A 1,153,433-nucleotide genomic window follows, 5' to 3' on the forward strand; every position below is an offset into this window, starting at 1 on the left:
CATGGGGATAAGGGTAAAACCAAAGATCCCACTTCAAATCTTAAACACTCTTCAGAGGGTGGGGATAAAACAAATTCTTCCTCTTCTTCCCAACCTGCACACATTAAAAAGCCTTGGTGCTTTGTGTGTAAAAATAGAGGCCATAGGCCAGGGGATAAGTCCTGTCCAGGTAAACCCCCTGAGCCTACCACCACTAATACATCAAGCTCTAGTGCCCCTAGCAGTAGTGGTACTAGTGGTGGGACTGCTGGCAACAGTCAAGCAAAGGGTGTAGTTGGGTTCACTTATGGGTCCATAGTGGAAACTGATGTCATCAGTCCCAAGACAGTTTCTGTCACACCTAGTGGCATTGGCCTTGCCACACTGGCTGCTTGTCCCCTTACAATGGATAAGTACAGGCAGACAGTTTCAATAAATGGTGTTGAGGCCTTGGCCTACAGGGACACAGGTGCCAGTTTCACTTTGGTGACTGAAAACCTAGTGCACCCTGATCAACACATCATTGGACAACAGTATAAGATTATTGATGTCCATAACTCCACTAAGTTTCTTCCCTTAGCTATAATTCAGTTTAGTTGGGGTGGAGTTACTGGCCCTAAGCAGGTGGTGGTATCACCTAGCTTACCTGTAGACTGTCTCTTAGGTAATGACCTAGAGGCCTCAGGTTGGGCTGATGTAGAGTTTTATGCCCATGCAGCCATGCTGGGCATCCCTGAGGAATTGTTCCCTCTCATTTCAAGTGAAATGAAAAAGCAAAGGAGAGAAGGCCTGAAAACTCAGGATCCCTCTCCATCAACAGGTAAAAAGGGTATCACAGTATCCCCTAACCACCCTACCATTCAGGATACTATTCCTGTGGTGGGAGAAACCTCTCCTGGGGTGGCACCTGTTCCAAGGGAATCATCAGTTAGCAAAACTGTACTCCCTGAGGTGGAAGTACCTCTCTGTGGGATAACTAACATTGGTGAGAAAAAGAACACCATTTTAGTTAACATGGAGCATCCCTCCAACCCTCCCAGAGAAACTTTAGTGCAGAAACTCTGCACTGCCTCACAACACTTAGGACAGCATCCCTGCCCTAGTGTGGAGCTGATAGGACAGCATCCCTGCCCTGCTCCAACCCAAGAGAAACAGCATCCCTGTTCTCTCTTCCAGCCATATGGACAAAGTTTTTGCCCAGCTATGGCTTTTCTGAGACAGCATCCCTGTCTGGCATTTCCATCACTACAAATAGGTTCAGTGGACAATTCCCACTGCTCTAAACTAAAACTTACTGATAGAAACTCTGAAAATACATCTTCACATTGTTGCTTAGCTAAAAAACTTCAAACAGGGTGGTTTACATCCCCACAGGGAAGTAACCATATAGTGGATGATAAAGGGAGTAACCAGTCTATTGCAGAGCTACTCTCTACTTATCACCACTTAGACAATAAAGTCTCAACTGGCCAAGGTTAGCCTTATTGTCCTTCGTTTGGGGGGGGTTGTGTGAGAAGGTAGCCTCTTTCTAGCCTTGTTACCCCCACTTCTGGCCTGTTTGTGAGTGTATGTCAGGGTGTTTGTCACTGTTTTCACTGTCTCACTGGGATCCTGATAGCCAGGCCTCAGTGCTCATAGTGAAAACACTATGTTTTCAGTATGTTTGTTATGTGTCACTGGGATCCTGCTGGTCAGGACCCCAGTGCTCATAGGTTTGTGGCCTATATGTATGTGTCACTGGGACCCTGTCACACAGGGCCCCAGTGCTCATAGGTGTGCATGTATATGTTCCCTGTGTGGTGCCTAACTGTCTCACTGAGGCTCTGCTAACCAGAACCTCAGTGGTTATGCTCTCTCATTTCTTTCCAAATTGTCACTGACAGGCTAGTGACCATTTTTACCAATTTACATTGGCTTACTGGAACACCCTTATAATCCCCTAGTATATGGTACTGAGGTACCCAGGGTATTGGGGTTCCAGGAGATCCCTATGGGCTGCAGCATTTCTTTTGCCACCCATAGGGAGCTCTGACAATTCTTACACAGGCCTGCCACTGCAGCCTGAGTGAAATAACGTCCACGTTATTTCACAGCCATTTTACACTGCACTTAAGTAACTTATAAGTCACCTATATGTCTAACCTTTACCTGGTAAAGGTTAGGTGCAAAGTTACTTAGTGTGAGGGCACCCTGACACTAGCCAAGGTGCCCCCACATTGTTCAGAGCCAATTCACTGAACTTTGTGAGTGCGGGGACACCATTACACGCGTGCACTACATATAGGTCACTACCTATATGTAGCTTCACCATGGTAACTCCGAATATGGCCATGTAACATGTCTATGATCATGGAATTGCCCCCTCTATGCCATCCTGGCATAGTTGGCACAATCCCATGATCCCAGTGGTCTGTAGCACAGACCCTGGTACTGCCAAACTGCCCTTCCTGGGGTTTCACTGCAGCTGCTGCTGCTGCCAACCCCTCAGACAGGCATCTGCCCTCCTGGGGTCCAGCCAGGCCTGGCCCAGGATGGCAGAACAAAGAACTTCCTCTGAGAGAGGGTGTGACACCCTCTCCCTTTGGAAAATGGTGTGAAGGCAGGGGAGGAGTAGCCTCCCCAGCCTCTGGAAATGCTTTGTTGGGCACAGAGGTGCCCAATTCTGCATAAGCCAGTCTACACCGGTTCAGGGACCCCTTAGCCCCTGCTCTGGCGCGAAACTGGACAAAGGAAAGGGGAGTGACCACTCCCCTGACCTGCACCTCCCCTGGGAGGTGTCCAGAGCTCCTCCAGTGTGCTCCAGACCTCTGCCATCTTGGAAACAGAGGTGCTGCTGGCACACTGGACTGCTCTGAGTGGCCAGTGCCACCAGGTGACGTCAGAGACTCCTGCTGATAGGCTCCTTCAGGTGTTAGTAGCCTATCCTCTCTCCTAAGTAGCCAAACCCTCTTTTCTGGCTATTTAGGGTCTCTGTCTCTGGGGAAACTTTAGATAACGAATGCATGAGCTCAGCCGAGTTCCTCTGCATCTCCCTCTTCCCCTTCTGATAAGGAATCGACCGCTGACCGCGCTGGAAGCCTGCAAACCTGCAACATAGTAGCAAAGACGACTACTGCAACTCTGTAACGCTGATCCTGCCGCCTTCTCGACTGTTTTCCTGCTTGTGCATGCTGTGGGGGTAGTCTGCCTCCTCTCTGCACCAGAAGCTCCGAAGAAATCTCCCGTGGGTCGACGGAATCTTCCCCCTGCAACCGCAGGCACCAAAAAGCTGCATCTCCGGTCCCTTGGGTCTCCTCTCAGCACGACGAGCGAGGTCCCTCGAATCCAGCGACACCGTCCAAGTGACCCCCACAGTCCAGTGACTCTTCAGCCCAAGTTTGGTGGAGGTAAGTCCTTGCCTCACCTCGCTGGGCTGCATTGCTGGGAACCGCGACTTTGCAAGCTTCTCCGGCCCCTGTGCACTTCCGGCGGAAATCCTTCGTGCACAGCCAAGCCTGGGTCCACGGCACTCTAACCTGCATTGCACGACTTTCTAAGTTGGTCTCCGGCGACGTGGGACTCCTTTGTGCAACTTCGGCGAGCACCGTTTCACGCATCCTCGTAGTGCCTGTTTCGGGCACTTCTCCGGGTGCTACCTGCTTCAGTGAGGGCTCCTTGTCTTGCTCGACGTCCCCTCTCTCTGCAGGTCCAATTTGCGACCTCCTGGTCCCTCCTGGGCCCCAGCAGCGTCCAAAAACGCCAAACGCACGATTTGCGTGTAGCAAGGCTTGTTGGCGTCCATCCGGCGGGAAAACACTTCTGCACGACTCTCCAAGGCGTGGGGGATCCATCCTCCAAAGGGGAAGTCTCTAGCCCTTGTCGTTCCTGCAGTATTCACAGTTCTTCAGCCTAGTAAGAGCTTCTTTGCACCAACCGCTGGCATTTCTTGGGCATCTGCCCATCTCCGAGCTGCTTGTGACTTTTGGACTTGGTCCCCTTGTTCCACAGGTACCCTCAGTCAGGAATCCATCGTTGTTGCATTGCTGATTTGTGTTTTCCTTGCATTTTCCCTCTAACACGACTATTTTGTCCTTAGGGGAACTTTGGTGCACTTTGCACTCACTTTTCAGGGTCTTGGGGAGGGTTATTTTTCTAACTCTCACTATTTTCTAATAGTCCCAGCGACCCTCTACAAGGTCACATAGGTTTGGGGTCCATTCGTGGTTCACATTCCACTTTTGGAGTATATGGTTTGTGTTGCCCCTATCCCTATGTTTCCCCATTGCATCCTATTGTAATTATACATTGTTTGCACTGTTTTCTAAGACTATACTGCATATTTTTGCTATTGTGTATATATATCTTGTGTATATTTCCTATCCTCTCACTGAGGGTACACTCTAAGATACTTTGGCATATTGTCATAAAAATAAAGTACCTTTATTTTTAGTATAACTGTGTATTGTGTTTTCTTGTGATATTGTGCATATGACACTAAGTGGTACTGTAGTAGCTTCACACGTCTCCTAGTTCAGCCTGAGCTGCTTTGCTAAGCTACCATTATCTATCAGCCTAAGCTGCTAGACACCCTATACACTAATAAGGGATAACTGGGCCTGGTGCAAGGTGCAAGTACCCCTTGGTACTCACTACAAGCCAGTCCAGCCTCCTACATTGGTTGTGCAGTGGTGGGATAAGTGCTTTGAGACTACTTACCACTCTTGTCATTGTACTTTTCATAAGAGAAAAATATACAAAACAAGGTCAGTGTATATACACATAGCCAAAAAGTTTTGCATTTCCTCTTTTCACTCTTTTCTAAGTGCTGAAAAGTACTTCTAAACTTTCAAAAAGTTCTTAAAAGTTTAAAAAGTTTTTTTCTGTCTTTCCAAAAAGTTCTGAAAACTTTTTTCTCTTTATCTATCACTTTAACTCTCAAAAAAATGTCTGGCACAGGCCAAAAAGTTGAACTGTCCAAACTTGCATATGATCACCTTAGCTGGAAAGGAGCAAGGAGTCTCTGCATAGAGAGAGGTTTGAGTGTAGGGAAGAATCCTTCTTTAGAACTGTTAATTAATATGCTTAGAGTACAGGATAAGGCCATAAGTGCCCAATCTGTAGAAAAAGTAGCTAATGGTTCTCAATCTGATCCAGGGACTCCCCCAGGAAAAGGTTCAGGAAAGAAACTTCTCAGCCTGCCCATTACTAGACAGTCTAGCATAGTTGGTACAGAGGTTGAATCACATCATACTGATGATGTGCTCTCACATTATGCTGGTAGCCAAGCTGTTAGGGTGCCCTCTGTAAGGGACAGGTCTCCTTCTGTTCATTCCCATCATACCTCTGTATCTAGAAATGTCCCTCCCACCCACCCTGATGACAGATTGTTAGAAAGGGAGCTCAATAGATTGAGAGTGGAGCAAACCAGACTGAAGCTCAAGAAGCAACAGCTGGATTTGGATAGACAGTCTTTAGAAATAGAGAGGGAAAGACAGAAGATGGGTTTAGATACCCATGGTGGCAGCAGCAGTATTCCCCATAGTCATCCTGCAAAAGAGCATGATTCCAGGAATCTGCATAAGATAGTTCCCCCTTACAAGGAGGGGGATGACATTAACAAGTGGTTTGCTGCACTTGAGAGGGCCTGTGCTGTACAGGATGTCCCTCAAAGGCAGTGGGCTGCTATCCTATGGCTATCATTTAGTGGAAAAGGTAGGGATAGGCTCCTTACTGTGAAAGAAAATGATGCCAATAATTTTACAGTTCTTAAGAATGCACTCCTGGATGGTTATGGCTTAACCACTGAACAGTACAGGATAAAGTTCAGAGAGACCAAAAAGGAGTCTTCTCAAGACTGGGTTGATTTCATTGACCATTCAGTGAAGGCCTTGGAGGGGTGGTTACATGGCAGTAAAGTTACTGATTATGAAAGCCTGTATAACACAATCCTGAGAGAGCATATACTTAATAATTGTGTGTCTGATTTGTTGCACCAGTACCTGGTAGACTCTGATCTGACCTCTCCCCAAGAATTGGGAAAGAAGGCAGACAAATGGGTCAGAACAAGGGTGAACAGAAAAGTTCATACAGGGGGTGACAAAGATGGCAATAAGAAGAAAGATGGTGAAAAATCTCAAGATAAGCATGGGGATAAGGGTAAAACCAAAGATCCCACTTCAAATCTTAAACACTCTTCAGAGGGTGGGGATAAAACAAATTCTTCCTCTTCTTCCCAACCTGCACACATTAAAAAGCCTTGGTGCTTTGTGTGTAAAAATAGAGGCCATAGGCCAGGGGATAAGTCCTGTCCAGGTAAACCCCCTGAGCCTACCACCACTAATACATCAAGCTCTAGTGCCCCTAGCAGTAGTGGTACTAGTGGTGGGACTGCTGGCAACAGTCAAGCAAAGGGTGTAGTTGGGTTCACTTATGGGTCCATAGTGGAAACTGATGTCATCAGTCCCAAGACAGTTTCTGTCACACCTAGTGGCATTGGCCTTGCCACACTGGCTGCTTGTCCCCTTACAATGGATAAGTACAGGCAGACAGTTTCAATAAATGGTGTTGAGGCCTTGGCCTACAGGGACACAGGTGCCAGTTTCACTTTGGTGACTGAAAACCTAGTGCACCCTGATCAACACATCATTGGACAACAGTATAAGATTATTGATGTCCATAACTCCACTAAGTTTCTTCCCTTAGCTATAATTCAGTTTAGTTGGGGTGGAGTTACTGGCCCTAAGCAGGTGGTGGTATCACCTAGCTTACCTGTAGACTGTCTCTTAGGTAATGACCTAGAGGCCTCAGGTTGGGCTGATGTAGAGTTTTATGCCCATGCAGCCATGCTGGGCATCCCTGAGGAATTGTTCCCTCTCATTTCAAGTGAAATGAAAAAGCAAAGGAGAGAAGGCCTGAAAACTCAGGATCCCTCTCCATCAACAGGTAAAAAGGGTATCACAGTATCCCCTAACCACCCTACCATTCAGGATACTATTCCTGTGGTGGGAGAAACCTCTCCTGGGGTGGCACCTGTTCCAAGGGAATCATCAGTTAGCAAAACTGTACTCCCTGAGGTGGAAGTACATCTCTGTGGGATAACTAACATTGGTGAGAAAAAGAACACCATTTTAGTTAACATGGAGCATCCCTCCAACCCTCCCAGAGAAACTTTAGTGCAGAAACTCTGCACTGCCTCACAACACTTAGGACAGCATCCCTGCCCTAGTGTGGAGCTGATAGGACAGCATCCCTGCCCTGCTCCAACCCAAGAGAAACAGCATCCCTGTTCTCTCTTCCAGCCATATGGACAAAGTTTTTGCCCAGCTATGGCTTTTCTGAGACAGCATCCCTGTCTGGCATTTCCATCACTACAAATAGGTTCAGTGGACAATTCCCACTGCTCTAAACTAAAACTTACTGATAGAAACTCTGAAAATACATCTTCACATTGTTGCTTAGCTAAAAAACTTCAAACAGGGTGGTTTACATCCCCACAGGGAAGTAACCATATAGTGGATGATAAAGGGAGTAACCAGTCTATTGCAGAGCTACTCTCTACTTATCACCACTTAGACAATAAAGTCTCAACTGGCCAAGGTTAGCCTTATTGTCCTTCGTTTGGGGGGGGTTGTGTGAGAAGGTAGCCTCTTTCTAGCCTTGTTACCCCCACTTCTGGCCTGTTTGTGAGTGTATGTCAGGGTGTTTGTCACTGTTTTCACTGTCTCACTGGGATCCTGATAGCCAGGCCTCAGTGCTCATAGTGAAAACACTATGTTTTCAGTATGTTTGTTATGTGTCACTGGGATCCTGCTGGTCAGGACCCCAGTGCTCATAGGTTTGTGGCCTATATGTATGTGTCACTGGGACCCTGTCACACAGGGCCCCAGTGCTCATAGGTGTGCATGTATATGTTCCCTGTGTGGTGCCTAACTGTCTCACTGAGGCTCTGCTAACCAGAACCTCAGTGGTTATGCTCTCTCATTTCTTTCCAAATTGTCACTGACAGGCTAGTGACCATTTTTACCAATTTACATTGGCTTACTGGAACACCCTTATAATCCCCTAGTATATGGTACTGAGGTACCCAGGGTATTGGGGTTCCAGGAGATCCCTATGGGCTGCAGCATTTCTTTTGCCACCCATAGGGAGCTCTGACAATTCTTACACAGGCCTGCCACTGCAGCCTGAGTGAAATAACGTCCACGTTATTTCACAGCCATTTTACACTGCACTTAAGTAACTTATAAGTCACCTATATGTCTAACCTTTACCTGGTAAAGGTTAGGTGCAAAGTTACTTAGTGTGAGGGCACCCTGACACTAGCCAAGGTGCCCCCACATTGTTCAGAGCCAATTCACTGAACTTTGTGAGTGCGGGGACACCATTACACGCGTGCACTACATATAGGTCACTACCTATATGTAGCTTCACCATGGTAACTCCGAATATGGCCATGTAACATGTCTATGATCATGGAATTGCCCCCTCTATGCCATCCTGGCATAGTTGGCACAATCCCATGATCCCAGTGGTCTGTAGCACAGACCCTGGTACTGCCAAACTGCCCTTCCTGGGGTTTCACTGCAGCTGCTGCTGCTGCCAACCCCTCAGACAGGCATCTGCCCTCCTGGGGTCCAGCCAGGCCTGGCCCAGGATGGCAGAACAAAGAACTTCCTCTGAGAGAGGGTGTGACACCCTCTCCCTTTGGAAAATGGTGTGAAGGCAGGGGAGGAGTAGCCTCCCCAGCCTCTGGAAATGCTTTGTTGGGCACAGAGGTGCCCAATTCTGCATAAGCCAGTCTACACCGGTTCAGGGACCCCTTAGCCCCTGCTCTGGCGCGAAACTGGACAAAGGAAAGGGGAGTGACCACTCCCCTGACCTGCACCTCCCCTGGGAGGTGTCCAGAGCTCCTCCAGTGTGCTCCAGACCTCTGCCATCTTGGAAACAGAGGTGCTGCTGGCACACTGGACTGCTCTGAGTGGCCAGTGCCACCAGGTGACGTCAGAGACTCCTGCTGATAGGCTCCTTCAGGTGTTAGTAGCCTATCCTCTCTCCTAAGTAGCCAAACCCTCTTTTCTGGCTATTTAGGGTCTCTGTCTCTGGGGAAACTTTAGATAACGAATGCATGAGCTCAGCCGAGTTCCTCTGCATCTCCCTCTTCCCCTTCTGATAAGGAATCGACCGCTGACCGCGCTGGAAGCCTGCAAACCTGCAACATAGTAGCAAAGACGACTACTGCAACTCTGTAACGCTGATCCTGCCGCCTTCTCGACTGTTTTCCTGCTTGTGCATGCTGTGGGGGTAGTCTGCCTCCTCTCTGCACCAGAAGCTCCGAAGAAATCTCCCGTGGGTCGACGGAATCTTCCCCCTGCAACCGCAGGCACCAAAAAGCTGCATCTCCGGTCCCTTGGGTCTCCTCTCAGCACGACGAGCGAGGTCCCTCGAATCCAGCGACACCGTCCAAGTGACCCCCACAGTCCAGTGACTCTTCAGCCCAAGTTTGGTGGAGGTAAGTCCTTGCCTCACCTCGCTGGGCTGCATTGCTGGGAACCGCGACTTTGCAAGCTTCTCCGGCCCCTGTGCACTTCCGGCGGAAATCCTTCGTGCACAGCCAAGCCTGGGTCCACGGCACTCTAACCTGCATTGCACGACTTTCTAAGTTGGTCTCCGGCGACGTGGGACTCCTTTGTGCAACTTCGGCGAGCACCGTTTCACGCATCCTCGTAGTGCCTGTTTCGGGCACTTCTCCGGGTGCTACCTGCTTCAGTGAGGGCTCCTTGTCTTGCTCGACGTCCCCTCTCTCTGCAGGTCCAATTTGCGACCTCCTGGTCCCTCCTGGGCCCCAGCAGCGTCCAAAAACGCCAAACGCACGATTTGCATGTAGCAAGGCTTGTTGGCGTCCATCCGGCGGGAAAACACTTCTGCACGACTCTCCAAGGCGTGGGGGATCCATCCTCCAAAGGGGAAGTCTCTAGCCCTTGTCGTTCCTGCAGTATTCACAGTTCTTCAGCCTAGTAAGAGCTTCTTTGCACCAACCGCTGGCATTTCTTGGGCATCTGCCCATCTCCGAGCTGCTTGTGACTTTTGGACTTGGTCCCCTTGTTCCACAGGTACCCTCAGTCAGGAATCCATCGTTGTTGCATTGCTGATTTGTGTTTTCCTTGCATTTTCCCTCTAACACGACTATTTTGTCCTTAGGGGAACTTTGGTGCACTTTGCACTCACTTTTCAGGGTCTTGGGGAGGGTTATTTTTCTAACTCTCACTATTTTCTAATAGTCCCAGCGACCCTCTACAAGGTCACATAGGTTTGGGGTCCATTCGTGGTTCACATTCCACTTTTGGAGTATATGGTTTGTGTTGCCCCTATCCCTATGTTTCCCCATTGCATCCTATTGTAATTATACATTGTTTGCACTGTTTTCTAAGACTATACTGCATATTTTTGCTATTGTGTATATATATCTTGTGTATATTTCCTATCCTCTCACTGAGGGTACACTCTAAGATACTTTGGCATATTGTCATAAAAATAAAGTACCTTTATTTTTAGTATAACTGTGTATTGTGTTTTCTTGTGATATTGTGCATATGACACTAAGTGGTACTGTAGTAGCTTCACACGTCTCCTAGTTCAGCCTGAGCTGCTTTGCTAAGCTACCATTATCTATCAGCCTAAGCTGCTAGACACCCTATACACTAATAAGGGATAACTGGGCCTGGTGCAAGGTGCAAGTACCCCTTGGTACTCACTACAAGCCAGTCCAGCCTCCTACATTGGTTGTGCAGTGGTGGGATAAGTGCTTTGAGACTACTTACCACTCTTGTCATTGTACTTTTCATAAGAGAAAAATATACAAAACAAGGTCAGTGTATATACACATAGCCAAAAAGTTTTGCATTTCCTCTTTTCACTCTTTTCTAAGTGCTGAAAAGTACTTCTAAACTTTCAAAAAGTTCTTAAAAGTTTAAAAAGTTTTTTTCTGTCTTTCCAAAAAGTTCTGAAAACTTTTTTCTCTTTATCTATCACTTTAACTCTCAAAAAAATGTCTGGCACAGGCCAAAAAGTTGAACTGTCCAAACTTGCATATGATCACCTTAGCTGGAAAGGAGCAAGGAGTCTCTGCATAGAGAGAGGTTTGAGTGTAGGGAAGAATCCTTCTTTAGAACTGTTAATTAATATGCTTAGAGTACAGGATAAGGCCATAAGTGCCCAATCTGTAGAAAAAGTAGCTAATGGTTCTCAATCTGATCCAGGGACTCCCCCAGGAAAAGGTTCAGGAAAGAAACTTCTCAGCCTGCCCATTACTAGACAGTCTAGCATAGTTGGTACAGAGGTTGAATCACATCATACTGATGATGTGCTCTCACATTATGCTGGTAGCCAAGCTGTTAGGGTGCCCTCTGTAAGGGACAGGTCTCCTTCTGTTCATTCCCATCATACCTCTGTATCTAGAAATGTCCCTCCCACCCACCCTGATGACAGATTGTTAGAAAGGGAGCTCAATAGATTGAGAGTGGAGCAAACCAGACTGAAGCTCAAGAAGCAACAGCTGGATTTGGATAGACAGTCTTTAGAAATAGAGAGGGAAAGACAGAAGATGGGTTTAGATACCCATGGTGGCAGCAGCAGTATTCCCCATAGTCATCCTGCAAAAGAGCATGATTCCAGGAATCTGCATAAGATAGTTCCCCCTTACAAGGAGGGGGATGACATTAACAAGTGGTTTGCTGCACTTGAGAGGGCCTGTGCTGTACAGGATGTCCCTCAAAGGCAGTGGGCTGCTATCCTATGGCTATCATTTAGTGGAAAAGGTAGGGATAGGCTCCTTACTGTGAAAGAAAATGATGCCAATAATTTTACAGTTCTTAAGAATGCACTCCTGGATGGTTATGGCTTAACCACTGAACAGTACAGGATAAAGTTCAGAGAGACCAAAAAGGAGTCTTCTCAAGACTGGGTTGATTTCATTGACCATTCAGTGAAGGCCTTGGAGGGGTGGTTACATGGCAGTAAAGTTACTGATTATGAAAGCCTGTATAACACAATCCTGAGAGAGCATATACTTAATAATTGTGTGTCTGATTTGTTGCACCAGTACCTGGTAGACTCTGATCTGACCTCTCCCCAAGAATTGGGAAAGAAGGCAGACAAATGGGTCAGAACAAGGGTGAACAGAAAAGTTCATACAGGGGGTGACAAAGATGGCAATAAGAAGAAAGATGGTGAAAAATCTCAAGATAAGCATGGGGATAAGGGTAAAACCAAAGATCCCACTTCAAATCTTAAACACTCTTCAGAGGGTGGGGATAAAACAAATTCTTCCTCTTCTTCCCAACCTGCACACATTAAAAAGCCTTGGTGCTTTGTGTGTAAAAATAGAGGCCATAGGCCAGGGGATAAGTCCTGTCCAGGTAAACCCCCTGAGCCTACCACCACTAATACATCAAGCTCTAGTGCCCCTAGCAGTAGTGGTACTAGTGGTGGGACTGCTGGCAACAGTCAAGCAAAGGGTGTAGTTGGGTTCACTTATGGGTCCATAGTGGAAACTGATGTCATCAGTCCCAATACAGTTTCTGTCACACCTAGTGGCATTGGCCTTGCCACACTGGCTGCTTGTCCCCTTACAATGGATAAGTACAGGCAGACAGTTTCAATAAATGGTGTTGAGGCCTTGGCCTACAGGGACACAGGTGCCAGTTTCACTTTGGTGACTGAAAACCTAGTGCACCCTGATCAACACATCATTGGACAACAGTATAAGATTATTGATGTCCATAACTCCACTAAGTTTCTTCCCTTAGCTATAATTCAGTTTAGTTGGGGTGGAGTTACTGGCCCTAAGCAGGTGGTGGTATCACCTAGCTTACCTGTAGACTGTCTCTTAGGTAATGACCTAGAGGCCTCAGGTTGGGCTGATGTAGAGTTTTATGCCCATGCAGCCATGCTGGGCATCCCTGAGGAATTGTTCCCTCTCATTTCAAGTGAAATGAAAAAGCAAAGGAGAGAAGGCCTGAAAACTCAGGATCCCTCTCCATCAACAGGTAAAAAGGGTATCACAGTATCCCCTAACCACCCTACCATTCAGGATACTATTCCTGTGGTGGGAGAAACCTCTCCTGGGGTGGCACCTGTTCCAAGGGAATCATCAGTTAGCAAAACTGTACTCCCTGAGGTGGAAGTACCTCTCTGTGGGATAACTAACATTGGTGAGAAAAAGAACACCATTTTAGTTAACATGGAGCATCCCTCCAACCCTCCCAGAGAAACTTTAGTGCAGAAACTCTGCACTGCCTCACAACACTTAGGACAGCATCCCTGCCCTAGTGTGGAGCTGATAGGACAGCATCCCTGCCCTGCTCCAACCCAAGAGAAACAGCATCCCTGTTCTCTCTTCCAGCCATATGGACAAAGTTTTTGCCCAGCTATGGCTTTTCTGAGACAGCATCCCTGTCTGGCATTTCCATCACTACAAATAGGTTCAGTGGACAATTCCCACTGCTCTAAACTAAAACTTACTGATAGAAACTCTGAAAATACATCTTCACATTGTTGCTTAGCTAAAAAACTTCAAACAGGGTGGTTTACATCCCCACAGGGAAGTAACCATATAGTGGATGATAAAGGGAGTAACCAGTCTATTGCAGAGCTACTCTCTACTTATCACCACTTAGACAATAAAGTCTCAACTGGCCAAGGTTAGCCTTATTGTCCTTCGTTTGGGGGGGGTTGTGTGAGAAGGTAGCCTCTTTCTAGCCTTGTTACCCCCACTTCTGGCCTGTTTGTGAGTGTATGTCAGGGTGTTTGTCACTGTTTTCACTGTCTCACTGGGATCCTGATAGCCAGGCCTCAGTGCTCATAGTGAAAACACTATGTTTTCAGTATGTTTGTTATGTGTCACTGGGATCCTGCTGGTCAGGACCCCAGTGCTCATAGGTTTGTGGCCTATATGTATGTGTCACTGGGACCCTGTCACACAGGGCCCCAGTGCTCATAGGTGTGCATGTATATGTTCCCTGTGTGGTGCCTAACTGTCTCACTGAGGCTCTGCTAACCAGAACCTCAGTGGTTATGCTCTCTCATTTCTTTCCAAATTGTCACTGACAGGCTAGTGACCATTTTTACCAATTTACATTGGCTTACTGGAACACCCTTATAATCCCCTAGTATATGGTACTGAGGTACCCAGGGTATTGGGGTTCCAGGAGATCCCTATGGGCTGCAGCATTTCTTTTGCCACCCATAGGGAGCTCTGACAATTCTTACACAGGCCTGCCACTGCAGCCTGAGTGAAATAACGTCCACGTTATTTCACAGCCATTTTACACTGCACTTAAGTAACTTATAAGTCACCTATATGTCTAACCTTTACCTGGTAAAGGTTAGGTGCAAAGTTACTTAGTGTGAGGGCACCCTGACACTAGCCAAGGTGCCCCCACATTGTTCAGAGCCAATTCACTGAACTTTGTGAGTGCGGGGACACCATTACACGCGTGCACTACATATAGGTCACTACCTATATGTAGCTTCACCATGGTAACTCCGAATATGGCCATGTAACATGTCTATGATCATGGAATTGCCCCCTCTATGCCATCCTGGCATAGTTGGCACAATCCCATGATCCCAGTGGTCTGTAGCACAGACCCTGGTACTGCCAAACTGCCCTTCCTGGGGTTTCACTGCAGCTGCTGCTGCTGCCAACCCCTCAGACAGGCATCTGCCCTCCTGGGGTCCAGCCAGGCCTGGCCCAGGATGGCAGAACAAAGAACTTCCTCTGAGAGAGGGTGTGACACCCTCTCCCTTTGGAAAATGGTGTGAAGGCAGGGGAGGAGTAGCCTCCCCAGCCTCTGGAAATGCTTTGTTGGGCACAGAGGTGCCCAATTCTGCATAAGCCAGTCTACACCGGTTCAGGGACCCCTTAGCCCCTGCTCTGGCGCGAAACTGGACAAAGGAAAGGGGAGTGACCACTCCCCTGACCTGCACCTCCCCTGGGAGGTGTCCAGAGCTCCTCCAGTGTGCTCCAGACCTCTGCCATCTTGGAAACAGAGGTGCTGCTGGCACACTGGACTGCTCTGAGTGGCCAGTGCCACCAGGTGACGTCAGAGACTCCTGCTGATAGGCTCCTTCAGGTGTTAGTAGCCTATCCTCTCTCCTAAGTAGCCAAACCCTCTTTTCTGGCTATTTAGGGTCTCTGTCTCTGGGGAAACTTTAGATAACGAATGCATGAGCTCAGCCGAGTTCCTCTGCATCTCCCTCTTCCCCTTCTGATAAGGAATCGACCGCTGACCGCGCTGGAAGCCTGCAAACCTGCAACATAGTAGCAAAGACGACTACTGCAACTCTGTAACGCTGATCCTGCCGCCTTCTCGACTGTTTTCCTGCTTGTGCATGCTGTGGGGGTAGTCTGCCTCCTCTCTGCACCAGAAGCTCCGAAGAAATCTCCCGTGGGTCGACGGAATCTTCCCCCTGCAACCGCAGGCACCAAAAAGCTGCATCTCCGGTCCCTTGGGTCTCCTCTCAGCACGACGAGCGAGGTCCCTCGAATCCAGCGACACCGTCCAAGTGACCCCCACAGTCCAGTGACTCTTCAGCCCAAGTTTGGTGGAGGTAAGTCCTTGCCTCACCTCGCTGGGCTGCATTGCTGGGAACCGCGACTTTGCAAGCTTCTCCGGCCCCTGTGCACTTCCGGCGGAAATCCTTCGTGCACAGCCAAGCCTGGGTCCACGGCACTCTAACCTGCATTGCACGACTTTCTAAGTTGGTCTCCGGCGACGTGGGACTCCTTTGTGCAACTTCGGCGAGCACCGTTTCACGCATCCTCGTAGTGCCTGTTTCGGGCACTTCTCCGGGTGCTACCTGCTTCAGTGAGGGCTCCTTGTCTTGCTCGACGTCCCCTCTCTCTGCAGGTCCAATTTGCGACCTCCTGGTCCCTCCTGGGCCCCAGCAGCGTCCAAAAACGCCAAACGCACGATTTGCGTGTAGCAAGGCTTGTTGGCGTCCATCCGGCGGGAAAACACTTCTGCACGACTCTCCAAGGCGTGGGGGATCCATCCTCCAAAGGGGAAGTCTCTAGCCCTTGTCGTTCCTGCAGTATTCACAGTTCTTCAGCCTAGTAAGAGCTTCTTTGCACCAACCGCTGGCATTTCTTGGGCATCTGCCCATCTCCGAGCTGCTTGTGACTTTTGGACTTGGTCCCCTTGTTCCACAGGTACCCTCAGTCAGGAATCCATCGTTGTTGCATTGCTGATTTGTGTTTTCCTTGCATTTTCCCTCTAACACGACTATTTTGTCCTTAGGGGAACTTTGGTGCACTTTGCACTCACTTTTCAGGGTCTTGGGGAGGGTTATTTTTCTAACTCTCACTATTTTCTAATAGTCCCAGCGACCCTCTACAAGGTCACATAGGTTTGGGGTCCATTCGTGGTTCACATTCCACTTTTGGAGTATATGGTTTGTGTTGCCCCTATCCCTATGTTTCCCCATTGCATCCTATTGTAATTATACATTGTTTGCACTGTTTTCTAAGACTATACAGCATATTTTTGCTATTGTGTATATATATCTTGTGTATATTTCCTATCCTCTCACTGAGGGTACACTCTAAGATACTTTGGCATATTGTCATAAAAATAAAGTACCTTTATTTTTAGTATAACTGTGTATTGTGTTTTCTTGTGATATTGTGCATATGACACTAAGTGGTACTGTAGTAGCTTCACACGTCTCCTAGTTCAGCCTGAGCTGCTTTGCTAAGCTACCATTATCTATCAGCCTAAGCTGCTAGACACCCTATACACTAATAAGGGATAACTGGGCCTGGTGCAAGGTGCAAGTACCCCTTGGTACTCACTACAAGCCAGTCCAGCCTCCTACACCAAAGAACTGCATCACTGGTACCTTGGGTCTCCTCTCAGCACAACGAGCGAGGTCCCTTGAATCCAGCAACTCTGTCCAAGTGACTCCCACAGTCCAGTGACTCTTCAGTCCAAGTTTGGTGGAGGTAAGTCCTTGCCTCCCCACACCAGACTGCATTGCTGGGAACCGCGACTTTTGCAGCTACTCCGGCCTCCGTGCACTTCCGGCGGAAATCCTTTGTGCACAGTCCAGCCTGGGTCCACGGCACTCTAACCTGCATTGCACGACCTCCTAAGTTGTCCTCCGGCGACGTGGGACTCCTTTGTGCGACTTCGGGTGAGCACCGTTTCACACATCCTTGTAGTGCCTGTTTCTGGCACTTCTGCAGGTGCTGCCTGCTGCTGAGAGGGCTCCTTGTCTTGCTCGACGCCTCCTCTGTCCCCAGACACAATTGGCGACATCCTGGTCCTTCCTGGGCCACAGCAGCATCCAAAAACCCTTACCGCATGATTTGCAGCTAGCAAGGCTTGTTGGCAGTCTTTCGGCGGGCAAACACTTCTGCAAGACTCTCCACGGCGTGAGGGATCCGTCCTCCAAAGGGGAAGTCTCTAGCCCTTGTCGTTCTTGCAGAAACCTACGCTTCTACTGTCCAGTAGCAGCATCTTTGCACCCACAGCTGGCATTTCCTGGGCATTTGCCCATCTCCGACTTGCTTGTGACTTTTGGACTTGGTCCCCTTGTTCCACAGGTACCCTCGACTGGAAATCCATTGTTGTTGCATTGCTGGTTTGTGTCTTTCCTGCAGAATTCCCCTATCACGACTTCTATGTCCTTTGGGGAACTTTAGTGCACTTTGCACTCACTTTTCAGGGTCTTGGGGTGGGCTATTTTTCTAACCCTTACTATTTTCTAATAGTCCCAGCGACCCTCTACAAGGTCACATAGGTTTGGGGTCCATTCGTGATTCACATTCCACTTTTGGAGTATACGGTTTGTGTTGCCCCTACCCCTATGTGTCTCCATTGCATCCTATTGTAACTATACATTGTTTGCACTGTTTTCTAATACTATTACAGCATATTTTGGTATTGTGTACATATATCTAGTGTATATTTGCTATCCTCATACTGAGGGTACTCACTGAGATACTTTTGGCATATTGTCATAAAAATAAAGTACCTTTATTTTTAGTATATCTGTGTATTGTGTTTTCTTATGATATTGTGCATATGACACTAAGTGGTACTGTAGGAGCTTCACTCGTCTCCTAGTTCAGCCTAAGCTGCTCTGCTAAGCTACCATTATCTATCAGCCTATGCTGCTAGACACCCTATACACTAATAAGGGATAACTGGGCCTGGTGCAAGGTGCAAGTTCCCCTAGGTACTCACTACAAGCCAGTCCAGCCTCCTACAAGTACATCAAAAGTGTCAATAAAAATGATGCTATTGCCTACCCTGCGCCATGGTGCGGCGTATCTTAGATACGGCGCACACATGGTGGGGGGGTGCTAAGGGGTGCAAAGAAAGTCTTTCCTTAAATATCCCCTTTACTTTTTTCTTTGCTTTACACACCGTCACGGAATGGTTCTCTATCCCACAGCTTTTACATATCTGAACAATGGAGGGACATTTTCCTTCGTCTGGAAATGAAAATTCACATCTAAAACACACCTTCTTTTTATGTGTAGACATCACTTTGTGTCTTTTAGTCTTTTGCTTCAGATTACTTTACACACGCATGACTAACTTGCTCTGGCCACATCCAGCCCCCATGTCAGCAGCTTGTCCCTCGGCATGTTCCTCAGCTCTGGCAGCCATCAACACTCTCTCCAGACTAAGGGCCAGATTTACAAGGCCTTAGCACCACTGGATCTTCACTTTTAGTGATGCTCCCTTGGCGCTTTGCAGTGAACCACATTTACAAGGTGGTGGTAAGCCACTTTTAGTGGTTTAACGCAAGCCGTGTAAATATGAGCCCCTCTGATGCAGTTTTCTGTGTCAGAGGGGCGTGCAATGTATGTTGCTGTGGCTGTTCCACTGCAACATCCATTGCTTTTGACGCTACCACAGATTTATTAGAAGGTGTAAATCTGTGTCAGCGCCAAAAACGAACGCCATGCCATGGGTGGCGTTAGCATGGCCCGACGAGGAGGAATACTTTTATTTCTCCTTGTTTTTTGCTTTTTACATGCGTGTTGCATTCTGCAGAACACATAGTAAGAAAAAGGGCAAAGAATGGTTGTTTATGAGCAGGAAGGTGTCCCTTTCTGCACATAAACAACCATTAAAAATGATAATTTAGTCCTTCTATGTGTGCTGCCTTCTGCATCACACATAGAAGCGCTAAATTTAGAATGTTTATGTGGAGGAAGGGACAGATGATTTTGAGTTCAAATTGTCATACTTTACACTTGGTAAATTATTTGCAATGGGCACACCAATTTGGCAGAGCTGGACAAAATGCAAATCTCAATACACTCTTGCAGGAGATATTTTCTCCCTTTACATGTGAATAAAATGTCTATATATTTAAGTTGTAAGTTGTGTTTTACGCTATATGTAGCTACTTAGTAGTTGGTAGTCAGCTTTAAATATGCAGACACGTTTTTGCATGGTTTTTCAATCTGAAATAAATGCTTGTCATAGATGTTTTTCTTTCATGTTGCAAATTACTACATTTGCTTGAAAATGCATGTTCTTCACATAAAGTGGAGAAGCGTGTATTTAGAGAAACTGGATAAACTCTGCTTCTACTTTATTAGCAAAATAATGCAAACATTTCAAAACTACAGATTCACAACATATAGATGAATAGGTTTGTGAAAATAAGTGGAAACAATGGACTTTACTTAGCTACACTTCTTCTACATGTTCGGTTCTCTTATTCAGTGTTTGAACTTTTTCTAATGTTTGCTGCGCATAGGTGATTTTCTTCACAAGTCTTTATCTCTGAAGGACTATGGCCAACCATCTTGATTCAAAGCCATATATGTGTATAAATACTTTTAAGGGATTTTGGTCTGCTCACTTTATCCATTTGTCTGTTCAAGTGTTGTTAACATTTTACCTCCTGCAACCACAGCATAGAGCATGCAGCAGTGATTCAGCCCACATCAGCCATTGGCTGTCTGGAACAGGGAGTGACTACATTTTGCCCTCATCACAGGAAAAAGAAGCGCCCTCAGCGACATGTCTACTGGGCCTGAGCTGTTAAGAAATGCCATTATTTTAGCATCTTTTAAACATTTTTGTTATTGTTTTTGCATAATACGTAATTTTGCAATTAATTAATTTAATAGATAACACACTTAACAGGTCACACCTATTGACTTTACCAATGCCTTCTCAAAGGACCAACGTTTTTCAGATTTTCTTGATAATATTGGGTTCCAGATCTGAACTGCTGAACTGCTGTCTTCGTGTTACTACTAGTGGTATTGCACGAGGACTGTTCATGTAAATGTATTTATGTATATCTTTTATCCGTTTTTGCACACAAATGTGCAGTTGCAAACACTTCTGGCGATTTTTCCACCTAGGTATGTGATGTGGCTAGCATGCTGAATAAAACAATCTTTAACAAATAAAATAGAAGATATTTCAGGGGCCTGGGATAGGAAACGCATCAATTTTTGGATTTTTCTTCTAATTACATATTGTTCAATAATTGTAACCATATTGTATGCCTGAATGGACCACCTTGTATTGGAAAAACAAACAGGGAAAAAATTATCATCTGTTTTGCAATGCTGCCATCTTGTGGTACTTTGATTAAATGATCGGATTCTTTCTGAACATGCCTTCTTATAAGACCGCACTTTGGGCCATATTTATACTCCGTTTGCGCCGAAATTGCGTCGTTTTTTTTGACGCAATTTCGACGCAAAACTAACGCCAACTAACGCCATATTTATACTATGGCGTTAGAGGCGAATAGCGCCAAAGTTCCCGGAATGTGCGTCATTTTTTAGCGTGAACCCCTTCCTTGCGTTAATGATATGCAAGGGAGGCGTTCCCGTCTAAAAAATGACTCCCAGGACTTTACGTGGTATTTATACTCCCGGGCAAAAGAGACGCCCGGGAGTTGGCGTGGCTAAAAACGGCGCATTTGCGCCACTTTTTAACGCCTGCTCAGGGCAGGCGTTAAGGGGCCTGTGGGCTCAAAATGAGCCCACAGGTGCCCTCCCATGCCCCCAGGGACCCCCCCTGCCACCCTTGCCCACCCCAGGAGGACCCCCAAGGATGGAGGGACCCACCCCAGGGACATTCAGGTAAGTTCAGGTAAGTTTTATTTTTTATTTTTTATATTTTATTTTGGTGGCATAGGGGGGCCTTATTTGTGCCCCCCTACATGCCACTATGCCCAATGACCATGCCCAGGGGACAGAAGTCCCCTGGGCATGGCCATTGGGCAATGGGGCATGACTCCTATCTTTCCAATGATAGGAGTCATGTTGATGGGGGATGGGCGTCGTTAAAAAATGGCGCAAGTCGGGTTAAGACGATTTTTTCGACGTAACCTGACTTGCCCCATTTTAAGACGCCCATGCGCCATTTTCCCCCTACGCCGGCGCTGTCTGGTCTACGTGGTTTCTTCCCACGCAAACCAGGCAGCGCCGGTCTGATTGCGCCGTCTAACGCCATTCCATAAATACGGCGCCCGCATGGCGCTTCAGAATGGCGTTAGACGGCGCAAAACTTTTTGACGCTAAACTGCGTTATAAATATGGGCCTTTAAATCAAGCTGCTATTTAATGGAAACATAGGGCCTGATTTATCCTTTTTTTAGCGCCACATTTGCGTCGTTTTTTTTACGCAAAAGCGGCGCAAACGTACAAAATTCTATTATATTTTGTGTTTGCACCGCTTTTGCGTCAAAAATAAATAATGTTTCACAAAGCAAATAGATTCAGCTAGGTAACGTTGAAACAAATTTGTGTTGTGCTGTGGACGCTTTGGAATGGATAGTGTAAAGTCATATAGGGGCATATTTATACTCCGTTTGTGCCGGAATAGCGTCGTTTTTTTTTACGCAATTTCGACGCAAAACTAACTCCATATTTATACTTTGGCGTTAGACGCGTCTAGCGCCAAAGTCCATGGAGTTAGCGTAATTTTTTAGCGTGGACACCTACTTTGCGTTAATTATATGCAAGGTAGGCGTTCCCGTGTAAAAAATCGACTCCAAGGCATGTGCGTCGGATTTATACTCCCGGGCAAAAATCACGCCCGGGAGTGGGCGGGTCAAAAAAAATGACGTACGCCCGCTTTTGCGCCGTTTTTTAGCGCCTGCAAAAGGCAGGCGTTAAGGGACCTATGGGCTCTGAAGGAGCCCAGAGGTGCCCTCCCATGCCCCCAGGGACACCCCCTGTCACCCTTGCCCACCCCAGGAGGACACCCAAGGCTGGAGGGACCCATCCCAGGGACATTAAGGTAAGTTCAGGTAAGTTTTTTTTTTTTTTTTTGTGGCATAGGGGGGCCTGATTTGTGCCCCCCTACATGCCACTATGCCCAATGACCATGCCCAGGGGACAGAAGTCCCCTGGGCATGGCCATTGGGCAAGGGGGCATGACTCCTGTCTTTGCTAAGACAGGAGTCATTTCTATGGGGGTTGGGAGTGAAAAAAAATGGCGCAAATCGGGTTGAGGCGCAAAAATTGCCTCAACCTGACTTGCCCCATTTCTTGACGCCCAAGCCCCATATCCCCCTACGCCGGCGCTGCCTGGTGTATGTGTTTTTTTTTAACGCACACCAGACGGCGCCGGCGGCTAACGCCGGCTAACGTCATTCAATAAATACGGCGCCCACATGGCGCTTCAGAATGGCGTTAGCCGGCAGTAATTTTTTTGACGCAAAACTGCGTTGGCGCAGTTTTGCGTCAAAAAGTATAAATATGGGCCATAATTTGGCTAGTTTGATGTTTCCTTTATGGTACCTAGGTCTTTTAGGGGAACGGGCCTCCACTGTGATGTCCCAATATTGCACAACACTGGAGAACCTTCTTCTGCTCGTGTATCAATTCCAAGAGTAAATCCCTTGGATGATCTGAGCCTAGAAGAGAAACTGAGCTTGCAGAGGGGGCTTCAGAAAGGTAAGGCGAAAGAAGAAGTGAAAGCCAGTGGGTCTGAGAGGGAGAAGTTAAGACTAGCTCACCTAGAACACAAGGAGAGGAGGCAGAAGAGACAGGCAGAATGGGCCTGGGAGGAGAAACAGAAAGTAAAGAAAAAAGAGCTGGAAAGGTAAAGGATAGTCCTTGAAAGAGGTGCAGGTCTTAAATGAGATGTCTAAGACAGCTGTCTTTATGAGGTACATGCCACTGGAAAGGACAACAGCCATTGGGAGAATGCCTGTGGCAGACCAGATGATCTATGAGAGAATGAAGGAGCTCTGTTTAGGCAGTTCGGACTGAAGCCGGCTCAGTACCATCAGAGTTTCAGAGAATGCAAGAAATAAATAGTGTTCTGTTTGAGACTTGCATTTTAGGTGTATTGTACAATTTGAATAAGTGGTTAAAGGGGATGTAGTCCAAGGACTTTCAGTCTCTTAACAAGCTGATGGTGACAGGAGTCCTAGGCGGAATGAGTCAGCAAAGGAATGGTTGGGAAGCACTATAATGTCAGGGAGAATGGCCTACTTTATAGTTGAAAATCCTGAGCCAGGACCTAGAAGATGCTAGTGGTTCTATCAGTGCACAAGAACTTCCTGTTGTAACTGACCAATGAAGTGCCTTTAGCGGGAAGCATAAGGGTAATAATGACCCAGGATAGGTTGGACCCTCTGTTCTACTGGTCAGGGATGTGCAGAGACATGGCGAGCTTCTGTACAACCTGTCTCACTTGCCAGATGATTAGAAAGACAGGATGGAGGACAAAGGCACTGTTAATGCCTTCACTAGTTGTAATTGATGTTGAGTAGTTAGGGTTCGACATAAATGATCCATGTGACCCCCCCCGTAGTGAGATTAAAAGTATGTCTTTGTTGTTGTGCATCATGCCAGGTACCTGGAAACTGTCCCTCTGAGGAGGATGACTGCACAGGTTGAAGCAAGAGCTCTCCTGGGAATCTTATCTAAGGTTGGATTTCCATGGACGGTAATTTCTGACAAGTGAACCAACTTTATCTTCTCTTACATGAGAGAGATGTGGGAGCAAGCCAGTGTGACATACCATGTCTTCATAGCATACCACCCACAAACCAGTGGTTTAGTGGACCAGTTTAACAAGACACTGAAGAGCATGTTGGTAACTCTGGCAGAGAACCCCAAGAGGAAGTAGGACCTTCTCCTGCCATGTGTCTTGTTTGCCTACCAAGAGGTTCTGCAGAAGGGGGCAAAGTTCAGTCCCTCCCTTTGAGCTTCTGTATGGACATCCAGTGCAAGGTCCACTCACTTTAGTGGGAGAAGGGTGGAAAGGAACCTCATAGTCTTCACAAAAGGATTCAGTAGACTATTTAATTGACATCAGAAAGATGATGACACAATACATGAGACAAGCAAAGGAAAGCCGCCAGGTCAGCCAAGTGCTGATAAAGGAATGGTATAATCAGAAAGCTATGCCTACTGGGTATCAGGAAGGTCACAAGGTGTTGGTGCTATGACCTATTTGTCCTAGGGCTTTGAATGGCAAATATTGTGGACCATACCACGTAGTTCAGAAGATTTCTGAGGTAAACTACTTGAGAAACATAGGTGCCACAAGGGAACCATAGAGCTGTTCCATGTAAACAGGCTGAAAACTTATCTCTGAAGACATTACCCAATGAATGTCATAGCTATGGCGGAGGAAGTTGAGTAAGACAGTGGGTCTCTTCCTGACTTGCTGCATAGCCACATGAATTATAGAACTGTGGAAGGGGTTCAGCTAGCCACTGAGTTAACTCCTGAGGAGGAAAAGGAATAATGTTGGGATGTTGGGGTGGTTTGCCAAACTTCTGATGCTGATTCCATGTTTAACAGCTGCCTGTGTGCATAACATTGACACAGGAGACAGTCTGCAGGATGTACAGAATGTCTGAACAGGTTCAAGGATGCAATAGGTTGAACATTGCCAAAATATTGGACTTGTGTGGGGTCACTGAGAGATCTTGTAGACCATGGTCTAGTCCTGTGGTTCTAGTACTAAAGCAATGGTCTTCAGAACTGCAGTTCTGTGTGGACTACTGAACCCTTAAAGAGATAATCAAAACCAATGCTCATCTAATTCTAAGAGCGATGAGCTTCTGGATTGGTTAGGTGCTGCAAAGTACATGAGCGTCTGTGATCTTACCAGAGGATATTGGTGGATTGCTTAGGCACCAAATATCAAGGAAAGACTGCATTGTCCATACCACAGGGCCTCTATCAGTTCAAGGTGATGCTCTTAGTGTTGAAAAATGCTGCTGCCACTTTTCAGCGTATGGTGAACCATGTTCTTGCAGGGCTGGGAGAGTTGTATGTGGCCTACCTGGATAACATTACAGTGTCCTGAAATTCATGACAGGACCTCCTGAGGCACTTAGGACAGGTATTGGCTAAAATACAGGAGGCAAAACTGATCATCAATGAGGCCAAGTGCTAGGTGGGGCAGTCCTCTGTAGTCTACATTGGGCTTGAGGTGGGGAACAGGAAGATTCACCAGTTGTATTCAAAGATTCAGTCTGTGATGGAGTGGGAGGTGCCCACTACCCAGAGCAAAGTGAGGGTCCTTTTAGGACTCACCAGGTATTACAGGAGCTTTGTGGAGAACTATAGGAGTATAATTGCCCCATTGACTGCTTTGACCTTCAAGAAGCAGTTCAGGAAAGATATATGAACAGAAACTATTTGAGAAACTGAAGAAGGCACTATGCACTGCAACAGTACTGCTAGCACCTGACTAAAGTCAGCCTTTCATTGTACAGATGAATGCTTCTGACAAACGTTATAGCAATGTTAAATCAACTGAAAGACAAAGGTAGAGAATAGTAGCCTTTATTAGTAGTAGATTACTACCTTGAGAAGAGAACTGGGTGGCTAGAGAAAAAGAGAGCTTTGTCATAGTATGGGCCTTGTGTAAGCTCTGTCCTTACTCGTTTGGCACTAGGGGTCTGATTTACAAGGAAGTGGCACAGCTCTGCACCAAAATTGGCATTGCCACGCTGAGTCACTTCCGGAACACAGGGATGTGATGTATTTAGAATAATACGTACCCCCCTGTGTTTTCCCTAGCTCTGGTGATAAATTTAGCTGCCTTGTGCCAACGCTGACATCCTTGCACCATAGTTCAAGGGTCCCTGCATTGCAGGGAATGATTGTTTATGTGCAGGAAGGCGTCCCTTACTGCATATAAACAAGCAATACTGGCAATTTGCTAGTTCTGTTTGCTGCATTCTGCAGCACACTTTGAACTAGCAAATCGTCATTATTTAATGATAGTTTATGTGCAGGAAGAGGCAACTTCCCACACATAAACAATCATTCATAGCATTTTGTTCTTTCTATGTGTGTTGCAGAATGTAGCACACATAGAAAAAGCAAAAACAAGGAGAAATAAAAGTAGGTCACCTCCTTCGAGCCATGCTAACGCCACCCCTAGGATGGCAAGGTTTACGATTCCTTGTAAATCTGGGACAGCGTCAAAATACAATGGGTGTTGCAGTGGAATGCCCAAAGCAACACCCATTGCACGACCTTTCCACACTATGTAATGCGTGTTAAGGGGCCGTATTTACAAGGCAGTGTTAAGCCACTAAAAGTAGCTTAAAGCCGCCTTGTAAATATGTCACAAGGCATTGCGCCGCCGGAGCGTCGCTAAAAGTTACACTCCAGTGGCAAAAGGTCCTCGTAAATGAGGCCCTAAGTTTGTGGCACAACAGTTCATAAACCACTGAAATGGTCAATGGCTATGAAGGGAGAGAATTCCAAGTTGTTGAGAGAGTCTATATCTTTGCAACTGTTAGACTTTGTAGTGCAGCACAAAGCCAGATTGAGCCACAGGAATGCTGATGGACTTTCCCACCAGTTTAATGGATCTGACCACCCAGCCTATCCATGTTAGGAGTTATTTCGAGGGGTTCTGATCTGGGAGGGGCGTCTATTGAGAGAGAAAAGTCCTCAGCATGGTAATGGATGTGCATTCCTGCACAGAGTACCCCAACTGTACTAATGTCTGGATCCCTCATGCAGATTTTTGTTGTCATAGGTAAACATGGATCACCATGATATAGGCCTGTCTCATGGATTGCAGTCTTGTTGCACAGGGAGGGGCTACTCAAAGCACTACCCTCATAGCAGTGGAAGATTGCTTCCTTCACAAGGAGTTAAGTAGCAGGTCTGTTGTGGTGGCAGCATACCATGTAGTTATCAGTAGGAGGGAACAGCTCTTCTTTACCTGTGTCACTGCAGTGAGCCCTACTGAATCACTTATTTAAAGTTCTGCTGCTGTGTGCTTAACTCACCCTTGGACTACATCAGTTTGGTATGTAGTGCTGTGGAGAGGATATGTGATTTACATATGGTGGGTGTATGTGTGTCTGTGAATGGTACAATACAGGGATAATGTAGTACTATGCAGTGTGTGCATATTATGTGCATTGGCTCTGTGTATTTGTGCCTCTGAGTGGTATAATACACAAAGAAAGTAGTGCTGTGCACTACTTGTATGTTAGGTACGTTATGAACATGTGATGGGTGTATCTGTGCCTGTGAGTACAGACTGCAGAGATAATGCAGTACTGTACATTGCATGTATGTTATAAGCATAGGCTTGGTGTATATGTGCCTGTGAGTGGTACAGTACATAACAAATGTAATGCTGTGCAGTGGTGTATGCTGTATGCATGCACTTAGAGCCAAATTTACAAGACTTTGGCTCAGGGCAGCGCAAAAAGTAATCTTGCTGCATTATCCTGCATCAAAAGAAAAGGGCAGGAATGCACTGGATCTATGCGATATGGCACATTCCTGTTCCTTCCAACTGCACTGATGCCGTTTTGGCTGCCTAGCACCAATGCAGGCACTTTTGCACCATTGTGCAAGTGTGTCTGTGTTGTAGGCGGGATTGTTTTGTGTGGTAGGGGGCACCTTCCTCCACAGAAACAATCCTGGGAGGATTTTTGCTCTTTGTATGTGTGCTGTGGAATGCAGCACACATAGAAAGAGGAACAAATGAGGAGAAATAAATATATTTCTCCTTGTTGTGCCTCCCCTGGGAGGTATAAGGTTTTGGTACTTCTCCAAGTTTACATGCATCAAAATCCATGGGTGTTGTGTGGGAAATCCCTCTCCAACGCCCATGGAACACTTCACTGGTGCAGAGTAAGGCAACTCAGTGATTTGCGCTGTCTTGCCTTACTCCATATCTATGATGCCATTCAAAGCTTTGGAAAGTGGCTTTCTGTGGCCTCATAGAAATGGTTAAAAGGTTTGCACCGCTATTGCATCACTAAAAGTGACACAACGGCGAAGCAAGCCTCTCATGAATATGCCTCTGGTGTATGTGTGCCTGTGAATGGTACAATACATGGAAGACTCTGTGTTCCATTTTGGGAGATCCAGGGCTGCATGATGAAACATGAGGAGAGGAGGTAGAGGAATCCCCCAGCCAGATTTGTTTACTGATGCATTCCTGTAAGTTGAATGGGACACACTGGAGAAAGGAGAGCCGATCTCCCCAATACACTTCAGAGTGTAATCTTAGATTCAGAGAGAGGTCACAAGGAAGGTGCCCAGGCACCACAATCTGCAGCCACAGTGACTAGAGGTTCTTGGTGGCTCCTCCAGGTTGGGGAAAACAATACATCATCCACCCTAATATGGCGCGCAATGTAATGTCCTTTCATTCACTGTCTTCTCCGTCAGTTCATCAGAGGGAGTATTCCATAGACAGAGCTAAATACTTAAGGTCCCCAATTTCCAAATTAGATGGGCAAATGGAGGATTTGGTGGGCAGGGCATTCGTTTGTGTTTGCGAGCGAGTATCTTGTCCTCTAACCTCTAAATTTGACCTTAGGACTTTAGGTACTTTTCTTTTTCAGAATTTGCCCCATCTTAGGTATTATAATATCTTTTAATTTGCTTTTCCAGATGCAATCAACTTCAGTTGTTTTCATGCACTCTTTTTTCCTGCTTGCAGGGACCCTTTATTCTTCTTGTTTTCCCTTTTACATCTTTCACTGGGCAAGTGAACCCTAAACAGTGTGACATTGTCCTTTTATCTCCTTTTTGTCTATTTTTTGGTGACTCATGTTGATTTCAATGAGTAGTTAATGTTTCAGTCAGTATCGTTGTTGTTTTGTGTCAGATGTCAGGTCCTTGTTTTCTTGTGAGAATGCCTTGAATTGTTCTGCAAAAAGAACAGATGATGGCTGGAATGCTAAACAATGTCAAACTTTCACCACCACCACAGATCTGGGCCTAAATCCAATATTTTTGCTTGCCACACTATTCCAGTTTGCACCCAGCAATAGGCAAATCAGTATTGACCCTGCTACCCATTGGAACAGTCAAGCCCAAATTGACATGCCAGACCATCCATTGACTGAAAAAAAGCATCCTTGGACTAGTTCCAGCATATCATCCATCATCAGCCAGGCTACCTTGAATCCGGTGGCATATCAAGCACGGGACCCATGCCTGGACATTCCCTTCCACTTAGGGCAACAAATGCAAAAAAGTACAGATTATGGATGGAATGCTAAACAATGTCAAACATTCACTCCCGGTCAGAGATGTGGACCTAAATCAATTTGTTTTGCTTGCCACTTGATTCCAGCTTGGATCCAGTCATATGCAAAGCAGTATTGACCCAGCTCACCATGGGAACAGCCCAGCCTGAACTGCCAGACCAGATCCTCCCTGACCTCAAAAGAAGAATCCCAGGACTGTTTTCCAGGGAATCACCTCTCATCAGCCAGACAAGCTTGGATATGGTGGCATAGTGAGCATGGGGACCCACATATGGGCATACCCTTCCCACAAAGGGCAACAAATACAAAAGAATATATAATGGGTAGAATACTGGATAATGTAAAAAATTCACCCCAGTCACAGATCTGGGCCTATATCCATAGTTTTTTTGCTTGCCACACCGTTTCAGTTTGGACCCAGCCATATTCAAATCAGTATTGACCCAGCTCAGCATGGAAACAGTTCAACAGAAACTGCCAGATCAGGCCCTTCCTGAACCCAAAACAAATATCCTTGGACCGGTTTTGGGGTATCACCCCTAACTAGCCAGACTAGCTTGAAACGGGTGGCATAGCGAGCACGGGACCCACCTCTGGGACATACCCTTCCACTTAAGGTGACAAATACAAAAGGAAAAGATGATGGCCGGAATGCTGAACAATACCAAACATTCACTCCCAGTCACAGATCTGGGCCTAAATCTATTGTTTTTTGCTCACCACAGTCTTCCAGTTTGGACCCAACCATATATAAATCAGTAGGGACCCTGCACTCCATGGGAACAGTCCAGCCCGAACTGCCAGGACAGGTCCTCCCTGAAACAAAAACAAATATCCTGGCACACGTTTCGGGGTACCACCCCTCATCAGCCAGGCTAGCTTGAATCCAGTGGCACAGTGAGTACAGGACATTAATTCTAATAGTTTCCTTCTGGTAATCCCACCTTCTTTCTGGATTCAGTCTCAATGCACCTCTCTGTCAAAGTCTGTGTAATTATTTGGAGGCAGGTTTTGCCTGTCAGTTTCACTGTAAGCAGGACATGGTACTTCAGTTGTGTGTATTTGGCGTGGCCTTCTAAGTGGAGAGGGTGTCGGACTAGTGTAGAGGTGACTGCATCGAGGTTGTAGTGCTTGCAGTCTTGGCAGCCCTCCTTCCTGGGTTTCTTCCTTAAGAACAGTCACAATCCACAACTGAAACAAGCAAGGTGCCCACTCTGGGCTGCAACAGCAGTGACACCTTCATTCAGATGTAGTTTTTTCCATGGTGTTTGTGATATTTTCGTGCAGGCTCGAACTGCAATGGTGGTCAGCCTCCTCAAACGCCTGGGTGCTTCGTGGCACTACATATCTTCTTTCAGAACTCTCTCTAACACTCCTCTTTATCCAGATGGCAATACGGTCACCTGTGCCTGGGACATGTCCGGAAATTCAAGCCTTAACCATGGTACAGTGGTACGAGTCTCTCCCATACTCCAGCTGTGGCATTCAGTAATCTAGCCAGGCTCCTTCACACCTTCCCACTTTCACAGCAGTATCTTCCTTGTGCACTGTTACCTGCATGCATCTCTCCTAAACAGATGGCCAGTCCTGTCCTTCAAACAATATTTAGACATCTGCTCCTGGAAGACTTTGCAAATTTCTCTGGGTTGCTGGTCCCTAATTTGGCAAGGGGAGTTGATGGACTTTACCCCAACTATAGCCATCTAAGCAGTCATCTAGTCTCCGCTGGTATAGCACCTCGGGGCTTCCAGTTAGGAAGTCTTGGCACAATGCCTGGAAGTTTCTGTCCCATTTTTATACCCTAGATTGAGAGAGAATTTGTGTATTATCAAAGTTCAGTTCTGTGACCAGTTCTGGACAGTTCTGAATTTTTGTGATTTCCACACAGACTTGTCCAGCCATGGTCTTTGTCCATAGTTCGAACAGGAAAGTGGGTGGAGATGCATGTTTACTGCCAGAAGAAACTTAAAACTAGGATGTAAAAATATGGGAACTGTCCAACTCAGCTGCTTGTTAACCTGTGGGCGTAGTCTTTCCAGACATGAAAGGGACAGGAATGGGCAGGGAGAAACTCCCTGACTTAAAATGGATGTAAATGGTACGCTTGGTAGCTAGGGCATGGATACTGAAGAGAGTCTCCCAGAGCTGCTGCATGTATTATGCCACCCTAAGGTACCCACACACAAACAGCATGCAGACCGCCATTGCAGGCTGCGTGAAATGGTGCAAACCATTCTGAAACCATGACATGGTTAGGCCTGGGCTGAGTTCATGGAGTCCAACTCCATGGAATACCCCGGACTTGAACAAAAACTCCATGGAATTCTGAGGAGGCGGAGTTCCGTGACCAGTGGAGTCCTGAATGCGCCAGATCTGAGAAGGGCTAAGCACGGTTGGGCCTGGTTAGCCAGGCCTGACCCTGCTTAGCACTTAAAGATCAGGCACATTCAGGAGGGCTGTTGGCAGTGAAAGCTGCAGTTTCAGGCCTCTTGTGCAGTGGCCTGTCCTGTGTTCAGTGGCCACGAGGCAAGCCGGTGCACAAGAGGCCTGAAACTGCAGTTTTCTTTCACTACCTACGGCCCCGGCCTCAGTGAAAGCTGCCAGGACTGTTGTGCACGGGCCTGCTCCATGTGCACTGCACACAGAACAGGCAGGTGCACGAGAGGCCTGAAACTGTTTCTTTCGCTACCTACAGCCCTGGCCTGAATTCAGGCCAGGGCCGTAGGCAGCGAAAGCTGCCGTTTCAGTCCATGTTTGTGCACCAGGTGTTGAGGAGCAGTGGTTATTTGCACATCTCTGAATTCCGGGGTGACCATACTAGTATGTGAATTACAGGGCATTTCTCAAATAGATGTCTTTTTTACACACTCTCTTATATTTGGAAGGAAATAATTTAGAGAAAGACAAGGGGCAATAACACTTGTTTTGCTAATCTATGTTCTCCCAAGTCTCCCGATAAAAATGATACCTCACTTGTGTGGGTAGGCCTAGCGCCCGCGTCAGGAAACGCCCCAAAACGCAACGTGGACACATCGCATTTGTTTAAAGAAAACAGAGGTGTTTTCTGCAAAGTGCCTACCTGTAGATTTTGGCCTCTAGCTCAGCCGGCACCTAGGGAAACCTACCAAACCTGTGCATTTTTGAAAACTAGAGACCTAGGGGAATCCAAGATGGGGTGACTTGCAGGGCTCTGACCGGGTTCTGTTACCCAGAATCCTTTGCAAAACTCAAAATTTGGCTAAAAAAACAAGTTTTCCTCACATTTTGGTGACACATAGTTCTGGAATCTGAGAGGAGCCACAAATTTCCTTCCACCCAGCGTTCCCCCAAGTCCCCCGATAAAAATGATACCTCACTTGTGTGGGTAGGCCTAGCGCCCGTGACAGGAAACGCCCCAAAACGCAACGTGGACACATCACATTTTTTGAAAGAAAACAGAGGTTTTTTTTGCAAAGTGCCTACCTGTAGATTTTGGCCTCTAGCTCAGCCGGCACCTAGGGAAACCTACCAAACCTGTGCATTTTTGAAAACTAGAGACCTAGGGGAATCCAAGATGGGGTGACTTGTGGGGGTCTGACCAGGTTCTGTTACCCAGAATCCTTTGCAAACCTCAAAATGTGGCTAAAAAAACACATTTTCCTCACATTTCGGTGACAGAAAGTTCTGGAATCTGAGCGGAGCCACAAATGTCCTTCCACCCAGCGTTCCCCCAAGTCTCCCGATAAAAATGATACCTCACTTGTGTGGGTAGGCCTTGCGCCCGTGACAGGAAACGTCCCAAAACACAACGTGGACACATCACATTTTTTAAAAGAAAACAGAGGTGTTTTTTGCAAAGTGCCTACCTGTAGATTTTGGCCTCTAGCTCAGCCGGCACCTGGGGAAACCTAGCAAACCAGTGCATTTTTGAAAAGTAGAAACCCAGGGGAATCCCACATGGGGTGACTTGTGGGGCTCTGACCAAGTTCTGTTACCCAGAATCCTTTGCAAACCTCAAAATTTGGCTAAAAAAACACGTTTTCCTCACATTTCGGTGACAGAAAGTTCTGGAATCTGAGAGGAGCCACAAATTTCCTTCCACCCAGCGTTCCCCCAAGTCTCCCGATAAAAATGATACCTCACTTGTGTGGGTAGGCCTAGCGCCCGCGACAGGAAATGGCCCAAAACACAACGTGGACACATCCAATTTTTTCATAGAAAACAGTGCCTACCTGTAGATTTTGGCCTCTAGCTCAGCCGGCCCCAGGGGGGGGCAGAAATGGCCTAAAATAAATTTGTCCCCCCCGGGAGCGACCCTTGCCTATGGGGTCGCTCCCCCTGCGTGACATTGGTGCCAAAAAAAGAATCCCCGGTGCCTAGTGATTTCTGCCCCCTTGAGGCAGAAATGGTCTAAATACAATTTGCCCCCCAGGGGAGCAACCCTTGCCTAATGGGTCGCTCCCCATCTCTAAAAAAACAAACAAAACAAAAAAAACACAAAAAAACAATTTGCCCTGGCGCCTAGAGGTTTCTGCCCTCCCTGGGGGCAGATCGGCCTAATACCAATAGGCCGATCTGCCCCCAGGGGGAGCAGAAATGGCCTAAAATAAATTTGCCCCCCTGGGGAGCGACCCTTGCCTACAAGGTCGCTCCCCTTGCGTGACGGCGCAAAAAAAAGATCTCTGGTGCCTAGTGGTTTCTGCCCCCCTTGGGGGCAGATTGACCTACAATCAGCCAATCTGCCCCCAAGGGGGGCAGAAATGGTCTAAATACAATTTGCCCCCCAGGGGAGCAACCCTTGCCTAATGGGTCGCTCCCCATCTCTAAAAAACTAACAAACAAAAAAAAAACATAAAAAAACAATTTGCCCTGGCGCCTAGAGGTTTCTGCCCTCCCTGGGGGCAGATCGGCCTAATACCAATAGGCCGATCTGCCCCCAGCGGGGGCAGAAATGGCCTAAAATACATTTGCCCCCCCACGGCCCCCGGGGAGCGACCCTTGCCTACAAGGTCGCTCCCCTTGCGTGACGGCGCAAAAAAAAGATCCCTGGTGCCTAGTGGTTTCTGCCCCCCTTAGGGGCAGATTGACCTACAATCGGCTAATCTGCCCCCAAGGGGGGCAGAAATGGTATAAATACAATTTGCCCTCCAGGGGAGCGACCCTTGCCTAATGGGTCGCTCCCCATCTCTAAAAAAACAAACAAAACAAAAAAAACACAAAAAAACAATTTGCCCTGGCGCCTAGAGGTTTCTGCCCTCCCTGGGGGCAGATCGGCCTAATACCAATAGGCCGATCTGCCCCCAGGGGGAGCAGAAATGGCCTAAAATAAATTTGCCCCCCTGGGGAGCGACCCTTGCCTACAAGGTCGCTCCCCTTGCGTGACGGCGCAAAAAAAAGATCTCTGGTGCCTAGTGGTTTCTGCCCCCCTTGGGGGCAGATTGACCTACAATCAGCCAATCTGCCCCCAAGGGGGGCAGAAATGGTCTAAATACAATTTGCCCCCCAGGGGAGCAACCCTTGCCTAATGGGTCGCTCCCCATCTCTAAAAAACTAACAAACAAAAAAAAAACATAAAAAAACAATTTGCCCTGGCGCCTAGAGGTTTCTGCCCTCCCTGGGGGCAGATCGGCCTAATACCAATAGGCCGATCTGCCCCCAGCGGGGGCAGAAATGGCCTAAAATACATTTGCCCCCCCACGGCCCCCGGGGAGCGACCCTTGCCTACAAGGTCGCTCCCCTTGCGTGACGGCGCAAAAAAAAGATCCCTGGTGCCTAGTGGTTTCTGCCCCCCTTAGGGGCAGATTGACCTACAATCGGCTAATCTGCCCCCAAGGGGGGCAGAAATGGTATAAATACAATTTGCCCTCCAGGGGAGCGACCCTTGCCTAATGGGTCGCTCCCCATCTCTAAAAAAACAAACAAACAAAAAAATAACCACAAAAAAACAATTTGCCCTGGCGCCTAGAGGTTTCTGCCCCCCCTGGGGGCAGATCGGCCTAATACCAATAGGCCGATCTGCCCCCAGGGGGGGCAGAAATGGCCTAAAATAAATTTGCCCCCCCCACCCCCACCCGGGGAGCAACCCTTGCCTACAAGGTCACGCCCCTTGCGTGACGGCACAAAAAAAAGATCCCTGGTACCTAGTGGTTTCTGCCCCCCTTGGGGGCAGATTGACCTACAATTGGCCAATCTGCCCCCAAGGGGGGCATAAATGGTCTAAATACAATTTGCCCCCCAGGGGAGCGACCCTTGCCTAAGGGGTCGCTCCCCATCTCTAAAAAAAAAAAAAAAAAAAAATCCCACAAAAAAACAATTTTCCCTGGCGCCTAGAGGTTTTCGGCCTAATTCCAATAGGCCGATCTGCCTCCGGGGGGGCAGAAATGGCCTAAAATAAATGTCCCCCCCCCCCCGGGAGCGACCCTTGCCTACAAGGTCGTGCCCCTTGCGTGACAGCGCAAAAAAAAGATCCCTGGTGCCTAGTGGTTTCTGCCCCCCTTGGGGGCAGATTGACCTACAATCGGCCAATCTGCCCCCAAGGTGGGCAGAAATGGTCTAAATAAAATTTGCCCCCCAGTGGAGTGACGCCTTGCCTAATTGGTCACTCCCCATCTCTAAAAAAACAAACAAACAAAAAAAAAAAACACAAAAAAACTATTTGCCCTGGCGCCTAGAGGTTTCTGCCCACCCTGGGGGCAGATCGGCCTAATACCAATAGGCGATCTGCCCCCGGGGGGGCAGAAATGGCCTAAAATAAATTTGCCCCCCCACCCCTCCGGGGAGCGACCCTTGCCTACAAGGTCGCTCCCCTTGCGTGACGGCAAAAAAAAGATCCCTGGTGCCTAGTGGTTTCTGACCCCCTTGGGGGCAGATTGACCTAAAATCGGCCGATCTGCCCTCAAAGCGGGCAGAAATGACCTAAATACAATTTGCCCCTCCAGGGGAGCGACCCTTGCCTAAGGGGACGCTCCCCATCTGTAAAACACAATAACAACAAAAATCCCTGGTGCCTAGTGGTTTCTGCCACCCGTGGAGGCAGATCGGCATAATAAAAATAGTCTGATCAAATGGCCTAAAATAAATTTGCCCCTCAGGGGAACGACCCTTGCCTAAGGGGTCGCTCCCCTTACGTGAAAAACACACAAACAAACAAAAACTCCCGGGTGTCTAGTGGTTTCTGCCCCCTTTGGGGGCAGATTGGCCTCATAAAAATAGGCCAATCTGCCCCCAAGGGGGGCAGAAATGGCCTAAATATAATTTGACCCCTAGGGGAGCGACCCTTGCCTAAGGGGTCGCTCCCCACCTCAAAAAAAAAAAAAAAAAAAAAAAAAATCATCCCTGGTGCCTAGAGGTTTCTGCCCAAGGGGTCGCTCCCTTTTGTCTGTTTCATAAATGAAAAAAGACATCCCTGGTGTCTAGTGGGCGTTTTGACAGCCGGATTGCTTTACAATCCGGCTGCCAAAACGCAGAGAGAGACTTCAAAGGCAAGGAAATACATTTCCTTCCCTTTGTAGCCTCTCTGCCTCCTCCCCGCGATCGGAAGAGAAATGCTTTGCATTTCTCTTCTGATCATCGCGCTGGAAGCTGAGCTTCCAGTGCGAAGGAGGAGGCATTGTGATTGTCAGCGCGCGCACGCGCGCTGACATCACAGGGGGGGTTGAGGGGGGTCGGGTGGAAGGGGAAGGGCTTCCCCTTCAATCCCTGACTTGGGGGGGTGGGGGGAACCCCACAGAGGGAGCAGTAGCGCTCCCTCTGGGCTGGGTGCCCAGGACGTAATGGTTACGTCCTGGGCACAGCAGCACTGTGCCGCAGGACGTAACCATTACGTCCTCGGCACAGAAGGGGTTAAATCACGGTTTAATCACTCCACAAGACTATTTCCCTCGAGATGAAATGGAGACGAATACTGGAGTTGGACCACCAATGAGGCCATGGCATCCCTGAATGCCCTTGATGCGAAAGCAGGGCCCTGGTCTGAATGGAAAGCCGCAACCGCATATGTACCGATAAAGACTCGCAAATCTTTAATAACAGTCTGAGCATCAGCCGAGCATTGTGGCCACACCCATAAAACTCTGGAGCATGAATCAACAGCGACTAAAATATACTTGTATGCACTGTCCGGTGTTAGGGGACCACAGTGGTCCAAGTGCACACATTGTAATTGTTTGTTTGAAATCAGGAGGGGTGTCTGCAGGGGGCATTTTGCAGTGGAAACTTTAATTTGTTGACAGATGTCACAACAAAGGACATACTGCTCGGTCTCTTTATAGAGACCTGGCCACCAATAATGGGCCTTGAAGATCGAAATTGTAGCCGCCACACCAGCATGGGGAGATGCCACCCCCTCATGCGCTGCTTTAATCAATTGTGATCTTATCTCTCTATTGGGAATGTCTTGAACCCCTACGCCTGGTATCTTAACCTCAGCGTTCAGCATACCTCCCATTCGGTAGTGATGCTTGTTAGGAAATCCTTTAGCATAGGGCGTACCATCAGCCGTAGCTGTCACGGCCGCCCCTATGTCTGCGTCCAGTTTGGAACTCAAGCGAGTCACTGCAGCTACAGCAGCCACTGCTGACTTTGCTGCTTCATCAACCAATGTATTTCCAGCAACGTGTATCCCAATGCGCGGTGTCCAAGTGTATGTACAACATGGACATTTGGTAGCGTCTCTTTCAGATCTGCTACTTTACCCCACTGAAGCCTGTGTTTAATGGTGTTGCCTTTAGAATCTCTGAACCCATTCTGGCGTCAATAATGTAGGTATTCATTAAAGGACTGGACACAATAATATGAATCACAAACAATCAGCGTAGGCTGTGCAGGATCCGTGTGTTCTAGTGCCATCATCAGGGCCTTTAGCTCTGCCAACTGTGCTGTGGACAAAATGTATTGCCCTCCATATAGCCACTTACGACTGCGCAAGCAGCAGAATTATGGTGTTTTGTGCCAATCACGGGTTGTGCTGAGCCATCGGTGTACATGAGTCTATGATATTGTTCAATAGGCAATGTATTTGCTGGAACTGGGTACTCTATTTCGTACTGTAAAAAGTCTTGAGTTTGTAATTTTGGGTCAAAAATGTAGTCTACATCAGTGGCTGTCAAAGATGTAGCCCATTGTATCCAACGTGGATGTAATGCTTTTTCATTTGGAACGCTGGCTTTCATAACAGCCACTAGGGCTGGGATCTGAGAAACGACAATAATGCGTTTACCTTGGGCAAGAGGTCTTTCTTTAATGACCGCCATCTGTTCAGCAGTGAGAATTTTCTCTGTGGGAGCAAAGTGTTGTTCTGCCGCTGAATATAAGTGTGATTTGTATGCAATTGGGACTGTCTCACCTTCATTAAATTACACATAGGTGAAACCGATGGCACCAGCTATTGCTCTGATGACCAAATGTGTTTTGTTGTCCCTCGTATGTAAGTGTTGTGCTGCAAGCAGGTCTGTTTGAAAAGCTCAAAGAATTTCTGTGTGTTCAATTGTCCAGAATTTACTTGAAAAATCAGGACGTATCAGATCATATAAAGGTTTTATGCGTGTAGCATAATCTGGAATGTAAGTTCTGCCAAAATTTAGGAAACCCAATAGAGATTGAAGTTTTTTTAATCGTATTTGGTGGTTGTAACTGTGCACATTTTTCTAAGAATTGCGGCACTAGGCTCTTTCCTTCACGTGACAGCTCATATCCCAAAAACAGGACGCTAAGGAAGGCAAAATGTGTTTTTTTTAAATTGAATTTGCAGCCAAATTCAGCAGATCCTACCACAATGCGGGCTACCCATCTTAGATGTTGTAGTAGTTCATCATCCGTAAGATAGATGTCATCTACATAGAACAATGCTTCAGGGTCAATCTCATGCAAAATTGCAGTCACACGAGCTGCGAACAGTCCTGGACTGTTCTTATACCCCATGAGGCAAACAACAGATTTTTTTCTGGGAGCCTAGTGCGCTGAAACTTGTTAAGTCTCTACTGTCAGGAGCTATATTCTGGCAGAAAAAAACCCCCATTGGAAATGTCCACTGTTGTTTTGTATTTTTTATGCACTATATTGTCCATTAGTGCAGTGCTATGTGAGTTCTGTATAGCATAAGTGCGTGTATGACTGTTTCAGTGTCTGTAGTCTAAGACTATTCTTTATGAATGGTCTGGTTTAGCTACTGGGAATAATGGATTATTCATTGGGGAGACACAGGGTTCAATTACACCCTGGTACTCTAATTGTGTGAGTATTTCTCTCACAGGTGCTTTTGCTTCAGGTTTTATTGGATACTGCGGTTGAGGTTGAAGTTCATTTTTGATTGGACTTACATGGTAGGGGGATTCTCTATCCCATCCTATGTGATTTCTGTATAATGCAGGAGCCTGTGCCAAAGCCCAATCAATGGCATAGGATTCAGCGAGTTCCGCTGGAACAAGGGGAGAGAAGGAAGGCTTAATCACATCTTCCCCATATGGGCAGGTACAGACAAAATCAGATGGCCAATCCTGTTCGGCCAACAAAACATCATATATGTTTACTACGCGATCCCAAAAGATTGCGTCTATTATGCGCTCAATGTCTCCTTCTAACTGTAGCTTTACTCTATACACCGTATCAGGCGTGGAGACACGCATATCCGCAGTTTCTACTTGAATAAAGTCATCAGTTGCTTTCACCTCCAGATGCTTAAGAAGATTCCAGTGAACTATTGTGACCTCTGCCACGCTGTCTAGCAATGCTAGAGCCCACTTCTTATTCTTCAAGAGGACCTTCTTCCTGAGTGGCATGTCGAACTTTGACTGCTGCCACTTTTTTCTTTTTGAATTGTGGTTTTGTTGGGTGGGTTTCTCTTCCTTTTTAACAGAAACCTCTGAAGAGCATTGTGATTCATGTCTCAGTTTCATGTACTCTGTCCTTCGGTCTGATTGCCTACCTCTCTCATTTCATTTTTCCGATGAGTCCTGAAAGGAACGAGATTGGCGTGTATCAGTATATTGATATCTATCAGGCATTTTCATATTATCTCTATTTCCGAGATTATATCTGTTCTGTGGGGTCTCCATACACGGAGATTCTCCCCTCTCTTTTTTAGAAGTTTGTTGTTTTTTATCCCAGCGTTTCTTATTACCCTCAGGAGCCTGCTTGGGAAAATCTTTAGTTGATTTGCCCTGAAATTGTGGTTTAGATGGTCTGGCCCCTAAACTGTCTTGACCTATGCTAGAATAAGTCTCTGCGATTATTTTAGGCAAATACTGCCTCCAGCGCATTAATTTTTTGTGCTAACTAAAACGGAGTTTCCTCCCGTTTGGCGGGTACTTTACCCATGATCGAATGTACAGTTGCAGGATTAATACCTGGCGTAGCCGCATGTGGATGTGCTGGAGCAGCATGTTCTGGGTTTGTATTTAATGTTTGTACCAATCGTCTATATATCGCTGTTAATTCTGTATATAAGCAACGAACCTCAGCTACCACTAAATTTGCAATTGCAGGATGTGGTGTATAGGTGGCCAATAAAGGCCAGGTAGGACCATCATTACTTAGAGGACCTAACCTTACTGGTAAAATTGTGTTGGGTAGGGCACCATCAAGCAAATTGTTATGTTCTTGTTAGGATAAAGGTATTTCTAAGTATGCGTATGCTCTGTATTGTCAAGGCGCATTTGCAAGTTTATAATGATGAAATGTATTTGTGTTCCCATCAATTTCTGGAAAAGTGACCCAAGAATAAAAAACATTCTGTTCTATAAGCTGCATGGGCATCCACCACAAATGTGACTGGACACCCCTGGAGCATTAAGCCATTTGCCAATAGATGTATAGATGTGTAGTTAGAGGTTGTCTCATGTTAACTGCTATCTGTACCTGCTGTGGATTCGCCATTATTGACCAACTGTAAGTTCAGAGAAGGCACACCAAATAGAGTTTTCCCTTTTAAAGTTCAAGCTTGACCAACCTCCAGCTTCAGACAGGATAGCCTATGTAGCTGGGGGTGGAAATCCTCGTTACCACGGACATCTCCGTATACGGTATTGAGGCATCATAATATATATTGAGACAGAGATACTCTGGAGGACCTGAAAATTAAAGCCTGACCAAATGTTGGCAGCTCCATGTCGTGTAGGCTCTTATTATTCTAATGAGACTACTGGATTTTGAGCGGCAGAATCACCCGCGATGTGGGAGACTTAGGCCCTCATTCTGACCTTGGCGGGCGGCGGAGGCCGCCCGCCAAAGTCCCGCCGTCAGGTTACCGTTCCGCAGTCGAAAGACCGCGGCGGTAATTCTGACTTTCCCGCTGGGCTGGCGGGCGGTCGCCTTCAGACCGCCAGCCAGCCCAGCGGGAAAGAGGCTTCCACGATGAAGCCGGCTCGGAATCGAGCCGGCGGAGTGGAAGCTGTGCGACGGGTGCAGTTGCACCCGTCGCGTATTTCACTGTCTGCGCAGCAGACAGTGAAATACATGTAGGGGCCCTCTTACGGGGGCCCCTGCAATGCCCATGCCAGTGGCATGGGCACTGCAGGGGCCCCCAGGGGCCCCGCGACCCCCCCCTACCGCCATCCGGATCTCGGCGGTCCGACCGCCGGGATCTGGATGGCGGTAGGGGGGGTCGGAATCCCCGCGGCGGTGCAGCAAGCTGCGCCGCCGCGGAGGATTCAATGGGGCCGCGGTACACTGGCGGGACCCCGCCAGTGGGGCCGGTCCGACCGCGGCTTTACCGCCGCGGTCGGAATCCCCATTGGAGCACCGCCGGCCTGTCGGCGGTGCTCCCGCGGTCCTCCGCCCTGGCGGTCAAAGACCGCCAGGGTCAGAATGACCACCTTAGTCTAACCCACTGCTGGTGACACCTGTCGCTCCAATCCGGGTTTTGCTCCTGCTAACTAGCAGCGCCTCATCTCTACCCAAGGATAGGGATGACTGGGCAGCCAAGAGCATTACATATTTGGCTACTCAGGGAAGTCGTGGTCACTCAGGTCTCATCCGGTTCTCTCATTTACAATTCAGTCTCATATATAAATGACAAACAGAAGCAGTATATGTTTCAATAATGAGTTTAATAAAAATGACTGCATATTAGATAGCAAGGCGTGAGCTGCAATAACCAGGACGACGCAACATGACAGTATTAAAATTGTGACAAGAAAAGTGAAGCATAAAAACAACGCTATCATATTGTCACTATTGTCAATGGACTGATCCCCACCCAGGCTAGGATAGAGCACAGCATGTTAAGCTCTAAGTATGCCCTTCATGTTCCCCTGGGAAGACATCAACCCCCATACCTTAGCAAAGGCCTGCAGTCTGCGTTAGCATCTGTAGTGAAGCATTCGGCAATCGGCATACAGTTGTGGTTCCCTGGCTGGAATCTCCCTGAGTAAGGGACAAGGAAGTGTTTTTATAATAACACAGCTGATATTCTGAGAAAGTGACCCTATGTAAAGATGTGTATTGTCTACGAATGTTGGAGACTAAACTTCTACCACGCTCACCGGCAATGTACCGTGCTGCTGCCTGGGAAAAAGCACAGAGTGATCAAGAATGTCTTGTTTGAGAACAGAGTGCTGGCCTAGGCAAAAACAGTTAGATAGATGGAAATAAAACAAGACCGTAAAAATGGTTATTGTAACAATAATAAAATGAAAAGGAATAAAATATATCTAGGTTAAAGTGCACAGCGGCCTATTGTGTTAAAACAACGTGCATGGAGCTATAACTAAAATGGCTACACAACAGGATGTCTTTCAAGTTAGATTTACTAATCAGCGGTAGTCAATCCCAGTTCATGCACCTCCTAAAACATGGATATTTACTTTGTTAATAAGAAGACACTATGGGCCTCATTTACAAGGATTTTACGTCACCTTAGTGTCATTTTTTTTGCGCCAAGGTCAAGCAACACAGTCCCCTACCCCATGCCATATTTACAAACTGATGCAATGTTACCATTGTGCCAGTTTGTAAAGCCTTCTGCCACATTATACCTGTGCCAGGTATAATGTATGCAAGGTATGCGTTCCCCCGTTAAAAGCCCCGCAGAAATGGTGCAGTGAAATATACAAGATTTCACTGCACCATACTGTGCCAGCATAGTATCATTTTTGGAATGCCTGCTCAGGGCAGGGGTTAAAGGTGATACTGTGCTGTTGTCTATGGGCCCCCCTTAACATTGCTGGACTAGCATCAAAATGTTGATGCTAGTTCAGAAATGGTAAGGCTTAGAGCTACAACAGCATCAGAATTTCTGATGCTGTTGTGGACACTTTGTGCCATGGAGCACTTTATTTTAAATAGAGAACTCCCATGGCGTCATTAAGGGTGGCACAGGGTGGCACAAGAAAACTGGTGCATCAATCACGTTGTGCCAGTTTCTTGTAAATGAGCCTCTGGGGCCTAATTTAGAACTCTGCAGATGGGTTACTCTGTTTTTAAGTGACGGATATACCGTCCTCAGAAATCTAAATCCCATTCTATATTATGAGATTTTGATTTCAGCGGACAGAATATCCATCACCGTTGTGACAGATTAACCCATCTGTCCAGTTCTAAATCAGCTCTAAATGGTCTGTATTGTATTCCATTTGGGGAGGTGTGGTACCCTGTTACATGACGAGCAATGAGACATTCACAGGGGCATCTAAAAAATTCCTAATTTTCCTGAAGATTGTGCCCCTATGCCAGTATGGAATTTCTCAGTAATGAAGGTGCCACCAGTAGATCTCCACTGTGAAATTTACTAGCATAATAAAGGACCCAAGACCTCACCCTGTAGTACCAAACTGCTCCTTGTGTGGCACCATTTGGTAGTTTGGGTAGATTTATACCACTTAACATGTTATAGCCATGTAGGGTATACCCAGGTTTTTAATTGAGACTTTCTGGGTGGATAACTGAAGAAGAGGCACGTGAGGCTCAATTTCCTTAAGACTTTTGCTTAAACCTGTAGTGTTAATAAAGGCATTTGCAATTCTAAATTCCACATCCCAACTCACAGAATCAGCATAAGTGGCATTTTACAATCTTAAAGCATATTGCCAACTAAATGACTGACTAGCTGACTTAGGACACTCGAATAGTGTATAAGTAACCGCTGCAAATCTAACTGCTGGATACACAGCAAATGGAGTGCCTTAAGCAGGCATTTGGAACTGGACAGATTATGGAACACCTGAGTGGACAGACCATTTCGAATTAGGAAAACCTAGACTGGAAGGCATAATTTTCACTAAAAGCTGAGTTTATATAGGGACATGGCAATCATATTACTGGTAGAGCTGATTAAGCCCTTAACTGCTGAGGCATTTCTTCCCATTTCTTGATGTCTAGGGTACTTTTGGCTTATGTGGCTCATAACTTTTTCCACATAAACTGTCCACACCAAAAATGCATCCTTTTTTTCAGTATCCTGTGGATTGTAAAGGTATGCAGAGTTTGAGGATTCCTGTGGCGGGAACTGAGAAAATAGTCAAAATAAAGCTAAATTGTTTTTTTTAGGTGGATGGGAAAATGTGCTGTACAATTTTTTTTATTTTTTCCTAAAAATAGCATAACAGAAAGGTTTACTGTGCTGGGGTCACTGCCTTTCCAGCTTCCAGGAACAAGCAGAATTGTATTAAAAAAAAAAAAAAAAACATCTTCACAGGTTTTGCATTTTTCTAAGAGGTAGTCCATTTTTCTAATTTTTGTGCTTTCAACCTACTTGCAGTTTGTAGGGGAAACAAGTTTGAAACCCATGAGTGAGCCCAGAAAGCCATATCTTTCTGAAAAGTAGACACATTCTGAAGTCAGCAAGGGGTCATTTGTGTGGAAACATGAACATTTTTCCAAATAAACTAATCACTGAAATAAAAAAAATGAAAATAAAAAGAAAGAAATAGCAATTGGTAACAACGTATTCATCTGTACTTTTTATCACAATGGCCAATTTACAAATGCACTATATTATTGTGCCTGTCTGACAATTCAGATCGCAAACATATATCAGATTTCTGTGCTTCCTAAAATATGCTATTCCCAGAGCCAACAATTGAGCTGCAGCTTATAATGATTTTTCATCATGTGCCAACTATGCATCCATTCTTATGATATAATCTAAAATTTTTAAATGTGTATTAAGGAAACCTGCATGTGAGCACAAGATACTGAACTTATAGAAGTGGTAATTTGTACACCTCGTAATTTAGGGTCACTCACACTATCATGTGATTCAGAAAGCATTTTGCAAAATGTGTTCTTTCTTGCAAAATGGCATATATTTGAAAACCACAATGCAGATAAATCCAATTGGTAATAATGAGTGTTCTAGCGTTCTGTATCTTCCCACTCAAATCTGACTATTTTTTGCATTTGGACCTGGCTGCACAGGGAAACCTACTGAACCCAGATATTTATCAAGTTTTCTTACCACCCCCAATGATTTTTTTAAAATTAAAATCCTGAGATGTCTAGTGGGTTTTCATTATTCTCCTTGTGGGCCAGGTTGGGGATAAACCCCCCAACCTGATTCCCTGCATGACGAAATTGCTGTATTGCCCATCTTGTTTGGAGGTATGGCCCTATACCAATATGGGCCACCCACAGTCCTTCAAGATAGTTTTGCATGTATATAGTGGCTTCCTACCTCCCCAGGGGCACATTTGGGGTATGCACCCCATATCCACCCACATAATGATAGTCCCGGAGATGGGTGGCGAGGCAAAGGCCCATACCCCGGGACCTGCTCCCCACCCCAAAAATATCTCTGGAGTCTTGTGTAGTGGAGGACAATGCTGAAACCAGGGATCCACTAGGGAGGGATAGAGTTATATGATTAATGGTGCCCACTGGTTTCACTTTCTATCTCTGATGTCAGCACACCATCTGGATATGGGGACTAAGTTAGTCCCTCTGTGAAAGGTACCTTAAATTCCGGTTGCAGAGCATTATTCTCTGCAGTGGCGGTCCCAAGAAGAGATGCGAGGTCTGCCTCGGATATGCATTGCACAGCAGTGGTTCTGATGAGCTGTGAGGGCTACGATGTGGGCTTGCATCGAGAATGTATCACACAGAAGCAATTCTGATGATCTGCAAGGGCTGTGATGCAGGCTTGCATCAAGACTGTGTCACTCTACGTCAGTTCTGAGGGGTGTTTTGAAGAGTTGTGTTGGGTTTCTGGTATGCTGCATTAGATTTGACAAGACCGTAGCTGGGCTGGCAGAGCACCTTTAGCCCGCTTCCAAGGATCAAGGACTGGAGGGACACACTTGGGAGGAAGCTTAGGACTCAAGGTCGAGGTGCAGGTTCAAGATGGTTGGACTCTTTTCTGTCCCTAAGGCTCTGATCAGGGGGCCAACCCACTAGCTCTTGGAGTCAGTCTGGTGGTCCTGGGTTCAAGGTGCAGGTCTAGCCCTTCTCACTCAAGCAGCAGGGTAGAAGAGTAACAGGGCAGCAGTGTAGTCCTTCGTGTAGTCTTTCTTGCAGCAGAGAAGCGCATCTTTTCTTTACTTCTGAGTCTTCCCAAGGTCTAGAAGTGTACTGAAGAGTTAGGCTGATGGTCCACTAGTTATGCCCAGTGCCCAATTTGAAGTGGGAGAAGCTTCTAAAGTCCTTCCCCTCCAGATTTATCTGAAATTTCCTGCCTCCCTGCCCTGGCTCTAGCCTGTCTGAGGGCACAAATAACGTGTGAAACCCTTTGCAAATGTGCTGAGGCAGAGTCTTTGTGATGTGCAAGTGTGGTAGTTGACAGCTCTGCCCCCTGTAAAGTCATAGATGCCCCATCCTGCCAACACCTTTGTCTCACTGTCTGGGACAAATATACAAAGACCAACTGCCAGCTACACCTAGTCATGTGACCCCAGATAGAAGCTGCAGGCACCAAATTGCTGGAAAAAGAAAAAATGGCAACTTTCTAAAAGAGATATTTTCAAACTTGTGATTTAAAATCTGACTTTACCATTAAAGAGGGTTTTAACTAACAATTCTTCATCCACCAAACTTGAAATTTGTATCTGCCCCCAATTAAAAGTTATCATTTATTAACTGCAATCAGGTAACCAATGTGATCTTATGGGAGAGTCAGGCCTTGCAGTAGTGAAAAACACATTTAATAATTTTTTATTACCAGGACATATAACAGCAAAAAGTATGTGTCCCACTTTTTAAATACTATGCACTCGGCCCCCTGAGTTGTTTAAGGCCTACCCTAGGGGTGCCTTATATGTATTAAAAATGAAGGTTTGGGCAGGGCAAAAGGTTTATTTTTCCAGGTCGAAATGGCAGCCGGCTGCAAATGCAGGCTTGAGACATGTTTAGAGTGCTACTTAAGTGGGTGGCACAATCAATGCTGCAGGCCTACTAGTAGCATTTAATTTATATGTCCTGTGTACATGTAGTACCACTTTGCTGGGTACTTCCAAGTAACTTATATAGGCCAATTGGGTATACAGCAGTTTTACCATGCTTAAAGGAGATATCACAAGTACCTTAGCACTGGTCAGCAGTGGTAAACTGCACAGAGTCCTTAGGCGAACAACAAGATCTGAAAAAATAGGAGGATGAAGGCAAAATGTTTGGACGAAGACCACCCTATGGATGACAGGTCTAACAATTATGTTCCCAAAATAGAGGAGCTAAGAGGGGAAATAGGGGTGCCCTCTATTCAATCAGTTCAACACAAACAAAGAGCCCCTATTTCCAGCACCCCGTATAAATTGTTACTAGACCCAAACCTACTGTTAACTAAGGAAAAATAATGGACCAATAGGCATATGGTTCAATTGGGATGCCAACTTATCAGTTAGGTTCTAAAATACTCAGATTCCCTCAGGACCCCTAAATTCATTCCCATGCTTGGCCCCCTGAGACTCTTGCTTATCATCATTAGTCCCTAAAATACCCAGTTATCCTCAGGACTCTTAAGCTCATTTTCATTCTTGCCCCCGAGAATCTTGCTTACCATCACTAGTCCCTAAAATTGCCAGGTACCTTCAAGTCCCTTAAGCTCATTTCCACTTTTGAGTCCCCGGATACTTTTAGTCAATGTCAGATCCCTGAGTCTTTTTAATCCTTCTAGTACTTTACTCCCCCTGATAGCCCTATTCACCCTTAGGCCTTAAGGGTTTGCTTACTCTGACCTGGAAGATCCTTCTCCCCCTAAGTTTTTGGGATCATGTTTACCATGTACTCCCCTGAGATTTCTGCTTACCCTAAGCTCCACAGGTATTCTATTCATTCTACAGCCCTGAGGCTCCCACTCACCACCAGAAGTTGAAAGTTCCTTCTCAACTCAAGTACCAAGGGCTGGGTGGCAAACTGTATTTTAAAATTGGTCAAATCAGAAGATCAGATTGGTGCCCACCGTGCACCAAACTATTGTTTTAAAGATAATTTGCTCACAATTATCAACTAAAACTGACTCTGTTTGACAGGCATCTAAGGAGGGTGTGATCTTAATATCAAATAATGTTTGATTGGTACAGATCACTGTAAACTCCATCCAGTGCTTAATTTGTAAAGAAAAACGTGCCGGTGCCCACAGCTCTCTTTGGAAACATGTGGCAGCTGCAAGTAAATATGTGAGCACAGAATACTACGGCAGCGTAAACCTGAAGCCATCTTGAGCCTCTTTAATCCATTTACAGCCACTCCATGCCCCTTCAGCTCACTCTTGCATCTTTCTGCTTTCTCCCTTTTGAATTTTTTTCATATTTCTCATCTTTCCAAAATGGGTCTTTTGCTCACAGTATTCGCTTGAGTCAGAAAAATAAGTGCCAGCCCTCATAAATTTGTGCCGGTGCCCCACACCAGAAACCACTGGCTCAAATTAAGCTCTGAGATTACCACAAGAGGTTATGCCAGAAGCTGGGACAACTGGAGGAGCCTTTTTTTTTTCTTTGTAAGAACAATTACAAGATACATTGGAGCAAATCTATAAAAAGGTGGCGCATCAGTCCTGATGCATCACTTTTCTTGTTTGCCCATACAGCCACCTAATGAAACCATGGTTGCACCATATTTACAATATGGCACACCATTGCTCTCGTTTGGCCAATAGCATAAAAATGTTGACGCTATTGTGGCACTCTGCAGGATTAGCACCAAAAATGATGGCACTAATCCTGCAAAGTAGAGGGAGGCCCATTGAAAACAATGGGAGCATCATTTGAACGCCCACCTTAGGCAGGCATTAAAAATTATGTTAAAAATGACGCAGTGAAAGTCTGTAAATTTCACTGCGCCATTTTTACGGGCCTCCTAACAATGAAATGCCCTCCTTACATACGTTATGCCTGGTGCAGGCATAATGTGCCGCAAGGGGTTACAAATTGGCGCAATGCGTGCTTTGCACCACTTTGTAAACATGGCGCGATGAAAAAGCCATTATAACGCCACATTCACACAAAAAATGCAAGATGGTGCAAGGGGCTTGTAACTATGCCCAATTTACTTTAAAATGTACCTTTTGAAACATTACGAAAGGGGGAGGCATTAGTACACATCCCTGACATGTAACTCACCTTTTGCCATCCCTAAAGGCTCATTCAGAGGAATTTACCTGTTGTTCATTGTATAGCCTTGCATCGCAGTAATTTAGTTTTCCAAAATAAGGAAGCAAATATATACCTTCATACAACATCAATAATCATATTTACAAAATAATAATACAGTTATATATCTGTATTGTTGAAGAAACACAGGAAATGAACATGCCAATGGAAAACAATATGCTGAAATATCAAAGTTAGCAAACGTTGGCATAAGCTCACTTTTAATTGCTGCCTTATATGTCTACTGCACATTTTGTGCTTAATTTCGGCTCAGAATCAGGACACTTCACATACCTAGGTCGCCTTTTGCACTTACACTGGGCTTTTTAGATGATTATAGTATTTTTCTTACAGTAATTAGAGACAGCCTCCCATGCTCACAGACTGATAAAGGATCTGCTGTTTTTGTTTGCTTACTCTTGGCACCATTTTAAGTTTAAGAAAGATGTTAGGCCCATATTTATACTCGGTTTGCTCAGATTTAGCATCATTTTTTTCTTACGCTAATTCACCGCAAACCTAACTCCATATTTATTCTTTGGCGCTAGATACGCCTTATGCCAAAATTATGGAGTTAACATTGTTTTCTGGATGTGAAAACCTACCTTGCGTCAATGAGATGCAAGGTAGGAGTTCCCGTCCAGAAAAGGACGATATGGCCTTAGCTCCATATTTATCCCCCGGTGCTACAATCCAACATGAGGGCCTTAAATAATGGTGCTAAGCTTTCTCAGTTCCATTATTTAACGCCTGGGTATGGGCAGGCGTTAGGGAAACTATTGGCATATTTTCATGGTTAGAGACCATGGAAAGAGCCCACAGGAGCCCTTTCCTGGCCCTAGGGATACCCCACCCACACCAGAAGGACACCACAAGATGTGGTACCCATCCCAGGTAAGTCCCGGTAAGTATTTTTTTTTTTCACACCCGGGGTCCCATTTGTCCCCTGGCCATGGCCATTGGAAAGGTGGGCATGGCTCCTGTCTTTTTTAAGACAGGAGCCATGTCCATGGGGGTTGTGCACCAGAAAATGGCGCTACACTGCTTGGAGGCATTTGCTTGTCTCTAAACAGTGTAGTCGAATAATTCGGCGCACAAGCTCCAGTGTCCCCTACGCCTCTCCCGCCCTGTTTGCGTCCTTTCCAAGGATGCTAACAGGGCATTCGTTTGTAAATAAAAAAAGTAAAATGGTGTCAGTTTCCTCACCTGACCACTTATGCTCATCTTGACTACGATAAATGATATGTGAAAGGCAAAGAATATCAGAAATTAGCAAAGATTGTAGCCCTCTGCACTGATGCTGAATCTGGTTATAGTAAAACATTTAGGGGCTGTTTTATTAGCCCCTAGCGCCATCCTAACGACACATTAGTGTAATTTTTTTATGCTGTGGCGTTAGACGGCAAAAAACTTTTTGCCATATAATTTCAAAGTGGTGCAATGCATGCATTGTGCCCCCTTTTAAATCCTTCGAGCTACATTATTCCTGTGCCAGGCATAATGTATGCAAAGGGGGCATTCCCCCGTTAAGGGGGGGTAAAAAAATGGCGCAAGGAAATCTAGGAAATTTCCTTGCACCATTTTTTCTGCATTTTTAACGCCTGCTCAGAGTAGGCGTTAAAAGGGAGCATGCCATTGAATACAATGGAGCCTACGTACTCTGCAGGAGTAGCGCCAACAGTTTGCAAGAGTACATCAATAGATAAAAAAATAATGATGCTATTGGCCCCTACCCTGTGCCATGGTGCACTGTATTTTAAGTAGCGCGCCCACAAGGTGGCAGTAATGGGAGGTGCTAGGGGGCCCAAGGAAAGTGGCGCTGCACTGTGTGCATCACCACTTTTCCTAAAACAGCCCCTTGGAGAGGGGCAACTGAATAAGCTTTCACGTGTTCTAGTACAGAATTAGGTACCTGTCTTTTTAGAAATCAATATAATTAGTACTTAGGATAGTCCACGTAAAGGTTGCATTTATTTCCCTTAGTGCTTCAGTATCTACGTTTTCTACACTGGTGAGCGTAGGTTTTTAAGTTATTCTGTGCCTCTTGGTCAATGTGAAATTGTAGTCCTACTTCTATTTTTGCAAAATGTCTCGGTTTTGGGTTTTAAAAATCTGGTCACCCTATGGTAGTGTCAAGAACCGCACGTTGAGTGAATGTTTGCTATGAGCAATGAGAGAGGCAGAATACTGTAGAAGGAGTGGGTGGGAGGGGGAAGAAAGATGTGGTGCTATGAGAAGAGCTGCTGACTTCAGAGCTGGGGAATCTTGTCTGAGTCTTGGCATTGGCTCAACATCCTGTGATCTCGGCAAATCACTTAGGGTTGATGTACAACTGAGCTTGGCTAGTCAAAAACAGGCCTTATGGCATGTACGAAACCCAATCGATAACACCGAATTAAAATGCGACTGGTTTGCGAGTCACATAAAACTGTGATTCCAAATAGCAACTTGGTATTAGCGAATCGCTAATCCCGTATTGCTAAATGCATGTATGAGTCAGTCACAAATTGTGAAAAGGCGCAATTTTCCCCGTTTACACAGGCAATTTACCACCAATCACAAACAAGTGGTAAATTGGTACAAACTATAAAAACTGGCCCAGCATGCATTGGGCCTTTCCAAAATGACTGCCCTGTACCCGATGACTAGGAGGAGGCGCATGCTGGCCATGCAGCAAAGGAGGCGCAGACAAGAAAATATTTTTGTACCAGGCTTACACTCTTCAGTAAGACAGAGAAGGATATACACGACCAGTACAGGCTACGTAGCACAGTCATCCTGGATATTATTGAGCTGTTAAATCCACATTTAGCAAGTACTAGTCTGTGCAACAATGCTATCCCTTCCCATGTGCAGGTGTTGTACTCATTACACTTATTAGCCAGTGGAAGTTACCAGGATGTGATAGGTCTGTCAGGAGGGGTGTCTCAGAGTGCACTTTCTCGTTTATTTAGGAGATTCTGAGATGCCATGTTCAGTTATATAAACAGCTACCGATATGTGCCCAGGAATGTGCTGGAAATACAAAGGACCAAAATGGATTTCTACACCCCATGTCCTAGGGTGTATTGATGGGACACATGTACCCATATGTCCACAGTCCCATATTAAATATCTATTTAGGAACAGGAAAAATACACATTCCCTTAACATACAGGTTGTGTGCAAAGCCCAAAACATAATCACCAATATCGTGGCCAAATTTCCTGGAAGCACCCATGATTTGTACATGTTTAGGCACAGCCACATTTGCGGATGACTTGAAACTGGGGAGTTTGATGATTGATACATATTAGGTATTTAAAACACATGTCCAGACATAAATGTAGTTGCACAAGACACACAATAAGTTTGTTGCTTTACACATTTTTACTGCTTTGCCTTATGACCATGGATCCTCACACCCTACCTCTTGGCCACCAACCAGACTGAGAGTAGATACAACACAGCACATCGTCGCACGAGAACTGTTATAGAGCGCACATTTGGGCTGCTGAAATCCAGGTTCCGCTTCCTGCACAAAAGTGGAGTGCCCTTCAATATGTGCCAGACATTGCCTGTACTATGGTAGCAAACTGTGCCATCCTACACAACATTACCTGCCGCAGAAGCTCACAAATTGGATGGGAAACCTGCACCTCCAGAGGAGTGTAAAGCAGCAGAGGGGAGGTGGCATAGGGACTATATTGCCACACATTACTTTAAAAGGTCAGTCACAGTCAACATGATGAATTGAAAATGCTTGCACAATAGTTTGAATGATGCATGTGAACCAAATTTATTGTCAGGTGTCAGTAAATGTATTGAAATTAACAATTTAGCACCTCAACGTATGCAATATCCAATAAAATTTTGGTTGGTTACATCACCAACCTGACATTAAACAAATACTTTACCCTCCAGGATCAATAACCCTCAATTTTTCTTTTGTGTGCGTCCGCTATGAGTAGCTACATTATGTGGAGGTGCAGGAGTACAGGCAGAACTGCGTCGCAGCACTCGGACTTCAGTGGCAGAGAGGCAGATGACACCTGGTGTGACCTCACTATCAAGTAGGCGTTCAACACCCCCACCATAAAGTTGCACTCTCTGTGTGGCCTCCACAGCAGTGGTAATGTAGCCAAGAGCCCTTGCCACATCCCCACTGAACTGTTCCATTTTGGCCTGTAGTTTCACAGTGCGCCTGGATAAGACAGAGGTCACATGTGCTAGACACCCAATGCAGCCAATTAAGGCAGCCATGCACACGTTACTGCTCCTCCCTCTGCGCCTCCTGTTGCTACTGTCCTCTGCCAACTGCGTGCATAATCTCTCAATTAGATGAGTTAGCCTGACCATTTTAGTGGCCATTGTATTGAATGCAATGGGCATAGCATGCTGCATGTTATGCAATTTCCGGCTCACCCCTTTTAATTATTTGTGCTGCAGATGATGAATCTAAAGCATGGGTGCCTCAAGATCACTAAAATTGCTATCTGTCTTGCTCTAAGCTGGGAGCCAGAAGGCACATGTACATGAGGTATTTCACGATGCCTACGGGCATGGTTTTGGGGGGTGTCAACTCGTGACAGAATGGTGTTGGGTGGCTGGATGGGCTCCACTCCATCACATGACAGTGGGTGTGGTGAGAAGGTGGAACCGCTGGAGTAGGCATGAGGTGTCAATAGTTCACTATCCCAAATACTGCTCCTTCCTCAGCCATTGGGACCTGTTTGTGTACTGCACCAGTTAGAGACTCTATTTCGTCATCACATGCATCTATTAGAGCAAAAGACACACTATCAATTTTGTTGTTTGTGGGTGCCATTTGAGTTGCACTCATTATTTTTTATAAATATATGACACTGAGTGCACCTTGATATTTTTTCACTACAAGTCCCATGATGGATCATGAGGCCTACTGTTGCTGTGGAATGGTGGCATGTTAATTTGCCTGTCTCAGTTCTAGGTTCATAAGCATCTCCCATACAGTGACATAGGGGAACACTTACCTTGAGATGATGCAGCTGCTGATGTGTCAGGGCTGCAAAATCTCACAACTGCATCTCGTTCCAGGGATGTTTCCACCATTTCCTCCAATGCCGTTGAGGGGGTGCAGTTGATGGACCACTTCCTGTTGACTGGGACTCACTAAGTTGGCCACACGTTCTTTGGTGTGAGACCGGAGGTCGTACCACCTCTTACCTATTTTGTGGACCGATCATTGTGCAACACCAACAGCATTGATTTTCACCTGCATGTCCTTCCAGATTTTGCATTTCTGGGTTCCAGGCCCAGTCAGGGATGCACGTCTGGACTGCTACTCAAGGTAGTTGCAGCACTGCTCTGTCAGTATCTCTATTCTTTCTCCGAGAACTTCAGTTTGCGCTTTCTTGTGGGTGTCTCCTTCTGTGGCTGGACATTCCTTCACAATAGTCCACTGCTCCTGGCACTCCTTGGATCACTGGTGTTGTGCAGCACTTCTATCCTCCACACTTTGGCTACTGTCCTGGCTTCTCATGGACAGCACTTCCTGTGGTGTGTGTCCTTGCAATGACCCAGTAAGCACTTTCTGAGGTTTTGCTCAAAGCAGTCACAGTTTGTGACCACTGGTGCAATTTGTGACTCTCAGTTGCAATTTTTGATTAAATAGGCAATAGCAAGTTGCGGTTTGCTATTTACCACTGTGATCCATTAGCAAATCACTATTTTTGGCAATCTTACTATAATGCACCCCATTTTGCGATTCTCTAGCTGTAAACCACTAATTTTCACAATTAGAGAATCGCAAAACTGTTCTTTCATACATCTGGCCCTATATCTGCCCTGCCTTAAAAAATAAAACAAATGTGATTTTGTATAATGTAACTGTTGCTCATGTTAAGCACTGACAGCTTTGGGCCATGTTGACTATGCTCTATACAGAAAATGCCAAAAGAAGAAGAAATAGTACCTCAATCACAGCGCGAGCAGCGGATGGACACCAATTAATATGAATTATTTTGTATGTGGTCTATGCGCCACACAAACACCTCACATATTCTGGCTAACTAGAAGGCATCAAAGAAGAGCGATAAAGCAGCCAGCGAAAGGTAAGAAATGGGAAGCCCAAAAGACATTTTTTAGAGTTTTTTGAGACAGTCGCCATAATGGCAGCACAACCGTGCTGCCTGCAGGCGAGACCTAAAAGTGAATGCATTTCAAACTAATCAATGGGAAATACACTCTTTTACAAGATGAAACGTTAGTTGGTTAGCACAATCACCATGGCCAGACTGGGAAACCAGAAGCAGTCCTGGCAAAAATGCTCAAACCAGCCCAGCTCTCTTTGTTCCCTCATGCTGTTGCTCTCTTTCATCCATCCATTCTCTCTCTCTCCTTCTCTCTTTCCTTTTACCTTTCTGTTCACTTGCTCTCTACTTTTTTCCTCCCTCTCCCTGGATCTCTATTGAAGCCTCCCATGAAACTGGAATGAAAATGAGGGAGCTGAAAAAAGTGACAGGGGCAGACTTGGGCTGTCAAAATAGGCCTCCAAGGGCCCCAGTCCATGGGGGAAAATCCCAGCAGAATAAAAGGCTAGTCCAACCTTGGCAATCATTGCAGATGTGTGTGACTAGAGAACCACAGAACTGAAGCCTGGTTGGTGCATTGGAGAATAGTGACTTGTGCATGTTTAGTGCTACGAAGTTTCAGCCTGTGACTGAAAGTACCGTGAATATGTAAGTCAATAGTTTATAGTTTATTGGTGTATTACACATAGTATAAGACATAATGTAAAATTATTTATTGTTTAGGATAAAACAATTGCTCTTGAAGTATATATTTTAACAATACTTAATCAGAGTGTTCTAATTGCAAATATTATTATAAGTGGCTATTAAAATGATACATTGCAGAACTCAGCTGATAACCCCCTTGTATTATCTCTAAAAAAAAAACGAAGCTTTATCGCCATGAATCTTCAAGTGATTCCAACAATGAAAGCCAGTACAAACTTCCAAGCAGCCTCTGGATTTGGTGATTATCAATTGTACACATGAGCATTTCTTTCGAGTAGTAAGCACTCTGGTGAGAAGACCTGTTTCTTTAACTCTCTGTCCCTCTCTCAGCTTCACCGCACAGGAAACATAATACCCTCTTCAGCAAAAGGCACCTCAAGATCTTTGCTAACTATCCAGATGTTGTTTTCTAAAGTACGAATATGTTGTTGTAAAATTTTAAAACCATGGGCACGTTGACCCCCATGGATCCCATCCACTTAGACTTCTGGTTACATGCAAATGACCTTTCAGATTAGTCGAGGAGGTGACAGGGAAAATTCTGTATTCAGATGCACAGCCCTTAGATATTTAAGTAATGATCCTGGAGAAAGAGAAAAGGAGTGAGATCCAAGGATACCATAAAAAAATGGCCACGAGAAGGGGGCACTATGTGGGAGCTAATTTTTTTATTTACAAATGGAAAGAGACAGCTTTCTCAGAGAGCTGCCCAGAGAAAGGGGTTAGATGTGGCGGCTTGCTTTTTTATTCAAGGGCCATTACTACCATTACTGTGCCTCTGGAACCAAGCTATATCCTACTGATGAGCCCTGATAAGGACACAACCGGCCCTGGGTTGCTTGTGTTCCAGTTCAGGGAGTTCCTGGCCTGGCATTTTCAGCTGGACTATTCCTACCAGAGCAGGGTCAAGACTGATTTGCTTATGCCTGGGTCTACACTGAAATGGCATGATGGACAAAGGAACAATGGGTTGGAATGCTACCTGGAGTGATTGCCAGTGGTTAGACAAATTGTAAGTATTCCCCCCATCAACTTTTGTGTGTATGATGTGCTGCCTTAAGTAGCAAGGGTATGCTCAGGCGTGGGTCCTGTGCATACTGCTCCACTGGAACCAAACTAAACCTGACTGATGAGCCATATAAAGGGCAAAACTGGTCTTGGGTTGCTTCTGCTCTGCTTCAGGGTGGACCTGGCCTGGCAGTTTGGGCAGATATATTGATAAGCAGCAGGGACAAGACTTATTTGCATATGACTGGGATGAAACTGAGATTGCCTGACGGGGAAAGGAATGATGGGTTGAAATGCTACCTGGGGCAATTACCAGTGATTAAGCAAATTGCAAGACTTTCTTCCATTATCTTTTGTGTGTTTGATGTTTTGCTCTAAGTGATAATTGTATGCCCAGATGTGGGTAGTATTCTAACTGTGCTGCTGAAACCAAGCTACACCCGACAGATGAGTTTGAATAAGGGCAAAAACAGGTCATGGGTTGCTTGTAGAGAAATTGTATTTCCAGTATTAGTCATGGTAGTGAGGTGAAGGGTTTTCTCCAGAAAGAAAAACAAAACAAAAGAAAAAAGGTAAATATTCAAATGTACATTCCCACCTGATTTACTGATGTAAATTATTCAAGCAGTACAACAGTAAATCCTACTATAAACATGTGTCTGGTGTCGTTTACACATAGGGATGTTTATCAATCCTAAAAGACAGAAATCTACTTCTAACACAGGAGAAAAACTGCAGGGGTAATTTCTGACTGTTTAAAGAGTGGTTTTGTGAATGTATCCCTGATGTGCTCGTTCTGAGTAATTCAGTAAGATAGAAATTGGGTGGGAAACAATACATTAGGGCAAGGGAGTAGCCAGAAAACTGAAATGACCCCCACTTGAAATATATTTGTATGCTCATCAAGTATGCAAAGTGAGCAAACCAGACCTTCTATATGTTTGCTTTCACCCTCTATCCAAACATCTATCAATCCACCCTTTCACCATTCCATTTTTTAACCATGGAATTCCACCCCCCTTCCACATGTTTTCCTTATTTCCAATACATTTTAAATGGGCAAATGTTGCAGGGTGTTACCCAGAAAAATGTCTCTAGTGACACATATGTAGAATCTCTTGTTTCAAATGTGGAATCTCGATTTGTAAACAAACTACCATTCGTGCAATAACGGCATTCCACAAAGCTAAGAATGAACACATGAAAAGGTAAAGCATTTGTCAAGGGTCAAATAACTGGTCGAAAATGTTTCCCTCAGACCTACTGAAACAGAGGCTCCTCGCTACCAAGGGGCTAATCACAAGTGGTGCAATAATTATTGATAAAATACACTGCATCTGGAAGTATCAGTACTGCGTGGTATCACTATGATCTCACCATTATTGTAGCAATATAAGATAATGAGCGGTGATGGGAATAACTTGCAGGCACGGCCTTACTGTGCCTGTTTATATGTCCTCCCCCACTACCAAGCCCTTTTCTGCCAGTGAGTTCCACCGGTTTTTGGAAGGTGGAACTGGGCCTAGGTATCACTGCATCTGGGGGGAAATTAGAATACGCAGTGAAGCAAGCAAAGTTGCTGCTGTGTTGAGTCACCTGGAGAGAGTAGAACTGCACCACATCTTCAAGAATGTTGCTGTCCTGCTCCCTCCATCTGCTGTAGCACTTTTGGCAGGTTAGTACCAACACAGCCACCATTGCACTATAGTTCAATGTTGCCTGCATTATGGTCAGGATACATTTTGTACAGGTAGGGGTACCCCCCTGCCCAAAACCATCCTTTCGAAGCTCTTTGCACGCATGCAGAGCAGAAATAATGAGAAATAATTTAGGCATCTCTAAAACAAAGGAAAGAGTAAAGACTACATACTGGTGGCCAGCTGAAGATGTGGTGGTAGAGAGGGAAGTGAGGGATTGTCAGGTGTGTGTGCAATCTGAAAAAGTGTTAAAGTATAGGATGCAACCCATGATCGTAAGGGAAGAAGCTTCAGGACCTTGGGTTGACATAGCGTTGGACATATTGGGTTCTCTCAGACTAAGGTCTGTTGATCGCTATGTAATGTTATGTATTGATATGCACTCAAGATGGCCAGAAGTCAAAGTGGTAAATTCAATTGAATCAAAAGATGTAATTAACTTTTTGAGGAGCTTTTTGAGAGGGAGAGTTTTCCTTCTTCGATACTCATGGACAATGGAGTGCAATTTACCTCTGAATCTGTAGAATCATTCTTAACGGAAAGAGATATTATACATAAACAGACATCATTGTATCATCCAGAATCTAGTGGGGTTTTGGAACGCTTCATTAAAGTAATAAAAGAAAGTTTGCAACCAGCACAGGTTCAAGGTGTGGAGTGGGAAAGTGAGATGTGGAAAAAGATACGTGAGTATCGAATGACGCCACACTCTACTATGGGAGTGACTGTCTTTCAACTATTCAAATGTAGGTTACCTTGTAGTGAGATTGGGCCAAGATGGTTGCAGGAGAGAAGGAAAGGATTTGACAATCAGATTGATAATATTGAAGGTTGGAGGTAAAGAGAAAAATAAATTAAGACAAAAGAAAGGTACAGTATGTTATACGGAAAGCTGTGAAAGAAACCGTTGTGAGAGTGGGAGACTGGATAAAAATAAGGTCTCCAAGGAAAGAAAAGAAACCTTCTAAATTCAGGGGACCATTAGAAGTCATAAAGGTATTCAGAAATGCAGTGAAAACGATTGATCACAAAATAAGTCACGTTAACAGAGTGGCAAAATGTAAGTCTGTTGAGCTAAATACAATCACTCTTTCTGAATTAAGACCAAGGAGTATTATACATTTTAAACCAAAGAGAAGTATTAAAAAAAAACACTTCGTTTGAGGGACTATGTGTAAGTTTACTCATGTCACCTTTATAAATGTGTATGGTAAGATTACCTGTCTTCTGGAGTAACTCATGTACTAATTTTTAAAAGCATGTTTGTAGAATTATAGTCATCCAATGTTTTGTGGACATTCATAATTATTTGTAAATTTAGGTTAAGATATGAAAGTTAGTATGAGTGAGGTGGTGTGGTAACTAAGCAGCATCTTATGTGTTGTGGGTAGTGTCCATAGGAATGTGTATCTTAGTAACAATGAATTCTAAGAATGATGAGGTCTAGAATGTATGGCCAGTGGAGAACGGTCAGTCGGTAGAAGGAGAGAACTGCTGGCGGGTATAGGGCTTTGATGTATGGGCTCAATTAATAAACGAAGTTCCTGATTCAATTCAACGAACTCTTGGCGTGGTGAGCTTTCACTACTTTCTACTCTATAGCCGCACTTTTCACTGGCCTTGGTAGTTTTAGGTGTGATGAAACCAATGGATTCCTAATCACGCCATAAAAGGCTATTGTACCCCACGAATCCCTTTGAAAGTGAACATCTGTGATTAAAGGGTCCTTTCTAATAATCACAGCAGCATGCATCTCTTGGCCGATGTTGTGGAACAATGCACCCTTGAACTATGCATTAGCCAGCATCGTGCACCTGGCTCTTCATTTATTAAAGTGTGTTTTCCAGAAATGCCAAAGCCCTCAGGCCTTTGTACCCACGCACACAATGTTCTTAGTTGAAGCTGCTGAAGCAAAGCGCGTGGCACCTAAAAAAGGTGAAAGTATTTCTACTCAAGTGATTTTAATTCATTCCATTTTTAAATACCACAATAAATTTAATTTGTCACAATAAATTAAATAACCATATTCAGTTTTACAAAATAGAATTACTTAGTGTGAAACCAGTATGTACAATAAAATATACAGTATATACACATAAAGATTTTTGTTAACTTTTCAGCTTAAAAGCAGGAATTATTGGACTTGTGTTAACAACATGGTAGACATGCTACAAATGACAGTATGATATATACAATAAAACAATAGTGCAAACTCACTACAGAAACTTTGGAACAATGACATTCTTATACAAGGTAAATAAAATTCTGTTCATATAGCAGGGACAGAACATTACTCTTACTCGTGGATTCAAGGCAGGTCAATATTGAAATATGCAGTGTCCTTTTGGGGTAGTCCACTGGTTTAAAAAGTGATGTTGAATCAGAATAGACACATAGGTAGGTGTGTGTGTGTGTTGGTGCACGAGTGTGGGTGCTTGCACCATTACACTCGTGTGCATCTGCACCATTTTCTGTTGCTAATGCTTACATGCTCAGCTATTTGGAGGGACAGCCAAGGGAGGCATTTATACATCACATCATAACCAAATATGTGGCACCAGAGAGCAGTATGAGAGGTGCGGCAAATTACACTGTGGAGGATTGTGTGGTTGGAATGGTGTTGTATTTTTTGCTGTGAATCTTTGTAAAACTTAGAAGTCGGTTTGTGTTTTTTCATTGTTTGCCTCTCACAATAGGCCACATGTATCAAATGCTTTTGCATTCGCAAACGGCGCAAATCAGTAAATTCCACCGTTTGCGAATGCAAAAGTGCCTTTCCAAATGTATGAAAGGCATTGGCCGTCCCATTTTAGGGAATTGCTATTTTTAGCGATTCCATAAAATTGCGACTCCAAATTCGGTATTGCAATTAGCAATTACCTAAATAGGAAACCGCAAATAGTGATTATGTATTTGGAATTCCCTAAGCACATGTAACAAACATTTCCTAAATGTAAAATGGGCATTTAGGAAATGCTATTACCACCAACCCCACTTTGGTGGTAACCATGTACAGTTTTTAAAAAATCATTAAAAAATCATTTTTCAAGTACCATGTAGTGGACACATGCCCCTACGGCATGTGTGCACTTTACGTGTGCACAAATTATTTTCAGGGTGCATCAAATTGCGCCTTAGGCCCTCAGCACTCTTGCATTTCCCAATTAGGTAATTGAAAACCATTCGCACCTATGGGCCTACACACCCATAAGAACGAATGGGGCTGAGATCCCAAACAGCGATTTCCTAAAAGTGATTGCAATTATGTAGGAATCACTATTAGGGATATGCTATTTTGTTACATACCATTTTGCATTCCCTAAATAGCCATTTCTTAAAATTCGCTATTTAGGGAATGCAAAATGTGATTTTGATACCTCTGGCCCAATATGCTTTTTATATTCTTTGTACACCACAATTTTAACCATAGCGCTTCCAAAGTCTATGTGCTAGGCCCTCAATGATGAAAGACAGGACAGTTCACTTTTGGCATCTGTGACCGCCCCATTTTCAGAGACCAGTTACCAGAACTGAGCAGTAGGAGCTGGGTACAGTGAGCACAGCGTGGTGGAGTGACTGCTATGAAAGGAGGGCATCCTTTATTCCTTCACCCATGCCATTAGAGCGGTGGGTGCATAGGGATGGCATAGGAAAGGATAAATATACCTGGGATTTGCATGGCACTCATGTGTCACATGATCCATACCAGTACATGATACTCTCCCATTACCCTGCATTCAGCACCCAAGGCACGTCCAGGATAGAGTCACTGACAGACAGCCACGCCCCTACTTAGATTCTAGTAGCACAGGGCTCGTGCTGACAGTCCAAGAGATGATCGAAGGAGTCTGCAGAGAGATTTCAGGCTGCTGCTCTACTGTATTGCATTGGGGCTTGCATGGTGCAAAGTGCTGCAAAGCATTGTGCCAATCCATTTACGATTATTAAAGCTTATAGGCGCATTTCTAAATGCCTCAGACACAACGTGAGTGGCGTGCAGCAAATACAGTCCTAAATAATTAGAGGTTAAGTGGATAAATGTCTTTTTTTAGCGGTTTGACACAATGTAAATCATAACATGATGTCTCTAAGGAAATGCTTACCAATGATGCCTTTAAGTGTATTGCACCTTGTAAGTAGCCAGGAACGAATGCAAAAAATAACTTTTGTCCTAGTGTAGCTGTGAGACATGTGCCACAAATAAGCTAATTGAGAATGTTCCCATTGCTAAGTCATGTTAGGTTATTTTTTCATTTGAAAATCATTGGGACCAGATTGTATTCAGGGGTGTGCATGGTGCAGTTGTGTTTTTTATCTCATGAGGTATGGGATTTCTCATTAAAAGCCATAGGAATCATGAGTCACAGAGGTGAGACTTGAAATAATTAATGGACCTACTGAACCACTATGAGGAGATTATGAAAGTCACTGATGTTACTTGAGTTGTGGTTAGGATGTCTTCATGGAATGTACTCAATGGGCATTTGCATAGGATGACAGTTGTAATACTAGGTCTGTTATCGGACTCCAAAACATTGCTTCTCTCACTGACTAAACCTCCCAATCAGCAAAACCGAATGCACGTTGGTTTCACCCTCATAGGCCAACCCTCTCACACAGATAACAAATCTAAAACATCAGAGACTATTTCAAGGATTATGCTACAGAATTTTGACACCAGTGGCGGTTTCTTAATTAGGGCTCAGGGGCTCCACCCACCATCACCTGCTTTGCAAACTCTGTTTTAATTTTAAAGAGCAACTTTGGCAGAGAGGACAAATCAATTATCTAAAGAAGAATGCAAGGCTGCCTTACATCAGCATTTAGCAAAGTTCCGGCTCACGCCCTTCATGAGGCCTTAGCATCTGACAGAAATGACGTAATGGCGTTGGGCTTATCATTGTTGGAGCCCTTCTTCTTCACTTTAGCGGGTGCTCTATTTAAGTGCAGCAGAGGCGCGGCTGATTGATGCAGCCCTGGGCGCTGTGGCTTCTACCTCTGCCCTCATCAGGAGGAGGCAGGCAGTGGGTGTGACTTTTCTACAGAAAGCGAAAGCAGGCGTGTAGCCGAGTACAGCCAGGGACTCCTTTCGCAAGTCCTGTTTAGAGACAGAATCGCTCAAACAACTTATTAGCAGTGAGTTGAACAGAGCAGAGTGGGAGTAAAATGTGGACTGACCTGACTCATCTGCAGCTGGCAGCCAGCAGCCCCAAGACTAGAATGTCAGATATAGAAAATAAAATGTTGCGCTCACCGCTAAAGGTTTGCCACTGTTGTTGCTTCAGTTACATTAATCTCAAGGCACTGCCTATGCAAGGTGTAGTGCAGTGGTTCCCAACCTGTGGTCCGGGGACTCCTGGGGGTCCGCGAAGCCTCCTCAGAGGGTCCGCGATTGCTTAGAAAATTAAATAAAATGAAAAGATTAGATCTCCAGCTTCAGTAATGACTCAGTAGGGGTCTCCGGATTCTAATAATGATTTGGTGGGGGGCAATGTGTTCCAGTAATGATAAAGTGGGGGTCCACAGATGTCAAAAGGTTCGGAGCCACTGGTGTAGTGGATTGTTGCCTATTATGTTGTATCTTGTGCTCTCCGTTCTGCTGGTTCCCTTTCCATAATTTCAAATTAATGGCATTTGTGTATTGATTCTTTTTTAAATTGTGCTGGTGTACACTCTATCGGCAAAACTGATCTTACTGGTGGACGTTTTACTTGTTCGTAGTCAAAGACCAGGAATGCTTGCTCCCCCAAGTTCACCTACATGAAAGAGAGTCCAGAGAAGTTATTCAATTATTTCTGTTTCTTGAATTCATTTCGTATTAGGGCTCCTACTGCAACAACACTAATGGCATTGTGGTAAGGGCGGGAGAGAACATGAATGTTTTAGGTTCTTGTTTAAAACCTATTATTTTTAATAAATACCTCTAACAGCAATAATATAATCGGGTGTACTCGAGTAAAACACTTTTGCATGCTAAGAAATCCACGTTTTCGAATTTTGAAGGGCCTCTAATGTTTACCTGGTGCTTGTTGCATGCTTTACATTCCAAACATATTGATGGCCTGACTCGAGCCTGGCCATTTAGAGCCAAGCCAGACAACTGGCTGTTCTCTCCCCACTCCCCATTAATTTGCTGTTATGCCACCTCCAAAAAGGTAAGAACTGGAGGGAAATTCTGCTGATAAATGCACCTTTTCTTCGGTTACAAAAAAATCTCTGGAATGAACCACTTATCTCTCCATTCACTTCCCCAAAACACAGGTTATGGACTTGCTTGCATTGTGCAAACTGGGGCGTCCGTTTACGCCCCACCACTTTCAAAGTTCACCAGCCACCACTGCATACTGTGATCTACTAATATCATGGACAAAATAGAGAGGACAAAATATTTAAAGTAAAGTGCATATAGAGGAAGTGTCCGTTTGCTATTCTTAACTCCACATGTATACACCTTGAAGATATATATATATCATTAAGGTAGATATATATTGAGTTAAGTATAGAAAATCTATTCTTACCTACTTTCCGATATTGTGTCCATGATATTTGGTGCCATCAAGATTCCTATTTCGATATTCTGGGGCCACACAATTTAAGGTGTATCCACTCTCACACCATGAATTCAGACTGTGGAGAAGAGGCTGTCGGCATTTTCCTTTTACCAGTGTAGTGAAGGACACAGGCTGTTATAATCTGGTCACTCAGCACGATGCGCAATCAGTTTATGATTCCACAGGCGTCCGAAAATTACCTCTTTCCATCAATGCCAACTGAAATTCAGAAGTGTACCAACCTCAGGAAGGTGTTGACACCATCAGAATAAAAATTTCAAACTTTTCCTGACAGGATCTAAAAAGGTATATTGACCAAATGAAGCAGTTGATTAAGAGGCTGAGCAAACAGCAAAGGTTGGGATATTATGGTTGGATCTGTGAATATATTACAGGGGGAAAAAGTGAATGCTGTTCAAGCAGGCATTAGAATGAGACCATGCTTGTAAGTAAAGAGTAATCTGGAAGGAATTTGTAGCCATGAAATGTAGGGATCACTAGAATGCTATGACCATGTGGCGTAGTTTCCCCCCACATACTTTCGAAGTCTACTTTCTTACTAATCCATTTCCGGGTTCTAAGCCATAGCCCGACCTGCATCACAATCGATTAAAGTATTGCATTACTTGTGATCCTGACTGCTGTGTAAAACTAACTCTGTAACTGGAGAGATTTTGGAATGTGGCAGTAATCCTACTCAATATGTTTCTCCAAACCACTCCATTTACTGGGTTTATATAATTTGGAGGATTCTATTTAAATCTGGCCAAACTGCAAATTATCATCCTGGTTGACATTGGGACTGTTCTACCTATAGGATCATCCCGGCCCAACAGGGCCACAATCAACTTGTTAAGCATTTCTTCCTCTAACTGGAAGAAGAAACCTTACTTGGAACATGATCTAAGAGCTGAATCCAAACTCTGTCACCTACCTAAAGATAAATGAACCAAACCAATTCTCACCATTTCCCTAAATGCTATAAGACCTCCTTTATATTATTTCTAGATGCACCTTCCTTTTACAGTTATGTATTTCTGGGCTACACAACTACAGTTCCTCACTCCTTTGTCCCTCTAAGGAGTGCTGTATTGGGGGGACAGAATATGTTAGAGAGAATTCATCTGACATAAATATTGTGTCCTATATATTATTTGAGATAAATATAATTCAATGTAGTTAATAATAGAAAATCTACATATGTGGTGCAATATTTGTGTAACCAATATTTAGGAGAATATATCAGATGACATTTTGAACGTTATATTCTGACATCCGGCATGTGCAACACTTGGGCCCGTATTTATACTCCGTTTGCGCCGAATTAGCGTCGTTTTTTTCGACGCAAATTCGGCGCAAAACTAACGCCATATTTATACTTTGGCGTTAGACGCGTCTAGCGCCAAAGTATGGGCAAATAGCGTCATTTTTTTGCGTGAACGCCTTCCTTGCGTTAATGAGATGCAAGGAAGGTGTTCCCGTCTAAAAAAATGACGGCGACGCAAATGCGTCGTATTTATACTCCCGGGCAAAAGTCACGCCCGGGAGGTGGCGGGTCAAAAAACCCTGCATTTGCGCCACTATTTAACGCCTGGGTCAGGGTAGGCGTTAAGGGGCCTGTGGGCTCAAAATGAGCCCACAGGTGCCCTCCCCTGCCCCCAGGGACCCCCCTGCCACCCCTGCCCACCCCAGGAGGACACCCAAGGATGGAGGGACCCACCCCAGGGACATTCAGGTAAGTTCAGGTAAGTATAATTTTTTATATTTTTTAATTTTTTTTGGGTGGCATAGGGGGGCCTTATTTGTGCCCCCCTACATGCCACTATGCCCAATGACCATGCCCAGGGGACATAAGTCCCCTGGGCATGGCCATTGGGCAAGTGGGCATGACTCCTGTCTTTACTAAGACAGGAGTCATTTAAATGGCGTCTGGGCGTCGAAAATAATGGCGCAAATCGGGTTGAGGCGATTTTTTTGCCTCAACCTGACTTGCCCCATTTTAAGACGCCCTAACGCCATTTTCCCCCTACGCCGGCGCTGCCTGGTCTACGTGTTTTTTTTCCACGCACACCAGGCAGCGCCGGTCTGCTAGCGCCGGCTAACGCCATTCCATAAATACGGCGCCCGCATGGCGCTTCAGAATGGCGTTAGACGGCGCTAAATTTTTTGACGCTAAACTGCGTTAGCGCAGTTTAGCGTCAAAAAGTATAAATATGGGCCTTGATGTTCGCCATTGTAGATTTATATAAAAAGTGATTTTACACGGGTCTTCCTTCCTCCACAAAGGGAAATTTAGAGGTTACCAAAGGTACTCTGTGATTTTTAATAATGCCCAGTGTGAGCAGAATAAATATTTTTTAATTAATGAATACATTTTAAGTATTCCATTCCTCAAGCAAACTTAGCCTTCGACCCTGCAGATGATATATAAGGGTAAAGTGGCCCTGCAAGCTAAGCCCTGAGTTACTATTTGAATGATAATGTTTCTTAATGACAGCTTGACAGGTTTAGATAGATAGAAATGAATTCATTTAAAAGTCGAGTCCAACAGTGCCTAGGCAAAGAATGTTATGCGATATTAATGCTATTAGGTCTTTAGTTTTCGTTTGTGCACATGAGGTGTCTTTATGATTTGTTTTTATAAGTAGCACGCCAGAAAAGCAGTAGTCTTTCTTCTGTGCTAGAGCCGCTGTGTTCTTGTGATTTGGCTGTATGTAAACAAACCAAAGTGGCCTCTACTTTGTGTGAACAAGGCAGTTGTATCTGCTGATATGCGTTAGGGTCTGCTGACAATAGAAGCAATTTTAAGTACTCCAGCTGTGTCAGTACCTGTTTTTACTAGGAATTCAGGAATGGTGAAGATCGATAGATAGATAGATAGATAGATAGATAGATAGATAGATAGATAGATAGATAGATAGATAGATGTGAAACACGACTCAGTAGCTCTCCCAGTGTATTCTGGTCAATGTGGTCCATCTACGCAAAATTGCAGATCTTTCAATGAAGCAAAGCTGTATACCTTTTAGTTCATTCCAGCATTCAGTTTTCTTAGGATGATGACTATTAGTTTCTTCCAATATTTAATTTTCCTAGCCACAGACACACATGCTTCACTCTTCACGAGATGTACATATATATCCTACCCAGATGCATCTAGAACCTGGACGTCTGCTTTTAGAAGGTAGAGGTTACCTATTATTTCAGTGAGAGGCAAAGTGAAGTGAAGATCTATATGAGATCTACAGGGAACGAGGAAGGTGCAAATTATAAATTCATTTAACTGCCCATCACATTAAAACAAATTGAGAAGACACAGCATATATTGTTGAAACTGCTCCACAATAGATTCCAATGCCACTTTGATAGGAGCTAAATGCAGTTCACAAAATGGCTGATAGTTTAATCAAGATAATAGCTCAGACTGAAATATTTTTGAGAGGGGAATTAGGTGGAATGAAAAGATAAAGAGAAATGGAAAGCATAATTTTCTTTTTTTTAAAGGCGTGGGGGAGCTAATGTGGGGTGCCACGCGATAGAGTGAAGTCACAGATTTGACCACTCTTTCGACCCTTTTCAACTCTCTTCATGTAGAATTCAACTGATAGGAACTAGAGGCACCTCCAAATGGTTACAACCTGAGTATGTCTGTGCCCTGGGTGCCTGCTCCTGCAAGTATGAGTTACCTCCATGCCACAAGGCAGACTGTAAATGTGATACCTGCTCACCTACTCTTTGAACACTAGCTAAATTGTTTTCCATTCTTGGTGTGTATAGCTTAAAACAATAATATAAGCCGGGTCACTATGTTTGAGTAAATATTTCTTTAAAATCAGTTATGTTTACAAAACTGTTCTCACCTAATATTTGGTCACATACTATTTACAACAATGCATGAACAAAAACTATTTTGATAGTGGTGTCCATGAAAAGTGCATATTTATACTCAAGCAGACATTGCTGGGTGTCTCAAGGTGCAACACACAGTGTTGTAAAAGGTGGCGCTCATGGCCAGTTAAATGTCCTCCCTGTGATCTGGTAAAATTTTTGATTGAAGGGATGAAAAAACTTGCGCAATTTGGTAACAACCGAAGGATCCACCTCTGGGTGTGTGCGTCCCTTGCTACCCGCCAGGCACTTGTTGAAGACAATGTTGAACCGCAAGCAATAAAAACCCCTTGTGGCGTTGAAGTACAAATTGTACTGACTGATCCTGGGTGGCAGGTTGAGGAAGCGCTCCACCAGCTGCAGTTCTGGCAACGGTTCTGTGATGAGGCGATCGCCATCCACTATGTGGAATTGCTCAATTGGAAAGTACTTTAACCATCTTTCCAGATGTTTGGTGTAAATGCTGGTCCTCACAGCCTTGTACTTAGTGTTTACCTCACAGGTATTTGAGTCCATGGCCAGTTTCTCAAATTTGTAGTAGGTTTTGTTCTTCCGCTCTTTACCCTCCAGCACCTGGGTATAGTCTGAGACTGCTCTTGTAGTGGGCTCCCTGACAATGATCAGTAACTTGATGGATGAATTCATTTTATAAATCCTTTCTGGTACCACCTCTGTTATAAAATATGCTGGACTTTTCTCAATTGTGATTTGGTGAGGGTATGAAAAGGGCATTTTCTTCCTGTACCAGTCAACACCCTTGGCATAGTTCTCATCATTGTCGAAAAAGTGAATCTCTTGTGACGCTTTCACCACTGCTGGATGCAAATTTAGCATCTCAAGGAGCGCTCGGGTGCCTCCTTTCCGAACCCCAATAATGATTGCATTGGGGATTTGCTGGACTAAGTTGTGAAGTTGGATTTGCTCCTTCGTGGCATTGCCCTTACGGAATTCGTGCAGTAGGCCACGTTTGAACTGCAGCGCTCGAAGAGGGATTTCATCCTGACCATGGGGGCCATATCGACCATCAATTGGGCAAATGGGTTGCAGTCTGCAATAGACAAAAATAGGTTTTAATAAGAATTATAGATCATCATAAATAAAGTATAGACAAGTCTTTCTCACATTTATCCTCAACTTCACACTTCTAGGACCCTATTGTATAATAAGAGCTTGGATAGAGATCTGGTGCCAAGCCATCAGATTAGAAGATTAGTTTTCAAGAAAAACTACTGAATGGAGCATTCCTGGGGAAACCTTTGCTAGAAAATGTTCTTCCGTGAGAAAGTTCCTTAACTTCAGTGTGTGTTGTTAAGTACCCTGTGTGTAGTCTATGGTTTGTGCATAATGGATGAACTATTAACTGGTAGCCAAGTATGAGCCACAGTGCCTATAGGGGAATCACAAATGGAACCTTCAAATAGGTGGGGGCAGCAGGCAGCTTTCTAACAAAGGAAACAGTTGTGTTTGTGAGCCATGGTGACTTAGAAACCGATATTGTCCTGACGGGGCACTCAGTTCACTTTCAAATATTATTTTGGCCTCAATACAGAGCTAAACATTGGTGGGTGACACCATCAGTCTCTTAGTTTGAAGTGAAAACTCTGAATCCATCTCAAATTCATAAAGTTTGCGTTTGCATTGTGTAGACAAAATGAATAAGGGTTCCAAAATGAGTTATTTGGTGCAGTTTGCGTAATTGTTGTGAGACTACATCAGCAAAAATAGACCATTTAATTAGAAAAGGCAAAGGAGAATCTATGTTGTCACATCTTATACGGAAGGCTATTTGTATTCAAATGCCACATATAAATGGAAACTTATAATAAATTATTTTGACAAATAGTTCAAAAGATGGTGGTGTGACCACTAAGTCACAAACAAAAATAATAAAAGGTAAAAAAAAGATAAAATCATATGTTTAAAAATAACCCCTGTAATCAATAGTGTAGCAGTTATACATAGGTACATTTTTACACTTCAGTATATATGGCCTGTTAAAAGTAGGAGAATCAATGTTTCAAACACTAATGTATGATTTCCGATTGGGTAATCATCAGGACGAGAATTTGTAGGCACTTCAAAACAGCACCATTAGTGCTGAATTTGTAAAAGAATATGGGGCATATTTACAAGCTCTGTGCACTTTTTTTGATGCTCTGGTGGCAGAGTGCAGACCATATCAACGAGGCCATGCAAAGCCACTTTGCGTGGTTTTTCATGGCCTGTTAATATGGAGTAAGTCTGTGCAAGTTGCTGCGTTGCCTTACTCTGCATCAGGAGGGAGTTCAATGGGAATGTTGGTTGGTGTTACTATGCAACACCCATGGGTTTTGATGCATTCACAGATTTACAAGGCTATGTAAACCTGGGAATGCGTCATAATGGTAGACCTGCCCAGAGGAGTGGTGACAAGGAGAAATATCTTTATTTCTCCTCATTTTTCCCTCTTTTTATGTTTGCTACATTTTGCGGCACACATAGAAAGAGAAAAAAATCCTGCTTGCAACGCAGACACCCTTTCCCAGCGGTGCTAAGCAGCCAAAAAGGCGCCAGCGCAGGGGGAGAGGACACAAATGTACCATATTTTGTAAATACAGTGCATTTCTACCCTTTCCCTGTGCTGCAGGGCAGGTCCACTTTCTTGTAAATATGCCCACTACCAGACACTCTCAGAACGTTTACTTCAGTCTTGTAGGTTTCCTGCTTTCTCCTTTTAGCATGGTTATTCAGCCTTTCAATCCCTCCATGTGTGTTTTCTCTCTCTTGTGGTAGGTCAAAATCTGATGGAAGATGATAAGTGCCCGCCCCAAAAATAAGACCAGTGCACCCCTACAGGCAACCACCAGCTTGAATAAAGCACTAGTCACCGGTCTACAATAAACTTAATTAAAAGCCAGAACCATGGGAAAGTTACAAGATGGAGGCATCACTGAAACACCTCATCACACTTATGGCAGTTTCCAAAAGAGTGCGCTTAAAATGATCCCATTGGGCTAAGTTACCAGTGAAATTTTCACCAGCAGGGCCAGCCAGAGGTGAAAAATCCTATTTGTGGCCAAGTAATCTGCTGCGCGCTAGTCTATACAATTATGAAACATCTCGGAGGGCGAATGTTCAGTCTACAAAGCACTTCGTCGAATCTGTCGATCACAATTTTGAATCTAGATTCTAGAAGAAGATGCAGCAGTTGCTTAAAGTGCTAATGGGGGAAGTAGGGGTAGAAAAGTGGGGCCAGGAGATCTGAAAGATATGGTGGGGAGTCAAGATTGAGGAATTATTAAGGCACTGTCGACGAACTCCACTGGATTAAAGCTAGTCTGGATGATGAAGGGTGATACCCTGAAACCGGTCCCAGGATGCTTTTTTCCAGTCCAGGGAGGACCTGTCCTTGGCAGTTCCGGCTGGACTGTTCCCATGGGGAACAGGGTCAAGACTGATTTGCATATGGCTGGATCCAAACTGGGGTGGCATGGTGAGCAAAAGAACTATGGATTAAATCCAGATCTGTGACTGGGGGTGAGTGTTTGAATTGTTCAGCACTCCGTCCATCATCCTTTTGTGTTGCTGAAGTTGCCCTAAGTGGGAAGGGTATACTCAGATATGGGTCCCTTGCTCACTGTGTCACTGGATTCATGTTAGCTTGGTTGTTGAATGTGATACCCTGAAAACGGGTCCAGGATGCTTGTTTATGGTCCTGAGAGGACCAGTCCTGGCAGTTCAGGTTGGACTGTTCCCATGTGGAACAGGGTCAAGACTGATTTGCATATGGCTGGGTCCAAACTGGGGTGGCATGGTGAGCAAAAGAATGATAGATTAAACCCAGATCTGTGACTAGGGGTGAGTGTTTACATTGCTCAGCACTCCGTCTATCATCCTTTTGTGTTGCTAAAGTTGCCCTAAGTGGGAAGGGTATACCCAGGCGTGGGTCCCCTGCTCAATGTGCCACTGGATTCAAGGTAGCCTGGTTGATTAAGGGTGATACCTTTAAACTGGTTCCAGGATGCTTGTTTCCAGTCCAGGGAAGACCTGTCCTGGCAGTTCGGGCTGGACTGTTCCCATTGGGAACAGCATCAAGACTAATTTGCATATGGCTGGTTCCTAACTGGGGTGGCATGGTGAGCAAAGGAACGATGGATTAAACCCAGATCTGTGTGTGGGGGTGATGTTTGCATTGTTCAGCATTCTGTCCATCATCCTTTTGTGTTGCTTAAGTTGCCGTAAGTGGGAAGGGTATACCCAGAGGTGGGTACTATGCTCACTGTGCCAGTGGATTTAAGCTAGCCTGGCTGATGAAGGGTGATACCCTGAAACTGGTCCTAGAATGCTTGTTTTTGGTCCAGGGAGGACCTGTCCTGGCAGTTCGGGTTGGACTGTTCCCATTGGGAACAGTGTCAAGACTGATTTGCATATGGCTGGGTCTAAACTGGGGTGGCATGGTGAGCAAAAGAACAAAGGATTAAACTCAGATCTGTTACTGGGGGTGAGTGTTTGCATTTGTCAGCCCTCCGTCCATCATCCTTTTATGTTGCTAAAGTTGCCCTAAGTGGGAAGGGTATACCCAATGTGGGTCCCTTGCTCACTGTGCTACTGGATTCAAGCTAGCCTGGCTGATAAAGGGTGATACCCTGAACCTGGTTCCAGGATGCTTGTTTCCAGTCCAGGAAGGACCTGTCCTGGTAGTTCGGGCTGGACTGTTTCTATGAGTCAAGACTTATTTGTATATGGCTGGTTCCAAACTGGGGTGGCATGGTGAGCAAAAGAATGATGGATTAAACCCAGATCTGTGGGTGGGAGTGAGTGTTTGCATTGTTCAGCATTCCGTCCATGATCCTCTTGTGTTGCTTAAGTTGACTTAAGTGTGAAGGGTATACCAAGACGTGGGTCCCTTGCTCACTAGGCCACTGGATTTAAGCCAGCCTGGCTGATGAAGGGTATTAATGGTCCCAGGATGCTTGTTTCTGGTCCAGGGAGGAGCTGTCCTGGCAGTTTGGGCTGGACTGTTCCCATGGGGAACAGGGTCAAGACTGATTTGCATATAACTGGGTCCAAACTGGGGTGGCATGGTGAGCAAAAGAATGATGGATTAAACCCAGATTTGTGATTGGGGGTGAGTGTTTTCATTGTTCAGCACTCTGTCCATCATCCTTTTGCATTGCTAAAGTTGCCCTAAAGTGGGAAGGGTATACCCAGATGTGGGTCCCTTGCTCACTGTGTCACTGGATTCATAGTAGCTTGGTTGATGAAGGGTAATACCCTGAAACCAGTTTCAGGATGCTTTTTTTCTGGTCCATTGAGGACCTGTCCTGGCAGTTTCGGCTGGACGGTTCCCATGGGGAACAGGGTCAAGACTGATTTTCATTTGGCTGGGTCCAAACTGGGGTGGCATGGTGAGCAAGAGAACAACAGATTAAACCCAGATCTGTGACTGGGGTGAGTGTTTGCATTGTTGAGCATTCTGTCTATCATCCTTTTGTGTTGCTAAAGTTGCCATGAGTGGGAAAGGTATACCCAGGCGTGGGTCCCTTGCCCACTGGTCCAGTGGATTCAAGCTAGCCTGGCAGATGAAGGGTGATACCCTGAAACCGGTCCCAGGATGCTTGTTTTCTGTCCAGGGAGGACCTGTCCTGGCAGTTCGGGCTGGACTGTTCCCATTGGGAACAGGGTCAAGACTGATTTGCATATGGCTGGGTCTAAACTGGGGTGGCATGGTGAGCAAAAGAACGATGGATTAAACCCAATGTGTGACTGGGGGTGAGTGTTTGCATTTGTCAGCACTCCATCCATCATCCTTTTGTGTTGCTAAAGTTGCCCTAAGTGGGAAGGGTATACCAAGACGTGGGTCCCTTGCTCACTGTGCTATTGGATTTAAGCTAGCCTGGCTGATGAAGGGTGATACCCTGACCCCGGTCCCAGGATGCTTGTTTCCGGTCCATAGAGGACCTGTTCTGGCAGTTTGGGCTGGACTGTTCCCCTGGGTAACAGGGTCAAGACTGATTTGCATATGGATGGGTCCAAGCTGGGGTGGCATGGTGAGCAAAAGAATGATGGATTAAACCCAGATCTGTAATTGGGGTGAGTGTTTGCATTGCTCAGCACTCTGTCCATCATCCTTTTCTGTTGCTAAAGTTGCCCTAAAGTGGGAAGGGTATACCCAAATGTGGGTCCCTTGCTCACTATGTCATTGGATTCATGGTAGCCTGGCTGATGAAGGGTGATACTCTGAACCTGGTCCCAGGATGCTTGTTTCTGGTAAGAGAGGACCTGTCCTGGCAGTTCGGGCTGGACTGTTCCCATGGGGAACTGGGTCAAGACTCATTTGGATATGGCTGGTTCTAAACTGGGGTGGCATAGTGAGCAAAATAACGATGGATTAAACCCAGATCTGTGGGTGGGGGTGAGTGTTTGCATTGTTTAGCATTCTGTCCATCCTTTTGTGTTGCTTAAGTTGCCCTAAGTGGGAAGCGTAAACCCAGACGTAGGTCCCTTGCTCACTGGGCCACTGGATTCAAGCTAGCCTGACTGATGAAAGGTGATACTCTGAAACCGGTCCAGGATGCTTGTTTCCGGTCCTGGGAAGACCTGTCCTGGCAGTTCGGGCTGGACTGTTCCCAAGGGGAACAGGGTCAAGACTGATTTTTATATGGCTGGGTCTAAACTGGGGTGGGATGGTGAGCAAGAGAACGATGGATTAAACCCAGATCTGTGACTGGGGGGTGAGTGTTTGCATTGTTCAGCACTCCATCTATCATCCTGTTGTGTTGCTAAAGTTGCCCTAAGTGGGAAGGGTATACCCAGACGTGGGTCCCTTGCTCACTGTGCTACTGGATTCAAGCTAGCTTGTCTGATGAAGACTGATATCCTGAATCTTGTTCCAGGATGCTTGTTTCCAGTCCAGGGAGGACCTGTCCTGGTAGTTCGGGCTGGACTGTTTCCACGGGGAACAGGGTCAAGGCTCATTTGCATATGGCTGGTTCCTAACTTGGGTGGCATGGTGAGCAAAAGAATGATGGATGAAACCCAGATCTATTACTGGGGGTGAGTGTTTGCATTGTTCAGTACTCTGTCCATCATCCTTTTGTGTTACTAAAGTTGCCCTAAGTGGGAAGGGTATACCCAGACGTGGGTCCCTTGCTCACTGTGCCACTGTACTCAAGTTAGCTTGTCTGATGAAGGGTCATATTCTGAAACCGGTTCCTGGATGCTTTTTTCCAGTCCAGGGAGGACCTGTTCTGGCAGTTTGTGCTGGACACAGAGTCAAGACTGATTTGCATATGGCTGGGTCCAAACTGGGGTGGCATGGTGAGCAAAAGAACGATGGATTGAACCCAGATCTGTGACTGGGGGTGAGTGTTTGCATTGTTCAGCACTCCGTCTACTGTTGACTCTTTTTGTGTTACTGTTGACGTACTCATAACACATTGAACTATGTACGTTCAAGAGCAGTGGGATGTTAACATGTTTATCTTTTTGACAAATAAGGAACACGGCACAGATGAGTAGCGCTCCCTAACCCTCACAGCTCACCCAAACTGCTTGTCTCAAAAAGTTCAGAATTGCTCCATTTACTAATGTGGGCCATATTTTTTTTAGTACCCAAACTGCGAATTTCCTGCCTCTTTTTTATTTGGGTGCCCTCTCATGATTTCCAAAGGCCATATCAAGCCCAATAAAGGAATTGGAACTCAAAAGAATCTGCCCATGTTAGGTGCTTTGAAATAGACCCATTAGACGCCACTCGACAGAAACAGGGCCAACTCCCATACTAATAAGATATGCACCTTTCTTTGTAAGTGCTCCTAGGCATGAAAGTAGTAAGCGTCTTCGTATTAAAACTGATTAAATGCATGCAATATTATTTTTGACCACACGATGGCAGGACAGCAACATGTATTTGCTTCGTATGTACAATAAATGTGAATTTGTGCATAACGTTTCATTTCTAATGAGTAAATCGACTGAAATATGTACTTAGATTATTGTAAAAGAATTCATTATATCTGCTATCTTGTTTTAAGTTTGAAAGGAAAAGATAGCAGCTTACATCTTATGGCACAGTGAGACATTCTCTTCCTTTACCAGACAATGTCTAATTCAGAAAAGCATCGGTATACGCTACATTTTTTAAACCAGGTAATTATTTCTAATTCAGAATAGCATTAGTGTAAATTAATTTTTTTTAACCGAGTAATTCTTTTTGTTGCAACCTGGTATTTATATCGTGCATACAACGTTACACTGACTTCATTATTAGCACCTTGTTTTCTCAAATATTTCGGTTTTCTAGCATAAGAAAGAAAACAAGATCGGAGATGACAACGTTGTATTTGATAGTCCATGCCGCACCACGTTTTCCCCGATAATATTCGGCAGGTTCCACCTGCCGAAGTTTACCTGGGAAATTGTTTGCATGCGATAACTAACACAAACCTCGCAATTCCGATTCTTGTGCACAGGGCTCGAGAAAGAACAGGCGCCTTGTAATAAGGGCAAGAGATTTCTATAGTTGAGGCACAAGAAAGTGTTGTGGGGCGACCTCTAGGGCATCACCAAGGTTGCCATGAATTGGCACATGATGTGCTGCGGAGTTAAGCGCCTCTTTAGCCAGTACTGAAGGAAAGGGGAAAGATATGGTGATGAAGGATGAGAGAGGGTGGGAAAGAGCTCAAACACATTTTCCGTATGTTTAGAGCAGAAGAAGGAGCAGGGCACGAACTTTCATTGAGTGCAAAGTATCAAATTCATGTGAAATAGAAAAAAGAAAATTACAATAATGAAGTCGGAAGTGGAAGGATACACCTCATCCAGTCATAAGCAAATAGTAAGAATTGGTCAGATAATGGAACAAGCACAAGATAACAAGGAAAGAACACGATTCACTCAAGAACACGGAACTGAGATAGATAAAACAGCCCTCAAATCATGCGTTGACCCAAAGCCCACTCTATATAGTATTGTCAGGGGCGGCTCCTCCGCTATGGCAGCAGGAGCTGAAAATCCTTTAAAAATAAAACGATAATAAACTATGTTTATTATTGTTTTATTTTTATTTTTAAAGGGGCGGGGCCATGGCTGTGACAAGCAGTGAGGAGAGTGCACAGAGCACTCCCCTTAGTGCGCATGTATGTTTGGCCGGCCAAACACACATCAGCACAAGACCTCTCTCCAAACCGGCACTGTTGCTGAGTTACCGACCCAGGCAGCAGTGAGGTTCAGGTAAGTTTTTTTTTTTTTTTTTTAGTTTTATTCCTCCCTCCCCTGCCCCACCACTTTTCCTGGTCGCCAGCCGCAACTGTATTGTATGTGACAGGTGGTAGAACACAAAACTGGGATACCTATGAGAAATCTCCTGTCTAAAGTGAGCACATGGTAGATTTTAGAAAATCAAATCACATGAAAGACCGTTCAGAAGAGTTGGTTTGTTTGCTTATTTGTCTTGTAGAGTGCTCAGTGATGCTAATACTGCTTCAGAGAGCATGTTGCAGATTACCAGTCACTTAAGGACCCACCGTGTCTTAGAGTGTGACAGATGTCAGAGATTAAAGACAGTACAAAACACATTTATAAGACTTTGAAAAGTTGCAGAAAGCTTATTCTTCTCTAAAGCAAAGCTTGTAAGGTGCACAACTGCATCTGTTGGACTGCAAAGGACACTCCTTATTAGCCTTTCGAGCGAAACATAGACTTTATAAGTTTACCTCTTTACTCAAGGGATTGAGTTTACTCATTCTAGATCTCAATTGATTTGGCCATGACTGTGTAGAGCACGATTAACCAGGCAAATCAATTTGAACTGCATTCTCTCTCTCACATTAAGAAAGAGTGAACATTTCAACAAATTGCTGATATGAATGCAGCTTTTCAGAATAAAACAAGCGTGACAGAATTTTTGGGTTCAGTCAGGGAATTTGAGTGTGTTATTCAGAGCACCTGCATGGATGGTGTTACGAAAAGCTAGGCATGAGATGATCAATTTTTGCCACTGTAAGCTAAGAAGCGGACAATGATCAGAACTACAGCTCACCAACATCAATGTCAAAATCATCTTATCCCGAGTGCCAGTCATTGCTGACTCAATGTGATGCATCTGTCTGAAGCCTAATTGTTAATTATGAAGCTAATCATGGATTTTATTTTGTAACTTTTTGTTACAGTTTTTATTATTTTTTCACTTAAAAAATAACCATGCATTGATTGATTACAAAGTATATATGAATGATTGTCATTGCAATTCGCAGAATATGTGCTCTACTCTTGTCCGGCTCATGCTGTCCACCTCCATTCCATTCCAGTTTTTATCCCTACCCCTTCATATTGCCATAAATACACCCACTCACATCACATATGCAGAGTTAACACCCAATTCTATTCCTTGCATGAATATCCCTGTAGTAATCCACTGGGCATCACATCTGGCACTAAGGGCCATATTTATGCTGGCCTTGAACCATTCCAACGCCAGATTAGCATCATTTTTTTAATGCTAATATGGCATTGGAGGAAGAAAAATGCCACGCCATATTTCCAAAGTGGCGAAATGCTTGCATTGCGCCACTTTGTAACCACATGCATAATTTATTTTGTAGAAAATGCACCCAGGGCCTGTAAGTTTATTTACACCCATGGGCTACAGCACCTATTGGGTCATTCTCAGGGCTGGCCTGTAAAACACGGCTTCAGGCCTATCATGTATAGAATGACTGATGCAGACTAAAATCCTACTATTAAAGTCAAAATAACTCTTTTTGACAGGCCAGAAACCCTGGTTTTAAATATTATGTCACCCCTTATTACACATAGTCACCCACAAGGTAGGATGACTAATATATAAAAGTAGAACATGTTTAAAATTAAATTTGACATGTGGCACCAGTGACTAGATATCAACAGCTATTTTCACTGGCAGGGTTGTAGCTGGATCCTAGAAAATGTCAAAGTACAGATTCTAAACTTTAATCAGTAGCTTTTGACAGGAAATGGCTAAAATGGTCATTCAGTCTATATTCCCTATTTATTAACATTTCAACTGATTGGTGAAGTTAGATATTTAATAAAAGTAACTTTTGAAGTTTACCAGTTTCTTGCCTGAATTTACTGCAGGCTATTTTGCATTAGCCTGCCAACAGCTGCCCAGACAGTACTTGTGAAAACTGTTGTAAAATAATGGTTTAGGCTTGGTCAGAGGATGGACTGGGTTTGGGACGTGATCTCTATCAGTTCAGGAAGGACAGTTCAGGTGGGCCCATAAATTTCATTAACTTGAATGGGGCCGAGATGAAGGCTGTCCATTCACAGACATTCACAGTTTAGTGTGAGGAAGACCTGAAGAAAGGAAAACCTTTATCTCCAAGGCCCACACTGGTATGGCTCTGAAACCAGTGGGAGGAAAGCTACTCCCAGAACCAGTTTTGAGTGGACTCAAGGGAGAGGACAGCTCATTTCCCTAAACACACTCCTAACTGATACACATGCTCCCTTAGATGGCAGGAGGTCTCTGCCATCTTGGATTTCCATTAGAAAGGTGCAATGTGGGATAGTTTGCAGTTAGGCAAATGAGATGTGCTGCAGAAGTTGGGAGGGTTGCCTCTGGGAACATTTTCCCCATTGGATAGGGAGTGTTTTGGAGTCACCTCTACCCACTGGCTGGTGTTTGAGGTGCTGAGGTGGAGCACCCTAGTTTGGACTTTGTTAGGTGTGGTGAAATATGTGTTTTTGACCACTGACTTTGTGTTGTACCACTTTGCAACTGGATTTGTTGTTACTACATTTTGTATTCAGTTTAGCTGCCTATTGACTTTATCGTAATGTTAGACACTGCCATGTTAAATGCATCTGTGATTTTCCAAATTGTAAACTGTGATTATTTTCATGCTCTTTCTCACTGAAGAGCTAGGACATATTATCACTGAACAACCAGTACATAATTTGGAGGAGGTAGGCAATCAGCACGATAAGAATTTACCAGACTGGTGTTTATAGTGCAAGCAGGGAACGGCTTGGGAGAGACAATTTGAGAAACTGGCCAGTTACAACCTGTTTCTTTCAACTCTGACCTACATTAGCCAGCATTTTTGAATATTTCTTTTTTATGGGAAGGGTTTTTCCAGAAAGCCCTTCTTTGGTTCTTTAAGATATAAAAAGATGGCCCTGCTCAGTAGCGGTGAATTCCGAGACCTCGGTCAAGATTAGACGTCAGATGCCTGACACCTGTCCCATGAGTGTGGAGATCTCTTTCTCGCAGTTGAACAGGGGTCATCTTCTTGCTGGCATGAGAAAGATGAAGAGCTTGGCAGGCCCTACGGTGATTCATTTATACTTCATTACTTGCTTTGCACAATATTATCATAACTATATATATTTGCTGTGTACATTACAGTTGATAATCATTTTAATATATTTTCCTTTCACTGCTGTGACTATTTTTAAACATGAGCTTTTAACATGCTAACCTCCTTTATTAGGAACCTTGCGGTGAAATAATAATTAATGTCTTCTTTGAACTGGGAAGTGCATTCCAGAGATTTTTCTCAGCTCAGTAATTAGTAAAAGCAAAACATTAGGGTATAACTAATTGACAGGGACAGTGAAAAACAACAACTGCCCCCCTTGCCATCGGAGATAACTACTATGGCGAAGGCGTTGTCATGTTTTTTATTTTTTTTAAAACCCCGCTTTTTAAAATTAAATGCGAAAAGCATTGTCAGGAACCACCATGATGGCTGCTCCTGCCAATGCTTTAGAAATGACCGCCAGCTAAATCTGGCGGGCCATATCTCTGCCAGGGGGATGGAGTAATTTACTCCATTACCTGGGAGGAGAAACAGGCATTTCGCCAAAATATAAATCAGGTCCTAGGTCAGATGGTAAAATCTATGACTGGGATATACCTGATTGGTGAATCTGAACGCTGCTACCTCGCACTCAAGCTTCCTTAAACTACCATTCCTTAAACTTCCTTAAACTACGCACAGTGCTTTTTGGTGCTATTTTCAATTAAAACATTATAAATTCATATCTCTGGCTGGTTATTATATTGTTGCCATTTTGGTGTAATTCTGTTTATTAAAATGTATTTAATTTGGTTTGGGATTTTTATTGTTTGATGTTTTCAATTTATTACTGTTTGGGTAATGTATAAATACTTTACACATTGCCTGTCTGCTCTGTACCATAGCTGCCAAGTGGGAATGAGCGGAGGTTAATTTATTGACTTTGGGATTCACTCTGACAAGCTTGTGCTGTTACTCCTGGAGGTGGGTGGCTGCCTAACCTAATAATAATCTACTTTCTTACAGCAAGGTTGTCTAGTGCTGAGATGCACAGGCCTTTAATGAACAGGTGAAGGGTTTTTACATCAAGCCTTTGTTCAATAGGGAGTCGATGATGTGATTTTAGACCTGGGGTGTTATGATCTATGTTGTTCAAATTGAGGATCAGAGGCTCAACCTAACATGGTGGCTGAAGGGTCAGATGACTTGCTCCGGATCAAACCTCTTAACTTGCACTGGGTTGAAAAATTGACAATCCCCCATATCCTCCTTGGTTTTTGTTGAACAAACTCTTTTTAATAAGGAGGCACTGTGATGTATTTCACAGAACCCCGAGTTTCATAACAAGGAATATTATGTAAACCAGGTAATTACACAGTGTCTTCATTTATATGTATTTGTAAATATTGTTTCACTTAACCACTGCATTGTAGACATTACGTTTTTGCCTGCATGTGAATTGCCAATATATATATCTTCCAATATAAACAATTGACAGAAAAAAACACAGGAGTTGTTGATTTATATTCTCTGTGGTCTTTAGTGTTACCCGAACATTTGTTGTATGGAGAAATGTTTTTTCTATTGATTATTGGACTTCTCTAAATTACAAAGAGGTCTCCTACTTTGAATGAGTTCCAATGGACTGCTGTGTGTATATGACATGTTTACCCTAATCCCGATGGGTGTATAGGGTTGTCCTTGTGTTGGTTTATATGGATCAGAGGGGAAGCATTGATTCCCGCGCTTAGTGGAGTGGCCTACGTTTGGGCAGTAGGTCCATGAGGACTCCATTGCAATAATCAATGGGGCATGGGCCTCACAGATAATAACGCTAGAAGATTTCTCTTTTGAAATAGAGATAGCCTGAGTAGAAAAGGAACATTTATGGTCAAATAAAACTCAGAGATATTTTAGGAATTTGAAGGGGTTGGGGAGGGATGATGGCAGGGTCCAGAAAGTAGATAGGATATGGAGGTTTTCAGGGCAGAGGTGGAGAACCTCTGTTTGAGTATTGTTAGGGCATAACTAATACTCTGTTATGGATTTGTCTCCTTCTGGTAGAGGATCAAGCACAATGAACGAAGTCCCTAATTTGTCCAGGACCTCAAGCAGCACTTCAAGTAGGTGACCTTGTGCTAAGTTCAATGCACTTTTCATAACCCAGACAAAAATTGATGTGACAGAGACCTAGGGAATGATCTGGAAGCTTTGTGTCCAGTATTTCAAGCAGAGTTGATAATAAAGAAAACACTTTTCCAGAGATTTTGATGAAGGAAGGCTGAACACATCTATAAAAGGAAGGGAACAAATGGCTGATGAACGTATCACTCAGGCAGGATATTTTTACACTGCAAATACAAGTAGTCGGTTATCCGTAACATTCACTAATCCTGGAGCTGGATATGATCAGGTGTCTAAGAATGATGGAAATATCAAGTTAAGAGGGTTCAATATCCATCACCCACAGTTGAACTTCTACTCTCTGAAAAGGAGGCCACCATTAAAAGGTGAATGGTAAGCAGCTTTCACAGCAAAACAACGAGGTCGTCATTGAATCACTTTATCAAGATACTGTAAGCAGGGAAAAGGTTGTGAGCACTCTCCTGTTGGTAATGCTTCATACACTTAATTTTACCTCATTAGAATGGAGATACCCACACCCTAGTCACTAATCACCAAAGATCATCATTGAACATTTGACTCCGAGTCTGATGTCACAACGGTCTTTTGTAGGTAATAATTCATAGGTATGAAATTGTGAATTTTTAAGATGAATAGAGAGAAAATTAAATTTAATATTGCGCAAATCCAGCATCAGCACAAATTAATGTCCTTGGCTTCCAATTCCATTGTATCTGTAACAGGTGGGGGTCCGCCTACCAAAATATAACAGTATGATGACCATAAACACTACTTAACAAGGTTAGGACCCGATTGTTGTGATATGTGTTTCACCAGCATCATTGACTTAAATGGTTATTTCCTTGATGGCATTGTGTCCTTCACTGAGAATTTCAGCGAGTGGTCACAATCACAGGTTTTCAAATAACATATTAATGGGGCCTTACTACAATGAGCTGAACTATAAGATATCTGTGTCACTTTTAGTGCTTTTACTGCATGTGGCACACACTGTACCTAATCCTGAGAGCAGAAACAAACCATCTGTTCTTCTGGAAAGACATGAAATTTGATCTTTTCCTGATCATCCTCATCTAATCTCACAAAATCGTTTAAAGAATATGGGACCCACCACTTTTTCTCTAACTCTAATTCCTCCCTTCTAATCAGGATTCCAAGACTTTGCTCATCAGTAGCACTCTGACATATCTGAAAGGCGGCATATTATAAGACTACTAAGTAAATAAATGAATAAATAAATAACTGCACATGAGTACTTTTGATTTTCTAATTAATTTTATCACTAAGGCCCATATTTATACTTTTTGACGCAAATCAGCGCTAGTGCAGATTTGCTTTAAAAAGTTTACCGCTGACTAACGCCATTCCAACGCGCTAGCCGGGCACCTTATTTATGGAATTATGTTAGCCTGCGCTGCAGCCTGGTTAGCGTCAAAATAAATGACTCTAACCGGGCAGCGGAGGCGAAGGGAAGACTGGGGGCTGTGCGCCAAAGAATGGTGCAAGTCAAGTTAGAGTCAAAAATATTGGCTCTAACCTTACTTGCGCAATTTTTTGATGCTCAACCCCCATGGAAATGACTCCTGTTTTAGCAAAGACAGGAGTCCTGCCCCCCTGCCAAATAGCCATGCCCAGGGGACGTCTTGGGCACAATGGCATGTAGGGGGGCCCAAGTTAGGCCCCCCATACCACTTAAAAAATAAATTATACTTACCTGCACTCACCATGGATGGGTCCCCCCATCCATGGGTGTCCTCCAGGGGTGGGCGAGGGTGGCAGGGGGTGTCCCTGAGTGCAGGGCAGGGCAGGGCATTTGTGGACTGTTTCCATGGTCTCCCACCATGGAAATGATCCCACAGGGCCCTTAACGCCTACCCTGACCCAGGTGTTAAAAAACGGCGCAAATCTGTCTGGGTGCCATGTTTTAAGGCCCGCCTCCTCCTGTGCGTCATTTTGACGCCGGAGGATAAATAAGGCGCACATGCCTTAGAGTCATTTTTTGCACGGGAACGCCTACCTTGCATGTCATTAGCGCAAGGTAGGTTTTCACGTACAAACAATGACTCAAGCTCCATAACTTTGGCGCTGGATGGGTCTGGCGCCAAAGTATAAATATGGAGTAAAGTTTGCACTGAATTTGCGTTAAAACAAATGACGCAAATCCGGCGCAAACAGAGTATAAATATGAGCCTAAGTTTGTCCATGCTTTACAGTCGGCTACAAAGGGCTATTTATATCCTGAAGGACGTGGGTTTTAACACTAAGAGGGCTGACCCAGCCTTTCACGCTGCTTAGCATATCTTAGTTTCTGTAAAATGACTTTGACTGAACCCCGCACACAGATACAGTAGTGTTCTATGTACAACACCACATATTTAAGATGTTTCTGCTGCAACACAAACGTTCTCTGCAATGTAGTTGCTGCTCCTGGGAGTTAGGTTTCTACTACATCAAATACCTATAGTAAATAGAAAGTCTACAATATTAAACTTTTGAGGAATGGAGCCGACTATCATTTTGGTGTTATCTTTTGGGGCACAAAAGAGGTGGAGTAAATAATGAAACATGTCAAATGTCTGCCCATTTCTGCTGTGGGGGCTGCATGAAATAATACTTCAACTGCGAAACAATAAGCTACACAGGCAACAAAATGAGTAGATGTCAATTGAGCATTCTTTCGTTATGTATCAGCTTATTAATCCACGGTGCTCAATGTGTCAAAAAGTAGAAATAGTACTAGTACCCAATGTTTTTCTTAGGCACTCATCATCCCCAGCGTTGCTGAATGGCTAAATGTGGCATTGCTGAATACTAAGGCCCATATTTATACTTTTTGACGCAAACCAGCACCAGCGCTGGTTTGTGTCAAAAAATGTACCGCCGTCTAACACCATTCCTACGCGCCAGGCAGGCGCTTTATTTAAGGACTGATGTTAGCCGGCTTAGGGGAAAATGGGGGTTGTGTGTCAAAAAATGATGCAAGTCAGGTTTGAGTCAAAAATCATGGCTCAAACCGGACTTGCACTATTTTTTGACGCTCAACCCCCACTGAAATGACTCCTGTCTTAGCAAAGACAGGAGTCATGCCCCCTTGCCCAATGGCCATGCCCAGGGAACTTCTGTCACCTGGGCATGGCCATTTGGCACAGTGGCATGTAGGGGGACCCAAATTAGGCCCCCCTGCCACTTTAAAAAAATAGAAAAATCATTCGTACCTTAACTCACCTGTACTTACCTGGGATGGGTCCCCCCATCCATGGGTGTCCTCTAGGGGTGGGCGAGGGTGGCAGGGGGTGTCGCTGGGGGCAGGGAAGGGCACCTCCGGACTGCTTCCATGGTCATAGACCATGGAAGTGAGCCCACAGGTCCCTTAACGTCTGCCCTCACCCAGGCGTTAAAAAACGTCGCACATCAGGCTGTGCGCCATTTTTTAAGGCCCGCCCCCTCATGTGCGTCAAAATGACGTGGCAGTATAAATAAGGTGCACAGGCCTTAAAGTAATTTTTGGGACAGGAACGGCCTACCTTGCATGTCATTAACGCAAGGCGGTTTCCTGCATCCAAAAAATTATGCACATGGAGGATTCGCGGGGTCGGGAATGATAGTTTAAATAAGGGGCAAGGTTTGTGCCGAATGTGCGTCAACATTTTTGACGCACATTCGGCGCAAACAGAGTATAAATATGCCCCTAAGACCGCCTAGTTCTGATTCCATCTCTAGTCTCTCCCACCACCCCACACTTCCTATCTCTTCACCTCAACCTCGCAGAGTCTTATTCATTCCTACTTTTTCCCTTTGTAGCTGTTTCCTTATCTTTCTCTTCATCCTTTCTTCTTTTTCTGCCGTCCTCCCTCTTACTCCGGGTCAAAGTCTGCTGATAAACACAGAATCACAGTCCCCAAAAATGAGTGCCCCGCCCAACTCATGCAACCCCGGTCCTGCATTAAGCACTGCCAAACCAACATCTTAAAGATTTCATTGGAAAAGCCTTGTCTCGGGCAGTATAGAGTTTTTGTAGGGTTTATTTAAATCACAGCGAGGTCACCTACGTCCCCAGAGAAAGGCTCCCTGACAGCAGCTGCATTTCAGGAGGCTACAGATGGTTATCCCGGTGTGCTCCTGAACTACCGCTCGAAAGCTCCTCTGTAATTCCCCTTGAAAGCCGATCCCGGATCAGGAGGGCACTAGCAACCCTCAGTCTCTTACCTTCAAACGGAGAAAGTCTCCGTTAATTAAAATGGTTAAAGATTCCCAGGCCTCGCAGCCATGTTTCAAGTGCAATCGGAATTCAGCGCTTGATAGGCTCTTCCTGTCGGCTCGTACATAACATTAAATACCGTTGTGGCACATTCATTGCCCGCTCGTAACTTTAGGGAAGGGGAAACATAAATACGTCAGATCCTGTTTTGGTGAGACCAAAGGCCAGTGTACCAATGCCCATGAACAAAAAGGTCTACTGGAATGTCATGATTTTATGCTATATTGTCTTATTCCTTTCCCCCTTAAAATGTGCTGAGAATTGCATATGGAATATTAATATACCGGAAGAGAAAAAAAATACATCGAGACAGATAGTAAAACCAAAGCAAAGATAAGAGGATAATAATAATAATAATAATATTTTTGAGGAGAGCCAGTACTAAAGCCGGTGAGAAAATTGGCTTAATTTGTCATTATTTAATTATATTTTATGTATCACTTTTTAAAGTGCTATCACATTCAATAGTTGTTTCTGATAGACGCATGAGTAGTGGGCAGACGGGGAAAAAGAATAATAAACAGAAAACTTAAGAGACTTAACCCGTGTTGGTCAGAGTTGGCTATCCCCTGCGCAAACTGTTTGCGTAGGGTTCAGAATTCTATGTTGTCTGTTTATGTACCACACCCAGTAATTAGCGGGTGAATTAATTGCCTCACATTTTATTAATTTAAACACCAAATTCCAGATTATTCCCCAAAAACTAACAATAGGTGCTATTTTTGTACCCAACAAATTCTCGCTTTTGATTTTATTAATGTGATAAATAGCATCTACCCCTCTGACTAACTGAAAATCAGGGCCTTAAGCCTTGTTGCCCAGTGCAGGTCTAAATTTCAAACCCAGTGCAATCACTTGTTTGCACATGGATCCAAATTATGAGTTGTACGATAATGAATCCTTGCGGCTGTCCCCTTATATTCCGGCAGGTAAAAGCTGCCATCATTTTTTCAGGACAAAAGCTCAATAAAAAGGCAAAACCTGCAGAATATACAGTGTATTAAAAAACGATTCTGCAAGTTATGCCTCATTTGCAAGTTAAAAATTAAGAATAGGTGTTATTTACTTGGTAAATACCTCACCCTGGGAAAATGCTATTTACCAGGTGTTTTAAATACCTCACCTAATTTAGCCCAAATTGTAATGTGGGTTTTAGGGTTTGTTTAGAATGTGGTTGTGGTCTGCCAGGCCAACAGGTTTCCAGACGCCATGTCCTCCCCCATCTCGGTGAAAAACGTCCTGCCTGCTTAATCTCGCTGTCTTTATGGAGTTGTAGCTCCGGTCAAGCAGGTGCGCCAGGTCAAGTAGGTACGCCTCCCCTAGGAGTTTGATGCCTTGATGCGGTACAATTTTTGCTTTTCATGAATTGATTCCCAAAGTGGGAATTTATTCTTGAAAAAAATAAATAATAATGACCCCCAACATGCAGTGACTTTTCTTTATGTGCCCGTGGGCCTTTGAGTGATTTCTCTGCCTGGGGTGATTGATTGAGATGATGTGATCATTTACCAGTTGATCTGGAAGAGTAGCTTATTTTAGTTATTTGGTTGAGTAATGTGTGGCTGGAGCATGTCATATTTTGCAAAGAGTATAATTGATTTGTAGCAGTGCTCGTGAGCATAATGATCGGCTGATGGGCAGTGGGGACTTCTTCCAGTACCTCTTCAGAGCCCCGTTCCTTAATAAAACGTTCTTTGGAGAAACATTTATGGTTTCACAGTTTGGCTTCCAAGAGAGGATCTGCCACATTGAGAGAATCATTTATGACTTTAAATGTATTCCAAAATATCTCCTGTGGCATCGGTACACAGTAAGGGAGTATCAGGAAAGCCATGAAAGGGTCCATCAGGTAATCTTAGTCATGAGGCTCGGGTATTATGTCCCTTGGGAACTTGAGTTCTATTACATTTTAATTTATTAGATATGGAGAAATGGACAAGAGCACAAACAGGGCATGACAAGGGCTGGTAGGCCTTAATGTCAAGGCATATAGCTTGAGAAAACAATAAATCAAGGGTGCCATCTGCATAATGAATAGAAATGTTGATTATTTAAGAAAACTCTAACTCGCCTGTGTCTTTGATAATGCCTCATGTTTTTGGTTGCCATGATTTCATATGCTAATAATTCCCATGATGGAGAGGCACTCTCATGGGGACATTACAAATAACCCAAACACAACAGAAAGGATGTAATAATATATTTCAAAGGATGGCATGCCATTACTCAGGTAATGGAGAAGCTGTGCCTGTAACATATTTCACAAGCATGTTATTGGAGGACCTATTATATGGTCTCTTCAGTTTTTTCAGATGATCCCTAGCTACCAATGGGCATCCCAATGTTAGTAGTGAGACACATACGGGCCAGGGAGCTCTAGACAGGGCAGCTGTCAAATAGCCAAGTTTTTAGTAGTTTCCAGAATGAAAGTTCCAAATTAGCTGTCCTCAAAGTGGGAATTCCAGAGACTGGCCGTATTGCACCTTAAGGACCATCCTCCACTTCTAGCTCTTTTAATTGAGGGAACCACGGCCCAACGAGTGTTGGTGGATTTCACCGTCCTAGTTGGGGTATAGAGGAAGATTAGGGGTCAAGAGATCAGGGGGCCTTTTTCGAGCAATAACCTTTGAGCCAATGTGAAGGGCTTTAAATTTGATCCTCTGGACAACTGTAAGCCAGTGGAGAGAGATCAGGGCTTGCCAGGTTAACTTGTGCCTAGGCATATTATGCAGAATCCGAGCTGCGGAATTCAGCACAAACTACAGTTTCCTTAATATGGATTTTGATGCTCTGAAGTACAGTGAATTTCCATAGTTCGGGTGGGAAAGAATGAGTGCCTGGACCACTATTCTTTTTGAGGCTGGTGGGAGCAGGAGCAGAATTTTTTGAGGCATCCTGTGGATGCCATGGCAAGGTGCTGCTAGCTTTATTGTCTGGATATCCATGCTCAGGGATCTATCCAACCATACTATTGTTTGCCATCTTGGGGGCAGGAGGCACAATGGCCATCCAAGGCTCATATGGAGATTTGAAAAATTACCCAGGATCATAAGCTCTGTCATTTCCCCATTTAGTTTGAAGGAGAAGCTGTTCATTCATTTGGCTACTTCCTCTAGGCAGGGGCCTATGTCTGTGGAATGGGGGTCTTGAGCGTGAGAGAGAAGACAAATTGTGTATCGTCCATAAATGAGATTATGGAGCCCCCAAATGTAAGGGTAATATCTGCCAGTGGACGCATGTACATAGTATTGGACTGAATGATGAGCCCTGAGGTATTTCTGAAATCAGTTGGAAAGTGTTTGATGTGTAGCATCCCTCAAAGACCTGAGAGGTCCTATCCCTAAGGAAAGAGTAAAGCCAGGAAAGGGCTTGTCTCAAAACTTCTGCATTGTGGGTTCTATTGGTAAGCATATTGGTGGGGACAGTGTCAAATGCTTTGCTTAGATCAAGGACAATAATGGTGGCTGAGCCTCCTTGATTGACTAATGGATCAATAAAACCCATCCTGACAACAGTGCTTGAGTACAATAGTATAACCTCGTTGGATATATCAATGAGGAATAGACCCATCAAATCAATTAGCCATAATTTAATGACTGAACATGCATCTCAAGGTAGTTCATTGGTGGCTCCCTCTTAAGGTCTGGCTTAGATGAGAAACAGGAGGTGGATCCAGGGGATGGAATGCAGAGGAAGGGGTCAACAGAGCAGGGTATCTTGTGGAAGAAGATATTTGATGAGCATGGAACAGTATGCACTCCCTTCTTATGAGAGTGGTGTTATTGGGGTTCACTGATGAGCGGTGGCATGGAGTATGGTGGAGCCGGGTGCTGTGGGCTGTGTTAGTTGTATGGTATAGCAGGAGAGTTTCTTTGGTGTTAGGGATAAAGGTCTGTCAGTTGAGGTGGCAACACATCCAGTTGTTACTTTTAAAAGAGATTGAACTTTGTCTCAAAGGTTGATAATTGGACCTGGTAGCTTGTCACATCACCTTTCCATTGTTTTAGCAATAAATGGTAAGGACGTATTGTCAACTGCACAGTCTATTCCTCTCCTGGCCACACGGGAAGGCTCTACACAAAATCGATCCAAAAGAGTCAAATCAGGAGCATTGAAAATTAGGTATTTTTAGTAAGGCCAGGTCTGGAATTCGAGTATGGGTATATGGCATGTGTCTCTTCATTATATCTCAGTGATACAGCAGGCTTTTAGTGTTTTACAACTTACGTCTCTTGATTACATTTCGGCATTATGACATGCTTTTGGTGTTTTACAACTTATGCTTATTGATTACAGCTCAGCTTTATAGCATGCTTTTGGTCTTCTATGACTTATGTCTCTTGATTACACATTAGAGCTAGAGCTTATTTTTGTGTGCTACGACTTACCTTTCTTGAGTACATCTCAGAGATATAGAATGCTCTTAGTATACATTATTGCAAAACAGTCACAGCTCACTTTGGTGAGATGGACCTTGGAACCATTGGTGGAACCATGTTGGTACCCAAAGAAAGCAGACAGGTTGCTGGGTGAAGACCTGAAGCAAGGATTGGCCAGCTGTATTCTTTTAATAAAGAGCTCATAGTTGCCAATTTAATGATATACAAAATTCTGAGTGACTCCCCAGGCAGCCTCGAAGACTATGCAGCACAGGCATTGTGTGTGACCACCATGAATAAGAGCTTACACCGCTGAGCTATTTTCTCAGGTATGAGCAGATATCTCAGAATATATTTCCAGGTGGACATATAAACTGGCGTACACAATCATATACTCATAAGGATATTATGACTCACATGTACACACTAGATTTTGCAAGCATATCATAGTTACTCGACTTACCTATCCAAACTCCCAACTCTGGCAACTAGATAAAGGAGACTTCCAACAGCCAGGCTGCCTAGCACAAAGAGCTTCTGTCTCAGCAACGCCTGCTGTTTGAATAGCATGGCCCTCCATCAATCTTCAGGACTTCTTCATTCTGCTGGGACCAGAGCACAAAAGCACACATCAGCATGCTGCAATATACATACCGACGACTGCTGCAAATGGTGTTAATTCAGTACCAGCTCTTGCTTCTGGTATCATCTTTATGATTTTAAAAACACGCATGCACACTCCATTTCCGGTTAAACATCAAGGCCCAGATTTACACAATCTTTGCGTCGGGTTTGCATTACTTTTTAAAGCAGGAGCAACACTCATTCTACTGGTGGGATTTACAATCCAACACAAATCAGAGTTTCTCCCTTTGACACAACAAAGCACATCAATTTTACTTTGTGTACCGCTTTGCATGAAATCTGTGTAAACCTGGCTTAAATTGGGGGCTTTTCAGAGCATAGGCAACATAGGTGGTTGCCCAACTGCTGAGGTGAGGTATAAGAAGCGTACCTCTTCCATGACGGCAAAATAATTTGAGTCAGCCCTTGTTTAAAAGATGGTGAGACTGCACTTGAAGCATTTTTTGAAACAGCATGTTGCGTCTAACTGGTGGTTGACTCTTAACATCTTCAGCCATATTAACAAGGGCCTGACAAGTTTCCAAAGTGACCCTGAGCAGGATTAGGAAGATCCCCAATATGTATGTTGTATAAACTATACTAAAAGGCAGGAGTCTGAGTCCTTAAAAGTCAAGGACTTGAGTTAGATACCTACGAAAAATCATAGGTTTTCCAAGACCCACAAAAAATAAGGTGGTGCTTGTATGATTTTCACACTAATTTTTCACAATTGATCAAACCTTTTTGGAACTAAAGGTAGGTGCATAAATTGAGGGGAGGGGTGAAAATGAATAGGGAAGCTTTGTGAATACCTAGTAAGTAATTAACTATGTAGGTGTTTATCATCTTTGAAAGGTCAACCCTCACCCTCTCCTGGAAATATGTACGCTCCCGCCCCTCACCTTTCAATGCAAGGAAAACCTACCTTATTTGCGGATTTGTATAGTTGTATCTTCTGTTTTGTATAGGAGGCAGACTCTAATTCTGTCCGTCGAGTCCACATATGTAGGTTTAGGTGCTTAATAAGTACTAGTGATTATAGACTCTGAAATCTACTGGCATGAATGTACTTTAGGCCTTATACATTTCGAATGAGCAGAGATCGGATATTTACACCCAGAGATGGAACTTTTTCTTTATATAAATTCTGAATCGAGCACTATGGAACAAATAGAAGCTATCTGTGCAGCTCCATGTAACAACAATACTGTGTTTGGTGGGCCCCAATATAGTAATATGTACCTACTATGGAAAAGGTTCTTTAAATTACCTCAGAAGAGCAGAAAATATTTTTTTAAACTTGTTATTGGTTGAACATAAACACCTGGCTATTTTCGTGAGTCTCAACTATACTTATATTCACTGCTACACGTTATTGACATTACATACCTATCTGGCTTCATGGAGGTTATCCCCAGATTATACACACTCATTGCAGTACCAATTGCCTTAACCGACTTAGCTTCTACCCAGCAGGGTTTAATATGCTGCCTTACCTGGCTAATTTTCACAAATTTCTAGCTCCCCCGTTTCCTCTTGCTAACCCCTCTCTTCACCCTATTTCTTCTTTCTGCATTGTGCCTTCCATCTATCCCTTCTCTGCTTACCTTCCTTGGCACTAACCATCTTTTAAAGATCTGTTTCTCTCCCGAAATCTTCAATTCATTGACTTGGCCCTGTTTACTTTGAAACTAGTGAAAAGAAAGCACGCATCTCTGTCAAAGCAAGTGCTAGGCAGGAGGGAGGTTCGGGGGAGGGGGCAGAGGGAGAGAGGGGGAGAAAGAGAGAGGATGGAGAGGGAGATCGAGTGTGTGTGCATATGTGAGAGAGAGAGAGTGAGACAAGGATACTGTGTGTGTGTGTGTGTGCGCCTGTGTGTGTGAGAGAGAGGGAGAGAGAGAGAGTGAGAGGGAGACAGTGTGTGTGTAAGAGAGAGAGAGAGAACCCCAACACTAGCATCAGGACTATGAGATGATGGGGACGTTGGGAGAGACAGTCAGAGCAGGAAATCGAGAGTATGGAGGAGGAATAAGTAGGGAGAGGGAAAAAGGAAAAGGAGCCAAAGAAAACAGGAAGAAGTTAGAGGGCGAGGAGGAAAGGTCGGAAGGCAAAGAGACGGTGAGACAGGCGAAGGAGGGGGATTGGGTGGTGGGGGAGGAAATTAGTGCCCGAGACCAGAAATACTGAATATTTGGCATGTTTGGAAGGTGAAGCTGCTATGAGAAAATCGAACCTTACAGGGAAAGTTTATTCAGTTGCCAAAAAAAGCTGTCAACTTTTCTTTTTATTAAAACATTCTAATTAAAGGAGTGCCAGACTTGGCAACACTTTGCTGATCGAAGGTTTCATTCCTCTCACACTGCATATTTTACAAACATGAGCATAATATTAGATAGGAGATCAAGAACTGGAGATAAAATAAAACGTGAAGTTGACAATGGTGATCGGAAAGAGGGAAAAAAAGTCCTTTGTGACAATCACCATCATCGAATAGTGTAAAAGGCCATTCATTAGGACAGGATTGCAATTTATAACAGAAACACTTGAATAACTTTGAACCTTCCAACTTTCAGTATCCTCTCCGTACTGCCCTTTTTAAAATGCCCCACCTTTCAGTTTCCACTTAGTTCCCCCACTTTTGCCTCCATTCACCCAGCCTCCACCTTCATTCACATATTATCCACACTCTCCTTTCATACCCTACCTCATTTAGGGATCCCCCACACTCTCATCCTTCACCTGCTTCTTCTTGCCCTCCCTGGAAGGGTGACCAGGCCCGCATCTGAGTCTCCACCCTCCCCCAGCTACTGCCCACTCACTTCAACCTGCCCTAAACTGGCGACCTGAACCCAAACCTTCCCCAACCGTAACCCTTGTCCAATTGCTCAACTTATGCAGGGTGGGAGGGTGGCCAAACTTCCTACAGAGCAATCGGTTTTCACATGGAAGAGGCTGACCCCTCCCCTACCTAGCTATATATACCCACCCCTAAATCCCTCCCCTACTTCCCTCCCCTCTAATCCCTGTTCTGTGACATTTACACTGCCACAAAGGATCCCGTGGAGAGACTAGACTGTGTCTCCGCTCTCCACGGGGCTCTTCATTGTAGCCATATTTCCTCAATGCAGACCCATCAAGAGGTGTGGAAAAGCATGTCTACAGCCTGAGCAGCACCTGAGTCACAGGCAGCTTTTTCACGCAAGTACAATCACACATACACAAACACCTACATACCAACACATGAGCACACACAAACCACAGTTATGGAGAAACCAATGAGAACATACAGACACATAAAACGCATTTTGCTCACTTCTTCTTGGATAACCCCTAGTATTCTGGTGTAGACTTGGGGCCAGATTTAAGAAAAGTGGAGCTACATTACATGTAGTGCCACTTTTCTTGCGGCCCCTTGGTACCGCTATCTCCACCATGTGAGCACCTTATTTAAAATACGGCGCACTGTGGCGCAGGGTAGGGGGTAATGGCATCAACATTTCTGACACTATTGATGTACTGTTCAGGGAAAGCCCCAAAACATTGGCGCTGCTCCTGCAGGGTACATAGGGGCCCATTGAAAACAATGGTTTGTCCCTTTTTAACGCCTGCTCTGAGCAGGTGTAAAAAATGCTGAAAGAAATTACGCAAAAAAATCTTTTTGATTTGTTTGTGCATTTTTTTCCCCCACCCTCTCCCCACCCAACAGGGGATTGCCCCCCTTGCATACATTATGCCTCCCGCAGGCATAATATGGCTCAAGGGTTTACAAAGTGGTGCAACGCATGCATTGCACCACTTTATAAATGTGGCACGGCGATTTTGGCCTCGGTCGGCCATATTTGCGTAAAAGAAAAATAACACTAATGTGGCAAAAGGAGGCGCTAGGGGCTCTTAAATCTGACACTTTAAGATGCTAATTCACGTATTATTACATCAGGAATGCTATTTTATATATACTTACAGACCTGCATTGATCCCCAAAAAGTGTAATGCTCTTTATGGCTCTTTGTAAGTAATTTCAAACAACCAAGATTCAATGAAGCAACTGCCTAGTTTACTCTGTCATCTAACTCCTAGTCTGTGTACTTTGGGTCTTCTCAAATTAACGAATCTTATTAAATTGTGATTAAATGCATAATGTCTGTTGTTTTGCTCGCAGTGATGGTTATATCATCCTCTCCTCTATCCTGTCCCTTAAAATCGTGCATGCAACCAAATTAATATTTCAGTTGTCAGTAGCTACTGTGACCTGGATAGAAATGCAACAAGACAAGGTGGAAACTGATGCTATTTATAGACTTTGCAAGGCAGTTGCTTTTACTTGAGAAAGGGCACTGATGCAGATTTTAGCACACCAGGGAATGTATCAGGAAGATCAGCGCTGGCTCAGCACAGAGCAGCGCATCTGTTTTTCAGGGCTGGCGTTAGCCAAGACCTTTATTTAAAGGGCCTTCAGCCAGCTGGTCTTTTGTAGTGTTATTCACATTTCACTTCTACACTTTACAGCATACAGCATGGGGCAGTTGGTCAGCCTACATTAGCCACTGGAATACCTCACTTTGAGTTACTGCATTTTTCTCTGTCACAAGGAGCACATTCACACATGATGAAACTCCCTTCAGTGCCAGTGTTTTTGTCTCTACTTTATTATTACTTTAGTGTTGTCCTTGTGTTTGCAGCCCGATGTGATAGAAGGACCCTTTTTACCAAACCTTCCATGTTGTTTTTTGATGAAACACATACACATTCCAGCTCTGTCTACATCTGACTCCAGTTAATGCTGCTGTAAATTCTATTTGGAGGGGCGTTTTTATATCTGGCTTTCCACTATTTCACAGTATCCGAAATTGTGTCCATTTGAAACTTTTCTTTATAAAGTTGTCCTCTTTTTAATATGCACACAATGAAGGACATTCATAACTGCATTCCTGTATGTCATGCTGGTATGAATCTTAATTGAGGACTGTAGGAAAGTACCATCTTGCCTGGCATGTTACCCCCATATTTCACTGTTTATATGTTGTTTTAGTGTATGTGTCACTGGGACCCTGCCAGCCAGGGCCCCATTGCTCATAAGTGTGCCCTGTATGTGTTCCCTGTGTGATGACTAACTGTCTCACTGAGGCTCTGCTAACCAGAACCTCAGTGGTTATGCTCTCTCTGCTTTCCAAATTGTCACTAACAGGCTAGTGACCAATTTCACCAATTCACATTGGCATACTGGAACACCCTTATAATTCCCTAGTATATGGTACTGAGGTACCCAGGTTATTGGGGTTCCAGGAGATCCCTATGGGCTGCAGCATTTCTTTTGCCACCAATAGGGAGCTCTGACAATTCTTACACAGGCCTGCCACTGCAGCCTGAGTGAAATAACGTCCATGTTATTTCAGAGCCATTTACCACTGCACTTAAGTAACTTATAAGTCACCTATATGTCTAACCTTTACCTGGTAAAGGTTGGGTGCTGAGTTACTTAGTGTGTGGGCACCCTGGCACTAGCCAAGGTGCCCCCACATCGTTCAGGGCAAATTCCCCGGACTTTGTGAGTGCGGGGACACCATTACACGCGTGCACTATACATAGGTCACTACCTATGTATAGCGTCACAATGGTAACTCCGAACATGGCCATGTAACATGTCTAAGATCATGGAATTGTCTCCCCAATGCCATCCTGGCATTGGGGAGACAATTCCATGATCCCCGAGTCTCTAGCACAGACCCGGGTACTGCCAAACTGCCTTTCCCGGGGTTTCACTGCAGCTGCTGCTACTGCCAACCCCTCAGACAGGTTTCTGCCCTCCTGGGGTCCAGCCAGGCTTGGCCCAGGAATGCAGAACAAAGGACTTCCTCAGAGAGAGGGTGTTACACCCTCTCCCGTTGGAAAAATGTGTCAGGGCTGGGGAGGAGTAGCCTCCCCCAGCCTCTGGAAATGCTTTGATGGGCACAGATGGTGCCCATCTCTGCATAAGCCAGTCTACACTGGTTCAGGGATCCCCCAGCCCTGATCTGGCGCAAAACTGGACAAAGGAAAGGGGAGTGACCACTCCCCTGACCTGCACCTCCCAGGGGAGGTGCCCAGAGCTCCTCCAGTGTGCTCCAGACCTCTGCCATCTTGGAAACAGAGGTGCTGCTGGCACACTGGACTGCTCTGAGTGGCCAGTGCCAGCAGGTGACGTCAGAGACTCCTTCTGATAGGCTCTTACCTGTGTTGCTAGCCTATCCTCCTTCCTAGGTAGCCAAACCTCCTTTTCTGGCTATTTAGGGTCTCTGCTTTGGGGAATTCTTTAGATAACGAATGCAAGAGCTCATCAGAGTTCCTCTGCATCTCTCTCTTCACCTTCTGCCAAAGGATCGACCGCTGACTGCTCAGGACGCCTGCAAAACCGCAACAAAGTAGCAAAGACGACTACTGCAACCTTGTATCGCTGATCCTGCCGCTTTCTCGCCTGTTTCCTGGTGGTGCATGCTCTGGGGGTAGCCTGCCTCCTTCTTGCACCAGGAGCTCTGAAGAAATCTCCCGTGGGTCGACGGAATCTTCCCCCTGCAACCGCAGGCAACAAAAGACTGCATCACCGGTCCTCTGGGCCCCCTCTCAGCACAACGAGCGTGGTCCCTGGAACTCAGCAACTCTGTCCAAGTGACTCCCACAGTCCAGTGACTCTTCAGTCCAAGTTTGGTGGAGGTAAGTCCTTGCCTCCCCACGCTAGACTGCATTGCTGGGTACCGCGTGATTTGCAGCTGCTCCGGCTCCTGTGCACTCTTCCAGGATTTCCTTCATGCACAGCCAAGCCTGGTTCCCCGACACTCTAACCTGCAGTGCACAACCTCCTGAGTTGTCCTCCGGCGTCGTGGGACTCCCTTTTGTGTCTTCGGGTGAGCTCCAGTTCACTCCTCTTCTAAGTGCCTGTTCTGGTACTTCTGCGGATGCTGCCTGCTTCTGTGAACGCTCCCTGACTTGCTGGGTGCCCCCTCTGTCCCCTCATCCAAGTGGCGACATCCTGGTCCCTCCTGGGCCACAGCAGCATCCAAAAACCCTAACCGTGACCCTTGCAGCTAGCAAGGCTTGTTTGTGGTCTTTCTGCGTGGGAACACCTCTGCAAGCTTCTTCACGACGTGGGACATCCATCCTCCAAAGGGTAAGTTCCTAGTCCTCTTCGTTCTTGCAGAATCCATAGCTTCTACCATCCGGTGGCAGCTTCTTTGCACCCTCAGCTGGCATTATCTGGGCATCTGCCCAATCTCGACTTTGTCGCAACTCTTAGACTTGGTCCCCTTGTTCCACAGGTACTCTCGTCCGGAAATCCAGTTTGGTTGCATTGCTGGTGTTGGTCTTCCTTGCAGAATTCCCCTCTCACGACTTCTGTGTTCTCTGGGGAATATAGGTGCCCTTTACAGCTACTTTTCAGGGTCTTGGGGTAGGCTATTTTTCTAACCCTCACTGTTTTCTTACAGCCCCAGCGACCCTCTACAAGCTCACATAGGTTTGGGGTCCATTCGTGGTTCGCATTCCACTTTTGGAGTATATGGTTTGTGTTGCCCCTATACCTATGTGCTCCTATTGCAATTCACTGTAACTCTACATTGCTTGCATTACTTCCTTTTGCTATTACTGCATATTTTTGGTATTGTGTACGTATATCTTGTGTATATTTGGCATCCTCATACTGAGGGTACTCACTGAGATACTTTTGGCATATTGTCATAAAAATAAAGTACCTTTATTTTTAGTATATCTGTGTATTGTGTTTTCTTATGATATTGTGCATATGACACCAGCGGTATAGTAGGAGCTTTGCATGTCTCCTAGTTCAGCCTAAGCTGCTCTGCTACAGCTACCTCCTATCAGCCTAAGCTGCTAGAAACACCTCTTCTAAACTAATAAGGCATAACTGGACCTGGTACAGAGTGTAAGTACTCCTTGGTACCCACTACAAGCCAGGCCAGCCTCCTACAAGGACTACAGTTATACTGTAAAGCAATCTATTATGTATATCCTGCTAGTATGGCTTTCTAATATGCTTTTACCTTTTTTGTATGTCATGCTTATGTAGACATTTAACAGCTGAAGCTGATCCATCCACCCATCCATCCATCCAGTATTATCTGGCTAACTATGCAGCCCTCTCTATCCAGCTATACAACCCTATCTGTCTCCGCAACTCCCACTATCCACCTCTCTTGAAAAAACAAATTCTGTCTATTTATAATAAATATTTATAAAAACATCAAAAAAGGCATTGGCAAAGGCAAGAGGCTGGCAAACAGATCGGCATTTTAGGTTGTTGTTAGCCAAAACCTTTTGATTTTAATAATATTAAGTATATATCATAGTTAGTTGCATGGGTTCACAGCCAAACTTCATTCATTAGTCTGGTTTTGTGTAATTCATACTTTTCTTCCACCCACTCCAGCACACATCATGGGGCAACGCATCAGCACACTTCAGCCATTGGCGTGCTTCACCTTAAGTTACAGCATGCTGGCCTCTCACAAAGAGAACATCCACATGAAAAGTAGTTTCCTTCAGTACCATGGACTACTATGGTCATGCTGGCTTTTGTGAGACAAAAAAGCATTATTACCTTTCGCCAATTTGTTTTTAGATTGAGGAGTGCTCTGCAGCTTATCCAGCAATAAAGGCTTACAAAAACCATGAAAGAACAAAATAAGAATTGCAAAAATCTGACAGGCTGGAGGTCACTACCAAACCTACATGATTTTACATTGCTTGTTTCTGTTTGGGATGGCTAAAGCTCATATTTAGAACTCAGAAGTGCTCTAAGTTAATTCATGAACTATAGACGGAACAAGTCAGAAAAAGGCAGTCCTTGCTCACTGTTTTCAATTTGTGCAGTCTGCACTTCAAGCATTAACTGGTGGAAATTCTGGGTTACGTGTATGAATTCTAGACACTTCAAACGCAGACATGATACAGCCCCAAGTGTTGGATTGCATGCAAAAATAGCAACTGGACTCACAAACCAAGGCAAATAATACATTTTGAACGGGACGATGTCAGTCTATGTGATCAGGAAATGTTGGTGCAAACCTAGTCCTTTTCTTTGATATCGATTGTGGCTAACCTTCACAAATACACAGGAGCAACTAGTGTATTTTGTTTATTAGTGTACAGTTAGTTGGTGTATGTCACATACTTGTTTCAAGTGTTGGGTCTACCTTTTTAAGTATACAAATTGCCAAGAATCTATGGCCATAGAGAGATGGAAGGCTTTGGTTGACAACACTGTGTTTAAAGTGACTTTGCTATTAGTGATTTTCAGTAAAACTCAGCATGAATGTATGTGTGTATACACGTGTTTTATGTGGCGTACATCTAACTAAAAAGCAATGGAACATTGTACAAGAGGAGATTAATCAGGGGAGTGTGACTGGAAGGATGGCAGGTGCCAAGATCCCTCAGACAACTATATTTATGTTTCTTATATACGACAAATGAAAACAGTTGTCAAAGAAACACAGTATTACAGAACATTTTCTGCAAGCCCCTGACCCTACTCCCTTGATATCCAGAAAAATAAATTATCAAACCACTATTTGTGTTGTGCCAAGATTAGTGTGATGGTCCCTAATAAGTGACCCGGTGAAAACAAATCAGCAAATCAGCAGTGGAGGGACGGGAGATGCAAGCAATGTGGGATGGGGCAGGAAGATTAGAGGGGGCAAGCAACAACGTGGCAGGGTGCCCATAGGTTAAACAAAATAAGAAATAAAAATAGGCTGGCTGCATCACTGAGGTTTTTTTGTTACGGCGAGTGGGGATGGGCCAACATGGATAGTGGGAGGAGGGCGGGAGATGGCAGCATCAGGTGGGACAGCAGGAGGAGGTTTGGGGAGGGCTATGAACACAGCCAGAGGTCGCACCAAAACGACAGACAGCAGGAGGCTGGCGGGAGGGGCAAGCAACACCAGGGACAGCATGAGGTATGGGAGAAACATCACAACATGGGAGAGAGTTCAGAGGGATGAAAGAAGCAACGCAATGTGAGAGGGAGTGGAAGGGATGGGTCAAGCAACACAACTACAGCAAAAAATAGCAAGCAATGATGGTAAGAAAAACAACTTAAAGAAAAAAAAAAACTACCTCTGAAAAGTGCCAGTTGTGAAAGGGCACACAATAGAACAAGGAAGTAGTACTTAGGACAAGCTCCAGGAGAGGGTAAAACACACGAAGAGGAATCCAGATGTGGAACTGATCCAGGAATCTGGTATGGAGTTTAGTGGCTCAAGAAAGAACATGTACCCCAGGCTTAAAGAAACTGGGCTAAGGAACAGGCACTTATTAAGACTTGGAGCAAAGAACAGGTCAAAAATAACTTTAGCTGCTTTACGATACAGCGATTCCAGAAATGTGGAAACATAAACTGGTGGCAATGACAGATTTAGGGGAAGCAGATTCACTAGAAGGAAAAAAGGACACATTTTAGACTGGTGACTATGGTGACCTTGAATATTTGAAGTGGAGTGTATGGTTAGTGGAGGGAACCCACCTTCTAGAAAAATGTTGTTTAGGGCTTTTTGACAGAACGCTTTGCCAATCAGCAAACATCTGAGCTGTTGCTATGTTGCCTCATGTATAACTCTGACCAACAGAGAGGAAACGGCCACCCTCATGCACAGGTTGTGAACATCAACTCGGAGCTTCCATGAGTGATATTGTGCCAAGGAATCATAGCAGTGTGCATCAGGAGGAACCGGAGTTTGCCTCCCATGTACAGCAAGGGCCAGATGTAGGAATGTCCCAAATTGCGTCTTGCAATTTGCGAGTCCCTGCGACTCGCAAATTGCAAGTCGCAATTTGGGATGCAGAAAGGTGTCTCAGACACCTTCTGCGAGTCGCTATGGGGTCGCAAAGACCCACCTCATTAATATTAATGAGGTGGGTCGCAATTTGCGACCCCATAGCGACTCAGGGCACTCACGGGGATGGAGGCCTGCTGGGAACCCTGGACCCCTTCCCGTTTGCGAGTGGGTTACCATCCACTTCAAGTGGATGGTAACTGCGAGTCCATTTGCGACCGCTTTCGCGGTCGCAAATGGAATTGCATACCATTGCGACTCGCAAATAGGAAGGGAACACCCCTTCCTATTTGCGACTCGGAAATGCATTTTGCGAGTCGGTTCCGACTCGCAAAATGCATTTCTACATAGCAAAGACGCATTTGCGACTCGCAAACGGCGATTTTCGCCGTTTGCGAGTCGCAAAGTCTTTGCTACATCTGGCCCCAAATTCCTAAATCAAGATTCCCTGCAGGCATATCTGGTAAGTCACCTCTCTTGGCTGACCCACCCTACGGTAATAATAACAGATGGATATCAGCATCGCATTAAGTCTGCTCATGGTTAGATTAGCACTAGTGTACTAGCTGTCACTAGCTTATCATTAAATGAATTGTGTGAGACTAGTACTTTGATTGATTTCAGGAAGTCAGTGAAGACCCTTCTCTTCTGATTCCCCCTATCCTGCCTTCTCACCTAGCTCTTATTTGTCTGGGTGGGTTTTAGCACTATAGAAGAAACATTATAATGATAAGTAGTGGGCTTGATGGTTTTACCAACTTAAAAATTTCATAACGGGTTGCTTTCTTGAATGTCTGGTGGATTGTGTTCTAAAATATTGTGATACAATGGATTTGGGTACATCTGAGGTTTTCTCAGTTACATCAGAGGTATGGAGAAAGTGCTCCTTTGCAACCCCCCAAAGGTTATCTATTTGAACAATCCAAATGTGTGATACTCTAATGAATATATGAGGTTGAAGATAAGCTAGTTTGATCATCAAGGCTGCAACCACAAGTTCTTGTTCTAGCTATGGAAACTTCACATCCTGTATAATCTTAACATATATAAGAGATGCAGATGGAATCACAGGTTCAATGTCTTTAAATGTTGATTCTTCTTGTCCCACACTGCTGGGTACCCATATACATGATCCACAACCTAGCCATTTAAGACTACTTCTTAGCATTTTGCTGAGTCTTTCCCCTTCTCTGTCTATAATCATTGCTTGTTAGAAATGGTGTCTCTAGCTGGCAGTCAGTTTACATCCTGCCCAACTAGGGACCCTCACTCTAGTCAGGGCAATGGAGATACCCAGCTCAGATAACCTCTGAGCACCCCTTTGGTAGCTCAGCAGAAGCAGTCAGGCTTATCTCAGAGGCAATGTGTAAAGTATTTGTACAAACACACACAGTAACACAGTGAAAACACCACAAAAAACTCCACACCAGCTTAGACAAATAGCCAGTATTTATCTAAATCAAACAAGACCAAAATTACAAAAATCCAAAATACACAAGCAAAGATATGAATTTTGAAAGTAAAAAAGAGTCCTAATCCATAGAAATCAATGGATGCGTTATTTTAGCACAAATTACCTGGTATGCGTCAAAAATAAAGCCACACAGGCGAGCGTGCATTGGAAAAGCAAGTGATGCATCGATTCCTTACTCTTCCCTGAGGCAGTATGTCGGTTCCTTCTCTGCCGGGTAAGTGATGCTTCTCTGCCTTTCCTCGCAAGGATGGAATGTGTTGATTTCTGGAGAAGAAGCCTCAGGTGTACTTAGTGATGTTAAAGATTTTGATGCCCAGGTTCAATGTGTGGAAAATTAAGATGTGCTGTGCAAAGGGTCCGTGATGAGAACAGGCGCTGCTTAGATTCTCCAGCCATGAGGCAGGTGCTGCATCAAGTTTTCAGCCGTGGGACAGGCTCTGCGTTGATTTTTCTGACGCACACACAGGGGTGCAGAGATGTTTCCTCGCATGTTACTAGCTTCCACTTCTAAGGGCCCAGGGACTGGATTTAGCACCACTTAACAAATCAGGACTCTCAGCAGACTACCAGGCACTGGCAGTTGAAATCTTTGATCTCTCTGAGACTTCAGAACAGGGGCAAGCTCAGTCCAAGCCCTTGGAGAACCTTCACAAGCAGGTTTTCAGAAAGCAAAGTCCAGTTCTTTCCCTCTTCAGGCAGAAGCAGCAGCAGCAGGCGAGCAAAGCAACAGAGTGGCAGGTCCTCCTCAAGCATCAAGCTCTTCTGCTTGGCAGAGGTTCCTCTTGATCTAGAAGTAATCTGAAGTTGTGGGGTCAGCAGTCAAACGTTATATTCATTTCTGCCTCTGGAGTAGGCAAACTTCAAAGGAAAGTTTTTGTACTGAACAAGACCCTGCCTCTTCCTTGCCCTGCCCCAGACACACTCTAGGGGGTTGGAGTCTGCATTGTGTGAGGGCAGGCACAGCCCTTTCAAGTGCAGGTGCAAGCTTCTCCCTCCTACTCCATCCTTATCAGTATATGCAGGACACACCTCAGCTCCCTTTGTATCACTGTCTGGAGTGAATTCACAAACAGCCCAACTGTCAGTCTGACACAGATGTGTATTTAGTAGTCAAGCAGAGGCACCGAATGGCTAAGAAAGAAAATACCCACTTTCTAAAAGTGTCATTTTAAAACAGACAGTCTAAAAACCCACTTTACCAAAAGATGTATTTTTAAATTGTGAGTTCAGAAACCCCAAACTCCATAACTTTATCTGCTCCCAATAGGAATTGGGAATCCCCAACCTATGAAAGAGATAGGTCTTGTAATAGTGAAAACCTAATTATTACATGTTCTACTTTTTAAATACACTGCACCCTGCACATAGGGCTACTTTGACCCTACCTTAAGGGTGACTTACATGTAGTAAAATGGAAGACTGGCAGCGCAAAACTGCACACACAGACACTGCAGTGGCAGGTCTGAGACATGTGTACAGTGCTACTCATGTGGGTGGTACAATCTGATTTACAGGCCCTGGGCACCTGTAGTGCATTTTACTAGGGACTTACCAGTAAAACAGATATGTCAATCATGGATAACCAATCACCAATACAATTTAGACAGAGAGGACTTCAGCACTGGTTAGGAGTGGTAAAGTACCCAGAGTCCTAAAGCCAACAGAAACAGACCAAAAAAGATAGGACGAAGGAGGCAAAAAGTTTGGGGATGACCCTGAAAAAAAGGTCCAGGTCCAGGATTGTCCCAATTTCTCAAAATCTCTACCAGATCAAGGGCCTCTTAACTACTTTAATGCTAGCCTTTACATACATGATTTGCTACTTGTTTGTATCTGAGGTGTCTGAGTACATCAAAGAAAGACAAATCTGTTAGCTTTCAGGATTTAAAAATCCAAATGTGCGACCTTTCCTGTTGAGCATGCTTAGCCCAAAAGAATAATTTGCAATGGTTTTCCAAAGCATACAGGCCCAGACAAGATGCAAAAGGGTGTAAACAGCATCCTCTATCTAATTTTCTACACAAAATATGTTTTACACTAAAAAGTTGACTTGAGTGACAGGTAACTTTACATTTAGTATTACCAAGACCATGGTAATGATTGCAAAGAAGCATAATGGGCGAGAACTGCATAAACCATCCACACTCTTCATGCAAAGCCAGATATATTAAAAGAGCATGATCTGGCTTTGCATAAAACAATTGCCTCGGGCAAAACTAGTAGCAAAACAAGGGGCAAATGAAATATCATGTGATAGTATCACTACTTAATTTGAGCCGGTGGTTGGGTGACATGCACCTATTTTTGGGGAGCGGTGCTTATTTTTCTTCACAAGTCATTTATAAAGAGCAGTAAATGGAAAAATAAACAAAATAGAAAGACACAGGAAGCAAAAGACAGAAAAAGAGTCACAAAGGGAAAAAACAGAAACCCGCAGTAGTAAGATAATGGGGAAGAGAGTATCTTGTAGTGGATTTAGGAAGCATGAAGTGGATTTAAAATTATGCCGAGTTGGTACTCAACACACCAATGTTTAAATGCACTGGCTGTGGTCTTTTGAGCAGACCTTTGGGAACTAACACTCATTCATTTACAAATTAAGCACTAGGTATTTCCAAGCATAAGGTGCAATTTCTGCAATACTACACATTTAGAGCGGCTTTCTCTTGGGCTGCAGGAGTGTGTACTTTACACACAAATGTCACATAAGACTCTGCTCTCTTTCCTTCGTGCTATTGATAAACACTTAGGCTCAGATTTACAAGAATCTGGCGCATCGGTACTGATGGGCCAGATTTCTTGCCCCTCTCGCCCCACCGCCACCTAACAACACCATGGGTGCACCGTATGTACAATACGGAGCACCATGGTGCACAATAGGCGAATAGCGTCAACATTTGTGAATTTATTGTGGCGCTTCCCTCCACTAGCATTCAAAATTTAGACGCTAGTGGAGCAAAGTGCAAGGAGGCCCATTGATTTCAATCGGTATGTCCTTTTAACACCTGCTTTGAGCAGGCATTAAAAATGATGCCAAAAATGGCGCAATGAAATCTTGTAGATTTAATTGTGCCATTTTTGCGGGCCTCCTAACAACGGAACACCCTCCTTGCATAGGCACAGGCATAATGTGGTGCAAGGGGGTGCAAAGTGGCGCAACGCATATATTACGCCACTTTGTAAATATGGGGTAAAAAAACTACACTAATGTGGTGCAAGGAGGCGCTAGGGCCTTCTAAATCTGGGCCTTAGTGTCACGCATAACTGTAAATATGACACTATAGATTTTTACTGTTTGCACAACACATTTTCCTGCGCTGCCCAAATCTTTGTAAATTGAGGGAAAGTTTCTTGCTAGGTCCTGCAGTTCAAATGGGCATTCTTTTGTAGCAAGCCCTGCTTTAACTATCTACCAATCAAAACGTGATAGTGAGGCATGATTTGTTGATTTCTAAATCAGGTACCATGAAAGGATTTGTTCACGGTGAATACAAATCTCTTTCGCAGAGCTGCAGACATGCATATCCTGTTTCTCATCCTGCTGTTTTATGAGAACGCATCACAATTATTTTCACTTTGGGGGCAAGTACTCATTAGAGTGCTCAACTGAATACTTACTGACCTCTTAATTTTCTGTCATTTATGCTTCTCACAAATCATGGGGACTGATTAGGAGCAGCTCTTGTCAGACACAGACAAACTCTGACACATGGGTGTTTGGAATTTATCAAATGTGATGATTATCACACATTTTCAGTTTTAAGGGAAAGACACCTAGATTTTGGTGCCAAAATCCGCATGTGCCTGCAAATACCACACTTTTCTCCCTTGTTAGCTCCATAGATTCGGCCGTTGGCCACTGGCTGACGCCCACACACCCTCCCTAGTGTGGGTCACAACCAGTGGCCGACACCAGGGAGGGGTTTGAAAAATCCTCTGTTGCATTGCACCAGTTGATTTTTTTTAACTTAAAATACCCTCGGTAGACATGGAAGACCTTCCGTGTTTCCCTCCCAGTAGCCCCTCTGTGATGTCAGCATACCGAGATGGGCGCTGACATCACAATTTGTTTTCCCCACTGGAGCAGGAAGAAGCAGGTAAGGCCGCTTTCTTCTGTGGTGGGAAAAATGGGCGTGAAAGGGCCTCCCCACCATTCGGGAAGGCCTCGTTTGAAAGGGGAGATTCTTCCCTTTCAAACGAGGCCTTCCTGAAATGGTCTCCAGCTGTGGATCGCAGCTGCGCTGCAATACACAGCCGGGAAAGCCCACTAGACACTAGGGATTATACTTGGGGGGGGGTCGTCCCCCTCTGAATATGGGCTGTGCCCCCCCAAAGGGCATATTTGTTGTAAAAAAAAATTGTTTGTTTACTCTTGGGTTAATTTAAAAACATTTTTTTTAAATGAAATTGACAGGGGGTCACCCGTGAGCATGGCTGACCCCCTTTCGGGTCACTTGTTTTTTTAAATAGTTGTATGGTTTCCCTGGGGCCACTATCGCCCCCCCCCCCCCCCCAGGGAAACCGTAGAGCTACAAAAAAAAAAAAATATATATATATATATATATACATATATAGAGAGAGATATCTACATATATATATAGATATATGTTATGTTATGTTATGTTATAATGGTTTATATAGCGCCTAACTGCCCAACGGCCTCGTAGCGCTTATACTGCCATGGCGGTGACATACTGTTTATGTTTATACAAGAGATTTAAATTTTAAATAGTCAAGTCTTCAGTTCCTTCCTAAACGACAACTCTTGAGGGTTTGCTCTCATCTTGAGAGGGAGATTATTCCAAAGCAAAGCGCCTTGGTATGCTAGCGATCTTCCTCCCCATCTGGCTTTCCTCGTTGTTGGAATTATGGCCAGATTAGCTGAGGAGGATCTAAGTGGCCTGGCTGGAATGTAAACCTGTGCCAGTGTTTTCAGCATTTCAGGTCCCTTATCAAATATGGATCTATGAAAGTGGCACAGGGTCTTGAACTGAATCCTTTCCGCTACCGGAGCCAGTGTAGGGAGACAATTCCTGGCCGTATCGAATGTTGTTTAGGAATATTTAGTAGCATACGAGCCGCTGCATTTTGTACCCTTTGTAGTCTTTGAATTACATATTTCGGAGAGCCTATAAACAAAGCATTGCCATAGTCAATCCAAGAGCCTATCAGTGCCTGGACAACCATTCTTCTGGCTGAGAATGGTAAAATAGTTAAAACCTTCCTCAGGGTCCTTAGCAGAGCAAAAGCAGTTCCTGCTATTCTATTTGCATGTTGGGCCATTGAGAGAAGAGGGTCCAGCCATACCCCTAAGCTTTTAATGAGATATTTAGGGGGTGGGAGGGTAGGCACCCCTCTCAGTAGGCTGGAGTTGAATGGGGGCAATTTATTTCCAAAAAACATGACTTCCGTTTTGTCATCGTTAAGCTTCAATTTACTTTCAGACATCCAGGTTGCAACTGCTTTCATGCAAGGACCTAGTGCTGAGCCCATATCTGGGCGGGCATTTGAAAAGGAGACTAACAGTTGTGTATCATCTGCATATGATACCAGATTCAGTCCGAAAGGCTCGACTATACCTGCTAGTGGCCGCATATAGATGTTGAAAAGTAATGGACTTAGAGCCGAACCCTGAGGAACACCACAGCTACTGAAGGTGCTCCTAGAGATATACTCTCTCTCAAGTACCTGAAATGACCTTCCATATAAAAATGAGCAAATCCAGTCTAACGCAGTACCGGCAATTCCACATCCTCGCAATCTGTCTATGAGGATTTTTAGGTCAACTGTATCGAAGGCCGCACTTAGGTCAAGGAGGATAATCGCGGTTTCCATACCTTTATCCATCCTCTTCCTTGCTTCTTCTGTGATGGCAATCAGTGCGGTTTCTGTGCCATGTTTAGGTCTAAAACCCATCTGAGTAGGGTGTAAAAGTTTATTTTCTTCCAGAAGCGTGGATAACTGAGAGTGTACGTGTTTCTCCGCAAGTTTGGCAATTAGAGGCAATAATGAGATTGGTCTATAGTTGCTCAGAATCTTAGGATCTAGATTAGTTTTCTTCAAGAGCAGCTTGACAATGGCCTGTTTCCAGTGGTCAGGTACAGTGCCGTCACTTAATGAGGTGTTAATAAGTTTCGTTATTATCGGTCCTAATGCTGAAATTCCCAAGGATAAGATCTGGGGGGGGCAGGGTCTAATGGGGAGCCCGATTTCGTTGAGCTCAGTAAGTTGATAACTCTATTCAGACTGATAGGTGTAAAGTTTGTAAGAAGAGTTACCTCCCCGACCTCTTGGTTCATCTTCTCCTGCTCTTTACTAGGGGGGTTAGGGAAGGCTAGATAAATATTCTGAATTTTATTTAGAAAGAAACTAGCCAGATCTTCTACATGTTGTTGTGGGGAGTCCCTAATTTCTGCTTCCTCCCTTGGATGAATGAGATCTTTTAGGGCATTAAAGATCTCCTTGGGTGAATTAGCTGCTGCTTCGATTTTTCCTGTACATATCTGTATATACATATCTATATGTGTATATATGTATATTTGTAATTATATATATATCTCTCTCTCTATATATATATATATCTATATATATCTATATAAATATATATATAGATATATATAGATATATATATATATATAGAGAGAGAGAGAGATCACTTTTGTCAATGAGTGTGGTTCCCTGGGGGCTGTGATCGTCCACCAGGGAAACCACACCCACATATAAAAGTGATCTCGCCACCAGTTGTCTTGCAGCTTGCGTCTTTCAAGCAATGCACATACTCCAACAGACACATTTCAACTGTAGGCAGTAATAAAAAAGTCAAGCTAACTCTTGTGATTCTGTTTTTGCAAGAAAAGGATACGACTTTTGTCTAGTGGCAGTTTTGATGCCATAAAGTAGCACAGAAGGTTCGTATGCCTACTGCAAATATCACATCTGTATTTTATGTGAATAGCTAAGTGAATTATTAAAGCCAGCCCTTATCAGCGCTATAATACAAATGAAATGTATATGCAAGGGGGGTTATGGAGAGGTGAAGGGCACTTTTGATGGGTGGTAGTTAGCGGCTCTGAGGAGGAGCTCATGGGAGTGGGAGCACCAATAATGATTGTCGGACTGGGCACCAGAGGCGCTAAAGACTGTGATAATTGGTATGTGACAAGGTGAAGTAAGAGTGTGACTTTTTTGATTTTTGAGTGTTTTGAGAGAACGTGCTGAGTGAGGGAAGAAGCGAAGGTAACACCTTTACTGTTGCATGCATCACACACAAACCCACCAGACATTTTGTGATTCTCTATGTAGGCTAGTGTTTTAGAGGGACAGTTTAGCCAGTAGCAGAGATGGCGTCTCATTGGATGACTGCTGCTCAAGCCCTAACTCGGGTTAAAGAGGACAGCTCTGACGTAGGATCAGAGACTGAGACACCAGATACTGAGACAGCATCTGAGGGATAAGACAATGGCGCAGACTCTGGTAGTGATTTTTCAGTCTGTGGAGCCCCATCCGACAGCTCCTTTTCCAGTGATTCTGAGGGAGGTGATGAGGACAGTCCTGCTGTCGCTTCGAAAGCACAGTCTGTGCAGCTGGACATTAGATGGTTAGCCCAACCCGGAGAGCAGGTGCATGTGGCGGCAAGCAGAGAGAAAGTGCTCTCTTGGGAGCTCCCCAATTTAGTTCAGTCCTAAATTCCACTGCCCAAATCGTATTGTGGAGACAACAAAATTAGCTATCATAAAACAATTTGGCTTTGTAAGGCAGGCACCTGCGTTTTTGGTCCTGGGCTCGGTGGCCATGTAGGAAAACCTACCAAACTCAGACATTTCTGGAAACTAGACACCCGGGGGAGTCCACGGAGGTGTGGCTTGTGTGGATTCCCCAAAGTTTTCTTACCCAGAATACCCTGCAAAGGTGAAATGTTTAATAAAAACTCTATTTTTTCTTGCATTTCTGTCACATAAACTATAGGAATATTCTGGGATCCACAAAATTTCTACCACCCACATGTCCTGATAAAAACGCTACCCTACTTGAGTGCCTGTACCTAGTGCCTGCGTCAGAAAGGGATCAGCACAAGGTCAACAGTTGCCCTCATGAAGGGAATGACATTGACCGTTGTGTGATCCATTACTGACGCAGGCACTAGGCCTACTCACATAAAGTGAGGTACCATTTTTATCAGGAGACTTGAGGGAATGCTGGGTGGAAAATTGTTTGTGGCGCCCCTCAGATTCCAGAACTTTCCATTACCAAAATGTGCAGCAAACGTGTTTCTTTAGCCAAATTGTGAGGCTTGCAAAGGATTCTGAGTGACAGAACACCAATGAGAGCACCACAAGTCACCCCATTCTGGATTCCCCTACATGTCTGCTTTCCATAAATGTATAGGTTTGGTAGGTTTTCCTTTGTGCCGGCTCAGTTACAGCCCAAAATCCACAGCTAGGCACTTCACAAACAACTGGTCAGTTTTCTTAGGGAAAATGTGATGAGTCCATGTTGTGTTTGGGGGCATTTCCTGTTGCGGGCACTAGGCCTACCCACACAAGTGAGGTACCATTTTTATCAGAAGACTTGGGGGAATGCTGGGTGGGAGGACGTTTGTTTGGTCCCCTCAGATTCCAGAATGTTGCAGCACTGAAATGTGAGAGAAATGTCTTTTTATAGCTCAATTTTGAGGTTTGCAAGGGATTCTGGGTGACAGAAACCAGTGAGAGCCCCACAAGTCACCCCATTATGGATTCCCGTTGGTGTCTACCTTCCATAAATGTTATGGTTAGGTAGGTTTCCCTAGGTGCCGGCTGAGCTAGAGACCAAAATCATCAGATAGGTACTTTGAAAAAAATGTGTCTGTTTCCATTAGAAAAATGTGATGTGTCCACATTGTGTTTTGGGGGCATTTTCTACTGTGGGAAGTAGGCCTACCCACATAAGTGAGGTACCATTTTTATCGCGTGACTTGGAGGAATGCTGGGTGGAAGGAAGTTTGTGGCTCCCCGCAGATTCCAGAACTTTGTAGCACCGAAATGTGAGGACAGAGTGTTTTTTAGTCCAATTGTGAGGTTTGCAAAGGATTCTGGGTGACAGAACCCAGCGAGAGCCTCACAAGTCACCCCATACTGGATTCCCCTAGGTGTCTACTTTCCATAAATGTATAGGTTTGGTAGGTTTCACTTTGTGCCTGCTGAGCTACAGCCCAAAATCCACAGCTAGACACTTTGCACAAAACACATATTTTTCAAAGGAAAAATATGATGCGTTCATGTAGCATTTTGTATCATTTCCTGTCCTAGGCCTATCCACACAAGTGAGGTACCATTTTTATCAGGAGACTTGGGGGAACCCAGAATAGAAGAACAAGTGTTATTGGCAATTATTTTTCTCTACATTTTTGCCTTCCAATTGTAAGGCAGTGTGTAAGAAAGAAGCCATTTCGAGAAATTCCCTGTAATTCACATGGTAGTATGGGGACCCCCAAATTCAGAGATGTGCAAATAACCACTGTTTCTAAACTCCTTATCTTGTGCCCATTTTGGAAATACAAAGGTTTACTTGATACCTATTTTTCACTCTTTATATTTTACCAAATGAATTGCTGTAAACCCGGTATTGAATGAAAATCTATTGCATGGTATAGCTCATTTATTGGCTCTGGGTACAGTATATTGCTTTGAAAACTCTTACATAGCTGGAAAAAGTTACAGAAGAAAACGTGGACAGAAATGGCTGTTTTTTCAACTCATTTTCAATATTTTTTTTATTTCAGCTGTTATTTTCTGAAGGAAAACCTTGAAGCATCTACACAAATGACCCCTTGCTGAATTCAAACTTTTGTCTACTTTTCAGAAATTTTTAGCTGTCTGGGATCCACCACTGGTTTCACACCCATTTCTGTCACTAACAGGAAGAAGACTGAAAGCAAAAGCAAACAAAATAGTAAAAATGGGGTATGTCCGAGTAAAATGCGAAAACTGTGTTTAAAAATTTGGTTTTCTGATTCAAGTCTGCCTGTCCCTGAAAGATGGGAAGATGGGAAGATGTTGATGTTAGCACCACAAAGACTTTGTTGATGCCATTTGCAGGGACAAAACCAAATGCTTTCTTCTGCAGCAATTTTGTTCCCATTTAGCCCACATTTTAGCTGTATTTTGGCTAATTTCTTGGTCTCCTCCAGGGAAACCCACAAACTCTGGGTATCTTTACAATCCCACGAATGTTGGGAAAAAAAAAGACGCAAATTTGGTGCGGATAGCTTATGTGCACAAAACATTATTGGGGCCTAAGCGTGAACTAGCCCAAATAGCCAAAAAAAGGGTTCAGCACAGAGGGGTGGAAAGGCCCAGCAGCTAATGGGTTAAACAACAGGTTTGACTTGGCTGTGTTTAACCAAGGGTGCGATCTTTATCACCTTGAATAACCAGATGAGATAAAGTTTAAACCACTTGTAACTATGATCAATGTCCAGACCTGTTTGCATGGGCTTCTCTATTGATCGGACCACTTGTAATCAGGCTCGTTGTAGCACAGAAAAATATTTTAATGCACTGCCTAAACAGTACTAGTGTTGAAATATTATCATGGGCTGCGAAGTGTATGTTGAAGCCAGAAGCGTCCACGATGAATGACATGTTTGTTGCCTCAGCTTTTAAGAATGTCACACCACTATTGTGTTTTTGTAGGAATTTTTTCGAGATGTGCACCTGCCTTGTTTTTAGAGCTCCATGCTTCCTGCACTTTACAAACACTTAGGCATTCATTTATGAGCCCTGAACACCACCGGAGAGTCACTTTTTGTGACTCTCTGATGGCACTGTGAACTGTGCCTTATTTACAAGGTGGCGGTAAGCCACTTTTCATGGCTTAACGCCACCTGGTAAATACGGGCCATTCACATGCAGCACTTTGCGTGGAAGGGCCGTGTAATGGGTGTTACTGTGGACGTTCCACACCAATATCCATTGCATTATGGCGCTGCCCCAGATTTACGAGGTTTCGTAAACCTGAGGCAGCACCAAAATCTAATGCCACCACGGGGGTGGCATTAACATTGTGCAACAAGGAGAAATGCTTTAATTTCTCCTAATTTTTTGCTCTTTCTATGTGTGCTGCAGAAACAGCAAATTGCCATTGAAGATTGTTTTTCTGCAGGAAGGAGTCCCTTCCTGCACCAAAACTATCTCCCTGCATCGCAGCCACTCGGCAGCAAACTTAGCGCTGGCGCAGGGGGAAACACAAGGGTGCGCCGTATTCTTGTTAATGCAGAGCATCCCTGCGTTTTGAAAATAATGGAGCATGGTGCTACCAAATTTGGTGCAGCGACTCGCTCCATAATTTTCTTGTAAATGAGGCCCATAGAGTCTTATTTAGAGTTTGGCAAAGGGGTTACTCTGTCACAATGGTGACAGATATCCCATCCGCCAAAATATAAATCCCAGTATATCCTGTGGGATTTATATTTCAGCGGACAGGATATCCGTCACCGTTGTGATGGAGTAGCTCCTCTGCCAAACTCTAAATAAGGCCCTTAATAGTTAATTTGTAATAGAATCAGTGCTGGTTCCCTAAGCTCTGCTCAGATCCCCACAGCTAGTGCTTTTAAAAGTCAGTGCATTGAATAACAAGGCTGTGTAGTCTTGAATCAATCTAATCGGACTTTCATAGCGACTATCAGACACTCCCTGCCTCTTTATATCACTCATGCATTTTTTGGTGGTTTTTCCGTATTTCTATTTGTTCTTCATCCCCCTTTCTGTGTTTTATGACTCTTGCTCTCAATTAATGTCAAAATAAATTCTGATCCCCAAAAATGAGTGCCCGGGGCACAACAGCTCAAATTAAGCACTGAAAACACCCACAGAAATTGTGTACCTTCCTTTCAAAGATTATCTGTGCCACCTATTTGGTGTGTAACAGGATAATAAGACTGCAACATTGCACTTGCATGTACTGGTGCGATAGTGCTAATACTAAGGGACTATTGTTCATGAGCACAAATGGAGTGGACATCCCAGAAAAATGGGGCATGGGCAAAGTGTCAGGGTGAAGTGTATGGACTACTTAAGCTCCTGCTCACTCGCCTTTAGAATTATTTGAGTTGGCAGAGTTAGGGACCACAATCCTAGTCAGGTTAAGTCACAACACAATCTAAATTATCCTGTGCTCCCTTCTGATGGCCACAAGTCAGGCACTGCGTCAGTTTCTGGAGGCGTGTGTCAATTTTCTGATGCACAGGGATTTTCTTCTCTTTGGTGAAGTCTATGTGGCCTTGAGACTTCAGAACAGGAGGCAAGCTCAATCCAAGCCCTTGGAGAGCACTTGTGGGGAAGGCAGAGTCCTTCCAGCAGAGTCAGGGATCAGCAGATAGCAGGGCAACAAGACGGGCAGTAGTCCTTTTCAGCAAAGCAGCCCATATGAGTCATTTGGACAGCCAGGCAGTCCTTCCGACAGAGTCAGATGTTGATCCAGAAGTGTCTGATTTTGGAGGGTCACAGACCCAATATATATACCCAAACATGCCTTTGAAGTGGGGAAAACTTTAAAGAGTGGTTTTGGAGTGCACAAGTTCCCCTTTCAACCCAGTTCTGTCTGCCAGGATTCTTGTTTGAGGTTATCAGTTCTTTGTGTGAGGGCCAGCCGCTGGCCATTGAAGTGTAAGAGAGAGCCCCTCACCCTTCCTGGGAGACCCATTCAGCATGCAGATGAATGCTGATGTCATTGAGTAACCTGTGTTGATGGCCGTCTGAGTGGAATGCACAATGGAAGATGTCAATCAGCAGAGCCAAGACATGGATTGGGCACAAGCCGTAAGGCACAGATGTCAGTAAGTGCAGGGAAATGCCCACTTTCTAAAAGTGTACTTTCTAAAATAGTAATATTAAATCCAACTTCATCAGTAGGATTTTCTATTATCATTCTGGCCATACTAAACATGACAGGGCTACTCCTTTCAGATGAAAATCTACCACTTAAAGGTATATAAGGGCAGTTTTAATGCTGACCTATAAGAGGAGCAGACCTCACAGTAATGGAAAACAAATTTGTGAGTTTTCCACTACTAGGACGTGTAAAACACATACGTACATGTCCTGCCTTTTACTTACAAAACACCCTGCCCTATGGGTCACCTAGGGCCTACCTTAGGGGTGACATATAGGTAGAAAAAAAGGAGTTTAAGGCTTGGCAAGTAGTTTTAAATGCCAAGTCGAAGTGGCCATGAAACTGCACACAGGCCTTGCAATGGCACACCATGGTTAAGGGACTACTTATGTGGGTGGCACAATAAGTGCTGCAGGTCCACTAGTAGCATTTATTTTTACAGGCCCTGAGCACATCTAGTGAACTTTACTAGGCACGCACAGGTAAATTGAATATACCAATTGGGTAGGAGCCAATTTTATCATGTTTAGGGGAGAGAGCACATGCACTTTAGCACTGGTCAGCAGTGGTAAAGTGTGGGGAGTCCTAAAATCAGCAAAAATAGGGTCAGAAAAATGGAGGGAGGCAGGCATAAAGTTGAGGGATGACCAGTCTAAAACTGTCAGGTATAATACCCACCAACTAGCCTCCATGTTATTCCCACAATGGCAAATTCTAATGCAATGTTTAAACTTTTGATGAACCTGTAGAGACTGTGCTGCTGTGAGGTATGAGTGTGATGTGTATCAGAGATGCATGACTGCAGGAATTTGCTGTCCATAAGGGTTAGCAAGTGGTGCTGAGAGCATGGTCACTGTATCTTGAGTGAGTGGCCAAGACCATTAGGAGCTGTTTGGGTGAGCCCCTGCAGGGGTGTATTTTAGTGAAAGTGCTGAAGGAAGGTCAATGTGTTTTTTCAGTTATTGATCTGTTGAGCGTATGACAATGCACATGGCTGGTTGTCAAACCTATGCAATAGGCTCCTATGAGGGCGCAGTAGAGAAAAACATAATGCCACCCAGGGTGCATGACTGGGTGTGGGCTTCCCCGGAGAACAGCCAGGATCATTGTAGACTATAGTGCCGGACAGACTGGTTGAAGCTACAGCAAGCAATTTAAAAGTGTCTATTCTAGCCCTGAACCAATTCTGCAGCATGAGATGAAGGATTAAAATGGAAAGAGGTGGAGGAGTCAGCGAGATGCCATTACTTAAGGACTACTGCAGTGCACTTAGTGGGTGGCTGATAGTGGTTCACTAAAGTGGCACAACAAAAAGAGATGGGGGCCACCTGTAGAATATGAAGAGAGGGCCCTGAGTCAACCATATCTCACAGATATTCACTGATTCTTGGGTTGAATAGGGGTCTCCTGGTGGGTTGGGGACCTCCTGAAGGGGGTGTGTGGAACCGCTGTGCACAGGGATTTGCTTTACACCCTGGTTTCCACTGCAGCCATAGCTAACGATCCCCATAGGGAAGAGGTTGATTTGATGGACTCTTTCCTGTGACCAACATGAGGGTTCTGCCACACCGTCTACTACTTCTGATAGCTCTCAAGCAGGGAGTTTACATCTTCCTTTAAATTCAGTGGGCCTATAGGAGACATGCAAGGGTTTTATCCCCCATATCATTTGTACATTGACACTGGTGTAGTTGGCATTCATGTTTGCAACCCATGGAGGGTGAAGTAAAATCTCCAGTTAAAGCATGCTACTGGTCTTTTTAACCCGATATCATTTACTTGAATTGCCTCAAAGACATGGACTATGCTTGAAAGTAACTTGCAACCTAAAAACTGTTCTCTATAATGTAACAAAACTAAAGTGCTTATGTAGTTGTAGTTTATTTAAACACCCAAAGGTCTAGTCCACACTGTGTTAAAATGCAAAATAAATGAAAAGTGGCGTATGCTTCTCGAGAGAGTCCTTTGTACATAAGTTTGACCTGTTTATTTTTATTCCTGGTATTGTTTACTGCCGTTAATTTCCCATGAACCAGCGATACTGCCTGAGCTGGGCCCAGACGGAAACAAGATATGTGTTTAGTTGGGGAGATAAAGATTCAAGCATAATGTGGAGCTAAATGCGTGAAAAGAGTTGCCGCTTGATGAACTTCATGTTTTCTGGCCCGGTAGACCTGGTGGATGCCTCATAATAAATCTATTAAATCAATTAAGGAGACGTTTGTAGTTTTACCACAGAGAGGTCTGGATCACTAGTTGCAGGAGGTGGTGTATGCCCTTGTGTCTCAGAAATATATCATTTTCCCAATTACTCAACACATTCAGTGAATGTGCATCATCTCTTGTGCCGATCTTTGTCAGGGATTTCACCATTAGATACTTGATAAGAAGGTAGATGGGGATGTAAGGAAACAAAGGGCTACAAGCCTATTGTTAGATTTTGTTGCCAAAGTGGTGAGTCATGAGGTTAACCAGTGAACCAGGGTCGAGAATAAGGTAACCAAAGACTAATATATTGCTGTAGTTGCAGCTTTTAATCCGAACAGGAACTCTCTATGTCTTGTCGACCATGGTTGTAGATAGAGGCAGGCCTTTTGGAAAGTTTCACGTTCGAGCTTTCACTTTAGGGCTTTCAACCTTCCCAGCTAGGTAAATTTGGGAGATGGTTGTGCCTGGGCTTGGTCACAAAGGCGTGCTGACGCTAGGTTAATCTGTATGGACTGATGTTCTATATCAATGTGTCTTAACTTGTGGCCTGAGGACGCCTGGGTGATCTACTCAGGGGTTGTCAGAACCTCTGAGTAGTTCACAAAGACACCCAAGGGTCCTACAAAAATTACAAAACTGAATATTATTAAAATTAATAAATTAATATTTTGAAAGCATATACAAAATTAAAAATGCGAAAGCTTTTTCTATATTTCATTGTGAATCAAATGATATATACCAATATTTTTGTATCTGTTTGGTGTATACTAGTTTATATATTTTTGTGTATTGTTTTCAAGCTGAAGTCATAGAATTAACTTAGAGAGACTCAAGGGGGTCCCCGAATTCCAGTAGTGAGTCCGCAGACATCAGAACAAAAAAGCACCGCTGTTCTCGATAGCAACACGTAAAGCTATGCAGATCATACTGTCCCTTTAAAAACATTGTGTAAAACTGGAAATGAGTTGCAAGTTCCTATGCACACAATTAATGCTGCATAATTCTTATTGGCTTGGACCCTCGGCCTAAATAAGAATAGTAGTTTAGGGATTCATTTCAGGGTCATTAGTGGTCCACATTTTATGATGTATATAAAAAAAACTCATTAATTATCTTCAGAAAGTACAGGCTGTGGCAGTAAAATTACAAGAGCCACACCTAGGCCTGGCTCAAGGTTTTCCTTAGTCCCTGAGCTTTTAAATACATGCCTCCTTATGCAAAATATATTTGCATTATAAAAAAGATGTTTGACCTGTTCATCCATGGCACGTTAATGTCAAATCCTCGAGCTGCCTGGCCAAGTAAATATCTTTCTCCAAGAGCTGCTTGTATGGAGCTGCTTAAAGTTTTGGGCCTGTGCCCACAAACGATTCTGAAAAGTCAGTCAGATTTTTAGGTGTGTCTTTTAGCGGTAGCTTGCTGAAACAAACATTACCCATACCTTGCTGCTTGCAATCGTTGTGCTGTAACCAATCTGGCTACTGGTCTTTAAAATTGGGCGTAAAACTAGTTTATGTTGGTTTTAATAGCTGTTTATTTGTACTTGCTCTCCATCACTTGTTGCAAACATTATGCACTCTCGAGTTTTCAATTAAGACTGCTTCAAAACCTGCAAACGTGTATGTCAACGAGATCAGAAATAACATGGTTTCATTTTAAAATGTTATGGTGCAAATTATGTGTGACGGCATTTCACCTACTCCTATATACTTTGCTAAATGACGCCACTGACAGAAAGTCAAGCATTTGGTAGCACAGAAAAAGAGCACCCAGCACGTCATTAAGTACAGAAATCATTCTATGCATTTCGACGTTAATACTGCAGAGCATTGAGGTATTGTCAAACGGAGCTGAGCCAAGGGATGGCCTGAGCTTTAAGTGGCTGATAAATAATTTACAGAAATGAAACGCACGAAAAGGAATACATTAAGACATAGACAGGGAAACGTATAGCTATTTTCAACAGCAGTTAATCACTGCTAAATAAATAGTAAGTTGGTTAGAGTTTTCTGCCAGATAAACCACACAGGTTGAGTTTAAATCATCTATCATTGGTGTTATTTACAAGGAAATGAATCGTTTAATCATTAATCATTTTCTTCAAACTGATGTCCCAGAAAGACATCAAAGCTTCTCTGTTACAATAGGAATTGTTAGTTCTGTTTTGCCATGTTGAGTGAGTCAAAGAACAAGGAAATTCAAAGGCTCCATCCATATAAAAATTAAAGAGCAACCGAGGCAAAGCCACATTGTTTACATAAAAGCAAACACGGCAATATTATGAATAGAGCACATTTTAAAATAGAGGCTGCCTTTTGTTCAGAAATGTTCAAATATAAAATTATAATCGTATGGCAACCTCTAATGTTTGAGGCATTTCAACATCGAAAAAACAACTGCATGCACTTAGCTCCTTTTAAAATGTACAGTTCCTTCAGTAGCAACAAAAATGCACAATAATTCAATTTAAAGCACAGAAAAATGCTTCGGGAAAATATGAGTTCATTGTATAAACAGTAAATATTAAATTTCTTTCACTGCTAACAAAAGTCTTTCTGGGATAGACGCCTGTTTTGTTTTCTTCTAATAGAACTAATTGTCATCTTCACTCTTTTGACAGGCATATCTGAAATATTCAATTTTTTGCACTGATTGAGAATTCTATGAGTTATTAACAAGTTCTCTCTTCTCACGTGCCAGATGCTGTCAGCACAGTCTACATCCTGGTAATCCCTTGCAAACAAGGTGGTACATAACTCTAGCAGATTTCAACGAATTGACGTGTCCAATTTATGGTCACTATGTAGGGGGTATCCTAGGCTTGTATGTCTTCTGCAGGAAGAGCTAACACCTATATAAATCTTCTGACAAAGCCTCTCAGCACATCACCTTGCTGCTGCTATGGCCTTCTCCATTTGTTCCTAACAGACATGACTTATTTAATCAACAAGTTAGTGGACCTATCCACGAAAACGTGGGAATAATAAGAGTGGAGATCACTGCTGTTGCATGCATCTACTATTGCTACCTTTTGCTATTTACCAACATTCCCTGGATGACACACAAAAAGCTGCCCAAGGTGCAGGATTTTAGAGATAGTCCTGGTAAAGAAAGGTGTCTTTACCTGCAGCATTGTATTGCAACTGTGCAAAATCCTCCATAGGGCGAATAGGAGTCTGCACAGGGGGGATAGGATCCCCTGTGCAAAAGTACAGCTTTTTTCCCACTTGGGAAAATTATTTTTCAATTTCGGGATACCCTACCGCCTACAACAACATCAACTAAGATGGTGATCCATTTCCGTGGGAGAAGAGTTATACCAGCCCTGTGCTGGGCATATCAAAATAGAAATGGGAGGAATCTAAGTTTGGAAAGTTCAACAAGCACCCATGTTTTTTGCTCTTCTCAAACATCCTAGGCAGACCATATATTGGAACGATTTCTTCCAGTTCCTCACATGGGATTTGTTGGAAATTGTCCTTTTTGCAGGGTCATCTCCAAGATTTTTGCCTTCATTCTCCTATTTTTTCTGACTTGTTTTTGTTAGCTTTAGGACTTCAGGCATTTTACCACTGCTAACCAGTACTAAAGTGCATATGCTCTCAGTCTAAAATGTATTGGCAATTGGTTTTTCCACGTTTGGCATATTTGATTTACTAGTAAGTCCTGAGTAAAGTGCACTATGTGTGCTCAGGGCCTATAAATTAAATGCTACTAGTGGGTCTGCAGCACTGGTTGTGCCACCCAAATGAGTAGCCCTGTAAACATGTCTCAGACCTGCCACTGCAGTGTCGGTGCATGAGGTTTTAAAATGCCATTTCGACCTGGCAAGTGCTCCCACTTGCCATGCCCAAACCTTCCCTTTTACTATGTGTAAGGCACCCCTAAGGTAGGCCCAAGGCAGCCACATGGGCAGGGTACGGTGTATTTAAAAAAGACATGTACTGGTGTTTTTTACATGTTCTGACAGTGAAATACTGCTACATTCAGTTTTCACTATTGCAAGGCCTATCTCTCCCATAGGACAACATGGGAAATGCCTTGAAATATCCTTTAAGTGTAATTTCCCATTTGTAGCAGATAGAGATATGGCGTTTGGGGTCTTTAAACTCACAATTTAAAAATACCTCTCTTGGTGAAGTTGGTTTTTGAATTGTGAGCTTGAAAATGCCAGTTTTAGAAAGTGGGAATTTTCTTGCTTTACCGTTCTGTGCCTCTGCCTGTCAGCTGAATATATGTCTGGGTCAGGATGACAGTTGGGCTGTTTGTGTATTCGCTTTAGACAGTCACACAAAGGGAGCTGAGGTGCGCCCTGCATAGCTTGATGGCCAATCACCATGCTGATTGGTCTTCCTGAGCTGGAGTGGTGGGAGGAGCTGAAACTTGTACCTGAATAGAACTGTGCCTGTTCTCATACAAAGCAGTCGGCAACCCTCTGGAGTGTGTCTGGGTCCAGGGCAGGGAAAGGCAGGATCTGGTGCACAACAAAGACTTCTCTTTGAAGTTTGGCTACTTCAAAGACAGAAATGGGAATAAGTACTGGACCTCTGACCCCACATAGTTAGAATCCTTCTGGACTGAGGGCATTCTGCCAGGAAGAAGAGCTGGATGCTGTGGGAGGGATGCCACTCTGCCTGTTGCTCTGCTGTGCATGCCTGCTGCTTTTGTACTGGGAGTGAAAGGACTGGACTTTGCTTTCTACACCCTGCTTTCCAAGGTTCTCCAAGGGCTTGGACTGAGCTTGCCTTCTTTTAAGAAGGCTAATACATCAAATACTTCATCTGCCAGCACCTGGGCTCTCTTACTGAGAGTCATAACTTGCCAAGTGGTGCCAAATCCAGTTCCTGGGCCCTTAGGAGGGAGGTCTGGTGCAGCCAAGAAAAAACTCAAGAGCGACCCTCGAAACCAGCGCCGCAGTACGACTCTGCCGCTGCCTGTACTAGAGCCATGGTCCCCTTTAAGTGGAATGAACGCAACTGATGCAGCAGGCTCAATGCCACCTCAGTGCTCCGAACTCCCACCACAGCATGAGTCCAGAGCTGTATGTCAGTGACGTCCGTGGCACCCGGCTCCAACTCTGCACAGCACCTGTGGCCCTGTGGTGTGATCGCAACACCATGAAGTTGGCACCTCGTGTCTTGACCTGCTGGATTCATCGAGCCTGCCTTGTTGTAAGGAACCAACGTCTTGCCACCAATGCTGCATCACCTCCCCTGCAACTGTAAGGAACTCACAATTCACCTCCCCTTTCTAGCAGTAAGGATCCGATGCCTCACCTATCCGGTAGCAGTAAGAAACCGCTGCAGCACTGTCTCCAGCGACATCTCACCTCCCTGACTCCATGCAATGGCTTTGTTTCCTGATCGTTTCCCAAGGTACTGTACTCGGGCCCGGGCAGCTCCATGACCAGCCTGCACTCCCTCGCGAGTGGCGTCAGACGGTTGGAAATTACTCAGTCAAGACGTCGTGAGACCCCATTTCTAACAGGATTTATAAGTGCGCACATCTCCTTCTTCTTGGCGGATAGTTCCACCATTGAAATGGGTTTACTCTTGCCACAAATAACTCTGTGAGTTCCTGGAAGGTGTAAAAATATAAATTTGAACATAAATATATGTTGATGACCAAATTTACCTTATTGAAATAATGTTGGGGTTCACAAGCAGTAGCTAAAATTCAGAAAACACTTATTTTACAAAGTGGGGAAGCTAGTTATTTTTCTCAATAATACTTGGATGCCGTAAGAGTTTACTGATGCTAGATTCAAGAGTAGTGTGGATGAATGTAGGGCATACTAGATAAACTACTGCAATCCTGTCACACTTCAGTTTTTTTAAGCCACAGACCCCATTATTCTGGACACTGCTTCTTAAACCCTTCAAGGGGGTTATACATCCTGAACTGAAGTTAATGATATGAGACACGTGTTGACCAATATGACAGCAGAGCTTAAACTAAAACAATCCTATTACTTTGAGAGTTTTGAACTTGAAAATGGGTGATATTTTAATTAACATGGTCCAGTACTAGTGGCCACATTGCTGAAATATGTCATTCTGATACATTTTACTTTTTTGGTGCCCTTTCCACAGGAATCAGAGTGATAGTTACAATGAAGATGGGCTTTTAATGTACTTTCAGGTACCAAGAAGGCAGTGTGCGTCTTTCTTCAGACACAAGGGCATATGTCACCTCTTGATCAGCATTGAAATTTGGAGACACCAGTTCTTTCCATGGTATTGGATTCCAAAAAACCTCATTAGGAAGACACATTATTCTATGGTGGGAGGACACCATATTTCTAGATCTGGAATTTTCTATTACTAACCCTGGGTTTCCGGCACGTTAGTCCATTTGCTTCAGTTTGAGCTAACAAAGGCTACAACACCCAGATTGCATTACTCTGACACACAGGAACCCAGGACATAAACTTGTGTCCTGCTGACGTGGATTGATGTGGGAACTGTAAACTCCATTGAGACCTATGGAACCTCGAAATTATCGTTTTCTCATTTGCCATATGTTTCACGTACCAAACAGGAAATCTAGCTCCAGAACCATACAGAGAAATCCATATGGTTTGAATAGCAAGAAAAAGGGTGATCTATAACTTCACATCTGAATGGGGGACAACCTAGAATTAATTTACATGATTTTATTGCCTTATCACTATATTTCTGATAACAGTTAGAATACAATTTTCTGTAGTTAGGCAGATGAGTTATTACAGAAGTGTACATTTGCCAAGGATCATTCAACATTTGCTTAACTCAGGCATATACTATATGGGGCAAATCATGGAAATGTTGGAAGAAGGTGCTTGAATCAGCTCTAACTATGGGTAATGCTATGGTGCATTCAATTTCATTGTTGTTATGTCTGTGGAATTGCGTGCAGAGAAATGCCATCTTCAAATTCGTTTTTGTCCTGCCCCAAAAGAGACAATCCAGCCCGAACCACTAAGCCATATCCTCTCTGAATAGAAACACAAATGTAGGCATGACAGTATTTTTGGGTCTTGACTGTGAGGTGCATCTTGAGTACTTATGAAGTAGAGTACCATGGGCCAACATCTTGGTATGGCGCATAGGGTTATTCCCCTAGTCAGTATCATTTTTATGGGGGAGAAAGGCAGAGTAGGCACAAAAAGGCAGCAGGATACTTGCCAATAGTAGGGGTTCAACACTCAATTACAAGAGGGTTTCAATAAGTGTGAGTTGAAGAAGGTTGAGCAAATGTGTAAACTGAATAAATAGGCTGTGTAAGCATAGTGACTATTATTTTCAGACAAAAATTTATTGTGAATTATAACCTTTAAGAAATTAACAAAATAAATCTCTCCAGTTATTTATGCTCTGCTATTAACATTTAGTTGAATGTTTGTGCTGTAGCAATAAGTGCATGAATTTATGTTTAGTGCTACAGTTTGTCTAAAAGAACATGTACAGCGGGCCACATTCATTTTCACTGGCACAGTGATACGAAAAATTGACTAGACAACGTAATAGTCAGATCTAAAAATTAAAAACATGAAATCGAAAAATTGCTATTATTGGTATAATCTCTACTCTGACACAACCAAAATATGAGCTTGTTTGGATTGTAGATGAGCCTTAAGTGTCTCGCATACGTGTCCGCCTCCATAACCTGCTCGTTTTACAGTATTTTTAGATGTAGTCTTAATACTCTTTAATAAGATTTTGGTGCATCGTGCACATTAATTCGCTAGTCCTTATCCCGTTAAATGAACCTGTGGATTTAATCGATGCCCAAATAAAACCACCTTCCTTCTACCTGCCATTGGCCATATCACATCAAGTCCCCTGCCACTGTACAAACCTGAGTGACGTTTTTCGGGGGGTTGCATTTTTAAAACATCTTTACCTAAAATTCGGGATTTCTCGAAGTAAATATATGAATTTAAGACTGCCCAATTCGGAAACCCATAGAGGCAATCTTGCTCACTGTTTCCGACTTGTGATGTCTGCGCTTCATGCATTAACTCAGAGAAATTATTAGTTATATGCATGAACTCTAATGCATAAAAACTGGTGCTGAGTTCTGCACTGAGGCAGCACGATTCCTCATGATACGCCCAAGACCTTTCAACTCCCTGATTAATCAGTGTTAAATTTTCCAGTATGATACAGAAGTGTAATACATTTAGGGGGGCATTATGAACACGGCGGTAAATACCTCAGTGTTCAGGCTGGCGGTCTTTTCATAGACCGCCAGCCACCTTCAGACCCCACCGGCCGCATTACGAACATTCTTCTGGGCCGGGACATTGCTGACTGCTCCATATGGAGCCGTCGTCAATGCCTCAGTGCGCCGGGTGCAGCAGCACCCGCCGCACAGATCACTGCCCGTAAATTGGGCAGTGACCTGCGCAACGGGGCACTGCACGTGGGCCCGCAGCACCCCTTCTGCCAGCCTTTTCTTGGTGGGGGAACCCGCCAGGGAAAGGCTGGGGGAAACAGGGTACATTATCCACCATCGTCAGGCTGCCTGTCAGCGGTAGCCTGGCGGTGGCGGAGGGCTGGCAGAATAAACGGTGTTTATGATATGGCGGTTCAGGCTGCCATGCCGGTGGCGGTCTTTTCTACCGCCGCAAGCATGTTGGTCTGAACTGCCGGGGTTCATAATGAGCCCCTTGGTTTTGAGAGATTTTGTGCAGATTTGTCAATGGTGGTATCGTTTTTAGCAAACTATAATTACGTTTTTTTAAGGAGCAACCCATCCATCAAAAACTACAGATTTAATGAGATAGAGAGAGCAACCGGGAGAGAGAAAAGAAGTGAAACCGACAGAGGAAGAGAATAATATGTCCATTGCAAATGATTAGTAAACCACAGGAAGTGGAACTGTTGTTTTGGAGTAGATGTGTCAAAATGTAATTTCGTACTTTTAGTGAGTGGAGAAACAAGACTGCCTTTACCTACTACATGCTAAGAGTTTCAGTGAGGGAAACTGGATAATACAAGACGCCTAGAAGATGCACTGTGACGGCCCCTCCCCCACAAATCTTTGATTATTTCTAATCTAGTACAATAATTAGAGTTATAGGTATCTTCCTCAGCTGCCTACTATTTTACTATGCTTACTGAGTTCTAAACTGAGCTGCACAATCCATAGATAATCCATATTAATCACTTGTAGTGCACATAACCTTTTACTTAATTAACATAATGAACAAAGATAAATATCCTGTTTTGATATGGATTATACTCTGAAGTTCAGAGCAGTTTAGAATTTCAATGACACTGATCATTAATTAAAAGTACATACTAAAGACAGTTTGTGTTTGAAAACCATACTAAAATCTTATCAGTCGATTGTCAGATTGAACAATGTTCTCCGAAAAAATGTCAGTTCGCCCATTGAATTTAAAATTAACGGATGATAAAATGAATAAAAAGAGGATGAAAATACAGAAAAACTGAAATGAGAACAAAAAGAGGGGTGATAAATGATGTCGCCCACTTGGGTCAAGCATAATTACTTCTTTGTTCATTCTTCATAATGACAGTCCTGCGGGTAGGTTGTGAAGGCGTCGGGCCAGCGTTGTAAATACTTAGACAATGTACTTTAAACTGTAGAATGTTATCTATCCTTATCAGACATTAGCTTTGACCTTTTCATGAATACTGCCTTTTCAGAAGCACTTTCAGCTGCTGTTTGTTGCTCCCCCTGGATTGTCTAAATCAAAGAGGAGTGAAGACACCGCAGGCATCTTTTTAGACTCTGTTTCACAAACGTTATACTGATAGGGAAAATGTCATCGGATACAATGCTGCCATATCATTGAGTGTCACCAAATGGACATTTTTGTTTTTTAAAGGGTGCTTCTTGCTCCCAAGCTCAACATCCTAGCCCTTCCTTACCACCTAGAAGATACTGTTTTTATTTGGGGGGCAAAATGGTTACATCTGGCTGTTGCATTTAGTATCCTGTCGACCATTCCACTTATAGTACTCTTTGGTCCTGCTTTCTCATGGCAAAGGTGACGGCCATATTGTCTATTTCTTAGAAGAATGATGTAATAATATCTTTGCCTTTTGATTCACTTTTATAGTTAACACTGAGTAGTCTGTGTAGTCTCCCAGAGCTATTACATATACTTTGCCATTTTATAGGACAATTTTAACACTGTGCTTTTCTATTTGTAGGAAATTACATCAGCTCATCTGTGGTGTTTTTGAGCCTCTTACTTTTGCTAAGCAAGACCCCGATACTGTATCTCTGTATAAAATTGCATTTTTCTTCACTTCTGGTGCCGTGGCTGATGCTGAATCATGGATTAGAATGCGACTTTGAGTGATCACCATTGGCTGAGATTGATTCAGGTATTCCATCTATCGCCTTGTTGTTTGGTGACCCTGATCCTGAAGGCATGTCTTTACAGGAAGTCATGGTATTAAGCTGACATTGGAAAATCCCAGTGTAGTGAATCACATTTAGTTTGATTGGGACTCAGGAGATTAACTTAGCCCTTTGGCTTGCAGCCTGTGCCCCCATCACCTACTGACTTTTAACCTACTTAGCGTGCTCTGTTTTAGTCCATTTATTTTATTATTTATTTTAAGAGGGCTGTCATTGTTTATAGTTAAAAATATGTTGTGATTTGCATTATCAGTGCCACTCTGTGAAGGCACGACTATCAGCGTCATAATCAAGTGATGTATGTAGGTATTCACATCATAGTCCCTTTCTCACTTACATGTGACAGCAGCATAATGCACAATTGTTGGGGATTGTTTACATAATTGCCATCACAATTCTGCCTCCTTATCAATTGTTTGGGAACATACCTGGATCAGGGGTCCTACATGATCTACATTTCACACAGACAAGGCCATCAGAGGAATTTCTTCCATATGCCAACTACACTGCACGTCACCTTGCTGCAGAACTCAGCCTTAGACCCATATTTATACTTTTTTAGCGCCGCATTTGCGCCATTTTTTGACGCACACACAGCGCAAACTTGCAAAATAAAGTTGTATTTTGTAAGTTTGCGCCGTTTTTGTGTCAAAAAGCGGCGCAAATGCGGCGCTAAAAAAGTATAAATATGGGTCTTAGTGTCACCACACAGTGTGCCCTACAGACTTCATTCCAAGGTAACGAGGGTTGAGGGGCGCTTCTCATGGACATGGTGCTGGCAGATTAGGTTTATCATACCTAGCTCTCGTTAGGTTAGCGATTAGGGGCCAGATGAAGAAAGAAATGGTTTTGCGACTCACAATTTGCGAGTCGCAAAACCATATGCAGAATGGTGTCCCGGAACACCCCTTCCTATTTGCGAGTCGCATTCCCATTTTGCGAGTCGGTACCGACTCGCAAAATGGGAATGTGCATCGCGATGCCCATTTTGCATGGCGCAAATTGCGAATTTTGCAGTTTGCGCCATGCAAAACGGTTCCTACATTTGGCCCTAGGTTCTCTATGATAGAGATTTTACATTTCATGTTTATTGCAAGATGGTGGGGGTCTTTGTATTTGCAACTCTCATCCTCACAATTATGCTTCTTTTATTGTTTGTTATCCTAATCATCACAGCTCATGCAATTTACTGTAGATTGCAGTCTTTTCAATAAACATATTGAAAACTCTCTTGCATCTCTCTTATTGCCTGTGTGTGACTGAGACTTGTTGCTAACATGAGAAAATAGTAACTTCCGCTCCACTACGACTCCCCTGAGATGTCACAATCTAGAGTCCATGCGTATGACTGCCAGAAATCACCTTTGGGTTTTTGGGGAGGTACTGCTTGTGAGCCGGGAGGACTGGGCCAACAGTTATGACTTGTAGGAATGTCTTAGTTGCCTACAAAAAAAGTGCTGTCATCCCTAAACCAGCAGTCTCGCCTAAGAGCGAGAAGCCAACTACAACGCCAGCATGCGTAGAGCCAGGTAGTGTTTTGTGAAGTATGATTTTTCATAAATTAGCTCTAAGCTCATAACATTTTAAAGGCGCCAGCATTTTATGTAGTTATTTTAGTATATTGATAATTTTGCCTCAATATGCAAACCCAAAGACAGGTTTAGAATATATTTTTCCACTACAATATGGGAGTTTAGAACTTTACTAGATTTCTCAGGCAAAGATGAATTATTGAGATAATTCTCCTAAACTGAAGCACATATTTTATGTTAATAGCACTGTTCTGAGTTCTGCTACCTACAGAGTTCAAAGACAGCATAGAACAATTATCTGGAAATGGAGAAAGAGCTTCTAGAACTTTAATTTGCCTGCCAGTTACTTTCTGCGGTGGAAGCCATTCTGCCCATACTGGCTGTACAACTGAGTAGGAGTCCTACATGTCGGTTTGAAAGGGTGACATAAAATGAAATTTGTTCTCTTGGTCGAGACCATAAGGGATTACTTCCATGACTGTTTCTGTGAGGATCCCTACCTGCATATAGCGGAGCATTGATAAAGTTGTTCCTACATCTTGGTGGTGTCCTCTCTCTGAAGGACTGGTCTAGACTTTGAAAAATTCATATTTTCAATTACCCCCATGGATATGGAAGACTAAGGCGGTCATTCTGACCTTGGCGGGCGGCGGAGGCCGCCCGCCAAAGTCCCGCCGTCAGGTTACCGTTCCGCGGTCGAAAGACCGCGGCGGTAATTCTGACTTTCCCGCTGGGCTGGCGGGCGGTCGCCTTCAGACCGCCCGCCAGCCCAGCGGGAAAGAGGCTTCCACGATGAAGCCGGCTCGGAATCGAGCCGGCGGAGTGGAAGCTGTGCGACGGGTGCAGTTGCACCCGTCGCGTATTTCACTGTCTGCGAGGCAGACAGTGAAATACATGTAGGGGCCCTCTTACGGGGGCCCCTGCAATGCCCATGCCAGTGGCATGGGCACTGCAGGGGCCCCCAGGGGCCCCGCGACCCCCCCTACCGCCATCCGGATCCCGGCGGTCGGACCGCCGGGATCTGGATGGCGGTAGGGGGGGTCGGAATCCCCGCGGCGGTGCAGCAAGCTGCGCCGCCGTGGAGGATTCAATGGGGCGGCGGTACACTGGCGGGAGCCCGCCAGTGGTGCCGGTCCGACCTCGGCTTTACCGCCGCGGTCGGAATCCCCATTGGAGCACCGCCGGCCTGTCGGCGGTGCTCCCGCGGTCCTCCGCCCTGGCGGTCTTTGACCGCCAGGGTCAGAATGACCGCCTAAGTCACTTGTGAACGATCTTGATTGACTAGATAGAGAACTAGCTTTTGAAAGGTGTTTGCTTGTAGACACCCTGGGGACCAAGAGAGAGCTGCTTCCCTGACAAGGATTCCCATATTTATGTGCTATAATCTTTACTGAACAGGAAACAGTTGAGTGGAAAACACTGGTCAGCAATGGGTCATTGTTGACTGTTTCTTCCTGGTCTGGGAACTGATTTCTTGAGATCCCTGATTGCTTGAGTACTGCATATGTTTGAGGAGTTTGTGGCCAGTAAAATAATTTCCTAGTGCGCTTGGAGAACACTTTTATACCTGGTGTAAGTGGAAGTACCATGCCAACAACTTTTTATCAAAATGACCGGCCATTTCAGACCTGTCTGAAAAATGTACTGAAGTGCTTTTTAAGATTAAACTGTTAATACCCTTTTAGAAATTTTGAACCACTAACCATTTTTTAACTGTGGCATGGCTCATCATTACAGCAGTTAATCCTCCTTTGAGCTGCAGCCACAGAAAGGTGTTTGGCCCACTAACAGTTTTAGAAAAACACAAAGATATTTACCAAATTCTCCACAAAGTCACTGCAACACCACGAAGCCTTTCCATAGTGCCACTTGTGAGATCTGCATTCTAGAGCACCTGCAGTTCCAAAAACATGTCAAAGCTCCTATGTGAAAGTGCTGACTAAATGGAACACGCATCTTCAATCTGGTCATGCAAACACACAGGCTGTCCTTGAGTAACACATTGTCCTACTAGGATCTTATTGAATCTAATGTCCACATCTAATTGAGGACTTCCTCACCAACACTAGAGACCATGTTAGATGTCCCCTCCAGCCTGGTTCTTTTAGATATTTTAGACTATTTTTTCTGTATTTGGAGGTAGAAATTTTTACTTGGAAATAAACCAGCTTATTTTCAACCATTTGCACTTGTGAGGCTGCCACAAGTAATGCCTACATTCTCATAAATGCATTGGAGGACACTATGACAATTTTCTCGCAGATATTATTATAATGGGTTCTTACGATTTAATTTTCTTTTGTTTTTCTTTTATCCTTAGTGCCATTTGTCTTGTTAAAAGTACTCTTTTACTTAAAAGTGGTGTCGACTTTGTAAGTTATAAGTTTCTGAATGACTTATTGTTAGATGGAATTTAAACACAGGCAAAATCTAGGTACACTTTTATGTGATCTGAGGTTGTACTCATTTACGCTTTTATACACCTGTGATTCCTCTATTCTAGCAGGCTGCCGAGGACTGTGATGGATTCAAAGGGTTGCTGATCTGTAAATCTGAGCTACAGGTGAGGGTCTATAATGGGGGAAGGGACATTTAACAACCAATGTCGCCTGAGGAAGAACAGCTATAATGCTATTAGAACATTCAGCCCACTTAGGATAGACATAACAGGGAGAAACTGAAAGACAGAGATTAGAATGATGGGACAGAAAGCCTATGTGAGCCTTCATTGGCCTTGAGCCACTTAAATGTCTTCAATGGAGAGCTCAAAATTCCAGTCTTCCAAAGATCTAATTAGATTTATTGCTTTTTATTGGCATAAATATTTTCTAAGTCCTTCTTCTCACCTTTCTGCACTTGCTAAGTGCCTCGTTGCACTTTTTGTATCTTGCCATCCAATCTGTTGAAAGCTGTGAAAGATGTGAAATTAAAATGTTGTCTTTTACTTAGCATTGTTGTTGAATTTGCATTGTATTCACATTATGGTGAATCATTCAATTCTTATTAAAAATGTCTGACAGGGAAACATTGTTCTTCTCTCTGGAATTAGTTCCAAAAGGGGGATTCCCTTTAGTGCTCTAGTATAGCCCTGAGATCCACAAGACCTCTCCTAGCCTCTACAATAAGCTTGTAGAATAAAACATAAAATACCTTCTGTGCAGCTGCTTATGCTCATTAAACCATTATCCAAGAAAAGGGACTTCGATCACTCTCCGTATCCAGCATAATTTATGCCATGGTCAATGGAGAATGGACCTGGGGCCCTCATGCTCCTGCGTTAGGAGTCAGCATTGGACACCAGAAACCATTAGATCAATGGTTCACTTAGTAGGCAACACATGAAGCTAGAGATCGTTACTCCCCTCCCAGTTAATATCCCCAGGGAGAGGTTGTGACGTTACGGCTAGAGTTGCCAACTTTGGAACTGAGAAATGAGGTTCAAGTCTAGACGTTAACTCAACATCCTGTGATTCTGGCAAAATCACTTAATCTCCCCTACCCAAAATAAAAAATAAAAAAAATATCACCTTGTGTAGGGAAAGTGGTGCTAAAGTAAAGAACTCCAGTACCTTCGAGTCCAATTTGCACTATATGAAATAGCAAAATATAAAAAGTGAAGTTCAAGCCCTGCTCTACCAGGATTTCTTTCATTCTTCATGACTTTTTAGCGTCCAGTTTTGCTAACAGGCTGCGCTCTTATAGAGCTAAATTATCACAATTGATATGGAAACGTAGCCATGTAGCACAAATGTTTAAAATTACCAAGATAGACATGTGTTGCCTGGCCAAAGGCTGCAAGCTTTCTTTAATGCTGTTGCTTGTTTTCTGCTTGCACTTGCATCCATCCACTCACCATGTGCTGTAAATGCATGCTGGATTCCGGGCTGCACTGACAGCAATCTCACTAAAGTGCATCAGGCACCGGCAGGTACAGTGTGCCTCACTACACAACAAAGTACTCTTGCATGAACAGGTGAGGAAGTGGAGAGTTTATGCATGTGCTGGGGAGAGGACAGCTGTGACAAAGTGGCTGTTTGAAACTGCTGCTCAGTTTTTCAATGAAACTGCAACACCCTGACTTTGGGAGCATGCAAGGAGCCACCGACAGGTGGGCGCAATGTCCGACTTTAGCCACCTGTGGAGGTAGTGCCAGTGGCTACCATGTGACCCTTCTCAGAAGGCACCATCTAGTGCATACTAGATGTGCACCACTTACTAGGTAACACACAATGGAATGTGCTTCCAGAGAACCTCTCCATCCATCTGACCACTTCAGGAAAATGATGTGGGACCTGGAGCAAAAGGCATATGCATGGGACTATACACCCGTGCAAATGAGGGGATACTCTCTGTACATAATATAGGAACAAAATGTGTCCATCTGCAATAATGACTACAAATGGGGCTATACAAACATCTACAGACTCGTTTGTGCTCTAGGGGACAAAAATCAAATACAAAGGCCCAATATGCTCCTAGGGAACATGCAAAATTCAGCCGCTGGTATTCATTTTCAGCATACTCTTCAGTCATATGAATGTAGGTGCCACCAGCAAACTAAATTCGCCAACACAAGCGACCTCTCATTTAGCACGTTTTGTTAGAATGAAGAAACAACCAAGGCAGAGTGGACAAAAAACAGTGCACGGTACTCCCAACAAATCTGTTTCAGAGAGGACTGGGTGCTGTGTTGTTGGATTGGTCCAGCATATTCTGGTAGCTTCTGAATGCTTTGCTATCAATTCAGAGACAGACAACTTCCCTACTCATTGGATTATCTTCAGCAATCCCTTTTCTCAATCCAGTTTGGATTTGAAAATGTATATTAAAGGTCCATCATCTGAACTTTAGGTCAAGCGAGGTGAACAGATGCCATCCTTAATGTAATATGCAGCTTAAATATTTCCAAACCAAATGAATGATCTTGTTCAGCAGGCATGAGATAACAGGAAATAACTAGGAAATGCATTCTAATCAGGGCCACTGGAATAATGCGGCGGGGAGGGCCAAATTATGCAGCAGGGTTAAGTAAATTATGCAGCATGAAAAGGCAAAGTATGCAGCACATTTTGTGATGCTATTACCTCATTGTTTTGTTGTTTTGAAACGTAACACTTTCTGGGGATTAGTTTCATTTCATTAGTACCAGTTTAACATCTAAATATAGCAATCAGCTTCAGAAAGGTGACCAGTATTCCTTTGGAAAGGGACTTCCACTGTGCACATTTTGCTGAATTTTTAGTAACTTTTCAACCGCTTGAGCTAGAAACAATTTTTTGTTCAAATCTGCAGACTATGTGGCAGTTAAAGAATTGGGTGGCAAATAGGACAAATCTGCAATTATGCGAAAATCACCGCAAAATCACACAGTTCCATTGCCCCTGATTATAATATTCTTGAGAATGTGGGGTTCTGTCAGAAACCCTTTCCAATGGTGACGGAGAAAGCAGTGGATCCTTGCCAATAAAAAGAATTAAGGTCTTTTACTCCTGATGTCCTGATGCCCGGCTTACTACTGGTCCTAAGAAGCTGTGCCAAGTACCCCTTTAGCACTTGACTCTCAGAAGGAGCATTGGTCTAGTAGTCCAAGGCTTCTCAGGGGGTGGTAGATATAGTGGGGTGAACACAGGCTCACAGCTCAAAATACGTTAAATAGCAGCAATAAATGATTGTCCAGTTAAATACTTGATTTTATAAAAGTTTTTATATATGAACATAAAGTAAAATACTGCATAAACAATGCACACAGTCTCCTAAGGTCAGGGCTTTAGTGTTCAATAGGCTGATCCCTGACTCCCACTTCCCTCTCCATAACGGCAGTGGTTATTCCCCATTCACTATAGGTGACATTCAGTTTGAGCCCCACTTGTAGTTTGAGTGTCAGGAGCCCCACACTGACTCTTCTAAAAGTCAAAAGTGTTTCAGTGCCGAAGCTCTATGCAGCAGAACATGTTTTCTCAGAGCCTTCCGTTTCTGTGATCAGTCTTACCCCCTCCTTCAGCAGTGAGCTATTGCCTTTCTTGGGAGTGTTTCATTCTCAGGTGGCACAAAGGGATGCTGCAGCTCTTGAGGGTGAGCAGCTCTCGAGGCACTGCAGGGGCAGCTGCTGGGTGTCCACAGTACTTTCTCTGTTGAGATGTAAAGTTCCCCTGATCTTTGACACAGGTGGGGTGATGATCGCTCAGGTTCTGATCCCCAGTCGGGCCTTGGGCATGCATAGGTCACCAGGACATCCTCTCCTCTAGAAGGTGGCTAAACCAGGCAACGTTTCTTGTTCTTCACAGAGGCCCTCTCTGGGAGATGGGGTCAACAACCTTGCTCTGCACACAGGTGACAGACTGATCGAAACAGCAGTAAATTCCTCCTCACAGTGGCCACCTCTGGCATACTGGGTAGCCAGATTCACTCTGCAAATAGGCTAAGGCTTGATTGACACAGGAGTAATGTAAATGGTGGGCCCCTCTGGCATACTAGTCGCCGATGAGAATCTGAACACAAGTGACAGCCCAGTTGGTTCAATACCCAAATCCTCACACCTTGCTAAGAGGATCCACTTGCCAGGATCCCCCATTGAATCCTATTCCCTACAAGTGCTCTCCTCTTCCTCACAGGCACACTGGTCTGGCCAAGCAAGAAGACACTGGTGCTCCAGGCTCCAGGAGCAGATGATTTTGGATTTCACTTGGTGATATCCCCTCACCCAGATGGGAAAGTGGCAGGTCCTAGCCCCCAGTCCTGGTCACAGTGAGACGTTTTGCAGATATTATCCTCATTTCACAGCTCGACTGGCTGCTTGACAGTTGACATTTTTGGGGGCGTCGAGCTTCTTTTCTTAGTGTACACTTCCAGACACCAAATGTGATTTTGGGTCTGAGTCTTTGAAGGTTGTGATGGGGGTTGGCTTGCTTTTGAAGTGTCCACTGCTCTGTCTTGCCCTTCCTCTAGAAAGCAGTCTGCCACAGCAGGAGCAGCTCCAATTCTAATAGCCCGACAACACAGGCCATGGGAGTAACTAGAGGTTCCCACCTGGATATCAGCAACAGTGATATGTGCTTCGAAAGGTTACTCCAGGGTCCCATCCCAACTATTTATGATTCAATTATCAGCCCCATCTTCTTCCTGAGTAGTGCACTAGCCCTTTTTCAGTGACCTCTCCCTGGATCAAAGAGCACCCTATAAGTGTGCTGAAGAGTTCTTCCAGTGTGCGTCCCACTGAGCTCACAGGAATGTAGCAATCCACAAATTTGCCTGGAGGTACTCCTCTAACTCTTCATGCGCCTCCAGTCAGCCCTTGGTTTCCTAAAATGGAACTCACAGTCTTCTATATATTGTACTATTCACAGACCCACATACACACAGCACATACACACAACCACAAATGTGCTGCACATCTTTACATACTAACTTGATGTAAGATTTAGGCCATGGGGTGAGTTAAACACACAGCAGTGGGACTTTATATGATTGAGACGGTAAGTCTCACTACAGTGACACACGTAAAAAGGCCTACTCACCTCTACTGATCACTGCTGCCACCACTGCACTTGTGCTACTTAACTTCTATCAAAGGCAGTAGCTTTTCCTCACTATGAGGGCAGTAATTGGGCAACCATCCTGGTCCATCAAGACCACAATCCATGAGGCAGACCTATGGCATGGCACACACATGTGATACATGTTCACCCATGACAACAAAAATCAGCAACAGGAATGCGGTTACCATGGCACCTGGGGCATGTTGGCCATGAGTGAATGTCACACACCATGCGAGGGACCATTCTGTTCAACATGTCCAGATCCCCAAAATGAGTTGGACAATTAATCTTCTAGGTTTTCAGCTAAGTTCATAGTATATCTGTGACCTTATGCGACAATGGATGTGTCCCATGAGTAGTTTGGTAGTCTTTTTGTGAATTTCAGATTTCTTACATATGAAAGTATTTTAGCATGTGTAAATGAAACTAGTGTAGATTCACGTGTGTAGAGACTTTGCAAAAGTGCATTTGCACTTTAAAATTCCTTTCATTTTTTGTCCGAGGAAATAATTTTGCCTATGAGCAAACTCGTTCCTATTCAGCCTCACCAATATTGTGAAGTTTCCCTCTTCATTGCCTCTCTCGAGATGAATTAATCTTGCCCTTAAAATAAATAAATCTCTACTGATGTGCAACCTGTGCATATTGCTTAAGAAGATCCTGTAAATACCCACGAACATTTTATGAGTACATCACTTTCTGAGTGTAAATTAGACTTTTTTGAGAGTGCAAATCCTAAATTTACACGGGTAAAGCACGCTATTTCTAAAACTAAGGTAGAGTTAAATTTGTGAATGACATTGAGAATTTGGCCCAAAATGTTTATCAGATATGAAACTGTCATGGCTGAGTTTTCGGAAAATATTTTAAGGAGAAGTTTTCATGGGAACCCTTTTAGTTTCACCATTCAAGTCTCTTGCTTTTCATCAATCAATGTTATGTCCTCTCACTTAAGTAGTGCCTGTACCGCCGTTCCATAGCTTCCAAGCTCTGTGGTGACAGCAGAAAAAAGGATGTAAAAAGACCGGAATGATAGCACCAGAGAGAGGGAGTTTGTGCTAGACCTCCAGTTTTCTTAGGTGCAAGAACTGAGATCTTTGCAACATGCTAACTGCCAGAAATAAGTGTTTAGGATTAGCAGTTTTACACTTGGAACAGAAGAGTGTAAACTAAAGCAATAATTCCATATATTGAACATTAGATAGTAAAGTTTAACATTCACCCAACTAATAAATACTTTTGAGAATGGGTTGAATATGCCAAAGTGCATAAAGTGAAAACATTATTTCATCATCTATAACAGTGATGTCCATTGTAGGTCTAGGAAGGTAGGATCGGTGCCAAATTTTCAACATACTATGTGAAATCAATTTCCGTCCAATGATTCTAAATTAAAATAATTTAAAAAGTCCACGGGTGCCATAGAAATATTGCATAGGCTCGACCATCATTGACCAAATTGCACACGTCTGATCCAGAAGCTTACCCAGAGACAGAGCATTCATTAACACCCTACAATTAACAAAAAAATGGCGGGGGCCTTGGTCAAATTCTGCATTAGTGGAATGTTTGCTCTGCAAGTCTGTACCCTTGTGGGACCTGTCTCTGACATGAGGTGAAAGTCGAGCTGAAGATAAAATATTAGTGCTATTACTTCCTCCTTGTTGAAAATATTGTGTTGTATCACCTCCATGTGATGCTTTCAGGAGTAGGACCCACTGCCAGCCTCCCTACGTCTGCCGTGACTGCTTGACTGGAGGTAAAAACATATAAGAACAGGAGCATAGAAAGAAGACAGAAACTGAAAATAAAGGTAAGAAATAGGAGGGTTGCTAGACAAATGATCAAAATGGAGTGTGATGGGTAGGGAAACAGCCCAACAGGAGCAGGCTGTACTCTGGAGCACCTCATCCTGCAAAATATCCCCTCACGTGCATTGCATCACATGATATGGAATGTTTCGCACAAAATGCGTATTTATGTCCAGTTTGAATGCATGGTGTTGAACGCCATTACATGTAATAATGTGCAATTTTGAGCAATTTGTGGACATCTTGTACAAAGGAAATTGTGTAAGTTTTGTTTGGGTTTAGTTTGCTGTGAAGACAAATGTGCTTCCCCTGAAGGTAGCTCTTCTTCTCTGTAAACTGCATGTTTGCAACTGAAAGAACACGCTGTGAAAAATCCTGCTGCTGTACTAGATGGTGAAATGGAATGGTGCTGCACACTGATACACTTTTTTCACCAATTTGCTATATTACCATAATTCCGAGTTTAAATTTCCAAGCCTTGTCAACTGGAACGTGCTTTGTGCGATTCAGAAGTGCTTACCTATTCCACTGAGATCCTGTGGCACAACATGTTTTTATTGGTTGGATTTTTGTGTATAGACTACCAACAGATTAAATTTAGGGCACAGGGCCCGCCCCATTGTCAGGCAGCAATGAAATCCCATCTTTCACCAGGCTTGTGAATTGATCTTCATATCTTTTTCTAATGAGATCCATTGTTAAACTCAAAGGTTATTGAGAAGATTAGAATCCAACAACCTGCCGGTGGAATACACGTAGGTTGATCTTGACTAAATGCTATCAATTCCAAGTACCATCATCAAGAATTAGGGCATGATTTCGAACTCTACGGGTGGGTTACTCTGTCACAACGGTGACGGATATCCCGTCCGCCAAAATCGAAATGCCACTATGGGGAATTCCACTATGGCATTTAGAATTTGGCAGATGGGATTTCCTCACCGTTCCATCACCCTTGTGACAGAGAAACCTCTCCACAGCAGTTCTAAATCAGGCCCTTGGACAGCTGTTTGCCTCAGCACCCAATTGTCCATATATTCCATCAGGCATTTCCCCAGTGGGGCGTAGCCTTTGGAGGCCGTGTTTTTCAAGGCAGAGGGCCGCTGCTGGCACCTGTGCTATTTTCTCCAGCTCCTTCAGGTTAATTGCAGCTGGCACAGTGGTTGCTTTACGAGAGATTTAGGAAAAAGAGGAAAAGCAAAAGCAAAGGAAGAGAAGGACGAAAGGGGGATGCTTTGAATATTTTTGCAGGGTTGCTTTTGGTTCCCAGTCCAGCCCTGGTTTCCACTGAATATTCTCATTGTTCACAAATGCTAAAACCATGTTGTTCTGAAGAAATGTCTAAGAGTGTGTATTTTCTCCAAAGGAAACCTCATTACCTTCTTTTAGGTGAACTTACTCACCTTCACCGGCTCTGCCATCCTCGTCTTCCAGGCGGTAACACCCCGGGGATTCGGCAGTGTTCGACAATGGAGTGCGGAGCGCCCGGGCGACCAATTAATGCGCTCTTGGAGGGTTAATGCCTCATGTCTCATTAACCCTCTGTGCGCGCAGGTGCTAATCTTACCTTTGTTGCTTTAATCTCAAGTGAATCAGCTGTTTCAGTTCTGTAGAGCTTGAGTTAATTACTGGGTCTTTCTAATAATACTGAAAGCTCACTTTGTGCAAGGTCTAAGCGCACAATCACGTTTTGCACCGTTTCACGTGTAGGATTTCTTAACACCACGGACTTCATAGAGAGATTTGTAAGAGCACCGCATACATCACAATTTCCGAATGATCGTTTGTGGCAGCAGACATAAAATCATGACAAACCCTTCTTAAAGATGATGTAGCTATATCTGCCTTTTCCTCTGCCGCCTCTCTCACTCTCTCTTTCTTTCTGATAACATGCATCTAATCATGACAATACATTCTAAATGCGTATATCTGACAGTAATGCACCATGTCAGAATGATGCTGAATTTGTCATTAGATGAAGAAATATCTGAACCACGATAAATTAACTGCATTACATGAAAAATATTTTTTTAGTTTTTTAAATTCCAACCTCCGTGAAATACGGTTTCACAATAAAAGAGGCATCTGTCTCACTTTAGTAATATATTAAGTAATAGTGCAGACAGGAGAGGACCCTTATTGCATCTGTCCTCTGGAGCAACATTACAGTGCACTGCTGTTATACTCTTGTGGTACAGATATATTGCTGCTATCTTCTTGTGATACAGGTATATTGCTTCTATCCTCTGGTGCTACAGGTATGTTGCTGCTGTTATACTCCGTTGCTAGAGGTATATTACTACTGTCCCCTGGTGCTACAGGTATGTTGCTGCTGTTATACTCTGTTGCTAGAGGTATATTACTACTGTCCCCTGGTGCTACAGGTATGTTGCTGCTGTTATACTCTGTTGCTAGAGGTATATTACTACTGTCCCCTGGTGCTACAGGTATGTTGCTGCTGTTATACTCTGTTGCTAGAGGTATATTACTACTGTCCCCTGGTGCTACAGGTATGTTGCTTCTATCCTCTGGTGCTACAGATATATTGCTGCTGTTATACTCTAGTGCTACAGGTATATTGCTTCCATTCTCTGGTGCTACAGGTATATTGCTGCTGTTATACTCTAGTGCTACAGGTATATTGCTGCTGACCTCTGGTGCTACAGGTTTGTTGCTGCCGTTATACTCTAGTGCTACAGGTATATTGCTGCTGTCGCCTGGCGCTACAGGTATGTTGCTGCTGTTATACTCCATTGCTAGAGGTATATTACTACTGTCCCCTGGTGCTACAGGTATATTGCTTCCATTCTCTGGTGCTACAGGTATATTGCTGCTGTAATACTCTAGTGCTACAGGTATATTGCTGCTGACCTCTGGTGCTACAGGTATGTTGCTGCCGTTATACTCTAGTGCTACAGGTATATTGCTTCTATCCTCTGGTGCTACAGGTATGTTGCTGCCGTTATACTCTAGTGCTACAGGTATATTGCTGCTGCCCTCTGGCACTACAGGTATGTTGCTGCTGTTATACTCCGTTGCTAGAGGTATATTACTACTGTCCCCTGGTGCTACAGGTATGTTGCTTCTATCCTCTGGTGCTACAGGTATATTGCTGCTGTTATACTCTAGTGCTACAGGTATATTGCTGCTGACCTCTGGTGCTACAGGTATGTTGCTGCCGTTATACTCTAGTGCTACAGGTATATTGCTGCTGTCCTCTGGCGCTACAGGTATATTGCTGCTGTCCCCTGGCGCTACAGGTATATTGCGGCTGTCCCCTGGTGCTACAGGTATATTGCTGCTGTCCTCTGGGGCTACAGGTATATTGCTGCTTTCCTCTGGTGCTTCAGGTATATTTCTGCAGACTGAATGGGTTTCTTAATGCCGCCAACATGTAGGAATACACCGGCTTAGCTGCAGAGTAGAAATCATCAATAAAGTCATGACTTGTTTCCTTTATGATGCACTAAGTGATGCCCTTAATTATGTAATTTGAATTTTATGTACTTAAATATCATATGCATTATGATCATCAAAGAAATTTCAGTAGTTAAGGCAGCCTTCACTACAAATACCAGACCACTAGAAAGTATCAATTAATAACACTACCTCTTTGAGGTTAGCAAGAACCATGATTGTTTTTCAATGGTTGCTTGTGGCACCTTAAGGAAAGTATTCTCCTAAAACAAATGGTAACTGTCTCTGTCTACCAGTGGCATGCTACATCACTGGGGTCCTCCAACCCATGACCAGAGGAGCCTCTTTTGCGAGGCTTGTCCATCCTACATTTGTTTTTTTTTTTGCAGACATGAAAACTTAAGTAATAGGTGTATTATGTGGAAGAGTGCTGGGACTTTTAACAGTTCTATTCATTGAGGCTATGGAAATTGGGATCTTAATTAAAAATGTGTCAGTGTTGGTACCCAAACATTTGGCATTTAATTATTACCTTGCTGTTCGAAGATTAAAATCATAGCCCAATAGATATTTCGTAATAAACCACTATGGTGTTGTCTACATGTTTCTGCCTTCTCTAATGCCCCCCCTGGTGATCAGGCAGTTATCAAGAAAAGTTCCTGTCAAGCCAATAAGTGTTATTTTTTCACTGGCTTGGGAAAAGAATAAGGAAAGGTGTGACTGTTGTACGATATGGAGAGTAGTAGCCCACCTTCCTTGGTTGCTTAACCAATCTCATCAAAGCTCTTAGCCACCAGATGAGGCTGGGACATCAGCATTTCCCCCGTACTGAAGACGGCTCATTGCAAATCCCGATCCAAAGGCAAACAATGGGTACGCGTGCAGAGATGCTTTCAGAAAACGAGTCATGATGCACTGTTTCTTCTTAAAGATGATATGACACGACCTCTAAAAGCTCAGATGTGAATGAGTTGATCTGTACAGGCCAGATCCATCCTCATTAGCGCATGCAGTGTCCCATCATGGGCATATGTGGAGAGAAAGAATGGATAATGTGGTTTCAACCTTCACTCTGTTTGCAGGCTGAACTCTCCCCAGCTTACCTTAATTCCATGCGTTTGCCCATGTCCTGAGACAGACCCAGTGTCATTTTAAAGATTTCTGGGGCACGGGATATTCTTATTATGGGGACCTTTTCAGACAATTTTCAATTTTATTACCTCTGCTAATCTATGTCTACAAAATGCCAAACATTAATGAATTAATTGTTAAATTTTCAGAAAGGGGTCCCAGAAAAACAGCCAAAATGTGTCTTGGCTAAGGGCCCAAAATCCTTCAGGTGCCACTTTGTAGAGAGAGATTGAGTCTGCGATATAGCTAGGCAGAGAGAAGAGGTAGAAATAGATAAATAGAAGTTATATGGGGAGACAAACCACTTTCCTATGGGCAATTGTCTACTTTTCCCATTTCTTTAAATGGCCATTTTTTGGCTTATTGGATGTAAAATCCTAGTGGGCATCTCCAATTAGAGTACACATGGGCTCAAAATGCAAAGTGCAGTGATCAGTAAAAAGATCCTAATTTCAAACTACATGCACATATTCACGTTCACTGAAACCAAACTGTATTCATTGCTGTCAAGGCCCAAGTTTCTCATTGTATTTAAAAACATTATTCCACATTATTTAATCTTGTTAATAGGTCAGTTTGGTTCGATGCAGGGGTTCTCCCCTATGAATTTAAAGCCAGAGAACTATTGCAGGTAGGTATTTAGTAGGGGTGGGCGCAACTGGTGGAGTTTCACTCTGCAGAATCCTGAAAAGTTACATAAAGACGCCTCAACATTCTGCTGAGTTGCACAAGCGGGCAGACATTGGCACGTCGCAGTGCCTGCACTGACGTTTAGCACCAGAAGCTATCTCCACACTGAGAAATTAGCATGAACAGCACCACACGGTGTGCCAAAGAGCGCTGCCACTCAAGTTGGTATTGCTTCTGCTCCAGTACATTTTCTACTCAATCATCAGCTTTCCAAACGTGAATGGTCGCAACCGCCCAGGACTGCTTGTGTTGGGAAAATCGCACCGGGTGTGCTCCTAGGGCCCAAAAATCATTCTAGGGGACTCAGTTTTTCAGTTGCAATCACCAGCTTACCGTTGGCAAGCAGTGCATGAGAAAAAACTCCACCATGTGGCTGTTAGCAGAATTTGGCTGGATCTCTGTGTTACATGCATAACACAGAGTGGCCAAGACTCCGCGAGCTCCGCCGGTGGAGTGGCGTTTATCACTCAGGCTTTAAATTCTGGAACAACCATTATTAATGTTGAGGACAACAAAGGACTGTCAGTTCAATGCACGTCAGCATTCACCCCAAGCCCTTTATCTTTTGACCTTGCAATATTCAAAGTCCTCCTGAAAATAAAACTTCAAAACATCCAACATGAAACACCATTGTGACCATTTACAGAGACGTTTTTTATACCTCGTGCAAAACAATCAGATTCCTGCTTCCTCCAAAACGCTATTATCATATAGTACTTGACAGCCCACGGAGCTTCGTGGAAATCACCTGACTTATTTGTTCAGGATGGAAGCATTTCCCCTCTGTGAAATGACAAACGTCTCATAGCATGTTAACCAAAAGGTGTAGAATTTTAAAAAAATAAAGAAACTCCTCCTTTCAAAAGAGACGTCTAAATTGGTACCAATAGCTAGCCCCTTTGTTGAAAAGGTAGCTTTCCATATTCTCCTGAATGCATGGTAAACATTGCTCTAATGTTTAAATGTGTATCTATTTGCATATCTTCTACAGGTCTGTTTCTTGTAAGATACTTTTCTGAGGCACACAAATTTAATATCTTAATTATGCAGACATCCAAGATCACTGAATTTCGACAGTTATGATAAAACACAAATCCTAAATACTGTTGATGACCTCACAGATGAAATACTGATGACATCATCAATGTCACCATAGAAAGCATCAGACTTGAAATTACCCTGAATCCACTGGGTTCGACCTTTCACCATATCCAGCAACCTCTTGGAGCAGGGACTGGACTCTCACAGGCCATGGATTAGCTGCACGAGCTTTCTGAGCCTACATCCCACTTTAGCAGTGACCTGTGAGCTCTGGGCTGTTGCTACCCTGAGCACTGCCAGCCCTATCGTTTCTACTAACCATGTAGTGCAAAACGTTTTAGAATATAGCGAGTAGCAGCTGAGAATGGCTCAGTCTTCTGGCTGACATCAGTTTTTGTGCTGGGAGAAGGACGTCAAATACAGATGTACGGGTCCAGACAAGAAGGCATGACAATGTAACTTGCTGCACCTTAAGGTCAGGAGATGTCGGGGAAATCTAACAATAACAGGGAAACCTTTAGTGCTACAGCATTTGAGGATTTTACAGCATGGAGCATGAGATCCTGTTTGACCCACAAAGTTTGTTCTACCAGCACGTCTGAAAGTGAAGCAAGACTGCACAGAATTTTCACAATTTAGTGGGGGTTTAGAAACTATGTGAACCAACATTCAGCCCATCAATGTTCCTGTTTTGGAGTAGGGCCACCTGAAGCAATCTTCTACTGTTTTTATCTAAGCTGGCGTTGCCGCACAACAGTGTTATCAAATTTCTCTGAGTGAATCTCTATTGAAAAGTGTACTAGAAGTGTTCCCGTAATGTTGTTTTTGTGCAACCACATAAGGTGTTGCTCCTGTACGGACACTGCTGAGAGGGACATTGCAGGGGGTTTACGAGCCCTAGTTCAAGGAAGGGAAATGGGCTCCTAGTGTCCTTTGCTGAAAGACAGTCATTTCTGAAGCAGCCCACCCTTTTTTCATGGTGCTTCGGCTGCGTGATGGATAGCTATGCCCCTTGAGTGATTTGCCCTTCAATGTCAAAGTTGGATCGCTTCACAAAAGCATCTATGAGTACGGGAAGAAATGATACTGGAGTACTCATTTATCTATCCTTAAATGCCCTTGTGAGTCAACCATGAAAGTTCCAACACCCTATTAGTAAAACTGGAAAGAAACAACAGTACTTTTTATTTGTACGAATTGTACATGAATATTGCCTGAATATTCCCATTTTATTCCCATTTTAAACGTTTTGGTACTATTCACAAAGCTATGTACGAAAACTACAGGAGCATTGCTGTACAACTCCAAACTGCATCTGTGAATATACCTCAGTGTATGTAGTTCTTTCTGGGCCAGTCTCCGAATACAGCAGCTGGTGTGCCACAGGATCTAGGCCAAGGAGTATCATTACTTCTATTAATGCCCTTGTTGCATCTCATCAACTTAAGCTACTTGATCATCAAAACCATCATCTTTAGCTGAACAACTTAATTTTCAACACATGCTGGGTCGTGCCCCACTAATCTCCAAATATTGGCATATGATCCACACAACATTCAATAAAGTAATGGAACTTCCAGACATAAATACTTGGGAAGCTTGCACCCTTGGCATATTGAAGCATGGGGAGCACATGGTGGTTTGTCAGCCTCTCTCTCCTCACCAAAGTGAACCCTCACATTACATTGAAGATCAAGTCAAGCACCTGCATCTGAAGCCTGGTAAAGAGTGCTCTGGCATAGGGAGAGAGCTGAGGTGGAGGCCCTGTGCTTTGCTGCACAAGCACCCCATTTCCCCTGCATGGGGCACCCTATTCGACCACTTTCTCCTATTACCACATAACCTGTGACCCCCAGCTTGCTGCCTCTCCATCAGTAGACCCCATTATCATTACTGATGTCCCTGTATTTCTCCTTGCCCCTCAACTCACTCCTGATAACGTTAGATTCACCGACCACACACCCCCCCATCGCGCCTGGGGACCAGTCCTGAATTAATTCAGCCTTAGACACAACCATTTCTGTTTACCAGTCACAAACTTTACACTCTGCTAAAACCTCTCCTTAATGCAACCCTGGTCCTACCCCGCCCCTTCCTTCCCTCTCTGTTTTCTCTCTCTTCCTCGGTTTATGAACACGGCCCTATTACTTTTTTTTTAGGCACATCATCCGAACTGCTGTCCTTGACATGTCTCCAGCTATTCACCCGTTCCTTAGGTGCCCTCATGTCCTACATTATCTTGCTGTCGCTTTCCGATTTTGATGCAATATTTGTACATTGCTTGAGCTGTCCATACTTCTGTTAGTTTTCAGTGTAAATCTCTAACAAAATCACTTGGTTAAAGAAGAAAAATCACAATTTTTAAACTTTGCTAAAACCACCTTTAGTGTTGCTATCATGTGTGGTTGTTCTTGCTTTTAAGTCCCAGTGTTCAAAGTGTGAAAAATACTATGTTACTTCACGTATTCATAGACCTGGTGTTGCTTACAATTCAGCTCCAGTCGTGTTGGATTGTGAGGTGGTGTAGAATATTAGTAAGGTGTTATTTTGTGACTTTTTCCCTTTTTCTATTTTGTACTTTAGTTTTGCAAAGATTGGCCATGAATGTTGTGGCTGTCGTACATTTTAAACAGGGCTCGGGGGTATGTAGCAAAGTTAATAAGAGACAATTTGTCCTAAATTCAGGTGACTGGCATTGACATACCTCTCTCAATCTTTTAAAATCCACAGTTTGTTGTACCTTTACTTTCACTCCCTTTAGAATTAAAGGTCAGAGGTTAAGTTATGCAATAATCGTGTGAGCAGTGGACAGCTACTCCCTTTGCTGAGGTGACTGTCATCGACAGATACACTAAAGAGGTGTAAGAACTAGTTCAACAGCAAAAGTTGTTAGCAAAAGGCAAGAGTCACTTAGCATGGCACATTCAGAGTCGTTACATAGATGCTGGTTCTCTTGAGACTATACTGTGCAAATCTCCTCCAGACGAGTCTGCTCAGCAATCAGCTGAGACACAGGGGCAAACGTTCTGAATTTGATACACCAACTAAATGTGTCTACACAGGCGAGCATGTACTTCCATCTCCTCTGCAGCATCCACAAATGCCTCCATCAGTGACTCCCATGCTACCAAGAGAGGAAGCTCCCCAGGTGCTGCTAAGTCCATTAGCAAAGAAGAATATAATTTTGCTGCTACAAATGCCAAAATATAAAAATATCCCAGCCTTGAAATGTCTTGCTCAGTGTGGCCATATCTTTGCAGTGGGAGCTCAGTGCTCGGAAACATCTAAGTACTTTTGGTACGGGTATGTGTACACCACTTTAAAGCTCTCCTTTGGGGCATTGTCCAGAAGTGTTCTTTACTGAGCACAAGCGTCTGGTAAAAGAACATTAAGGTCTGTAATGATTCCTGGTTCCTTGTAGGCTGCAGACAGTCGTGTCATGATGTGTGCGGAGTACAGACATAAGGATAGCCACAGCTTTTTTGTTTCTAGTGTGGACCCATGATTGAAATATTATTGTCATAGGACAGTTACTTGCACTGTGGCTTGGGTACATATACTTTGTATTGTATTGTAATCGTATTTATATAGCGCTTACTACCCCTGACGAGACGTCAAAGCGCTTTTCGATGAGTAGCACGCTACTCCGGAACCCAACAAGAATTAGGGATGGATTAGTATCGTTAAATAATGAGAACAGTTTTAGTATTATTATGAGTTAATTTGAGCCGCGGATATGAGAGTTTGTTAGTTAGATTGACTGGAGTAATGGAGGGGTGGAGGAGGAAAGAAATCCAGAAGTGTTAATTGGGAGTATATCCTTCATTTACTCAACCCAAAGGCTTGGGATGAGTAAAGGGGGGCGGAGGGGGAAGAGTATGTGGAAGGGTTAGGGAGAGCATAGTAGCAGGGTGAGATGAATGCAGGAGAATTTAGTAGGGTTGTGTGGGAGGTCACAGAGGTAGAGTGAGGTTTGGTGAGTTAGATGTGGAGGTGGAGGGAAGAGCTTAGGCATAGGTATTTAGGAGATGAAAGTGGTAGAAGGGATTTGGGATGAATCAGAGTGAGAATGGAGGATAGTTTGATAGAGACATGACATAAGAGTGATGAGTAGATAAGTGTGATAAGATGAGAGCAGGAATTCATAGATATCTAGTATAACAACCCAAAACCAGGAGCCATGCAATGATCCACGAACATGCCAAGCACCGAAACAACATATACACATCCATACGTATATATATATATATATATATATATATATATATATATATATATATATATATGTATATATATATATATATATATATCTACACACACACACACACATGAATACACACACATATGCACATACAATACATAATTAGAATCATGGGTAAAAAATACTTAGTCAGACAGGTTTAAAGAGTGTGTGTGTATTTTATTGTTATGACATAGTAGAAATACATATTTTCCAAAGAAACCATAAATAAATAGAAATATACATATAATCTGAAAAAAAAATATTTATCCACATAGGCATATGCAGTTCATAGTTGTTTGAAAAAGGTGGTTATGAAGGAAAGAGCCAACTCTTGAGTAGTTTTCTGAAGACAAGAAAGTTATCTGTGGCTCTTCTAGTTGGGGGTAATGAATTCCATAGTTTGGCTGCTTGGACGGAGAAGGATGTACCACCTATAGTCTTTTTCTTGTATGGTGGTGTTCTAAGGCGGGGTGCCAGTCTTGAGCGGAGGGTTCTTTGTTGGATGTATTTGGTAATTTTCTTTCTGATAAAAAGCGGTCCTGTTCCATGTATAGCTTTGTGGGTGATACAAAGCAGCTTGAAAGTGCATCTTCTGGCAACGGGTAACCAGTGTAGTGCTCTCAAGGCAGGGGAGATGTGGGCTTGCGGCTTTATATGTAGTAGTAGCCTGGCTGCGGAATTGTGGATACGTTGTAGTTTTTTCATAACAGATAGAGATGATCCATGGTAGAGGCTATTGGCATAATCCAGTTTGGATAGTATAAGCGAGATAGTAGCTTGCACCTTGTGTGGAAATCCGAGGTTGGGGAAGATGCGTCGTAAAGTCTTTAAGGTGATTAAGCTTGTGCGTGCTAATTTGTCTACTTGGGCATTCATAGTTAACTTGGAATCCATGGTGATTCCTAGGTTTTTAACTTCGGTGGATAATTGAGGAGGTGGTCGGAGATCATCAGGCCAGACGCACAGAGGGTCATAATTTTTCCAGTCACCACATATGAGTATTTCTGTTTTGGAGGTATTTAGTTTGAGATGGCTCCAGGTCATCCACTGATCAACGGCTCTGAGGCAACTGAAGATTTGTGAGTTTTCAATGTTTTTGGGGTCTTCGAATTTAAGTAGCATTTGTGTGTCATCTGCATAGTTGTAGCATGTGAGATGGAAATCATTGATCAGTTCTGGTAAAGATATCATGTAGGTGTTGAAAAGCAAAGGTGAGATGATTGACCCTTGGGGGACCCCTGCTTTTGTGAGGTAGGGTTCGGACGAGAAGGGGGGCGAGTGGATGATATTTGCTCTTTTTTGAAGATAGGAAGTAATCCAGTCGAGAGCAATCCCTTGTATGCCGGCTTCATGGAGTCTTTGAGTTAGGGTGTCATGGCCTTCCCTCCACAAACTTAAGGAGCCAGAGCAGGTGGGGGGGGGCGGGTCTCAGGTGCAGCAGAGACTCAGTGAGCCAATCAGCTAAGTCCAGTCCCTGTGGGCAGGGGGAAAGGCAACTGCTGCTCTATTCAGAAGCTCCTTGGATACAGACAGGCTGAATCCACACTTCCAAGCTAGCAGAGCCTACTTTCCAGGTAAGGGGGAGATTGTTTAAGAGACAAACACTGCAATAGTGCTGGGCGCACACTCTAAAATCGGACTTTTTTAAAGGCAAAAATACAGGGGGGCAGACAGTTTTTAAGCACAATTTAAATCACACAAACAGATTAAAACAGTCTCCTAAAACCACACTCTGCAAGATGTATGTAGCCTTTTTACTAAGAATAGGGAGAAAAAAAGGGGGGGTAGAGGGGGGAGAGGTGGGTGCCACAAACTAGCAAGCGAATTCACACAGTCACCGCAAAAATGATTTTTTTTAAAAACACCACTTTAAAAGAGGCCAGGCTGCCTGAAACACAGAGAGTCCACAGTAAAACAAACACTTTTTGAACAAATAATACTATTTACCCAGAAAAATCTTTGGGCTCCTTACCTAGGTCTTTTTGCAATCCTTGAACACTGGGCTGTATCAGGACACAGGGGAGATACACAGAGGAACACAAAATACAACACTCTCTATTCTCTGTCAGGGGCGGCTCCTCCATGAGGGTGGGGGAGCGTCACCCCCCCCGCGCCAGCAGCGACAGCTGCAAAACTTTTACCAAACAACAATAATAAACTGTGTTTATTATTGTTGTTTGGTAAAAGGGGCGGGGTCATGGGGGTGACGAGTGTGAGGGGGGAGTGCTCAGCACCCCCCCTCAAAGAGCATGTGTGTTTGGCCGGCCGTCTCGTCTCAGTTGCTGGGCTGGAGAGAGCCTGCACAGGCTCCCAGTCTGCCCGGGAGCGCCCTGGCTGGGTGCTCCCAGCCAGTCCTGAAGCTGCTTTGAGCAGCTTCGGGATTGGCCGCAGAGAGCAGGATGGGAGCCTGTGCCTGCAGTCGATGAGGGACAGAGGAGCTGTGCATGGCAGAGGAGGTAAATGTTTTTTAAAATGTTATTTTAATCCCCTCACCCGCCCCCTCCGCGCACGCTGCCCTGCCCTTTCACCTTGCAGCAAGCAGCTCCTGCTCTCTGTTAGGGAACATTTTTAACATCTAAAATGCCATTCTGTGGTCCAAATATTGACAAATAGTCTCTGTGATATTTCTGGTTGTAGAAACTTAACATTGTGTTAATAGTGCTTTTAAACCAAGCGTGGAACGTCATTCTAAAAATGAAACAGGCCAAGTAAAAACTTCTTCAGAAATGAATAGCACACTGCACATGAATTCTAGTATGAACTCTAATTAAGTGTACAAATAAAGTGTGGATATTTTATGGACATAGATTCACCAAAATGCCAGTGGAATCAGAAGTGGCATCACCACGCCTGATGACTCCAGTGACATCACATGTTTGACCTCTTGTTCCAAAATCAGACCCTTAACAGACTTATTTTTGCAGCTGAGTGGTTACGGAAAGGGAATGGAATGGCACAAAAACTACAGAAAACAAACAGTGTTCTTAGAATCTTGCTTGCTGTGGCCTGGATTATGAGTGGGCCTGTGTTTTCTGAACCCTGTGCAAACCCTTCTCTGGGCAGGCATCGGAATTCCAAATTGGGAAGTATGGTACGGTATTTACTGGAACCATGCGGATGTTGGTGAGTGAACCAACAAAAGCCACGTTATAAATTCAAAATAGGTGCCATTTATCACACTCTAAAGACACTCGATAGATAACGTACTCCGGGGTGTGGTTATTTATGATTTGCAATAAAAAAGCACCTATATTGGGAATCAGGGACTATGGGCCTGATTACAACTTTGGAGGAGGTGTTAATCCGTCCCAAATGTGACGGATATACCACCAGCCGTATTACGAGTTCCATAGGTTATAATGGACTCGTAATATGGCTGGTGGTATATCCGTCACTTTACTGTCACTTTTGGGACGGATTAACACCTCCTCCAAAGTTGTAATCAGGCCCTATATGTTCCTAGATATGTTTTCTTGAAACCCTGAGACCATAGGTAGCAAGGACAATACTAAAGTGTACCTTCAACCTAAAAACGACGGCCAAGACCACTAAACATGAGTTCCTGAAAGCCATGTTCAAGTCTAAAAGATCAGCACCTTACACTTACCCAGAAAATGAGCTATTTATTGGTAGATAACATGAGCATTTCAGATGCTTTTAGACAACTGAAGCATTTTCTGCTCCAAAAGCGTAATGCCTGTCTCCATCTAAATCAATCCTTAAACGACTTCAGATCTGCTGTTTTAGACTCATTTGACATCAGTGATCACGCTGTGCTTTTCAATATGCTCCTCATTTCGAAACAAAGCTACAGTTCCCTTCCTTTCCTTAGAATCTGACTTTCATTTGTTATCCTTCATGAAAAGGCCTCATCGGAGCCGCGCGCGCTCTTCCCCTCTCAGACATTTTCAATTAGGCAGAAGCTCGTGCTCTCATTAATATTAATGGTGACTAAGTACATTTGTCCTCTGTGAGAACGAGATGGAACAGCCCTAACTATTACACACTTTAGTATGGTATTTTTTAAACCTATATACCACTCCTTCATAAACGTGAAGAGTAACAACATTTAGCTTGAAATTCTACACCCTTTTAGGCTACTTACATATTTAAAGTTGCAACTGTAGCCTAACACCCTTTTAAAATATGTGAAACATTAAGGCCCGTATTTATACTTTTTTTGCACCGCATTTGCGTCATTGTTTGATGCAAAAGCGGCGCAAACTTACAAAATACAATTGAATTTTGTAAGTTTGTGCCGCTTTGCGTCAAAAAATTACGCAAATGCGGCGCTAAAAAAAGTATAATATGGGCCTCAGATTCTTACATCTTCAAATTAACCAATAATCTCACAGAAAATTGCTTTAAAGCTCCTGCCACCGTCTCACAATGCGGGACAGCCGCTAAATTGTGAAATTAAATTATTTTACATTTACTGTTGATTCTCGGCTACCATTTTGGTTGTTTTGCAATGGAGCAGATTGTAGGCTATGAGGCATGCAAGACTAAGCTGGCAGAAGTATAGACGGCCACAGAAGTTCTGGACAGCTGCAGTGACTTGTTTTGACAGACTAAGTGAAGAGCAAAGTATGCCAATGGAGAGCCTTCTTTTTTTTCATTCCTCGGTGGAGTTGCTGGGTTGGATATTGTACACAGGTACGACCGCTTTAAGCCACAATCCCCGTCTCCTCTTCCTTCGTCTTTTCACCCCATAGCTCCCACGCTGGGGAGATGCCGACATCCGTAGGTTGCCCAAGCTGCCCCAGAGAAAAGAAGGAAGGCCTGATGCCCCGACATGTGTAGTCTTGTGGAAATGGCCTGATTTCACTCACTGACAGGCACGGTACCGCCGCCGTGCAATATTTCCCAAGGGGCGGCCTTGTGCTAGAAAAAGAATCAATGCTGACTCTTGACACATTTTCATTTATATTGGCGTATGGCTTTCCCTGCGCGCCCAGATCGATAGTCAGCTTTTAACAGTGTTCAACTAGTTTTGTTCTTTGTAAAGTAAGAACCGTTTGTTTGCTTTGTTTATCTTGGTTTTTCCGGTGGACTGCAGACTCTCCCCACATGAGGGCAGAGCACGTCTTTAAGAGGAAGTTGGCTGTCTGCTTGGCTCCCCTTATCCTGTCTGCAGCGCGCGGGATCTCCAATCATTTTCTTCATCCCTATTTAAAGTCGATTGACTTTGCACCCAGGGAAAGTGTTTGCAGCAGCCAACTCAATGTTCTTCAGGGCAAGAAGTCAATAGGAAGAATAAAGATGTAGTCTCAAGTCTGGCGGCAAGGCATCAGAGGATGGCAAGGTGCCAGTCACTCATGGGAAGCTTTATCACACTTGCCTTGAGCTCCAGCTGAATGTTTCACACTTGTCCGCTAGGATGGGCAATGGGTGATTAAACTACGGTTACTACATGATAACATGAAATTTTAACAACATTCCATTCCTATGGCTGTGGGACTGAGAGGCATGCCTCTCTTCGTTGCTCTCTTTTTATTGGTTGCTATTACTTATTTAATTCCCAGTGGAATGCCAACATTTTGACACAGGAAGCAACAATGAGTACAAACATTAACAATTTCAAGTTCACAAAGGACAGCAGGCAGGGTTATCCAATATCGAGTGCAACACCTCCTGACTTGCTCCAAATTGCAACTATGAAACTCCACACTGGCACACCCACAGCAGGACCTTAGACAAAACATCCCACATCCAACCAACACAGTATCCGTATGCCTTGTATTGAACTATCATGTTGATCTCAACAGCACTTGCCAACAATACACAACAGACACCACCAATCAGACAGCCACTAAAACCAGGCCTAAATGATCTCTAAACACCAGGCCAAGGAAATGTTACATGCCTAAGAGATGCCTAAATTACTGCTAAATTCGCACCAGCAGGCTCCTTAGACCCCAAAGTCACCCATCACATCTCATTCAACATGGCACCCACACCAAACCAGAGACAAGAACACAGTACCAGAACATTTCATGACTGGATGACTCAGCTCCAGTTTGTGCTAGAAACCCTAAAGGAGCTGTGCACCAAACTTCAAAAACCATTGACACAAACCACTGTGACAATAGTTCCTGCAATGCCTTAAGAAATTATAATTTCTAAATTTGGTAGGTGAAGTAGTCTGAGCCTGGTGGACTTTAAGCCCTAAGCCAGGCCAACTGAGGTTACTCCTTATACCATAATATAAATCAGGTCCTATGTCTCTATCTTGCGAAGCCTTTGTTTTTCCGCTGTCTCTTTGCCTCCCAATGTCTTCATGAGATAAAGGGTTAGATTTATAGAAAGTGGCGCTGCACTCAGTGCAGCGCCACTTTCCCTGCACCCCTTAGCACTCCCCTACTGACACCATGTATGCGCTGTATCTAAAATACAACGCACCATGATGCAGGGTATGAGGCAATAGTGTAATTTTGCATGACGCTATTGATATACTCTGCAGGAGAAGAGCCAAAATATTAGTGCTACTCTGCAGAGTACATAGGGGCCCATTATAAATAATGGAAGCCCCCTTTTAAAGCCTGCCCTAAGCAGGTGTTAAAAGTGCCGTACAAAATGATGCAAGGAAATCTCTTAGATTTATTTGCGCCATTTATTCGGCACCCCTTTGCATACATTATGCCTGGCACAGGCATAATGTAGCACAAAGGGTTACAAAGTGGCACAATGCATACATTGTGCCACTTTGTAAAGATGGCACTAGGATTTTGGTCTCACAGGTTGGGCCACATTAGAGTAAGATAAAATGATGGTAATGTGGCATGAGGTGGCGCTAAGGGCTTATAAATATACCCAAAGTGTCAGCCTGGGTTATTGTGTCTTCCTGTTTTATTCTCTCACTGACAGAATGTTACAAGGCTCTGGTTGGTAGTTTAGGCAGTAGGTGCATGATAATTCATGCTGAACATGCTGGTTGAGTTGTCCTGAGTCATTAACCTTGCATCGTAATGAGGTGCTATTGTGACATAAGGATGTTCTAAGATATGATCTTGCACAATCCTGAGAAACTGTAATTGTGCAGAAGTGAAATGAAAATACCCATAGTGCATTTTGAAGGTTTGTGAATTCAGCTTGTGTCATTGATAACATTCCAAGATTTTTGAAACTGAAGAAAAAAATGATCTGCTGAGCTTTCAATCCTGGGTGTAATCCCAAAACAGCCATGCAATAAAAGAGATCCGAGGCTTCATAGCCAACATTTTCTTGAAGCCGTGATCTGTTTATGTATGTTTTGAGGATACTTTGGGGGTTATTCTAACTTTGGAGGAGTGTTAATCCGTCCCAAAAGTGACGGTAAAGTGACGGATATACCACCAGCCGTATTACGAGTTCCATAGGATATAATGGACTCGTAATACGGCTGGTGGTAAATCCGTCACTTTTCCGTCACTTTTGGGACGGATTAACACCTCCTCCAAAGTTAGAATAAACCCCTTTGTCTATCAATAATCACTGGTAGAAATAATGTGCTTTGGATCTTTTGGCCTGAATCCCATCCCTCTTTATTTAGTACACCCTGCCCTATCCTTTCTTATGTTTGTCTTGTTGACGGCAGAAAACATTGGTGTTGTGCTCCTGGGGAAGGTAGGGGTTATTAAAGGGGAGAAGGTGGTAGGAGGTGTTAAGGATTGCCATACTCCCTGGATAACTGGGGTAGGTGTCCCAGAATAGGAGGTATGTATCTTGGTATGCTTCTGTTATCATGTTGACTATAACACCCAATCCAATTTTATTTGGCTATGGAAGTTCATCACACTAAACTTTGCATATCCTCAGGGGCTTGTCCCTCTGAGCTGCCACATCCTGCAGTATCTGGGAAGGAGGTTTCTGTTTCCATAGATAATTTGATTACTGGTTGTCAAACGTTTCAGAGCATTGATACAAACACATTGATCTTTGTTTCAAAGTCCTGAGCATCAGGCAGGTGTGGGTGACTCATCCCCCCATGAGGATTGGGACCTCAGGGTGATTACAAAGAAAACAGAGAATAGTCACATAAAATGACAGTGCATACCCTCTCTACGCTTTTTTAATCGAATTTAACAATTTAATGTGTTGTTACTAACATATAATGTTTGCCCTTTTAATGAATGGGCTTGTTATAGTGGAGCGTGATTCTTTTTACTTGGCAAGGGTGGGTGAGGTTGACAAAACTGAATTGTTTGTTAAACTCTCTTACAAGACAGTGCCTATTTATATGTAATTACAATTTATAAAAAAGAAAGCCTTACAATTGAACACAATGCACAATGCTAGTTTGGAAGTAAACTTACACAGTTCAGTCCCAGGTCTAGAGGGCGGTGGGATGGGTCTGGCTCAATTATAGAATCCTAAGTTTGTTCTTTTCTTAATACTTCATGTGGGTTTGTGGGTCCCTTTCTGCCTGCTAATGACTAGGGTCCTGATTTACTTCTGGGTGGGAGGGTTACTCCGCCACAAACATAATGGATATCCCATCCACCGTTTTATGAACCCATTATATTCTGTGGGGATCGTAATATGGCAGAAGGGATACCTGTCACATTTGTGAAGGAGTATTCCCCCTCCCTCCCAGATCTGAATCAGGCCCTAAATAATGATTTGAACTGTTTACAGTGTCAGAGTGGATGGGTGTCATGCCAGGGATGTTAACCGATCCTATCACTTTGTTGCCAGTTTGCAAATGATCAATACAGTATCTTGCAACACTTCCATTGTGAATAAAGATAATGGGTGCACAATCCCCTCACAAGGTAGTTACTAGTCAAAGAAGGAAACAATCTGAAAAGTATGTTTTAACTTTACCAAATGCAGTAAAAGGTAGGATTGTTTTTATTTTATTCCTACTGTGAGGCCATTCTTACGTTGTGGTGCTATATAGGGCGAGGAGGTCCCTCAAGGTTATTGTGGACACAGTTTGCTGATGTGGACTTCTAGGTGACAGCCAACTGCTTTCTGAGACTTGGTATGCTTCTACTTAACTAATTACAATAACACTCCTAATCACTGATTTAGGTGAGACATTCAGGAATGTAGACAGTGATCTTAATGACCTAGGCATCCAGGAGCTATGTGAAAAATATAAATTAAACAAAAAGTAAAACAAAAGAAAGGTTGCATCCTGACACAGAGTTAAACAAAGAACAATATGAGAATCACTCTACTTAATTCAAGTGAGATTAATGTGTATATAGATGGGTATTACTACCAGTATGGAGCCTTCTACACATATATATGTGTAACGGGTAGGACATCGTTTTGTAACACAGCAGGGAGATATTTTTATTTTTTCTTTCTGAAATAAAATAGTTATGCTTTAGGTAATAAAAGCACTTTTTAATACAGTGCTACAAAACATCATAGGCTGCAGCAAGTGCTATGTAGAAAAAACAAATTATATATTTGAAGAAAAAACAACGTTTGCAATTGAAGTTAAACACATAAATATGAATAAGTTTAAGAAGTGCTGAATCACAGAGGTTAAAGTGCTTTAACACATACTACTAGCAAAAAAATCAACTTTTAAAGTATTAAATTCGTGATCAATATTCACCAAACTTCAACATTGTAACTTAATATGCATCCTAGGAAGCTATTCGAAATTTGGTGAAGTTTGGCCAAATGTTTAGTCAAAAAGAATGTTTAATTCCCCGTGAAAAGTGTAAAACATCCTTAGCCACAGTGGTGTTATTACACTGTCACAACACTCTATTACAAATATGTATGTGTGTTTGATCAATAGAACGATGTTCAACGTTACAAATCTTTTCATCAATTTTTTTAACCTTCCAAGCTTCACCAAGTATTAAGCTGCAAACTTTTATTTAAAAAAAATCAGCAAACAATGGTCCACTGGCAGACTACATCTTAATGGTTCTGACGATTTTCCCTGCCCTCATGGTAAAAGACCCTATGCGAGATTTCATGATCATTGAAGGGCAAATATTTGGCTTGTTGGAAGGCGATTACTGTGTTCCCTGCTGTCATTCAGATCTAGCAGTCATGAGTGACAGAAAATAAATCAATTCCCTGCCTCAGATGTCCGGCTGAACTTCCAAATGCAACAGGAATGGGGCAATGCAAAACTATGCAGGAAAATTGTACAGTCGTCACACGCCTAGTTCTATAAAGCCAATGTGGGTTCTCATGACAAGATATTTAACCTTGAGAAAGGATGGTTTGGAAATGTTATCAGCAATCCACAACATAGTATCTACGAGGCATTTCTTTTATATGTAACACATATCAGGAACGTCTCGCTGAGTGTTTAAGGGGCAGGGCAGTGCGCGACGGGGGAGAAAAATTAATTTGAATCGCCGCCATCTCCACCACCAACACCACTGAGCCGCTCCTCTTGCCTTCACTGCAGCTGCAGGCACAGGCTACCAGCTTGCTCTGTGGCCAATCTGAACACTGTGCGCATGTGTGCTTGGCCAGCCAAACATACATGCACACTGAGTGGGAGTACTGTGCACTTCCCCTTCGTGCTTGTCACCCCCATGACCCGTCCCTTTTACTATAAAACAATAGAAAACATAGTTTATTATCGTTTCATAGTAAACCTTTTGCAGCTGATGCTGCGGGCGGGGGTGGGGTTACTCTCCTCTGCCTTAGCGGAGGAGCCACGCCTGATACATATTTTGAAACAGTGTGATGGTACTGAAACCAATTCTGCATAGTAATGCTGCATGTTGCAGTATACAATTCTACTGTCTGGCTTCTTCAAGTCACAATTCATGCAGTTTAGACAGGCTCTGTGGCCAAAATGCCAGTGCCTGTAGTATTTCTGGACAGGGTTAGGCTTAGTGAGTACTAGGCACAGGGCATGACCTGTCCCATGACTTAATGCCCAGTACCCTGCTCCCAGTACCTATTGCGTATGCCCTGCAGCTGCATCCAGTGGACACTAGACATGATTTACACATATGCACTGTGCTCAAGGCCCCTAGTTTAGTACACATTAGCTGGAGGCAAAATCACAAAATAAAATGATGGACGGAGTGTTGAAACTTTTCAAACACTCTCCCCCAGTCACAGATCTGGGTTTAATCCATCGTTATTTTGCTTGCCACGTCACCCCAGTTTGGACTCCGCTATATGCAAAACATTCTTGACCCTGCTCCCAATGGGAGCAGTCCAGCCCAAACTGCCAAGCCAGGTCCTCCAAGGACAGGATTCAAGCATCCTGGGACCTGATTCAGGATATCACCCTTCATCAGCCAGGCTAGCTTGAATCCAGTGGCGTAGCAAGTAAGGGACCCACATCTGGGCATACCCAGCCACTTAGGGCACAAAAGGCAAAATCACAAAATAAAATGATGGACAGAGTGTTAAAACTTTTCAAACACTCACCCCCAGTCACAGATCTGGGTTTAATCCATCGTTATTTTGCTTGCCAGGTCACCCCAGTCTGGACCCAGCTATGTACAAATCAGTCTTGACCCTGCTCCCAATGGGAGCAGTCCAGCCCGAACTGCCAAGCCAGGCCCTCCCTGGACAGGATTCAAGCATCCTGGGACCGGTTTCAGGGTATCACCCTTCACCAGCCAGGCTAGCTTGAATCCAGTTGTGTAGCAAGCAAGGGACCCACGTCTGGGCATACCCTAGCCACTTAGGGGCGCACAACGCAAAATCACAAAATAAAATTAGCTGGAGGTCAGAGGGCATGGGCACTAGTCCTACCTCTCAGATAAGACCTTTGACTATGTATCCTTTACTTCCTACTCATTTCGAAGTTGTCAGTATCTAAAACAGCACACCTCTGAAATCCTTTCCTGGTTTTTGTTTGCTCCCTGATGCTTCTTTATAGCTGATCATGCTTATTCGTGCCCCTCCCAGGCCCAGAATCCTGTAACTTGACCAGGCACAGGTACTGTCTCTAAATTAGCTGCTTTGTGTGGAGGCGATATATCACTTCTGTTACACAGCACTGTTTCTCCCCCCTTCTATAGCTAATTTGGGAGCGATACAAGCCTGCACTACTGCTGCTTGTGCTTAAATTATAGAACCAAAAATATCATAGCCAAATTACTAACAGCAAAATATAGTGAACGTAAGTATAAATAGGTTCATACATCTTTATTATTCTTAGGTCCACATATATGCACCATGGCAGCATATATGTTTATGGTACGAAGATCTAGAGTTAAGAATAGTAAATCTATCATTACAAATTGATACTTAACTTCTCAAAAGTTGATATTCCCGCAAATATATTTTTGTTGCACATACATTTCTTCTTAATATTCTGCACATTATAGCCATGTGGATGCATGCCCTAATGCCTGCACTGATTTTTATGTATGAAGTAAGTCTGCCGTTTTACTTGTTCTGGACTGATGAGTATATGAAGGAACAAGGTACTGCTAACTGTGCTGTACTTTAGTCTGTCTGTGAGGAAAGTTTGATTAGCTGCCACAATTGTATCAAGGTTGACTGTGCTAACATGTCTGTAAACAGTGGAAAGCAGGCAGCACAATGAAAACAAGCATTGGAAATGTAAATAAGCCGGGGAATTAAACAAATATTGTATGGCAATGTGAATATTTACAAGTAGATAGCATGGGAATGGAAATGTATTTGTGTGGAAGCAAAGAACTGTAGAATAATATTAGTTCAGACATTGGATGGCCGTTGCACTGTCAAGCCAGAACTAAGCATCCATGTAAGTCTGTGCTGGTGCCAGAGAAAACCACTATAAATCTAGTTATCTAAGACACTTTATTGCATTACAATGTCATGTGGTTGTACCTGAAACTTCAAGCTCAGGCAGCTGGATAAATAAACCAATTTATCACAGATGTGTGGAGGGCATGCACTTTTGTGGAAGCATTCAACTTTTGTCCAATCAAAACATGTACTCCTGGCTCCCAACATGTGGGTGGACCAAAACCCCTCTCCTAATAATAGCGGCACTTTCAAGCCAGACCATAACCAGCTTTGAGGGTCTGCATGGTGATTGGGAGAACAAGCGAGACTGTGTTGGAGAAAGAAGTTTAAAGAATGAGGGGAGTAAATAACTGTTTTCATGCCTTTGCTTTCAAAGCCAATAAACCATAGAAGTTCTTTTTTCTGCAGAATTGCAACCCTCTAACCCAGATTTTGAGTCAGGTATCTGCTCTCTTCACCACTATGGTGGCATGTGACTTATTAATGATGGAAACCTTTTGCCTCCTGATTTACTCCGTGGAACTGTAACTTAAGTGTTAGAGCATGGTGAAGTGAATGCAGGGTTAGAATGTTAAGTTTGTGGTTACAAGCAGAGGAATAAAGACATGAAATGCACAGCTCTGTGGGTGGCGTAGTCATTGATGGGTACCCAGGCTAGGGAAGACCATACAACTGGTGATCAGATTTGGGATATGTAATCTGAAGACCAACAGTGCTATCCAAGAGAGTTTGCTGTGGTCCAAGCAAACTGCTTGTGCGTGCCACATGTGCCTCCATCGAAGTCTAGAATTGATGTTCGATGTATGTGGAGTCAAAGCGCCACTCCAGCTGTTGTGTAGTATTTGAAAATACAAAAAGCTTCACTGAAAAGTCTACACATTGTTGGCCATATACCTGCTGGCAAGGCCATAAAAAGAGTCAGCGCGCTACTATGCAACATAAAGCTATCCTTCATACGGAGTGATAAGGCTGAAGGTGGATAAAACCAGGTTTTTAAAGTGAAGCAAATACCAACAGCAAATTTCAAGATAACTCTGCGACCAGGTTCAACGCGAGGCAGAGACAAACCAGGTGTCAAAAAGCACAATAGGACACGTTTTTGTCTGAAAACAAAGCAATTCAGCTAAAAGAAATGATCATTTGCTTACCAGAACCGATTAAAGAAAGTCATCATTCCACAGTCCTGGATAAAGTGGCCCAAGGAGAAGTGCCCAGGGTTGTGCTTACAGAGCCATCCACTTCAAAAGCAGCACACCATCAAAGCTGCTGAGTGAGGCTCAGAACAACTCCACAGACTGGAGGGTCAAGAGCAGCAGTGGGAATAGTGAAAGTCAGTTCTTCCAATGGAGACAGAGAATGCTGTCACATTTCCCACAGTTATCAAAGATAACCCAGAGACCAACACGTCTCAAGGCCTCAGAGATGGTTTGCATAAACAAGTTCACAAAGACTACCGAGCAGTGTTGGAGAGAACGCTATGTTCTACATAAGTAAGTTCCACAAACGGTGATAATGTTGCTCCCTTCTTGATATCTCCACCACTATTCGATACCATAAAAAAGCAGAATATTGATGATAGATGGACTGCTTGAATAGAGACATATGATGATTTCATTGATGCACTAAAAGTAACAGATAACAAGAAGATTATCAAATACCTTAAGAATCTTGCTGATGAGAGTGTGAAAGAAGTCATAAAATGGTGCGAGCTGATGAAGTTACATACTATAAAATCAAAGAAGCCTTGAATCTCAAGTTCAATCCAAAGCCAAATGTACATTACCAAAGGTACATTTTCAGTCAAAAGTGACACAGAGTTGGTGAAACCATAGACAAGTTTGTTGAGAGACCGGATACACTCATTAAACACTGTAAGTTAAATTAATTTATTGATGAGGAAGTAATAAGTTTTGGAGTTATTGATGGATACCTCTTACATTCATTCAGATGACGAATGCTGAGAGAAACTCTTAGTCTGGAATGAGTTCTCATGGCTGCCAGAGCTGAAGAGCATGCTGATCAACAAGCTTCTAACATGAGGCCAGAGGTGCCCAAGGTGAGTCAGTCATGAACATGAAAAGTAAGCAGAATAACAAGGCTGATGACACAAAGTGATGTCTCCATGAAAAAAGAAGTTGTGTTTCAACTATGGATTTTCATTTACACACAAAGGTAAATGCCCAAACATTGGACAGATGTGCAGTCTCTGTGAAAAGGAGAACCATTTTGTAATGGTTTGCAAGGTGAAGGAAAAAGTAAGTGCGTCATTGTGAGAAGACAAAATGTCTACCCGAATGTTCCAGAAGTGACGTTCAATGCATGCCCACAAGGCCAAGCAACAACACCAGTTGAGACAAATTAACACCAAATTAAATTGATCATCATCGAAATCATTGTTAAAAAGTTATTCAGTATCAATATAAAGTGAAAGTGAAGATGGTTGTGAAATGTCGATGTTTACCTCAGAAAAATATGTGCATGTTAGACTGGCCCCAAGTGAAGAAAAGTATCAGTCAAGGGAAAGTCGACATGAAAAAGCACCAAAGTCATTCAAACAAAGTACGAAGATTACACCGAAAGTAAGCAGTTGTTTAATTCCTTTCATTATCGACAGTAGTGTGTCAATAAACATTATGCCTGAGGAGAAATATAATGAACTATCTTCATTGCCATGACTGACACCATAGAAAACTAAAATATATACATGGGCTGCATCGATGCCATTAAATAGTCACGGTTCATTCGTAGCAATGATGAAACACAAGAAGTCAAAAGTGCAAGCACCGGTTCATGTGCTTCAAGGTATGGCGTCAAGTGCCTGTTTACTCAGTTTCAGCACAGCTGCTGATATGGGACTGATATCTGTGAACTACGACATTAATGCTCATCAAGAAAAGGTAAGTCAATTCCCTTGGTTGTTTCAAGGACTAGAAAAATTTAAGACTATGAAAGTTAATTTGTAAATTAGTGAGAAAGTCTGACCTGTTGCCCAAAGACACAGAGGAATTGCATTTCATTTACAAGAAGCTGTTAAAAACGAACTTGAATCATTGCTTAAACATGATATCACTGAGCGTTCTACTGGTTAAATTCTTTGGGTTTCTCCAATAGTGCTAGTGCTCAAAAAGGGCCATGAAGGAGCTGTGCGGATCTGTGTGGATATATGTCAAGCGAACAAGTCAATTGAAAGAGAACGACATCCAGGTCCCCACATTACTGACATGATAACACAATTGAATGGTGTGAAGGTCTTTTCTCACCCTGATCTAAATAAAGGATATCATCAGTTGGAATTTGATGAAAGTTGGAGGTATATTACAACCTTTTCAACACATATTGGTCTATTTCACTATAAAAGACTATGTTTCGGTACGTCATCAGCTGCAGAGCTTTTTCAAGAGGTCATTTGACGTGCCATACAGCTTGTCATGAATGCTTTCAAATATAGTGATGACATTAATTTTTGGAGCTACACAGAAGGAGCATGATACAGTTCTCAAGCAAGAGTGGTGTTTACTTGTTGATGCAGGTTCAACTTTGAATGCTGAGAAATATGAATTCTCTAAGTCAAAGCTAAAATTCTTTGGCCATATCTTTTCTGATGGGGGTATGAGAGTGAAAGTCCAACTAAAGTGCAAGTGCTGTCAACTGCCAGTCCCCACAAGATGTTTCCATGCTGCATTAATTCCTAGGCATGCCCTGTTACTGTTCCTGATACATACAAAATTTTGCCACTGTGTGTGCTCCTCTGAGGGACTTGACGAAAATAATGTTTCATTTCATTGGTCAAATGAAAGTGAGCAAAGCTTTAGGAGAATCAAACAGACTATTGAGAATGCTACTGAAATTGCCTATTTTAATTCAAATCTTCATACAGAAGTTGTTGTTAATGCTAACTTAGTGAGGCTAGGTGCAATCATTGCACAGAATAGTGGGAACCCAAGTGCTTGAAGACATACTGTGGCATATGCAAGCAAAGGTTTGTCCCAAACTGAATATGCTTATTCACAACCTGAGAAAGAAAGTTTAGCAGTGGAGTGGGCTTCTGAACATTTCCACGTGTTCTTATATGTGAAGCCTTTTATGCTTGTGATAGATCATCAAGCATTGTAGACAATCTTTGATAATCCAAAGGCCAAGATGCCTACTCACATTAAATGTTGGGGTCTACGATTAGAGGAATACAACTACACAATCATGCACCACCCAAGGAAAGCTCAAAACCTTGACAAGTACTTCTCCAGAGTACCTATACAGTGTCATGGTACCCCACCAAGGCGGCAGACGCCTACATCAATTTCATTGTGAAATCAAACACACCAGCAACTATTTCATTGGAGCAAATTATTACTGCCACAAGCCAAGATAGTGATTTGGTAAAACTGAAAGACATTATTGCACATCAGTCTTGGAACAAGCAAACTTGACCTATTTCCAGTGACAGTGAATACCAGAAGTCGAAAAATGTCAAAGATCAACTGTCTATGGCTCAAGAAGGCAATAATGTGAGGGTTTCAAGAATTGTTATTCCAGAGTGTATGCGACAACTGATAATTGAAGTGGCCTATGAAAGATATCGTAGAATTCTTGCCACAAAATGAGCTTTCCGAGATGGAGTCTGCTTCCCTCATATAAATGAAAGAGTTGAAAGAAAGTTGAAGGCGAGTCATCTATGAAACTGCCAGTCATCAAAAACCACTCAACCCACCTTAAGCATGTTGGAATTGCCAAAGCATGTATGGGAAAGAATTGCTGTTGCCTTTTTTGGTCCCTTTGACAATGGATATCACCAGAGGGTGATTATAGATGAATACTTCTATTTTCCATTGGTTGAAGATCTTTCATCTATCACTGAAGAGAGAGTCATTGAGAGAATAGACTGCATCTTTGTGACATTGGGTGTTCCTGTGATCTTAAATTCTGACAATGGCCCACCTTTCAATAGTCGGGTACTCAGAGACTTCTCAGTCATCTTAATGTGAAGCATCAGAAGAGCACACCTCTTTGACCACAGGCCAATGGCCTTTTCGAATGTTTCATGATTACATTGAAGAAAGCTGTTCAGCATGCTGTATGGAAAAAGTTCAACCTTAAAACTATCTTGAACTCTTCCTCGTGAGCTTACCGTTTTACCCTCACTCTACCACAGGTGTAAGCCCTGCAACTCTGATGTTCGGGAGAGCAATGACGACCCAGTTGCCTCATTGGACCAACAAAAGATCAAGTACTGTGAGTGTGTGAATGGCTCTATGGATGAGTAAGTGGTTGTGTGAGTACTTATATGGGTCTGTAAATGGGTATGTGAGTGGTTGTGAGGGTGTGGGAGTAGGTGGATGAGAAGCTGAGTGGGGTGTGAGTGGGTGTGTGAGTGCTTCTGTGGATGATGTCATCAGTGGTGTTAGCTCAGGTAGCTATTACTGCTGAATTTCACTGGTTTTGTATGAGTGAAATGTGAGTCTAACTATAATGTCCCTGTAACCTTTGTTTTTGTCAGTGAATTTCTAAGGTTTTATTATTCTATTTCCTAACTATAAAGTCCCAGTAACCTTTGTTTTTTCAGTGAATTTCTAAGGCTTTTTAATGTTATTTCCTAACTTTAACATCCCTGTAACCTTTGGCTTTTTAAAGAATTTCTAAGTTTTTTATTTATTTTATTTCCTAACGGTAACCACTAACCTTTAACAGTGAATGCATAAGTGTCTCAGTAGGTCTGTGAGTGGGTGTGAGAGTGTCTGAGTGGGTCTTTCAGTGGGTGCTTGTGTTTCTGGGAAGGTCTGTGAGTGGGTGCACAAGTGTCTAAGTGGGCCTGTGAGTCAGTGAGTGAGTTTCTGAGTAGGTCTGTGAGTGTGTGTGCCTGAGTGGGTCTGTGGGAGGGTGCATGAATGTCTCAGTGAGTCTGCGAGTGGGTGCATGAGTGTCAAAGTAGGACTCTGAGTGGGTGCGTGAGTCTCTGAGTGGGTCGATGAGTGGGCATGTGAGTCACTGAGTGGGTCAGAGAGTGAGTGTGTAAGTCATTGAGTGGGTCTGTGAGTAGGTGCATGAGTCTCTGAGTGGGACTGTGAATGGGTGTCTGAGGCTCTGAATGGGTCTGTGAGTGAGTATGTGAGTGTCTAAGTGGGTCTATCAGTGGGTGCGTAAGCGTCTGAGTAGGTCTGTGAGTGGGTATATGAGTCTCTGAGTGCATCTGTGCGTAAGTGCATGAGTTTCTGAGTGGGTCTGTGAGTGCATGAGTGTCTGGGTGGGTTGTGAGTGGGTGCATGATCCTGAGTCATTCTGTAAGTGGGTGCATGAATGTCTGAGAGGGTCTGCGAGTGGGTGCATGACTGCCTGAGTTGGTCTGTGAGTGGGTGTGTGAGTGTCTGAGTGGGTATGTGAGTGAGTACATGAGTCTGAGTGGTTCTGTGAAGGGTGATGAGTGTCTGAGTGAGTGTCAGTGCATCTGTGACTGGGTGTGTGAGTGTCCGTGTTGGTGTGTCAGTAGACGTGTGAGTGACTCGGCCACAAAGGAACCTCACCTGCCCTTTTATCCAACAAGAGTCCACAGTTTTGCACAAAATATCTACCCAACTGGAGTTCTTTCTGCTTCCTTGGGTAAATGTCCAGTACGTATACTACACTGCAGCTGTATAATGGAGCACAAGGAAATGTCACCAGTGACCTTGTGTGCATTTTTGCAACATGACTGCTCAAGGTGCATCTTTGTTTGGTGGAGATGCCCTCCTATTCGTCGGCATCAAGACTTCCTCACCAAAATTGGCAGGTAATGAGCTGGGGAAGCCGCTTGTTAAGATCTCCATCATCCTGGCAAAAGGCAGGAAGACGTTTAGATACTACTAAGGTAGGCAGGGCAAAACAGGGAAGCATCCAAGTGATTTCCTCATTTGGATATTCTTAGCAATTTAAAGGGAGAACCGTGGACTCTGCTCTCACCAGGACAGGACAACAAAGAACCAACTGGTTACAGTCATATACAGATTGTGCTCCAATACATCATCGAAGCAGCCACCTATACAAAGGATTTCAGGTTGTTTTTCAATGTGGAATTGTCAAGAAAACAGTCTTGCTTTGCCTTCACCAAGTCCAGAAGTCAGGATCATTTCTCCTTTACAGAAGTGGAGCTTTGGGTGCCTTTTATGTTTATATTTGTAAGTGTTTCGTGTTGAGAACGAATTTCTGTGACATGAGTAACATGGTCAGAATGGCCCCGGGGACTGCATCCCCTGGGGCTTGACACACTTTATGGAGGAGGAGGGCCACACGCTGCCCCTCCCTGGCAAGATCTCAGCCCCGGGGACCCCAACCCCTGGTGCCCAGCTTCCTCGTTGAAGTGTTGGCAGCCAATCAGAGCTCTACAGATTGCTGCACAAGCTCATTAATATTTGCAAAGGCTTCGCAACCACAGATATACAAATGTGGATTTACTTTAATATCTTGCAAACTACTGAATGGATTTACACCAAATAATAAAAAGCACAATCTGTGGAACAAAATCTAGCTTCCTGCTAAAATTGGTGCAATTCTTCCCAGCAGTTCGGACTGTAGTCGTGTTCAAAACTCCTATGGGAATTAACACGGGTAATGCACTTTTTTTTACCCCCTCTTTTTTCTCAGCCCCCACTCAACAGATCACCTTGAAACTTTCCATGCACAACAAGAATCACCGTCACACTTTAAAAAAAAAAAAAATCTCTGAGGCCTACAATAGTATTCTCAATAAGATTTGTTTTCTAGTTTTGGGAGATAAAAGTGTATGCCAACATCACCAAACTGATGTTTGTAGCAGAAAGTTTAATGCATTTTTCAAAAGCCAAAGACAAATGTTATGATCTTGCAGCCACAGTGCGATGATCTATTTATGCCCACTGTTAGGGGCTAAATCATGCTTATGGATAATGCTAAAACCAAGGGACTATCAACTGATGGAATTTATTCCACTTCGGTAGGCTTTTGGTGGAGGAAATTTCTGTCGTTGATTCACCTCAGTATTTAGCATTTCTTTAAAAAAATTATGATTTACATTATCTCCCTACTCTAAATTGGGCCCAAAAGCTCTCAGCCTGTAGTACCGGAAAAATATGCAAATACTCACCATTATTATCGAAGAAAGCAACTTAATCTTCTCTAAAATTATTCTGTGATTAAAAAACGAAATTTGTGTTTTGCTGGCCCACATAATTTACACAGCATGTGTAATTTCACATTTAAGTACACACCAGGAAGCACAGGCGAGGTCCGAAATCTACAGAAGACTGCTAAGTCATAAAGGTACACAAAAAAGTCCTCGTTTGCTAGGGTTTTTCTGTCTTGCACGGGGAGGGCAGGCACAAGGTTTTAAATACTTCCCAGGAGTACAAATCTGGCCAGAATTTGTGGAATAGGCAGTAATGCCAAGTCGAATCCCCAGAACCATTTTCTTCTGGAAATTTGCCCTTTGGAGAATATGATGGAAAACAACTAAGGGTTATTTATCTGACAATTTTGGGGTTTGGTGATTAATTGGAGGTGGTGATCCATGTGGAAATGAGTAGGAAGGTGTAGGTGAGGAGGGAAGAATATAAGGTCGCAGAGCTAAGGTAGGTGTAGCTGATGTTCCTATTGGAGATCCGGGATGGATGGGTCTCTACCACAATGGCGAAGGTGGTATTATGTGCTATTGTATGCAGCTGGGTGTAAATATAGTCAGTCTCTATTAAGAGGCTCTTGTTGTTGAAGTCTCGATGTTCCTCGGCAAATTGTCAGTGCTGAAGGAATTTAGGATTTCTTAGCAGACAACCAAGTGCACGCACTAAAGGTCAGCAAATCGCACGTAGTGTTGTTCCGCTTTTTTCCGACTCCCGGGGGAGTCTGCACGATAATAACACGGTTGACCATCAGGATTAAAGCTCGTTCCTGCCGCATGCTGAGGCTGTATCCTTTGTATATATATTCCTTCATGCTTGCATAAAACTGCTCATAATGCCATGAAAAGTGCATCGATTAGAGCCAGGCAACCATGTGCTCGGTCACACTTTATTAAGCACAAAGGAATTGCTTCTGCACGTGAATAAGCTCAAGATCCTGCTGCGCGGTAAAGAGCGAATTACCTGGCGGGGATCAAATGAACGCACCTCACAGACGAAAGGGATTTGCAAAGTAGGTTGCAAGCATTCTCTTCTGTGAGCTCGCCTGTTGTTTACGGCTTAGCAAAAGTTGTATTGATTAGTTTAAATTATGCCGGGTTTCTTTCGATCTCAGGCTCTTTTACTCAGTTCTGTGTAGCAATCCGCATTCTCTTGACCTTGGGTTTTTAGATTTGTAGAATACAAAGTCGGTGTAAAGATGCTCTTCAGAGAGAAGCATGAGAGAGCGAGCTCACTTTGCATTCTTAGTGTGTGGCACTCTTCAGAAAAACCACATAAAGGCCCCAAAAGGAATGTGTACTTGGGTCTGGTTTAAAAGGCAGCTTGGTGACATTATATGGTTATTTCTCATATGAGGACAAAAGATGTACATGCTGAAATGTAGAAGCAATAATGAGCCTTTTCCTCTTAAGAACAATAACAAAAATGTGCACGTAAAAAGGGGAAACATATCTGTGTATTTGTGAGGGTCTCTGTGAACCAAATCACATCTAGGCACTGTACCGATCTTGTAAACGACCCAAACGGTGTGACTTTCTTGATTCGGAAATAGGTGGTGCTTTAATGCCTCATTAAACCATGTGATCCACAAAGTTGTCTAAAGTTTAGCACATAACCTAAGATGGAAACCTTAAAACAGACACACTGAGAAGCCGGGACCCATACTTTTGGAATTTTAGGAGCAGAGTAGAAGCAGACTTGAAAAAGTAAATCATTTAAACCATACTTTAGGAATAAAATATAAATACTGATTTGAGTTCATAAGTGAGAGGTAGGTGTAGATGAATGTCAAAGCCTCCCAGTATTATTGATAAATCACAGTCTGCTACTCTTCAATCAGGCCTGGAACAGCCCAAGGGGAGTAAACATAATGGAAGAATAATGACAAAGCTGCGTGTAATGTATCTCTGCCGGGATTACATCCTATCCGTCCATATCTGTCATCTTTATCTAAGTATGGAAACTCTTACCGGGCTAAAAGAGCTTGCAGGATTGGTGCACTGCTTAATCTGAGCTAGTGGTTGTCAGTGGGGGCCACCAACATTGACTTTAGGGGACCTGCACTTATTTTACTGCATATGAGATTTGCCAAAAGCAATAGAGGCATAAACATCAAAGCCGAAACATGGAGGAAGAGAAAGATGGAAGTGATAAAGCAGGAACTGCAAGAGTGAGATAAAGGGGCAGGGAGAGCCCGTGAGGCCTAAGGTGGATTCAGAGGCGAGGTGGCTTCAGCACTACAGACCCCTGACATTTGGCGCATCGACATTTAATTGGTCCAGCTGCAAACTTCTGAGCAGAGCTTCAGGCACAGGCACTCATTCTTTTATCAATCAAACACTGGGTTGATATTTGGTGTGGTTGGGACATGCTGAACACTGAGCTCTGAGTAACATCATAGGCACCTAGAGCTACGCTCTCGTCTATTTGATGTCACTCAGAGCTCCTTGGTAAACAACATCCCCGTAATTCACTGTTACTTATGCATTATTCTATATTTTGACGCTGATGTGTGCTACTGAGCATGACTGAAGTACCTCACTGTGTGCTGTTTGCGAACAAACATCACCATTCTCTAATAGCTACAGTGCTACAATAGTTCACCCTTCTTGGGGGCATAGCCAGTTTGTCAAATGCCAAAGTAATGAGTGTCTGTGCCCACCACCGATAATTATCTGCACACATGAAGCACTATTTTGACTTTCTTAAAATATTTTATGTGGGATTACATAGTTTGCAACGTTATCTGCAGTTTTGCAGCAATGCAGGAGCAAATCTGCGAAATAATTTCCACTGACAGGTTGATATAAATCCATCAAATGTATTAACTGGCAAGAGTTAAAAAAAAAAAACTTTTTGCTGTTGCTGGTGACAGACACTGGTCCAGCCTATGTCATCTAGTGCCAAGGGTTTAAAGTGCATTCATGTCTTATAGTATAATGTCGTGTAAGGGCAGCATTCCCAGAGGTCATGGCATTTCAGCATAAGTCAGAAGGATGGGTCAAGTTTTTCAGGCAGAGTGGAACTTCAACCAGCAAATAGGAATATTAAATTCGTCTTTAATCTAAGCAATTAAAGCTTTGTTTTTTCTGTTTATTTAGCTTTGTTTCAGGATTGTAGCAGATTGTGAAATTCGCAAAATGTTACAGTTTCGCTTCACATTCGTCTGTGTGAAATTTTTCTTTGTACTTACTATTTCAGAGTTAATTTGTAAATATTGAAAAACTGCCAAGTCCTGTGTGGTCTAGGCTCCTTCCATCACGGTCCTATGCCGAAAGCAAAACATGTCTTCAGTCAAAGAATAATGCACACTAAGTTGAAAAAAATGCAAAATATTTTTTCTCAAAGGTCATGACTTCTACACTTGTGTCCTAAAGTGAAAAAAACTCTTTGCAAATTATACGAAGTCGCAAACCTCACATACGTTTCAAAAAAATCCATTTTGCAACTTTACATACCCGTAGCAGAAATGATAAATAATTTTCAAAATCCATGGTATAGGTAAAACTATGGCTGCATCTCTAGAACAGGCAACTTGCAAAAACGTAATTAGAAATTCTGCTGTTATAAAATGATAGCACATGTATGCACTTATATACATGTACATAGGGATATTCATTAGATGTATATAACACCAGCCCCCTGCAGATCCTCAGTTGTCCTCCAGAAGTGAGCTCACAATATGTATTACCACTTTATTTAGAACGTTGGGTGCTGCCCATCAAATCTGACAGAGCGCCTCCCCAACTGGGGGGGGGCACGGCGCTTAGGACCCGGGGCTGTACGCTGGTTCTACGTTGCTGGCCTGGTTCTCCTACCCTCTTGCGAGGTGAGGGGGCGGAAGGGCAAGAATTAGGGGGAGTTCGCGCGCGACACTTCCGGCCGCCTACGCCGCTGCATCCATTGGGGGGTATTTAAGTGCCCCCCAGATCAGACCTCAGCCTTTTTAGTGGATGCGGCGTGGATGCGGCGTTCAGCGTTATCCCGGGTGTGTCCGGGTCCTTTCCCAGGGACGCCTGTTGTTCCGTACCGATGTTCCCACCTCGCCGCTCTGATACAGCCTATTGTGGCTGTTAGTTCCGAGGCGCCGGGCTGCAATTCGGTCCTTTGCAGGGTGAGTGTGGCTCGTTCTGCCCCGGCGAGCATCGAATGATTGGATGCCTGGCGGTGTACATTGTGTGATCCTTGCTAAGTTGTTAAATCCCAACGCTCTGTCTCGGTATAGTAGTGGGCAGATCCTGAAAGTGCATGGAGGCAGGAGGAGGATCGGGATGTGGCACTTTGTTGTGCACTGGAATCGGTGCACCCTCTGCGCTCCGATGATGTCTGGCGTGCATCCTTTTGTTGTGTTGTGTGCGTCCAAGTGCAAATGTGCGCACTGGCATAGGTACGTCCAAATACTCGTCATTGAAGGCCTCGGGAGTCTAGAGCTTGAGGTAGGCACCGGCACGGTTGCCGCTCACTTTTTCTGTGAGGACGGATTGTGTTTTTTCACGTGAATAGTAAACAAGCGTCTTGGCTCTGCCTGCATCAGGGGGCAGCGTTCCCAGCTTGAACATGGATACATGTGGTGTCGATGGTCTGGGGGCAAGGCAGAGACATAGTTTTTGTCCCCTTTCATTGCATGCTAGTTCGGCGTGGCCCCTGGCTTCGGTGTTCCTTCGGGGTTGCTGTGGACACTGCGCGGCAGTTGTGGTGGGGCTGGCTCCGGCGTTTGATTGTTTGATTTGTGCAAACAGCTCAGGGGCCTCTGTTGCACACTTCACGTTTCATGAAATTGGGGGGTTGATGACACCCATATTCCTGATGTCCCTGGGCAGGGGTGCTGAGGACGTGTTGTTTGAAGTTGGCATTGGAACCCTGAGCTACATTACAACCTTATTCAGGGTGTTTAATGGGCAAACATGGGCCGTCTTTCGGCTGAAATTTTTTGCACTCGGCGACAGCATTCATTCTCCCATTTACAACTTGGTTCCTCAGTGTCGCCGAGGTGTTCGGCCAACAAGGCGGTGTGGGGCGTTGAGTGAATGGCGCTTCTCGTCGAGAGTATTTCCCATAGCAATAGTTCTCGGTTGTAAACACTTCAGAAAGATGAAAGGACGAGCCAACCCTGCTAAGACTCGAGCTTGTGACATGCAGTTCACAGGCAGCGTTCATTGGGTAACTGCTTAGCATGCTGGGCTGTTTACAGCCGTGTCATGCCAGATCATTTCTATTGTGTTTTTAGGGGGTTCGTGGGAGGCTGCGCTCGAGGGCATCTTTTGGCCTCAGATTAATTTAGTAAGAGTGTTCTTAGTGCGTGTTGGAAATGTTTCAATTTTTTTTCGAAAAGTCAGCTCCCAGCAGTCCCTTCATTTTGGGGATGAGAACTCAGTGAAGGGAGTGCGTTGGCTCTTGCATAAGTGATATTTCCAGGGATTATGGCATTATTCATCTAACAAAAACAAAGCCTTTCTCAGAAACTTCGGGGCCAATGCTCATCTAAAATCGAGACCCGCTACAGTAATGCACAGCACGAAGCTGAGCCCGGCTCAGCCCGGCTCCAGTTAAGTGGCTGCTGTGAAAACCACCACTTGTCCCTTCAGGGTCTCCGAGGAATAATCCCCTAGTGTTCTGCACACCTGGCTCCCATTACCGGCTAGTATCTCCCAGCCCTGCTGGACAATCATGTGTGCCTGGGCAAGGGTGAGACCCTGCAGTGTGGCTCCCATTAGTCTGCTTCTGCCAGGGTTGTGGGGTTAAATGGGGTAGATGTTGGGAATTTGTGCTTGGGGAAGGGCGCAGCGAGACCAGGCTGTAACCTTGCTTCCTGAAGAGCAAGAAGTCCTGCTACTCAACCCTGCTCAATAAATGCTTAGGGACATTGTAGCCAATGGTCCGAAATTATTGCCCACAACTAAAACAAGTTGTCTCGATAATTAGGCGCCCTGGAATGACGTCTGTTTGCACTATGCAGAATTCCATCCATGTGTACGAGAAAGGGAACTATGACTCGTGTAATGTTTAAAGGTTCATGCGGAAGCCTTGGTTCATTCATGTCACCAAAAGCCAAGGCGCCTCCTATACTCTCTGCAGACAGGGATCAATTTTGGTGCAATTCAATATTCTTGTGTGTCCTGACATTCGATGATCTTGGGTATTGCTGCCTTTTAAGAATCTGCCGTTTGTTAACCTCGACTCCCGCTGTGAAGTGGGATTTCAGTTTGTACTGCGGCACATGATCCCCAGTTTGTGAGGTTTCAGTTTTCTGCCATGCCCAGTTTGTGTTTGGTCTGATGACCCCAGTTTGTGTGTGATGTGCAAATTCCGGTCTCTGGTGTAGAGCCTGGGTCTCTGCCGTGGTGTGATGCCCCCAGATTGTGCTGTGGTGGGGCCACGCATTCCCGGCTTGGGGCGTGCTGTTTCCCACGTGACTCGAACACTGCATAATTCTTTAGCAAGAAATCATGTACATAGCGACAATTTTCTTTTACATAATTAGATAGTTTGGTGGCTAAGGTGGACAAAATAATGTCCCTGATCAGGGTTTGAGGCTACACAGGACAGTGCAAACAAATACATTAATTTATCTTGTAATGTGAAGGTTTGTGTGGCTATGCGGCAGAAGAGACGGAAGGGGAGACACAGGATCCATATGAAGGATTGGATGGCTCAACTAGTGATGTTAAGTGGTCCTAGGCGTTAACATGTTTGTGCGTTCTAGTTGTGGAGCACTTGCTGCCCTAGGGTGTACATTCACGCGTGGCACCAAATGGGTCTTGGGTGCTATCCGGTTCGTGGGATTGGTGTATTTGGACTTTCGAACCATCTTAGTTGAGGACGTCTGAGGGCATGCTTGGGGTGGTTTTATGTGCGCTCTGGGCTATGCTGGCACTCTCTGGGTGTGCATTCTTTTCATACTTGTGGGTTTTTTACTCATATTCTTTCCTGGGTTAGTCTGGCTATGGGTGAGTATTCATGCTGAGCTTCGAGTGAGCACTCTGGAGAGGAGTCCGAGGCTATGTGAATTCCTCGCTATGCTCGTCAGTGTATTATAAAAGTATTCAGGCTCCATCCACATGAGATATGGGCTACTGAAAGGTCTCTGCTCACCGCACAAGCCTGGCCTGGTAGTGTTAAGTATGGTCAACCTCACACTGTGCCTTCTGTCGGCGCTGTATCAAGTACAGTTGAAAGGAAATGTACAAGATGGCAGCCGTCCGTGCAGGATTTTTAGGATGCTGGGATCCTAACGCAAGGGGGGCGCCCCTAGTGACAGTCATATTTACACAAGATGGCCGGTGCATGTAATTGTTGTTCAGTTGTGGATGGGAAACCACGCATTACTTCTGCCACAACAATGGCGGTAACCGCGTATGTTGATGAATGGGGCTGCGATGCCCATGAAACTGGGTGGTCAAAGGCAGACGCGGCTTTCAGTTTATATTTTTGGGGCTATCGTTCAAAAATGCTTATCATTTACATTGTCTTGTACATTTCTGAAACTTGTCTTATGGAGTTCCTCGCTGAGTTTGTACAAGGATCCCCTTGATGAACGTGGGTGACGGACACCACGCCAGGCAGTAATATTTGGGGCTTGGCAATAGCCATTGGGTGGACTCCTGCAGTACCAATGGTTTGAGTACAAATTCTGGCCTATGTGCAGCCCTGCTGAACGGGTTTAGTCCATTTTGTATTTTTAGACAGCTTGGGAATCATATACTGTTAAAATACATCGAACATTCACAATTGAACTAAGGACCACAAAACTAGGTCACTGTAGAAGTGAGGCCGCCTTTTAATTGACATCATTAATAAGAATCGCTACCCCAAGTCATCTTCTCCATCAGTACTCTTCAGTTCAACAATTTTAATCGGTTTTGAAGGTCTCTAAGAATGTAATTGGCAGCATGGGGAGTGGTGGATAGTCCTACCTGCTGGGAAATGCGACACCTCATGAGGACTAATGCATTTGTGCCAGTAGACATAAGTTCGTCAGCTTTGTAGGTTCGCCTACACACAGGGGAGTTACTTATGGGTGGGGCAAGGAAGCTTAGTTGCTCGAGAGCCACACAGTAGAGTTCCTGGCTCAGAATAATTGTTAACACGTATTAAGATCCCTCCACGCCCTGAGCACGTCTCGCAGGAGATGCTGCCACAAGTTCTGTTGGGCAGAGACCCCTGTGGTACACAAATGTGCTGGGAGCTCCTTTTTTTTCCGTGGCCCGCGGGTAGAGCCTTGAAAAACCTGCATCTACGAGTGCGTTGGGTGCAGTGTCGGCACTGTTAGATCCGATAGGTACATGCCTAGCGCAGATTATAATTAGGAGCTACAGGCACACTATGACCGCATGTTCCAGTAACCCCAAGTCGGGTATACTTGAAGCCCCCTGCCTGGGGATGGTCTACACATCCCCTCTGAGCCAGTCACGACCCAAGAGAGGGTGGGGGGTCAGCCAGTAAACTTAGAGCTGCACCAGGTCCTCCCTTGTACCCCGGGAGATAATTGGATATTGTCCGTGGAGGTTCGCCTATTTTCTGGTGCCCCAGCAGTGTTTGCCTTCACATGGGTCAAGAGTGCTGGGTACGGTATCGGTTCTTTTCAGGCAAGGCGGCGGCCTTAAGAGCAGTTGGAGCAGCCCTGCTGGTTATCTGTCAAGTAATTTTGTAGAGAGGCAGCCACTGTAGCAGCGCACGCTGGTATGTACTCTGGGGAAATGTATACAAGTGGCCGGTGGTCCTCTGTCTGCTGTTGACGTTATATTTGGCCTGTGCTGCAATGACAAAGTTATTTTCGCTTTGCTTATGCTTCTTTTCTGTGCAATCTACTCATGCTTGTTTCCTTTGTTTCAATAGAAGGACATCGTATATGGTATGGGTGCTCGGGCACTCCATTGTTCGGCAGACGGCTTCCAGGTTGCCACCGCTCCGCAAGCCTCAGCTGGCATCATTTCACAGAATACCCAATAGTGTGGGATCAGTGGTCTGAGTCCCTCAAGCAGCAGCGACTGGTCCAGTGGGTGAAGGGGTGCATGGGACTTCTGTCCCCAGATCTCATTGCCGTACAGTGTGGAGACCTGGACCTGGGGAGGCAAGTATACCACTGTAGTGCCCCGGTCCAGGGAGCGCAGGGAATACCCCACTCAAGCTGCTTGAAGCTGCAGGCAGGTGCTAAGAAGAGAGTGAGGGGGACTTCTGTTCCCAGACCTCATGGCCGTACGGAGGGGAGACCTGGACCTGGGAGAGGCAAATATACCACAATAGGGTCCCGGTCCAGGGCACGCGGGGAGTACCCCACACAGACTGTTTGAAGGTCAGGTGCTAAGGAGAGGGTGCATTCCTCTGATAAGGTTGATTGGGGTCTGTTTCCCTCAGTTCGTTTGGGGGTGGGGAGGGCGAAGGACCCTGACCCCCTGGTCGCCCTCGTGGCGTGAGAGGAGATAATAAGTTCATCCTAAGCAACAGAGGGGTACCCAAGGCAGGGTACCCTGGATAACACCAAAGGTAGGATCCTGCAGTCCTGAATCAACCGGCGGATGTACACACCAGCTTGGGGATTAGGGTGCCTAGATCGCTGGGGTGGGCAAGGGGCTCCCGCTCCTGGCCACCCCGTTGCACCCCCATGGCAGATTGGTGTTGGGGGGAGGGGCGGAACCCAGAGCACAAGGATAAGGGACGGTGAGGTGTTGAGAACCGCCCCCCCCAAGGATACAGGTGAAGTACGGTTCACCTGTGTGGTCCAACGGTGTTCGGGGCGCGGGTGGATCCTTGGTTGTGATGTTCTCATGATTGATTTATAATAGGATTGAATGTTGACTACACAATATGTTTTATGATTTTAATTATTTTATGACAGGATTGAATTTTGACTACACGATATGTTTTATGATATATGATTTTAATATTTGACATTTGCAAATAAAATTATCCCAATGCCAAAAACAATCAGTCTTTGTCGGTTTACATTTGGCGGGTGTTCGGGCGGGGGCCTACTGGTGGCATCAGGGTTCTAATCTACTTGGAGAGCATTCCTTGTCTGCGAGCTCTCTGCCGACGTAATTACCTATTGATTTTGTTAATTTTGTTGCTTCACTAGGTGAAAGACGGCTCCTATCCGGAGGAACAGTATGGCTTTTTTTATTTTTCAAAAGTCAGTCTCTTCGTTGCGCTGTACTGTCCCCTCCCCTTCCTTCTCAACAAATGGATGCTTTATTTTTTTTGCCTATGTATTTGTATTTACTTTCCCCTTTAATGAAAGCAGGTGAGGAGCCAGCACAGCATCACAATGAGACTGACTTTTGAAGAAAGTTTGCTAGAGCTGCACTGCTTTGGCAATGAACATAAGTCATTTCTCCCCCTGCAAGCAGTGAGCTGAACTTCCCTCTGGGAGAGAGTGGAACCAGGGTACTAAAAGCTATATTGCCCACATCTACAGGGCAACAAGGGCTGTTACATTAACTTCTTCTCATTATGGGCTACCGCCTGTGGCTACAGTCAATAATTTCTTGGATGGTAGTTTACAGCCGGTATTGCCCGCAGCTGCAGGCAATAACGCTTACTTAGAACACTTGAGTGTTGAGAATCCACTGAAAACGATAGGAGCAGCAGAAGGGCAATAGTTGACAGCATAGACCTTCTGATTCAACATTCCATTGTTTTTCTTTCTGCTTCTGTCTGGTTTATTTAGAACATTGGTCCACAACCTGTGGTTCAGGGACCCGTGGGGGTCTGCAAAGCATCCTCTGGGGGTCTGTGATTGCTTAGAAATTTGAATAATATTAACAGATTAGGTCCCCAGTTTTTAGTAATGAATCATTGGGGTGTCCACAGATTCCAATAATAATTTAATGGGGGTCCCTGGGTTCCAGTAATGATAAAGTGGAGGTCCTCAGAAATCAAAAGATTGGGAACTACAGAGTTAGAACATTCTAGTCTCAGCAGATAGCATTGTAGCCCTTCTGCTGTGGGCATTTGTTTAGTGCAAACCTAGTGGCAAGGCAGCAGAGTGGACTCTGCACAGGGTCAAAAGCAAACATACAGAAAAAAGAGTCATTGAAAAAGTAGCTGCATGCAGAGAGTGGAAGTGGAGTGTGTTAGCATGTTGATGTAGTATTCCTTAAAGAGGTGTGTCTTCGGCTTTTCCATAAATTTGATTGGACTACTTCTGATGGATACAGGATGTTGTACTAGATCCTAAGTGCACCGATAGAGCAAGCTTCCTTCTTTTTTTCCTTTTTGTTAATCTTCTCCAGCCTGTTAGTGTTGTGACTGTGAATGTGGCCCAGTACCTTCACCAATGCTGAAATGTGGGGTTCTGCTTCAATCATGCAGACCTACTTATCAACTAACAACAGAATTTCTTTAAGAAGTCAGAAGGATGTCTCATTGTATTAGTGCGACCTAAGAGACCTAAAACTGACTGCCAACTCTAACTTTGTTGCCCAAGTGGAGCGCAAGAGGAGGCAATAAAAGGGACGCATGATATTGATACTTCTCACTAGTTCTGAATTTTATACTGGTTGGATTTTTTTGGTGTTGCTCCGTGTGTTGGGCTTGGTTCCCAATTGCAAGATGATGGTTGTAGTGTTCTTCTCTTTGCAGGTCATCAACGTCTATTTTGATTAAAGTTGATGTTTTAATGCTCTGCTTTCTAAGGCATCCCTTTGCAGGCAGACAAACACAGTCTTCATTTCAGGTTCCATGTTTACTTCACGTTGCACTTTCCAGCGGCAACGCGAGAGTGCCATGACTCCTAACACATGCAAGGAAAATGGACTCTACCCTATGGTTGGGTCGTAATAGCCAAATAATTGGGATGAGTGGGCCCCTCACATCCACGGACCCTGGTGCTGTGGCACCTGCTGTACTAATGTTTTACGTACCCCTGATTCATCCAGAATGTGTTCACTGGAGTGCAGACATATCACTCTAGAAACTCTAACAAAAGCATCAAACAATTACACATACATTAGGCTTCACAAAGGCAACGTGCACATTGTCTGTTAGCCATTTGGAGCCAGGGAATGCACTTTGATCAACACAACAGGGGCGTAGCTACCATTGGTGCAGCAGGCGCAGTGGCATCGGGGCCCAGGGCCCTGAGGGACCCATTGAACACTGATAACGGCTGTACTCTACTACTCCAGCAGCAATCAATGTGAACATTTTACTTGACTGCATCAGGGACCTTGGCATCCTTGCTACACTACTGCAACCTACAAAAGCTATGTGGCTTCGGCGTTAATCCACTGTGTCTGAAGCAGGATGGCCTGAGAACGAACATCAAGCATATTTGATTAGCTGGATGATTTACTGTTCTCTGTGTGCGAGGTTAGTGGGCACCCGGACTGGATGTTTCCAAGACTATCAAAACTTTGCCCACGTTAAAATTTATATTTTAATTATCATGTATGTCAGAGGTCCCCGCTGTGGAACATTAATGTGCTGGCTTGATTTAACAGCAGTGCCAATTTTTTGACAAAAGATTACAACGTACATAAAAGCCGTCAGCGGCTTTGATGCCTAGCAGTTCGAGGGGTCATTCACTAAGGCACATTTCTCGTTGAAAGCGTCTGGTAATGGCAGCTTGGGCGCGTGGCTTATACCATCAACATGTCGGGAGGAGATTTCAATTTTCTCCACTTTCTTATCGCCGCTTCCAAGCCTCGCCCGTGCCGCGGCTGCTCGCGGACCATTTTCCCTTTCCCCCTCGGCTCCCGTAGCATCACATCTGTTTGAAGCCCTAATGGGGCTTGCAAATTACAGGGGGTGCTACGAAAGGCCTGGTCATCTTCGCTCAAAAGCTGTCATGTGTTAGTAAGCAAGCTGACAAGTCACACACAAGGAGACAAGAGTAATCGTCTGCTAATAACGTGACAGGCCATCTCGAGTTTCAATGGCGCATTCATTCTGCACACGCATGCTTTTTACAGGCCCGGGACACGCGCGCGGTGTTTTGCTGTTGACTGCAGGATAAAATGCCTGCTTTGCAGTGCGATTTCTAAGGGGAGCCATATCTGCCGTGCCAGGAAAATGAATAGCTGCACCTGATACCGTAACCATTTTTGAGTAGGCAAGCATTTTTTCTACTCAAATATGGTCATGCGATCGCTAATTAAACTAATGATAACAACCAGCTGGCTAAAATAAAAAAATAAAAAACACAAACTTGGTCCCAATCTATTTTCGCTTACTTGCTTTAAAATATTACCTGAATTCACGTACAGCTTTCTTTCGGGTTTGGTATTATATATGCTGAGTACGCCAGTGGAATATTTCCCTCTCCAAACTATTCAACTAATTTACAGTGCATTTTCAGACGTTTATGTTTTTTGGTCACTCTTCCAAGACTGAGACCGTAAACATTCAAAGTAATGCACAAATACAGGAGCATGGACAGAAATGGAAATGCTGGTGGAGTTTCCAATTCACCAGTTAAAAATGGTTTCAATATGTAATTTATTGTATATAGGCTGAACTGATGGGGCGACAATTCCAGTTGCCTTTTTCTTTGTATTAAAGTGTGTTTATTGAATTCGGTTCATCTTTCTTTCTAACCAGTATAATTTCTATTGCTGTTTAAACTAGATATTTGTGGTGCAAGGTCCAAAAACCACATCACACTAGATCCTGCAGAACCCATTCTCAAGATGCCAATTTTAAATTTTCTCAAGGCAAAAAATTGCATCGCTGTTCTCTGTTTTCTAAACTCTGCTTATGAGGTTGTGCAACAGTTTTTTGAAAGACAAGAATTCTTCTTTGGAAAGATGTAATCCTTGCATAGACATTGTTTTGTTTGTGTAAGGGAGAGGGTGTAGCCAGAGCTTAACATGAGCAGGTGGTTTCCAGTGCATTCCACAAGCACTCATTTTTGGAGTATCATTCATTACCACAGCTACATCGGGGAAGTTGTTCCTTCACTTACAGGTATAAAGAAATGACACCCAATGATCAGCCCCGGCCCGTCCTCTGGGGCTGAGCGGCCACGCCCCCTCACCTTTTGCCACTCAAGAGTGTCTGTCAGGCTAAGCAAAGGTCAGCCTGACAGACACTCTTCATTTTCAGGTTAGGCAGCCAGGGTTAGACATGCCCTATTTGTGCAGGCTCCTGTCTGCCTCAGCTGAACTTTGGTGGGCTGAGGAGGTCACAGCTCCTGTGGACGTGACCTCCACAGCTCAGCAAAAGCCCTCAAGGCCCTCCCCTCAGTGACAAGGGGAAGTGTCACCCATTGACTCCGGCCTGAGCACTTCAGTTTTACATCGTGAAGTGCCCAGGGTGAGAGTCAATCAGTGACACTGTGAAAGATGAATTAATTACTAATGATTTGCATTTATTATGGGTTAAGAATTTGCATAGAATTAGGCTAACATAGAAAATAATGTACTACTTGGACAATGTGTCCACTTAAGTGAAATGAAATACGTAATGTTACTAGTGAATGCATATTATTATTAATTAATGTGAACATGTAGAGAAACATTTACTAGTGGATCATATTAATGAATTAATGTTATGCACTTGCCTTAATGTCATGAGTCATTGACTAATTTGGAGGTTGAGCCTAGTGGACAAAACCTCATGTCAAAATGCATTGTTTTAATAAATGTTCAAAGACATTTTGTAAGCTTAGAGAATTAATGCTTTCTCTGTTCACACTATGCTGACCAAACAATGTATAAATGTCTTTAACTTTCACATGAGAACTGCTTGTGGAACCATGCTGTACTAGAAACCGTAACATGGTAAACTTGATACGTGAGACATACATTTTGCCAGGAGTGGACAATGGATGCACTGACTGGAGTATGGATTGCAACAAAAGAGTTACCTGATGAGTCTGACGATGGGAACAGGAGAAGAGGAGTCTATCATTGACGTGTGAAAGACAGTTTAGTTTTATCTTAGATTTGGGTATTAATTTTCATTGGGCCTACTGTAAACATACTATTTCCTGACCAATGACGGTGTGGGAAGATTCTTTTTGGAATTTTAACTTAGCTTGACTGCACAGAGGAGAGAGGGCTCATTCTTATTCTAATTTTCTCCAAAGTGGTTCTGTTCGAGAAGCTGAACAGTTTCCTGGTGTCTTTTATTTCTAACTTTAGCTTTATTAATTAGTTTGCTAATGGTGGATGCTGATCCCTTAGTAATTGCTTCCTAAATGGTTCAGATAGCTTAGAGCCCACCGTAGCTGAGTCATTCCCTTTCACTGTCCCTTTGCTGAAGCTGACCAGAGACGGATGTCCAACTGATGAAGAGAATCGCCGTTTGCCGATCCATTGAGGAGGATTATAACAAAATGCTATTGTCTTTGCTGTAGATTTTTGTTCTTTAGTTTCAAGGTACCAACCACGATTTTGATAGAGCCCTAGTTAGATGTTTTCCAAATTAACTTTTGACTAAATAACTTTGGCATGAAGCTCAAACATGCTATGCTATGCTAATTGCAGGGTTAGTTAGTAAATCCAATTTTGACAAGTGCTATTAACCAAGGATTGATTTTATTCATCTGTTGAATACAGATGTATGCTATTCCTATTGCTCAGTTATTGTTGCTATTGATTTGTACTGCAACTTTTGAATGCTTAGTTGCACATGTATTAGTTACATCGAGGTTCTTTCGAAGATTTGGTCAGCCGGTGTTATTCATATATGTGTTCCATTTGGTATTTAGACTAATATACGTGATGCTAGTGTTGTTAATATAGGGGGATAAACTTTCTAACATTTACTAAAAGTTGTGGTTTTTCATGGCCACATGGGCCATGGTGAGTGAAGCTTACTGACTCAAGATTTCGGATGAATTGATTGTTGTATACGTTGTTGTCACTTGATTTGATTAGGAGCAACATTGGAAAGGGTTGGTGAGATTTCTCTAAGCGTGGTCAAAAGGTCCATCGACCTCTAACGCGTCCCTTATGAATAAATTACAAAAGACCAAATAAGGTCAGACATGCTCACAACACCTCGTCACAGAGTGGGGTGGGGTCAGTATTCTCACTGACTCCATCCCACTCAGTGATGAGGTTGGGGTTGCTGCTTTCCTTCATTGACTGAACTAAGGTCAGCCAATAAGGGAAGTTAGCACTCCCAAACACTTGGGAACTCCGAGGATGAGCTTCAGGTAAGTGTGTGTTTTTTTCTACATCACATATGACAGCACCTTCAAAAACTTGATATCAGGATGCTCAATATATATAAAAAAAACTCTTGTTTTGATTTAATATACTATAATACATAGGGGCTTTTACTAATTATAACATAGCTGCAGTTTAAACAAGGAAAAAATGAATCATTTTTCCTTCTGCTAAGTGATCCACAGAAAGGAGATATGAATGAGAGCATGTTTATTTGTTCCATGCTACAGGTAATTTCAGGTAAATAAAATCTCTGAATGTTTTGACACACCTTGACCCACATCCTTTTGCTAACTTGATTTAAATTAAACTGATTTCAATATCTTTTATGGAAAAATAACTAACTGCTTTTTAGAGAGCTTAACTTCACAGTACAAGTTCTGCTTTTCTGCTTCTTATCTAAAATGAACATGAAAGAGGAAGATATCAACGATTTAAACAGTGCTTAGGAAGAGTGATGGTATGAGCTCACATTTTAAGGAATAAAATGCCCCTTTGGAATTACAAGACCTCATAAAGGAATTCAGCCTTCGTCTTTGTTCCTTTATGTGGTCATGGAACCTGTTTGTGTCTTGCAATATACTTACAGTGTACATCAGGTGCACTTTATCCCTTATAATAATGTTGCTCGATCTATGACAGTACTCTAGGCCACATAGAGGGTACACATAATAAGTGACATGACTTTTAGGTCACTAATGGCCTGGTTGCCAGAATGTTTAAATAAATTGTTAAATAAATACACTCTTATTTTTTTGAAGAGAGTTCATCATATTTTTACATGATGTTTGTTGCCTTATTTACATACCAAGGCCCTGATTTATACTTTTTGACGCAAAACTGCAGTAACGCAGTTTTGCGTTAAAAAGTACACTACCGGGTCGCGGCATCTCAAGACGCCAGCCGGGCATCATATTTATGGAATGATGATAGCCAGCAGTAAGGCCCGGCTAGCATCACAAAAAAGGATGCTAGCCAGGTGGGAGAGGGGTAGGAGGAACAGGATGTTGTGCGTCAAAGGATGATGCTAGTCTGGTAAGAGGCATAAAAATTTCTCTAACCAGACTACCATCATACTTTGATGCACAAACCCCATGGACATGACTCCTGCCTCAGTAAAGACAGGAGTCATGCCCACCATTCCAATGGCCATGACCAGGGGACATATGTCGGGGGCAGTTAGGCACCCCTATGGCACTTCACATAAATATTTGAAATACTCACCTGTCTGACCTGGGATGGGGTCCCCCCATCCTTTGGCATCCCTCTCGTGTGCGTGGAGGTGTCCTTGGGGCTAGGGAAGGGCACCTGTGGTCTCTGACCATGGAAATAGGCCCACAACTCCCCTAATGCCTGCCCTGATCCATGCCTTAACTAAAGGCCCCTTTCCCCAGTGCTTGATTTTATCACAGGGGTTAACTATGGCGCTAAGGCCATTTCGTAATTTTTTGCACGTGAGCACCTACCTTGCATCTCATTGATGCAAGATAGTTTCCCGCTAGCAAAAAATTACTTTAACTCCATAACTTTGGCGCTAGATGGGTGTAGCACCAAAGTAGAAAAATATGGAGTTAGGTTTGTGCCGAATTTGCATTAAAAAATGATGCAAATTCGGTGCAAACACAGTATAAATCTGGGCCCAAATGTTTTCATGGCTCGACTTTGCTGGTGTGCAGGCTCTTATAGCCACATCAGATCCTTGGCTCAGCTTTGTCTCAGCTGTCCCTGTTAATTTGTTGGCACTGCAACCTCTACTGAAAACATTGACCCTTTTTATGAATATATCATCTAGTGTTACACAATATGGGCATCATTCTGTCCTGCCTGGACTTAGAGTATGTTCTAACTGCCAAGATACCATCAGAATCAAACAAAAAGACCACAAACTGCGTCTGACTTTGGCACACCTCGACTTTTAAATGTTCTCCAGCTACTGTTTAAATGGTACTTCCCAGCAAGGGCACATTACTCCACCCTCCACAGTACTGAGAACATCAAGATGGATGGAAGGATAATTTCTGTACTCGGCTCAACGGTCAATAACTCCTTTCACCCTACGTTGCAGATTCATCAATGTCCTACTTTTAGGCAGAATCTAAACATCACCACCTGCATCAACAACAGATTTTAATTGCAGAAGCAATTGACTGTCTGATCACCACTCTTACATACTGCAACTTTCTCCAAATTTTCATTCAGACCCCACTTGCTCCACATGCCCACAATCATGAATTCGAGCACTCTCAGAAACAATCAGTTATTGTTCGTATGCAGCACACTAAGCCACAAGCATTGCCAAGACCAATAGGTTTGGTACTCACTCTTCAGCGCTGAGAAAAGTAATACAAATGCCTGCAGTGGAAAACAATTGAAAAGATTGCTTTGTGTATTTAATGCAAGGATGAGACAACAAATTAAACGAGTGAGGATAGAGAGTATTTTCGCTCAAATAATATAGGGCCAGATGTAGGAAAGTCCCAAATTGCGACTTGCAATTTGCGAGTCCCTGCGACTCGCAAATTGCAAGTCGCAATTTGAGATGCAGAAAGGTGTCTCAGACACCTTCTGCAAGTCGCTATGGGGTCGCAAAGACCCACCTCATTAATATTAATGAGGTGGGTCGCAATTTGCGACCCCATAGCGACTCAGGGCACTCACGGGGATGGAGGCCTGCTGGGAACAGCAGACCTCCATGTCCGTGACTGCTTTTAAATAAAGCAGTTTTTTTTTTTCAAAGTGCAACCCGTTTTCCTTAAAGGAAAACGAGCTGCACTTTGAAAAATAAACCGAAACCTTTTGTTTCGGTATGTTTCAGGGCAGGTAGTGGTCCATTGGACCACTGCCTGCTCTGAAAAATTATTTTTAGGTCCAGTCACAAAGGGGAAGGGGTCCCATGGGGACCCCTTCCCGTTTGCGACTGGGTTACCATCCACTTCAAGTGGATGGTAACTGCGAGTCCATTTGCGACGGAATTGCATACCATTGGGACTCGCAAATGGGAAGGGAACACCCCTTCCTATTTGCGACTCGGAAATGCATTTTGCGAGTCGGTGCCGACTCGCAAAATGCATTTCTACATAGCAAAGACGCATTTGCGACTCGCAAACGGCGATTTTCGCCGTTTGCAAGCCGCAAAGTCTTTGCTACATCTGGCCCATAGTCTCTCAAGCATCCCAGGGGAGGTAGATGGATACACTTATAACAGTTGATAGAAAAAGATATATTGTGACTAATATACTGCTGAGGGCTCGTCCAAGATGTTATTGACAATGTCTCAAACCAATGGCTGAAGGTTCCTGGGACAAAGAAGCCAATGGCTGAAATACCTGAGTCAAATCCCTCCAGCGTGTGCATGGAATACATTACTTCACCATGAGTAGTGCACAGCGAACCTAAAAAGCATTGCATACAAATATACATTCATCACATAACCTCATGTTTAAAGGTCTTCAACCAACGCTAACCATAAAACATACATGATGAACACACTTGGTTACAAACACTGGAACACAGAAATAACACAACATAACATGTATTCCCGAAGAACACAGTCTCCTTGGATAACTTGGCATTTATAATAGATGTTTATTGTTGCGCAGCTCTATGATACAAAGACGGGTATCTTTATATATTTTCATGATTGTTGTTTTTATCAAATCATACACATACATGCAGCTGTGACTTCTTTGCTGACAAATGAAAACCGATTTAGTGGTGAAAGACTCTCGTTCCAGGCAATTATTCGCAGAAACCATCCTCATATCTGATGAATGTTTTCATAGGACCGAACAGACTTGCTTTAGTTTTTAGCTGTTAAGACCAGCATCTTTCTCAGCAGAGGCAGACTTCAGCAAGGCGCACAAAAACACACAGTTAATTGAAATAATAACATGAAAATACTTTGATTATCTTCTCTGCAGTTTTGAAACGCCTACTGGCCCTTACCTGCATTACAGATATTCATTTCCTTTGACTGAGAGACAGATATCATATAAAGAACCATAACAAGTGCCTGGTTTTATCTTCTAAGCACGTCGCTTAGCCTCATAAGCGACGGCGTAGATTGACTGTTTCCCTGCTTCGAAACAAATTGGCCTTATCATGAATATGTGTGCTCGCGCATTGTACAGCTATGCACCTGTAATTATGCGACTGCACTGTCTAAAGGACATACATTTAACTCAGACTTTCCCTAGCTTAGGGCATAGCTTCAGGCGGTTTAGATCAGAAACCATGAGTAGTTGTTGCCTTTCTCTGTTTACCTCAGAGTAACTCATTGCTTAATGTGAAAGTTTGGGAATATTGCTGTGAAGATGTGGTCTACAACTGTGCTGCATGTCTTGTGTCCTTTTAGTACATGTCTTGTCTCCTTTTAGTGCATGTCTTGTCTCCTTTTTAGTACATTCCAGTTTCTGCAGAATTCCAGCCCAGATATCCGATACATCTATGTATACATTCTGTACCACCGCTGACTCAATGCATGCAGACACCTTGGTCTGCACTTGACTGATCTGCTCAGCTGGAAGTGACCTCTGCAATACCTTTGAATGTGCAGTTGCCTTGACTATCCTGAGGTGGAACTGATGTTCCAGGATTGAGAATGCACAGGGTGTGGATTGGAGTGGAAGGTCTTTTGGCACTCTGCTAGATTCACTTCTCATGGTTCTACAGCTCACTCCTTTGCCGTATTCCGGGGTGTGCCATCAGCCATGGTCACTATACAAGAACAGATACCTGTCTACTTGGGGAATATGTTGGTGTTAGTACATGTATACAGAAGCTGTCTCATAGTATGAATTTGCACACATTTGTAACTTCTAGCTGTCTTCTTCCAATTGTACAAACTATTTTTTATTGATGATGTGCAACATACTTTGGTTACTATGTGGGAAGGTCTCCTTCCTGTAGATAAAGAAATAAACTCATGCATTTCTCTTCAATTTAGCTAATGGCCTACTCTGTAGTACTTCTACAATGTTAATAGTGCTTCCCTTGCTCAGAATATCTGATTCTCACTCTTGTATGTTCTCCAAATGTTCACCTGCCCTTGCCTTTCTAAGGTCTGTTGTTTCACTGTGCACCTTACATCACCAGCCAGCCCTGAGACCAATGCAAGGTTAAGAAGAATTGTTAAGCTCTCAGTAGAAATCATTTGAGGCAAGTACTCTCTCTAATTTCCTCTACTGAATCACTGCCTGGTCCATCGTCCTAATCTTGAAGGAACCTCTGATCCCTGGGCATAAAATGATGAGAACACAGCAGTCAGGGGTGCACACTCTGGAGGGTAAGGCTTATACCCTCATTATGAGGTGGCAGTTAAATTTGATCTCTGTGCAAACATGGGTTTGTACAAGGATCTGAATTGAGTTATTTAATTCAACACAGCACCTTACAGTTTTATTTGGTAAACTCTGGCTGATCAAACCTTCTAAAATCTATTGGGGGAAAATGCCAAGAAAGGAGGTAAATCATGCAGAGATTCATGTGATTAGTTGAGCACTCACATGTTTTGCCTCAATCCCAGGGACAAGAGTAAGAATATGAAATATTTACTGCATGGGTAATAACCACACACGGGGAATAAGAGCTTATTGGCTGCATCCCGAATCTAGCACATTTTGGAACGGGGTCTTAGAAGGAAAAGCAAATAAGAGGCAGGGACACAGAGTAACAGGTTTAATCTTACAGCCAAGGGCTAGAGTGAAGTCCTTGTTTGGATCTGCTCTTCTCTGTTACTGCCTGTTTTACGCCTACACTTCCTCGTCATTGATTTTCAAGATCCTGCAAGATCACGCAGAGATGACTGAGGGCGCAACACTCAGAATCATGTCACACAATTACACAATGATCACTGGGTGTAAATTGTGCCTAACATACTTGACAGAAGGGATTAGTTCTGCTACAATCAATACAGAAGTGTTGTGGTGCTGGGGAATTTCATTTCCCGCTTACCGTGTTTATGTTTCAGGAGAGAAATGGGTTTTTGAGTAGTCATTTCTTTTGTCTTAAGAGGATGTGGTTTATACAAGTTCAGGGCTCTCTCTCAGCAGTGCAAGCCATAAATGTATAAATACAGCGTTGGTGAAGCATGCTTTTCTGGTGATTCTTGGATTGCTGCCTTGAGATAGGACAGACGTCTGCAGAGCATGGACATATGAACAAGAGACACCATCGTGTTTCAGTGGCTGAAAGCTGAACATCTACCCACCTTAATATATGGTATCAAGTCAGAGCCATTGCAAGGGAACCATCGGCTGTAGTGCAAACAAAGAAACCAGTCAGCAGCACCCTGAATGGCTAGTAAGAGAGCCATTTTAGAGAAGCAGTGAGCACATCACACTCTTGGGTCGCAGTGTGTCTGCACGTGATCCACTATTGCTACCTACCCCCTGTATGGAAAGATGCTATTCTTCTCATAGTTCCTATTGAACCTAAAGATATTACATCAGGCTTTCTTGTCAGAATATAATTTGATACAAATATAGTTTCCTAAATATCACTAACAAATATTCACTCCATGGAGGCTGATAATAGAAAATATACGCCCAATGAGAAGACATTTAGGTAAATAATATTTAGGAAAACTATTTTAAGGTCATATGAAATTTATGTTGACGATATTCTGTCATGCTGTTGTCTGTTTGCCCCCTGTCATCGCCTGTGGTTACTCCCTTTCTTGTAACAAGCCTCAGACATACATTCTAACACACATACCTGTCTTGTGATGTTTGTGCAAAAAACACAATATTCTGACAGAGCAAAGAACATTTGAAACCACTCTCAGAACTGCGAGAAAAATGGAGTGAATATCGAATCACTCATCTATAGATGAAAAACACCATACTAACCTTCCCAGGTCAAAGTCACCTTACTTTCCAACTAATTCATGCACACCATTTTGAATCATAACACCGTACAAAATATACTCTACTAACCAACAAAATCAAACACCATTATAGCACTGTCAAATAATGGCTCCTCCAGATCCGCACAAAACTGTGCCAAGATAGAGAACGCCCAATGGTGCCATAACTGTGTTCGATGGCACTATACAAATGTGAATAACCTTGTATAAACAATACAACACTACATAACAAGGTTACACAATAAAAGGCTCAAGGTTGATTGAAGAGGAACCATCCTAGGCAGGGGACAGACGTCTTTAGTGCAGCAGGTGCAGTGGAACCAGGGGCTCAGAGTTGTCAAGGGCCCACTGCACCACAGTTATGGCTTCCTTTCATAGTGCACCCAGATGCCAGGGCGGGCCATTATTCTTGCTTGCAGCAGTGGCAATGTCATCCTTGCTACTCCACTACTACAATTACTGAGTATTGCCCTTGAGAGGGTACAGAGATAGTAAAGTACAGTACAGAATTAAAGAGGAGTGTACCATTCACAGTCTGGGAGAGGGAGGGAAGTTAAGTACACGGAGTCCATGTCCGTACCACCACTGCTGCTGGCTTGAGGAGCTGCTGCAAAAAGAGACATGCTCTTCTCTTTTAATCAGTCAAGAGCACTATATGTTGTGTCTTTATTGTGCCCATCTGTGCTCCACTTGTGAAGCATGAATGTAATCACGAGAAAGACATAACAATCAGATGCATGTGCACCACACACCGGCTGCTGTGCTCAGTAGTAGGGCATCCTTTCAAATGCTGCGTGCACTTGAAAAAACTGACAAGGTCAAGTGCATATATCACCAAATAAAATAGATGGGTGGGGTGTAAGCCCTTTTTCTTTCCACAGTAAACATGCACCAAGGAATGGGGCTAGGAAAAGTGGAATAAGGCAGTAAACAAGAAGGGACAGATTTAATAAGGGTTTGCACCAGGCAAAAGTCATGCAAAGTGACTCACATTCTCATAGCGGTATTTACTTTGCGGTGCAGAAGGTATTTTGTGTTGGAAAGGAGCCCTTTTCTCAGCTCAAACAGAGGTTTGCACTTCATTGAGCCACTTTGATTCAAAGGGGCGTTTCTTGGGTGTAACTTGGGAGGATCCGCTCCAGCACACACCGCTTTTTGATGCAAAGCTGGATCTACTAAAGTTGTCAAACCAGGCTCTTCATCAAAAAATAATGCTTCCTCAAAACATGCGCTAACAATGAGAAGTTCTTACATATCTTCAAACATTCCACATATTGTATTTGTTCTGCACGGCACATAACACATACAAGGTGTGCCATACCTTAGAATTTGTCCAAGCATAGGATTTTTTACTGAAGGAGTCCAAATGCTTTGCTAGATAGCACACATACCCTTCTGCATCATGATGCAAAGGTTGTGCAAAAGTTGAGCATGGCGCTAGGCAGCCTGTTTGCACACGGGGAAGAAGGCAGCAGCAGGACATTTAAAAAAAAATAATTTTGGCTTTCCGCTGCTTTCTTACTCAGCGCCACCCAGCAACTTTAGATGCTACTATCAATTTCACTAAAATAAATAAATCTGCCCAGACGTTTGTGGGCCTCACGGGTGGAGCAGTCAACACTGCAACAGGAGCGGTGGCACATAAGTGTTAGAGGCCCGCTTCATCCAAACTACAGCTATATTTTACTATCCAGGCTGTGGGCACGGGGTCCATTTCCTTGCTTGCACTACCACAATGGCACTTTTACTACAATACTGTGTGGGCTGGCACCAATGTCTTTACCGAACATCCGGTCACGGTTCAGGACGAGTCAAGCAAAAACCTGCACACAATACCATTCAAAAAAGCTTTATGTTCCGTTCTATTTTTTTTTATAAATTAATTGTCAAGATATTCTTTGAAAAAGACTTTGAGATGGTTGTCTGAGGACCGACTATCCAAAGGTGTTCCACACTTACGTTTTCTTACTCAAAAAGGAGTGAGGTGGAACGGAAGCAGAGAGGCTTTGTTTAAGTGTATGTCTCATCCTCGTGCCTCTCATTTAAGATTGCAGGTGATGGAGTGAGGCACGTCCTCAGCTGAAGGACACGCGTTGTAATGTCTCTGTGACCTGACCTCAGTGCTATTTACAGCACTTTGTCATTCAGTGCAGGAAAGGTTAGGTGGGCTGTGCTGATATATGAGCCTCGGTTCATGCAGCCAGTCACCACAATTAACCTGATTTTAGGATTTTCATCAGGGTTCGACTTGGACAGAAAATAGGCCCGGGCACCAAAATAAAACTGGCATACATAAGTGAATTACAGAGCTTAAAAGTGACCTAAATTTGCAGATTAGGGAAGTTTTGAACTAATAAAGACCTGCCTTTGCGTTTTTCAAGTTATTGCAGACTGCATGCATTTGTGCTTGCTGCAGGCAATGACTGTTTAAATGTCGGGGCAATCATCAGTAAAAAATAAAAAACAGCCCAACAGACTATGAAATAGGCCCCAAAACAGCCAAAAATAACAGCCACACACCTGACAGACCAGGCGACTGGGCATTGTCTGATTGCTCTATAGGCCAGTCCGCCCAAGGAGGAGCCTGAAAACAGGACTCCGATCTTGTAATTCTAGAAGCTCTGGCTTCTTCTGTGTGTCATTAACTATATTTTAACATCTACTCACTTCCCTGCACATACAATTGGTCTACATAATGTGGACAGTTCTGGTAAAATACAGATTTGAAGTGTCAGCAATACCTACATTTACCAATATAACTAACTAATAATTTGTAAGGTGCAATTACACGCGTCAAGCTCCCTGGTGTAAATGTAGTTCAGATCTGTTGTTGGGGGCAAGTGTCAACAGCAGTGATCAATTTGTTTAAAAAAGGAATGATCTGATTGATAGTTATTCCTTGCTGTTCGACACAATCCTTCATTTTCATGAAAATTCTTCAGAAACACTGGCGCAATTAACCATCATTCAGCACCACCTGCAAATCAGACATTTGTTTACTACAACTTGATCAGCGTCAAAGTATTAAATATGTCAATTTCAGTTCAAACACAGTTAACTCAGATAACAAGAACTATTAAACTATTAAATCTAGGCCTGGGCGGAATTGATGGAGTTCCCCTTTGTGGAATTCCACAGAGGTGATAAAAAAACTCTGTGGAATTCCACGAAAGCGGAGTTCTGTGCACTGCGGAGTGGCTCCCTTTCCTGAATGCACCCTATCTCAGAAGCGCCAAACAGGGCCGAGTCTGGTTAGTGCTTCCGAGATCGGGTGCATTCAGGGGAGGGCCATAGGCAGTGAAAGCTGACATTTCAGGCCTCTTGTGCACCAGCCTGTCAGACTCACCTGGGTCCTCATTGCCAGCGGCCTGGTGCTTTGCCTCCCTCTGTCCCCTGCTCCTGGGCCTGGCGTGGGCTGCTGGCAGAGGGAGGCCTGAGGGATCAGTCCAGAGCTGGTTCCAGCAGCAGCTCCATGCTGCTGTACCAACGTCGGGCCAAGAGTGCGCATTGCATCCCATAACTGGGCTGCTGTGCACACATGGCGAGCTCCGCTCCGCTTGAAACCTGAGCCAGCCGCAAGTTTCCAGGCATACCATTGGAAATGTCATTGTATGTGTCCAATGGAGTCCTATTTTCCCCACGCAGAATCCTGCAAAGGGAGATGTTTTTCAATCCGTCAAACAGTCTTTCTTGTGAAGCAAGCTGTTCCTCTATACCCCAGGCAAAGTTGAGCATGATCAGTTCATCTTCCCTTCCTGGAAGGGGAGTTACTTCAGACCTTGGTTGGAGTAAATCACCAATCGTTTCCAGGGTGGGAAGAGACGAGATTAGACCATGGGAATGCATAAAAACATACCTGTTTTTGAATATGCTTAAAAATCCAAGGTAAACCATGCTTTGGAAAACCCACTTCTCATCCCTTTAGTGGAAATTACGACTGCAGATATGTTTGCACTTGTGGTTGACAAATCCACAGTATAAAATTAATTTATGCCTGCCAGGAATCAATTGGTGAATTCCTAGTAGGAGTAACTGGAAACAGTTTCCAATGTAAACGTACATTTATAGCTGTAAAAACATTTGTGAATAAGGCCCATTGCACGATTTTGGTCATTTCAGATTTTGAACAGATCATGTAACGCCTTATCAAAAGGCTCAATGTACTTCATGAAAATGTATGTTTCTACTAAACATTCCCTATCTGTGCATAGATTTTCACATGGAATTATTCATACAAATTCACACTGTGACTTTCACCTACCTGACATAGCAATTCATTTGTCATTCCACCACTCTGCGCAGAAAGATTCAGATAAACGTGACACATCAGTATCACTGATATCAAAAATGTGGCTTATGATTGGTATCTCCCTGTGTACTGTACTTCTTAGGCATTCTTGTAGGCAATTGATTCTCGCTCAAGGAGTTAAATACATCAGGGCATTCAGATATTTACAGAAGATCAGAAAAAGCACACTGAAATTGACAAATTTATTTAAAATTGTATGAGAGCATTCTATTTGTGTCAGTGGTCTATGGGAACTAAGATTCAAGAAATATACTTTTATTAATTATAACCTGCTCTTTGGTGATTGTTAGAGGTACCTGTGTACAAATCCCAAGCATTACAGTTGGGAATTTTGTTATTATGGGAAGTCTAACCAGAGCATGATTTTATTGATTGAATAGCCCTTGCCAGTCCTCTCAGAATTTTAGCCTGGCCCCATATGTAGTAGAAATTGACTAATGTAGATCCAGGTGGATGGGATTCATGCCAGTTTTTCATCTGCAGTCACTTTATGCACATTGTTTTTGTGAATATCCCTACAATCTGACATGGATGTGGATCTTCTGGACTAGTTTTGTACACCCTTGACTGAAGGAACCATCATCTGCCTTGAAATGTGTGCTATGGGAAGGAACTCAGGTCTCTCAGTAGCTCTGAATGATCCTCTAACCAAACCACATTCTGACTCTATCCTTTTTCCATATTTTGCCAAAACCTTGTGGGCTCTCTCATAGTGATTCTGGTTATACTAACACCTCAGGAAAACTCAGATATCATGCTTCAGTTCCATGCAATACTTTCACAGTCCAGGTGCTTTTTAAGGACTCCGGCAGTGCCTTGGTCTCTCTTTCGATATGCACACAAATTTGGTACCTATGGAGGAATCCAATATTAGCCCAAAGTTATATCAAGCGTCTGAAGCCCGGATGTGCCCTCTTGGCTGGAAAGAAAACTGGTGCATTGGAAACAGGTGCACATTCATGTAGGGCGGCATGTGTGCCATGATAGTGACCAAATTAAACATTTAATTTGTTTAAGTTGTTAGGTGTGGTTAGGTGTGGCAACCATGTCTAAGTACATGCACTCAAAGTCCCACAACTGGCGGTTTATTAAAACTTTACTTCAAAGCAATGACTAGACTAATTAAAAGTTGATAACTTGAGTCAGCCTCTCAAACAGTTGGCTAATTTTACTTTGAATACTCTAACATTATCTGGTGATTTGCACGTGGAACCACGTGCACAATTACCAAGACCACAATGACTGTTTTTCATTCTGTGCTGAATCCTTGTGACAATTATTATATATATTAATTTACCCTGGCTCTGTGCTGTTTACTTTTTAAAAGTTTGTATTTGCCTTCATTATAGCTAAAACTTTTTGTATCATTGCTAAATAATGGCTTGTTTTTTAATAAGGGCGGGCATACCTCGCTTAACTCCATGTGGTTGAATCAGGTGGAATTACCTAACAATTCCATGAGATTATGCTTGAATTACACAAGAATAGTAATTCTGCGTTTAGCACTATTTCTTAGTGCTAAAATACCTCCTCACATCCAAAATGGACATGAGGATGTATTTTCGCTAAGAAACACAGATAACTAAATGCAGAAGAACACGAATAGGGAAAGCGAGCTCCCAAAGTGCTCTTAATTATGTGAGCAAAAGTAATTGCATAATCGATAATTCCGCGTCAAAGAGCAACACGGAATTAATTAAATTATTCCGAATAATCCGACGCAATTAAAATCCTTTTTAGGCCTAATTTCCACGACTAAGGGGAATCGTTTTGTACAGGCGACGCCATGAGGTGGAAGAGCATATTCGAATTCCGGCACATAACCTTCAGGGGCAGAAATTGATTCCAAGTGGCTTGCTTTGAATGTTGATCCTCATGTCTTAGGGGAGGTACATATGCACACCCCAAAGAGCTCCATTTTTCAGTATGACAGCCCCATTTATCAGCATAGCCATATGTCCCTGAAAGCCTGATTGCAGGCCGCTGTCCCGCCGCCTCTCTGGACAGTGTCACAAGGGTCGTGTTGCCCATGCGTTGCATCGCTGCATCCACACAACGATGAGCAAGGGTGTGACTTGGCCCTGTCCTGACCTTTCAGAGACACATTTCTTTTCGAAAATGTGAGCAAAATAGCTTTCCATTCACGACCATCTCAGGAGACAAGTTGTGAGCTTTACGTTTGTGCTCTCGTTATCAAACCTCCCTGTGACAAATGCCATTCCCGTCCCCCGACCGAAGCACCCTAATCTGGACATCACTGACCTTCCCGTTAACGTTTGTTGTTCTCTGGTGTTGCTATGAGCCCTCGCTCACCAATTATCTGTGTTGTCCACCATTTTGCGCCTCTTCCCAATGCATTCACTATATTCACAATGATTCGAGTTCTTAAATTCCACCCGATTATCTCTGCCCACAGGTGTTATGAACAGCGGTAGATTGCTCCACTGGACAATGCCCACCAACCGTCAATGCCCTGGATACAACTGATTACATCAAAATGTTTGTATTTTTTGTATTTTTGTAAGGCAGAGAGGAGCTGTTTTTGAGCCTTGTAGTCCCAAAATAAAAACAAAATCAGTCGAATAATAAAACGACATTTATTAATGATTTTGAGAAAGGAAACGCAAAGCCATCGCATTTTCTGTAACTATGCCTTTCCCAGGTGCTATTTGCTAAAGGTGCATGTAGAAAGGCGATCAGATAGCCAAAATGAGCTAAGGCAATTCAGCAGGTCAGCCTGGCCTATTTATCTATGCACTGGAAAAAAAACACGTAGGTAGTTTCTGTTTCGCAATTGGTATATACTTTGTCACCAAAGAAGCATTGGCAAAGACCGTAGGTTTGACATTGTATGACATACACATTGAACATGCACATGCTGCATAAATGTCATAACTATTGTACGTAGCATGGGGAAATCTGATGCAACCCTTTTTACGTCTTGCCTAAGAAAGCGAATGCTTTGTCTCTTGAGACACTTTTTATTACCTCACAGGAGGCCTATTCACCACCCATTGTTAACCATTGAAGGGATTCATTGCCACTATCATTTGCTTGCTTCTTTTTCACTAACTTCTATAGGTATCCCTCCTCCTTCATGTGTTTGTACCTCCTCTGGAGCAAGGACTCATTACTGTGAACTTCCTCTGCTCACTTTTTCAGGCTCGATTTCTTTCTTTTTATTTTAGCACTCTACAATACTGCATGTGTTTTCAGCTATCTATCCCATGTGCCTTACCCTTCTGTCTCACATCTGTTCTGACCACCCTCAATTGATCAACAGCTTGACCCCATCCCTCCCGCCCACTCTCCATTGTCCGTGTGCTTGACCCCACCCCTTCTGTCCATTTTCTGTGTCCCTCCCGTCCACCCTCCGTTGTCCATGTACTTGGCCCAGTCACTCCAGACCACCCTCAGTTGCCCGTCTGCTTGCCCCCTTCCATCCATCCTCTATTGTTCATCTGCTTGTCCCAGGCCCTCCTGACCACTCTCCATTTTCCATCTGTTTGCCCCAACCCCTCCTCCTGCCCTTTGTTGCCTGTCTGCTTTCACCAACCCCTCATGTCTGTCTTGCTCCAGCCTCTCGTGCCCACACTCCATTGTCCATGCACTTCCCAACCCCTCTCACCTGTCTTCTCCCACCACCTGCATTCTTCTCTCCATCCTTCCCTTCCTCCACTCCTCATTTTCTCTGTGTTGCTGCAGGAGCACGTGACTACTAAAAAAAGCATTATTTGTAACAGTGAAAATGCCCTTTATTTAAAAAAAACCCAGAACAAACAAAGCATTAGTGCTAACTGCACTACAGTGCTTTATTTTTTTACTAAAACACATTTTAGCCCTACTGCTGTACAGCATTGCTAAAAACATTGCCAGAGCCAATAGCTCTCATATGGGAGACCTATTAACTTTGCAAACACTTGTTTCTAGTGCATACATTATTCATATGATTTTGTCTGTGTTCTGTCCTCAGTGCTAGCGGGTTGCTTGCTGACTTTCCATTATGACATTTTTCCACATGCACTTTACTGCAGGTGGAAAACACATTCAAACAGCAAAAAAAGAAAAATTGTGAGGCTAAGCTACTGCTGCAGGCTGATCCAAGGTTGTCCAAGATGATATTGCCAAACTCAGGCCTCTGGCTGAAGGTATAAGAGCAAAAAAATCTAATGGTGACCTACTGTTGACCCAAAGCCTCATTAAGTTGCATAATACAACATGTTTGCTTTGACTTGGTCACCTAGTGTTGCTGGTGGCATGGCCACAAACCACAAATGATGGCTGAGATGTTTTCAGAGAAGGTGAACCCTGCAGCTGCAGCTTCCCAGATTATGAGTCTGAAGTAGGAGGCTGTGGTGTGATGTGTTGTGGTCCAGTTTTACTTGACTTGGCTGTGACATGCGACTCCTCCTTAGTGGGGTCCATATCCATATTCAGGATTGATTATGCATACATATGTTTACATACAAATAAATATTTTGTTTGAGAAATGATGTAGCTCTGTTAAAAAATGACCATCTATCTATGCATGTATGCAACATTAACTGGACACCTATAACCACAGAGCAACACATTGGAAAGAGGCAGGATCTGACTTCCTCCTCATAATGTGAGTTGTTGGGGGGGCAGTGAAAAAGTGCAAGAATTAAGCACCTTGTGCCTCATTGTTCAGTGGCACTTCAACTCTCCATGAACTATTATTCCTAACCTGATCATCAACATGGACACTCTGCTGTGCATCATCATGAGAAGTGCAGCTGCGGTGTCCACTTGACAGAAGCTCAGTCCAACTTGACAAAGACCACATCATAGAATTCAATTAATCGTAGCAGCAAATTGACTGTTTACATGATGTTAGTGCCTATCAAAAGTACCGTAAAACCTTGTTTCATGTGCAAATGTCGATTCTTTCTACACTTTTACATTCTCAGATTGCATGATATTTAAAAAAGCCTCCTCTCTCTGAATTCCTAAAGCCCTGTATGAAAAACTGACTTTGACTTAAAGGGTTGATTGTTCTCTCTTTCAAATAATCCTATCCTACCTTACTTTTGAGCCACTGTATGCCTCCTGTCTCTGAGTGTAGCTTTCTCTAGGTTGCTTGTTTTTCTGCCTTACTTTTTGTTGTATTTCTGCTAATTGCCCAGATCTCATTTCATAGATCATTATCTTACCGTCTTCTAAACCACATTTCTGCTTCTTAATAATACTTAGTCCCTTCTACCTTATACATTGATCTCACTATTTGGAAGAATTCACATAGGCCTCACTAGTGATCACATCTAGCATCTACTAATTTAACCAACCACAAATAATCTGAAGAAGATGCATACAATGCTTCCATTGTGAGCACAATGCTAATCTAAATAACAAACAATAAGTCGATAACTACACGATTAACCACCAACCTTAAGTTCTGAAGCACGGTTCTATTTGACATAAAGTGCTTCAACGCTTTATCCTGAGGTACTAAGCAATTTATAAATGCAATTATAGTACAGTGATGGAAGCAGCATGCAGATCTAACCTAAAAAGAAATACTCTTTTGCTCGCAAGTTAGGCAAAACTGAGATTTTTGATATTCAAGGCCACACAATCTAGAAACACTGTGATTCAGAGGGCAAGGCATATTATCTAGGGGACAGCAATTTTGCGGGGTTCTTATCGCTTTCCCATCCCATTTATAGTTTGTAATTGCAGAAAAATGTAGGCTAAGGAAAGAGAAACACTGTATTTGATGCCACCTAGTAGGATTGCAACCTTAACTGTATCAAGAGGAACAAACATTGGCAAAGCCAATAGGTCTCCCCTATGCAAGAGCTGTTGGCTTTGCCAATGTGTTTTAGCCATGTTGTTTACCAGCGTGGCTGATGATCATCATGGCTAAAAGTTAGTGGCATAGAGGAGAATGGCATGGAGTGTCGTAGAGGGGAATGACAAACAGTGGAGTAGAGTGTTGTAGAGTGGAGTGGCAGAGTGTTTTGTATTGGAGTGGAAAAGGGAATTTGCATAGAGTGGCATACACTGGAGTGGCATAGTGGAGAGTGGACTAGTGTAAAGTACATTGGCATTGAGTGCTGCAGAGTATAGTAGTATAGAGTGCAGAGGCATTGAGTGCAGCGGTGCACAATGCAGTGTCGTAGAATGCAGTGGCGGATATTAATGTGAAGCATAGTAGAGTGCAGTGGTGCACAGTGGAGTGGTGTAGCGTGCATTGGCGCTGAGTGGAGTGGCACAGAGTAGAGTGGCATAGAGTGCAGTGGCATGGAACACAGTGGTATAGAGTACATTGGTGTATAGTATAGTGGCATACAGTGGTGCAGAGCGGGGGGGTATAGAGTTGAGTGATGCAGAGGGCAGGGGCGCATAGTTGAGTGTCACAGAGTGCAGTGGCATAGAGTGCAGAGTAGAGTCAAGTGGCATAGAGTGCAGATGCTTAGAGTGGTGCAGAGTAGATTAGCAAAGAGTGGTGCAGAGTAGAGTAAAGTGGTATAGACTGCAGAGGCATAAAGTGGAGTAGTGCAGAGTAGAGTGGCTTAGAGTTCAGTGGTGGAGAGGGCAGTGTTGCCGAGTGGAGTGTCAGAGTGCAGTGGTATAGAGTAGAGTGCCGTAGAGAGCAGTGGCATAGAGTACAGTGATGCAGAGTAGAGTGCAGTAGCATAGAGTGCAGTGGTGCAGAGTAGACTAGAGTGGTGTACAGTGGATTGGCATAGAGTGCAGGAGCATAGAGTTGAGTGTTACAGAGTAAAGTTGAGTGTATTGGCATGGAGTGCAGTAGCATACAGGGCAGTGTTGCAAAGAGGCATAGAGTACAGTAATGTAGAGTGGCCTTGTGCAGAGTAGATTGGTGTGACCTAGACTGGAGTGGGGTAGAGTCCAGTGGTGAACAGTACAGTGGTGTAGAGTAGAGTGGCAAAGAGTGCATTGGCATAGAGTAGAGTGGTACAGGGTAGAGTAGAGAGGCATAGCATAAAATGATGTAGAGTACTGAGGTGTAGAATGGAATGACTAAGACTGCAGTGGTGTGGAGTTGTGTAAAGTAGAGTAGTGCAGAGTTGATTGCAGTGGTGTGGGGTGGTGCAGAGTAGAGTGGAGTAGAGTACTCATGATGTGATGAGGGGGCCTGAGTCACTTATAGTTCACAATTATTACTTGTTTTTTTGGGTGAATGGTACCCCCTAAAGGTTTGGAGACCCACTGAAGGGCTGGGGTCACCTGAACAGCACAGGGCATAAGTGGTTTGCAAACTGGCCTGCTTGAGCGTCCAATGTGCTCTGTGATCAGGCCTCATGCCAGTTATGCTGCTCCATCAATGGCCAGTTGTCTGGTGCAGAGACCAGTATTCATCCCATCAGAACAAAAGGCTTTTGCCCAAAGCAATCAGAGATGCTTGCCGGGTTGGTACTAGTTCTCAGAAGCCACAGCAGCCCAGCATTATTTCAGAAATTGGTTCCTGCAATGAAATGCATAGATCTATTTTCAATGATGCACCATCTGACGATTGTGGGTGATGTGCTCCACCACGCATAGGATCAAGGTGCTAATCCTTTGTGCAGACCGTGGCAGGCCACAGCGAAGATGCCCTGACGTTCCTACCTAAAATACATACACAAATGTGGCTGCTTGGTGTCTGGCTGGTAGCATGAAGGTGCCATCTGGAATAGTAACTGGCACCTGGTGTCACACAGCTGTGAGGGGCAAGGATGCCAAGCTGTAATTATCATATTATTATCCTTCTTGTTAACATTAGAGTCAATGTAATTGAAATGCTTGTGTCAGGCAAAGAAACAGTTACAATCTTCTGTTTCTGAAGACAAAAGAACTATTGTTTAAAACCACAGCTTCCTGGCCTGCTCATCTCATAGAGCACTGAGGTCTGACACCACAATTTCTCCACAGCCTCTTCAGGGAAGTTCAGACTAAACTAGTTGTTTTTTTCACCGCTCTCTTTGTGTGAGTTCTGCTTAATTTTGTTTGAATATTCTGGTTAGTGTTATGTTTTTTTCTTGGTGTGACCCATTTCACACAAATCTGAGTGGAAAAATATCCACTTTTGGTCTGCTATCACAAAAGAAGTACTTCATCCCATACAATAACATGTGATGCACTGTTAAAAATATTACATTGCATAAGATGTTAACACATGAGGTGCAGCGCATAATTAATGGCATTGCACATTACCGTTCACTGCTCCATGGTACTCAGATTCCAAAACTGATTGGGAACAGACAATGGTAGTAAACGCTATATAAATATAAATGCACATATAATAAGATCAGCACCTATATAACTGATAGAACACTGTGCCATGCTCGACTCCATTGTGTGCCTTAAACTGTGTGTAAGGGGGTAGACACCAGGTCTGTACCCCAAAGAGCAGTTGCAAACTTGCACGTGCACCTGGGGTAGCAGTTTAATGAAAGATGAGCCAGCTGTTATAACCATCATTCCACTTTTTGCCGTGCAGGTGACAACCAGTTTGCACTTCAAAGGTGGGGGGAGATAGCCCATCAGGCAGGTGAAGTGAGTACAGTGGGGGATGTCCAAAGGGTCCACGAGGACTGGTTTTTCCCCTCAGGGGATGCACTGACTGTGCACTACCTCACTAAGTCAATGCACCAACCCAAAGCTTCTTTGTCTTGCCTGCAGCACAGTATTTCCTCTTTTGCAAGGTGTTATGCCTCATTCATGTGAGGAACAGCCCACTGAAATTTTGCTGGGTTATGTAGTATATCGTGATATGATTTAGAGATTACGGAAGGAGCCCTGTAAGCGATTGCAGCCCCTTAAATAGTACCAAAGTGTCCCATGGGCACAGAAAGCCAGAATACAAGTCTGTTACTCCCTCGAGGAATTTAGCATAATACAGTCCCTGATGTGTTACATATATACATCATGAGAAGTAGATAGTGCAAGCACTGCCTTGTAGTGTGTCTTGCCCCAAGTTTTTCACCACCCCCTCTACATAACCTAGGTGTGGAAAGTGGACAAACAGACATAGTCATTGCTCTCCAGCCACTACTGTATGCAGTGGAGGCTGGTGGATGGTAAACGTGGTGGGGCAGAACATAACAACCCATGTAAAACATGCAAACAAGCACACTGAGCGAATAGGAACTAAAGGAAGAGGTGAGGTGAGGTGGGGTTTGCAGAATGAGTAATGGTACATTTCACAGCATACGTTTTGAGAAGACTTAATATGAAATTAAGCATAAGGTGTTCAAATGGTGCATTTTACAGCCAAAACATTCCATAGCCATAATTCCCAGGCTGGGTTTTTCCAAAATGTCCTACAAGCCCCAAGCCAAGCCCAGACCTACCCAAACAATATAATCAAAAAAGGGGCATCATGTAATCCCAACAACAAGGGTAGTGAAATCCAAGCATAAACAGTTGTTCTAGAAGCAGAAAAAGTAAGTAAAGAATAACATGGATATGAGTTACATAACAAAAAAACTTTAAACAAAAATTATTTTGCCAAAAAGACATATATGTGATTACTTCTGTATTCATGAGAACAAACATAATTTTATTCATATGTATTCATAATTGGTCAACCCTCCTGTAAAGAGAATATGGCCAGACTGATCTGTCAGAACAAACCAAGTGCACATGCCAGGCTGGATGCTGTAAGAGATCTGTCAATTCGACATGCGCACTTCACTTTCGCAAAAGCCTGCCAATCAAAAGGATAGGGTATGCCCTGCCCAAACAGCATAAGTAGTACAATGTTTAAGGCATGTAACAGCTCAAATAGGTCAGTGGGGCAATGCTCTTATGCCCCTTAGATGCACCTGCCCCTGGAGGTGTGCCAAGGGACCAGGACCATCATAAACGGGATCAGTTGAGACTGTTTTTCCACAGAAATTGTCTACCATACTAAATGTATTTATATATTACAAAAAAAAACATATATAAACGAATAGGCAGGTAAGTTCATTCACAACTAGGTGCAGCCATATGCAAGACCAGGACAATATTTTTAATTTGAAGGAGGGGCTCAGGCACCAGAAAGGGTCCCACACGACGACCCCAAAGGTTTTTGGCAGGAACACAAGGGAACCATGGGCTGCATTTCATGAGAGAGGTAACTCCCTCCAAAATGATCTCTGACTGCAGCCCACGTTTTGTGTGGTCTACCTTAAGTACTCACGTTCTGAATATTTTTATATGCCAATAATCAGGTGGTAATCATTGTAAGTTGCAAAAGATTGTGCTGTACTGGGACTGCTGTGGAAGAATGGAAGCGGCAGTAGGCAAAATAGTCAGAACTCATAAGTTTACATTATGACTTTCATCACTTACAAGTTGTGGGTTTGTGACAAACTGCAGAATTTCAACCATAGTGCAGTGATTAATTTGTTTTAGTAAGGACAAGAAGCAAGTATAACATGTAGCATTTCTATAAATGCTCGCCCCTAACAGCAAACAAGTTATCCTATTACAAAAGAGCAAAATTAAGTCAAAACAACCATAAGGCAGTACACATTTGCTCAACTTTGTAACATTAATAATAAAAATAAAAATAATATTATTATAATAATAATAAAATTAAAAAAATAGTTACATATAATATATAGGATAAATAGCATGAGATAAATAAAAATAATAGCAATGATTAAATCATAATAACAATAATAATAATAATAAGAATAAGAATAAGAATAATAATAATATAGAATGCCAGGAAAACAACATTTTTGTTATTTCCAATTTTATTAGTTTTCTTATTATTAGCTGAAGAAGCAGTAGCATTGGTGGTGTTATTATCATTGTGATATAGCACCATATATATTTCTATTCTGCGTCGTGCCTTGATGAACAAAGTGTAACTCGTGAGTTATTTTAGTCAAAGATGTTATATAATGTAACAAGGTGGTTCTAACAGATTATTAAGTGCATGCAAAATAGGCTAAAACTGGCAGCAGAAAGTAGAGGAGCACACAAGCTGCTTCACTGGCAAATATTTGCACACAATGGGTGGCATTGTGATTTCTGGGCAAGGTGCTTTGTCCCTTTGCTTCCAAGGCCGAAGCAGGCCTTCGCAAAGTTTGGGCTGAAACACTGATATGAGAACCTGATCATCAAGCTTGTTGATTTGAACCTAGTTCTTTCCCGAGTTCTTTTAACTACCCTTTTGGGTCCATTACTTAAGAAACTACAGGCCTGAATGTTCAAATTTCTTACTGTAGAATGGTGACAAGCAACATGAGGTGGGTTACGTTACCTGTTTGCTTTGACTTGCAAGACACCACTATCAGTACCACAATAAACTACGCATTCAACAAAATCTTATCTTAAATGTTTTCTGCATAAAAGAATGCATTATTACATGTTCCCTGTTTGTTATCTATGAATGCTAGTCTGTGGAAGGTGCTTGAGGAAAAGCACATGAAACAACATCCCCCCCTTATCAACAGAGTGGTTTGACTAAGGCAGTAGCAGTGACCAGAACCCCCAAATTCAGTGCTTGCTCCACCTGCGTGTAGAGGGGTGAGGCATTCAAATATTGCATCTATCATGCTTTTTGCAAGCCCTGTTGTGGATGTGTCTGTGATGGGAATACGTTTACAGAGAATGAAATGAACAAAGAATTGTTAAAAGATGAAGCTATTGTACATATAAAAAAATACGTGATCGAAGGTTGGCCTAAAGAAAGTTTGTTATCAACAAACCTACAAGCTTATACTAAAATGGCAGATGAATTGTCTGTAGAGGACAATAGTATGCTGATGAGAAATGACAAATTAATTCCACCTAGAGGCTTAAGAGGCAAAATATTTACTGTTTGGCATCAAGAACATCTAGGGCAAACTATTAGTAAGAGGAAGGTAAGAGAGTGTAACTGGTGGCCAGGTATGGACCATGAAATAGTAACGTGTGTGAGAAGATGTGTAATTTGTACTAATTGTGATAAAGTGATGAAAACTCAACCCACACCATTGTCACCAAGCATTTTACCCGTGGGACTTTGGACTACAATAGCTATTGACTTTGTTGGTCCATTCATCACTTTAGCAAGAGGATCTAGATGTGCCTTATTGGTGGTGGACTACTATAGCAAATGGTGGGAGGTAGAGTTTATGGATGAACCTAGCACAAATGCAGTTATTAAGTGTTTGAAGAAGTTATTTTTGAGAGAAGGAAGCTCTAAAGAAATTGTATCAGACAATAGGGTACACTTTACCTCTAAAGAAATTAAAGAATTTATGGAAGGATATGCTATTCAACACAAGCAGGTGGCTTTATATCACGCACAAGGAAATGGCTTGGTTGAAAAAAAAATCGCAAATTAGTTGGGTGAATACTATGGGCAATTCAAAACAAAATAGAAGTGAATGAAGCAGTGGAAAGCATGCTGTGGTCACATCGCTCATCTCCAAATGCTGTTTCTGGTGTGAGTTTGTTTGAAGTGATGAATGGTCGCATTCCTGCATCTAAGCTGTGTCCAGCATGGCTGAGATAAGCTCAAGCAAAACCTGATAAAATCAAGTCCTTAGATGAGTTCAGAGGACCTCGTTTTCAAGAGTTTCAAAATAAGATAAAGAATGACTACGATGCAAAACATAGAGTATTTGGAGAGAGAGCTGAAATAAAAAATAGGTGTTTAGGTACTGTAAAAGATCCCGCTCATGAGGCAAAAGGCATGTCCAAGTTTAGAAATCCCGAGAAGGTTGATGCAATTTCAAGAATGCAGTTTGATGGAATAAATGCAGAATAGTGAAAGTAGGGGGAGATTATGAAAATAATACTGGAGGAAAATCTCTAATTCTGATGAAGGGGTAAAGAAGATTGAAAATAATAGTAAACAAGAACAATAAAATGAAAGAGGTTTAAATGTGAACAACAAGGAACTAATGAGACACACAAGCAAAAGGATTGTTAGGAAACCTGCTAGATATCGAGATGTTTAGTTTTTTCATTTATTGGGAAAGTTTACATATTTTGAAATGTATTCATAATTCATTGTTTCCTTGATTTTATGAAATTTGATCATAATAAGTTAGTTTTGGTCAATTAAAAAAAATGGTTATGATAATTTTTGTATCTTTTTATATAGAGACGGGAGATGCTGTGGTGATTTCAGTAATTCTATATTCCACATGCCACTGTGTTGGAAGAGTCAGCACAGTGGAATGTGGCGTGCTGGAAGAGACCTTGGGCTTCTAGGGCAGACAGTTGCAGAGCAGAGTGGTCAATGACTGTGGCCAATAAACACTTCTCTTCATATCGCATTTCATGTATATTTGTCTTTATTTGGTTTCACCACAGGTTGTTTAGTAAATACCTTTGCAATGGCTGTTATTTTCATTCAAATGTCATGAGATGTCACATCCTGTTGTCTCACACCTCCTTTTCTTGTACATTTTCTGAAAATAAAGTAAACCACTGCTTACTTAATCTGGCTCTGAAGAGGCCATCAAAGAGAAAGCAAGAATATTTCAGAGCTGGTTCTCATCATACTGACTGCCTACCAAATGTGTTTTCCAGTCTTCAACTCCTCTGTTCAAAGTTGTGGCATTTTCCATTAAAACGTAAATGATGTCTGAGGTCTGAATGTTCAAATTCAGTCACAGATGATGCTGATTTTCAACTCTCGATCCCTTCCTGGAAGAGACTTGGAAGCCCGAGGATGGATGTCTGTTGAAATTATGGAGCAAGCGCTGGGACCACTATTGCTATCAGCATATCCTTCAAACCACAATGGGTGTGCCTTTTCAGAGTGGCCTCGCAGAAACTGCCAATTTGCTCCTGGAGTAGGCCTGCTTGGGGGGCCAGTGATTGCGGGGAATTAAATAGTATATCGTAATTGCCCAGGAACATCAAAATGTATGAAGTAGATTCTGTAACCAGGCACAGAAAAATAGGGACAGTTATTTGCCAGGGGTCTTCACATTTTGCAGTTCTGTGTGACCTCTAAGACTAAGCACCAGGCCCCACATAATAGAATGCGGCATACTCCCTGCCTTTAAACTTGACTCCCTGTCCTTCTTGGACACACAAAAGTCCCTGCAAACATCAGTTTTGCTACTATACATTTGTACAATTTATGCAGAGGCCATTAGTGTCTTGACCACAAGTAATAAATTACCAACCAGTAGAGAGATTACATTTCAAGGAATGTGTGCTCTACTTTTTATATCCATTGTTATTATGAAATCTACACATTCCTTACAGGAATGTAATTTTTTATTTCTAACCTTGTTACTATTATGGAAAGAGGCCATTCCATCACATAGCTGCATCCTGTCCTCCTCTCATTTTTGATAACCCTTACCACTCAACTGTTCCAGCATAAATTGCCATGGTACCTTTGTGGAAGGGACTCAATGTGTCAAGAAGTTCCTAGCTAACTAGCATTGGGGCTCTATTAATGCTGCTAGCCAGCTTTCGCTCTAGTGAAGGCAAGTGAAGAGAGGCGGTTACAGAGTGGTACAAATTAGCCCTAGAAGCAGGTGCTAATTGTATACAACTAAATGAAAGCAGCAGTGTGACTTACAACAAAGTGAATCACCTCAACATTTGTTAAGGGCCCCTAAAATTTCACCAAGGTTTGTTGCCTCACAGATACTGCGAAGTACTGCACTGATTAGGGGCCTCCAAAGAGACGTGTAAAAGCATACATTATTCCCAGGGGTGCCTGACATTTGTGTAATGTCCTTTGAGGAAATTGCGCAGAATTCCTGAAAAATTACAAAAAGTGACACTAAACACAGATCCAGTATTGGTGATATTGTTAACAATAAATGCAACCTTGCTTTCAATTTTGGACGAGAGGGCACATTTTGCTCTAAAACAAGTGGAGTAAAATTGTGCGTGATTTGAACAACACCCACTTATGTTCTGTTAGTTCATGTTGTTCCCGTACTGCAGCGAAAGGATTTCTACCTGGACAGAAGCTCAGTTACGTGACGTTTCATGGTGGCTTAATATGAGTAATTTCTCATAAAAAGCATACGGTAAAATGCTGGAAATTAAGCAAGATTATGCTGGCCTCACGAAATTTCACTCTGGCGCATTTTTACCCCAGAAAGAAAGAGTACCTCTGTATAGTAAGTATTACACGTCTTATGACACATATGGAAAGCACTGTATAAATCAAAATATACAGTACAGTACATACAATATGTGCAACGGACACCCCTAAATAATACACAAAATGGCTGCTCCGGGACGGTGGACTCACGCGGGCTCATGTTTTGAAATGTGATATGTAAAGCCAAACGAGTTAGCAGGGAGCAAATGGCATCAGATGGCGATAAGCAGTGCTCGCTGGGGGCATGACGACAGGGTGCAAGTGAGGCAGACGGGCTCCTATGGTATTGTGCCAAGCAGAGCAACACGATTTAATCAGCCAACTTGGCTGCAGGGCGTCTTTCATCATCGTCGTAATTACAGTGTCCTGATCCCTATAATCTTCAGAACACAGATGTAAAACCCAGCAACAGGTGTCAACACATTGGGGATGACTAGCGTAATTATAGTTTTTCTTCTCTTCCAGGTTAACAGTGTGGTTATCGCAGATCGTTTCAATGAGCGTGAAGCCAGACATGCAGAAAATAACAATCCTGACAGCGTCAGCTGCACACGGAGTTCGAAACATTTATATGGATCGAATATTTAAAACCTCAAATGTTCTGGCCATCAATAGTGGGTAGGCTACTTTGAATCAAGGTGGCGCTCCCAATGTGATAGCTGTGGGTGTGAGGTTAGCAGGAGGCAGCAGACCTCGAAATTCAAAATGGATCTACATATGCAACCTGTTTTTTGGCGTTAATCAGAAAAGGCCCAGCCTAAAAGAAATCAACATTTTTGGTCCTTATGATAAGAAGCAGAGCTTCAATTTCCATACATTAAAAATATGTGATTCTAATTGTAATGTTAGGTTTAGTTTTATAATTTTTATAGCACAAGGTTAACACTGGTGGAGTGGTATAATACAGATGACTGCATTACAAAGACTGCGCCAATTCGTAGGGATTTACACCAGCACTGGCTTTTGCTTCGAAAAACAAGTTGCATGCCCACATCCTTAAACATCCACTATCAGGTTGTTTTGAATGCACTACGTTTCGTGTTTAGCCCTTGGCAGAGCATAGTTACATTGAAACCGTTGTTTAGAGAAATGGGATTGAGGGGCTGGGGGTTTGCGGAAGTGGATTTAGAAAATCAGTTTTCCTGAATGTTATAAAACAGATGATATCCTTCTCGAGGGGGAGGGATCATTCTGGAGAAACACGAAAAAGAGAAGAAAGCTCATTTTGAGCTTCCTCCTTTTTTGGGCCCTTTTTGGGTTATTTGATTATGTGTTGTGTTGTTAAGGAGAGTTGTTCATTTAGGTAGTCAGGTATGTGGGAGCTTGCAGTTTTGAAGGTCATTTGCACCGACTGGTGGAGCCAGGGTTTGAGGGTGATGCAGTCATATTTTTGGTCACCAGTATTCTGGTGTTAGGATGAAGGCTGCGTTCAGTGGGATGTGTGTGGAATCCGCGAAGGCAATGAGTAATAATATGGGAGATGATGAGGGTTCACACAGTTGTTCAAAAACGTATTTTTACTGTGGCTTATGAAAATACAATTTATTTGAGATAATGACAAAACATTTTTTTTAAAGTTTGCATCAATGTTGGACTTCTTCAGAGGCATACTGTGCTATATATGCTATACATTTCATACAGGTGTTTGATTGCAGTCTGGTCAAGATAAATATGAATGTGGTTGTATCAAGTCGGAAAAGTTAAAAAATAGCTGGTGAAACAATCCACACAAACAAGGCTTTGTGGTTGTGGGGGAACCAGCAAAAGCCCCTGTTGGTGGGAGAGCTCTAACTAAAATGTCTTTTGTGGGAGAGCTACTTTTTGCATAAAATTTCACCCACTGTCAATGTTGTGTGGACTCATGAGTTTGCACGCCCCCAAGAATGATCTGCTTCAAGAAATTCATTTTTTTAGATCTCACTACTTTTATCTGAGTGCTATGAGAAATAATCTAAGTTGTTGAGCCTTCCAAGCTAAAAACAACTAAACTCCAACCATTATAAGGAACAAATGTACTTGGAACAAGCCAAATGTGTATTGAGTGTGCTCTTTTAGAGAGATGTATGCCTTCATTCTGCCCAATCAAACTGAGATTAGTACTGAACTCAACTAAAATTGCGAAAATGCAAAACAAAAAAAACTGTGAAAAGCTAAACCTAGTTTTCTCTCTCGTGGTGCATATGTACGATTCTTACTAAATACCATGTGCGATTTGCATTTAACCAAATATTACTCTACAATGTATTGATGTGTAACTTAAGACAGTAGTGCCATAACTACAGGTAAAGTGCTTATACCTATTAATGTATGTATGAGATGTCCTGACCGAAAACCCAACCGCAAAGCAAAGGGCTGCTGTGCAAAAGAGGCTGAAAGTAAGGTTGTGTGAAATTGCATTTTTTAGGTCATATTGCAAACATTATGTGAAATCATGCAACATTAGGCATATTGCTTGAAGTGTGGTTTGCGGATGTCTTGCACAAAATTTTCATGAAGAGCAAACCTTGCTTAAAAAGGTCATGTGATATACCAAAAGGAAACTGTTTTAAGCTAAAAATGTGAAAATGTCTCTTGGTGAGACATTATTATCCCAAACTAGGGCCCAGATTTATACGTTTGCTGAAAAAATGCACAAAGGCAGTTTTGCGACAAGAAGTATAGCGCTGGCTCGCGCCATTCCATAGCACCAGCCGGGCACCATATTAAAGGAATGGAGCAAGCAAGCACTAAACTTGGGCTAGCTTCTTAAAAAAAGATGTGTAGGTGACGGTAGGGAAGCAGGGGGTTGTGCGTCAAAAGAAAATGCCTCTAACCAGACTAGCGCCATTTCCTGGCACACAACCACCAAAAACATAACTCCTGTTTTTAGAAAGATAGGAGTCATGCCCACTACCCCAATGGCCAGCACAGGGGACAAGTATCCACTGGGCATGGCCATTGCACCCTGTGCCATGCAGGGGCCCCAAGTTAGGGCCCTCAATGGCACTTAAAAAAAAAAAAAACTTACCAATGCTTACCCTACGTACCTGGGATGGGGTCCCCCAACCTCTGGTGTCCCTCTGGTGTGGGTGGGGGTGTTCCTGAGTCTTGGGGAGAGCACCTGTGGACCCATTCTATGTTGTTTAACCATGGAAATGGGTCCACAGGTCCCCTAATGCCTGGTCTGACCCAGGTGTTAAATAATGGTGCAAAGCAACCTTTTCACCATTATTTAGCCCCTCCTCCTACCCGTGCCCCTTTTTAACCCAGGGGGATAAATATGGGGCTATGGGGATAGCACCATTTTTTAGATGGGAACGCCTACCTTGCATCTCATTGAGGCAAGGTAAGAACACACATCCAAAAAATGGTGCAAACTCCTACATTTTGATGTTAGACATGTCTAACGTTAAAATATAAATAAGGAGTTAGGTTTGCGCTGAATTTGCGTAAAAAAATGATGCAAAAATGACACAGAGTATAAATATGCCCCTAGATTCCTACAAACTAAAATTGCTTTGAAGTATGAAGTATGAATTGCATGAGCTTCGCATAGCAAATGTTTGCAAATTTCGCACCTTTTACAAGTGTAATTAAATTTTTGTGTGGCCCAGTCATGAAATAAGTGGACTCAGGATGGGAACGTCAAGCTAGGATTCAGGAGGAAGTGGGAGACCAGAGAAGTTGTAAGAGTGTGGTAAGATGTATGAAGAGAAGTCACTTTGTTTACTTGCAGAAGAAGAGAACGATGGATGCTTCTGAGATCTAGACTCAGAGATGGTGTCTACATGTTAAAAAACACTTTTCATCATGTTTTAGATATTGATTATAATATACAATTGAGTGGCAGTAGTACTTTGATCTTTTTTTCAAAGATTAGATTTCAAGCGGTTAACGTAAACATTGGCAATAAAGAAAAATGCCCTCACTGATGTTCATACACTATGCTTAAAAAATCTAGGTAGTAGTCTATGTCAGTGGTTCCCAACCTTTTGACTTCTGTGGACCCCCACTTTATTATTGCCGGATCCCAGGGACACTCACTGAATCATTTTTGGAAACTGGGGAGACTCTACTAAGTCAGTATGGAAAGCTGGGGACCTAATCCATTAGTATTACTTAATTTTCTAAGCAGTTGCGGACCCCCTGAAAAGACTTCGCGGACCTCCAGGGGTCCCTGGACCACAGGTTGGGAACCACTGGTTTATGTAAAGGATAAAAGTATAGGAGGAAGCAATCAGAAACATTTCAACACTGTGAAGGCTCATCCTCACTCAGGTAGACATTTGCGAAACTATTTTAATTGAAGAACTAAATATTACCTGGCGTCGCTGCAGAGGAATAAGAGCAGATAAATTAGAAATACATTTCCTCTGTATCACAGATGCATATACATTCTAGACTTGGGTACCAGATGTCAAATAGGTGGTCGGCATTTTTCACATTTACATTTTTCTTCCATGCCACTGTACTGAGTAGCGCCAATGCATGCAATGTCTGTAAATCTCCACCAAGATACCATTATTTTGTCTACATAATGTAAGCCTTGGTCTTGCAGTAGTTACTTTCTAGCACAACCTTTCTGCTACAAGCCTAATATAGTCACTGCAAAGGCAATCCGCAATGTCCATGACATGCATGTCTGCTTGTCTATTCTCGGCAACGCAAGAGAGCTACTCTTCCAGGTATTTTTTGATGCACCAAAAAAAATGATAATTCAATCTCTGGAGTAATCAAGACTCATGCATTGGATGTCGAGATATGATTTACTCACGTATCAGATGATCCACGAGGTTCTGCTCAACTTTTCATGCTCTAACGTGTCTGTAGAATTGTCTAATCATGGATTATGTCTAAATAGAAGCTTGATAAATGCCTCTGTAGGTGGGAAATCAAAGGCAGGGCAGATGCAATTGGTTCTCAGACGGGAATGATGCATTGGGAGGACTGTGAAGGTTACGAGCGGCTGGTGAATGTACATGTGACACAGTGGTGTGATGGGGAAATGAGAATACTAAGCCAGGTCTCACTATTTGATGTCCCTCAGAAGCTCATTAATCCACTGTCAGTGTGAGAAACTATCGGCTAAGGCTGGCTGTTCAGCTGTTTTATATTAAAATAATAGAGTGCTCAATTGTCAGTAAAATTAAATCCAGGTCGGAGAGTTGCATGCAGAAGGCCATTATATGCACTGCTGCTCATGATCCTATGATAATAGACAGCAAGAGAGGTCGATGCAGGGCTTTGCTTTTTGATGGGGTTAGGAATGAAAACAATGAAAAGTTGTCATTTTGGCTTAGGAGTGGTCCATGTGGATGAGCTGTCGCAGACTTAAATTGAATTCTGACAAGGTGGGCGCATTTCTTTGGACAAATGTGCAACCACAAGAAGCAGTGCAGAGTGCTGAAGGCTGTACGCCAGACTATAGTTAGCAAAATTATTATCTCACTGAAATATTGTGTTATAAATATTGTTCTTCAAAATATCATCCTATTGGGTGAAGTTTTTTCCTCATAATAATGCCATTGGGGCAATAGGTTGAAAAGACTATTATTAACACCATTATGGCAATAGATTTGATAAAGATAATTGGGCCGCAATGGTTCTGTCAGACAGTATTTTGATTGTGATTTTCTGGTACCATATCAAATTGACTGTTACTTTATATATAGACACTTTCCATTAGGCTATGTGTTTAAAGACTTAGGGGCATATTTACATGCCCCTAGCAGCTTGTTGTGACGCTCCTGTGGCACTGTGCAACGCACCATATTTAGAAGGTGGCGTTATGCCACTTTTTGTGGCTTAATGCCGCCTTATAAATATGGGCCCCTCTGGTGCAGTTTTCTGTGACAAAGGGGCGTTCAATTGGTGTTGCTGTGGGAGTTCCACCACAAAACCCATTGCTTTTGGCTCTGCACCAGATAAATCTGTGGCAGCACCAAAAATGTATGTCACCCCAGGGGTTGCATTAGCATGGCGCAATGAGGAGAAATACTTTTATTTCTCCTCATTTTTGCTTTTTCTTTGTGTGCTGCATTCTGCCATGAATGATTGTTTATGTGCAGGAAGGTGTTCCTTCCTGCACAAAAACTATCATTCAATAATGACGATTTGCTACTTTTATGTGTGTTGCATTATGCAGCACTCATCGAAGTACAAATTGCCATTGTAGATTGTTTATGTGCAGGAAGGGACAAGGAGTTGAAGGTCGTGGTCGATGAAATCCTCAGGAGAGAGACACAACTCTTAGCAGCACAGGTACAGCAAAGCTCCTTATCCAGGAAAATAGAGTTATGGCAGAGAAAAGTCAACAGGGTCAACTCTGTGGGCACCCATCCACGTACAAGGGAGGACATCAGGAAGAGGTGGACCAACCTATGGTGGAAGGAGTGTTCCATGGCGTCCAGGCACCAGCTGGTGGTACAGAAGACTGGAGGTGGGCCCCCAACTCCTCCCCCAGAGTTCATATCGTGGGAGGAGAAGGTCTTGGACATCCTACATCCATAGGGCCTTACTGGAATACCTGGAGGACTGGACTCTGGTGAGTAACTAACACTCCCCTGGCACTAATTTGTCCTGTCCAGCATGCTTCCCCATCACCCAAACACTCCCCAATTTACTCCTTCTCCCACCACACCTTCCACCCAGTCATCTAATGCCACTCTCCTGCATGCCACACCACTACCCAATGCTCACACACTCCCTTCCAAGTGCACGGATAGCACTGCCAAGTAAAATCACTACGACTCCCACGATGCACAAGCTCATCCACATCAAAACCTGCAATGTGCACATCACATCACACCTCTTGCATGTATGACTATTGCACTAGCTACAACAACGGGATGCTTCGACTGAGGACCACCACATGGCAATGACAGCAATGCAATAGCACCGCACAATTCCAAACGTGCCCAACCGCAGACACAGCACTGTCACCAATACTAAGTGCAACTAATCCAGGCCTAATACCCTGAAATGGACTAATCCTGGCCTTGAAAGTAAGTAGGTATACTCCATGCGCAACAGTTACAGACAGGGCAAACAACCTAGCATACACACATACCCCCTTCCCATTTGGACACCATGCTACAATGTACAGCCATTCCCACTCACATGTATCAAGCCAAAATGCCCATCAGCTAACAGGGCAAATCTGTCATGTGAATCATTACACAGAAACAGAACCCACCCACCGAGCTAAAGTGACCAAGCCTGAGTCACAACAACCCAAAGGAGCATGGCACACATGTCAGAATCCACTATCCACATAGTGTTAGCTGTGCTGCACCTTTCAAGCCACTGTATGCATCAGACTAACAAACAACCAAACACACCTCAAACATTTAACTCTCTCTTGCTCTATTCACAGGTACCCCTGCCACAGCCACCACAGAGAGGTTACCAGAGATGCCAACCCTCCTCAGGATGAAGATCCCAGTGAGGACAACACCACTGAATGTCTGGAGAGTGAAGAGCTACCTGGCCCATCTGGGACCCCTGGTCAGTCTACCACTCCCTGCCTCATGCCGCCCCCATCAAACCCCCCTAACCTGTGGCAACATCATCTCAGCCAACCCTTTGTCCCCAAACCTGTTCTCCAAGAACTGTTTAATCAATTGTGTGCCCCACAGTACAGGGACCTGAGTCCACCCCTCACACCCAAGACAATGAAGGTCGAGGTGAAACTGGGAGTGGGCACACTGTGCCAGGGGCACAGGCACATGGAGACAGGGGATGTGGGAGGGAACCTGTGGGGCAGAGGACGGGGCAGCCAAGGAAGGCCTCTGACCAGGAAGTTATCTCCCAAGTCCTGGGAGCATATCAACTATCCCAGGCAGGATAGGCCAGATCATACCCATGTTGGGGGAAAACCAGAGGCTGCAGAGGGAATACCACCAGGAGGATAAGCAGCAGTGACAGGCCCACAATGCCACCATAGCCTCCAATGCAGGGGTGCTCAGGGACCTCACCAGTATGATGAGTGCTTCCTCTAACCACTAGCAGGCCCCTTCCACTAGCCACATCACATCTGAGCCTTTGACCTATACGGCAGCTAGCGGAATTGAGGCCCTGCCAGGGGAACCACAGGCCTCAGGCACCCCGCCCTCTGTAGCTGAAGAACACCCCACAAACATGGACGTCCACCCAGACATCCTGCTGGAGCAGATGCCAAGACCAAACCCACTGACACAAAGTGACCGTCTCCTGATTACTCTCCCTTGTGTGCCACTGAAACACCCTGTTGACTGTTCAATTCCATTACTACATTTTCCTATGGATCATGGACACTGGACCTGTGCTACCTACAGCTGTGCCACCTACTCTGAGGATTTTATCTACCATGACTCCACTCATCACCTGTTTGCCACTCAATTCATAATAAACACTATAGATCACAGCTACTCCATATGTGTGTTTATTTGTACAGATACAATTGTATGTTTACCTAGTTTTCAATGTGGTATGGGCCACAATCTAACCGGCAGAAGGGAGGCACCCTCTGCAGCAGAGACAGTAGAACAGATATGTGCCAGGGGGATGTAAGGGAGTCACACACCAGAGAAAATCCACTTATCCCACCTGCAAAAAGACCACGACAGAGTCTACCATCAGGATAGTAGGCATGGTGCTACACAAACCACAGATATGTAGTCCATAGTTGACGTGCCCAGTGTAGTAGGCAGCTAAACAGGGCACAACAGATAACACTTCTACATCAACAGTCGCTGGACCTACATCATAAAACAGTGTAGATGGCACCTCTCATGTGCAAAATACCACTCACTGACAGTAATCTAAGGATACTGAAAATGAATGGCTCAAGCAATAGGTAGAAGTGGCATAGATGAGCAATGCACAGTAAGTCGCTGGAGTGACATGAGTACAGGAGAATGCAGGACACATAACACAATACAGGCCTGTTCATAGGAGATGTGAATCTTTCAACCTGCATAGAGTAGACATTTTTAGAGATGAGACATTTCAACTCAGCACCTTACATGCAGTCAGTCACTGCCTACAACACACACATAGGGATAGGAACACAATACAACACCACTGATATTCCAAGTCAGGAGGACCACTGATGCCAAAGTATGTTGAAATACTAGACATGCAAATGCACAGACAACATACCTGTATGTTACTGAAAGTACTGATTGATGAACTCAGCCCTTTAGTCAGTTGCACCTTCCTCATCTGCCTTCTCATCCATTTCCATGTCTGGATCACCAGCCACTGGTCCAGCTGCCTCCTCCCCATCTGCTAGTAAGGGTATCTGACATCTCAGGGCTAGATTGTGGAGCATGCAGCAGGAAACTATGATCTGGCTTACCTTTGGGGGGTTGTAGAGGAGGGCACCTCCAGAGACGCGCAGACACCTGAATCTGGCCTTCAGGAGGCCAAATGTCCTTTCTATTATATGACTTGTCCTGCCGTGGGCCTCATTGAAACAGAGTTCCCCTTCAGTAGCAGGGTACCTCACTGGAGTTGACAGCTAGGGAAGGTAAGGATAGCCAGAGTCACCTGTGTGCACAGAGATATGACCTAGATTGGCATCATGGGGATGAGTCTAGTAGTGCAGTCCTACTTAGGTATTGCTGTAGGTGTGAGGGTTGGTAGACAGTTCTGGGTAGTAGTGATGTGTAATGACATGATGTAGCTAATGTATGTTTGCAAATTAGATTGCCTAGCCATGATATGTATTGTGACAGATGTACATGTTTAGTTGTGTCAATGGGAGGTGTATGTTAAACATTTTGCCCCCATCTCTCTCTCTCCATCCCTCTTGCTTTCTCTCATTTTGTGCATCAGCATTGCCTGGTGAAGGAGCAGGGGCACATGCAGGTGGGGAAGCAGCAGCTCACGGGACCCAGGAAGGTGGCACCACCGACATCAAGGGACCCAGTGGGATGGAGCGCGAGGGGAGTTCCACAGGGGAGACCGGATCCAACACCTCATCTTTGGAATCCTCCTCCAGTGGACACTCCCTGGCAGTGGTGGACCCATCCGGGACCACCCCAGCACCATCACTGTCCTCCATACCCTTTACTAGCACCACCCTCCCTGTAGCACCCCACCCAGTTGCCTGTGCCCGCTCACCAAGGAGGGTGGCATCTCCTTCGCCGCAGGCACCTCTGCCCCTGCCCCAGTCAGTCCTGCTGCCCACAGTGAGGAGACTATTGAGCTCCTGAGGTCCATCTCTGTGGGCCAGTCCACCATTTTAAATGCCATCCAGGGACTGGTAGCTCAAGTCCAACACAGCAATGCGTTCCAACAGAGTTGGGGCACAGTGAGGTGCCTAATGTGTCTTTGCCATTGGACTGGCCTATGGCCTTTTTTTGTACATAGTTATAATTTATTTATTTATTTTCATGTTTAATGCATCTGGGCAAACAAGATGTTGGCATCCCTCGAACACTACTTGTCCTACCTTTCTTTCTTCATGTCAGATTTGTGTTTGTGGTCCTTGGTTTGTGTGTGTGACATGTGTGTGTGTGTTGGTTGTATGTGTTGTTGTGCATGTGCTGCGTATGTGTGAGGCCCTGCCATCAGTCCCGCTGTGATAGGTGTGTACTGTGTGTGGGATATGATTGTGCAGTTACATACATATGGGTAGCTATATTGTGGTGGTGTTGTGTGCTATTGTGTAGTTGATGTGTGTGCATCCATGTGTGTGGTGATGGCTATATCATATGCATTGTGTGGGCGTGGTGTGACATTAGGTACATTGTATGGGTGTGTGATGGTGCTGCTTGGTTGTGAATTGTCGTTCCGTGTTGTTGTCAGTATGCGCTGTCATGTGTATGTGATCAGCGCAACGGCTTACCAACACGTTTGTGTAGTTGTGATGCCGTTGTGTGACTCAGTGGTGTTGTGTTTATGTGTGTTAGCTAGTGGTGGTGATGTGTGTGTTTGGGGTGGTGTTTGGTAGGCACATCTGTGTTGGCCGTTGTGTGTGTATTTTTGTTGTGCGTGTGTTTATGTAGCTGTGTGTGTGTGTTGGTATGGGTGTGTGATTGCGTGTGTGTGGCCGTCGCTGGCCATCCTGTCTATATGTGTTGTGTGTGCTTGTGCTCTAATGGCTTTCCTTCCAGTGTGTGCTAGGTGGGTGCACTTACGGTTGTTGTCTTCATCTTTGCTGGTTCTGGAGTCGTAGTGTGAGCAGGAGCAGTGGGAGGACTTCGAGTTCTGGTTCCATGGTGGATCCGAACGTGTCTGTGTTCCTAAAGGAGAGTGTCTCTTTTTATTTGTTTCCGCCAACGTTTTGGTGGCTGTGCGAATGCGGCGGAAACCCTGACGGCGTGCAGCCTCGTAATGTGTCGAGTGGAAACATGGTCCCTGCTGGTCTAAAGGTGCCTACCACTGTCAGCGGAGGCCTGACTGCACTGGCGATACTGATGGTTGCTTGGCTATGTTCTTTTGGGAACACCGCCATGGTCATAATTTGGCGGTCTTCACTTCCGTGCCGTCAGCGGTGTGACCACCACCTATAACATGGTGGTCCGGGTACCGCCAAACTCGTAATGAGAGCCTGAGACTGTTGCAAGGGTCTGGCCATATCTTCTAGCAGGAGAGTGCACTGCTTTGCTTTCTGCCTGGGAAAGTAAATCCCGCTAACACTAATCTGGAGCTCCAGCAGGACTCACTCTGCCTAATATTAAAGCCCGCATCTGATGTTTTACCACCCTCCCTGAGTGTAAATTCTAATAAATGAGGGACACAAAGTTTAACGTGGGAATCTTATATGTAGAATTACTATCTTTGCACCTTTGTTTGATGATTTCATATAATAAATGCTGTGTGAGACAAAAAACTTTTACTTACCATTTTCCTACAAGGATTGTTGCAGACCACGACCATGGACTTGCCCAAGGAGAGCCTTAGGTGGTCACTGCTGTTTTTCTGATTCAATCCTATCTCAACTCTTCATATTTGAAGTACAGACATTTCAATCCTATGTATCACTCAGGGAACTTATAGGCACTTACGATACTAACAGTTGCTATGGCACTGGCTGGTACACCTGTGTGCCATCTCTGCACGCATGAAGTGGGGGTATACTGGGTTTTTAGGCCTTGCATATACTTACTTATAGGGCTTTGAGCTAACTCTGTTTATTCACTGGTCTTTATTGGTCCACTGGCTAACTTCACTGTGAGTAATAGCATTCTACCTGCTCACAAAAGACACATCATATACAAAGTTGTTACCTTATGATTTTTTTGAGACCAAAAAATATTTTTATGCTTTTAGTCAATTCTTTTTCTTAGGTTGATGAGGGCCCAGCTTCTTTCCAAACGATAAAGTTTTGCTTAAAGCACTACCAAGCAAAATAAGCATTGGCAAAATCAAAAGGTCAGTGGCCAGCACCAGACCTGTTGACTCTCCCAAATTGAATTATCAGAGTATGCAATGGAGACAAGACAGTGCTGATAAAGATTAATCTTGTGGGGCTTCACGGAGTGCCCATTTCAATTCTCTTTGTTGAAACTGATTCTACTAAAATATGATGCACTACTTTTGGAACATTGTATGTCTTTTTTTCATTGCACATTAATTTCTAGGCCAACAAGAGGGGGCTGTGTTCTACTGTCATTATTTAATCTGCCGGAAAGACAATGTAACGAAATAAGGCGCTAGTATATTTTAGTCTTGCTACGTTACCGTTTGAAAGTAACTAACATTGCTTTAGTGTAACGTTTTTCAAGCTGTATGTATTTCAGTGCCACAAAGTGTCAATATATAGTGGTATTTAGTGCTGGGTTGTCCAGAGGCCATGTTATGTCTGGGAGCTTTGAACCTCCATGAATCAGTCCACTCACATTTCATAATACTTACTAACACTTGCTCTACACATCACGTTACACATACAGATTTATGAGCGACTTCTTTGTATTCTCGCAGGACAATAATTCTGAAATAAGCTCTCCATCAATGAAATCATGTATCATCATGTATGTAATCTGCCCTTGAAAGAACCTGTGTGAAACAGTCATACAAGGAAGCAAATGACACATACATTTTTTATATCCATGTCATGTTAGTCTTATGCGTGTCCATCTTTATGATCTCTTATATTGAAGATATATGTAGTATTACACCTCTATCAGCGACAAAAATGGTTGGTAAGGAATGTGTCCTGGTCATTAACGACTCTTACAGGTCCTTATTTTGATGTCTATAGATAACAGCATCAGTCAATATTTCTTCAGAAGGACTAACAAGACAACAGTAGCCTCAGCTGGAAGAAAGTAATGTCATTTTTTATAATCAAATGGGTAAGAGGAACTAATATGTGAGACTCCTGAGGCAGCAGTGCTCAGTACTGTCGCAGTTTTAACAGTGATAGATGGCATCCATGCCTCGCGTCTGTGTACCACTGCTTCATTCGAGGACGTAATACACAACCAAAATTAACCTCTTCTTTTAACAGTGAAATATGGCATTAATTTGATGTTTAGTGGTTAGCCATTTAATAAAAAATGGTGTTTAGATGGTAATTGCATGTTTCTCAAAAACTTAAATATCATGTTTCTCTGGTCTTGATTGTATGTCTGTGCACAAATTGTTTTGCTTCAAAAGTGTTATAGCCAGAATTTTACCTATAATCTAGAAACTACAGCTATTTATATAGCCATACTTTTATCTACAGTGATAGATAGATAGATAGATAGATAGATAGATAGATAGATAGATAGATAGATAGATAGATAGATAGATAGATAGATAGATAGATAGATAGATTCACTGAAAAACCCAGTTCAAACGCAAAAAAAACTATTGAAATTTGTCGATTATGGTTTTCAACGCACACAGTACTTAACATTACTAGTACCTCCCACCATGTTGCTTTCTGAATAGCTCTTTTCTTTGTGAATGTACTGTTGGCAAATGTGTGCTTTGAAAATAGCAGTTGGCACGAGCTGCAATACTTTTGTATATTTTTTAAATCCAATATTCTGGTACTACACTATTGGAAAACGGCTGGGCAAGGGAATCCACCGACTGGGATTAGGAAACCTGCTGGATTTAATGCTATTCTAAGATAGCACTGAGCAGAGGGCAGGTGCATAGAAGGTTTCTGACACTTTCTCCTCTGAGAGTAGTGGGATATGATAACTACACTTTGATGTATGGAAGTTTGGTGCTAGCCATTAAACTAGCAAGGTGGCCGAGTTAACTGAGAGTTTAAATTTGTTGGAGACACTACAAACTAGCATACATGATATAAGAATAATTCATAAAATGTATGTATTCAGTTTTTATTATTATTTTATTCTTTTATTTTCATCCTATTTTCATCTAAAATACAACTATATATTTTGTGAGATAAGTATACAATTGGTAATTTAATATAGTCAGCTAGTTTTTAGTTTATCCTGCCAACACATATTTCTCAGCTCTAGGCTCCTTTTCAAGGCACAAATTAAGCAAAATAATACAATCTATAGCTGTAGTCATCAATAGATTATATACAGTGCTTCTGTCAAACAGACATGAACTCAGTAGTGTACTTCCCATTCAATCTCCTAAGAATCATATCCAGGGTGAAGGGCCCAACTAATTTGCCCTCTTTTTAGGACCAAAAACCAAAATCTATAGGTGGATTCAATGGACATCTTTTATATCTCAAACAAACCCACAATATGGTGCCTTACAAAGTGAGGCTAAATTGGCAGACAAACTGAAAGATTTACCACTTGCCACGCAATCAAAACTGGCTTAAACTGAGCGTCTGTCACTGGCATATGTGGTGCTTGTGCAGTCGCACGTTTGCATTCTCAGTAAGGTGTACTAAGCTTTTCACCTTACAGAGGTATGTAAATTGTACACTATAAATTTGGTGATGGTAACATTTGTTATTTACAGAGCCCAGAAATGCCAAAATTGCAGCATGAACAGTGCCACTGGAATTAGGCGATTGTCCGGCCGCAGTAATTTTCGCACATATATAGATTTGTCTCATTTGCAGCCTAATCCATCATCTGCTGCATATTCTGCCGATTTTAACCACAATATTTGTTTCTATCTCAAATGGTTCAAAAGTTGCTACAAATTCAACAGTAAATGTTGCCGCACAGTGAAAGACACTTTGCAATGGTCGACTTGTCATCTTTTTGTTGCATATTGATATATTTGGGTGTTAAACTTTTACTAATGAGGTGCAACCAATGCCCAGACAGTGTTCGTTTTTTGTAATACACAACATTTAAACACTTGTAAGTTAACTGTACGAATATTTTAGAATATATCTCCAGTTAGCAAAGTCCAAATCTATAATTGTTTTGTAATTCTGGAGCATGATGGAGAAAAATATTTTATTACAATAAAGACACTTTACTTAGTGATGTGCAAATGATAAATATTCACGTAAACACCACACATTACCTATTGTTTGTGCAGTATATAGTTTTATCAGTGAAAATGCATATCTGTGCAAATTTAGTGACCTTTTTAATGCAATATATGCTGTCTGTAAATGGCAGTGCACTACCAAAACATGTTTTAGTAATACATTTATGGCAGTGTGGTGGGCAAAAGGCACTATTAGCTACATACCACACCCTTACTACTCTCTTGCTGTATTGGCGCTGCTCATTTGCTACACTTGTTCACTGTATGGCACCTGGATTTTTCAAAATCCCTATGACTTAAGTAATGTAACGATGATGGCAGCACCCCCACTCTGAAAATTATTTCTGCACCACTGAAATAGGTTTGTATAATAAAAAACATTTAAATACATGTGGATATACATACAAGTAGTCTTTCACATTAGCAAGGTTTTTGTGTTAAGTTGACAGCACTCTTCGTACAATAGGGAAATCCTAAATCCACAAAAGTTCACTCAACTATAGGATGCCTGCTGTCATGTGATAATACTGACCGGAAAAGGTACAGGACTAGACAGCTATGAAGTTACAGTTAGAGCATTTCATGTTATCAGAACAAGTTTAAAAAGACAACCCAATGGCATCTGAAGTAACTGAAGACATTATGACATAGAGACTTACAAGACCACGGAAACAATCTGCAATTTATCAAATCCTAACTTCACAAATAGGGCTTTAACCAACCAGTCAGATCTTCTTTCTTTCCCTTTGTGAGCTGAGGTCAATCAAAAATATTTTTGCCAGAATATTGACTACAAAATTATGTGTAAAAGTATGTGACTGTGGTTACATGTGTGAATATTGATTTACTATACTCAACATATATGTACGTTGAGAGACACACACACTGAGGGTCATTACGATTTCAGCGGATGGAAAAGCCTGCCCGCGGAAATCCCGATGGGGCTGCCTCCCCGTTGGGCCCATCAGTGGGTGCAAAACACAGTTTTTGCTTGCTGGCTCAGCAGGAAACAGCCTACAGCATTGTCTCCGGCCCGTAAAGGTTCTGGCGGCAATGCTGAAATGCACACGGGACACCCGCACCCTCTCAGTGTTCACTGTCTGCTTTGCGCAGTGCTGGCCGGGGGGGGGGGGTGCTTTGCACTGCCCATGCCAGGTGCTACCAACATGAAATCGCTAGCAAAGAACAAAGGCGTAATCCCCAGGGCAGCGCTGTCATTAGACCACCAGGTTCATAATGAGGCCCACTGTGTATGTGTATATATCCAGTGAAAAAAACAAAACCAAGCACAGAACCATAGAAATACAACAGTTATAGTTATGGTTATCTCAATAAACTATAAATCATTGCCCTAAGGTAACTATAACTCATGCCCCTGCCAGGCACAGTTATTGCATCAATAATCTAACTGCCATTGTTACATTGATATTATGAAACATGTTCTAAAAAATGTCATGAGTGCTGTAATATCTAGGGTAATTAGCAGTTCATGGCGAGGGCGTGAGTAATAGTTATCTTAGGGCACGAGTTTTAGTTACTTGAAATAACAATGAATATAACTGCTGAATTTCTATGGTTTTGTGCGTATAAATTCAGAACCTAACTATAATATCCATGTAAACTTTGTTTTTTAAGTGAATTTCTATGTTTTTTTAATTCTATTTCATAACTATGACGTCCCTGTAACCTTTCTTTGTTTCAGTGAATGTCTATATTTTTTAACCTTACGTAATAGTAATTACTTTACACTGATCCAACACTTCCTGGTTGAAGTGTTGGCAGCCAATCAGATATCTGCACAAGTTCGGGAGAATGTGCGAATTATTTGCAGATAATACACTGACCTAGATATACAAATTTGGATTTTCTTTAAAATCTCGAAATCTACTTAACGGATTTACACCAAATAACAAAAAGCGTGTTTTCTGGACCAAAAGCTACATCTCTGCCAAATTTTGTGTAATTTGGGCTGTAATCGTGTTCAAAATCCCGAAGGGAATTACATTGAAAAAATGAATTGTTTTTACTCACCCTTTTTCTCGGTCCCTGCTTGATGGATCAACCCAAAACTTTCAATGTACAACAAGACCTTAGAGGAAATTGTTTGGACAATATCATGAAGATTCGTCAAAGGGTGCCAAAGATAAAGGCAAGTTAAAAAACGCTTTTCCTATGTAAACTTGGCCCTAACTATAACTACCTACTGACGACCACCAGTAGGTTTTATATATCTATATCTATATTTATTTCTATCTATCTATATATATATATATGTATATATATATATATATATATATATATATATATATATATATTAACTAAAAAAACAAAGGTTACAGGGACATTGTAGTTAGGAAATAGAATTTAAAAAAACATAGAAATTAACTAAAAAAAACCAAAGGGGACAGGAACGTTATATTTGGGTTCCCATTTTAAACATATAGAATCATAGAAATTCACCAATTATAGTTAGAGTTATCTCAAGTAACTACAACTCATGTCTTAAGGTAACTATAATTTGCGCCGCTGTCTCTGTGAGAGCATTATTTCCTCTGTCTCCCTGCCTGCATCTCCGTGGGCAGGCAGATAGAGGAAACCTCTGCTCCAAAGAAGGGAGAGCTGTTTGCTGTGGCTTGGTGGCAGATGTCAAAGCATGAAAATAGCCCTGGGGAGGTGGTGCTTCCTGGGACCTGGAGGTCCGAAACGGACCCCCTTTCTATTTTTGACAGTTTTCTCCAGGGAGGTGGTAGTCCCCGGGGCTGCGGGGGGGCGCATGTCCACTGCATTGAATTTGACAAAGCCCTGGGGAGGAGGTGGTCCCCTGGGTTGTGGGGAGCCGTGTGGCCTCCCGCATAGATATACATTAAAGGCCCGGAGAGGTAGCAGCCCCCGAGGCTGTGGGGGGGACATGGGCACCCCTCCACCTTAGAAATTCAGGAAAACGCCAGGGAACTGGTGGTCCCTGGGTGGGGCAGGTGCCTCCCCACACATTAAAATTGACAATGCCCCTAGGACTTGGCCCACCCGAGATCCCAAGGATTATGAAGCACAGGAATGAATGGGGAAAACATGTTTTGTGACCCTCCCTTTTTCTCTGCCCCTGCTTGATGGATCACCCTGAAACGTTCCAGACAGCAGCTGACGTGACTGCCACATATTTTGGAAAAATTATGTGAGGATTCGTCAAAGGGTGCCAAACATATAGGCAAGTAAAAAACGCTTTTTTCCTCTAAAACCTAGATCCTAACTATAACTACCTAGTGGTGACCGCCACTAGTCTATATATATATATATATATATATATATATATATATATATATATATATATATATGATCCTCTTTCCTGAGAATGCCTACTTTGCTGACTGATAAATTTTATGGGTCTCCTTGGGCGAGTTGCTGATCTCTCTTACATGATCATTGAGAACTATTACTGTTCATTGTACACTGCTGTGAATCATTGCCACCGATCTTAGATTCCACCATGTGTTGTTAAACGTTTGCTTTTTTAATATGGAACTATTTATGTAGAGTACTTCCATTAACACTACATATATCACACCGAACAGTGACACAATCATTATGTCAGATGACATGGAACTGCGTGCATTGGTAAGCCATGAGGATTATGTAAACATACAAAGATTCCTTTGTTGTACTCATTATTGTGTGAACCACAGAGATTACCATTACCACCTTTTGGATTACAATGAGGGGGGTGGAAATTGAAAAAAACCTGTTGGTTCCTAAGACAATCTGGTTCAAATCATTCCCCTAATTCTCCTAATAAAAATGGTACCTCACTTGTGCTGGTAGGCCTAGTGCCTATGACAGGAAATGGCAGTAAACACAATTTGGACACAGCACAGTTTTCCACTAAAAACCGACCCTTTTTTTGCAATGTACCTAGCTGTGGATTTTGGGCTCTAGTACAGCCTGCACATAGCTCAAAATCCCCTGCAAACCTCAAAATGTGTCTAAAAACACATTTTCCTCACATTTCTGTGATTGGAAGTTCTAGAAACTGAAGAGGAACTGTAAATTTCCTTCCACCAGAAATTCTACTAAGTCTCCCAATAAAAATGGTACCTCACTTGTGTGGGTAGACTTAGTGCCCACGACAGGAAATGGCCCAAAACATAACATGTATGCAGCTCGTTTTTCCACCGAAAACTGACCCCCTTTTTCTGATGTGGGTAACTCTAGATTTTAAACCCCAGCTCAGCCGGCACCTAGGGAAATCTAGCCAACCTGACCACTTTTTGAAAACTAGACACCTAGGGGTTTCCAGAGTGGGCTGACTTGCATGGATCTCCCCATGTTTTTTTTTTACCAAGAATCCCTGCAAACCTCAAACTGTGACATAAAAAACAAATTTTCCTCAAAGTTCTGTGATGGAAATTTCTGGAAACTGTGGGGAGCCACAAACTTCCTTCAACCAGCATTAACCCAAGTCTTCTGATAAAAAGGGTACCTCACTTGTGTGGGTAGACCTAGTAACAGGAAACAGCTCAAACACAACATGTATGCAGTGCATCTTTCCATCAAAAACTGACCCTCTTTTTCCAATGTTGGTAGCTCCAGATTTTGGGCACTAGCTGAGCCAAAACCTAGGGAAACCCAGCCAACCTATACATGTTTGATAACTAGATGCCTAGAAGAATCAAGGATGGTGTGACTTGCCTGGATTCCATTAGGTTTCCTTAAACACAATGCCCTGCAAACCCCAAACTTTTCCTGAAATCACCCATTTTCCTTACATTTCTGTGACTGAAACTCCCAGAATCTGCAGGAATCCACAATATTCCTACCATCCAGCATTGCTCCATCTATGTAAAAAAAAACGCTGCCTCACTTGTATGACTGGGCCTAGTGCTTCGACAGGAAATTATCAAACCAAGGACAATGGGAACGCATGCATGGAGACTCCTACTGACCTTGATTGCATCTGTCCTGCCGGTGGCACTAAGCCAAGCCACACAAGTGGGGCAGAGTTTTTATCGTCACAGGTGGGGCAATACTGTGTAGTAGGAATTTTATGGATTCCTGCAGATACCGGATGTTTCCATCACAGAAATGTAGGGAAAGTGTGTGACTTCAGGCAAAGTTGGAGTTTTGCAGGGCATTGTTGTAGGAAAGTAGCCTCTTTCTAGCATGGTTACCCCCATTTTTGGCCTGTTTGTGAGTGTGTGTCAGTGTGTATCTGCTGTGTCACTGAGATCCTGCTAGCCAGGACCCCAGTGCTCATAGTTTGTGGCCTAATGTGTATGCCTGTGTAGTGCCTAACTGTGTCACTGAGGCTCTGCTAATCAGAACCTCAGTGCTTATACTCTCTCTGCTTTTACATTTGTCACTGTAGGCCAGTGACTACATTTACCAATTTCAATTGGCATACTGGACCCCCCTTATAAGTCCCTAGTATATGGTACCTAGGTACCCAGGGCATTGGGGTTCCAGGAGATCCATATGGGCTGCAGCATTTCTTTTGTCACCCACAGGGAGCTCGGGCAAACCCTTACACAGGACTGACATTGCAGCCTACATGAAATAGTGCACACACTATTTCACAGCCATTTTCACTGCACTTAAGTAACTTATAAGTCACCTATATGTCTAACCTTCACTTGCAGAAGGTTAGGTGCAAAGTTACTAAGGCCCATATTTATACTCTGTTTGCGAATTTTGACACACATTCGGTGCAAACACTGCCCCATATTTAAACTTTGACGCCCGACCCCGCGGACGTCAAAATTCCACCATGTGCGCCATTTTTTGGAAGCAGGAAACTGCCTGATATGCAAGGTAGGCGTTCCCTTCCAAAAAATTACTTTAAGGCCTGTGCGCCTTATTTATCCCCCAGCGCCATTTTGACGCACAGGAGGGGGTGGGCCTTAAAAAACGGCTCACAGCCTGATGGGCGCTGTTTTTTAATGCCTGGGTCAGGGCAGGCGTTAAGGGACCTGTGGGCTCGGAAGGAGTCCAGAGGTGCCCCCACCTTCCCCCAGGGACACCCCCTCCCACCCTCGCCCACCCCTGGAGGACACCCATGGATGGGGGGACCCATCCCAGGGAAGTAAATGTAAGTTCCGGTACGTATTTTTTCAGTTTTTTTTAAGTGGCATAGAGGAGCCTGATTTGGGCCCCCCTACATACCACTATGCCCACATGGCCATTGGGCAAGGGGGCATGACTCCTGTCTTTGCTAAGACAGGAGTCATGTCAATGGGGGTTGTGCGTAAAAAAAAATGGCGCAAGTCCGGTTTGAGGCCTTGTTTTAGCCTCAGACCTGACTTGCACCATTTTTTGACGCACAACCCCCATTTTCCCATACGCCGGCGTTGCCTGGTGTGAGTCATTTTTTTTTACTCAGACCAGTCAGCAGCGCCGGCTAACGTCATTCCATAAATAAGGCACCCGCATGGCACGTTGGAATGGCGTTAGCCGGCGGTGACATTTTTGACGCACAACTGAGTTGGCTCAGTTGTGCGTTAAAAAGTATAAATATGCCCCTAAGTGTGAGGGCACCCTTGCACTAGCAAAGGTGCCCCCACATAGTTCAGGGCCATTTCCCCAGACTGTGAGTGCGGGGACACCATTACACGCATGCACTACATATAGGTGAATACCTATATGTAGCTTCACAATGGTAACTCCCAATATGGCCATGTAACATGCCTAAGATCATGGAATTGTCCCCCCATTCCAAATCTGGTATTGGGGATCCAATTCCATGCATCCTGGGGGCTCCACCATGGACCCCCAGTACTGCCAAACCAGCTCTCTGAGGCTTGCACTGCAGCTAAAGCTGCTGCCACCTCACAGACAGGGTTCTGCCCTCTTTGGGTCTGGGCAGCCCAGTCCCAGGAAGGCAGAACAAAGCATTTCATCTGAGAGCAGGGTGCTACACCCTCTCGCTTTGGAAATAGGTTTTACAGGCTGGAGAGAGGTAGCCTTCCCCAGCTTCTGGAAATGCTTTGAAGGGCACAGATGGTGCCCTCCTTGCATAAACCAGTCTACACCAGTTCAGGGACCCCTTGTCCTCTGCTCTGGCAGGAAACTGGACAAAGGAAAGGGGTGTGACCACTCCCCTGTCCATCACCACCCCAGGGGTGGTGCCCAGAGCTCCTCCAGTGTGTCCCAGACTTCAGCCATCTTGTTTTGCAAGGTGTGGGGCCACTCTGGAGGGCTCTGAGTGGCCAGTACCAGCAGGTGACGCCAGAGACCCCTTCTGATAGGTCCATACCTGATAAGGTAGCCAATCCCCCTCTCAGGGCCATTTAGGGTCTCTCCTGTGGGTTATCTTCAGATTCTGCTTGCAAGTTTCCTTCAGGAATCCTCTGCAACAACTTCAGACTATTCTGACCTCAGATCAACCGTAGCCTGTTCCAAGAAACGCTGTAACTGCAGCAAAGTGTCTACAAGAGACAGTTTTCTACAGCAACCTCAGCTCCAAGTCAGCAACAGTTTCCACGGTGTGCACACTCTGGGGGGATCCCTGTCTTCATCCTGCACCAGAACGACCGAGTCACTCCCCTGCTCCAAGCAGGCACCTTCCAAGATGACAACCGGTACCCTGGGACTCCTCTCACAGCGACAAGCATGTTCCTAAGGACACAGAGGGTAGACATCATCGACATAGACTGTCCTGAGGTCCTGCTGATGCAATTTGGAGGAGGTAAGACCTTGCCTTCCTTGAGAGCGATGGTACCCCTGTGTACTTCGTCTTCTTGGCCTCCTGAGGCCTCTGTGCACTCTTTGCAAAATTCCTTCCTGCACAGCCTGGCCCAGGTCCCCAGCACTCCATTGTGTGATGCTCAAGTCGCTGAGTTGTTCTCCGCCGGCGTGGGACCTTCTTTTGTTGTGCTGCATCGACCGCGTTTTGCATCTCCTTTGAACCCAGGTCCTGCGGCTCCTGGGAGTGCTGGATGGCATCCTGAGGGCACTCTAAAGTGCTGAGAGCCCCCTCTCCCTCCTCACAGGGAGTTGAGGCCCCCAGGACCCTCCTGGGTCCATCCAGCGCCATTTTGATGCAAAATGCACTTTTGTTGTAGCCAAGGCTTGTTGGCACCTTCCAACATGAAATCTCATCTGCAACAATTTTCACGCCATGGGACAGCGTTTGCATCATGCAGGAACCCGCTGGCATCTTCCTGGGGTGCATTTCTGCAGTCTTCGACTAACAGGGGACTCTTCTTTTGCACCCTCTTCTGGGTTGGCAGGGGCTCCTGTTCCAGGAACTTATTTCGACTTCTGGACTTGGTCCCCTTCCTTTGCAGGTCATCAGGTCCAATGATCCAGTCGTTGTTCTTTGCAGACATAGTTGGCTGCTGCAAAATCCCCAAAACGAGATGTAGTGTGTCCTAAGGAAACTTGCAGTACTTTACTCCTGCTTTTCTGGGCTCTGTGGTGGGGTAATTTACTTACCTTTAATGTATTCTTACTCTTCCAGCGATTCTGCACGCACTACACTTGTCAAGGGGGGAATTTGTGATTCATATTCCACTTTCTTAGTATATGGTTTGTGTTGCCCCTAGACCTATTTTCTCCCATTGCATTCTATAGGATTTCCTACTGTTTGCATTGTTCTATGACTATTTACTTTTCTAATTTTGGTGTCTAGTGTATATATTGTGTATAATACTTACCTCCAGAAGGAGTATTGTCTCTAAGATATTTTTGGTACTGTGTCACCCAAATAAATACCTTTATTTTTGGTAACACTGAGTATTGTCTTTACTTGTGTATAAGTACTGTGTAACTATAAGTGGTTTTGCATGAGCTTTGCATATCTCCTAGTTCAGCCTAAGATGCTCTGCTATAGCTACCTCTATCAGCTAGTGGATAACTGGACCTGGTATAAGGTGTAAGTACCCAAGGTACCCACTACAAGCCAGACCAGCCTACAATTGTGAGTAAGAAAATGGTATGGGGTACTTTTGAACCACACCACTCTGGACTTCCCCAGATGTCTACTTTTCAGAAGTTGCTCGGTTTGGTAGGCTTTTCCAGGTAGCAGCCTGCCCGAGCCCAAAAAGTGCAGCTGTTCACCATTGCAAGTGGGACGATACTGGGAGTTAGGCAAGTTTTGCTGGCCAATATGTGAAATCAACACCCAAAAGAGTCAAATATCCTTCTCCTTGCCATTGGGATGAGATGCTTTAGTCAGCGGGGAGGGGAGGACAGAAAAAATCTGCCCTTTTGGGAAATGGGGGCAGCTAATGGTCACTGGTGCATAGTAGGCTTTCTGCCCCCGTGCAGTCCGGGGGTTATTGCCCCCATCTGTCCCCCAAGGGGGGCAGAAAGACTGTGCTCATGTTTTTTAGGGTGGGGCATTGCCATGGCGATACTGGAAGCCCCCACCCCTACACTGATAGAAAAATAATAATCCCTGGTGCCTAGTGGGCTTTCTGCCCCTCACCCCTCTCCCCGGGAACGGGGGGTGGAGATCGAGGACTATTGCCACCATCTTCCCCCAAGGGGAGCAGAAAGACTGTGCCCAATTTTGGGGGGTGGGGACTGGCCCTGTCAAAGTGCTGGTGCCCAAAGGTTTTCTCAGAACTCACGGCTGCCACTGCTGAATGTAGGGTTGCTGAATACCAAGGGTACATAGTCTTATTTTATCTCATGCCCTTTCATACAAAACCAGAAACTCTGTACCCCTTTATCTCATGTAGTTTCTTTTTCATGACTACTTTCTCCCTTTCTCACTTTTTCATCTTTCTCTTTCTCCTCCTCCCCCCCCACCTTATTTACCTTTCTCTCTGTTGCTCTGTGTTACAGTCTTCTGAATTAAAAATGAGTCCCAGCACCTAGAAACGAGTGCCGTGGGCCCCACCTGCAACATTTTGCTCAAATTAAACACTACATACTGTGTAGCCATGGGCATGTCGGCTTGTGTCGCAGACCAATGGTCATACACATGTAACTATGATTGTGGAGTCAAGTCAGCTGGCAAGAACATAGTCAAAGCCCAACTTTAGAGGCTGTTATCAAAACAGAGGTCACTGACAGAGAAACATTTCACTCCACATTCAATTTATACAAAATGCACCTGCAAACCTGCACACTGTGAGTCTGATTCACAAAGGTAAACTTACACTTTTGTGTAAGTTTACATTTGTTTGGAATTCACAAAACTGTATTTTAATCATAAATTTACAAGTGCGAAGACTCCGGGGCAGAGAACTCCACACATGAAAAGACAGGTATGTCATATCTTTTTATGTGCGGAGTTCTCCACCTGACTTTGGAGTCTCGACATTTGTATTCTTATGATTTAAATGCAGTTTAGTAAATTCCAAACAAACTTAAACTTACATAAAAGTGTAAGTTTACCTTTGTGAATCAGGCCTAGTGCGCACAGAAATGCATCAACAAACAGAATGCCTTCACCTGATTTATGCCCAGGCCACTGGAATTATACAATTGTACGGTGATTTTTGTATAGTTATAGATTTGCCACATTAACCACATAATCCATCATCAGCCACATAATGTGTAGATTTAAAAAAAATATATAGTTTCTAACGCAAACAGTTAAAAGTTAATACAAATGCAGTGTTGCTGCACAGTGGAAGGTGCTTTGTAAAGGTTGACTGATCACCTTTCTGAAGCTTAGTGCTATGTTTGGGTGTTAAACTGGTACTAATGAGGTACAGCCAAAGCCCAGACAGTGTTACCAAGTTTAATAATGATGAAATAATTAAGCCATACTATTACAAATTGCGTCACATTATGCCGCATAATTTGCCTTTTCTTGCTGCATAATTTACCCAGACTTTCCGCATATTTTTGGCCCTCTCTTGCGACTTAATTCCAGTGGCCCTGCTAATCCTAACTATTGATTCCCGTCACTCTTGCGCCATGACGTATTGTGAGCAAACATAAGCAGCTGACTGACAACCATATTAGAACACAGCGAGCATCTTCTACTGTGTAAGCAATTTTTTTTAATTCAAGGGTAAATGTCAAAACAATGCTGTAAAACCAATTAAGAAGAGAGAAAACAAGATTAGAGGTGCTGCTTGAATTATTTATTGTTGTTTACCGTTGCCAGCTCTTTAAATAAGTACTTAATAGACCTTACTGTAACTCTCTCAGCAATGCTGCTACTTATTTAATGCAGTGTTCAACATTGGGCAGGCATTATTAAGTGGTAGAAATGAAATGGTGATTTAGCAATAGAACTCTGATTACTTAAGCACCTCATCTTGAGTTTGAATGTAACAGAAGATCCTCCCTTTTTAAAGGTGAAGTGTCTGAAAGGCTGAATCCGTTCCACAATAACATCCCTGCGGTGGAGAAATTTCTGCTGGTGGGTTATAGGCTGTATTTCGAGTTTCCTTCCCAAATCAGAGAGTTTTCCAGTTTCCTCCAACTCTAATTGAGGCCGTTTGCTCTTTCTATGTAAACGCTAAACATTGGCTGGGACACAATTGTTTGATGGAGTACGAAAAGTGTATATTCTCTGAATATAGAATTTTAAGTATTTTAGCAAAAATATTATCTACCAAAATATATATATATACATATATATACAGTATATATATCTGTTTATATTTACTATACGTAACCCCTTTTATTTGTAGTTTGTTGATATATGTATTCTCAAAGTACATAGACTATATTCATATTTAACTTCACAATATTTTAGTAGTCAATATTCAGGCTACAATATTTGTATAGCATGATATCTTTGTGGTAATCTGACATACAGGACTGATTTAGAGAATGGCAGATGGAAAACTCTGTCACAAACATGACGAATATCCCATTCGCCGAATTACAAGTGCCGTATATCCTATGGCCCTTGCAATACAGGAAACAGGATATCAGTCACGTTTATTTCAGAGTACCTGGCCCAACAAACTCTAATTCAGGCCCAGAGTTACAACCAAATTGTCAAGTGAGATACACATTTGAATTAAATCATACGTTTTAATAAAAATGAAAAAAAACTAAAACGTGGTGCGGCCCCAATACTCAAAATACAGACCAACATGTGTGCAGTATATAACTCCTTTCTTTGACCACCTGTCTTGCACGCATGCATCATTAATAATGGCCGATTGGTAATCGTGTTTGCCCAAATCATTACAGTAAGACATGCATTGGCATGGGGACTTGATTCATGCCAGATTTTTAGGATTTTTCAGAATATCCATATAGGATATTATAGTCAGCAGATATCCTGAAAACCAATCATTGCGGACAAGCAGTAAACATCCCTGAGATGTACCTTTTTCTAATGAACCAATCATGCCTTCTCATAAGCTTGTCACCATTATCAATAGATACCTTCTAAGTTGAGTGTAAGGTTTCCCTCAAGGCAACAATTGGGGTATACTGTCATAAATGTGTAAATATTCAAAATTACAGTAGACAAAACAATATATCACCCCTAACACGAAGGCCTAAAGAGGATTACCACAGTGCCAATCTTTTACCCTTCATGGTTTGTCAGAGGAGGGTAACCAAGCCCCTTTGCTACAGTGGTAATCTGTGACAATCAATGTGACTCGACTTCCGGTGTTAACAATGTATCGCAACAAACCATCCTCAAATGACTATTGGCTTTGCAATATGCATTTCACTTCGACATGTCAGACATACCTTCTTTGTCATAACTCTTCATAATAAACTGATCAGACCTCAGGCATTCAACATATCTTGTCCTAATGAATTAATCAGGCCTGTAGTCTTTTTTTATCCACTTCCCACCATAACCATCTCATGCATACTGTACTGCATTTAAGCATTCCTATTCGACAACCATAAGCCATTTCATCACAAACTCACAAATATGTACATAATTTAGGAGGAGAAAACACTATACAAATGCAACCCTTTCAAAGAGAAGTTAGCAATCGATATCAAAGTGCAGTTCTTTTACTTCCAGGATTTGACTGAAGGGGTAAGAACCACCAATACACTAGTCCGCTGTGCCAAACTGTGAAATTCCATATAATAAAATACCTCTGAGCAGGCGTTAAAAGTGCAGAAAAAAATGATGTAAAGAAATCTCTTAGATTTCTTTGTGCCATTTTTTGCCCCCACCTTTGCATACATTATCCATGGGGCATGCATGATGTAGCGCAAAGGACTGCATGCATTGCACCACTTTGTAAATCTGGTGCAGCATTTCTGGCCATCTAATATCACATTAGTGTAAAACACGACACTAATGTGTCATTAGATGGCGCAAGGGGCTCTTAAATCTGCCCCTGAGTCTCCTGTTGGCAAAGGTAGGAGCCTGTCAAAGCACGAAACAAAATCCTACTCAGTGTAAGTCATAACACAACCTAAATTATCCTGTGCTCACTTTCTGGTAGCTTGTCACAGAGGAGGCTGGCTTAATTTAGAAGGCAATGTGTAAAGTATTTGTGCAACAACTCATACAGTAACACAGTGAAAACACCACAAAAGGACTGCACATAAACTTAGAAAAATAGATTATGATTTTAACAATAAATGAATGTGTAGAAGTCAAGATATTAATTTTCAAAGAATAAATGGAAAATAGCACTTAGAAGCAAATAGCCCTCTTAGGGGTTACTTCAGGTCATGATGGACTGAGGCAAAGTTTAAATTTGGGCCGCTGCGATGGATCGCATGCTGGCTACAGGACCCACGCAGGCCCCAGGGAACAAAGTACCTTTCCTGGTTGCGGCAAGTAGATGCGTGGCGAGATGCTGTGATTGAGTCCTCGCTGGGATGTCAATACGTTGATCTGTCCCACACAGTGATGGCGATGCCTCAGCTCCAAAGGCAAGCACTGGAGCCAAAATTAGATGTGTTGGGCTTTCCCATGCAGTTGAGGTATGAGTCGATCTCCATAGACTGCTGTGGTGGCAAAACGCGGTTTCAATCCGCCGGGCTCTCAAGGCAAGATGGCAGTTCCAAGAGACATGTGCCAATTTTACTCATGCAATAGGGTTGATGCACTGGTTCTGCTACACACAGATAGGAGATATGTTGATTTCCATGTTGCAAGTCTCTGAGCCCAATTCCAGGGAACAGAGCACAGGAACTGAGATAGAGACCTTAATGTTCCAGAGTCTCAAGCAACAGGGGGCAAACCAGCAAGCCCTTGGAGACCACTTGCTGTGCAAGGCAGAGTCCACATCTCCCTGAGCAGGGCCAGAGAGCAGCAGGCAGCAGGGCAGTACAGCAGAAAAGCAGTCCTTCCAGGTCTGCAGTCCAGCAGAGTAACTGTCCTTGTTGCAGCACAGCATTTCTTCTGACAGAGTCCAGTTGTTGGTCCAGAAGTGTCTTTTACCCAGTTGCACCTTTGAAGTGAGGGAGACTTCAAAGAGTGGCTTTTAATTAAATAAAAATTCCTTTCAACCCAGTCCTGTCTGCCAGGCTGCCTTTTGTTCCGTGTGTGTGGGTGGGTGAGTAATCAGCCCTTTGTGTGGGGTCAAGCCACTACCTATTGAAGTGTAAGTGTTAGCCCCTTCTTCCCTTTCTGCCCAGGAAGGGCCATCAGAATGCAGATGTATGTAGATGGGTACTCAGCCACACCTAGCCTTCCTTTGTTTGTGGATGTCTGGGGGGAATGCACAAAGTGTAGATGTAACCTGTCTCAGACATGTATTGGAGGTAGGCAGAAAGGCACACAGAGCAGAGAAATGCCCACTTTCTAAAAGTGGCATTTCTAAAATAGTGAGGTTAAATCCAACATCACCGTTTAGGAGGATTTATCATAACATTCCAAAGATTTCTTACATGATGCAGCTACTCCTTTCTCATCCGGAATTACAGCTTAAAAGTGTATGAAGGAATTCCCAAAGCTAGACTGTGAGAGAAGCGGGCCTCACAGTAATGAAAAAGAAACTGGGGAATTTTTCACCATCAGGACATGCAAAACTTAAAAGTATGTGTACTACTATTTAGTTGCACAGCACCCGCCCTGTGGGACTACCTTAGGGGTGGCTTATGTGTAATAAAAGGGAAGTCAAGGCTTAGCAAACGGTTTTAAATGCCAAGTGAAAGTGGCAGTAAAACCGCACACACATGCTCTGCGATGGCAGGCCTTAGACATGGTTAAGGGGGTGATACGTATGTGGGTAGCACAACCATTGGTGCAGGCTCACTTGTATCATTTAATTTACAGGCCCTTGGCACACTTTACTAGGGATGTATAAGTAAATTTAACATGCTAATTGGGTATGATCCTATATTACCATGTTTAAGGGAGAGAGCACAACCCGTGGTCAGCAGTGGTAGAGTGTGCAGAGTCCTAAAACCAATAAAACAAGGTCAGAAAAATGGAGTGAGGCAGGCAAAAACTTGGGGGAAGACCACCTTAAGGCTGTCAGGTCTAATAGTACTGAACTTCATCTGTTGAAATGAGGCTTCTGTTCGTTGTCTCTTTACCACAAAAATGATGAATGTTAATAAAAACCTAGGAGTAGAGGCAAACATGATAAAAGAGTAGTATCCTTCAATCGTGTACATGGACAACAATACAGTTACTTCTAAACCTGATCTATAGAAATAAACAAAATAATCCTATGATAAATAAACACTGGTCCATAATCATTCTTTTCCCCATGCCATGCCCCTCTAAATACCTTTCTCCATTTCTCTCACTTACGGGCTGAAGAAGCATTTTGTTGCAGTACTCAGGAACTTGCAATATAAAACACAAACAAATATATTCTCCTTTGGATCTCTCTAGAGCAAGATGCGAAAACAGTTTGTCGAGGTTCTATGTAATATTAGTTGAGAGCAATTTGTTTTAGAGTTTTCTAATGCATTCTTACATTAAATAGTAGCATGTTCCAACGCTGTAAGTTGTAGCTTATGTTAACAAATGTTATTCAACTTTATTTCATTGATGAACTAATAACTGACTAAGAGTCAATGATCTCTGGCACAAGCTGTGCAGCTGCATCTCTTTGCAAGACCAGTATTTAAAAGAAGTAATGTTTTTGTATATAATTCTGAAGTTTGGATCCCATGCTAAAGTGAAACATGGCTTTCAAACCCTCTGCTCGAGAATGAATTGACACTAAGTCCATACAGCAGGACTGAGTTGGTTATGATGACAAGCCAGTGATCAAGAATGTAGGCCTGATATGTGTATTATGGTTTGTTATCATACTTTATTAATGTCTGTAGAGAGGTATTTTATTATATGGAATTTCAGAGTTTGGCACAGTGGACTAGTGTGTTGGTGGTTCTTACACCTTCAGTCAAATCCTGGGAGTAAAAGAACTGCACTTTGATATCCATTGCTAACTTCTCTTAGAAGGGGTTGCATTTGTATATTGTTTTCTCCTCTTAAATTATGTACATATTTGTGAGTATGTGATGTTATGGCTTATAGTTGTCTTATATGAATGCTTAAATGCAGTACAGTATGCATGAGCTGGTTATGGTGGGAAGTGGATAATAAAGACTACAGGCCTGATTAATTCATTAGGACAAGATATGTTGAATGCCTTAGGTCTGATCAGTTTACTATAAAAAGTTATGACAAAGGAGGTATGTCTGACATGTCAAAGGTGAAATGCATATTGCAAAGCCAATAGTCATTTAAGGATGGTTTGTTATGACACAGGGTTAACACCTGAAGTCGAGTCACATTGATTGTCACAGATTACCACTGTAGCAAAGGGGCTTGGTTACCCTCCTCTGACAAACCATGAAGGGGCGAAGATTGGCACTGTGGTAATCCTCTTTAGGCCTTCATGTAAGGAGTGATATATTGTTTTGCCAACTGTAATTTTGAATATTTACACATTTATGACAGTATACCCCAATTGTTGCCTTGAGGGAAACCTCACACTCAGTTCAGAAGATATCTATTGCTAGTGGTGACAAGCTTATGAGAAGGCATGATTGGTTAATTAGAAAAAGTTTCATTAGATACCATAGGTTGAATCTGATTTTTTCTTTTTAAGTTCTAAAAAAGCAGAAGGTGTCACTTATTTATTGTGAAAAGCAAATGTTCTAGCCAATGGGCAGTTAAAGGTGGGTTCTGATTACACTGTGGCAGGTACTGTGTTACATAGAATCTCTGAGTTTACTGTAGTTAATCAATTTTATTTTTGCTCACCTTATCTTGCAAATCCTGGGGGTAGTAACTTTGCACTTCAATAATCCTTAATACTGGGTCTCATGTGAGGTTGTATAATGTTTGGCAACTATAAATCTCTACACTTTTGTAATTTTATACCTACAGTCACAGTCATAAGCTAATGATAAAGTCTAAGCTCTTGATTCTTTCATTGTGAAAAGCTATGTCAGATGCATTATAAAGTTACGTACAAAGTAATCGGCCCAGCGTATTCATTTGGAAAATATATATTAAAGTCAATAGGCCTTTAAGGTGTGTTGTTTTTGCACTGTGGTAAAGCCTATAGACAGTTTGTTAAAATGAATCTAACTCACAAATTACTGTAGTAGGAACGTTTTTTGTTGTTGGTTGCACTCCTGACAAATTCTAGGTATAATACATTTGCACTGCTAGAATCCTTATTTGTCTCCCTTAAAGGATGGGTTGTATATTGTTTTCTAAACTGTATTTGTGTCCATATTTATAATCTTATGCTATATTCCTGATGGGTGCTTTGTGGGAAAGCATGTGCTGAATATAGCATGTCTGGGTTGCTTATGAGAGCAAGCCATTTTTAAAGTAGACCTGATTGGTTCATTGGAAAAGGCAATTTGAAATGCCATACATTTGATCTGTTTATTATGAAAAGTTGCAACAAAAGCAGACCTTTAATGGTGATTTATTATTACCCTTTGTTGAGGTCTGTTGACAAATATTTTGTTTCACGGATCTTACAAATTATATTAGTAGTCAAGGGGGTTGGTGTTGCTTACACTCTCACAATTTCCACTGGCATAATCCTTGCCAGACCGTCACAGGAGAGCCTGACATGGTTAATTGTCCGACAGGCACTGTAAGAAAAACGTCATAACAATAAATGTATACGCATATTTCAGTGGTCTCTTCGAGTGTCATTCAAATTCTTTTTGTGCCCATGACAGCATATGGAACATCCATGCTGGATGCTGACAAGCGCAGAAGCAGAATTGGTCAGCCCCCTACTGCCCTGTGAGTGATTCCTTTTTTCCTGATCACTTGAGAACATCCCCCTGCAAAGGAGTGTGCTTCGGTGCCAGGGATGTTGGACCATTAATTTTGTTTTCCATTTCTCCTTTTATAAGTCCTATTTCATTTTTCCTTCTAATTTTTCTTTGTTTTTGAAAGAGCTTTCAGCAGCTATGCTACCAAACTACTCACTTGCTGCTTCAGGACTAATGGCGTGTGGCCTTTAGTTCTAAACTTGGCAGTCATCTTGGTATGGATTTTCCACACCATTGCTTTACTCTTTCAAGATGGCTATGATGTTTAAAAGCATTATTTTTACCTGCTTTGATCTATAAAACAATGAAAGACTATGCACATTTCCATTCCAAGATGTTTGCCTAGTGTGATGTTTACTGACAGTCCAGTCTCCTCAGATTGCTATTGTGCACAGTGTATTATTGTTGTCCGGCTTCACGGTGACCAATGTATTACTTCTAAACGTAGTACCCATGTTGGAAATTTAAAAAAACAATATACTATGTACAATACCACTTCCAGATGTCCACTCGCTTTTACGTTTATTTTTAATTTTTTATTGCAACCATATTCCCGCATGTTTAGGGAGTGGTATGCTTTCTTGTTTCTACTTTTATTCTTTAATATATCTTTCATATACTTTTTTGGTTTTCTGTGTATGTATTGTGCATGATTATGTGAGTGAGTACAAGAATGCATCAGTGGATGGCTCAATGGATACACCAGAGCAGTAAGACAGTCAGAATGCATGGGTAATGACTTCTTGAGTGCCTAAACTCACCGGGGATCGAAGAGGCAGTTTTAGGTATAGGCTAGACCTATTGGCATTTACAATGGCTGCTTTATTTTTTTATTTTTTTTATTTGCGGGGTAGGATTAGCAGTATGACCGCTAAATAGGGAAAGGCAACTGTTCCCATTAAAATGATAATTAATGTTAAACTACAGCTCATAGTTTAACATTAATTAGAATTTTAAGAAAACATAGCCTGCATTTAACATGCTGGAAGGGAACATTCCACTTCATAACGAAGGATGTGTTTTTCCTGCTCCTAAGTATAGAACAAGAGGAAGCTAAGACCTTTATTCTCACTGGAGCTGCCCTACTTACTTAATTTATGCTCAGGAAAACACAGCAGCCCCCGCCTTCAGAAAAGATCAGCCACAATGTATATTACTTTCATTTTTGCCTGCACATTCCTAAGCGCGGACTCTGAACCACTCTCCGAACAGCAAAACAGCATTAACATTTGAAAGCAGGGATCTACTAAAAACACATACTGAGATAAATAACCCCTGGCAATAGCATTAGGGAACGCAACACAAAATTACTTGTTATTAAAAACTGAGCACACTTTTCCCATGGAAATATATAGCTCTCCTGTAATATGTTTGCCATTCAGTCTAATGTTTCAACATTATGGTTCAATCTTCTAAAAAGCTGACACGGAAAATAACGGCCTAAGAAACCAATTCATCATAGTGTGCAAACGGAACCGCTGGAATAAATTGTAATAACCTTTCAAAAACTAGCAGCTTTTTAAAGTATTAATTTCTACTCCGTATAATTGGAAAGGACACCTGGGCGGCCAGGCTATATTTTTTATGGGATTGGCCTGTCACAAGCGGGGATTGTCTTTGGAGTAAGGAGCAATCGTTTAGGCCTGACTGACAGTGAATCTTGCAAATGGCTCTTCTCAGACTGTCTTTGCCATAAATTACCGAAGTGAACTCCCGCTCAAGGTCGGCCATAAAACGGGCAGGTATCAAGCGGCCTTCGCCCAAGTCCGAGGTAGGCCTAAAGCTCCAAGTAAGGGGACACTAGTCGCGCTGGCTGCTATAAAATCACCCTAATGGTCTGGCAACATAAATTATCCCGGGAAGGTAATCCACACTTGTGCTGACGGCCTCCAAGGATGCTAGCCCGACCTGTCTCAGTGTGTGTTTGAGGTGTTTGATGTGCAGAGCAGGGAAAGTTATGTAGGCTTTATGAACAGCAGGCCAGTAATTCTTATATTCTAATTTGAGAATTAATTGATATTGGATTCTGCCTTTTATGGGCTTTGGAAATTAGGTTGATGTAGCATATTAAATTAAAAATCTATTTTGCCCCAGGCACTCAAACAGTTTTTTGCTGTACTTCCGAGTAGGAAGCTGGAGAAGCGATTCTTACTATCTTGGCATTGGGAGCATTGAGATCCTAGCAAGACATAACGCAAAGGGTAACAATTCCAACCGCATCCCTGTCCACAGTGGTCATGAGTTGAATTCTTCACTCATTGACTCTAAGGCCCTGGTTACAAGTGCAGCGGCGGCGGCTCCTCCACTATGGCCAAGGAGCATCGCCCTCCTGCCAGCAGCAGCAGCAAACCTTTAAAAATAAAACGATAATAAACAATCTTTATTGTTGTTTTATTTTTAAAGGGGCGGGGCCATGGGAGATGACACGGATGGAGGGGGAGTGCTGTGGACTCCCCTCAGTGCGCACCTGTGTTTAGCCAGCCGTCTCAGAACGGCCAGAAACACATGCGCACTGAGCTCTCTGCAACCGGGCACTGTGTTGCTGGGTTTGGAGAGAGCAGGCACAGGCTCCCAGTCTGCCTGGGAGCGCCAAGTCACAGCGCTCCAGCCAATCCTAATACTGCTCTCAGCAGCATTAGGATTGGCCGCAGGGCAGGTTGGGAGCCTGTGCCCGCAGTGCGGCCTGAAGACCTGCGTTGCGGACTCAGGAGTCAGGTACGTTTTTATTTTGTTTTGTAATTTAATGTTTGCATTTTGTTGACCCCCCCCCCCCGCCTCTTCACTGCACAGTGAGCTGTGACTGAAGTGCAGGGCTAAATTCTGATTGTTGTGAAAATGTGTTTGCACAGTTGCACAGGGATCAGAATTACGAGTTGTATGATTATTATCACTCCCTTTGAGTTTTCCCCTAATACATTTCAGCAGATCAAATCTGCCGAAATTGGGCTGGGGAAATAGGCTGGTAAAAAAGACAAAACATGCGTAGTTCTGTGTATTAAGTACCAAATCCACATGTTATGCCTCATTTGAAAGAGTCACCTTGTAATGGGTGATAATTATCACACCTCTGAAATTCCAATCCTGGTGGTGTTGGATTTTAAAGGTGCGATAATGATTCCCTTTGGTTCCACAGTTAGCTCAAAGCAGAGGCCAAGTGTCAGGCAGTGTACTAGGACAAACTGTTGTTTAATTAAACCGAAGATTGGTGTTTACCTTTCAGCAGCTTGATTTTCCATTTGGAAGTTTGTAATGTGAACCAAGTGGCAATCTTGGTGAGGTGCAGAAAGTGTGAAAGGAAAGGCTGCAGACTATAAGATTTTCTGTCACACAATAAAATGAAAATATTTTTCATGAATTAAAATACGTATCAGAATATATCAGAGAGTAAAAATGAGGTACATTGTTTTTTGTAAGTCTGAAATATGATCGAAATGAAGACTAAAGTCTTTATTTCCATGGTATAGTCATAACAAACCAAGGCATTTTGCTTGTATGATATGCGCCCCAGTTGTTCCAGCACCACTGAACTCTGGGAACAGGGCTGACCCCCACTCAGCATGGACAGACAAGTTGGGAGTCAGGACTTGGAATTCTAAACCTACAGAACTTTCACTTTTGGTACCACTTGTGCTGGCCCATGAAACAGCTATCTGTATATCACAAAAATGTGTATGAACTGGCAAAGTAACTAATTAGTCCTCAATTGGTGGTATCAGACAGAGGTAATATTTATTTGCTTTTAAAGTTTCAGTAGGTTGCGAGGTATGAATACCTGAGCCCTTTAATGCAAGAAAGGTAAATGGGCCATGGTTGTATAGAAAAGAACACGATGTGAGTTATTTGACTCAATGTTACGTTTAAGTCTTTCCAACTCAATGCATTTTGAAAGTTGGCTAGTCTGAATTTTCTATCTCTGATGTTTCACCTCATCTCCTCTGAAGGTTTGTGCCTTCTGGTCTTGCTTTTAAAAAGCGAGCTGGGCAACTCTAGAGAAGTTGTGGTTAGGTTTCCGGTGTAGATATCCAAGTCTCATTCTGGTGGGAGCTCTGAATTGTAATTTGTGGCCCACCTACATCTCTATCAGCCTCCTACTGACAATATTTCTGTAAAATCCTCAGACTCCATGCGGTTGCAAGTCCTTGCCGCATCTGCTGATATAATTTGCAAATACATTAATATTTAAATCATGCATTTCATAGAACGTGGATGTTGTCTAGGTGTCTTCTCCATCTACATTATTTGTAACTTTTGATCTGGGTAACTGCTCATTTCTAGGCATGTCTATTTACAATAGGTTTTAACCAGTGCCTAATTTGTAAATAAAAAGGTGCAGGTGCCCAAAGCCCTCCTCTTAAAAACGCGGCTGCTGCAATTAATTGTGGGAACACAGAATACTGAGGTGGCGTAATCCTGAAGCCATCTCGTGCCTCTTCAATCCATATAAAGCCACTGCCTGCCCCTTCAGCTCACTCTAGCAGCATCTACTTTCTCCCTGTGTGACGCTTTTTCGTTTTTCCCTTCTCCCGTCTTTCCCATGTGTGTCTTTTGCTCGCAGCAAATGCTTGAGGAAGAAGGATAAGCGCCGGCCCTCAAATGTAAGTGCCGGTGCTCAGCACCGGAAACAACAAGCACAAATTAAGCACTGGTTTTAACGCCCTCAGTATTTAACTTCCTAAGTTACTTTCTCCTCGCTTTTTCTGTTTTCTGCGCCCTACACGACCCTTCATTTCTGTCTCCATCGTTCTATCCTCTTCTGGCCCAATTCAACTGTGAAGCCCTGGAGCCTCTTTCCTTTTAATCTTGCCAGCATTTTTCAGGTCCCCTTTCATAATAATTAATCACTCCTACTACCTATTTAACACCTTAATCACCTTATTCCTCCTATTTCTTCCCCTTCATTTATTTAATATTTTTCTATCACTCTACCCTTTCTCTCCCTTATGGTCTCCCCTATTTGCTTTGTTCTCCTATCCTCTTTTTATGTTTGGTTCTTTCCCACTCTCATTCACTCACCATTTCTGTCTCTCTCTGTGACTCTCTCACACAACCCCTTTTATTCTCTCTCTCTCTCATTTTCTGCCTCTCTCACGTTCTCGCTTCCAGTCTTTCCCTTTACTCTCCTTCTCATTCTCTTTTAGTCCTTCAGTTTCTCTTTTCTTCCTCCCCCCTCCCCTCTGCTCCTCATTCTCTGACTTCTCGATTTCTTTCCCCAAACATTTCGCATTCTCTTCTATCTTTTGCTTGTTTTTTTACCACTGCCTTCAGTTTCGTATCTATTTTGCTTGATCTTCCCTGCCCTCCTTAATCCTTACATGAAGAAACAATTGTTCAGTGAGAACAGCTTGTGGATTGTATGCTCTCTCTCTCTCTCTCTCTCTCTCTCATTGGTGAAAGTAGATAAAGCACTAAACAATCAAATAAAAAAATGTGGTCGAAGATCGACTTTACTTCCCACCTTATTCTCACCCTCTTAGACTCTTTCGCTCAGACTCCTCACTTAGCCTCACTTGACAGTTGTGTTTGAGATGCAGCCATAGTAAAGCAGAGATGAAAGCTGCATGTGACTGTGAGGTAAACAACAGGCCGCCTTTTCATCACAGGAATAGCATTTTCTAAAGTAATTTTCAGATACTTTGCAAAGGATATTTTTCCTAACTTAACTAAGTCAAGGGTTTTGCCACTGGAATTCAGTAAGGTTGCATTACTATCTATTGATCTATCGATCTATTTATCTATCTATCTATCTATCTATCTATCTATTTATCTATCTATCTATCTCTCTATCTATCTATCTCTTTTTCTCTCACTCTCACTCTGTCGCTCTCTCTCGCCCGCTGGGTTACTCTCTTACACCAGCGAAATTTACGAAATGTGCAAGTTACAATTAAAATTCCTCAGTATATGATTTTAATTTTCAACAGCAAGGGAATGGTTTGGATAGAAAACGCCAAGCATGAGCGAAACAGTGTCCAACCAATATCTTTCGTGATTTTTTTTACCCAAGTTATATCCTTGTATTTTGTGATAGCAGCAATCCACATTTTGTTAACTATAGCAGAAAATTCCTGCATTTCTTCAAACGAAATTGCACAATTTCACACCCCTGGCCACACCTACAGTGCTTGTGCAAGCTTAAAACCAGACGTGTATTCTGAACATGAGTGGCACTCACTGTTAAAACATGAAGTGAAACAGATGCTATGCTTTTGATACTCAAAAGCTGCAGAATATTTCTGTCTTGGAATCTCCATCTTGTAGTATATGCTACCCCTGCCCTAGTGTTTTTGCGTTCCTGACCTTTTACATATGTCTCGAAGTCCTACTGTAAATGACTTTCTTTTCCAATGTTTACTCCTCCTCATCTTAGTCAGGGCTTAATTTGTAAAACAATAAGTGATTGAGCCCACAATTTTGTTCAAAAATCCATGGCTGGCCGATTGAATGTTGGAGTGCTGTCGGGACTCCACTTCATGCCTATTTCATTCACGACCGGACACTCCCTGCCCCTTTGTCTCACTCTTTCTGGTTCTTTTCATCCGTTCTTTCTTACTTTATCATTGTTTCACATCTTTCACTTCCTCCTTCTTTTTCTGTTGCGTCTTTTTGCACTTTTTTGCACTGGATCAGAGTCTGATGAAATTAAATAAGTCTTGTTCCCCAAAAAACAGTGATGGTGGGCCCCACCTTCAACCACCGCTTCAAGCTGAGTGTGGGTGGTCCACCTTCAACGCACATTGCTGTGTTGTGTTGCAGAGACAGCAATTTAATTCTAAAATAACTCATTGAATTATGTTTTCAGCTGAAATCTGCCGGTGTCTTTGTTTACACAAGTTGAAAGCATGTTAAAAAATCCTGAGGCAAAGCAAAAGTGCTATGGACCCTAATACATGCAGTTAAAATGGAGCCTCTTGGTCTCTGAGTGGTAAAAACAGCCATGAGTTGGGTGGAGTAGAACCCTCTGACTACTCAGAACACTCCACCTGCTGCACTATTATAACCGAGACCCCAGCACTAAGGGGCAGATTTAAGAGCTCCTTGAGCCACATTAGTGTCATTTTTTTAACGCTAATGTGCCGTTCGAGGGCCAAAAACACTGCACAAAATTTATAAAGTGGTGCAATGCATGCATTACGCCACTTTGTAACCCTTTGCACTACATTATGCATGTGCCAGGCATAATGTAAGCAACAGGGGCGTTCCCCCTTAAGGGGAGCCATAAAAATGGTGCAAAGGAATCTAAAAGATTTCTTTACGTCGTTTATTTTGGCACTTTTAACACCTGCTCAGAGCAGGCATTAAAAGGAGGCATGGAATTGTTTTCAATGAGCCTCAATCGGCTTTGCAGGATTAGTGTTAGATTTTTTTACCCTAGCCCTGTAAAGCTCCAAACTAGCATTCAAAATGTTTATGCCAGTTCCCCATGGTGCACTGTATCACACATGGTGGCGTTAAGGGGGTGCTATGGGGTGCAAGAAAAGTGGCGCTGTACTGGGTGCAGCAGCACTTTTCTTAAATCAGGGCCTTAGTACCCTACAGTTAAGAGTCAGCAACATAATCTTGAAAGCAGTTTGCAATAATAAACACTGCGTTGTAAGTTCAATATTAGTAAAACGTTATTGTTTTCAGTACCACACGAGAGAATCTGTTGCCAGCATTGCCTTAAATTATTGGAGGATGCACAAAAAGTGCTTTTTTCCACGGCAATCCTTCCTGATCGACGCCGCATAAACAGTAGTCAACAATAAGGAAGCATGCAGGCCTTTCATTCTGGAAGTTTCTGGGGCGATGTGTCCGGCCTCTCTGCCAAGGAGGTCTCTGAGGCACTGCTTATTGACGGCAACACTTTTCAAGAATCCTAGCACGTACCCCTCGCAAAACATATGGCAGGCTAAAAAGAAATGCTGGTGGGCATTCTTTTTATTTCCAAATAAATCTCCCAGGTTCTCTGTGCCTCAGAGTAATAGCTGCTAATAATTTTACAGGTTTCGAAAAAAATCCAATTAGGTGAACTTCAGCAAAGCCATGGCAACTACCGCCATGCACAGGCTGGCGTGACAGAGTTGTCATTCTAGTGGCCACCGAAGCATATGTCTAATGACTGATTGAACTCACAGCCCAGCACTACCGCCCATCAACATTCACAAGGTACAAACTTGATCACAACCTTGCCGACAATTGACTTTCATATAGTGGCAGTTCTTTTTTTTCTAATTTTGTGGAGAAAGAAAATAATTGCAGGTCCTTTTACTTGAATATTATTTGGAACACTGTCACGCGCCCCATATCTGGTATTCAGTAATCCGTATGATATAGCCTCATTCTGCCATACTGCTGCTTTAATGGATATGTGACCTCTTTTTTAATAGAATTTCTATTTTTTAATGCAGGCAGCCCAGTAGTGGCTCGCCTTTGAGCCGTATATTTTAATAATAGGGCTCTCCCTAAAGGAGATGGGAGGGGTTACCTTCTCAGAGACCCTAGTATTCTTGATTGCTGGGATCTTAGACCTGGCATCCCGTTGGAAAGAACTGTGAGCTGAGGATAGTGCACTATGAAACAAATGAGTTTAATAAAATATTGTTTATTTGGGAAATGTGTTCCATGAAAGAGCCAACGCTTGCAATAAATTAATTTTAAAAACACATAATTTCACCGTCACACATTGTTACCAGATATATTTTACCTAATCTACTATAATTGTAATTCTTTCATAAAATACTGACTTATTTTTTTATTAAATTTCAAACCGTAATGTGCAGCATATACCGTTGCATGGATGGGGTAAAACACCGGCCTTAAATTGGAAATCTAAAAAAAAAAAAAAGGTTATGTACTACAATACCCCTCTAAACCAAAACAAGATAGAAACAAAACCCGATGTCTTAAGTAGTCACCTGCGGATGCTCACATTGACTTATATCAAAAGACGGAAAGATTTGCAATTTCAACTGTGTTTGTAGCTCAGTAAATTCCTAAATTGACTGGACACTCTGGAATGGCCATACATATCAATGCAACATCAAATGACTTAGTGGTTGAGAGAGTTAGGTTTCGTTGTATGCAAAATTTACTTTTCCAGAACCCCTTGACCAAAGTTTAACTATCATAGTTTCCATCCAAAAACTATTCTTTAACCAAATCAGATATCATTGAAGTCTATTGTAAACTTGAGATAACAGACAGTCACTGCATTATACCGTTCCCATAGCTCACCTTTTTCTCTTGTGTAGATCTCCTCCACCATTCTTTAAGAACACAGGGCCCCATGAGGTATGCTGAGACTACAAATGTTTACTTTAGTGGTCAGCTGCTATGTTGACACTTTCCATTGGCTTTCTTCAAATGGGGTATTGCTATGGCTGGCAAGAAATCATTAATCCTCTAGAAAATCTCTGAATAATACTCGAGGAGCACTTTTATAACCAGCTAGATCGAGGGACTACTTCCAAACAATCAGAGAACCATAGGTAGCTTCAAATAGGTTCATCTGTCACTTCCAGAAGAGATCTTCTGAAGTTAGCGCTCTCCAAAAACCTATAGACAAGCAGTAGGAAATTAGGTGCTATATCTTTCTGTGTTAGCGGGAAGAAACCCAGTCAAAACTTATAAAAAAGCTTTTATGGTAGCATTGCAATGCACTTAACATAAAAATGATTTACATGATCCATCATTCTTAAACGTCAATCTAATTCCTCTGAAATTCTCCCATCACATCAGTAAATGGAAATAGACTTGCTAAGCTTTCATATGTATAAAGCCTTGGTGGCCAGAGTACCTCACCAGTGCTGTACAGATTTGACCAACTCTGCCCTGCACTCAATGAAACTATTCCTCCCTGGGATGACTAATTCTCTGTTCAAGCTAGAAGCAAGTCTCATCACACTGCACAGGGAAGCCCACCAGATGGAAATTTCATGCTACCCCCTAGCAGGTTTTCCTTGCCAAATGCTTGTCACTCATATATATTCACAAGACAGCTCGAGAATGTTGAATTGAATTTTAATCAGTGTGAGTGTCCACCCTTTGATTAATCAGAAAGGTCTGATTCTGAGGGTAATTCTTATTTGTCACAATTTCGCCAAGGGGATTGACAGAAACTTCTACCTATCTACAGAGAATTGTGGTCTGAAGGTGCATGGCATATAATGACTTGTGGCAAGGTAGAAAAAGGTGGTACAAGAGAAGTGTACTGACTTGAATTCAAACTTGTATGCAAAATACTGGAAGACCCCCAAACCAATAGACCCCCAGTGAAGAGGCGCAAAAGCCATTTTCAGTACTCCAACCTCATATTATAAAAGCACTTTACAAACATCGTTGCTACACACAATTAGCTGGTTGTATAATGGAATCCAAATATCACCAGTCAACCTGTATAGCCAGAGGAGGAGAGTTTACAACCAAGGCATTATCACAAAAGTTTGAAATATAACATCATTTACCACTATGTCAACAATGTTGGCAACCAGTTCAATACCCTGTTCTTCAACCTCTCATCAATGATAGAGAATAACTCCATTTTGAAAGAACATATAGTGAATGCTGAATTCCCATGAATTTCTCCTCCCTCTCTGCCTTACGTGCAGAAGCAAAGTACTATGAGGTGGCCCTATATGATTCAGGATTAAAAATGTATACAATCAAACCTTTTTCCTGAGAATCATTCTCAGGAGAAGTGTTTGCTTGTTTTTCCCAAATCAAAAAAATATTCCTAAGATTTAGAATCCACGCTGCTTAATGTCCTTATATCAAGCAAATCGGAGTGCATAGATTAATTGTTTCCTTTTTAAGTAGGATGTATCCTTGATCCCCTCTTTCTCTTTCCTGTATACCCACTCATTGCCTGACTTGTGGTGATGTTATCACAACTTTCTTCTTCTCTTTTGTCTCCTCTCACTTTACCCTTTTCCCTCCATCCAAACCCCTTCCTTAGCCCTTCTCAATTCAAGAGGAATTTGCTTTACTTTTATGCTTACCTATACCTCAGGCCATGTATGGGTTTCCCTTCATCTCTGCCTATACCATAATATTTATACTGCTCATTATATCCTTTTACATCTAGGTCTATCTATACCCAAGAGCCTTCAACCAATTTGCATCCTAATGGTAATACTTATACTTATATAGCTCTGGCAGTATGTAAAGTGTCTAAATATAGTCTTAGCCCTTTACCTTTACCTTTGGCTTAGTAACCATACGCATGACTGTAATCTAGTATAATGTGGTTTATGCCTTGGTACTTCTACCTCCACATTCCTTTTCACATCTCTACTACACCTGTCCCCTTTTCTTCTTATCCATTTTCTTGTGCCACTTTATTTTCCCCTTTCCTTTGCTGGACTTGTTGAATATTTCAAAGGACAGGGTTTCTTTATTTTGGAAATTGATGAAGTGGAATTTCAGCAGGTGATAATCATAATTCAACAGTTATTTTCTCTCGAAATGAGGCAAGTGGCTGTAAGGTAACTACAAGGGATCTACAGCACACCAACAGTTAAACAAAACTTTAAATGCAGTTACATTTTTTCTGGCAGTTTTGCTTTTTAATAAATTAAACAATGTGTAATTGCCAAGCAGGAGAGATGTCTCAACCTATACTTCAGATACCAATACAAGATGTCCCCTGATTTAGTATTTATTACAGAGATTTAAATTTCCCTTCAGGATTTGGATTTTACAGATGATTTATTTATGTATGGTATGTAATGGTCATGGGTTTAATTTACTAAATCTATTGGTGTAAAGTTGACAAAAACTTCGACCTGGGCAATTGTACAGCTATTCACTGTGATGAAACTAAAGCAAAAATATGAGAGGCAAATAGAAACCCAGACTGAAGTCTAAGAAGATGTCCTTTCTTGCAATGATGAAGAGCTCACCCCTAAGTGTTCATTTCCTATCCCTATTTTCTGCGGTTTTAAGTGGCTGGATGAAGCACCTAAGAGGTGAACAACATATATGTTAGAAATTGGGTTTCTTGTTGTCAGAGGTATGCACCCTGTCCAAGCAGGAACCACAATCCTAGCCAGGGTAAGTCATATACACACACTTAAATTAGCCTGTGCTCACTCTTGCATAGCTTGGCACAGAGCAGGCAGGGTTTAGTTGGAGGCAATATGCAAAGTATTTGCACAACACTTATAACAGTGAAAACACCACACAAAAATACTCCACACCAGGTTAGAAAAATAGAGATTAAGTTGATGAAAAAAAACTCAACCAAAATGGCAAAAATCCAAAAAGCAGAAGTTGAGACATGATTTAAAAAAAAACTATCTGCAAATTTAGTGCTTAGAAGCTTAAAGGGCCAACTGGGGCAATCTGGTAGCACTAGACTGGGTCAAATTTGAAAAGTCGAGCCGACCGCAATGGAGCGCTGGTCGGATTCAGGGACCTATCTTGTCCTACTGAAAAAGTACCTTTTGGATGGAAGGTGCATTGATGTCATAACCTGTTGCAAAGAGCACAGGAGGTGATGTGCAGGTGATGCATTGGTTTCAATCCACACAGTCGGGAATGCATTGTCAGAGAACTCTTGGAAATGAAGGTGATGCATCATTGTTAAGCCCCACACCCAGCAATGTGAAGGTGATGCATCAGTACTAAAGGTCAATTAGGCAATTCCGAGACGCGCAGCCAATGCTGTAATGTTCTCATCCTCAGTGGCAGCAGCGATGCATCGGTTTGAGGAGCCATGCAGCAGCTCCGATCGGCTCATTGGCGGCTAAGCATGGGTTTTTCTAGAAACAGATGCAAAAGCCACTTCCAAGGACCCAATACTGGATTTGCACCACTTGGCAGGGCAGGACTCACAGCTGGCAGAGCCCAGAGGCTGTAGCAGGGGTGAGGGAGAGTGAATATTTTGATGTCCCCGAGACTTCAGAACAGGAGACAAGCCAGCAAGCCCTTGAAGTCACATTGGTTCTGGGGATGTAGAGATGAAGTTCCAGTCCTTCTGCCTCCCAGGAAAGGAGGGTTCTAGGCAGCAGGGGAGGAACATCAGAAAAGGAGTCCAGCAAAGCACAGCAGAATCCAACAGAGTGACAGTCCTTTCAGCTTTACAGCAGTCCTTCTTCCTGGTGAATGTCCTCAGGTCAGGAAGTGTACTGATTTGGTGGGGTCAGAAGTCCAGCTCTTATACCGTTTGGTCCATTGAAGTGGGGGATACTTCAAAGAGAGGCATTTGAAGTGCACAAAGACTCTGCCTTTCCTGCTCTGGGTTCAGACACACTAAAGGGGGTTATGCAGCCCATTGAGTTGTAAGTGTCAGCTCCTCCTTCCCATCCTGCCCAGGATGTGCTATCAACAAGCAGAAGTCCACTCAGTCGCACCTGAGCTCCCTTTGTCTGTGGCTGCCTGGGTGGAATGTACCAGAGTCCAGTTGTCACCCACCCAGAAGTGTATTCAGAGACAGGCAGATGGCAATAGATGATTTAGGGTAATTAAATGTCATCTTGCTAAGAGTGGCATTTTCAAACTTACAATTTAAAATCTGACTTTGCCATAAATTGGGGGTCTAATCTCTTCCCAGTTGGAAATTACACTTATAAAATGTATGATAGGTAATCCCAATGTTTACCTAAGGCAGAGATAGGCCTTGAAGTAGTGAGAAATAAATTGAAGACTTTTTCACTACCTGGATAGGTAAAGCTTAAAACTACATGTCTAATTGTTTTAAAACACTGCACCCTGCCCTTGGGCTGTTTAGAGCCTCTTTTAGGGGTGACGAATGTGTTAAAAAGGAAGGTTTGGGACTGGCAAAAGGGTTAATATGCCAGGTCAACATGGCAGTTTAAAACAGCACATAGAGGCTCTGAAATAGTATGCCTGAATCATATTTAATGGGCTACTGAAGTGGGTGGCACAAACAGCGCTGTAGGCCCACCAGTAGCATGTAATTTGTAGGCTCTGGGCACAGGTAGTGCACTTTGCTAGGGACTTGTAAGTAAATTAAATAGGCCATTTGTGGATTAAGTTGAGGTTTTCGTTAATCACATTTTATTGAACTTTTAAGGTAACCACAGTACATCATTTAGTTCACTCATTAGCATTCCAAGGGAGTCCCCCATAAACAGCATCTTGTACTTGTGAGTTTTCACAGAACATTACACTTACTGATGTCCCAACACCCCCCCCACCCCTCCTGCAATTGAGTTGTGCCCTACATCACAGTTTGTTCAATATTAGGACAGTTGCTCCAAGAAAGTTGTTTCTTCTATCCCAAGTGGTCGGTGAAGGGCCTATCTTCATCCTGTGTCTCCTAGGTAGTGGGAAAGCACTAATTCTTACATGTGCTCAGTCACTCACAATTCCAGCTTGTGGGTGTGGGGGGCAGGGGAGCCTCCTGCAGTGGCAGACAGCACCTCAGGACGGGGTCAGGATAATTCAATCAGTGTACTAATATCTCCCAGGCTCAGGCTGCGTCTAGCTGTCTATGCCCCTCATAGCATCCCTCAATAGCATTTTGCCTTCATACCTGGCCCATCTCTCCAGCTCCTTTCTCCAGATAGTTGCTTGAGCGCCTCCTGGAGACCTCCAGTTTCTAGTGATATCCCTCTTTGCTAGTACAAATGTGTGGTCTTGGATTTTTCTTGTAACCTTAGTTTTGGTTGTATGGGGGAAGTGGATTAAACTGATGTTATCATGTTTAGAGGAAGAGCACATGCACTTTAGCATTGGTCAGCAGTGGTGAAGTGCCCAGAGCCCTAAAATCAACGAAAATAAAATTAGCAAAAAATGGAGGGAAAAGGCAAAATGTCTGGGGATGACCCTGCAGAAAGGGCCAGGTCCAACACTATACATTAAAAAAAAAAATGCAACGCATAAACAAAAATTGATCAATCAGACATGGCTCTGGAGCAAGCACAGATAGTATCAGAATTATGATTTAGAACAGTTGGGTAGAAGAAAAATTGTGTTTGATGTGCCATGAAAATGCTGTGACATTTTCGCAATGATTATCTTTGCTCCTTTGATTGCCTCTTTACTGTGTCACATATCTTCAGTGTCTGCTTTGTTGTTCATTTTTTCTATTGTGCTATTCTCTTGTACCTCAGAAACTAGTCTATCTTCAACTCCGCTTACTTGAGTATGCTCCCCTTTTTTTTCTCTCACAGGTTTTTCTTCAAACCAGGAGAGAAGACTTAGAGGAAATTTAAGAAATGTTTTCCCCTTTTCCTCCAATACAGTCTTCACCCTACCACAGTGGATTTAATGATTACAAGCTGAATAACATACTTTCATTTACATCTCTAAACACTCAGGGCTGTTGACCAGTATCCAAACAATTCCTACTCAGATGGAGACTCCTGGGAAGTGACAGCAAGTGAGATATTGCGGATTGCAACAAACAAGATAATGGTGCATAGAGTTTAGAGACAGAAGATGAGTATCGCACAGCCTTTTTACCGACCTTCAGTGTATTAGATTCTACCCTTGGTAAGAATGAGATGAATATCATTGATGCAGCTGCTATTGCATCAATTGCCAGTCTGGTTCTTTGTATTTTGATAGTGTTACAATCCTCGGTCGAAGAAGATGCTGGAATTCAATCTTTTTATGGTTTTGTGTGGTTGTGTTCTATCACTTTGCATATCATGAGTATCAATAAAACATCATGATACAAAATAAATCTGTTAATGATTTTCCACTTCTTTGTTTCAGAGCAGGCTTCAAAGACACCTTTGTGATTCACTAATTATTCGTAAACATTTTTCTGGTTGCTCGATTACTTTTCGGCATTATACCACTTCTTCAAGACACTGGAAAAAACTGTGAGTTAAAATAGTCTATGCACAGCTGTGTTTTTACTGTCAGAAATACTCTTGGGCAATATCACTAATATCATCTTTTTCAAGCCACTTCTGATATGACATCAAATTGTCCACAGCTATCACACAAGGCTTTGGTTTACTTCCAAGGCATGGGGGATGTAAATCTTAAAAATCTACAAACTGGCTCCCATCCCCAGATTGCCACTTAGTCCCTGGTCACTTTTTGAAAATGACATGTCACTTGATTATATTTACTCAACAGAATTAATATTTGCTGCAGCATTAAGACTTGGGCAAAATCGTAAAGATTTTTTTGGCCTGGAGCAAAATATAATTTTGGGGCCCCGGGCAAGATATATTTTGGTGGCTTCTCTATGGAGCAAATTTGAATTGTATTCTCCTGCTAATTCAAGCCTACCTAATGCCCAACAATACTGACCTATATATTAAGCTTAAAGAGGGTCACAATAAGCAAATGAAATATGTCTTGCCTGGAACCCCAAAACTCCATAAGATGACCCTGGGCTGGAGGCTGATGTAGGTAGAGAGGGAGAAAAGTTGAAGGGAGAAATAGTATGGACAGACGTTCACTTTGCCAGGGGGTCTCTCGGAAGGTGGGGGCCATGGGCAGGGGTCCACTTTGCCCATGCCTTAAATAGTCTCTGTACATGGGTTTGCATGGTGTTTGGATGATGATATCGATTGTTCTTTACTGTACAGACTGTATCCAAGATAAGGAATAAAACACTTGATGCACTATTGAAACACATTTCCACACTGGGTTAATCCAAGTCCTATTTGTAATTCCATTTTCCATATAACACCTTTATTGCAGAACTAACAATTATAGGAAAATCAAATAGATCTGGTCTGGCCTTTGTTGACAACCTTTGAGCTTTTTTGTTAAGGTTTTATAAAGCTATATTGTTGGAGGAGCTGCTGAGCACTCATCAATAGTTTAAAAAAATGCTAAAAGCAAAAATATGTTTTTGATCTCAAAAGCACACATTTCCGAAATGGTTCCTGGCTCTGAAGGGGGGATATTTTGTGTGTGAGCGTGTTTGCTTTGAAATAGCAAAATACATCACTCACAGTGAACTCATCCAAAGGCTGAAGTGGGCTGACCCATTGCTGCAAGCTGGAGTGTGCAGAGGAAAAATGGCACTGGCACAACAACAGACCAATTGAAGAAATAAAATATTAGCAAAATCGAACAACCTTGGCAAACACCAGACATAGAAAGGATTACCAGCCACCTACGTTGTAGATGGGTGTTTGTATTTTGAGCACACTTAAATTGCCAATCAAAATTAAAATGTAAGAAACGGCTATAAGATCAAGTTGAACTCTGCATTCAATGTATGCAATCATGCCAGGTGGAAGTGTCTACTTCAAAGCATCCATCTTCAACTTGCAAAAAATAGTATATTGTGTCAATGTATGAAGCAATTTTACTTTGCAACCCCAGTATGCACATGGGGCTATATGAGTCATTACAAAAATCATGCTTTAAAATATATAGAATAATCATTTCAAATTCAACTTCAAAGTTGTACATGAACCAGTTAAAGCAATAGGCATCCTACAATCCCCATTGCAGACAAACAACAATTTGCCTGTTCAGTTTCTGTCTGTGCTTTACAGCCATTCAATTCACAGTGAGAATTTCAAATGTTAGCAAAGAATTTTGATGAAGCAGTTGATGCAAGAAAACATCTCTCCGAGGCACAATTCAAAGAAATTGCTATGTTGCCCATCTGTTACTTCCTGCCTGCACATGCTGGGCTTAAATGTTCTTCCATTTTACAAATTCTAGTGGAAGCGCATGTGCCCTCCTTGACAAACTCTAATCTTAAGGAAGTGTGAGAAGGTAGGCTACAGAGGGGCAATGTAGGGATGGGCCTCTTGCTTCCTGATCCTGCCTGTTACCACTTTCATTTTGCGTTGCCAATATTCACATAGGTATTTATCTAAAGGGAGTCTAATATTTTAGGAAGTTTCACAAGTGGCTTCCAATTTTTCAAAGAGCCAGCCTGGAGTCAGTAGTAGCGAACATAGATTGCGCATAAGGCCAATTATTTCCAGCCTTTGACATCAAAATCCTCATTTTGCTAGGCACAAATGGCATGGCGGGGTTTCAATTGCTTTCAATTTTAAGTCCCGCAGAGGAAGTGATAATACTAATGGAACAATATGGTCGACATTGAAAATCTTTTCGGTGATACGTGTAGCACAATTTCTAGACCGCGCTCAACAGTGACACGCGCCTGGCACTGAATGGCCCCTCTCCATAGAAATCCCTGTGTCAGGACTTTGGATATTTTTTGGATTTTGAAGCAAGAAATCAGACAATCATCCTCTTGAATAATTCTGAGGAGTCCAACAGACGTCTTCACAAAAACCTTTTTGAAATGATTCACTCCGCAGAGCTTGCAGAGAAGAGCCCATGGGAAGTCAGACTGCGAAGAGCCTGGATACAGCCGCATACATTAGATGTCGACTGCCAATTGGTAATAAAGTCATTCAAAGTAAGTATGCCTTCCATAAAATTGCCTCTGAAGAATGCCAGATAATCTAGCATGCCAAAACAGTGCCCTGAAAGCAGACCAGTCAAGTGATCTCTCTCCACTGGTTCCTGCTGATAAATGAAAAACGCGTCTGCGGTAATTTTCCAAATACATTAAAATGCTCATCATTATCCGTTCTTCAAGCAATTAGCGTGCTTAGCTGAAGGGGTTGTTGTAGCATTCATTATCACACGTAGCCTCTCTCCAAGCAGGAGCACTGTTAATTTGTCTGGAGGCTTAAGTGCAGAAGTGTCAAACACAGGAAGTATTTAGCTTCAGGTAAATATTTGATGGGCCAAATCCAAACAGTATTGGTGCTTGAACAAAACAAAACACTGTTCACTATCCTTCTCCCTTACTGTCTCCCCTCCAAACTCTCATTCTCACTCACTCCATCTCTCACACGCTTTCTCCCCATCTCCCCTTTCACTCAATATCACTCTCTATCGCTCCTTCTCTTTTTTCTTTCTTTGTATCTGTATTTCTCTTGCTTCTTTCGCTCACTCTTGTTTCTTTCTCTGTCAACTCTTCTTTACTATCTCTCTCTCTCTTAGTCTGTCTCGTTCTCTCTACTTTTCTCTCTCACTATGTCTTATTTTCTCCCTTTCTATTGCTTATGTCTCTTTCTTTCTTTTCTACTGTCTCTGCTTCACATTTCTTGTCTCTGTCACTCTTTGATTCTTCGCCAATCTCCTTTTCTCCCTATTCATCTCTTTTTGCCCCTTTCCCTTTAATGCATTCGTCTTCTTTCACTTTTTCTTTATCTCTCTCTTTTTTGCCTTTCTTCGTCCCGTCTCCCTTTGTTTCTTTCTCTACCTCCTTCTTTCTCGCCTGCTCCTTCCTCCTTCTATCAATGTCTGCAGCTCTGAATGTTCACTCTTTTGCTATCTCTCTTCCCCTTCATTCTGTTCTCCCTCTCTCCTTTTCTTTCTCTCTCTTGAGAATATTTAGGGCCTCATTATGAGTTTGACAGCGAGAATTACTCTGTCCCAATGGTGACGGATATCCTGACTGCAGTTTTACAAGTTCCATAGGATATAATGGAACTTGTAATACGTCAGGCGGGATATCCGTCACATTTGGGACGGAGTAATCCCTTCCTCCAAGTTTGCAATGAGGCCATTAGTTCTACTTTGACCGTTATGGTTCCAATCAGAAGCCCAGATAAGCAGAAGTACAAGGTTTATGGAAATGCAGTGCATTCTCCATACAGTGAGACACTGAAAGCACTCACACTCATTATCAGGTGAGTGGGCAATTTTGAAACATTATTTTTATGGAAGATTACAAACTTTGCAGCTTCACAAAGATTGTTAACTTTGCTTGCCTTTGTCAATGGTTCAAATGTCTTTCAAAATTATTTTTGCTTGTGATTTCACCCCAGCTGTTATAATTTAGCGCACCTATTACTACAACCTTCTAAACAATATATCAGGACTGATGCTGTGCCAAAAGAAGAAAAGTCAAATAGGCCTTTCCTTTACAAGAACTTTTGTTTTTTTCTTAGATCTAGTAATTTAAAATGCGCACTGAACTTGATGTGTTTACTATGATAAGTTAAAGTATGAGTACACATTTCCCATTTGCTGTATGGAGAATGCCTGAAGTAAGTGTTGCATGTTCATTTTTAAGACAACTTGAGTGTATTTGAAGCAAGTCTATATCATTGACTTACAGTCACTGAGGCATTTGGGCAAAACTATAGCTGCCTTTAAGAGCCAACCTTGGAAAGAAGATGGGCCATTAATAATATCCATTGAATGAAAAAACACATCATAATTCATTTTTTTCTTTCTGTTCAAAGCATGACTGAACAAAATCAATTTATTTGGCAGACACATTTTGTTTGTGTAGATTGCCGATGAGGTTAGACAAGTAGCAAATTAGCAGTTAAGGCATCCAAGGTATGTTTCTGCCTGACAATTTTATGGGATTTATTTTGCTTTTCATTATAGGATTCATTATGTTTGTTCTATTTGACCTAGCTATCATCAATGTCGACACCATATTTCAAAAGGTGCCTCACTGCCAAAGTCATAAAGTCGTATATTTAAAAAAAGAGTTAACATAACCATGCATGGAAGAACAGTAGTTAATGCAACGACTAGAAATATATTTTTATGTGTTATATAATAAATACTTATATAAAGTTATGTGCTAACTGAGACTTAGGACTTTAATTCAATCTTGAGGCAGGTCTTATTTATTAGTTTCAAGCGAAAAATAATTACTAACATTGATTTATTGAGAAAGCTTCAAAACTACAATTTCCTCATTGGCTTTTGTATGCAATTTTAAAGAGGCTAAAAAAACAAAACTTAAAAATATTTCACAAATGATTTTCATATCTTTGACTATGTTTTTTACAGATATGTAGAAATCACTATCCACGAGGGAAACTTGACAAGATGGGTTTAGTTAATCACAAAAAGTGGTGTGCATTGTAGCGTACTTGAGGTATTTTCCTGTTTTCTCTTGAAGTTGGATTTGTTTACACAGAACTCATTTTCCTCAACCACATGAGTAACCAGGCCATGTGACCATGTGAAGTAGGTCTTCATCACAATCTGAAACAAAGATTTAATACAGTCTATGGATATGTAGATCATACTCTCAACAATAAATACAAAGGTCAAAAGCAAAAACTAGATTACTGTGTAGGTGTTTGTAGTAACGAAGTAAAGATATTCCAGGTTGTGAGGATCCACATGTCCGACTCCTCCTTGAGTTTAGCCCAGTCCTAGGTGGAAACTACAATTCTTTGTTGGAAGCTGCAAGAAATTTGTAAATGAGGGCATAACTACCATCTTATTGAGACAAGCTGTTAAGCCAGGATTTTTTGATAGATTGAGGCTACCCAGACAAGACAGAGTTATAGCGTGTCGCTAAAAGCCTAAACATGAGCCATGCCATTGGAAGCATTGTAATGTAAATAGAACAAGAATATATTTTGTTAATAGGTCGAAGTTTTTCTGTTTCCTTCATTCAGCGACAATTATTAACCCTATCAGTGCATGTCGGCTAATGGCTGACACAGGCACACCCTCCCTGGTGCAGGCCAAGACCATTGGCCAACACCAGAGAGGGATTTTTTCCTAATTTAAATACCCTAAGGAGACATGGAAGAGCTTCTGTGTCTCCCCCCACAACTCCACCGCCCATCTGCGACGTCAGGGCGCAGCAAGACGGGCTGACACCACAGTTTGTTTTCCCCACCTGAGCAGGAAGCAGCAGGTAAGGCCGCTTTCTACTCTAGTGGGGAAAGAGCCTCCTCACCTTTCAGGAAGGCCTTTACCCCTTTGAATCAAGGCCTTCCTAAAAAAGTTTGTCCATAGATTGCGACCACGCTGCGACCCACGGCCAGGAAACCTCACTAGATGCCAGGGATTTTATCTGGAGGCTTTGGGCCATTTCAAAATGGTCTGACCCACCCCTGGGGCATTTTTTTTTTTTTTTTTTTACTGGGATCGCTCCTCCCAGGACTCAAAAAAATGAAATTGACAGAGGGTCACCCGTGAGCAGACCACAATCACCCCCCCACCTACCCCCGGGAAACCACATAGCTATGGAAATAAAATATATATATATGTGTATATATATATGTTCATATATAAATGTACATTTATATATGGAGAGAGAGAGAGAGACTCTATAGAGGGAGATAAATCTCTCTCTCATATATATTTGTGCATTTATTTTATATACATATGTGTGATTATTATATATATATATATATATATATATATATATATATATATATACATATATATACACACACACACACATATAGCAAGATCACTTTTCTCAATGCATTTGTGGTTTTCCTGGGGGCTGGGATCGGCTCCCAGGGAAACCACACACACACATATAAAAGTGATCTCCTTCCATATACACAAGGAGAGAGAGACACTCTCTCCCTATATATATATATATATATATATATATAGATATATATATAGGTTTTAAGACACATTTTGAGGTTTGCCAAGGATTCTGGGTGATAGAACCTGGTGAGAGTCCCACAAGTCACCCTGGACTCCCCTAGGTGTCTAGTTTTAAAAAATGTATAGGGTTGCTACGTTTCCATCGGTGCCGGCTAAGTGAGAAGCCAAAATTCACAGTGAAGCGATTTGCCAAAATTGAGTCCGTTTTCAGTGGAAAAATGTAATGTGTCCATGTTGCGTTTTGGGGCATTACCTGTCATGGGCATTAGGCCTACCCACATAAGTGAGGTACCATTTTTATTAGAAGACGTGGAGGAACACAGAATAGAAGAACAAGTGTTATTGCCAATTGTCTTTCTCTACATTTGTGCCTTCCAAATGTAAGACAATGAGTAAGAATGAAGTAATTTTGAGACATGCCCTGTAATTCACATGCTAGAATGGGTTCCACTGAATTTAGGGATGTGCAAATAGCCACTGCTTCTAAACTCCATATCTTGTGTCCATTTTGGAAATACATAGTTTCCTTGATACCTGTTTTTCACTCTTTATATTTTACCAAACTAATTGCTGTTTATCTGGTATACAATGAAAACCCATTGTATTGCAGCTCATTTATTGGCTCTGGGCACCTTGAGTTCTTGATGAACCTACAAGCCCTATAATGCCCCACAACCCCAAGGGTCCAGCAGACATAACAGTATACTGCTTTCAAAAATCTGCCATAGTTAGAAAAAGTTACAGAAGAAAACTTAAACAGAAATTACAGTTTTTTTTCACTAAAGTTCAATATTATTTGAATTTCAACTGTTACTTTGTATAGAAAAACCTTGAAGGATCTACGGAAATAATCCCTTGCTAAATTCATAATTCTGTATAGCCTTCAGAAATGTTTAGCTGTCCAGGATCCACAATTGGTTTCACACCCATTTCTGCCACTACCTGGAAGGAGGCTGAAAGCACAAAAAATAGTAAAAATGGGGTATGTCCTGATAAAATGCCAAAACCGTGTTGAAAATTTGGTTTTCTGATTCAAATCTGCCTGTTCCTAAAAGCTGGGAAGATTGGGATTTTAGCACCACAACTCCTTCCTATTTGCAGGGAAAAATGCTTTTTCCTGCAACACTTATTTCCAATTTTTCCCCCAAAAAACACATTTTAGCTGTATATTGGCTAATATCTTGGTCTCCTCCAAGGGAGCCCAAAATCTCCGGGTACCTTTAGAATCCCCAGGATGTTAGAAAAAAAGGATGCAAACTTGGCTTGGATAGTTTATGTGGACAAAACGTTATGGAGGACTAAACGCAAACTATCCAATAGCGCCAAAAAGGGGCTCAGCACTAGGGAAGAAAAGGCCCAGCAGCTAAGGGGTTAACATAAAATTATAAACAAAAAGTAGAAATATTCTATAAACAAGGTGCTTATTCACAATTATGTGTAAGAGTACATAAAAGAGTACTCCTGTAGTACTTTTTACATACTATAACAAGCCTTTGTGAATTGTCCTGGGAACATCCAAAATGGTAAAATCGGTGTCACTGTCAGGTACCAATAGAAGGCACTGTGCCATCTTTGCAATTTTATTAAAAGAGAGTTGACAGATTCAGGGCCAATTCACAAAGGCATGCACAAGTACATGAAACAGTACAACTGTAGTACAACTTCCCATTTTCATAAATGGTTTGGTGAATAAGTCCAAAATAGATTAACTAAAAAGAAATTAAAAAATCTACTCCTGCTGGTTGATAGCCTCCTGTCAACTTTGAGTTACTCATATTCAAAATTAACAAATGCTTTCCAGGTTAATCCTGGAAGCGAGGCAAGTCACACTTTTCTATGCATATTACTCACAATCATTTGCTTGCAAATTCCACAACTGTCTGCATATATATACAAGCATATATCTTTATAGGCAACTGCACTTCATACTTTTTTATTTTTTTCAACAAATGGTAAATATTTTTCCAGTTGCAGACAAAATATTGTAATTACTCATTCATCAAGGAACAGACTAATACAATATTTAGGAAAATTGTATTTTTCATACTGTTTTAACATGGTGAGTACTAGATTTTCAAATAGATATTACCAAGACAATTTTCTGTGATAAATTAGTTAATTTCAATTTCCAGTTCATTTCACTTCAACCTAGAAACAACACCTTGGAGCATGGACAGAATTTCTAATCTGGTTAATATCATACTTGTATGGAGCTTAATTGCCAGACATAATTTATAGCAAAATAGAGCAGTTCTTAATATCCACAAAATAACACATCACATTTACCTCTTGAGACAACAGAACATACTGTTTTAAAGAAAACTTCAAAAACCTATTTTCACAGATCTGATAAGCTGACTCTGGGCCGCATTTAAGGTTTGGCAGAAAGTTACTCCTTCACAAATGTGACAGATATTCCCTCCTCTTTATTGTAAGTGCCAAAGCACTTCATCACTTTTTTGAGGAAGTAACTTGTTCACCAAACTCTAAATCAGGCTCTTAGTCACTTTGTTTATTCTTGAAATAATTTAAATAATGTACTTCTCTGACCCATAAACATTAAGGAGTAGTGAGTGGACTAAATGTACCATTGCACAGGACTACAGTCCCTAAAAATACAGTGTTAATTTTGCTTCTATTAAGTATAAAAAGTTAATAAAATGCTTTGGACACCACTTGCCTCTTACAAGGGAGTTCCTGAAATGAAGTACCACTTGCACGATGACTTTCTCTGAGATAAATCTCTTTGGTCCACAAATATGAATGCAATATTGTCATTTCTACCCATTCTTCAAGAGGTAAGGAAAGGAACACACTTTGATCAATAGCAAATATTAACAAGCTCTTGCTCTTCTTTAGCTTTAGAAACTGGTGTAGCCACTTGATCTAGTGCTTAATTCATTGCAATGAGATGCACACTTCACTGTTAAGAACTGTTCTTATATTGCAAAGTTAAGCTTTCCTATGTGTTGCCTGTGTCGCAGAGGATGGCATGTAAGATGCTGTGAAAAACTGGATTTACCAATGGTCTTAAGAACTCGAAATGTATATACACTTTCATGTCTCCTTCTTCACATTCACCCTGACTTTAACACATGTCATAAGATCATGTGGTTATGGTTACACTATGAAAAGGACAGAACTAACCTCACTAATGGGCTACTGTGATTCCACTCACACGCCCCAAAATAAACATTTGGACTTCTCATAAGATTTAAACTCAAGTGAACTTGACAAGTTTGGGCAGCCCTGGATATTAATGCTCTATTTTGTGATAGTTTTGGGTAAATCTAGGGGAGCATGAACTCTAATCTTCCAGATTTGGGGGTGATTTGAGATTCACTGGACTTTCCTACCTTTTTGTGGTTTGATTTCAAGTAGCATGGTTTGCATGCTTATATTCCCACCTTAGCATACGAAAAACAGATTGTTTAGATGCACTCTTAAGAAGGAACATATAAGGGTGGTCTACACATATATTTTGATCTTAATGTTTTATAATTAAAAAAAACATGGTGGCATGAGGAACCCACAAATCTCTCAGCTCTTCCCTAGAGATGCTAAAAAATAAACATTCAACCAAGGATTAGTTTTCGCCACATCTTGAGCACTTGAGCTGCATTAACCTAAAAACTAAATTACATTTTTCATTTGCATAATTAACACGCATATCTTCCTCTGTTGCAGTTCTGACACACCTTTGTTTAGGTATAATTTTGAGAAAGCAGTTTTGCCTAAAACCTAAAATTCTAATAAAAGTGCGTTATATGTTTTTCTCCTTTTCTTATTTGTTAGGTGTTGGCAGACAGTGTTTTTCAATATCTGTTCAAGGAAGCTTGGATACTAATTAGATTCATTTGTAAGAAGCATGTTTACTGTTTCGCAAATCAGACCTTGAAAATAATGGTATCATTAAACCAAGGTTGGAACTGTTTTGAAAACTGAGAGTATTTGCATGGATGTTTGATGGTGGTACTCAATTAGACATTACCTCAATTAGACAGGGCTCGTAAGCAATGTGAAAACACAGCAATTTCAGTCTCAATCTAATATTGACTCACACATATTATTAATGTAAAGGCATGTGTGGCCAGTCTACCAGGATCCTGCTTCATATAAAAATGTGGCAAGATTATTCGAGCAGCAGTCACATAATCCAGACGCCTTCGGTGTAATCCACAGCACCAGAAGATGTTGTAGAAGGTGTATACCTGTATTTACATGTTAAAAAGTATTTTCCACTTGTATTATTCGTTCAATGCTAATTGGCCCTTTCTTTTTGACATCTGCTCCATTTATTTGTATTGTGCTTTATATATTCCTTAGAATGATGGACTGATGGGTGGATGACAAAGTTGATTAGTTTCCCTTTTTTCTTTGTTTCTGGATCAATCTGTAATTGTAAGGGTTGGTACTTGTAACTGTTTACTAACACAAATATTATGACTATGGCCTGAGTTACAGTCCGGGGAATGGGTAACTTCATCACAAACGTGACAGGTAGCCCATTTGCCCTATCACCAGTGCCATTAGATATAATGTACTTGTAATACGGCGAACGGAATATCTGTCACGTTTGTTATGGAGTAACCTGTCCATTGAACTCTTTATCATACCCTAAATTTTCTGTATTCAATTTCATAAAATAGGTGTGTGTATATAATTGATATTCATAGATAAACTGAGTAGTGAGTTAAAAGTGGCACACCAACCTGATGCTGTTTTACAGTTTCACTGTATTCCTTGCCTTTCCCTGAAAATATTACCAGTCCCTAAAGATGAGGAAATATTTGACAATTTGTGGAACAAAAATAAAAAATATGTTTATAAAAAAAATCATTGTTCATATTATAATTGTAGTACCCTGTGACATATGTGAGTCATAGAATCATAATATGTTATTAAAGAGGCATTCTATCTCATATGAAGTACTGCATGTCTTTTAGAGCGGATAAATGTTCAGTTAGGCCCTGATCATGAGTTCATCACTAACTCACTCCATATTGTGCAATTAGGAGCAGATAAAATCAACCATGGGCCTAGGTAAATTGCTTGATTATGTCTATTTTCTGGGTCCCACAGAAACTATTTTACTGTGTCTAAGTTCACCAGCTGTGATGTTGCCTCGTGTGATTTTTCTGACTGGTAAACCACACAAAAACTGAGCATGTGCGGAAACCACACCAACAGGAAATGGCACACGAAAATGAGAAGTATATAATTCCCCACTCCCATCTCATTGCTAGTGCCGTGGAGGGTGTTTTGTTTGATGATTATTAGCATCGCTTAGTTCCTGATGGCCTTCTTCCAAACTTCAACCATTTAGGAGCCATTTTGGGAAGTTTAAAATCATTCTAATCCATAATTTAAAAAGCCATCAATTCATTTTTCTAATTCCATTATCGAGCGTGACTCCTGGGTGAACCAGAAAGTACAATTCAGTGAGGAAGCTCTACCAGTGCTTGTAGAGGAGGTGATGAAAGAGGGGGTTACTCCTCATAGGGCTTTTGGTACCCAAGACAATAGCAAAACTCGATAAAAATTGTGGCAACAAATCACAGATAAAATGCATGCTGCATCTGCACACCCCGGGCTGTGGATGAGTGCAAAAAATACTTTTAGGTATTGCGCTGAGGACCGGCTACCCAAACACAGGAGTGAGAGCCTGGTGGTGGTCCTGCTGCTGCACTGAAATTAACTGCATCAGAGGAAGAGGTGTGCAGAATCTTAAATATTTAAGAGATGAGGGGTTTGAAGGAAGAGCCTAGGCTGGAGTTGTAGGGGAACCAGGTGAGTGGCAAACAACATATTATTATAGAAGTATATACATGACGCAAAAAACAAAGACCTACATATCCTGCTGAACTGTAATGATTACCATATGCATTCTTTTTACATATGTTTAGAATATATGTTATTAATACATAAGTAGAAACGTGGTCAAAGAAGTGTAAGGGTGAAATTATGTTTTTGAACTTTTTGAGCATGGATTTAATTTAGTGTGACATAACTAATTTCTAAAGTACAAATGTTTAATAAGTATGATTGATGTGTTCCTTAAAGTACACTCAACCTAAATGAATGCCTCAGTGCAAAAAACCTGTAATAACTGCTTGTGGGAAGGGGCTTTTGGTAACATCACAACCTGCCCTACACCAAACATCAATTGCAGTCTTGAGAGAGTGTCTAACGCTATCCCTGTACAGTGTAATCTCTGCTCTGAACTCATGCTCCTCCCCTACTTCGCCTCCAAACCCCACTGAACTGAACATATAAATACTCACAATATTGTAAAGTAGCATGCATGGCAAGTTTATTTTTCATCGGGTCATATAAATGATGCACAGTAAATAACTCTTTATTGCTAGTTCAGTGGTGTCATTTCAACTGCCAGAGAGCAATCACATAATAATGTTATATAAAATGTGATAAAGGAATCAAGAATCATAGAATCAGAACAGCTAGTATCCCTACAATAAAACTATGGACAATGGTGATCATGTTGTAAGTGTAAATATATGTATTATTATTTAAAGATTGCTTCATAGCAAAATTAAATAATGTGCCAAGTCTACAAGTTATACTCCACCACCCCCTCTTCAAAGCGACCTAAAACAAAATTTTGTAGCAGCAAATGTCATTATTTCAATAATAACACAAACATTGCCAATTCAGCAGCTCACCACAACTGAATCTGTACACTGGGTCACTATGCATTCAATAAGCACAAGCATAATTGCATAAGTCCAATTTGCCTCAGTAATAGTGACCACTGCAAAAACTCCATCTTATACCTGTACAATAGTCACAGTATCCATTATCCAGCCACTGTTGTTGGCACCCTTTCCCCAAAGTGTTGCAGATGTGACAATGGCTGTGGGGGAAGAAGAAATCAAATATGACCCTATTTGAGAAATAGGTGAAGGGGCTGACATAGAGTGGAGCCCATCTGCTGAAGAAGAACAACCTGTTTTTGCAGAAATTGCACCATCTGTGGACACAACTTCAGCTGTACATACTTTGGCCCAAATATTGCATAGAATTCTCATAACGGAGGGAACACATTCTGCTTCATAGCAAAGTTCATGGGAATCAACAGATGCCATCACTGCAGTAAGACACAGAAATTAAACTCCGTGTGGCAACATGTCAAGTTTCAGACTGCAGCAACAACAAAATGCGATGTGACATGATGTCTGCTCATTGACAAACATTAGTGGACCTTGCTAAACAAAGGACTAATCGATGTGCCATCTGCAACATGACACATGCAGTTAGACATTTCGCAAGCATGCTGGCTGAAGGTCATGTCGCCATGCCTCATTCATTAAATGCACATCATCGAGCCCTTCAGGTGGGAGTACTGAGGCAGTTACCAAGTAGGCAAAACTGTCCACTCACACAAGCACAAGCTGACATCCTTCACATTATCCAGTTGTGCTCTATCAGGCCTTGAAGAAGGTCTGCCCAGATGACGAATATACAAGGGCACAATACTATTCTTGTAACAAAAGATTGCACTATAAGTGCCATTACTAAGAGGCAATTAATAATATTTTTAAGTCTGGCATTGTGTTGCATATATATATATATATATTTTTTTTTTTAGGTATTAATATTTTAATTGTTATACTTGACAAGTGTGGTAAGATCTTCAATTTATTTTAACTATTTTTATTTAATTTTTATCATTTTATTTACTTTATGTAACATTTGTGATAGAGCAAAAACATTTTAGAAAATGTTTTTTTCTAATAACTACATATTTGTAATGTGCTGTTTTTAGTTTGATTCACATGAAAATATTTTTCTCTAAATTATTAGTTTTAAAATGATAAAAATCATATATTTTATTTGCAATTTTTTTTTTCTGACTATGGGCCTGATTTAGAGCTTGGCGGACGGGTTCCTCTGTCACAAACATGACGGATATCCTGTTCACCATATTACAATGTCCGTAGGATATAATGGAATTGAAATACGACGGATGGGATATCCGTCAAGTTTGTGATGGAGTAACCCCATCCGCCAAACTCTAAATCAGGTCCTATGTCCCTAATCATGCACATATACATATATCTCAAAGAAATCACAAATGTATTAATACTTTTTCAATAAAACCTTTAATTGATTGTGTTTAATTTTTTTTTTAAATATTTAATATGTTAAATTGCAAGACAATAGCAGCTTTTCTTTTTTTATAATCTGATTGCATCTATGATTTAAGTTTACCATCTGCTCGGGCTAGGTGGTAAATGTAGGTGCTAATTCTTATGCAACAAAAGTGTGCTCGGAACTTGTAACTTTTTTTCTGCATACGGTTATACAATTTAAATCACATTTTTTTCTGCAAGCAGTTTATTCTCCAGTACTTTTCCAGCACTGCAAAATTGAATGCAAATAATCGCACATGGAAGACTTGTAACCAAATGGAGTGAAATTAATGCGTATAACAATACAACATAATTGTGCTCTACCTGACTTGTAATCAGGGCCTTAAAGTTTCTTCTGCTCTAGTGTATAGTGAAAACAACATTTATTAATCAGAAGGCATGTTTCCAACATGTGCCTTCCTGACAATCTCAGCATTCATATTGGTCTGTATCAAATCCAGCTACTCAAAGGAACATTGAAATGCTTCATCACAGGTTAGAATACAGATCTAGAGTATCCCAGATCAAAACAACCATCAACAGAAGTTAATACAGCAGTAAATGAAACACGTCACTGTCCGCAGATGTGAGTGTCTCAGCCATTTGGCACTGTGCATAGCACTCATTCATAATTAAATTGATGAGTCAGATTGGAAAAGGTCAGAAGCGATGGGAGGCCTTTAGCATATGGCAGAGGTTCAGCAGCTGTGAGAAATATGTTGGTGCTTTGAGTCCAGTGCCAAGTGTTCAGTTGTCCATATTAGTAAATGCAATCATCACTGCTGAGTGGCTCTTCAGCTGGCATGTTTCAATCATTTCCTTGAATGTGTTCATATATCTAGACCTTCGTGATTTGTTAAACTTCAATAAAATTACCATTTTATCACAATAATTAGGTTTTGCTTATGTTGCTTTACCTATCTGCTCGACACATTGATTCCAAAAAATAACACATCCTATGCACTACACATGGCCAACTGTTGGTACTGCAACACCCTTTCATAGAAAATAATGGAGGAAGGGACTTACAATAGAACACAATGGGAAATAATATCATATTAAATTAAAACACAGTTAAAACGATAAATATGTATATATTAATGTAAAGAAAAATATACAAATAGTACATATTTAATATTTATTTATAAAACATTTAATAATCTGTCTTTACTTAAAAAGGAATGTAACAATTGCAATTACTGGAAATGTTGCACCCCTGATTTAGCCTCTCTCTACAGAACAAAGTTAAGAGCCTGTAAAAGAGCTTAAACAAGGCAAAACCTGGTTTTCATTGTACATCTACTAAATCTGTCCCTATCCACTGGCTTTGTGTCAAAGGAATAGAAAGCAGAGTTCATTAATCCCTCACAGAAAAAGTAGAACCTCAATAGTTGCATAGATGAAACTTCCCTATAAATCTATCTGCACTTGGGAAAATTCTAGAACAACTAGTGGGGGAGAATTTGCTCACCTATCTGGAAGGGGTAACATTATTTAATCAAGTACAAATATACTACCAACTGAACTATAGAACCAGCTTTGATTTATGTGGTTTGCGAACTCTGGAACATTGCAGACTATAGCAATTAAGCAAGCCTGACCCTTCTGTATCCACCTGCAGTTTTTGATATAGTGACTGCTTCATCTTGGTCCCGCAATTGCGGCAGTTTGAATAATATGTTTCATTTGTGAACTGGTTTATCTGCTTCCTGTTCAATTGCTTCAAAAATGTGGTATTGCATCCTTTCTGGTCCAATTTCTTGCCAAATAAATTTGACATACTGCAGGACTCCTTCTGTTTCCTCTGTTGTTCAACATCTACATTACAGGGTTACTTCAGCTCTTCAAGCAACACGGCTTCTGAGCAATGATATACACCCACCAATCAATCTCTACTAATAGCCAAATTAGATAAAATGGCCCATGACTGCCTTCAGAATCTAGGTGGATGCTTAATTGGTTTCCAGTCTGGATGAAACAGAACTTCCTAAAACTCACTGGAAACAAATAAGAACTAATTGTTAATGGGTAATAATTCAGGCTGCTGGCAAGATTCTCACTTGGGCCACTGTCCAGTTCAGTGAGATGGTTGACCTGGTTTGGCAAAGCCAATAAGTTTCCCCTTTGAAAAGTCTATTGTTCTTGTCAATGTTTATTTATATGGTGGAAAATAGTTGACCTCCTGCGCTACATGGCTTAATGCAAAAAAAATCACTATGACGTGGCCAGCTTTGACCCCCATTGCGTTTTTTTAATTAACTTTAAGCCATGTTGCACAGCAGCTCAACTCCTGTGCATCATGTAAAAAAACAAGGTCAATCGTTTGAAAAATGTGACATCGGTCTACTGCAGTTCTAATGTCAGGGAACGTGTTATGTAGTAGATCTCTGGGTTATTACACAGCTACAAATATCTGTGTTAAAGATCATATGTTTGCGCTGTATCAAAGCTGACTCAGCTTTTCATTTTTCTAAAGTCGCTAAAACCAATAGGAGTACTGATGTATTTTGGGTGAATGAAACTGCCCGAATGAAAAGAAAAAAATAGAGGTGCATAACCTACTCATGCCAGATAATTCACTACAATACGTGATCCATGACCTAATGATTACTTGTACTTAACAATTTGATCATTAAATTTCCAAAGCATGCATTGTGCTCATAAATGATCACCCACATCCTTTAATTATACAAGATGTATTAAGGCTTTTGTAGCCTGGAATTACCAGCCATATGACCATTTCCATTTTTGCTGTTACCAGTAATTGCATTTCTAGCCTACTATTCTAACCAGTTCATTGCTGTTGCTTCACTGAGCACTAGGAGAGCATGCCCAACACAACCACTGCACTTTTTCAATGCCACATTAACCAACCATCTAATTAAATTGCACAAAAAACAGAGCTATGTTAATTTGCCATACATGAGAATGATGTGGGATAGCTGACTGCCAGCTGGGTATCCCATTCGACAAGAAGAGAAACGAAAGTGAAGTACATCATCCAAGTTCTCACTCACCTGAAAATACAGGTCTTGTCGCTCGTCCACATATATGAAGAGCCAAGGGAGGAGACTGGAAGACATCTCTCAAGCACAGTGTCAGTCTGGTTCCCTATAAACAAATGCCAGGGAGTGCAGTTCTCCAAGCTTTAAAGGCACTGCTGAGCTCACATGTTTCCACTCAGACCGCTTTCTCCTTCAGTTCTAACCCTTCAAGCAAGCTGACCGAACATGTTAAAATCACCAATGAACCTTGTCTTCACCCGAGTGTTGTTGCCAAGGCCATGTGATGGCTAGGCATGTCACAGCAGCCAGAGACTGAAACTGGCTGACCAGGAGAGCATTGCTTGACTGGTCTCCCCACTTATGAGTCCTGAGCTGCATTCTAGGCATACCTGAGTGTCACTTGTCACATGCCCCAATTGGTTTCCCTTACAGGAGCCCTGCACACTTCACTGCTTTTACATGATACGGCAGGGGCAAGTAGGCGTGAGAGCCGCAAGTCATGTTGACACATGATCAGTTGCATACATGACAACACTGCAAGCATGCGCTGTGCAGGCAAAACCCAAAAATCACTTGGGTTTGATTTGATTACTTTTGATTCTTAAATGAGCATGCCACTGAATTTTCCTCTGGCTGCTTTCATATCTTATGCTCACCTAGAAAACTCTCACTCTTCCTTCCTGTGCTCACTTTACCAGGTAACCATGGTGTGTTTTCTGCCATGGATTTACTGTTGCCATAGGTTGTGTTTAGGCATACTAGTTAAAGCATTGAAGGGATAGCAACACATTCAAATTTTTTCTGTCATTGTGACTACTAGGCTGCTTACATTTGATCATGCATCGGAGGTGTTAGAAATAGGGTCTCTAATTGGCAGTGGTTGGTACCTTACCCAAGTAGGGACTCTTGAGTATTCAGGGTAAGGGGGATACGCAGCTCAGATAACCCCTGCTCACCCCCTTGGTAGATTGTCACAGGCAGTCAGGCTTATCTCAGAGGCAATACATAAAGTATTTGTACACAAACACACAGTAACACAGTGAAATCACCAGAAAAGTATTTAACACGAGTTTAGTAAACTAGACAATATTTATCTGAATATAACAAGACCAAAATGAAAAAAAATCAACACATATAAGTCAAGATACAAATTTTTAAAGATTAAGGGGTCGATTATGACTTTGGTGGACTGAAAAGTCTATCAGCCGAAGTCGCAACGGGTAGGTCGCCGCTAGTGCAGCCGCCTTCCCATTGGCTCCATTATGAGTTTTCAGCTGGGACAGCTGGCGGAAACAGAATTTCTGCCCACTGGCCCAGCGGGAAACGGCCTACAGCATTGTCGCCGGCTCATAATAGAGCCAACGACAATGCTGTAATGCTGTAATGCTTAGAGTGCACCAGCACGATCGCAAAGTATACTGTCTGCAAGTCAGAAAGTGAACTTTGCGATGGAGCTGGCCAGGGGGACCTCTGCACTGCCCATAGCAAGCCCTTGGGGCCCCCTGCAACCCATCTCCGCCAGCCATTTCATGGCGGTGCTACCGCCATGAAACCGCTGGCAGAGAGGGGATTCGTAATCCCCAGGGCAGCGCTGCTTGCAGCTCTGCCCTGGTGGATTAGGGCCTCCAGCACCACCAGTCTATCCTGTGGTGGTAAAGTGGCGGTGCTGGCAGTCCGACCGTGGCGCTACCGCCGCAGTTGTAATGTGGCAGTAGGACCGCCACCATCACCCTGGCGGCCTTAATACCACCAGGGTCGTAATGAGGGCCTAAATCTCAATGTAGTGCATAGAAACACAAAAGTTCCAATTGTGGTTATCACTGTGCAGTGCCAGTGTTATTCTCAACAGTCTGACACAACTTGCGAGGGAGGGCGGCGGTTCACAGAGTCACCCAGACCCCCAGGTACCGTACCATTGAAAACAATGAAACAAAGACGTTGCATGGTGTCAGGGAGGTGAGGTGTTGCTGGAGCTGGCGTGACGTCAGTTTCTTACTGCTGCCGAGGAGGTGAGGCATTGGTTCTTTAATGTGAAGCAGGGGAGGTGAGGCATCGATTCTTTAAGGTTGCAGGGGAGCGGAGAGGCATTGGTAAGTGAGGCATCGGTTCCTTAGGACCCAACAGGGTCTATGAATCCAGCGGTCATGATGCGGCAATGCAATGTCATGGTGTTATGCCATGGGGCCATAGGCGCCGTGGTGGAGTCTGGTGTCACGGATGTCAGTGACACTGCACTCTGGACTCATGATGTCGCTGGACATCAGAGGCACTGCGGCGGTGGCGGGCCTGCTACGTCGAGCTGGTCTGTTGCAATTCAGTGGGGACCACAGCTTCGGGTTGCAGGCAACGGTGCAGAGTCATGCAGTAGCGCCAGTTCTGGAGTCATCCCAAGTCTAAGTGCCTGATCCTTCTTGATTTCAAGCCAGCTTTCATTTCCAGGAACTGGATTGGGTACCACTTGGCAAGTCAGGGTTCTCAGCAAGAGTGCCCAGGTGCTGGCAGGTGGAGTATTTGCTGTTCCTGAGACTTCTTAACAGGAGGCAAGCTCAGTCCAACTCCATGGAGAAACTTCACAAGCAGGATGCACAGCAAAGTCCAGTCTATGTCCTCTCCAAAGCAGAAGCAGCAACTGCAGGCAAACCCAGCAAAGAACACCAGCAAAGGGGCAGTATTCCTCCTCACAGCTCTTCAGCTCTTCTCCTTGGCAGAGGTTCCTCTTGATCCAGAAGTGTTCTAAAAGTCTTGGGTCCACTGCTTATACTCATTTCTTCCTTTGAAGTTGGCAAACTTCAAAAGAAAGTCTCTGTTGTTCACAAGATCCTGCCTTGCTCAGGCCTCTTTGAAAAGCATACCAACACAGTGTGGAGGAGGGACTCACACATTGGTTTACATCTAATCAACCCTGCCTCTCTTTCTCTGATGCTATGTGGACGCAACCCGGGGCCACAGGTCTTAACACCCATTCAGAAGCAAATTCTCTGGCATTGCAAAATGCTGCAACCACCACCCTGACAACACAATACTTTCTCATGCCTCCAGGACAAGTAAACTCTTGCCCAGCCAACTTTTCCAGCTCTTAATAATCTTATCCCATTCATGGCCCTTCTTTGCTGATATACCCACCCTTATATTTCTGCTCTTGTACAACCTGCTCACAGTAGTTATAACTAATTTAAATATGAACCAGAGCTCTCAATTTTTGAAGGTCCACGTGTGTGTAGCTAATCCAGTCCAGGCTTTTGCTTTCCTGTCTGAGATTTATAGTTCTGATTTTATTATGGAATAAACAAATGCCTGGGGAGGATGAGCTAGTTTGGAAACCTCAGCCCTCAGGGTTCACAGGAGACTATGCTCATGAGGTGAATTTTAAATATTGAACTGGTTTCAACGGAGACACAACTGATAAGAAATATAGCCTATGGTTCATGTCAATCATAGGCGAGCAGAGCCTCTATTCTAAGCTGGAGTTGCTTATTGTATGGGCACGGGGGACCCTTGATGCGAGGTCTTGGGAGATGTTGTAAATGACACAGCATAATAAAATCAATAATGAACATTTATATGTCGCACATTATAAACTGAGCTGGGCCTTGTACGAATAAGAGATGTTACACCTTCCACTCTCAAAAGTGCTTTATGTAGTAAACTTGGTTTTAATATGTGTTGAATTTTCAGGTAAAAAACACAAGAGCAAATAGAACTAATCCAAACATCGAATTAAAATAATTTGTGGGGTACTGTGATACTCTGGGTGTCTCCGTGTGGACTGTTTGACTGTTGGTTTCCTTGTTGATGTTGACCATCAGCTGTAGAGACTATTGACATTTTTAACACTTTCTTGAAATTCTCTATTTGCTCTGAATGAGTACACACTCAAGAGGCTCCTTTCAATAACTTGGTACAATCAGGATTGTGTGCGAGCAAGATCTAATTTAAACGAGGCTGTAAAAAACTCTACCCAAGAGGTTATTAAAGAGGCCCGACGAAGGTATGTCAATGCCCTGAAACAAGCAAAAAAAGACTGGGACAATGAGATATGGCAGAAGCTGCTTGAAGCAGTTAAACATCAAGATGATAGTTCCTTTTGGCAGCTGTTGACCTCCAGCTCGAAAAGGGGTAATGATGACATTGGCATGTATATTCAGCCCGAAAGATGGGTGTCCTATTTTTCAGGAATTTATGCTCTGCCTGCACCGCAAGCTCTGGAGGTCCCTGGATATGATGAGTGTTGGGCTGTTACCAAGACTTCAACTGAGAGCATTGTTTTTACCTTAGCCGAAACAACAGCTGCAATTAATTCGCTGAGGCCAGCTAAAGCCCCTGGTCCAGATAAGATTCCAAGGGACCTGTTTAAATCAGAACCAAAGATATGGGCATGGTACATTATCTTATTGTCTAATGCAATAGCAGCTGGTAGCCCTATTCCAGATTCTTGGCGTGGTGCAGAAATAATTCAGATTCATAAAAAGGGTGATGGAGGTTCACCTGCAAATTATCGACCAATCAGCCTTATCGATATCCTTCAGAAGACGTTTGCTAAGCAAGTCTTAGATAGGCTTACTGATTGGATTCAGGATAATCAAATTCTATCCCCCTTACAGGCCGGCTTTGGCCTAAAACTAACACCATGGACCAAGTCTTCAGGCTGTCATTACTATTTTGGAAGTATGTCACCCTATCTAAGCAAAAACTCTATGTTGCTTTTATAGATCTAAGATCTGCTTTCGACTTTGTCCCAAGAGAGAAACTATGGGGAGTACTAAACAAAATCGGTATCCCAGGAAATTTAGTGCACTTAATTCAAAGGTTACATGAAAAAACATTTGCACAAGTTAGATGGGGCAATCTGGGGGAACTCACCGACAAAATAGATATTAGGAGAGGAGTGCACCAGGGCTGTGTTCTTGCCCCAACTCTATTCACATTGTTTATTAACGAGGCGGTGCAAGTTGTTACCAACTGCCAAAATGATGCTCCATCCTTGAATAACCACAAAATTCCAATTTTGCTATTTGCTGACGATTCCCTCTTGATCTCCAGAACTCCTATGGGTCTCCAGGTACTTGTGGATAAGTTTAGTTCGTTTTGTGGTGACTATGGACTTGAACTTAATCATAGCAAAACTAAACTTATGACCTTGGGCTGTGGCACCACTAAGAGATATTCAATTTTCTATAATGGAACCCCCCTAGGCATGGTAAGCTCCATAGATTATTTGGGGGTGAGAATTAGCAACAATCTGCATTGGGGGGCCCAAATCGATAAAAGTTTAGCTCTTTTGGCCCAGAGATCTGGGGCTATTCTACGCTTCCACAAGTCTACCTCTGAGAGGGTGATCACTCCAACCATTAAAATCTACCGAGCTAAGGCACAGAGTGCTGCAGTCTATGGGGCAGAAATCTGGGGGTCCTCGAACACTGGCAAGTTGGCAGTGAGGGAAAACGACTTTGTAAGGTCAACTTTGGCTTGTCCTCGCAATACCCCACTGCTGCCAATGTTCTGGGACCTCGGCTTGTCATGCATCTCAGATGTAATTGCCCTACGACCATTGCTTTTCTGGGTCCATGTATGGACTACCCCTGAGCTATCTACATATAAGGAGTCTACAAAATGATTTGTTCACATTGGTGTGTAGCCTTAAGACTGAAGTTAGCGAGTTGAGAGCATTATTGCTTGAGATCACCACCCTTCTTAAAAGCAAATATCCTTCCCCTATTAGCGAGCCTAACTCAAACCTTTTGCCTACTAAGCATCCACCTGCAAAAGGCGTTTTTTCAAACGGGCCTCTTCTGCCACTAGCTTGTGCTGCAGGTCCCATAGACGATCAGTGTCCTGCAAAACAGCTTACGTCCTCTTTTGGAAGAACTACCCCGCTCCTTCCTAATGTTCCCTTCAAATGGGATACTACCAAAGCTTTATACCACAATCATAAATTAATTAGCAACAACTACATATACATGTGCAATGTTCCACCTTTGCCCCCAAACGTGAGAGAAGACAAAGCCTCACTAACAAACAAGGTCTTGCACTGGGTGAGACATACCAGGGGTTGTGGCTCAATCATCCATGATGACATTGTTTCTGTCAAGCGATCTAATGGTTCCCCTGGTCTCTCTGGTCCTAGTGACTTTATAACACTTAGTCTTAAAAGCCCACATTTGGCAGTAGGCCTCATGGAAATGGAAGCACGGTCTATACGCAGGAAGTCCTCAGCAATTACTCTTTCAGCTAGCTGTCCTATTGCTAGCTATATGCGTGCGAATCCTTCCACTAGATCAGCCAATTTGGCCCCGAACCATTTTACAACTACTCAAGACATAAGACCAACAGGCCATCAGGTCCAGAGAGATCCACTCCATGATTTGGCCCCTAAGTTCTGTTTTGGCCCTGCTTCAAGGGCCCAACTAACCCACGATCCTGGGGCTACCTCGGATATTGACTGACTATGTTTCACCAATCTTTGCACAGCCACAGCAGCCATGAACTTTCCATCTAATTCACCCTGCCCAGCCTCTCTTCTTTTATCGGACTCACAACCTGGAAATATTAATAACACCACAAGTTTATTCAAGGCGAATCCCGTTGCCAGTTACGTCCAAGTTGATACTACCACAAACTCAAATATTTCTTGTGTCCAGCACACAGCAAAACTTTTATCCTGGAATGTGGCTGGCATTAACAGCAAACTTGTTGACACTGAGTGGGGGGCACTTGTTGGAAATTTTAACGTCTGCATGTTCCAGGAAACATGGGCAACGCATTGTACATACAAACAAGGGTATAGTTCCTTTTTCAAGCCTGCTAAGCCATCTTTAGCTGGCAGCGCGGCAGGGGGTTTAATCACATGGGTAAAATCTATAGAGGGGAGTGGTACAAAGGAGATATATGTGGATTCTCATGATATTTTGGCCGTTGCTATCTACCCAGCCTCAGGCACTCCTGTCCTTTGTCTAAATATTTATAGCAGACCGGGACCCTCAAATCACCGATCTCCCATTGTCGAGCTACTGAATATCTTAATCCCAGACCTTCGCCTCAAATATCATATCATAATAGCTGGTGACTTTAACGTTCTACTTGAACTTAATGCAGATCACATAGAGGTCATGCAGTCTGAAGATAGTGTATGGAATATCCCTCCTCCTGTGACTTTTCATTCTACCCAGCAAAATTCATATAAACCAAGCGTTAGGGCCTCACAGATAGTGGACCTCATGATATCCCATGGCCTTCGTTTGGGTAATGGCCGCTTTCCAGCGGACATTCCGGCCAGACCAACCTTCTTCAGGGGCTCATATAGTAACAAATTGGATTATATCCTCTTTGACTTAAGACTATGGCATCATATTCTAGACTTAGAGGTGGGTCTTCCCCATACTAGTGATCATGCTCCCATCCAGATCACATACAAGAGTTCTCTCCTAGTAGGGGTCGCACTTCCCCCTGTCTCCTCTACTGTTATGGAGCTGTCCAGTAATAAGCGTACAGTAAGGTGGGACTCCTTTGTGCAATCAAATAAGCTTCAAGGAAAATTGCGTGCCCTAACCTCTTCTCACCAGTTATTTGATACCAACTTTATTCTGGCTCCATTAGAAATATTGCCTCTTCATTTGGACCTCTTTTCTACTCTGAAAGAGCTGTTTACTAAACGTCCAAGGCCACTGACTACTTCCTGTATTCGACCACATACTAAATGGTTCAACAAGAGGTGTAGGGAGGCCAAAAATACTTTGGCCATCGCGCTAAAGACCAAAGACAGATCAGGCATCATCACTGCTAGACGTCATTATGCTTCCACTTGCAACAAAAGTAAATTCGAGTACGAAGAGGGGCTATGGAGCAATTTACTTGAGGCAGCTACCGTCCATGATTCAAAACGGTTCTGGCTCCTAGTTTCCTGTGGTGATCAGAACCGCGCATCTCACCTGGAGTCTTATATTTCTCCTGACATCTGGCTCTCCTACTTCAAGGAATTGTATGGACCATTGTCGGCAAGTCATATTTCTGACATAATTTCGGAGGAGCCAACAACTCTTGACGAGCCTATGGCTTTCTTGCCCCCTTTTACACTGAACGAAACTGTGTCGGCCATTGCAGCCCAGAAAGCAGCAAAAGCCCCTGGGATGGACGGGATCCCCTCTGATATGTTTAAAGTGGACCAGAACACCTGGGGCCCATATATTAACAGACTTTCTAATGCCATCTTGACTAGCAGAATTTATCCTGACTCATGGAAAGAGGCGATTATAGTGCCCATCCATAAGAAAGGAGAGAGGAACAACCCGGGTAATTATAGACCCATCAGCCTCCTCGACAACCTTCAAAAAAATTTCTGTTATCAGTTGTTGAGCAGGCTGAACAAGTGGCTAGTTGAAAATCAAATCTTAAATCATCTACAAGCGGGCTTCAGAGAAAAAACTAGCACATTAGACCAGATATTTCGTTTTACTTCTATTAAATGGAAAGTTGTCGATGTTGACTTAGGCCACCTATATGTAGCATTTGTAGATCTAAAATCGGCCTTTGATCTAGTACCCCGCCACAAACTGTGGGAAGTTCTGTCTAAAATAGGAGTCCCGTGCTCTATTTTAAATATTATCAGGGATCTTTACACTGGCAACTATGGTAGAATTAGATGGGGCCCACAAGGTGAATTAACAGAAAAATTCCTTACTGCCCGAGGTGTAAGACAAGGTTGTGTTCTTGCCCCTACCTTATTCCTTCTCTTCATAAACGCATGCATCCCTTATCTCATGGAGTGCTCTAACGACTCGCCTAAAATAGGAGGGCAGAAGATCCCCTGCCTTCTTTTTGCCGATGACACCCTGCTGGTTTCTTTCAACCCTGCTTTCAAGATTCATTGACTATTGCAATGATTATGGGCTCGAAATCAACCGATTAAAAACCAAGTGCATGGTGTTTGGCGATAGGAAAGGCAGAATGAGACGACCTATCTATTTAGAGGGTGCCGCGCTGGAAAGAGTCAGCGATTTTGATTATTTAGGCCTGAAACTAGAAGACTCGCACAAGTGGCAGCGCCACATCCAGAAGGCAACTTTACGATTGCAACAGCGAGCGAGTGGCATTGCAAGATTTGCAGCTAGATCTCCTAGCTTTGCCATGACGCCCGCAGTAGAAATTTATAAACTACAAGCAAGAGGGGGAGCAATCTATGGAGCTGAACTGTGGGGCCACTGTTGCCTGGATGATTTGATAAAAGTGGAGAACTCTTTCTTAAGGTCATTGCTAAGAGTTCCTTCCAGTACCCCAATGCTCCCAATACGCATGGACCTAAATCTCCCTTCTATCAGCCAGATCGTTGCACTCAAGCCCCTGTTGTACTGGATTCGCCTATGGTCATCAGATTCTCTTGTCCATTATAGATGTGCGCTAGCTAACTTGATGGCCAACAACACTAGCTCCAAAATCAAGTGGTGTGCATATGTAGAAAGGACCCTCTCGCTTCTTGGTTTGGGGTCCTATTGGAAGGAACCATTATCTATCCCTAAGAACGCAACCCAGACTCTAAAGGATGCTTTCTGGCTCCACGTTCAACTTTCCCAACTGTCCGCTGTCTCGTCATCATCCATGACGGGAAACTTTTTATATTTTAAATGCCATTATGAATTTGCACAATATATGGATATAGTATCTTCCCCGTTTGCTCGTTCATTATACATTAGATTCAGGGTGGGCTCTCTTCCTTTGCGTTCCCTCACTTATAAATGGTCTAATTTTAGTTGTTCTTCTAAGATGTGTCCGATGGGCTGTGCCAGAGAAGAATCAGTAACTCATATTCTCTTCCAATGCCCCGCATACTCCAAACAAAGAGCCCGTTGGATTATTCCTCTGTGCAGAAGTAAGGGTTTTAAAAACTGCTTGCTAGCTTTGAGAATTTTTAAATCTGATTCATCGGTTTTAGTGGTTTGTTGTTTGTCAAAATATTTAGACTCAATCTGGCGTATCAGACTGAACACGCTTAAAAAAGCAGAGGGAAATTTAACAATGAATGTGGTAAACAACAATTGATGGATTTATCATTGCATGCACATATCACTTTTATTGGTTCAGATGCATTCCCTACCTGCTGTTTTTATTTTTCTTAGATATTTTTTAAATTGAAATGTCCTTTTTATCTGATATGGTTTGCCAGGCTTGTATCTTATTCTTTTACCTATAATGCGTTTTTACATAACTATAAGGTGCGATTTTCCATGAGGGAACTGCTTATGTGTAAATATTTCTCTTTTCTTTTTTTTTCTCCTTTTCAATCTTTTATGACTTAAATTGTTTATTATGTAGCTTGCCGTTCCTTTTTTGTGTGATGCGCTTTTATGGTATTTATATTTACCGAAATAAAGCTAATAATAATGATATAAGGAGTCTATTCAAGACATTCTAGATAGACCAAATGTTCTTACCATTCCTTGGTTTAATCACATCTCAAAATGGTTTTACAGATTGGGTCTTAGTGAGTTTTGGAGCCATCCGGAAAGTATAAGGAAGGATCAGAAGAACCATTTGAAAACTGTTTATTGGATATATGTCAGGGAAAACTACCTGATGTGCTCAACACACGGCAGATTGACCTCACAATTCTTTGATTTCAAATGGTATCCGTATTTGGAACCATTTATGGATACAATTCTTGACTTATTAAGTAAGAGTTTATACATTCAGTTCAGATATGGTTGCCTGCCTCTTAAATCTTATGGTAGTATACGGAGTCTGACTACAAGATCTGATCCCTGTCCTAGTTGTAATCACACTTTAGAATCTATTGTACATTTTATGTTTATATGCCCTGCATATATGATTGCGCGACGGAAGTGGTTACGACCTGTGTGTAGAAATATGGGGATAAGACACTGTATGGCTGCCATGAGGATCATGATGAGGGATACTTCCCTCTCTCTATCTTGTGCGGTTAGTAAGTATATTGTAGCTGCTTGGCATATACGTATCAGTTCCCTGGGGAAAAATGATGATGAGGAACAAATTTTAAAAGGAAAAAAAAAGGGAAAGTGTTTTAGCTGCTAAATTTTAACTATGCACCTAAGACTGAAATAAAACCCTATGTTTAATTTGAATGATAGATATTAGGGGGCCAGGTGCATTTTTGATGGAATGTAATTTTATGTGTTTTAAGGCTGAACATATGCTATTCTATTTTATTCTTATCCCTTTTTTTTTTAACTAAACTTCTTTTTCTTTTTTTATTCAATTGTTGGTTGTTTGCTTTTATGGTTGAAAGTAACCGAATAAAGCTATGTGTGTGTCCTCCCGAGGAAGAACAATTATGTAAGTAGCACTACCAGTTTAAAACACAAATGAGTAAGGAAATGTCTGATTAAGATTAAAAGAATAATGTGTAGCATGGCCACTCCTCTTTTTTCCCCCTTTCTGTTATTTGTATCGCACTGTTATATTGAAAAAACGATAAATAAAGCATTATAAATTTGAAAGAATAGGAGGAAATGTGTCAGATGTGAATGTAGAGTAATAAAGTAAGAGTTAAAAAAGAATAACTAAGAGAAATAGAAGGAGCGATGGACAAACTCATTACAAACTCATACTATTGTCATAACAAACACAGGGTGACTGAGCCCCACCAGGACCCAAACTTTTCTGGTGCACATGCAGTGCTTAATTTGAGCCACTGGTTTCCGGTGCTGGGCACTGGCACTTATTTGCCAACACCGGCTTTTATGAGAGCTGTCACATGATGGAGCTGAATCTGTAATTTAAAGAGGAGCAAAACAACAGTTGTTTATTACTTCAATATACATGAAAAACAACCAATACCAACTGCCCAAGCCATTCTTATAGGTTGGGGGCCTCAAACGCTCTGAATAATCACACTTTTAGCAGTGTGATAATTGGTAGTTGTGTAGGTTCTGTCACTGGCAATGCTGGCAAAGGCAATAGGTGGTGCAAGCTGCAGTGGCCTCTTGACAAGGGCCATGGCACTAATTTTTAATAAAAAATAAGCACTGTGCACATGTTTCACTGCAGTAGGCTTATTATGAAAATGAACTGTTGTACAGGTTAGTAAACATCATTTCCCTCTGCACTGCCTCCTTTAACATTGCTCCCTGTTTCTGTTTTTATATCATTTATATGACGACTACCTTCAAACATGTTTATTATCGCCCATTAGGCTTATAAATATCTGACTGCCTCCCTGCCACAGAGCACTGGATGTCTCTCGCTGCCATTTGATGCTAACCTGAGACTCAAATAATCTATTCTCCAACATAAGCAGTCAGAGCTCCCTTTCAACATTCATTTCTTCACTCTTGTCAACCTCCCATGCAGCCATGAACTTAGGGCCTGAATCACAAACTGTACTTTGTGTTACATTTTGTAGCACTGCAGTAGTATGACAAAACGTACTATGAAGTGCTATTCACAAACTGCACTTTTGTAGTAACTTACACTTTGTAGTAACTTACACTTTTGTAGTAGCTGGCTTTCTGTAGAAAGTCACTATTTCCATTATTTTCGATGGGAGACTGTTGCAGTACCAGTTGTAGGCAATGTGTAATAATGGACGTACTGCAAAAGTGTAAAATACTACAAAAAGGCAATTTGTGAATTCCAAAAAGTAGTAAACATACTTCAAAGTAGAAACTTACATGTTACCTTTGTGAATCTGGCCCCTAGGTTTCCTATTAGCTCAAGCTCAACTGTCAGGTTCCTGCTGCTAACCACTGGAAAACAGAAAGACCTGCCAGCACATTCCATCCCAAACTGCTAAATGGATAATGAAATAATTAGTCATGAACAAACTGGAATAATATCAAAGCTTGATGATGAAACTTCCTCACTGCAACTATGTTCTTTTTGACAAAATTATTAATTTGGTCACACATACTTAACAATTTGGTCAGACACTTACACACCTCATTCTGTTAACTTCAGGTTGGATGGCTAGCCACCAAATACTATATTAAATTATTTTATTTAAAGCTGTCCAGGCTTGACTTCATTCATCTCACGATAGGTCTGACACTAAATCTCAAATTAGCCTGTACCCCCTGTCAATCCTTTTTTCCTTTTTTTCATTTGTCCTAACTTACGGTATAAATAACAGTAATAGAACAAACAATGAAACCCAGCTTTTAAGAAGCGTGGCACCTAAAGAGTAAATACATCATAAAATGAACAATGACACCATCAATTGCACTCAAGTATTGTATGAGACATATTAGGAAATAGAAAAAAACAAGCGTTGACGATTCGGAAATAGAAAAAGACAATCTTCACCTTTTAAGAGTGCTGAAAAATTAGGGTGTTTCTTCAGTTGTGGATCATTCAAGCTCTTCCATACTCTCCACTTGAAAGCCCTTTCACATCAATTTAGATATAGATAGTTTTAAGCTATAGCTCACAGAAATCCACTTTCACCAATCTACAGATTTTATTATGCAGAAAGTAGATATGTAACATATGTACTTAATAAGTAGTAATCATGTGTAACTGTATTTATTTTCAGAGTCTCTGTCGCTCTGTTTAAAACATAACATATAAAACCCTCTACCTCTATACATCCATGCAAACTGTAAATGTTTATTGCATCACATGGTTCTATGTACAGCACATCTCTTTAAATGGCTACACATTTAAATTAATGTGAATACAATCAGGGCCTCTTTTTTGTAGACTCTTCTCCATAATGGCAGAATGGTTACTTCTATGATTATGTTGATGTGTGGAATATCCCTCCGCATACCCCCTCAAACAGCATGTAACATCACATATTTCTAATCCCATCATGCCTCTGTAACTGCCAGGGGAGTTCTTCCCCACAACTCAATGCACCACCTGTGGACACTACCATACTATAGCTAGAATGCTTTTCATACAAGATGTGGTTTGAATTTAATAATGCCATATTTCAATTCTACCCAGTGGTTATATATCCAAATTCAAAGATGTAAGCATGATGTGTTTCTGTACTATCGCCATTCTAAAAAAAAAAGAAAGCTTAATAAAGATGGTTTATAATAAAAAAATGTTAATGTGCTGAAGCAGGTAGGTATTCTGTAAAGGAATCTGTATGTGCCATTGGGTCAGTAAAACCACCAAGGTTGAAGAGTACCACCAGTTCTCTTAGCACTGGCAAATGGCATCATCCCTGGTCCTTTTGTGCATTTTCTATCAGCTAGTCCTATTTTGGTGGTATTATGCTGTCATAGCAAGTTTTGTGATTTGAAGGGGCTGGAGGAGCTGTAGATTAACAGTCAGGCTACTTGCATGGGGAATACTCAAATCAGTGCTCTTGCTCTCCATAGATAGGCACTTCCATATTGTCAATTGGGTCTAGACCTACTGTCTGCCTTTGTCTATGCAGAAAATTTGCAACTTAAAGTACAACCATGCAGAAAAACTATTATTAAAGTGAAGCCGTCACTCGTGCTGTGGTCTACCTAGAAAAAAACAGAACTTCTCACTGTTGGTTTGCCAAGTCCATTGATCTCCTAAAACTATTTCATTTTCAAGGATAGCCAAAGATGAGTCAGTTCTCGTCACAAAGAACCACTGCCAGATAGTGGTGTTGTACCATGCAGCTCCAAACATTTAGTCAAGGTGAGCAGTCTTATTACGTATAAGCATATTCAAATAGTTATGGAGACTTAACATACCTATACAATCTACTTTGATTGTAGGGGTTTTAAAATTTCAGTTCAAATCAACTATATCCTAAAATTAGCGAAATTTTGAGATGAAAAGGGATTATTAAGGAGGGAGAAGGATCAGTTCAGTTCTAGCTAGATGTCTCTGGTATTAGTGTCCTGATCTATTATGAGAGAGAGATAGTACCCAGCATACTTCTGTTTGAAAACCTATACATCCTCAATGAGTATGGGTGCTTCTAGTTTTCCCTGTGTTTCCTTGTTGTTACTTCCTGTAAATAGTCTAGACTTCTAGACTCAGACTGCTCGTGGCAGAATAGATGGCCACTTACATGTTACCGGGTGGCATGATTAAAGGACTCAGCTTCTACCGATGCACAAGGACAAAATACAAAATACCAGTCTGAGACCCAAACAGCTCTCGCCGCTATGCTCTGCCCCCACGTCAGTTCTAGAGATGCCATGCTCAGCATCCACAGTCAGGCTTCCCAGTGCTACCCCCATCAACTTTTCTCAGTTTGCAAGATTTCACCCCGCTGTCTGGTAATAATAATAATAACAACAACAATAATAATAATATTTATACAGCACAGCTGATAACTCAAAAGGTTTCCTGACACTAATTACAGCCAAGAACATTGCAATTCAAGTTTTCAAAGTATTCCTGAATGCCTTAACCTCATTAATGGAATGAAGAGAAAGAGTTATACGGTGTTGCAAAGACAGACAGCTTGCATAGAAAAAGTTCTCATACTCTTTTGAACATGGAGACAATAAGTGGGCGAGTTTCAGCTGACTTGGGTCAATATTGTTCAGTCTTCTGTTGGAGGAGGTGAGACCCTACTTTATAGCTGGCCTTTTACAATGCAAAATACAACCCTCTTAGACAGGGATAGCCAGTGTAACGAGGCCACGGCATCAGATGAAGACGGGTAGTGAGGACAAGGCAATGATAGTCTGGCAGCAAGCACTTGAATCCAAAGCCCACAAATGGCAAGTTGCAGTATTAAAGCCAGCACACGATAGATGACTGCTCCACGAGGGCACCTGTGTGAAATGATGAAGAGTCTGCTAGTATTTTCCTTCCCTTTTGCTCTTCCCAGCGATCAAAACTTTACTGTTGTGAATAACAGCTAGGGGTAACCCACAGGATGTTTGGATAAATAACTTTTTGTTGTCATTGATTCCACATATTCTATGGAGAAAACTGTCCAATCCCCCTAAAGGTTAGCAGTAAAGGCTGGGCGCTATAGTGGGTGAAACGCTAAATGAACTAGATGAACTATTTGAGTCAGAATACATCACTAATATCATTCAATCCTTTTCTGCAATTAAAGAATGATGGTGCTCTGCACTACGTTAAGATGTGAATTGATAAGATTGTTTTTTTTACAAATAACCTACAGGCTAAACAAAGCCCAAGGTTCAGAGCCCTTGTCCTTTTTCTTTTGACAAAGTCAATTCACTCCAAGACTCTGACCCTCACTTAGTGGACTAGCTAGCTAGGGCCAGCTTCAGTGTTGGTGGCCCCCAGTCTGACAATCTTTTCATACAAACAACATCTTTTCTGTAGTGTCTTGTATGTTTTAATAGAGAACCTTTCTGCTCCAAATGGACACCGTATTGGTGTGGCGTAATCGCTAGAATATAATATAATGAAAGCTTGGTTTAGAATGAGGGAATTTACAGGTGCACGCAGAGGAATAAAGAAGTGTGATTTACAGCTCTGTGTGTCATGGTCATTGGTGGGTGTAGTAAAGACAAACTCCAAATTTAGAGATTAGGTCCTTTAATGGAGAGCACCTCATCCACACATGTAGCATTCAGGTTCAGTATCAATTGACCAGGAACATCTCAGTAGGTTACATCAATCATGGAATCTCCTTACATTCTAAATTCCTTATTCTCATAGTTATAAATCAACATTCATCCCACAGTGCAGAAACAAGCAGTGAACAATTCAAGCAACCTAAATGATAATTACAGAATACCACACAGAGTGCCCAGGCTGGGAAGGACACTATATTTTCCTACAAAGCAAATGAGTCAGATCTATGAGCTCAGCTTACTGTGAGGCACACACACACTCTAACATGAGCCTACCGACCCATCCAAAGCCTGCCCCTGAGCTGAGCTGAACCCTGCTCCATACTGCATGCTACATTTTCTCTGGTCAGAGGGTGCTAAAATGTTGGTTTGATTGGTTCTTCACTCTGTGCTTAGGGCAGGAGGGAGAGAAAAAGCAATGCATGCACAACCTGAAAACAGAATATTTGTACCTGACAATCATAGTTCTTTGCACAGACATTCACTTCTCTATCCTACCACATTTGAATATAAACATTCATACGCTTTTGGGTATATTACTACACAATTAAAGGAATACCTTTCATCTTGTATCTCAGAAATTTTTCTTGGCCTAATGGTTATAGGTGCAGTGAAGAAACAGTTTCACTGGCCCTCTCTCAGTCTCACAGCTGAAACATTTTAAAAAAGGATTGCTTCTCTACAAGCATCTGTTCTCCTAACTGGGGGCAAGAGCTAATATGCCAAATCTTCTTCCCTATGCCCAATCTTGCATCCCCTTATATAGTAATTATATTAAGTCCTTTAGTTCAATAATGTCAATAATGACCAGGTGGTATTGAAACCCATTGAGACATAATTTTTTAGCAGTTTATTTATATAGAGCCAACTCGACCCGAAGGTGTTCGAGCGATTTACATTAGTACTATTTACATTCCACAAGGTAGCATTCATTTTTTACGCCACAGGAGACTAAATGATTTATTTGGAATCACAGGATGTTGAACTGATGTCGTGACTTGAACCTGGTTTGTTATTTCCAAAGTCATCAGCTCTGGTTGTAACGCCAAATCCTCCTCCGCCTTGCCCCTTCATTCAAGAGTGGCTCCAAGAGGAGTATCTCTTAACAAATTGCAAGTTATTGCAGGTCTGTTCATGGCACGTAGGTTGAATCTTACCACTAAACTCAACAGCATGAACTCAACATAACAAAGCAAGAAACCGCCACATACAAAGAGCACAGAAACACATACATCCAGCACGTAGACGGAAAAGGTTTGAATTGGAAAAATGAAGCAAATTAGAGAATACAATGCCAAATGAAGTATGACACCATGTGAAGCACACATTTATTTTCTATAGAAGAAATTGTATAAATCTTAAGTATCAAAGCCCCTAACTTGGAAATATAAAACTTGTTTAAAAAACAATTGTAGTATACCAATAATATAAGGTACCAGTAGTTAGCACCGCAAACAAAATAGATAACACTAATATTCTAAAAAAAAAAAAAAATCAAAACAAAGAAGGTAAAAGAGAGAGAAAAGTCAGGTGGGGCACGAAAGGAAAAGAATACGGGAGAGCGCAATAAGACACAACTGAGTATTGAGCACCACAGAGACTGTTGGTAATAAGATAAGAAAGATCTCCATAAAAAAGCGAGAAAATAAATAATGTGGCTATCATTGTGAGTGATCAGAGTACAAGGCTTAATTTGTGAAAAAATAGGTGCCAGGGCCATTGTAAGGAGGCCACCGCAGTGTATACTTCCCATTGCCCTTGCCAGGGTTGCCAATTACAGTATCAACAAACCTACTGTGCATCACATCTCTTCAAGTGTGATAATTCAGACTATTCCAAGAATCCAGAGCAGTAAGAATGGCTTGGGAGGCAGATATTAGTCATTTTAATCTATTTTGATTTAACAAACAACTGCTGTTGTGCTCATCTCTAAGTTATACAAACAGCGCCACCTCGTGGCAGTCTATCATAAGAGCCGGCGTTGACAATTAACTGCTGTTGATGAGCACTGGAAATCACCAGTTCAAATTAGGCACTGCCAGATAACCAGCACATACTGGATGCAATAAGCAAATGAACCCCTGTTAAATTTCGGCAGGCTAAACCTGTTGGATTTCAAAGAGAATAAAAAGCTGTGAATACACTGGGACACACTATTTTGTCATGAAAACACAAAAATCTGCAGTTATCCCCCATTTCAAAGGCAAAACTTGTATTAGGCGATAATTGTCACACCTAAAAAATTTCCACATTTTTTGTGCTGGATTTCATTTGATGCAATAATCGTTTAATCTAAAACCAGGATACTCGTTATCAGGGCATAAGGCTATTTTCTGTACTGAGGTGGAGCATTTAACCAGGTGTAGACTGCTTAACAAGAAAGCATTAACCCAGATTATCTAAGAATGCTAAATATTAACGTGCGTCCATTAGGTTAGGCTGGAAACCACACGCCACCTGTGCATCGTCTGATAGGTACTTCTTAAATTACATATTACATTGCAGTCGATGTTTAGTATTAGAACATGTTTCACATTGGCCAATAACCAGGAAACTTGATAACTAAATGCAGCCATTTTGCATATTTGCTTCTAAATTGCTACTTAAGTACAGAAAAGTCCCTGCCGGGCTTCTGGCAGGCTGCTGCTTTTATAGTTCATGAGCTCAATTCGAACCAAATTCATGCTGTTTCTTTGCTACTTAGCCTTTGCTGTCTAAGATCACTGCTACGTATTGTACCTTGGAGCACTTACAGTCCCTAGTGCCTGCGAAACACATCTTAAACCTCTCTTGTTTAACGTTTTCATACTGGGATGTGCACATACAAAAGACAGCAGAATAATCGAAGCACCACCCAAAAGGATTTCACCTCCTTCTCACCTGCTTCCCTGAAAACAAAACTTGGAATTACTTACAGCCAAGTTTAATACTTTATAATCAGGTTTAGCCAACACTCGTTGTTGCATAGTAGCACTTTCATAGATAAATGCCTTTAATACAGGTTACCAGCATAATAGTTAAAGGTTAGGAAGGTATGTTTAGAAATGAAAGACAGAGGAAAGACGACCAGTAAGATTCCCACTAGAGCAAGGTCACAAACTCTAGAACACATTAACATTATCTAGAACCATTTCAGTGCAGTACAGGAAATGAAACTAGTAGAAAAGGTTGTCCACACCACATGCACAGCATATATTCTGTGTGACGTACCGAAGGCCCTATTAAAGAATTCTTGGGGTTCAATCTGGATATACCAAGGGCCCAAAAGTCACTTAGTATCTATCCCTAGAATAATAATATCTAAACCTCGCATTAGCACACATTTACTAGTCAATGGTAATCGAATGAATTGACAGGTCAGGCAACTCATTTTGCTGTTCATTATCTAAACTTTGTGCATCACCTCCTGAACCAACTCCTGTTGCCGTTGCCACCAGCTTAGTGGTACTCGGGTTTTCAACCTCAATTTGACAATTGGCTTAGTTGGTTTGGCTGTGATTGAACCTCAACTTGCTCGCCTTTCCAGAAAGTCACCTATTGAGAATCTGTACAAAAGGCTATCAATCTAACACCAGTCAGTTAATTATGTTTACGGAGGTCTCTGCTATTGTGTCATTTTGTAACATATGAAGCATTCTGTTGCTCCTTCCATTGCACTCTTACCTTCAGATTGTGAGTAGAATCCTTCCTCTTAAAACGTTGCAGAGTTATGTTCAAAATGCTTTGAATGCTCTCCAGTTTTCCACAGGTGAACTCTACCTTATCCTAGTGCACATTCCTACTAAACGTACTACCACTTACAACAATTATATCTGTCACTCATAAATATTTTAAAACATTGGCGTCAAACCTTCCTCTCTGCCTGTTCATGGCTATTTCACAACCTCTGTGTGTTTGCACATGTACACGCGTGTGTGTCTGTGTGTGTTTGTGTGTAGATCAGCGGTTGTTTCTGTGGCAATGAACGAATGTAAATGTATTTCCTTCCTGCAAAGCTGTAAAAAATCATGAGTTTCGGAATGCTGAACACTGTAGACGTTTTCTGTATTGCGACTGCCACGAAATTTGCAATCGAGGAGTAGCCCCTCAATTGCTCCCTAATATAATGCTCCTTGGTTGGATAGAGGGATTCATTTGGAGAGATTAATATAAAGCATGCTGTGGCTGACTCAGACACATGTAAATCGATTTACTACATGTTTCCTGTGATTTGCATAAGTTTAAACTTTGCAGGGGATGACAAAATTCTCAAGAAATATGCATGGACATCCATGCAAATTCTATGTTTGTGAGGATACTCTGTCTTTGGGGTTTGCAACCACTGCTAAGCAGGACCAGCAATTCATGTGAAAAAGGCGCTCCAGACATGTGTATTTAGATGGGTGTGTGTTTCATATTCAGAGGCTACATGGCCTACCAGTTCTGGTTAGATATTTCCTATTGGAATAGGATAAAGACAGATTTACAAAAGAATACTTCTTGCAAGGAATATTCAATGGGCAAACAAGATGGACTGAAATGCAGCCCACAGTGATTACCAGTGACTGATTTTAATTATGTCATTACTCCCTTTTTATTTTCCTTAGTGTGACACACTAAGTGTGACAGGTTTGAACTGACGTGTCCCAAACCCCTGAGCTATAGTGCTCAAGCTGCACCTCACTGATGGAATCCAAATTAGCTGAAACGTGTCTTGAGTTTCTTGTTTTCCCATTCAGAGGGGATCTGGCCAGGCAGTTTGCATTGAACTGTTCCTGATTTGCATAAGGTAGGTTCCTGTCTGAAGTGGCACAGTAAACAAAAACAGTGGTCTGGATATTGGCCCAGAGTAAATACAAGTGGCTGAAATTCAATCTTTCCATCCACCACCTGTTTATTTTCCTCAGTGCAACATGCTAAATGTGCTGAATATGTCCAAATGTAGCTCTTGTGCTCACTCTTCTATAGGAACCAAGCTGCAAATCACTGATGAGGCCCAAATAGGCTGAAACCTGTGTGCGGGTGTGTGTTTTACCATTTTGAAGGTTCCTGGCCAGGAAGTCTGATCTTATTGAAGAAAGACTGAACTTGATTTGTATACGGGTTGATTTTATTCACAGTGGCATAATGTGCAAAAAAATAAAAAATACAATGGACTGAAAAGCAAACCTGAGTACTTAACAGTGGCTAGTTTTCTGCACTAGAAATGTGCATTGGCACTCTAAACATTTTGGGTACGATTCATAAACTGTACTTTGTAGTACATTTTTAGTACTTCAAACATAATATAAATTGCAAATTACAAACTATGTGTGAAGTTTTTCGACTCTTCACAGCCCGTACTTACATGTGCAAAGTATTCTGCCTCAACTTCAGAGTCTCTGCACATGTAAGTATTTGTTTCAGTAGTAAATGTGAGAGGGACTGGAGGTTACGGATGGGAAAAGGAAGATTTACTGCTAAAGGGGGTGGTATTAGGGAGTTATAGGAGGGGTTTATGAAGGGCCAGGAAGGGGTTTAGGAAGGGGCATCACCCACCCGCACAAGAGTGATCCAATTGCATTATTCTTGGATTGGGGTGGAGGCATATCATTTACACTTTTGGAGTAAGCTTACACTCAGAAGAGTGAATACAGAATGTAGTAAACTTACTACAAAGTGTAAACATACTGAAAAGTGTAACTTACCTTTGTAAATCAGTCCCATAATATTTGGTTCCCCATGGGATGGGTGCACTTGGGCAATTTTAAACACCATTTCAACACTTTAAAAAATCTTTTTGGGTATAGCTTTCTGTGCTTTAATGGGGTAGAAGCAACAAAAGTAAAGGTATACAACACAACATTATTACCAGTTTTAGTTCTTCTTTAGTTGATTTCTGATTTGCCACATCTTGGCCCCTTCCCTGACAAAACCCGTCTCCTGGCCCTTATGTCAAAATGTAGGCCCTGATTTATACTTTTTGACGCAAACCTGCGCAAGCGCAGGTTTGCGTCAAAAAGTATACCCGGCGAGCGCCATTCCTGGATACCAGATGGGCGTCATATTTAAGCTATGACACTAGCCGGCAGTAAGGGGCAGTTAGTGTTAAAATTATTGATCTTAACCGGGTGGTGGAGGCGTAGAGGAAACTGGAGGTTGTGCGTGAAAGAATGGCACTAGTCAGGTTAAAATAAAAAAATGACTCTAACCTGATTAGCGTCATTATTTCCACGCACAACCCCCATGGGCATGACTCCTGTCTAAGTAAAGACGGAAGTCATGCCCCCTAGCCCAATGACCATGGCCATGCCCAGGGGACTTACTTTCAAGACAGCAGTTTTTTTTAAATGCTGCCCATTTTCCTTAAAAGGAAAACGGGATGCATTTAAAAAAGAAAGATGAAAAGTGGGACCACTGCCTGCTTTGAAAAAATATTTTTGCATGCATTCACAAAAGGGAAGGGGTCCGGTCGGGATCTCTTCTCGTTTGCGAATCGCTTACCACCAATTTGAAATTGGTGGTAATCTGCGAAAGTTTTGTGACCTTATTTTGGTCGTAAAACAATTGTACATACCTTTCAGATTCGGTATTAGGAAAGGATGCCCTGAACACAGAATTAGGATGCGGAAAGCCATGTATGCACCCCTATGGCACTTTGCAAAAAAAATTAAAATACTTACTTGGACTTACCTGTGATGGGTGCCCCCATCGTTAGGTGTCCTCCAGGTGTGGGTGCGGGTGCGGGTGCGGGTGGGTGGGGGTGTCCCTGGGGGGCAGGGAAGGGCACCTGTGGACTGTTTCCATGGTCTCTGACCATAGAAAGAGGCCCACAGGTTCCCTAACGCCTGCCCTGACACAGGCGTTAAATAAAGGTGCTAAGCTATTTAAGGTCCTCCTCCTGTGCGTGATTTTGCACGGGAGGATAAATAAGGCGCTAAGGCCTTTGAGTCATTTTTTGCCCCGGAACGCCTACCTTGCATCTCAATGACGCAAGGTAGTTTTTGGCATGGAGTTACGTTTGCGCTGGATTTGCGTAAATAAAAGACACAAATCTGGCGCAAACAGAGTATAAATATGCCCCTTAGTGTTCAGAATTGTCTTAACACATAGTATATATATATATATATATATATATATATATATATATGTCCCTACCCTCAGCATCCCCCTTTATGACCAGGACCCCGAACTCACAGTTGGTATTCTTCTGTGATCCTTGAATTGAATTCCATTCAGTCGAGAACAATGGTGGAATAATCAGAGACTCCACTAGATAACCAGAGAAGCACAGGGCTCCTTTTTCTACATCATCGCAGGTTACTCCCCTCATCCCCACATTTAAAATGTGTTTTTGAATAGATAATCAACGACTGACAGCCTTTTATATGAGATTGAATCCAGATGACCCAACAAGGTGACCAATTGACATAGGAAGGGAAAATGCCTTTTTATGTCACAATTCATTTTCCATTGAGTGTGGAAAAGCACACGGTGATGTCTGATATATTTTGAGAGAACAATGTGGAATACATAGAAAAACAAATTATGATGGGAAAAAACATATCCTGACATGAAATATATCCAAATAAAGAACAACACGAGGCTAAATGGTTCTAAAAATACGACAAACCATTAGCAAAAAATGTATTTCAGACACTCTTTTTTGCGGAAATGCTTGATTGACAAAATTCCGCGGCACTGCGAATGAACAGTCTGACATGCTGCATCTAATGAGTGTTTACAAAAATAATCAATGTGACCCTCAGCCTGTTCAGAACAGGCTTACTAATACTACCATCTGCTGTCTGCTTCTCTTTGAAACATAAAACATTGGCCCAGCTCAGTAAAAATGGAACTGCCGCACATTTCTGGGAATTAGGGTCTGGAAAGCATTCTGTAAGCCATTAGGCTGCAACGTGAATCAATCAAACAGAAAGAAGCAGTGAGGAAATATTTTTCTCTTGTTTGTGTAAATAATTTAATTCGATTAAGGCGGCATTTGGGGATTTTCTTTGAGTTAGTGGATGTTGACAGTGAAAGTATTTTATGCCACTTCCCTTACATCCCTACTGCTCCCCTGAGGAAAGAATTGCCCTCATATTGATGCTGACCTTTACAGTCAGGCTTCATTTACAAACCGTGAAATCTTTTAAACTGTATAAGGTGTTTCAGTATTGTCTTAGAAATAGGGTCTAATGACGTCTACAAGACATTTTTTACACAGTGCATCAGTCATGGCCTTCATTTTGGAATATACAAGCCAAAGGTGGGGTGGACTTGAGGAATGACTGTTTTAAACTCTCATCTTAGGTGCAGTTGGGTTACTCGGGTTGTGGAACACCATCCTATACTTCTAGCCACTTCAGCTTGTTCTTGCTTCCTTTGTGAGTGTTTTCTTCCTTTCTCTTCCTTCTTCTTTCTCCCTTTTCTGCCTTTCTATTGTTCGGTTAAAGGCTGTTGATGAAAAATAAGTCCAGGTCCCCAAAAATAAATGGGATTGCCGGCCTCCGGTAACCAGTTACACAAATTAAACATTGTCTGAGAGGCAACATGGGTAGGAGAGAACTATTAGCCAACGCATGTCATATGGGATAGAGGATGCCACTAAAGTTGTGCTTCTCCTTCCATCATTGAACATATTCTGCATTATTTTTGAGGGCCTTTGTCCATGATCCCATGAGTAACAGAAGTGACCCTCCTATCACTACTTGATTGCATTTGTTTGAGTCTCAACATCATTGCCCACAACCCTACCTGATGTCATCAACACTCCTAAATTTAAAAGGAGACTGCTCAGAGGACAATAGCACGACTCATTTTCATTCATTTAGATCCTAACCATTGACAATTTTTGCTTTCCCTTTTGAACAGCAGCTCCAGTCTGGGTCGCCCACGACAAGGCATCTGAGAGAAGATCTGCAAATTATATAAAGATCTGTGTGTTCCTAAAATATCAAACTGACACTTGGGGCCAGATATACGACCTTTTGTTTTGCAACTCGCAATTTGCTATCATTTTGGGAATCGCAAAATGAGAGTCACACAACAAAATGTACAACAGTATTAGGCACACTGTTTGTGATTCCCAATGGGATCGCAAATGACATACCTCATCAATATTCATGAGGTAGGTCGCAATTTGTGACCCCATTGAGAATGGCCAGCACTCACAGGGATGGTGGCCTGCTGGGGACCGCAGACCACCATGTCTGTGACTGCTTTTCAAGAAAGCATTTATTTTTAAAATGCTACCCATTTTCCTTAAATGGAAAACGGGATGCATTTCAAAAAGAAAAATGAAAAGTTTTCTTTTCATTTTTTCACACCAGGCAGCAGTCCACGGGACCACTGCCTGCTCTGAAAAATATTTTTGCATGCATTCTCAAAAGGGAAGGGGTCCTGTGGGTACCCCTTCTCGTTTGCGAATGGCTTACCACCAACTTCAAATTGGTGGTAATCTGCAAATGTTTTGTGACCGTATTTTGGTCGCCAAACATTTGTACATACCTTTTGGATGTGGTATTAGGAAGGGACGCCCTGAACATGCCCCTTCCTAATACCGAATCGCAATACCCAAATTGAGATTCGGTTACAAGTTACTGAATCGCAATTTCGGTTTTGTACATCCCAAAAAGCATTTTTCTAGTCGCGAACGGGCAGATTCTGCAAATCAGCCCATTTGCGACTAGGACAATGCTCTGTACATGAGTCCCTTAGTGTTTAGGGGAGGTGAGGTCTGGAGGCAGTAAGTAGAAGCATGTGGTACACCCAGTGCCCAGGTAACATGCCCTACCAGGAAAATGCATAATTTGAATCCTCTTTCCAAGAATGAGTAAAATATTTTGATGAAAAATATAGAAAATGTAACAAGTTAATATCACAAAAATGTTATTTCACAACCAGGAACCACATTATTTTGCCCTATTTCCTGCTTTAGGGGGTACATTTTTTATGAACACTGTCTGTCATTTTGCTTTTATTTGTGAACACAAGAACAGGCAAATATAATTCCTTGGACAAACATGATTCCTAGAAAATCTTTACATGCAAGTAAAAAAGGTAAGCCAGGATAGCTTTAAAATATGGTGGCATCCACAAAGTGAGTAACAGAGTAATACCAGTGACTGCTCTTTCTCCCCCAAGATTTTGTCTCTAAGCCAGACATGCCCATGCAGTTAATACCATCTGAAATCCAGCTGAATAAACAAAATTCTCTCATCTTGTCTTCTTTCGTTCCTAACACTAGTGAGGTAACAAAACATGAGTTTCCACCAATTTTATTTAACCACGAAATATGCCATTCGGAACAAAATGTATTCTTGATCCACCTATACATTAATTAGAAATACGCAACGAGAAAGGGAAATCTTTTATACAGCTAAAGTAGGATCATGCAGCAAAGATGATGGGCCAGATGTACGAAATCACAGCTTTGTGATTTCCTAACAGCGATTTGTTGTGATTCGCTATTGGGAATTTGCAAACTGCAATGTACTACAGTGTGTTTAACACTTAACACTGTTTGCGATTCCCAAATGGGTAGCAAGGAAAATATCTCATCAATATTCATGAGACAGGTCACAGTTTGTGAACCATTGGGAATGACCTGCACTCACATGGAGGGTGGCCTGCTGGAGTCAGCAGACCACCATGCCTGTGCTTGTTTTTTTTTTAAATAAACCATCTCCTTAAAGGAAAATAGGCTGCATTACAAAAACAAAAATGAAAAGGACCACTGTCTGCTCTTTAAAATTGTTGACATCCACTTTCAAAAAGGGGACCGGGTCCCTTGTGGACCCTTTCTCGATTCACAAATGGGTTACCACCTCCTCTACGGATATGAATGTTTTGCCACTGCATTCCATTCGCAAAACATTCATACATATAAGAGCTATTCAGTATTAGGAAGGGACACCCTAATCACGCCCTTCATTATACTGAATGGCAAAAGCAAAATGTGATTCAATAACAAGTTACCAAGTCACATTTTGCCTTTGGTACATGGCAAAAAACAAAAAATGCTTGGTACATCTGGCCCGATGAGCCTCATTTTACTAACCATTTTAAAGGACTGCACGACAGCATGAAATTGCATTGCGTCAAGCAAGTGAACAAGCAGCCTTTAGTAAATAAGGGCCAACGATTGTTCGTTCGTGACAGGTGAGGACAGTCACACTGGGAAAGACTTTCTATTCAGGTGCAGTCTGTGGTGTCCTCTCAAAATCCTCCAATTGAACCGGACATTTGGTCTCGGTATAATCCATCTACTGCAGTGTTCTAGTTTAATTATGGCATGGAAAAGTTTAGTTTCCAGCAGAAACATTTGGAGCTGTCGAGTTCAATAGACTGGCGCATTAGTTCAGAGCAGACAGAGGTAACCATTTGTCCTTTGTGAAAGCAGATTTTTAGGTTTCCTCCACGATTACATCACATGGTTGTCAGACAAAAAAAATCCCAAGATAATCAGCACAACCTCGGTGCAGGTAATTGTCTACTTATGCACTCAAGGTAATGAGGAGCAAGTCTTTCTATTTAAAACTATTAAGAACATGTCTCTGTGACTCGAAAATCAGAAAAACGGCTCATTAGTCATAACCATATCAACTTGCAGATCAACACTTCTTAGGACGACAGAATAATGAGAAACACGGATTAATCCAATAAAGAAAATCATTAGATGGAGCAAAACGGAAGGAAGTCACTATTCATTGCCACAAGGGGATAACAGCAGCAGATACAATTAGGCAGTGATGAAGGAGGCATAATGTTTGCCGAGGATAGAGGCCTAGGAGGTAGGTGATACCCATGGAGTGACTGAAGCTTTTACATTTCATGGGACTAAACTTTTCATTATTTAAAATGACGTGGGTCATTTTATTGCACAAAAGGCAGTGACATAAAATTCAATATTACACAGACACAGGAAATCTGGAAAACATGCACAGGTTCAGTTAAAATCTTGAGAATATTTTCTGGGTCAGTGTGAGATTCGGATTTCAGCATCAATGCGGCAGTTCCAATCTGCTCTGCACAGCATTATTATTGTCCATTGTTTAATAGACATTAGATCATCGGAATGCTAAGTGCTCTATTGAAGACTTTGGAGTGACCCTATTCTGATAATGGGTAGTCTTATGACTTCTGCTCCAACATTCCAGTGTTTGTCTTCCTGCTTCTCTCTTTCTAATGTAAAACATTCTACTGTCAGTGAGTGGAATGTTCTAATAGCCGTATTTCCTTCTGCCTCAGGCTATACTGGTTATTAGATGCCTTCTTTCTCATTATAGGGGGTCAACAGTGACTCAGGCCTGTAACTCGGGTTGAGGGCTTTTATCAACTGGTATAGCCCTCAGCAGTGGATTATAAAGAATGTTGAATACTCCACAGAAGGTAATGGAGTGGCTCTGGGGAAAAAATGGCAGGGATATGCCTTCTGCTCCCAACATTTCAGTGTTTTCACTTTTTTATTTAGAGCATTCCTTCTTCATGGGTGTTGCCGGTTGCTGCCCTCGCCCTTGTCATGGACCCTCCCACAGCCCTCTAAAAACTGGTAAAGCACTGGACAGCATGTATTTTTCATGTCTTTTATTCTACAGACAACCAAACAGAACAGACAGTTTTTCATTTACTGTTTTTAATAAATATTCCCCTTAAGCCTTGTGCTTTATGATATCACCAAAACCCCTTTATGGTACTATAAAACCATATTGTCATTTACTTGTTATGCTTTGTCTTGCTATATAAATACACAATTGCTCCTCTACAGTTAAAGCTTTTGTTAAAAATGGGGTTTCTGGTTGGCTTGTGTTTGTACCTTAGTCAGGCAGAACTCACCACTCTAGTCAGGGTGAGTAAGTTACACACTAAAGATAACGTGCTCCCCACCAGTAGCTTGGCACAGAGCACCCAGGCTTATTTCTAGAGGAAATGTGTAAAGCGTTTATGCAAAACACTCACACCAGTGACACAATAAAGACACCATCAAAGGAGACTGCATGCCGAGATATATAAAAATCTCTATAGGTATATTGCATATGTATATCACAAGGCCAAAAGTGTCATAGAAAAAAACACTGGGCATCTGTTGCCACGACTGGTGAGGGAGGACTAAAACCACATACATCACAGCACCAGAATGACATGAATCATAAACACTGTGCACATCATGAAATCATTGACATAATACTGGATATCTGGCAAACCAGTATCACCTATATCATTTGATCAGGACATGAAATACAGCAGTTAGGTCAGAGGAAAACATGTGAATTAACATACATCTCAATACAATCCAGGGTGCCATGCCCCTGCACTTCTATTAAAAAGTAGGCTCTAAATGTATGGCCAAGCAGTACCCGCTGGCCTGTTCCAGGGAGTATAGTAGGGCTCTTAGGGGCAATTCCTTAGATATTACTCAGTAACCTGATCAATGCCAAAAAAGGCATGCCTCATAAATGCTTAACAGTTACTGCACATTAAGCTATTCCCCAAGTTTCAGGGATTAGTCATTGGTACAGTGCTCCTGCGCATCTTCTAGGTAAGATACAGTCAACTTTGAGCTAGTTCCTCAATGAAGAGAGGCTACCTCCTGGTGACCTATGGGGCCTCTGTTGGAGGCCCACACCATGGGCCAAGGAGCCAGTATCTTAGAGTATGGCCCAAAAACGCAGTGGGGACACACACACAGCAATTCCTCTCATGCAAGACTTTTGAGAATAAAGAAGAGGCTGCCACCTGCAAGTGCATGATGCAGCATCGTGCTCCAATATGGCTTCCCTCCTATTGTCGGGTCAACGAGAGGGTAGCGCAGGGCCTCTACCAATCTCCCCAGAAGCCTGGTTCCCCCTTGGCAATCCTGGGGGCAACAGCCAGGCTGCTGCAGGTACGCTGGTGGGCTCCTGGGGGCTGGGGTCTGTTCAGCAAGGCTATGGAGTGTCTGTGGCAGAGCCAAGCAGCCCTGACTTTGGCGGCATCCTTTCATTACTGGGCCACCCTCCAGCTTCATGCTGGCAGCGACTCTTGGTCCTTGGAGAGCGCGGCCTTGGGAGGAGAAAAACCTGCTGTTGAAGTGTCAGCAGGCCTCAAGAGGGGGGCCTGCATCAATGAAGCTTCGAGGTCCCTCAGCATGATGGTGCAGAGAAAAACACACATCGCTCTCCTCTTGACATAAGCACTCCATGTTAAGCGTTCAAGCCCTGCCTGAACAAACTAAAGCACTCACCAAGTGCTAAGAACGAGGGGGAGTGAGGAAAGACACGGTCACCATGTGCTTCTTGTGGGAAAAGGCCAAGGAGTGGGAAAACAGCACTCTCTCTTCAGTGGGCTCCTTGAGAGGCACAAAGGGGCCACAAAAGGGGGCAGGCAAGCTAACACAACGGGACCAAGAGGATGGTTCCTCCTGGCAGTCCACAGCAGTGTCCAATTAGACCAGAATCAGGAGCAGTTGGCAGCAGGGCAACAAACAAACAAGCCCGCCATTGAGTCCATTAGGCCCCCCAGTACTTCAGGCAGCCAGGCAACAACAGAAGAGCAGTCTAGATGAGACCCTCAGTACAGCTCAGCAGTCCTTCTGGCAGAGTCCCAGTTCCCAAAAGTGCTCTCTAATCATGGGGTCAAAGCCCCTGTATCTACTCTCTGGTGACCTGCTTTTAGAAGGTGGAAGACGTTTCCAGCAAGGTCTGACCAGTTCCGGAGTGTCCCTCCTCCCCTACTCTGGCTCCAGACATCAGTAGGGGCTAAACAAGCCCTTTGTGTGAGGGCAGGACACAGCCTATACAAGTGTAAACTGTGAATGCCCTCTGCCTCTCCCAGCCCAGGAAGACTATCAGTATGTAGATGAATGCAGATGAAACCCACTCACATCTAACCCTCCCTGGTTGATGGTTGTGTGGAGAGTGTACACAAAGTGGAGAAGTCACTCTGCCCAAGATGTGGATTGGAGTCAGGCTACAAAGCACTACAGTTATAAGCACAGAGAAATGCCCACTTTCTAAAAGTGGTATTTCTAAAATTGTAATGTAAGATCCACCTACGCCAGTAAGCAGGATTCCTCACTACCATTCCAAACACACCACGGCCACACTACTCCTCACAGATCATAAATTACCACCTACACATATATAAGGGAATTCCCAGGGTGAACTTATGAGAGGAGCAGCACTCACAGTAGTGAAAAACGAAATAGACTGTCACTACTAGGACATGTAATACATGAATAAATATATGTTCTACCTTTTATACACAGCACCCTGCCCATAGGGCTATCTAGGACCTACCTTAGGGGTGACTTAGGTGTAGTAAAAGGGAGTTTAGGCTTTGGCAAGTAGTTTGACTTGCCAAGTCAATGTGTCAGTAAACCGCGTGTGCAGGCGTTGCAGTGGCAGGCCTGAGACAAAATTGAAAGGATGCTTCTGTTGGCGGCGCAATCAGCGCAACAGGCCCATTAGTAGCATTTAATTTGCAGGCCCTGGATATATGATATACCACTTTACAATTGACTTACAGGTAAATTAAATAGGCCAAACAGGTGTAACACAATTATACCAAGTTTTAGGGGAGAAAGTACATGAACTTTAGCACTGATTAGCAGTGGTAAATGCCCTGAGTCCTAAAGGCAACAAAAAGAAAGTCAGAAAAATAAAAGGAGAAAGGCAAAACATTTGGGTATAACCTTTCGGAAAAGGGCCATTTCCAACAGCTCCTGTGTGGTTTCCAAGTAACCTGATCTTTGAGATTGTTAATTACTTTGCCCCACCTAAACCAATTTGCACCAATGTAAGGTTAGTACATTCCAAAGATTTGCACTAAATTTGATGCAGAATGGTTATGGTGTGGCAAAGTTGTGTAAGGGTGAGCCTTAAAGTGTGCTTTTGCCTGGGAATTCACAAGGGGGTTACCTTCTGAGGTTACCGCAGCTGAATAAAAGCACACTAATTCCCAGGTATGTATGTGGTGACTGGCTTCATATAGTTCCTTTTGATAGTTTGGTGATTCTCTGTCTCAGATTTTTGCAAAAAATAAGTTTAAATATCTGTTCAAAGTAAGTGCAATATACTATGCATATTTCCAACAGATATTTGTAATAATACAATTAAAAAAACAAAGATCTACTTCCAGATTGCCTAATATGCTTCACTGCTGCCAAAGAATGACTTCCGTGGATCAGTCATTATGGGTTTACAATTATTCCCAGTACGTCGTTCTTTGTAACTTGCATACGTTTAAGCTCGTAAGGGAACAGCATTACGATATTACAATATCATATGAGATGTGATGAACACTGCATAACAGGATGGAAATTAAAGTTACATAGCTGCCTCAAATGTCAAACTCAACTGATCTTAGCTCTTGACAGTTCGGGTTTCTGGCTAGTAATATTCTGCAAAAAGTTATAAATCAATGTAGGCAGGATGTACCCTCACATGAAAAAGCAAGAACTGTGTAAACCTACTTTAAAAACACTTTTTAGTTGGGAGTGTTAAGCTAAGAGTAGAGTGACGCATGCTAAGGAACATCAATCAAACCTTTCTCTGTAAATTTGCCATGTACGTGAAAATGAATAAACACATGTACACGTCCCTATGTTGTATGGTCTTGTGTCTTGGAAACACACAACTTGCCTGACTAACAGCACAGCCCATCCTATTGCTCCTCAGTAAACAACAAAAAATTATATCACTCAAACTAGCCTTAGTTTATAAGTCCAAATTGGACGCTGAATTTGGTAAATTGTGTCTACCAAACAGACTTAATGTGACACTGCAGCTCTATCTGTGTCACACTAATATCACTAACTTCCATTTCAATGCACCCATTTATGCATACAATTTGTCGTTAAGTGTTCTGAAAGTGCAGGGAAACTGTTTCGGTGCTGTATGTACAAACACACAAACTCACATATACACTGCACTCACATGCACACCCCCAAAGATGGTCCCAAAGGAGCCACACATCTGTCTTAAAGCAGTACATGCTCACACCATCCTATCCAACAGTTGCTGGAAGTGAATGTCATCCTTAATCTAAAGTTGGCTTAATGTGAGCCCAACAGGGCTATGGAATATAAATTAACACCTGGAAAAACTTATTCAACATGCCTTTCTGAGCACCTTATAGTCTGTTAAGGGCTGTGAAATGTTACCTTAATTTAGGGCCTTTATTCAGCTTGTGAAAATGGTTTATGTCATTCTGTGTTTTGCAACGTAATATAGAGCAAGTGGCATATTGGGAGTATACTACTCTATGTGAGTAGTAGGAGTGTAAAGCTCAGGTGTTGATGGACGATAGAGGATTGCGTGATTTTCCAATTTGCACACAAAGAGTGATGCACAGTTTCAAAGCTGCACCATAAGAACGAAGAGACCCGCATTATCCAGATCTTACTTGTGTGAATGCAGTAGCACCATGAATCTGCCTGTGGTTGACTTGGAAGGTGATGAGAGTGCATTTAATTTGCTGATGTAAGAAAAAAGACTCATTAAGACAGAATTGCCCAGGAATAATGCAAAATACTTTAGCAATGAGCATCAAAAAAGGAGACAATATAGGCGTAACATAATTTGTGATATGTTTTCTCTCACCTATGCGCTTGATATCAACTTGGCCATGGAATTCTGAGTGCCTTGTAGTCAGTTCAGGGCTGGTACATGAGTCCAGCGATGAAAAGATCAAGTGGTTAACTAAGAGAGTATCGTCTGTGAATACGCACTGAATTTGGAATGATGCATGGCTCAATACTGCTAAAGGAACCCAAGTATCTAACTAAAGAGACTACAGAAAAACGAGGGCCGATAACATAAGATTAGTCGTCAAGGTCTCAGCTGCCTCCCAAAACAATTGTCTCGATTTTCTTCCCTTTAGTCAGTTTCCGTCCATGCACTCAATGGCTAGTCAGGTTCCATCCATGCGCTCAATTGCTGCTCGACACATACAGAAGACAATGGTTCAGAAAGCATGAGGACTTTTTAGATTAATCTCTTATGTATTAAACTCAAATCCAGTTGTAGTAATATTGACTGTCAAGAGGCCCACTTAAATGTTGAAGAGTACTGGTCCTCCACATTTGACTTTTCCCATGTGGAATGAAAAAGGACCCATAGTCCTAGAAGGAGAATGGTACACGAGGGAGAGGTTGGACCACTGCAAACCTCTTGCACCCAGGTAACACTTGCTGGGTGGAGGTACAAGGTGACATAAAAACTAAGAGTTAGTTCACCAACACTACTGACATCAGCTGCTTAGTGTTCGTTGCTGGCCATAAAAATTATAAGCCTCAATTTCATTTTGCTGGCCAGACAGTGTCTTGAAATGGATCCAAAAATTGCTCATATTCAGCAAAAGTTACTCTTTGCAGAATGGCATCCATTTCAAGCTCTGACATACATCCTTTGCTACAATCTACACCAGGAACCAAATTCATTCCCTGATGCCAGCTGTATAGAAAATAATGATGCACCCAGCTGAGTAGTGAGGAGAAGTATTCAAAACGACAGGCGAGGCCTTATAATCCTCCACCATTAATATATAATTGACTGTTCAAGGATTAAGACGTTTTATGTTTTAGTTGATTTGATTTGTTGTAAGCGAAACCACTACACACGTCGAGCATCTTAAGTGAGCAGAAACAGAAAAGGGCCTAAAATAGCTTTGTTGAACGTAGTGAAATGAACTGTCCCTACCACTAGACACTCTGTGAACAGGTTCTGGAAGTTCAGGGTGTGATTGTTCAAACTACAGTTTGCTGACTTCAAACTGAGCTGACCTCTGAAACCCTTAACGTTACCAGAATTCTTACTCCCGCATTATTCGCTGTTTTAGCACCTGGGACAACCAATGTGCCAGTTTCGTATTAGCAACTAACCCCGTTCGTCCAACGTGTAATAGAGGAACCTCTCAGTTGATGTTCTGAGCCCATCTTCTCTCTCATCCTGCTGAATGCCCCGTGAAGAAATTGGGTCTGTGCAAGCCACATGAAACCCAATAAAGATGTCCTTGGATGTTTTCATCATGTCTCCTTTCAACTTGTTCTAAGGAAAGAAAAGGCTTCTCTCGTGACTACTTGTTACAGTTCGGTAAATATTCGCCCTTAAGACAGATAGAAGAGCTGTGATTACAGGCGTAAAACGTGAAAACTCGCAAATGATGAGTATTTCGTAAGAAAAACATAACTTACCGCTCAAATTGATTTTGCAGGCATTTGTAGTCGCAGTGGCTCAAATGAGATCCAGATATAGCATAGAACACTCCTGCTCTCGAAGGGAGCTATTAAAAGCCAATAGATATGAAGAGATTGCTCGATCGGCTTCCATCTTGCTCAGGTCCTCCTGGGATGTTGGCAAGGATACAGTGCACGCGCCGCTCTCTCATACTCCACCGAGATGGCACGTGCTGTCTCGCAGGTCCCCAGGAACTCTCGAAAGCTGCCGCAGAAACAGGTTGTTCTGTTGCGTGCCGCACGGGGCCCAATCCCTCTTCCAAATGCCGCTCCTGCCTCTTATTGAGATTCAGAGCAGGATCCTCAAAAGCGTGCTAAATTAGTACAACCATATGCTGCTGGGATGCAGAGGGGGGCTGTACGCCTGAGTTCTTCACAGTCAGCTATTGCTGTGGGCCATTAAGAGCTTACACCGCGGCATTTATAAATCTAGAGCGGAATCTTGTATCACCGCATAATACAAAGGCGACATTGAGTTTGTGCAGTAAAGAACACACACACACTAAAACTAATACGCCCTCTGTGTTCATGCTTCTGCTGCCTCTGTGAGTTTTCAAGGGATTTTATTTCTCATTGTTCATCGGTATCGGCTCGGGCCTTGTGGCCATAGAACTTGTGTTTAAAGGCCATTTCCTTTCTGCAGCTGGTGAGATCCATCACTCATTTATGATAACTACGAATGATTTTCGAATTATCAGACTTTGATCTGGAGCAAGAGAGAGAAAGGCAGGAAAGGGAAGATAAAGATGGAAGGTAATTGCAAGGGAAACAAGCACGTGGAAATGCCAAAATGCCAAAACGTCTGGCTTTTATGACCCAAGGCATGTAAACATAGGCATTTAAATGCCGTTTACATGCATTGTATGCACAAATGTTGTTCATTACATTAAACCCTGCTATTAGGGTTTAGCAAGGCTGGGATAATGTATCATAAAGGACTCATAGAACTGAATGTGACAAACAGTGAAATAATTATCCCTTTCAGATAGGAATAATCACCCAAGCATTCCGATGGAAACACTTCCATGCGGAATGGTACATGAACTAGCCAGTTGCATGAGATGAAAGAATAATACTAGTGAAACCAAATCCCGCTCTATTTATTTAAAGGATTGGTAAAAACACATCTTGTTGATAGCTGCGCTGCCAAGGTACACCTAAAAATAATGGGTTCAAGAGTGAGATATAGAAGTTTTGGAGGAAAAAAGCCTGCAATGGATTTAAAATGATGCAGCCTTTTGTGTTTAGAAACCCCATCATTTGGTAGCCTAGAGACATGCTACTAAAAAACATGTTGGGTTCCTGCACTATTATTTTTACAAACCTGCAGAATGCAACACCGGTGTTATACTCACTGCAAGTCCGTCATATTAACAGCAGCAAGGCCACTGAATTAAAAAAAACTGTACAGTGACACTGTGTGACCATGCACAAACCATAGTGTGTACATTTTAGTCAGAGAATATTCTTTTGGCATTAATTTTAATGAATTTCGTGTACTGTATAGAATCAGTACACATTGTTTAGATAAATACATGAATAGGAGGATGCACTGTGCAACTGTGGATGTGCGATTGGAGAAATGATGCACCATACAAATTGTGCAGAGTTTAAAAGCTAAGCCCTGCTAATGTGGCATCTGCTGCATTCAGTGATGGCACTATTTGAAAATAAGTTCTACCTTTACCAAAACTATTTTTATCCAGACCCTTGGTGCAACATCCTGTGTATATGAAAATGACACTGTGTGACTGCCACAAATCACAAGTTTTAATCACTGTAAGATAACCTTTGAAGGTAAAAAACATTTGAGCTACTTAAAAGTTTGAGACCTGAACCTAAACAAATATCCAGTTTTCTTAAGAACAGGACAACAATAAAAATATGATATAAAAAAACAAACAAATGTTTTGTATTTGCCTCACCATCCTCTGGACAACATATCTTTGCAGAGTTCTTTAGCAAAACTATTATGTGTAACTCACTGAGAGAAGCTATTTTTACTCCCATAATTAAAAGGCACAAAATTTCCATACATTCATTTATGAGCAAGATCTTGGAATGTTGAGTCATAATGTGATTACAGGACTACAGCTAACACCAAAACCTTCTTGTTACACCCGTCAGCCTTAGGGTGGTCTTCCCCCAAACTTTTTGATTTGTCTGGTTGCCTCATATTGTTGTATCTTGTTTTGGCCTTAGGACTCTGAGCACTTTACCACTACTAACCAGTGCTAAAATGCATGTGCTACTCCTATAAACATGGTAACATTGGTGAATCCACAATTGCCATGTTTAATTTACTTATAAACCCCATGTAAAGTGGTATACCATATACCCAGGGCCTGTAAATTAAATGCTACTATTGAGTCTGCAGCACTGATTGTGCCACCCACACTAGTAGCCCTTTAAACATGTCCAGGCCTGCCACTGCAGAGCCTGTGTGTGCAGTTTTACTGCCACTTCGACTATAACCCCCTTCCCAAGCCTTAAACTCCCCTTTTATAAGACCTAAGGTAGGCTATTGGTAGTCAATAAGACAGGGTGCTATGTAGGTAAAAGGCAGGACATGTACTTTTAAGTTTTAATTGTCCTCTTAGTGAAAAACTTCCAAAGTCATTTTTCACTACTGTGAGGCCTACTCCTCTCATAGGCCAGCATTGGGAATTCCTTAATATACTTTTAAGCTATAAGCCCTGGTCAAAAAGGAGTAGCTACTTTATTTTTCATATCATTGGAATGGTAAATCCTCTGCATTTGTAAAGTCGGATTTAACATTACTATTTTAGAAATGCCACTGTTAGAAAGTTGGCATTTCTCTGCATTTACTGCTCTGTGTGCCTTGCACCCTGTTTCTAATACATGTTTGGGGCAGGTGACAGCTAAACTTTGTGAATTCCCTATAGACAGCCACAAACACAGGACGATTTGGTGCGTCTGAACACTCATCTGCATTCATCTGCATTCTGAGGGACCTCCCTGGTCAGGAAGGGCTGAAGGGAGCTGACACCTACACGTGAATATGGAAATGCCTGTCCCTTCACAAATGGAACCTCTTGGTTGTTTGGAGCAGTGCTAGGGAGAAAGGATCTCTATGCAATTCAAAGACCCTTCTTTGAAGTCACTCCCCATTCAAAGGCACATTTGGGTATAAGTACTGGGGCTCTAACCCTACCAAATCAGTGTACTACTGGATCTGGGAACACCTCTGTCTGGAGTAAGGAATGCTGTGCTACAAGGAGTCCCATGCTGCTGGAATGCCTTCCAAGAAGGACTGCTCTCTGCCTTGGTGAGTTACCTTGCTACCGATTGATCTCTGCCCAGCTGAGGAAGGACTGGACCCTCTCATCTGACCCAAACATAACTCCAAGAGCATGCTGGCTTGCCCCTTGTTCTCCTGCAGTCTCCGGGGCATCAAAGACTGCCTGAAACTCTGCTTTGTGCTGCTGGACTCAGCCATCTGTGAATCTTACTCATGCCTGAGGTGCCCCCTCCAGTCCTAGGTCTCAGAAGTGGGTTCTGCAGCTGTTCTGCTACAAAACCGATGCATTGTCACCTTTGCGCCAATCAGAACTGACAAATCCCCCTTCGACGCCAATGCAGAGGTTGTTTGATAACAGCGGATCAAGCCTGTGTGGCCTAAGGACAATGCTTTTGCGTGGCTCAATGACAACATTTTGCCTTTATTTTAATGGAGCTCGATGTGGGACCCGCCGGCGAGGTTTGGCACTGACTCATCAACCCGACTATGTGGATCAGAACCGATGCATCGCCTTAACGTTGCTTGTTGACGCTTTGCTTCCTCCAAGGTACTTTTTCAGTGGTCTCTGAGTGAGTCCTGTAGCTGACCTACTCTCCATCATGGTCTTCAGATTTGCACTGGCACCTCACGACCTTAAGTAACTTTTTGACCACTAGTGACTTCTAAGCACTATTTTTAGTTTATTCATTAAAAATTCATATCTCAACTTCTACTGATTTGATTTTTGTCCTTTAGGTCTCATCTTACCCAAATAAGTATTCTCTATTTTTCTAAACCTGTGTGGATTTTTTTGTGGTGTTTTCATTATGTTACTGTGTGTGTTGCACAAATACATCACACATTTCCACTTTATATAGACTGACTGCTCTGTGCCAAGCTACCAGAGGGTGAGCATAGGTTATCTCTAAGTGTTTATCTAGCTTGCCCTAACTAGAAGTGGTGATTCTTGCTTGTGCAGGGTGCATGTACTGACACCCAGAAACCCCAGTTCTAACACTTCTCCACAGTGGTCAATTGGGCTTTAGACCCACAAAAAGGAACATTTTAATTCCGCCCAAATTACTTCAGGGAGAATCAGCTCTCTATTGTTGATGATGACTGTCCTAAGTTCTGTTCTTATTGGACCTTTCAATAGTCTACTGTGCATAAAAAGATTGTGCTCAACATGTGTATGGGTAGGCATTAAAACTTCTGTTTGGTCTGTGTTCATTCTTTCTCTTGAAAACACAGTGAGTAGGCAAAGTTTAATTTGCCGCTATTTTCAGAAAGAATGCCACTCAGATTTCCCACAGACGTATTTAACCTGTTAGCCATACATTCAATATTTATATGCTCCTTCTTCCTTGTACCTTTAAAGAATATTATATATAAATCCCCATGCATAAGAAGACATCAAAACCTATGTCCAGTTGAAGGATGTATCTGAGAATTTAGATACCAAGACACTACCAATACCTACCTTAGTGTCAAAAGAAATACTAGCGTATAAAGAATTTCAAGTCAAAGATACACGGGGTAATGAGCTCTGATTTTAAGTGAAAGCCCTATAAACAGGAAAAACCCAGAAAATTCAGTGGCCACAAGAGCACCCCTAAAACTAAACATGCTTAGTAAGAACTCCCTTCCAGGATTTCGGACCAGTACGAAGACCTCATCAATCCACTAATACTCGGGAAAAATCATGAGATTGCTCTGAAAGCAACTGCAAAACCTCAGTAACATTCCTAAGCATGAAACCAGGCTTATGCTGAATCCTAAATGACTGTATAACTACAGCTCTAAGATCACATAACTGACCTATGCTATCATGGAAAATCAAATTCTAGATTTCGTGCTTCGTACAAAAGGAATCCTGGGTTAATGGGCAAGTGATGGTGTGGTGGAACTACTGCTTCTGTCTCAACCTCTCTTTCTCCATAGTCCAAATTCAAATGGCCATACACAGTGCCAAACTATACACGCATGGAAGGCTCATGACCCTCGCCCAGGATACGAAATGATCTATTGCTCATTAAGAGAGTTTCTGACAAGTACATTGCTAAGCAACCACTCAGCCTATGATCATGCAGCGGTAACAATCTAAACTAAAGAGGCACCTCAAGTGACATATCTATCCTGCCAGATACACCCAGCAGACTAACAGGAAGATATAGTAATACTATATTTGATCCACATCAACCAAGCTACCCCACTCATAGTCAGGACATGGACATAGGTCAAATGTTTCATTTTATTTCTCAGAGTGGACTGAAGGGGATGTCAAGCCACTTGTAGTACATAACAAAACATATACGTAAATTTAGAAGAATTCAAAAGGTGCACAGGGCTATTTAGGCATGCTCAACTTTTTGTGTAATTGAACATAACTGGTGGTCATATTAGGAAGAAACAGGTACATTTATTAAATGTGCAACCTCAACATTAAAACCTGCATAGCAATGAAGCAATACAAACTTAATATTCTGGTCTGATATTGTCTAAGACAACGTCTTAGCCATCTTTGGACAATCTACGTTTTGTCATAGTTAATTCTGATTTCACCTTGAGTGCTATCTCAACTGTTAAGTAATGAAAGAGTTGGCATGGCAACCATGTACCACACAGCAGCTAAGGGGTGGTGTCTCTGGGAAGCCATACACAGAGAGGAGCAGATCAGAAATACTCGGATGTAGAAAGATGCAGAGGTTAACGTGCAGACAACAGTTAAGTATAAAAAGAGAAACAGCTATAGAATTTACAAGTTCGCAAAGGGGTTAACTGAGACTGGACAGGGCCCTATAAAGGATTGCACTCATGTGTCTTGTAATAGAAGAGACAATAAAAGGAAAAACAAGAGGATAGCATGCAAGAATAAGTTCACTATTCTCTTCTTGAAATGTAATGGGCTGGTAAACTTGTATTACTCAGCAAAGCTCCCAAAATAAGAACCTGGCACCCTGGGGCCTTGACAGGTAATGAAAGACAAAGAAAGTGTGTCAAAGTGTCTGAATCACTACTAAAATTGCCAATTCTCCTTCAATTAAATCACATAGGGCTTCATTTTTGAGGGGGGTCATTTTCATGGTATTTTTGCTCCGCAAGGTTACTTGTACTGGGGCTACCAATACCTCCAAGGGGACAAGGTTATTAGGGATTTCAATTTAGATCCCAAGGGTCCCTTTAGGAATGAAGAAATACAGAGGGAATCTGTAATTCATGGTATAAGTCCCCTTGAAATTTCTCAGTTCACCTCGGAGTTTCACCCTGACATATCAGCTGCATTTAGTCAATGCTCCTAGCTTTTAGAAGCCGAAATCTCCAACTGAAACAAAAGATATCCATGGTTTCCCCACAAATCTCTTAATTTGATTTTAGTTAACTAAATGATTTACTCTTTTGGAAAATCTTTATGTCCCATTGAAAAGAATAGCATGTTCTTAACATATTGTGTTGTCTTAACTGAAGATTTCTTCCAGTACTGAAGAGCAGAAAACATGTGATAACTTGTGTAGGATAGGTATTGAACAATGTGACAAAGGTACTTCTCATTTAATAACAGATCAACAAGTATCGTTAAGCTTGTACCCTGCTGAAAAGTGTAGGTGATTAGCTTTTGAGAGTGAAAATGAATGATGGAGGAAGATTTGTGCTGAAGATCAACATTGTTTACGCAAAAGTTTGATTTCTTCAAACATTATTAACCCTTGAAGTCATAATAATGATCATGTTTAAAAAAATATCAGGAAGATCCCTTTCACTATCCAGAAGGGATTCACTCTATTTCTAATGGCTAAGGAGGATTCTATTTTCCGTCTATATGAATTCACAACTAATCTAATTTTTATTTTGTGAATATCACAGTAGACAAAATGGAATTAAAAAGGAAAATATTGGGGCATTACTTAAGGCTTGATGACATTGATCAATCATGCAAATTAAGGAAGCTATTTGTCAGTTATTGTTCAGTGTTAAAATAGATAGGTTCATAGGTCTACTGATAATGTGCCTGATTTAGATATTGGTGAAGGGTTAATCCATAACAATGGTGATGGATATCCCGTACACGGAAATCTAAATCCCATAGGACATAATGGGATTTACATTTTGGCAGATGGGATATCCATCACTGTTGTGACAGAGTAACCAATCCACCAATATCTAAATCAGGTCCAAAGATCTAGGCTGTACTCTGAGACACAGACACTCAAGTACAACTTTGGTGCCTCAATATCACACACATGTTCCATGGCCTGGCAGAATATCGATCTGTGCATGTTCAAAAACAGCAAAAATATTTTACCAAATGAAAACTTGCAAACTGGCTTATAAGAAAGAAGGATTTAATCTAAGACCTGAAGAATATATTAAAGTTTGCTTCTATGAGTTTTAGTCAAATATGAACTTAATGATGTCTAATTCATCTAGCTCATCCCACTTTTGTTGGTTGTTGCTGCTAATGATTGTGCAATTTATGTGCACTTGGACTTTTCGATTAACAATAACTTTGTAATGCAAATATACTAAAAAAGAACTGTCACCCTCAATGTAACTGTATCAGGTAATTTGACAGATTCTTTCACGACTTAATCTCATTTTGTATTGAAAAACAGTCCCAAATTATGAAAAAACACGTACTTGGCTTGTCTTTGTGGTAAGGTCCACTGTCAGCACCAAGCTACAAACCAATTTATAATATGTGGCAAACACGTGATTTCTTTAATTATAATGTAAGAGATAAGGACGCACTTGCCTCTTTAAGTTGTAATGGCAAGCATATAGTTTTTTATGGCACAGTTTTTTGTTATCACAGTCAAAGGATTGAACGTTTCTAAAATATATTCTTTTTTTTAGGAATTTGCCCCTCATTCTGAATACTGTGGTACTATCATCATGATAGTACCTCATATCGTTATCCCACAGAGCAGTTATCGCTGGCTCTGTCCTCATCTTGAAGGGAAGTCTTATCCTTTACTGGAGATGAGATCAGTACTGTCCAGGTGGCTGTGGAATTGAGGAGTTCACCCCCCGGCTTTGCAAGAACCGATGAACAGAATGAAGTATTGGTGTTGATTTTGCACCTGTATAGGTATTTTGATTTTGGACGAATTCACCCATTGTTTTGAGGCTCTCGGTGTTCTCTCCGTTTTTCATGCCAATACTTTTTAATTCCTGACGTTAAACTTTAAAATGTTTCATAAAGTGAACTTCCTGTCATTGAGTTACCCTAATTTCAATTCTGCTGGTTACGATTTGGTGAACCCAACCTTTTTGATACCCCAAATTAGGCTTAAGTACAACATTCTTCTTGTATCCACCTCTAAACGTGTCTTCTTTCCTGTCCCGGCAATCTTATACCCAACATGCTCCAAATAGAAGCAAAAACAATGCAAGTAAAGGGCATTGTGAAAAGTAAAACACATTAACAGAAACATTCATAGTTTTAATATTCTAATCAGAGAAAAACCAAATTGGAAGGAGCTCAAAGGGTCTGATTAGAGAATAGAAATCATCTAGGTGTTGTGGTGATTTAACAAAAACAGACAGTATAGTAGTTATCCATTATGGTGTATAATATGCTATTACGTGTGATGATTTTTTAAAATCTCTTCAATCATATATACATATATTTTTTAATAAAATGTACACTCTTCTGCTTTTCATGGTGCTTTTCAGAATACCTTTTGCCAAACAGACTTCACTATGCGTCTCTGGGTAAGCAAATAGTTATACCTCTCATATTTAGAAATCTTTACCCACTCCCTTACAGCTCTTTTCCGCATTAAGGGGCTTCTCCTGAGTCCTGTAGAAAATCTGAAATATGGAGCATAGCGCCCTATTTAATCTTGTAAATTCTCTCGGATTGGAATGGGGGGAGGTGCAGAAAAGGAAGAAATGCTAAATACATATGGTTTTACTGTTCAATAAAACTGAAATAAAATATTACCCTGATTCTGACTTTCAACACTGACCTGGTGACAAAATTGCATTTTTCTAAAAGTTCTTCCCCGCATCTGTTTTACCGACTGCAATTGCTATGGGAATCAGAATAAGGGGCTAATACATTCCACTCAGTGGCATCTTTGATTTTTTCTATACAACAAACAAGTGGTGAATTTTCTCACCTTTCCTTAAACGGCTTTGCTCCTGCCCTCTTTCGTTGTGTTGTTTCCCATTTTACATTTTGGGAGGTGCCTTGGTCAAAAAGCAGGTCTGTGTTGCTATGGATGAACCCAGTAGAGTTTTGGTATGTTTCGGCTGCGGTTAATCCCTGACTCCCCCTACTGCATGGAGCGAATAGTGTGGTAGCGCCCATGGTTTCACATGCCTTATATGTAAAAAACCTGGCTGAAGGCAGAGGAAAAACATTCATTTAATAAAAGCACAGCTACAGGATCACTGATGACTCTTGTGTTTTCTGTGTCGCAGTGGGCCGTCTAGCCCAGCTATACAACATGCATACAAAATGAGCATTTGTGTACAGATTTACGAATGACATAATGTACTTATAGTTCACAAACTAAATAGCAAGCGTTAAAAAATCTTGATGGGTCCCTACATAACAGGGACTATTTGCATTTGTGGCAACAGATTTGAAAAAAGAGAAAATGTGTATCATTTGAGCATTGAGACAACCCTGCACAATCCATTTGCATCATCTATGGGTACACAGTTCTAATAATGTAACTGAGCTCTGTTGGGGCCTCTCAACAACATTACTGCCTTGTCATTTGTTTTTCAAAAGGTTTGATCCAAATAGAGAACAAACTCAGAGTCCCACTGAGGTGCTTTGACATTAGGCTTAATAAAGCATGAAGAGCTCATTAATAAGTAATGTTATGCTGGACTGATGGAGGGAGCTGAATACATCTCACAGGCCCGGGAGTTTATCTGATCACGCATGCAGCCAAGTTGCTTGGTACAGTGATTGTTGTAGTCCCATTGCAGTCCCCCTCGTTCCCTGCACAGAGCACAACAACATGCCTCAAAGAGCGTTGAGGTACATGGCGCGCACGCAGTCTCTGTTACTTGCTATGCAGACAGTCATTTTTAATTTGCACTATAAACTTGCATTCAAGGCCCTAACGAACCCAGCAGGGATGCTCATGGGCAGCCCTTCACCTAGGCTGAAAAGACTTCACTGCAGATGAGTTCTCATCAAACCTCCATCCACCACCCGTGATCTCTCATTCAAATGATTTGATGCAACTCCAGCCCTGAGTGAGAGGTCTGGTATTTGTACTGCCTTCCTGGTATGTAGTGTAGTCGCCCAAATCCATATCTGTCTACCTGAGCAACAGAAGTAGTTATCTCCCTGGACATCTTGCACTAATATTTAATGAACCCGAGAAAACACATCCCAGCTGTGTGCCTCCAGTCATAATGATAAATATTACATGATGTGGTGCTCTACTTAGATTATCTTGACGCTGCTACTGCTTGGCCTCTCCATTTTGGCAACAGCAATATAGAAATTTATTCAGGGCTCAAGTATGTCAAACATCAATGGAAAAACGTGTTATCCATTTTGTTATAGTCGCCAGAAACACTACAGAAAACAGTTCCTGGCAAAAACTGGTTAACCCCGGTTTGCAGAAGTTCCCCTCGCCACCTGGATCAGTAATTATTCATAGTATTACTATGTTTCTATAGCTAGACTTTCCGCTTCTTTGACAGGCCGTTCCATTATTCCTGGTTCAGCACTTTGCTTCTGTTGTCTCTCAAGTCACAAGCACAATTTATCCCATAAAAGTCGTCAAAAGGGCATTTCCTCATTTGGTAACATTTTTGCATCACGTATGAATTCTCTACCCATTCCCTCGCTTTCCTCAGTTATCGCTTAGAAGCTATGTTAGATGTGTGTGTTAAGAATGTATTGACATTAATCACAGTTTCTCGGCTTGCAAATTAGTAAGTGAAATTGCTGCAATGTGTGCTGAATATGACAACGAAATAAAAAAAGGTTCATTGCATCCCCACATGAAATCCCTTTATTTGTTGCTTGTCAAGGGCATAAAACACTTAAAACACTGTATATAGGGCCAGATGTATCAAAGGATTTTACCCATTCTGTGTCTATGGGAAAATTCGTTGGTACATATGGCCCATAGTGTATAAGGTCTACTTGGCCTTAGTTCTCCATCCTTTAACTAAATGTTTTCATACTCTTTGACATACATGGATCTGCATGACGATAATCTCAGTTGAAGTTTTGACAAGCACATAATATATTATGTATCTTTTGATAGTTGCATGAAGACGTAACCCTTGTCACCACCTTACACCACTTCCTACTTTGGCACCTGTTAATCCTGACACATAAAGTAAAACATGTCATATAAGTATGTTAGATCCCAACATCTAGAACGTCGTCATCGTGGATAAAGTGAGGGAAAGTGGCCATACCCGCCTTTTAGTGTTAATGTGTCAGTAGCGAAAGTCAGAGTTGAATCTGAGAATATGGTTAAAGGAAGCCAACTAGAAACACCAAAGTGAGCTCAAACGGGCTAACTGTTTGCAGAATAAAGAGACCAACTATCACGTGATTGGTGGCCCAAATACTGAACACTCTATATTTATGTTTATTGCTAACGAAATTTGTATAAGACACAAACTGCTCTGTAATGGTGTTAGAAAGCTTTACACTATTCATTGTTTCAAATGTTATTACAATGTACACTCCTAATTAAAATGGGATGATTAAAAATAGCATTTTAAAATCAAAGTGTTTCGAATCTTATAGTACGCTCATCATGGATTACCCATGGCAGCCTAGCCAAAAGCCGCTTTGAAAAGGGCAGGGCAGAATATGGCAATACAAAACTATGAGAGAACAAGAGCGAGAATGGGGAGATGAGGATCCTGAAATGTTTCACCCATAAACATATGATGAAGGGACTGTGACATAATCGGTGGAACTGAGGCTCTGGGTTTATTGGCCATCATTTGATGGTGAAAATAGGACTCATGAGAAACACAAGGGACTTCTTATTAGGTAAACAATTGCGGCTCCAAATAATGAGCTCATACAAGATTTGGAAGGTGTCTGAAAAGCTACCAGAATTAGAGATGCTTTGAGAGATAATTCTTCACTGTGTCTAGATGCAGTAAGTGCTAGCAAATGTTTGACTCTATGGTAAGGTAGTGGCTGCATGCCTTTCCTGCTCTACTTAGCTAGAAAATCACTCCACTCATAAGTACTGGGTATAATTATCTACACAGCCATTGAGAGAATAACGTAACACAATCTCTACAGATCTGTACTAGGTAAAGCTTCTTGTAGAAGATTTTGAAGATGGGCAGGTGCTCTTCAAAGACATATACTCAGTGGAAGAGAGTGTAGGTAGGACTAAGGTATATTTTACAGGTGGGCTTCTAACCTGGCCCGCCATTGTGCATGCACCGTTTCCTGCACAGTTTTAGTCTTCCTCCCAACCATTCCTCTTACTCATTATTGCACTGGGACACTCCTAGGAGGAGCTATGAGCTATACAAATATTTTCATTCATTCATTCATTATAGGTGTGTGATGTGTGCAAGTGATGGGAATAATTGATAGGTTGTATATATATTTTGCACCTTCAGTTGACTGAAAACCTCTTTTAAAAATATTTTTCATATGGCTTGAAATGAAGGTAGGCCTTCAGGACTTTCCTTTCCATCATACCCGAAGGTTGCTGGGCTGCTCACATAATTGTATTTATATTTGCAGGGCGGGATGCAATACGACTCGACCAGGGGTAGCTCTAATTAAACTATAGTGTCACTGTAAAAGGTTTGTGAATATTCCACTGCCCGTATACATGTTAGGCATATTGCACAAAATGTTTTTTTTATTTTTTATATCTTATGCACCCAACTGGTTTTCTTCAGAAAATTGGTGGTGATCATGTCCTGGCACTTCACAGTTTTGTATATGTTACAAACATCTTCAGCTGTTCTTAAACCAACAGGTGTATGAATGTGAGGAGAGCATGACCTTGCGTTCCAGATCATGTCCAGGGACACTGCAATTATGGAGGTGAGCAGCAGCAATGTTTTCCACATAATTATGGATCCCCTTTACTTCACTTACCACATAACCGGCCATACGCTGCAAAAGATGCAGGCAGCAACACAAAACAAACTTGTTTCTGTCAAACAGATTAAAACTTATTTTAAAAAGTACCAAATGTTGAACTGTGGAGTGGGAGACCATTTGCAAAGCTTAACTGGCCAATTTTTATTTGCCGATTTCTCCGTTGAAGTGTTAACTGGTACAAATGAGGTCAAACGTGTGCCTAGATAGTATTGTATACTAAATTGAGAAAAAAACGAAATAAAATGCAATAGAATGTGTAGTATCGTAATGCATGTTTGCCTGTTCCTGTCACATAATTTAGTCAATATTGTTGCAAATTTGGTCCTCCATTGCTGCATTATTTTTCCAGTAGCCTGTGTATTTTTTGTATTTTTATGCATCAGTCCCTTATACATACCCCCCTCCGCCACTCAACGGAAAAACATTGCTTGTGTCATAAAACTGTACAAACAAATCCCCGGTGCATATGTCATGTGGAAAAGAAGATCGGTGGCATCCACATTGGCCTCAATGCTCAAGACAACACATTTCATAAAAAATATGGATTATCACACCTGAACCACAGTGCACTGTTAATTTATCTTCCCAGAGGATGTGCTATTTTTGTTGTTTATAGCACTTCTCTTCTAATTCCTTGCCACTTTGTCTCTTAAAATAGAACCAGGATACAGTTGCCCCTGATGTCAGCACTTTCACTGAGGTAAGCATTTAAATATTAGACGTTATACAGTGAAGGCAACGTATGTATAACCTTGATTTGTTTTCATCTTTCATCAGTTGTGATAATTCAATGTGTTCAGTTGTGACTCAGACTTTAATTCTAATGAGGGTGATACAGTGTCCAGCATTTTCACTGGATAATAAAAATGGCACCTGGCTCTTTCTGACTTTATACACAATGTTAAATAAAGCTCAGTTTTTCTATGAATCAGTTATATTTGTCAGAAAACATAAAAATATGAGGGGGTCATAATACTGTGATCAAAATTTCAAGCTGTACAACTATTCAATCCAAGCTATCGATAACCACTACATCATCTTGTTAGGTGAATGTAGAGATAAAATATTAAGTATATAGTTCCATATTTATACTTCCTTTCATAATATAGCAATTGTCGATATTGTGGACTAGATATTGCTGTCAATAGTATTGTAATTGACATAGTGACATACAACCCACACCCAAAGCACAATACTCCCTCTCATTTCAGTCCATAAAGAAAACAGCCTTGTGCCCCAGTGTCAATGACAGATCATGAATCCACGTTTAGTTAGTGCAGTGATATCTTTACACAGCTTTACCATTGAGATCCCATTCCACCTTTTCTATAGATCCTCTCAGAGGGAATAACACTGGAGTAACTACAATTACCTTTCTAATGGAATAGGAATAGGCCAGCAAAGCAATTCAGTGATGGCACAACAGTGTTAGCTTTAGTTCACTTTCCTAAAATCCACAGCTATTTCTAGAAGCCCCAGAAGAAGAGACCTGTTCAATTTAATGTAACAACATTTTTAGATTGAAAGTGAAAGAACATCTGAAGAAGTAAATGAACCAAGTGCAGCGAAATGCTCCTGCCTGGGTAATAAATGCGTTTGCAATATGATCAAATTCACCACTGCCTAACTTCTTGTTAATTCCAGAGCCGTTCCGCGTATTGATTTCAATACCTTCCTGACACTGCAACTGATAGGGAAGGAATATGATTGATTGAAGCAAAGTAGACTTTAAACAACTTGGCAAATCACTCAGATTTATTTCGGAAGGTATTCTTTTGCATCTAAGCTCACCAAAAAGCTACCCAGACATCATGGACTGCTTGGAGAGATCCACTATTCCCACAAAACGCTGTCTAAAGCTCTCAGAGTCTCGTTTTATGATTTAAGATTCATACCTTTCAGAGTAACTGGCCAGGAAACAGCTAATTATGAGATGGAAATCTTCCACTGGACTCGAGCTGGGAAAATGGAGTCAGGAGTTGACTAAGTCGGTGGATGGCAAGACGGAAGAGTTACATAGGGAGGAGGTAAGAGGGATGTGGAAAGTCCGCATATTGCCCTCATGGGATGCAATACTAATGTCTTGCTTGAGGCGGGACACTCAGGGTACACTATGGGATGTGGAGATGCACTAACCTGTGTCTACACTGGATACTGCACTTCCTACACAACCCTCAAACCCCATCACTACCCACGTGGATTGATAGTTGGAGGATTACTGACAGATTGCCTGTGGGATGTATGCCTCAGCACCAGCGCTCACAACGGCAAAGAGCTCTTTGCCATCATCAAAGAATTCAGGAACCCTGGGACAGACAGTCCATCCATCCTCTTTCCCAAGACCTATGCGATGACCTCGCCATCTTTTTCCACCCAAAAATACAAGGCATTTACGAAGGCTTCAAGAACCAAAACCCAGCCGCACTGCCCACAAATACCATCACAGAGTCAGCACCACACCAGATCCTGGACCCCCATCACCAAAGAGGACACCCAAAGACTCATAAACTCCATCCACTTGGGAGCACCCTCGAATCCGTGCCATCATCACATCTTGAACCTGGCCAGCACCACCATAGCACCTGAGCTCTGCCAAACTATCATCCGATCTTTCAGGACTGCCACCTTCCCTTCAGACTGGAAGCATCCGAGATCAATCCTCTACTCAAGAAACCCACCACCGACCCAAGGGAGCTGAAAAACTATAGACCCATTGCTCTGCTCCTTTTCCCAGCCAAAGTAACAGAAAAGGCTCTCCACCAGCAACTCACAGAATTCCTCGAGACACACCAAATCCTAGACCCATCCCAATCTGGACTCAGGAGCAATCACAACACCAAAACAGCACTTCTAGCAGCCACCAACGACATAGGCACCTTACTAGACCACAGAGGCATGGCCAAACTCATCCTCCTTGACCTCTCCGCCGCATTCAACACCATCTCCCACTCCACCCTCTGCGCCAGACTCCACGACGCCGATATCCGCGAAAAAGCACTGGAATGGATCAGGTCTTTCTTCACTCGAAGACCACAGAGTGTCAGACTCCTGCCATTCACTTCAGAACTCAAAGATACATGCTGCGGAGTGCCCCAAGGATCATCACTCAGCTTGATGTTTTTCAACATCTACATGAACCCGCAAGCCAAGATCATTAAACAACATGGGCTAAACATTGTCTCCTATGGCGATGATGCCCAACTGATCCTCTCCCTGTCTGATGACCCTGTAAAGGCCAAGAGAAATTTCCACAATGGGATGAGAGCAGTTACCGCCTGGATGGAAGCCAGCTGCCTCAACTCAACTCAGACAAGATGGAGATCCTCGTAATCGGCTCCAGCCCTTCTGCTTGTAACATCTCCTCGTGGCCTACTGCACTGGGAAATGCCCCCGCTCCCATGGACCATGCATACAATCTAGGCATCATCCTGGACTCCTCTCTATCCATGACCCACCAAGTCAACGCCGTCTCGTCGTCATGTTTCCACTCCCTCCGACTCCTTTGAAAGATCTTAAAGTGGATCCCCTCCGACACAAGGAAGACAGTCACCCACGCACTCATCACTAGCAAACTGGACTACAGCAATGCACTCTATGCCGCCATCACCAAGAAACTGCAATCAAGATTACAAAGAATCCAGACAGCAGCCAGAATTATCCTGGACATCCCCTGACACAGCCACATCTCCTCCCACCTCAGAGACCTACACTGGCTCCCAGTCAACAAGCGCGTCACATACAAACTCACGATCCACACCCACAACATAGGACCGGCATACTTCAAACACTGCCTCACCTTCTACATACCCAACAGACAACTCCACTCTTCCCAGCTCGCCCTTGCAGCCATTTCCAAGATCTGAAAAAGCACGGGAGGAAGATTCTTCTCCTACCTCGCAGCCCGGACGTGGAACATGCTACCACTCAAACTCAGGAATACCGCATCACTGAAGCAGTTTAGGAACGACCTTAAGACCTGGCTTTTCAGTTGAGCAGCATGCCTGCAAACAGCGCCTTGAAACCCTACGCGTGATTAGCCACACTTAAGAAATTACTGATTGATTGATTGAATTCAGATACTGGTGCAGCTTCTTCACTGAGGGGAGATGTCAGCATTGAGCTGCCAGACTGCGGTAGCACCAACGTCCTCACCCTTAGAGCACGGCAGAAGTGTCTAGTCTAGTAATAAGTTATATAGCCTGACTCACCATTTCTTCAGTAATGACTGTGATAGAACTTGTTTATTGATTACTTTTTATTCTGCTAGCTCCCATCTGCCTAGTTTTTGTTGTTCTTAATATTTTTCTGTTCATTCAATTATTTTACCTGTTCTGAAAAGCACAATAAAAAGATTTTTTTTAAACCTGTGATTGATAACTTGCCCGGACAACCAGCCATTAAAACTAGTAGCTTTGCCAGTGCTTTCATTTTCTAACTGAACGTGATGCCCTTGAACCTCACCCCAGAATCAAGACACATGCAGATGTTCTGCATTAGGATATTGCTAGTGGGATTCTCACAGGGCTTAATTTGGTAAAAAATATATAAATTCAAGAGCACAGAGTTGTTCTCAGGAGCCCACCACCAGCGCTACTGAATTCCAGATTGGCTGACTATGAATACTCCCTAGTCTTCATTTCACCTGCCCCTTTCACTCACCGCCTGACACTCCGTCTGTCTGTTTCACGCCTAGAGGTTTCGTTAATCCGTGTTCACTCCCTTTGTAGCCATTTCCCCCTCTTTTCTCTTCCTCCCCCTTTCTACTTTTTCTGCCTTTCTCTTGCTTGCTCTGTGTCAAACTGTGGGAATGAAAAATAATTCCTGGTCCCTAAAAATGAGGGCCAGTGCTCAACATTTTCAACCACCAACACCATTGAAGCACTCGCAGGTCACTACTATTTGCCATATTGACTCAGAACTAAGGGTCTGAACATGGTGCCACTTTAAACATTACTTAATAAACCAGAGATATTCATCTTTTAAAGCGGTTCAGAACTCACAGTAATGATACAAAGTTACAACTACACGCTAATGTGACTGTTAATCTGCCACACAGCCTATTGCCCAGCCCAAATTCTGAAAGCCTCCTCAAAGTCGTCACTTTTTAAAGTGAAATGGCAACATTCAAAGGGGCTTATCAAGCGCTGGAATTGGTGCAATCTTTGCTAGCAGCGTGACATTTGATGGCCAATCAAATAACCTGATATTGGTTGGGAGAGCAAATTTGCGACCGCCTTCATCACCTCTGCATTGTCAGACAAATATTACATACATATTTTTCTGTGTGCATCTGGTCCAACAGAGCCCACTTCCTTTGTTGGGAGCAGTTGTGTGAATGGGTGATTTGGTCTTGACAAGCTGTCAGAAATCCAGGCCAGCTCACCATTTGTCATGCTTCATGACTTTGACATCACAGAACATTTCCTATGCATCTCATTTCAGCAAACTGACACTAAGCAGCTTCACCTCCTGCCGGCATTGAGCGGCACAGCGGGTAAGAGACGCGTGACCTGCGGTACCTGGAGCTGAAGTTGGCTAGCTAGACCACATGCAAGTTACAAGCCTGCAAAATGACAGTGGGGAGCCTGCTGAGAGGGAGATAGGAAAATTATTATAATCTGCATTCTCAAATTGAATAAGCGTTTTGCTCAGTTGAAACCCCTTGACTGCAAATAGCCTGAAATCACCTCCTGCAGTTTTAAATACCTGTGCCCTTCTCTGGGTTAAATGCAATTTCCCCCCTTTATCTCAAACAATGGGAAAAAATCAAAGGGACATCAAATTACCGAGACAGCCGATCCAGTTTCTGCGTTTCTCTTCTCAAATTGGTCTGCTGAAGTTGAAAGCAGCTGTGTCTTCAGGCTTTGATTGATTGGACGGATGGCAGACTTCATTTTTGTTTTGTTTTGCAAGGCATGATACGGGCGCGAAAATGCTTGATTGAAAACATCTATTGTGGGGTGTACCCTTCAGTAAGAGGAGAACTGAGTCCTCTCTCTTCTTCTTTCACTGCACATCATGTGGTGTCCTGCCTAGGGTCAATTTTCTCTTCCTGTGGGTGCCCAATGGCTAATGCCAGTGGCTGACATTTTCTTCAAGCCTGCATTTCTCTGACCCACAGTGGACGAGCCAGGATCAGGTTCACTTTAGTAGTTTTTAAAATGCTTTTCTGAGCTACACAGGATTGCAAATGTGGAGTTGTGGCCGAGGTGACCTACGAACTGACCTTAAAATGACACACACCTTCTCAGTACTTATTTTTTAAAGGGAAGTAGAGCCCATATGCTTTCTTTCTTTTGTTTTACAAGACACTTCTTTCCACAAACTGGCTCTTTAGTATCAATGCTAATAGGTGTTACCATGACACACTTCAGCCCTCATTATCATTGGACTAATATTATCGGGCACTAATACCACATACGCTACTAGCGATACCAGCAGGATTAGTATAACTGGGTTCGGATATTAACGAACACTGTACTCCCCATGTTACTTCTCATTGCAAACGCCTCCAGGGTCTCAAGCTTGTGCCGTTCTCATTACATTCAGTTTTTTGCATTATATCCACAACAAACTGACCTTAACACAACAAGCTTTATTTGGTCCATTGACCATCAAAGCAGCACAGTACAATAAATAATCACAATAAAATATAATCATCAGTAATCTAATATAAAAACGTTAATACATATAAATAAAATCAAGTTGCACATAAAAGTTTCATCTAGATCAACTTCATAAATCCTTGTTTTTTAAGAGACAGTGACGTATGTGCCATGCTGCCACTAGGAACTTACTGACTGCAAGAATAAGGTTGTTTGAACTATGACTTTTTAGGATCCTTAGTGCAGAAATATGATTATTTAATCCCATATCTCGGCAGATCTGACGGATCCATTTTGACCGTGGGATAAAATAGACAGGGCAAAAAACCATAAAATGTTCAACAGTTTCTGACGCGCCTCCACAAACAGGACATATATCAGAAAAAGTGGACGGCCCCCAACTGCTAGTTAAGGACAACAATGACAAGGTTCCAAACCGAAATCTTGCATACAAGCCCTTACCCTGCAAATCGTGTATGATATCTAAGTAAGGTTCATACTGCGGGAGCCATTTAAAATCAATGTAGAGATTTGTCAAGCGGCCATATGATTTGCAGATTGTATAGTTGTCCTTTACACAGGACCAGTAAATTGATTTTAAAACATTTTTATGGCGTCTCTCTAAATTGTGGGGGGTTTCACAATAATCGCCCAGTCCCAACAAGCGAAGCCAATGGGACACATGTCTAATCCATGGAATTGTGGCAACATTCTGGCTTTTTAGTAAATCGAGTAGTGAGAACTTACATATGTCCAATTCAGGGGTAGTCCATATCCTTATCCAATATAAGAGAGGTCTTAAGACAACTAGGTCAGCTACTCGATTTAACCCCAGGACGAAATAAAGGGTAATCAAAGGTGTACTGCGGGGGCATGCAATTAGAGCCCTCGCAAAATTATTTTCGCCCACTGATATCTTACTGCAGTTGCAAAATCCCCATATTTCCGCCCCATACAGAGCTGCACCCTGTGCTTTAGCTGTATAAATTTTAATCGCAGGAGATACTGCTTTTGTTGTAGAACTTCGATAAAAACGCAATATGGATGCAGCTCTATGTTGTAGCAACCCCGCATTCTTCAAAATCTGTTTTTCCCAGGATAGTTTACTGGTTAGCCTAATACCCAAATAATCTATAGAGCTAACCTTATTGAAAGGAAGTCTGTCAATGTTTTTGGTACATCTTTTACTGGGACCAGTGCAAAGCACCATCAATTTGGTTTTGCTGATGTTTACCTCCAACCTGTGTTCCTTACAAAATTAATTAAATCTATCAACAAGAGTTTGCAACCCCCTTGGTGTCTTTGAAATGAGAAGTGAATCGTCTGCAAAAAGGAGAATGGGGATGTTTTGTGCATTCAAAGAAGTGGCATCATTCTGGCATGTAAATAAATCCTTCACTACCTTGTTAATAAAGAGGGTAAATAGTAAAGGGGCCAACACGCAACCTTGGCGAACTCCCCTTTTAATGGGGATTTTTTCGGTCAACTCGCCTTGCTTGCCCCATCTCACTTATGCATAAGTGTTTTCATGGAGTCGCTTTAGCAAAAGTAGTATGTCGGCTGGAACCCTCAGTCTACCTAACACTTCCCACAGTTTAGCTCTAGGGACCAGGTCAAAGACAGATCGTAAATCTATGAATGCTACATATAGGGACTGTTTAGAAAGAACTACATGTTTCCAATACAGAACAGCCAGCCTAAAGACCTGATCCACCGTGCTTGTTTTCAGATGAAAACCAGCCTGGAGTGGGGAAAGAATCTGGTGATCTTCAACCCAGCTAGTTAGCCTCTGTAAAAGTTGTTTAGCAAAAATCTTTTGTAAATTGTCAATGAGGCTAACCGGTTGGTGGGAAGATTTACATTGCCTTTTTTGTAAATTGGTATAATTTCAGCCCCCTTCCATGTATCAGGAATTTGCCCCCCTGCAGCTATGCTATTTGAGATTGCATTTATATACCAGGACCATATATTTGGTTCTAATTTATAAAGCTCTCCTGGAAGCTTGTCCGGCCCAGGTGCTTTGCCGGGTTTTAAGGAATTAATAGCATCAAGAGTTTCTTCCATGTAGAAGAAAATACGATCATCAGTGGCTTAGCCACCTCCCCCAGATAGAGGTGAACTATAATGTAGATTTGGCCTTGCTATTTGGGAATAATCTTCATCATATGCCAACAGATCTGCTGGCAGAGCATAGAGACTGGAAAAATGCTCCACCCAGCTTTCCGGTTGTATATAGTTATCAAGAGAATTCCTGCCACCATTTTGTCTTTTGGTCAAAAGTTCCCAAAAGTACTTATTATTATTTGATCTTGAGGCATATAATAGTTCCTGCCACAAATGGTCCTCCCACAGCCTTTTTGCTTGTGTATGGTGTCTTTGTATATACGTCTAGCTTGTTGGACCTCCCCTTGGGGGCCTGAGATAACCGCTGCTTTTAACCCAGACTTTGCCCTTGAGCAGCTCTCATCGAACCATCCCTTACGGACTACTTTCCTTCCACTAGGCCTCGGCATACCCTTTATGCAGAGAAAAAAACTCTGCAATTGTTTGGCCAAACTGTCATGTATGTTGAGAATTGGAATGTTATCAGCAGCCTGATCCTCTAACGCCGCCAAATTGTCTAAAAAGATTTGGTAGATCCCTCTTAACAAATGGGGGTTGGACATCACTTTGGGCCAGGCAACCTTTGTAAAATTGCTATTCCAGCATGGTAATGGGACCACTGTATGTAGATTATTTAGTGTCCTCCTAAACATCTCCCCGGACAAAGTGAGAAGCAATGGAAAATGATCACTCTAGCATCTCACTTCCACTCTCATGTCCCTCAAATGAGGCCACAACCTAACATCCACAAGAAAATAATCAATGGTATTTGTAGACATACCCTGTTTAAAAGTCAATGCGGTATTTAGATCAGAAGATGTTCTGCCGTTACAAGCCCTAAGACCATGTTTTAAACATAATGTGGCTAGTTGTGAGGCCACTCAGGAACGTGTGGAGAACCGAGTGCTGGTTAACTGTGGTATCCCCATAGCTCATCTTCTTCATCCGTTAAACCACTGAGCAAGGAGGAGGGTTCAAAGGTGCAATTCATGTCGCCGGCAATAATTAAAAGAGTGGAAGGTTGGAGACTATCCAAAAAATCGGACAATGAAACCAGAGTCTGGGACTCAGAGCCTCGTGAGACAGATCGAATATAAACATTAACAATAACAATTGTAAAATCCTGTTTAAACTTGATTCGTACTCCCATAAGATCAGCGGAATCGATGTCCAATAACAAAAAGTCACATTGCAATTTCATATTTAGAAGTAACAACAACCTGCCTTTGGCACGACCCCGTCCCTTCTCTGGTGGTAGGGCAGGAACACAAAATGAAAGGAATCCATCTATATTATTGATATCCTCTGCCCAAGTTTCCTGAAACAGACAGATGTCCATGTCTTTAATTTCTTAAGGACAGTGTACTTTTAACTGGGTCAATTTCTGAAGTCGGACTGCCTAAATCCCTCATGTCCATATCAATGCCACAAGTGCCCGACAACGACACCCTACCACTCTCCTTAATATATAGAACCTCAGGGCTAGACTCCATACAGGCTGTCAGATCGGTGGCCAGTCACACAGAGTCAGGCAGCAGACAGGGATTAATAGTTACCATAGATGCAGCATCTCCCCGGGGACAATTTGAACCACCAAGGCCTATGTCTTGACAACGGCCAAATGGGTTCAGTGTAAGCCTTATCCCCCCCTGCTCGATACTTTGTTCGAACGGGTACGGGTGTCAAAATCCATAAATTGGGTCACCAGGGTCTTGTCTACAAGATGAATAGAAATTGTGTCAAAATTGGTATCTGGAATGCAGCTTCTAGCTACTGCTAATATGTCCGAACGAATGACAGAAAGACAATGTCGTCGGGGGTGTAACCAGTGTATTGCCTTATTGGTTAAAGAATCATGACTCTCGACTAATCCTGGTGGCAATTTTGGAACATCAGCCAGGTAGATTATATTATCTCCACCTCTCATGCCCGGGTCCTGCACCTTGTTAGCTATTCCACCAATATCATTACAGAAGGGGTTTTTACTTTTATGGGGAGGTTCGGATGTCCTAATTAGAAGTGGTGAAAGTCTGCCCTCCTGGCCAGCTATTTCCGGGGGATTATCTCCCCTGGCCCTTCCTCTATCAACATCAGGGTGGATAGAATTACTTGTCCTAATCCCTTGGTGATCTCTACATCTGAATGTTCTATCGGGCACTCGTCTATGTCTCCAATTGTCTTTGGTGTAGGTGGAGTAATAACCCTCTCTACCTGTTGGAGGCGATTTCCCACAATCAGAGGAGGCCATAGCCCCCCTTGCCACAGACCCCATGGATGGACTGACCGAGTGAGGGCTTTACTTTCCCTTGCCTCCCCACTAGCCCCTTGGAATTTACATCCACATTGGTACAATAGTTTTTCCTTCATTTATCTTGTTAACGCTAAAACCAGATCCCTGACTTCATCCACTCTCTGTAGGACTGAAGCCAGGCTAATACTGCTGTCTGGTGGCTTGTGACCTTTCAAATCACATAGGGGGGTACATAGACTGGCAACCGGGATAGCTGGTCCAGGCGAAGATTGAAGCCTACCCATAGACATAGGCTGATCCCCTTTTCCTAACAGTGGCTCAAAACGATTATTACATAATAATGATGGAGCCACCTTGATCACTCGGCTCAGTGGAAGAAAAGATGGCATAGCTGCCTCAGAAGGAGGCCCCTTCCGGGGTGCTGGGGGACAAGGTACACTGCAGGATGGGGACAGCGTGGATGCTGCAACAAGGTGCCTATGAGTATGCAACCCCTCAATTCCATCAGTCTCTAATAGAATGTCAGAAGATGGTCTATTTCCCTTTTTATTAAATATTTCCGGAATTTTTCTGTCCCTGAAAGAATCGTTCTCGGGGAGCCTTCGGCCCCGTTGGAAGAGAGCTTAATATAGATTCGACCTCCTCAAAGAGGAGGTCGATTGCGTCAAATGAATTGGGCCCACTCAAAGAGACTGAATTCACAGATTTACGTGGCTGTTTTTTAGCTTTCTTGGTTCCCTTGGCTGGAGCTGGTATGCCTGCGGCCTTTCTTTTCCCCATGTTACACAAGCAGTCACAAAATGTCACAGGGCGACAAGATACAATTTGTACAATTTTCCTTACTTGCGTGTTATATTCTGCTACAACCAGGATGATCAGCCCTGCCCGGCCTCTTCTGGGCAATGACAATGAAGCGCAGGTCCTAAAAAGGTTATATGGGGCATGGGGGATGTAGTCCCTCCCAGGGCTGGCGTTCGCTGGATGCTGAGCGTCACCTGAGATCAAATCCTCTTTCTGGAGGCATTAATCCAAGTTGCAAAAATCCACAAGGTTCATCCAGCCCGACCCCTCCCAGGTGGTGACAAGTATATCAATCAGCAACTCCTTCTCGGGGGTATCACATAGCTCATCCTTGAAAAGGTGAAATCCAGGACCCGCTGGGTATTACGACAAAGGACTCAGAGGGGTTGCCCAGCCCGGCCTCTAACGGTCTTTGACGGGCGTGGACGGGCCCGCCTTTGGCCCGGGCTTTGCCCGGGCACGGCCCACGTGCGTCCCACACAGCGGGGCGGCGTGGCGCGTTATCAGTGCCCGCGTCCATAGTCCAGCCCCCTCAGGAACAGCAAATGGCTCCTGGGACAGCGAGTCCCACCAGGAGATAGGGGCAGCAGGGGGTAGAAGCAACCAGCAGCGGGGCGGCGCGTTATCAGTGCCCGTGTCCATAGTCCAGCCCCCTCAGGAACAGCAAATGGCTCCTGGGACAGCGAGTCCCACCAGGAGATAGGGGTGGCAGGGGGTAGAAGCAACCAGCAGCGGGGCGGCACGGGGCGTTATCAGCGTCCGCGTCCGTAGTCCAGCCCCCTCAGGAACAGCAAATGTCTCCTGGGACAGCGAGTCTCACCGGGAGATAGGGGCGGCAGGGAGTAGAAGCAACCAGCAGCGGGGCAGCGCGTTATCAGCGCCCGGTCCGTAGTCCAGCCCCCTCAGGAACAGCAAATGGCTCCTGGGACAGCGAGTTCCACCAGGAGATAGGGGCAGCAGGGGGTAGAAGCCAACTGACCTTAATAGCTTTAGAACTTAGACAAATCAGTCTCTTCATCAGTCTATTTTACAATTTCCCAGAATTCAAACCTGTATCCTGCAGAATACACAGAGTGCACTAAGCAGATACATTAACCCAGTGATCTATGTCGCTATTGTAATAAGATGACACTTGCTCAATACACATCACTAAAATGCTTGTATTCACAACAGCCTCTCACTCCTGTGGGAGCGAGACAGTTGACAGGAAAATAAGCCCCGTCATCCAATCAGATCACTCTCTTATTTGAAGTTGTGTGCCTGTGGCTCCCGCAAGACTCCTGCAAAACCAACCAGCCTGTTATATATATATATGTGCGATTCTAGTGACATTTACACACCATCTAGCTGAATGCTGAGTGGTATACAAATGTCACACAAACCCCAGGATGGCAAAGTAGGCGTAGGCCCATATTACACAACTTACACATCAACTTACACATTATGTATTTTTATTTCACATTTTTGATTAACTGATATTAGTAAAACACCCATTGACATATTTTGATCCTATCTCATTAGTGGTAAGGTCATTCATCAGGAAAAAAGTAGCAACAGTCAAGCACTAACAACAGTCACGTCAAAGCTGTTTTACATATTGGGGAAAAAGTAGTAACAATACTGCTTTTGGTAGTGAATGCACATAGGAGACAAAGACAAGAATGTGACCAGTCTGATATCTGAGGGTACATTTCAGAAGTAAAATAGTTCCACCTATGTTTCAATGGAAGCACTTCCTAGAAGGTGGGATGACATGCCAAACAACCAACAACATGACGTGAGAGTGGACAAAATCCACTTTGGATTGGAGTTGCATTACCAACTCAGAGTTTAAAATGACCAACCCAGGTTCTTCTTTGCTTTAATAAGTCCTAAAACTTCCAGATGTAATTTTCTTACTATGTTGAGCAGAAGGTACTATAAAATGCCCTGCAACTCTCCTTCCCCTTTTTAACACTTGTACCATTGTTCAGCCTTCGAGAAATCTTTTCTGGTGCAGATATTGTTGCTAAAAATGTGGAAATAAAGCACTCAATAACAATTTAGTATTTTGTGGTATACATTTTAAGCCATTACATTTGGGTAATAACAAAAGTCGATTATAAATTGTGCCTTTCTAGGGGCCAGATGGAGCTCCTGTCCCACCAGCCTTAGTCTGGCCCGTGCCCCTTCTTCAAAACTGTTAACTATTGCTTTGTGTCAGGAGCAACACAGGGAGAAAGATAGACACTGAACCCTACAATACACATTAATATGGCCAACTACCTTTCACTGCACAGCAACAATTCTTGGAGACATTACATTAGCCTACAAGTAGATATATGTGTGTATGTGTAACTATACCTATGTAAATGTACACATACATATATGTAAAGTCATTTATACAAGCATTCTAAGAATATATATATTTATATATATATATATAAGTATATAGATATATATAGATATACAATATATATTTACACCCCACAAATTTCATCTGTTCCCCCCTAAAAAATCACTTCTAGAGACACCACTCTCCATTACGGTAATAACTTCACTATTTTTACTCCCTAGATGTAATCTCTAGCAGTGCACTAAATAATCAAGGACATACATTCTATCTTATAGTTAAAGGACTGTGGACGGGCACATAGTGCATTTTTTATATAAAGATTCAGAAGAGTGTGTTTTAAGAAGCATGTGAGGGAAGTTGCTGATGTTCTAGCGTTGGGCATTGTAGCGCCAGTGCTGAATGGAGACACGTTATTACTGTCAAGGAGTGATATACTTTTCTAAACATAGATGATCAGTGATATAACACCTAAACTACATTAAGCACACTAAATGGAGGTTTGGTATATGTACTGGATTTACCTATATATTGAAAATCATTTCCTGTCACTCTATGAATGGATAGTAGTACACTGTTGTTTTACTTTGCTTGACATTGAAGACAAGGTCACTCTTCTGGTTCATGAGTTCATCAGCACTTCTTAAAGTGTGAAAGTGTTAGCACATGGTGGGCACAGTCACTCATTCTTTGGATGCAGTGGGACTTAGGGCCATATGTACAAAGCATTTTTGCCATAGCAAATGGCCCAGTTTCCAAAATCGAGCCATTTGTGAAAGCAAAAATGCTTTTCGTGATGCATGAACACCCAAACTGCACATCACCAGAATCGCAGTTTGGGTGTGTGAGTCCTTTCCAAATAAAGGGGGTCATTCTGACCCCCGCCGGCGGCGGTAGCCGCCCGTCTGGCGGGAACCGCCAGAAGACCGTACCGCGGTCAAAAGACCGCGGCGGTCATTATGACTTTCCCGCTGGGCGGGCGGGCGACCGCCAAAAGGCCGCCCGCCCGCCCAGCGGGAAAGCCCCAGCAACGAGGAAGCCGGCTCCGAATGGAGCCGGCGGAGTTGCTGGTGTGCGACGGGTGCAGTGGCACCCATCGCGATTTTCAGTGTCTGCTAGGCAGACACTGAAAATCAATGTGGGGCCCTGTTAGGGGGCCCCTGCAGTGCCCATGCCATTGGCATGGGCACTGCAGGGGCCCCCAGGGGCCCCACGACACCCGTTCCCGCCAGCCTGGTTCTGGCGGTGAAAACCGCCAGAACCAGGCTGGCAGGAAGGGGGTCGGAATCCCCATGGCGGCACTGCTTGCAGCGCCGCCGTGGAGGATTCACAGGGGCAGGGGAAAACCGTCGGGAAACCGCCGGTTTCCCTTTTCTGACCGCGGCTTTACCGCTGCGGTCAGAATTGCCCTTGATGCACCGCCAGCCTGTTGGCGGTGCATCCTCCAACCCCGGCCCTGGCGGTCCATGACCGCCACGGTCGGAATGACCCCCAAAATGTCCATGTTTCAAGGCTTTGAGACTGGAATGCGGTCACAAACCCTTTATTTTTTACCACCAACTCAAAGTTGGTGGTAATGCATTTGCAGATTTAAAGGGGTGCCCTTGGGATCCCTTACCCTTTGTGAATGTTGGAAAAACGTTTTTTGAGAGAAGAGAGTAATTCCACAGACCACTGCCTGCTCTTAAAAATTAAACTTTAAAGTGTCATTGTTTTCTTTTTAAATACACCCTGTTTTCCTTTAGGGAAAATGGGCTGCATTTTTAAAAAATAGATTGCTTTATTTGAAAGCAATCACAGACATGGTGGTCTGCTGACCCCAGCAGGCCACCATCCCTGTGATGGCAGCGATTCCTAATGAGTCACAAAGTGAAACATACCTTATTAATATTCATGAGGTAGGGTCGATTTGTGGCCCACTTTGAATCCACATTTGAAACAACATGTTTCATACACAAGAAATAACGATTTTCAACTAGCAATTTGGATAAAAATGCTATTTGGAATTCACTATTCCTTCTTGTTGTACATCTGGTCCTAAGTATTCATCATCAGCATTGGAGCCAGAGCAAGAGAGCAATAGAAAGCGAAAACAAAATATGAAGTGGAAGACAGAGAGCCTTAAGAAATGGAAAAACCATGGATAAGATGAACCTGCAAGAGTGAGATAAAGAGACAGGAAGAATATATGGTGGTAGTAAAAAGAAGCATGCAGAGGAACAAAGGTTAGGCAGCCTTTGTATTTGACAACCTCAGCATTCAGCAGCACCATCATTGGACTACTTTAAATCTTAGGCCCCCTGGCACTTATTTATTTATTTTGCAACTTAAGCTTTATTCATCTTTGAATCTCACATATCCTGCCACCATGTACAACCTTCCCATTACACCGGGTTGCATCCATGGACGGAAAGGCCTCGTATTCCACCAGACTTTTTTCCCAAAGGGCTGGAAACCTTGAAGCCAGTTTTAAAAAGTCAGAGCTGCTCCTGGTACCTCTGTCACTTTCCTCAGCTCTCCCCACCCCCAGGAATAATTGCAGCAGGTACTGGAAGGCTTTTAAAGGGAGGGGAATGCAGAAACAAAGCAATCAGAGAGGGTGAGGAGAAAAGTAGAGCGAGAGAATGGATAGAAGGAAAAGGAGCACAAAGAGACAAAGGGAGTGGGGTTGGTGTGCTCATATTTGCAAGGGCTGCTTTGGGTTCCCCAGCCCTGGTTGCATCTCAGTTTTTATACCTTCAAATCACACGCTATGATTGTCACATTGTTTAATTAAACATCTATCCAGCAGAAAATTACAAAACAAAGCACTGCACAAGAATGCTCAAAACGGATACATCATTTGCAGCTGTAGTGTGCTCTTCAGAAGCCCACGCCAACTAGTGCTACATCTGTCACTCTAGCAAGGATGGAGTAAAACCCATGCATCAGTGGGCTGTGCAACCCGCTGGGAGTCCTTTCAAACGTTTCCAATGTGTGGTCTCTATTGGATTTGTGGAAGAAACAAAGAATCACTATATGCTAGAGAATACGGTGGGTAAATATGTTATAGGTTTTATGACGTGAAAAAAACGTAAACTGTGTCCTGCCGCTAAAAGATTAAAGACAACTCTTCCCGGTGCAGAATTAGAATAGACAAACCAATAAAGACTCGAAAAAAATCAATCAGACCAATCAATTAATCAAAACACAAAGCATAGAAGTAACCTTATCCTCCTTCCCTAAGAACTTCTAGAACAGTGAAGAATATTGAGAAAAAGATTTGTGGTTTAACGATGCCAAAGGTCATGGATCTATTTGACACAGATCTATAGGTTAATGTTTCCGTCCTTTCTTTAGTCATCTGATTGACACGCATCACTGCACTGCCTCTAAAATGATGGGGTGGACTTTGATGATGACTCGGAAAGTGCTTCTAGTGCCTCAAACGTGTTAAAGGAGGGGGCTAAGGGAGCATTACCCAGGTATGTGCTTGGCCTTAAGCATAGATATCCACCATTTTTCCACGAAGGCTAGGGCTATGTTACAGGTTCAGTATTACCTCTATCTTTGTCAAGGAATCCCATTTTTATATACTCTATTTTTATTTATACCATGCGGGTACTCTAAAAATGACCCCCACACACAGAAAGCACATAAATGCGAAATTTAAAAAAAAATTGAGTGACGTATTGTAATGTGCTTTTCTTCTAGGGTTCAATAACTATACATTATTAAGCGTATAATACATACATTATTCCATGCACATTATGAATCATAGAGTACTTCTAGGAAAACCTGAGACAACATGTAAAAGTGTTCCTGTTTAGAAATGTGCCTAGTTTTTAAATGTAATCTGATGCCACCTTTGATGCCTTTAAAGCTAACACTCAGCAGTATGATGTCTCTGCCAGAGGCATGCTGTGGAATTATGATTAATACTAATGATAGTTTCCGAAGACAAGTCGATAACATCCTGCTGCGCGAGACTTCAACAATCTCTCAGGCCTTCTGCGCGCGCGCGTGCCTCTGCACCAAGTCTCAGTGAGATAACTCGCACCTGAAGAGGCATTCATTTAGCAGGCCCTAACTCCCGCCTCCAGAACATTGCACTGATTATTAATGAGCTCACCGAAGTAAGGAAGGGAATCCACTCCGGCTCGCAGGGAGATACGGCATCTCGTCTGGAGAAACGACCCACTAGTAGTTGAACCTGGGAATAGGAAAGGGAACTTAGATCATTAGTGTTTCTGGAGTAAGTTTTAAAACAACATGCATATTTTCAGTCTGACTGTTCTTCTATGGAGACTGTCAGTAACAATTGGCACACCCTTCAAACATCAATAAAGCACTTTGATTGGACCCTAATGGTAGAAAGGTGGTTAGCAACACTGTACAAAAACTCTAAAAAACAATTGAATATAATAAAGAAAAATCAAAGTATGCAGCTGCTGATACCATAACCAAATCTTATATGTCATAACATAACCAAAATGGCACCCGATTGAGGCAAAACAATGCAGACATAATAAAAATAGTATAGGTTCCTTGTCCCATCCACAACTATGGTCTTTAAACAAACATGAAGTGTACTTATATGGAGCAGATAAATAAGGCCCTCGAAAATGGAAAATTCTAATTACTGTACATAAATATTGAGTTTCAAATTTTGTGCTACCAAATATCATAGTCACTAGGAATATATTTCACAAAATATTGTGAAGTGAAGCGTATGTTGTTTAGACTAGGTTCACTACACTTTGCTCTAAATGTATTTACTTACTATGTGCAATATTCAAATCATAATTTTCATATGCTTTCACCTGGAAGTTTGGGAAACAGATAAGCTCCCATAAATTCTCATAGTGTAGAGTAACACACTGGGCATGGGCTCAGTCTATTATGACTGGCCCACTGGCCGTGCCAACCTTTCCGAGAAGATTTTTCATAGAAGGATTGATGAGGCCTATATATTTGGTGGGCATCTCTGGAGGCACATCCTTTTTTCATAAATCTCGATGTGGTCTTACCAAATGCCTTGGTGGGGTGATGGCTGGTGGGGGGTGGGCAGGGGGCGTACCAGTAGGTAAAGGTGACATTTTTAAAAAAATCTGCAGGCTGTTCCAGATCACAGTAGGGCAATATGAGATTTTATAAAGCAAATCCTGTAGAGGGGACTTGGGAAATACTGCGCAGTGTGTTTTAATCCTGTTGAGGACATAGGTGGGTCATTCCTTCACAGAGGTGAACAGCAATTTACTTTCTTTAAAAAAACATGTCTTTACTTACCACCTCCATCACTGCACACTTCCACGTCCTACCACAGGTTCATCGTAGACTGATTATTACAGATGTTGTAGATAGAATATGTTTACTACGGGTATAGTGAGCAGACAATGACCCGCCCAGAAGCAAGATGTGCACAGCATTGGCCTTGAAAGCACTCCCAAATTGAAATGATTACATTTTTATTATAAAACTGTAATAACTTGTTAGCATTTGTCCTGTCTGCAAGGCTTTAATAAACAAGCATTGGCAAAGCCAATAGGTTTCGCCTCTGCGAAATCTTTTGGTTTTGGGAATGTTTTTAGACATATTGCATGGCATCATGGCTTAATGTTTAAAAAAAGCGCTATAACATGGTCAAAACTGTGCACGTCATAGCACTTTTTTTTTTTAAGTTTAAGCTATTTGGTACAACAGCTAGAGCCACTGTGCAACATGTTACATAAAAATAGCAGAGACGAGACCTATTGGCTCTGTCAATGCTTACTGTCTGGTGTTATCTCCTTACTGAGCCTCTAATGCTGCGGGGATCCTTGCTAATTCTAGGCCCGTGTTGGCAAAAAGCTCTTACAGCTGTTCGGAGAGCGCCTACGGTGTGTGTGATAATCTTGTACTGCTGCAACTTGTGACGTGTGTAGTGCCGGGACCGAGAGATTTTATTATGATTGTTATCTGTGGGGGAGGTATTGCGCTATGACAAGAAAATAAATAATCAAAACAGAGCAGATGCGTCTGCCGCCACTCCAGGCATCACACTGTAAGCCCGATAATGTAGAGTACACAGATCCATCATACAGTGCTGGGCATTGGAGAGCAGTGACACAACACCGTGCTCACTGAAAAAAGATGATATTGTGTTACAGACTACAACCAGCAGATACTCAGATGCGCAGTTGCATACTGCAAACAGTGCAGCATTTAAAGAAGTTTACTGCACGTTCATTGATTGGTATATTCAGAGCAGGAGTTACATCCATGCACTGAGACAAAATCTCACTGCACAGCACAGACTAAGTCTAAGTCATGTTATATTAAGCCCCGGCTGCCTGTATTCTGCCCCACTACGTTGTTATTATAATATGGACAGTTGAAACACTACATCACGTATTATTTCATCATACACTGCCACGTCATGTATCACCAGGTGCAAGCACTGCACATACACCGCAATGCACATCATTACATTCAACATCCTATGTGCATCGTTCCAGGACGCAAACCACCCATTCTATTTTATAATGCAGTGAAGAGACGTTCAGTCACAGACTGCTATCTACGCACTACATGCATCATTCTGTCACTCACTATCAGTCATTATGCACGCACAGCAAGTCACACTGTAGGTAAACTTACGTATGTTACCATAGTTTTATTATGCATTGCAACAAAAAGTCACAAGACATGCAATAAAATCACTGTATATATTCTATAACGCTGCAATCACACTACAGCCACTGCACAGAGGGTGTTCTATCGCACTACAGCCACTGCAGAGAGTTTGTAATACCACACTGCTACATGTTATTACACAGTATATACACTCCAGGCATCCAGGCCAATATTTTCTATAACCCTAAAAGAATAGAGTGCACCTTCTCCCTCCAGGCAATGCACGCATCATTTCCTTATAAGACGAATACCTTCAAGCGCAGTACAGGCACTGCACAGACAATCCACCGTGTGGACTGTATTATACTGCAAACACTGCAAGCATTATTCTATCCTACCTGGCTAGGCGTTGCATCGCTCACTGAAAGCACTGCAGATGCACTAACTTTGTGTACGTTTTACAGATAGTAAACAGCATACACCGAGTGACACATTGCGACCACTGAAAGAATTCTGTTATGTTTCTGACACTCCCTTGAGCGTTCCATCTTTATTATGCACAGTACAAGCACTGCACGTGCACTGCCATCCAGCCTATTATCCCCTTCGCTACTAGGCCTTTCCCCCCTCAGGTGCCAAGCCTTTTTTTGGCTGCTTGGGGCAGTTCGCGCTTCTTACCAGCTTTCAGGAACAGGCAGACTTGAATAAGAAAACCCAATATTTCACCACAATTTTGGCCTTTTACTGGGACATATCACATTTTTACTATTTTTTGTGCTTAGAGCCTCCTTCCAGTTATTGACAGAAGTAGGTGTGAAACCAGTGCTGGATCCCAGAAAGCTAAACATTTCTGAAAAGTAGACACAAAATTCTGAATTCAGCAAAGGGGTAACTTGTGTAGATCCTACAAGGCTTTTCTACAGAAAAAAAACCAGCTGAAATAAAAAAATGTTGAAATTGAGGTGAAAAAAACAGCCATTATTCTCCACGTTTTACTCTGTAACTTTTTCCTGCGATGTCAGATTTTTGAAAGCAATATACTGTTACGTCTGCTGGACTCTTCTGGTTGCGGGGATATATAGGGATTGTAGGTTCATAAAGAACCCTTGGTATCCAGAGCCAATAAATGAGCTGCACCTTGCAATGGGTTTTCATTCTATACCCGGTACCCTGCAATTCATTTGCTGAAATATAAAGAGTGAAAAATAGGTATCAAGAAAACCTTTGTATTTCTAAAATGGGCACAAGACAAGGTGTTGAGAAGCAGTGGTTATTTGCACATCTCTGAATTCCTGGGTACCCATACTAGCGTGTGAATTACAGGGCGGCATGTCTCAAATAAACGTCTTTTTTACACACTGCCTTGCATTTGGGAGGAAAAAATTTAGAGAGAGACAAGGGGCAATAAAACTTGTTTTGCTATTCTGTGTTCCCCCAGGTCTCCCAATAAAAATGGTACCTCACTTGCGTGGGTGGGCCTAATGCTCGCGACAGGAAACGCAACATGGACACATCACATTTTTACAATGAAATCTGACGTGTTTTTTGCAAAGTGCCTAGCTGTAGCTTTAGGCCTCTAGCTGAGCCGGCACCTAGGGAAACCTACCAAAACCTGTGCATTTTTGAAAACTAGACACCGAGGGGAGTCCAAGATAGGGTGACTTGTGGGGCTCTCACCAGGTTCTGTTACCCAGAATCCTTTGCAAATCTTAAAATTTGGCCAAAAAAACACCTTTTCCTCACATTTGGGTGACAGAAAGTTCTGGAATCTGAGAGGAGCCTCAAATTTCCTTCCACCCAAGGTTCCCCCAAGTCTCCCGATAAAAATGGTACCTCACTTGTGTTGGTAGGCCTAGCGCCCATGACAGGAAATGCCCCACAACACAACGTGGACACATCACATTTTCCCAAAGAAAACAGAGCTGTTTTTTGCAAAGTGCCTAGCTGTGGATTTTGGCCTCTAGCTCAGCCGGCACTGAGGGAAAACAAACAAACCTGCGCATTTTTGAAAACTACACACCTAGGGGAATTCAAGATGGGGTGACTTGTGGGGCTCTCACCAGGTTCTGTTACCCAGAATCCTTAGCAAACCTTCAAATTTGGCATAAAAATACTTTTTCCTCACATTTCGGTGACAGAAAATTTTGGAATCTGAGGGAATCCACAAATTTCCTTAAACCAAGCGTTCCCCCAAGTCTCCAGATAAAAATGGTACCACCTAGTGCTCATGACAGGAAATGCCCTAAAACACTATCTGGACACACCAAAAACAAAACTACCTGTTTTGGGGGGGTAGGGGCACCTGCGTGTTTGGTCCTGGGCTCAGCAGGCATCTAGGGTAACCCACCAAAGCCAGAAATTTCTGAAAACTAGACACCTGAGGGAGTCCAGAGAGGTCTGACTTGCGTGGATCCCTGAATGTTTTCTTACCCAGAATCCTCAGCAATCCTCAAATTTAGCTAAAAAATCAAATTTTTACTACATTTCTGTGTGGGATCAATGCACTGGGACAACTTTCCTACCACCCAATGTTCCTCTCAGTCTCCTGGTAAAATTGATACCTCACTTGTGTAGGTGGGCCAAGTGCCTGTGATATGAAAGAGCCAAAAACATGTCGAAATTGAGGGGGAACCAAAGCGGGTCCAAAAGGGCAGTTTGAAAAAAAAAAACATTTTTAGGCTGACAAGTGCAGCAGAATTTTTATCAGCATAGATGAGATAATGTTGAGTGGTAGGAATTTTGTGGATTCCTGCAGATTATGGAAGGTTTCATCACAAAAATGTGGGAAAATGTGTGATTTCCAGCAACGTTGGAGGTTTGCAGGGCATTGTGGGTAAGAAAATGGTGCGGGGTGCATGTGAAGCACACCACCCTGGAATCAACCAGATGTTTAGTTTTCATATGTCTTGTGGATTTTTCTACGTGGCAGCGTCCCAAAGTCCCAAAATTGCAGCCCTCACCATTCCAAGTGGGACGATTTTGAGAGTTACCAAGCTCTCATGGCCCAAATGTAAAACCAAAACCAAAATAATCAAATGTCCTCTTGCTTGCCATGGGATAAGATGTTTCAGTGTACGGGGGAGAGCTTTTTTAAAAAATTCCCTGGCATCTAGTAGACTTTCTGCCCCCCGGAGTGTGGATTGGGGGGGTAATTGCCCAAGCTGCCTACTGGTAGGTAGAACAACTTTGGCCCCATTTATTTGGGGTGGGGGTGTGGCCATACCCCCATCCTCTTATTTTGAAAAACAAATCTTCCCTGGTCTCTGGTGGGCTTTCTGCCCTCTTTAGGGGCAGATGGGCCTTCCAAAAATAGGCCGATCTGCCCCCAAGGGGGGCAGATATGACCAACAGTAAAGTACCCCCATGGGAAACGAACCTTGCCCAAGGGGTCGCTCCCCACAAATATAAAAAAAAAAAAATATATCCCTGGTTTTTAGGGGTTTTCGGGCAGAAATGTCCTTAAAATAATTTGGCCCCTTGGGGAGCAGCCCTAGCCCAAGGGGCCGCTCCCCTTATGCGTATGTATAATAAAAAAAATATCCCTGGTGTCTAGTGGTTTCTGCCCCCAGGGCTTCCAAAAAGAAGATAAAGAAAGAAGGTAAAAACTTTGACCAGAACAAATCTGTATTCTTTACTTTTTTAGGGCTTTTTGCCTTAACAATTAAAACATTCATATCGCTGGGTCTCCTTATCCTATTTTTATTGGTGTGATTTTTTTTTGCTTATTACATTTTTATATTTTTAAATTCATTCGAGAGTTATATTATATGGTTTTTAGATTTTTAAATCAATGGCACTGTTTAAAGTTAATAACCATTTCTCTGGGAAATTGTCTTCTATTTTTGCCACAGATAGTACGGCCCATGTTTATGGGTTTTGTCACACAGGGCAGTGCAGCAAGTCACCTTGCTACACTGCCCTGCATCACAGGAAAAGGGAAGGAATGTGGCGTATCTATCCAACGCAGCACATTTCTGTCCTGTCCCCCTGGCTGGCACCTTTTTGGCAGCCTATAGCCAACGCAGGCACCCCTCCAACATGGTGCAAGAGTGTCTATGTTGCATGCAGGATTGTTTTTGTGCAGGACTGAACACCTTCCTGCCAAAAATAATAATGAGAGTATTTTTTCTCTTTCTATGTGTGCTGCAGAATACAACACACATAGAAAAAGGCAAAACAGAGGACAAATAAATATATTTCTCCTTGTTACACCTCTCCTGGTAAGGTGTATCTTTTTGGCGCATTCCCAGGTTTGGTAAATCTGGAAATGTGTCAAAAACCACGGGAGTTGCATGGGAACACCCAGGCAACACATGTGGAACACCTCCCTTGTGCAGAGTAAGGCAATGCAGAAATGTGGGCTGCCTTGCCTTACTCCCTATTTTTGAAGCCATTCAAAGCCTTGCAAAGTGGCTTTGCGTGGCTATAAAAATATGACTTAGTGGTTTTCACCATGCATGTACCACGTTGTATGGTGCATGCATTGTGCAAACCGCTCATTAATACGCCCCCACATGTTCAGAAGAGTATCATTGAGACTTGTGTTGAGAGCTGAGCAGGCTGTGTTTATAAAGTTTGTAAAGGTTCCCACATTCTAAATTAATAACCCACGTTCTAACACTGATATACTGCTGCAATTAAATGATAAGTTCAAGCAGAAAGCTGCCCATCAACTCAGACATGATAAATATGCGTCAGCGTCCTATGCTAATCTTCAGAACTGCTTCAGGGCATGTTGAATTGCACCAAGACCTTAAAGCATACAAATCCTTGTCTGTAGCATTAAAGGGACAGTTTTACACTGTATACATGAAGCCTGGACCTATCTTCCTATAGCGCATGAATTATCTCATCAGCATGGATGAAGGCTTTTTTGGGAGTAAGGGTGAAATGCAGAAAGGGGTGAAACTTTGTATACTGTACCACAAGCTTTTAGTAGAGGTCCCTCTTTAGCCAAACACACTTATTTCAATATTCTTTCATTGAGGTAAAGTACCACAAGCTGTTACTAGAAGCTCCTCTTGAATCAGACACAAGCCCGCGAAGAGTCTTTTACAAATGTGTAGTAATGCAAGCTATTACTAGACATCTTTTATGAGTCAGACACACATCATTCATGCACCAGGTTGCAGTAGCGTAGACCACTACTGGAGGTCCCAGATGCATCATCAATTAAAACAAACAGCAGTACCCCCTCAATCTCAGGATAGCAGAAAATTATGACAATGGCGAATCCCACTGAATATATCCTTTCAAATGTATGCTTTTTGAGTGGTATGAAGCTGTTTGTCATTACTGAAACTATATATATATATATATATATATATATGTATATATATATATATATATATATATGTATATAAAATAGAAAAAGCAGGTGAACCAAAAATGTATAGCTGTTAACAGTCATTGACATTTATGAAGTTCATTTATTTTGTGAAGAAACAGATCATTATCTAACTGAGGTATGGAACAGTTCAAAAAGTAAATTGGTGGCTGTCTCTTTCTTCGAAGAGACCATGCCATGGCTAAAAAACAGACTCAGTTGTTAGCATAAACAACTTTACAGAAATTATTGAAAAAACGTGTGAAGAATCTTTCACAGTGAGTGTGTGTCTCAAACAAGACTGTCTGTCACAAGATGTTCCTCTGAATCAGGCACAAATCCTTCAAGATTCTTGCACAAAAATGGAGTACTGTAGGCTATTACTGGTTATATATTTTGAGTCACACACAAGCCCTTAAAGAGTATTTCACAAAGGGACGTACTGCAAGACATTATTAGATGCTCATTGAGGATTCGGACACAAGTCCTTGAAGAGTTTTTATAAAAGCGCAGCGGTTACTCGATCTTAAGTAAGATACAATATCCTTGCTGTATAAGGCTGAGGTACCTTAAGCAATTACTAGAGGTATTATTTAAGTTCCCATTTAAAATTAACAACAGTGCCCCTGACTCTCATGATACCAAAGATTCAAGAGCAGAGCAGACTTCATTGAACATCTCATTTTGTTGAAAGTGGAACAACGAAAAATACTCTGAGGTGCTTCAGGCAAGATTACAGCACAGACAGTGAGATCCTTCAGCTTCTGCATTTCATATGCACCTTTGGTAGTTTCATGATCATGGGTTCCTTTCTATGGGCTCAATATATATGGTAATCGTGAGTTATGATGGTGATAGTTAATATCACAGTTTTAAGTGCCTCTTTAGTATGTTCTGAAATAAGAAAAAAATAAAGACCTCCTTATATCCTAATATTTATAGGTACTCGGAAGGTATTTTTATTCTATACATTGAGCAGTTCCTATATAGAGATAAGTACAGCAAAAAAATATAGTGTTCATCATGGACTGGTAAGTGTGTTACGAAGCTTTCTTAGAAGAAACTGCACAGTGCATAAGAAAGACGCTACTGTTGAGACTGTAAACCGAATGGGATGATTGGCCTCTTGGATGGTTGTTTGATTTATGGAAGACTGAAACGTTTGTTGCTGATATTGCAACACTTTGGGGGAGACTTAAATGGCAAGAAAAGCTTTTATAATTATTGTATCCAAGTGTTAATAGCATGCGGTGAGAGAGGTTTACTCTTCTGAAGCCCACTGCCGTCATGAACCGGACCCCTAATGAGAAACCTTTGACTGTGAGGAGGTCAAGAAGCGCAGGTCTTTACAGCCTTGCTCTGCCAGGTGTAAGGTTGACACCTTCCAGTAGCCACGATGCCACAACACATTTTGACATATGAAAGCACATAGGCAGATAGTGTCTTGCAGAAGGAACATCCAATGGTGAAAAACGTCTGAAGGCAAAAATCTCCTAATTGACAGCATGGCTCCATGTAACAAAAGAAACCCAAGGACAGGGGACTGGAATCCAAGGAACAAGAGACTGAAGAATATACAGGAAATGCTAGGAACTATTATGACTGAAGAATCATCAGGAAACCCTAAACTGATCAACTGGCTTTTATACACTAAAGACAGGAAATACCTCACAGGACGAGAGTTTCGTCATATTGGACTGGGAATCATCTCATGATCAGGCGGCCATCTTGGAAACAGAAGGGCGCATTCCAGAAATCCTCATTAGAGGATTCTGGGAAAGAGAAAGTAAAGCAGTATGGAGGCGTCTTTCACCAAGGCACCCCGGGGATAAGAACGAGAGTAAGGTAATTCATAGTGGTGGATTGGCTGCTATGAGGTAAGTCTAACAGCCATGTGTGGCGGCCCCCCAGCAACAACCTGGTCCAAAAACACTCCCATGATGCGGGGCGTCCCACTCACCCAAGATCAACTTAGGAGCTGCCATCCGACTGGGCGTTGGCGCACTGACTACTTGTATATTTTCAGAAGAAGCTCCGCCAGACAGCTGGGCTGTGTGCCGTGAAGTCTGATCTAAAAGTGGGGTTATGTTTGTTTAACATGAAGATCTTTCCTGATACATGCCTATTATGGGCATTAATAAATATTTTCAGATTTGAACCTTAGATACACACTACATCATATCTCAGTCAAAGATAGAATAATACATTCTTTCTTTCGCAGATCATATGAAGTAGTTCCTTCCATTTTAACCATAAAAATACTGTTTGACCTTTGCAGCACTAAATATTGATTAGCTATCATGAAGTAAAACAATTTCTAGATATATTATGCCAAACACTAAAGCCCACATGAGTTTGGCAGTCTATACCGTAGACCGCAGAACTCACGCCCGCCATATGACCATCAGTGTTGGCGGTCTGAAGACCATCATATTATGAATGCTGGCTGCTCTCTGCCACAATTTGGGCGGAAAGCCGCCAGCAGCCGTACTGGCAGTCGGTGGTCTAATGGAGGTTGGCCCTCTGCCACGTCAACACAACACCGCCCGCTGTATAACAACACTGTAAATGGCGTGGCGGTGTTGTGTTGACTGGCGGCAGAGTAAGCGCCATGGACCACGTTCCCTCCCAGACGACCACTGGGACCACCAGGTAAGGTGATCGTCCAACGGTGGGGGGTAGGTGTTGAGGGTTGTGTGCGTGAATGGGGTTGTGTGTGAATGGAGGGGGTTTGGGGTGTTGTGCATGTTTGTGTGGGTGTGTGTGCAAGTGTTTGTGTGCTTGTGTGAATACGTGTATGCGTGGGGGTGGGGGAGTATGAATGCATGTATGCAGGGTGTGGGTTGAGTATGAGTGTGTGAATGTGGGGGTGGAAGGAGTAGGAATGCGTGTATGCGGGGGTGAGGGAGTATGAGTGTGTGTATGCAGGGGGTGGGGGAGTATGAGTGCATGTATGCGGGTGGTGGGGGAGTATGAATGCATGTATGCGCGTGTGGGGGGAGTATGAATGTGTGTATGCAGGGAGTGGGGGGGTCATGGCCGTGTGGGTATGAATGAGTGAGTGTGAATGTGTGTATGTATGGAGGTATAGTGTGTGCATGTGTGGATCGGGGGTGGGGGGAATCAGTACGGAGACAGGGGGAGGGGGGCTTCACTGCTTGGGGGGGTAGAGGCCTATAATGGGGTCGGGGGTTGGGGAGTCCTGTTGTGGTAACAGGAATTTGAATTCCTGTTGCCAGTATCCTTTCCGCCAGGGATTTAATGACGGGGCTGCCGCCACAGAATCCCTGGCGGAAAGGATACTCGTAACACCATGGGTGGTTTTAGGTGGTCCGTCGGGTCGAAGGTGGTCAACCTTCTGCCAGGCGGTCCCAGAGCCCTGGCGGTACAGGCGGTGAACTGGCTGTGATGCAGCCACTTCACTGCCACTATCATAATTTGGCAGTCCTGCCCTGCCAGCCGGACACAAAACACATTATATTACGCTTTCAGGATGCCAGGTGCTTCTCGCTGCAGGGACCACCTCCTGGGGCCCTGTTGCTGGTAGGGAAATTTACTTCCCACTCTTGGTGACTCTTGCAACCCTCAATGTAGCAGGACACGAAAACATGCTAATTAGTACTTTCAGAATTCCAGGTGCTTCTTGTTGCAGGGACCGCCTCCCGGGCCCTGTTGCTGGTAGGAAAATGTAGTTCCCACTCTTGGTGACTCTTACAACCCCCGCACAGTGGGACATGAAACTTGCTATATGGCTTCCACACCTTCTACAGTCCTGTATCCTTTGCTGTCTACCCTGGAGGCAGGGTGTATAAAGCGACAAGTAATGTGTTCTCTTCTACTCTTCATTGTCTGGAGGAACATTGAAATCTTCATTTCGCTGCTATTTTTCTCTTGTGCTCCCAGGGTTTATTAGTAGGATGGAGGGCAAGCCTATGAAGATCAGCCTCCAAAAGGTGCCACATGCAATTGCAGAGGCTAACAGTTCCCAGTGTTGCCTAGAGCGAGGACCAAGCAATAGAACGAATGATATAAACAGCACAGGAAAGGTAGTTCCCATTCTTCTGCTAGATTGCCCTTTCTCTGTGCAGGCTCAATTGGTAGTCAAAACCCAGCTGCCTCTAATTCTTTCCTCACAGGTCTTTGCTTAAGCATATGGCTCCTGTCCTTCCTAACTCTTGTGACCTAATCATCTGGCTTCTGTCTGTCCCAGCTCCTGTGACCTAAGCATATGGCTCCTGTCCTTCCTAGTTCTAGTGACCTAAACATCACACCAGCATACCCAGGAGACTGAGGGCACTGTGAATGCGGTTTTTGCAGGACTACAACACTGTTTCTCCAGCTCATGCTATAAAGCAGTAACTGATGTGAATCACATGGGTGAAGTCTTACCATCCTTCATGGTTCACAAAACGATATGTGACAGGCGTTTAGTGAACCAAAGAATGCACCAGAACGAAGATTTTCCAAATTAAAGGCGTTGATAAAGAGTTTACCAACACAAAGTGGACAGCCTGCTTCCTAGCATGTTCGCATGGATCGTGGGGGCTTTCAAATGATTTTATCTTTTGCCCTTTTTAAAAACTGGCTGACTTATTTATGAAAATGCAACACTATACCGATTCCTTTGTGAGCCTTGGTCTACACAAAGTACACTGAGCCGTAGTCAATGTAAGAACTACAGGCCCTGCTCTCATCGACTGAGGAGAGACATAACTGTTCTTCTCTAATCAGTATTATTAAGAAGTGGATTCAATATGTGCCTGCAATTGTCCTCGGAGCCCCGAATACAATCTCCCTCTCCTCCATTCAGCATGGCGCCGAATTTGACCAGGCACAGCTAATGTGTTCCATTAGACAATGCTCTCAAACACAATTTCCTCTCAGATTTATATAGATGCACCGGCTTTTTCTCACAATATATCTAAGGCAAACATTTCCACCACCTGTAAAGATAGGAGACTTGGAATCTATACTCTGTTTAAGGAAATTGATGATAGCATGAGCTGAACTAGAGTAAACCTCATATTTAGTCTTGTATCCATTTTTCAACTAAATACATTACAACTCCTGACCACAAAGTTCATCTTCCGATGTAGATTTTCACATCTGACTTGTAAAGTTATCTATTTAAATGCACGGCTATTGCATGTTGCAATATTTCCACCTTTTTTTAAATAAAAGGCTGAGGCCAAGCACTGGCCCATCTAAACAAATGTACTAACACCAGTCAGCGGTCAGCTGCAGCGGACCTATTTGAAACAAACGCTGCCCTCCTAGGCTGCCGATTTCTGAAGCTGCCAATGGGGCTGTCCAGTCTGAGGCTGTTGACACTTGAATAAGTCCGCGTTTACAGGCCTTAGGTGAGTAATGAAGAAGGCAGAATGTCGCCGATGGTTTTCTGGCATCTGAATCACTTGTGGGCCTATGGGTCCTTTACTCATTCATCTTGCCTACAGACTGTTCTCCTTTACCTTACAATGGACTAATCGATTTTGGTGCATCTGCTGGCATTATGTTCGACTCAACCACTTTGGGTATAAGTGAAAAGTTCTAAGTAGCAGACTCGAAAGGCCTCATCAGCTCTAAATGTGTATCTTGTTCTATGGATGGAACATCCTTGCTGCTTAATGTCTGTATGTCCTATTCCCCTAGAGTTTCCCAAAAACTATTGCAAAAGACAGGAATTTGTGAGGGTTAAAGTTATTATTGAATATCTCATTTTCACTGAGTATATCAACACCCTATGAACTGCTTCGTAGAGGCACTTTAATCTGTATCCGTCAGACAATGTCAGTCAGTTTCTTCTTGTTATGTTAAAATATAACTTTTTAAAATTACAGCATGAAAGCTTCATCGATGGAAGGTGTAGACGAGATGGACAGATGTCAAGAAATGGGAGATGAAGAGGGAGAGACACAGAAAAAAATGACAAAAACAGGAGGTCTGGGAGAGAGTTCACTCCAACCATTTCCCTAAGCCAGAAAAAACATCTGGACACCACGAGAAGTACTGGTACTCTCATCGCCCAAAAAAGGCAAGGAAATTGGTGTGTTCGTAAATTGTACTGGTAATAAAATTACAGGTGTATGGTTTCTTCTAAAAATGAGCTTGAATGGACGTCACTCATGAAACTGACACATCTCAAGTCCCCATGGACATCTTCCAGGGGTAAAACGTCTGTGAACAATGGGATGGATTATAGAATAGTGTATTTAATAATGGTGACAGATGACAAAGGTGATCTCACTTCATTACTAAAGGCCAAGGATGACACTCACTCAAACAGACTCCTATTTGTGCCCCAGCATCAATCTCAGAGCAACACATTGCCAGGTGACTCTAGCTTGTTGCCCTTTGGTGCGCCTAACCAATCTGCATTAAATGATCAGATAAATCAAAATATCAGAACCATGCCACCATGAGCATTGTATCACAAACATAACATACTTTAGATGTTCATTGGTATTCTAGGATTAAATGAAAAATGGTTGTTCCAAGATACATATGATAGAGACATACTCCCAAACTGCGAAAGATCTGGAAGTGTCCAATCAAATCCCTCGAAAGAGCCCAATCTTTGTGGCTACAATGATTAAATACTTGCCCAAGTGGACAATCAGAAAGCCCAGGTCACACTTATTGCAGAAGTTCCAAACGAGAGGGTACTGTGAATGACTCACTCACTGGACACATCTATACCATACCACTTAGGACATGCAATAAGTGGTGAAAGGAAATGTTTGAATCAATGTGTACCACCCTTGATGACTCTGGCACTTTTTATGGCACCACTTTAACTCGCCAGTGCCATTACAGAGGGATCAGCTAATCAATGACATGAACGTCATTCTTGCCCCGCAGCAAATAGGAACGTTCATCTCAGATTTTTTATGGGTGAGCCCAAAGTGCTCCGTCCATTCTGTTATCTCTCTTTGGGCTTGAAACCACGCCCATGCCACGTCAGTCACTTACATTGGTTTGTGGGCTTGCCTTTTAAAATCTGCTTGCTTTCATTTGTGAAAGGCATGCATATGTCATGCCTGTTCCGGTGTTTAGCCCACCTACACAGCACCGGTAAAGTACCAAAAACATACAAGGCTCGATGTTTTCTGCCTGGAGTCCGGACTACTTTATCTGTTTATTTTCCACACAGCGCGATCGTGCTGCATTTTACATAGCGCGATCGCGCTGCGTTTTTTTTTGCTTTACAACGCTAATAGCTCTAACTCGAACAAATGCGAGACCCGTTGCATTGAAAATGCTTGTTTTTAATGTTCTTTATTTGTTTTAAGGCCTGCAGAAATCACAATCATGAATAATAATGCATCAAATTATATATATGAAGATATGTAGAATAATAATTGAAGCATAAATATTAGAGAAACTTTAAGTAATGTTTGTATACTCATACACAGAGTAAAAGATTATTTCTGAATAGAACAAAAACAAATTCAGACGTGTTTCAGCCTTATTGGTCTTCATTGGTGAAGTGCAGCTTTTGTCCTAAAGTTTATTGTTAACAGTGATTTTTAGGTCACATACAGATCTCTGCAACTACTGTAAGAACCAACACGTTTGGATTTTATACATGAGATCTACGGATTACATGCAGTGCTATTTCTACGTCTCTACTGGGTTTGTCTATAGGGCTCCGGAAATACTGAAGAGGGGCTGAGAGTCTGGTATTTTAAAATGAGGGCTAGTAAAGTTATTTTGTGCACAGCTAAAGGCCAATAGACATTGTCCAAGTGTCTGCTGAGGTAATTTTCAAGGATGGGTGTGGGCACTAAGAGCTCAGGGGTAAGAGTATGTTGGGAGAAAGGGTAAGTGGGGATATATAAGGGTCTGTCAGGACTGGTTAACGCAATTTGAGGGATGATTTAGGTTCTGAGACTTAAGTGACATGGCTTTTATGCTACTGAGTCCTATCCAAGAGTAACTTATAGTGATCTGAGGGCAGCTTAAGGACAAAGAAGATTGCTAGAGGGGAAAGTAAAAGACTGAAGTTGGGTATTCTTTGTCTGAACATCTACCTAAGTGAGGACTGCTGGAGTCTTTTACGGATGGTGAGGATCCAGGATAATCTGTGAGGTCTGGATGAAGTAATGGGAGGTCTGGCTGAGGTAACGTGAGTGTCAGCTAAGAGTTCATGAGAGCCAGCAGATAATCTATCTCATGATCTATGGCATATAAATTCGTCCCCAGCAATATCCTTGCAGATGACATGAGCAGCTGGAAGAAAGTTGTCCCATATTTCTGTGATCAGACTATGGGCAAGGGCCTGATTACATGGACCTGAGATTTCATAATGTTTATCCCTCTTAACGGTGCTATCTTGTTTTTGGAACTTCTGCTGGAAAGAGTACTAATGCTCACCAATATTTTCGAAAAAACTGACCAGTTGATTCTTTTGGATGTGTAATATCACTTCTAAATGTAGAAACACACTTTGTTAAATAAACCAGTTTTTACTGAAATTCATTCATATTGTTAATATATTTATTGTACATTGCGTCCTGCGACATTGATAATAATATGGCACTTTCAATTACATTGAATACAAAAGGGTATATAGGAGATGAGTTCATACAATCTAGCAAATAAAAGTAGCATTACATATGACAGCTGAATATTAAACAGTCATTGGATAATTGTTGCTGCAAAATTATTTAGAAGAAATTGTGAAGCTACATTTATTAGTAACCGTTTGAAAGTGTGAATTTTTAGGATCCTTCTAAAAGTGAGATGGGTAGGTTGTTTCTTTCTATACTGGGGTAGAAAGAACCAAGTGATGATTGCGGCTCCAGAGAATTATTGTTTTTTGGGATGAGAAGAGTTGAATTGACTTACATCAGGGAGCTTCCATTCCCTTGAGCTCTTTGCTAGCTTGAGATGATAAGTAAATTGGTCAGGTATGTACGTGTGTTCTGGTGAATGGTTTTGCAGGTGAGATGGAATAATTTGACTTTGATTCTTTTAAGCATTTTGACAATTGTGTGCCATAAATATGAAAAGTATGTATAGCAAACATAAGCTGAACATGTATGTGTGTTCTCACTCTCTCTCTTGCTCTCTCTCCCTCTTGTTTCTTTCATTGGGGAAATATTAATATTATAAGAACTCTCCACCACTGCCACCATTGATAATACTTATCACAAAAGCATTTTGCCAAGGTATGTTAATTTATGTTCCATTATGTAGATTTGTACAGGTCACTATCACCTGGGAGTGTATTGTGACGCCGAGCAGTTGAGAACCTAGGCAGCCAAGGGGGTAGTAGGACTACTAAAAAATCCAGGTCTTCGGCTTCTTGCAGAATTCAATAAGTGAGTAAGAGGTTCTTATGTGTAGTGTCAGGTCATTCCACACTTTAGGAGTGATGTAGGAGAAATCTCGACCTCCGGATCTGGTTTTTCATATGTGTCGAATGTGTTCAAGTAGGAGTCCGGATGAGTAGAGGTGTCTGAAAGGTTTGTGAAAGCAGATGCAATTGTTGAGTTATGCTGGGCCAGTGTTATGTAGTACTTTGAAAGAATGGGTGAGGAGTTTGAATTTTGCTTGTTTGTGTAAGGGGAGCTAGTGAGGCTCTTTCAGGTGTGGTGTGATGTGAGTGTGGCGTGGGAGGTTGAGAGCAACTCTGGCTACCAAGTTCTGAATGGTCTGCAGCATCCTAGTGGAGTGAATGCTGATTTCAGCGTAGCGGATGTTCCCGTAGTCCAGCTTGTTTATGACAGGGTGTGCGCAACGTTTTTCTGGGTGCTAATTGGGAGCCATGTGAAATTTTTCCTCAACATAATCAGGGTATGGAAGTATGAGCCAATGATGGTCCTGCCGCATTTGAGTTGATGATGATCCCGAGGGTCTTGGTTCTAGCTCTGTTGGCAACGATTTGGAGTCCCACAGTGAAGAGCTCTTCCCAAATCCCATGATTTTGATCTTGTCGGTGTTCAGCTTTAGACACTTGGTGGTCATCCAATAGGTGATTTAAGTCCTGCAGGCATTGATCTTGATCAGGTTTCTGGGCATCTTCTCTGTGAGGGAGAGAATGAGTTGTGTGTCGTCAGTGTAGGGAATGATGTTGATGTTGGGAGAGGGGATAAAAGGGATCATGTATGTATTGAAGAGTGTCAGGCTCAGGGAGAATCCCTGTGGGACTCTGTAGAGAAGGTTACCAGTGTCTGAGGTATAGGAAGCCAGGCTGACTGACTTGGTCCTGCCAGACAGAAAGAAGCAAATTTATTGCAGTGCATCTCCTTGAATTCCAAGGTCATGTAGGTGTTGGATGAGGATGGGGTGGGAGACAGCGTCAATCACTGTGGAGAGGTCAAGGAGGATGAATGTTGTCATGTCTCCACTGTCTACAGCCATGCCGATGTCAGTGTTGTGATTGGGTCTGAAACCAGACTGAGTGGTGTCGAGGAGATGGTGGTCATTGAGGTAATCAGTGAGGTAATCAGTGAGGCATCTCAAAAAATGATTTGTTTCTAAGACCTTGGCCGGAAAATGTAACAGGTAGATCAGACTGTAGTTGAAGTACTTTGAAGGGTCCGTGGAGTGTTTCTTCAGCAGTGGGAGGACACAGTAGTGTGGTTTTCCAAACATCTGGAAAGGTTGCAAAAGAGGTGGAGGATGGATGTGAGCATGACGTTGATGAGTCTCCATACTCTGTAGTAGGCATGGTGGGGCAGGGGTTTAATGGGGCTGGATGGACTTCATGGTAGCAGCGTTTATTTCTGTGGTGATGATGGCCAAGTGGTTAGCATTGGTTCTTAGGATACAATCAGGTGTCATTTTGCTGGGTCTCTAAGTTCTGGTTGTCGGTTGAAGTTGCTGTAAATGGCATTGACTTTGTGGCTGAAGAATTGAGAGAGATTGTTTCAGAGGTCCTGTGAGGGGGTAATCAAGTTGGGGGCAGCCGCTGGTGAGGTGAATGCACCAAAATAAGTGGTCTTTGCTAAGCATTAGATCATTGATATGGTGAATGCTTCATTGAGGACAAAGGATTGACACATGTCGTTAATGGCTGATATAGACCTTTTGATCCAGCATTCCAGTGCTTGTCTTTGTGTTCCTATGTTTTGTTTTGCATATTTGACATTCAGTAGGTGGAATGTGGAATAACATTTTATTCCTTCTACTTTTGAATACAGCTCGTTCAAGGGCTTCTACCTTTTTATAGGTCTTCTCCAGCAGTCGGCCTATTTTCGGATAGCAGGCCTTTACCAAATAATTTTTTGAAAAAAGTAAGTGGGGTAGAAAGAAGTGTCACCCCTTATCCCCTATTATTATATGATCGGAGCATATGCTCTGGAATATAAAGGGCTTGATTTAGATGCTGGAGGATGGGTTACTCTATCACAACAGTGACGTATATGCCATCCGCCGAAATCTAAATCCCATTACATCCAATGGTATTTAGATTTCAGAGGACGGGATATCCGTCAATGTTGTTCTGGAGTAATCATTCTGCCAACATCTAAATCAGGCCCATAGTCATTTAAAGATTATGAAAACTGCAGTCACAATAATTATTGTATGCAGAGCTGTATGTTACAAATCAGCAAAGTTGCAAAAGAAACTGTATCTATGCTACTTTTGATTAAGTGCAATAAAGATATGTCTCCTGGATGAAGTAAGTGAGATTTTAGAACACTGTCAATGCACGAAAAACAATGTATACACTTAGGAATAAAAGTACTTTTAGAAAATCATACAGACTAAACTTAACACAGATAATGGCATAAACTTTTCAATTTGGCTTTCAATAGGTACAGCCTTTACTTTGAATACTTTTGAAAAGTAAGAATGTCTAAACTAACATCCTTTTCAGTGCAAGCGGAGAAATCAAGCTCCAATAAATCCAACTATTGTGCAACTCTACATTGATAGGTCTGGCTTGAACGCCTAGACCTAATTTGATCAATAAAAAATTAGCTTTACGAAGCAGTACTGCAAAAAGGACTTAATCTCCACCGACATGCTGATCTTCCTCCAACAGGTTTTCATTGATCAGAAGATGAGTGCTTAAACTGAAAAAGAGTAGTTGCTTTTTACTTTTTGCCTTGTGAGAAAGTGTATGTGCAAGATAATATACCGGGATGGTTATGGTGACAAGACAATGATCAAGAGTGAACTTGATATTATGAAGTGTTAAGACAAAGACAGCTGCCTTACTTTGTTATGAAAAACACAAGTTAAAGGCATTGAGCCTTCATGGATGAATTTTCATTATAATATGTTTTGTTAAGGCCTGTTTACAGGTATTTCACTACAGGATATCCCACGGATTATGCTATTGGGCAAGGGTTTATAGGGTTGGTTACTCTTCACTGACAAAACTTGGGGTTTCAGATTTGTACAGTGATAATCATGATTTTTTAATAATGGTGTACATATTTGTAAAATTATGACTGCATGTCTGATAGTTGCTGCACAGGTCATCTTATGCTCAATTCATTAGGCCCAAGTTGATTATAATAAAAACCGATTGTTAAAGGCTTTCGGTCTGAGATACCCCAGCCCAGGTCTGCCTATAATGAAAAGTTATGACAAAGACAGTAGGCCTCACTTATATATTGTGAAAATTATATATAACGCCAGTAGGCTGTTTTGGTGAAATATTATTACACTATGTTACAGCTGCTAGGCAGGTGTTTTATTTCCTGGTATCTCACAGATTACCATACTAGAGAAGGAATTTTCTGTTGGTTTTCTCCTCGGATATAACGTAGGTGTTGAATATTTGCTTTGTGATAATTCTTGTTAGGCCCTCTTAGGATTTGCTCTATATTGTTTTGCCAAGTGTCATTTTATACATATTTGTAATAATGTGATTGTATGCCTTATGACTACTTCTTGAGGAAATGTATGCTTGATATCACAGGCTCCAGTTGATTATGGTGACAAGGCAACAATAAAGGCTTTAGGCTACATGTATTTGGAACAGATTAAAACTGTGAGTTTTTAGAATCCTTCTAAAAGTGAGGTGAGTAGTTTTTTTTATTTATTTTTTATATCGGGGTAGAGAGAACCAAGCGTATTCAGAGAATTATTGTTTTTAGTCCTGAGAAGTGTTGAATTGACTTACTTTAGGGAGCTTCTATTTCATTGAGCACTTTGCCAGCTTGAGATGATGAGTAAATTGGTCAGGTATGTAGGTGTGTTCCGGTGAATGGTTTTGCGGGTGAGGTAAAATAATTTGAATTAGATTTTGTAAGCATTTTGGCAATTGTTTTGACATAAATATGAGCATAAGCATGTATAGCAAACATATGCTTCATATGTATGTGCTTTCTTTCTTTCTCTCTCGCTCTCTCTCCCTTTTGTTTCTTTCTTCAGGGAAATATTAATATTTTGAGAATCCTCTACCATTGCCACTATTGATAACACTTGTCACGAAAGCTTTTTGTCAGGGTATGCTAAGTTGTGTTCCGTTATGTTGATTTGTATAGGTTACTATCACCCGAGAGTGTATCTTGATGCTGAGTAGATGTGGGCCTCGTCAAGCCAAGAGAGTAGAGGGACTACTGAACAATCCAGGTCTTCAGCTTTTTTTGGAATTCTATAAGTGAGTAGGAGGTTGCTATGCATAGTGTCAGGTCATTCCGCACTTTAGGAGTATTGTAGGAGAAAGCTTGACCACCAGATCTGGATTTTTGTATGCGTGGAATGTGTGCAAGTAGGAATACAGGTGGTTGGAGGTGTCTGAAATGTTTGCAAAAGCAGATGCAATAGCTGAGTTATGCTGGGCTGGTGTTATGTAGTGCCTTGAAAGTATGGGTGAGGAGTTTGAATTGTGGTTATGTCAGATGTTGTATGGCTTATATGTTTCTTATAAAAAATGTAATAAAGAAAGCTGCCTGGCTGCTTTACTGTGATAAGGATACATTAAAGCTGACATCCTTGAATGATGGATTTTATTGAGATACTGGCTGTAAACAGGCATTTTGTTACATTGAATCTCACAGATTTCCATTCTAGGCAACAAGTTTGGTGTTGGTTGCGCTTCTGACACACCCAAGGAGGTGAAAGATTTGCACTGTGACAATCCTTTGTAGGCCCTCTTAGAAGGTGCTGCATGTCGGTTTGCCAAATGTAATTATGTAAATATATGAATTACTAAGACTGTTTGCCTGGTGTCTGACATGGAGGAAGATTTATGCTAAGTACACTAGGCTTGAGTTGGTTATGGTGATAGGCCAATGTTAAAGCCTATGGGTTGACTTGTTCACTAGACAAGGTTATATATGATGATATAGATCTGAACTGCTTATTAGGAAAAGTTACAACATAGGCAGGAGACCTGACGTATTTAGTGTGACAAGCATATGTTACAGCTAATAAGGCCTTTATGGGTGGACTGCTATAATGCTATGCTGAAGCCAGTAGATGATTATTTCAATGCATACAAACTTTCAGGCTAGACCTCCAATGATCTGCTGCTTTTGACTAGGTTTACACTATGGAAATACCACATACATACACTTCTTTTGAGGCAGATGTAAACTTGATAAGACAAAATGTGATTACTCACAGTGAAAGAGAGCTAATGAGTGAAATGTGTTGACCCATTTCCCTATTAAGCACGCTGTGGTGGGCAGAGGCAAAATGTGAATTAGAGTTTAACCAACAAAAGGGTTTAAACAAAGCCTCTCAATTTTTGTGTATATGTTTTTTTTTTATTTACTTACATCTTTTTGTTGTCTGTGGCTGGCAAGACTATTAATGCTATTGCTTGCGTGTCATACTTAAAAATAACTAATTCCCCTGCCAAATGACTTCATTTAATCGCCTCCCCTGAATCTGGTAGGCCACGAGGAGAGTAGGAGACCAACTCCGGGGTGTCTCCACTCATTGAGAGAAGTATGGTAGATGCGATTAGAACTCATGCCTTCATCTCTCTGTTTCCAATGGCTCGCATAGCAGCATTGCTTTCTTCTTCAACAGTCTATGGTGGAAACACATATTGATCAATAGCATGGTGGGGGATAAAAAGGCGATGCAGGCATAAACAACCCAAAAGCAGAGCCTTGAGAAGTACAGGCTATCCTTTATTCCTAGTGGCAAGAGCGCTTATAAATAGCGGTTCATCCACAGCTCACAAACAGTTTACACATGATCAATAAGGGATTCATTTTCTCGCGCGTTGCTCCCTTGAAATATGAACGGCTGCGCGTTTGATGGCGCCCTTTTTCATCAGCCCCGTCTATACCTTTTTTAATAATTCAACGGGTAAACGGCCTGAGAGTGAGCATTATTTTAAAAGCGAAATTTATGGCAATGCGCACCAGGGGATAGAAGGCAAGATGTTAAGAGGGCGAGATAGGCAGACGAGAAACACGTGAACAAGACAGCCTTGGCCTGTATCTGAACACGAGGGGGCTGTGTCCTCCAAAGATATCGCTCATACACGGCAGCGTCTTCGGGATCATTCTGTCAGGCGAGTGGTGACACCCAATCTCGACTTCAAGGTGAAAAGCGGCCGTTGCTGCTCGTCCTGCGTTAACATTTGCAATGTGACTGACGTCAGTTCACTTCTCATGTTGTCACTCTTTGTCGAAAGCTTATCATAATCTTTTGTGTCCAACATTGGCTAAACTGTTCTCCCTGACTACTTCTGCTGAACAGACAAGTTGTATGTTATTTTCGGAGTCACACTACCTCTCAAATCACATTAAGCATCACACAGCACAGGCATAGTGAGATATCAGTGTCGAAGACGAGGCCTCATTTGGACGGCGGCGGCTCAAATGCCCCCGGCAGGCATGATAACTCCACGGTGATTTATCGTAGTGAGAAAAGTCTAAGATTGAAAATCAACGATATTACATCAAATGCAGTTTCTAAGCAATTGCCACACTGTCACTTATTTATTCATCAGAAAAAGGACAGGAAGGCGTGGTACCCTTCCAGCTGTGAAGAATACATTAATTCTGAGGCGGGCTCAGGGCACTTCGAACTCAGATTGCGTCACTCCCAGGAAACGTCCTGATTTGCATCATCGCATCTATAATGGACACTTCTAGACACTCTGCAAACTCTCAATGTCCAAAATTGGCTCTCAGCACCACTCAGCGTGGTTTTCGAAGTCAACAGAATTAAATCAGTGAAATGTAGGGTCAAATATTAACCTCGCTGAGTATCTTCCAGATAAAAATTCTGGAGTAGATGAGAGGTGGTGCCTTCGCCGGAGCCTGCAGCCTTCTAGGTTACAAGAACAATTCTTCTTCTTACCTATCGCATGTCTAAAGGCCCTCTTGTTCCATATATGCAGCCACCATGCCCACCCTTCAGGAAGCAACCCGGATCTAATTCAGTCACAAACCTGAAAGAAGAAAACTGGTAAACCCTGACCTCTCCTCTTGATGGGGGCATATTGGGGCAAGCGGGCCACTTGTCATAAATATTGTGACTATCCAATGCATCTGATGTAGCACGGTTAATGTTGGGTTACCTAGGGATGCTAAATGACTCCCTATGCTGCTGCTGTTTACAGCACATTTGGACAGCATTACAGTTTATTTAATTGGAGAATGGGGATGGCTGATGGAGAGGTGGAGGGCATGAGGGTGGTGGAGGACTGGTACAAAGACACGGGGGTGAGAGAAAGGATATGATGGTAGGACGGATCAGAAGACATTCCAGACATGCAAGGAGACATGGGTTGATAAGGGTACAAGGGCAGCTGATGGGTGGAGACATCGAGAGGCAAACAGGAGGCAGGAAATTGTTTGAAGAAGACCATTGCATGGTATCTTAGCAATAAGAAGAGAGCATGGATGATAATTTGAGGACATGTTGGTTGATAAATATTCACACTGTGTCCCAATGCTGTCCACCTAAGTGAGAGACATTCTGAGCTTTAGCACAAGTCACAGGAAAGTCATGCAGGAAACTCAGGGCTAACGGGTGAACTGTCAGCTTTGGTGGACACATGAGGATTGTAATGGAGAGGAATTGTGGCCAGAGGAGAAGCCTTAATGGGGTTGATGGTAAGAGGCAGGGTTTATCAGGAGTGGTGCTTAAAGGGAAACTTGGGTGACACAGGGGGAGGTGAGAATGTAAGCACAAGGGAGGCTGATAAGCAATTGTAGTTTGTCATTGCAAAGGGGCATAGAGCAAGAGGGTGACATGACAGTTGATGGAACAGACAAGTGACCATGGAGGAGACACACTCAAGGGAAACATAGAGAACATGTTGGGTGTTTTTCAGAGTAATCAGACAACATCTGCCTAGAAGCCTACTCCTACATTCATTTTAAGGAACATGATTTTCACAATTCTAAAATTACATTAGGAACAAAAAATAAGATGTGGAACATTAACAGTATAAACATGGCACATAACAAAATACTTATGTGAAACACAGTGGGTTGGAAATCAATGCCTAGCTTTTGAGAGGGGAGGATTGCAGGTGGGTGGTGATCATCTATAATGGGGGCCAAATAAAGGGGTTAAAGGTTGATAAAGGAAATGGTGCCCTGCATTCAGTTGTACTGTGACCTACCTGCATGGCTTTATGAGACTACATTATGGGGGTCATTTTGACCCTTGCGGTACGGGACCGCCAGGGCTAAAAAGACGGAAACACCGCCAACAGGCTGGCGGTGCTTCCAGGCGTATTACGACTGCGGCGGAAGCGCCGCGGTCGCACCCATGGGGCCAGCGGTATTCCGCCACTTTTGCCCCGGCGGTGTTAATCCGCCTGGGCAGCGCCCCGACCAGTTTGCACCGCCAGGAAAAGGCTGGCGGAACGGGGAGTCATGGGGCCCCTGGAGGCCCCGGCACTGCCCATGCCACTGGCTTGGGCAGTGCAGGGGCCCCCTGACAGGGCCCATGCAGCTTTTCACTGTCTGCTATGCAGACAGTGAAAAGCGCGACGGGTGCAACTGCACCCTTCGCACGGCCGCAACACCGCTGGCTCCATCTGGAGCCGGCTCCTATGTTGCGGCCGTGATCCCGCTAGGCCGGCGGGCGGAAACCAGGTTTCCGCCCGCCGGCCCAGCGGGGATCTCCAAATGGCCGCGGCGGGGGTGCTGCCGCATTGGCGGCCGCATGGCGGTCAGATCTTGGTGGGCGGCATCAGCCGCCCGCCAAGGTCATAATGACCCCCTATGTGTTTCAGGAACTTTTGTTGTCATGTTACAGTCGAATTGAACAGTATGTCCGCACGTGAGCTTGATATTATCTAATGCAATCGATTTGAGCAGCATAGTGAATATGGAAGATCACTCATTGAAACCTTGTGTAGGACATTGTTCAGGTAGTGGATAATTATTTTGGAACTGCTTCTGTGGGCTCTGATCTTGGAAGTATATGTGGGAACAAATATTTCAAAGTGTTCATTTTTTATTTTACACTTCGGAAGTGGTAATTTTTTAATTTTGCACTTGTTGCATAATCTATAATTCCACTTCTATGATATCAATTGCAGTAATGTCATTAGGCTCAAGAGAAGTGATTTTTTTTGCGGGCCAGAGGCTATGCCCGGTCAGTCCCTGTAAAATCATTACAATAAATTGTTCCCTTTCATCCAGTAATTCTACCCCTATACGATCCATTGCCAGCCAATTTTATGAACTATTTTGTAAGCTTTGATGATGATAAAACTTTAGGTAAACACTGTCACATTCAATGCTTTGCTATAGTCCTTTTTTCCATAAAATATTGGTTCTCCATTCTTTCTCTTATAAAAATGTGGATTAAAGCGTTTTCAAACCCTTGGCAAATACAGATAATAATTTCATAAAGAATTTGCATGGAGCCTAAATAATATGGTAGCTTTAAGTACGATCGAATTTTCTTCAGAAAAATCTAAGCTAAATATAAACTGGTATGTATATAACTGGCTGAAAAAGTACAAAAGAGTACAAAAGATATGTACATGAGATGTGTACAGAGAGAGAAAATGGCTGAATGGCACGTGTAGTAATCCATATCGCTTGCCATAAATATTAATTCAAAACACATATAATTGAAAATTGATCCATATGTAGTTGCAACCCATGCTCGCACCCCCGATTCCTAGACTCACTTTCTACCGAATCTGAGATCAAACATTATTCTTATGAATGTTAATGCACAGCTTTGAAAAAGTTAACAATTTTACATCATATAACATGGAGGCTGCAAGCAGGGGCGGCTCCTCCACAATGGCTAAGAACCAGCAGCAGAAAAATAAAACAATGCTTGAATATCATTTTATTTTTCTGCTGCTGACTCAGCCAGCATGTGAAGGGAGGGGCAGGGTTGAGCCATGGGAGGGGAGAGGGGGATGAGGAGAGAGTGCACTAAGTGTGCATCTGTGTTTGGATGGCCTAAGATGGCCGTCTAAGCACACATGCACACTTAGGTTTCTCCAGCCCGGCTGTAGAGACTGCACATACCCCAGGATTGTGTCTGAGTGGTAGTCCTAGCTGCTCTGACCAATCCTGATGCTGCTTTCATGCTAGCTTGTGCAGGAAATCAATGGCAGGATTGCTAGGGAGCCTGTTCTGGTGTCACCAGAACAGGAACGGAGGACGAGCAAGGTTGGAGGAGAGGACGGCGGCAATGACGAATGGTAGTCAATTTTTAAATAAATGTATTTCACCCCGTGTCCTCTGTCCCCCCGTCCATTCCCTTGATATCTGCAGCAGCTGCTGGCTGCAGGGAGCAATGTTACAGAATGGTGGATTCCATGAACAACTGTGGCAAGTAATCAGTGAATCACGAGGTCAAGTTGTCGATCGAGTAGCTGGTGACAAGTAAGACACAAGGTCTGAATGGGCTGCCAGCAAGATCTATAAAGCCTAAGGGTTATCCTTGTACCACACCTCACTAGACTATTTAGCTGCAAAGGAGGTGGGCATTCTCCCATCAACCACAAGAGAGGCCTTAATGGTGTCCATCAAAAAAAACACACAAGGATCTTTATGATGTGGCATTGTACTGGCCCCTATCCACGCTAAACCTAGGTTATAAAATACTAAGCAAGGTATTCACTAGTTATCTTTTACCCATGATGCCCTTGGTAGTACACCCAGATCAATATGGGTTGTTCCAGGGGCAAAATATGTAAAAATAACATAAAATGCCTTTTTCTGTAACCTGGAGAAAACCCCTGAGGAATGTAAGAGGATAGCAACAGACCTGCGTATAGACCTGGAGAAAGTGTTTGATACACTGAGTGGGTGGTTTCTGCAGGCAGTTCTGCATAAATTCAAAATGGGAGAAAGCTGGTCCAAATGGGCAGCTGATATTTAAGACCTACAAAGTTCACTGGGGCATGAGGCAAGATGACCATTATCCCCGATGCTCTTTGCGCTTGCAGTGGCACCTTACGAAAGGAGCTGGGGAATGTATCCTGAATCAGCATTAATTGAGGAAAAACTAGTGCATACCAGATAGTCCCCCAGGGAAGGATAGGCCATGTAATACTAACAGAAAACAACACTGGCTGGTGCAAACACACTTTAATGTACCTTGAAGTTAGGATATTTAATGCCGACAATGACCTCAGTGAGGGCAATCATGAAGGGGTGCTGCAATCTCTAAGTGGCAGTGTGGAGTTTTGGAGGACACTGCCCCTGTTGGTAAAGAGCCATTTTGCGCTTACAAAAATGATCATGTTGCCATGCTATTGTATTATTTTATCAATCTGCCAGTATGAGTTGGGCTAGACTGGATTCCTTGATGGATATCTGCAGGACTTCATGTGGGGAGCAGGAAGGCACAGGGTGGGTCTGGAAGTTCTGAAGGTGTCAATACAGAGTGGAGGATTGGGTGCCCCAGATTTTGAAGCCTGCTTTTTATCCTCCAAGTTAAAATGGATAGCATGATGGGTAGGGGGTCAGAACTTGTGTGACTTGGCTGCCATGCGAAGAGGCTCACAGGCAAAGGACCTGATCCTGTTGCTACTTGCACACAAGCGGAGAGGGGAAGGCTTGTCGTGGTTGGGGAACATTGCAATGAAATGTTGGGCTAAGTGTACATATAAAACCAGGAACACAGATTTAATGGTGACATATCCCAAAACCCTGCACGTCGCTCTGAGGGGGTGGGAAGAATTGGACAGTCTTATTATAGGGGACTTCTAAAGGGATGAAAAATGTCTCACCCTCACGTAGAGTCAGCTCCCCACCATGCACTTTCTCCTCTATGGGAAACGGAAGGGTATAGTCTGGGAAGCAAGGGGTATCGGTTCTGCAGAACCCACCATACATGAGGGCTTGCAATTCCTTTTCACAATGGGTGGGGGCAGCAGACTGATATCATGGTTTTATAAAACTCCAACACAAATTGTTTAAAGTGACACTGCACCCCCTCAGAACTAGGTGGGAAACACACATCCACAGAGAGATTAATGATAAGCAGGTGGAGGAGACTTTGGAAAGTATACAGAAAGTATCTTGCAATGCGTGACTCAAATATATACAAATCAAATACCTCCCTGCAACACACTTGACTCCTAAAAGACTCACATGAATGTCTTGCAACACTGTGTAAAGCTGCCCAAGATGCAACTAAGCTGAAGCTGACTTCATGCATATGGTCTGGGATGGTGTATCAATAGTTGAGTTCTGGAGTGAGATATTGAACTACCTTCGCATTGTGCTGGGAAAAGAGTAACGCTATACCCCTGAGTTTGCTTATTAGGACTTATGCATGCTACAACTACTGGGTGGGTGGGTCCTATATTCCTGACACTTGCACTCTACTGACCAATTCGTGTACATCCATGCACTGGAAGGCTAGTCAAGCACCACTAATCACATGCTAGAAGAGGGAAGTTTCTCAATAGGCTCAAAGTGAACACTGCATAGGTAAAACGTAAAGACAGTAGAGGAGTCAGAAAATACCTGATTGCAGACACGTGGGAGGAAGTTTCAGCTGGATTTGAGCATCCTGATCAGATAGCATTGTGGAACTGAGCCCTGACAGATTGGATAGTCAGAATGTTACCCCCACAACATTTAACATTCAACCTGTAAACCTGCGAAAAACAGACATGATTATGCATGTTCAGACCAATGACTGTTGAGTTATGTTTTATTGTATGTTGAACAGTTGAGTTAGATAGCCCAATCAAACTGATAGATCTCTAACATCTGCTGAACTGGAAACACACAGTATGAGAACAATTTTGTATACTCTGTATTTTTGAGTCAGCAGATATCGACAGTGAGATTTGAATAGATGATCATTTCTCCTTTATCAGTTGTACAAAAGTAAAAGAAAGACAATAACAAGGTCTAAGAGAAAAAAATTCACATCATAAATAGATGGATTCATAAATGCACTCTGCTTCCAAAAATATTCTATGGCAAAGAAAGGCTGACTTTCAGCATAGAGATAAGAAGGCAGTAAAATCCTGCAGTATAAACTTTCCCCCAGTGGGATGGAGATGATCTTCAGAGGAGTCTTATTACGACCTAGAGACAGGCTTAATTATATGTGAGCCTGGGAACAATACCATGACTTAGTCCTCCGTGTCTCTCAGTGCATCCACCAGGGTCTCCCATGCTTGCGCCCTCTCAATTGAGCTCCTCCCCTTCTTAGCCTCTTGAATTCTAACATTCGACTCATAGCTCACCCACTTACTAAATTCATTCCTCCAAGTGGTATGCGGGGGCCCTTCTGACTCTTCCCATTCCAGGCTATTTCCCTCTTTCCAAGGACAAAAGCCAAATCCTGAAATCCATTAGTGATCTTATTATTAGTTGTATAGGGGAACCAGCTCATAAAACAGTAATCCGCCGAGCACTGGATCTCTCACTCAATGATGTTCGATACTACCTCCGTGATCACACCCCAGAAGCCAGATAACACTGGGCAAACCCAGAACATATGGAAAATTTCAACACCTTCTTCGCAGCAGCGAGGGCATTGAGCAGTAGTTGATTGATACATCCTACTCACTTTCCCTGGCATAAGATATGCTCTGTGCAATACATAGAAGTTGATTAATTTAAATCTGACATTCCTAGTGGCCTTTGCCATATTGCACAGGATGTTATCCCAGTGTTTGTCCCCAATTGGCTTGCTAGGTCTGCCTCCCACTGACCCTTCAGTCCAATCAGGCGTCTCATAGGTTCTCCTCGCAGCGTCCTATAGAGGTAGGCCACCACATTGAACGTCCCCGACACCACTAGTAAATATTGACAACTAGTTAAGTGATGAGGTTCCACCCACCCTGCCTGCAATGTCTCCTAACGGCTGCCGTAATTGCATTGTGCAGAAGAAAGTGACCTTGAGGCAGTTTGTATAAGATGCTAAATTCCTGGAATGGGAGGAGCAGTCCTATTTCATAGAGTGCTCCCACCGTGGTAGCCCCTGCATACCACCACGTTGCTAACCTGCTCCAAGATCCACCGTGGGGGAGCTCCTCCAGAAACCCTAGCGGGATGTCTGAGAAATACAGAGCCCTTGTATGCGTCTTCCGGAGGTGTCGTATTCAACAGCGTTGAAGGAACTGTAATTCAGGGGTGTCTGTTATTCGGGAGCCTTAGCACACCTCTAGACAGCCGCTTGAGCCAGGGAACCAAGAGAAGGACCTGCCCAGTGTCAACTTCCCAGCTATCCATTGTGTGAGCCATTGCAGCTGGGACGCTAAGTAGTAAGCTTCAAACTCGGGAACTGCTTGGCCACCTTCCGTTGTCAGTCTCCGAAGCGTAGTCAGGGCCACCAGTCTCCGGCCTGAGCCCCAGATGAAACTTGTGGCTATTTTGCCAATATCCCTAAAATACACCTTAGGGACCCAGAGGGGAAGTGTCATAAAAAATAATATAAAAATCCAGGGTGTGCCATTGTTCTTAAAAGGCTCACTCTGCCCGCTACGGAAATCAGCAAGGTGGCTCAAAATGAGGTGCTCGCTCTAAAAGCTCCAATGGCCCTACCCAAATTCCCATTTAGCAGGTCTGTTTGATGATAGATATGGACCCCCAAATATGGAAGAGAGTTGGGCTGCCAGACCAGCGGCCCCAGCTCGCCTGTGGGTACCCCACTAGCCTGCACAGTGAATAAACAAGATTTGCTCCAATTGACCTAGAGTCCGGACAGGGATCCGAAGCATTCCAGCAACACTCAAGCACCGGTCAGATTAGCCCGGGTATCACAAAGAAAGAGGAGCAGATCACCTGCGTAAAGTGCAATGCACTGCCCCTTGCCATCTGCGTCTAGGCCCTGGTATGCCCCCCACATTCAGGCCTGGGACGCCAAAGACTCCATGGCTATTGCAAACAGTAGGGATGAGAGGGGGCAGCCCTGCCTTGTGCCCCTCTCCACCTTATAGACTGCAGATATCTGCCTCCCCGTGTGGACTCTAGCTGTCGGTTCTGTGTAGTGTAGGCGTGTCCAGGCTATGAATTCCCCGCCCGGCCCCATGTGCACCATAGCACCATACAGGAATAGCCGTTCTAAGCTATCGAAGGCCTTCTCTATATCCACCGCTAAAATTTCGTCTGGTTCTTTATCAGAGGTAGTTGCACTCAATATTGCACATAGACGCCGGATATTATTGGCTGTGCTTCTCCCCGGCTTGCTTTTTGCAGGGTTCTTTGCAGTGCTTAATTTGTAAATAAAGAGGTGCCGGTGCTCTAAGCCCTTCTCTTAAACACAAGACTGCTGTAATTAAATCTGCCAGCACTGAATACTGAGGCAGCGTGATCCTGAAGCCATTTCGGGCCTCTTCAATCCATTTACGGCCAGCCCCGTCCCTTCAGCTCATCCTGCAACTTTCTACTTTCTCCCTTTATGACAATTTTTAGTTTTCCCTTCTTCTGTCTTTCTTATATGTGCCTTTTTTACTTGCAGCAAATGCTTGAGGTATAAGAATAAGCCCCGGCCCTCACAGATAAGTGCCGGTGCTCAGCACCGGAAACAACAAGCACAAATTAAGCCCTGGTTCTTTGCCAGGTTTTAGTAAGGGTACAATCAGAGCATCCTGGGGTAGATTTGATAGCAGGCCAATGGCTTTATCCGTACTAAACATTGCTGCCAGTTTGAGGGCTAGGACTTCTGCGTATGTAGCATAAAACTCTATAGGGATTCCGTCAGTTTCCAGCGTCTTATTTTGGGACATAGTTTTAATTGCTGCCCTAATTTCTTGGACTGAAATTTCGGCCCCTAATGCGTCTGCTTGTTCTGGCGACAAGCATAGTAATTATAGAGGATCCGGAAAGGCTTCTATAGTTAACATAGGGAGGTCTGTCCTCGTCTTGTAAAGCTGAGCATAGTACTCATAAAATTCAGTATTTATATCTTTCTGGCAGTACCTACTTGCCCCATCCTCTGCCTCAATCTCCATGATAACAGATCCTCGCTTTGCAGGATTCACCTGCCACGCTAATAGTGGGCGTGTGCGGTCCCTTTCAGTGTGGGCACGAATCATACAGTTTTGGTAATCGAAGCAACACAACCTCTCAATTTTAACTTCTACTGCTTCTTTATCATTCACGAGCTCCTGTTGCATTTTTGGAAGGCTAGGATGCTGCTTCTATTTCTCACAGTGTAGGTCTTCAGCCACTAGAACCTCTTGCTACAAGGTCCCCCTAATTCTCACCACTTCCGAGATGCATCTCTTTCTTATCACAGTTTTAAATGCATCCTGTTCTGACAACAGACTCTCAGCCATTCCCGTACTGTCTGCAAAATATGGGGTGATGGATAAGCTAATGATGTCTCAGAAAACCGGATCCTCCAGATTTCTCCAGCCTAAATCATGAAGTCGGTATGCTAGGGCGCTCGTTCCTTCCCTTAAGATACAGCAACAGGGGATTATTATCAGATATGATGTGGGGGAGTTATTCAGTCATATGCGCTTGTGCATGGATGTCTGGGGTGCATAGGAAGGTATCTAATCTCACATGGAGATCAAACAGGGATGAATAGTAAGAATAATCATGGTCGTGGGGGTGCTGGAGCACCCCCACGAGAAGAGGCGGGCCACTCACTCGGTCTGCATGCCAGGCAGGGGCGGATGCGATTGGTCCAACATTAAATTCACTACACAGTTATAACCTCCCCCAATATAACTAAGCCTGTCAAGTGGGATGCTAGTACTCGGATAATTCTGTGAAAAAGCACATTTGATCAACATTAAGGCCATAAATACTACCCAGTACTATGTCTTGGCATCTAAGTGGCCCATCATAACCACATATCTACCTGCCGGGTCTATCATACGGCCCATATGCTGAAAGGGGACTACCGCCTGCACCCAGACCAGTGCCCCTCATGCATACGTGGAGTATGTGGTGTAAAAAATGTTGCCTCGCCATCTACGTTGTAATGCTAGCCCTTCTTTAGCAGTGAGATGAGTTTCCTGCAGGAGGGAAACCTGTGCCCTGCTCCGCTGGAGATAGGCATGAATCTTATAGCGCTTAGTCATGGTGTGCATCCCCCTAATGTTCCAAGTAATTATCGTATATGTTGTAGTAGCTGCCAAGGACCATCTTGTCTCTAATAACTTCTGCACTAGCTAATACTACCCCATCCCCTGCAGGGTCCCTGCATGTCTAATTAAGCAAGATTGCAGGTAAGTAATCGAGGACACCCAGCTCCCCATAACTCAATAACGGATAACAAACATCCTAATAACTCCCCCTCGGGGGGACAAGTAGGTCTTCTCCCTCATCTAAAAAATAATGCTTCTACAAAAATCTTGTGGGAGCACCCACCAGCAAGCTAAGGAGGGTGGTGGTGGACAGCAAGTCATGCCCAACCCAGCTCCCCCCCACCCGCTGGCACTATTGCAACATTATATATAGCCCGTTCAGCAATGGTATCTATAGTTAAGACCATTCAGTCATGCAAAGCATTTAGGACATCAACTGAAAGGTGAAAAGAAGAAATCACTAGCTGCACTCTTCAACTGAGCAGGAAGGAATCGCGTAGTACCCCCACAGTTGAGCAAATAATGGGAACTCCTGCTTGAATTAGTTTAACATCATACCACTCAGATTGCTTTCTCTCTTGTCCTCAAAATAATTTGTTTGCCGTCCCTGGTGTAACTTTAGGCAATTCTTCATCCGAGTGGGCAGTGGTAATGTCATCACTGGACAAGGCGGCATCACTTGTGGCATTCTCGGTTATCTTAATAGCTTCTTCCCCCCTCCTCTTACTCATCGCTGCTGCTGTCTCTACTGCCCTCTGTTGGCCTCTCAGTGCTTCTGTCTCAGACTGTGTGCCCTCTCTAGAGCCATTCATGTCTCTCTTTTTCCTTTTCTTTTGGTGTCTCACTTCCCAATGGGGTTCTTGACTGGGCCCAGCGTGCGCATGCATATCCAGCCAGTCCCATACCTCTTGAAAAAAGTGCATTCCTTCAGAAGTTGAGACTTGTAATCAGGCAAGAAACAGCATTGCACATTTCATGTTCAACTGCCATAGCCTCCCTTTTGCTTTTGCAAACAATGCTCTCTGCTTCTGTGTTGCTTTAATAAAGTCAGGGAAAATCATCACCATGTGGTTGTCCACCACAATGTCAGCCTTTGCTCGTGCTCTCGTCAATATATGGTCACGGTTTCGGAAGTGCCCTGTTCTCATTGTCTTCTGCACAAAGAATTAGGGCATGCACTTTATTCTCCATCACAGCCATCCTGGCCTGCATGGAAGTTACATCTGGGTGGAGCTCTGTCAATATTCTTTCTGTTGTAGTGACTGTTTCTGACAACCACCTATGGTCATCCTTAAGTAAACTGAGGCCCGCGCCAAGTGCATCTATCTTGGTTTCCAGTGCTTCCCTAATGGTTGTGATTGCTTGCAGAATAGTCGTCAGCGTGGGGCCCTGCGGGAGTTCTCCTGCCAGGATCACCATCCCTTCTGTACCCAGTTCCCCACTGTCAGTGGCTCCAGTTGTACAATCTTTTTTCCTTGATATTTTACCCATATTGGGAAGTGTGTCTTTCCCAGGTAAGGTTAGCTTTCTAGAGGCCTGCTAGAGGCCTGACTGAGCGCTACTTTCCGGGCACCCTCTCGGCAGCTCTGATCCTCTCCTATATCCTGCTTGCTGTCTACCAGCCGCTGAGGGGCCCTTTACTCTTCTCCTCTTGTCGTCCGGATTGAAGAGTCTCGAGCTGGTTTCACGTAGCTCCTCAGGGCCCCGCTCAGGATACCTTTGTTATATCCAGGGCAGGGTGCTTCTCGTTTGCCGTCTAGCCAGCAGTACATTTTGTTAACACGCCAGAAGCAGATCTCCCTACTGGTTGCAGCGGTTATTCAGTTTCAATTGCAACTATAAGAACCCACTGCCAGGCTTCTCAGCCTCCGATGCAACAATATCATACTAATGCCCAGGCACAGTGTGCTTAGCCAGCCTTTCTTCAGACACGCAGCTGAGGAGTCAGCTTCCCAGAGCCTCCTCCCTCACTTCTGGTAGCGTCCTTCAACCACTGTGTACTCGGCTACTTCTATCACTCAGCTCTTCAACAGTCACTGCCACATGGGATCCACCACTGCATCGCTCAACACTTGGTATTGTTCACAAAGATTGGTTTGACACTCTTAGGTAGTCATTTGCTGCTCAGTGAAACGCATTCGCCCATGGGTCCCTCCATCTCACCACTCGTACAAGTTGTGCACCTGTCGCAGGTCTGCACTGGTCCATGGCTCGCCTGCACCGCTCTAATGTTCAGCACTCCATCTGTGCACAGCCCCCTAAAGTCCTGAAAACATGTGCTCCACTGTACAAGTACTTCAGTCCCAATATAGCCCTGGTTCTGAGGAGTGAAGGTCCAGGCATTCCCACGTCTCTGGAGTCCTCGAGATCAGCCCCATGCCTGCAGAAGCGAACTTAGGCGCCTGCTCCACTCGGCCCTCATGGGCTGGTCACTCAGGCACCACTTTTCTGGAGCCACTCAGCACCAGGTGGTCGATACTTGCGCACCTCATCTAGGCTGCAGCGGCCACTGCTGCAAAATCTCAGCAGGCCACTGCAAGGGACCCCCTGCCTCTCCCTGCAGTAGCAAAGATGCGGACCCTCACTCTCACCTCTGCACTTTGGCTGCAATGGGTCTCCCAGGTATCTCTGCTGTGCCGCCAGGCCCCTAGCATGTCGCAGTTACTTCTCCCCGGATCTCGGTGGCCCTGCTGCCACCTATGCGGGCCAGGTAGGCACTCTCTGCGATGCTGTCAGGAATGCCCTTGGCAGGTGTCTCAGAGATCTCGGGTCGCCTCAGGTGGCCCTTGGCTTTGCTGTCGTTCCTCTCTTCTTCCTCAGGCAATCTCACATACCTGCAGTCTGGGCGTCGCCATCTTGCCGTGGCCCTCGGCTCCCTCTCTTCAGGCCGCGGAGGTTTCACTGCCGCCCCAGCAAGCCGGGCCGGCAATCCCCCCAGCACAGTTAGGGATGCTCAGAATGGGCAGCACAGGGGCTTGTCACCTCCCCAGGCTCTGAACTATGTTGTCTGGCCTCTCTTCACTCTCCGGGCTTCTCACTCACCCATAAACTGGGTACCGCCATCTTGATGCGGCCCTCGTCTCTGCCACTAGGTTGTTGAACAAGAGCAAAAGGGCTGGATTGTTTTTGCTTGTGCTGCCTTTGGGGTGTCTCGTCAGGGCCCACATAGGTCAGTGTGGGACCCCACTATATCTGGGGCTAGTGGGACTTACGTAGAGGCAGGATGGCCAGGGATGGGGGATGGGGAATCCCAGGGCAGGAGCCGGAAGAAACACGTCTCACCCCATCGGCTGCTAGCCATGCCCCCCCAAAAATTTATATTTTTTTTAAACAAATCAGAAAATAACTGAAGTTGAAAACCACAGCCCAATTAAAAATTAGAATAAAAGACAGACCTACCAAGTGCTTCCCACCACAATTAAACAATGATGCTGAATTGTCCCATCACTCTTAAGTCAATGATTCTACCAAGGTGTCTTTGAAATTGAAACTATTGATGACAGCTTTATACATAATTAGTTTGGATAATTTTAGGATGTTTGTTGCTAAACCCTGTTACCTTTTATGTAAATATTAAGAGTCATAAGCTTTGCCTTGATAAATTAACCTTAAACATACCTTAGCAATTTCAAGGGTTTATTTTTGGTTTTGCTTAGTAACCATAACTTCACTTGAACTTTGTTTTTAAGGAGGCTACTTATAAGTGTTTTTTTAAATACTTTAATATCTTAAGAAGAGAGGATTTGAGGTGTACTATGTGTTATGGCTGGGTAACCCTATCATGAGGTACACTCACAAATACCATCTTGGGTCCAGTCAGATATGTTTATTCAACCTTTAGCTCAACCCTGGATAGCTGAGGCTGTGAGCAGTAAGGCTTAGCAAAGGAACAATTTGTAAAGCATTTAACAACACCAAGCAACGGAATAAGAAAGTCACAAGACATGAAAGAAACAAAACACCAGGTTATAAAACTAGATACAATGTTTATGTATCTGTAGAGACCTTGATCATCAAAATCCACTGGAGGGTTCCAGAGACATAGATTTTTAAAGGAATAAATAACTTTAGCATCAACTTCAAACAAGCATTGGTCAACAAAAACTTTGGAAACTTTTCAAAAGTTTGGAAAAATTAGTTCAGCAACTACAGACCGAGTTGAGCAACCAAATCCAGCAGGACAAAGGTTCAGGTGGCCAGAGAGGATACTTTGCACAGATACCTGGCCACTAGAGCATTTTTAGAGCAAGATCCAAAATGTATAGGATGACTGCCATAGATGACAATGGAGTGGTCCTGATGCTGAGGGATTCAGGCTCAAAGATGCTCAAGTATGCTCCTGTTTCTGGGCGATCCATAGGGGTGAAGTCTGGTCGAGTCTTTGATCCACAAGGGAGTGGGTGTTACTCTGGCCACAGAATTATGGGTTTTTCGGGGTTTCAAGGGCTGCCAATGTAGACCTTGCCCTTTTGCATCACAGCGGTCATGGTGCAAATCTTTGGTGGAGGCTGGTGTCCCTCTGGGGGGGGGGGGGCGGGGGGGAATCCAGTCACAACCAACACTCACGAGTCCAGCAGACACAGGTGCACCTATTGACTGTCTCTGAATAATCCTTGGGGCTGCCCGGCTTTTGGTAACGGCAAGACTTCTACAGTGGCTACCAGAGAGGCGGCTTGGGCTCCTGCAGCTTTAATTTCCCCAGTGCTGTTCTGGGGACCAGCCATTTGACCCCTGGAATCTCTGCTCAGTCTGGGGCCAAGGGCCAGCTTTCCCCAGAGGTAGGCATTCAGGACAGGGTCCAAACTCCACTAGCCCAAAGAGCAGCAAGTGCAGTTGATCCGGCATTACAGCCTCTCTTTGTGCACTTCCAACAGGTGCAGAGTGGTCTTCTTCTCGTTCTCCTTCCAGATCCAGAAGAGTACTAAGGGTCAATGTGCCAGATGTGCCATATTTATCTCTGGAAAGTGCCCTGAGAAAACCATGCGGTCACTAGCCAATGGGCTACTGGGTCTCCTCCTACTTAGTGATGAAGTTCCTGTAATGTGTGGCAATTGCCTATCCCATAATGTCACATTCTTGTCCCCTTCAAGATGGCACGTCCCTTCCTTGGTTGTGAGGAGAAAGGCAGTCCACCTTAGAGGTGTGGCTACCTGGGGTCAACACACTAACAGTAAAACCATACTGTCTACAAGGACAAAAGGTATCCTGCTCAGGGTTGTTGGGCTATGTAGCCCTTCAAAAGAGCACGCCCCCAGACTAATCCCCTGAGTGGCAATGCTGGTGGAAGAGGTGACACCTCACTGCTTCAGCATTGCCTCTGGCCTTGAGCCTGGGAGTCATTCTCATGGCTCCCCAGGTAGTGAGAAAGCTGTCTGAGTCTGTGTGCCTCTGTGAGGCCGCAGTACGAGCAGAGCACAGAGTGGTCACTTTTCTAAAAGTGGCTAACCATTTTATAGTGAAATTAATTTCAACCTTAGCATCAGATCACATTTAAAGTTGTGAATAATTTGATACCTCACATGACCCAGTTGGGTAGTCCCAGTAAAATGTTAGCTGGGTAGGGATGCCACCTAACCACCCTGTGTTAGCCAATGGGGCTATCAACTTTATCCACAGCAAAACGGCAATTTGGAAGTGTTGCAACATATTAAAATACATATGTCTCACTTAATTTAACAATATATAGTTCCCTGAAGTAGGGCTCTCTGGACCTGCCTTAGGGGAGTCTTATAAATACTGTAAAGGGGCAGAATGGCTTTACTATTAGTTTAAATGGCCAAGTCAGACTCACAGTGATAACACTGTACTTCCAGTCTGCAGTGGCAGGCTGGGAGCCAGTTTCAGTTTTGTCACACGAAAGGTGGTACAAACAGGGCTGCAGCCCTAAATGGACCATATACTAGGGACTGATATGTAAGTCAGGCCTTGCCAATTGGGTGTTTCCAATTTGACATATACTTTGCATGGGGTCAGAACACTGGCACTGAGGTCTGGTTAGCAGGTCTCAGTGTACTCTCTGAGTCAAACAAGCATTTACAACACAATGGGCTTGCGTTTGCTCGAGTTAGTGCTTTTAGTGTTGTAAATTCCTAACTGGACTTTTCTTGCCACACAAACTGAAAATAAAAAGTAAAACAGTTGACATAAGTGAGCCGATTCAAAGCACCACCGTTGCCATAATCGTGAGCGCAAAGAGAGACACAAAATGAAAAAGAAGTTTGCTTGCAGTCAAAGTTATCGGCAAAAGTGCAATTATCCATGTAACAGCGTTGATGGCCAAAGCGGTAACAAAACTGCCCTAATGAGGGACAAACGTAAAGCATTTACCAACGAAAACAAAGGATTTTTGAAAGGCAAGCCCATGAACGAGTGATAATGACGGTGTGCGGTGGGCATGGTTAAAAGCCCAAATTCATACCAACACGTCAGAAAAGCAGCTCTTGCACGCTACCATGCTCAATTTAAAAACCAGCAGCATCAGATCAAAAGTATGGGGATGAACATTCAAAAAGAGGCATTTCAGTGCAAACAGACTTACTGTCAACAAATATTTCAGTATTTTTTTATGCCATTTCACAAACTCTTTCCATTACCTAACCCCTGCTGCACACTCTTCAAGTATGTCAGGCAGCTGTCTTGCCTTTCACTGTGTTGCAGGGATTGGTTGCAGGGCATGCCCTGCACACATGCGCCACACCAAGCTTCCCACTCTGTGCTCAGCCTTTATCCATGCACAATGGGGTCAGCTGCAGGGCCTGACATGTTTTGAGATTTTGAGGTTGTGCCAAAAACGTGACCGGAAGCGTTAAAAAAATGCAGCGCTACTACCTGCTGAAATTAAGTACTCCTGATTACACCGGGAGGAATTCACGCAGCCAGATACCGGAAACAAGGCAAAATTTGTGATCAGGTCATAATCTCATATCAGACACAAATACAGTCTAGTCCCGATAGCCAGGCATCGCTTATGCCCAATGTATTTATTCCAGGACTCTAGTCCGTTACAGTGCTTAAATTATAAATGAAAACGTGCCCGTGCCAAAGCCCTTCACTTAAGCACGCGGCCGCTGCAACTAAATACGGGAACACGGAATACTGAGGCAGCGTAATCCTGAAGCCATCTCGGGCCACTTCATTCCATTTAAAGCCACTCCCCGCCCCTTCAGCTCAGTCCTGCAGCTTTCTGCTATCTCTCTTTCTGACGCTTTTTCGTACTTCCCTTCCTCCGTCTTTCCTGTAAGTGCCTTTTGCTCGCAGCACATGCTCGAGGCAGAAAAATAAGCGCCGGGCCTCAAAAATAAGTGCCGGTGCTCAGCACCGGAAACAACAAGCACAAATTAAGCACTGGTCCGTTAGAGTGAAAATTCGGGATTAAAAGGCGATGTGGCAGGATTTAGGATAACCAGACCTACGTGTGTCGTGCTAAGAACGCAAACAAGGATATATATGCCATATTTTTTACTTGACACAGCTACAGTACAATAGATATTCAGACGTTTGAAGATTTTATGTCTCTTATTTATTTTTTGAGGGATTAAGGGTTGTTCTGAAGAACTGTGTGCCAGAACTGTAAGGTTACTATCTTCTTCAACCAACCATTTAAAAAGGAAGAAATAGGTCAAAGAGAATAACAACACAACTCCCAAATGATGAAATATGTGTACGTTGGAGAGAGGCCAACATATTCAACATCCGTGTTAAAATAGTAAACACCGAGTATCCTTAAGCCTATGCAGAGCAGCAGCAGTCAGCACCCCCAGAGGAAAGGAGCAGTGTGCTGTTTTCCTTTCATTGTCTCCAGTGACATCTTTTCCCGAGGCTTCCTTCATGCTTCAAATTTAACTAGACTCTATTTTAGTTCGCTTCTGACAACAGCAGCATTCATAATTGCAAGGATTTACAACTCACTTGACTGTTTTAAACTGCATTTATAAGATGGTAATGCTTTTAAGCATTGAACTACTGTGAAAACAAGTATAAGGCCCCGATTAATTGGGCCAGAGAAGTAGGTGGAGTGTACTGCACTGGTAAATACCGACACCGCGGTGTGCAGTATTTAAAGTAATACCCCCTATTCTCGCTTCCCCCGGAAAAGAACGAATTAAATGCAGAGTTTGTGATTTGTGTGTAGTACAACTTTTCACTAGTAACATTTAGTGGGTAGACTGTATCAGAGGAAAATGGCAGTGGGTGCGGTGTTTACTGAAGTACTAGGAATTACAGTCCCTGGGGAAAAGGAGTTTGAGCAGCAATCAGAATTTACCAGCCCACCTGCAATCAGGGCCTAAATGTTAACTAACACAACAGAAACCAAAATGTTGTGGATAACAGGCAATACAAGTATTGTCAAGATTTGAAACTCCCACCCACAGAATATGCACATTTCTGTCCAGTGACAGCATCAACCCACACAGCTACCTTCCAACCTGTTGTACATACCGATCCCGTACATGACTGTAAATTTGTTTCCAAGTTCGAAAAATGGTTTAATCGTTGTAAGGCTGCCTGCTGACAACACTACATACACTTTTTAAATTTAAAAAACTTCATCCATTAAGGGCTCATAATATCGTTGGACAAGTTCTCATATTAGCATCATCACGAAACTTTCACTGTAAATGTAATTGCATGTTTTCAGCGCCCCATACAAATAGAACTGTGAGGGGGAGTGGCCATGGTGTTTTAATGAAACGATCAATTATTGCTCTTGGGACTGAACTTAGACACGTCTTTACAAGATGAGTGGAGTGTTATTTGCATACTTTTGTGTGGCTATACCACTCTGCACGATTGCAAATGTCACAGTTTTACCAGGGTTTCAAAATCTCATCTGGTATTACGCGTTGAGATTCTACACTTGTAGTAGTATAGTTTTTCTGGTCATATATGCCATCTGACAGATGCAGGTGGAAAACGTGACCAGAAGTGCATGGAAATATGCAAATATGCGATCCAAGACCCAGTGATCCCTGGTACCTCACGTTATTACCCATTCCAAGCTTCAGCCTCGTAACCCACCTCAAAATGGGGTGCTACTACCGCCAAGTAACCAATAAAGGGTATACTTTATCCACCTCCTTTTGAAGAGCAACTTGTTATGAGACAATTGGATAGGGAAAGACGATGAATTGTAAACTTGTATCCAATCTAGTGTACATTTTATCAATTTCTTTGAATACTACAGTTATTGGTGACCAAATATCAGAAAGCCATTTTGACTACATTTATGTATCATACATAAGTTTAAGTAATTTCTTTATTTTTCTCCTTCTAAGATGTGCTTTCAATTCTTAACCCTTTCCTGATCTAACTCCGTTTATTCTCCTTATGTTATTTTTCTTGAATATGTGACTATCAATCTTCTAATAACCCAGAACTCTTGTTTGCAACTTCTTTGCTCCCCTGCCAAAGAAGTGCATATTTATCTTTACCTCACTCTTATGCGATTGCTCCTGCTTCCAGCTCAATTAAAGTTTTCTTTTCTCTGTTTTCCATTCAAATTCACTCATTCTCTCGCTCCACATTATTTATTCTCCTTGGTTTCTTCTTTACGCTCCCTCTCAATCCATCATTCTGGCACTAAGGGCCTGATTTAGATCCTGGTGGAGGGGAATATGTGACGCCCGTCCACCTTATTATGATCCCATGATATCCTATGGAGATCGTAATAAAGCGGACAGGATATCCGTCATGTTTGTGACGAAGTATTCCCTTACCAAGATCTAAATCAGGCCCTTTTTATTTCTTACAGTTATTCCTCGACCACCTTATGATTCTCCCTTCTCTAGTCAAGCTTGCCCAATTGTTTTGTATGCTGCTCTTGGAGTATTCTCACTTTGTACCAGTTTATTTAGTTAGTTATTATTTTGTACAGCGATTTGAATAGATGTAAATAAGTAACTAAATAGGTTTAAACATTGGGACTGAAACAAAAATATTGAGGAACAAGCAGCATGGTTATTTGCAATAAAGAAAGGTCTGTCACGGGCCTCCTCAACATTAACCAGAACATTAAATTGTTTGAAGAAGGACTGCTGAAAAAGCAGTTTGTGACCAGAGCAGAATTCATTTCACACTTTAATGTAATTAAGAAATACCTAAGGTTACTGCACAAAACGCACACAAATTAAAACCTACCTATATCAAACACATCATATGAGGGCATCCAAAACTGTGCTTTAAATGTTAAATTAAAATATATCAGTGTCATGCAAATTCCTGAACCAATAGAAACATAGAAAAGTGAGTAAGAGTTTTCACATAATTGGTTGATCATCTTCCATAAAAGAAAAACAAATACGAAAGCATGCATCATGCAATAATTAGCAAGCACATAGAACGCTCCAGTTCCTCCGAGTTACTTTAAAATTAGCCATGAGTGAAAAGTAAATTACATTGGCAAGATGTGCAAAATTCCCACATTCTGCTAAATGTTTGAAATTTCACAGTCTGCAGTTTTGTAACTTGTAACTTTAATTATCCGAGTGCACACCTCCTGTAAAAACATTTAACAAGCTATCAGGGGGGTGGGGACTGGTTCGCTGAGGGACATATTTGGCTCAAACCAATCTCCTGCTTGTATCTCAGGAAGACAAACAGAAAACCAGGAGAGAGTGGGGGATGCCCCGTAGGAAAGCAAGAACTTATAGCAGGACAAGAGGTTTAGGACGAAGGAGAACAGGAATACTTGTGGGAGGACCAGACAGAAGGACCAGAACCAGAGTGGCAAGAAGGGTTAGGACAAGGAGGAATAGGAGTGCCAGAAAGACCATGGCACACAGAAACATGAAGAGCAGAGCTTGGAAGGTCGTAGACAAGAAGGCCAGACAAATGGGACCAATTCCAGTGGGAGAGGATCAAAATACTAGCCAAGAATGACCAAGAAAAGGATGTCTCCATGGAAGATAAAGGCCAGGAACATCAGGGACATGGAGACCAGGAGAAATAGGACCTAGAAGAAAAGAAGGACTCAAAGGATGACAAAGGATCAGGAGGACACACACTGTGAGGTCTGGGGGACCAGGAACAGGTGAACAAATCCAGGGTTGACTTGGACGACCAGACCCAGAAGACGGCGAGGACTAGAAGATCAGGACCTAGAGCATCAGAATCAATAGGGCCAAAAGGAAAAGCACCAGTAGGATCAAGTAGAGCAAAAATAAGAAAATCAGGAGCAAAAGGACATGGGGATTGAGGACCAGAAATAGTACCATGGCCCAGAGGAAGACAAGGTAGAGAACGACAAAGAGAACCAGAAGGAGTATGACAAGGAGGACACAGAAGAGGACAAAGACCAAAAGAAAGATAAGAACCAAAAGCAACACCAAGAGGAGAAGCAGTAAATGGAGGACCATGAGTGGAAGGAGGTGGAGGAGGACAGGGCAGAGAAAGAAGAGAAGTCCCGAAGGAGGAGATCAGGATGGGGGAGTCTAGAAGGGTGACCAATCATTGACAAAAACGCAATTGTCAAAATGTGGTCAAACACAATTGCTCAGAGAACCTGCTTTTTGTACCAAATTGGCTGGCCGCCCCTCAACCAATAAGAATTGGCCTCTGTATTCTTGCCATCGTTACTGGCTTCTAGGCACCAGTCTGAATAGCTCAGACAGCAAGGACCAATGTGCCAATTTGCAGAAGAGCAGTCAGCTTTAAGACAAGTAGTTCTCTGGTAGGACTTGTTTTTTTTACTCACCTCAGAGGGATACAGAAAAGGACAGATTCTGATATATGTTCTGTTGGCTCGACTGTTTTACCCTTGACTATTTACACCTTTAGACCATGATGTCAGAAATTAAATAATTTAGGAACATACATGAATGCATGTAAAGGGAGAGGTTGAGCAAAAGGAAAAATCAAGATGCTTTGTAGATAACCAAGTTCTGATTTCTTTAGTACTGGCTGTCAACCATGGAGATAACCTTGGCAAATCTAGAGGGGAGGTCATGAGAACAAGTAACTCTGTACAAAAGCAGATACATTGTCATTATGGCTGGCTGCCTTAGAAACAGCATGGAGCAGAATGCCCTTTATCTTTGACTCTCAAAGCAGAGAGACATTATTTTTCCTCAAGCTCTATAAGTGTAATTTATGTAACATCTGTGTTGCATATTTATGATAAACTTACAAGCAGGAAACATTAAAGCACCTGACAACGTGCATTTTGTTATGCATGAGAATATGAATTACATTTTGTATATACTCCATGTTTTCTCTCAATCTGCAGAAAATGAATGTCAGTGAAATGAAAACAATTGTAAAAATTGTAGGAGATAACAAACGGCCATTATTTAAAGTTTGATTTTCTAAGCTAAATTCAAGGATAAAAAAACATAACTAACATAAATGTGGCAAAATACAAAAATAATCTCTCTAATTATATTTGTAGAGAGAGTTTGACCCCTTGTAGGGCACCAATTGCCAGACAGCTGGTCTCTTAATTTCTTTATCCTGGTGTTCAAGATATTATTTATGGGAAGAAACAGTGTCTCCTTGCCATATTTCCAGTGAGTGGCCTCCTTTTTAGGTCTTCTCTACGGTCAACTCTTAGCTGCCTGTTGTCAAAAGACCTATTGTGAACTACATCAAAACTTGCAGTGGGATTTTGTCCAGCTTATTGCTTATCACTGGTTGGCTTAGTTGTCCCTCTCATTTGCTTGCTTCTTATTTGATGGCTTTCCTTCTTCTTGTGTTTGTCTCTCCCCTGAAGCCTAGCTTCCTTACCATCCCTTCCACTGGTGGACTTGTATTCTTCCACTGCTCACATTCAATGTTTTCTCTTGATTTGAACACTCCTGGATGTACATGTGTTTTCTTGCTCTCTCTGCTGTACGATGTTGCCCCCAATGATACCTAATTGGGGTAGCATGGTGAGCAAAAGAACGATGGATTAAACCCAGTTCTGTGACTGGGGGTGAGTGTTTGCATTGTTCAGCACTCTGTCCATCATTCTCTTGTGTTGCTAAAGTTGCCCTAAGTGGGAAGGGTATGCCCAGACGTGGGTCTCTTGCTCACTGTGCCACTGGATTCAAGCTAGCCTGGCTGATGAAGGGTGAAACCCTGAAACCGGGCCCACAATGCTTGTTTCCCGTCCAGGGAGGTCCTGGCTTGGCAGTTCGGGCTGGACTGTTCCCATGAGGAACAGGGTCAAGACTGATTTGCATACGGCTGGGTCCAAATTGGGGTGGCATGATGAGCAAAAGAACGATGGATTAAACCAAGATCTGTGACTGAGGGTGAGTGTTTGCATTGTTCAGCACTCCGTCCATTAGGGAAAGGTATGCCCAGACGTGGGTCCCTTGCTCACTGTGCCACTAGGTTCAAGCTACCCTGGCTGATGAAGGGTGAAACCCTGAAGTCGGTCCCAGGATGCTTGTTTCCGGTACAGGGAGGACCTGGCTTGGCAGTTCGGGCTGGACTATTCCCATGAGGAACAGGGTCAAGACTGATTTGCATTCGGCTTGGTCCAAACTGGGGTGGCATGGTAATCAAAAGAACGATGGATTAAACCAAGATCTGTGACTGAGGGTGAGTGTTTGCATTGTTCAGCACTCTGTCCATCATCCTCTTGTGTTGCTAAAGTTGCCCCCAAAGATACCTACACATTCCTCCTGCATTCAACATTAGGCTCTCTCCTCCCCTACGTCAGCAAGTCCATTGCTTCCCGTAACGTGGATTTTTTGTTTCTATTTTTTTTGTATTTTCAACTCTCCCCTTGAAACTGCTCTCTTGTTCCTTCTCCCAGTCTTCTCCCCCCACTCCCCCATTTTCTTCTCCAGCACCGACTACCAATAACTGTTCCTCCAATGGGACCCAACTTTCCCTCATGATCTTTTTTTTAAAAATGCTTTAAAAAAAAAATTGAAGTCCCTGCTGTTGTCATTTTCTGTCAGGCTATTCAATAAAAAAAAAAAAAAAAAAACTTTTCTGTTTTTTAAAATTATTATTAGCAGGACAAGAGGTTTAGGACCAAGGAGAACAGGAGTACCTGTGGGAGGACCAGACATAAGGACCAGAACCAGAGTGGCAAGAAGGGTTAGGGCAAGGAGGAATAGGACTGCCAGAAAGACCATGGCACACAGAAACATGAAGAGCAGAGCTTGGAAGGTCGCAGACAAGAAGGCCAGACAAATGGGACCAATCCCAGTGGGACAGGATCAAAATACTAGCCAAGAATGACCAAGAAAAGGATGTCTCCATGGAAGATAAAGGCCAGGAACATCAGGGACATGGAGACCAGGATAAATACACTGTAGAAGAAAAGAAGGACTCAAAGGATCACAAAGGATCAGGAGGACACACAATGTGAGGTCTGAGGGTTCAGGAACAGGTGAACAAATCCAGGGTTGACTTGGAAGACCAGACCCAGAAGACGGCGAGAACTAGAAGATCAGGACCTAGAGCATCAGAATCAGTAGGGCCAGAAGGAAAAGCACCAGTAGGATCAGGTAGAGCAAAACTAAGAAAATCAGGAGCAAAAGGACCTGGGGATTGAGGACCAGAAATAGTACCATGGCCCAGAGGAAGACAAGGTAGAGAACAACCAAGAGAACCAGAAGGAGTATGACAAGGAGGACACAGAAGAGTACAAAGACCAAAAGAAAGATAAGAACCAAAAGCAACACCAAGAGGAGAAGCAGTAAATAGGGGACCATGAGTGGAAGGAAGTGGAGGAGGACAGGGCAGAGAAAGAAGAGAAGTCCCGAAGGAGGAGATCAGGATGGGGGAGTCTAGAAGGGTGACCAATCATTGACAAAAACGTAATGGTCAAAATGTGGTCAAACACAATTGCTCCTGCATGCAACATTAGGCTCTCTCCTCCACTACGTCAGCAAGTCCATTGCTTCCCGTAACATGGATTTTTTGTTTCTATTTTTTTTGTATTTTCAACTCTCCCCTTGAAGCTGCTCTCTTGTTCCTTCTCCCAGTCTTCTCCCCCCACTCCCTCATTTTCTTCTCCAGCACCGACTACCATTAACTGTTCCTCCAATGGGACCCAACTTTCCCTCATGATCTTTTTTTTTTAAATGCTTTAAAAAAAAAAATTGAAGTCCCTGCTGTTGTCATTTTCTGTCAGGCTATTCAATTAAAAAAAAAAAAAAAACGTTTCTGTTTTTTAAAATTATTATTAGCAGGACAAGAGGTTTAGGACCAAGGAGAACAGGAGTACCTGTGGGAGGACCAGACATAAGGACCAGAACCAGAGTGGCAAGAAGGGTTAGGGCAAGGAGGAATAGGACTGCCAGAAAGACCATGGCACACAGAAACATGAAGAGCAGAGCTTGGAAGGTCGCAGACAAGAAGGCCAGACAAATGGGACCAATCCCAGTGGGACAGGATCAAAATACTAGCCAAGAATGACCAAGAAAAGGATGTCTCCATGGAAGATAAAGGCCAGGAACATCAGGGACATGGAGACCAGGATAAATAGGACCTAGAAGAAAAGAAGGACTCAAAGGATCACAAAGGATCAGGAGGACACACAATGTGAGGTCTGAGGGACCAGGAACAGGTGAACAAATCCAGGGTTGACTTGGAAGACCAGACCCAGAAGACGGCGAGAACTAGAAGATCAGGACCTAGAGCATCAGAATCAGTAGGGCCAGAAGGAAAAGCACCAGTAGGATCAGGTAGAGCAAAACTAAGAAAATCAGGAGCAAAAGGACCTGGGGATTGAGGACCAGAAATAGTACCATGGCCCAGAGGAAGACAAGATAGAGAACAACCAAGAGAACCAGAAGGAGTATGACAAGGAGGACACAGAAGAGGACAAAGATCAAAAGAAAAGAAATTAAGAAATGACTGCTGCGTCATGCTGTAGGCACACACATCTGTAGTGAAATATGCCTCTGCATACTGCATAATGCTGAGCCACCACAGCGTCATGATGCATGCATGAATACACGCCATCACCCTTCTTTCTAGGGTCGAGCGTGCGCAAGCGCTCTGGCCCATGTTGTAATCTCTCTGTCGGCTTCTAACCATACCCATGTCACGCCTGTCACTTTCATTAGTTTGTGGGCTTGCCTGTTAAAAATCGATTGATTCCATTTGTGAAAGGCATGCATACGTCATGCCTTTTCCGGTGTTTAGCCCTCCTCAAGTGTACTGGTAAACTACTGAAAACATACGAGGCTCCGTGTTTTCCGCTGGTTTCTGGACTACTTTATCTTTTAATTTCCTGCACGGCGCGATCTCGCTGGGCAGAAGTCGAGCGCTTTGCATGACATTGACCCTGTTACATGGATAATTGCACTTTTGCTGGTTACATGGATAAATACACTTTTGCCGATAAGCTTCACTGCAAGCAACCTTTTGTTTCCTTTTGTGTCTCCTTCACGCACATGGTGACTATCGGCTCACATATGTGAAACTGTTTTACTTTTCATTATTAGTTTATGTGGCAAGGAAATTCCCGTTAGGAGTTTACAACGCTAATAGACGAGCAAACACGAGACCCATTGCATTCCAAAGGTTTATTTTGAGACAGTTTCTGCATGACCTGTAGGAGGTGTGAGCTTGTTTTTGTCCCCCAGATTCCTGTGCATATTTTATGTGGACGGATCAGCTAAGCTTTTCCATTGTTTCTAGAGAAGAGGGACGTTTCCTCTTCGCTGACTGAAGCATAGAGCACTGTAACATCACTGCTGGCTCTTACTACAAGTCCATTCTGACATTAGAATGCAGCTGTAATATGAAAATAATATGCAAGGATTTAAGAAAGTTTCGGAAACTGTGCCTCCTTTAGTTACAGCAGAAATATGAGCGTCAGCTTGTTTGGGGGCCACTTGACCACCCAATTTACCTTTCCTCCTAGATTCACATTAAATCGTAAGAAAATCCAGTGAATAGTCGACAGGTAGAGCAGTTAATAAAATACATTTAGGAGGACTTTGAACAGGACTACTCCAAATTGAAAGCATGCCTTGCTAAACACCAAAATCTTAAATCTGAATGCAAGAGATCTCTGCCTTCCACTTTAATGATTAACAGATATTTCCAGAGTAGAATTAAGTTTATATTACACTGAATTAGCACCCCTAAAATACAACCCAAAGTAAATATTTTGAATTTAGCTGGAATGATTATCTTCTCGTCCATACAGGCAAAATGCCATTAAAAAGGGGGAAAAATAGACCTTTAATTAAGCATTCATAGGAGAAATACTACACGTATTAAAATGCAGCAAGAAGACTGACCTCATATGGATGGAACCTGGTGGCTCAAGGGGCCTGCAGAGACAGATCTCCTTCTTTTTTTAAAACCCCAGCTTTCAGTCGCTCATGGGCATGCTTCTAGTAACGGACTCATCTCACTTCCGGGCTTAAGTAAACCTTGAGGAGGTAACTCTAGAAAAAAGTCAAAATGAAAATATATTACTTATGTTACTTACTTTGTTGTACAAACCACTTTCTGGAGAAGAGAACATATTTTACAATAACGAAGGTGACAGAAAATGAATAAAAACTTATTTTGACTAACATGATTTTTCAGTCTGTTTGATGAAAAGAGATCTTTTTTGACGTTACAAGTTTATTTGAATAATTTTGACAATTTTTCAAAGCATAGTGCAGAGTTATCTTGCACTTTAATCATTTCTACATATTTCATTGCACTGGTTCTGTACATGACACTAGATTATTGCGATTGTAAATGTAAAGGCCATTTATGTAGCGGTTACTACTCCTGATGAGGCATTGATATGGCGAGTCACACGCTATCCAGAGCCCAAGGTTAGAGTTAAATAGTAGTTAGAAAATATGTGCTTGTTTTTAAGGGTCAAGCACACCAGTTCCGTCCCTCTTTGGGCTTTTAACCACGCCCATGTCATGCCTGTCACTTTCATTGGTTTGTGTCCTTGCCTTTTAAAATTCGCTTGATTTCATTAGTGAAAGGAATGTATATGTCATGCCTTTTCCGGTGTTCAGCCCTCCTCGAGCGCACCGGCCAACTACTGAAAACACATGAGGCTCCATGTTTTCAGCCTGATTTCTGCACTACTTTATCTTTTTATTTGCCACACAGGTTTTTTGTTTTTCAATTTCAGCGCAATCCTGCTAGTTTCTTTCTTTCAATTTATGTGGCAAGAGAAGTCCGGTTAGGAGTTTACAGCACTAATAGCTCTAGCTCGAGCAAATGCGAGACCCGTGGCATTAGAAATTTTTGTTTTTTATGTGATTAGCTGTAGTAAGCTTCTTAAGTTTGTGCACTCAAGTTCTCATGTGCTTAGTAGTGCTTTCAATAGAGATGGAATATTGAAAATTGATTAGAAAAAAAAGTTTTGAGTCATTATTGGTTATAGAGGACATGTGTGCTTGTTAGTTGGGTGAATTGGATATAAAGGAGGGCGAAGTTTGAAAAGGATGTTTGGAAGTTCATAATAGTCAAAAAGGCTAGGGAGGAGTAAGAGAGGTCCAAAACTGTGATTCCCTGAAAACATTGTTTTTAAATGTCCACATTTATGATTCTATCCTTACATGTGTCTTAACACCCATTGATGTGCTATGCACGTATTTATGAGACCATTGCATAATGTATGTGTTTGCCATATTGCATGTGCTGTTTTGTAAAATGTCTGTATTCATCACAGACATTTAAAACCCACATAAAGGGGGACCACATTGTATATTCATACTTGTTCAGAATGTGGATCGATCTCTCACAGTCTAGAAGGTCATCAGTTGGACAAGGGAATGTTGAGTTTGGCTGCGTATAGACGGGAAGTGGAAGGAAAAATATGAATTTGTTGGGACCAACAAGAAGAACATGGACAAAATAGCTACAAAAATCTATCTTATCCTGTGCAATGTTCAGAAAGGAAGCTATGTTTTTGACTATTCATGTTTGACTGAGAGCTTGTGCACATCTAAGTATTAGGATAATGAGACTGCAATGTGACATTCCTGTTGTATCACTCATTTTACATTAATTTTACACTACCAGAAATAATATGCACCAATATGTAGCCTATGAATTAAAAATAAAAACACCCCACAAGAAGACCAGAAAGGACAACTATTGTTACACATCTGGGCTCTCTCTCACTACTGCAAATATTAGGCTTGAACCACAACTGACACCACACACAAGCTGCCTAGAAAAATGTGGCTGAGCTGAAAGACCCACGAAAGAGATGGAGGCAACAGACTAAGGGGAGGTGTACTGTAAGAAGTGGTAAAACCTGTGTCATACACTACAAGCACATATTGGTGCTACTGTTGATGCTGATCCAGGCCCCTGCTGATGTCTAAAGACTCAGAATGAGATGTCCAAAGACAGATTGTTTTTAGTAATCTGACTGGAACATTGTCGAATTAAGATATCACCTCTTTTTTTACTAGCATTTTTTATGGTTATTTTAAGAGTTTAATGTTTCCTACTGTTATGCTGACATCGAGGAACTATGTGGAGACAGATGAATAACACTGTGAGGATATGCGTAAATCATAGAGACTCCCAACTCAAGTAACTTTCATTGTCGGAAATCTGTGGTGACTAAAAGTGGAATTCTTGGAAGTCCATAGCATTTGAGGGGGATGGGTGGGAAAGAGGATTTTGTGACCAAAAGTGGAACTCTTGGAAGGCCACAGCATTTGAGGGGGACGGGTGGGAAAGAAGATCTTATGATAGAGACTTAAATCTAAGGCTTTATTTAGAGTTTGGCAGGTGGGATACTCAGTTAAAACATGATGACCTTCCCACCTGCTGTATTATAAGTTCCAAAGGTTACAATACATTTACAATTGGTGTCTGAGACATTTGCCACATGTGTGAGCTAGTAAAACTTACTCCAAACTCTACATACAGACCTAAGTGTCTTAAGAGGTGTCTTAAGAAGATAATGGAGTAAATCTTGGTGGATAAATAATTAAGAATATACTTTAAGAATCAATCAGATCAACTACCTGAAAGAGATTCCACTTCTTCAAACAGAGGAAGTATGCCTTCATGAAACTAAACTTGTTACAATAGTACTGCTCACATGGGTGTATACATATACATCCATGGTGTTAAACAATGTTTAGACTGTGGAACCAGTATTGTGGCTTTAGTTATAACTATTGGGAAGTTCTTCAGTGGGCTAATCACAAGATGAACAGAAAGGCCTTTGTCAAGTGTTGAAGTGATTGAGTGCTGTAACTGAACCTAGTGCCACGCTCACTTTAAACCCATTCTTAACAGCTAAAGTTAAATAATGTGAATTGAAGAAATTGTGCAACTGGATTATTTCAAGAAGAAATTAGCCATTTTCACAGTGTCCTATTTTGTCATAATCATAGCCTTCTCCTGGTGCCTGAATTTAATTAATTTCTCAGATATTATCTAAATGGTAGGAGAGATGTAAGAATGTTTCCATGCTTGGCACCACCAAGCACAGGAATGCAGAGTTACAGACTGACATTTCTTTCCTACCCTTAGACAGAACACTGTCTCTGTATGAAGTTTGTGCAGGGGATTCATTTATCAAAAGGATAGCCCCACCCAGCAAGTTTACCACATAAAAAGTTTTGATGTACACAGTAAACACGGTGCAGAGAATTAGACATGTGAAGTTTGGAAAGACTCATGACCTGGACCAAGTCAAAAGCACTATAAAATTGATAACTCCTCTTATTGAAGATGGTCTGCTCAACTGGAAGTAATCCATTCAGATATACCTAGGGCCTGGTTTCGACCATGACGGATGGGATACTCTTTCACAAACATGACAGATATCCTGCCCACCGATTTACAAGTTCCATAGGATATAATGGAACCTATATTATGGCATATGGGATATCTGTCATCTTTGTGATGGAGCATCCCATCCGCCAAGGTCATAAGTAGGGCCCTAGTCTTTTAAGCATGCTAAAAGTGTAGCATCAAACATTTCTCCATTTGCATCCAAAATAGTGACTAAGGTACATTTGCTATACCAAGTAAGCAGAATCTCAAGAGTTCATAAACCGTCAATACAGATGCAGGAATCTTGCAAGGTGCCGAAGTTGACAGTATGTGTGTAGGAGTGGGATAATTTTCTGGGAAGGAGAGAGATCTAGACCTTAACATACTGTTGGGAGTAAAGATGATCTCCTGCATCAGAGCCCAAGGAGATGGTGATCATATTTTCCAAAGGAGAACCAATCCCATCCTGTCAGTCTACAAAGAAAATCATACTGCACACAAGCCATGTGACTCAAACCTTCCTTGCACAATTAATACCACAAACATTTAAAGGTAACACTGTAAATCTCCGAGTCACAGTGTAGTACTGAATTCACACTGGCCTGAATGTTCTCATCAAAAAACTACCTTGTGAAGATCAAAAACCCAGTACCTCCAGTACAAGGAAGCAAAATATTATGTCTCATCCAAGATAGATGAACTATATTAATTGCAAAGATTTACAGTGCAGCAAAACAAAAGATGAAGGTACAGCAACCAGGAATACAACACTACCAAGATGGAGGGCGAAGTTGAAACAGGTATTTTGTGCAAATATAATATGAAAATCGTGAAGAATATATTGATTATATATTGAACTGCAATGCCAGACTAGCATTGTGCATTCCACCCCTACAGAAGCCATAACTTATTGTTGGCATACAAGCCTCTCAATGATTTAATGAGCCTGTCAAATCTACTAAGAATTGATTCTATTATAGGACAATAAGAGGGCAGCATACATCCAACATGACTGAATGGATAGTAGAGGTTGCCTACTTGTTCATCAGCCCTTATAGCTGTAGGCTATCAAAGGACAAAGGGAGTACTTTTAAATATTCATCTAACCAGCCATGACATTGTGATTATCCTTTTCTTTGGAAACAGTCATGGATTTAACTGCTGGGTTAACGTGACTACATGTCTTTTAATGAAATACCCTAAATCTTCATTCCTGAAGCAAAACGAGGTTCATGTTTAGAGGAATTTTCATTGGTAGGAAGAAACAAATGATTAAATTTACCCTTTACACTGCAGGAGATGTTAGAGAGAAAGACAGTATGTCTGCTAAAACATGAAAATATGTTTATTAAAATCTTCCTTTTAGAATGACCACTTGAAGGATATTTCAAAAAGTTTGAAATATTTGTTTGCCAACTAGACTGTCTACCGTTTGTAAGAAACTTATGCCATTAAAATATACATTTTTGTTGGTTGATAATTATAAAAGACAATGCTAGGCTACTTTGTGGATATCTGATGTGTTATATGAACAAACAAAACAATGCCATTTTCATGCCTTGTCCTCTTTATAAATGAAAGTCTAGTATCTGGATACAAGAATCTGCAAATAAAAATGTTTGGTATTAAGGCCCTCATTTGGACCTCAGTGGTCTTTTTCCAAGACCGCCGAAGTACCGCTGGGCCGAAGAGTGCCAGTGTAGGCGGTCTTCTACCCAGTGTATTATGACTGCTGTCAGCCCTCTGCCCTTTTTCGGACGGAAAGCCACCAGCAGCCATTCTGGCGGTCGGCGGTGAAGTGGAGGCTGCTCCACCTCTACCGCCACGTCATCAGAACACTGCCCACTGAATCACAACCCAAGATTCAGCGTGGCGGTGTTCTAGTGACAGGGTGCTGGCGGCGGAGCAGCCCCCATGGATCCCGTTCCCTCCCGGAGGATCGCCGGACAAGGTAAGGTGATCGTCTGTTAGGGGAGGGAGGTGAGTGGGTGTTGTGTGTTGTGTGCGTGCATGGGGGTGTGCGTGTGAGTGTGTAGAGGGTGTCTGTGAGTACGTGTATGCATGCATAGAGGGGGTGTGTTGTGTGTACGGGAAATGTGTGCGTATATGTCTATGTGCATGTGTGCGTGTATGTGTGCGTGTGTGTATTAGTTGTGTGAGTGTTCATGTAGGAGGGTGGGGGTGTGTGTGCCAATGTTTTTGTGGGAGGGTGGGGCAGGGGTGGGGAGGGGGTCCTGACACCTTAGGGGGGTGCTAGGGGGGTGCTAGGGGGGTCGTGGGTTTGGGGGGAGGACTCTGGGGAGGGCGAATTCCCTGGCACTATCAGGGACGGTACAAAACCCCACAAAATCCATGGCGGTATGCGGAGTCCTGATACGGCCGGCGGTCTAGTGACGGCTGCTGGGCTGGACCGAAGTCTCCAGCCCAGCGGTCGTTACCACCCTGGCGTCGGAGTGCAGAATTGGCGGTTGGGCATGGCGGAAACCGCTATGCTTGTAATGGCGATTTTTTTTTTCTGTCGGCCTGTTGGCGGTATTACCGCCACTTCTACACTGACCGCCAGGGTTGTAATGAGGGCCTAAGTGTGCTGTACTACTTGCTTTTAAAGATGAACATTTAAATTATTTATGAGCAGTGTCAAAAGTATTATTTTCTTTCATACACGCAAACCCTTTGTGACTTTTAAAAATTATTCATTTAACCTCGCAGGTAAGAATAAACTGTATATTTATATTTGGCCATTACCATTTCAAAACCTTTCTTTTAACTCACTAAAAGAAGCATTTTCCATTTTTTATTAATTCATTTCAGAAATTATTCCTGACTAGAAAAATTACAAACTGATTTGTCAAGCTACTCTGTTGGTAATTGTATTTGTCAGATTTCCTCAAACATATTTCTGTTAACTTTCAAATGATACATTTCTTCTAATGATTTTCACTGCAAAAATTGTTTTATGTTAGTTTATAATAATTTTTAAATGACTACCTTATTTCCCTGAGATGTTAACTTCATCATTGTTGATCTAGTTATATCCATTTGATCGTGCCCAAGGCATCTTTGTTCTCCTACATGAAATTATTTGAGAAGATTTTGTTACCATTGATTGCATAGAACAAGTTATTTCCCAAAGATGTATTGAAATAATGTTTCATTATCTAAAACATCTTCACCGAATTCCAAACATTTCTAGAGAAACTATATGATCATCTTGCCAGGAAGACAGACATATTGAAATTATGCCCCACAATCCAGAGTGTTTGCCTTTCATTTCTGAGATATAAAACACATCTTGGTGCAAAAATATACTTCTCATATGTATGTTCCCTACAACTATATGTCTCATGGACACCAAGTATCTTAAGGAGTATAATCTATGCCTACATTGTGTTAATATGAAGTTTTATGTCACATGATGTATTTGAATGGCAAGGTGCATATACAATGTGTGTGTGTGTGTGTAAAACCTTCTTTGAAAATGTTTTTTGCCACAAAATGTCACAATATTGTCAAAGAATATAAAACTGTCTTGGATGTTTCAGAGTCAATTGGCTGTGCACATGAACAACTCTATCATGCCTTGATGTAAAAAATCCCCATTACTGCTGTTTGCCTGGTGGATGTAAGCTCCCATTAGGAATGTTTACTGTAAAAGGCTGACATCCAGACAATGTGCACCGAAAAAGTACATTTCAAATGACACATGTTCATCATGACTAGTTGTACATTCAAAAATATATCCTAGCATGCTCTCTTCTTTCTTGTGTTGCCTTCTGCATGGTGTTCTTCTTGCCATTCACCTTTTTTCATTTTGCAAGCTCTAGTATTACAGTACCATTTCTCATCATTCAAAAATCTTTAACCACAGCACAACCTTCCACTTTCCAAGACTATCCTTAGACCGTCATTGCAAGTAAGGCACTCTTGTGAGGCCTTCATTGGGCCACATTGGTTCTCTTTTTTAGCTCAATTTCTATTTTATATTTTATACATTTTAGCTGCCATCGCATTTTGGCAATGACTTTTTACACACTTTATACTTGCACAATATTATTCTGAGAAGGCATTGTACATGCTGCTTGTTTTGAGTTATACTTTCTCAACATATAGTCTGTACACTCTGTTCAAGGCTAGGAATACAATATGAGATATCCTAGTGCTTGTGTTGCCCTTTTAGAGACAACTTCTAACATTTAGACATATCATTGCATCACAGCTGTGGTCTCTAACCATACACCGACCCAGAAGAATCAAAGGAGTATTCCAGCCATTTCTGTCCTGGACGATTGTTATGTTTGCTATGCAGCTCTTCTGATCTTTCATCTGGCAGAGAAGAATTGCTGACTCTATTCTAAACTAGCACCCTGGTACAGCTTTCCTGGTATGGGGATCTCAGGCTATCCCATTAGATCAGGTTCAGGCAGAGGATATGCCCCGCTATGCTCTCTTATTGTAGATACTGCTAGGTAGGAAAATAGATCTAAAATTGCCATGGCTAGACTGTGTATTTTTTCACCCTGTTAGTAATGCTGGATACATTGCTTTGTTTCATCTGCCTAATTATTGCAGCTCATCCTCTCTATGCAAGAATAGGATTATTTCAATAATTGTTTGAAAACGGTATTTTTCATATTGTTTACCCTTGACATGCGTGAGTAAACAATTAAAGGGGTAAGACCTGTTTCCACAACTTCCTTGGGAGAGAGAGTTCCATGATCGAGGATAGTGTAATCATCTGTTACCCTGGGAAGGTTGAGGGTTCAGGTGAGGGCTTGTGAGCTTGCTAGGAATTGGGTCGCTATTTACTAATGGTGTAGATGGACGTAGTCTCCGGGTCCTGAAGTTCTACCTCCTTAACATGCCGTCCTACCTTTTAGTGTGAACCACATAACATGGTGCCACCTAGGTCTACCGTTCAGGTACCTATTTATTAGGTCTCCAGAGTAGTTATCTTATGTGCCCAAGGTCCCTTATGCACCTTAAAAAGGAGATGTCCATGGTGTTAGGAATTGTATCCTCCACAGAAATATATGAAGCAGCTATATTTGCCTGTAAATTGTTCAAGATTGAACATTTCAAAGGATTCCCCCAATAGTATGCCCCATCTCTGATTGAAAAAATATTGAATGTAACAAATATTCCTGCTTATTGCAAACCTGCTGTTACAGCATATTTAAAAATGCATGGTCCACCTAATGGGGGTGGAGATGTTGCCTTAATTTGTGAGGCTCACGATGATAGGTTAAAGTATTTACCACACATGGTAAATACCATTATCCCATGGTGAGGTATTTATCATATGTGGCAAATACATCATATTCCAAATTTTTTACTTGCAAACAAAATTTAGGATGCAGATTCAGCATTTAGCATACCAAATTACATTTCTTTTACATTTTCTAGTGGCTTTTTCGATCCATAAATGTTGGTAGGTTTGATATGTTACTTGTAATGATAGCCTATGATTTATTTCGTAGATCGGCTGCAGCATTCCCATCCTTTATGAATTAGTTAGAGATTTAACCTCCACATATTCATCCTCATCTAAGCAGCAAGATTGGTTACATTCTCATTGCCCCACCCCCAAAATAAAACAGATATGAGAAAAGAAGAAAGAGTAAGAACATTTGTTTGGAAAACTTTAATCTGTCCACCTTGTGAATGGAACACACATTATATAATACCAAAATAAGTAGACTGCACAGATCAAAAACAAATGGAAGATGGTGAGTGTGTATTTGCCCTGCACACTAAATTGGGGCAAATGAGGTCTACTCAACAACATAACGATGTAGTGCCAGTGGTGCAACCTAGAAACGAGAGCTGCCTAGCTTGGATTAAAAATAAAATTGTTAAATATAAATCATAAAGTATGTATTATTTACCTTCTGATTTTAGAATTTTACTTTAGCACAGATGTAGCTTTAATCTGTTGCAGAGCACTTTACAGAGAACAATTTTATTGTAGAACGACAGAATGGTGTGTAGTGTCAAGTTAAGAGTGATTACAGAAAGCAAAGTGATGGAAGGGAGAGAGCACAACACTAACTGTTATGGTAGAAAGCTAAATGAATTAATTTCAAACACTGGTGTTTACTCAGAATTGTAACCAGTCTAGTGTTTTTGCCCACTGTGACACTCTAGACAACATCCACAAATAAGTAAGTCACAGACCTGCCAACTTCACCAAAAACCTCATACTGTGAGGAGGGGGCGGAGCCTTGGCAGGGTCGGGCCTCGTATAAAGAGGCATCTAAGAGGCACTTTTGCCCCCACCCCGGCCCCATACCCCCTTCACAAAACAAAAACATAACGCTTGGTGAGGCTGCTGCTGATGTCCTGGGTTGTTTTCACACCCATTAATGGACATAGGCAGTTAAAAGTCTCTGAAAACGATCTGAAAACCACTGTTTACAGTGTTTTTCAGCTTGTTTTTATTCCCATCATGTGATATTGGCTTCTCGCCGGGAGACCGTTTGAGGGGAGCTAATATTGTGTGTAACATGGTGGCACCATGTGAGTTGGCAGGTCTGAAGACGGACTTGATCCTTTTCCAATGGGAAGAGTCCAGTACGAACTGCAGACAGGTTCAAAAACAATGTACATCGGTATCTACCTACTTGTGCCACATCAGTGACGTGCAGCTTGAGCTTAAAGGCACAGTGGACACACTACCCACATCTGGCCATTCTTCATCTCGAGTGACATAGGAGTAAAAAAACAATTGACGTGCACACAGCCCAGAGACATTGCAAGCGGCTAAGATGTTTGTTTTAATGGGAAGGGGTGAGACTAACTGCATCAGTAAACTATACAGTTGATTTTTAAATTACACAATCATTTACGTGATTTGACACATATACATACAGTGCTTTAAGTGGGCCGCTTCTGTCCGGCACTGAGTACTGGCACTTTTTTATTTGGAGAGGGATAGTACCTGCACTTCTCAAGAAAAACATAATACTTTTAATTGGAGAGTACCGGCACTTCTCAGAAACAAGCAGCCACTGTGGTACAGAGTACCTGCACTTTTATATTTCCATTTCAAGCACTGTATACATACATGTCATTCAGCTACTTTGAGTAGAAGAAATTTACACGGGAGCAGAACGTAGTCGGTCAAGTTTCAAAGCCACGATTACAACATAGGGGCCAATACTCTGTATTCAGAAGCTTGCCTCCTGGACCTCCTCACAGCAAAGCACGCAAGTCTTAACAAACGTGCTGTCGTGAATTAAATAAAACCACCATGACAACTGTAGACATGTTTTTCATTTTGTTGATTTTGGAAGCATTTTGGAAAGGGTGACACGCAGCAAAGTAAAAAAAAAAAAAAAAATACATAGCACTATGTTTCAGTACAGCTACGTGCAGCGATTTAAGCTTTTAAGCCATGGCAAACTCTTTCCTCAGCTCATCAGATGTGTCCAAAATGCCAGAACTGCCTCTTAACGCATTTACTGTTTATGAAGGGTATTGATTACTCAGGTAATTGACGCGGAAGCTACTCAGAGTTCACAAACAGCAACAACCGAATTGCTTTTAATGGGCCTTGTACTTATTGTCTAAGGGACAAAGCAACATGGAGGCGGTTGAAGAAAGTGGCTTTGACATCTCCGGCCGAACAATCAATGCAGTGACTCATCAGAAGAAAAAGTGCTTTAAGTAGCAGCTCAACATTTCGTTTGCTGTCTTCATTCAGTGTACTTGAAAGTAGATGCCTTTGTGCTTCAGCATTTCTTAGGCATCACACGGGTCGCATTTCTCCTTTTTTTGGGGAGTCAATTTACCAGTGGTCCATTGTGTCAACTGATGAACTAATGTTTTGTTCATCGTAGATTCTGGTGGTTTGTTGTAGAAAAATATATGAAAAAAAATGTTTTTCACCAAAATAATATATCCCAATTTACTTCAAATGTTATGTTCGCTTGCTCTGCTATATTACTATTCACCTTTCCACGTAGACCTCAAAAGATCACCGTTTTGATATTGCAATGTCATTATAATGACTGTTAAGCAGTCAGTTGTTGACGCTGCAATATTTTTTCAGTGATTAACCTGTACTAAAAGAACATTTTCTGCTGACTGAATAGTGCATTTTTTTTCACTAATCAGTGGGCGTAAAAGTGAATGCAAAATTGAGTATAGGCAGTGCTTTAAATGGGCCGGTACTGTCCGGTACTGAGTACCGGCACTTTTTTCTTTTGAGAGGGAGAGTACCGGCACATCTCAAGAAAAACTTAATTCTTTCAATTGGAGAGGACCGGCACTTCTTAGAAACAAGCAGGTACTCTGATATAGAGTACCGGCACTTTAATTTTTCCATTTCAAGCACTGAGTATAGGCGAGCGTTGAAGTGGAACTTTCTTTTCCAGGTATTTGTGTCTGTCCGCTCTGCTGTTTCTTGCCCTAAACTCCTTGACCTTGACCGTAACCCAAAGAACAGATTTCAATGCAATCCAGCCCGTTTCTCTGTCTCCGGGTCAATATCTCCGTGTCACAATGTCTGTATATCCAGTGCTTGAAATTGAAAAATAGTGGTGCAGGTTCTCTGTACCTGAGTACCTGCTTATTTCTGAGAAGTGTCGGTACTCTCGAATTAAAAGTATTGCGTTTTTCTTGAGAAGTGCAGGTACTCTCCCTCTCAAAATAAAAAAGTGCCGGTACTTCGTACCGGACAGTACCGGCCCATTTAAAGCACTATTCCTTGTTCTATCATTTATTTCTTCCAGTGCCAGCATCTATTCCGCACAGCCCTAGCATTCTCTTTTCCCGGCCACATAAGTGCTTCCATGCCCAGCAACTATGTTTCTGTCCACATTCTGTCAGTTTGTTCTGTTTGTTCCAGAATCTGTCTCGGTAGCCAGCATGAAGTTCTTCCAGTCCTTATACACGTGCTCCTCTGTGTGGGCCTCCCTCCCCCTCCCCCCCCCCCCCCCCACTGTCTCTCTCTCCACCCCACCCCACTCTTGTGCCTGCTGCTTCAGCCCACCAGGGAAATGCCTATGGAATAAAAGGCGAGTCTAGCCCTGCCCCACCCTGTGCCCTGTCTCACCCTGCTGCCCAGAAGAGTCTACCTCGGTACTGTAGCTGCCAGTAAGAGGTGCCAACCCTTCCAAGTGTTGTGAGTGCACACTCCCGCTACTGGGCCCTTATGGGTTAGCAAGCTATAGACGACCCTAGGCATGCCTTCTAACTGACCAGCCTGACTTCCTCCACTGCCGAGGCTGGCAGAAGCCAGATGGCTGCCATGAAACTGTTCTCCTTCCAGGTCTTTTCTTAAAGTTAGAAATGTGTAAGCCTGGATAATATGGCACTGAAGAGATAGTCACGCCATAAATGAACCCTTCCCGGAGTGCCAATGGTGTGAACACTGCAACCCACGTGTTGGAGCCCCCTGGAGGAGAGACTAGGTAGCCACAGTACTGGAAGTGTAAAGTGAAGTACTGTAATTAGCAGCGCTTGTGTGGGCATAGGGAACTAAAAGTTGCAGTGGCCTCCTAATGAGGGCCCTGGCATTTATGTTTTTTTTTTTTTTTTTTACAAATTAAGCACTGATGTAAATCAATATACAAGCCATCAACATTGCATAAAGTCTGCGCTTTTTTCAATAGCTCTTTTGCCTCTGTCGCTTGCTTGCAGATTGGAAGCTCCGAACGTGCAGAAGGGAGTGTGAGTTGGGAGCTGGGGCCTGGTATGATGGCAAAAATGTCTACAGCAACCTTACTGCTTTCCAGAATCCATTATACACCGTACACTGTACTTCTCTTCACTTTTTCTCAGCCATTCTAAGAGGGCAAACATTTGCTTAATGATTTCATCCTTATTTATTTCACAAAGTGAATCTTTTATAAACGTCCTGAGGTGTTCTGTGCTAGAAATATTTCACTTTATATAAATAGTGTAAGGTTTGCACATCTTGTGGGCACCAAGAATAGCAACGAAATTGTTCTGCATACCTCTGTCAGTTTTTCTCTTACTTTTTTCTGTCCTCTAGCCCTATCTTTCTCTCTCCTTTTCCCTATCAATCTCTCTCCATAGCTTTTTCTCTTTCCCACTATCTTTTAATCTCCCTCACTTGGTTCTTTAGTTTATTTTACATCGTAAAATGGTGTTATGTTTGTGTTTGTAAAACATCATGTAAGCAGATGAACTGTGTGGCAAAGTGGTTCAAACAGGCTTCAAGAGTGTGATAAATTACATTTCTGTACACATTCTGTTTCTTTATTGGAGAATGTAAAAACACTGTTTACCGTGGAAAAAGAGAGAACTCTTATCCCTTAAACTGCACGTCCTGTATAAATAATAAAGAGGGCTCTTGTGCTTTAATAATGCAAGCATGTTATTCTAAATGGAGACAACTTGTTCTCCTCTCATACATAGACACGAATTTTACACACAAAGCCCTACACACAGATCAGAAGAACATGCATCCATACTGCTTGTCATGTGGAACCTGATATGCTTTTTCATGCATACACATTCCCTCAATGTGATAATCCCCTTTGATTTTCTAATTACTCCTAATTCTACAACCTCCTGTCTCTTTTCCCTCGTGTATATACACACACAATTCACAAAGAAAACTTCCTGTCCCTTTTCCCCTCTTCTCACTCTTCTCACTCTTCTTACATTACAGAAGTCCCTGTTATGTGCATGCATGCAAGCAGGGCCGGCTTTAATGCTGGTGGCGCCTGGTGCAGCAATCTTTTTTGGCTCCCCCCCCAATAATCACCTCCTCAGATTCCCTCACTACCACCCAGCAAAAGTGCCCCTCATCTCTCCATAGCCCCTCTCTCACATACATTTCATTTGTATTAAAGCGCTAGGAATGGCTGGCTTTACTAATCCACTCAGCTATCCAGATAAAAAATAGTTATGTTCTTTACAATAGGCATTTAACCCTCAGCGCTGCTTTATGGTATCAAAACTGCCACTAGACAAAACACTGATCTCTCTCTTTACCAAGAACATTAATCACAAGAGTTATCTTGACATTTTAATTGCTTCCTGAAGGCTAAAGCACAAGGAACTTTTCAGCAGGTGTTTTTAAATTGCAAGTTTCCTAAGTTATTGTTAAACACAGCGCCCCCCAGAGGTCAGTGTCCCCTCAGCCAGGTCAGCACTCAGTGCAGCCGCAACAGTGGCACCGCCCTAAAGCCAGCTCTGAATGCAAGGTTTCTTCTGCTGAAAATGCCCAGTAAGAAACTCCTGAAATATGGTTGGTGGAAATGGGGTGTGTCAGTGCTGGAGGCGTCCTGAACGGAAGTATTTTAACCCTATCAATCCTGGTTTACCTACATGCAAAAATTGTTTGATCCAGGTACTGGGATTAGAAAAACCTCACCCAGAGAGCCCATAAAATAGGGGTCTGGGTTGGGTGTGGCACCAAAAAAGGGGGTGGAGTCACATGAGCGGCGGGGACATGAAAAGCAGACTGACAGTCAATTTATACATTTATTTTTAAAACTGTGCCACAAAGAAAACGTCAACAAGGAGAAGGGTGTAAACCTTATCTGGCTTAATTGGCTGAAAAGGTTGCTTTTTAAAATATAGTAAAGCACCTGTTGCAGAGAATTTTGTGTGCCCTGTAAATCTCAGGGAATAACAATAACGGTAAGATAATTCTGGTGGTTAATAACACTTGCTGAAGAAATCTATGTTTTTTCGAGTCACAGTTTTGACTCATTAAGTAGCATAGAAGGTTAATGTGCCTCCTGCAAAGCACATAGTGCAACATGACAGCTTTTTATATTTTGCAGAAAGAAAAGTGGAGTACGGCATTTCACACAGAGACCTTTTTTATTACTTGCAGTTCATAAATTGCAGTCCATCTAATGCAGCACAGTGCACTACAAACTGGCATCAAGGACCTGTATGCAAACTGCAAGGCATGAGTTTAGACCAGAGGTCTTCAAACTTTTTAATGCTGGGACCTGCTCTCAAAACATTTTAGGTATAAGGACCCCCCTCCTGACAAAAAGTTCTAGAAACTGGTACTCCTCATCATCGACAATCATAAACATCCCCAATTCCCACTGCAAATCATTTTTACGTTGAGGAAATAATATGAAACAGTGTTTAGCAAACCAGAGGTCAGTGAGTGTGGGGGGCATGGTCAAGGGTGTGGCTAAAAACAAAGGTCCTCATTTATGAGGAATTGGCTGGGGCAGTGCTGCAAGTCTTCTTGCTACACTGCCCTATCCAAATATAAAAGGAAGCAGGCGCCTTTGGCAGAAACGATTCTTTAGCTATCTGCCCAGCTTAATATCACAGCACAGGAGACTCAATCAATAAAAGTTCAGCTGAAGCATTTTACGATCGGCTGGAGAAAGGCTGGACCCCCTTTCCTGGACTCCACAGCCCCTCTGGGGGTCACGACCCACAGATTAAAGACCTCTGGTTTAGACCCTTATTGTTTTTCTCAATCTGATGTTATTATAAAGCTGCTGCAACGTGTTTACTTTAGTAACAGTGAAGTACTGCTTGTACAGACAACCACAAGCACTGCCTTATGTTTTAAATTCTGAGTCTGAATTTCTCCAGGCCATGAACATATAATCCCACCAGAAAAGACGATGCGTGACTTGGCACCTTGAGACAGTGTTTGAATAGTACACCTTGGAATCCTTATTGCCTTATACAGTATCCTGTACGTTGATTTACACAAATATGATTTGTTGTCTATGTATAATGTGTGGGTGAGACGTAAAGCGTTTAGAGATCCTTCATTGAGATAAGTAGTGCTATAAAATAATGATATAAACATTAGTAAGTGCTATTTAATTTTGTTATTTGTGTAAGTACTTGTACAGACTGACACATCTGCCATTCCTACAGTGCATGCATATCTCACATGTAGGGATTGAATAAAGTCAAAAGCTTGCCTCCAAATCATAGGTTCTCCTAGGTACTCATGAAGTGATAACAAGCTGTGTGCCTTTGTTTCCTTTCACTGCATTAGTATCTAGGTGTTAGGCTCCAGTTAGCTTCCAAGCCAGGACCATGCTCAAACAAAAAAAGGGCTAATGGCCCTTTAAATTTGGCATTTGGGATGAGACCAGCTGGAACCTAAAAAAAGAAAAACACCCTCACGGCCGCCACATTGCTGCTCCAATTAGAAAACAGCGATGTGCGGCCACTGCTGAGTTGGCAAATTACACTGGGGCAAATCAAGCATACCTCACTGAGGTCAGAAGGATCTCGTTCCGAATCAGTAATAGCTGCTAGATCCAGCTGCTTTCTCTTTCATTCCAGCACTAGTTTGATCCAAGCCAATTGCCTTATTAAACTGTGCATCATGTGATGATAAAGGACAAAGAGGCAGAATAAAATAAGAAAACTGCCCAGGATCACACAATTTGGTCAAACTAGAAAGTTGGAATTGATCCCAAGTTTCCTGGTTTTAAGTCATGCAATTCAACCATTTATATTGATGTTTCTAAGCATAAATATTCATGCTCCTACCCCCATCACACTGACAAAGATGTCAGCAGTGAACAGAGAGAAAAGTGATGTTGTCACGTGCACCTCACATGCAGCCTATATTGTTATCATAGATGGAGCAACATTATAGTTGAGTCAAATATCTATGAGGGGTTTTAGTAGAGTGCACATCTTGAACTGAAATATTTCAAGGTGTTCTTCAATGTGATTATAAACAATAAGAAGGCAAGGTAAACCAAGGCAGTTCCCTAGGATCACACAATTTGGAGAAGCAGGGAAGCTGAGATTGATTTCAGGTTTCCTGGTTTCACGTTGCGAAAATCAGTCATAAGATTAGTTTCTCTGTTTCTCTGCCATTTAACACCAAAGGGGGACATCTCAAGCCCTCTTGCTAGTGCCTGCTCTGTTGGGGAGGCCAGAGTTATTTGGCAAAACCTGAAATTCAATGAAATATTTGGGAGTTTCCGTTAAAAATGTCCCTAAGAACTGTATTTGTTTTTGGTCAATTTGTTGAAAGTGTTGCTAATTGGTAATAGCCCCCACCACTTTCAAACTCCACCAGCTCCCACTGGTGTCAATGTAGAGTTAGTGAGGGCATCTGTCCCTGCCAGTGGAGGTCGAAACAGTTCAAGTGCCAATGGGTGCAGTTATGGTGCAAATGTCATATTTTATATTAACTGCTGCCACACCAAAACTCCCTCTATAAGTTATCAATAAACAATACATCACTCCAGGGCTTACGATAACGCTCCTCACTCAACTAGACACAGGCCAGGCCTCTCTCTAGATTCCCACACTAACACTTCTTACTCAGTTAATTGCTACCGCTAGCAGATAAATGGTGATCCATGCCTCATCCCTGTCAGTAAAATATCAATCTCTTAAAGTCACCTAGCTATGCCACTAGAATACTAATCCCGGATTCTGCTGACTATACTGTGCAGTGTTATGCAAATCACTTAAGTATTTTGTTCTAAAGATCTGATTTCAACTAATATTAGAAGAACTTAAAACTAGCCTTGGTTCAACAGTACCAACACCATCTATACCTAGAAGCATGCTGGGGATTGTTTGTTGATTTGCCTTCCATGCCCAGGTGCAGGCAAGGAGAAAGATTGTGTGTGGCCTCTTAGCTTCTTGTTAAAGATTTCCTCTTTTTAGCTTGTCACTTTTGATTGGTAGAAGGCTGTAGGTTCCCATTCCTTCCTGAGGGCAACACTGCTGTGCCCACCAGATGTTTTCAGTTGGGGCCATTGAGCGCCAACCCTCATGTAACTGATGCCCCTGTTCCATTAAGAAATTAGCTTGTGATCAGACTATGCTGTATTTCAAAGAAGTCTTGAAAATAAACAAATTAGGATACAAATTAGGATTCACATGCTCAGCCTTCCACCGGATAAGGAATACACTTTGGTGGGACCCTAGTCATGATGCCACTATAGTTCATTGAGAGTTGCTCAACAATACCAAATTCAATTAAATTTGTCCTCCTTTTCCAGTTCTGGCATTTTTATTACAGAGCAAGGGGCTGATTATAGAACCTCCAAAATCATAGAACTTCTGCATTGTAAATATGAAGACATCATTGGTTGTAATCTCCATGTAGCACGTGCCGCTATGCGCAGCTGTGGCACAATTGGCACCTATTATCTTTCCATGAAAAAGATCAGACCACAAACTTTGCATCATCAAAAATTGTGCAGATGTTATTTACATATTAAAAAACAACAGAAGATGGGCAGAATGCAGAACAAATCAAACATTCACCCCCAGTCACAGATCTGGGTTTAATCCAACAGTTTTTTTGCTTGCCATGCCATTCCAGCTCAGAACCAGCCATATGCTAATCAGTCTTGACACTGTTCCCCATGGGAACAGTCCAGCCCGAACTGCCAGGCCAGGTCCTCCCTGGACCAGAAACAAGCATCCTGGGACCGGTTTCAGGGTATCACCCTTCATCAGCCAGGCTAGCTTGAATCTGGTGGCATAGCAAGCACGGGACCCACGTCTGGGCATACCCTTCCCACTTGGGGTGACAAATGCAAAAACAACAGAAGATGGACGGAATGCAGAACAAATCAAACATTTACCCCCAGTCACAGATCTGGGTTTAATCCATCAGATTTTTTGCTTGCCATGCCATTCCAGCTCAGACCCAGCCATATGCAAATCAGCCTTGACCCTGTTCCCCATGGGAACAGTCCAGCTTGAACTGCCAGGCCAGGTCCTCCCTTGACCAGAAACAAGCATCCTGGGACCAGTTTCAGGGTATCACCCTTCATCAGCCAGGCTAGCTTGAATCTGGCGGTATAGCAAGCACGTGACCCACGTCTGGGCATACCCCTCCCACTTGGGGTGACAAATGCAAAAACAACAGAAGATGGACGGAATGCAGAACAAATCAAACATTCAACTCCAGTCACAGATCTGGGTTTAATCATCAGTTTTGTTGCCATGCCGTGCCATTCCAGCTCAGACCCAGCCATATGCAAATCAGTCTTGACCCTGTTCCTCATGGGAACAGTCCAGCCTGACCTGCCAGTCCAGGTCCTCCCTGGACCAGAAACAAGCATCCTGGGACCGGTTTCATTGTATCACCCTTCATCAGCCATCAAGTTTGATTGGTTCCGCATTCCGTCCGTCATTTGTGTGAACTATTTTGCTGTTAATTCATTTGAACAGATCGATTATTATGCGTATCAGATGCTAATAATGTGACCATCTCTTTCACATTAGGGCTGGAAAAACAACTTAATTTTGGGCTAATGTTTCACTTCTCAGGACAATGTACTTCCACAAAAAAAAATTGTCTCCCACAGCGAAACCTTAGAACCCAACCTCCCCACACAGACCACCTTAAGTTTTCCTCAGGTGTGTGGATTAAACCATTGATTCTGGACAAATCACTTGTGGCCTCATTACAAGGCTGGTGGTCCAAGGGCCACCAGCATCGCAGTGACTGTCAGACCCCTGCAACTGTGGTAGTCTGACCACCACATTACAACCCTGGCAGTCGGACCCACTAGGGGACCGCCATCCTCACCAGGAACATGATTCTGACGGGGTGACAGCAGTTAGAGTTGCACTCAACCAAGAAGCCTGGCTGATTACAACTCAGCTTTCTGCCAGCCTTTCTATGGCGGGGTTCCCACCATGAAAAGGCTGGCAGAAAGGCTGTACCATTGGAGTGCACACTGTCTGCACAGCAGACAGAGCACATTCTGATGGTGCTGGTGTGCTACGATATTGGCCTTGCTCCCTTAAAGGAACCAAGGTGAATATTGTAGCACTGTTCCCGCCGGTCAGCCCGGCAGGAACGCATAATACAATGTTCTCACCAGTCAGCCCAGTGGGAACATTGTAAAATGCCCCAGGGGGGGAAGGAACAACACGAGTTCGGCCGCCAAACTCATGCGGAAGCCGTTAATCTTCCTGTGCCTACAAATAAATGAATGCGTGTCCTTGTGTAATGTAAATAGTGCTCATGTAAAGTGCTCCCATACGTTCAGGTTGAGTTTGCGCTATATAAAACTGCACAAAAAGGCTGAAAAGGGAGAAATAAATAGGAAGAGCAATTTAGGAAAACAGTGAAAAAGAAGAAATAAGTACTGGAAAGGAGCCTTTAAGAGTTAGATAAAAAAATAGGATTTGTAGTGGGATGGAAAGAAAGAGGCATGAGGTGGAATCAGAACCAGGATGGGGCACCTTCAGCTGTCATCAGGACTGAAATTTGGCAACACCCTCGGTGGACACCTAAGACAAACTTTGGGCCTCTTCACTTTTTTTTTATAAAATAAGCCAGTGCTTTAAATGGAAATATGCAAGTACCAGTACGTACTATCCAGAGCACCTGTTTGATACTGAAAAGTACAAGTACTTCCCATTAAATGTACTGTAGCAATACTGAGACATGAAAGTACTCTCCCCGTCAAATCAGAGTAGTGCTGAGATGAGGTACTGGAGAGCCAGTGCCTAATTTGTAAATAACAAGGTGCCGGTGCTCAAAGCTCAACTCTTAAACAAGCGGCTGCTGCAATTAAATGTGGGAACACGGAATACTGAGGCAGCGTAATCCTGAAGCCATCTCGGGCCTCTTCAATCCAGTTAAAGCCACTCCTTGCCCCTTCAGCTCACTTTTGCAGCTTTCGGCTTTTTCCCATTGTGACGCTTTTTTGTTTTTCTCTTCCTCCGTCTTTCCCAAATGTGTCTTTTGCTCGCAGCAAATGCTTGGCGCAGAAGACTAAGCACCGGCCTTCAAAAATAAGTGCTGGTGCTCAGCACCGGAAACAACAAGTACAAATTAAGCACTGTGGAGAGCACCTGAATATTTAATGCACCGAATAAAGCGCTGCAATGTATCTCCTTAAACAGCTTTGGCTTTGGCTGAACAACTCTTTTGAAAGCACGTCTACATCTTAATGATGCTCTTTAATCAACCTGACGCTGAACCCAGCTTACCTAGCCTCGCAGCACGTGCAACGCCCACGTTCCCAATCCCTAGCCCTTACAGAAGCGGTAGAACGACAGAAGACTAAAACGACACGAGAAATCTCTGAAAGTTAGCAATAATGCTCCCTCTTTCTCTCTCTCTCTTTCACCACAAGCATGGGTGTCATACTGCAGCGCTGTCCTTGAGCAGAAAGCTCAGCTTGCCAGCCTGCCAGCAAATGGAGCATACAAAATCAATGCCCTCTCCGCGCTTGTTCCTTCCTCTCTGTCTCCCTCGCTTCCTTTTCTGGAAGGGTCACATTGACTTCATCGCCCACTGCCACATTTCTTTGATGTCATTTTAAGAGTTTATATACATATAAACTAATTCACATTTAAACATGAAAACAAAAGCAACGAGGCTATTAGGAGGACACTCTGTGCCGTAGGCGGCCGTCTAGCTCCTTAATATCAGCGCCCTAGCTAGCGCCCATTAGTTAAGCCGCTCATGTGTGCAGCGCTCTGAACAGTAATTAGTCTTAATGTCAGGCTCCGTGTGAGCCGGTGCAACAGCCGCCTAGCAGTCCTTGGACATAGGCGGGTCATTAATGTCCTTAGCAGAAAGCCTCTCTCCCCAGGGAGCACTAATGCAATGTTTAGCTAGATTCCTAATGCAGCACAACTCCATTATAACTGGGCAGGCAGACTCAAAGGCACCTGTAAATAACACCAAAGCAGATCAATACCTTCTTAAAATGTTTGCATGTATTTTTTGTGTTTTTAGTTTGCTTTATTGAAGTATTTTTTCTTTATTGAACATTCATAAACAATACAGTAATCTCTTTCACACAAACGTTGGGCAAGTTAATAGCATTGTGCAGGAATTAGTAGCATTCAATAATTGCCACCAAGGAATGAATATAACACGAATGAAGACTGCTCATAGTGGGCCCGATGCATCAAGGTGGGGTCATGAAGCAGGTGTTTTTTGCGAAATTGTTGCTTTGTGAATAGGCCTTCTTGCGCTGTGAAAGATGTACTAATCAGTTGGGATGGGGAAAATCGTTTTAGCAGTTCTCTGGAATCAGATGAAAAATTGCGGGCAAGTCTGTTATTTCCGCAACTGCCTAGATTGAAAAAACTAAGAAATACAGGTAAAACGCCTTGCGCTGCTGAGTGAGGAATGCACAGAACGAGGAAAATGCTCTGAGCAGCATCAGGACTGGCCTGCAGGGCAGGCTGTGAGCCTATGCCTGCACCAAGAAGACGGAAGGGCAGAGCGGAGTGGCGAGACAGCAAGGAGGTAAGTGGTCTTTTTCTTATTTAATTAAATTTTTATTCCCCCCCCCCAACCGGGCGCCACCCCGCCCCTTTGAACCCAGCGAACCGGCACTGCACAAAAGGAAAAAGAAGTTTGCTTGCAGTCAAACGTATCAACAATTATGCAGTTATCTATGTAGCAGGGTTGATGGGCAAGGTGGTAACAAAACTGCCCCAAGGAGGGACAAACGTAAAGCATTTACCAATGATAACAAAGGATTTTTGAAACCCAAGCCCATGAACGGGCGATAGTGATGGACGTGCGGTGGGTGGGGTTGAAAGCCCACAGATAGATTACAACAGGCCTCCACGCTCGACCTAAAAGGGCAAAATTCCTGCTTTTTGCCTAGGCTGCAAAGGAATTTTGCCAACCTCTACTAACTAGCTGCATAGCAAATGCCCATTGATAGGGAGTCACAAAAACCCCTGGCTCATTAACATTTATGAGGCACGAGGTCTTTTGCTGATCCTTGCAAACTGTTGGAAATACAAGGTTGACGGTCTGTAAGGCACAACAGCACTCCATGCATACATTCATAATCGTTGGATGTCAACATCAGTATTAAAGTACCTCCCTGGCCCTGTAAAGGTACAGAGTCTGCTTTCAGAGATAAAGTTGGTATTCAGAGAAAAACATTCAGGAAAGCATGCAGTGTTCCCCTGGGCCACTGTTGTCCCCTGATTTTAAACACATGCCTTAACTATGTGATATCTTTGGCTTGACGAACAGAAGCCATTTCTTTTAGAGAGCTGGTATTCTCATCCCTCACATTCAAAAGTGATTCAGAAGGAGGGTGGGCTGCCCTTTCAAGCCTCTTCTCCTAACCAAATACAATTATTCATTAAGGGATTTTTTTGAGTTGCAAAGTAATTTCTTTCTTTCTCACAATTTGCCCTTTGTGTTTGCTCTTTGTCCTTGAGAACGTAGCTTTTATGGTAACAAATCCTGTGATTCTTTTTAATTGTGGGCTTTGGGATGGACCCAGTAGCTCTTTAAAAATTAGCAAACTTCCCTATCACCTATATTTATAAGGAATAGCATTTCTATTACAAAGTGGTAGACAAAGGAGAAAATAGTAGGCATAATTATAACACACCCCTGATTTAGAGGGTGTGAATTCTGAATATATCTGAATTCTGAATATCAAAACCCAAAACATCAATATTTATGTGCCTTCATGATATATACATATTAAAGGGATGAGGAGTTACGAATAGTAAATCTACACCTCCCTATGTGTGCTTACCTCATCAATATTTTGGGTTATGATATTTTGGTCACAATATTATGATCACTCGATATTCCTGATTCGAAATTACAGACTACAACAAATTTAAGTGAAAACATGCTGTTTTTTTTTTTTTTTAATCTGTATGGCTGGTTTAATACAGCGGTACCTCTTAGCCCTGTCAGCCTTAGGGTGATCTTCCCCCAAACATTTTGCCTTTCTCCTCCATTTTTTGCTGATCTCGTTTTTGTTGGCCGTAGGACTCTGTGTACTTTAACAAGTGCTAACGTGCTTGTGCTCTTTCCTTTAAACATGATGAAATTGGCTTACATCTAATTGGTACATTTAATTTACTTATAAGTCCCTAATAAAGTGGTCCTGCATGTCCCCAGTGCCTGTATTAAATCTCACTAGTGGGCCTACAGCACTAATTGCACCCCACTTAAGTAGCCTTTTAAACATGTCTCAGGCCTGCAATTGCAGCCTGTGTGTGCGACTTCAACTACCTTGTCAACCTAGCAAAATAAACTTTCCTTTAAAATACCCATGTAGACCCTCCATAGCCCAAAGGGCAGGGTGCAGTGTATTTAAAAAGTTGGACATGTACTTTTTACTTTTAAATATCCTAGTAGTGAAGAATTCTTAGATTTGTTTTTCACTACTGCTGGGCCTACCTCTCCAAAAGGATAATATTGAGTTACCTTATTACATTTAATAAGTGATAATTTTTAGTTGTGAGCAGATATGAATATCATGTTTGGTGCCTGACAAATTGCATTTAATTTTTTTTCTTTAATGGTAAAGACATATTTTAAGTTACAATTTTGAAAATGCCAGTTTCAGAAAGTTGTCATTTTCCTGCCCTAACTATATGGAGCTTGCAGCCTGTTCCTGGGTCAGGTGACTGAATGTAGTGGGCTGCTGGGCTTTGTTTATTCCTCCTAAGCTGCCTCAAAATAGAGGTTTTAGGTGCGCCTGGATGAGCCTGCAACTGGCTGGATGTGGGGCTGAGCTGGGCAAATCCCCAGTTGCAAAAGAATATGATGTGCTCTCCCTTCATACAAAGGACTTGTCACAACCACATTGTTCATGCAGCCAGCTTGGAGCCACGTCATTCCAGGCAGGAAACCTCAAGGACTTCAAAGGGAATCCTCTAGAAACTTCTCCTACTTTATAGTGGACACAAGGTATAAGTAATGGACCATCAGACCCAACTCTTCAGTACACTCCTGGACTTGCGGATACTACAGAAAAAGGAGTGCTGTGTTGCTTTGCTGCAAGAAGAACTGCCCCTCTGCTGCCGTTACTGTGCTGTCCAGTTGCCTGCTGTATTGATAGCTAAGAAGGAAGACTGGACCTGCACCTTTGTCTCAGGCTGAAGTGACCTAAAGGGTCAGCTGACTGACCTCCTGTTCTGAGCTACAGAGACATAACAAACCCCCAAGGTCCCCCTGCATCTGCCCAGCTAACCTGCTGCCTGGGCTTGCAACTAGACATGCAACTGGTCCTGCATGAGCCCTGCTGGCCTGTGGTGGAGTGAGTTCCTGATTTCTGGGAAGTGCCCCTTAGAAACTAGACCCTTGGTGTGGCATCAGTGAAGCTCTCTCTTTGTAAAAAACTGAAATCCTGAAGTAAGTTCTGAGACCTTTGCATGCAACAATGGGCATGTTAGTGCAAAGTTTTTTCCTCCTGCAGCACCCACCAATGCAAAGCTCCAGTGAACCTGACTCTTCACTCCACGATGACCTCCAGCATCACTCAGCAATACAAGGTCTGCAATTCACGCTACAGCATCGACAGCACATGGTGACTCCCACCTCGAAGCTCCAGCAGCGACCGTATGTGATGCACAACAGGATCTTCATGCTACAGGGATGACGGTTCGTGGCATTCTGCTTGCTCTTTGCAATACAGCCACTACCATCCACAACACTCTCCCACCTCCTTGCAGCTCTCTCCACCACAAATGGAACTCTTCATGCTGGACCTTTGAAGGTAAATCTTTCAGTTGGACTAACCTGGTCTCTATATCCAGCCCAGGCTTCATAATGGCTGGTCTGTACTTGTGCCTTTCACTCGGTCTTGCACAACCAGATAACAGCGAGTGGCCCCTTGTGCTTTTAGGCGCTTTACTTGCCTGGATTCTTTAACACTGTATATCTCTGGTTCTACTAATTTAATTTTTGACTCAAATAATTTACTCCGTTTTACTCTGCTTTTCTAAATTGGTGTAGGATTTTTCATGTGTTGTGTTATCACGTTATTACTGTTTGAAGTGCTGCATAAATACTTTATATATTGCCATTGGCATTGAATCATGAAAATGCCAGAGGTAGCTGAAGTGACTTGTGTACTTTGATTCTCTGTAACATCACAGGAAGTGACATCACTTTATCCTATTGATAGCTCAGGAAGTAACATCAAGTGACCTTTGACTCTGATGATGTGATAGAAGAAGTGACATGATGCTGAATTGCAACACAGGGCATTGCAGAAGGTGACATTGTAGATCAAATACTATGCTAAATTAAAACACTTTGAAATTTGATTGAAGCACCTGCAAACATCCCAAAAAAACACAGTCGACTATAATTAGCCCAAATCATATCAACATGTTACCAAATAAAGCTAGGATAAGAAGATACAAGTGCACACAGAGCTCAAAATTTAAATCTAAAGATGTTGATAAATACTGTTCTAATTTGTAAAATATTAATGCCAGCAAAATGTGCATTGTTATTCTGCAGGGAAGCACCACAGAAGTAGAATCAGAGACTGCTTGCCACCGCTGCTGCTGTATATAATGCACAGGTTGTGTACTACGAAAAACAGAGTTAGATGCAGAATGTGCATTCTCGTCTTGTGTCTCAGTGCTAGTATTAAGGAATGCAAACATCTTTATTTAATGCTCATTCAGACTCTTTCTGACAGGTATACTTGAAATATTAAAATAGGAAGGACCTATGTACAGAAGTTAATGAATATGAATTTCTTGAAATGAAAAAATGTAGCTGTGGTCTTTCTATCTGCATATCCTCACACTGACACTCCTGTAGTAGTGGAACCACATGCAGCTTTGACTTGCACCTCCTGACCTCCATCTCCCACCTACTGCTATTCCAGTTTTGGTACCTATAGGCAGCTCTTCCATGTGCCTCCTAGCCTGAAGCAACAACCACTTATCTTTTGGTACTGGGACACACAGCAGCATTCCATAACAATACAGGCAACAAAATGCAGCGTTGCTGTTAGATGTTCAGCCTCATGTGAAGCAGCCAGCACGATACTTACAGAACTGGCGCCTGAAATCGAATCTGCAGCTCTCAACTATAATACTTCTGTACTGGGGCATGTTGTCATACACCTCAGTCATGCCTTACAAACCCACACACACTGTTTTTGTTTACAGGGACCCACATGCATACATGCATCTGAGCTGTGCCATATTTGTCCAACTGTGCTGTACCAGAAATGGGACACACATGTAGGTCTCCCTGCACCTCATTACTTATACATAACATTCATCATCACATTTTAGACCTAAAAGCAGCTCTACTATTCTTCTGAGTCTTGCTATGCAGCAATCAACACTGTTCCAGTTGTAGGACCAAAGGAATATGTCTAGTCTTCAACTACATACCTGCAATTTTCCAGTTTATCTATGTCATATGTTTCCATGTTTTCAGTGCGTGTGTGTGTGACTTGACAATGTATTGTATGTAGAATACAGCAGTGATGTCCAGGTAATCAGATAACTATATTATTGCTGCCACGTCTACAATGTAATGGTCTAGAAATAGCCTTAGAACACATCTGAGTCTCCCGAAGTGCTTATATAATATTGCTTACCAATTTTGTTTTTTCTAGAATGATTGTACTGGAAACATTTGTAATCAGGGTTGGACTGGCAAATACAGCACTCAGGAAGTGCTGGTCTGATGGTTCAGAGTGTGGGCCAGTTTTGGACTGTTTGTGGGTCTGTTTTAAGGTCTGCTTAGCCAGTTTTTACTACTGATTTCTTGATATCAAAAAACAAACATTGCCTGCAGCAAGCTCAGATCCATGCAGTCTTCCATACCTAGCCAACACCTATGCAGCGTGTCTTTACAAGTTCAGAACTTCCCCAACTTGCAAACATAGGCCACTTTTTTTAGTTAATTCCCCAATGGAGTCACTTTTATTTTGGTGTTCGGACCTATTTTCTATCTGACCCTGTTTGTGATGCTGGAAAAGTCTTGTGGTGGCTGTCTCTTAGTTTATTAAAGTTGTCTGTTTTGTCCAATACCAATGTGAAAGTACAAGTCCCAGAATTCAATTTTTCATATGCTTAAAAATGCAGGCAGGCAGGCTGAAAGTGCCATACCCATAAGCTGCAGGTTATTGGATGGTATGCCAAAGTTTTCCAAATCAGCATGACCAAAAAACAGAAAACATTGCATGCCTGAATGCCTATGTTTCTACTAGAGGTTTTTCTCCCGAGTTACCCATGACAACATTTAAAAATGCTACAAAATGAAAGTGTACAAGGGTCTGACGTCAACTGCAAACAATACAACAAAGAGAGAGCACTTACTACAACCCTGTGCACTTTGTGGCAAGAATGAATGACTTGACCTGTAAGACTTCATAATCAATATCATTTTTCATGTCTCCCACCCACTGGCAGATACATGGTCACTGTCATGCCTGTTAATAGTGAGTAAACTTATTTTATTATGACATTCAGGCAACTAAGATACCTGTTCAAAACAATGATATGTATATTTTGTAACAATTTCAAACATTACCTAAAGTATACAATCACTTTTCTAGCAAATTATATCAATTGAGCCAAAGTCTTCGGACAAAAGCTGGTACTAGCTACTATGAAAAATGATTCTGGCAATTAGTGCAGCAACCATAAGTCATGACAAGGTGAAAAAGCTGTTGTTTGTCATATCTGTCAAATGACCTCATTATGTGACACTGTCAGCCAGTATGATCTTTTCAACTAATATATTGTTCCTTTCTGGTTGATGTAGTTTTTCTTATCATCATTGCTAGTATGTTGGGTTGGTTAACATGACTCAGCTGACTGAAGGTATCACACAATGACAGCTGTCTGTACTTTACAGAATTAGGTTACTTAGTACAAGAGTGAGCTTAGAGTAGGGCACTGTTGAAGGTGGCGTCATTAAGGAATAAACTACTGTTAACAATCAACCATGCAAATAAAAGTGCACTAGTGAACTTTTGTAATCATTTGTAGTAATTTGTGCATAGGCAAACCACTTGTGTTTCTAACACATGAAGTTGTGGAGAGTACTACAGTCCTAGACCTAGAGTGAGATGGCAGGCAATGAAGAGTGGTGGATTCTTATCAGTGCCTCACACTAAACTCAGCTATCGTGAGCCCAGAGAGCATTTGTTGCCAGAGACACACCTTCCTCTCAATGCCTTAGTTCATCCTCTGTCCAGATTATTCATTGACCATCACCATTAATGCATGAGGCTAAAATCTTTGCAAAAAAAACGCTATCATGTATTACTTAGCCCATTGTCATGTCACTGGCCTTGAATTAATTAATTTTCTCTGATACTAAAACTTGCATGTACATGATTCTCTGCATTTAGAGGCTGTCAGCTGTCAGCCACCCTCTTCCAGACCAGCCCATTGCAGAATAACACGAGCCAGTTTGAAAGCTAGACTTTCATGTCATACAACCGGACTTGCCTGACACCCTGTAAAAGTGTGACTAGCAGAGGTCTCGTAAGTCGGGGTGGATAGATTCTGCACTTTGAGATGCACTACAGCTCTGTGATATGAGTCATAGGCACCACTCTTTCGGACTGAGAGAGGGGAGAGGGAATGAAAATGTCTGACAGGCAGAAGTATAACTATCTATGTTGCAGCAGGTGCAGTGGCAAAAGTTTCAAGAGGCCTAAGGGGCCTCATAAACCTGATTACTGCTGTAGGTTACCAATCAACCACCAGTTAGAAGGCCCATTTTACTTGACTGCACGAAATTCCTTTGCACAATTGCTACACCACTGATAAACTATTGTGTTTCAAAAAATGTAATGCTAGAGCAGTGGTAAACTAAACATGCACTGATCTAAACATAACCAAAGAAAATGAAAGCACCACTGACTGTTGCCAGTGCTTAATTTGTAAAATAATAAGTGTTGGTGGCTAAAGTATTCCACAGTAGCATGCAGCCAGTGCTGCAAAATATTTGGCTTATGGAATACCAAGGCTGTGTAGACTTGATTTCACCCCGTGCCTATTTGATCCACCATCAGACACTCCCTGCCACTTTATAAAACTCTTGAAGATCTATTTTCCATTCTTTCTCCCCGTCGCATTGCTTCCACATCTTTCTCTTCTTTCTTTTCCCCTTTTCTGCCCTTCTCTCTATTATTCTAGGCCCAAGCCTGATGATGAAAAGTAAGTTTTGAGTGCCAGTGGGCCCTGCCTGGAACCACTGGCTCAATTAAGGACTGAGTGTGGCTGTTTACAAGAATTGTGGCATTTCAGAATGTTTGCACAAGGACATCAATGGTCCATTCCAAACACCTGAAAACTGAACTCCTTGCTCTGTGCAGACAAATCTGTTAATAGAGTTACACGCCAGTAGTAAAAGCCCCCAGGAAAAGCATGCTCATGCTGGGGCAGTCCGTGGCCCGGGAGGCCCAAGAAGTGTGTTGCTAGGTGACACCACCACTTTTCAGTCTAAATTATGATAGTTGCAACTGTTACAATCTCAAGTGAGCTGCTGCCATGAGAAACTGTTTTCTAAACGTCATGAGAAACTGTTTTCTGCACTAGGGAACATTTTACTCAGTAAAATGTCCCTGTTCCTTTGTTCCTGGTGCTGCCTGTACCCTCCAAGGTCAGGGATCGCAAGGGCATTGCTAGGGGTCACAGGGGACCTGCTGGGGTCACAGTTCTGACCTCTGTCGATCCTCAAATGACCCATGTACATTGCCTCTAAGTGAAGCCTGACTGTTATTGTGCCAAGCAACCTGAGGGTTAAGCAAAGATTAATTTGGGGTTTGCTTGCCGATCCTTTAGAATCATCTAATGCTCAATGTGAAAAGCTAGCTCATCTGTTCATCGGTGAGATAGAGGATATTTAAGCAAAAATTGAACCCAAGACTGTGTCTTCGAGCACCTCGGATCCTGCCATTACTGTTCCTACTCGGCTCTCTTCCTTTTTCCTGAAGTCACTGCCTGAGCTATATTCACTATGCCATCAGGTAACATCTGGTTTGCCTGTGGATCCTCTTAAGCCAGAGTTACTACATAAATTAGAAGGCTCCCTTCTGCCACTCAACCTTCAACTTATTAACCTTTCTCTGACATCAGCATCTGTGCCAAGTTCCTGGAAACATGCCAAAGTAATTCCCCTTTTGAAGAAACTATATATATCCATAGATGCCTCTAATCTGGAAAATTACTGTTGTATCTTGTTGTTGCCTTTATTGGCCAAAGTGACTGAAAAATATGTAAACTCTTTTTTAATTGAGTACTTAGAAGTAAATCAGTCTTTAGATAGTTCGCAAAGTGGCTTTAGGCCTGGACACAGTACAGAGTCTGCTTTCCTCGTTGTTACTGAACATCTTCAAGGCTCTTTAGGTGTGGGTAGACCTGCGGCCTTGGTCCTGCTCGATCTAAGTACCGAATTCACACAGTGTCAATACAATTTTACTGCAGCGTTTAAGGGAAATTGGCATTGGTGACTCTGCTCTGGCTTGGTTTGCTTCGTATCTTTCTGAATGTTCTTTTCAGGGTACTGTTCCTCCCTGTAGGGAGGAACAGTAACCAGGGGTCTCCTTTAAGCCCAAGGGGCCTGCTTTAAGCTCAACCTTATTTAAGATCTACATCCAACCCCTGGTGCAAGTGGTAAAAGCTGTGGGCCTTATGCTGATGTCCTATGCAGACAACACCAAGTTGGTGCTTTCTTTTTCGGACAACTCCAATGCGGACTTGGCTCTCTTTTGGAGGGGCCTACTTGCGGTAGCTGAGTAGATGGACACCAACCGTTTACGTCTGAATGCTAGTAAAACCCAAATCATGGGACTTGGTACAAACCCCTCCCTTTGGGATAGGAGCTGGTGGCCTTCCTTTTTGGGGGTCTCCCCCCTACCTAAGTCTAAAAACCTTGGTGTTTGGATGGACTGAAATCTCACATTTGAAAAATAAGCAAAATCAGTCTCAGGTACATGCTTTGGCCTTTTGCGTACTCTCAAGCTTATACTTGTTTTTTTTGCTCCTGATATTGGCCGAATATTTCTACAGACAGTCATTCTTTCCTGCTTGGATTATTGTAACATCCTCTACTTGGGAGCCAGTAAACCTGTGGTTTGCAGACTTCAGCAAGTCCAAAATGCTGCTGCCAGGGTATTGTTCTCCTTCCCTACACTCTGCTCTGCCTCTGAGTTACTGCATAAACAGCACTGGCTCCCAGTGGAGAAGGATATTCAGCTTAAGCCCTGTACACTGCTCATAAAATCCTGCTTTCACAGAGGGCAGCCATTTTGGCGAGTATGCTGCCCTTCTATCATCCTTTGTGGCCATTGGGCTCAGCCTGTCTTAGGCAGGCGTTGTTCCCTGAATTAAGAGAGCTTGTGTATAAAATTCTCTTCCTCTTGCGATGAGGAATCTACAAAATCATCTCTCTTTTCAGAAAGCCTTAAATACCTAGCTTTTCTCGTCCTAATTCTTTTGCTTTTGGCCTTCCTTTTCAGTTAAATTTTGAAGAATGTGTGTCGATGACTATCGCTGGGAAGCCCTCTGGCTGAGCAGCTACACGCTCTACAAGTCTGGTAACATAACAAAACTGTGTTTCACCCTGACAGAGAATGTGATTGCTGCTTGAGTACTGCTTCACCCCCTCAAACAGTAACCCAGTTTTCAATACTACCTAATTAAGAGAGGAGCAACCTAATCACATTTTCATGCCAACAAGGCCGAACAGGAGCCAAATATTCAGGATACAATTTGATTTGATGCGCTACGCTGCCTGTAACATGATGAAATATGCAGTTTATCAGCAAGCTTTCCGAAGCATTGCTCATCCGGTTCGTATTTAAAATCTCCAGTATTCATTTGTTGAAAATGCAGGCTTTGACAGACTCTTCTAGGACAATAGTAGGCTGATTATTTACTCATAGCATTGTGGAAGTAATATTAAAGGAACGAATCCATATGGAATTACGAGTTTGCCACAGCAAATAAACCCTGCCGCATGACATCTCCAAAGGGGCTGCCCGATTTAACACGTAATCAGGAGGCCCATAGAAAGGTTTTATTTTTAATTGGCATAAGTGAAGCTGGATGCCCCACTTCTGCCTGCAGCCAAGAGAGAGTCGTTTTTATAAGTACCACTCAGGCTGGCACAGGCACAATAGACCAGAAGGGGGCCAGAAGGAGAGTTAATCTAGCAAAACGATTAACTCGTCAACATTCAAATTTGCAATGTGTATTCCTAATGTGAAACATTCTTCTTCGATATTAGGCTAGCATTACAAAGGTGCACTAAAAGAGAGAGGGTGCTAAAGAGGGAATCTAAGTCTCTCCCTATCCAATGAAATCCTAAGCACCTCAATGTTTTAAGCTTTGTTACTGTATGATCAGTGAAATGACAGCGTTAATAACAAAACATGCTTTTCAAAAATATATAGCATTGTTTCTTGCACGGGGCGACTCCTCCACTAGGGCGGAGGAGCGTTGCCCTCCCCCGCCAGCAGCAGGAGCTGCAAAACATATATGGTAAAAACATAATAAACTCTGTTTATTTTTTTAGTATAAAAGTGGGTGGGGCCACAGGTGTGACAGAGCTGGAGTGGAAATGCACAGCATTCCACCACAGTGCACATGTGTGTTTGGCCAGCCGTCTTGGGCCGGCCAAACATACATGGGCACTAGGGTCTCTCCAACCCAGCACTGCATTGACGGGTTGGAGAGAGTAGGCAGAGGCTCCCAGTCTGCCTGGGAGCACCCTGGCTGGATGCTCCCAGCCAATCTTAATGCTGCTTTGAGCAGCACCAGGATTGACCGCAGGGCAGGCTGTGAGCATGTGCCTGTAATGACAGAGCAGAGCAGAGCAGATGGAGCAGCACAGAAAAAAGTTAAGAAAAGGTAATTTTTTTTTTTTTTTTGGGGCCCCCCTCCTTACCGTCCCCCCACGGGCCGCCTCGCCTGGCACTTTCATGCAATAACAGCTAATAATGCCCCCTCCCCCTATTATGGACATGAGCCACAGGCAATGGCATGCATTAACAAGGTTCTGTAATTTACAGATTTTATTGACCTGTAGATAAGGGCAATAAGGCTATTAGTAGCCCGTCCCAACCAAACTAGGGTGTGCAGCAGGAGCTTGCTTTCACCTGAAAGATAAAGTAAATAAATAACTATATTTTCCCACAGCGCTCCTTCAATCTCTGTCTCTGGAGCAGCTTATTCAGACACAGCTTTCAAGACTCCTTTCTGTGCTTTGATGAAGGAAGTGTGTGCCAGACTGCCACAGAGAAGTAGAAAACAAATATTTAGTTTAACTCTAAGTTTTTTGGCTGATTGGCCTGCCTCAACACCAAAAAATAAGGGAGGAGCTTGCACAGCTGTGTATGAAACACCTGCTTCAGAAAGTAGTATTTATGGAGCTTTGCTTGACAATGGTGTCATTTCATTTTACACTATATTTTAGGAAAATGTCAACTCCTTCTTCTGCTCGCCCAATTTTGTTCACAGCTTGCCTTAAGTGGGGTGGTGTGGATTGTGGGTGGTGACAGGGGAACGTCATGAAGTGCAATGAAGGACAGGCAACTGGCAACATAGAATTCCCCCTTCCTGGACCTGTAACGATAGCTGTAACCCGCAAAGGCAGCATTCTTACTGGCTGCCCAGCTCACCACGTTCAATCCAGGTTGCTTACTACAATTTACTCTCTATGAAATATCACATTGGTGCATAAAGAACACATTTATTGTTCTAATATAAAATTATTTCCATGTATCAGACTCCAATGCCTTACTACTCTTAAGCCTGATTTAGATCTTGGCGGTGTAATACCACCAAGTCCCAGTGGCGGTGGGCCCAAGAAGACAGTTAAGTCGGCGGTGTTCTACCTACTGTATTTAGATGTAACAGTCCAGCAGGTGGTGTACTGGCAGCAGTTCTCTGACAGAGGGAGACTGCAGCGGAACTCAATGGACTTCATACAATGGAAGTGGCTTAGAAAGGGAGGTAAGTGACACACACACACTGCCCTGAGCCATAGGTGCTCCCGGCCCTACACAACACAACACATACACGCAATTACCCATTGCAAGTCTGACATACCACAACCCATACATGCCGAAAACACACATTGACACACATCATGACACAACATACACTCACCAATGACACTGCACCCAAACACCACACAACCACAACAAACAACACAACAACACACTCAGCTACACAAACACACTCACACAGACCCATATCTCACCCAGCCATTCACATCACATGCACACATACATGTACTGACTCACACACACACTACTTGCAGCATAACTTGACAGGTACAGGGCCCCTGGCAATGTGCACACATGGACACAGTTGAAAATGTACAGTCATTGTGGTGGCTGTGAAAATGGGCACCATAATGACAGTTGTGTATGTGTACTATATGTGTTGTGTACCATTGTTCCTCCACTTGTGTCTGACCCAGTGGTGCCCCCGAAATATGCATGTCACGGTGATTTAAAAAATTACTGTGACATGTATATGTCTCCAGTTGTCCCCACCACCCATGCAGTGCCCACCAACATACCCTGGCAATGCGGCGTCCCTGCCTTGTAGTCCATTGGCAGTGGGGGTTGTGTGTTCTCCGTGAGTCGGTGGTAGCAATCATGGCAGGTGTTGTCCACCCATGTCTAGTCAAAGAAGGGGGGAGTGATAAAATGGTGAGCTTCTGCCCCCTTTCTCCCCAATCCTAGGTATTTAGCAATTAAAAACAAGAATACTGTGGGATGATTCAATTATTTTTCAAAGCTCAAAAGTGAATCAGAGTGCATGTCTCCAACAGAAGCTAACAGTGACTCGGTGATTGGGAATGGCACTAGAACCCAAAATATTTCTCATTATTTTGCCACAATGAAAATGAGGTGAGTAGCTACATTTTAAATGAACAGAAAGTAAAAACATAAATGCAACAAAAGGAAATTTCTATAATCTAGCCTGATTATTCCTGAATACTCCTGCATCATCAATTTCTTTAACAACAAAAAACAATTTATTCTGGACTCAGCAGCATTCCAGGTTTAATACCTGACTATTCTGAGGGATTTATAGCATAGGTGTTTGGCTTTGTATATGTAATATAAGCCGCTTTTCTATATTTATACCACATACTAAGTGTTCAGACTAAAAAGGGTCAAAGAAAAAGTCCACATTTCATGGTTTTAATCTCACTGCTCAGAACATTTATGGTTCATAATAATGTATAGGTTAGAGCACTCCCAATTATGCATAATGCAGTTATTACTATATTGAGTGGTTCTGCGGTAACCTATAAACCACAAGGTCGGAGGTTAAGTGGTTTGTATTAGTCATGGAAATAAAAAGATGTCAGAATAACCGTTATAATTCACCCTTTACAATTTACACTATATCTTGGACCTCTACGGTCCATTAAATCACAACTTCTGTCGCCCTGCTGAATCTTTCTTACCTCTTCCACGACTCCTGGTAAAAAACAAAATCTAACGCCTGTGCCTGAAAACATATTAACAATCAAAACAGCACGCTACTCCAAACTAACCTTTACACGTTTTTTCCTGTATAGTCACGTAATATAAGCATTCAACACGATCAATAAACGTTAGTGTACACTGCGCTACTCTTTTTTTTACAAGATATATTTATTGAATTTCCATGGATCACAGAAAGTATACATTTATTACCTTTTTCATCAATACATTCCAGCATAATGCTAAGTCTGTTTTGCGGAACGGTAACAGAATGTACCAAGTTTGTAAACAAACAAACAACGGTGGGTGGGGTGGACCTTTACCTCCACCCTTGTCTATCGACTTCATTCACTTCAAATAAAGTGTTCCCCTGTTGTAAATATACCAGGGGTTTATTATCCCATTGGCACCCCAAACCAACATTAGGTTTCCTTTTAACCACTGCCACCTTGTGCATGTTACCCTTCCTAAAACAACAATGAATAGGGTTTGCAGACCACATTATCTCATAAGTCACGCCAAGACTCTTTACGAATGGTTTGCACCCAGAATCGAGCCAAGACCACAATATTGATGTGAAATATTTTACTGTGGAATGTACCCTGAACGCCGATTGCTTCCAGGAAATAGCGCAATATGGGTCTCATTTAGGGTTGGTGGTATCGGAACATATGCTAAAAAACATCAGATGCTCCGTGTTCCCAGCTCTGTGCTCCTCTGCCTTGTTTAGAGATATCTAAACTGCTTTCTATGCTCTACCATCAGAAGCAGCCTCCTTCCATCTCATTCACTGCCAAGAATGTGTTTGGCATGGCCGCTGTATTTAGCAGGCAGGAAAACGTATTGTTTTCTGTCTGTATGTAACTATAAAATCAATATAGAGAAAAGTGGGAGCCTTGCATATAAATCAGCACAGGTACTCACCAACTCGCTGACCAACTCGATCAACAACTACACTCCAAAGCAGGTGTTGCTCACAGGAGGGAAGGGGCGGGGGTTGTGCCGTTGGGCGGCGCATTGCAGGGAGGGTGAAGGAGACGAAAAAATAAAAAAATAAAAATAAAAATAAAAGTGAAACTTATATTTTTTTCCCCACTGCGCCGCTTCATCTGCTTTGCTCTCCTCCATTGCTGCAGGCACAGGCTCCCAGCCTTCCCGGCAGCCAATCCTGATGCTGCTAAAGGCAGCATCAGGATTGGCTGGGAGCACCAGCCAGGGCACTTCCAGGCAGACTGGGAGCCTCTGCCTGGTCTCTCCAACTTGGCAACACTGCCGGTTTGGAGAGACCCTACGGCACATGTGTGTTAGGCCTGCCTGAGACAGCTGGCCAAACATACATGCGCATTGAGGGGTAGTGCTTTGCACTCTCCCTCTGTTCCCGTCACACCCTTGGCCACGCCCACTTTTACAGTAAAAACTTATTAAGCAGAGTTTATTATGTTTTTACTATAAAAGTTTTGCAGCTCCTGCTGCGGGGGGAGGGGGGGGCTTGGTGGGTGGTGACCCTCCTTCACCCTAGCGGAGGAGCCGCTCCTGCTCCAAAGCACAGTGTACCTTTAAAGAGCAGAATGGCAACCTGTGAATGGTCCATTTAAGAGTTCAGTTTCTGACTTTGAGCTGGGTTCATATGGTATTTAAGGGAAACCAAACATTATTTTTATTACGTGAAACATCTGTCGTGCCATTGATGAAGGAATATATCTGCTTTGAAAAAATATCTTCTTTTTTATCCATTAAGGACAGAGCTCCATTGGCCAGTGCCTTCATTAACTTAAGGCTCGGCTACTCTAACACTTTGACAGCTTGCCTCCCTGAGCATGGTAGACACAGTCCTGAGTTTTCAAGTGACAACCTAAAGCATTCTGGAAATTGGAGCCTGGGTTTGCATTTATTGGCCTAAACCTGAGGGTTGGAGATGACTCAAAATAATCCTGTTATCTAACTATTACTTCACAATTTCCTCTTGCACTTGAATGCTGAAGTTCTACTGTAGCCCATCAAGGGCGCAGTTAAGTAGCTGGTATTCCAGCTTAAGTGGAGGTGCAGTTGTGGCAGAATACATTGTTTTATGGCCCTTCTAAACTTTCATCTCTGGTTCACAAGTCAACTCAAGTCAGAAACAGAAACAAGTAAATGCTTGATTATTAAACCACAATAACACAACTAGGAGGCAGGAACCAAAAGATGGAAAAGAGCCCAAAAAGGTCATAGAAAGAAAGAAAAAAATATTACTATAGCAAAGAAAATATAAATTAAAGTTAAACGGAGTGAGAGTGCAAAAGAAACAAAGTAGAATGCAAATAATGAAGGTAGGAAAGAAAAAGAAACATGATAGAAAGAAGGTAGAAAAACATGGGAAATTAGCAAAAACGTGGTAAAGGAAGAATGAAGAAAAAGAATAAAGGATGGGAAAAAGAAAATAAGTAGGAAAACATAATAAAAAGATTAATGGAAGGAGAGAAAGAAAGAAGGTCAGAAAATATAGGGGGTCAAATATAGGGGGTCACGGTCTAACGATCGCCAAAGTGACCGTGACATTATGACCGTGGAGGAGCCGCCATGGTCAAACCACTGACACCACCAGGCTGCCTCCAGCCTGCAGCCTGGTGGTCCCGGCCATTGTAATCCACCAGGATTACGAGTCCCTATTTGCCAGCCTGTCCATGGCGGTAAACACCGTCATGGAAAGGCTAACGGTATGGGGACCTCGGCATGCCCGTGGCATGGACAGTGCAGAGGCCCCCATGCACAGCCCCATCGAACATTCCACTGCCCAAATTATGGGCAGTGGATTGCGTGACGGGTGCTGCTGCACCTGCTGCACCATCACATTGTCACCGGCTGCAATGTTATGCCACTGTTCCCCGCTGGGCCAGCAGGCAGAAACTCTGTTACCACCCGCCGGTCCAGCGGGGAAGCCATAATAGGGCCGGCGAGGTTCAGGCCGCACAGGCTGCCTGCCAATGTCATAATGAGGGCCATAATGTCATAACAGCAAAAAAAAATGTGAGATAAAAAGAAGAGCAATGGAAGGAACGAAGAGAAAGAAAAAATTAACAAATGAAAGCATACAAAAAGAAAATATGGAAGTGAAGGAAGGACAGGAGCATAATAGGAATAAAGAAATAAGAAGACTAGAAAGCCAGAAAAATGGACAGAAGTAAACGAATGGACAGAATTGAAAAAAGAAAGAATGAAAGACACAAAAATAAAAGAAAGATGATGGAAAGAAAGAAAGAAACATAAAAAGAAAGTAAGGAGATGGAAAGGAGTAAAAACTGAATGAGTTAAATGTCAATTTTGGTAAATGTGTAGTCAGTGGCAAAAGTCCTTTAAAATCATGCTGTAATATCTATCATGTTGCACAATGTTCTGTGAATTTTCTACAGGGGTGCAATTCCCATGGCACCTCATAGGAATGGTTTGGATTGCTCACTTTTCTCAGACATTGAGCGCTAAATATTGTTCCAAGTGAAGGGGGTATTTTACTTTTCTGGTTACTCCCTTGTAGCCCATCACAGTTGGCTGTAATGGCCACTGAAGGTCTGCTAGAGCATTATAAGCTTGAGCCAAAGGGGGTGGGACTTTAACGTCTTCTTGAGACTGATATAATGTGCTATAAAGATATTAGAAGATTCTGCCACATGAGGGCAAAATGCCCTAACTAAAAACAAAGGTCTTCCAGGAGACAGGGTGTTGAAACCTGAAGTCTTAGCTTCAAAGCTCTTGCTGTAAATGTTCAATAATTACAGCTGCACACAGGACCAAGGCTGGTAACTACTGTGAACATACACAGCAACATCTGTGAAAAGAGGCTGAAGTCAGATCCTGGTTCTCCAGGGACCCGGTCTCACTCCTTTCCCTCCTTCAACGGAGCCAGGGAGATCCAGGAGATGAGCAGTGTTCCCTCCTCAGTCCTTCTAAGGTTCCAGTGACACTGTGAGCTATGGAAAGTGGGGTGGGAAGGCCTCCTTGGTGTCTTATTTAACAACCTTTTGCCTCTTTTCTGCCCCTGCTCAATCCACATATCCTGTAAAGGCAGGTAAAGAGAAAGTCTGAGTATTAGCACATTGTAATTTTTAAAGCATTAGTGTTACAACATGAGGTGTAGTTATAACACAAAGCCTTCTATTCAAACATTTCAGTGAGAGCACATCCAAATGAATAAAATAGTGCTTTTTACAACCGTCTTGTAGCTCCATCTCAACATTCTATAGAACTCAGCACTTGCAAAGGAGGAAGGAAATGAAAATGTACGAACATGTGGTAAAACATACATAGCAATAATCAAAATACCTACAATGATTATTCCAAAAAGAACAGATGATGGATGGAATGCTGCACAATGCAAACATTCACCCCTAGTCACAGAGATCTGGGTTGAATCCATCATTTTTTGCCCATCACGGTACCCCAGACATATGCAAATCACTCTTGACCCTGCTCCCCATTGGAACAGTCCAGGCTGAACTGCTAGGCCAAGTCCTCCCTGGACCAGACACAAGCATCCTGGGACCAGTTATCACCCCTCATCAGCCAGGTTAGCTCAAATCCAGTGGCACAGTAAACACAGGACCCACGTCTGTGCATACCTCTCACACTTTGGGCGACAAAAGCAAAAAAAAAACAAATGATGGACGGAATGCTGAACAATGCAAACATTCACCCTCAGTCACAGAGATCAGGGTTGAATCAATTGTTTTTTTCTCACCACACCACCCCAGTTTGGACCCAGCCATACACAGATCAGTCTGGACCCTGCTCCCCATGGGAACAGTCCAGCCCGAACTGCCAGGCCTGGTCCTCCCTGGACAACATTCCCTCCATCATCTGCAGAAACATATACCCCACCGAAGGATCTTCTGCAAGCAACCACTGACCACAAATACGTACAACCCTATGATGGATAATGAGTGAACAAACAATAATCACAGAAAAATAGACTATCTTTCAGTAATCTCTGAGCAAACACTACCTTCAGGCACACATGACCTACCCATAGAGGGCCCACAGACACTATTCATGGACACACTAGCCATCCGTGGTGGATCACGTCTGCAAACGTTAACTTCAGTCACATACCCCTCATGAAGGATCATCTGTGGAAAAACAAGGCCAGGCACATAAATCCCCATGAAGGGTAGACCCACACGCCTACATGGAGCATCATCTGCCAGCAAACACTAAGACAGACACAATCAAAAGTGCAGAGAGGCCATGATATTGGCGGATTGCGCGATAGAAAAACCGCCTAACAGCATGTGTCAATGCTGGAATTTTTGTCAGCTTCTTTTTCACACCCCTTCCATCGGTTATTACTATTTAGTTTGAGTTAGTAATTAAAGACCACACTAGACAAAGTCCCGTATGCGTTTACGTTGCTAAAGCTCTAACCAGACACAGCTCATCAGCATTTTCCACAAATGAGAAATTTATAACATTTAAATTCATAATCTTCTCTTCTTTGGCTTTTAAATTCAATTAAAAATTACAAATAGGCTGCATAATTTTTCAAACACTGTCTAAACAGGCGTGTCACCAGCGCAATAAATCAGTCTAGGTTTCTCAATTCAGGCTCGAATTTGGCAGCAGTAATTCATTAGACTGTCGAGAGATGTTCAGAATAGAGAACATCTAATTGTCTTAGCATTTTGTGAGTGACAAAGGAGTAATACAAATAGAAACTCGTCCATTTTCTGTAGTCCTTTGTTTTTTGTATATAATATCAATCGGGATGCAGCACGAAGCTTGTGCTTTGTAAAGAAACCATACGTTCGATACCACAATAATAACAATAATGTTAGCAGTAATGCTCATTGCATTAACATATTATCTGTCACCTAGTCACATGAAACCTTAGAGGGGAAAGTGCTTTGTGTGTGTGCGTCTTTGTGTTTGTTAATGAAAGCGGTCTAAAATGAGGCTCATGCATTAATCTGGGTCACGTGATCTCAGGTCTGAAGGAAACCATCCCAGCTTTCAACACACGTAAAAACAGAAACAGGATGTGTGGAAGTTTGGAAATCTTTAGAATTTTCTCTTTTAGGTGTCCCTTGGTGGTATTGGCATTGACCTGCCCGCCTAAGACAGGAAACGGGAGCCAATGAATGTTTGCTTCATATCCATTAGGATGACTGATCAATTGCTATTGGCCAACCATTTTTGTATGCACCATTAGTTGTTACTCCTGTTCCTTATGTTCGTTTTTTTATTGCATGGCGATAATTATTTGATGATAAGCACGTACTGCCATCAAAACAGTTCCCTGCAATGTTCATGGCCCCATACCTGCTCTTTGGCAATTGTAAGCCCCCTTTTATGGCTATGAGGAGGAATTTTGGGGGATTCGATCAATGGATGGCAAAGTGATTATTGTATAACTTTGGTCATTGGCCCTATTCGCCTGAAAAGAGTTCAGCTAGGATCAAAGTTCCTTCAAAACGGTGTGAACTCTCAATATCGACTCCAGAATATCGATGGGGCACAATATCTAGGATACAATATAAAAAATAAAATAGACAAGTAAATCTATGTTTCCTATATGTAACTCCACACATATCTGCAACGACGTACATATATCATCAATGTACATTAAGGTGGCGTTAAGAATAGTAAATCTATACTTCTGTCTATGTACTCAGCTTCCAATATTTTGCCCCTCGATATTCTGTCTTCGATATACTTGTAACTTGGTATCCTGGGATTCGATATTCAGTAGAACAACCCTTAAAAAGAAGTCTAGAATGTAAGTGAGACTGCTGATGATCGCTGGGTATGTCAGAACAGTATTAGGCTCCAGAGAGGCCAGACGTTCCATTCAAAGGCCAGTGCCTTGAAAAGGTCAGCTAGGTCAGGACAGAGTCATTCATATTAGATAGCACCAGATATTTGACTGATTTCTTACAGTGAGTATTCTTGTTTTGGTGTTCAATTGGGAACAGATGTAATGGTGCAAGAAAGCACACCTCAAATCTACTGTGGACAAAAAGTTTGTAGACATAGTCCTACCAGAACCTTTGGGCCTAATTAAAGCCGTTAGGCCTATTGTTAAGCCACTTCAACATATTCCACTGGGTGGATTCATACCACAATCATTTATTATGTCTCTTTGATTGCATCACTGTTTTATCAATGCCTCTTATTGTGGCTCACATAACTTGTTAAGCCAGCTGATGCATTTATTTTGCTGTGTGCACATCTTTCAGCTGCTTTAAAGGTACACTGATAAAAGGCGAGAAAAGTAATAGATAACACATTTGGAGCACAGACTGAATGTGTGAAGGGATATGGTTAAGCCCCCCTTTATTATGTATTTAGTACAATTCTTGTTCGAATTAGTGAGACTTAATCTTGATCTTATTCTAGAAAGTAGCTGCTGCATGAGAAAGCACTCTGAGGCTATCACTGATATTTTCCCTAACTCTGCACAAACTTGTATATACTCAGAATTACATTCCCAACTTGCTTTTTTCCTTTTCCCTTAAGTTAAGTACTCCAAGAAAGTGCAAATGTTTTCCGGCTGTCTCCCTTGTGTACTTGTCTCCACAGGCCGCAATTCTTATTTCTCTTTGTCACCTTTATGCTTCTCCCCCACCACTGCCATGTTGTACTCGCCTATGCATACATCTTCCCCTGGAGATGCTTTCTTGCCCGTCTTCTTCCTTCACTCATTCCCTCTATGTTGCTTCCATTCATCCCACCCCAGGATTAATCCCTTTGTGATGCTTACTCCACCAATGCGCTCTGTGTTGTTTCTCCAGGCACACTTACAAAATACTTTTGCATTATTTTGTTTTTATTTACTTATAAAACTCTGTAATTAAAAATATTTTGATCCATATTGTTGACACATAAAATACACACAAAAATAATGAATGGAAGATATGGATCTCTGGCATTTTGTGCCACTGGAACAAAGCAATACCTGGCTTAAGAGCCCTAACTAGGGTGAAATCGGTAACAAAGTTGCTTGTGTTCAGTTCACAAAGGGCCTGGTGTGGAGGTTCAGGCTGGGCTGTTCCCATGAACAGCAGGGTCAAGACTGAGTTGCATACAGCTGGGTCAAAACTGAGGTGGCATGGTGGGCAAAAAACAATAGATTGGCATGCTGCCCGAGTGATCGCCAGTGGCTGGGATTAAATCAAGCATTTCATCCATCACCTTGTTGTTTTTGCATTTCCTTCATTTTGCTGGCGTTGTGCGTGCCTATGAAATTTCGTGGCCACAGTGTTGTAGTACTTTTATTTGTTTGTTTTCTTTAACCCTGTTGCACAGCATCAGGGACTAGGGATGTTGTACAACGTGACTAAAACCAATGGCAAAGACAGTAGGTTCCAAAGTTAGGGCCTAGCGCTTTGCCAATGCTTGTTTTGAAGCTGCAGCACATCTACTCTTGTTATCCCTGCTGGTGGCACTGTATGATGTATGATGCACTGCATGATGGTGTCTCAACACTTTCCTCTCTGTCTCAACACTAAGCTTAAGATCCACTCTCCTAGGCTTGCACTGGCTTCCATGAAGAGCTAAGGTCTTCTCTATACTTCTCAGAATTGACATTTTTATTTATTTCAAGGATCTAGCAAACACCATTTAGGTGAATATACATTGTTTTTTAAGGTTTGCTCCAGGGTTATGTCTTTATATCTGATTGGTTAGAAATTGGTATATGACATATACACTCTTCTTTCACTTTTTCTTCATCTAATTGGAAGTTTTTTTTTTGTCTTGTGTTACCCAGTACCATTGGATTTTACAAAAATTATATGCACGTTATACTTATGCACAGGTGATTTCTGCCAGCCCTCTTCATCCTGTGGTCTGTAACTGTGCCATCAACACTGGCCATTTGCCCATCACAACAGCATACAGGATGAGGTAAGGGCCGCACTCTTTAGCCATAGTTTAACTTTACTGTAAGTGACAGCATTCTGCTTTTTCCAAAGTAGCTCATCTACACACTAACTTCTTCCCTTCAGTGCAAGGGATTACAATGCCAATTAATGATTTTTAAACCAAAGAATCTTTATGTTTTATTTTTTTTCAGATTGACGAGGCCCCAGCAGATTCCCCTCCAATAACGTTCTGATAAAATCAAGACATTTGAAAACAGGCAGTGACAAAGCTGAATGGCTGGCAGGCAACAACAGGCGTTTTGGCTTTGCCAATGCTTATTTGCTTAGTTTTGAAGGCAGAAAAGTGATTGTGATAGGAAGATTTGGAACTGGTAATGCCAGAACAATTTATTTGTAGTTATATTTGTAAAGTGTATCAATAAAAAAAATGCTCAACATAATAATTCTCACACATTAGAAAACGAGAATGCTTCTTGCTTAGAACTATTTTCTGCCAAATGATGCCTAGTTACACTAAGCACTATTGGGAAAAGATGAACATGATTCTGAGTGGTAGTAAATGCCTGTTACAGTGATAGACAAATTCCTTTTTGCAAGCCACACTTGGTAGACTTTCAACATTCTTTCCAATTTAGCTAGAAAGTGTTAATTCTTTCTACATCGATGTCCTGTGCTGTGAACTCTGCTAAGTTACAAAAGGTATGCCAGGACATTAAAGGCTATCGGTTTTGAGAAATGTAATGAACAATAAGGAGTGCGTCAACAAGCAGATTACTGTGAAACTAGTTTAGTGTCCCGCCGTTGTATATCATTATACCGAGGTCATCATAATCACCCACTAGAAATACGATTACCTCTATATTGTCAAGATAAGTATATAGGCAACTACAGATTAGCTATTCTTAACTGGACATTTATTTACATTGTTTATACACTGCTGGTCAATATTCTGGATGCAATATTTTTGTGATACATGTCAAGGGATTTATTGAACCCTGACATATCACACTTCCCCCCAATAACTAGTTAAACCCCACTGCACCTATAACAGTATGTGGACAGCATTTTCAGCCTGATCGGTGAAAGTGAATATTCCCTTGAACAATGTTACAGCACGTATAACCAACTCACTCAAAATAAGGATTTTAGAGGTAAAAGTATGATGGTGTTTTTGAACAAGAAACATGGAGGGTGATACCAACCCGATGAAAACAAAAGCGAAGTTGAGGGTGAAACCAAAACACTGCAAAGAAAATAGAATAGTCCTGTGTGAGCACGACCACATGTTCTTGACCCATCACTCATGTAAGCCTCAGTGCTTTGCAATGAACATCATTAACTGCTAATTATGTTAATTAACCAACCCAATACAGAGAGATTACAAACGTAGCCATCTTCTTTAATGGTCAGAGGAATCAATGCTTGTAGGAAGCAGCTTCAGTGTTAGAATGTCAATTTCCCCTTGACACAAATATCATTCTCCCTCGGCTTTCGGCGCGTGACTCCCAGGAAAGCGCCAGGACTGCTGGTGACCCAATGCCCAGGGAAAACAGACTAACAGGCGAGCGCATTAACAACGAGGAAAGACGAACAGAATGTGCTTACTCACTCTGAAAAAAGTAAGTGGAATTTCATCTTTTAAGCACCTTTGCTGATGCAGAGGTGTTTATTCTAAGGCTGGAAAATAAAAACCTCAAAGTTTATCCAGAGAATTGGGAGAGGCTGCGAAAACATTGCCAGGATATGATATATTCAGAGAGAAGCTCAGATGCTTAAAATAAAGGAAAGTGCAGGGAAGTGGAATAAACGCAGCTATTTCACTCGTCCCTGCGAGGCTCGTCTCTCACTAATGTGACCGGTTCCTATTTGTGGCATCACACTCTGGCATGTGGGACTGACAGCTCTTAGCCATATGGAAAACTGTATGAATTTGAGCTTGATGCAGGAGTCTTTGCTTTAAAGTCTGCGAGATGAACAGAATAAAACAACCCAGAAAACCATAAAACAGGCCCGCAAACAGCTGAAAAACAGGCCCACACACTGACCTGTCAGACCAGTCCACCGGGCACTGCCTGATTGCCATATAGGCCAGTACCTGACCCCATGTCACCACTATTGAGAGCCCCTGCAGCAGATTCACAATGAAGGCTTAATTTGAGCCAGTGGTTGCAGGTGGTAGGGTGACCACCCGTCCCTAATTTTCAGGGACTGCCCAGAATTATGCCCTGTCATCCATTGTCCATAATGAAAGGCTTAACAGACGGCATTTGTCCATAATTTTAGCCTTTCACCTAATGGACAAAATATAATTAGGACATATTAGTTTCCCCAGCTGGATTGAAAGGCAGGGAGTCTCCTGTGCTCTGAGAGAGGGCAGAGCAGACAGATAAGAAAAGGCCTTCTTGCCAGGGTGTCTCCTTTCTTAAAGAAATGCAAATGTGCATACCTTGTAAATTTGCAAATGCAAAGGGGCTTGGAAACCTGCATTGACTTTAATCAAAGGAGTCATTTGAAGCTCTCTTATGACAAAGATAGTTTTTTTTAGAGAGGTATTGTAAGGGTATTTCAAGATGAGCTGTGCAGTGTGTGGTTTTAATGGACTGCTATAAAAAATGTTGGTGTTAGGTATAAACTGTATATTATTCAAATCTGTATTTTAGAAGGACTTTTTTTTTAACCGAAATGTATTTGCACATTTTGTAGCAGCCTATATTATGATGTGTGTAATATATGTTCAAAATAAGGACTTACACATTCATAGTTCTTTCAGGGACCTCAGTACCTCATAGTGCTAACAAACATTGGCAAAGCCAAAAGGTCTCCTCTCCACTAGAGTTATTGGCTTTGTTAATGTGTTTTAACCATGGTTTACACCAGAGTGGCTGCTGTTCAGCATGGCTAAAAGTTAGTGGCATAGTGATGTAGAGTGGAGTATAGTGGCATAGAAGCAGTGGCGTAGAGCACAGTGGTGCAGAGTAGAGTGCAGTGGGATTCAGTGCAGTTGTTTAGAGTGCATTGGCGTAGAGTGCAGTGGTTTAGAGTGTAGTAGCATGGAGTGGCGTGGGGCAGAATAGAGCGGCATAGAGTCCATTGGAGCAGAGTGGCATACAGTAGAGTGGCAGGGAGTGCAGTAGTGTAGAGTGGTGCAGTGGCATAGAGTGCAGAATTGACTTGGGTGGCATAAAGTACAGTGGCATAGAGTGGTGCAGAGTGGAGTAGTGTAGAGTGGTGCAGTGCAGAGTAGAGTGTAGTGCTGTAGAGGGCAGTGGCGTAGAGTGAAGTGGCAAAAAGGGCAGTAGTACAGTGTAGAGTGATATAGGGTACAGGGTCGGAGAGTGGAATGTTCCAGAGTAGAGTGTCAGTGCAGTGGTATAGAGTGGCACAGAGAACAGTGGCATAGTGTAGAGTGGTGCAGCGTAGAGGGCAGTAGCGTAGAGTGCAGTTTATAGTGCACTGGCATAGAGTGCAGTGGCATAGAGTAGCATGGGGCAGAGTAGAATGGTATGGAGTGCAGTGGAGTAGAGCAGCATACGGTAGAGTAGCAGAGGGTGCAGTAGTGCAGAGTGGTGCATTGGCATAGAGTGCAGAGTAGATTTGCGTGTCATAGAGTGCAGTAGCGCAGATTGGTGCAGAGTGGAGTAGTGTAGAGTGGGGCAGAGCAGAGTAGAGTATAGGGCTGTAGAGTGCAGTGGCATAGAGTGCAGTGGCATAGAATGCAGTGGAACAGAGTGGAGTGGTGTAGAGTACAGTGCGGACAGTGAAATATTGCAGAGTAGAGTGTCAGTGCAGTGGTGTAGATTGCCTTAGAGTGGCACAGATAGCAGTGGCATAGAGTACAGTGGTGCAGAGTAAAGGGCAGTGACATACAGTGCAGCTGTTTAGAGTGCATTGGCATAGAGTGCAGTGGTATAAGTGGCATGGGGCAGAGTAGAGTGGCATAGAGTGCAGTGGAGTAGAGTGGCATACAATAGAGGGACAGAGAGTGCAGTAGTGTAGAGTGGTGCAGTAGCATAGAGTGCAGAGTAGACTCGAGTGGCATAGAGTGTAGTGATGTAGAGTGGTGCAGAGTGGAGTAGTGTAGCATGATGCAGAGCAGAGTGCTGTAAAGTTCAGTGACGTAGAGTGGAGTTATCATAGTAGAGTGGTATAGTGTGCAGTGGAATACAGTATATTGGTGAAGAATGCACAGGTACAGAGTAGAGTTGTGTAGACTATAGTGGCGGTCAGTGCAGTGTTGCAGAGTAGAGTGTCAAAATGCAGTGGGGTATAGTGCAGTTGATTAGAGTGCATTGGCGTAGAGTGCATTGAAGTAGAGTGCAGTGGTTTAGAGTGCAGTGGGGCAGAGTGGAATAGAGTGAAGTGGCATAGAGTAGATTCAGAGTAGAATGCAGTGGCATAGTATGGAGAGATGTAGGGTAGAGTGCAGTGGCACAGAGTGCAGTGGCGTAAAGTAGATTGTTTCACAGTAGAGTGAAGTGACGTAGAGTGTAAAGGTGCAGGGTAGAATGGAGTTGCATAGAGCAAAGTGGTGTAGAGTGCCATGGCATAGAGTAGAGTGATGTACAGTGTATTGATGTAGAGTGCAGGGGTATAGAGTTGAGTGTTACTGGGTAAAGTGCACTAGCATAGAGTGTATTAGCATAGAGTTCAGTGGCGTACAGTGCAGTGATGCAGAGTGGCATAGAGTGGAGTTGTGCGGACTAGATTGGTGTTGCCTAGACTGGAGTGGTATTGCATGCAGAGGTGCAGAGTGCAGTGGTGTAGTGAGGCGTAAAGTGCATTGGCATAGAGTAGAGTGGTACAGAGTAGAGTTGAGTGGCATGTGTGAAGTAGCTTAGAGTGCAGTGGCATAGAGTAGAGTGGTTCAGAGTGGAGACGAGTGAAGTGTCCCACAGTGCGGTGGCATGGAGTGGTGTAAAGTGGGGTGATGCAGAGTAAGGTGCAGTGGTGTGGAGTGGCGCAGAGCAGAGTGGAGTGGAGTATGCATAGTGTGGTAACACACTGCCATTAAAGTCAACACGTTTTTGATTGAAATGACCATTACATTGCTCAGACATACAGTTTTTCAAATAAAACTATACCGTGCAGAGACGATAATATTTGGAAATTGCATCACCTAATGCAATGATTTATTTTAATCGTATAAAGGTATTTGTTTCCAGCACAGTTCAGAATTAATAAAAATGTCCTTCATTTGTATTCCTAATTCTGATATATTCTGAAGTTTATTTAAATGTTGTCATGTAATAGAAAAAACTCTTTCCTTACCCCAGTATTCAGAAAGATTGTTGCATAAATCATCTCACTTTGAAGTCAGAGAAAGAAGAGTAAACACTAAGGGCCATATGTACGAACACATTTTCCCATTGACACAGAATGGGAAAAACCCTTTGCTACATCTGGCCCTAAGTTCCCACCAAAGACAGACGCTGACATTTGACCTTGTTCTTTGAATGCACAGCAAATGTGATGAGATAAGAGCAAGATTTACAGGAATGTTTAGAAAAAGGGAGAACTCAGAAGGATACTGTAAATAAGGTTTGGGCAAGGCAAGGGATGAACTCAAGCTGCATTGCCTAAAACAAATAAAACCAATACACTGAAAGCAAAGAAATGTGAGTGACAAACCACAAAGCCAATTGCAAGCGAAGGGTGGAATGCATTCCCAAAGAAGCTCTATGAATGTACTTAAAGTGACAGCCATGGGACACTTTGTCCAGTATTTTAGTCCATCCTGTATCTTGCAGAGGTTTGGCCACGTCAATCACCCAGGTAGTATGACGAGAAGACCTGTAGTGGTCTCAATGTTGCAGGAAAGGCCTGTACACCCATTTTATCAATTTGTCACCAGTCCCTATGGTGTACAGCTTCTGACACACCTCATGTAGGGTTAGTGCTAGGTGGCAGACATAAAATAGGGCGTTTAATGATTGAAGGTGGTAAGTAAGGAGTTGACCGGGGTGAAGATGGTAGTCTGCCACAAGGGTTTGGAAATTTAGTACCTCGCCGCCCAGAAACAAATCCCCCAACTTTAAGACACCTGCAGCATGCAACTGATGGAGTTGCTCTGAGCACAGCCGTCCTGTGCGAGTGGGAAGGCTTAGCAAAGGTAGTTCAGGAGCACAGGGTTTCTTCCTGTCAGTGAGTTTACAGGTTCTAGCAAGGGAAGAGAAAGCTGTGCATCATTAGCCCGGATGGTGATCCATAGAATGGTCAGAAGGTAAAAATTAGCAGTGCAGTAAGCCCTCTTTAAAATTCTTTACGGATAAACACCATTTCATATGGGGGGGGGGCGGGCAGAAAGCCATTGAGCCACACATTGGATCTGTGCAGATGAATAATAGCATTCTATGTCCAGAAGACCTAATCCTCCCGCAGACACGGGTAGCTTTAGAGTGGAAAGAGCTACTCGACAGCACCCCAGCAACCAAATCAGATGTGTGGCATGTCCGAAGAAGGAAAGAAGGATGAGCAGGGGAAGGTTTTCAAAATAATGCTATCATTGGGGGTAGCACATCAGCTTCACTAGTGCCACATGGCCCACTAAAGAAAGCAGAAGAGAAGACCAAAAAGTAAACTTGGCTCGGAGGGACTGTGACGCTCTGCCAAGATTTCCATCCTGCAAATCAGCGGGAGAATGGCAAATATTAATCACTAGGTATGGAAAGGCAACTGGCTCCCAGTTCAATCTGAGGTCTAATTGTATATAAAGGGCAAAACAGTGGCATATGTTAAACACTAATTACATTTTAAAATGTTTACATTTGGTTTGTGCAATTTACATCCCAAATATTTTGAAGATTCTATGTGTACTTGACACTTAGAGATAACCCAGATCACTAGTTCAGCTTTTGCTAAATTTCAAAACCATTTTAAGAAATGGACAAAGTGGGCAATTGCCTTGCACAACCTTTCAAGGGGTCTGGCCCCTGCTCACCCTTTACAAGCACGAACAGCGGACCATTGCTCCGGAAGAGATTGCAAAGGTGGGTGGGCACTGCTCGTTCAACCACATGACAGTGTCTCTTCTGTTTCTCTCCTGGCTGCAGAGGGAACTCCCCAGGTACGCAATACCATCCGATAGACTTGTTTGACACATCTTGTCTGATTTTAGGAATTGTCCCACCTTGTTCTTCTCTTCTCTATTTATCCAGTTCTTAGCAACAACCCTTTGAAGCAGTTGCTGCGGATCTCCCATTTGATCTCGATTTCATCCTCCTATTTTATTATCTTTGATTGGTAGTCCAGGTTCCCAGCTCTAAGATAAATGTAGGGTCCCGGACATACACTCTATTGCTGTGAGACTACAGACAAGTTGTGGATACCTCACATCCTGACATTAGGTGTGAGACTGTCACCCACACCATCTGCCCTGACTAATTAATTTTGTTTCAGGTTGAAAGTAAATGGGCGGGTGGGGTGAGCCAGATATTTTTGTTCAATTTGTTGAAACTAGCATAAGGTTAATTACCTTAATGTTTCCCAAACTGTTTGCCAGGGGTTTTAAAATGTTCAGAAACATAATCAAAATGTCGTTGTTACTTTCTCTTTAAGATTGATTGGGTAGATTTGGGTAGGGGTGATGGCCTTCACACAGTGCTGAAGGGCATTGATTTACTACTGAAGGACATAATGTGACACCTGAATGTAGCATACCAGGAGGCAATCACAAAAAGACCACAGTGAATAAATAGTGCTATGTTAAAAAAGAGAAAATAAATGCACTGGTAACATAGTGAGGAGTGGCCTCTCTTGGGTGTTGTCCTGAATTTTTACCCTTTGTCCTGAAGTTTTGTCCTGAATTTTGACCTTTTGTCCTGAATTCTTTACAGTCCTGTCCAGAATTTGCCACAATGCCAGGTGGTCACCCTAGCAGGTGGAGGGCAGCACTGCTAATATTTGGGGACCACAACTTATTTGCCATTAGACTTTGATCAGGAACAAAAGAGAAAAGAGACAAAGGAAGAAGAGAAAAACAATGGATGAAGGCAGTGATAAAAAAGAACTTTCAAGAGCTAGGTAAAGAGACACGAACAGCAGGAAAGTGAAAGAAAGAGGCATTTGGTTTGCAGTTGCTTTATGCAGCACTTCATACCTCTGACAAGGCCACAAAGCACTTTTGATGTTTGGGTTGCCTGCTACTCCAAACATTTTGGACCACCAGGCAGAATCAAGTCTATGCCAGTAGCTGTATGTCAGAACATGCTACCATGAAATGTTTCTGAAATAAATATTGTGACCTGTTGTTGTGCCTCATATCATCTAGAGGTAACTACAATGTGGTAGTATGCTCATAGACAACACTTAGGACACAATATTTAGGTTAGGCAATATTTGTGTATATGATATTCTGGACCCACACCTTTGTGACCTTGGCGTTTGGCAGCACTGGCAGCTGGCTTCTAAGAAAAACTTTGTCCCTCTGTACTTGATTTTACAAAATATGCACTAGGCAGAATATGAGAATGTAGAATCCCAAGACATATCCATTGTTTTTGACTCTGTACACAATATGAGAGAATGATCCTCAAATGTTGAAAACACTCACTCCACAAAAAATGTGATCCTTGTTGAAATGCATGTGACGCTGAAAGAGCAATCACAATGTCAGACACGTGTGTGTGGGCACTTTTGAAAATCTTTGTGTACATGCTGTAAAAGCTGTCCTAAGTTTTTAGCACAGTCTGTGCTAATGGTGCTTCCACTGCAAATGCCTCTTTAATATTGTAGTTTGCTAGCGTTTTCTTTTTATAAGAACTTCTGCTGCAGAGCTGTAATTTGACATGGTTCGCCCGAGTCCATCAGAGTCCATCAGATGTCTGCATCCTCCCACAAATTGATTTTCATTCCTTTAATCAATCATTAACCACAAAGTTGCTTCTCTAGAACAGGGTAGGTTTGTTCATTCATCTCAGAGCACAATTAAGCCACATTATTTTTCCTCTGGGTCCAGTTCCGCACAGGGCTAATGCATCCACTCCAGGAATCTGCGTGTTTACCTCATGGCCACAGGTTTAAATCCTGGGGGATTCATTCAGCCTTTCACTCCTCTGAGCTCAACAAAATCAGCACAATTCAGTTGGTTAATAATTAGTTATTTAGAAATAAGGTGCAATAAGGATTGAAGGTGCATTTTACAAATACAGGTTTTCAAATTTTGCATCTTTCACAAAGGTTGCAACGTTTAAATTTAGTTAAACAATCCCACAAAAGTAAATTTTCTAGGTGGAAAAATCTGATAAAAACTTAACTTTTAGTGCTTTAAGTGTAAGACTCACCTTCCAAAATATTTTTCATTCTGAATTGTTCTAGAACTACGTTCAAGATGTGCAAAGAAAGTATATTTAACAAACTTTGCAGGTGAATTTTAAAATTTCATTCACCCCCACAGACAACACGATAAGGGATCACTTTGCTCTAAAGACCACTTTGTCCTAAATGCCCTTAAATTACATCAACTAAATTGAGCTCAATATCATTTGCACTATTCAAAAGGCCATCGTAGAGTTGAAGTCCAACACTAACCAGTTACAAAGCAAAGATCGTGCTATCCACTTAGGTTTAGCAACCGAAGGTGACTTGGAAGGCTAACACTATGCAATAAGGACCAGCCACTCAGGGCTATTCTTAACAACGAAAAAGAACACGGAGGCATTACTTTTTATACAGGTTGTAAAACTAATCCCTCACCAAAGGCACCAAGGCCAATGGCAATAACCCCTGCTAACCAATTTGGCTAAGCTGAGAAACGATCCACCCCACTAGATCAGGCCTCATAGGTCAAAGTCTGCTGACCTGTGAAACCCATCCACCAGCCACATTAGCAGCCTGTCGTGATGATACTATCCATTCACAACAGAACCAGGCTTGTTTCCCATCCAGACACAACCTCAGCTCTTTCAGAATCAAGGTGCAAAAGCAGCTAACTCAATCCAAAGAATAATGCTTTGTGAAGTGGCTGAAAAGTAGCATTTTAAACATGACAAATACCTAAACATAAATGCATTATGAATAAACAGTGAAAAAAAGAGAAGAAAGGCGGAAAAGGAATGCTTCTAATGAATTGTGGCACGAATCAGGAAAGCTGTACCAAAATTCCCCAAAATTGTAAATGTTAATTAGAAGGTCTCATTCTATAACTAACAGTAAGAAAGATCTGCATTAAACCCTTAAGACTTTATTGACCCCAGTAGACATCAACATCCACTAATGCGCCAATGACACCCAGCTACTCCTAAGAATCCACAATATCACTCAGGTGAAGACCTGCCTCACAGTCACCCATGCATGTTCATCCATAAGCTACCTAAAACTAAACTCAACCGGTATTGAATTCATCCTTATCACCTATAACAGTAAAGCAACCAGATCCAAAGATGGTTCAACAAACTGAACCTGTAGGACTTCATTCCACAACTTACTAAGAGCTCCAAGTCATTTCCCTTCCCTGTAATCAACAACCACATCCTCAAATCACACATCACATAGATAAAAAATAAAAATAAAATGGATTTAATTATCAGTACCCCAAAACGTGAACTGCTTCTTCCCAGTAGATATTGTCAGAATGGCAATACAAGCGTTAGACCTCTGCCATGTTGACAAAGTCAGGGCACTATTTGCTGGTGTGACGGAGACCCAACTGGCAACCCTGAAAAGCACTTGTAACATCAAATGCCTCCGTAAGTTTGACCGTCTAATTCCTATGCCCCCTAGATATACATTGGTTCACTCCGCAAGCATCATCCCCTTCATATCCTTCTGCATCTTCTAAAGCGAGATCACTAAAGAGAAGAAAGAAGACATCATGAAGGCTTCACACCAACAACATCAACGTACTAAAGTTCACAAGATGTAGAAAACAGAAAGCCGACCTCCTACCACAACCCCCGGATATGAAACTGTATCCCATGCAAATGTGCTAGGATTCCTCCTTCCTGCTCATCACGAAAACACTGAAGACATTATCATTATTTTTACAGCAACACATCACAGATGTGTAACTATGACACACTTGCTCTTTATACCCTAAAATCAAGTGCAGTCCTGACCTCATTGAGCACCCTTTTTCCCCTTTCTCGGGTTCGCCCAACTCATTGTAATTTTACAAATGCAGTGCACTCAGTAGCCTTGAAGCTGGCTTTGCACTTCATAGGTCCACATACACATTTGTTCAGGTATCTCTTAGTGGTTAAGGAGTAAAAAATAAGAAAATACATATTTGCTGAAAGGGAAAATAAATTGTTGCTCAGGTAAGTTTCGCATCTGGACCCAAAAATGTACTATGCACATAAGTGTGAGCAAAGGTAGAGTAAAAAGGTAGACGTTTGAGATAGATAATTTTCTCCTCTGAAATAATTGTTCCAAGTGTGTAAACTAGCACAGATTGTCTCTTTCACATGCCCTCGAGTGTAATTCCCATGGCAGAGACAACACAACTGAATTGCTGCAAAAACTGGGGAGCCCAAGATTTAGACTGATCATAGGGAGGTCCTAAAGGTGCGACAACAGGTTAGTACCTGATTTCATGGCCATTTCAGGTACCAAGGATGAAAATCAGAAGGCTGTGACACAATTCTAGCTTGATGCTTAGGAAAAAATGACAAAATATATTGGCAGAAATTATCTTTCATCCATTTTGGCTCTCATAGTACCTTACAAATTGTAGAAGATTCAGCTCCTTAAGAGCCATTTGAGGTTGGTGAGGCATCTCTGTGATACTTATTGGATTAGAGATGCTTGGAACACCATTTTCTGATACAGCACAGAACCACAACAGCCCACTCTTGAACCATTGCAAAGTGAACGTGTGAGCACTTTTTTTCATCATTCCTTCTATCAATTCCAAGTAACATTATGAACCCCTGGTCATGAGAAACTTTATCAAGGATAGGAAATTGTGTATGAACTCAGATTGACTAAACCTTAGCCTAAGTGTGACATATCTTACTAGTAATGGTGCGCTTATGCTCTATCCGTTTCACACAATGCAGCTCAGCAACTTTGCTTGCTGTCCTGTGTTGCGCAAAACATTGGTAAATATTATGAAGTTGTAGGTGACGCATTACCATGCTAGCCAAATAACAAAAAACATATTTTTAAAGTTGACTTCTACATTCCAAGAAATACGGTTCACTAGATCAGACATATAAGTATGCCCAACTACAATTTTGCTATTCTTGTGAAGATGCAATTCCCTTTACCATTTAGCAGTGGCGGCTCTTCCACTAACCCCCCTGAACCCCACACCGGCGGCATCTGCTGCAAACCTTTAAAAATAAACTGATAATAAGCGATTTTTATTATTGTTTTATTTTTAAAGGGGCGGGCCATGGGGGATGACGAGCACATAAGGGAAGTGGTGTGCATTCTCCTCACTGCGCATGTGTGTTTGGTCGCCCCTCTCAGGACGGCTAAACACACATGTGCACTTGGTTGGAGGCAGCAGGCCCAGGCTCCCAGTCTCCCTGGGAGCGCAAAGCCAGGGTGCTCAGGCCAATCCTAACACTGCTCTCATGCTACCAGCAGCATGAGAGCAGTGTTAGGATTGGCTGTAGGGCAGGTTGGGAGCCTGTGCCTGGGAGCCTGCAGTCCAGCCGGAGACTTGAAGAGCGACGATGCGGCGGTGTTGCGGTAAGTTTTTTCTTATTATTTATTTTGTTTTGTTCACCCTCACCCAGCGACTGCTGTTTAGATTCTGAGAAAAGGCGCTTCTATTCTTGTTTCCATACAAGATAGTCAGCAACTTTGTTAGAATACTGTTGCCACAGATCAGTGTGCATAATTGCTTTATATATCTATACAATGCACAAATATAAATAAATGATACATTTAAAAAATAAAATTATTAATACAATTGCTTTAGCTAAAAACATTCTTTCAAGTATGTAATCACATTTCTGCAGATTTTGTATCCTATTGTAGGGTGTGTTTCTCGTAACCCATCCAGTCAGATTCTAACAGAGAGGTCTGAGACAATCTAAACACATTTGCCCACAAACTTGCCTTCCATTAATCCCTTCTGTAATGCACTGGAGTTCAGAATTTAATTCATAGCTAATAATATATTTATGGTGAAAGCAGTTCCAAACCTGTGACATAGTGCCAGAAACCACCGCAATTCAAAGTCTGAGCCGCCATGATGGACGTAATGTATCCTGGGTTTTTATAAATGAGGATTTCAATGCTGTCATCGCATGAGGCTTCTTTTAATTTTTGGCCCGTGGCAGAAATCTTGCCAGGCTTTTGGAAAGAGCACCTCTGTGTACTCTCGTATCCCAGAGAGTAATTAAGAGCAGCCATTTTTCTCTTCTGCCTTTTGGGTATCGTGCTACGTGCTTGTGTTCCCATGTTCATAGAGAAGATGAAAACAGAACTGCAGGAAGCGACCATTTTAGGACATAGAAGCAAACTGTAAGTTAGATTCTGCTTTTCCCTATCATTAAACGGCTCCACGAAGTGAGATTTTTCATACTGTCCAAAGTATTCTTTGCATTAGTCAGTGGCCAGGGCCATGTGCCGATCAGTATCCATAGACAATGTTACTAAATTAAAAGAACAGAGAATGCAAATTTGTGCATCTTTCAGCAGCAACACAAACAAAACAAAAACAAAATCTAAGTTCAGATACAGCCACAGCTCCTCTGCAATGGCGGAGGAGCATCACGCCACTGGTTCAGAGCCAGCAGTTGAAAAGTAAAACAATATTTAATTGTTGTTTTATTTTTCAGCTGCTGGCCGAGTCAACGTGCGCAGGGAGGAGGAGGGCTGGGCCATGGAAGGGGGAGGAGGAATGCAGTGGAGTGCACTTAAGTGTGCATGTCAGTTCGGCCTGAGTCTTAGCCCAGCCAAACAGACATGCGCACTTAGGTTTCTCCAACCAGCTGTATGCCACAGCCAGGTTGGAGAAACAGCACAGACTCCCTGTGCCTGAGCGAGAGTTAAACCAGCCCACTCAGGCCAACCCCTGAGCTGCTCTCATGCTTGGTAATTGCATGAGAGCAGCACAGGGATTGCACAGGGAGTCTCTGAAGCTGTCCAATGGACTGCAGGAACCAGGAAGTAGAGGAGTGCAAGGATGCTGGCAGCACCAGGTAGGTGTTTTATATTTTTTTAGTTATTAAACCGCCCTCACCCTACCAGAATCCCCTCCCCCCATGTGCTCTCCCCATCATCCCCTCCACCCACCCCCCTACTTTTAAATTGCTTTGGCTGCCACTGTTCACATAAAAATTCTAAAACATATCATAATGTAGACTCCTAGTGGCCACTACCACCTCGAGCTCTTTTACTAAATAATGGATCAAAACCATCTGAGTATTCTCACATCCACGTTTATCCTATAGTAACACGCTCTTCCTTTATGGGGGCATTTTACTGAAGTCAAGAGGGTTAAACAAAGAAACGTCCATTAGTAGGGTTCAATGCCCATCCCCTAGTCACTTAGTCATTATTGGCTTCCAATCCAAATTAAACTATAATCTGCAATTTTCTTTAGTCTTAAAGCCTAGCGAGTATTCATAGAAATTTGCATGGCCATCCTCCTGCATCACTGCTTTCTTAATCTCTTCCCTCCCCTAACTCCGACAAACAGGTCCATCATGCACAACAGTCAATGGAGTTGCAATTCGTAATAGGACACGGATTATGATTCATGTTAGATATTTCCGTGATACGCCAACCAAGTTTTCCTTCAATAGCTAGAAGCAGGTCTGAAACAAATCACAATCTGAAGCACTTGCATCTCTAACATAAATTATTTCTCAAAAATATTCAGTAATCATGGACATAATTCATTCTGTTTGGGACTCGATGTTGTTGAGCAGATTTCTGAGCAATTCCTTAGCCACTGCAACACAAATTCACAAAGAAAAATGATGTGGCTGTGTGCAGGAGTAAATACACAACTGTAAAGATCAGTCACACATTCACTACAGCCTGCAGGTGGTTCTAAGGAGGCTGCATTCTATAATTAAAGTACTAGCAAGTGATATCTAAGGCATTTCCCTGTGAGAATGATTTCATTCCAGTAATTCCAAACAGATATGCATTGTATTCTCTTATAATTTAATTTGTATAGCCCTTTTTACCCTGATCATGTGCTGCAGCACATTAGGAGGAGAATGCGGGTGGCAGAGTGTTGTATTTGTTGTGATCCTAGGTGGGAACAATGCTGTGCGTGAGTGACCAGAGTAATGCTCTGACTTGTCCTTTATTACTGCACCTAACCGTGTAATGGTAGGAAAAGGAGAACGAGAGAGGACACAGTTACCTTGCTCTCAATGTGAGGGACAGACTATCTGGTTCCATAACAACAGTGTCTAGAGTTAACTGTTTTTCCAATAGCAAGAGTTCCAATGCGAGTGATTACGAACCTCCGGTGCATTTGGTACTTATGTAGGACGGAAAGGGGACCCCCCAACCATCTTCATGTCATTTATGAAACAGGAGGTAGCACCTTTCTTCTGGTTCCGATGTTCCTTGGTGAATGAAGTCTTATGTTCTTTACAGTGTATACTACTGGAAATGTTCTTAGGGGTTCAAGCAGAAACCTCTCATTTCAGTGGCGTAACGAAACTTGAGAGGCCCTCCCGCATAGTACATGGAGGGCCCCCCTCTAGACTCACTCTAGTGCTTTCAGTTCAGGGTATTCTGCTGAGGGGTGCCCCTAGAGCTCGGGCACCCTGTGCTGCAGGGGCCTTTGTTACTCCCCTGTCTCATTTGAAGGTCGAACAGAAGAATTCACCATATTAAGAAAACCATGAGCTTGTTTTCATCTTCAAGAGATTCCTACCTCCTGGCAAACTTTTAGTGATATGAGCGACAAACTGTGAAGACTGCTGCGCCAAACAAACCCGAAAAGCTTCTTCTCACACTCCATTACCTCTTCATCTGCTCTTAATCACCACAGCTCTTTTATCATCAGGGCATTTGCTTCTTTGAATAAGGCAATTACAACGCCTCCTAAATAATTATGTATCTATGCAAATTATGCCATTAAGTTGCTCCCACAGTGCTCTTCTGTCGAGGGCTAAGCAATTATCCAGTCTTCTGCAAATTTGTTCCATCTTACACACACAATATGTGTAAGAGATGCAAAGCATCCAGTCCTTATGATCATTCTCCCTTTTATGGATTGCCCTTGGGGATATAATGCTACTAAACGCATACATTACGAATTATATGCATTCAGATTTGTTTTTCTTAAGTTAGTGTAGGATTGGACAAACTCAAAGTTGTCCTTCAGCATTCTCATCAAGCTGCCCCAAAGGCAGGAGAATAGTGCTTACTTTGTTCTGATGATTACAGTTGGTTGAAACTAGTACTGATTTTGGTGATCAGAGCTTATTTTTCAACTGGTGTCTTGATCCAAGAGCAACATGGAGAAAAACAGAAGAGGGGGAAAGAAGGATGAAGGAAAAGATAAATCAATAACAAAGAGTGAAAGAAGGGATGCAAAGTACCCGCTCACTTGAAATACAAGACGTGTCAGGTGATGGAAGAAAGAACTGAGGGGTAGATTCAAGATTGGCTGCTATGCCATTTGGCAAGCCTAGCAAGTGCATGGGACGGGCTCCTATGCAAATTGTTTGGCCCTTGTACTTACATTTTTTAAATAATTAAACACTTCTGTCTCATAGCCCCAATTCATACAGCTCACATGTCCACTCACGACTGGCCAATTCTACATATCATGCTTACACGTGAGCCTTTAACTGAATATGCAAGAGTATGGATTGAACATGGGGTTTTAATTTTCATTTGTTCACTTGAACATCTGTGCCTCAGCTCCTCATTTAAGAAGGCTAAACCATCAGGAAATATACTTATGTGTCTACATATGTCAAGTGGAAATATCATTATTTATTTATTAATGTATTTATTTATAGTTTTGTATACACAGACTCCTCCCAAGGGCACTGGAGCACTTTACATGCGCACAAGTTACTTTACACAAGATTAGACTCATTATGGTCTGGCTTAACAGCGCAGCTGAGGCCAGACAACTATGTGAGAATCTGCAGGAGAGATCTTTAACTCCACCCACATGTCTGGAGCCAGAAGTACATGTTTTGATGGGGCAGAAGTTGTGTGTTTCTACAAGAAATGCTTACCTTCCACACAGCTGAAATGATTTTGAGATTGAAGTTTCAGGGGCACACACATTATAATGCTATTAAAGTGCCTTTGATAACCAGATAATCTGCGTTGTTTTTCTCTGGCAGCACAGATTGGAGGAGGATGGTCATTAACCTGCATGGAGATTTAGGTTCAGCTTGACAGAGAAACTGTTTTAGCCTACACCAATATTATTCTATAGTTCTTTGCTTTGGCTGTAACACCACATCCTCTTCCCATGCACCCTATTATTTGAAAGCCTTAAACAAAATGTAGTGAGACTGTGTTCACACTGAGCATTAGTCCAGCATCAAACTGACTTTAAAAATATCCACAGGCGAGAACTGACCACTGTAGCTTTTCTTGTTCATGTGTTCGTTTTTTGGGTTGAGATAGACACAAAGGAACGCTGAAGCGAATTAATGGACTTCAGCCCTCTGTAAATTAGGGATCCGGCACAGCAGGGATGCAACATATTTTCCTGTCACATCCTTTGGAAAAGAATGTGTGGACATCCTGGGGCATGGCCATCAGTGGTGCCGCGGACCACTGAATCCCTTTTAGTGCTACATTGTGTTACTCAACCAGCTTAATCAGGCCCTTTTCTCTGCATGGACTTGGGATTTTCTACACCACTGCAGACCTCTGGAACAGTGGCGCAATCTAACTTGAGGGGGGCCCCTGCAAAATACATGAAGGGGGACCCCCCCAGTGCTTCAGTCCCAGCCAGCAGCTCTCAGGCCAAGCAATGCCTACCCAATGCACTGTGCTGGATGGGGCCCCGTGGAGCCCAGGCCCCCTGCAACGCAGGGGCTTTGGGGGACTATTGTTACACCACTGGTCTGGATCTATAAATGTGTACATGGCTGTCTGTCGATGCACATGCACAAATGCGTTGAGTGAATATTTCTGTGATGTGCGATTTTGCAAAGCAAAATTGTTATGTGTAGCAATCATGTGAGGGCATGCAACTGACTTGTGTGTCTGCCACAAAATATAAGGGATCTCCTTTTGGTTAAAATGCTAAAATGTGAATCCCCATTTTAGTTTCCTATTATGCAGGCTTTAGATTTACTAAAAACCCATACATCATTGTGGAAGCTTGAAATGAAACAGATGTTGCACTTTATCAGTACATAGTTCACTTGATGGAATTAGTCTGTCAGAAATGTGATTCTTTATCGTTTTACAATAACATTTTGGGCACCTGTTTCATGGCACAGCAACTGAAATTAGCTTTTCCAATTTTGACTGAACAGATTCACATAAAACGTTAACAAAAACATAACATGAAAAAAACATTTCTATACAAATTATGCCCTTTAGGAGTGGGCTCTTTATTCACTTTACTATGTTGCCATTCAAAGAATCCTCTCCACCTTGTATGGCTAGAAATATTTAATTTCCCATTAATTACACTCCTGATCCTTCCTAGCCGAGCCTGGGAGCAGTGTTAGTGAGCCATGGGCCAGAAGTAGTAAAAATCTGGATTGCGACTCGCAAATTGCGAGTCAGACCGACTCGCAATTTGTGAGTCTCAACCCAGAATGTAGGATGGTGACCCAGACACCATCTGCGACTCGCAAAGGGGTCGCAAAGGCCCACCTCATTAATGTTAATGAGGTGGGTCGCAATTTGCGACCCCCTAGCGAGTGGCGGCACTCACAAGGATGGTGGCCTGCTGGAGACAGCAGACCACCATGTCTGTGACTACTTTTAAACAAAGCAGTTTTTTTTTTGTAATGCAGCCCATTTTCCTTAAAGGAAAACGAGATGCATTACAAAACAAAAAAATGAAACGTTTCCGCTTCATTTTTTCAAAGCAGGCAGTGGTTCATAGGACCACTGCCTGCTCCGATTTTTTTTTTTTCATGCCATTCACAAAGGGGATGGGTCCCATGCCGACCCCTTCCCTTTTGCGAATGGGTTGCCACCAGTGTGACACTGGTGGTAACTGCGATTGCTTTGTGACCGCGTTCGCGGACACAAAACAATACAGCATTGCGCTGCGACTTGCAATTAGGAAGGGGAACACCCCTTCCTAACTGTGACTCGCAGTCCCGTTTTGAGAGTCGGTAACCAGGTTACTGACTCGCAAAACAGGGATTGGGCGTCGCAATGTACTTTTGGCACATCGCAAACAGTAAAATTCGGTGTTTGCAATGTGCAAAAAGTTTGGAACATCTGGCCCCATATGTTTTCTCTTATTACCCTCTCTTAGCAGTAAACGGAGGTATACATAAGTCTAGTTCATAGCGCTAGGGACTAGTGAAGTGGCAGTCGGCGCTAGATATGCACGTGCACACCGGCAAACTCTAAAGCACTGTGTCAAGGTCATTGAATTAGCTGTCAGATTGTTGAAGGACACGGACCTTACTGCAATGTTTGCACCATATCGACGATTCTTTGCATGCAGTAGTAGTTATGATTGTTTCTAAAAAGATGGGGGTAGCATTTTGTTTGAGAAATTAGCAACCAGTTCCATTCTGAGAATTTAGGTTCTCTTTAGATTTGGCATAGGCTAAGTGAAAAGTGTTGCCTAATGGAAATGCAAACTACAAAAGCCACGGGATCACCATTGTGCTATATATACAGTATGTTTATGATATTTGTTTTTTGTGTGCAGTGATCTTGGTGCCATTCAGATGCTTTTGGAAACCCTTTTGGATAACACAGGGGAAGAAAGGGGAAATTTAAATCAGGAAGAGGGGAGAGAGGCAGGTACTGGAAGTATTTGTCAGGAAGGATGCACTCTTTAAAATCATATTTTACAAAGTCAGCCTCAGGGTAGATGGATAAGATAAAAGAATTTCACAATGTTCGACCTTCAACATACAAGGACCACCGAAAGACCAACTTTGTGACTCTTCAGGCCAAAGGAAACTTTTTTTGTTGAGTTTCCAGCTGTCAGGATGCACATTTGGGACAGGCAGATGTATGTTCCACAGACATTTTAAAAGTAGGAATCCTGAGAGTTGTTAGTAACTTGTATTCCAGGTGCTAGATCAGCAGTTGAAACGCAACCAATTGTTGCCATGCCAGTGTGTCAGAGACATTCCTCCTTATACTTATACCTCAGGTGCCTGGTCCAAACCTGATTAGCCATCCTTTTGGTGCATTGAGCAACTAGCACCCTCATATATACTACATGCCACACCACAATGGCAATAGTATCAGCCTCATTTCTGAGATTGTCCAGAACAAGATAACACCTTGTGAATCCAGTGTTTCACAACTATACATTTTATTCAGTAGGGCAGCCTCTGCACAGGACTTCAACAACAAGACTTGGGCTGGAATAATTGGGCCATCGGCTTATGCCTGGTGGTACTCAGATATCCATCAGGTAACAAACTTGTCACAATCTTATTAACTGACGTTCTGGAGCTCCGAGTAGACTTTCACTAACTCAATCTTTATCAAGGACTGGGCAGCTCTTACAAATAATAGATAATTCCAGATCTTGTGGTGACCTTTGGTACACTTAATCATGCAGTGTTCTTGCCCATCATGTCAGCATCGATGGGTATTGGTAGTAGTCTCTCTAGATGGGTATTCTTTTTCTTTTTCGATGCTCTGAACTTCTTCAAATATGGTAAAAGTTCCAATGCTGTCACTATGTCTTAAAGAATTAATAAGAGTTCCAGACTGGTGCTTACGCTCGCCAATATCTGTTCGGAGTCACTGGTGGATATGGACAGACATCTCCATTAATAATTTTATGGTTAACACCTACATCTATATTTGATATTGTACCTTGAAAACATCCAGCACCACAGAGCCTATCTGGCTACTATCATGGACTGGGTGTAATCTCGCTCTCTAAAACTTACAGCCTCTAAAACTGAGTTTCTTCTCATTAATCCCTCAGTTAATGCCTTACTGTGCTATCTAGCTCCCACCACTCCACACTCTTTGGAATACCCTCGGCTCTTTCTTCGGCAGATCTCTGGGCTTGACTCTTGGTTCCACCCTGATTATCCTGTCTCATCTGAAATATAGTCTTGGTGAGAACAACACATGGATTTCTAGTGCTCCAGGCAAAGCAGCATTTTGCCTTTGCCCTTACGAATGAACCGTTTCTTTACAGTTATCGCAGCTCAATACTGCCTTACTTCACTCTGGCTCTAAGTCTTGGCTTGCTCCTTAAAATTGTCTGAAAATGATCAAGCCACTTCATTTTGCCTTAAATTATACATCACTGTTCACACCTTTATTTTTTGTAGTGTGTGCAGCTGTAACGTCTTTCTTGCTGGTCCACCAACTTCTGTCTTTTTGCAAAGCAGTATTACATCCATGTCCTCCCCTCTCATCCTCTGGTCAGGGAAATCTTATCTCATCAAATTTGTTATTTTATTTATGTACTGGTTACGCCACCACTATAGAATAGTCATCGAATCTAGCTACATCAACTAACAAGGCTTGTGTCGTTATGTGACTTTTTAGTTAGCGATTGTGTGGGGTTTTAGTGCAATCAGAGAAAGAACCATTTGCACCAAGATCTAACTAAATACTAACATGATGACATTTCACTATTGCTTTCCCTAGAATGTAGACCTCCGCAACACCTGAGACCAGTCATTCTCCTTGCTACTCTTTCCCAATCAGCTTCTGTTACCTTTCTTTAGGCAGGCTTACCTTTTGTATTACGTACCTCAGTTATTTGATTCTGGCAACCTCTTTTATTCAGTAAGATATTTCTATTTGGTATGGCAATTTTTCTCAATTTCCTGTAATATATTTTATTTGCATTGTGTTTGCTCTTTATGAAGCTCACCAAATACCTTCTAGTATAAGTGCCTAGTTGTGTAATAAAAAAATAAAAAAATAGATGCATATGAAATGGGTGCAGCAGGAGGTCAGCAGTGAAATGAGTGTTATCCTCGTTTTCTGGATCCTCTTTCTTCCCTAGTTCACTTTACTGGCAACATGCTCCCTGAGGCACGTCTATGCAGATTGTGGCCACAGAATTGATGATGGTACTCTCTGGACACCCTGGATTTCATTATAGCAATTCTCCACATGCAGCATCAGGTTGAGCATCAGGATGCATGATAATGAGAATCAGCCCTCTCTGTACCCCCGAACCAATCATTTTGGCTGATCTGGGTGTGAAACGATTGTGCAGTAGTACCATTCTATCTCATTAGACTGATATCAGGCTTTCAGTAATTAGATGCCCCATATTGTGAGACGGGAACTCATTACTATCCACTGTGGTGCAACTGGCTTCCAGGGGACAAAGAAGATTTCACCTCTAGTTCTTCGTTTGAGTTGATGGGGAATAAAATTCAAAGTTTTTTTTTTAGAGTTTGGCAGGTGCAAGCCAATGGCAAACATTGGCAAATGTTCCGTCCACCCAGTTTAGAGCAAATCTCCAAATAACGACCAAGGTCACTAAACAGCTTATATCATGTGAAAATAGTTTGTCATCTCACTTCCTGACGTGTGGATGAGAACTGAAACTAAAATCTGCTACCACTATTGTTTATTAAACTTACACTTTTTAGTAGCTTCAACAGAGACATGTAAAGTATGAAGAACTGAAGGATACAGAATCCTCCTGATTGTTCTTAATTTAAGTAAAATGAAAGGGAGGTGAGGTGGTGCTCGAGTAGATGTGGGGCACACAAACTCTCTCATTTGTGTCAATTCACTTATTAATTCACCATCATAACCATTATACCATGATCTTTACAGAGACACCAAAAGCACAAGAACAAAAGGAGTGGCGTTAATTGTATAAACCTCTCTGGCCACACACAGGGCCCAATTTAGAATTTGGAGGAGAAGATACTCCATTGCAAAGGCAATAGAATAGCTTCACCAAATTGAAGGACCAATCGCCTCATTTAAAGGTGAGAAAATCTTCAGTATGTAGGAGGCAGAGACTACTCTGCCTCAGCCACCTACTTCACCTCAAACAGCCCAAAAGTAGGGGTGGTCAGGTGTTTTGCCATGGGCCCACTCCCCCAATTTAGAGTGGGTGGACAAATGGCAAGTTTTTGCTTTCACTCACGCAATCGAAAGTGTGGTGGCATGTGAAAGTAAGAACGTTTAAATGGCACTCACCTCTTGGGATCAAACACAACTGCTGAGGGTGTCATTGCTTTTTTAAGTTTCAAAAACAAAATCCGTCTTTGAGTTTTGGCTTTGAAAATAAAAGAAGAAATTGAAGTCTGCTGTGCAATCATGTTGATAAAGTAGCATGGCATACGTTATTCCCTCAGGTCAATGAGTACTTTACTCCGCCACCCTGATGTAGTAAATCCTGTTTGTCAATCGCAAAAGCAGCCTCCCCCTACTTTATATACAAGGAAGATAAACCGGGACCAGTGATTCTCAATTCCAGATTCATTTTCAACTTGCAAGTAATATGCTTGGACCAGATTGCATCACACACCTCCCCTCTATCTCTGGATTGATGCAAACATATTCACATGTGGATCTCATCTGACACCCTAGTGAACCCCAGCAGTTGTAACCAACATGTTACAATAATTGTAACAGTCAATTATTGTAGTGCACTGGTTTGATTGCACTCACACAAGAATAGTTATCTAACAACTCTGGGGTGACAAATAAAGACAACCCATCTCCTATCTTGGAATATAATATACTGTATATGCACACACACACATGCACGCACACATGCGCACACAGACAGACATACACACAGACAATGTCACACTACTCAGTACATAGTGCCCCCAGGTCTGCAACTTATGGCATCTTTGGAATAAAAAACGTCAATATTAGGGAATACTTCCACATATTGTTCTAATATCGTTTTCACGTGCTGGAGTATAGCTTTCCCTTCATCACAGGACAAGAAGTCCTGTGCTTCTCTTATGTTTAGAAGGAAGATTTCTTTAGGGCAGCCATATTTCCCCCTCTTTTGTGGATCTTAATGACATGGTCAATTTTCAGGCCAGTTAGATTCCTGATCATCTTACACATTGTGTATCTTAATTTCGAGAATATATTTCAACTTTCCATACCTTTTATCTTACAGAAGTGCCATGTTGGTTTACTTAGCAATGTACAAGTTGCTATCACAGTTTGTCTTATATATTTGGGGAGAGATTAGCTAATATTTTACACAAAACAGCAAGGGGGTGCTGCGTTAAGTTGCTTGAAAGAGAGGGAACAGAAATGTGCCATATATACTAATCTATGGCTCTATTCTACTCTCTTCTGGTGCTGGAGCACTATGCTCTGCCTAGCACCAATGCAGGAACCCTTGGCCATGCTGCAAGATTGCCTGGGTTACAGGCAGGATTGTTTCTGTTCAGGAAGGGATGCCTTCCTGCACAAACAATTGTAAGAGGCAACATCCTCTTTTTATGCAGAATATAGACTGCATCACACGCATAAACAGGAAGTAATGAGGAGAAACAAAGATATTTCTCTTGGTTACGCCCCTTCATGGGTCCACGCACCATTTTGGCAAATCCCAGGTTTACTATTTTAGCACAAAGCCACTTGTGTGGCTTGTAAATCCCATTTAGGGACTTGCTTTGCCTTGCGATGACTTGGGTCACAGCTGGCCAACACAAGTCCTAATGAAATGTGCCCCTTGAATCTATCTGAATTTGTTTGAATTTTATTGAAATATACTTGGCTTATGGGAGTCTCCCTTAGTCTTGGAATGATGACAATCTTGATATAAAGCAGTTTTTTGAATTTATATTAGATGATGTGCAGTGCTTCATTTACCCTTATTGACTTTCCATTTAGCAGCAGGCCTCCACAGCAGAAGAACTTAAAAAGTCATAATTCTGAATCAACACAGTCATAGCCAGAACAACACATTCACAAACAATTTCATGAGTACACCTGGGAAGCTGCTAGTACCCAACTTCCCAGGAATACTCACACGCCTGAATGTTTATTAGATACAACGTTTTATATTGTCCCTTGTGGAAAACGTTTTTTACCCATGAAAAAAACCCTTGTTTTTACCTCCCCATCGATTTTTGGAATGTATTCCTTCTTCATAAGGATGAAAACTGATTTACTCCTGCCCTTGACTGGTACAGATCTTCAACTGCTTTCAGGGTAGGAAACTACCTAAAAATGTTTTGTAAGTTCTTGCAAAAATTTGAGTTTGCAAGTTCTCACTTTATTTCATTGCCACCATCACCTTGGATCACTCACAATCCACCTCCGTGATAAGATTTAGTCATTCTTAAAGTGATAACATGCACGAATAATTTTAAATACTAGTAGTTCAAGTTAATGTTTTTCTCCGTTATTAATCTGAATTAGCACTTTATAATGAAGGTGACACTTTGTAGCTCCAAGGGCTTTGTGAACAAGGCACTTACATACTGCTCACTATCTTGCGTAAATGTATTGCTTTTTTCCCCAGTGTGCTTAGTACGCCACATTTTGTGGCCCATGGTATAGGGAGCTATTTCTGTTTTCCATTCATACTCACCGAAGAACTCAGAATTCAGTTCAATTGCTTTTTATCACATTTATTTATCCATGACAGAAAAAAAAACAGATTCTTCATTTCGACTAACTGGGATTTGAATATGTCTATTGGTTTATTTAATTGAAAGTTTTAAAATGCTCTAAATGTACTCTGGGTTACGACAGGTGCAGAGGAGCGAAAAGCTGTTGCATTGTGATCGCAGCCTTGGGAATCCGGATAGCCATCTAAAAGGTGAGTCTGGATATTTAAGTTTTCAGAAAGATTCTGAAGTAAGGGTGATTAGGGTCCAGTCTCAGGAGGTGCAAAGTGGATTTAACAATCTTGAGCTTTAAACTCCAGTGATCTGCTTTCAAGCTTCATGTACCTGAGAAAATTTCTAATATCAACTGCCCCGAGTAGTAGGTTTGATAGCTGTTTTTGCACTTCTGAGAAAAGCTTATTTTTAATTTGTAACAGTGAAAAAAAAATTATGCTATGGTATTGACAGTACATGTGGCCTATTATTATTTACTGCATCAAAAACAAAGTGAAGGATAGAATGCTTGAATTAATCTCAGCCATTGGCAGCTGCTCAGGGCTGCATCCAAAGGCATTGTTTTTTCACCTGCTATGCCACCTCAGTTTGAACCCAGCCATATGCAAATCAGTTTTGAACCAGCTCCCATGGGAACAGTCCAGCTTGAACTGCCAGTCCAGGTCCTCCCTGAACCGGCACAAAAGCAACCCAGGGCTTGTTTTGTCCTCATTAGGGCACTTCAGCCAGGTATAGCTTGGTTGCAGTGGCACAATGACCACAGGAACGGCATCTGGGCATGCACATCACACTTAGGGCATCAAAAACAAGGTGATGGATGGAATGTATGAACTAATCTCAGCCCCTGGAAATCAATCAAGGCCAAATACACAGTCATTTTCTTGTCCACCAGCCATATGCAGATCAGTCATGACCTTAGTCTACTGAAACGGTTTCAGCCTTAACTGCCAGATCCAGGTCCTCTGTGAACCACAACACAAGCAACTCAGGACCGATTTCATCATTAGTTGGGCTCTTCAGCCTGTGACCGCTTGGCTCCAGTGGCACATTGAGCACAGGGCCCATGTCTGGGCATACCTGTCACACTTAGGGCATCAAAAACAAGGAGACTGATGGAATGCTCAAATATATCTCAGACACCGGCAATTGCTCATGGCCCCATCTCAATTCATCATTTTTTTGCCCACCATGCAACGTAATTTTGGGCCCAGCCTTATGCACTTCAGTCTTGACACTGCTCAAATGGAAACTATCTAACCCAAAGTACCAGGCCACATCAGCCCCTAAACCATCACACAAGCAACCCAGGACCAATGTCGCTCTTATGAGGGCTCTTCAGCCAGGTATAGCTGGTATAACTGTCACATTTAGCATATCAAATACATGGTTGATAGCCTGCTTGAATTAATCTCAGCCATTGACAATCGCCAGGGCTGCATCCCAATCCATTTTCTTTTGCACACCATGCCACCTCAGTTCGAACCCAGCCATATGCAAATCAGTCTTGACTTTTGTACAATGGGAACAGTCCAGCCGAAATCTCTGAGCATTATTTTTAGCATCTACATTAATAAACATACATTCGCCTATTTATTACTACAGTGCAAGGTTGAAATTCCATGGTATGAGCACTGTAAATTGAACCTGATGCGAGCCAACGTTTTTTACTGGCATTCGCATTGCATGTTACATAGTCTCAAGGATACTTCACTTTAGAACATACGGAAACCTTTCTTCCAAATACAACATGTGAAAAACAGTATACCATAAATCACATATGCAGATGTGAAGGGTGCAATATGTAATATGCTATTATCTCCAATGCTTAGGGACAGGAAGGACATTTTGAATTTTTTTAATTTTTTTAGTACATACCGTTATGCACATCTGCAGGTATATGCTATATATTTATATAAAGTGATTTTATTCACTGCATTTAGTTAATCATCTCTAGCTCTCATGTGTTCTCTTGGCATTGCATAAACTACAAACATTAATTAAAAAATAGCACTAACACTATCTATGGGCCTCATTAAGAGTTTGATGGTCCGTGGACTGCAATGGTGGTGTTCCGCCCACTGCAAATTTGACAGTTGGACAGATGTATTACGAGTTTGATGGTCAGACCGCCAGAAGACTGTCAACGGACTTCCAACACCGCCATAGTCTGTGGGGTGTGGACCTCTGAATTCCTGACCACGGCGGCCACTGTTGGAGATCCCAGCATTGGGACCACCATGGCCATTACAACCTAAAGGAACGTTAAGCTTTCAATAACAATCCTACTGCCATGAAAAGCTTGGTGATCAGGCAGGTAAGGGCCCAAAACTGGGGACCTTAGGAGGTACTGCCGCATGGATGGTGAGGTGGGGACCCATGTGGACCCCTCAAGAAATTTGGGGCTCAGGGGCGCACTGTGTCCCATCCACTACCTGGTGCATGGGCACAGCCGGTCCATTGTTCCGTCAGGGCAGGTAGTATGGCTAGCAGTAGCTCCAGTATACTACCCCTACCTGCCCCCTCTGGCCCCGCCAGCCCTGTGGGGAACTTGTAATATAGCAGGCAGAAGACCGTTGGCATGGCTCAGCTCAAAAGACCACCACCATGGCGGTCTGGTTGTCCGACCACAAAACTCCTAATGTTGCTCTTTGTCTTGAAATACAAAAAAAATATTAACAATGAAATAACTTTAATTAACATGAATACGGTGAGAGAGCTTTTTCATATATCAACTACAAATTATACACCCTGATTTAACTTGTAAAAATACATTTAGATTGTCAAAAAGCAAGGAAGATTGCTTTCTACTTCAGTGTTGGTATTGTGCAAAACATCAAATTAATTTCTTAATGGGCCAGTTTATAATTTCAGAAAGCACTGCTCAGTTAATGGGATATTATGCCATGCATTTTGCCAAAGGCCTGTGTACCTTAGAATCTTGTCACCCAGGGAAAATATTACAGTCACTTTCAGTCATAGAGACCAACCTTAGGGATCTAAAATGCTTCTGTAGTCAGTAACTAACAAAAATATATGTCGTTTTTTCCAAACTCAGGGCCTGATTTAGAGTTTGGCAGAGGGGAATACTCTGTCACAAACGTGACCGATATCTCGTCCACCGTATTACGATCCCATAATAGGCTATGGAGATCATAATACAGTGGACTGGATAGCCTTCATGTTTGCGATGGAGTAAGCCATCTGCCAAACTCTAAATCAGGCCTTAAGATTTTGATTGATGGTATCAGTAACTCCACCTGAAAGTTTCAGCTGTATAAACTCCTACTCATATTTTCTTCTGTAAGCAAGAAACAACAACTCAGTGTGATAAGACACTGGTTTCTGATTCACAAATATTTTGCTTTAAGACAGTGTGACTTACTCTTGGAGCACTCTTTGCTTACTTTTGAATTCTAAGGGCTCATTTTGCAAAGATTGGTGTTTGAGTTTTCTTGACTTACTCTTGTACTAGTCATTACTCATTCATTTCAGGAAGAAGCAATGAGTGTTTGTGGCTATTTTTTGTCTTTCTCCTGCAATCCATTAGTACTTTAAAAGTAAGCCACAAGAACATCTTTATGAATTGTGCCCAAATATTTTGCATTGCCTTACTCTTATAGTACTCTTGGCTTACACTTGAATTCCAGGTATACGTCGAAAGTAATTTTGACTTATTCCTTAAATTCAGACTGAAGAAAGGACTATTAAAAAACAACAGGGTTTATTTATAATTTGGTAGATTTAGGACATTGATGTATACACTATAAATAGGGCAGACATGACAGTCACCAACATTTGGTGGATGTTCTGCATCCACAAAACTCTAATGAGCCACCTAAATCACTTGGAGGCGCATTAATACTATACTATGGCACTGGAATGGCATTAGAATGGCACTAGGGGGCTCTTAAATATGCCCCTTGATATGAGATATAAGCCCAAAAACACAATAACCTAATTTCTGTGTTATCAAAAAATTGGAATATAGGTTAAAATGGGACGTTAATTGCAAATACAAAAATATTTTCAAAAAATAAAGTGTCCAAGGTTTATTTGAAATTGTGGATGACCTGTTGATACCATATAAAAATATGTTTAGTCATATATTTAATATTACATACATAGCGTTCCAAGCCCATTAACCATTTGCATATTTCATTTCTAATTTAACATCACTTTAAACCACGCTGAAATTATTGAACCAGGCGATAACACAAGGGCAAGACTAATAATGCAAGACTAACAAAAATTAAATTCATACATATGCATTCTGCAATAAAATAATTTACTATCATGTGGTCTGTTAATGTATTCCTTATATTATCTAGTTCTCACCTTGAACAGTGCTTGTGTAGGTTATTATACTGTATGTCAGACCATTTAGCTTGGCAGATTCAGTGACTTAATTGAAGCCTTTTTTTCTACCACTTCCCTGCTGAGATCATCAAAGATCATAATATTGTTGTGGGCTTTGCCCAGTAAGACCCACTTAAGGTGTATACCTATTTTACATTATTGACTATTTTTAAGGAAAATTTTCATTTTAGCTACTAAATACTTTCAATATATTCTTTTCTTTTGGAATTGCTGAAAAAGAGGGGCAGGAACATACACTACTTAGAAATCAGGTATTTCCTGACATATTTAATGCACTTAAAATTGCTTTCTGCATAAAGTATTTAGTAATATTCGCTATGGCTTCGAGTGCGACATACTGGCCCTCTAATTTAGTATTTTTCAATAGAACATTCTAGAGCAGACTGTTTGCCTGCCTTGTTGTATAATTAATAACTAACAACAGTAAATTCTGTTTCTTTTTCTACTTTCATTGCCTTTGACTTACTACTTGACTTTGTATAAGTTATATTAGTCTTCCTTTGAGATTAGGCCAAGCTTCCTTATAATTGTCTCCATAGAATTTGCTTTTCTCTTTTCTTCTTGTATGCTGGCTACATTCAGCACAGTGCCTTTAGGATGGCAACAGCAATAATTTATAATGCTAAAGCTGCACTTATTGTTAAAATTTCCTAAGACTATAAAACTGCAATTCCCACACAAACCTCTATTAACTTTGTCAGCACTTCTCATGCTTTAAGGGAAAATCAGTCCCACAAAGCCACCAAGCTTGCCCATCGGCCCAACTTCAAAAAGTTTGATAAATTAAATCTGTTGGACCTGGTCCTCTCTCCTGAGTCACCCCCAAACATTTTTCCTTTACCTTCATTTTTTTTGCTGAATTTGTTTTTGTTGGCCTCAGGACTTTGGGCACCTTACCACTGCTAAGCAGTGCTAATGTGCATGTGCTTACTCCTTAAAACATGATACCATTGGCTGAGCTCCATTTGAAATATTGAATTTACTTATAAGTCCCTTGTAAAGTGGTACTGTTTGGTCTGTAAATTAAATATTACTAGTGAGTCTGTAGCACTGATTGTGCCACCACTTAAGTAGCCCTTTTAAATATGTCTCAGACCTGCCATTGCAACCTGCATGTATGCAGTTTTGAACTGCCATTTTGGTGTGGCAAAAAAACTTTTTGCAAGACTCAAACCTTCTTTTTAATAGATGTTAGAAATGGGGTCTTTGGTTGACAGTCATGTCACCCCCTGGTCAAGCAAGGACCCTCACTCTAGTCAGGGAAAAAGAAAATAACCCTCAGCTAACCCCTGCTTACCCCCTTGGTAGCTTGGCAAAGCAGTAGGCCTAACTTCAGAGTTCTAGGTGTAAAGTATTTGTACCAAAACACACACAGTAGCTTAATGAAAACTCTACAAAATGACACAACAAAGGTTTAGAAAAATAGGAAATATTTATCTAAATGAAACAAGACCAAAATGACAAAAATCCACAATACACAAGTCAAGTTATTAATACAAATGCAAAAAGAGTCTTTAAGTAGTTTCAAACACACACTAACTCTGTCAGCGTGAAAAAGTACCTTGGGTGTGTCAAAAATGACCCCGCACGGGCGAGTGCGTGCCAAAAAGGTCTTGTGATGCGTTGATTCCACTCACGAGCGGGACCTTGAGTTGTTTCTCCTTTCGCCAGTCGGGCACGTCGTTTCTTCTGTCTGCAGGAGAGTGATGCGTCAATACGGTCAGCACTCTAGAGTCCAGGCAGGCCTTGCATTTTTTTACAACGCCCAGCAGTACTTGAGTGGGTAATCCAGCCGCACGATGATCCGAAAACCCCGCAGCGCGGGTTGTGATCTCCCAGCCTCCCTCAGCGATGCTGCACATTGTTTCTCCTGCTCCGTGCGTCGATTCTTCAGTCGCGTTTCCTGCGAGTGTCGTTTCTCATCTGCGTAGCTGGCGGCGCGTCGTTTCTTCAGCCGCAGATCAGAGTTGTCTCGATCTTTTCCCCGCATGGCACTCTGTGTCTGGATTTTCTTGTCGTTAGGCTGCCAGCGTCTCCTTTCAGGATCCCAGGAACTGGATGGGCACCACAGGGCAGAGTAGGAGTCTCTCCAGAGACTCCCAGTGCTGGCAGAGAGAAGTCTTTGCTGTCCCTGAGACTTCAAACAACAGGAGGCAAGCTCTAAATCAAGCCCTTGGAGATTTCTTCTCAAGATGGAAGGCACACAAAGTCCAGTCTTTGCCCTCTTACTCTGGCAGAAGCAGCAACTACAGGATAGCTCCACAAAGCACAGTCACAGGCAGGGCAGCTCTTCTTCCTCAGCTCTTCTCCAGGCAGATTCCTTTTGTTTCCAGAAGTGTTTTCTAAAGTCTGTGGTTTTGGGTGCCCTTCTTATACCCAATTTCTCCTTTGAAGTAGGCCTACTTCAAAGTAAAGTCTCTTTTGAATGTGAAACCCTGGCTTGCCGAGGCCAGGCCCCAGACACTCACCAGGGAGTTGGATACTGCATTGTGTGAGGGCAGGCACTGCCCTTTCAGGTGTGAGTGACCACTCCTCCCCACCCTTCTAGCACAGATGGCTCATCAGAAAATGCAGACTACACCCCAGCTCCCTTTGTGTCATTGTCTAGTGTGAGGTGCCACCAGCCCAACTGTCAAACTGACCCAGACAGGGAATCCACAAACAGGCAGAGTCACAGAAATGGTATAAGCAAGAAAATGCTCACTTTCTAAAAGTGGCATTTTCAAACACACAATCTCAAAATCAACTTTACTGAAAGATATATTTTTAAATTGTGAGCTCAGAGATCCCTAACTCCACATGTCCATCCGCTCCCAAAGGGAATCTACACTTTAATCAGATTTAAAGGTAGCCCCAATGTTAACCTATGAGAGGGACAGGTCTTGCAACAGTGAAAAACGAATTTAGCAATATTTCACTGTCAGGACATATAAACCACATTACTATATGTCCTACCTTAACTATACATTGCACCCTGCCCTTGGGGCTACCTAGGGCCTACCTTAGGGGTGTCTTACATGTACGAAAAGGGAAGGTTTAGGCCTGGCAAGTGGGTACACTTGCCAAGTCGAATTTACAGTTAAAACTGCACACACAGACACTGCAATGGCAGGTCTGAGACATGGTTACAGAGCTATTTATGTAGGTGGCACAACCAGTGCTGCAGACCCACTAGTAGCATTTGATTTACAGGCCCTGGCACCTCTAGTGCACTCTACTAGGGACCTACTAGTAAACCAAATATGCCAATCATGAATAAGCCAATTACATCCATATTTTGTAAAGGAGCACTTGCACTTTAGCACTGGTTAGCAGTGGTAAAGTGCCCAGAGTAACAAAAACTGCAAAATCAGAGTCCAGCACAAATCAACATTCTGGGGAACAGAGGCAAAAAGTTAAGGGAGACCACGCCAAGGATGAAAAGTCTAGCAATACATATATGTCACCCCTAGGGTAGGCCCTGGACAGCCGAGAGGACAGGGTGCAATGAATTTTAAAAGTTGGATAATACGTTTAAGGTCTGCAATTCCTGATAGTGAAAACTCTTATATGCATTTTTCATTATTGCAAGGCCTATCTCTGCCAAAGGATAGCATTGGAGTTACCCTATAACTTTTATCAAGCTGTAACTTCCAAATTGGAACAGGTAAACAGTTCACGTTTGGTGTCTTTGGAACTGTAATAAAAAATCATCTTTCATGGTGAAGCTGGATTTTTTTTTCAAAATGCTACTTTTATAAAGTGTGTAATTTCCTCTTAGCATTTAGCATCTGCAGCCTGTATCTGGGTCACATGACTGCGTGTAGATGGCAGTTGGGCATTATGTATTCCTTCTAAACAACCACACACAATAGAGAGCATAGGTGTGCTTGGATGAGCCATGTTTGGCAGGATGGGCAGGAGGGCAGAACTGCCCACAGCCCTACTTATACCTGAAAAGGTTGCGTCCTGTCTTCACACAAAGGATGGCATATCCCTTGTTGTTAGCCTGGAGGCAGGGATGGGGAGGTAGGAAACCTGGACACTTCAAAGGGAAACCTCTAATAGCTTTTCCCACTTCAAAGGAGGCACCAGGTATAACTGTTGGAGCTCAGACACCAACTCTTCAGTACACTCCTGGACCTGTGGACACTACAGAAGAAGAACTGCTGTGCTGGTTTGCTCCCAGAAGGACTGCCCCTCTGCTGCTCTGCGATTCTGTTGCTCTGCTGCCTGTTACCCTTCTTGCTGAGAAGGAAGATCAGACCTGCACCCTTCATTCCAGGCTGAAATGACTCAAGGGTCAGCCAGCTTGCCTCCTGTTCTGAGCTACAACAACATAACAAGCTCAAAAAGTTACCTGTAACTGCCCAGCTGACCTGCTGCACTGACCTGCACCTGGACCAACTGGAACTGCCTGAGTCCTGATGGCTCTGCTAAAGTGAATTCCTGACCCCCCAGGTTGTGCCTCTCAGGTCCTAACCCCTTGGTATGACTCAGTTGAGCTCCACTGAAGTATTTGGGCTCTTCGCAACCGCAAACTGGCCCATCGGTGCCAAAACCTTGCCGCTCACACCCATCAACAATGCAAAGTTCCGGCGAACCAACACTTTGCGTGACACCATCAACCACTGGGGTGACTACCAATGCAAAGCTCCAGCCCTGATTGTCTGTGACCCCAGCAGGATCTTTGCGCTACAGCAGTGGCTGTCCTTGACGCCTGACCTGCTTTTCACGCTACTTTGACGGACACCAGCAGTGCTTTCCTTGCTCCTTGTGGCCCCTTCAACTGCTAACAGTTCTCTTGGCACTGGATTGAGAAGGTAACAATTTCAGCTGGATTAACCTGGTCTCTGTATCTGACCCAAGTTCCATTGCAGTTTTCTGGAATTTATGACTTTTTCCCGATCGTTCACTATCAGATAGCCGCGAGAGGCACGTTGGGCTTTTTGGCGCTATTTTCACTTGAATCTGTAAAAATTAATAACTCTGGTTCTACTGGTTGGATTATTGTCATTTTGGTGTCAAATTATTTAATAAGTTCTACTCCATTTCTTTAAATTGACATGGGATTTTATGTGTGCAGTTCAATTTCATATTACCAGAGCCAATTGTGAAAATCTGCTGAAATAGTATAAATTATGATTTCCTAAGTCATCTTACTATTGACTCAACTGCGATAGTTGTATTACATTGTATGTTTGAAGTAATGGAACCAAAGTCCCAAACAATATTATTTTATGTTTATCAGATCAAAAGATCAAGGTTAGAAATAAATTGTATGACCCACATGTTACCTTAAAGCTCATAGCATTATTGCATGAAGCAGCAGACAGCTAAATGCGGTTGTAGCTTGTGCCTAATTAAATATTGCTTTCATTGCTTTGGACAACGTGTAATTTAATTTAAAACCTACTCATTGTGACTAAATTGAATAAATTCTATCAGGCAATCAGTAGCTATGGAAAACAGGCTGTGTTTCTCGTGGGGTTTAGCGTTCCTGCATGCAATTATTCATACATCTTCACACAATTGTGGAATGCAGCCTATTGTCATAGAAAGCGATAAAGGCACCAATGCCGAAGCAAGGGCCTACATTCAAGCACGAAAAACGTCCCCATTCATCGTTTTCATGTATCCCCTCATGCTGCCTGGCTCTGGTACCTCTGCACCTGCTACATCATTGACAGCTACACTCTTTTGTGAGACTCGAGAATAGTCATACACTCAAGTGCACACACATCACATTTTCACACACACCGGGTTTGTACCTCAAAGCCTGATTTATAAAGAGTTTGCTGTGAATAGGTGTGGCTTACTCTTGCAGTACTCCTGACCTACTCCTGAATTCCAGGACTAAGCCAGTATTGAGCCCTGCATCAGTAAACAGCGTATCTCACCCATCCAGACTAGCAGTGTGGCAGACTGGTTAGTAAATAGGAGTTGCTTCAAATACACGCTTCAGTCAACTAGGACTGCAATCTGAAAAACCATGAACTGAGGGGCAGTACTCTAAAGTGCAATTAAAAATAATAATGTGTTTTTTTAGGCTTGTGCAATCAATCAATTTTCCCACCTTACCTGCACCTTTAGTAATAATGACAGGTAGAAGATACAAGCCTTATACCAACGAAACAATTTGGAAACCATTAGATTCAGCTTGAGTCTGGCAAATTTAGATCTATTTTTAATCCTCCATAACACTATGCCTAGCTCTTGCATCCACTGCTGGAGGTGGTGGGGCGTCTGCTAATGCCTCATTACTTATCTATTAAATTCCTAGATGAGCATTTACACTGTATAAGCTGGGTTTGTCTAGCAAAGGCCATCTGTAACTTACCCACCTTCTTACCATCTTCTATGGTTGAACTAGGGATTCCATATTACTTGGCTTCCATTTACTCATACAGTAAATGAGCTCTGGGAGTTTCACATCATAGAATTGCTTTTAAAATCGAGTGAAATAGTTATGTATACCATTAGTAGATACTAAGTAATTTCCACATACTTTGAAATGAATGAATCAGTAGTGACACATATATTTAAGAGGCAATCAGTCTTAAAATTGTTACAGTACTTCGGATTTTGATTGATATCTCATTGATAAAGTAAAATAATCCTAGATGTGAATGCTGTCAGGGATAGGGTGCAATTAACTTTATGAAGAGATATCAAGTCATCAAGAGTTCACATTGGGGTGTCAGTGTATTAAATATATTTTGTTAAGGGGTACCTTAAGTGTTGTGGGGGGGTGATGCTGCTGTGTTTGTGGAGCAAGGGATAAAAGATGCAGAAATCTAGTGACTAAAAGGTTGTAGATGCTTTCTCTGAGGATTTGGAGAAAAGGTCAGGATAAACACATTAAGTGATATTCTGTAGAGAAACAGGCTATTAATTGGTTCAATGCATTCACAAGAGAGAAGACAAGTGTGTGTTGCTGTTTTGGGAGACTTTGGAAATGCCTGAATCCAATAGATATTGAAGATAAAAGAGGCATATCGTTGCTTCTCTGGTTGCTAGAATGTAGTGCATTGTAGTGCACTCACAATGGGTGTTTTGGATCTGGTTCTTAGTAATGAATAGTGAGAGCCAACCTAAAATTGAATGAGTTCCATATGTTACTGTTTAATACAAGGGAAGTGGCCCATACAAGTGTAGGGTCCTTGGAATCTAAGAAAAACAAATTTACAAAGATTCTGCCTGAAAATGTAAAAAAGAGACAGTAGATGTCATATATTTGGGTAAAGGGGCACATTGCTAGCGTATCATATATCAAACGACCTGTGTAAAGAAAAATCATAGAAGGAAAACGTCTTCATTGTTCTCAATAGATGTGGTAAAAGTAACCAAGAGCAAAAATATTGCTGTTGAAGACCTGAAGGGTAGAGAGTCAGAAGTGAGAGGAGAGAAGTGGATATATATACATATATATATAAATATATATATATATATCAACAACATTCATGAAATACTTCACGAACAACCGCACTCCGGGATCTCTTGTTTCACAAATTTCATTTATTCAGGCTCAGTTAACTTCGTCTACAGCTCAACAATCACCTGCCCTACGCGTTTCGGTCTGAGAGACCTTGATCACAGGCCATATATATATATATTGCCAACAATTCTCCTATTACATACAGAGAGTTCCCGGACACCACATGAAAGTCCAAAAGTGCTTTATTCACCAATGCTTCCTCCCAGAACAACGCGTTTCAGCCATAGCCTTGATCATGTAACGTATATATATATATATATATATTTATATATATATATATATATATATATATATATAGAGAGAGAGAGAGAGAGAGAGAGAGAGAGAGAGAGAGAGAGATAGAGAGAGATGGGTGGAAACAGAGAAATAGAGCAAGGAGAGGAATAGAGCAGGACTGGCTTGAGCATTTCAGCCTCCAATGCTCTTTACTCCCTTGTTCTTGACGTTGGTAAGGAGGCAGAGGCCTTACTGTCAATCCTAGGTACAAGAATTTCACCAACTTGACTCTATTCCTTCAATGGATGCCACCTTCCCACGTGCCTCATGTAAATATTAGACTGAGTGAAACACTTTAGTACTGTTTTGTCTTACCTGCAGTAAAAGTATTCTGTTGCAAGTTAAAGTAATGACAAGTGTGAAAAGTTCACACACTTGTGATGTATTTGAAAAAATCGATTTTGCAGGTTTACCGTAATTTGCATTCTGCGTTCTTAGTCACTATGTTTGCTCTCCCTTTTTCATGATTATTACCCCTTATTTTTAGGTTCAATTTGTGACTATTATTTAATTGCAAAATCAAGAAAAGCAGTCATTTGTGAAGGAGAAACCAAATGTAGTGCAGGTTATCGGAATCTAGAGCACTTGAGAGAAAAACAGGGGTTTTGTAAAACTGCTCATTATTTAGCAAAGGAATATGTGAAATTAGGCATTCACAGTGATGTATCTCTCAGCAACACATTTCCTGTGCGAGCCAATGTGCCCCTGGTATCTTGCTCCCACAGGAACTATGGTTCGGGTAAAAACGTCTGTTTGCTCCTAAACCAGGATTCCAATGTGCGTGATAATTACTGCACTTGAAGGCTTTCATGGACGATTTGGATTGGTGGCATAACGTAACTTGGTGGGCCCACTGCAGAATGTGAAGAGGAGTCCCAGAGTCTCCCAGATCTCACAGATATTCATTGGCCTTGGGTGGAATGGGGCCCCTCTGAAGGGTTTGGGGGCCCCTGAAGGGTTAAAGTCACCTTGCGCCACAGAGGCTGCAGGGGCCTGTGTTAGGCCCCTGATTTGTATCAGGTAACACCTGCCTGAAAATGCATCATCAAGTTTTGTAATTTACCACAGGAAAAACGTGTAGTATTACTAAGTTATCCCTCATTCTAAGGTGTGTAACTTAGAAAGATCCTGTCCAACTACACCCAGTAAAAACCACCTCTTGCAGTGGTGCTATTTTTGTGGCTCCCGCATTACTGCGGTAATAAAAGTGTTTTTTTATCAAGGCTGGGATTGGAAAATGTTAAAAGATGGACAATTCCATAATTCTGCACCACGAACTGTACCTCAAAATTATACAATATAGCCTGAAGTGTGAAGTACCAACCCCTAATACTGGGCTGACAAGGAATAGCTAAACACACCTTTAAATACAATGGCTGCTGTTAAGGCACCAGCACCCTATTTCCCTACACTGTGGAAAAGACCTGACTGTAATAAAGTGATTAGCATCCCACAGACTCAGTGGGAAAGTTCAGTAGGACTGGTGACAGTAAAATCGTATATTACAATAAATGCCACCAACGCATTATTATTTAAAACAAATAACAGACCATTAAATCAAAATGCACAAATTGCAAAAGCTGATTATGCAATTAGAGGAAAGAAGCAGCATAGAAAACCTCAAATGCACTTATGAAAACCTCACAATGCCTATTCGGCCAATAGCAGGACACGTCTGTGACAAGCTAAAGTCACCAGGGCATTCAGATTAAAAACTATCAAAGGGTCGCAGATGGTACCCAGAAGGATGGTTGCAACTGCGGCAGATGTCAAGTGCAAGCCGACCATGGGAGCTCACAGCGCACTGAAAAAAACTACAGTGAGAGCAATTCGTTGCAGTGCTAGAGCTACTCTATCAAGCACAATACAAACAAGTAAAAAATACATGTATCAGATTCATACAGTGTAATGGTAAATTATTCAGATTACAAAGTAGGCAATGAAGCCTGGTAACAACCAGCAATGGTTAAATACACTTTGTGTGTTTTTATCACTATGTAGTAGTCGTGATCTTGTTCTATTTTTACTTCTCTGATGTTTTCCGGGGCAGCACAGACAATATGAGTCCCCGAGGAATCCGGGCGTATAGATAAATTTCCATTGATTAACAACACACTCAACTTCACATAAATGTGTCATTAGTGCGTACCTCATTGAGTAACCATCTGCCACCCTAAAGTGGCCAACTGATCTGGCTCTTATTGTGGCGTAAAAACAGCCAAATAGTCTGAGAGTGAGTTTTTCTCTTGAAAGGCTGAAGAGTGTATTGGACAAAATACCAGCTCATCAAAGAAAAGTCTGCCAGAGGTCAGAAAACTAGCACCCTGTTTATTGTGCTACGTTACGTCTGCATTGCAACAGTCAATGGACTAAAGGAGAGCATCTAATATGTTATCACAACATTGGAATTTTGAGAACTCCATTGAGACAATGGAGCAGTTCCCGGAAGATTATGGCTGGTACAAGCCTTCTGCTCCAACATTCCAATGTTTGGCTTTCTGTTTCTCCTTTCTAGCCTTAATGGGTGAAATATTCTAAAAGCCTTGTAGCCCTTCTGCCTCAGGCTATACCGGTTATTAAAGGCCCTCTATTTTGTTATACAGCTCGAATTCAGGGCTTTTAACAACCAGCATAGCCCTCAGCAGCGGCCTATAATGCTGCATTATTGTTTTTAGGTGTTGCCAGCAAATACGTACTTGGGGACATATGAGGGTCCCCTTGTGTAGGTGGCTCAACTTAAAGAAAAAATATGCACTTTCAGGAAGCCTAGTGAAAAATGAGGCATGAAGGGACCCAAGTATTCTATTTTCAAAGGAAAGTGCTTGTCATACTAAACCACATTAATTAGTAATAGATTTCGTATCACAGATGCTCAGTACTAGCACATATGTGTACTAGTTGTGCTGTTCAAGACCTTCAATGTGAAACAATAACATAATAGACACAACTCTCTGTGACAGCCACTACATGACACCTCAAATACATAACCATACATTTTGAAAGAGAGTGAAGACAGACTTTGTGAGTGACGGGGAAAATGAAAAAGAAAGCCCTTTCTGAGCAGGGAAGCACTCGAGGGCCCCTTGTGAATCAATGCAGATATTAGATCTGCAGCATTCAAGGGTTAGGAGCCCAGATCCAAAAGAATGCAGGACACCTTCCTGATCATAGAAAGAACTTCTAATCAGCTAAACCACAAAGATCCTGCTGACAATTCACAAAAGGTCTCTATAATAATCAGCTGGTTTACCTACCTGGATCTGAGAAAGCTGGCCATTCCTTCAATTACATACGTATACTGCACTAGTGTTGCATTTTTTGCTAGGTGACTTTAGCCAAGCGTGTGTCTACCTACTTTTGTGGTCAGTAAGATGGAAACAGGAATGTAAGTTGCTCATGGATCAGGCAGATCTGTACTCTTTCTCTGACTAGGAGCCAATGGATGGCTTTTAATACTGGAGTCATACAGTCTGATGAGTTTCCTTTAGTAATGGAGTATGCTGTTGCTTTCAATACGGGACAGTTAAAATGTCAATCAGGACCACGTGAAGCAGCACACAGCTCAAGGACATCACCATAATCCAGTCTGAAGTGGCCTGGAGCCGGTTACTCCGTTCAGCACTATTTTAGTGATGCCAGGCTAGACGTACTAAAACTTACCGCTAGGACAACTTTGCCAGACTTCAGCTACTACAGCTATTTTCAAACACAATATAGAGTATTTCTCTTCTTCGGCAAGCATATGGAAAATAGAATACAATTATGTAGGAGATGGTCACAAAAATGATTAAATCTAAGATGGCACAGGAGTAGTAAGACTACAATTTGCATATTCTTCACAAAGTGCCTGCATCTAGCTGGGCAAACAAGTTGGCATACTTCTTGTAACAAGATTGTCTGCAGTGTGAAAATTCCACAGTTGCCACAGTAGGATTAAAGTACAAATTGTTAGTATGATTAAAGGTGAATGTGAAATATTTCCAAATAAAAAATGCCTCCTCCTAAAAAACTTGAGCAATAGGAAAGCACTTACAAAACTTACGCTTATTTTAGCATGTGTTGCAATACCCTTAGGAAATATTTTGGAAATACCCATAAGGGTACAACTTTGTGGACATTCACCACACTGACAATGTCATTACTCATAACAGTCAATGGATCTACCAAGGGAACGCTCCCCCAACAACAGTTACGTCTGTGAAAAGCACATCCATCTGCCAAACATTCTGCAGTGGCGCCATCTGGGAGCATATTCCATTTCTGAAGGTCATGATCTGTGATTTGACTTACGTATAAAAAAATAATAATAAGACTCCTTGAGTAACCACCAGTGGATTCACCCCAAAGGGATGCTGAGTCCATTATTTTATTTCACAGAGAGAAGAGAGGCACTTAAAAGTTTACTTTGTAAAATAATTAAATGTTCACATAAGCATCTACAAAACCTATATGTTTGCCTAGCACTGTGCTATGTCTTCTTTTGCAGACTGATGTAAATGTTGGTATTTGTGATTGCCGAACCAGTGTGGTAAACAGAGTAGATTATAAAAAAAAAAAAAAAAAGGAAAAAAACCCTGAAAATAATAATGAGCAGTCACACCAGACATCAGGGTGGACTTCGCTCACCATGCCTGAAGGATGGGGCTGTACGATCTGATGTAAGGCACCAGATTTCAGCTCACACTCCTCAATAGTGGCTAGCAAAGAACCCCCAAGTAGGGGGCGAGCCCCAGGGGGCCCCCTCAACACAGTTCACTGTGCATGGGTGGTAGGCCCCTGACTGGGTCCTGGGGCAGGGGGCCACCCTTAAGTTTCGTTACGCCACTGCTCCTCAACTCTGCAGATGATCAGAGGCACAAGGTGCAAAGGAGATCAAGTGCGTTCTCGATGCACCTGGCTAAAGGTCACTCGCGACGCAATTGAGGCTGTTTTACCATGTCCCCAGAGGTCCTCATGGAGCGGCTGGCTCTAATCCAAGGCTGCCAGGGATGTTTCATCTATTTCTTGAGTATAGCTGCTCCCGAATACCCGAAATACAAGAAATACCCTCTTCCTGGGTATACTGAAATACAAGAAAACTAAATAAAATAACTCATGCGAGTCATGGGATACAGAAACAACAAGAGTTATATGTGACAAAATGATGACTCGAAGTGTCAGACCCCTTAGGGTCGTGTGTATAATCACTCTAAAACACTTTTTTTTTTTTAATTGCGGCCTGCAAACATTCACTGATCTTCTAAGAAAATATGGGTAACCCACGCATATTCTGGTCTCTCAAAGACAGGATTTGGTTTCAAAGCATTTTATGTTAGCCCCTCGGGGGAGAGCAGACCCCAGCAAGGCAACTGGCATTTCCAGACCTCAAAGTTTCATGAAAATAGTTGTATGGAGATAGTAATCAACAGAGGTGAAAAAAAATAGTAATACTCTTTTAGAATTCCAGTGGGTGAGTGAAATCCTGTGCTATCTCCTGCTTCCTTCCAAAGATTTGGGATGAAACTATCTGAATATTTCTCTTCCTATCAAGACGTTTTCTTCCATACAAGTCAGGCTTGGCTCAGCTGACTGCAGAGAAAGCCTCTAACGTTTTAATCATTCCTCCTGCAGAGGTTTAGTTCTCAGCAGGTTCATGCCTCACCCTTCTCATATCTAATACTTGACTGCTGATTGCATTGGATTATATTTCTAGTGCCTTCGTAAGGCGTGTATAAATCCACATCGTCATATTTTTGTGTTGTTTCAGTTTTATTTCGAACTGCTTCAACCATTAAGGTATTAGTGAAATGGGGGCTGGTCAGTTGCAAGCAACATAAATAGTGAAACAGAGAAGGTGGGAGCAGGGGCAGATTTAGAAGAGGACAGAGGGGGGGAAAGGAGGGCTAGGGAAAATGGTGTGGGTGAACGAGTATGAAAAAGGGGAGAGAAAGGGTTTGAAGCCCTACATATATATGATAACAATAATTAGTGATACAACAAGCCACAGACAGGTAAACATCGATAGAAAGAGCACCTTACCTGACACCTAGCCACATCCTTTATCTATAAAATGAACATAAATGCCTGTTTCATCCACCGATATGTTTGCGCAGTGGTGTGCTGAGCTAAGCAACTATGAGGGAGAGAAATCACATTTTAAGATCACTCTTGCCCTTTTTCCTATTATCATGTTTCAAGCGCCAATCGGCCCAACTTAAGCTATGTGCTGCAGCAAATTGTATAAATGATGCCGAGAACCTACAATGCGACTTTCTTCACTTAATATTTTCCTAATGATGCCATGAATAGCTCGGAATCCCTTTTTTAACCTAATCAAATGCTAATTATTCAGAGGTTGCCACAGGAGCACTGTGTTGGACTATTCGTCTTCTGAGGCTTGTTCGCCGGTATGCAGAAGACATTGTACTCTGGGCAGCCCGCACTTAGAAAATGAAGACCCTGCTGTGTTAGGTATATTGTTCTAACAGACGCTTGTGCATGTTAACAGGCATCTGAAAATATACCCGCACTAAAGCCCCGCTCATGCAGATGACCATTGGAATTTACTTTAGTACATCAATAGGAAATATACAGGAGTGTTTTGGCGGGCCTGGAATAGATTGTGTGGAAAAGGGCATATTGACCCATCCTTTAGCAATGTCCACATCCCAGAATGTTGTCATAGGCATTGGCTCACTCACTACTTAAATTAGTTATTGCTGCATGTCATCTCTGGACATTGTCCCCCTACAAGAATATAAAAAAGTTTAGTGCTTGTAATTTCATGTCGTGGGCTCTAGTCACACAGAACCCCAATAGGTGGCCAGACCATCAAGTGAATGAGGGTGCACATCAAACCACAATGAAACTATGAATCAAATTTCTAACACAGGGCTCACCATAGTGGACAACTCCACCACTGATATGGTCTTGAGGGAGTAGTTGTCCGCCATAATTAGAAATCTTTATATTCCTATTGGAGATCTCTGTGCCTTCAAACAGCCGCTGCATGTGGGATCCAATGAATTTGCTGCTTTCAAGGAATTGCAGCCATCACATGGATGGTGATCTGTTGGGGTCAGCAGACCACCATGTCTGTGATTGTTTTTTAATAAAGCAGACGTTTTTAGGGTCAAGCGCACAAGCGCTCCGCCCCTGTTGTAATCTCTCTTTGAGCTTTTAACCACACCCATGTCATTCTTGTCACTTTCATTGTTTTTTTGGCTTGCCTTTTAAAATCCACTTTATTTCATTAGTGAAAGGCATGCATACATCATGCCTTTTCTGGTGTTTAGCCCTTCTCGAGCGCACCGGTCAATTACTGAAAACATACGAGGCTCCATGTTTTCAGCCTGGTTTCGGCACTCCTTTATCTTTTCTAGTTTCCACGCAGTGCGATCGCACTCATTATTTTTCTTTCAATTTATGTGGAAAGAAAAGTCCAGTTAGGAGTTTACAATGCTAATAGTTCTAACTCGAGCAAATGCGAGACCCATTGCATTGCAATTGCTTTTTTTAAATGCAGACAGTTTCCTTATGAAAAACAGGACTGCATTTAAAAATAAAAGATGCTTCTTTTTTCCCTTTGTTTGTAGTCCTGCTGACTACAGCCTCCTCTTAAACAATCATTTATTTCATTCACAAATGGGCAGGGATCACTAGGGGACCCCTTTCCCATTTGTGAAAGGGTTACCGCTGCCTGTCTGTAGTTGGCAAATGAACATTTAGTGGTAGAAATTCAGTTGCAAAATTTTAACATACACCATATCGATTGGTATGTGTAAGGGATGCACTAAACACCTCTCTACCAAATATGGAATTGGATTTGGGCCACAGACAGAAATTGTGATTCGGTAAGAAGTTACTGAATCACAATTTGGTCTTTGTACATTTGCTTTTTTGCAGTGTCAGCGATTCTTTAAATTTGGCCATTTGCGACATCAAAAATCCTCTGTACTTCTGACTCAACGTATCTGCAGTAAGCCTTGTGAACTCAGTCTCTTCAACGGACACTATGTAGTAGGTGGGCTAAAGACTCATCATATCACAATAATATATATTGTGAGAAATTGCTGGAAGCGATGCCTTTCATGAACATAGGCCAGAGTGGCCTATGGAACCCTCTTACTCAGATGGAGCCCTCTTAGTGTCAGTAATTTGATAAAAGCTTTGAATGCAATTAAGTGAAGTGAAGCAGGGGTGATTTTCGTAGGGGATCTGTTTTAAAATGAAAAGCCCCTCACCTTCCAGAGCTGGATCAGTGCACTAGTAGCCTAACAATGCATACGTTCCCTCCCGCCATATTTTTTTCCGGGTAAAACTGAATTCTCTAAGAACAGAAAAGTGCCATGTGCCCTTGGGCACTCAGCATCATTTATATTTGTGAATTATGGAATCTGGGTCTGTTGAATATATTTGATATTGGTGTAAAACAAATTCTACTTACCTCAACCTGTAATAGCTTACCAAGGACTTTAACTTGTTCTCATAGAAATGTAATATTGCTCATAGGTTCACGTCTATGGCACCTATGATGTAAAATGAATAAAAATAATGCTAAATAAATCTGCTGGGCCTACTGAATTTAGTGGTGAGCGACATAGTTTGAGGAGACCCAGATCGCTTCGTAAATAGGTTCCTTTTCAAATCATTGTATATAAATGGATATAATTCGGATATACTGATGATCTGACATGGATGTAGTTCACCGGTGCCTGTGTTGGACCACTTTTTCTGGTCGGGCTGTACATAAGTGATTAGTTAAACTCTCTCTGTTGCATGATCTTCTCTATGAGGACTAGAAGTGGAATGTGATTAAATGACAGCAGCCACTTGTCCCTGCACTTTGTGCTATAACCCATAATGGAAACTCACATACTCCTCCCATTTACATGAGTAATTCTCCAACCATTTCAACGCTAGGAATACTGAGAAAATGTTAGTGAACAACCACAAATATGTATGTTTATGGGTGCTCCCATAATTATAGAACCACATTTGTTGTTACATTTATAAAGCTGATATCTGCACATATAATTTGAATTACTTGTGCAAATAGATTTGTATATGGGCCCCAAGGTCTGATTTCTATTTGTGCTTATGGGTAAAAAAAAAAACAAATCCTACCTTTACCTTAGTCCAGGAGCAGGGCACGCTCTGAAGTAGATCTGGATTCTGCGAAAGCTGGCCACTCAATATGGAATTTCTTTCAAGTAAAGTTGGCCTAGGGCAAACTCCGACTACCCTATAAAGCAACCAGGCAATGCCTGATTGGTTAGTCTCCCAGGTCAATGAGTGGACCGGTTTTTGGCTGTTGATGGGCTTGTTTTATGGTTGACTGGGCAGAATTTTATTGTTAATTTCCCTAATATTAAAATAAATGTTGCCCACATCAAGCATTAACCCATGCGGTCTTGCATACCGTGCAAAAGACTCATACAGGGTGTCTGTACAAGTCATTACAAGTTCAAAAGTGCCTCAGTTTGTAACATGGGCCACATTTTCTGCTTTCTAAATCACTAAAGGGGGACACTTTTCTGTCCCAGTCTGGCCGTTGATGTTTCATCTCTTTCTTGAGAATAGCTGTTAGTAGTAGGAACACTGTCAACTGCCCGCACCTGCAAACCAGAGATCCAAGAAAACTAAATACAATAACTCATGTGAGGCATGGGATACAGAAATACCAAGAGTTATATGTGACAAAATGATGTCTCAAAGTGTCAGACACTCTTAGATCGTGTGTGTAATAAACCCTTAACCACTTTTGTTTAATTGTGGTCTGCAAACATTCACTGATTCTAAGAAAATATGGGTAATTTATGCATAATCTGTTCTCTCAATGGCAGGATATGGTTTCAAAGCATTTTACTTTAGCCCCTCAGGGGAGAGCAGACCCCAGCAAGGGGATTTTTGTCACAAATAACTCTTGGTATTTTTGTATCCCATGCCTCAAATGAGTTTTTAATTTAGTTTTCTTGTATTTTCCAGTTTTATACAGTTGAAACATTTGCCAGGAGGCACCTGACCCCTGAACAACATGTAGTAAAAACAGTTGTTTTACAAAGCAATAAAACAAAGTAAAGAGACCAGATAATTCCTAATTTTCACAAAGCTGGCAGAATGACCATATGTCTAAGAGTGTTTTATCAACATAGAGTTTGCATTTGTAAAGTTTACAATTAGGTGTGCAAAAAAGTGCTCCTCGCGGAGCTTTAATTATTTTCTTCCCCCATAGAATGACACAGAGGTCAAAGAGTGAGTGTGCAATAAAGACAGAGGGAAAAAGAAACAGGAGGGTTACATGTTACCTTGCTTTAGCAACTCTTTATAAGAAATGTGCCGGCACAATTAGAGATCATCCAGATTGACAGGACAAATCATATAAGGGAAGTAGAGAAAATTGTATCTGACTATGGGCTACATACCGGAACTAAGTATGGCGAAACAGGCCGATGCACACTTTGATGCAGCTTTCTGGTGCATTCATTTCTTTTCCATAAAACACAGCTTGGAATCATCCACAGAGCGCTACAGCAGAAGATTTTCTCCTCATCAAGGAATCCTCTAGTGCATGAACTAGACTTGAGCATGGTGTGAAATCCAACTCAGCGCATAAGATGAGAAGGTAGTCACAGTTTTTTTCTGTAGTATCGCCTTTATTGGGCTTTATCATACCACAATTAGAAGTCCAATAATCTGTGTGACAGTAGGAGATTGTTACTGAAACGATTCAAGGAATTCATTAGTACATTATTTTAATATATATACGTCACGTCTTTTTACTCAGTGCTCTGTGAGAGATGGGAGGATCCGATATGGAAAAAAGCACATTGCAACCCATTGATTGTATAGAATCGTTCAAGGAATCATTTGGTTATGTATAGATGAGACTGTAAGGGACTCAGAGCACTCAAAGAAATCAATGCCACTGAACGAGAGCACATCAAGGGAGGTTCCCTCCGTGCTATGAGAAACAAAACACAAATTAAAGCATATATTTGTGAGCAGCTATAAGTATACCAATTCGCATTTCACTCTTAACTGATGCTAAACCTCACACCACATCTGCCAGCAAGCTAGCAGGCTTTTGTATTGTGAAATAAACCTCTTGACTGAAAGCACTAAGGCTGTCTAAACCTTGACTAAACCTGCTCAACATAAACAGGACCTCTTCTACTTCCCCATTCAGGCAAAACTATAAGCAAATACTCTATTGATCTCCAACCTAGATTATTGACGTACAATACTTCATAACTTGCATGTTATTCAACATTACACAATCCACTCTAACATCTTGTGAATGCCACAAAACCTCCTCCTCTGCATTGACCAAAGGGTCCGCAGACAAATTCCTATTTTTTGTGTTGACCTCTGTTTGAGGCTTGTCCCTCTCTTTTCTTGCTGAGGCGATCGCTTTCAACACCCCTCCGCTCCAAACACCTTCCCCAAAATGACCATCTATAAGCCTCATGTGCGGCATGATGGTTTTCTAGGGGAAAAAACCCACTCTCACTAAAAGACTAACAGAAGTCTCCAGAACACACTCACACTCTCCACTCTTGCCAATGGTAGGTTCTCTAGTCAATTCCACCAACATCTACCACTACAATGTTTTCACAGGTAAACATATGACAAGTTGAGCAAAAGTTTAATGAATATTTAACAAGACAAATCTTTCTACAAATAAATAAATTGTGTCTTAACGCCACTGGCATGCTCTGCTATCTGACTATTTCGAACTATATAACATCCTACCCCAACCGAAGTTCATCTTTGCCTAGTAATCTTCCTTGAAAGGGTTCTCATGATTTTTTATGGGCGACCCTCTAAATCTTGACTATAAGGTGGCTCGATTAATTGTACAATCAGTCTTAAATCTAACAATCTGGCTTGCTCTATGAGTAGAATGTTTTATGACTACTCGGTTGAATGTATTTTACTCATATTTGCACTTCAGTAGTGAATATGTAATCGTTCTGTGGACCATTTGGCCATTTTATATTAATCCCATTTATCTCCTCGGTGGGAATCACTGGGATTGCATATTGTCATTTCTAAATAATTAACCCTTATTGTGGCACTGTTATTAGAAACTATTGAATGACAGGATCCAAAATGTGTATTGTTAGAAATGGGGTCTTTGCGTGGCAGTCAGGTTGCACCCTGTCCAAGCAAGATCCCTTACTCTAGTCAGGGCAAAGGAGAAGCACACACGGTTAACCCCTGCTCACCCACTTGGTAGCTTGGCATGAGCAGAACGGCTTAACCCACTGGCAGAGTGTAAATCATTTGTCCCAATACACACATAATACAGTGAAAAAACTACAAAATGACTCAACACTAGTTTAGAAAAATAGCCAATATTTATCTGAGCGAAACAAGACCAAAACAACAATCCGATATACACAAGCAAAGTTATGATTTTTTAAAAGATTAAACTTCAATGTAGCAATTAGAAACACAAATGTTTCGAACTGGTAATATCATGGCATCGTGACGGAGTCATTCCCACAATCCAATTCTAATGGCACCAGTCACAGAGTCACACGGACCCCCAGGTACAGTACCTTGTGAAATTGAGGAAACAAGCCGATGCACTGAGTCGGGGATCGCGGCGTTGCTTGATCTGATGTGGCGTCGGTTCTGGTATTGCAGAGTGAAGGAGCGTAGGCATTACGAATAGGCATTGGGTCCTTGCTGCGGAGCAGTGGGCGTGAGGCATCGTCGGTGAGATTCGTTGGACCTGCACACTTCCGACAGAGTCAAAATCCAGTGGGCACAGCATGGTGCAGTGAAGTCGGATGTCACGGACGTCGGTGACACGGCACTTTGAGACTCATGGAGTCACAGACTTCGGGGGGGCTGCTGCGGCATTGGGCCACCGGGGTCGTCAGACTCCAACAAGGACCACGGCTTGAGTTGCAGGCGGAATTGCGGAATCCAGCAGCGGCGTCAGTCCCGGGTTGTTTGAAGTTGATGCACTTGTTTCTTCTAATTTTTCCACCAGCTTCTCCTTTCAAGAGCCTAGGCACCACTTGGCCGGGCAGGAGCCTCAGCAGAGAGTCCAAGTGCTGGCAGAGGAAGTCTTTGATGGCCCTGAGACTTCAGAACAGGGGGCAAGCTCAGTCCAAGCCCTTGGAGATACCTCTCAAGCAAGAATGTACAACAAAGTCCAGTCTTTGTCCTCTTTCTCAGGCAGAAGCAGTAACTGCAGGCTATCCCAACAAAGCGCAATCACAGACAAGGGCAGCACTTCTCCTTCAGCTCTTCTCCTGGCAGGTGTTCTTCTTGAATCCTTGAAGTGATCTCAAAATCGGGGGTTTTGGGTGCACTACTTATACCCCTTTCTTCATTTGAAGTAGTCAAACTTCAAAGGAAAGTCTCTGTTGTTCACAAGATCCTGCTTTGCCCAGGCCTGGCTCCAGACTCACACCAGGGGGCTGGAGACTGCATTATGTGAGGGCAGGCACAGCCCATTCAAGTGTAAGTGACCACTCCTCTCTCCACTCAAACCCAGATGGCCGATCAGGATATGCAGGCTACCTCCTAGCTCCCTTTCTGTTACAGTCTAGAGTAGATGCACAAACAGCCCAACTGTCAGTCTGACCAAGATAGGGAATGCACAAGTAGGCATAGTCATAGAATGGTTTAAGCAAGAAAATGCCCACTTTCTAAAAGTGGGATTTTCAAACTGACAATTTAAAAACCAACTTTACCAAAAGTTGTATTTTTAAATTGTGAGTTCAGAGACACCAAACTGCACTTAAAAGTTATTTAAAGGCATTCCCCATGTTAACCTATGAGAGAGATAGGCCTTGCACCAGTGAAAACCTAATTTAGCAGTATTTCACTGGTAGAACATGAAAAACACATCTGTACGTGTCCTAACTTTAATATACACTGCACCCTGCCCATTGGGCTACCCAGGGCCTAACTTAGGGCTGCCTCACATGTATAAAAAGGGAAGGTTTGGGCCTAGCAAGTGGGTTAAAACTGCACCCACAGACACTGCAGTGGCAGGTCTGAGCCATGTTTACAGAGCTACTCATGTGGGTGGCAGTGCTGCAGGCCCACTAGTAGCATTTGATTTACAGGCCCTGGGCACCTCTAGTGCACTTTACTAGGGACTTACTAGTAAATCAAATATGCTAGTCTGGGATAAACCAATCACCAATACAATTTACACAGAGAGCATATGCACTTTAGCACTGGTTAGCAGTGGTAAAGTGCCCAGAGCCCTAAAGCCAACAAAAAATGGTCAGAGGAAATAGGAGGAAGGAGGGAAAACGTTTGGGGATGACCCTGCAAAAAGGGCCAGGTCCAACATGTATCAACACGTCACAATAACATGCAAGCAAATGAATGAACAACTTCAACAAACTTCAGAACTATAAAAACATCTTCTCTTCCTAAACAACTCTTAATAATGTAGAAACGTCTTATGAAATGAGTGGATGTTTAGAGCAACATTCTAAGTATATCATGAAGTAGTTATTTTTTTTAAAAGGCATGCTTTTTATTGTAACTGATGTAATTTTTCAACCAAGTCAACAAGACTAACTAAAAAAAAATCACAAAACAGGAATGAAATGTGAGGTTGAAATGAAAGGTCATATTGGACTTTTCACTTATTCCTATTGGTACAAACATGGAGGTTCTTATTGACACCTAAATTGCTTTCTACTCATCTAGGTTTTGCACAAAGCAGTAGCACGTCACCTCAGCAGAGCTTGCCTTTGACATCTCTTCTGTCTTATCTGCTATTACTGCATTTCTGCAGTTTTGATTTGAAAGAAGCAGGTTACTGTGACATTTCTTCCTCAACATAGATTTATTTATTGCTGTGCTGTAGGGGAATATTATAACTCCTAATACTAGCGGGTGTGCATCTACAATAAACATGCATCATAAAATCAACATCCTTCTAAATTTGAGATTTAGCATTTTCAAGGCTGGTAGCTTCACGCTGGGATATATTTTTGATGCTACTGGAGTTGTTTTTACTCAAAATCCCCAAGCACCAAAGGGAGGAAACCTTAAGTGTTGAGGCAAATGGTCCACGTCTTATTGTTTCAAGGCAGAATTTAAAATATGCATGTCATTTTATTGACTCATGTTTTTAACAAGTTGACGGTAGATTTTATTTATTTGCTTGCATCACAATAGTGCTTATTTCACACAAACAGTGGATTGTCTGAAAGTATCAATGACACCATTTTGTGCACAGGTCTCTTAGTTTCACCTTTCATTTAGACAACTATCTAACAGAACAGAGGAGTGGCTAAAATGTAACATGACTTTTTCATAATTTCTCTTTTTAGGCGTGCTGCCCCTCATTTGGACTGTCTTCACTTTAGACCTAGGCTGTATACCAGTTTGTTTAGTGCAGCGAGGAAAAATAATCAGCTCATTTAATCAGCTACCTTGCCGCAACTCTTGAAACCAAGTCTATGTTCTAAATATTATTGCTACAGCAGCTTCTATTGATTTCCATTGCGCTCTCGCCTACCGCTGCATTTACATGCAGCAGTCTGTCATAGATAGGGTATCATTCTTGACATGGCACTGTCAGTTTACCACAGTTTCTTGTGAAATATGTTGCCATTTGCTTTAAAGGCTCTATAATGTAAAAATGATGCTGCAATTTGATGAGTCAATAAGAAGAAAGGCACAATGCATCAAAGTGGTGATCTAATTACATTGACTGCAACCAAAAACTAAGTCACTGTCCATGGACTAGCGCAGCTTTATTGGCAATTTGTTTGGAAAGTTTAAAAATGACAACAGATAAGAACTTATGGTTTTACTTGAACAGAGAATAGTGTGTAATGTTTACTCCTAGAATACTGGAAAATATTTCCCTTTGAACAAATAGTGTGTGAAATAGACACAAATGCAAATGCTTTTGGTTTTAACCTTCACACACAATTGTGAAAGGCTTCATTGTCAAGTGCCCAAGTGCCAATGTCTGAGATCCAGATAGACACACTTTTAAATTGACAAACATTAGATTCAGTATACTATTTTCAATTAGAGATAATATTATTATTATTTGTATTATTATTATTATTATATATATTTTGTTTTTACTAGTTTTTAATATTACAATTATGATTGACTATTATGGTTCCCAATGTTGTGCTGCAAGCTTATCGGATGTAATAGTTAATGTTGCATGTAAAGCACTTTAATACTAACCGGTGGAGTGGTGCTATGGAAAATTAAAATTAAGCATGTTTTTTTTAGTAATAGAAAACTTGTATCAGTTCGTGCAACTGTTTTCTATGATACATTTGAACACTGCTAGACACAAGCATCCCTTAAGAAGTTGGTCTAAGAGTGTGAAGACTCTTAGCTTATAAGGCTAGTTTGCTTAGAGGGAAAATATCCATTTTTATTGGTCTTAGCATGCTCCTTACATTCCAAATAAAGGTTTCAGAGCACAAAATGACTGCTAAGAATTCAGGAAAGAATTCACATTTTGCCTTTTGAGATTATTTTGATGATGTAACAAATGATAACCTTTTTCTCTTTGTAGCTGAACCCATTTGCTGCACCCCCTAGTACCACCATGACAATATATGTCTGGGCAAAAAGTTTCATAAAATAAACAAAATGAATATTTATTCAAGAAACAACAAATACATTTGTTGTTTGTAAGGCAAACAAAACTGAGAAGGAAATAGGTGTCTTATATCTTTGGGAGTTTTCATTACGGAAATGCAGTTTGAATTATTGTATTATTTTGTTATTATTCCCAGTGTTTATTTAATCTTTAATAACATATGTTACATCATATTGTGAAATTATTGTGCTTGTTGTTAATGCATTTAATTATGTAGTGCAAGGGTTAATTACCCTATTGGAGGCTCGGTGATCGTAATATTTTTGCAGTATATTGCATGTTCTCACTATATTTTCCATTACGAGATAAAACAATTGTTTGACACGTTTGCATACAGTTAGGCTGCCTTAATCAAATAACAGAAAAATCATACATATTGCTCCTATAACACCTTGCATCAATACCTTCCATGTTGTTGTTTTCTGCTATGCAGTAGGCAAAGAAAACAGAGATGTTCTAGACTCGAAAATGACCTAATGTGTACCTTGACTTCTAATTCATAACCATCGCTTGGCGTCACCTCTTTTGGGTCAACTTACAAGCACCCAAAGTTCACATTAAATGCGGAAATAATGATTGTGAAGAATACATTCTCCTAATTTTTCTCTTTATTTTGTTTATTATCTTTAGACTGAGTTAGGAAAACTCAAACTCTTTTTTGTACATCTGCATTGTAAGTCTTCTACTTAAAACCTCTTCTGTGTCAATCAGAAGCTTGTTCTAAGCTTTGCTGCGTTACATCATTCATGTTGATATCCTGTCAGAGCAGAGGGACCTACCCACAATAATACATTTACATGTGTAAGTTTACTCGTGTAAATCTACTACTGTACCTAGTACAAACTTTACATTTTCTTTTTATTCACCAATTGAAAACTGTAAAGCCATTCCTAGGTGTAGACCTATATGTCTCCGCCTTAAATGAGGGCTTAATAATCTAAGCAAGTGATGTAAATACATATTAACCTGTTTTTCATAGTTATGCAGCTGGTGATTCTATTCTTGAAGTGGTCCAGCCAACAAGTGTCACTGTATGGTAGTCAGTCGGCCTAGGGCTTTCTAAAGGTTAGTGGTGTCTCAGTTAGGTACTGTCAGAGTGCTGTGTGATGTTAGTAGGTACCAGTGCTTAATTTGTAAATAAAAAGGTGCCGGTGCCCAAAACCCTCCTCTTAAACACGTGGCTGCTGCAATTAAGTGTGTGAACACGGAATACTGAGAGAGCGTAATCCTGAAGCCATCTCGGGCCTCCTCAAGCCATATAAAGCCACTCGCTGCTCCTTCAACTCGCTCTTGCAGCTTTCTACTTCCTCTGTGGTGCTTTTTCGTTTTTGTCTTCCACCGTCTTCCCCATATGTGTCTTTTGCTCGCAACAAATGCTTGAGGCAGAAGAATAAGCCCCGGCCCTCAAAAATAAGTGCCGGTGCTCAGCACCGGAAACAACAAGCACAAATTAAGCACTGGTAGGTACCAACCACCATACTGCAAACATGTGCTGGTGCAATCACTTTAATAATCCCTAATTGCGCAACTATAAAATCCGGTGAATATTTATGTAAATAATGGTTGAATTATTGTGCTTTGTACTAAAGACAACACTGATGTTATTTTGTAAATATTATTTACAATAACTGGCGTCAGTACTCAGCTTTTTTAGTTGCATATTCTTTGCTGTTTTTTCTGCAATAATTACATCCCACTTATGTATTTTGTTTAGTACTCAATGCGCTCCCACTCCTATGGTGAGTGTGAATCAAAATATGGACAATCCCTTTTTATAAGGGGTAATGGTATTACTACTGAAGAGAGTCTAGGGATGGAGATTAGAGCTGACTGCGAAGATCCCTGGGCTTTTGGAATATTTTGTCAGCTCTCATTTTTGTCCTTTGAAAGGAGGTATGATAGGAACCCAAAAGCTTTGGGAGATACCTCAACAGGTTGATGTAATCAAAGATTGTACCTTCTGGGGGTTTTGCTGGCCACCATCATTATGTTCAGACACTATGTTCAGAGACAGACCTTGCAGCATGGAGTGCACTAGAAGTATCTAGACAGCAGCATGATTCATGCTGGTGCCTGAGGCGGTCCTTGAATGCTACCATAAGGGTCCATGCAAGTTACCATGCTACTCACCTTTGTAGTGCTTCCTCCAGAGTTGTGTAACATCATGTACAGACATGTGGTGGTTGGATCTCCCACCACCTCATGTCTATCTATTGCACTCTTTTGTGTGCATTTGTACTAACAATGAAAGTTAGCGAGAGAGCCACTGCCTTTTTCATGAGGTTGCTGGACCAGGTCTGCACACAGCACATCTGTTTACAAAATTCACACATATATATTACTCAGTTCTCTAGAATGTCTCCTATTCAATACATATGCAAATATTCTTAAAATTTTAGCCTACCAGATTGAAAGAGATCACCTATGCACTTTACCAGGATTTATCAAAATTGCATGCAGAAAATATTCAGGTTTAACTGGATTTTTTCTATGTATTATTAGAAGAATATTTAATCTCTCCCATGATTATTGTGATCTGAACTCATTATCTAAAGATCCCATCATGGATGTCAATTCTCTAAAATTCCGGCTGTAGCAAAAGTGACCCATTAACCTTAATGATGTCCATGGATTTTACATCAAATTACCTTTGCCCCTGAATCTTCCCAGGAAGTGAGGTAGCATGATATTAATCTTCATAACATAAAAAAAATATTGCGGAAGTTCCACAACAATTGCATGAATAATATAACAATACAACACAAAAATGTCTATTTTGGCTACCATCTATAAAAAGGTGTGGAGATGACATGTCAAGGAAACAGTCACCTGAACTGTAGTAAGCAAGTGTGGGTAAGTCTTACATCTTGTAGGGGAGATGGTAGGGTGGGGTGTTGTCCCCTTTGAGAAAACTTAGAAAACAAATGAGCTTTTAAGCACACAATGTTCACATACATTTGCTAACATCCATGGCTTTGAAGACACTCATTAAATATTCAAGTCCTTTAATGGAATGCTAAGTTAATGAAACCTGGAAGTCCCCAGGAGTTGACCCAATTATGTTTTTAAAATGTCTTATGGGTGCCCACAATTGCCTCCATTGCTAGGGCCAGCATTTTGCTCCTTTTCCCCGGAGAATAAATTAAATATGCCAATGTCAGAATTTTGCTCACATTGCTGTCTGTGTACTATGGGTGACTTTTAACTCAAATGTTACACCTACTATGTAGACAACCGCATTTTGTTATGGATGGCCCATGACATATCCCATGGTTGTCCTCCCATATGCCAAGAATTTCCTCCGATGTGCCAGTGCAATTTGCTGCAGGTGCACCTATGCCAATAATTTCCACCAGTATGCCAGCAGTGGCATTTTCCCACAGATGCTGCATGCCAAATTGTCACTTACAATGTGCAAACACTAGTGTGTGTCCCATATGCAAGTATTACCTCCATTGTACCACTGCCAGCATTTTGCAAATGGTGCTTCTATATGCCAAGAAGGATGCCAGGTCAAACAGCAGACTTGCAACCTTAACAAAGTAACAACACATTCTCACTCATGCTCACATATATTCGTTTACTCACGGTCATTCTCATTCACCCATACACAGTCTTTCTCATTCATTAGTACCCACTTATTGTCATTTATTTTTGCTAAGGGGATGATTACGAGTTTGGCGGTTGAACCGCCTGAACTCCAATATGGTGGAGGGGATGCGGCCATCAAGCCGGAGGCCTCACCACTTTTGTATTATGATGTTTCCGCCAGGCTGACCGGCGAAAATAGCACGTCTGGATTGGCCTCGGCTGTGTTATAGCAGACAGTGCGCATCACAAGGGTGCTGATAGGGGGGATCCCTGCACTGCCCATGACATGGCTGTGGCTCCAACTTTGCCTTTCCACCAGCTTTTTCATGGCGGGAACCCCACCATGAATAGGCTGGCGGAAAGGAAAGCCGTGATCCGCACGGCGGTGCCAAACTCAGCACCGCTGTGGCTGACCACGGCTTTCACCACCACCAAACCTTTTGGAATCCTGATCCTGGCAGTGCTGGAGGTCGGACCACCAGGATCGTAATCTGGTAGTTGGACCACCAGAATTGTGGCTATCTTAGGACTCGTAATCAGGCCCTAAGTCTCTTTACTAACTGTTAACCTGACTCACTCATTCACACTCACTCATTCTTACTCTGACTCACTTATGCTTACTTACTCACTGTCAGTCACTCACACACACAATCTCACATACAAATATACATGCTCACACATTCTCACGCTCTCTCATACAAAATTATTCTCATCCACACACACACACAACATACATTTAAAAGCATTTCATTTTTCTTACCTGATATGGCAGTGATGGTTCATTCCAGATCCTGTTGCTCCATTTTTGTAACATTAATAGTGAACAATAAACTGGTATTCATTATATTGTTAATGTGAGAAAAATGGGCAGAAAACGAGTTTGGAGTCTGATATGCTAATGGGTTCAATGAAAGTACCACACATATCATGCCTTTACAATGTGTTCATTACGACGCATATGCCTTTATATATATATAGATATTCACTTAAAAAACCAAAGCTTACGGGAACGTTATAGTTTCACATTTTAAACGTACATAATCCTAAAAATTCACCTGTTATAGTTAGAGTTCTCTCAAATAACTATAACTCGCGCCCCGCCATGCACAGTTTTTTTTTGTGAAGAATTTTATTGCAAATATTACATTGATGTCAACAAAGATGTCATGACTGCTGTAATTTGTGGGGTAATTAGCAGTGCATGGCAAGGGCATGAGTTATAGTTACCCTAAGGCACGAGTTATATATATATATATATATATATATATATATATATATAATATCAGGAATCCTGCCCTAATTCACAATCTTTTCTTTCAGGCAGGTTTCGGGGTGATCCATCAAGCGGGGGCCAGGAAAAAACGGGGCTCAAAAAACATTGCCTTTCCAATGTGAATTCCCATTTAGACATGACTACAGGACGAACCACTGGACAGAATTACACCAAATTCGGCAGAAAGCTCGCTGTCGGTAAGCAGATTATGCTTTCGCTTATTTGGTGTGAATCGGTTCAGTAATTTTTTGTCTATTAAAGGGAAAATAAATTTGCAGATCTCTGCCCATGAATAATTCGCGAATTTTTCGCAAATACACGTGCAAAAAGAAGCCTTGCAATTGGCTGACTACAACTTGACTTCAGAGATGAGGCTGCCATTTTATTTCACAGGACACGGTCTCCCGGATGAAAATCCAAATTGAAAGTGCCATTAAGGTTCAGGTCGAAGGTACCCTTACCCAAGGGGTGTGATATAGGTGTGCTTAGGTGCAAATTATGGGTTTAAAATAATTTTGTGTCACCATGTGTGAACTTTTTATGAATTATCCGCGAATATGGAAAAATCTAGAACAAAAACGGCAGTCCTTCATACACTAATTCATTCACTCATACATGCACTCAGAGACTCATCTGTCCACTCACATACCCACTCAGACCCTCATGCACCCTCTTACACCCACTCACATTCACACACCCACTTTCAGACCCACTCAAACACTCACTCACCCACTCACAGATCCACTGACAGAGACAGCCCTGTGGCCAACCTGAGCTGTCCACGGCCAAAGGACGTGCATGACGTGGGGTTAGGTAGTTAAAAGGGCTTGGCTGCAAGGCCTGGCTACAGACCAGCCCTTGCAGCCAACCCCCGCCGCAAGGGTCGGAATAACGTATAGTAATTAAAATTGCTTTACATTAAAAAATCATTGAAATTCACTGGCAAGAGCGCAAGTTATATTTACCTTAGGGCAAAAGTTATAGTTACTTAAAAGAACTGCTGAATTTATATGGTTTTGTACGAGTAAATTCAGAACCTAAGTATAACATCCCTGTAACCTTTGTTTTTTTCAGTGAGTATATATATATATATATATATGCATTGTAATGGACATGTTGTAAAGGCATGCCTGGTAATGGTATGTGGGATTCTGTTATACAACCCATTAGGGCCCAGGGTTTGCATTTAATCCTATCTATTGCCCCAGGAAAGTGGTGGTCCCAGGGGCTGTTCGGGGTCAAGCGGCCCCGAATTTCTTTGTATGTTTGCCCCGTGGAGGAGGCAGGCTCTGAAAGGCAATTTTAAAGCTACAATTCCGTCTGGCTCTTAAGAGCTCACCATAAGGGATGCTCTCTATGAGATTAAGGGAATGACTACTTCCAGCATGTAACAAATTACTGCCTGCAGTTCTCTTTCTGTAAAGTCTACTCTCTAGTTTCATGGAGAATTGTAGCTCTGAAATTGTCTTTTCTGCATTTGATGATTTGATATTACTTTAGATTTATTGTATATACTTTAAAGATAATTTGTCACTACAAGAAAGGTTCAGTAATTAGCCCACTTGGGCTTTATTAAATTAAAATGGCAAATGCTTGATGTTTTTCTATTATGCTTGACATGTATCTCTTTATCAATAACTCGTATCACGATATGACGGACAGCGGGGTGTTTCATTAAGCTAGTATCTTTTGGAAACAATAATATGTAATCATGTATAGACCTCTGAAATTTGATATTATGAAAATCAGCACAAGTGACTAGCATAAGCAATGGATTACACAGATGATCATTGATAACTGCAACCCAGTTTCTTGGTGTTAAAATGGCCGATCGAATTACACGGGGGCTCTTAAGCTTTTCGTCATTAGTCTGCAGTTTATGTTTAACACTGTAAGTACAAAGGGTGATTTAATTATTGGTCGGTGTCCCGATCCGTGACCAAGGAGACTGAGGCCCTCACTACGGCTTCGGCGAAGCTACTGCAGCCAACAAACCGCCTGCTGACTGCCATATTTGGAGTCGTGCGAGGACTTCCGCCCATTTATGGGCAGAATCCGACTCCGACAGCCTGGCCGTTGGAGTAGAAGAGGCAGGTACATCGCAAGGACCGCCACACCAGCAGGATTCCCCCGCCGTATTATGAGCCATAAAACGCTTGGCGTAGTCTTGCTGGCATGGTGGTGCTGGCGATGCAAAATCACCAGGACCCATCCCCTCCCGGACAACCAGCTCACTGGAAAAGGTAAGTTGATCGTCCGAAGGGGGGAATATGGAGTGTTGGGTGCATGTGTGTGGTGTATGCATGTATGTGTGTGTGGATGGGCGTGTCTGGGTGAGTGTTTGTGAGCGAGTAAGTGGGGGTGTCCGTGTCAAGTCTGTGAGTGAGTGGGGGTGCATTTATGCAAGTCTGCGAGTGAGTGGGGGGTGCATGTGTGAAAGTCTAAGAGTGAGTGGGGGTGCATATGTGCAAGTGCGCAAGTAGGCAAATATGTGTATGCGGAGGTGGGAGTGTGTTAATGTATGCGTGGACGGGGTGGGGGTGTGAATGACTGTGGATTGGGGTGCATGTGTGAGCGATTGTTTGGGGATGGGAGTTGGGGTGAGTGAGTGTTTGTGGATAGGGAGTTGGGGGTGTTTGTGTGTGAGACACCTTTCTGTTCTTGACATTGAGTTTGCTGATTCTGAAATTTCCCAACATGGCTCCACACTCTGTTAGCCTATTGAGTCACCTCTTCTCTTCCTTTCTGCATTTTGTTCATTTTATTAAAGTGAACTAACTATGGCCCTTGTTATGACATTGGCAGTAAATCCCGCTTACCGCTGCGGTGACGACCGCCAACATACTGACGCGGAGGTGAACATCCGTTCGCCAAATTATGACACACACCACCAATCCAACAGGATACTGCCACATACACAAATCCACCAACCCAAAGGTCAGTGCTAAAGTGGCGGTACCAACACCCATACCGTTACGCCAACAAAACAACGCCTACCACATTATGATCCATGAATCACCACTGCGGACATTCAATGGCAGAAAGCCGTTGGCGGTACCCACCGGCGCGCTCAGAATGGACACTCATATACTAAACTACACAACATTGGCCTATACCAAAAAAACACACCTGACACTCACACCACACCCACCCTGCCACAGCACTATAAAACATACACCCACATTACCCACAACCCTTTACGAATATAAATTATTGCCACCAGACTGACACCAAGAGCACTGCAACAACTAGAAACACACACCACATACACCCATACATCCCTCACTCCCATAACTTCACTTTATACCACACACTGCACCTACACATCTGACTAACCCCAATGCCAAGCCCTGCATGCTATACCAATGCATGGACAGCACTCCCAGCCCTGCATGGACACCCATCACAAAAGCACGCACACCATGGAGAACTCACAATCACACAATACATCACCATACCGAAACAAAGGTGGCAGGGCAACAGCAACAATAGAGGGGAAGCTAGGGGTGTACAATATGTCACAGATATGAAGCATAATACATCACTTACATCCCCACAGGTGCCCCAGCCAATGTCAGCGGAGAGGAGGTGCCACGACAAACCAGTCCCCCAACAGAAGATGCCCCCAGTGATGACAGTAACTCTGAACTTCTGGATCTGTATGAACTATCTGGCCCATTAGGGACCACTGGTCAGTCGGTGACCCCAGCCCATTCCCAGTCAACCACAGAGGATGCTCCATCAGTATCCAACACCACAGCACCCACCCAGCATCCCCACACCTCTGTCCTCAGGATACGTCAATTAGCAGTGTGCCCACCTGTACAGGGACCCCAGTCCACACCTCACACTCAAGACAATCAGGGACCTGGGGTCAGTGGGCACACCGTTCAAGGGACAGAGGCACAGGGGAACAGGGACACTGGGAGAACCGCTGTGCACCAGGGAGAGGACAGGCCCAGGTAACCGACTCTCCACGAGGCACTCACCAAGATCCTCGGGCCCACCAACAATCCCAGGACACAATGGGCCAGATCCTTAACAGCATGCAGGAGAACCAGTGGCTGCAGGACGAACACCATCAGGAGATCAGGGAGAACTTGCAGGCTCTCAACACTGCCATGATCTCTCCTGATTGTTCTCCTTGTGTCGCACCCCGTCACCTTGTCCACTTGGAACTGCCTTTGCTCCCCTTCCTATGGCCACTTGGACACTGGACCTGTGCTACAAACAGACTGGAACAATATCCTGGACTTTCCTCTACCATCACCCCATTCCATTGCAATTATTTGCACTGCAATAAACACCCTTGAATACAACTTGAGTGACACCGTTTTATGTGTTGAAAATGTGCATTTATGGAAACAGTCACATCTAGTGCAAATGATCTGAACACCGTGATAGCATACAACTAATGACCAGTAGCTGTCTGCAGTAAACACATCAGGACACTGTTGTCATATCACCAACATCTGTTAAATGACAAGCCATAGGTGACAGTAAGTTGAGATGCAAAGGAAGTGAATGCCTTCATGATACAGCCACACAGAAAACATAAATAGTTAGAGTAATGGCCAGTTCCACTGTCTCACCTGTGTGTCATTGGAAGTATTGTCGTATAACTGATGTTCTGTTGTCCTCATCCTCATCCTCTGGCTCCTCGTCCTCACTGTCCTCAGGGTCCACTGCTGCCACAGGGTCATCTCCAGTCCCCCATCTCCTGTCGTCTGATGGCCAGGTTGTGCAACATGCAGCATGTCACAACTATCTGCAGACCTTCTCCGGTGAGTAGAACAGGGATCCTCCTGTCAGATGCAGGCATCTGAACCTGGCCTTCAGGAGGCCGAAGGTCCTCTTTATTATTCTCCTGGTTCGCCCATGTGCATAATTATAAGGGTTCTCAGCCCCTGTCCTGGCATTCCTCACAGGGGTCAGGAGCCACGATTGGTTAGGGTAGCTAGAGTCACCTGCAAGTGTTGAGGGACAATATTTAGCCTTACACAATGCTATGGGGATAACACTTGAAGGCATACACTGACATACAGAGGATGGGGACTCTGGCTCACCTATTAGCCACACCCTGTGCCTCTGTAGTTGGACCATCACATTTGGGATACTGCTATTCCTTAGAACGAAAGCGTCATGCACCCATCCAGGATACTTGGCAGTAACGTGGGAGTTGTACCTTTCCGCCAGGCACACCATTTGCACATTGAGTAAGTTGAAACTCTTCTGATTCCTGAACACCTGTTCATTTTGGCAGGGGGGGGCATACGCAATATGTGTACCGTCAATCGCCTCAAAAATATTGGGACTATGTCCCATTGCATACAATCCTGCTTTCACAATGGCCAAATCTTCCACTTGGGGGAAAGAAATGTAGCTGCACATGTGTTTCACCAAGGCAGATGATACCCTTGCCAGCACGATTGAGAACATTGGCTGTGACATTCCCGCTGCCAAGCCCACTAACACTTGGAAAGAACCAGTTGCTAGGAAATGGAGAACTGATAGAACCTGCACAAGGGGGGGGATCACAGTGGGATGACGGATAGCTGATATCAGGTCAGGCTCCAATTGGGCACACAGCCCTGTGATTGTGGCCCTGTCCAGTCTATAGGTGAGTATAATGTGCCTGCCTTCCAGTGTAGCCAAGTCCACAAGGGGTCGTAAATGGGGGTTTGTCTCCTCCTCCTATTTATCCGCAGTGGTAGGTATAAAAGGAACACAAGAGTGAGTAAGCTGTCACAATTTCAACAATGGATCCACCACCTCAGTGTGCATACAGCATCAAAGTGATGGGACAGTGGGAATGGCAATGTATGTGCAATTTTCATAAATGACGCAGTTATGGAAGATCTGTATGTAGTCCACCACCATGAAATGGCGACCGCCTGTCCTGTATCTAGGGACAGGTGGAAGTGAGGTAACTCCGCTGATGTTGGGCGTCGTGGCGGAAGGCGGTCTTGCACCACCGTGCAATTCCTCATTGGCTAATATGGGGCTCTATGGAGTACAGTGGCCAATGGGGATCAGCGTTGGCGGTGTACAGCGCCGTGGATGTGACAGCTATTTTCTGTCTATAATCTTACTTGATTCCTGGCTTTCCACAGGACAACACCTACACTGCGTGTGCTGCTGTGACCTCTGTCTGAAACCTACCATGGCCCGTGTGACCTGGGAAAGGGCCCCTGCCTTAACTTTGATGGAGTTGGAGCTCTTGGTGGATGGAGTCCTGCTCCATTATGGGCAGCTGTATGGGCCTCCAGACCACCAGGTGACACCTTGGGCACAATGCATGTGGATGGGCTGCATGGAGATGTGTGTGCAGGCATCGTGTCATATGTGGGGTGATATGCCTATATGGTGTGTGCCGGGCGATGTGTATGGCAATGAAGTTGGAAACGGGATTTGGGAGCCATATGTGTGACCGGCTGGATTGTATGTGTAATGCTGTGCTCCTGTCTGTATTACCTCTGCAGGTCCACACCCATCAAAGAAGGGATTGTGGCGTGCCATCTCCAAGGACGTGTGGACCCTGGGGGTCTACAGCAGGCAGAGCACCCACTGCAGGAAACAGTGGGAGGTCCTGAGATGCTGGGCGTGGAAGACCACGGAGGCCCAGCTGGGGATGGCCTCCCAATGAGGAAGGAGTGCCCGTCAGAACCTGACCACCCTGACGGCCTGCATACTGGTGGTGGCCTACCCAGAGCTGGATGGGCGCTTGAGGGCATCACAACAACCACAAGGGGGTGAGTACAGTGGGCATTACTACAATCATTGGTAGGTGGCATGGGATCCGGGTGGTGGTTGTGAGTTAGTGCGTGCCCCTTAATTGCAGGACAATCATTGATGCGTGATCCTGCTCAAGGTTAGAGGGTTTATGGCATAAGCAGGTAACCTAGCTCATTTGCATTCCATGTCAGTCAGGGCTTTGTGGGTCCATCAGGGGTGCAGCTGGAGGTGTTTGGCCCTCATCCTGCTGTGGCGTCTAGCCAATTTAATGCCAGTGCAATGCATAGTGCTCGATCCTGATCCCTGTGTGTGACGGTGCTGTGTATGCCATCTGTGGCATTCGTGCTGTAATTGACCCAGTGCTCCCTTTCTCTCCCTCCCCCATCTCCTTCTGTCATCTTGTCCATGTGTGCACTAGCATCATCTGGTGGAGGAGCAGGGGCACTGGCGACAGAGGGAGCTGCATCCCACAGGACCCAGGTGACAGAGTCCACCGACGCCGAGGGAACCAGTGGGACAGAGGGCGATGGGAGCACCACAGCGGAGACAGAAGGTGACAACACTGACTCAGATACCTCCTCCGATGGAAGCTCCCTGGTGGTGGCGGACACCTCTGTGACCACCCCAGCTGTAGGTACAGCCGCCACCCCCTGGACCAGCACAACCCTCCCAGTAGCCCATGCCCACTCACCCAGGAGGGTTGGTATCTCCTTCAATCCAGGCACCTCAGGCCCTGCCCAAGTGAGCCCTGCTGCTCTGAGTGAGGAGGCTATTGACCTCCTGAGATCCATCTCAGGGCAGTCAACCATTGTGAATGCCATCCAGGGGTTGGCATCCCAGATGCAGTAATCCAATGCATTCCAGGAGGGCATCCACGGTGGACTGGCGGCCCAACAGAGATCGATTCAGGCTCTGGCCTCCTCTCTGATGGCAGCCATTGTCGCTGTTCCTACTGTCCCCCCTCCAACTACCACTTCCCAGTCCCAATCTACTCAACCCTAACCCGTCCCATGCACACATACAGAAGAGCATGCAGACAAGGCATCACACAAGAGTGGCAGAGTCAAACACAGGCACCACACTTCAGTCCACAAGCACTCACACAAACAACAGACAGTTGCACACACATCCCCCCCACTGTCTCCACTGTCTCGCCCTCCTCCTCCACCTTCCTCACAGTTACATCCACACTCATGAATTCACCGCTTCAACATCCACCACCAGCATCACCACAGCAAGCAGCACACTCACCTCACTAGTAGACACCTCCACAACATCCATCCATGCGTCTCCTATGTCCTCTTCCACCCTGTCTGTTCCCCCTTCCTAAAGGACACAAACACAGGCACTCACACACCCAACAGCCATCCACTTCACATCAGCACACTGCCCATGCACCTGCACCCAAGTCCAGCAGATGTACTCCAACAACCACTCCCTCAACCTCCACTCCCATCCCTCCTCCCTCATCCCACCCCACCGTCCCTAAGAAGCTTCTCCTTGCCCAACTTGACCTCTTCCCTCCCCCTCCCCCAGTCCTGCCCGTAAGAGCAGGGTCCCAATGACCCAGCCCAGCACCTCGGCCAAACAGTCAACAGGGACAGTGCAGGATCCTCCTAGTCATGGAGGCAAGGCAGTGAAGGATCCCACTCCACCAGACAGGAAAGGGAAAGATCCCACTCCAGCAGCCAGAAAAGGGAAGGATCCTACTCCACCAGCCACGAAAGGGAAAGATCCCACTCCACCAGACAGGAAAGGGAAGGATCCCACTCAACCAGCCAGGAAAGGGATGGGTCCCACTCCACCAGCCAGGAAAGGGAAGGATACCACTCCACCAGCCAGGAAAAGGAAGGATCCCACTCCACCACCAATGTCAGAAAAGGTTTCCACTCAAGCACCAATGACAGAAGAGGTTCCCACTCAACCACCAATGACAGAAGAAGTTCCCAATCAACCACCAATGACAGAAGAGGTTCCCACTCAACCAACAATGACAGAAGAAGTTCCCACCCAACCACCAATGACAGAAGAGGTTCCCACTCAATCCCCACTGACAGAAGAGGTTCCCACTCCAACACCAATGTCAGAAAAGGTTCCCACTCAACCACCAATGACAGAAAAGGTTCCTACCCAACCACCAATGACAGAAGAGGTTCCCACTCAACCACCAATGACAGAAGAGGTTCCCACTCAACCACCAATGTCAGAAAAGGTTCCCACTCAATCACCAATGACAGGCAAGAAGCCCTCACCTCCAGCTGGGACACATCAGCCCTCACCTCCAATAGAGGCTGCCCAGGAGACACCTCCCCCAGCAGAGGCAGTGCAGCCCTCACCTCCAGCATAGGCTGCCCAGGAGACACCTCCCCCAGCACAGACAATGCAGCCCTCACCTTCAGCAGAGGGCATGTATGCCACCCTCCAGGGACTGTTGTACAAGGAGCCCCCTCCAGGAGCTGTGGGCAAGTTCCCGAATTTAGCTGATGTGCCCCCACCCCTCTTCCCCCTGAGGTGCCTGTCCACTTCCGAGATGTTGGCCCTTCACAGTGTTGTGCGGAGTTAGTCAGGATCAAGTTGAGGCTTGGACTGTGCCCTGTGGCATTGTGGGCCTTATGTACTTTGGACTGGGCATTGGCCCTTTCTGGACAACTGTTCATGTATCTTTGTTCTAAAATTGGATCATATGGTGGGTGTTGCCTTGTTATTATAATTTCAGTACTGCCAACCTGTAGTCATTGTATTATTATGCTGTGTGTTGTGTGCCATTGGTTTACGTCTGTAGCTGGTTGCGTAAATGGTGTGTGTGTATCTGGTGTGTGTTGTGCATGTGTGTGTGTGTGTCACTATCCTTTTCCTCCCTCCCTCTCTTGTGTGCTAGGTGGCTGTACTTACCGTGGTCATCTTCGTCGGCATTGGTGTTCCAGGTGGAGCATGGCGTAGAAGAGCATCGGGAAGACTTGCAGCTCCAGTTCCATGACGGCGTTGGTCTTCTCTGTGTCTCTGTTGGTGAGTCTTTGGTCTTCTGTGATGTGTTTCCGCCAGGCTTTTGATGGCATTGGTACTGCCCGGAAATTATGGCGGTTTGCAATGTCATAATATGGTGGGCGTACCTTGTCTTGCGTCTGGCTGTTGATGGCTACCGCCGTGGTGCGCAGTGTTAACGCCCTGGCGGATGGTGTGGTACATTGGCTGTCTATGGGACATGGTCATAGTCATAATTTAGCGGTAATTACCACCAGCCTTTTGGCGGTATTACCGCCACTTTAACAGTCACTGCCAATGTCATAAAAAAAAACAAAAGTAGTTTCTTCCTCCAACCACCACATAACAGAAACATCAGGTCTGATACTAGTGGTTATTAGCCACCTTACGGCTAACAAATTTGTAAAATATTCTTGCGCTCTCTTTCCTATTAAAAAAAATCAGTAAAATGAGTTAAAATAGTTAACATTCTTTGGGTCAAATTTAAGTGCCTAGGAGCTCAATTAGAAAAATCTGAGAAAATCTTTTAAGAAAGTGCTTAGAAAATTGACTTTGCACATAATTATTGGCATTTGATTTCAGTTTAAATTCAAGGTGTAGCTGCAATATTCTAAACCCACCATGATAAAACATTTAAATAAGAAATTGCAAGATGTGACTTTGCATTTGTGTTGGAATGGGCTGGTCAATATTTAAAGTCCTGGCCTCAATACAGAGTTTGAACCTTGCAAAAAACATGGAAACTACTTACATCAGTGGTTCCCAACCTTTTGATTTCTGTGGACCCCCGCTTTAACAGTAATGGAACCCAGGGACCCCCACTGAATCATCATGGGAATCCGGGAACCCCCGCCTGGGTCATTGCTGGATGCTGGGGACCTAATTTGTCAATATTTGTTAATATTTTTAAATTTTCTAGGCTCTCGCGGACCCCCTGAGATGTCTTCGCGGACCCCCAGTGGTCCCCGGACCGCAGGTTGGGTACCACTGACTTACATCATCAAGTACCAGATCCACTCAACATTTAACTAAAGCTCCCTAAACTACTACCCTGTGCGTGGATGGATTGTAATCTGTCAGGTTAGCAGAAAGGAATGTTGTTCCTAAATCAGCTCTGGTTTTGAGTTGTGATGTGCAACATTGCAAAGATTACTGCTTCACCACTTGGAGTATGACATCACCAGATTTGCAAAGTGTGAGAAAAGTCCCAAAAAGTTACCCAGACGACAGCTGGAATTTTCTTTCTGCTGCTCTGGACCAGCAACCAGGAATAGACTCAGATTGTCAAATGGGACCTATGGTGCTACCACTACTATAGCTCAGGACTGGCAGTCACGATTGACTGTGGGGACACAAATTCCCTGTGTTGAGATAACACCAAGGACTTCAGTGTGCAGGGAATAGGACATGGTAATGTGAACTATACCTTTCGGAAGTCAGAAACTTTCACTCATCTTCATGAAGTGTTCCAACTTTGCCCAGTTATGAAGACAAAGTTTAAAGTTCCCACACCCTTGACAAACAGATGGGGCCTCTTCAAATGCTGCATTCTATTCTACCTGGAGTAGTACTACATTAGTACTACTCAAGGTTTACAAAATCGTAATTACTAATCTACGTACAAATCCAGCTCTGACACTTTATTTTTTTAATGGTAAATGTGGAAGGGACAGGGCAAGTGGCCGGAAAATTAGAAACACCTACATCTAAATGAGAGGGGTTTACAGAAGAGTAATGCAAGGATTAGGGAGGAGCAAAAAATACCCATCCACAAAAGAGTAAGACCACTGCTATTCTCAAACTATACTTTTAAAGTTGAAAATAAATTTTAAAAAAAATAATATAAAATAAATAAATAACTATAGTTAAAAGTTCCAAATGATGTATTTAAAATTAATACATATTTTAGTGTTAAAATTAATAATACACTTATTTTAGTATTTACATTACCTTGTAAATGAAATTAAATAATAAAACAATCAGAAATAAGAAATAATTATGAATAATGATATACATAATTTTGATACATTCTAATACATAGTAAATACAAATTAAAATATGGCATTCAAGATTTTTTTAAAGTGTTATTTAGGAAATATTATTTAAGCATGAAATAAACATATTTTAATGTATTAATTATTAAATACACATTTAGGTTATTGCATTTTAGTATTGTATTTGATTAATTCTAGATTTAAATAAATATATACAATTATTTTAGATTTATTGTTTATAATGAATGTTAATGCTTATTTAAAGAATATTAAGTTTTTTGCCATTTTCTCTATACTTTCCCATGGGGAGATCTCCGCCATGGTGGCAGAGTTTGCCACCTACATGTACGATCTATTTACAATAACTTGATGTTGATACTCAACATTTATTGTATATTTTAAAACAGGATTTGAGCTGAATATGTTCATTCCAGTTAAGACACCTCTGATATTTTAGGTCACATAACTGCAGTTAATGCACTCTTTGTAAAGTGCTCTATAGGCATTATACCTGTTCCAATTACTTCAGAACACAGGAAATAATTTGCTTATAAATCTTCAAACAAGAGATCCTGTATCTCATACTTTCTGGTTCCTGCACTGGTTCCTGGTCCGAGGTAAACTGAATTTAAAATTATCAATATCATACACTAGGCACTTCACAAAAAAAATACATTAATTCCATTGTGATTTAAAGAAATCTGCAACATTGTCAGGGCTAATCAAATTATGCAAATCCGTGGCCGCTGCATTTTCTGCATAAGAATGGATTTGCTGAATTTGCCACATAATCCATCATCTGTGGCATTTTCTGCATCTTAACAAAATAATTGTTTTGGTTCAAAGAAACAAAATAGTAAAACTGTGGCAATGAGTGCTGCTGCTCAGTGGAAGACTCTATGCCATGGTTGACTGGTTATCTTTCAGTTGCACATTACTATATTTGAATATGAAACTGGTATTAATGGGGTGAAAACGTTTGCCCAGACCGAGGTAACATGTGAAAAAAATTCCCTTGCAATTGCCAAATTTGCCTTTTCTTGCAGCATAATTTAGTTAACCCTGTCGCATAATTTGGTCCTCCCCGACATCATAGTTCCTGTGGCCTTCACTGTTGTCACTATAAATGCTGACACTCCTCTTCAGCTATCCTGATTAGAGTTTATAGCTACCAATGGGAGGGTGACCAGTATTTTTCAGAAACGAGCACCGGAGCTTTGGATTTAAATTTCATTGTCATTATTTCTGAGTTACATTATAGAAAGAATCCTAACCTTGTTTTTCATATAAAAAATTAATAAAACTTGGTTAATGTTCTGATAAAGCTATTATATTGCCTTTGCCAGGTACTCATTATCTGTTTAAACTTGCAAAACCCAAGAGTGTGTGTGGGGGGAGGTGACTATCAATCAATCAATCAAAAAAAATTGTAGAGCGCACTACTCACCCGTGAGGGTCTCAAGGCGCTAGTGGGGATGGGGTGAGGGGGGGTTACTGTTTGAACAGCCATGTCTTGAGGTTTTTTCTGAAGAGTAGGAGGTCTTTGGTTTTGCGGAGGTTGGTGGGGAGGGAGTTCCAGGTAGTAGGGGCAGGGTAGGAGAAGGCCCTGCTTCCTGTGGTGGTTCGATGGATGCGGGGGACTGTAGCTAGTGTGAGGTCAGCTGATCGGAGGTTGCGGTTGGGGGTGTGGAAGTTCACTCTTTCGTTGATGTAGGTCAGGCCGGTGTTGTGAAGGGATTTGTGTGCGTGGATGAGGATCTTGAAAGTGATTCTCTTGTCTATGGGGAGCCAGTGAAGAGATTTGAGGTGTGGTGAGATTCGTTCGTGGCGGGGGAGGCCAAGGACGACACTTGCGGCTGTGTTCTGGATTCTCTGGAGTTTGCGTTTGAGTTTGAATGTGGTGCCGGCGTGGTGGGTGTTACCGTAGTCAAGTCTGCTGCTGATGAGTGCATGGGTGACTGTCTTCCTGATTTCTGGGGGAATCCATTTGAAGAATTTTTTTAGAGTGCGGAGTGTGTGGAAGCAGGTGGAGGTTAGTGCATTGATTTGTTGTGTCATGGAGAGGTAGGGGTCCAGGATGATGCCGAGGTTGCGTGCGTGGTTTGCGGGGGTGGGTGCGGGGCCTAGGGCAGTGGGCCACCAGGAGTCGTCCCATATGGTTTTGTTGAGGCCGAAGATGATGATCTCGGTTTTGTTGGAGTTAAGCTTGAGGTGGTTAGTTGTCATCCAGTTGGCGGTGTCAAGGAGAGCAGCGTGTAGGTTGGTTTTGGCGGTGGTGGGGTTGCGGGTGAGGGAGAGGATGAGCTGGGTGTCATCTGCGTAGGAGAGGTGAGTGATTCCGTGTGGTCGGAGGATGTTGGCTAGGGGGATCATGTAAATGTTGAAAAGTGTGCGACTGAGGGAGGACCCTTGGGGGACTCCGCAGATGATCTTGGTAGCGGTGGAGTGGAAAGGTGGAAGGCGGACTCTCTGGGTCCGGTCGGTGAGGAAGGAGGTGAGCCAGTCTAAGGCTTTGTGGCGAATTCCTATGTTGTGGAGGCATGTGCGGAGTGTGTGGTGGCAGACAGTGTCAAAGGCTGCGGAGAGGTCTAGGAGGATGAGTGCAACGGTCTCGCCTTTGTCGACTTTGGTCCTGATGTCGTCAGTGCATGCGATGAGGGCGGTTTCTGTGCTGTGGTTCTTACATGTGACTACGTTTACGCGCCTACATTTGTGTGCACACGGGTGATTTATTTCTATGATTTGCCCACTGCTTAATTTGAGCCCGTGGTTTCCAATGCTCGGCACCAACTCTTAATTGCCATCACCGGGACTTAACAGCTGCCACATGGTAGCGCTGTTTTTTGTAATTTAAAGATGAGCAGAACAACAGCTAATTTAATATACATTGTAAACAACTAAAATCTCCCACCCAAGCCATTCTTATGGCTCTGGGGACCTCAAACAGTATCAATTGTCACACTTGTGTGAGTGTGATGGTTAAGAGTTGTGCAAGTTCTGCCATTTGCAGCTCTGACAGTCACTATGTGGTGCAAGCTGCACTGGCCTCCTGACTAGGCCCTGGCACTTAGATCTTTCCAAATTAAGTACTGGATCTGCCCCTTTATCTTTGAAAGACTGGCAGAGATACAACTACTAAAGAAGAATATCTTTACTAAAATGAAACCACGAAGAGCTCCACAGTGGGGATTTCCAGGGATTGCAATGTTTGATAATGCAAAATGGCCGAGTGTAGGAAATTCAATGAATTAAGGCAGCAATTAAGACGGGTCATTAGCATCACTGAGCATGGGAACAAAGTGAGCATTTGACAACATGTTAACCGCACTGTCATCGGGGCCATCAGATACAGTCCTCAAGAGATTCGTGTGCATGAGGAATAGCAAACTAGAGCAGGTTGGTCTCAATCGATTTGTGGGTCTGATAAACGTCTGCTATATTTACCTTACATCGCATATCTGTCTGTCGGTTAAGAGCGCTAAAAGAAGTTTCCAAGAAGATGTACATTTCTCCGTTCATCTTCGTTCCGTTCTGTGTGGATAGAGAATTAATGCAAGGTAGCCAACAAACACATGGCAGGTTAGAAGACAATGGGAAAAATGAACTTAATGTAAACACATCAGTTGCGCAATTCTGATGTAGGTGTGTATTTCTTTTGCTACAGCATGATGCATACATTTTAGACAACACGGATTTTGCCACATATGCAATATATGTTATGTATATTAAGCACACTATCACACGCAAGGGTATCCTGACGCATCTAGAGATATCTACATTGTTAGATTACTCTAGCTGCAGATTGCCATCACCTGGTAGTGGCTAGGGAAGGGCAGGGCAGGGTATGGGCTTCCACCAAACTAAGTGCTGGAACTAGAGTAAGTACTGGCAAAGCCAACATTTCTGGGGCAACACTTGTCTTTACATTAAATGTTTTTATTAAACGTTGTAATAAAAACTGGCTTAAAAGGTTCTGACTGTGCATACGCATGCCTCCACAAACAGACAGAAACATAGTGAAGATGGTCACCTTAATGTACAAAATTATATGAGAATGCACATTTAAAAAAAATGAAAGATGGATGCATGTATGAGTGCCTTCTATCTTTCAGTGATTTTAAAACCCATCCAGAAAGTCAGCCAGTGCATGCACATGAAAAAAAGGCCATCTTTGAAGAGTTTCAAAGTGTCTCAAAGATAGGCGCTGGTTGCACTAGACGTGGGATTTGGGGGCATAAATCAGGCCCCTGCAGCCCTTGCAGTGCCTGGGTGCCCCCAACGATTCAGGGGCCACCCAGCTCCCTTGGGGGGCCAATTGAGCCTAAGTCCCATAAATATCTGTAGGATATGGAAGCCTTAGAGGTCCCTCTTTACATTTTGCAGGGTGGCCACATCATTTTGCATTACGCCACAGGTGGGATGCGATGCACTGAAGAAGGTGGGGAAGGCATGGTAACAGTGTGTGGGGAGCTGTTACGAACGTCCACACTGTGTCACAAGTCCCTGGCACTGAATGCAACAATTTGTTTGAAGAGTGATGCCATTGTGCTTGGGCAGAATGTCGTCACTCACACAAAGTCTAATCATTTAATGATGAGAGGTGATGAATTACCCCATGCTGTAAATTGTGGTGGGGGGGGGGGAATGGGAATGATGCCACAACAGGGTACTGAAGGAAGATAATTGACTGAAAGCACCTTTATGGTCTATATAGGTTTATTCAATCAAAAGGTCTTGATTGATCCAGACATAAAACTGCACTCCAGCACTTATTAAACATGTACCTGTTGATTATTTGGTCTTAGTTCTCAGGCAATGTTTGTGTAACAGTGTCTGCCACTCCAGGTCCGTGAGTCAGTGTTCCTGCGTCCTAGTGAGCCAGTTAGTGTTTACCTTTCTGTGTGACTGTATGTCACTCCTTGCAGTGGTATTCATGCCCATTGGCATGCTACCTTGTCAGAGTGAGTGAATTATTATTTTTCTGTTCCAGTGCATAAGCAAGAATTTGCCTTGCCAATTAGTATTCCTGTTTCTCTCAGCTCTAGTTACCCTGATAGGGTCTTACTTTCTAAGTGGCAAAGATTTCCTATCCCAATATGGGAAATGGTGTTTTTCTGAACCACGTAATGTATCAGTTTCTCATGAATAATATTTTTGTTAAACTGCTGTTTGTCAGGAGTTACAGTGCCATTTTTAATCTGAATATGTTCATCCAGATTCACTTGATAACAGTGCATATTTAGGTCGGGGAGAGACCAAGGGAAACTTCAGATTAAACGTTCAAGATATATATTAATATTAGAATAATAAATCATGCCCCTTTAAATTATAAACCGGTGCCTGATTTGGCAGGCACAAGCCTGTCTTTAGCCAGCAGGGTTCCAGCAGCCTCATAGTGCATACCTTAGCTCCAGTGAAAGGGCCTATTACGGCACTCTAATGCAAGGCAATATAAAAACTGTATAAGAACCACTTAGGAGTCACTTTTCTGACTCAGAGACATATTTTATTAATGGCAGAGGAGATTAATTAAACTTATGATTATAAAACGGCCTGCCTAACAAACAGCCTGTAATAGGATTCCACATCCACAGTGTCCTAAAATCAGCTAGACAAATGCCAGAAGTGATTACTTAACCTTTTGGTGCAGACAAATACCGGGAATCATCTGCTGTTTATAACTTGGATATCTATTTAATATCGTATTTATATGTGCATTTTATTCAATATATTTTTTCACCATCTCCGAGGCAAACAACACTTCTGGTAATTACTATGTGGGCTAACGGCCAGAGTTGCTGGCTTTGGCACTGGGGAACCAAGGCCCAGAATAATTATGATTTTCCGTCAGGTTGATACAGAATTATTTTGGGCATTTACTTAGCTACGCAAAACCACTCTGTGTGGGTTGGCGTGCTTTACTAAATACAAAGCAACACAATACAGCACATACATGGGTGGAAGATGGGCATTCCCAAGCATCCACCCATGTATTTTGACGCCAACCCAGATTTACAAAGATATGTAAACATAGATTTGCACCAAAATGGTGTGCCTACCGACAGAGATCTAACAAGAAGAAATATGAATTTCTCCTTGTTGCTTACTCTTTCAGTGTGCTGCATTCCGCTGCAGATATATAAGGAGGAATAAACCTCTAAGGATTGCTTTTGTGTGGGAAGGTACCCTACTATTGTGCATGGGTACCTGCTTTGGTGCTGGGCAGCCCAATGTGCACAAGCCTAAGGAGAGATATCTTTGTAAATATGGAGCATTTCTCCTCTCGCCCTTTCCCACAACGCAGTGTAGCAAGTTCCCCTCTTGTGCTTACAAGTTTGAGTCCCTGAATCAACTCAACATCATGTAATTCTGGGCTAATACCTAATCTCCGATGCCTGAGAATTGTAAAGAAAATCAATCTGACCTCATGTAATGTAATCTGATGCTCAAATAAAGCGCTCTAATGCCTTTGGACCAAGTTTGTGCCACATGCAAATGCAATTAAAATTTCTAATACATCATAGGTGTACTTTATTGGAAAGGTCACTTAGAATCAGAATGTCACTGGGGATTCCTACCAATAAAATGTAGTATTGAAAACAATCAGGGATAGACTGGAGCACCAAGGTAGTCTCTGGTATAAGTTAGGAGAGGGGACCAAGGGATAATATTTAGTACTATCTGCTCAAGCTGTCATCTCCACGACCCCTACTGTGGTAGGCATGCTTATCCAATCGTTCTACTTGATGAGGCAGCAGACGACAGTGGTTTTGCCCTGGGGTAAACGGTCACCTGAAGAGTGGTTAGGCCGGGGATAAACCATCACCTGCTGGAAGGATGGAAAAAGTCTTACTTTTTTAAGTTGACAGTTCATACTTACCCATCACTGATTTGGATAAACGGTCACTATGCCCAGTATATCAGGGCCAAAGCCTACTACTTTATTTCAACTTCTGCCCCTTCAACTTGGTTGGGGGGGTACAATTTGCTAGTGGGATAACTGGAATTGAACATTTATTACTAGACTTAGAATGAGTGGAAGAAGGGTGCACTTTGGAATGAGGAGGTAAGAATAACTCCAGGGGTCCCTCCACCAGCCAGACACCCATCCGGTCTCCTAGAAGTAGATCAGACTGCTATGAACCTTGTGTTCTCCATTGCTGCTGTTCCTATCTCTGGTACTTCCCTATCTTCAGGAAAAGTGAGGGTGTACGGTTTGGGAGGGTAACTCCTCCGAACCCTACAGAGATGAACCACTGGAGTGCGAGAGAGGTCTTGAGTGATTGATCCTATTAAAGTCTGTGGAAAAGAGACTGATGGTCATTACGTGCCTAAGAATGTAGATGAAAGTAAGCTAAGTTCAAGGCACTATCATCCAGGAAATTAACATAAAGTGAGAAATAAACAATGTCCGCAATTCCAGGACAAATATGCCATTTTCCCCTCCTCCTGCCTTCTTTACCTCTTTACTTTTTCGCATGCCTTTTTGGACCTCCTGCTTATTGTTTCTCCTTGTGCATCCTCTGCTTGGCCTTCTGCATAACCATTTGCTCTCTTCCATTGCTGAGCTTCCCCCTATCCTACTCTGCTCAGGTCTTATGATCCCTTTGTCCCACACTCCGGTTCACTTTCCAGGTTCCCTATATGCCCTCTGGTCTTGCCACTTCCTGAGTCTTTATTCTCCTTTATTTCTCCAATAACCTTCATCAAGACAGGCCATTGGAGCATTTTTTATTGCCTGCAATCTGATCCTTCTAGTTCCATCTTCAGTGGTCTGCTTTTCTCCCCTCCTTATGCTTCCAAATGTTGCAGCTCAGCTTAATACCTCCTTATCCCAACCCTTGCTGCTCAGGCTGGCCTTCCCACTTCCTAAAAGGTATGCATGTGTCTGACTCATACCTGTTACTCCACTCTGATGTGTTTACCATAGCATATCCATTTCAGGTATGACTTTAACAGTCTTTTGAGCCAGCTCCCCCTTCCACCTATATGTTGTTCTCACTTTACATACCCCCTTAGCCTAAAGACTACAATAACCCCTTCTACCCAGTCATTACGCACTCCTCACGTTGGTCCTAAAGAATCCTTACCAACCTCTTCTGGGACACCGGGGCTAATCACATATTCTGTTTACAGCCCATGGCTGGACTGCATAACCAAAATCATCCCAGACATGTATCAAAAGGAGAGGTCAATGGGACACTGTGGCTGAGGAAAAGGGCAATTGCAGTTGAGGAAATTAGCATCAGAGGACACCCAACAACATCCATCCTCTGCCAGTTTCCTATTGTGAAAGGGTTAGCATTGTACTGTCTAATTATTTCAAAAGTTGCTGATATCTCTTTTTTTTAAACAGGACATATCAATTCCTAACAGATATACAATACATCCTACAATGACACCAATCTACCTTGACTCCAGTCAATTAAAGTCCCCCTTAATCTACATGTGAACCTACATCAACTGTACACATTAAACATTCCCCCTAGATCCATCATGAGCACAACAGAGCTCTAAGCCAAATAGTTAACTACGCCGTTGTCATCTCAACAGACAACCATGTCAAGATCTAGTCATATATCAACAGTTCACATTATACATATCCAGCATACACACAACTGAGTTCAAAGCGATATTTCTGGCTAAGGGTCAGACACAGCAGTTCACCCTTGTCAAGTTACATTCATATCTCACCTGACATCATCAGTAAAGTTTAGAAACTACTTTTGGCACCAACTTGCACACACTACAGCTCCAAGTAGGACCTCATTCAAGTTGCATGGTACTGTGTGTACAGTAAAACTGCATGCAAATTTACCTTTACCATATGTTGACTGCACCACACTGTTTGGTTAGCTGTTTACAGCACATCCATTTTTCTATAGCATGGAAAACATGGATGGGTACTCTTCTAAACAAAGACAAATATTTCTCTTGCACATCGTGTTTCTATTAAGTTGCCATCTCATATCATCTTTTCTGATTCTCTGCAAACTGTCCTAAGTAGACCCTCTTGTTTCCCATCTGATTTATGGTTACCCCTGAAGAAGGACTGTTTTCTCGAAATGCATTGGGTTTTTGGAACTAATCATCTATACAAGAAGATTGCTACAGTGATGTATTGTCACCAATAGATTGTATAATTGTAGAGTAACATTTGTGCATGAATCAAGAGAGCTGACATGATCAACTTAAAATAAGTTGCTTGGACCATTGCAAAAGATCAGTTTGATTTCTTAAGAAGAGATTGTTCAGTATTAAAAATGTGACTAAAGAATGGTTATACTGGAAGACGCTTGGGATATAAATTGTGTGCTTTGGGTCTGCTCCACTTTTGCGGTTCAGCTACTGATTAAATATGCCCCAGTACCATGCAACTACAAGTTAAATCCCATGGAAAGTGGTGTGAGACAGATTTTGTCAGTTGTAAAAACGCCTCAAATTACCAATTGTATGTGGATTAATGCAAAAATGTACCACCTGATCTGGGCAGGTGGTAACTATATGTGCGGCCGACAGGTTTGTGGCTTTCATATCTAACTTGGATCCCTCAAAGTGAAATCCTTTGCAATAGTGTGTGGCCGACAAGTCAGTAAGATTCCTTGTTTTAACAGTAACAGCATTGCCCTTCAGTGTGTACCCACTTTCACTTACCTTGGGGTCCCCTTTGATAGTGTAGGTTCATGGAAACACTTGATAAATGTTAGGACATTGCAACTGAAAAAACATAGCTTCACTGCTTAAATTTGCCAGGGAATTAGATTCCATGCCACTTGATGCTGCTGTCACTATATACAAAGGTAGATCTGTGATGGTTGCCTCTTATGACTCAGAGGTGTGGGGATATATTGACTGTTCCCAACTTCGTGCCAGTAAAAATTGTTTTTTGCATAGACTATATTCACTCCCAAAAAGCACCTAATAGAACATGAACAACTAGGACTTCAGTATTTAGAAGACTCTATGAGGCTTGCATCAACTTTGCTGTGGTTGTCGGTCTGGTTTATGCCCGAGGTAGTGCTGGGTCAAATGGTGGTTGCTGACTCTCTGGACAATTCATGGGCCCAAATATTTTGTTAAAGAGGACCTCTGGGCAATCGTAAGATTGATCTTTATAAAAACCTGCAAATCATCCGACATTCAACCTAAGCTATTGTAAAGTATGAATAACTAAACTTTCTGGCCGTAAAGAGAATGGTGTTGAAGTCAAAGAAAAAGACAGTTGAGGCATATTTTCGGCTGTGCACCACTCCTGGCATGGAATCCTATCTGACCACAGTACCACGTTATTAGAGATTCTATTTGGTTAGTTTCAAACTTGGCATGGCTCCTTACTTGGTATTTTACTTTTTTAATGTTTATAATAGTCAATGTAATTCAATATCATCTCAATCTCAGCTGCAGTTGTTTTGCTTTTGTGAACTTAAAAAAGAGTTAAGGTTACGCATTTTAAGACCTCTTTTGCGGAACCTCAATATAAAAGAGTGTAAAGCAGAATTGCTCAATCTACAGCTGCTTCAGGCCGAGGTAGTTTGCTATACTACTTATAGATTCATCACTTTAGTAGTAAGACAGAGCAAAGCAGTTGAGAAGTGACTATGGTACTGATCTTGGTTATAGGCGGCCCTAGTCAAGAGACAACATGTGGGCAGGCAGCCCCTCACTATCTTTACTGTTCCAGAATTATTACATTGATGCCATGCACTTTAATTCCCATTTTTAATATGTTTTTAACTTTTTATATCATTTGCTACCGTTTGTATTTCAGGGTACATTCAGGATTCAGATCATGTTCTCTATATTTGATATATAATTTTCTTTTAATTTTAACCTGTGCAGTAATTATGCCAAAGTTTCTAATTTGGATTTTATACACATGATGTATTTTGTACACATGCTTTTATGGTTTGTGTAACCCAAAAAAAGATAAAGTGAACTGAACTGCATGCACGGCCATGTGGGTGGGATTGAAAGACGGGGTTAGAGAATGGAGACAGAAGGGGAATTTGTTTTCTGGTGGGGGGAGTATGTAAGCTTCCAGCTGTCAGGAAAAAAAAAAGGTAAATGAGGCTTCACTGCTGCTGAAGCCAAGGCCTTGCATGATTTTACAGTGCAAATTACTGCACAGTGAAATCTGGTCTGATTTTTTCACATCCTGAACTTGAGCCCCTAGCAGTAATGGCACACAGCAGATACGCTTAACTTAGGGCTTTGTGTAAAGTGTTACAGTATCGCAGTACTAAAACAGTAATAATGTAAAAACACCAAACAATAAAAAATCCCAAATAGAATTAGAAAAATAAGGTATATTTTAAAAAAGCAAAATGGCCTCAAAATGACACAATCCAATAAGGGAATACCAAATATATTAGATTTTAAAGTTTTAAGGGACAATATTGACAAAAAGTATCAAGTACCAATAAACGTCTCTAGTCACAGTATACTGGGATGTAGGTGCACTTCGACGCTGACCACAATTTATCCCAAGGATGGATACACCAAGCAGGGTGGCCCGGTCAAATATTTAGCCAGCAAAATGGTAGTCAGAATCTCTTGGTGGGGCAAGGCAGCATGCTGTATAATGGAAGGTCTCACTGAAGTCAGTTAATTACTGAGCGAGGTTGGCGGGAAAAGCTCAGAATTGGAAAAGTCAAACTTTGTGACCAGGGCCATTGTCACACCAGTAGAATACTTTTGCAGCCTTCATCCAGTCAAGATTTCTACCTTGGGACTTAGGGCCTGATATAGATCTCGTGGAAGGGTTACTCCATCACAAAGATGATGGATATCCCTTCTGCCGAAATCTAAATCCCAAAGAAAACAATGGGATTTAGATTTCGGTGACGGGATATCTATCTCCTTTGTTACGGAGTAACTCCTCTGCCAAGATCTAAATCAGGCCCTTAGCCTCTGAAATGTAGATTTGATTCCACTGGTGGGACAGGTGGCAGGATGTTTCCAAAGGCTTTTCCATAAATTCAGATTCCTTCTTACCGAGAGCTTGCTGAATCAGATTTGCCGCCGCGGAAAAGCAGGGCAACCTGTTACTTCAGCACAGCAAAGTCATTTCTTCACTGAATCGGCTATGATGGTTGATCCGTGTCATTTGACAGCTAGAAATCCGAATTTTCTAAGCCACAAAACTCTGGTAAGGCCCTTTTTAAAAACTCTTAACCTAAGTTTCCCAGGCTCAAGGAGGGCTTATAGGACTTCAGTGTTTGGTTCAGCAAAAGCTTTGTTCAGGGTGCAGTGCAGGTCTAGCAACTGGTCATTCAGGAAGAGTTGTATTTTTTAACCTTGTTGTGTCCCATTAGTCACACCAGATGTCAGCTCACTGATCCTTGGAATCCACTTATTTGTTCTGGTGGGTCCAGTCTTTCAGTGCTCCTCTTAGGTTACAATGCACAGTTCAGTTCTCTTCTAATCATCAGCAGATGTTCTGAGGAGGGTTCCTTGGGGTGCCACATTCATAGTTGACACTGGCCTGTGGGTGAGAATGACTCCTGGATCCTTCAAAACCACCTTTGGAGGAATTGTTCCCAGGAGTTACCCTCCCCACTTTTTTAGCAGCTCTTGTTTGCCCTATTGTGAATCACACAGTGAACTTCACTTCTAAAATCCAAGATGGGGGAATCCTTCCTCTCTTGTATGGAGCCTTTGTATTCAACTAGCGATGTGGCCAGGGAAACAAGCAGACTCCTCCCATGTTCACTGCAAGTACGTTTTGGAGGCAGCTCCCTCCCACTTGGTTTGGAGCTGGCCTCACTGACGAGGGCCTGGGGTACAAAGGCTTACCTTTCCCTAGGTTTCAGTTTACAATTACCTGTGAAAGAGTAGGCCCCACCTTGCTCCTTTACAAGTTAATGAAGTTCCTGGGTACACTACACCTGCGCTTCCGGAAAGGGGAGGAAAGTACCTCTCCATGCCCAGGCTATTTCCCCTGCTATGGGAACATATTTCTTGCTGAAATAAGGTCATGTATTGGCAGACCAGCTTTGAGTAGGCTAATGCCAGTTAGCCTACTGGCGGTTCAGATACGTAAAAGCTGGTTCATGCCAAAAGTTATAGATTAAAGATTACAATGTACACTTCCACTTTTAAATATCATTCTTCCTATCAACTTGGTAAAAAGCTGTCCTTAGGGTTAATGTATTTATATTTAAAAGCAGGGTTACCTGCCTTTTAGATTACTGCTGTCAGGCTACACAGGATAGGCCTTAAGCCATAGTTTCCATGCCATGTGAATGGCACAATATGTGTGGCAGTCCAAAAGTGACACCTTTCCCTGCCAGTAGTGTATTGCCTACACCATATGCTGAAGTCTTACAGGAAAGTTAAATAAGCTAACTATTGGCAAACCAATTCAACCATGTTTAAAGACGGAGCACGGGCACTTGACTCCTGTTTAGCTGTGATAATGTGCACAGTGTTTTAAATCCAGCAAAACGTATAGGGCAGAAATAGGGAGATATAACACAAAAGATGGACATTTCCTACATCAACTCACGTGGGGGAGTTGAATTCCCTGAGGTAATGCTGCTGCACATGAGTTGTAATAGGCTAAGAATTTGCCACCTGAACAACACATCCAAAACCTCTCACTAATCTACAGATCATCCATTCATAAGATGTTATCCAAATGCATGCAGCATCAGAAGCATCACATCAAAGCCACACATGGGCAAACATACCTCAAAATATGACAACCAGCCTAAGCCAAGCAATGGAGGACAACTGTAGACCCAGCAGAATTAATCAAACAGCAATGTGCTCAGGCACATTCTTTCAAACATATTGCAGTTCACAAAGAACCATACAAGTACCTGGCTGGCCACTTTACAAAATAATCCATCATTTAACAATATAGTCTCTTTTAAACTAGCCAACCACTAAGGAACATATGTCTCCTGTAAACAACATGGAATATAACGTAATACAAACAAAGGTAAAATGTACCTAGTTTTTGGGGAGGTGAATTCACAACCTTAAGCAAATTATGCATTATATGAATTCCATAGTCTTTAGAGACAATGTTACGAAATGGTCTAAATGTGCAATATAGTGAATTTTCAATACAGTGAAACTCCAAGCATAACCACATGATAATCTTTTAACAGAATAACTTTGATGATGAAGCACAAATAATAATAAAGTGTAGAAACTAGTCAGCAGATATATTGTTTGGTTTATGACAGAGCCCAGTCAGCCAGGGGATTCCATTTTTGGAACTCTTTGCACATTAGTATAATAGAAACTGAAGTCAATAGGAATATGTTTAGAACTGTTATAGTCCTTAGAGCTATTCGTGTATGTATCCACTGTTATTTAATCTTCAGCTTTGATGGCCCTACTGCCATTCATATATTCCCAAGCACATCAGGACTACTCTAAAATAATGGAGCAGGTCCTTGCATTGTTCACTATAGGAAATAAAGTGGTCAGTGGGATCCCACGTTCATACTTAGTGGCTGTAAAGACCCTGGTACCTGCATCAGCTCATATAGTATTAAGAATGAGGCATTATGGCCATATCAAATTTTTGTTCAACACCACTGTTTACAGTGACCCAACTGCAATATATAGTTGCCTGTATGGCTTATGAGTAAGTGCAGCCTGTAACGCAGCAATATCCAGTTTTAAAAGTCACATTTTAAGGAGAAAGTGGCAATTCTCAGAGTGGCAACTGTTTTTTTTTTGGAAGGTCTAACAAGTAAAACGTATAAAATTCTACAGCACTACAACACTTTCTAGTTCGCAATGTTAAAGTGAAGACTTCTCCAATACTTCTTTGCACGTTTTATTCCAATTAAAAAAGAATCTGAGGAGGTATTTGCTCCAGATATAATTTGAAACTGTATTTTTAGGTCTTGTACTTTAAATTTTAGTTGGCCTTTTGAAACTGGATTGTTTGTTTTTAAAGGAAGGTGTACCTTGATCTTGTTATTTTGTTGAACCTAATTTTAGATGATGCTGAACTGACCTAATATCCTTCGCCTATTTTAAAATCCTGGTTACTAGAATTAACATACCATTACCAAGTAATCTCTATAAGCAGTATTTAAATAGTGGAGGTTTTTACTTATTGAGATATTATGTAAGTTTCTCCCATGTGTTGTCAATTCTGCTCAATGTTTCTGTTTTTGTACCATGAATATTTTTAACGTGTTTCGTTTCTGACCCCAACGTGGAGCAATTCTCAGTCAGTGTTGTGTTGTCTGGTGATCCTGAAGTGCTCGTCCCTCTCAGGGTCAGACTCGGAAAGCAAGTAGGCCCAGGCGTTGCACTAACTGAAGGTCGGGAATCGCAGCCCTGAAGAGGATGGATATATCGACCGTCTCGGCGTTCGTAATTTCCAAGTGATTTTTTGACATTGTCTACCTTGGAAGCCCCTCTTCTTGCTAAGGCTGGTCCCTGTAGTTTTGTGCTAATACACACAGAACTGTAGTGAGTAAAACTTTACTCCTTTTCTTTTTCTTTTTCCCTTGTACATATTTACTGATTGAACAGTACAGTCATACATTTGATAGTCTAGAGAAAGTTGATGTATGAGTCCTGATGGAGCACCAGTGGAACCTTTTGGGTAATTTTTAGGCGTGAAACATGTTGACTTTTTATGGTAATAAGTCATTGTGCTTTTTACCTGCTATTTTGTACAGTGTGGGACAATTGTTTTCCCTTTCACTCTACCTTTGTTTTTAAACTTGATCAGGCCCTCGCTCATTGATTAAAAAAGTTTTTCACACAGAGGAGGTGCCTGAGCCAATTTTAATCTTTATCTCTCCAGCTGTTTCTCAGTAACCTCAAAATGTTCTGTACTGAGATCTGTACGATCATTTATGGCTAGGTAGTCCTCTGTAGGGCCGTGTCGGATATTGCTGTGCCAGTCCGACGTGGAGCTTAGCCCGATGATGATACATGTGGGCCCCTTCTCCAGTATTATTCCATGCCTGTGAGAGGTGTTTTTGTGTCCTTTCATTTGGAACAGTGCACCCAATATCTTATTACCTATTGCACTAACTGGTTCATGGAGACACAGCAGGGTTAAGTTCTTTCAAGTTTATTGTCAGGATAGTCCTGTGCCAATGAAGAGTAAATGCTGAAATGTAAAAATATTAATATTTAGTTACACATCTCTGCAATTTTACTAGTTAATGTCAAAGTTCAAAAGAATATCAGCGAAAATAAATACCTTCAAGATAAACACCAGAAAAGCTGAATGCCAGAGTTTTGCTGGAGATATTTAAAAGTAAATGAAGTGACGCATCTGCTTAATGCACTCCGTGTAGTGAAACACTTCCTTGAATCCCAAGATGCAATGTGTGCATCTGTCAGATAGCGTTTATACCTTCAGGCAATCCCAGCATGCCCCTGGCTGTTATGCCCACAAAGGGAATCTCACAGTGTCAGAGATTACATAGATGTAATGCTGTCATAGGAGAACTTTGAAAAGAGAGGAGCACGGGGAACCACGTATGAAGCCGGCAATGGAGAAGAATAGAAAAATGCAACCATGTAAACTTTCAAGGGCGCTCCGTAACACAAGTGAAAATTTCTGACAGTACGTTTAGTTAAATAAAGTTGAGGCTGGCTGATAAAGAATTCTTTGGTGGGCTTGCAAGGGTATACTTTCCTACTTGTTACCAAATTATGTGGTATCTGGGCATAAATGAGGCAGCATGGCAAACGTAGAGGATCTCGGAGAGGTTTAATAATAAATCCAAACTCACAAAGATAGCTGGTAAGTGAGTCCATGAAGGAGCAGCAGGGAGCGGCTGTTAAGAGCTGTTGTCTGGTCCAGAGTCTGAATATGAATGCCATACCAGACAACACTGGAACACAAAGAAGCTAAGGCGAACAGGAACGAACAAGGAGTCTTCAAATGAAAACACCAAGCCATGCATCATCGAATCACAGAGAATCATGACACAACAGCCTGACAAGTCAGACATCAACAGCTCTCTTCTGACCTCAATCGTCTTAGAACCTTCCCATGTCACCATCACCCTTACACAGATAACGTTGCAGAGCTACATCACAGAGCCGAATAACAGAATGTTCACGTCAATAAAACCCAAGCCCACAATATAACAGGCACCAAAATAAAAGTGACCTCCCCCATTAGTGAAATAGAAATCTAAAAAAGTGGGTCATGTTTGCAAATTGAGGCAGTTTTGGACTTGTCAAGGCACACTGTGTAACTGTTTTGCAAAGTATGGAAGACTGCATTGATTTGAGCTTGCTGCAGGCAATGTTTATTTTAATATCAGGGAAATCAACTGTGAAAATTGGCCCAGCAGACAATAAAACAGGACCACAAGTAACCAAAAAAACAAGCATTTGCAATGCAGTGGGTCTTGCGTTTGCTCGAGTTAGAGCTACCTGCTTTGTAAATTCCTAACATGGCTTTTCTTGCCTCATATATTGAAAATGAAAGGTAAAACAGTTGACATACGCGAGCCAATTCAAAGAGCCACGGCCGCCATGAGCATGAGTACGAAGGAGAGACACAAAGGGAAAAAGAAGTAGTGGCCAAGGCGGTAACAAAAGTGCCCCAAGGAGGGACAAACGTAAAGCATTTACCAATGATAACAAAGGATTTTTGAAAGGCAAGCGCATGAACGAGTGATAGTGATGGGCGTGCGGTGGGCGTGGTTAAAAGCCCACAGATAGATTACAACAGGCCAGAACGCTTGTGCGATCGACCTAAAAACGATCTGTGCACTGACCTGTCAGCCGAGCCATTCCAACACTGCCTGATTACCTTGTCGGCCAGTCCGACCCTGGCTACTATACCTAGACAAGTCCTAACAGTACTTGGCCATTCAATTTGGATTTAACAGTACTGGGCCCCACGATGACAGTGGCAAATGACAATTGTCACAGTCATTGCCCTGTAATTACCGACTGCCCCAAACCGTAGGAAAAGGCTTTCAAATTTGGTCTTATTTCCAATTACAAGCTGTGTGTAGACTTTTCCGCACCGTGCTTAATCCGAGTATGTGTGTAAACTTTCGAGATTTGACTTTTTTTATTGTGAAATATATCTGCACTGGCCACTTGGCACGCTGTAGCGTATCCGCCGCATACGTTTCAGTTAAAACGAGCAGGCGAGAGGGTGCTCAGCACTCACTTCGCCTCTCGTACTGAGCCATTGCTAACAGCTTTTAATTTGGAAAGTCTATCTCCGAATTCACCGCGCCTCACTGGTTTCAGTTCAATTGTTTCCTCGGCCAAAAGAACATTTCATTTCTCTCCTGAAGGTCACCGCAGGCTGCCAAGGCTTTCAAAACACACCGGCTTTTCAATTCATGATACAATCTAGTGCTGCGCGGCTATTAGGATAAATGGAGTTAGGCACGCGCACGTGAGACTTTTTCAATCAACAGTTGCTGGATTTATTACAACACAGAATAAATTGGCCCATCGTTACTGTGAACGTCTGACAACAGCTCAATGTGCTATCGGTTAATCCCATTTCGGAAGTCAGTAGGCATTATTTTTTTTTTTATTTCAGCGATTTGATTGCCTGTTGACAGTTATTTGCCTCAATAGCGCCAGAATGTCCTCTGATCGCTAAGTGGCTCTATCAACCATGTCAGCAGCACTCAATAAAATGGCCACGCTCATAACGGCCATGATCCAAAGGCCATCATGAAAACAGCAGAGAAATCGGACACCTGCTCGAGCCAAGGCGCCACACTATGTTATTAGCCTCCGGTAAGAGTTCTAGTTGGGCTGTTTCGTTGAAAAGGTCAGATGGTCTATTCAGCTCACTGTGAGGCCTGTGTGTAGCTCACAGTCAGTTCGGGTAGTACGTTATTTGATTTTTAGATAGAGGAACCTATAAAACATATACAGGGAATGCCCGTTCTATCGAAACATTCGACATCACTCATTAATGGCCGGTATTTCATTTTTTTTAGCTATCGCCTAGATTACGAGTGCACAGCTGTCCAAGGCGATAATAATTGCATTCTATAAAATCTAATACCACTCTATTTGGAATTTATCGGTACAATAACTATAACCTTTTCTGAGTCGTGTACTCAAAAATGGGGCATAACATACAGATTTTGGTACTTACCATTCCAATCTGTATGTTCTGGTATTTAATGGGTATTTCTGCTTCTAAATATAAACACGTTTGACCTACCAAAATTAATCTGGGTAATGCGGATTTTGAGGCTCCAGTGATTAAATCCACCCAACTCAAAATATTTCGATATGTGCAGTAGCTGATGTTTGACTTAATTGAGGGATTTGTAATGGAGGCCTTCAACCACTGTAAAACTAAACTGAAACATTTTTGTCAATTCTCTTTTGAAGAAATAGCCAAGTCTTAATAATATTCAGGAAGAGTCCTTTTTACATTAGATTCTCAGGTAAGGTATCCCACAACAGAGTGGCCTATCCTTACTCTGGCCATTCCAGAGAGTAAACCAATCAAAACTTTGTTGGGTGTCAAATGCAAGGTCTAGCACAGTTTGCATAAAGGGTTCCGTATATTAAACACAGTCAGGGGAGCACAATTCAGTGATAACTTCAGCTTATATTGAAGAGTAAAATACCTCTTGGTTGCCACTTCACACAGAAAGCCCCACAACCTTTTCAGAGATTTCATTGTTACCGTGATAGGCTTGGTTTCATTAAAAAAAGGGCTTCACATTTTTGATGGCCAGAAAGATAATTGTAAATGCATGGTTACATGTTTTTCTCTACCGGTCAAGATTTACGAACGGGATTTGTAGCCAGTGGGAAGGCTTGGCTTTCAGCCCAGATTTGTGCTTGCATTTTACCTTTCCATACATAACAAAACAGCTATGGCAGATAAGCTATTCCGTATATGTAGTTGATCTCATGAATACTGTGAAAATGGTGAGAGCGGCCTGTCCTGGTCAACACGTTCTTGCCCTGAAACCTCACTATCACGAGAGAAGTATTGAGAACTTTGGGCCTCTAATGGCCGTATATATGACAGTGCTTAGATTTACATGTCGACCACCTAATTTGAGAAAAGAATATACATTTTTACGTCACTGTTCATGTATTTTATGATCAGTGGTTCACAGGATCTACAATGCCATTGGGGGAAATTCTTGCCTCATCTCACCTGAAGTAGGATAGGCATTCCTTGAGGAAAGGACTATGCAACAAGTGTTGCAATCTATGACTACCACATCTCCTGGCCATAAACATCTTCTTTGTACAGGGGTCATTTGCCTGCACGTGGGCAAATTGTGCATACTCACCACATTTGCAGCATTTACAAATTTGGCTTAGAATTAGTGGGCATGCATTTTTCAGGCTCTGTTCATGCGTTGATTCAAAAAGCCTCTTGTGTGTTAGGATGACTGTGTGAAATGTTTTAGGTGATTGGGTGAAATACACCATTAAATATATCACCATCTTTAAGGCCTTCCCTTACTTTTTGTAGTAATGAATGATGCCATGGGGTTATACTGATGCTACTGCTCATTCTTTGGCCACTCTTAAAGCTGTCCATTTCTTTTTTTCTACATATCTAATTATTAACTCTGCTGCCAATCGTACTACCGTACACAAGAAAGCATTAGCTGTAGGTTATATTCAAACACTGATAAAGGCATTCACTTTCTTCTACGCAATTGGATAGTTCAACAGGCAACTAAAATGAGAAAAATATGTTTAGGAACAGAGAGGTTAGTAAGACCATGTTGAGTGGCTTGGCATGCCTTCCTGGCCTTCATTTCACTGTCAGAGGACTACCTGCCATATTTAGACATCCTCACATGGTTGGCAAGTATAATGGTAATCAAAGTATATCTGCTGGCGAGGCAGATGTACTTTCTTTACTATTGAATGCAGAGTGGGCCGCCAAAGTGGGGGTTTGATGCTGCAAATCAAAAGACACATTTCTCCTTCTGGCATTAGGGACATTCTATAATTTTTCTTCCCGGGAGCTTCATGATTTCAGGGTACTGGTAAAAACAATGATGGTCACATGCCCTAAATAGTCACTGTTACTTGCGAGCAGAAATCATGCCAACAGAAACCCAGTGGTTTCCTCACTTCTAATTGGACAAAGATACAGGCCCATATTTATACTTTTTGACGCAAAACTGCGCTAACGCAGTTTTGCGTCAAAAAAATTAGCACCGGCTAACGCCATTCTGAAGCGCCATGCGGGCGCCGTATTTATTGAATGACGTTAGCCGGCGTTAGCCGCCGGCGCCGTCTGGTGTGCGTTAAAAAAAACGACGTACACCAGGCAGCGCCGGCGTAGGGGAAAATGGAGCTTGGGCGTCAAGAAATGGGGCAAGTCAGGTTGAGGCAATTTTTTCGCCTCAACCCGATTTGGCCATTTTTTTTCACTCCCAACCCCCATAGAAATGACTCCTGTCTTAGCAAAGACTGGAGTCATGCCCCCTTGCCCAATGGCCATGCCCAGGGGACTTCTATCCCCTGGGCATGGTCATTGGGCATAGTGGCATGTAGGGGGGCACAAATCAGGCCCCCCTATGCCACAAAAAAAAAAAAAAAACACTTACCTGAACTTACCTTAATGTCCCTGGGATGGGTCCCTCCAGCCTTGGGTGTCCTCCTGGGTGGGCAAGGGTGACAGGGGGTGTCCCTGGGGGCATGGGAGGGCACCTCTGGGCTCCTTCAGAGCCCACAGGTCCCTTAACACCTGCCTTTTGCAGGCGCTAAAAAACGGCGCAAAAGCGGTCGTACGTCATTTTTTTTGACCCGCCCACTCCCGGGCGTGAATTTTGCCCGGGAGTATAAATCCGACACACATGCCTCGGAGTCGATTTTTTAGACGAGAACGCCTACCTTGCATCTCATTAACGCAAAGTAGGTGTCCACGCTAAAAAATGACGCAAACTCCATGGACTTTGGCGCTAGACGCGTCTAACGTCAAAGTATAAATATGGAGTTAGTTTTGCGTCGAAATTGCGTAAAAAAAAACGACGCAATTCCGGCGCAAACGGAGTATAAATATGCCCCACAATATGTTTGGATTAGGCTATCTTTGTAAAATCATTTATAAGCTCAGATGTATGTTGTATATGTACGGCAGTTATTGCACAATCCATTTTCTCATGCAAACAGTGTTACCGGATTTATGTAGTATGAGCTACGGAAAAAATAATTGACTCAATTTAGAATTATATTAGCATTAAACAACAGTGCTTTTTTGCATATGTGGAAAGTTACTTTAATACCGTTCAAAATTTCACATTTCTGAAAGCCCTGTACGATTCATTCATGCCCTTTCCTCCCATGATCTCCCACTTATCTTTTACCACTATATGCAATTTAACTTTCTTCCTTCTCTACATGTCACTGTTTGTTGTCAGTTTCCAGTGTAACACATCTGTGGTGTCTGTGGGCATATTTGTAATATTAATAATATGCATATTATTTTTGCAAATTTCCTTTACACAGAGATGGAATATGATTATGGCTAGGCATATACTATGGTTTTCATTAGAATGTAGAAGTCATTTAGCTAGGGGAGTCCTTGATGGGCTCATCATCACATTTAGTCAAGGAAGCACATATTCCAATTAAATACCACAGGCTATGTAAATAGTCCCACTGTTTGTTGTTTTCGTCATTACTCAAGTGCACCCAATTTATGCACCTTAAATATCTTCATCTCTCTATGTTGCAAGTCTTATAACATAAAGGCAAAATATATTCAGAAATCATGATTCATAGAAAGGAAGACTTGTTAGGGATATGCCTACTAAGGGCCATATTTATACTTTTTGACGCAAAACTGCGCTAACGCAGTTTTGCGTCAAAAAATATAACGCGGGCTAACCCCATTCCAATGCGCCAGCCAGGCGTCATATTTATGGAATGACGCTAGCCGGCGCTGCTGCCTGGTGAGCGTAAAAAAAAATGATGCGAACCGGGCAGCGCTGGCGTAGGAAATAATGTGGGTTGTGCGTCATAAAATGGTGCAAGTCAGGTTAGAGTCAAAATTATGACGCTAACCTGACTCGCGTCATTTTATGACGCACAACCACCATGCAAATGACTCCTGTCTTAGCAAAGACAGGAGTCATGCCCCACTGCCCAATGGCCATGCCCAGGGGACTTCTGTCCCCTGGGCATGGCCATTGGGCACAGTGGCATGTAGGGGGGCCCAGGTTAGGCCCCCCTATGCCACTTAAAAATTAAAATAAAAATACTTACCTCTAGTTACCTGTACTTACCTGGGATGGGTCACCCCATCCATGGGTGTTCTCCAGGGGTGGGCGAGGGGGGCATGGGAGGGCACCTCTGGGCTCCTTCCGAGCCCACAGATCCCTTAACGCCTGCCCTGACCAGGCGTTAAAAAATGACGCAAATGCGGCTGCACGTCATTTTTTAAGGCCAGCCCCCTCCCGTGCGTCATTTTTGTACGGGAGTTTAAATAAGGCGCAAAGGCCTTAGAGTCATTTTTAGAGTGGAAACGCCTACCCTGCATCTCATTAACGCAAGGTAGGTGTCCACGCTAAAAAATGATGCAAACTCCAAGGATTTTGACGCTAGACGGGTCTAGCGTCAAAGTATAAATACTGAGTTAGCTTTGCGTCGGATTTGCGTAAAAAAAAACGACGCAAATCCGGCGCAAACAGAGTATAAATATGCCCCTTAGTGTGCATGATAAGTTTATGGTTAGACACTATGTTAACTGCATGAAAAATTAATCTTGCAAAGGCAAACATACACATGGTTGATATACATGAGACATAAGGGTGAGTTGTACCCTCACATAACATAAGCTTGGCTTTTAACTAAGAAAGGTAAGGAACAGAACATATTTGCAGTACGCAAATGCATGAATGGACATACACATGTGCAGACGAGTTAATACATCTACCAATTCCTAAAAAGCTTTCATGATTCCAAGATATATGTGTGAGAGTAGTTCACCCAGTTAAAAACAATTCTTTTCATCTTGGAAGTTGTACTCCTGATTTGATTTTACAGTGGGATAAACATACAGGGAGGAATGGCACAATATTGAGGGATGGCACAATGTGGCGGGAAGTCCTCTTCCAGGAGAGTAGAGGTCATAGCCTCCGCTGACATGTCAGGCTGGGGGACCCCATGTCTAACTTTAAATGGTCTCCATAAACTTTAATCGGTCCTCCAAACAACTTACATTTTAAAACGTTAACCCTAATTCTCAGTGGGATGTCTATCCCTAGTTTATCTTAATTTGTGTGTGGTTACTATCCTTTTTCCGCCAGCAATGGTTGTTAGTCAAAAAATGCTTGTCTTTTTATACACTGCCTCTGCGTGGATAGTACATTTATTATCTCTTTAGCTGTTTTGAATTCTGTGTGTTGATTAGTTCAACCTCTTATAGCTTCCTGCAGGGATAAATACCCTTTCAAACTATGCTGAATACCACACTGCATGTTTATTGTAGTACCCTTTTACTCTTATGTGCTTACTTATTATTATTTTTTTTCTCCATAACATGAACATTCTCCAAGCAGATCGTATCATGTATACAGCAAATGGATAAAGGGGGACAATGTTAAATTGCATAGTGTGCATGTTGATCATATAACATATCTGCATTACATAATGTATCAAGAAGTAGATATTTGTTTCTTAGGCATATTTGCTTGAGCATACATTCAGAATTGGAAAAACTTCAAATGATATTCTACTTAGTTAATTTGTCTTTTGGAATAAACTTTAAAGCTTTATGTACATTATAAAAACACCCCCAGGGACTCCGTTTTAATACACATTACCATTGTATCAAAACAGAGTACCAGGGGTCTGATGGAGTATACTTCTGATCAAATGCATGGAAGCAGGACAAGAGCTTCTCTGTTTTGTAGTAGATCATATGAGCTAGTTTCATTCCCCTAACCCTTGGATGCAAATAGTAGAATGACCATTGTCAATATCTGTACTAATACCTCAGGTACGAATGATTTATATGGTTGAAAATGTTGCCTTTGGACGGACAATAAGAAATTGCTATTCTATATGGGCACTCTACTGGTAGAGGTTGAAAGCCATATTTGTATCTATATGTTGTCGCAATTTATTAATGATAAAATACACAAATATTTTCAAACATTTGCCTTTAGGATAAATGCAGACTGTGTAACTGAAGTGGCCAATACTTATTTTTTCCCCAAAGACAAAAAAGTGTTTCTTTAGATGTACTTCAGTGTTTGGAACAAATTTAATACTTTTGAACAATTGACTCAAACTCCCAGAAATAACGCTGGGAAAACTCAAGTTATAGATTTCCAGGAGTACACACAAGCATAAAAGCCTTAAGTGTATGCATGTGAAATCTCTAGAAAATTGATTTTCAAGTATTGCTTCAATAACTTGTAGACTGTTTTTTGCCTGCGACCCTGTGAGCATGCTGCTGCCTTTTTACAGCTTGGTTCCTAATACCCGACTATAACACATACACACACACACACACACACACAACACAACACACACACAAATATATATTAGGCTTTTCAATGTGCAGATATCTGCCACAAATGTGCATTTGAACATTACACATTTTTGTTTCTCCAGAGAGAATTTTTTTTTCCTCAATGAAATAACCCTTTCTGTCACTTCATGTCTATATATGGTTGTTTCCAACCCATTCCCACCCTGGAAACATACCCCTTTCTTTGACAGTAGTAAAATTGCCAGTTTTCCCTGGGTGAAAAACTATCTGCGTGGAATAAGCAAATACTCAGAAAAACATTTGTTAATATAAGAGTAAATTACACAAATAAGTTACTCACAAGTGTAAGTTACCTTTGTGAATATCCTCAATTGTTTCCAATGGGGACAATCTATTTTGTAGAACATAAAGTCCACACAAATGAACTATTTGAAGGGCAATGTTCTTTCTTCCCTTACACAGATCCGAAAGAGGGTTGTGGTTATGGTTGCTTAAATTGGATGGGAGGTTGACTTGTCTTTGATGCCAGTACTCTGACCTTTGATGTATAATATGAAAGTGCAAAAAGCATAGAATAATACTTCATTAAGCTTCAAGAACCTGAAAAGGCATTCCTTGCATTCCTTTAATGTGCAGGTCATGACTTGCATTAAGTTTCTAGACACGAAATGTTGTTGTCCTTCCGCTCATTTTGAGACTTCAGACAATATGCTAATGGCATCTTTCTTTCTCCTTGATTTTAGGAAACATTTATTGTACAGGAATCACTGGAGTCAAGGGCAAGGGCTTAAATGTAATCTATGAATTACTCTTTGAAATTGTATCAAAGAAAGTCTAGAAAAACTGCCTCCACTTTCTTGTTTTGTAGGAAGGTACTATTAAGCTAATATATTTCAATTCTAGATTTTTTTCAGTTTTGAAGTTATTTGACATTCTGCGGGCCTGATTCACAAACTGCACTTTATTGTACTTTTGTAGTACTACAGTAGTATACTACAAAATCTACTAAAAAGTTCTAATCCTAAATTGCATTTTTTGTGTAACTTACACTTTTGAGTAAGTTTACTACTTTTTGGCATTCATTGACTGCATTTTTGTTGTAACATACATTTTTGTAGTAGGTTACACTTTTATAGAAAGTTTCTACTGCTATTATTGTCCGTAGGATGTTGCCGCAGCACCAGTGAGTGGTCATGTTGGTCATGTGTAGTGATGGATTTACCATAAAAGTGTAAGTTACTTTAAAAATTTAAGTCACCACAAAAGTATAGTTTGTGAATATGGAAAGATAATAAACTTACTCAAAAGTATAAACTTAAAAATTGAAGTTACCTTTGTAAATCAAGCTTTCATTGTGAATCTGTGTCAAAGATTGTTTACAACTGGAACTACGAAGGTGATTGCATATTACTAGTTATACTAAGATACTTTAATGGAGGCAACACATGGAGGTACGTTTTAAGAAAATGAATCTAGATATTTTGAATCAACCTTTATAGAGTATGATCTATTAATCATTATGAATTCTCTTACTGAATATGATTAACCAACAACTGTTTACTTGTTAGTGTTATTGTGTTATAATGTTATTGTATACCGTTATTTAAAGAACCAGAATGAAAAGCCTGCAGCAGCATATGTTATGTAGAAGCAAGTTATTATTAAGAGGCTTAACTTGATAAAATGAACCAGGAATAGATCAATTACCAAGAGCTGAAGAGTTCTGGAATATGAAGCTGTACATCTGCAACAGTGTTCTAAAGGTATTGTTCACAAACAGTATCTCTGCAATTGTAGAATACTTAAAAATGTATTGCCATATGAAAAAAATCAATAAATAGAGATATGGCCAAAGAACAATAGAAGTAAATCCATGTATTTGCTCAAGTTTATTAGACCATTGTAAGCAGCATCAAATTACATTAAAACATAAGTGTTCAAGGTGCAGGGTGAACACATAGTGCTCAAAGATTTTTGCAGATAATGCAAAAAGGTGAAAAACAAGAACGAGAAAGATGGTGAAAAGAAATGGCAGTTTGGCAATGTGCGTGGCTAAATTAGGAATAACAATTCATAGTAATTTCATTGCATATTTGAGTATTTAATAATAAATATGTTTTTCTCCTGGAATATTGTTGACAGCCTTTCAACCTTCTTTTATTCAACTGGTCATCACTGGGACAAAACAATGAGAGAGCATAAAGATAAGGATTGCTGCAAGTGCAGTACCTGGACAATGAATGAATCCTGTTAAAAATGACTCATTAAGTAGTAGTAAGGGGCATCCAGCAAGGGCAAAGAGGACCCAGGAACAGTGCTGGAAAGGCACTCTGTGCTTCAAGGAGCCTGTAGAGTTCTCATACCTCCATCAGATTAACAATGCTGCGACCCACCATACGAAGGAATATGAAGCTGACTACAATTAGAATATGGCAATTGATGATGTCCTGCAAATATTTATATTATGTTCAGTTGTCATAAAGAAAATCACAGAAGTGATTGTTGAGGAAGCACTGAGAAGTGCATCATCAAAAAAATAATGAGAAATTATGAAATCAAGCACAGGCATATTTAATAATGAATAACCTATAAAGTCGTAGTGAGAAGCTTTGCAGTAGGATCAACGGAACAATGCAATGATGGTAATTATTGATCACCAGATACAGGAAATGCATATGAATAGTGAATTCTGATACTATCAATAGTCAATATTTGTGAAAGACTGTAGGGAAAGGTTCACCAACATTGACATCTATTGTAATCAGTGAAGTGTACTGGACAAAGGGATATCACAATGGTTCTGTACAAGTGATTATTCTCAACACATGAAGTGTTCTGTTCCTGTAAAGGTTGCATAGTTTAAGAGTACTGAAAGCCATAGGTAGCTATAATTGGTTTGAAATATTTGGTAGGTCCACATGAAAGAAGATGAAGTCCTTCAGAATCCTTCTGAATCACCAGAACAACAAGCTGCCCCTTGATTGATTACTCCCCATAAGACCAAGGGGCGTGGAAAAATTAGTACATTTCTGGGAATTTTAATGAATTGTAATGGAAATGCATTGAAATTGTGTTTAGTACGAAATGTAGTTTGCCAGTATCTGATGTAATACATTATCCCACAAGCCACAAGAATGAGGCCTTGTAATGCTAAATTTCACAACAGTTTTGAATTTTGACAAATGCAAAATTGGTAAATTTATTAATTTCACTGGCATAATTTAAATGTCACCCAGTCCTAGTCCATATGTTTAAGTAGTTACATGCAGGGTTATTGTGTATGTTTCCTCTAAAACATGTATCTTGCTTTTATGTATGACGGTATATTTAGTATCTTTATATTTTTATTATTCTCCTTTTGTTTTGATATACCTTATGCTGTTTGCTTTACTGATGGTTCATTGTTTTGATATCTTATTCATGTATTTAGCTTTTTGTTTTCTATATGTAAAACACTCTGCCACATCACCTAGTGTATAAAATATGCTGTATAAATATACTATGTAATTAAAAAATAAAACAAGAATAAGGATTCATTTAGCCCTGCAAATGTCATGTGACATATGCTTCTGTAATAAAATGGCTATCTAATAAATTACTATCATTGTGGTTGATTAATACCAAACAAACCCTAATTAATGTGTTATCTCATATATTACGTTTCGTTATAGACGTTGTTTGACAAAAGAGTAACACTGTTATCCAACAGGATTGAGGCTTTACATCAGCCAAACCATTTTTTTCTTTCAAAGAGAAAATGGTTGATTGGTCTCCTCAAGTACAAAATGCTGTATTAAGGGCAAGGCAATCAGTCAGTGTCATATCACAGATTAGATCTCATCCACTCCCAATCAGATAGCAGGTCAATTATACCATCATAGTGTTAGAGTCTTTAATTCAGATGTCAGCCTCATGACAACGTTTCATGCTTTATTGTTTCACAGCTATACACCTTTACCGCTCAACCATGTGGCATGAGAATAAGAAAGCCAACTATAATCTGCAAGTGTACAACAAACTGTTTGAACATAAAAATAACCAGAGCTGCTGCCTTTGGAAACATGGCACCAGGATCAGGTAGTCTTTGCATCCATCAGCTCACCATCCTGTGATTCTAAGCAAATCACTTAGGGCCTGATTTAGATCTTGGTGGAGGGGTTACTCCATCACAGCGGTGAAGGATATCCCGTCCATCAAAAACTAAATAACATTTAGATTTTGGCAGACAGGATATCGGTCTCTTTTGTGACAGAGTGACCCCTCCGCTGAGATCTAAATCAGGACCTTAATCTTTCCTTGTCTAACATATAATGTTTCTGACCTTGCAAAGCTTTGTGAAATCAGATTTCTCATGTCAAAGACCAATCGCATTTTACTTTACCACCTTCTCAAATTTTGCAAGAAGTACATGAGGGGCATAAGAAACAACTTAGCATACCACTACCATAGGTACAGCAGGGGCGTAATCATCCCCTCTTCAAGGGGATTAGAAGGGGATTGAAACTGCTCCACTTGCAAAGCCTTGCACTGTGGTACTTCACTGTTTCCACATGGTTCAAAGTAGGTGTACTTTTTTTCAAGACTTGCAATAATTTTGGGCTTGATTATGAGTTTGGCAGTCCAAGGACCGCCGGACTTGGACTGACGGTCGGACGGTCGGGCTCGAGGTGGTCCAACTGCCACATTACGCCCCTGTCAGTCGGACCACCAGGGTACCGTCGGTCCGCCACGGGAACCACCGTCCACACCAGGAACATGGTTTTCGATGTGCTGATGGCAGTCTGGGTTGTACTCAGCCATGCTGGCACTGAACCCAGCACCGCCTGGCTGATTACAAATTTGCTTTCCGCCAGCCTGCTCAGCACCATCAGAATGGCACTGTCTGATATGCGCATTCCGAGGGTGCTGCTGAGCTGCAGTATTTGGCCTTGGCTTTCTTAAAGGAGCAGAGACAATGTCATAGCACTGTTCTTGCTGGTCAGCCCGGCTGGGACACATAATACAATGTTCCCGCTTGTCGGTAACATTGTAATACGCTTGGAGGGGACGCCACCGGTCATGTACTCAAAATCTGGGGGTGCTGGTGATCTGACCGTGGTGCTACTGCTGCGGTTGTAATATGCCACTTGGAGCACCGCATTGGCAGTGGTCAAACCGCTATTGTGACCCTGGCAGTCAATAGACCTCCAGGGTCGTAATGAGGCCCATAGTCTGGTGGCGAGTAATGCGAGTCACTGTAAACTGGACAAACTGTCTTCCAAGGCTGGGGTTTGTGTGGTTGCAAATTACACACAATGCTTTCCGTGTAAGATTTACCTGAATCATAGACATGTATTCAACATTTTCATTCCTACACTGAAATCCTGGATAGTTTGACTTCTTGGTAGAAGTCTCCTGGTCTCAACCCCTGCTGTTTTAAAATACATAAATACATACAGATTGAAATAGATTGTGTGCTTCCAATTCTGAAAGTTAGACTGAGCATTCCGGTCCAGGTATCTCTTAAGGTAACTGTTAGAAATAGGTCTCTGGTTGGCAGTCAGGTTACCCTCTGTCCAAGCAAGGACCCTCATTCTAATCAGGGTAAGTGACACACAATCCAAATTATCCTGTGCCCACCCTCTGGTAGTTTGGCACTGAGCAGTCAGGCTTAACTTAGAAGGCAATGTGTAATGTATATGTGCAATACCCTATGCAATAACACAGTATAACACCACAAAAATACACTATTCAGTGTTTAGAAAATCATATAATATTTATCTGGTTAAATGCAGGTCAAAACGATCAAGATTTGATAAGTACACGTTAAAATATCACTTTATAGAATGATAAAAGGAGTCTTTAGTCTTTAAAAAGCAACAAGTGTTTCTTGCAAGCACAAGGTACCTGGTTTGCATTCAAATTCTCCGCAAGGGACCACAGAGGAGGAGATGTGTGGAAAACGGGGAGGTGTGCGTCGGTTTCTCCAGGAGCACACAGACGATGCATCAATAATTTTCCACGCAGGAAAGGGTTTGCGTTGATTTCCGGCATGCTGACTTTTTATCCTCTTCGGGTTGCGGGGTTTTAGGACGTCCCGGGGACTATGGAGAGAAATCCAGGGCGTCCAGGACAATGTCACAGGAGCTGTGTCGATCTGGTGGGCAATGCGGGGAAATTTCTGTTGCACGGCAGGTGCTGCGTCTATTCTTTTCGCAGGAGGTTGTGCTGCATCGTTCCGGCTCGGCTATGCGTTGATCCAGTGGGCCGTGCGTCAAAGTTCCGGTCGCAAAGCTGTCACTGCGTCGATCTCCTCTCGGGGAGCCTGGCTCCTTCGTTCACGTTCAGTGTGCAGTGATTTTCCCACTGCGATGCATGCTGTGCGGCATTTCTGGCAGGCTGTTCTTCAAATTTTCGCTGCATAAGGAGTTCTTTGCAGGAGGAAGTCTTTGTGGTCCTGAGACTTCAAAGAACAGGAGGCAAGCTCTACCCAAGCCCTTAGAGAGCACTTCTCAGCAGAGCCAGTAGGCAGCAAGGCAGCAGGGCAACAGCAGGGCAGCAGTCCTTTGCAGAAAAGCAGTCAGGTGAGTCCTTTGGGCAGCCAGGCAGTTCCTCTTGGCAGGTTGCAGGGTCTGGTTCAGAGTTTCCTCACCAGTGGAATCTTGCCCAGAAGTGTTTGAGTTGGTCGGGTCAGAGGCCCTGTTTAAATACCCAAGTGTGCCTTTGAAGTGGGGGAGACTTCAAAGAGTGGCTCAGAAGTGCACAAGGTCCCTTTTCAGTGCCAGGGTCCCAGTAGGGGGTTTGGCAGTCCATTGTGTGAGAGCAGGCCACTGTCCTTTCAAATGTAAGTGTCAGGCCCTCCACCCTCCCAGCCCAGGAAGACCCATTCAGTATGCAGATGTGTGCAGGTGTGACTGAGCATCCTGTGTTTGGGGTTGTCTGAGTGAAATGCACAAGGGAGCTGTCAACTAACCTAGCCAGATGTGGCTTGTACGGCACAGAAGGATTTAAGTGCAGAGAAATACTCACTTTCTAAAAGAGGCATTTCTAAAATAGTAATATTAAATCCAACTTCACCAGTCAGCAGGATTTTGTATTACCAATCTGGCCATACTAAATAGGACCTTGTTACTCCTTTCAGATCAGAATCTACCACTCAAACAGTATATGAGGGTAGCCCTCATGCTAGCCTATGAAAGGAGCAGGCCTCACAGCAGTGTAAAATTAATTTAGGAGTTCTACACTACCAGGACATATAAGCTACACAGGTATATGTCCTTCCTTTTATCTACATAGCACTCTGTCCTATGGGATACCTAGGGCCTACCTTAGGGGTGACTTATATGTAGAAAAAGGGGAGTTTAAGGCTTGGCAAGTATTTTTAAATGCCAAGTCGAAGTGGCAGTGAAACTGCACACACAGGCCTTGCAATGGCAGGCCTGAGGCATGGTTAAGGGGCTACTTATGTGGGTGGCACAATCAGTGCTGCAGGCCCACTAGTAGCATTTAATCTACAGGCCATGGGCACATGTAGTGCACTTTACTGGGGACTTACAAGTAGATTAAATAAGCCAATTTGGTATGAACCAATGCCACCATGTTTTAAGGGAGAGAGCATATGCACTTTAGCATGGTTAGCAGTGGTAAAGTGCGCAGAGTCCTAAAACCAGCAAAAACAGTTTCCAAAAAGTGGAGGGAGGCAGGCAAAAAGTTAGGGGTGACCACCCTAAGGCTGTCAGGTCTAACAAAAAAAGTAATTTGCAAACTTCATGAGTCTTTATGAATTACATAAGATTTTCAAAGGTTGTGAAGTTAAAATAATGTGTTGGTATGACTGAGGGATGAGGAATGATGAGTAGGGATGATGGATGAGGAGTAAGGATGATGGCTGAGGCATGAGAAGCAGGAATGGTGAAAGAAGGATGAGAAATAGGGATCAGAGGCAGGGATGAGGGATGAGAAGTAGGAATGATGGAAGAGAAGTAGGAATGATGGAAAATAAGTATTGGTGAGAAGCAGGGATGAGGGATGAGAAGTAGAGATGATGGAAGAGAAGTAAGCATGATGGCTGAGAAGCAGGGATGATGTGTGATGGATGAGAAGTAGGGATGATGGATGAGAAGTCGGGATGATGGAAGTGAAGCGGGGATGATGGATGAGAAGTAGGGATGATGGATGAGAAGTGCGGATAATGTATGATGGATGAGAAGTAGTGATGATGGATGAGAAGCAGGGATGATGTATGATGGATGAGGAATAGGGATGATGTATGAGAAGTAGGGTTGATGGAAGAGAAGCAGGGATGATGGATGAGAAGTAGGGATGACGTATGATGGATGAGAAGCAGGAATGATGAATGATGCATGAGAAGTAGGGATGATGGGTGTGAAGTATGGAAGAGATGCAGGAATGATAACTAGGGAGGATGGATGATGGATGAGAAGTAGAGATGATGGATGAGAAGCAGGGATGATGTATGATGAATGAGAAGCAGGGATAAGGAACGGATGAGAAATAGGCATGAGAAGTGAGTAATGAGGATGTCCTAAAATGGATGCTGTAGGCATTTTTGTTCACTGTGTAGGTTTCTATTTGTTACCAAATACAGACATTTTCTTATGTTTATGTAACATGGTGATCCATCAGTCTCCAAAACTTTGTACATTTAGCCTTTGCACGTTTCGACTCTACATATGTTTTTACTGGGTTTGTTTTCTGCACAATATAAATAATATGAAATCTAAAAAGGGTCAGTTTCTTGCTGCCCAGTAACCCATACAGTTCACAGTCTCCCTTTGCCTTGGAAGTTAAATATGCCTGCTCGAATGGTTTCTTGATGACAGCATCTGCCTTCTGGAGTTGTGTACAAAGCACAAACTCAAATACGTTAATCAGTGACGATCCCTCTTCGTATAATTTGCTTAGATCCTTTTGTGTGATTCAAAATACTATGGCTTTTTCATACTGGCTCGTGTTCTCTCACTGGGAACGAGTTGTGACACTCTTAATTTGTCACTTATGGAGCAGGCATGGCAGGAGAAAAACACTTGCAACAGTGAACATAACGTTTGCTGCTTTCACCACAGCGACATGAGTAAAGATGATTTTTTCCCTGTTTTTCTTTCCTAAGCATATTCTCACATGAGGCCAAACAATCCTTTTCAGCTAAAGATTAGTAGCATCTAAATCCCGTATAATTGCTGTGTTCCTTTCAACAATTTTCTGTTGTTTGATTTAGTCATTACGACAGCTACTCACAAAATGCTTGGGAAGCCTGGCAATTTTTCATTGCAAAATGAGAAAACAGTCAAAAGCTCAAATACGTTTCTTCTCTCGACTGCCACACAGATCTATGCATGTTCACATTAGATATATAAGTGTAATTTCAGAGGATGAGTCAAGTAGGTGTACACACTTTCTTCTTCTTTGATGAGCGAAGCATTCTTTACATCGAAACGTTTCCAACATGTCTACTTGTGTTTGCAATATAGCTACTCTTAGTAGTTGTTCAGAGAGGGAATCTGAATCTGAAAACTAGTATATGTGGTGCATGCAATATGTGACTTCCTCTGAAAGGGATCACCTTCAAGGTGCGTAGAACTATGTCACCATCTGCATACTGAGGACATTTCCACGTGGTGCACCTGGACAAGAGGGCACTCTCCACTACTGGGGAACCAAAAGCAGCCCTGGAAAAAGTGCTCAAACCAGCCCCCCTCCCTTTTGTCTCTTGGCTATATCTCTTTTTTCTTTCATCTATTCTCTTTCTCTCCTCTCCATCCCTCTCTCCCCTTCTTTAGCTCCATCTCTTGAAGCGCCCTGATGTCAGTGCCTTCATTGCTATTAATGTGGATGAATCCGAGGGTCTACCTGGGAACCCTCCCCATACCTATCTTGCTCCTTTTGCCAGTCTGACAAACAGCAGTAAGTGTCCCCCCACATGTGTAAATTGTGCTGCTGCATCACAATATGTGTGGAATGAGCCTTGTGCATATATGTCACCTCTGTGTTTTATAACTGCACTTATCCATCCCACGGGCTCAGCTACCAGGAGCAGTCGTCTAAATTCTTTAAGACCCCATAAAGGCTTCCGCATCTGTACCGAGGTATGTCTTTGCGAAAGGCACACTGGTTGCCTCTTATATTGCCACCATCTTCAAATGTGATGAATATGAGGAGTAGTATACCATTTTGCAGCTTGTTTTTTGAGTTTTTAATTCGTTAAACTGATATTTTCTAACATGGTGGCGCTCACCCCTTGATGCCTTGTATAAGACAAAGCTTTGTTGCCTCTTAAAGATGTTTAGCCCACATGCATTCCAGGTCCCTGTGCCTGTCATGATGGTTCAATTGTGTTGTAGATTAACCAATCAGCGCTTTCATGTAAACACTGCTTTCTGTTCTCGTCATGATAGTGTAGTGCAGATGTCTTACTTCTATATCTCAGTGCTGTCCATGCAATAAGTGTGCCCACCCTTTCTGAGAACTGACTTTGGCCCTTATTCCCATTTTGTCAATCCTAGTCCAACAGCCATAGTACTTCCCTCCATTTTACGCTTAGAAAATCGCAAATAGCCCCTACTCTGTCAGAACCAGTTAAACTTTCTCTGCTGTGATAAATATCTTTTACGTCAGCAATAACACATTTCAAGAGGTAAACAGTTGTCCAGTGCCCCCTCCCCACCTTCCTTCACTGCCTGCAACGGGGGGCATAGGGTCGTCATTGCTTGCTCCAGCATTCGGGTGTAGGAATAATTCTATGTTTTAGCCACTGTGTGCTCATTATTTTCTTTTCCATTAGTGTCAACATTTGCTGTTTCATGCCCAGAGTTCTTTTATCATTCACTGTCACTCTTTCACTCTCAGGGCCAGATTTACAAGGTCCTAGCGCCACCAGAGTATCACTTTTTTGTGAAGCTGCACCGGCGCTGGACAGTGTGCTACATTTACCAGGCAGAATTAAGCCACTTTTTTTGGATTGACGCCACCTTGTAAATATAGGCCCCTCCAACATAGTTTTCTGCGTCAGAGGGGGTGTGCTATGGGCGCTGCTGTGGGTGTTCCACCGTAACACCCATTGCTTTTGACGCTGCCCCAGATTTACAAGATGGTATAAATCTATGGCAGCGCCAAAAACTGATGCCACTCCAGGGGTGGCGTTAGCATGGCACAGCGAGGAGAAATACTTTTATTCCTCCTCATTTCTGCTTTTTCCATTTGTGCTGTATTGTGCAGCACACATAGTTCAAAAGGCCATGAATGAATGTTTATGTGCAGGAAGGTGTTCCTTCCTGCACATAAACAATTGTTCAAAAATGATGATCTGCTACTTCTATGTTTTCTGCATTCTGCAGCACACATGGAAGTGCCAAATCGCCATTGTAGATTGTTTATGTGCAGGAAGGGCCACCTTTCTGCACATAAACAATCAATCCCCTCAACGCAAACACCCTTGCACTAAGGTGCAAGAGTGCCTGCATTGGCACTGGCAGCTAAATTTAGTGCTGGCACAGGGGAAAAACCAGGGGTGTGCCATATTTTAGTAAATACGGCACAACCCTGCGTTTCTAAAGTGACACAGCGTGGCGCTGCACCACTTTTGAGTAAATCTGGCTCTCAGTATCTTTCTCTGCTCTTTCCTCATCAGTCTCTGCTCTAGACAATATTTATTGTGGTTCCATTTTTTTCTGTCTTCCTGCATCCTAACAGATTTAAAAGTGTTTTAAGGATTTTTCCATCTTTTAACCCACTCCCGGGCCGATTCTGGTGTTGTGAAGAAATATGCCTTGCCCTGTCGTATCACTTGTAGGATTGTAGCCTTGTGCCGCTGATTAAGTAATCGAACTATAATCAATCTTTATTGCAGGACCGGACTGGCCGTAGCGGGCATCGGGTGTTTTCCCGGGAGGCTGGAAGGGTGTGGACTGGTTTTGCAGCAGTGGGGGATGATTTTGTTACTGGGGGAGGTTTTGCATCGTTGCTGCAATATCAGCCCCCAGTGTTAAAAGCAGCAGTTTTTTTTTACTCTTGCACCTCCCAGCCCCCAACTCCTGCCACTACTCCCCCTTCTCATCTGCCAGAGGCTGGTCCGATAAGACAGTGAACACAATGGCGAACGTGACCGTTCTCTATTGACAACAATTTGGACATCCCTTTTGGTTTAAGTAAGTCAAGAATCCATTGTTAGGGAAGTATTATTTCTATGCCAAACACTAACTCCCTTTTGTGGCAGATTTGTTCAGACACAGCAGATTGGAAGATGGGGTTAACAGCAGGGGTGGGGAAAACTCACAGAGTTTCACTCTGCATGAAAATTCAGCGAGATTCTGGAGAGTTCCGAGAGGGGGTAGAAAGAGGCACATTGTGCTGTCTGTGCTGATTATCTAGCACCAGAACCTTGTGCCACACTGAAACATCAGTGCAAACTACACCAGGCAGCACACCAGATGGTGCTGCTGCTTGAGTTGGTTTTGCTGCAGCTCGAGTAGATTTTCTACTTAAGTGGCAGCTTTCTCAGTGTGAATGGTTGTGAGCGCCCATGACCGCCCGTGTTGGGAAAATCTCACCTTGTACTATTCTAGCCCCCAAAAATCATGCTAGGGACATCAGTTCTCACTCGTGCTTGCCAACGTACTGCTGGTGAGCCACGTGCGAGGAAAAACTCCACCACACACCATTCCGCTGAATTTGCCCAGAACTCTGCAGAGTGGCCAAAACTCCACCAACTCCACTGGCAGAGTGGAATTTATCACCCACCCTTAATTAATAAGCTCCTGAGCTACATTACTGACGTCACACATAGGTACGCCCACATGATAGACATGCTCTCTACCTGGGGGAGATGACATTGTGTGCAAGGACGAGTCATGCTTCAGGCTGACACAAAAGTAAAATGTACAAATTAACAAAAAGTTCCTGCAAACAGGAGTCTCACAGTATTCTGCTAGGTTCCCAGAAAACAGGTTTAATGGTGGTCATTTAAGACACTATCAGACGTAACAGGTGAAACAAACAATATTACGAGTAGACTTCTAAGTTACTTTTGCTTCCTAGTGACAATTTGCTGATACTCCAGAGAGTTGTAAAGTTTACTTCCCCTCGTATCTTGAGACATTTGAGAAAAGAGCCTAGCTGAGCCATTGTTAATAGTAAAACATAAAAAAAAAATCTGAACACCTCGCAAGTGTGCGTTTGCATCTGGTGGGGTAAAGGACAGGTTGTTAAGGTATTGGTATCTCCTCCCTTTTTTAATGATTTGCAATGTCAGGTAAAAAGTGTGGTGCGTGGCTGAGCTTCTTGATCAATACTGTTGTCTAATTGATTCTTACAGGATAATTGCCTGAAGGCCCAATTAATCCTGTAATCTCCTTGTGCGCAGTAGGTACAAAAGCCTAGCCAGGTGGGAGGATCTTCCTTTTCCCGAAGAAAGACTATTGATCAACTTGAATGACAGGTGGAGCAAAAACATGCTCACTGCTAGGGTAGTGATGAGGGAAGTTTTCTAGGGCACCACCTAGTCCATCTGCATCTACTTTTAGTCTGGTTTAATTACGACAGAAAGTAATAACGTTGTTTTTGTCTCCCACGTAGTATCATTTTAACTACAATGTCAGTCGTAGGATAAACACATCCACTACCCTCACAACAAGAGATTGTTGGAGTGTAGCTTTTATATTCAATATTAACATGACATGCTTGCAAAATAATGTATAATAAAACAGTAGAGAAAATGTATTAATGCACAACTAATGTACGCGTTTGAAATGTGCCCACGGGGAGTGGCCATCAATGTATACGATGATAAATTAAATTGACTAATAATGAATTAACAATGTACTAATGTATGATTTTGTATTATCTTTGAAAGTTATATATTAAGATTTTTATTAAATTAGTCACTAAGCCTTAGTTAGCATAGGTCTGGGCCTAGCTGCCTGGTCTCATATTAAATGTGTTTTTCTAACGTGCAATGTGCTGTCTTGCTGAAGAACATGTAACTGTACTTTTCCAGAAGCTAGAGATGTGTGTGTAGCCGTAGTAAATTCTTTCTCATGAGACCCGACTTTCTCAAGGAGTCATTCTTGCTGAATGTAACAGTGTAATTCGCAACAGGTACAAGGACACCTGAACTGGTAAAAACAATGGAACTACTGACTGGAGCAACGCGTGTAACTTTTCTTACCTGCCATTTTACCCGATGAAGACGTAAATCACAGGAACCAATAAGCTGCATGAGAATTGCCTTAGGTGAAAATTCTAGGAAGGTGATCAACGGATCATTGGACAGAGATAGTGGTGCACCAAATATTGACCAATGGAAATTAGAGACTTGTCTGGCAAATTCAATTTAACGACATGTCACAAGGAGAAATCAGCCATTGCGTGCCTTTATCCTGCCACTCTTACTCAACCATTTCCTGCCTTTAAACCATCCTCACTCTTCCTGACTTGCTCGATATTTACTTCTCCTCCTTATGAGGGAAGTGTTCCTTATTGCCCTGACTTGCTGAGGCTTTGCTGCTTACCCCGGCTGATGGCGAACCAACTGATGTCCTGAGGACGAAGACTGACTCTGTATGCTGACCCATTACGGAGGGTAACTATATCATGATGAATTGTAATTGTCTGTTTGCCTTTTCTTTCTAGGTACCAACTGCTCTTTTGATAGAGTCCATAATTAGAGGGTTTCTAAATTTGTGTTACTAAATTGTTTTGCATGAAACCCAACATGCTGATGCTAATTAGAGGATACTTAAGGAGTTCACTAAAACCAATGCAAATAGACAAATGACTGAATCTTTGCTTTGTTGAATAAATGTGCTAATGATACTCTGATAAAGTTGATTCATGTTGACTTCATGCTTTGTTCTAATGTTCATGATTTTTGCTTTGCTTAAGTCATATTCAAGTTGCCACATTGTGACATTGTTGATGTGTTTTCTGGTATTGAGACTAATAAACCTGCTAGTAGAGTGTAACCAATAGGGAATAAATATCAAAATTCTTACTATAATGGTGTGGTTATTCATGGCTGGAGGGTCATGGCGTGTTTCGATTCTTATTAATTGATTTGATTGATCGTTAATGTGAATATTGATGGGGTTATTGATTCATTGATTGCAATGCAGAATAGAGATCTCGTCTTAATGTGTCTCCAATCAGGGCCAAAAGATTCATTGGCCTAAAACGAGTCCCTGTGTAAGGAAAGTACCTAGGTCGGGACGCGTTATCAAGATCAGAACAGGAAACAGCTGTGATTTAGGCATTTTAAGACTAAACTATTATGATACTTCATACATCCCAAAACAAGAGATCAGCATAATTTACAATGTAGCTCAGCTATTATGCAAAATTGACTTGCTTTGCGCAAATACGAAAGACAAAGATAGGCACACACATGATAATTGTTAATCAAGAGCCATCTGACCTTGGTTGCGAGCCTGTTTCCTTTGGCAGTTTTTGTTTTACCATTATTTTTCAAGGCACTCATCAGTATAACAAAAACTTGGAAATATATAAAAATATGTTTTGACTCAAAAACACACATTGGCATTGTAGTCCCTGGTATTAAGGTGGACTACTTTATGTGTGGATGTGCCCCTTGGGAAAGAGCATTATTCCGTTATTCACGGCAGAGTTAGCCAGGCTGTATGCTGCAGTGGGAAGAAGAAAATTGTAAACAACACAACAATAGACTAATGGTTTGAGAGGGTTTGCTGAAAACCCCTATGATTATAGTATGTATATAATTTTCCTAACATCAAATGGGCTTGACTAATGCTAGACCTAAAAATTACACAAGTTTATTTATATATTCATATATTTCAGACCGCAAAAGTTTGTAATCTCTGAAAATGAAGTTACTGAATCACAGTTCAGTTGCCACTAATAAAAAGTTGTACACCACCCGCTGATAGCATTAAAGACCTCAGACACACAGTGTAACCATTGCACTGGAAGGACTACAGTGTAGCAGAGCTTAAGTCCCAATTCATAGAAAATAGAAAGCTGATGGAAGGTTAATTCCTCAAACAAAGTGATTGATATAGTTTATAGAGTAGGATTTGGGTTTGTGGTGGAAAAGGAGGCAGACCAGGACATTGATTCTGGGAAACTGCTTTGAGGGTTCCAGAAAGTAAAAAATGCCAAGAAGACATTAAGGGTTCCCCAATCAAGAGCAAAATCAATGTACTTGACATCACCAATCATGAGGTTCAAAAGCGGCGGTACAATATTTGCTGTTATACTAATAAGAAGAGAGTAGTTGCACATAGAAGGATCCAGTTAGGAAAAATATCTAACAGCAACACTTTCAGATTCCACACTCCTTTGAGGCTGCATATAGATTATCTGCTGTTCATATGGTAGTGTTGAAAAGTTTACATAATCACCTTGTCCCCTAAAAAGCATACAATTCTATCCTAAACAGTACTTTACATATGTAGTCTACAAGTATGTAGTGTGCATATACTGCATGTGTATAGGTTGGCCACTTGTCATTTTCACTCAAGAATTGCCTGAGTAACCTTCATGGGAGCATGCCAATGTACCATTCATAGTGTGAGCTGCTATATAATGTGTGTGGCCGTTACTCGCATCTGGAAATGAACCCTAAGAAAAGTTATCTGTCTTGCATCACATGATTCCAGCATGTAAGCTAGTTCCAGTTTATTGCTCATTTGCTTGTCTCGAACGAACCCCCATTGGTTTACTTGGTTGTTATCTCAATTATCTCATCATGGGGTATTGGTTTCAAATGGACTACAATTTATATGTGTTTGTTTCATAAAACTAGTGAAAAAATGCAGATGAGACTATGTATGGCATCGAACAAATATGTCTACTTTATCATGATATTTGTGTATCATTTACCACTTGGTAATTGTGATCAAGTTCTTCCTTGTGTCCCCCATCATTATCTTTCAACGCATCACGGCTAAGCCCTACTGGTGCATTGTCCTCATCCTTCTCTCAGCCTTCAAGCAGACATGATGTCCTCATCATGTGCCAATGTTTTGCGACATAGCGCATGTCGCAAATATCTTACAGAAAGCCTCAGTGCTATAATGCAAATTACTACCTGACTATTGAATCACGATTTTAAGATGACAGTTATGTGCTCCACCAAAACCTTGTCCTTCAATCGCAAGGCAGAATGTTCCTATTGTTGGAGAAAACTATTTTCCCTTTTCTAAAAGATTCCATCAGTTTTGCTCTTAAAAATAAATATTTATCAAGTTACATTAGCCCAGACATACGCATTACCATAATACTTTGAATTGGTAATGCTCTCATAGGCATTTGACACAGTAACTCAGTATTTACCCTACCTGTTCCTACAAATGTGTCATCTCACTAATGTCGGCTAGATAGGACATTTGTATCATCACCAATACCGTTGGGAAATGCACTCTCAAACTGAATTCCCCTTTAACACATTGTCACTCAGCAGACATGCTTAGAAAGTGTGTCCCACATGGTTAAACATGGCTCATAGGAAAAGATGCAGGAAGCATGACAGTGAAATTTTGGACTCACGATCGCCACAGGCCACTATCGACAGGTAGCTTCTGAGGGCAGAAAATGTACAGTAAGGTATATCTATGATCGGTGTGTAGTGACTAGCCGTAATTTTTATCACTTGGGTAAAGCTCTCTGATGGAGTCATGCAGGATGTTCTTGGTGAATCTATATGTTTTGAACATTTGTCTATCAGTCTGTTCCAACATCAAACCCTTGTTGCAGATACCAAGTCTCTCTTCCCACTGCTTTGGTGCCTTGGTCCATTTGGTGCAGTTTGGCTCCCCATGATTCCCACAATGGTACAGTTTGGTGAACGCTGTGCATTGCCTGCCTGTTTTGACACTGCTGTGTGTAAGTGCAAAGTTATGAGAGTTCCATTCCTGTTTCTTGCATATTTTCACACAATTTGTAATTGTTGTGCATTTCATTTCAGAATCACATATTCATTCTCACACATTGCGAGTAAAATTTGCAACTATGGAGATACAGGTATATTCTCTTTGCGGCTAAATGCTGGTTTTACTGCGATTTGAATGACACTGTGCACTGACGTTATACTTTACAAATGGCTTTGCATTTTTGCTTTGCTCATTGCACACCTTAATTACCAAAGACAAATCATGCTCATGAATGAGCGTCTACAATGCAATGCAAATAGCAGAAAATTGCTTCACTGGATGAAATGGGTAAATACTGAGACTGCAGTTAAAATATAATTAGATTCCTGACAGTTTCCCAAAACTGCAACTCAGCGTTGTATTAAAAAAGTAAAATGAATCAGAATATTGCCAAAATCGTGTGAAATTCTCGACTATATTCACAACATCAAGCCCAAAGTTATGCCATGAGAACATTACTCTCTTGCTAGGAATAAATGACATATGTTGACACTACTTACAAAATTTGTAACACACATTGCTATTATACACAACAGATAAAGGCGAATGTGCTCAGAAAAAAGGCTTACCCGAGCCTTCTAAACTTTTTCTAACACTACATGATCTCCGCATTGTGTACAAATGTGTTTGGTATTAGGAAATTTGTAAAAAAAAATATTTAAGTTTATTTTTATGCTTTCAGTTTAAACATCTTTATCATAACATCTCTCTCCTTTCTTCACCTCTCCTTAAAAATTGTGGAAATTGTTGCTCATTCACTGAGTTTCAGCAACACTTAAAACTGGATCTTTAAGGGTGATGCATGAGGAAGTATACTATGCACTAATATATCACACACTTACACCTGTGCAAGTTACACCTGCAGGATTCTGTCGTGGAAGTTCACCTTGCACAAATATATCACTCACTTACCCCTGAGCATGTTACAGCTGCAGGATTCTCTCATGTGGAAGTACACCGTGCACAAATATATCACACACACCTGTGCATGCTACAGCTGCAGGATTCTCGAAGTACTCCATGCACTAATATATCACACACACCTGTACAAGTTACACCTGCAGAAGTTTCATATGGAAGTACACCATGCACAACTATATCTCTCACTTACCCCTGTACAAGTTACACCAGCAGGGTTCTCAAAGTACACAACGCACAAATATGTCATAGTCTTACACATGTGCAAGTTACACCTGCAGGATTCTCATGTGGATATACACCAAGCACAAATATATCACTCACTTACCCCTGTGCATGTTACAGCTGCAGGTTTCTCAAAGTACACCATGCACTAATATGTCACACAATTACGCCTGTGCAAGTTACACCGGCAGGGTTCTCAAAGTACACAATGCACAAATATATCATACTCTTACACATGTGCAAGTTACACTTGCAGGATTCTCTAAGTACACCATCTACAAATATATCACACACTTACACCTGTACAAGCAACACCTGCAGGGTTCTCGAAGTACACCATGCACATATATATCACACAATTACACCTGTGCATGTGACACCTGCAGGATTCTCTCATATGGAAGTACACCGTGCACAAATATATCACACTCTTATATTTATGCAAGTTACATCTGCAGGAGTCTCTAAGTACACCATGCACAATTATATCTCACACTTACAGCTGTACAAGCAACATCAACAGGGTTCTCGAAGTACACAATGCACAAATACATCACACACACCTGTGCATGCTACACCTGCAGAGCTCTCTGATATGGACTTATACCATGCACAAATATATCACACACTTACACCTGTGCATGTTACAGCTCCAGGAGTCTCTCATGGGGAAGTACCCTGAGCACACATATATCACACACTTACACCTGTGCAAGTTAACCTTGCAGGATTCTCTCATGAGAAAGTACACCATGCACAAATGTATCACACACTTACACCTGTGCAAGTACATCTGCAGGATACTCTCTTGTGGAAGGGCACCATGCACAAATATATCACACTCTTACACCTATGTGAGTTACACCTTTTCTTGGTCTCAGTCTGACTTATTCTTTCAAAGAATCCTTTCAGCACTGGTTGCCAGGACACATTACGCTGAATATTTTACTAAGCTTACAGAACATGGTTAATATGCCACTGATTGTGTTCACATGCCACAAAACTTACACATTGCAGTGAATATGTTAATGCTATTATATTACATGTGATTCTTTGTTCTCAGTATCAATGCCAGTCTCTAATTTCTTTATAGTCGGCGATTATAAAGAAAAGACATCAGAACACGACTATTATAAGTTATTACAGGTGAGTTCTCAATTTATTACAGCTGAGTTCTGACATCACAAAGCCTGCTGCCAGCAGACAAAGTGAAAGGCAGATCAAATCATGCAATGAAAACTGAACTATGCATTTCTTTCTTCTGCTCTATTTTTCTAGCTCACACAATCACAAGCAAAGAGACCATGATTATGTTTGCACTCCTGGGACAGTTAGAGAAAAGCTAGAATCTTTCTGTGTGTTTCTACACATTCTGAGCTGCTTCAGCTTTTGTTTTTTACTGTTTGATTTTTAACTGTTTCTAATATCTGTTTGCAGTAAATATTTAACAGGTTTTAGATGTGTTTAATTTTTCACTAGAAGTTTTATTTGTATTCTTCATGTTTGCAAACTTGTGTGTTTCATTAGAAAGACCTTCATATCAAGGTTTTGAGTAGTCTGTGGGAAAGGCGATGGTATGACCATCATTATTTGGGGTAAAGTACCCCCTGCGTACATGATAAGGTTATTGCAGGTCTCCTCTGAGTTCCATAACCTTATAAAGGAACTCTTTGGTGACTTACAATATCCTTATAGTATACTGCAGTCTGTACTTTATCCCAAACATAACTTGTAAAGTGCACAGTTACCACATGGGATCTACAACACAGAAAATTACTGTTTACCTACTTCCACATGGTGATTGCAGGTATTGCAAGTCTTACCATGTCAGTCTCAGATACATTGCTTAGATCAGAAGCCATTCTGGGGACAGTAGCAGAGATGGAATGTGTACCAAGCAATGTGGGGGAAGAGGCGATAGAAATTTGGTTCTTGGTTGGGGAATGTGTGTGTTTGTCCATGAGTGTGTTTTTGTGCTTCTGAGTATTATACAGTGGTAACACACATACCTCTTAATGCCCTTGACCCTTGCAGTATGACTCCCTGGTTACCTCCAGTTCCTTGGGCACATTCTTGGACACTGGTACCCTCAGAATATGAGGCCATTTCTGACATGATTCTGCCCTGCTGAAATATGTTGAAATTCTTTGCATATTGTAGACATCTTGGCATTTTAGAACCATTCCTAGTTTAGTGGTGATCTTGGGATAAATGAGGCTCTTGTCTGCATATTGAAAGTATCCTTAGCCTGTCCGAATGTGTTCCTTGCAACATAATGGCCCTGACATAAAGGTAGTCATTTTTGTTGTATCCCGGTCATCCTGTGAATGCTGGTGCTAAATGCTGGCTGTCTTTGCCATTTTGCATCCTTAGCATGAGACATCCTCCCTCAATATGATGAAAACCATGACACAATGTATGCTATGATGTAACTGTATCTTTGCATGTTGGTGGGCATCTTTGCATTATGGAGATCATGTCTAGCAATTTGATGAAGTTATTTGGCATATTGGTGGCATCCTTGACATAACTGTGTGTATGTCTGGCATAATGGGTCCCCTGGCATATGATGGGCTTCCCTGACATGTAATCGAGATGTGTAGGCATTTATGGAAGAATCTGGCCATGTCTGGAGCTCTACGTTTGAGTATTTGTGTTTTTTAAATATGATTAGCTGTTGCTTGAGCACCAAAGCATGTATTTACTTAAAATGTAAAGCTCTAATTTTGGGACAAAACTTTTACTCTTTTTCCTGAAAAATGGCATTTGTTTGCTTGGAGGAATTGTGATTCTATATAATAGAAAAAATGTATATATTTTCAGAAACTAACAAGCTAATTTTTTTGACAAGCTAATATTTATTGCATTTCAGAAATATATGTTAATTGATACCCCTGCCACTTAGGGCGCACAAAGCAACATCACAAAACAAAATAAAATGATGGACGGAGTGTTGAAACTGGGTTTAATCCATCGAGTCAGCACTCCGTCCATCATCCTTTTGTGTTGTTAAAGTTGCCCTAAATGGGAAGGGTATGCCCAGACGTGGGTCCCTTGCTCACTGTGCCACTGGATTCAAGCTAGCCTGGCTGATGAAGGGTGAAACCCTGAAACCGGTCCCAGGATGCTTGTTTCCAGTCCAGGGAGGACCTGGCTTGGCAGTTCGGGCTGGACTGTTCCCATGAGGGAACAGGGTCAAGACTGATTTGCATATGGCTGGGTCCAAACTGGGGTGGCATGGTGAGCAAAAGAACAATGGATTAAACCCAGCTCTGTGACTGGGGGTGAGTGTTTGCATTGTTCAGCAGTCTGTCCATCATCCTTTTGTGTTGTTAAAGTTGACCTAATTACTACGACTGCATACAGGCCCCTATTTACACCCTGTTAGAGGGAGGCCTACCACTTGCAAAACTACCCCCTCCTGGCCTCAGAGTCAACAAGTAAAAGTGCCAGGAGAAGGGGGGTATCACCAGTCCAATGTTGGTAGCCCTGCCTCCGCTCAAGGCCCCATCTCCTCTTCCTCAGAGTTTACAAATTCCCTGAGTAATCCCTGAGTGGGGAAGGGAAATCCTGGGGATTCCTCAAACATTTGAGGGCCTTCTTCAGTTATGGGGAGCACCTGGCAGCCCAAAAGGGATTCTAACCAGAAATGGAATGTCAGCATTGATGAAAGATTCTCCTGATACTGCCTGGTTGCTTTAGCTATGAACTATTGCTGCTGGTTACTGTGGTGTTGAAATGGTGGTCTGATGGCTGTGATTATTCCTGGGAAGAGGTGGTTCTTCAGCCCTCATTATGAGTGGCCCATTGTTTGGTGCAATAATTATTGCACCCTATAAAATCAGACAGCAATGTGTTCAGAATTCATCAGGCTCGATCATTTTGACAATTGCATGTTTGTCCTCGAAATTGGACATAACTTACAGATGTTGGTGCTTACTGCATCAAAATCTAAGTGCGCTGGTATTTAGCTGGCAATTTTCCACTTTATAAATTTTGCCAAGTTTGATCTGTTGAAATTTCACAAGGACTGCAACATTGGCGACAATTCACAGAAAAGCCAGGGGTATCACACACCCTTTGACCTCCACTTTCACTCAGACACACATACTTAAACATACTCACAAATTCATACAAACATGCACTCTCTCATATAAACGCACTCTCACCCACAAGCATGCACACAACATATATTTAAAAGCATTTTTTACTTACCTCAGCTGCCATGGAAGGGCATATTCCACTAATTGTACTCCATTTTTATTATGCTAATAGTGAATGGTATATATTTTATTCACTATTAGTGTAATACAAAAAATTGGCAGAAAACAAAGCGAGTGGGGTCCCAACTAGCTCCACTCTATGCCCGACACTGAATTTGTCACCTCTGGGGCCAGGGGTCGCAAAGGCAGTGCCAGGGGTAGCAAAGGGCGAGCCAGGGGACTCCTGGCGACCCCTAAATGACGTCCATGGGCTGCGATCTTTATCGCGTCTGGTAATTACCCAGTGCGATAACCATTGCAACACCTATATTTGCGATCTCCCCGCAAACAGCTGCGTACACACGGATCGAAATTTACTGGGCTACTTGTAATGAGGGCATAACATGGGTCTTTACAATATTTATAAACTCAAGGAATGGGGCAAAATTCTATTTTTTTTCTACTTTCATCACCACCATGTAAATGTTGGTCTAAAAAGTCCAGATGTTAGACACTGGTTAGAATGATCACCATGAATGATGGAAAAAGGAAAGTAATTTTACAGTTGCACAGCGTGTATCATGCTTTGTGTCCACAATCCCAGTCTACAATTGTATTAATGGTTAAGGGCTTTTGGCAAGCAGGTAAGTATAATAACTTTATAAATGGTTCTTTTCCGAAGAGAGGGACCTTAAATCAGGCAGTTCAGTACTCTGCCACGCCAACATTTCACTATGTATATTAAAGTACAATATTTATATGATGCAATAAAAGCAATACATGGCTCCAGACTCCATGGCGGTGAAAGCAGAGAAAAAAGAGAAGTCTCCTTCCTCTGCAATTATTGGAAATGTGTTTATCCTTGCAGAAGGACACATCCACACATAAATCATGGCCGCCATGAAGGGAAGGCGTTGTAGCACTTTCTGAGGACGATGGGAATGGTACTTTGTCACTACAGGTGGGGAATTTCAGGACCCAGGAGCAATGATGAATTAGGCTCATCCTCGAACAGCTTCCGCGCTGCATACCTCTAGAAAACCCATACATAGCTGTTGAGACTAATTGCGTTTTGAGCTCACAGCAAAATATGGTCCTACGGGAAAGATGTTCTAAATTGTACAAAGGTACTAATAAACACCAGTATGCGGTTTATGCATTGGTTACATGTTTAAAATAGACCCGAGTCTCACAAAAATATAGAAATTTGCTGATGTAGTCCTTATGACTAGGCTTTGAGTAAATTTCAGAATTTGTAGGAGTTCTCAAATAACTGTTGATCACGTTTCAACAACTCCTGTGTACTTTCGAATGTTGCATATTCCCTGGACAACTCATAGGTGTAAAAATGTTCAGCCACTCAGACGTTCACTTATACATTAACACATGCAGCAAAATAACACAGAGGTCTCCCTTCAGTAAAAAGCATTCCTCTAATTTCCAAGGTGAAAATATGTTTCTTTTTTATAAATCACCTTTCCCAGACTGCCAGTTTGAGACGTTTTCTCTCTCCTTTCCCACCCTCAAAATGGTTTTGTGCTTCACTTAAGCTGGGGTGTCCCTGAACTCAAGTGCACTGATTTATGCTAGAAGGATTGAAGGGGTGTATGTCCACCCTCTGGATGACCGCCTATAAGGACTAGCACTTAAACACTTTACCAAATATTCATGAAGTATATAATATTGCCTTTTGTAGAAGATATGGGTAAACTGTTCGTTGTGATACTGATGCTTACATAAAGGTGTAGCTTGAGATCTAGAAAAAAATCCAACAGACTCTTGCTTTTAGTATCTGTGGGAAATATATTCAAGAACCTCCAAAAATCTGTATTATAAGCCAGAAACTGTCTATGTAAACATATTTTTTCAAAAAAAGACCAAACTTTGTTTTGAGTGCTATATCTTCTGACTGCGATTGGCTACTTTGCATTGTGACTAGCACACAGTTGTAAGTCAAAATATAGTTCAATGGAACTTTTGATTTGAAATCTAGCTATTTCCTATGTTCTTCTAAAGGAAGAGACAGCGACATGAGACAGCGACATGATGACACATGGCCTGACCTATTAATTGGCTGCAGATACAGCTGTGTTGCATTGATCCACTTGGGTTCATTGAAGGAAATCTTAACGATGGTCACACAGGAGGTGTAACTTGTGAAATTATTATTTTTTTATCACGAAATTTATGGTATCTATTATTTAGTAGAAACATATATAGCTTCAGTTAAAAACTGTTGCTAACAACATATATGTTTTGGGCTCTAGGGCATATATTGCCTAATTATTGATCATTGTCCAATAAAAAACTTCAACAAGAAATAATGGCGAAAGGAAGGGATGGGTGGATGGGAACCAGAACAGTCAGAAAAACAGATGAGTGTGGGAAAGGAAAAGGATCAGTGCTGTACTTGGTCCTTCCTACATGGTCATCCCCAGACGTTTTGCCTTCCTCCTCCTATTTTTTTGCTGAATTCATTTTTGTTGGCTATGGAACTTGGTGCACTTTACCACTGCTAACCAGTGCTACAGTACTTGTGCTCTCTCCTCTAAACATGGTAACATTGGCTTATACCCAATTGGCGTATTTAATATACTGATAAGTCCCTAGTAAAGTGGTACTACATATACCCAGGGGCTATACATTAAATGCTAGCTAGTGAGCCTGCAGCACTTAGTGTGCTGCCCATTTAAGTAGCACTTTAAACATATCTCAGGCCTGCCACTGTAGCCTATGTATGTGTGGTTTTAAACTGCTGTTTCGTCTGGCAAAATAAACCTTTTGCGAGGCCCATACCTTCCTTTTTAATACACATAAGTCACCTCTAAGATAGCACCTGGACCACCCCAAGGGAAGTGTGTAACGTACTTTTAAGTTTTACATGCCCTGGTAGTTTAAAACTATGAAATTATTGTTTCACTACAGCAAGGCCTACTTCTCCCACAGGGTAACTTTGGAGTTACCTTATTATATTTTAGAAGTGTAATTTCTAAATGGGACTAGGTAACCAGTTCATGCTAGGTGTCCCTGGAATCCTAATTCAAAATTCTAAGTTATGGGAAGTTGGAAATTAAATTACAATTCTGACTATAAGATGCTACTTTTAGAAAGTTGGCATTTTCTTGCTCTAGCCATTTGGTGCCTGCAACTTGTCTCTGAGTCCCACAACTGGGTTTTGTAGACAGTTGGGCTTTGTGTATTTCTACTAGACAGTCACATCACAATGGGGATATTAGGTGTGACTGGATGGGCCATCACTGGCAGGATAGAAGGGAGGAGTGGGCCCAGCCACACTTACACTTCAATAGGCTGAGTCCTTTATCCACACAAAGGGCTGCATAACCCATGTTAATAGTCTAGAGCTAAGGTCACGATGGCAGGGCACCTGTGCACTTCAAACGCATATCTCTAGAAGCTTCTCCCTACTTCAGAGGCAAAACTGGATGTAAATTCTGGACCTCAGACACTAGCATTTCAGTACACTTCTATACCTGTGGATTGTTTGCCATGAAGAAGATACAAGGACTGCCACACTGCTGCACTGATGCTCTGAAGGAAATGCTGCACTGCTAAACTGGCCCATTGTCTACTGCCCACTTCCTTGGACGAGAACGACTGGCCCTACATCTCTTAAATCCAGAACCCAGAGTGACTCCAAGGGCTAGTTGGCTGGCCTCCTGCTCTAAAGCCTCAGGGAATCAACAGGCTTCCAACAACCTTGCATCTGGATTCTGACATCTGTTAGTCTACCCTGACAAATGGTGGCACCGCAGTCCTGGATCCTTGGAAGTAGGCTTAAGGTGCGATGACAGCCTCTGTGGATCCAGCGCAACTGATGAATCTCCTCTGCTGTGCTGGCAAACCTGAGCAGAACCGATGAATCTCTGAGGCTGCATGGATTGGACCTGTTGCAAAGATCCACATCGCCACCACAGCCCACCAGAACCGCCACTGCATGACACATCCTCGTTGCAGGCCCTTGCATCCCTCATTGATGGCAGCCTTGCAGTTCTTTAGAACCGATGCATCACCCTGGCTGCGTGCTGCATCCTTAATATGAACTTCAGATCACAAGCCTCAACAACGGGATTCTTGACAATGACGCATGCCCTTGCATTGCAATATCACTGCATCTCAGAACCAACACATTGCTTCAGCTCCGCAATGCACTTTTGTTGTGGATTCTCTCAACACTCCTCAAACCAGGATTTAAAGTTCTTTGTTCAGTGGGCCTAACTGTGCCCTGTAGCTGGCCCCTGCTCCATTGTGGCTGGCATGTACTTGTTACTTTGTTCTGGTCCACTGTGTTCATATATCCACAGTTGGCAGTTGGTGCTTTTTGGCACTATTTTTACCTAATCTTTAAATCTAAAGATCTACAGTTCTAATAATTTGATTTTTTGTTGTTTAGGTCTTGTGTTATTAAATAAAATCAGTTCTAGTTTTCTAACTTAGTGTGTGATCCTTTTTTTGTGATGTTTTCACTTTACTACTATTCAGTATTAGTGTAATAAAAATGTTGCGGGAAAACAGAGTGGATCCCCAACTAACGAGCTGCCACTGTGCTACTGGCACAGATTTTACCACCTCTGAGACCAGGAGTCGCAATGACAGTGACAGGGGTGTCAAACGGCAAGACAGGGGTCGCAGATGCGACCCTTGACAACCCTTAAGTGAGGTCCGTGGTTACATTAAAGTCGGGAAATGCAAAGAGTAGAGAGAGAGATATTTAAAATATAGCCCATTGTCAATCCTAAACATTAATCTCAAAAGTCCATAAAATCTGAAATTTGGCGAAATTGAGAAATGCAGTTCATTTTGTCTTCCAGCAGCTCCTGGTGACTGAGCGGAAAATGTCACCTTTTGTGTAATCCAGTAGGGGAAATTGCCTGCAATAGGCCAATAAAATACGACATAAAAGTTGATCTGATATTAATGTTGAGTAATTTAGACAAAAAAAAGTAGAGATAAAAGAAACCGAACATGAATTAACCATCACAAAGTCATTTGTTAGACCATAAATCCAGTGAAATACACCGTTCTGGGATGACAGCAATAGACTGTATTTGCAATAGCTTCTTTCAAACGTCTGGACTGAGGGCAGGGGAATTCTTAATTTCTTTTTATTTACGGTTTTATTTTGTGCGAACCAGGCCATGGGGAGTCAGAACTCTTCACAAGGAAGGCATGATGCACTATGCATGTTAATGGGAGTATGCTCTGGGTCTGTACTGGGCTGTAATATAGACTTATATTCTGCTGCCGAGGGCTATCCCAGTTTTTATAGGACCTGAACCCGAGTTATAGGCCTTCTCTGCCAGTGATGGCCTATAACAAGGGAGAGGGCCTTTAACAACCAGGATAGCTGGATGTAGAAGGGATATAAGGTTACTAGAACATTCCATCAACTAAGGTTAGACATTTTTAAATTAAAAAGGGAGAAAGAAAACGACAAATATTGGAATTTGGAGCAGAAGGCTTATTTCAGCCATCTTAGTTCTCAGTTTGCGTTTAACTATGCATCTCCCTCATATAGACTGTCGCCTTTCATGAACAATAGGTTTTGATGGTGGCCTAGCGTAATTTTAATAGAAACTAATACATGGGATGATAATGCTTTTGCCAAGTGCTGATACAGAGTGGTATTTTCTTCTGGTAGCCATATTCACTACTTTAGATGGGAGTAGAAATGCTCAGCCCACCCTGCCTGACAGAACTCCCACCAGTGGTGTTATTCAGAATGTTCTGTTTCTTCCAGTCTGATTAGCTGCCAATTGGAAGGGCAAAAATGATCCTCGTTTCACAGGCTGAACGCCAAAACTGAGGTAAAGAAAAGTAAAAAAGCGAAATGTGTTGCATCCCGATTGGGGGGAGGAAATGAAGAGTACTCAGGTATTATTGCAAACTTCCACATTATGACAATACATTCTAACTAGTGCTAGTGGCTAATTACTCTCCAGGATTCTCATTGATCACACAAAGCAGTGCTTAATTTGTAATAATAATAATAATAATGTTTGAGGGCCTAAGGGTGTAGCTTGCACCATCCTCTCTAGCAGCTAGTGTTGCCAAATACCATTGCCAACAATACCTACTACCTCTCATGCTCCAACAAATGTGACAATTTGAACTACTGCATGTCACCCAAATCTGGGAGAATTGCCTGGGTGAACTAATATTAATATGTTTTTTTAACTTATAATGAATTGCTACACTCAATTGCTGACATGATGTGCTCTAAAATAGACATGCAATGCCACCTTGTGGTGGACTGTCAATAATCAGTGCTTGTGCTAACACCAGCAAACACTGGCACAAATTAGGGACTAAATATAGCTAATTCAATGCCTGTAACGAATCTCAGTGGGCACTATTTACTTATAGGAAAACTGTACTTTGTGGAACCTTAACCCATTGGTGTTGATAGACCTAGTTTTATAATAATAGGCTCTACGATTAGGGGTGCATGAAAGATTTGCTCAACTGGAGAAGTCACAAATTTCAAGCTTGACAAAATAGTACAATGTTTTTCGACGGAGGTGTAGATCCGCACCCACTGCAAAGCAGAGGGAAGTCCTTCCATTTGGGAGCTGCAATGCAGTCACAAGTCCTAAGAAAGTAGAGGATGAAGCGAGGTGTGGGAACTGTAGAGCTTGCTGGGACGTTGTAGAGATCCGAGTGCCGTGTGGCCGCTGAGAGGTTCTCCTGCTGACCAATTTTATTTATTTATTTGTCAGTATTTATATCATTCAGCCTTTACTGCACAGATGTATGTAAAACGCATTTTCACAAATTTAGATCCAAAACAGTCTGTAAAAAAGCTGTATTTTGAGACAGTATCAGTTGATAATTTGGGTGCCTAACATTCGTTAGATTGGCCCAGAGCTCTATAATAATATGAAACATGAGGAAGCCCTAAATATTGACAAAACAATATAGATTTGAAGCTGTAGCCTAAAACGTGTTATGTGTTTTCATAAAGGAGCGGCCCAGATAAAAATGGGAGTGGCTTAATAATACATGTGAAAGAGTATCATGTGTCTTGTTTTGAAAAATTATTTTTAAATATATTCACCTTGTACAGACAGAATAGTGGAAATTAGGAAAACAGCAAGTTATTTATGTAATGCATAAATTGTGCCCACAGCCAGGTCCAGCAATAGAAGTACATTTGGAAAGAGACATACATAATGCCTAGTTCATGACATGTAAGAACATCTCATTTGAAAGATAACAAACGTCTACACCCATATCAGTGAAGAATACCCACTCCATCAGCAATGCAGCAGGCCAATGACCCACAATGACATCACGACCACCCCTCTACAGCATCGCCACCTAAAAACACACCTCTTTTACAAATAAATCTCAACCGTTCAGCTTCAATGAGTGTCCTCTACTCTGACATGAACATGCGGGTTCACATTATCCCTCCAAATTAATGTGTTTCAATGACAGCAAAATTCTGTTTGGACTTTCCAAACGGTTGCCATTTTAACAAGCATTAGCAAAGACAATATTTCTTGGGTATGAAATATAATGGTTTTGCCAATACTTTCCCCCCTTCCTTGTCAGTTACACACCTTCAATTCGAGATTTGAATGGCAACCTGCTATGCTCTCGGGGAGTATCTATCTTAAAATAGTTGCAATCAAAATCGCAACTTTGATTGGGTTTTTGTTCAAATATTGCGCACTCTATTAAATGCACATCAACAAAAGACATCTGTAAAATGATTTTGTTATATTTGAGAGAATTCACAATCAAAGATGTCAACTATGTATGTATGCTCAGCCATTGCAGCCATATTTCAATGGGGTTTCATAAACATATAACAGAAATTAATTTAAATATGCTCAAAGTGAATGTGCATGATTACGATTGAATCTTCTTTTATTGCATTTTGTAATATTTGGAAAAAATCTCAGTCAGAGATTGCTACTGAGAATGTGCATGTATCTGTGGTAGTCATCTTTAAGTCAGGTTTTATTCACAAACACACACAAAAATCAAAGATGGCTGCCATGAAATTGAAAACATCTGCTGTGGCCATTTGTAAAATAAATTTTGTAATATTTAAAGAAATCCCAATAAAATCTTGGGTTTTGATGTGTGCCATTTTAGGATAGATGCCTGCTGATAGTGTGATAGGCTCCAACTATAGTTTATGGGAAAGTGGGTGGATGGTAAGGGAGTTGGTTAAAAAAGAGAGGTGGTGAGGGGGAAAGAGGAGCATGAAAAGTGTGAGGAAGAGAGAATGAGAGAAAGAGTGGGGGAGAAAGAGAGAGTCAGGGAGAGAGAGATCAAAGAACAGCTGTAATGTAAGGTCAGATATTGGTAGCGAAAATATACATCATCCAGTCAAAATACTTTGAGGTTGAAATGCTCCTTCGAGCCCAAGACAGGAATAGAGAGGTAAGCCATAGAATCAGGAGTAGGGAGATGAGATAGACAAACAAAGCCATCCAAGCCACAGAGACGTGTGGCACAATGGTTAGAGCCTGATGCAGAGATCTGGCCCGGGACCAGGTTTCAATTCCCACCTTGGCGGGTCTTGGGCTCAATTCTCTTGGACCAGATAATTCTCGCCTTGGTGCCTAATCTAATTGATGGGTCCCACTCTGTAACTCTGGGCAATAGCTTGCTTAATCTCCAAAACGGCCCTCACAGCGCTTGCATGCCTGGCTTCACCCTGGGGCTGTCCAGGAGTGGGCACCTCACAGGGAAAAGCCAGGAGGGGTTCCACAGCAGTATGCGTACAGCGCCTTGAGACCCTAATGGGTGAGTAGTGTGCTATACAAGTGCGAAGTTTATCATGAACAGTGGGCTGATCCAAAGCCACTATAAGCATATGATATATAAACCTAAATCTGTCTGTAGTCAAGACCTAAAAATGAGTGCAACATGCTAGCCACGCCCTTCAAAGAACCTTTGAGTAGTACTATTAATCAAAAGTGGCTCATCACTCTCTTGACTCAATTGGGCCTTGTATACCTCCTATCCATTAGAAGCAAGGGTTTAAGCATGATAAGAGGAGGAAGTGTCTTACTATCCAAATACATGAAACCTGTTCATGTCTATTTTTTAGGTAGAACATAGTAACTCTACTAATCTATGCCTCTTAATCTTGAGAATTTACCAATTTTTAGGTTTAGAAAATCACAGTACAAGAGCCTACCGAAGGTGATAATGAAAGTTAATTGAGTGATCGGCTGTGCTGGTTACCCCACCCTCTCACTACAAAAATGTGTCAATCTCCTTCACAAATCCTTTCCTGTAGGCTGGAACTAAGGACAGTTTATGATAGGGTTACTAACTTTGTTTAAATCAAAATGGTATTAAACTGGTTGAAATCATTTTCTGAACCTTAGATGGCTGAAAAGATAAGCTGCCCACAACGAAATCTGACTCTCAACCTTGAAGTTTCCAATAAACGTTTACAGTATACATATTAACCCACTGATCTACCAGAACAGCCATATCCACAGGTCTAGTGTATCAACTGTTTGGACAGCTTTGCATGTTTGCGCACACACTGCATACATCTTTGTGTATCTAGCAGGTCTCAGCTTCCAATTAAAGTCAGATATCTTAGGAATTCAACAGGTGTACTGCAGTGCACACTGTGCAATTTGTAGGGCATATTTTTTAAACATCATTGTGACAGCTCATTGGGATCATGGGTTTGTTGATCAGATGCAGAATCAATCTGAAAGTCATAAGTATAAACCTAGTGAAATGCTTAGTAGGCTGTGCCCTGACTGCAGAGTCCAACATATACCCAGGGCCACCGGAACTATGCGATTGTGCGGCTGTAGCATTTTTCGCATAATTATAGATTTGCCATGTTTGCCACATAATCCGTCATCTGTTTAACAATCTGCAGATTGAAAACAATTGTTTCTAGGTCAAACGGTTCAAAAGTTACTAAAAATGTGACAGCATGCATTGTTGCTCAGTGGAAGGCCCTTTGCAAAGCTGAACTGGTCACCTTCCTGCTGCTTATTGATATATTTGGGTGTTAACGTGGTACTAATGAGGTGCCATCAATGCTTAGAGAGTGTTACCATGAATAAAAATGAAAAAATAGTGAAGTAATACTATTGAAAAAATGAGCCACATTATGCCACATAATTTGTCTTTTCTTGACACATAATTTATTCAAGCCTGCCACATAATTTGGCTCTCTCTTGCCTGCATAATTCTAGTTCTCCACACCTAATGGTTTTTATGCTTGAATCCAAGCAGGGCTAACTCAAATGTTCATTTTACAGAAGGAGGGGACCTCTCTGTAATAATTAACACATATTATGTGCCAAAAACCAATTCAGTTTGTGTTGTTTGGTAGACATTTAGAATAATTGTTCGTCATCACCCACAAAACATTAAAACATTAAATATAATGCACATTCAGTTTCTGTGCCCAATAGGAAGGCTGGATGCAGCAAACCTTTAAGAAATTGTGTTCATTTGTATGTGGGTAATTACTTGATTGTGTAGAGAACTCGAGGAACGTTATCGCGTTGTTTATTCCCCACTGAAAAGGTGGACATGTTGCCAATGTATGTGAGGGCGAAAAGCAAAAAACCTTCTTGCATTCAAATGGCTTGATAAAGCTCTGTTTCCAAATATTTTCAATGTGGCCAGGGACCTACAGGATTGTGTGAGGGCATTTGGATACCAAGGTGCAGAGAAAGTTCGAGTTGAAGGAAGTGTTCTAAAGGACACTTGTGTTGGTGCTCAGACTTATTCAATTTTGTGACTGCTACATATTCCACATAATTATGGATTTGCCTCACTTGCCACACTACCCATCATCAGCTGCATGATCCGCAGATTTTAACAGAAAAAAAATTGTTTCTAGCTCAAACGGATCAAAACTTACTAAAAGCGCAATGACACTTGCAAAGGTTGACTGGTCACCTTTCTTTTTCTTATTGCTATATTTGAGTGTTAATCTGGTGCTAATAAAGTGAAACCTATTCTCAGACAGTGTTAATTAAGGAAGCAAACATTGACAAAGCCAGTAGGTCTAGTCTATGCCAGATCTGTTGGATTTGTCAATGTTTTTAGACATGTTTCACAGCTGCGTGAGTCACTGTGCAACAATGCTTAAAGTCAAGAAAAAAGTGCTATGATGCGGCCAGCATTTACTGCGTCATAGAGCTTTTTTTTAAAGCCATGTTTCACAGCACCCTGCACTGCTTTGCAGTATGTTAAAAAATGCACTGGAGGGGTAAGCCTCACTTAGGAGGTGCAAAGGAAGAGGAATGGAGCTGCAACAATGGACAACAGGGGGGGCAACATTAAGGAGGCACAAAAGAAGAGGGTCTGGCCAGCAACAACGGGAGGGGGAAGTAACATGAGGAGGTGCAGGAGAGGGGGAGGGAGCAGCAATAATGGGCAACAGAAGGGAGAGTGTATGGGGAAAACGAAATGAGAGAGATGCAGCGAGGAACCACCAGACAGGGGCAGCAACAAAGAGACAGGGTGGGTGGTAGGAGAAAGAAGCACAATGCGCAAGTGGGAGGAGAGAAGAAGAAATAGTAGCTCAAATACAATGTGAGCTGCGTATGGCACTAACTAAGTTGAATCAATCTATGCTTGGTCCATGCTTCAAAGAAAGGAAAGGAAGTGACGACTGGCATGTGCTGGCCAATTGGGAGCCAGCAAAGAAGAGTGACAATGAAGCCAACACACGGTAAGCAATAGGCAGGCTCCCAGCCGTTTACCTTTTGCAAGCAAGAGTGCATGCAGCACGTGCGCTGTCGCACACTCAACCTCAAAATAACAACATAATAAAGTAATACTGTCATAAAATGTCCTGCATTGTGGCTCATAATTTGCACTTTCTGGACGCATCATTTAGTTGGCCCTGCTCCATAATTTGTCCTCCCCTGCAGCATAATTCCAGTGGCCCTGCTCACGGGCAAAGAATTAAAACTATGGAAGCTCGTTCCAGAGGATGGGTGCCAAAAAGGACAAATATTCTGAAGACCACCTGTGACCCAATTGCTTTTCCCGGACATTACTACCTTGCCAAAGTGTCCAGGACCCAGGTAGATTGCTATTTTTGCAAATTTGTGTTAGCTGTTTACATTACGTGCCAAGTTGTAAACAGAGGGCTGCCTGCCTTCAGCTTAGCTTGTCCTGCGAGCTGTCCTCAAGCAAGCAATTGCCAGCCCCTTTCCAAAAGATAAGCAGCAGATTTCAGCAGATAACCCCATCACCCACACCCCAGGAAATTAGAGAGTGGGAGGTCTATATACCCGAACCTCTAATGAGACCACGGACTGGACAGTGATCGAGCATCTCTGCCCCTCCAGTGCTCATTACCACAAAGTGGAGGGTTTAGAACTAGATGGCCTGAGTGCACGTGCCTCCCTCCACAGCATCCATTGAAAAAGAACACCCTCTCCATTAATCCCACACAAATAGGGCCCTTCCTTGTAACCTAAACCCATTACACGGTTAGACGCGTCTCTTCCGTGGTGAAAGGATGACAGACACACGCAGTGGCGTAGCCAGTGTGTCGTGGGCCCTAGTTCAAGGAAGGAAATGCCCCCCTTGGCCGCTGTTTGAAATGTGAAATACAGCAATATTAGGTGCTCAGTGGGCCGCTCTGGGCCCAGGTGAATCAAAGGAACCCTAGTCACATACCAGGAATCACAGAGATTTGAAGAGTGACGGCTTTAACGGCACAGATTATTAAGAAAGACAGCCAGCACACACGTGTGACACGCGCACCTCAGCTCACTCATCTTTTACTGCCTGCACCACTAGGCTCGAAGCAGCGCCTTTCTGAACCTGCACCACTGGCTCAGAGCACCGCTGCTTACGACGGGCACCATTAAACAGACAGTAGCGCAAATCAGGATCTCCAGTACTGAACTCAGTGCTCAGAGGCACGAGGCCTCCACCTCCGAGCTCAGGGTACCGCTGGTGACGACCTGCACACTGGAGTGAAATGCACCGCAGCTCGAGGCACATTGTGCTCAGAGTACCACGGAACAGGTCCCACACCGCTGAGTTCATGGCATTACTAATCGGTAGCTACACCACTAAGCTTAGGGCATCAATGTACAGGACCTGCTCCTCTGAGCTTATTAGAGATCCGTACACCACAGTGCAGAGCGTGCAAAACCGAGCTTGGGGCTGCACTGCACAAGACCTGCAGTAGTGAATACAAAACTCCAAAGTGCAGCTGTTGAGAGCACCACTGTTCAGGACTTATATTTACTAAGCTCAGTGTTCTGCAACACGGGATGTGAACCACTGAGTTAAGTGCACCTGGCAAAGAACCTGCACCAATGAACTTGGTTCACCATCTCAAAATCACTGCACCTCTGAGTTTTAAGCACCACTGTTTAGAACCTGGGCCACTGAGCTCGGTGCACTATTTGAGACCTTCTCCATTGAGCTCAATACACCACTGCTCAGGATCTGTGCCCCTGAGCTCAGGGCACCACCGTTTAGGACCTGCACTACTACATTTGGCGCACAACTATTTAAGCCCTGCACCACTGGGCTCATTGCACCACTGCACTGCACCTGGGCCTCTGAGCTCAGAGCACCACTGCTTAAGACCTGCATCACTGAGCTCAGCACAGACCTTGCACTACTTGGATCGTAGCACTACTGTCCAGGACCTGCACCTCTGGGTCTAATGCATCACCATGCAGAACACTAGTGTGCTCGGGCACTACTTTTCAGGACCTATGGCACTAGGAACAGAACCACTGTGTATAACCTGTCACTGTGCACAGAGCACCACAGCTAGAAACACCACTGTTTAAGACATTAAACTTTAGAGCCCAGACCACCACAGTTCAAGACGACGTGAAACTTTGAGTCTATCTAGACCCTGCGCTCGAGGCCTGTGTCTGCTTGCGACTTGTGAAAACACTGAAGCTGTGTTTGGACTTACAAAAATAATCTGACAGTGGGGACAAAAGATCCTGAACTCCCCTGGTACACACTAGACATGAACAAACTAAAGAGAAAAGCCATGTGTGCGAGAGACTCTTCAGTGGTCCAACCTAGTGAGGACAGATAAACGTGCATCCCACTGTAATGTAAAGGACTGTGCGTAGCTCCTTGCTACCCTGGAATCTCCCTTACATAAAATATGTACCCTGCTGCTACATGCCAATGTTTATAACATACCCGGTACCTAACCAAGTCTCAGACTCAGTGGAAGCAGCCGTCACATGCCCAACCAGAAGAGCGGTAAGATGGAAGAGAAACTGATGCAAATGAAACTCTGCACATTGTTCATTAAAATATATACCTATTTGGTAAGCGACGGTGTGAGGGAGACGCCATTCCACCTGTGTGCGTGTAAACGTTATAGGTATCTTTCAGTCACCGGTCCTGTCTGCCAGCCTAGACAGTCTACCTACTTATCAACTCATACACCAGCATTTTCACTCATCTGTTTATCCATCCATCTATCCAACCACGCATCCGTCCTTCAACTAGATCCCACAAATCAATCAGTCCATCCATCCATCAACCGCATCCATGTATCCATCCATTCGTCCATCCATCCACCCATCCAGCAAGCCCGTCATCCACCCATCCATCCATCAGACTAACTCCTTCCACTCGTAGACATTAAACATCATGCCATTTTTACACAGACATCCACCCATGTGCTCATTAACTGCAAACTCGGCTGCAAGCTGTGTGGAAAGCCAGAGGCGCGACATGTTCTTTTCAGCAAGTGTAACTTTGAACGGTGCTTCACAGAGAACTCTCATATCAGACGCTCACACTAACAATAAGCGGTTCAAAATAAAGATCCTGAAAACACCAACACATTCAGTGGCTTCCATTTGTGACTGAATAACACCCATCACAAATTACACCTAATCTTAAAATGAGACAATGGTTGATAAGGATATGGTGCTGGTGTGTCGTTCAGGCTAGTCAATGTCCACCGCCGAAAGAGTATTTTGCTAACACTAAACAGTACCCCGACAGTCTAAGCTGTTATAATACTGCAAATAACAAACGCCTCATCATGACTGTGCGACTCACCGGCCAAACCTGAAGTCAAAGCACGACACAAGTCACGACGGACCTTCAGAGAGCAGAAAGACTCGCGTCTACCAGCACCGAAAAGAAGGGGAATTCAACAAAAGTCAAAACACCGAGTTTATTGCTTCAAGATGCCCTCGGACTCCGAAGATAACGAGCTGAGCAGCACAAGTGAAAAAAACGGCCCCTTTTAATTATTGATGAGAAGCATCTTCCCGCCGACAGTGGAAGAGGGCTAATCCCAGAGCCGGAGATATGCCCACCCTATTCCCGGGGGACGCTTTAACACTGGAATTAAACTTGGATACTGCTTCCCGGTAGGTACAGTCCGCTCACACTTCGGCCCACTCTGCGCCTGCTCGCTTTTGTGTGCCTCTGGGGGTGCCACTAGGGTCTTCCTCTCTCCCTCACACCTCAGTAAGAGATGCAGAGCCCTACTTGCTGCCATGGGTGATGGTGGGGGAGGGGGAGGTCCGCCCATCCCCTCACTCGCCCCTAAGTGTGTATGAGAACGCCTGCGTTTCCACCCCTGAAATATCACTTATCCGCCTGGAATGCAGAGTCCCTGCTCGCTGGTGAGTGCGACCCTCCCAGTCCCCCCAAAGCTGAGACTTGACCATCTCCATAACCCCACTGCTCGCCTTTGGTTGTCTCCGAGCGACGGATCTCTCTGTCAGGGGTCCCTGCAAGTATGGAAATAGGCACTTGGCCCCTGATTGAACTGTGAAACATAGCCACAACCAGAGTTCAGTGGGACCTTGGGTCTTCTGGGCACCAGTGCCAGTTCACCTGCTGCACCAATGGAAGCTACGCCCCAGCCCTCTGCATTCCCTCTCGCTTCAGCTGAGATGAACTAGGAACCAAGTACCGGAGCCTCCCCGGCCCCCTGCGAGCCTTGGCGTGCGCCTTCCTGCTCGACCCTTGATGTCCCAAGAGACGGGGGCAAGGAGCTATCCCTCCCATCCCTCAAACCTCAGCTCCAGCACCGAGACCTACGCCCCGGCGCCCTCTTAGTTTGTTCTGACAGGGCATCCGTTGGGACATTCGTATACATCGGGGTTCGTCTTAAAGTGACTGGGGACTATGGGGCCATTGATTAAATGGGTGCATCAAGAACATAGTGTAGTACAGCGAAGTCCGCAGCCTGCCCCATACACCCTACTACGACTCAGGGCGTCACAGCGTCCCTGGTGTAGGTGCACTTTTCGGTCAAGGGATTGAATGTGCTAAGGGTCTTAGCATAAAATGCCCGCGTGAGCCCGGCGCGGACCCTACTCGGGAAGTGCGACACTCTCACTGATCCGGGAGGTGGCTGCTGGACACTGGAATACGGCTGCTTGGCTAAAATCGATAAAACCCCAGAACCCCCTCCTTAACTCGGGTGTGGGGAGAGGAGCTTATGCCATCTGGACGCCAGCTAAATGGGCCGAGGTGCCACCAGGGATGCTGAAATGCTCGGTGGTAAATAGGGTGCCCTTGATGGACCATGAGGTGTCCGACCACTCGTTGTGTCTAGTTACCTGGCACAAGGGGCACATGTAAAGGACTGCCGAGGTGGCCGTGTTCTCCCTGCATGTCCACGACCTCCCCTCCCCAGTAGGACACTACGTGCATCTACATACTGTCAGTGGCCGCAGTGCCAGCATCTTTCTCGCTGCAGTTTGTGCCACGCGAGGGACCAGTGTCAGACCCACCCAGCAGCATACAAGTCCGCGGTACACCTCCGCCTCTGTCCTTTTCCTCCCATGCATGACCTGTGGACCAGCGGACAATCCATGTCAGGAGCGCAGCGCAGTGCACCTACCGGCAGCAGCAGCGGACATCCCCGGGCACAGAGGGCTGGCAGCGCTGCCTCGGAAGCTGGGATGATGCAGAGGACGCGGCCGGCACACCGGACCGTGGCACTGGTGTCGGCGAGGGGTGACAGTGGCGCAGAGGTGCTTTCCTTCCGTGCGCTTCAGCAGCAGCAGAGCCAAACCGGAGGGAGGGAGCCGAGGCCAGGTGCAGCGCCCCCGCCTTCCCTCGCGTCACAGCACAGGCGGCGGCTCCTGGCTCCGCGCTCACCCCCTGTGCCCCTTAGTAGACTGCTTCTGCGAGGAGGAGCCAACGCCGCCCTGGGCACAGTCCTCGCCGCGCCTGGTGGCGCCTTGAGAAAAGTGTTGCGCGCCTCAATGCGCAGCGCGCTTTCAACATGCATTTTGTGCGCAGCATCAGTGTCCGGCTCACGCACAGACACCTTATTGCGCCTCTGTGTGCTTGGAACTGCTAGCGCTCATACCTTGCCCGGCACCACCACCCGTACCCAAAGACAGTCTCTTCAGGGGTTGCACGTGGCAGGGTTCACAGAGATAAGTCCTTTTCCGGAAGGGCCCTGGGACAGGTGCCTTTTCCATACCATCGATCCCTGTGAGATTTAGGAACAGGGAAAGTGTGACTTGAAATTGAAGTGGTATTTTTGTATAGCGCCCACTACCCCCGACGAGGCGTTATATGAATTGATGCACTTTATCGCATGACTAACGAACGAGAACTAAATCAGATCTACCCTCCTTTCATTTTGGCACATAAGTCCAGTGGGGTATTGTAACGGGATGTTTATATGTTATAAACCAGAAATGTCATTCCAGTAGGCACAACAGGATTAGAACATGCTTCTGCCATTAAAAAATGTACAAGTGATCGATCACTTCTCCGGGCTATACTAAGTGTTTTTAAAGGTGCAGTAGGTGGCGGATTTAAAAACAGAGACACAGAAGAAGCACAAATGAACATTCTGCAAGAATTAGTCAATTTCCCTAGTCGGACAGTGCTGCTCCATGACATTTATTATTTATGTTCTTTTAAAGTACAAATATAGGCGTGTGCTGGGTAGGGCATTTCAGAATGCACACTTCTCGCTGGGTTACATCAGATCAAGGCTAGGGCAGATCTGCAATTCTCCCCATCAACGTCGTCAAATGTAAAGAATAAAAACATTGTTGGTGTGTAGTTTGTGTCAGGCCTTGATTGTAAGGGGTACCCGCATTCATTTCCAGGCAACCCAGCTCAGTTTTCATCATCACACTTTGACCAAGAACAAGAGGGACAAGGACAGAAAAGGAAGAAAGAAGAAACATATATGAAAACAGTGACAAAGAGAGAAAGCAGAGCTGAAAAAATAACTTGTGACATTGAGACAAGATGTGAAGGGTGTTGGAAGCAAGAGGCATGCCAAGAAATCAAAACTAAGCAGTGTTGGTATTTGATAACCCTGGCATTCAACAGCTCCATTCTTGGGTTCCCAAGATAGACCTAGGACCTCTGTGCTTTTTTTAAACAACTTAATCATTGCGAATAACCCCACTGACAGGTTGGAGCTACGTCCCAAAAGCTAGTGGAGATAATGCATCGTGTGCCTTAAAGGGACAATATACCTGGTCTGCGGCCACAGAACTGCTTGTGGCGTGTCTTTGCTAGACCAAATAGGATGCTCTGTGTACGTTTAATGCATAACTTCAGATGCATCTGGGACAAGCTTTGAATTCCGAATGCCGGTTAAACACCTCGCGCAACATCGTCACAGTGTGGGTAGTGATGTGCACGTGAGTAACACAATAAAGCCCCGAGCCGCCCCCTCGAGCCTGAGGACGCACACTTGACAATGCCGCGCGAACAAATCACACCACGTTGACATCACTGCAGCTGCACGACAGGTGATTGCCAGCTGATGGCGCAGACGGGCACTGAGGGGCTCTGAAGTCACCTCAAGTTATCGGGCGACGACGCTGGTCCGTGCCGGGCTGTGTTCCGAACACTGGCGTCGGGTACCACAGTTGATTAGGACGACGTTTTTAATGTAGTTTCATTCACAGGCAGAAACCGAATCCCAGCGAATCCTTCATCTGCCCAGCCCAGCCAGTGTGATCCTAAGCTAAGTTACTTTATGTCTTGGTGTCCCGTTTCTGTTACCAACGCTGCAACTGTCTAGGAGCAGACGAACTCTGTTATTAAGCGCCATATAACAAGAGAGCATTTACTCTGTCGGTTTTTATGTTCATTTTCCTTAGTATATCCTCTGGGGTGCATCCTCTTCTATTACCGGCGAATGGCAAGTCTGGGGAGCGACGCTACGGCAGCGGACGTCGCAGCCGGATTTCCCTTCTCCTGGTCACTTTCCTCTCCAATGAACTGACCTATTAGGGAGCTAAGTGGGTCAATATTATTTATTTATGGCCAGATTAAAATGTTTCCAGAAGGCCTGCAGAAACAGCATATTATCGCGCTTATTTTCCTGGTTCACGGAGATTTATTTCCCCTGGAAATTAAATTGGCTATAGCTGGGGGATTTCACAGCCATTTCTTTCCTCGTCATCTATTAAAGAATTAAAGAACAGCTCACACAGCTCCTTTATCTGTTTTTAATGCTTCCAACAAGTAACAAGGCAGAACTTGAAAGGCAACATGAGAGGCGAGGAGGGTGCACAGCTGCCGGTCAGCCTGGTCTCGCAATTAGTGTGATAAATCGAGGTTCAGATCCTCAAATGGACCGGAGAGAGGGGCGTTTCACAAGAGACTTCTGTGACAGAGAGAATTCGAGAGCTCCTGCGGGGGAACTGGAAAAGTGCAGTCACGGACAGGGCTGGCCTTTAGCATGGACTGCTGGGCCCAGGGCACCAATATTCTGAGGGGTGCATGGAGCTGTGTGCATTAAGGTTATGCCAACAGCAGCATCCCTTACATCTTGCTCCTGCCTTGTCCTTTTCTCTGGTTGTTCGTTTCTGTCTAATTTGCCAGTTTAAAGTGGTTTTAGTCCTTAATTATCATACCATGAGCAATATTTTTAACACCACCTCATTCCCCTTCTTTGCCCTCCCTTCACCCTTGATCCTGCTCTTTTCACTTTTTCTTAATCTGGGGCTCAATGAATCTTTTTCAGAGGGGTGAGGAGACACACTTTAAATTCTCAATACAAATTACAGTGTAATCTGTTGTCCACACATTGAATCTCAGAGACCACGATAAAGTTCCAAAGGGTTTTATTGCAGGCTCAAAGTCAAATTTATATAAATGAGTCAGAAAACCGTGGTATAAATGTACAAAATCACCAAAGGAGAATTAAAGCATTGCACAACATTGAATTTAATCAGCATGTGCAGAACCAATATTTCAATAGCGATAATGCAGAAAATAAGGAAAAGCATCTGGTGCTTTAAATCCAAGCTCATATTATCCTGTCTAACCAGTGAATCTAAATTCCTAATTAAACACTAAAGGAATTTCCAAAGTGGCAGCATTACAGAACTTCTGTAGAAGTTCCTGTAAAGAGAGGTGTGAATAGCATGAAGCCACTTAAGGAAAGAAAGTTGTGAGGTCTGCACCTCAGAGAGATCCGCTCTTATCAAGGGGCAGAGGAAATCTGAATCTAGAACTAACTAAACCGCACTTAAATCTTGACACTTCCAGAAGATGACATCAAAGCCAAAACCTTCCACTGAACAATAGTTCTGTAAATAGTTTGTCTAATTGATAGTTGCGTCTTTGAAACTGAATCAGCTCGGTCTTGGTTCACTTCAATGCTCAGGAATTTCCCATTGGAGTTAATCTGGCATCTTCAAGTCACTCTTCTCGACCTTGGTAACATATCTCCTCAGGCCTTCTTATCTTCTTTGCACAATGGTATCCTTGTTAGCCAAAGACTCATACCCTCACACCTGCAGCTTAGGAAGATATGCAATAAAACAAGCTTTCTTGTTGAAGATTAGAAGTACAAAAAAACTCTGGCCAAGCTAAAAAAACATGAATACACTGTTAGTTTAAATGATTTTCCACACATTTCTCATGGTGAATATAAAATGATTACGAAAAAAAAAAATCTAAAATACTGTAACACAAACGTACTTGCAAAATGAAAAAATGTGGTTTACCAAAAAGTAATGTTCATACATGAACTTTACTTGTATACATTCCAGTGCACCATGCTATATGGAAAGCCATTTTCACACATCTGCATAACAAAATAACTACTCCTTTATTTAATGTTTTATGAGACATAATGGCAGAGTCAAGTTATGTTCTCTCAACCCTTTCTCTGATGACATATTAAGTTATCACAAATCCACATAATTCTTGAATGAGAATCTCTAAAACCCTGTCATCTTGAACACATTTTGTCTAGACTCCTCCATACATTTCATATCTTCGTAATATTTACACTGACTGTCTTCCAGGCTCAGTCTCTGCACTCTTTCTACTTTTCTGAATTTTCATTCTCTGGAAAACCTTGCATCCAACCAACAGAACTATTACCATTATCAAAATAATCAACAATGTCTTCAAAATAAGCCCTACAACTCTGCTTCCCAGGTCCCCAAACCATCTACCTCTAGCAGAAAATCCGCCACAAATATCTTCCATGCACCTGTCACTTCCAGCTCCTTCAAATCTGTTGTTAGGCCTGAAATATTCTGAATATTCTCATGTAAATCCTTTATTTTATCTGGAATATAGGTACAACATTGTTATAGGTACAGCATCTGACAGACTTCACCTCCTTTTGCGTGTAACATGTCTAACACAAGTCTGTTTTGCAAAACCATAGAAGTGATTGCTATCATTGCAGAAATTTGAACCAATAAAGCTCCTGCTGTACTAGCAGCTAACTTATCTACTATGGTGGACATCCTTCTGATCTGCAGATCATTCAGAACCACTCCCACAGATAGAGTTAACGCACCAATTACGTCACTTACCACTTCTCCAACACCAGCACCTCATTTGGGTCTGGAACCTTTGGACCAGACAGGATCATTAAAATGTTCTACATGATAAAACTTGGGAAAGACTACACCTAAATAACATGTACCATACCACCCCTTTGGCTGCTTAAAATAAGCACGCTTTCCAAAATAAACAAACTCAGGGAATAACAGCATCCTCTCTGCCCAGACACAACTTGTAATTTCCTCGAACTTCAAAGATATGTTCACACTCACTCCTTCCAACAATCACATTGTCTGTACCAGATCTCTCGATCCAAATACACAACCTTCCCTTGTGTTTCCAACCTAATGCTAATGCGGCTACATTTCCAGCTAACTGATGTTCGATCAGCACTTTAGTCCATTTATTCTGATTTCAAAAGCTCTCATTTAACCTTGAGCTAGCTTCTAGTTCCCTCCTTTGGTCCTCAGCCAAATTTAGAAACTTCTTCTCAACTTCTGACAGCATATGTGTTAAATTGTGCCTATGTGTATAAACTGTGTCTAATGGTGTAACAGGTTTAAAAAATATTGCAATTATCTTTATCTCTAAAGGGGCTGGATGCCTGTTGAAATGATCTTGTACAGGGATTTCTGAAATAATCAAATCATAGTTTGAATAATAATATTGATAATGTCCTGTTCCATAAAACAGACTCAACAATAGACTAAATGAAATCCTACAAGTCACAGGAATATAATGATAGGTGAAACCTTCTGACACAGAAGCAGGTTCTTGTGTGCACACATGGCAATCCCTAGCATTCATTGTATTAATATACTTGTACAGCAGCTTAAACTATACATTGGCTGAATAATCTCCTCTAGACTCATCTAAGTGTAATGCTTTCTCAGCTAACATATAAGGATTATTATCTTTAGGACTAAGGACTGGTGGTCAGACTGCTGCACTCCTGGCGGTCTGACTGCCACATAGCGACCCTGGGGTTGGACCGCCAGGAGACCACCTCCACCACCAAGAACATGGTTCCCGGCGGCATGGCGATGGTTGGGCTTGTGGTCAGCCACAGCGGTGCTGAGTTCAGCACTGCCATGCTGCTCACATGCTCCCTTTCTGCCAGCCTTTCCATGGTGGTTGCACTGCCATGGAAACGCTGGTGGAAAGGATGTGCTGGGGGCCACAGAGGGGCGCCTGCACTGCCCATGACTAGGTCATGGGCAGTGCAGGGGCCCTCTCCCCAGCACCCTTGGAATGTCAGACAGTGCGCATTCCGAGGGTGCTGGAGGCCCCTTCTGTGCGTCGCATTGGCCTTGGCTCCAAATGTGGAGGTTTCGGCCATTGGAAACATGGCAATTGGGCCAGCTCTGTGGCGGTTTCCTCCCCACAGAGCTGGTGGGCGGACAGTTGGCCCGCCAACCTAGTATGAGACTGTAATAGTTTGCAGGGAAACACTTGGAGATAACGTCTTTGCTGCAGAAGATACTGAAGAAAATGCTCCTATCAGCAGCACTACTAATATCACAAAGAGAATACGCAATAAAACACCTATTATGTATCTACATCTATTTTCCTGATTTGACTCAATTACATCTTCAGAATCAGATCTACTATTAAAATACAGCAGCAGTAAATGTTCTTCAGCTGTTTCACAAATGTGAATATCAAAAAGAGCTCAAAGTTCATTTAATAATATGATATAGACTTTGTGAGACTTCCCTAGTCCTGCTCCCTGTTCTTCTAAATGGTAACCCTTTTCTTCTTCTACTGGGGCCTAGAAAATCTTCCAAAGTCTCTATCCCAATCAATGTAAATGTCTCTAATGTTCACACAAGCCAAGTTCATAAATGACAATTAAAATTCGAGATACAATTCAGTCTCAATGTTCAGTTCATGGAGGTTCAGCCAAACCTGTATATTGATCCCAATATTTCCAGAACTCTTGATTTGTGTCATTTGCAAAGTAGGTCCACTCTGGTGAAGAATGTCTACAACTGGGCACTCTTGTTCTTTTTGATCTTTTGACTGCCAAATCTTCACCTTCACTTTCACATGCATCAGAGTTCTCAGCTTCTGCAGCAATCGGTGGCAGTATTCATTCTTTAGGCAGGCTCACTTTCCCTCTTTCCTTCCTTCTGGGCCACCAGTCTCCAGCTTCCACATGCTTACTTCCAGCACTCGCTCCTTTTTCAGGGTCTAATTCTGACTCTGACTCATTCACCACAAAACAAGACTCAATAGTCTCTTCTTCAGGGTCAGTTGTGACTTGCCGAAGACCCCCTTCAGCTTTATCAAGTGCTGTTTCAGGCTGAGTTCGATACCCACCAGCTTGTCTAACATGCTCCTGTTGTCTTTCTTGCCCAATTGGTTCCTCTGGAATAGGTGCTGTCATATCAAGGGGACACTCATCTCTGCAAGTATGGGAAGCATGAATCCAGTTGGGGAGACCTCCACACTTCACAGCAGTTGTCGTGAAAAGGATCACCTGATAAGACCCACACCAATGAAGTTCCAGACACGTTTTCCTAATGTGTTTCTTCTCCAAGGCCCAATTGCTGGGACTAAGATCATGGCACTGTTCCTAGTGTGGAGGGGCTGTGGCTGCTCTGACCTGATGAGACACAGAGCGCACCACTTCAGCTGGTCCTTCGCAATAATCTAGGACCATATCATCAGTAAAATCACAAGTGTATTTGTAGAAATTCCTCTCACTCATCGCCCTCCCTAAAATGATCTCATGGGGGCAGCCCAGTGCTTCACTAAGGTACACTCCGAAGACTCATCAACACAAGAGGTAAAGCATCAGGCCATTATAATGATGTCAAAACACACACTTTTGCCAGTCTGCATTTCCCAGTGCCATTCACCTGTTCCACAAGACCTGAAGCCTCAGGTCTATAACTGCAGTGCATCTTTGTTCCATCTACAATTCTGCACACAATGATTTTGGGAGCTCATTATTGAAATTAGTTCCTCAATCTGATTCCAAAGATGTCGGAAGCCAAATCTGGAAATGAGTTCTCTTAACAACAATTTAGCTACAGTAAGCCTATCATTTCACCTAGTTGGATAAGCCTCAACCCAACGAGAAAAGATACACACCACAACCAAAACATACTTCAACCCATTGTACACGGACATTTAGATAAAATCTAGCTGCATCATCTTAAAAGGCCCTCCGGACCTTCCTATGTGACTCAATGTGACTGCAGTTCTCTTCCCAACATTGTTCTGTTGACACACAATGCACCTAATGCACCTGTGACACACTGCTTCAACCATCAATCTGAATCTAGGATTGAACCAAGTCTGTCTGAACAATCTCACCATAGCATCCCTGCCAACATGAGCTAGACCATGGAAATGTCTAACCTTAGGAGGTAACAAACTGGCAACTATGGTCATCCATCCACTAAAACCTAAATGTCATCATCCCCTTAGACACAACCTGCTCTAACTCAACTCTGTTGTTCTTCCTCAGACACTTTCTCCTGTAGCCTCTTCACTACATCCCAAATATCAGCTGCGGTCAACAAAAGGTTAAAGTCAGTCTCATCCATTCCTTCATTTGGGAATTCACCATCAAATGTGCAATTATTGTGTGCAAAGTATTTTGCAACTTCACCGGCATACCTATTGCCCAAAGTCACATGACCATCTCTAGAAAGATGTGCAGGGCACTTGACCACTGCAACTTGTTCAGGTAATTGTAATGCATCGAGAAGTTTTCACACTAGTTCGCCATTCTGCATTGGAGATATAGAGGGTGCAATAAACCCCGTCTGGGAGCACAGTTGTTCAAAGCCTTGAACAGCACCAAAGCCATATTGACTATCTGTAAAGATTGTCACTTTCAATTGATCAGAGACATAGCATGCTCTAATAAGAGAAATCTATTTGGCCACTTGGGCAGAGAATAATCCTTGAAGTCAGGAACCTTCAACAACTCCAGAAAGAGTACAAACAGCATGAACTGTCTCTCAAACTTCCTCTATTGTCTCTTAAACATAAACCATCAACATAGAAGACAAAATCAGTTCCAGGTAGTGGTCCATCTCATATGTCTGGTCTTGGCTTGGTGCAAAGTTCAGTAACATCAAGAAAATTGTGGTCCCCTACACAATCATCATTGCTTCCTTGACCTAATACTGGCAAAAGAGTAGCAGCAGGATTCAGAATCCCACAACATTTGATAGTCACATTCTCTGTGGCCAAAATAATCTGCTGGTATTTAGTAATCCAACTACTTGTAAGATGCTGGGTTCAACAGCTCAACACAACAGGGAACATGCACAGTTAATGGGTGACTCACAACAATATTTTAACTCCTCTCTATACTAGTGCTGACCCCAGCTCCCTCTTTAAGCCAGCCACGTAGTGCAGAAGGAACAGGATCGCGCATGGAGGAAAAATAAGCCATGGGTCTCTTAGTACTTCCATGTGTTTTAGTTAGCACTGAGAGAGCACAGCCCTTCCTCTCACAACAGAAAAGTGCAAACGATTTGTTATAATTGGGCATCTCTAGAGCTGGGGCACAACAGAGACATGCTTTTAGCTCCAGAAACACAATAAGGCAATCGTTATCCCACAGTAGTGGATCATAGACATCCTTGTGTGTCAGCCTCTGTAAAGGCTTGGCCACCTTGGAAAAAGTTGGGTTTCCACTGTCTGCAGTAGCCCAACATTCCCGACACATCCTGACTTCTCTCTGTGTACTTGGCAGACTCATTTTCAGTATTGCTGAAGTCCTCTCTTGTGACACTTTTCTCTTTTCTCAATGTGATGTCCAAAATACTGGACCTCTTTTTGACAATATTGTAGCTTACTTGGGGATATTTTATGTCCATTCTCAGCCAGGTGGTTCAGTAACGCAATGGTGTCCTATCGAGGGGTATTCAATGGCACTATTAGGTTGTCGATGTACTAGATCAGGACTGAATTGCAAAGCACGACCAAAGATTCCACATTTCATTTAAGATCTCATTAAAAATAGATGGAGACTCAGTATACACCTGTGGGACTTGGCACCATGCCAAAACCCTATTTCCGAGCCGAAAGGTAAAGAGGAACTTACTGTCCTCATGTAATGGTATAGAAATGAAGGCTTGACACAAATCAATTTTGCCCAGACGTGGGTCCCGTGCTTCCCATGTCACTGGATTCAAGCTAGCCTGGCTGATGAGGGCTGAAACCCCAAAACCGGTCCCAAGATGCTTGTTTCCAGTCCAGGGAAGACCTGGCCTGGCAGTTCAGGCTGGACTGTTCCCATGGGGAACAGGGTCAAGACTGATTTGCATATGGCTGGGTCCAAACTGGAATGGCATGGGCAGCAAAAAAACGATGGATTTAGGCCCAGGTCTCTGTACTGGGGGTGAATGTTTGACATTGTTCAGCATTCCGCCGTTCTCCTGTTCTTTTTGCATTTGTCGCCCTAAGTGGGAAGGGTATGCCCAGACGTGGTCCCGTGCTTCCCATGCCACTGGATTCAAGCTAGCCTGGCTGATGAGGGGTGAAACCACAAAACCGGTCCCAGGATGCTTGTTTCTCATCCAGGGAAGACCTGGCCTGGCAGTTCAGGCTGGACTGTTCCCATGGGGAACAGGATCAAGACTGATTTGCATATGGCTGAGTCCAAACTGGAATGGCATGGGCAGCAAAAAGCAATGCATTTAGACCCAGATCTCTCTACTGGGGGCAAATGTTTGACATTGTTCAGCATTCCGTCCATCTTGTGTTCTTTATTGCATTTGTCACCCTAAGTGGGAAGGGTATGCCCAGACGTGGGTCCTGTGCTTCCCATACCTCTGGATTCAAGCTAGCCTGGCTGATGAGGGGTGAAACCGGTCCCAGGATGCTTATTTCCAGTCCAGGGAAGACCTGGCCTGGCAGTTCAGGCTGGACTGTAGGGTCAAGAATGATTTGCATATGGCTGGGTCCAAACTGGAATGGCATGGGCAGCAAAAAAACAATGGATTTAGGTCCAGATCTCTGTACTGGGGGTGAATGTTTGACATTGTTCAGCATTCCGTCTATCTCTTGTTCTTTTTGCATTTGTCATCCTAAGTGGGAAGGGGAATGCCCAGACATGGGTACCGCTAGCCTGGCTGATGAGGGGTGAAACCCTGAAACCGGTCCCAGGATGCTTGTTTTCAGTCCAGGGAAGACCTGGCCTGGCAGTTCAGGCTGGACTTTTCCCATGGGGTACAGGGTCAAGACTGATTTACATATGGCTGGGTCCAAACTGGAATGGCATGGGCAGCAAAAAAGCGATGGATTTAGGCCCAGATCTCTGTACTGGGGCGAATGTTTGACATTGTTCAGCATTTTGTCCATCTCTTGTTCTTTTTGCATTTGACTCAAATCAATGACAGTGAACCACTCAGCCTCACATGGAATCTGAAACACCCTAAGTGGGAAGGGTATGCCCAGACGTGGGTCCCGTGCTTCCCATACTACTGGATTCAAGCTCGCCTGGCTGATGAGGGGTGAAACCCCGAAACTGGTCCCAGAATGCTTATTTCCAGTCCAGGGAAGACCTGGCCTGGCAGTTCAGGCTGGACTGTAGGGTCAAGACTGATTTGCATATGGCTGGGTCCAAACTGGAATGGCATGGGCAGCAAAAAAACGATGGATTTAGGTCCAGATCTCTGTACTGGGGGTGAATGTTTGACATTGTTCAGCATTCCGTCCATCTCTTGTTCTTTTTGCATTTGTCGCCCTAAGTGGGAAGTGTATGCCCAGACATGGGTACCGTGCTTCCCATGCCACTGGATTCAAGCTAGCCTGGCTGATGAGGGGTGAAACTCTGAAACCGGTCCCAGGATGCTTGTTTTCAGTCCAGGGAAGACCTGGCCTGGCAGTTCAGGCTGGACTTTTCACATGGGGTCAAGACTGATTTATATATAGCTGGGTCCAAACTGGAATGGCATGGGCAGCAAAAAAACGATGGATTTACGCCCAGATCTCTGTACTGGGGGCGAATGTTTGACATTGTTCAGCATTTTGTCCATCTCTTGTTCTTTTTGCATTTGACACAAATCAATGACAGTGAACCACTCAGCCTCACATGGAATCTGAAACAATATTGCAGCTGGATTTAGTACCACGGGGCAGCAAGGAACCACAATGTTATTTATTTTAATAAGGTCCTGTAGTATTCTGTATTCACCAATCGGTTTCTAATGACCCATAATGGGAGTGTTACAAGGGATCCCCATTATTTCCTTCAGAATTCCCTGCTGTATCATGAACTTGGTTACTCCGGTTATTCCAGCAATCATTTAAGGGGTCAAATTGTATTGAGGTGTTCTTAGGAATTCAGCATTTGGGCTTGACAGTAACTCAGATAGGTTCTACGCCTTTTATCAGTCCAATGTCTTTTCCTGAAAAGTTGCACATTTCGGGGCATATTTATACTCCGTTTGCGCCGAATTTGCGTCGTTTTTTTCGACGCAAATTCGACGCAAAACGAACTCCATATTTATACTTTGGCGTTAGACGCGTCTAGCGCCAAAGTGCATGGAATTAGCGTCATTTTTTTGCGTGAACACCTTCCTTGCGTTAATGATATGCAAGGTAGGCGTTCCCGTCTTAAAAAATGACTCCGATGCTATTGCGTCGGATTTATACTCCCGGGCAAAAATGACGCCCGGGAGTGGGCGGGACTAAAAAACCCGCGTTTGCGCCGGATTTTAGCGCCTGGGTCAGGGCAGGCGTTAAGGGACCTGTGGGCTCAGAATGAGCCCAGAGGTGCCCTCCCAAGCCCCCAGGGACACCCCCTGCCACCCTTGCCCACCCCAGGAGGACACCCAAGGATGGAGGGACCCATCCCAGGGAAGAAAAGGTAAGTTGTGGTAAGTATTTTTTTTTATTTTTTTTTTGGCATAGGGGGGCCTGATTTGTGCCCCCCTACATGCCACTATGCCCAATGACCATGCCCAGGGGACAGAAGTCCCCTGGGCATGGCCATTGGGCAAGGGGGCATGACTCCTGTCTTTGCTAAGACAGGAGTCATTTCAATGGGGGATGGGCATCGTAAAAAAATGGCGCAAATCGGGTTAAGACTATTTTTTTGCCTCAGCCTGACTTGCCCCATTTTTGGACGCCCAAACGCCATTTTTCCCTACGCCGGCGCTGCCTGATGTACGTGTTTTTTTTTCACGCACACCAGGCAGCGCCGGTCGGCTAACGCCATTCAATAAATACGGCGCCCGCATGGTGCTTCAGAATGGCGTTAGCCGGCGCTAATTTTTTTGGCGCTAAACTGCGTTAGCGCAGTTTTGCGTCATAAAGTATAAATATGGCCCTTCATGTTTAACAGTCTCTCTCAAATCTGAAGGCAAATCATCAATGGTTAAAAAAGTCAATAAAGCACAATGTGAGGCATTTCTTGATACCTTAAAGAAGACATCTTCATTTTGGGTTTGGATATCAATCACTGCTGGAGTACAGAATTTAACACAACTCAATTTTGATAGCAAAACTTGTGTTTATCTTCAAAAGATCCTACTTTCACTGTGACCGGGCCAGTTTCTTGAGCTGTATTTTGCCTATTCTCTACACCAACAAGGTGGACTGTTTTTCCCGAGAGGGGTAGCTTTGGGAGTCCTTCTGTTCTCAGTGTAGAATGGGTAGCACCAGTGTCGACCAAAAATGACACAGGATAGCCATCCTCCTCGCTGTCTATGAATGGTCCACTCTGGTCTAAGGATGCACCAAGTATGCAGTCTTTCTCCCTTCTCAGGCACCGTCAGGCTGACTGATCGGAGCCATTTCTCTCATGTGAATCAAACAGAGGAAACTGTTAGAATGGATTACTATCCTGTGTCATATTTGCATTCATCCTCCAACTCTAACATATTCTGACTTAACCCAACAGAATTCTGCTGTGGCACTAGAGGTTGGGGAGCTTGCTTCACTGGAGCTTGAGACACACTGAAAATTTGACTTCAGGTTCTTTGTACACCCTGCATCTGATTAGGATTATTATTTTGGGAGGGTGCACATCCTGTATTCTTGATGATTAGCTGGATTTAAACAACATTCCCGCTTCCAATGTCCCAGCTTTTTACAGATGTGACAAGGAGGTAAACAGTTCAGACTACATGCAGCAATTCCTGTACCAGGATCTATAGGAGTTCCTATAGAACTCCTCAACATTTACCTTGCATTGGATTTTGTGGTTGTTGATATACACCTTGCATTGTACCTACTTTGTCTACAGCTGGGGGCATATGGCTAGATCTCTCAGTTATATATAAAACACAAAGAGAGAGTTATGGGAGTGATGCTATCCCACACAAGCTCCCAAAAGAAATCTGTATATCCATTAACCACTAAAGGTGTGGGATAGTTGAGGTTGAGGGTGGAATTAGACCAGTGTTCCCTCAATTGCCAGTACCCGTTAGGTAGGGATTCGTGATAGAAAGAAAGAGATGTGTGAAGAGTGTCTCTAGAACGGGTGGCTGTTAAATAAGGGGGGGAGTTCCTTTACGGACTAGGTGGTCTCACACACATAATAGTGTCTTGCTTCTTCATTTGACCACCTAGCCCCACCCAAGTAAGATGATATTACTTGGGCGGACTCAACCTCTTTGTTAAAAGAACAAGAGGGAGTGCTGAAATTAATTTTACTGGATAAATATCAGGGATCCAGATAGGGTGAGAATAAAATTACCATACATGTCACCTATTTCAATTAATTAAACTTTAATGGAGGTGCATGTTGGCAAGGTTAAAAACAGGGGAGAAAGAGGCTCACTAGAGATTAATGTCTTTTAGAGTCTAAAAAAATATATATATGTATGACCAACATGTTTCTGCCCTCTCAATGTGCTGGAAGGTCAGGGGCATTCGTCAGGGTCTAGGATCCCGGAGCACTACTACTAAGGGGTGTGCTCGCTAAGTGAAGTAAAAGGGGTCTAAAGCCCTACCTGAACAGGTGGTTCATATTAGGGTAGGTCCCGGAAATAGGGGCGAATGGCCTCTGGTCTGGGTAATGCCAGGGGAGGGGTTTTCCCTTGTAGTCACACTCACTCCAAAGGGAATACCCGGTGAGAGTACCTGCATGCCAGTGCCCGACCGCTCTGATGAGCCTCTTTCTCCCCCGTTTTTAACCTTACCAACATGTACCTCCATTAAAGTTTAATTAATTGAAATAGGTGACATGTATGGTAATTTTATTCTCACCCTATCTGGATCCCTGATATTTATCCAGTAAGATTAATTTCAGCACTCCCTCTTGTTCTTTTAACAAAGAGGTTGAGTCCGCCCAAGTAGTATCATCTTACTTGGGTGGGGCTAGGTGGTCAAATGATGAAGCAAGACACTATTATGTGTGTGAGACCACCTAGTCCGTAAAGGAACTCCCCCCCTTATTTAACACAGCCACCCGTACTAGAGACACTCTTCACACATCTCGAACCCCTACCTAACCGGTACTGGTAATTGAGGGAACACTGGTCTAATTCCACCCTCAACCTCAACTATCCCACACCTTTAGTGGTTAATAGATCTCTCAGTTGCCTTCATTTGGCCAAGCTTCAGCCTTTCCTTAATTTTCTTCTGTTTCATCTCAATCTGACAGTATTTGGTGTACCACAACATTTCAGCAATTGACTTATTCTGACAACAAATCAAATCTTTCTGTATCATGCTCATTTCTGTGCTCAATCCTGTCTCAAACCTCAACACAAAATGTCTCATATCCTTAGTCTCTAACATCTCCATACCACTATACTATTTGAATGCCTGTAACAATCTCTCATAGTAAGTATGAATTGACTCCTTTGGCTCTTGAGTCATTCTTTCACTATTAACCCAATCAACATCTTGAGGAGGCATCTTCCATTTGAGGAATTTCATAACCTGCTGATACTTTTTCATGAGGATTGAGGAAGATCACTTAGTTATTGGATTCCTGTTTGTTTCAGCCTCAGGCCACTGGACAGCTATCTTCCAGCTATCTTCCAGTGTGCCTGCAAATCACTCAGAACAACGATGTTGAATGACATTTTCAAACATATCCACAACACTTGTGAAATGTTCACAAACCTTTCAGCCCATCTGTACCACTCTACTGGCATCTCTCGTAATTTCTGGAAATCATTGGTAATTTCTGGAAATCATTGGTAAATGTTGCAAGATCACTTCTACTGCACAGCACATCATTTCCACCACGCACTTCTCTCAAATTTAAGGTTGTAACACCCCACTCTGCTCCACCTGGAGGCGGTTCACCTGAATGTTTCTTTCCACCCATTTGGTCTCCCACTTATCTAATTCATTCCATTTCCTAATAATATGAATTAGTTAATCTGGGTTTTCAGTCCTGGAGTTATCATTTCCACAATGTCTTTTTCACCGAAACTCATTTGATAACTCCTCTGCAAAGTCTTAGTTTTATTTAGGTCTACTTCTTATTTCTGAGCCAATGCTGCCAATATGTTATGAACTTGGCTTGCTTGCTTAGTGATGTCCCTACACATAAATGTGAGCTCACTTTCTTGATAAGTATCTAATGTTCCTTTCCAAGATTTCCAATAATCATTGAATCCAATTGTAGTGTCAGCTTTTCCACATCCATAGTTCTTTCCTTCGGTGTTGATCTAATTGTTCCCTGACTCACCTCTGTACTTGTACTCTCTCTATATGGAGTACCTTTATTAAAAAATTGCACTCAGTCATCTATCTCCTTTGTGCTAATGGATCGAATAACCACAGGAATCTTAGGTATGGGATAATTTCCTTGGGCACCACCTCCTGAGTTTAAAGACTGTTCCATACAGGAGTAGTATGGGTGGTACCTTCCTCTAAGTACCTATCATAGTGCATACTGACTTATTCAAAGTCATATCTGCACTTGCTTCACATGGAGTGCTAGTATGTGTTTGAATTAAAGTGACAAACTTCCTGGCATCTAGACTATTTGGAACTCCGCTCTCTTCTCCAACATTAGGTACAGACAGATTATAAGTATTTTTGCCGGAACCTTCTGATTTACACATAAGAACTATTGGGCCAATAGTTTCAGAGAACTTAAAAGTATCAACAGCACTCACGGGAGGATCGATTGGGACGCAGTCTCTAAAACCTCCACTTCTATATTCATTGGGAACATTCACTGAAACAGCGCCTACGGGACTAGGATTCATCTTGGCTGGGGCAGTAGGAAAGGTAATCGTGGCATTGTCACCAGTACCATTATTCCCACTTTCACTCTTGGCTTCATTATATGGGAGTGGACTTTCAGATAGTAACACATCCATAAGGCTATCTCCAGAGTCGTCATTGCTATCTATATTCATGTCTTCAGGCTCTTTTTGTTTCATCGCCTTCTGTTTCCTAATCATTTTTCTTCCCCTCCTCTCCCTCGACCACATCAGTGGTCAAAGTTTGGTACAACCTAACTCCTTCTATCAAGTCTGTTCTCCACCTTTTCTGCTAAGCATTCCATCTAGCATCTTCATAAGTATGTGTTAGAAATATGGTCCCTAGTTGGCAGTGGTTTGTACCCTGTCCAAGTAGGGACCCTCAGTATAGCCAGAGTAAGGGAGTCACACAGGTAAGGTATCCCCGGCTCACACCCTTTGTAGCTTGGCTCAAGCAGTTATGCTTACAGCAGAGGCAATGTGTAAAGTATTTGTGTACACACACACACACACACACAGTAACGCAGTGAAAACACCACAAAAGTATAGCCAATAGTTATCTGAGTAGAACAAGAGCAAAACGGCAAACATCCAACATACACAAGCAAAGATACACATTTTTAAAGATTAAGGGCCTGATTACGACCTTGGCGGATGGGATACTCTGTCACAAACGTGATGGATATCCCGTCTACCATATTACAAGTTCCATTATATCCTATGGAACTTATAAAACGGCTGACAGGATATATGACACATTTGTGACGGAGTATCCTAACCACCAAGTCATAATCAGGCCCTAAAGGGAGTATACCACTTAGAATCACAATAGCTCCAACGGGGCTATCATGACGTCTTGACAGAGTAATTTCCAACAGTCTAAAGCCACTTGCAAGGGAGTGTGGGCCTATCATGGAGTCATACGAACCCCAGGTACAGTACCTTGGAAGATGATGAGGAAGCAAAGACGTTGCACGAGGAGGTGAGGCTTCGGTCCCTTATGGTTGCAGGGGAGGTGATATGGCTTTGGCGGCGAGGCGTTGGTTCCTTACGACAATACGGGGTTGATGAATCCAGCTGGCCAAGATGCAAGGCATTGACTTCACAGTGTTGTGATCACACAACAGCGCCACAGGTTCTGGCTGGATTTGGAGCAGGGTGCCATGGATGTTGATGACACAGTGCTCTGACTCACGCAGTGACAGGAAATCGGAGGTGCAGCGGTGGCATCGGGCCTGTGACGTTGGAATTCAAGCCGCGATGTGTCGATCTCACAGAGATGAAGCAGGTGCTGCGCCGGAGTCAGGGCAGTGAATCACGGAATTCAGTGGCGCAGTGCTCAAAACCCACATAGCAGTGGGTCTTCTGATGCCCTGCAAGAGAAAGCTGGGGCCTGTGTTGAAAACCATGGTCATTGCATCAAGGGGGGGCCCATGCTCCGGTCCAGGCAGCAGCGATGTGTCAAACCTTATAGCAATGCATAGGTACAAAATGACACAGAAAGTGAATGCATGGATTTTCTCTTTGTAGCACCAAAAAACCTCCTTCAGGGAACCAGACTGGATTTGGCACCACTGGGCAGGACAGGGCTCTCAGCAGAGGAGCCCAGGTGCTGACAGGTGAAGTCATTGATGTCCCCGAAACTTCTCAACAGGAGGCAAGCCCAACTCAAGCCCTTGGAGAACCTTGGAAAGCAGGATATAGAAGGCACAGTCCAGTCCTTTCACTCTTAGGACAGAAGCAGCAAGCAGCAGGCCAGCACAACAAAGCAACAGCAAGAGTGGTAGTCCCTCCTACAGCATCCAGCTCTTCTTCCTGGCAGAATATCCTCAGTCCATAAGTGTTCTAACTATGTGGGGTCAGAGGTTCAGTATTTCTACCCATTTCAGTCTTTGAAGGAGGCAAACTTGAAAGAGAAGTCTTTGTAGTGCACAAGACCTTGCCTTTCCTGCCCTGACGCAAGACACATCCCAGGGAGTGGGAGACTGCTTTCTGTAAGGACAGGCACAGCCCTATTCAGGTGCAAGTGTCAGCTCCTCCATCACTCAAGTTCAGTAAGACCCCTCAGGTTATGCAGGGCACACCTCAGCTCCCTTTGTGTGACTGTCTAGAGTGGATTCTCAAACAGCCCAACTGTCATCCTGACCTAGACGTGTATTCCGCAGCCAGGCATAGGCACAGAATAGTTAAGCAAGGGAATGACCACTTTCTAAAAGTGGTATTTTAAACTTACAATGTAAAAAAAATTCACCAAAATATGTATTTTTAAAATGTGATTTCAGAGACCTCAAACTCCTATCTCTATCTGCTCCCAATGGGAAATTACACTTGAAAGATATTTCGAGGCAATCTGCATTTTAACCTATGGGGGAGACATAGGCCTTGCAATAGTGAAAAACAATTTTAGCAGTATTTCATAATCAGGACATGTAAAACACACCAGTACATGTCTCACCTTTTAAATGCACTGTACCCTGCCCAGGGGACTGCCTTGGTCCTACCTTAGGGGTGACGTACATGTAGTAAAAGGGAAGGTTTGGGCCTGGCAAGTGGGTGCACTTGCCAAGTTGAAATAGCAGCTTACAGCTACACACACAGACACTGCAGTGGCAGGTTTGAGACACGTTTACAGGGCTACTCATGTGGCTGGCACAATCAGTGCTGTGGGACAACTATTAGCATTTGATTTACAGGCCCTGGTCACACATACTGCACTTTACTAGGGACTTACTAGTAAATCAAATATGCCAAACCCATCATCAATAAAGTTTTAGCCAGAGAGCATATGCACTTTAGCACTGGTTAGCAGTGGTAAGGTGCCCAGAGTCCTAAAGCCAACAAAAACTATTCAGAAACAAAAATAGGAGAAGAAGGGAAAAATGCCAGGGGACAATCCTGCAGAAAGGGCCACGTCCAACAGTATACATAGCTTCCTTTGCCCTTCCCTGATTTTTCTCCTTTTCTCTGGTATGAGTGGTACATTCCAGAACATTAAGTGTTTCATACTCAGATCTAGAAGGTAGCTACATTTTGTACAGCACCCTCCTCAAGTTTTCAATAATCTGCAAATTAAATATGCCATATTGGGGGAATCTCAATGAACCTTACGAACCTGTGATCTTGTGCCATTGACTAAACCAAGCATGTGTGAAGCCCTACATTAATCACCATATAATCACCTGGGGTCTTTGGGACGTGCCACTTCACCCTCTCTACTGGGGATATGAACATCACCTCTAAACATGTCTCACATCATTTTAAAGCATTTCATTTGTCAACAGTTATCTCAACACTTCTGTACAGTTCAAAACAATGCTGTAGCCACAATCCCTTTCTCCGAAGCAAATACCAATCACAACGAGGTCCCTTATGACATCCCCAATGAATAGCAGCGCAGCACCCCACTAACCGACCTTTACCACTGCGGCACATTAGGACGGTGACCTCGCACCTTGTAGCAGTTCCCCTCCTTTACAACCTGCACGCACGCTTGTTCCATATAAGATACAATACAATAACCTTTGTCTGCTGCACTAAAGAATTAATAGTTTCAAACACACAACAGAATCTCCAAGTACTTCAAATGAAACCTCAACCTGTGGGGTATCATCTAGGTCAGTACTGCTTCACTCTGTACATTAGGATCCACTACACCAATCGCCTCACATTCATACAAAGTAAGTCCCTATCTTAACTGTGCCGCTAACAACGTCTCACAATGAACTCAACCTTTTAGCAGACAGTTTAATAGTCTTACCCGATAACTTCTTCAACTTCATTTTAAATCACCACGCACACAACATACAAAAGCATTTCCACAAGACACAACCTAAATTCACACAATCAGCACAAACTAGATACAAACTGCTGTAATCCACCACCCTATTAACACTCACTCTTCCAATGTCAGTATTACTCTCTTCCAAGACTCTCCAATGTTGCCGATCCTCCAGCTCTGGATAATAGCATCTAAAGTTGGGCACTAGGGACTAACTACTCTAGAATATGGTTCCAGTTTGCCGCACTTCAGAAAGAGAACCATCCGTATCTGCTTCCATCTGATCTGGCTCTTTTCACTTTTTCTAAATCTGGGCTCGATTAATCTTTTTTTCCAGTTCTGAGGGGTGAGAATACACACATTAAAATTCTCAATACAAATTACAATGTAACCTGTTGGACACACATTGAATCTCAGAGACCAAGATAAAGTTCAAAAGGGTTTTATTGCAGACTCAAAGTCACACTTACATAAATGAGTCTCAAAACCATGGTATAAAAGTACAAAATCACCTAAGGAGAATTAAAGCATCACAGAAAATTAAATTAAATCAGCATGTGCAGAAGAAATATTTCAATAGTGACAATGCAGAAAATAATGAAAAGAATCTGGTGCTTTAAATCCAAGCTCACATTAACCTGCCTAACCACTGAATCTAAATTCCTAACTATTCTAAACACCTAAGGAGTTTCAGGAAAAATGTCAGTGCTACAGTTCTTCTGTAGAGGGTCCTGTTGAGAGAGTTGTGAGTAGCAAGAAGCCACTTAACGAAAAAAAGGTGTGACGTCAGTATCTCAAAGAGGTCTGCTCTGATCAAGGGGCAGGGGGAATCTAAATCTACAGCTAACTAAACCACACTTAAATTTTGACTCTTCCAGAAGCTACCATCATGGTCAAAACCTTCCACTGAACAACAGTTTTGTAAATCATTCGTCTAATTGACAGTTGAGCCTTTGAAAGCTTTTGAAAGGAAATCAATTCAGCCTTGTTTCACTCCCATGCTCAGGAATTTCAGATGGGAATTAGGCTGGCATCTTCAAGCTGCTCCTCTTAACCTTGATAACACGTTTTCTCAGGCCTTCTTATCTTCTGTGCACAATGGTATCCTTATTAGCCAAAACTCGTACCATCGCACCTGCAGCTTAGGAAGATATGCAATAAAATAAGCTTTCCTATGAAGATTAGAAATACAAAAACAATCTGGCTTTGTCTCTGGCCAAGCTAAAATAACATGAATACACTTTAAGTTTAAATAATTTTCTGCATGTCTCTCATGGTGAATATAAACTGATTATGAAAATAACATTTCTAAAATACTACAATAAAAACATACTTGCAAAACAATGAATAAATGTGGTTTTCACGAAAAGTTATATTAATACTTGCACTTTACTTGTATACATTTCAGTGCACCATGTTATATGGAAAGGATTTTCACACGTCTGCATAGGAAAATAACAGCTTCTTTCAGTGAGACATAATGGCACAATCAAGTTATGCTCTCATCTTCTGACCCCTGCTGACACACATCAACAGAACCATCAGCTGAGTGAGGCAGCTAAGCTATGAGTAATTTAGGTGAGCTGGGGGAGGTCCAGTGATGTTTATGTCCAGGAGCCGGTAGTTGCACATCCAGGTACAGACTGGTGAATACAAAAGGGAACCCTGCTGCCTCATTTAATTCTCTACCATCAGCAAGGGTGTCAAATTTCCCTCCGTCCATGCCCAGGCCACTTTCTTAGCAAAGGCCAACTCTGGTCAAAACATGAACACATGGCTGTTTCTATTTTTACAGGTTTATGTAGGGTGAACATGGCTAACTGTACTGGGATAATATACATGAGTACCAGTCACACTACACAAGATCAAAATAATTTTTACCAAGGGAGATTTAATGATTTTCCTGGCATCACAGGATGTTCATCGGAGGTTGGGACCTGAACTGAGTTCCCCAGTTTGAAAGTCAGCAGCTGTGGTCCTAACACCACACCCTGTTTATTTTGTATTTTTGGGCAAGGTGACCTCAAAATGAGGCCTTCACCCACCCCACCACCAAGGCCTGAAGATATTGGAGCTAAAGTGTTAACCCCTGGCCCTCTGTGAAGCCTAAGCTGCTTATCTTACTCAGCCGCTTCCTAGCCCACCATAGCCTCAGGACACTAGCCTGGCAGGGAGTTAAGAAAAGCACACAGCAGCTGCTGCTCCACAGGGGCTGAGGTGAAGCTGGACCAACAGTCACAAAATCACAAGGCCACTCAGCAAGGCCTCTTCATACTCCCACCCTCTGCCGCCCACCTTGACCTGAATGTGTTGGCCCAGTGGGGGAAGGTCAGGGAAAAGGCCTTGCTTCTGGGTCAGATAGCAAAAGGGAGGACACAGTGAGAATGGATCACAGCCTGGACCAGGTGAAATATAAATGGCTCAACAGCTACATCAACTTATAACCCCCAGTGAGGTCTATTCTCAGACTCACTTCCACCACTGCCCACTATAACTTCAGTGCAGTAGCCTGGCAGCAGAGGAATGAAGCAGAGGCCAACAGGTAATCCTTTAGCACTGGCCTATCACCCAATACCCAATTAGATCAATTCCCAAACTGATGCTGGTTTATGCCATTCAGCAAAAATTTTGAATTGCATCGCTGAAGGTGCCTTTACTGTCCTTTAGCGGCAGCTAAAAGGGAAACTCTGAGGCAATGCAGCTAATTTTAGACATAGTAACCCAACTGTAGCCTCAACTATAGCCTTGACACCTCTAAGATCATACATAGTTAGCATGGCTTTGGTGCAAGGAGTTTTTGTTTACATCCCATTGCCTCAAATTGTCTCCAGGGCCTACATCACCACTGGGACTGTTAGGTATTTAACATTTCTGATTTAATGTATGGTAAATGAATGAGGGAAGTGTTGTCCTGCCAGGGTTATTACTGAAAAAGAAATAGCAATTGATTAAACTCAGCAACATTGCAGAGCAGTAAAAATGGGCAACAATGTTGGTAGTCCCAAGTTTCTAGCGCTCTCCATTGAAGAGAATATGGGCAAAAATAGCCTTCATTTACGGTAAGTGTTCAATGGGTTGCGGGGGTCTATGTATACTGTTCAACAGATCAGTTATGCCAATTGCTGCTCACTGGAAATTATCAGGCATGGGCGGAACTCGCAGAGTTGCACCCCACCGAATTCTGTGGAGTTACCTGAAAACTCAGCGAAATTTAGCTGAGTTCCACTAGCAATGGAATTTTGGTACTTTGTGCTACTCACACTGATGTTTAGTAGTGGGAGCTTGTCCTGCCTGTAAAATCAGCGTGAACTGCACCACACGTTGGGCCGGAGGGTGATGCTTCTTTCTGCTGCTCAAGTAGAATTTCTAGTCAATTGGCAACTTTCTCAATGCGAGCGGCACCTTTCTCAACATGAGCAGTAGTGACCTGCCATGACCGCCCGCATTGATAAATCACACCGGGTAGTATTCTAGTGCCCAAAAATTGTGCTAGGGGATGCAAATTCTCACTCACCAACTTAATATTGGTGAGCGGCATGCAAGAAAAAGGTCCACCACACAGCGGTTTATGGAGTTTTGCAGGAACTCCGTGCTACAAGTAGAAAACTGAATTCGCAGAACTCTGCCAGCAGAGTGGAATTTTTTGCCCACCCCTAGAAATTATGGACCAACATTACCCTACCAGAAATTAGTACCATGGATAGCCCTGGTGCTCCTCACTCTTTAGAAGCCAATTGGTAATCCTCAGGTATCAATTCTCTACATAAAACCTTTACTGCTTTTGGACAGTTTTGCAAAATACACCATAGTCTGAAATAAATTAAGCCAATATTAGGCACATTTGGATTGTTGAGGAATATAGATGTTATCTACAGTTTCTACAGGATGTGGTATGTGCTTATAGAGTTGCATGGCTAATAGGACCAATACATTGGGACTCAACATTTCCAGTCAAACATTATGATTTCAGCATTACAGCAGGTCCACCTGACAAGTGTGCCTACGAGAATTAGTAGTCAAGAAAATGTAAAAAATGTAAATGGCTGTAACTTTTTAGCTGTTCACACTGGTCAAAATATTCAGATGATTCTTGTATTGTTTGTGTTACCTAAGATTTAAGAAAGGATAGCTCTGGCCCTGGCCATGCATGTTACATTAGGTTCATGGTCATAGACCTGTGGAGATCCTTAGTCTGACATTCTTCTTTCAATAAGGTAGCTTGTTCTGAGTCACCGATGTTCAATATTATCTTCCTGCCATGACTCTTCTCATTCTCTCACCATGTGAGGTTCCCTGAGGTCAAAATCTGAATGGGAGGATGTAGTGATGTGGTTGTCCTAGTGCATTTGTTATTTGAGGTGATCTGGTAATGCACATAGTGCTGTGTATGAAGGCTTCTAACAAGTATTCACTCTGGGCCTGAATTATAAAGTTTCCTCTATGAGTAAGCATGTGTTACATCAGGCTTACATATGACTTATGTGTGAATTTTCAGATTTAAGGCAGGCTTACTCATAGGTTCAATTATCGTGCATGTCTTTCTCTTGGATACTACTCATAAAAAATGTTTTGTCAATCAGGCCTTGATATTTAGACACCTAAATATCAAGGCCTGATTGACAAAACATTTTTTATGAGTAGTATCCAAGAGAATACTCATGCCTTATTCAGGATCAAGACATAAAAACTCATAAAAAGAGCAGTGTGTTTCAGTCCCTATTAGTGTAGCCATTTTTGGAAAGACTGCTTCTTGTCCATAGTATCTTTTTCAGGAGATTATTGGTAGTTCTGTGTGTTCTTCAATTGGTGTCAATATATTGATTCCTAATAATCAATAATCAAGTTTCATATTTCAGCAATAGAGTTTTAGCTTTGAATGATTTAACTATTTAACTATTAACATATTCAACTGATGTTAAAGCAAACACCCACACAACACCCCCACCCCCTCCCCTGTTGGAGCACCTGACTTACCTGTAGTCAGGGGGTCCTCCGCTAGGAGACGGGACGGTGTCCAACAGCAGAACACCGCCAGGCTGTATTAATGTCACAATACGGCCGGCGGCAGTCTACTGGCGTGGCAGGGCTGCTGGCAGCAGCGCCACCTTATTGCCACCTGCCAGCATGGCCACATACGGATTTCTGCCATCCTTCTGGCGGAAATCCGGCTGTGGTCATAATACAGTGGACGGCTGGTAGCCACGGCAACAGTCTTTTGGCGGCCGTCGCCGCGGCGTTAGGGGATTTTTACCACAAATGTTAGAATGAGAGCCTTAAATTTTAGCCTCCAATTTTACATTTTGCTTTTTTATTTCTATACACTTTATTAATCCGTTAATATTGAGAGAGCATAACTGTGCCATTATGCTTTGTTGAACGAAGAGTAAGGAAGCCGTTAACTTCATATATTATGAGTAAAACTATATCCATCTAAATGTGATGCATTAAAGTACCACAGTATTACAGGGTAACTTAATGTTAATCTAATTAATTTATACCTTAGTATTTTAACAAATTATATATTTTATAATCAATTTTCATTTCTTGTGTTTAAGAGAATTTTATTTGTAAAAGTATAACTAAATTGTACTCCCTTTTTGTTGTTCAGGATGGAGTTAAGGATTATGCAATTCTTATATTTAACTTCGACATGAAACTCGCTTTCTTTGTGTATTATTTTTTTCTTTCCACTGCAAGTGTTAGATAAGGAAGTGTGAGTTTGGTTGCTAAGAAAGAAAATCGGTAACAAGGAGCTACAAGAATGACTCCCTTACTAAATTCCTGGCCATGGATGTAATCCAAGGTCGAGCAGATGTGTTCAGAAGAGGATAAAGTTAACTGGTTATAATTCACAATGGTGTCTTGTTAGTAGAAATTTCCTTGGATGTGATGTCAGCTACTAGAAGGTTCTGGGGTCAATTAAAGTGTTGTTTAGTTAGTCGGTGCTTCAGATTTCCTTTGCCACTTGACTGGAGCGGACTCTTAGGGAAAGATAGATCTTTTTTTCTTTATTAGGTTAAGGGCCTTATGCTAATGACATCTCTCAGCAGGACTTCTACCAAAGTTTCCTGTGATGCTGATGTTTTTTCTCTGTATTCCTCTTTAGATTATTATAATAGTTAGAAGTTTAGATTTAATGGTTAAACAGCTAAATCTGAGTCTGAATTCGAAGCACCATATGCTTTTCCTTTTCTTCTGCTTGTTGCTATTGAATTATCTGTCTTTTATATGTTAGTGAAATTTAATATTTTGTGATGTTTTGATTCTCCTTTGGTGGTCATATACATATATACTATGGTTTTGAGACTCATTTATGTAAGTTTGGCTTTGAGTCTATAATAAATCCCTTTCCAAACTTCAAAATCGTCTCTGTGATTTAATGTGTTACCAAATGGGTTGCACTGTCATTAATGTGTTGTGAGTGAAGGTGTTTCTCCTTGCCCCTCGAGACTCCTAGAAAAAGTCATCAACCAGGAAGGAGAAGGAAAGGACGACACTATATCAGATGGTAGCTGAGTGATGATGGTTAGGTTCCCAAAGTAAGGAGAAATAGAACATTGTTTCTCGAACAGTTAGTCTATAGAGCCAAGTCCCTAGACTCCATGCCCAAATTGCGGAAGATTCACAAAGTTGTGGAGACACGGAGGAGTGTCGTATTGAAGAAGGAGGAGTGAGTATTAGAAGGATTATTGATTGTGGTGGCTTCTTCCTAGCTTGCAATGTTTGTAAGCCTGGATAATGTCATGTGGAGATGTTTGCTTGTTGTACAAGTTTGATTTGTAAGAGATTATTAGGTCAGATATAAACTAAGATCCCAGGATAGTATTAAAAGGTGTAGAAAACACCATAATAAATTGTCTGCTAAGAAGTTGTGCTCTTTGTGAGACGTTGCAACCGCTCAGTAAAGACAGGGACTTGCTTTGTGTGAATATGCGGCAATTGGTATAGTGGATCTTAATGCACAGAGTGAAGCTGCACTGATTTGAATGATACCCTGGAAGTCAAAGTTTTGTTCGAAGTATTTTGGAACTTTCTTGTGTGTTTGAAACTATTCATTTCTTAGTGGAACAGACAAAAGTTATTTGTACTGTGTTTGCTGCATATGTGTGAGATTGCGGAGAGAGTGTGCATGCAGATTGTAAAGGAGGGGAGCAGCTGGGAAGAGCGAGATCTACGTCGCAGTGTGCCACGCTGGTATAGGTCTATTGGTGTGGTGCTGCACTGCTATTGGTTGATAATGTCATAAGGGACACTGCTGTGATTTTATAATTGTTGCGGAATAAATGATTGTGGATACCATGCGATTTTGAGTTGCAGTTTTATTGTAATTATTGACATTTAATTGTGGAAAATGAAATGTTTTAAGATTATGCAAGGTTTTATTTAGAGGTGATGTTCATATTCCTATTAGATAAAGTGATGAAAGGCACCCAGAATATACCCCTGGTCAATATATGGCAATTAATGTAGGACTCCATACATGTGTATGGCTTGGTCAATGGCATAAGATCACAGAAAATGAAGGTGCTTTGAGGTTTCCTCAGTGTGGCACATTCAATTTGAGAATTACTGAAAACCTGAGGAAGGGCATTGTATGAGCTGAAACCACCTCTCAGACCTGCACAATATGAAGCAATTAATGTTTGGGAACGTGCAGCTCATGCCAGAGAAAACAAGAAATACCTGGGTAGGGCAAAGAAAGCCATAAGTACTTATGTGGATGTTAAGTGGGATGCTGAGCAGAAAAGATGGAGAACAGACTTAGTAGAAGAAGCCAGAGTATGCTGCTTTGACTACTGATGCGGTCGAGGGAAAAGGGAAAAGAAAAATGAACAGAAAGAGAAGGGAAAAAAGAGCCAGATGACATGTGGAGACAGTGTCAGCGACTCTTGAGATAGTCTTTTGAACGTGTTATTATCTGAAAGTCCACCTCCATACAATGAGATTAGAACCAAGGGTGGAAATCAGAGTACTGGTGGCAGCAGCCCAATCACCCATGCCACTGCCCCAGCCAAACTGATGCCTAGTCCAGTGGGAGTCATCTTAGCTAACATGCCTTGTGAACAAAGCAGTGAGGGTTTAAGAGAGTGTGTCCCAGTTGATCCTATCATGAGTTCTGTTGGTGCTCTTATCGTTCCAGTCACTATTGGCTCTGTAGTTTCTATGTATAAATCAGAAAGCTCTGTGAAAAATGCTTACTACCAGACTGTGCCCAATACTGTTGGAGGACTGGGTGGAGTTACAAGTAGTTCAGATGTTAGGAAATGTGTCCCTTTGGTTCCAACCTATGCTGGTACCCCATGTGGAGCAAGTGCAGATGCAAATTTGAATCTGTCAGGATGTACATCAATGGGAACGTATCAGAAATTGCCTACCCAAACAACTTTCATATGGGAACCCCCTTTAAATATGGTAAATATTGCTCAAGGAAATGATTCCATAACTAAGGTTCCTGTTGTGAATCAATCCATTTGTGTGAAGGAGATAAATGACTGGGCGCATTTTTTTTAATAGAGCTACTCCATAAGGCAAGAGTACGAGTACAGAGGTGAGGCAAGGAACAACTCAATCAACACCAAAAGAGAGAAATCTGGATGTGGCAAAGCTTACAAAAGAATTGGATGTAATGATTGTTGGGAATCCTGGGCTAGAGCAATTGGAAACTTATCATGAAGATGAGCTTGCATTTATGTGTAAGGATGTCACTGAGCGAGTGGGCTAGGTTCACAATAAATTGGCAGAATTGTCTCAAAAATCTGAAGTGGCTCTAAATATAACAAAAGCTTTACAGAGGAGCTACCGAGTATGTTTCAGTGAAAAAGACATTGCTGACATGAGAACTCCAGGATTAAAAACTCAGATTAAGGCACTAATTCATAATATTAGGAAATGGAATTAACTAGATAGGTGGGAGACTAGGTGGGCAAAAAAGAAGGAGATAAAGAAACATTCAGGTGAACCACCTCCAGGTGTAACAGAGAAGGGGGGTGTTACAACCTTCCCCTTGAGAGAAGTGCCTGGAGGGAGTTATGTGCTTGTGCCAAAGAGCAGAAGTGATCTTGCATCATTTACTAATGATTTCCAAAATTGCTAGAGAAGCCAGTATAATGGTAGAGATAAGTTGAAAGATTTCTGAAAATATCACAAGTGTTGTAGATTGATTTGAATACGTGGTTTGACATTGTTGTTCTGAGCAATTTGTGGACGTAGTGTAACGTAGCTGTCCAGTGGCCTGAGGTGGAACCAAATAGAAATCTGATAACCAAGGGTCCTTCACCAATAGTGATGAAAAAGTATCAACAGGTTATGACATTTTTGTAGGAGAAATGCCTCACCAATGTTGATTGGGTTAAAATTGACAGAACGACTCAAGTGTCAAAGGAGTCAATCCATGCTTATTATGAGAGGTTGTTACAGACATTCAAGCAGTACAGTGGTATGGAGATGTTAGAAGCTAAGGCTATGGAACATTTTGTGCTGAGGATTGTGACTGAATTGCGGCCAGAAATCAGTCTGATGATCCAGCAACATTTGATTTATTGGCAGAATAAGTTGATTGATGAAATTTTGCGGTACACCAAGTACTGCTACGATAAGATTGAAATGAAGCAGAAGAAACTGAAAGAAAAACTCATGGTTGCACAGATGAAGGCAACTCAGAAAACTGGTCAGATTCAGCCGATAGCAGACAATGCTGTTACCTGCAAGGAGTATACCAGCAAGGACAAAGGCCCATGCAGGGTAGAGGTTGAGGAACACATATTGGTCTGAATACTGGAATGGATGTCTATAGCTTGAAAATGACCACTCTTTGTCACATATGTAACAGGATGGGGCATTGGAAGCCAGAATGTCGTTTTTATTCTGCTACTCTAGCTCAGAGTTCAGGATTTGTACCGTCACAAAATGCTAACTCAGCGCAGATGGAAAATGCATCAAGAAAGAGAAATCAGAATTTTCATATGCTCCAAACTCTGATGATGCAGGTTCCCCAACCTCCAATGTAACAGCAAAACGAGATGAGTCCTAGACCCAATGCTAATCAGAATCCAAACGCGAATATGAGTGTGATTCAGGGAGGGAGTGCTTTCCAACAATTTCCTCTATTTGAACTGAAAGAGAGCTACAGCTCCAGTCAGTCAGTCTAATGGTGCCTGAAAGGGGAGGGAGACCGCATGCTTGGTGCAGCCTTGGAGGTGTACCAGAGTGGACCATTTATAAACTGCGAGGTGGATGGCCACCTCTGTTATTTTTTATTTACACTGGTGCTAGTCATTCTACTCTAAAAACAGTAGAGATTCCAAACCTACCTCTCTCAGGAAAATTAGTTTAAGTTATAGGAGTATCAAATAAACAGATGACAACTCAGGAAACAGAACGAGTTTTGCTGAGAATAGGGTCTTTCAAAGATAGACACTGATTTGTGGTGTGTGATTCCAGTCCAGTGAATCGCTTAGAAAGAGACTTACTCTACAAACTTAACTGTACCAACTATTGTAACCCAGAAGGTATAGAGGTGCAAATGCATGATGAAGATGTTGCCTTCAAACTGGCAAACGATGGATCCTATTGTACCATATTCACCTTGTTGACTCTTGATTTACCAACAGATTTGAGGGACACAGTCAGAATCGCAGTGTGGGATTTTTCAGAAAAAGTTATTGGACTGATTAAAGGAGAAGAGCCTATCCAAATAACAATCAAACCTATTGCTGAATCCCTAAAAAAACCATAATACACTCTAACACCTGAGATGATTGCAGTTATTCGTCCTGTAAACAATATAGTAAATTGTGCTGTCCTGTAGTACCGAATCCAGCTGTGATATTGTTTCAGATTCCATGTGAGGATGAGTTGTTCACTGTCATTGATTTGTGTCAGGCCTTCTTCTTTATATCGTTGCATGAAGACAGTCAGTTCCTTTTTGCAATTTGATTTGAGAATAGGGCTTTGGCGTGGTGCCATGTTCCTCAGGGGTATACTGAGAATCCATCCATTTTTAATCAGATTCTCAAGAAAAATCTTTGGTGATGCCTTGTAACTCAGTCTTAATACAATACATCAACAACCTTTTGGTGGCATCGAATACCTAGGAAGCATGTAACAGGTAAACATGATACCATTGCTTTGTTGAACCACCTGGCTAGGAATGGACATAAGTGTCCCCAGGAAAGTTGCAGTACTCTCAGAAAGAGGTGCATTATCTTGGCCGTCATATTGAGAAAGGAGCGAGGAAAGTGTCACAAGAGAGAATTTCAGCAATCTTGAAAATTAGTCCGCCAACATTACAAAAAGAAGTCAGGATGTTTTTGGGAATGGTGGGCTACTGTAGAGAGTGAATACCCAAATTTTCCCTGGTGGCTAAGCCTTTACAGAGCTGACACACAAGGATGTGTCTGATTCAGTACCATAAGGATAAAGATTGCTTGATTTCCGTTCTAAAACTGAGAGGATCTCTCTGTCATGCCCCAGCTCTGTGGATGCCTTATTAGAACAAATCTTTTCAACTTTTCTGCAGTGAGAGGGTGGGCTGCGCTCTCTCATTGCTTACACAAACTCATGGAAATGTCATGAGGCCCATGGAATATTTTTCAGCTGTGCTAGATCCAGTAGCCTCCGCTTTACCCGGCTGTCTTAAGGCCGTGGCATCAGTCAGCACGAGCATTGTGATGTGAAGATATTGTGATGGGACACCCTTTAACTGTGGATGTGCCTCGCTCTGTTGAAATATTGTTGACCAAAACACAAACCCAATACATGACTAGTAGCCATCTGAGCAAATATGAACAAGTCATATTGGCAGCAGAGAATGTAACTGTCAAGGGCTATGGTGTTTTGAACTCTTCTACTTTGTTGCTTGTACCTGATGTTGAAAGTGATGCAGAATGTGAAGTAGGCCATGATTTCCCCGATGTCACTGAAATGTGCACCAAATCATAACCAGATATACAAGATGAACCATTTCCTGAATCTAATTTTGAGCATTATGTAGATGGTTCATTCTTACAGGACAATGGAGGGTGTCTAAGAGTAGCTCATGCTGTCAGCACTCTTTCAGGAGTTGTTGAAGCTTCCTCGATTCAAGGAATATTTTCAGCTCAAGAGGCTGAACTGATTGAACTTACTAGGGCATGCTGTGTTCCAGACAAGTTGAAAGTGACAATCTTTACCAATAGTCAGTACATTGTTGGTGTCGTTCATGATTTCAAACAACTATGGTCTCAGAGGAGAATCATGCCGTCTTCTTGATCCCCGATCCAGAATGGGGAACAAGTGAGAAATCTCCTTGATGCATTACAATTGCCTGAGCAAGTCGCAGTTGTCAAGTGTCCTGCACAATGTTCAGGAGATGATCATGTGACTTTGGAAAACTACACTGATGAGGCTGCAAACTATTGTGCACATTATGTTTGTACCTTCAATGGGGAATACTCAAATGATGGAAAGGATGAGACTAACTAGAACATTTTGCTAACTATCGCTGATACCTGGGAGAAAGTCAAGAGGTTGCAAGAGGAAGTGTCAGAGGAGGGATAGCAAGGCTAGTTCAGAGAAGGTGATGTCAAAAGAAATTATGTCAAAAGAGATGATGATATTTGGGTTTCAATGGATAGAAGACCAGTGTTTTCAAACAGCTTGTTACCTCAAATGGCTAGACATTTCCATGGTCCTGCTAATTTTGGTAGGGGTGCTATGTTGAGGTTATTTAGACAGATTTGGTTTAATCTGAAAATCAGATTAGAATAATGGCAGAAGCTTTGTGTCACACGTGTGTTGTGTTTCAACAGAATAAGTCTGGGAAGAGAACTGCAGTTACACTGAGTGACATAGGGAGGTCAGGAGGCTTTTAATAGGATGCAGTTGGGCCTTATCAAGATGTTTGTGTGTTACAGGCTGAGATATGTCCTGGTGATTGTGTGTCTTCTCTCATCGGGTTGAAGCATACTGAACCAGAAGAAATTATAGCCTCACAGTAGTCAAACTGTTGCTAAACTAGCTGATTCCTAGATTTGGCTTCCCGACTTCTTTGGAAACAAATCAAGGAACTCATATCAATAATGAGGTTTTGAGGTTTTTTTTCCTTCTTACAACAAGCTTTATTCGGCCATCATAACCATCAAAGCATCAAATACAATTAATTTGAGTTTTGAACTTATACAAAATTTAAAAAACATAAAACTAATAAAATATAATCTTGAGCTTCATGACTTTAAAATACTTATAAACCTAATATAAATTCATAAAGGATTATTTAAAAAGCAACTTCATATATGCCAAGCGGCCACAAGAAACTTGCTAACTGTGAGAATTAAAAATTTAGAGGTATCACTTTTTAAAATTCATATAGCTGTGCAACACTGGCTCAGACCCAAATCTCAGCAAATTACACAAATCCATTTTAACCGTGGCAAGGAATATGCAGGACAGAAGAACATAAAATGTTCTACAGTTTCAGGGCTACCATGACAGACTGGACAAAGGTCAGAAAGTAAAGTAGATCCCCAGCTTTTTGAAAGGGACAGCAACAGGAGGCTCCCAAAGAGAAAGCGTGCATAAAGGCCCTTCCCCAGTAAATCAGGTGTAAGATCTAAATATGGTTCATAATGGGGGTACCACTTAAAATCAATCAATAAATTGGCAAACCGACCATAAGATTTACAACAGATGGAATTGTTTCTTACATAGGACCGATAGGCTGTTTTCAGAGTAGTTTTATGAGATTTTTCTAGATTATGTGGGTTCTCCCAGAAGCTTCCCAATCCCAGGGTACAAAACCACTTTGATACATGTTTAACCCATGGAATAGTAGCCACATTTGGCCTCGTTAATAAATCAAGGAGGGAATCTCTGTATACAGTAAGTTCCGGAACAGTCCAGATCCTCACCCAGAAAAGCAAAGGTCTTAAGGCTATCAAATCGGATATACGATTGAATCCAAGATCCAAAAACATTGGGATCAAGGGTTTACTATGGGGGCACTCTATTAAAGACCTAGCAAAATTATTTTCTCCCACAGATAATTGTTTACTCTCAGAAAACCCCCATTATTCAGCACCGTAAGAGGCCGCACCTTGCGCCTTTGCCAGATAGATTTTAATAGCTGGAGATACAGCTTTAGATATAGAGCTTTTATAAAAACTCAGGATAGCGGCCGCTCTATGCTGAAGGAGCCCCACACTTTTGCTAATCTGGTCCTCCCAATGTAGTTTACTTGATATCCTCACACCCAAGTAATCTATAGTTCTAAGCCTACTTAAGAGGGTCCCATCCAAATTAATGGTACATCTCCTACAGGGACCAGGACTAAACACCATTAGTTTAGTTTTGTTAACATTCAACTCCAAACCATAATCCGTGCAGAAAGATTTAAATCTATCAACAAGGACTTGAAGGCCCATAGGGGTCTTGGAAATAAGGGGGGAATCATCACCAAAGAGTAGTATAGGAATCTTCTGCGCATTCAATGTGGGAGCATCATTTGGGCAAGAAGCCAAGGTTTGTACCACCTCATTAATAAATAAGGTGAATAACATAGGGGCCAAAACACAACCCTGACAAACTCCCCACTGAATGGGAATTTTTTCTGTCAGCTCTCCTTGATCTTCCCATCTCACTTGTGCATATGTGTTTTCATGCAACCGTTGCAAAAGAAGGACCATATTGGTTGGAACACCCAACCTATGTAATACTTCCCATAGCTTTTCCCTTGGAACCAAGTCAAAATCAGATCTAAGATCCACAAAGACAACATATAGATATTGCTTAGCGAGGACAACATATTTCCAGTATAAAAGCACAAGCCTAAAGACTTGGGCAGTCATTCTGACCGCGGCGGTCGGCGGTCGCCGCCCGCCAAGCGGTTCCCGCCGAAAGACCGCACCGCGGTCAAAAGACCGCGGCGGTCATTCCGGCTTTCCCGCTGGGCCGGCGGGCGACCGCCAGAAGACCGCCGGCCGGGCCAGCGGGACAGCCCCTTCAACAATGAAACCGGCTCGGAATGGAGCCGGCGGAGTTGAAGGTGTGCGACGGGTGCAGTGGCACCCGTCGCGATTTTCACTGTCTGCTAAGCAGACAGTGAAAATCTTTGTGGGGCCCTTTTAGGGGGCCCGCAGGGGCCCCACGGCACCCGTTCCCGCCATCCTGGTTCCGGCGGTGGACACCGCCAGAAACAGGCTGGCGGTAAGGGGGTCGGAATCCCCATGGCGGTGCTGCAAGCAGCGCCGCCATGGCGGGTTCCCTGGGCCAGCGGGAAACCGCCGGGAAACCGCTGGCTCCCCTTTTCCGACCGCGACTTTACCGCCGCGGTCAGAATCGCCCAGGAAGCACCGCCAGCCTGTTGGCAGTGCTTCCGCCGCACTCCGCCATGGCGGTCATGGACCGCCAAGGTCAGAATGACCCCCTTGGTCTATTGTGCTAGTTTTAGGGCGGAAACCCGCTTGTAATGAGGAAAGGACCCGATGATCTTTTACCCAACTTGTTAGCCTCTCTAGCAACTGTTTAGCAAAGATTTTCTGAAGACTGTCAATAAGACTAATGGGTCTATAGTTAGCTGAAGAGTTTGCGTTGCCCTTTTTATGAATGGGAAGTATTTAAGCTCCTTTCCAAGTGCTTGGAATTACACCACCAGCAGCAATTTTATTCAAGATCAAAATTATATACCAGGACCAAATAGTTAATTCAGAATCATATAAATCTCCCGGAATCTTGTCGGGCCAGGTGCTTTGCCTGATTTTAAGGAATTAATTGCAGCTATAGTTTCCTCTAAAGAGACAAAAATGGGGTCCTCAAGAGTACAAATATTCTGGTTAAATAAGTCCGAGCGATCATTTGAACTGGTCAACAATCACAAATTCGAGAGTTACGGGTTGAAAAATTACAGGGAGCATCATAGAGTTTGGTGAAATGATCCACCCAGCTCTCAGGTTGTATATGATGCCTAATACACCTCTTGCCCCCTCTTTTTCCTTTGGTTTTGAGGTTATTATGAGCAGCCCTACGGGTTAAACAGAAGCTACATTGTAGCTATAGGCCTGAGCTTCGCTGCAGGTTTTGTGAAGCATGTGCATGGCACGCTGAAATCCAAATTGGCAAAGGTGTGTGCTTCAACATCTTTGAAATGGCCTGATGCATTGCCCCTTGTGTTGATGAGTCTTCGGAGTGTACCTTATTGAAAGACTGGACTATACCCACACAAGATCATAATGGGGGGGATGATGAGCCTGCCAGCGATTCCCACGAATGCGCTAATGAGCATTGCATTACGGATTATATGGTCCTTGAATATTGCAAAGGCCTAGCTGATGTGGCACGTTCTGTGCCTTATCAGGTTGGAATATCTACAACTTACCTGCATCAGAAGCAGTCCCTCGACCTCAGTCCTGGCGATTGGGTCTTGATGAAGAAACATTTTGGAAAAATGTGTCTGGAACCTTGATGTTGTGGGCCATACCAAGTGTTCCTAGTCACCATGACTGATGTAAAGTGCAGATGTCTCCCCAACTGGATTCACACTTCCCATACTTGCAGAGTTGAATGTCCTCATTATACAACAGCACCTGTTCCAGAGGTGCCAGTGGTTTCAGAGAGATGAAAAGAGCAGGTTAGCCAAGCTGTTGGGGGTCAAACTGAACCTGATGCAGCACTTGATTGATCTGAGAGGGATCAGGGACAAGCTATTGGTGAAACAGAACCTGACATTGAGCAGCCTGGTTCTTGTCCTATGGAGGTGAGTGAGACAAGCCCTGAGTCAGACCCTGACTAAGGACCCAGTGCTGTGAGAAGACTGGTGGAAACTGGAGATCGATTGTCCAGAAGACAAGAGAGAGAAAGAGTGAGCTTGCCTAGAGAACAGGTGGCACCGGTAGTACCCAAGGACACACAGAATTCTGGTCTAAATGAAAGTGAGGGTGAAAGTGTGACTGTGAGAAGATCAAGCATGACAAACGTGCCCAGGCAGAGATATTCCTCACCTGAGTGGACCTACTTTGCAAATGAAACAAAAAAAAAGTTCTGGATTTATTGTGGTAATGGTTTGAGTTCAACTGAACTTCCATGATCTGAACATTTTGCTTGAACTTTCCCTTGAATTCTTATTTACAATGATGAGTTTGAACTGTGTAATCCTTAGAGACATTTATATTGATTGGGACTGGGAAATAAGAAGAATACCTAGGCCCGAGTAGAAGAAAAAAAAGCTTTTGTAGAGAATAAATCCAGTCCTTTTCCCTGCCGGCAAGAGGCAGTAGGGCAACACAGCAATGCATGTATCAGAGTAGCAGTCCCTCCTACAGCACAGCACACAGCAGGAAGTAGGCCAACCCAGCAATGCAGTTGCAGAGTGGCAGTCCATCCTGGCAGCACAAAAGTAATTCTTCTTGGCAGAGTGTCCTCGATTCCAATAGAGCTCTGACTTAATGGGGTTTGGGATCCAGGACTTATACCCAACTGCGCCTTTGAAGTGGGCAAGACTTCAAATAAGCCTTTTAAGATCACAGGCTCCCTGTTCTTCCTTCCCTGGCTCCAGAAACTCTATAGGAGGGTATGCAGCCCTTTGTGTGTGGAGAGGCACATCACTATTCAGGTGTAAGTGTCAGCTCCTCCAACCCATCTATCCCAGGAGGATCCATCAGCCTGGGAATGAACGGTCAGGATACAAATGTGAAACCCAAGCTCCCTTTGTGTGTAACTGACTAGAGGGAATGCACAAAGCCTTGCTGTTATCTACCCCAGAGGTGTATTCAGAGACAGACAGAGGCATAAAATGGTTAAAGTAAGAAAATACCAACTTTCTAAAAGTGGCATTTTCAGACTTACAATCTAAAAGCCGACTTCACTATAAGGTGTGATTTTAAATTGTGAGGCCAGAGACAACAAACTCCAGACTTATATCTTTTCCCAACTGAATGTTACACTTTAAGGATGCTTCCAGGTAACCTCAATGTTAAGTTATGAAGAGATTAGGCCTTGCAGTAGTGAAAAACGAACTTAGTAGTTTTTCACTACCTGGACATGTTAAACCTAAAAGTACATGTCCAACTTTTTAAATACACTGCGCCCTGCCCTTGGGGCTAACCAGGGCCTACCTTAGGGGTGACTTATGTAATCAAAAGAAAGGTTTGGGCCTGACAAGTGGGAGCACTTGCCAGGTCAAAATGGCAGTTTAAAAATGCACACAAAGGCTCTGCAGTGGCAGGCCTGAGATATGTTTGAAAGGCTACTGTAGTAGGTGGCACAATCAGTGCTGCATGCCTACTAGTAGCATTTAAGTTACAGACCCTAGGCACAAATCGTGCACTTTATTAGAGACGTACACATAAATCAAACATGCCAATTGTGGAGCAGCCATTGTTACCATGATTAGTGTACATATCACCTACACTTTAGTATTGGTCAGCAGAGGTAACAGGCCCAGAATCCTAGAGTCCAGTAAAAATGAGTCAGAAAAACTGGAGGTCAGAGATCAAAACGTTAGGGGAAACCATGGCAAGGATGCCAAGTCTAACAGATCTCTTCATATAATGAACAAAATAGCTACTGATGATGAGTCTTGGGATATTAGAAGTCAGCTCTGAGGAAGTGTGTCCAATAGAGGTAGCCACAGGATGAAGTGGAATAGAGAGTAATTAAACAAACAACATAGACTAAAAGAGACCATTGGGGCTGTTCTCTAGTAATGAGTTATTAGAAATAAATATGTGGCAAATTGATAACATAAACCATTGTTTATTAGTGTCAATCATATTTATTGGGAAGAGGAGATGTTTTACCCTTAATAAAGATAGTACTTGAGTGTAATACAAGTTAGAGTTGGGAAATTAGTATCTGTTCCTAATTCGCCTTCTTCCCCAATGCAGGAGATGGTCATGAGGGCTAAACAAGCAAACCAAAAGTAGCCCTGGTATAAATGCTGAAACTAGCACTGCTGCCTTTGTCCCCATGTTCTACCTTTCCGTACATCCAGCCATTCTCTCTCTGTCTCCATTTCTCTCCCCTCCCTCTTCCCCCTCTCTTATCACTTCCTCACTACCTTCCACATCTCTCTGTTCTTTCTTTCTACTCTCTTGAATACCCCTGCGCATACTGCAATTAACCTCGGAGTGCTAGGAGTGCCAGAGGCATCAGGAGTGGCCCTTGGCTTTCAAAACTGGCCTCCGAAGGTTCCGGTCTACAGAAGAATTGCTAAAGGAATGAAAAGATTCCCCAGCCTTGTGAATCGTCTTGACAAGCCTGAGTCGTAGAGGTTTTTTTCTCTTTTGAATTCCATTTTCAAGGTGTTTGTGCTCTTAACTTTGGACCATTTAGAAGACTGATGTGTAATGGTGTTACATTTTGTGTTTGTATATTTATATTATAATTATAGTTATGCTATACATTATTTGTTTTACGTAATTCATTTTATATATATAGGTTAACACTTTGTTTACTTCCAATTGTATCACACTGTACTATGGCAACTATTTAGAATATAGAACTGAGAGAGGGACTTCTATAGTAGTTGCAGACACAGGGTCGGTACAAGGCTGTACTTCCAATAAATCATCTGAAAATACATATTTTCTTAATTAGAACTTGTTATTTAATACATTTGGCGAGGCCGGCCGGGAGTGTACCTGTGATCAACTCTTAATGCAGCACAGAAATAGCAACATTTCTGGAATAATTATTCTAGGACTTTCAAGGGCGCTTCTGTGTAATCCTTAAGGATTTAAGGAAAATTCCCTATAATCTACTTTTCACTTTCTGTGGGCACCTTCGATATTGCTATTTGGCAATTTGCCACACATTTCTGGTAATCAGCATATTTTAAGACATTTACCATGCATCCCACAGCTTTTTAAACCATTTATTAACCCGCTGCCATGCGTCGCTGATGGTTATCACCACATTGTTTAAACCCCTGCTGGCATGCGCTACCAGTGTGCAAGGACCTTCACATGTCCGCGCCCACATGGGAGACTGTATTTTCATGTTGCGCGCTTTAGAACAAATTGCGGGCAGCTTATATACATACCCGCAAAGTGAAATACAAGAAGAAAAGCTATTTCTTTAAACTTACGTACATGTTTATGGAAATAAACAATTCATAGCGGGTTGCTCCAATTCATTAAGGATTATTACTTCATTGCTGTTAAAAAGACATTTCCCATAGCTTTGCCATAGTACAGAATTCTTACCCTGAGAGTGTTCATCTTCACTGAAAAAGGACTACATTGGCCATAAGCATCAACCTAGGAGGACTTGCATTACAGAAATAAAGGTAGTACAAGCGTTTCAAAAGCATACATTTTCATCTAGACAACGGTGACTACTTTATTTATGTTAATTTTTTACTTTATTAATTAATGACATTTCCTTTGCAGGGCTAATTAGCATTTGGACATCAGTGACTTCTTTTATTTTGTAAATGTGTTAGTTTGTTAGTTAAACTTTATATTAGTGTAAAGGTTAAACATGATGTTTGATCCCCAGGTCAAGTTTTTACAAAACAAAGGGGAACCTGTAATGCCATGGATGAGATGGAAGGGAGAATTCTTAGTTTATATAACAGCTATGTATCATGAACAAATGAATGTTGAGAGGAAATAAATATATTGTTACATTGTTTAGGGTCCGAAGGCCAAGTTGTTTTATGAACTTTACCACAAGTCGAAAAATCAAGCAGACATTGACATGTACCAGGAAGCATTATTAAGAATGAAAGTAAGGTTGAAGCCCACCATTAGTATTGCTTTAAACAGGTTAACATTTTATACAAGTTCAAAGAAGGATGGTGAGTTAGTTGATGACTTTCTCACTGCGTTAAAAGCATTTTCTATGAAATGTAATTTTGGGCCCATGACCAATGAAATCATCAGAGATCAGATTGTAGCACATGTTAAAAAATACAGGAAGAGTTTTGGGCCATGGTCGTTCCAAAATTATAAAATGCCATTGCTACTGCATAACCTTTGGAACAGTTAGAAAAGTGGATGGCTTTAGTGTCAAACAAATGTTGTAGTAGTGAATATGTTTGTACTGTTATCTAATCTAATGAAAGTGTGACTGGTGCATGGTTTAAAAATCATAATAAGAAAGGAGAAACAACTACTGCATGCTATAGATGTGGCAGGACCAGTCATATTGCCTCATTTGTCCAGTGTCCTGCAACTGGGAAAGAATGTATTAAATGCAGGACATTTTGTCTATGTGTGCAAAGACACAAAAAGAGTAATGTACATCTTAGAGGAAAAGTATCTTATGTTGGGGAAAGTAGGGAACAAAGTAGGAAATGTGTTTGTGGCAAAACGGAAGTGCGCATTAAAGGAGTGGTGTTATCCATTTGGGATTTTATCACTGGTAAAGAGGAACATGAAATCAAAAGTCAGCCTATGTGTGTAGTAAAAGTTTTGAATGTTGACTTTGAGCTCATGACTAATTCAGGTTCTCTAGGACTATCATCACTAGAAAATATTTCATTCAAAACGTTTCCAAAGTGTTAGACATACATCTTTTCAAGAAATCTGACAGAATAGCGGAGAGTTTTGATAGGTCCACCATTGAGATTATAGGATCTGAACTAGTTGACGTTGAATGGAGGGATCAATTGAAATTGGGCATAACCCTCAATCCCAGAAGTAAAGAACTAGTGTTGTTTGTTGGTATGGAAGGAAAAATGTGGTTTTGCAGTTTCCAAAAGTATTTACAGAGAAGCTAGGCAAGTTGACAAGTTACTCCCACAGAATAAAAAGTAAAGATGGAATAACTCCTGTGAAACAAAAATTGAGGAATGTTTCTATTGATGTTAGAGAAGGATTACAGAAAATGTTAGATGAAATGTGGAAAGAAGATATTATAGAGGAAATTGAATGCTCAGAATGGGTGTCTTCCATAGTTTTAGCAAGGAATGGAGACAACTCTTTGAGATTATGAGTTGACTTGAGAGCTGTAAATTCCAGTCTTATTGTGGACCCTCATCCCCTACTAATCATTAATGAGGTGGTATGCATGCTTGAGGGAGCAGTAGTATTTACCACTCTTGATTTAAGATCTGCATACCATCAAATTGAATTGAAGGAGCTTTCCAAACACTTTACTGCTTTCCTTATGCCATTGGGGTTATACTAGTTCAAGAGGATGCCTTTGGGCTTAGCCTCAAGAGCGTCAGTGTTTCAAAGGGCAATGTACCACATCTTTAAGGATATGGACAAGTTTGTAAAGTGTTTTCAGGATGAAATCCTCATATTTTCAAAGGGTCATCTCAAGGAAGTGTACAGAAGGGTGGAATAGCATGGTCTAACCTTGAAGAAAAATAAATGCAAACAATTTTGTAGCTATGTGGAGTATTTTGTACACATGTCTGGTGATGGAGTGGTGCCTAACAAATCGCTGGTGGATGCTATTGTTAAAGCACTGGCACCAAGGAAAAACGCTGTCTTTTGCAGGAATGTGAGAGTACTATAGTAAAATAATTAGAGATTTTACGACCAAAATGGAACCTTTGGGTGCATAGACAAGGAAAGATGTGGTATTAAACTGGCCAAAGAAACAGCAACAAGCAGTTGAAGGGATCAAAAGTGATATTGTAAATGCTCCCACGTTGAAACCTTTCTTCTGGATGATGCAAGTTTGTATGGTCTGGAAGGAGTTTTGCCCCAAAGATGTGGGAAAGATGAATGGAATGTGACCTTTGCATTAAGAACCTTAAATGACACTGAGCAAAGATATGTAGTAATTGAAAAAGAGTTGTTAGGATGTGTTTTGGCAATCAAGCATTTCTGCAGTTATATATGGGGATCTCATTTTCTTTTGAGAACCGATCACAAGACATCAGTCACTATTTTATCACCAGGGGGTGGATGGAATGCTACAGCTAGGATTGCAAGACTTACATTGAGGCTGCAAGAGTATAGATTTTCAAGGATAGCAAGTGTGTTCCTCCTGTTATGATACAGGATGTCGTTCTTTGCTTAGCTCACAAAGAACATGTATGAATGTCTTCCATGAAGAGACTTATTGGAGGAAGTTTTTGGTAGCCAGGCTTAGATAGGAAAGTTGACAAAGTGGTAAGAGAATGTAATGACTGTGTAAGAGAAGAAAGGACGCTTAAAGTGGCTTCTGCACTTTTGAAACCTGTGAAATGACCAGAATGTCCATGCCAGAAAGTTGCTGTGGACATTGTGGAACCATGTTATTATTTGCCACAAGATGCTAGGTTAGATTTAGTACTCATGGATTATTATTCCAAGTGGCCTGAGATTAAGATAATTACCACTAGTGTGGTTGTTGGGGTTCTCAAATAGATTTTTGCAGGAGAAAGTTACCTGAGGTGTTTCCTGCTCATTGAGCAACAAGTCATGCTGAACACCAATTGCATCTTCTGGAAGTTCATTCACCACATAGCACCCAATTACCTCTCAAAGTTCTTTGTACAGACAAAATTTAAAATAAGCATCAGCTCCTCTAAATACTTAAAATTACCTTCTACCAAATAGATAGCAAAAGCAAAAACTCAGTGCCAAATGGCTGGCAACAGAAGGATTGAATATATGGATCTAATAACCAACTTTTAAAGAAAGTTACAAAGCTAAGGAGTTTCAAGAACATGCTGAAAAAGAAGTTTTGAAGGTAACCAGAATGGCTCCTGTTACAATCTTTTTTCCTCTCTCCTTTTCCCTAACTGCAGAAAATGTTGTCCACTGTAAAGTCTCTAGCATGATTTTTCAAGTATTTTCTACCAGTGGTCTCCTCATCTCTCTTATAAGCAATCTCACCCCTATTCCATCCTCCTGTCTTCTTTTCCTTCTCTTCTCTCTCCATTTTCTCTCTATTTTCATGCTCCCTTGCTCATTTACCCCACTCCCTTATCATCACTGGGTAACGAAACAGTAGACTGTTTTTGGCACTTTTTTGCATTATATACAGAAAAATACAAATGCAAATGAGTGTCTCTCTAATAGGCTGGACTATGTTCCACTGTCTTATATTTTAACTACAGAAAATAGCCTTCAACAGGAATACATGATGACTCAGCTTTATTTAGAGATTTTTTTAAGTGATATTCCTGAGCCCCTTAAGAAGAAGGATAGTACCTACAAAATGTATTAAGTCTGTAATCAACTCCCTTCTCTACGCTGGTGGTGCCGCCCCGATAGACTTGACCTGGCTGGGCACCAAGAACAAATGAAATTACTGTTCAGATGTGTGGTTAAAAACAAACTCATTCTCAACACCAGGAAGACCAGCGTTATGATGTTTGGGTAGTGTAGACATTTCAGAAATGTTAAGTGGCTGATTAATGGGGCAATGCTTAACAGGAGAAATTTTGTGGTACCAGAATATTGTTATCATAATATTGTCTGACGTAAATGTTGTTTCCTAGATATCATTTACAAAAATATTATGCAATATTTTTGAAAAAATATATTAATGTTGGATATTATTTTAGAGAATTTGATTGTTGTATGCAACTGGATTCACATTTTTAAATATCATGGGCTATCACTTTGAAGCTGGGAATAAGCATCACAGGGTTTCATCTTGTGAAGGTCTAACAGCCTCAAAAACATCTGATGTTAAGGTCAGGAGATTTTCAATGTGTCCATTTCTGAGGGCCCATGAAGAATAGTGGTGCTGTTGCTTGCCTTTGGTTTGGAGGTCTGGGGCAGACTGCCCTCAGTGTGAGCTGGGAAAATTGGATCCTGAATTTTGATGGGACATAATATCATTACAATAATATTGAAATACAAAATATAGAAAGGTCATTTTCTATATATTTTCTGCACCCAACTTCACATATATGTACTTTGGATATATATGTACATCTTCAAGATACATAGCTGGGGAGTAATGAATAGTAAATCCTTACATCCTTCAGTGCACTTTCCTTTCAATATTTTGTCCCTCAGTATTCTGGTCACAATATTCTGTTCTGTCCTGCACAGAAGGGAAAATATGGCACATAGTGTTATCTTTACTCCCAGCCAAATCTATCATTGCCATAAATAGGAAATGTAGATTTGTTTTTCTATATCTTTATTTTAAAAAGAGCTTTGTACTTTATGCAAAGAAAAACTATTGGAAACACACTTATGTTCTGGCTGGGAAACTGTGTCTGGAGGAGAAAGCTGCTGAGGAAATGATTATAAGATATAATTCAAGAAGGTTATGCACCAATTTTAAACCCTGTTTAGTTTTTCTTATCAGATGCTTCTATCCTTAAATTTAAAAATATGCTACTACATGATTTGATGACAGCATTCAGATTGCTATGCATCTATCCAGAATAAAAGTGATATCCCACTTTTTGAACATGGGAAATCATAAGGATTTTCAATGGTATCACATATGCACCCTTAGGCCCTCATTTTCAACTTCTTGGCACAGGGCAGCACCACAAGGCAGCTTGCTGCGTTGTTCTGCATCAAAAGGAGAGGACAGAATTGTGCTGTATTATTGAAATATGGCATATTCCTCTCCTTTCTGCCTGAGCCGGTGCACAAATTGGTGCCTAGCTCCAATGCAGTCAATGCAAGGGGGTCTGTGTTGTTGGCACAATTGTTTGTGTGCATGAAGGGACACCTTCCTGTGTGAAAACAATCAATGGAGATGTTTTCCTCATTCTATATGTGCTGCTGAACAAAGAGGAAAAAATGAGGAGAAATAAAGTTATTTCTCCTCGTTACGCCTTATCTGGCGAGGAGCCCAGTTTTGATGCATTTCCAGGTTGCGAAATACTTGTAAATCTGGAAATGTGTCAAAACCCAAGGGTGCTAGGTGGGAAAATCCACTGCAACACCCATGGAACACTTCCTTGACTTATAGCAGGGGAAGTCATCACTCTGCGTTGCCTTGCCTTACTCCATATTTATGAGGCCATGCAAAGCCATGCAGGGTGTCTTTGCGCTGCCTCATAGATATGATTGAGAGCCCTGCACCACCGGAGCTTAATAAAAAGTGACTCTCCAACAGCGCAGGCCTATTGTAAAGGAGGCCGCAATTTGGCATCTACAAACCATATACTAGGGCGTGGGTGGAGGATGTTTGCTAGTTTGCCCTAGACAAGTATTTATAAATTACCTCACATGAAAAAGTTTTGTATTTGCGGAGAAGATTTTGGCACCTTAATTCATGTTACCTTTATTTGTTTTCCATTACATGAAATTAGGCTGCTGCATTTGAATAACTTTATTTCTCAAACTGATGGCTAAGTGGCATTGAAAGCCTTAATTTGTATAATGTGGGGTTTGAAAAACTTGTTTTGAATAATGCAGGCTGCACTTGAGCTAATATTTAAATGTAAGTTGTATAAATCACGAAATGTTGTGCTCAGCATTCTTAGTGTACAGGTTTATATTATAAGGCTTTGTAAGCTAAGCTTGAAAGGTCTGGTGTAGAAAGGAATAGTTTTATAAGGTACAATAGAGAGGGAATAGTGGCTTGATTGATATTTAAAAAATGGGGGTTGATCACGATGTGACAAAATGAAGCTGCTCACATGACTGATACTCCTGTAAGAATGGAGGTTTCAGTCTTACAGGTTGTTGGAAAATGGCCCTTTCAGAAGGGTCACTCCAAACTCTTTGCCTTTTTCCCTCCTCTTTTTGCTCTATCGTTTTGTTGGCTTTAGGACTCTGAACACTTTACCACTGCAACCCAGTGCTAAGGTGCATGTGTTTCTCCCCTAAAACATGATGACATTGATGTGTACCTGATTGGCATATTTGAATAACTAGTAAGTCCCTTGTAAAGTGGTATACCAAATACCCAGGATTCGTACTTCAAATGCTACTAGTGGGCCTGCAGCACTGATTGTGCCACCCACTTAAGTAGCCTTTCAAACACAGAATACTCAACTGTATCTGCATTCATCTGCATACTCATTGGTCTTCCTGGGCAGGAAGGATGGGAGGGGCTCATGCTTTACTTGAATAGGTTGAGTCCTAACCTCACACAAAGGGCTGATTTACCCCCATAGCTAAACTGGGAGACAAGACTGGGATGAAAGGGCTACTTGTGCACTTAAGAGAGTTCCTATGAAGTCATCCCCTTTATTGAAGGCACTTTTGGGTATATGTACTGGGTCTCTGAATCCCTAAAATCAGACACTTGTGGATCTTGAACTGAAACTCTGCCCGAAGGACTGCTGTGTTACTTAAAGGACTCAACTGGACTGCTTTTCTAGAAGGACTGCCTTTCTGCTTGTTGCCCTGCTGCTCCCTGACTCTGCTAGAAGGGTGCTGCCTTCCCTCCAAGTGACCTCCAAGGGCTTGCTGGCTTTCCCCCTGTTTCCGAAATCTCAGGGTCATCAAAGACTTCAATGCTCTACCGTCACCGTGGGGCTCTGCAACCCATGAGTAGGACATCAAGCAGAGCATTCTTGAAAGCCAACTGGCCAGCATACTGATCAAGCGCTCTTTCTTGCTCAGAATCAGCACTGCACATTTAAGACTGTGACCAGGAGTGGAGCGTGCTGTAACACCAGTGGTATTGTGCAATGAAGAGCACTCTGCCCCAACTAAACCACCAGAATGTCAGGTTCGACTTGCACTGCAAACCACCACGGCTGTGTGTACTGATTACTGTCAACCCTGTAGCAGCACCTCCCATTGCCCAGTTAACCAGGGGCATGCTGCAGGCACAGGGTTCGTTAGCCCGTGTCTGTGGCCAACACTGTGTGTACTACGCTAGAGAGTCCCTGTCGGGGAAGACATGATAATGTGGGACCTGCTTCTGAAGCTGCTGACACCCACACAAAGGTACTGGGACTGAGTCAGTAGGCGGCAATCTCTCAGGAGGACCCCAGCTTGGATTTTGGTCAATGTCACATAGTCCTGTGAGACCATCTATATTCTTTGCAACGCGAAGAGCGTGTTGCGCATTATTTTTATCCTCAGTCCCTGAAAGCTCTATTTTAAAACGAAGTAATTGCAATTTATCATTTTGGCCTCAGTGTGTTTCTAATATAACCACCTATTTTTTTTTAACCTGGGTGGAGTATTTTTGTGTGTAGTCATTGTTTTATTGTGTATGTTTGTGTTGCAAAGGTACTCTAAACATTGCTTCTTTAGATAAGCATGACTGCTCTATGTCAAGCTACCAGAGGGTGAGCACAGGGTGTCTTTTGGTGTGTACTTAGCTTTCCCAGACTAGAGCGGTGGCTCTTGCCTGGCCTGGGTGCATACCTCAACCAACAAGAAATCCCATTTCTAACACTGATGATCAGCGGAGAGGACAGGACTTGTGTTCGTGCAATACCATATAGTAATTCATTGGTCAGTACAACTCTATACAGAGACCAATTTGAGCCTTTTTCAATTCTCCCTGATCTGACATCTTTTGATTTTTTCAAAGTCCTCCTGCCAAAGTCCAATTTTTCTCTATGACATCTGTGTCCTTTCCTGGCAAGGTGGAAATTCGAGCTGGTCAACCTGGAAGAACACACAGTGGCTCAGCTCAATCGGTTCTGCAAAGTGAAAGGTGTGTTTCAAGAAGTGCAAAGAAGGCACAGCTTCAGGAAGCCTTGCGAGCATGGACAGAAGCCTACCAAGAAGGAGAAGTGGATGATGTGGGATCTGTGTCTGAGGAAGGATCAGAGTGAGACTTGACAGAGTGTCTTGACGAGCAGACTGTGGGGGGGTAGTGCGGGCTGGGAGCAATTTCCACCCAGAACCAGTAGTCCACTCTAGAACAGGCAGCAGTGTGTCTTCAAGGAGCCTGTTTTCAGAGGATCTGGTGGACAGGAAGAAGGAGAAAAACTTAAGGCTAGAGCTTGCCAAGGTGTAGAAGGACAAGGAACAGACCCTCGCCCTCGCTCACTTTAAGAAGGAGCAAACTCTAGAGCAGAAGAGGCTGGCCATGGAGGAAAGGAAGATGCCCAATGAGCTACGCCTCAGAGAGCTGGCTATCAGACCCTTCCAAGTGGGCTTCAGCAACAATACTATTGGTGGCAGCGTACCTGTTGTGTCCTCACATGAGTCCAGAATTCATATCCCAAAAGATATGGTGCCCATCTATAATGTGGGGATGACATAGATAAATGGTTGGCAGCCTGTGAAGTGGCTTTAAAAGTGCACAGGGTCCCAAAGGAGTTCGGGGATGGGAGTGCGGTAATGAATGGAAATACATGCCAACAGTGGGGAGGGACACACTCCTTACACTAGAGTTGGGGGACCAGACATGTTACACTGTTATGAAGGCCATTCTAGTCAGCAACTTTGGGCTGACCCCTGAGACGTACTGAGAGTGGTTCAGGGCCAGTCACAAACTCTGTATGCAAACATGGGTGGATTTCTTGGATTATGCTGGTAAGGCACTAAAGTACTGGGTGAGGGGCAGCAACGTTAATAATTATGAAGGGTTGTACAACTTATTTTGAAGGAACACATTACTGATACTTGTTTCTCAGAGCTGTGCTAACACCTGGATGACAGTAAGCTTGCTGATGCCAGGAAGCCTGTTGAGGAAGGGGACATCTTGGTCAGCACTAGTGTGTCCAGAAAGGTACCTGGGAGTTTAGGTTCCCCCTATGAGAGTGAAGTGGAGGTCAAGAAAGACTCAGGCAGGTGTTAGGGTAAGGGATAAGGAAAGAGTTTTCATATCCCTTCTGAGAAGAAGGAGGGAGGATCTGGTGAGCAGTGGCCAAGGGTGCCCAACTTCCAGTCCCACTGCTTTGAGTGTTCCCAACTAGGACACAAGCAGGGGGACTCTGTCTGACCAAATAGACCACCCACTAGTGAGAACTCCACAGTGGTGATCGATGTGGCTTGAGCGGAATATAATCCCCAGGAGCAGGTTGTAGAGCATGCCATGATCTCCCTCTGCAGGGAGATAGACACAGAGGGTAAGAATGTGATCCCGAGTGGGTGATATCTGAGGGGGAAGTCATCACCTCCACCAGGTGGGACTGAATGGGGTCCCAACCACAGCTCTAGGGTATACTGGGCATAGTAGGACCATGATTATGGAAGACTTAGGGCCTGATTCTAACTTTGGAGGACGGTGTTAAACCGTCCCAAAAGTGGCGGATATACCACCTACCGTATTACGAGTCCATTATATCCTATGGAACTCGTAATACGGTAGATGGTATATCCGCCACTTTTGGGACGGTTTAACACCGTCCTCCAAAGTTAGAATCAGGCCCTTAGTCTCCCCAGAGCAGTACACCGGCAAGGTGTGTAGAGTGACTCCAGCGCATGGGCAGGAAATGTTCTGCCCTGTGGCCTAGGTGGCCCTAGAGTGGGGTGGGGAGGCGTCCCAGAGAAGGGTTGTCGTTTGACCCCAGAAGCCCATTGTCTGAATTCTGGGGAATTAATTGCCCCCTGTGTCAGGGAGACTGGGAGGGGCAGCGCCACAGGTACCCTGACCATTCAGTTTTTTAGGGGTACAACTCCCCAATGGAGGGTACAGACCCCCAGATAAATCAGCAGAGAGAGGAAGGACTCACCCCTGAGTCCTATCCAGCCCAAGGGTACAGACCCTAGGTTGGGGACTAATTGAAGGATAACACCTTGGTGGGAGGAGGAGTGGAAAAAGGATTCAAGGCATCTGGGGCTAGCTCCCCCCACACTAAGAAATCACAGAGGGCAGAAACCCCTGAATGGCCTAGGGCCTGCTCTTGATGCTGACAGCTGTCAGTTGCCTCTGTTGGTTGCTGTCTCTATGGACAGAGTTTTCTTTGGGTTGGGGACAGAAGCCAGACCCAAGGGGTGGAATGAGCCATACCATTTTGATGGTCCTGGTGGCATTGTCTACCTACTAGGATGTGTCTGTCAGAAAATTAAAGTTAGGTGCTGCCCAGATGGGGTCCACAGATGCAGAGATGGGTTCCCATGTCTCAGTTCAGTGGCCTCAGAGATTATTGACAGAGGGACCTAACTGAGTTCTGACAGGCATAAAACTGGCAAGTACTCCTGTGGTAGTGGGTCATTGTCCAGGTTTTATCACCCTAAGCAGGGAAGTCCATCAAGGTATTGATTAGTTTACTCTGTCTTTAGGCTGAAGGGGGGTTACGTTTGGTCCAAGCCTTTTGACTTTCTCCCTCCTCTTTTTGCTCTATCTTTTTGTTGACCTTAGGACTCTGAGCACTTTACCACTGCTAGCCAGTGCTAAAGGGCATGTGCCCCATCCCTAAAACATGATGACATCGGTGTATACCTGATTGGCATATTTGAATTACTAAGAAGGGCCTGATTTAGGATTTGGTGGATAGATTACTCCTTCACAAATGTGATGGATACCCCATCAACTATATTGCGATGTCTATAGGACAGTGGTTCCCATCCTTTTGACTTCTGAGGACCCCCCACTGAATCAAAATTTGCAAGCCGGGGACCCCCAAACAATTTGTACGATTTAATTTTCAAACATTAAAACTGTAATTCACAAACAAAATGTATGGACAAGTACACAGCAAACAAATACTCAAATTACTAAAGATATAAATGCTTTGTATTGAAAAAATATGCAAAAATCAAAAAATGTTAATGGGAAGGTTGGCGCTGCATCTTGGCGACTACATTTTCAATGCGTGGTTTTATTTAGGAAAGCTGAGTCCTCAGGTCAGATTCTACATTTCCCAAACCATTTCTGTTTTTATTTGTTAGGTACATAAGATCTGAGAAAGCTTTTTCACATAAATGCATGGTGTGGAAAGGAATTAAAGCCATAAGGGCCTTTCGTCTCTCCATAGCCTCTCTGTCACATGTAATTCATTTGTTTTATAGCACATCTCATACCAGTGTAGGGTGTTGGAGCACTTTACAGAGGACAACAAGGTGTAGGATTCACATGTCATCTACACAGGTTGGCATTTTCTAAGAGTGCTTGGTCTGGAGAAGAACAAACTCAGGATTCATTATACACAGTCATTAGCATTGACTTTAAAAATAAGAATGGATTTCTACACATGCAAACCTTTTTAGCAGCTTCAGGAAAATTAGACTAGGAGAAAAAACATAACTTTCTAATTTGTGCCATGAAGTTTGCATGCAGCTCTTTGATGCAGTTCATAGTTCACTGTGCTAGGTTATGATTGTAATTTATGAACTGCACAGTAACAAAAGAATCTCTGTGACAAAAGCAGTATCCCCCTAGCTATGCACATAAAATACTGTTTTTTGCATGATACACGTTCTTTACAGCAGGCATATTATCCTTCTGCGCTCCTTAAATGAGTTAAAGCTGCCACTAGACAAAACTCACATCTCTCTCCAGCAGGCATACTAACCCTCTGTGCTACCTTAGGTGAGTCAGAGGTGCCACAAGTCAAAACTCCCCTCTCTCTCCAGCAGAAACATTATTCACTAGAGTTATCATGATGTTTGTATTTTTGACAGAAAGCTGCCAGATGTTTAAAACTGATGCACAAAGGAAGTCATAAATATAAAAACAAGCATGTGTTTCTGTCATGTTTCAAGAGGCCTTAACTGGAGAACCCAGCGGACCCCCGGGGAATGTGTCACAGACTCCTGGGGAGCCGCAGACCACAGGTTGGGGACCACTGGTATAGGACATAATGAAATAGTAATACAGATGACTGGATATTCGTCACATTTGTGACAGAGTAACGCCATTGCCAAACTCGTGCATGCCTGACCGCCAACTGGCTTGCCTACTGATCGAGCACCCTTGCTTGCTCAGGATCAGTCCTGCACATTTTAATCTGTGACCAGGAGTGGCATGTGCTGAATTGCCATCTTTATTGTGGATCGACAAGCGCTCTGCTCTGCTCAACAACCAGCACGTCAGGTTTGACCCCCGCTGCAACCCTTCATAGCTGTGTGTGCTGATCAGCACCAAAGCCAACGCAGTGCCTCCCAGCACTGCTCTTCAGCAATGCATTGCTCGAAGCACAGGGCTCGTTAGCCTGTCTCCGCCCACTACCAATGCTGTGTGTTCTATGGTGGGGAGTCCCTGTTAGGGAGATGCAGTGACATGGGATTAGCTTCCCAGGCAGCTGACACCCCGCAAAGGTACTGGAACTGAGCCACTGGGCATTAGTCTCTTGGGAGGACCCCAGCTTGGATCTTGGTCACTGTCAAATGGTCCATTGAGACATTCCATATTCTTTGCAATGCAAAAACATGTTGAACACTCTTTTTATCTGCAATCTCAGAAAGTTATATTTTAAAATGTAGTTCTTGCATTTATATCGTTTTGGCCTCAAAGTGTTTATAATATAATCACCTATTTTTCCAAGCATTTGTGGAGTCTTTCTGTGGTGTAGTCATTGTGTTATTGTGTGTGTGTGTTTTGCACAGATGCTTTACGCATTGCCTCTTTAAATATGCCTGACTGCTCTGTGCCAAGCTACCAGAGAGTGAGCACAGGTTATCTTTTGATGTTTGCTTAGCTTACCTTGACTAGGATGGTGGTTCCTGTCTGGCCTGGGTGCATGTCTCAGCCAACCAGGAATCCCAATTCAAACAAAGGGGATGAATCGTTCTTACCAATTTGGAGTAGAAGATTTAGGTGGTCATTACAACCCTGGCGGACGATGTTAAAGCGGCGGTAAGACCGCTAACAGGCCGGCGGAAAAAAAAATGTGAATTACGACCGTGGTGGAAACTGCCAACAGAGACAGCCACTTTAACACTCCGACCGCCACGGCGGTACAAACAAACAGCATGGCGGAGGACAATGTACCGCCCACAGCGTCACAACCTACCAATCCGCCACCTTTTCCGGGGCAGATTCCCTGCGAACAAAAACACAGCGGAAACTAGACTTCGAAGAGAAAACGCTCACCTCTACACACCCCACGAGGAACCAGGACGCCATGGAACCAGAGCTGCACATTCTCCCTGCCCTCATCTTCTTGCTCCTCTACCAGGAGCACGAACGCCGGCGGCGAAGACCACGTGAGTACTGCACCTACGACACAGGGGAGGGGGGAGGGAAAAAACAGGGACACACGCAACACTCAACACTCAACACTCAACACCCCCACCCCACCCTCACCCACTACAACACACACACTATTACAGCATGATACATTACAGTTACACCTCCCAAAGCCCCCGGAAGAATGCAAAGACAAAAGAAAATGAGTGTAACCATTGTAATATATTAAAATCCAGTACGCAAAAATATATATACACTATTAACAAATATATTCACCAAGAATAGTAGTCCAGGTATAGCGCCATTGAAGTCCGTGGAACACTGGGCCCACACGGCATGGGCAAGGCCCACACTCAATACCCGAACATGATGGAGAGAACACTGCAGGGGCATCAGATAGCAATAAAACAGGCACCTCAGGGGGAAAGGAAAGGGGGGGCACCTAAGCCGGTTGAGTGAACGACGTCAAATCCACGAGGGGGCCCCATGCCCACTGTTCAATCCTGGGGAGTGCAAAGCCACAGTCTCTCAAGTCTCTACAGTCGGTGGGTTGCCCACTGCCATATCCTGGGGAGTGCAAAGCCACAGTCTCTCAAGTCTCTACAGTGGGTGGGTTGGCCACTGCCATATCCTGGGGAGTACAAAGCCACAGTCTCTCAAGTCTCTACAGTGGGTGGGTTGGCCACTGCCATATCCTGGGGAGTGCAAAGCCACAGTCTCTCAAGTATCTACAGTGGGTGGGCTGCCCACTGTACAATCCTGGGGAGTACAAATCCACAGTCTCTCAAGTGGATAACAGTCTCCACTGGTTCTGGAGGGGGCTTTGTGCCCAGAGTGCTTCATCCTGCCAAGGACAGAGGTAGTGGATGTAAATATACACTGGTTCTGGAGGGGGCTTTGTGCCCAAAGTGCTTCATCCTTCCAAGGACAGAGGTAGTGGATGTCTTTCTCCACTGGTTCTGGAGGGGGCTTTGTGCCTAGAGAGCTTCATCCTACTAAGGACAGAGTAGTGGATGTAAATCTCCACTGGTTCTGGAGGGGGCTTTGTGCCCAGAGTGCTTCATCCTGCCAAGGACAGAGGTAGTGGATGCCTTTCTCCACTGGTTCTGGAGGGGGCTTTGTGCTCAGAGTGCTTCATCCTGCTCGTGGCAGACACAGTAGCGTCAGTGCCCTTAGCGCTCATGGGCCAGCGGTGCTTGTGGCGGCGGTGTCCTGTTCAGCGGTGCTTGTGGCGGCGGTGTCCTGTTCAGCGGTGCTTGTGGCGGCGGTGTCCTGTTCAGCGGTGGTCCTTGGCAGAGACTCAGCTGCCGGTGGTCCTATCTGGGCCAGCGGGGCTGGCGGTCCTTTCTGGCCCAGTGGGGCTGGTGCTGGCGGTCCTTTCTGGCCCAGCGGGGCTGGTGCTGGCTGTCCTGTCTGGCCCAGCGGGCTGGTGCTGGCGGTCCTGTCTGGCCCAGCGGGTCTGGTGGTCTTATCTGGCCCAGCGGGGCTGGTGCTGGCAGTCCTGTCTGGCCCAGCGTGGCTGGTACTGGCGGTCCTTTCTGGCCCAGCGGGTTTGGTGGTCTTATCTGGCCCAGCGGGGCTGGTGCTGGCGGTCCTGTCTGGCCCAGAGGGGCTGGTGCTGGTGGTCCTGTCTGGCCCAGCGGGGCTGGTGCTGGCGGTCCTTTCTGGCCCAGCGGGGTTGGTGCTGGCGGTCCTGTCTGGCCCAGCGGGGCTGGTGCTGGCGGTCCTGTCCGGCCCAGTGGGGCTGGTGCTGGCGGTCCTGTGTGGCCCAGCGGGTCTGGTGCTGGTGGTCCTTTCTGGCCCAGCGGGGCTGGTGCTGGTGGTCCTGTCTGGCCCAGCGTGGCTGGTACTGGCGGTCCTTTCTGGCCCAGCGGGTCTGGTGGTCTTATCTGGCCCAGCGGGGCTGGTGCTTGCGGTCCTGTCTGGCCCAGAGGGGCTGGTGCTGGCGGTCCTTTCTGGCCCAGCGGGGCTGGTGCTGGCGGTCCTTTCTGGCCCAGCGGGGTTGGTGCTGGTGGTCCTGTCTGGCCCAGCGGGGCTGGTGCTGGTGGTACTGTCTGGCCCAGCGGGGCTGATGGCGGTGGCCTCCTGGGCAGCGGGGCTGATGGCAGTGGCCTCCTGGGCAGCGGGGATGATGGCGGTGGCCTCCTCGGCAGCGGGGATGATGGCGGTGGCCTCCTGGGCAGTGGGGCTGATGGCGGTCTTCTCTGCCGTGCTGCTCTTCCCAGACTTGCTGAGTTTCTTGTGCTCCTTCCCCACCTTGGAAGGTGTCACAGCTGACTCCACACTCCCACCTGTACCCCTGGGAGCGGCTTTGGTGGCTGGAGTCTTCCCCCTCTCCCGCCAGGCACTGGCCAACTTTTGATGCTTGACAGGTGGGGGACTGTCCGTGCTGTGGCTCCTTGCCACACTGGCTGCCCTGCTGCCTGGTGCACTCCAGAATCCGTGACTACTGGCACCACTGGTCCCGGAGATGATGTGGCTGAGGTGCTAGGTTGGGACCTGGAGAGTCAGGCCCTAGGAGACTGACGGGGTGGGGGAGGTGAGGGAAAGAGGTCAAGGGTGGACAGGAAAAGTTTCTTGGGAACACTGGGACGGGTAGCTGGAGGGAGTTTTGGAGTGGAGGAAGAGGTTGTGGTTGTAGGAGGTGTGCGTTTGATTACTTTGGGTGAAGGTGCATGCGCTGGAGGCTGTCGTGAGGTGGATGGCTGTTGGGTGGGTGTGTGCCTGCGTTTGTGTATCTTGGGAGGTGGCGTCACAGACACACTGGGAGAGGACACATGTGAATGGTAGTGGGGGTGGTGACTGCACGTAAGCAGGGTGTGGCGGTGTGTGTGCTGGTGATGGAAGTAGTGACTGAAGATGTAGTGCATGCAGGTGTGAGTGGAGATGAGACTGGGAAGGAGGAGGGAGACGAGGAGGAGGGGGACACAGTGGAGGCAGTGGATGTTGGTGTGTCTGTATGCATGTGATGCTTGCGTGAGTGCCTGTGGGATGTGTGGTGCTTATGTTTGCCAGAGCTTCCCTTGTGTGTTGATGTGTGTGAATGCTGGTCTGATGGTGTGCTTGGGATAGGCTGAGGTACAGGGGTGTGGGGCTGGGTGGAGGAAGTTGGAGGGGGAAGGCTAGAGACAGGGACAATGGCTGCCATCAGGGCTGAGGCCAGAGTCTGAAAAGCTCACTGAAGGGCTGCCTGACCAGAATGAATGCCCTCCAGGAATGCATTTGTTTGTTGCAACTGCCTCTCTACACCCTGGATGGCATTCAAAATGGTAGACTGCCCAACAGTGAGGGACCTGAGGAGGTCAATGACCTCCTTACTGAGGGCAGCAGGGGTGACTGGGGCAGGGCCTGAGGTGCCTGGGGCGAAGGTGATGCCCACCCTCCTGGGTGAGCGGGCACGGGCAAAGGCTGAGGTGCTGCTGGGAGGGTGGTGCTGGTGGGGGGGTGGCGGCTGTACCTGTAGATGCGGGGGGCATAGATGTGGCCACCACCACAAGGGAGCTCCCATCAGAGGACGAGTCCGTATCACTGGTCTCAGCTCCTGTCCCCGCCGTGGAGCTCCCCTCGCCCTCCGTCCCACTGGTGAATTCCGAGTCCTTTGTCTCGCCCTCCAGGGCCTTGTGGGATGCAGCTCCATCCTCCTCCGGTGCCACTGCTCCCCTGCCTGATGATGCTAATGCACACAAGAACAGGGAGACCACAAAAAGGGGGGGAAGACAAAAGAAAGACATGTTGAGTGCATGCATTACCGCTACCGTTGGCGGACACTACAGACCTAGAAGCCCCCTGCACTACGCTGCGCACTTGGAGTCCACTGTTCAATCCCTGGGACATGGCCTACAAGGCTATGGCCGACATCTGCACACATGGATGTCACAGGAGCCTGACTAGGTGTAGTTGGCACTGTACACAGGTGGGGTGGGGCGCCACAGGGTCTGCCAGAAGAAGGGGACTAAACTAGCACACTCGCCCTGGCCTAGGGAAACCCACAGCCCACCTCCCCCACCCAGACACCTCCACTGCGCGCTGAATCAGCTGAATGAGAGCGTACTCACCCCCTTGTGGCTGCTGTGATGCCCTCAAGCGCCCTTCCAACTCCGGGTACGCCACCGCCAGGATCCTGAACATCAGGGGGGTCATGGTGCGACGGGCACCCCTCCCACGTTGGGAGGCCATCCCCAGCTGGGCCTCAGCCGTCTTGCTTCAGCAGCAAATGTCCTCCCATCTCTTACGGCAGTGGGTGCTCCGTCTGTGATAGACCCCCAGGGTCCGGACGTCCTTGGCGATGGCACATCAAATGTCCTTCTTCTGGTGGGCGCTGACCTACATGAATTCACTGATGAAGAAGGAGTTGTGGCTGTGTAGAGATGGTGCGCACTTCCAAAGGTTAGGCTGGCATGGGTAAGCAAAAAACATAGATGATCAAGTCTCTAATATTGCGAGGAATACTCTAGTGGTGTAGCACCCAGCCACAGGGTGCATGGACTATAACCTTGAGGAGGCCACAGTCGGTTTGTAGACAAAGAAAAAACCACGGCACATCGTAGATTCGTTGATAAGTCTGTTTATTCTTTGGAGCAATAACAGAAAAGACATTCCATAGCCCAGTAAGACAAGTGGGCGTGATGTCACTAGGCCAACATATTTCTCAAAATCAGGAAAGAACAACAGCCGACACGTGTTTCATCACAAGTGACTTTTTCAAGGCTCCAATCTTTTTGGAAGTGTAGATATTTATTGTGAATTTCGGCTAGGCACCATGCGACGCCGTTAATAGCTCTAGGAGACCTCAACATAATACCCTACAGACGTATCATGGTCTATGGACGCACCATACTTCACTCTACTTGAATATATATAGTATTGTACGGAAATTCATGATCCATGTGGCACATGCACTCACCGTCGTTACATGCACGCATCAATCGCCCCCGCCATCTTTCATCCACCCCACTCCACACAGGCATAGCCCATACAGCATGCTCCCAGTGTACTTACCTGTTTGTCTGGAGGACCGTACAGTAGCTTGTACTGGGGGAGGACCCCATCCACGAGTTTCTCCAACTCCTCCGATGTGAAGGCAGGGGCCCTTTCCCCAGACGCACGAGCCATTGTCTCTTCCAGACTGAGGTCACTTGCAGTGTAGGTCCTCTCCTGTCGAAGATCAGGTATCGAGTGATTGAACAGATAGAAAATGGCAGTCATGTCCGTGGTGGTGCGTACCGTCACCACTGGCGTACATCGTAATTGGCTCCTGGGACCCATAGGGTCCAATGTTAACCAATGCAGAATTGCGCTGCGGTCTTCGACCGCCTACCGCGACTGTGTACAACGCCAGCACAGTTACCTCACATCCCACTGTCCCACCTCACAGGTCAGGCAGCCGCCATTTCAGGGGCCCACATGGCTTGATTTTTAACTGCGTCACACATACCTAGGCCTTGTCTCAACACTCGTACATGCTTATTTCGGATTATGAATCGTGTACTGTGTAAGCTGTGGCTACGTACCTCTGAGTTGGTTGACTCAGTGCTCGCTGTTGTGCTTCATAGGCACCGTCCACTGGGGCATGTGAGGAGATGGCGGCATCCTCCGGTGTACAGACCGCTGGTGGACCTGTCGACAATGGAGGAAAGACATGTGATCATCACCTACAGGCTTGATCGTGCCACAGTCCTGGAACTGTGTGCCCAGTTGGAGCCAGACCTGATGTCAGCTATCCGCCATCCCACAGGAATCCCCCCTCTAGTGCAGGTGCTGTCAGTACTCCATTTCCTTGCAAGTGGGTCATTTCAAACAACAGTGGCCATAGCATCAGGGATGTCCCAGCCCATGTTTTCCAACGTGTTGTCCAGAGTGTTGTCTGCCCTGCTGAAACACATGCGGAGCTAATTCGTTTTCCCTCAGGTGGAGGATTTGCCTTCAGTGAAAGGTGATTTCTATGTCCTGGGATAAATCCCCAACATCATAGGTGCCATTGATGGGACACATGTGGCCTTGGTACCCCCTGCAGGAGTGAACAGGTGTACAGAAACCGGAAGAGTTATTCGATGAATGTGCAGATGGTGTGTTTGGCCGACCAATACATCTCCCATGTTAATGCCAAATTCCCTGGCTCAGTGCATGACGCTTACATTTTGAGGAATAGCAGCATCCCTTATGTGATGCAGCAACTCCAGAGGCATCGTGTGTGGCTATTAGGTGAGCACCTGGAAGCAAGTCAGTGGGAATGGTTGTCTGGGTCTGGGGATATCCCTACTGGTTAGTGTGTGTCTAACAGTTGTCCCTCGCCATTTGCAGGTGACTCTAGTTACCCCAACCTGTCATGGTTACTGACCCCAGTGAGGAATCCCAGGACAAGGGCAGAGGAACGCTACAATGAGGCCCATGGGCGAACTCGGAGGATTATAGAGCGAACCTTTGGCCTCCTGAAGGCCAGGTTCAGGTTCCTCCATATGACAGGTGGATCCCTATTCTACTCACCAAAGAAGGTGTGCCAGATCATCGTGGCCTGCTGTATGCTTCACAACTTAGCTTTGCGATGACAGGTACCTTTTCTGCAGGAGGATGGTCCAGATGGAGGTGTTGTGGCAGCTGTGGAGGCTGTGGACAGTGAAGACGAGGAAGCAGAAGAAGAGGACATCGACAACCGGAACTCTGTCATCCTGCAATACTTCCAGTGAGACACAGGTAAGAATACAAACCTGCCTACTACATGTACTTTAACAGCACTACCTCTCTACTGTCTGTCGTTTTCACCCAGTGTATGATCACTGAGTTTTCACTTTCCCTTACGATTTCACAGATGTGGGTCCCACTGTGTGACATCTGCTTTGTTTCCTCATGGACTAGAGCTGTGTGACATAGGTATCTTGACATTACAATTGATAGAGCATTTGTCACTGTAATTGCTAATACACTATTTCGAAATCACAGACAGACTCCAGATTGTTTTGTGTTTTAAGAGTGTTTATTTAAGTGCTCAATATTGGAGGGTGCTGTAAAATGGTGAGGGGTGATGGTGGAGGAATGTCCATGGCAGAGTCCAGTCTATTAGTCTCACAGGTGCATTGCCCAAATGGCCATAGGAAGTGGAGCTGGGGCAGTTTGAGGATGGACAGGGTGACAAGGTGGGACAGAAGGATGACAATCAGGGCGGTCTCATTTCTTTGCGGGGGTCTTGGCATCGTTCTCTGTCTTTGTCCTGGATCTCAGGGACAGTTTGCGGGGTGCTTCTCCCTCTGCAGGGGGTGGGGTGCTGGTGTGGTGGCCCTGTGGCGGTGCCTCCTGTCCACTAGCACCGGCGGAGGTGGTGGCAGTTCATCGTCCAGACTAGTGTCAGGGGCTCCTTGTTGTGCCACAGTGTCCCTCCTGGTGTTGAGGACTTCCTTCAGCACCCCTACGATGGTGCGCAGGGTGGAATTGATGGATCTGAGTTCCTCCCTGAAGCCCAAATACTGTTCCTCCTGCAGCCGCTGGGTCTCCTGAAACTTGGCCAGTACCGTTGCCATCCTGGGAATGGTGGTAGGCTCCCATGATGTTGGAGAGGGCCTCGTGGAGAGTGAGTTCCCTGGGCCTGTCCTCCCCCTGTCGCACGGCAGCCCTCCCAGTTCCCCTTTGTTCCTGGGCCTCTGTCCCCTGGACCGTGTGCCCACTGCCCCCAGGTCCCTGTTGTTGTTGGGGTGGTGGGTTAGCCTGGGTTCCCTGTAGTGGTGGACACACTGCTGATTGACGTGTCCTGGGGACAGAGGTATGGGCCCACTGGGTGGGTGCTGTGCTGGTGTTTCCAGAGGGGGGCAGCTCTGTGGTGGCCTGTGACTGTGTCAGGGGAACCGACTGTCCCGAGGTCCCAGATGGGCCGGGCTGGTCATCTAGATCCAGTTGGCCAGAGCTGCTGTCATCACTGTGGGCCTCTTCTGTTGGTGGTGTGGACATGTGTGGACCCTCCTGTCCAGTGAGGTTGGGTAGGGGTCCTGCAGGGGTATAAAAGGATGTTTATTGCATCTGTGTGTGCCATGGTGTGCAATAGGTGGGTGACCGTGTACCCCAGTGCTTGCATTCCTGTGTGGGACCTTGTGTGATGGTGGTTTCGGGGGGTATGGGTATGTGCAGTGGCCATGCTTTGGTGATGGGTGTCCATGCTTTGTTGTTGCATGCAGGGCTTGGTGTTGGGATGTGTGGTTTGTGATATTGGGACATTTGTGAGGAGTTGGAGTGATGGGGGTGAGGGCGAGGGTAGGGGTATGTGATGGCATGCAGGTAGGGTGGGGGATGTAATAGTTAAGATTTGACTTACCAGAGTCCATTCCTCCATCTACTCCTGCGAGGCCCTCAGGATGCAGGATCGCCAAGACTTGCTCCTCCCATGTTGTTAGTTGTGGGGGAGGAGGTAGGGGTTTGCCGCCAGTCCGCTGAACCGCGATGTGGTGTCTTGAGACCACGGAACACACCTTCCCCCGTAGGTCGTTTCACCTCTTCCTGATGTCAACCCTATTTCTTGGGTGCTGTCCCACTGTGTTAACCCTGTCCACTATTCTTCGCCATAGCTCCATCTTCCTAGCTATGGAGGTGTGCTGCACCTGTGATCCAAATAGCTGTGGCTCTACCCGGACGATTTCCTCCACCATGACACTGAGCTCCTCCTCAGAGAACCTGGGGTGTCTTTGCCGTGCCATGGGGTGGTGTGGGTGATGTGTGGGGTGGTGTGTGTAGTGATAAGTGGGGTGATATTTAGTGGTGTGTTGTGTGAGGTGCGTGGAAGTTATGTGGGTGATGGTATTGTGTGCCTGTGGATGCTTGGTAGTAGTTTGTAGTGTCTCTCTCTCTGGGCTTCTTTCAGTATTTTGGTTGTAGGGGTTTGTGGGTGATGTGGGTGTGTGTTTTATATTGTATTGGGTGTGTGGGAGTGGTGTGTGTATCTGTATCGGGTGTGTGTATTTGGAATTGTCCAATGTGGCAGTGTTTTGTAAATGTGTGTGTATTTTGAGCACGGCGGTGTGTACCGCCAATGGAATACCGCGGTTGAAAGACCGCTGCGCGGATTCGTGGGTCGTGATAGTGTGGGCGTATATCTGTTGGTGTGACGGTGGAGGTTTTGTTTTCACCAGTTTATCACTGACCTTGGGTATGTCGGACTTGTGTGGGTGTCTGAATTTTGGCGGATTCCAAGCTGTGTGTCGTAATAGCTGTGGCGGAATTCCGCAGCCGCGGAGGTGTGTTGGCGGTCTTCTGCACGGCAGTAAGCGCCTTTTACCGCCAATGTTGTAATGAGGGCCCTAATGTTTTAAATGTACACTTGATTCCTTCACCTGTGACGAGGTTACCAGAAATAGGTAATATTTTCTTTTCACAGACACTCGAAGCCTTTAAATAGAATAAAACAGACAGGCAGCTGGTATGTTGAAAAAAATATAAATATTGAGAAATTTTAAATATATCACATGCACGGTTTTTCTGATGCTACTTACTCTTGTTATCTCATTATCTCCGAGATGATAGCCATGAAAACGGCTCAGTGAGTTGGTTGCTCAATAGTTACTTTTATTGTGCTCTGAACGTCAAGAGTTAGAAACCTGGCTAAGCAAGCTCAGCATTCCAACCTTCTAAGGGGAGCAAATCAAGTATTATTATAATTGGGAATACTAACAATTGTTCTTTACAACCCTTAGAAATGGAGGACATGTGGTATGACGTGGTAAATACACTACAAGTTTATATAATTACAACTGCACCCACACTGAACAATACAGTATTGCATAAAATATTAGAATGTCAATTGTTATTCTTAATTTCATGTATGTATTCACTAATGATAGGTTTAATTAAGTTTACAACCTTTGAATCAAGAAATCGTATCGACACTAAGATAATGATGCGCAGCTACGGGTAATAAGGTCAAGAAACATTTAGACAAATGAGTCAGAACACGGAAAGAGAAGACATAAGCTTTTACAGTTCACTCGTAGAATTTACCTCGAAATATCTATTGATTTTTTATGTTTGATGACATTGAACAAGTTATCTGCATGAGTATTGACTTGATTTAAAGAGCACCCTATACACGTAGTTGTTTTGTAGCAGCGATCAACATTTGAAAGATAACTAGATGGACCAAAATAAGTGGGAGGAACCGAAAAAGAATACTTCTAGACCTATTACCATCAGTGTCATGAATGTTTATCTTGTATTGATCAGAATTTTTTTTTGCTGGAGTACTGACACTAAGAAGAATATGTCACCACAGAGGATGTGTGTAAAATTGAAGGTGACTTTCCATAGATAGAACATGGACATTTTTCTGGTCAAGCCACTAAAGGATTATCATGGAACATGGAGGTCTGTAAGCACACTGAGTTAATCCAAACTGAGACGTTTGTGAGACTTTCACAGTTAGTTAACCATGGCTTAAGGGTCAGGCAAGGGAGGACTGGCTGTTTATTTTAAACATAATTTGATGCAGGAATTAATGAGAAATTAAAGGTTTTTTTTTGGTATTTCATTGTTGCCAAATAAGCAAAGCAGCTCTTGTTTTGCACTGCTCATTTTCACACCACTAAATGGAGTTGTGTACTGAAATCCTGTGAAAATTGAGGTTTGAGGAGAAATTAAGACTGTTTTTTTGTCCTTGCCCCCTCCCCTTCCCCCAAACATTAGATTTTATGTTATGGTAAGTCTTTAGTGAACATTACTAAAGCACCTGTCATTAGGGTTGCCTGCAATCGTTCTCAAACACTTTAAGCATTCCATTTTCAAGATGGAAGACGAGTGCTGTCCACAGAGAACCCTATCTGCTACTTCTTCCTTGCTGTTCTCTGCTAAAGTGCTGCAGTGGATTGTGGGAAGCTGATCTACCACCGATCCCTCTCTGAGATGGGAAACTTTGCCCAACTTGGTTGTTTGGATCTTTGAACTGCAACAATGTCCTCGACATGGATTAACAGTGGGCATCTGAATAACTTTTTGGCTTTGGAAATATAAGTTGGAGCTGCCCTTTTGCTCACAGATCATCTCTTGGGTTTTTAGCTGCAGAGACCCATGTTGCTGTGGTGCATCCTGAGTATGTAGCTGGAGTGCAGCCTCTCTTTTGTCCTGTATCTGCCTTTGCCTCTCACGGAAGTTCTGAAACAGCGCATTGAGACAAGGGAGACATGGGTATCACTCAGCAAAAGAATTGACGTGGTCTACTGAAGAATCAACTCCAGTGACTGATGGTGTTCAGGAAACTGTACTTTGACCACAAAATCCTCTCCAGAGAAAGGGACAGGCTACCAAAGAGATTGACCACTATGTTCACCGGTGAGATGGTGATGAATCTGCGTGGTGAGAACAGCTTTTGTCCGGTAGCTTTTCTTAGTTTCATTATTGTTGTTTAGCTGTATTTTCTTTGCCAAGGGCAGTGGTCTTAAAGTTATTGTGGAAGGTGGCCAGTGTGCATAGGGGAAAACATAATGTAGCACGGCAGGTAACATGGGGAAGAAATGATTCCTCCACATTATGGCAAGAGTTTGACAGGAAAGAAAGAATAAACTGCAGCCCCAAAATATTTTGATCAGAAGTAGGGAGGGCAGTGCATACATGCACAGCTTGGAGGCCCTCCATAAACTGTGACTGCATTCTGGCAAGACTTCAAAATCTCGGTGTCTTCGGTGCCCCTGGCTACAAGTGCCATGACCTTAGTACGACTCACCGCTTTTTACTGTTCAACCTACCTGAAGGGAGCAGCTCATTAGATGTCGGCATGAAGGGGGCGGTCTTTTTGCATTCGCATCTTCAGCTTTATTTTCAAAGAACCCCAGACTTCTTGATTGACAGCAACTGGATCTGCAAAACCAGAAAAGAAACAGCAAATCAACAACACAAAACTATTGATCTATAATACATTAAAGCAGGAACACGCAGCACTGTTCGGGAAAAAGCATTAACAGTCTTTACGACCGAGTGGTTCAGGGATGGTCTTAATATATCAATCGTTTATCAAAGGAGTTAAGTCCGAAAGAAAAGGCAGAGAATCTTGGTTAATATATGGAATCTCTGAGGACTGCATACTTTTGTGAAGATAATAACATACACGAACTAGGTTTTTGAGCTAAGAATATAACTTGTTTTTCTTTGAACTATTTGGGCAAGAGTGCTTATAATACAAGGCCTCTGGAAGGAATAATTATAATTCCTCACCCAGTTAACATTGAAGAAAAATGTTGCAAACACTAGAGTGAAAGAGCAGAAATATTCCATGTTCACTTCTAGGGTGGGTTACGTAGTGGAATCTCTGAGACTAATGATTTCATGTAAACGTCGTCTGGGGTCTAAAAGCAACACACACCAGATGTTCCAGGGTACCAGTGGGGACTTTGCGGGAAAGAGGGAATGTTAAGGCAAGGAAGCAGTAACCGTAGAAAAGAGGATACTCTATCCCCGTGCACCACACACCACCAATCTTTGACTTTTAATCACGTAGCTGGATTTCCATATGGACCTGGATAAGTTCAGATGTCACAATATTCAGTGATGAAAAGGACTTCTGGGAGACAGTCTGGACTAGGATTTTTTCAGATACCAGCAACTGAAGCATTCTCACTCTTTCTCTTTTCATCGCATTCCCTTTTACCTTTGTGGAGCTAACTGTACCTCAGGCGACCACTTGGTGTTGAGGGGGTGAAACTCTAGTGGAGTAGTTGGAAGCCAGCCTCTGTGAATTCACCTTGCTCCCACAGGACTGCACACAGCAAAGTTAGTGCACTGAATGTTGACACCTACGTGGGCAGCCTGGATGCTAAATCCAGAGACCTCTTGGATTCTGTTTTGAGTCCCCACTGCTTTGGGACTGATAACCACCGTGTCCCCTCTGGCACACCAAGATTAGCATACCTCGAAGGTGTCCACAATTCAAAACACATTGATAGATTGACTTTTATAAAAATAAAAAAATAAAACCATTGTCTTTTTAACCTGTATGAAAGAACTTTTGTAGGACTTAACTAAACACTACATTTTAAACGTGACTTTGGCCCTCATTCCGACCCTGGCGGTTTCAAACCGCCAGGGTGGAGGGCAGAGGAAGCACCGCCAACAGGCTGGCGGTGCTTCCCGGGCCATTCTGACCGCGGCAGTAAAGCCGCGGTCAGAAAAGGGGAACCGGCGGTTTCCTGCCGGTTTTCCCCTGGCCCAGGGAATCCTCCATGGGGATGCCGACCCCCTTCCCGCCAGCCTGTTCCTGGCGGTTTACACTGCCAGGAAGAGGCTGGCGGGAACGGGTGTCGTGGGGCCCCTGGGGGCCCCTGCACTGCCCATGCCACTGGCATGGGCAGTGCAGGGGCCCCTTAACAGGGCCCCACAAAGATTTTCACTGTCTGAAAATTGCGACGGGTGCCACTGCACCCGTCGCACCCCTGCAAATCCGCCGGCTCTATTCGGAGCCGGCTTCCTCTTTGCAGGGGCTTTCCCGCTGGGCCGGCGGGCGATCTTTTGGAGATCGCCCGCCGGCCCAGCGGGAAAGTTGAAATGACCCCCGCGGTCATTTGACCGCGGTGCGGTCTTTGGGTGGTTTCCGCCCGGCGGGGTCGGAATGACCCCCTTTGTGTTTGAATCTTGCACAACAACATGTAATTAATTGTCTTAGCTGCTGACAAGGACACATTCTTATTTCTTTCCTTCCTTCTTTCTTTCCTCTTTGTTAGTTTAGACCTGTGTCATGGTCATGAGTATAACATTTTGTGGTGACACAAATGCTCTATCGTAACAAGTAAATGAATAGAGAGAGTGTTAATGATTTGTTTTTGACCATTTAACCTATAAGAAGAATTACTGCAATGTTAGATGCATCTTAAAAACTGTTTTTTTATGAATAGGCTCTGTCAGAAAAGTTATGAGAACAGAAGTGAAATCATCTCAAACTTGTCCCATACTTACTTTGACTTTTTTTGCATTATAGACAACTATTGGTGGGAAGAAACCAGCATTTTGTCACACCACTTTAGATAATAGTTAAATGTACTGTGTGTTTAGAATGTTCTTTGTTAACACTTGCATATTTGACAGAGGCTGTCCTGTTCACATGAACCACTCCACAAAGAGAGAGCTACCATTTATTTGCCAAAAGGGATAGGGTTAGTTCAATCTTTAAACAAACAATGTTCCCCTTGTGCATCTTTACTCCCCACAATTACTTCTTTAAATTCAAATAAAGTGCACTAAAACACTCTGTTTCCTTTGTATAGAAAGTATTTTGTTGTATTTTATTATTGTATAACATAATTTCTAAGCACAATCTCATAATACATTACTTAAAACATTCCATAACCATCATTTTTAGTGTACACAAAGAACAAAGGCCTGTATCATCAAAACATTTCTCACATTTCTCTTTTTTGCAAATCAGACTATTTTTATACTTATAGTGCACATATTAAACACCTATTTATATAAAAATATTAAAAACAGTATATCAAAAAACAGTTGACCAGCGTTTTGGCGGTACAACAAATTATTCACTCCACCTTCTTCAGGACAACAACATTTTTGCTATATACAGATATTTTTTTCTGTAGAGTTATATAATCTTGACTGCATCTCGCTCCCATTTTTACAGAGGCATCCAATAATCATAAGGCTTTAGCTCATCAACATTGTCAAATTATTCTTCTAGGTGATGTCTTTATAGTCAGTTTACCTCTTCCTCATGGGAATTAATCCTGATGTTCCCTTCTTTATTGGAACTACCATTAACCACTCCTTATATCACATCTGTTTTTTTCTTCTATGTGTGTCTTTACTTCTTTTTCACTGGTCATTACTTCCTCCTTCTAGGGTCTTTAACAATCCTAAGAGTGACTCACAAACTTCACTGCTAATATGCGTCTCATGTGTTCACATGAAGAAATTAAGCTCTGGTTAGATAGAGATAAAGATCCTGTACCTAAGTTTTATAATTTGTTGTAGAATACATTGTTATAAAAGTATGTTTTCAGACTAGACAAAGAGAGAGAAAAACCCTTTCCTTTGACATGCGACAATCACAGACTGGGAGATAGGCTTTTGAGAGCACTCTGACACATTCTGTCTTATTCTCTTTGCTGATGTGTCTTGGATTCTTTCTGAGACTGACTTTATTTGGCCTAAACCTATTGCTGAGAGATTCTACTGAAAATTCTCAGTCTCTTTCCTATGAGATGCTCTAAGAAAACTATATGCTTTCGCACGTGAGACAGGAGCTCTTTATGGGTTCTACTGAACTTTAATTTCCCTCAAAATAGATTAGATTAAGTATTAGATTTTTATAGAACACACTATGGCCATCATTACAACCCTGGTGGTCGGTGATAAAACGGCGGTAATACTGCCAACTGGACAGTGGTAAAAAAAATGGAATTATGACCTTGGTGGAAACCGCCAACACAGACAGCCGCTTTAACACTCCGACCACCACGGCGGTAGCAGCAAGTACCATGGTGATAACAGCCAACAGCCAGGCAGAAGACAATGTGCCGCCCACAGTATACAACAGGCCAATCCGCCATCTTTTCCGGGGCGTTACCAACGCCATCAAAAGCACAGTGGAAACAGTACACTGAAAGGAAACGACTCAACTCTCAACACTCAAAGAAGAACCACAACGCCATGGAGCCCGAGCTGCAAATTTTTCCAATGCTGGTGTACCTCCTCATACACCAAGAACACGAATGCCGGCAAAGACGACCACGTGAGTACTGCACCTAGCACACAAGGGAGGGGAGGAGGAAAAAGAGAGTGACACACACACGCAACACCCCCAACCCCACACTCACCCCCAACACCATACACACAAACAGATGCAACAACATTACATATACACCCCGTAACCCTCAGGAATAATGCAAGGACAAAAGGAATGGATTAAAATGAGTGTAATAGTGCAATTTAAGATAAATACGTCCTTAAATCAATACAGTATGTACAATATATACAAAAGGAGGGACAATGCCCACTCCAAAATGTCCGTGGCCCACAGGACCATAACACATAGGCCAAGGCCACACATGACTCCTGCCTCAGTACGGAGAGAACACTGCAGGGGCATCAGGTCAAAAACACACAGGCACCTCAGGGGGACGGGGAATGGGGGGCACCTCAGCCGAAAGATGGTACAATGCCACTATTCCTGGAGGGGGCTACATGCCCACTTCCTGGTCCTGGGGAGTGCAAAGCCACAGTCTCTCTAGTGGGTGGGTAGCCCACTGCTTGGTCCTGGGGAGTGCAAGGCCACAGTCTCTCTAGTGGGTGGGTTGCGCACTGCTTGGTCCTGGGGAGTGCAAAGTCACAGTCTCTCTATTGGGTGGGTTGCCCACTGCTTGGTCCTGGGGAGTGCAAAGCCACAGTCTCTTAAGTGGGTGGGTTGCCCACTGCTTGGTGCTGGGGAGTGCAAAGCTACAGTCTCTCAAGTGGGTGGGTTGCCAACTGCTTGGTCCAGGGGAGTGCAAAGCAACAGTCTCTGGAGTGGATGGCTTCTGCACTGGTTCTGGAGGAGGCTTTGTGCCCAGTGTGCTTCATCCTGCCAAGGAGGGGGTGAGTGGATGCCTTCTTCCACTGGTTCTGGAGGGGGCTTTGTGCCCAGTGTGCTTCATCCTGCCAAGGAGGGGGTGAGTGGATACCTTCTTCTACTGGTTCTGGAGGGGGCTTTGTGTCCAGTGTGCTTCATCCTGGATGGTGCAAGGTCACAGTCTCTCACCTGGGTGTCAAACCTACAAGTGTTGCAGGGGCTAGGATGCACTGCAGCCCATGTAGTCATGACTACACACTGCTCGCTGGTGGTGACGGCTGCTCAGTGGATGGCAGTTGCGCTGCAGGTGGCGGTGCTGTCAGTGGTGGGGTGAGGCTCCAGCCCTTCCCCTGCAGCCTCGGACGGCTGCCCACTGGGGCTGCTGCTGCTGGCAGTGGTGCTGCTGCCGGAGCAGGTGGGGGTCCTGGTGGTGGGGCAGGTGGTGGTGCTGATGGCGGTGCAGGTGGCGGGGCAGGCGGCGGTGCTGTCAGTGGTGGGGGAGGCTCCAGCCCTTTCCCTGCAGCCTCGGATGGCTGCAGTGCCATGGCTGGTGTTGTGTGCCCCTTCCTGCCCTTGCTGGCTGGTGTTCCCTTCCTGTCCTTGCTAGCTGGTGGCCCGTTCTTGCCCTTGGCAGGTGGTGCAGGCACATTGACTGTGCTGATGGGTGCCTCCTTGGAGCCTATCACACCTGCAGTAGCTGCAGAAACCACAGTGGCCGTGGACTGGGTGGCTGAGGTGCTGGGTTGGGTTCTGGCTACCCTGGCCTGAAGTGAAGGACTGTGGGGAGGGGTAGGGAATAGGTCAAGGAGGGGCAAGGAAAGGCTTCTTAGGGACACTGGGGTGGGAAGAGGGTGAAGGTTTGGGAGTGGAGGAATAGGGAGTGGTTGTAGGAGGTGTCTGTCTGCCGTGTTTGGGTGCAGGTGGATGGGCTGGATGCTGTTGTGAGGTGGATGGCTGTTGGGTGTGTGAGTGCTTGCGTTTGTGTGCTTTGGGAGGAGGGGTCATGGACACAGTGGGAAAGGACACAGGGGACATGTGCATGGATGTGGGGGTGGTGATTGCCAGTGAGGGGTATGTAGTGATAGGTGTGCTGGTGAGGGAGATAGTGGATGAGGATGTAGTACATGCAGGTGTGAGTGGAGACACTACTGGCAGGGAGGTGGATGATGAGGAGGAGGGGGACACAGTGATGGCAGTGGATGTTGGTGTGTCTGCATCTTGATGGTGCTTGTGTAAGTGCCTGTGAGATGAAGTGTGGTGCTTGTGTTTGCCTGAGCCACTTCTGTGTGTTGATTGGGCTGAATGCAGGTCTGAAGGTGTGCTTGGGATAGGCTGGGGTTGAGGGGATCGGGACTGGGTAGAGGAAGTTGGAGGGGGGAGACCGGAGACAGAGACAATGGCTGCAATCAGTGAGTTGCCCAGAGCCTGCAATGCTATCTTTTGGGCCACCACACCAGAGTAAATGCCCTCCAGGTATGCATTTGTTTGTTGTAAATGCCCTGCTAGACCCTGGATGGCATTCAGTATGGTTGACTGCCCAACAGAAAGGGATCTCAGGAGGTCAATAGACTCCTCACTGAGGCCAGCAGGGCTGACTGGGGCACCGCCTGAGGTGCCTGGGGCGAAGGAGATGCCCACCCTCCTGGCTGAGTGGGCACAGGAAACACACTGAGGGACTGTTGAGAGGGCAGTGCTGGTACGGGGGTTGGCGGCTGTACGTGTAGTTGGGGTGGGCACAGAGGTGTCCGCCACTGCCAGGGAGCTTCCATCGGAGGAGGAGTCGCTGTTGTGACTGTTCCCTCCTGTCTCCATCGTGGTGCTCCCCTCACCCTCTGTCCCACTAGTGCCCTCAACGTCAGCGGATTCGGCCTCCAGGCTCATGTGGGATGCAGCTCCCTCCGTCGTCGGTGCCTCTGCTCCTCCTCCAGATGATGCTAATGCACACAAGGACAAGGTGACAAAACAAAAAGGGGGGGAAGAGACAGAGGATGCACTTGGTCAATGCCAGCAACAACTTTACCGTTGGCGTACACAACTCACAGGGAACAGCCCTATGCACTAGGGCATGAACTACCAGTTACAATGCTAGTCACCAGCCCATGAGGTACAATGCCTAACGCCATTAGCTGCACACCTAAAACCCACAAGACCTTGCCCAGTAGTAGATGCCCACTAACATTATTGGAGTTGGAGTACATATGAGCTTGCCCATCATGGAACCTACCCTGCAATTTTCGCCCTGGCCTACGGGCACCCACAGCCCACATCCCCCACCCAGGAAACACCTTCACGTGCGCAAAGTCATGAATATGAATCTGTACTCACCCCCTTGTGGCTACTGTGATGCCTTCATGCACCCATCCAACTCCGAGTAGGCCACCACCAGGAAGCGGAACATCAAGGGGGTCAGGGTACGATGGGCACCCCTTCCTAGTTGGAAGACTAGCCCCAGCTGGGCCTCCGCCATCTTCCTTGCCCAGCAGCGCAGCTCCTCCCACTGTTTGTGGCAGTGGGTGCTCCGCCTGTCAAAGACCCCCAGGGTCTGCACCTCCTTGGCGATGGTATGCCAAATACCCTTTTTCTGATTGGTGCTGACCTGCAGAAAAAAATACAGCAGAAAAGGTATTAATCATACCGTCCAGACTGTCATACTCATGGCCCAATGTATCCCTCCCATCCCCTTACACACATACATTGACCAACATACATGCAGCACTCTGCCCAGGACCCCTCAGCTCCCCCCTACACAAGGCTTACACACACAGCACTCCATACATTCATGCCCCACGCATCATGCTCACAGTGTACTCACCTGTTGGTCTGGAGGACCATAAAGTAAACGGTACTGGGGTAGGACACCATCCACCAGTCTCTCCAACTCCTCCGAAGTGAAGGCAAGGGCCCTTTCCCCAGACACTTGAGCCATGTTCGCTTCCAGACACAGGTCACAGCAGCACTTGCAGTGTAGGTCCTCTCCTGTTGAAGGTCAGGTAGCAAGTGAGTGAACAGATAAAAAATGGCATTCACGTCTGCGGCAGTGGGTATCGTCACCACCGGCATACATCACCATTGGCTCCTGGAACCCGTAGGCCCCAATGATAACCAATGCGGTGTTGCACGGCGGTCGTTGACTGCCGCTCGCAACGGCGCACTACAACAGCGGAATTACTTCATTTCCACTTGTCCCTCCTGACAGGTCAGGCGGCTGCCATTTCAGGGGGGCACAGGCCATGGCACCTAACTGCGTCTCAGCAGACATAGGCACATCAACTGACTTTCTAGTTCACATACTGTTTCTGTAAAACAAACATAGCATATTAATCTGAGTATATGTTTGAATATGACCTTCTGCTCACCGTTTTTCCCCCTAGAGTTCAAGCGCTGAGGATGAATAGGAGATGGAGACATACCCCCGTGTACAGACCCCTGGTGGACCTGCCGACAATGGAGGACAGGCACATTATCCTAACCTATGGACTTGATAGGGCCACAATCACAGAGCTGTATGCCCAATTGGAGCCAGACCTTATTCCACCTATCCGACTCCCCACAGGTATCCCCCCTCTAGTGCAGATCCTGTCAGTGTTCCATTTCTTGGCAAGTGGTTCCTTCCAAGCGACAGTGGCCATGGCATCAGGGATGTCACAGCCTATGTTCTCAAACGTGCTGACCAGAGTGTTGTCTCCCCTGATGAAACACATGCGCAGCTCAATCGTATTCCCCCAGGTCGAGGATTTGGCCAGAGTGAAGGCTGACTTCTATGCAATGGGACATATCCCCAACATCATTGGTGCTATTGATGGTATACATATTGCTTTCTTCCCACCCCGGAGAAATTAACAGGTGTTCAGAAATCAAAAGAGCTTTCACTCTCAGAATGTGCAGATGGTGTGTTTGGCAGGCCAGTACATCTCCCATGTCAATGCAAAGTATCCAGGCTCTGTGCATGATGCCTTTATCTTGAGGAATAGCAACATCCCATATGTGATGTCTCAACTCCAGAGGCACAGGGTGTGGCTAATAGGTGAGCCCATGGTCCCCACCCAGTTGATGTAGGTATATGGGTGTGGAGTTGTTCCTAAGGGTGAGTGTCTGGCTAACAGGTATCCCTCGATATTTTCAGGTGACTCTGGTTACCCCAACCTCTCATGGCTATTGACCCCAGTGAGGAATCCCAGGACAAGGGCAGAGGAATGTTACAATGAGGCACATGGGCAAACAAGGAAGATCATTGAGTGCTCATTTGGCCTCCTGAAGGCCAGATTCTGATGCCTCCATCTAACAGGTGGATCCCTGTACTAGTCACCCAAGAAGGTGTGCCAGGTCATCGTTGCATGTTGCATGTTGCACAACCTGGCCTTGAGACGCCAGGCGCCTTTTCTGCAGGAGGATGAGGCTGGAGATGGTCATGTGGCAGTGGTGGAGCCTGTGGATAGTGATGAAGAGGAGGAAGAGAATGTGGACAACAGAACTACTATAATTCAGCAGTACTTCCAGTGACACACAGGTAAGACAATGTAACTTCACCTTCCTTTGCAGTTTTGTGTTGGACATTGTACATGGCAGCCTGATTGTCCTATTTCTATGGCCACTTACTGTACCCTTTGGCATTATATTTTCAGATATCTGTGCCCCACTCTGGCTCCTGGTGTGTTTACTGCTGCCCACTACAGGTCATACCTATGTATATATAACTGTACATTTGAATTGCAATGTTTACAGCATGTTAAACTAATACATATTTCAATCAATTGACAGACTCCATACTTGAATTTGTTCCAAGGGTGTTTATTTCTGTGAAAATAAATGTAGGGTATATTGCAATGGGCTGGGTTGATGGTGGAGGAATGTCCAGGATAAAGTCCAGTCTATTGGTATCACAGATGCATTGTCCAAGGGGGCATAGGAAGTGGAGCAATGGCAGTTCAAGGTGGACAGGGTGACAGAGTGGGACACAAGGGTGACATTCAGGAAAGTCTTATTTCCTGGCAAGGGGTCTGGGCAATGTTCTCTGGCTTCTGCCTGGATTGCAGGGACCTTTTACATGGTGGTTCTCCATCTGCAGGGGGGGTGCTGGTGGCCTGTTGTTCCCGTGGTGGGGCCTCCTGTCCACTAGCGTTGGTGGAGGTGGTGGGCTGTTCTTCAGTGTGGCTAGTGCCAGGGGCCCGTTGATGTGGCACTACCTCCCTTATGGTGTTGGACATGTCTGTCAGCACCCCTACAATGGTGACCAGTGTGGTGTGGATGTCTCTCAGGCCCTCCCTGATCCCCAGGTACTGTCCCTCCTGCAGCTGCTGGGTCGCCTGCAATTTGTCCAGTATCTGGCCCCTGGGCTCCTGGGAATGGTGGTATGCTCCCAGGATGTTGGTGAGTGACTCGTGGAGCGTCCGTTCCCTGGGCCAGTCCTCCCCCTGTCTCACAGCAGTCCTCTCAGCTTCCCTGTTGTCCTGTGCCTCTGTCCCCTGAACCGTGTGCCCACTGCCACTGACCCCAGGTCCCTGATCGTCCTGTGTTTGTGGGGTTGCCTGGGGTCCCTATAGTGGTGGACACACTGCTGATTGACGTGTCCTGAGGACAGAGAGATGGGCCCGCTGTGTGGGTGCTGTGGTGGTGTGTCCTGAGGGGGGAGGCTCTGTGGTGGTTTGGGAATGTGGCTGAGTCACCGACTGTCCAGAGGTCCCTGATGGGCCACGTTGGTCATCCTGATCCAGGTGTACAGAGCTGCTGTCATCACTGTGGGCCTTTTCTGTGGGGGGACTGGATGTGGCTGGCACCTCCTGTCCGGTGAGGTTGTGTGGGGGTCCTGTGGGGATGAAATGCAATGGTATTGTATCTGTGAGTGACATCTTGTGCATGGGTATGTTTCCCTCTATGGTTGTTATTAGCAAAGCAGCTTTGGCTTGTGTGATTTGTGATCTGGTTGGCTAAGTGATTGTCACTAGTGTGCATGTTGTGGTGATGGGTGTCCATGCAGCTCTGTGATGGGGGTCCATGCATTGGTGTAGCATGCAGGGCTTGGTATTGGGATGGGTGGGTTGTAATGGTGGGGTATATGTGAGGTGGTGGAGTGATCGGGGTGAGGGTAGGGGTAGGAGTTTGTGATGGCATGCAGGTAGGGGGGATAAAGTAGTAAAGATTTGACTCACCAGAGTCCAATCCTCCTGCTACTCCTGCCAGGCCCTCAGGATGCATGATCGCCAAGACTTGCTCCTCCCATGTTGTTAGTTGTGGAGGAGGAGGTGGGGGTCCACCGCCAGTCCTCTGTACAGCTATCTGGTGTCTTGCAACCACGGAACACACCTTCCCCGGTAGGTCGTTCCACCTCTTCCTGGTGTCATCCCTTGTTCTGGGGTGCTGTCCCATGGTGTTGACCCTGTCTACAACTCTCCGCCATAGCTCCATATTCCTAGCAATGGACGTCTGCTGCACCTGTGATCCAAATAGCTGTGTCTCTTCCCGGATGATTTCCTCCACCATGACCCTTACCTCCTCCTCAGAGAACCTGGGGTGTCTTTGTGGTGCCATGGGTGTAGTGTGTGTGGTATGTGTGAGGGTGTATGGGGTGATGTGTTGGGGTGTGTGCTGTGAGGTGCGTTGATGGTGTATGGGTGATGGTGTTTTGTGGCTCTGATTCAGTGGGTGCTCCCGGCTTGTCTCTCTCTCAGTTGTTAAATGCTTTGGGTCGTGAAGGGTTGTGGGTAGTGTGTGCGTGTGTTTTATATTGGTGTGGGTGTGGTGTGTGTATGTGTGTCAGGTGTGTGTAGTTTGAATTGTCCAATGTGGTGTTGCTTTGTTAGTGTGTATGTATTATGAGCGAAGCGGTGTGTACCACCAATGGTTTACCGTGGTTGAATGTCCGCCGCGGTGATTCGTGGGTCATGATACTGTGGGCATATTTCTGTTGCCGTGACGGTGTGGGTTTTGGTACCACCATTTTATCACTGACTTTTTGGCTGGCGGACTTGTGTGTGTGTCTGTATAGTGGTGGATTTCTATTTGTGGGTCATCATACGTGTAGCGGTATACCGCCATGGTCACAGTATGTTGGTGCCAGTCAGAATGGCGGTAAGTGGCACTTACCACCAATGTCATAATAAGGGCCTATATACTTTGTTCTGTAATTTTATCAAGAAAAGTTATTTGCTAACAAATAAATCAATGGACCAGCAATTTAATAAAATCTTGAAAATAGACACCAAACTCTCATTATTGTCTTTAATGTAGTTGAATTGAATGTTCTTGATTTATGAATGTGCAGTTCTTAATTTCATTTACAATCTGCCTAAAAGACCTTTTCTCTAGGGCTCACTAGAGGTGCGTGACCGTGTTACTTCTGAAGTCTCCAAATAATCCTCAGGGTCTGTGTTAAAACTGCAGCTAAGCAAAGTTGGTAGCAAAGGATGGTTAGGTAATAGAAGATAAGGACTGCAAAAATTAAAATGCACTCTGAAATGAGATAAATTCCCATTGCTGAGAGCCCTAGTTCAAAGATTGATTGAGTGTGGTTCCTGAAGCAGTTGCCAGTTGAAGTTGCAGATTGTTCCTTTTCCAATTTTGGGTGTGAGTATAAATAGGGTTATGCATCATATATGTGATGATTATTGTGATTTGTGACTTCACATTTAATTTGTGATTTATAGAATTTTGTTGACGTGTTGACAATGTATTGCTTATGCGCTTTTTTGAAGAAGATAAAGAGTTATTGGACTAAGAAGTAGTCCCAGATAAATAAATAATTGAACTTTTTGTCTGCTGATGATTTGAAGTGCATTTTGTGAGATGTCATCGACTGCACAATTGAGGTATGGGCACTAACAAATCTGTTGTGGTTGCACTAATATTGATCAGTGTTGGGGAAGCCTGATGTACAAAGATGACACTGCATTAATCAGGTGATTTCATGCTGGTCGGGATTTCATCATTGTATGTGCAAAATCTTTTTCGATTGAAAAGTCGAAATGGTTGAAAACCTTAAAATTCTGGTAGTTGAATTATTCTGTGATTTCTTTAGAAAAAGCAGACACTGATTGTTATTCTACATTGCCTAGAGTTATAGAACTGAAGCTTTGAACACACACAAAGAAATTGTAAAGGAGGGTGAGCTGCGGCAAGGAGTGTGTTGTTTCATCACATTTGCCGCTATAGTATTGGTCGGTCGGTGTAAACATGGCACTGACATTGGTTGAGCTACGTGAAGAACTGTGTAGTGATTGGTTGATTAGTTTGCAGAACTGTGGTGGAATTGGAAGAAAGGTTTATTCAATATTGACATTGTGGAACTAAATTAAAACATTGAAGGAGGAGTATGTTGTTTCATTGTGATTTGTTGATTTTAATTTGGAATCATGAAATTTACCAACGCCATTAGAAATTTAATAAGAGGTAAGGTAATTATTGCAGTAAGGAAGGGTGATGAGACACCTCCTGAGGGTACGCCAGCATATCATATGATGATCAAGGAAGGGTTACATACATGCCTATGGCTTTGTTAATGGTGTACGATTACTAATAAAAGGGGTACATTTAGTTTTCCAAATGGCGATACATTTAATTTGAGGATTATTGACAGATTATGAGAAATATTTGTGAAATCAAGCCATCTCCTAGGCCTACACCGTTCAAAGCACTAAGTGCTTGGGAGAAAATTGCTCACCCTAGAGAGAGAGAGAAATACCAAAGACAAACAAAAAGAGCTACAAGAAATTATACAGATGCCATATGGGATGAGGAATGGTGGACAAAAATATAGTGAAAGGGTCAAGACTACAGCCTATAATAACTCATGAGAAAGTTAACAGTCTGAAAAATAGGAGAAGCCGAAAGGAAAAGGATTAAAGGGGAGAAAGAGATGAAAGATGAAACAGTATCATATACTGGCATGTGGGTCCTGTGACAAAAGCTGATGTGACAATAACTAATAATGTGACAGTGGCTACAGCCCCTGTTGATTCAAATGTATATCAGATTGAAAGGCCATTACAAGTGACTAAATCTGTTGTTGCCCAACCTGTAATGAATCATCCAATTTTACCACAGCCTGTTACGACACAGCCTCTTGTTCAGCAAGTAATCCTGAATGTTTCAGCTCAAGTAGGGACTGCTCAGGCAGTGATACGTACAGGTGTTATTGCTTCTATAGTGACTGTACCAGCATACATTACTAGGGTAACTACCCCAGCCCATAGAGACATGCAACAAACGCACCAAATTCTCTGATTAATTGCACCTCCAATACAGTAGCTGAAGGAGCTGTTGGGGGTACACCGGTTACAGGATATGGCCCAACTTCACAAAATTCACAGATTGTTGTATGGACACCACCATAAACAATTCAGGCATTAGGAGAAGGAAGGTGATTCGTTTTCACAACACAACAGCACAGGGAGGCATGAACTTATTCGAAGAAGGGATTTTACCTTGATGGTTTGAGGAAGCTGCTAGGAAGGGTAGAAAGACAGAGGACACAGAGAGATTGATCACTAGCTTAGGCTTAGAGACTGGAAAAAAACATTGAATGTCTCAGGATTAAGAATTGAATTGGAAGAAATAACTAGAGAATGTTTGGAACTTGACCATGTGAATCATTACACAAGAAAAAAAATGATTTATTTGGGCAAAGAGATTACAAGAAGATTTGCCGCTGTACATGATAAATTAACTGATTTTGCAAATAAATGAGAAGTTAATCTTTCTAAAAGTGCCCCATTGCAGAGAAGTTTCAGAATACAGTTGGATAGTAAATAAATTGAGACAAACATTCTTCAGGAATGTGATTGCACATTACTACATTAGTAAAATGTGCCAGCAGAAGGAGTGAATTTGAGAAATTAGAAAACAAATGGGCAAAGAAACATGAAAAGAAAAAGAAACCTATAGAGGTGGCTGAAGTGAAAAGACAATCATCTTTAAATCCCCCAGATGATGAGCTATGGCATACCCATTGAGAGGTACCAATTGGAAAATATATTATTGTACTGTGAAGTAGGGGGGATCTTGCCTCATTTCTGAACAATCTTCCTAAATTGAAATCGAATCTCATTCAGTTGTATACACATTGAGAAATTTGTTAAGATTTTGAAGGTGTTGTGAGTTGATTTGAATACATTCGTTGACATTGTTGTTCCAAACGATTTGTGGGCTGAATGCAAAATTGCTGTTCAATGGCTAGATACAGAGCTAACAAGAGATCCTCACACTAATGCACCTTCGCCTTTTGTGATGACTAAATACAATGTGGTTATTACTTTTTTGAAAGGCAGAGTCCTTCTAAAGGACTTAGATTATGTGAGGTTAAATTGAATCCAGCAGGAAGTAAAGGAGTCAGTACATGATTATTATGAGAGATGGTTGAAGGCATTTCAATGGCCTATGGATCAAATGCATCTTGAACCTACTGATAGGGGATTCTATATTTCACAGTTTGTGCTTGGTCTTAGGTCTGAAATTAGTGAGCATATATTGCAGAATGTGATTTGTTGGCAAACCAAGGGTTTGATTTAGATCTTGGTGACAGGGGTTATTCTGTCACAAATGTGACAGATATCCATTCTGCTGTATTACGATTTCATTATATCCTATGGATATTGAAATACAGTGGATGGAATAACTGTTACGTTTGTGACAGAGTAATCTTCTACCAAGATCTAAATCAGGCCCTGTCTTTAGATGAAGTCGTGAAATATGCAAAGTGTTGCAGTAATGAACAAGAGATGAAACAGAGGAAGCTTAAGGAAACACTCATGTTGTAACAAACGAAACTGGCACAGAGAGTTATTCATAATCATTAGTTTGTAGGAAAACAAGTGGTAGCTCAAGGTGCTGGTGTCCAAGGTGGAATGAAAGGAGCTAGATTTCAAGCTGAAATGCAAGGTGTTCAAGGAAGTGGTTGTCACACAAGGACAGGTTAAGGAGTGCTAAAAAGGGGGGGCCTGTCCAGCCTCGCAAAATGCCGGTCGGACTCTAGAGCCACTTTGACCTCAGATCCAGAATCCAGAGGGGCCTGCGACCGTCCCACACTCTGTTTCGGGCCGCAGGTGCGGGCTTGGGCAGAGGACCTGGCAGGGACTCGGGGGGCGAGTCAACGGCACCCTGAGGCAGAGGAGTGCGGTCCGTGTGCACCAGCCATCGGAGGCTGGGGGGCTAGGGCCTGGTTGTGTGGAGCCGCGAAGGGGTGAGGAGGACGATTGGAGGCTGCGGAGGTCCCGGTTGCCTATAATGGATGGTACCGAGCCATTAGGGAGCGGCTGCAGTGACCAATACAGCCAGCAGACTGTTATTCTTGCGTGGGTTGGGTAAGGAATCGACCGCTCTTCTCCCTGCTCCTATGCAATCGGCTTGGGGCCCCCCTCTGGCTCCAATACCTTGATCTACTCCCTCTACCCCCTTTCCTGTGATGGCGATTGAAGTACCACCCGGCAGAGGGCCTGGTGGGAGTTTTTGTTCCTTCCCCTGGCTCCTCCAACGCAGCATGACTGATGACCCACTCAACATGCTGTTCCTGCTGGGGCCCTGGTGCTAGCTGTGAGTGGAGAGGAGACTACTAGAGGGGTCTGGTGGTCGTGATACAATGGGACTGGCGTCAGCTCCAATCTATTGCCAAGCACAGAGTGGTGTGTTGCACACAACGCACGGGCACAGCTCTGCAGCCCCCTTCCAATCATAGGCCACTGGTGGCGAGAAGCTACCTCAGGGGAAGAAGCACTGTCCCTTGGCACCAATGTTGAGAATGGCCCGGAGAGGAGGACGGAGACCCCCACCCCAGATGTCTGGGAGTGAGGGGACTCCCATTGCTGAGGTGTCGGATGTCTGCCCCCCTGCATGAGGGATGGTGCCCAGCACAGAGACCAAGCCAGATCAAATACTAGGGGCAATAGCGGCTACTAAACAGGAGCTAAGAACAAAGGTAGACACTGTAGCCATTGAACTTGGACTCCTACGAACTGACCAACAGAAACTGGCGAGTAGAGTCACACGTATGGAACACGGCATCACAGAACTCAACTAAGAAGTCAAAGGATTGACAGAACAGGGTACACTCGTTAACAACCAAAGTGCAGGAACTAGAGACCAGAGCAGAGGACTCAGAAGGGAGATCCTGCCAGAACAACGTCATCATTGTGGGATTTCCAGAGGGAGCTGAGGATGCTGGCCCTATATCCTATTTTGAACAATGACTAGCAAAGAAGGTGGCTCTGGCCCAATTATCTGTGCATTTCCTAGTGGAACGTGCCGACCGGGTGCCTGCGTGCAAGCAGGCCTCGACTATTCACTTCTCTTCCCAGCAATGTTCTAGGTAATGACTTCTTCAAGGAGCCAACAGGTGCCTGGGACTGGGTGGAACAGCATCGATACGAGGCCTCTTCACCTCCATCGCCGGCACACCAACCTCGCAACACCAAAGACTCGAACAGGGGAAGGTGGGTGTTGCGCTCACATCTGGGGACCCGATCCCAGGTAGCCCCACACAAGAGCAAGCAAAGATAGGACAATCCCATTTATTAAACACTGCTGGCGCTCTGTGGGCGGATGGGAGTTCACCCCCAAAGACCTCCCCAGACAATGAAGCTGCCGAATCTGCCTCCATTAGCTCAGAAGAAAACATAACGTCACAGTTCCTGCCAGATTGGATGTTTCAAACGGCATATGAGAAGTTATTGTACTTATACTGTATTACACTGTGAGATAGGGGATGGGCGGTGCACCACACACACACTGAACAGATAGTTACTTTGTTAATATAGGTCCATGGGCCTGAGGCTCACAAGCTGGCTAGGCTCAGTAGCTGTTACGGTCCTACGCGTCCCTGTTGGGAATGACCGCTCCCCCCAACTCTGTCGGACTCCTAAGCACAGCCTTCTGAATGAGGCTTGCATGGGGGCACCCCATCTATGGGTTACGATCTTACTAGTTTGGGTGACTCTCTGTTTCGGAGTTTCCCTGGGTTCGGAGTTGGGAGTTCAGATAGTTTGCACAGTTAAAAGATGCAATGTGTTAGTGACCCTTTTTTTCTTTGAACTTCAGCGGGCTCTACAGTGGGGTTGGGGACCACGGCCCTGCAGCCACAGCCCCAATTGGGCTCCTCTTACACCTATTCTGGGTAGATGGCTCCACTTAAGCTAATAACATGGAACATCTGGGGAATGGGCACAACCAGGAAGAGCCACTCAGTGGAACAATACTTAAGGAGAAGGGGGGTACAAATATCCTTCCTGTAGGAGACACATGTGGCAGGAGGAGAGGAGGTACACTTACAGAAGCAGTGAAGAGGTCAGTGTTATAGTACCACATACTCTGGCTTTGCACAGGGAGCTTTAGTCTGGATCTGTCCGGGAGCCCCCTTCCGGCTATTCTCAGTAGACATTGACCTGGAGGGTAGATATGTATTGGTGGAGAGTCTCTTGGATGGTAAGACAGTGCTATTAGGTAGCATATATGCCCCTAATGTGGCACAGCCAGCCTTTTTCTCCAAACTTTCAGCAGTTTTAACACATAAGACGCACATTCCTTGGCTACTGGGGGCGACTTTGACTGCATACTTGATACCCAATTGGACCGCTTTTGTTTTTTTATGGTTTAGTAGTTGCTTAGACTTTATATATATATATATATATATATATATAAGTTGTTTAAAAACCAAAAAGAAAACCTTACTTTAAAATTAGTTGTTCAGGCAATTGTTATTCAGGCACAATTGTTGTTTAGACAGTAGTTGTTCAGTACTTAGTTGTAGAGACTTTTTAGTTGTTTAGCAGTAGTGGTTTAGGCTATAGTTGTTTAGGACCTAGTTGTTCTGTCACATATTCTCCATGTTAGGGCCTGAATACAAGATATTGAGCAAAATATTGACAGGACGCATACAGGAACTAATAGAACAACTGGTATAGAGAGATCAAAATGGGTTCATTCCTGCGAGATCCACTATGCTAAACATTCGTAGACTGTACAGGGTACTGGACCAGGCCCCCCTCATTGCATGCCTGGTCCAAGACCGGGAGAAGGCATTTGATACTATGGAATGGGGGTACCTCTTCTCCATACTGACACAATTTAGGATTATGGAGAGGATCCACGTGCTGATACGACTGCTATATACTAACCCTATGGCATGAGTCAGGATAGGACAGTGCATCTCTCACCCACTGTCACCCCTATTATTCTCATTGGCCGTGGAGCCCTTAGCACAGAAACTACACTAAATGGGAGGAGAGTGGGGTATTCCGCTATCTGGGGAAAGTCACATAGTCTCCCTATAAGCGGATGACATCCTGCTATACATGCGAGATATCCTTAACAGCTGTGCCCCAATCCTGTCTCTGCTGCGGGACTTTCACATGGCTTCTCGGCTGAGAGCGCACTGGGCAAAGTCTTGTCTGTTCCCTTTAAGTCCATATTGCCATCCACAGGACTTTCAAAGTGAGGGGCACCACAAAAATGGGAACCCCACACGTTCAGGTATCTGGGCAAGAATTACTGGATGGTAATTTTACAAAAGCAGTGACCTTAGATGGCCTTTTGGAGCACGTTGCCCCTTACCGTTCAGGGTAGGGTGTCGTTGGAGAAAATGGTGATGTTGCCCCAGCCGTTATAATTTTTTCAGAATCCACCACTCAATATACACTGATTCACATTCCATGCTTTACATTCCACATTGGTGTCCTTCATTTGGAATAAGGGGAAACTACAGCTCCCATAACAAAAAGTGGCTCGGGCGCCCAAATTTTTAGCATTATTATTTGGTGACGCCCTTGCAGTGGCCCACATATTGGCTGGCGGGTGATTCACAGAAGAGGTAGGCCCCCTCGGCCCTGCACAGGTGCGAGTAGAGATGCAGCCTCAGATGCATCTACCAAAGATGGGGAACAGATTATTGAAGGTTGCATTCGAAAGCTTTAGCCGTAACATGAAACACTTACCAAAGATCCACTTTATTTGCCAGCTATACCACTGCCGTAAATTTTTACTTTTCTTGAGATGCTGGGAAAATGGGGGCTGTCCACGTGGGCGTAGGCAGGTGAGGATGTAATGGGTGCTCTGTTTCAGGAGAGCGCACTCTTGTCAAATGAGCAGCTGAAGGAGGAGACACGGTTACTTACGGGACACTTCCTGGCACATGCACATCTGTTAGCGGAGGCACTCCATTAATGGGGCATCACTGACACAGAACCGGACCCCCACCCAATAGTGCAATTGTTGTTTACGATGGGTAATGGGCGTAAATTGATTACATGGCTGGCCCGTGTATTTGTGCATGCTACACAGAATCCCTTAGTTGCAACACATAGAGAGTGTGGAGGGGACCTAGGTAAAGAACTCACAGTTAAGGAATGGGAGACAGTTATGGAATACCCTAGGCGAGTGTCGCGGATTGCAAAATTTCAATATATACATCATAACATTCTGTATAGAATGTACCCTACACCGGCCATACTTTCCCGCATGTTTGGCTCTTCGTCAGCATGTCCATGATGCCAGATACCCAGAGCTGACATGAAACATATGTTCTGGGACTCTTCAGAAGTAGTAAGTTACTGGGCCCTAATACATACTGCAATAGAAAGGGTTACGGGCGCTCAGACGTGTGCTTAATGAAAGAGTCAATGCTGGGCCTCTTCTAAAAATCCCTGACCGCTAAGGCCAATAATAGATTTATTGATCTGATGCTTCTAGTGGCCTGTAAACTTATAACTATGCACTGGAAGTCCCAAATACTACCTGGTATGGCCCATTGACCACCAGCGACACTCTTTTCACATATCCTGCTTTGTACACAATGGGATATGCACATATCACAATGACCAAAGCTCCTGTATTGTATTCTGCAATGTGTCTGCAATTCTGAAACACCAAGAAAAATGGTTTAAAACAAGAAAGAAGTACTAAAACAAAGAAAAGGTACAGGTAGAGTAGTTCTGCTGATCCAAATACAGGTGTAGACATTGCTACAGTGAAGACAAAACTCCTTGTCATCTTTGTAACAGGCTGGGCCACTGAATGTGCCGGAGTAGGCTCAATCTGGACAGAATAAACAACAATCAGACGCAGGGAGAAAACCAAATGTAGATTCAAAATGTGCCTGCACAAAAGATGTAAGTACCAGTGCAAAGTCAAGTTTAAATGATGCCAGTCCCACAAGCCCCTATGACTCAACAGAATGTTGGTAACCTAAGACTAAATACAAATTGATTGCCCTGAGTAAATAGACATACAATGCAGATACAAAACCAAAATGTGATTCAGCCGTTTCCTTTTTTATTGGCAAGAGCTTGGACTCAGACATGTCACAATGATGGTATCTGATAGGGGTTGCAGATTGGATGCTTGGTGCTGTTTTAGAGGTATACCAGAGCAGACCATTTGTACAAGTAAAGTAAATGTCCAACAAGTGTGAATTCTGATTGACAATGGAGTTACTCATTTCCCTGTTAGAACAGCAGACATACCCCTCTTGGGAAAGAAGATCCAACTTGTAGGTGTTACAAATAAGCAAATTACAAATCCAATCTCCAAAGAAGTTCCTGTACAAATAGGCTAATCCGAAGAAAATCATCAGTTTGTTGTTTGCGATTCAAGTCTTGTAAATCTAATGGGAAGGTACTTGTTGTGTAAAACCAATTGCACAATTTATTATTCCCCAATGGGGTTGAGTTTCAGTCACATGATGAGGATTTTGCATTTGAATTGGCTCAACCAAATCCAGCAGAGATTAATCTAATGATGACTGCAAAAGATTTAACTTCAGATTTAAAAGAGACAGTAAACCAGGACGTCTGGGATTTTACAGAAAAAGATATTGACTAATCAAAGGTATACAACCAGTCTGAACTACAGTCAAGCCAAATGCCCTTTTCCCCTAGAACACCGCCTTATCACATGACTCCAGAAATAATAGCAGGGATAACACCAATAATTGAGGAAATGTTACAAAAAGGAATACTAAGGGAGATAACTGGGAGTCCATGCAACTCACAGATAATGGGTTTACAGAACCAAATTGAAAATTTATATTAGTTCAAGTTTTAAAAAAGATAAATTAAATTGTAATCCCATGTTGTCCTGTGGAACTGAAACTAGCCGAATACTTTACCAGATTCCATGTACGGCAAAATGGTACACTGTTCTAGATCTTTGTCAAGCTTTCTTCTTGATTCCGTTATATGAGGATAGCCAATATCTATTCTACTTTATGTTTCGAGAGAAAGTATTAGCATGGTATCGAGTTCCACATGAGCAAAAATCATTACATTTTTATTCAGATTCTAAAAAAAAAATTGGAGACATTGATCATGCCTTGTAATTCCGTTCTCGTTCAATACATTGATGACCTATAAGTGGCATCAGAAATGAGAGAATCTTGCTAACAAAATACCACTGCTCTTTTGAATTAGCTGACTGGGAATTAACATAAAGTGTCCCAAAGTAAGTTGCAATACTGTCAAAAAGTGGTCTAATACTTGGGACACATCACTGAAAAAGTAATGATAAAAGTGTCACGAGAAAGAAGCCAATTTATGAATAGGTCCTCCAAAGATGCAAATAGAAATTAGAATGTTTTTGAGAATGGTTGGCTACTGTAGACCCAACTTTTCCTTGGTGGCAACGCCTTTACTGAGGCTGACACTCAGAGATGTGTCTGATACAATTCCATGGGAAAACAAATTCATGAAAGCTTTCCTAGAGCTGAGAGAAAGTCTCTGTTGTGCCCCAGCACTAGGAATGCCTGATAATTCAAGGAGCTTTATGTTATTTTGCAGTGAGAGGGAGGGTTGTGCTCTCTCAGTGCTTACCCAGACATATGGTGAAGTCCAAAGGCCTGACCTGTGGCATTCTTTTTTATTACACTTGATCCTGTCACTGACACATTGCCTGATTGTCTTAAAGTGATGGCTCCTGTCAGTGCCAGTCTTGAGAGATGTAAAAGCATAATGATGGGACATCCTTAACCTGATATGGTCCCTAATTCTGTCAAAGGTTTGTTTACGATAACAATATTTTAGATTTTGAATCTGAGTACCAACATATATCTGTCTGAAAATAAAATGTCAGATAATTTTGAGCATGACTGATTTCACGGTTTTATGCACCAAATCAAGACCTGATGTAAAAAACAAGCCACTTATAAGTCCTGATTATGTATTTTCTGTGCATGGCTCATGTTTAAGGACGAATTAAGGTTCCATAAGAGCAGCTTATGCTGTTTGCACCATTCAAGAAATAGAATCTTTATTGGTTAAAGGGATTTCTCAAGCACAAGTTGCAGAATTGATAGCTGTACTAGAACTTGCAGCTTGACATCCCAAATGAGAGTGACTATATTTATAGTCAGTATGGTGTTGATGTTGTCCACTATTTGGGACAATAATGGGCTCAAAGGGCATTCATGACTTTGTAAGGATTCCCAATTAAGAACGAGGAGCAAGTGAAACCATTGTTAGAAACCTTGCAGCTTCAACTGAAATTGCAGTGGTTAAATGTGCAGCACAGAGGAGCAACAATAATTATGCAACTCTCAGCAACAGATAATCAAATGAACTGGCAAGTTATTGTGCTATTTTGGCTTGTCCATTTAATGGAACACTCACAGATGAATCTCAAGAGGACAACTTTTGCATGCTGATGGCAGTACCTGACACGTTGGAAGATTTGAAAACCTTACAAGAAAATGAGTCTAAAGCAGAACAAAAGAGTTCGATTAGAGCAGTATGTGGACAGGATGAAAATTACAGTTGGGTTTCAATAGATGGAAGACCATTGTTACCAGATAGTCTATTGTCCCAAATGACATGACAATTCCATGAACCTACAAATTTAGGCAGAGATGCTATGGTAAATAGGGGTGGACGGAACTTGGGAAGTTTTTCTCTGCAGAATTCCACAAAGTTACCTAAAAAGTCAGCGAGATTCTGCAGAGTTCTGCGAGTGGTTGAATTCTGAACGTCACACTACTTGCACTGATTTTTAGCACAAGGAGCTTGTCCTACACTGTACATCAACGCAAACTTCACTACGAGGTGCACCAGAGAGCACTATTTCTTACTGCGGCTTGAGTAGATTTTCTACTCGAGTGGCAGCTTTTTCCACATCAGCAGTAGCAACCTGCCGTGACTGATCTTGAAGAGAATTCTCACTCGGAGGTGGTGTAGCGCTTGTTTTTTCTCACTTTCACTCACCAACTTAATGTCCCACAAGAAGAAACTACAGCACATGGCAGTTAGCAGAGTTTTTATGGAACTCCAAGTGGAGCGTGGAGTGGGCAAAACTCTGTGAACTCTCCCGGAGGAGCAGAGTTTACCACCCACTGTAGGAGGCTTTGTAGTGGGTACCTTGGGTAATTACACCTTACACCAGGTCCAGTTATCCCTTGTTAGTGGATGTAGTAGTGTTCTAGCACCTTAGGCTGATAGAGGTAGCTATAGCAGAACAACTTAGGCTGAACTAGGAGACATGCAAAGCTCAATCAATCAATCAGTGTATTTGTAGAGTGCACTACCACCTGTGAAGGTCTCAAGGCACTGAGGGGGGAGGGTGCTGCTACTGCTCAAATAGCCAGGTTTTGAGCCGCTTCCTGAAAGTCAGCAGGTCTTCGGTCTGTCGTAGGGGCAAGGGAAGGGTGTTCCAGGTCTTGGCGGCGAGGTGGGAGAAGGATCTGCCTCCGGTAGTCGCTCTTTGGATGCGGGGGACGGTGGCGAGGGCGAGGTCGGCTGAGCAGAGTTGGCGAGACGGGGTGTAGAAGGTGAGTCGTCTGTTGAGGTAGGCTGGACCGGTGTTGTGGAGCACCTTGTGTGCGTGGGTGAGGAGCTTGAAGGTTATCCATTTGTTGACGGGGAGCCAGTGTAGGTCTCTCAGAAGGGGAGTGATGTGGCTGTGGCAGTGGGCATTGAGGATCAGGCGTGCGGAGGCGTTTTGTATGCATTGCAGTCGGTTGAGGAGTTTGGCCGGGGCTCCTGCGTAGAGGGTGTTTCCGTAGTCAAGTTTGCTGCTGACGAGGGCTTGGGTGACTGTTCTTCTTGTATCTGTGGGGATCCATCTGTAGATCTTGCGGAGCAGGCGGAGGGTGTTGTAGCTCATGCAATACCACTTATAGTTACACAATACTTAAACACAAGTAAAGACAATACTCAGTGTTACCAAAAATAAGGGTACCAAAAATATCTTAGAGAGAATTCTCCTTCTGAAGGTAAGTATTATACACAATATATACACTAGACACCAAAATTAGACAAGTAAATAGTCATAGAACATTGCAAACAGTAGGAAATCCTATAGAATGCAATGGGAGAAAATAAGTCTGGGGCAACACAAACCATATACTAAAAAAGTGGAATGTGAATCATGAATTCCCCCCTAGACAAGTGTAGTGTGTGCAGAATCGCTGGGAGAGTAAGAGAACAGTAAAGGTAAGTAAATTACCCCACCCCAGAGCCCAGGAAAGCAGGAGTAAAGTACTGCAAGTTTCCTTAGGACACACTACACCTCATTTTGGGGATTTTGCAGTAGCCAACTAAGTCTACAAAGAACAACTGCTTGATTATTGGACCCGAAGACCTGCAAAGGAAGGGGACCAAGTCCAGAAGTTGTAAGAAGTTCCAGGAAGGACAGGAGCCCCTGCCAACCCAGAAGAAGGTGCAAAAGAAGAGTCCCTGGTTAGTCGAAGACTGCAGAAATGCACCCTAGGAAGATGCCAGCAGGTTCTTGCATGATGCAAAAGATGTCCCACGGCATGAAGATCGTTGCAGATGAGATTTCATGTTGGAAGGCGCCAACAAGCCTTGGCTATGACAAAAGCGCATTTTTAGTCAAAATGGTGATGGATGTACCCAAGAGAGACCTGGTGGCCTCAACTCCATGTGAGGAGGAAGAGGGAGCTCTCAGCACTTTTGAGAGCCCTCAGGATGCCAGCCAGCACCCCCAGAAGATGCAGGATCCGGGTTCAATGGAGGTGCAAAATGCAGTTGATGCAGCACAACAAAAGAAGGTCTCACACCGCCGGAGAACATCTCTATGAGTTCAGCATTGCAGGGTGGAGTGCTGGGAATCTGGGCCAGGATGTGCATGAAGGAATTTTGCAAAGAGTGCACAGAGGCCTCAGGAGGCGAAGAAGAAACAACACACAGGGGTACTATCGTTCTTGGGGAAGGTAAGGTCTTTCCTCCTCCAAATTGCCTCAACAGGACCTCAGAACAGTCTATATCAATGAAGTCCACCCTCTGAGTCCTTAGGAGCATGCTTGTTGCCGTGAGAGGAGTCCCAGGGTTCCGGTCGTCGCCTTGGAAGGTGCCTGCTTGGAGCAGGGGAGTGACTCTATCACTCCACAGGAGATTTCTTTGATCCTTCTGGTGCAGGATGAAGACAGGGAGTCCCCAGATCATGCACACTGTGGAAACTGTTGCAGTTGCTGACTTGGAGCTGAGGTTGCTGAAGAAAAGTGTCTCTTGTAGACACTTTGGTGCAGTTACAGCATTTCTTGGAGCAGGGTGCGGTTGATCCGAGTTCAGAAGAGTCTGAAGTTGTTGCAGAGGATTCCTGAAGGAAACTTGCAAGCAGAATCATCTGAAGAGAACAAACAAGAGAGACCCCAAATAGCCTTGAGAGGGGGATTGGCTACCTTATCAGGTATGGACCTATCAGGAGGGGCCTCTAATGTCACCTGCTAGCACTGGCCACTCAGAGCACTCCAGAGTGCCCTCACACCTTGCAAAGCAAGATGGCTGAAGTCTGGGACACACTAGAGGAGCTCTGGGCACCACCCCTGGGGTGGTGATGGACAGGGGAGTGGTCACTCCCCTTTCCTTTATCCAGTTTCCCGCCAGAGCAGGGGAGAAGGGGTCCCTGAACCGGTGTAGACTGGTTTATGCAAGGAGGGAACCATCTGTGCCCTTCAAAGCATTCCCAGAGGCTGGGGGAGGCTACCCCTCTCCAGCCTGTAATACCTATTTCCAAAGGGAGAGGGTGTAACACCATGCTCTCAGAGGAAATGCTTTGTTCTGCCTTCCTGGCACTGGGATGCCCAGATTTCAGGGGGGCAGAACCCTGTCTGTGAGGTGGCAGCAGCTGTAGCTGCAGTGCAAGCCTCAGAGAGCTGGTTTGGCAGTACTGGGGGTCCACGGTGGAGCCCCCATGATGCATGGAATTGGCTCCCCGATACCAAATTTGGAATGGGGGGGACAATTCCATGATCTTAGACATGTTACATGACCATATTCGGAGTTACTATTGTGAAGCTACATATAGGGGGTCATTCCAACCTCGGCGGTAAAACGCACTTACCGCCAGACAGAAGACCGCCATAACACCGCCGCGGTCGCAGTAAACCGCCACGGTCATTCTGACCCACAACAGGCAAAACGCCAAAATACCGACAAACACAAAAGTCCGCCATACCAAAGTTCAGCGATAAACTGGCGATGACCAAACCTCCACCGTCACGCCAACAGAAATACGCCCATGCCATTACGACCCACGAATCCAAGCGGCGGTCTTTCAACTGCGGTATTCTATTGGCGGTACACACCGCCGCGGTCGAAATACACATACTCGTACAAAACACTACCACATTGGCCAATTCGAAATACACACACCTGATACACATACACACACCACTCCCACACACCCAATACAATATAAAACACACACCCACATCACCCACAAACTTCCACTCCTAGAGATTCGTGAACACGCACCGAGAAAAGACATCCGAGCACCCAGACGCCCAATTCACTGTCACCCTGCAATATTAGCACGCACTTCACACAACACAACAATACACATCACCACACTTAGCACCACACAATCCATCCCACACATCACCCACACCACCCCATGGCACCTCAAAGACACCCCAGGTTCTCAGATGATGAACTCAGGGTCATGGTGGAGGAAATTGTACGAGTAGAGCCACAGCTGTTCGGGACACAGGTGCAGCACACCACCATTGCCAGGAAGATGGAGCTATGGAGCAGAATAGTCGACAGGGTCAACGCTGTGGGACAGCACCCAAGAAATAGGGATGACATCAGGAAGAGGTGGAACGACCTACAGGGGAAGGTGCGTTCCATGGTATCAAGGCACAACATCGCGGTACAGCGGACTGGCGGCGGACCCCCACCTCCTCCCCCAGAATTTACAACATGGGAGGAGCAAGTCTTGAACATCCTGCATCCTGAGGGCCTCGCAGGAGTCGGTGGAGGAATGGACTCTGGTAAGTCTCATCTTCACTACTTCATCCCCTCCACCCCACCTGCATGCCAACTCATACCCCCACCCTCACCCCCACCCCCATCACAACTACCCCTCGCAAATGTCTCACCATCACAACCCACCCATCCCAAAACTTAGCCCTGCATGCGGCCCCAAAGCATGGACACCCATCACCAAAGCATGCCCAATGCACATACCCATCCCCCCCCCCAAAACACCATCACAACAGCCCCCACAAAGGAATGCCAGCACTGGGGTACACGGGCACCCACCCATTGCACGCCATTGGCACACACAGAAGCAATAACCATACTTTTATACCCCTGCAGGACCCGAACGCCAGGTCACCGCGCAGGAGGGTCCACAAATGTCCACTCCACCCCCAGAAGAGGCCCACAGTGATGACAGCAGCTCTGTCTCCCTGATCTAGATGACCAGCCCGGTCCATCGGGGACCTCGGGACAGTCGGTTCCCCTCAGACAGTCACAGGCCACAGCAGACCTTCCCCCCTCTGGGAACACCAGCACAGCACCCACCCAGCGGGCCCATTCCTCTGTCCCCAGGACACGTCAATCAGCGGTGTGTCCGCCACTACAGGGAACCCAGGTTAACCCACCACCCCAACAACAACAGGGACCTGGGGGCAGTCGTAGTGGGCACACGGTCCAGGGGACGGAGGCCCAGGGAAACATGGGAACTGGGAGGGCTGCTGTGCGACAGTGGGGGGACAGGCCAAGGGAACCCACTCTCCACGAGGCCCTCTCCTCCATCATGGGAGCATACCACCGCTCCCAGGAGCAACAGTATATGGGGTTCAGGGAGGAACTAAGAAACATCAGTTGCGCCATGGGTACCATCGTAGTGGCCCTGAATGAGTTAATCACCACATTGCGGAACACTGTGGCACCTCAAAGGGCCCCTGTCACTAGCATGGACCAAGAACTGGCTACCACCTCCGCCGGCGCTAGTGGACAGGAGGCCCCGACACAAGACCAAAAGGCCACCAGAACCCCACCCCCGGCAGAAGGAGAACCACCCCGCAAGCGGGCCCTGAGATCCAGGAAGAAGACAGAGTAACATATCAAGACCCCCGCCAGCAAAGGATACCGCCCTGATTGTCATCCCACTGTCCCACATTGTCACCCTGTCCAACTTTAAACTGCCTCTGCTCCACTTTCCACAGGCATTTGGACAATGCACCTGTGATACTGATAGTCTGGACTCTGCCATGGACAATCCTCCACCATCACCCCTCACCGATTTGCAACCACCCATCCAAATTAGAGCACTTGAATAAACACACTTATTGTACATAAACAATCTGGAGTCTGTCTGTGATTTTAACAAATGTATTAGACATGACAGTGCCAAAATGTTTATTCACATTGTGATGCCAACAAACCGCTGTCACACAGCTGTAGTCCATGGGGAAACAAAGCAGATGTCACGCAGTGGGGCCCACAGCTCTGAAATCAGAAGGGAAAGTCACAACACTGTTACCATACACTGGGGGAAAAAGTCAGACAGTAGAGAGCTAGGAGTCTTTAGGTAAATGTAATATGCCGGTGTCTACTCTTACCTGTGTGTCATTGAAAATGCTGCTCTATTACTGTGTTCCTATTGTCTATGTCGTCCTCTTCGGCTTCCTCCTCATCACTCTCCACAGGCTCCACAGCTGCTACAACACCACCATCTGGACCATCCTCCTGCAGAAAAGGCACCTGGCGTTGCAAGGTTGTGAAGCATACAGCAGGCCACGATGATCTGGCACACCTTCTTTGGTGAGTACATTAGGGATCCACCTGTCATATGGAGGCACCTGAACCTGGCCTTCAGGAGGCCAAAGGTTCGTTCGATAACCCTCCTAGTCCGCCCATGGGCCTCATTGTAGCGTTCCTCTGCCCTGGTCCTGGGATTCCTCACTGGGGTCAGTAGCAGGACAGGTTGGGGTAACCAGAGTCCCCTAATAGCCACACCCGGTGCCTCTGGAGTTGACCCATCACATACGGGATGCTGCTATTCCGCAGGATGTAGGCGTCATGCACTGACCCAGGGAACTTGCCATTAACATGGGAGATGTACTGGTCAGCCAAACACACCATCTGGACATTCATGGAATGATAACTTTTCCTGTTCCTGTACACCTGTTCACTCCTGCTGGGGGGTACCAAAGCCACATGTGTCCCATCAATGGCACCTATGATGTTGGGGATATGTCCAAGGGCATAGAAATCATCCTTCACTGTAGGCAAATCCCCCACCTCAGGGAACATGATGTAGCTCCGCATGTGTTTGAGCAGGGCAGACAACACTCTGGACAACACCTTGGAAAACATGGGCTGGGACATCACTGATGATATGGCCACTGTTGTTTGAAATGACCCACTTGCTAAGAAATGGAGTACTGACAGCACCTGCACTAGAGGGGGGATCCCTGTGGGTTGGCGGATGGGTGACATCAGGTCTGCCTCCAGCTGGGCACACAGTTCATGTATAGTGGCTCGGTCAAGCCTGTATGTCAGAATGACATGTCATTCCTCCATTGTCGACAGGTCCACCACCGGTCTGTACACAGGAAGATTCCTCCATCTCCTCGCATGTCCCAGCGGACGGTGCCTAGGAAGGACAACAGCGAGCACAGAGTCAATCAACCCACAGGTACGTTCCCACAGCTTGCACACAACACGATTCACTATGCATTGAATGGTTTGTATGAGTGTTGAGGAAAGGCCTAGGTATGTGTGACACAGTAGAAATTAAGCCATGTGGGCCCTTGAAATGGCGGCTGCCTGACCTGTGAAGTGTGACAATGGGATGTGAGGTGAATGCGCTGGCGTGGCACACCGTGGCGGTAGGCGGTCGAAGACCGCGGCGCAAAGCCGCATTGGTTAACATTGAAGCCTATGGGTTTCACGAGCCAATGACGATGTGCGCCGGCGGTCGCGGTACGCACCGCCGCGTTACGCACCGCCCCGGCCGTGACCGCCATTTTCTATCAGCTTAATCACTCGATACCTGATCTTCCACAGGAGAGGACCTACACTGCAAGTGCTGCTGTGACCTCGGTCTGGAAGAGACAATGGCTGCTGCGACTGGGGAAAGGGCCCCTGCCCTCACTTCTGAAGAATTGGAGAAACTCGTGGATGGGGTCCTCCCCCAGTATGCGCTACTCTACGGTCCTCCAGACCAACAGGTAAGTACACTGGGACCATGCTTTGTGGCCAATGCCTGGGTTGAGTCGGGTGGATGAAAGATGGTGGGGAGGGGAGCGATTGAGGCATGCATCAGACGACAGATGAGAGCATGTGCCACATGGCAAGGGTGGGGATGGGGGGCCACTCACATCGAGCATGCAGAAGGTGATGAAAATGTTTCTCTCCCTGTACATGTCACATAGGTCAGCGCCCACCAGAAAGTCGCAATTTGGCGTGCCATCGCCAAGGACGTCCGGACCCTGGGGGTCCACAACAGATGGGGCACCCACTGCCGGAAGAGGTGGGAGGACATCCGACGCGGGAGCAGGAAGACGGCGGAGGCTCTGCTGGGGATGGCCTCCCAACGTAGGAGGGGTGCCAGTCGTCAATTGACCCCCCTGATGTCCCGGATCCTGGCGGTGGCCTACCCCGATTTGGATGGGCGCGTGAGGACATCACAGCAGACACAAGGGGGTGAGTACAAATACATTCTGCTGACTTTGCGCGCAGTGGAGGTGTCTGGGTGGGGGAGGAGGGCTGTGGGTATCCCTAGGCCAGGGTGATTTCTGTAGACTAGGCCCCTCCGTAAGGCATGGCCCTGTGCCCCCGCCCCCCACCTCTGTAGGGTGCCAAGTACAGGTATCCATGGCCCTGTGTCATCTATGTGTGCAGTTGTCGTCCATAGGCTTGTAGGCCATGTCCCACGGATTGCGTAGTGGACCTCAAGTGCGCAGCGTAGTGCAGGGTGCTTCTGTGTCTGTCTTGTCCGCCAACGGTAGCGGTAATCCATGCACTCAACATGTCTTTATTTCTCCTCCCCCCCTTTTTTGTGGTCTTCCTGTTCATGTGGGCATTAGCATCATCAGGCGGAGGAGAAGTGGCATCGGAGCACGGAGGGCCATGCAACGGACTCTGAGTACACCAGTGGGACGGAGGGCGAGGGGAGCTCCACAGCGGGGACTCGTGCTGATGTCAGTGGCAGCGACTCGTCCTCTGAAGGGAGCTCCCTTGTGGTGGCGGCAACATCCGTGCCCCCCGCAACAACAGGTACAGCCGCCACCCAGCGCACCAGCACCGCCCTCCCAGCAGCCCCTCAGCGTTTGCCCCGTGCCCGCTCACCCAGGAAGGGGGGCATCTCCTTCGCCCCAGGCACCTCAGGCCCTGCCCTTGTCACCCCTGCTGCCCTCAGTGAGGAGGTCATTGACCTCCTGAGGACCATCATTGTTGGGCAGTCTGCCCTTTTGAATGCCATCCAGGGTGTAGAAAGGGAGGTGCACCGGAGTAATGCATACCTGGAGGGCATTCATTCGGGTCAGGCTGCCCATCAGCGATCGTTCAACGCTCTGGCCTCAGCACTGACGGCAGCAATTGTCCCTGTCTCTAGCCTCCCCCTCCAACTTCCTCCACCCAGACCCAATCCCCTCTACCTCTGCCTATCCCAGACACACCTACAGACCAGCCTGCACACACCTCAACACCCAAGGGAAGCTCATTCAGACATAAGAACCACACATCACACAAGCATTCACACAAGCAACATCCACATGCAGACACACCAACACCCACTGCCTCCACTGTGTCCCCCTCCTCCTCGTCTCCCTCCTCCCTCCCTGTGACGTCTCCACTCACACTTGCATGCACAACATCTTCAGCCACTACGTCCATCACCAGCACACCCACCAGAACACTCCGCACACGTGCAGTCACCACCCCCACTACCATTTACACGTCCCCTGTGTCCTCTCCCAGTGTGTCTGTCACCCCCTCTTCCAAAACCACACAAACGCAGGCAGCCACCCACCCAACAGCCATCCACCTCACGACAGCCTCCAGACCAAGCACCTGCACCCAAAGACACCAGACTTCACACTCCTACAACCACATCCTCTTCCTCCACTCCCATACCCACTACACCTACCCGTCCCTCTCTTGCCAAATTGATTTTCCTTTCCAAACTTGACCTCTTTCCAACAACTCCCCCACCCCGTCCATCTCATCAGACTGCAATCAGCACCTCAGCCACCACCAAAACAGGACCGATCAAGACTGTTGTCCAAGGACTGTGGAGTCCCCCACCCTCAAGGGCAACTAGTTCTGCTAGGAGCCAAGGCACGGCCAGCCCACCCCCGGAAAAACACCCAAAGATAACCAGTGCCCGGCGCGAGAGGCCAAGGACACCAGAGACCAAAATCCCTACCCTGGCTCCGGCTGGAAGTGGGGTGCCACCTGACACACCGCCAAAGGTGGGAAAGGGCCACAGACGACCAGGGAAGGGTGGGAAGGGCAGCACGCCCGACAAGTCTGGCAGCAGCCCAGCTGCCCAGGAGGGCCCCACCAGCCCCATCCCAGGTGTGCAGGAGGACACCCAGAGGCCCGGTACGGCAGCCCAGGAGGGCTCCGCATGCCAACAGACAGATGGGCAGGAAGGCCCCGCCAGCCACATGTCAGGTGGCGAGTGACATCCATGCCTGGGCCGGAACCGCTGCACTGGACACTCATCTCAAGCACCGCTGAACTGGGCCCTTCATCTCAAGCACCGCTGAACAGGGCACCGCCGTCTCAAGCACCGCTGAACTGGGCCCTTCTTCTCAAGCACCGCTGAACAGGGCCCTTGATCTCAAGCACCGCTCCGCTGGGCACCGCCGTCTCAAGCACCGCTGAACAGGGCCCTTCATCTCAAGCACCGCTCCGCTGGGCACCGCCGTCTCAAGCACCGCTGCACTGGGCCCTTCATCTCAAGCACCGCTCCGCTGGGCACCGCCATCTCAAGCACCGCTGAACTGGGCCCTTCATCTCAAGCACCGCTGAACTGGGCCCTTCATCTCAAGCAACGCTGAACAGGGCACCGCCGTCTCAAGCACCGCTGAACTGGGCCCTTCATCTCAAGCACCGCTCCGCTGGGCACCGCCGTCTCAAGCACCGCTACACTGGGCCCTTCATCTCAAGCACCGCTCCGCTGGGCACCGCCGTCTCAAGCACCGCTGCACTGGGCCCTTCATCTCAAGCACCGCTCCGCTGGGCACCGCCGTCTCAAGCACCGCTGCACTGGGCCCCTCATCTCAAGCACCGCTCCGCTGGGCACTGCCGTCTCAAGCACCGCTGCACTGGGCCCTTCATCTCAAGCACCGCTGAATAGGGCACCGCCGTCTCAAGCACCGCTGCACTGGGCCCTTCATCTCAAGCACCGCTCCGCTGGGCACCGCCGTCTCAAGCACCGCTGCACTGGGCCCTTCATCTCAAGCACCGCTCCGCTGGGCACCGCCGTCTCAAGCACCGCTGCACTGGGCCCTTCATCTCAAGCACCGCTGAACAGGGCACCGCCGTCTCAAGCACCGCTGAACAGGGCCCTTCATCTCAAGCACCGCTCCGCTGGGCACCGCTGTCTCAAGCACCGCTGCACTGGGCCCTTCATCTCAAGCACCGCTGAACAGGGCACCGCCGTCTCAAGCACCGCTGAACAGGGCCCTTCATCTCAAGCATCGCTGGCCCATTGGTGGAAGGGGCAGTGCCGCATCTGTGTCGGGCAGGGCTGCACGAAGCACTCTGGGCACCAGTCCCCCTCCAGAACCAGTGGACACTGTCATCTACTTGAGAGACTGTGGCTTTGCACTCCCCAGGATGGTACAGTGGGCAAGCCACCTACTGTATGGACTTGAGAGACTGTGGCTTTGCACTCCCCAGGATGGTACAGTGGGCAAACCACCCACTGTAGAGACTTGAGAGACTGTGGCTTTGCACTCCCCAGGATGGTACAGTGGGCAAGCCACCCACTGTATGGACTTGAGAGACTGTGGCTTTGCACTCCCCAGGATGGTACAGTTAGCAAGCCACCCACTGTATGGACTTGAGAGACTGTGGCTTTGCACTCCCCAGGATGGTACAGTGGGCAAGCCACACACTGTATGGACTTGAGAGACTGTGGCTTTGCACTCCCCAGGATGGTACAGTGGGCAACCCACACACTGTATGGACTTGAGAGACTGTGGCTTTACACTCCCCAGGATGGGACAGTGGCCATGGAGGCCCCTCGTGGATCTGGCGTCGTGTACTCATGTGGCTGAGGTGCCCCCCTTCCCTTCCCCCTGAGGTGCCTGTAGTTTTTCTATCTGATGCCCCTGCAGTGTTCTCTCCGTAGGTGTCAGGTATCCTGTGTGGGCCTTGCCCATGTGATTTGGGCCCAGTGGTCCACGGACAATGACTGCTAAAAGTATCGGACTTTTAATATTTATGTATACATTAGTTTTAAATGTGTGATATTTTTATATGCCAATAATACAATATATTCGACTGTTTATGTTCATTTCATTTTGTCTTTGCATTCTTCTGGGGGGTTTGGGGGTTGTAACAGTGATGTATTTCTATGCATTGATGTGTGTGTTGTAGTGGGTGAGAGTGGTGGTGGGTGTGTAGCGTATGTGTGCCCGTAATATTTTCTCCTCCCCCGTGTCGTAGGTGCAGTACTCACCGTAGTCTTCTGCGCCGGCGTTCGTGCTCCTGGTAGAGGAGCAGGAATACAATAGCTGGTAGGATGTGTAGTTCGGGTTCCATGCTGTCCAGATTCCTCGTGGGGTGTATGGAGGTGAGCGTTTTCCGTTTGAAATGTCTGTTTCCGCCGTGTTTTTATTGGCGGGGCTACCGCCCCGGAGAAGGTGGCGGATTGGTGGGTTGTGATAGGGTGGGCGGTACATTGACTCCCGCCTGTCTGTTGGCGGTGACCGCCGCGCTGTTTGTTTGTCCCGCCGTGGCGGTCGGAGTGTTAATGTGGAAGTCTCTGTTGGCGGATTACGCCAGGGTCAGAATTCCATTTTTTTGACCGCCAGCCTGTTGGCGGGTTAGCCGCCGCTTTAACACCGACCGCCAGGGTTGGAATGACCCCCATAGTTATTGACCTATATGTAGTGCACGCATGTAATGGTGTCCCCGCACTCACAAAGTCCGGGGAAATGGCCCTGAACTATGTGGGGGCACCTTTGCTAGTACAAGGGTGCCCTCACACTTAGTAACTTTGCACCAAACCTTCAGCAAGTGAAGGCTAGACATATAGGTGACTTATAAGTTACTTAAGTGCATTGAAAATGGCTGTGAAATAGTGTGCACACTATTTCACGCAGGCTGCAATGGCAGTCCCGTGTAAGGGTTTGTCTGAGCTCCCTATGGGTGGCAAAAGAAATGCTGCAGCCCATATGGATCTCCTGGAACCCTACAGCCCTGGGTACCTAGGTACCATATACTAGGGACTTATAAGGGGGTCCAACATGCCAATCAAAATTGGTAAATGAAGTCACTGGCCTACAGTGACAAATTTAAAAGCAGTGAGAGCATAAGCACTGAGGTTCTTATTAGCAGAGCCTCAGTGACACAGTTAGGCACTACACAGTCATACTCATTAGGCCACAAACTATGAGCACTGGGGTCCTGGCTAACAGGATCCCAGTGAGACAGGCAAAACACACTGACATGTAGGTTTGTATCTATGAGCACTGGGGTCCTGGCTAGCAGGATCCCACTAACACAGTAAAAACACACTGACACACACTCATAAACAGGTCAAAAGTGGGGATAACAATGCTAGAAAGAGGCTACTTTCTCACACCCACCTATAATGGTAAGGTAATGTAGAAAGAACTGGTTTGAACCCAGATTCAGAGCCCATGCAGAAGAATTGTGTCACCTGTGTGTAACATGTCAACAAATGAATATAGGAAAATAATAATGAATACCAGTTACAATGAGTTACACAGCGAGATCAGGTGGTCCCTTCAACAGAATACAGATGGACTTTATTGAAATGCCTGTTTGTAATGGGCTGAGATATCTCCTGGTTATAGGGTGCATTTGCTCTACATGGGTGGAAGTCTATCTGTAGGCGGGCGTCGCTCGCCTCGCCTACGAACATCCAGACTTGGCGTTCGCCCGACGCCTTCCCCGACTTCCGCCCACGTCGTCAGGGAGACGCGTGGGGGTGGAGACGGCAATCGGCACCCGACTTCCGGGTTGCCGGATCTTTAAAGATGGAAGACGCCGCGAGAGAAAGGAAGGTGGTGAAACCGGAGCCGAAGGAATTCCCTGCTGACGACAAACAAGGAGAACAGGAGCCGAGAGCGAACTCCGACGGAGAGAAGACGGCCGGAGCAACGAACCCCAGAGGACACGAAGTAGCCTGCCACGGCCCAGGAGGGTCGTGGCTAAACAAGGTACGGGGCCTTTTTAGGGGCAACAACAGTAAGGGGAACGAAGGGAAGGGGGAGAGGGAAGGTGCGGAAAGAACAGGAGGTGGGAGCAGGGAAGGATACCCAGGGCACCCTCCCACTCCCTTCTAGATAAAGAGAAACCTCCCTCCCTCCTCCTCACAAAAAAAACCCAGTTTTCTGCACTAAAAGAAGAACTCCGTAAAAACATTAGAGTTTGTTAACCCCTCACTACTTCCCTCACAACCACCCCTCTCCCCTCACTAATCACAGAAGCCAATAGACCAAGGGAGTATCGTCCCACTTACCTGCTGTATCCTCTGTTGTTCTTCCGAGGGAAACCGTGGACCAAGGGGAGGACCTCTGAAACTCGCCACCTGAAAGAGAGAAGGTTAAAGAAGCCCTTAAGGACCTCGGGCCTCCCACAGAGTAGAAGAAGAAGAACAAAAAGGAGGAAAGAAAGGATACTCTTCTATACATGTGTGCACCCTCTTACAGAATCAAAAATAAAGCAAGAAAAACCCCTGCCAAGGGTTACAAAACTCTGCGTTTGCGTTCTCTCTATCCCAGGCCATAGCCCCAATCCCCCACAGTGGTGTCAGAAGTGGGATCAAAGGGCCCCAACGGGGTACAGAGACAGTGAGACCATGGAGGATAAACCAGGTCTCGAGGACATGATTAAACAACTTGCAGAGGGCCAGCGCCACCTCCAGTTAGTGTGGGAAGCACAACAAAGAGAGGACAAGGAGGACAGAGAGGCCCTGCAATCCGCTCTAAAAAGTCAGGCGACAATCATGGCCAGTAATCAATTGGTCCATGAGACGGCATTAAAAAAACTGACAGACACCATCGCTGCCAGCAAGGTGCATCCCAATGTACCAAGTTCGGTGCTACAAAAGTATCAGGAGGGGGAAGACCCTGATTCTTTTTTCACAAATTTCGAAAGAGTCGCTTCCTCCGCCCAGTGGCCTGAAGACAGGTGGGGCCAATACGTTGCCCCCCTTCTAACGGGCACGCTTCAATCCGATTATCAGGCGGCTAACCCGGGTGGTGTCACCCCATACTCGGAGATAAAGAAAAGTATTTTGGAGCGTGTGGGACATGACACTGAGTATTACAGGGCTAAATTCCGAAAAGTAAAATGGGGGCCCAATGAAGACCCACGGACATATTATTACCGGGTGAAGGACCTGGGATTAAAATAGCTGGGACCCATAGGGACTGATCGTGAGGATGTTATCAAAGTAATAATCCTAGAACAGTACTTGGATTCCCTGCCGATCAGCACCCGAAACTGGATAAGGCAACACCCCCGAATAGAGACTGAGATGGCCGTCGAACTGGCATGCGCCTACCACAGATCCGGGGAGGCTAAACATCAGCCAACTCGACCCATGGGGCAATTGCCTATGCCTCCACCTCAATTTCCTCCCAGACGAATAACTGAAGAACCAGGCCCCTCACGAAGTGTGGAAAGAAGTCCCATGCATCAACCCCAATGCTTTAGTTGTGGGGAGTGGGGTCATATCGCCCGCGGATGTCCAAAAAAACATGAGGGGGTAGAACCGATGGAAATAGGCGTCACTCGGGGAAGAGTTCTGTGCCTGGGAAAAAGTGATGTGTCCTTTAAGTACCCCCTCAGGATAAATGGGACTCCAGTCCTGGCCTTGATCGACTCCGGATGCAGTCAGTCGGTGATTCGTCGTAGTCTCATACACCCGGCTCCAAAGACTGATGACCAGTGGGTCACTATATGTTGTATTCATGGGGACCGGGGTCAGTATCCACTTGCAAGGGTAGAGGTTGGATGGAACACTCACCTAGACCCTCTCTCCGTGGGACTCATGGATCAATTAATAGAGGAGTGCGTTATTGGGACTGATTATCAGAGATTCAACGAGATTCTGGATCAAACCAGGAAACGTAACCCCATAGACGAATGGTGGGGTACAGCCCTTTTTTGGAAGGAGTCCATATGTAGCCCACCCACAAGAATAAAATTGACCCGGAAAGAAAGGAGAGCAGAGAAACGAAAATTTGCAACCAAACAGGAACGAGAAGGAAAAGAGAGACTGGTGGCCAATATAGACACTGCTCCCGTGTCCTTTAGAATGAGCCAACACGAAGACCCCACACTAGTGAACGCCTGGAAAACTGCCAAAATTGCCCCTACTGGGGAGGTAGGTCCTTACTTCTTGGTACACAAGGACTTGCTATATAGGGTACTCACCAGCGCAAATAGGGAAAAGAGACAACTCGTGGTCCCCGAGCCCTATAGGACACAGGTTCTCTTCCTAGCCCATAATCAACCAGGGGGGGTCATTGTGGCCAGGAGAAAACCGAGGAATATTTACTGAGACGGTTTTACTGGCCCGGGGTATATGCACACATCAGGCGATACTGTGCCCAGTGTCCTAAATGTCAGTTGGTAGAACCAGGAGCCATAAGGAGAGCCCCCTTACGGCCACTACCAATTATTGATACTCCCTTTAAGCGTGTCTGTATGGACCTAGTAGGATCTCTTCTGCCATCCAGTAAGGGACACACTCACATTCTCGTCTTGGTAGATTATGCGAGCAGATATCCAGAAGCTATTCCACTCACTAGGATCACCACTAAAGCGGTAGCACAAGAAATGATAGCGTTCTTTGCCCGAGTGGGGTTTCCTGAAGAACTTCTTACGGACCAGGGAACACCGTTTGTATCTGGATTAATGAAACAGATATGTAAGTCCCTAGGTGTTCTTCAAATCAAGACATCTCTATATCACCCACAAACAGATGGTTTAGTGGAACGATACAATTGTACGATCAAAACCCTTTTAAGGAAGACAGTGAGTGAAACAGGGAGGGACTGGGATCAAAAGCTTCCCCTAGTATTATATGCAATAAGAACACACGAGCAATCCTCTACCGGGCATAGCCCGTTCGAACTTGTGTTTGGGAGGCAACCTAGGAATCTATTGGATATGGCAGCAGAATTATGGGAGGAGGAAAATAGCGAGGAGCGACCCATCCTAGATTATATACACAAATTAAAGATCCATCTCCAGACAGTGTGGGAGGATGTGAGACAACATTTAGAAAAGGCACAAGACACTCAAAAGCATTACTATGATCAGGGTACTAAACTACGGGTTTTACAACCCGACGATAAGGTATTAATCCTCCGTCCCACCTCAGAGCATAAGTTAATAGCCAAATGGCAAGGGCCATATCGGATAATAAAAGCAGTCACACCGGTTACCTACTTGGTAGAATTAAACATCCAACCCAGACGGACCCAAATTTCTCACATCAATTTATTAAAGAAATGGGAAGACCCAGAAAATGGAAACCGTACACCAGCACGGGCATGCCTGATCACCCCGAATCAGCCACTAGCTTTAGAACTATGTCCCATCTCCCATCCAGAACCACAAAAACTCCCCAAGGTCAATGAGTCCCTGTCGGAGATGGAGACACAACAAATAATGAAGCTAATCCAAAATCATGCCCATTTCTTCTCCGAATTGCCAGGGAAAACTTCTTGAGTCCAACATCAAATACGAACTCCTGAGGGCAAAATTGTACGTCAACGTCCCTATCGCATCCCGAAGCGAGAAAAATCCTTATAGAGGACGAAATAACAAAAATGTTATCTCTAGGGGTTATTGAAACGTCCACCAGTCCATGGTGCTCTCCTATAGTACTGGTGCCGAAACCGGATGGGTCGGTCCGTTTCTGCATCGACTTTCGAAAACTCAATGAGGTATCACTTTTTGATACCTATCCCATTCCCCGGGTGGATGAAGTGTTAGAAAAAATCGGACAAGCCCGCTTTATGACCACTATTGACTTGACGAAGGGATATTGGCAGATTCCCTTAGCTCCCTCAGACAAAGAGAAGACAGTGTTCGTTGCCCCTTCGGGGTTATATCAATTTACCGTCCTCCCCTTCGGCCTTCATGGTGCCCCGGCCACGTTCCAGCGATTGATGGATCGTCTTTTGAGACCCTTTCATGACTTTACGGCTGCATATCTCAATGACATTGTCATTTTTAGCTCCACTTGGTCAGACCATCTCCTACACCTAGGGAAAGTATTCTCAGCGTTAGCAGAAGCAGGCCTTACCGCCAACCCAATAAAATGTGTCATAGGACAGACCCAGATATCCTATCTTGGCTATGTCATCGGTAAAGGAGTACTGAGTCCACAAAAAGATAAGGTAGCCACCATTAGGCAAATACCCCTTCCAAAGACTAAGAAAGAACTCCGTTCATTCCTGGGACTGGTAGGTTATTACCGACGGTTCATACCTCAATATTCGACCATTACAGCCCCCTTGACTGATTTATTAAAAAAACAGTACTCGAACACCCTTCCCCCTTTTTCCCCCGCGCAATTCCAGGGATTTCACTGGCTAAAGGAAGCCCTAGCTACGGAACCCATACTACGATGTCCCGATTTTTCCAGACCTTTCCATCTTTTTGCCGACGCCTCGAATGTCGGATTGGGAGCCGTATTAGCACAACCAGACGAACAAGGGTATGATCACCCCATTGTATATATCAGCAGGAAGTTGTTACCGAGAGAACTAAACTACCCTACCATTGAGAAGGAATGCCTGGCCATAAAATGGGCAATAGAGTGTTTACAATATTACCTTCTGGGGCGTCCTTTCATCCTTTACACTGATCATGCCCCCTTAACATGGTTGTCGTCCCATAAGGATACCAATGCACGAGTATTACGCTGGTTCCTTGAATTGCAACCCTTTACATTTCAGGTCCGGCACATACCTGGGGCACGGCAGTGTCCAGCTGACTTTCTATCCCGATGTCCGGACTCCACGGTACTCAACCAGTCCCGTTCATGGGAAGGGGTGTGTAGGCGGGCGTCGCTCGCCTCGCCTACGAACATCCAGACTTGGTGTTCGCCCGACGCCTTCCCCGACTTCCGCCCACGTCGTCAGGGAGACGCGTGGGGGCGGAGACGGCAATCGGCACCCGACTTCCGGGTTGCCGGATCTTTAAAGATGGAAGACGCCGCGAGAGAACGGAAGGCGGTGAAACCGGAGCAGAAGGAATTCCCTGCTGACGACAAACAAGGAGAACAGGAGCCGAGAGCGAACTCTGACGGAGAGAAGACGGCTGGAGCAACGAACCCCAGAGGACACGAAGTAGCCTGCCACGGCCCAGGAGGGTCGTGGCTAAACAAGGTATGGGGCCTTTTTAGGGGCAACAACATTAAGGGGAACGAAGGGAAGGGGGAGAGGGAAGGTGCGGTAAGAACAGGAGGTGGGAGCAGGGAAGGATACCCAGGGCACCCTCCCACTCCCTTCTAGATAAAGAGAAACCTCCCTCCCTCCTCCTCACAAAAAAAAAACGTTTTCTGCACTAAAAGAAGAACTCCGTAAAAACATTAGAGTTTGTTAACCCCTCACTACTTCCCTCACAACCACCCCTCTCCCCTCACTAATCACAGAAGCCAATAGACCAAGGGAGTATCGTCCCACTTACCTGCTGTATCCTCTGTTGTTCTTCCGAGGGAAACCGTGGACCAAGGGGAGGACCTCGGAAACTCGCCACCTGAAAGAGAGAAGGTTAAAGAAACCCTTAAGGACCTCGGGCCTCCCAGAGAGTAGAAGAAGAAGAACAAAAAGGAGGAAAGAAAGGATACTCTCCTATACATGTGTGCACCCTCTTACAGAATCAAAAATAAAGCAAGAAAAACCCCTGCCAAGGGTTACAAAACTCTGCGTTTGCGTTCTCTGTATCCCAGGCCATAGCCCCAATCCCCCACACTATCCAACAAGGAGGAGTGACAGTCTCACAGTAGCCAAATTGCTGTTGATTAGGGATGTGTGTAAAAATTCACTCCGCTCGTGGAGCTGGCAGAGTTCACGAACGTCACGCTACGTGTGTAATGCAGAGTTCCCTCTAAATTCTGTATCCGGCACGTAGTGGGATTCTTTGCCACTGGTGCACGCAGGAGTTGTTGCGGCATGCTTGTGAGCACCACAATACTTTTTGGCATCTTGCAAGCATGCAAGAGATCTTGTGGTCACTAGCCCGGCTTCTGGCTGCAATAGTGCCTTCTGGTGCCTTTTTCGTGAGTGACCACAGCTTCCCCCTCAAGCAGATTCTCTACTCTTGAAGCATTTAAATCTACTAAAAAATACATTTTTGAGTGAATGTTCTACTCCAATGGACGGTTTAAGTTGTTTTTTAGTGAGAACAGAAAGGAAGTACCTCAAAGGCTCCAACTTCCTGTTCCTGTCCAGCTGCCTTCTCCGTGTGCTTTGTCCATCTCCTAGTCATTTATCTATTGGAATTCCAGGTAAAAAGATCACTCTCTTTGTATGCTGCATATATACCATTGGATTTAAGGACTTTGTTTTTGTGATATGAGAAGTAAGTTTCAAAACTACTCTATAAGGGCATTACTTTGTTTGACAGAGGGCATGCATCAGTATTTCTTTGTACTTCTATTTAATTTTTAAATTTGATTGTGATTGTGGTGTTTGGCCTGGGGTTTTAGTAGGGGCCTAACTATTTTTTCATTTAATTTTTCATCTTTGTAAAGGAGCAATGTTGCACAGTTCAGTAAATTTTCTCCATGTTTGTTACATTTGCAGTATTTACTGTGTGGCCTCGTCTGCCAAGAGGCCCTCCAGTCTCTAGGGCAAGTACTAGTTATCAGAAAGAACTGTTTCTGTGGTATATGTTGTTTTAATTCAAACATAATTTAGGGCAGGGGTGGCATTGGATTAAACTAAAAATGTGGGTTCTTTTTGTATTTTACTTTTTTGTCTGCAAAAAGGGTGTAGGTGGGGTAATATTTTATGTCTTGGGAGGATATGTGTTGTTGTAAAATTTATATACTCATTTCATTTTCATTTGTTACATTGTTGAATTAAATAGTAGTGTTTTCTTCAGTGTAACCATGGCTCCTTTGTTCTCCATGCCATGTGGCCAGGGGTGATTTTGTGATAGGCATTGTCCATAGGCCTGCAAGTGCTCTTTGTTTCCTATGCCTCCCTGCTTGTTAGTTGACCATGTGGCTGGTGGCCATTTTGTGTAGCCAGCCAGTATGCTTTTGCCATAGTCCTGCATTTGCTCCATGTTGTGGCCATGCCTCCTTGTTTGCTGTTGTTTGTTGACCATGTGGCTATTGGCCATTTTCTGTAGCCAGCCTGTGTGCTTTTGCCATAGGCTTGCATGTGTTCTTTCTTGCCCATGTCTCATTGCTTGCTGTTATTGGTTGACCATGTGGCCAGTGGCCATTTTGTGCAGCTACCCTTTATTCCAGTTTTCAAATCCATATTTTAAGGAGATTTATAGGAGGGAATTATGGTTTTTTCTTGTTATTTTCTTTTTATTGACATCAGTTTAATATTATGCTTGAGGATCATTGCCATTGCAGTATATATATATTATGATGAACAGTGTTTTACATTATATGCAGCTTCTTTTGCATTTTTCACCTGCACCTCCTTGCGTCCTGAGGGGTTTCTCATAGTCCCGTAGTACACTAGCAATTCATTTTGGTTTATTTATAATTTTCTCAATTGTAATTGGTTTACACTTATTTTATTTTTTGTCCTAATTTTTCTTATTTTAATTTAAACATTTATTTCCATTTTTCCTCCATCCTTCCACCCCTGCCTGCCATACGAGCACAACAGATTTATTTTTTTAATGTATTATTTTGTTTTCCCTTGGATTCCCAGTCTGCCACAGTAGGTGCACACACACCAGCATCATTCATTTTTAAAAAAATAATTCAATTTCCCCCTTGACCTCCTTTCCTGCCCTAGGCATACACCAGCCTTCAGTTTTTAAGGATTATTAAATTTTCCCATGTATCTACCTGATTGCCACAGGTATCTCCCTTAGAATAGAAGCACATAAAGCAAAGAGTTATATCCTATATTGTTATCCTGATTGGAAATTACATGTTATGTTATGGTGGTGTAGTTTGACTTTGGAATGGGTACACTATTATTGTTAATTATTTAGGATAATAGCATAAGCACTGAGGTTCTTATTAGCTGAGCCTCAGTGACACAGTTAGGCACTACACAGTCATACACATTAAGCCACAAACTATGAGCACTGGGGTCCTGGCTAACAGGATCCCAGTGAGACAGGCAAAACACACTGACATGTAGGCTTGTATCTATGAGCACTTGGGTCCTGGCTAGCAGGATCCCACTAACACAGTAAAAACACACTGACACACACTCATAAATAGGTCAAAAGTGGGGATAACAATGCTAGAAAGAGGCTACTTTCTCACACCCACCTATAATGGTAAGGTAATTTAGAAAGAACTGGTTTGAACCCAGATTCAGAGCCCATGCAGAAGAATTGTGTCACCTGTGTGTAACATGTCAACAAATGAATATAGGAAAATAATAATGAATACCAGTTACAATGAGTTACACAGGGAGATCAGGTGGTCCCTTCAACAGAATACAGATGGACTTTATTGAAATGCCTGTTTGTAATGGGCTGAGATATCTCCTGGTTATAGGGTGCATTTGCTCTACATGGGTGGAAGTCTATCTGCAGGCGGGCGTCGCTCGCCTCGCCTACGAACATCCAGACTTGGCGTTCGCCCGACGCCTTCCCCGACTTCCGCCCACGTCGTCAGGGAGACGCGTGGGGGCGGAGACGGCAATCGGCACCCGACTTCCGGGTTGCCGGATCTTTAAAGATGGAAGACGCCGCGAGAGAACGGAAGGCGGTGAAACCGGAGCCGAAGGAATTCCCTGCTGACGACAAGCAAGGAGAACAGGAGCCGAGAGCGAACTCCGACGGAGAGAAGACGGCCGGAGCAACGAACCCCAGAGGACACAAAGTAGCCTGCCACGGCCCAGGAGGGTCGTGGCTAAACAAGGTACGGGGCCTTTTTAGGGGCAACAACAGTAAGGGGAACGAAGGGAAGGGGGAGAGGGAAGGTGCGGAAAGAACAGGAGGTGGAAGCAGGGAAGGATACCCAGGGCACCCTCCCACTCCCTTCTAGATAAAGAGAAACCTCCCTCCCTCCTCCTCACAAAAAAAACCCCGTTTTCTGCACTAAAAGAAGAACTCCGTAAAAACATTAGAGTTTGTTAACCCCTCACTACTTCCCTCACAACCACCCCACTCCCCTCACTAATCACAGAAGCCAATAGACCAAGGGAGTATCGTCCCACTTACCTGCTGTATCCTCTGTTGTTCTTCCAAGGGAAACCGTGGACCAAGGGGAGGAACTCTGAAACTCGCCACCTGAAAGAGAGAAGGTTAAAGAAACCCTTAAGGATCTCGGGCCTCCCAGAGAGTAGAAGAAGAAGAACAAAAAGGAGGAAAGAAAGGATACTCTCCTATACATGTGTGCACCCTCTTACAGAATCAAAAATAAAGCAAGAAAAACCCCTGCCAAGGGTTACAAAACTCTGCGTTTGCGTTCTCTGTATCCCAGGCCATAGCCCCAATCCCCCACAGTGGTGTCAGAAGTGGGATCAAAGGGCCCCAACGGGGTACAGAGACAGTGAGACCATGGAGGATAAACCAGGTCTCGAGGACATGATTAAACAACTTGCAGAGGGCCAGCGCCACCTCCAGTTAGTGTGGGAAGCACAACAAAGAGAGGCCAAGGAGGACAGAGAGGCCCTGCAATCCGCTCTAAAAAGTCAGGCGACAATCATGGCCAGTAATCAATTGGTCCATGAGACGGCATTAAAAAAACTGACAGACACCATCGCTGCCAGCAAGGTGCATCCCAATGTACCAAGTTTGGTGCTACAAAAGTATCAGGAGGGGGAAGACCCTGATTCTTTTTTCACAAATTTCGAAAGAGTCGCTTCCTCCGCCCAGTGGCCTGAAGACAGGTGGGGCCAATACGTTGCCCCCCTCCTAACGGGCACGCTTCAATCCGCTTATCAGGCGGCCAACCCGGGTGGTATCACCCCATACTCGGAGATAAAGAAAAGTATTTTGGAGCGTGTGGGACATGACACTGAGTATTACAGGGCTAAATTCCGAAAAGTAAAATGGGGGCCCAATGAAGACCCACGGACATATTATTACCGGGTGAAGGACCTGGGATTAAAATAGCTGGGACCCATAGGGACTGATCGTGAGGATGTTATCAAAGTAATAATCCTAGAACAGTACTTGGATTCCCTGCCGATCAGCACCCGAAACTGGATAAGGCAACACCCCCGAATAGAGACTGAGATGGCCGTCGAACTGGCATGCGCCTACCACAGATCCGGGGAGGCTAAACATCAGCCAACTCGACCCATGGGGAAATTGCCTATGCCTCCACCTCAATTTCCTCCCAGACGAATAACTGAAGAACCAGGCCCCTCACGAAGCGTGGAAAGAAGTCCCATGCATCAACCCCAATGCTTTAGTTGTGGGGAGTGGGGTCATATCGCCCGCGGATGTCCAAAAAAACATGAGGGGGTAGAACCGATGGAAATAGGCGTCACTCGGGGAAGAGTTCTGTGCCTGGGAAAAAGTGATGTGTCCTTTAAGTACCCCCTCAGGATAAATGGGACTCCAGTCCTGGCCTTGATCGACTCCGGATGCAGTCAGTCGGTGATTCGTCGTAGTCTCATACACCCGGCGCCAAAGACTGATGACCAGTGGGTCACTATATGTTGTATTCATTGGGACCGGGGTCAGTATCCACTTGTAAGGGTAGAGGTTGGATGGAACACTCACCTAGACCCTCTCTCCGTGGGACTCATGGATCAATTAATAGAGGAGTGCGTTATTGGGACTGATTATCAGAGATTCGACGAGATTCTGGATCAAACCAGGAAACGTAACCCCATAGACGAATGGTGGGGTACAGCCCCTTTTTGGAAGGAGTCCATATGTAGCCCACCCACAAGAATAAAATTGACCCGGAAAGAAAGGAGAGCAGAGAAACGAAAATTTGCAACCAAACAGGAACGAGAAGGAAAAGAGAGACTGGTGGCCAATATAGACACTGCCCCCGTGTCCTTTAGAATGAGCCAACACGAAGACCCCACACTAGTGAACGCCTGGAAAACTGCCAAAATTGCCCCTACTGGGGAGGTAGGTCCTTACTTCTTGGTACACAAGGACTTGCTATATAGGGTACTCACCAGCGCAAATAGGGAAAAGAGACAACTCGTGGTCCCCGAGCCCTATAGGACACAGGTTCTCTTCCTAGCCCATAATCAACCAGGGGGGGTCATTGTGGCCGGGAGAAAACCGAGGAATATTTACTGAGACGGTTTTACTGGCCCGGGGTATATGCACACATCAGGCGATACTGTGCCCAGTGTCCAAAATGTCAGTTGGTAGAACCAGGAGCCATAAGGAGAGCCCCCTTACGGCCACTACCAATTATTGATACTCCCTTTAAGCGTGTCGGTATGGACCTAGTAGGGCATCTTCTGCCATCCAGTAAGGGACACACTCACATTCTCGTCTTGGTAGATTATGCGAGCAGATATCCAGAAGCTATTCCACTCACTAGGATCACCACTAAAGCGGTAGCACAAGAAATGATAGCGTTCTTTGCCCGAGTGGGGTTTCCTGAAGAACTTCTTACGGACCAGGGAACACCGTTTGTATCTGGATTAATGAAACAGATATGTAAGTCCCTAGGTGTTCTTCAAATCAAGACATCTGTATATCACCCACAAACAGATGGTTTAGTGGAACGATACAATTGTACGATCAAAACCCTTTTAAGGAAGACAGTGAGTGAAACAGGGAGGGACTGGGATCAAAAGCTTCCCCTAGTATTATATGCAATAAGAACACACGAGCAATCCTCTACCGGGCATAGCCCGTTCGAACTTGTGTTTGGGAGGCAACCTAGGAATCTATTGGATATGGCAGCAGAATTATGGGAGGAGGAAAATAGTGAGGAGCGACCCATCCTAGACTATATACACAAATTAAAGATCCATCTCCAGACAGTGTGGGAGGATGTGAGACAACATTTAGAAAAGGCACAAGACACTCAAAAGCATTACTATGATCAGGGTACTAAACTAAGGGTTTTACAACCCGACGATAAGGTGTTAATCCTCCGTCCCACCTCAGAGCATAAGTTGATAGCCAAATGGCAAGGGCCATATCGGATAATAAAAGCAGTCACACCGGTTACCTACTTGGTAGAATTAAACATCCAACCCAGACGGACCCAAATTTCTCACATCAATTTATTAAAGAAATGGGAAGACCCAGAAAATGGAAACCCTACACCAGCACGGGCATGCCTGATCACCCTGAATCAGCCACTAGCTTTAGAACTATGTCCCATCTCCCATCCAGAACCACAAAAACTCCCCAAGGTCAATGAGTCCCTGTCGGAGATGGAGACACAACAAATCATGAAGCTAATCCAAAATCATGCCCATTTCTTCTCCGAATTGCCAGGGAAAACTTCTTGAGTCCAACATCAAATACGAACTCCTGAGGGCAAAATTGTACGTCAACGTCCCTATCGCATCCCGAATCGAGAAAAATCCTTATAGAGGACGAAATAACAAAAATGTTATCTCTAGGGGTTATTGAAACGTCCACCAGTCCATGGTGCTCTCCTATAGTACTGGTGCTGAAACCGGATGGGTCGGTCCGTTTCTGCATCGACTTTCGAAAACTCAATGAGGTATCACTTTTTGATACCTATCCCATTCCCCGGGTGGATGAAGTGTTAGAAAAAATCAGACAAGCCCTCTTTATGACCACTATTGACTTGACGAAGGGATATTGGCAGATTCCCTTAGCTCCCTCAGACAAAGAGAAGACAGCGTTCGTTGCCCCTTCGTGGTTATATCAATTTACCGTCCTCCCCTTCGGCCTTCATGGTGCCCCGGCCACGTTCCAGCGATTGATGGATCGTCTTTTGAGACCCTTTCATGACTTTACGGCTGCATATCTCGATGACATTGTCATTTTTAGCTCCACTTGGTCAGACCATCTCCCACACCTAGGGAAAGTATTCTCAGCGTTAGCAGAAGCAGGCCTTACCGCCAACCCAAAAAAATGTGTCATAGGACAGACCCAGATATCCTATCTTGGCTATGTCATCAGTAAAGGAGTACTGAGTCCACAAAAAGATAAGGTAGCCACCCTTAGGCAAATACCCCTTCCAAAGACTAAGAAAGAACTCCGTTCATTCCTGGGACTGGTAGGTTATTACCGACGGTTCATACCTCAATATTCGACCATTACAGCCCCCTTGACTGATTTATTAAAAAAACAGTACTCAAACACCCTTCCCCCTTTTTCCCCCGCGCAATTCCAGGGATTTCACTGGCTAAAGGAAGCCCTAGCTACGGAACCCATACTACGATGTCCCGATTTTTCCAGACCTTTCCATCTTTTTGCCGACGCCTCGAATGTCGGATTGGGAGCCGTATTAGCACAACCAGACGAACAAGGGTATGATCACCCCATTGTATATATCAGCAGGAAGTTGTTACCGAGAGAACTAAACTACCCTACCATTGAGAAGGAATGCCTGGCCATAAAATGGGCAATAGAGTGTTTACAATATTACCTTCTGGGGCGTCCTTTCATCCTTTACACTGATCATGCCCCCTTAACATGGTTGTCGTCCCATAAGGATACCAATGCACGAGTATTACGCTGGTTCCTTGAATTGCAACCCTTTACATTTCAGGTCCGGCACATACCTGGGGCACGGCAGTGTCCAGCTGACTTTCTATCCCGATGTCCGGACTCTACGGTACTCAACCAGTCCCGTTCATGGGAAGGGGTGTGTAGGCGGGCGTCGCTCGCCTCGCCTACGAACATCCAGACTTGGTGTTCGCCCGACACCTTCCCCGACTTCCGCCCACGTCGTCAGGGAGACGCGTGGGGGCGGAGACGGCAATCAGCACCCGACTTCCGGGTTGCCGGATCTTTAAAGATGGAAGACGCCGCGAGAGAATGGAAGGCGGTGAAACCGGAGCCGAAGGAATTCCCTGCTGACGACAAACAAGGAGAACAGGAGCCGAGAGCGAACTCCGACGGAGAGAAGACGGCTGGAGCAACGAACCCCAGAGGACACGAAGTAGCCTGCCACGGCCCAGGAGGGTCGTGGCTAAGCAAGGTATGGGGCCTTTTTAGGGGCAACAACATTAAGGGGAACGAAGGGAAGGGGGAGAGGGAAGGTGCGGAAAGAACAGGAGGTGGGAGCAGGGAAGGATACCCAGGGCACCCTCCCACTCCCTTCTAGATAAAGAGAAACCTCCCTCCCTCCTCCTCACAAAAAAAAAAACGTTTTCTGCACTAAAAGAAGAACTCCGTAAAAACATTAGAGTTTGTTAACCCCTCACTACTTCCCTCACAACCACCCCTCTCCCCTCACTAATCACAGAAGCCAATAGACCAAGGGAGTATCGTCCCACTTACCTGCTGTATCCTCTGTTGTTCTTCCGAGGGAAACCGTGGACCAAGGGGAGGACCTCGGAAACTCGCCACCTGAAAGAGAGAAGGTTAAAGAAACCCTTAAGGACCTCGGGCCTCCCAGAGAGTAGAAGAAGAAGAACAAAAAGGAGGAAAGAAAGGATACTCTCCTATACATGTGTGCACCCTCTTATAGAATCAAAAATAAAGCAAGAAAAACCCCTGCCAAGGGTTACAAAACTCTGCGTTTGCGTTCTCTGTATCCCAGGCCATAGCCCCAATCCCCCACACTATCCAACAAAGAGGAGTGACAGTCTCACAGTAGCCAAATTGCTGTTGATTAGGGATGTGTGTAAAAATTCACTCCGCTCGTGGAGCTGGCAGAGTTCACGAACGTCACGCTACGTGTGTAATGCAGAGTTCCCTCTAAATTCTGTATCCGGCACGTAGTGGGATTCTTTGCCACTGGTGCACGCAGGAGTTGTTGCGGCATGCTTGTGAGCACCACAATACTTTTTGGCATCTTGCAAGCATGCAAGAGATCTTGTGGTCACTAGCCCGGCTTCTGGCTGCAATAGTGCCTTCTGGTGCCTTTTTCGTGAGTGACCACAGCTTCCCCCTCAAGCAGATTCTCTACTCTTGAAGCATCTAAATCTACTCAAAAATACATTTTTGAGTGAATGTTCTACTCCAATGGACGGTTTAAGTTGTTTTTTAGTGAGAACAGAAAGGAAGTACCTCAAAGGCTCCAACTTCCTGTTCCTGTCCAGCAGCCTTCTCCGTGTGCTTTGTCCATCTCCTAGTCATTTTTCTATTGGAATTCCAGGTAAAAAGATCACTCTCTTTGTATGGTGCATATATACCATTGGATTTAAGGACTTTGTTTTTGTGATATGGGAAGTAAGTTTCAAAACTACTCTATAAGGGCATTACTTTGTTTGACAGAGGGCATGCATCAATATTTCTTTGTACTTCTATTTAATTTTTAAATTTGATTGTGATTGTGGTGTTTGGCCTGGGGTTTTAGTAATGGCCTAGCTATTTTTTCATTTAATTTTTCATCTTTTGTAAAGGAGCAATGTTGCACAGTTCAGTACATTTTCTCCATGTTTGTTACATTTGCAGTATTTACTGTGTGGCCTCGTCTGCCAAGAGGCCCTCCAGTCTCTAGGGCAAGTACTAGTTATCAGAAAGAACTGTTTCTGTGGTATATGTTGTTTTAATTCAAACATAATTTAGGGGAGGGGTGGCATTGGATTAAACTAAAAATGTGGGTTCTTTTTGTATTTTACTTTTTTGTCTGCAAAAAGGGTGTAGGTGGGGTAATATTTTATGTCTTGGGAGGATATGTGTTGTTGTAAAATTTATATACTCATTTCATTTTCATTTGTTACATTGTTGAATTAAATAGTGGTGTTTTCTTCAGTGTAACCATGGCTCCTTTGTTCTCCATGCCATGTGGCCAGGGGTGATTTTGTGATAGGCATTGTCCATAGGCCTGCAAGTGCTCTTTGTTTACTATGCCTCCCTGCTTGTTAGTTGACCATGTGGCTGGTGGCCATTTTGTGTAGCCAGCCAGTATGCTTTTGCCATAGTCCTGCATTTGCTCCATGTTGTGGCCATGCCTCCTTGTTTGCTGTTGTTTGTTGACCATGTGGCTATTGGCCATTTTCTGTAGCCAGCCTGTGTGCTTTTGCCATAGGCTTGCATGTGTTCTTTCTTGCCCATGTCTCATTGCTTGCTGTTATTGGTTGACCATGTGGCCAGTGGCCATTTTGTGCAGCTACCCTTTATTCCAGTTTTCAAATCCATATTTTAAGGAGATTTATAGGAGGGAACTATGGTTTTTTCTTGTTATTTTCTTTTTATTGACATCAGTTTAATATTATGCTTGAGGATCATTGCCATTGCAGTATATGTATATTATGATGAACAGTGTTTTACATTATATGCAGCTTCTTTTGCATTTTTCACCTGCACCTCCTTGAGTCCTGAGGGGTTTCTCATAGTCCCGTAGTACACTAGCACTTCATTTTGGTTTATTTATAATTTTCTCAATTGTAATTGGTTTACACTTATTTTATTTTTTGTCCTAATTTTTCTTATTTTAATTTAAACATTTATTTCCATTTTTCCTCCATCCATCCACCCCTGCCTGCCATACGAGCACAACAGATTTATTTTTTTAATGTATTATTTTGTTTTCCCTTGGATTCCCAGTCTGCCACAGTAGGTGCACACACACCAGCATCATTCATTTAAAAAAAAATAATTCAATTTCCCCCTTGACCTCCTTTCCTGCCCTAGGCATACACCAGCCTTCAGTTTTTAAGGATTATTAAATTTTCCCATGTATCTACCTGATTGCCACAGGTATCTCCCTTAGAATAGAAGCACATAAAGCAAAGAGTTATATCCTATATTGTTATCCTGATTGGAAATTACATGTTATGTTATGGTGGTGTAGTTTGACTTTGGAATGGGTACACTATTATTGTTAATTATTTAGGATAATAACCTAAATAGCCAACCACACTAAATTATATTGCCTTTGTCTGCACTAATTAAAATTGCAACAATACCACTGTGTTTCTTGCTTGTTTTCACTTAGGCGAACAAGGGATGTCACCCACAGTACTGCCTGGCAGAAGGCCTGTACAAAGTGATGCGACCATACAACAGGTGATGTGAGTCCTCCAATCTCTTTCACTTGTGCAGCTCAGTGCCACTGCCAGCTTCAAGATGTCCCCAAAGAAGGTTGTTGCCAAGAAAGTGGCCAGTGTCAAGAAGCAGTTTTCTACCACTGGCATGCCGACTACAATCTTTTTCTGGAAAGTTGTGCCTGCTGCACCGGCCTCCGGTGAGAAAACTTGGAGGCGCACTCCTGCATCAATGGCACCACCCCAACCTAATCCCAAGCCTGTGTCTGTGAACGAGGCAGTCTCTGCAATCATGTCGACACCAACAAGCAGTGATGATTTGGATTTGCCTCTTTCCCAAGGTAGTAAACAGTCATTGCAGGAAACTGAGTAAAGTGAACAATAGCTGCAGCCAGCAATAGTAAATCTTCCTGAAGTAGGAGCAGAACAGGAGGTTGAGCTTCATGCTGGGCAAGAACCTTCTCTTTTAGAATCCTTGGCTTTCTGATCTCTAGCAAGAAAAAGGAAGGGTACTTCTTCATTTACTTCAAGCCCTCCTTCTGATGATCTGGACATGAATTAGGCCACGGCAGAGTCTGAGAACCGGCAGGAGAGGCAAGAGAAAAGGGAAGTTCCTGAAATCTTAGAATTATGGAAGGGGATGAGGAAGATAACGAGCCAGTCGTTGTCATGGAAGCTGGCCCAGAGGAAAACAACATTGCCCCTCCTATTCAACCTGCTCTGAGGGATGTGGCACTGGTACCAACACTAGCTCCCATATTTTTAAGGTGCCTGCTGAGACCTGCATCCACCCCTACCTCAGTAGAAGTGTGTACTCTAGAGAGGCAATCAACAACACACCCACCTACCTCCAGTTCTTCTTCGGGCTCTGGCACTGTCACACTTAGAAACTTACCCTCCCAGTGTGGGATTTTTTTTTTACTAGCAAGCAGGAGGATAACATTGCAATATGCTCCATTTGCCAATCGAGTGTTCATCGAGGTAAGTCTGGTTCACACTATGGGACTGGAGGCCCAGCGACCCATATTAAAATAAAACACACAATCCAGTGGGAGGAGCACCTTAAAAAAATAGCTACAGGTGGTGGTGGTGAAGGTGAGCAGAGTGGGAAATCAGCTACGATCACAGTGCAAAGTGAGGGTGGTGAGGAAAAAGAGGGTTACATCTGCTGCAGTGCCACGGAATCCTAGCTATTATATACACCAAATAGTTGATTCTGTGCTAGAGGACGAGGGATCAAAGAAACACAGGTTTGAGGGGATGTCATCAATGAGTAATGTGAGCATCAACAATAATCAACGTAATCCATGATATTAAACCTCACTCAATAACCACACCAGATTATGAAGAAGAATTATGAAATTTATTTCCGTAGATTAACAATGCTAAGGTCACGAAAATAACTCTCAAACACAAATGATAAGCATGTATGATTAATAACAGTTGATTAGAATGTCTTATATATCTCAATTTGATTAAGACAACCAAACAAATTATCTCCAAAAGAATCACACTCATTAATATTTCCAAAACCGGTAATAATGGCAAAGTATACATTAGTACAGCATTCAAAAGATCTCAATATATGTCATGAGCATTTCATATTAGTCCCCTCACTAACCACAAATTAGCATCAACATGTTGGGCTATATGTGAAAAGAATTTAGTAAAACAAATTTAGAAAAAAAACTATTTAACTCAGGTTAATAATTAAAACTATTATTAATATGCAGCAATTAAATCATGAGTTGCAGATGGTACCTGGAAAACAAAAGAGGCATATTTAATTTCAATAATATACTTTACCAATAATGAAAATAGAAGCAGCAAACAGTTTACTTCAGCTAGGGGACACCATCAGTTATGTCATCTGAAGATTTGGGCCTAACGACAGCTAAACCCACTCAGCCAATAAGACTCGAACCATCAGCATCTAATTCTCAAGTCTCTAATATGGAATGTCTGGTCATCTTCTGCCCACAAAAGAATGCTACCCAAGTTGTTATACTGAATCCTAAAAAGCTTATAATTGGTCAATCTATGGGGTGATTACGCTTCAGCCAATCAACAACTAAATTGATAACCTAAAATACGACAATTCTACACTAACTAGAACATTTTCTTAAATTGTAACGTTTCCTCTTCCGTCTCGTCTGTAGCTCCATTGTTTCATCGCCTCCCAAATGTTTTCTTCTCAGGAAGAAACTTTTACTGTATCCACTTTACTTCCATCCTTGAGGAAAGACCAAGTGTTAGTAACATTCTCAAACAATAGGACATTCAACTTATGCAATGCTCGGTTAAAACATGACCTTGCTGTAGACACATCTACTAAAATTTCGAAAACACTTTAATTGGTAGTTTTGAATTATAGAAAATAACCATAACATTTAGTTAGAGTTTTGATCAGTTAGGGACAGAAAACGCACTACTGCAACAAATTTCAAACGTTACTCGTTTTACACGTTAATTCATTACACATTTTAGTTACACAAAATCATTCATAAAAATATTAGAAAATTCACACTCTCACACATCTTTATGCAAAGCAGCCCTGTCCCCAGCAGTGCACCAGTATCATCGAAATCAAGAGTCAGATGGCATACAATGACTGTCCCAAGATGCACATTGAGTCTACCACCTCCTATCACTCGGAAATCATCTGCATCAGTGGCACCAGAAAAGAAAACAATCCAGGCTACTATTACAGGCATGTTCAGGATGGAGGGGCCCTAAGACTGCCACCCCCCAATGGCACATTTGTACAATGGAAAGGTGGTTAAAATCTTAACGCTGGACCTCCTCCCTTTTTACTTTTGTGTAAGGAGTTGAATTTTTAGAATTTGTGGTGGCCATCTGCCTGAAATTGAATGGTTCCCAGTCAGACCTATTTTGCCAGAGTTGATGTTCCAGAGGTCCATTACCATGTGCTTCAATTGGTTGGACAAGTTTTGCAGCAAAGTGCTGTTCACACTATCAGCTCAATGGCAAACATGTGGACCAGTTGTCAAGAAACTGATTACATGTGTATTACTGCTCACTGTATCTCTTTTGATGGGGTTAGGCAACATTTGTCTACAGGCCCCAATGCTGAAGACACTTTTAAGGGCGTTCCATGGCTTGCAACAGTAGCCATGTTCACCATGGGGAAATCCTATACAGCTACAAACATCTTGGAAGACTTCAACAGCAAGGTGATTGAATTGCTGAGACCCAGAGGTCTCGGAATTGTATTTGTTGGCACGGACAATGGCAGTAATGTAGTTAAGGCAAGGACAGGTGGTGGCTTTTCAGGGTCCTGTGTTTAGCACATTGCATCAACATGGTTGTACAGGACTTTCTCAAAAAGAAACATAGGGCCTGACATCGAGCTTGGCGGTGTGTGCACCTCCATGGCGGCACTCCGACCGCCATCGATTTGGCAGTCAGACCACTGTATTACTAGCCATGCGGGCCTATGGAGCAAAGACCACCGCAGTCCTGCCGGCACCGCCAGGCATGGCAGACTGCAGGGTTATGAGACAACACAAACAGGCTGGCGGAGACAGTGTTTCCGTCAGACACATTATGCGGTTGAACACTGCCAATATGACGGTGGTGTCACGACTCACGTGCTGCTGGCGCCTGGAAACCGCAGATCTAGTGGCGTAGGTCTTGAGGGTTCGGCTTTGGCCCAGAAAAGGGCGACTCTTTCTAGTAGCCACGGTGCTGCAGGCAGTGGAAACGCCAAGAACAGACCGTGCCCTTTAGAATTAGTGCCAGAGGGAAAAAACCCCAATAAAGGGGAAAAAACCCTCCAAAAAATGGATTCCTGAAACGAAAACAAAACCAGGAATCAAACAGGAACAAAATGCAGGTAAATGCAAAATTGAAAAGATTCAGAACCGAAGGCTAAGAATCAGGAGCGAAGACACAATCTGAGCAGAAAGTGATGCAGCGCAAGGAAAGGGAGAAAATAGAGCCCTTATATACCAAGAAACAGGAAGTGACCAACAGGAAGTAAAAAGACACCATTTTAGATAGGGAAAAAGTACATAGGATAGAATAGAACAGGAACCATAGAAAATAGGGACCAAGGAATGCTGGGAAGAAAAAGGTAACATGGGAAGGGGGAAAGACATAAAGAAAGGACAGAAAAATGCCTCGAAAAAGTAAAGAAGAAAAAGAAGAAGAAGAAAGAAAAAGAAACAGGTAAGGAGGGGTCAGGGGAGAACAGGGACACAACAGAAGGCAGAGCGAGGCCCAAAATAATATCTGGGGCCTCGCGCTGTACAAAGAAGACTCGGGGCGCGCCGCGTCTTGAGAACGCGCTGCGCGGCGCGAGCCGAATGCTCGGCTCGCGCCGCACCACGCGGCGCAACAGGTGGTGATCCAACCACCACGTCTCAGCATGCGGAATTGGAGAGTATAAAGGGAGAAACTCACCTAGAGGAAGTCTCACATATCCGGTGCCGCCATGGAGCCCATCACACATGTCTTGCCACACCTACCGGTGTCATGACGCTCAACAACAGATCGTCGTGCCATCATCCACATGATATGGGGGTCACGCTACGGGCACTAAGTACACTTGTCATCATGTACACAGTTGTAGTCATTAACAAAGAAGGACACATTCATAGTCTTAAAATGCCCCCTTTGGGCTGGTCATTCACACTCCACTGCAACACTACACAGAAACACATGTCTGCACATCTTAGGTACAGAGAAAGTGAAGTGTACACAAAATTGTATCACATAACACCAACAGCACAGCAACATCGCATCTACCACCACAACTGACACCCTCACATTGCACACATGCCATGCCCTGCTGTCAGGTTTAACACACATATATATGGATGTGTTGTGAAACACATACACCACTCCCACTAAGCAGCCCTGCAATGGACCCACACATCACCCACATTGTAACACTATGGAAGAACAATGGGATACAAGATAGTCAAAGAGACAAATATCCAAAGCCCAGCACAATAGGGATGGGGGTCATCAGGAGCACTCAAGGAAGGATGCTGCACTGGGACACATATCATTTTGCAGATGCCCCTAAAACAACAGTTGCACAGGATCTGGCCCCATATGTACTTCAGGGACAAACAATACCACAGCCAAGTGACATGTTTGGCTGCAGAATGTGGAAGGGCAAGTCAAGAAAGCAGCTGTAACTCCAACTGCATGGGACATGCATCTAGAGGAAGTATCTGCAGGATACACACAGCAAAATGGACACATGCACAGTCAAATGCAAACAAAAGTAGCACAATTGAACACCCTCCATGTCTGCACTAAGAAAACTCAAGCTGCCACACATGAGACGAATCTACAATTCATATCAGGGGGACAATTTTAACACCATACATGATGACATTGGACAACATAAGATTAAATACTTACCATACCAAACAGAACACAATGCAATAACACCAATATTGCATTAATAAGCAAATATCCATACAGTCAACATCTACCTTTGTCCTGGGTGACCCCAGCACTGCCCACAAAGTCAGATTTTGCAAACAACAGCAAATGGATCAGCAATAAGGCTGAAACATACACAACTGTAGGCAGACAACACAAAATAGTCTGGAACAATAGAAAGGTTGAAAATAAATTGTAAGACAAACATGTATCCAAAAAACAACTATTTGGGTTTATTAAACATTGCTTGTTAGTGTGTTAAGGTGGGTGTGTATGGATGTGTCTGTGTGCTTGGGATAGGTAGAAGAATGAGGGATTTGGATTGGAACGAGAGAGGTGGACAGGGGATAGAATGTGGGGAGTGACTAGCTGCCATCAGTGAGGAGGGTAGAGCCTGAAAAGATCTCTGTAGGCCAGACAATGCACTATGAATGCCTTCCAGAAACGCCTTGGTCAACACCAAAGTATTATGGTCAAAGGCCAGTGGTCAGTCCATCAGATAGTCGTTGCATAGTACTGTGCTCACACTTGACTCCTATGACTGCCAGGAAACCTCCTCAGGAAAGGGCATCAAGTGAGCAAGCAGGCACTGCAGGGATCATCCTTGGGGGGGCAGATTTGGGATTGGTAGGTTTGGAAGGGGTAGACTCTTTCTTAGGAAGGGTGGGCTTCTTCTTGGGGGTTGGGGTATGGGTATTTGCAGGGGAACAGGTGTGACCGGGGAGGACTTGGATGTGGAAGGGATGGTTTGGCATGTGAGTAGGAACTCTTGTGCTTGGGGCAGGGGGTGGAGGGATCAGAAGAAAGGGCAAGTTAAAAAATGAAAGTTCCTTTGGAACACCATGGCAATCTGCAGAGGGGCTTGGAGATTTGGAGGTTGAGAGAGTGGTTTTCTGGTGTGTGGTCGTTAGACTCTGCCTCCTGGGTCCTGTGGGATGCAGCTCCCTCTGTCGCTTGTGCCACTGCTCCTTCGCCAGATTATGCTAATGCACACATGGAAAGGATGACAAAAAATAAAGGGAGAGAGAGAGAAAGAGAGCACAGGGTCAATTACTGCACCAACACCACTGTTGGCATGCACGGCATCGTCACACACAGGGATCAGGATTGAGCACTATGCATTGCACTGCCATACACATCTTGTCCCTCATTGCTACTGCAGTTGTACATGCCAAATGACATGCAATGAGGGTATGTGTCACTGTCTTGCCTCTGAGACTAGAAGGCGCCTTCACTGTCCGTGTTGACTTTGACTGTTTGGCTGAGGTGCTGGGTGTGTCGTTGGGACCCTGCTCTTACGGGCAGGATGGGGGGAGGAGGAGGGAAGAGGTCAAGTTGGGCAAGGAAAAGCTTTTTAGGGACAGTGGGACAGGAAGAGGGAGGAGGGATGGGAGTGGAGGTTATGGAAGTTGTTGTTGGAGGAGTACGTCTGCTGGACTTGGGTGCAGGTACTTGGGGAGTGTGCTGATGTGAGGTGGATGGCTGTTGGGTGTCTGAGTGCTTGCATTTGTGTGCTTTAGGAGGGGGGACAGACATGGTTGGAGAGGATACAGGGGATGCGTGCTTGGATGTTATAGAGGTGTCTGCTAGTGAGGTGTGTGTGTGCTGCATGGTGTGGTGATGCTGGTGATGGTTGTTGAAGCAGTGCATGCAGGTGTGCGGAGTGTGGAAGTGACTGTAAGGGAGGTTGATGAGGAGGAGGGGGAGACAGTGGAGTCAGTGGATGTGGTTGTGTCTGCAACTGTCTGGTGTTTGTGTGAGTGCTTGTGTGTTGAAGTGTGGTGCCTGTGTTTGTCTGTGCTACTCTTCTGTGTTATCTTGTGTGCATGTCCATCTGTATGTGTGCATGGGATGGGTTGGGGTTGAGGAGACTAGGACTGGGAAGTGATAGTTGGAGGGGGGACTATAGGGACAGGGGCAATAGCTGCCATCAGAGAGGAGGCCAGAGCCTGAATCGATCTCTGTTGGGCCGCAAATCCACTGTGGATGCCCTCCAGGAATGCACTGCATTGCTGCATCTGGGATGCCAGCCCTTGGATGACATTTACAATGGTTGACTGCCCTACAGAGATGGATCTCAGGAGGTCAATAACCTCCTCACTCAGGGCAGCAGGACTCACTGGGGCAGGGCCTGAGGTACCTGGGGCGAAGGAGATGCCCACCCTCCTGGGTGAGTGGGCACGGGCAACTCGCTGAGGGGCTACTGGGAGGGCGGTGCTGGTACGGGGAGTGGTTGCTGTACCTGCCGCTCGGGTGGTCACAGCGGTGTCCACCACCACCAGGGAGCTTCAATCGGAGTAGGTATCTGAGTCTATGTTGTCACCTCTTGTCCCCGCCGTGGTGCTCCCCTCACCCTCCGTCCCACTGGTTCCCTTGGCGTCGGTGGACTCTGCCTCCTGGGTCCTGTGGGATGCAGCTCCCTCTGTCGCTGGTGTCGCGGCTTCTCCGCCAGATTATGCTAATGCACACATGGACAGGAGGACAGAAGATAAAGGGGGAGAGAGAAAGAGAGCACAGGGTCAATTACTGCCCCAACAGCACTGTTGGCGTACACAGCACCGTCACACACAGGGATCAGGATTGAGCACTATGCATTGCACTGCCATTGATTTGGCTAGATGCCACAGCAAGATGAGGGCCAAATACTGCCAACTGCACACCTCCTGGGACCCACTAAGCCCTGTCTGACTTGGAATGCAACCTAGCTAGGTTAACTTTTTTTCCCTTTCACCTGTTACCTTTGAGCTGGATCACACTGCAATGTCTGGCCTGGCATTAAGGGGCACCCACTAACTGACACCCACCACCCTGATCCCAAACAACCTACCAATTATTGTAGTAATGCCCACTGTACTCCCCCCCTTGTGGCTGCTTTGATGCCCTCAAGCGGCCATCCAGCACTGGGTAGGCCACTGTCAGTATGCAGGCCATCAGGGGGGTCAAGTTCTGACGGGCATCCCTTCCTCATTGGGAGGCCATCCCCAGCTGGGCCTCTCCTGTCTTCCAATCCCAGCATCTCAGGTCCTCCCACTGTTTCTGACAGTGGGTGCCCCGCCTGCCATAGACCCCCAGGGCCAGCACGTCCTTGGCGATGGCACACCATCATCCCTTCGTTTGATGGGCGCTGACCTGCAGAGGCGATACAGACAGGAGGACACCAATACACTCCAGCCTGTCACACATATGGCCCACCAATCCCATGTCCGTCACCACTGACGCACATGTCGCCCGGCGCACACCATGTACACCACCACATTACATCCCCCATGACACGATGCTTGCACACACATCTCCATGCATCCTTCCCTCATGCATCGTACCCAAGGTGTACTCACCTGTTGGTCTAGAAGGCCATAGGCAGTCCGTACTGGGGTAGGCCCCATCCACCAATCGCTCCAACTCCTTGGAAGTTGGGGTAGGGGCCCTTTTCCCAGTCACACGGGCTATGGTAGGTTCCAGACACAGGTCATAGCAGCACACGCAGAGTAGGTGTTCTCCTGTTGAAGGTCAGGAAACAAGTGAGGAATCAGATAGAAAATGGCGGTCACTTCCGCCACGGTGTACACCGTCAAGGCCGGCGCTGATCCCCATTGGCCACTGTACTCCATAGAGCCCCATCTTATTTAATGAGGAAGTGCATGGTGGTGCAACACCGCCTTCCCCCATGACGCCCAACGTCGGCAGAGTTACCTCACTTCCACCTGTCCCTACATACAGGACAGGCGGATGCCATGTCATGGATATGGACAACCATCAGATTAACTTTTATTGCGTCACTGCCTAGATTTGCACTTACCTGTCATTCCCACTGTCCTATCACATAAATGCAACATGTAAACTGAGGTTGTGGTTTCATTGTTAAAATTGTGACAGCCTACTCACTCTTGTGACCCTTAAATACCTACTGCTGTGGATGAATGGGAGAAGAAGACAAACTCCTGTGTACAGACCCCTTGTGGACTTGGCTACACTGGAGGACAGGCAGATTATACTCACCTATAGACTGGACAGGGCCACAATCACAGAGCTGTGTGCCCACTTGGATCCTGACCTGATATCAACCATCCGTCATCCCACTCGGATCCCCCCTCTAGTGCAAGTGCTATCAGTGCTCCATTTCCTGGCAACTGCTTCTTTCCAAGTGACAGTGGGCTTCGCAGCTGGAATGTCACAGCCAATGTTTTCTATTGTGCTGGAAAGGATCTTGTCTGCCCTGGTCAAACACATGTGCAGCTACATTGCTTTCCCTCAGGTGGAAGATATGGCCACTTCAAAGGCAGGATTCTATGCAATGGGACTTATCTCCAATATAATTGGTGTGATTGATGGTACACATATTGTGTTAGTCCCCCCCGCCATAATGAACAGGTGTACAGGAATCGTAGGAGTTTTCACTCACTGAATGTGCAAATGGTTTGCCTGGTGGACCAGTACATCTCCCACGTCACTTCCAAGTATCCTGGGTCGTTGCATGACACCTTCGTCCTGAGGAATATCAGCATCCCAAATGTGATGGCCTAACTACAGAGGCACAGGGTGTGGCTAATAGGTGAGCCAGATTCCCCACCCACTGTATGTCAGTGTATGTCTTCAGAATTGTGTAAGGCTAAATGTTGTCCCTCAATACTTGCAGGTGACTCTGGCTACCCAAACCTATTGTGGCTGCTGACCCCTGTGAGGAATGCCAGGACAGGGGCTGCAGAACGTTATAATGAGGCACATGGGCGAACCAGGAGAATTATTGTAAGGACCTTCGGCCTCCTAAAGGCCAGGTTCAGGTGTCTCCATCTGACAAGTGGATCCCTGTGCCACTCACCCGGAAAGGTCTGCCAGATAGTAGTGGCATGCTGCATGTTGCACAACCTGGCCTTCAGAGGACATGTGCCTTTTCTGCAGGAGGAGGGGACTGGAGATGACCCTGTGGCACCATTGGACCCTGAGAACAGTGAGGATGAGGAAGCAGAGGATGAGGACAACAGAACGTCAGTTATACGACAATACTTCCAATGACAAACAGGTGAGACAGTGGTACTGACCATTACACCGTCGGTCACAGGCGGTTCCCAATGTCCAGTGACGTAGGTCAGGCATCTGCCATTTTGGTGGCCTGAAATGCTGTATTGTGGTCTGTAAACGACATCACACATACAATATATGTGCTGTAGCATCACAAACATCCTTATTCTATCTTGTCATGTAGGTTCTTCCACATAACCAAAAGTGTAATATGTTGCAGGGCACAGTGGGCATTTGAAGGCTGTGCACAGTCCCAACCACCGACGGTCTTTTTGGTGGTTGGAATATACAGTCACATTTTGAGGGGCAATTGTGTAGCACATCTTTGAGGTTCATCCAAATCCTTTTTGTGGACACGTCTTGACTACCATGGGGGTCACATATGACTCTTGTGAGCTGTGATGTGTACTGGGTGACATGTCTATCCATTCAGAAATGCTTTGTCACATGATATTATTAGCATGCATCATGTATGTTGCTGTAGCCACACTGACTAATGATACAAATCATCTTGTCACACATAGGTACCCTCGGAGAGGGAGAATGCAACAACCTCCTGTCTACTGCCCACTGCTAGACCTTCAGACCATAGAAGAACGCCACATCATACAGCTGTACAATCTGAATAGGCAAACAATAGTGAACTTATGCCATCAGTTGGAACCAGATCTGATGCTAGCTATTAGTTATCCAACCTGCATACCACCTATTGTACAAGTCATGTCAGTATTATACTTTCTAGCCACAGAGTCCTTTCAACTAGGCCTGGGCGGAGTTCACGGAGTTCCACTCCGTGGAATTCTTCGAGTTGATAAAAAAATCAGTGGAATTCCACAGAGGCGGAGTTCCGTGACTCGTGGAGTCTTGAATGTGCCCCATCTTGGAAGCTCTAAGCAGGGTCGGGCCTGGGTAGCCAGGCCCGACCCTGCTTAGCGCTGCTGAGATTGGGGGCATTCAGGAGAGGATGTAGGCAGTAAAAGCTGCCATTTCAGGCCTCTTCTGCACCGGCCTGTCCTGTGCCGGTGCAGAAGAGGCCTGAAATGGCAGCTTTCTTTAACTGCCTATTGTCCTGGCCTGAATATAGGCCAGGGCCATGGGTGGAAAAAGCTGCCAGGCCTCTTGTGCACCGGCCTGCCTGCACAAGGGACAGGCTGGTGCACAAGAGGCCTGAAACTGTAGCGTTCACTGCCTGCAGCCCTGCCCTGAATTTATGCCAAGACCATAGGCAGTGAAAGCTGCAGTTTCAGTCCTTGTTTGTGTACCAGTATGCACAAACAAGGGAAAAAAAGAAAAGAGACTTGTATTTGCCTGGGTCCACCAGGGGTTCCTCATCGTCCTTCCCAATGACCTGGCTCTCGGCCCTTCTCTACCCCTTGATCCCTCAGGCTGCTGGCAGAGGGAGGCCTGGCCCTGGATCCATCACCAATGCGCACTGCAGCCCAGTTATGGGCTACAAAGTGCAAGTGCAGACTGTCTGCGTTTGCACTGTGTAGCTTAGAACTGGGCTGCAGCGCACCACTCCTCTGGAGGGGCTAGCAGAGCGAGCGGAGTGCCAAAAACTCAATTAGCTCCACCAGTGGAGCAGAGCTCCCTGCCAACTCCTACTTCCAACATTCAGTGGCACTATCTGCTGGTATGTCCCGACCTATGTTCAATCTGGTATTGAAGAATTTACTCTTAGCAATGCTCTAAACACATTGACAGCTAAATCAGATTTCCCCGAAGTGAGGATTTAGCCAATGTGAAGGATGACTCTTATGGTTTTGCCTTGCTCCCGCATGTGGGGGGGCCATCAATGGCACACATGGTTGGTTTTGTGCCAAGGCACGCCACTGAACAAGTCTATAGCAACAGAAATAACTTTCATTCTATCAATGTGCAAGTCATCTGTTTGGTGGACTCTAGATCTCACACGTCTGTGTCCATTATCCGGGATCAGCCCATGATTCCTTCATAATGCGGAAGAGCACCATACCCCAGCTGATGTCACACCCAGAGAGGGCCTGGCTGGCTGATAAATCACATCTGTCCTGATTGTGTGTGAGCAATGTCAGGTGCTACAATCATGAAGTCAGTGACTCATTGTTGCACTTATGTCCCATTTCTTGACAGGAGACTCCGCCTATCCAGACTGTCCTTGGTTGTTGATGCCTCTGAGGAATCCAATTACGCCAGGTGAAGTCCACTTCAAAGAGGCCCATGGGAGAACACGGCGGCCAGTAGAGCGAGCTTTTTGGCTCCTGAAGGCCAGATTTCGCTGTCTGGACCGGACTAGTGGAGCCCTCCTCTACTCACCCGAAAAAGTATGTCAGATCACTGTGGCATGCTACATGTTCCACAGCATCACCCTATGGAGGAATATCCTGTACATCCCAGAGGAGAGTGAGCCTGCAGTGCCACTGGGTGGTACTCCTGAAAAGCCAAGTGAAGATGACAGTGGTGAAGAGGAAGGAGCTGACTTGCAAGAACATTTTATCAACAGCTACTCTCATGAGTGTCATGTGATGTAATGACTGTGACTGTACAATGAACTGTAGTTGTGAGAATGTGTGGAGTTGAGTGTTTTGGATACAGCTAGGGAGCTGATACTCTTCAATATTCAGCCAAAGGCTGCTTGATAAGATTGCTTTTGACACATCCCCACCTTGATGGTGTTGCTTTGTTTGTGTCAGTTTGTGTCAGTTTTCTTGCAATGTACTTTGTTTTCCAGTTGCATGCTATGTGACGTGTGTCATAAGTATGGTGTCAAGACTATACTCCATGTTTTGTTCTTTGTACAGCTACCTTTACCATGGCATCTTCATAATGGCATTTCTGAGTTGGGACATTGGCAGTATCTGATGCTGTTCTGACATACAAAGTGGGCATGGATTGCTCAGGGTAACATAGGACACAGAGTTTGGATGTATGAGACTTGCACAAAGACAGTTTGCACAGTGTGTGGGTGGAGGTAGAGAAGTATCTATTGCACTTGTTTTTGTTTTTTGCGGTGGGCCTGATGCATCATGTGTGTTATCATGTGGTCATAAAAACTATTTCTAGCGTTTGAGCAAGTTATTTTTCCTTCACATTGGCTAAACACTTTTTTTATATGACCTGTATCTAGCTGGACATGTGTTTCATCATTGCAGGCCACAGTGCCTGTGCCAGAAAACTGACATATGTTTGTGTCATACCACCAGATGCATAGGAATTGGATTATGATGTCCCTGTGAGCAGGGACTGTTGTACTGCCATTTGTCTGTATCTTTGATTGTCTGTTGTTGGATTACTTTAGTGTGGAATGTGATAAGACCCAAACTGCTAACATCAACCACATCAACGTTTGCCTATTCTACAGGACAATGTCTGACAAAACCTTTCCTTCTGTGGTCTGGCGGTCTGTACTTGAAATATGATCATGTAGTCAGCATGAGTCACTCATTCTTGTTACCAAAAGTCCAGACATATTGACAGCGTATATGCTGAACTCTGTAACAAAATGTTTGGTTTGACCAGACCCTTGCACTAATATGTTGGTCTGTCATGGGTGTAATCCTGAGCTGTACACTGTGTACCTGTAACATATCCCTGCTTGCACATGTAGATTGTATCATCACAATATGGTTCACATGGTCTTACAAATCTACATAGCTAAATGTGAAAATTAAGCAAGCAGACAATAGGTTTATGATGGGTGAATTTATTACAATGCTAATACAGAAAATAATTTTTTGACAGAGAGAAATATGTACAAGTGAAGGGGTCAGTTATGGTGAATGAAATCATTGGAGTAGACGCCTTACCATTGGGAGTCCAGAGTCCAGGGTACTCCTCCTATTGGAGCTGGTAGATGGCTGAGGACCAGTCAACAGAGTGAAAGTGTGGCACACAAAGGAGTTCCTTTAGGAAGAGGTCACTTGCCTGCAGTAGTGGGTATCTTGCCATCTGCACTTCTTGGATTCTTTGCTGGACATTCCCACTTGTGTGGGCGGTGGGGTCTGCTGCTACAGACCCCACCGCCCACACAAGAGCCAGACACATGTAGGGGTGTCTGGGGCTGGTTCTTCCTCTGGCAGGGCCTCCCTTCCAGTGGCTGGCACTGATGTTGATGTGCCTGCTGTTGATGAACCAAAGGAAGGGGTACACTGTTGCTGAAAAAAGCCCTGCTCAAGGTGGTGTGAATGTCCTTCAGCACCCGTTAGGGAGGCCATGGTGGTATTGTGGGCCTCCATCAGTTCCCGCATGTCTCTGTGCATGTCCCTCTGTAGCTGCATGATTTCCCAGAGTTCGGTCACGACCTGGACCATCACACCTTGGGACCCCTGATAGACCCCCCCAAGGTGTGGCTGATGGTGTCCTAGCCAAAATCAGCCCCACTGCCCCACAACCTCCCTCTCACACACCTCACCCCCACAGGCTTGTTCCCTTGCCACAGGGTGCCCTCTCCAACTTGTTCCTGGACCCTCATTGTCCGAGTTGTTGCGCTGCAACTTATGATCCAGGACTGGGGAGCATGAGATGGTAGACACTGTGCTCGGGGCGCAGGTTGGGGGTAAATGGCTGCCTGTGATGTTGAGGCAACCGGGCTGGGAGGTGACGTAGTGGCCACAGTGAGACTCACTCACTGTTGCCATGTGACCAGGTTGCCCTGATGAGCCATGCTTTTTCCTCCACGTCCAGACATCCAGAAGTATCTTCTTCACTGTGGGCTTTACCCAGGGGAGTAGTGGCATTTTGTTCCATGGCCTCTGTGTGCCCAGTGACAGTTCGGCCTCTTGATTTAAAACGTACAATGTTACTGGTTGAATTGTGAAATCTACCTCCAAAGGCTTTGTGTTACAGTTAGCAGAGACATTGACAAAGTTAAATTGCATGTGTTAGAAATGGGGGCTTTGGTTGACAGGTTACCCCCTGTTCAAGCAAGGACCCTCTCTCTAGTCAGGGTAAAAGAGAATCACCCTCAGCTAACTCCTGCTTAACCTCTTGGTAGCTTGAAAGAGCAAAAGGCTTAACTTCAGAGTGCTAGGTGTAAAGTATTTGTACCAACACACACAGTAACTTAATGAAACCACTACAAAATGACACAACAGAGGTTTAGAAAAATAGAAAATAATTATTTAAACAAAATAAGGCCAAAGCAACAAAAATCCACAATACACAAGTCAAGTTATCAATTAAAAAGCACACACTAACACTGTTAGCGTGAAAATGTACCTTGGGTGTGTCAAAAATAACCCCGCACGGGCGAGTGTGCATCAAAAAGGGCGTGTGATGCGTCAATTTCACTCACGAGCGAGACCTTGCGTCGTTTCTCCTTTTGTCGGGTCGGGGTGCATTGTTCCTTCTCTCCGCAGGAGAGCGATGCGTCGATCCAGTCAGCACTCTTGGGTCCAGGCAGGCCTTGCGTTGTTTTTACATGTCCAGTGGTGCTTGCATCGGAAATCCAGCCGCACGAGGATCTGAAAACCACGCAGCGCAGATTTCGATCTCGTCTCTGTCAGCGATGCTGCACATCATTTCTCCAGCTCCGTGCGTCGATTCTTCAGTCGCGTTTTCCAGGGAGTGTCGATTTTCAGCTGCAGAGCCAGCAGAGCGCTGTTTCTTCAGCCGCAGATCGGAGTTGCGTCGATCTTTTTCCTGCATGGCGCTCTGTGCGTGGATTTCTCACACTTGAGCTGCCAGCTTCTCCTTTCAGGGTCCCAGGAACTGGATGGCCACCACAGGGCAGAGTAGGAGTCTCTCCAGAGACTCCAGGTGCTGGTAGAGAGAAGTCGTTGCTGTCCCTGAGACTTCAAACAACAGGAGGCAAGCTCTTAATCAAGCCCTTGGAGATCTTCACAAGGTGGAAGGCACAAAAAGTCCAGTCTTTGACCTCTTACTCTGGCAGAAGCAGCAATTGCAGGATAGCTCCACAAAGCGCAGTCACAGGCAGGGCAGCTCTTCTTCCACAGCTCTTCAGCTCTTCTCCAGGCAGAGGTTCCTCTTGGTTTCCAGAAGTGTTCTAAAGTCTGTGGTTTTGGGTGCCCTTCTTATACCCAGTTTCTCCTTTGAAGTAGGCACACTTCAAAGTAAAGTCTCTTTTGAATGTGAAATCCTGCCTTGCCCAGGCCAGGCCCCAGACGCTCACCAGGGGGTTGGAAACTGCATTGTGTGGGGGCAGGCACAGCCCTTTCAGGTGTGAGTGACCACTCCTCCTTTCCCTCCTAGCACAGATGGCTCATCAGGATATGCAGCCTACACCCCAGCTCCCTTTGTGTCACTGTCTAGTGTGAGGTGCAACCAGCCCAGCTGTCAAACTGACCCAGACAGGGAATCCACAAACAGGCAGAGTCACAGAAATGGTATAAGCAAGAAAATGCTCACTTTCTAAAAGTGGCATTTTCAAACACACAATCTTAAAACCAACTTTACTAAAAGATGTATTTTTTAATTGTGAGCTCAGAGACCCCAAACTCCACATGTCCATCCACTCCCAAAGGGAATCTACACTTTTATCAGATTTAAAGGTAGCCCCCATGATAACCTATGCGAGAACATATAACACACATTACTATGACCCTCATTACAACCCTGGCGGTCGGTGTTAAAGCGACGGTAAAACCGCCAACAGGCTGGTGGTAAAAAAAGTGGGATCACGACCACAGCGGAAATCACCAACACAGACAGCCACTTTAACACTCCGACTGCCACAGCGGTAGCAACAAATACCACGGTGGTAACCGCCAATAGACAGGTGGAAGACAATGTACCGCCCACCCCATCACAACCCAACAATCCGCCAGCTGTTCTGGGGTGGTACCAATGCCATCAAAAGCACGGTGGAAACAGAACACAGAAGGGAAACCACTCACCTCTCAACACTCAACAAAGAACCAGGACGCCATGGAGTTCGATTTACAGGTCCTGCCCATGCTGGTCTACCTCCTCATATACCAGGAATACCAAAGGCGGCGGCGACGACCACGGTGAGTACTGCACCTAGTACACAGGGGACTGGGGAGGAAAAGGAAAGTGACACACACACGCAACACGCCACACCCCTACCCCAACCCTCACCCACAACACCCTACACACAAACACATGCAACAACATTACATTTGCACCCTGTAACCACTTGGAAGAACGCAAGGATGAAATGAAGTGAGTCATATCAGTGATATATTAGAAATTGGCAGATATATATATAACGAATAGAAAAATAGTATTTACAAACATATACAATATGTACATAAGGCCGTACATTGTCGTTCACAAATGTCCTTGGGCTACTGGGCCAAAAATCATGGGCCAAGCCCACACTTGACTCCTGCATCGTCCAATGGGGCCTAGGAACTGGAGTAATGGCTGTTCCAGGTGGACAGGGTGACAGAGTGGGACAGAAGGCTGACAATCAGGAGAGTCTTATTTCCTGGTGGGGGTCTTGTCAATGTTCTCTGGCTTCTGCCTGGATCGCAGAGACCGTTTGTAGGGTGGTTCCCCTTCTGCAGGGGGTGGGGTACAGGTGGCCTGTTGTTCCTGTGGTGAGGCCTCCTGCCCACTAGCGCCGGCGGAGGTGGAGGGCTGTTCATCGGTTTGGCTAGTTTCAGGCACCCGTTGTTGTGCCACTGCCTCCCTCATGGTCGTGCCCATGTCAGCCAGCACCCCTGCAATGGTGACCAGGATGGTGTAGATGTTTTTTAGGTAATTCCTGATCCCCAGGTACTGTCCCTCCTGCAGCCGCTGGGCCTCGTGCAACTTGGCCAGTATCTGGCCCATCGTCTCCTGGGAATGGTGGTATGCTCCCAGGATGCTGGAGAGTGCCTCGTGGAGAGTGGGTTCCATGGGCTTGTCCTCCTCCTGTCGCACAGCAGTCCTCCCAGCTTCCCTGTTGTCCTGTGCCTCTGTCCCCTGAACTGTGTGCCCACTGCCACTGAGCCCAGGTCCCTGATTGTCCTGGGTTTGTGGGGTTGCCTGGGGTCCCTGTAGTGGTGGACACACTGCTGATTGACGTGTCCTGGGGACAGTGGCATGGGCCTGCTGGGTGGGTGCTGTGCTGGTGTTTCCTGAGGGGAGAGGCTCTGTGGTGGGTTGGGACTGTGGCAGGGGAACCAACTGTCCAGAGGTCCCGAATGGGCCAGGCTGGGCATCCTGATCCAGGCGTGCAGAGCTGCTGTCGTCACTGTGGGCCTCTTCAGTGGGGGGACTGGATGTAGCTGGCACCTCCTCTCCGGTGACATTGAGTATGGGTCCTGTGGGGATGCAAATGCAGTGTTATTGTATCTGCGTGTGCCATCTTGCGCATGGGTGTGTTTCCCTGTATGATTTCCCTGTCAGCTTGGCCTTGTGTGAGTGGTGATTTTGTGGGCTGGGTGAGTCTCTCTACTGGGCGTGCTGTGGTGATGGGTGTCCATGCAGGTCTGTGTTGGGGTCCATGCATTGGTGTTACATGCAGGGCTTGGTATTGGAATGGGTGGGTTGTGATGGTGGGGTATGTGTGAGGTGGTGGAGTGATGGGGTTGAGGGTAGGGGTAGGAGTTTGTGATGGCATGCAGGTAGGGTGGGGGGGATAAAGTAGCAAAAATTTGACTTACCAGAGTCCAGTCCTCCTGCTACTCCTGCGAGGCCCTCAGGATGCATTATTGCCAAGACTTGCTCCTCCCATGTTGTTAGTTATGGGGGAGGAGGCGGGGGTCCACCGCCAGTCCTCTGTACTGCTACCTGGTGTCTTGCAACCACGTAACGCACTTTCCCCCGTAGGTCGTTCCACCTCTTTCTGATGTCATCCCTTGTTCTGGGGTGCTGTCCCATGGTGTTGACCCTGTCCACGATTCTTCGCCATAGCGCCATCTTCCTAGCGATGGACGTCTGCTGCTCCTGTGATCCAAATAGCTGTGGCTCTACCTGGATGATTTCCTCCACCATGACCCTTAGCTCCTCCTCTGAAGACCTGGGGTGTCTTTGGGGTGCCATAGATGTGGTGTGAGTGATATGTGTGGGGTGATGTGTGGGGTGATGTGTTGGGGTGTATGCTGTGATGTGCGTGGATGGTGTATGGGTGATGGTGTTCTGCGGCTCAGATTGAGTGGGTGCTCCTGGCTTGTGTCTCTCTGTGATAGCAATCTTGTTTTTCGTTGAAAGGGTTGTGGACAATGTGGGTGTGTGTTTTATAGTGGTGTGAGTGTGTGGGTGTGGTGTGTGTATATGTGTCAGGTGTGTGTAGTTTGAATTTTCCAATGTGGTGATGTTTTGTAAATGTGTGCATATTTTGAGCGCAGGGTGTGTACCACCAATGGTTTACCGCGTTTGAAAGACCGCTGCGGTGATTCATGGGTCGTAATACTGTGGGCGTATTCCTGTTGGCGTAACAGTGTGGGTTTTGCTATCGCCAATTTATCACTGACCTTTGGTCTGGCGGACTTGTGTGGGTGTCTGTATAGTGGCAGAATTCGCTGTGTGGGTCATAATACCTGTAGCGGAATACCGAAGCGGGCACAGTATGTTGGCAGCCGTCAGCACGGCGGTGGGCGGCATTTACCACCACGGTTGTAATGAGGGCCTACATGTCCTACCTTAACCATACACTGCACACTGCCCTTAGGGGTACCTAGGGCCTACCTTAGGGGTGTCTGACATGTAAGAAAAGGGAAGGTTTAGGCCTGGCAAGTGGGTACACTTGCCAAGTCGAATTTACAGTTAAAACTGCACACACAGACACTGCAGTGGCAGGTCTGAGACATGATTACAGAGCTACTTATGTGGGTGGCACAATCAGTGCTACAGGCCCACTAGTAGCATTTGATTTACAGGCCCTGGCACCTCTAGTGCACTTTACTAGGGACTTACTAGTAAATCAAATATGCCAATCATGGATAAGCCAATTACATACACATTTGGTAAAGGAGCACTTTAGCACTGGTTAGCAGTGGTAAAGTGCCCAGAGTAACAGAAACAGCAAAATCAGAGTACAGCACACATCAGCAACCTGGGGAACAGAGGCACAAAGTTAAGGGAGACCAAGCCAAGGATGAAAAGTCTAACAGCAGGTAATCCAATTGGGCAAAGTAACCATGGTATTGGGTGATTTGACATGACATTTGAAACATGCCAAGCCAATCTGACTCAAGCAGCTGATGAGATGTGCAGATCAATTGCACTTTAGAAGATGGCCTGAAGATGACATTTTACCACCAGTGCAGCCAACACAGCAGAGAGTCAAGATATGGCTTTGATAATTTGGAGGGCTAGTTGAGTGTGATGCAGGCAAACCCAGGACTTTGTTGTATCTGTAATTGGAGTCATCATGTACCCAGTTCAGTGTGAATGTGTCTTCTGCCAATACCAATCTGGTGATGCATCTTGAGGCCTTATGAATACTTGCTATACACACTGGATAAGGTGTCATTCATGTCCTCAAATATTTAATTTTGGGTTAGCAAGACCTGATGGAGCTATATCGACAGACATGTCTCTGATTTGTGCATGATCTGTGCTTGATCACTCCCAGGTGAGTATGCTTCATTTGTGAGTTGACAAATAAGGGTATTTGGACAATGTATTACTGTGCTGGGGTTTGGAGTTACAGACCCAATGCCTGCTGGGAGTTGCATTCATGTCACTCTCTCTACTACACACGCTATACCAATGTTATTCCCCCCAGGTGAGTACACTTAATTTGTGACTTAACAAATAGGGGTATATGGGCATGTGAACACTGGGCTGGTGGTTGGAGTAACAGAAACAGGGCCTGCTGAATGTTGCAGTCAAGTCAGTCTCTCTACTTCACACACTTGACAAATGGTATCCTCTCAACTTCAATTGGGAGTTACCAAACAGGGGTCTTTGGACAAGTGAACCATGGTCTCGTGTTTGGACATAGAGATACAAGACATCCTTGGAGTTGCCGTCATGTCACTCCCTCTACTCCACACACTATGCAAATGTTATCCTCTCAGGTGAGAACACTTCAATTGAGATTTACTAAACAGTGGTATTTGGACCTGTGAACACTGGTCATGAGTTTGGAGTAATAGAAACAGTGCCTCTTGGGAGTTGAAGTTAGGTAACTCTCTCTACTCCAGACACTATATAAATGTTGGATATTGCATATCTGTATGCAGACTGCATTTAGGTCAGGGCATACATATACTTGTTGAGACATACCATGAGTCCTGGTATTATTATTGTTTATTGAAAGAATTAAAGGCCCCATTTGGACCAATGGCATGTGATGGACCTTGGTAGCTGAGCTGTTGGGTTCAACACAGATTGCCAGTGTTTACACTTAGATACTCTGGGAATTGAATGTTGGTGGGGTACATGAACAAGACATTGGCAAAAGCTGAGCTATGAGCATGCATGACATTGCATTTTGGTGACAATTTTTGTGTTGTGACTTACCAGACTGCACTCCCCCATGTAATCCATGTCAAGCCCTCAGGATGCATGATGGCCAATACATTCTCCTCCCTGTGAAAGAGATGTAATGGGACACTTGGAGGGCTACCACCAGTCTTCTTGGCCTGCAGCTGGTGCCTGAGGACCAGGGAATGGACCTTTCCCCTGAGGTCATTCTACCTCTTCCTCATGTCCTCCTTTGTGTACAGGGTGGTACTTACAGCATTCACTTTTGCCCCCAAAAGGTATTGCACTACTCTTATGATTTTATCCACCATGACTCTTAACTCATCTTCTGAAAATTGGGGACTTTTAGAACTTGACATGGTGGAAAATAAATAAAATGGGTGACAATGACTTACTAAACAGAGGAAGTGCAAAAGGGTGTGAATGGTCAAAAGCATGTGTAGAGTGTTCAATGGGATGGCGAAAAAAGGGATGCCTAATGTATGTACTCTAGGGGCAAAAAGGGTTCTGGCTTCTGTGTTAGAAATTCAAAGGATTGTGGTGTGTGAAGGGGCAGGTTTCTATAGTGTCCCTTGCACGTGTGTCCACTGTGGCAATGTATGTCAGCTGTGTTGTTTTTAAATTCATCCAATGTGCAGTTGTTTATTACTTTGCTGACCATGAACCACTATGGTTCAGTCCACCATTGGCTGACCACCATGAAGGGTCCGATAAGGCAACTATGTGCTTGTAATATGCCTGGTGGGTGGTCACGGTGCTGTTGGCGCTGGAGGTCAGACCACCTATTTCCAGACCGCTGTGCTGCTGGTGGTCTACCACTTTTGTTCGGCGGTCAGTGGTCCTGCTTGTGTAACTCGTAATAGAGCAGTCTGAAAGACCGCCAACATGGCAGTCTGGCGGTCCGACTGCCAAACTCGTAATCAGGCCCATAATCAGCAACACACTGGCCACCTGCAGAAGAATCTTCACTTATTTCAGCCATTCTTTTAATGCCAAAAGCAGTTGAGGATAACTCAGCGTGCTAATAGAGTACTCAATTACTCTGTTGCTGAAATACTACAGTAGGAGGAGGAGGAGGATGGTAATTTGTCATACTCAAATGTGTTAGCTGACCAACTTCTGTGTGAACCACCTGAGTTTTAGGACAAACTCTACTTCCCTGACTAAGAAAGCCACCATAGAATTTTTAAATTCTTTATTGTCAAACTGCTTTACCAAAAAAAAGGTTATTGCTAGTAGAATATTATGTTTGTTTCTGACATGTGCAGCCCCACCATTTTTATGCACACATATAGCTGGATTGGAGTTAGACCAGTGCGCCGTGAAGAAGCATCCCCATTCCCTTTAGGACATTAGAGACAATACCTGCCTCCCTCCCATTCCTATCCTTCTTTTGTTCATCACCTAGCAGGGCTTCCCCACAAGATCATTTGATTTACAAAACTGCCAAATTCCAGTGTGTTTCTTGCATCAAAAAGGAGATACAATTGTGTCCATACCACTGTGCTTGGATTGGAAGCTGTAACTATTGCACTAATGAGCAATGATATATTATTGAGCGATTGTGAGTGATGATTGATGTGGTAGCAAACAGTGAGGGAGAGTGTTCAACTAATTTGTAAACTTGATATCAGTGATTTACAATGTTTGGGGTATGATGGGTGATCTTTTTTCCTGAAGATGATTGGTCCTTTCACGCTTAGCTAAATTTACTTGCAGGGTCCAGTCCTTTTTTCTGGGTTTTCAGAGGACAGACCAGACAGTTTAGTTAACAAACACAAATCTACACAAAATACTCAAATTCAGTTTTTCTTCTTGTTATTCAACAGCAGTGCACTACAGGTCTATCTTGCTTGGGGTGGGATGGAGTGGGAATGATTTGTTACTCAGAGTCAGGAGGAGAATGGAAGGACTCAGGGCGGAACTACCTCAACAGCCAGAAAAAGGAAGTTATGGACTTCAAAGGAAAACCATGATGATGATAACTCTGAGGCCTAGCTTTATGGACTGGAGCGAGTTACGTTGATTTGGGAAATGCTGCTGATTGTGTGTGCTGGCTTCTTATGTGGTTGTGGTCGGTGGCTGTTGCCTGTAAATGGAATGAGATTTGTGATGCCTTTCATCACTTGATCTACTTACTCGGATAAATGTTATGAAGATGACAGTTGTGAGATTGATCAGCCGGTACATGCAGCTAGGGTATCCATGATTGATTGTAAATTGCTCTCACTTCTCAGTTAATCAATCACACTTGACATGAGTCATAAAATTAAAAGAATAACTTAAAGCAGTTTATGGTCCTGCTCTGCGTCTGAGTCTTCTTGATACACTCCACATTAAGATTACCGTCTGTCCTTTTCCTTGACTCTACAAAATCATTTTTGTTTACAATGCGCAAGCCTTCTGTTCTGCTGCACGAAATGCAAAAGCTCCATAACACGCCTGCTTACCTTACTGGACCAGTTCAGCCAGGTACCCAGGAGTGATGGACATTTTGAAGAAGAATGCAGATGCACCACCCAGTTTGGCAATACAATATCATTTTTCTGTTGACAATCATAATTTTTAGAACTGTATGGGTTTGCTTTACTCCTCCATTATTTGTTCTTTTCCAAACCCCAATGACGGAATATTTAGATTTATAAAAAGTTGGGCTTCTGGGGCTGAAAGGCTGTTTTCAATACAACTAATTGAACTGTATCATACTCATTCTCTAATTTCCTTACAGAGCAGAGTGATGGTTTGCTGCTCATCGCTCTGATGAATATTGTTGTAGTGTAGTGTTTGTCTTTGTCACACCTTTGCCCAAATATACTTTCCCATCCAGTCATCAAACCCCTATCCCTCTTCCTCTGAGCTGTGTGACTTATTGAGTTCTGACTTATTTAATTTACACCATAAATGAATCATGTTTGAAAATGTCAAAAACTTGTCATTATGAAGATATTAAGCTATGATGACTCATTGAAGCGCAATAAAGGGGTGGAATAGGACATATGGTCTTGGTTGGCAGATGCAATGGGAACGTCCTCATACTACTTTCCAGACATGCTTCACTATCATCAAAAGTTTGAAACTGCTGGAATATTACTGTTTAAAGGAATGACAATAATAATACAGACAACGGTAGGCAGGGTCCACCATGAACATGGACACACTCTTGTTTTCACTGAGCATGAGCAAGAAAAATAAAGCATTCTAAACAAACATGCATAGAATAATAGCTTACTTGGACATGCAATTTTCACAGAAGAGTACCTGTACTAAAATCTGTTAGGAGGTAGTCAGTTACAGAAACATGACATTTTTAAAAAGCTAGGATGAGGGAGGCACGCGAGCTGCCAGCCAAGATGGCCGCCTGATATCGGAGCTCCGCGCATCGTCGGACGTATTTTCACCACCAGAGCCGTTTTTCTTCAATTGTAATGGCGCTTTGCTCCTATTAGCTGTTGGATGTTTTGGTGAGCATTTTTAATGTTTTATATGTTGCCTTGGTTCTTTTTTTGACTTTTAAAAGTCATGTTTATGTTTTTACATTGCTCATCATGAGAGCGGCCATCTTGAATAATTATTGCTCACCAACACAATGTACTTATTTATTTGTTCTTTGAATCTTTGATGGCTTTGCTTGCAGTTTTTGTGCAAGCCATGTAATTTATTTTTGCTGTCTCATCAACATATATTTTGAGTTCCTGCATCACTTGTTTCCTTATTGAAGGCTTCTATTTTTATATGGGCAAACTAAGGAAAATAAAATCTCTGTCACATCAGTTCTCCTCAACTGACAACCTTTTGCAGTTTTTACAATTGGATACTTCTGCTGCAGCGTCTTCTTCTTCCACATCAAAGATGTCTTCATCATCTTCTTCTTCACCTAAAGTCTCTCAGAATATTTCCACAACTACTCAAAAGAAGGTCAAACAAGACCCACCTTCACCAGTAAAATCTCCCTCAACGATCTCTCTTGAACTTGTGCTTGACGAAATACGTGCATTGCATCATTTTATCGAAGAAACTAATTCTCGGATACAAAATCTTGATACTAAGTGGTCTCAAACAGAAGTGAGAGTCTCTGTTTTGGAGCAAAGAGTCAGCGACGTGCAAGGTGAAACACATAAAATTGCTAGTTTTTAGAAGGAAGTGGCACTTTGAAGACACTTGTCGAGGATTTGGAAAACAGAAACAGACGCATAATGTTCGCATTTATGGATTACCGGAGTGTCTTGAAGGGAGTGACCCAATCTAATTTTTTGCTTCATTATTTCACAGTTAGTGGACCTACCATCTTCTACAGTATTGAACATCCAAAGGGCACACCGCATTGGTTATCGTCCATTCGCATTCCTCCATATCTAAACCAAGAGGCGTGATTATTTTCTTTCTTGAATTTACTGATCAATTGAAAGTTCTTAATGCTGCGAAAGCCAAAAAAGAAATCTCTTGGCAAGGAATCTTCATCTCACAAGATGTGTCCAAAGCTACAGCAAACAGAAGGAAATCATTTTTGGATCTTCGTCCACAGCTTCGTGACTTGGGAGCTCGCTTTGGATTATTCCATCCGTGTTTGTTCAAAGTGACTTATCAAAATAAGACCACTTCATATACCTCTCCTGAAGCTCTTTGCGATTTTCTAAGACTACACTCCACAAACCCTATGGAAACGGCTGGTCCTTCTACACGTTGACTATATGTGTTTCTTAATCTATTATGCCCTTGTTCATTACTATTACAATACAGTTGATGGTCCTTCATATGCAGTCTATACATTATATTAAATTGATGTGACTATAGGTCCTTTTTGTTAATGTACTGTTTTCTTTCCACAGGTTCCTGGTGTTCTATAAATCTTTATTCTTGCTTGTACCATTTGTCCGTTGATGCGTTGTGTTTCCTTGCTGTGCCGTCTTCAGTCTTTGCTGTCACCACTCCTCTCCCATTGTCCATTCATCTCAGGTATGTTTTTGAGGTCGTCTTTATTTGACATGTACTGTCTCTTCTTTTTTTCTTGAATATTTTCCATCTTGTTTCTTGTTGTTTCCCCTTTACTCTTCTCTCTCTTTGTTTTTCTTGTTTTCCTATCCCCTACATGTATTTTCAGTTATTTATGGTGCAAGACCTTTCGTGTATATATATGGTTATGTAACGTAAAAATTCAGAGTTATTTCTTGGAATGTCAAAGGATTTATTAACCCAATAAAAAGACAGAGAATTTTATCCCATTTAGCTAAATATAATCCAGACTTGACTCTTTTACAAGAGACACATTTGATGGATTCTGAAGCACTGAAACCTAAAACAGGTTGGGTGGGCAATGTTTTTACTTCTCCTACATCTACAAAGAGAAATGGTGTAATTGTGCTCTGCCATAAACAATTATCAGTTAATGTTATTTCGCATGACTCGGATTCTGATGGTAGATGGCTCTTTGTGAAGTATTAATGGGATTATAATGACTATTGCTAATATTTATGGTCCTAATCACTCAGATTATCTTTATTGGCCTAATGTTACTAAACAATGTTTGCAATATAATGATGAATTTTTCCCTCTTTTAGGGGATTGCAGTCAAATTATTGATGCTTTTATATATAGGCAATCTGTAATTACATTTTCTCCTCATAAAATTCAAAAACAATTTAAGGCATTTCTCTCACAATGTAATTTAATTAATTCATGGAGAACCTGTAGTCCTGATAGTAGGGATTTCATGTTTTATTCTACACCACATGGCTCCTTATCTAGATTTGACCATATTTTTGTTTCAAAATCACTATCCCAAAATCGTATTACTTCCTCCATTGAATTTATGGTAATATCTGATCATGCTCCAGTAATTACAGATTTTGATTTGCTCTCGGTGCATCCCAAATCCAATAGGTGGCGATTTCATTATTCTTTGTTGCTTGATTCTAAATTTTCCACATCCTTTGTTGCCTTTGCGGAGAAATTTTTCAGATTTAATGATGACTCTCTTGTTTCCCCACAATTGTTATGGGATTCGTTTAAGGCTGCAGCTTGTGGACATATAATACATTTTGTCTCTAATAAAAAGAAAACTTTTAATGCACATCATCAAACTCTACTTCTCAAAATTAAATGGTTAGAACATCCATATTATTCTTCCTCTTCTAATTTTAATCTACAAGAACGTATTCAAGCAAAATTGCAATTTAACAAAATCTCGATGGATAATGCCTCCTCTTTTCTTCTACGTAGTAGCGCCCGCTATTATGGAGGTCGAAATAGATCGGAGAAACTTCTGGCTAATTATTTAAAAGTACGAAAGCAACGCCACACAGTGAAGTCTATAATTACAGATAATGTTGAGTCCCTTTTTAAAGAAGACGATATCTTAGATGAATTTGTGAATTATTACCAGACACTTTATACTCCTGAGACAGTCCCGACATCCTTACAGATTGATGATTATTTAAGGAAAATTCCTAACCCTAATAAGATGCTAGTTGATGTTTCTTCACTTGAAGTAGATATTTCTTCATCAGAAATTTTTAAAGCCTTCAGTTTCTAAAAAAAGGTAAATCTCCTGGTCCGGATGAATTTACAGTGGAATTATTTCTACATTTTTCTGACATTTTACTTCCCAAACTTTTACAGCTTTTTCAATTCTTCACGGGTTCTGGCTGTATAGGGGGAACATTTAAAGAAGCTTCGATTTGTTTAGTTCCAAAAGAAGGTAAAGATCATACTTTCTGTAAAAATTATAGGCCAATTTCTCTGCTCAACACAGATTATAAAATCTTTGCTAAATTGTTAGCCTTACGTCTTAATCCCCTTTTACCTGTGCTGATAAGTAATGAACAAACTGGTTTTGTCAAAGGTAGACTTGCTTCTGACAACTTTAGAACATTCTTCAATGTACTCAGCAAAGCTCCCGCTCTTTCATACTCCTTAGCAGCAATTTCCATAGATGCTGATGAAGCGTTTGATCGGTTAGACTGGTCTTTTCTATTAAAAACTCTAGCCTGGCATGGTTTAGGGCCTCATTTCATTTCATTTATCTCTTTGCTTTATCAATCCCCACTGGCATCGATATTGATGAATGGGAAATTATCCAGATACTTTGTATTAAGTCAAGGCGTTTGTCAAGGGTGCCCGCTCTCTCCACTCCTATTTATTTCAGCTCTAGAGCCCTTTCTATCCTGTATTAGAAATAACATTAAAATTGAGGGTTTCCAATATGGTGAGAAACACTTAAAATTAACGGCATATGCAGATGATATACTTTTATATATCTCAAACCCTGAACTCTTGATTCCATCTTTACTTCAGGAGATTGAAGACTTTTCTTTGATTTCAGGTTATAAGATAAATTCAGATAAAACTGAAATCCTTCCTCTAACAATTTTTGTTTTAGATCATCGTTCAATATTACTGGCTTTCATTAGAATTCTTCCAAGACTAAATATTTAGGTGTTTGGTTCACCTCTTCCATTAAAAAGTCCATTGAAGTAAATATCTCTGATGTTTTAGAGAAGGTTGATAAATCCCTTTTGTTATGGAATCCCTTATTTTTATCTTGGTGGGGTCGCCTTGACTATCAAAATGATGATTTCTCCTAACATTTTATATATCCTATCCATGATTCTGATTCCTCTGCCTGTTACTTTTTTTAAACAACCGGACTCCAGATTGTCTAAATTCCTGTGGAACAATAAGAAATCTAGAATTTTTCTTAGTCACCTTCGTCATTCTAAACAGGAGGGGGGGGGGGCAATTTTCCTGATTTCAGACTGTATCACAAATCCTTTTGTTTGCGTCAAGCTTCTAGATGGATCTCCTAATCAAGCTCTGTGTTTACTCCCTTATGTTTGGATATCGAATGTTCTTTTCTTCTACCTTTTTCCCCTCGTGAGGTGGTATCCTTTTCTTATAATATTTAGCTTATCTCCTCCCGCTTCTTAAACATACTTGTGCTCTTCTGCGTTTTCACTATTTATCTCCAACCATCACTTATTCCTCTTTTCTGAATTCCTCTATTTGACATAATCGTTTCATCACTATCAATAAAAAAAACTGTATTTTTGAAATCCTGGAGACAAAGAAATATAGCGTGGGTCAAAGATTTATTTTCTAGTGATACTCACTTTCTTTTTCACAATTCCAACTCTATTTTGTTATCCCAATTAATTTATGCCTAAATATCTTCTTCTTATTGATGTTATTCTTGATATCATTTTTTCCTTCCCTTCCTTCTTCTTCGGAATTACCCTTTTCTTTGTCCTCCCTTCTTACCTCATTTCCTAAGGCATCAAATATTTATAAACTTTTTCATTCCCCTGTTTTGACACTGCCTAAATCTAAAATTGAATCTCAATGGGAATTGGAATTGGGACGTACCTGGATTGTTCCCTTCTGGAATAAGATATGACATCGATCATATAGAATATCTAGATCAGCTTCTACCACACAGTCACTTTTCTTTCTTTACCACAGACTTTATTTTACCCCCTCTACTATAGTTACATTTTCTGTATCCTCAACTTCAAATTGTTGGTCCTGCGATAGCCCAAAGGGAGACCTTATGAAGATCTTCTTTGAATGTCCTCCCTCTGTCTCTTTCTGGAGAAAAGTTTGGCGTCAGGTTACCTAAATTTTTCATTTGCGACCCCGATTATCTCCCTCAGTGCTTTTTCTAGATAGCCTCTCTGCTGACATTGTTTCAGATGATGATAATTTAAAGCTGTTGGATCTCATGTTAGCTTTAGCCTTTCAGCAAATTACTCTTAATTGGAAAAAGTCATCCAACATTTCCTAAAAGGCTTGGTGGTACAATGTTTGCCACTACCATAGACTAGATATTGCTTTTACCTCTTTATGCTGTCCCTCCATAAATATAGATCTATATTGGTTACCTTTGACTGATTATCCTAATGTTGTTGCTTGCAATTCTACTAATTGAACATTATCTGAGAATTTTAAGCCACCATGAATTGTTTGTTTCCTCTGTTCTTGATTGAATTTAACTTTAGCTCAACTTTATGCTTTACTGAATATCACAGTTTTTAGCTTTTTAATACTCATTGTATCTTTCTTATTTTCATTGGTCTCGTTCCATTTTTTATTGTTTTCCCCCTTTTTACACTTTAAAATGTTACATAGTTTTTTCAATTCCTTTCAAAATTATATCATTATCATTGTGACAGATATCTTGTATTGTTATTATGAGACCCATATGTATTTTGATTTTAATAAAGCTGATTTACCTTAAAAAAAAAAACTAGAATAATGCAGGGATAACAAGATTTTAACAAACATTATATACAATGAACAGGAGTTGAAAAGTCAGGCACAACAAAAGAAAAAAAAAGGAAAATTAATCTAAGTGAGGAGAGATAAAGTTAGGGAAATAATAATATTAACAGGAGGATTTACTGAGGCCAGCAGGTACATCATCCGCAGCTGCTGAGCTAGTAGTGGGACTTCCACCCACTGCAGAACTGGTGGTGGTATCCTGGGCTCCCTGGCCCACCTCCGAAGCTCTCTTCTTGCTTCGTGCTTTGTGCTGTTGTAAGAAATAAAGAAGATAAAAAACATTGATTAGTGGTACAGGTAAGCTTCCAAAACATTTTGACAGGCAAAGGCAAATGCAGTAACACGGTACTGTCCCATATCAGACCACCTATTGTAATAGTATTGAGTTCACCAATTCCTAATTTTCTAAACAAACTATATTTGAAACTACTAATGCATTGCAATGAATGATCTATGCTTCATTCTCTTCTCATTCGCAACCCCCTTTGAAGGGCCAACTCAGTCTTTTTTTCAATGCATAGCTGTATACTACACATGATATCACTGGGAGTTTGCTTGAGACTCTATCACCTACATAAGGAAAAGTACAGAGAACGCTAACTCACTGTACAACTACCACTAAGGTAATGCAGGACAGAGGAGTCTGCATGGCTTCTTAAATAATCACCCCAAGCGAGCGCTGGCAAGCACGATTAGCACCTGGCTAGCTCCAACTGAATCACGTATTTGTAACGTAAACTTAACTTACCATTGAGTGTGAGCAGCATGCTATTTGAAAATAAATATAACCATTGTAGATCACAGCAAACAAATAATTACTCAACGATCCCTGCAACTTCAATGCCCAGCAGGTCCTGGTAAAGGTCAATTATGCCCACCCAGAGGTGCGTCAGCGGCTGCACCGTGCACTATGTCCAAGTGCACTGGTGCATGCACCAGTGCACCCGGACCCCACAGCAGCTGATGCTACCGAAGGGCATACGCCCCCCCAGGTGTGCTGCCTGCTGCCAGCATAGAAAAGAGGTTGCACATAAAAGTTAAGTGCAGCCACCTTTGTATCTGAAAAATAAGGTGTACACCCCTTGGCGGTGCTGGTGACCACAAAGTGTGCGGCTAGCAGACACGTTGGCACTACTGCTTCCTGTCTCACGGCTCTCACCCTGCTCCACCATGGCACAGGATAGAAAAATAAAAGAAGAAATAGGAAAAGGAAAGAAAAAGAAAGGAAGAACTAAGGGGGTAAGGGGAAAAAAAGTACAAAAAGGTAATGGAAAAAAAGACAAAAACATAAAACACAGAAACGCAAAGACACACACTAATAAATTAAAGATAAACAAGGGGTGAATGAGTGGGATAGGGGGAGGATTGGAAAGATTTTACTTGAATTTAGAAATAGTCCCAGCACCATGCACAGAGCAGGAAAAGCAGGTAAAACAGAATGCCTGCACACATGCGGACAGCGTGGTGCCGTTTGTGTTGATTTTTGATTGTAGAAGTGTGGTTTGCATGTAAAAAAGCAGCGTGAATGGTCAGATGACACACTTCCCCTGGCTCGTAGAGTTCTGTGGAGTCTGGCAGAGATTTTTTGAAACTCCAAGGAAATCTGCAGAGCAAAACTCCGAGAGTTCTGCCCAGGCCTACTGCTGAGGGAGTTGGTCTCAGTTTCTTACCAGTTTCTCTGGAGTCAGATCGAGGACCTCACTTTAACATTGACATCATTAAAATGTTGTGTGCAGCATTACAAGCTAAACAGAAGTTATAATGCAGTCATCGACCTGAAGATCCCGGAATCGTTGAGCAGATCAACGGAACCATTCAATTCTGATTGGCAAACGTCTGTGCGTCTACTCCATTAAGATAGTCTGATGCTTTACCTTTGGTGTTAATGAGTCTATGAAGTACAGCTGACAGAAAAACTGGTTTATCCTCAAATTAGATACTTATGGGGAGAGCAATGAGATTACCTGCTGTACCTGCAAATGCACTTGTAAACATAACAGATGACATGGTACTCGATTACTGTAAAGGACTAGCTGATGTGGTGCATTCTGTCTCTCAACAGGTTGAAGCTGTCACCGTAAATCCACATCAAGAGCAGTGCTATTACCTCAGTCGTGGCCACTGGCTGCTCTTCAAGAAGCATGTGAGAAAGTCCTGTCTGGAGTCAAGGTAGAAAGACCCTTACAAAGTAATCCTTATCACAAATACAGCTGTTAAGTGTGCTGGAGTGCCAAACTGGGTGAATGCTTCAAATACTCACAGGACAAGAGATTATCATGAAGAAATGGTGTTCTCTGAGCTAGAACTGAGAACAACGGTGAATGTACCATTGCAAGTAGCACAATCTGCTCAAGTTCATGATCAAAGCCAGCAAGAAGAAAGGGGTGAAGATCTGCAGACAAGTGAAAAAATCCAATTGTTGGATATCTCACAGAGTGGCATTGTAGCTTGTGGCATAGAAAGTGGAGAAGCAAAAAGTCAAGCTGAAGTGACAGTTGAAATACCTTCAAAACAACAAGAAGGAACACGTTCTGAATCAAAAATAAGGAGTGATACCCACAATGCTAATTGGCCAAAGATTTACAATAGGAAGTAGTTGAAATCAAGTGTGTCAGTTGGACCATTACCACCAGCAATTGATGAAGAAATAGAGTCCAGTGATATAAGTGACACAGAAAAAGACCAACAAAAACACAGAAGATCCAAAACAGCGAGAACACCTTGTCAGATAGTCACCACCTGAATGGGTCTACTATGTGTCCCAAGTGCTAAACATCCCAAATTCAGATTTACTTGACAGGAATGAAGAATTGCCTGAACCTCCTTGAAATTACTCAAAGTAGAAATTCAGTTGCAATCAACTCATTAAAATAACTGTTTGAAATCAAAACTTTTATAATGTTGCCAAGAAAATAAGAATAGTACCTAGGTCAGAGCAAACAAAAGAAGCGCGGGGATACAATTTTAGAAGAACATAAAGTAGGGTTAAGGAAGATTTTACGAAGATTGCTGTAAATAAAAATGTTGCAAGACACAATAAAGAATTGTTGCACGGTGAAGTAAAGACATTCATTCACCTTGATGTTACACCTATATTGCTTTTACAGGATCTATTTTTCTATAAACGTCTGCACGAACCAGAAATAGATATAAGATTATTTTAGAAATTATACTTTCATTGATAGTCTCAATAGCAGTTACAATATTATTAGCGATATATTTCATGCCATCTAGGTCAGATATTAATGAAGATGAGTTAAAGGCTACTTTTGTAGACTTCATGAAGTATAATTATACGATAAATGTTTATTCTAGATTAATACAAGAGTATACAAGAGCTATTGATGCCAAAGACTGCTATGTATGTGCACATCTGCCTTCTTCAGCTGATGAACAAGTATTATATCATCACATTCCTCATTCCTATGCTATAGCATGCAGCATTTACTTAGTTTAGGATCTGTAGACAGAGACACTTTGAATACTACTTTTTTACCTTTGCCATGGTCCTTTCAAAAGTTCCACTAATGAAGATTGTAGGAAGGTGGCTCTGTATATACTATCTCAAAGTGAGAGTTAGTGAGCACAGAGTCCAAGGGTTCCCCTTAGAGGTTGATAATGGCAAAATTAGATAATTCTAATGCTCTAATCTGTGGTAGTGTGGTTGAGCAGCAGGCTTATCAGAGGGTAGTGTTACGCATTTGTTGTACATACACAGGCAATACATGAGGAACATACACTCAAAGACTTAACTCCAGGCCAATAGTTTTTCAATAGAAAAATATATTTTCTTAATTTATTTTAGAACCACAAGATTCAAGATTTGAGGTAAGTACATAAAATGCAAGGTACTTCACACAGGTAAGTATGAAACTTTGAATTAAAGCAGTAGTAAACACAGTATAGGTTAAAATGGCAATAAGCTATTTTAAAAGTGGAGTAAGTATGGTTAAGTTTCTGAGGTAAGTAAAGCACTTACACAGTCAGTCTCCTGGGCATAGGCAGCCCACTGTTGGGGGTTCAAGGCAACCCCAAAGTCACCGCACCAGCAACACAGGGCCGGTAAGGTGCAGAGGTCAAAGGAGGGCCCAAAACACATAGGCGACTATGGAGAACAGGGGTGCTCCGGTCTGCTGGCAGGTGTTTACCCGTGTCCTCTGGGAGCAGACCAGTGGAGTTTTGTAGAGCACTGGGGGGGGGACAAACAAGCACACAAAACACACCCTCAGCGGCACAGGGGCGGCCGGATGCAGTGTGCAAAGTTGACATCGGGTTTTCTATGGAAAGCAATGGAGGGACCCGGGGGTCACTTAGGCAATGCAGGCAGGGCACAGGGGGGCTTCTTGGGCCAGCCACCGACTGGGCTAGGAAGAGGGCCGCCTGCTGGTCACTCCTGCTTTGGAGGTTGATTCCTCTCTGTCCTGGGGGCTGTGGGTGCAGTGCTTGGTCCAGGCATCCGGTTCCTTGTTACTAGGCAGTCGCGGTCAGGGGGAGCCTCTAGATCCTCTCTGCAGGCATAGCTGTGGGAGTGCAGGGGGTGTGAACTTAGGTTACTCACGTCGTTGCAGTCACCTGGGAGTCCTCTCTGCAGTGTTTGTTCTCTGGAGCTCGAGCCGGGGTCGTCAGGTACAGAGTGAGAAGTCTCACGCTTCCGGCAGGAAGGGAAGTTCTTTCAAAGTTGTTTCTTTGTTGCAAAAATTTTGCTGTTGGTGAACAGTGCCGCTGGTCTCTGGAGTTTCTTGATCCTTCGGTTTCAGAGCAGTCTTCTGAGTCCTCAGAGGTCGCAGGGTCCCTGTTGGATGCGTTGCTGTGCAGGTTCTTTGAGTCTGGAGAAGGGCCGGTAGGGCTGGGGCCAAGTCAGTTGTCATCTCCGTCGTCTCTGCAGGGCTTACAGGTCAGCTGTCCTTCTTCTTTGTGTAGGTTCTGATTTCCAGGGTTCAGGGTTGCCCCTAAATAATAAATTTAGGGGGGTGTTTAGGTCTGGGGGGCAGTAGCCAATGGCTACTGTCCTGGAGGGTGGCTACACCCTCTTTGTGCCCCCTCCCTGAGGTAAGGGGGACACATCCCTATTCCTATTGGGGGAATCCTCCAAAATCAAGATGGAGGATTTCTAAAGGCAGGGGTCACCTCAGCTCAGGACACCTTATGGGCTGACCTGACTGGTGGGTGACTCCTCCTTGTTTTTCTCATTATCCTCTCCTGCCTTGCCCCCAAAAGTGGGGGCAGTGGCCAGAGGGGTGGGCATCTCCACTAGCTGGGATGCCCTGGGTTGTTGTAAAAAAAGGCATGAGCCTTTGAGGCTTACCCCCAGGTGTTACAGTTCCTGCAGGGGGTGGTGAGAAGCACCTCCACCCAGTACAGGCTTTGTTCCTTGCCACAGAGTAATAAAGGCACTCTCCCCATGTGGCCAGAAACTCGTCTGGTTGTGGCAGGCTGGCAGTAACTGGTCAGCCTAGCACTAGGAGTCGGATTGTGTTGAGGGGCATCTCCAAGATGCCCCCTAGGTGTATTGTACAATAAATCCCACACTGGCGTCAGTGTGCATTTATTGTGCTGAGAAGTTTGATACCAAACTTCCCAGATTTCAGTGTAGCCAATATGGAACTGTGGAGTTCGTGTTTGACAAACTCCCAGACCATATACTCTTTATGGCTACCCTGCACTTACAATGTCTAAGGTTTTGCTTAGACACTGTAGGGGCATAGTGCTCATGCACATATGCCCTCACCTGTGGTATAGTGCACCCTGCCTTAGAGCTGTAAGGCCTGATAGAGGGGTGACTTACCTATGCCACAGTCCGGGGCAAATCCAAAGTTCAGGCAGACTGTGATGGAGTGTAGGGCAGCTACAGGGAGCAACCTTGTCCCGCTAAAACAGTACCTGTGTGGAAAGTTGAATTGACGGTGAAGATTCGATGCAAGGAGCAGAGGAAGAGATGCGGAGGTGATGTGTCACTTTCGATACACACAGTTGGAGATTCGTCATTGTTGAGCCATTCAGCCAGTGATGTGACGGCTGTGCGTCGGGGCTGAGGGCGATGCGTCCTCATCCTCAGCGGCAGCAATGGTGCATCGGTGTCAAGGTGAAATTCAGTGGTTCAGATCAGAGCAGCAATGGCAATGTGTGGATACTGCTGGATCAACACAGGGAAACCCATTTCCAAGGGCCCAGGACTGGATTGGCACCACTTGGCAGGACAGGACTCCCAGCAGCTGTAGCAGAGTTGAATGAAGTCTTTAATGTCTATGAAACTTCAAAGCAGGAAGCAGGCCAGTAAGCCCTTGTAGTCACTTTGGTTCTGGGGATGTTGAGGTGTCAGTATGGTCCTTCTCACTATCAGACAAGGAGGGCAGCAGACAGCAGGGGGGGCACAGCAAAGAAAAAGCCCAGCAAAATCCAACAGAATTCCAGCAGAGTGACAGTCCCTTTAGCACAGCAGTCCTTCTTCCTGGCAGAATGTCCTCAGGTTCAGAAGTAAACGTATTTGGTGGTGTTTTAGGTCCAGTACTTATCCCCCTTTTGTACCTTTTAAGGGGGGGAGATTTCAAAGAGAGGCCGTTGGAGTGCACAACATCCCAGCCCTTCCTACCCTTACTCCAAACACACTATAGGGAGTTCTGCAGCCCTCTGTGAGTGCTCGGGCCCAGCCCTTTCAGGCGTGTCAGCTCCTCCCTCCCAACTTAAGCAGGATTGGCCATCAACATACAGATGGCCACATGGTCACACCTAAACGCCCTTTGTATGTGGCTGTATGGAGGGAATGCACAAGAGCCCAGCTGTCATCCACTAAGATGTGTATTCAGAGACAGGCAGAGGCACAGCATGGTTAATGTAAGAAACTGCCAACTTTCTAAAAGTGTCCTTTTTAGACTTGCAATTTCAGACTTGCAATTCAGACTTGCAATCCAACCATAAGTTGTGATTTTAACAATCACCAAACACGAAATAACTATCTTGTCCCAATTGGAATTTACACACATAAAATGTAATAAGGCAATCCTAATGTTAACCTATTAGACAGATAGGCCTTGCAGTAGTGAAAAATCAATTTAAGAGTTTTTCACTAACTGGATGTGTAAACTGTAAGAGTAGATGTCCAACTTTTTAATTACACTGTGCCCTTCTTGGAGCTGTGCAGGGCCTACCTTAGCGGTGACTTATATGAATAAAAAAGGAAGGTTTGTGCCTGGCAACTTAGTTAAACTGCCAAGTCAACATGATAGTTTACAAGTGCACACACAGGCTCTGCAATGGTAGGCCCGAGCCATGCATAAAGGGCTACTGAAGTGGGTGGCACAATGAGTGCTGCAGGTCCACAGGTAGCATTTAATTTACAGGCCCTGGGCACATCTAGTGCACTTTAATAGGGACTTACAAGTAATTTAAATATGCCAATTGTGGCTAGGCCAATGTTTCAATGTTTTCAGGAAAGAGCACATATACTTTAGAACTGCCCAGTAAACTGGAGGTCAGAAGGCAAAAATTCAGAGGGAAACCATGCTAAGGATGCCAGCTGTAATACGTCTGTTAAATATGTCATCTGACATAGAATTTTAAGTTAACTACTTCAGTTCTCTATGTTACCCATTTATAAGGCATGTACTACTAAGCCCTCAGTCCTCCTTAGTTTATAAAAATACACAACACATGTTTCTGTAATGAGACAAATGGTATACACCATTTTAACAAGCTCAAGATCATACTGTGATCTCAACCATTTGTTAGTTATGTTACATTCTACAACAATGTATGCATCCGAATTTTCATTGAACGTTTGAAAATAAATATCTGCACTTTATGAATCTCTAGCTTTTGTAAGAATTATCTAAAGGACTATGGTGGTCATTATAACCCTGGCGGTCGGTGTTAAAGCGGCGGTAAGACCGCCAACAGGCCCGGCGGTAAAAAAAATGAAATTACGACCGTGACGGAAACCGGCAACATAGACAGCCACTTTAACACTCCGACCGCCACGGCGGTACAAACAAACACAGCGGCGGTCACTGCCAACAGACAGGCGGAAGACAATGTACCGCCCACAGAATTACAACCTACCAATCCGCCACCTTTTCCGGGGCGGATTCACCGCGAACAAAAACACAGTGGAAACAGGACTTCGAAGGGAAAACGCTCACCTCTGCACACCCCACGAGGAACCAGGATGCCATGGAAGCAGAGCTCCACATTTTTTCAGCCTTTATCTTCTTGCTCCTCTACCAGGAGCACGAATGTCGGCGACGAAGACCACAGTGAGTACTGCACCTACGACACAGGGGAGGGGGGAGGGAAAAACAGTGACACACACACGCAACACGCAACACCCACACCCCCACCCTCACCCACGACAACACACACACTAATACAGCATGATACATTACAGTTACACCCCAAACCCCCCTGGAAGAATGCAAAGACAAAAGGAAATGAGGTGAACGATTGTAATATATTAAAATTCAGTATTAAAAAAATATACATACACTATTTACAAATATATACACCAATAATATTAGTCCAAGGTATTCCACCATTAAAGTCCGTGGACCACTGGGCCCAAAATGCATGGGCGAGGCCCACACAAGATACCCGAACAAGACAGAGAAAACACTGCAGGGGCATCAGATAGAAATAAAACAGGCACCTCAGGGGGATGGGAAAGGGTGGGCACCTCAGCCAGTTGAGTGCACGATGCCAAATCCACGAGGGGGCCCCATGCCCACTGTTCAATCCTGGGGAGTGCAAAGCCACAGTCTCTCAAGTCTCTACAGTGGGTGGGTTGCCCACTGTTCAATCCTGGGAGTGCAAAGCCACAGTCTCTCAAGTCTCTACAGTGGGTGGGTTGCCCACTGTTCAATACTGGGGAGTACAAAGCCACAGTCTCTCAAGTCTCTACAGTGGGTGGTTTGCCCACTGTTCAATCCTGGGGAGTGCAAAGCCACAGTCTCTCAAGTGGATAACATTCTCAACTGGTTTCTGGAGGGGGCATTGTGCCCAGAGTGCTTCATCCTGCCAAGGACTGAGGTAGTGGATGTCTTTCTCCACTGGTTCTGGAGGGGGCCTTATGCCCAGAGTGCTTCATCCTGCTTGTGGCGGCCACAGTAGCGTCAGAGCTTTTGGCGCTCATGGGCCTGCGGTGCTTGTTGCGGCGGTGTCCTTGGCAGCGGTGCTTGTTGCGGCGGTGTCCTTGGCAGCGGTGCTTGTGGCGGCGGTGTCCCTGGCAGCGGTGCTTGTGGCAGTGGTGTCCTTGGCAGCGGTGCTTGTGGCGGCGGTGTCCTTGGCAGCGGTGCTTGTTGCGGCGGTGTCCTTGGCAGCGGATCTTGTGGCGGCGGTGTCCTTGGCAGCGTTGCTTGTGGCAGCGGTGTCTTTGGCAGCGGTTCAGCTGCTGGCGGTCCTGTCTTGGGCAGCGGTTCAGCTGCTGGCGGTCCTGTCTTTGGCAGCGGGGCTGCTGCTGGCGGTCCTGTCTTGGGCAGCGGGGCTGCTGCTGGCGGTCCTGTCTTGGGCAGCGGTTCAGCTGCTGGCGGTCCTGTCTTTGGCAGCGGGGCTGCTGCTGGCGGTCCTGTCTTGGGCAGCGGGGCTGCTGCTGGCGGTCCTGTCTTGGGCAACGGGGCTGCTGCTGGCGGTCCTGTCTTGGGCAGCGGGGCTGCTGCTGGCGGTCCTGTCTTGGGCAGCGGGGCTGCTGCTGGCGGTCCTGTCTTTGGCAGTGGGGCTGCTGCTGGTGGTCCTGTCTTGGGGAGCGGGGCTGCTGCTGGTGGTCCTGTCTTGGGCAGCGGGGCTGCTGCTGGTGGTCCTGTCTTTGGCAGTGGGGCTGCTGCTGACAGTCCTGTCTTGGGCAGCGGGGCTGCTGCTGGCGGTCCTGTCTTGGGCAGCGGGGGCTGCTGCTGGCGGTCGGCTCCGTGGCAGCGGGGCTGATGTCGGTCCTGTCTGGGGCAGTGGGGCTGCTGGCGGTCGGCTCCTTGGCAGCGGGGCAGATGGCGGTCCTGTCTGGGGCAGTGGGGCTGCTGGCGGTCTTCTCTGCCGTGCTGATCTTACCAGGCTTGCCGGTTTTCTTGTGCCCCTTCCCCACCTTGGAAGGTGTCGCAGCTGACTCCACACTCCCAACTGTACCCCTCGGAATGGCTTTGGTGGCTGGTGTGTTCCCCCTCTCCCGCCGGGCACTGGACAACTTTTGATGCTTGACAGGTGGGGGACTGTCTGTGCTGTGGCTCCTTGCCCACTGCCTGCCCTGCTACCTGCTGCACTCCAGAATCTGGTGACTACTGGCACCACTGGTCCCGCCGATGTTGTGGCTGAGGTGCTAGGTTGGTACCTGAGAATCGGGGCCCTAGGAGACTGACGGGGTGGGGGAGGTGAGAGAAAGAGGTCAAGGCTGGCCAGGAAAAGTTTCTTAGGAACACTGGGACGGGTCGATGGAGGGGGTTTGGGAGTGGAGGAAGAGGTAGTGGTCATAGAAGGTGTACATATGCTGACTCTGGGTGAAGGTGCATGGGCTGGAGGCTGTCGTGAGTTGGATGGCTGTTGGGTGGGTGTGTGGCTGCGTTTGTGTACCTTGGGAGGTGGCCTCACAGACACACTGGGAGAGGACACAGGGGATGTGTGAATGGTGGTGGGGGGTGGTGACTGCAAGTGAGCGGGGTGTTGTGTTGGGTGTGCTGGTGATAGACGTAGTGGCTGAAGATGTAGTGCACGCAGGTGTGAGTGGAGACGAGACTGGGAGGGATGAGGGAGACGAGGAAGAGGGGGACACAGTGAAGGCAGCGGATGTTGGTATGTCTGCATGTGTGTGATGCTTGCGTGAGTGCCTGTGGGATGTGTGGTGCTTATGTTTGCCAGAGCTTCCTTTGTGTGTTGAGGTGTGTGCATGCTGGTCTGATGGTGTGCTTGGGATAGGCTGAGGTACAAAGGTGTGGGTCTGGGTGGAGGAAGTTGGAGGGGGAGGCTAGAGACAGGGGCAATGGCTGCCATCAGTGCTGAGGCCAGAGTCTGAAAAGCTCACTGAAGGGCTGCCTGACCAGAATGAATGCCCTCCAGGAATGCATTGGTTTGTTGCAACTGCCTCTCTACACCCTGGATGGCATTCAAAATGGTACACTGCCGAACAGTGAGGGACCTGAGGAGGTCAATGGCCACCTCAGTGAGGGCAGCAGGGGTGACTGGGGCAGGGCCTGAGGTGCCTGGGGCGAAGGTGATGCCCACCCTCCTGGGTGAGCGGGCACGGGGCAAAGGCAGAAGGGCTGCTGGGAGGGTGGTGCTGGAGGGGGTGTTGGCGTCTGTACCTGTACATGCGGGGGGCACAGATGGGTCCGCCACCATAAGGGAGCTCCCATCAGAGGACGAGTCCATATCACTGGTGTCAGCTCCTGTCCCCGCCATGGAGCTCCCCTCGCCCTCTGTCCCACTGGTGAAATCGGAGTCCGTAGTCTCGCCCTCCAGGGCCATGTGGGATGCAGCTCCCTCCTGCTCCGGTGCCACTGCTCCTCCGCCTGATGATGCTAATGCACACAAGAACGGGCGGACACGACAGACACAGAAGCCCCCTGCACTATGCCGCGCACTTAGGATCCAGCATTCAATCCCTGGGACATGGCCCACAAGGCTATGGCCGATATCTGCACACATGGATGTCACAGGAGCCTAACTAGGTGTAGTTGGCACTGACCCAGGTGTGGTGGGGTGCTGCAGGGTCTGCCTGAAAAAGAGGTTTAACTAGCACACTCGCCCAGCTCCCCCACCCAGACACCTCCACTGCGCGCTGAATCAGCTGAATGAGAGTGTACTCACCCCCTTGTTGCTGCTGTGATGCCCTCAAGCGTCCATCCAACTCCGGATACACCACCGCCAGGATCCTGAACATCAGAGGGGTCATGGTGCGACGGGCACCCCTCCCACGTTGGGCGGCTATCCCCAGCTGGGCCTCCACCGTCTTCTTGCTCCAGCGGCGAATGTCCTCCCATCTTTTACGGCAGTGGGTACTCCGTCTATGGTAGACCCCCAGGGTCCAGACATCCTTGGCAATGGCACGCCAAACATCCTTCTTCTGGTGGGCGCTGACCTACAGGAATTGTAAAGGGGAAAAAGAAAAGTTATTACCAACTGCACCGTCACAGTCATTGGCCTGCATCCCTACCCTTGCCATGATGCACATGCACTCACCGTCGTTTCATGCATGCCTCATTCTGCCCCCCCCAATCTTTCATCCACCCCACTCCACACAGGCATTGCCCATACAGCATGCTCCCAGTGTACTTACCTGTTTGTCTGGAGGACCGTAGAGTAGCGTGTACTGGGGGAGGGCCCCATCCACGAGTTTCTCCAACTCCTCCGTGCTGAAGGCATGGGCCCTTTCCCCAGATGCACGAGCCATTGTCTCTTCCAGACTGAGGTCACAGCAGCACTTGCAGTGTAGGTCCTCTCCTGTCGAAGATCAGGTATCGAGTGATTGAACAGATAGAAAATGGCGGTCACGTCCGCGGCGGTGTGTACCGTCACCGCCAGTGTATATCGTCATTGGCTCCTGGGACCCATAGGGTCCAATGTTAACCAATGCAGAATTGTGCTGCGGTCTTCGACCGCCTACCGTGACGGTGTACAACGCCAGCGCAGTTACCTCATAACCCATTGTCCCACTTTACAGGTCAGGCAGCCGCCATTTCAGGGGCCCACATGGCTTTATTTTTAACTGCGTCACACATACATAGGCCTTGGCTCAACACTCATACAGGCAAATTTCGGGTTATGAATAGTTGTCTGAGTATGCTGTGTTTACGTACCTCTGAGTTGGTTGACTCTGTGCTCGCTGTTGTCCTCCTTAGGCAACGTCCGCTGGGACATGTGAGTAGATGGCGGCATCCTCCGGTGTACAGACCGCTGGTGGACCTGTCGACAATGGGGAAAGACATGTAATCATCACCTACAGGCTTGATTGTGCTACAATCCTGGAACTGTGTGCCCAGTTGGAGCCAGACCTGATGCCAGCTATCCGCCATCCCACAGGGATTCCCCCCTCAAGTGCAGGTGCTGTGAGTTCTCCATTTCCTTGCAAGTGGGTCATTTCAAACAACAGTGGCCATAGCATCAGGATGTCCCAGCCTCTGTTTTCCAACGTGTTGTCCAGAGTGTTGTCTGCCCTGCTGAAACACATGCGGAGCTACATCGTTTTCCCTCAGGTGGAGGATTTGCCAACAGTGAAAGGTGACTTCTATGCCCTGGGACATATCCTCAACATCATAGGTGCCATTGATGGGACACATGTGGCCTTGGTCCCCCCCGCAGGAGTGAAGGGGTGTACAGAAACCGGAAGAGTTACCATTCGATGAATGTGCAGATGGTGTGTTTGGCAGACCAGTACATCTCCCATGTTAATGCCAAATTCCCTGGCTCAGTGCATGATGCTTACATCCTGCGGAATAGCAGCATCCCTTATGTGATGGGGCAACTACAGAGGCACCGTGTGTGGCTACTAGGTGAGCACCTGGAACCAAATCAGTGGGAATAGTTGCCTGGGTCTAGGGATATCCCTAAGAGTTAGTGTGTGTCTAACAGTTGTCCCTCGCCATTTGCAGGTGACTCTGGTTACCCCAACCTGTCATGGCTACTGACCCCAGTGAGGAATCCCAGGACAAGGGCAGAGGAACGCTACAATGAGGCCCATGGGCGAACTAGGAGGATTATAGAGCGGACCTTCGGCCTCCTGAAGGCCAGGTTCCGGTGCCTCCATATGACAGGTGGTTCCCTATTCTACTCACCAAAGAAGGTGTGCCAGATCATCGTGGCCTGCTGTATGCTTCACAACTTGTCTTCGCGACGACAGGTGCCTTTTCTGCAGGAGGATGGTCCAGATGGAGGTGTTGTGGCAGCTGTGGAGCCTGTGGACAGTGAAGACGAGGAAGCAGAAGAAGAGGACATCGACAACAGGAACTCTGTAATCCTGCAATACTTCCAGTGAGACACAGGTAAGAAGACAAACCTGCCTACTACATGTACTTTAACACTACTACCTCTCTACTGTCTGTCCTTTTCACCCAGTGTATGGTCACTGAGTTTTCACTTTCTCTTACGATTTCACAGATGTGGGTCTCACTGTGTGACATCTGCTTTGTTTCCTCATGGACTAGAGCTGTGTGACACAGGTATGTTGACATTACAATTGAAAGAGCATTTTGTCACTGTAATTGCTAATACACTAATTTGAAATCACAAATAGACTCCAGATTGTTCTGTGCTTTAAGGGTGTTTATTTAAGTGCTCAATATTGGAGGGGGTTGTTAAATGGTGAGGGGTGATGGTGGAGGAATGTCCATGGCAGAGTCCAGTCTATTAGTCTCACAGGTGCATTGTCCAAAGGGGAATAGGAAGTGGAGCTGGGGCAGTTTGAGGATGGACAGGGTGACAAGGTGGGACAAAAGGATGACAATCAGGGTGGTCTCATTTCTTGGCGGGGGTCTTGGCATCGTTCTCTGTCTTGTTCCTGGATCTCAGGGACCGTTTGTGGGGTGCTTCTCCATCTGCAGGGGGTGGGGTGCTGGTGGTGGTCCTGTGGCGGTGCCTCCTGTCCACTAGCACGGCGGAGGTGGAGGGCTGTTCATCGTCCAGGCAAGTGTCAGGGGTCCCTTGTTGTGTCACTGTGTCCCTCCTGGTGTTGAGGACTTCCTTCAGCACCCCTACGATGGTGCCCAGGGTGGAACTGATGGATTGATGGATCTGAGTTCCTCCCTGAAGCCCAAATACTGTTCCTCTTGCAGCCGCTGGGTCTCCTGAAACTTGGCCAGAACCGTTGACATCGTCTCCTGGGAATGATGGTAGGCTCCCATGATGTTTGAGAGGGCCTCATGGAGAGTGGGTTCCCTGGGCCTGTTCTCCCCCTGTCGCACAGCAGACCTCCCAGTTCCCCTGTTTCCCTGGGACTCTGTCCCCTGAACCGTGTGCCCACTGCCACTGCCCCCAGGTCCCTGTTGTTGTTGGGGTGGTGGGTTAGCCTGGGTTCCCTGTAGTGGTGGACACACTGCTGATTGACGTGTCCTGGGGACAGAGGTATGGGCCCACTAGGTGGATGCTGTGCTGGTGTTCCCAGAGGGGGGAAGCTCTGTAGTGGCCTGTGACTGTGTGAGGGAAACCGACTGTCCCGAGGTCCCAGATGGGGAGGGCTGGTCATCTAGATCTGGAGCTGCTGTCATCACTGTGGGCCTCTTCTGTTGGTGGTGTGGACTTGTCTGGAACCTCCTGTCCCGTGACGTTGGGTAGGGGTCCTGCAGGGGTGTAAAAGCATGATTATTGCATCTGTGTGTGCCATGGTGTGCATTGGGTGAGTGACCGTGTACCCCAGTTCTTGCATTCCTGTGTGGGACCTAGTGTGATGATTGTTTGGGGGGTGTATGGGTATGTGCAGTGGCCATGCTTTGGTGATGAGTGTCCATGCTTTGGTGTTGCATGCAGGGCTTGGTGTTGGGATGTGTGGTTTGTGATATTGGGACATTTGTGAGGAGTTGGAGTAATGGGGGTGAGGGCGAGGGTGGGGGTATGTGATAGCATGCAGGTAGGGTGGGGGATGTAATAGTTAAGATTTGACTTACCAGAGTCCATTCCTTCAGCTACTCCTGCGAGGCCCTCAGGATGCAAAATAGCCAAGACTTGCTCCTCCTATGTTGTTAGTTGTGGGGGAGGAGGTGTGGGTCTGCCGCCAGTCCTTTGAACCGCAAGGTGGTGTCTTGAGACCACGGAACGCACCTTCCCCGTAGGTCGTTCCACCTCTTCCTGATGTCATCCCTATTTCTTGGGTGTTGTCCCACTGCGTTGACCCTGTCCTCTATTCCTCACCATAGCTCCATCTTCCTAGCTATGGAGGTGTGCTGCACCTGTGATCCGAATAGCTGTGGCTCTACCCGGATGATTTCCTCCACCATGACCCTGAGCTCCTCCTCAGAGAACCTGGGGTGTCTTTGCCGTGCCATGGGGTGGTGTGGGTGATGTGTGGGGTGGTGTGTGTTGTGATGTGTGGGGTGATATTTAGTGGTGTGTTGTGTGAGGTGCGTGAATGTTGTGTGAGTGATGGTGTTGAGTGCCAGTGGATGCTTGTTTGTAGAATGTGGTGTCTCTCTCTGGCCTTCTTTCTGAATTTTTGGTCGTAGGGGTTTGTGGGTGATGTGGGTGTGTGTTTTATATTGAATTGGGTGTGTGGGAGTGGTGTGTGTATGTGTATCAGGTGTGTGTATTTTGAATTGTCCAATGTGGTTGTGTTTTGTAAGAGTGTGTGTATTTTGAGCGCGGCGGTGTGTACCACCAATGGACTACCGCGCTTGAAAGACCGCCACGTGGATTTGTGTGTTGTGATAGTGTGTTCCTGTTGGCGTGACGGTGGAGGTTTTGTTATCGCCAGTTTATCACTGACCTTTGGTGTGGCAGACTTGTGTAGGTGTCTCAATTTTGGCGGATTCCAAGCAGTGGGTCAAAATGACCGTGGCGGAATTCCGCTTCCGCGCCACTGTGTTGGCGGTCTTCTGCACGGCGGTAAGCGGCTTTTACCGCCAATATTGTAATGACCCCCAATATGACAATTATTTAACATTAGCTTGTTTACAGAATAATATATTGTAAGGACATTTCGTTTTTTTCACATATGTTTAGTAACAGGCCTTTGAATTAAACCACAGCCTATTTGAAATATACAACTGTGCTAGTTGGGCTCAGTCTCTGCCTTGCTTTAATGAAGTACTGCATGCACTTAAAACTTCACTGGTATCTAAAGTGGGCACCATGTAATTCTTACCATACTGAATAAGAATTGTCTCCAGTACTGCACTGTTTCAGGGGCTTGGATGTCTCATCAGTGGTGTGACTGATGTCATCAATTATGTCATTTGAGATGTTATCAGTGATGTGATCAATAATGTCATTTACCATGTCTTCAGTGATGTAATAGATGAGATTAAAAGCAGGGCATGGTGGGGTCACAAGGTATAGCTAAGTCAATAATATTTATCTGGTAAATTTCTCAGTTTTTAAAAACATATTATTACAAGACCTAAGTATACATCACTGTAACCTTTGGTTTTCAGTGAATCACTCATATATTTTTTTATTTTATTTGAGGAGGAAAAAAACTATATAAATTAAGTGATTAAATTACATTCTCAGTCAGATAATCAAATATATATCAATCCATTAAATCACTAGTAAGTTAAATATCTTAAAATACAACGAAGATTTGTATGTTCTTCTTGCAAATAATCATACTGTGAAGTACATAGTAATTTGATGGTCACTACTGGGTGAAAGTTACATAACATTATTCTAACATTAAAAAAAGAGGGGGAAAATTGCAATAGTCAAGGATTCATCGAATATAACCAATTAGACAAAGTCATCCACATCTTAGCTCCCCTATCCCTTCCTCAGCACTCAGCAAGTTTCTTCCAAAAGGTGGATAATCAAGTACACATAGAAAACATGTGTACAATGTCAACGTTGCTGACTCAACAGCAAGCAAACATGGAGTCAAGTCCTCTACCCCGCCTAAAATATTTATCTGGGGCATAATACAAATTACACATGTTTTATAATGTTGACTCTTCAGTTTTGCTCACAATAATATCTTGTGGCCTAGATTCATAGAGGTCTGAAAAAAGATGCCACTTACATTTAACTCTAATCGTCTAGCCCAATTCTCCGATTGTAATTTTATATCATCTATTTCAATATCCAAAAGCTTGCAATATAACATTTTAATATTAGATCCACTGGTAATTATTAAATATTGAACAACTGAGACCTTCATCAGCGAGAGCTTGCTCTGTTCATGTGTACAAACAAATTTCTATTATATAGATACCTTAGTTGACTCTGCTTGCGGAGTCCACATCTGTTCCATTGGTCCAAAATTGATCATATTTAATCAGAAAAACAAACATATCCCAAAATATCCAGTTTCTTGATTTCACAATACTTATCTTGAATAATAACAGGAAGAAGGAAGCACTGCCAAAGTGGGGCATAATAGCAGAACCTTGTTTAACCAAATTTGGCCCTCAATTTAGTACACAATGAATGATCAGCATTGATTGTTCTATATCTCACTTTTTGAAATAGCTCGGCTCCAAAATGTTTAAAAACACCTTCTAGCTTCTTTACCCAAAGTTAATTAACATGTGAGTGCTACCCTCCCTAACTTGATATTGTTAGAAATTGGGTATCTAGATGTTAAAGGTATGCACCCTGTCCAATTAGGGACCACAATCCAAGTCAGGGTAAGTCAGATGCATACCCTAAATTAACTTGTGCTCACCCTCTTGTAGCTTGGTACAGAGCAGTCAGGCTTAACTTAAGAGGCAATGTGTAAAGTATTTGTACAACACACACACACACAGCAACACAATAAAAAAACACCAATAAAACACAGGTTTTAATACATAGTGAATAGTTATCTGATTAAAACAAGACCAAAACAACAAAAATCCAATTAGTAGAAGTTGAGATAAGAATTTTTAAAGAATAAGACCCTCATTATGACATTGGCGGTAAGTACCGCTTACCGCCATGCTGACTGCCGCGACCGCGGCGGTATACCGATATGCGTATTATGACCCACAACTAGAAATCCGCCACTATACAGACACACACACAGGTCCGCCAGCCCAAAGGTCAGTGATAAACTGGCAGTACCAAAACCCACACCGTTATGCCAACAGAAATATGCCCACAGCATTATGACCCACGAATCACCGCGGCGGTCATTCAACAGCGGTAAACCATTGGCGGTACAGACTGCTGTGCTCAAAATACACACACATACAAAACAACACAACATTGGACAGTTCAAACTACACACACCTGACACACATACACACACCACACCCACACACCCACACCACTATAAAACACACACACACACTACCCACAACCCTTTATGAAAAAAATAATTGACAACTGAGAGAGGCACGCCAGGAGCACCCAGTGAATCAGAGCCACAGAACACCACCACCCATACACCATCCACGCACCTCACCGCACACACCCCAACACATCACCCCACACACCCTCACACACACCACACACACTACACCTATGGCACCACAAAGACACCCCAGGTTCTCAGAGGAGGAGCTAAGGGTCATGGTGGAGGAAATCATCCAGGTAGAGCCTCAGCTATTCGGATCACAGGTGCAGCAGACGTCCATTGCTAGGAAGATGGAGCTATGGTGGAGAGTCGTGGAAAGGGTCAGGGTCAACGCCGTGGGACAGCACCCCAGAACAAGGGATGACATCAGGAAGAGGTGGAATGACCTATGGGGGAAGGTGCATTCCGTGGTAGGAAGACACCAGATAGCTGTACAGAGGACTGGCGGTGGACCCCCACCTCGTCCCCCACCTCTAACAACATGGGAGGAGCAAGTCTTGGCGATCATGCATCCTGAGAGTCTGGCAGGAGTAGCAGGAGGACTGGACTCTGGTAATTCAAATCTTTACTACTTTCACCACCCCCTACCTGCATGCCATCACAAACTCCTACCCCTACCCTCACCCTCATCCCTCCACCACCTCACATATACCTCACCATCACAACTAACCTATCCCAATACCAATCCCTGCATGCAACACCAATGCATGGACCCCCATCACCACAGCATGCTCACTAGTGACAATCACTTAGCCAACCAAATCACAACCCACAACCATAGAGGGGAACATACCCATGCACAAGATGTCACGCGCAGTAACAATAACACTGCATTTACATCCCCACAGGACCTCCACACAACGTCACCGGAGTGAAGGTGCCAGCAACATCCAGTCCCCCACAGAAGAGGCCCACAGTGATGACAGCAGCTCTGCACGCCTGGATCAGGATGACCAACCTGGCCCATCAGGGACGTCTGGACAGTCGGTGACCCAGCCACAGTCCCAAACCACCACAGAGCCTCCCCCTCAGGACACACCAGCACAGCACCCACCCAGCGGGTCCATCTCTCTGTCCCCAGGGGACGTCAATCAGCAGTGTGTCCACCACTACAGGGATCCCAGGCAACCCCACAAACAGAGGACGATCAGGGACCTGGGGTCAGTGGCAGTGGGCACACAGTTCAGGGGACAGAAGCACAGGACAACGGGGAAGCTGGGGGGACTGCTGTGCGACAGGGGAGGACATGCCAAGTGAACCGACTCTCCACGAGGCACTCACCAACATCCTGGGAGCATACCACCATTCCTAGAAGACCATGGGCCGGACACTGGTCAAGCTGCAGGAGACCCAGCGGCTGAAGGAGGGACAGTACCTGGGGATCAGGGTGGACCTGAGAGACATCCACACCACCTTCGTCACCATTGCAGGGGTGCTGGCAGACATGGCCAACACCATGAGGGAGGCAGTGGCATACCAACGGGCCCCTGACACTAGCCACACTGAAGAACAGCCCTCCACCTCCGCTGACGCTAGTGGACAGGAGGCCCCTCCACTGGAACACCAGGCCACCAGAACCCCTCCCCCTTCAGAAGGAGAACCACCATCCAAAAGGTCCCCGCAATCCAGGCAGAAGCCAGAGAACATTGCCAAGACCCCCGCCAGGAAATAAGACTCCCCTGAATGTCACCCTTGTGTCCCACTCTGTCACCTTGAACTGCCATTGCCCCACTCCCTATGCCCCCTTGGACAATGCATCTGTAATACCAATAGACTGGACTCTATCCTGGACATTCCTCCACCATCAACCCAGCCCATTGTAATACCCCCTATACTTATTATCACAGAAATAAACACCCTTGGAACAAATTCAATTATGGAGTCTGTCAATTGATTGGAATATGTATTAGTTTAACAAGCTGTAAACATTGCAATTCAAATGTACAGTTATATATACATAGGTATGACCTGTAGTGGGCAGCAGTAAATACACCAGGAGCCAGAGTGGGGCACAGATATCTGAAAATAGAATGCCAAAGGGTACAGTAAGTGGCCATAGAAATAGGACAATCAGGCTGCCATGTACAATGTCCAACACAAAACTGCAATGGAAGGTTACATTGTCTTACCTGTGTGTCACTGGAAGTACTGTTGAATTATAGTAGTTCTGTTGTCCACATTCTCTTCCTCTGCCTCCTCTTCATCACTATCCACAGGCTCCACCGCTGCCACATGACCATCTCCAGCCTCCCCCCACCTCTGGCAGCACCGCCACCTGCACCGCCAGCAGGACCGCCAGCAGCACCGCCACCTGCACCGCCAACAGCACCACTGCCAGCAGCAGCAGCCCCAGTGGGCAGCCATCCGAGGCTGGAGCCTCCCCCCACCACTGACAGCACCGCCACCTGACAGCACCGCCACCTGCAGCGCAACTGCCATCCACTCAGCAGCCGCCACCACTGATGAGCAGTGTGTAGTCGTGTCTACATGGGCTGTAGTGCGTCCAGGCCCCTACAACACCTGTAGGTGTGACACCCAGGTGAGAGACTGTGACCTTGCCCCATCCAGGATCAGCATCACAGGCACAAAGCCCCCTCCAAACCAGTGGAAGAAGGCATCCACTCACCCCCTCCTTGGCAGGATGAAGCACACTGGGCACAAAGCCCCCTACAGAACTAGTGGATGAAGGCATCCACTCACCCCTTCCTTGGCAGGATGAAGCACAGTGGGCACAAAGCCCCCTCCAGAACCAGTGGAAGAAGGCATCCACTCAACCCCACCTTGCCAGGATGAAGCACACTGGCCAGAAAGCCCCCTCCAGAACCAGTGGAAGAAGGCATCCACTCACCACCTCTTTGGCAGGATGAAGCACAGTGGGCACAAAGCCCCCTCCAGAACCAGCGGAGAAGCCACCCACTAGAGAGACTGTGGCTTTGCACTCCCCAGGACCAAGTAGTGGGCAAACCACCCACTTGAGAGACTGTGGCTTTGCACTCCCTAGGACCAAGCAGTGGGCAAATTACCCACTAGAGAGACTGGCTTTGAACTCCCCAGAACCAAGCAATAGGCAAACCACCTACTTGAGAGTCTGTGGCCTTGCAGTCCCCAGGACCAAACAGTGGGCAAACCACCCACTTGAGAGACTGTGGCTTTTCACTCCCCAGGCCATCTCAGAGGGCATGAAGCCCCCTCCAGGTGCAGTGGCGTTGTACTATCTTCCGGCTGAGGTGCCCTCTCCCATTCCCCATCCTCCTGAGGTGCCTGTGTGTTTTCGACCTGACGCTCAGCAGTGTCCTCTCCGTTTTGAGGCAGGAGTCAAGTGTGGCCTATGTGTTATGGCCCATTTTGGAGTGGCCATTGTCCCTTTATCTGTATATATTATGCTCTAGGGACGTATATATCTAAATTTGAAATATTACACTCACTTCAATCAATTCCTTTTGTCCTTGCGTTATTCCTGAGGGTTACAGGATGTATATGTGATGTTGCTGCATCTGTTTGTGTGTATGGTGTTGGGGGTGGGGGTGGGGGTTTTGTGTGTTGCCTGGGTGTGTCACACTCTTTTTCCTCCCCCCTCCCTTGTGTGCTAGGTGCGGTACTCACCCTGGTCGTCTTCGCCGCTGTTCGTGTTCCTGGTGTAGGAGGAGGTAAACCAACATTGGAAATATTTCCAGTTCGGGCTTCATGGCGTCATGGTTCTTCCTTGTGTGTCGAGAGGTGAGTCGTTTCCCTTCTGTTTTCTGTTTCCGCCATGCTTTTGATGACATTGGTACCACCCCTGAAAAGGTGGCGGGTTGGTGTGTCATAATAGTGTGGGCGGTACATTGTCTTCCGCCTAGCTGTTGGCGGTTACTGCTGCGGTGTTTGTTGCTACCGCCATGGCGATCGGAGTGTTAAAGTGGCTGTATGTGTTGGCGGTTTCCGCCGTTGTCATAATTCCATTTTTCTTACCGCCGGCCTGTTGGCGGTATTACCGCCGCTTTATCACCGACCACCAGGGTTGCAATGAGGGCCTAATTCTAAAAACAATACTCAGAAGTCAATAGCGCTAAAAGGTTATTTGAGGTCACCCTAGACCGGGGCAAATCTAAAGTTCAGCCTTACCACATTGCAGTGTGGTTGGGTACAGTTCCAGGTAAATCCTGCGAAGAGTCGGTTCATGGGCACAAAGAGCGGCTGGGCATCGCAGACCAACAGGCTGGAGCCTCGCACACGGTACTGCTGCTGTGTGAAGACATGAAACTGCGCCTGCTCGCACTGATCCTTTGTGCAAGCGATGACGTTCTGGTGTAAATGGGCCCTTCCAAGGACCCAGGACTGGAGAGGTGGCTTTTAGGGGTCAGGAGCCATTTGAGGACAGATCCAGGAGCTGTAGCAGGTAAATTGAGAGAAGGTTTTGGGTCCCAGAGACTTCAGAAAACAGGAGGCAAGCCAGCAAGCCCTTGTAGTCACTCTGGGTTCAACTGAGACGGGTCCAATCCTTGTCCTCAGCAGGACAGAGCTCATCATACATCAGGGCAGCTCAGCAAAGCAGTTCCTCAGAACAGTCAATCAAGCAGAGTGGCAACCCTTGCAGCACAGCAGTCCAGCAGAGTTCTTCCCTGGTACGGTAGTGTACTGAATTGGTGGGGTCAGAGAACCAGTTCTCATACCCAAATGTACTTTTGAAGTGGGGGGTGACCTCAATGAAGGGTATTTGAAATGCACAGAAATTCTTTCTTCCTAGCCTTGGCTCCAGACAACCAGTAAGGGGTAATCAACCATTTGTGTGGGGACAGGCAGTACCTCATTCAATTGTAAGTGTCAGCTCCCATCAACCCTTCGTGTCCCGGAAGGCCCATCAGAATGCAGATGAGTGCTCGGACACACCTAACCTTCCTGTGTTTGTAACTATCTATGAGGAATGCACAAAGTGTAGCTGTCTATTGGAGACAGGCTGCAAGGAACACAGAGTAGTAAGAGCAGAGAAATACCTGCTTTCTAAAAGTGGCATTTCTTAATTAGTAATGTTAAATCCAACCTTACTAGTAAAGAGGATTTATCATTACATTGCAAATATATGAAACATGACAATGATTCGCCTTTCTGATCAGGAATTACTGATCAGGAGCAGCTTAAAAGTATACTAAGGAATTCTTAATGTTGGCCTAATAGAGGAGCAGGCCTCACAGTACTGAAAAACAGATTTGGGAGTTTTTAACTTCCAGGACATGTAAATCTTAAAAGTACATTTCCTGCCTTTTACTTGCATGGCCCCTGCCCTATGGGCTAACTAGGGCCTATGGGCTTGCTAGGGCCTACCCTAGGGGTGACTTATATGTAATAAAAGGGGAGTTTAAGGCTTGACAAAATGTTTTAAATGCCAAGTCAACATAGCAGTGAAACTGCACACACAGGCTCTGCAATAGAAGGCCTTGGACAAGTTTGAAAGGCTACTTGTGTGGGTGGCTCAATCGGTGCTGCAGGCCGACTAGTACCATTTAATTTACAGACCCTCAGTATGTTATATACCACTTTACAAGGAACTTATGTGTAAATTAAATAGGCAAATTGTGGATGCACCAATGTTACCATGTTTAGGGGAGAAGCACATGCACTTTGGCACTGGTCAGCAGTTGTTCAGTGCTCAGAGTTCTAAGGCCAAAAAAAGCAGATACAGTAAAAAGTGGAGGGTCAAGGCAATATATTTGGGGGTGACCCTGCAGAAAGGGCCATTTTCAATAGATATCCATGTGCTGTAATCTTGATGCATATTTATAATATTCAAAATGTAGGAGTGTGAGCCACAGAAGGATTAGGGCTTTTCTTGGCTGCTTTTACTCCCACATAAGGCTGTTACAGATATTCTAGTTTCTTAAACCAGCTCAAACCTGACTCAAAGGAGATGGCTCTCGCAAGTTGTAGGATTTCCAGCAGGATAACTATTTTGATTGTGTTATAATGTCATATAATTGTTAAGTGCAAATTATGCAAGTTTCCAATCTTTTTTAATTTTAATTAATAATGCATCAATAATACAAAATATTATTTGTCTCTATTTCTATCATCCAAAGTTTATATTTAGGGTTTCTATATAATAACTGCATGGCAGCCCTAAAACATGGTCCAAACCCCATTCTATCCATGCCTTCCCAGATAGACACCTATGTAACCAAATTTCTTACCTGAGTCAAACTGGATCAGACCTCCGCATGTTGCTATGGTCATCCCAATTTGGCAATGATTCCGCTCAAATGCAGCACCATCATTTGTGCATAAAGACTGTAAAACCTGGCGTGGCTGCTGCTATTTTATAAAGAATATGTGATAGCTAGGTAATTTGTGTCTTGGTAACAAGGAGACCAGCAATTCCAGGAGACCACCAAATCTGTAGAGATGAGATGCACTGCTTAGTAGGTAAGTAGTATATTGGAGAGCAAGCATATGGCATCTTATTGCCACCAGTATTCACTCCAGCTGTTGCCTATACCACCACCTTCCAGAACACCAGTGGTCTCCCGGTTATCTAGACACAGGCAACCCAGATTCCACATCTCTCCTTTGATTATCCAAAAATGTTAAACAAAACACAGCAAAAAAACTAAAATAACGCTTGCAAAGAACTATAGTGCAATAATACAGTAGATACAAAAGAATATGGTACTACCACATCTAAAATTTGACTGGCAATAGCAATACAGTTTGAATGGCAATACATGAGACGGTGTCTCTGCCCCATTACAAAATCATTAAATTTTTGATGTAACACTTTTGGTCTTAAAACCTGAGTAGACAGACCATTACTGCATGGTTCAACAGTACTTGCATCAGGCTCTCTCACTGCAGTACCTAACTAAAGCTCTCTATCATTCTCACTCTAGTCATCATCATCCCACAGCCATTCATTAGATTGTGGTGTACTTCCATGGATTTCTTTGTTATCTCTTAATAATGCTGACCTTAAATAAACCTTCTTCACCTACAGAGGTCCTGAAAAATTGCTTAGCTTTGTAACCCAACTTTACTCTCACCCATTCACCTGGCACTAAGTAAACGTTCTTCACTCCATGTTTCTTGTTGTAATATTCTTTATACAGCCCTTGCACTCTCAGCAAATTTCTCTTACCCACAGAGAGAGACCATTAACAACTTAATTTCATGTTCATCCAAGCTGCATTGTCCTTAGTGAAGGGTTCTCTCCATCTTGGGATCCTGAAAGGACTGCATCCCTAGAATGTTGGTAATTCTGTAAGCCCAAACTCTTTACCCCAATCTTGACCCGCACTGATGGTAGCTTACACTTCCCATGATCACTAGGGCTGGTTGAAAAATGTTTCTCTGCCAGCAGAGTTTACAGAGTTTTGCCCACTCCACGACCCAGAGTGTGGAGTTCTGAAAAACTACCCGAAGCCATGCGGAGTGGGGATTTTTCTATCATGCAGCTCGCCAACGTTGAGTTGGCGAGTGGGAGAAATCACTATGTTGGCGAGCGCAATCAAGATTTCTGAACATGGGTGGTCGTGGCAGGTCATACCAGCCTGCGTTGTTGAGCTGCTGCTCGCGTTGAGGAAGCTGCCGCTCGAGTAGAAAATCTGCTCGAATGGCAGAAAGAAGTTAGCGTCCTCTGGCACTCTGCGTGATGCAGTTACCACTGATTTTACAGCACGGGAGAAATTCCTGGTGCTAAAAATCAATGCAAACAATGCAACTTATCCAGACTCCACTGTTCATGGAACTTCGCGTAGCGTGGAAGAGTTTTTTGGGCACTTTGTAGAGTTCCACATAGCAGAACCTCATCCCGGCCTAATTATTGCTTGATTAAAGTGTTTTACGGTACCACTTCCTGGGGGATGATAAACCAGGGTACAATTTCCTTTGATACCACTCCTAGATAATAAATTCATGTATTTCTCACTATAAATTAAGGCCCTTTGTAACTTAATATGGATTAAGGGGAATTTCTAGGAAGGAAACTATACCATTAGCATCCAGTGCATCACACATTTCAAAATCTGGTCATTCTTAATAATGATCAGTAAGAATGATCACATATTTAGGCACCCCCCTTACATCCAATATGGGTCCTACTATGGCTATGCATAAATCCTCCCATAGATTCTCTGGACATTTCCTATCCTCAAGGGAGGGTCAAAAAATGATTGTGCCTAACCTGAGCTGGCACAAAATTGACAACCTCTTACAAACTCTCTGTATGAACATCAATGCCAGGCAACCAATAGGACATCCTCACCCTTCTCCAAAGTTTAACCATTCCTAGAGGTCCCTTATGACTTATTTCAAAAAATGTTTTCCCCGTAATCCTTTAAGAGGTACAACTCTGTCCCCTCTAAGAATGTAACCTCCATCACAATGAGGTAACATATCCTTAAACTCTCATAATTGTTCACATTCGTCATGTAACTTACTCCTATCTGGCCAACCTTTTGTGATGAACTGCTGCACCATTCTCAAATCTTCATCCTCTTCAAAACCAATTTTCTTCTAAAATTGCCAAATTAACATAATTGATTACTGCCACACTGTATTTCTCCCAGTCACTACCAAGATGCTCAATCAAGGGTAGGGGGCAAAGGCTCAAATAACCAGCCACTTTGTTCTTATTTCCAGGTAAGTATTCCACATCATATATGCAATCCAATGACCTTAGCATCCTTCTTGCAATGCGAGGTGTGACTTTGATCACCCCATTGGATGTAAGAAGCTTCACAAGTGGTTTAAGGTCAGTACACAATTTAGACCTGAATCCCCACAGATATTGCATACATTTTTCCATGGCCCAAACAGCTGCTAGCATCTCTTTTTCAATTAGAGAGACCTTTTCTGCTGATGGAGACAAGGAACGAGAAGCATATCCTACAGTACTCTCCGTTCCAACTTGAGAAACTTGTGTTAACACAGCGCCAAGACCTTTGCCACTCTCATCCGTCGTCATTGCACTACAAGCATCTACTTCAAAACTTTGCGGCGGAACTGCAGTACAGATGTCACACTTGATCATTTCAAAGTCTCTCTACAGCTCTTCACTACATTTGGATTCTTGCTTTATTTTCAATAACAGCCTCAATCCATTCATTTTATAGCAAAGTTCTCACAGTTTCAGAATACAATTCTGCCAGACCAAAGAATGGCCTAACTTCATCCTTAGAAGTCAGTGCAGGGGCATTGCTATGTGTTTCAATTATGTCTTTCTTTGGAGAAATACCTTCTCTGCATATCTCATGCCCCTAGTACGTTGCTGACCTCAAGGCAAATTTTAAGTTTTTAAATTCTGCAGTAAGCCCATTAGCAGCTAATTTGTCCAAGGCTAGTTTTAATCTGAAATTATGTTCCTGTCCTTCTATGCCCACCATGACTATATAGCCCTGGAACTAAGGCACCCTTTTTATTATCTCAGAATAATTAATGCCAGGCCAAAGGAAATGCATATGAACATATTATTCCCAAAAGGAGTGATGAACAATGTTAAACTCTTACTGGATGGATGTAGCGAAATATGGTGATAGACAGAAGTTAAATCAATTGTGGAAAAACACTTGACTCCTTTGGTTTGAGACAGGAGTTGGTCAACCACTGAAAGTGTAAATTTGTCTACTATAACATTTTTGTTCAGATCTCTGAGCTCGATACTAGTCTTATGTGACCATTGGGCTTTCAAGCTACCACTAAGAGGGCCAAGCTTTCCGCGCTCGCCACAGATTTTATGATTCCTTTGCATTCCAGCTTGACCAATTCTTCCATGACACTTCCTTTCACACCCTTCCGTCATGACATAACGGGTGTAGCTCCCTCCTTTAGTGCTATTATGTGAACAAATCCACTCAATTTCCCTACCTTGCCTAAAAACACACTGGGAAACTTGTTTCACCAGTTCTTCCTCCCTAGAAATTACTGGTTCTACCAGCAACAAAACCTGGTCACTACTGTTGGCATTTAAGGTGATGCCTAAAGTCCCCTGATCCATCCATCCAAGTACAATGGTGCTACATATAGCTTCCATTGCAATTTCATTTTCAAAAAATCAAATAAGAAACAAAAGAGCCACCTCTCTTCACAAATAAAGTTGATGCAATGTCTAAGGTAACCTATCCCCACATATAATATACACCTAACAAATTAATGGATTAAACCACCAACCTCAAACATGTCATACCAGAATCCTATCTGTTGGACCTGGCCCTATTTGCAGGGCTATCCCTAAACTTTTTACCCTTTTCCTCCTAATTTTTCCGACCAGTTCTTGTTAGCTTTAGTACTCTGGGCACTTCACTACTGCTAGCCAGTGCTAAGATGCATATGCTCTCTGTCCAAAATGTATTGGTCATTGGTTTCTTCTTGATTGACATGTTTGATTTACTAGTAAGCCCCTAGTAAAGTGCACTATGTGTGCCCAGGGCCTGTAAACCAAATGCTACTAATGGGCCTGCAGCACTGATTGTGCCACCCACATGAGTAGCCCTGTAAACAGTCCACAGACCTGCCACTGTAGCGTCTGTGTGTGCAACCTTGCACTGCCAGTTCGACCTGGCAAGCGCACCCACTTGCCAGGCCTAAACCTTCCCTTTTACTACATTTCAGTCACCCTTAAGGTAGGCCCAAGGCAGTCCCATGGACAGGGTGCAATGTATTTAAAAGTTAGTATATGTACTGGTATGTTTTACATGTTCTGATAGTGAAATACTGCTAAATTCAGTTTTCACCATTGCAAGTCCTACATCACCCATAGGGTAAAATGGGGATTGCCTCAAAATATCTTTTAAGTGTAATTTCCTATTGGGATCAGATAGAGATGTGGAATTTGGGGTCTCTGAACTCACGATTTTAAAATACATCTTTTGGTGAAGTTGGTTTGTGAATAGTAAGTTTGAAAATGGCACTTTTAGAAAGTGCAAAAAGAACAGATGATGGACGGAATGCTGAACAATGCAAACATTCACCCCCAGTTACATCGATCTCGGTTTAATCTATCAATTTGTTTGCTCACCATACCACCCCAGTTTGGACCCAACCATATGCAAATCAGTGTTGACCCTGTTCCTCATGGGAATAGTCCAGCTGTTGGGACTAAGTGCGCTGGGTATGCCCAGACATGGGTCCCGGGCTCACTATGCCGATGGATTCAAGCAAGCCTGGCTGATGACGGGTGATACCCTGAAACCGGTACCAGGATGCTAGTTTTGTGTTGAGGGAGGACCTAGCCTGGCAGTTCGGGCTGGACTGTTCCCATGGAGAACAGTGTCAAGGCTGATTTGCCCATGGCTGGGTCCAAACTGGGGTTGCATGGTGAGAAAAATAATTGATTAATTAAACCCAGATCTGTGACTGGGGATGAATGTTTGATTGGTTCCACATTCCATCCATCATTTGTGTTTGTTTACTTTTAGAAAGTGGCAATTTTCTTACTTAACGATTCTGGGGGTTATTCTAACTTTGGAGGAGTGTTAATCCGTCCCAAAAGTGACGGTAAAGTGACGGATATACCACCAGCCGTATTACGAGTTCCATAGGATATAATGGACTCGTAATACGGCTGGTGGTAAATCCGTCACTTTTCCGTCACTTTTGGGACGGATTAACACCTCCTCCAAAGTTAGAATAACCCCCTCTGTGTTTCTGCCTGTCTGCTGAATAACGTCTGAGTGAGGATGACTGTTGGGCTGTTTGTGTATTCATTCTAGACAGTCACACAAAGGGAACTATGGTGTTCCCTGCATATCCTGATGGCCCATCACCAGGTTGATGGGTCTTCCTGAGCTAGAGTGGTGGGAGGAGTTGACACATGCACCTGAATGGGGCTGTGCCTGTCCTCACACAAAGCAGTCTCCAACCCCCCGAAGTATGTCTGGTGCCGGGACAGGGAAAGGCAGGATCTTTTGCACTACAAAGACTTCTCTTTGAAGTGTGCCTACTTCAACGAAAGAAATGGGTATAAGTAGTGGGCCTCCACCACCACATAGTTGGAACACTTCTGGACTGAGGACATTTTGCCAAGAAGAGAAGCTGGATGCTGTAGGGGGGACTGCCACTCTGGCTGTTGCTTTGTTGTGCTGGCATGCTGCTTGCTGCTTGTGTCGTGTGAGTGAAAGGACTGGACTTCGCTTTGTACATCCTGCTTTCCAAGGTTTTCCAAGGGCTTGAATTGAGCATGCCTCCAGTAAAGAAGTCCAAGAGCCGTTAAATATTTCACCTGCCAGTGCCTGGGCTCTCTTGCTGAGAGTCCTGACTTGCCAAGTGGTGTTAAATCCAGTTCTGTGGCCCTTGAAAGTGAGCTCTGGTGCAACTAAAATGAAACTAAGCAGATCGACTCTAGAGCGATTTCGAAACCAGCGCTGGTCTCCAATGCCACACTGCTGCCTGCACTAGAGCCGGTGCCCCAATGAGTGCAAGGACCATGACCTGAAATACAGGCCAGATGCCGCCAAAGTGCCGCTGAAGTCCCGCAACATTGTGGGTCCAGAGTGCTGTGTCACTCACAACCGTGGCACCTGACTCCAACTCTACCACAGTACCTGTGGCCTCGTGCGACACAGCGAAGTCGATGCCTCACATCTTGACCTGCTGGATTCATCAACACCGCCTTGTCATAAGGAACCAACACCTCACCACCAAAGCAGCATCCCTTCCCCTGCAACCGTGAGGAATGGACTCCTCACCTCCCCTGCCTAGCAGTAAGGAACTGATGACTCACCTCCCCGGTGGCAATAAGGAACTGACACCGCACCAGCTCCAGTGATGCCTCACCTCCCTGACTCCATGCAATGTCTTTGTTTCCTCATCATCTTCCAAAGTACTGCACCTAGGGTCCATGCGACTCCGTGACTGGCCCCACTCCTTCGCAAATGGCATCATACTGTTGGAAACGACTCCATCAAGATGTGATAGCCCCAGTTAGAGCTATTTTATTTCTAAGCACTATACTAAGTTTTAATCTTTGAAAATGTGTATCTTTGTTTGTGTATGTTGGATGTTTGTCATTTTGGTCTTGTTTTGCCCAGATAAATATTGGCTTATTTTCTAAACTGGTGTGGAGTACAATTGTGGTGTTCACTGTGTTACTGTGTGTGTGTGTGTGTGTGTGTTTGTGTACAAATACTTTACATTTTGCCTCTGAGATAAGCCTGACTGATTGAGATCAGAGTAGACCCATGGGTATTTTTTAACCCACACATTACTTAGGCCAAGTAATAGTCTTGCTAGTGTTAGAAATGGGGTCTCTAGTTGGCAGTCGGTTTGCACCCTGTCCAAGTAGGGACCCTCACTCTAGTCAGGAAAAGGGAGTTTACCCAGCTCAGATACCCCCTGCTCACCCCCTTGGTAGCTTGGCATGAGCAGCCAGGCTTATCTCAGAAGCAATGTGTAAAGCATTTTCACATAACACACAGTAATACAGTGAAAACACTACAAAAGAACACTACACCAGTTTTAGAAAAATAGCCAATATTTATCTGTGTAAAACAAGACCAAAAAGAGAAAAATCCAACATTGAATAATAAAGTGGCATCGTTGCTGAAGTGCTGTTGTCGGTAGACCCAAGTCGGCGGTGTGGTGAAGGATGAGCTCTGTACGGCATCCACGGATTTTGGTGCAGACAGGGACATCTGTTGATGGCACTGGAGTCATTGGTGCAAGCGCCGGTGGGCCGGGGCTGCGGTGCGGAATGGGACGGTGCTTTGTGTACCTCACAAGTGGTGTCCACAGGCCACGGTGCAGGCAGTGGTGCCGGTCTCAGCAGGAGCGTCGTCATCGGGGATACCCAGGCTGCGGTGTGAGCAAGGTGATGCTGGAGTGCGGGCCCACAGGTCAAGGTGCGAGCAGCGGTTCAGTGGCGGTGGCAGATAAGGGTGTTGGTGACACAAGGGTCGTGGTGCGCAGGGTGGCAGTGTGGCTCCGTGTGGTGTTGGCAGGTCACAGTGCAGGCCAGCGGCATTGTTGGCAGGTCACAGTGCAGACCAGCGCCATCGTTGGCGGCGTTGCAGTGTTTTTTCTTCTTTAACCCCTTCGCTGCCAGGCCTTTTCCCCCTCCTGTGCCAGGCCTTTTTTCGCCTATTTGGAATAGTTCTCGCTTAGGTCCTCATAACTTTTTGTCCACATAAGCTACCCACGCCAAATTTGCGTCCTTTTTTTCCAACATTGTAGGGATTCTACAGGTACCCAGACTTTGTGGGTTCCCCTGAAGGAGGCCAAGAAAGTTGCCAAAATACAGTGAAAAGTTAGTTTTTTTCAAACAAATTGGAAAAAGGGGCTTCTTAAGAAGGCTTGTGGTTTTTTCCCTGAAAATGGCATCAACAAAGGGATTGTGGTGCTACAATCACCAGTGTCCCAGCTTTCAGGAACAGGCAGACTTGTATCAGAAAACCCAATTTTTCAACACAATTTTGGCATTTTACAGGGACATACCCCATTTTTAAGATTTTTTGTGCTTTCAGCCTCCTTCCAGTCAGTGACAGAAATGGGCATGAAACCAATGCTGGATCCCAGAAACCTAAACATTTCTGGAAAGTAGACAAAATTCTGAATTCAGCAAGGGGTAGTTTGTGTAGATCCTACAAGGGTTTCCTACAGAAAATAACAACTGAAAAAAATAATATTGAAATTGAGGTGAAAAAAACAGCAATTTTTCTCTACGTTTTACTCTGTAACTTTTTCCTGCAATGTCAGATTTTTAAAAGCAATATACCGTTATTCTGATGGATTCTTCTGGTTGCGGGGATATATAGGGCTTGTAGGTTCATCAAGAACCCTAGGTACCCAGAGCCAATGAATGAGATGTACCCTGCAGTGGGTTTTCATTCTATACCGGGTATTCAGCAATTCATTTGCTGAAATATAAAGAGTGAAAAATAGCTATCAAGAAAACCTTTGTATTTCCGAAATAGGCACAAGATAAGGTGTTGAGGAGCAGTGGTTATTTGAATTCTGGGGTGCCCATACTAGCATGTGAATTACAGGGCATTTCTCAAATAGATGTCTTTTTTACACACTCTCTTATATTTGGAAGGAAAAAATGCAGAGAAAGACAAGGGGCAATAACACTTGTTTCGCTATTCTATGTTCCCCTAAGTCTCCCAATAAAAATGATACCTCACTTGTGTGGGTAGGCCTAGTGCCCGCGACAGGAAATGCCCCAAAACACAGCGTGGACACATCCCATTTTTGGGCAAAAAACAGAGGTGTTTTTTGCAAAGTGCCTACCTGTAGATTTTGGCCTCTAGCTCAGCCGGCACCTAGGGACACCTACCAAACCTGTGCATTTTTGAAAACTAGAGACCTAGGGGAATCCAAGATGGGGTGACTTGTGGGGCTCTGACCAGGTTCTGTTACCCAGAATCCTTTGCAAACCTCAAAATTTGGCTAAAAAAACACGTTTTCCTCACATTTCGGTGACAGAAAGTTCTGGAATCTGAGAGGAGCCACAAATTTCCTTCCACCTAGCGTTCCCCCAAGTCTCCCGATAAAAATGATACCTCACTTTTGTGAGTAAGCCTAGCGCCTGCGACAGGAAATGCCACAAAACACAATGTGGACACATCCCATTTTTTGACAGAAAACAGAGGTGTTATTTGCGAAGTGCCTACCTGCAGATTTTGGCCTCTAGCTCAGCTGGCACCTAGAGAAACCTACCAAACCTGTGCATTTTTTTAAACTAGAGACCTAGGGGAATCCAAGATGGGGTGACTTGTGGGGCTCTGACCAGGTTCTGTTACCCAGAAACCTTTGCAAACCTCAAAATTTGGCTGAAAAAACACATTTTCCTCACATTTCAGTGACAGAAAGTTCTGGAATCTGAGAGGAGCCACAAATTTCCTTCCACCCAGCATTCCCCCAAGTCTCCCGATAACAATTATACCTCACCTGTGTGGGTAGGCCTGGCGCCTGCGACAGGAAATGCCCCAAAACACAACGTGGACACATCAAATTTTTTGACCGAAAACAGAGGTGTTTTTTGCAAAGTGCCTACCTGTAGATTTTGGCCTCTAGCTCAGCCAGCACCTAGAGAAACCTACCAAACCTGTGCATTTTTTAAAACTAGAGACCTAGGGGAACTCAAGATGGGGTGACTTGTGGGGCTCTGACCAGGTTCTGTTACCCAGAATCCTTTGCAAACCTCAAAATTAGCCCAAAAAAACACGTTTCCTCATTTTTCGGTGACAGAAAGTTCTGGAATCTGAGAGGAACCACAAATTTCCTCTCTCTCAGCGTTCCCCCAAGTCTTCCGATAAAAATGATACCTCACTTGTGTGGGTAGGCCTAGCGCCTGCGACAGGAAAGGCCACAAAACACAATGTGGACACATCCAATTTTTTGACAGAAAACAGAGGTGTTTTTTGCGAAGTGCCTACCTGCAGATTTTGGCCTCTAGCTCAGCGGGCACCTAGAGAAACCTACCAAACTTGTGCATTTTTTTAAACTAGAGACCTAGGGGAATCCAAGATGGGGTGACTTGTGGGGCTCTGACCAGGTTCTGTTACCCAGAATCCTTTGCAAACCTCAAAATTTGGCTGAAAAAACACATTTTCCTCACATTTCAGTGACAGAAAGTTCTGGAATCTGAGAGGAGCAACAAATTTCCTTCCACCCAGCATTCCCCCAAGTCTCCCGATAACAATTATACCTCACCTGTGTGGGTAGGCCTGGCGCCTGCGACAGGAAATGCCCCAACACACAACGTGGACACATCACATTTTTTTACAGAAAACAGAGGTGTTTTTTGCAAAGTGCCTACCTGTAGATTTTGGCCTCTAGCTCAGCCAGCACCTAGAGAAACCTACCAAACCTGTGCATTTTTGAAAACTAGAGACCTAGGGGAACCCAAGATGGGGTGACTTGTGGTGCTCTGACCAGGTTCTGTTACCCAGAATCCTTTGCAAACCTCAAAATTTGGCCAAAAAAACAGGTTTTCCTCATATTTCGCTGACAGAAAGTTCTGGAATCTGAGAGGAGCCACAAATTTCCTCCCACCCAGCGTTCCTCCAAGTCTCCCGATAAAAATGATACCTCACTTGTGTGGGTAGGCCTAGCGCCTGCGACAGGAAATGCCCCAAAACACAACGTGGACACATCCCATATTTTGACAGAAAACAGAGGTGTTTTTTGCAAAGTGCCTACCTGTAGATTATGGCCTCTAACTCAGCCGGCACCTAGAGAAACCTACCAAACCTGTGCATTTCTGAAAACTAGAGACCTAGGGGAATCCAAGATGGGGTGACTTGTGGGGCTCTGACCAGGTTCTGTTACCCAGAATCCTTTGCAAACCTTAAACTTTGGCCAAAAAAAACACTTTTTCCTCTCATTTCGGTGACAGAAAGTTCTGGAATCAGAGAGGAGCCACAAATTCCCTTCCACCCAGCGTTCCCCCATGTCTCCTGCTAAAAATGGTACCTCACTTGTGTGGTTAGGCCTAGCGCCCACGAAAGGAAATGGCTCAAAACACAACATGGACACATCAAAATTATCAAATACAAAACTACCTGTTTTTGCAGGGGTGCGCCTGCGTTTTTGGTCCTGGGCTCAGCAGCCTTCTAGGGAAACCTACCAAACCCAGACATTTCTGAAAACTAGACACCCGAGGGAGTCCAGTGAGGTGTGACTTGCGTGGATCCCCCAATGTTTTCTTACCCAGAGTCCTCAGCAAACCTCTAATTTAACAAAAAAATCACATTTTTCCTACATTTCTGTGTGGGATCACCACACTGGGACACATTTCATACCACCCAATGTTCCCCTCAGTCTCCCGGTAAAAATGATACCTCATTTGTGTAGGTGGGCCAAGTGTTTGTGAAAGGGAAAAGCCAAAAACATGTCGATATTGAAGGGGAAAAAAGGGGGTCCAAAAGGGCAGTTTGCAAAAAAACATTTTTAGGCTGACAAGTGCAGCAGAATTTTTATCGGTATAGATGAGACAATGCTGGGTGGTAGGAATTTCGTGGATTTCTGCAGATTCCGTAAGGTTCCATCACAAATACGTGGGAAAAATGTGTGATTTCCATCAAAGTTGGAGGTTTGCAGGGGATTGTGGGTACAAAAATGGTGCGGGGTGCATGTGAAACACACCAGTCTGGAATCCCCCAGATGTTTAGTTTTCAGATGTGTCTAGGTCTTGTGGATTTTTTACATGGCAGTGTCCCAAAGTCCACAAAGTGCAGCCCTCACCATTCCAAGTGGGACGATTTTGAGAGTAAGCCAAGTTCTCATGGCCCAAATGTAAAACTAAAACCCAAAATAATCAAATGCCTTCTTGCTTGCTGTGGGATAAGATATTTTAGAGTGCGGGGGAGAGCTGAAATACTGTTACCCTCTTCATTTGAGGTGGGGGCGTAACCAGACCCATAATGGTTGGTAGCCACCACCCCAATATATATATATATATTTTAAATTCCCTGGCATCTGGTAGACTTTCTGCCCCCCTCGGGGTGTGGATCAGGGGTAATTGCCCCATCTGCCCACTAGTGGGCAGAACAACTTTGGCCCCATTTATTTGGGGTGGGAGTATGGCCATACCCCCACCCTCTTATTTTTGGAGAAAAAAAACTTCCCTGGCTCTGGTGGGCTTTCTGCCCCCCCTTGGGGCAGATGGGCCTTCCAAAAATAGGCCCATCTACCCCCAATGGGGGGCAGATATGGCCAACAGTAATGTGCTCCCATGGGGAGCGACCCTTACCCAAGGAGCTGCCTCCCTAAAGAAAACACATGCATGCACACACACCAATCCCTGGTGCCTAAGTGGTTTCTGCCCCCATGGGGGCAGATTGGCCTAACAAAAATTGGCCGATCTGCCCCCAAGGGGGGCAGAAATGGTCTAAATACAATTTGCCCCCCAGGAGAGTGACCCTTGCCTAATGGGTCGCTCCCCATCTCTAAAAAAACAAACAAACAAAAAAAAAACATTTAAAAAAATTTGCCCTGGCGCCTGGAGGCCTAATAACAATAGGCTGATCTGCCCCGGGGGGGCAGAAATGGCCTAAAAAAATTCGAACCACCCCCCCCCCCCGGGAGCAACCCTTGCCTACAGGGTCGCTCCCCTTGCGTGACATAGGCGCCAAAAAAAAAATCCCGGTGCCTAGTTGTTTCTGCCCCCTTGGGGGCAGATTGACCTAAAATTGGCCGATCTGCCCCCAAGGGGGGCAGAAATGGTCTAAATACAATTTGCCCCCCAGGGGAGCGACCCCTGCCTAATGGGTCGCTCCCCATCTCTAAAACAAACAAACAAAAAAAAAACACCCAAAAAACTATTTGCCCTGGCGCCTAGAGGTTTCTGCCCCCCCTAGGGGCAGACCGGCCTAATAACAATAGGCCGATCTGCCCCCAGGGAGGGCAGAAATGGCCTAAAATAAATTTGAGGTTAGAAGGTAAAAAGACAGGGGAGGCACGCCAAAAAGCTGCCAGGTCTAACTCCTAGCATACTTCCTATGAGGAAAGGGAAAAAAAAGTGAAACCAGGAGTGGGCCTTTTCAGAAATGCCTGTGCACCTGTAAGCCCATGCAATTCATTCAAGCGGTACAAAGCCTTAAAAACCTTAGGTTTACAACCAACATAAAAAATGTATCAATGGCTGAACTATATCCATGTGGCAATTCAAATCCCCAACAGATAATATGAGGCATTTGCAATAAAGCCAATTCTATCACCAAAACTCAATAGCTTCAGCTTCATCAGTGTTTTACCCATATATTGAACAGATAGTAAATGTATGCCAAGATACCAGGCATTCGGCAATTTCCAACTCCTATTACTAACATATAAGTTCCCACTTATTTAAATAGCCACTCCTCTTTAATGGTACTCTCTGTGGGACAGGTCTGCAAACAGTACCCCAAGGTTTCCAAAAGCATTTATTGGAGACAGGCTATATTTGCCCTGAGCATTCTCAGCCCTCTTAGACCTATCATTCAATCCCTGAATGTTGATTGACCAAATTCACAAATTATAAATGTTTTACGTGATTTAAATCTGTTCCTGATTTGTAATTTTTTTCCTTTCAGTCCACATCCAAGATTCCCTTTTCTCATAGCAATTAACACTTGCCAAATCACCTCAGATGCTAATTGCTGATTTCCTTAACATTTTTCCTCCTCAATGTTCTTCATTGCATCCCACCCCCATTTTTCCACCAGCAACCACTCTTCCCCACCCCATGAAACCCCCAAATCTTCCCCCAACCATCCTCCTTTTGAGTCTCCCTCCACCCATATGAAGAAGCCAGACCAACAATAAGTAGCCTGCCAGACGAAGCATCACATCCTTCACGGCCATAAGGTAGCTTGGATCCCTTCAGCAAAACAGCTCGTTGAACATCAAGTAAATAAAAATAAACACTTCTAGTTAATCTATCCAAATATTCTTTTACCTTAATGTCCAGATTAAAAGTATGGCCCTCATTACAATCCTGGCGGTAGGTGATAAAGTGGCGGTAATACCGCCAACAGGCCGGAAGTAACTACAACCAAATTATGACCATGGAGGAAAGAGCTCAGATAGACAGCCACTTTACACACACTGACCGCCAGGGCGAAAACAGCCGCCTACAGCCAGGCAGAAGTCAATGTTCCGGCCCCGTATTAAGACCCTGCAATCCACCACCTTTTCCTGGGCGGTACCAATGACATCAAAAGCCTGGTGGAAACACTGCACAGCAGGGAAATGACTCACCTTTGGAGACACAGGCAACAACCATACTGCCATGGAGCCCGAGCTGCAGATCTTCCCAATTATATTCTATGTTTGCTCCACCACGAACACCAACGACGGCGAACATGACCAGGGTGAGTACAGCCGCCTAGCACACAGAGGAGGGAGGGAGGAAAAAGAGAGTGAAACACACACACACGCACAACACCCACACCCACCCCCAACACCATACATACAATCAGATGCACAAGAAAACATTTTTACCCCGTTACCCTTAGGAATAATGCAACGACAGCACTAATAGGTGAAAGTGAGTGTAATAATATAAATAAATCATAAATAAGTACATCCAGTCTAAATTTATATACATATGTACAAATCAAGGGGCACAGCCCAGTCCTCAACATGCTTGGGACACAGGCAGGGCCACGTGTTATGTTATGTTATATTATGTTATGTTATGTTATGGTGCTTGTGTATCGCATGCCTACTCGAAGGCCTCCCAGTACTAGAGGACAACTCTCCAAAAAAAAAATGGATGCATAGCAAAACATATTAGAACAGCCACATTTTTAATCCTTTCCGAAAGTTCAGTTCATGACTTGTAGACCGAAGACGTCGGGGGAGGGATATCCACAGTTTGGTCTCCAAGATAGGCCATCATGGTACCTCCCCATCTGGATTTTTTAAGTACAATGGCAAGAGCTGCTGAGGCGGACCTGAGTTCTCTGGTTGGAGTATAAAAAGATGCGAGGGACTTTAAATGAATAGAACCTCTGTTATACAGTGATCTATGTATACAGCACAGGATTTTAAACACTATGCGCTGTTCCACTGGGAGCCAGTGGAGATCAACAAGGGCAGTTTTAACCAAGACATGCCTTGGTATATCTAAAAGAAGCCGGGCCACGGCATTTTGAACTACTTGTAGTTTCCTTTTGACATATCTTGGAGAACCAAGCAGTAGTACATTTCCATAATCCAGTCGAGAAATGATGAGAGCCTGGATGATCAGTCTTTTTGCCAAAAACTGAAGTATGGCAAAGATTTTCCTCAAAAGCCTCATCATACTAAAGCAAGTGGCATTGATTTTCTTTGTTTGGTATTCCAGAGTGAGTTGGGGTTCAAGCCAAACTCCTACACTTTTAACATGATTCTTAGGAGCTGGCAGCTCCCCCAAAGAAATCGGCAACCTGGGGTCCATGCTCGGACGAGGACTCTGACCTATTATCATTACTTCAGTTTTGTATTCATGTAATTGGAGCATACTTTCGTTCATCCATCTAGACACTGCCTGTAAACAAAGGGGCAATGGGCAATCATCAGGACATGAATTAGAGGAGAATGAGACCACTAACTGGGTATCATCAGCATAGGAAACTAAGGAAATCCCAAATGTCTCCACTATCTTAGCCAGTGGAGCCATATATATATTAAATAATGTGGGACTAAGGGAGGAGCCCTGTGGAACCCCACAGTTGTATTTAAACCTACTGGAAAGATATGAATGGTGGAGAACCTGGAATGTTCTTCCCTTCAAAAATGAAGAAAGACAGTGAAGTGCTTCTCCCTCAATTCCCATCTCTTTCATCCTCTGACACAGCAGATGGTGATCTACTGTGTCGAAGGCCGCGCTAAGGTCCAGGTATATAATATCCGTAGAGTGCCCCTGATCCATGCGCTTCCTAGCCTCTTCCATAACAGTGATCAAAGCAGTTTGAGTGTTGAGTGAGGGCCTAAAACACATTTAGGTGGGATGAAGAATGTTATTATCCTCTAGGTATGTGGACAGTTGAGCGTCAATATGTTTGTCTAATATTTTGGAGGGGGAAGGAAGTAGCGAGATAAGTCTATAGTTTTTAAGTACCAATGCATCCAGGTTCGATTTTTTCAACAAAGGTCTGATTAGTGCATGTTTCCATTGATCGGGAACAGTGCTTTTAGATATGAAGAGATTTATTAGATCAGTCAGGACAGGAACGATAGCTGAGCCCCCAAGGGCCATTATCGATGGAGGGGCGGGGTCTAAGGGAGATCCTGACTTGAGAACTGATAGAAAAGAAGCTACCTGATCCTGTGAAATAAGAGAAAATTGTGAAATGGAGGCAGCACAGTTAAGGTGAAAATCTGTCACATCCTCCGGGTAAGACTTATTATTCGAAAGACTCAAGTAGAGATCTGCAATTTTTTGTTGAAAAAATAATGATAAATTGTTGTTGTGTTCTTGAGAGGCTTCAATTAATTCGCCCTCAGAGGGTGATTGCAAACTTTTTTGAATAACTGAAATATCTCTTTAGAAGAATTAGGAGATTGTTCAATCCTAGCAGCATAGTAAGTGCTTTGGGCTAGTTTGATTTCTGAATGGTAGAGTCTAATCGCCATCTTATATTCCTCCTTTAGAACCGGTTTGTAGGTTTTTCTCCAACTTCTTTCTAAGCATCTGCATTTCCTTTTTAGGATTCGCAATTGGGGAGTAAACCATGGGCACCAGATTTCTGGCAGCTCCCCATTTTCGTGCTGTATGGGAGTAGATTATCTAGACAGTCCTTGATCCACTCATTAAATGAGTTTGTACCGATATTTTCAAATTGAGAAAAGCAGGTTTACTGTCTATCAAGGTATGATTCCAGTTGATGGCATTGAGTTTATGCCAGCGCCTGAAAGGTTGACCTAATACCTGAGTAGAACTGCATCTGGAAGGTATGGCTACGTTTAGTGAAATTAGGAAATTATCTGACCAAGCTAATGGGATTGGGGGTTTGGAAACTAAGCCTGCTAAATTGCTAAAAACTAGGTCAATAGTGTGTCCTTTATCATGGTTAGGGCCTCTGATTAATTTATCCAACTCTAAAGCCTCCATATCAGCAAGGAGACCTTTAGCTGCCAGGCTATCTAAATTATCTGCGTGTGTTTTAAAATCACCTCAAATTGTGAAATTGTATTCTTTACATGATAAATCGGCCATTAAATTCGAGAAATAGTGTAAACAATTATCTGATGGGCCAGGAGGACGATATACCAGAACTCCAGAGAAAGTGAATGGGAATTTAGAGACATTGAAAAGACATACTTTCACAATCGGTTATCTGGAGAGGGTGAGAAATGAGCTTAATGGATTCCTTATAAAAAATAACAATTCCTCCCCCCATTGAAGAGGTTCTATCTGATCTTGTTATTCGATACCCTTGGGGTAGTGCCAGGTTGACATCCGGCAGGGATCCCTCATGCAGCCATGTCTCGATCAGAAACAGGGCTGTGGGAGAGACGTCACTTAATAAAAGATTGATGTTTAATTTATGAGTTGGTAATGATTGACAGTTAACCAACAAAAAGACAATACCTGAGTGTATCTTAGACGATGGGCCCGCTATTACTTCAATTTGAGGGGTCCACAGACAGGAAGGGCAAGACCACTGAAAGTTGCTAGGGGCCGGACAGGATTGATATGGATCAGATGGAGGTGACCTGAGCAAATGGAGAGCCTCTGAGGTATAAAAGGGCCCCTTTATCTTAACAGAACTAAGGGGTATGGCCCCTGGTCTCGTCCTGGCGTGGACGGGTGCAGACGGGCTTGCCTTAGGCACGCCTTTGGCACGCCTACGGCAAGCCCGCTGCATGCATTTGCTGCGTGACCGCAGCATCCCGCTTTTTATGAGAGTCTAATGTGGAGCTGGCGTTAGCTAGACCACCAACCCGCCAAGATGGCAGCCGGCAGACGTGCCACCACCAAAGAGGAAAAAAGGCGACCGCTACAGTGCAGGTGCCTAAACCTGGCATCGGACGAGGGAAGCCCAAGGAGAGCAAGTCAAGGTAGGTGTAATAAATATGAGCCTAAAAACAAAAGCTTATGGAACTTATCCAACTACCCGGGCCACTGAACACGGGCCTTAGGGTGAGCAGTTTAAAAATCTTAAAATTGTTAAAAATTGTTAAAAAAATATCTTAAAGATGTAGAAATTTATCTGTATATGCACCCACCTAATTGAGGGAAGGTCCGTTGCACGACCGCAGCATAGCGCTTTTTTGAGAGTCCAATGTGGAGCTGGCGTCAGCTAGACCGCTAACCCACCAAGATGGCGACCGGCAGACGTGCCACCACCAAAGAGGAAAAATGGCGACTGCTACAGTGCCGGTGCATAAACCTGGTGTCGGACGAGGGAAGCCCAAGGAGAACAAGTCAAGGTAGGGGTAATAAATATGAGCTTAAAAACAAAAGCTTATGGAACTTATCCAACTACCCAGGCCACTGAACACGGGCCTTAGGGTGAGCAGTTTAAAAATCTTAAAATCGTTAAATATCGTTAAAAAAATATCTTAAAGATGTAGAAATGTATCTGTATATGCACCCACCTAATTGGGGGAAGGTCCGCTGCACGACCGCCTCATTGCGCTTTTTGTGAGAGTCTAATGTGGAGCTGGCGTCAGCTAGACTGCCAACCCACCAAGATGGTGGCCAGCAGACGTGCCACCACCAAAGAGGAAAAATGGCAACCGCTACAGTGCTGGCGCCTAAATAGGGCGTCGGACGAGGGAAGCCCAAGGAGAACAAGTCGATGTAAGGGTAATAAATATGAGCCTAAAAACTAAAGCTTATCCAACTACCCAGGCCACTGAACACGGGCCTTAGGGTGAGCAGTTTAAAAATGTTAAAATCGTTAAATATCGTTAAAAAAATATCTTAAACATATAGAAATGTATCTGTATATGCACCCACCTAATTGAGGGGAGGTCCACTGCGCGACCGCATTGCGCTTTTTATGAGAGCCTAATGTGGAGCTGGTGTCAGCAAGACCGCCAGCCCACCAAATGGCGGCCGGCAAACATGTCCCCACCAAAGAGGAAAAATGGCGACCACTACAGTGCTGGCGCTTAAACCTGGCATCGGACGAGAGAAGCCCAAGGAGAACAAGTCGAGGAAAGGGTAATAAATATGAGCCTAAAAACAAAAGCTTATGGAACTTATCCAACTACCTGGGCCACTGAACACAGGCCTTAGGGTGAGCAGTTTAAAAATCTTAAAATCGTTAAATATCGTTAAAAAAATATCTTAAAGATATAGAAATGTATGTGTATATGCACCCACCTAATTGAGGGGAGGTCACAAAGTCCAAGGCCCCACTTGTCTCCTGTACCAACATGGAGAGAACACTGCAGGGGCATCAGTTTGAAAATAGGCAGGCACCTCAGGGGGACGGGGAATGGGGACACCTCAGCCGGCAGATGGAACAAGACCAGTGGTTCTGGAGGGGGCAACATGCTCATTGCTCTTTGTCCTGGGAAGTGAAAGGCCACATTCTCTTAAGTGGGTGACTGGTCCACTGGCTCTGGAGGGGGAAACATGCCCATTGCTCTGTCCTGGGAAGAACAAGGCCACAGTCTCTCAAGTGGGTGACTTGCCCACTGCTTGGTCCTGGGGAGTGCAAGGCCACAGTCTCTCAAGTGGGTGACTTGCCCACTGGCTCTGGAGGGGGCAAAATGCCCATTGCTTGGTCCTGGGGAGCGCAAGGCCACAGTCTCTCCAGTGGGTGACTTGCCCACTGCTTGGTCCTGGGGAGTGCAAGGCCACAGTCTCTCAAGTGGTTGACTTGCCCACTGCTTGGTCCTGGGGAGTGCAAGGCCACAGTTTCTCAAGTGGGTGAATTGACCACTGGTTCTGGAGGGGGCATCATGCCCTGTGATCTTCATCTTGGGGAGGATGGGGTGAGTAGGTGCCATACCCACTGGTTCTGGAGGGGGCATCGTGCCCTGTGATCTTCATCCTGGGGAGGATGGGTTGAGTAGGTGCCATACCCACTGGTTCTGGAGGGGGCATCGTGCCCTGTGCTTCTGATCCTGGGGAGTGCTAGGTCACAGTCTCTCAGCTGGATGTCAGGATTTGCAGAGGGCAGACTGCACAACAGCCCATGGATGCAGGTCTAATGAATTTCCGCAGGCGGTGACAGCTGCTCAGTGGTGGCAGTGGTGCTGCTGCTGCTGCTAGTGGTGGCGGTAGTGGGGGGAAGCTCTAGCCCATCACCTGCAGCCTCGGACATCTGCTCAGATGTGGCAGTGGTGCTGCTGGTGATGCTGGTGGCAGTAGTGGGGGGAAGCTCCAGCCCATCCCCTGAAGCCTTGGACGGCTGCCCACTGCTGGTGGTGGTGCTGCTGATGGTGCTGGTGATGGGTGTGCACAACCATTGTTGGTGGTGGGGGCTCTGACTGAGGCCCTGCACAAGGCCCCTTCTCCTTCCTGACTTCTGGTGCACGCCCCTTGCCCTTCCTGGCAGCAGCTGGGGATGGCTCCTTGCTCTTCAGGGCAGCAGCTGGTGTAGGCCGCTTACCCTTTCTGGCAGCACCTGGCGATGTCTCCTTGCCCTTCCTGGCAGCAGCTGGGGCTGTCTCCTTGCCCTTCCTGGCAGCAGCTGGGGATGGCTCCTTGCCCTTCCTGGCAGCATTTGGGGCAGGCACCCTTTCCGTGAGGCTGGCTGGTTGCCTGGATCCTTTACCACCACAAGTTGCTGTGGATACTACTGGGCCCGTGGACTGGGTGGCTGAGGTGCTTGCCTGGGTTTTACGCACCCTGGCCTGATGTGAAGGATGGGGGAGGGGGAGGGAAGAGGTCAAGGGTGGAGAGGAAATGTTTCTTAGGGACATTGGGGGGGAGAGGGAGAAGGTTTGGAAGTGGAGGAAGAGGGAGTGGTTGTGGGAGGTTTCAGTCTGCTGTGTTTGAGTGCAGGTAAATGGGCTGGATGCTGTTTTGAGGTGGATGGCTGTTGGGTGTCTGAGTGCTTGCGTTTGTGTACCTTGGGAGGGGGGCACAGACACAGTGGGAGAGGACACAGGAGATGTGTGCATGGCTGTTGGGGTGGTGTTTGCCAGTGAGGTGTGTGTTCTGATAGGTGTGCTGGTGATGGCGGTAATGGCTGATGATGTAGTGCATGCAGGTGTGAGTGGAGATGCAACTGGGAGGGAGGAGGAGGAGGAGAAGGGGGGCACAGTGGAGGCAGTGGATGTTGGTATGTCTGTATCTGGATTGTGTTTGTGTGAGTGCCTTTGGGATGAAGTGTGGTGCTTGTGTGCCTGAACCACTTGTGTGTTGTCTGCCTGTCTGCTTGGGATAGGTTGGGGTTGAGGGGAATGGGATTGGTTAGAGGAAGTTGGAGGGGGGAGGGTGGAAACAAGTGAAATGGCTGCAATCGGAGAGGAGGCCAGTGTGAATGCCCTCCAAAAATTGATTGGTTTGTTGCATTTGGGCTGCCAGCCCATGGATGGCATTCACAACGGTTGACTGCCCAACAGAGATGGATCTTAGGAGGTCAATAGCCTCCTCACTCAAGGCAGAAGGGCTAACTGGGGCAGGGCCTGAGGTGCCTGGGGCGAAGGAGATGCCCACCCTCCTGGTTAGCGGGCACGGGAAACTCGCTGAGGGGCTGCTGGGAGGGCGTTGTTGCTACGGGGGTGGCGGCTGTACCTGTAGCTGGGGCGGTCACAGAGGTATCCGCCACCACCAGGGAGCTTCCATCAGAGGAGATATCTGTGTCTTGACTGTACCCTCCAGTCTCCGCCGTGGTGCTCCCCACGCCCTTCGTCCCACTGGTGCCCTCTGCATCGGTGGACTCAGCCTCCTGGGTCCTGTGGGATGCAGCTCCCTCCGTCGCCAGTGCCTCTGCTCCTCCAAAAGATGATGCTAATGCACATAAGGACAGGATGACAAAACAAAAAGGGGGGGAAGAGACAAACGAAACACTTGGTCAATGGCTGCACCAACACCACTGTTGGCGTACACAGCAACCTCACACACAGGGAACAGCCCTGCGCACTATGCAGGGCACTACCAGTAACAATGCTAGTCACCAGGGCATGGGGAGGGACACATACCGCCAACTGTAGCATACCTGGGACCCACACAGCCCTGCCTAATAGTGGATGCCTACTAGCTAGTTAGGAGGAATATCCCTTCTGAACCCTGCCCAACATGGGACCTACTCTGCGATGTCAGGCCTGGCCTAGATGCACCCAGAGACACACATCCCCCACACGGATACCACCCTTCCAAGCCTAAGTTTTAATGATGGGCACTGAACTCCCCCCCTTGTGGCTGCTGTGATGCCCTCATGCGCCCATCCAGCTCTGGATAGGCCACCGCCAGTATGCAGGCCATCAGGGGGATCAGGGTTCAATGGGCGCCCCTTGCTTGTTGGGAGGCCATCGCCAGTTGGGCCTCCGCCGTCTTCTGTGCCCAGCGTCTCAGGTCTTCCCACTGTTTGCGACAGTGGGTGCTCCACCTGCCATAGACCCCCCGGGTCCGCACGTCCTTGGCGATGGCATGCCATATACCCTTCTTTTGATGGGCTCTGACCTGCAGAGAAAATACAGACTGGGAAAGGTATTACTCAGACTGTCATGCCTGTTACACTCATAGCCCACCATACCCCTTCCCATCCCCATTTGCACAGACATGGCCTACATACACCAACCCCCCCTCATGGGCCTTCAAACACACCACTCCATGCATTAATGGCCCATGCATTGTGCTCACAGTGTACTCACCTGTTGGTCTGGAGGCCCATACAGCAGTCGGTACTGGGGTAGGACCCCATCCACCAGTCACTCCAACTTTACCGAGGTGAAGGCAGGGACCCTTTCCCCAGTCACATGAGCCATGGTAGGTTTTAGACACAGGTCACAGCAGCATATGCAGTGTAGGTCCTCTCCTGTTGAAGGTTAGGTAGCAAGTGAGAGAACAGATAGAAAATGGTGGTCACGTCCTCCGCGGTGCATACCGTCACCGCCGGTGTACATCACCATTGGCCACTGTACCCCATAGGGGCCAATAATATCCAATGAGGCGTTGCACGGCGGTTCACGACCGCCTCCTGGAACGGCGCACAATGTCAGCGGAATTACCTCACTTCCACCTGTCCATCCACACAGGACAGGCAGACGCCATTTCAGAGGGGGGGCAGGCCCTGGATTACAACTGCCCTCACAATTCACAATTGTACAATCTGGACAAATGCAACAAATACTTTTCACAATTACATCATGCATTGTTCTGCTGTGGCTCCAATGTACAGTTTATGACTGCCTCCTCACTCTTTTGCCTCCTATATTGCAACTGCTGCGGATGAATAGGAGATGGAGGCATACCCCTGTGTACAGACCCCTGGTAGACGTGGCAACAATGGTGGACAGGCACATTATCCTCATCTATAGGCTGGACAGGGCCACAATAACGGAGCTGTGTGCCCAACTAGAGCCTGACCTTATATCTGATATCCGTCACCCCACTAGGATCCCCCCTCTTGTGCAAGTCCTATCAGTGCTCCATTTTCTGGCAACTGGTTCTTTCCAAGTGACAGTGGGCTTGGCAGCAGGAATGTCACAACCAATGTTCCCAATAGTGCTGACCATAGTGTTGTTTGCCCTGATTAAACACATGTGCAGCTACATTGTTTTTCCCCAAGTGGATGATTTGGCCACAGTGAAGGCTGACTTCTGTGCAATGGGAAATATACCCAACATAACTGGGGGGATTGATGGAACACATATTGCATTTGTTCCCCCCCGGCAAATGAACAGGTCTACAGAAATCAAAAAAAGTTTCATGCAATGAATGTGCAGATGGTGTGCCTGGCGGACCAGTACATCTCCCACATCAATACAAAGTATCCTGGGTCTGTGCATGATGCCTTTATCCTGAGGAATAGCAGCATTCCAAATGTGATGGCCCAACTACAGAGCCACCGTGTGTGGCTAATAGGTGAGCCCTGGTTCCCACACAGTGGATGTTTGTGTATGGGTATGATGTGGGTCATAAGGGATAGTGTGTGGCTAAATGTTGTCCCTCGATATTTGCAGGTGACTCTGGTTACCCCAACCTATCATGGCTCCTAACGCCTGTGAGAAATCCCAGGACAAAGGCAGAGGAACGTTACAATGAGGCACATGAGCGAACCGGAGGAATCATTGAAAGGACCTTTGGCCTCCTGACGGCCAGGTTTCGGTGCCTCCACTAACAGGTGGATCCCTGTGCTACTCACCCAAGAAGGTCTGCCAGATGATCGTCGTATGCTACATGTTGTATAACCTTGCCTTCCCACTGAGACACCGTGTGCCTTTTCTGCAGGAGGAGGAGGCTGGAGATGGCCGTGTGCCAGCGGTGGACCCTGTGGACAGTGAAGATGAGGAGGCAGAGGATGAGGATGAGGACAACAGAACTGCAGTGATTTGATAATATTTCCAATGACACACAGGTAAGACAGTGTTACTTCACATTTCATTGTCATTTTATTGTTTGTGATTGTCAATGGCAGGCTGTGATTTCCCGCTTCTGTGCCCACTCATTGTACCATTTGGGTACTCTATTTGAAGATGTTGGTGCCCCACTACCGCTCCTGGTGTGTTCACTGCAGCCAACTACAGGTCTATCCTATGTGCACATTACTGTACAGTTGAATTGCAATGTTTGAACCTTGTTGAATGAATATATACTTAAATCATTTGACATACTACATACTTTTTTCCAAACTGTGTTTATTGCAGTGCTAAGAAGAAAAGGGGGAAGTGCAATGGGCTGGGATGATGATGGTGGAAAGTCCAGGGTATAGTTCCAGTTTATTTGTAGCACAGGTGCATTGTCCAAGGGGGCATAGGAAGGAGAGCAATGGTAGTTCAAGGTGGACAGGGTGACAGAGTGGGACATAAGGGTGACAATCTGGAGAGTTTGAGGAAGGAAATTTGTGGCTCCTCTCAGACTCCAGAACTTTCTGTCACCAAAATGTGAGGAATTTTTTTTTTTTAGCCAGATTTTGAGGTTTGCACCACAAGTCACCTCATCCTGGATTCCCCTAGGTGTCTAGTTTTCAGAAATGCACAGGTTTGGTCGGTTTCCCTAGGTGCCGGCTGAGCTAGAGGCCAAAATCTACAGCTAGGCACTTTGCAAAAAACCCGTCAGATTTCAATGTAAAAATGTGATGTGTCCATGTTGCGTTTCCTGTTGCAAGCATTAGGCCTACTGACGCAAGTGTCATACCATTTTTATCGGGAAACCTGGGTGAACACAGAATAGCAAAACAAGTGTTATTGTCCCTTGTCTTTCTCTACATTTTTTCCTTTCAAATGTAAGACAGTGTGTAAAAAATACATCTATTTGAGAAATGCCCTGGAATTCACATGCTAGTATGGGCACCCCAGAATTCAGAGATGTGCAAATAACCACTGCTTCTCAACACCTTATCATGTACCCATTTTGGAAATACAAAGGGTTTCTTGATTCCTATTTTTCACTCTTTATATTTCAGCAGATGTATTGTTGTATACCCTGTATAGAAAACCCATTGCAAGGTGCAGCTCATTTATTGACTCTGGGTACCTAGGGTTCTTGATGAACCTACATTCCCTATATATATCCCTGTATATACCCGCAACGAGAAGAGTCCAGCAGACGTAACGGCGTATAGATTTAAAAAATCTGACATCACAGGAAAAAGTTTCAGAGTAAAACATTGAGAAAAATGGCTGTTTTTTCACCTCAATTCCAATATATTTTTATGTCAGCTTTCATTTTCTGTAGGAAAACCTTGTAGGATATACACAAATTACCCCTTGCTGAATTCTGAATTTTGTCTACTTTTCAGAAATGTTTAGCTTTCTGGTATAAAGCATTGGTTTCACACCCATTTCTGTCACTAACTGGAAGGAGGCTGAAAGCACAAAAACTAGAAAAATGGGGTATATCCCAGCAAAATGCCTAAATTGTGTTGAAAAATGTGGTTTTCTGATTCAAGTCTGCCTGTTCCTGAAAGCTGGGAAGCTGGTGATTTTAGCACCAAAAACTCTTTGTTGATGCCTGTAGGAAAGTAGTCTCTTTCTAGCATGGTTTCCCCCACTTTTGGCCTTTTTGTGAGTGTGTGTCAGTGTGTTTTTACTGTGTCACTGGGATCCTGCTAGCCAGGACCCCAGTGGTCATAGTTTGTGGCCTAATGTGTATGCCTGTGTAGTGCCTAACTGTGTCACTGAGGCTCTGCTAATAAGAATCTCAGTGCTTATGCTCTCTCTGCTTTTACATTTGTCACTGTAGGCCAGTGATTCATTTACCAATTTCAATTGGCATACTGAAACCCCCCATATAAGTCCTAGTATATGGTACCGAGGTACCCAGGGCATTGGGGTTCCAGGAGATCCATATGGGCTGCAGCATTTCTTTTGCCACCCACAGGGAGCTCAGACAAACCCTTGCACAGCTTGGCAATTTGCAAAAAACAGCTCTGTTTTCTTTGGGAAAATGTGATGTGTCCATGTTGTGTTTTGTGGCATTTCCTGTCACTGGTGCTAGGCCTTCACATACGTTATTTCACAGCCATTTTCACTGCAATTAAGTAACTTATAAGTCACCTATATGTCTAACCTTCACTTGCTGAAGGTTAGGTGCAAAGTTACTAAGTGTGAGGGCACCCTTGCACTAGCAAAGGTGCCCCCACATAGTTCCGGGCCATTTCCCCGGACTTTGTGAGTGCAGGGTCGCCATTACACACGTGCACTACATATAGGTCAACACCTATATGTAGCTTCACAATGGTAACTCTGAATATGGCCATGTAACATGACTAAGATCATGGAATTGTCCCCCCATTCCAAATCTGGTATTGGGGAGCCAATTCCTTGCATACTGGGGGTTCCACCATGGACCCCCAGCACTGCCAAACCAGCTCTCTGAGGCTTGCACTGCAGCTACAGCTGCTGCCACTTCACAGATAGGGTTCTGCCCTCCTGGGGTCTGGGCAGCCCAGTCCCAGAAAGGCAAAACAAAGCATTTCCTCTGAGAGCAGGGTGTTACCCCCTCTTCCCTTTGGAAATAGATATTACAGGCTGAGGAGGGGTAGCCTCCCCCAGCCTCTGGAAATGCTTTGAAGGGCACAGATGGTGCCCTCCTTGCATAAACCAGTCTACACCGGTTCAGGTACCCCTTCTCCCCTGCTCTGGTGGGAAACTGGACAAAGGAAAGGGGAGTGACCACTCCCCTGTCCATCACCACCCTATGGGTGGTGCCCAGAGCTCCTCCAGTGTGTCCCAGACTTCAGCCCTCTTGCTTTGCAAGGTGTGGGGGCACTCCGGAGGGCTCTGAGTGGCCAGTGCCAGCAGGTGACGTCAGAGACCCCTCCTGATAGGTGCATACCTGATAAGGTAGCCAATCCCCCTCTCAGGGCTATTTAGGGTCACTCCTGTGGGTTCTCTTCAGATTCTGCTTGCAATTTTCCTTCAGGAATCCTCTCCAACAACTTCAGACTCTTCGTACCTTGGCTCAACAGCAGCATGCTCAAAGAAACGCTGTAACCGCAACAAAGTATGTACAAGAGACACTGGCCCTCATTCTGACCTTGGCGGTCGGCGGAGAGGCGGCGGTCGGACCGCGAACAGACCGGTGGTCAGAAAAATGGCATTCTGACCGCGGCGGTCACCGCCGCGATCGACCGCCGCTTCCCCACTCCGACCGCCACGGCGGTCATGACCGCCGGGCTGGAGTTTGCGCACTCCGGCCCGGCGGTCGTCCCAAGACCGCCAACGGTATCATGACCCTGCCTACCGCCGCGGTTTCTGGCGGTCGGGAACCGCCATGCGAACCATGGCGGTAAGCACTATCGGGGCCAGGGAATTCCTTCCCTGGCACTGATAGGGGTCTCCCCCACCCCCCACTACCCACCCGAGTCCTCCCCCCACACCCTCCACCCCCCTGCCACCCCCCAGAGGTGGTACGAACCCCCTCCCCACCCCCACCCCGACATGCACATACATGCACCCCGACATGCACACACACCCAACATGCACATATACACACCCCCTACACACACATACACAACGGGGACACATACCCACACACATACATGCAGACATGCGCACCTGCCGAACAGCACACATTACCCATAGACACAGCAGCACCCCCCGCCCGCATACACGCACTCACACACCCCCTCTACACACTCACACGCACACCCCCATGCACGCCCACATCACACAACACCCCCCCTCCCCCTCCCCTCACGGGCGGTCAACTTACCTTGTGCGTTGGTCCTCCGGGAGGCGACGGGAGCCATGGGGAGGTGACCACCAACAGAACACCGCCAACAGAAGACCGCCACACAGATATGTGGGTCGTAATTCTGTGGGCGGTGTCCTGCTGGCGTGGCGGTGGAGGTTGACCAGTCTCCACTTTTCCGCCGGCCGCCAGTGTGGCTGCTGGCGGTTTCCCGGCGGAACGCTCCCAGCGGTCGGAATGCGCACAGCGGCATACCGCCGCGGTCGGCGGTCTTCACCGCGGCGGTAACTCGGCGGTCTCGCGAAAAGACCGCCAAGGTCAGAATGAGGGCCACTTTTCCTAAGCAACCTCAGCTCCAAGTCAGCAACTGCAACAGTTTCCACAGTGTGCACGCTCTGGGGACACCCTGTCTTCATCCTGCACTAAAAGGACCAAAGAAATCTCCTGTGGAGTGATGGAGTCACTCCCCTGCTCCAAGCAGGTACCTTCCAAGACAACGACCGGTACCCAGGGACTCTTCTCACAATGACGAGTGTGCTCCTAAGGACACAGAGGGGGGACATCATCGACATAGACTGTCCTGAGGTCATGCTGGTGCAATTTGGAGGAGGTAAGACCTTGCCTTCCCTGAGAACGACGGTACCCCTGTGTACTGTGTCTTCTTAACCTCCTGAGGCCTCTGTGCACTCTTTGCAAAATTCCTACTTGCACAGCCTGGCCCAGGTCCCCAGCACTCCACCCTGTGCCGCTTAACTTGCAGAGTTGTTCTCCGGCGGCGTGGGACCTTCTTTTGTTGTGCTGCATCAACCGCATTTTGCACCTCCTTTGAACCAAGATCCTGCGGCTTCTGGGGGTGTTAGCTGGCATCCTGAGGGCTCTCTAAAGTGCTGAGAGCCCCGTCTTCCTCCTCACACAGAGTTGAGGCCCCCAGGGCCCTCCTGGGTCCATCCAGCACCATTTTGATGAAAAACACACTTTTAGCCAAGGCTTGTTGGTGCCTTCCAACACGAAATATCATCTGCAATGATCTTTATGCGGTGGGACATCTTTTGCATCATGCAGGAACCCGCTGTCATCTTCCTAGGGTGCATTTCAGCAGTCTTCAACTAACCGGGACTCTTCTTTTGCATCGTCTTCTGGGTTTGCAGGGGCTCCTGTCCTTCCTGGAACTTCTTTCGACTTCTGGGCTTCCTTTGCAGGTCTTCAGGTCCAATAATCCAGCAGTTGTTCTTTGCAGACTTGGTTGGCTGCTGCAAAATCCCAAAAACAAGGTGTAGTGTGTCCTAAGGAAACTTGCAGTACTTTACTCCTGCTTTTCTGGGCTCGGGTGGGGTAATTTAATTACCTTTACTGTATTCTTACTCTCCCAGTGATTCTGCACACATTACACTTGTCTAGGGGGAAATTCATGATTCACATTCCACTTTTTTAGTATATGGTTTGTGTTACCCCTAGACCTATTTTCTCGCATTGCATTCTATAGGATTTCCTACTGTTTGCATTGTTCTATGAATATTTACTTGCCTAATTTTGGTGTCTAGTGTATATATTGTGTATAATACTTACCTCCAGAAGGAGTATTCTCTCTAAGATATTTTTGGTACTGTGTTACTCAAATAAATACCTTTATTTTTGGTAACACTGAGCATTGTCTTTACTTGTGTATAAGTACTGTGTAACTATAAGTGGTATTGCATGAGCTTTGCATGTCTCCTAATTCAGCCTAAGCTGCTAGAACACTACTACCTTTGACTAATAAGGGATAACTGGACCTTGTGTAAGGTGTAAGTACCAAGGTACCCACTACAAACCAGGCCAGCCTCCTTCAACGCCATTGTCAGGGGAAAAAAAAACACAAGCCTCCTTCTGCAGCCCTTTTTTCCCAATTTTTTTTAAAAACAACATTTTCACTGTATTTTGGCTAATTTCTTGGTCTGCTTCAGGGGAACCAACAAAGTCTGGGTACCTCTTGAATCCCTAAGATGTTGGGAAAAAAGGACGCAAGTTTGGCGTGGGTAGCTTATGTGGACAAAAAGTTATGAGTGATTAAGTGTGAAAAGGCTTGGTACCTGAGTGGGAAAAGGCCTGGCAGTGAAGGGGTTAAAACTTAAAAGTATATATCAAACCTTTTAAGAAGAATGAACTCTGCCCTGTGGGCTACATATTGCCAACCTTAGGTGTGACATATATGCATTGAAAGAGAAGTTTGAGGCTTGGCAAAGGAGTTGTATTACCTGGACAAATAGGCAGTTTAAAACTGCATTGAGGCTGCATTTGCAGGCCTGGGACATGTTTTAAGAGGCTACTTAAGTGGGTGGCACAATAAGTGCAGCAGGGGCATAGCAGCATTCAATTTACATGCCCTGGGTGTGTGGTGTGCCACTCTACAAGGGACTTATAAGTAAATTAAATATGCTAATTAAATGTAAGCCAACCTTTACTATGTTTCGGTGAGTGAGCCCAAGCACTTTACCACTATTTAGCAGTGGTAAATTGCAGAGTCTTAAGACCAATAACATGCATTTCAGCAAACAAAATGGAGGGAAATTGCAAAACATTTGGGGAAAACCATCCTAGAACTGACAGGGCTAACAGAGGACCATTATGGTTTGAGATACACTGTCCCAACCTACACGTATAATCAACTGAAGATGTTGGAAGAATCAAGCACAATAAGCAATAATTGATGAAGACTACATCATAGATTTTTGAGGGGTTTTAGTGATGATAGAATCATGGGAGAGAAAACATTGTGGGCGCTTTCATGCATTAATCAGAAATATACATTATTAACAATGTGAAGAACAGTAATCCACACTCGAATTCACATGTGTACAGTGACATGATGCTATTGTCTTCTAAGTAATTTTGATTTTGATCTATTAAATTGCATTTAATTGGCTTGTGCTAAGTCTCGGCTAAGCGTCAACATCATATTCTCTAAAATGAATTCCAAATTTACTGTTTATTAATTCTGCTGCACATACTCAAGCATGTCGTTTGTTTATTTTTGACCACTGTAGTATGTAGTATGTGGAATGGGCTCACTTTCGTATCTTTTCTCCAAGGTTCTTCAGTCTGCACACAGTATTGCATTCATTCACAATAGTTCACTGTTGTTTTGTAATTAGTTTTTTGTGACACCTCCAGATGACATTAGGTCAGAGGGGACTGAATTAATTTCCCTGTAGTGGGATAGTGGTTAGGTGGTAAGGTTGTATGATGCTTTTTAATCCAATGTTCTGATTTGCTGAAATCTTTTTTCTTTTGCTCACACCATGATGAATCTGCCCTTTCCATGGTTGTCTATGGGAATATTTCCTATATAAACCCTAGAATTTCGGGGTGAGCCCGAGACCTTTCATGTGCTGGTAGGGTTGCTGTCTGGTTCCTTACAGATTTTGCTGCTCATTTGGAACTTAGACTATTTTTAATTTTGCCTATTATTGTGTAATATCCTATCGCTGAAAGCCTTAATGGCACTGATTCTGTGCATCTGCGCTTTACAATTTCTGTATTGTCCCTTTTAGATGTTTGTAGTAAATCATTATGACTTTTCTAATTCCACCCTACAGCTCACTGATTGAGCCATTCCTTTCTTACTTAACTTATTTTTGTAGTGCTGATTTTGTACCATGTCTCTGGGACACATTGCCTCAAAACATTAAGGTTTAACACCCCCACCCTCCACCCACCCATGGGTATGCTATTGAGGTGTCTTTTGAAGTGCAACGTTTTGGGGTACATCGAGTCTGTAATGCATTAGCATAATAGCCAAACCTAGCAGGCCTAAACTGAGATTGAAATCAGTATAAATCAGTCTTCTTCATAGTGGATTTAGCCAACAGATCTGCAATGTGATGCTGTTGCAAATTGAGTGATAATATATAGGTGGTCATTACAACCCTGGCGGACGGTGTTAAAGCGGCGGTAATACCGCAAACAGGCCGGCTGAACAAAAAAGGGCATTATGACCGTGGCGGAAACCGCCAACATAGACAGCCACTTTAACACTCCGACCGCCACGATGGTACAGACAAGCAGCGCGGCGGTCACCGCCAACAGACAGGCGGGAGACAATGTACTGCCCACAGTATCACAACCCGCCAATCCGCCACCTTTTCCGGGGCGGATTCACTGTGGATAAAAACACGGCGGAAACAGCTTTTGCAATGGAAAAACGCTCACCTTAACACACTCCACGAGGAAGGAGGCCATCATGGAGCCCGAACTACAAATACTCCCTGCGCTTGTCTTCCTACTCCTCTACGATCACCAGCAACGTAGGCGCCGAAGACAACGGTGAGTACTGCACCTACGACATAGGGGAGGCAAAAGTCAGGGACACACACACGCAACACCCCCACCCCCAACCCGACCCTCACCCACTACAACACACACACCAATGCATTTCCCAACATTACATTAACAACCCACAACCCCCCCGGAAGAATGCAAAGACAAAAGGAAATCAGTTCAAACATTGTAATGTATCAAAATACAGTAACCTACTATAAACAGATATATATACACTTTCCAAATATATACATCACGATTAGTAGTGCAGGTATGCACATGTCAATGTCCGTGGACCACTGGGCCCAAAAGGCATGGGCGAGGCCCACACTAGATACCTGTCCACAAACGGAGAGAACACTGCAGGGGCATCAGATAGAAATACAACAGGCACCTCAGGGGGAAGGGAAGCGGGCGCACCTCAGCCGGATTACAGCACCACGCCAGATCCACGACGGGGCTCCATGCCCATTGATGTATCCTGGGGATTGCAAAGCCACAGTCTCTCAAGTCTCTACAGTGGGTGGGTTGCCCACTGTTACATCCTGGGGAGTGCAAAGCCACAGTCTCTCAAGCCTCTACAGTGGGTGGCTTGCCCACTGTCACATTCTGGGGAGTGCAAAGCCACAGTCTCTCAAGTCTCTACAGTGGGTGGGTTGCCCACTGTTACATCCTGGGGAGTGCAAAGCCTCAGTCTCTCAAGTCTCTACAGTGGGTGGCTTGCCCACTGTACCATCCTGGGGAGTGCAAAGCCACAGTCTCTCAAGTCTCTACAGTGGGTGGCTTGCCCACTGTACCATCCTGGGGAGTGCAAAGCCACAGTCTCTCAAGTGGATGCAGGTCTCCACTGGTTCTGGAGGGGGACTGGTGCCCAGAGTGCTTCATCCTGTGAAGGACAGACAGAGTGGATGCAGGTCTCCACTGGTTCTGGAGGGGGACTGGTGCCCAGAGTGCTTCATCCTGTGACGGACAGACAGAGTGGATGCAGGTCTCCACTGGTTCTGGAGGGGGACTGGTGCCCAGAGTGCATCACGCTCCCCGTGACGGTCCCAGTTCCGTCACTGTCCCAGCTGCACATGGGCTAACGATGCTTGATTTGGCGGTGCTTTGCCCTGTTCAGCGGTCTTCACCATGGCGGTCTTTGCCCTGTTTAGCGGTGCTTTGACATGGCGGTGCTTTGCCCTGTTCAGCGGTCTTCACCATGGCGGTCTTTGGCCTGTTCAGCGGGGCTTTGCCATGTCGGTCTTTGGCCTGTTCAGTGGTGCTTTGCCATGGCGGTCTTTGCCCTGTTCAGCGGTGCTTTGACATGGCGGTCTTTGCCCTGTTCAGCGGTCTTCACCATGGCGGTCTTTGCCCTGTTCAGCGGTGCTTTGCCATGGCAGTCTTTGCCCTGTTCAGCGGTCTTCACCATGGCGGTCTTTGCCCTGTTCAGCGGTGCTTTGCCCTGTTCAGCGGTGCTTCCCTTTGCTGTCTCTGACCTGTGCAGCGGTGAGTGGCATTATGGTCCCTCAGTGCCCAGCGGGGCTGTGGCTGCCTGGGCCCTCCAGGGCACTGACTCTGGCGGTGGTCTCCGGACCAGTGACGATACTGCTGCCCTCCAGGGCACTGACTCTGGCGGTGGTCTCCGGACCAGTGACGATACTGCTGCCCTCCAGGGCACTGACTCTGGCAGTGGTCTCCGGGCCAGTGACGATACTGCTGGCGGTGGCGTCCCGGACGGCGGGGACGATGGCGGCCTTCTCCGCCGTGCTGCTCTTCCCACACTTTGGAGACTTCTTCTGCCCCTTCACAACCTTGGGAGGAGTCACAGCTGACTCAGCACTTCCCCCGGGACCCTTGTGAGCTGTTTTGGCGGCAGGAGTCTTCACCCTCTCCCGTCGGCCACTTTCCAACTTAAGGTGCTTTACAGGGGGTGGATTGGCAGTGCTTTGTCTCCGTGTCACACTGGCTGCCCTGGTGGCCGGTGCACTCCACACACCTTTAACACGCACCACTGGTACCGGACTTTTTTTGGCTGAGGTGCTACTTCGGGACCTATGAATTAGAGGGGTGGGGGTGGTGGGAAAGAGGTCAACGTCGCTGAGGCAGAGTTTCTGACGAACACTGGGATGGGTAGCTGGAGGGGGTCTGGGAGTGGAGGAAGAGGAGGTGGTTGTAGGAGGTGTAACTTTAGGTGATTTGGGTGCAGGTGCAGGTACTGGAGGCTGTCGTGAGGTGGATGGATGTTGGGTGTGTGGGTGCCCGCGTTTGTGTACTTTGGGAGGGGGCGTCACAGACACACTGGGTGTGGACACAGGGGACGTGTAAATGGTAGTGGGGGTGGTGAGTGCAGGTGAGCGGGGTGTGGTGCTGGGTGTTCTGGTGCGAGTCCTAGTGCCTGTAGATGTAGTGCATGTAGGTGAGAGTGTGGACGAGACTGGGAGGGAGGAGGGAGACGACGACGAGGGGGACACAGTGGAGGCAGTGGATGTTGCTGTGTCTGTATGTGGGTGATGCTTGTGTGAGTGCCTGTGGGATGTGTGGTGCCTATGTTTGCCTGAGCTACTTTTGTGTGTTGGGGTGTGTGCATGCCTGTCTGATGGTGTGCTTGGGATAGGCTGGGGTACAGGGGATTGGGTATGGGTGGAGGAAGTTGGAGGGGGGAGGCTAGACACAGGGACAATGGCTGCCATCAGTGCTGAGGCCAGAGATTGCAGGGTTTGATGAAGGGCAGCCTGACCAGAATGAATGCCCTCCAGGAATGCATTACCGTGTTGCAACTCTCTTTCTACACCCTGGATGGCATTCACAATGGTAGACTGCCCAACAGTGAGTGACCTGAGGAGGTCAATGGCCTCCTCACTGAGGGCAGCAGGGGTGACTGGGGCAGGGCCTGAGGTGCCTGGGGCGAAGGTGATGCCCACCCTCCTGGGTGAGTGGGCACGGAGCGAAGGCTGAGGGGCTGCTGGGAGGGCGGTGCTGGTAGGGGGGGGTGGCGGCTGTACCTGTAGAAGTGGGGGGCAGAGATGGTGCCGCCACCACAAGGGAGCTCCCATCGGCGGACGAGTCCGTGTCACTGTTTGGTGATCCGGTGACCGACGTGAAGCTCCCCTCGCCCTCCGTCCCACTGGTGTATTCAGAGTCTGTGGTGTGGCCCTCCATGGCCATGTGGGATGCAGCTCCCTTGTGCTCCGGTGCCACTGTACCTCTGCCTGATGATGCTGATGCACACAAGAACAGGGAGACCACAAAAAGGGGGGGGGGGGACGACAGAAGAAAGACATGTTGAGTGCATGGCATACCGCTACCGTTGGCGGACAATACAGACACAGCAGCCCCCTGCACTACGCCGTGCTCTTGGCCTCTACAGATGCAATTCCTGGGATCTGGCCTACATGGCTATGGTGGACATCTGCACACATAGATGACACAGGGGCATGTATACCTGTACTTGGCACTCTACAGAGGTGGGGTGAAGTGCCACATGGCCTGCATTCCGGAGGGGCCTAGCCTACGTAACTCGCCCTGGCCTAGGGAAACCCACAGCCCTCCTCCCCCACCCAGACCCGTCCACTGCACGCTAAGTCCACAGAATGAGAGTGTACTCACCCCCTTGTGTCTGCTGTGATGCCCTCATGCGCCCATCCAACTCAGGGTAGGCCACCGCCAGGATCCGGAACATCAGGGGGGTCGTGGTGCGACGGGCACCCCTCCCACGTTGGGAGGTCATCCCCAGCTGAGCCTCCGCCGTCTTCTTGCTCCAGCAGCGGAATGTCCTCCCATCTTTTACGGCAGTGGGTGCCCCGTCTCTGGTGGACCCCCAGGGTCTGGACGTCCTTGGCGATGGCACGCCAAATGTCCTTCTTTGGTGGGCGCTGACCTACATGACATGTACAGGGGAAGAAGAGAAGTCATTAACAAATGCACCGTCGAAGTGAGTGGCCCCCCATCCCTACCCTTGCCATGTGGCACATGCATTCACAGTCCTTCATGGTCGCTGAACTCTGCCACCTTGCTACTGACATCCAGCCCTCTCCACCCAGCATAGCCCATACAACGTGCTCCCTGTGTACTAACCTGTTGGTCTTGAGGACCGTAGAGTAGCGTGTACTGGGGGAGGACCCCGTCGACTAGCTTCTTAAACTCATGAGCAATGAAGGCAGGGCCCCTTTCCCCAGACGCAGCAGCCATTGTCTCTTCCAGACCGAGGTCACAGCAGCACTTGCAGTGTAGGTCCTCTCCTGTCGAAGATCAGGTATCGAGGGATTGAACAGATAGAAAATGGCAAGTCACGTCCGCGGCGGTCACGTCCGCGGCGGTGCGTATCATCACCGCCGGCGCACTTCATCATTGGCTCCTGGGACCCATAGGGTCCAATGTTAACCAATGCAGCATTGGGCCACGGTCTACGACTGCCTACCGCGACGGTGTACAACGCCAGCGCAGATACCTCACATCCCATTGTCCCATTTAGAGGTCAGGCAGCCGCCATTTCAGGGGCCCACATGGCTTCATTTACTACTGTGTCACACATACCTAGGCCTACACTCAACACACATACAGGAAGAGTTTTGTATTTGGTGTCGTGTTCTGTGTAGCTGTGGGTACATACCTGGGAATTTGTTGACTCTGTGGTCGCTGTTGTCCTTCTTAGGCACCGTCAGCTGGGACATTTGAGGAGATGGCGGAATCCTCCGGTGTACCGACCGCTGGTGGACCTGTTAACAATGGAGGAGCGACATTTGATCATCACTTACAGGTTTGACCATGCCACAATCCAGGAACTGTGTACCCAGTTGGAGCTAGACCTGATCTCACCAATCCGCCATCCCACAGGAATACCCCCCTCAAGTGCAGGTGCTATCAGTGCTCCATTTCCTTGCAAGTGGGTAATTTCAAACAACTGTGGCCATGGCATCAGGGATGTCCCAGCCTATGTTTTCCAACGTGTTGTCCAGAGTGTTGTCTGCCCTGCTGAAACACGTAAGGAGCTACATCGTTTTCCCTCAGGTGGAGGACTTGCCTACAGTGAAAGGTGACTTCTATGCCCTGGGACATATCCCTAACATCATAGGTGCTATTGATGGCACCCATGTAGCTCTGGTCCCCCCCGCAGGAGTGAACAGGTGTACAGGAACCGGAAGAGTTATCATTCGATGAATGTACAGATGGTATGTTTGGCAGACCAGTACACCTCGCAGGTGAATGCTATGTTCCCTGGCTCAGTGCATGACGCCTACATCCTGCGGAATAGCAGCACTCCGTATGTGATGGGTCAACTCCAGAGGCACCAGGTGTGGCTATTAGGGGACTCTGGTTACCCCAACCTGTCATGGCTATTGACCCCAGTGAGGAATCCCAGGACCAGGGCAGATGAATGCTACAATGAGGCCCATGGGCGGACTAGGAGGGTGATCGAACGCACCTTCGACCTCCTGAAGGCCAGGTTCAGGTGCCTCCATATGACAGGTGGTTCCCTATTCTACTAACCAAGGAAGGTGTGCCAGATCATCATCGCCTGCTGTATGCTTCACAATCTTGCTTTGCAACACCAGGTGCCTTTTCTGTAGGAGGATGGTCCAGATGACGGTGTTGTGGCAGCTGTGGAGCCTGTGGACAGTGATGAGGAGGAAGCTGAGGAAGAAGACATAGACAACAGGGAGTCAATCATACTGCAATATTTCCAGTGACACACAGGTGAGAACAATTTTTTTACTATCACATTCACTTTCACACTTCTACCTCTATCCTGTCTGTCAGTTAGTAGCAGTATTTTGTAACTGAGTTGTACATTTCCATTACGGTTTCACAGGTGTGGTTACCAACGTGTGTCATCTGCTTGCATCCTTCATGGACTTGTGATGTGTGACATAGGTATTTTGGCATTACATTTGAAAACTCTTTTTATCACTGTCATTGCTAATACACATTTTCAAAATCACAGACTGACTCCAGATTGTTTTGTGGTTCAAGGGTGTTTATTGAAGTGCTCATAATTGGAGGGGGTGGCAAAATGGTGATGGGTGATGGTGGAGGAATGTCCATGGCAGAGTCCAGTCTATTAGTCTCACAGGTGCACTGCCCATATGGGCATAGGAAGTGGGGCAGTTCCAATCTGGACAGGGTAACAAAGTGAGACAGTGGGAGTACAATCAGGGTGGTCTAATTTCCTGGCGGGGGTCTTGCCATCTTCGTCTGTCCTGTTCCTGGATCTCAGGGACCGCTTGCGGGGTGGTTCTCCATCTGCAGGTGGTGGGGTGCTGGTGTGGTGGTCCTGTGGCGGGGGGTCCTGTCCACTAGCGCCGGCGGAGGTGGTGGGCAGTTCACAGTCCATGCTAGTGTCAGGGGCCCCTTGGAGTGCCACGGTGTCCCTCATGGTCTTTTGGATGTCCTTCAGAACCCCTACGATGGTGCCCAGGGCGAAGCTGATGGTTCTGAGCTCCTCCCTGAAGCCCAAATACTGTTCGTCCTGCAGGCGCTGCGTCTCCTGAAACTTGGCCAGGACCGTAGCAATCGTCTCCTGGGAGTGGTGGTATGCTCCCATGATGGAGGAGAGGGCCTCGTGGAGAGTGGGTTCCCTTGGCCTGTCCACCCCCTGTCGCACAGCAGCCCTCCCAGTTCCCCTGTGGTCCTGTGCCTCCGTCCCCTGGACCGTGTGCCCACTACCACTGCCCCCAGGTCCCTGTTGTTGTTGGGGTGGTGGGTTACCCTGGGTTCCCTGTAGTGGTGGACACACCGCTGATTGACATGTCCTGGGGACGGAGGTCTGGGCCCGCTGGGTGGGTGCTGTGCTGGTGTTACCAGAGGGTGGAAGGTCAGAGTTGGGCTGTGCCTGAGCAAGGGGAACCGACTGTCCCGAGGCCCACAATGGTCCGGGCTGGTCATCTGGACCCAGTTGGCCAGAGCTGCTGTCGTCACTGTGGGCCTCTTCTGTGGGTGGAGTGGAGATGTCTGGACCCTCCTGTGTGGTGAAGTTACGTAGTGGTCCTGCAGGGGTGCAAAAGCATAATTATTGCATGTGTGTGTGTCATGGTGTGCAATGGGTGGGTGTGCGTGTACCCCAGTGCAAGCATTCCTGTGTGGGGGCTTGTATGATGATGGTTGGGGGGTTGTTATGGGTATGTGCAGTGAGCATGCTTTAGTGGTGGGTGTCCATGCTTAGTTGTGTCATGCAGGGCTTGGTGTTGGGATGTGTGGTTTGTGTTATTAGTACATTAGTGAGGAGTTTGAGTGATAGGGGAGGGGGTGAGGGTGGGGGTGTGTGATAGCATGCAGGTAGGGTGGGGGATATGATAGTTAAGATTTGACTTACCAGTGTCCATTCCTCCACCGACTCCTCCGAGGCCCTCAGGATGCATGATGGTCAAGACCTGCTCCTCCCATGTTGTTAGTTGTGGGGGAGGAGGTGGGGGCCCGCCGCCAGTCCGCTGAATCGCGATGTTGTGCCTGGTGACCACTGAACGCACCTTCCCCCGTAGGTCGTTCCACCTCTTTCGGATGTCCTCCCGATTTCTTGGGTGCTGTCCCACAGCATTGACCTTGTCGACGATTCTTCGCCATAGCTCCATCTTCCTGGCTATGGAGGTGTGCTGCACCTGTGCTCCAAATAGCTGTGCCACTACCGGTAGGATTTCATCCGCCATGACCCTAAGCTCCTCCTCGGAACACCTGGGGTGTCTTTGGTGTGACATGGGGTGGTGTAGGTGATGTGTGGGGTGGTGTGTGTGTTGATGACTGTGGTGATGTGTGGTGGTGTGTTGCGTGAGGTGCGTGGAAGTTCTGTGGGTGATGGTGTTGTGTGCCTCTGTGTGGTGGAGTTGTCTATTGCTGTTGTCTCTCTCAGGCCTTCTTTCAGATTTTTCGGTCGTAGGGGTTTGTGGGTGATGTGGGTGTGTATTTTATATTGTGTTGGGTGTGTGGGAGTGGTGTTTGTATGTGTATCAGGTGTGTGTAATTCGAATTGTCCAATGTGGCGGTGTTTTGGAGATGTGTGTGTATTTTGAGCGCAGCTGTGTGTACCGCCAATGGAATACCGTGGTTGAAAGACCGCCGCGTGGGTTCGTGGGTCGTGATAGCATGGGCGTGTTTCTGTTGGCGTGACGGTGGAGGAATTGTTTTCGCCAGTTTATCACTGACCTTTGGTGTGGCGGAGTTTTGTGCGTGTCTGAATTTCGGAAGATTCCGTGCTGTGGGTCATAATAGCTGTGGCGGAATTCCACAGCCGCAGCGGTGTATTGGCGGTCTTCTTCACGGCGGTAAGCGGCTTTTACCGCCAATGTTGTAATGACCCCCATAATCTTCCCAGTGCTGGATCGTGGGAGGAGGTCTTTGCTTCCTGAGTAGCATGATGAAAATGTTACACTTTGGTCTTGAGTGTTAGACAATGTGGATTAGGAGAAAGTGTGAAAGATCGTTTTTCATGGAGAAAAGGATACCCTGTAGGCCGCACAAATCCCTGATTTAATGTGGTGAGGGGTCAATTGCTCTAACTGGAATGGCAGAGGAGAAGCTGGGGCTTTTAGCTGTTTGCTTTTGACCTGGGAATCTGATGGATGATGAGTGTTGCTAAGGGCTGTGCTGGGCACCTTTCCACTTTTGTGCACTCTATCAGAAAGCACATAGAATAAAACAGACTAGGTTTAAAATCCAGATGGGGTATTTCAAGCTCACTTAAATGGATATTGAGAAAATACCCACTTCTAACTTGTGATCACGTTACTGTTCAGATTTAGGCATACCTGTAGAGGACCACAAGACAATGCAGTGAGGCTTCCGTCATGGGAGGTTGAGGGCCATGTAGGGCATTTTGAATGAGACAGAGTTTTTTTTGTATCATAAAATTAGATTTATTCTCGCGCTCCCGAGGGAATGCTTTTCATTTACCTCGAAAGATGGGGATACACAAGCGTTGGTTTTAAATTTTTTTAATCACCCCAGCAGCTGTGAACAAATAAACTCTTGTTTAATAAGATTCCTTTGCACAACATTCACGCAAATTGGATACGTGTTCTGGCCGAGGCAGAAATCTATGGGATTGTTTTATTGTATTGCTTAGTTATGCATAGATAAAAAATAACATAAAATTAAAAAAACAGACCTCCATAGTTCTGTCTCAAAACAACACCCAGACTCACACGTTTACCCTACAGTCAATAACAGAAACACATGATCCATTTCTTTCTTGTGTCGGAGTGTGTACCACTCCTTTAACTACTATGGCCACAACGAATAATAACTTTAAAAATAAAGTGTGTGGGTAGCATTCTAGTTTGTGCACTGTAACTAAACTAACAAGAACAGCTGTCAAGAAAGCTTTGTAAACTGAATATATTTTCATACTGGGACTCGTGTGAACAAGACTGCTACTAACCTTTATGAAGTTTAAAAGATATTGCAACATGCCCATCTTAAGATTTATTGGGTCCAGAGCCGGCTTTAGGGCCGTGGGACCGCACTGGGTGCTGAGCTGGATTTTGTGGAGTGGGTGCAGGGGGGGGGGGGGGCGTTCTTTTGGAGGTGCTGACCTCAGGTGGGCGCTGTGCAATAACTCACGAAACATGCTATTTAAAAGCACCTACTGAAACGTTCCTTGTGCGCCCAGCCTTCAGGAAGCAATTAAAATGTCAACGTACCTCTTAGATTAATGCTCCTGCTGGGGAGAGAGATGTGAGTTAGCATAGAGGGTTAATATGCCTGCTTCAAAGAACAGAACTATATTTTATGTAGATAGCTGAGTGGATTAGTAAAGCCAGCCTTTACAAGCGCTTTAAAACAAAATAATGTATGTGAAAGGGGGGTCTATGGAGAGATGAGGGGCACATTTGCCATGTAGTAGTGAGGAAATCCAAGGAGGTGGTCAAGTGATGGGGGCACCAAAAAAGACTGTCGCACAGGGTGCCACCAGCGCTAAAGCTGGCACTAGCAGGGCTGGCTTGAGGGCGGTGTGAGCAGTGTGGCTGCACCGGATGCTGACCTGAGTGGGGGGTGGTGACCTCAGGAGGGCACTGTGTTTACAAACTTGCGATTTAAAAGTACCTGCTGAAAAGTTCCTTGTGTGTCCAGCCTTTAGGAAGTAATTAAAATGTCAAGACAACTCTTGTGATTAATGTTCTTGCTAGAGGAAGAGATTTAACTCACCGTAAAGTAGCACAGAGGGTTAATGTGCCTGATGCAAAGAACATTACAATATTTTATGTGAATTGCTGAGTGGATTAGTAAAGCCAGTCTTCAGCACTTTAAAACAAATTAAATGCATTTTAAAGAGGGTCTATGGAGAGATGAGGGGCATTTTGCGGGGTGGTAGTGAAGGAATCTGAGGAGGTGGTCAAGGGGTGGGGGTTGACAAAAATTTGTCCCACGGGGCGCCACCAGCGCTAAAGCTGGCACTGATCACAAGGACAGCTCATAAGCCAAAATAGCATTCAGCACCCTACAAATTGAGTCCTGCATGTATACTAGAGGACTGACAATCATTTTCCTGAAGCTCTCTGCCTGATTTAAGGAAATGCAAGGGTAGGAAATACCATCTTTGAATTTTGATAAATGGTAAACTGTACTTCTGGCCCTTAAAAATTACTCCTGAACTCAAAGATTCCCTGATAACTGTGCTGCAGCATCGGGCCCTCTACAGATAAATGTGATATAACTGTAAAACTGGAGCTAGAGTTTGTGATTAACAACTGCCAGGAAGGTCAATTTTACGACACTCAGGAGGAGATGGGTGGCTGTGTACTTACAAGGGCATTTGCAACTGATTGGATGTGCATACACCTTGCTCCTTACACAAGGACCATAACTGAAAGGGTCTGACTCCATTCCTCTATGGGGCATACTTGGATACTTTGTGAAAAATAAATATTATGTTTTTCCCATACTGTTAGTTTGTGGGGAAAATATGTTATCTTCCCATCTCTAGAAGGTTATTTTTGACTTGAATATAGGTTAAAAACTGTTTAAGTTGACACCCACACACAGACAACAGGCCTCTACCATGCATGTACCTTGGCTCATTTACAGGTTAAGGTTGAGATATAAGCACATCAGATTCAAGGCTAAATATCCCCTACCCACAAATAAATGATTCACACTTATTTTTAGGGCACAATCACTTTTCAACATTTTGTCGTAGTTCAACACATTTTAAGAATCACTTCAAGTTAGCAAAACAACATGTCAGGTATGTCACTTTCAATTCAATCTGTTCTTTATTTTCTAAAAAGGATAAAAAGCATCTATTTGTCCAACATGTCAAGTCCCTGGGGCACAGTGTTTAAAAAAACACTGCAATAAAATGTCCTCAGAAACATGCACTTCTAGTCACTTAAATAACTCAGACCCACATGCTTCCACAGCAGCCAGATCTTATGTCCTTGCACTTGGTGCTCTCTTGTAAGAATGGAAACAAAGGAGTGGGCAGATTTTTTCCACTGTTAACTTAGTTCATTGGCATGTTGTTGTTTTTCAACTACTGTATTCAAGTTCTGTTTAGTAGACACCGAGGGCACAGAGAAAACATAGATTGTCATTATGACATGACCGGTGACTGTTAAAATGGCGGTAATACTGCCAACAGGCTGGTGGTAATTACCGCCAAATTATGACCATGGCGATGATACCTTCCATAGACAGCCTATGTACCACACCAGTCGCCAGGGCATTAACACCACTGACCACAGCGGTAGCCATCAACAGCCATGCGGAAGACAAGGTACCGCCCACCATATTATGAGATAGCAAACCGCCAGGATTTCCGGGAAGGTACCAATGCCAAAAAAAGCCTGGTGGAAACATAACAGAGAAAACGAAAGGCTCACCAACAAGTACACAGATGACTCCGCCGCCGCCATGGAACCGGAACTTCAAGTCTTCCCAATGCTCTTCTACGCCATGGCCCTCCTGGAACACCAACGCCGATGAATACGATGACGGTGAGTACAGCTACCTAGCGCACACAGGAAGGAGGGAGGAAAAGGAGAGTGACACACACATGCACAACACACACCATTCACACACACACCATACACAGAACCAGCTGCAGAGTTAAACCAATGTCATAGGACACACGTTAAAAAAAACAAAGACCACGATAGTCACCAAACACTGTAATTTGATACCAACAGTCACCATATTGTCCATTCGAATACACATGCAGGTGACAATGTCCAGAATGGGACACCTCAGCTGAAGTGGAGAACTTGCCCACTGGTTATGGAGGGGGCTCCATGCCCATTTGTCTTTGGAGTGGAATGTGAGGCCAGTCTCTGAAGTGGGAAACCTGCCCACTGGTTCTGGAGGGGGCTCCTTGCCCATTTGTCTTTGGTGGGGAGTGCAAGGCCACAGTCTCTGAAGTGGGTAACTTGCCCACTGGTTATGGAGGGGGCTCCATGCCAATTTGTCTTTGGAGTGGAATGTGAGACCAGTCTCTGAAGTGGGAAACCTTCCCACTGGTTCTGAAGGGGGCTCCTTGCCCATTTGTCTTTGGTGGGGAGTGCAAGGCCATAGTCTCTGAGGTGGGAAACTTGCACTCTGGTTCTAGAGCAGGCTCTTTGCACAACAGTTTCTGGAGGGTGGCCTACATGCCCTCAGCTGGAGGTGAGGGCTGCTGTGCCTCTGCTGGAGGTGAGGGTTGCTGTGCCTCTACTAGATGTGAAGGCTGCTGTGCCTCAGCTGGAGGTGAGGGCTGCTGTGCTGGAGGTGGGGGCTCCTTGCCCTCTGCTAGAGGTGAGGGCTGCTGTGCCTAGGCTGGAAGTGGGGGTGCCTGTGCCTCAGCTGGAGGTAGGGGCTCCTTGCCCTCTCCTTTCAATGGTGGTTGAGTCGGACCCTTCCCTTTCATTGGTGGTTGAGTTGGAACATTCCCTTTCATTGGTGGTTGAGTGGGAACTTTACCTTTCATTGGTGGTTGAGTGGGAACCTTCACTTTCATTGGTGGTTGAGTAGGAACCTTCCCTTTCTCTGCTGGTGGATGGAGATCTTTGACAATCTTTGGTGGTGGAGAGGGATCCATGTGTCCCCTTTTGTGACGGGTCCCCTTGGCCTTTGACATGTCACATGTCCTTGCCACCAGGACTAGGAGTTGCATCCACTGTCACAGTATCCTGTCCCTTGCTTTTCACCTCCCTAGTCCTCCCTTTCTGAGCCGGAGGTGTGCTCTCGGTAGGAGTGGCAGGCATCACACTCTGGGGCCCCTTTGTGCCAGCAGCTGATGATGATTTGATGGGACCAGTGGCAAACTGTTTGGCTGAGGTGCTGTGCTGAGTTGTTGGGACCCTGCTCTTATGGGTAGGATGGGGGGCTTGAAGGGGAGGCAAGAGGTCAAGTTGGGCACGGAAAAGCTTCTTAGGGATGTTGGGGTGTGATGTGGGGGGGATGGGAGTGGAGGTTGAGCAAGTGGTTGTCAGAAGTGTACATCTGCTGGACGTGGGTGCAGGTGCATGGACAGTGTGCATGTGAGGTGGATGGCTGTTGGGTGTCTGAGTGTGTGCGTTTGTGTCCCTTAGGAGGGGGGCAGACAGGGTGTGAGAGGACAAAGGGGACGTGTGGATGGATGTTGTGGAGGTGTCTGCAATTGAGGTGTGTGTGCTGCTTGATGTGGTGATGGTGGTGGTTGCTGTTGATGCAGTGCATGCAGGTGTGAGTATGGATTTGAGGGAGGAGGGGAAGACAGTGGAGGCAGTGGATTTGGTTGTGTGTGAAACTGTCTGTTGTTTGTGTGAGTGCTTGTGGCCTGAAGTGTACTGTCTGTGTTTGACTGTGCTACTCTTGTGTGATGTTTTGTGTGCATTCTTGTCTGTATCTGTGCCTGGGATAGGTTGGGGTTGAGGAGCCTGGGACTGGGAAGTGGTAGTTGGAGGGGGGACGGTAGAAACAGGGACACTGGCTGCCATCAGAGAGGAGGCCAGAGCCTAAAACAATGTCTGTAGGGCCTCCAACCCAGTGTTGATGCCCTCCAGGTATACATTGCATAGCTGCATCTGAGATGCGAGCCCCTGGATGATATTCACAATGGTTGACTGCCCTACAGAGAGGGATCTCAGGAGGTCAATAGCCTCCTCACTGAGGGCAGCAAGGCTCACTGGGGCAGGGCCTGAGGTGCCTGGGGCGAAGTAGATGCCCACCCTCCTGGGTGAGTGGGCACAGGCAACTCAGTGGGGGGGCTACTGGGAGGGCGGTGCTGGTACAGGCGTGGTGGCTATACCTGTAGCTGGGGTGTTTCCAGAGGTGTCTGCCACCACCAGGGGGTTTCTTTCGGAGGAGGATTCAGAGTCAGTGTTGTCACCTCCTGTCTCCGCCATGGTGCTCCCCTCGCCCTCCGTCCCACTGGTCCCCTCGGCATCGGTGGACTCTGCCTCCTGGGTCCTAAGGGATAGAGCTCCCTCAGTTGCCGGTGCCCCTGCTCCTCCGACAGATGATGCTAATGCACACATGGACAGGATGACAGAAGAAAATGGGGGGGAGAGAAAGGGGACACTGGGTCAATTACAGCACCAACACCACAGTTAGCATGCACATTACCATGACACACAGGGATCAGGATTGAGCACTATGCATCGCACTGGCATTCCATTGGCTAGGTGCCACAGCAAGATGAGGGCCAACCACCGCCATCTGCACCCCTCCTGGGACCCAGTAAGTCCTGTCTGACATGGAATGCAACCTAGCTAGGTTACTGGATTTTGCTAAACAGCCATTTACCTTGAGCTGGACCACGCAGAAATGGCTGAGCTGGCATTAAGGGGCACCCATTAACCGAAACCCACCACCAGGATCCCATCCACCCAACAACAATTGTTGTCACGCTCACTGCATTCAACCCCTTGTGGCTGCTGTGCTGCACTCAGGCACCCATCGAGCTCTGGGTAGGCCATTGCCAGTATGCGGGCCATCAGCTTGGTCAGGTTCCGACGAGCACCCCGTGCTTGTTGGGAGGCCATCCCTAGCTGGGCCTCTGCGGTCTTCCAGGCCCAGAGTCTCAGGTCCTCCCACCTTTTCCTACTGTGGGTCTCCACCTGCTATCGACCCACAGAGTCTGCACGTCCTTGGCAATGGCACGCCACAATCCCTTCTTCTGATGGGAGCTGACCTGCAGAGGTAATACAGACAGGAGGACACCATTAACCATACAATCCAGCCTGTTACAGATATGGCCCACGAATACCATTTCCATCTCCATTGGCACCTAAATCACCTGGAGCCCTGCATGTGCACTACCACCAGACATACCCCTCCCATCCGAATGACACACTGCTAGCACACACATCTCCATGCAACCTTGTCACATGCATTGCGCCCAAGGTGTACTCACCTGTTGGTCTGGAGGCCCATACAGCTGTCCATATAGGGGTAGGACCCCATCCACCTAGTGCTCTAACTCCTCTGAAGTGAAGGCAGGGGCCCTTTCCCCGTCACACGGGCCATGGCAGGATCCAGACACAGGTCACAGCAGTACATGCAGTGGAGGTGTTGTTCTGTGGAAAGTCAGGAATCAAGTAAGGTTTTAGACAGAAAATAGCAGTCACGTCTGCGATGGTGTACATCGTCACCGCCGCTGGTGATCCCTATTGGACACTGTACTCCATAGAGCCCCATTTTAGCCAATGAGGAATAGCATAGCGGTGCAAGACCGCATTCCGCCATGACGGGCAACACCTCACTTCCACCTGCCCATACTTACAGGACAGGCAGTCACCATTTTATGGTAGTGGACAACATTCAGAAATTAGAAACTGCGTTATTGCTGTCAATTGCACATACATTGCCATTCACATTGTCCGATTACATACATGCTCTATATACACTGAGGTGGTGGTTGCATAGTTCAGTTTGTGACACCCTACTCACTCTTGCGTCCCTTAGGTACCTACCACTGATGAGAAATAGGAGGAGGAGACAAGACCCTGTGTACAGACCCTTTGTCGACTTGGCTACACTGTAGTACAGGCGCATTATACTCACCTATAGACTGGACAGGGCCACAATCACAGAGCTGTGTGCAGAATTGGAGCCTGATCTGATATCAGCTATCTGTCATCCCACTGGGATTCCCCCTCTTGGGCAAGTTCTATCAGTGCTTCATTTCCTGGTAACTGGTTCTTTCGAAATGACAGTGGGCTTGGCAGCAGGAATGTCACAGCCAATATTCTCATTCGTGCTGGCAAGGGTTTTGTCTGGCTTGGTCAAACACATGTGCAGCTACATCACTTTCCCCCAAGTTGAAGATTTGGCCACTGTGAAGACTGGATTCTGTGTAATGGGACATATACTAAATATTGTTGGGGCAATTGATGGAACACATATTACGTTTGTCCCCCCAGCTCAATGATAAGGTGTTCAGGAATAGGTAGAGTTTCCACACACTCAACATGCAATTGGTGTGCCTGGCGGACCAGTACATTTCCCATGTCACTGCCAAGTATCCTGCGTCAGTGCATGACACCTTCGTCCTGGGGAATAGCAGCATCCCAAATGTGATGCCACAACTTCAGAGGCACAGGGTGTGGCTAATAGGTGAGCCAGAGTCCCCAACCAATGTATGTCAGTGTATGCCTTCAGGAGTCATCCCCCATACCATTGTGTAAGGCTAATGTTTGTCCCTCAATACTTGCAAGTGACTCTGGCTACCCAAACCTATCATTGCTCCTGACCCCTGTGAGGAATGCCAGGACAGGGGCTGAGAATCGGTATAATGATGCACATGGGCGAACCAGGTGGATCGTAGAACGTAACTTTGGCCTCCTGAAGGCCAGGTTCAGATGCCTCCATCTGACAGGTAGATCCCTCTGCTACTCCCAGGAGAAGGTTTGCCAGATAGTTATAGCATGCTGCATGTTGCACAACCTGGCCCTCAGATGACATGTGCCTTATCTGCAGGAGGAGGAGATTTTAAATGCCCCTGTGGCAGCAGTGGACCCTGAGGACAGTGAGGATGACGAGGCAGAGGTTGAGGATGTGGACAACAGAATATCAGTTACACGTCAGTACTTCCAATGACACACAGGTGAGACAGTGGAACTGACTAATCCTCTGATTATTTATGTTTTCAGTGTGGCTGTAGCAGGATGGCATTCAATTCCTTTGTATCTCAACTGACTGTCACCTATACCTTCTCATTTTGTAGATGTTGGTGTTATAACAACTGTGTACTGATGTGATGACTACAGACAGCTAGATCTCATTATTTGTACGCTATCACAGAGTTCAGGTCATTTGCGCAAGATCTAACTGTTACCATAATTGCACATTTTCATCACATAAAGCACTATCACTCAAGCTGTGTTCAAGGGTGTTTATTTTAGTAAAAATTATAGACGGAATAGTGGAATGGAATGGGGTGATGGTGGAGGTAAGTCCAGGGTATTGGTCCAGTCTGTTTGTAGCACAGGTCCAGTGTCCAAGGAGCTATAGGAAGGGGAGCAAAGGCAGTTCAAAGTTGACAAGGTGACACAGTGGGACACAAGGGGGACATTCAGGAGGGTCTAATTTCCTGGCTGTGGTTTTGGTCTTTGCAAGTGTCTCTGGCATCTGTTTGGGTCACAGGGAACGTTTACGGGGTGGTTCACCTTTTGCAGGCGGACGGGTACTGGTGACCTGTGGGAGGGCCTCCTGTCCACTAGCTGCAGCAGATGTGGTGGGCTGCTCAGTTGACTGGCTAGTGGAAGCGGTCCGCTGGTTTGCTGTATATTCCCTCATTATGTTGGCCATGCCAAGAATCTGTCCCATCTTGTCCTGGGGTTGTTGGTAAGCCCCCAGCACATTAGTGAGTGCCTCCAGAACAGTCGGTTCTCAAAACCTGTCCTGCCCCTGGTGCACAGCTGTCCTCCCAGTGTCCCTGTCCCCCTGTGCCTGTGTCCTCTGAACGGTGTGCCCACTGCTATTGACACTGACACCAGGACCCTCATTGTCTTGCCTGTGAGGTGTGCACTGGGGTCCCTGTACAGGTGGGCACACTGCTGATTGACGTGTCCTGGGGACAGAGGTGTGGGGACATTGGGTGGGTGCTGTGGTGTCGGATACTGTGTGGGGATGCTCAGTGGTGTACTGGGAGGGGGCTGGGATGGCCGACTGACCAGTGGTCCCTGATGGGCCAGGAAGTTCATCCAGATTGAGATGCCCAGATTTACTGTTGTCACTGGGGGCATCTTCTGTTGGGGGACTGGATAGCCGTGACACCTCTTCTCCACTGGGATTGGCTGGGGCACCTGCGGGGATGTAAGTGATGTATTATGCATCATGTTTGTAACATATTCTACGTCTCTAGCTTCCCCTATATCGTTACTGTTGCCCTGCCACCTTTGTTTGTGTATAGCGATGGATTGTGGGATTGTTAGTTCTCCATGTTGTGAATACATAGGTGGTGGGTGTAAATGCAGGGCTGGGATAGCTGTACATGCAGTAGGTATGGTTTGCATGGCTTGGCTTTGGGGTTAGTCATATGTTTAGGTGCACTGTGAGGGATGAGTGGAGTGTTGGGAGTCAGGGTGAGGGGGTGAGACGACATGCAGGTATGGGGATAGGTTGTAAATTTTTACTCACCAGTGTCCAGTCCTCCGGCTACTCCAGTGAGTCCCTCAGGATGCAGTATTGCCAAGACTTGTTTGCCCCATGCTGTCAGCTGTGGGGGAGGAGGTGGGAGTCCACCGCCAGTTCTCTGGATGGCGAGCTGATGCCTTGCTGCCATGTAATGTACCTTCCCCCGTAGGTCGTTCCACCTCTTCCTGATGTCGTCCCATGTTCTTGGATGCTGTCCCACGGCATTCACCCGGTCCACAATTCTCCGCCATAGCTCCATCTTCCTTGCTATGGATCTTTGCTGAACTTGTGCTCCAAACAGCTGTGGCTCTACCGTGACTATTTCCTCCACCATGGCCTGCAACTCCTCATCAGGAAAATGGGGGTGCCTTTGTGGGGACATGGGTGTTGTGTGGTATGTGTTGTGCAGTGGATATTGAATGATGTGGTTGGGTACGGGGTGCGTGGCGGATGCCTGGGTATTAGTGGTGTGTGTAGTTGTGTCTGTGCTTAATGTTTCTGTCTCTTGGCTATTTTTCACGTTTGTAAAAGGTTGTAGGTAATATGGGTGTGTGTTTTATAGTGCTGTGGGTGGGTGTGTGTGGTGTGTGTATTAGTGTCTGGTGTGTGTTTTTGGTATTGGCCAATGTTGTGTTGTATGGTTTTTGGTTGGCCATTCTGACTGCGCCCGTGTGTACAGCCAATGGTTTACTGCTGTTCAATGTCTGCCGTGGTTATCCGTGGGTCATAATCTGGAGGGCGTTGTTTTGTTGGCGTGATGGTGTGGTTGTTCATACCGACACTTTACCACTTACCTTTGACCTTGCAGATTTGTTTTTGTGGCAGCATTCAGTCAGTTTAGAGTGTGTGTGTCATAATATGGCGATTGGATGCTCGCTTACGCGATGGTATGTTGGCGGCCGTCACTGCGAGTGAGTGGAGTGGTTCCCATGCTGTGCTTCATTCCTGTTTACAACCAAAACAAATGATTTACCACTCCAGTAATAATGGCTAATGGCACATCCTGGATGGGACCATGGTAAGATATCCCACTGGTCTCCCCAGAAAAGTCCATGAATGTTAGGATACCACTGTAGAAGCCAAGTCTAGAAATAGCCACGTGCGTTATAGTTGATTTAGCGAATGCTCTAGTTTATGGATTAGGTAAAATATAATTTAGGAAAGAAATATCTCTCCCCGAATAATAGTTTCAGATATCTTTGCTTCATCAAAAATACATAAAACTAAATATTTTGTATTAATCTGCACTGCCACAAGAAATCTTAAACATAACTTATTTACCTCTATCTAGAATTGTTTTAACATTGACACAATCAGCTAATACATACTGACAAGGTTAAGCACACTCATATCCAATGTCGCTAGAGTTAGAGACAGCATTATTCCTCAAAATGGTTCCAAATGTAGCACAAGATCAGATTTCACCATGATCTTAACGCTATTAATGCAATTAAAAGTTACATTTAAGTTTATCCGAGTGCATTAACCTGAAATTTTGTCAGAATATTTATATGCATAGAGATACTGATTTTCTCTGGGCATCTCCGTGCTAACATGTACTGACAGGTCGAATAAACTAGGCAGAGAAAAGTGCAAGAAAAACAAGAGTGAATGAGATTGTGACCCCTCATACAAGTAATGCTAGTGAACAGTGCATAGTTATTCAAATCTAACTATCTATGAGCAGACCATTAGAATTAGTTGGCATCAACTTGGCGAGCAAACCTCGCTTTTCCAATGTTTAATGCGCTGTAGATGTTTAATGAAGTTTATGGCATCGGGCGTTGATGTCCCAGTCCTCTCTGTATTTCCTAAAACAGGGAGCAAAAAATTTAACTTTTGGAGTTAGCAGAAGGACAGCTTCAACCCTTGCCATTCCTGAAGTAAATTGTTCATCCTGTAAAAGGATTGATGAATTTATTTTCTTTCCACATTGAAATATATCGGTTCCTCCGCAGTTTCCACTTGCAAGCAATTGACACTTTCATTCACTCAAATTGAGTTGACTGTCATGAGCAACTGACTTTACCCACCCTGGAGACTCAGGGGTCTTTTTTTATAAAGGATAGTAACGAAGTTTTTTCCAAAAATCGGCAGAAGTCCCGTCAGCCTTCCTTGCGTGTTCTCCTCATCTTTAGAGTTGTGTACGTGGCCGAGTTTCTGACTGCAGAGGTCTCAGTTGTCGGAAATACCTGCGGATGAGGAAGAGAACTGCCAACGTTTCACTGGCGGAAGAGGTGGCCTGTTAGGTCCCTCTCGTATGGCACTTCTTTTCTACCTGGATCCAGGTAAAAACATGTTGATCCTCCTCATGGAAAAACTACGGCCCTGACGCTTCAAGAGACATTCTTTCGTGTATCATGGATACTATTTTTTTTGTTTGTTTTCCAACAACAATTACCCTGTTTTGAGGGGTTTTCTTTGAAAACAAAAACTATTGCTGACTCAACCGCCATGTCGCCATGACAAGGGGGATAGGAGGAGGCACTGAGCAGGTTTGTCGGAAGTGCTTTTGCCTTGTCCGCAGAAGCTATTTTGGAAAATATTTTTCACATATATGGGGGCAAACTCTAACTTTGGGGATTGGGCTGCGGACGGTTTGCAGGAGGGAGAGAGCCCGCCGCCACCTCAAAAGCTCTGCGGTCACTCCTCCAAAGTTAATGAATTAATCCTTAGTTATGTTGGTAGGTATGTATTTCTATTTTGTCGTGGTGTTTAAAATTATCGCCATAGAAAATATTCACACTTAAAGAAGGTTTCTATGTGTAGCTCCGTAACAGGTCATCCCTGTTTTTTTCCAATTGTACTTTTTTGTCTGAAAAAAATACCATGGCCGCCTTGCTGGTGCTATGGGGTCTTGTGCACCGATAAGAACTAGTTTAGTTTCACTATTAGATAACATACAAAAATTAAAATGATTTGCTAACTTCTTCTCTGAATGTTTCATGTACCAGATGCTCCTTATTTTGCGGATTCATGTCAAAATAAAATTAAATCTCAGAAAAAAGATAAACAAAGCTGACACTGAAATGATTTAGATCACTAACATTCTTTGTTCAGACTCCACCATGCCTTTCAGTCCTCCAGAAGGGACACTACATATCAGCTCCCCAAAGAATTCAGTCTCAATGCACAGGCCATGCTACCGATGTGCAAGGTCTACAGCAAATAGAGAGAATATTCAATTTGTGTTCATTTGTCACTATTGAACTGACATAATGAATGATGACAAACTAGCATTTTGCATCCACACATCATATACAATTACAGAAAATGTAGATGGCTCTTGCTTGAATGTCAGGAGTGGCAAATTAAATTACCCTAAGCAGATGGGTTCAGGAGTGAAAGGTATCAGATTGTACGCTAAATAATAAAATGTGTTTACACATCGAGAAATGTGAACAATGCATGAGTGCATGTTGGTCACAAACAAACCATTATTTTAAAGATGTTTTTTAATTTTGTTTTCATTTCAGGTATACATATATAAAAAAATAAGACATGAATTATACCTAGGTAGCATTAATCCATAACAATTGATGTTCTTTAGCTGGTGAGATCACAATAACCTTGCTATATGTATTTGTTCAGTGAAACATTTATTCAAGTCACTTTCCAAAATATAATCGCACCAAGGTTTCAGTAATTTTATATATTTTATGCATTATTATACTATATTCACAAGCAATATTTTCATATAACTCCCAGCTTTCCTTGTTCATGGCTTGTTACTTCTCCAAGTACTGCCATATAGTTGTAAACCTTTTTATACTCCCAACACGTTTTGGGTATGCCTCCTCATATTTCTTAGTTCTTAGCATGTTATTCCACCAGTTCTGCATGGTGGGAATCGTCTGAGTGTGCCATAACTTAAGTATTAATGATCGAGCTACTGTTAAAACAATCGCTATAAAATATTGTTGGTGTTTTGCTAACTGACATGTTTTCTCAGAGGCTCCAAACAAACCTAGACTTGAATCTATCTCAATCCTAGAGTTAGAGTTCTAATTTATTGCCTTTTCTATTTCCAACCAGAAAGTAATTAATTTGGGGCAATCAAAAAAGACATGAAGCAAGTTCCCCCTTACATCCTGATGGCAGCTTAAGCATTGATCGGGAACTGACGGAAACATTTTGTGTATCTTTTCAGGAGTGTACTAGGCCATCCATCTGGAGAGGAAAGACATTCTTTTATAGTTAGCTGCCCTCAAAGATTTATAGCCCATTTCCAAAATAATTCTCCACTCTTCGTTAGATGTTACACATTGTGTTGCTTGGAAAATATTATCACTGAATTCTGTAATTGTTGCCGCAGCAGGTCATTCAACTAGCAGTCTGTACCAGTTCCCTGTACCAAGTAATTTACTTCTGATTAGAGCCCTCTGTGTTGGGTGTTCTTGGGTACTTTGCTGGTGTAAAATAGCACTAAGATAGTGGGAGTTCTGAAAAAGCTCAAAAAGAGTCTAGTTGCCGTATCTCCGAGTCTAGTTTCGACCTCATCCCAGGTAATGTATAATTTTTCTTAAAATAAAATCCCCCATCACTTTAAACCCTTTGCTGTTCCATTGGGATATCACCATTTCTGGAAGGTGTAGACTGAAGTATTTACACTCCTGTAATTGTAGATAAATATAACTCGGTGGTGTTTGATGTGTTTTGCTTTAGACCTCTACTCTTTTACTAAAATCGTGAATATATTTATATCGAGTTTTTTGGGGGGAGTTTCGTAGTTTTAATAAATTCTGGAAGACTTATTGCTGATTCTGCGGTCATTCTATTAACCAAAAAAATTTCCATAGTTCCTCCGATAGCCAAGTGTCGTGCCAGTATATCCTGCAATGCAGCCTGATACTAAACTTGAAAATTAGGAAGTGCCAGGCCCCCTTGGTTTCTATTTAGCTGAATAACTGAAAACCTCACCCTTGAGATTTTATTCCTCCATATAAAATGTCGTATCACGGAATCCAGTTCATGAAAATAGGAGTTATTTATTTTTATCTGTACATTATTGAATAAAAAAAGAAAAAGCGGAAGAATTGACATCTTGATTAAAGAGACTCTCCCTATCAGAGTCAACGGTAGAACTAACCATCTGTCTAAAAGTGTTTGAACTTTTGCAAGCATCGTAACATAATTAAGGTTAAACAAGGTTAAACAATTGTCCATAATTCTTTGTGTCGTAAATTCCCAAATACCTAATAGGTTCAGATGAATTAGCTTTCTGCTGCAAAGCACAGGGAAGATTCTCTGTTCCTGCGTTAAATAGAAGAACCTCCATTTTGTTTGTATTAATCTTGTATCCTCCTATTTAAGTGAACTCATTTATTTTATTGAGTGCTCTTTGTAGATTACCAATCTCTGGTTTTAAGTATAAAATGATGTCATCAGCAAATAGCTTAATTTTGTGCATATCCGGTACAGGTGAGATAATTTCCTTCGAACTACCTATTATCTGAGTGAGAGGCTCAATAAAAAAGGCAAAGAGTATTGAGGAAAGAGGACATCCCTGTCTAGTACCTTTTTTAATCTGAAATGTGCCTCTAACATTTGAATTGATAACAATTCTGGCCTGAGCATGCTGATACAACCGCCTTATCATTGAAGTAAATTGCAAAGGGAAACCAATTTTGGTTAGGCTGTATACTAAGGCTCCCCAATTGACTAGGTCTCTGCATCTAGCATTATCATTATTGCAGGGATTATTTTGACTCAGAAATACTCAATTGCCTGTATCAAAAAGTTTTTATTGTCACCTCCCATGAGCAACATGGTGTCGGCGTAGCAGAGAGGCTCGTAAGCCTGCGCCCACCGGAACCAAGCACACAGCCTTCGCCGCCGCCGCCGCCTCGGTCGTTGCGCGATCTTAACGAGGATCACCCCCGCCAGGAAACTTGGTAACCAGCCGCTGCCGCTGCCGCAAACGAGGATCGCCCACGCACCTTCCAAGGAAGGGAACGAGAGGGCGTCCCGTCGTCGACATTACAGTGGGAGAGACGTGAGGATCGCACAGGTGGCGTTCAGAGCGAGGATCTCGAACGCCGCGCGGCAGAAAACTGTTGAAGTACACGGATGTACACGGAAATGCCTTCAGTCTGTGCCCCAGGAGATCCAGGACTCTGTTGTTGTGCCGGGAGGCTTGGATAGAGGTGTTGGGACCCATGGAAAGGGGCGTATTTTGCCCTTTCCTTTACCCAAGAAGAGAAGAGGGCTCCCAAAACTAATTACTCGTGGAGCTGCAGCAACCAGGTACCGGGGGTAAATGATAGCTCTCCGACAATGTGTACAGGAATCAATTAGCTTCTTACTCTAAAAGGGAGGGGAAAAAAAAAGAAAAGAGACGTATCAAATAGTTGTGGAATGTGTCAAAAATCTCTCCAACAATGATACAGACATTGAGGGACTGAATTTTTTATTTTTTTTTGTCTTTGACCATTAATCATAGCATTCTAATCACAGGAGAACGATAACAGCCAATAGCGGTTGATACTCCCATCTGATACTGCTCTCCTTTTTCATGGCTGGGAAATAAAGGAGGGGGGCTAAAACTTTAAAAAAGGGGAAAAAATAAAATAAATATATATATATATAAGGAGGGTATAAAAGAAGAACTGAAAGTCTTTGGGGGGCTTTAATGCTGTCGGGCACGCAATTCAACGCATCTTGGCATCTGTTTACTCCCTCACAGCCTTTGAGGAGTGTGATCGAACGAACAATATCAGATGTGTTAACGGCAGTGGCGGGAGTGACAAGACTTATTAGGTTGTTATCTCATGTAGTAAAAACAAATATGGCACCCAAAACTATTCGGAACCTTGGAGATAAGAGTGAGGGAGTTAAAATGACACGTATCGGAAGGGATAAAGGAGAGACAGCAGGGGCAAATAAATGCCTGACGTCAATTACAGGCAAAGCAGCTGGGAAGAATACACTGGGATTGATGAAAGATGCCAAGACGAGCGACAACACTACCCCCCGTCGGAAATTAAGTCGAAAGGCAAAAACAAATCTACTATTGCGACTTTTCTCACAGGCGGGGCGCAAGACAGTCTCTCTGTACATAGAACCCCCTCCTCAGAAAGCAACGTGCTAGGGAAAGAACCTATTCTTCCTAGTACCAGCGACAAAAAATTATGTATTGAAAATAAGGAACTCTTCATTAAAACCACACAAGATACAGAGAACTTATTAGAGATCGAAGATAGTAACAGGGAGACAAGCAAAAAGACGCTTGGCCTCCCTGGGAGCAGGCAGCCCCAAACACAACGATTGGATCAAATCGAGCAGCTGGAGTGTCAAATTAAGGAAGGAACTGCAAGTATGTCAGGACCTACAGTAGAAAAGGACAACCTACATAATCCTCTAGGAAGCCCTAAAAGATGGGATAAAATGACTGGAAAAGACTCCCAACTCATGGATTGGGGCAAAGACAGTAGTGATAAATTTTATTCCTTGACAGAAGAGTCCGAACTCAGCAGCGTCGATCGCAGCTTTAGCGAATCTGAAGAGAGCGAGACATCCGGGGCTGGCAATAAATCTCCAAGCAATGAACTTACAGTGCGGCAGCACCGACAACGGAAACCTGTTAAAATGCGCCCTGGCTCTCAGGAGGGTTTCGAAAACGCGACATCCATGGGTGGGAGGACCTTAAAATGGGACTATTCTGGTATTGGCTTAGCAGATACTCCTACCATAAGCAACCAGGGCCCTGTCAATGGTAAAATGGAAACAGATACGGGAGCTCCTGCTGGTAGTGCGCATGCGACGGGCAACAAGGCAGGGATCCTGCGGTCAATATATAGCTCAATTAAAGAGCTGCAAACAGAGACTAGGATCGAAAGCCGGCGTGCAAGGATTGCTACAAAGAGACTGCAGGGGACGGTCCGTAAGGTTGCGAAATCATGTACAAAAATCGAAGCTAAGCTATGCTCAATGGAAGAAAGGATAGTGGCAGTAGAGGAGGATGTGGATATTCTCAAAGAGCAGAGCACTGTGAGAGATGGACAATTGACGGACGTAATGTGGAAAATGGAAGATTTGGAGAATAGACAGAGAAAAACAATCTTCGATTTCTGGGTATACCGGAAGGGCTAGATGGAAGTAATATACAGGCGTATATGGTCAACCTTTTGCGTGGGGCTTTACCGGAACTGGGGAATTGGGATTGGGAGAACGAGCTGCAGCGGGTCCATAGATTTCCGACAACTTGACGGGAGGGGGACCAACGGGCAGATTCTAAGTACCCAAGAGCGATCTTAGTCTATTTTGGGAACTATTTACTACGACAGGAGATAGCCGATAAAGCTCGTCCTAATACCCCACGCTCTCTGGATGGGGTTACTTTCTTCACCTGCCCCGACTTCTGTCATGCCACTGTAGAGCGGAGATGGCAGCTTCGACAGCTCATTAAGCCATTTTTTGACAAGGGAGGGGAGGCATATCTGTTGGCCCCTGCTAGACTTAAAACAGTAATGAATGGAAAAGTAAAAATATTTACCTCAGAAATTAAGGCAAAAGAATATCTGATGGGGGTCAAGTAATAGAGCACAGAAATATAGGGAAGGCAAATGTGTTTAGGAGACTGGTGGGTGGGTGGGCCCACGCATACACGACACCAATATTCAGGCCATCGGAGGTCTGATTGCTCAACAGGATGGGGGGCCAGTCCCGGGGAGGGAGGGAAGGATCTGGGGAGGGGGAGGGAGGAGACTGGTCCGGGGAGGTGGAAGGGGGGATGGGGAGGGGAATGGGAAGGAGGAGAGGGATAGGGGGGAAAGATGGGGGAAAAACAAGGGAGTAAAATGGAAAGGAAAGGACTAAGGGAAGTGAGAGAAATGGAGTGGAAAAATAAGAAGAGTGGAACAAGGAGAAAAGAGAACTCAAGAGAAGGTGCAGTTAGATATGAAGATCCGGGGGGCAGGATGAGAGAAGAAATGAAACAAAAAATAGTAAATGGCTAGACTTAGAATTGCCTCAATCAATATATGTGGACTAAATGACCCTTGTTAAAGAATGAGAGTGGCTGAAGAATTAAAAACCTTTAAGGTAGACATTTTCTGTCTACAAGAGACACATGTGGAATATAAAAATTCTGAAATCCTTGGTTCGCTCGGTATGAAAGTGATCGTTCGGTCAGAACAAGAGGCTAGAACTAAAGGAGTGGCAATATTAGACCGGACCAATAAACTAAATGCTACTCGGCAGAAGGCGGATAGGGGTGGAAGATGGGCAATAGTGGAGTATAGCTATGGGCATAGTAGCTTTACACTATGCTCCCTATATGGGGCAGTCACGGACGACCCAATAGTCTTAGATACCCTTGCCATTGAGCTAACAGGATGGGCCCCTCCCTATATTCTATGTGGTGACTTCAATTTTAATGGATCTTGGGAGGGACTACAGGATTTATTAGCACCCGCAACTAAGAAGTATCAGGGGCGTAAACCTCGGGTATATAAGGCAATGGTTGCCATTCAGAAAGAATTAGGATTAGTGGACGCTTGGGTGAAACTGCGTAAGCCAGACCCTGGATATACTTATTATTCGGCCCCTCATGCGAAACTAGCACAACTTGATTATTTTTAAATCTCTCCTATATTTCTAAAGCAAGGTAGGATTGAGTCATACTCACGGACTGTATCAGATCATAACCCTTTAGTTTTTGATTTAGAATTGGATGGGCTAGAATCAAAGGTTAGTAGATGGACATTTGAAAGTGGACTCCTCAAGGACCCGGAATATTGTGAGCATATGAGAAAGTGGATAGCTGAATTCCTGGGGTTTAACCAGGGGTCAGCTTCAGTGGAGAAAGTTTGGGATACCTTGAAAGCAGGAATCTGCGGTGAAACATTGAGTTTCAGTATTAAAAGGCAGAAAGATGCCCAAGGTAGAACAAAAGAATCCCAAACAAAGCTGAGGGTGGCAGAAAGGCAATTGGTCATAGCTATAGAAACTGGAGTCGATATAAAGAGGGCTCAGGAGGAAGTCGCTATAGTAAAAGCAGCAATGAACGAGGCTATGGCACAAAGAATAGCGGAGAAATATCTAGCACAGCGTGCACAAGGGTATGAGTATGGAGAAAAAACTGGGCGCTTGCTAGCGATACAGGCAAGCTAGAAAACAGCATCCGGGGTTACTAGGGAGATTAAAGATTGGCAAGGACAGACAGTATCAGAAGTGGATGGAATTAGAAAGGTGTTCCATAGATATTATACGGAACTATATAACGACACATCTGTATATCCGGAGGAAGAAATGCTGGAGTTTTTATACCCCATTAAGGTTGAGAAACTAGCTAAGAGTGATAGTTTACGCATGGGAGAGCAGATAGATATTTCGGAAACCGATATGGCAATGAGTGATCTTCCCACTGGAAAAGCTACGGGTCCTGACTCGATCCCTTTAGAATTTTATAAAGCTTTTAAAGTATTATTACTCCCGGTAATGGTAGAGCTATTTATTCAGGTACAGAATGGAAGGGAAACCCCCCCATCATGGGATTTGGCTAATATAGTTATGTTCATGAAGAAGGGGAAACCCCCCGTCAAACCCGGCCTCATATCGCCCGATCACATTAATAAACAGCAATGTTAAAATATATTCAAAGATATTGGCCGCTCGATTATCTCTGGTGATTAGGAAGCTTGTCTCCCCTAGGCAGCATGGGTTTGTCCCAGGAAGGGATACTACTAATCATATCCAGAGAGTTCTAGCACTCTTTGATGCTACGGAAGTAGCAGAGGAACCTATGGCGGTCGCATTATTAGATGCAGAGAAGGCGTTTGACCGGGTGAACTGGAACTATTTGTGGTATGTTATGGAGTATTACAGGTTAGGGAAGAAATTTATTGTAGCAGTAAAGGCTCTATATAGATTACCAGCAGTGAAAATACAATTAATGGGAGGACAATCCGAGAGTATCCTGGTCAGGAGAGGTACTAGGCAGGGATGCCCATGTTCGCCCCTCCTGTTTGCTTTATATATAGACCCTCTGATTAGACAGCTGGAGGAAAATAGCAAGATTCCACCGATACATAGGCAGGGATGGGATACAAAAGTCTTAGCATACGCAGACGACATAGCCATATTAACACCCTCCCCCGATTCGGCACTGAGAGAGGTTGAAGAGGTGACGACAAAATTTGGGAGGTTTTCTGGATACCTGTTAAACAGAGCTAAAACGCAGTTGTTGGCTAATCAATATACAAACACTAAGGACACTCGGAGGGTGGACCATGCAGTATATTTAGGTATTAATATTACACCAACAGTAGGCAATATTGTTAACCTGAATTTAGATCCTATACTTGTGAAAGCCAGAAAAGATATGTGCAGATGGAATAATCCACACCTGACTATTATGGGGAGGTGTAATATGGTGAAAATGATTCTCCTCCCTAAGCTGCTGTATTTGTTTCGTGCCGTACCGCTGAGCTTTACTAACCATAGATTTAAAGAGATAGATAGAGTGATTATGAGATTTATTTGGGCGTATGGTAAGTGTAGAAGAGCAAGCAAATTTATGTCTCTTCCTCGAGAAAGGGGGTGGTGGTCTTTACCGAATATAAAACTATATCAAATGGCAGCTGCTTTTCACTATATGCGCACACTATGGGGTCCCAAGAAAGAAGGGACCGCGGAAGTGGATTGCCCCAATATATACGAGCTGCAGATAGGATCAGTAGCCAACGGGTGTTTGGTAACATATCATGAGCCTGGATATTATAAGAAAACTCGATATAAGGTACTGGTAGCGGCCTATAAATGTTGGCGATTATGGTACAAGAAGAAAGGACTTGGTAGATATAATCATTATACCATGATTGAGAAGAATCCATTGCTCCCTGAAATTTTTCAGGACAAATATATGGCAAATTGGGCCTCTTTAGGCATAGTGAGGTTAGGGAATTATTTTGATAATTTTGGGGTCAAGGCGTTCGGAGATCTACAGGAGCAGTATGGTCTAGAGCGAAGGGACTTCTTGAAATATTTACAAATACTGGATTTTCTAGTAAAGAAAACAGGGGGTGTGCAGGGATTTAGAAGTAATCAATTGTTGAACGACATCCTGGCTAACCCCAATATAGCAATCAGGTCGGTCTACCCTTTGCTACTGACGGATCAGCCTGATGATTTAGAGAAGAATAAGGAGAGGTGGAGCAAAAAGCTGGTGGATGGGAGTAATAACTTTATGAGGTCACTGGAGCTGGAATGTACCATTCTATTATCCTCTTCCTTGCAAGCGCAACATTATAAGACCCTGTTCGACCTGTATCATACTCCAGCTCATCTCGCCAAATGGGGGTGCGTGTCAGGAACAAACTGTCCAAGATGTGGGACGTATGGAACAGACATCGTACACATGATAGCTACATGTGGGGAACTAAAGGCTTCGAGGGAAGGTATCCAATCTGTTTTGAAGGAGGTTTTGGGATATGATTTTGTTCTCACACCTGAGATCATGGTTTTCGGAGTTGCTGGAGATGCGGGTGGTCCACATAGAGCATTTATCTTTGTGGCTATGGCAGTGTATCGAATATGTATATCATCCGCATGGTTGAATGCACGACCCCCGTCTTGGCAGCAATGGTTGGCTAGGTTGTTGTCTGTATACCATTTGGAGATGGCATTATATGAACGAAAGGGGAAACAGGCTAGGAGGAAAGGGAAGTCAATTTGGGGGCCATTTCAGGTCTGGATCCGGGCCCATAATGATTAGTGTTTAAATTTAAAATTAGACCATCCTCCTTCAGTCTAATTGGTAATTCCTTCTCGTATGGATTAGCCGGGTGGTCATGCCTCGCATTATTTAGCTAGGCGATGCTCTTCTCCTGTCTGATTTTCTTTTCTCCACTCTCTGTTCAGAATTTCATGTTTTCAGTGTAAAGTGATCTAAGAATATATTTGTTGTATGACTCCTTTCCAAATAAAATAAAAAAAAAAAAAAAAAAAAAAAAAGTTTTTATTGGATGTCATCATCCTGCTGGCTACAAAGTCGTTCTGATCTTTATGTATTAATTGTTGTGCAACTGGTGTGATCCTGATAGCCCAGACCTGTGTTAAAATTTTATAATCTGCATTCAGCAGACTAATTGGGTGATATGCATCAGGTTTCTGTGGATTTTTATCCTTTTTTTAAAAATGGACTATTGTTGACTCTTTGAACGTTGAAGGTATTTCTTCTCCCTCGAGCATTGCATTACATGATTCCGTCAAAAAACAGAGCAAGCGCTTCGCAGGAAGTTTTATAAAATTCTATTGGAAAGCTATCGCCACCGCAAGCTTTTGCACTTGATATTCTCTGGATAGTTCCATTAATCTATGATGACATAATCTTCGGTGCTACATCGTTTTGAACCTTTAGCGAAATTTTAGGTAACATGATAGTCTTGTAATACTGATCTCACTGCGAGAGTGAAACTGCATAGTCTATCTCATAAATTCTAGAGTAATGTGACATAAACATTTAAGATATATCCTTGTCCTCATTAATGATTGTGCTAGTCTCAGTATCCTGAATTTGATTGATTGTCTGTTTTTCGTGTTTTATACGAGTGGTGCAAGCTAAGTGTCTGCCTATCTTTTGACTTTCTTCATAAACCTGCTGCTGATAAGTCCTTGAGCTAGTAACTTCTTCAAGAATAAAAACATCTTTAAGTTTAGCCCTCATTTGATTAAGATTACACCTTGTTGCTTCCTGCCTTCCTGATTTCATACATTCATTTGTCGCCTTATCTATTGCCATCAAGTTTTTTTATTTGTAACTCTCGTTGTCGTGTCTGCGCTGCTTTAAAATAAATATTTTGCCCCCTGGCTGTAGCTTTAAATGCTTCCCATACATTAAACAGGGATGCAGAATTCTGATTGAGTTGGAATAACCCCTGTATGCATTTACTCATGTCTGTGACCCCCTGCTGATTAGTTAGCAAAGATCTATCAAGCTGCCATCTAGATCTCTCTTTCTTAAGGGCCTCCAATTCTGTCATCACCATGACCGCTGAATGACCGGAAAAAGCATTTGCCTAAATACACGAAGCCACCTTCTTCAACGAGTGAGATATTACAAAAAAATCTATCCAGGAGGCAGTCTTGTAACAATGTGAAAAACAAGTATATTGAGTGGTGACAGGGTGTTCTTCTCCCCAAGGGTCTATTACCTGGAAATCACTTTTTATTATATTTGTAAGTCTTTTAGTTTTAGGTTTAAGTTGCCTTTTTTCCTGATTAGAGGTATCTAGTGTTATATCTTGAATATAATTGAAATCCCCTCCCATAATGAAAGGGCCCATGGCACTCATTGCTATATTATAAAAAGTTGCATTAGTGGCTCTACTTCATCCATAACTGGCCTATAGTAGTTAACCAGATTAACTTGACCTCCTGATTGTAAGACTTTGAGCCAGATCTACCTCCCTTTGGGGTCTCTAGTGATGTCTTTTATAACCCAGTCTACTCTGTTCCTGAGATATATTGCCACCCCTCTGATTGGCAACCCAGATGAAGCAAATAGAGCTGCTGAGAACCATTTTGGGATATATATTTTGGGGCTATTACTTTTTAGATAGGTTTCTTGGAAATAAAGAACATCCCACTAAATGCTACCCTCCTCAACCCACTCCCTCCCCATTACTTATAGCATGCAACAAAGTTTTAGCTGCATCGACTGTGTTGACTATATTTGACCAGCCCTTAAAAAATCCTTTAGCTTTGATTGCTGTATGAGCCCGGCCGGAGCTCCTGCTTTTTGAAATGCTGGAATCATTTGCCTTTGTTCCCTCCTCCTACATGCAGTGGCAACTGACATGTCTGAAAAAATCTGAAAGTGTAATTGCCAGGAATCTGATGTACTCTGCTCTTAATCGCCTGATGTAAAATGCGTTCTTTAAAACGAAAATCACCAAAGTTCACCAGTATTGTTCAAGAGTATTTCATATTAGGTCTTTGCACTGCCAGTGCGTGATGAGCTCGCATAGTAGAGAGATCCTGATGGCTATATGCCAATTCCAGAAGTACATGTTGTTTAACAAGGCCTGTAATTAATTAAATAATATTCTGCCCATTTTTGCGGCCTTCAGGCACCCCCGTGATTCTTAGATTCGATCTGTATGAACGGTTCTCCGCATCGTCCATCCGAATCTGTAATTCCAGTAGATCCACTTGACATTTGGAAATTGCAGGTGCAAGGTGAACTCGTCCATCTTCCATATCTGAGACTTGCCGTCCTACCTCCATGATACGAGAATTAAGTTGCTGGATGTTGGCATTTATCAAGTGTAGTTGTGTCTCTGTTTTGTGGTTCTCTTCCTTTTGTGAAATTTTTAGAGGCTTTAGCTCATTTAATATTTGAAGAAGGATGGGTTGCGAATGAGTAGAGTCTCCTCCTTCAACACCCACGTCCTCCTCCCCGTATGGTTCTGGATCTGCCTGCCATCTTTCCTGCTGACTAGTCCTGTTTTCCACGCAACGTTCAGAGCTCATAGATGGGCATAGAGAGGCTGGTGGCACTTGCCTCCCTCACATGACATATATCTGAACCATGCTGGACGGAAGGAGAAAGGGTATCTTTTACAGAGATAAAAGTATGGCTGGAGGGCTGGATCCCCAAAAAACCTCCTTTGACCCCCTGCCTGCCCGCCACCAAAAAGCGCGTAAAGTTGCTTAGGGGCACCATCACTCTCTTGAAATTCTTCATTATCGAATACCCGGCTTGTTGCTGCCTTCCGATGATCACAAAAATTATTGTTTTTGTCTTGCATCCCTTGCTCTTTTCCTGGTGACCCGATGGCCCCCCTTTCTATTGCAGAATTATCACAGGGGTTAGACTGGGCTGAGTCTATCGAGCTAGGAGGCGGAGCCAGTCGAGATCTAGAGCCATTGATCACGATCTGTTGAGGCCACTGATATTCATGCCTAACTCCCTGTTCGCCATCTTATATGAAGGTACTGGACGCTTATTTTTTATAATCTGTGCTGATGTGAGAGTCTTTAGAGAGGAACAGCCCTTGCTCTGAAGGTCTCGGGAAGAATGCTGCATTGCCTGGAGGAGATGGCTCCTCAGCAAGTGAGAACCCCCTTCTGCATAGTCAGAGACACCTGGGGGGGCCACAAGCCGCACCTGTATCTACAACAGTACCCCCACTGTGCTCCTACAGCCTAACAGGGACACCTAATGTCCCTTCCAGCTAAGGGAGGTGTACTTCACTGTGTTAAAAGTCTTTCTCTCTCTTTTATTTAAAGGCCAGGGTGGGGGTTTGTGTATATCCTTTATTGGCACTCCTGCATAAGACCTCCTTCACCTCCCCCCTGTCTTATCCTGCCACCTTTGTGCCTTTTTGTTAATGTCCTGCTTGAATTTGTGAGTGTTTTCTCTTTTTCTTTTATCTTTTTTCCTCCCCTCTCTTCCTCTTGAGCTTGATTATTTAGTTCTTTTCAGTTATTTGGGGTGGGGGACAGTGTCTCTGTCTCTCCGCGAGTCCTAGCTAGGAGGGGTCCGTTCCTCCTGTGGACCGTGAGAATGCTCCTCCTGCCGGTCGCTTTTTGCACCCACCCTCCTCACCCTCTGTATCTTTGTTTGCTGCGTGTTGCAGCACTCAAAAGTAAGCTGCGATGTTGGCACAGAGCCTCGATAATTACCAGGCTGCCTCGTCCTCTATGTCGGTTCCTCCAGAGTATGCAGTGATATTAATGCAGCACACACAGCGTAAGCATCGCCATTGATCATGGCTTCCCTCTGGGCTGACTGACGTCTCAGCCGCAGAGCATGACAAGAGCTCCTACGCGGCAGCACCGACCCAATTCCATTATTTTAAAGTTGCTTATCATCATATCAATACGTAAGGAGAAACATATTTATTTTGGTCGCTGATTAGGATTACTAAAAAAGTGGTTGATGCTTATAGAATGCATATCCGTACCGAAACAGCAATGTCCTAGTGGATGCAGTTGAATCATGAGAAAGGTGCCAACCTGGTATTGATATCCAACCACCACGGGTATTAAATTGCAGAGAACAAGAAGGAAGGCACAGATGCCCCCTCTGGACCGTGCTGTAAAGTCAACTTGTAAGCAGAAAGTACCAGGGCACAGGAACGTCAGTCTCCAAGTAAGAAGTGTTTGGGCTTATCAGGGCCCCACCACGGTCTACTCTTATAACTTCGGATATTTGGCCTACACAGCCATACGCCACACAGGACCCACGTTTTCCTGTAACTAAGAAACTGTCTTTTGGACCCAGAAACCAATTTGCATATATGGTTTGCTTTGGACTTTCTTTGCCTTTGCACAGTGAAAAACATAAAACAAACAATTTTTTTCGCCTTGAAAAAGTCCTGTTGGACGAAACACATGTTGGCTCTTTCTGAACGTTTATGTTATCTTTGTTTCCAACATAAGGAATTAAAATTCTCTGGATTTCTGCTCACTGTGGACTTATTCATTGGAGTGCCCTGGTACTTTCTGCTTACATATTTATTTTGGTATTCCAACCTTTATAGTAATGTCACTGAAATAGGCACACTCGTACTGAAGAATGTGTCGAAGAAATGTCCATTCCCCAGCAATTATTATTATAGACTTATCAGCTCCTCATTGGCTACAATGAAACAGCTGGAGTACCTTAAAATTAGTGGCCTTTAAATATTTTTATTTCCGTTAATTTATTGATTGCAGAATCTGTTTATTGTCATATTTCAAGCAGATATGCCAAATTAGAGCATTTAATGTCTGTTTGTAGTAACATATGCCCAGAGGAAGCACTGAGGTCCAGATTTACAAGGCCCTAGCGCCACTGGAGCGTCCCTTTTAGGGACGTTCCAGTAACACTATTCACTGCACAATATTTGCAAGGAAGCATTAAGCCACTTTTTGTGGCTTCACACCTCCTTGTAAATGTGGTTCCCTTCAATGCAGTTTTCTGTGGCAGAGGGGTGTGGAATGGGTTTTGCTGGGGACATTCCACCTCTACACCCATTGCTTTTGGCGCCCCAGATGTCCAAGAAATCGTCCAGGGGTGGCGTTAGCATCGTGCAACGAGGAGGAATACTTTTATTCCTTCTCATTTTTGCTTTTTCAACGTGTGCTGCATCCTGCAGCACACATAGACAGAGCAAAAGTCCATGAATGATTTTTTATGTGCAGAAAGGTTTCCCTTCCTGCACATAATCATTCAAAAATGACGATTTGGTACTTCTACATTTGTTTATGTGCAGGAAGGAACACCGTCCTGCACATAAACAATCTACCCCTTAATGCAGACCCCCTTGCACTACGGTGCAAGGATGCCTGCGTTGGTGCTGGCATCTAAATTTAGCGCCAGCAGAAACACAGAGGTGTGCCGTATTTTTGTAATAAAAAATGGCGTGGTGTTGCAAATTTTGTTGCAGTGCTGCACTGCGCCACATTTTTGTAAATCTAGGCCTAAATGTCAAAGCTCAACTATCAATGCAAGCTTCCCTCACATGCACAGCACAGTATAATATCTCCTGCTTTACTCACACCCAGTGCCAGCTAATTGTGCAGGGGGGTCCCGGGTTTCCACCAGGAGCAAAAAAAAAAACCTCCTGTACCCAATCTGCTGCTGACAAACCAAAGGACAAAAACAATAACTGCAAACCCTAAAATAGCCTCAAACATCTGGTACAACCAAAATGTAAACCTGCATGATAAGACCTGCAAAAGACTACCAGTTACCACGACTAACTTGAAAAGTTTACCCGCGTTTTAAATCAGTTTCACATTTCATTTTTCCCATGTGACCCTTTAAAATGCTGTCACGAATGCAATGGCTGTTTATTTTGGAGGCACTGGCATCTCTGCATGCATCAGTGTCTTGCTTCAGATTTCAGCTACCTTGACCTGCGAAAATATATCCCTTTGGAATGGTCAAGCATCTTCAAAAGCTAAAGCCCCACGTAGTACAAGTATCTCTCTGGAGCTTTCCCATAGCCAGATAGTCAGATTCAGAGATAATCTTCAAATGGACACGCCATGCTTTCTCACTGGGCAACTTTAAACCGGTAATGGCTTTTTAAAGTTAGACTTTAAATTGGGAGAGTCCTGGCCAGCAGAGATAGGACCCACTGAGTAAGGATTATTGTTTGCAGACCATTGTACTGAGGAAATGGATATCAATTCAGAGACTTTCAGCGAAGGCCTTGGCTTCTCCGGGAAGCGTGTTTAGTTGAGCGTTTTTCAACTATTGAGTATGAGGCAGTGGCTGCTTTAATAGAGCCGCCATTTTTCAGTAGTTTGGTGATTGAGAAACAAACCTTGAATGCCAACATCAACTACTTTAATTTTGGCTGGACAAACCTGAATTGCATAGTGTCACACATTGTTTGTCCTTTACTGCCATTTCAATATGGAATCCATTGTCCTCCTAGGTTAACGTTGCACTGCTTTGGGGGGATTTAGCAATCCATTTGCCTCTCACTTGACCTCTCTCCTGAACTAATATGCTTCAGACAGCTTCTTAAGCCTGTTGCAGTGGTTTTAGTGGCGCAGGAATGTGCATATTGCTCTTTCTGAATAATGCGTTGTTCATCCACTTTGTAGTACAAAATATATAGTTTTTCAAATTCTAGGTTTTGTGACAAATTGGAAACAGTCACAAATTATTCCAAAAAGCTAGACTTAGGGCCTCATTATGGGTTTGATGGTCCTTCGACCGCCATGCTGGAGGGTGCGGTCCGACTGCCATCGTTATGGCGGTTGGACCACCATATTGCGAGTCATGCTGTCCTATGGAGCAAAGACTGCTGCGGTTCTGCTGGCACCGCCAAGCAGCACAGACCGCCAGATTCATGAGCCCGTACAAACAAACCATCAGAGACAGTGTTTCTGCCGGACACATTACGAGGTTGCACACCACCAATGTGACCATGGTGGTCAAACCACCACGTTTCAGCAGGCGGAAATGGACAGTATGAAAGGAGACACTCACCTGTAGACAGCTTTACACATCCGATGCCGCAATGGAACTTATCACGCACGTCCGGCCGCTGTTGTTGATCATCGATGGAGCACAAAATCCACACTTACATTGGTGCAATCGACCATAAGCACACACCTACCTGTGTTATTTCCCATAACAACAGATTGTAGCGCTGTTATCCACATCATGTGGGCGCACCGCTAAGGGCGCCAAGTACACATCTCATTGTGTACACAGTCCAAATCATACATAAAGATAGACCCATTCACAGTCCCATTAAGCCCCCTTTGGGCAGGTCACTCACACTGCACAGCAACACCACACTGTCACAGGGATAGTGAAGGCTACACAACATTGTCTCACACATCACCAACAAAATACAAACATCACATCTACAAATACAGCTCACACACTCACATTCCTCACAGGCCATAGACTGTTGTCACATACAACACACATATGTATCAATGTGGCATGGAACACAAACACCACTCCCAGTGAACAACTCTGTAATGGTCAGACACATAACAGCACAATGGAAGGACAATGGCATTCACAATAGACAGAGGGAAAATAGACAAATAGCAGTATGCTAATAATACCTGCACAATAGGGATGGGGGCATCAGGAGCACTCAGGGAAGAAGGCTGCACTGGCACACATATCACTTTGCACACACCCCTCAAACAGGAAATTGCTCTACATGTGTCACAGGGACAAACAAAATGAGACCCAAATTACATGCCCATCTGTCAATGTAGAAGTGCAAGTCAACAAACCACATACAACTCCAACGACATGGGGACATACATCTACATGAACAAGCTGCAAGTTGCACACAGCTAAATGGACACATGCACAGTCAAATGCAAACAAAGCTAGCACAATGGAACACACTCCATGTCTTCAGAAACAAAACTCAAGATGACACACATCAGATGAATACATAATTCTTATCAGGTGGACAAATCTAACATCACACATGCTCACATTGGACAACACAAGACAAAATACCACAACAAACAGTACACACTGCTATGACACCGCCATTGCATTTACACCCTCATACTCATGCAGTCAGCATATGCCCTTGTCTTGGGAGGCACCAGCACTGCCCACAAAGTCAGATACTGCAAACAACAGCAAATGGATCAGCAAGCAGACTGAAACACACACAACTCTAGGCAGACAACACAGGTCACTCAGGAAAAACATTAAGGTAGAAAAGGAATAGCAGAACAAATGTGTACTCAAAACAAAACAACTCTGGGGGTTCATTAAATAGTGGACTTGAAGAGTCCAAGGCCATTGGCTAGTCCATTTAAACTCCATTCATAATACTGTGTTGTGCCAAAGCGTGACTCTCAACTGCTAGGGAACCTCTGCAGGAATGGGCATCAAAGGGGCAGGCAGGTCTCTCACGGATCATCTGGGGGGGGTCGGGGGTGAGGGGTCTGATTTGGGAGGGGGGTTTGGGCTTGAGCTTGGGAGGGGCGGTTTTATTTTTGAGAGGGGTGGGCTTCTTCTTGGGGGAGAGGTATGGGTGCTTGCAGGGGGCAGGGAAGGACTTGGAGGTAGAAAGGAGGGTCTGGGGGGAGGGTGGGGCCTCAGGTTTAGAACGAGAAATGGAGGGAAGAAGGGAAAGGCTCAGGTCAAACAAAAAATCTTTTTTGTGACATAGGTCCAGTCAGCAGAAAGGGGTCGGGATTTGGAGGTCGAGGGAGTAGCTGTGGATATCGTGGGAGCGTGCTTATGGGAGGTGTGCTAGTGTTTGGTGTTTGTCTGTTGGGTGGGTGAGTGATTGTGTTTGTGTGTCTTCGGGGACTGAAAAGTGGAGGTTCTGGGGGATGTGTGGCTGTTGGGGCGGTGACTGCGGGTATGCTGGATGTGAGTAATGTCTATGTGTCTGTAGTTGTGGTGTCTGCGAGTGTAGTGTTTGTGGAGGATGTCTGGGGGTATGATGGGGTAGTGTCTGCTGGTATGATGGGTGTGGTGTCTGTATCACTGACTGTTGGTGTGTTGGTGTGTTGCCTGTGGGTATGCAGGATGTTGTGTATGATGATGGGGTTGGTGGGGTGTGCAGGGAAGGTGTGACTGCTGTTGGGTCTGTGGGTGGCTGTTATCTGTTTGCGTGCCGGTGTGTTGCCTGTGGTACTTGTTTCTGTGTGTGTTCCTCTTGTATGTTGATGTGATTGCATCGGATCTGTCTCTGTGCTTTGCCTAGGTAGTGAAAAGGGGGATTTGGAGTGGGAAGAGGGTGTGGTGGGAGGGTGGAAGGTGGAGGGTAACTGGTTGCCATCAGTGTGGAGGCCAGAGCCTGAAAAAGATCTCTGTAGACCAGACATTGCACCATGAATGCCGTCCCGGAATGCATTGGTCTGACTTGCCAATCCTTGGATGCTGTTCACAATGGCTGTTCGACCCATAGAATACTTCTCAGGAGGTCAATAGCCTCCTCACTAAGGGCAGCAGGGGTAACAAGGGGTAGAGTGGGGGTGCCTGTGACAAATGAGATGCCCACCCTCTTGGGTGAGTGGGCACAGCCAACTTGGTGGGGAGCAACAGGGAGTGCAGTGATAGAATGGTGGTGGTGGACAAGGATGGTACAGGGGGATGCCCCGATGGGTCCACAATCACTAGGGATTGTCCACTGGAGAAGAATATGATGATGATTATGTTGCGGTCTCCCCTGTGACACTCCCCTCGCCTTCTGGGCCACTGGGTTCCTCTGTGTCAATGGTGTCTTGACCCGAGGTCCCATGGCCAGATGCTTTCCCCACTCACCTGTGCCCGTCTCCCTTACTTGCCGGTGCTGATGCTGCAAATAAAAGGAGCAATAGGGTCATCACATGTCCATGATCATAGTTGAACAACACCTCTGATTAGCATACAGTACCATGATATCAAGTAGGTCTCAGCAGCATGTGCCATATGCCATAGAGAGATGTCCCCCAAAATTCACAACACTGTGAATCAGCAAGCCCCATGGTATTCACCGCTCATGTCTGGCACCCCTTACTATGACATACTCTGAGTGCATCAGCAGAAGCCATTAGTCCCTTGAACTTGTTGCCTAATTGGAAGCTATATCACTCGCCACATTTTTATCATGCAAACCCAGATGTGGATGAATGCCTGAACCCAAATACATGTGATTTCTACATAAGTGCAAGTCACTCCATGATGCATGCCAACAGTCAGGGCATATGCCTTACCCATTATACATGTGCAGTGCTCTTTCCCACCTGATGCCACATCAAGGGCATAGATAGCCACATCGAGCCCTAAGCTCTAGGCCTACCTGCCATACCTCATCATTACTGCGTTTGTACAGGCCAAATGACATGCTATGATAGGTGAGAGTATGTGTCAGCCAATAAACAATGGTGAAACACTCCTTTATATGGCACAACATGAACTGTATCCCCATTGTAAATGCTCTATTCCACACAAAGGTTGCCATTCATGTATATGTGAGGGAATACAGACATCATCCCATCAAAATAGGTAGACCATGCATGAAGCTGCAGTTCACAAATGTTCTATGAAGCGAAAGGGCACATCCTGACATGAAGGCACAAGGAATGTTGGCAACAGTGTTGGAACATAAATCATGTCAATGGACATTCCCCACTTACCAAGGGAAAGTAGTGATCCATAGCTGTACCCAAAGACCAATGTAATCCCTGTCACATGTATGTTTGACATCTTCACATTACAGACTGCAATCAGGAACCAGCACCCATCATATGCTGAAGACAAACAGCTTTTAGAAATAGCTTCCCAGAAACATGGCATAGGACTGTGACCCTCACCTACTTACCTTTGGCATGGAACATTTAGGAGTAGTGGTTGCATAGACATTACACACACTACAAGAACAAACAGTACTTGATTGATCAATGTACACAGCCATATGTAGTCCCTGCAGAGCAAGCGGTTTGTGTCTCCCACCCAGTTGTGTCCAGAGTCCCTGGGACAATAGGCAAAGCACATCAGTATATAACACATGACATGTCAACACAGTCACTCTTCTACTGTGTGACACATGGCGCATACCTTATTGTCAGTCGGAGATGCCAGAACCTCACTCAGTCACTTGACAAGGGACATGCAGGAATATGCACTGAACTCACCTCCTTATGGCTGCTGTGCTGCCCTCAAATAACAGTAAAGCTCCAGATAGGCCACTGCCAGAAGGCGGGCAATTAGGGGGTCCTGGTCCGATGGCCACCCCGCCCACATTGGGAGGACAGCCCCAGAGTCTCAGGTCACCTTTTTCTGCAGTGAGCGCTCTTCCTGCTGAGGACCCCTAGGGTCTGCACCTTCTTGGCAATGGCTCTCCATATTATCTTCTTTTGATGGGCGTTGACTCTCATGGATGCAAAAGACACATCAAGAGATCATGTTCACAAGTCTCATCACAAATGGTTGAATCACATACATGTTAGTAAAATCAAGCTATAACTTTCCTATTTGTCAATACTCTCCAAGTGGGACACATACAAGCCAATAACTACAGGAACATTATTACAGACATACATTTCCCAATCAGCAGCCCAACCCACCAGCCTGCTCAGGCCCTATAATGAATAAGCAAGATTACTGACATCATGTGGGATATGCTTAAGCAACCTGGCTGAGATGTGAGCCACTATCACACCTCTGTGAATTCTGAAGTGTCAACTCCTTTGGCATGAATGGACCAAAACATTCACACTCTGCGAGAATTACTCATTGAATATAGTCCATACAGGCTACTGCCAGAGTAGAACTCAAACATCACTAATGGGTAACAATTAAGGGACTGGCATGATGGGCACAGAAAGTGTCCACCTTGTCCATGTGTGTGTGACCGGGTCGTGCGGAGGGATTACTCAAGACTTGCTTGTCCTATGTACAAGAGTTTTATTGGTTCACTTTGGCAATTGGTGAGTAAAAGTACAGGTATGTTTTAAGGTTTTCTTTGTGGGCGGTGGGCAGGATGGCTGTTTCTGTTGTGGTTTGTTCTTCACACTTCTCTCTCTTTGTGTCTTTGTCTTACAGGTTTCCCCGGGAAGTACATGTGGAGAGAACAGAGGAAATATGGTAAGTGGTCAGAGTCGCCTTTGTTTTTAGTCTTATTGTGCCTTTTCATGTCTTTCTCCTTTCTCTCTTAGAGCTTCGTAATCTGTTTTATTTCTCTCTAGGCTCTGTCCTCTTATATTACGTTTTGCCTTGTTCTATTGCTTCGTGCCTCTTTTCTTTCTTTGGTGCCTGTACCGATCTTGTGCGAGGTGCCTTTGATGTACAATACGCTAAATACGGTGCTTTATTGTGCTTGATGGTGTTCCCCCCCCCCTTCCTCCCTCTCAGTGCCCGTGCCGTTCCTTTTCAACCCCTTTTCTTCCCCCTTCTCTCATTCAGTTCTCTCTCACTCTCTCACTCGTTTTCTCTCAAGGACGTGGTCCCACTCACCTGGAGTTGCCACGCTTCTCCAGAAGCGTGGCGGGCTGTAACGTTCCGTCTTCCTGGTTGCCTGTCTCCGCTGATCTCGTCAGGCGCCTCCGGCTGTCTTCTTGAGCAGAAGATGGGATTCGCTGTCTCCCTTGTTCCGAGCTGCCACCACTCTCCTTCTCGTTCGTCCGCCTGATGTTCACTGTCTCCCTCCTCCCGTGGTTGTTCGTCTTCCTCCTCCTGTGGTAGTTCGTCTTCCTCCTCCTGTGGTCGTTCGTCTGTCTCCTCCGACCCTCCGACAACAGCAAGTTCTGCCAGTGGCGGTTTTGACCTGCCAGGTCGAGAGCACCAGAGGCAGAGTCAGCACAAGACAGGGCTATGTGCGGGTGATCAGGATCCAGCCCGTCACATACACTCCCCCTAGAAAGCAGCCGGTCGGGACGCTTAGAGGTGGGATGCCGGGAAAGAAAATCCGCAGTCACCATTTGTTTTCCCGGGAGATGTTGAATCCGAAACGAAAAAGGCTGTAAGGAAAGGAACCAGCGTAGAACACGGGAATTAGTGTCCTTATTGTGGGCTAGCCAGGTGAGAGGAGCGTGATCAGTAAGCAGGGTAAAGGTCCTGCCAGACAGATAGTACCTGAGAGATTCAATGGCCCACTTCATTGCCAAACGTTCCTTCTCTATAGCTGGATAATGCCTTTCTCATGGTAGAAGTTTCCGGCTGATGTACAATAGGGGGTGTAGGGTTCCATCCTCCTGCGGTTGGGATAGTACAGCCCCAAAGCCCACCTCAGAGGCGTCAGTCAGTAACACAAAGGGTTTACAGAAATCAGGGCAACAGAGCACTGGTTCAAAAGTGAGAGCGGTCTTTAGACTGTCAAAACTCGGAGACTGAAGGAGGACCAAGGGTATTGGGATACGTCTTCCGTAGCAAGTTAGAAAGGGGTTCAGCCATCGTGGAAAAATGGGGAATAAAACATCTGTAATAGCCAACTAGACCCAAGAAAGCCCTGATATCTCTTTTCTTCTTTGGGTATGTCATCTGGGAAATGGCTTCTAGTTTTTCTACTTGGGGGCTAATCTTACCACCCCCTACAATGTATCCCAGGTATTTAATACTAGTTTGCCCCAGTCGACATTTCTCTGGATTGGCGGTTAACTGGGCTTTCCTCAGGGCACGTAAAATGGCATCTAGATGTGACATATGTTCTACCCATGTTTTGCTATATATAACAATGTCATCGAGATAGGCCGCAGCATACTGCCTGTATGGTCGTAAGATTTCATCCATGAGTCTTTGGAAGGTGGCAGGGGCCCCGTGGAGCCCGAACGGCAGGACAGTGAAGTGGTACAATCCCAAAGGGGTGGCAAATGCTGTTTTTTCTTTATCCTCCCCTCTCAAGGGTATTTGCCAATAACCCTTCGTGAGATCCAACGTGGATAAATATCTGGCTTGGCCCAATCTCTCAACCAGCTCATCAATTCTAGGCATGGGATAGGCATCAAAGTAGTTTAAGTTATTGACCCCCCTATAGTCTACACAAAACCTGGTACTGCCGTCGGGTTTGGGAACCAATACAACTGGCGAGCAGCATGGACTGGTTGATGGTTCTATGATACCGGTTGCTAACATGGCTCGGACTTCTTTTTCTATAATTTTCTGTTTGGCTTCGGGGATGCAGTAGGGCCTCTGTCGGGATACATTATTTACTTTGATGGGATGTTGGACTAAGGTGGTTCTTCCCGGATATTTAGAAAACACGTCTTGGTTTTGGGACACTAAGTGGGTTAACTGGCTAAGATGCGACCCGGTAAGAGCAGGGTTGATCCACGGTTTTCCCGGGTTGGATAACTCTTGGTTAGGGAGGAACGGATAAGGGATGTCTTCATTAACATCGGTGTTAATGTACTGGATGGTTTGCCCACCAGTGGGATCTAACCATTTTTTTAGAAGGTTGATATGGTATATCTGTTTCCTTCCGCCGCTTTGGAGTATGGCCAATCTATAAGTGGTGGGGTTGATTTGGGCAATCACTTCAAATGGACCCTGCATTGAGCCAATAATTTGGTCTCAATGCTAGGGAGTATGACCAGTGATTTATCCCCTACGGCTAACGACCGAACAGCGCTTCTGGTGTCATATATTTGCTTTTGCTTGTTCTGAGCTTCACGTAAAGCAGTGTGGACTTCTTCCCATACTGTATGAAGATTCTCTCTCAAATCTCGGGTATAGGTTAACATGTCTTTTATCTCCTCTTCAGTGTCCTCCCACTGTTCTGCTAACATATCCAGCAATGTACGAGGTTGTCGGCCAAACAACATCTCAAAGGGGCTATGACCTAAAGAGGCCTGTACGTGAGTACGGATAGCATATAGAACCAAAGGGAGTTTCTTTTCCCAATCCTTACCCACCTCAGATATGCTTTTTCTTAGGAGAGATTTAATGGTCTTGTTGTATCTTTCCACTAGCCTATCTGTTAGGGGGTGATATACTGAGGTACGGATCTGTTTCACACCTAGCAATCGACAAACTTCAGTCATCAGTCTGGACATGAAAGGAGTCCCTTGGTCAGTCAATATTTCTTTCGGGAAGCTCACCCACGAAAAGAACTCTATCATCGCCTGTGAAATAGCTTTAGTATGCATACTAGGGAGGGCAATGGCTTTCGGATACCGTGTGGCATAATCCACCAATACTAAGACATATTGTCTACCCCGAGTAGAAGGGGTGAGAGGACCAATGATATCCATCCCAATTCTGGTAAAGGGAATATCGATAACTGGAAGAGGTTGTAGGGGAACGGGTCTCGGGGTGGAGGGGTTATATAGTTGGCATTTGGGACACTCGGAACAATGTTTGCAAATCTCTCCATAAACCCCAGGCTAATAGAACCGTCTAATCACAGCTTCCTCGGTTTTCTCCCTCCCCAAGTGTCCTTCCCCGTTATCCCCATGTGCTAACGGTAACACCTGTTGGCGGTGACTTCTAGGCACAAGTAATTGTAGGTCATTTCCCCTTGTGGTGGTGGGTTTCTGGTATGATAGATTATTACGTATCAGGAATCTGGGACCTACCCCTTGTGCTGCCCCGTATACTGCCTGTTACCATGCGTGTTTCAGTGAGGGGTCCTCATTCTGACTTCGTCGTAAATCACCTGTGACAGTGCAAACTTTCCTGGTGACTATAAGTTCATCTTGGGGGGGGGTTATTCTGGGCATAAGAACGCCGTTGCTCCCTTTTTTGTCTCCTACTGAGGGTATTCAGTACTGGTCTGTGCTCCTCCATAACCACCCCACTGGGTGCTTCCTTCCACCAGTTCCTCAAAAGTTGCTCTTGCCCGGCTTTCTCTGATAAAGAGGGAAAACCCTCATAGTCGGTCCCTAGAATAATGTCCTCATCTAATTTGGAGAGTACCCCGACCTGTAGGCTCTCGGTTCGGTCTCTCCACTTCAACCGTATGGTGGCAAGGGGGTAGTATTGTTGATCGCCATGTACACAGGCGATGAGGACCTGGGTTTCTGTATCTTTCTGGTCTGGCAGTACTAGATCTCCCCTGATCACGCTCTGGCTACAACCTGAATCAATGAGAGCTATTCTTTCTACGTCATTGATGATGATGGGAAGGGTATATTTTGGTTTCTCTCCTCCAGTCCAGAACACTCTTCCCCTTGTCAAACCGATCTCCATGGGTTCTTCTGCGTCATTCTTTTGAGGGCAATACCTGGCAATATGTCCCCACTCTGAGCAGTTATAGCCCTGCGGTCCGGTGCCTGGGTGCCAGGAAGCTACCGGGCCCGTGGGTTGGGCACGGTCATGACCATGGATCACCACTGGCCAATGGGTGACATTTCTAGTTATGACCAGTCAGACAGGCAGTGGAGGGGCTCACCTCACGGTAGCACTGAAGTCCGGACCCCTATGATAAGCACAGGCTAGATCCATAGCCGTTTCATTAGTGAAACCGGGATGTTGTCGTACCCAGTTGCAAGTGGTCGATGGTAAGGCATCCAGGTATTGCTCTAAGACTATGACGTCAAACATTTCTTCCCTGGACTTTTCCGAGGGATGCAACCATCGTCCAGCTGGGTGTTGGACTCTGTAGTATAAGGTGCAGGAGTTCTCCTGGTGCTGCCATTTCATTTGTCGGAATCTGGAGCGGTAGCTTTCGCTATCTAAACCCACTCTTTCTAAAATGGTTTTCTTGATTTCTCTGTAAGGAAGGGCCCCACTTGGATTGATGGCCTGGTAAGTAGACTGCAGGTGACCAGTGAGAAGGGGGGCGATATACTGGCCCCACTTATCCTCAGGCCAATTAGCTGTACTTGCTACCCTCTCAAAGTTTGTGAAGAAAGAGTCGGGGTCTTCCTGCTCCTGATAACGTTGCAACACACTACTCGGTACATTGGGGTGTACTTTGGTATGGGCGATTGTGTCAGTAAGTTTTCCCAATGCTGTTTCATGCACCGGCAGTTTGTTGGCCATAATTGTTGCTTGGCTCTTAAGAGCAGTTTACAACGCCTCACGTTCCTTTTTAGCTTCTTTCATTTGTTGCTCCCATATCAACTGGAGATGCCATTGTCCTTCAGCCAATTGAGCTATTACGTCGCCCATGGTTGCCTTCTCTTCCATGGTGGCGGGTTTCCACCTCAATCCTACTTCTGACACCACTTGTGACCAGGTCGCGCGGAGGGATTACTCAAGACTCGCTTGTCCTATGTACAAGAGTTTTATTGGTTCACTTTGGCAATTGGTGAGTAAAAGTACAGGTATGTTTTAAGGTTTTCTTCGTGGGCGTTGGGCAGGATGGCTGTTTCTGTCGTGGTTTGTTCTTCACACTTCTCTCTCTTTGTCTCCTTGTCTTACAGGTTTCCCCGGGAAGTACATGTGGAGAGAACAGAGGAAATACAGTAAGTGGTCAGAGTCGCCTTTGTTTTTAGTCTTATTGTGCCTTTTCCTGTCTTTCTCCTTTCTCTCTTAGAGCTTCGTTATCTGTTTTATTTCTCTCTAGGCTCTGTCCTCTTATATTACGTTTTGCCTTGTTCTATTGCTTCGTGCCTCTTTTCTTTCTTTGGTGCCTGTACCGATCTTGTACGAGGTGCCTTTGATGTGCAATACGCTAAATACGGTGCTTTATTGTGCTTGATGGTGTTTTTCCCCCCCCTTCCTCCCTCTCAGTGCCCGTGCCTTTCTTTTCAACCCCCTTTCTTCCCCCTCTTCTCTCATTCAGTTCTCTCTCACTCTCTCACTCGTTTTCTCACAGGGACGTGGTCCCACGCACCTGGAGTTGCCACACTTCTCCAGAAGCGTGGCGGGCTGTAACGTTCCGTCTTCCCGGTTGCCTGTCTCCGCTGATCTCATCAGGCGCCTACGGCTGTCATCTTGAGCGGAAGACGGGATTCGCTGTCTCCCTTGTTCCGAGCTGCCACCACTCTCCTTCTCCTTCGTCCGCCTGATGTTCGCTGTCTCCCTACTCCCATGGTCGTTCGTCTTCCTCCTCCTGCGGTAGTTCGTCTTCCTCCTCCTGTGGTCGTTCGTCTGTCTCCTCCGAACCTCCGACAACAGCAAGTTCTGCCAGTGGCGGTTTTGACCTCCCGTCGGCCCGCCATCCTCGACCATCCCACTAATCACGGGGCGGGAGGCGTGCCAGGTCGAGAGCACCAGAGGCAGAGTCAGCACAAGACAGGGCCATGTGCGGGCGATCAGGATCCAGCCCATCACAGTGTGTTTATGTGGCCTGACATATGCAGACTCATGCCACTTCAGGGGTGGGGCCTGTGTTATGTACCTGAACCACAGAACAAGAATCAAATGGCAAAACAAAAAACCTTTCCTATGGAAACTAGGTCCTCACTATAACTGATTCACCAGTATGCAACCTATATATATATTTTGTACATATAGGTATCATACTTTAGTTCCAATTCTCTCTGCCATTATCTAAATCCCACTAAGCTGTCTCTGACCAGAGCAAGCTGCTTGCTCATGTGCTTTCCTCTCATTCATAGAATGGTTCCTCTCATCCATATTACTATTTTAGCACTGCTTCAAGGCTTCCCTGCTGAGCTCTCTGACACCTACACCAGCTGTGAAAACAGGCCTCTCCAAGCCATGTTGAGTTTAGCTCTGTCTTACACATTAAGTTGATCAAGTCAGGCAAACCTACAAGCAAGGTCATGGCTCCCTTCCGCCTGCAATCAGTCCACCTGTTGCCTGTTCACTGTTTTTGTCCAAACTACATTATGCATAATTTTACTCTGTGGTCTTGAAGTTTGTATATAAGCAGCATTTCTATTTTGTATATGCTTCCCCATGTTTGGACTATGTCACCTTTTGGGGTTTTGCTGTGACAGCACTTTCAAACATATATAACTGCCTCACTTAACTGTCTCAGGGCACAAGATACTTGCTTATAAGACGTAACACTGTGCGTCTGCCTTGGCCTGCCAATAAACCTTGGTACCCTAACAAACATTCCATCTGTTCCAGATCCATGCCTGGTGTTTGTGTTTTCTTTGCGTCACTCTGAGGAGGGTTGGAAAAGTTGTTTCACTAACAGCCCCCACCATGCACACTTTTTTATGAATAATGTCACAACAAATATTACAGTGTTATTATCAATGAGTTTATAAAAGATGTAATGAGTGCTGAAATATCTGGGATTAATAGCAGTGCATGGCAAGGGAGTGCCCTAAACTATAACTTACCCACTCTCCATGCACTGCTAGCGACCCCACAAATTACGGCACTCATGACATCTTTGGTAATATCATTAATAATATCACTGCAATATTTTCAGTACAATTTTTTATTAAAAAAACTGTGCATGGCAGGGGCGTGAGTTATAGTTATCTTAGTGCACGAGTTATAGTTACATGAGGTAACTCTAACTATAACTGGTGGATTTCTATGGTTTCGTACATTTAAAATGTGAGCCTTACTATACCGTCTCTGTAACCTTTGGTTTTTTAAGTGACTATATATATATATGTATATATATATATATATATATATATATACATATATATATATATATATATATATTATGCTATTGTTTTTTATGGTTTTGTGTGTATATATATATATATATACCAAGAATTAGCAGTGCACTCCATCGAGGGGAAAGAAGAATCTCGTTTTTATTTCTCTTTCAGACTGAAAACAAAAAAGAACAACACGTTTCGACCGTATGGTCTTCTTCGAGTTCACATCCTGTTACTATTGCGGATCCTATTTATAGTACCACCCTGATTACTAATTACAATGCATTCTGGTAATCGTGGTTTTTAAATATCAAAACAAAATTAAGTACATCAATCATCTAAATCAATCAAACAAAATCATTAATCCGAATAAGAATATCCTCGTATTCGTTTTATATCCTAATTTATCTATTATATATTTACAATTCTACTAATAATATTGCCACTAGTTTCAAACTGAAAAAGTCTACCCTTATGCATTGGTTTCAAACTGAAAAAGTCTACCCTTATGCATTGGTTACCTTATATAACAATATATCCAAAAGAACAAAACATAATAAATCAATTATGAGTGTATCAATCCAACTATGTCAAGTATATGTAACGTGTAATGATAGAATCAAATCTATGAATTATTAATGATTAGCTCCTATTTATATTAGTGAAGGAAAAGTGAAGATATTATGTATGGCTAGAAGTACTACACCTACAAATGAAGATAAAGTTCCTCATCATTATTAATCCCAAAAGTGGCCCTCGTTTTCATTTGTATTATACGTCTGGATTCAAGTCGTCTTAGTTTTTGGACTCTGTCACCTCCTCTCTCATGTTCCGGGATATGATCAATACCATAATATCTCAGGGTTCTCCAATCATTTTGCATGTGTGTTTGTAAATGTCTGGCTGTTGCGTATGTATAGTCTTTGTGAGTTATTGCTCTAATATGTTCTAAAATTCTTTTCTTTAGTGCACAAATTGTACTGCTGATGTACTTGAGACCACAATGACATTCAATGACATATACTACAAATTTCGTCTCACAAGTGATCTTATGCTTAATAATCAGCTCTTGTCCGTTGGAAAATATGACCTTTTTCAAGGATTGCCCTATTTTGCAAGCCTTACAATGATTACATTTAAAGAATCCCTTTTGTCTCTCCTCTAACCAATTGTGATCCTTTTCTAGGACATAATGACTTTTTACTATCATATCCTTTATACTCGGTGCTCTCTTATATGAGACTAGTGGCTTAGAGCCAACTAAGGGTTCTAAGTCTGGATCCCTACTAATAATCTTCCAGTGTTTACATAGAATGTTTTTTATAAAAGTACTTTCTTTAGTATATTGCGTTACCATTCTGACTGTTTCTTTTGAGTTCTTATGTTTGTTATGAAACAAAAATTCCTCTCGGTTTTTGGACTGAATCACGTTTAAATTTTTCTTAAGGATGTTCTCATTATATCCTCGAATTTTAAATCTTTCATAAGTTTCATTACATTTTGATAAAGAGTCTTTTTCATTGGAACAATTCCTTCTCATTCTAATGAATTCACCCAGAGGAATACTATTTATTAAAGATTTAGGGTGAAAACTTTTACCATGTAATATACTGTTGCATGCAGTTTCTTTCCGAAATACTGTTGTTTCAATTTTACCATTCTCAATGTAAATCGTAATGTCTAAGAAATGAATCGATGTTTGACTTGTGTCACAAGTAAATTTAAGACCTACTTCATTGTCATTGAGAATGTTAAAATATTGCATGAATTCATCCTTTGATCCATTCCAGATAATGAAAAGATCATCTATAAAGCGAACCCAAAGTAATGCTTTTTCAGCAAATTCCTCATTATTTTTGTTCCACGCTATCTCTCTTTCCCACCAAGCCATTACCAGATTGGTATAGTTTGGTGAAAATGAAATTCCCATAGCAGTGCCACATAATTGATAATAAATCTTGTGATTAAAGATAAAAATATTGTTTTTTAGACACATATCAATCATGTCTAATAACATCTTAGAGTGCTCTAACTCTGAAATATTGCGTTGTTTTAGAAAATATTCACAAGCATTTAACCCAATTTCATGGTTGATCGATGTGTACAGAGAGACTACATCTATTGTGGCCAATAGATAACTTGGGTGCCAGTCTAAATCTAATAGAATGTTAAGAAGGTCTCCAGAGTCCTTGATGTATGAGCTCAAGGTTTTTACAATGGGAGCTAAATAGATGTCTACATAATTAGAAACTCTTTCAAACAATGAATCACATGCAGAGACTATTGGTCTTCCTGGTGGTGATGTCAATGATTTATGAATTTTCGGCTGGAAATAAATCGTGGGTAAAGTTGGATTCTGTTTTCTTAGAAAAATATATTCCTCACGATCAAGCAATAGTTGTTGATACCAACTGTCCAATTTAGTATGCCAAAGAAAAGTAAATTTTCTAATCTGATTTTTTGACAACTTTCTGTATTTAATGCGATTATTTAATTGCCTATAGCCTTCCCTCATGTAATCAGATGTATTCAGGATGACTAGATTTCCTCCTTTATCTGCTTGTTTGATTATAATCCGGTTGTTTTCCATCATGTTTTTTAATGCAAGGCATTCGTTTTTTGTCAAATTCTCCACGTTCTTTCCTCGTCTTTTATTTTGTAAACGTTCCAAATCTTCTAAGACTAATTCTGAATATAGATCTATTTTATTGCCTGGAGATAAAGACAGACAAAACTTTGATTTCTCTTTTAAACCAGATGATATGTGGCGTTTAGTATTAACATTTAGTTGTTGTAAAACTTCCATTTCAGTATATTCATCATCCTGTAAATTATGAGTCAAATCAAATAAAGTTTTAAGATCTGTAACTTGATCAATTGTTAATTGGGTATCTTCCGATTCCTCTATAATGTTACTGTCTAGAGTAGAAGTAGTTTTTTCTTTTGCTGTGCATGAAATTTCAGCAATTTAAATTTTCTAACAAATTTGTAAATATCAATACGAGTGTCTGCAAAATTATGATGAATTTCAGGGCAGAAAGATAAGCCTTTGTTGAGGGTTTGTAATTCCAAATTTGTTGGTTCGTAGTCAGAAAGATTGACTACCAAATTCGAAGGTTTCCTTATTTCCTCAAACTCCTGAGAGAGTATTGTCTTTTGCCTATTTCTTTTTGCTCTCCTTGATTTTCTTTTGTTAATCCTGCCTGATTTGGTTTTCTTCCAAAGCCACGACCCCTGGTTCTGCCTCTTCTTCTTGATTACTTCTGATCCATGTAGAGTACTTGCATCTCTTCTAAAAAAGTATTGCCATTGTCAATGCTATCCCCTTCACTCAATTCTACTTCGGATTCTATAGAGGTTTCTTCTCCATTAGGGGCCGGTTGCATTTTTGTGAACTTAGAATTTCGCTTTAGATGATCAAACCTTTTGGCAAATGTATAAACTCTCCCAAATTTATAATCTTTCTCATCCCGAAGAAATTTACTCTTTTTTCTTTCCTGAACTTCATCTTCATAGTTGTTTAACTGTTTTTCCATTGCTTGTCGCAGTGAAGTATGATCACTTTTATCATTCTTACTGTTCAAAATGTCTTCCAAGTCTTTAATTTTAACATGCGTTTCTTCCAATTCTAATCTAGCGTATTTTATTAGAATTCTCATCATGTTCAGTGAGCATTGTGTGTTATTCTTAGCCCATTCTGTGAATAATTCCGGCTTGATGCCAGTATATGTTGGCATTAAAAAAAATTGCAAGCCCCTTGGAATCCTTTTGACTTCAATGTATTTCTCCAGTGACAAAATTTCCCAACTCTTATTTATTTCTCTTTTGTAACATTTTTCTAGTTCAAAAAACTGCTGTTGTGAAGAAAGTTCCTTCCTTAAATTAATATCTGCTGATGTCGACTTTTCCTCCACAATTACATTACTTGTATCAAACACTTTTGCAGCTATCGTTGCTCTTTTAGCTTTTCTGTCCTCCATTGTTGCTATCGATGCACTAAACAAATTCAATAGTAACAATGTTTCCAAGTCCATAAGAGTCTTTTTGAAAACAGTTGCAGAGAATACCCTTGATGGCCCCAACTTATTTAAAGTAAAATGCGATAAACTCGCTTAAGGGGCTGTTACAGCAAAAGTTAATTAACATTCCCTTTTTGTGAACCGCAAACAAACAAACGGTCCCTTCACGGGCTTACCTTCTGCTCAGTGTGTTTCCTTACCAGCGTCCTCCGACTCCGATTCGGAGCACTGGTTTCTGTGCTGTGTGCTTTCAGTTGCAGGTTCAATTGTTTGCCGGGCGCGTATTGCCGAAAAGATTATAACGTGACCAAAGCGGCTCCAATTCAAAGGCACTGCGCTCTCAGTACCGGTGCTACCGCTGTGGGCAAGCCGATCCCATACGAATTTTATGTATACCAAGAATTAGCAGTGCACTCCATCGAGGGGAAAGAAGAATCTCGATTTTATTTCTCTTTAAGACTGAAAACAAAAAAGAACAACGCGTTTCGACCGTATGGTCTTCTTCGAGTTCACATCCTGTTACTATTGCGGATCCTATTTATAGTACCACCCTGATTACTAATTACAATGTATTTTGGTAATCGTGGTTTTTAAATATCAAAACAAAATTAAGTACATCAATCATCTAAATCAATCAAACAAAATCATTAATCCGAATAAGGATATACTCGTATTTGTTTTATATCCTAATTTATCTATTATATATTTACAACTCTACTAATAATATTGCCACTAGTTTCAAACTGAAAAAGTCTACCCTTATGCATTGGTTACCTTATACAACAATATATCCAAAAGAACAAAACATAATAAATCAATTATGAGTGTATCAATCCAACTATGTCAAGTACTGTATATGTAACGTGTAGTGATAGAATCAAATCTATGAATTATTAATGATTAGCTCCTATTTATATTAGCGAAGGAAAAGTGAAGATATTATGTATGGCTAGAAGTACTAGACCTACAAATAAACATAAAGTTCCTCATCATTATTAATCCCAAAAGGGGCCCTCGTTTTCATTTGTATTATACGTCTGGATTCAAGTCGTCTTAGTTTTTGGACTCTGTCACCTCCTCTCTCATGTTCCGGGATATGATCAATACCATAATGTCTCAGGGTCTCCAATCATTTTGCGTGTGTGTTTGTAAATGTCTGGCTATTGCGTATGTATAGTCTTTGTGAGTTATTGCTCTAATATGTTCTAAAATTCTTTTCTTTAGTGCACAAATTGTACTGCCGATGTACTTGAGACCACAATGACATTCAATGACATATACTACAAATTTAGGGCCTGATTCCAACTTTGGAGGACGGTGTTAAACCGTCCCAAAAGTGACGGATATACCACCTACCGTATTACGAGTTCCATAGGATATAATGGACTCGTAATACGGTAGGTGGTATATCCGCCACTTTTGGGCCGGTTTAACACCGTCCTCCAAAGTTGGAATCAGGCCCTTAGTCTCACAAGTGATCTTATGCTTAATAATCAGCTCTTGTCCGTTGGAAAATATGACCTTTTTCAAGGATTGCCCTATTTTGAAAGCCTTACAATGAAAACATTTAAAGAATCCCTTTTGTCTCTCCTGTAACCAATTGTGATACTTTTCTAGGACATAATGACTTTTTACTATCATATCCTTTATACTCGTGCTCTCTTATATGAGACTAGTGGCTTAGAGCCAACTAAGGGTCCTAAGTCTGGATCCCTACTAATAATCTTCCAGTATTTACATAGAATGTTTTTTATAAAAGTACTTTCTTTAGTATATTGCATTACCATTCTGACTGTTTCTTTTGAGTTCTTATGTTTGTTATGAAACAAAAAGTCCTCTTGATTTTTGGACTGAATCACGTTTACATTTTTCTTAAGGATGTTCTCATTATATCCTCGAATTTTACACACAAAACCAGAAATTCAACTTTTATAGTGGGTACTTTTTCGAGGAACTATAACTGAGGCCATAAGGTAACTACAATTCACGTCCTCACCATGCACAGTTTTCTCATCAATAATTTTATTGCAAATGTTACAGTGATAGTATCAGTGATGTCATAGAAGATTTCATGAGTGATGTAATATCTCTAGGATTGGTGAAGGAAAATATATCTTTATTCAAAATGCAGAACCCTGCTGCTTCCGATGCAATTTGACTTAACACAGACTTTGTCAAGGTGGACAAGTCCCATTCCCATAGAAAATAAATATGTGATCATAGGTGATGGCAACGGAAGAAATACTACCTCTCCTCGGCACACAACCCTTCCATTATATCACTTTCTATATTTGCCGGCACCTAAAGTGCATCACAAGTCATTACAATAATCTGACAAACTCTCCAGCAAAATAATAGTGTCCAAATTCATATTATAATAACAAAAATAATAATTACATGAGGAAACAAATAAGACATGATAAACACAGGATACTTGTGCCCAAAAAGGAATTTAAAACCAAATAACTACCAAGACAAAAATCTCATGATGGTACAAAGAAAAATCAAAATGACTCCATCAATTAGGACGGGCCTCCGCATCCAGTGAAATAATCGGTTATGGTGTGGGCGGCTTATTTTCATCAGTCCTTTCACAAGAACAGTTAATTTCATTGAATTAAAAATAACCACCTTAGTCAGTCAGTCAGTCAAAATACTTTATTTGATCAAAGAAAAGACAATAAAAGTATAATACATACAACACATTTCCTAATAAATAACTTATCAATTTAAAATATTCTCACTTGGGTAAGAACAACAACAAATCTCATTTTTAGCAAAATGCTCAATACAAGAATAAAATTCAGTTAAAAAAGATGTGAATAATACATATCTGTAAAATGAGGAGCAAAATTCTATAGTCTCAGTAAATAGACTGTGGGGGCTCACTGGAGAAGGTTTTGGGGATCTTGGAAAGTGGTCATCTAGCTATCCGTACAAATAATCTAGTCAACTGGAACCGGTATTATATTATCCATTGTAATTCAGAATAAAACATTCAAGTTACAATCTTGTTTAGATGCTTTCTAACAATTAAAACGGAGCATAAAATGTTTGATAAAGCGCAACATATTTCAAAAGTCGGGAGTGACTGAAGATATAAATACGCAGGGCGGCATTGATGTATGTGAAGAGATCTTAAGACAGGGATAATATGTTGTTTCCTTGGTGTGTCAAATAACACCACATGTATTGTGATTTGTGTTGAGACCAAGTCGCAGGAACAGGGTTTTAATTTCACACTCCAATCATTTGTAATAGGGAGAGTTACAGAGCTGTGAACTATGTCTAGTCTCAATCGAGTGAGAGCAAAGCAATGCCTAGTACTCATTACACGCATTAGGTAAGGCTGCATGCCGTCCAGAGTCAGCATAAGTTGGTTGTGCATGAAACTATGTTTTTGGGCATCTGCTCACCATCTCATATCTGCCAGGGGCTTAAGGCACAAGATCCTCAGATCTTTCCTGCGTGTTGCAACCAACAGTTCTGGATTTTCATATTGTTCAAGGTGCCCCAGGTCTTTCAAAAAAATATTAATAAAATTCAGCCAAGGTACTCTTGAGGAGAGTTTAGAAGCCAGACAGTCCCGCAGGACAGCCCAGTTTAAACCTGCATGTTCTGAGGTCCATATTTTATGCCATAGTAAAATGGGCTGCACAATTATTAAATCAGCTAAATAGGAACACCCCAGTTCTGCATGACAGACAAAAGAGGAAGTGCCCATTGGTACGGTTAACAAAGCTCTCAGAAAATCATTTTACGTTATTTGAAGGATATTAAATTTAGAATGCCTCCAAACGCCCACCCCATAAATAACGGTGGGGAATACATTTTGCTCCGTATACTTTTAACATCTTATGTGGAGTGATGGTCCCTAACTGTTTTGAGAGGTCCTTTAGAGCCATATTGGACTTAAGAACTGTAATTTCCTAACGCTTACACACTGTGACCAAGGGCCAGATGTACGAAAAGAGTTTACCCGTTCTGTGTCTATGGAAAACTGTGTTCGTACATATGGCCCCAAGTGCCTTCCTAATCGAACAGGATTCTCAAATATGCGAATGTTGATGTAGAATAAATGTTTCCGCTCTTCATAATAATAGAGTGGCTCTTTAGTGTCTTTCTACCACATTTCAAAATGTAAGTTTTGGAGTGATTAACTTTGAGACCCAGATTAGTAAAATAGCTGACACATGTTGTCAGAAGTCGCTGGAGAGCTAATGAAGTCCGTGCCATAAGGACGGCGTCATCTGCATAAAGTAGGGCCGGGATCGGACAATATCCGATTTGAGGGAGATCTTTACACCTATTTACCAGTTCTGACTCCAGCTTGTTTATATATAGTGAGAACAAAAAAGGGGCTAGAAAGTAACCTTGACGCACTCCTCTGTACATACCAAAAGATCTAAAACATTTCCTTCTTACCCCATATCTCACCTTAGCTTTGCTGCCTGAGTAAGGTTCCCTAATAAAGTGAATAATAGTCTGGTCTACCCCCTATATCATTCAAGGTACTCCATAAGGTTTTGTGAACCACACAATCAAATGCCGAGGTCTGGTCCATAAATCAAGCTAGTGATTACCTTCTCTGGTCTTAGTAGGGACGCGCCTGGAACTCTGAAAGGGACTACATATCCCAGACTGCTTTGTGGCCCCAGGAGGCGGCCATCTTACCAGCACCTGCATCCACTTGACCAGACCAACGAGCGCTATATAGCACGTGGGGGCACTTCGCGACACAGGACGCACCTGGAACTCTGAAAGGGACTACATATCCTAGACTGCTTTCTGGCCCAAGGTGGCGGCCAACTTACTAGCACCAGCATCCACTTGACCAGACCAACAAACGCTATAAAGCACGTGGGGACACTTCACGGCGTGGGATGCACCAGGAAATCTGAAGGGACTACATATCCAGGTAGGACCAAATCAGACACAAAGGGTTGTCACACATATAACAAAGTCAACCATACTAGTAGAATTGATTATTGTTTAGTCGACATAAGATTATGGCCACTAGTCATTGACATGATGGTTATTGAGGGATCTGAAAGTGACCATAATCCTCTTTCAGTCCAAATGTCAGCTTTGTGCAACCACCTGTCCATGATCAACACCTCAGTAAAAGCACCAAAGGGAATTAGTCTGGTTAATGACAAACACCACTTAAAGTGGAACAAGGTTCTGGCAAGACCTACACTCATCGACTCTGCTAACAACACCTTGAGGACCACATTAATGGGCTCAGAGGTGGGCTCCGTAATCTCCAACGAGGAAATAAGCCTAACTCACACCTCATGTTTCAAGGGTATTGCGGCCCTCTTCTCGGCTGACATAGCCTCTGATAGTAAGAGGCTCAAGGGTAGGAATCGCTGGTTTAACAAAGAGTGACATTCCTCAAGCAATCATTTAATCCAAGCTATCAAATCTAAGGATGTAAATGCAATTCACTCAGCCAGAAAGTCTTACAATTCAGCTATCGACAAAGCTAAGCATGAACAAGATGACAAGTGGTGGGCAGCACTTAGTGACTCTGCACAAGAGAGGAATTGCAGCGTATTGTGGTCCCTGGCAGCGTGTGGCCCAGCAAACAGTGAATTGAATATTAAAAATAATATTGCACCAAAGGACTGGGTAGACCACTTTAGTGGGTTGTACTCTTACGACCATGATAGCTCAACCTCTGGACATAAAGGCATTTGCTCAAATAGTACCCTAACACCCACCCCTCCAGCGCTGCAACTATTTTCCCAAGTGGACATAGCATATTCTTTAGGTACTCTAAAGCACGGTAGGGCACCTGGGTCAGATTGTGTTCCAGCAGACCTATTCTTAACCGATATAGCAGTCTGGTCAAGATATATTACCATCATAGCGCATGCAATAGCATCTGGGGCCCCAATCCCTGAGTCCTGGAAGGGGTCTATTGTATTGTTGTCCCGATCTTTAAAAAGGACGACAGAAGCCTCCCCAGTAACTATAGGCCAATTAGCTTAATGGATTGTGTGCAGAAAGTGTTCTGCCACTGCCTTCTGAGCAAGATTCAAGACTGGCTGATGGAATGAGACATCCTTAGTCCCCTGCAGGCAGGTTTTTGCAAATAAATATCTACCATTGAGCAAGCCCTCAAGTTTCTGCTTTTATATTGGAAAAACGTTTTTATTGGCAAAGGGAACCTGTATGCTGCCTTTGTGGACTTGAAATCGCATTTGACCTAGTACCCCGTAACAATTTGTGGGAAGGTCTTTCCCTAATGGGAATCCCCGAGCACATTCTTGTATTACTAACTCGGCTCCACGAGGGTAACTATGCATGTGTCAGGTGGGACGACAGGGTGTAGCTAACTGATAGAATTCAGGTGTCAAGGGGTGTGCGGCAAGGGTGTGTCCTTGCCCCCACCCTGTTCTCCCTGTACATTAATGATATCATCCCCTCTTTACTCAGACTGGAGGCTGGCGCACTATCACTAGACACACAGAAAATTCCGGTCTTGCTCTTTGCAGACAACACACTCCTGATATCCAAGACCCCAAGTGGATTACATAAACTCCTCGTGTGTTTTGAGGAATTTTGCTCCACACTGGGACTTGAAATCAATGCTTCTAAAACAAAATTGATGATGCTTAATTCACACAGATCCTTTAAAGGAAAGTTCATTCTTGAGGGAACCCCACTTGAAAAGGTTGGCACTTTTAGTTACCTGGGCATAATGCTAACTGAAAAAATGTCTTGGAAATCACATATTGCAAAGCAAGCACTAAAGTTAAAGCAAACAACGGGGGTCTTAATAAAGGACTTTAACCTCTCATATACTAAACCAATACGCCCTGCAATCCGGATATATGAAACTAAGGCAGTGAGCTCAGCCCTTTACGGGGCTGAACTTTGGGGCTATGCCAAAGCCCAAGAAATAAAGATTTCTGATAATAATTTCTTAAGAAATCTAGAGTCTCTCCCACCAAGTACTCCACTGTTCCCCCTTTTTAAAGACCTAGGCATGAAACACATTGACCACAAAGCCCACCTATGTCCCCTTTTGTATTGGCAGTGTTTTTGGACCACCCCGGAGCTTGCCTCCTTTACTATAGCCCTGCAGGTCATCTTAGAAGCTGACCATTCTCATAGTATCCCCTGGCTTAGACACATCAAGGGGCTACTTTACTCGCTTGGGCTTGGAGAACTCTGGGATTCTCCAACCACTACTTCCTTACCTTCAATAAGTGACCTCAAAACACTGTACTGCCACGTGGTAGACTCTGAAGACATGAGGGCTGCTCTTCACTCTACACTATCATGTGACTTCACCAACCTAAAAGTGACATGCAAATATGAGGCTTTCTGGGACATAATCATGGTGCCAAGAGAAAGGAAGTTGTACTTCCAGTTCCGTATTGGCACCCTGCCATTAAGACTATTTACTAGTCGCTGGTCACATGATGAAACAACCATCTGCCCAGCTTGGAAAGCACCCATTGAAAACCTCCCTCACGTCCTATTTGTCTGCCCTGCACACACTGCATCACGCAGGAAATGGCTGGCCCCGGCTTGTAGACTGCTGGGAGTTTGCAGGTCCTACTCAGCCCTCTGAATTCTCAGATCAGACACTCGCCTGATGCTAATGATTGATGTTGCCAAATTCCTTGGGGCAGGTTGGATTGTCAGAGGGAAACTTCTATCTGTATAATGGGTTTAGCAAGAATGTATAAACTTACTCTGGGAGTGCATTTAATTTAATTTTATTATATTAAACCACATGTACTGTATATATTTTATTTTATCCTGTGTAATTATATATTGTTGCTGTGCTTTTGTGGCTCTTGCAGCCGAAATAAAGTTCTTTTGACTTGACTTGAAATCAGCTAAATAGGAAAACCCTAGTTCTGCATGACAGACAAATGAGGAATTGCCCATTGGTACAGTTAACAAAGCTCTCAGAAAATCATTTTCCGTTATTTGAAGGATATTACATTTGGAATGCCCCAAACGCCCGTCCATAAATAATAGTGGGGATACATTTTGCTCCGTATTCTTTTAACATATTATGTGGAGTGATGGTCCCTAACTGTTTTGAGAGGTCCTTTAGAGCCATATTGGACTTAAGAACTGTAATTTCTTAATGTTTACGCCCCGTGACCAAGTGCCTTCCTTATCGAACAGGATTACCAAATATGAGAATGTTGATGTGGAATTAATTTTTCTGCCCCTCATAATAATATTGTGGCTCTTTAGTGTCTTTCTACCACATTTGAAAATGTAAGTTTTGGAGCGATTAACTTTGAGACCCAGATTAGTCATAAAGCTGACACATGTTGTCAGAAGTCGCTGGAGAGCTAATGGAGTCCATGCCATAATGACGGTGTCATCTGCATAAAGTAGGGCTGGGATCCGACGATATCCAATTTGAGGGAGATCTTTACACCTATTTACCAGTTCTGACTCCAGCTTTTTTATATACAGTGAGAACAAAAAAGGGGCTAGAAAGTAACCTTGACGCTCTCCTCCGTATATACCAAAAGGTCTAGAACATTCCCTTCTTACCCCATATCTCACCTTTGCTTTGCTTCTTGAGTAAAGCTCCCTAATAAAGTGAATAATAGTCTGGTTTACCCCCTATATCATTCAAGGTACGCCATAATGTTTTGTGAACCACACAATCAAATGCTGAGGTCAGGTCAATAAATCAAGCTAGAGATTACCTTTTTTGCTCTTAGTATATTTCCCTATTATAATACTTATATTTAGGGCCTGTTCCACCGTTCCAATCCCTGGATGGAATCCATATTGTAATTCTGACAGGATGCTGTTTAATTCTGCCCAAACTTCTCATCTATTCAGAATAATGCAGCCAACTATTTTGGCTAATGAATCAAGAAGCTAGATGGGTCAGTAGCATACTGGGTTTAGGCGGTTTAGGCGGTCGCCCTTTTTGTTTATTGGAATAATAGTGCACTCCGCCCAAGATGGTATAAATCCTGAAATGCAACAGGGTAACTGTTTGGGTAGCATCATCAGCCAAAGGCTCATTCGAATCTGCCTCGCTTACCGGGCCATATATGTCAGAAAAATGACCAATCCATTCCCCTTTTGTTATAGCAATCTCCATTCTGGGATTCTTTTTTACCCCTTGCGTTTGGGAATTTAATATCTTCCAGAAGAGGATGTTGTCATTTTTAAGACTGGCGTTATAGAGTGATTCCCAAATTTTGTCTTTCAGGCAGCATTTCCTTTTCTTAATTGCTGATTTATATTCATGCCTGAGTTTACGGACCTCATTTGGGCATCTGTTTGGAGTGCCCAAGGCCTTCTTTAATCTTTTATATGCCTTAGTACATGCAGAATCAAACCAATCATTACTTTTCCATTGCCCGAGATTCCCCCTATTATTGGTAAGGGCTCTTTTTACACCTCGGGAAATCATGCGAAAGGCACTAATGCATTTGTGGGGATCCACATCATCGCTGAGGCATACCCAAAAATCCGAAGTGTAATCGCTGATTAATTGGTTAAGAAGACTTTGGGGTTCCATTTGGGGCCAGCGCAGTGAATACCCATTACATGAGGCTAATTCAATATCATTTACTAGTTCAGCATTACCAGATTGGCATTGTTTACCTGATCGTACGGAAATCTGCAAGCTGTGTGGGTAGTGATCACTGATGGCTATATCGTGTAGTGAATAGTTAGTCAGGCTATGTGAAAAGTGACTTGACATTAATACAAAATCAATCACTGTACTAGCACCTCTAGCATTGAAAGTGGGCTTAAATTGCAGCTCATTGCTATACATCTTGTTTATGAAAAGCAGGCCAAATTTGTACACCAATTTGTTCATAACGTCTCCTTGACGTTTGTGTGCAAAATGTGCTTCTTCAGTTAGGCCACATATCTTTTCTGATGGTTCTCTGCAAAGATGGGTATTAAAGTCACCACCCCATACTATAACCCTTTCTTTTATATCTTTTACACAGTCTTTCTCCAGGTCATCTCCTAGCTGGCCTAAGATGGTAGTGACCTCACCCATAGGGGCATTATTATTGAAGTTAACAACCACTAATTGGATCAGCTTCTCTAGATCACACACAATAATTTGATAATATGGATTAGAAAATGGCATAATCAGGGTACGCAATGGCAGCTTATTTGAAATGTATGTACTTAAGCCCCCTTTGGGCCTTCTGTATCTTGAGGGAACGGCTGGTGTGTGATATGTTCTATATCCATTAATACGGACAGGGTCCAGAAGCCAAGTCTCCTGTAGGCATAGGAAGGGAAACCACCTTACTCATACATGATATACAACGAGCCACGTCAACAATGTATGATACAAATAATTTTTGTGTGCACATTTTGCATCCTAAAATTTCCCCTGGTGTTCAGTATATCTAACAGACTATTGGTAACTATTATGGGCAAATCCCCCAATTCCACATACAGAAGAGAATAGGACAAAAGCCTTCCAACTCCTCATCTTTGTTTAAACCAAAGGGAAATTTTGTATGTAGATCCACAATAAACTTGATCTTTAATTGCCTCAATCGTTTTACCCGGTCCCCTCCTCGTATAATTTTATCCACTCGATCAATCACAAAAAATCCCAATTTTGAAACATCTTTATCATGCATTTGCAAGAAATGTCTTGCCACTGGTATGTAAAATCTAAATTTCATAATGCTCACTGGTGTTCCAGGATGCGCTTCTGTAAAGGAAAGATAGTGCTCCCCACATAAATAAGAGGTCATGGACATCACAGAATATAAATACAAAATTCAGTTGCACAGGCTAAACACTGTTAGATTTTTCTCTTATACCCCTACAGACGTATGGAATTCAATTGCTTTTGTGATATATTTGCAGGCCTTACAATGGTCACATCTATGAAAGCCATTATGTCTTGGTAACCACGTGTTGGTGTTTTGAGCACCTATAGGTTTGGAAGGTAGTCTCCCAAGGTCCATCCCTCTCCTCAACGCAATAGAGGTTTTGGGGATGATGGGATCCAATGCCCCGGGGTCCCTAAATGTTTTTAATTTTATTTCATAATATGCCCTTTACAGGCTATCTGCCATGAGCTGCTTTAACAGGAGCGCCCTGCTTGCTGAAGCATTTCATCTCTGTTCCCTGGACGCATTCAGGGGACAGAGATGAAAGCTTTGTTTTTTGACAGCAGGAATCAGCAGGAACCAGAGCTAAGAGTGTTCATATACTGGCCCCTTTACTTTTTTCTGGGACTCGGCTGAAGCCAAGTCCCAACATGGCTGACAACACTTCAACCGCTTCCTTGTTGAAGTTTTGTCAGCCAATCAGATCTCAGCACGAGATCGTGAGGGATCACGAATCCTTTGCGTCCCTAGATATACAAATGTGTTTTCCCCCTAATTTCTCAAAAACTACTGAACAGAATCACACCAAAACAAAAAAAAGCACTCTTTCTGGACCAGGAGCTACCTTTCTGACAAATTTGGTGTAATAGCATTGAGTAGTTTCGACCCTATCGCTGTCCAAATCGCTATGGAAAAATGAATGGTGAAAATGTGTTTTGGGCCCCCCTTTTTTGTCAGCCCCCCCTTGGATGGATCACCCTGAAACTTTCCAGACATCAGCTGACCTGACAGGCAATTCTTTTGGAAAGTTTTGTTATGATTCGTCAAGCGGTGCCAAGGATATAGGCAAGTAAATGAGCGCTTTGTGCATAGGAACAAGGTCCTAAGTATAACCATCACTAGTTAATATATATATATATATATATATATATATATATATATATATATATATATACCTAGTGGTGGTCACCACTAGGTAGTTATAGTTAGGGCCATTTTTCCATAGAAAAAGTGTTTTTGACTTGCCTATATCTTGGGCACCGTTTCATGGATCTTTTAAAAAAGAAAGTGCCCTGGTGATTCTTGTTGTGCACGTAAGGTTTTGGGGTGATCTGTCAGGTGGCGGCTAAGAAAAAGGCGGAGTCAAAAAAGTTGTGTTACCTATGTTAATTCCCATAGGACCTTTAGACACGACTACAGCCTGAACCACTGAACGTAATTACATCAAATTTACCAGAAAGCAAGCTTTCTGTAAACAGATTACACTTTCATACTTTAGGAGATAGTAAAGGGAAAACAAATTTGTAGATCTGAGCTTGCAAATCAATCAGGAATAATCGTGAATTGTCACGAATGCGTGCTTTAATAGAAGTGCTGTAATTGGCTGGCCACAACATGAACAGAAAGTTGTAGCTGCCATTTTATGTTACAAAAGAGGGTCCCTGGGGCTGAAACACAAAATGAAAAGTAACATAAGGGGTCAGGTTGGAGGTACCCTGACCCCAAGTGTGTGATATAGGGGTGTTTGAGGTTGTTTGAGGGTCAAAATATGGATTTAAAATGATTTTTATTACCATGCGTGATATTCACAATTAATCAAGATTAATCTAGATTAATCATAGGCAATTTTTTTTTTATTCACAGACTTATTCATACACTAATTAATTCACTCATACATGCTCTCAGAGACTCATGCGCCCACTCACACACCCAATCACTCATGCACCCACTGAGACCCACTCATAGACTCCAACAGCTACTTTCCACCCACTCATAGACTCCCACACCCACTTTCAGACCCACTCAGACACTCATGCACCCACTCACAAACCCACTCAGACCCTTATGCACCCACTCATAGACCTACTGAGACACTGACACACCCACTCCCAGACCCACTGAGATACTAATGCACCCACTCACAGACCCACTCAGACCCTCACACACCCACTCACAGACCCACTCAAACACTCATTCATCCACTCACAAACCCACTCAGAACCTCAGACACCCACTCACAGACCCACTCAGAAAGTGATGCACCCACTCACAGACCCACTCAGACCCTGACGCACCACTCACAGACCCACTCAGACCCTCATGCACCCACACAGAGACCCACTCAGACACTGTTGCACCTTGATGACCAAACAGCCTATTTGGGAAGGTTGAAAGGATATTATACTTCCCTCATTGTCTTCAAGCTAATTTTAGATTTCTTCTGTGCTAAAGATAAAAAAAAATCCTTAAATTGTTGCAAGAGAAAGCGTTGGTATAATCTGAATGTTTAAATCACAGCAAATACTTTATCTGCCAAGTGGACCAAATGCTTCAGGAAGAGGGCCCTGAAGGTAGATGCACAGGACCAACCAGAATCAGGAAAGCCTGAAAGGTGTTCCAAGGGAAGCATCCAGGGTGACCCAAATTCCCTATGACACTGGGTGGAGAGATGCTCAAAACCTCTTGAAGCAGATGGCCTGTAACCAACTGGCACCTCAATTCCAGAGTAATCAGAGGAATCAGAGGGTCCAGTAAAAGCTTCACGATACACCCACACAAGCAGAAGGGTGACTGTAAGGTCCGGAGGAAGAGAGGGCCTATTACCTTAAGAGGAGGAGTGCAGTGGAGAGTGAAATAGATCCACCTCATGCATTACATCTTCAATAAAACATGGTTTTCATCCAAAAGCACTTGTATTCTGGATTCATTTAACTAATATACCAACAAAGCCAAACAGAGAACAAGAGGAGCTCCCTAAATTGATGAGAATGCTAAGGACAGTGAAAATTGCACAAGAAGTCTCAAATGAAGTGTTGGAGTCAAGTAAAAGGGAAAGAAAGGTAGAAGTAGGACTAATCAAAGTTGACATGAACCTAGAAAGAGAGTAACAAGCTCAGCTAAGTCTCCCCGAACTCAACAGCTGAAAAAAGAGAAGAGTCTCAGAGGTAAAAGGATGATATGCAGAAGATGCAGAAAGCTGAAACTAAACTGCTTCCGTGCGACTCTACGAGAAGGCTCGGGCACATATTTTAACAGCCAGCACAGATAATAGTCACCCTAGCAACCATGCAGTAGTGCAATCTGAATTTGAATAATGAGTGCATTAAGTATATTGATGTCTAAACTTCTCTCACATTCCCCAACTTAACTACATATGTAGAAGAACAAGTCGTTCTTCACTCAGTCTATTCTTTCAATTTGAAAGGACCACAGATAAGAGTGTGAAGTTTGCCAAGAAGGAAACCCCCACTGAGATGTCATTGAATAACGAAGCGAGATGACCAAGATAGTAAATACAAATAGTAATTATTGTTACATTGAACAAATATAACGAAAATTAGAAGGAAGTGTTTTCTTACACTTGGCATAAACAATATATATATTTAAAATCTCAATGTTGACTGTGAGAGACTTTAAGACTAAACATATTGTTATCGTTAATAATGTAGTTCTTGAATTTTGTGTATATTTTCATTATTGGTTTCGTTTTACCATGATGTCAGAGCCTAATAGGGTAAAGGCAGGCCACTTAAAAGTTAGAAGGTTTAGCCCTTACTATGCCTGAAAAAAAAAAAAAAATGTGTTATTAAAACCGAAAAAGATAAACTGTTTTGCAGGATAATAACTCTTACCTTATTCATGTCCCTAATGAAGGAAACGGATCAATAAACTAACGGAAATTAAAATCAAAGTTGAAGCTTATATATTTGACGAGTATAAGGGTGGAACCGATATCGCCCCTAAACCAACGTGTGCAAATACCGACTAATGAACAAACCAGCGAGAAACATACGAGCTGTCATCATTGCACTAACTCATCACTGTCGTTTCATCATTAATATTCTATTGATAGCACACCAATATGCAAGTAGGAATACGAAAAGATCCATTATTATTTCAAACGGGGCGCACATTTTCGACTGCCTTTTTTGTACTAAGAAAATCTCTTAAATCTGTGTTAATTCGGTGTTAATAAAAGGTCTTGGGACTGAAGTATGAACTCTTTTCGAGGTTGTAAATCCAGTGATTCACAAAATCACAGGTTTTGTAACAGCAAAAAGGGAATTCCCAATGTTGTTGCAGTGCGATTCGGAAAGGCCTTTCTGACTCAGGATATACCCCCTGCAACTTATGGTAAGTTAGAAGGTGGTAGGACAACTCTCTCCTCATTAGGAGTTATATTGGAATGCATCAATGCTCTTTTACTGTAACCCCAGTTGGAAACCCTTAATGGACTATACAGACCCATCAAAGCAACCTCCAGGCTTTTCCAATATTAGAACGCTCCTTGGAGGTATTGAGAGAAGCAGGGAGATGTCCAGTAAACCATTCCATGCCACACCATTGCCATCGAACCCTTTCCATTCAAAGAAAGCCAACTTTTTGTTAAGGCATCGCTGTCTCTTCAAGAGAGGTCTGCTGTCACTCGCAGGCATCTTTCACTGCATTCACAGCCTTATGCAGGGTGTTGCAAAAGAAAATCCACCTCACTCTTTTTAATGAGGAATGAGGTTTTGTGACTCATTGAGAATGTTACTTTGCACTTTGAATGATTTGTACAGTTGCAGTGCAAACTCTTTTACCATGAAAAAACTCTACAGATAGATCTACAACTCAACCGTATCCATTGGGCTATAGACGCATTTTGTCTTGTAAGCCATATTCATAATTATATTATTTAATCCAAGATACAGAGTTACAATGTTGACAGCTCGGAAGAAGTAACAAAAAAACACAAAGGTACACGGAAACCTCCAACCCTGGTACAAGGAAAATGTAGGGACAGTGGCAAAAGCGCCAGCAGCAAATTAGATAACAGAGAAAAAATGCCTTAATCCTAAAACGGTGAAGGGTAGAATTTAGGGGTAGAATACCCCAGGCAATAAAATACAATGGAAAAGGGGAGTGAGGAAAATAGCTTGCAACAAAGGCAGTACAGGTGCCTTCTCCAAAAAGCTGCTGTCTTTTAAAGAACGATACAGTGACGTCATGAAATCCATATTGTCTTTTCCCTGATAGTGCCAGGTGTTGCAGTAATAGCCTAATACTCAAGGACCTATTTAATTCAACACGTGCTTGCAAATAATGCATGGCCTCTGTTGTGCTAATACCCCACCATTTTAGACTCAAAATATGCTTACTGTACACTTTGTATTATTTGAGAAACTGTCTTTCAGTCCGAAGGAGGGTGGTCCGGCTACTGTACTGTACATTAAATAGTAACATTTCACGAACAACATTAATTTGATGAGATTGGCAAAAAGTGTAATTACTGTAGCATGAACGAACATGTAGAGGTTACATTGCAATAATCACAAACCAAATGTGATAACATGTGACCGAGATATTTACAATGTCAATTTATATAAAACATACTTTAATAAGTCTTATATAAAGTTATGTGTTTAATAAACATGCTTGCTGCCTAAACCTTTTCCTAATTTTAGCCTGCGTTAGAAGAGAAAATGCACACTGACAATGGAATAAAGAATTCTGTCTTGAATATTGGAAATATGAAATTGCATTTACTTGGGAACAAGCTATGAGCTGGAAAAGTACACGATGTCACTGTTCAGTACTCTCAGTTTTATTATTTGCTGCTTCCAGCAAATTGTACACAGGATCGTTATCTCTGCACTAACCTACAATGTTTCATTTTGTTTTTAATTTAGCAATATACCCCACGTGGGAGGGCATTATAAAGGCATCGTAATTAGACCGCATAAACATCATTCCTTCCTCATCTCTCGTTTTCTTTTTATATATTCTCGTCTGCTTTACACTATATTTTTCCTTTCCTCAGATGTTAATTGTCTAGCATCTGCCGATCACCGCTGAATTGTGCTTGGCTGTTTCTAGATAATGTCTGCCATCCCCTTTGAGGCTCATGTTGTTAATGAGGGAGTGGAGGAACAAGTTTTCTATATTTTAATTCACACCATTTCAGTAAAATTGTACATGCCAGATGCTATTGATATATCCCTGTTTCTGGATGTATTTGCATTAGGATTTGTTTCTGAGAAGATTTGAAGAGGTCGCCAGCATTTTCACGTTTTATAAGACGCTGATTTACAGTTATGTGGTAATGGAAAATCTTTTGATTATTGGGGAAGTGCTAAATAGGGAGAAAAATACACAAGTGCATTTTTTTGCATGATAATGAAAATGCGGCATGACAAGACTACACAAATTTAATATTTCTCACTAAATAAGATTATTTTTTTCTACCACCCAGCTTGAACCCTTGTCTTACCTAAGCAAAAGGAATTTTTTTAATATGCATTTGTATCCTCATGTAATGTCAGACATTTCTCATTATGTTAATGAGGCCTAATGGCTACTATTGCGCCAACACGACACATCGGATAATCACGAATTCATCTGGGGAAAAATGTATCACCATCACCGGATCACTCTTTCAGAATGAGGATGATGGTTATACATGACGTTTTTTGCTGCCAGGCACCAATTATTGCCTGAAATTCATTTCGTGTTGACTTTTGAGTCCAGCGCACTATTCGGGTAACTTTTTCAATGTGAAATTCATTTTTCTTTCCTACAGGGACGAACCATCGAGATTGAGCCCATGGTGCATATAACAGCAACATCTTAGCCCATTCCAGAAGATGTGTCCCTGTTTTCTGTTGACTACTTGTTAATTAGATGGGGATATCGGAGGGAAAGTGAGACTCAGACTTCACCTGCAATATCTGCTGCATACTTCACCAAAGGATTATTTTGTTGTTTACAATTTTTGGGACAATCAAGTAAGTTCAGTTCAGTTATTTCACAATGATTTCTTATCGATGGCCTAATGTTTGAGGGAGGGCAGAGCTTTAATTTTTTTTTCCTGGAGGGTCTGATGTTTTGACTAAAGAATGTAGGGCAGGCTCTTGTAGGGAATAAGGAACAATGATAGTAAAGGCCATTAAGAGTAGGCCTCGGCAGAGTTCACAGAGCTCCACTCTGTGGAATTCCACAGTGCTGATAAAGGACTACATGGAATTCAGCGGAGGCGGAGTTCTGTGTGCCACAGAGTGGCAGTGTGGCACCCTCTCCCAAATGCGCAAGATCTTGGAAGCACTAAGCAGTGTCGGGCCTGATTAGCGCTTCCGAGATCGGATACATTCAGGAGAGGGCTGCAGGCAAGGGACAGGCCGGTGCACAAGAGGCCCGAAACGGAAGCTTTCTTTTACTGCCTATGGCCCTGGCCTGAATTGAGGCCAGGGCTGTAGGCAGTAAAAGTTGCTGTATCAGATCTCTTGTGCACAGGCCAGAGCCATAGGCAGCAAAACATGCTGTTTTAAGCCTCTTGTGCACAAGTGTGTAAAAAAACGAGAACTCACCCGGGTCCTCGTTGCAGCAGCCTTATGCTCTGCCTTCCTCTGCCCCCTGCTCCAGGGCACGGCCCAGGTGGCTGGAGGCCTGGAGAATTGGGGCTGATGCCAGCAGCATCTCCATGCTGCCATGCCAACGTTGGAAAGGCAAAGAGTACACACTGCAGCCCAGTTATGGGCTACAAAGCGCAAGCACAGACTTTCTGTGCTTGCACTGTGTGGGCCATAACTGGGCTGCAGTGCACACGTGGTGAGCTCCACTTCGCTGGCGGGGCTAGCAGAGTCTTTGGGTGAACTCTACAATCCAAGCGGAGCGCAGAGTGCTGACAGCTCTGTAAGCTCCGCCAGTGGAGCGGAGCTCGCCACCCACCCCAAATTAAGAGTATGGGGTGGTGAGGCCTCTGAAATGTATTTTCTTATTTTTTCTTCTTTTTGCCCAGATTTATTATTACATTGTGGCATTGTGCTGTTCAGAGTTGAGAGTGTTCTAGGCTGTAGGCATTTTTCTCATTACTTGTAAAGGAATTTTCACATTAGTGCCCATAGTTATTTTGTCATTTTTTTATGTTAATTAATTTTTTACATTCTCTCTTTTGCTTTACTCAATGCTCTTAGGCACATATGGGTATATATTTGTGCAATTCTTGTCCTGCAATGCTGCTTGTGTTTGTTGCTAGTTGGGGAAAAGTTGGTATCCTGGACAGACAGGATTCTTCTTTTTGTCCCCTTGACTCCTTCCATGTCACGTGTGTATCTACCATTTTATGAAGCCAGTCTGTATGTGTGTGTATCTATGTGTGTGTGCGCATGTGTTAGTTAGGTTGCCATTCTTACTCATTGTATGCCCACATCTTGCTTTATATGTTCCTATCCACCATTTTGTGAAACCAGTGGGTATGTGTGTGTAGGTGTCTATGTCTCTTTGTCCTCCTCACAGTTCCATGTTCGACAATTTGTGAAATGTGTGTCTATGTGTGTATGTATATGGATGTTTAAGAAACATTGTTGCGACTGGACTGGTGCATAAAAAAACTTAGAGTGCAGTTATATTTGCTTTTACCCAAGTATACCCTACCTCAATAGCAGAGTGCATGTAGAAATAGAATAGTAAATATATACACTCATTACAGTCAATAATGGATCCCCTAGTATATAGGCATCTGTAGGGGTGTGGGCATGTTTATCACACACTATGGTGACAGCACCATTTCTAACATTGTTTTAAAATTCTGAAAAAGCCATACAAAACACTATACCTGTGAGGTTGAAGTGGTCCATGTATTATGTTTCAGTACTTTTCAGCAAGTGCACAAAGAACTAAAAGTGCAGTTCTATTTGCATTGGTCTGCTCCATAACCTACCCCAGTATCAAGATGCGGGGAGATGGAATACTTAACAAACATTCCATCACAATCGATGACAAAACCTTGTCCTATTATATGTAGGTAACACATGATGTGCGTATATATGTGTGTGTGTGTGTGTGTGCACATGTGAATGTGTATGTGTTCTTCACCACCTGCAAGAGCGCAGGCATGGAGATAAAAGTCTGCTCTTACCTGGCAGAAGCATTTTTAGAGCTCCTCCCGATGGGAGGAGCCTTGCTTTCCCTGACCACACTATTCTGCCCAGAAGGTGGGTTCTTTGGGACAATTTATGAGCCGACCCCACGGATGTGGACTCTGGGGCCTTTTAAAGCAGTCCCCAGGATGGAGTCTCTGGGGAAATTGGTGGTTCGGAGCCCTCCTCCCACAGTAAGTATTTCCGCCCAGATGATGGTGTGCCCAGGGCCTATACATGCTTGGGGAGGAGGTTGTGTGACCCCTTCCCTTGTTAATAAAGAATTGGCCTTGGGGAGCTGGATCCCTCAGGCCATAATCAGCCAAGGCAGGGGGCTGACCTGCCCTCTTCTACTTTTAAACTTTGGCCTCAGGACTACAGAGAAACCATTGCGTGAATGTTTTGTATCAAAATTTTCCACAAAGTCTTTTCTCCTCACATGGATCATTTGTCAACTGTGGGAACTGCTCTAGTCCGAATTAGACTTTAGAGGTCTTTTTCAAAACAAACCTAACTTTGAACCTTTAGTTATCTGTAACCTGAAGGAGATATTGTCATCTTCAGATAAGCCAGCACCAAAACACACAAAGACATGAAAAAATATGCCAGAACTGTATTAATTGAAGTAATGCAGTAGTAGGCAGTACTACATCACATCTTAAGCCAAGTCAACTGATTAAGTTGGAACACACATCGGATTGTAACACACAAAATGTAATAAACACCATCAAATGCCATTGCGGCCTGCTCCTGAGTGCTCTGAAAGCTATACCAACCTATGGAACAGTAGCACCACCGAACTGCACAAGCTGCGACCCCCAGATATCTTCATAGGTTTCAGAAGTGTGCCCAGGAAGGTGCCACCATGAACTCACAGTAGAGGCCTCGATCAGACTCACACGTCAGTTCCAGAGACCCTACCTCATGGGCGAGCTGGTCCATGTGAGGGGGGCTGCTTGTGCTACAGTACTGCCTGGCCGGCAAGAGATCTCCATAAGTTCTTTGATGGACGCACCTCCCTGGTGCCTCCTGGGCAGCTCTTTCTGCAGTGTTTCTACACATGATAAGGCACACACAAGCAGGCCCTATCTGATGGTACTGGCACTAATACTCCCAGACTCTTGGTGGCCTTAGTGGAGACACCTCTCTTGGATCTGTACTCGGTTCCTGGCAGATGATGCACAATGCACAGTCTAAGGCCCCACTGGTTGTCAAGCGGTGAGTTGTGAGACGGGACCTATGTGAACAACACCTGGCCAGAATCATGTGAGCACTTGATGAGTACAGATAGGTCATGGGTTGCCTTCAATCTGAAACTCAGCATGTGACACCAAGACAACCATCAACTATGGACCGTCCATCGAGAGACCTCACAACAGGGGACCCGCTGGACTCACAGGTGCCCCTTAGCACTAAACTGGACACTGTGCTACAGGCTTTAGAGAAATTGGAGCACCCCTTGAGAAGACACGCTTGTCATTTGAAAGCAGAATTGATAACGTGATGGCCGACTTCACTCTATTACAACCAGATCACCACAAATTGATAGACAAGGTGCATAATGTCTAATGCACACTAACTAAATTCTGTAGGAAGCTGGCCTGGTGTTTGGTGGGTACCTAAGGTACTTACACCTTATAACAGGTCCTGGTATCCCCCATTAGTGAAGTGTAGGCAGAGTCTAGAAGCCGGGTTCTCTAGAGGTAGCTGTGGATGAGCAGCCAAGGCTTATATAGGAGACATGCAAAGCTGATGCAAAACCACTGTAGTCACACAGCACTTAAACAAATGTAAATAACCAATAGTTACCCCGGGGGAGGGGTCCAAACCATATACTAAAAAAAAAAGGAATGCAAACACAGGATACCCCCACCTAGGTAAGTGGAATGTGTCAAGGGGAGCTGGGAGTACTAGAAAACACCAGAGGTAAGTAACACAGTTACCCCCAGCGACCAGGAAAGCAGGAGTAAATCACTGGAATTTCCCAAAACCACACAAAAGGAAGGAAAAGAAGAAAAGAAGACACCCAGACAGGACTGCCAGACACCAGCAGTGGATCCCTGAAGAGAAAAACCTGTGGAGAGAGAGAACCACGTCCAAGAGTCACAGTGGAAATTAGTGGAAAAGTGGTACTCCCGGGGACCAGTAAGGCCCAGTAAGGCCCAGGAGGACTCAACCAAGGAGGGGGAGTCAGAGGCATTCCTCAGCAACACAGAAAGCCCACAGGAGCAAAGGGATCACCTACAGGAGTCCCACAGGATGGGGACACAGAATTTTCAGAAGGAGCCCATGCAGCGCAGGATGCACAGCCAGGGAAATGTTGCAGAAGCTGGAAGGAGCCCTGGAAAAAATATTGCAAGAAGAGTCTTCTTTGTGGATGCAGATTGCCGGTTCTTGAAGGGTCCATTCGTGGTTCCAGTGGCTAGAGGTCGAAGTAGAGGATGCAGAGGAATCCTGCTGGAATCTTGAAAGCAGAATCTGAGGACCCACCCAAGAGAGGGAACCTAAATAGCCCTAAAAGTTGGATTTGACACCTGGCCAGGTGACTATCTATCAGGATGGTGCCCTGACGTCTTCTGCCTGGTCTGGCCACTCAGATGCTCCCAGAGGTCCCTGCCAACTTTGTATTTAAGATGGCAGAACCCAGGGACCCACTGGAGGAGCTCTGGGCACCACCCATGGGGTGGTGATGTACAGGAGCATGGTCACTCCCCTTTCAATTGCCCATTTTCATGCAAAGCGTGGACTGGAGATCCATGAACTGGTGTAGACTGGTTTATGCACTGAGGGCACCAAATGTGCCCTTCAAAGCATACCGGTGGCTTGGGGAGGCTACCCCTCCCACGCCATGTAATACCTAGTTCCAAAGGGAGAGGGTGTTACCTGCCTTTGCCAAAGAAAATTATTTGTTCTGCCTTCATGGACATGAACTGTTCAAGCAGCAGGAGGGCCGAAACCTGTGTGAGGTGTGGCAGCAGCTTGGGCTGCCTGGAAAATCCTGGAAGACAAGGGGGTCCTCTAAGGAGCACCTAAAGTATATGGAATCATACTTCCAATAGTGGCAGAAGTATTGGGGCATGATTCTGACATGTTTGATATCAAACATGCCTAGGTTCAGAGTTATCATTATGTACCTGGACATAGGTAGTGACCTATGTCCAGTACACGCTTAAAATGGCATCCCGCACTGATGAAGTCCATGGAAATGGCACTGGACTTTGTGGGGGCACCTCTGCTAGTGCAGGGGTGCCCTCACACACAGGTACTTGCACCCTGCTCTCTGAGCTAGGAGGGCTTTCCACAGGGGTGACTTATAGTGACCTAGTGCAGTGACCTATGGTGAAAAAGAGTGCATGCACCCTTTCATGCAGGTTGCAGTGGCCTATGTCCAGTACACCCTAAAATGGCGTCCCTGCACTCATAAAGTCCATGAAAATGGCACTGGAGTTCGTGGGGGCACCTCTGCTAGTGCCGGGGTGCCCTTACACACAGGTACTTGCACCCTGCTCTCTGTGCTAGGAGGGCCGCCCACAGGGGTGCACCTTGTGCTGTGACCTATGGTGAAAAAGGGTTCATGCACCCTTTCATGCAGGTTGCAGTGATAGGCCTACCGAACTCTTTGCATGGGCTGCCCGTGGGCATCAGCAGAGGTGCCCATACACACAGGCACTTGCACCCTGCTCTCTGGGCTAGAAGGGCCTGCCACAGGGGTGCATCTTGTGCAGTGACCTATGGTGAAAAAGAGTGCATGTACCCATTCATGCAGGCTGCAGTGGCGGGCCTGCAGAACACTTTGCATGGGCTGCCCATGGGTGGCATAATACATGCTGCAGCCTTTGGGGATCCCCTGGTACCCCAATGCCCTGGGTATCTGTGTACCAGATGCTACAAACTTACATGGGGGCACCAGTATGCCAAACATGGGGTGAAAGTGATACAAGTTACCAAGTTAGAAGGGAGAGAGCATAACCACTGTGGTCCAGTTTAGCAGGATTCCAGTGAACACTGTCAAACACACTGACAACAAGCAGAAAATGGGTGTAACCATGCCAAAAACGAGGGTACTTTCTTCAAACTCCAGCCAATGACACGCAAAACAGCCTCCTATATACAGACCCTGGTGGACCATGTCCACACACTAAAATACAGAGCTGAAGACGTGGAGGGCCGATCTAGAAAGAATAACATATGTGTTCTTGACCTATTTGTTGTGGTAGGATTATTCATGTGTTTAGTATTGCTTATTTATTGATATGTCATTGTTTAGTTTTTGCATTAGACAATTCAATTTTGTATACCTATTTTTGTATCTCATTATTTCATGTTCAGCTTCGTGGATAACATGCACCTCAAATGTTCACTATATATACTTTTCCATGTTCAGCTACAAGGTAAAACTCAAATGGTAGTGTTTGTCTTAAATACTCCATATTTTCTCATAACTTTTAATTTCTGTCACTTCATGCTGGTTCTTTCTTCAGTTTCTACTCACAAACAGGTTACGGCACGTATCTTGAATGTTAAAATCACCAACGTATAAATCCCTCAGGTGCCGTGGATGAGCTGGTCTCACCCTTGGCCACGATTGCTGTGTGCAGAGGACGACACCAGCTCGTCCTGTACCCGGCTCAACGCCCCCCCGAGGACAGGGATGGAAGGGGAATCAATTCTCCTTCTACCCCACCACCCCCCTGGTGGCGTCTGTGCGCTGACCTGATCATAGGTCGCCTCCCATCACGCTGGAAGCCATGCTTCCAGAGCAACCGAGGAGAAACTGATTAGTTTCTCCTTGGTATGGGGGCAGGGGAGGTCAGGGAGACATGAAAAGGGAAGGAAAGACTTTTCCTTCGCTTTTCATGTCTTTCTAATCATTTCTGCAGCACGATTGCATAGCGATCGTGCTGTAGGAATGCACCTAGACACCAGGGATTTTTTTTTGTTTATTATATATAAAGGGTGTGCCCCCTTAGACAAGGGTCGCTCCCCAGGGGGCACATTTTTTTTATTGGGCCTTTTCTGCCCAGGGCCTAAATTATTTAAGCCACTAGAAACCAGTTTTTTTTAAAATATATTCATAAGGGGAGTGACCCCTTAGTCAAGGGTTGCTCTCCGGGAGGCAATTATTTTATTAGGCCTTTTCTGTCCCCACTGGGGGCAGATTGGCCTATATTAATTAAGCCGATCTGTACCAGGGGAGTGGGGGCCGAAGCCATTAGACCTCAGGGATGTGTTTTTTTGTTTATATTCATACGGGGACTGACCCCTTTGGCAAGGGTCACCCCCCGGGGGGCAATTATTTTATTAGGTCTTTTCTGCCCACCCACCGGGGACAGATCGGCCTATATTATTTAGGTTGATCTGCTCTCAGGGGAGGCAGAAGCCACTAGATACCAGGGATTTTTATGTTGTTTACATTTATAAGGGGAGCAACCCCTTAGGCAAGGTTTGCTCCTCTGTGGGGGGAAATTGTTTTTAGGCCATTTCTGCCCCCCCTTGGGGGTAGATCGGCCTATTTTTAAAGGCAAATCTGCACCCAACGGGGGGCAGAAACCACTACACTCCAGGGATTTTTTTTGCGACAATTTAAAAAAAGGGGGGCGACCCCTTAGGCAAGGGTCCCTCTCCTGGGGGGCAATTTTATTTTAGGCCATTTCTGTCCAACTTGGGTGCAGACAGGCCTATTTTTCTTAGGCCAATATGCCCCCAAGGGGGGCAGAAACCATTATACACCAGTTTTTTTTTTTGGTACAAATTTCACACAAGGTGAGCGACCCCTTAGGCAAGGGTCGCTCCCTTGGGGAGGAAATTCATTCTAGGCCATTTCTGCCCACCTTGGGGGCAGACAGGCCTATTTTTCTTAGGCCAAACTGCCCCAAGTGGGGCAGAAACCACTAGACAAAAGGGATTGTTTGCGCGAATTTCACGCAAGGGGAGCAACCCCTTAGGCAAGGGTTGCTCCCTTGGGGAGCAAATTCATTTTAGGCCATTTCTCCCCCCTTGACAGCAGATTGACCTATTTTTGTAAGCCCACCAGACACAAGGGAAGATTTTTCTTTTTTTTTTAAAGGGGTTAGGGGTATGGCCATACCCCCACCCCAAATAAATGGGGACAAAGTTATTCTGCCCACTGGTGGGCAGATGGGGCAATTACCCTTGATCAACTCCCCGGGAGGTCAGAAAGCCTACTAGATGGCAGGGAATTAAAAAAAATATATATTGTGGTGGTGGCTACCAACCAATATGGGCAACTGAAGGGGGTAACAGTCTTTCAGCTCCCCCACACACTAAAACATCTTATCCCATGACAAGCAAGAGGACATTTGATTATTTTGAGTTTTGGTTTTACATTTGGGCCATGACAGCTTGTCTAACGCTCAAAATCGTCCCATTTGAAATAGTGAGGGTGCACTTTTTGGACTTTGGGACACTGCCATGTAGAAAAAATGTACGAGACCTAGACACATCTGAAAACTAAACATCTGGGTGAGTCCAGGTTGGTGTGCTTCACATTTACCCCACGCGATTTTCTTACCCGTAATGCCCCGCAAACCTCCAACTTTGCTTGAAATCACACATTTTTCCCACATTTTTGTGATGGAACCTTCCAGAATCTGCAGGAATCCACAAAATCCCTACCACCCAGCATTGTCACATCTATATAGATACAAATTCTGCCCCACTTGTCAACCTAAAAATGTTTATTTTCAAACTGCCCTTTTGGACCTGCTTTGGTTCCCCCTCATTTTCAACATGTTTTTGGTTCTTCCCTGTCACAGGCTCTTGGCCCACCTACACAAGTGAGGTATCATTTTTACTGAGAGACTGAGGTTAATGTTGGTTGGTAGGAAATTTGTGCTGTTGCGGTGATCCCACACAGAAACGTGGGAAAATGCGATTTTATAACCAAATTTGAGGATTGCTGAGGATTCTGGGTAATAAAGCACTGGGGATCCATGCAAGTCACATCTTCCTGGACTCCTTTGGTTGTCTAGTTCTCAGGAATGTCTGGGTTTGGTAGGTTTCCCTATATGGCTGCTGAGCCCAGGACCAAAAATGCAAGTGCCTTCCCACCCACCCCGCAAAACAGGTAGTTTTGTATTTGATAATTTTGATGTGTCATAGTATTTTGGGGCATTTCCTGTTGCAGACACTAGTCTAGCCACACAAGAGAGGTACCATTTTTATTGGGAGACCTGGGGTAAGCTGGGTAAATGGAAGTTTATAGCTCCCCTCAGATTCCAGAACTTTGCAGCACCGAAATGTGAGGAAAAAGTGTTTGTTTTACAAAATTTTGAGTTTGCTAAGGATTCTCTGTAACAGAACCTGGTGAGAGCACCACAAGTTACCCCATCCTGGGTTCCCCTAGATGTATAGTTTTCAGAAATGTCCAGGTTTGCTAGGTTTTCTTAGGTGCCGGCTGAGCTAGAGGCCAAAATCTGCAGCTAGGCACTTTGCAAAAAACAGATCGGTTTTCTTTGGGAAAATGTGACGTGTCCATGTTGCGTTTTGGGGCATTTCCTGTCGCGGGCACTAGGCCTACCCACACAAGTGAGGTACCATTTTTATTGGGAGACTTGGGGAAATGCTGAGTTGAAGTAAATTTGTGGTTCCTCTCAGAATCCAGAACTTTCTCTCACTGAAATCTGAGGAAAAGGTGTTTTTTTGCTACATTTTGAGGTTTGCAAAGGATTCTGGGTAACAGAACCTGGTGAGAGCCCCACAAGTCACCCCACTCTGAGTTCCCCTAGGGGTCTAGTTTACAAAAATCTATAGGTTTGCTAGGTTTTCCTAGGTGCCGGCAGAGCTAAAGGACAAAATCCACAGCTAGGCACTTTCCAAAAAACATAACAGATTTCAATGTAAAAATGTGATGTGTCCATGTTGCATTTCCTGTTGGGGGCATTAGGCCTACCCACACAAGTGAGGTACCATTTTTATCGGGAGACTTGGGGGAACACAGAATAGGAGAGCAAGTGTTATTGCCCCTTGTTTTTCTCTACATTTTTTCCTTCAAAATGTAAGACAATGCGTAAAAAAGGTCACTATTTAAGAAATGCCCCCAGAAATGTCACATGCTAGTATGAGGACCCTGGAATTCAGAGATGTGCAAATAACCACTACTTCTCAACACCTTATTGTGTGATCATTTTAGAAATACAAAGGTTTCCTTGATACCTATTTTTCACTCTTTATATTTCAGCAAATAAATTGCTGTATACCTGGTATAGAATGAAAACGCAGTGCAAGGGGCATCTCCTTTATTGGCTCTGGGTACCTAGGGGTCTTGATCAACCTACAAGCCCTACATATCCACGCAACCAGAAGAGTCCATCAGACGTAATGGTATTTTTCTTTTGAAAATCTGATGTTGGGAAAAGTTACAGAGTAAAACGTGGAGAGAAAAAGCTGTTCTTTTCACCTAATTTTTTTTATTTTTTATTTCAGCTGTCGATTTCTGTAGGAAAACCTTGTAGGATCTACACAAATGACCCCATGCTGAATTCAGAATTTCGTCTGCTTTTTAGAAATGTTTAGCTGTCTGAGATCCAGCACTGGTTTCACATCCATTTCTGTCACTAACTGGAAGGAGGCTAAAAGTATAAATAGCAGGATTCCAGTGAACACTGTCAAACACACTGACAACAAGCAGAAAATGGGTGTAACCATGCCAAAAACGAGGGTACTTTCTTCAAACTCCAACCAATGACACGCAAAACAGACTCCTATATACAGACCCTGGTGGACCATGTCCACACACTAAAATACAGAGCTGAAGACGTGGAGGGCCGATCTAGAAAGAATAACATATGTGTTCTTGACCTATTTGTTGTGGTAGGATTATTCATGTGTTTAGTATTGCTTATTTATTGATATGTCATTGTTTAGTTTTTGCATTAGACAATTCAATTTTGTATACCTATTTTTGTATCTCATTATTTCATGTTCAGCTTCGTGGATAACATGCACCTCAAATGTTCACTACATATACTTTTCCATGTTCAGCTACAAGGTAAAACTCAAATGGTAGTGTTTGTCTTAAATACTCCATATTTTCTCATAACTTTTAATTTCTGTCACTTCATGCTGGTTCTTTCTTCAGTTTCTACTCACAAACAGGTTACGGCACGTATCTTGAATGTTAAAATCACCAACGTATAAATCCCTCAGGTGCCGTGGATGAGCTGGTCTCACCCTTGGCCACGATTGCTGTGTGCAGAGGACGACACCAGCTCGTCCTGTACACGGCTCAACGCCCCCCCGAGGACAGGGATGGAAGGGGAATCACTTCTCCTTCTACCCCACCACCCCCCTGGTGGCGTCTGTGCGCTGACCTGATCATAGGTCGCCTCCCATCACGCTGGAAGCCATGCTTCCAGAGCAACCGAGGAGAAACTGATTAGTTTCTCCTTGGTATGGGGGCAGGGGAGGTCAGGGAGACATGAAAAGGGAAGGAAAGACTTTTCCTTCGCTTTTCATGTCTTTCTAAGCATTTCTGCAGCACGATTGCATAGCGATCGTGCTGTAGGAATGCACCTAGACACCAGGGATTTTTTTTTGTTTATTATATAAAGGGTGTGCCCCCTTAGACAAGGGTCGCTCCCCAGGGGGCACATTTTTTTTATTGGGCCTTTTCTGCCCAGGGCCTAAATTATTTAAGCCACTAGAAACCAGTTTTTTTTTAAATATATTCATAAGGGGAGTGACCCCTTAGTCAAGGGTTGCTCTCCGGGAGGCAATTATTTTATTAGGCCTTTTCTGTCCCCACTGGGGGCAGATTGGCCTATATTAATTAAGCCGATCTGTACCAGGGGAGTGGGGGCCAAAGCCATTAGACCTCAGGGATGTGTTTTTTTGTTTATATTCATACGGGGACTGACCCCTTTGGCAAAGGTCACCCCCCGGGGGGCAATTATTTTATTAGGTCTTTTCTGCCCACCCACCGGGGACAGATCGGCCTATATTATTTAGGTTGATCTGCTCTCAGGGGAGGCAGAAGCCACTAGATACCAGGGATTTTTATGTTGTTTACATTTATAAGGGGAGCAACCCCTTAGGCAAGGTTTGCTCCTCTGGGGGGGGAAATTGTTTTTAGGCCATTTCTGCCCCCCCTTGGGGGTAGATCGGCCTATTTTTAAAGGCAAATCTGCCCCCAACGGGGGGCAGAAACCACTACACTCCAGGGATTTTTTTTGCGACAATTTTAAAAAAGGGGGGCGACCCCTTAGGCAAGGGTCCCTCTCCTGGGGGGCAATTTTATTTTAGGCCATTTCTGTCCAACTTGGGTGCAGACAGGCCTATTTTTCTTAGGCCAATATGCCCCCAAGGGGGGCAGAAACCATTATACACCAGGGTTTTTTTTTGGTACAAATTTCACACAAGGTGAGCGACCCCTTAGGCAAGGGTCGCTCCCTTGGGGAGGAAATTCATTCTAGGCCATTTCTGCCCACCTTGGGGGCAGACAGGCCTATTTTTCTTAGGCCAAACTGCCCCAAGTGGGGCAGAAACCACTAGACAAAAGGGATTGTTTGCGCGAATTTCACGCAAGGGGAGCAACCCCTTAGGCAAGGGTTGCTCCCTTGGGGAGCAAATTCATTTTAGGCCATTTCTCCCCCCTTGACAGCAGATTGACCTATTTTTGTAAGCCCACCAGACACAAGGGAAGATTTTTTTTTTTTTTTAAAGGGGTTAGGGGTATGGCCATACCCCCACCCCAAATAAATGGGGACAAAGTTATTCTGCCCACTGGTGGGCAGATTGGGCAATTACCCTTGATCAACTCCCCGGGAGGTCAGAAAGCCTACTAGATGGCAGGGAATTAAAAAAAATATATATTGTGGTGGTGGCTACCAACCAATATGGGCAACTGAAGGGGGTAACAGTCTTTCAGCTCCCCCACACACTAAAACATCTTATCCCATGACAAGCAAGAGGACATTTGATTATTTTGAGTTTTGGTTTTACATTTGGGCCATGACAGCTTGTCTAACGCTCAAAATCGTCCCATTTGAAATAGTGAGGGTGCACTTTTTGGACTTTGGGACACTGCCATGTAGAAAAAATGTACGAGACCTAGACACATCTGAAAACTAAACATCTGGGTGAGTCCAGGTTGGTGTGCTTCACATTTACCCCACGCGATTTTCTTACCCGTAATGCCCCGCAAACCTCCAACTTTGCTTGAAATCACACATTTTTCCCACATTTTTGTGATGGAACCTTCCAGAATCTGCAGGAATCCACAAAATCCCTACCACCCAGCATTGTCACATCTATATAGATACAAATTCTGCCCCACTTGTCAACCTAAAAATGTTTATTTTCAAACTGCCCTTTTGGACCTGCTTTGGTTCCCCCTCATTTTCAACATGTTTTTGGTTCTTCCCTGTCACAGGCTCTTGGCCCACCTACACAAGTGAGGTATCATTTTTACTGAGAGACTGAGGTGAATGTTGGTTGGTAGGAAATTTGTGCTGTTGCGGTGATCCCACACAGAAACGTGGGAAAATGCGATTTTATAACCAAATTTGAGGATTGCTGAGGATTCTGGGTAATAAAGCACTGGGGATCCATGCAAGTCACATCTTCCTGGACTCCTTTGGTTGTCTAGTTCTCAGAAATGTCTGGGTTTGGTAGGTTTCCCTATATGGCTGCTGAGCCCAGGACCAAAAATGCAAGTGCCTTCCCACCCACCCCGCAAAACAGGTAGTTTTGTATTTGATAATTTTGATGTGTCATAGTATTTTGGGGCATTTCCTGTTGCAGACACTAGTCTAGCCACACAAGAGAGGTACCATTTTTATTGGGAGACCGGGGGTAAGCTGGGTAAATGGAAGTTTATAGCTCCCCTCAGATTCCAGAACTTTGCAGCACCGAAATGTGAGGAAAAAGTGTTTGTTTTACAAAATTTTGAGTTTGCTAAGGATTCTCTGTAACAGAACCTGGTGAGAGCACCACAAGTTACCCCATCCTGGGTTCCCCTAGATGTATAGTTTTCAGAAATGTCCAGGTTTGCTAGATTTTCTTAGGTGCCGGCTGAGCTAGAGGCCAAAATCTGCAGCTAGGCACTTTGCAAAAAACAGGTCGGTTTTCTTTGGGAAAATGTGACGTGTCCATGTTGCGTTTTGGGGCATTTCCTGTCGCGGGCACTAGGCCTACCCACACAAGTGAGGTACCATTTTTATTGGGAGACTTGGGGAAATGCTGAGTTGAAGTAAATTTGTGGTTCCTCTCAGAATCCAGAACTTTCTCTCACTGAAATCTCAGGAAAAGGTGTTTTTTTGCTACATTTTGAGGTTTGCAAAGGATTCTGGGTAACAGAACCTGGTGAGAGCCCCACAAGTCACCCCACTCTGAGTTCCCCTAGGGGTCTAGTTTACAAAAATCTATAGGTTTGCTAGGTTTTCCTAGGTGCCGGCAGAGCTAAAGGACAAAATCCACAGCTAGGCACTTTCCAAAAAACATAACAGATTTCAATGTAAAAATGTGATGTGTCCATGTTGCATTTCCTGTTGGGGGCATTAGGCCTACCCACACAAGTGAGGTACCATTTTTATTGGGAGACTTGGGGGAACACAGAATAGGAGAGCAAGTGTTATTGCCCCTTGTTTTTCTCTACATTTTTTCCTTCAAAATGTAAGACAATGCGTAAAAAAGGTCACTATTTAAGAAATGCCCCCAGAAATGTCACATGCTAGTATGAGGACCCTGGAATTCAGAGATGTGCAAATAACCACTACTTCTCAACACCTTATTGTGTGATCATTTTAGAAATACAAAGGTTTCCTTGATACCTATTTTTCACTCTTTATATTTCAGCAAATAAATTGCTGTATACCTGGTATAGAATGAAAACGCAGTGCAAGGGGCATCTCCTTTATTGGCTCTGGGTACCTAGGGGTCTTGATCAACCTACAAGCCCTACATATCCACGCAACCAGAAGAGTCCATCAGACGTAATGGTATTTTTCTTTTGAAAATCTGATGTAGGGAAAAGTTACAGAGTAAAACGTGGAGAGAAAAAGCTGTTCTTTTCACCTAATTTTTTTTATTTTTTATTTCAGCTGTCGATTTCTGTAGGAAAACCTTGTAGGATCTACACAAATGACCCCATGCTGAATTCAGAATTTCGTCTGCTTTTTAGAAATGTTTAGCTGTCTGAGATCCAGCACTGGTTTCATATCCATTTCTGTCACTAACTGGAAGGAGGCTAAAAGTATAAATAATAGTAAAAATTGGGTATATCCCAGTAAAATGCCGAAATTGTGTTGAAAAAGGTGGTTTTCCGATTCAAGTCTGCCTGTTCCTGAAAGCTGTGAAGATGGTAATTTTAGCACTGCAAACCCTTTGTTGATGCCATTGTCAGGGAGAAAACCACAAGCCTTCTTTTGCAACCCTTTTTTCCCAGGATGTTGGAAAAAAAGGACACAAATTTGGCGTGGGTAGCTTATGTGGACAAAATGTTATGAGGGCCTAAGTGCAAACTACCCAAATAGCCAAAAAAGGCCTGGCACCTGAGGGGGGAAAGACACGGCAGCAAAAGGGTTAACAAAGCATCTACGCATTTCATGATGATGCTTTGGTGCACATGGATGTGTTTGTGGCGCACGGTAATGCAGCATTTAAGTTTGGGCAATATTAGTCAGCCAGTCACGATTGGATACTTACGCACACTTTGCCCCTGTTTACTCATTAGTTGGGTTGTAGTTTCGATTCACCAAGAATTCATTTGAACCAAGCAGATTTTATACACAAGGGGCGCTACTTGTGTTCAGATAAACGTTTCTTGCTTTTTCGGGTATTTGTTTATTTTACACTTGGAGGCCTGCGTGCTCAAGTCAACTTTTACATTATGCATTTTTGTAAATAACAATTAAGTTTTTGTTTCAGGCATGGTCTCTTTCATATAGTCGCCGCATTGGGAGAGAGTGACCAGACCAACACGCGTTCTTTGTGTGTGTAAAAGGCCGCTTTATTGGAACAGGTGCCCTTAGTCCTACCCCACCTGGCCTTTGCCTTACAAAACTAAAGCCTCACTAGACATAAATTCACCTGTGCCCCCCACCCCCTCCCCTACCCCGATCCCTCCCCCCTTTCTTCCCGTCCTGTCTCCTCTTCCCTCTTGTCTCCTTTCTTTTCCCCGTTCCATCCGCCTCTTTGAACCTGTCCGCTAATGAGCAGTCCCCTGCCTGTCCCTATCTAACTAATACTCCTCCCGTCCTAATACCTGAAATGCCCTGCCAACTCCGTCCTCCACCCGAGTTTTAAACAGCTGCCCTGCAGCTGTCTCCGACACGGCCTGCACCTGTCCAAAGCGACAACCTACCCCAAAGGGGCACCAGTTCCAGCAAACCAACCTAACTATGGGAGGGAGGGAGGGGAAAGAAAAACCACCAGAAGCACAGACTATACGTCCAGCCACCAGGTCACCTTTCACAAAATGGTGGCTGGACCTTCAAAATGTCCGAATAAATATACCCCCACCCCTCATTTGAATGGCACCCCGGACGCCCAACCGCGTCGCGGGTCCTGCCACCTCTCCCAAAAACCCGGGGGGGGGGAACTCCTCGTTCCTCGTCCCCCGCCCCCGAGGCCCCATTGGGAGAGAGTGACCAGACCAACACGCGTTCTTTGTGTATGTAAAAGGCCGCTTTATTGGAACAGGTGCCCTTAGTCCTACCCCACCTGGCCTTTGCCTTACAAAACTAAAGCCTCACTAGACATAAATTCACCTGTGCCCCCCACCCCCTCCCCTACCCCGATCCCTCCCCCCTTTCTTCCTGTCCTGTCTCCTCTTCCCTCTTGTCTCCTTTCTTTTCCCCGTTCCATCCGCCTCTTTGAACCTGTCCGCTAATGAGCAGTCCCCTGCCTGTCCCTATCTAACTAATACTCCTCCCGTCCTAATACCTGAAATGCCCTGCCAACTCCGTCCTCCACCCGAGTTTTAAACAGCTGCCCTGAAGCTGTCCCCGCCACCAGAAAAGGCCCTGACTTTTCTGCCCCCCCTTAGGGCTCCCTGAACATACCTTCTGCCCCCCCTAGGGCTCCCTAAACAAACACCTCAAACACTCTTTCACCTGCAACAGGTACAACTCCATTCCTATAAACGATAAGTGTACCCCATCATCTCTGAAAAACTCAACATCTTCAAATTTTAAATCTACATGTTCTAAAAACGTTACCCCCGACCTGTACAAAACCCTTTCATCTCTTTATTCACCTTGCGCCTGGCCTTTTCAATCGCCCCCGGCTTCCTCGCCCCTCTCCATACTCTACGCGGCACAAATGCCGTAAAAACCAAATGACAACCTTTCCACTGGTCCAACACCACCTGCAAGTCCTTTTTCATCATTTTTAACAGGTTTAATCCTGTTGTGCGCACTAAATCGTTTTCCCCCAAGTGAACGACCAAAACATCCGGACAATGAGACCTACCCTTTGCAGCTTGTAATTTTGGCAACAACTCTTCCCATAACATGCCACCCTTGCCCATCCACCTAAAGTGATATCGCTCCGAATCTAAACCCAAACTGTCTCCAAAGGACGTCCTCCGGGCCTGCCGCTGCGCCCACTTTATAAAGGAGTGTCCAATGACCCATACTTCCAGGTAGTCTGCTTCCGGCCCCAATACCACACCTGTAAAAGAGAAAACAAGTGTGAATGCGTTCGCCACCATGCATGCCATCAATATCCGTCCCAACCCCGCACGTAACGCCTAAAACAATCCAATTTCCACCTCCCCAGGGCCATCAATTCCTCTCTGCCCCAACCCTTACTACCCGCCTCCGTGGCCACCCCAATCCTAAAGGAGTGCGTGCCAAAATTCCTTTCATCCAGGCCAATCCTGGCCAACCCTTTTCGCATGACTGCCAAAAGCTGTGCAGCAGACACCCTTCTCCCATCAGCATGACAAAAAAAAAAAAAAAAACCTGGCCATCCAAAGATACCGCCCCCTCACGCAATCGGCCCCCCAAGAACACTGGGCAAATAGACTTAACCGGATAAGGCCTAAGGTGTACTGTAACCCCCAAACCTTTCTGATCCGTCTTCGAATGTCGCACTCGCAACGCCAAACCTTCTCCCCCTCGCTGCACATCCCTCCATCTGATACCCGATCTCCCTTGCAACCCAAGAAACTCCGATACGCGAAAAGCCCCAAAAAACAGCCACACCATCAAAGTTCTGAATAATAGAGTCTCAAAACCATCATAACATATCTCACCCAACGCAGGTAGCAATAATTTTAAAATTGCTATGGAAATTGGTTGCCACACGCGTCCCGTCGCCCCCATCGCCTTTTCCCAACCTTGCCGTATCCACATTCCCAGTCCCCCTGCCGAAGGAGGGTAACCCCAAATTAACTTCCCCATAAAACCCAGTGCCGACAGCTTACCTGAAATCGTAAGTCTAGACTGTCCTCTCCCAATTAAATCCATAATAAATTGCACTTCATCTTCTACGATCACATCCTGCCTTACCCGTCGACGAGCCCCTGATCCAATGAAGTCTTGCCATGCTTTCGCATACGCCCGCCTTGTAGATGGAGCTAAGGAGTTCATTACCAACTGTAACATCCGTGATCGCCTAACTTCCAAAGAGCCTCCGGCATGCGGAGTCTTCTCAACGCGACACCCGTGGTTAATCCATGGAACCGCTCCCACTGCGAACGAGACAAAGCATCCGCTATGTCATTATTCGCCCCCGGCACATGTCTCGCTCTAAAATGAATGTCATGCCTCAAACACTGAAGGACAAAACACGCATGAGCTGCAAAACCCCTGCCTCGCGCGCCGACTGTCGATTAACCAACTGTACCACCGCCATGTTATCCAACCGGAATAGGACCCGCGAGTGCCGCAATTCCGCGCCCCATAAACAAACCGCCACTATCAACGGAAAAAATTCCAAAAACGCGATGCTACGAACCCCGTGCTTCCATGCGTTTGGCCATTCTTCTGCGCACCACCGTCCTTCCCAGTACAAACCGAAACCAGCCGCTCCCGCCGCATCCGAAAAAAGCTGTACATCCCAATCGCAATCCCGCCACACCTTCAACGGAATGCCGTTAAAGGATTCCAAAAATGTCACCCACATTCGCAAATCCTCACGCACTCCCACCTTCAAATGCAAATGATGGTGCGGGAGTACGTGCCCCGATAGAGCCAACGAAAGCCGTCTGCAGAATGTTCTTCCAGCACGCACCACTCTGCACGCAAAATTCAAGTGGCCCAGCAGCACCTGAACTTCTCTCACTGTAACCTTTTTCCGGCCCAGCATTCCATAGATCCGCTCAATCATATCTGCTTTTTTGTCGGCTGGCATTCTGGCCATCCCTTCCACCGTGTCCAGCTCTATCCCCAAAAACGACAGTGCCGTAGTTGGCCCCACTGTCTTCTCGGGAGCCAGGGGCACTCCCAGATCTCCCATTATTGCAACAAAGCCGCTCAGCACCGCCGCACAAAGCGAGCTGTCCGCCGGCGCTGCGAGGAAAAAGTCATCCAAATAGTGTGTGACCCATTGGTGACCCGTCATCCTCTGAAACATCCACTGCAGAGCCGTACCAAAGAGCTCAAACAGCGCACACGAGCTGGAACATCCCATGGGCAAGGCCTTATCCACATACCAGTTCCCTTCGAACTGTATGCCCAACAATTCAAAGTCCTCTGGATGAACAGGAAGCAACCTAAAGGCCGACTTTATGTCAGTTTTTGCCATCAGGGCCCGTGGGCCCAACTGCTCAATCATCTCTACCGCCACATCCACCGACGCATATGAAACTGTAGTGGCCTCCTCTGGAATAAAATCGTTAACAGACCTTCCCTCCGGCCACGATAAATGATGAATCATCCGAAAATTGGCCCTGTTCTTTTTTGGGAACTATCCCAATGGGGGATACAATAAGATTCTCCAACGGCCAATCCGAGAAAGGGCCCGCCATGCGACCCTCCTGCACTTCCTTGCGTAACTTGTCTTGCACCAGCTTCTCTTTCCCACGCAGAGACCTCAAATTTTCCGCCCACCGCCGCTCCCGCGGACCTTGATACCCCAACCGAAAACCGACCCGAAAACCTTTCACCAACAACTCCACTACGCCCGGTCTGTCATACCCTTCCAAATAACTCTCCAAAACGTCCACCTTAACTGGCGTACGAGCCCTTACCCGCCCGTCTCGTGCACCATAACCAGTGCTTGATCCTCCACCCTGGGTTCCTCCCGCGCCCGCTGTATTTTGCTGGCCGCCACATGACGTGACCGGGTGTCTCCCCGCACACTTGGAGCACTCGTGCCGAAACTTACAGTACTCCCTGGTACAAAGTCCTTTATTATAATCCCAGCAAGCTCCTGTTCGACCGGCACCGACGCTGATGGACCTGGCTGGGCTCGAGCCCCCGGACCCCACCCCTTGGGTGGGGCGCTCTCGAAAGGGCCGATATATGATGGGCAAGCCGCTCGCTGTGAAAACAGTCTTGCCAAATTTTGCAGGACCCATGGTATGCTGCCACAGGTCAGAATCAATTTCCCCCCACTGCACCTCCGAATCTGCCGACAAGCGCACCCTGAATTCTTCATCATACTGCCTCCAGGCATAACCACCGTAATTTAGTTGTGCCTTGCGTATGATATCCATGTACTTAAATAACGCAACCGACCGTTCCGGAAAACGTTCGCAATAAACACTAGCGAATATCAGGAAAGCTGCCGTCCAATTTTCTATTGTTACCGGCACTCTCGGCCGCTTGGAGAGTTCCCACTCCTCCCGCCGTCCGTACACACCCCCATGTCCTGAACATATACCCCTTTGACTAAGCGCACTGACTCCTCTCGCGCTTCCGACGCAACAGAAACCAAAGAGGGCAAAGAAACCTTACCTGGAGACAAAAGCGGGGGCCGCTCCTGAACCTTCCGCTCATCTCCTCTTACTCTCCCTTGCGAGATGCCCTTACTCCGCCGCGGTACCTGCAACGACTTAAGGACAGGGTTAGACACTCCCCGCCCCTGCCGCTCCCACCATTCTGTCTCACTCCCACTAGTATGTAACTCTCCCTCCTCCAAACTCACATCCGACAACCCTTCCTCTCTTACCGTTCCCCTCCGTCCAACCCATTCTCCATTTCCACCACAACCAGCACAACTCGCATACACCTTGGCACGTCCCTTCCCTTTGTATGCCGGGCCCGGACGTTGCTCTTTCCAGGCCGCGGCGTCGGGGGGCGCATCACCCACACCGCCACACCGCCCAGAAAAAGCGTCCGCAGTCCTTCGCTGTCGTCCATACCGTCCGGATGATGCCATCCGGCTAGCCGCCCTAGGGCCAGCCTTCTCTTCTTCCCAGGGTATTAGAGCCGCCCCTTGCTCTCCTGGGTCGTCTTCCTCAAAATCCAATGTACCATGCCCGAAAAGGTCTGGTGTGCCAGGCGACCCAAACCCCCCCATTAACTCACGCTCCTCCGATTCACCTGCCCCCATATCACCTCCATCCCTGCTGTTGTCGCCTTCCTCCCCATCCGTAACCCCCTTAAGGCCTCCCAGGGCAATACCTGAGACCCCTGCAGTCCCTGCCAAAAGAGCGCCCCCCCCCCCCCGACCAGTGATCCGCCGCCTCCCCGTACCCCCCATCCTCGTCACTGCTGCTCCACACTAGCATGGTGGGCCACTTTTTGGACACTGGCACCTTGGGGTCCCTCTGCTCCTGTATCCCCACTGCCTCAGACTGATAGCTCGTTCCGTCTCCTTCCAGAAAACCCCTGGTCCCTCCTCCTGACACTGCCCTGTTGCTACCCTCAAACCGGGCCCCCAAACCGGCCGCGAGCTCCTGTTGCCCCCCTGGGGCCCAGCCCTTCACTCTCCGCCACTGGACTCCTCCCTGTCCCTGACCCCGCCCCGCGGCCCCTGTGGGCCCCAACCGCTTCCCTCTGCCCAACCCTGGGCTTAGGTTTCGTGCGTTTTAACCCGGGGCTGCGCCGGGTAAACCTTTTGTCCGAGCGCAGCCCTCCGCTCCGACACTCCACAAACCCAGCCCTCGGGGATCCCGGAGCCCGTGCGCCTGCTCTCGCCCGCCCCCGACAAGCCCCCGAAGCCCTCAGCCCCGCCCCGCGCGCCGCCCTCTTCCCCTCCCTTCTCACCTGCTCGTCCAGAACTGCGTGCGGCGGGGAGCACGCCGCCACCGCCGCGGCAACTCCAGCAGAAGCACAGCGCACAGGGTGGCCGGGCGCTAACGCCTCATCCTTCAACAAGTCCAACCGCCCTGCTTGCTGAAGCAACGCCAGGGCCTCCTGAACCTTCGGATCCATCCCGAGCAGTGCGTCCGTTGCCACGGTAAGCACCACCTCTAGCCCTAATACGCGACAACCTAAATAGCACCCTTTTACTCCTCGCCACAAATTTGGGCTCAGAACAAGGCTGCCTCGCCTGCACTACCGCTACAAAAACAAATCTCCAACAAAATCAAACCACCGAGAAAGAAAAACCACCAGAAGCACAGACTATACGTCCAGCCACCAGGTCACCTTTCACAAAATGGTGGCTGGACCTTCAAAATGTCCGAATAAATATACCCCCACCCCTCATTTGAATGGCACCCCGGACGCCCAACCGCGTCGCGGGTCCTGCCACCTCTCCCAAAAACCCCGGGGGGGGGGAACTCCTCGTTCCTCGTCCCCCGCCCCCCGAGGCCCCATTACGCTCAGTCTTTCTGAGAACGGTGTTCTTATTTGGCAACGTTGACCATGAGTCCTATCGTGGTTAAATCAATAGGACACAGGTGATGCGCTGGGCAGGTAACCGAGCTTGTGTTTGATATTTGGTCACTAGTTTGGCTGGACAACGATGCATGGTGGGTTATGGTCAGATCATCTTCGGAAGACTACAGACATGGAGTGTGTTTTTTTGCACTTTTTTCTGCACGATTTATCTTTGCTTTCTCGTATTCTTAACTGTTCTCACTGATTACTGCCTCTGATCTAATCTTAATGTCTTTTCTCAAACCTTTTTTCTTTTTTTTCATAGTAACCCCCAATGAAGTGTATTACACCCAAAATGCATTGGGTTTTACCAAAAGAAATGTCAACTTTCAGTCTTGTGTAGTAACGTCAACAACTTTCAAATACATGTGTGAAGCAGCATTTGTATCTTCATTGAAAACTTGAAACTGACACATTCTGAATACATTGAGTACAATAGGAGGACTACCATTACATTAATAGATTTTTTTGTGTATATTGCTAAAATGTGTACAAGGATTGTTGAGTATTTGAGCCATCAGGCACACAATAGTGCGTTCTAGGTCTATTTCACCTCCTGTTCTAGCTTCTAACAATTTTTTATATGGGGCAGGACTCCCTCCTGAACGGCTCACTACAATTGTAGAAATGTGTTAACTAAAGAATTCTTTTAGTTAAACATGTTGAGTGGAGTGCATTAGAGTAATTTTTGCTTAAAGGTTTATTTTGCAAGGTGGAAATGGCAGTTTAAACTGCACACACAGCATGCAATGCAGGGCTGAGATATGTTTAAAGGGCTACTTAAGTGGGTGGCAGAATCAGTGCTGCGTGGACACTAGTAGTATTTAGTTTACTGTCCCTGGTTACTTGTAGTACCTCAGGGTTGAGAGGTCTGACAGGCTGGGATTCAGATTCCCACCATATCAAAGTTGCATAATTGCATATAATTAACTGAATTAATTCTATAACAGAGAGGGTTAGTAATGCCCCACATAATTGTAATTTTATTAAGCCCAAATGGGCTCAGTAAGTACTGATTAATCACATACTTGTATTTCAACAAATATCACCTTAAAAAGTTCTTCCTATACCAGTCTAAAGGGTGACCCTACGTTTGTCCTAAACTCAGTGGCCACCTCTGAGACATCAGCAATGGGCATTGAACCATTGCTTCCCAGGCAGCATGTGAGTGAATTTAGTAAGGGTGATGTTGAGAATATGTTGTCTTTAAACAAATCAGATAACTATAGTGAGGAAGGAAGTAGGGAGAGAGAGTGGGAGACCTAGCTGAAGATAGGCTATGATATTTATGGACCAGGAAAACACAGAGTTTAAGTTCAAATCTAGGTATAATTCTTCTGTTCCCAATGGTAATTTTGATACTTTCCATGATGTGCTGATTCAGGAAATGCTCACAGGAAATCAACTCTCCCACTAGTCTCTGTGTCCCTTCAATGTGATTGTACCATCAATGTGATTGCACACTTTTAACTCCTTGCATTCTGGTTTTGGTTAAACATTTTTTGTTAAATAAACAAACATGAAAACATGCCATGAATAAATAAAGTATGCTAATGCATAGAGTATAATATGGTATTCATTAGAATTGCTAATGGGTAAATGACCAACAAGAGAGGCGAAACACGAAATATTAAAAATACATTTCATTGCCATACTGTTTGAAATTAACTTTAGCAAATATTCTTCCAAGCGTTTCCTATATTTCAGAAACATTGTTTTCTTTTGACCCAGAAAGTTTCATTCATGTAAAATGATGATTATCTTTCGACTTATTACTTGTGGGTGAACATAATTGGCTAAGACCTGAACATGTACTTTCACTTTTCCATGTAATAGAATGCTGAGTATTAGCCTGCTTTCTGCTAACCTTCCCCGGCACCGGGAGGAACGTGCTACTTTTACAAAAGACTCTCTTTTCAGAACCTAATGATCCTTTTTACCCAAGGCTGTAAATTCTTGGAGTCCAGCGTGGTTGGTGTTTTACTCACTCTGGTGCACTGTTTCTCATGTATGCTGCCAGTGTTCCACTCGTTTAGAACATTAGGAACAGTTCTCCTCCTGTGTGTGCTGTCTCTATAACGAATACTGGATATTTCATGCTCTTTCCGGCACTTTTAGCCATATTTATTTGTTATAAATCAAGATGATTAGAGGTGATAGCTTGAAATATGATCTGATAAAAATAAACAGACAAATAAAACCAGTAATGTGTATCTCAATTTATTCTTCATATCCTCATGTTGTTTACTGCCTTGCAAACAGAGAAATAGCATATGGGAAATACATGCCAATGAAACAATAGCCCACAGGTATTGCTGGCAGTAACGATCTGGAGAGAGAAGGTGGACCTTCGCTTGAATACACAGGGATTCAGTGCTGACAAAGTGCCTGATTGAGACCTTGGTGGGTGAGTTAGGTCATCACAACTGTGACGGATATCCTGCCTGCTGACATATAAATCCCATAGGACATAATGGGATTTATATTTTGGCGGGGGAACTCGTCCGCCAAGATCTCACTCAGGCTCAACGTCTGGTGTTGTGAAAGCAATTTTTCTTTACATTTTTAAAGTTAAGGTATTTGGAAGCACAGAACAAGTTTCAGGACCTGATACATTTAATGAATGGTTCCTCGGATGAAGGGGGCATGACTTGAACATTAGGGGCGAGCGCTCTTGACAACATGCATGACTAGTGGATACCAAAAAGAGGCTGTCCCGATGTGCATCATGATGATGGGTGAAGTGCCAGTCTCGACCCTGATTGACACAAGGGCATCCATAAATGTCATGGATCTACTCTACATCAGTTCTAGCGGTTCAAACCTCACCCCCTATTGGAGAGTGCAAAAGCCAAGATATTGACATATAGCAGTTGGTGTGACTGTCACTGGGTAACGTCATTGCAGTGGTAGTGTCGAATGATGACCGAGAGGTGAAGGCCAAGTTCCAAGTCACAAAGGAAGGGACAAACATCCTTCTTGGGTGCCACACAGCGGAGGACTGCTGGCACGTGTTCTTCGCCTGACACTTACATGACACGCAAGTCGAGGCAATCCTGAAGAATTTCCCAAAGCTGTTCAAGGGCCTTGTTTTCCTGTAGAATATCCAGGTCAGCCTACACATTGACTAGGTTGCGAGAACTAGGGCCCTACATCATATGCGCATCCCATCCCATCTCAAACCCTGGTGAAGTAAGATCTACACAAGCTAGAACAACTGAACATGACTGAGAAGGTGACTGGGCTGACCCCATGGGCATCCCATTTGGTAGTGTCCCCTAAACTGAAACAGTCAGAAGCCATCCATCCCTGTGTGGACATGCATTTGTAGAACACAGCAATCTGCTGGGAGTGTCAACTCATGCCCACAATGGATGACATAATCTCTGATCTAAATAGTGTGTAATGATTCTCAAACCCAGAAGTCAATGCAGGGTACCTCCAGCTCAAGCTGGGCCATGTGTTCTGCTACATTACTATTTTTTCCACACATCTGGGACTGAGACAATACAAATGCCTGAACTTTGGCATCTCTGTGTGCACCAAGATCTTAGAGAACACGATCTGGGAGGTGCTAATTGGGCTGGTGAGCAATGTAAACATAAGTGATGATATCCTGATAAACTGCCACACGTTGGAGGGCCACCACAGATGCCTCTGAGTGATTCAAGCTCACTTTGCCACACACAGCTCCATATTACATCATCAAAAATGCTCCTTCTTCAAGTGGTCCAGAGAGTTCTTTAGGTACATATTTTCAAAGGACGGACTCCAGTTAGACTCAAAGGCGGAAGCCCTTTGAATGGCACAGGAGCCACAGAACATGTCAGAGGTAGGTAGATTTCTGGGCAGAGCTACCAACTGTGGGTGCTTCATAACCAATCTAGCAACCATCCTGGTAGCCCCAAGGTCCCTCACAAAGGCCAATGCAATATGTACGTGGGATTCCAGAGTAGATACAGCATTCAGGAAGTTAAAGGATGTCCTATTTGATATCCCGAACATGGTGCACTATGACCCTCGCAGACACACAGGGCTGGTGGTGGATGTCAGCCCCGTTGGGCTGTAAGCCGTGTTGTAAGTGGGAAAAGAAATATGGGATGTGAGTCCCCATTACAAATGGTAGCTGGTTCTCAAATAGAAAGGGATGCACTGGAGATTTAGTGAGGCTGAATCTCCCAAATCCACCTGTATCCCTATGGCAGATGGTTTCAGGTTTACACTGGTGCCAAGACACTGCTATTCATGGGTCCCTCCCACAACCTGCCAATAAGAATCAAGCACTGGGCCATCTAGTTGCAGAGATATAACTTTAACATCATGTCTCACCCAGGGGCTCATAATCTGGCTGAGCTCTTATCTCAGCACCTACCTACCAGTGTGGGACAGGAGCTAGAGGAAGGTGAGTGGGCTGAAGATTTTATTTGCATGGTTGTGCAAAATGCTTGCCCCATGGCAATGGCACTGGAAGATATCTGGACAGCCACTGGTGCTGTGTGTGCCTACAGAAGACGATGGCAACATTACGCTTCAAAGCATAGAAGCACTTTCTGGGTGACGCCAAAGGGTAAACCACCCTAAGAAAATAGCATGATGTAGTTGTGGCATGTAAGACTCAAGCTCAGACACACCACAGATGGACTTCCGCTGAGAGAGGCCATATAGTGATCCCGCAAGCTGTATGTGACAGAGTGGTGGATCTGGCACACCAAGGTCACATGAGAATGGCCAAGACCAAATCATGGCTCTGATAGAAAGGGGCATATTCCTAGAATGGGTGACATGGTTGATGATGCCGTGCCCAGAGGCCATCCTTGCCAACTCATGGGAGGCGGGTCAAAGCATGCAACATTCACCACTGAATAATTCCACCGTCATCTGTGGACTCATATGAGTATGGATTTCTGCACTTTTCCAGATGGAAAACCACTGTTGTTATAATTACCCGGAGGTGGAAGTGGTGCAGTCTATGTCATTAAGAAAGGTAAAGCCTGTGATGTTTGGCCTCCTGGAGAAAATCAAGACCAAGAAAGACTTGCCATTCTAAGGCTAGGATTTTGGGGGATATTTCAAGAGCCAGGGAGTGCGGCACAAGAGAATATAGGCTGATTAGTTAGATGACCTAGAGGAATGCCTCCACCAGTTTCAAAGGGGATACAGGCAAACACTGCACAGAATAATGGGATGAGCCTTGTGGACCTCCTGCAAAAGCAATCTGTGAGGGACAGCATTACTTCCGGCCTATGATAGCAGGGCCTATAGACAGTGAGGCAGCACAAAGAAAGCAAAAGTCTACCAATGATAAAGCCAGCAAGGACCATGGAGTCATGGCCCCAACTCTCCAAACTGGTGTTGTGGTCTTTGTCAAAGACCATTACCCAAGCAACAAGTACTGAATGTCATTTGAGAGAGAGCCCTGGCAGATCACCCAGATGCAGGGGACCATGGTCACAGCAGCCCGACAAGTGGAACAGGTAATCCTGAACATTTCCTGGTTCAAGAGGTGCAGGTCGCAGAAAATCCTGATGAAGGAATCATGATGGAACAGCTTGAAGGACACTGGGAGGAAGTCTCCATCAACATGAACCAGCAGCGAGAAGATGTGCCTTAAATGACACAACCCTTAAGGAGCGAATGGCCCAGGTGGGCTATCTGATCAGAGGGATTGTGATTCCCCAAGGAGAGAGTTGAGGAGTGACAGAGGCTGTGCCCAAGGTTATGGCCATATACTTTGAGGTCAAAATCCCTAGCCCACCCAAGTCCTGAAGGACTAAGGGGCAGAATTACCATTCTTTCATCCAACATAATGCAATGCAGTACAGAAAGGCAACTTGCTGCACATCATTGCATGAAAGGTTGATAGCATAAATGCTCCATATTTACAAAGATATTGAGTATTTCTGTTCTCTCCTGGTGCTAGCACACCTGTGCCTGCCTAGCACTAATATACGCACTCTTGCACCATAGTGTAATTGTGCCTGTGTTACAGGCATGAATATCTTTGTGCAGAAACATCTTCCTGCACAAAAACAATTCTTAATGATGCTTTCCTCTTGCAGAATTCAGCACATGTGGAAGAAGGAAATAATGAGGAGAAATAAGGACATTCTCCTGGTTATGCCTCAGTGGGGAATGAGTAGTCTGTTGATGCATTCCCATGTTTAGAAAGCTTTGCAAATCTTGAAATACGCAAAAATCCATGGGTGAATGCAGGGGAACACCTATGCTCCACCCACGGAACTCCTTCGCAATTTAAGGTAGCATGTATTGACTAAGCCACACAAAGTGGCTTTGCATGGCTAAGTAACAAAAATGATTTTGAGTCAGAGTTGAGTTACAAACATGATGCAACTTGACACTAAATCTTACTAAATTGGCCCCTATGCACACAGTCCAGGAGGCAGAGGCCCCATCCCACATTTTTTAAACAGAATTTATTGGGTTTTGTATTCAAAACAGCCTACAGTTCCTTAGAGAGGCATTTCAAAACATTCTATATTCAGTAATTGAACTCCCCCATCTCCATATAGCACCAGGCAGTGCAGCATACCCCAGGGAGGGAAGAAGTAAGGAAAATATGATGAGAAATAAAAAAACAAGGAAGAAAATAGTACATCAGCTCTCAAGAGAACCATACGCCACCCCCCATCCACCCACCTAATATTCAAGACTGTGAAGTAAACATCAATGTGTCAGCTTGTCATGTCTGTCATCAGTCCATTTTAGGGGGCAAAATGCTAAGAAGCATACGGACGGTGCCCAGTCTCACATTGGTGCATTTTCAGAGCTCCTTGTGTGAACCACTAATAAGTGTCTCTCTCCCGGGAGGGCCACAGGTACAGGTGATCCCACGAGCGAGGACCTCACAAAGGCAGGATTCAGATTGTTTAAGCTATCCAGTATTGTCTCCCAGGCTTGGGCCATCTCTAGTGTCCCTGTGCCGCTCCACACCTCTCCCATTAGTGCTGCCCCGTGGTATCCCACCCATCTCTCCAGGTCCCTGTGCCAAGCTATCACTTGCAGAACACATGGGGTCTTCCAGTGTCTTGTAATTTTTCACTTCACTAACAAGAGTGCTAAGTCCTTGAACTTGCTAGTGATTTCGATTTTTAAGGTGTGGGTTAACCAGTGCAGCAAATAATGCCCCGGAGAGACAGTGATTTCTTTCTCAATGACATCCGCTAGCACTCGGACCACTTCGTCTCAATAGGGGTGTTGCACAGGGCAGGACCATAGCATGTGAAGAAACTCAGCCCCCACCATATTGCACCTAGGGCAAGCTGCATCTGTTTTTTGGAAGTATTTGTTAATGTTCACCGGTGTGAGATATGCCCTGTGTAAATGTAAAAATGTATCAGTTTGAAGCTAGCATTCCTAGAGGCGCTGGGAATTCTGTGTAAGATTTTTCCGCAATCTCTGTCAGCTATGGGGATCTCCAAGTCCTCTTCCTACTGGGCCCTCAGCTCTTCCAGCGGTTGGAATATATCTTGAATCATTACCCTGTAAAGGCACGTAACTGCAGTAAAGGTGCCTTAGGAAAGCGCAATGTACTGGCAACTCCTGAGTTGACGAGGTTCGGTGTAGCCTGTCTTCCAGTGCTCGCAGAAGGCTGCTGTCACTACAGCAATAAGGAATGTCTCTAAGTGAGGTCAAAGTCCATGTGGAAGTCCTCAAAAGGCAGCAGTTTTGCCTCCTTGAACAGATCACCTGTTTTAGTTGCACCTGCTTCAATGTTATGTTATGTTACGTGGATTTATAGAGTGCATGGCTGCAGTGAGGCTTCCCCACGCTGTGAAAGTAAGCAGTGCTCACACATGTTACAGATGCCAGCCAGGCTTTGAAAAGTTTCTTGAATTATGTTCATTGGGCTCTAATCTCATTCCAATAGGGATTTTATTCCACAGTTTGGGGGATGTAGGAGAAGGAGCTTCTGTCCACTCCTGAACTCCCCCCTCAGGAACCACAATGGGGTAGGACAGTCAGCGTTTTCCTGAGCAATCCTGGGGAGTAAGGGACACAGGTTTGTGTTTCAAAGACATCTGGCCCAGCATTTCTGTATGACCATGAACTCTCTGGATCCTTCCGTCATCGGGTGCTCGGCTCTCAGCAGCACTCTAGTGTGGCTGGCTAAGTCAGAAACAGAGGGGCCGATAGATTTTCCTGGGGTTTGTCTGCCCACTAACCATTAAGCATACCACTGCAGTTGAACTGCGAGGTAGTACTCCTTAAAGTCTTTCTCTGCAATCCCCCTGTGCTGTCAGACATTCTAACATTGCCAAACCCCCATCTGTGGCTATGCATCCATATGAACATAGTAATTGAAGAATCCAGCTCCCGGAACAGAGGTTTGGGGATCCAGATGGGGAGCATCCCAAAAAGAACAATAATTGAGGGATAGCCACAATCTTAAGCAGGGCTACACGTCCTGCCACTGACAACAGTAGTGACTGCCAAAATTCTATGTGTGTCTTTAGTTTCTTTCCTGACAAGGCCAGATTTCCCTCTAATAGATAGTCTGGGACGTGGAATATTGTGACACCCAGATAAGACATGCATCGAGGTTCCCAGCGCAGGTCCCCCAGCTCCGCAGGTGCATCACAATTTTCTGTCCTTGAGAAAATGTTTTTTCCCAGTTGCCATTCAGGCCTGACAGAATTCCAACGTCTTCCAGCAAATTCTTGGCCCCTCGAGGTCTGTTTCTGTGTCCCTGAGGAAAAGCAGTAGGTTGTCTGCACAGAGTACAATGTGTTGAAAGGACACCCCAATCTGTAGTCCCTTATAGTGATTGCCCATGCTTGCCAAGCTGGCCAGAGTTTCCTTGTCTAGTGCAAAAAGTAGGGGCGAGAGAGGGCACCCCTAGCTCGTCTCTCTGCCTACCATGTAGCTGTCACAGATAGTTTGGCCTGTGCAGACTCTGCCCGTTGGGCCAGTGTAAACTAGCTGTGTCCAAGCCTATGCCCATATGTGTCATCACTTTGATTAGAAACTCCCATTCTAAATGATCAAAGGTTTTTTCAGTGTCTACGGCAAGCACAGCCACCCTCCCCCGATTGCAGGAGGTACTTCCAGTATTGACAGGAGTCGTCATACATTCAAGAAAGAGCTGCTACCGGGATAAACCCTGCTTGGTCTGTGTGTGTTAATATAATCGTTAGCGGTAGTAACCTGGTGGCCAGGATCTTGTGCAATATCTTGTCGTTGATATTTAGCATTGACAGCAAAGGGTAGGCCTAGCAGTTGGTTGGGGGTTTCCTGGGTTTATCTAGTGGTATCACCAATGCCTCCTGAGTGGTTGTCTGGAGACCTCAAGAGGCCTTGGCCGCCTTATAAAGATCCACTAAACTAGAGGCTAGTTCCTCGGCATAGGTAATGTAGAACTCTGCCGGGAAGCCGTACGTTCCTGGCATTTTACCCCTTGCTAGTACCTTTATCACTCCCTTGACCTTCTTTAGAGGATGTCTCTGCCCAGGGCCTATGCTTTTTCCTCAGTTAGCCTAGAGAGAGGCACTGAGGAGAGCTATGCCTGCAAGGTCTGTGTGTCTCGTGGCTCAACCCCTCTCTCTGTATAGCTAGTAGTAATTCGAAAGAAAATGTTGTTTAATGTCAGCTTGAGTGTAGAGCCTAGTGCCCTCTTCAGATGTCGTTTCCACTATGACGAGCCCCTCTTTGTGAAGTTTGCCAACCAGGCCAGAAAGGTTCCGGAGAGATCTCGCTTGGTATATGCTCTCTCCATGTACCTTTTATGATCAAAACACCTCAGCCTCTCAACATGTGTTGACACTTTCTCTCTAGCAACTAATAGTGTTGGTTTAGTGTGGGGTGTCCTGGTCTTTAGCGCTCCAAATGCCTCAGTTTCTGCTCTGCCTCAAGTACCTACTGCATCAAGGTCTTCTGGACTCCAATTTATTCTGCCATGCACTATCCCCAGATCACTAGCTTAAATGCATACTATTCCAGCAGGAGAGAGGAGGCCATGCCAGCATATCCTCAAAGTAGTGGGTTATCTTTTCTTTGATTGACTCTCGATACCGTTGGTCTTTGAGGGACTCAGGTTATTGACTTCCATGTGGGTATGTTAGGTCTGGGGCACTTCTGCTGTATCTTTAATAGGACTGGGTTGTGATCTGAGATAGTGCAAGCTAAGTACTCAATGTCATGTACTAAGGTGTGTAAATCTGGGATGCAAAGGAAGGTGTCAAGACAGAAATGCAAATCATGTACAGTGGAGAAGTAGGAATAATTGCAACCTGGGGAGGCAGCCTTCTCCAGGTGTCAATGAGCACCCATCTCGATTACCAATCTGCAAAGGTCCGAGCCATGTGATATGTTGGGGAGTCTTATAAGGGGGTGATAGTGATCCGTTAGCGGATCTGCCTCACAAAGTCCACTCCCAAGATAGTGGGATGTACAGGCAGGGGGCCATTGGGGTTGAGAGCCTCATAATGAAGGCACTCTGGTCAGATTTGGGCACATAGACATTCACTGTGGTGATATCTTGGCCATCGAGTCTGCTCGTAATGGATCAATAATATCCCTGTGTGTTGGAAGGGGACACCTCTCTAATCTAGATTAGAACTCCCCTTGCACAGGCTAAGTATGTTGTGTAATATGTTTGCCCTTGCCATCTGCACTGTAGAGCAGCTCCTTCCTTAGGTGTGAGGTGCATCTCCTGTAATAGTGCTATGTGAACCCCCTCCTATTTAAGTATAAAAGTACCTTAAAGCGTTTAGTCATTAGGTGCTTCCCTCCAGGAGGGAAACTTAAAGGTCAAGGGAATCACCATCTGATTTTTTCTTTAGTGGCATCTCCACTCCCTTCACCTGCCACCAGCAGGCTAGCGCAGATCAGTGACCCTTTACAGGGCTGATGCAGACAGTGTATTAGGTCTCGACTTACTAGTTCCCCAACAACAACCAAACAAACTAAATCCCATCTCCCACTCCCCAGGACAAAAAGCGTCTGTCCCCACATCCAAACTGCTAAACAGAGCATTAGTTCTCACTGGAGTTCCCGCAAGGTGTTATAAAGTGGGAGAAACCAACCAGGAGCTACTCCTTCGGCGCCATCACCCATCCACCGTATATGACTGTGTCTGTGAGGCATAACTTCGGAGGAGTGTGTAATTCACCCCAAAACCCTCCCCCTCCCCAGTGGCCCATCTTTTATTATAATAAATACCATCATAGGAAAATTACTAACAGACTGGTTAGCTCAGATTAGTTCATCTCCCGTTCTAGGGGGTGACATTTGGCAGTTCCCTGGATCTGCATGAGTCATGGTCCGAGTCTGACACCCTTGACCCCTCCCCACTGCACAGTGATAAATGTCCAGATCTGCCACCACTCAATGATGCAACCGCCTCCATTGCCTTCTGCCGTTCTTGTTGGGCCTCAGCTCTGGATGGTTGCGTCAATCCACCGGGTGTCCTTCAGTGGTAAGGTCTGGGTCTTTGCAGTCTGCAGGGCTCCTTGCTGGGCCCAGCTTGAGGATGTTGGTATATCCAGGTCCAGACCTACTTCGGGGTCTAGAACAATCTAGCGCCCTCATGGTTCACCACCCTACAGCATGCAGGAACCATCATGGTGTAAGATATGCCTAATGCCCAAAGTTTCTTCCTTACTTCCAGAAAGTTAAAGTGATGTCACTGTACTTGATAGGAGAAGTCAGGGAATATCATCACTTTACTGTTCTTGACTGTTAAGTTGCCCCGCAGTCTGCCCTTGCGCAAGATATGATCATGATCTTTATAGTACAGCAGACGGGCCACCACCAGCGCAGGGGCACTCCGATGGGCAGGGGCTTTGCAGGTACTCTGTGAGCACATTCCAGAACTTAAAAGGATAACAACCACTCTGTGTCCATCTTCTCTCATAGCCACCTCTCCATGTAGGCCAGCATATTGTTCCCTTCCACTCTCTCAGAGAGGCCTACCACACATCCATTATTGAGGCGTGACCTGTTTTCTGCATCTTCGACTGGTGATTCCAATGTCCTCACCTTTGCGTCCATGGAGGTTAGCCGATCATTTAAAGAGGCCAAGGCCAGAGGTTCGTCTGCCAAGTCCCTTTCTGTTGCAGTGACCCTTTTGGGCAGGCACCTGTGATCGTCCAGTAGGAGACCCAGATCTGTGCCCAGAGCCTATATTTTCATCTCCCGCATCTCGTGTAAGGCTGTAATCACCTGCAGAATGTTCTGTATTGTAAGGCCTTCTGGCATCTCCAGTAGTCTGACATGGCGTATCTGCACCCAAGGATGACCCACCTATCTCTTCCTGTAGGGCACACCCCCACATCTTGGTCTCTTTTACATCTGCTCCTCCCCATCGTAGTAGGGGAGACACTGGGGTGATGTCGAGTCCCAATGTCTGGGCAATGTGGGGTCTCACTCAGATGACCAGAGAGTGTCTCTCATTGTTGGATAGAGTCACCTGGTTAGGGGTTGCTGGATTCCCAGTTCGTAGTGGTCTGTACTATTATGACCTTTGTAAATCAGTCCCCGTGTTCCGAGGGGGGGGGAAACAGCTCCCAAGCTGCTCTGCCCTAGTCTCTGATGTCTCTTTGTGAAAGGATTAAACCACTGTTTGGGGCAGAGGGCCTGATGCTGTGGCGGGGGCACCTTCTCTCTTTGCCAGTCTCCCACATCCCACAGGCCAGTTCTCAGTGGGAGTAAACCACTGATTGGTACTAGATAAACAGGTGGTGCTCTTGTGACGCTACCAACGTAGCCTTTTTATGTAGGAGTGAGCACAGGGTATGTAACAAAAGTTGAAGGGAGAACTGTCTAGTTGTACTCCAATGGCCATAGGAAAAGCAGTGACCCACTGCACTGCCTCCAGACAGGCTATCTATAGTAGGCAGCAAAACAATTGAGGACTGGAGGTGCCTGTGAAGAATCTCTATAGCAGCCTTAAAGGCATGACATCTCCGGTGGTCAGGGCTGTAGCTATCAGGGTGAGCTGCCAATACAGTCTTGCGTGGGGCCACTGCTGGGCCAGAAGTTCCCCAGGCGCTGGCTGCTAGAAGGAGGCCTAGTAGTGTGGAGCAGCCCGATCCTGTCCCATGATGTCTGTGTGGTCTCCTAGAAGCAGTGATGTACCGCTAAGGTCGCAGTCCCCACCCACAGGGAATCCCCAGTGGCACATGGCCTTCAAGGCATCAGAGCATCAAGGGGTCCCTTAGATCCCCGGTACGGGCATCCCACTGCCGATTGCAGCCAATGAGCCCACTGCTTCTGTGCTCAGCCCAGGTAGGGAAGAGGGGGAAGTGCTTGGCAGAGCCCTCACTCACCAACAGGCCTGGTGTGCATGTCCAATCAATCCACTCTGGGTCCAGGGCCAGTCTATGTCCTTTCAGTGAATGCAGGCATTGTGGTGGCAAGCTGCGGACTTAGCCGGGTGCACCAAGCTCCTTGTTGGCACTCCACGGGGGGAGCTGCATCTTCCTGCAGAATTCCGGCCTTGCTTGGGGGAGGGAGGGCCTGCATACTCTGTCTTTATGTCCGGTGGTCGTCCCCAGCATTGGAGTGGGGGGACAAAGAACATCCCTGCTGGTCACCTAGCTTGGCATGCTTCAGCTGTTCCAAGGTCCATTCCTCTTTCACTCAACCGTGGCCACCATCCTGGCTTTGCGGCCACAAATGCCGATCACCACTTTGGGACCATAAAGTGCCCACCCGATCAAGCTGTGGCACCCTTGAGTCCTGCCACCATCAAGGGGGACACACCAGGTTGTCAGGGGCCCCAGACTGTATCTAGTCTGCCAGGATGGTGCTGGCTAGGGCTTTACTAGCCGGAGTGCGGCTCAGTGCTGCCTACTCCATTTCTGGCTGGCCACACCGCTCCAAAGGCCATCATCAATTGTGAAAATGCCTGAATCGGAAACTAACTTGGGGAGGGATGTGGACTGTCATCCGGCCTCTACGTGACCTGGAGCCACATCACAATCACCCTGAGGGCTGGACCTGACCCAAGTGGATAAATAAAAGGGATGTGGATCGCTCGTGGTGACTCCCAGGTAACGAATCTCTTGTCTGAGCCATCTGTGCTATGCATGATCCCTGGCCTACCTGACCAGGCCTGAACACATTCAACAAGCCTTGGGGCCTGATTACTAGTAAATCGCTGTATTCCACTCCTTGTGTAATACCCTGTTTGTGCACTGGTTCGAATTATGAGTTTGAGAGGTATGTAATGCATCTAATAACTATCAGCTGTGTTAAATATCTCGATATCTCACTCAACCTTTGTAAATACCTCAAACTTAGTTAATTTAACAGGATTTTGATGTGTTAAATACCAAAAACTTGCATATTATTCCCCGAAAACTCATAAAAGGTACTCTGAGATATTGTTAATTGTGAAGTGTGATAAATATCTCCTTCACTCCAAACAGGGGCCCTTGGACTTACATTATTATCAGTAGAGGATAATTTATAATGTATGTTTTGTGGAGTGAAAGGTGAAACTGTCCCACTCCTTAGGTCTATGTTGTTAACTATGGAATGTAAGTGATGGTTGCAGAGACACTCGAAAAGATAGCCGTTAGGTTGGTATTTTGATGAACAGAATAAGCAAACACTTGGATATGTGGTCACATATTGAAACAATGCATTAGGTAAAATAAGGCACTGATGTAAAGTCAAGATTGAACAACACACGTTACTTTAGATTTAGGCTTTAGAGAAAGGGCTTGATAAACATATATTTAGGGGTTTTGTACTTTGAAGGAGCCGATTCTTGGTGTTCAGTAAAGTTTGAAATATTTCATTAAATAAGAAATGCAAATACCAATCTAATGTAGTAATTAATTTGCATTTCTTTACTCTTATTTGACTTGGAGTACCACTATTTATTACTATAATAATTCATATTATTTTTCATATAAAATTAACTACACCATACCTTGGTATGTCACGTTAAATTAGAAAGTATTTATACAGCCCGTATACTGCCTTTTTCTATGGCATCTAGGAGCTTTTGAGAGAAGCCCAGTGACCTTTTTAAATGTTGCAATCAAACATAAATTAAATAAATCGCAGAGATGGCTTTATGAAGCTATGTACATTTAGGCTGGTATAACATCTTTCCACTTCTCAAATTTGTAAAATATTAAAAAATGCTCGACGTTCCCTATGTTTTTATTGATTTATTCTAGTACACCCAGGTAGTGAATTAATGCCCTCACTACAAGAATAGGGGGTGTGGGGGGTGGTATTACTGCGGACTAACACCCATCTCTGTATTGAGCTTTCTAAACCCGGTCAATCCAAACAATTTCCAGCTGCCATTTTCCATCTACTGACAGCACTGGAAAATGTGTAAGATAAATGACCACTTAAGGCACAGCTTTGTAACGTCCACGTATTAAGAGAAAGAAACAACAGGTAGTAGGAGCGGTGGAGTAATTTTCAAGTAAAAATTATTTATTTCCTTTGAAGTTTTTTATTATAAATAATGAATTAATGTATGTAGCATTCTAGCAGCAGTAATGTCTGCGTGCTTTAAATCATCAACAGAAATCTTATGGATCAAAACAAGGTTTAACCCTGGAAAAATTCACTTGTTCACATTGCTATAGGTTATGTGGAAAAAAGTCTCTATCAAACATTTCTACCTCTCGTAAATACAATCGCAAGGCTGTGTTTGCTTTCAACAACTTAAAGATTAAAGGTGTTTTTTAGTGGAAATGTACATCACATTAGGAAAGGTATACATAGCATCAAACAGTTACAATTCGTATTGTTGTGTGTAATATTCGCTTATTTCTCAAAACTCATCCTCTTGATTTCGGCTCTTAAATGCCACTTTCTCCATTATTGCAAGTTTTCCTAATTTTACATTTTATCATTTTAAGAAACCTGTAGTGTTACACATTAATTCTCTTTACTATTGTCAAAATTATTTTGGGCCACAAAATGTTGGGGCATATTTAAGAAAAGTGACGCTGCACACAACATGCGCCGTTTTTAAAATATGGCGCACCACAGTGGTAGTTAGAGGACTAGCATCAGAATTTTTGACACTAGTCCAGAGCTTTACAGAATTAGGGGGTCATTCTGACCCTGGCGGTCTTTGACCGCCAGGGCGGAGGACCGCGGGAGCACCGCCGACAGGCCGGCGGTGCTCCAATGGGGATTCCGACCGCGGCGGTAAAGCCGCGGTCGGACCGGCACCACTGGCGGGCTCCCGCCAGTGTACCGCGGCCCCATTGAATCCTCCACGGCGGCGCAGCTTGCTGCACCGCCGCGGGGATTCCGACCCCCCCTACCGCCATCCAGATCCCGGCGGTCGGACCGCCGGGATCCGGATGGCGGTAGGGGGGGTCGCGGGGCCCCTGGGGGCCCCTGCAGTGCCCATGCCACTGGCATGCGCATTGCAGGGGCCCCCGTAAGAGAGCCCCTACATGTATTTCACTGTCTGCTGTGCAGACAGTGAAATACGCGACGGGTGCAACTGCACCCGTCGCACAGCTTCCACTCCGCCGGCTCGATTCCGAGCCGGCTTCATCGTGGAAGCCTCTTTCCCGCTGGGCTGGCGGGCGGTCTGAAGGCGACCGCCCGCCAGCCCAGCGGGAAAGTCAGAATTACCGCGGCGGTCTTTCGACCGCGGAACGGTAATCTGACGGCGGGACTTTGGCGGGCGGCCTCCGCCGCCCGCCAAGGTCAGAATGAGGGCCTTAGTGTCATGTTGATGCTAATCTTGCAAAGCACCCAGAGGCCTTGTAACCAATGGAAGCCTCCTTTTAACACCTGCTCTGAGCAGGTGTTAAAAGTGCCCAAGAAAATGACGCAAAGAAATCTCTTAAATTTCTTTGCTCCATTTTTCACCACCTCCCAACGGTGGAACGCCCCCTATCCATACATTGTACATGGCACAGGCATAATGCAGTAAAAATGGTTACAAAGTGCATGCATTGCACCACTTTCTAAATATGGCGCAGCGTCTTTGGCCTTTCTAACGCCACATTAGCATTACAAAATGATGCTAATGTGGCATTGGAATGGTGCTATCGGCAGAGACGAGACGAGAGAGGAGAGAGGAGTTCGACACACGACGCTGGTCGACGCTGGTGCCGGGTGGCTCGCGTCGCGGCTGCTCACCACGAGTGCGAGGTGCGCGTCCGGCACACGGTTTGCTGCCGCCGCCGCTAGCCGGTGTTTGCCGCTGCTAGCAGGGGGAAAACAGCCGCAGAAAACAGCTCGGGAAGCCGGAAAAGCCGGGTGAGCTGCTTCTGTGGCGGGCGCAGTCGGGGGCTGCTGCTCCGCTCCGAGGTGCATGGTCCGGGGGCTGTAGCTGCTGGTTTGGGGAGAGCAGTTTCCGTGAGCTTCCGTGAGCAGGCAGGCGTGACCAGGACTGCTGCCTGTTTCTTCACCAGCGCCTCTGGGGGCCCTCAGTTGCGCCGGTTCGCTGTAACGGTGCGGACTACGGCGTGGTCTGGGCACAAGGAAAAGCCAGAAGCCAGAAGCCAGAAAGAGCACCAGAGGAGTACCGGAGTCCCAGAGTCCCTGAGTCCCAGAGCACCAGAGCACCAGAGCACCAGAGGAGCACCAGAGGAGTACCAGAGGAGTACCAGAGGGGCACCAGAGGGGCACCAGAGGAGAGTTTGGGGTTGCCGCCCTACCCTGCTACCATATGGACTAGGTGAGCCAAGGAGGTGAGCCAAGGAGGTGAGCCAAGGAGGGTATCCGTTGTTTTCAGCCACCGTAGCCACCACAGCGGCACCTAGCCATATTTAGTTTCTCTGACCTGACCTGACCTAAGGAAAATTACCTGACCTAAGTGACTTAAGCGACCTAAGTGACCTAAGTGGCTCCTGTGGCCAGTGTCGTGGCCGTGAGTGGATCGAGAGTGGGCCACATAAAGTAGCGCATAAAGTAATGCAGTGCATAAGCAACGCATAAGTAGCGCAAGTAGGCGTAAGTAGACGCCTTACAACAGAGACAGAGAGGATCAGAAGGGGCCAGATAGAGAGAACCAGAGAACCAGAGGAGGCCATTAATTGACATATTAAACTGCGCTAGAGGGATAGATATCATTCGAACATCACGCTTTTTGTACGGCATACTGTGCATACTGTGCATACTGTGCGTCACCACACAGCAAAGCAAGCAAAGTCAAGCTCTACATTCTAGAGAAACGTCCTACAGATCCCGGAAATTGTTGAAGTTGCTGATCCATTCAAACATTAAGACTTCAAAAATGGTTGGAACAAGAGGGAAAACAAAGAAAGCCAGAGAGGCCAACGAGGCACTCAGTTATCCAGTAAAATCCCAAAGACCAGAGCAGGAACCCAACAGCTTACAAGATCTGGGGCAAGACCTGGGCCCTAGAGCCACTAAATTATCCCAGGGGGAATTTATAACCCAAGGAGTGGTCACAGCAGAGGCCGCAGCAGCAGAGGACGCCCATAATGGGATTCCCAATGATGAAAGCAAACCAGGAGGGACACCCGAAACGGCACCAGGGTCTATGCTGTCTATGCGTCTAGTCCATACCGACTCTGATGATATGGGGCATGTATCACTGAATGCAGGTGAAACGGTGGGGGGCCTTGTTAGTCCTCTGCATAGGAAACAGCAGTATATACCGGCGCACCTGGGCTCAGGTGGGGCCAGGGGAGCAAGGGAAATTAAATCAAAGATAAATACTATTACCAACTATTACAACCATATAAATCTAAATTCTGATTGGCTGCAGAAGCAAACCTTTAAAGCTTGCGACCTCCCATCACAGCCATCAGGGGAAAAAGGTGACAATAATGTGGAGGGCGAGCTGGAGCTCTTAGAGACTGGGCATCAGGATTCCTGTTCATCCCAGCAGCGATCTGCCCGATCATCACGACTACCCTGTGGAACGAACAACTCTTTTGTGGGTAGCAAAGTGGGGTCAATTAGTTCCCCAGAAAGGGGCAGTTTCTCGGAAGAACAAAGACAAAGAAAAAGAAAAAGGAAAAGTAATGAATCACCTCATCCGGAAGCCCAAATGGGACCACTACATTCTGGGAGCTCTCCACTGATATTCCCTTTACTTCATCTAAAACTAGAACCTACAGTCCTTCAAAATGCAAAGGGGCCTGAAACAGAACAATCATTGCAGAAATATTCACATAAGCTCTCAACACCACAGCTTCACCATGGGAGCCAAACTGTAAAAACGAACCTAACGTTGAGCAGATTTGATCATAGTTCTTTTAGTCTGGAGCTCTCCTCGCCTGACAACTTCGTAATTGGTAGTATAGAGCCCCAATTAAACAGTATAACATTGGAAGATTTAAACCTCTTGGAAGGCAGCATAATGCTAGGTCATAGAGGAGAGGACGATAAGAACTCAGAAGGCCAGACAAATAATGAGCAAAGTGAGCAAACCTGGGGAAATAGAGACGATACCTCATTAGATCAACCAATTTTAAGCATCATGAAAGTTATATGCACAACATTGGACTCAATTGCAACAACGATCATGGTCCAGTCTCAAAAATTTGATGATCAACTTGAGCTAACTAAACAATTTACTAACTCATTACAGACCATAGATCATAGGATGGCCTTAGTAGAGGGTGTAATAAGGGAACATCTGTTGCACCAGGCAGTGGCTGAAAAAATGGACATGATGGACAGGCAAGTTTGTGGCCCACTGCTGGAAAAATTACTGGAAGTTCCGAAAGTAATCAAAGACATAATCGAAGATTGCAAATCTAGTCTCAATAACACACAGGCGTGTAATCACGAGTCAGCAAAAACAGAATCTAGAGTAACTGAAAGACCAATAGATAGTGAAGACAAAGAAGGGCCCTTTGGCACGGGACGAGACGAGTGCCCAGACGCAAAAACCCACATAGACAAGACGGAGAGAATCAACAAAAGTCCTGTATCTGCAATCGAAATCTCAAATACAGTAGAAAAAAGGACTCTGAGTAAAGGGCATCAACAAACAGGTAGACGGAAATACACATGGAAAAAAGCTAGAGGAAACAACAAAGTATCAGCAAAAAAGGCTTTAAATATGACAAAACAGGCAAGCCCAACAGGGCAGATCAGGAACACAGGCGATGAGTTTACTCAACAGCAGCCTAAAGATCAGTGCATCAAGCCCGAGAGTCTCGAGAAACCAACTGACAAAGATATTAGTTTTATAAATAAAAATCCTGGATTATTGTGCGATAAAAGCTGCACCCACCATTCTCATATAAACCGAATCCCCATTGGCCCTAGGGGCTACCAAGCATCTGGGTACGACTTAGACAAAGGAAATAGACCAGAAAAAGACTCAGGTTCAAATCACGGGATCAATGAGGCAAACGATCCCTTAGTCAATGGACAACATAAATGGAGCCCAGAGACAACAAAATCAAGTACCGGCATTGATAAGCACCTCCCAGCCATAAAAAGAGATCACTCAATTCAGGCGCATTATCCAAATACAGTAGGAGTCCATAATGGAAAACGTCAGCAGTCTCTGAACTTTATCATCGAGGGGGTAGAACAAGAAAATAGCAAAAGTGAAAACGGAAGGGCAGAGAGCCCAGAAAGCACAAGAAGCGAACAAAGTACAAGAAAAACCATGTGCGTGGATAATACAATAGCCCCGGTTCCCGCACCTCGGTCAAAAGTAAAATACTGCTCTCAGGCTAGCTCTGGAAACCACAACTTTAGTAGCCAGCCAGGGTGGGTTACTGATCCACCTGCTCCACCGCGTCCAGTGCTTGACTTGGAAACTAAAGGAAAAAAGGATAATTGGCCTCCACAAAGGCAACCTTACGATGAACTTAGGAACAAAGAGTTGCAACTCGGGAGGGAAAAAGGCCAGGTAGAACGAACATTGACTAGTTGGGCAGCTACTATTTACAATAAAGCAAAGGAAGATAATCAACCTCAAGGAAGATGGTCACAGGGAGGTGTCGGGCAAACCAAGATTCGCACTGAAATAATTAAAGAGCCTGACGCCACAATTACATTTATTCCGGAGTACTCCTCAAGAGGAAGTCACGACATTCTAAATAGGACTAACATCCTACATTTGGTCAATTCTTTGCCAGCTCTGCAGAACGTAACAACTAAAGACCTCCTCTCAGTAAGATTTATGCAAAGGAAAGAATCGGAGAACGGGGAATCAACAGAAACAGTCTGGGCTTCACCTTGGATAGTAGAACAGATTCTAAAATGTTCTAACATGATGAAGACATGGGGAATATCTACTGCTATTCCACAAAAGGAACCATATCCAACAATATTTCTTGAAAAAGCTCCAAAGCAAAATGTGTCGGGCAGGCAAGAGGCAGAAGGCAATTCTGGTTCGATACTACAGGGAGCAATTAGTTCCAAACAACAACTCCCTGAACGAATAAACCTGAGTAATATGAGGTTCTGCCTGTCTGTTAACTCCCCTAGAAACAGCAGGGGCAATCCCCCACAGTTGCAGAATGATGAAGAGCAACCATCTAGAAATTTGTAGCAACAAATGGGTAGCTCAAATATAAAAAATAGAACTAGTCCCACATTAAAAATCTTAAGCTGGAACATTGCAGGCCTAAAAAGCAAAATGGAAGATAAGGATTGGGTTGAATTTATTAAACAGCAAGACATCAGCTGCTTCCAAGAAACTTGGTCTACCAACGTCATTGACCTAGACGGGTTTTCCACTTTTTACATACCTGCTATCAAACAAAAAAAAGGAAGACCATCGGGAGGTCTGACCATTTGGATCAGAACTTCACTATTGGGAAACTCAGCTGTAACCCATGCCATATTAAGCAAGGAAATCCAGACGCTTGCAGTAAAACATGAGGAGTGGTCACTTGAAATAGTAAACGTGTACCTCCCTCCCGTTAGCCGGGCCCAAGTCATGCCTGGTGTGCGGCTCCTCGAAGATCATATCTCAAATAAAAGATCTAAGGGTTGGAGGAACCCAACACTAGGTCATGCGAATAACCGTCCCCCTCAGTTTTGTAAAACCCTTCTTCTAATATGCGGCGATTTTAACACTAAACCCCATTCTATTCTTTGGGATGAACAAGTAGTAGAGGAAGATCACGCTTGGAATATTCCAACGCCCCTCATCCAACATTGCCAAGATTCCAAAAAAGGGGAACTAATCTTTGAAGTACTAATAGAAGGCGGAATTCGCACAGTAAACGGAAGAACCAACTCAGACAGAACTTTTAAATCTACCTTTCGAACTGGAAAAAGACACAGTATAATTGACTATATGGCAATAAACATCGAAGCCTGGCATTATGTTATCGATATGGAAATAAGGGACAGGATCGAGAGTGACCACGACCCATTGCTAATGGAGATAATCCATCCGGACGCAAGCCTGGGGAAGGTTGAGTTTCCACTTAACGGAAATTGCTTAGCAATAACCATGAGACCAAATAGGAAAAACATACTAAGGTCGAACGTGGACGAACCCTATTTGAGTGTACCTAGTCAAACCTGGTTCCTATCACTTAGTACATTATTAAACCTACCAGTTAATGAAGCTTTACCCCTACTGGATAATTTTAACAACTTGCTACTACAAACAACAAAGGAAAGAACTAAGCATCCCCAAACTAACCCTAATACGATGGAGGGCTGGTTCGATGAAGAGTGTTTGAAACTAAAAAAGACACTATCGCAAGCACTAAAGAATCGCCATCTGAACAACCATAATGAGCAATACTTTTATGAATGCAGGCAACAGTACAAAAAATTACTAAGATATAAAAGGAAGACATTTCCACATAAGCTCTGGAAATCCCTCCTGCAGGCAATATCGGCAGGAAACTGCAAAAAGTTTTGGGAGATAGTCAGATGGGGATGCGAAGGCCCTTCGAAGAACCTAGAATTGAATATCAACCCACAACTCTGGGTAGAGCATTTTACCGCCTTGTACCAGGAAGAGGCCAAGACGGCATCCCGGAGTATGAATAACTCAACCAGCCTCATCCAAGGACTGGAAGGTAGTAACCAAAGATCAAACAAGGGAGTTCCACTTCAAACGACCTATGTAGCATCATCAAAAAGTTTTATTAGATCGTCAAATGGAACCCAGAATGAATTAGTCCCAAACGAACTCCTTGGCACAAATGCCACGCAAGCAACCCATTCTATCCCTCGTGCAATGGAGCTGACACCGGAATTCAGCGAGAAAGAGATTAAACAAGTTATTCTCCTTCAAAAACCGTATAAGGCTGCAGGCCCAGACGGCATACCTTCAGACGTTTATCGTAATCAGTTAACGTTATGGCTGCCTGCTCTAACACGCATATTCAACAGTATTTGGCACCACGAGGTAATTCCGACCTCTTGGAAGAAATCAATAATTGTCCCAATTCACAAAAAAGGACCTCGGGACTTGGTGTGCAACTATAGGCCTATCTCACTGCTTGACAGTGTTGGAAAAATCTTCGCCAAATTGATCCAGCTGCGTTTAGATCAATGGCTGGAGGATGGAGATTTAATATCGACACACCAAGCTGGTTTTAGGAGAGGCCAAAGCACAATAGATCAACTTTTTAAGCTGAATATGATCTGCGCGAAATACGCCACCCTAAAAGATTGTGCATTATATCTGGTCTTTGTGGATCTTCAAACAGCTTTTGACAGCGTCAATCGCCAAATATTATGGCAGTTATTGTCAGAAATGGGCATACAGGGGAAAATTCTAAGGCTGTTAATTCTACTGCACACAGGGAATACTGCTAGGGTTAGATATTCCACGAGAAATGATTATACAGCAGAAATTCCAATCCAGCGTGGCGTAAAACAAGGATGTGTTTTGGCCCCAACCTTGTTTAACTGTTATATAAATAAAGTAAGCCAAGATCTGAGGGAATTAAATCTGGATGTGCCAAAACTAGCCAATGAAAGTATACCTATCCTGCTTTTTGCTGACGACGCTGTATTACTGGCAAGAACAGAGATAGCAATGCATCGTCTACTTAGGGGTTTCGAATCATTTTGCACCTCAAGGAGCATGGTAATTAATGAGGAGAAAACAAAGTTTATGATTCTCAACCCAAAACAAACGATGCATTCGACCTTCAGGGTAAACAACAAGCCCTTGGCTCGAGTGACCACCTATGACTACCTGGGTTGCAGACTGGACGAAAAACAGACATGGAAATCACAAATCTACAAAAGTAACATCTCCTTGGCCCAGCACGCCGGAGCGGTACTTAGATTTGCTAAAGCCACAGGCAACCATTCTGTGAGTTCTGCACTGCTTGCTTATAAAACCAAAGCAAGGACGGCAGCACTTTACAGCGCAGAGATTTGGGGATTTAGAAAGACCCCATTAATACAAGTAACTGAGAATAATTTCCTACGCCGATTACTTTGTTTAGGCACTGCCGCACCAATGAATGCGTTGAGAACTGATTTACAAATGAGAAAGGTCGAGGATTACATTGCACTGGCCCCGATAAGATATTGGATCCGTATCTGGGCAAAAGAGGAACTCAAACCATACAGAGAAACACTCATGGACATCATGAAGCTACAAAATTACCGAAAATTGCCTTGGTTTAAACACATCTCAACTACCCTGGTTGCTATTGGCCAAGAAGACCTCTGGCTTCATCCAGGGAAAATCAGAAAGCCCAGTTTATCTGTCATTAAAAAGGCATACTGGGACCAAAAGACTCAGAGTATGTGTGAGACACTTAGCCCTTTACTCAAGAGGTACATTTTGCTCAACCAAGAGCTTAAACCAGCAATTTTCATAGACTGCATCTATCCGGAAGAAAAAAGGGCTCTCTATTTTAAATTTCGTATGGGTACATTACCAGTGATGGCGGTGACTAACAGATGGCAAGCCGTCTCACAGTGCGGATCAGAATGCTGTCCTTGCCTTCATGGTGGCCAAGAAACATTATCCCACTTCCTTTTATTATGTCATTTTACGCTTAAACTCCGCAAATTGTACTTACGTCCGCTTTTTAGATCATACGGGATCAGGAAATGTAATGAGGCGGAAGTGCTTTGTATGCGATCAGATGAGAAACATATTGTGGCGAAGGTTTCAACTTATATATTGGAAGCGTGGAAGTTACGTTCATCAATGTACTCACAGTTGGCCTAAGTATAATTACTTGTGTTATCCTAGCTATCACTAGTATGAGACATCGCTGAAGGTTGCTGATTAAACCAGGCAAGGTCCTGGGTTATTATTATACTGCTGGCAGGTATCGCAAGAACCCAAATGATTAGTGCAAGAATAGGATATTTAAATTTTAGATCTATAATGTTTTTAGAATAAGTAAAGAGTCTTATGCCAATTATGGCTAATAATCAAGTTTTATGATATTGCAGGGCATATTGGATTCACCTAGGGCCACGTAAAATCAAAAACTCAAGTATAGTTTTTCTTTTTTACAATGTTTTATTTAATGTGATTTTATTGCGTGTGATGGATTGATACTTATTGTGTATTATTGTTATGGCCGGATAGGCTGACAACAATTAATTAAATAAATGGTAAATAAATGGCTATCGGCTCTTAAATATGTCCTGTACGGTTTCAGTGGTGTAGTCTGCAGAGAGATCAATTTGACACTGTCTTATAACATTTCACACAATATTGTCATCTCATCTATCTCAAACCTTTTGGTATTTCAGTGGCACATGCTTTAATGTATTGGGAATGTATTAGAATTCTCTATCATTTTTCACCCCTCCACAATTGTCCTGTAATCCCCTATTTGTGAATGTAGCCCTTTGGCATTCCACTGCTGCATCATAGCCAGCCAACTAATGGCCTTCATAATACCTCCCTCTACTATCGCATTGTTCCTTTTCTGTTCAATATCCTTACCCAGTGTCTCTGAATTTCCATAATTCTCCCAATTTTCTACTTCCCAATTAGACACCCTCCCCTTTGAATCTATAAACTTACAGTCTACGCCATACTGCATTATCACCCTTTCCCCAAATTCTCAACTTATCTCCCGCAACATCTCCTTTCATAACCATGAGAACAGCCTTTCCCCAAATTCTCAACTTATCTCCCGCAACATCTCCTTTCATAACCATGAGAACAGCAAATGGCAACTTGATCACCTCACCCACTGCCCCTTTCAGTTCCAGATCATTCTGCCTAAATCATTATTTACTGTAGGCCAATGTGACGCTCACAGTCCTGCTTCAGTTTACGTAAACCAAAATTTACTATAAAGCTTCCACTCCTATGCTTTTTACTCTCACTATGTCACTTTTGTTTCCTTTTCTAACTCCATCCCAAGGAAGGATCAGTAGTTACCTCTTGAAGAAGACACTAATGGCAATCCCCACTTTAGAGAACCACATCCTTACAGTAACACTACCATTCTGTGCACACATAAGAATGATATGCAGTATTCCAGGACCCACTGAGTCCTTTGAAGACCTCAACGTCATCCTGGAACATTTGAGCACATCAATTTACAATAAATGTCCTTATGGACTTACCACTTAACCTGAAAAACCATACACAAGTTACAATATTTTCTCCACCCTGCTGCTACACTATATGGCTCTATGCCAACACAAAGCTGTATCCTTAGCATCAAGGCTATCTGAATCCTGCCTCACCTTACCTAATCAATTTTATTTCCCTCTATGTGTCACCCAGATCCCACAACCTTCACCTGTTTACAGTACCAATACACCTCTGTGTTTCGACCCAGTCCTTGCGCTCATGATAGCAAAACAAACTTTTATATCCTCTAGGTTTTTTGTAAATGGAATTCATCTTTGTTGCTTACTACATCTCACAGCTCTTCTTTTTTACAAGAACGATGTTCAAATTTCATGTGTAAGGGTTTCACTCCATGCATTTTAGGGTTGATCCTTCTCGAGGAGCATTCAACTAATTGTCTTTAAAGGTAATACAGAACAAACACAATAAAACAAGGCACCTAACTATAAAAACAATTAAACATATAGTTTGCATTCAAGATTTAATTTTACAACTAATGTGAAATATCATTCAATTAACATAGTGAATAGTGGAGTGTCAGTTCGAAGACTATTGGGACTAATCTTGGTCGTGTTATTCTTGCTTATTCTTCCCGCCGTTTCTGCTTTCGAATCTCTTTCCAGGTTTGAAAAAAGCCCTAAATCTTAGCACCCTAGATTGGAAATTCCTCAAGCACGTACTTTAACTGCATGTCTGCGTTCAGTGATTAGCCTGTCTGATCTTTGCTGGTCACTCTATTCCCCGGTTTGTGTATAAATGCACATATTCAATTCAATTCAATAATCTTTATTTGATCCTTTCAAGAAGATCTTAAAAGAGACACACATAACAATTTACACAATGCACAATAAATATACTCAATAAATGAAAAACGTGTTATGGGACATACGTCATAAGATACAATTGTTTAAAAACTTTACATCAACAAAGAAACAGCATTGGATCAAAAGCTAAAAACAGGTACAATAAAAACCGTTTAATAAAATATGATAAAAGGCCATATGCCTTGTATTAAAATTGCATTCTTTTCCTCCGAGCTATAACACAGTTCAAAAAACAACCGAGTGGCAGGTATCATAATCATTGAGTTGCTGAAGAAAGAACAAAGCAGCTTTACATTTTTTAACTTATGCTTGTGCAACAAAGGCAGTAAAATACGCCTAGTAAAATGTACATGTTAATTACAAAAAACACAAAGTGCATTAGCGACTGGGTTCATTGCTTGTCGCCTGGAGAGATGCAAACTTCGGCTGTTGAGTATTGCCCTAAGTGAAAGCATAGCAGTCACGAATTGTGCCTAATCGAAACCAAGACAATAATGTACGCTCATCCGCATTTTGCATGAAGAGTAGATATGGTGCGATTCCAACAGTCATCTGAAATACACAATAGTCTCGCACAACTAGTTTTGTCACCTCCACGGCCACCCTAGAGGCCTGCCTATGCAAAAAAAAAAAATCCGAATCCAGGTTTTGTCTTTTTTGGTTATAATATCCAGATTCACAGACAAATGTACACAGCCCATGGCCACAGTAATATCTCTAAAATACTTTAGCCATGGAATTTCCCCACATGATTGAAAATAAGACAATCTCTAATAAAAAGCCCATTTGAGCTTGGCTTCTGTGTTCGCCCAAATTGAGCGCCAGAGGACCAAAGGGCCTATGGTAATAAGGTCTTGGACGTACCAAACCCTAATTCCTGGTCCAAAGAGAAATGTGGGGTTGAAGGGAAAAACCCCTAAAAGACGTCAGCAAAATCTATTCTCGTCTACTTGAATCACCTCGGTATCACAGTAACCTCAGATCCCCATTCCCTAGTCATTTTTGGGAGGCATTTCCTTTTGTAGGTTATTAGTACCAGGGCAACTGGCTTTCTACTGATACAGGAGGCAAACAAAAAGGTGGAACTAATGGACTGTGAGAAATGAGCCACCCTATTTCTAAGGCAGGAAGACCAGGTGCAAGCACCTTCAAAATCCAAGTCCAAATACAGGAAAGAATTCCCCCTATCCAACTTCCGCCAATACCTAGCATGCAGGTTTTAGTGTTTCTGGGGCTGCACATCTTGTCAACGGTTTTGGTGAAGTTGGTCTCTACATCAAGATCCTTCATAAATGACACAAAAGATGAGATTAGGGTTTTAAGGCTGTTAGCCGCCCTGACAAGGAGAACCGCGTCATCCCGTGTAGTAAAGCAGGTATGGTCTTAACCCCGACTCATTTTATGTCTGCGCCAGCGGATACCAATGTCCTCTCCAGGTTGATGACGTAAAGTTTAAATAAAATAGGGACGAGCACGCAGCCTTGGCGTATGCCTTGGATAAGCTTAAAGGATGGAGTACACTTGCCAGCTGTCTAAAACCAAACGGAGGTGGAAAGGTCCTGATGAAGTGATCTTAGGATTGAAACCAGACGTCCTTTGAGCCCAATTGATTCAAGAATGCACCATAACTTGGACCGGTTATCACAATTGAAGGCACTCAATAGGTCCATGAATGCCAAGTTAATCGGAGAGCCTTAAGCATATTTATATTTGGCCACAATAAGATGCAAACTGAGACACTGTTCAGTTGTCCCGAGGCCCTTCCTAAATCCAAAGTCACCGCAACCTGCACTGATAGGGGACTGTGATCACTATAAACTAGAGCCAAGACCTCACCCCCCCTGGTCATAGTATGCAAACTCAGAGAAGTAAATACATAGTCAATTATAGATCTATTACTCCTCCTTGTAAAGGTCAGGATTGTTGGTAATGCAGAATTAGAGACCATGTCCCCTAAGTCAAAGGCCACCAACGAGGGATATAAATGACATCCCCTAGTATCCATGGCATTAGGTTCAGCTTACAATGTGATGGGGTCAGATATTGCTGGTGATAAAGAAGGCAGGGATCCCAGCTTGACATTAAAGTTGCCTGCCAAAATAAGATTAAAATGTCTGCCCATCTGTTCCTCCCTCACCACCAGGGAACCAATCAAAGAAATCAGACCATGAAAAGCTGAGGTACCCATAGATGAAAAATCAATATTGTAAAAAATCACCATATAAAACATGAATTTATTTCCCAAGCAAATATTAAAAGCCTGAACCACATACATATATAGTGCAATAGGTGATATAGTGCATTCAATTTTAACCTTAAACTAGGCTGCTAAACCCTCTTTGGGGCAACCAACGGTGGAGGTAAAAGCAGGGAGATTAAAACATGTGTATCCATCAAAGGCAACCTCATCCACTTCCCAGGTTTCCTGCATAAATACAATATCATGATCTTTGATAATGGATTGCCAGCCCTCAATATGGATTTTTGAAGCCAGGCCAGCAAAATTCCAACTGAGGAAGTTTATATTAAAACTAGACTCTGCCGCAAGGCCACAAGGCACAACATCCTTTAGTTCCTCACAGGTTGGCAAAAGAAGTTCAGAGTGCGTTGAACCAGATGTGCAGGCATCCAGGGAGTGGGTATGTGGTCCATGCAAACATTATCCCTGCTGCCTCCTTGAGCCATGCTATCATCCCTACAACCATTCAGCCAATCGGAGAGTCAGTCAGTATCTTCCAAACCTGTGAGGGCCATAAACCTATTTTGAAGGGGAAGGCTGGGAGCAACCTACTAAAGGGTTAGTTAGGGGCTTGGATCCCAAGTGTGGACATGACTGAGGCCTGATGCCTAATAAAAAAAGGCCAATGGGAGAATCCTGATCGAGCTTGGCTTAATCAAGCCCTCTGTAGCTAGTGCCCGGACTTTGCCCGTGATCAATGTCTTACGGACATTGACAACAAAAATATCACCTGAAAGTTGTCTACCCTGATGACCAATGCCCCCCACCCGCTTTGCAAACAAAATCTAATTTCTAAAGTCCCACTGTCCACTCACATTGGTAGACATCCAATGGATGACATTATTCATAAGAGTTCTTGTGGTTTCAGACTGGCCAACCAAGAGGCTGGGTACATTGGCTAACACAATAATGTAGAGTAGTCCGGGCTTGGTCAATTATTGTTGATTGATTAGGAGGGCAAGGTGAAAGGGTCTGTCCACCAACACTCAAAAGCAATGAAGATTGACCAGTTCCTAAAGCTGTGGCCGATGACAGATTATTATCATCGGCTCTATCCCCAGAGTGATGGGTCCAAGATTGTGTGGCTGGTAAGGATGGATTTGACAGAGAATTAACTCCAGCAAGTGGGAGTGCAGGAGACTTCTGTGAGCAGACAGGCCCACCTTCCCAGCCTTGGACACCTTGCATAAAGTAGCCTCAATGGCAACAAGCCAATTATTAAGAGGGAGTAATTTCTCCTCCAGCATCTCATTTAAATGCACAACCACACTTTCCCACGGGTCAACAAACGAAGAGGATACTTCCCTTGATGCATCCATCCTGCATGACCTATGGGTCACTAGTTCAGCACTAGGCTCGGGCTGCCTGAATTTTTGTGCTTTACCTTGCGCTTGGCCGTTGGCCTTGGGATCAGCTCAGGGTAAGGATGGCAGGCATTAGACACAGATTTGTCAATTCCATCATTTGTCACAGCCCCCACAGCTAGGCAAGCATTGACAGTCCTGGCCTTAGGATTTTCCATCACAGATGAGTTTGACAAAGCAGCGATATGTGCCATAGAAGTAAAGAGATCATCAATGCATGAGAGTGTTAAGCGGGTAGGGATAGATAATGGTAAAGAATCAGAGTCCCCAATGGTGAGTGAAAGTCAACGCTTAGATAATCTAATTTCATTGGAAACGAGGTCCACCGCCCTGTCACTATTAACTATGGTGAGTGGTTGTGAATGGAAAACAGTTGAGGGAGCAGTGACAGGCTTCTGCTTGCCCAGATTCACCATTAACGAGCCTCTAGCAACAAGAGAAACAAATACGTTTTTTAAGTACTCACAATACCTTAGGAGATAACACACCTGCAGGCGTCTAAGGAAATGGCTTCAAAGAAAACCATGAGGGTAGGCGCAACCCAATCTCTTCTGCTTGATGACAGGCTAAGGCGGGCCCGTCTTGGCTTGGTCTTCTCCCAGGTGCATGCCGGGCACGCCCCACACGCATTTTGCATGCGTCCCACGCTGCAGGGAATGCCAAGTGCTTTTAAGTGCAGCGGTAAAACTGGCCCCTTCCTTTGGCCACAGTGAGTGCTGGGGGACCTAGTCCCACTGCAGAAGTTGAGAGGCAAAATGCAGGTATAGCAGGCAGGCAACCCGTTGAAGCTGTGTCACACGCTGCAAGTTATGTCAAGCACTTTTAAACACAGCAGTGAAACCAGCCCCTTCCTTTGGCTGCAGTGAGTGCTGGAGGATATAGTCCCACCCAAGCAGTGCCACAGCAGTTGACAGGCAAAATGCGGGCGTAGCTGGCAGGCAACTTGTTGAAGCTGTGTGCTGCACTGTGGGAAATGTCAAGCACTTTTAAGCATGGTGAAGAAACTGGCTCCTTCCTTTGGCCGCAGTGAGTGCTGAGGGAATGTAGTCCCACTCCAGCAGGGTCGTAGCAGGTGACAGGCAAAATGCAGGTGTAATGGGAGGCAACCCATTGAAGCTGTGCCCCACACCACACGAAATGTCAGGCACTTTTAGGCACGGCAGTGAAACCGGCCCCTTCCTTTGGCTGCAATGAGTGCTGGGGTAGGCAGTCCTACCCCAGCATTGCCACCGCAGGTGACAGGCAAAATGTGGTCATAGAGGGCAGGCAACACATTGAAGTTGTGTCCTGTGCAACTGTAAATGTCAAGCGCTTTTAAGCGTGGCGGTGAAACCAGCCCCTTCCTTTGGCCGCAGTGAATGCTGGAGGGACATAGTCTTACCCCAGCAGGGCCGCAGCAGGTGACAGGCAGTTTGCGGTCATAGGGGGCAAGCAACCTTTTGAAGCTGTGTTCCAATATGTATGTATATATTTGTACGTATTATTTCTGGAGTGAGAAATTGTCTAAACAATTATTTGTTCCTTCCTTCAACAGTACCACCCATGAATCCCACTTTGTTTGTTGTAACCAAAAATACAATTAAAGAAGCCTATGTACTCAAAGTGTCCTCATAGGCAGTGTTTCTGGTTGAAATACTTTTGTTTCTGCTAATTAAATTATTAAATTAATAACATCTACAGTATGCATGATGTACTTAACTAAGTACATCATGTATATTGTGGAAGAAAGTACAAAGAAAATGCATTAAAAAGAACCATTTGAAAAAAAAGAATTGGAAAAGCCAATAGGTCTCCCTTTTTAAATGAAGAACCATAGTTATTGACTCTGCCAAACCTTTTTGTATTTGCTATAGTTTATAGCCAAAAACACTTCAAGATGTGCTGGCCCCTAAGTGTTTATGTGTGCAGATGCATGGGCAGACATTTTGGAATTGATTGTTTTTTAGGATAAAATAAATCATTCCAAGATGCCGCTGCACATGAGCACTAATGTACACGCAAGGACAGCCATCTCATAAAATAGTTTTGAGCATAACAAAATAATTTCAAAATGTTGTGCTCAATTGGACATCTTAGAATGATATTTGTATATGTCATTCGTAATTTACCATTACATGCACACTATGCCACTCAGATTCAGTTAAATGCTAATAGTTCTGTCTATGCTGTGACAATACAAAATGACAGCGATGTAGACATGTGCACAAATTATGTGCTAAGTGTGCACAATCTGCCTCTTTCTGTGACTGTAACACCATCTTTCAATGGAAGGTGAACAAGACAGTATGTGGCAGATTCAGAGGACAAGAGTGTGTAGTGTGAAAAAGTCACAGAAAGAAAAGGCAACATAAGAATGTCACAGAAAAGCAAAATAAAATGATTTCCTGCAGAGCAGTGGCTTCAAAATAACTATAATCCAGAAGTATGGAGCTAAAAGCAAGCCTTTGGGGTGCACAAAGAAATTAATCTTGTCAAGTCTACAAAAAAGAGTCACTACTAACACCATCCGCCCTTACCACTGAAGGTAGCAATGTGCAGGATAAGTCCATGTATCAAATAAACATGCAACATTTCTACCTAGGACAGGCATGATACATTGAATGTCATAGCAAGACACTTTAGCAAAATATCAATAACAGAAACCATTCCATTGTAACTGACGCAATCAATAATACCAACTATAACAACTCAGTGCAAAAAAGTGTCCCCTTTGACACAAGCAGCTCAAACATATACACATACATCACTTACATTCTTGCTAATTTAACAAAGTACAGAAAGCAGTATAAAGTAAATGAAATGTGAAATAGTAGTTCTCAGTTATTTACAGAGGTGTTTCTCAGTGATAGCATAATTTCGGCTCTACACAAGGCAATTTGGTTTACGACTTCTGTTTTAGTATTCAAATAAATCACTGCATTTTCTATACACTATTTGTAGCTTTTTCCATATTTGGAGCATTTTAATTCGGGAATCAGTCAGCATGTATAGTTTGGTTGAAGAGTGTCAGATAAAATAGAATATTGAGGATATAGATGTCAACAATGGACAAATAATACATTCAGATTTAGCTAATGGACTCTGTTCAGAGAAGTAACCAATGAAAACAACTCCACTCTCGGCTAAACCAAGAAGTAATTGTTTGGTTACTAGGCGTTAATGAACTGTGTTCTGATCTCATTCAGCCACAGGACTTCCAACCTTTGGTTTAGGTCAGTGGTTCCCAACCTGTGGTCCGGGGACCCCTAGGGGTCCGCGAAGCCTCCCCAGGGGGTCCATAACTGCTTAGAAGATTAAATAATATTAATAGATTAGGTCAGTAATGAGTCATTGGGGGGTCCTCGGATTCCTATAAGGATCCAGTGGGGGTCCCCGGGTTCCATAATGAAAAAGTGGGGGTCCACAGAAGTCAAAAGGTTGGGAACCACTGGTTTAGGTAATTGTAGTTGCTTGAAAGCCAAAGCCCCTTAGCGGTTTTGATTAATGTATAGCATTTTCAATGTTGATTATATTAGACTCTCACAATAAATAAGATCCTTTCTCAACTATTGAGTTTACTCAGGGACTCTTTCCTTCAAAGGAATTGTGGAGTTACACAGTTAACACATCACATTTGTAGAAGCAAGTTAATAAACTGTTCAGATCTCTAAGATTATGAAAGACTGGAAAGCCTTCATAAAACATCAAGAGACATATTTATCTAGATTTTTTCCACAGCAAAGTCATGCAAAATGAAGTGGTGCAATGTCGTTTTGAAGTATTTACTTTTCAGTACAAAAAATTCTACACTGGAAAGTTGTCCTTAAACCAGCACAAACAGCACTTTGAACTGTTTTGCTTGTGTCAAGAGAGTGTTCTGTGGGTGGTACTTCTGTGTTCCAATGCTACCACCCATGGTTTGTGACACAAAGACAGATATGCAAAGATTCTCAGTCCTGGCTGTCCAACAAAAATAATTTGAGGCAGGTGTTAAGTAGGAGAAATGTATATTTATTTATCCAAGCATATCATTCATTTTATGTGTGCTGTATTGTAGAGAACACATCCAATCTGTCAAAGTAAAAGATTTTGAACTGGAAGGGCTCTCTTCCAGTAAAAAACATATGCTAGACATCATACATATACACTTGCACATCAGTGCAAAAGTGAGTGTGTGACAACTGCCAGCATGGGGGGAGAGAGTGCAGCAGGCCATATTTAGTAATTATGACTCTATGCTGCTTTGGCACCCTAGTGCAACACAGTGCAGCAACTTTGGTTGTTGCGCCATGTTGTGCTATATTTTAGTCATTAATAAATGTTTGCCAAGGTTTTGCAAATTTTCCTTATTAACAACTTTATGAAACAAAGCTTGCCTGCTCTTCAGAATTCATGAAACATAAAACAGATTATTTTAACTTAATGTCAGTCGAAGGAAGTAAAGTATTGAGTACAAAGCACAGACCCAGATTTCTGATAGCAACTGAAGATTTTGAAAGACCACACACATCTGGAAATATCAGCCTGTAAATGAAATGTGATGTCCCTCGCATACCTACATGGTGTCCCACACATGCATTGACATGTGCATTGCTGCCACTCGAATGTCTTTCTACAACAGCTGCGCTCTGATCTCCCTTCACTGCCGGTCCAACAGATAGAGGTCTCAGCCTGTGGCAATGGGATTCTCGAAGCGAAGAGCCGCAGATGGTACCAGCGAGCAGAGATGATGAAGATAACACCCAAGAGTTCAAAATCTGCAGAAGAAGTTGTTACAGGCAGGTCGTGGCTCTGTCACTAGAGGAAACCCTGCAGCAAGAGCTTCGGGTGAGGGTGGCACCACCGTAACAGTTTCGAAGTTGCACAAATGTAGCAGCCAGCTTTTAATGTGTTGCAGCGTCAATTGCTCTGATCGTTCAGAGAAGCAGGCATCGGTGGTCTCTTGCAGGGGCCTGGCCAGTCCTTCCCCATGCTGGCCTCTGAGGGGAGCAGAGCTTTAAAAAGGTAAAGGAAACATGAGGCTATATTTGGAAATGCTTGAAAAGAAACTTTTAAAATATTTCATTATACATGTTTTATTCGTCATGTGCAAAACTCTGGGCCTTCTGGCTTCAGGGCCTTCTGAAGCCATGACAATCAGCAAACGTATTCAATGCCACGGGAATCTTCAAACTGCTATAAAATGACACCCATATTTGATTATAAAATATTAATACATTCTTGGTTATGTATGTGGTGATTAACACTGTGCTGCACAGGAGTGTCCTACTCATGACCAAATAACTGGACCACTAGTTATGCCCTTTCCCCCATCACCTCATTACAGAGACAAGTGGCATATAGACACACTGCCTGACCCCAGCCTCACCATGGCCAGATGCAATGAACATCTCAACACCTCACCTCCAGCCACAACCATAACAGTTTCAGGTGACGTGTTGGCACACTTCCTGTCACCCAGCCACTCTAATACCAAAGATGGTGAAGGGGGGGACTGACTCAAACATATTTTGCTTGGCAGAACAGAGATGGATCGAAAGGTTTGAACAACACTGCATTAAAGAAAGGAATGTGGGAGAATTAGACAATAGACCACTCCTACCTCATCGACCTCAACACAGCCCCACTGCAGAGACTAACAGAAGAGTGACATGCAATGCTTTCCAAGTCATGCCTGTCTAGACGAAGGTCCTGCTCTTGGGCACCTAGTGATGGACGTGATTGTACAGCTGAAGTTCTTTGTAACATGAAGAAGGGAGAAAAGTGAAGGAAACTACTAAAGGCAGGCCTAAACCGGGATGACCTACCACCCTCTTCTCTCCTATCTCCTCCATCTCCTCCTCTCCTTTTCAACTATTATAGAAGCTCTGCAGAGGAGCTTCTGGTAAAGGATGTTTCCACCATAAGGTTCCCGCCTAGCGGGAGCTATAACTAAAGAACCAGCAATCGAAAAAAGAAAAAGAAAGGAAAGGGAAGGCCTTAAGAAAATGAAATGCTAAACAAGGTCAGACCTATTGCATTTGTAAAAGCTTGGTTAAAGTGTTCCTCTATTTTCACTTTCCTTAACTGCAAGTTGAGAATTATTATTCCTCTCAAACCTTAATTTACTACACATGGTATTAAAATATTTGATTGGGTCCTACATGGTATATATAGGTTGTATCACTTTGTAGCTTGAGTTTTTAACATATTGAGTTGATTCACCAAAAAATGTTTTGTTTTGAATATGACTTTTGCTCTTGCCCTCCGTTTGCAGGAATGTAGCTGCTGGACTTGGCCTTTCCTGCAGGGTCATCACCAAGCCTTTTACCTTCACCCCACTGACTTCTGAACCCCTTTATGCTGGCATTTATACCTCTGAACACTTAAACACTACTAACGGGTGCTAAATAAAGTGCTTGTGATCTCTCTTTTAAACATGGTAGAGTTGGCTTACACCCAATCAGCACAATTAATTTACTTGTAAGTCTTTAGTAAAGTGGTACTGCATGCACCCAGAACATGTAAACTAAGAGCTAGTAGTGGATCTGCAGCGGTTATTGTGCCATCCACTTAAGCAGCCTTTTAAACATGTCTCAGGCCTGCCATTGCAGATTGTGTGTGCAATTTTAAACTGCCATTGTGACGTGGAAAAATAAACCTTTTGTCAGGGCTAAACCTTTCTTTTCAATACATATTCACCCCTATGGTAGGCCTTCAACGGCCAAGAGAGTGGGGTGCAGCGTACTTAAAAGGTTGGACATGTACTTTTATCTTTTACATGTCATGGTAGTGAAAAACGTTTAAATCGAGGCCTACCTCTCCCATAAGATAACATTGGGTTACCTTATAAGATTTAATAAGTGCTAACTTTCACATAAAACCAAGTAGGAATGTGGGGATTGGTGTCTAAAATGTTTGTAATTTAAAACCCTTTTTAATGGTAAAGTTGAATTTTAAGTCACAATTCTGAAAATGGCAATTGTTAGAAAGTTGCCATTTTCTGGTCCCAAACCATTGGGTGCCTGCAGCCTGTATCCTGGATCACATGACTAGGTGTAGCTGTCAGTGGTCTTTGTGTATTGCTCCCAGACAGGGAGACAAGGGGGGAATAGCCATTGGCAGAATCATCCATCTCTGACATGATGGGGCTGGAGCTGTCACCTACCACCCTTGCACATCACCAAGTCTCTGCTGGAGCACACTCACAAGAGTTTGACACTAGTCTTTTGTGACCACAGAGAAACTGGGGGCAGGGCAGGGAGGCAGAAAATTCCAAACACCTCTGAGGGTGTAAACCTATAGAATCTTCTCCTACTTCAAAGCTAGCACCAAGTATAAATATAGGACCCTACTCTTCAGGACTCCTCTGGAACTGTGGATACTACAGAAGAAGGACTGCTGTGCTTCTCTTCTGCCATAAGGACTGTTACCTTGCTTCCCTGCTACTCTGCTGCATTGATGCCTGCTATCTGTCTTGCTGAGAAGGAACACGGGACCTGCACCCTTCATCCCATGCTGAAGTGATTCCAAGGGTCCTTTGGCTGACCTTATGTTCTGAACTACAGGGGAATACCAAGCCCCAGAGGCCTACTTGCATCTGCCCAGCTGACCTAGCTGACTTGCTGCCTGGACATGCAACTGGACCTGCAAATGGACCTGCCTGAATGCTGCTCATCTCTGCTGGAGTGAGTTCCTGATCCCTAACAGGTGCCCTCTAGGTCCTGGACCCTTGGTGTGACAGAAGCTAAGTTCCCTTTCCACGAAAAGGAGAAATACTACTTTTTTGGGCTCTTTGCGACCATGGACAAGCCTGTTCACGAAAAGATCTTGCCACTTGTTCCTCCTTCCAATGCGAAGCTCTGGTGAACCCAGCACTTCAAGCAATAGCGACCACTTGTGATTCCTGCCAACTCAAGATCTGCACTCTTTGATACAGCATCAACAGCCTCTGTGACACCTAAAGTGAATCTCCAGCCACGACCATCCACTATGACCCACAAGATCTTCATGCCACAGTGACGACTGTCCATCACACCTGGCCTGCTCTTTGTGCAACAGTGATGACCATCTATGGTGCTCTTCCTGCTTCTAGTGGTCTCCTCCATCACAAACAGAACTCTTCATGCTGGACTTTTGAAGGTAACTCCTTCAGAGGGATTATCTTGGTACTTGTATCCAGCCCATGCTCCATCACAGTCATCCTGAACTTGTGACTCTCAGCTGGTTTCACACAAACAGATAAGCACAAGTGGCACTTTGTGCTTTTAGGCACTATAACTACTTTAAATATTTGAAAGTGCATATCTCTGGATCTTCTAATTGTATTTTTGCTGTTTTGATCTCAAATAATTTATTAAAGTTTACTCTATTTTTCTAAACTGATTTGGGAGTTTTCAAATGTGGGGTTTTCACATTATTACTGTTAGAAATGCTTCATAAGTACTTTGAACATTACCTCTAAGTTAAGCCTGTCTACTTTCAGCCAAGCAACCAGAGGGTTAAGCACAAGTTAATTTGAGGTTTGCTTGTGATGTCACTCTGACCAGAATTGTGCTTGCTCCTTGAGCAGGGTTTCACTTCCCTTTACAATAACCTGGTTTCTTATAGTAGCGTTTGCTGTGCCATGTATCCAGCATATGAAGGATTCCTACTGTGCACATAGGTACAGCGTGTTGTCGCCAATATTAAGCAAGTGTGAAGTTTTATTTTTGCAAGTGATATTTTGTAACATTCTCTATTTTCATACTCAGCAAGAAAGACCAGAGTGGCAACTAAAATCAGCCCAGGCAAAAATGTTTAAACATGCCCCAACTGCAGGTGGGCGCCACTAGAAGTTCCGGAATACTGTTGCCTAAATATTATCTAAGAAAAATATTTTGCCTTAAACATCATTTTCAAAATTATTACTTCATTAACCTTTGATGCAGAGATGGCCTGCTCAAGTATTAATCAGCGCATTAATTATATTTCTTTAAGAATACACGTAATTGCTATGATCAGTTCACATATAGAAAAGATAGTGGTGATGACAATATAGTAATGCTTCAAGATGAGATAAAACTCTAAACTTTAGGCTCCTAGACAGGAGCTGATTTCACTTGCAGTCAACCACGATCATTGTGCACACTTGTCTGTCCCACACTGCTTCCTCTCACAGCATGGCACTTCCTGTGCTGAGGGGAAACACCAAACTACACCCAAGAAGTGATGACCAGATCAGATGGAATTCAGGACACCTCCCCACAATGTAAATATGTACTCTATTCGTTTAAAATTTGGAATGAATCACTTAGAAGGTCTAATGTGCCTCTTCAGGTGGGCAGACAAAGAGGAAATAACAGGTAAGGAAGAGGATGAAGCGGGCAATCAGGAAGGGCAAAAAGGAAGACAGGAATGGCAGCTGTTGGAAGGTGACTCAGTATTAAAAGTGGTTCAATAGAGGTGTGGGCTAGGCCATGAAGAAAGATGGCTGACCTCTAATGTGCTTCTGAGCCCAATCGCCTATTCTTCTGAAATGGCTTTCTGAAGTTGACACTTCAACCTGTCTCTCCCAATTGAGGAGGATCCCTAGGCTACGCAGATACAATCTATACCAGAAGGGTCACCTAAGATACAGAACATACACTAAGGATGCTGATAGTGAGGCCTGCCACAGCTACACTATTGAACTCGCTCAGATAGAGGCAAAGAACTACGAAGTGGTTCCCAGAGAATTCTCTCCAAAACCACAACAGAGTGCTGGTGCAGGCAGGCAGGCATTGATCTATCTATCATGCTGGCAGGTTGCTCGGCATGCTGATACCCGACCACAGAGGACACACTCATGTACCATAGCTGTGAGCAGCACTGCTTCCTACCCACAGCTGGGAGAAAGGAAGCTACTCTGGTGGCCATACACAGTGTCACCCTCAAGCGACCATGGGAGATCAGCACCATTTTAAGCTAAACTGCACTTGGCCGCTATTGGAATCCTGAACCCCACTATCCTGGGACTGGCTGGGCTCACATTGATGACACTTTGCCTTTCTCTGAGAGTGGTCATCTTTAAAAAGCACAGCCTTAAATGATAGACACAGGTGCCACCTTGTGTACAGTGCTCATACTTCACTTCAGTGATGTAAACAACATAGGAAAAGAAAAGTTGTTATCTCCTTAATGGTGTATTAATCACTGTCCCACTCAACATTACAAGACCATGATTGACCACGAATGCATGAGCAACAATGTATTAAGTATAGACTGCATATTTTCTAGTTCCTCTGTGGCACGTATATCTACAAACAAAAAAAAATCTTTTGAAGCTTGTCTTTTTTTTAAGAGGCTGCTAGTGGACCAAAAAGCCACAACAATCTATAACAGAACCTTACATGGTTACTGTGACTCTGAAGTCTCTGATGATGGAGCTGAAACACATACATATTTCAGTTGACACTGTTGAGGCATCCACTATGTCTCCTAACAAAGAAACTCAAAAATATCATGAGGAACATGTAAAGTTCAAGCTGCAGATACAGATCTCAGAGAAACACCGCAGTGATGTGGAACAAAACCTTTATAACACACCAGACATGAGAGACGAGTTCTGGAACCTAATGAAGAAAGTCTTCTATCAAGAGGAATGTAGCAGAAGAAATATGTTTGGCCTACATAACAGGTCTGCAATTTCACCCATCTCTGAAATTTCACAGACTCAAAAAACGTTCAGAGAAACAGATTCACCCCCATCATTGCCTTCCCATGAAGGCATCAGTATGGTAGATCACTATTGTCCATCTCTAGGAGATAAGGTCCTTTGATCACAACAGAGGTAGAAATAATATTGTGGCGGACTACTGATGTGAAACCAATCTCATTAGGGGAAAATTCCTGGTACTGTCTGCAGTTGAAAAAACTGAATATTCGTGATGGCCTCTTGGACCTCACAGCCATGATCGTCACCATAAATGGTAAAAGCAAAGAATTCACAGACCCAAGGGAACTGGAGCAATCTATCTCAGATGTCTCAGACATAAAAGTGTGTCAGATGGAAGCCAGTACAGTTACCCTAGCAAAAGTACCTAAACCACTGGATTGAGGTGGTGCGTCCAACAGCCATCATAGAGATCCCTTCTGGCAAAGATCTGCAATGCATAGAAACACTCTCCAAGATTGCCACATTGATAATGCATCCCAATCATCAAGAGACAAATCACAATATCATTTCAAGATCTGAAAAACCTACTAGTTACTTCACACTGCCATCCACCAAGAATTTCATATCTTTGCTGATCTCTACATACTCTGGGAATGTGGAGTAAAATAGACCAACTCTGCCAAATGTGACTGGCATTACTGAGAAGTACAGCACACTAGTTAAAAGTTATTGATCAGAACTAACAGCTTTTTTCTATGCTACACCCCAGATAAGACCTCTCCTGTGCTCCGTATGGTTACATAATCAATCATCAAAGATGGCTAATCATGACTTACTCCTCCTATCTCTCAAGACCACTCTCAAAAGGCCTTTATCCATCTGGTCTCTTAGCATTAATGGGTTATCATGGTAACTAAAACGCAAAAAGATTGTAACATACTTTGCACATCAAAACCAAGATGTTGTACGTATAAAAAAAAGTCTATCTGGTGCAGAGTCTGAAAAATGTAGGAGAGATTGGGTAGGGAAAGTAATTTTATTGTAAGCAGAATATGCATCAAAACAGCAAGCAGACAACCACCTCCTCTCCCACAGAAAGTGGGGAGTAGACATACTTGTCCATAGACAGCTAAAAGCCAGGATGCTACAGACCTCGTCAGATGCAGATAGGAGATTTGTTTCTACCAACATTTCAATTCAGAAATATAATCTTTTTGTAGACTCACTATACACCCTGAACACTCAGCAATCTCCTTTTGTTTCCAGGATCAGCAGATTATGAACAGACTTTGGACAAACACAGCTCTTTATAAGAGGAGACTGAAACACAACCCTAGATCCAGTTCTATATAGATAAGGAAGAAAGTACTTCAACAATGCATGCAGCAGGAACATGCTTAAAGACTTAGGGGCTGATTTAAGAGCCCCTAGCGCTTCCTTGCGCCTCATTAGCGCCATTTTTTTTCGCTAATGTGGCCCAACGAGGCCACAATGGTCGTGCAAAATTTACAAAGTGGCGCAATGCAGGCATTGCTCCACTTTGTAACCCTTGGTGCTACATTATGCCTGCACCAGGCATAATGTATGTAGGGGGGACGTTCCCCCATTAACAGGGGCCGAGAAAATTATGCAAAGAAATCTAAAAGATTTCTTTACATAATTTATTTTGGCACTTTTAACGCCTGCTCAGAGCAGGTGTTAAAAGGAGGCGTGCCATTGTTTTCAATGGGCCTCAATGGGCTTTGAAGGCTTAGCGTCAACATTTTTTATGCTAATCCTGCAAAACTCCGAACTAGTGTCAAAAATGTTGGCGCTAGTTCCCCTAACTACCACCATGGTGCGCCGTATTTTAGATTCGGCGCACATATAGTAGCATTAGGTGGGCGCTAAGGAGCACAAGGAAAGTGGCATTGCACTGGAGGCAGCACCACTTTTCTTAAATCAGGGCCTTAATGACTGATCATGTCCGACTGATCCTTGGCACCTGCACCATCCGGTAGATAGAGAACATACCTTCTTCTCCTGTCCTTCCCTGAAACAGAAGCACACATCGATTTCTTCCTGGTGAATACCAAATTAATGTCTAGAGTACAGCAGAGGGCTATCCGAGCACCTGGTGTAGCTAGCCACACCCAAACTGCAATATCTATGAACCCACAGTATTATAGTCTTCCACAGAATAAAAAATAACTATGTTCCCAGGTCGAAGACTGTTTCCATACTATCAAAGAATAACTAACCTCTATGCAAAACCCAGGGGAGGCTGAAAATGTTATATCAGAGCCTGCAAAGGTCTTCAAAAGAAGCTTCAGATGAAGGTAAACTACACCTGAAATTTAATAAGTCACACAAATCATTACTCCCAAAACCAGGAAGAGACCTATTACTCTCTTAAAGCTACAGACCAGTCTCGCTTTTAAACTATAATATCAAGATCTTAGCAAAAATACTTGCTACCCAAATTAGGAGACTTTACTCCCCATTTGGTGTTCTGTTTCTCTAAACAAATATGGCTAATGCCATAGAAATTCCTGAGAATGCTGGACAAGCATTAACACAACACTTACTAGCGCATGGCCTTACACCAGAGGGCGGGGATGTTACTCTTATAATAGAAGCTAATGAAGCATACCACACAGAAACATTTTATTGTTGGGTCACCTTTCCTGAGGTGGACCAAAGAACACATACATTCCACACATATGAATTTGCAAACATACCTCAACGGTACCAAGCAACCAGCATCATGAAATATCGCTCACATACCAAGAGCATCAGAACTGGTTTGAAGGCGCCCTACCACATGTATTACAAAGAGTGAGACTAGGGGCCAGATGTAGCAAAGGGTTTTTCCCATTCTGTGTCAATGGGAAAATGTGTTTGTACATATGGCCCTAGGTCCTTTAAGTAATGATGGACCAACGTGGCCTCTGTTTGCCACATACACACCTCACCCAGGCATACCAAATATGCCAATAGCAGATCTGTGAAATTTATATAATGAATTAGTGACACTATTTAGACGACTAGTTCAGTTCGTAATGTGAACTTTGACCACGACACCAGCGTGTCCAGCTCCACCAGCACCTAGTGGATACCAATTGGCTACTCGGATTAATCCACAAACAGTGCATACTATCATGGGTAAAGTACCCACAGAACGAGAGAAAATACCGTTCTGAATAGCCCAGATAACAAACCATCTGGAAGCTGTGTTTCTCCATACGGGACCACAGGAAAAACATAGGGGGTCATTTCAACCCTGGCGGTACAGGACCGCTAGGGCTGAAATGACGGAAGCACCGCCAACAGGCTGGTGGTGCTCCCCTGGTCATTACGACTGCAGCGGAGGCGCCGCGGTCGCACCGCCGGGGCCGGCGTTTTCCCGCCACAATGGCCCCGGCGGTAGTAATCCGCCAGGGCAGCGCTGCTAGCAGCGCTGCCAAGGGGATTATGAGTCCCCAAACCGCCAGCCTTTTCCTGGCGGTTTAAACCGCCAGGAAAAGGCTGGGGGTACGGGGAGTCGCGGGGCCCCTGGCAGGGCCCCATGCGGCTTTTCACTGTCTGCTCTGCAGACAGTGAAAAGCGCGACGGGTGCTACTGCACCCGTCGCGCGGCCGCAACACCGCCAGCTGCATTTGGAGCCGGCTCCCATGTTGCGGCCCACATGTCATAATGGGCACCGCGGGAGTGCGGCCGCATTGGCGGCCGTACAGCGGTTACAACTTGGCGGGCGGCGGGTGGCGGGTGGCGGGTGGCGGGCGGCGGTTTCCGCTCGCCAATGATGTAATGAGGGCCATAGTCTTTTCACAATGTGTTTGCCCTTTGGGATGGTTCCCTCTGTGGATAACTGCACCACATGGGGTACAGTCTTTGCTGCTATATATACTACCACACATGGTACCCCCACACTTGCCAATTTACCGGAAGTGTTAAAACAAATACAGAATGAGCACGGGGCTGCACCAGCCTTAGATTTGGGGATGAAGTTAATGCGTAACTTTGACGTAGTTTCCTCAATAATACTCAGTAATATTAAAGGGCAAGCTGTAGCACTGGCTATACGCCAGTGTCTCTGAGAAACTCCACAATTGGAACAGGAGAGACAGCTACTGAAAATAATCTCGAACACCTACACTAGTATAGGGTGGGATAGATTGGGAGCCAAAGCAAAGAAATTGGAATTACAAAGTACCACCTGTAAGGAAGGTACAAAGCAGGCACAAGAGGGCTCTAAAGAATGCTGGGAAAAACAAAAAGAATTTATGGATAGATGAAATAAGAGAGCTGATTCTCCAAACACGGAGAACTCCGAAAGGAGATGCAATCCTAGAAATAGGGAGAATATCCAAACTCCTGACAGATATACTGATTCACGTCCCTCTCGTTCCTTTCAGGACACACCGGATAGACGTAGCGAGAGAGGGGGTCGTCCTGATCGACACCCTGAATACGACAAACAAAAGAAAGACTCACCGCAGTCTACATTTAAAAAAGAAGAAAAGACTCCTCAGCAAAAGCCACCGTTTAAAAAGAAAAAGGTGGCAGCACCGTCAGCTAAAAATGCCAGTACACTTGAGAACACTGTTGAGGAACAAGATGTGGGCAGTGACACTGTTAGACAGCACAGCAGAGGTCACGATATGTCGCCAGAGTCTGAAAGATCATCTGGATGCGACAGCAACTAGCGATGTTATTGCAGCTGAGATTGCAGACGGCCGCGTACTCCCACCCAACAGGGTTTATGATTTAAAAATTCAGATAGAGGGAGACGTGGAGTGCACCATTGGTGTGATATTCTGGGATTAATTTACGAGGGATATCGTATTGGCCAAAAGAGATTGGCCACCTGGGCACGTCCATAAGCTCCCACATGGGGAAGATGTCATTTTGCCTTCTTTCTCTCCTTGTCATGTCATTCCCGTTAGGTCTATACCCCAACCTCAGCCACAATATCCTGTTAAACATGAAGCAAAAGCTCCAGTGAGGGAGATCCTCACTCAACTCAATTATCAGGGAGTAATTGAGCCCTGTACATCTGCAATGAATAACCCGTTATTCCCAGTTCCAAAGCCAAACCATTCCTACACAATAGTCATAGATTACAGACATTTAAACAGTCATACATGTACATATGCTATACAAAACTCACATAGCACAGCAGTGATAAATAATATAGTGCGTAAAAAATATAAAACAATGTTAGATATTTCTAATGGGTTTTTCTGCCAGAATTTAGCACATGAAAGTCGGGACCTGAGTGCGTTCTCTTTTGGCTCACAAAAATGTTTTTTTCATTTACCCCAAGGCTATAAGAATAGCCCAGGGCTATTTTCAGCCCGTGCAACATCAATATTACATGATATTGATCCTGAGGCATTATCCTACGTGGATGACATGTATCTCACGGATGACGACCTCAACATTCATCTTGTAAGGGTCGATCGGATCATTTTGGGATTTGCAGACCTCAGTTACAAATTCAACTTTAAGAAAAGTAAGATTGCCTTTCTCAGTGTATTGTTCCTGGGATACGAGCTATCGAATGAGGGGAAGAGCCTGGCCCGCACTTTCTAGAGAAATGTGCACAATTGCACCCTCCTAACACTCTCAAGAAATTACAGTCATTACTAGGTTTCTTCAACTTTGGCAGAACATATATTCCAGCGTATCACAGCGTATCAAGCTTCTGGTGGCCTGGTCTATGCACACAGACAAAAAAGTATGTCTTTTGTTGTGACAGTTGCCAGCAAATAAAGGGCTACAATATCAAACGCCCACCACAGATATCCCTCTTAGTGTCCAGCAGGCCACTACAATGTGTGTAACTGGACCATTGCAGTCCACTCCAACCTGATGGTGCATACATATACATCTTAGTGGCTGTAGAGTCTTGTTCTAGATTACTGTGGGTATGGCCGCAGTGGTCGGCTGACACTCAAACTGTTATAAAAGACTTGCTGATCTTTATTGGTACATATGCGGTTGCAGCATTCCATTCAGAAAAGGGCCCTGCATTTGCCTCTAAGGCATTCAGGGACACCATGGGGACGATGAGTGTTGAACGCCATTACTCCTCATCATACCATCCCAAAGGAAATTTGGTCGTGGAGAGGCAGAACCGTGATCTAAAGCAGTCCTTAACAGCTCGAATATTAGGTTCAGGACGCAGTTGGCTTCATCACCTATGTGGGGTTTAGAGAGCACTGAATAATCTGCCAAGACGGTCCTTGGGGGGACGCACTCCTTATGAGGTTCTATTTGGGATACCTATGTATGTCCCAGATCCTGATGGCTCTGGTTTGGTGGCAGCAGAAACAAAATTTGACATAAATGAACGTCTCACTGTTTTACAGGAGCTTCAGCAATTTCATGATGATAAATCACCTACCAGTGCTGCCACCTTAGGAATAAGGGATTTAGCAAAAACTTCGACTGGCTGGATTCCTAAAGTTGGGGATCTGGTTCGTGAGAAGTTTGCTGTGAAGAAGGAATTCGGTCCATCATACAGAGCACCTGTCCCGGTCTTGGGAATTCAAGGTACCAGAACTGTCATCTTACCACCAATGCCTGGTTCCAGAACGAACAGATTAATTTCTACACCATGTGGCCGACAATGGCACTGCTGCAGGTGGACCTGCACAAGAGACTGACACGCACTACTGCTCTGTGGATCCGTTTGCCCGCCCGGTGATCGATTTAACATCTGATGATGTGGACTCATTTTTGAGGTCCTTGGTTGGGGACTTCGATGACACTCTTCGAGATCATGACTATAGTAAATAATTTGGTGAATTGGCTTGCCGTTCCTGATTAAAAGTATTCATTCAAATTGCCTTTACTTTGGCCTGCTGTGCTTGTCATGGTTGACATTAAACATTCTCTGTATGTATTTTTAACTGATATTTTTACTATCTTTCAACAAATTAAAAAAATATATCTTTAGCTAGTTTTTATGCTTTTAGTTTTTAGTCCAGAGCAATTTTAGCGTTTTGGATTCATTCACCTTCGGGGGCGTCCAGTTATGGCGTCATACTGTTACTGCAATGGGGAGGGTATAGAGAATCCTAGTTTGTTTTAATGGGATAACAGGAGTTAGCTTAGTCTTTGGCTTGCAGACTCGTGTCCCCGTCACCTAGTGAACTTTAACCTACTTAGCTTGCTCTGTCTTATCCCATTTAAATATTTAATTCTTCTAAGATGGCTGCCTTGTTTACAGTTAGGCCACTTGTTATGATTTGCATTATCAATGCCACCACGTTAAGGCGTCAAGATCAAGTGACAAAGACAAACAAACAGTAGGTGTTTACACCTAGGGACTTTCCCTCTCCATGCTTTCTAGGGGATTGTTTATATTAAATGCCGCCCCAAGCATGCCTGCTATCTATTGTTTGGGAACATACCTACGTCAGGAGTCCTAGTAGATCTGTATAAAACATCACACTATAGACAGATAATCAGAGGGATTCCGACCAGAGGGCATCCCCACCATCGCTGATATCGATGCTGCACGTTGTCTTGACGCTGACCCAGTCTTCGTGTCCCTACGGAGTCTGAGATAGAGACCTCATTCCAAGGTAACGAGGGTTGGGGGTTCCTCTCATGGACATGGCATTGACAGATGAGGTTTAACATGCCCAGCTCTCCTTTAGGTAGGAGGTTAGGCCTATTATGATAGGGTATTAGGACATATTACACACCTTATGTCTTTTCATGTTATTGCAAGATGGTTGGGGTCTTTGTAATAATGTCTCTTGTCTTTACTATTCTGCTTCTTGCACTGTTCATTATCCTAATCAATGCAGCCCATGCAACTTATCGCAGATTGCAGTTGTGTTAAATAAAAACCATTGAAACTTTACTGCATCTTCGTTATTGCCTGTGTTTGGATGAGACATGATGTATCTGTGAGGTAAAGGGGTAATCTCCGTTTAACCACGACACTCCCTGAGATGTCATACTTGCCAACATCAGGACAGTGCGCACTCTACGGGTGACTAAAATGCAAAAACCCAGTCTTTATGCAAGAGCATAATTCATGCATTGTGTTTATATGCAGTTTGTTAACCTTTTGCATTGCAGAGTTTTACCTTGAAACCACTATTAATGATGTTTTCAAATAATGTTCATTTGCAAGGTATTTCTGCAGGCTTACAGAGTGTATCAGGGTGTGGTCCCTTTCTAGGACCTTCTAGAAGCTTTCCCTGCAGTATGACTGGGTGTGGTTTGTGGGCTGGGCCAAACTCTATATAAGGGAGCCAGCCCAGCTCCATGTGCTCACTATTCAGAGGTCCCGGTGCAGAGCAGCAGCAATTTCCTGTTCCTGAGGCCTACCTTGACGTTCCAGGCCTGCCTCGCATTATCTTGGTGATCCTTGAGCAGGGTGGTAAGACGGAGGTCGGACCGGGCCCCCGACCCCATTCTAAAAGACTCTTGAGTTTTGGGCCTACTCGTGAAACTTTCAGAGTACACGAATCATTGCTCTGATGTAAATCTTGGTGTTCATATCGGCAACGGCTTGTGCGATCATTTCATGGCATTTACATATTCTTGTTAGAATCGGCAGTGTGTGCGATTCATTTCCCGCGAGTAAAACTTGGTCTTCAGATCGGCAAAGACTTGCGCGATCATTTCATGGCATTTACACATTCTTGTTAGAATCGGCAGTGTGTGCGATTCATTTCCTGCGAGTAAAACTTGGTGTTCAGATCAGCACAGGCTTGCGCGATCATTTCATGGCATTTACATGTTCTTGTTAGAATCGGCAGTGTGCGCGATTCATTGACCGCATGTAAAACTTGGTGTTCAGATCGGCAAAGGCTTGCACGATCATTTCATGGCATTTACATGTTCTTGTTAGAATCGGCAGTGTGCGCGATTAATTTCTCGCAAGTAAATCTTGGTGTTCAGATCGGCAACGGCTTGCGCGATCATTTCATGGCATTCACATATTCTTTTTAGAATCGGCAGTGTGCGCTATTCATTTCCCGCAAGTAAAACTTGGTGTTCAGATCGGCAACAGTGTGCGCGATCATTTCATGGCAAGTAAAAACTTTGATGTGTAATGCTTGTTGAAGTGCACACATTTATCCTGAGCCTATTGATTTCCTTTGAAAAGGATAAATTCAAAATGTGACGTTCTTTGTGCATATTAAATCCCTAGTACAATTCCAATTGTTTTCCAGGGAATGTTTCAGATTGTCTTGTCCTCATGTTAAAAAATCAGTATACTAGAAGGTTCTTGTATTTCTAGACATTATGTGACATTTCATGAAAAGCTCTTATGAAACATTGTATTAACCCATTCCTGATTTTTTTTTCAGGTACCTAGATTTATTGAGGCCTAGTTAGCGTCTAGTTCTAGGTCATTCATGTTCCTTTAGTCTGATTGTTATTTCATGTTCCGAGCATCATTGAACCCTAGATTCAACAGAGTGATATTTCATGTTCCGAATATCATTGAACCCTAGATTCAACAGAGTGTTATTTCATGTTCCGTGTATCATTGAACTCTAGATTCAACAGAGTGTTATTTCATATTCCGAATATCATTGAACCCTAGCTTCAACAGACTGTTATTTCATGTTCAGAGTATCATTGAACCCTAGATTCAACAGAGTGTTATTTCATGTTCCGAGTATCATTGAACTCTAGATTCAACAGAGTGTTATTTCATGTTCCGAATATCATTGAACCCTAGATTCAACAGTGTTATTTCATGTTCTCAGTTTCATTGAACCCTAGATTCAAAAGAGAGTTTTTATGAAACTCAATGTGATTATATATTGATATTGTGTTGTTTAACTTTTTGCTTCCTACAAGTCCCCTTTCCCAGCTGTCCATACCTAATCCCCTTTTCCCCACTTGGACTCTCTTAGGCTCTGTGATATTTCTATCAGAGTTTTGGAGCTGTCTTGTGGTGGACATGTTGGGAACGTGTACAGGCCTCGAGGATCCAGTCTCCCTGACAATACTCTTGAGTCCATGCGTAAAGGCTGCCACAAATCACCTTTTACTATTTGGGTTTTTGGTGAAGTGCTGCTAGTGAGCCGGAAGGATTGGGACGACAGTTGCGACTTGTTGTAGGATAGACAAAGTCACCTACAAACATAAGTACTGTCATCCTCAAGCCAACAGTCTTGCCTAGAGCAAGAGTCCAAACTACGACAAGTTCCCAACATAGAACACAAAACACTCTGACCCCATAAAGAATACAAAGAGAGTGATATGTGAGGCATGGATAATACCATAGGTTTCTTTCTGAAAAACACACGTTAGATGAGGACTCACACAGGGCTACCCTCATCCCTCTTCGTCTCCTGATCACTATGGAACCATTAGCAATCACTGTTCTCAATGCCCCAATTATAAAAGTGACTTTACTTGCGGGAAAACTAAAAATCATGTTCTATGCAGATCATGTCTTAGTATCACTTTCCTTGCCGGAGACATCTCCCCAAGCGCTCATGGACTTCATCACCATACATTACTTATTTTCTGCATACAGAATCAATTGGACAAAAAGCAAATCCATGCCCATGATCAGATCTACAATGACATGTATAGCAGAATACTGGACAATAACAACATCAAGTGAATGGTTCATGACAATATATCAATATTAATACATCAGATGCAGCTGTAATTCTTCAAATGGAAAAGTCTACAATTATTTCAATAGGGGCGGTGCCAAAACTATTGAAATGACTGTAGCACATTACTTTAATGATAGGCATATCCCACGAAAGACTCTGCAATTAATTGCAATTAATTGACAAGCTAATTAAGACATACATTGAGGGCTAATGATAAACCTACAAAAGGAATGTTCAAAATGTACACAGGCACCACCTCTGGTGTACTATGACTCCTGAAGACTAGTCCAGCAGCTGTCTCAACTCACATATCATTTTCAACAAAATTTAAGATCCGAGACTAGGTCATTATAGAAAGATACATTCAAAACAATGCTAAGAATTCCCCAGTTATCTATCAAACACTTAAGAAGTCGAGAAACGCCACTAACCTGTTATTACAAACTCAATCCTGCTATTGAAAGCACTGCATAAAGCCTTCAAACAGGATGCTCCTTTCCATCTTAGTACACCCATCTGGCACAACTCAGCTCTATTGATTGACAAATCTGCTGTCAGCTGGGATACCTGGTCCTTTAAGGGCATTATTAAGAAGTTAATATCTGGCATCTAGACTATGATTATAACTGAACTACGCTCTAACCCAACAAAGAAATAGCTACAAAGAGTATGGTCTTGGTAAAGACAGAAAATGTATGAAGACAAAGAAAGGTCAGTTCTAATGCTACTACATGACAAGAGCCTTTGAGAGGCATCTCTCAAGTTTAGCTATTTCAAAATACTGCATGACTCACATCGGTCCCCACACAAGCTACACCAAGCACACATCGCTCTTCATTTGAATTGTTGGCACAGTAGACAAACTGGATCTGAACTTATACATGTTCTCTGGGCATGTTCTGCTATTTCCAATTTATGGCAAGAGATATGGAGTGTATTGCAAAACACCCAATGTATACAAGTTCATCCTTCTCTTGAGTAGGCACTGTTGCATGATACTGATTCTATAAAAGGAAACAATTCTAAAGGACCGAACTGACTTACTGACTGATATGCAGTAATGACCTTGCTAGCCGCTTTTTAAAAATCAGTTTATAAAATAAATTATCAAATACTAGAGTGTGAGTCTGTTTAGAATTTGTTTTTTCTGGAGAACTTAACAAGTGTTTCCCGATGTGACTGGATGTAATGACACTTTAACAATTGTGAGTAAGGTCCATAAAGCATGAGGCATGCAGGATGAGCCATGTTCTTGGACATTAGTTCATTCAGTTGTGTGAACTGTTAGATACATACCCAATAGCTTAGCAGAAATTGATTAAATGTGAAGTAGAGGGTAATGGAGATTGGAGACAAGGGAGACATTTATGGCTTAGAGGTACTACGAAGGATAGGATTGTTTTTGATCATTATTATTTGAATGATAATATTATTTCCTTTGTAGACAAAGCTGTGATATTGTTTGTTCTTCTATTTACTTCCCTAAGATATGCTTGTGCAAGATCTTGTTTTTCAATTGTTTTAAACAATTAAAAAACAGACAAAAAAAAAGTGGCACAATAGTTCAGTTCACTATTTGTCACAAAAGTTTCTGGGCTGACCTAGATAGTCGTTATCTGGATCAGCTTCATAATACACACATTTTGGATAAGCAACCTCTTAGTTGGAGTCACGAGATTCCTCAGCTGAGAACAGTTTAAATGAACCACCTTGGAGAGCTTTGAAATAAGATGAATTCCTTGTGATAATATGGCCATCTCTCCAGGATGTAACCATGGATTATTTTATATTGTGACAACATATAGCAGAAGATCATAGTTTGGGTCATCCTTACAATTTCCATACTGTTTCACCAGTACTAGGTCTCCTTGGTGCAAGAAAGCTATCTGAACTTGCCAACATATATGTGTAGAGGGCCCAGGTGTATCTTTCTTGCAGCAAATTGTGACTTCACTTCCAGTGACACTTGAGGAGTGCTTAATTGTCATCCTTTGAAAAAGGTCCTCACACCAGAAGTATAAGTGTATGACACTGCTTCCTATTTTTGGTATGTCACCTCACAGAGTCCTTTAACTATAATCTCTGATCCCCCCCACATAATGCCCACATCAACCCCTGTTGTGAGAAGACCTCAGAAGGATAGGAGGTCGCAGTGCTTGAACAACATGATGAACAAGGGTATTGGACCCAAAAGATGGGCTTTTACATTTTTCAAGGTTTAAACTTTATTGAGTGGAAGAAACCCGTCATTCAATTTGGCCCATACCTTGAGCACTCAGCACTAAACGTTAGACAGTGAATAATATTGAATAAATTCCCACATGAACACTTTTGTGAATTAGCAACTGCTTTTCAAGAATAAGACTTGATGTTTGAATTCTCTTTTTCAGCTATTGTAACCCTTATTCATTCAAGCATAAGTCACTTTGATGTATTGTCACACACAATGTTACTTCATGGTGTTTTGTTGGGAGCACAGCCAAAAGCAACCTGTGTTACACTGGTGAATTTACGATATTAATATAATATATGCTTATTTCTATTTTTCAATTAATATAGGGAATTAAAACATTTAATGTGAAGTGTGTCACAGGGTAAAAGAGATTCAGGTACAATGTACCATACAAATTTGTAAAATTGAGAAGAATGGGCAAGGTTTTATCGCATTTGCAGCTAACTAGCATCTTCTCTACCATGCCCCAATATCCTCTCTCCAGTACATCCCTCCGGAATGCAGGGGATTCACCAAACTGCACTCAGGAAGTGATGCCCAAGTCAGATGGATTATGGGACACTACATATGAATTTGATACATAAGCTTGTAGTCTTTATTATCCCAATGCCTAGTACTGAGTGCTTATTATCTATGGTTGGTATATAGTTGTTTGCATCAGTTTTTTGTGTGACTGATTTTATATTATCATTGAGAGTTGTTATCACTCTAACACTGCGTCTTGTCATTGCTCATTGTTAACTTTTTTTATAACACTAGCAGCTAAAAGATGGGGAAGGTGCATTCAATAAAATACAACCATTCCAGATTGCAACTCGCAATTTGCATTTTTTAGCGAGTCGCAATCTGGAATGTACAACAGTGTCAACCACACTGTTTGCGAGTCCCAATGGAATTGCAAATGATGTACCTCATCAATATTCATGAGGTAGGTCGCAATTTGTGACTCCATTGGGAATGGCTGCACTCACATGGATGGTGGCCTGCTGGGGATAGCAGACTGCCATGTCTGTAACTGCTTTTTAAATAAAGCATTTTTTCTCAAATGCAGCCCGTTTTCCTTAGATGAAAACGAGATACATTTCAAACAAAAAAAAAGTTTTCTTTTCATTTTTCCAGAGTAGGCAATGGTCTGTGGGACCACTACTAGCTCTGAAAAAATATTTTTGCTTCCATTCACAAAGGGAAAGGGGTCCCTTGGGGACCCCTTCCCGTTTGCAAATGGGTTACCACTGATTTAAATAGGTGGTAATTGCAATTGTTTTGCAACCTCAATTGCGGTCACAAAACAATCAGAAAGGAGGCCCTTGGAATACCCCTTCCTAATTGCGAGTCGTGATCCCTATTTTACAAGTAGATATTTGCATTCCGACTCGCAAAATAAGAATATCATGTTGGAAAAGGCCATTTTGCCGACTGCAAAATCGCATCGTACATTGGGCCCTAAATCTCTATTATGCGCTTGGCCATAATAAACTGCCATGCAAGTCAAAACAAATTTTAAAAAATTGTGAATTAACAAAGTGTGTGCATTAAGCAATTTGTTGCAAGCACTTTTCGTTTTCAGCTTCTTGCATTTTACGCCCAAAACAAACTTTTCAAAACTGTTGCGTTTATGATAACATGCCAGACGACCCTCGAACATAACATAAATTTCACTATTCGTTTCCTGGTTTCGTTTTTTCACTCATATTTGTCTCATTCATTTTAGTTGTCCCTTTTGCACCTTATTTTTATCACGTCAATAAAATGGTCTGCTTTATTCTTATCTGTTTCGTCTCTATCCACCTTGCTTAATTAACAATCTAGCCCGCCCTTAATATTACAGCCTAAACCAGGATGCCTTTGCATTAAAACAACTCGTCACTTTACAATTTCTAGATAAAATAGAATATACAGTAAGTAAATAACCCATGTAAACATAATACATTCCAAATACATTCAGCAGTGTTGCTTGCATGACACCTGACCCATGTACAGCTATTATTCTTCCCTTGACCTGTCGACCTTACAATGTGAGACACTTTGACACAGGTGGTGCTGTGAAATATACAGTAATAACATGAACGTAAACACTGCTTCCTTCCACGCACTCATTTAGCTACACAGAGCATATGAAGAAATCCACGCATAAGGTGACACATTTTATTTACTTACTAGAAGGGATATTTCTGTGCCCTTTTCTTAGCTCAGATCTTTGTCATTCTTCGCTTGATTTAGAAAGAGCTTCAAGGGAAGCTATATAATTATTCATAAGAAGGGAGCAGGGAAAAAGGTTCCTTTGTCATGCCTATAAATCTTCGACTTCTCTTTCTGGGGAGGTGGTGTCTTCCTGCGCATTAAGTCTGTGAAGGAGTATATCATAATGTCGCGAGTTGTCAGAGTTTCAGAGCCTTTTCCCATCTGAGATCAAAAGTGGCGATGATTTCTCCACAGCGCTCCCGGTCACAGAATGTAAATACTTGTCGCTCAGCTGCTGAACAGCTTTTTTTGTACATCAAGGAAGTCTTGCGCCTTCTTTTATTTCTTCCCGAGAGTGTCAAGTCTTGAAAAACAATGCATCCAGAGACGTATTTAAGTACCTCGTTACACCTTGACAAGATGGCTCGTAAAGGAGGTTTTTACATTTCACATTCATTGCTTGAAGAAAAACAGGATGTATTTTTATTCAATTGTATGAATAGAAAATAATACAAAAATATCTACATTATGAGGCGCTATCTGGTGCCCGAGCTGAATATAAATATTTAAAACAAAGCATTTTCACGTAATACATACTCATGTAGATAATCAAGCATGTACTTTAAAACAGACAGATTAAGGCTAGGAGTCATATTTTCGAAAATGTATGTTATACATGCTCATTTCATTGAGTAAAATGTGTTAAATAATCACTCAGGTTATCACAGATACTAGTTAAATGGCCACACAGTTTGTTTACTCACATCAGTAGGAACATATCGGTATTTGCATATCACGAACCTAGGTGGGGAAGAAACGTGCGCTGTACATTAATGAGTGGAAGATGCAAGGTCATTTACATCAAATAGGGCCTTACACATGAGATACTCATTTTCCTGTTTTTTTCACCTATTTACAGTTAGACAGAGGAAACGCTCACGATATGATCCGTCTTGACATTACCATATGCATGATGTTTGGGTTCATATTATCATTGTTTACATTAGTCTTCTACCTCTTTGCATATTTGCACATCACTATTGGTATAAGAGGATTCTGGGGGTGGGGCCGGCTAAAATCCCTTGTCAACTCTGTTCACTGATATTGCTATTTCCCAAAGGGGGGATACTGGTATGTTGCTGTACTATTGTGTTTTTTGATGTTGATATAATGGCTGGGTTTGATGGGGAGGCTACTTTGATTATAGATGGATATTGAGTTGCACTTTACAATCTATGTTAATGGCATGATGGCACTTTACTATAGTTTGATGCTATGAGAGTAAGTTGTTACACGTGTGGCAGCTGCTATATGAATAGGATATTCTGGATATACTGGCTGGGTTTGATGGGGTGGATACTATCATTATAGACTGGTAAGCACTGGCACTTTATTAGCTATATGAATGGGATGATGGCACTTTACTATGGTTTGCTGCTAAGAGACTGAGTCGTTATATCTGCGACAGCTGCTGTCTGATGAGAATATTGGCACAAAGACACTTTAGGATTTTTCTTTATGTTATTTTCAGCCTTCTTTAGTCTTTTGCTTAGCTGAGATCAACTATTCTAATGGTTAATTGTTTTGCTATCTTTATAGTTTGTTGTTGAGTTAGCGTATTGATATGTCTTGGGTGGCTGTTTAATTGTGTCTTGTTTCTGCTCAATAAAAATAAATAACAAATCGTTAAAAAAATACAGCTAAGAGTCATAGTTTTAAATAGATATTTTATACATGCTCATTACAGTGAGTAAAATTCAATAAATAATCACTCGGTTATAACAGATGCTAGTTAAGTGGCCACACAGTTTGTATACTCACAGCAATAGGAATTATATCGGTATTTGCATGTCTTCAATCAATCAATCAAGAAATTTGTATAGCGCGCTACTCACCCGGAGGGTCTCAAGGCGCTGGGGGAGGGGGGACCGCTACTGCTCGAACAGCCAGGTCTTGAGTTGCTTCCTGAAGGAGAGGTGGTCTTGGGTCAGGCGGAGGTGGATGGGGAGGGAGTTCCAAGTCTTGGCTGCCAGGTAGGAAAAGGATCTTCCTCCCATGGTGGCTTTTCTAATGCGTGGCACGGCGGCGAGGGCGTGGCTGGTCGATCGTAGCTAGCGGGTGGGAGTGTAGAAGGTCAGGCGGTTGTTGAGGTACCTGGGGCCCAGGTCGTGGAGGGCCTTGTGTGCGTGAGTGAGGAGACGGAACGTGATTCTCTTGCTGACGGAGAGCCAGGGCAAGTCTCTCAGGTGTCCGGAGATGTGGCTGTGATGGGGATGTCAAGGATGAGGCGTGTCTTGAACCTAGGTGGGGAAGAAAGGTGCGCCGTACAATAATGGATGGATGGAAGACGCAAGGTTATTTACATCAAACATGGATTTACACGAGTTACTCATTTTCCTTTTCTTTCACCTATTTACAGTTTGTTGCATTCAAGAATCGTAGTTCCCAAAGCCTGCATCTCCACATTGACTTGAATGGCATGGAGCATGACACGAGCACCAGCTTCACCCATGATCCCAGAAATGTTGAACTACAGTATAATGAGTGTGTGGTTATGTGTGTGGGTACTCACTATCATGGATTTTGAATAATATTTTATTACTCATGCTTCCTCACTGGGGATGTAGAGTCACCCACTAAAGACACCTGGGGCCGTATTACAGAAAGTGCACAGGGAGCACAACAGGCATGAGCGCCCACTTTGTTTGCCCCCAGTCACTTTGGTGTTGCAGAAGGGGCCACAGATGCAAGCGCTTGTGCAACCCCCTTTGAAAAACTGAAGCTTGTGCAGCCCCTTCAGAAATACTGATAGTGCTGAAGCACATGTAGTGCCAGTGCTATTTAAAGAGGCCATTCCCTCATTTACAAGGGGCATAGCTCTATTCAAATAGGAGCATCATTTTCTGTGCCTGCGCTGTATTATAGACGCAGGCACAGAGGTAAACATAGATTTTGGAAGTGCTCTGAAAGGGCACCACAAAATGGTGGTGCATTTTCAGTGCGCCTGCTAAAGGCAGCCCTCTAAGGGGGAGGGCCAAAGGAGGTCCTAATGACCCCGCACAAATCCCCCTACAAGCTCGTGTAGTCACTCATTCAACCCGCCTGCAAGGGGATCTCTAATCCCTCTTGAAAGTGCAGGCGGGTGCAGCTCTGTATTTCAATTGAGTACAGATGGATTTGAAGAAGCCGCTTTGTATTTCAATTAAATCCAATGGCACTAGGGCAACGCTAGTTTGAGACTGCGATGAGAGTAGAACATTTATCATAATATGGTGCACATTCCCTGTTCTTGCTCTTCGCACCTTTTTTATTGTAATTCGGGCTCTGGTATATTTTACAATACATACATTAGGACTCAAGTGCACAGACTAGCAAAGAAAGCACAGATACTGATGTTATCATGCATTCAGATGTTCAACTACAAACACACTGGTTTGCATTAGGGATTCAGTCACCTTTTTTTATGATCTTCTACATGATGTTATACATGGCACAGAGACACGCTCACAAACTTCTCTAGCCCTAATTGCGAGCTTCACAGTACTATGTCAATTTTGACGCACAGTTTGATGGCATGCAATTTTGCAGTTTCCTACTATCATGTAATTATGAGTAAAACCCCACGGAATAGGGGAATTCCCCTGAGTTTTCCGACAGCGAGAGCACCACATGAAATCACCTATCCATGCGGTTTTACTGTATATATATATATATATATATATATATATATATACCTCATGCTTTGAAGTTGGTAAATGTATGCAGGGGCTAGTGTGTGTGGTGCGGAGTGGGGGAGTGAGGGAGAGGGATGGCGAGGATGAAGGAAGGTATGTTGAAGTTCTTGAACAGGGAGATGCATTGCGTGCTTCCACCTGTCAGACAAAAAGCTGCATGAGTCTTGGGTTCTCCTGCATTCAAAGCCTTATGCAATTTTTCTGAAATCAGATCTGGTTCTTCCACACTTGGTAAATCCCACTGTGTGAAAACATAACCAGTAATAACCAGGCATTTCTTTCTGCCTGACTTGTAATCAGGCCATTGAAATCTCCAATGAGGGTAACTTAGGTAGGTTTTGGAGGGTGAGCAGCATATAAATCAATGGAGATAATCTTCAAATGAGGATAAATTGATAATTCTCATCAATATGTCATTTTTCCCAGTTTTGTGGAAGAAGTTTGATTTACTAATGGCAGCACTATTTCAGTCATGGTGTCACATGTGAGCTAATGTCTAGGTTAGATAAGGGTGCGTGTCTTAACAATCATGCATTCTCACTCCTCACATACGACAGCCTGTTAGTAGTGTATAACAGCTTTTGTTTTTGTTTTTCGAAGTGTAACTATGAAACAAAATACAAATTCTGTAGATGGAAAATACATTATTTGTCCTTCATACCCCCGGGCCAAGCTAAACGAACGGGAAAAGGCATAGTGCTCTCTCCACAAGCCTCTATGAATCCCCGAAGAGCCCATCCCCCGGGGGCCATCTTTAAGTTGAAGGTGGCTGCACTGCCCCCTTCACGAGCCTCGTCGAAGCCCCAGGGACCCCATTCCCCAAAGCCAGCCTCATTGCGGTGTCACAAGGACCCTAATCCCCGGAACACCATGAATGTTTCGCCTGCTAGAGCACATGAAGGGAAGTCTAATGTACTCCAACCTGGCTGGAGCAGAAAGCTGCTTCCATCAGATGGGAGCACAAAAATAGCTCTGTGCCAGGGCTCTCATAAGCAGGGAAAAAAACTGAATTTCTCTTGCTCGGTGGAGGCAAAATAAAACTGCTCCCGCAGTGTGGGAGCAATACTGATTCCCACTGCACACAGGATGGGTGCTGGTACCAGTGGCTGGCCGGGCTGCGGGTCCTTGGGGCTCCTACGACAACCCCCGCTCTGAGCAATACTATAGGCTCTATGGTACCCAAGATTTTTTTTTTACATTGAAAACAATTTGCCGTCTCCTGCACGGCCTGTGAATGGGGCTGGCTGCAGGAAACTCCTGGATGATAGAGGGGTGGGACACACACACCCACATTTAAAAAAAAGAAAAAGTGAGCAATTAATGAGTGGTCAGAGCCCTGCGCTCAATCTCCATGCTGCACATGGGTAAAAGGACGTGTGTAGCAGGCATTGGGTACCAGCAGAGGGAGTGTTAGGAGAAAAGCCAGACCCTGCATCCAGCCCCATGCTGTGCACCACAATGGACATCTTAGTTTATGTTAAGATAACATAGAAATTCACTGAAAAGAAGACAAAGGTTAAAGTGATGTTATAGTTAGGTAAGGTAATAAAATATTACTTTACATGAAAAAAAGCTAAGAAATTAACCAAAAAAACAAAGGTTAAAGGGACATATAGTAAGGTGAAAAAAATCAGTTAAAACACTCCACTCCATTCTACGCACTCCACTCTTGCCATTCAGCTTGATGCCACTCCACTCTATGCTATTCCACTGTACTCCTTTCCAATCTACCCAACTCAACTCCACTCTACTCCACTTTATGACACTCTACTCCAGTCAACAACTGAATACACTACCACACAATACTCCACTCTATTGCACTCCACTGTACAACAGTATACTCCCGTCTATGCAAGTTTATGGCACTCTAGTTCACTCGATGGCACAATACAACACTCTACTCCTCGGATAACCTGGGGATCCACTTTCCTTTACCCATGTGTTTTACCAAATGTCGATAAAGAACAAACTATTAGGCCTGTGCCTCTTACTTTTGCATGCATGGATTGCTGGGTCACACAGCCCTTGTGCTGCTACAATGCCTTTTCCTTGTTGTATAATGTATTTTGAAATCATGTGTCAGCATGATTGTCGGAGAAAATGAAGCTAACGTCTCCCCCCAATAATACTGACCAAGCTACACCCATCCTAATGCATGAAAAGAACAATGATGGAAAGGCATCATCATCATCATTGTTTCCCATGAGGTTTTTGAGCTGCCTCCAGGTCTGGGGATGCTGTCCACCTGCTGCACCCATAGTTCCACGCTAATCTGTGTCTCTTCAACAGGAGATTGAAAGGAGGAGTGAGCATTGAGGTGTACTGGGTCACACTTGTGTTTGAAACTGTATGTGTTTTCACAAGCAGAGCTGTAGTAGTGCAGAGTGACTGTAAACATCTTACAGTTTGATGTGCACAATTTTATTTAAGTAAGAGTATTCCTGCATAGAGCTCAAATACTAGGCTGTCTGTTGCACAAGTGTAATCCAGTTTTGCTTACGCCTATGCTGATCACATATTTTTTCTCTTGAAAGTCTTAGTGCATAAATGTCTTGTGGAGACTCTGAAACTGGTTTTATAGAGTCTGTGCTGTGCTATCAATGTTCACCGCATGTCTTACAGAAACTGTATAGATGTATGAGTCTTTTTCTTTTACCTCATGTCTACTAATTTAGTAAAAATTAGATATGGTACAATTTTTAGTGGTTTTCTAGACCGAAGCACAGTTTGAGGCTGTTTAACTGGCAAATTCTACCCTGTGTACCATCACATAAATACCTTGCACAGTAAAAAAGAGGTGAAAATATACAAAGATAAACATTGAATTCATAAATAAATACAATTGAGGAAGAACATGACTTAATACATTTGCAAGAATCTCAAATTAACGCTCACACCTTCTAGCGACAAGTTTGCGAGGCTGTGAAAGTCTTAAAAAGGGAAGAAAAAAACATCACTGATTAGATATACCACTTAGATGAAGCAAATGGTAAAAATGTCAGTGAAATCTGCCGGTCCAGTACACATACCCATCCCATGCACACTCGCCTTTCCCTGGTTCAATACACAAACCCATTCCACACACACAATTGACCCCAGGTTCAGTACACATACCATTCTCACACCTCTCCTCCCTAAGGTTCAGTACACATACCCATCCCACCAAACAACCCCTCCTCCCCCAAGTTTAGTACACAAACCCATCTTGCCCACCTTCTCTTCCCCCAGGTTCAGTACACATATCCATCTCACACACACCCTCATCCCCTAGGTTCAGTACACATACCAATCCCACACACACCTTCTTCCCTCATTTGTTATCCTACCAGTAGTTCCATGACATTACATTTGGCCTACACATGTTAATACATCTCTTCAGTCTCTCAAATGTTCGCACTCTGACTGCAAATCATTGAAATCACATACAGCTATGATTATCATCTTTGGGTATGGTGTGTGTATTGTTTTAGTTTTTAATTTTTACAAATATTTATATTCTTTGATATAGTTTAAAATATGTTTTAGCAACAAAAATACCTAATGTGTATTTAAATATATATAATATAAAAAAAGACACATATTTTATTGTAAACAATTCATATTTTATATTTGTTAGTATTTTTTTTTAATTACAAATTAATTTTTATAACATTTCAAAATTTGTAGTTTGCTTTTAGTCATCAATATTTATTTTACATGTTAATTTTTTTCTTTTTTTCTTTACTATTCATCAAATGTTGTTTTGATTAATAATTAAGACACATATACCTTGATATGATGTAATAGTTTTTTTTTTTTAATATTTCAAATTATATTTTCAATAAATTCTGTTTGCAAATTGTGTTTTTTTTTTTATTCAATAGCAATAAATGCCCTTTTTAAGTTTACATGTAATTTTTTTGTTGTCAATTTTCAATTTTTTCCAAGCTGTTAAAAATGTTGCTTCATGTATATCTTAAACTGTTTATTTATGGACGTGGGTGGTGTAGGATGAAAGTGTTAATTTTTGTGTTTTTAGATAACATAGGTTAGGCTGGAGTGTTAATTGTATATTTAAACCCCTCACCGTCCAACACTTTCCCCAATGTAGCATAGGTTGGAGAGGGAATAGTAAATATAAACTTCTCAATTCCCAACGCTTTTTCCAATATTGCGTAGGTTGTAGAAAGTATAGTAAATCAAAACTCCTCAATGTCCAACACTTTCATTAGTGTAGTTTAGGTTTCAGTGAGAATAGTAAAGCTACACCCCATAATGCCCAACACTTTCCCAAAGGTAGCTGAGTTTGAAGTTGGAATGGTATATCTAAATCTTTCAATGTCCAACACTTTTGACAATGTAGAAGCAGGAACAATAAATCCATACCCCTTAATGTCCAGTACATTATCCAATGTAGCGTAGGTTTGTGTGGAAACGTAATTTTAAGGCCAAAAATATGAAACACTTTCTGTAACCTGGCTTATGTTGGAGTCAGAATAGCAAATGTTTATATTTTCATAATCATTACTTTCCCCAGTGTGGCTGAGGTTGGAGTGGGAATAGTAAATGTAAGCCATTTATTGTGTAACACTTCTCCAGTGTAGGTTAGGTTGGAGTTGAAATAGTGAATCTAAATCCTTCAATGTTCATCATTTTCCTCAATGTACCTCATTTTGGAGTGGGAATAGTAAATATAAAATCCTTAAAATCCATATTTATGTTCTATGTAGGCTATGTTTTCTATAAATATATTAATTTTGCAATATGTTAGAGAAGCACAATTTATAAGTTTTCTTATGTTCCCATGGTTTATCAGATTTATTTTCATTATGAAACAAATCCCTTTTTACCTGTCATTACATTGTGAAAATCTTAGTTTGATATTAGAAATCGTTTTTTTGTTACTTTTTTGCATTTTTATTTTTACTTTTACACATGTATTATTTATTATTAGTTATTAATAATTAAGATACATATAATATAATATTAGGTTATTGTTAAATAATTATATTGTTTTAATATGTATGTTATATGTTAATTAAAGTATTATTTTAATTTATAGTAATAAAAAATGTTTACATGTCAAATGTTTGTTGTTAATGTTTTTATTTTTTCTAAGTTATATATGTTGGCTTACATTTATGTTCAATTGTTTATTTTTGGTAATAGGTGGTGTAAGGTCAAAATGTTAATTGTTTTGTTTTAACATGATATGATTTTGGTTGGAGTGGGAATAGTAAGTCTAACTTCTTCAATGTCCATCAATTTCCCCTGTGTAGCATAGGCTGGAGTGGGTGTACTACATCTAAATCCATCAATGTCCCACACCCTATCCAGTGTTGCTTAGGTAGGATCGGGAATAGTAAATCTTAATCCATGAATGCCAAACACTTTCCCTAATGTAGGTTAGGTTGTAGTGGTAATATTAAGGGCCTGATTCTGAGCTTGGGGGGTCGGACCACTAGACTACCATGTTGGCGGTCCTAAAAAAACAGCTGTACCGGCTGTCCCTAGTCTACCGTATTACGATGGAAACAGGCAGAATTGTTGCACTCCAAGCAAAACGGCACACCACCAGCGGCGTGGTGGTCTGGTATCTAGGCTGTCCGACCTCCAGCGGCGTCAGTGCCGTGTCCTACCCACTAAGCTATTAGAGACACAGAGTCCCCGTGGTGGTCCCCTTGCGGTGGTTTGCCAATGGCAATCAACTACTGTGGTATGTGTTCAGTAAAGTAATAGGCAAGTGGACATTGGATGAAATTAAACACAACACAGCTGACCCACATTGGTCCAGTGGAGACACCTCCAAATCACATCACAAAACACACCCTTTTACAGACCACAATCTCCCCTGCAAAAAAAGACACCAGAGACAGCTGTTTTGTTAATACTGTTATATAAGGCACCCCTTTTTTCACCATCCCATTTAATACCTTGCACATACTTCTGTCCATTCACTCCCTATTGCACGTCCCCTGTCAGGTAAGTTCCTTTTACCCACTTTAGTTGTCCACCATGTGACGTGCAAAAAATCCCTGTTTCTCTGAAGATGAGTTGAGAGTCATGGTGGATAAAATCATAAGAGTAGAGCAGTATTGTTTGGAGTCCAAATCCAGCATACTCCTCTCAGTAGGAAAATGTAAATGTGGAAAAAGATCATCAACACAGTGAGTGCTATTGGCACCACCCTGCGCACAAAGGAGGGCATTAGGGAGTGTTGGAATGACCTGAAGGACAAGGTGTGTTCCCTGGCCTCCAGGCAACAGATGGAGGCCAACAAAACTGGTGGTGGCCCTCCCAGTGCCCCATTGAGACTCATTCCCTAGGAGGAGATGGTTCTGGCCATCCTGCGTACTGAGGACTTGACAGGAATACCTGTGGGAATGGAGTATGGTAAGGTACCACACAAAAACTGTTGCAAAAATGCAATGTCCTGCATGTTTATAACTGAGCATTTGCCACTGTTTTGTTGATGTACTTCACCAACATGCACTACCCAGAGTATCTGAGATGTACCTCTGTCAATCTGTATTGTTGGACCCAACATCACAGCTACCAATGCCCATCACATGCTATAAGTCAAAATGGTGCCTGTAAGTCTTTCAATAGAAAAACGTCTTCCCAGGAATCATGGTATGTCTCAACATGTAAATGTATGCTAAAATCTAAATGCAGTCTGCCCACAGATATTGAATACCCAATATTTGTCTAGTGTGAGAAGTAGATGGAGTGACCTGACTGCAACTCCAAGGAGGCCCTGTGCCTGTAATTCCAACCACCAGCCCAGTAGACACTTACCCATATGCCCCTGTTTGCTGACTCTCAATTGATGTGTCCTCACCTGGGAGAATACCATTTGTGAAGTGTGGTAAGGAGAAGGAGTCACCTGACTGCAAATCCCAATAGGACCTGTTTATGTAGCTCCAACAACCAGCCTAGTGTTCACTTGCCCATTTACCTTTTTTGTTAACTCTCAATGGAAGGATACCATTTGTCAAGTGTGGGAAGTAGAAGGAGTGACATGACTGCAACTTCCAGGAGGCCTTGTGTATGTAATTCCAACTGCCAGACCAGTTGTCACTTGCCCACATACCCCTGTTTGTTGACTCTAAATTGATGTGTACTCACCTGGGAGGATACCATTTGTCAAGTGTGGGAAGTAGAGGGAGTGGTCTGACTGCAAAGCCCAATAGGTCCTGTTTCTGTAGCTCCAACCACCAGCTAATGGGTCACTTTCCCAAATACATCTGTTAGTGAACTCTCAAATGAAGTTTACTCACCTGGAAAGATACATTTGTCAAGTGTGTGAAGTAGAGGAAGTGACCTGACTGCAGCTCCCAGGACGCCTGTATCTGTAATTCCAATGACCTGCCTAGTGGTCACGTGCCCATATACCCCTGTTTGTTGACTCTCAATTGAAGTGTACTCAGCTGGGAGGATACCAATTGTCAAGTGTAGGAAGTAGAGAGAGAGTGACCTGGCTGCAAAGCCCCCAAATAGTCCCTGTGTCTATAATTCCAGCCACCAGCCCAGTGGTCATTTGCCCAAATCCAAGTGTTTGTAAACTCCCTATTGAAGTGTACTCAGCTGGGAAGATATAATTTGTCAAGTGTGGGAGGTAGAGGGAGTGACCTGACTGCAACTCACAGGAGGCCCTATGTCTGCAGTTCCAACCACCAGCCTTGTGGCCACTTGCCTAAATACACCTGTTCATTAACTCTCAATTGATGTGAACTCACCAGGAAATTAGAAATTTGCAGATCATGCTCAACTCAGAGACATGTCTGTCTATCTAGCTCCATCTTGACCTGCTATCCAAAGAATAAACTATTGAGAACAATAATTACACCTTTCCCAGTGTGTACATCAAGTATTCTTAAGGCCTCAAGCTGCATCCCCTGACTGGTATCAGCAGCAAACACATTGACACAGAAATGTACACATGATGACTGCAGTTACACATACAACAAAGTTCTGTGTTTGCCTGTATCTCACTCAACTAGGCCTCCAGATGGTCAAATGCACATGTTGCCTCTCCACTATGTTGGCTTCACTGTTGGTAAGATGTGATTTTCATTCCATCATCCAAAGTTCAACTGATCTGCATATCTCATCAATTGCTTCAGTCAAATTGTTTAGGCAAGCTTCATACATGTCATGTCAAATACTCCAATACCATGGCAACATGGCACAATAGGCTAACCTACAACTTAAGAATGTTCAATATATCTGCTTACTGTAACACAAAATCTTTGGAGGTAGATGTCACACTTCAACCAGTGACAATGAACTTTCTTCATCAAGAGGTTGAGCTGCCACTGGGCACACTGGGGCCACAGAACAGACATCCACTATACTCCTGGATGATGCCCTCAGTGGTGACAACACTCTTAGACTTGTGGACGTGAAGGATGGTTCCAGCCCATCCAGGCAACCTGACCAGTGCCACAATATCACCCCCCAGCCCTGTTGCATTACCATCCCAGGCAGTGATGCGCTCCCCCAACCTGTATACCTAGCACAGTTTCCACCATTTTGTGCCCCCCAGTCCTGGATCCTGAGGTGCAACAGGACACTTCTGACACTGAAGGTCCAGGACCCAGTTGGAGAGAGCACCCTGTGCCAAGGGCACAGGCTCGTGGGGGTAGGGTACATGCTGTGGGCCAACGGAGTGAGGCCATTGGGGCAGCTGTTGGCCAGGACACCATCAGCCATGCCATGGGGGTTTATCAGGAGTCCCAAGGTGTGATGGGCCAGTTGTTGACTGAAGTTCAGGAAAGGAAGCAGCTTCAGAAGGTCATGATTGAAAAAATGGATGCCCATCACAATGAAATGGGTACCCTAAAAGAGCTGTTGGACGAAATCAACCACACCCTGAGCAGGGCTTTCACCCCACCATCTGCCCCTTCCTGTCTGGCAACTCCAACATGCCAAAATACATCTGTGGCAGCCGCAGGAAGGGAGGAGCTGACAGTGGCACAACCACCCACAGACAACCTGCCTCTGCAGCAGCTGATCCCCCCACAGCTGGGAGGTCCAGCAAAAAATCCAGGAGGTGCGGCTGGCAAGACACTCATCACTGCCAGCAATAAAACTCTCCTTTTAATGTCCTCCTTTGTGTGTCACACATACACTCTGTGGACTGATCCAGAACTACATGCCATTTCCAATGGGAGGAATCCTCTGGACTTTGGACTTCCAATGATAGGCATCTACTCCATTGATTTCATTCACTATGACTGACCCCTTCACTTTACAATTTTGTTCATTTCTGTCACAAATATTTTTTGTTAGTAGTAGCATTGCAATAAATTCACCCATCTTAAACCCATTGCCTGCTGTCTTTAATTTCACATTTAGCCATGTAGATATGTCAGACAATGTGAATCATATGATGATGATCCAAGGTAATTGTGCAAGCAGGGATATGTTGCATGTACACAGTGTCCAGCTCAAGATTACAACATTCCACACAAAGATACACACAAGTGGCTTGTCAAAGAAGAAATGTTATTTCATTGGTCAGCTCATAGGGTGTCAATATGTCTGAAGAATAGCAACACATACATGATTAAATCACACTGGGTAAATCATCAAATTTACAGGTATAGACCTCCAGACCATTGAAGGAAAGGATGTATCAGACATTGTCCTGTAGAATAGGCTAACATTAAAGTGGTTGATGTCATCAGCTGGAGCCCTATCACCTACCACACAAAAGTAATCCAACATCATATCATGAAAGTCTCAGACAAATGACAGTACAACAGCTCCTAATCACCGGGTCATTACAATTCAGTGTTTCAGCATCTGACATATGACACAAACGTCAGTAATGTGGCACATGTATTTTGGCATACAATGATGAAACACATCAACAGCTTCACACAGTTCATACAAAAAGAGTGTGTAGCCAATGTGAAGGGAAACTAACATGATGTTGCCCTAGGACTACAGATTTTCTTACCACATAATGACATATATGATGCCTCAGGGCCACCACACAGCAAGGAACATGTCTAATGGAGACTTCTAAGCTTCAACCCTATCACTGTTCAAGCTGTCTTGACACAGGCCTTCTGCACCTAAAGTCTGTCAACTACATTCCCGGGAACAATCCATATGCATTTTGTATGTCCGAATTGCATCACATACCTGCCAATGTCACATCTTTGAAATACCCACATTAAGATGCCATGGTGAAGATACCTGAGCAAAGAACAAAACAAGGAGTATGGGTATGAAACCATACATATGACACAAGTCACATAGCAAGCAACTGAGAAACAAATAGTATAAATCTAACACAAACAAAAAAAAAGAATCAAGATATGGATGTATCAACAACTACCTCATCAAACGGCCTTTGGCTGGTTTTGCCTGAGCATCAGCTCCCTAACTATTTTCAAGAATTTACTACACACATTATCCCAACTACAGTTCATTGTACAGTCAAAGCCATGACATAACATGGCATATTTACACTCCTGAGAAGAAGCTCTTGATGAGATTGTTTTGCAAGTAAGCTCCTTCCTCTTCAGTACTATCATCTTCATTTGGCATTTCAAGTTTCTCACAGAATGGCACCACAGGCTCCCCCTCTTCTGGGATGTAAAGGATATTCCACCGCAGGACGATGGTATGGAGAATCCAGCATACCACAGTGATCTGAGACACTTTACCGGATGAGTAGAGGAGGGCTGCACCAGTCCTGTCCAGACACTGAAATCTGGCATTCAGGAGCCCAAAAGCCTGCTCTGCTGACCATCATGTTCTTCCATGGTCCTCGTTGAAGCAGACTTCCCCTGGCGTAATTGGATTCCTTAGTGGCATCAATACCCAAAGACGGTTTGGATATGCTGAGTCTTCTGTTTAGGAATGAGACGTAAGTGCAACAATGAGTCACTCACTTCAAGATTGTAGCACCTGCCATTGCTCACACAAAATCAGGACCGATGTGAATTATCAATCAACCAGCCAGGCTCTGTCTGGTTGCAGTTGTGACATCAGCTAGGTTATAGTGTAATACTGCCATGAGTAGAACAATGGGTGGTATGCAAGATGGATTACTGTTTTCAGGCTTCAGATCTGCCTCCAATTGAGGTCATAAATCTACAATTGTTTGCCTATTAAGATGCTACTCTTTTATGATGTGATGTACTTCCATGATTTGAAGGCCTGGCAATGGACGGTACACTAGAGGTTGTCGCCTCCTCCCTCTCCCACAGTACCTATGTATGTAAGTACATGAGTTGGAGCATCAGTCAAGGTGTCCACAACAACATACATGATGTATAGACTTCTTTCCTAAGGAGCTGGGGAAGCTCATTGAGGAGGTCCTTCCCCTATATAGTCAGCCCCTTGGCTCACCAGAGGAGCAGTTAAGAACCTCATATGCATACTTGACTCTTTACAACACCATCCTTTCCTTCCTCATAGCCTACATTGTGCCTCTGTGTGCCGGTTAGAGTTTTTGGGTGCCTATTGTCACATTTTGTGTGTCATACATGGGATTTGCATTGTGCAGGTAGTGTGGTATAGTACCTATGCATTTCTGATTAACATTGTGCTGTGTGATGTGTGATAAAGCCTAGATTCTCCTTGTGCTGCATTCATATATCTAGGCAGACTGCTTTCCAGCCATACAATGACATATCTGTGGACATGATGGTTGTAAATATCAATTGACATATATGTGCATCATGGCATGAGCTGTGTATGTATACTGTTTGAGTTATTTGAGGATCTTGTTAGCAATTTGTATAGTGCCACAGAACACTCAGCCCACATCTGGCTTTGGCAAACGGCTGTATGAGCACCACATAAAAGTCACTGTGCCCTTCAGAGTGCCACACAAGCCACAAAACACATAAGGAATGGGCACATGATGTACTGTCATGCATGGAAATGATGCAAATGTGAGTATAATGTAAGTTCTGTATGCTCAGCCTGCAGAGACCAGGGTCTGTCATATGTATGTCCCAGTATGGGACATAGGCCAGGCTGGGGTAGAGTAACTGTTGCTATGCTACTGTGGCTCCAGGCCCACTCCCTGTAGACCTGCAGATACTGGCATATGGTCACAATGAGTCTCTAGTGGCAAGACCTGGCCTGAAGGCCTTTGTCCATTGACTAAATTAGGGATTTGTACTGATGGTAATCCATTACCTAGTACATATGTGCATTTTGCCTCATTGTCAATGTGTGTCTTTGGCTTATGACAGGTACCTTACTCCCAGAGCTCTGTTCTCACCTTTACATTAGTTATATTTGTCAAGTACATGTGTATTGCACAAGTGCCAAACCAACAGTGCAGATATTTGGTTGAGTCCGGGGAGGGCATGACATGTGACTCATTTGCTTGGTTACATGCAGCCAATCAGGCCAAACTGACTAAGTATGTTGGATGGAATCTCTGTAGGATTGCCACATAGGGTAAAAGGTGTGTTATGTGCTACAAGTACATACCACACAAACCAACCCTGGAGTGGCATGAGTTAACATTGGGTAGCCCACATGTTCGCACATGCACAGTGAAGAGACTTTGCATGCCACCCATGGCAGCCCTTTCTTTGTCACTTAAGTGTTAGGGTAAAGTCTGTTCTATTGTAGTTGCCTGGAGGGACTGTATGTATTGAGTCAATGTTGCTCGATATACATGTGTTTGTCCAGTGTGGCCAGACGACTTTACCCTTTAGAAGGCCACAATGGTGTGTTGTGTCTTGTGTGACATTGTGGCTCACATCACAGTACATGTTGCTTGAACATTGACTAACTGAAGAGAGGAGGCTTGCTTAGTCATCATAGACCATGATCAGGGTAGTGGTTTAGTCTGCAGATTAATCAAAATGTGTTTAATCATGTCCCTGTACTTATTAGCATGTGCAATTTACACTTGTTTTTACAATTACAAACGTTTATGGCTGGTATTTTTTAAATGTGTGTGACACAACCATTTGGGTACAAAAATGGATTTGTAAACTTTTGATTCGTCTCTTGCATCTATACAGGTCAACGCCCATCAGAAGAAAGGGATATGGCGAGCCATCACCCAAACGGTGTGGACCTTGGTCGTCCTTAGCCGGCAGAGCACCCACTGTCTCAAGAGGTGGGAGGACCTGAGTTGCTGGGCCCAGCAGATCGCAGAGGTTCAGCTGGGGCTGTACTCCCAATGTGGGTGAGGCACATGTCGGACCCTGACCCCCTAATGGCCTGCATTCTTGAAGTGGCCTACCCTGAGCTTGATGGGTACTTGAGGGGAGCACTGAAGCAATAAGGGGGTGAGTTGGGCATATTCCTGCCTGTTACCTTGCCAAGTTCATATATTAGAGTCTGCCATCTCCTCCTGAAGATTGGAGATGGACCATGTTTGACACACAAGACGAGTGATTGTTTGTGTAGGTATGGTAATTAGTGCATGCTGATGTGCCTTGCCTGTTGGCCCAGTGACGTAAAACACAACCAAGTACAGTCCACAACCAATTGACTCTCCAGGGCCAAAACATGGCTGAGTAGAGTGATCAATCAAGTCATGTTGTTTGTTGTTGTATGTGTTATTTGTTCCAACAATCCACTTGACTACATTGTGTCAGCCCAAACAACATGGGTCTGTGAGTCTATTGGCATCTGTCCTCCACCGGCCACTTGTCTTCAGTGTGTGATGACTGCTGGTGCGTCACTACTCTCTGTCATGTGAAGGTTGTCATCATACATGTGATAGAGCATATATTTCCCTTTGGGTGCAGTCTCAGATCAATACTTTCTGTTGGTAAAGAGTAATTGTCCAGTGACATGACCTTGGATACATCACTGTTGTCATCATTCCTTGTGGCTACGTTAGCATGTGTACCTTTTACTTTTGCCATATTATTTTTACTGCTGTTTTATGCATGGTCTACCTGTCTTCATGGGATGATGTCTGATTCCCTCACATATGGGGGCATGTCAACATGTGTTTGGAATTGGACATATGTGTTGGGGTTTCATTACATGTAGTGCCACAGATAAGAGTGTGCCACCATTGATTGGTGGCTCACACATACCCTCACCCATAATTCCATGTAGTTTGGCATGTACAAATGCAGTGGCAATGGAGGACATGACAGGTAGGACTACAGTTTTTACCCACAATGTGTTTTTCCATGCAGTGATGTAGATTAATTTAGCAATGTGCTTAGTACATATTAAATGATGAAGGTAAATTACCTACGTGTTGACATGCATCAGGGTGTGTACAATCATCGATCAAAGGACATCTGTGTTTGCTTTACAAAAAGAGACTGTAATATGCCTTCCCATTGAGCAACATATTAAGGGCCTTCTACATGTTCTTGAGAATCCTTGGGCCTCTAGTGGACTATTGGCTTCTACTGATGTAACCAGAGTATGGTATTGTCTGAAGGACCAATAAAGAGAGGTGATTTCCATGGGGCCAGTTGATACATTGTGGTGTGGGTTTTATAGACATATCTCTGTGACATTTTGCCCAGCTTGTCACCAGTGTACATCTCTGTGCAAGATGTGTTATCTATCTGAGCAGCATTAGTACAATCTCCAGGAGTCCATTTAGACAATGTACACATAGTGAAGTGACCATTGTTGATTTTTCCATTTCACCTTCTTCTGGCTACTGCACTTCCTTCAGCTATATGGATGAAATATTTGACCATCATTTCTTCATGATGTGCATCGGATATATGAAAATTAGATGTATGCATGACCTTGCGTGGGATCTGTGGAATTGAATTTGGCATTGCCCTACAATTGATTGATGACAGATAACTGAGGGATGCTACATGAGGCAAACCATTGAAGGTGATGAGGTCTCCTACTTGTTCAATGGGTACTGTGATTACACAACTTCACCCATGCAATTGGAGTTTCCTGTGGGCAACTATTGACAGTTCATGTGACATAAATACAATAAATATAGTACACTGTTCCATAAAAAAGGAACGGAGGGCTGGAGAAAGTCAGTAGTTAAGGATACCCCTCACACACCCAATAGGATGTCAAGCTTCATCACTGGGCAATCTCCTCGTCAGACCGGTGCTGCACTGTCTGGCGGGCCACCCCTGGTATGGTGGTGGTACTTAACCGGAGAATGTGCAACCAAATTCGGTTAAACCCGAGGTGAATACTGACTATCGAAGTATGTAGGAGAGAAAGGAAAGAGTTAAAATTAGCTCCGAACCATAGACTTCACATTTAATAAATCAGAGAGAGGTTCAGGCCAAGATCAAAAAAAGAAAATAAGGGAGTGTCAACGGGGATAATGTCCCACAACACTCCATACAAGGAAAAAAGGTAATGCCCCAAATCCTAGAGGAATATGGTCAACATGTTTCACGTCTTGCCGGTCATAATGATCCCTTGACGCTTCTTCAGGACCGTTGCTACTACTTCTCCTATGCTAATGTAAAAAAAAGTGCTGGAGCCACTTTGCTAGAGCATGTGGCTGGCGGTTACTTTATATCATGATAAAGTTTGCTAATCATTGCTGTTGTTCAAGAGTGATCAGGCACATGTAGTTATCATGATTGCCTTTGCAATTTCAGCATCATCCCAGGCAAGCAGAGAAGACAGGGTGGAACCAAGTGGGGAAACAGCTGGCACGGTACTTCCTGCCATGAGACAGCCAACATGGAGGGACCCAGTGGCCCGGAGGGTGGGGGAGTGCCACGGAGGACACAGGATCCACGTTGTCATCTTCAGATTCTTCCTCCATTGGCCACTCCCTAGTGGTGCTGGACCCACCAGGACCTACTCCTACTCCATCCTTGTCCACCACCCCCAGTTCCATCTCCACCCTCCCTGTTGCTCCTTTCCAGTTTGGCTGTGCCTAGTCAACTAAAAGGGTGAGTGTCTCCTTCGCCCCAGGCACCTCACCCCCTGCCCCCATTACCCCTGCTGCCCTGAGTGAAGAGGCTATTAACCTCCTGAGGAGTATGTCTGTGGGTAAGACTGTTATTCTGAATGCCATCCAGGTGCAGGACAGCCAGCTCAAGCAGATGGTTGTTTAAGGAAAGTACCATCTTGCCTGGCATGTTACCCCCACTTTTACTTGTATGTATGTTTGTTTTTGCCTGTGTCACTGGGATCCTGCTAGCCAGGACCCCAGTGCTCATAAAGTATGCCCTGTATGTGCTCCCTCTGTGGTGCCTAACTGTATCACTAAGGCTCTGCTAACCAGAACCTCAGTGTTTATGCTCTCTCTGCTTTTAAAATAGTCACTGCAGGCTAGTGACTAATTTTACCAATTCTGATCGGCACACTGGAACACCCTTATAATTCCCTAGTATATGGTACCTAAGTACCCAGGAAATTGGGGTCCAGGAGATCCCTATGGGCTGTACCATTTATTTTGCCACCCATAGGGAGGTCAGACAATTCTTACACAGGACTGCCACTGCAGCCTGAGTGAAATAACTTCCACGTTATTTCACAGCCATTTTACACTGCACTTAAGTAACTTATAAGTTACCTATAAGTCTAACCCTCACTTAGTGAAGGTTAGATGCAAAGTTACTTAGTGTGAGGGTATCCTGGCACTAGCCAAAGTGCCCCCACATTGTTCAGGGCAATTTCCCCAGACTTTGTGAGTGCGGGGACACCATTGCACGCGTGCACTACATATAGGTTAATACCTATATGTGGTGTCACAATGGTAACTCCGAACATGGCCATGTGACATGTCTAGGATCATGGTATTGGGGGGACAATTCCATTCATCCCCAGGGCTCCAGCATAGAGCCGGGTACTGCCAAACTAACTTTCCGGGGTTTTCTCTGCAGCTACCGCTGCTGCCAACCCTCAGACAGGTTTCTGCCCCCCTAGGGCCTGGGCAGGCCAGTCCCAGGAAGGCAGAACAAAAGATTTCCTCTGAGAGAGGGTGTCACACCCTCCCCCTTTGGAAATAGGTGTGAAGGGCCTGAGAGGAGTAGCCTCTCCTGGCCTCTGGAAATGCTTTGAAGGGCTCCTTGCATAAGCCAGTCTACACCGGTTCAGGGATCCCCCCAGCCCTGCTCTGGTGTGAAACTGGATAAAGGAAAGGGGAGTGACCACTCCCCCGACCAGCACCTCCCAAGGGGAGGTGACCAGAGCTCCTCCAGTGTGTCCCAGACCTCTGCCATCTTGGATGCAGAGGTGTGAGGACACAATGGACAGGTCTGAGTGGCCAGTGCCAGCAGGTGACGCCAGAGACCCCTCCTGATAGGTTCTTACCTTTCTCTGTAGCCAGTCCTCCTCTGAGGGCTATTTAGGGTCTCTCCTGTTGGTATATCAGCAGATAACGAATGCAAGAGCGCACCAGAGTTCCTCTGCACTTCCCTCTTCGACTTTTGCCAAGGATCAATGGCTGACTGCTTCAGGACGCCTGTAAAACTGCAACAAAGTAGCAAGGAGACTACCAGCAACATTGCAGAGCATCATCCTGCCGGCTTTCTCAACTGCTTCCTGGTAGTGCATGCTCTGAGGGCTGTCTGCCTTCACCCTGCACTGGAAGCCAATATGAAATCTCCCGCGGGTCGACGGATTCTTCCCCCTGCCAACACAGGCACCAAACTTCTGCATCACCGGTCCTCTGGGTCCCCTCTCATCCTGACGAGCGTGGTCCCTAGACCACAGGAGCTGGGTCCAAGTGTCTCCGACAGTCCAGTGGCCTTTCTATCCACATTTGGTGGAGGTAAGTCCTTTCCTCCCCATGCCGGACAGTAATCTTGTGTACTGCGTGACTGCAGCTGCTAGGGCTTCTGTGCACTTTTGCAAAACTTCCTTCGTGCACAGCCTAGCCCTGGTACCCAGCACTCCGTCCTGCATTGCCCAACTCACTGAGTTGGACTCCGACTTCGTGGGGCCCCCTTTTGTAGTGCTGAGTTGACCGTCGTGCTCAGATCTTCTGAACACCTGTTCAGGTGCTTCTGTGGGTGCTGCCAGCTTCTGCATGGGCTCTCCATGTTGCTGAGCCGCCCCCTCTGCCTCCTCCTCCTCCAAGGGGCGACATCCTGATCCTTCCTGGACCCTGGCAGCACCCAAAACCTTCAACCGTGACTCTTGCAGCTAGCAAGGAATATTTGCAGTCTTTCTGCGTGGAAACAACTCTGCATCCTCCAGCACGCCATGGGACAGCTTCTGACCAAAGGAGAAGTTCCTGGCACCTTCCGTTGTTGCAAAATCTTTGGCTTCTTCCACTCAGAGGCAGCCCTTTTGCACCTTCATCCGGGGTTTAGTGGGCCCTGGACACTTGCGTGACTCTTGGACTTGGTGCCCTTCCTTTACAGGTCCTCAGGTCCAGGAATCCGTCTTCAGTGCTTTGCAGTCAGTTGTTGTCTTTGCAGAATCCCCTATCTCGACTTTACTGTCTTTCTGTGGTAGTAGGGTAACTTTACTCCTACTTTCCAGGGCCTTGGGGTGGGGTATCTTGGACACCCTTAGTGTTTTCTTACACTCCCAGCGACCCTCAACACACTACACTAGGCCTGGGGTCCATTCGTGGTTCACATTCCACTTTTGGAGTATATGGTTTGCGTTGCCACTAAGCCTATTGTCTCCTATTGCATTCTATTGTGTTCTACAGTGTTGGCACTACTTTTCTAACTGTTTACTTACCTGATTTTGGTTTGTGTGTATATTTTGTGTATTTTACTTACCTCCTAAGGGAGTAAATCCTCTGAGATACTTTTGGCATATTGTCAGTAAAATAAAGTACCTTTATTTTTAGTAACTCTGAGTATTGTGTTTCTTATGATATAGTGCTAAGTGATATAAGTGGTATAGTAGGAGCTTTGCATGTCTCCTAGTTCAGCCTAAGCTGCTCTGCTATAGCTACCTCTATCAGCCTAAGCTGCTAGAACACTTCTAATCTACTAATAAGGGATAACTGGACCTGGCACAAGGTGTAAGTACCACTAGGTACCCACTATAAGCCAGGCCAGCCTCCTACACTTGTGTACCTGGAAGGCATTCATAGTGCAATGTCTGGCCTACAGAGATATTTTCAGGCTCTGGCAGCCATCCACCTCCCACAATCTTCCCCCGCCACATAACTCTTCTCTATCCAGTTTCCATAGTCCCCTTCCTGTTCCAAGCACACAGACACATCATCATGCACCCATCTTTGACACACACAAGCAGCACACATAAACATGGCATGTGAGCACTGTGAAGGTGTCAGTTTAATTATGTGTGATGCTGATGTGGTGTTGCTGTTGTGTGACAAAATGTTCTGTACACTTCACTGCCCCTGAAACTGGGATGAGCAGATGTATATTTTTTTGGAGTGTGTTGGTGGAGTGTCAGTGACCTGGCCAAACGGGGCATCATGTGGCTCTGTATGGGTCATTTGTTGTGAACGACTCCAACCAGGGACACATAAAAAGTGTATTTGGTGCACGTAGCGCAGACCACATACCAGGTGGATTGCGACGTGCCAATCTATTTTGGAGTTTCTGATCATGGGCAGGTGTGTGTGTTTATCCATGGTTGCATCCATGGCGGCATGTATTTGGGGCTTCACCTATGAGCAGCAGCAGCTGCAAGATGTGTGTGATCGGCTCCATGGCAGCACAGAACGTGTGACGCTGCCTGCAGGTGAGTTCCTCCCTTTGAAATCTCTGTTTCTGCTAGCTGTGACTTGGTGGCTTGACCACCTCAGAGATGTTGCCAGACATCCACATGATAATCTGTCAGGCAGAAACACAGTGGCTCTGATGACCTCATTGGCCTATCTCGCCATCGCAGCAGTCTGCTCTTCCTGGCGCTGCCGACGGGGACGCAGTAGTCTTTGGTCTATGGAATCGCATGCATCATAATATGGTGGTCAGACCTCCAAACTCATAATCAAGCCCTAAGTCTAAACCTCTCAATGCCCAACACTTTCTTTATCTAGTTTAGGTTGGAATGGGAGTAGTAAACCTAAAGCCCTCAGTGGCCAACATATTCCCCAATGTAGCTTGCGTTGGAGTGGGGATAAAAAATCTGTACCACTTAATGTCCAGTACTTTTCCCAGCATAGCTTAAGTTGGAGTGGGAGTTGAGCATTCAAACACAATAATACCCAACACATTCTCCAATGTAGCTGAAGTTGGAATCAGAATAATAAACTGTAAACCCTTCAATGTGCAACACATTCAATAATATAGATTGGGTTTGAGTGGGAAGAGTAAGTCTAAACCTTTAAATGTCAGAATAGTAAATTCTAATCTTTTAATGTTCCACACCTTCCTCAATGTGGCTGAGGTTGTAGTGGGAATAATACATTTTAACCCTTCAATCTGTAACACTTTTTCCAATGTAGTTTAGGTTGGAGTGGGAATAGTAAAACCAAATCTTTCTATGTCTATCATTTTCCTCAGTGTACCTCAGGTTTGAGTGGGAATAGTAAATATAACCTTTAAAGTCCATATTTTTGTTCCAGGTAGGTTATGTTGTTTTTATAAAAATATTCATTTTTCAATTAATTAAAAAAAGCACAATTTACACCTTGTCCTATGGTATATCACCTTTATTTTATTTACATTAAGAAAACAATCCTTGATGTTATTTATTCATGTATCTGTACAACACATATATAGTTTCTAAATGCTTTATTGGAAAAAGAGGAAAAATGGCAACAGTTAAGACAGACAGAAGGCAGTGACCAGGGTACAGAGACAAAAAGGCAGTGGCCAGGGCAAATAAACAAAAAGGCAGTGACCAGGGCAGATGACTGAAAGGCAGAGACCAGGGCAATGGAAGTCGCTCAGTTTAAGCACTCTCAGCAGGGTGCTGAAGGGCAGAGTCGAGCTCTAGGGGCTGTTGGAGAGCAGCTAGAACGATGAGGGGGAGCTGGGCTAAGGACCTTCTCAACGGCGTTGCACTCTGGCCTACATTAAGTAGAACCTGGGGTGGGAGGTGAGCTGGGTGGTGGGCTATTGGTGGGTAAAGCACTCTGTGGAAGAGTTCTCAGCCAGGTGCTAAGGGGCAGATTTGGTCTGAGTGGGCCAGCGGGGAGCAACCAGAATGGCGAGGGGGATCTGGCCCAAGGACCTTGGCGATGGTTGTGCTGTGTCCTCCCATTAAGAAGGTCTTGTGGGTGGAGGGGTGGAGGGTGGTGGTGGTGGGCAGGCTAGTGGCACGCAGAAAAGAAGGAGTGGGTGTGCACAACCCCATAAACAAAGACTACAAGTAGGAATACAATAGCGAGACGGCAAAGAAGGTGGTAATGGCAACAAGACAAAAGGAAAAACTGCAGCAATATTAAAAAAGACAGAAAGCAACAGGACAAAAAGGAAAAGTGGCAACAGTGGTAGACAGGAGGCAAAAAAGAATAACAAAACAGTAGTAAGACAGAAGGCAACCAGACAAAGAGGAGAATTGGCAACATTACTAAGACAGACAGAAGACAGTGGCCAGGGTACAGACACAAAAAGGCAGTGACCAGGGCAAGCAAAGAAAAAGGCGGTGACCAGGGCAGAAGACAGGAGGGCAGAGACCAGGGTGGTGAAAGGCGCTTGGTGAAAGTGCTCTCAGAAGGGTGCTGAGGGGCAGAGTCGAGCTCTAGCTGCCGTGGGAGAGCAACCAAAACATAGAGGGGGAGGTGGCCCAAAGACCTTCTCAATGGGATCGGGCTGTGGAGTCTATTAAGTAGGTCCTGGGGTGGGAGGGGTGCTGGGTGATGGTTGGTGGGCTATCAGTGGTTTGGAAAGAGTGAAAAGGTAGTCAGAGCGACGCGGGGGTGAGCGGCTGCTCACAAACAAAAAGACCTCAAATAGAGATACAATAGCGAGACGGCAAAGAAGGTGGCAATGGCAACAAGACAGAAGGAAAAACAGCAGCAGTAGTAAAAAAAGATAGAAGGCAACAGGACAAAAAGTAATAGTGACAGCAGTAGTAAGACTGAAGGCAACAAGACAAAAGGAAAAGTGGCAACAGTGGTAGACAGAAAGGAAAAATGAAAAATGAAAAACAGCAACACTAGAAAGACAAAAGGCAACCAGAGAAAGAGGAAAAATGGCAACAGTAGTAACACAGACAGAAGGCAGTGACCGGGTTACAGAGACAAAAAGGCAGTGACCAGGGCAAACAAAGAAGAAAGATAGTGACCGGGGCAGAAGACAGAAGGGCAGTGATCGGAACGGTGGAAGGCGCTTCCTGGAAGCGATCTCAGCAGGGTGCTGGAGGGCTGAGTCAGGCCCTGGGGGCAGGCGGCGCGCATCAAGGCCCATATTTATACTTTTTTAGCACCGCATTTGCGGAGCTTTTTGACGCAAAAGCAGCGCAAACTTACAAAATACAATTGGGGGCATATTTATACTCTGTCTGTGCTGAATTTGCGTCAAAACTCTTGACGCAAATTCAGTGCAAACTTACACCATATTTATACTTTGACGCCCGAGCCCGCGAATGCCAAAATTCCGCTGTGAGCATCATTTTCTGGATGCGTGAAACCACCTTGCATTAATGACATGCAAGGTATGAGTTCCCGTCTAAAAAATGACTTAAACACCTGTGCGCCATATTTATCCAACCGCGCAAAGATGCAGCACGGATGGGAGGCAGAGTCAAAAAATGACGCACAGCTCGATTTGCGTCAAAAATTAACGCCTGGGTCAGGGCAGGTGTTAAAATGGAGCAAACATACCAGTACTTAAGGAAAACACACAAAAGCAACATCAGAGCTCCAAAAGGAAGACATGGAGGTGCTATTCATCCAGCATGCACGAAGACACAGAGCACAAAACCAACAGCAGCAGCTTCCACACACCAGCAGGTACCCCAAAGGCAACGCAGAAGGCAAGAGAGGATATTCCAGACCAGGACAACCCTTCTGGGCCTCAGGGAACATGACATCATCCAGAGGTACAGACTAAACTGGCAAGCCATACTGCAGCTGCTGCGCAACATTGAGCCACATTTGGCACCCAGCTTGCAGACAGAGACCAAGCTGCTAGCTGTCCTCCACATGTTGGCAAATGGCTTTTTTCAAACCACTGGTGCCCTGGTTGCCGGGATCTCACAGCCCCCAGTCTCTGCCTTCCTTCCCAAGGTACTGGGTGCCATCATCTCCCTCACACGCCGCCACATCAGCTTCCCTAACACACAGCTGAAGCAACAGGAGACCAAACAGGGCTTCTACCAAATCAACGGCTTCCCACACGTGCTTGGTGCCATTGACTGCACACATGTATGGATTGTGCCACCTGCTGCAACCAAGCATCTATACCGCAACAGGAAGCACACACACTCCATCAATGTGCAGGCCATTGTGGATCACTGGGGATTGATCACCAACATCATGGCAAAGTATCCTGGGAGTGTACATGATTCATTCATCTTCTGCCACTGAACCTACACTTCCAGGATGGACGATATGGAAATGGCCTACTTGTTGGTAAGTACAGAAACCCAGTTATATACACACAGCACAGCAACCCTGTAGCACACACAACACATACACCACTACATTGACACGTGGCCAGGAAGACACTGAGGTTGTGACACTGCTAGTCATGTTTGATATCCTGATCCCATGGGATAGACACCTATGGACAAATGACAGATGCAAATAGCAACAGATGCAACTCCAGAGACACAAGGGAACAATTTAAAACCACACAGTGACAATGACATGGCTTAAACTGGCAGAACAACTTGGAAGATGAACCTTTCAATATCACATCAATAATACTCAATCACACACCCTTTCTACCAATACATACTGTGTAATGTGTTTTGCTGCAGGTCAAACACCATGAGACACATAGCAAGATGATGCTGACGCTAATGAAGGTGACATGGAATCATTGAGGCAGTACCAACATCTCACGTCACTCCTGGGGTGACATTGCCCGCTAGCAATAAGGAAGTGGACTGTGCTATGAAAACATATTAATGTGACACTAATGCAAAGTACACACTGCTACACATACGGATTGAGACAATTACATATATACACAACAGATGTATAGGCATGTGGACCTTCTTAGAATTGAACCTTCACCCCCACAACATTACGTGGACCAGGTTCAGTAGTGTAGGTACACGTTTGAACATGAGCCAACTTGGTGAGGGCAGAAAAATAGGTTTGCATAGAACTTGTCACAAATGGGATATTTGTGCATTGTCAATTATGAACACTTCAGTGCTGCCAACTTATGGAGATGTGTTGTACATTGTCACCTAGCCAAATCAAAGGGCCTCACTGATGCTTAACAAATTATTTAGCATATGTTAAATTAATGGGATGTCCAGGCCATATAGATGCAACCGTGTTACCACCACTGTGGAATTGATTCTGTGTATGGAAGTATCATGTCACCTCCAGTTAAGACACATGGAAACCTCTTTCACATGACATAATGCATGGGAGTATACAACGTAGTGCAAGTCTACAAAAATACTGCTGACATCTGGGAAATCAGCCAAACACCAGTTCAGATAATGAAACAACCCAATGCTGATGCTACATCCTAGAAGCCTAGGATTCCACACAATAACACACCACAGATGAGTCACAGACAACACAAGATAACAACTGCCATGCAAAGTGATAATCATGGTGCAAGCTCCATCAAGCATTTTCACTCATTTTCCCTTTCAGCTGATCAGGGGTATGGGATCCAGCCATGGATCATGACCCCATTTGCAAACCCAAGCTCTGCAGCAGAGCGTGCCTATAATGAGGCACATCGGAGGTCACGCACCATAGTAGAGAGGACCTTTGGCACCCTGAAGTCAAGATTCAGGTGCCTCGACATCATTGGAGGCAACCTCTTATATTCCCCGGAAACGGTCTGCAAGATCATTCTGACCTGTGCCATCCTGCACAATATGTGTAAGGAGGAATATTCCCCTCTATGAACCAGACCCACAAATGCCTGAAGAGGAGAAAGAGGAGGATGCTGTCCATCAACATGAGGGGGACCATCCAAATACTGCTGCAGGATTGCGTCGAAGACAAGACATTGTTTAGCCTCATGGAGCAGTGCAGTAATACAGATTAGGATACTGAGAAAGCCATATCACATTTGTTGGGTATGAATGTACACCCAACTTCACACACAGCGTAAATGACATATAAGGTGTTCATTTCAAATTTGAAGGGCAATGTCACAAGTAAAAATCTTGCTTCATACATGAGGCAGTGGATTTGCAATTGCATTAGTAACAGGAATGTATGACCACACCCTTGACAGCAGTAAGTGTGACGTCAGCTATCTCTGCAAGGAGCATGTGTGATAAGAAGTCCATGTAAGCTGCAAATGGATAGCACAAGTGGCCCAAGTATGACAAGCATTGCTCACAAGACATGCCCTGTGCATGCCATCCCAGGTTATAAGTTCTGTCACAGTCTATTCAGTCTCTCCCCACCCTTCTCTAGGTGGCCCTGTAACAGGACTATTTGTACCCTGATAATCCATCATCTACACACACCCAGACTCACATTCTGACTCCAGTGTTCTTACCTCTTTAATATGGCATGCCATAGTCCTAGTTCATCCCACAATGCACTGCCTGGTAGTCTGTAGGACCTGTAATCACCTGTCCATTGCTTCCCATATGAAAGGTACTGTTGGTCCTTTGTTGGTCCTTTGAACTGGATTCACACCTACAGGACTTCTGAGAGACTGAAGCTGCACACACCTGTGAGTACTTCCATGCAGACCAGCCATTTGAATCTTCACTGCCATTGCTGCTGCCTGGAACTGCTTAGAAGCTGCCATTTTATGTATATCCTTGTTGTGCATTGCCGTATAAACCACTTGTGTAACAGAGCCCTTGGGTTATTGTGTAACGTTGCAGCTGACAGCACAAATCCAGTTTTAATTTTCCACAGTGTTGTTCAGGCTTTTCCCAGTCGGTCTCTGCTTACTGTGCATTTGCCTTGTTCATGTTAGTTCCTGACAGAGCGTGCATCCTGTTAGCCTGATTGTTACCTGTCTTTGTGTTACCACAGAGGTTCCCTGTGGCTACATTTCTCTCATAGTTGCTTTCCATGCCCTCACTTTCCTCCTGGGGTATTGAGTCTGATAGGTCTACGATGAATCCTCCAATATATTGTATAGTTTAATCAGTTTACATATGGTATCAAGGTCTTGGACAAGCATTCAAATAGCCTAATCCTGGCACTATCCCTTGCCTGTGTTTCATGTATGCATGAGTGACAAACAGTGAAACAGTGACAGTGTACTATGGCTGTATGCATGGATTGGAAATGGTGCCTCCAGCACAAAAAACAATGTCTGCTAATGTGCATGAATGGACAAAACATGTTTGTGCCCTCATGGTCCACACACCGATTCACATTGGCTGCAACCCAATGATGGTGGTTGTATGGTGACTAACTGTGAGATTAATCAGCACAGAGGCACTGATGTTCCCTGTTGCAGTGGGAATTTTCAATACCATCCTGTGTACAAATGTTGTGATGAAAGCTGCCGGGTTCTATTTACTGATCCATTAAGTTTGTGAGCACACCAAGGTTACCCTGTTCTCAGCCTCATAAAACTCCTGCAGTGCCATAGCTGTTGTCCATTCCCCTTTGGCTTTCAGTCAATTCTGCTCTGAAGGATACTCTGTTAGTGCAGGGAATAGATCCACAGACTCATGCGAAGACATGCAAGTAACAGTGACAACATGGAGGACAATCATTACACCAGGTACACATGGCCACACACTTGAACTGTACACCTTTGTCCAATTAACCACTGAAACTATGTGAACACATGCAGCTTGGTCTGCTGGTCCTCCACTGCCACACAAGAAACATAGGTCATATATAGGACTTAAACTGTGGAGTGACATTACATTTTTGGATTGTTTTCCGACTGTGCCACAAACACTGTACCTACATAGCATTTTCAAATGACTGACTCATGGCTAGTATGCAAACAAGTTACCAGGATGTGGCATCCAACATTCCTGAACATGTGATGGCTTAAAGATCGCCATTATCACCCGTCCTCTATCTATCCTGTGCATAGTTTGTCATGAGAGACGTATTGTTCCAATAGTCAGTGCAGTTCACACAACATTAGATGCTATGTGTATGACAAACACATATCCTGACTCATATCTACACTGAATAGTTTGTGAAGGTTATCCACATTTACAACACATGCATACAAGCACATTATTGAAAACACGTCTTGTGACGTTCACAGAGAGGCCCAACAAAAATTGAAATAGCCAATTCACAGACATTGACACACAGGCAAGAGTTAATGTATTAAGTTGCGTAGACTTGCTATCCTCTATTAACGCACAACATGCTCAAACTGGGTAATACTAATTTGTATTAAAAAAGTTTGGGTATCTATTGCGTCAGTGAAGAGTGCTCATCCGGTACAACAACATGAGTATCATGGTCCGCAGTAGTGAGATCTGCCACATGCGCCCAAACACTGGAATACACAATGCAGGTGCAAACAGCCTATCTCTGTATAGTTACAGCTGTCGTGTACTTTAAAAATGTGAGAAATGAAACAAACACAGAAAAAGACATATATTTTGACGCAACTTATGAGTCAAAAATCGTGGGATATGCGTTGAAAAATGACGCTCACAGCCATTATACATCCATTGGCCCTGAGCGGTAATTCCTACACTGTACCCCATGAAATTGGTTACCAATGCAAAATATTTGGAACTATGGATGCGGGGTAATTTTTTAAGCATTTGCGTAAAAAAATGACACACAGACTGTAAGCGTCATAAAAAAGCGCACCGCCTTTGAGGCAGGAAGTGATGTAATAGGATATCCTGTTTACAGAAAATTTTCTAGACAGTGTGGCTGTGCTGAGAGTTTTGTCTGTCCAATTTGTGCTTTTGTCTCCTGTGTGCCATCCTATTTGTCATCTGTATTATCTGTAATTGTCTCAGTTGTTCATTGTAAGTGTGTATTTGTTTTATTTGGTGTCTAATTTTGTCTTTGTACTGTTGGGAGTCTGTAGTGGGTATTGTTAGTTTGGGGGTAGTTGGGCTGTTTGTGGGTTACTTTACTTTCATTTTCCTCCCTCCTTTCCCTTTATTTTCCTCTGTACCCTTTATATGTACTATTATTTCTGTCATGTTGGGCAGGCCACGTCTGGGGAGAATGGGTGAGGAGGAGCTGGGGGAATTCATTTGGCTGGTGTGCCACTTCCTCCCCCTGAAGACTGAAGCAGGTGGCAGGGTGATACAGGGGTATCACACGGAGGCAAGGAGGCTCAGGTGGTCCAAGGTGCTGTACAATCTGCGTCGCATTTTCAACACACCGCGCAACGACCACCAACTGAAGCACCGCTGGGCTGACCTTGTTGACAGAGAGCAATACCTGCAGGACCACCTGGGTGTTGTGATTGGTGGCCCTGTTGGTGAGTACAATTCAGAGTAATGTGCACATTTAAATGCTCTGTAGTGACAGTAGCAGAGTTGTTGATATGCTGCAGGCAATGTTCTTGGACATGTGGAATGCAAGGTAAACATACAGTGGCCCTGAGTTATACAGTAATTGCTACACATTACCGTCATTTGTTGACGCAACAGTTGCACAAACTTACAAAACACAACTTGATCTTGTAAATTAGTGCTGCTTTCACATCAATAGATGATGGTAATGCGGCTCAAACATATGTTTTGGTCTGTGAGTGTACCAGGAAAGAGATGTTTTTCAAAAGCTAAAGCAAGATATTAAAGTGTTCTCCAATTATTTGCAATACATGTCTGAACTGTATTATGTTCCATACGTACAAATTTCTTCCTAGCCTCAGGTAATATCTTAGGCTGATAGTTTGACTGGGTTGTGCCACAATTAAATTAGGAATGGATGCCAAAGTAATGCACATGAGTTCATATCTAAATGTTTGGTGCTACTTTCTATAGCTGTAGCGTAAAACATGAAGCAAATGATACAAATTGAGGGATCACAAATATCCCAGGCCCTCTGTTCATTGTACCTGTGTGTTTTAAATTGGTCTTGGGCACAATAGCTGGAACTGAGCTGATGCATTTGGCGTCTGTGTTACTTTATAGCCATGCACTTCTCATGAGTTGTTGGGTCATCAAGGGATACCTGAAGTTGGGGAATGCATGGTCACAATGTATTACTTGCATGATGTTGTGCAAGGGACCCCTGAGCAATTCCATCATACATATAAAGTTCCCAATTACTTTGCTAGTTTGCGTTTGGTACACCCCTCCTGATCCAGTGCAGGAAATGTACAATATCTACCTTCCCAGTATGAAGGCTATCACAGAAATGGGTATAGCTAAGATCAGAAGACCAGCATTCTTGTGACTGCTGCCATTCATTCCCAAGGTAGATACAAATTAAAATCTACATCATCATGATTGACACAGTAGGACATTTGATAAACCATGTTTCAATAATGGGACAGTGTTAGTTTGCTGTATATCCGCTGATCTCCCAAATTGGCAAATGTAATATGATGAATGTGGCTAACTGTGAATTCCAATACCCAATATGGGTACACAGGGCAATGAGTGACACATTTCAGGTGCAATGACAACACCTGTGCCCATGCATTCTGTCATGGATGACCAAAATATACACTGTCAGCATATATTTCTTTGTTGTATTAATTTTGATAAATGGCTGTTGGACCTGGCTTTTTGACAGGGACATCCCCAAACTTTTTGCCTCCTTCCTCCTATTTTTTCTGACCTGTTGTAGTTGGCTTTTGACCTCTGGGCACTTTACCACTGCTAACCAGTGCTAAAGTGCATATGCTCTCTGTGTAAATTGTACTACTGATTGGTTTATCCATGATTGACTATGTAATTTACTTGTAAGTCCCTGGTAGAGTGCACTACATGTGTCTAGGGCAGGTAGATTAAATGCTACTAGTGGGCCTGCAGCACTGGTTGTGCCACCCAGCTCAGTAGCCCCTTAACCTTGTCTCAGGCCTGCCATTGCAAGGCCTGTGTGTGTAGTTTCACTGCCACCTCGACTTGGCATTTAAAGATACTTGCCAAGCCTAGAACTCCCCTTTTTCTATACATAGGTCACCCCTAATGTGTGCCCTAGGTAACCCCTAGAGCAGGGTGCTGTGTAGGTAAAAGGCAGGACATGTACCTGTGTAGTTATATGTCCTGGTAGTGTAAAACTCTTTTTACACTACTGTGAGGCCTGCTCCTTTCATAGGCTAACATTGGGGCTGCCCTCATACACTGTTGAAGTGGCAGCTGCTGATCTGAAAGGAGCAGGAAGGTCATATTTAGTATGGCCAGAATGGTAATACAAAATCCTGCTGACTGGTGAAGTCGGATTTAATTTTACTATTCTAGAAATGCCACTTTTAGAAAGTGAGCATTTCTTTGCACTAAAATCTTGTTGTGCCCTTCAATCCACGTCTGGCTAGGTTTAGTTGACAGCTCCTTGTGCATTCACTCAGACACACCCCAAACACAGGGTACTCGGCCTCACTTGCATACATCTGCATTTTGAATGGGTCTTCCTGGGCTGGGAGGGTGGAGGGCCTGCCCTCACACAAAGGACTGCCACACCCCCTACTGGGACTCTGGCAGACAGGATTGAACTGAAAGGGGGCTTGGTGCATTTCTTAGAGACTCTTTGAAGTCACCCCCACTTCAAAGGCACAACTTAGTATAAAACAGGGCCTCTGCCCTACCTCATCAGACACTTGCTGGAGAAGAAACCTGAACCAGAAACTACATCCTGCCAAGAAGAACTGCCTGGCTGCTCAAAGGACTCACCTGACTGCTTTCTACAAAGGACTGCTGCCTTGCTGTTGCCCTGCTGCCTTGCTGAACTCTTGTCTGGCTGTGAAAGTGCTCTCCAAGGGCTTGGATAGAGCTTGCCTCCTGTTCCTTGAAGTCTCAGGACCAAAAAGACTTCTCTCTTTTACTTGGACGCTCCGTGCGCCGAAAATTTAGACAGCTTGTTTCATGGCGAGAAAAACGCCGCACTCCGACGCTGATCGACGCGACGCTCTTGGGACGATCGAAGATCCGACGCACGGCCTCGCAAGGACAACACCGCCCGACCTCTAGAGGAGAAATCGACGCGACGCCTGCCGTGAGATCGTAATTTCAACGCGCAGCCCCGCAGATCGAAGTCTAGAGGAGAAATCGACGCGACGCCTGCCGTGAGATCGTAATTTCGACGCACAGCCCCGCAGACCGACGCGCAGCCGGAAAACAAGCAGGAAAATCCACGCACAGACCCGGAACATCTGGTAATCCCCGCGACCCACAGAAAGAGACTGTCCGCGCACCGGAAAACGACGCCCGACTTCCCCGCGTGGAAAATAACGACGCAAGTCCGTGTGTGCTGGGGAGAAATCGACGCACACACCCTTTTTCCACGCACCTCTTCCTCTGTGGCCCTCTGAGGAGATTTTCCACCAGAAACCAGGTACTTTGTGTTTGAAAGAGACTTTGTTTACTTTCTAAAGACTTAAGACACTCTCTATCACTTTTCAGTGATATCTTTACAAATTCGTATTGCAACTTTGATCGTTTTGACCTAAAGATACCCAGATAAATATTATATATTTTTCTAAACACTGTGTGGTGTATTTTTGTGGTGTTATGCTATGGTGTTGTATGACTTATTGCACAAATGCTTTACACATTGCCTTCTAAGTTAAGCCTGACTGCTCGTGCCAAGCTACCGGAGGGTGAGCACAGGCTGATTTTGGATTGTGTGTGACTTACCCTGACTAGAGTGAGGGTTATTGCTTGGACAGAGGGCAACCTGACTGCCAACCAAAAACCCCATTTCTAACAATGGCAATCCATGTTTAGCGTCAGATTGTCATCAAGTAACGCACAGGATCCCTGCCATTATGGTGTCATTGGGGGCATATGTGGCTCTGGGGACACTGTAAATGTAGCATATGTAACCTATACACAACACAGGCTCACATGTAAGGGGCCATAGAAAGCATAATAAATCATGAGCTCAACTCAGACCACATGAGCATCACACTGTAACTGATTGTCCCTTCATGCACAAGCCACAATACCTGAGGGACTGGTATTGCAGTGCACCAGGAACGTGGCTTTGCATGTCTCTCATTACAACAAATGATGAAATGGAGTACACTCTATAAATGAGTCTGCAACCACTCGAGGGCTCATGTTTGTCACCACATGATAGTTAGGGCCACTGCATGTGTGCATTTGTGTGTATATCACTCACTGGAGTGACAGGGTCTATACATGTTTGCAGTGGTATGTATCTTGGAGTATCATCATGCCTGAGGGGCTGGACTTTCAGATATAATGTCACACACGGTAATTTTAGTTGAAAGTGTTGTACAGTGCACAGACATTGAGCACATTTCACCCTTCCATGCTTTACAGGTGGACCTACCCCTTCCACAATTGGAGAAGTGGCTTGATTTGAGGACCCAGACATATCCAGTAAGTGTTGATATTTCAGTTCAGTGTTGTGTTTGCAGCTGTTGTGTTATTGACTCCTGTGTGTTGGACACATAGCAAGGTATGATGTGCTGGCACATGAACTTATATGTAACTTGACTGGAGTTTGATTTTTTTCCTCCATATTTGAGTTGGACAATCAGTGGCGTAGAGTTATATTTTGGGATTGTAGTGCAGGCCTGTAGGCATGCCCATCTGAATAGGGTGACATTTGTTGTTACATTTCTTGTAAAGAAAAATTTGGAGAGGGCCATTTTCATGATTTAGTCAGCAAGTCATACCCTGAATCACACAGTATATGGATGCCAAAGTATTACCCACAGACTTGAGCCTCCATGTTCACTAATGAACATGTTAGACTGTGGGCCTGATTACAACTTTGGAGGAGGTGTTAATCCGTCCCAAATGTGACGGATATACCACCAGCCGTATTACGAGTTCCATAGGATATAATGGACGCGTAATACGGCTGGTGGTAAATCCGTCACTTTACTGTCACTTTTGGGACAGATTAACACCTCCTCCAAAGTTGTAATCAGGCCCTGTATGTTTGACTTCCTAGCAGCATCTGGCTCCACATGTGCTACGTGTATGTGGCACTTGAGTACAATGTCTTAGAAGTGCATGCAGCTCATGCCCAGATGGGTGCTTGCATCTATCTGCTTGTTGTAGGACAGGTATTGGTGGTATCAAATGATGTTGACAATTGTCTGCATTTCCAAACATAAATGTGGATGGGATTGTCCAATGTTTGTGTCTATCCTTGTTGGACATCCTCATTACCTGTGGTGGACTGACAAAACCCATGCACAGCTGTCCAAAGCTTCCTGGCTGTCCTTGATGTTTGAATGTATGTGTTGCTGGTCCATCCCCCCCTGAGGCACAGTTTTAGGATTATGAAACATGTGTACCTAGGTGTGAGGATCCAAGTGTAGTACACAGACATGTAAATCTGTAATTAATTTGTTCCAACCTAAGATACCCACTCTTGATTAGCAACTGCATACCATCCTGGCAATTCCATTTACAAATCACAGATCTTGTGGCCCTTGATTGTCATCCAGAAGATAGTCACTAGTTGGCCTGTCACATGTGGAGGACTTGCAGCATTTGTTATGTGACTAATGGCAGAACAATGATACTTAGAGCAATTAAGTATGAACACATCTTTTTGAGCATTGCTGTGCTGTTAGATAGGACATGTGTAGGCTGCGTTGGCATGTACGAATCTGTGATCTGTACAGTGATATGGCCTGTTTCAGCTACATTAGATGTATTTTCTGATTTTCATCAGTAGCTGTATCACACAACGATGTAACTAATTTTTGGCTTTAACCTTTTTAACAGCAGCCAATATGGATGCCAACCAGATCCGTGAATTTCAGAGGATGGCGATGTGTTACCGCCACATTCTGGATGTATAGTCTGGGTTCCGCCACATGGCACGGCTTTATCGCCATGAAACAGCCTCAGGGGTGCGGAGGGCATTTGCCCAAGGGGGCCCATCTGTTTCCACAACAGCCGCCACCACCAGCACCACCACTACGACCCAGGTGGCAGTAAGGGTGACAGCCACCACTGCAGGTCCATCAACATCCTCAGCTCCTGGACCACTGACAGCAGCCCCTGCACCTCACCCTCCAAGCATGGCACCACCAACTGGACAACCCTCCACAACTGGCACACAGACCACCCCTGCTGCAGTCACTGACAATGTGGAATTTCGTGCAATACAATGTGACATGCAACTGATGTTGCGCAGACTGAACAGGCTGCAGCAGGAGGTGTCCCAGATAAACAAGAGAGTGCGTGGTATTAAGAAGACCCTGTGGAGGGCGAACTTGTGACTTTGATACCCTCAGCCATGATTCCCTCCCCTCCCTCCTCTTTTCTGGTTCTTATATTTAGTGGCTTCAGGGGGCTTAGTGTTAAGTCTGAATAGGCTGTTAGTTTAGTTAGTATTAGTGAGTTGGGGTGGAAGGTATGATATTTTACATGTTTTTTTTGTGGGTGGTGGGTGGGGGATGATGTTGGGGCTTTTGTGTATAAAAAAATTAATATATATATATATATATATATATATATATATATATATATATGTATATTAAAAATCCCCAAAAATATATATTTGTTTAGTATAAGATAGTTTGTGTTTAGGTTAGTATATGTTGTCCTCCATGTGTCCCGTCATATAAGGGGGTGGGGGGTTGAAGTTTAGAGTGTTTAGTTAAATGTGATAAGTAAGTTTAGCTTAGGGTGGTTAGGGGCAGTTGTGGGTAATGTGTAGTTAGGATAGGTTAGGTTAGTTAAGGTGTTTGCCCTAGTTTTAGCATACAATTTTTACAGTAAAATAAATACGTAGGTAGTCCTTTCCAGTATGTGTCATATGCTTGGGGATCAGGGCCTTGGCATGGGTGAACAGTGTCAATTTAGTATTTGCATTTGTGTTCCATCCTGCATCCAAATCCCAATTGAGCTGTCACATTGGCAGCTACACCAAAGCTACTTCGCTAGGAATCTGCCATCCATTGCACACACCACTCAAGGTTGCTATTGTTCCCAATGTGTTTTTACGTTTGGATGTATGTTTTCAATCTGTCATACTTTGAGACCAGATTTGGTATTGAGGACACTGTGGTACATCTGCCTGCATCCTGATGTTCATGTGAACCCTGATAAGGTGAGTGATGGTATAATCTCATGTAGTAGAGTATACTTTACTCACACCTATCATTTCTTACAGTGTACTGCCAGGTTTCTTATTTGTACACATCCATTCCTGCTGTATGGTGTGTGGTGTGTGTGATGAAAAATTTGAGTCAAATGTCACATAAGTAAAGATTGTCTTGAAGAAAAATTTGAAGACAATGATTTTCTGCTTAGACATCCCTTGATGAAGACTTATTCTGTCCATTGCAGCATTATACTGTAATGTTTCTATTTACTTCAGAAATAACCCTCAGGAAGGGCATATGATGGTACAATCCAGACCCCAGTGCATAGTGATCAGCCCACAATCTGTTAAGGCAATTGTACTGACATTCTATGGCCATTAAAATGAGACAAACATCACTAATCTCCTACACAGCTGATGTGTTACATTACACAGGGACAAAGTGGTTGTGTAAGTGCTATTTATTTTAAAGTGCTGTAGTGCAATAATTATATAGTCCAGGATCGTGAGTCCATTAGTGTGACGCCTTCTATTGTGATGCAACACAAGTGCAATGGGACATGTCATTGGACATGCTGGAGTGAAGTGTCATACAGTGCAGAGGAACATGAATTACCAATGAGGTAGTGAGAGACAATCACAGAGCATAGTGTCAAGGTAAACAGTGGGCTGGAGAACAGTGCTTGTGAGCAGCTGTTGCAAGACTGGCATATTAAAGAGCACAGGACCTTGGTTATAAGTGCCCATGTGGCAGGGACTAGTGCTACCGGGTACTCTTATGGGTGAAGGTGATCTGTTCCATGTCTTCATCTTCTGATGTGTGTGTCGTCTCCTCTCCCCTTGGTGGTGGTGCGTTTGAAGGGGCAACACACTTCAGTGTTTGAAGACGTGGAGTCAGAAATCCCCGTAGCTGCCAAGTGTGGGGCTATTAAGGGCAGTACTGCAGCAAGGAGGAGCTGCTGGTTCTTAAGGGACAGCAACTACATCACTGTGATAGGCAGCCAGGTCGGCCCTGAGGGGGTGAATATTGCAAGCGTGCACGCATTGAAAGGTTTGTTGTTGGAGGTGTTGTGTCAACTCCCTTACTGCTGTGCTGATTTCCCACATACTTTGTTGAAGTTCTTGCAAGATTGATGTTCCCCCTTGCATGGCTGCTGCCTGTTCTGCAGTTGACATCATGTACGAACGCACCCCCTCTAGGCTAGCTGCCATATTTTGCATCCCCACCGCACCTCCTTGGCCAGCTCCCTCTGTACTCCAACTACAGTACTTTCAAAGCTGGTGCCAGTGTTGTTAGAGTCATCACCTGGGTCGGAGCTGACAGGTCGTACAATTGGGGTGGTGGGTGGTTCGTCTGTGATGGCTGCTGTATCTGTGCTCCTCCTTGCGACTGAAGGTGGGTACTGGAGGGTTCCAAGGACATCTTGGAGGGTCTGCTGGCTGATGTTTGTCAGCTCGTCATCCATGTCATCAGGGAAGTCCAGGACAGGCATATTCCCAGGAAAGCCATCATCCTCTGCAATGAGATATAGTTTCACACAATTAGTGTGTCTGTGTTGTGGCATTTGTAACATGACGTGTCTGACTTCCTATTAGTTGCACATTGTGATCTTGGTTCCTGTTCATTGTTCCTGTCTTTAATATTAGCATTCTCCCAGGCCTATGCCCCACCTGCATGTCACATGTAGTGTGGGCAGTTTGGGGAATTTTCTGTGTCACATCCTCTAGGTGTATGTTTGGCCCAAATTGTATGTGGCCACCTTATTGTACATCTCAGCCCTCCGTCTACTTCCATTCTCATGTTGTCGCCTTGCACTGGCTGTGGCTGTTCTGATGGCACTTGCACCACACTTAACAATCTGGAGCTGCCCCAGTCTCTGATATTTCACATCCAGCTATATGTTGCTGAGATCTAGTATATACTATGTATAGCATTGGCATGGCAAAATACAGATGTCAGCATTGGTAGTGTGTTATGTTGATGTTGGGGAATGTGTGCTACATTGGATTGCACTGATGGTCCTAGCAGTGTTCCATTTCCTCTTCTGACTGTGCGGGTGTGTTTCACTAGCAGGAAACATATGTCCTACCCCTCATTGCAGCTACAGTATTGTGACCCAGGCACAGAGTGGACCCTGACATGTGCAGCATGGGTATGACATATGCTGTGTACCTCATAATGTTTATGACAATGGCTGATGTTTGTAGTGACTATGGACATTCACATTTGACAGGATTAGCACATTTTTATTGATTACAGGGGATTGATAACATTGTCATCCTGAACCCTCTAATTTGGGTGTGTTTGTCCATGGGACCGTAGCTGCCATTGGCCACTTGACCTGCACACAGCAGAGGTGGTAGTGGCAACTGTTGTTAATGTTAAATTCCACTGGCCTGAGACTGTTAATTGAGCCCTAGTTCATGTAGGGAGAATACCAGCTGTCGTGTGACAGCAGGCCAGTTTTACGTTGTACCAAACCTTCCTGGACTGGCTTTGCTTTTCCAACATCCTTGGCATGGCAGAGTACCCCCATGCAAAGGTTGTTGGTGTTGTGTTGTGCTGTGCCCCAGTTTTGCCCTGCACAGCCCATGCCCCCGTGCCATGCCCCTTTGCCCTTTCCACTCCCTGAATATCATGACTTACATGCATTGTCTAGTAGGTATGTCCCCCCCACTTACAGTTCACATTTAGGGGGTCATTTTGACCTCGGCGGTCTTTTGCCAAGACCGCCGTGCTGAAGACCGCCAGTGGTGGCAGTTTTCCACTCGGTGTATTATGACTGCTGGCAGCCCTCCGTCCTTTTTCAGATGGAGAGCCGCCAGCAGCCATACTGGTGGGCGGCGGGGAAGTGGAGGTTGCTCCACCTCCACCGCCACGTCAACAGAACACCGCCCCCCACGTCCTGTGATTCGGCTTGGCGGTGTTCTGTTGACGGTGTGGCAGCGGCGGAGCAGCCCCCATGGATCCCGTCCCCTCCCGGAGGATCAACGGATCAGGTAAGTTGATCGTCCATTAGTGGAGGGGGCTGGGGGATGTTGTGTGTTGTGTGTGTGCATGGGGGTGTGCGTGTGTGTATGTAGAGGGGGTGTGTGAGTGCATGTATGCATGCGGGGGTGTTGTGTGTTTGGAAATGAGTGCGTGTATGTCTGTATGGATGTATGTATGGATGTGTGCGTGTATGTCTGAATGTGGGTGTGTGCGTATGTGTGTGTGGCTGTTGGCATGTATGTTGAAGTGTGCGGGAATGTGTGTTGATGGTGCCTGCGTGCGTGTCGGGTGTGTATGTGTAAGGTAATGTTGGGGGTCGGGGTGAGGAGGGGGGTCCTGCCACCTTTGGGGGTGGCAGGGGTCGTGGGGGTTGTAGGGGAAGGAATCGGTGCGGGGGTGGGGGGTGGGGGAGACATCTATCAGTGCCAGGGAAGGAATTCCCTGGCACTGATAGTGCTTACCGCCATGGATCTCATGGCGGTTTCAAACCCCATGAAATCCATGGCAGTCAGCCGGATCATGATACCGCCGGCGGTATTGTGACTGCAGCCGGGCTGGAGACCCAAGTCTCCAGCCCAGCGGTCGTCTCCGCCCTGGCGGTTGGAACGGAGAAGTGGCGGATGACTTTCAAAATGTTTACCGCCAGCCTGTTGGCGGTAAGACCGCCGCTTCTCCACCGACCGCCAGGGTCGTAATGACCCCCTTAGGCATTTTAGTTCCCCATGCCACTTACCCTGCATCTGTCTCCTGGTAGTCTCTGTTGTCCTGTCCTTGAATCTCTGTGACGATCTCTTGAGGGATGACAGATGCCACCATCTCCTCCATGTGATCCAGGGCCTCCTGCGGTGCTGGACTTCCACCTCCGGTCTGTAGTGCTGCCTTCCTGTTCCATGCCATCTTTTCCTTGGTCCTGCACTTGCAGTCATGCCAGCGTTTCATGCACTCAATGACTGTTCTTCGTACTTCTGCCACACTGTTTATCTTGCAAACAATTTGTTGCCAAATTGCCTCTCTCCTATTAATTGGCAATTTAGTGGTCACAAAAAGTTGGTGCTGGTGTTCGTCACCTCTTTCACCAGTATTTTGTGCTCCTCTGCACTGAACCAACACTTCCTTTTCTTCTTCTCCCTCTCCTGGGTATTATGTGGGTCCTCCTCGCTGGTTCCTGGTCGGTTGTCATCTTCCTGGGGTCTCTCAAAGCTTCTGGGATCCATTTTGGCTCTCCTTTGCACATTTTGCTGTGTTTGTGAAGCTTTTTGATGCAATTGCGTAAAAAAACTGCGCCTATCCAGTTTGCGACATTGTAAACCCGATTAAAGTCATTTTCGCCATGTTAACATTGTTTTTCTTTGTGATGTGACGCATTGGTTTGAGTAAAAAAAAATGACTCACACCAGTGGTTTGCGCCGCTGAGCATCAAAGTATAAATTTGATGCCCGAGTGGTGAACAGAAATGGTGTTAGCCAGCATTAAAAAAAAATACGCAAAACTGCATTGGTGCAGTTTTGCATCAAAAAGTATAAATATGGGCCTATATTTTGCAAGTTTGCGCCGCTTTTGCTTCAAAAAATGACGCAAATGTGGCATTGAAAAAGTAGAAATATGGGCCCAAGAACGGCAAGGGGGAGCTAGCCCAAGGGCCTTCTTATAAAGTGTGAAAGTGAGTTGTGCAATATTTTTATTGTAAGGCAAGCCAATAAGGTTATGTGGTTTGAAATACCAGACTTTCTATTTGTGCTTTAAACCTACATAGCAATGCTACAGTTTCTGCTTGTTTTTCCTAGAAGTTTGGCTTCTATATGGACGGATTTTTACTGGTATTAGCTTGATGGGCAATGTGATGCTGCCGTTTAGTCATGCAGTACATGCACTCTGGCCCTGAAAACATAAGATACATTTGTTACACCCAATTTTCCAGTATGGCCATGGAAGTTTGGGACAATAAATCCACCTGCCGCATGGAAGCTAAAAGTCTCATGCAGGCTGAAGTGTAAATGTACGCAACACACTAGCATGACTTAAAAGTAGGCCAGGGTGAAATTTTAACTATGTTGAGGTAATCTGAGTACTTTATATCATTTTGCATTACTCTTTTGACGCAATTACCACAAATTGTGTGATTATGCCTGTTTGCTTAATTATGAGTTATTTGGTACAGAAATATTACCACAAGAGGACAGGAATAAGGATTTGACCCAGCATGAGCGGCTGATGGCTGCTGCTGTTTATGTTTTGCTTCATTTTCCACTAAGAAAAAAATGCTAATTACCGGGTTACATCTCTCGCATAATTCTGCATAGTCTCAAGTAATTATGCTCTAATTTTGCATAATTACAGAACGGCAAATTAGACCCACCCCTATTAAGAAGTATGGCTCTAGGAACAGCATTGTGCCTGGCCAGCTGCAGTCAAAAATACTGCAACAACACGCCTGATAAACTTGCTCTGCCTTATAAAAACACTGCTAATATACATAAATTCTGACAGCTCTAGGGGTGCCCTGTTAGACTGTGGAGTAGAATGCTAATTCTAATTATGTTGAACATTAAAAATAGTAAATAAATATTTATTTCTACAGCGATCAGCTACCAAATACTGTTTGTACTGTATATGTAAATTGGTATTTACCAGTGAAGAGTTCTCATTTTGACTATGTTAGAACATTGCTTAAATGCTCTTTTTTACTAATTTAGTAAAATCCGAATCGGAGACGTTTCAATTGCGATGTCTATTGTGGAAAAGTACCTTTTAAAAAGCATACTTAGTGCTGCCTTCATGCAAGCGGGGATAAACCATTTCTGATTGACTTAAGTCCAGGAACATTAGTTAGCATCCCAATTTGGTGTGAAATTGTGTTCCTGCAGGAAACGATATAACAATATTTAAAGGCAAGAATAGTGTTATGGATGCCTCTTATTTGCGATCGGCCATTTTAGAGGGGGCAGAAATAGAAAGTATCACGGAGGACCAAAACAGCAGCTGCCTTTTTATATTAGGATACTACAAATGACAGAAGCCTTTCATCCCGAGAGTTCTCCCACTAGCCCAGATCAAACTGTCTCATTGGAACCATTCAATCTGAATTCATGGCATATCACAGCACTGAGGCTACCTTCCTTGTCGTAGCAGGTGAATTCACATTAATTCAAGATCAGGATAGTTATGTCACTCTGATTCTATGCTCGGTTAGACCAGAGTCAAGAGATGGTGCGACTCCATGTGGAATGCAGCTGAAAAATCTATTTCTTGATTTTTCAGCTGCATTCAACTTGGAGCCACACCACCTCTTGACTCCGGCACTAACCGAGCATGGCATCCGTGGTAAGGTCCTTGACTGGCTGCAATTTTGTTTCCGACTGCTGTCAAATAATGCTTCTCTTTCTTATTTGCTTTAGATTTGTCATTTTTTGCAACTCCAATAAGTCAAACTCATTTTAAATCTAGGCGGCCCCACTGGCCTTTCTTATTCATTTCAATGGCCTGTAAACCTCATATACTGATGTTGCTGAATTAATTTTCAGACCTGATGCTTAATCAAATTTCTGTGCCTGTGTTTCGTCTGTTGCTACTGGATGAAGAGCAATCTTCTGTAGTACAATAGTGACAGAACTAAACCTCCTAACTTTGGCCACTCTCTCTATCCGGAGTTTTCACTGGTGGCCATTTGAGTTAGAAAATTCTCCCATTCTTCTTCCACTCTTATATACTTTTCACTTTTCTAAAGTACATAAAATGCATGCACACATACATCATAACTTCCTTACAAAGGCATTTGCATACTTTATGTACAGTAAATGTGTTTGAATCGGCAACAAAGAAGGGTGACTGGGCTAATCTGTTTCATTTTCATTTAACCTCCTTTGTGGTGAAATGTGTAGAGCTACATGTTGACAGTAGGCACACCCGGTACAGTGGTTGAAGTGCACAGGATCTATTTGGAACAGTATTCCTAACTTTTTTTATATTTACAAGAACAGTGCCTCTACTTTATTGTTAAAAAAAACAACCGTTCATGAATAGTTATTCATGACCTTGCAGTGCCTAGCCATTACAAGGCAGGGAGGGCATGTCTTGTATTGTGCCTGCTACCTGAAAAGCGTGTACATGTGTGCAATTGGTTAACCAGTAAATGTAAAGGCTGCTTAGGAAACACTATGTTACTTTAATTGTTGGAATCATTTGAATCTTGAGGGTGACAAGGATTTATTATTTTTGAGAGCTCATGTAAGGGTTTTACCAGCTAAGTTCTGGGTAGTGTTAATTTGAATGGAAACTTATACAAAAAGCTTCACTTGGTGCAGTCTGACTATATATTACAAAACAATATTGGGAAGCACTAGTTTTAACAAAGGCTACAAACGTTTAGCACAATCTGCAGCTGCATAGCTTATACTTTGTGTATACAATTTTAAAATAATGAATTGCAAATTTATAATACTTTCAATCGAAGGCTGGGACCTCGTAGCACTATAGATTCACACATCATTATTCCCACTTCCCAACTGCAGTAAGCAAGATTCAATACTGTAACGTTATTACGTTATTAACACACAGACATCTCCTATGATCGCGTTAGCCCAATGAGCTTTCATAGCATAATGAAGGTGCATTTCTGAAAGATTACATCAACTTGCATCTATTTTTCATTTACGGTGTATGTGATTTATTTGATAGGCATTTACCTCCAGGTGAAAGGTCAACAAAATAATTGCAGAATATTTTGCTATTTTTAATCGGATATCTGGCCCCACCCACATGCACATTAATGGTGCATTGCATTCAGGATCACAGTTTTTATACTTTTCTACAGGCTTCAACCGCTTATCTGGTAGCAGATGAAATAAAATGGCTGCTCTGTACCACCAGATGAATTATATTCCCATCTCTACAGGCTCCTCGCTCTGCTCTTAGGCCCATATTTATACTTTTTTGCACCGCATTTGCATCATTTTTGGATGCAAAAGTGGAACAAACTTACAAAATACAATTATATTTAGAAAGTTTTTGCCACTTTTGCATACAAAATGACACAAATGTGGGGATAAAAAAGTATAAATATGGGCCATAATTGTGTTTTCTAAGTTTCACTGCTTTTGCATCAAAATTTTACGCAAATGTGGCGCAAAAAAAAGTATAAATATGGGCCTTACTACCTTATTCTCTCACTAAATAAAAGCCTTCTTCTGAGAGAGTATTGTCAAAGAAAATCTTTGAATCTTCAAGTAACAGAAGACTCCTTCTATTAATTCTGAATGACATTTATCCTCTGAGAGTATGTCAACTCCCTTCTTATGTTCCGCAGAAAATAGCATAGAACGTTTGCCCCTTCGCCTTGTTCCAAATTTACAAAAGTGCAAATTGTGATAGCAATGAAATAACTTTTGAACTTTGCGTTTCTGCTTCTACTTTTCAGTTCACAGTCACATTCAATATGTTTGTTTAGTAATGTATTGTGAGCTTTTAGGCCTAGGTTTGTAACAATAGACTATGGCCCTGATTTATACTTTTTTTGCGCTGAATTACCGTCATTTATTGACGCAAAAGCGGCGCAAACTTACAAAATACTTTGGCATATTTATACTCTGTTTGCGCCGAATGTACGTCAAAAATTTTGACGCGCATTCAGCTCAAACCTTGCCCCATATTTATACTTTGACGCCTGACCCCACGGACATCAAAAATCCTCCATGTGCGTCATTTTATGGATTCGTGAAACTGCCTTGCGTTAATGACATGCAAGGTGGGCGTTCCCGTCCAAAAAATGACTTTAAGGCCTGTGCGTCTTATTTATACTCCCGGTCATTTTGACGCACAGAAGGGGCACCCAGCCTGATGTGCACCGTTTTTTAACGCCTTGGTGAGGGCAGGCGTTAAGGGACCTGTGGGCTCACTTCCATGGTCTCTGACCATGGAAGCAGTCCAGAGGTGCCCTTCCCTGCCCCCAGGGACACCCCCTGCCACTCCTCCCCACCCCTGGAGGACACCCATGGATGGGGGGGACCCATCACAGGTAAGTATAGGTAAGTAGAGGTAAGTATTAGTTAAAAAAAAAAATTAAAGTGCCATAGGGGGGCCTAATTTCGGCCCCCCTACATGCCACTGTGCCCAATGGACATGACCAGGGGACAGAAGTCCCCTGGGCATGGCCATTGGGCAAGGGGGCATGACTCCTATCTTTGCTAAGACAGGAGTAATTTCAATGGGGGTTGTGCGTCAGAAAATGGCGCAAGTCTGGTTTGAGCCATGATTTTTTACTCAAACCTGACTTGCACTAATTTTTTATGCACAACCCCCATTTTCTCCTACACCGGCGCTGCCAGGTTAATCATTTTTTTTAACTCTGACCAGCCCGCAGCGCCGGCTAATGTCAATCCTTAAATAAGGCACCCGCATGGCACATAGGAATGGCGTCAGCCAGCGGTAAATTTCTTTTACACAAACCAGCGCTGGCGCTGGTTTGCATCAAAAAGTATAAATATGGGCCACAATTGTAATTTGTACGTTTGCACCGCTTTTGCGTCACAAAATGACATTAATGCTGCGCAAAAAAAGTATAAATCAGGGCCTATGTCCGTTGTCGTTATTTACGTTGATAAGGCGACCATCCCTCTCAACTGACATTGAAACATACTCATTTTAATCATCATTTTTGGAATTACTAAAGCACATAAACGAGAATCCCTCATTTCGCTTCGCTTGACATATGTTTAAGTAGAAAACAGTGATACTGTTCAATCTTGTCTGTATGAGTTCCCTTTCAAAGTAATTCCCCACGAAAATAAGGGTCTGTGACCTCCATGCTCATTGGGTACGGGACGCATGGAAGGCCTTGCTTCGTGCTGCGCAACGCAGAAGGTTGCGAGTCCGGGCTCAAAGGGACATGGGCCTCTCTGCGCTCATAAAGCTAACAGACAGTGCACACGTGCGCGAGATCCGTGGTATATTTTAATAATGTGCATGAGAATGAAAGAGGCATCAGCGCTTGGAATGGAAAAAATGACTTCGGGAACCCATACTTTGGAGGCGGGAGTGTCAAGGAAAGGTGTGGAGTCACTGGGGCAGAGTCAAGAAGATTCTGACAGCTATTATCCATTTATTTAAAAAACAAAATCGGTGTCACTACGAAATTGGAAACGTGGACAGATTTAACATTGATACTGTTCTGTCTTATTGGGCCACAAAGAGGCTGCGTTTTAAAACATACTATGGGGTAAGAAACTTGCTGCAAGATCTTTGTGTGCCCAGCAATTTTCAGGGGGATAATAATAGTAAGATAACTCTGGTGGTTAGTGCACTTGCTGGAGAAATGTGAGTTTTGTCTAGTCAAAGTTTGACTGATAAAGTAGCATAGAGTTACTGCGTCTGCTGCAAAATAACTTGTGCAACATGCAGGTCACAGATCTGTATTTTATGGAGACTGCTCAGTAGGTTACTGCTTTTGCAAAATAAATCATTGTGTTACTTGCCAGTCACAAATGCAATCTTTTTAATATAGCACAGTGAGCTGTGACCTGGCATCAAGGTGCTGTATGCAAACTGCAAGGCATGGGTTTTCTCAGTCTTTCTATATTCTAAGATTGCTAAACAATCATTCCTTTCGATAGTAATAAAATGTTATTAGTACAGAACACCACAGCCACTGTAGTACCTTTTAAATCCTGACTTTGTGTTTCTCCAGACAATACACTCTTAGCACATAAAGCCTATTGGTATGGATGGTATCCGACTACCACAAATTGTAGCCCTTAATGAATTATGTAACATTTCCTGTAAATTGATTTACACAGTTGTATGGTTTATTATCTCTGTATGGATGTTATGTGTGTATGTGAGATGTAAAGCTCTCTCCTGCTCTGGGTCAAAGTCTGATGAGGTGCTGCACCCCAAAAATGCGTGCGTGAGTGCCAGTGGAACAGACCAATGGATTAAGAGGACTCACCGAAAGAACTCTTAGGAAGCGTGTATGAATGTATCTGTATCATGAGGTTTTTGGGAAAACCGAAGGAGGGTGAGTAAGTTAAGCTTATCTGTAGGCCATGCCTAAAAAGCCACCAGGGCTGTTTGGGATATTTCCAAAACAACAATTTAGCAACAACCGTTGCCAGGCCACACACTGATATTGTTATCCCGTTCTATGTGATGCTCAATAATGCCTGGCATTCCCGTTAAAAGTGAGAATAAAAAATGAAAGATTGCTGTCTTGCCTAAATTTCAGCACTCATATCATGTTCCATTAGGCACTGTCACACTGCATTAACCGTGTAATGAGACATGATCACTTAAATGTAAAGAACACACATTTTTAGATGTGACAGAAAGCTATCACGATGGCTCATCTGGCAATGAGCAAGCAATCTGTTAATCTACAGAACGCAGAAGTGCAGGGTTAAAGAAACTCTGCTTACTGGTCCATTACAATGAACATGTTGACTGTAAAATATTATCAGTGCTGAAGTAAAATGTGTTGAAGTGGGCACTAAAGTGAAAAGGACCAGTAAAAGAACATTATAGTGAACGAAACCCAATGACACTTGAAGGCACATATTTATATATTTATGTTAAAAGCCGCATTGTCATCATCTGCTTTTTCTATATTCCTGAAATAAATGCATATATATTTGTAGTTTTTTCCCAATGTTTTCAATTCGGTATAGCATACAGAAAGCATTGTAACATTTTCAAATAAATACTATTTTTAAAGAAATAATGTATCTAATTTAAATACACCTTCTGCTGTGAAACACACAAAATCATACAGGCTAACGTGTCACAGCACAACCTCCCACACTGTTCTTGCCAAAATCAGAATATGAACAAATAACTCATAACCTGATACCATCCTCCATCTTCCAAAAGGCTTCATTCCTTAGTTTAAAAATGATAAACACCTGCGTTAAATTCTCTAGAAAATGTAAATCATCTCCCTTTGGTTTATGTATACAAATAGAGTCGATTTATAGACATTTTTGGATATCACAAAAATCCCCTCTTTACTCTTGGGAATTTGCTATGGTTGAAGTTTCTACAAGAGTTTTCAACTGGATAAATATAGATGGAACAAATTTACAGGTAAAATACTTAGAAAGACTGCATTTGTCCATGCTTTATTTTTTCTCTTTTTCTCCACCGGGAATATTTTGTACTGTGGGCATCACCTTTAGTCGCTCCTCCATCAGTTTTGGGAGGGTTCCCTCACTATTCCCACTATAGATAGGGATTTAATTCCACCCTTAAAAAATATTTCTCCAGCTTTATTCAGGGTGGTGTTTGTGAACTGCAATAAACTTGCAACTTTGAGGGTGTTTAACAAATTGTTTTGCATCCTGCTATACGACTTTCTGCTTTTACCACCCCAAACAGTTTTAGGTCTACATATGATCATGTTACTAGTTGAATGTTCCACTTGAGTAAATCAATTTAGAGGTATGAATTTAGACTTTGTAAATTGCAAACATAAATTTAAGCTTGTAATTAATGTAATTTGCACACCTAATGGAACTAGGCTGTGCAAAGTTCTTTATAAATGTGCAAAACTGATCTTGGGGTCCTTGTGTTCTGCTTCAGGAGGCCATGGCCTGACAGTTCTGGCTGGACTGTTGCTATTGGAACAGGGTCAAGACTGCTTGCATATGGCTGGTCCAAACTGAGGTGGCAAAAGAATAATGGTTTAGAATACAACCCTGATTGATTGCCAGTGGTTAGACTTCTTGCAAGCATTCCTTCCTCCATCTTGTTGAGTGTTTGATGTAATGCCCTGAATCACCAAGGGTATGCCCAGATGTGGGTTCCTTGCTCATTGTGCCACTGGAATGAACCTACACCTGACTGAAGAACACCAATCAGACCAAAACTGGTCCTCTGTTGCTTTGGTTTTGCTTCAGGGCTTGATAGTTTGGGATGGATTATCGGTGGCAATAATGATAGACTGAGACAAGGCCAAAGTGATTACCTGTGACTGCGATTAATTCAAGCATTCCATCCATCACTTTTTTGTATACTTTAGAATGTCATCCTTAGTGGGATGGGTATACCCAGACGTGGGTCCTATGCACACTGTGTTACTGGAATCAAGCTATACCAACTGATCAGTCCTAACTCGGGTGAAACCGGTCCTGGGTTGCTTGTGTTCTGATTCAGGGAGCATCTAGCTTGGCAGTTCGGACTTGAAGGTTCCCACTTGAACAGGGTCAAAAATGATTTACATATAGGTGGGTCTAAACTGAGATGGCGTGGTGTACAAAATAATGGATTGGGTTGCGGCCTAAGTGATTACCAGTGGCTGTGATTATTTCAAGTATTCCAGCCATCACTTTTTATATAATTTGGTTGGCGTTTGAAATATAGCAGCTCTTTTTTCAAAGGTATTTTAAAGTTGTATGTACTCTTACATGCCAATCTGAACTGGCCCATAAACATTTAAAATGGGGAATAAATTGGAATATTCACGGACTATTTATTTACAGTAAGTACAAATAGAAGGGTGCTCTCTTTGCATTTTAGTGATAATTATCTGGACATTTAAAACCCTGTCCATAGAAGGTCTAATTTAGATTTTGGTGGACAGGATACTCTATCCCGATCATGATAGCTTAAGAGGACCTCTCACATTTTCCTGACATCCCCCAGGTCTGTGGTGATTGGGCAGAGGCAGCTGATCATCTCCCGCCAGAGCACTGTCTTTCAGGGCTCATTGTTTCACAGTTCTCCTCTCAGAGAAGTGAATAAGGTGATTCGAACCCATGTTTGCAGACCATCACTCTGTGTTCCGTGCCTTCAGATTAATCACCACGGCATCTGAAAGAAAGAAATCAAGGCTCCTATGTTGCTCTGAAGTGCACACGTGTGCTGACACTTTCATTTCATGAGGATGTTAGTTACGCCCAGGAGATTGTCTTAAAATTACATATAAAATGTTGTTATACATAGTACTTGGTCAAAGGCGAGTTTTCTTTTCAAAGCTACTTGGTATTATGCATGTAGCACTCCTCCCGTTCTAGGACTAAATAGCTTCAGTTACGAATTACATCGCCAAGAGTTGCCCATATCCGCAGACATTTCGAATTCAACGAGGCGCCAACAAGCTGAATGGATCTGACACTGGTCCCAATGTGCTATTTTTAATTTTGTTTTACATGTTCATAGCTTTTTAATAGGTCTTGCCTTGGAGTCTGTGCCTCAATAAAACGGCATTTATCAGTCTGGCTCCCTGGCTCATTAGTAATGACTGACTGCGTTCAGCCACGCGATTCATACATTGCACTGCCCTTTCTAGTGATGTCAGGACTGTTTGAGATATTGTCTAAACGGCCTGGTAAGTGAAGAAGTAAACAAGAACAGATGCAAACATGGCAAGGGGGACACACAATATGCTTGCCAAACAGATGTGGCGCTCGATTCTATATAAAAGCTATGAGTAGGAAGTAAAGTAGGAACAGGGAAAATTGAAACATTTTATTTAGGTGAGACCTAGGCCCACCTGTCCAGCTTCAACGAGCCAAACAATAGATGGCAAAATCTGCCACTGCATGATAGAAAAAGTGATGCCAAACCCAGTGCAAAGGGAAGGAGCCTGACCATACATATCATCCTTAAGACTACTTTGCCATCCACAACTTGAACCGATACTGCGCCAAGAAACAATTATGTTCTGTAATATGATTTTGAATGCTTTTTCTATTAGTTTGAACGTTAATCCAGTTTACAATGAACATCGAATTCCCTTTTGGAAAAGGTTTTACATGTTTTGGACCATAATTTCTACATTTTCTAAATGGATGCAGGTTGTCAGAAAGAGCTGCTTCAATGGTTGAAATGTATTGTTTAATAGTTGCAAGAAATATGCTTTCACCATCTATTCGGATATTTAAAATAATGAAAATAGAAATACAACTAATTAAGGCACTGCTTGCGTGTAAATAGAACGAAACTGTGCAGCTATTTACGTTTATTTCCTAAAATTCAGAGAGTGACTAAGCAACACTACAGATGCTTGAAGTGCAGACAATCTATCACGTTTTGCACCCTTGCTGTGCCAAGGGCTGCACTGCACACTGAGCTTACTTGGGGAAGGTCAGAAGTGCCTTGTGCACAAAAGCAGTCTATTGCCAGCTGCTCTGTTATTCCATTTAAGGAACATCTCTTGGTTCTCTCTCTTGCCCTGGGCACCAGTGTTCTCCTTCTCCCAGCTCATAGGTGACAGACAATGTTTTGGTATATGCAGATACGTTCAGTAGAAGCAGGATGGTGCCTTCATCTCTTCTCCCCTGCAGTCACAGGGAGTAAAGTGTTACACTTCCATTAAGCACAGCAAACTAATATGGCCAAACTCAACATTGCAGAACATGACTATTTGCTAACCTAAGAGGGCTTCTTTTTCCACATTTTATTTCTTCATCCTGCTTCCATGGCACAAAAGAAATATAGAACTACCCTTCACTGTGTCACAACGCAGTTGAACTGTTTTCTGCGAGTTTATCCCAACCTCGATATACTTTAGTCACTTTGACGTTTGTACCTTCTACAGTCCTCCTCTGCACAAAATTGTTCCGTTGCACTTGTTTTCTTCAGCCCTGTTTCCTTTTTAGGATCAAGCGCACAAACAGTCGTCCCTGTTGTAATTTCCCTTTGGGCTTGTAAGTACGCCCATGTCACGCCTGTCACATTCATTGGTTCTTGAGCTTGCCTTTTAAAATGCGATGGCTTTCATTAGTGAAAGGCATGCAAACGTCATGCCTTTTCCAGTGTTTAGCCCTCCTTGAGCGTACCATCCAACTACTGAAAACTTACCAGGCTTGGTGTTTTCAGTCTGGTTTCTGCACTACTTAATCTTTTTATTTTCCACGCAGCGTGATCGCTCTGGGTTTTAAATATGTGCAATCTCGCTTGTTTTTATGTTTTCAATTTCAGCGCGATCGCGCAAATTTTTTTTTTCTTTCAATTTGTGTGGCAAGAAAAGTCCGGTTAGGAGTTTACAACGCTAATAGCTCTAACTCCAGCAAATGCGAGACCCGTTGCATTGCAAATGCTTGTTAGTGGTGTGGAGCGCATATTTGTGTCCTGAGTCATAGTTCATCCTATGAGTTCTGCATCTTTGTAATTTTTCTGTTCACACCCATCCCACACAGGTGAAATACATTTCATGCAAGGGAACAGTGCCTCCTGAAAATTACTACCCCTCATTCAGGCAAGTCAAACCTACACTCAAAGAGTCATCGCTGCAGCTAACGGTTAATGCCTTTGTACTACTCCACAGCCTCATATTTGCTGCTGGAAATTGAGAATGGAACTAGGGAAAATAAAGGAGGTAAATGGATCTTTTAAAGCTTTGATACATGTTTTGTTCTTCCTGTGGTTTAACTTAAATTACATCAATGGCTGCAGCATTATTTTGCTTCATAAATGCCACATTTAACATGTTTGAAAAATGTAAACCTTGGGACCAGGTTATGCAGTACTGAACCAAACCAATCAAAATGTGCCCTGGTCTCTGTAAAATCCAGAGTAAACACATTTACTGCACCAGTCTAGGGTTTAAAGTTGAGAAAAGGTAGTTGTGAAGGATTCTATACAAATACTCGCTACACTTTGCATGCGCTTGGATTAATTTATTTTATTAGTAGTCCTTATTTCGAATTATCAATTAACTTGCACACAAAAATGGATTATTAGACAAAAAATTTACAAAAATATAAAAACAGACAATTGACAAATAAAAATATATTATAGAAGCACATAAAAGAAATAAAAATACAAGCTGCTCATTAAAAATGTATGCAATTTTTATATTGTTTTAGTCACAGTCCCATCAGGGTGAACCACAAAATTCTGCAAATTAACCTGTGCTAAACCTCCTAGTATCTTGGCACAAAAGCAGTCGGACTTAACTTAGATGCGATGTGTAAAGTATTAATGCAGAACACAAACAGTAATAAACTGAAAACACAACACAAGAACAATCCCACACCAATTTAGAAAAATAGAGTAAAATATACTAAATTGTCATCAAAAAGAAAATAATTCAATCAGTAGAACTAGAGTTATGAATTTTAAATTGTTAGTAAAATCTAGTGCCTAAAATATCAAAGCACCAACTGCGAACATTTAGTTGTGCAAGACGGGGTCCAAGTCCAAAAATATGGCTGACACAATGGAGAGTGTGTCTAATACAAAGAGTGAATTGGGCCCACTCAACGCTTACCTTTGGACTTAGCAGAAATTCTGCAAAAAATGTTCTGAGAATGTAAAGTTCATTGGGGCAAGGCTGCAGGCTGTGTCCAAGGAGGGAGCGTCATTGTCGGGGAGCCGATTACTATGTTCAAATTTAGTCTGTTCATTTGGAAGGTCGAAAATTTCCATTGGGCGATGCAGGAGGCTATAGTTAATGGAAGTTCCGAGAGGCAGGATACCTCTTTGCAGAGGGACTGCTGGATTTGCTGCTGTGGGAGAAGAATGTAGCAGGAGCTGCTAAATAGACAGGCCAACTGTTGATGTGCCTTGGCATGATGTACACAGAGGTTGGTCTTGGTCTGCCTTAAGTTTTCAGAGCAGTTTTTAGCCGAAATCTTTTAAGTCACAAATTTGGGATTTTGACTATCTGGCCCCATTTAACACCACCACCAAGGGTCTAGGACTGAAGGGGCACAACATGGGGGAAGGGGTTAGACCTCAGTCAGGCTGGTTCCAGCTGTGGGGTCAAGATGGTGGAAGCCTGTAATGTTCGTGTGCCTTTGAACAGGAGGACAGCAGGCTAGCACTTGGAGTCATTCTGGTACGCTTGAGCTCAAGTGATGAAACAGGGCTCAAGCAGCATGACAGGGCTCAGAGAATTCAAGGCAGGCCCCAGGAAGCAAAGAAGTTCTTCCAGATGCAGCAAAGCAGTCTTGTGTAGTACACAACAGGCCACAGCAGCACAGTCTTCTGAGAGCCCTTCCTCAAGTCCAGAAATTCAAGAATGAGTCTGAGGGTCCTATTTTTATACGTGGTGCCTTCTTTGAAGTAGGAGAGGTTTCTAGATGTTTCTGTTTGAAGTGCTCTGAATTTCCTAACTCCCTTGCTGTGGCTCCAGTGTCGCTGCAGGACGAATTCATTGATGAAAAGCCCTTTGGGTGAAGGCAAATGGGGCTGTAGTCTCCTATGTCCGTCCATGTTTCTGGTTCCACCTCCCGGCTCAATGGGCTTCTCATCCATGCCAGTACCTCCTGGGTCGATGGACTTCCTCTTTGGGTTGGTAATTCCTGGGTGACAGAGGTACCTAGATAGGTGCCTGCTTCTCTCCCCTGTTGCAGCACCTTGTGAGGTGTGGTATCCTTCTTTGTGAAAATTTGTGGGTTACTTCTATTTCATTCATCCTTCTCACCTTAATTCATGCTTAGCAGGGTTTGCTAAAGAACGTGGCCTCTAGACCCTGAGCCTCAACCTCTGCAGTTGGCCAACCACTGCTGTGCACAGCCTTCAGTCATGTGCATTGTCATGGACTTGGTATCACAAGCTTGATTGTGTTGAAGTCAATCAAATCTTCTCCTCTAGAGGTTGACTCACCCCCTTAAATGAGATAGAGGATTGTAATAAAGACCCAGGCGAGGAGGAAAAAGGGTGCAGAAATCTAAAGAAAGAGAAGGAGAGAAAGAGAAAGAGAAAGAGAAAGAGAGAGAGAAATACTCCTGGAGGTTCGCAGGTGGAAGATCCAGACTGGATTCCTAGACACAGCGCTTTAAGTCAGACTTATCATGGTTAGATCTCCACCCAAGGCTGCGAGTACACTAATTACTAAGAGGTCTATACAGAAGATAAGTAAGATATCCAGACACCACTGACTGGTACTTACCCATGAAAGTAGATTGTACGCTGTAGCTAGCCACCAGTGTACCATTAAACCAACACAAGAGCCTAACGTTAAGACCACTGCAGTACTGGGAAGTAAGGAGACTGTATGAGAAATACAGACTCAGCAAAAGAATAAGAAAGAGAATAATAAAGCACAACAGTGGATGGAAGAAGAGGACCAAGGGAACCCCACAGGTGTAAAACAACAAAAGAAAAGGAACATGTCATGCAGGGTGTGAACTAATCCGAGGACTCACAACAACTGTTGCCAGACAAATCAGCTACACAAGATCTAGACTGAAATACTCCAGCTGCTACTCTTGATCTGGAAGCATGCCTGCATGTGCTGATCTTTAATGGCTGAAGCTGCAAATTTTACTCTGGGAAATATAGTTTTACTTGTGAAATGGTGTAGTTTACTTTGGCCTGTCTGTCATCTCTTCCAAGTTTGCCCTCTCTTGTGCCATACTGCGTCCTACTATCAAGAATCCTGGCCTTTGTTCTCTCTTGGTATTGTGTCCAGTGTTGCAGGGATGCCGGCATACTTCTCAAAACTCTACAACCCCTTGCTATGGGTTGACCTTGGAGACTGTCGAAGATGGCCTAGTGGAAGCTGGGGAGAGGAAGGAGGGTGGGGTCACAGCGTAACACAGATAACCATTTCCAGGACGAGGTGAATAAAGTAATTACATTTTAGCAGAGTTAGAACATTACAGAAAGTAATGATATACTCTGGAAGGAGCTGGGAAGTTCTGGACTCTTCCAGGTCAGTAAAAGCTGAGAAGATTGAAGAACCAGTCCTAAGATTACACTTTGCCTAGCAAAAGAGGTGAATTGTTTCATTATTTCTGTTGCATAGTTTTCACTGCTTTGTTTCCCTGTACCTTTATTGGTTTGCTTCCCTTCAGTTCCCTCAAGTGGTCAAGGAGGACTTTCAGGTTAATCCTCCTTTACACAGAATCAGAGCTTTGCTTGCTGCTATTCCAGAACTATTGCTCTAACTTCAAACACCCTAAGTTATCTTGGCTCCTTGGATCTCTACTATTGAAGGTGGCCCTTGATAATCATTTCCCAGGCTATATAAAGTTAGTTTGTAAGGCCTGTCTGCTTCATACCTTGGTAAGCCATTCTATTAATACTTCTTCAACATTGTATTGTATTGTACAAAAGTATATTAAGATTAGTGTTATCTTCTCTTGTAGAATTATTGGGCTACCAGTCAGTCCATTGCAGATGTAGAGTCCTTGGTACATGCTTCCCACCAGCTAATGCTCCTGAGGTCAGTGGGCCAAGATGCTTACAGAGGGTTTCTTTTTGCTGTATCTCCCTTCCTCTTTTTCCTTCTGTGCAGGTGCTTCGGATTCTGGAGTTATTTGACTAAAAGGGAAAAGAATGATGTTATCATCAGAGTTTTGGACTAAATTGCACTGAGGTTGTCCACAGGGATTGGCGTCCATCTAGACTCTGCACTCGATTCATCGCTGACAACCAACCTATGCTACACAAGGCCTTCAGCTGTGTGCTGTAGGTGTTAGAAAAAGGGCCTGGCTTCGAGCCAAACCTGCACTCAAAACCCCATAGGCAGGCAACTCCCATTGCGAATGGCCATTGGCATTGCACAGTGTGGGATTACCACCGGGCTCCAGTCACCCATGTGCTGCGGGATATTGGTTATAGGACCAACCACATTTGCCCTATGTGTAGCCATTGGTAAAGCACAAAAGTAGTGTTCTAAATACTTGGTTTTATTCTTTCCTTTGCAGAATCATTAATCTCATGATGGATTCATGATTTAAGACCCAGAACGGTCCACAGGACAAAGAACCTCAAAACTAGCATTTGATTCACAACTCTTGTGTTAAAAATCAATCCTTTGTGATTACTTACCTTGCCCCCTCATGCCGTTTTTCTTTTGATTTTTCCCAACATGGTGCTTGGTACACTGCGCTGGACACTGGTGACTTAAACAAAATTTTTCCATGAATGGCCAGCTAATTAGAATGAGACAGATTTGTGAATATGGAGCAGCACTCATGAATCTGCAAAATACGATGGGAGAAAAAGCTTCTTCATTTATTGGGGTACCTTTATTTTTCAAATTGGATTTGTAAATCCTCCATGAATTTGAAAGTCTACAGAGAACCCAAAGATTGACATTCGAAATAGCTCTTTCATTTAATCTCACCATGCCCAACCAAAGTCCCTATTTGGAATCTAATTTCTCAAAAACTGCTGGTGTGATTTCGTCAAACCAAGAAAAACAATAAAGTTCTACGTTCCTTCCAATTTTGGTGTAAATGCGTTCAGGCACTTTTTTCCTGTAACGAACAGAAAGAATTCTATGGGAATTATCAACATAAAAAAATGGTACATTTGTGCCCCTCTATTTCTTGGCCCTCCCTTAACAGATCTGCACTAAATTTGCCATGAACTAATCAGAATGTATGTGCTTACTTGGGAAAGATTTATGCAAATTAATTGACCTGTGTTAAGGCTACTAGGAAGACATAAAGGGGGTGATGGGCGGGGTCGGCGGGAGCACCGCCAACAGGCTGGCGGTGCTCCGCAGGGCATTCTGACCGCGGCGGTATGGCCGCGGTCAGAACAGGAAAACCGGCGGGGTCCCGCCGGTTTTCCGCTGCCCTGCTGAATCCTCCATGGCGGCGCAGCATGGGGATTCCGACCCCCAGGGTTTCGCCCGCCAGGAACAGGATGGCGGTGAGGGGTGTCGTGGGGCCCCAGTGGCATGGGCACTGCAGGGGCCCCGTAAGAGGGCCCCACTTTGAATTTCAGTGTCTGCTTAGCAGACACTGAAATTCGCGACGGGTGCTACTGCACCCGTCGCACCCTTCCCACTCCGCCGGCTCCATTCGGAGCCGGCTTCCTCGTGGGAAGGGGTTTCCCGCTGGGCTGGCGGGCGGCCTTCTGGCAGTCGCCGACCAGCCCAGCGGGAAACACAGAATAACCGCGGCGGTCTTCTGACCGCGTAGCGGTATTCTGTTGGGGGAACTTTGGCGGGCGGCCTCCGCCGCCCGTCAAAGTTGGAATGACCCCCAAAATGTCTTCGCCAAATATCACTATATGCACAATGGCAGTGGGAATAAAGTGCCTGATTTATGAAAAGTTAGTGCCGCCTTTGCATAATTTTTTGATGCAAAAGCGGCGCAAACTTAAAAAATATATTGGGAGTAAAGTAAATGTTGCGTTGCTGAGGTAATAAAATTAAATTTGACATCTGCAACCTAATATTAAAGGTGTGAAAGTATATTATTCGTACAGTTGCTCCAAGTAACACAAGGTATTGTAGCAACTTTGTAAGTTTATATTTGTAAGTTTGCGCCGCTTTTGCATAAAAAAATGACGCAAAAGCGGCACTAACTTTTCATAAATCAGGCCCAAAGTTGCTACAATACCTTGTATTACTTGGAGCAACTGTACTAATAATATACTTTCACACCTTTAGTATTAGGTTGCAGATGTCAAATATAATTATATTATATTTTGTAAGTTTGTGCCGCTTTTGCATCAAACAATGACGCAAAGGCGGCGCTAACTTTTCATAAATCAGGCCCAAAGTTGCCACAATACCTTGTGTTACTTGGAGTAACTGTACTAATATTATGCTTTCACACCTTTAATATTAGGTTGCAGATGTCAAATTGTATTTTATTACCTCAGCAAAGCAACATTGACTTTACTCCCATTGTTGGAGGAGGACACAATGGAGGCTTCCCTTCTGTGAGTCATGTCTGATCCCTACACGCTATAATGATAATAAATAGCACATTACACTTTGCTCATCTGCAAAAATATGCTCTCTCTTTCTCTTCTCTCTTTACATCTTAGATTATATCAAGCAGAGTGGAGATTAACAAGGAGGTTAAGATATTTCCTCCTCCTCCTGTTGCCTAATCATCAGCCCGGCAGCGCGGGCAGCGCATTCTGCACTTATATTAAGGCAGATTATTGTTTCAAGCGGATGGCAATGTGAACGAAAACATTCTTCCGGAGTGGTTGTTTTCAAGATTCCACCAAGTAGCATCTAATTTCTTACTAGTGAATGATTTATTTTTAAACACGTGCCTCCATACTTTTCCTGCACGCACAGTAGCGGCATCAATTATTAATCTGTCTTTATTTCCTCAAGGCGAATTGAGACATAAGGTCCTTCATGCATATTTTAGGCCTTCTGCAAAATAAACAAAACTTTCAATTTACTTTTAATTGCAGCCCCTGCACCCAGAAGTGATGGAAGCAGAAACAAGAAAATACGAGAACGTGTTTGATAAATTTAATTGAAGAGACCCATCAAACTCTTACCAAACTTAGGCCCAGATTTATACTTTTTTAGCGCCGCATTTGCGTAATTTTTTTATGCAAAAGTACATTATAATACAATTGTATTTTGTACGTTTGCGCTGCTTTTGCATAAAAAAATGACGCAAATGTGGCGCTAAAAAAGTATAAACATGGGCCTTAAAGTCACCAAATAAACCGGTGGCATCACTGCTGCAGTCAGTCATATGTGCTGTGAGGGTTGTGAGGACAACAAAGAAATACAAATAAACCTAACATGTTCCAACATTTTTTAGAAAGGAATATTCTAGAGGGGCCTTTTTTGCATTTCCTGAACATGCCCATCCCTACTACCAAAAGACACTATTAAAATTGGCTTTCTTAATGCACAATTCATTTGTTCAATAAGTGCATTGACAACATCCTTAAGGACATCCAAAATTATATCATTCATAACTACAATGTGCATGTTGAGCACAAATTTTAGTTACTTCAGTTAACTATAACTGGTGAATGTCAGTGATGTTTAGACATTTCAGAGTGTAAAATGTCATGTTTTAACTGCCATTTCACCTAATTGTGATGTCACATTTAAGTTTGTTCTGTCAGTGACTAAATATGAGAAAATAACTCTCACTCTCACCATGCACTGCTAATTACCTCCCATGGTACATCAATCAGATCATGTTCTATGACATAATAAATAACCACTGCAACATCTGGAATCACATAATTAACGACAACATTGTGCATGGCGGGGTGAAAGTTACAGTTACTTTGGGACATAAGTTACTGTTACTTGAGAAAGCTCTAACTAGTGAATTTCAGTGGTTTGCTTCATTTAAAATTGTATGTTTTAATTGACATTTTCACCTGACATAATGTCTCTTTGAACTTTGTTATATGTAAATAACACAGCAGAGGTTGCTACTATGTAGTTGTACTTTAGGTCACAATTTCCATAGGAAGAGAGTTTTTTGTTTCAGAAAAGAACATTTGTGGCAGTTTTATGAATCTTTCATAAACTTTCAAAACAAAAAGGTCATCCACCTCAGCTCCTTCTTATGAAATGAAGTTTCAGGTTGATCCTTCGTGTTGGGCTCAGAAAACAGTGCCTCACAAAACACATTTTAACCATGCAATGTAGTATAGGAATGTTGAGAAACAATATGGAAATACAGCTGAGCAGAATTACACCAAATTTGGAAGAAAGCTAGATCTTTACTCAGAAAGAGAGCTTTTTGTTATTTGGTGTAAATCTGTTCAGCCATTGTATAGAAATTAGGCTTAAAAATAGTGATATCTGGACAGCTGGTACATCAGTACTCCTACGACCCCACAAATTTGAAAAATAGACCATTTTAATAGACAACTTTTTTCCATCAGACTTTTCGGTCCACAGGACTGGCAATGATCCCTCTAAATAGAGTGATATGTTTTGCCTGCCAAAAGAAAAACAGAAGTGCCGCAGCTATCATTTCAGGAATAGGGAACTTGGTCCATGTGTCCTGTGCTAAAAAAAAAAAAAAAAAGGACAAGGGCGAAGCCTGACCCTGGTAGGAGAGTGGGCCAAAATGAAAAAAAATAAAAACTGTCCCTCGAGTCCGTAGTATTCCTGTGGGATCCAGTGAGGCCTCCTTTGAGGTCATTCAAAACTGCTGCAGGAGCTTACACAGTCCTGACATGTGGCCCCCGTGATAGTACAGCAGGGTATCGTGGGACTGTGCCAGAGTCATAAAGTGAAGATTTTACTCTCCTGTGAAACCTTAAAATTCTCCCTTGGTGCCTTGTAGCGGCACCACAGCAGTACTGTGATAGTGTGAAAATAAAAAAACATAAAAAAAATTAAAAATGTGGTTTGAGGGATAGGATGATCCTTGGGGGTTGGCCAGGAATTGGGAGTTGAGCACCTGCGGGGTGTTGGGCACAGTGCCTCACTGCAGTAAGAGAGTTGGGTGAGTATGATCAGAAAACCCCAGAAATTCACTGAAATATTCTAAGGCTAAAGTGACATTATAGCTTGGTATGGTAATAAGATCTTACTTTACTTTAAACAAAGCTAGAAATGTACTGAAGAAATCAAGGTTTAAATTGTCAGTATAGCTAAGTACGTCAAAATGTCTTACTATATGGTAAAAAGTCGCAAAAATCCAAACAAAAGTTAAAGTTAAGGTGTAGTTTGGTAAGGTACTAAGATTATAGCGTACATTAACAAAATCATAGAAATTTGTGGAAAAGAAAAAAACTAAAGTTAAAGAGACTTTATAGTTGAGTCTTGAAATAATATAAAAACTAATGCTTAAAAACTGAAAAAAGACTGAAATTCACCAGTTATGCTTTATTGACCTAACTAAAACTTACATCCCCCCGTACACTGCTTATCATCTCACATATTACATCACTTATGACATCTTAAATGACCTCAGTGATGATGGGTCTCTCTTTGTGACTGTCCTGGCATTCTAACTTGTCCTGAAGAGCACAGTTCCTATATTATAGTCCTTCTATAGTGTTTACTTTCTTGTTCATTCTTTAGTTTTTCTTCCGTTTCTAATCTTCTCCAGTAAAAATATTTCTTCTCTTTCTGTTTTACATTCAAGTGCTTCTCTTTCATAAAATTTTTGCCCGTTTTCTTTCTCTGAGGCTCCTCTTGTCCTTAGACCAGACCCGGACATGGTTGGAGCCCATGTTATACACATATATATGTCTCCAACCTCCAATAACCCCATCACATACATTCCACTGCAAATTTGCTTAGGGTATTACACTCCCTTTTCCCTGAGGCTTGCATGGGGTTGAATGTGCATGTTATAAATCTCAATGGAAATTGCAATTTCCATTGCACATTTGTGGTTTACAAATCAGGACTTTGAGTTTCGAGTTTGAATATTTTATTGAAGATGACTTTGAAAATAATGAAGATCTATTGAAATGTAAAACATGAAGGCAGTATTGGCTGACCACCACCTCCTGGTACAAGTAGAACACTCAACACCTATTATTTGAAGGAATCACACTGCCAAGAGCTCTTCAACCATGTTGTCAATAGACCTTGAACTGAGACACAAACAATTCACTTACTCACAAATGCCAATTTCAGAACTGTGGTAGCCACATCTGAGTCGGACTCCAGGTCAAAAACCAATTCTCACAACACCCTGATTCCAACCTGTTAATTTCTACATGAAGGGCAAGACTGAAAACTATATTAGGGTACAGCTGAGAATAAAAGAGGCAGATACATCTGCCATCACTACAGCAAGTCCCAATATTATATTACTTTTATGACCCTGACCTCAACTCTTACCAGATAGTAGTTGGTTTATTACAAATGCTGCTAAATTGATCATATACCAAGTTCCATGGATGCCATTCTGCCACAGACCACATAAAATATATATTTCTTCCACATTGATAACAATATTACCATGTGTGATAAGTACCCAGACCCAGTGGGGTAAGTTGGATAAAAACAAATTATTGTTTTTAAAGAATGCAAACTGAACTATCTTGCCTATGAAGAAACAGTAGAAGATGGATAGGTCACTAACACAGTATTAAAGTATATAGAAGGCTTAGGCCCACTGGAAAATGCCGTAGAGCTTGAGAAATGATGTGCTAGACCTAAAATCCTAGGTGTGATATTCCCACAAACGTTTGCTGAAATTGTTTTTGATGGCCTTAGGGCTCTGTGCACTAGTGCTAAAGTTTTCGTGCTCTCTCCCTAAGACATGGTAACATTGGCCTACACCTAACTGACATTTAGTTTACTTGTAAGTTCCTAGTAAAGTGGTTATACCTGTAGGTAGGGTCTGTAAATGAAATGTTTCTAATGGGCCTCAAACACCCACTTTGCCTCCCAATAAAGTAGCCTTCTAAAACATGCCTCAAGCCTGCCACTGAAGACTGTAGTACAGTTTTAAACTATAGTTTTTACCTGTCAAAATAAACCTTTTTCTAAGCCTAAACCTTCCTTTTAAATATGTATAAGTTACCCCAAATTTCAGCATTTTTCGCTGTTACAAGACTTATCACTCTCTTTGACTAACGCTAGGTTAAATTGATTCTAGATTGGGAGCAGATATGAATATACTGCTTGCACTCAAATGCATTTTAATTTCAAATCCTCTTTAAGGGTGATGGTGGAGTTTATGTACAATTCATAAAATGCCACTTTTAGAAAGTTGACATTGTCTTGACCTAAACATTTGTGCCTTCTGCCAGTGCTCTGGGTCACATGACTGTAAATACCTCCGCTCTTGGGATTTGCACCTACCTTCTAGACAGTGACATTAGGGCCTAGGTGTGGACAGGATGGGCCATCCTCATGAGATGACTGAGAGGAGCGGCACCCAGCCCCACTTGCACTTCAGAGGATTCTGCTACATATAAACAAAGGACTCTCACGCCAGGTCTGCCTGCTCCCACCTACCCCCTGCCAGTTGGGAACCTTGACTGGGGAAGGGGAGAGCTTTCCAGAGCTAGATGTAGGGACAGGAGAGGGAGTCTCCACACAAATGTATGGCACCAGGTATAAATATTGGACCTCCTAAGCCACTCATCCGAACTCCCCGGGACATGGAAATTACAGACTAAGGAGTGCCCTGTTTGGAACCTTGACCGGGGAAGGGGAGAGCTTTCCAGAGCTAGATGTAGGGACAGGAGAGGGAGTCTCCACACAAATGTATGGCACCAGGTATAAATATTGGACCTCCTGAGCCACTCATCAGAACTCCCCTGGACATGGAAATTACAGACGAAGGAGTGCCCTGCCTCTTGAGGATTGACTTTCTGTCTGAGATGGAAGAGTGGACCTGCATACCTACATCCTAGGCTAACCTGAGTGGCTCTACAGGTCCATTGGCTGACATCCTATCTGAGCTACAAGGACCGAGCAAGCTTGAGGGGCCTCCTGACAACTGAGCAGTTACACTGCTGCATTGGACCTGCCTGGTCCTGCAACTGAACTTACCTGAGCCCTGCTGGCGTATACTGGAGTGTGTCCCTGATTCCTAAGAGGTGCAATACTCAGGTCTTTGATCCTTGGCTGACATCAGGGTGTACTTTACCCTGGTGCAACTGAAGGTTAATAGGAACCAATACAGCTTGACACACCCTGATGTAGGATTCCACATCGCAGCTTCTGATTGGTGTCTTCATCAGCCCTGATGCAGCGCAATGTATCTCAATACAAGTCCTCACATGGCATCACCTGATTAGCGGCTTCATTGGCCCTGATGCAGCACTACTCATCTCGATGCAGGGCCTTGCCATGCAGCTCCTGTTCGACGGCTGCAGCAATGCTAATTCAGTGTGACACTGGCCGATGCGGACCTCACATCATGACCTTCAAGGGCACAAAGGTACCATCCTCAGTGGGCTGAACTCTATCCTGTACTCCCCTGTGATCCATAGCGGCAGGCCTGAACTTGTGACTTTGTCTGGGTCCAGCATGACCAGATAACAGCAGTTGGTGTTTAGTGCTTTTAGTTGCTGTTTGCACTTAAAACTTGAACTTCTCCAGTTCTATTGCTTGGAATATTGTTGTTCTGGCATAATTTTATTCATTAAAATACAATATATTTTTCTAAATTGATTTGGGATTTTTATTGTGTATTATTTCACTTTATTACGGTTTGTGTGCTGCATAAATACTTTACACTTTGACTCTATTTTAAGGCTGACTGCCTTTGTACTAATCTACCAGAGAATTAACCACAGGTTAATTCAGTGACTTTTGTGGCCATGACAAAGACTCTGTTTTTTGCCTCAGTGGGGCTTCCACACCCCCAACAAATAACCCAAATGTCTTACAAAACGTGCTGACTGAAAGTTGGAAGCGTCTTCTATCTGTGCCAAACGCTGGGTTCATATTTTTTAACTGGGGCCGCTCGCTTCACATTTTCCATGATTAGAAGACACTGCTGAGTCACTAAATAAAAAACATATGTGTCTTGTAATTCAAAAGTTTGTAATTTATGTTTTGCATGCAATTATTCAATGGTTTTCACTTTTCAGGGGAAATGAAAAATATCTGAAGCTGGTACTGCCCCAGAAAGACTTAAATAAGGTTAATGTAAACTAGAATACACTTTAGGCCTATCTTTCTCAAGAAATGCAGAAACCTTAGCTTATGCTAAAAAGAATATCTCTACAATCCTTGATGTGCCACTGATGTGTAACTTTGTCAGTTTATAATTTAAACGTATCTCCTTTTTAGGTCTTGCCTAGACAACGCATGCACTTTCTCTTTGAGACACTTTGTTTATTATCAATGGGCTTACATACTGCCCATTGCATACCATAGGTTTGCTTTATTGTTCCTCTTACATGTGGCCAGCGGGTGATGGCTTAACTTGCTAAACCCTCCCATAGAGCATGGGCCAAATAATCATGTCCTTCCATGGTGCATCGCCCAAGTACTTGTGTCCTTCCACTGCTTTTCTTGTGAGAGCTACTTTCTTAATTAGCTTTCATCAGTGTTTGTGAGTACACCATCACAACTTTCCCCTGGTTCTTTAATAAGAAATAATGCTCCAAAGTCACAGTGGAAGAAGTTCCACAATGCACACTTCACCAAGTGATATTTCTCCCAATGGAGTCGTGTAGGTAATACTAATGTTGCTCAGATAGGCCACACATTTGGCATGGAAGTTGACACTGTAGCCATCATGTGCAATATGTCAGGGAGAGATGTCTCTAAACTCTACAACATAATAAATCAGCAAGCCCCAGGGAAATCACCAACAATGTCTGACACCCCTTACAATGACATACTCTGAGTGCATCAGTAGATGCCATTAGTCCCATGGATGTTGGAGAGGCCCAGAGATGTGCAAGTATTTGTTGAAGGCTCTCAGCATGTTGCCCAATTGGAATCTACATCATTGTCGCCATTATGGTCATGCAAACCCAGATGTCTGTGGATGAATGCTTGTACCTAAACGCATGTGATTTCAAAATAACTGCAAGTCACTCCATGATGCATGCCAACAGTCAAGTTATAAACCTTACCAATTTTACATGTGCTGAGCACTTTGCCACATGATCCTACATCAATGACATAGAAATCCACATTGTGTCTAAAAACTCTAGGCCTACTTGTCATGTCCCTCATTGCAACTGTAGTTATACATGCCAAATGACATGCTATGATGCATGAGGGTATGTATCAGCCAATAAACAATGGTGACACACTCCTGTATGTTGCACACCGTGAAATGTACCTCCTTTGTAAATATCTTATTCTAAACACAGGTTGCCATACATATACGTGTGAGGAAATACAGACATCTTCCAATCAACACAGGTAGATCATGCATGTAACAGCAGCTTACAAATGTTTTGCTAATGAGAAAGAGACACATGCTGACATGTAGGCATATGGAATGTTGGCAACAGTGATGCCACCTAAATCATGTCAATGAGCATTCCCCACTTACCAAGAGAAAGTATTGAGCAGTATCTGCCCCCAAAGAATGATGTCTGCTCTTTCACATGTATAATGGCCATCTTCACATTCCAGAATGTAGTGAGGAACCAGCACCCATCATACGCTGAAGACAACTAGCATCTGAGTGGCAGATGCCAAAATACTCATTTAACCAGACACATGGCTGAAGACAGTGATCCATCACTTCCTTGCCTTTGGCTTGTAACACTGAGGAGTAGTGGTCTGTTGCACAGAATGTACACCTGCTATAACAACAAACAGTACTTGATTGATCACTGTCACATCCAGGGGTGAGGTTCTGTGGTAAATGGTACTGGGGTATGTACCTGTTCCACAGAACACTCATTCAGACATATGTGTCTATCCTACAGAGATGACATCCAACAAACAAAGGTGTCCATTGTACAAGCCACTGAGTCACATATCATGGCCTCCCAGGAATCAACACACTGTCTGCACTGTGGGACTGTCAGTTATGCAATACGCCTATACAGGACAAATTTGACCTGTGTGAAGGTGACAACAGTGCTCTGGGAATAAGGTACGTGTTATGAGTCTAAGACACGCATTGATAATGATGCTAAATGCACATATGGACTCGAGAAATTATTTACCTTTTTACCCATTCCTAATCAACTCAAAGGAATGAGGCATTCAGGGCAAGGTTTGCCACCACAGCATCATATTGGTCACATGCCAGCATCTGCTGAAATGCAGGGAGTGGACACAGTGCCACAGTTGCATAGCCACAGTGACTCTCCCAGAGCCTAGACTAGATCCCATACTGGGAGATACATTTGATAGGTCCTGGTCTCTGCAGGCTAAAAAGACAGAACCTACCTGACACTCCTTTACCATCACTTCCATGCATGGCAGGAAATCATGTAGCCAACAGCAATTTTGCATGTTGCGTGTGTTTGGCAACCTGAAGGGCAGACTAACTTATGATATGCCTTCCACACAACAATTTACTAGGGCAAATGTGTTTTGAAAGATCTGTGGCACTATACACATTGCTCACATAACTCTAAAATGACTTATACAAGATGCGTACACAGCTCATGCTATCACGCCCATACATTTTATCTGACATTTACTACAATCATGAGGAAAGAGATGTCAGTGGGTGGCAGTAATGTCTCCTTCCCTTGTTATGTGCATCCAACAAAAGGATGATCTAGGACCCCAAAAACCTCACACAACACAATGTGACTGAACGTAACGTATGGCAATTGCTTACAATTCCTGCACCTTCCATCATTCCACCTCTTCCTAATTTTCTCCTTTGTGCTCTGGGTGGGGCCTACAGCATTGACTCTGCCGACGATTCTGTCCCACATTTCTCATTTCCTGCTGAGATGGGTGTGCTGCACTTGTGCTCCAGATAATTGTGCCTCTACTCATGATTTCATCTACCATGACTCTTAACGCATCCTCAGAAAAACAGGGATTTTTGGAACATGACATGGTGGTAGAATTTTTTTTACGAGTGACAGTGGCTTACTTAACAGGGGAAGTGCTAAAGGGTGTGAATGGACAAAAGTGTGTGAAGGGTGTTCAATGAGATGGTGAATCAAGGGGTGCTTAATCTATGTACTTTATGGAAAAAAAGGTGCTAAGGCTTCTGTGTCTTGCAGTGGAAATGCAAAGGATTGTGGTCTGTGAAGGGGTGTGTTTTATAGGGTCCTTTGCAAGTGCGTCCAGTGTGGCAATGTGTGTCAGCTGTGTTGTTTTCAAATTCATCCAGTGTGTAGTTGTCTGTTACTTTGGTGACCGCGGACCACCGTGGTTCAGAGCGCCATTGGCTCAGCACCATGGGGGTCCACCATTGCCAACTGTGTGCTTGTAATAAGGTCAGGGGTTGGTCGCAGGGCTGATGGCACTGGAGGTCGGACTGCCTACTTCCAGGCCTTCGCGCTGCTGGCGGTCTGCCTTTTTTATTTGGTGGTCCTGCCTGTATTACTCATATTAGGGCGGTCTGAAGCACCGTCAACATCCTGGTACCATTAGGACAGCCAATATGGTGGCCTGGTGGTCCAACCGCCAAACTCGTAATGAGGCCCTGTGTTCCTTATTTTATAATATAGAACTGTAAAACAAGAATGGCGCCTTTTCTTACAACAAATAACTTAATTGAAAATTACAATCTTAAAGGTTTAAAGGAAATATACATGAGTGGTAGCTTCTTATAGGGATTGTGAGTGCATGCATTCCTTAGACAACACACACTGACTTTGAATTATATTTTTTGAATAATCTCCCACTTTTCTTAGCTTGTATTCTTTTTTAGTTATTTCGTTTTTAAAGCATTTCAAATTCTTTTGAAGAAAAGATTTAAAATTACAATTAATGTGTCTTTTCATGTCCATGCTGCTTATGGGTTAATTAGCTCATTTTTCTTTTTTGAAAATATTGATTTCATATGAACACTTTTAATGATGATATTTTCTTGACTCTCCCACGGGTTCTGTTGTGTTTCTTTCTCTTTCTCCTGGAAAAACCCATACTATGAAATTGCTTTCACAACTTCCTTTTTCAACTTAACGTATTACAGTGCGTTCCTCTGCCAACCCTTTACTAATCTTCCTCCCACAACTGTTTACTAATTACATTCGTGTGACATGTTCTTTCAAAGGTTATTAAAAAAGGGTCAAGGGAAAATGTTTACACCTCACTTATTTCAGTTTATGCGTGTCAAAAATGGACAACGACGGCAACTTTACATGCATCTGTAAAAGCTCTGTTCTTTTGGGTTATTTTCATAGAGGAAACCTTTTCTTTAAAAAAACATTCCCTGTAAATACTTTGTTTCGGAGTATTTATGCCTCCCTTCACAGATTCCCTTGTGAAGCAAGTGCTGCTGCCAATATGTCCTTACTGTGCCAAATTAAAACATAGATTTGACAGGGCTGCATCACAATCTCAGTTTTATTTTCAGTTTTAGTGTGCCAAAAAAGAACTTCAAACTCACACTTCTGCTCTGCTTTCCAAGGTTTATAAAATTGTTCAGGTCTAGTTTAACAAATGAGGTGGCCTTTTCTAAGAGTATTCCACAAACAAATGTGCATTAATATGAATTACATATTTTTTTAGAATAGTATGTGCAATTCTCAACAAATTGTTTTGATAGTCAAAAACTCTGCAATGTTGTAATAAAAGCATCCATCCAAACATCCAAGATGTCAATATCATGTTGAGTTGCTTGATGTTGTGTGTCACTGAATCCTGAATCCTTAAATGCTGACTCTGTTTCCCGGTTGCTGGTCCTGGGCAGATCTGGCCTGGCTTCTCTACCATCTGCTGTGTCTGCTGTGTACTCTGTCCTAAGGCTTGGGAGCAAATAATCCTGCCAAAATCTAAAGAACCATTTCCAAATTGCTCGTTCACTTTAATTTTACCATAAAGCTAGCTGCGACGAGTCAAGAAACACACATGGTGGACATGCACCTGTTGCAGTTCACTCACAGTTACAGTTGGACATAAAACTCAGAAGGAGCTGCATGAGGTCTCAGTAATGTCATCCCCAAGTATAGAAGTTGGTTTTAAAGGAATACAAGAAGCTGCAGCTTACTGAGAGAAGAAGCAGCATAGCCTAGTAGCGTCTCTTGGAAACAAGTAAGCTGATCAGAGCTTTGTGGTCCCTGCAGCCTGCTGCGCAGGTGGGGCTCCAATCCTTAAGGGGGCCCCATAATCCTTTGAGGGGCCCCTAATCATCCCAAGTACAATGAATATCTGTGAGACACAGAAGGACAATGGGGCCACTTCAGGTTTTGAGGTGCCCCGTCATTTTGCATTAACCACTTAGGGGCATATTTATACTCTGTTTGCGTCGTTTTTTTTTACGCAATTCCAACGCAAAACTAACTCCATATTTATACTTTGGCGTTAGACGCGTCTAGCGCCAAAGTCCATGGAGTTTGCGTCATTTTTTAGCGTGGACACCTACTTTGCGTTAATGATATGCAAGGTAGGCGTTCCCGTCTAAAAAATTGACTCCGAGGCATGTGCGCCGTATTTACACTCCCGGGCAAAAATCACGCCCGGGAGTGGGCGGGTCAAAAAAAATGACGTCCAGCTGCTTTTGCGCCGTTTTTTAGCGCCTGGACAAGGCAGGCGTTAAGGGACCTGTGGGCTCGGAAGGAGCCCAGAGGTGCCCTCCCATGCCCCCAGGGACACCCCCTGCCACCCTTGCCCACCCCAGGAGGACACCCAAGGATGGAGGGACCCATCCCAGGGACATTAAGGTAAGTTCAGGTAAGTATTTTTATTTTATTTTTTTGTGGCATAGGGGGGCCTGATTTGTGCCCCCCTACATGCCACTATGCCCAATGGCCATGCCCAGGGGACAGAAGTCCCCTGGGCATGGCCATTGGGCAAGGGGGCATGACTCCTGTCTTTGCTAAGACAGGAGTCATTTCAATGGGGGTTGGGAGTCGAAAAAAATTGCGCAAATCGGGTTGAGGCGAAAAATTAGCCTCAGCCTGACTTGCCCCATTTTTTGGTGCCCAAGCTCCATATTCCCCTACGCCGGCGCTGCCTGGTGTACGTCATTTTTTTTCACGCACACCAGGCAGCGCCGGCGGCTAACGCCGGCTAACGTCATTGAATAAATATGGCGCCCGCATGGCGATTCAGAATGGCGTTAGCCGGCGCTAATTTATTTGACGCAAAACTACGTTAGCGCAGTTTTGCGTCAAAAAGTATAAAAATGGCCCTTAATTTGATTACAAGAATCTGTTGCGTGGCATAGGGCACCTTCATGAGATAGATTTATGGTTAGTGACTTTGGTCCTGGTATAATGTTTGGTGAAAATTCAAAATCCTCTGGTTCTGGGAGGAAGTGCTAAATACAGAAATTGTCTACTAAGGTTATTTTCTAACACACTTTCCCACAGGCAATTTGCTCTAAAAGCCGCTGTGGTATCAAGAGATGTGGTAGATAAGAACCCTCTGCCATTGCTAGCAACTGTTCAGGATGCGTTGCAACAATATGGAAATGTCAGGATGGCAAAAGTGAATCAATCACTGCTGGTTTACCCGGTGCCTGTCAGATTCTTGGACGTTAGCTCAAAGCTCACCTTGTCTCTCTATTGCTGCAGGTGAGCTAGCACCCTCTCTTCCCTGTCAGTTTACCAATCAGATCTTTCTTGGGTTAGGGTCAAAGCAATGTCACAGCTAAAACTAAGTGGCACATTTACTGTTTTTTCTCGAAACGTGGCACCCCACAGGTAACTTTCTGTGCTGCATTGCATGGAAGAGGGAGGGAAGAAACTCTTCATATTTACAAAGATATAGTGCATTTCTGCTCTCTCCCAGCACTGGCGCAATCTATGCTACCTAGCCCCAGCTCAGGCATCCTTGTCCTCTTGTACAAGGGAGCCTGTGTTACAGGCAGAATTGCTTTTCTAAAGGAAAGAATACCTTCCTGCACAAAACCAATCTTTAGAGGCATATTCTTCTCTGTGTGTGCTGCAGGACACAGGACACAGGGAAAGAGAAAGTAACTAGAAGAAATTAAAATACTTCTCGTTATTCTTTTGTCGGGTAGGCACACCATTTTGGCCATACACAGGTTTACTGTTGTTAGTAAATCTGGGTTTGCATCAAAATACATTGGTGGTTGAATTGGAACTCCCATGCTCCGCCTATGTAACTCCTACCCGACGCAAAGTAACACAGAGTAGTGCAATATGCTGCATAGTGTTACTTTGTATTTACTAAACTACACAAAGCCGTGCAAAGTTGCTTTGCATGCCTTAGAAAATTTCAAGAATGTTTTTGTGCCCATTATGTGCCAAAAAAGTTATCCAGCTCTGACACAAAGTTATAGTAAATCTGGGCCTAAGTCTTGAAACACACGTTTTTGGTCTTATATTACTTGTGCCATGCGGTTGCATACACTTTTGCAAGTCCCCATTGGTGTCAACTACCTTCAAAGCAGTGAAAACTTTGCTCCATGGGGATATGTGTGATTTGGCTCACCAGCATACCCAAATGATCAAATACCCTCTGTCACTGACAATGCAGAAAATGCCTTAATGGATAAACTTGAATCTCTCCTTGTCTCTATTGTGACAGTTGTGCTACTCCCCTTCCTCATAGATATTCAGTACTTTACTGCATACTCCTGGGACAAGGGTGCAGTCAGTCATGAAATCTCTCTGGTAGATGTGCTGCATCCAGTTTGACATTCATGTCCGTTAGATGTCTCTGTGCAGGTGAATGGTCGTGAGCAGTTACAGGACACTAGCCATATCCAGTCATGTCCAGGTGCATTAACATCAAAGTTTTCAGTGAGTGCAGGACCTCATGACACTCTCCAACTATCTCTGTCTGTGTAAATATGTTTTAACCCCACACTCTGGAGTGTATCCCATCTTTCCTTTTAGGATGCTCTAGCAATCATAACAATGTCATCTCCATTGGGGCTGGAAGAGGCTGAGCTTGTAGTTTTCCCAGTTGCTTTCCACCCTCCTTACTGGAGCTGCTTAAGCTAATTTATTCTGTCAATGGCCTTGGTAGAAGAGTCTAAGTGCCTCAAATCCACTTTGACGGTCTGAATCATTTGACCACCAAAGCCACGGAGAGGAGGCTGTCGTCATACTGGCGGCCTCCTCCCAGTCATATTGCAATGTTTCCACCAGGCTGGAGGAAACATCTTATTATGACGTTTCCCCCAGTCAGATTGGAGGAAACAATGCCACAGCACTGGCCTCGGCACCCATAGGGGAGCCAGGCCAATGCTGTGGCACAACAGCACCCTTGGAATGCGCACTGTCTGAGGGTGATGGCAGGGTGGCCCCTGCACTGCCCATGACCATGGCCCCCTGTTTGCCCCCAGCACTAGCTTTCTGCCAGCATTTTCATAGCAGGCATCCCACCATAAAAAGGCTGGCTGGCAGAAAGAGGACTTGTGATCAGCATGGCAGCACTGAACTCAGCACTGCCGTAACTGACCACGACTCCGACCGCCACCACCCCACCTGGACCCATGATCCTGGCAATGGCGGCGGTCCCCTCATGGTCTGACCATCATGGTTGTAATATGGCAATTGGACCGCCAGGAGTGCGATGGTCTGACCACCACCACGTACTGCCAAACTCATAATAGGGCCCTAAGTCCTAAAACTGAACTTCAGTATAGCATTGCCTTGGTTTCCCTAATGAATACTGATGTGGCCCAGACATGGTGCTCACTTACAGTCCTTCAACATCTCGTGCTCTGTGCTTTCATCTAAATCATTCTCCATTCCATTCCCATTAAATTGCTACTGAACCAGAATTCAGTCTGTCCTTCACTGTCCTTTAATCTATTATAGATTGGGTTCTCTGGTATCTCACTATGTAGAAAAGTAGAGTATGGGTTGGACAAACTTATAACCAACATTAGAAAGCATATAGTTCTTCTACGTTTATGATACAGGATCAATATAGAATCTAGCAAAGACTATGCTTTGCACCAGGAAATCTTTGGAATGCTTAAATAAAGAAGAAACATTTGTGTCTTTATTCGTTCTGTGGCAAAATGTGTTACTGGGAGAGGCAGCAGCATTGTTCAGTGAACCTATGTATTAGATGGTATTACATACATTTCGAAGGACAATTGTTAGATATGTTCCTCCATTGGATGCCTTTCTCCATAACTGGTACACAACGGTAATATCATCTAAAAATATTGTGTCAAAACAACAATGGTTACAAAATATTGAGCTGCAAAATGAAAAGTAATAATATTGTTTTTAAAGGTATTTGTTATCATTGTTTTAAAAATAGTTGTGGAAAATATATCAATGTTATAATATTTTGTTTTATGACTGTGTGCTTTAGGTATTAAGATTAACATTTTAATTGTAAAAGCTAGTAATTTGTTTTAATTGTTGTGTTGTTTAGTGATATTTGTAAAGTGTGTTTTTAGTTTATTTAAATGTTTTTACATTATGTTTTTTAATTGATGTAAGAATATATTTTATTTTTTTTAAACATATTTTGCAATTTGTGTAATTTAATTGGTTAAATTACTAACTGTGTGAAGTATTTATTTGTGAGTTTATTTAGTTTATATTGATAAACATTGTTATTCTTTGTTGAATTGGTTGTTTTCATCATTTGTTTTGAACGTTTTGAAATCAGTAATTAATTTTTGAATAAGTGTTTTTAACTTTATTTGTAAAATGCACTTAGTTATCTAAATATTGTAATTGATTTAACTCATTATGTTTTTAGCATGTTAACCATATAAACATTTACTTTTTTTTTTGTGTAAGAATCAATATTGTATACAACTTTAGTGTTTTTCATTTGGAAAAAAGCTTACATTTGTAAATTTTTAAGTTAATATTTTTGTTACATATAGAAATCTGTTTCTTTTAAATAGAGTATTATATTTTAGTATTTAGTTGATATTTTTATATCAAGTTTTAATGTTAAGAGTTTTATAGATCTTTATTATAACTTGTGTTTCTATACTCCCCCTACTGCTGGGAATAGTAAATCTGACCCTCTACCCCTAAAGTCCATACTCTTAAATTAGATTGGAGTGGGAATACCAAATCTGAATTCTCAAAAACTCCAATCCTTCTTTACTGTTGCACAGACTGGAGTGGGAAAAATAAAACAGACCCTTTCAAGGTTCAACACTTTCACTATTGTTGCCCAGGTGAGGATTCAAATAATAAAGCTAATCTCACCCAAGTTTAACACTTTTCCTCCTGCTGCTTTGGTTTGAGTTAGAAAAGTAAATCTTTCCTCCCTGCTGCACCAAAGCTAAATCCTTCCCCAACTGTTGCTTAGATTAGAGTGGGAATACTAAATATTACCGACCCTTTTTTGGCTGAGATTAGAGTGTAAAAAGTGAATCTGACCCCTACAACATCTAGTGCTTTCCTTATGTTGGATTGGGAATATTAAATAAAAATCCTTCTGAGTCCCATGTATTCTCTATTGTTGCTTTCGGTTGAGTGAGAATAGTAAATCCGATCCCTCCAAGGTCCAGTGCCTTCCGTTTTGTATCTTAGGTTAGAGAGGGAATAGCACATTCTATCTTTTTAAAGCTCAGTAATGTACCTACTGATTCTTTTTTTAGGTTAAGGAACTATTGCTATTTTTTTTTTTCAAAATGCATTTTAAAACATTTTAGGTGAATTTTGAAATGTTAATTTTACTTTATTTATGTATTTTGTTTCGTTTTTATTTTAAAGGAGTTTAATTGTCGTTCGATATATATTTTCATTTTGTTATTTGTTACTTTGAATATGATAGTTAAACTATTTTCCCTTTTTGTTCAAGGTGTTTATTTATATTTTTTCTTGTAGTTTTTATATTAACGTTCGTGAAGTTTTCTTGTTTATTTTGCAATGTATTATTTTTCTATTTTGTTGTATATTTTTAACATAATATATTTTTTGTTTGGTTTAGTAAGTTTATTTGAGTACTATTCTCATGCCCCCCTCAACATGCACTATTAATTAAACCACATATTACAACTGTCATGACATCATCTATGACATTTTTGATAATATCACTGCAACATTATCAATTACATTATTAAGAGAAACCTGTTTCATAAGTTATAGTTTCTTGAGATAAGTATAACTATAACTGCTGAATTTCTATGGTTTTATCTGTTGAACAAAAAAACAAAAGTTAAAGTAACATCATAGTTAGGTGTGATAAAAAGATGTGCTTTGTTTATAAAAAAAAGGTAGACATTCGCTGAAAAATTGAAGGAATATAGTAACGTTATAATTGCGTGACAATGTCAGTGACAACATTAATGTTTTCAACTTAACAAAACACAAAACATTCTCTAGTTATAGTTGTCAGAGGTAACTATAACATGCACTGCTTATGACCACAGATATTACATCACTCACAACATGTTCTATGATATCGTTTATGGCATCTCTGATGACATCTCAAATGGCAACATTGATTATATCATTGATGTTATCACTGATGACATCATCCAAGCTTCTTTTGTACAGAGTACTCTATTAACTAGTATGGCATTAGAGGCCTAAATGTAAGTACAAAATAACTCAGAATAATATGAAGCATCATTATTGCTGTCACAGATGCAACTCCCTCAGTTGTAGCAAGCGTATGTTATGTACAAGATTGACCATTTTCCATACATTTCATAGGTAGCCTAGTTCACAGGAGCAAGTGCCCTGATTGGATTCGAGGACTCCCGCTGAATGAAATTGGCTCAAGGGTGAAAAAGCTCCCTGGCCCAATCAGAAGGCCCCATTTTTAAATTGGAGCTCCCACAAGAGTCTCTCAAGCCAATCACTGATCCAGCCATCCAGATGTAGTATCTTTTTGATACCTTAATTGTTGTAAAATGAGTGAATGTATTTACACCTGATCACAGCAGGAATAATCTGCGTACAAGTCATAGTTAGGACCATGTCTCAATAGAAAAGCATTTTTTGACTTGACTATATCTTTGGCACCATTTGACGAATCTTCACGAAATTCTCCAAAAATGTATCCTAGTGATTCTTGGTGCAGAGGCAAAGTTTCTGGGTGATCCGTCAAGCGGGGGCAGAGAAAAAGGGGCTAAAAAACATTCTATTTCACATGATAATTCCCATAGGATCTGTCAACACATGTACAGCCCAAACCAATAGACGGAATTACCAAAATTTGGTAGAAGTCGGTGCGCAGATTGTGTTATTTGTTAATTGGTGTAAACCCATTCAGTAGTTTTTGAGAAATTTAGGGAAATTCAAATTTGTATATCTCTGGCCACAAACTATTCACAAACAAAGATGAGCTCATGCAGTGACATGCACAGCTCTGATTGGCTGCCAACACTTCAGACCAGGAAGTGTTGGCAGCCATCTTGGGACACAGCTTGAGCCGAGCCCCAGAAAAAAAGTAAAAAAAATAAAATAAAGGGGGCCAGGGTAGGGACACCCTGATCCCATAGCACTAGTGGGGGAGTTTAAATTATTTTTTTGCTGCAAATTTGTGATATTTGCTGTTTTTTTATGGGCCCCTGGGTGGGCCAGATCTCGGGCCACAAAACATTTTGTGTGTGGGGGGTGTCCCAGTCCCCCCCCACAGCTCCGGGGACCACCACCTGCCCTGGGCTTTCATTTTTATATATGGGGGTGGCCCCAAGGCCCCACCATGCTCAGGGAACTGCCACCTGTCTGGGGCTTACATTTTCCTATATGTGGGGGGGTTGCATGTCCCCTGCTGCCCTAGGGACTGCAACCTCTCCAGAGATGTGTTGTTTAGAATATAAGAGGGGGGGTGCATGGCCTCTTCCCCCTGCATCGGGGGCCACCACCTCCCCGGGGCATTTAAGTAATGGCCTGTGCCCCACCTGCTATCTGGCGACCTCCAGTCCCCGGGGTTATAATGTGATAAATGTGGGGAGGCCTGTGGCTCCCCTCGTGCCCCAGAGACCACCACCCACAGGGCAAAATGTGATTTATTTGCAGGGGGGTCACTTTCATATTCTCACTGCAACATTTGCAATAACATAATTGATGAGAAAACTGTGCATGGTGGAGGCGTGAGGTATTGTAACCTTTTGGCTATTTTGTTGGAAAGTGGATTATTGGTAAGGGCAGTTCAGTACCTACACTTAGCAATAGGCCACAAACCCCCACTAAGTCCAGTCAAGGTCTCGATTAATTAATCCCAGCTCTACCCTTGGTAGCTTGGCAATGAGCAGATAGGCTTAACTTAGCAGACAGGTGTGTAAATCATTTAATAACCACACAACAGTAAATAAGTAAAACACAATGAAAATCCAACACCAATTCATACAAATAGATTTTATTTGTATCTATAAAATGACACTAAAATGACAAACATCCAATGCAGGAGCTGGAGATATGATTTTTTAAAGATTTGGGGTCTGATTACAATCTTGGCGGATAGAGTAGTCTGTCGCAAACATGACGGATATTCCACCCGCAGTATTACAACTTCGATAATATCCTATTCAACTTGTAAAACGGCGGGCGGGATTTCTGTCACTTTTTTGACTGATTATCCCGTCCGCCAAGGTTGTAATCAGCCCTAAATGCTTCCCAGTGCTTAGAAAACAAAAGAGCCAATCTGGACATCTACTTGCACTTGACTGGGGCAAAGTCAAAAGTTGATGCCTCAGTCAAAGTTTTACCTTGAGACTTAGAAGAATGTTTGAAGATCTCTCACCAATCCGGACAAAGTCACAAGTTGAGGCTGCCCTCACTGGAGCCCTCTTCAGATACGCATCGCCGGAGGCCTCTGCCAGGAGTTCTACATTCGGACTTGAATGATTTTTCAGGATGGAAATCTTTGTCTGGGACCAAGTTGAAGTTGAAGCCAATCTCCCTAGAGCCCCCCTCGGATACACTGCGTCGGAGGCCTTGGTCAACTTTTTTCCTTCCGATGCCTGACGACCTTCCACAGCAAGCCGATTTCTATGCAACGTCTTTGGATTGCCTTTTTCACTAGCCCCTGGTGAAATTCTGAAGGTCTGTGGCTCTGGAGTTTTTCAGCGGGATGAACTTGCAAGTTAGGGTGGATCGCAGTTGACGTTGCCTAGCTTGACTCACAATGTTGGGTCAGCTTATTTTTTCAAAGTTGCTCCAAACTTCTGGATCTTCTTAGAAAAGTTCCTTTAAGGATCTTTAGGTGTCCACAACTTCCAGAAGCTCTGATTTGCTCCTTGGGGGGCTAGGTCCCAGAATGCACCTGGTTCAAATCCAAAAATTACCACTGGTCACTGGTCAGCTGGTCAATTTCTGGAGATCTTGATGCAGGGGACTCTGGTCAGCTATTTTCTACCTGTAGCTTACAGGGGGTCTCTCTTTGAAGTAGTAGCCAGGGAAAGTCCTTTTCTTGGTGAAGCCCAAATGTGCAGCTGTTGCAGGCCTTCTAAGTGTCGAAGCCCAGCTCACCTGAGTCCTTGTTCAGTTCTTGTGGAGGTTGAAGACAATCCGACCCCACCCTGAAACTGCTTGTTCCAGCACACTAGTTTTTAAATCAGTGCACTAAGAACAGAAGCTCAAGGGAAGGGGGGAAGTGGATAAAATAAAATAAAATAGAGAGACAACACCGTTCTTGCGTTTCCACTGTTGAAGTGCTGCACAAATCTGCGGCCCTTTCTGACTTCTGTAGAAACTGGTGCCTAATGAAACATAAACAAAGAACAGATAAGTACAACCTATTCCTAAATGGGTTCCTGACTATCCCTTTCTTTATTAGAAATTCTCTTCTAAAAGTACCTCTTGGATCCTGGTTTGGAATGTGTTACTGCTGTGGGATGTGCTTTCTATTGCTGTAAAGCTTCTAAAACATTAAACAAATACCGTTATCAGAATTACCAACATCTAACATTCATCTTAATATAACTAAAGCCTAAACTCCCAATAGCAGACTCACTTTTCCCATATTTCCAGAATCTTTTATAAAACAAATACTGTACTTTTACATCAAAATACAGCATGTAATTTGTGCAAGTCCTTGATTTACTGTTTGTCTTGCTGTTAATGGTTTCCACTGTTCAATCCTTAAAAGTTCCACAAAAAAAAAAAAAAAATGTTTGCTTCACAAAGTTCCGCAAAGTATTCTTGTAACAAAGAGTTTGAATCCCAATGTTCGTGGAAGGTATCTTGTTTCAAATTGTCTACACACGAATCCAGAAATCGTTGTCAAAGTTCTTTTAGGTAATAAAAAGTTTTGCACTTACTTGTTGCTGGCAAGAGATACTGATCAGTCTAACCTTGTCTTCTTTCTCTTTTGCAGGTGACTTGTAGGAGAGAGGCTGAGGCAAGGAGGAACCGGAAACCGGAGGAAGGAAGAGCCAGCAGCTGCACCCATTGAAGCCAATGAAAGTCTGTAGAGAGCAGGAGTGCCAGCGCCGAGGGATCTGGTCTCATGTAAGCGGGAGGTAGACGAGCACAAGCACTGGGTGAGGCTCGGGGGCTGCCTTTTATAGACAGGGCTGGGTGTGGTTTGAAGGGCTGGGTGTGGTCCTCACATGCTGCACATGTTCTTGAAAGGTGTGCAGAGCTGGGTGTGGTTTGAAGAGCTGGGTGTGGTCCTCACATGCTGCACATGTTCTTGAAAGGTGTGCAGAGTTTCCGTTATTATGCAAATGAGTTGAATTAACACATGGCCTAGGGAGGAGTGTTTTAAAGAAGCCTTGGTAAGAGCAAGGCCCAATGTGTAAACAAAACAGCACATTAAACAACATACACAGAAGCCTAGGGGGGGGGGGAGGTGAGATAACAAGAAAGGCTTTCAATAGTAAGTTTAAAAGGGAGCTATTACAGAACCCACTAGTGCAGTGAGAGGGGACATGCTCTTTGCTGTGCACAAACCCTAACAGTTGCCCCCCTCAAAGGCCCTCCTACAGGACGGGGTTTTCCTGGATTTTTTAAATAAAACCGTCTAATCAGCTGTGGGGCATGTACATATGATGCTGGTTCCCATGAATTCTCAGATTCATCATATCCTTTCCATTCTACTAAATAAAACAGACGTCCACTAATTCTTTTTGAGTCTTTTATGCTTTTCACTTCATATTCTAAATTTCCCTTAATTGGTATGGGTGGAGGTGGTGGTTCAGGTCGGGTTTTTGGGTTGTACGGCTTAAGCAAGGACACATGGAATGTAGTATGTACTGGATATTCTTTTGGTAAATCTAATTTTACTGTTACCGGGTTTACTATGGCAGTTATACTAAAGGGTCCAATGAAACGTGGTTGCAGCTTTCGGGATCCCTCTATGTTTAGGTTCTTTGTGGAGAGCCATACCTTGTCACCAATTTTATACACTGGGGCCTCAGATCTGTGTTTGTCTGCTTGTCTTTTCATGCTTTCCTTGTACTTTAATAAATGTTTCCTGGCTTTGTCTTGTATGTCACCTAACTTTGTTAGTCTATCCGTTACTGTAGGTAACAGGGAATCTTCTAACAAAATGGGTATAGCTCTTGGATGATACCCCTGCAAGAAATAGAATGGTGAGCAAAGTAGAGCTGAATACTCAGTATTATTATAAACAAACTCCGCTACAGGGAGAGCTTCCAACCATTCACTAGAATAATCAGCCAATAAACAACGTAGCGTTTGAAGTAAGGTTTGGTTCAGTCGTTCAGTCTGTCCATCTGTCTCTGGGTGGAAAGCAGTGGATAATGCCACATCTATTTTCATTTTTTCACATATTTTTTTCCAAAATCTAGAGTTGAACTGGCTCCCTCGGTCTGACACCACTTTGCTTGGCAAACCATGTAAACGCACAATTTCCCTTATAAAAATATCGGCAAATTCTGCCGCCGTGGGTAATTTCCGTAATGGTACAAAATGTGCCATTTTAGATAAAAAATCCACTATAACCAACACTGTTGTGAAAGATTTTACAGGTGGTAAACCTACAATAAAGTCTACGCTCACAGTGTGCCAAGGTTGTTTGGGTGTTGGCATTGGTATTAACAAGCCGTCAGGGGCCTTATGAGAAGATTTATGTCTTGCACAAATTGGACAGGTAGTGACAAATTGCTTAATGTCCTTTCTTATAGTGTCCCACCAAAAGTGTTTTTGCACATTTTCCAGGGTTTTTACCCAACCAGGATGACCTGCCAACGGTGAGGCGTGATGCCACATTATCACCTGTGTTTGTAATTCAGAGGTGGGCACTAACAGCATGTTGTCGTGATACAATAAACCTCGTTGTATTGTGTTATGGGAATCCTTTAACCAATCCTGAGATGCTATTTTCATGTGTGCATTATATAGATCTGTGATGAAATCCTTCTGTTGTACTGGTGCCAAAAACTTTTGGGGAGGAATAATGGGTTCTCTTATTTTATCTTGTTTCATGTCTCAGGTATGTCCGTATCTAGATAACACATCAGATTGAATTTGTTGTGCACCTGGTCTATAGGTTATTACAAAGTCAAATGTGCTAAAAAAATTTAACCAGTGCATCTGACGTGGTGTTAGTGCTTTAAGTGATCCAAAAAACTGTAGGTTCCTATGGTCAGAAAAGATTGTAACTGGGTACTTGGCTCCCATTAAATGGTGCCTCCATTCTGAAAAGGCTACTTTGATAGCTAGTAGTTCCCTTTCAGCCACAGTGTAATTTTGTTCAGCTGGTAATAACTTTTTGGAATAGAAGGCTATAGGATGTAACTGGCCATCTACTGCATCTCGTTGAGAGAGAACTCCTCCTAAAGCTACTTGTGAAGCATCCGCTTCAACAAAAAAGGGCAAGTCAGGATCAGGATGTTTCAGAATTGGGGCTGAAGTGAATTTTTGTTTTAGGAGTTGAAAGGCGTGTGCCGCCTCATCAGTCCAAAGAAATCGTTGCCCTTTCCGCAACAAGGTAGTTATTGGGGCCGCAATGTCTGCAAAATGTGCAATAAACCTCCTATAAAAATTGGCGAAACCCAGAAATTTCTGAATATCTTACAGAGGATGGTTCTGGCCAATCAGCAATAGCACTGATTTTCTTTACATCCATAGTTATTCCTTGAGGTGACAGGCAGTATCCTAAAAAGTCCACCTGGCTGACATTAAAAATACACTTTTCTAACTTAGCAAAAAGATGATTTTCTTTTAACTTTGATAATACTGCACGAACATGTTGGGTATGTTCTTCTGAGTTCTTAGAGTAAATGAGGATGTCGTCTATGTATACTATGACACAAACGTCCAGGAATTCGTGTAGGACCTCATTTATAAAGAATTGAAAGGCCGCAGGGGCATTACATAACCCAAAGGGCATTACTGTGTACTCAAATAAACCAAACTTTGTCTTGAAAGCTGTCTTCCACTCATCCCCCTCTTTTACTCGGACCAGGTGGTAAGCTCCCCGCAGATCTAGTTTAGTGTATACAGTAGAATGTCTTAATTGATCCAACAACACAGGTATTAGAGGAAGAGGATATTTATTCTTTATTGTAGCCTTATTTAGTCCTCTATAATCGATACACGCGCGCAGGGATTTATCCGGCTTCGAGATAAAAAAGAGTGGAGATGACACCGGAGATGTGGAATGACAGATGAACCCAGACTGTAGTAGGTCATCTAGGTAGGTTCTTAAGTATTTGGTTTCTTCGTCAGTCAAAGCATATACTCGGTTATTAGGTAAAGGGGCCCCTGGGATAAGATCTATACGACAGTCATAAGACCGATGTGGGGGCAGCACACTAGCCTTTACTGGATCAAAGACGTCTTTAAAGTCAGAATATTCAGGAGGGAGACTTGGTTCATCTTGTGTAAGACTAGCACAGTGTAATACTGTACTCTGTTCTGTACCTGCTTCTTGATAGCAATTGGTTCTACAGAAAGAGGAATCCAAAGTAACAGTTCTATTCACCCAATCAATTTTTGGGTTATGAGTTGTTAACCAGGGTACCCCGAGAATCAAACCAAAATTAGGAGTATCTATCAGATCAAAGCTAATCACCTCTGTGTGCCCGTTCTGACAGACCATCACAAGTGGACTTGTTTGTTTTGTGATTAATCCAGAGGTCAATTCTGACCCATCCACTGCACATACTGCTTCTGGACAAGGCTTTAGGCACATAGGAAGTCCTAATTTTTCTGCTAACTTATTATCCACAAAATTTCCTGTCGCGCCTGAGTCCAGTAGGACAGGGAGAGAATGCCTCACTTGGGTAGTAACAATTAAAACTACCTGAATTATGAAATGTCTAGGTATGTGCGGTACCAAGAAGGCTGCAGCATTAGAGGTTTTATTAAGATGTTTTCTCGAACAAGTACCCTCTCCCCTTGTCGAGCTTAATCGTTTCCCGATTCAGTTGAGGAGGTGGAGGAAACAGCACCCTTTCGTGGAGTTTTAGGCTTTACTGGACATTCTCTGGCAAAGTGACCCGCCCTGCCACAATATAAACATAATTGAAGTTTTCTCCTTCTTTCTTTTTCCTCTAATTTGAGTGGACCTCTGAGTGTCCCTATTTGCATAGGCTCAGGTTCAGGGAGTTTATTATCTGGGTCTTTCTTCTCGTGTCTAATAAAAGTTAACCGTGATTCCAGTTTGTATTTATCTCCCTTTCTTTCTCCTAGTCTATGTTCTAATTTCACAACTAAATCTACAAAGTCCGAATAGTCTTCTGGCAAATCAATGATATGAGCCAGCGCGTCTTTTAACTCGTCTCTCAAACCTTTATAAAAAAGGGAGACACGCTTTTCTTCTGGCCACTGTGTCTCGGTGAGTAAACGATTAAAACTAGTGAGATAGGTCAATAAATCCTTGTTACCTTGTTTAAGATTTAAAAGCTCATTATCACTTGCCTGCATGAAAGTGTGTTTTGCAAAAAGGCTGGTCATGGTACGTTTAAATTGATTCCAATTATGGAGGATGGGATCATCTCTCTCCACGAAAGGAATTGACCAATTGGCTGCTGTGCCACCCAAATAAGACAAGACGAATGCCACTTTCGTAGCATCAGTAGGGAATTGTTGTGGCTTACAAATGAAGTGTAATTGACATTGATTGATAAAAACATGGAATTTGTTACTATCTCCATGAAAACGTTCAGGTGCTGCTAAGGGCACAGCATTAGGAACATTAACAGTAACCTCAACTGGGGGAGGCAAAGTTGTATGTTTTGATGGCGCCCCTGTCTCTGAGGAGGTTTTAAACAAAGGCGTAAAAGCTGTGTTCCACTGAGATCTCCTAAATTTATACCTGCTTAAATCCTGTTTTAAAGAGGTATTCTCCATCTTTAATCTCTCTATTTGCTCTTGCATATGTTGCAAGATGCCAGACACTGATTCATTATGAGCCAAGTCCTCATTTGGGGCCTGCGCCATATCCGTGACGTCAATGCCCTCTATTACTTCCCCGGTATTCATCGTCCACCAGAACTGAAATATATTTTTTTTGTAAGGCTTGTGCTTCTGTCGAAGCCCAGCTCACCTGAGTCCTTGTTCAGTTCTTGTGGAGGTTGAAGACAATCCGACCCCACCCTGAAACTGCTTGTTCCAGCACACTAGTTTTTAAAACAGTGCACTAAGAACAGAAGCTCAAGGGAAGGGGGGAAGTGGATAAAATAAAATAAAATAGAGAGACAACACCGTTCTTGCGTTTCCACTGTTGAAGTGCTGCACAAATCTGCGGCCCTTTCTGACTTCTGTAGAAACTGGTGCCTAATGAAACATAAACAAAGAACAGATAAGTACAACCTATTCCTAAATGGGTTCCTGACTATCCCTTTCTTTATTAGAAATTCTCTTCTAAAAGTACCTCTTGGATCCTGGTCTCTAGTTTCCAGGTTTGGAATGTGTTACTGCTCTGGGATGTGCTTTCTATTGCTGTAAAGCTTCTAAAACATTAAACAAATACCGTTATCAGAATTACCAATATCTAACATTCATCTTAATATAACTAAAGCCTAAACTCCCAATAGCAGACTCACTTTTCCCATATTTCCAGAATCTTTTATAAAACAAATACTGTACTTTTACATCAAAATACAGCATGTAATTTGTGCAAGTCCTTGATTTACTGTTTGTCTTGCTGTTAATGGTTTCCACTGTTCAATTCTTAAAAGTTCCACAAAAAAAAAAAAAAAAAATGTTTGCTTCACAAAGTTCCGCAAAGTATTCTTGTAACAAAGAGTTTGAATCCCAATGTTCGTGGAAGGTATCTTGTTTCAAATTGTCTACACACGAATCCAGAAATCGTTGTCAAAGTTCTTTCAGGTAATAAAAAGTTTTGCACTTACTTGTTGCTGGCAAGAGATACTGATCAGTCTAACCTTGTCTTCTTTCTCTTTTGCAGGTGACTTGTAGGAGAGAGGCTGAGGCAAGGAGGAACCGGAAACCGGAGGAAGGAAGAGCCAGCAGCTGCACCCATTGAAGCCAATGAAAGTCAGTAGAGAGCAGGAGTGCCAGCGCCGAGGGATCTAGTCTCAGGTAAGCGGGAGGTAGACGAGCACAAGCACTGGGTGAGGCTCGGGGGCTGCCTTTTATAGACAGGGCTGGGTGTGGTTTGAAGGGCTGGGTGTGGAGCTCACATGCTGCACATGTTCTTGAAAGGTGTGCAGAGCTGGGTGTGGTTTGAAGAGCTGGGTGTGGTCCTCACATGCTGCACATGTTCTTGAAAGGTGTGCAGAGTTTCCGTTATTATGCAAATGAGTTGAATTAACACATGGCCTAGGGAGGAGTGTTTTAAAGAAGCCTTGGTAAGAGCAAGGCCCAATGTGTAAACAAAACAGCACATTAAACAACATACACAGAAGCCTAGGGGGGGGGGTGAGATAACAAGAAAGGCTTTCAATAGTAAGTTTAAAAGGGAGCTATTACAGAACCCACTAGTGCAGTGAGAGGGGACATGCTCTTTGCTGTGCACAAACCCTAACACTGAGTGCAGGGTCCAGGTGCAGGCCAGGGGTCCAGCAGGGCAGTTCTTCTTCTTCTTGTCTTGTTTAGGAGGGATCTGAGGTGGGGTGCAGCTCTGCCAATTTTATCCTTGCTCCTGTGGTGAAAAGCAAGGGGGTGCTCCTGTCCAATCACATGCAGGCCACCACCCTCTTGAGTGACCAATTCCTGGGAAGTGTAGCAAAAATCAATCCCAGGGGCAACATTCCTCCAAAATCCAAGATGGCAAAAATTCAATCAGTTTCCCTTAACACTCCCCTTCCTTAATCTAATCAAGGGGCAACTGTTTTTCTGGGGCTGTAGGAAATGGGAGAGGTACAGTTACTGTCCCAAATGTCCTTTCTGCCTTTGAAGTCCAGTTTGGCTGCTCTCCCCCCATTCTGTTCAACCATCCGATGCAGGCAGATCTCTGCCCACCAGATGCTTAATTTCTTTTCAACCCAGACCACTTTACACCTCACCAAGGCAGCCAGGCTCAGGCCGCCAAAGGCTGATCAAATAGAGAATGGCACTACAAGGCTGAAGTTGGTATCTTTTAAAAAGAGTTCTAAAACTTTTTCCAGGCACAAGTTATATTAAATTCAAAAGTGGCAAGTTGTTGGATTTATTAAAACCTTCAATTTGATACAAAACATGCTATATTTAGCTCCTTCCTATGGAAACTAAGATGTTGTTATTTTAAAATAATGTCTCTCCATGTTAGTGTATGGAGCCCATTCACTACAATGGGGAAAAACACATTTGGCTATTTTTCCCTCACCAGGGCTTTTAAAACATCTTTTATAAAGTCCCTGCTTATTGATACTTATTGATACACTGCGCCCAACACGTCGAATTTGGGGTTACCTATAACTTAAAAGCAGCCAGGAAAGCAGACTTGCTTTTGAAATGACACTGGGCATCACAGCAGTGCACCTATAGGTGTACTACCCAGGCAGGGGCCCCTAACCCTACATGCCCTATCATGTACTAGGGTGTTAGAAATGTGGTTCTTGGTTGGCAGTCAGGTTATCCCCTGTCCACGCAAGGACCCTCACTCTAGTCAGGGTAAGTCACACACAATCCAAATTATCCTGGGCCCACCCTATGGTAGCTTGGCACTGAGCAGTTAGGCATAACTTAGAAGGCAATGTTTGAAGTATTTGTGCAATAAATTCATGCAATAACACATTATAGCACCACAAAAATACACCGCACAGGGCTTAGAAAAATCTATAATATTTATCTGGATAAATGCAGGTCAACACAATTAAAATGCAATAAGTATATGTTGAGATAACACTGTAAAAATGATATAAAGGGGGTCATTCTGACCCTGGCGGTCATCGACCACAAGGGTCGACGACCACGGAAGCACCGGCAACAGGCTGGCGGTGCTTCCTTTTGTATTCCGGTTTCCCGCCGGATTACCCCCGGCTGGGAGAATCCTCCATGGCGGCGCTGCTTGGGATTCCGACCCCCTTCCCGCCAGCCTGTTTCTGGCAGTTTTCACCGCCAGAACCAGGATGGCGGGAACGGGTGTCACTGGCATGGGCAGTGCAGGGGCCCCCTAACAGGGCCCCAGAAAGATTTTTACTGTCTGCGAAATCACAACTGCATCCGTCGCACCCCTGCAACTCAGCCGGCTCCATTTGGAGCCGGCTTCATTGTTGCAGGGCCTTTCCCGCTGGGCCGGCGGGTGCTCCTTTGGCGGGCGCCCGCCGGCCCAGCGGGAAACCCAGAATGGCCTCCGCGGTCTTTTGACCGCGGAGCGGCCAAGTGGCGGTTCCCGCCGCCAGCCAAACTCGGAATGAGGGCCAAAGTGTCTTTAGTCTCTTAAAAGCAATAAATGTCTCTTGCAAGCACAAAGTACCTGATTTGCGTTCAAAATCTCTGCAAGGAACCGCAGAGGAGGAGATACGTGGAAAACAGGGAGGTGTGTGTCGATTTCTCTGGTCGCACACGGCGATACGTTGTTTATTTTCCACGCAGAGACGGCTGTGAGTCGATTTCTGGTGCTCGGTCATGGACCCTCTTCGGTTTGCGGGGCTTTAGGGCGTCTCGTGGATGATGCATTGAAATCCAGTGCTGACCGGACGAAGTCACAGGGGCTGTGTCGATCCAGCTGGTGTTGCGTGGACATTTCTACTGCACGGCAGGCGCTGCGTCGATTCATCTCTAGAAGTCGGGCTGCGTTGTTCCGGCTCAGCTGTGCATTGTTCCAGTGGGCTGTGCCTCGAATCTTCTCGTTGCGAAGTCGAGCTGTGTCGTTCTGGTCGACGTACAGTGAATTTGTCGCTGCACTGCAGGCTGTGCATGGTTTCTGGCAGGCTGTACATCGATTTTCACTGCACAAGGAGTTCTTCTTGCAGAGATTAAGGGGGTTATTACAACTTTGGAGGAGGTGTTAATCCGTCCCAAAAGTGACAGTAAAGTGACGGATATACCACCAGCCGTATTATGAGTTCCATAGGATATAATGGACTCGTAATACGGCTGGTGGTATATCCGTCACTTTACCGTCACTTTTGGGACGGATTAACACCTCCTCCAAAGTTGTAATAACCCCCTAAGTCTTTTTGGTCCTGAGACTTCAGGGAACAGGAGGCAAACTTTATTCAATCCCTTGGAGAGCACTTCTCAGCACAGCCAGAGCGAAGCAAGGCAGCAGGGCAACAGCAAGGCAGCAGTCCTTCACAGAAAGCAATCAGGTGAGTCCTTTAAGCAGCCAGGCAGTTCTACTGGGCAGGTTGCAGATTCTGATTCAGGTTCTCTTCTCCAAGAAGTGTCTGAGTTGGTAGGGGCAGAGGCCCTGTTTAAATACCCAAATGTGCGTGTGAAGTGGGGGAGACTTCAAAGAGTGGCTTAGAAGTACACAAGGTCCCCTTTCACTTCCATCCTGTCTGCCAGGGTCCCAGTAGGGGGTGTGGCAGTCCTTTGTGTGAGGGCAGGCTACTGGCTTTTGACATGTAAGTGTCAAGCCCTCCACCCTCCCAGCCCAGGAGGACCCATTCAAAATGCAGATGTATGGAAGTGAGGCTGAGTGTCCTTTGTTTGGAGTTGTCTGAGTGAGTGCACACGGAAGCTGTCACTTAAACCTAGCCAGACGTGGATTGGAAGGCACAGAAGGATTTGAGTGCAGAGGAATGCTCACTTTTTAAAAGTGGCAATTCTAAAATAGTAATGTTAAATCCAACTTCATCAGTCAGCAGGATTTTGTATTACCATTCTGGTCCTACTCCTTTCAGATCACAAGCTACCACTCAAACAGTATATGAGTATAGCCTCAATGTTAGCCTATGAAAGGGGCAGGCCTCACAGAGGTGTAAAAACGAATTTAGGAGTTTTACACTACCAGGACATGTAAACTACACATGTACATGTCCTGCCTTTTGCCTACACAGCACCCTGCCCTATGGGTTACCTAGGGCATACCTTAGGGGTGACTTATATGTAGAAAAAGGGGAATTTTAGGCTTGGCAAGTACTTTTGAATGCCAAGTCTAATTGGCAGTGAAACTGCACACACAGGCCTTGCAATGGCAGGCCTGAGACATGGTTAAGGAGATACTTAAGTGGGTGGCACAATCAGTGCTGCAGGCCCACTAGGTGCATTTAATCTACATGCCCGAGGCACATAAAATGCACTTTATTAGGGACTTATAAGTAAATTAAATAATCCAATTGGGTATGATCCAATGTTATCATGTTTAAAGGGAGTGAGCATATGCACTTTAGCACTGGTTAGCAGTGGTAAAGTATGCAGTCTTAAAACCAGCAAAAACATTATCCAAAAAGTGGAGGGAGGCAGGCAAAAAGGTAGGGGTGACCACCCTAAGGCTGTCAAGTCTAACATAGGGACTTATAGGTATGTTGGTACAGCCAATTATAATTAGCCTAATTTGCAAATACCATTTTAGTCAGAGCACAGGTCCTGGGACTGTTTAGCAGTGCCCAGGGCAACATCAGAGTCAGAAAACACCAGAAAAACACCAGTATGAGTGAAAAATGGGGGCAAAAAGTGAGGGGGCTTCTGCAATCAGCCCAGGGCTCCCCCCACACACCCATATATATATATATATATATATATATATATATATATATATATATATATATATATATTTATATATAGTGAAAAAACAAAGGTTATAGGGATGTTATAGTTAGCTCCTGAATTTACTCATATAAAACCATAGAAGTTCAGAAGTTAGAGTTCTCTCAAGTAACTATAACTTGCTCCCTAAGGTATCTGTAACTCATGTTTTTGCCATGCACACTTTTCTTATCAATAATTTTATTGCAAAAGTTTGTGATTATATCAAAGATGCCATACAAGATCTCATCATTGAAGTTGCTTGAAAGAACTCTATAACTGCTGAATTTCTATGGTTTTGTACGAGTAAATTCAGAATGTCCTTGTCGTTTTTAAAAAGAAAATGTAAGTTGTTTTTAGCGTAAAGTAGTTTTAATTACTATACGTTATTCCAACCGCTGCCGTGCATAGCCTTTGGCCGGGAATAGCGGGGGTTGGTCACAAGGCCTGGCGTGTAGCCAGGCCATGCAGTCAAGCACTCATAATCATCCAACCCTATGCTAGGCACAGCCTTTGGCCGTGTGCAGCGCAGGTTGGCCACAGGGCCTCTCTCTGTCAGTGGATCTGTAAGTGGGTGCATGAGTGTCTGAGTCGCTTTGAAAGTGGGAGTGGGAGTCTCTGAGTGGGTCTGAGTGGGTGCATTAGTGTCTGAGTAGATGTGTGAGTAGGAGCCCGAGTCTCTGAGTGCATGTATGAGTAAATGAATTAGTGTATGAATGAGCCTGTGTTTTTTCTTTCAATTTTTTTCATATTTTCAAATACTTTGCGAATAATTCGCAAACGTTGGTGAAAATTCATGAATTTTAATTAATACCGCACATTGTGATGAGAAATTGTATTAAACCTATACCTTGCCCTTAATACACACATATATCATACACCTGGGGACAGGGTATCTTTACCCTGACCCCTTATGCCCTTATGCCACTTTCAATTTGGATTTTCACTCCTGGACACTGTGCCCTGTGAAATAAAATGGCAGTCACAACTTTCTTGTCAGGTTGCGGTAAACCGATTGCAACACTTATTTTTGCATGCGTATTTTTGAAAATTCAGGAATTTTCGCAAATTATTTGTGAAATATTTGCAGCCAGAGATATACAAATGTATTTTCCTTTTAACCCTTTGGGTGCCTTGAACGAGCTGGGCTCGTCCTGCACCCAGCCCATGGGGGGAGCACTAGCACTCCCCCATGTGACTCACACCCACACCTCCGTTCGGGGTGGAAGTGGAATCACTTCCCCTTCCACCCTGGCCCCCTTGATCTCCCCAGTGAAGTCTGATGACGTCAGCATGTGATCGTGTGCTGACCTCTTCAGAGGTCACATCCCATTGCGCTGGAAGCATGCTTCCAGCGCTATGCGGAAGAGAAATGCAAAGGATTTCTCTTCCACTCGGGAGGATGGGGCAGGCAGAGGCATGAAAGGAAAGGAAAGACCTTTCCTTTCCTTTCATGTCTCTGCAAGCATGTATGCTGCCCGATCACGAAGTTATCATGCAGCAGAAATGGTCACTAGGCACCAGGGCCATTTAAAAAAAATATATTTATGCATAAGGGGAGCGGCCCCAGGGGGGCAAAATATTTTTAGGCATTTCTGACCCCCGGGGGCAGATAGGCCTTTTATAATTAGGCCTATATGCCCGGGGGGGGGGGCAGAAACCCCTAGACACCAGGGATAAGTATTTGTTTTACTTTATTTTTTTATAAGCGGGGATCGACCCCTTAGGCAAGGGTTGCTCCCATGGGGGCAAATTGTATTTAGACCATCTATTTTTATTAGGCCGATATGCCCCCAGGGGCGGCAGAAAACACTAGACATCAGGGATTTTTATTTTGTTGCATCAATTTCAGGCACGTGGGGGGCAAATTTACTTTAGCCAATTTCTGCTTCCCTTGGCTATTTCTATTAGGCCAATCTGCCCCCGGGGGGGGGCAGAAACCACTTAGGCACCAGGGATTGGTGTGTGCGTGTATGTGTGTGTTTTGTTTGGGGGGCAGGCCCTTGGGCAAGGGTCGCTCCCCATGGGGGCACAGTACTGTTGGCCATCTGATCAGCCTATTTTTGGAAGGCCCATCTGCCCCCAAGGGGGGCAGTAAGCCCACCAGAGACCAGGGAAGATTTATTTTCAAAATAAGAGAGTGGGGGTATGGCCCTACCCCCAACCCAAATAAATGGGGCCAAAGTTGTTCTGCCCACCAGTGGGCAGATGGGGCAATTACCCCCAGTCCACACCTGGGGGGGGCAGAAAGTCTACTAGATGCCAGGGAATTTAAAAAAAACAAAAATAGTGGGGTGGTGGCTACCAACCAGTATGGGCCTGGTTTTGCCCCCACCCCAACTGAAGGGGGTAACAGTCTTTCAGCTTTCCCCCCATACACTAAAACATCTTATCCCATGGCAAGCAAGAGAACGTTTGATTATTTTGGGTTTTGGTTTTACATTTGGGCCATGAGAGCTTGGCTAATTCTAAAAATGGCAACACAAAAGGATGATGGACGGAGTGCTGAACAATGCAAGCACTCTCCCCCAGTCACAGATCTGGGTTTAATCCGTCGTTCTTTTGCTCACCATGCCACCCAAGTTTGGACCCAGCCATATGCAAATCAGTCTTGACCCTGTTCTGCATGGGAACAGTCCTGTCCAAACTGCCAAGCCAGGTCCTTCCTGGACCGGAAATAAGCATCCTGGGACTGTTTTCAGGGTTTCACCCTTCATCAGCCAGGCTAGCTTGAATCCAGTGGCACAATGAGCAAGGGACCCACGTCTGGGCATACCCCTTCCCACTTAGGGCAACTTTAACAAAACAAAAGGATGATGGATGGAGTGCTGAACAATGTAAACACTCACTCCCAGTCCCAAATCCAAGTTTAATCCATCGATCTTTTATTCACCATGTCTCCCAAGTTTGGACCCACCCATATCCAAATCAGTTTTGACCCTGTTTCTCATGGGAACAATCCAGCCCAAACTGCCAGGCCAGGTCCTCCCTGGACTGGAAACAAGCAGCCTGGGACTGGTTTCAGGTTATCACCCTTCAGCAGCCAGGCTAGTTTGAATCCAGTGGCACAGTCAGCAAGGGACCCACGTCTAGGCATACCCTTCCCACTTAGGACAACTTTAGCAACACAAAAGGATGATGGACGGAGTGCTGAACAATGCAAACACTCACCCCCAGTCACAGATCTGGGTTTAATCCATCGTTCTTTTGCTCACTATGCCACCCAAGTTTGGACCCAGCCATATGCAAATCAGTTTTGACCCTGTTCCTCCAGGGAAAAGTCCATCCCGAACTGCCAGGTCAGGTCCTCCCTGGACCGGAAACAAGCATCCTGACACTGTTTTCAGGGTATCACCCTTCATCAGCCAGGCTAGCTTGAATCCAGTGGCACAATGAGCAAGGGACCCACGTCTGGGCATACCCTCAAAATCGTCCCACTTGAAATGGTGGGGGCTGCACTTTTTGGACTTGGGAAGCTGCCATGTAGAAAAATCCATAAGACTAAGACACATCTGAAAACTAAACATCTGGGTGATTCCATGGAGGTGTGCTTCAAATGTACCCACACTATTTTCTTACCCACAATGCCCTGCAAACCTCCAACTTTGCTGGAAATTACACATTTTCCCCACATTTTTGTGATGGAACCTTCCGGAATCTGCAGGAATCCACAAAAGATTTTTCACCCAGCATTGTCTCATCTATACCGATACAAATTCTGCCCCACTTGTCAGCATAATTTTTTTTTTTTTCAAACTGCCCTTTTGGACCCACTTTGGTTCCCCCTCAATCTCGACATGTTTTTGGCTCTTCCCTGTCACAGGCACTTGGCCCACCTACACAAGTGAGGTATCAATTTTACCCAGAGACTGAGGGGAACGTTGGGTAGTACGAAATTTGTGCCGGTGTGGTGATCCCACACAGAAATGAGGGGAAAAATGTGATTTTTTTAGCTAAATTTGAGGTTTTCTGAGGGTTCTGGGCAAGAAAACATTGGCGGATCCACGCAAGTCACACCTACCTAGATTCCCTCGGGTGTCTAGGTTTGCAAAAAACAGCTCTGATTTCTTTGGGAAAATGTGATGTGTCCATGTGGTGTTTTGGAACATTTCCTGTCACGGGCGCTAGGCCTACCCACATAAGTGAGGTACAAGTTTTATCGGGAGACTTGGGGGATTGCTGGGTGAAAGGAAATTTGTGGCTCCTCTCAGATTCCAGAACCTTCTGTCACCAAAATGTGAGCAAAAAGTGTTTTTTTGACCAAAGTTTGAGGTTTGCAAAGGATCCTGGGTAACAGAACCTGGTGAGAGGCCCACAAGTCACCCCATCTTGGATTCCCCTAGGTGTCTAGTTTTAAAAAATCCACAGCTTGGCACTTTGAAAAAAACAGCTCTGTTTTCTTTGGGAAAATGTGATGTGCCCACGTTGTGTTTTTGGGGCATTTCCTGTCACTGGCGCTAGGCCTACCCACACAAGTGAGGTACTGTTTTTATCGGGAGTCTTGGGGGAACGCTGGGTGGAAGGAAATTTGTGGCTCCTCTCAGATTCCAGAACTCTCTGTCACCGAAATGTGAGGAAAAAGTGTTTTTTGGCCAAAGTTTGAGGTTTACAAAGGATTCTGGGTAGTAGAACCTGGTGAGAGCCCCACAACTCACTCCATCTTGGATTTCCCTAGGTGTCTAGTTTTAAAAAATGTGCTGGTTTGGTAGGTTTCCCTAGGTGCCAGCTGAACTAGAGGCCAAAATCCACAGCTAGGCACTTTGCAAAAAACAGTTCTATTTTCTTTGGGAACATGTGATGTGTCCATGTTGCATTTTTGTCAGGAGACTTGGGGGAACACAGAATAGCAGAGTGTCATTGCCCCTTGTGTTTCTCTACATTTTTCCTTCCAAATGGAAGACAGTGTGTAAAAAAGACATCTATTTGAGAAATGCCCTGTAATTCACATGCTAGTATGGGGACCCCAGAATTCAGAGATGTGCAAATAACCACTGATTCTCAACACCTTATCTTGTGCCCATTTTGAAAATACAAAGGTTTTCTTGATACTTATTTTTCACTCTTTATATTTCACCAAATGAATTGCTGTATACCCGGAATAGAATGAAAACCCATTGCAAGGTGCAGCTCATTTATTGGCTCTGGGTACCTAGGGTTCTTGAGGAACCTACAAGCCCTATATCTCCCCACAACCAGAAAGAGTTCTGCAGATATAACAGTATATTGCTTTCAAAAATCTGACATCGTAGTAAAAAGTTACAGAGTAAAACATGAAGAAAAATGACTGTTTTTCTCACCTCAATTTCAATATACTTTTTATTTCAGCTGTTATTTTCTGCAGGGAAACCTTGTTGGATCTACACAAATGACCCCTTGCTGAATTACGAATTCTGCCTACCTTTCAGAAATGTTTAGCTTTCCAGGATCCAGCATTGGTTTCATACCCATTTCTGTCACTATCTGGAAGGATGCTAAAAGCACTAAAAATATAAAAAATGGGGTATGTACCAGTAAAATGCCAAAATTGTGTTGAAGATGTGGTTTTTGACTCAAGTCTGCCTGTTCCTGAAAGCTGGGAAGATGGTGATTTTAGCACCACAAACCCTTTGTTGATGCCATTTTCAGGGAAGAACCACACGCCTTCTTCTGCAGCCATTTTTTCCCATTTTGTTTTTTTAAAAACAACATTTGGCTAATGTCTTTGTCTCCTACAGGGCAACTCACAAACTCTGGGTGCCTCTAGAATTCCTAGGATGTTGGAAAAAAGGACACAAATTTGGCTTGGGTAGCTTATGTGGACAAAAAGTTATGAGGGACTAAGCGCAAACTGCCCCAAATAGCCAAAAACAGGCCTGGCACCTGAGGGGGGAAAGGTCTGGCAGGGAACGGGTTAATATCTCAAAAACTACTGAATGGGTTTACATCAATTAAGTGAAAGTGTGATCGGTGTACCAAAAGCTAGCTTTCTGCAAAATTTGGTGTAATTCCATCCAGCGGTTCAGGCTGTAGACATGTCTTAAGGTCTTATGGGAATTAACATCTGAAACACAACTTTACACACCTGGAGCTTACCCCTGAAGCGGTGAATGGATTTTGTCATTTTACAGCTCAGGGAGGATGTCAATCCTACACTTGCTGATCCTATGCTTAAAAACTTTTCTAGTTAAGCAGACATTTGAGGTGAGCAAATCTAGAGTGTTGCTGGTGCTGCAGGGTGCTCCTTACTGAATCTGCTCGCCACCTAAACTTGGGAACTACCCAGAGTTCTCTCTTCTTTTTTGCATAATTTATACATCACTCTAACCTTGAAAGGGCTCTATTTTGACCTATGCTGGGTGCTCCAATATCTTTGGACATAGCTAAACCCCTCTGAAAAGCTATAATGATAGTGAAACCCGTTTCAAGGGTTTCTTTTACTCATTCTAGTTTGGCTTAGATGGTATTCTCCTCCTGGTCAGCATCTGTTGCCCTCCGCAGCTCTTCTGGCTGCTGCTGCTGCCTTTGCTGGGATGAACTGAGTCTCCTGACTCTCAGTTCAAAGCCCTCCTCCACCCGCAGGCTCGTCCCTGTGCCTCAACCCTGGTGGTCTAGTGGCTATCACAAGTGAGTATTTCTTTTTCTTTTCTTTCTCTCTTTTGCTCTTTCACTCTTGCATTTTCTGCTTTTTTTCTTCTATCATCCCTCGTTTTTCTCTATGTCTGTTTCCTTTCTCCCCTCTTTCCTCTGCCCTCTCTGCTGTGAAGCATCTTTCCCACCCTCCCGCCTCCCAACTGACTGCTCCCCCCCTCCCCTTCTAAATGGTGGAGGCAGCACAGGCGTGCAGCGTACGCGCCACTGGTGCGTCAAAGGCAAACCAAAGCCAAGCCTGTCTGTGCCCATCCACGCCTGGACCGCGCCCTGTGCCAGGAACCCTGGATCTCCGTTAAACCACCCACGGAACTGCCTCCGTTACGACTCAGTCCCTCCTCCGCCTCAATATCGGACATCTCAACAACTGCTCCACCGTCTCCCCCAAGGACACCTACTGACCTTTCACCTGCAGAAACCGCAACTTCAGAGCCAGCCTCAACAAACTGAAGATACTATCCACACACAAAGATACCAACAACCTCCACAACCCCATCAACTGCCTGCTCCTGAACATCCGCTCCCTCCACAAACATGCCACCGAACTGTTGGACCTGATCAACAAAACCCAGCTGAACATCCCCTTCCTCACCCAAACCTGGAACAACCCCATCTCGGGTCCAGACATCGCTATCGCTATTCCTGAGGGTTACAGCATCCTAAGGAGGGACCAAACCTCCCTCCCGGGCAGAGGACTCGCCATTGTACACAAGTCCTCACTACGTGTCAAGGCCGTCGAAGAAGAACACTTCCCCTCCATGGAACACCTTCACTTCCTGGTCCACTTCAACCTTAACTCCTCCATCTGTGGCACCCTGGTGTACAGGCCAGCCTGCCCCTGCCCAGCTGTCATAGACGATGTTGAAGACATCGCTACCCCCAGGCCCTGGTGTCAGTCGACTACCTCCTCCTCAGTGACCTGAACTTCCACCTTGAGAACCGCACCAACCCAAACACCACCGCTCTATTCAACAACCTCTCCACCCTCAGCCTCAGACAGCTGGTCTCCACACCCACACACTTTGCAGGACACACACTGGACCTCATCTTCACCTCAAGCAACCGGATCACCATCAAGACCATCTCCAACCCAGACTGGACCGACCACCGCTGCATACACTTCACAATCACCACACCCAGCAGCCGCACATGCACCTCCAGGACCCCCCACAAAAAATAGAACAAAATCACCAACGAGCAACTCACCTCATCACTTGACAAATCCCTCCTTTCCCCCTCTGATGACACCAACACAGCAGCGCGCAATCTCAATGCACGGATCACCAAATGTGCTAAATCTCTATCCCCTCGCCGGCTGACATCGGCCAAACGCGTACCTAGGAAAGCTGGTTCACCACTGAACTCCAAGAATCAAAGCGTACCCGCAGATGTTTAGAGAAAAAATTTACAAACAGCCAGTAAAGCGAAGACCTCGCCTCAGTCAGAGCCGCATCCGCCGCCCACAGATGAAAAATCAAGAACGCAAGGAAGGACGCACTCCGGGAGTGCATCAACTCCTCCACACGCAACTCAAAGGAACTCTTCTCAGTCTTCAAGTTTGCAGGTCCCCACTCAAAAGCCACCACCATCCCCCGTCACAGGACCTCTGTGACAAACTTGCTTCTTTTTTCCACCACAAGATCCAGGACATCTACGACAGCTTCCTCTCAGGAAATCCTGCAACTGACTCACCTTCCCAGAACCCACCCAAACCATCCACGGGTGGTCCATGCTCACCACAGAGGAAACAGTCAACATCATGAACAGCACCCATTCCGGAGCCCCCTCAGACCTCTGCCCGCACAACATCTACATCAGAGCCAGCGCATCCATTGCCCGAGCTTCGTAACACAATCAATTGGTCCATCAGCATGGGCACCTTCCCTGAGGACTGGAAACACGCCAAAATACGCCCTCTGCTGAAGAAACTTTTGGCCGACCCATCAGAGCTAAAAACAAAATCGAGCCCATCTCGCTGCTACCCTACCCTGCCAAAGTACTTGAAAAAGCAATCAACGCACAACTATGGAATTTCATTAAGGACAACAACTCCCTGAACAGCTCCCAATATGGCTTCCACAGCAATCACAGCACAGAGACAGCGCTCCTGGCCACCACCGACGACATCTGATTACTCCTAGACCGCGGCCACACCACAGCACTCATAATCCGTGACCTCTCAACAGCTTTCAACACAGTCTCCCACAGTACTCTGCGCACCAGACTCCACGACATAGGAATCCGTGGAAGAGCCCTGAAATGTATCGACTCTTTCCTCTCTAGGAGGACGCAGAGGGTCAGACTCCTGCCCTACACCGCCAGACCCACAGGAGTCAACAGTGGAGTCCCCCAAGGATCCACACTGAGTCCCACACTGTTCAAGGAATACATGGCCCCTCTTGCTGCCATTGTCAGAAGCCACGGTATGAACATTGTGTCATATGCCGATGACACACAACTCATCATTTCCCTCACCGAAGACCCTGACATGGCCAAAAGGAAATTTCAATCAGGAATGAAAGCCATCGTCACCTGGATGAGAGAAGGCTTCCTCAAGCTTAATTCCGACAAGAGAGAGCTCATCATTTTCGGAAACGCCACTTCAGCTTGGGACGACTCCTTGTGGCCCACATCCCTCAGCGTCCCCCCTGCACCGACCGAGCACACCTGCAACTGAAAAATCATCCTACACTCCTCTCTATCCATGACCCGCCCGGTAAACTCTGTCACCTCCTCCTGCTGGCAAACATGCTGCAAACTTTGGAAGATCTTCAGATGGATCCCAGCAGACTTTGCAGAACAGTCACCCACGCCTTAGTCATCAGCAAGCTTGACTACGGCCATGCCCTCTATGCCGGCACCTCAACTAGGAACATCAGAAAACTTCAACTCATCCAGAACGCCGGCGCAAGACTCATTTTGGACCTTCCTCGTCGAGAACACATCTCCCAACACCTGAGGACCCTCCTCTGGCTACCAATCGAGAAGTGAATCACCTTCAAGCTTCACACCCACACATACAAGGCCATACACAACACAGGACCAGCCTACCTGAACCACCACCATGTCTCCTTCCACTTCTCCACCAGATCCCTCCGCTCTGCCCAGATGGCCCTGGCCACCGTTCCTCGCATTCGCAAAACCGCTGCCGAAGGACGATCTTTCACCTAGGCTTCAGTAAAGAGATGGAACAACCTCCCCCTGCACCTCAGACTAAGCACATCGCTCACCATCTTCAAGAAGAACCTCAAGACGTGGCTCTTGGGATGACGTCTCTCCCCTCCCCCCAGAGCCTTGAGACCCTCATGGGGGGTAGCCACACTTTACAAATATTGATTGATTGATATTTTACCAGCCCAAAGCTGAAATGCTGTGCCTGGAGTGGTGAATGGCATTTGTCACTTTACTGCTACGCCAGGATGGCACTGTGTCAATTCTATGATTAAAGATTTTGCCATACAGATGGCAAAAGACTTTGGCCTTCATTATGACATTGGTAGATTCATCGGGAAACCGCCGATGCTGATTGCCAGAAGACCGCCAGTGCTGGTAGTCTTCCGCACAGCATAATATGGCTACTTCAGGATTTCCGCCACAATAAGGACAGAAATCTGGCAGTAGCCATGCTGGTGGTTGAGGCACCTGGGCGGTGCTACCACTTGCACCGCCCCGCCAGTAGAAGGCCGCCAGCTGTAATTTGACCAAAAAGACGGCCTGGCGGTGTCCTGCTGTAGGGTTGCTGTCAGCGGTAGCAGCGCCCGTTCACGTTCCCTGCCGGATGACCTACTCGCCGGACAAGGTAAGTCTGGCGTCCATCATGGGAGGGGGTGGAGGGTGGGGGGTGTTGTGTGTGAGTTTGTGGTGTCTGCATGTGTGAATGAATGTGTGTGTGTGTGTGTATGCTTCTGTGAGTGCGGTGGTGTATGCATGGTTGTATGGATGTGGGTGAATGTGTGTATATATGTTACAGTGAGTGCGTGTCTGCATGTCAGTGTGTATGCATGTGAGCATGTGTGAGTGAATGCGTGTATGGATGAGTGTGAGTGAATGTGTGTATGGATGTGGTGGTACGTGGGTCCATGCGTTGTGCGTGTGAATGTGTGTGTGCATGATTGCAGGGAGGGCTCTTGGGAGTGGTGTTATTCTAGGGTGTGGGTGGTGGGTGTGTTGCAATTCTTGGTGGTGGGGGGCTTTGTGATTCTGGGGGATAGAGTTGTGTGATTCTAGGGGATGTGGGGGTTAGGAGATTGTTGTGGGAGCCTTCTACTGGTGACAGGAAAGGAATTCTCTGTCACCGGTAGCCCTACCGCCGTGGTTTTCGTGGAAGTGGTACTGCTGCAAAAACCATGGCAGTAGGCTGGCTCGTTATACCGCTGGCGGTCATGTGTGGACCGCCGGGTCAGAGAAGCACATCTCCTGCCTGGCGGTTCATACCACCATGGCAGTATGAGTGCTCATAACATGCAGCCTGTTGGCGGTGATACCTCCACATTAACCCTTACGGTCAAAAGACCGCCAGGGTTAAAATGAGGGCTTTTGTTCATATCTAGCTCGGTGTAGATAGCACCATGCTGAAGCTATGCTTAAAACCTTGGCTAGATAAACAGACATTTGAGTTGAGCACATCTAATGTGTTGCTCGTGTTGGAGTGTGCTCCTTACTGGAGCTGCTCTCCACCTAAACCTGGGAACTAAGCAGAGTTCTCTCTTCTTTTTACATAAGTTATGAATCACTCCAACCTTGAAAGAGCTTTGTTTTGACTTATACTGGGTGCTCCCTTGTTTCTGGACAAAGCTAAACCCTTCTACAGAGCTATAATGATAGCGAAACCAGTGTCAGGGGTTGCTTTTACTCCTTCTAGGTTGGCTTGGATGGTATTTTACCAATCCAAAGCTGTATTACTGTGCCTGGAGTGGTCAATGACTTTTGTCATTTTACAGCTTGGACATGATGGCACTGGGTCAATCCTATACTTAAAGATTTTGCTGTACAAATGGCAAAAGACTTTGGCCGTATTTATTCTTTTTTCGCACTGCATTTGTGCCACTTTTTGATGCAAAAGTGGCACAATTTTACAAAATACCATTGTATTTTGTAAGTCTGCTATGTTTTTGCGTCAAAGAATGATGCAAATTTGGCACAAAGAAAGTATAAATATGGGCCTTTGTCCCTATCTAGCTCAGCATCAATAGCACTGTGCTGATCCTATGCTTAAAAACTTTGCTAGGTAAACAAACATTTGAGGTGAGCAAATCTAGGGTGTCGCTAGTTTTGCAGGGTGCTCCTTACTGGAGCTGCTCTCCACCTAAACTTGGGAACTACCCAGAGTTCTCTCTTCTTTTTTGCATACTTTATGTGTTACTCTACCCTTGAAAGGGCTTTGTTTTGACCTATAGTGGGTGCTCCCTTGTGTCTGGGCAAAGCTAAACCCCTCTGTAGAGCTTTAATGATAGCGAAACAAGTGTCAGGGTTTGCCTTTACTCATTTTAGGTTGACTTGGATGGTATTTTACCAGACCAAAACTGTAATACTGTGTCTGGAGTGGTGATTGGCTTTTGTCATTTTACAGCTATGCGAGGATGAAACTGTGTCAGTCCTATACTTAAAGATTTTGCTGAACAAATGGCTAAAGACTCTGGCCCAGATTTAAGAAAAGTGGTGCTTTATTACATGAACACCACCATGTGTGTGCCGTACTAATGATACAGAGCACCATGGTGCACATTACGATTAATAGCATCATCATTTCTGACGCTACTGTGGTACTTTGCAAGATTGGTGCCAAAAATGTTGGCACTAATCCTGCAAAGTACATAGAGGCCCATCATGAACAATGGTGTGCCTCAATTTGACGGCTCTACTGAGCAGATGTTAAAAATGAGGAGACAAATGGCGCAGTGGAATCTCATAGATTCCACTGCATCATTTTTCTGGGCCTCCTAATGGAGGAAGGCCCCCCCTTGCGTAAATTATGCCTGGCGCAGACATTATGTGGCGTAATGGGTGAATGTGGCACTAGGTGGTGCTAGACACTTTCTTAAATCTTAAATTTGGGCCTTTGTCTCTATCTAGCTTGAAGTGGATGGCTATAACTCATGCCCCCGCCGTGCAAATTTTTTTCGTCAAAACTTTTACTGCAAATATTACATTGATATTATCAATGATGTTATCAAAGATGCCATGAGTGGCGTAATTTGCGGGGTCATTAGCAGTGCATGGTGAGGGCGCAAGTTATATTTACCTTAGGGCACGAGTTATAGTTACTTGAGATAACTCTAGTTATAACTGATGAATTTCTGTGGTTTCGTACATTTAAAATGTGAGTCTAACTGTAACATCCCTGTAACCTTTGGTTTTTTAAGTGAATTGCTACATTTTCTTTTAACGTATAGTAATTTTCATTACTATTTGTTAATACAATCACTGCTGTGCACGGCTTTTGGCTGTGCACAGCGGTGGTTGGCCACAGGGCCTGGCCTCCAGCCAATCCCTGAGCCAACCCCTTATAAGCTCCCAACCGTGCACCATGCACAGACTTCGCCCATGCGCAGGAGAGGCCAGACCCTGCGGCCAACCCCCCCATAGCCACCCAACCCCATGCTGTGCACAGCCCTTTGGCCATGTGTGGTGGGAGTTGGCAGCCGCCTCTCTGGGTGTTAGAATATGTGTGAGGGTGTGTATCTGGGGGTGAGGGTAGCTGTCAGCATGTCTGGGTGTACAAATGCACACGTCAGTGTTTTAGTGGGGGTGTCAGTGTGTGCTCTGATCAGTGAGTGGGTGTATGACGAGGATGTCAGTGGGTCTCTGAGTCGGTGTGTGACAGTCTGAGTGGGTCTGTGAGTGGGTGCATAACTGTCTGAGTGGGTCTGTGAGTGGGTGTGTAAGTGTCTGAGTGGGTCTGTAAGTGGGTGCGTAAGTGACTAAGTGAGTGTGTTAGTGGGAGAAAGATTAAAAAAGATAGAAAGAGAGAGAGAGAAAGAGAAAGAGAGGGAGAGGGAGAGAGATAGAAAGTTTTTTAGGCTTTGATATATGACAAATTAAAAAGAAAACTGTATTTGTCATTTAAAAAGAGTAAAATTACCATTCAGTATGAGCCTTAAAGGTATGACTGAACTCGAACTCTCAATGCTCAGTGTGAAGGTCTGTGACCTTCACACTGCTCTATTCATTTCTTTTTTTGTAAACCCTTTATGGGCTATCTGGAGTCCTTGAGGGCTCTCCTGTGGGCACCACGTGTTTTTTAAAAATTGTAGTTTATTTTAAAACAAGCCCTTTACGGCCTATCTGTGATGCCGGGGGAAGCCCCAAGCCCTCCCCATGGTCCCATTTCTTCAGCAACCAAAGAGCTTCTTTAAGCAGCAGCTCCATGGTGGCTGAAGCACACTTTTTACCTCTGTTCCCTGCACGCAAATATGTATGTATGAGTGTGTGTATTCAATTAAAAAAACAAAGGTTAAAGATTAGTTATAGTTATGGAAACATTCTTATTCTTTCTATATAAACCAAACTTACAAAGTTAAGCTACACAAACTTTAGAGATTCTAAAGTGTAGTTATATCTTACATTTTTTATTTACACCCCACCTTAAATTACTATGACTTTATTTTTTTCCGTACAAACCAAACTTAAGCTACACATCTATATTAGAAATTCAAAAGTTATAGTTATAACTTTATAGCTAATTTTAAGGCATAATGTATGTACTGCACAAAACTTTATAACTTTTGTAGCTGACATTGTAAGTGTGTAAACTAGATATTTTTGTCATTGATATTTTTGCAGCAGTTTTTTGTATCACAATGTTTTTGACCTCAATATTATGTCACAGAAGCACTGTGTACCATATCAGTACATGTTAACTTTAGAATGTATGCATTATCCTCAAGTTACTAAAGATTAAAATGTTGTACAGTGGAGCGTCATAGAATGGAGTAGAGTAGAGTGGAATATAGTTGAGTGGCATAGAGTGAAGTGGCAAGGTGTGGAATAGCTTAGAATGGACTAGAGTAGACTGCATTGACGTAGAGTTGGGCAGCATAGAGTGGAGTGGCAAAGAGTAGAGTGGCATACAGTGGAGTGGCATACAGTAGAGTGGTTTAGATTGGCATAGAGTGGTAAGAGTAGAGTGGAGTGATGTAGAGTAGAGTGGTGTACGGTAGAGTAGCGTAGTGTGGAGTGGCATAGAGTCAAAACACATAGAGTGGAGTGGGTAGAGTGGAGAAACATGGAGTGGAGCAGCAAAGAGTGGAATAGTGTAGAGTGGAGTGGCATACAGTGAAGTGGCACAGAGTGGAACGACCTAGAGTGGAGTGGCTTTCAGTGGCACTGTCAGAGTCACCAGATCCTCGGGGTCTGTGCACGTTCCCAACACTTTCACCACAAGACATCTCCAATACTCTGATTAGATTTATCACTGAGTCTAAGAGAGTCCAAGTGGGGAAAAGGGGATTAGGACGGGAACAGCTGGGAAGGAGACCTGTAGGAAGCAAAAGGTTAAAACACAACATCAAAATTACATCTCATGAAATCAGTACCATGCTACAACTCTAAGCTTCGTCTTTTCCGAAAAACATGAACAACCCTAGAATAGTCCTAAAACTGACTAGGCTTTAGATGAGCGAATGCCTGAGGAGGAAACAGGAAAAGTTAAATAGGACTTTCAGATTCGAGTACTTTCTTTAGCATGAGAATCAGGAAACACTCTGAGCAATTTCTAAACAACCATATGAATCTCCTTTTAAGAATATATATCAGGAACACACAGCATTACATCTAGAACTCTGGTATTGTGTTCATCTCAGAAAAAACATTGGGAAGTGAATTGCGCACATTGCAGATTTTTATATGAGTATTAAACACCATAAGGGATTGTGCACCATGAAATCACACAACGTAGATTCAAGGAATAAATCACGCAACGTGTCAACTTGAAATGCTACCAAGAAAATGTCTTAGAATAGTAGCGCACAGTAATTTACATTATTCATACATGAGGAAAGAATTGCGCGTCTTGCTGATTCAAATGCCACCATACAAATGCCAAGAAATGGTAGCGCACAATGAACAACATGAAAAGCACTCAGGGAAAGAATCGCGCGTCTTGTCGATTCAAATGCCACCATGCAAAATGCCAAGAAATAGTAGCGCACAATGAATAACATGAAAAAACACTCAAGGAAAGAATCGCGCGTGTTGCCGATTCGAATTCCACCATGTAAATGCCAGAAAATGGTAGCGCACAATGAACAGCATGAATTACACACGAGAAGTGAATCGCGCGTTTCGCCGATTCGAATGCCACCATGTAAATGTCAAGAAAAGGTAGCGCGCGCGCAATGAACAACAAAGTTAAATGCTCATGAAACGAGTTGCGCGTCTTGCCAACTCGTAAAACATCATGTAAATGTCAAGAAATATCAGCGCGCACTGAACAACAATGTAATAACGAAGTTAAATCTTTCTGGAATAAATTGCGCGTCCTCCCTATTTGCAAACCACCATACAAATGTCAAAAAATGGCAGCACACAATTAATCTGTTATTCATTTAAGAATTAAAATCAAGAATATGAAAATTCTCAATTACGGTGTTGGGAAATGTCCAAACACCGTCTTCCCGCCTGGAAACAGTGATCACCAATAAGAGATGAGTGCAGGAGACTGGAAAATCCAAATAGGCCGCCTGGAAAGGAGCTCAGGAAGAAGCTGCTGCTCTGCACAGGGACCTCTGAATAGTGAGCACTGGAAGTTGGGCTGACTCTCTTTTATAGAGTCTTGGCCCAGCCTAGAACCACGCCCAGGCATGTTGCAGGGAAAGTCTCTAGAAGGCCCTGGAAAGGGACCACACCCTAACACACTCTGAATGTCTGCAGCAATGCATTGCAAATGTACAGTATTTATAAGCACCTTAAAAATGAATCTTTTGGATGGAATTCTGCAATGCAAAAGGTGAAACAATAACATATCATCACAATGCATAAATTACATTATCTTGCGAGTGTTGGGTTTTTGCATTCTAGATGCCCGTAGAGCGCGCACTGTCCTGGTGTTGACAGTACTCCCCTCTCCCAGGCGCGCTCTAGGGCCTGGTTTATCTGGATTGAGACGATGAAAGCGTCTCACAAGTACTGGAGCATGAACATCAGATGCGGAAACCCGTGAATTACTTTCAGGGCCATAACCTTTCCATGAGATTAAGTACCATAGGTTACGCCCTCTCAGTTTAGAGTCCAAACTTTCTTGACTTCATATTCTTCTTCCCCCTGTACTAGAACAGGAGCTGGATGAGGGTGGACCATTTGGACTGCCTTTTTTAAGAGGGAAGTATGGAACACTGGATGAATCCGTAATGATTTTGGCAATTGTAGTTTATAGGTCACAGGATTGATTTGCTGAAGAACAGTATAAGGACCTATACATTTGGGGTTGAATATGTGCTTCTTCTTGAAGTCTATATGTTTTGTGGAAAGCCACACTTTGTCACCAGGTTGATACTGCGGTCCCTCACAATGTTTCTTCTCATAATGCTTTTTGATTTTTTTTTGGGCTTTTTCTAAATGTTGTTGAATCGATTTCTGAGTTTGATGCAAATGTTGAATGATTTCTGAAACAGCTGGAGTGAGAGAACTTTCTTGAGGAATTGTGATGGGCAATGTGTCAGGATGATAGCCAAACAAACCAAAGAAGGGTGTAACGCCAGTAGACGTGTGGAAGGAGTTGTTGTAGGCTAACTCAGCTAACCAGAGCATTGATGTCCATGAATTAAGTGCTTTTTCAGCATAAGCACGTAGGTATTGCTTCAAAGTCTGATTTAGTCTCTCTGTTTGACCATCTGTTTGAGGATGGTGGCTAGTAGATAGGGTAGATGTCACTTGGAGTGTTTTACACCATATCTTCCAGAAGTTGGAGGCAAATTGCGATCCCCGATCGGAGAGGATCACTTTTGGCAGTCCATGATAACGAACCACTCTATTCAGTAAGATAGTTGCCAGTTCACTAGAGGTGAGTAATTTCTTACAGGCAATGAAATGTCCATATTTCGTGAGACTATCTACTACCACCAGAATTACTGAATGCTGTTGAACCACTGGCAGACCTGTAATAAAGTCTAAAGAGATGTGTTCCCACGGACGACTTGGGGTTGGGAGTGGGTATAACAACCCTTTCGGTTTTGAATGACTTGTTTTAGTGTGAGCACAGACTTCGCAGTTGTTTACCATTGTTTTTACATCCTTTGTTAAGGTAGGCCACCAAAAATAGCGTTGGATTAATTCAAGAGTTTTAGGAGTACCAGGGTGACCTGCTGTAGGTATAACATGCAACCAATGAAACACTATCTTGCGAAGTTTGGTGGTGGGCACGAACAAACGAGCATCGTGAAAGGGTAATCCTTGCTTGATTGATCTTTTCGGATCTGCTTGGGCCCACACCTGCCATTTTTCAATAGTGAATGAATTGCGGATATCTTCAAAGAAATCTTCTGTTTTTATGATACATAGGACCTTGTCAGGAGCAATGATAGCTCTGGAGGTTTGAACTGCAGGCAATGTGGTAGACTCTTGGCGGGACAAGGCGTCAGCTTTGCGATTATCTTTACCAGGCCGGAAGGTTACCACAAAATCAAACTCGGCAAAAAACAGTATCCAGCGTAATTGCTGAGGAGTCAAAAGTCTGGCAGAGCTCATGAATTGAAGATTGCGATGATCAGTATATACTGTGACAGTATATTTAGCTCCCAACAAATGATGTCTCCATTCTTTAAAGGCGTCACGAATCGCCAGAAGCTCTTTTTCAGCAATGACATAGTTCTGTTCGGCTTTGTTCAACTTCCGAGACATGTAAGGTACAGGATGAAGCTGACCAGTGTCTTTGTTTCGTTGTGACAAGACTGCTCCTATCGCCACATCTGAAGCATCAGCTTCCACTATGAAAGGTCGATCCGCATCTGGATGAGTCAAGACTGGGGCAGTTAAGAAAGCTTCTTTCAAAGTTGAAAAGGCTTGGTCTGCTTCTGGGGACCATACAAATTGTTCTTTCTTTCTTAATAACTTAGTAATTGGAGCCACTGTCTGGGAGAAATGATTGATGAACCTCCGGTAAAAAATTGCAAAGCCCAGGAAACATTGTACATTACGAACAGTCTTTGGGATGGACCATTCAGATACGGCTTTTACTTTCCTTTCTGCCATCACCATACCTTGAGGGGTAAGGATAACCCCTAAAAACTCAACTGTGGTAACATGAAACTCACACTTGGTTAGCTTGCAATATAAATGGTGTTTACGAAGGGCTGCCAACATTTTCTTGACATGTTGAACATGTTCATTCTCATTGTCTGAGTAGATCTAAATGTCATCAATGTAAACTATGGCAAAGATATCGAGGTACTCTCTAAGAACGTCATTTAAGAAAAATTGAAATGCTGCTGGAGCATTGCACAGACCAAAAGGCATGACGGTGTATTCAAAAAGGCCATATCTTGTTTTGAATGCCGTTTTCCATTCGTCACCCTCTCTCATTCTGACCAAATGGTAAGCACCTCGAAGATCAAGCTTCGTGTAGATTTTTGCTTTCTTTACTTGTTCCAGTAAGACCGGAATTAGAGGCAAAGGATATTTGTTCTTGATGGTGATTTTATTCAAGCCCCTATAGTCAATACAAGTTCGAAGCTCTCCATTCGCTTTTGAAACAAAAAACAAAGGAGAAGCTGTGGGAGACTTAGAGGGGCGGATGAAACCATTCTCTAAGAATTGATCCAAGTATTTTCGTAAATGTTGATTTTCATGTTCTGACAGGGCATACACACGACAGTTGGGAAGTATCCCCCCTAGGACTAGATCAATTTGACAGTCATAAGATCTATGAGGAGGTAAGTTCTCTGCTTCCTTCTCATCAAATACATCTTCATGAGACGAATACTGTTTGGGCAACTGAACTTCTTTCTCTGCGGCGGTAGCTATGTAAGAATGGCGAACTTCCGATTCTTGAGTCCTTTCGAGACAATGTTCTTTACATAGCACTGATGAGAACACGATCTTTCGTTCTGCCCAATTAATCTCTGGATTGTGATGAGTTAACCATGGCAAGCCAAGGATGATCCCATACTGGGATGTCTCAGCGACCAGCCGATTAAAGTTGGCTAAATATGACACTAAGGGGGTCATTCTGACCCTGGCGGTAAAATCCGCCAGGGCCAACGACCGCGGGAGCACCGCTAACAAGCTGGCGGTGCTCCCTTGGGCATTCTGACCGCGGCGGTACAGCCGCGGTCAGAAACGGAAAACCGGTGGTGTACCGCCGGTTTTCCGCTGCCCTGGGGAATCCTCCATGGCGGCGCAGCTTGCTGCGCCACCATGGGGATTCCGACCCCCATACCGCCATCCTGTTCCTGGCGGTTTTGGCCGCCAGGCACAGGATGGCGGTATGGGGTGTCGTGGGGCCCCACCAAGATTTTCAGTGTCTGCCATGCAGACACTGAAAATCGCGACGGGTGCAACTGCACCCGTTGCACCCCTTCCACTCCGCCGGCTCCATTCGGAGCCGGCATCCTCATGGAAGGGTGTTTCCCGCTGGGCTGGCGGGCGGCCTTCTGGCGGTCGTCCGCCAGCCCAGCGGGAAACCCAGAATACCCGCGGCGGTCTTTTGACCACGCATCGGTATTCTGGTGGTCCCAGGCACGCCGGCGGCTTCCGCCACCGGCCGGGGTCAGAATGACCCCCTAAGTCCTGATTCCCTTGGCGTGAATCTAATAATTCACGATCTGCTGACTGTGTTACAGTTCTACGATCGAAAACTCTCTCAAATTCACGAACAACATTTTTCCAGTTGTACAACAGGGGACTATTTTTACGCACAAGAGGAATAGCCCAGGTAGCTGCATCTCCAGACAGATATGACAACAAGAAAGCTACTTTAGACTGGGCATCGGGGAAAGTATGTGGTCTGCAGGTGAAGTGAAGTTCCACTTGAACCAGAAAAGATTGCGCTTTCAAGGGATCACCTGAGAAGCGTTCTGGGGCAGCTAAAGGAATGGCTGAAGGAACATTGAGGGAAATGTTAGTCCGATTACCTCCAGAAGTCTGAGAAGAAGTACCTGGCCAAGACACACCTGTGGGACTTTGTTCTTTCTTCTCAACCTTATTCTGTAACTGACTCACCCTCTCAGCTAGACTATTTGTCAAATCCTTTGATGATACCACTTCTGACTGGAGCTGGGTGATAGCCTTGACTAGCTCGTCCAGTGTGGCCATGCTGAGAACATACACAACCAGGAGGATAATAATTTGTGGGCTCACTATTCTGTCAGAGTCACCAGATCCTCGGGGTCTGTGCACGTTCCCAACACTTCCACCACAAGACAGCTGTTGCATGGAAAGTCTCTAGAAGGCCCTGGAAAGGGACCACACCCTAACACACTCTGAATGTCTACAGCAATACATTGCAAATGTACAGTATTTATAAGCACCTTAAAAATGAATCTTTTGGATGGAATTCTGCAATGCAAAAGGTTAAACAATAACATATCATCACAATGCATAAATTACATTATCTTGAGAGTGTTGGGTTTTTGCATTCTAGATGCCCGTAGAGCGCGCACTGTCCTGGTGTTGACAGGCACAGAGTCGATTGGTGTAGAGTGGTATAGCATACAGTGGAGTGGCATATAGGGGGTTATTCTAACTTTGAAGGAGGTGTTAATCCGTCCCAAAAGTGACGGAAAAGTGACGGATTTACCACCAGCCGTATTACGAGTCCATTATATCCTATGGAACTCGTAATACGGCTGGTGGTATATACGTCACTTTACCGTCACTTTTGGGACGGATTAACACTCCTCCAAAGTTAGAATAACCCCCATAGTGTATTGGAGTAAAGTAGAGTAGTGTATAGTGCAGTGAAGCAGAGTGGAGTGGCATAGAGTAGAGTACCATAGAGTGGAATACCATGGAGTTGAGTGGCATAGAGTGGAGTGGCGTAAAGTGGAATAGCGTTGAGTGGAGTAGAGTGGAGAGGCATAGGGTTGTGTGGCATACAGTACAGTAATGAAGAGTGGATTGATAGTGAGTGAAGTGGTGCAGAGTTGAGTATAAGAGAGTGGAGTGGCTTAGAGTGCAATACCATAGAGTGGTGTGGCATAGATGGGTGTAGTCTCAAGTGGTGTATAGTGGAATACTGTCAAGTGAAGAGTTGTAGAGTGGAGTGGTGTTGGAAAGTGGACTACTGGTAAGGGCAGGTCAGTACCTACACTTAGCAGTAGGCCACTAACCCCCACTAGGTTCAGATAGGTCTCAATAAATTAACGCCAGTTCAACCCTTGGCACCTTGGAAATGAGCAACAAGACTTAATTTAGGAGACTGTGGACCTCATTATAATTTTAGCAGATGGAAGAGCCCGTCTGCCGAAATTCCAATGGGGAGGTTGCTGCCATTATGGCTGCCTCCCTGCAGGGCCCGTTACGAGTTTCCCGCTGGGTCAGCGGGTAAAAACCGCAGTTTCCATCCACTGGCCTAGTGGGAAATGGCCTACAACATTGTCTCCAGCTCGTACTAGAGCCAGTGGCAATGTTGTAGTGCGCAGGGTGCAAGAGCACCCTTGCAATGTTCACTGCAAAGCAGACAATGAACAATGAGATGATGCTGGCCTGGGAGGCCCCTGTACTGTCCATGCCAAGTGCATCTGCAGTACAGACCCCCCGGGCTACCCTGCACCCATTCTGTGCCAGCCTTTCCTGGTGGAGAACAAAGTCATAATGCCCAGGGCAGCCCTGGTGGATTAGGACCCCCATGACTACCAGATTGCCTAGACGATTAATCCTGGGGGTGCTGTTGGTCTAACCGCGGCACAACCGCTGTGATCATAATATGTTTTTGGGACTGCCATATTGACGAGGGTCTGACCGCCACAGCGAACCTGGCGGTCATGAAACCTCCAGGTTCGTAATGAGCGCCAAAGTATGTAAAGCATTCAACTATCACAAAATAGTAATAAAATGAAGCACAGGGAATAACTTAAAAATCCCAAATATGTTTTTCTTTAATTTGACACCAAAGTGTATAAAATCAGATAAGGAGTTATGAAATTTTAAAGAATTCATGTTTTTTAGTGCATAGAAACTAAAAGAGCCACTCGGAATATCTGGTCACACCTCAGCTGGGGCAAAGTCAAAGTTTAAGGCCAACCACAATGGAGCCCTGCTCAGCTACAGCAAGCGGGAGGCCTCAGTCAAAAGTTTACCTTCGGATTTAGGGGATCATTATGAACACGGTGGGAATTCCCACCGTGTTCATGCTGGCGGTCTTATCACAGACCGCCAGCCCCCTGGAGACCCCGCTGGCCGAATATTTAACATTCCGCTAGGCCAGTGGGCAGAACAGTGTTTCTGCCAGCTGGCCCAGCAGAATGCTGGGCCTGGACATTGCTGATGGCTCCACATGTAGCCATCGTCAAGGTCCCAGAAGCTCTGAGTTGCTCCTTGAGTGCTAGGACTTCAACTTCCAGAAGGCACCTTGCTCAATCTCCAAAATGACCAGTGGACAGTGGTCAGCCGGTCACTTTCTTCAGGATTTGATGCAGGGGATTCTGGTTAGCTATTTTTCACCTGTAACAAGCAGGGAGTCCATTTATGAACCAGTTGAAGCCAGGCAAAGTCCTTTTTGTAGTAAAACCCTAGTGTGCAGCTGGTGCAGTCCTTCAGAGTGCAATGTCCAGGTGCAGGTCAGGGGTCCAGCAGGGCAGTCCTTCTTCTTCTGGTGTTGTTCCTTGTAGGGATCTGAGGTGTGGGGGCATCTCTGCCATATTTATCCTTGCTCCTGGGGTGAAAAGTGGGGGGCAACTGTCCACTCACAGGCAGACCAGTACCCTCTTGGATTACCACTTCCTAGGAAGTGCAGCAAAAATTAATCCCAGGGAGCAACATTCCATAAAAATCCAAAATATCAGAAACTGAATTTTGGAGGTTAGTTCTGGCTGAGCCCACCCAGTGGTGTAGCTAAAAATCCTTAACACACCCCTCTCCTGCCCTCTCCTAATCTAATGAAGATAGCACCTGGTTGTCTGGGTTTGCAGGAAATGGAGGAGGTCCTGAACTGCTTGCTCCCAATGTCCTTCCCTCCTTTGAAGACCAGTTTGGCTGCTCTCTCCCCATCCTGTTTCAATATCTGCTGAGGCAGATCCCCCCCGCACTTCATTTGTGTTCAGCCCTGGCCACTTCACACGTCATCAAGGCAGCCTGGCCAGGCTTCCAGAGGCTGGCCAATCAGAAAAGGACACTAAAGAGCTGAAGTTGGCAACTTTCAGGTAGAGTTATAAAACTCTTTCCCTGAACTAGTTATATTAAATTCAACAATGGCAAGTTGGTATATTTATTATAACAATCAGTTTGATACCAAACTTTAAATATCTAGCTCCTATCGGAAATCTATTAATTAAAATAATGTCTTCCATTTTAGCCTATGGAGCCCATTCACTACAGTGAGGGAAAAATGTATTTGGATATTTTACCTCACCAGGGTTTATAAAACTATTTGTATAAGGTCCCTACTTATAGTTATGTAGATCCCAGCCACTTAGGGCACACATTAGGGTTGAATTATAATTAAAAATAAGGCAGTTTGAGACTTTGGAAGTACTTTTAATTCCAAAATTGAATTTGCATGGAACCTTAGTTTAAAAGCTGCCACTAAGGCATGCCTGTCGTTAAAATGACACTGGGCACCTCAGCTGTGCACCTATGGGTGCACTACCTATGCTAGGTTCCCTACACCTACATGCCCAACCATATTCTAGTGACTTATAGGGAGGTTGGCACTGCCAATTATAATTAACCTAATTTGCATGTCCACTTTACACAGAGCACTGGCCCTGGGACCAGTAAGCAATACCCAGGGAACAGCCATGAGTCAGTAAACACCAGTATCTGTCTTATAAGTTTGGGGGTGACCAGGGCAAAAAGGAGGACTTTCCAACAAGTGGTGTATAATGGAGTGGTGTAGAGTGGAGTGGTGTACCCTACAGCGGTGTAGAGTAGAGTGGGGTTGTCACACAGGTTCTCATTATCTTAATGAGACTACTGGATTTGGGCAGCAGAATCACTTGTACTGCGGGGGACTGAGTCTTAACCCTCACCAGAGACACCTGTCAACCTAATCCGGGTTTTCTTCCAGCTAACTAGCAGTGCCTCATCTCCACCCAAGAGCAGGGATAGTTGGGCAACCGGGCGCATGACACAAATGACTCCTCAGGGAAATCGTGATCACTCAGATCTCATCCGTTTCTCTCAGTTACATTATTCTCACATATGCAAGGACAATCAGAGGCAGAGTATAGTTCAATAAGGTTTTATTGAAGTAATTGCATCTTAGATATTAAAGCATGTATTGCAATAACTAGAATGATGAAGCACAACAAGATTAAAATTGTGACAAGGATAGTGAAACATAAAAATAACGCTACCATATTGTCACTAAGATCATTAAGAATAGTTCCTACCTAGCCTATGTTAGAGAACAGCATGTTAAGCTCTAATTCTGCCCTTCAGGTTCCCCTGGGAAGTCTTCATCCCTCATAACTGAGCAAGAGGCCTGTAGTCCACATAAGCGGCTGCAGCGAGGCACCCAGCAATCAGCATACATTCGTGGTCATCTGGCTGGAATCTCCCTCTAACATACATGGGTCAAAGTAGTGTTTTTATAATAAAGCAGATGATGTTCCAAGAGAGTGTATATTTCCGTGAACATTAGAGACAAAGCGTGCCACTTTTGCCTACAACCTATGTTACTACAGCCTTGAGAAAAGCACAGAGATAAAGAAATGTCTTGTTGAAGAACTTTGGCTATCATTATGAACATGGTGGCAATCATTGCACTGCTGATGGTAACTACTGCCAACAGGCTGGCGGTCTGGACCGCCAAGTAATGAAGCAATGAGAAACAAGTAGCGGCCCATCCACACACCACCATCATTGTAATGCCAACGATGTCGAAAGAGGCCACCCACAAGCCGAAGGAAAGGCCCCACCCGCCCAACAAATAATGAAGCACAAGTCTGCCGTCAGTTCAGGGGTGGGCCAAATAAACCAAATACCCAAAACAATCACCGGAGGCACACACAACATGAAGAAGCAGACATGGAGAGAGTTGCAAATAATGCCAATCCTGCTCCTTGCAATATACCTCCACGACCATGACCACCGACGAAGACAACAACGGTAAGTACCTCAACCTAGTAAACATGGGAAGAAAGGGCACAGTTACACACCCATCCACCCCACCCGTCCTGTAATGCATTCCCAACCCCTTCCACCATCTCAAGGCATACACACCAGAATAAGAGGTACTTACCCGACACAAGGCAACAAAGACCTGCACCAAAGGTCACACATGTGCACACCACCCTCCCACAATGAAACGATGAACCACGTCTCCAAATTGTGCCAACAGCACCACTGGGCACACAAACATTAATCGAACATCAAAATGGTAATATCCAAATAAGGTCAATGGCCAGTCCATGTAGAATACCGTGAATACTTGACTCCCAAATGGCACAGGCTACTCCACTGTAAAGGGGCATCAATAAGGCAGCCATGCACCTCATGGAACAAGGGCAGGGGGTGGCGGGGTGGGGACTTACGCCAGGAATGGGGGGCTCAGGTTTACGTTTGGGAGGTGGAGAAGGTTTGGGCTTGCCCTTGGAAGGTGGACACAGTGGGACAAGACAGGCTGTCAGTGTAAATGGATTTTGTCCGGGTTTCTGCAGGTCAGGTGAGTGTGCTGCATGTGTCAGTCAATGTAGTTGTGGTGAGTGCAGGTGTGGTATCTGAGGTGGATGACTGGATGTCAGATGTTGTGGTCACTGCAAGAATGGAGCCAGAGGTAGAGACTGAGGGTGCAGTTCTTGTGGGTGTGCATGTTGAGGTGACAGACAGGGAGGTGGGAGGTGTGGACACACAGGGAGAAGTGGATGTTGTTGTGTGGGCTTTTGTATGCCTGTGGTGGGAAGTGTGGTGCTTGTGTTTCTCTGTGTGCTTCTTGTGTGTTAAGGAGTGTGCATGGCTGTCTGAACGTGTGTTCGCGATGGGTGAAGAGAGTGGGGTGCTGGAAGGGGTAGAGGTGCTGGGAGGGGGGACGGAAAGACCAGGGACACTGGCTGCAGACAAAGAGGAGCCCAGAGCCTGAAAAGAGCTTTGTAGGCCAGACATGGCACTGTGAATGCCCTAAAGGTATGCATTCACAAAGAATCCTACAGTACAGGAAGACCAACCCCCATGGGCCTATTTGGGCCGCTGACACCTGCCCCACACCATTTCTGTGCCTATAGGGGGCAGGACTGCGAGAAAATACCTGTCACAGTGCCTGGCACTAGACAGCATACAAACCACAGCACCCAAACACCTCCATCAGAGTAGAATTAAACAGTGTTGGTACTCAGCCCTTTGTGTCTGCTGTGCTGCCTTCAAGCGCCCATCCAAATCCAGATATGCCACTGCCAGAATGCGGGCCATTAGGGGGGTCAGGGTCCGACGGGTACCCCTTCCATGTTGGGAGTCCTTCCCCAGCTGGGCCTCGCAGGTCTTCCTGGCCCAGTGCTGCAGGTCCTCCCACTGCTTCCTGCAGTGATTGCTCCGCCGGTTGTAGACACCCAGGGTCCGCACCTCCTTGGCGATGGGTTGCCAGAGTCCCCTCTTCTGATGGGTACTGACCTGTATGGAACACACAGAGAAGAAAAACAGATGTCAGGATATGCCAATCTACACAGCTGACATGTTGTACCGTATGGGACAGAAACTTCACAGGATCATTTTAACAACTCACTAACAGTACATGCCACACAATCAACGCCTGTGCAGTTACAAATTAAGCATACAATCATACAGGCATCTGCCACCATCACACACATCCATGCAAGACAACCGCCAACTCATCTGCTCCTCTGGTCGCCCATATAACTTGGCATACTGGGGTAGGACCCCGTCCACCAGCTTCTCGAGCTCCTACGTGGTGAAGGCCGGGGCCCGCTCCCCTGTGACTCGTGCCATTGGAGTAACCAGAGTCAGGACACAGCAGCACACTGAGTGGAGTACTTGCATTCATGGGAATCGGGAGTCAAGTGAAATTGGGGTGACGACATGGCGTACGCTCTGCAGCGGTGTACACCGGCACCGCCGGCGGCGATCATGATAGGTCCAGGTTCCCCATTGACAACCGTGTAAACCAATGAATGGGTGCACGCCGGTGACCAACTCCTTCCGCCATGACAACTACCACCAGTGGAATGATGTCACTTCCACTCCATCATATCTGGATGGCAGGAGGCTGCCATTTTGCTAGTACCACGTACATATTTCTTGGTCAGGAGCCTCATTCAGGGCCTACAAATCCCAGTCCTTAGTCGCTTGCCCACATGAGTGTCTGTTCCTCACATTCACCCATCTCATGTAATGTATCCACATTGGCATGCCATTACACCAGAGATATCTCTGCAAACATGTGCCTAACTTTGTACATCATACATCGCTTGTGTGTTTAACCTACATATTGCACACCAGTTATTCAGTCACAACATGTTTTGCATGTGTATGTGTGTCCCTCATATGTGTTATTTCCTCCCCATAGGTACAGACCCATGTGGCTAGGGAGGGACCCCATCTGTGTACAGACCTCTTGTTTGTTTGGATACCATGGAGGAACATAACATCATTGTCACCTACAGACTCTATCGTTCAGCAATCCAGGACCTATTTGCTTTACTGGATCCTGTACTGAGACCGGCTATTCGGAATCAGCATGCCATCCCTACTAAAGTGCAAGTGCTATCTGTGCTCCATTTTTGGCTACGGGGTAGTTTCAGGTGACAGTGGGCATGGGTGCAAGGTTCTCACAACCAATGTTTAGCCTTATCCTGTCCAAATTCCTGGATGCATTAGTACAACACATGCAGACATATGTCCAGTTTCCCCAAAGGGCAGAACTCCCTGCATCAAGTCTGTAGTTTATGCCTTTTCTAACTTCCCCCATGTGATAGGTGCCATTGATGGAACCCACATAGCTCTCATCCCCCCAAGCGTGAATGAACAGGTGTACAGGAACAGAAAGAACTTCCACTCAATGGACATACAATTGGTGTGTACTGCTGACCAGTAAATATCACATGTCATTGGCAGGTTTCCAGGATCAGTTCATGATTCCTTTGTCCTGAGGAACAGCAGTGTGCCACACATAATGGAACAACTACAAGGGGACAGAGGTTGACTCATAGGTGAGTGTGTATGACAGTGGATCAGTACATAGCTGACAGCCAGTCTTTATGCAAGTAATGGCAGTTTGTTAAAGACCTCTTTTGCCCACTTTTGTGGGTGATTCTGGCTACCCCAACTTGCAATGGCTCCTGACACCTGTGAGGAATCCCAGGACAGATGCAGAGAGGAATTACAATGAGGCCCATGGACGTACTAGGAGGGTGATTGAGCCCACTATAGGTCTCCTGAAGGCTATATTTCGTTGCCTCCATCTCTCTGGGGCATCCCTGTGCTATGGCCCTGAGAAGGTGTGTAGAATAGTGGTGGCCTGCTGCATTCTGCACAACTTGGCTGTGAGGAGTGCTATCCCCCTTCTAGAGGAGGAGGGTGCTGTACATCCAGACTTGCAACCCTTGAGAGGGGATGAGAGTGATAGTGATGATGAAGAGGGGGAAGATGTCTACTCCAGGAACCAGGTGATCCGCCTATACTTCCAGCGACTATGAGGTACTGTTCACTGATGCTGTTGTCTGCACTGCATAATGTTTGTCTGACTCATTTACTTGGGGATGGTGTTGTCTGTAGTCATTGACACTGTTACCTGAAGACTGAGGTGGCATGTGCCATGGAAACAAATATGGTGTACATTTGTACTTACTTCAGACACTGTTGTGCATGGGGTGCCATTCCTGCAATAGAGGTATGATTATGGAATTTACAGGCTAATGCATTCACACTAACAATTGACTACTCATAATGACAGGGGACATACAAATTGGTGTAGATGTGTTTTATTACATGTCACAATTTCATAGGTGCGCTGTACAGTGATAGGGAGTGGGTTCATGGTGCCTATCCATACCAGGTACATGGGCTCAGCAATTGGTGAAAGTGGGTATTGGTCCATATGTCCCTTGCAAGTTGGTATGTTGGTATTGGCTAGTCTAGATGGTAGCACAGTGGCACACATTGGAGACAGTTCAGGGCAGAGTCACTTCTTAGCAGGGGCCTTGGTCTTGGCAGGTATTCCAGTGCCACTTCTGGGTCTGAGGGCACATTTGAGTGACGGGTGCTTGGCTACAGGGCTAGGGGTGCTGGACTCCTGTGTGTCCTCTGCCAGTGCCACCAGTCCAGTTGCTGCTGCAGATGTGGATGGCAGGTCTGTCTCCTGGCTAGTGGTAAGGGCTTCCAGGTGTGTGGGGGTCTCAGGCTGGCTAGGGTGGTGGTGCTGCAGCACCCCTGCAATGGTGGTCATGGTGGCATTGAGCGGCTTCCAATGCTCCATGGCCTCCTGGTGTTGGGCTATCTGATGCCTTTGACTTTGCTCCAGAATGACCAGGATCTGGCTCATCCTGTCTTGGCTATGGCTGCCTGTTGGTTGGTGGAGACTCTGGCCTCTGTACATGTGGTCCGCCAGTCTGTGGCCTGGAGAGACGGGTGTGGGATTGTTTGGCCAGAGCTGATGTTGGTGGCTGGGTGATAGGGCTTTCAGTGGTATCCTGGGTGGGGCTGCTGGAGGGTGACAGTCCAGGACTGTGTGATGGGCCAGGGTATTCCTCACTGTCCATACATCCCTCTCCAGTCTCCTGAGTGGGGCCTCTGTCTTCGTGTGGGGTGCTGGCACTCCTCGGCCTTTCCGTCCGGGTGGCATAGGTGGTGGTGCCTGTGGGGGGGGGAGTGGACATGTTTGTTACATGTACAAAATCAAATAAGGATGCACAGCCCTGCCCTATTTAATGCTGTTTATTCCCCCGTCCGGCCATTCAGGGACCTTTTGTGGGATTATCCTTTTATTTTGTATGGTATGTGGAGGTGCATTGTGGGTGCAGTAGAACATTGCAAATCCTTGCAGGGTTAGTTGACTGTGCACAGGGGGAGGGATGTGGGCCTATTAGTGGGTTTATGGGCATGCAGGGTGACTGGATGTGGATGTTGTGGCCTGGGTGGGGATGTGGTACTGGTGGTAGTTGGAGGGGTGGGGTGGTACATGCATTCAAGGTGTTGTGGATATGATGTAATTTTAGATGACTTACCCGAGTCCAGTCCTCTAGTGAGTCCAGTGAGGCCCTCTAGGTACAGGCTAGCCAGTACCTTAGCCTCCCAGTCAGTGTAGTGTGAGGGTGTAGGTGGGGGTCCTCCACCAGTCTTCTGCACCACAATGTAGTGCTTGGATGCCAAAGACCTCACCTTCCAACACAGGTCATTATATGGTGGTATGCTTTTCACCGCCAGTGGCCGTCTTCTGTTCACCATCGCCACGGCGGTTGGCGGTGTTTCCTGCCATGCTCATAATGATCAACTTATTGCTGACCAAGGCGAAGAACAGCTAGATAGAGAAAATAAAACAAGACTGCAAATGTGGCTATTGTTTAAATAATAACGGAGCTAGAGTAAAACAAATCTAGGTTAAAGTGCACAGCAGCTGGCTGAGATTGCTAAAATAATGTGTCTAAAACTGTAGCTAAAATGGCTATAAAACACCCTCCCCTTGCCGGTTCAAAAGTGGTTCAAAGCCTAATTATGTGTGAAAGCTACTAAAATTCAATAATGACAAGTTAAAGACACTGGAGCATGTATGAAAAGGACAATTTAAAATGTTAAGTGTGGCGTCAAGAAAAAGCAGAATTTCAAAAGTCCGAGTCATTTTGGAAGTTGCCAATTAAATCCAGGATAACAGAAGACAGGAAATCTTCCACTTTGGCTGGTGGTAAATTAGGAATGTCATCGCCAAGGAAAACAAAGGAGCATTCATGTTCTTAAGCCTGAGCTCCAGCCAAGGCAGCAGCCTTCCTTGGTGTGCCCAACAGTGAGTTTAGAGCTGCATGGTCCACAAAGAGCAACTCATAAACAGCTTCCCATAGCAAACACACCCTCAATGCGCATGTCTGTAATGAGCCCTCAGCGAGAACATCAACAGATCAGCGTCCAATGAAAGCAAGCGATGCGTAGAAAGACAAACTTTCAGTGCACATTCAAAAGGGCAACAAAGGCACCAATACATGGGCTGCACACAATGCAAAACTGGTCTGAATGACAGAGACCAGTCACACTCCAGTTAGTCCAGGAGTGATGCTCCAAAGTACTGCATCATGCGTTAATGACACAGATGCACTGGTGGAAGCGCTTTCAGTCCTTTTTGCAACGGGATAGCCATTGCACAGAAAAAGTAGCAATAGCAAAATGCCACCTATGATAGCCAAACTTAGTGGAAATCCCCCCAAAATACTGGAGAATATTGAAAGGATAACTGAAGGTATTAAGCCAAATATAGAGGAGAAGGTGTGGATGAAACCAGAACAAACCAACAGCCTTAAAGAAATATGCGATTCCAGTAGTACTGGACGCATTAAATATTTGTCCCACGTGCTCACTAAAGAGTCTTGGAAAGTTAGTACTTAAAAGGGACTGTACTTCTGCTGATGACCTTGCAATCTGAAGCACATAGGTCTCATGTGCAAATGTGAGTGCCACATGTTTTTGAAACAATAAAGCCTTGAGTCTGCTCAACTTGTTAATATTCGCATTTGAAGTAGCATATGGGGCCAAATCTCAGCTACCTCCCTCTGCTGTGTAGGAGGAAAAAGTATGCTCCTGCAGCATGTAACAATCTTAGAGACCGAAATGACATAAACAATTCCGGCTTGCATCCCACAACAGCTCCCACTATTGAGGAGGATATAGCTGCCATTCAAGAGCACCGGGAACGCAGGTGTATTCAAGGGGCCTGGGACTCCCTTCAGGTAACAAGCCAACTTCACTGCAGAAGCTTTACAAGCTCATGAAATGGAAGCTGTTTACAAACTATCAAATGGCTGACAGATGTTTCGCACTCGCTACCGCTAAGAAAGACCTCTTTCCTGCCACTGAGACATTTGTACGAGAAGGGTAGCTGCCACATCTCATGGATGTAACTATCTCCTAGCCTTTCATATCTGCCCACTGGAATGTGTTTTAAGCAGGACATGAATTGAAGTGTTGAAATAGGCAGATTAATGACCCCACGTATTAACCACTCAGCAGATGATATCTCAGCCACAGTGAAAGGCAACTTTTCTAATTTTTCAATATTTAACATGACATAAGTCGCTTCTTTTTTAGCCATTAGTTGTTGTTGTCACGTCAAATTAAATGTAAAAAATATGTCCCTTGTGCTGACGTATTGCCAGGTAACACGACCTGACTTCAGTGTTTGCAGTGTCTAACCTAACTGCATAATGGACCTTAGTAGACTCTGTCCGTGGTGTGAAGAGGACATGCCGCTTTGTACTATGGGGGTGATTCTAACTTCGGTGGGCGGCGAAGTTCCCCCACCAAAATACCGCTCTGCGGTCGAAAGAGTCCCGCCAGGAACAGGATGGCGGTAGGGGGTGTCAGAATCCCCATGGCGGCGGAGCGCGCTCCGCCGCCATGGAGGATTCTGCAGGGCAGCGGGAAACCGGCGGGAGACCGCCGGTTTCCCGAATCTGACCGCGGCCGAACCGCCGCGGTCAGAATGCCCTGCGGGGCACCGCCGGTCTGTCGGCGGTGCTCCCGCCGACCCTGGCCCCGGCGGTCTATGACCGCCGGGGTCAGAATGACCCCCTATGTCTATTGCAGAAGAAACAATGTTGTTTAAGGTGTATATTCGGTCAGACAGGGCAATAATGCCATTATCTACAACAGCTAATGCCTTCTGTAAGTTTTCCTGATCTATTTGCCTTAACAGGGCGGCAGCTTCTTGTTGAGAAAGCTTCCAAATTTCGTTGTAGACTGCAAATAAGAAGTACTTTCTGCATTGTTTTCTGGAAATCCTGTAAGTCAGTGTTATTAGACAGGAGAGTGAAGTATCTAATGAGGAACTCTTCAACCATTGCTGGCGTAGTTTCCCTACACTGTATGTTGTTACTATACTCGCATGTTCAGATGACACACAGGCCCTCATTATGACCCTGGAGGTGGATGATAAAGTGGCGGTAATACTGCCAACAGGCTGTCGGTAATTACCACCAAATTAGGACCATGGCGGTGATAACTTCAATAGACAGCCAATGTACCACACCAACCGCCAGGGTGGAAACAACACTAACCACAGCGGTAGCTGTCATCAGCCAGGTGGAAGACAAAGTACTGCCCACCATATTTTGACACATCAATCCGCCACATTTTTCGGGGCAGTACCAATGCCATCAAAAGCCAGGTGGAAACGCATCACAGAAGAGAAAGGACTCACCATCGGAGACACAGGGAAGAACAACGCCGCCATGGAACTGAAACTGCAAGGCTTCCTGATGCTCATCTACGTCATGCGCCACCTGGAACACCAACGCCGACAAAGACAACGACGGTGAGTACAGCCGCCTAGCACACAAGGGAGGGAGGGAGGAAAAGGAGAGTGACACACACACACGACACACACCCAACACACACACACCATACACACAACCAGCTGCACATGAAAAATAATGGCACACGATATGATGCAGTAATGAGAATGTATTGATATAAACAGCTAATAAATAATCCAATTGTATGTGAAACAGATATGTGCAAATGTACACAAAGGGCCCATTTCTCTGTGCTGGGGAGTGCAAGGCCACAGTTTCTGGAGTGGATGACTTGCCCACCAGTCTCTCAGGTGTGGAACATGCCCACTGCTCCTGGAGGGGGCCCTCGTACAGCAGCCCCTGGAAAGTGGCCAACATGGCTTCTGCTGGTGGTGATGGCTTCACTATGTTGTCTGGAGGTGAGGGCTGAACTGTGGTGGCAGGTGAAGGTGCCTACTGGGCAGCCTCTGCTGGTGGCAAGGGATGAACTGTGGTGGCAGGTGGAGGTGCCTCCTGGGCAGCCTCTGCTGCTGGTGAGGGCTGAACTGTGGTGGCAGCTGAAGGTGCCTCCTGGGCACCATCTGCTAGTGGTGAGGGGTGCACTTCCTCAACTGGCGGTGGGGGCCCCGTAACAACTGGTGGTGGTGGGGGTGTCACCCTGATAGCCTCCAATAGAGTCGAGGGCTTCTTCCCCTTCATGACATGAGAAGTGGGATCCTTACCCTTCCTTGCAGGGGTTGAGGGCTTCTTCCCCTTCATGGCAGGTTGTGCGTGTTCCTTAGCCTTCCGGACAGGAGTCAAGGGATTCTTCCCCTTAAAGGCAAGAGGTGCAGGCTCCTTCCCCTTCATGGCAGGAGGTGTGGGATCCTTCACCTTCTTAGCTGGTGAAGTGGGATTCTTCACTGACTTTCCACCACGACTAGGTGGTGCCACCACTGTCTGCATGGGCTGTTTGGCTGAGGTGCTGGGCTGGTTCGTTGAGACCCTGCTCTTACACGCAGGACAGTGGGAGGGATGAGGTCAAATTGGGCAAGCTTCTTAGGGTCAGTGGGGTGGGAGGAGGGATGGGAGTGGAGGTTGAGAGAGTGGTTGTTGGAGGTGTATGTCTGCTGGATTTGGGTGCAGGTGCATGGGCAGTATGCTGATGTGAGGTGGATGGCTGTTGGGTGTGTGAGTGCTTGCATTTGTGTCCTTTAGGAGGGCAGACATACAGGGTGGGAGAGGACACAGGGGATGCGTGCATGGATGTTGTGGAGGTATCTGCTAATGAGGTGTGTGTGCTGCTTGGTGTGGTGATGCTGGTGGTGGATGTTGATGGAGTGAATGGAGGTGTGAGTGTGGACGTGACTGTGAGGGAGGTGGAGAAAGAGGAGGAGGGGGAGACAGTGAAGGCAGTGGATGTGGTTGTGTCTGCAACTGTCTAATGTTTGTGTGGATGCTTGTGGGATAAAGTGTGCTGCCTGTGTTTGCCTGTGTCACTCTTGGATGTTGTCTTGTGTGCATGCTCGTCTGTATGTGTGCATGGGATGGGTTGGGGTTGAGGAGACTGGGACTGGGAAGTGGTAGTTGGAGGGGGACGGTAGGTACTGGGACAATGGCTCCCATCAGTGAGAAGGCCAGAGCCTGAATCGATCTCTGTTGGGCCGCCAATCCACTGTGAATGCACTCCAAGAATGCACTGCATTGTTGCATCTGGGATGCCAGCCTCTGGATGGCATTCAGAATGGTTGACTGCCCTACATAGATAGATCTCAGGAGGTCAATAGCCTCCTCACTCAGGGCAGCAGTGCTCACTGGGGCAGGGCCTGAGGTGCATGGGGCAAAGGAGATGCCCACCCTCCTGGGGGAGCAGGCACAGGCAACTCGCTGAGGGGCTACTGGGAGGGCAGTGCTGGTACTGGGGGTGGCGGCTGTACCTGCAGCTCGGGTGGTCACAGAGGTGTCCACCACAACCAGGGAGCTTCCATCGGAGGAGGTATCTGAATCTGTGTTGTCACCTCCTGTCTCCGCCGTGGTGCTCCCCTCGCCCTCTGTTCCACTGGTTCCCTCGGCGTCAGTGGACTCTGCCCCCTGGGTCCAGTGGGATGCAACTCCTTTTGTTGCCGGTGCCCCTGCTCTTCCACTAGATGATGCTAATGCACACATGGACAGGATGACAGAAGAAACAAGGGGGGAGAGAGAAAAAGGAAACACTGGGTCAACCAACACCACAGTTGGCATACACAGCACTGTCACACACAGGGATCAGACTTCAACACTATCCATTGCACTACCAGTGATTTGGCTAGATGCCACGGCAAGATGAGGGCCATACACCGCCAACTTCACTCCTCCTGGGACCCACAAAGCCCTGACTGAAATGGAATGCTAACAAGCTAGGTTACCTGCATTTGCCATACACCCATTACCTGCAATGTCTGGCCTGGCCTAGGGGTAGCCACTAACTCACATCCACCACCCTGATCCCATGCCACCTGCCAAATTGTTTAATAATGCCCATTTGATTCCCTCAAGCGCCCATCCAGCTCTGGGTAGGCCACTGTCAGTTTGCGGGCCATCAGGGGGGCTGTGGCAGAAGGCGGTCTTGATCCCCGTGCAATTCCTCATTGGATAATATGGGACTCTATGGAGTACAGTGGTGAACGTGGATCTGCGGTGACGGTGTACACTGCTGCGGACATGACCGCCATTTTCTACCTGATTTCTCACCTCTTTACTGACCTTTCCATGATTCTCCACCATAGCTCCATTATCCTGGCAATGGATTGGCTGTGCCTGTGCTCCAAACAGCTGTGGCTCTACCCTGACAATTTCCTCCACCATGACCCTTAACTCCTCATCAGTGATACGGGGGTGCCTTTGTGGGGACATGGGTGTTATGTGGTGTGTGTTGGTAAGAGTGTGTTGAGTAATGTGGTGGAGTGTGTGAGGTGGGGGCGTGAGGAATGTATGGGTGTAAGTGGTGTGTGTGTCTAGTTGTCTCTGTGCTTGTTCATGTCAATCTCCTGGCAGTGATTGTTGTTTGTAAAGGGTTTTGGGTAATGTGGGTGTGTGTTTTATAGTACTGTTGTGGTGTGTGTATGGGTGTCAGGTGTGTGTTTTTCATATTGGCCAATGTGGTGTTGTTTTGTATGTTGGTGTCCATGGTGTCTACCGCCAATGGTTTACTGCTGTTGAATGTCCGCCGTGGTGATTAGTGGGTCATAATGTGGTGGGTGTTGTTTAGTTGGCATAACAGTATGGGTTTTCGTAGCACCACTTTATCACTGACCTTTGGGCTGGCAATTTTGTGTATGTGGCAGTATTCTGTCGGATTGGTGTGTGTGTCATAATATGGCAAACAAATATTTGCCACCACGGCGGTATGTTGGCGGCCATCACCACAGTGGTAAGCGGGATTTACCACCAAAGTCATAATGAGGGCCATAGTGAGGGTCAGGCCTACTTGTTCTTAAACCCCTTTGGAGTTTCTAAAACGCTTATGACACCCATTGGTATCTATTGGCCACAATAACCACCCACCAGGGCGTGAAAGTGAAGCATTAAATGCGTCGTTTTGGGCCAATTCAACGAGCTGATCTTCAGTTGCATTTACATACTTTTGCCATTTGTAAAATTTTGCAGGTGCAGGAATACTGGGCCCATTCAAATCCTTAATTTTCTAAGCCTAAATAGCTTGTCTGTTGTACAGTTCCATTTAAAAATATAATTTGAACAAGTATCAGGCATGCTCTAAATAAAGCTTCCTTTCCCCTTATTTGCCAATTTGTTGTTCCCCAAACACTTTTTAAGTCGACTTCAACCAATATTCATAACCGTCTATAGCCAACCAGGAAACAAAGGAATCCCAATAAATGAATTTTGTATCTGTAAATAATATATGTACCTTTTCCAAGAATGGCAATTTGTAATAATATGAATCAGCATTTTGAACATTGTGCCCCCAAAAAATGTACATTTTTCAAATAATGTTTTAGAAATCCCTTGTGGTGGAATCTGACAATGTTCCTATTGTGCGTAATTAAAAATTGTCTTCGGGGTACTTGCTCTGTGAATGAAATGGTGTCCATAATAATTATAGCAAAACATGACACCATCATTTTCTTAGGAATGATAAACATCCTCACTTTCAAATACACTAAAATACTGCAATTCAGTCATCATAAAATCAACTGTTTTCACATCCCAGTCATCACAAACAACTCTGGGTATTATTACATCATTCATAGAAAGTTTAAACACATATGGTATTTGAATGACCTCCGTCGGGCCGTCTATATCAAATGTGACTTGATCCTGAACAATACCATCAGGAATTGGTATAGCGGAAAGACAAGTCTCTGCGGACCTTGTGAGAGGAAAAATGGAGTTTTAGGACATCATCCACTAGTTCAACTATTGTTCTTTAAGGAAGGTAGTGACCATGTATCAGTAAAAAGAAAGTAATAACAAAGCCAATCGAAAGGTTAAAAGCTAATATAATCAAGGAAACCCATAGATAGTTCCATGGAAAAATAAGTTAGTTTGTTTTAAGCCAATTTAATCAGCTTCCGTGTTTTTGGCAGGTCAGGTGTAGGAGGCAAATGAGTCCAAAAAGGTGTCATTGATGTCGGCAAATTATCCAGAAGCAGTCGGTGCAAAAACTGGAGTTGTATTTGAAGGAGAACTGGTAGGAGTCTCCCACGGTGGTGCACTGTAAATTACGCCATCCATTTGTGTAGAAGTCAAATCAAATCGATCAGCAATTTCCGTGTTGCTTGCTGTAATGGATGTTAGTAGAACTAAAGATCATTTTCCACCCTCCCCAAGCTCTGAGAGGGGTCAGCATTGCTGCTTAAAACATGTAGAGGGACTTCTTGACCAGTAGTGAGAGGGATTTGGGTACTACTGGTTGTTCCTCTTGGTCTGCTGTGCAGGATCGGCCACATGGTGTAACTTGACATTGTTGAAGGAAACAAAGCAGTTTTCTTTAGAACCAGGCAGCAGTGGTGGAATGACATTTCTGGTACTGTGTATTCCCAGGACAGGGCCCGGTGCACTATAGGAAGGACCAAACCCTTTTTTCACAGCAGCTTTTTCACATACTAGATCCCCAACCTTTGGAATCCGGCCGGTAGATGTTATTGGTACATCCTTAATTCATAAGGAGGCAGCACTGGCATAAGCGTTGATGTCATGGAACTGTTGTAATTCCTGGAAGACAGTGACATGTTCATTTATGACAAAATGTGTTTCTGCCACCTCCATGCCAGGACCATCAAGATCTGGAACATACATTTGAGTTCCAAACAGGCACTCGTATGAAGTACGACCCCCCAGGGACCTTCTAGGCAGATTATTAAGTACTCTCTGGACTCCATACAGGTGATTAAGCCAACTACGACCCATACCTAATACTCTGGCTCTTAAGGATTGCTTTAAATCTCGGTTTTGTCACTCCACAATACTATTTCCCTCGGGATGAAAAGGAGACGAGGAATAGAGTTGGACCCCTAGTGAAGCCATGGTGTCCCTGAATGCCCTTGAGGCGAAAGCAGGGCCCTGGTCTGAGTGGAAAGCCGCAACTGTATCTGTCCAGATAAAGACTTGCAAATCTTTAATAACAGTCCGATCGTCAGCCGAGCGTTGTGGCCAAACCCATAGAAATGTACTTGTATGCACTGTCCGGTGTTAGGAGGCCTCAGTGGTCCAAGTACACACATTGTAGTGGTTTGTTAGAAATTAGGACGGGTGTCTGCGGTGGGCATTTGACAGTGGGTCCCTTAATTTGTTGGCAGATATCACAATAAAGGACATACTGCTTGGTCTATTTGTATAGACCTGGCCACCAATAATGAGCCTGCAATAATGATATTGTAGCTGCCACACCAGCATGGGCAGAGGCAACCCCCTCATACACTGCTTTGATCAACTCTGGTCTTAGGTCTTTATTGGGAAGTGCTCAAAGTCCCACGCCTGGTATTTTTACTTCTGCGTCAAGAACGCCTCCCATCCGGTATGAATATTTAGCAGGAAATGCTTTTGGTCACGGCGTGCCTTCAGCCGTGGCTTACAGCCCATATGTCATCGTCCGGTTTCATCCTAGAACGAGTTACTGCAGCAACAGAACTCATAGCTACTGCCAATTTGGCTCCTTTATCAGCCAGTATATTCCCAGCAATGTGTATTCCAATGCGCTGGTGTCCAAGTGTATGTACAACATGGACATTTGGTAGCATTTCCTTCACATCCGATACTTTCCCCCACAGAAGTCTGTTTGATGGTGTTACCTTTGGAAACTCTGAACCCATTCTGGTGCAGTAATGTATATATTTATTGAAGGACTGGACACAATAGTATGAAACACAGACAATCAGCATTAGCTGGTCAGGATCCATATGTTCCATTGCCATAACCAGAACCTTTAGCTCTGCTAGTTGTGCAATGGAATCCTCTAGGATTTGCGTGAAAGTATGTTGTGGATAGAATTTACTACCCTCCAGATAGCCGCTTACCACTGCACAAGCAGCGGATTATTGATGCTTAGTGCCTATTGCAGGTTGTGCTGAGCCATCGGTGTAAATGACTCTTTGATATTGATCAATAGGCAATGTATTTGCCAGAACTGGTTATTCTAGTTTATATTGCAAAAAATCTTGAGTTTGTAACTTTGGGTCAAAAATATAGTCAACATCAGTGGCTGTCAGAGACGTTGCCCATTGGATCTAAAATGGATGTAATGCTTTAGTGTTTGGAATGCTGGCTTTGGTAACAGCCTTTAGGGCTGGGATTGGAGATACGACAATAATGTGTTTCCCCTCGGCCAGTGGACTTTCTTTAATGACAGCCATCTGAACAGCAGTGATAATTTTCTCAGTGGGAGCAAACCGTTGTTCTGCTGTTGAATACAGATGTGATTTGTATGCAATCAGGACTGTCACAACCTCATTAAACGTTACTTAGGTGAAACCAATGGCACCAGCAATTACTTTGATGACCAGATGTTTTTTATTGTCACTCGTGTGTAGGTGTTGTGCTGCAAGCATGTCTTGTTGCAATGCTCTGAGAATGCGTGTATGTTCTACTGTCCAGAATTTACTGGGAATGTCAGGTTGTATTAAGTCCTCTAAAGGTTTTATACGTGCTGCGTAATCTGGAATGTAAGTTCTGCCAAAGTTCAGGAAAAGAAATTGGGATTGGAGTATTTTAATGGTATTTAGAGGTTGTAACTGCGCATTTTTCCAAGAATTGTGGCACTAGGCTCTCTCCTTCACTTGATAGTTCGTATCCCAGAACCAGAACACTAAGGAAGACTATTTTTTTTTTAATTGAATTCATAACCGAATTTGGCAAATCCCACAACAATGCGAGCTACCATTCTTAGATGTTGCAGTATTTCATCATCTGTAAGGTAGATATCATCTACATAGGACAATGCCTCATGGTCAATGTCATGCAATATTGAAGTTACACAAGCCAAGAACAATCCTGGATTGTTCTTATATCCCTGTGGCAAACGCGGGCGTGGCCAACATGAGGGCCGGAGAGGTCGCATAAATCGCAGCTCCGCTCTCGGCCCTCAACAAAATCCTGCACAAGATGCCTCCGTCTCCCTAAATGGAAAGCGCCGCTTGCGCAGTCATCAGGACCCCTTCGGTGCCATACGGCATGCTCTAGGTGCCACCGGGGTTGCTGCACCGCGACTGCGAGGACGGGCGCCCCCGGCGGGCGTTGAAGAGGGAACTTCGGCTGCACACGACATCGGACCCAGCGGCCTCCGTGAATCAATCGGAGGGGGAGCAGAAGTGAGACTGCGGATCGCGCGCGGACTCACGAACCTAAGGCGGCGGCATCGGGCTTGAGACCCGTAACACAGGTGAGGGCCCAACAAAAAGAAGCGGCCTCGGAGACCTCCCCGGCTGCTAGGCCGCACCTGATAAATATAGTAGGCCCGGCCGCACGTGCTGCGACATCGCATCAGCGGGCCTCCTGGCACCGGGTCCTCGGGCCCACGGGACTCCGACCCCTCCCTGACAGGCACGCGCAATCCCAAATGGCAAGCATGCCGCTCGGATATGCCATCAAAACGACATTACTCCTAACAGTGAGCCCCGCCAACAGCAACCATTAGGGATATTGGCCCACTCGAAACACAGACCGGTGTGATCACACAGCTCCCGTTGTGAGGGAAAAGGCACAGAGAGGCATATCAGCTGCCCAAGGCTTGAAAGCATCTCACACCCTACAGAGCGCTGCTTCGTGCCCCACCGGCGACATAGATCGGGTCGTGGGGCCCCTCAGAGTGTACCGGGCCCCACATAAGCGCCTGGAAGCCACAACAGCAGCTCCTTAACCTCGCACTGCATGTAGAAGAACTGCACTGTGCACAAATCAAATCAAAAAACATTTATAAAGCGCGCTACTCACCCGTGAGGGTCTCAAGGCGCTAGGGGGAGGGAGTTACTGCTGCTCGAAGAGCCAGGTTTTGAGCTGCCTCCGGAATGCAGGGCGGTCCTGGGTGGTCCTGAGGATGGTGGGGAGGGTGTTCCAAGTCTTGGCCGCCAGGTAGGAGAAGGGCTTCCCACCCGCCGTGGAGCGGCGGATGCGAGGGACGGCGGCGAGAGCGAGGCTGGGGGAGCGGAGAAGACGGGTGGGAGCGTAGAAGCTGAGGCGACGGTTGAGGTATTCTGGTCCCTTGTTGTGGAGGGCTTTGTGTGCGTGGGTGAGGAGCCGGAAGGTGATCCTTTTGCTGACAGGAAGCCAGTGCAGGTGTCTTAGGTGGTCGGAGATGTGGCTGTTGCGGGGTATGTCGAGGATGAGGCGGGCGGAGGCGTTTTGTATTCGCTGCAGATGTTTCTGGAGTTTATCAGTGGTTCCTGCGTATAGGGTGTTTCCGTAGTCCAGGCGGCTTGTGACAAAGGCGTGGGTCACAGTTTTTCTGGTGTCGGCGGGGATCCAGCGGAAGATCTTACGGAGCATGCGGAGAGTGAGGAAGCAGGAAGATGATAAGGCGTTGACTTGTTTGGTCATGGTGAGAAGCGGGTCCAGGATGAATCCGAGGTTGCGTGTGTGGTCTGAGGGGGTTGGTGCGGTGCCTAGGGCCGTGGGCCACCAAGAGTCGTCTCAGGCGGACGGGGTGTTTCCGAGGATGAGGAATTCAGTTTTTTCTGAGTTCAGTTTCAGACGGCTGAGTTTCATCCATTCTGCGACGTCTTTCATTCCATCTTGTAGGTTGGTCTTGGTGCCAGTGGGGTCCTTGGTGAGGGAAAGTATCAGCTGAGTGTCGTCGGCGTAGGAGGTGATGATGTGTTTGCGTACGATGTCGGCGAGGGGGCTCCTGTAGACATTGAAGAGAGTCGGGCTGAGCGAGGAGCCTTGTGGGACGCCGCAGATGATCTCGGTGGGGTCTGAGCGGAATGGAGGGAGGTAGACTCTTTGGGAGCGGTTGGAGAGGAAAGAGGTGATCCAGTCCAGGGCCAGTCCTTGGATACCGGTGGAGCGCAGGTGGGATGTTAGGGTTCGGTGGCAGACGGTGTCGAAGGCAGCCGAGAGGTCGAGGAGGATCAGGGCGACTGTTTCTCCGTTGTCCATCAGAGTTTTGATGTCGTCTGTGACTGAGATGAGGGCTGTTTCTGTGCTGTGATTGGCTCGGAATCCGGACTGAGAGGGGTCGAGTAGGTTGTTGTCTTCAAGGAAGTTGGTCAGTTGCTTGTTGACGGTCTTCTCAATGACTTTGGCAGGGAAGGGGAGGAGCGAGATGGGGTGGAAGTTCTTCAGGTCGCTGGGGTCCGCCGTAGGTTTCTTCAGTAGGGCGGTGACTTCCGCGTGTTTCCAGCTCTCGGGGAAGGTGGCAGAAGCAAACGAGCTGTTGATGATGGTCTGGAGATGCGGGCGATGATGTCGTCGGCTTTGTTGAAAATGAAGTGTGGGCAGGGGTCCAAGGGGGCTCCGGAGTGGATGGAGTTCATGGTAGCTTTGGTCTCCTCCACGCTGATGTGAGTCCAGGCGTTGAGGGTGATGGCTGGGGTTGTAGGTTCTGTGGTGGTTGGCTGGGTCTGGTGTCCGAAGCTGTCGTGTAGGTCGGTGATCTTACGATGGAAGAAGGTAGCGAGGGAGTTGCGATGATGGCGTGATGGCGTGATAGAGTTGGAGTTGGTGTTAGGATTGGAGAGTTCTTTGACGATGTTGAAGAGTTCTTTGCTGTTGTGAGTGTTCTTGTCCAGTCTGTCTGTGAAGGAAGTTCTTTTGGTGGCGCGGATCAACTGATGGTGGTCGCAGGCGACGTTTTGAGGGCAGACATGTTTTCTGCTGTGTGGTCCTTGCGCCAGGCTTTCTCGAGGGTACAGCAGTTTTTTTTGGATTCCTTGAGGGTGTCTGTGAACCATTGAGGTTTCCTGGTGCTGGTCTGTCTTGGGAGGCGTCTGAGGGGTGCAAGGATGTCCGCGCAGTTGGTGATCCAATGGGTGAGGCTGAGGGCTGCGTCATTGGGGTCGGTGGAGAAGGTGGGTTGGTTGTTGCTGAGAGTGGAGAGAAGCTGTTCCGTTGGGATTTTGTTCCAATGTCTGCGTGGAATGGGTTGAGTGCAGAGGTGGAGAGTCTTGCGTCTGAAGGTGAAGTGGACACATCTGTGGTCGGTCCAGTGTATTACGGAGGAGTGGCTGAAGGATACGTGGTTGCTGGCGGAGAAGATGGGGTCGAGCGTATGTCCGGTGATGTGGGTGGGGGTGTTCACCAGTAGCTTGAGACCGAGGTTGGCGAGGTTGTCGAGCAGGGTGGTGGAAGTTGAGGTCACCGAGGAGGATGTAGTCCGGCGAGGCAAGGGCGTGCGGGGAGATGAAGTCAGCAATGGATTCGCTGAAGAGGGTGCGTGGTCCAGGGGGTCTGTAGATGAGAGTTCCTCTGAGGGTGGTCCTGGGGTCGGTGTGGATCTGGAAGTGCATGTGTTCGGCGGCGAGGGGGGTGTCTTCGGTGGAGGTGGTGACGTTGATGGAGTCCTTGAAAACGATGGCGATTCCTCCACTGACTTGGTTGGTGCAGTCTCTCCTGGTGATCTTGTAGAAGTCGGGGATGGCTATGGCGATGTCGGGGGCCAAGGAGGCGTTCATCCAGGTCTCAGTGATGAAGGCGACGTCCGGTGCGGTGGACTCCAGGAGGTCCCATAGTTCAATGGCGTGCTTGTGGACGGAGCGTGCGTTGATGAGGATGCATTTGAGGTGGTTATTGGCGCGTGGGATGGCGGGCAGGGTGCAGTCACGGTGGAAGGTACGTTTGCAGGTGAGGCATGCGAAGGGTCCATGGGTGCGTTTAGGGTTGGCTTGGAAGCAGGTTCTGGAGCGTCCCGGTTGAGAGCGTGGAGGGAGGTGGGGTCGTAGCGGTGCTGCGGGGTTTGGGAGTGCTGGGGGCCAGGGGTAATGGCGCTGGGCACGGTCCAGGCACGGACAGGCGCAGACGGGCTTGCCTTTGGCGCGCCAGAGGCGCAGCCGCAAAGCAGCCGCCATAAGAGGGAGAAGGGGGGAGGAGGGGTCAGCTGGGGGCGGGAGGCGGGAGGGGGGCGACGAATGGGAGCAGGAGGGGGCGGGGCCGAGCGGGAGGTCAGGTAGAAGGGAAGGGAGATAAAAGATAGGGAAGGGGGGATTACAGAGGAGGAGAGGAGTCAGGAAGAAAAGAAGAGAGGAGTAGAAGAGGAAGGAGAGAAGAGTCAAGAAGAAGAGGAGAGTCCACAGAAGAGGAGGAGAGAAGAGTCAAGAAGAAGAGGAGAGTCCACAGAAGAGGAGGAGAGAAGAGTCAAGAAGAAGAGGAGGGACCAGAGAAGCAGAGGAGGGAAGAGTCCAGAAGATGTGGAGAAGGCCACAGAAGAAGAAAAGCAGCACGCAGCGAAGTGTACAGATGAAGAAAAGAACACGCAGGACGGAGTGCAGAGGAGGAGAAGAACACAGAAGAAGAAAGAACACGCAGGACGGGGTGCAGAGGAGGAGAAGAACACAGAAGAAGAGCAAAGCAGGAAGAGAACGCGGTGAGGAAGAGGAGAAATGAAGAACACAGATGAAGAGAAAAGCAGGAAGAGAACACGGTGAGGAAGAGGAGCGGGGCACAGAGGAAGAGCAGAACACGCAGCAAGTGGGCTGCAGAAGAGGAGCAGAGAGCGGAGGAAGATGGCTACCAGAAGGAGGAGCAGAAGGCGATGGGAAATGGACAGCAGAGGTGCGGAGAAAGGATGGAGGAGAGAGCAGAAGGCAGAAGACAGAAGTTCAGGGAAAGAGAGGTGAGTAGCGCGGGGCTGGGCGAGGGGCTGGGTGGGGGGGGTACTTACGGTTTAGCTGGTCTTGCTGGGAGGTGTCAGGAGCCTGGGCAGGTGGAGCTGCAGCGGCAGGGGAAGCGACCTACCCTAGGGTCAAGGGTCGCTGACTCTGCCGCGCAGCGGCCGCCATAAGAGGGAGGGGGGGAGGAGGGGTCAGCTGGGGGCGGGAGGCGGGAGGGGGGCGAAGAATGGGAGCAGGGGGGGCGGGCCGAGTGGGAGGTGGCGGCGGGAGAGCAGAGGGCGGGGGGTCAGGTAGAGGGGAAGGGAGATAAAAGATAGGGAAGGTGGGATTACAGAGGAGGAGAGGAGTCAGGAAGAAAAGAAGAGAGGAGTAGAAGAGGAAGGAGAGAAGAGTCAAGAAGAAGAGGAGAGTCCACAGAAGAGGAGGAGAGAAGAGTCAAGAAGAAAAGGAGAGTCCACAGAAGAGGAGGAGAGAAGAGTCAAGAAGAAGAGGAGAGTCCACAGCAGAGGAGGAGAGAAGAGTCAAGAAGAAGAGGAGAGACCAGAGAAGCAGAGGAGGGAAGAGTCCAGAAGATGAGGAGAAGGCCACAGAAGAAGAAAAGGAACATGCAGCGAAGAGTACAGAAGAAGAAAAGAACACGCAGGACGGGGTGCAGAGGAGGAGAAGAACACAGAAGAAGAGCAAAGCATGAAGAGAACGCGGTGAGGAAGCGGAGAAATGAAGAACACAGATGAAGAGCAAAGCAGGAAGAGAACGCGGTGAGGAAGAGGAGCGGGGCACAGAGGAAGAGCAGAACACGCAGCAAGTGGGCTGCAGAAGAGGAGCAGAGAGCGGAGGAAGATGGCTACCAGAAGGAAGAGCAGAAGGCAATGGGAAATGGACCGCAGCGGTGCGGAGAAAGGATGGAGGAGAGAGCAGAAGGCAGAAGACAGAAGTTCAGGGAAAGAGAGGTGAGTAGCGCAGAGCTGGGCGAGGGGCTGGGCGGGGGGGGTACTTACTGGGAGGTGTCAGGAGCCTGGGCAGGTGGAGCTGCAGCGGCAGGGGAAGCGACCTACCATAGGGTCAAGGGTCGCTGACTCTGCCGCGCAGCGGCCGCCATAAGAGGGAGGAGGGGTCAGCTGGGGGTGGGAGGCGGGAGCGACGAATGGGAGCAGGGGGGGGCGGGGCCGAGTGGGAGATAACATTAAGGGCCGTATTTATACTCTGGTTGCGCCGAATTTGCGTCGTTTTTTTCGACGCAAATTCGACGCTAAACTAACGCCAACTAACGCCATATTTATACTATGGCGTTAGACGCTTCGGGCGCCAAAGTGCCCGGAGTGTGCGTCATTTTTTAGCGTGAACCCCTTCCTTGCGTTAATGATATGCAAGGGAGGCGTTCCCGTCTTAAAAAATGACTCCCAGGCCTTTACGTGGTATTTATACTCCCGGGCAAAAATGACGCCCGGGAGTGGGCGTGGCCAAAAACGGCGCATTTGCGCCGCTTTTTAACGCCTGGGTCAGGCATGGCGTTAAGGGACAAGTGGGCTCAAAATGAGCCCAGAGTGCCCTCCCCTGCCCCCAGGGACCCCCCCTGCCACCCTTGGCCACCCCAGGAGGACACCCAAGGATGGAGGGACCCATCCCATGGACATTAAGGTAAGTTCAGGTAAGTTTTTTTTTTTTTTTTTTTTGTGGCATAGGGGGGCCTGATTTGTGCCCCCCTACATGCCACTATGCCCAATGACCATGCCCAGGGGACAGAAGTCCCCTGGGCATGGCCATTGGGCAAGGGGGCATGACTCCTATCTTTACAATGATAGGAGTCATGTTGATGGGGGATGGGCGTCGAAAAAAAATGGCGCAAGTCGGGTTACGACGATTTTTTCGACGTAACCTGACTTGCCCCATTTTAAGACGCCCATACGCCATTTTCCCCCTACGCCGGCGCTGTCTGGTGTACGTGGCTTTTTTCCACGCAAACCAGGCAGCGCCGGTCTGCTTGCGCCGGCTAACGCCATTCCATAAATACGGCGCCCGCATGGCGCTTCAGAATGGCGTTAGACGGCGCAAAATTGTTTGACGCTAAACTGCGTTAGCGCAGTTTAGCGTCAAAAAGTATAAATTTGGGCCTAACTGTCTTCAACCGGCCGCACTCTACAATTACCACCTGCTACAAAACAAAGCAAGAATTACCCAACCGAATGAGTATCGCTTAACTGTATCAGTCCAAGTTCGCCGGTGTTAGGCCTGGCTGCTACATACGTCGTGCACTTATATATAAGGCACATGGTGATTAACTAGTAATTGACTAAAAATACAACTCATCGTCCGAAAACGGCATAACTCGCCTTGTGCTCAAGCTCCTGTGAACTGGGACACTGTCCCCACTAGCACACAGCTAACGGCTTGCATATTTATATTAAACTCATACTACACCCTCTGATTGGCGCCACCCAGATCGCAACTGAGCCAAACACCACTGGCAAACATAATTAATAAAGTCCCTAGATCAACTTGAAGACAATACGACAGCTTCACCAAATCAAATCAAGCCATGCTAAGACAACTAATGGGCAAGCCAAAGACTCCACGAGCACCACCAGGAAACATGGACTCAGACGAACCGGCTCCGCCACCGGAACCCTCGGTTACACACCAAGCACTTCAGAAGCTGGAGGCAACCTTACAAACTCATACAACGCAATTCCAGAAAATACTACAAGCCATCTCCTTCGTCTGGACCAACATGCCCTAGCGGAAAGAGTAACAACGCTTGAAGAGGATGAGTCACGGACAGCACCATCGATAAAAGACCTCCAACTGCAACTAACGACAGTACCAACCGAGGTTGAAGCCCTGAAGCGCAGGGCCGAGGACGCTGAGGGCAGATCACGACGGAACAACATTTGCTTCGTGGGATTTCCGGAACGGGCAGAAGGTCCTTGCACAGAACTATTCATTGAGCAATGGCTAACGGGTACAATACTACAAAATAATATACCGAAATTGTTTTCTGTGGAGCGTGCACACAGAGTGCCTGGAAGACCTCCCCCCACCGGGCGCTCAGCCCCGCCCACTCATTGCAAGACTCCTTAATTACCGTGATAGAGACCTCATCTTGCAATTGTTCTGAAAATCAGGCCCTGTAAGGTACGAAAACGCAGAGCTCACGGCTTACCTAGACTTTACTGCGGAAGTACAAAAGAAACCTAACTCCTTCTTCAGGGTCAAAGAAAGACTCCGTGAACACAACATTAAGTACGCTCTGTTGGTCCCTGTAAAACTGCGTATACAGGATGATACTTGCACTCTCTTCTTCACTGCCCCACTGCTTGGACCTGGCTGCACGCCAAAGGCCTTGCCGACCAGACAAATCCAAGAAATCCAGTGGAAAAATGGTCATCCCAAAAGACTAGACGCAAACCTTGCAGAAAACAAGACACTTAACCTTCACCTGCACAGGCTCAAGCAGAGCGCTCCTCACTACTGCAGGCTACAATGCGTTTTGTCAACACATCTCCAACTTCCCTATCCACCCAAAATGAAGCAGAGCACGAACTCGACATACAATATGACTCTACAGACTCCAACCGTGGCCCTAACCTCACGCCGTGTACAACAGATGACATTTGCTAATCATGCAGGCCTAAAATATCTCCACAAGTTGGGACTTGCCCCTTCCCCGTGAAATCTGACTATCTTGTTTGGTTGTTTGGTCCCGAGCAGCATGTAACCAATCCTTATTAATAACCTAAACTACAGCCCCGTAGCCGTCGGAGGCCCCCATGCGGACGCACCAGCAACAAGAGCGCTACGGGCCGGGAAACTCATCGACTCGAGTACATGCACCTGAAGCACCCCCCACTCCATATGGACTGGTTCTCCAAGATGGCAGACACTGGCCCTCCACCAGCTGTGTTGTATGCACAGTTAATGTTTTATATAGTTATTGTTTTTTATGTCACCAAACGAGGGCATGTAATGTAGATCACGATCATAGTAACTGGTGTTACAATTGCACTCCTAATACAGACATAGTAGGCAATACCATAGCTGGTAAAGGCCTATCCATAAAGTACATTGAGGAAATCATGGGTACGCATAGCACATGGGCAGTATATCTACCAAGCTCAATAAAACAGCACACACACCATGACACCTCAATCTCAACATAACACCCCACAATATGAAATAATCACATGGAACATCAGGGGCATGACATCCACATCCAAACGTCAACGGATTTATGCGTACCTCAGGAGGCATCAGATACACATTGCCATGCTACAGGAGACCCACCTTACTGGGTCCTCACTAGAAAGCTCACGCGCAAAATGGCAGGGACAATTATATGGCACTACTTTTTCAACCTTCGCGCGCGGGGTGGCGATCTGGGTAGCACCAGGGGTCCCATTTGTAATGTCCCAAACACAAAACGACACAAACGGGCGATATGTGATACTGGAAGGGATCCTAGATGGTTATCCCTTAGCATTAATCGCTTTATATACCCCTAACACAGGTCAACGCGAATTTCTGTGGACGCTTAATAACAGCAACATCAGAGACCCATCCGAGGCTAGCATATGGGGCGGCGACTTCAACTCAGTATTAGATAGACATATGGACCGCTCAATTCCTCCACTGACCACTGCCCCAGCCAGACGTACATCCGCCAATCTAGTAGAATGGGCCTCTAATAACTGTCTGAAAGAAATCTGGAGAGTGGGACACTCCACGCAACGCGAATATTCCTATTATTCATCTCCACACCAGAATAGATATGCTATTCGCAACGCCTGACATAATCCATAAAATAAACACGTCAGAATACCTAGCCCACACCATCTCGGACCACAATCCATTACACGCCACATTATTATGGGGACGCATGTATGCTCGCATCCCAACCTGGCGCTTACAACCAGAATCCCCCCTTCCAAGCAGAGATATCCAAATGCTTATCAAACTACTTCACGTCAAATAAGGATACTGCCTCAACTCGCGCTATCGAATGGGATGCCCACAAAGCTGTGATTCGTGGCCACTGCCTGGCGGCCACTGTGGGTGTCAAAAGAGTACTCACTCAAGAGCTACAAGAACTAGAAATCAAATTACGCAAGGGACGCAGACACCAGGCTATGTAAACACGATTACAGACACTTTCAGGCACGACAACACGCAGAAGGGGATATATCTGGGAAAATGTTAGCCTGGCTGGTTCGTCAGCCAATGCAGTCATCACCTATAGGCGTAATTAAACTATGCACAGGCCTTGTCATTAACACCCAGGTTGAAATTAATACAGCCTTTCATATGTATTATCGCACTTTATACCAACCCTCCACCTCTCCTACTGAACAACAATTGTTTGCACTATTAACAATGATCCCCCAAAATCCGCACATAATAAGCAACACAGAAATGCTAGACGGCCCTGTCACAATAGAAGAACTACGTTTGGCTTTTTCTCAAATGGCACGTAATAAAGCCCCAGGACCAGACGGTCTGCCAGCGGAATACTTTAACTCACAACCCAATCACCTTCTGCAACCCCTCCTCAAGGTGTTCAATGAAGCCACAACAGAAAGCAACTCCCAGACTCTATGCGTGAAGCACTAATAGTCGTGCTTCCAAAACAGGCCGAGACTCTCTGGACGTCAGGTCATATAGTCCTCTCTCTCTCCTCAACTCTGACTGTAAACTCCCAGGGAAGATCCTAGCAAACAGGCTACTCCCTTATTTACCAAACTTAATACACCCAGATCAATCCGGATTTATACCAGGTAGAAACACTTTCTTTAACATCAGACGATTAATTTGCTTGATGCACTGCACCGTCGAGGAGGAGGCAGAGGCTATGTCCTTGGACATAGAAAAAGCTTTTGATATGCTCAGCTGGGTCTATCTTTACCGAACATTAGAGGCATTCGGGTTCCAACGCGGCTTCATAAATTGGATTAAGACACTATATCATAAACCCATAGCCCGAGTTAAAACCGGACAAATTATCTCTGGAGAATTCCCCATAGGTAGGGGCACCCAGGCAGGGCTGCCCGCTCTCTCCCCTATTATTTGCTATTGCAATGGAACCATTAGCAATTAAACTCCGAAGTAATGCTCATAAATGGGGCATTCCAGAATTTGACTCATATCACATTGTGTCTTTATATGCAGATGACGCCCTAATCTATCTACGTAAGCACTCTACATCTGTCACAGAGATAATGCAAATATTAGATAGCTTTGCACTGGCCTCCGGATTACACATAAACTGGTCCAAATCATGCATTTTCCCCCTCGCTCCTACACCAAATGAACAACACAGGAGATTACCCCAATATCAACTCCCTTGCTCTCTCTCAACTTTTAAATATCTAGGTATACAGGTTTACCACTCTATGACGGATCTAAAGGAGGGTAATCAGGACCGACTGATCAGATCCACCCATGGCTCCCTGTCATTTTGGAGCTCGCTCCCACTATCCCCTATGGGCCGGACCGCTATACCTAAAATGCTAATCCTGCCACGCTTCCTTTAGTATTTCGCAGCCCTCTCGCTATCATTGTCGCGCACATTCTTTCATAAACTACACTCCCTCCTGACTGATTTATTATGGGGCGGAGATAGATGAAGGGTTGCGCTATCTATTACACAACACCCACAAGAAGAGGGCGGTCTAGGCATGCCAAACCTGGAATTATAGTATGCAGCTGCTCAACTGCAGTGGATAGCTTCATGTCTCAACAATTCAACCTCCCCAGAATACGTAGCGCTAAACGCATACACAGCACCACAAACAATCCTAACGATACCACTGGCTGGCCTCCCCTATCCTCCAAATAGATCTCCAATGTTAGTTGCAGCTTAATTCTGATGGAAAAGATACATCCAGGGCAGAACCAATCACCCCCCTTATTCTCCTTCAATACCCCTATCTCAAATACTGAAAGTACAGGACCTATCACTTCATCATGATATACGTGTAACTAATACGTTAAACGTGGGAGACTTATACTCTAACTCCCATATTACAACTTTCGCAGAACAGGTGTCTGCTGGGACAATGCAAACCGGAGCATTTCTAATACATGGCGCCATCATTAAACTATTACATAATTTCTGGGGTAGCAATCATATCGAGCCCAACGAATCCCTTTTGCTTACAATACTCCTAACTATAGATAACGCTAAAGGCACTATCTCAACAATATACAAAGCACTATCAGCAAGCGCCCGCACAGATTTATCCCCAGCTAAATCCCGCTGGGACACCGCCCTCGCTGCACCAATCTCCCCAAAAACCTGGGAAGCTGCCCTCGCCACGATCAAAACGGTCTCTCGCAACTCCAGAGTAAGATACACTCAATTTAACTATATTCATCAGACCTATTTATCCCCAGCCCGCATCAACAGAATCTACCCTAGCTCTAAATCAGAATGCCCTAGATGCGCCACACCCTCAGCTAACTTTTATCACATGGTCTGGTAATGCCACTCAATAAATGCAAGCTGGCAGAGAATCACAGAAACTACATCGGAAATCGCTGACCCTACACTCACCCCTTCCCCGGAATCGTGTTTACTGGGAATACGCTGACGCTCCAAAGGAGATAAATATCAACACAGATTTATAGATCTAGCATTTGTGGTAGACAAGCGCCTGATCTCCATACATTGGAAGGCCCCTGAAACCCCTCCTTACTCCGCCTGGCTTCGCGACTTATACAATCGCACACAAGCAGAAGCATACACATTAAGACAACTACAACAAAGGGGCCAGTCACAGGAGGGAGTTGAAATCTGGGACAGCTTTGTAGTAAAAATAGAAACCAGAGACGACATGTTCCCCCCATGACCCCCTACACTCCCCATGTCAAAAGCATTGATACTCTTACACTTAATTATCATATAAACCAAGCAAACAATAGCACGGCCTCCAACATGATCACTGAGCACTGCACTAAGGTAACACATACAAGCCGGACCCACTTAAACCTTGCTCCTGTTGTTAATGTTCGGACCCACATCAGACGTACACCTCCTCCCCCCATGCACTCAAATGCTACCCTCATTACTTAAAACATCATTACGTACGCACACACAAAAACTACAATCAGAGTGACTATAGTTATATATCGCACAGTTTTTTCTTTTCTTTGTTTTTTCCTCTCCCTCCCGATGCATATCAGGAAAGTTAATGTTGATTATGCAGCTTAGAGCTCAAAAATACTGGTGAAAATATACAAGTAAAGAAGCTGCATACTCTTCTGTGATAATTGTAATGCATTACTAGTTTCTGCACCTTGTTCAAAAAACAGATTTAAAAAAAAATCCCTGTGGCAAACAACAGAATTTTTTTCTGAGCGCCTAGTGCGCTGAAACTTGTTAGGGCTCTACTCTCAGGTGATATGTTTTGGCAGAAGAAGCCATTGGAAATATCCTGTGTTGTTTTGTATTTTTTGCACACTATGTTTTTCATAAGTGTCGTGCTATGAGAGTTTTGTATAGCATATTTGCGTGTGTGACTGTGTAAGTGTCTGTAATCTAAGACTATTCTGTATGAATGGTCCGGTTTAGTTACAGGGAATAAATTATTATTCATTGGAGAGACACAGGGTTCGATTACGCCCTGGTACTCTAGTTGTGTGAGGATTTCCCTCCCGGGTGCTTTAGAATCATGTTTTATCAAGTATTGGGGTTGAGGTTGAGGTTGATTTTTATTTGGAATTACATGATAGGGGGACTAACTATCCCACCCTACGTGGTTGCGATATAACGCGGGTGTGTGAGCCAATGCCCAATCAATGGCGTAGGATTCTGTGAGCTCATCTGGAACAAGGGGCGAGTAAGGAGGTTTGATAACCTCTGCCCCATATGGGCAAGTACAGACAAATTCAGGTGGCCAATCCCTTTTGGCCAGTAGAATATTATGTATGTTTACAGCACGGTCCCAAAAGATTGCGCTGATTGTGAATTCAATGTCTCTTTCTAACTGTAACATTATTTTGTACACCCTGTTAGGCATGGAGACACGCATGTCCGCAGTTTCAACTTTCAAGAAGTCATCAGTTGCATTCACCTCCAGATGCTCTTGAAGATTCCAGGGAACTATTGTGAGCCTTGCTGCACTGTCTAGCAGAGCTAGTGCCCACTTCTTGTTCTTCAATAGAGCCATCTTCTTGATTGACATGACGGATCACAACTGCTGCCACTTTTTTCTTTTTAAATTGAGTTTTGTGTTGGGGAAGTTTCTCTTCTTTTTTGACAGAAACTTCTGTAGAGCGTTGTGATTCCTGTCTCGATTTCACATACTCAGTTCTTTGCTCTGACTGCCCACCTCTCTCACTGTGATTTTCCGGTGAGTCCTGAAAGGAACGAGATTGGTGTGTATCAGTATATTGATATCTGCCAGGTGTTTTTATATTATTATCTCTATTTCTGAGATTATATCTATTCTCTGGGGTCTCCGTATGCGGAGATTCTCCCTGTTCTTTTTTAGGTGTTTTTTGTTTTTTTAGCCCAGAGTTTTTTAGAACCCTCAGGAACTTGCTTAGTAGTATCTTTTTTAGATTTACCCTGAAACTGTGGTTTCGTGCCTCTGGCCCCCAGACTATCTCAACCAATACTAGAGTAGGTCCCCACGCTAATCTTTGGCAGGTCACGTTTTTGATCCTGTGGAGGAACGTCCCGGAGCTGCATGCACACTGCTAGTGCTACTGCTTCCCATTTAAGGTTACTTAATATAATTGAAGATATCGTGGCAAAATTGCCCAGTATTGCATCCCCAAGTCCATGGCCGCCACAGCCCCATATCTTGAAATGTTTTAACACTTCTGGTAATTTGGCAAGTGTCAGTGTACCGTGTGCAGCAGTATAGAGAGTGGCAAATACCGAGCCCCAGGTATTGCAGTTATCTACTGTGGGAACCATCCCAAATGGCAAGCACATAGTTAATATTCTATGCTTATCCTGAGGTCCCATATGGGGAAATACCGCTTCCAGTGCATTTATTTTTTGAGCTATTCAAAACGGAATCTCGTCTCGTTTGGCGAGTACTTTACCCATGATCAAATGTACAGTCGCAGGTTTAATACCTGGATTTACTGCATGTGTTTGCGCTGGGACAGCATGTGCTGGGTTTGTATTTAATGTTTGCATTACAAACTGTACTAATCTTCTATATATTTCCGTAAGATCAGCATATGAGCGGCGGGCTTCAGCTACCGTCAAGGTTGCTGCATCAGGTTGCGGTGTATATGCGGCCAATAAAGGCCAGGAAGGACCATCATTCATTGGAGGACCTAACCTAAATTGTAGGATTGTATGTGGTAGGGCTCCTTCAAGCCAATTATTATGTTATTGATAAGATAAAGGTATTTCTAGATATGCATGTGCTCTATATTGTGCAGGTATAATTGCAGGTGTATAGTGATGAAATGTATTTGTGTTCCCATCAGCTGCTGCAAATGTGACACAAGAATAGAAAATTTCTGTTCTATAGGCTGGATGAGCCTAAACAACAAATGGAACAGGACCCCCCTGGGCCTTTAGGCCATGTGCCAATAAATGTGCAGTAAGGGGTGGTCGCATATTGACTGCAATTGCTACCCGTTGCGGGTTCGCCATGAAGAATGGAAAAGTTTGTTCAGAGATTAGCACACCAAATGGGGATTATCCTTTTAAGGTTCAAGCTTGAACAACCTACAGCGTTAGTTAGGTACTCCCTACTTATCTGAGGAGGAAAAATCCTCAATACCACGGATGTCTCCGTAAATAGTACTGAGGTGTCTTTGCATGTAGTGAGACATAGATACTCAGGAGGACCCAAAAATTAGTGCCTGACCAAACGTTGGCTGTACCATGTCACGTTGGTTCCTATTATCCTAATGAGACTAATGGATTTGAGCGGCAGAATCACTTGTACTGCGGGATACTGAGTCTGAACCCACTCTAGGTGACACCTGTTGGCCTAAACTGGGTTTTCTTCCGGATAACTAGCAGAGCCTCATCTCCACCCAAAAGCAGGGATGATTGGAAAACCGGGCGCATGATACAAATGACTCCTCAGGAAAATCGTGGCACTCAGATCTCTTCTGTTTCTCTCAGTTAACTTAGCCTCATATTTGCAAGGACAATCTGAGGCAGAGGATAGTTCAATAAGGTTTTATTGAAGTAACTGTATCTTAGATAATAAAGCATGTATTACAATAACTAGGACGATGAAGCACACCAAGATTAAAATTGTGACAAGGAGAGTGAAACATAAAAATAACACTGCCATATTGTCACTAAGATCATTAAGAATAGTTCCTACCTAGGCTATGTTAGAGCACAGCATGTTAAGCTCTAATTCTGCCCTTCAGGTTCAGGAGCCTCCCTTTTTATGAGATTGTATTTTACTTCTGCTGGACTTAACATCGTGGAAGCAAATGCAATAGTTCTTTACTGACTTCCCACAAATTGGCTTAAAACTGCACCAATATCTTTGGCACTAGCATCAACTGTGATGACACTTAACACCATGAATAAAATGACTGATGGCAGAAGCATTTACAATTAACTTCCTGACACCGTCAAAGGTTTGTTGCAATTGATCTGACCATACAAATTTAGCAATTATTTCAGTAGAGATCTTAAAAGTTACATAGTAACAGCATATCCCTGCACAAACCTAGCATAGTATTCACTAAGCCCTAAAAACGCTCTGAGTGTATCTTTGTTATATGGAACTGGGGCATCACTAATTGTGTTCAAGAGACTTTCTTTGGCTCTTATACCTTCTCCTGATATATTATGACCAACATAGTCAACTTGGTTCCCCATAAACTCGCACATATCTCAGTTAACCGTCATACTATGCTTCTCTAGTGTTTGCAAAACTACCTCTAATAGTTCTATGTGATGATCTATATGATGATCAATATCCTCAGTGTCAAAAATGATAGCTTTTACTCTCTGGAACACACTTAAATATAAGTCCAAAAGGCATATGTTTGAATATATAGGGAGTAACAAATGTGGTTAGACGCTGCAATTCCTTTGTCAAGGAGATTTAATGATAAGCAGATCTCATATCTGTGGTAGAAAACTTTTTACTGGAACCTAAATTGGCAAGCATATCATGAATTTGGGGCAATGGATGGCAGTCCACAAGAATGTTATGATCCAAAACTCTCAAATCTGCACATAAACAGATGTTACCACTCTTCTTCCGATCTATAACTGCAGCTGACACCCACTAAAATGACTCCACTAGAAAAACAATGTTTTGAACTCGCATATCATCATGCAAGATTTTCTAATCCTTCCGCATAGACATTGGAACTCATCTCAATTTCTGAACCACGGGTAAAACATTGTTTTTTAGTGTAATTGTGTGATTAAAACCTATTATAAGATCAACTTTTTCATTGAAAACATTAGAATACTTTCTAGTAGAACTTTCAGTGCATTAGCACCAGTTTTGTGAATAGAATGTTCTATGGACAACACAGGTAACTCTCCTAATACTACTTGTTCCTTATGGCCAGGTTTGAGAATAATACCAAGATCTGCTTGTTCCAGCCATCCTAAAATATCCCATGCTTTCTCTGCAACATACATTTTTGGGAATATCTTCCTCCCTTTGAAAGAAATTACATCCATGAAATAACCCTTCATGAGTATATCTTCTTCACCAAAAGCTTTTATATGAACATTGGTAAGTAACCACAACTTATTCAACCAAAACGTCCTAAAACTGATATCAGCTAAAAACATTATGGGAGAACCAGAATCAGCCATCATCCTCATATTGACAGTACCTATTTCTACATCACATATAGGACCTTTGTATCTTTTATGTCTATTACTCAAAGTATTAACTTCCACTGTCAATAAAGCATTGTTTAAACTCTCACACAGCTTGTCATCTTCCAAACATATTTGACTCACTTTGGTTTTGGACTTGACAGATTTACAAACTATTTAAAAATGTCCCATTTTCTTAAAGTTATTGCACTTCTTCTAAGAGAAGAATAATTATTTCCGAAATGATATTTCGATCCACACCTGTAACATACTTCTAAAGATTTGTTTTCAAAATCCTTTTGAACTTAGTCTTGTTAGACACCACATTGACACCAACCTCATCAACTTCATTCACACTGGCAATTTGTGAAGGAGTTTGTCCATCACTTGTCTTACTTCTGAGATCTTCCGTAAGGACTTGAGGATAATCCTGAGTGTTCAGTACTACAAGCAATATCCATTATCTCATCCAAAGATGGGTTTTTACATTTTACAATATGCTCCTGGATTTCCTTATTCTAACAATTTAAAGCTAATTGATCTTGCAAGTGAATATCTAAACTTGGACCAAACTCACATTGGGCTGCTAAGAGTCTAAGCACTCCTAAATAGTCTTCGATACATTCTTCAAACATTTGTTTAAGTTTTCTTTTAAAATATGTCTTACTAAACTAAATATAAGGCTCGTCAGAATACTGTTTAGACATTTTGGCAAGTTCTTCTACATAAACATTCCAATTCTCCTCCCTGCCTGGTGCAGCTACGACAGGTCGATTATCAAAAACCTGCTGACCGGTGTCACCCAAAATGATTGAACAACAAAGGAGAGTGATGTATAGCACTAAATTTTGGAGTGTCAAATCCACCATATAATTTTCAAAATTCTTAAGCTATAAATTTCAAGACATAGGTGGCTTACCTGTATTCTGCAAAATTGGTGGTGGTTGCACATTACCTGACATACTGGCCATACTACTTAGACAAGAAAATAAACAAATTGTTAATGAACTATAAACACAATATATCTAAATTGCATGAATATAGGTTCTTGAGACTTCACCTACAAAAGTAACATAGAATAATGTAAATTAGAACATCTTGAAATATAGTCAATAAATGAGGTACACCTTAATGAGTGCATGTTACAGAATATACATGTGGGATGCTATATGCCAAGATGTTTACTTTTAATCTGTGCCCATCAGAGAATGTAAACAGGCAGAACAAGGTGAGCGTGTCACTGAATGTGCTGTGGGACGAGTGTAACAATACAACCCGTGTGCATTATGCACATCAATAGTAAGTCTCCCAAGGATTCAAGATGACCGCTGCAGACATGCAGTAATTGTTTTCACAGGAAGTAGAGCTTGTATGGAAGACATCTGACATCAGCAAAAAGACGTGGAGAAAGCATGTGAAGAACAAGTAGCTGGTTAACTCTGTCAGACTGAAAGCAGGATCCTTCATTCCGCAAGTTGTTCAGAACTCCATGAGGTGCAAGGTAAGTTTTAAACAATGTGGAGACCAACCATTCAATCCAAATGATTGTAATCCGAAGCCAGGCTCAAGAGGAAAACATTAATAAAATTAGCACCACAAACTCCAGGAACAAGGCTGCGCGGTTCCTAAATGAGGAATGCACGTAGAAAACCCTCACTGCTTAGCTGAACGGCACACTCCTCATTCTCAAAATAGAGTCCTCAATGTAAAGTTGACAGGGCCTTGGTGGGTCCACAATGCTGAACATCAATTGTTGCCAATAAAATGTTGTGTACACAGATATATTAAATTAACACGTCTGAAATCCAGTTCTAGATGAATCTGTGTTATTTATAACATCTTTGAACTAATGACTGCTCCCTTGCACCACAACACGATAAGTCTGCTCAGTAATCACATTCTAATTCCAGAACATTACCAGTTTGTTACATAATACGATTCCATTATGTTAACATCGAACCATACTACAGTGAGGACTTGGGGATGCTCCTGACCAGGACCCCATCAGCCACGTCTTGGGGTTCTATCAGGAGCCCCAAGGCGTAATGGGCTTGGTACTTGCAGAACTTTGGGAGATCAAGCAGCTGCAGAGGGACATCCAAAGTGACGTGTGGGAACAGTGGGAGGCCCACAGGAGTGTTGAGGGACATTAAATGTACCCTGATCAGGGATCGTCAACAAAAATCTAGCCTTTCCTTTTTTGTAGCAACACCAGACCCTTCATCTGTGTCAGTCCCTGTAAGGGAGGCCCTGTCAGGGGAAGAGCCTGCCCCATATACCAAAGCATCTGTAGCAGCAGATTCACCACCACCCCCACCACCACACAAGAGTGGACAAACAGAAAAGACTCCAGGACGTGCAGATGGCATGACACCCACCACAGGGAGCAAATGATCCTTTTCTGAAGAACCTCCTTTGTGTGCCACATATTTACTCTGTTGACTGTTTTATAACCCCCTTCCATTTCCTATGGGAGGGAAACACTGGACTTTTGACTTATAATTGTGTGGCATCTACTTCAATGATTTTATCCACCATGACTGTTCTTTTCAACCATGCCCCAATTCAATTTTAAAGCACACATTTTCAATAACTCCACCTATTACAAAGTCTTTGTCTGTTTGCTTGTGTTCCACAATTTGCTATGTAGAGATGTAAGACCTTGTGAAGCAAATGTGGGAGACACAAAATACTAATGGAGATGTTACAGGTACAGTGTCCTGCAGGGATTACTTACAACACACACAAACACATTGCTACAAGTTTCTGGTCACACCAAACATTTTATTTCACTGTACAGCACATAGACTGTCCATATGTCTGGACTGTCAAAACCAATAATGGCTGACTCATATTGTGTAAAGGTATATATACCAAGGTACAGCCCCCGATACCACGGAAGGGAGGGCCTTGTCAGACATTGTCCTGTAACATAGGCTCACATGAACGTGAATGGTGTAACCATCTTGAGCCTTATCGCATACCAAATCAAAGTAATCCAACATCATAAAAACCAAGGTACAGAGGCCAGTACAACAGTCCCTGATTACAGGTCCATCATGATCCAATGACCTTGCATATGGTGGTATGACATAACATATGTCAGCCTTGTGGCAGAGGCTCTGTGGCCTGCAATGATGAAACACATCAACAGCTACATACAGGTCATACAAGAATAGTGTTTAGGCTATGAGAAGGGTGAATGCCATGCTTGCACTTGATGACAACATATTTCATGCACACATGATCACACACATTATGCAATCAGCCCAACACAGCACAATAAACAAGTACAATGTCCACTTCTGACCTTCCACCCAAACACTGTTCAAGCTGCCTTGGCACAGGTCTCATACATCCCAAATCTGTGACCTACCTTACCTATAACAAACCATGTCTACTTCCTTTGTCAGAACAGCATCAGATACCAGCCAATGTCACAACTATGAAATGCCCAGATGAGGATGACATGGTGAAGTGTACAAAGACAAAACAAGGAATATAGACTTTCAAAATGTCCTATTACACAATTCATAAGGCAAGCATCTAGAAAGGAAATTGCATTGCAATGAGACTAATACAAACAACGTAAGTACATCAAGGTGGGGATACCTCAAAGGCTAACCCTCAAGTACTCTTTCGCTGAATATTGCCGAGTATTAGCTCCCCAGTTTTAGCCAAAACACTCTATTTCAACCATTCTAGAAACTACAGTTCTTCGTACAGTCACAGTCATTACATCACATGACATACTTACACTCAAGAAAAGTAGATATTGATGAGATCTTCTTACAAGTCAGCTCCTTCCTCTTCACCACTGTCATCATCACTTGGCATTTCAGGAGTCTCACCTGGTGACACTGCAGGCTGCCCCTCCTCTTGAATGTACAGCATATTCCTCCATAGGGCAGTGTTGTGAAGCATGCAGCATGCCAAAGTGATCTAACATGCTTTTCCGGGTAAGTAGAGGAGGGCTCCACCTGTCCAGTCCAGACATGTAAATCTGGCCTTCAGAAGACCAAAAGCCCACTCCACTACCCACTGTGTTCTTACATGGACCTTTTTGGAGCAGACTTCCCCTGGCGTAGTTAGATTCCTTATTGGTGTCAACAACCAAGGACAGCTTGGATATGCAGATTTTCCTGTAAAGGAATGGGACATATGTACAACAATGAGTCCCTCTTGTCATAATTGTGACAGAAGACATTGCACACACACAAACAGGACAGATGTGACTTAGCAACAAGTCATTCCCTCTCTGGGTAAAGTTGTGACATCAGCTGTGGGATAGTGCTGTTCTGCATGAGGAAGCAATCATGGACTGAACCCGGATAACAGGCATGGACGTGTGAAATGTACCAACAGATCCGACAAACATACAAATTGCATGTTGATGGAATGGAGGATCTTTCTGTTGCAGTATACTTGTTCTTTGGCATGCAGAGGGACCAAGCCAAGGTGTGTGCCATCAATAGCTTTCACCACATGTGTGAGGAGAGAAAACCATTAATGTGAGCCATCACATGGGCTAAATCCTCACATCTGGGAAACTGGATGTAGCTATCCAGGTGTTTCAACATTGCTGAGAGGACATCCTTCAAAATCAGACTGAACATAGGTTAGGACATGCCAGCTGACAGGGCCACTGTACGTTGGATGGACCCTGTTGCTAGAAAGTGCAATACTGACATAACTTGTACTATGGGTGGTATGCCGGTTGGATAGCTAATTGCTGGCATCAGATCTGACTACAACTGATGACATAAGTCCACTAATGTTTGCCGATTGAGACCAAATAGGAGTATGATGTGTCATTCTTCCATGTTCTGGAGGTCTGGCAGTGGACGATAGACAGGTGGTTGACGCATCTTTCCTCTCCCTGTGTACCTCTATATGACAAGAAATGAGTTCTTACATAAGTCATTGTGTCCCCAGCTAAATACATGATGCATGTCAATGATAATATGTGACAAGTCATTTTAAAAAGGATAGGCATGGCAATCAGAACACATCACATCTGCTAATAACGCAAGGGTCAAATTTGTCCCTCATGGTTTGCCACACGTGTCAACAACATGTATCTGGACCAAACTCAAATATGTGCATCACAAATGCCCCTCGAAATGTGACTGGATATCCCGACTGCAGAAATTACCTTTGATGGAGGCAGACTGTGCCCCACTGTAAAATGCCACCTGTGCCCTGCAACATACTGCAATGATGTTTAAGTAGTAGGGCCTACATGACAAGACAGGATAAGCATGTCTGTGAGCTCAAAAAAACATATTCAGAGGTGTGACACAGTTAGTTAAGCCCAATGCTGCATTTCAGGCCTCAGTCGTCATGGCGGTAGGCGGTTGTAACCGTGACACAGTCAAGTGTATTGTTGTTGCCAGTGGTGGTCGGGGACCAATGGCTGTGTATGCCGGCAGTGACGACCGCGTACGTGGCAGACATGACCCCCGTGTTCTGCAGAATCACTCCTGACCCTGCTGCCAGAAAGACCTCCACTACTGAGCTACTGTGTACCGGCTCTGAGAGCAATTGTGCCATGTCCAGCATGTGATTGAGCCCCTGCCTTCTCTCCAGGAGCTGGAGAGCCTAGCAGACGAGGTCCTACCCCTGTATGAACAGCTCTATGGTGCACTAGAGGAGCAGGTAAGTACCTCATGTGCACAGTTTTCACTGTACTTTACCATCCTTTCCCCCCTCATAGGCTAGATTGTGGCTAGATTTGCTTGTACCTATAGGCACAGTCTGTGTGGCATCAATGGGAGGGTCAATGTGCGGGTATTGGTGGCCAGTGCATATGTTGAGTTCATTCACATTGTGTTGTGTGGGTGTTTTGGGTTTCTCTATCCTCCTTGTGTTCGGTGTACATACCTAAGTGAGAAGGCATTACTGCCATCCACTTATATCTCTTTCCTCATGATTGTTGTATGTGTCAGACAACATGTATGTGCATGACAGCATGAGTATGCATGCCGTATGCATCAGTTGTGAGTAATGTGAGCAATGCATATGGTGCCACAGAGATTTCTTCACACATCTGCCCTTGCTAGACTGTTATTTAGTAGGCATGTCATGACTGTCTCTGCCCTTCGGGTTGCCACAAACACACCACAATGCAATTTTCTGTTGACTACATGATGTGCTTTCATGCATGCAAGTGATGGGACTGTAGTGTCAGCTAGGTTCTGCCTCCTCAGCCTGCAGAGACCAGGGCTTGTTACATGTATCTCCCAGTATGGGTCCTAGTCTAGGTTGAGGTGGAGTCACTGAGGCTATACAACTGTGGCACTGTGGTCCCTCCTAGTTCTCCAGAAGATCCTGTCATGTGGGCAAAATGAGGTTCTGGTATAATATCCTGTCCAGAATGCCTCATTCCTTTGATTAGATCAGGAATGTGTACAGAGGTAAGTTACTGATCTAGTCCACTTGTGCACTTAGTGTTATTGTCAATGTGTGCCTTTCACTCATGACAGGTACCTTACTCCCACAACCCTGTTGTCACCTTCACACATGACATATTTGTCCTGTGCAGGCTTATTTCATACATTACATTCCCACAGTACAGACAGTGTGTTGATTCCTGAAAGGCCATGATATGTGACTCAGTAGCTTGGTTACATAGCAGAAACTGGACAATGCATGCCTTTATTTGTTGGATGCCATCTCTGTAGGATGGACACATGTGTCCAAAAGTATGTTCTGTGGTCAAAGTACATAATACAGAACCCCACCTCCTGAAGTGGCATGAGTTTGCATTTCTAAGGCCACATGTCCACACATGGACAGGGTAGACACTTTTTGTACCCACAATTCCAGTCCTTTCATTGTTACCCACGCGTGATGTTTGGTTTTAACTCTGGCAGTATGTAATGTATGAGTCATTCTCAGATGGTTTCAATGGGTTGGTCCATTCATGCCTAAGTAGTTTACCCTTCAGAAGCCACATAGGTGTGATGTGTCTCATTGTGGCTCACACCTCAGTCAGGTTGCTAGAGCATGTCCCACATGATGTCAGTAAGCTTGCTTAGTCATTGTAGGGCCTGAGCAGGGGGGGGTGTTGGTCTGCAGATTGGAAAAGTTATGTCTGTAGTCATGGCCCTGTACTCATTAGCTTGTATGTGTTGTACTTGGGGAGTATTGACAATTAGTAAAATTGTAGCTTGATGTTACTGACATATATGTGACTCAACCATTTGTGATGAGACTTTTGAACATAATCTCTTGGTTTGTCTTTTGCATCCATGCAGGTCAACACCCATCAAAAGTAGGGAATATGGGGAGCCATCGCCAATAAGATGTGGACCATGGAGGTCCACAGCTGGTGGAGCGCCCACTGTCAGAAGAGGTGGGAGGACCTGAGATGCTGGTCCCAAAGAATTACGGAGGCCCAGCCGGGGCTGTCCACCCAATGTGGGAAGAGTGCCATTCGGACCATGACATCACTAATAGCTCTCATTTTGTGGTGGTATATCCAGAACTTGATGGTTGTTTGAGGGAAACACAACAGTCACAAGGGGATGAGGACAGGGCATATTCCTGGCTGTCCCATTGCCAAGTGATTGAGTCAGGTTCTGACAGCTCCCCTTGACAATTAGGGATGAGCCATGTGCCACACACTAGATGAGTGATTGTGTAGCCATGTCATGTGCTGTATACTGATGTGCCTTGCCTATTGTCTCAGGGACCTAGGACACAGCTAGGTGGATTCCACAAACCACTTGCTCTCCAGGAACGACATATGGCTGTGTACATTGATCAATCAAGTACTGTTTGTTCTTGTAGTTGGTGTAATTTCTATGCAGCAGACCACTACTCGTAAATGTTCCAGGCCAAAGGTAAGTAGGTGATGGATCACTGTCCTCTGCCATGTGTCTCGATAAATGTGTATGTAGGCATCTGCCACCTCGAGGCTAGTTGTCTTCAGCGTATGATGGGTGCTGGTACCTCACTACAGTCTGTAATTTGAAGATGTCTAACATACATGTGACAGGGCATGCATTGTTCCTTGGATGCAGCAATATATCACTATTTTCCCTTGGTAAGTGGGGAATGTCCATTGACATGATTTATGTGCCATCACTGTTGCAAACATTCCTTGTGCCTGCATGTCAGCATGTGTCCCTTTCTGTGTATTAAACATGTGTGAGCTGCAGTTTCATGCATGGTCTACCTATGTTGATGGGACAATGTCTGTATTCCCTCACATATATGTGCATAGCACACTGTTTGTGGAATAGAATATTTACAATGGGGCTACATTTCGTGTTGTGCTACATGCAGGAGTGTGTCACCATTATTTATTGGCTGACATATACCCTCACCCATCATAGCATGTCATTTGGCATGTACAACTGCAGTACTAATGAGGGACATGACAGGTAGGCCTGGAGTTTAGAACCACAATATGTATATCTATTCCCTTGATGTGGCATCAGGTGGAAAGATACACTGCACATGTGTATTGGGTAAGGTTTGTGTCCTGACTGTTGGCATGCATCATGAAATGACCTGCAGTTATGTATGTATCATGTGTATTTGGGTAAAGGTATTCATCCACAGCCAGACATCTGGGTTTGTATGACCAAAATGTGGAGAGTGATGTAGCTTCCAATTGGGCAACATGTTGAGGGCCTTGAACAAGTATTTGTAAATCCCAGGTTCTCTCCAACATTCAAGGGACTAATGGCTTCTGCTGATGCACTCAGAGTATGTCATAGTAAGGGGTGCCAGACATAAGTGGTGGTTACCCTGGAGCTTTCTGATTCATTGTGTTGTGAATTTTGAGGACATCTCTTGCTGACATATTGCACAAGATGTCTACAGTGTCCATTTCCATGTCATATGAGTGGCCTATCTGAGAAACATAAATACTACCTCCATGACTCTATTGGGACAAATGTCACTTGGTGAAGTATACATTGTTGATAAGTTTCCATTGTAATATGGGTATTTCCATGGCACCTTCTCCAGGATATTGTACTGTTGTCATCAACATGGCATGATTTTGTATCATCAGTTCTCAATTTGTTGGATCTTTCTGTATATGGCAAATAGATGTGTGCATGACCTTGTGGAAATGCATTTTGCGTTAGCCTACTAATTTATGCAACAGGTGAATGTGGTCTGCTCCATGGGGCAAAACTTTGAGGCTGATGGTCTCATAATGTGTGCATGGTCATTATGATTGCACAACTTCTGCCATGCAATTGTAGTTGTTTGTGTTCCTGTTTTCCTGTGGGCTACTGTTGACAGTTCAGATGGCTTGCATGCATATGGTATGGCACATGTATGGGCGACTTAGGTGGAGTTTGTTAGTGGGGCCTACCTGACATCATGGTACTGTATGGTAATCAGATCTGTTGTTCAAGTGAACTCATGGGCATGTAATGACCTTATTTTTCTTTGTATTTGCAGCATCAGCACCGGAAAACAGAGCCGAGTAGGGAAACATCTGGCTACGGGACCTCAGGTCATGACACCAATGACGCAGAGGGACCCAGTGGCATGGAGAGAGAGGGGAGTGCTACGCGGGAGACAGCAACATCAACATCATCATCGGATTTTTTTCTCCAGTGCACACTCCCTAGTGGTGGCAGACCCATTGGGGCATTCCCCATGTACCATTCTTGTCTGCCACCCCCGTTCTATCACTGCCCTCCCTGTTGCTCCCCACCCAGCTGGCCGTGCCCACTCACCCAAGAGGGTGGGCATCTCCTTTGCCACAAGGACCTCTGCCCCAGCCTCTGCTATCCCTGCTGCCCACAGTGAGGTGGCTATAGATCTCCTGAGAAGTATCTCTGTCGGTCTGCCAGCCATTGTGAATGCCATCCAGGGCTTGGTAAGTCAGATACAACAGACCAATCCATTGCTGGAAGGCATTCATGGTGCAATGTCTGGCCTACAGAGATCTTGAGAAGGTGAGTTACCTCTCACCTTCTGTCACCCATCCACCTCCCTCTTCCCACTCCAAATTCCCCTTCCCCTACCTACTCAAAGCACACAGACAGATCCACATGCATACACATCAACACACAAGATGAGCACACACAAACACAAGCACCACAAACATAAAACACACCGGCACTCAAACAAACAACACCCCCCCACAGACACACCAATAGCCACAACGTCCCCAGATTCCCTCACCATCCCCAGAATCACTCACACAACATCCAGCATACCCACAGGTACCACACCAACAGTCAGTGACACACTCACCATACCAATCATACCTGCAGACACCACCCCAGCAGACCTCATTCATCTACCACAAGCACCACACCCACAGACACACCTACAGACACACAGACATCCACCACATCCAACATACCCACAGTCACCACCCCAATAGACACACACACACATCCAAACACATCCAAAACTCCATCCCCAGCACCTCTACCTCCCAGAACCCCAAGGCACACAAACATACTCACCCACCCATCTAACAGACACCCACCAAACACAAGTATACCTCCCAGAAGCACATATCCACGACATCCACACCAACACAGAAGATAACCGCCCGTCAACCTCCAAATCCCAACCCTCTTCTGATGACAGTCCCCATGTCCCTAAGGAAGTTTTTATGTATGACCTTGCCCTTTCCCCTGTTCCCTCCACCCCATCCCACATTCAAAGGCCCCCATCCACAACCCATGCCATCCCTTCCATCTCCAAGGCCCTCTCTACCCCCCACAAGCACCCATACCTCCCCCGAGAATAAGCCCACCCCTCCCAAGAAGAAGCCTACCCCTCCCAAGTCCACACCAGCCCTCCCTAATCTGACCCACTCCTCTGGATGATCGCTGAGGTTCCTGTCTACCCTCTGGCAGTTGGGAGTCAAAGCCTGGCACAGAACTGTGCTATTGTTTGAGTTAACATTGACTGGCCAATGGCCTTGGACTTAGAACTCTTTCCAATTAATAAACCCAGACAGTTGTTTTCTTAAGTATACATTTTTCCAGCAATTACTTTTCTACCCTTATGTTGTTCCTGAGTAACTTGTGTTGTGTGCCTACAGATGTGTGTTTCAGCCTGCTTGCAGATCCATTTGCTGTTGTTTTCAGTATCTGACTTTGTGCACAGTGATGATGTCCCCCAAGACAACAGTGTATGTTGAGTGTTTGGATATGTGGGTGTAAGTCCATTGGTGGTGTCATAGCACTGTGTTATGGTAAGTATTTCATCCTGTGTTGTCCAATGTGAGCATGTATGGTGTTAGACTTGTTCCCTTGATAAGGGTTATGGGTTCATCTAATGTGTGTTCGCTTGAGTTTTGTTTGTGCAGACATGGAGGGGGTGATTCTGATTCTGGCGGGCGGCGGAGGCCGCCCGCCAGAATTCCGCCCCCATTATACCGCTCCGCGGTCAGAAGACCGCGGAGGGTATTATGAGTTTTTCCCTGGGCTGGCGGGCGGTCTCCAAAAGACTGCCCGCCAGCCCAGGGAAAAACTCCCTTCCCACGAGGATGCCGGCTCGTAATCGAGCCGGCGGAGTGGGAAGGTGCGACGGGTGCAGTGGCACCCGTCGCGTATTTCAGTGTCTGCAAGGCAGACACTGAAATACTTTGCGGGGCCCTCTTACGGGGGCCCCTGCCGTGCCCATGCCATGGCATGGGCACGGCAGGGGCCCCCAGGGGCCCCGCGAATCCCCCTACCGCCATCCTGTTCATGGCGGCTTTCCCGCCATGAACAGGATGGCGGTAGGGGGGGTCAGAATCCTCATGGCTGCGGAGCGCGCTCCGCAGCCATGGAGGATTCAAACGAGCAGCGGAAAGTCAGCGGGAGACCGCTGACTTTCCGCTTCTGACCGCGGCTGAACCGCCGCGGTCAGAATGCTCGTTGGAGCACCGCCAGCCTGTTGGCGGTGCTCCCGTGGTCGGTGGCCCTGGCGGCCACCGGCCGCCAGGGTCAGAATGACCCCCGGAGTGTGTTCAATTGTTCTAGCTTTGTTTGCATTTGACTGTGCATGTGTCCATTTCATTTTGTGTCCCTTGCAGCTAGTTCCTGTAGATGTATGCCCCATTCTATTTGAGTTGTATGTGCTTTGTTGACTTGCACTTCCACATTGTGCAGATGGGCAAGTCATTTGGGTCTAGTACTGTTTATCCCTGTGGCATATGTAGGGCTATTTCCTGTGCAGATGTTGTTTAAGTGGTGTGTGCAAAGTAAAATGCATCTCCATGCAGCCTCCTTCCTTGAGTGCTCCTAATGTCCCCATCCCTATTGTGCAGGTATTGTCAGCATGGTACTTTTCTATTTGTCTCTCTGTCTATTGTGCATGCCATTGTCCTTCTATTGTGCTGTGGTGTGAGTGATATTTCAATTGCAGGGCTGTTTAATGGTAGTGGTGTTTGTGTTCCATGCCACATCCATACATATGTGTATTTTATTTGATGACAGTCCATATCCTGTGAGAAATGTGAGTATGAGAGTTGTGTTGTCGGTGATGTGTGAGACAATGTTGTTGAGCCTTAACTACACCTGGGCCTGAGATGTGTGGCCATGTGCTTTTGTGTAGTGTTGCAGTGCAGTGTGAGTGACATGCCCAAAGGGGGCATATTGTGACTGTGAATATGTCCATCTTTATGTATCATTTTGACTGTGTACACGATGAGACGTGTACTTGGTGCCTGTAGCGTGACCCCCATATGATGTGAACGACGGTGCAACGAGCCATTGTTACGGTGAATGACCAGGTAGGTGTGTATACTTACAGTCCATTGCACCCATGTTGCTGTGGATTTTGTGCTCCATCGATGATCCACAACAGCAGAAAGATATTTGTGATGGGTTCCATAGTGGCAGCAGGTATGTAAGGCTGCCTGCTGGTGAGTGTGTCCCTTTATATTCCCAGTTTTTGCCTTCTGAGATGTGGTAGTTGGACCCCCCACAGTCACACTGGTGAAGTGTAACCTCTTAGTATGTCGGGCAGCAACAGAGGCTCTGTCAGCCTTTTTGTCCTGCCTTGTGACTGTGGCGGTCTGTGCTGCCTGGCGAGGCTGGTGGGAACGCAGCAGTCTTTGCTCCATTGGCCAGCATGACTCGTAATATGGCTTCTGACTGCCATCTCGACATCGGTCAGACCACCGCCATGGCGGTCGACAGACTGCGAAACCTGTAATGAGGCCTGTGGAGTAGAGTGTTATATTATGGTATAGAGTGAAATGGCACAGAGTGGAGTGGTATGTCCTTTAGTGGAGGGGCATATAGTAAAGTGGAGTAGAGTGCAGGAAAGTGAAGTGGGCTTCTGTAGAATGGAGTGATGTGTCATAGAGCAGAATAGTGTGTCACACAGTAGTTAGGTGTCTTAGAGTGGAATGGCGTGCTGGAGAGTGTTGTACAATGGAGTAGAGTGATGTACAGAGGGACATAAAGTGGAATAGAGTATTGTGGTACCGAGTGCAGTGGCTGGTCATGCAGTAGAGTGGAGTGGTGTGTGATACAGTGGCATGTCGAACAGTGTCTTAGAGTGAATGAGCATAGATTGGAGTGGCAGACACTGAAGTGGGATGTTGTTGATTGGAGTGGCATATTGTAGAGTGGAGTTGCATGTGGTAGACTGTAGCGGCATGTTGTAGAGTGGAGTACCATGTCGTATAATGGAGTGGCGTGGGGTGTCATACTGGAGTGTACTGTTGTATAGTGGAGTGGCATGTTGTACAGTACAGAGGTGTGGATTGGAGTGATGTGTCATACCGTAGAGTGGAGCGACGTGTCATAGAATGGTATGGTATAGTTTCTTAGAGCTCTTGTTTAGGGACACTTGTCTAACATATAAACATATGTCAGTGCTGAACGGCTGAGTATAGGTAAGATCATCTGCCAAAATCAGTTGCTGGCATGACTAGTACCTGGTGTAATTCAATAGTGATGACATTGCTGTTGCTACTGTTGTAGCTTTTTCTAAAAATTACGCCCTAACCATTAGTGGCAACAGTTAGGTAAACTAAATTACCCCCGTAAATGTGTCTGAAATAGTGGCAGACATTATGAACATTCAAAGTAACAAGTGAGACTGGCATGACGGAGAGTAACTCCTCTCGCCACACTGGCCTCACTATCACCTTCAGTAGCACACCAGTGTTCAATTACAGAGAATAAATGATCAAAAGCAGCATACATTCATGGAAGAAACTGAATGTCTAAAGCGTTACTCAGAGCACTTGTCATCCTGGCTGACTACAAACAAGCAATCATAAAGCTTTCAATATCTCCTTGAAAAGTGTAGGCATCACACATGTGACCTTTATGAAATTAACTATTAAGTACATTATTTGCCCCAAAACATGTTAGCTGAAGTTTTAATTTGATTTTAATTATAAGAGGCTTGTAAAGGGCTCTGCTAGCCATAATAATTTTGTTGGACTAGACACGACTACAAATTCTTACAGAGACCACAAAACATTAAAAATAAGAGAAGAGCAAGTTTTCATGATTTATGAAAATATTAGATGATCACTAGAAGATTTCAGAGATTTCAAGATAGGGTTTTCAAGGTTTTTTTCTTTTTTACGAATTAGGAAATGATGCACCCCTGATGTGCCCTGGGTTACTCTCAATGGAGAGCCTACAAATCAAGTTGACATACTTGATGGGGGAATTAGCTTGGGTTGCCATCAAACTGTAAATAGCCTGACAAACAGAACCAGACAAGCTTCATTTTTTTAAATGATGTTATTGCATTTTATAAGAAAAACAAACAAGGGTAAAAACAAATCCAACTATACCCCAACATGATATTCCCTGATACCTCGGTGAGCTATACTAAGCACTGAGATGAACAGATTCATTGACACTATATTGTGGTAAACAATATCGCTGACAAACAAATTGTGCCAAAAATATTGTTTATCATGCTCTTTACTTATAGTGATAAGTACCAAAATATTTGAAAAAAATATTGTTGAAAATAATATCCCAAAATGTATGCAAACATTTACATTTTTTAATATATATAAAATTTAGAGCAGTAACTGTTAAACATTTTAACATATACATTTATAATAATGTAAATTAAATTAATTACATTAACATTTAATATTATATATAAACATATACTTATAGAGACACAAAAACACATACATATATGTATATATATTTATATACATAGTAATACATGTAAGGTGTTAAATATGATGTAATGTAAAATAAATATTTTATTAACTACATAACACTCTCTATCTATCTATTTGTGTGTGTGTGTATGTATATATATATATATATATATATATGTATATATATATATATATATATATATATATATATATATGTAAAGTAGTGGCAGTTGCTACTGGTTTTTTGACTTGCCTATATCTTTGGCACCGTTTGACGAATCTTCACAAATTTTCCAAAAAATGCCCTGGTGATTCTTGTTCCATGTGGTAAATTTGGGGGTGATCCATCAAGCAGGGGCTGAGAAAAGGGAGGGGGGCAGAAAAGTTGTATTTCCCATCTTAGTTCCCATTGGATCTTTAGACACGACTACAGACTAAACCACTGCATGGAATTACACCTAATTCAGCAGAAAGCTATCTTTTGCTACACAGATTAAGCTTTCACTTATTTGGTGTAAATCCATTCAGTAGTTTTTGAGATATTAAAGAAAATCCAAATTTGTATATCTGTGATGGTGAATAATTCATGAATATTCATGAATTTTCACAAATGGACGCACAAATAGAAGCACTGTAATTGTCTGGCCACTACCTGAATAGAAAGTTCATTTTGTTTTTCAACCTGGGGTTGAAAAACAAAACGAAAAGTAGCATAAGGAGTCAGGGTGGAGGTGCCCTGACCCCTGGAGTGTGACATAGGGGTTTAAAAGGATTTTTCTTCACCATGTGCAATATTCACATCAAGATTAATCAAGAAGAATCATGAATAAGCAAAACAAATGTAAAAAGAACTACAGACTCATTCATACACTAATGTATTCACTCATACATGCACACGGAGACTCACACGGTCACTCACACAAACACTCAGACACTCATGCACCAACTCAGACCAACTCATAGACTCCCACACCCACTTTCAGACCCAGACACTCATGTACCCACTCAAAAACCCACTCAGACCCTCATGCATCCATTCATAGACCCACTCAGATACTGACACACCCATTTACAGACCCACTCAGACACTGAAGCACCCACTCACAGACCCACTCAGACACTCATGCACCCACTCACTAACCACTCAGACCCTCACACACCCACTTTCACACCAAGACAGACACTCACACCCAGAGACACCCTTTCACACCTATTCTCACACAAAGAGAGGCAGACTGTTCAGCTGAGCATGGTGCGGGGTTGGGTGGTTATGGAGGTTGGATCGGCCGAAGACTGAGCACAGCATAGGGCTGGGTGGCCATCAGGGTTGGCCTGCTTGGGCCTGGCCACAGGTCAGGCCCTGCGGCCAACTCTTACTGCACATTGCCAAAGGCGTGCGCAATATGGAGTTTGCGTTGTCATCGGGGTTGGCCGTGGTGGTTGAATTAACTTATAGTAATGAAAATTACTTTACGTTAAAAAAAGTGGAAATTCATTGAAAAAAACCTTAGAAATTTCCAAAGGTTACAGGGACGTTATAGTTAGGTTCTGAATTTATTTGTACAAAGCCATAGGAATTCAGCAGTTATAGTTAGAATTCTTTCAAGAAACTATAAGATAGGCCCCAAGGTAACTATAACTCGCCCCCTCACCGTGCACTGCTAATTAGCCCACAAATTACAGCACCCATGACATCTTTGATAACATCATTGATAATACCACTGTAATATCTGCAGTAAAATTATTGATCAGATAACTGTGCATGGCGGAGGCGCAAGTTATAGTTACTTGAAAGTACTCTAACTATACCTGCTGAATTTCTATGGTTTTGTATGAGTAAATTCAGAACGTAACTGTGACATTCCTGTAACCTTTGTTTTTTAAGTGAATTTCTAAGATTTTTTCAATTCTATTTCCTATTTATAATTTCCCTGTTACCCTTGTTTTTTCAGTGAACACACATATATATATATATATATATATATATATATATATATATAAATATATTCATTGAAAAAAACAAAGGTTACAGGGACGTTACAGTTATGTTCTGAATTTACTCATACAAAACCATAGAAATGTAGCTGTTAGATTTCTTTCAAGTAACTATAACTTGCGCGCTAAGGTAACTATAACTTGCGCCCCTGCCATGCACTATCTGATCAATAATTTTACTGCAGATATTACAGTGACATTATAACTATAAGTCCCTGTAAACTTTTTTTTTTCAGTGAATATATATATTCAACGTATGATTTCCCGCTTTCTGAAAATACGCCTCTACTACACGATGTCTTCTTGCAAATTTCTTTGTTTTGGCAAACAATCACCCAACGCGTTTCAGGAGTCCCAACTCCCTTGTTCTCGTGAACAAGGGAGCTGGGACTCCCGAAATGCATTGGATGATTGTTTGCCAAATTAAATAAATTTTCAAGAAGACATCGTGCGGTAGAGGCGTATTTTCCAAAAGTGGGAAATCAGGAAATCATATGCTGAATTTTTATGGGGTTCGCGACCCCGTCTCTGCCGTCTGTGTTAGGGCGCCGGCTTATGCGAGTTTTAGCTGTTTGGAATGTGGTATATATATATATATATATATATCTATATATGCATTGAAAATAACAAAGGTTACAGGGAAATTATGGTTAGGTCCTGAAAAATTCAGCAGTTATAGTTACCTGAGCTCACTGTAACTTGCGCCCCTGTAATGCACTGCTTACGACATCTCAAATTACATTACATTACATTACTCATGACATAGTCAGTGACATCAGTGATGACATCTCAAATGGCCGGGAGGCGGAGTCAGAAAATGACACACTGCCCGATTTGCGTCAAAAATTAACGCCTGGGTCAGGGTAGGCGTTAAAATGGGGCAAACACACCTGTATTTAATCAGAACACACAGAAGCAACAGCGGAGCAGGAAAAGGGAGACATGGAGGTGCTTCTCATCCAGCGTGCACGCGGACGCAGAGCCCAGCAACAACAACAGCAGCTACCACAACACCAGCAGGAACCCCAAAGGCAGCGCAGAAGGCAGGAGAGGATGTTCCGCACCAGAACAACCCTTCATGGCCTCAGGGAACATGACATCACACAGAGGTACAGGCTGAATTGGCAGGCCATTCAGCAGCTGCTGCGCAACATAGAGCCACAGTTGGCACCTACCTTTACTGACACCCCGCACCATCCCAATAGAAACCAAGCTGCTAGCTGTACTTCACATGTTAGCAAGTGGCTCCTTTCAAAGCACTGGCGCCCTGGTGGCCAGAATATCACAGCCATCATTCTCTGCCTTCCTACCCAGAGTACTGGATGCCATCATTGGACTCACACCCCACCATATCCGCTTCCCAAACACACAGCAGAAGCAGCAGGAGACACAACAGGGCTTTTACCTCATTAATGGACTCCCACACGTCCTTGGTGCCATTGACTGCACACATGTACGCCTTGTGCCACCTGCTGCAACTGAACACCTATACCGCAACAGGAAGCACACACACTCCATCAATGTGCAGGCCATTGTCGGTCACCAAGGATTCATCACCAACATTGTGGCAAAGTATCCTGGGAGTGTCCATGACTCATTCATCTTCCGTCACTCTACCATCAAGCAACACTTCCAGGATGGACGATTTGGCAATGGACTACTTGTTGGTAAGTACAGAAACCTACTTATATACACACTGCACAGCAACCCTCTAGGATACACAACATATACACCACGACAGCAACATGTGGACATGAACACACTGAGGTCATGACACCGCTAGCCATGTTTGATAGGTCTGTAGTGAACCTGTCACACATCTGAAATTAGTGTACAGTCTAATGCCAATACGTCAATGATCACAACGTATGGAGAGGTTTGCCTAATTGTCACCTTGCAAAATGTAAGCGTCTCACTGATGTTAAAATTAATCCATTGCATATGTCTAAAGGTATGGGATGTCCAGGGTACATAGATGCTAACGTATTACCACCACTGTCAATTTGAATCTGTGTATGTAACTATCATCTCACCCCCAGTGAAGATACAGGGACACCTGTGTCACAAGTCACAATGGTAGGGAGTGCCCACTGTACTGCAAATCCCAAAACATACTGCTGAAAACCGGTCAGCAGGCAAACACTCGTTCAGCCAAGGAAGGAAACAACCCAATGCAGATGGTACATCCTAGAAGCCTAGCAATCAACACAACAACACAAAAGAGTCACAGACAACACAAGACAACTACTGCCATGCAAGGTGATATTAATGGGGAAAGCTACATCAACTTGATCCCAATCATTTTCTCTTTCAGCTGATCAGGGGTATGGGATCCAGCCATGGATTATGACACCATTTGGCAACCCAAGCACTGCAGCAGAGCGTGCCTACAATGAGGCACATAGGAGGACACGCACCATAGTGGAGAGGACCTTCGGCATCCTCAAGTCGAGATTCAGGTGCCTCAACATCACTGGTGGCAGCCTCCTATATTCACCAGAAATGGTCTGTAAGATCATTTTAACATGTGCCATCCTACACAACATTTGCATACGAAGGAACATTCCCCTATTAGAACCAGAGCCACAAATGCCTGAAGAGGATGAAGAGGAGGATGCTGGCCTGCAACATGAGGGGGAACAACAAAACACAGCTGATGGATTGCGTAGGCGCCAACATATTGTGAACAATTTCTTTTAAAACAACTCACCATCACCACTGTAGCATCATATGTAAATAAACTCCGATACTAATCAACATATCATGGTCTGGGTAATCATTTTTGCTCACTTTTATCTCTAACTATCAGAATAACAGTGTAGCCTCATGGAGCATTGCTGATATACCGATCAGGACACAGAACATTCCAAAGCAATTGTGATGCATATTACACAACAGTCACATACACTGTAAATGACATACATCCTGTACATTTCACCTTTGAAGGGCAATAGCAGAGGACCACACCTATTTCACACATACATGTTGGCAATATAGTTCACCGCAGCATCTGGCACACAACTAAGACACCATCAGTGTATAAGGGGAAACAAATGCCTCATACATGAGTCAGTGGATGTTCTATTGCATTGGTAACAGGAATGTATGACCAGACCCTTGACAGCAGTAAGTCGTACAGCACCTATCTTTGCAAGGACTATCTGTGACTAGAGTTGCATATAAGCAGAACATAGACAACACAAGTGCCACACCTATGACAAGCATTGCGCACATTATATTCCATGTACATGTAAGCCCATTTCCTAACTCCTGACACACCCATGCTCCTGGTCTCACCCCACATGTCTGAAGAGGTCCCTGGAATGGTAATATGTGTACCCAGATATTCCCTCCTCTCCACACACAGACTAACAATAGTAATCCAGTGTGCTTCACCCTTCCCTATGCTATGCCATTGTCATAGTACATCTGACTGCATGGACGTCAGGTCAATTAATACACTGGCTTGTAGTTTCTAAGCCCTGTTATCACCTGTAGATAGCTTCCCAGGTGAAAGGTACTGTTGGCCATTTGAACTCAAATCTCACCTACAGGACTTGTGATAAACAGATGCAGCACATACCTGTGAGCACCTCCATGCAGACCACCCATTTGTACATGCACTGCCCTTGCAGATGCTTGGAACAGCACAGAAGTTGCCATTTTGTCGAATACATTGTTATGCATTGCTAGAAAATAAGCCGTGTAACACAGCCCTTGGCTTTATGTGTCACCTTCCAAAACATAGGACAAACACCGTTTCCCATGTCAACTGTCTTGTTCTCCATCCGACCAGTGTCAGTCAGACCACTGAGTATGTAACTTGTGAAATTTCTGGATCCTGATTGACCCACCATCCTGTCAGCCTGACTGGCACCTTTTTGTGCGCTACCCTAAAGGTTCCTTGTGGCTACATATGTACCAAACTTGCTTTCCCAAACCTCACATTCCTCTGGGGGTATTTTGTCAGGTGCTTCCTCAATGCATACCCAAATACATTGTATAGAATCATCTGCTTTTTAATTGTACCATAATTGTGTAATTGTCTTGGAATACCAAAATCATGGCCTATCCCTTGTCTGGGTCTCATGTATGCATGAACGACAAAGTGTGACAGTGTACCAGGGCCGTATGCAGGGACTGGGTATGGTGACTCCAGCAGAACCAGCAGCCTCTGATAATGTGCATGAAATTTCCACACATGTTAGGACCCTGACAGTTCACACGCTGAATCAGATTGCTCACAACATATTGATGGCCTGTGTGTGCTGAATAGCTGCAAGATTAATCAATACAGAGGCTATGATGTTCCCAGATGCAGTGGGAACTTTACAGGCCAACCGGTGTACAAATGTTGTAATGACACCTGCCGGAAGATGACTCCTGAGTTATGATCTCACTCAGCACACCAAGGTTGCCCTGTTGACAGTCGCATAACATGTCTGCAGTGACAGGGTGGGACCATCCCCATGTAGGTTCTCATGTCCTCATTGGCTTTACTTCCATTGATCTCAGAAGGATACTCAGTAGATACAGGAATAGCCGCCACTGACTAATGATGAGACCTGGACGTACCTGTGACAACATAGACCCCTAAAAATATACAGTATCAATATTGGACCACACACATGAACCAGACACCTCTGTGCAATTAATCACTGGAAATATGTGGCCACGTGCTGCCTCATCTGCTGGTCCACCACTGCCACAGGAGAGTTGTGGCTCAGTCATATGACCACAACTGTGGGGGGAAATTACAGTTGTGGGTCACCTTCGGCTTTCCGTGTCAATAACATGGTACCCACTTAGTCTGTACATGTGCCTGACTCATGGTGGGTTCACCAACAAGTGCCTAGGAAGCAGTTTCCAAATTTCCTGGACATGTGATAGGCAACAATTGGACCATTGACATGAACAAGCGACTGCCATCTATCCGGTGCATGCTTTGTCATTTGTGGTGTCTACGTTACCCAAAATCTTGGAAGTGCACACAACAGATGTTGCTACATGTATGACTAGCACATGTCCTCTCTCATTTCCACACTGACTTGCATCTAAGGTTAGGACTCATTGACTTCACATTCATACAAGCATATTTTCAATAATGCATCTTGTGATGCACACACACTGGGTCCACAACTACATTAGTAGCCAATGCACACACATTGAGCCATAGGCATTGAAGTATTGTACTTATGTGCATCACCTTGCTATCCTCTCCTGACGCCAAACATGCCTAATTTGTGCAAAACATATATGGTGGCCACACATATGGCCATCTAGTGCTTTAGACAAGAGTTAAAATCATGTTAAGGAAGTAGTGGATCATGGTCCGCAGCAGTATGATGTCTCACATGTGCCCATACACCGTCAAGACCAAAGTGGGTGCAATCAGCCTATCTCAGTTGTGTCACAAATGTAACATTACATTAAAATGGCAAAATGACTCAAACCCAGTTAACGTCCTGAAATTTTGACGCATCCGCGTCAAAAAATTACTCTTATGCCCGAAAAACAACACATAATACCCTGAAAACACCATAGACTATTCCGCGCTGTACCTCAGAAGATTGGTTAAGTGTTAGCCTATTTCCAAATATATAGATGCGGGCTCATTTTTACTCCTGTGCGTCGAAAAAAATAACGCCCATACTGTATGCGTCAAAGTTTTTTGACGCTTAACAATAAAAACGGCAGCCATTTTATGTAGGAAGTGATGTATTAGAATATCCTTTTTACGGATTATGTGCAGTGGATGTACTTTCACTTTCACTTTGCAGTCTGTGATTATTCTAGACGGTGTGGCTGGATTCAGAGTTTTGTCTAGTCAAATTGTGCTTTTGTCTCCTGTGTGGTCCAAACCTTGTTAGTTTGTGAATTAAATATTGTTGTTGTATCCTGTCTGAGTGTTTATTGTGTACTATTGTCCAGTATTGTATTGTCTTTGTTGTTTGTGGGAGTCTGTTGTGGGTAGTGATAGTTTGGGGATAGTTGGGCTCTTTCAGTTGTTTAGTTTACATTTTTCTTATTCTACTTTCCCCCTATTCTCCTTTGTTCTTCTTTATCCCCAATTTCCCCTTTTTCTGTGCTAAGATGTTGGGTAGGCCACGTCTTGTCAAGATGGGTGAGGAGGAGCTTGGGGGGTTCATATGGCTGGTGTGCCATTTCCTCCCCCTTATGATTGAGGCAGGTGGGCGGGTGATACAGAGTATCACACGAGGCACGGAGAATCCGGTGGGGAAAGTTTCTGCATCACTTGCAATGTGTATATCGGAGCCAAAGGAATGACCACCAGCTGAAGCAACACTGGGCTGACCTCATCTCCAGGGAGCAAGATCTGCTGGACCACCTGGGAATTGTGATTGGTGGCCCTGTTGGTGAGTACAAATCATGTAAATGTGCACAATTAAATGCTCTGTAGTGATATCAGATGATTTGTACAATATCTGCCGGCTATGTTATTGAGTGTGTGTAATGCTTTGGAAACATACAGGGTCAGTGATGGACTATGTTACGGACCACAATTGCTAGCTGTCAGGAAGCAAGTGCTCTGCAAACTTACTGAATACTTTTGCTTAAGTTAAGTTGGTGCCGCCTTTGTGTCAAACAGCAACACAAATCAGGAGCCAATTATGTATATATAGGTCACATTTGCCAGTGAGGTATAGATTTTCCAAATCATTACTGACCTTTGTTGACGCAACAGCTAGACTGACTTTCGAAACACTACATGATGCAGAACATGAGTGCAGGCTTCACGTAAATTGATGATAGCAATGTGGCCCAGACATATGTCTCATGTGTGTCTGGTGTGTAAGGAAAGCGATCACGGAAGTTCTATAAATGTTAGGGATTATTGTGGTCCTTCATCATTTCGGACACATGTCAGATCTGTATTTGGAGACATAGGGAACAAGTGCAAGGTTCCTTCAGCTAACATCGTACACTGGTATTTGGTGTTTGTTGTTCCACCTTTCATTTAGGGATGGCAGGCCAAAGGTGTGCACATGGGTTCATATCTCTATGGTTGGTGCAACTCATCGTAGCTGGGCCACATCAAATGAAGAAACTGTAAAAACATGAGTGCTTACAACTGTCCCTGCCCCTCTGTACATTGTACCTATGTGTCATAAATTTGTCATGGCCACAATGGCTGGTTGAATGGTAATGCTCTCCTCAAGGAAACTGGCTTTGGATGTCTCTCTTGGATACACATGATGAGACGAATACACTCCATTATTATGTCGGCTCACTAATGAAGGAGGATGTTTGCCACCATATGATAGTTAGGGCCACTGCATGTGTGCAGATATGTGTGTAAATTTCACTGGAGACCCATGGTACGTAAAAGTTAGCTGTGCTATATTGCATGCAGTATCATCATGTCTGAGTGGATTTACTTAATTATGTAATCTTACACATAGTATTTGTCTTTGGAATTGTTGGTCAGTGCACAGAATTTGAGCACATTTCTCCCTTCCATGCCTTACAGGTGGACCCGCACCCTACACTGTGGGTGAGGTGGCTTCATTCGAGGACCCGACAACTCCAGTAAGTGTTGATATACCTGTTATGTGTTGTGTTTGCTGGTGATGTGTGATGGACTCCTGTGTGTTGAACAAATAGCAAGTTGTGATGCGCTGGCCTATCATTTGTCTTGTTCCATGAGTTGGATTTCATTTTCTCACCATTTTAGAGTTGGCCAATGCTTATCCTATTGTCTTATTTAGAGATTCTAGGTCAGTCCTGTAGGCCCCGCAATGTGAATGGGGATGAGTCATGTAGATAACACTTGTATCAGCAAGAGTCGCACTGGACCTAATCTGTGATTTAGTCAGCCTCTCAGACCCACATTCTCCCAGAATGGGGCTGCAAAATGCTTACCCACAGACTTCTGCTTCCCTATTTACTAATGTACCGATTAAACAGTCGGTTGAACTTCCTAGCAGCATGTAGCTCCACATGTAGTGCTACGAGTATGTGGCACTTGAGTGCAATGGCCTAGGTGTGCATGCAAATCATGGCCAGGGGTGTTCTTGCATCTCTGTGTTAGTTGTAAGTCATGGCTTACTGGAAGTATATGATGTGGACAAAGGTCTGCATTGCCAGACATGTGTGGCACTGGGATTGGTCAAGGGTTTGCTGTCTTCTATTTGTAGATACACCTTACCTGTGGTGTGCATGTTGAGCCAAACACATGTCCAGCTTTCATAAGCTTCCTGGGTGTCCATGTTGTTTGAAATTGTTAGTTGTTTCTCCACCCCCCACCCTCAAACACAGGCATGGGTTTGTGAATAGTGTACCTAAGACTGATGATACAAGTTTGTTACACAGACATGTAAATCAGTAAATCTTTAGTCTGAACCTAGTATACACACTCAGGTTTAGCACATGAGTACTATACTAGCAAGTCCATTTACAACTTGCAGATCATGTGGCCCTAGATTTCTATTCCGTACAATGACATGTGTAGCCCTGGCATTGGCGGAGGATGTGCTGCATGATTGTTAGCTGAGAACTGGCAGAATTCTGATGCCAAAACATGCCAGTTGTTACCCATCTTGTAGGGTTTGGATGTGCTATGTGTGATACGACCTTTGTAGGCTGGCCTGCCATGTACTTCCTCAGGGACATTCAATGATCTGTATGATGATATGAGCTGTTACAAGTACAGTAGATGTATTGTCTGATTTATTTCTTGTGCCATTTCACACAATGCAGTTCCTAATGTAATTTATTTCATTTGTCTTCACAGCTGCTAATATGACACCCATCCAGGTGCGTGAATTCCAGAGGCGGGCAATGCGGTACCAGCATATACTGCAGGTAGAGTCGGGGTACAGAAGGATGGGCCGCAGATACAGGAACGAACGGGCCTCCGGAGCCTGGAGGGCATACCCACAGGGTGGCCCTTCTTTGCCCACCACAGCCACCACCAGTACCACCACCACTACCACCCAGGTAGCACCACCAACAGCTGTGACCGTTGTGGCAACAACATCAGGAAGTGCTCCAGGCCCTAGCACTGGACCACCTTCAGGCCAGCCCACAGGCATTGACCATACACAGCTCCACACTTCCTCAGCTGCCACACAGACTACCCCGGCTGCAACAATTGACCCTGCTGCTTGTGTGGACATGCAGCGCAAAATGGACCATGTCCTCAGAAAAATGAGTTGCCTGCGGCAGGATGTTCGCCATATCAACCGGCGGGTGTGGTCCATTAAGCGGACTCTCCGGAGGGCCAACCTCTAGACATTTTTGATGGACATGATACCCTCCCCTCCCTCCTCTTTCCTTATTCTTATACTTTGTGGGTTTAGGGGGCTTAGTGTTATGTTAGTATAGGCTGTTAGTTTAGTTAGTGTTAGTGGGTGGGGGTGGGGGTCCTGATTATTTCAAATGTTTCTTTTTGAGTGTGTGGGTGGGTGGGGGTCTATGTTGGGGTTCTTGTGTGTTTTGAAAAAAAAACCATTATAAAATAAAAAATGTACAAAAAAATATATATTTGTTTAGTATAGGATAGTATGGCGGTCATTACAACAATGGCGGTAAAAGCCGCTTACTGCCGTGCAGAAGACCGCCAACACACCGCCGTGGCCGTGGAAATCCGCCACAGGTATTATGACCCACATTGCGAAATCCGACAAAATTCAGACACCCACACAAGCCTGCCACACCAAAGGTCAGTGAGAAACTGGCGAAAACAAAACCGACACCGTCACGCCAACAGAAATACGCCCATGCTATCACGACCCACGAATCCACGTGGCGGTCTTTCAACCGCGGTATTCCATTGGCGGTACACACTGCCACGCTCAAAATACACACACATTTTCAAAACACCACCATATTGGACAATTCGAAAGACACACACCTGATACACATACACACACCACTCCCACACACTCAATACTATATAAAACACACACCCACATCACCCACAAACCCCTACAACAACAATTGTGACAGAAGGCCAGAGAGAGACACCACCATCCACAAACTAACAGCCACAGGCACTCAACACCATCACCCACACAACTTCCACGCACAAAACACCACACACCACTACATATCACCACACTTATCACCACATACACCACCCCACACATCACCTACACCACCCCATGGCACGGCAAAGACACCCCAGGTTCTCGGAGGAGGAGCTCAGGGTCATGGTGGAGGAAATCGTACGGGTAGAGCCACAGCTATTTGGATCACAGGTGCAGCACACCTCCATAGCTAGGAAGATGGAGCTATGGCGAAGAATAGTCGACAGGGTCAACGCAGTGGGATAGCACCCAAGAAATCGGGACGACATCAGGAAGAGGTGGAACAACCTACGGGGGAAGGTGCGTTTCGTGGTCTCCAGACACAACATCGCGGTATAGCGGACTGGCGGCGGACCCCCACAACTAACAACATGGGAGGAGCAGGTCTTGACTATTCTGCATCCTGAGGGCCTCGCAGGAGTCGGTGGAGGAATGGACTCTGGTAAGTCAAATCTTAACTATCATATCCCCCACCCTACCTGCATGCTATCACATACCCCCACCTTCCCCCCCACCCCTATCACTCCAACTCCTCACAAATGTACCAATATCACAAACCACCCATCCCAACACCAAGCCCTGCATGACACAACAAAGCATGGACACCCATCACTAAAGCATGCTCACTGCACATACCCATAACACCCCCCTCAACCATCATCACACAAGCCCACACACAGGAATGCTAGCACTGGGGTACACGGTCACCCACCAATTGCACACCATGAAACACACAGATGCAATAATCATGCCTTTACACCCCTGCAGGACCACTACCCAACGTCACCAGACAGGAGGGTCCAGACATCTTCACCCCACCCACAGAAGAGGCCCACAGTGATGACAGCAGCTCTGTCCACGTGGATGTAGATGACCAGCCCGGACCATCGTGGGCCTCGGGACAGTCGGTTCCCCTCACACAGGCACAGGCCACCACAGAGCTTCCACCCTCTGGTAACACCAGCACAGCATCCACCCATCGGGCCCATACCTCCGTCCCCAGGACACGTCAATCAGCTGTGGGTCCACCACTACAGGGAACCCAGGATAACCCACCACCCCAACAACACCAGGGACCTGGGGGCAGTGGTAGTGGGCACACGGTCCAGGGGACAGACGGCACAGGAACACAGGGGAACTGGGAGGGCTGCTGTGCGACAGGGGGCGGACAGGCCTAGGGAACCCACTCTCCACGAGGCCCTCTCCTCCATCATGGGAGCATACCACCACTCCCAGGAGACGATGGCAACGGTACTGGCCAAGTTTCAGGAGACCCAGCGCCTGCAGGAGGAACAGTATTTGGGCTTCAGGGAGGAACTCAGAACCATCAGCACCGCCCTGGGCACCATCGTAGGGGTGCTGAAGGAGATACTTGACACCAGGAGGGACACTGTGGCACTACAAGGGGCCTCTGACACTAGCATGGACGATGAACTGCCCACCACCTCCTCCGGCGCTAGTGGACGGGAGGCACCGCCACAGGACCACCACACCAGCACCCCACCCCCTGCAGACGGAGAACCACCCCGCAAGCGGTCCCTGAGAACCAGGAACAAGACAGAGCACGATGCCAAGACCCTGCCAAGAAATAAGACCACCCTGATTGTCATCCTACTGTCCCACTTTGTAACCCTGTCCATATTGGAACTGCCCCAGCTCCACTTCCTATGCCCATATGGGCAATGCACCTGTGAGACTAATAGACTGGACTCTGCCATGGACATTCCTCCACCAACACCCCTCACCATTTTACAAACCTCCTCCAATATTTAGCACTGCAATAAACACCCTTGAAGCACAAAACAATCTGGAGTCAGTCTGTGATTTTGAAAATGTGTATTAGCAATGACAGTGACAACATGTGTTCTCAAAAGTGATGTCAACATACCTATGTCACACATCTCAAGTCCATGAGGAATCTAAGCAGATGACACACGTTGGAAACCACACCTGTGAAACCGTAATGGAAATGTACAACTCAGTTACCATATACTGGTTGAAATCGACAGACAGGATAGAGGTAGAAGTGTGAAAGTACTTGTAGTAGGCAGGAATGTATTCTCACCTGTGTGTCACTGGAAATATTGCTGGATAACTGAGTCCCTGTTGTCAATGTCTTCTTCCTCTGCTTCCTCATCATCACTGTCCACAGGCTCCACAGCTGCCACAACACCGTCATCTGGACCATTCTCCTGCAGAAAAGGCACCTGTTGTCGCAAAGCCAAATTGTGAAGCATACAGCAGGCCACGATGATCTGGCACACCTTCCTTGGTGAGTAGAATAGGGAACCACCTGTCATATGGAGGCACCTGAACCTGGCCTTCAGGAGGCCGAAGGTGCGTTCGATCACCCTCCTAGTCCGCCCATGGGCCTCATTGTAGCGTTCCTCTGCCCTGGTCCTGGGATTCCTCACTGGGGTCAGTAGCCATGACAGGTTGGGGTAACCAGAGTCCCCTAATAGCTACACCTGGTGCCTCTGGAGTTGACCCATCACATAAGGGATGCTGCTATTCCGCAGGATGTAGGTGTCATGCACTGAACCAGGGAACATAGCATTTACCTGGGAGATGTACTGGTCTGCCAAACATACCATCTGCACATTCATTGAATGATAACTCTTCCAGTTCCTGTACACCTGTTCACTCCTGTGGGAGGGACCAGAGCTACATGGGTCCCATCAATGGCACCTATGATGTTCGGGATATGTCCAAGGGCATAGAAGTCACCTTTCACTGTAGGCAATCCTCCACCTGAGGGAAAACGATGTAGCTCCGCATGTGTTTCAGCAGGGCAGACAACACTCTGGACAACATGTTTGAAAACATAGGCTGGGACATCCCTGATGCCATGGCCACTGTTGTTTGAAATTACCCACTTGCAAGGAAATGGAGCACTGATAGCACCTGCACTTGAGGGGGGATCCCTGTGGGATGGCGGATTGCTGACATCAGGTCTGGCACCAACTGGGTACACAGTTCCTGGATTGTGGCATGGTCAAACCTGTAGGTGATGATCAAATGTCGCTCCTCCATTGTCAACAGGTCCACCAGCGATCGGTACACCAGAGGATTCGGCCATCTCCTCACATGTCCCAGCGGACGGTGCCTAGGAAGGACAACAGCGACCACAGAGTCAAACAACTCAGAGGTATATACCCACAGTCTACACAGAACACCATTCATACACAGAATCTGGCCTGTATTTGTGTTGTGCGACAAGGCCTAGGTCTGTGTGACGCAGTTGGTAATTAGGCCATGTGGGCCCCTAAAATGGCGGCTGCCTGACCTGTAAAGTGGGACAATGGGATGTGAGGTAACTGCGCTGGCGTTGTACACCGTCGCGGTATGCGGTCGAAGACCGCGGTGCAATGCTGCATTGGTTAACATTGGACCCTATGGGTCCCAGGAGCCAATGACGATGTACGCCGGCGGTGATGCTACGCACCGCCGCAGACGTGACCGCCACGGACGTGACCGCCATTTTCTAGCTGTTCAATCACTCGATACCTGATTTTCAACAGGAGAGGACGTACACTGCAAGTGCTGCTGTGACCTCGGTCTGGAAGAGACAATGGCTTGTGCGTCTGGGGAAAGGGCCCCTGCCTTCACTGCAGAGGAGTTGGAGAAGCTCGTGGATTGGGTCCTCCCCCAGTACACGCTACTCTACGGTCCTCCAGACCAACAGGTAAGTACACAGGGAGCAAGTTGTATGGGCTATGCCTGTGTGGAGAGGGCTGGTTGTAAGAAGGAAGGGGGCACAGTTCTGCGTGCATGAAGGACTGTGAATGCATGTGCCACATGGCAAGGCTAGGGATGTGGGCCACTCACTTCGACGGTGCAGTTGCTAATGACTTCTCTTCTTCCCCTGTACATTTCATGTAGGTCAGAGCCCACCAGAAGAAGGATATTTGGCATGCCATCGCCAAAGACGTCCGGACCCTGGGGGTCCACCACATACGGAGCACCCACTGCCGTAAAAGATGGGAGGACATTCGCCGCTGGAGCAAGAAGACGGCGGAGGCTCAGCTGGGGATGACCTCCCAACGTGGGAGGGGTGCCTGTCGCACCATGAACCCCCTGATGTTCCAGATCCTGGCGGTGGCCTACCCTGAATTGGATGGGTGCTTGAGGGCATCAAAGCAGACACAAGGGGGTGAGAACAACATCATTGTGCAGACTTTGCGTGCAGTGAAGGTGTCTGGGTGGGGGAGGAAGGCTGTGGGTTTCCCTAGGCCAGGGCGAGTTCCGTAGGCTAGGCCCCTCCGTAATGCAGGCCATGTGGCACTCCACCCCACCTCTGTAGAGTGCCAAGTACAGGTATACATGCCCCTGTGTCATCTATGTGTGCAGATGTCGACCATAGCCATGTAGGCCATATCCCAGGAACTGCATCTGTAGAGCCCAACAGCGCGGCGTAGTGGAGGGGGCTGCTGTGTCTGTATTGTCCGCCGACGGTAGCGGTAAGCCATGCACTCAACCTGTCTTTCTTCTGTCATCCCCCCCCTTTTTGTGGTCTCCCTGTTCTTGTGTGCATCGGCATCATCAGGTGGAGGTACAGTGGCACCGGAGCACGAGGGAGCTGCATCCCACATGGCCATGGAGGGCCACACCACGGACTCGGAATACACCAGTGGGACGGAAGGCGAGGAGAGCTTCACGGCGGTCACAGGATCTGCAACCAGCGACATGGACTCGTCCTCCGATGGGAGCTCCCTTGTGGTGGCGGCAAAATCTATGCCCCCCACTTCTACAGGTACAGCCGCCACCCCCCTACCAGCACCGCCCTCCAAGCAGCCCCTCAGCCTTTGCCCCGTGCCCGCTCACCCAGGAGGGTGGGCATCACCTTCGCCCCAGGAACATCAGCCCCTGCCCCTGTCACCTCTGCTGCCCTCAGTGAGGAGGCCATTGACCTCCTCAGGTCCCTCACTGTTGGGCAGTCTACCATTTTGAATGCCATCCAGGGTGTAGAAAGGGAATTGCAACACACAAATGCATTCCTAGAGGGCATTCATTCTGGCCAGGCTGCCCTTCATTGAACCCTGCAAACTCTGGCCTCAGCACTGATGGCAGCCATTGTCCCTGTGTCTAGCCTCCCCCCTCCAACTTCCTCCACCCAGACCCAATCCCCTGTACCCCAGCCTATCCCAAGCACACCATCAGACCAGCATGCACACACCTCACCACACAAGGGAAGCTCAGGCAAACATAAGCACCACACATCCCACAGGCACTCACGCAAGCATCACACACATACAGACACACCAACATCCACTGCCTCCACTGTGTCCCCCTCCTCATCGTCTCCCTCCTCCCTCCCAGTCTCGTCTACACACTCACCTGCATGCACTACCACTACAGCCACTACGTCCCGCACCAGCACACCCACCACCACACCCCGCTCACGTACACTCACCACCCCCACTACCATTTACACGTCCCCTGTGTCCTCCCCCAGTGTGTCTGTGACGCCCCCTCCCAAAGTACACAAATGCAGGCACACACCCACCCAACATACATCCACCTCACGACAGCCTCCAGCGCATGCACCTTCACCCAAAGCCACAAATGTTACACCTCCTACAACCACCTCCTCTTCCTCCACTCCCAAACCCCCTCCAGCTACCCTTCCCAGTGTTCCTAAGAAACTTTTCCTGACCAAGCTTGACCTCTTTCCCACCCCCCCTCCAATTCATAGGTCCCGTACTAGCACCTCAGCCAAAAATTCTCCGGGACCAGTGGAACCTGTTGTTACAGGTATGTGGAGTGCACCAGGCACCAGGGCAGCCAGTGTGACACGGAGCCACAGCACAGCCAGTCCCCCCCCCCTGTGAAGCACCAGAAGTTGGACAGTGTCCGGCGGGAGAGGGGGAAGACTCCAGCCAGCAAAGCCGCTCACAAGGGTCCCGGGGGGAGTGTCGACTCAGCTGTGACTCCTCCCAAGGTGGAAAAGGGGCAGAAGAAATCGCCAAAGTCTGGGAGGAGCAGCACGGCGGAGAAGACTGCCATCATCCCCGCTGCCCAGGAGGCCACCGCCAGCCCAAACGTCACTGGTCAGGAGGCCACCGCCAGAGTCAGTGCCCAGGAGGGCAGCCCGATCGTCAGTGGCCAGGAGGCCACCGCCAGAGTCAATGCCCGGGAGAGCAGCCCGATCGTCAGTGGCCAGGAGGCCACCGCCAGAGTCACTGCCCAGGAGGCCACCGCCAGCCACAGCCCAGCTGCCCAGGAGGGCCCCGGCAGCCACAGCCCAGCTGCCCAATGAAGGACCGCCAGCCCTAGCCCAGCTGGGCAATGAAGGACGGCCATGGCAAGCTCTGCTGAACAGGGCAAAGACCGCCATGGCAAGCACCGCTGAACACGGCAAGCACCGCTGAACAGGGCAAAGACCGCCATGGCAAGCTCCGCTGAACAGGGCAAGCACCGCTGAACAGGGCAAAGACCGCCATGGCAATCTCCGCTGAACAGGGCAAGCACCGCCAAGTCAAGCACCGCTGAACAGGGCAAGCACTGCTGAACAGGTCAGAAACTGCAAACTCAAGCACTGCTGAACATGGCAAGCTCCGCTGAACAGGGCAAGCACCGCTGAACAGGGCAAGCACCGCCAAGTCAAGCCCCGCTGAACAGGGCAAGCACCGCCAAGTCAAGCACCACCAGCCCATGAGCGACAGGGGCAGTGACGCAACTGGGACCGTCACGGGGTGAGTGATGCACTCTGGGCACCAGTCCCCCTCCAGAACCAGTGGAGACATGCATCCACTACCTCTGTCCTTGACAGGATGAAGCACTCTGGGCACCAGTCCCCCGCCAGAACCAGTGGAGACATGCATCCACTCCGTCTGTCCTGCACAGGATGAAGCACTCTGGGCACCAGTCCCCCTCCAGAACCAGTGGAGACATGCATCCACTACCTCTGTCCTGCACAGGATGAAGCACTCTGGGCACCAGTCCCCCTCCAGAACCAGTGGAGACTGTTATCCACTTGAGAGACTGTGGCTTTGCACTCCCCAGGATGGTATAGTGGGCAAACCACCCACAGTAGAGACTTGAGAGACTGTGGCTTTGCACTCCCCAGGATGGTACAGTGGGCAAAAAACCCACTGTAGAGACTTGAGAGACTGTGGCTTTGCACTCCCCATGATACATCAATGGGCATGGAGCCCCCTCGTGGATCTGGTGTGGTGCACTCATCCGGCTGAGGTGCCCCCCCTTCCCTTCCCCCTGAGGTGCCTGTTGTATTTCTATCTGATCCCCAGCAGTGTTCTCTCTGTTTTGATCAGGTATCTAGTGTGGGCCTCGCCCATGCATTTTGGGCCCAGTGGTCCTCGGACAATGACTTGTGCATTACCTGCAGTACTAATTGTGGTGTATATTTTGTTTAATGTGTATATATGTATATATATATGTATATATTTGGTTACTTTATTTTGATATATTACAATGGTTCCACTCATTTCCTTTTGTCTTTGCATTCTTCCGGGGGTGTTGGGGGTTGTTACTGTAATGTTTGGATATGCATTGGTGTGTGTGTTGTAGTGGGTGAGGGTCGGGGTGGGGGTGTTGCGTGTGTGTGTCCCTGTCTTTTGCCTGCCCCTCCCCTATGTCGTAGGTGCAGTACTCACCGTTGTCTTCGCCCCCGGCGTTGATGATCGTCGTATAGGAGCAGGAAGACTAGTGCAGGAAGAATATGGAGTTCAGGCTTCATGGTGCCCTCCTTCCTCGTGGAGTGTGTAGAGGTGAGCGTTTTCCCTTTGAAATGGCTGTTTCCGCCATGTTTTTATCCGCGGTGAATCCGCCCAGGAAAAGGCGGCAGATTGGTAGGTTGTGATACTGTGGGTGGTACTTTGTCTCCCGCCTGTCTGTTGGCGGTGACCGCCGTGCTGGTTGTCTGTACCGCCGTGGCGGTCGGAGTGTTAAAGTGGCTGTCTTTGTTGGCGGTTTCCGCCACGGTCATAATTCCAATTTTTTTACCGCCGGCCTGTTGGTGGTCTTACCGCCGCTTTAACACCGTCCGCCAGGGTTGTAATGACCCCCCATGTGTTTAGGTTAGTATCTGTTGCCCTCCAAGTGTCCCGTCTCATAAGGGGGGTGGGGGGCTGATGTTTAGAACGTTTTGTTACATGTGATAAGTAAGTTTAGCTTAGGTTAGTTAGGGACAGTTGTGGGTAATGAGTAGTTAGGGTAGATTAGGGTAGGTAAGGCTTTTCCCCGAGTTTTCTCTTCTGTTTTTACCGTTTAATAAATATGTAGTGAACCCTTTACAGTATGTGTGAAATGCTTGTAGATCAGGGCCTTGGCATAAGTGTAAATGATTTCTTTTGTATTACATTTGTGTCCTATGCTACAAACAAATCCCAACTGAGCTGTAACATTGGCAGCTACCCCAGAGCTACCTTGCAAAGATTTGACCATTCATTGCAACCACCAATCACAGTTACTATGGATCCCAACGTGTTTTTTTCAATAAGTATGTTTTCAATGTCACATACTGTGCTTCCAGATTTGGTATTGGGGACACTGTGTTATGTCTGACTGCAGTGTGATGTTCAAGGAAACCCTTATTAGCTGAGTGGTAGTAAGCACTCTTCTAGTATCGCGCTCATGACTCACATAGATCATTTGTGACACTGTTCAGCATGATTACTTATTTGGATGTACACTCAGACACCTTCATTCATGCAGTTTGTTGACTGTTTGCTTAGATTTGTGGGCAATGTTATATGTGTTAGTATTGCATGGTGGCAACATTTTGCTGCCACTATTTAATGGCTTAGATATCCCTTGAGGAAGCATTATTCTGTCCAACACAGCATTATGGTGTATGGTTTCTCTTTTCATCAGATATTAACCCTCAGGAAGGGCAGAGTATGGTGCAATCCAGGCCACTGTGCATAGTTAGCAGACTACATTATTTAAGGACAGTTGTATTGATAAGCTATGTAATTTGACAGGAGGCAAATTTCAGTGATCTACTGCACGGTTGATGTGTCACATTACACAGAGACAAAGTGGTTGTGGAAGTGCGATTTATTGAAAAGTGCTATATGTACATTGTCCATGATTGTGAGTCCATTATAGTGACATCTTCCATTGTGATCCTACACAAGTGCTAAAGGAAAATGCATTTGACATGCTGGGGTGTCAGACAGTGCAGAGGGACAGGATTTGCCAATGAGTAAGTGAAAGACAATCACTGGGCAGGCTGACAAGATATACAGTGGTTTGCAGAACAGTGATTGAGTACAGTTGTTGCAAGACTGGCATGTTACAAAGCACTGGACCTTGGTAATAGGTGGCCATGTGGCAGGGACTAGTGCTTCTGGGTACTTTTATGTGTGAAGGTGATCTGTTCCATGTCTTCTTCTTCTGATGTGTGTGTTGCCTCCTCTGTCCTTGGTGGTGGTGGTTGTGAAGGGGCAACACACATCTCAGTATTTGACGACGTGGAGTCAGACATCCTGGTCGCTGCTACCTGTGAAGGTCTTAAGGGCAGTACTGCTGCATGGAGGATCTGCTGGTTCTTAATAATAGCAGCCACATCACAATGGTAGGCAGCCAGGTCGGCCCTGAGGGGGTCATGATTGCATTCGTGCATGCAGTGGAAGGTTTGGGGTGCGAGGTGTTGTGGCAACTCCCTTACTGCAGTGGTGAATTCCTTTACAGTTTGTTGTAGTCCTTGCAGGATGGATGTTAGCTGCTGCCTGACCTGCAGATGACATCATGCACGAACGCACCCCCTCTAGGCTGGCTGCCATAGTTTGCATCCCTACCCGTACCTCACTGGCCAGCTCCCGCTGTACTCCGACTACAGTTCTCTCAAAGCTGGTGCCTGTGTCATCTGAGCCCTCAGCTGTATTGGAGCTGGCAGGGCTTACAATTGGGGTTGTGGGTGGGTCCTCTGTGATGGCTGCTTGTTCTGTGCTCCTCCTTGTGACAGAAGGTGGGGTCTGGAGGGTTCCAAGGACATCTTGGAGGGTCTGGTAGCTGATGTTTGTCAGCTTGTCATCCATGTCATCAGGGTAGTCCTGGACATGCATATCCACAGGAGATCCATCGTCCTCTGCTATGAAATAGGGTACAATTAGTGTATCTGTGTTGTGGCATTGGTGATGTGACATGCCTGCCTTGTGAGGATTTCACATTGTGATCTTGTTTCCTGTTCATTGCTCCAGTCTTTCAGATGGGCATTCTCCTAGGCCTATGCCCCACCTGCACATCACATGTATTGTGGTAAGTTATTAGACTTGTCGGCATCATCTCCTCTAGGTGTTGGTTTAGGTCAAATAGTGATTTGCCACCTTCTTGTCCTACTCAACCCTCTGTCTACATCCATTCTCATGGTGAGACCTTTCACTGGCTGTGGGTGCTCTGATGGCACTAGCAGCACACTTAACAATCTGGACCTGCCCCAGTCTGTGATCTTTCACATCCACTTATATGTACTTGAAATGCAGCGTATCCTATGCATAGCATTGTTATGGCACAATATGGATGTTAGCATTGGTAATGTGTACAGCTGATGTTGGGGAATGTGTGGAGATTTTATAGCCCTGATAGTCGTAGCAGTGTCCTATTTCCTCCTCTGACTATGCAGGTGTATTTTAGTGACCAGTTACATGTGTCCTCCCTCTCAATGCTGTTGCCTGAGCAGTATGACATTTGGGATGTTGCATTGTGACCCAGGCACAGGATGGACCCTGGCATATGCAGCATGGGTGTGACCTTAATGCTGTGTAGCTCCTAATGTTGATGACATTGGCTGATGTTTGCGGGAACTATGGGCATTCACAATTGACAGGACTGGAACATTTGTCTTGTTTCAGGGGATTGTTAAAGTTGTCAGCCTCAACCCACTAATTTAGGTGTGTATGATCCATGGGGACGTTACTGCCATTGGCTACTTGACCAGCACACACAGCGGAGGTGGTAGTGGCAACTGTTGTCACTGTTACATTCCAGTTGTCGGCATGGCTAGAGGTTGTTAATTGGGCCCTAGTTAATGTAGGGGGTATAGTGGCTGACGTGTGACAGGATGTCAGTTTGACGTTGTGCCCTTCCCTCCTGGCGTGGCTTTGCCTTTGCTCCATCGTTGGCATGGCAGCATACCCCCATGGAACTGTTGTTGGTGTTGTGTTATGGTGTGCCCCAGCTTCTCTCTGTACAGACCATGCCCCCATGCCATACCCCTTTACCCATGCCACTCCATGTATATCATGACTTCGATTAATTTTGTGGTCGGTATCCCCCCCGGTTGTAGTTGACATTAGCGCATTTTAATTCCCCATGCAACTTACCCTTGCATGTGTGTTGTCTCCTGGTAGTCTGCGCTGTCCTATCCTTGAATCCCTGTGGCGATCTCCTCAGGGATGACAGCTGTGACCATGTCCTCCATGTGGTCCAGGGCCTCCTGGTGTGCTGGACTCCCACCTCCAGTCTGCAGTGCTGCCTTCCTGTTCCTGGCCATCTTTTCCTTGGTCCTGCACTTGCAGTCATGCCAGCGTTTCTTGCACTCGATGACTGTTCTGAGTACTGCTGCCACACTGTTAATCTTGTCAACAATTTGTTGCCATATTGCCTCTCTCCTACTGATTGGAAACTTTGAGGTGACAAACAGTTGGTGCTGGTGTTCCGTCACCTCTTTCACTAGAATTTCCTGTTCCTCTGCACTGAAGCAACACTTTCTTTTCTTCTTCAAACTGTCCTGGGTCTTGTGTGGGTCCTCCTGGTTGGTTCCTGGTCTGTTGCCATCTTCCTGGGGTCTGCACAGGCATCTGGGATCCATTTTGGCTCTCCTCTGCTGAACTGGCTGTGTTTGCGGGGAATTTTGACGCTATTGCGTCAAAAAACGCTGCATATCCAGTTTGCGGTGTCGTAAACCGACCCACAGTCATTTCCGCTGTGTTAACGTCATTTTGCTTTACGACTTGACGCTGCGGTGTGCGTAAAAAAAATGATTTACACCTGTGGTTTGTGCCGCCGGGCTTCAAAGTATAAATTTGACGCCCGCACAGCGCACCGAAATGGCATGAGCCGGCGGAAATATTTTTGAAGCAAAACTGCGTCAGCGCAGTTTTGCGTCAAAAAGTATAAATATGGCCCTTTGTCACTATTTAGCTCGACGTGGATAACACTGTGCTGATCCAATGCTTAAAAACTTTGATAGATAAACAGACATTTGAGGTGAGCAAATCTAGAGTGTCGCTGGTGTTGCAGGGTGCTCCTTACTAGAGCTGCTCTCCACCTAAAATTGGGAACTACCCAGAGTTCTCTATTCCTTTTTTGGCATAATTTATGCATCACTCTAACCCTGAAAGGGATTTGTTTTGACTTATACTGGGTGCTCCCTTGTGTCTGGACAAAGCTAAACCTCTCTGATAAGCTCTAATGAGAGCGAAACACGTGTCAGAGGTTGCTTTTACTCATTACAGGTTGGCTTGGGCGGTACTTTACCAGTCCAAAGCTGTAATACTGTGCCTGGAGTGGTAAATGGCTTTTGTAATTTTACAGCTCGGCAAGTTTGATACTGTGTCAAACCTATGCTTAAAGACTTTGCTGTACAAATGGCAAAATACTTTGCCACTATCTAGCTCGGCGTAGATAGCACTGTGCTGATCCAATGCTTAAAAACTTTGCTAGATAAACAGACATTTGAGGAACTACCCAGAGTTCTCTATTCCTTTTTTTTGCATATATATATATATATATATATATATATATATACATATATATATATGTATATATATATATATATATATATCCTATTCCCACTCTGGTTCTAGTTATGCCACAGTAGGGAATGTGTTGGACTTTGAAGAGATTAGATTTACTATTCCTACTCCACTCACGGCAACAGAAGGGAAAATGTTGGACTTCAGAGGAGTTAAATTTACCATTCCCACTACAGTCTAGGAAAAAGTAGGGAAAGTATTGGGCTTCGGAGGGGTTAAATTTAGTATTCCCAATCCAAACAGTTCAACAATAGGGAAAGTGTTGGAATTAGGGAGGGTTGTAAAATTTTATTTTTTCACTCTTGTTTGAGCAACAGTAGGGAAAGCACTGGACTTCGGAAGGGGTGAAATTGACTGTTCACATTTCAATGTAAACAACAGTAGGGAAGCAATGGACTTCAGAGAGGTTAAATTTACTATTCTCACATCAAGTAGTGCAGCAGTAGAGAAAATGTTGGATTTCAGATTGGTAAGAATTACAAGTTGCATTGCAAGCAGTGCAACAGCAGAGAAAGTGTTGACTTCGGAGGAGTAAAATTTACTTTTCCAATTCCACTCTGCGCAGCAGCAGGGGAAGAGTTGGATGTTGTAGAGGTTACATTTTTATTTCCATTCCAAACAGTGCAACAGCACGGAAAGTGTGGGGCTACAGAGGGTTAAAATGTACTATTCCCATTCCAGTCTGTGCAACAGGAGGGATAGCATTGGAATGGGTTAAATTCACTAGTTCACTCCAAACAGCACAACAGTAGAGAAAGAATTGGACTTCAAAGTGGTAAAATTTACTATTTCTACTCTACTCTGTGCAGAAGTAGTGAAGGCATTGGCCTTTGAATGAGTTAAATGTATTACTCCCAGTCGAAACAGAGTGACAGTAGGGAAATTCTTGGACTTCGGGTAGGACTTAAGTCTAAACAAGAGTAAGAAAAGTACTTCACTTTATGTACATGGGGAAAACATCTAACTTTTCATGTAAAAAGTATTATTTAACATGGAGTGTATATACATATATATATATATATATATATATATATATATATATATATATATATATATCTCGTAACAAATTGTTCCTTTACCAAAAGCATGTGACTGCGGCGTTTCCTTTTGGTAAAGGAACAATATGTTACTAGAGATTTAAGGGGTTCGCGACCCCACTGTAGTCTGCCGTGTAGGGTGCAGACTAAACGCGCTGTTGAATATTTTTCGAATATATATATATATATATATATATATATATATATATATATATATATATATATATTTATATTTATATATATATATGTGTATCCAACACTTCCTTAAAGAATTTAAGGTAGACAGCACTCCACGAGTGAATAAACTAAAGGTTTTATTGCCTAAAACAGGAACGCGTTTCGGCGTTACCGCCTTAGTCAACCTGCGGCACGCCATCTTGGCCCTCTTTATATACCATGTGATCGTGAAAACATCATGTCCCAATATATCTACTACAAAAACACAATAAATAAGAAAACAATAACTGTGACAATCACCACCAAAGCTAAGCTCATTATGTAAAAAAATGATTTTGAATTTGAAAAGATATTTAGTTCTGCAAATTTTCTTTACATTCAATGCCTCTCTAAATGTTTCATGTTTAATCAAATATACTGTCATTGAGAACTCATCTCATTAGCGACGGGAAGTAAAATACAATGAAATCCAATAATTACCAAATCACTCATGGCTTGACTGGAATACTTGGGCATAACCTTTTTATAAACAAATTCATTTTGCAATTATATACTTGATATTAATGTAGTTGCATCCTTGTTACTCAACATATCAATAAAATACTTCAAACATTGATGACCTGAGGATATAAGTCAAGGCCTGCCCGTTGTTTCTTCCTAAAATAACTACTTAAATAGGTATAATGTATGTGTAAAATACAACTATTCCTACACAGAGACCGTCCTCATTTGATCCATCTCCGTATTTATATTTGAAGCACAAGACATGTTTTAGCAAGAAATAACGGCGCATGAGTGATAGAAAGAAGAGTTTCTTCACATTACAGTTGGAAACATCAAAACAACACACCGGGAGAGAGAAATGGCAAACAAAACCCGGAATGTTTATGAAAATAGGAAACTGAGAGCAGAATTAGCCTTTTCTAAATCCATTACCGGTGAGAGGAATCACACAAGAGGGTAACCGACAGGAGGGAATTTGGACATTTATGGCACATTTAAAGAACTAGAGAAATTAAAAAAGAAAGAATTAAACAAATGGTGGGAGTGTGAATCTCTCAACAAGTATTTGGAAGCGGATAGAGTCCCCAGGGGACTACGGATTTTTATTATGCCTACTTATGATGACCCCAATCCGGAGCTGTTAAAAGAATGGGCAACTCACAATGAAGCCAGTTCTGCAAGAATGATGAAGATATTAATTAAATATGCTCAAATTGACAGAGAGAAAGTAATAGAGAAAATTGAAAATATTGTCAAAGAAGTTGATGCATTTTCAGATAAAAAGTTGGTTGAGTCATTGAACACTGCCATGGAAGAAAGACTAGCTAAGACTGAGGAAGAAATCATTCAAAAAAAGTCACGCAAATTTAATAGAGATGCAATTAATTATGAGACAGGACAGATATATACATTTGCTAGAAAATTTGATTATTGGAGACAAGAAAAAGGGAAGTAGCCAGCTATTAAAATTTCCAGTTATGAAAGGAGGACATCCAATGTTGAGATGAGTGAGAGTTCCGATACTGATTTTGAAGAATCTTTACGGAAAAGGACACATACTTCATTACAAGAGGAGTTTGATTTTTTAAGGAAAGATCGAAAAACGAATCACAGACCTTGGAGGGGAGGAAGTAGAGGAAGAGGAAGAGGCAGAGGCAGAGGCAGAAGAGACGAGGGGGCAAGAGAAACACAGAGCGACGAAGGAGAGAAGGTGACTCGAAGCAACAAACGGTACTAACAGATGATAAAACGGTGGTAAATTTATCTGATATTATGTTGGATGAAGAGGATAGAAGGAATTTATTGCTAGGCCTCTCTTCCTGCCAACCAAATAATTTTGATTATGTACAAAGTCGTATAGATCTTTTCCTATTTGTACGGAAATAAAAACTGCTGAAAATCCATCCAGGCAAAAAAATGAGGACATCACCTGAGGGAGAAATTCCTAAAGTGGCAAACGGCCATGCAAAGGAGTGACAATATATTAATAGAAGATGTGATGTTAATGAGAGATTTATGGGAGTTGGAAGAAAATTCTATGGAGAAATTGGATGAAGAACAAGTAATCAGCAGATTGGAGTCAGAGGGTGTGTGTTTAGATAGAGAAGGGGCATCGGGGCTCAAATCTAAGTCCAGAACTGTTCCATCACCATGTGGAGATTTGATTGACAAGTTCTCAGATACGGTAATGAAAGGATTAAAGACCCTCAGGTCACAGTTGCTGATAGAACCAACAAGGAATAAGAGTGGATACTATAGGACACTGAATAAATTGTCCAAAAATTCAGAAATTGTTGTCAGAGGTTCCGATAAAGGAGGAAATATTGTAATTTGGCCTATACAGCAATATATGGAAGAAGCCTACAAACGGTTGAATGATGTAAAGCGTTATAAAAGAATTGATTTGAAACACGTTGAGAATGTAAAGTTACAATTTGATTTGGAATTGTTACAATGGAGAGACAAAGGTCTTATTAGTGATCAAGAATATGTGTTTCTCAAAGTAGATTTCCCTAAACTCCCAGTGTTCTATTTGATACCCAAAATTCATAAAAATGCACTCAAGCCCCCGGGTAGACCTATAGGGCCATATTTATACTTTTTGACGCACAACTGCGCCAACGCAGTTGTGCGTCAAAAATTTTAACGCCATTCCAAAGCGCCATGCGGGCGCCTTATTTATTGAATTACGTTAGCCGGTGCAGCTGACTGGTGTGCGTAAAAAAAAATGACTCACACCAGGCAGCGCCGGCGTAGGGGAAAATGGAGCTTGGGCGTCAACAAATGGGGCAAGTCAGGTCTGAGGCAAAATTTTGGCATCAACCCGACTTGCGCCATTTTTTTTTACTCCCAACCCCCATTGAAATGACTCCTGTCTTAGCACAGACAGGAGTCATGCCCCCTTGCCCAATGGCCATGCCCAGGGGACTTATGTCCCCTGGGAATGGTCACTGGGCATGGTGGCATGTAGGGGGGCACAAATCAGGCCCCCCTATGCCACAAAAAAATTAAAAAAATACTTACCTGAACTTACCCTAAGTTCCCTGGGATGGGTCCCTCCATCCTTGGGCATCCTCCTGGGGTGGGCAAGGGTGGCAGGGGGTGTCCCTGGGGGCATGGGAGGGCACCTCTGGGCTCCTTCCGAGCCCACAGGTCCCTTAACGCCTGCCCTGACCAGGCGTTAAAAAATGACGCTAAAGCGGCTGGACGTCATTTTTTAAGGCCCGCCCACTCCTGTGCGTCATTTTTGCACGGGAGTTTAAATAGGGCGCACATGCCTTGGAGTCATTTTTTAGAAGGGAACGCCTACCTTGCATATCATTAACGCAAAGTAGGTGTCCACGCAAAAAAATGACGCAAACTCCAAGATCTTTGGCGCTAGACGGGTCTAACGCCAAAGTATAAATATGGAGTTAGCTTTGCGTCGGATTTACGTAAAAAAAAACGACGCAAATCCGGCGCAAACAGAGTATAAATTTGCCCCATAGTGTCTATCAAAGGAAGGCTATTTGAATTTGTTTCACAGTACATAGACACGTTTTTACAACCGTTAGTCAGAAACTTATCTTCTTACCTGCAAGATAGTACCGATTTTCTAAGAAGGATTTTTGATGTAAGTTGGGAAAGGGAATTCCTCTTGATGACACTGGATGTGACAGCATTATACACAAGCATTCCACATTATTTAGGACTGCAGGCGGTTGAAATTTTTTTAAGAATGAGATCTATCAATTTTTATCAGCATAGTAAAATGTTGAGTCAAATGATACAGTGGTGCTTACAACACAATGGGGGTTATTCTAACTTTGGAGGAGGTGTTAATCCGTCCCAAAAGTGACGGAAAAGTGACGGATTTACCACCAGTCGTATTACGAGTCCATTATATCCTATGGAACTCGTAATACGGCTGGTGGTATATCCGTCACTTTACCGTCACTTTTGGGACGGATTAACACTCCTCCAAAATTAGAATAACCCCCTATATGTTCTATTTTAACAATGAGATATTTGAACAGCAATGCGGGACAGCAATGGGAACATGTTTCACTCCCAGTTACGCCAACCTATTTATGGGATGGTGGGAGGAACAGATCTTAAATAATCTCCCGTTAGACAAATGGAATAAGTGTATCGTCATGTGGCTAAGGTACATAGATGATATTTTTGTAATCTGGAGAGGAGATGCAACCTCTGCTAATAATTTTATAAAGGAAATCAACATTAATGAATGTAATCTGAAATTTACTGGTAAAGTTGATACACAAGAAATTGAATTCCTTGATGTTAAAGTAAGTATAGTTGATAATAAAATTGAGACAACAGTATTCAGAAAACCCACTGCTGGGAATAGTATTGTACATGCCAGGAGTCATCATCCACAACCTTTGAAAGACTAGGGGCCAGATGAAGGAACCAGTTTGCGACTCGCAAACGGCAAAAATTGACGTTTGCGAGTCGCAAACCGGAGTTTCCTATGCAGAAATGCATTTTGCGAGTCGGGACCGACTCGCAAAATGCATTTCCGACTCGCAAATAGGAAGGGGTGTTCCCTTCCTATTTGCGACTCGCAGTGGTATGCAATTCCATTTGCGACCGCGTATGCGGTCGCAAATAGAGTCACAGTTACCATCCACTTGAAGTGGATGGTAACCCACTCGCAAATTGGAAGGGGTCCCCAAGGGACCACTACCTGCCCTGAAAAAATACCGAAACAAAAGGTTTCGGATTTTTTTTTTAAGTGCAGCTCGTTTTCCTTTAAGGAAAACGGGCTACACTTGAAAAAAAAAAAAAACTGCTTTATTAGCAAGCAGTCACGGACAAGGAGGTCCGCTGACTACAGCAGGCCTCCATGTCAGTGAGTGCCCATAGTCGCTATGGGGCCGCAATTTGCGACCCACCTCATTAATATTAATGAGGTGGGTCTTTGCGACCCCATAGCGACTCGCAGACGGTGTCTGAGACACCGTTCTGCATAGCAAATTGCGAGTTGCAATTTGCGAGTCGCTCGGACTCGCAAATTGCAAGTCGCAATTTGCTTTGTACCTACATCTGGCCCAATATCCCCTTTGGAGAGTTGTTAAGAGCTAAAAGGATTTGTAATAGGGAAAATGAATATCTAGAGGTCCAGGAAGACATGATTGAGAGACTAAGAGAGAGGGGGTATTCCCGTGAAATTTAGAGAGAACTGCTAGAAGAGTTAAATCCCATTCGAGGGACAGATTATTGTTCTAGACAGAAATGAATGTTAACACCTTGGGCAAAAAGAAAAATGTCAAACAAAAGGACACAGGAAGTGTGAGATTTATAACCACTTTTAATACTGCTCATATACAAATGAGAAGATTGTTACAGAAACATTGGCATATGTTAAAAAGTGATCCTGTCAGAGGAGATGAATTAAAGAACAGGCCAGTGATAACTTACAGGAAAGGGACGTCTAAGAGAGATATACTAGTGAAAAGTGATGTGAGACAACAAACAACTCCTAAAACCAGTTGGTTTAATCTACAACAGTGGTTTCCAACCTGTTGTCCGGGGACCCCTGGGGGTCCTCGAAGCCTCCTCAGGGGGTCTGTGACTGCTTAGATAATTAAAAAATATTAAAAGATTAGATCCCCAGCTTTCAGTAATGACTTAGTGGGGGGTCCCCGGACTCCAAGAACGAGTCAGGGGGGGTCCCCGGGTTCCAGTAATCATAAAGTACGGGTCCACAGAAGTCAAAAGGTTGGGAACCACTGATCTACAAGATGGGTTTTACAAATGTGCCAAGTGTAAGGCATGCAAGAATGGTGAAAATATCAAAACCATTGTTCAAGGACATAGAACAGTACATACCATTAAAGGAAGATACGATTGCAAGAGCGAGTATGTAGTTTACATTTTGAAGTGCAGTTGTTCCAAATTATATGTAGAAAGTACTAAACTGCAAGTACACAAAAGGATATTACAACATTTAAGAGCGATCCTTAATAAGGATGATTCCTACCAGGTTGCATGACACATACATGAGTTTCATGGAGGACGAGTAGAAGATGTGAAGTACAGTGTAACAGACGGGATAAAAAAAAATATTCGTGAAGGTGACAGGGAGAAGAATCTGAGAAAATTAGAGTCTATACGAGATACTAGAGAACCACATGGGTTAAATTTCAGTGAGGAATTTTATATACACTTGAATTAATGTTTGTAAAAACAATTATGCATCCGTTTACAGGATTTTTCATAATACATATATGTGGGTAATTGTATATTGTGATGGAGATGGATCAAATGAGGACGGTCTGTGTGTAGGAATAGTTGTATTCTACAAATACATTATAACTATTTGAGTATTTATTTTAGGAAGAAACAACGGGCAGACCTTGACTTATATCCTCAGGTCATTAATGTTTGAAGTATTTTATTGATATGTTGAGTAACAAGGCTGCAACTACATTTATATCAAGTATATAATTGCAAAATGAATTTGTTTAAAAAAAAGTTATGCCCAAGCATTCCAGTCAAGCCATGAGTGATTCGGTAATTATTGGATTTCATTATATTTTACTTCCCGTTGCTAATGAGATGAGTTTTCAATGATAGTATATTTGATTAAACATGAAACATTTAGAGAGGCATCGAATGTAAAGAAAATTTGCAGAACAAAATATCTTTTCAAATTCAAAATAATTGTTTTACATAATGAGCTTAGGTTTGGTGGTGATTGTCACAGTTATTGTTTTCTTATTTATTGTGTTTTTGAAGTAAAGATATTGGGACATGGTGTTTTCACAATCACACAGTATATAAAAAGGGCCAAGATGGCGGCCTGCAGGTTGACGAAGGCGGAAACGCGTTCCTGTTTTAGGCAATAAAACCTTTAGTTTATTCACTCCTGAAGTGCTGTCTGGCTTAAATTCTTTAAGGAAGTGTTGGATGTTAGAGGCGGTGGCGCGCGTCAAGGACTTCCACCATTGGCGATCAGGTGCGGCAAGGAAACGCCGTACGAAGTGTTCTCATATCTATATATATATATATATATATATATGTATAAATATACACACACAGATACATATACATATATATAAAATTAAAAACTGTTGATCAATTTACAGAATTACTATTCAATAATTATCAATTAAGAAGCAATTTTTATTCAGCTATTAATTAACTTCTCACCCTGTTCCTCTACAAATCTAGCAGTCCGCACCTAAAATATAACTAAAAACCCAAGTATTCCATAATTTACACATCTAAAATCAATTAATTAATACATAATTAATAAGTAATTGATTAATTAATTATTGCTTAATTAACTTCCCACCATAGACTCCTACAAAAACTCGCAGCCCATAACTAAAATTTAATTAAAATAAATAAGTATTCCATAATTTACATACTTAAAATTCAAAGAAATAATTAACTAAGAATGAATAAACATTTGAAAATAGTTATTACTTGACTAACTTCTCACCCTAGACCCCTACAAATCTAGCAACCAGCAGCTAAATTGGAGGCAAAATAAATAATTATCCCATAAATTAGAACATTTTAAATCAATTAAATAATTAATTAACAAATATACATTTATTGTTAAATAATTATTACTTCATTAACTTCCCACTCTATAGCCCCACAAACCTAACCTCCAGCAAATAACATATAACAAAAATAAATCAGTATTACATAATTTACATAACAAATACAATTGATTTATTTAAATACAATTTATTAAATAATTAACAATGAGCTACCTAATTAACTTCCCACCCTATCATCTTACAAACCCAAAAAGCTGCCAAGACACTGTAAGTTATTTTTAAAATGAAATTAAAAAATCGAAATTATTTAAAATTACACGCTATATATATATATATTTTTAAATTACCTTTTACATAACTGATAAGACATATTAAATTACCTTTTACATAACTGAAAAGACAAATAATTAGTACATCAACTAAAACGTATTAATATAATTTAAATAAAAAAATTCGCCACCGTGTTACAGAAAACGATCTTAAAAACATCACTATTATTTAAAGCGATAACACCTCAAAAATCAATACCCTTGCTAACGATATTATTGCATCACAATATTTATGTATCACAATATTTTGTTTTCCGGTATTTCTGTCTCAGAATTTTTACAACTTGATATTTATTTTGTTCATCCACAGAGGAACAGGAATACATTAGGGTTGCAATGGAGGTTGTGTGGTGCAAGGTCGCTGTTATGTTGTTATGTCTTAGGTTAAAGTTAAGTTAATTTGTTTAGTGCACTTGTTACCCACGAGGGTACTTAGTAGCTTCAGCAGGTGTGTAGGTCATGTAGTTGTGAGCCATCTGGAAGAGGTCTGCGGAGTTAGTTGAAGAGCCAGATCTTCAGCTTCTTGCAGAAGTTGAATAGTGAGAACAAGCTCTTGAAGCATTGGAGGAAGTTACTCCATGACAGTGATGTAGGAGAAAGAGCGCCCTCTGGCTCTGCTTCTGTGAATTTGTGGGATATGTGTGGGAGAAAGAGTCATCGATTGCAGTTGTCTGGTGGGTTAGTAGAAGTGTAGGCGGTGGTTAGGGAAGGCAAGTCTGATGTTGTGGAGAACCTTGAATGCATGGGTACATAGTTTGAATTGGCAATGTTTTTGTATGGGGAGCCAGTAGAGCTCCCTAAGGAGAGGCAAGATATGGGTGCAGTGAGGGAGGTTGCTGCAGTTCAGGCCCTAAAGGTGAGATGGACCAGCATATACAAAGGTGAGGGTATTAGAAGACTTAACCATATGGGTTTACCTGAACTAGGGGTGGTAATGAGCAGTTGGGAACAGAGGAAGGCGAGCCAGAGGTGGGGAAATCAGGGAGGGCAGGGCAGGGGGAGGGTAAGCCCATGTCCAGCTGGGTGGAGAATTAAGTGCAGCAGTCACCGGAGGGTGGGAGGAAGGTTGGAGAATGAGAGCGACCAGGGGAGGCAGGGATACAAGTGTTTGCCTCACTGTTACTCCTTTATCTCCCTATTACTGTGAGTGTTCTCTGGTTTCTGGAGATAGGGGCAGATCAGGCTATCAGCACTCAAAGGGAGTTCAGCAGGGGACGTAGGGTTAAATAGTCATGACAGTATGACAGTAGGTTTTCCCAGATGTGGGCAATAGGTCGGCAGCGATAGCCCCTTGCCTCCCTCTGGTGGGAGCCCGTTATCTCCACTCCCACCCACCAGATGAGGTGTATGCTCCCAGGCCTCTATAGAAAGGGGCCGCAGGGGTTTCCACTCCATCGTGATGGATCATTTGCCCACTTTGAGGGCCAAGTCCAGGAAATGAGTTGCTGTTTTGTGACTCTTGAGCCCTTTAAGAGCATCCAGGGCACAGGCCTCCCATGAGTTGATCTCCCTTAGTCCTGTGACTACCTGAGAGGGAGCAGCACTCCATCCCAAAATGGGGGCAATTCCATAGCACATGCTTCAATAATGCATCAGGGGCAGGATATCTGGCGCATGCATCTGAGGGTCCTCAGAAAATCTTAGAAATTTGGTGGGACAGAGGTAAACTCTATAGAGCAGGTGGAATTGAATCAGCTGGTGACAGGCTTTCCTACGGATCCTACTCTGGCAAACTCAAGCCAGAGCCCACTCCATCCCATGAAGATCCCTGCCAAATTCTTTCTTTCATGTCTCCTTAAGTGCTTGCAATGAGACCTGGGACTGTTCTTTAAAGGCATCAGAGAGACAGTTAATCAACCAGAAGCCACCCCACAAGGTGTATATGATTTGGAGGAGAGGATGGGTAGCAGGTTTATTGCCCTGGATTTCCAAAATGTCTTGGCGTGCACCAGCCACCACAACACATATCAGACATTTCTGTCCTTGACGACTGAACTAGTCCTTCCGGGCTGGGAATGGCAGGGTCTGGCTGTTTTGGAACACATTTTTGTTAGTGTGTTTAGGCAGGCCTGGGTCCAGGGACTTAACCAGACACAAGCTTGAGGTGGTGTTTTCACACACCTAAGCAAAAAATCAAGTTGAACAATGCTAGTGTGACTGTACCATTAGCTTATCACCATCTTTTCCTATCAGTGATCCTCACACTACAAAGGCAAACATGAAATGCCAGGAATCATTGGACACCACATGACAAACAGTTGTCTCAAATTTTTAAACTTGTTCACCATTTACTGTTGTAATCATCACCAGTGTTTTACCAGACACAGACCTTGTTGCAGACAATAGTAATCTTATGAGTTGTTTCAGATTAGGGTACAACATAAGGAGATAGAAGAGTTTGCATAAAATTCAATATCACATATTTTTCTTTGACAACAACGGCGATGCATCCTCTGGTTTACGAAATTTTACTGCTGAGACTCTAGGGGTTCTTAAGAGCAACCTGGGCACAGGCCTCCCATGAGTTTATCTCCCTTTGTCTTGTAACTTCCTGAGATGGTGCAGCATGCCGTCCCAAACTGTGGTAATCCCATAGGACATGCTTCAGTGTTGCAGCAGGGCCAGGACATCTGCCACATGCACCCGAGGCTCCTGGGAAAATCCTAGTAATCTGGTGGGAAGAGAGGTAAACTCTTTGGAGCATGTGGAATTGAATCAGCTGGTGATGGGCTTTCCTACAGACCCTACCCTCGCAAACTCGAGCCCAAGTCCATCCCCTACCCATGAAGATCCCTGCAAAGTTCTTTCTTCCATGTCTCCTTAAGTTCTTGCAATGAGACCTGGGACTGTTCTTTAAAGGCACCAGAGAGGCAGCTAATCAACCAGAAGCCCCCCCCCCCCCCCAAGGAGTAATGAGAACCAGAATAGGTGTATGACACCACTACGGTAATTCACAGAACAGCAAAACAAGACTTTGTTGAGACAACCACTATCATATAAAGAGAGATGGAACTTGTGTGGAAGGACAGCGAGATCTTCAAAGTCTTTTGAGATTTTCTCCATCATCCCTACAGTATGTATTACACTTCTGCACTTACATCATTTCTTAGCATGAGAAATGATCACACTGAAGGTCTAAAAAAGTCCTTATGTGGCATGGTCAAACAAAACATCTCTGTTTTATCAGCATTTTGCTGGTGGAAGACACCGACATCTAGATCCACATAGAACATTTTGCTGAAAAGAAAATGAGAAAATAAAAAGACAGGGGCACGTATATTATCTATGTGAAGTATGAGAATGAGGTTAAAGAATAAGAAGTAGATACAGAATATTCACTTATGAACCCAGAAAACAAATTGAATCATGAACCTTTAAAACAAGTAGAATATTAAGGGCCATACAAAGACTGTCTGAGATTAAGAACTCTGAACTAAAAAAGCAAAGAGAAAACAAAAAAATAATCAAAGTCTAGGAGAGTATGAATGAGCGTGATACAAAACAACCTGAAAGGTACAGAAATGCAACAAAGAGGCAATTTAGATCTGAGCTTCTCCCCACATCTGCGAAAGACAATCATAAAAATCATTCCCTCCCCCCCTGAATGCACAGTGAGCTCAAACATATACAAGTGAGTGTGAAACATCATTTCAAAGGTATTCTGTAGCAAGCAGCATAGTGAATGATGTTATTTGATAATAACCTCTATCTCTCCAGCTTTCAGTTTATAGTACTGTGTAATAGTAGCACGATTAGAAATCACAACATTTTTGTCTTAGCAGCTGGTGTTCCATCTATCCAAGCTCCCCATTGATCAATGCTTCTTGGTCGCTGGTGTTATACGACAGTGTTTCACTGATGCGCAATGAAACACCAGTATTTTAACTATCCACATTTACTGAATGTATGGCAAGGCTCACAAACACAGTTCCCAAATATTCGTGGAATGCAGTTAGAGTAGTAAATATTCCTTTCTTTGGATATGTGGGTCTATTTCTAACACCTCTCCTCGGAGTTTTAGGATAACCTTAGAAATCTAGGCACTTGCGAGAGGCAAGGACAAAGGGTGGATCTGCATTTGACTTGCCATTAGCCTTTTCCCCTGGATTCACAGCAACACTCTAATAACCCTCGTGGAGGAGCTGTACACATTTTGTAATTGAGATTTAGCTATGAGTTCATATTATCTTTGAAATAGATTCTAATGTAGGTGAAAAAAGGCTTGTTTATGCTTTACTCTGCTTTTTAATTTTTAATTTAATTCACTGTTTCTTTCTACTGATAAAATTAGGAAATTATTTTTCTTGCTGTTTCTTTCTGTGCCACTTTATATACAGCGTTCACTAGGAGGGCATGCTCTTTCCTTTCTCACTCATTATTCTACTTTCTCTGAACTCTCCTCTCTCTCTTTCTCTCTTTCCTACCTCCCCAGTTTCCATCTTCATTTCTTCTGCCCCCACAGTATCTGTATCGCTCCCTCCCCATCTAGTGTGAACACAGTTACTGCTGTTCCACGGTGTCTCTCTCTCCCTTCTCTGGCTCTCTCTTACTACTGTCTGCCCACTGCCTGCCATCTGCCACTGCCCCATTAGTTTTTCTAATGATTGTAGAAGTGGGATGGGAATCAGCAAAGTCAATAATGATGATTGAACATCTTGCTATGTTATTTGTTCTATTTCAAACTGTCATCACGGTGCGTATGGACGTGATAGTCACGTTGGAAGCATAGGACAAAATAACACTGGACAGATTAGAATATTATTTTCTAAGTGGGGGCCATCTTGGATGTATAAAAAATAGCAATTCAAGATGGCCCTATGTTGACTTTGTCCATATTTGTGCTGCACTGACAAAGCTAGTACCAGCAGCTAACAAGCATTTGCAAAGCGAGGCCAATTGGCTTTGTCAATGTCTATTACATACCTGTATGTAATATTCGGTCAAATTACACTTTGAAATATACATATAAAAAAGTGAAACCTTCACATACTTCTTTAAAAAAAAAGACTGATACCATGAAGCCAAGAGGTTTTCAAGTGTGAGTCTTCCACTGCAGAGAAATAATCTTTCACTCTCAGGGACAGGATTTGTGGCCATACGAATGGCCAAATAGTCGCTCTTATTAGTTTTCAATCTACCTTCAAAAGGGACCAAGTGACCAGCTACTACAGTGGTTCAACAGAGAAAAATAATTCTCATTATACTGCTTCATCATAGGAGCATTATCCACTGTTCTCCCTCCTTCACCAAGGCCTTCTTTGCTACTTCAGTGTCAGCTCTCATGTACAACCACATGTTCTCTCTCATTCATCTTTGTTCTCCTCTACCTCCTAATCGTTCTTACATTCTAAAGCATCAGCAGACCTGCTGATCCTCCCCTTCACCCCATCCTTACCTCTTTCAACTCCAACTCCAAACTGTCTCTTTTATCTGACTTTGAGTATCTTTCATTCACTCCGGCTCTTTTTTCATTTGTTCAACCAATTTAAAGTCTCAGTTCTTCCCTAAAAATCTCCTCTCCCTCCTTTGGAAAGAGTCAACTCTAGCTTTTTTATCTCAGCGCCTTTCTTCCTGCTGTGCTGCTTTGCATCCATCAACTACATCATGCTTCAGAGCATAGGCTCTTTAGCATACCGCATTTGTAACCGGGGCAACATGCCATGGGAATTATCATGAAGGACTACTTGACCAGCTTCAAAGTCTTGAACTCTGATTCACCTTACTTGTTAGATGCATGCCTTATGAAGCAGACCACTGGCCACAAAACCCTTACAGCACAAAGCTTTCCCACCTCTGTGCATGTGCTGAATTGGGTCAATGTGGGCTGGTACCCCCATTCCTGTTTCTATATTAAGGTTTCTGATTTCTCCTACTAGTGATAGGTAGGTGATGTTATCAGGGCTCCCGGTCAGCTCAGTCATCTTCCATATATGTCAAATTGCATCGGGTGGGATTTTCTTGTAATTTGCAATACAAATATCTGAATTGGTGAGTGTGTGTACCAGAATTTTGATGGCACCAGCAAATATGGATGCTTATACCAATGACATTCACAGATCTCAGAACTGAAGCATGCTTACCACAGCAGACAGGCAAAGGCACTCACCTAGTAAAGAAACAAGAAACAATTGACAAATGTTTCTGCAGCCAATCATATGGTCAGTTCCCTCAACCAGTGAAAAGTCACCACTAAGGCATGATTAAAAATCTTGCAACAGTTTTACAGTTTTATTATTACTAATCAAATATGTTTTGTGGCAGCCAATATTATAAGTATTATTGTAACAATTAGCTCCTTCTAGAATATAGAAAGCCCAGTCTGTTATTTTGCTTAGTATTGCAATCTGCATTGGTTGTATTGGAATTACTGTTGATGCAGTACTTAGTCAGAAGGACCCCTTCAGAATTAGAGTTAGTAAACAACTAACCACAGTGAGGCAACAGCAATCTGTATTGAAGAATGCTGGAAATGGCCTTTTTGCAGGGTTATCCCCAAATGTTTTGTCCCTGACCACCTCTTTTTGACTGTGTGCTGCATTTAGTTTCTGCTGGCTTTAGGACTCTGGACACTTTACCACTGCTGATCAGTGCTAAAGTGCAAGTGGTCCCTGTCCAGGTTGTAGTTATGATTGGTTTATCCATGATTGGCATATTTGCTTTACTAGTATGTTCCTAGTAAAGTACACTATGTATGCCCAGGGCCTGTAAGTCACACGCTACTAGTGGGCCTGCATCACTGATTGTGCCACCCAAATCAGTAGCCCTGTAAACATGTCTCAAACTTGCCACTGCAGTGTCTGTGTGTGCAGTTTTAAACTGCCATTTCAACGTGGCAAGTGCATCCACTTGACAAGTCCAAACCTTCTCTTTTACTACATGTAAGGGACCACTAAGGGCACCCCTGAGGTAGGCCAAAGGCAGCCCCATGGGCAGGGTGCAGTGTACTTAAAAGGACGGACATGTACTGGCGTATTTTGCATGCTCTAAATACTGCTAAATTTGGTTTTCACTATTGCGAGGCCTATCTATCCCGTAGAGTAACATGGAGATTGTCTTGCAATATATTTTAAGTTTAATTTCCCAGTGG

The 1,153,433-nt window shown here is 44.0% G+C and overlaps 1 protein-coding gene across 1 annotated transcript; it reads right to left on the reverse strand.

Moving 5' to 3' along the window:
- Window positions 1-68,482: 68,482 nt before the first annotated feature.
- Window positions 68,483-583,339, reverse strand: HS3ST5 (heparan sulfate-glucosamine 3-sulfotransferase 5). Its single transcript, XM_069234547.1, has 5 exons — window positions 583,101-583,339; window positions 401,226-401,375; window positions 349,848-349,928; window positions 93,363-93,501; window positions 68,483-70,899 (listed from the first exon to the last, which is right to left on the reverse strand). The coding sequence occupies exons 4-5, from the start codon at window positions 93,467-93,469 to the stop codon at window positions 69,969-69,971; spliced, it is 1,038 nt and encodes a 345-aa protein (XP_069090648.1). The 5' UTR covers window positions 93,470-93,501; window positions 349,848-349,928; window positions 401,226-401,375; window positions 583,101-583,339; the 3' UTR covers window positions 68,483-69,968.
- Between the last annotated feature and the right edge of the window lie 570,094 nt (window positions 583,340-1,153,433).

The sequence above is a fragment of the Pleurodeles waltl genome, chromosome 5 (assembly GCF_031143425.1).
Source record: "Pleurodeles waltl isolate 20211129_DDA chromosome 5, aPleWal1.hap1.20221129, whole genome shotgun sequence".
Classification (NCBI taxonomy): Eukaryota; Metazoa; Chordata; class Amphibia; order Caudata; family Salamandridae; genus Pleurodeles; species Pleurodeles waltl.

What these genes read in the sequence shown, in the direction of transcription:
- HS3ST5 (XM_069234547.1), bottom strand. Translation starts at nt 93,469, where the DNA reads ATGCTATTCAAACAGCAGGCGTTGCTGAGACAGAAGCTCTTTGTGCTA. An exon ending in AGAGTTGGGAGTTTGGATAG is followed by an intron (nt 70,900 to 93,362) that starts GTAAGTCGAGTA and finishes TGTCTATTGCAG; the next exon opens with ACTGCAACCCATTTGCCCAA.